This window comes from Chiloscyllium punctatum, chromosome 1, assembly GCF_047496795.1.
Source record: "Chiloscyllium punctatum isolate Juve2018m chromosome 1, sChiPun1.3, whole genome shotgun sequence".
Taxonomy (NCBI): domain Eukaryota; kingdom Metazoa; phylum Chordata; class Chondrichthyes; order Orectolobiformes; family Hemiscylliidae; genus Chiloscyllium; species Chiloscyllium punctatum.
Window position 1 is genome coordinate 19,986,314 of NC_092739.1, and position 1,153,433 is coordinate 21,139,746.

The window sequence follows — 1,153,433 nt, forward strand, 5'->3', positions numbered from 1 at the left end:
CCCAGACCCATTCCCTGCCCCTAACACTACGGGCAATTTAGCATGGCCAATTCACTTAACCTGCACATTTTTTGGACTGTGGGAGGAAACTGGAGCACCCAGAGGAAACCCACGCAGACACGGGGAGAACGTGCAAACTCCACACAGTCAGTCACCTGAGGTGGGAATTGAACCCGGGTCTCTGGCACTGTGAGGCAGCACTGTGCCACCATGCCGCCCTTCTCCCAGGAACATCAGTGATCCAGATGTGGTTTTCTCGCAATCAACAATATTTTCATAGTTATCATTAGATTTTTGAATTAAAATTCTCCAATCTGTCATGATGGGATTCAAACCCTTGTCCCTAGAGCAATACTCTATCCCTGGATTAATGTCTAGCTTTGCCTGCCAGCACATGGAAGAAAGCTAGCAACTCAACAAAGATCTGTGTATTGTCAGTGCTCTCTGCTTACTGAATGTCCATAAATCTCCAACAGAAACACATTCTGTACACATTCATTCAGAAATGACAGAGTGGGAATATGAACTTGCAAAGATATGCTGCCCTGCCTGTGACAACTGAAACTGTTGCCTAGCCACATTTTCAGGAACTAGGTTGGCACCCTTTCTTTATGGAGATGACTGTCCTGTTTCACCATGTGCAATCCCTTAAGGTGAGGACATTGTGATGCACACTGTGGTGGATTTCAGAAGGGCGTTCAGTTTCATTTGACACGGTAATCAAGGGAGGCCTAACATTGTTGATTTCCTTTACAACCTCCATCCAGCTTTGATAGGTCTGGCAGACCATCTCGACAACCTGTCTCTGGGGAAGACAACATGTCACTTTATCTGAAAAGAATGATCTCAAAGGAAGGATCCCTGGTTCATTGGTCCACCCGAGGTGGATCACTGCAGAAATTGGAGTTCAAATTCAGCCCTTCTGGACTGTTTTGCCATTCAACTGAAACATGCCTGACCTTCCACCTCAGTGATATTTACCTGCACTATATCCTTTGATGCCTGTGATGTCTGGAGATCTATATTTCTTTTCTGTGTGTCGATAACTGGGCTACCACAACCCTCTGGGCTAGATAATTCCAAGGATTCAACTTGGTTGAAAAATTCCTTGTCTATCTCCATTTCTAATGGCCAATCCCTTATCCTGAGGCTATGCCCCCTGGCTGTAGATATCCCACCTCCAGGGGGAGGCAGCCTTCCTTCTCACTTCCACTGCTGTGGCAGAGGCTACTGCCTTTTCTCTCGTTGCCTGTTATTAATTAGCTAGCCGTCACACAAACCCCATACTCAGGTCATCCTCAAACCCCACGCCCATACAAACTACAGACACACTGAAATATTAAGCCCTTTGTTAGAGAGGTAGGGGCAACTGATGAAAAATTATTAAGTGCCTGGTGTTCCTAACCTGGAAGCTCATCCATTTTACAGACTGTTCATTTCTCTCCCCAAACTATCAAACTCTGAGTCACATTCGAGCTGTTGATTTGACAGGTGCAAAATGCACTTCAAAAAAAAAGAAAGATCTAGTCATTAACTGGAGTTCAAATTTACACACAATTACACTTGCTATGTTAATGGCTGTAGGTAGCAATTTGCAATTACCTGAATTTGCCTATTTAGAGCAGAAGTCTTAAAGCATCAGCTGCCAAGTTAGCATTCTGATATATCAACACTGAGCATGTTACACACTCTACTGCAACACAGCTCATGTAACTTGAGTTACAATTTGGCAAGAAAGACACAAAATATGGGAGCGATTCAATGGAATTCACAGTAAGACTTAGCAGTTCCCAATTGCCAGTCAGCACAGCAACACAAGATCTACTCGTCTTCTGTAATTGGTATAATTTATTCCATCAACCCATCCACCTAATCTGAAATAAAAGCAGAAAATATTGGATTTGTTCTGAGCTCATTTATAAATGGCAGAGATGGAGCTGTTCAGAAAAATGATACATAAATGTATTTACTCAGATTCTGGATGCAGGGGGATTCTATGATTTACGATGTACCAAGCACATTCAAATTGAGGTGTGGCCAAGGCATAGAATTTAGAGCTACTCTTATGATCGCAGCTGATGCTAATCCAGGACAGGACAGATCCCAAACTGAAACCTGGCTTGATAGATCATGTTTTGTTTTGGTTTTAATAAAGGGGTCTCTCACGAACACATAAGCGCACAATGCTGCAGGTTTTGTTTTAACAACAAAGCACAAGTGTATGAATAAAAGAAATCAAGATAAATGGAACAAATAAAACTACCCATTTATAACACAAAGTATTTTAGACACAGTTAAAAATCACACACCACCAAGTTACAGTCTAGCGGGTTTAACTGGAAGCACTAGTTTCAGAGCGCTACTCCTTCATCACACTTTTGGCTATAAAAATAAGACAATTCTGCTTTAAACATACTTAGCTTTAAGTGACCTCATCAAGGTTTTACCCCAACATTTCTGGTCTGGGTCATTAGCTCCTTATTCCAAGATAATCTAGCTTCGATACATGCTTCCTCTTGAAGGAGTAGTGCTCCAAAAGGTAATGCTTCTAAGTAAACCTATTGAACTATAACCTGGTGTTGTATGATTTTTAACTTTGTACACCCCACACTACTGCATCTCCAAATCATATTTTAAATGCACAAATAATGCATAATCTCATTACTCCCTAAACACTCCATTATAAATTAAAAACAAAAGCAATAACTTTTCTATTGTATCAAAAAAAGCCGCTTGTATAGTACTGATATCAAAGTCTGTGCCTCCAAATCCACAATATCTTAAAATCACCTCTGAATTTACATGTAGAGGAGGCTGCCAGTAATTTCATCCTGGAGTTATTAGCCACCTGAATTTTGGTGATGGGGAAAAGAAATATTCATTTGCATGCATGAGCACTTCTGGCTATAAAAATAAGACACTTGTGCTTTAAGCATACTCCGCTTTAAGTAACCTCTTCAAGGTTTCGCCCCAACATTTCTGGTCTGGGACATTAGCTCCTTATTCCAAAATAATCCAGCTTCAGTACATCCTTTCCTCCTCAGAAGCACTGGTTTATACAACCATCCTTACCCAAGAACTTCACAGAACTGGCCCAAAACCCAAAGTCAAACAGAATGAGAAAAAACCTCTCCCATTCTCCAAGATATGGGTATTTCCCATAAGTATATAAATAAACAAGTTCAAGAAATCTCCTAAAGTCTCAAGGCCCATTATTTACCTTGTAATTATCACTAAGATAAACACAAATCCAGCTGGGAAAGTTTACTAAGTTTAAAGCTGGGCCTCAAGAACAGTTTTAAAAGAAATTACCAGCGCTGCAGAAATATTTACACGCTCATTATTAACTTCAGTTATACATATAAACTCACATTTTACTAACTCGAAATAATGAATAAACTGAGATGAGGAGGAATTTATTCAGCCAGAGGTTGGTGAGTCTTTGAAACTCATTGCTGCAGAAGCCAAGTCATTGAGTACCTTTAAGTCAGAGATAAATGGGTTCTTGTTTAGTAAATGATTAAATGTTGCAGGAAGCAGGCAGGAGATTGGGGTTGAGAAACATATTATGATTTGGAGGTGCTGGTGTTGCACTTGAGTGTACAAAGTTAAAAATCACACAACATCAGGTACTAGTCCAACAGGTTTATTTGGAGGCACTAGCTTTCGAAGCACTGCTTCTTCATCAAGTGGTTGTGAAGCAGAATCATAAGACACAGAACTTATAGCAACAAGATTACAGTGTCATGGAATGCAATATTAAACAAATTTAGCTTAAGTCTTACCTCTTTTAGAATGATCACATTACTTTCAGTTCCTTCATGAAAAAAAACTCAGAACTTTTTAAAAGTTTTTAAAAGTTACATTCTCAAGATAGCTTTAATAATAGGTGCCATCTCCGCTCAGATAATGCATTGAAGGTGTGAAGTTGATGACTGTCTGTGTCCCAGTGTTAAGTCAGACTGATTGTATATCTAAAGTGGAACTTATAGAGGATTTGTGCAGTGTTTGAGCAAAATAAAATGTAATTCTGCAAGTACAAATTCACCCCACAAACTTATATGCATGTGTGTGCATGGGAAACCAAGTGAGTGTGTGCATGTGGCTGTATGTAGAGAGGTGTGAGTGTCTGTGAGACAGTGTGTGTATGTGTATGTGTGTGAATGCAATGGGGTAAAAGTTTGTGAGAGGGTGCATGTGTGAGTGTGAGTGTGGGAATGTATGTATGAGCATATGAAAGAGTGTGTGTGTGTATATCTATATATATATATATATATATATATATATATACACACACACACACGCTTATGTACATGTATGTGTGAGAGAGTGTATAGTGCAGTGGGGTCACCTGTAGTGTGAGATGAACTCAAGGTCCTAGTTGAGGTCATTCCAAAGATACTAAACTTGGCTATCAGCCTCTGATCGGCTGCTTTGCATTGTTACCTGTCCCGAAGTCCGCCTTGGAGGATGCTCACTCAAAGGTCTGAGGCCGAATGTCCCGGTCCGCTGAAGTGCTTCCCGACTGGAAAGGAGCACTCCTGCCTGGTGATTGTTGTGCGGTGCCCATCCATCCGTTGCTGTAGCCTCTGCTCAGTCTCACCAATGTACCATGCCTCAGGGCATCCTTGCCTGCAGTGTATGAGAGAGACAATGTTGGCGGAGTCATATGAGTACCTCACTCATACATAGTAAGTGATGCTCCTCCGTGTAATGGTGGCATCCATGTCCTCACTCTGACACGTCTTGCAGCGTCTACCATGACAGAGTTGTATGGTGTTGTCCTGAAGGTTGGGCAGTTTGCAATGAACAGTGATCTATTTCAGTTTGGTGGTTGATTAAAAGCGAGAAGTGGAGGTGTGGGGAAGGTCTTGGTGAGGTGCTCATCCTCATTGATAATGTGTTGCAGGCCGTGAAGAACATGCCGTAGTTTTTCAGCTCCCGGGAAGTACTGGACAACGAAGAGTACCCTATCCGTTATAGCTCGTGTCTGTCTCCTGAGGAGGTCATTACGGTTTCTCGCTGTGGCACGTCGGAACTGGCGGTCAATGAGTTGAGCATCATACCCCGTTCTTATGAGGGTAACCTTGAGTACTTCCAACTGCTAGTCATGTTCCTCCTCATCTGTAAAGACCTTGTGTATGCATAGGGATTTTCCATAGGGGATGGCTGTTTTAATATGTTTGGGTGGAAGCTGGAGAAGTGTACCATCATGAGGTTTGCAGTAGAGTGAGAAATATATTAGCCATGAATGATTTGCAGAGCAGGCTCAATAGGCTGTATCTAATGGTCTTATGGTCTACGGCACTGAAGTATGCAGAGTAACAGATCACAACCTCAGTTATCAACTACTGTCATTTTGGAATTCATTGCTCTCATTGTTGCAATATAGGATGTTCTTTCTTCACAGCTGAACATGTTGAATCCTCTCCTTTGTTTCATCTCCTATACCGCCCTCAAGGATCCACAGGTCCTAAAGACAAAAACCCAGAAGGCAGTAAGAGCAGAGAGCCACCATAGTCAATGCCAGCAGTCAGGCTGTGAGAATCTAGATGCAGTCCTGCAAAAAGTTCAATGACCTCATCTGAATGGTCAAGATCAGTGATTCATCTTCAAACAGGGTATCCCACCAACTGCAGCATTAGCCTCAGTAACTTTTAACTGTAAAATGCCCACAAACAACCATTATCAATCACAGGTCTTAATATCCTAGCCCCAAATTTGGGCAAACTTGCAGCTGTCTACTCCTTACAATGGATGTGATGTTGAGCCAACTGTTTAAGTGCACTGTTGAGTGACTGCACACCTCAGCAAGGGGTTCCAATTTATGCAGGCTTAGGGCCACATGACCCATATGACTTAAAACCAAACCGAACTGCTTAAGGCCAAGGTGAACATCACTTGAAACAGACTGGAAGACCAAGAGGAGCCAAGAGAAATGACACAACCGGTCTGTAAGGGTTATCTGATGATATCCACTTAAACAGGCTATTTATTCTCCATTTAAGCATCCTTTCCATTCTCTAACTCAATAAACATATCCTTCTTCCTTCTCTCTGTTATGTGGTTATGTAGTTTCCCCATAAGTGCACCTATGCTGTTGCCTTCAACAACTTCCTATCATAGCAAATTCCACATTATAAACCACACTCTGAATTAAGTAGAGTGTCCTTATTTGATTTATTAATAATTAACTTTTATTTGTGTACCTAGTTTTGAATCCAACACTTACTCCCCTAAATAAAATGAAACTGGAAACATCTTATTTATGTTAATCTTATCAAACTCTTTCCCAATCTTAAAGACCTCTATCTTTTCATTTTCCTTTTTATGACAGCAAAGCAATCTATTCTATTCATTCTTTCCTGATTAGAATGAGTTTTCAATCCAGCATTATCTTTGTGAATATATTTGTTAGAGCTAAGCAATTTATTCTATTCAGTCTTTCCTGATTAGTACAGGTTTTCAATCTAGCATCATTTTTGTGAATATTTTTGCAAAATCTTAGGTTTTTTTAATATAATCCGCAGGCCAGAACATTGTGAAGCACTGCATGTGTGAAGTAACTAAAGTTCTAGACAAACTTGAGATAAATTCTTTATTTTTTAATTCTTTTCTTGTAGAAATGAGCTTCAATCATTAGTTTACTTTGTTTTAATGGTCTTATAACCTGTTTTCCTAATTTTAATAATTCATGCATTCATGAGGACATTGCAATAAAAAATATTGCAGTCTTCCTCAGTATTAACTCTACCATAATTTGGTGGGACCTGCAAATTTAGAAATTATACTTCCTTAGATATTATTGATTTATCAATGTATCCAAGAGGAAATGCTGAGAGGAAGGAGGAATGAAGTATGTATTATCCATCAAAATTGTCTTTAAGTGCTTTACATAAAGTGCAGTAAACTGTAGTAGTTGCACAATGTATTGAAACAGCATTAGGCTCTGAGCACTGAGGATTAATGGGTAGCGATTGTATAATTCAATGAGAAGTTGGAAAATACAGAGCAATATTCAGTTGGTTTTGCAGTGGGACAGACTGTCAATGACCTGCTCAAGTTTCATTAGGACAGCCACATTAATTATGTGAGCTAAAATAGAGTGATAAAATCATTGGTTATCAGATTACTGCTGTTGATGAAACAAATAACTTGGGTGCTGCAGTGTTTTCAATGCTGCAATTGATGCAAGAGCCACATGTTCTTAGGCAAGTAGGGAAGCTGAAAAGTGCAATTAATGACTGAGGATTGAGTTGCATTTGGGGTTTGGATAAGTGGAGTCAGCTTAGTCATTCCTTCGCCAATTTTCTCGGAAAAAATGAGGTTGTACCAGAAGTTTGTGGAAGCATGATTGAAAAGTAACTTCCAATTGCAATTAGTCCCAGCCACAAGTTTCCTGGTGCTTGCAATTGTTTTCCCCATTCTGCATAGTGTTATGGACCAGACCAAACCCACTCCAAGTATATTAACAAGATAATCTAGCCCCTAACATTTTCTTGTAATAAAGGTGAGTCAAGGATGTTGGGTTCCAAATGCAATTTTATGGGTCAAACTACTCGACATCAAGCAAAAAGCACTTTATTTTTACACTACAGTTAAAATGCAGACAAAATAAAATAAAATGAAAGAATTTGCTTAACTCTAACTTTATCAAAATAATAGATATATTATCTACAACTAATTAACTATTCCAGTATAGTAACCATCCCATAAACACATCTTTCACAAATCTAACAGCAGGAAGGGAAACCTCAGCTTTTAACTGTAACAGAGAGAGGAATAACAACTTCCACATCCAGCTTCACGGCCCCAGCAACTGCAGGAAGCCAAAACTAAAAACCCTGGTTGTATGGGAGCTAGCTCCACCCATTGAGACTGCTTCTATTGTTCCAACTTTAAAATAAAATCCCCAAGGTTTCTCAAGTTGTTTACTCTATTGGCTTTGAGCTGACTGCTCAATGGCTCTGTCCCAACTTTTCTTCATAAAACAAAGTCTAAGTGAACCTCTTAAAGCCATAGTATCATCACAATAGCTCACTCATAAATGTAAATAATATCCTGCATGAGTGGAAAATGCCTTTGTTTCCAAATGCAGGGAAACCCTGAGGAATGTCAAATTCCAATGTATTTGTTTTCTTCCTCTCCAAAGGCCGTACAGGACTGTTTAAGAACCTTGTGTATGTACATAAACTTAATTTTTATGAATTAAGTATATTTTTGCAATAAGTAGAATGTGTGTACCAGGGAATCTGAGACCAGTTATGATCAAGTATGGCTGACCAAAGACATATTACTGTTACAGAATTGTTGCATAGAGATATTTTAAATTATTGTTTAATGTTTACTGCATATCTGACTGGTAATTCAGGGTAGCAAACCATTTTAAAAGGTTGCACATTTCCTCCTGCCAATGTTCTGCTGTTTTCAAATTCTAACATTTAAGGTACTAAATATGAGAATTATTTTGGCTGTTCTGATATTGCTGAATAGTTCAGATAAGGAAGATAAATTTCATAGGCCAAGGAACCAAGATGTGATAACTTTTTGAATATGGTATACAAATCTGGATATGTCAGGCTCAGGCATATCAAACCAACACATCTATCTTGATAAAGAGGTTGACATAGAATTGAACATTCTGACAAGCTAATCACAGATAAGGAGGGCAACTCAGCCTATTGTAGTTCATTCATCCACCACACCTCCCCACTATAACATGGAATTGATTTAAAATAATCCCAGGTTGTTTTTTTTGCTGAAGGATAATCCACAGGTAATCAGCCTACAGTTTGCATGAGGGATGTCTTAATTATTTGCCATAACTTCCTTCTGGATTTTCAGAATCTGTGCCATTCACCCTGAGTCACCAACTCCAAAAAGACCCGTGCTAACTAGCTAAAAACAGCCATTTCTATTTCCACTCTTTACCCAGAGCATCAGCTAGTCACCCAAAGGAAGATAAGCCTGAAACCCCACAAAGCTGTCATCTGGAGTAAGGTCAGCTCTTAACACAGAACAGAATACAGCATGAGGTTTAGCACTGTACTGATTCTTTCCAATCTGCATCAGACCTTCTGTTAATATCCTATACTGAGTTTTAGGCGGTAGTTCATCCTTTGGTGCACTCTCCTGCTGCAGAATGTCTAATTTAGCAGTGTCAAAAGTAACAGCTTTCGCCATATCTGAATAGGAAATCCATCAGCAGGTCAACTTCTGCTCAGTGCTCTCCAAACTGCAGCAATAGATGTTTGATGGCAAGAGTTCATCAAATCAACAATGACCCTGTGTATGAGCAGTTGCCATCATCTCACTCCTGGACAGCAGTGAGGCCTGGATGTATGTTAGCAACACAGGAGAGAGCACTAGAGGAATTCCATCAGCAATGCCTTCATGGCATCCTTCATAATGAGCGGGAGTACAGTGCTGGTGTTGTTCTTGAAGCTTGCTTCATAAGTTTGAGGTGAAACCCCTGAAAAATCAACATTAATGGAATGGACACTTCCTATAAGGATTTTAAAAAGTCTCTGCTGCTCAGTAGCGTTTTCTCGACTCTTAGATGGTGAAAATTCACGAGGCCTTAATGCATCAGGTCAAAGCTGAACAGGGAAGCCTCCTGCTTGGGACCAGGTGCCACCCACTTCTCAGCTGATGAATGACTGCTCCATTTTGAATAAAACTTGGAATAAACACTGAGGGGGGTGGGTGGGGGGGCAGGGGGCAAGGGCACAGAATATACTCAGAGTGGGGGACATCACTGTCCATCTGGAATAGTGGCTCAGTACAATCACTACTGACCATGCTAACCACGTCTTAAAGAACATATCTACAGGTCTGGATTTGTGGCAGGGCATGACGGAACCAATAAGAGGGAAACATCTATTTGACCTCTTCGTCACCAATCTATCTACCTGCACATTCATCTGACTATGAAAATATCATTAGGAGTAATCACCACACAGACCTGTGGAAACAAAATTTGTGTTCACATTAATGTACAGTGGCTTTGGAAGGATTTGGACAGGGAGTGAATGATCAAGAAAATGCTAGATGGATCATAACATGGAAAAATGTAAGATTACCCTTTTTGATAGGATAAATAAATGTGCAGAGTATTTCTTAAATGGTAAGAGGTTGGGAAGTATAACTGTACAAAAACACCTTGGTGTCCTTGTCAATAATTTATTGAAAGATGTTCAGGTTCAGCAAGATATTTGGAAGGCGAATAGAATGTTAGCCTTAATTGCAAGACGACTTTAGTGCAGGAATAGTGAACTCTTCAATTATGTAAGAACTTGGTCAGACTGGTGTATCATGTGCAACTGTTTTCCAGGAAAGGTATTATTCTCATGGAGGGAATGCAGTAAAGTTACACCAGATTTGTTCCTTTGATGGTGGGACAATCCTATGAAGAGAGATTGGGCAAACTGGGCCGGCCTCCTCTCAAGATTTGAAGAATGAGAGGTTTTTTCATTGAAACATACATAATGCATAAAGATATGGACATGGTAAATGCTTCTCCTGGTGCTTTCTCCTTCTAAAACCAAGGGGTAATATTTAGAAATAACAGGGTGCCACTTAAGTCCAGTGTAAGGAACAATTATTTTACTCAGGGGGTTGTGAACCTTTGGAATTCTCTACCACAAAGTGTGTGGAAACTCAGCCTTTGAGCATGTTTAAGGTAGGATTGGTAGACTTCTGATTCCCAGTGGCATGCAGAGTTATGGGGATGGTATAAGTAAAAGGCAATGAAGTGTTCAGTTGTCTCTAACCATATTGAATGGCAGGCTGAATAAGCTGCATGGCCTACTCCTGTTCCTATGTTCCTGTTCGTACTGCAGATTGTGTTGTGTGGCATTAACACTGCTAAATGGATCAGAAATCAAACAGATATAACAACACAAAACTGTCACCCATTAGGCACCATGGGCCATCCATAGCAACAGAGACAAGTGGCACGGTGACTCAGTGGTTAGCACTGCTGCCTCACAGCAACAGGGACCTGGGTTCAATTCCCACCTTGGGCGACTGTCTGTGTGGAGTTTGCATGTTCTCCCCGTTTCTGTGTGGGTTTGCTCCAGTTTCCTCCCACAATCCAAAGATGTGCAGGCCAGGTGAATTGGTTATGCTAAATTGCCCGTAATGTCAGGCGTAAATATAGGGCAGGGGAATGGGTCTGAGTGGGTTACTCTTTGGAGAGTCGGTGTGGACTTGTTGAGCTGAAGGGCCTGTTTCCATACTGTATGTGTATGGAATGAGCTGCCAGAGGAAGTGGTAGAGGCTGGTACAATTGCAATATTTAAAAGGTAATTGGATGGGTATATGAATAGGAAGGGTTTGGAAGGAAATGTGCCGGGTGTTGGCAGGTGGGACTAGATTGGGTTGGGATATCTGGTCGGCATGGATGGATTGGACTGAAGGGTCTGTTTACATGCTGTATATCTATGACTCTATGAACCACAATCTGTAACTTCCTGACTGGGCACATTTGCCACTCTAATAATACCATCAACCAGGGGGATTAACTCTGATTTAATGAAGCGTGCAGGCGGATATACAAGGAGCAGCACCAAATGTACCCAAATGTGAGGCATCAACTTGGTGAAGCCACAACACAGGTCTACTCACATGTCAAACAAGAGAAGCAGCATGGCAATGGATGGGTATTAGTGATCCTACATCCACATTCCACATTCCTTTCACATCGTCAGTCAGAAACCACTCAAAAGAGGAGCAGGCTTCTTAAATATCCCCATCCTCATGATGGGGAAGCCCCACATATTTGAGGACCATTCAGAATATCACTGCAAATATTTGCAAAACCCTTCAGTCAAAATTGTTGATTGCATGATCCATCTCAGCCTTCTGCTAGCATCACGAATGTCAATCTTCAACTAATTTGATTATTCCACGTGCTATCAAGAAACAGCTGAAGAGATTGGATACTGGAAAAATCTGTGGAGATCAGCAATAGTCCAGCAATATTACTGAAGACTTGAGCACCAGGGCTACCCACATCTCAGGACAAGCGGATTAATGGGTAATTAATGTGTCATGCTGGTAAGAAAGGGTGAGAAATCACACTGAGCCTTAGTCCAAATAAATGTCAGATTCATCCCCAAGTGTTTGAGGATTGCACCTAAGAAAGTTACATATTCATATTTTATGATAGCGCCTCAAGTAAAGTTGAAACTGTTTGCATAGGAGATTTGGTTGATTTGCAGATGAGTGAACTTTGGACATGAGGAATGAGCATGCATACCTGATGTATATGCCTGAAGCTGGAATTTTGTGTGGGTGAGAAATTCATCAGGCTCTCTTAAGTGTTCAAATTGTTTGCTGCATTCTCCATACCACAATAATGATCAGAATTTAAGTACTTTATTTGGATGTAAGATGATGTATGATTACTTTTTATCCTTCTTTCAAAAATGTATAGCCCACATTTCTCGGTGTAATAATGCAAGAGTATGACCTTCAGGCTCTTCTATTTTAAGAAGATCTGAGATCTTCTCAAGTCAAAGACAGTGACCTGAGTTAGAAATATTTTTAATCAACTTGTTCAGAGATGTTATTTCACACTGCTGATGCAAATGGGACTTGAATGTAGGCCTCCCGGTTCAAAGACAGGGACGGAGCCTGGTAAATATACATCTACTTGAGTATATATAGCAGAGATCTGCCTTTCTCAACTTGCCAGTATTGTTAGTCAGCTATTAATCATGGGGGCTGCCCACTCATGTTATCAGTAAACAGTTGTTAGTGCAATAAATGTGGCATTGGTTTTGTTGCCTTTTAATTGCTTCCCTGTAGTCACAAAAGCACACAAAGGAATATTATAGGACAGATTTCTGATGAATTTAGAAACTGTGCTTCCAAACAAAGCACCACAGATGATTTCTTTATTCGAGTTTCATCTCAGTCATTTATAGAAAAGTACAGCACAGAACAGGCCCTTTGGCCCATGATGTTGTGCTGAGGTTTAATCCTAATGTAAAATATAGTAACTTAACCTACGCACCCCTCAACTCACTGCTATCCATGTGCATGTCCAGCAGTCGCTTAAATGTCCCCACACTTCCATCACCACAGCTGGCAAGGCATTTCATGCATTCACAACTCTCTGCGTAAAGAACCTACCTCTGATGTCTCCTTTATACCTTCCTCCTAATATCTTCAAACTATGAATCCTCGTACCAGTCAATCCTGTCCTGGGGAAAAGTCTTTGCCTATTGACTCTGTCTATTCCACTCATTATCTTGTATACCTCGATCTGGTCTCCTCTCTTCCTCCTTCTCTCCAGAGAGAAAAGTCTGAGCTTACTGAACCTTTCTTCATTAGGCAAGCCCTCCAGTCCAGGCAGCATCCTGGTAAACCTTTTTTGCACCCTCTCCAAAGCCTCTGTATCTTTCTTATAGTAGGGTGACCAGAACTGGACAATAGAACATATAAAATAATCTAAATAAAATACCAGAAAAGTAAATGGGTGCAATACTCAGCCCGCCACTGTTTCCTACAAGAAGGGGGGGGGGGGGGGGGGGGGGTAACAGTTAATCTTTAAAATGAGTGGATTTGGCTAGGAGGAGAAGTAAAAATCTAAGATGTTCCAAACCCAAGCCTGTTTGTCTCCAACCTGCACATAACTAAGGCAGGACTGACCATGCACTTCTAGGTGGCTGCAAACTCATTTCATTATTTGAATACAGCCCCATATCTCAGAATGAGTCAGCTATTTCACTCTCAAAGCTGCCCTGCGTCTTGAGAAAACTGGAAGCCAAAGGGAAACAAGAGTGCATCTTGGTACAGGTTTAAATGAATTTCCAGCCCTTCTTGTCATCCACAAAGAGGAGGAATTAGATTACTTACAGTGTAGAAACAGGCCCTTCGGCCCAATAAGTCCACACCCACCCTCCGAAGAGCAACCCACCCAGACCCATTCCCCTACATTTACCCTTCACCTAACACTACATGCAATTTAGTATTGCCAATTCACCTAACCTGCACATTTTTGGACTGTGGGAGGAAACCCATGCAGACACAGAGAAAATGTGCAAACTCCACACAGTGAGTTGCCTGAGGCGGGAATTGAACCCGGGTGTCTGGCACTATGAAGCAGCAGTACTAACCACTGTGCCACCATGCCACCCACTGTCTTCCACCTGACTGTCTAGCATTTGGAACCCATAATCTGATCAATAATCCGATGTCCTCTCACTATCCACTTCAGCCTCCCAGTCCCATTCCTGACCATGTTCTCCATGGCCCTTCCATGACTATCTCATTTCCTCAATCTTCTCCATTGTTTCATGAGTCCTTCTGTCTCCTTTCATAATCTTCTGTCATCCTCTCCACTAGCTTTGGCCTTCCATGATTCTTTACCCTCTTCCTGTTGTGTTATGTACCACTATTAGCATGCAGTATACCTTTAAGAGATATTCTCATTATATCATCACTGTATCATCAAGCATTGTGATTAACGAATAACTCCAGTGGTTAGGAAATATAGATCAACCTAGCAACTATATTTTAGAAAGATAGTCATTAATAGACCCATTTACAGTCATAGTGTCGTAGGACTGCACAGCATGGAAACAGACCTATCAGCCCAACTCATCCATGCCAATCAATTATCCTAACATAATCTGGTCCCATTTGCCAGCATTTGGCCCATATCCCTCTAAACCCTCCCTATCCATATACCCATCCAGATGCCTTTTAAATGTTATAATTGTACCAGCCTCCACCACTTCCTCTGGCAGCTCATTCCATACACGCACCACCCTCTGCGTGAAAAAGTTGCCCCTCAGGTCTCTTTAAAATTTTTCTCCTCTCACTCTAAACCTATGCCCTCAAGTTATGGACTTCCCCACCCCAGGAAAAATACCTTGTCTATTTACACAATTTATGCACCTCGTGATTTTATAAATGTCTGTAAAGATCACCCCTCAGTCTCTGATGCTCTGAGGAAAACGGCCCCTGCCTACTCAGCCCTCCCCATAGCTCAAATCGTCCAACCCTACAACAGTCTTGTAAATCTTTTCTGAACTCTTTTACATCTCACAACATCCTTGCTGTAGGAGGGAGACCAGAATTGAACACAATATTCCAAAAATAGAATAACCATTGTGCTGTAAAGCAACATCATGACCTCCTAATTCCTAAACTCAATGCAGTGACCAAACGCCTTCTTCACTCTCCTATCTACCTGCAACTCCACTTTCAAGGAACTATGAACCAGCACTCCAAAGTTGCTTTATTCAGCAATACTCCCTAGGACCTTACCATTAAGTGTTTAAGTCTTACTCTGATTTGCTTTTCCAAAATGCAGCACCTCACATTTATCTAAATTAAACTAATCTATCATTCATTGGCCCATTGGCCCATCTGATCAAGATCCTGTTGTACGCTGAGGTAACCTTCTTTGCTGTCCACTACAGCTCCAATATTGGTGTCATCTGCAAACTAACTAACTATACCTCTTATGCTCACATCCAAATCTTTTATATAAATGACAAAAAGCAGTGGACTCAACACTGGTCCTTGTGGCATACCACTGGTTACCCTTCTTCAAAGAGTTTAAGAACATTTAGGTCAGGACAGCTTGTTTGAGAGAAGTCCCTTTGGAATAAACAACCACTATTTCTAAATAAACAGGTTGCTGCAAAACGGTTTGGGAACAGATGCGTCTTAAGGTTTTATCTTGGATATAGTCAAAATATGATGCATACATGACCATGATTTTCAATGGCCTGGGTTTAGTGGAGAAGTAGAGGGTCTTCTTGCTAACAAGAGATCCCACAAGCGACATGTATCATCTCATCTAGAAAGATCAGACATTTGTGTGACAACTAATCAGTCTTCATCAGAATCAAGAGCTCTGGGGGCAGAAATCCTGTCTATCGAGAGCTTATGCCCAATTAGAGGCTACCAGTCTTCTGTGGCTATTTGGCTCTGGGCATGAGGAGTGTCAACCATCTTTCCCATGCTGGAAAAATAGCCTTGGTAGCAGGAAAATGTCAGGCAGGTACCCAGGCACAACGTTTCCAAACTTCCCACCTCTAAACCTATCCCTAAAGGCCACAGGAAATTCCATTCAGGCTGCCTTTTTGCTAAGCTTGAAGAAGAAGGAAATTGTATATTTACAATATTTTCAAGGAGAAAGTGAGGACTGCAGATGCTGGAGATCAGAGCTGAAAATGTGTTGCTGGAAAAGCGCAGCAGGTCAGGCAGCATCCAAGGTCAGGCAGTCATTCCTGAAGAAGGGCTCATGCCCGAAATGTCGATTCTCCTGCACCTTGGATGCTGCCTGACCTGCTGCGTTTTTCCAGCAACACATTTTCAGCAATATTCTCAAGGACTTTCTTTTTGCAAATCTATTCTCAAAATAAACATTGAAACCCCAGAGAATTAATTTAAATGTAAGACTGGAATAAAGCCAGCATAAAATTAATGCACTTTATTTGTGGTCACTGATTTAGAGAGTGAGATCTCCAAAACGTACACAATGGTCAGGTTATTACATAATAACTCTATTGATTGCCAGTAAGATGGAGCAAAGTAGAATAAATCTTGGGAAAAGAACCAATCAAACTATTTTGAACAATTAATCATCACAGGAAGACATGAGCACTAAGTTACATGTGAAGTTAATTTGCTCACTCTAGTATATTCGTCATCATTCAAAACATTACAGCAATGTTAAAAGAATGTAATTCCATCCTATTCCCGAAACAATTTAAGTGTATTAGCATTTTACTTTTATTTTCTTTTCAATTAATTCTGGAACCCTGCATTCTCTATTCCTAGGATTTCAGATTTCCAGAATCTGTAGTATTCTTCTTTTATTTCTCTAGGATAACAGGAGTTGCAGAAGACCATTCATTCCCTCAAGCTGTTTTGATAAAGCATAGTTGATCTTCCACCTTGATGACATTTTCCTGCATTAGCCCCATATACCTTGATATTTTCAATGTCGAGAATCATATAATCCCTACAGTGTAGAAACAGGCCATTTGGTCCAACAAGTCCACACCAACCCTCCAAAGAGCAGCCCACCCAGGCCCACTCCCCTCCCCTAATAGTCTACATTTACCCCTGACTAATGCACTTAACCTACACACCCCTGAACGCTATGGGCAATTTAGCATGGCCAATTCATCTAACCTGAACATCTTTGGATAGTGGGAGGAAACCAGAGCACCTGGAGGAAACCCACACAGATGCAGGGAGAATGTGCAAACTCCATACAGACAGTTGCCCGAGGCTGGAATTGAGCCCGGGTTCCTGGCACTGTGAGGGAGCAGTGCTAACGACTGAGCTCCATTATTGTCTATGCTTGTAACTTAATTTATATAGTTCAATAATATTTTGAAAAATTCTTGCAAGTGTTCCGTTAACATTACTGCGACAATTGTTCTCAGAAATCAGTTATAACCTGAAAATTATTTTCCTAAAACCTCTTATCAATATTTCCTCCAAGAGTATGATTGTATCAATGATAATACTATATACTGTCACAAAATACCTTGGTATTACGTCTAATGTGTCATGAGATACACAATTCAGATATACTTTTCTTATTGTCCTGGATAAGTATGGACCATCTGAAATCCAAAATCATTTGGTATGGTAGACGTTATTGCAACCAGTACAAACAAGGTACTGTATCATCAACATGTGAGTGGCCATGTGGAATAGAAAACTCTTACCCATTGAGAATCATTGGAGACACAGAGCTGTGTCAATAGTAAACACATGCATAAAGACTATATTTGCAGTCTCACTTCCTTCACGTGTTTTTACCATCAGCATCCGTGATGTGGGGTTAATGATCCAACCAATTGTGCAGTCATACAGCTTCCAAACGTATGGCTTTATTGATCTTTGAAGTAGACTATACTTAGCCAATGATTAATGTTTCTAGGGCTAAATAATGTTGATTGGCTAGCTAAAACCTGATGAATCTGTTGCCTGAAGCAACATTACATAATAATGGGCAACTTGATTAACATCTCTTGATTGAAATGTGCTGTTAAGATCCAATGAATGGTTGACCCAAAGAGATGAATTGGGCACAGAACAGGCAACTCTAAGGCCAGGCATTGGTTGGAAGTAGTCGACAGACATACTAAGGAAAGAGTTTTAATTAATTAAATTAGCCTGCTTTTCTCATGGTTTTGGTACTTACTGCCATCCTGTTAAGGACCACTGCTTCAGCTGAGCAGGGCAGGCCTGATTTCTACTTCCCTTAGGGCAAAGAAATTTTGGAATTAGATAATGAAAAAGATATTAAATCCCTTATGGTGTATCCAAGGATTGAATGCTTATTTTGGATGGCTGCCAGCAATTTTGTTCAGTAACCAAACTAAAATGATATCAGGTGCAATTCCAATGCTATTTTTTGGGAACCTAAGTTTATCTCTAAATTGGGCCCCTGTGTCCCTTTTCACTGATTGGAAATCAGGGAAGTTCAATTACACTCCCACAATGATGTTGCATTACCAGCGGTATCTTTTATGTGTTCCTGACATTTTCAACACCTCAGTGCTGCTTTTCTGTTTATTGGAGAACTTTACAAATAACAAAAATCTAGTAGCACTCAAACTTCTGAATCATAGAGAGTCAGATCCCATTCTAGTGCACAACTGGTTGGGTCAGTTAGACTCGAAACGTCAATTTTTTTCTCTCCTTACAGATGCTGCCAGACCTGCTGAGATTTTCCAGCATTTCTCTTTTGGTTTCAGCTCTTTGATTATATTAGTTGCTTTCCCACTGCAGTGGAAAGTATAGATGAAGTCAATGGATGGAAAGTTGGTTTGCTTAATGAACTGAGCTGTGTTCACAACTCTCTGTAGTTTCTTTCAGGTCTTAGAGTTGCCTGTCCTGTGCCCAATTCATCTCTTTGGGTCAACCATTCATTGGGTCTTAACAGCACATTTCAATCAAGAGATGTTAATCTAGTTGCCCATTATTATGTAATGTTGCCTCAGGCAATAAATTTATCAGGTTTTGGCTAGTCAATCAACATTTTTTAGCCTTCAAAACATTATTCATTGACTAAGTATAGTCTACTAAAAGATCAATAAAGCCATATGTTTGGAAGCTTGATATTTCTGCCCCTATGTATGACTGCATAATTGGTTGGAACATTAACCCCACATCAGGGATGCTGATGGTAAAAATACGTGAATGAAGTGGGAACGCATATATAGTCTTTATGCCTATTGCCACAGGTCTGTATCTCCAATGATCCTCAATGGGTAAGAGTCCTCTATTCCACATGGCCACTCACATGCTGATGATACAGTACTATGTATAGTTAATACAGTTTCAATACTACTGACTTCACTTACAAAGAGCAGTAATACCACATTGTGATGGATCCAGATAGGATGCTTTCTATGTAGCATTTGTAAAAAATTGTAAGACTCTTTATGGACATGCCGAATTTTCTTAGCTTCTCAAGGAGGTAGAAGTGATGCAATATTGAGGGAGGTGTCATTTTTGAGATGAGCAAAAACAAATCTCCATCTGCATTCTCAGGTTAATGTAGATGAATCCATAATCATTTTTGGGAAGGGGCTCTCCCAGTGTCTTGGCAAACTCATAGCCCTCAACTAACAAAGGGAGAAAAAATGTGTAGACGTTTACTTAGTTGTTGTTGGACCTTGTTATGTGCAGTTTGGCTTCCGCATTTTCCTATATTACAACAGTAAAATTTACTGGGTCAAACAGGTGGTAGTGAACATCTACCCATTACCTATTTCCTAAGGTGGAAAATCTGATATATGAAGAGAGACAGTATCAATTAGAACTAAATTCTCTGGAATTTAAAAGGATGAAGGAAGATGTCATAGAAATCTTTAACATTCTAACAGGATAGACAGGGTAAATGCAGGATAATATTACTGATGGAGAGTCCAGAACCAGGAGTCAATGTTTAAGGAAGTGAGGTAGGTCATTTTAGACTGAGATGAGGAGAAATTCCTTCATCTAGTGTATAGTCAGCCTCTGGAATTCTTTACAGTAGAAAGTGGTTGAGGACAAAACATTGAACGTTTTCCAGAAGGAGTTAACTATTGTTCTTAAAACTAAAGGCATCAAGGGGTCTGGCGAGACAGCAGGAACAGGGCACTGAGTTCAATGATCAACCATGATCACACTGAATGGTGGATCAGGCTCAAAGGGCCGAATAGCCACTCCTGTTCTGATTCTATGTTTCTATGTCACACAATCAATAAGAAGAGGTGATGTCCTAATGATTTTATCACTAGGCTGTTAATCCAAAGACACCAGGTAATTTTCTGCAAACCCAGGCTCGAATCCCACCGTGGCGGATGGTGGAATTTGAACTCAATAAAAACCTGGAATTGAGACTCTATTGATGACCATGAATCTGTTGTCAGGAAAAACCCATCTGGATCACTAATGTCCTTTAGGGAAGGAAACTGCCATCCTTACCTGCTCTGGCCTACATGTGACTCCAGATCCACAACAACTTGGTTGACTCAACTGCCTTCTGAGCAAATAGGGATGGGTAATAAATGCTGGCCTAGCATCCCATGAATGAATAATATTTTAAAAAATCAATTAAGCATAAGGCATTTTGGGAAGTCCTGAAATTGTGAAAGCATGATAGAAAGATTAATCTTTTCTTCTTGATATACGACACAACCTTAAGCCTTTGAATCTTTTCCAGGAGATTTACCTGGAAATGTTTGCCACTGGGAATTTAATGGCAATGATTAAGGATGAAGTCAGAAGCCAGCAGCATCCTTTGCATTCTCTTTCTTTTCCCTCTGTTTGCTCACTGTATTCCAGGTGTACAGTGACTGAAAGATCTCAAGTAAATATTTGTCTTCACTGCTTGAGTGACAGTATAATAGAGTGGGTCACCGACTTGCTGTAGAATCTGGCTACTTTCCATTCTACTGGAATGGAGATGAAAACTCACCTTTGAACAGGCAATAGTAATTAGCTGCTGTTTGTGCATCCCACACAACCTTCCCTTTCATTAAAGATTTTTCTGATAAAGTGTGCTTTAGGGTTGGGAGTGAACATATCAGGTACAACCTACTTTCTGGAACAACTTGTGAGGGCAGAAAAAGCTGCAAGTAATGGTGATGTTGCCTTCATCAACAAAGTGTATTATTAAAAGTTAAAGAGCTGTTCGAGCACAATGAGACCCAGCTCAGCAAATTGGCTACAATGGAACAGTAACCTGATATAAATGCTTTGCTTTGTTGCTCTAAGAACCATTCACTTGTGCTAGCTTGACCTATTATTTATTGTTGCTAGGAGAACACCAGTGCAAGTTTGTACCTTAAGCATACTGTGGTCCCAGGTACTCCTCCAGCTGCAGCAGCAAGTTCATGACTCCTTCTTTCAACCGGGGGTGTCGGTGGCAAAGCTGATCCTGACGTTTGGAAGTAGCTGTGGTATATGTATTAGCAATGTGTACGTTACTCCTCCCGGCAATCAGATATGGCAGCAGCAGCAAAAGACTACGGTCTGTGGCTAGGCCCAGAGATCTGAATCGGAGGCTGAATGATTCATACACCTTTATTGAGATGGGACTTTAAGATTTGGATATTTTGCTTTCTTGTAGATTTGGATGTTTTTCTTTCCTTTGGCTCTGATTCTTTAATTTATGCTATTTTTTTTTCATTTTGGTTTTTGTAATGGCTCGGAGAATGGTGACTTTGTGAAGTTTTCACTGTACTCCTGTATTCCCATACGTGAGTGCACATGGCAATAAAATCTGTTCCTAATTCTAATTCTGTGTTCTCTTTACAAGTTCTATATGAATGAGCCGGCTGAAATGAGCAGGAATAAGGAGGGAAAACGACCATTTACAAAAATGGCTAGCAATTGAGGGGAGTTGATGCTGATTTGCTTGTATCTAAATGAGCAGGTTCTCAGTACTTGTTGAAACTTCCTGATTCTTAGTCCAGGAACAATGCCTGAGAAAACTCTAGTTTAGCACAACTTAGGTAGAAGAATTGAAAGAGGGTCTGAAACCTTGCTGCAAGACTCCACCACTTTGTCAGCACATGTACAAATGAACAACTTTTCTGACCATGGAAGATTTCAAGCTCCACATTTGAGCTTGTCCTCTCCCCACGCAAAAATGTGGATATCCCTATGACCCAGACATTCCACAAATGACCAGACGAATCTTTATCCAACTCTCAAGAATATCAGAAATGCCCACAAATTATGCTTGCCATTTTTCTCATTTTATTGTTGAGTTGACGGTTCAATATTTCAACAAAATACCTTATTTATTTCCCAATACAGACCATGGTTTGAATCAGTTGGAAAATGACATATGACATGAAAATAATTCACCGCAATCTTAATATTGTTTGCCACAAATGTACTACATGTCAAGCTATATCTATGCTCTGTCCTGAGCTGAATAATTATTTTCCACATTAGTTTCGTCATGAGTATCTTTGGTTTATCAAATCTGTGGCAAGAGGATATAATCAGTTACAGTTCACTGTCAGTTTTATTAACATGCACAAGACAAAGTTCCTAGCTTGTTCGTTATGAAATTTGAATTACTTCATGGCAAAAAAATTAACAGTTACAGATTTATTTGCAGAATTTCTAACCATCCCCCACACCGAAAACTTACACTCAGTTCATATTTTTGCAAATAAGATCCTAATTTTAATTTAATATGTTCATAATCCATTATCTAGAGATTTTTAGTTCTCCAATTGCAAAATAATATTTCAGCATTTCAGTTCATTTATATTTTTTCTCCTTTGTATGTCGTGTTAAAGCATTACTGCAGCATTTATTTCAGAATGCAGTTTTGATTATTGCTGAAGGTTAAATTGTTAGGAATTGCTTATGAGCAGTCCACTAAGTGACTGCTCCTCAAACAAAAGCATACATAAAGAAAGATTATTTCTGCATGCATTTTCAATAAGTGGGTGATTTATTTTAATGGAATTCAAAATGATATTTGATATTAAAGATTTCCTGAAGTTAAGAATATCTCATTAGGATTTGACAGAATTTAGTTCATCTATTTCTCCCTAAAAAAAACCTGCAGTTTGACAACATGAATACCATGCCATTTGGCTGTGTGACCATAAGGCATGGCTATTTTGACTTCTGAGTTTTATTTGGTAAAGTAGCATAAAGGGTTGAAAAAGATAGCCCAATGGTTGATGTTCATGCGGACTTCAAAAAAGCATTTCAGAAAGCACCACATGACCAGTTCATTCAGAATATGGAAGTAAATATTATTAAAGAGATGGTGATAGCCTAGTATATAATTACTGATGAGACAGGAGAGGCAGAAAGTAATCGTGCTTGTATAATTGGAGTGAATTTGCAATGGGATCCCTAGGACTCTGAGTTTTTTGCACTCAAAGTGAGTCTCTTTGGGACTCAGATATGGATATCTGGAAAAAAATTTCAAGATACCAGTTTTAATTACTTAATGGCTGCCTCTTTGGAGACAAAAGAGAGGATCTTCCAAAATTAAGTTCATGGTATCTTTGGGAACCAATAGGTCCTTATCACAGAGTCCCTACATTGTGGAAACAGGCCACTTGGCTCAACAAGTCCTCCAAAGAGTATCCCACCCTGACCCATTCCCCTACGCTATTACTCTACATTTCCCATGACTAATGTGCCTAGCTTTTATATCCCTGAACACTACGGACAATTTAGCATGGCCAATTCACCTAACCTGGATATCTTTGAAGTGTGGGAGGAAACCGGAGCACCTGGAGGAAACCCACGCAGACCTGGGGAGAATGTGCAAACTCCACACAGACTGAGGCTGGAATCGAACCTGGGTCCCTGGTGCTGTGAGTTAACAATGCTAACTATTGAGCCATCATGCTGCCCCAGGACATGAGACTGTCAACTAAAGTCACGTGATCACCAGTTGACCATAAGCCTATGAGACAATAAAAAACAGGAACAGGGGTAGGCTGTTTGGCCCCTCAAGTCTACTCCACTGTTCAATAGGATCATGGCTGATCTGATATTCCTTACGTCCAGTTTCTTGCCTTCCTCATAATCCTTGATAGTTCTACTGATCAGGAATCTATCAATCTCAGCCTCAAATTGGCACAAGGACTCTGCCCCTCATTGCTCTGTGGCAAGGAGTTCCAAAGACTCACAATCCTCTGAGAGAAGAAATTACTCCCCATCTCGGTCTTAAATTGGTACCCTAATTCTGAGACGATACCCTCAGAGCTTAGACTCTTCCCTTTCAGTTGTAGTCTGTTGAAGATGCCATTCAGATGTTCAGCTTGGGCTGGAACTGACCTCGTGAGGCTGTCCAGATTCCTAACAAAATGCTCTGTTCGTGATTATGCACAATTGCAGTGAGGAAGGAAAATATGGTTCATTATTCATCTTCACCTGTGAAAAACATCAAGGAAGAGAACATCCCTAAGGATATTTAAATCCCGTCATTGGTTAAAGAGAGCATGGCAGTACTGTGAAAGAGAATGCCTCAGAGGGCTCAAGTGCAGAGTCATTTTGGCTGGAGCTGAGAAACAAATGGGGAGCAGTTACATTTCTTAGTGTTGGCTATGGACCACCCATCAGCTGGAAGCACTTAGAGGATCAAATTTGCCGGGAAATTACAGAGATGCGTAAACATCATTGAGTAGTTATATTGGGAGACTTTAATTCCAGAAATATAGAGTAGGATATTGGTCATGTAAAGGACAGTGGAGGAAAGTGTTCCTAAATTGTGTTCGAGATAAATTTTGACAGCTGACTGTGTCCAGTCCTATAAGAAAGGATACATTGCTTTTCTTGGTTCCTGGAAATGAGGTGGAGCAAGTAAATCAGGTGTCAATTGAGGAACATTTCAAAGACTGTGATCATTATATTTTCAAGTTTTGGATGATGATGAGGAATGGTCATTTCAGGGTTAGAAAGAATGAATTAGCGGTGATTTTAATGGGGCAAGAATAGAGCTGGGTTGGATAGATTGGAGCAAAATGTAGGTGGGATTAACTGGAACTGAACAATGGGTTATCTTTAAATTGGAAATGGTTCAGGTACAGCTAAGGAATAATCCCAGAAAAGTGAAATGTGAGACAAACAAATCCAGAACTACTTGGTTGACAAAAGAGTTAGAAACTAAAATAAAGCAGATTAAGTGTGCTTATGAAAAGGGTAAAATAGAATATACAACTGAGAACCAAGACAATTGCAGAAGGTTCAAAGTGAAAGTGAGAAAGTATATTAAGGAAGAAAAGAAGAATGATGGCAAAAAATAGCAACCAACATAAAGAGAATCCAAATGTCACCCTTTGGTATTTAAACTGTAAATTAGAGCTAAAAGTAGGAGTAGGGCTAATTTGTGCCAACAAAGGTGATTTCACATGGAGGCAGGGGACATAGCTCAGGTATTAAACTGATAACTCGCATTTGTCTTTTTCAAAGAGGAAGATGTTATCCTGGCCATGGTGATAGAGGAGGGAACTCAGACAATTGAAGAATTTAAAATTGCTAGGAATAAGTTTTGGATAGCGTGAGGGTACTTAAAGCTAACAAGGTATTGGGGCCAGTTGAGATGCATCTAAGAATTTTTGTAGGAGTTGAGAGCAGCAACTGTGGCACTGACCATAACTTTGTGTGCTGCTGAGACTTAGGGTACTACTAAAAGACTGGAGAGTTGCAAACATTCTGACCTTGTTCTGAAAACACTGTAAGGAAAAACCAGATATTACCATCCAATTAGTTTAACTTCAGTGCCGAGGAAGCTTCTGGAAACATTTATTGAAGATAGAATTAGTAGTCACATGGAAAGGAGAGTGCTGATTAAAAAGAAACAACAAGGATTTCGAAAGGGGAAACCACATTTTCCTAACTTGCTGGAGTTTTTGAAGATATATTAGAAAAAATCAATGAGGGGAAGACTGTTAATGTGACAGAAATGGATCTCCAGAAGACATCCAATACAGTGCCACACAACAGACATGTGAGAAAGGTTATAGCCCGTGAAATAAAAGTGACCGCTACATGGCTACAAATTTGGTTGAGCCATAGGAAACAGAGAAATGGCGAATGAACATTTCACCAGCTATAGGAAGTATGTAGTGAAGTTCCCAGAAGTCATTACTGGAAACTTTGCTTTTCCAAATATATATTAATAATCTAAAATTTGGTGTGCCAGGAACAATTTGAAGGTTTTCAGACAATACAAAATTTGGAAGCATTATAAATAAATGGTGGACAATGTAGAATTTGAAAGGAACTTGGTAAAGTGGATGAGTAAAGGGCAGTTCAATGTAGAAAAGTGTGAAGTGATGCATTTGTTAGGAAGGAAATGGAGAGACAGTATAAAATAATTGATAGAATTGATGTGCAGCAGCAGAAGGATTAGATGGAGAGAGAAGTTAATAAAGCATATAGTATCTTACATATAATTAATGAGGATATAAAGTGCAAGAGCAAGGAGGTGCTGCTAAACTTATGGAAGACACTTATTAGACTTCAGTTGGATATAGTACCCTCTTGCAAATCAGTGAGAGCATCTCAGCAAAACGTGTGTGTGTGGATGTGCGTAACAGAGAGTGAAGGATTAGAGTTTTAACTGACAGTTATATGCAGACAGTTTATAACTGTTTCCCTGTAGCTAGTGTCTAATTACTTGTATCAAATAGTTAATATTTTTAGTAATATTGATTAAGTCCATGCGTTTTGTTAAGCTGAGTCTGGAAGGCAGGTAAGTAATGGAATTCTGCATATTTTTAGAAATACTTAACTTTTGTGATGACTCCAGTAATACTGGGATTTCCAGCATCTCACCCCAGCAAGGTGTAGAACTAGGGATGTGGCACTTTGCAAATGAGAATAGATTGGAGAGATTGAGACTGTTCTCCTTGGAGCAAAGAAAGCTCAGAGGAGATCTGCTAGAAGTTTTTGGAATTATAACCATGATGGATAGGATAGATAGGGAGAAACTGCTCCTTCTTGCAAGTGATCAAAAATATGAGTCCACGTATTTAAGTGATTTGCAAAAAAATGCAAATATGATGTGAGACTTGTTTCCATACAAATAGTTCAGAATTTGAATTCACTGTCTGGAAGTGTGGTTGAGGCATTTTTGGAAGCATTGAATGATTATTAAAAGAGAAACAATCTGCAAGGTTATGGGGAAAAAGCTGGAGAATGGCATTAAGTCATGATGCTATTTGGAGAACTGGCACAGATGTGATGGACCAAATGGCTTTCATCTGGGCTGTAATACTTTAGAGACTTACATGGCCTAACAACAGTGCTGCAAAGATGTGATGCTTTCCCTTGAAGATGCTTCCCTTGACCTGCCAGGTTTCCTGGAGTTTCCTCCCAGACACCAATATATCTGTTAATGTGGGGGCCCCCAGCATATTTTACTACTTAAAAGCCAAACCCACCTCGTGCAAGTGAGTTAATCACCTCACCCCCTGCCTGACCTTCGTTACACCCAGAATGGACCTGAAGTGAGTGTGAGTCCCAGTTTGAGATTTTTCCATTTTTACATTTCACACAGCCCCGACCCATTTTTAAGGGTTAAAACTGCCCCCTTTGACGCCATCCTGACGCATAAATGTCATATCAGTGTCTCATAGATAATTAGGAAACAAAATGCACAGGAAATGAGGGATGGGTGCTGCTCGATGTTGAGTGGGAGTGAGAAGTGATGTGATGGATAATACAGTGTGAAAGTTGGAAATGGGTGTGGGTGTTAAATCACAGGATTCAGGTGAATCAGCAAATGTACTCATTTTTCTTGATCTAATCTGGTCATTAAAATATTCTCTGGACTGCATCCAATAACTAGGCACAACAATCCTGTTGCTCACCTCCTCAGCTACCTCCAAAACACTCCTTTGTTGGGGCAGCAGCTTCCTTCCTCTGCTTTTTGCAGGAAAGATATGCAGTCATGAACCTGACTGCAATGAGCAGTACTGCCAGGGATTTATGTTTGAATCTAGAAGCTGTTTCTGCTCTCCCTGTAGCATTCATTGTGAAGACCTCCTGGATCCGGCAATCTCCAATGGTGCCCTATTCTTTTAAGTGCAGCTACAATTGAGTTGTATGATGGAACATCACACCCACGGAAAAGCCTGGAGCAACAAAATGTGTTTTGCCTTAAATAAGACGCAGTCATAGTTCTGACCTATTCAATTGATTTTCGCCCACACTATTCCACACCACTGTTTGGAACCTCACGTTAATGTTGAAGTCATAATTTCAAGTAGTTGGTGAATACAAAGAAAGCATTAATGGAAGAATAGATTTACTTTTCATGTAGACAATATCAGAATCTGGAATGAATTACCACAATCATTTGAAACCATCAATCTGCATCTAAAAGAAAATTAGACAGAAACTTGAAGAAAACTGTTACAGGACTGGGGCCAAAAAGAAGTACATACATGACATGCAAATGACTTTCTCCTTCACATAAAATTTGCAGCATAGAAACACGTAATTTTATCAATCTGGTCTGCATTGACTTTGTGATTCGTACATGTATTAGCTCAACTGGTTTCATTTCAACCGATCAACAGATATCCCTTTCCCCTTCATGTAATTTTCTAGTTTAATACATCCATTGGCTGAATTTTATGTTTACAAGGTGAGACTGCTGTATTCTGCCAATCTGTTGTTATGATGTGTTAAGAGTCCAACATTACCGTGTTTATCCACCATAATACAATAGGTGGGTATGCATTGAAACTGGGAGCCCATCAACATTTGTAAAGCGAGTGGTTAAGGCCTTTTTTGAGTGACTGGAGTATAACGTTATCAATGCCATAAAGTAATGGCATGTGGAAAATGTCATATACCTTTCTTTCATTGACTGTTGAAAAGATTAACATAAAGGTTGCAAGTTGGACTATGTCTGACTTTAGCAGATGAGTCAGGTATTGTTAAACATTTTGGTTTTCATAATTTTGACTGCATCAAGGAAATTATTCAGGGAAGAGGGCGCAAAGGATCTGTTCTCTTATTAATGCACCACGATATTAAACAGGGATTGTACATTCAGTTGGAGGCACCTCCTCCAGGTAAGTGGTGGGGTGAGAAGAGGGAATGAGGATGTGAACTGGCCAGATGAGGGTATACTATGAGGTACTGCAATGTAGGAAACCAGCTGAGGAGTGAGGAGCTGAGGAAGAGACAGGTAGGTGGCAACTGAGTGCACAGTGCCAAAACAACTTACTGTTATGACCACATGAGGAGAACCTGGATATTAATCCAGGCTCCTTGTCCCCTTCTCACCCTGGTTCTGGACCCTGGAACTTAAAAATACAAGTCATTATACAAGGTTTGGATATCCCTGAGCTTAGCTGTTTCAAAAGAGGTGGGGGAATGGCGTTGCTAATCAGGGATAGCATCGCAGCTGCAGAAAGGGAAGTCCTTCAGGAGGGTTTTTCAACAGAGTCAGTATGGGCAGACGTCAGAAACAGGAAAGAAGCAGTCACTTTATTGGGAGTTTTCTACAGACAACCCTCCCCCCCCCCCCCCCAAAAAAAAGAATAGCAGCAGAGACACAGAGGAGCAGATTGGGAGGCAGATTTCAGAAAGATGCAGGAGAAGCAGGGTGGTTGTCATGGGTGACTTTAACTTCCTTAATATTGATTGGAACCTCCTTAGTTCAGTTAGTTTGAATGGAGCAGTTTTTGTCAGATGTGTCCAGGGAGGATTCCTGAATTGGTGCTTAGCAATGAACCAGGCTAGGAGTCAGATGTCTTGGTGGGAGAGCAAATCGGTGATAGTGGTCAGAACTCCATGACCTTTACTATAGTCATGGAGAGGACAGGAGCAGACGGTAAGGGAAAGTATTTAATTGGGCGAGGAGGAATTACAATGCTAGTAGGCAGGAACTGGGGTGCCTATATTGGGAACAGATGTTCTCAGTGAAATGGACAATAGAAATGTGGAGGTTGTTTAGGGAACACTTGCTGATAGTACTGGAGAGATTTATCCCACTGAGGCAAGAAAGGGATGATAGGGTGAGGAAATCTTGGGTGACAAGGGATGTGGAATGTCTCATCAACAAGAAGAAGGAAGCTCATTAAAGGTTGAGGAGGCAAGGATCAGACAGGGCTCTAGAGGGTTCCAAGGTAGCCAGGAAGGAACTGAAGAATGGACTTAGGAGAGCTAGAGGGAGGAATGGAAAAGCTTTAGTGGGTAGGATTAAGGAAAACCTCAAGGCATTCTACACTTATGTAAGGAACAAGAGGATGGCCAGATTGAGGGTAGGGCTGATCAGGGTTAGTGGAGGGAACTTGTGCCTGGAGTTGGAGGAGGTGGGGGAGGTCCTTAATGAATACTCTGCTTCAGTATTTACTACTGAAAGGAACTTGATATTTGTGAGGACAGGCTGATATGCTCAGATTGATGTTAAGAGCGAGGATGTGTTGAAATTTTGGAAAACATAAGTCCCCTACTCCAGAAGGGATATACCTAAGGTTACTGCAGGAAGTGAGTGAAGAGATTGCTGTGCCTTTGGTGATGATTTTTGCATCCTCACTGTCCACTGGAGTAGTGCCAGATGATTGGAGGATGGCAAATGTTATTCCCTTCTTCAAGAAAGGGAATAGGGATAATCCTGGGAATTACACACCAGTCAGTCTTACATCTGTACAGGATTGAAGAACTGAATGGGTAACTTCTGTTTAGATTAGATTGCTTACAGTGTGGAAACAGGCCCTTTGGCCCAACAAATCTACACCGCCCCACCCATACATCTACATCTACCCCTTACCTAACACTACAGGCAATTTAGCATGGCCAATTCACCTGACCTGCACATCTTTGGACTGTGGGAGGAAACCAGAGCACCCGGAGGAAACCCATGCAGACACAGGGAGAATGTGCAAACTCCACACAGAGTCGCCTGAGGCGGGAATTGAACCCGAATCTCTGGCGCTGTGAGGCAGCAGTGCTAACCACTGTGCCATTGTGCTGCCCACAATGATTTAGCTTTCAAATTCTTCCACAATGACAGGTTTTCTAGATTCGATTAGATTCCCTATAGTGTGGAAACAGGCCCTTCGGCCCAACCAGTCCATACCGATCCTCTGAAGAGTAACCCACCCAGACCCATTTCCCTCTGACTAATGCACCTAACACTATGGGCAATTTAGCATTTTATGTGATTGTGGGAGGAAATGGGAGCATCTGGAGGAAACCCACGCAGATGCAGGGAAAATGTGCAAACTCCACACAGACAGCTGCCCGAGGCTGGAATTGAACCTGGGACCCTGGTGCTGTGAGGCAGCAGTGCTAACCACCGAGCCACCGTACTGTGGTGTGGTACCGTATCGTACCGTATCTGTGGTGGACAAATTATTTCTGAGAGACAGAGTTTATGATTACTCGGAAAACCATAGTTAGATTAGAAATCATCAGCATGGCTTTGTGAAGGGCAGTTCATGCCTCATAGGCCTTATTGAATACTTTGAGGATGCGACAAAACACATTGATGAAGGTAGAGCAGTGGATGTTGTATACATGGATTTTAGCAAGGTGTTTGATAATGTTCATCATAGTAGGCTTATTCAGAAAGTAAGGAAGCATAGGATACAGGGAAATTTTACTGTCTGGATATAGAATTGGCTGGCCCATAGGAGGCAGAGGTGCTAGTAGGTGCAAAGAATTCAGCCTGGAGCTCGATGACCAGTGGTGTTCCGCAGGGATCTGTCGAAGACCTCTGCTTTTTGTGATTTTTATAAATGACTTGGATGAGGCAGTGGTAGGGTGGGTTAGTGAGTTTGCCAATGACATGAAAGTTGGTAGAGTGGTAGATAGTGCGGAGAGCTGTTGTAGGTTGCAACAGAACATTGACAGGATGCAGAGCTGATAAGTGGCAGATGGAGTTCAACCTGGAAAAGTGTAAAGTGTAAAGTAATCCATTTTGGAAGGTTGAATTTGAGTACAGAATACAGAGTTAAAGGCAGGGTTCTTGGCAGTGTGGGGGAAAAGAGGGATCTTGGGGTCCATGTCCATTAATCCCTTAAACATACCACCCAAGGTGATAGGGTTGTTAAGGTGTATGGTGTGTTGGCTTTCATTAGCAGGGGGATTGAGTTTAAGAGCCACGTGGTTATGCTGCAGCTCTATAGAGCCCTGGTTAGACCACACTTGAAATATTGCATTCAGTTCTGTTCACCTCATTTTGGAAGGATGTGGAAGCATTAGAGAGGCTGCAAAGGAGATTTACCAGAATGCTGCCTGGACTGGAGGGCATGTTTTATATAAAAAGATTGAGGGAGTTAGGGCTTTTCTCATTGCAGTGAAGAAAGAAGAGAGATGACTTGATAGATGTGTACAAGATGATGAGAAGCATAGATAGACTGAATAGTCAGAGACCTTCTCCCAGGGTAGAAATGTCTATCACAAGGGGGCATAATTTCAAGGTCATTGGAGGAAGGTTTAGGGGAGATGCCAGAGGTTGGTTCTTTACATAGAGAGTGGTGGGTGCATGGAATGCACTGCAGTGGTAGTAGAATCAGATACATTAAGGACATTTAGTGACTCTTGGATCGGCACATGGATGATAGTAAAATGAAGGGTATGTAGGTTTGATCCTAGAGTAGGATAAAAGTTCAGCACAACATCAAGGGCCGAAGGTATATTCTATACCTATGGAGTATAGGTCAGAATGCACACCAAATATCCCATCAATGATTTGCGTTCCTAATAGTCACTGGTTCTCAAAGGAGAAGGTTATGTGCTTTAAAGAATAAATGATCACAGAGTTCATGGCCTGGGTGGACTCTTCCATGGTCTATACCTGTACAGACAACTTATAACCAGCATTTTAGTAACAAAAAGAGTTTGGATAGACTGAAGTAGTTTTCCTTGGAGCAGAGGACACTGAGGGCAAACATGAGTGAACCTTTTTAAAATTAAGAAAGGCATGGATAGGGAACGAATGTTTTCCCTTGATAGAAAGATCAGAAGATAGAAAGCAGGGGCATGGATTTAAGATAAAAGCAAGAAGTTTAAAGAGGATGTGAGAAACATTATTTCAACTCAGAGGGTGGTGTAAATCTGGAACTCACTGCTTATGATTGTGGTAGAAGTGAACAACCTCATGCCATTTAAAAAAACATTTTGGTTCATACCTTAAATCCAAGACACACAAGGCTATTAGTGAAGTGCTGGAATATGGGATTAGAATAGTGAGGAACTTGTCTTAAACTGGAACAGACTTGATAGACCAAAGGGCCTTTTTCTGTACTGTAGATCTCAATGATAGTAACCCCTCCGGAATCTCTGCTACATGTCCACATACCTTGATATGTGTACCCAGCACCTGTTTCCTTACAGATGACTCTACAGGTTTATCATCAGCCTTTAACTCAGCATCTTGGTTGCTTCCAATAATCTTCTGACTGCCAGAGCGTTTTTCATGCAACTGTCCAATATTGGGATCTTACCCCGGGCATCTTTTGCTGGCCTCCATTCATTAACCATCAACTTGAGCACCTCCCATTCAATCAACGCCCAAATTGTCAATTTTGATAAACCACCATTTCTCCTGTTTTTCTCTCTTATTCATTGCATGACCTCTTCTCCAGAAATTAAAGGGGGAATTTGTTAGGATTATGATGTGCTTTAATCATGCCTGCATATGTGTGACTATTATGCACTTTCACAGAGACATATTTTTTCAATGTCTCTGCCAATTTCTCTGCATGGTTCTTGTTGCAATGCAGAGTGGAATGTTTACATCATATAACCTTACACACTTCAGTAACACACAAGACAACCCTATAGTTTACCTACATCTCACCTTTCCATTTGTCATCAGGATGCTGACACATTCATCTATGCAAACGTCAAAAGACTGGTGAGCCTTTTCCAGTACTGCAGCCAGGTTTCCCAGATTATTCCGAGGCTACTGATCTCTGTTGCAAATTCTATCCAAACTGCTTTCATCTAGCAATCTCCTCTGCCCATTAGTGGACATGAAAACCTTCCACCTGTAACATGAAACCTGGAGAAAGTCATTGTCAAACCTTGAGCTACCCTTGGTCTTGTATCCTCCCGCTATTGGCTTCATTCTTGTGTCCAGTAGTGGAGAGACAGAGTCTTAAAGAGCTAATATTCAATATCTCCCAGAACATCATTCTGTTGCTATTCTGAAGAAGATCTGAAGAAGGATCACTTGACCCAAAATGTTAACTCTGTTTTTTTCTCCATAGGTGCTGTCAGAACTGTTGAGATTTTCCATAATTTCTGTTTAGAATATAGAACATAGAACAATACAGCGCAGAACAGGCCCTTCGGCTCTCAATATTGCACCAACCTGTAAACTATTCTAAGCTCCCGACACTATCCCATCGTCATCCATGTGTTTATCCAAGGATTGTTTAAATCTCCCTAGTGTGGCTGAGTTAACTACATTGGCAGGTAGGGCATTCCACGCCCTTACCACCCTCTGAGTAAAGAACCTGCCTCTGACATATGTCTTAAAACTATCACCCCTCAATTTGTAGTTATGCTCCCTTGTACAAGCTGACGTCATCATCCTAGAAGAAAAGACTTTTCACTGTCTACCCTATCTAATCCTTTGTCTTGTATATCTCTATCAATTCCGCTCTTAGCCTTCTTCTTTCCAATGAGAACAAACCCAAGTCTCTCAGCATTTCCTCATAAGAGCTTCCCTCCAGACCAGGCACATCCTGGTAAATCTCCTCTGCACCTTTTCCAATGCTTCCACATCCTTCCAGTAATGGGGCGACCAGAACTGTATACAATATTCCAAGTGTGGCTGCACTAACATTTTGTACAGCTGCAGCATGACATTGTGAAACCCAATCCCTCTACCAATGAAACTTAACACACTGTATGCCTTCTTAACAGCACTATTAACCTGGGTGGCAACCTGTAGGGATCTATGTAAATGGCTCCAAGATCCCTCTGCATATCCACACTATCGAGAATCTTTCCATTGATCCAATACTCTGTCTTCCTGTTATTCTTCCAAAAGTGAATCACCTCACACTTAGCTGCATTGAACTCCATTTGCCACCTCTTAGACTAATTCTGCAATTTATCCAAATCCCCCTGCAACCTGTAACATTCTTCCACACTGTCCACTACTCCATCGACTTTAGTGTCATCTGCAAATTTACTAATCCATCCACCTATGCTTGCATCTAAGTCTTTTATAAAAATGACAAACAGCAGTGGTCCCAAAACAGATCCTTGTGGCACACCACTAGTAATTGGACTCCAGACTGAATATTTTCCATCAACCATCACTCACTGCCTTCTTTCAGAAAACCAGTTTCTAATCCAAACTGCTAAATCACCCTCAATCCCATGCCTCTGCATTTTCTCTAACAGCTTACCATGTGGAACCTTATCAAAGGCTTTATTGAAGTCCATGAACATCATGTCAACTGCCCTACCCACATCTACATGCTTGGTCACCTTCTCAATAAAACTTAGTGAGATTTGTGAGACACGACCTGCCTTTGACGAAAACATGTTGACTATCTGAAATCAAATTGTTGCTTGCTCATTGATTATAAATCCTGTCTCTTATAATCCTTTCCAAAACCTTTCCAACAACAGAAGTAAGTCTCACTAGTCTATAATTACCTGGGTCATCTCTACTGCCCTTCTTGAACAAGGGCACAACATTCGTAACCCTCCAATCCTTTACTACTAAACCTGTAAACAATGACAACTCAAAGATCAAAGCCAAAGCCTCCACTATCTCCTCCTTAGCTTCCCAGAGATTCCTCAGATAAATCCCATCCAGCCCAGGGGACTTGTCTACTTTCATTCTTCCTAGAATTGATAACGCCTCTTCGTAACTAACCTCAATCCTTTCTAGTCTAATATCACGCATCTCATTCTTCTCCTCTACAATGTTCTCCTTTTCCTGAGTGAAAACCAATGAGAAATGTTCATTTAACACCTCACTGATCTCCACCAGGCCCACACACAGATTCCCACTTCTGTCTTTGACTGGCCCTATTCCTATCCCAGTGATCCTTTTACTCCTCACGTATCTATAGAAAGCTTTAGGGTGACCTTTATACTACCTGCTAAAGACTGCTCATGTCCACTTCTTGCTCATCTTAATTCTCTCTTTAAATCCTTCCTAGCTACTCTAACTCTCTATCACATCATCTGAACCATCTTGTCTCATCAATACATAAGCCTCCCTTTTCCGCTTAACAAGAGATAAAATTTCTGTAGTAAACCCTGGTTCCCTTACCTTATCACTTCCTCCCTGCCTGATAGGGACATACCTATCAAGGACACGCAATATCTGTTCCTTAAACCAACTCCACATTTCCATTGTCTCCATCCCCTGCATTTTGCTACCCCATTCTATGCATCCTAATCCTTGCCTAATTCCATTATAATTGCCCTTGTCCCCCCTGTGGCATGTACTTATTCCTTCATTCGCTAAACTAAACGTAACTGAATTTTGGTCACTCTCTCCAAAGTGCTCACCTACAATTAAATCTTATACCTGGCCTGTTTCATTACCAAGCACCAGATCCAGTGTGGCCTCCCCTCTTGTCGGCCCTTCAACATACTGTGTCAGGAAACCCCCCTGTACACACTGATCCATCCGACGTACTGGAGTTATAGCATTTCCAGTCAATGTTGAGGAAGTTAAAGTCCCCCATAATGACCACCCTGTTCCTTTCACTCCTACCCAGAATAATTTTTGCCAATCCTCTCCTCCACCTCCCTGGAACTCTGCAGAGGCCTATAAAAGACTCCAAGCAGTGACCTCTCCTCTCCTGTTTCTAATCTCAGCCCATCCTACCTCAGTAGACAAGTCCTTGTCAAAAGTTCTTTTATACACCGTTATATACTCCTTGACTAACAAAGCCACACGTCGCCCTCTTTTACCACCTTGCCTGTTCTTAATGAAAGATCTAAAACCTGGAACCTTCAACATCCATTCCTCACCCTGCTCTAGCCATGTCTCCGAAATGGCCACAACATCGATGTCCCAGGTACCTATTCATGCTGCAAGCTCACCTACCTTAATTCAGATACTTCTGGCATTGAAATAGACACACTTCAAACCAGCTTGCTGAATGCCAGCACATTCCAGTGATAGTGAAATCCTGTCACTGTCCTCCCTACTCTCATTCTCATGTGCACTGCAACTATACCTCAGGGTCCCATGTCCTTGCTGAGCTAGTATAAACCCTCCCGAATAGCACCAGCAAATTTCCCACCCAGGATATTAGTACCCCTCTGGTTCAAGAGAAGACCGTCCTGTTAGTTGAGGTCCCACCTTCCCCAGAATGAGCCCCAATTATCAAAGTACCATAAACTCTCCCTCCTGCACCATCCGTGCAGCCACGTGTTCGGCTGATATCCCTCCCTATTCCTTGCCTCGCTATCAATTGGCACGGGTAACAAATCAGAGATAACAATGCTGTTTGTTCTAGCTCTCAGCTTCCACCTTCGCTCCCTGAAATCCTGCCTTACATCCCTATCCCTCTTTCTACCTATGTCATTGGGATCTACATGGACAATGACTTGAGGCTGGTCACCCTCTCCCTTCAGGACCCCAAAGATACGATCTGAGACATCACGGACTCTGGCACCTGGGAGGCAATACATCAACCATGAATCTCATTCGTTCCCAACAAACCTTCTATCTGACCCTCTATCTATTGAATTCCCAATGACTAACACTCTCCTCCTTTCTCTCCTTCACTCCTGCGCAACTGGGACAGGCTCTGTGCCAGAAACCGGGATCCCACTGCATACCCTTGGTAAGTTGTCCTCCCCAATAGTATCCAAAACGGTATACATGTTTTTCAGGGGAACCACTATAGGGGGATTCCTCCACAGACTGCTTTATAGAACATAGAACATAGAACATTACAGTGCAGTACAGGCCCTTCAGCCCTCAATGTTGCACCGACCTGTCTTACTAATCTGAAGCCCATCCATCTACACTATTCCATTTACATCCATATGCTTGTCCAATGAAAGTATCTCTGTATCTTACTTGCCAACATTGTCATTTTCTATGTTGAACACTGTTGAAAAATATTTATTTAGTTTATTCCCCTTTGAACAGTCACCCAGTTTTCTTCGTGCCCAGGAGTAACTTCTTCCTTGTAACTTCTATCTATCACAGCCTCTGCCTCCCGAATGATCCGAAGTTTATCCAGCTCCCACTCCAGTTTCCTAACACAGTCTTGGAGGAGTGAGAGTTGGGTGCACTTCCTGCAGATGTACTTGGATGGGACACTAATGGCATTCCTCACCTCAAATATCATGCAGGAGCAACATTGCTCTCCCTGCATTGCCATCCCTACTAGTCCCCTCATCACAAAGTAAAAAAGGAGAGAAGCTTATCTGATGTGTCCCTGGTGTTTAAGGTTGGAGGAGGTGGATGGGTGGGAAGCCCTGCAAAGGTAGGGTCTCAGGTTTAGAAAACACTCACTTATATAGCCAGAGGGGAATTTTAAAAAGTCCCTTCTTTCCCAGAAACCTCTGTTGCATTTCTTTTTTCCAGTATCCATTATCCTTTGGTTCACCAGATTCGCAAATGTCCTTTAGGAAAGACAATTTCCTGCCTTTATCTGGTCTGGCCTACATGTGACTCGACACCCACAGCATTGTCGTTGACTGTCAACTGCCCTGTGGGTAATTAGGGATGGGTAATAAATGCTGACCTAGCCAGCAATGCTCACTTATTTGAGAACAAATTAAGAAAACATAATTCTTTTAGAGGTAAAGGAGGGAGTTAGTGATTCATATCCTTCCAGATCAAATTCCTGTCCACTGCTGAGGCACATAAAATTTATCACTTTCTATTTACCTCAACCACTACACGTGGTTGCAAATTCCATACACTCACTACTCTGACTAAAGAGGTTTCTCCTAAATTCCTCATTTGATTCATTAATGACACTCTTCTGTTTATGTCCACAAGTTTCGGACTGCACTGCAGCTTCTCATCTACTCTATCAATTTGCTTTCTAACGTTACAGGTTCTCCAAAGTCATCTCTCAGACTACTCTTACTTAAAAATAAAGAGCCCTAGCCTGATCAGTCTTCCTGAATAAGTATAACTGCACCCAAGTGTAGATAAAGAGGAGATTGGCTTGACATAGATTGCAGAGAATAAAAATAAATCAACACATTTACAAAAAGAATCAAGCAGCAAAGCTCAGTGCAACATTTCAAGTTAGTCGAGAAGGCCAAACTGACATAGAATTGAGAGAGGTAAAACTCCCAGGGAATACTAATTATCAGGAATACTCTCATTTTTTTATGATTCTGAGATGCCGGTGTTGGACTGGGGTGTACAAAGTTAAAAATCACACAACACCAGGTTATAGTCCAACAGGTGCTTGGACTATAACCTGATGTTGTGTTATTTTTAACTCATTTTTTAAAGACAGAAACCCCGGAATGTTTAATGTTTCCTAATTTTGGTGTTCGCTCAGTTCTGGCATTGTTTTAAGAAATCTTTCTCCACTACTTTTCTATTACTTTAGCAATGTGGAAACCACTTACTGTGCATAGTATCCTAAGTGCTAATATTTTCAAAATGCAGACTATTCAAAAACAAGATACTGTATTCAAAACTGTCCAAAAATAATAAGAATTTACGGATCAGCACTTGCATTGTAGAAGTTGTGCAATAAACCACCTACAAACATAAGTCAAGGAGAACAATTAACAATAAAGGTAAGTTCTTAAAGGGACATGCAATTTTGACAAACATAGAAAGGTGAATAACATTATTACATTTGCTGTTATAAATTGAAGGATACTGATGCCAACCAGCAGACATTCGTGATTATCTGCTAATTTGCTAAACTCAAACTGTCAAATGCTAATTCTTTTCAGCCGTCACATCTGATGAAATATTGATGATCTCGCCATTTAGAAAATGAATACATCACTGGCCTAATTAGCACCCTGCCACTTCTGTCCATCATTTTAATGTATCACTAGAGTGCTTACAGTTCAAGGGTTTCTGTGTATTTATCTGATTAGCATTATCTTGTGCAGTCATTTTATATATTCAGATGAAGTCATTTACAAAAGTACTCTAATTCGTTGGTCCAAGGTTGTACTGAATGTGCTAAGGTTCTGCTGAATGGTAGAAGGCTTCAGAAGCATCAGTGACTGAAATACTTTTGTAAAACACAATGAATGTTTGGCAATACAAAAATTAGCTGTCTTTATCACTCCATGCAAGGTTCAGATTTATTTTGTGCGCTATGTTTTTACACCTGTAGAAATACATATATGTTTGGAAAAAAAGCTTACATTGCTCATAATATAGAGAGCATGAAAATAAGTATATTTTCTGAGGTTGGTGATATCTGACAAGGGCTGGATTCTAGAGTCATAAACAGGGAGGTCACCAACCTGAAAAAATGGTCTTAATAATGTTGGGTCAACAATCTAATGTCATTCCACCAATCTCCAGCATTCCAGAAGGTGAACAGGTGCCAAAATGAGAGTCCACATAGCATCCTAAAACTAAATGATGAACAAGACTTGTACTCAGTAAAGAGACAATTGACTCCAACTCTACATTGGCCACTTGTGCCCCTGAAACTGCCACCAAGATTTTCTCCAGTGGGAAGGGAAAATTGGGTCCAGTGTAACTGCACTGCTGTCATTCAGAGGGGTGGAATTGGTGGTAAATGCAGTTTGAGGGTAGTGGTGACTATACATGGTAAGCTGTAGCTGCCGTCAGTCAGATCCAATCCTTTTTTGATGGATTTTCAGAAGAATATAATTGTGGGCATTAGACCTTCCAGGAAAGAGCTGATCTAAAGCTGCTGGGTTATTTGGAAAGGTAAGTTAACCTATGGGGAATTAGGGTGCCCCTTTGGGTAGGTCCAAGGACTTATTTTGGGTGGTGAAGTGCCCTCTAGTGAGGTCTGGTACTCCATGGAAGTGTTGGAGTATACTTTTGGATTGTTCATGTGCACTTTGGTAATGTTATAAATAGACATGAATGTGCATAAAAAGTGAGTAAACTCGTGTGATCTGTTACGCTCATTAGAACTGTCAACTTGTCAAAGAAACTGTCAAATTGTAAAAGGAACTATCAAGTGAATTGTCAAGCTCATTGGAACTGTTAAGGAGCCTACTAAACTGTCAAAGGAACCATCAAACTCTCAAAGGAAATGTCAACTGATTGTCGAAGTGGCCATTAAAGAAACCATCCAGCTGTAATATGAACTGTTAAACTGCCAAGGGAAATGTCCAGCCCATTGGAAACATCAAACTGTAAAGTTATTTAAATATTCTGGTCTTCAATTTTTTATGAAATCTATCTGCAGTATAAAAACAAATAGTGAATAGTGCTTACTATTTCACTCTGGTGACAAATGCCTGAAGGCTGTCATTAAATGACTGGTTTCAAACCTGCCGATATCAACAGTTTGACTGACAGTTCTAAGTTCTTCTGGAGGCTTTGAAGTGGGACTGTGAATACAAATGCTTGTTTTCATAAGGGATTAAGTAGTTAAAGGAATTTGCATGTTTTCTCTAATTTCAATTTAAAAATATAGCGCAGTTATCAATAAGCACATAGAACATTCTTTCATTTCAGCTTGAGTATTCAGGTCGGCCCATGGTAAATACTGGATGATTTTGAATGGACAAGGGGCTTGTAAAGACAAAGGCTGGTGTGTTGGAGCATAGTCTGGTATGAGCTGGCTCAATGTTGGTACAGATGCAGACACAACGACACAGAATGTTATTTCAGGCAGCTCATAGCTTAGCCTAATACAAACTAGAATGATTGATAGCATCAAATATATTCAAGGCATCCCCGATAGTTAAGCCACAAATTTTTATAGATAGGGACAGCATGAGCATTTTTCCACTATAATATTATGTCCATCAGAACAACCTGAAGAAATCTTATGTTTTATGTAGGTCATAACCATAGCCACAATCACAGCCCCAGTCATCTGATAAGAACCTTGCAAAAGCTTAAATTAGCTAAATATACTGAATAATAAATGGAAACAAATTCTGTAGACATGGAGAATCTTACTAGAACTACAAAAGCTAAGTTGCATTTCAAAAAATCAGGATATAGGGGCAGATAACCAGACACCCAAAATAAATTTACTACCTTCGAGGAAGAGTTTATTTTCTCCATCTAAGGAAAAATATTAGTTTGAAAAGAAAATAATGAAGGCTCAGATCACTAAATTTAACAAACAAACATTGTTAAAAACATTTAAAATTATGCAGAAAAAACAAATTAAATCTTTTAGGAAAAAAAACCTGTCAAGCAAATTATTAAATTATCAGCATCATTCAACTGAGAGTGAGCAACTGAGTGCTGAAAAAGAGTATTATAAAACAATGTCTTGAAGGGAAAAAAATATTTTTAACAAGCTTTTATTTTTCAATTGGAATTATTTAAGAGCTGATATGAGCACAAAGAGAGTTTTTTCAATGTAAAACTGCATAGTAAGTTCATTGAAGAAGCAAAAAGTGAACAAATTATCCAGAACGTTTAAATCATCATGAAGTTTTGAAGACCAGGAAAATTGAGCAAAATTATAGTCTTTCCTCCATCTTGGATGAAATAAAAAATGCAATATTTCTTCATCTTAGAACATTTCAGTAACCTTTAAGTGAAACAATGAGGATAATTCTGTAACAGTAGCTTTTCAACTTTTATTAGTACAAATTTATGAATATTTACTGAAAAGCAAATTAAGACAGTCAAAGTTAAAAAAATTCCTCAATAAAACAGAAAATTTATTAATATCCCAGCTTTATAAGCAATTCATCTTCATGAATCAGTAATGGAAAAAATATTGTTAAAACACCTTTTCATAGAAGATTTAACATTTAATGCAACTGAAGTGGTTACATAATTTATAACACTGAACAATAAAATTAACCACAAAATAATTAAAAATTTTCAAAAATTTCCAACACCTTTCAAAACATCATTGTGAATGAGGGAAAGAACAGGTTTTGTAGAATGACAATGGAGAAAGATTTTAGTCAGTTTAAACAGGGATTGAAACAGGATATGAGCCCATGGGACCGAAGACAAGTTGACAAACTGGATCCAAGTGAAGCAGTGAAGTCTTGTTGCAACTTTATTGAGCATTGGTTATGCAACACATGGAAATTTTATGTAGTTCTGGTCGCCAAACTGTCAGAAGGACGTTATTGCACTGGAAAGGATGCAGAGGAGGTTCACCAGGATGTTGCCTGAAATGAAAAGTCTCAGTTTTGAGGAGAGACTGGTTAGGCTGTATTTGTTTTCCCTGGAGCAGAGGAGACTGAAGGAGTTTCTGATAGTGATATACAAAATTATGAGAAATATAGATGTCCAAGAAAAGATCTAAACTCTTGTATCGACTTGGGAGCTGGAATACCATTGATTGCCCTCACTTTACCTTCCAAGGGGGTAACCTGGTGTTGTCAACTCTACTGCCCAAGTAGATGTCTTGAGATGCCTGGAACACAAACGTTTCCCTTCTAAGGCAAACACCCGCCTGGGAAAATATCTAAGGCCTGTGTCCATGTTCTCCAAGTGCTCCTAATTGGCTTTTTCTGTTGTTAACACATCATCTCAATAAATGGCAACCTGGGGTAGACCTTGTAAAATGTTCTCCATTGTCCACTGGAAAAGTGCACAATCTGATGATACACGAAATGGCAGGCTCGTATATTGGTACACACTGTTATGGATATTGATTGTAGCATACTTCTGGGATTCCTCATCTAACTGCAATCGCAAGTATGCATGGCTCATGTCTAGTATTGTGGATAATGTCCCCCTGCCAGCTTTGGGCGCAAGTCCTTTATGCAAGAGATTGGATATTTATCCAGCTGCAAAAAACTGTTTACCGTTTGCTTAATATCTCCACAAAGGTGAAATGCTCCATTGAACTTCACAATTGTTCTAGCCAGTGCTACCTGTTCTGTAAACTGCACTACTTTGATGATTCTTTCGCTCTCCAGCCTCCTGATTCCTGCCTCCACTTTTGCCCATAATGCAAATGGCACTGGGTGGGCCTTGCAGCATCATGGAATTGAACAAAGAACAAAGAAAACTTACAGCACAGGAACAGGCCCTTCAGCCCACCAAGCCTGAGCCAATCCAAACGTACTGTCTAAATCTGTCGGTCAATTCCTAAACATTTGTATCCCTCTGCTCCCCACCTACTCATGCATCTGTCATGACACATCTTGAATGAATCTACCATACCTGCTTCGACCATCTCTGCTAGCAACGCATTCCAAACGCCCACCATCCTCTGTGTGAAGTACTCGCCGTGTGTATCCCCCTTAAACTTTCCACTTCTCATCTTGAAAGCATGACCTCTTGTTATTAAATCCTTCACCCTGGGAAAATGTTTATCTCTATACCTTTCATGATTTTGTAAACCTCAATCAGTTCCCCCCTCAATCTCCTTTTTCTAATGAAAATAAACCTAACCTACTCAACCTCTCTTCATAGCTAGCACCTTCCATACCAGGCAACATCCTCGTAAACCTTCTCTGCACCGTCTCCAAAGTGTCCACATCATTTTGGTAATGTGGCGACCAGAACTGTACACAGTATTCTAAATACAGCTGAACCAAAGTCTTCTACAATTTTAACATGACTTGCCAGCTCTTTTACTCAATATCCCATCCAAAGAAGGCCAGCATACTATATGCCTTCTTGACCACTCTATCCACCTGTGCAGCAACCTTCAGGGTACAATGGACCTGCACTCCCAGATCTCTCTGCCCATCATCAACTTTTCCCACGGCTCTTCCGTTCATTGCATAATTCGCTCTAGATGCATCACCACTTGCCTAAATGCATCACCACATTTTTCTTGATTGAAAGCCCATCTGTCACTTTTCCACCCAACTCTCCAGTCTATCTATATCCTCCTAAATTCTCTGATAGTCCCTTATGCTTTCTGCTATTCCACCAATCTTCGTGTCATCTGCAAACTTGCTGATCAGACAAACAGTGCCCTCTTCCAGATCATTTATGTATATTACAAACAACAGTGGCCCCAGTACTGACCCCTGTGGAACACCACTGGTCACCTTTCTCCATTTTGAGAAACTCCCTTCAACCACTACTGTCTCCTGTTGCTCAATCAGTTCTTTATCCACCTAGCTAGAACACCCTGCACACCATGTGACTTCACTTTCTCCATTAGTCTACAATGGGGAATCTTAGCAAATGCCTTACTAAAGTCCATATATATGACATCATCAGCCCTTTCTTCATCAATCAATTTGGTCACTTCCTCGAAGAACTCTATTAAGTTGATAAGGCACGATCTCCCTTGCACAAAACTATGTTGCCTATCACTGATAAGCCCATTTTTTTTCTAAATATAAATAGATCCTATCCCTCAGTACCCTCTCCAGTAACTTCCCCACCACTGACATCAGGCTCACTGGTGTGTAGTTACCCAGAATATCCCTACTACTCTTCTTGTACAGGGGGACAACATGAGCAACTTTCCATTCCTCCGGCATCTCACTGTATTTAAGAATGCCACAAAGATATCTGTCAGGGCCCCAGCTATTTCCTCTCTTGCCTCCCTCAGCAACCTGGGATAGATCCCATCTGGTCCTGGGGATTTGTCCACCTTAATAGCCTCTAGCCTACCCAATACATCCTCTCTACTTATGGCCAACGTGATCCAGACTAATCAAACTTCTATCTCTAATCTCAACATTCATCATGTTCCTCTCCTCAGTGAACACTGATGCAAAGTAATCATTCAGAATCTCACCCATTCTCTCAGGTTCGACAGCCTTCCTTCATTATCCTTTCGTGGACCAATCCTTTCTCTAGTTACCCGCTTGCTTCTTATATAAGAATAAAATGCTTTGGGATTCTCCTTAATTCTGCTCGCTAAAGCTATTTCGTGACCTCTTTTATCCCACTTGATTCCTTGTTTAAGATCTGTCCTACTCTTCCAATATTCCTCCAGGGCCTGTTCTGTTCTTAGCTGTCTAGACCTTATGTACGCTTCCCTTTTCCTCTTGGCTAGTCGTACAATTTCTCCTGTCATCCATGGTTCATGAATCTTGCTCTTCCTTTCCTTTGCCTTCAACAGGACATGCCTATCCTGCACTACTGTTAACTTATCTTTGAAAGCCTCCCACATCTCAAATGTGGGCTTCCCTTCAAATAGCTGTGTCCAATCCACATTTCCCAGCTCCTACCTAATTTTGATATAATTGGCCTTGGCCCAGTTTAGTATTTTTCCCTTAGGACCACTCTCTTCTTTATCTACGAGTATTCTAAACCTTACAGAATTGTGGTCACTGTTCCCAAAGAAATCCCCTACTATAACTTCTGCCACTTGTCCTGGCTTGTTCCCAGTACCAGGTCCAATATGGCCCCATCCCTCGTTGGACTATTGACATACTGCTCTAGAAAACTCTCCTGGATGCTTCGTACAAATTCTACTCCATCCAGATCTCTGACACTAAGTGTATCCCAGTCAATGTTGGGAAAATTAAAATCACCACTACCCTATTGCCTCTACATCTATTCATAATCTGTTTACCTATTTGTTCTTCTACCTCATGCTCACTGTTGGGAGGTCTGTAATACAGCCCCAACAATGTAACTGCACCCTTCTTATTTCTCAGCTCTACCCATAATGCCTCACTACCCAAGACCACCATAGTGTCCTCCTTTAGCACAGCCGTGATATCGTCCCTGACCAGCAATGCAACTCAACCCCCTCTTTTACTTCTCTCCCTGTCCTGTCTGAAGCGTCTATATCCTGGGACACTTAGTTGCCAATCATCATGCCCTTCCTTCAACCAAGTCTCGGTGATTGCAATAACGTCATATTCCCAGGCACCAATCCCAGCCCTAAGTTCATTTGCCTTACACACTATACTCCTTGCATTAAAGTAGATGCATTTCAGGCCACGAGTTTTATTGCACTTATCTGCTCTCTGCCTATTCTTCCCTTTATTAATGTTATCTTCATAATTCTTACAGTCTCCAGTCTCCACCTCGCTGCCTACTTGTCTTCTCTTCTGGTTCCCAGTCCCCTGCCACATTAGTTTAAAACCTCCCAACACGAGTAGCAAAAACTGCCCCAAGGACATTGGTTCCAGTCTGGTTCAGATGTAGACTGTCCACTTTGTAACAGTCCCACCTCCCCAGAACCAGTCCCAATGTCCAACAAATCTGAACCCCTCCCTCCTACACCATCTCTCAAGCCACGTATTCATCGTACCTTTTTTTTCATTTCTACGCTGGCTAGCACGTGGCACTGGTAGTAATCTCAAGATCACTACCTTTGAGGTCCTCCTCTTTAACTTCTTTCCTAGCTCCCTGAATTCTTCTTTCAGGATCTCAACTAATTTTCTACTTATATCGTTGGTGCCTATATACATCAAGACAACAGGCTATTCACCCTCACCTTTTAGAATGTTCTTCAGCCGATCGGTGACATCCCTGACTCGAGCATCTGGGAGGCAATATACCATCTGGGAGTCCTGTTTTCGACCACAGACCCTCCTATCTACTCCCCTCACAATAGAATCCCCTATGACTATGGCCCTACAAGTCTTTTTCCCGCCCTCCTGAACAGCAGTGCCCACCACGGTGCCGTGATCATGACAACTGCTGCCCTCCCCCTGGTGAGCCATCTCCCCCAACAGTATCCAAAGCGTTATATCTGTTTTGGAGGGAGATGACCGCTGGGGACACCTGCACTACCTCCCTACTCTTTTTCTGTCTTTTGGTCACCCATTCACTGTATCCCTCAGCAATCCTAACCTGCAGTGTGACCAGTTCACTAAACGTGCTATTCACGTGCTCAGCAATGTGGATGCTCCACAGTGAGTCCATCCGCAGCCCCAGAGCCGTCATGTGGTAAAACAAGAGCTGCAGCTGGACACATGTCTTGCAAGTGTAAGAGTCAGGAATGCCCGACATGTTCCTAAGCTCCCACATCAAGCAAGAGTCATATGCCACGGGTCTGAGCTCCCCTGCTATTGTAAGCTTAGCTTTATATGAACTAATTAAAACCAAACAATGCACTTAAATATATGAAAAAGAAAGATAAGAAAGAAATAAAAGCCTGATCAACATGCAAGATGGCCATGATAGTCCTGAGATCTTCCAGAAAAGCTTTCAGGTATTTGGTCAAGTTGAATTTTTCTCAGCCAATTTTGCCTCATCAGGCTTGGGCCTAGCGCCTTTTACTACAATCGGTGGTAACTGAATCAGCTGCTTCTCGGAAGAGATCGGAACCAAAGTTGTACATTCATCTGTAAAGTTCCCTGGTACAGATCCTCAATCTGGCCAAGGTCTTGCAGAACCTTAAGGGGTTCAAGTCCAGAGCAAACTTTGTTAAAGACTGGTTCTGCAATTACTGAAGTGACCGTGCCAGTTTTGACCTCCATTAGAACCCGATGACCATTTAACTAGACATTTATTTTGATTGGTTCTGCGTTGGATGTTGCTAAGTAATTTAACTGTTCTAAGCCAGATATAGGTGAACATTTCAAGTTGTGCATTCTCCTTGATACTGATCTGAGTTCTCTTACTCAATTTAGGTCGAGTGGGGTTGTTTTGCTGTCTTGACTCCGCACACTGCAAGAAACTGCAATGGCTTGCTGGTCTGGATCCTGAAGAAAATTTCAACCTTTAGGCCAAGGCTTGGCTTTGATTTGGGGTTTTGCTGTGGGCTGACCTAGAGTCCCTCTGTTCAAGTTATGTCCTGTGTGAGGCTAGGCAATTGGCTTCAACCAAGTGAAGTTCCTTAAGCTCAGTCAGCCTGGTGAGAGTGTCCACTTCCATTGGAATACCATGTAAGTCATATGCTCCTCTTGCTGCATTTTCCAAAGACAAAACCAGTTGTAGTGCGTGTTTGATGTCCAGTTAGTCTTCAGCACATAGGAGCTTTTGCATGGTTACCTCATTAATCCCACATATCAAACAGTCTCTTAGCATCTCATTAAGGGTTAAACCAAAGTCACATGCATCTGCCAGTCATTTTAACCTCCTCAAAAATGTTGATACAGATTCCCCTGGTTCTAAAACTGATTAGTAAAACTGACAGTGCCTCAGAATTAGAAGAGGCTTAGGGTCTTAGTATTCCTGAACTAAATCTGTCAACTCCTGAAATCTTCTAGTATCTGATGCTTCAGGGAAAATTAGGCTTCTAATAACTGAAAAAGCTATGGGTCCACAAGCGGTCAGGAGGATTACTCTTTGCTTTTCATCTGCCCCAATGTCAATTGGCCAGGAAATGTAACACATTCTTTCCATATACTGGGCCCAGTCTTTGACAGCAACAAATGAGTCAAACTTCCCAAATAACTGCATGGTATCAGAAATACGTACCCCGACTCAAAGATGACTGTTGTGAGTGAATTTCTTCAGGATGTGTTTTACTCTCATTGCCACTTAACTCCAGAGGCCAGTATCCCATCACCAAGCCACCTTTCATTTACATGTAGGAAGTCCTTGACACTGATCCAGCTCTCAGAGTGAATGAAATGTCAGACACTCCTGTTCTTATCTGTCAGCTAGGCTCCCTGATTGGACTAGATTAATAGCCCCAATCAGGGAACTCATGTTCTATGAGGTCCACCTGGCTGATTTTGTTACAATCACGACATGTGTTGCTTGAGAGGGAGACAGGTACTCTCACAATATTTAAGAAGCATTTTGTTGAGCATATGAAATGCCAGGGAATAGTAAGCTATGGACCAAGTGAAGGTAAATGGTATTAAGATAATTTGGTATTTATTGATCATCATGGACATGGTGGTCTGAAGGGCCTGTTGAATTGAATTGAATTGAATTTATTGTCACATGTACTGAGGCACAGTGAAAATCTTTGTCTTGCAAGCAATATAGGCAGATCACATAGATAACTAGCATAGACAAGTAAACAATAGGTAAATGATGGTAAAAACAAAAACACAGGTACAGGCGAATGCTACGAGTTTGTGAGTCATTCAGTATTCTAACAACAGTAGGGTAGAAACTGTTTCAAAACCAGCTGGTGCGTGTGTTCAGGCTTCTGTACCTTCTCCCCAATGGTAGAGGTTGTAGAAAAACATTGCCAGGGTGGGATGGATCTTTGAGAATGCTGGCGGTCTTTCCTTCTGTCCTGTATGAGTCTATGATTCTGGCAGATATGAAAAGACAATTCATGTAACATAAAATTGCTTTAAGATTACAGAAGAAGCTTACAGAAGATGAAGTGAGCACATATCTTACTCTGTAGGTTCAGTAGTAAATTATATTTTACAATGACGCAAGTTAAAAGAACAGGAGGATAGCTTTAATATTATCATTCGTGCAATTGACAATTACATTATGTTAATTACCAATAATATAATGAAATGAGCAGGAATGACTAGAAAGGCAAACTTGTTGAGAAATGTACACCATTGTCAGAATTTTAAAATTATGCTGATTTACAACCAGAACTCATTCAAGATCTGTTTGGGACCATTGCTGTTTGTCATTTTTATAAATGACCTGGAGGAGGGGCTAGAAGGTTGGGTGAGCAAGTTTGCGGATGATACGAAAGTCGTTGGAGTTGTTGACAGTGAGGAAGGATGTGGCAGGTTACAGCGGGATATAGATAAGCTGCAGAGCTGGGCAGAAAGGTGGCAAATGGAGTTCAATGTAGGTAAGTGTGAAGTGATTCACTTTGGTAAGAGTAACAAGAAGATGGGGTACTGGGATAATGGTCGGACACTTGGTAGTGTGGATGAGCAGAGGGATTGTGGTGTCCATGTACACAGATCTCTGAAAGTTGCCACCCAGGTAAATAGTGCTGTGAAGAAGGCATATGGTGTACTGGCTTTTATTGGTAGAGGAATTGAGTTCCGGAGTCCTGAGGTCATGTTGCAGTTGTATAAGACTCTGGGTGCGGCCGCATCTGGAGTATTGTGTGCAGTTTTGGTCACCATACTATAGGAAGGATGTGGAGGCACTGGAATGGGTGCAGAGGAGGTTTACCAGGATGTTACCTGGTATGGTAGGAAGATCGTATGAGGAAAGGCTGAGGCACTTGGGGTTGTTTTCATTTGAGAAAAGAAGGTTTGGGATGCCTTGATAGAGGTGCACAAGATGATTAGGGGTTTAGATAGGGTTGACCGTGAGAACCTTTTTCCACGTTTGGAGTCAGCTATTACGAGGGGGCATAGCTTTAAATTAAGGGGTGGTAGGTATAGGACAGATGTTAGGGGTAGATTCTTTACTCAGCAAGTCGTGAGTTCATGAAATGCCCTGCTAGTAGCAGTGGTGGACTCTCCCTCTTTATGGGCATTTAAATGGGCATTGGATAGACATATGGAGGATAGTGGACTGGTGAAGGTTAGGTGGGCTTGGATCGGCACAACATCGAGGGCCAAAGGGCCTGTACTGCGCTGTATTTTTCTATTCTATTCTATTCTATTCTATTCTATCTGTCTCAAATATGTTGCAATAAAAAGAAAACTTTAGATTGGAAAGAACTACTCATGTGAAACATAAAAGTTATAAACAGCACAAAAGAATGATGGGAATGGAAAACCAGCCTTGTTCAAGAAACTCATTAGATTTTGTCAACTTTCTAATTACAGAAATATCAGGAACCTCATGATAGACCATCACAAACGTTGATCTTTGGCTGAACTTTCCTATTCAAAGTGTATTGTCAAATGAGATTTATGGCTCCTGGTCTGCCATGCCCGACAACAATTTTCTTCTGCAATTGTCCAATTTTCATCTCATTATTTGGGGATCTGAAGTGCTCAGCCCATACTATTGCGGGCTAAGAAACTTGGCCTCAGACACTGGAAGCCAGAAATTGCTCTTCATACAGTGATATTCACACCTGCACGTTTGGGATATAGTTCAAAAAGGGAAATTAGCTCTTTGCTTCATCCTCAGCATCCTGGAGGTGCAGGTAGAAAGGGTGGTGGAGAATTGTCCATAATAAATCATGCTGACTGGCAAAGGAATTCAAACCAGCCTGGACAGACATAGCAACCCAGGAGGTAAAAACAATGACTGCAGATGCTGGAAAGCAAATACTGGATTAGTGGTGGTGGAAGAGCACAGCAGTTCAGGCAGCATCCAACGAGCAGCGAAATCGACGTTTCGGGCAAAAGCCCTTCATCAGGAATAAAGGCAGTGAGCCTGAAGCATGTGCTTCAGGCTCACTGCCTTTATTCCTGATGAAGGGCTTTTGCCCGAAACGTCGATTTCGCTGCTCGTTGCATAGCAACCCAGGAACATGCTCTGTTCTTGGAAAATACAATTCACTCAGAATTGCAGAAAGAAGTTTAATGATTATCTGCACTTTTCAATAGTAAGTGCCACTATCTTCTCTCCGTTAGCTCAGACTCACAGGATCATCACTCAACCCTGCAAATTGAACACACCTCTCACCAAGTATGGAGAGTATATCTCTCAACACTGCACGCATCATGGCCATTCAATGCTCTGATCCACTTCCTCCTCCCAAACTACAACCACTCCTGCCTTTCCTTACTAACTCACTAGAGACATCTCAACACCTCTGCTGCCCATACAAAACCTCTGACACCTCTCCCATCCACAGCCATCATATTCAATTCTTCCCTTTCTCTCAGTGCAGAAACAATTGTCTCCCGACCGAGTTGAGAGGGCCAAGACCAAGATACCAAGAGGGTACAAGGTGCATTATTGTTCATGATTAATAATCCAAAATGCCAAGTTAATACTCTGGGAATATGGGTTCAAATCCTGCCATAGCAGATGGTGAAACTTGAGTTCAATATTAAAATAAAATCTAGAAAAAAATCGAGCCTAATGGAATTATGTAGCCACTATCAATCTTGTAAAAAAAAACATTTGGCTCACTGATGTCTTTTAGGGAAAAGTATCTACTGTCCTTACTCAGTCTGGCCTATATGTGACTCTGGAATCACTGCAATGTGATTGACTCTGAAATGGCCCTGGCAATCCACTCACTTCAAGAGCAGTGAGGGATGGACAATAAATGCTGCCCTAGACACTAACACCCATGTCCTGTGAATAAATAAAAAAAATATACTGCAGGAAGAATGATAAACATGAGACTCCTCACACCATATGAGGAAGGATGCTGGAATTAGTCAGAGAACAGCATGACCAGTCATGAGGGAGACCTCAATCGGTGACTTTCATTGTGCTGTGATGCTATCCCAACAATTCAATCTTATTCTTAATTGTCACAGCTTTTCTCCCTCTTAGGTAACTAATTGCCCATCTTTATTGATTAATGCATTGAGTATAGGAGTTGGGAAGTCCGTTGTAGCTGCACAAGACATTGGTTATGCCACTGTTAGAATTTTGTGTACAATTCTGGTTTCCCTGCTAGAGGGAAAGATGTTGTTAAACTTGAAAGGATTCAGAAAGGATTTAAAAAGATGTTTCCAAGATCTGAGCTATAGGGGGAGACTGAATTGGCTGGAACATTAGAAGCTGAGGGGTGACATTCTAAAGGTTTATAAAATTATGAGGGGCACGAATAAGGTGAATAGTGAAGGTCTGTTTCACAGGATAGTGGAGTCCAAAACCTGACATACCATTCGTTTTACTATCATCCATGTGCCTATCCAAGAGTTGCTTAAATGTCCCTAATGTATCTGACTCTACTACCACTGCTGGCAGTGATACGTAGGAATGTTTGAGGACTCTGGATCTATACTCGATTGAGTTTAGAAGGATGACGAGTTAGCTAATTGAAACTTACAGAATACTGAATGGCTTGGACAGATTTGATGTTGGGAAGATGTTTCCATTGGTAGGAGAGACTAGGACCCGAGGGCACAGCCTTAGATTAAAAGGAAGATCTTTGAGAATGGAGATAAGGAGAACCCTCTTCAGCCAGAGAGTGGTGAATCTATGGAATTCACTGCCTCAGAAGGCTGTGGAGGCCAGATCATTAAGTGTATTTAAGACTGAGATAGATAGGTTCTTGAGTATCAAGAGGATCGAGGGTTATCGTGAGAAGGCAGGAGAATAGGATTGAGAATCTTATCAGCCATGATTGAATGGTGGAGCAGATTTGATGGGCTGAATGGCCTAACTTCTGCTCTTATGTCTACTGGTTTTATGATCTTATAGGAGTTTAGAATAATATGGGCCAAATGCTAACAGATTGGACTAGATTAATTCAGGATATATGGTAGCATGGATGAGTTGGACTGAATGTTCTGTTTCCGTGTTGTTTATCGCGGTGACTCTTCTCTAATGCAGTCATTATTGGTTCACAACAAAATTCTGTGAAGTAGAGAGCAGTACCAGAGCTCCATCTCTGCTTCTGAGGAGGATGTGACTCCATCCTTAAAGGATGCCCTGGCAGAGCTTTCAGCCACTTAGAGAGATTCAGCACACTGTGTGCACTACTTATGTTAGACTTTGGAGCATAATCTGGACTAACTGACAAGACTTTACAGCTGCTTGACTAGGAAAAGTCCCATGTTTCTGAATCTCTGTTCAAAGGACTGTTGGAGACCAGGCATCTGCTCAGCACCAGGCAGAAGATGCTGATATCTTGGCTATTAATGGCGTTGTGAGAATTATACAGAAAGGCACAGGAGCAACAGGCAGCTTTGTCAGAGATACTCAGTAAGCTAGAAGGAAGGGCGGAAGAGTGCACCAACATTGTCAGTAGCATGCTAACTCCATGGAGAGATTGGTAGCAGCCATGAAAAGCCACCCCAGCATGGTCAAGGTCTGCCAGATAGGAACATAGGCCTGTGCTGTATTGCTGTAGAAATAGGTGCTCAACATTAATTGCTAGTTGATAGGGTGCACAAGGCTTCTTGACCACATTCCAGGTGCCCCTTCCTCTCAGGGTGACAGGGTGATGCTAGCAGGCACCGGAGGGAGAAATAGCCACATATAGTACCCAGTCTCACCGTAAGCTACCTGTCAATACATTCCAGAACACTCGACCTCCACCTGTGATGCCTGTGCATTTGGGCTGTGTGCTATTAACAGGCCTGGGCTCGCTCAGCCCACAGGCCCCTTGGAACAACCAGTCACATGTTCCATGTTAGCAGGGCTAACTAAGAGCTGGGTCTCACCATCCCAGCTGCAGAATCCAGGACTGCACTTCGACATAGAGTCATAGAGTAATACAGCACAAAACAGACCCTTTGGCCCAAACTGGTCAATGCTGACCATGGTGCCAACTCCACTAGTTCCAATTGCCCACATTTGGACCATATCCCTCTAAAACCTTCCACTCCATGTACCAATTCAATTGTTTTTTACATGTTGCTATTATAACCACCTCAACCACTTTCTCTGGCAGCCCATTCCATATGCGCACCACACTCTGCATGAAGAAGTTACCCCCTCAGGTCCTTTTAAATCCTTCCCCTTCTCACCTTAACCCTGTGCCCTCTACTTTTCAATTCCCTAAACCTGGAAAAAAAGACAGGATGCATTCATTCTATCTATGCCCCTCATGATTTTATACACCTTCAATAAGGTCATCCCCTCAACCTCCTACATTCTGAGGAATAAAGTCATATCCTGGCCAACCTCTCCCTACAACTCAGGCCTACTAGCCCTGGCTACATCCTCAAACTGAGCTTTTCAACTGGCTTTTTTAAACAGCTCATCTCTGTAACAGCAGTTCCCAGTGGGTGCCTCCAAAGTCCAGTTTTAATGATCACTCATAGCTCCACAATGAAACATCCAACTGAAAACATTCTCCCAAGTCAGGTTTGCAGATCCAGGACTATTCCCAACTCTGTGCTCTGAAATCAGGAGCTAATTATAAACATACTGCTTCAATACCCAGGCTGGTGAGCCAGGATGTGAACAGTTCATTGGTCATTGGTGTACAGATGGCAAAACATTCAAAGGAATTAAAATCTAGAGATAAGAGTGCATTTGAGATGACTTTCTGTGGATGTTCTTCGATCGTGATTTTAAAATTTGATTGGCAGAAACCTTGGAAAATTGACCATACTTTAATGAGTTTTATACGTAAATGTGTCATCATTTGACTGCGCAATCTGACAAGCTGGTTGTCAGAAAACACTTAAAATCCTTTTAGGCTTTTTTTTACTGCAGTAAGTTGCAGCAAGAATAATGGTAGTATGTGTAGGTTGAGCGAATGAGAGTGATGGAATGATAGTATAGTTGGAGATGTTAATTGTTACAAACCAATTTCTCAAGCTCATCAGGAGAAAAGATACTTGGGCAACATTACTTAGAGATTCAGGACTACTGGGATGACGTAAATACGTTACTAAAATACCATCTAACACTGTTGAAAAATGTGAACACTGTGCTATCTGTCTCTAACAATGTAGATATGGTACTAAATATATCTCATAACCCAAGTGGATTGTTATTCAGGTCCTTCTATTTTTATCACAACTAAACTCACAAAATTATATAGAATTAGAAAGCTTTTAACAGCGATGAGCAATCCCACAATTAAATCATTTACAGAAAGCTGCTATGAATGAGCATCCAGCTTTTAGTGAATCATATGATTTATTGGACATCAAAGCAGAAATCACAATGGATTGATCAGCGTACAGTCTAATTCTGTTGATATTTACTCATCCTCTGCTCTATCCGAGTACTCTTAAAACTGCTCATAACAAAAGAAAGCAAACTTTCTTTAGTGACATGCTTACCAACTCAATTTTCACAACACGATCTCCCCCTCAGGCCACCATTGAAATAACCATTGGAGTCTTATATTACTTTTAATCTGCATCTGCTAATGAGGACCATCAATATAGAACGATGGCTTGACCATCGCATTGGAAGTAAAAACCACAAATTATAGGACCTGGCATTCAGAAAATGGGTGAATACCCTAATAAATTTTAATTGATCATCTGTTCAGCTATTTTTGGTGTTTAAATCAGAGCCTTATTTTCAGCAAACTGCTGTAAGGTGTCATCAAAAGTGTTAGCAACTGAACTTGCTTAGCAATAACCTGCTCACTGATGCTCAGCTTGAGTTCGATCAGGGCCACTCAGTTGCTCACCTCATTACAAACTTCGTTCAAACATGGACAAAAGCGCTGAATTCCAACGATGAGGTGAAAGTAACAGCTCTTAACAACAAGGCTGCATTTGACTGACTGTGGCATCAATGAGTCCCAGCAAAATTGGAGTCAATGGAAATCAAGGGAAGATATCTCCGCTGGTTGGAGCCACATCTGGCACAAAGGGAGATGGTTGTAGTTACCGGAAGTTAATCATCTCAGCTCCAGAACATCTCTGCAGGAGTTCCTTAGGATAGTGTACCTGGCCCAAACATCGTCAGCTGCTTCATCAATGGCCTTCCATCCATTATAAGGTCAGAGCTGGGTATGTTCACTGATGATGATGCAATGTTCAACATCATTCATGACTCTTCAGTTACTGAAGCAGGCCACATTGAAATGCAGAAAGACCTGGACAATATCCAAGCCTGAGCTGAAAAATGCCAAGAAACATTCATATCATACAAGTACCAGGCAATGACCATCTCCAACAATGTGGTCTAAACACCATCCTTTGACATTCAATGATGTTAACATCACTGAATCTCCCACTATCAATATCCTGGGGGTCATGCTTGACTAGAAATTGAACAGGGTTATCCATCTAAATACAATGCCTACAAGAGCAAGTCAGAGGCTAGGAATCCTGGAGCGAGTAACTCACCTGACTGCCTGTCCATAGGGCACTAGTCAGGAGTATGATGGAATATTCTCTAAATTCCATAGCTCCAACAACAGTCAAAAGCTTGACATCTTCCAGGACAAAGCAGCACACTTGATTGGCACTATATCTGTAAACATCCATTCTCCCTACCACCAAGATTTAGGAGTAGCAGTGTGGACGATCTACAGACAATACAGAATTCACCAAGGATCCTAAGACAGCACCTTCGAAACCTATGACCACACCCACCTAGAAGGACAGGGGCAGCTAATATTTGGAAACATCATCACCTACAAGTGAGTCATTCACAGTACTGACTTGGAACTTATCCCTGTTTCTTCAGTATCACTGGTCAAAATCCTGAAATTCCTTCCCTATCAGCATTGTGGGTCTACCTACAGCACATGTTCTGCAGTTGTTCAAGAAGGTAGCTCACCACCTCCCTCTCAAGGACAACTAAGAATGGGAAATAAACGCTGGCAATGGTAAGGAAAATGCCAGCTTATCACTGAAATGGCAGCATTCCTGCAGTGATAGAGAATCTGGGTCAACTTTTACTGAACAATTCTCTCAAAACAACACGTACTGTAAAGGAAACAGAGTGATCTTGCAAATTATTACAGTTTTAGTGACACAGACGTCCCATGTGTTAATAAAAAAAATCTTTCATTTAAATTACACTTAAAAAGTTGGTTTGTGCAAAAGCTACTCTGATTCACTTAACAACAAAGGCAAGGAGTCTGCTCTCAAAATAATGTAATTATGACAACTGAAACATAACTACATCCCTGTGAGTTGGTGTTATTGGTTTCTGAGGCTTAGTCAGTGCTTGAGAAGTACTGTACATGAGTATATGAGCAAAGTCCTTTCATTGTTACTTCAATAATTTTATGTAGCTACAGCTGCAGCTTTGACAGTAACTGATGCAGATGAAATATCAAATGTGTCTTCTTATGGCTACAATCCTTTAAATTTTACTAAACCTTTTGCTACAGAATTAAAGAATTGTAACTTTCAGATCATCCACTGAGCATGTGCAAAAGGTCAGAATTATATCAAATCACATGGAACAGTACCCCAGGGCTGTAAAGCTCCAAGTAAGATTCATAATTTTCCTACACCGTCTATATAGTTCAGATGAGTAAAGCTTGTTAATATTCATCCGTATGAGTTTGGACCTCATCTAACAACAATACCGCACGGGCTGTCCATGTAATGTGTGCTCTCTGTAATTAGACCAAGGTGCACAGAAAACATATTCTACATATAGTAATGATGTAAAGACTGTTCTGTTGTGCTATATATACAATGCAGAGCAATGCCATTGACATTGCACTGAGGCCTGATAATCAACCCTTACATTCTTTGAGATTCCATATCATCTTTGTAAGAGTTCAGTCAAAGCTAATGCACTGCAGAGCTTTATTTGCATATTTGCAGGCAATTATATTTGAAAGGGCAGATAGTAGTACAGATTCTGTCACTTCCATAACATTTATTAGCACTTGGAAACAAATTCATATTTTGATTTTTTTTGTGTCAGATGCCAAAGAGACAAATCATGCAAATTCTGAAAGCAATCAGCAGTTATTTTTACTGTTTGCACCTGATCTTGTTTTGTTGCTTATCTGAGTAGCTGACAAATTCTCTGATAATGAAGGCTATCTAATATGCTACTAATTAATATAATACTTCGATTAGTCAAGGTTTATACTTTGCAAATTTCGTACCTCAATTTTGGAAGCATTTTAATTGGGTTAATGTGATGGCAACACAACAGAGAGAGATTGGGCCAACTCACTGGCCTTTGCTTCTCCATCTGGAATTTTCTATGGATGTATCTCCTTAAACAGGCTGAAGCAGCATCACTTGAAGTGGCATTGAGGACAGCCCACGACAATTACTAAAACAGGGCTGAATCCTAGGAGGGTCAGAGTGGCAGTGGTATGGAAAATGCCAGCTTATCACTGAAATGGCAGCATTCCTGCTGTGACAGAGAATCTGGGTCAACTTTCACTGAGCAATTCTCTCAAAACAAACATGTACTGTAAAGGAAACAGAGTGATCTTGCAAATTATTACAGTTTTATTTTTGTACTATCTTTTTAAGATTCAGTTGAATGATTCAAAAGAAAGATTTACATTCATAAAAGGCCTTATCACATTTATCAGAAATCGTTCAAAACAGCTCATAGTCATACTCAAAATAACTTAAAAGGCAATGTCTTCTAAGTAGCTAATTATAGCAGTTAATTGTTACATAGCAGGATCTCAGGTATCACTGTGAAGTTAATAACTGCATAATCTGGATTTGTGGTATTGGTTGACAAAAGATTACAGGATAGCAAGTGGACTCCTTTCCCTTTTACAAATATTGCCTTTGATTTTCTAAGATCAGCCTGAAGAGATAAACATGGGGATGATATTTCTTTCATTTTATGGCAGTGCTTTTTTTGAGTGGGAATCATGGCATCCCGTTGAAAAAGGCCCCTGATTGTTTATCAATCTGTGCAGCCCTGTGTCTGCATGATATGTAACATTGTACCCTCAGAGCATGTACCACAGTCTGTGTTCAGAGCCTGTTACAGTGGAAGTAAGCTGAACAAGAGATATACAAGGTAATGGAACCTGCTGCTCCTCATTTTATCCCTGAACTCTGTCCAAAAATGTTGGCATGAATGAGGTGGTCAGTGATGTTGGTGGCAGGGAGGTGTTAACCAAACAAGGCACAATGCATTTGGATGACCAGGGACTAGGGGCCTCTTGTATAATGGATGAATGTGTGCGCAATGTTGCTACTATCTAAAAGCCATAAAATTGGTGGATCCTGTAGCCACTACCACGTCCCCCCCACCCCTCAGGTCAAGTCACTTGCCCTGCCCATTCTGACTGTGGTGACAGTCATTTCCTTCCCCATTGCGCTCTTTTGATTTTCAGTACAATGGAAGGTGACAGTGAGTGCTGCTTGTCCAGTGGCTTCCAGTCTTAGCCTCTAATTGTCACTGAGACCCTGGAGAGCCAGATTCCACTTGCCGGTAGCCCTTCCTGTGAATCCTATTGGCTTTGCACATCCACAACCCAACAACCCAACAACATGAGGCTGCATCTGACCACTTTATCCCGCAGCCCCTGGCATATGAGATGACCATGCCATGTGTCATCCTACACTGTTGCCTCCTGAAGCCAAGGTGATCCTGATCAATGATGAACCACCCAGCCCAAATGACCCCCTTCCCATCATGCTTTACTGTATCCCCTTTTGCAGAGATGGTTGTCTGCATTTACAATCCTATCTTCACCTTAGCCTGCAGACCTGATCCTGAAGAATAGGTTGCTGAGTCTCCTTCCCATGGCAGCAACACCCTTGATCGCCCCCTTTCTTCATGAGTACCTGCATGAACTTCAGTAGGAACTACATTCCTAAGGCCTTGAGATATGGTTGCCCACTTCATGCACATGCAGTGTGCCTGCTGTGAAAGCTGCTGGCACAAGGTACAGGTGTAAGATTGACTTAACACATTACAGCACAGCAAGATGGCCACCTCCTTGCCTAAGGACTGCTAACCAGCATAGCAAACTGCCGGGTTATGATTAGATTAGATTAGATTACTTACAGTGTGGAAACAGGCCCTTCGGCCCAACAAGTCCACACCTACCCGCTGAAGCACACCCACCCAAACCCATTCCCCTACATTTACCCTTGCACCTAACACTACAGGCAATTTTGCATGGCCAATTCACCTAACCTTCACATTTTTGGACTGTGGGAGGAAACCGGAGCACCCAGAGGAAACCCACGCAGACTCGGGGAGAATGTGCAAACTCCACAAAGTCAGTCGCCTGAGGCGGGAATTGAACCCGGGTCTCTGGCGCTGTGAGGCAGCAGTGCTAACCACTGTGCCACCGTGTTTATGTTCACTGGTATGGCATGGCAAGGCAAGACAATGAATGGATGGTGTGAGCATGCAGATAGGCACTCAGTTAGTGAGTGCTAAGAAAGCAAGTGAGCAGCCCTGAGATGTAGCCTGAGGCCCGGTCTGTAAACTAGGTGCCTGTATCTGCACACAAATGGTCCTTGCAAATATATCAGGGGAATGCTCTAGGGGAGTTAGCAAATGTCAACTGCCAATTCCATGATGAGGGATGTGTGTGGCTGTTGGCCACACATTGTGCTGCATGCTGAGTAACATGGAGCCTCCTCAGAGCCAGACGCAACCAGGAGATGCTAGATACCTGCTCTGACCTCCATGTCGAGATTGCTCAGCATCTAGCTTGTTTGCCGCATTTGGTAAGGTAGGAAACCCAATATTAATGAAGGGGTGTGATATTAATAAGACATCTAACACTCTACAATCTCCTTTAAGTGAAAACTCACTGATGCTTAGCAGGAAACTCACCTTCCTGCTTGTCAGAAGCACAAAATTTGCAGTGCATTCCTGCCCAAATCAAAATAGACCTAACAAGATTTCACCAAAGCTCCTTTGACAGCAGCTTCTAAACTCAATGACCATTTCCATCTGGAATGACAAGGGCAGCAGATAAATGGGAACACCAGTTTCTGCAACTAACCTTCCGGACTTGGAAATAGATCACCATTCCTTCAGTGTCATTGGGTCAAAATCCTGGAACTCCCTCTCAAGCAGCATTGAGAAGTTCAAGAAGACAGTTCACCACTGCCTTTTCAAGGGCAACTCAGGACAAGCAATAAATACTGGTCCAGCCAGTGAGGCCCACATCCCATGACTGAATAAAAAAAATCTTTGGATCGGATTCTACCACAGGTTTTGCCACAGTTCACACTATTCAGGGATTCCACCTGAGGTTTCTATTCCCATGACTTTAGAGCACTGAGCTAAAATAACATCAATTGTTTTAAAATAATAACAAGAGCTTGTTAGAGTAATACAGGAAAACCACTTCTCCTGGAATCTAGAACAAGGATGCTCAACCTGATAACTATTGTTAGGGGGTTCCTATGGCACCGTGCTAGTGTCCCTGCCTTTGGACTAGGTTCAAGTTCCACTGGCTTCAGGTATGTTTAATCAAATCTCTGAACAGGTTGATTAGAAAAGGAACTATAATTATAGTTAGGCCATTCAAGAAGGAAATCCGGATATTGGGAATCTGGAACTGTCTTCACAAAATATTATGACTTGTTCAATTGAAATGTTCAAGACTAAGATCAATCGGCTGTTGTTAGGTAATAGTGTAAAGGCAATTGGACAAATGTCAGTGGAATAGGATGAGTGTATATCAGCTATGACCTAATTAATGTTGAAGCAGGCTCAGGAGCTGATTGGCCAACTCTTGTATGTAATCATCTATAGTCCAAATACATGGCAACTGCTTTCCCTTTAGAGTTTGATTCAGACTCACTATGACTTAAAGTATGATCTTAAATAGAGACCAGGTGAGCTGGCCTTTGTGGAAATACTCACATCCTGCAAATATACTCTTTACATACCTGCCTTATTCATACTCAGCTTTCTATCTTATGACATGTGCCAAACAAATGTGATAGCAAAAGTTCTTGAAATGGAAGTCGGAGTGGCTATTTGACTTCAGCTCACTGCTTGCTCCAAAGGATCTCCACATTGGACATCAGGAATCACCACCTCATGAGCACTGACCACATGCAATCATTGTCCATAGCCATTGGTATCAGACATGTGTTAGCTTCTAAGAACCCCCAGGACACACCTCCAATCCCCTATAGGATATTTCTGCACTTCAATGTTGCACCTCAGGCACCACTACCATTGTAATACTGCTGCAAGGATATCGTACAGTCAGGGACATGCACCCAGCTCATGGACTACGCAAGGCTGCTCACTTCCTGTCATAGTGCTCACTCACTCTGAGCCTACCTAGATAGTCACAGCATCCTTGCCTAACATTGCCTTGCCTTGCTTTTTTGCACCTTGTCCTCTCAGTCGGGGATACCAGCTCACAGTACAGCTTCATTGCATTGTCATTTGGAACAGACACAAACCCATGGAAGCTTGTCATTGGTTGTCAATCAGTCTCTGTCAGGCTCCTTCGTCAGACCTATGTCAGACTCCTGCTTATTGACTACAGTTCCCTCAACATCATAATTCCAAACAAACTCATCTCTAAACTCAGAGACCTAGTTCTCATCTCCTGCCTCTCTGTAACCGAATCTTCAACTTCCTCACCCCTGGACTGCAATCAGTAAGAATAAACGACAAGGCCTCCTCCATCATAATCCCCAACATCAGTGTCTCATGGGATACATAATCAGCCCCTTACTATACTCTTCATACATTCACAACTATGTGGCTAAATTTGCCCCAACTCCATTTACAAGTTTTTTGATGGTACCACTGTTGTAAAATAGATCTCAAACAATGATGAGACAGAATACAGGAAACAGATTGAGTGCTTAGCAGCATAGTGTAAAGACAACAGTCTCTCTACCGACATCAGCAACATGAAGAAGCTGATCATTGACTTCAAGAAGCAGAGCGGAGGGCATGCCCTGGTCTGCACCAATGGAGCTGAAGTGCCGATGGTTACCAGCATCAAGTTCCTGGATGTGGCGATCACCAACAATCTGTTCTGGTCCACCCATGTTGATACAACAATCAAGAAAACACAATCATTTCTCTACTTCCTCAGGAGGCTAAGGAAATTCAACATGTCTTCAAAGACCCTTGCCAATTTTTATGGATGCGCCACAGAAAGCATCCTATCCGAATGCTTCAAAGCTTGGTACGGCAACTACTCTTCCCAAAACCATAAGAAACTACAGACAGTTGTGAACACAGCCCGGCCCAACATGTAAATGAGCCTTCCATCCATTGAGTCCATTTCCTGCTGCCTCAGGAAATCAACCAACATAATCAAAGGCCCCTCCTACTCTAGTTATACTCTCTTTCACCCTCTGCTGGCAAGCAGAAGATATAAAAGTTTGTACACATGGACAAATAGATTCATGAACAGCTTCTTCCCCGCTGTTATCAGACTTTTGAATAGACTTCTCAAAGTTATTTCTCTCTCTCTGCACCTTCTTGGAGACTGTAACACTTGGCATATCACCTTGTATGATATGCAAAACAACACTTTTCACTGTATCTTGGTACATGTGACAACAATGAATGAATCAATCAATGAGTCAAGTCAAGTCAAAGGAGGTAGCCTTCAGTAAGGGCCCTGACACTTGTCCAGGGGCTTGGAAATGGTCAGCAACTCACACTGAACAGAGTCAGGATGATTTGCATATAAGAGGTGAGGAGCTGAATGTCAGACAGTCTTGCTTGTTTTGTGGCTGTTTTCCTCCTGGAATGAGAAGGTGGCAGGTATGAAGGGAAATGAAGTTGAGTGGCACAGCTGTTATTTTTGGTGAAGGTGTCCCGAGTGAGTGAGTCAGCAGTGCATAAGGCATTCAGGGTTAGTGCTGTCAGGGATTTTGATGAGCAATTGCAAGTGAGGGCAGGTACTATTGGCTGCAATGAGAGTTGTAGAACATGAGTCATGGTAGGAGGTAAGTACATAGGCAGAAATAGAGGTCGGTGTGAGGCATCACAGAGAATTTGGTGGCCCTTGTGCTGGAGGAGTGGAGAGGCACATTGACCTGCTTCCTACAGTGTTATATATTCCTCCAGGTGGCTAAGACTGTCCTGAGCCAATCTTGGACTAGGTTAGCATGGTCTGGTGCCATTTACTCCTCTGCTAATTCTCAGGAAAGGCTGCCCATGCACCATCCCTTCCAGCAGGATGCTCTAGTTTATGCCAAAAAGCGGGTCACCACATTTCCCCTTGTCTGCCATGTCCAGGGCAAATGTGCAGGGTAGGGTAACTGATAACACTTGTCTGGGTGCACAATGGACTCTTAAAGATGGTGGAAGTGCAAGGTATCCCGTTGTATTGTGGGATACGGTCTGAATGGGGAGTTATTGTGCAAAAAGCACATAGTAAGGTGGAGCTTGAAGCATATGAGAAGTACACCTTAGGTGTGGGATAGAGTGTTAACGAATCATCTTCGGTAAGGTACAACAAGAGAATTCACTACACCTCTCAGTAAAACAAAACATCCTAAGATCAGCTCCAGGTTGATGTACTCTGTCCTCGGAGTTTAACCCTTTAAAGTCCATGACCATTTGTTGAGCCTGTGCTGTATGCCTTCCAATGATTTCCTAATGTTCACTGGCCAGAACTGAATGTGATGGACCAAATTAGATCTGACCAAGGCTCTGCACAATACAAGCATTGTTTCCTTATTTTAATCCTAAACCTAATTGCAAGTCCCTTGAGATGAAGGCAAACACCCTCCAAACCTTTTTGATTAATTTGCGAAAGTATTTCAAGAAGTGCCTGAGAATCTTTTTCAATTAATTGAAAGCCAAGGAAAGCAGGAAAACTGTTCTCGTGATCCTTTTCCATGTTTAAACATTCAATGAACAGAAAACAAGTGCACACATCTGCTTGATATCTGCATAATTCCTCGCTGTGTTTTGATCAGACGGAGTTATGTTTTATGCAGTCTGCAGGGAATGTCAGGACCAGCATGTTTAATTAATTATCATCAATGTACTGCTTGACTGCTGTGCTCAAATATGCCTGAAGAAAAAAAGTTTCGTAAACTAGTAACTGAGGTGAATGTATCTTAAGTGTAAAAAAATCTCCAATGCTTTAAGTACTTTTAGAACATGGAACATAGAACAACACAGTGCAGAACAGTTGCGCTGACCTGTGAACTAATCTAAGACCATCACCCTACACTATCCTGTCATCATCCATATGCTTATCCAAGGAATGTTTAAATGCCCCTCATGTGGCTGAGTTAACTACATTGGCAAGCAGGGCATTCCACACCCTTACCACTCTCTGAGTGAAGAACCTGCCTCTAACAAATCTGTCTTAAATTTATAACCCTTCAATTTGCAGCTATGCCCCCTCATACAAACCAACGTCATCATCCTAGGAAAGAAACTCTAACTGTCCACTCTATCAAATCCTCTGATCATCTTGTATGTCGCTATTAAATCACCTCTTAGCCTTCTTCTCTCCAATGAGAACAGACCCAAGTCCCTCAGCTGTTCCTCTTAAGACCTTCGCTTTAGACCAGGAAATGTCCTGATAACTGTCCTCTGCACCTTTTCCAACGCTTCCACATACTCCCTGTAATGGGGTGACCAGAACTGCACACAATATTCTAAGTGAGGCCACACTAGCATTTTGTACAGTTGCAGTATGACATCACGGCTCCGGAACTCAATCCCTCTACCACTAAAATCTAACACACCATATGCCTTCTTAACAGCACTATCAACCTGGGTGGCAACTTTCAAGGATCTATGTACATGGACACCAAGATCCCTCTGCATGTCCACACTACCAAGAATCTTTCCATTGACCCAGTATTCTGCCTCCCTGTTATTCTTCCAAAAGTAAATCACCTCACATTTATCTGCATTGAACTCCATTTGTCACCTTTCAACCCAGTTCAGCAGTTTATCCAAGTCTCCCTGCGACCTGTAACATTTTTCCACACTCCACCAACTTTAGTATCATCTGCAAACTTACTAACCCATCCACCTATGCCTGCCTCCAAGTCATCGATAAAAATGACAAACAACACTGGTCCTAAAACAGATCCTTGTGGCACGCCACTAGTAACCGGACTCCAGGCTGAATATTTTCCATCAAACACTACTCGCTGCCTTCTTTCAGAAAGCCAGTTTCTAATCCAATCTGCTAAATCACCCTCAATCCCATGCCTCCTCATTTTCTTCATTAGCCTATCATGTGGAACCTTATCAAAGGCTCTGTTGAAGACCATGTACACTACATCAACTGCCCTGCCCTCATTCACATGCTTGGTCACTTCTTCAAAAAACTCAATGAGGTTTGTGAGACATGAACTACCCTTGACGAATCCATGTTGACTATTTTCATTCAAATTGTTGCTTGCTAAATGATTAGAAATTCTTTCTCTTATAATCCTTTCCAAAGCTTTTCCTACAACAGACATAAGCCTCACTGGTCTATAATTACCTGGGTCATCTCTACTGCCCTTCTTGAACAAGGGCACAACATTTGCAATCCTCCAGTCCTCTGGAGCTAAACCTGTAGACAATGACGACTCGCAGATCAAGGTCAAGAGCTTGGCCATCTCCTTCCTAGCTTCGCAGAGAAGTCTATGAAAAATCTCATCCGGCCCAGGGAACTTAACTACTTTCACACCTTCTAGAATTGATTACATCTCCTCTTTACTAACCTCAATCCTTTCAAGTCTAATAGGTTGTATCTTGGTCTTTGCCTCTACAACATTCTCCTTTTCCAGTGTAATATTTGATTAGACCTCTCTGATCTCCACAGAATCCACACACAACTTTCCACTTCTGTCTTTGACTGGTACTATTCTTACCCTAGTCATTCTTTTATTCTTCACATATCTATAGAAAGCTTTAGGGTTGTCCTTTATTCTACCTGCTAAAGACCGCTCATGTCCCCTCCTTGCTTCTCCTAACTCTCTCTTTAAATCCTTCCTCATTACTCTGTAACTCTCCATTGCCTCATCCAAACCATCTTGTCTCAACGTCACATAAGCCTCCCTCTTCTGCTTAACAAGAGATACAATTTATTTACTAAACCACAGTTCCCTAACCTTATTACTTACTCCTTGCCTGACAGGGACATACCTATCAAGGGCATGCAATGTCTGTTCCTTAAACCAGCTCCATGTTTTGATTGTCCCCATCCCCTGCATTTTGCTGCCCCATTCTATACCTCCTAAGTCTTGCCTAATTGCATTATAATTGCACTTCCCCCATCTATAACTCTTGCCCTGTTGCATGTACTTATTGCTTTCTATCACTAAACTAAACGTACCTGAATTGTGGTCACTCTCTCCAAAGTGCTCACCTCCCAATAAATCAAACACCTGACCTGGTTCATTACCAAGTACCAGATCCAGTGTGGCCTCTCCTCTTGTCGGCCCTTCAACATACTGTGTCAGCAAACCCTCCTGCACACATTGGAGAAAAACTGATCCATCCAACGTACTAGAGTTATAGCATTTCCATTCAATGTTGGGGAAGTTAATGTCCCCCATAATGACCACCCTGTTCCTTTCACTCCTGCCCAGCTTCAATTTGCCAATCCTCTCCTGCATATCCTAGAACTTTGCGGAGGCTTCTAAAAAGCCCTTTTGTGGAGGCCTTTTAATCAACATTTTCCTTTCTTTGCAACGATTTTCCAGCTTTTTGTTGTAAATATTTGTTTTTACACTAATTACTATCCATTCAATTCACATAGACATGAGTTGGGGTTCACACAGCTTTACTATTGTCGTTTTTTTTGTTATTTGTTGCTTCTGTTATATTCCATAGTAAAGCCATCTCTTGCAACATTGCACAGCAAACAAGATGGGGAGAAGTCTTGGAATTACATGCATGAGGTACTTCAATTTGTCTATCTTCTCTATGAGGCACCAATTGTGGGAATTTGGAGGATGTTGATGGCAATATCCATTAACACAAAATAATTGGATATATTGGGTCATGATTAAATTACAATCGTGGCAATTATTGAATTCTTTCTATCATTGATAAAATGGAATCCACACATGTATATCAGGTTGTAATTCTGTCACCAGCTATCTGGGTATCTCTGTATTCTCCAGCTCTGGCCAACAGTGATTCAAATGTGCCTGTTATCTCCAGGGCATCCTCATCAGCATCAGCAAGCTGGACTATTTGTGGTGGTCAATTTCTAACTCTCTTTCTTGCATTTTGTCTGTTTCCTCCTACAAATGACTTACCTTTAAAAATATAAAGATCAGCTTTCACCCAGTGTATGCAATACATTCAGTGAGGGTCACAATGCCACAAAGAAATGTATTATATAGCATGACAATTAGGTTGAGTGGTTATGGTCAATGGAGATATGGGCAAGTGTGAGCTGGATAGTAATTGAAGCTTTTTTATTCATGGGATATGTGTTTCTCTGGCTGGGCCAGCAGTTGTTGCCCAACCCTTGAGGATGGCAGTTGTCTGCCTTCTTCAACCGCTGCAGTCCATGTGCTGTCGGTAGACCCATAATGCCATTAGCTGTGAATTCTAGGATTTTGACCCAAAGACACTGAAGGAACAGAGATACATTTCCATGTCAGAATGGTGAATGGCTTAGATAGAAAATTGTATGTGTCCGTGTTCCAATCTGCTGCCCTTGTTCTTTTAGATGGAAGTGGATGTAGTTTTGAAAGGTGCTACCTCAGAAGCATTGGTGAATTTCTGCAGTTCATCTTCCAGATAGTCCACACTGCTGCTATTAAGCATTGGTGGTGAAGGGAGTGGATGTAGTGCCAAGCACACGGGCTGCTTTGTCTTTGTTCACTGGATTACTAAATGAGTGATAATACCACCATGCTATTGATTTCCCTCACCATGTAAGTTAAGTGAATGCAAGGTGTGACATGATGGAGAATGCTTAACAAGGCATTGAAAGTGAAAGGGCTCAATGTTTCTTGCATTGTATCCCTGACTCAGGCATACCATCTTCACCATCTTAGCTACATCCAATGATATCTTTGGTGGTGAGTGCAGCAAGTGTGCTCCTGCTATGCTGCAAAAAAGCATGTTCATCCTCACCTGCCTGCAGCCAGAAGTAATTTCAGTGACGTGACATTTAATTTGTGCGCTGCCATTGATTTAAGTCTATCAGCTTTCCTGAGCACTTTGTATTTTCTTTTGTGCACTGTGCCTTTAAATACAGCTGAAATTATTCCATGCAAGCGCACATCATGCAAAACCCAAAAATCAAAGTTAATTGCTGCGAACTGATTTGAGTTCACAGACTTCAACTTGCACAATTGACTTCTGGTTCTGCCTATTCAATTTCACGGCTGCACTTGGAAGCCACCTTCAGTTTATTATTAGGACCTTGGCCTCTGTTTGATACTCCATCAAGATGATACATTAAAAATATTAACAATTCAGTATATGAGGAATCGTGGCAATTTGTATCCCACATTTTCATCACCCAATATAATGGCACATCACTACATTCCACTCTGCTGCTAAATACAAGATTGTTTCTCAATGAACAGCTTGACAGTAAGATAATTGATTAGCTCATTCTTTTCATCACCCTACTTAAATATATTAGGATTTCCTTTTACTGAAATGTCTACCCACACACTGTCATTATTGTTTCCTTCTATTCTTTTCCAGTTTATGTCTATCAGGTTGTAGAGGTAGGAGAATGTCAATTTTTAAGTGCAATGACTAGATAAGTTGGATCGCTATAATTATTGTTATATCCTTTAAGGTAAGATGTCATAGCTTGTGTTTTTTCAGAAAATAAAAACCTGTGATGACAATTTTGTTTCCCAGTTTGTTCATTGAACTTATAGTATTATATTATTGATACTATAATATACTAGAGCTACCTTTTAAGTCTGTGTTTTGACACAATTTCAATAGCAATCTGCATGTTGCACAGGGACCTAGAACAGTGAATAATGCTTTTCTGGTCAGTTGCATCTGCCAATTGTCCTAAACCTGTGTTACAGTTGAAAACATTTTTTTAACCCAAGTCACTGTTGAAAACATGATCAGTCTTGAAAAAATAGCAATTAAAATGTTTGCTATTGAGAACAAACATCTGCAACAATACAAAGAAACAAAAAGTTTTTAATATTATTTAAATACATGACATCCTGGATCTAAAAATAGTAATTTTGAAAATATTGAATGTTTAAGATGGTGAACTCAACCATGGTTTCTGTATTAAAATTTATTTTGATATTAAAAGTCTTATAATTTCTTTTTTTTTGGTGTTTGGACAGAAGCTTGCATTTTTTGGCAAAATGCCAGATGGGTCCAGTTTTTTTATTCTTGCTAGGAGGCTGACGGAGTTTTTTCACTGTATCTTACAAAGCTCGCCACATTAGTTGGCATTTCAGCCCTCGCAACAATGTTCAGTTACCACCCCACCTTATCACACACTGTTCCTGGAGTGAGTTGCCACTCAGTACTGATCTTCCCTAAGACCAGTATTCGTATCATCTTCCAAAGCTCACTGCACAACAGAAGGAGCACTGGCATCTAGAAGCTGCCCTGCCTGGTCATGGAAGGACTCAGGAGTGATTTTATCGAAAGGGAGGCTATTCACAAAGAGACTTGATAGTCCTTCTCAACAGGGCGATCATAGACCTTTTCCCAAAGGAGACCATAACACCAGACCATACCAGCCTGGATAGAGATCGGTACCTGGGTTAATGGCATCTCCAGGAAAAGAAGGGCTAGGAATTCTCCCTCTGCTTCTATTGCCTGATTAAATCTCCAACAGCAGCAGCATGTTCTACTATGAAACACGCTCCCTTCACTGAAACCACAGAGCAGGGAAGGTATGTGTCACAGTGAGACAGAAAGGAAGAAAGAAGGTGCATTTAATTGTAATTGGGCGCAATAGCTAAAAGTGTCATGTAATAATTTGTTTTGCACAAAATGTATAGAACAACCTCGGTTATCCGAATTTCCGATTGCCTGAACAAGATCTCAAGGTCCCAAAGTTTGAGATCGGAAACCAGTCTTTCTTCACTGTCTTTCTGCCTCGTTGTATCTCTCCCACATTGTCCCTGCCCCTTTTCTCTCCATCTCCTTCTTTCTCTCTAATTCTCTGTCTCTGTCATGTACAGTAGAAAGTCTCTGACAGCTGTTCTTTCAGGAGGTATATTTACAGCCTTACATGTTGTTTTTTTTTCTTTGTACTCTTTAATTATAATCCGAAGTTTGGGTTTGACTATGTTAGAGAATCGGTTTTAGACTTGGGTACCTCGTTCAATGACCCAAATGAGTGAACAGCACAGCTCTGAGCAGAGGCACTGACAGCAACCCAGGCAGAGATTTGAGAACCCACGTAAAACTACAGCAAAGGTGGCCGTGCTCAATCCCAGAGTGTTTTTCGATTTTGATTTGATCAAGTTGACTGGTGTAACACACGGGTTGTTACTTCTGGCTGAGGTTTTGTGTTACAGGGTTCCATTTACACTTGAGAATGCTTCCTTTTGTTCACGATCAGATCAGTTATCGGAACAATCAGTTATCCAAACAAAATACTTCCCGCCCGTCTCATTCGAGTAATCAAGGTTGTTCTGGAGAGAAGTAGTTATTTTCTTCATTTCTCAAACATTTGTTTTTCACTATTCATGCAGTTGTCCCTGTCTCTGACTTAATTGTGCATCTCTCCTTGGGCACTAGTAAGGTGCAATGGTATAACAAGCATCAAAGACATCATGTGGGAACAGGGGTAGCAATTTATGTGCATGACATTGGTTCACTTAGGATTGCACCCCCTGCCCCTTCCTTATTGCCTCCAGTTTGGTTAGCTGTGGGCATAAGAGTGAGCATATGAAGGAAGTTTTCAGCAGCGACCAGGATGCAAGGATATGACACAAAGGGACAGCCAATGCTGACAATAGCCAGAGTAGGTATGTTATATGCCTCTGTTTCCAAGATTTGGAGATGCCGGTGTTGGACTGGGGTGTACAAAGTTAAAAATCACACAACACCAGGTTATAGTCCGCCAGGTTTAATTGGAAGCACACTAGCTTTCGGAACGACGCTCCTTCATCAGGTGATAGTGGAGGGCTCGATCGTAACACACAGATTTTATAGCAAAAATTTACAGTGTGATGTAACTGAAATTATACATTGAAAAATTGATTGTTAAGTCTTTCATCTGTTAGAATACAGTGATAGTTTCACTTCTTTCATGTGTAAATCATAAAACTTTTTTTTTAAATGTTGCATTCTTGGGTTAGCTGTTAACAATGGTGATAGCTAGACAATATGTTGGAGGTGTTGGCCCCCTGTGTTCTCTGTCTATGCCATAATGTTTAGATTGATTCTAATCTAAAAAGTGATATAACAGAGTTTTACCTAAATTCATGCAGTTTTTGAGCTCAGAGTTCTACATGAATGCATGTAGTTTTTGAGCAAAGTACAATGTAACCCTGAAAGTACAAATTCACCCCACAAAATATATGTGTGCATGTGGGTCTTTGTCTGTCTATGTGTGTGTGTCTGTCTGTCTGTCTGGGGTGGGGGTTGTGATTGTGAGAAAGTGTATATGTGTGTGTGTAGTGAGTGCAGAGTGTCTTAAGTCTGTGAGGGGGTGCAAGTGTGAGTGTGGGAGTGTGTGTGTGTCTCGAAGGGTGTGTGTGGGTGTCTGTGTGCATGTCTGTGTGTATGTGTGTCCGTGTGCATGTGTGTATAGGAGTGCCTGTGTATGTGTGACAGTGTGTGCGTGTAGGAGTATCTCTGTGTGTATAGTGCAATGGTGGTCACCTGTAATGTGACATGAACCCAAGGTCCCAGTTGAGGCCCTCCCTATGGGTACCGAACTTAGCTATCAGCCTCTGCTCGCCCACTTTCTCTGCTGCCTGTCCCAAAGTCCACCTTGGAGGATGGTCACCCGAAGGTCCAAGGCTGAATGTCCTGGACCACTGAAGTGTTCCCCAACTGGGAGGGAACCCTCCTGTCTGTTGATTGTTGTGCGGTGCTCGTTGTCGTGGCCTTTGCTTGGTTTCCCCAATGTACCATGCCTCGGGGCATCCTTGCCTGCAACGTATAAGATAGACAACGTTGGCTGAGTCACATGAGTACCTGATCTACCTCACTGTGGATTAATTCCCTGAAGCTTTCAGACTACTTGCTGCAGATGCTGTGTGTCTGGCGCAAATGCTCAGGCCATGTGGTACAAGGTGCTAGATTGACTTAAAACAAGATGCACATACCCTTGACTAAGAACAGCTGCACAGCTCAACACCTGCCTGGTGGTGCAACTGCGTCAATTGCCAATGCAAGACACAGCAGGGCTTGGCAAGGCATGGCATGGAATGCTGTGAACATGCTGGGACGCACCAGGTGAATACACACTGACCGAGCAAGGCAGAAACCCCAGCAGACAGCCTCGTCCATACTCTGTAATGAGGTCCTTTCCCTGTGTGGTACATATATCCCTTGTAATCCTACACTGTTGGTTGACCAATGTGTTAGAGCACAATGCCAGTACTTGGTAGGATGCCAAGCTGGTGGCAATGTCTCCCTGAAAATGGAGTGCCAATATCTATGGTGGAAGGGTATATGCAACTAGTGCTGGTGGTTCATGCCCTACTCTGCAGCTGGCCTGTGGACAAGGTAGAGGTCTTTTACAGCAAGTGGTGAGTCAAATCTATCAAGAACTCACCCTAGTTTCCACGTTGAGATTTCCTGTTGATGAGTTTGTACGGCAAGCTTGTAAGAACACAACCCATGGCAAGTTAACAAGCAATGTTGAGTGTTAATTAGGAAATCGCCACTTGCCTCACGCAAATCTCACCACACTGCTTGCGAAAAGTGAACAAGTTACAGCGAGCTGATTTCAATGTTGAGATGGAACTCATCAAACATTGCGCCTGATTCTATCACTGATCTCTTGCCACAGCCTACGTTGCTCAGAGCCTGGCAAGCCCCAGCCTGTGTGTTTACTTTGAAGGCAGCTTTAATTTTGAAAGATGTATAGAAAATTAAAGTGAACGCAAAAGGGCTTTTTCCCTTGCGGCTCCAGAAATGCATACAGCCATTAATTTTATCATCATTCAGTTTCTACGATAATGACGTATGGAATTTGACGCTGACAGTATCTGGAAATTAGATTTTCAATACTCTGCCACAGGAGTGGAAGCAGTAACTGTTTAACCTGCCTTCATTGTCAGTAAGAAGCATTGCCAAAAATATTAGAACCATCACCGTTAAATGATTTGGGTAACAAGTGGAATGATACATCCATAAAATATAAAACATTGATACCAATATGATTTTCCTCTAACAATGTACTGATACAATGTAGCAAATCAATGGTGCTGTACTAATAAATAAATTGCATGACTGAAGTCTATCAAAAACAATTTAAATGTTGCCAGAATATTGGTTAACATGAAAATCTATGAAGTGAATGGTCACAACTTATTCACATATACTTTATTTCATTTTTACAGTGAACTTAACATGAAATGGATTCATTGCATTAGGTTCCTCTCCAAGTATTGAAAGTAATCTAAAACAAGCTTCCACTTTTACCTCAGATTAGGGCATGTTGTAGGCAAAAGTGAGGACTGCAGATGCTGGAAACCAGAGCTTAGATCAGAGTGGTGCTGGAAAAGCACAGCAAGTCAGTCAGCGTCCGAGGAGCAGGAAAATCGACATTTCGGGCAAAAGCCCTTCATCATGAAATTAGATTTTCAAAAGTTTGGGAGAAGATTTGTAGCTCGGGTGCTCATTGTTGTGGCTGTGTTCGCCGAGCTGGGAATTTGTGTTGCAGATGTTTCGTCCCCTGTCTAGGTGACATCCTCAGTGCTTGGGAGCCTCCTGTGAAGCGCTTCTGTGCTGTTTCCTCCGGCATTTATAGTGACTTGTATCTGCCGCTTCCGGTTGTCAGTTCCAGCTGTCTGCTGCAGTGGCCGGTATATTGGATCCAGGTCGATGTGTTTGTTGATTGAATCTGTGGATGAGTGCCATGCCTCTAGGAATTCCCTGGCTGTTCTCTAGTTGCATATACCCTTCCATGCAGCGGAACTGACAGCCGGAAGCGGCAGATACAAATCACTATAAATGCCGGAGGAAAGATCACAGAAGCGCTTCACAGGAGGCTCCCAAGCACCGAGGATGTCACCTAGACAGGGGATGAAACGTCTGCAACACAAATACCCAGCTCGGCGAACAGAACCACAACATAGATTTTCAATACTCTGCCACAGGAGTGGAAGCAGTAACCGTTTAACCTGCCTTTATTGTCAATAAGAAGCATTGCCAAAAATATTAAATGATTTGGGTAACAAGTGGAATGATACATCCATAAAATATAAAACATTTTATATAAAATATGAAACCTGATGAAGGGCTTTTGCCCGAAACATCGATTTTCCTGCTCCTCAGATGCTGCCTGACCTGCTGTGCTTTTCCAGCTCCACACTGATCTAAACTTAGAGCATGTTGTGTTGAGGATGATAGAACAAATCCACACTTCTGGCATGGAAAACCACCACCATTATTACATATTTAATTTTTTGCTTATTTCAGTAATGAATCTGATGTATGTGGAAGAAGAGAATGCTGTGTACTTTTTAATTCATTCAAAGAATGTCAATATCACAGCAAGGACAGTATATATTCCCATTCTATAAGAAGGATTTGGAGATGCTGGTGTTGTACAGGGGTGTACAAAGTTAAAAATCACACAGCACCAGGTTATAGTCTAACAGGTTTATTTGGAAGCACTAGCTTTCGGAGCGCTGCTCCTTCATCAGGTTGTTGAACTATCTGATGGGAGCAGCGGTCCGAAAGCTAGTGCTTCCAAATAAACCTGTTGGACTATAATCTGGTGCTGTGTGATTTTTAACTATGAGAAGGAGTTAGTGAGCTGCTATTTTGAATTCCTATAATCTATCTGGTGCAGGTACATCCTCACTGCTGCTCAGTAGGGCGTTTCAAGATATTGATCCAGCAACAATGAAGAAACAGCGATATGATTCCAAGTCAGGATGGTGCATGACTTGGAAACAAGCTTATGAGTGGTGGTATTCCAATGTCTCTGGTACCCATGTACATCTAGATGGGAGAATTGCCATGGACTTGTCGGTAATATTGAAGAGGCCTTGGCAAGTTGCTGCAGAGTACAAGCTTCCCCTGAGCAGTGATTCTCATCTCTCCTCTGGACTTTATCTCTTCTGTCTACGTTTGGATAAAGGTTACAATATGTCAGGAGCTGAGTGGGCATAGAGAAGTCCAAATGGAGCATCAGTGAGCAAATTTTTATTGAACACTTTGAGTCATAGAGTCATAGTCATGCAGCACAGAAATAGAGCTTTTGGCCCAACCAGTCCATGCAAAACATAATTCCAAATGAAACTAGTCCCACTGCCTGCATTTGGTTGACTTCACTCCAAATATTTTTTATTCATGTACACACCTATATCCCTTTTAAATGTTGTTACTGTACCCACATTCATCACCTCCTCTGGAAATTCATTCTGCACAGAAACTGCTCTCTGTGTAAAAAAAAGCCATTCATGTCTTTTTGAAACCTTTCTCCTCTCACCTTAAAAAATTGTCGCCTAGCCTTGAAATCCACCAACCTAGGGAAAAGACACCTGCCAGTTACCTTTTCTGTACCCTTCATAATCTCATAAACCCCTACAAGGTCACCCCTCAACCTCCTATATCCTGTGAAATAAGACCCACCCTATTCCGCCTTTCCTTATAACTCAAATCCTCCATTCCCAGCAACATCCTGGTAAATCTCTTCTGAACCCTTTTCAGCTTAATAATATCCTTCCTGTAACAGGGCAGCCTGAACTGGACACAATACCCCAGAAGAAGCCTCACTAATGACCTAAACAATCTCTACATAACGTACAAACACCTATACTGAAAGGTCTGAGCAAAGAAGGCAAGTGTGCCAAATGTCTTCTTAACCATCTACATGTGCCACTCTATCTGTAGGTGATGCAAATTTCAAAGAATTATGTACCTGAATCCCTAGGTTTCTCTGTTCTACAACACTATCCAAGGCCCTACTTTTAATTGCAAAGTCCTACCCTTGTTTGTTTTACCAAAATGCATACCTTGCATTTAATCAAATTAAATGCCATCTGCCACTCTTCAGCTCATTAACCCGAATGATCAAGATAGCACTATCAATGATCCCTTCAATCCATTTTACAATGATCAAGAGGACAATGATGAGCCAGTAATTGATCAGGTTAGAATTTTCTTGTTTGGTGTGGACAGAACGTGCCATGGTAATTTTCTACATTGCCAAGTAAATGTCAGTGTTGTGGCTGTGCTGGAAAGCTTGACTAAGATTAGAGCTAATTTTTGAACTTGAAACTTTGGCAAACATTATCGGGGCCCACCGCCTTTACATAGGCAGTGCCTTGGCCATTTCTTAATCGAACAGAGAGTGAATCGAATTGGCTGAACGCTGCTGTGAAATGTTCACTCTGGTTTTCACTCTACAGATGATGCCTAACAAGCTGAATATTTTCAGTATTGTCTGTTTTTATTAAAGGAACACACATCAGCTTCTGGGAGCAAAGCAACAAAAAGATTAACAGTAGCACCTCCTCACCACACTGCACTCAATTCACAAATTCCCACTTTGGGATTTGGTTCACAAAAATCGCTGGTCCTGCATACACTGTGCTCCCCACTCAGCTGCCAACTCCCATGCTAGCCACAAATTTACATGTTGAGCTGGTGGTTGCAACTGTCAGATTAAAAGAAAATATCTCCTTGTCAGTAATGCATATAACTGCCTGTGGCTGACCAGATCACTATTCGCCAGTCTCCAAAAGCAGAGAATCAGAAGGGGAAGGCTGAGTGAAAGAAATGGAGTGCTTGGAAAGTAAGGTATCCATGGTTACATGAACTGCAACTGGCACTTTATTTTAAACAAAGGGATGAGAGCGAGAAGGGTCATATCACAGGAAAATAATACCATCCAATGTATTCATGTGTTGTTACGCGTGGTCACCCCCACTACACTTAGGTTTCTCAAGCCTACCACTTCTCATTTACCCCATGCAGTTATTGGCTGCTTGCCCTGCAACAGAGTGGAGACAATGTCATTGAGTGTGTGATCATGTGCCCGAGATAGCTGAATAGCTGGAGTTTTGTGAAGGCTAATGGATGTGGGTGTAATTGCATCGTTGGTGGGTGTGCGTGGGCAAAAATAGATCTTTTAATATTATGCCTGTGTCCTGAGTGACTGAGTGATGGGGATGGTAGCATTGTGAGAGGTTGGTGGTGCACTGGGTTACAGATTTCAAGTAAGATGTAACCACTGATTGTGAAACTGGTGCCAAGTCTTCCGGGACCAATTCTAGGATCTCCCTGCCATTATGTTCCTATTCTCTTCCAGGGGTGGCCCATGAGGGCCACTGGTCCTCTACAGAAACAAGATCTCTCTCTTCCATTTCACTTTTACTAAGATCTCCAGCACTATATCTAAGGAACTGAGAGCTATCTCTCTTGACTTTGGTGTCCTTCTCCTTCCAGCCGTTTGCAACACAAGTCATCAACATTGCTTCAGTATTTTTGCAAGGTTTATAGCTCAGGTTGTGGTTTAGGGTGTAGGTTTGCTCGCTGAGCTGTAGGTTTGATATCCAAATGTTTCATTACCTGGCTAGGGACCAACACCCCACGATTCTATGGACTACCAAAAATCCATAAACCAGGAACCCCCCTCAGACCCATAGTCTCACTACCCGGAACACCAACTTACAGACTGGCCAAAGAACTAATCACAAGACTGAAATACCTAGATGAAGAGTCACAGCATTCCATCCACTCCACCCAGGAATTCCTAAAAATCATCAGAAACACCAAAATAGAGGAAGACGAAGCAATGATCTCATTCGACGTAACAGTACTGTTCACCTCCATCAACATTGACCTGGCAAAGGAAACACTTACCACACTTTTAGGAGAGACCATCACACACACCCCAACCACCATCAATCACATTACCAACGAAAACATCATGAAGCTAATGGACCTGTGCCTCACCACCCACTTCACCTTCAACAACATAATCTACAAACAAACCAACGGCACACCCATGGGATCTCCGCTATCAGGATTCATAGCAGAAGCGGTAATGGAAAGACTAGAACAAACAGCCCTACCAACCATCAAACCGAAAATCTGGGTCCGCTACATAGATGACACCTTTGTCATCACAAAGCGAAACAAGATAGAAGAGACATTTTACATCATCAACAACACCCTCACAAACATAAAGTTCACCAAGGAGGAAGAAACCGACAACAAACTCGCATTCCTAGACGTCACAGTCGAAAGAACGGACAACGGAGAACTACAAATGTGCATATACAGAAAACCGACAAACTCTGACCAAATACTTAACTACACCAGCAACCATCCCAACACGCACAAACGAAGCTGTATCAGAACATTATTCCAACAAGCCACATCACACTGCAGCACAGACAAACTTCGGAAAACAGAGGAGAACCAAACCAAATAGAGGAGAACAGAGGAGACTCAAAAAATACAGTCTGCAGATTCCTCAAGAACAAACAATGACAAACAACAACAAACAGACCAAACACAGCCAGAAACCCTAACCACCATACCATACATCAAAGAAGTTTCAGAAATGACAGCCAGACTACTGAGACCCCTCAGAATCCTAGTAGCACACAAACCCAACAACACTCTCAAACAAAAACTAACAAACTTAAAAGACCCAGTACAACCCATGGACAAAACCAACGTCATCTACAAAATTCCATGCAAGGACTGCCATAAACACTACGTAGGATAAACAGGAAGAAAGTTAGCCACCAGGATACACGAACACCAGCTAGCCACAAAAAGACACGACCCTCTCTCCCTCGTAGCCCTACACACGGATGAAAAAAGCCACCATTTCGACTGGGACAACACATCTATCCTGGGACAGGCTAAGCAAAGACATGCCAGAGAATTCCTAGAGACCTGGCACTCCAACCACAACGCCATAAACAAACACATAGATCTAGATACCATCTATCAACCCCTCAGAAAACGAACAGGAAATGACATCACCACAAACCCCTGGAACCCCATCCAGGAGAAAGATATAAATAGAAAGCAGAAGACAACAGCTTTGCTTCACTTGGAGGTCGTCACTGATGATGTTACCTAGCCAGGAAATGAAACGTCTGGATATCAAACCTACAGCTCAGCGAGCAAACCTACACCCTAATTGCTTCAGTATAATGAGTGCAGCTTCCCTTCAGAGGGGTGGATAGCCTTTAGGAGGGAGAGGCTACATATGTTGTTAGGACCTCTGTTGAGTGTTGAGTCAGCCAACAGTACGTATCTTATTCAACTGAATTGTATATCCAATGAAGTAAGGAGATGGCCTTACCTTATATATTGCTAGTGTCAACGGACTAGTTTGAGCTAGTTGTAAATCACAAATGCTGATTATTACTTATTGCAGGGACTGTGTGATGATCATTCATACCTATGGATAAAAACACTTTTTAATGGGATCTTGGGATGCTAGCATCTCTGATAAGTCAACAGGTTATGATTCCAGTTGATGTTATGACTGATTCACATTTAACACAATTTGAGATATTTCAAAACACGTTGTAAAAACATAATATTTCATCTATCCTGTCAGCATCCTTTACAGACTCAAACACCAGAGCAAATTCCCTTCCCTATCACATCTTTAGGTTTGACCAAATCATTGCTTTCATTTCCCAGTGTTGAGAGTCTGATAGCCTCTTCCTTGAGTGTTCACACAACTATGTCTTTCTCAGCTTTCAATGACCCCTTCAACTTTATAACCAAACACTTCAGTCTGGAACTTAATAACTAAAATCCTTACACTATGATAACTTATTTCCTAACTTTCCTGGCCTTAACTTGTTCCAGTTGAATGGTGGTTCTACAACTAACTTCAACCAGAATTTCTGCAAACTGAAACCAAAAGCTTTCCAAATGATGGGTGTTTCCCTAATAAAGTAAAAACAAAAAAATCAAATCCTGATCTTTCTAACTGAAAGCAGGCTAATGCTCTTCTATGTTTACTCTGTATATTTAGAATCATAGAATCCCTACAGTGTGGAAACAGACCATTTGGCCCAATAAATCCACGCCAACTCTCCAAAATGCATCCCACCCAGACTCACATCCCTACCCTATATTTTCCCTGACTAATCCACCTAACCTGCACATCCCTACTTACACTGGGACAATTTAGTATGGCCAATCCATCTTTTGGACTCTGGGAGGAAACCAGAGCACATCAAGGAAACCTACAGAGACACAGGGAGAATGTGCAAATTCCACACATACTGTGCCCCCAAGGCTGAGATTGAAGCCAGGTCCCTTGCACCGTGAGGCTGCAGAGCTAACCACTGAGCCACTGTACATTCTCCCAGTGGAAATAAATTTCCATTAGCATTGCGAATTGTGTTTTTTTTAAAAGCCATGACTCCAAAAACACTGACAAGTTAATCATTAAATGCCTTCATACGCAGAGACTAAAACCCAAGTGCCACCAGTTTAAAATCTCAAATGTAAAATTAAAATACAATGTTTATACAACACGCCTTACATCATAGTAGATTGGTAGGGACCAGGTTAATTGAGTTTTTCACTCCTGTTGGTTTTCCCAACATCTGTCATAGGGTCAGTCTAGCAGATACATCATTTAGATCATTTTGTTCATAGGTGGAGCAACCGAGGAATCCTGGTGATAGATATTGAAATTCCCTAAGCAGAGTGCATTGTGTGCATTGATTCATCAGCTGAGGGAGAGTCATGGCTAATTATTAGCAAGAGGTTTTCTCACCCATGATTGGCCTGACTCCATTAGGCTTCTTAGAGGTTTCAGGAAGAGTCATTCACTCCTGACTATGTATCATTGCCACCATCTCTGGAGGCTTTGTTCTGCCGGTGGTGTTGGTTCAGCCTGGATGTTTGACTGAAAGTTGATTTGCTGCATATAACTCTATTGTGCTACTATTGACAGCATTCCCAATACTTGTTCAAGCCCCCAAATGGTAGTGAGGAGGTCCTTGTGGGGGTAACCAGGCCTGTCCTCTATGTGCAGAGGTTGTGGATCTGGAAGGTGCTATCAGAGGAGCCTTAGTGAGCTACTGCACTGTGTTCTATAGATGGTACACACTGTTAAAACTGAGCATCAGTGGTGAAAGGAATGAATGATGAAGGTGGCCAAGTGGCCTACTTTGTTCTGGAAGATGAAAAGCTCCTTGAACACCTTTTGAGCTGGACCCATCCAAGAAAGTGGGGAGCATTCAATCACATTCCCTTTGTGCCTTGTAGATGGTGACCAGTTAATGGGGAGTCAGGAAATGAGGTAAGATTGCATTGTAGGATTCCTACCCTCTGATTTGCTTTTGTATCCACAGTACACATATATGGTTGGTCAAGTTCAGTTTCTAATCAATGGTAACCCCAAGCAATGTTCCCTCTGTTTGAAATCACTGCCATGTATGGACTTCAGAAGTCTGCAGAAGCAAGAGAACATAGAAGAAATTTAGCCCACAGGATGTTGACTGGGGGAGTTCTGTAATGGTAGTGTGATTAAACAGCAAGGGACAATGGTTAGAACAAAGAAAATTTACAGCACAGGAACAGGCCCTTCGGCCCTCTAAGCCTGAGCCAATCCAAATGTACTGTCTAAACCTGTCTGTCAATTCCTAAGCATTTGTATCCCTCTGCTCTCCACCTACGCATGCATCTGTCCAGATGCATCTTAAATGAATCTACTGTGCCTGCCTCTACCACCTCTGCTGGCAACGCGTTCCAAACGGTCACCACCCTCTGTGTAAAGTACTTGCCGCGTGTATTCCTCTTAAACATTCCACCTCTCACCTTGAAAGCATGACCTCTTGTTATTGAATCCTTCACCCTGGGAAAAAACTCTATCCACCCTGTCTATACCCTTCATGATTTTGTAAACCTCAATCAGGTCCCCCCTCAATCTACTTTTTTCTAGTGAAAATAAACCTAACCTACTCAACCTCTCTTCATAGCTAGCACCTTCCATACCAGGCAACATCCTCATAAGCCTTCTCTGCACCCTCTCCAAAGCGTCCACATCCTTTTGGTAATGTGGCGACCAGAACTGTACACAGTATTCTAAACGTGGCCAAACCAACATCTTGTACAATTTTAACATGACTTGCCAGCTCTTATACTCAATACCCCGTCCAACGAAGGCAAGCATATTATATGCCTTCTTGACCACTCTATCCACCTGTGCAGCCACCTTCAGGGTACAATGGACCTGCACTCCCAGATCTCTCTGCCCATCAACTTTTCCCAATGCTTTTTCGTTCATTGTATAATTCGCTCTAGAATTAGTCTTGCCTAAATGCATCACCTCACATTTTTCTTGATTGAAAACCATCTGCCACTTTTCCGCCCAACTCTCCAGTCTATCTATATCCTCCTGTATTCTCTGACAGTCCCTTATGCTTTCTGCTACTCCACCAATCTTTGTGTTATCTGCAAACTTGCTGATCATACCAACAGCGCCCACTTCTAGATCATTTATGTATATCACAAACAACAGTGGCCCCAAAACTGACGCCTGTGGAACACCACTGGTCACCTTTCTCTATTTCGAGAAACTCCCTTCAACTACTACTCTCTGTCTCCTGTTGCTCAACCAGTTCTTTATCCACCTAGCTAGAACACCCTGCACACCATGTGACTTCACTTTCTCCATTAGTCTACAATGGGGAATCTTAGCAAATGCCTTACTAAAGTCCATATATATGACATCATCAGCCCTTTCTTCATCAATCAATTTGGTCACTTCCTCGAAGAACTCTATTAAGTTGATAAGGCACGATCTCCCTTGCACAAAACTATGTTGCCTATCACTGATAAGCCCATTTTTTTTCTAAATATAAATAGATCCTATCCCTCAGTACCCTCTCCAGTAACTTCCCCACCACTGACGTCAGACTCACTGGTCTGTAGTTACCCAGAATATCCCTACTAACCTTCTTGTACAGGGGGACAACATGATCAACCTTTCAGTCCTCTGGCACCTCACCTGTATTTAAGGATGCCACAAAGATATCTGTAAGGGCCACAGCTATTTCCTCTCTCACCTCCATCAGCAACCTGGGATAGATCCCATCCAGTCCTGGGGATTTGTCCACCTTAATAACCTCGAGCATACCCTACTTACGCCAACGTGATCCAGACTAATCAAACTTCTATCTCTAATCTCAACATTCATCACGTTCCTCTCCTCAGTGAACACTGATGCAAAGTAATCATTCAGAATCTCACCCATTCTCTCAGGTTCAACACACAGCCTTCCTTCGTTATCTTTTAGTGGACCAATCCTTTCTCTAGTTACCCACTTGCTTATTATATAAGAATAAAATGCTTTGGGATTTTCCTTAATTCTGTTTGCTAATGCTATTTCATGACCCCTTTTAGCCCACCTGATTCCTTGTTTGAGACTTGTCCTACTCTTCCGATATTCCTCCAGGGCCCGTTCTGTTCTTAGCTGCCTAGACCTTATGTACGCTTTCCTTTTCCACTTGGTTAGTTGTACAATTTCTCCTGTCATCCACAGTTTATGAATCTTGCCCTTCCTATCCTTGCCTTCAACGGGACATGCCTATCCTGCACTATCTTTAACCTATCTTTGAAAGCCTCCCACATCTCAATGTGGACATCTTCAAATAGCGTGACCAACCCACATTTCCCAGCTCCTGCCTAATTTTGATATAATTGGCCTTGACCCAGTTTAGTACTCTTCCCTTAGGACCATTCTCTTCTTTATCTACAAGTATTCTAAAACTTACAGAATTGTGGTCACTATTTCCAAGAAATCCCCCACTGCAACTTCTACCACTTGTCCTGGCTCATTCCCAGTACCAGGTCCAATATGGCCCCTTCCCTCTTCGGACTATTGACATGCTGCTCTAGAAAACTCTCCTGTATGCTTCATACAAATTCTACTCCATTCAGACCTTGACGCTAAGTGTATCTCAGTCAATGTTGGGAAAATAAAAATCTCCCATCACCACTACCTTATTGCCTCTACATCTATTCATAATCTGTTTACCTATTTGTTCTTCTACCTCACGCTCACTGTTGGGAGGTCTGTAATACAGCCCCAACAAAGTAACTGCATCCTTCTTATTTCTCAGCTCTACCCATAGTGCCTCACTACCGAAGACCACCATAGTGTCATCCTTTAGCACAAGCGTGATATCATCCCTGACCCACAATGCAACTCCATCCCCTCTTTTACTTCTCTCCCTGTCCTGTCTGAAGCATCTATATCCTGGAACATTTAGTTGCCAATCATCATGCCCTTCATTCAACCAAGTCTCTGTGATGGCAATAATGTCATACTCCCAGGCACCAATCCAAGCCCTAAGTTCATCTGTCTTAAACACAATACTCCTTGCTTTAAAGTAGATGCATTTCAGGCCATCAGTTCTTTTGCACTCATCTGCTCTCTGCCTCTTCTTCCCTTTATTAATGGTATCTTCGTAATTCTTAGATTCTCTCTTACTGGAGATGGTCATTGCCGACATTTGCATGGTGAACATGTTACTTGCCAATGATTAGCATTGTCCTGCTGCACATGGACACAGGCTGCTTCAGTATCTGATGAGAGGTGAATTGTGCAATCATTAGTTAACAACCCCAATTTTGACTTTATGATAGAGGGAAGGTCATTGGTGAAGCAGCTAGACCTAGGACATTACCCTGAGGAACTGCTGCTGAGACATCCTGGAGCAGAGTTGACCACAATCATCTTCCTTTGTGCCAGACATGATTCCAACCAGCAGAGAATTTTGCTCCTGATTTGCACTAAGTCCAGTTTTTCAGGCGAAAGTGAGGACTGCCAATGCTGGAGATTAGAGTCGAGAGTGTGGTGCTGGGAAAGTCCAGCAGGTTAGGCAGCATCCCACATAGATAGTAGATATACAGGACGCCTACACGCAGAGAGCTTCAGAGAACATAGAACATAGAACATAGAACATAGAAGAATACAGCGCAGTACAGGCCCTTCAGCCCTCGATGTTGCGCCGATCAAAGCCCACCTAACCTACACTAACCCACTATCCTCCATATACCTATCCAATGCCTGCTTAAATACCCATAAAGAGGGAGAGTCCACTACTGCTACTGGCAGGGCATTCCATGAACTTACGACTCGCTGAGTGAAGAACCTACCCCTAACATCAGTCCTATATCTACCCCCCCTTAATTTAAAGCTATGCCCCCTTGTAATAGCTGACTCCATACGTGGAAAAAGGTTCTCACTGTCAACCCTATCTAACCCCCTAATCATCTTGTACACCTCTATCAAATCACCCCTAAACCTTCTTTTCTCCAATGAAAACAACCCCAAGTGCCTCAGCCTTTCCTCATAGGATCTTCCTACCATACCAGGCAACATCCTGGTAAACTTCCTCTGCACCCGTTCCAGTGCCTCCACATCCTTCCTATAGTATGGCGACCAAAACTGCACACAATATTCCAGATGCGGCCGCACCAGAGTCTTATACAACTGCAGCATGACCTCAGGACTCCGGAACTCAATTCCTCTACCAATAAAAGCCAGTACGCCATATGCCTTCTTCACTGCACTATTTACCTGGGTGGCAACTTTCAGAGATCTGTGTACATGGACACCAAGATCCCTCTGCTCTTCCACACTACCAAGTAGTCTACCATTAGCCCAGTAATCCATCTTTTTATTACTCTTACCAAAGTGAATCACTTCACACTTAGCTACATTGAACTCCATTTGCCACCTTTCTGCCCAGCTCTGCAGCTTCTCTATATCCCGCTGTAACCTGCCATATCCTTCCTCACTGTCTATAACTCCTCCGACTTTCGTATCATCCGCAAACTTGCTCACCCAACCTTCTAACCCTTCCTCCAGGTCATTTATAAAAATGACAAACAGCAATGGTCCCAAAACAGATCCTTGCGGAACACCACTAGTGACGGCACTCCAAGATGAACCTTTGCCATCAACTACTACCCTCTGTCTTCTTCCAGAGAGCCAATTCCTAATCCAAACCTCCAACTCACCCTCTGTGCCATATCTCTGTATTTTCTGCAGTAGCCTACCATGGGGGACCTTATCAAACGCCTTACTAAAATCCATATATACCACATCTACCGCTTTCCCCTCATCTACCTCCTTAGTCATCTTCTCAAAGAATTCAATAAGGTTTGTGAGGCACGACCTGCCCTTCACAAAACCATGCTGACTATCCTTGATCACATCATTCTTATCCAGATGTGCATAAATCCTATCCCTTACAATTCTCTCTAAGACTTTGCCCACAACAGAAGTGAGACTCACCGGCCTATAGTTACTAGGATTATCCCTACTCCCCTTCTTGAACAAGGGAACCACGTTTGCTAGCCTCCAGTCCTCTGGCACTACTCCTGTCGACAAAGAGGACACAAAAATCAAGGCCAATGGCTCTGCAATCTCCTCCCTTGCTTCCCAGAGAATCCTAGGATAAACATCTCCGGGACACCCACACCAACCAACCCCACCACCCTGTGGCCAGACACTTCAACTCCCCCTCCCACTCCACCAAGGACATGCAGGTCCTGGGCCTCCTCCATCACCACTCCTAAACCACCCGACGCCTGGAGGAAGAACGCCTCATCTTCTGCCTCGGGACCCTCCAATCACATGGCATCAATGTGGATTTCACCAGTTTCCTTATTTTACCTCCCCCCACCTTATCCCAGATCCAACCTTCCAACTCGACACTGCCCTCATGACCTGTCCTACCTCTCCATCTTCTTTCCCACTTATCCGCTCCACCCTCCCCTTTGACCTATCACCTTTACCCCCATCTCTATCCACCTATCGCACTCTCAGCTACCTTCCCCCCAGCCCCACACACCTCCCATTTATCTCTCCACCCCCTCGGCTCACAGCCTCATTCCTGATGAAGGGCTTTTTGCCCGAAACGTCGACTCTCCTGCTCCTCGGTTGCTGCCTGACCTGCTGTGCTTTTCCAGCACCACACTTCAGTTTTTCCAGGGCTCCTTCATGTCCATGGCTGTCACTCTCAGCTCACCTTTAGAGTTCAGGCCTCTTATCTAAGTTTAGAACTAGGCTGCAATGAGATCAGGAGCCACATATCCCTGGTGGAAATCAAACTGAGCATAAGTGAGCCAGTTGGTGTTCAGCAAGTGCTGCTTGATAGCACAATTGACAATCTCTTGATTACATTGCTGATAATTGAAATCGAGTCAAAATAGGATATTTTCCCAGGATAGATTTGTCCTGCTTTTTGCACAGATGACATACCTGGACAATTTTCAGGTGATTGCAAGTGTGGTAACTGTACTGGAACAGGTTAGCTAGGATGAGAGCTAGTTCTGGGCTGCATACCTTGAGTTGCTGGAATATTGTCAGAGCCCATTGCTTTTGTGGTACCAATATATTCAGCTGTTTCTTGATATCACATGGAATTAAATGAATTAGTTGAAAACTGGCATCATGAACTCAGGGATCTCTGGAAGGGACCATGATGGTTCATCCATGAGTCATTTCTGGCTGACATTCAATGCAATCCTTTCAGCCTTTTGTTTTCACTGAATAACAGAAATATTTCTAAAGCCTTAGCCTCCTATTTGTTGTTTACTTATCCACCACCATTCAGGACTTGATGTGAAAGTACTGCATGATCGATTGAGTGTGAGATTGCTTTGGCCCATCCATTGCATACTTTTTCCATTGTTTGGCGCATAAGTGGTCCTGCTCCCAGCCTAATTTCTGATGAAAGGCTTTTGCCTGAAATGCCGACTCTCCTGCTCCTCGGATGCTGCCTGACCTGCTGTGCTTTTACAGCACCATACTCCAGTTTTTCCAGAGCTCCTTAATGTCCATGGCGGACACTCACCTCACCTTTAGAGTTCAGCCCTTTTATCCAAGTTTAAAACAAGGCTGCAAGGAGATCAGGATCCACAAATCCCTGGTGGAAATCAAACTGAGCATAAGTGAGCCAATGCTGAAAATGTGTTGCTGGAAAAGCGCAGCAGGTCAGACAGCATCCAAGGAGCAGGAGAATTGACGTTTCGGGCACAAGCCCTTCTTCAGGAATAAGTGAGCCAATGCAAGGTATGCCTGATGCTGCTCCTGGCATAACTTTCTGCATTCTACATTGAACCAGGGTTGATCTCCTGGCTTGAAGGTAATGGTAAATTGGTGGATATGCCAGGCTTATTACTTATGGAATACAATTCTGTTGCTGCTTATGTGTCACAGAATCTCATGGATGCCTACTTTTGAGTTGCTAGATCTGTATTGCTGGAGGTTTCATTTATTAGGAAGCTTACATTGTGTTATTTTAGGTTCATCCAATGTGCATAAAATATTGCTTGCCCTTATTTGAAGATGAAATATTCCTACCCCTTCCAACCAAAAGCAACAAAATAGAGCATCTGGCTGTTTTTGCTTCTTTTGTGACAATTGTGTGGTCAAATTAACTGTGATATTTGATTAAATGAAACAAATGATTTTACTCAGAAGAAAACTGGTTCAAAATTGTTTAGTACACTTAGGATGGGAAAGATGTTGTGTAAATGCAAGTTCTCTCTTTGTTTTTGTACACATGGTACAGTGGAATCCAATGATATTTTGCAATTAGAATTTATTTATTCCTAAATGCTGTGGAAATTGAAATAAATCATTTTGGATTGGGAATTACATGTGCCTAAGAATAGTCAACTAAGCAAAAGTTCATTTTGTTCCATTTTGCTAAACCCACCTCTGAATAATAAAAGAGCTTCAATGGACCATCATTAGAGACACCTGGATAATGGACATAGGAGAAAACGAACAGGAAAATATCAAGGCTGCTGCCTTATTTTGAAAATAGTTATGTGTGTGCATTTATAATTAGCTAACGAGACATTATAAAATGAATTGCTATTATTAAAAACACATAATGGAAAAAGAAAGTACAAAGTTGGACCATTGTTTTCATACAACAATGAAACATTGATCTGGCAGGAAGTCCTGCCAAACTTTACCCTGGACTGCACTTGGTTTACCTGCTGTGCAAATTTTCATTTCCATTATAGCAGCAAGAGTATTCTTGTAAAATGTTATGTTCTTCAGCTATTTTACAGCTGCATAAGCTGACACTTCATATTGTTGAAGATGTACATTTTAAATGGCAGTCTTGACTTCTAAGTTATGAGCCAACCATTTTGTTCTAAATTGTCCTGTACATAAGTTTATCTCAGTCTTCCACTGCATGGTGGTAGCAAGCCAATAACATGCAAGCATAACTACAGTGAGTAAGCTGATTACAATTAACATAACAGAATCTAAAATTCGAATTTTATACATGCATATTTTACATTATGAGCATGTAATTTTAATAAGTGTGTAAATTATTAGTGAAATGTGGTTAATAATTTTTAATTTGTTAGTTATTAGAAAAATGTTGCTCTATGACTACTATGAGTAAGCTGGGGGGAAATTTCCTCCATGCCATGTCCATTCAGTATAAAAGAATTAATGATTTCATTATATTTAGATTTTTTTCTCGTCAAGAATTGTCACGTTGCATTTTCTTTTTATCACAAGTCAATAATAACATTTAGAGAAACCTTATTCAAAAATTGCACGGAGAATTCATTTTAAAGTACACCTTCTGCACATTGGTCCTTAGGAAATCCCAGCAAATGCAAAGTACCTGCCAAGCATTTCATATTCCAACTGACTGCTCAACTAATTAGCAACTGAGGACATGCACTTAGACCTGGTGATGTTCCCTGGTGACGTCAGCATGTTTTTCTGTATTTATTCCTTTTGTACAAACAAATTGAAAATGGAGCACATGGAGTTATTTGGAAAATAGCTGTAATGCAGTAAACACTAAGACTGGTGGGAATGTTTTTGTTTTCCTCAGAATATTAACATAGGCAAAAAATGCAGGTGCATAAGTAGGGAAGAAAAAGTGATGGAAAGTGACAGTAGAATTTGCTCCCCTTGTAATTTTCCTCTGACTCCCGTTGTCTCTTAAAACCAGTTAATAAATATCAGCAAAACTGAAATAAAAATGTTAAAGACTATTAAGTTCGGGCTAAAAGCAAGCCATCAGAAATTTGTGCAACTTCACAAGGAATGATTGAAACTAAAAATGATTTCTGAACTCAGAACTGGCATTAACAAAAGGCTAAGCTTTAAAATGTCACCACACTGAAAGAAGTGAATCATCAGAGGAATTTCAATACACAACATGAGTGTAATGGCTATTGTTGATTACTGCAGCAAAAGGGGAGGTTAACACAGATACGTAGAGGTCAAATGAGGCACATTTTTCAGGGGAAAGAAACTGCTCCAGATAATGCTTTTACCACATGAAAGCCAGCAATGGATAAATAAGCTCAGAGACAGCAGGGAGACTTAACTAAACAACACTCAACTGGTTCACAATGACCTGTAGATGTTTAACCATTAACATTGAGTGGGCAATGCTGCAGTCATCAATTCTAATGCTGGTGACAAAATTATTTTTGTCTATTTGTGATTAAGGGATAGAAAAAAAACTATTTAGCTATTCCAAAAAAAAGGAAACAAATATTACTGGGTTTGTAAATTCAGGACACCTATGGTTCTAGTACTTAGTTTATTTAGATAAAATTTGTTTCAAATTAAAATAGACAGAAAAAAGTGTCTAAGCCACATTTAGAAATTGGCACTGTCATGTTATCACAGGAACACAGTGAAGCAATGTTAACAGTTGTTATAAATAGCTTCTGTCTTTATTCCTAATAGTATTTATTTGCAGATACTTGTCCAATATACCTCAAATAATTTCACTTATATTAAGACTTTGGGTGGAATAAAGTATTGGAAAGACTTTTTTTTAACAAAATATAGAAAAAATGGTGGAGGAGGGGAGGTGAGTAACTATCCTGCAGCTCTTTCCAATTTCTTATTTCAGGATCTTTTCGGTACTCATAAATACATGGATCTGAGATTAATATCTCACCTGAAAAATTATGGTCTACAAATTCGAGTGAACCCAAAAGTAATCCTCACACCTGAAGGTTAGGCCCAAAGCAAACATAATGTTGGGCCTTGCCTTGAAGACATCAAGCTAACTGGCCTAAAGGTTCCTGTTTTCTACTTCCTCACTATTTGAATAGAAGGATTATACTTAATGCTTCCAGTCTGATGGAACCTTGCCTGAATTGCAGGAATTGTGAAAAATTTGCAGAAATGCTTGTACTAGCTCATCAGTCATAGGTTCAGAGAGATGCGAAGCATGGAAACAGAATCTTCGGTCCAATTCGTACATGCCGACCAGACACCCTGAATTAATCTAGTCCCATTTGCCAGCACTTGGCCCATATCCCTCTAAACCCTTCCTATTTATGTACCCATCTTTTAAATTCTGTAATTGTACCAGCCTCCACAATTTCCTTTGGCAGCTCATTCCATACATGTACCATCCTCTGTGTGAAAAAGTTGCCCCTCAGCTCCCTTTTATATCTTTCCCCTCTCACCTTAAACTGATGCCATCTAGTTTTGGACTCCCCTACCCTGTGGAAAAGACCTTGGCTGTTCACAATATGCGTGCCCCTCATGATTTTATGATCTTGTATAAGGCCACCCCTCAGCCTATTCTAAGAGTCTAGGATGAAATCAGTCTGGACTTGGACACTTGTCAGCCTGCAGCTTCATTAGTTTACTTCGTACCACTCCTCTTAGCAATGTAAGTTCACAGATTTCTTCTCTCCTTTCCAACTATTGATATACATCAGTTGATAAAATACTTTTTTTATCCTGAAGATTATTATGAAGATAGAAGCAAAATATTGTTTACTTTATCGACTATTTACTTACTATTGACTAAGAGTTCACCATTCTTACTCTCCAGAGCACCAGCACTAACTTTGTATACTCTTTTTCTTTTCGAACACCTGTATACGTTCTTTCTATTCTTATTTATATTCTGAGCTAAATTCCTTTCACGCTCTATTTCTCCCTCCTGATTAACCTGTTAGTCATTCCCTGCTGTTCTCTATAGTCTGACCAACCAATCATCTTTGTATAGTTATGTGCTTTTTCCTTAATTTATGTGCTTTTTCTAACTTCTTTAGTTAACCATGATGGTTGGTCTTCTCTTGAGAATTTTTCTCAATAGTAAGAATATATTTCATAGAATCATAACAACTTACTCTGGGTAATTTGAAATATTCCATTAAATATCTGCCACTGTGTGTCTATGCTCTGTCTTGGTACAGGTAGTTCTCCTATAACACACGTTTCGTAAATGTGAATTGGCTGTAATGCGATTTGTGCATTGCAGATTTTTTTTTAATAAAATGACTCTCATTGTTATTGTACGCTTCCATCCCCTGTATTACCAGATTGTTGTGATTTATTCTGCTCGTGCATCTATTACAACAGGTTGTCCTCTGTGTGTGTGTTTTTTTTGCTTCTATCTGCAACTAAGATAGTTTTGTTGACTTCTATCTGTGAGAAAAACAAAGTGAGAGCCTTGAACCTGCTCCCAGGGTTAACAATTTAATCATTTCGGGGTTAATACAACACCATTCTCCAGCAACATGACAAAGAACCCCATTCCCAGATCAACTTCCACAGCTCTCAGGGCAAGTGAACATTGGAATACTTTGCTGGAATGTTTACTGGGATTATACTCGGAGTTGGGAGGTGAGGAGAAATGAAGAATGAGGGTTAGGGAGCGAAAGAAGGTGCAAATGCAGCGATGTCCCGCAAATGTTGGAGAGTAATCAGGGCCTTTTGTTAATAGGGTCTCAGCTGCTGGCTATCCAAAACTCCAACACATGGATACTTTATGAGAGAGGGTATGCATGTCTGGTGGGGAGAAGTGTGAAACTAAGGACAGATCACTGGTGACCCTCATCTCTCCCCACCCCATCCATTCCCAAGTTATGCCCAATCACCTAATCTCCGTTTGAAAGAGGAGGTGTGGTGGGGGGTTGTGATTGGGGGAGGATCTGAGAGTCTCAGCTCCTTGAGACCCATCAAAACCTTTCAGCTGATCAGATCATTCCATCCTTTTAGCCAGCTGCTCAAAAACAAAGATTTTTCTTGTACCAAAAGAAAACTTCATGCTTTTCTTCCCTCTTTGGAAATGTTTCTGGGAATAAGTTCGTTGGTGAGAAATCTCATTGTTTGAATGTCTTCATCCTCATTATAAAGCGACTTCTTAGCTGGAAATTAAAGTTAAAAGCTGCGATAGTACTTAAATACCATTAAGTTCAGCAGCTGGGCCAATCCCAGCAAATCTCAGACATGACATTATTTAATTCAGAAACCCCTTAAAATGTTAAATTTACTGTATTATTTCATTGAAATACATAACTTAAAAATATACTTAGACTGTGCTATCCTTTATGCTAGGCTAACTACTATTTTTGTTTCCATATTTTTGGTAGTTTGCCCCAACCCTGTTTTTCCCATAGGTCCCATTATTTCTATTGTGCGATTTTCTATAACACGATGTTGCACGGGAATGGAAAACAACCTGCATGGCAATTCAACTCCACTAGCTCAGCTTTCATGCACACATTGTTGCCCTTGTTTATGTTTAAAGTATTAGTCTTGGCCCAGGTCCTCTCCCTTTCCAACCGAATTGAAAATTCAATCATGGTGTGGTCACTAGGGGTCCTCATCTCAACTACTCCTTTACCCTAATATCAGTCTGATACCTCTTTTTATAACCTACCCCAACACAGTCAGTGGTGTATCAGCAGCTCTTAATGATCATTTGGTTCTTGTCTGTCACACTGGTGACTTCAGCATCCATTACAGCAGACCACTTTAACAATACAAGCCTTGTAATCTCAGTCTTAGGATGTAATGTCAAATTCCTCACATGGAGTTTAAAATCAAAATCCTGTGGTTGAGAGATAAGAACATAACAAACATCATGTACGATAATCCCATGGGTTAAGTAATTATTTCAGGTGTAGTGAAGCACACCTCTCCTATCTTAATTTATTACTTGCAGAAAGAATGAGTCAGTAGTTACAGACAACACCAATTCAAGTTATTCAACTGTTTAATTAAGTAGTGTGTATTTGGTTTAAACATACTTGGTAACCTATGAAGTAAAATTTTCACAAAACAATGTTGACTCAGGTAAGAGTTGGGGAGCATTCTATAGTATTTTGATATTTTCTCCACGTACACAGGAGCAAGAAGATCTAATTACATTAAATTAGAACTCACCTGTATGGAATGAAGAAAGGTTTGCATTCTGGCTGCTGCAAGTGACACGAAACCCAATTAGGAAATTACGAAATACAGATGATAACGACTGCTGATCTGTTTAATAGCAAGGATTGGGTGTCCATGCATACATGATAAAAATGGCTATTTGACTTTAGATTGCAGCACAACTGATTTTTCTTAATTAATTAAGTAATGAATTATGACCAAAAAAATACAGCTGCATTTCAAAATATTAATCCCTGCTGTTCATAATTAAATTAACCTTTCTCAAACTGCTCAATCTACATCATTCATGATTTGCCTACAAGTGAATCTGACAATTTGCTAATTTTAACCTTTTTTTAAAAAAAGGAATTATCAGCAACATTTCAAGCTTATAAGATTTTGTAGGCACGAGAATTCAGTTGTGAATTCACAATTTTGAAGCTTTAGTACATTTCTGAACCGAGGTTCGATTAATGCAGGCTGTCAGTTCTGTTCAGTTGGTAAGACTTGCGTTTAGGGTCAGAAGGTTAGGGACTTGTCATCCACATCATGACTGAGTGTATAATCTAACTGACATTCCAGCAGAGTGTTGAAGGGGTATTGTATGGTCAATTGCCATTATTTTGATGAGATATTAAACTGAATCCCATCCATTTGCTCAGGTGAATATAAAAGATTCAATACCACAAATAAAATAAAAATTGGGAGCTCTTCCATTGTAACAGACATCTCTCAAGCAATGTGGTCAAATGTAATTAGTTGTCCATTCACCTCATTGTGATTTGAGGTACAGAGGGGTTACTGTACTTATCTAAATATTTATGACTTCTGCACAACCAAGTAATTCTTCATCATAGAATGGCCACAGCAGAGAAGGAAATCATTGGGTATGTCATGGTCATGCCAGAAATCTGGAAAACCAACTGAGCTAGTCCTACTTTACCACATCACTCTTCTTCAAGGAATAGCAGTTCTCCCATGGGAAATGTGTAAAGTGATGCAGATCAAAACAACAGATGCATGTACACATGTTATCTTTACATTGAGCTGAAGTTTTCATTCAATGAGACTGGATCAGGTTCTTGGACAGTTCTCAGGATATGGTTGTCTCCTACTGTACATAGGTGTTGATTGTTCACTGTGGGCATGTTGTAATCTGGTGTTAATACTATAGTTTCAGTGTGTGATTCATCAGAAAGGTTTATCCATAAATATGCAATGTAAATGTAGCTTATGTTCCATATTACAACATGACAGTTGCTCAAAACAACTCATATTAACTAGAACATATAACATAGAACATTACAACACAGTTCAGGCCCTTCAGCCCTCAATGTTGTGCTGACCTATGAAACCCATCTAAAGCCCATCTATTCCATTATCATCCAAATGCCCTTCAAGTTGGTGGGTTTACTACTGTTGCAGGCAGGGCGATTAATGCCCTTAACACTCTCTGAGTAAAGAACCTACCTCTGACATCTGTCCTATATCAATCCCCTCAATTTAAAGCTATGTTCCCTCATGCTAGCCATCACCATCAGAGGAAAACGGCTCTCACTGTCCACCCTATCTAACCTTCTTGTATGTCTCTATTAAGTCACCTCTCAACCTTCTTCTATCTAACAAAAACAGCCTCAAGTCCCTCAGCCTTTCCTCATAAGACCTTCCCTCCATACCAAGCAGCATCCTGGAAAATCTCCTCTGCACCCTTTCCAATGCTTCTACATCTTTCCTGTAATGCGGTGACCTGAACTGTACGCAATACTCCAAGTGTGGCCGCCACAGAGTTTTGTACAGCTGCAGCATGACCTCATGGCTCCAAAACTCAATCTTTCTATCAATAAAAGCTAACACACTGTAGGCCTTCTTAACAACCTTTTCAACCTGGATGGTAACTTTCAGGGATACATGTATAAGGGCACCAAGATCTCTCGGCTCATCCATACTACCAAGAATCTTACCATTAGCCCAGTATTCTGTATTCCTGTTACTCCTTCCAGAATGAATCACCTCACACTTTTCCACATTAAACTCCATTTACCACCTTTCAGCCCAGCTCTGCAGCTTATCCATGACCCTCTGTAACCAGCAACATCCTTTGGCATTGTCCACAAATCCACTGACTTTAGTGTCATCTGCAAATTTACTAACCCATCCTTCTACGCCTTCATCCAGGTCATTTATAAAAATGAAAAACAACAGTGGCCCCAGAACAGGTCCTTGCAGTACACCAATAGTAACTGAACTCCAGCATGTTATTTCCCATCAACCACCACCCTCTGTCTTCTTTCAGCTAGCCAAGTTCTGATCCAAACTGCTAAATCACCCTCAATCCCACACCTCCATATTTTGTGCAATAGCTACTGTGGGGAACATTATCAAACGCTTTACTGAAATCCATGTACACTATATTAACCACTTTGCCCTCATCCACCAGTTTGGTCACCTTCTCAAAGAACTCAATAAGGTTTGTGAGGCACAACCTACCCTTCACAAAACCATGTTAACTATCCCTAATCAACTTATTCCTTTTTAGATGATTATAAATCCTATTTCTTATAATCTTTTCCAACATTTTACCCACAACCGAAATAAGTCTCACTGGTCTATAATTATCAAGATTGTCTCTACTCCCCTTCTTGAACAAGGGACAACATTTGCCATCCTCCAGTCTTCTGGCATTATTCCTGTAGAGAGTGATGACATAAAGATCAAAGGTTCTGCAATCTCCTCCCTAGCTTCCCAGAGAATCCTAGGATAAATTCCTTTTGGCCCAGGGGACTTATCTATTTTTACACTTTCCAGAATTGCTAACACCTCGTCCTTATGAACCTCAATCCCATTTAGTCTAGTAGCCTTTATCTCCATATTCTCCTCAACATATTTCAAATATTTTCTGAGTACCTCCCATTTATCCATGTGTTGGTGCTATTGTCTCATACTCTTACATTTGACCGAGGTGAAGCTATAATTACTTACATCCTTTTCGATTGTGTTCCTGCACCATTCACACTCTCAATTCCAACAAGGTGTCATGTGCATCCTGTTTCCAGGAAGTATATGAAAAAGAAGAACAGTATGTGTAGTGATTGTATGAATGTCAGCCAGCTGGACCTCAGAGAATATAAGTTTTCTGATTGAGCTGTCAATCTGGTCCAATCAGAGAGTCCTGACTGACAAATAAAAAGATGGGTGTCAGAGATTCTGACACTAGATGCTGACTCAGATGAGACTGTGGCAGAGTCAAGGACTTATGACCTGTAGATAAAGGTGATTCAGTGACAGGATACTGGCCTCTGTGGAGTTATTTCATTATGGACTTGCCTTCCAAATATGGAAGTTGGAGGTAAAGGAAGTCGTTGCCTTAAGGGATAGGTTGCAAGTTCAATATGGCAAACTGAAAGACTTGATAAGTTGCCTAACACCTTGTGATTTTGCTTCAATTGTACATACACTATGCTCTGCCAACTGACTTACAGACAAGGCAGAGAGGAGATGATATGCTGAACTTCCTGTTTCTCGCACATATCCTGTAATGGCTTGCCAGCATTGATACCAATCCAATAAATCCCAAAAAACTCTATTAGACTTTGCTAAAGGGCATGCAGTTGATTCACTATTGGATCATTTTTGAACATTTGAAGCCATTGTTGCCGCCTGCGGTAAGGACCAATTTTAATTTTGCACACAGAAGATGATATCACACTCAACCTTGTGAGTCTCATTGTTGTGTTCTATTGATCCATTTGGTTCCATTTTGAAGTTGACCTGTGTATGGACTCCACGTTTGTGAGGAGGGTTGATACTGCGCCGTGCATCATCCTTAAAATATTGGATTGCATTGTCTGGAAAATGTCAAACAGTGCCAAACCAGCTGGGGTATAGACTTGAGAGATCATGGATGGATTCAGTTTTTTTTTAAATCTGTGAACCTTGGTGTCACTGCACACATTTGTACTACCTCATAGATGATTATGCTCCAAAGATCCATGCCCATGGGCAAACCAACAATAGTTTTAGGTTTCTGTCCAGATTTATCTTTTTGACATTTGTGACCCAACAGTGCCAATACATGGAATCTCAAGTCAATTATACACAGTAAGCTTGCCTTATGTGGGTTGCAGCTGCTTTGCCATTTACCCATATACATCTCTCTTCGAATGTATAGCAGGAGAACATTAGCACACACACACTTGTGTCATCCTTTGCTCCTAACTCACGTTGATTTTGTTTTTGGACACATAATTTAGATCATAGTGAGTACTTCATCTCTTTGATGATTTAGTTTGGATCTAGAAGCTGCTTTGTTACAGCTACTACCTGAACCTAGTGTGTATGTTTGCACTTCAAGTATATAAACATCATAGCATCCTTTGTGATGGAGTTTGGCTGAATCCTTTTCATGTTTTGTTGAGATTTAATCTATACCTTGGACATTTCCTTAAGATTGGACTTTCTTCACAGCGTTGCCCAGTATCTCTTTGTGGCACACAGCTTGCATGTATTGTGGAATGCTGGACAATGCTTTGGCAAATGGAATAAATTGCACCCTATTCTTGATTTGGATGGTTTATTGATTTTATCTACCATTGTTATTGTTGCTGCAGAATCAAGTGCTTAGAGAAGTTGCTAACCTGCAACAAAGGCTCCAAACTTTCATCTATCATCCAATAGTGCATCAATAGTGTGCCCTTCAACAAAGTCTCATTGTGTTTTTTTTTGGATTCATTGGATTAGTGTCAGTGCTAATTCTAAATTCCATTCCATCTTTACTGATTTTGCACTCAGTGCCTTTGTACTAACAAATTTTATTAACCTGGTCAATTATTTTGCTCAGTTTCTGCCTCTGGGACATAAATTTGATTCTGTGCGTTCTGAATTTTATTATAATTTTAGGTTGCTCATCTGTGAGTTTAACGATCTTCTAAAGGTCTTGCTGGTCATTGGTGGAGAAACATGAAGAATTAACACTTCTCAAACTTGCATTTCATAAATCAATGGAGGGTTTGAATACTTCTGTTTCTTGGTCAACACTTGGTTGAATATTTAGAACTTTGCTGCAAGCTGAGTAATGAGGCATTCCATATAGAAATGTTTATTCTCCTTAATAGCTTTCTGTATCTTTACAATATTTACAGAAATCTTCGTAGAATGATTGCTGAACTGGCACTAGCTGAGATGAACTATGTTGATTTACTTTACGAATGTGGCTATTGTTTCTTTTTTTCTCATTGTTCTGGGACAAAACCAATTACAACTTGGTACAGTATAGCAATCCAGAGGTTCGTGTTGACTGTGGATTGTAATCTTGTTGATTTCAACGGGACTTAAGATGGTCACCATACAAGTCTAAAATAGGCAACAAAATGGAGCCTCAGACATCTTCCTGGCATTTTACATGATTTACTGAAACTCAAAATGGTGGAAAAAGTAATGATTCAACAGAGGAGAGCCTTAAAAAGCATTGAGAAACATGTCTGGCATTGCCATGTATGCTCTGAATGGGAACTGCTACTGCAATTGAGTTAGGGTGTGCCATTGGTAAGATGGTGCCGGTTGAGTTTGTAAACTCTGGGATTATGAACAATGAGATGAAGCTCTTACTGGAACAAGTATTCAAATATTTATTCACAGAATAAAAAATACATTCCACCTCTATCACAGCCATCTATAGAGTCTGGGTTCTATCACTTAAAAGGCTGGTTGACAAACTGATTTTCTGAATGGATTACAAAGTAGCTATTCAACAATAGCTATTCAAGATGGAGCTGATAACTTTATACAAAAATATCACGCATCGCTGTAACATACTGATATCACAACTTAACTCTGTTAAGGACACATGCTTGCCCAATCATAGATACATGCAATGTTACAACACAAACCACGTGCTTGTATACATGTATGCAGTTAGAAAGATCTTAATACAAACAGCAAAACAAAATTTCAACCTGTTTTCCAAAACTACACAGACACTCATTTCCAAAGAAATTTCACTCCTGATTTAACTCGTCACATTTTTAATGAGCTGACTATTTCATTTCTTTTCCTTGACAGAAGCATGTCCAGCTATGACAAAAGAGTGCAACTGTAGACCACTTCCAGATGATATGCAGAAGTAGGACGTACTTATAAACAGCAAAACTGGTGATGTTACACAAAAAGGAGCTTAACAGAGTAGAGCAATTATCCCTAGAAATATTTCCTGACTCATTAGGGGAAATTAGATGTCCACTTAACTTGAGTTTTATGAACTTGTTTACATCCATAGACATTTCATTATATTTACGCTTGATACGAGGGGGAGTGCCACTGTCTTATTAGGTCAAATACCATGATTGAAGAAACACAATTTGCAGTCAACAGCAATGAAACTGCATGATCCAGGTGGAACAACTATCAAGAATGAAGGCATACTACAATTAACATTACAACATGAGCACCTAAGAGAACTGAAAATGTCATTCAACATTCCTCACTCTTAAGCCAGTGCACACGTATTGATTTCAACAACTTTGATGTGGTGCTGTGATGTAATGGTAGGCGATGGGAAGCTCAGGGTCATTTTTGAGGACAGAACATGTATGTGGTAACTCAGTCTGTGCTTCATCTCCTCAGTGTAGAGGAGACCACATTGTGAAGCAGACTTCAACACACCACCGTGATTCCTGGTCAACATCTCTGTCTTGGGCTTGTTACAGTGGTCCGGTGAAGCATAGCACTTGCTGGAAGCACATCATCCCATTTCTGCTTGGGAACACTGCAGCCTTCTGGACTCAATATTGAATTCAACAATTTTAAGGCTTGAGCATCTTCTCCCATGTCCCTACCCCACTCCTCGGCCTTGTCATCACATGGGTTGCTACAACAAACAACCTGTTGTCAGCCAGTAATAGTCCGCATTAGCAGCTACTCATTCTCACAGGCTGACTTTAACCCACTCCTCTGACTGCCCTGTTGTATTTTTCCCTCTTTGGGTTCCATCTTCTCCTATCATTTACTCCTTCTACCAACCCCACCCCACCTTTAGTATATGCACCAAACTTTTCCTAGCTATGATCAATTCTGAAGAAGGGTCACTGCACCTGAAATGTTGACTCTGTTTTCTCTCCACAGATGCTGCCAGACTGGCTGTTTTTTTTCCAGCAATTTCTGTTTCTTTGTTTCTGGTCATTGACTCACTGGACTCTAATTCATGTAAATTAATGCCAATATCATTGATTTTCAAGTTATTTTTAATTGTAACTTTTTTTTTCCTTTCTGTCTGCTTTATGTGAATCTCTGAATACATTAATAAACTATACTTTGATCTAAGCCTGAACAATTTTTTGTGAGCAAAATGTTTGAAATTGGACTTCACAAATAGAGTTTGGAAAATTTACCACTAGCAATTTTAAAAGTGATATAATAAATAGGAAACAAATTAAGAACAACCTGTTATGGATTGGAAAAGAGGACCATAAATTAATTGAATTTATGCCACTTTATGCTCCCTACCAGGATAATGCTAGGTATGGAAGGGTTGAGTTATAAAGAAAGGCTAGATAGGCTGGGACTTTTTCACTGGAACATAAGAGGTTGATAGGTGACCTTACAGAAGTTTATAAAATCAAGAAGGGCATAGATAGGGTAAAATTCCATGATACCACAAAGAAGAAAGTTGTTGATTCAACAGAGCAGCCATCTTCTACAATAGACACTCAGGAAATTAAAAGTCCCTCACACTCTGTTATGGGTCAACTCCCTGATTTAGCAGAGAAGAGTTCCAAAGCAAAGGCAATGCAGTAGGTTAAATGTCCTCCCAGTAGGATAATAGTTCAACTATATAGTTTAGAAGAAATAACAACCTATTGAAAGGATATCCATGAGACATAAGCGGGGAAATCACTCCAGAAGATCAGAATCAAGGTCAACAGCTCTCAAACCAAAGACCCACGTGTGGGCCATGAAATCAAGGGGCCATGTCAACTGCTAAGGTATTGTAAAGTACTCTCTGGACTTTGGTGAATGTGACAATTCAGTGAATTGGGTGTCTTAAATTCTATCAGATTAATTAATAGGATAGCAGGAGAAGGCACTGTTCTACTAAATAAGGTAGAACACATTTCGTATACTTGCAAATTGACTGCTACTAAAGATCTTGCTGTGTTAATTTAGAAGGAGCAAGAGGTCAAAGATCATGGTCACATTGAGGATCAGTGATAATATTATTTTTACACAAAGGTCAGCAGAATGTTTTCTTGAAGAACATGACACAGCACTGGGACTCTTCAGTTGTTGAATGCAATGCTTTTCATTCATTTGGGTGATGTTGACTTTATCTAATAGTGGGAGATAGAGGTGGAAGCAAATGTTATTAAAACTTGCTATCACCTACATCACATTCACACAAAATTAAACATTCCCATCCTGCATGGCGGCCCATTGCTAAGTTACACGACTTTGGGTCTGACATCACTGTTGAAATGGGAAGTGATGACAATACTTAATTTCTTATCATTTAAATAGTTTTATATTGTTACACTTTGATCTGAGTTCCCTGCATGCGGGAATTAGGCTTACTTATGGGACTAACTTGAAATGCCAGGTTAGTGCTCTGCAAGAGTGGTGATGAAAACAGGAAAATTCCACACTTCCATTGACTAATATTCATGAACCTATTTGAACTGAAAATGGTGGTGGTGTGGGTGGAGGTGGTGGGAGTGTACAGCCTGAGTAAAATATGTACGCAGGAGTTTTCATCACTGTACTCAGCAGGCTGGAAGTGTGAGGTCAGGAACTTAAAAAACAATTGTCCCCACTCGCATGGTTGTCAATGGTGCAGGAAATTAAGTCACGAGCAATTTCCAAACTATAAAGGTGAATCAATACCAACCATGTTACTTTTATGCTGTAATTTAGTTCCAAGAAGACCTATCAGTCTATACAGATAAGACTAGAATATTAAATTGCTTTTTCTTAGGTTTTTGATTCATTTTTATTCTACGTAACTTTAATGTATTATCAGATGCATGAGGGACAATACGCATTGTGAAACATAAGCTGATTTGGTGAAACCTGAATAATATACAAGGTGCAGTGTTTTCTGACTAAAATATGAAATAATCAATCATCAAATAGTAAATTTATGTGTCATGGCATAGTATTTCAAAAGTAATGTATAATCACAAGCAAATTGTTTAAATTATCCCTTGGAACATAAATGGTTTATCTTACTGTGTTTTGGATAAACTTACGATGAATGATAACTTGGAGTAGATATTTTACTCTTACTGTCTGAGTAAAGGGAAAAATCTAATATGGAGGAATCAATGGAAAAATGTTGGCGGTTTCTTGTTTGAAGGAGGTGTTTTACTTTCAAGTCATGATGTAACTGTATTTGAGGAGATCGAAACATAGGTGCATGTTATGAGGTGAAAATGGATGCAATTGCAACTATTTTTGGATGCTCCATAAAATTCTAAAATGCTTCATGAGGTACAAATGCAAAGATTATGAATGCCATATTGGTAAAGAGGTGCCTAACATCTGCTTGAAATATGTAGAGCAGGCGGATCATGTAAATGAAGGCAATGCATTTGACGCAATACACTTGGCCTTCAGCAATACGTTTGATAAGGTCTTGCACAGTAGGATGATAGAAAGGTAAGAGCCCATGGCATCAATGAAGCTTAGCCAAGTGGATCTAGAATCGACTGAGTGGCAGGAAGCAGAGAGTAATGGTTAAGGGGTATTTTTGTGACCAGAAGTCTGTGTCCATCCACATGGCAGTTGACGGGTTTTGAATTCAATTCACAAAAATCTGGAATTGAAAGCTTTCAGTGATTGCTGTTAAAGCCCATTTGGTTTACTTACGTCTTTAAGGCAAGAAAAATTTGCCATCCTGTTTGGTCTGACCTATCAGAGACCTGAGATCCACAATAATGTGTGCAGCACTTAAATGCCTGCTGAAATAGAAAGAAACTCAGCTCATGACCAGTTAATGATGGGAACCAAATACTTGTTCAGCCGGTGATACACAGAGTCCATGTAATAATAAAACAAAGGAAGCTATCATTGGTAACCTGAAACAATAATTTCACTGTTTAATCCCACTGATGACCTTGGTATTGATGACTGAGTAGATCTTGTGATTTGTGGTCTTATGCAACATAATTCTATGGACTGGAGGGAACAACCAGTGTGACCACCTATTCAGTGGGTTGCTGAACAGAAGCACCAGGAAGAGGAGGATGTGGCAGGGAGGATCAGCAAGAAGGGGAAACAGAAGCAGAGGAAGACGAAGGCAGGCTACAGCCTAATCAGCCTCTTTCTCCAGCAGTGAGTGACAAACTCCACTTTGTGCGATCCTCCATCTCAATTCCTTATTCATCAGCTGCAAACAGAGGGAAATTTTAAGGAAAGAAATTTGTCTGTTCATTTAATGCAATTTGCATTCAAGTGACATGAAATTATTCTTCTTTTGACAGGGTAATACTATGAGAATTTTCTTTACTGACAGCAGGTAATTAGCCACTATTATAATTATTTTAATGCTTTCTCACTTTTATTTGTATCTTTAAGGGAGCTAAATCCTTTAGCACTCAACTGGTGTGAAAATACTGTCAAAGATTAGATTCCCTACAGTGTGGAAACAGGCGCTTCGACCCAACTCCAAAGAGTAGCCCACCCAGATCCATTTCCCTCTGACTAATGCACCTAACATTACGGGCAATTCAGCATGGCCAATTCACTTGACCTGCACATCTTTGGACTGTGGGAGGAAACCGGAGCACCCAGAGGAAACCCACGCAGACACGAGGAGAATGTGCAAACTCTACACAGCCAGTCACCCAAGGCTGGAATCGAACCTGGACCCTGGTGCTGTGAGGCAGCAGTGCTAATCACTGAGCCACTGTGCCGCCATATTTGATTTCTACAGAGGTAGCGGTTTCTCATTCTCTCCCTTCTTTCTCCCCTGACTGCTTGCCTTTTTTTCACATTTGTTGTAGATTCACCTTTTTGGGTTTTTTTTAACCTTTTGCCCTCCCCCCAATGCTTGTCCAATTAATCAGTAATGCATTTTAGGAAGGGATTCCAAAACATGGATACATTCTTATTTGCAAAGGGTTAAAATTTATTTAGCCGCCACAGAAAAATCACTATTAAGAATTAGGTTAGGCAACTGTTCATATACTTGCTGAAGTTCAAAGTCCTAAATCCTACATTATTACCAAGAACTTGGCTTTTTAAACATTCTATTGTTCAGTAATTCTTTGTGTTATTGTACTCTGGTGGAGGACTTGAGAGAGTCCTCCACTATTATAATCATGATATGATTGCTGTCACCAAGGGTAGTACCAGTTCAATTCCCAGAATATTATCACGGTCACTGATTATTTTCAGTTTGTAGTGCAGGTTATTTTTGTGGCATGCAGGTAGTTTTTTTTATTAGATTACTTACAGTGTGGAAACAGGCCCTTCGGCCCAACAAGTCCACACCGACCCGCCGAAGCGCAACCCACTCAGACCTATTCCCCTACATTTACCCCTGCCCCTAACACTACGGGCAATTTAGTATGGCCAATTCACCTGACCTGCACATCTTTGGACTGTGGAGGAAACCGGAGCACCCGGAGGAAACCCACGCAGACATGGGGAGAATGTGCAAACTCCACACAGTCAGTTGCCTGAGGTGGGAATTGAACCCAGGTCTCTGGCGCTGTGAGGCAGCAGTGCTAACCACTGTGCCACCGTGCCGCCCATAATGCGATGGTTGCATTCTTATTATAGAAATATCATGCTTTCAAAATAGAGATTAAAGTGTTGCTTCCTGTCAGATTCCCACTAAATTGTTCATCATCCTCTTTTTTTTTCTCCTGATCCCACTTTAGAAGATAAAGTAAGTGGTTTTTCCATCCTCAAGTATTGTCTCTCTCTCTCTCCTTTAAAATTGCTATCTTCACCCTTCTCCTCAAGAAAAAGGAAAACTTGACCTTTTTGTCCTTGCAATATACCATGCCATCTCCAAACTCCCTTTCCTTTCCAAGATCCTTGAATATGTTGTTACTTCCCCAATCCATGCCCATCCTTCTCAGTACTCCACATTTAAATCTGTGTTTCTGCTTCTGCTACAATGCCAAAACAAAGTCACAAATGTAAATGAAACAAAGGGAGACTTTCCCTTCTCACTCTCCTTGGACTGCCTATAGTGCTTGATACATTTAACCACATATATGCCCGGAACACCTCTCCACTCTCAACTTATTGGATGTGATTGCTCTCACGTGGTTCAGTTCTTACCAGTCCAATCATGACCAGAATCATTCCCTTCCTCCTCTCACACTTTTAGCTTTGGTGCTCCTATGGACCCATCCTAGTTCTCATCTACATGTTGCCCCTTAGAGATATCATCCAAAAGTACAGAATTCATTTTCACCAGTACACTGATAATAACCAACATTGGCTCCCATTACCTCTCTCAAGTCCTCCACTATTGGTAAATTATCAGACCACTTATCCAGCATCCAATACTGTTTAAGCAACGTTTCCTACAATGAAATATTGGGAAGGCTAAAGCCATTGTTTTCAGTCTCCCCTCCAAATGTCTTTCCCTAATTACCAACTCCTTCCCTCTCCCTGGCATCAGCTTTTCCCTAACTTTGGTGCCACATTTGATCCTACAAAAACCTTATGACCTGATTTTTCCTAAGTCTAAAACTGCCTATTTCCACATCTGTAACATTGCTCGAATTGCTCCTTTCCCATCGTGTCTGCTGCTAACACTCTGTTAAATGTCTTTGTCACCTGAACAGCTGCAGTTAATGTGTTTTAGGTATACTCACAAAGCTATTAGGGGGGAGGTTCTAGGGATTTTGACCCAATGGAACTTAAGGAAAAGGATATATTTCGGAGTGTGGATGGTGAGTGGCGTGAAGGGAACTTGCAGACAGTGGTGTTCCTATGAATCTGCTTGTCATTATAGACAGAAGGTGTTTGTGAATTTGGTGGTGCAATGTAAGGAGCCTTGATGAATTTCTGCATCTTGTAGATAGACATGCAGCTGCTACTGAGCATCAGTGACAGAGGGAACAATGCTAACAGATGTGGTACCAATCAAACGGGCTGTTTCATTCTGGATGGCATCAAGCTTCTTGAATGTTGGAGTTGCATCATTCAGCCAAATGGAGGGTATTCCATCACACTCTTGATGTGTGCCTTGCAGATGATGGACAGCTGATCAGTTACTTGCTGCAGGATTCTGAGACTCTGACCTACTCTAACCATTGTATTGATGTGACAAGTCAATTTCGGTGCTTGGTCAATGATAACCCCCATGATGGTGATAGTGGTGGATTCAGTGACTGTATCACCATTGAATGTCATTGCCAGTATTTGTGTGGCATTTATGTTACTTTTGGCTTGCAAGCCCAGCCTTGTTGCCTTTGGATATGGATTGTTTCAGTGTCTGAGGAGTCATAAAGGATGCTGAACATTGCGCAGTCATCAGTAAACATCCCCACTTCTGATAGTAAAGTTATTGATGAAGTAGCTGAACATGTATAGGCCTTGGACACAACCCTGAGGAACTCATGTGAAGATATTCTGGAGTGAAAATGAGTGACCTCCAACCAGTGTTCCCCCAATTTTCATTGATTCCAGTTTTGCTCGGGTTCCTTGATGCTGGACTCAGTCAAATGTGACCTTGATGTCAAGGGCAGTCTCTCTCAGCTCACTCTGGAATTCAGCTCTTTTGTCTATGTTTGAACCAAGGCTGTAGTGAGGTCAGGAGCTGAGTGGTCTAGCAGAACCCAAACTGGACATCACTGAGCAGGTTATTGCTGAGCAATTGCTGCTTGATAGCTCTATTGATGCCACCTTCCATCACGTTACTGATGATTGAAAGTAGACTGATAGGGCTGTAATTGGTCACATTAGATTTGCCCTGTTTTTTGTGTACATGGCAAAATTGTCCACATTGTCTATCAGTTGCCAATGATGTATTTGTACTGAAACAGTTTGGCTAGGGGTGTGTCTAGTTCTGGAGCACAAGTCTTCAGTATATTGTCAGGACCCACAACTTTTGCAGTGTCAGTGTCTCCAATAGATATATATATAGAGAGAGAGAGAGAGAGAGAGAGAGTATCGAATTGGCTGGAAACTGGCAGGTATGGTGCTTTCCTATGTACCTTTGCTTGCTTTAAAATCAAATATCACTGTCCTGCAGATCTAATATAAATTTTGTGGTTGGTCTAGGATCAATCACTTTGTTTAACGCACAAAGATTCAAATTAGTAAATTCAGAGCACTCATCAGTTTTGAGTCCCATTTATTTTCCTCATACCTTTTGTCTACTGAACATTATTGTTTAGGCTCTTACCTCCTTTCGGTTGTCTGCTTTTCTACAATTACTTGTTTGGCCATTGTGCCTTCTCCTGGAATGTGACTTGAAAGAGATTCTGGGATTTACATATTAATGAATTGAACTCTGGAACCCATTCTAAACAATGAAAGACTTAACAACAATCTAGGTTTGTTTAATCTATTGCATCAGTTGAATGACACCATGACCTTTTTGTTATAAATTCGGTGTCCTACGATACTATTCCACAGGCTACCTGACAAAGGAGCAGTGCTTCAAAAGCTTATATTTCCACAGAAACCTGTTGATCTATGACCTGGTGTTGTGTGATATTTAACTTTCTCCTATAAAGACAGAGAGAAAACACTTATTCAGAGTCTCTGTCAATTTCTTGGCCATCTCATTAACTCTCCAATCATATCTCTGAGGGATAAACCTGCACTTTAGATTTTCTTTGCCTTTTTATATACTTGAAGAAGCTCCTTTTACTATCTACTTTGTCATTTTTGTCAGTTTTCTCTCATTTCCAATTTCTTATTTTTTCAGTTATCATTTGCTACATTCTAATTTTTACCAATCTCTGTCTTACGATTAATCTTTATAGCAATACATACCTTTTATTTTAATTTGATAACATCCTTAGTTTCCTGAGTTAGCAACAAATGTTAGCCACAAAACCCTCTGGTGGAGTCAGACCTTTTCTAAGTATACTTCTTAAGTATCTATGACCATCCCTGTACCAGCTTATCTTTTATCCCATTTTCCATTTCTATTTGGTAACTCTCTCTTTATACCAATGTACTTTTATTCGCATTTAAGGATCTAGTTTCAGACCCACAATGCTCACTCTCATGCTTACTAAGAGAATCCTTTACCAGAAGGCTGTCAACTGGTCTTGTCTCATTATGCATTACCAAGTCAAAATAGTCTGCTTGTGTTTTGATTTCAGGACATCTTACTATGAGAAATTCTCTGAAATGCACTCATGTTCACTCCTTCTTTGAGCCATTTGATTTAATACAATCCATACAAAGATTTTAAAACACCCATAGTTATCGTTATGTTTCTACAAAACCCAATAACTTCTTGATTTATATTCTGTCATACAATGTAGCTGCTGTTAAGGGACTGACAAATTGCTCCCCAACTGGAAATTCTTTCTGTTGTTAATACTTAATTCTCCAATACTGATGTCAATGTTCCATGAATCAAAACCCATTTACCCCTCACCAATCTTTCAGCCACACATTGAATTTTCAAATTTTATTTTCCCAATGCCAGTTTGCTTGTAACTTTAGTAGTTTTCCAGAGAATTTTACCCTTATGGTTCTGTTCTTTAATTTAGGCCCTCACCACTCGTCCCTCTTCAGAAAAACCCTTTTCTTAGTCCTACCTACGTCATTGTACCTACACAATGCAAAATAAATCAGAACTGCCTCCTCATTCAACTTAGACACCAATCAAAAATTCCAAACCAAATCAGAACCAAGAGTTAAATCTGAGGCATTATCAAATTTTTCTGTCACCTCCTTTCACATAATTGAAGCCTTTTTGTTGTTCAAATTTCCTTTCTGAATTGTCGATATCAGTTTCTCATTTTCTCCCCATCTGAGATCCAAGAATTTTCCATTATTTTGCTCTTTCCAATCCAGGTTCAAAATTTTCACATTTTCCTTTCTTTTTCTTTCTTTCTTATCTGTTGAGTTCAAGGTTTTCTTCCATTTCTCTTTTTATTTCAAATGTCTGCCTTGCTTTATTTCTTCCCATTCTAGTTGCTTCATTTGCAACTGAATTATAGATAACACAATCTGAGTGCAATGGGGGGTTACCCTTTAATTCCTCAAGGTTTAAGTGCTGCATGAATACTTCAACAATTTTTTTTTCCTTTTCAGTCCTTGCTTTTAAGTTACCTCCTACTTTATCTGCCAGAGCCTAGACATTAACCTTGTTAACTGTTGCAAGGCATTAATGGTCTGGTTGCCTCTTTCAAGAAATATTTACATTTGAACATAACAATGTCAAGATTTCATTAAAGATTCTATCTCTTTAAAAAGAAATTCTATATTTTCTGTATGGACTGAATAGGGAGAAGAACTGTATTAAAACTAAGGATTACTGGGGGATTTCTTAGGGACGTAAGAGTAGGGGTAGGCTAATGGGCCCTTTGACCATGCTCTGCAAATTAATTTGATTAAGGCTGTTTCTCGATCTTAATGCCATATTGCCACTTTCTTCCCTAACCCCTTGATGAACACCTTGAGGTTGTAAACACGATGCAGTGAAGCTAGATCTTCACCAGCTCAGGCGCTCCCTCTGTTCTCTGCAGTAAAACCAGTTTATCATGCCTTCAGCAGTTGCTACGAGCTATGATTTTTAATCAATCAAACAGAGTAATTTTATTAGTGTGAACTAGCCACTCCATGTTGCCTATAAACCAGTGACTAGATCTGGACAGGAACAATTGAATGCAGTGTTCTGATCAGCACAACTATCTCAAAACATCCTGTGAACAGAGACGACTGAATTCCTTTCCCAGTTATTCCTTCCATTTATAAAATCAATATTTTCTCTTTGTCAGTGCCTGTGTTTGTCTACAAAAGGGCGAATTTATAAGTGGATTAAAGCTTTAACTAAACTTCTGAAGAAGGGTCACTGGACCCGAAATATTAACTTTGATTTCTCTTCATGGATGCTGTCAAACCTTTTCCAGCAACTTCTGTGTTTGTTGTTGGTAAAGTCTTAACTCGTCGAGTTAAATGTCAATGATTCATAATTGTTTAACTGTGGCTACATTCAATTTGCCTGTAATAAGCAGTTAATTATTGCTGAGTACAGAAACATGGTCTTTATTTCCTATCAACCTTCATTGATAGTACAGGGAAATCAGGGAGTTTTGGGTACTTCAATAAAATTTTGAACTTTTCTGACACTGGGAACATTTGAACTTGATTTCTTGTGCACTACCCCAGGGAGGTGCAACATTAAATGCAGCAAAAATATGAAATGCTGTTCAATGGAACTCTGACAAGTTTCCATACATTCACAGCTCTGGATTTCTTTTCTGCAAGAGCCCTAATTTGTTACAATCTTGGTAATATTGGTAACTTTGAAAAACAGATAGGCATTGCCCCAAGTGACCAACTCAAAGGATCATATAACAAGATTTTACTGTGACAAACAAAGTAAAAATCAATATTGAAAAAACAATGGCAATGAATGCACTAAATCAGAGAAAACGTATTCCCAATTAACTTGTTAACATAACTGAAAACCCTATGCCAAAATCGCTTTTTTTGTGGAAAATTTGGGACATTATCAATTGTATCCCTGCTGCTGTTATTATCTGTCAAATCTCCTGACTGTCCACCTTCTGAAACTCAGCTTGCTTCTAACAAGGTTACTAATTGGCCCTCAGATCCATCAGCTTCAAAATGCAGTCTTAGAATGATTTTGTGTAAAATTGACCTTCTAGCGGTCCATATAAAGAATATCCATAAACATTCCCTTGTCAACTAATTCAATCAAAACTTAAAAAAACCTCAATCATGATCATCAGGCAAAGTCTACCTTTTACAAATCCATTGCAGGTCTCCCTCATTAGTTTGTAGACATTCTATCCAAAGATTCTCATAACTTCTTGTTTATTTTGGCCATGCAAAAGCAGTCCTTACGCTTAAATCAAATATAGAAAGAACTGAAGAAACTCTGTATATCTGAAAGCATTGGTGGAGAGAGAAACACAGTTAATGTTTTAAGTCTGATATGATTCTTCTTCTCTTCCTGCTTTAATGTTATTTTTTCTAAAACTACCTGATATCTTTTAGATTTCCCTTTGTTCATATATAAAATGAACATTTTCAAATTGTTAATGCACTATAAATATATTTCTGCACTATTCCTGGTCTGTTTATCTGATTTTAAATTTCTTATTCCAATGAGGTATCAAGTTTTGCCCGACCATCTATCTTTGGTGGTGATAATTGATATGCCTGGCACAATTGATATGACTGGCACAATTTCTATTCATCTTCTTTCTTCCTTTTCAATTGTTTAGAAATATTAGTTATATTACCATTTCCACCTGAGCCTTTTCCTATCATTTAGTAGCTTATAGTCCTTTGAATGCATAATTTATTCTTTCTGCTAAGACTCTAGTCTCAGCGAAATTTAGGTAGAGCACATTTTAAGGGTACTGTTGCTTGGTGACCCAATGCTGATGCCACTGTTCCGTGAAATATAAGCCTTTTTTCCTGCACCACTCTTTCAGCAGTGTGTCCACCCCTTAATCTGTTTATCCCTCAGCCAATCAGCACATGACTTGTGTAAAAATCAGTGGAAAATGAATGTGAATTTGCTTTGACTGACATCTTAAATTGTGCTGTAATTGTCTGCTAATGTATGGTAAATTCCTTTTTTTTCATTGTGCTTATTTGATTTATGTCAGAGTTAACAATCTGTTAGTTATAACTTTCAAGGAATGGAAAAGGGTTGCCATTTTGGTTCTACCTAGCAATAGGGATGGACTTGTGGCAAGAGTTCCATTAGGTCACTCAGAATAGTTGAGGAGTCACTCAAGTGAGGAGTCATCCTTACTGTACTGTTGGTAGTAGCTTCATCTACATAGGTAGCCAGGAATTGCAGGATAACTTTATAGTTCCAATTGACTGATGCACTAACCTAATCAACCAACGTTCACAACTTGTAGTAAGGACTCATCAAGGTAGAATCCATCACCATTGCAAATAGAGACTATATTATATTTAAGGTTTATGTAAAGATTTGTAGCTCGGGTGGTTATGTTCGCCGAGCTGGGAAGTTGGTTTGCAGACGTTTCAGGGACAAAATGACTGCAAACCAAACTTACAGCTTGGCGAACATACCCACAACTACACTATATTAATTGCTTGCCCTACATAAGAGCAGAGGCAAAGCGTAATTAAGTCCTGTATGACTTACGCTCCTGCAATCTGACCTATGCCCTAACTATTTTAATGTGCTGAAAATCTTGAAAACATTCAAGGCAATCAATTCCTCAAATTTATCAATAAAGCTATAGGAGATTTATCAGTAATTGCTATATATAAAGTGAACATTTTCAAATTGTTAATGCATTATAAATATATTTCTGCACTATTCCTGGTCTGTTTATCTGACTTTAAATTTCTTGTTCCAATGAGGTATCAAGTTTTGCCCAACTATCTATCTTTGGTGGTGATAATTGATATGCCTAACTCATCATTCTCGTGACAAGTTACACATCACAGAAACCAGTTTCAGCTGTGTATAGCTGAAATGATTTTCTGATGAAGTCAATTGCTAGGACTCTGATCATGCAGTTGTAATGTCTCTACCGAAGATTCAAATCCCACATACTTCAGAGGCGTGTGATAGTACCTCTGAATGGGTTTATTAGAAAATAGCTATAAAGTTAATTGCTATACTCATGAGCAGCAAGACTGGTTTAAAAACTCATGAGTACTTCACCCATAGCAAACACAGATCTATACATATAGCATATGCATATGCACAGATGTGATAAAATGATAATACTTTCACACAAATACACTTATTTAAAAATAAACAAGTTATTATCTTGCTCAAGATGCACTCTAGGTGCCTTGAGATCTGGAGGTTCCCTTCACTATGCTCCATGAAACATCTTTATAACACTTGTGGTCACACTGCAGAGAGGAGCTAAGCTGTAAGAAGAGCAAGGTGCAAAACAACTAGATTTCTCTGAGGAGAAGGACGAAGAGGAGGAAATAAATGTGCCCCTAGTGCCTGTAGCTGGCTTCCAGAGAAGTTTGCAAAGAACTTTGTGCCTTAATCTGTCTTTGTAAGGCCACCTGATACCTCAAGATGCCAGAAACCCTCTGCCAACCCTCTCATGGTACAATTCATTCCAACAGTCAACCAGCCAACTATCACATTCAAACCCTTTCTTCTTCATTAAAGCTTATAATACGATTTGCCCAAGGCTGCTGTGAGTTGGAATGGGTGGACAATGAAACAAAGTAGGGGGCATGAAAAGAATTATTTGTACAAAATGTGCCATTCATTTGAAGGAACAACAGCATAATACCATTAATATTGCTATACATGTACAAGTGAATCCCCTCATGCAACTTTAGGCAGGTCAAGGGTCAAGGTAGGTCAGTCAGAGAAGCGCAGGAGAACACTGGAAAATTAAGAGAGACACTGGAGACTTGGACAACAGTCTTTGTTGCAAGATGAAGGACCAGCAAGTCTGTTCAGCTGGTTATGGAAGTTTTGTCTCCAGGGAATCAGCCACAAAATAGGGAGCCTGTGGAGTAGGAATAAGGCACAGTATGTTTTTGTCACCATTTCCAGAGGCAGTCAGCACCCCATCTGTTAATCATGAAATCCCCACTCTTTTACTGGCCTTGTGTTTCATTCTCACTTGCAACATTGACACCATCAGCAACCTCCTTTAAGTGTGACAAATTGTCTTTAATAGCTGCAGGCCAGCCTGGAATATATACCAGCCTCTCATACTGTTAGACCCATTGTTTTCTGTGTAGCCAACCAGCAGAAATCACAGAGGTGAGGAGGCAGCAGACAGCTTTTCTGTTGCTTGTCTCAATACAAATGGGCAGGAACAGATTCTGAAACATAATGTCCAGAACAAACCTTGATGAATTTTCTTCACAATTTCTCACTTGGAGCAGCAGATAACAATTTTATTCTGAAAACTTCATGCTTTCTTTTGTAGGCATATTTATGAACAGTTGAACATTTAAAGTACACAATTCAAAGGTGTTTTTATTTGGCTGTCGCCAATCAGAAGTAAGCCGTATTTCTGCAATGTAATTCTTGTTCACTCAATATCAGTTTCCCATTGCTCATATGGAGTCATGACTAAAAAGGAGGCTAACAGTGCAGCTGCTCAAATGTACCTGTAAAATTAATAAAGCAACGGATGTTGTAGTAAAAAGAGACAATGCCCTCTACCTCTGAAATGTCATTTGATTCACCAGTTCATTGTACGTGTACAGAGCTTAGGAAGATATCTGACTTCATTCTAATTCAAGGAACTAAAAATAATTGGAAATGATTTGATAATTTCAATTAAATGCCAAGGCAGATATTGGAATAAGAGTTCATCTTTTTCATGTCTGTTTTCTATGTAGATGTTTTGGGGCACAACTTCATGCATTTGATCTGCCCCTTATAGATTTATTACAGATATCACTGGAAATAATAGCACTGCTGCCTCACAGCACCAGAGACCCCGGTTCAATTCCCACCTCAGACGACTGACTGTGTGGAGTTTGCACATTCTCCCCATGTCTGCGTGGGTTTCCTCCGATGCTCCGGTTTCCTCCCACAGTCCGAAAATGTGCAGGTTAGGTGAATTGGCCATGCTAAATTGCCCGTAGTGTTAGGTGCAGGGGTAAATGTAGGGGAATGGGTCTGGGTGGGTGCGCTTCGGCGGGTCGGTGTGGACTTGTTGGGCCGAAGGATTTGTTTCCTCACTGTAAGTAATCTAATCTAATCACATCTGGTAAAATTGATTTGACAGAAGTCTTGGAAGTTGCCTTAATATTTAAATTAATGAGCTATCTATGGAGGCAAAATAGGTGAAGATGAAAGTCAATGTGCTTACCTTCAAGTAAGTTGTTGAGAAAGGGAATTAAAATTAATTCTTTAGTGAACAGCCTAACTGTCCATTTTAGAAACCGTGGTGATTGGAGGATTTGAGATGGGAGCAACTGCAAACATAAATGATTACTCAAAAAATGTTGACAAGTTACAAAGCAGATGTTAAGTTTATATTGCAAACTCCTAACATAAAAATTAATATCAGGGAGACATATTTCATTCATTACTTGATGTGGTCACTTCATTTCAATAAACTTAAAGATGCCTTTTTGTTTTATGAAGAGCTTATCAGGCAGAAAATAGGAAGGAGAATACACTATTCAATTATGGCTCGTCTATACCGTAATTTCATTTATTCAGCTTTGATTAATACAACGTGATGTCTGAAATAAAAAAAATCTATTGAGCTTGGTCTGGAAAATCTCAATTGATCCAGTTTTCATTTGGGGATGGAAATTGTAGATTTCTGAAAACCTTTATTTGAAAAAAATATCAGTCTCAACAGGCCTAAATCTATTTTTAAATATTGTGCATTGTTATTTTAAATTGCCCAAATCCTTTTATCATTTTAAGAATTACTCATGCACATTTGGCAGCACAAAAATTAAGTCGAAGCCTTTAGTCTTGCGCTCATCAGGACATTCACAAGAATAGCTATGCAAAGAGAAACAACATTTTATAATTTATGAGAAAAGAGTGCTAATGGAATGCAAACTGTCTTTTGTTGGTAGAGGTATTGTCATAGAAAATGCACTAGTAGGATGATTGACAGATGGTTGACTGCCAAGCTTTGTTTAAGTTTAACCAGATAGGTGGACAGAGCAGAGCTGTTGTTCATTTTATTAAGTTGAATGTGTGGGCAGGAGGCATAGCTATGGTGTGTAAAGAATATGTTGCATTTGTCTTTACTAGGGAAAGAGATGCTGCCAAGGTGACAGGAGGAAACTCAGTCACTGGAAAAGTTTAAAACTGGTAAGAGCTGGTATTCTATAGACAGTCAGTAATTTATAAGAATTGAAAGAACTGCAGATGCTTTAAATCCGAAACAAAAGTTGAGGTTGCTGGAAAAGCTAAACAGGTCGGAGTTGGGTTAATATTTTGGGTTGAGTTCTGATGAAGGGTCACTGGATCTGAAACTCTGATTTCTCTCCACAGATGCTGCCAGACCTGCTGAACTTTTTCAACAATTTCCGTTTTTGTGCCAGTAATTTAAGTTGTTAAGGCAGTACGACCAGATGAGATGCATCTGGGTGTATTGAAAGAAGTGAGAGTGGAAATTGTAGAGGCTCTGACAATAAGTTTTCAATCTTTGCTAGACTCAGAGGTGATGACAAAGGACTGAAGAATTGTAAATGTAACACCCATGCTCTTTCAAGGTTGTAAGGATAAGCCCAGCAATTACAAACCTGTCAGTTTAACTTCAGTGGAGGGAAATATAATTTTGATAGACTGAATCATCAGGTGGAAAAATATAGGCCAATTTGGAACAGCCAGCATGGGTTTATAATCATAGGGCCTTTGATATAATGCAACACGATTGATTAATGAGAGAAGTTCTGATTCATGGAATAAATAGGATAACAGCAACATGGATGCAAAATTGGCTGAAGATTAGGAAACTAAGAACAATAGCTCATGGATCTGGGAGCTGGATGAATATTTATAATGGAGTTCCCCAGGGTTTGGTTTTGGGATCTTGCTTATCATGATTATATATTAATGATCTAGATCTAGGTGTACAGAGGACAATTTCAAGGTTTGTAGTCAACACAAATCTTGAAAGCACTGTAAAAATTAAAAGGAGGTTATTGTAAATCAATGGAATGACATCGATAAGTTGATGGAGTGGGCAAATTCATGAAGTTCAATATGGAGAAGTCCTATGTGATGCACTTTGGTAGAAAGAACATGAGGCTATAGAATACAATAAAATTCATAACTCTAAAGGGTTTGGAGAGCAGAGAGGCTTGGTTTACTGTGCATAATTCATTAGGAGTGGTCAAACAGATAGAGGTCACATTTAATAAATCATTTACCATTCTAGACATTATTATAGGCATAGATTGTGTAAGAAGGTTGTGCTGAACTTGTATAAGACACTCACTAGACCTCATCTGGAAGATTGGTTCTGAGTGCCATACATTTGAAGCATGTGAATGTTTCGGAGAGGATGCATAAGAGGTTTATGATAATGGTTCCAGGCATTAGCAACTTCAGTAATAAAGATAGATTGGAGAAGGTGTGATTGTCTTCCTTGGAATGGAGATAGCTTCGAGGAGATTTGAAAGAAATAATCAAAGGTTTTCACAAAACATTTTCATAAGGAAGCTAGACAGATTAGATAGGGAGAAACTGTTCCCTCTCATAAAAGGAGAGAGTACAAGAGGTCACAGACACAAGGTAAGTAGCAAAAGAAGCAAATATATTGAAACAAACCTGTAAGGGTATGAAATGCATTGCTTCGAAGTGTGAAGAAAGCAGGTTCAATTCAGCAGTTCATGAGAGCATTAGATTATTGTTTAAATAGAAAGAGTATTCAGGGTTATGGTAAAAGGCAGGAGAATGGTGCTAAGACACAATGATCATTTAGACGCTGAGGTGGACACAATGAACTGAATGATCTCCTTCAACACCATAAAACTTCTGAGATTCCATCAAAAAGTAAAAGTAAATTCACCATCATCCCAAACTCTCATTAGAGAGCGATGACTACTGGTGGTTTAACCTGAGAATCATCATATATCTGGTGAGGGATGAGGTTGAGAAGGAAAGTCCTTCGTGATGACCACAGTTTTTGCCGGAATTGAACCGATGTTATTGGCGTCCTTCTACATCTCAAACCAGTCAGCTAGCCAACTGAACTAACCAACCAAATAGATGCAATGTGTGCAAATGTTATTCTGTGTACTAACATTCTTTGGTATATTCCTTCTTGAGGTGAAGTATCCAAAACAGAACACAGTACTCTACAATGAGGTCTAACCTAAGGCTCTGTACAACTGAAATACAACTTCCATTTCTGTATGTTCTAACTCACTTGAGGTAAAAGCCAGCATTTCATTAGACTTTTTGATTACTTTTTGCATCTGCTGCAGCTGATTCTCTACAGCTTCTCAATTCTCACTGTTGAGAGAATATTCAAATTTGTTCTTCTTGGGATCAGAAACATCTTTGGTCATGCAAGTGGTGTAATGTGGCTCTAAAATAATACTTTGTAATTTTTATCGATTCGGTTCTAACTGAATATTTACTCATCATTCCAATAATATTGGATTAAATGTAATTCCATGTGCTTACTTGAACAATAACACATCACTGCTACAAACACCATCCTAGAAGTAGAACTCGACACAATCAAAAAAACAGTATTATGTCAAATAAGAGTGCAACCAGTGGAGGAAGGAAATTTCAAGCCACAAAGATGCTGTGATGATGGATCAGAACCCAAGAGTGACATGGACATTGATAACTTTTAACACCAAAATGCACTTAAAAAAGAAGTCTGATACAGCTTAAAAATGACTGCAGATGGAAATTTAATCATTGTCTGGCAAATCTCTGTGTGTGACCCATGGAATGTCATACCTGTATAGAATGATAAGGTGGTCATTGGCTGGGTTGGATTTGTCTTGCATTATGGGTACAGGACATAACTGGTCAATTTTTCAAATTGTTGATGGATGCCAGTGTTGTAGCACCATTGGGACAGCTTGCCTAAGGACACGGCAAGTTCTGAAGCACACATCTTCGGTACTATTGCCAGAGCATTATAGGGAACTATAGTTTTTCAGTATCTAGTGGTTCTACAGTTTGTTCACATGGTGTGGAATAGATTCTATGGAGATGTGGAAGAGGCCATATGGGTCCACCACTTAAAACATCTGACTGAAGATTGCTACAAATACTCAGCCTTAAAATTCACAATAATGTGTTGTGCTCCATCATCATTGAAGATGGAGACATTTATGATGCATCCTCTTTCAGTGAATTGTTTAATTATGGATGTGGCAAGAATCCATTGGTATCTAATGCCAGCTGTTTCTGCCAGTTTAATCTCCTTTTTGAGAGTTTTTAAAAATGTTTTAATGAAGTTGAATAGTTTGCTAGATGATTTCAGATGGCAGTGAACAAGCAAACATGTCACTGTGGGTCTGGAGTCACATGTAGGCCAGACCAGGTAAGCATGGCATTTTTCCTTCTCTGAAGGGCATTAAAATACCAGATTTTTTTTTGTTAGAACATTTGACGATGGTTTTAATTCTCGAGTTTATTTTGAATTCTGATTTTGCCATCTGCTATGATGGGATATGAACTCCAGTGCCCAGACTTTAGCCGGCTCTCTGGATTATTAATCCAGGAACAACTTCACAATGCCATTGCCCCCACTTAGGTTGGTATTATTTAAATGAAGGATGGCCATATTGCCATAGGGTGAGGTGAGCAAGCGTGTAGTGATACTGTAGGACACTGGAGCCAGCCAAACTCTACTGCAGGCAAAAAGCATGATCTAGATCAGAGTGGTGCTGGAAAAGCACAGCAGTTCAGGTAGCATCCGAAGAGCAGGAAAATCGACGTTTCGGGCAAAAGCCCTTCATCAGGAATAGAGGCAGAGAGCCTAAAGGGTGGGGAGATAAATGAGAGGAGGGTGGGGGTGGGGATGGAGGTGATAGGTCAGGGAGGAGGGTGGGGGAAGGTAGCAAAGAGTACAGTGGGTGAAAGGGGGTGGGGATGAAGGTGATAGGTCAGAGAGGAGGGTGGAGTGGATAGGTGGAAAGGAAGATAGGCAGGTAGGACAGGTCATGAGGGCGGTGCTGAGCTGGAAGTTTAGAACTAGGGTGAGGTGGGGGAAGGGGAAATGAGGAAGCTGTTGAAGTCCACATTGATGCCCTGGGGTTGAAGTGTTCCAAGGCGAAAGATGAAGTGTTCTTCCTCCAGGATGGTGAGGGAGCGGCGGTGAAGGAGGCCCAGGACCTCCATGTCCTCGGCAAAGTGGGAGGGGGAGTTGAAATGTTGGGCCACAGGGTGGTATGGTTGATTGGTGCAAGTGTCCCAGAGATGTTCCCTAAAGCGCTCTGCTAGGAGGCATCCAGTCTCCCCAATGTAGAGGAGACCGCATCGGGAGCAACGGATACAATAAATGATATTGATGGATGTGCAGGTGAAACTTTGATGGATGTAGAAGGCTCCTTTAGGGCCTTGGATGGAGGTGAGGGAGGAGGTGTGGGCGAAGGTTTTGCAATTCCTGCGGTGGCAGGGAAAGGTGCCGGGACGGGAGGGTGGGTTGTTGAGGGCGAGGACCTGACCAGGTAGTCACAGAGGGAATGGTCTTTGCAGAAGGCGGAAAGGGTGGGGAGGGAAATATATCCCTGGTGGTGGGATCTGTTTGGAGGTGGTGGAAATATCGTCGGATGATTTGGTTTATGCGAAGGTTGGTAGGGTGGAAGGTGAGTACCAGGGGGGTTCTGTCCTTGTTACGGTTGGAGGGGTGGGGTCTGAGGGCGGAGGTGCAAGATGTGGACGAGATGCATCGGAGGGCATCTTTAACCACGTAGGAGGGGAAACTGCATGATCTCCCCACCAGAGTTCACAAGGGGTCAAGCTTCTTGTAAAAGTGATAGAGAAGTGTAACTGTGCATTCCTCTTCGCTTCAGGCATCCAAGTGTTATCATGTTGTGGGGCCCAGTCACCATGGAAATCAGTCCCAGCTTGTCTGTTAATTATCAACCTGCTCCTTGACCATAATCTTGTTGGTCCAAAGCATTCCCAGTGATCTCCAAGTTTCCAACTGAGGTCAGGAAGACTGACAGCTACAGGAGAATGTGCCTAGCATTTTCCTTGACACTGTAATTGTGTGGTCTAAAGCCCCCAGGCAAATGGAGGGTGAGGTTGCACTGCAAATAGAAAATCTTTCAGTCTGCTCATCTTTTTTGAAAGAAAATTTAATATATGGAACTCCTTCATCATTTGCTCTAGAAGCTATCCCACTGTTAAAAGTATTAGCTCAGATTACTCACACTGAGACTAAGACAGAAACAGATCAACACCTTAAAAAAGCGATACTGCTAAGGAAATAGAGACCACCCTCGCAGACCTGCAATGAGCAGTTGACATGGTCCAACAGGTAATGATATCACCAAAGTACTGTCGGGACAAATTGCAGCTGGCTGATCAGGTTCCAATGGCTAAGCGTTTTGATATAGCCAAATCCCAAGTTAGAATCAGCCAGTACTTTTACTGGTCACAGCTTCACAAAGATGAGGTTTGATTCCACAGTTTGTGGAAAGCTCCAATCTCAGAAACATCTGCATCTAAGATTTCTAGGCCAGCTTTTGGGGAGCAAATCAGCAAGGTATTAGATTGCATTGATTGATTGATTTATTGTCAATTGTACCAAAGTACAGTGAAAAGCTTTGTTTACGAGCAAAAGTTGAAAAGTGTGATGCTGGAAAAGCACAGCAGGTCAGGCAGCATCCAATGAGCAGGAGAGTCGACGTTTCGGGCAGAGGCTCTTCATCAGGTATGTAGGGGAAGAGGGACTGAGAGATAAGTCGGAGGGTGGGGGTGGGGCTGGGGTGAAGGTAGCTGGGAAGGTGATAAGTGGACACAGGTGGGAGTTGATGGTGATAGGTCTGTGGGGAAGGTAGAGTGGATGGATGGGAAGGACCATGGATAGATAGGACAGGTCAAGAGGGAGGTGCTGAGTTGGAGGGTTAGATCTGGGATGAGGTGGGGATAGGGGAAATGAGGAAACTAGTGAAGTTGACATTGCTGACTTGTGATTGAAGGGTCCCAAGTTGGAAGATGAGGCGCTCTTCCTCCAGTTATCAGGTGGCTTTGATTTGGTGGTGGAGAAGACCCAGAACTTGCATGTCCTGGATGGAGTGGAAGGTGATGTTGAAGTGGTCAGCCAGAGGATGGTGGGGATGTTGAGTGCGTGTGTCCCAGAGATGTTCCCTGAAAAGCTCCATGAGTTGGCGTTATGTTGTAGAGGAGACCACATCGAGAGCAATGGACACAGTAGATCAGATATGTAGGAAAATCTCTGCTGGATGTGAAAAGACCTTTGGGGCCTTGAATGGAGGCGAAGGGGAAATGTGGGCGTATGTTTTACACCTCTTACAGCGGCAAGGGTTGGTGCTCCATTTTGGATGGTGGATTGGTAGGGGCCATGGACCTAATGAGGGAGTCACAGAGGGAATGGTCTCTGTGGAATGTTGTTAGAGGTGGAGAGGGAAATATGTGTCTGGGGTGGGGTCTGATTGTAGGTGGCGGAAATACAGAGGATAATGCACTGTATCTGGATATTAGTGAGGTGAAAGGTCAGGACCGGTGTGGGGGGTGGGGCAGATGTTCTATCCTTATTGCAGTTGGAGAGGTGGAGTTCAAGGGTGGAAGTGTGAAAAGTAGAGGAAATGCACTGGAGGGCATTGTTGATCATGTGGGAGGGGAAATTAAGGTCCTGGAAATAGGAAGCCATCTGGGATGTCCTGGAGTGGAATTGCTCCTCCTGGGAGCAGATACAAGGAAGGCAGAGGAATTGGGAGTAAAGGATCAAGTTTTTTACAGGAGGGGTTGTGGGAGGAGGTATAGTCCAGGCAGCTGTGGGAATCTGTGGATTTGAAACAGATGTCCGTGTTGAGTCGGTCACTGAAGAGGTCCAGGAAGTGGAGGGAGGATCCAAGATGGTCCAGGTGAGCATTAAGGTCAGGGTGGAAGGTGTTAGTGAAGTTCAACTTCCACATGGGAGCACGGGGTGGTGCCGATACAGTCATTGATGTAGTGGAGAAAGAGGTGAGGGATGGTGCCAGTGTAACTGGCAGAAGATGAACTGTTCCATATATCCTACGAAGAGGCAGGCATAGCTGGGGCCCTTGCGGGTGCCCATGGCTACCCCTATGGTCTGAAGGAAGGGGGAGGATTTGAAGGAGCAGTTGTTGAGGGTGAGGACCAGATCCACCAATCGAATGAATGGATCAGTGGAGGGATGCTGGTTGGGTCGGTGGGAGAGGTAGAAACAGAGGGCTTGGAGGCCTTCACTATGGTGGGTGGATGAGTATGGGGACTGGACGTCCATGGTGAAGATGACACATTGGGGACCAGGGAAACAAATGTCATGGAGGAGGTGAAGAGTGTGTGTGGTGTCCCAAAACTATGTGGGAAGTTCTTGGAACAAGAGAGACAGGATGATTTTGAGATATGCTGAGATAGGTTCGATTGGGCAGGAGCAGGTGGAAACAATGGGTGGACCGGGGTAGTCAGGTTTGTGAATTTTGGTTAAGAGGTAGAGCCAGGTGATGCAGGGTTGTGGAACTGTGAGGTTGGAGGCTGTGGATGGGAGATCCCCTGAGGTGATGAGGATTGGATGGTCTGGAAGATGATGGTTTGGTGCTAGGAGGTGAGGTTGTAGTCCCGGGGATGGTAGGAGGAGGTGTCCACAGTTGGTGCCTGGCTTCAGCAATGTAGAGGTTGGTGCACCAAACTATCACTGTGCCACCCTTGCCCGTTGGTTTAATGGTGAGGTTGGGGTTGGTGCGGAGGGAATGGAAGGCTGCGAATTGCGAGGGTGAAAGCTTGGAGTAGGGTAGGGGGGGTGGACAGGTGGAAGCGGTCAATGTCATAGCAGCAGGTGGAGATGAAGAGGTCAAGAGTGGGTAAGAGACCGGGACATGATGTCCAAGAGGATGAAGTATGTTTGAGGTGGGAGAAGGAGTCCTCAGATGGTGAGTGGGAATCACGAATGAAAAGTAAGCACGGAGGCGGAAGCGGCAGAAGAACAGTTCGATATTGCAATGCGTATGGAATTTGTTGACCCGGAAGTGTAATGGGATGAAGGTGAGACCTTTACTGAGGACTGATCGTTCATCCTCAGTGAGGGGGAGATCTAGAGGGATGGTAAAAACTCAGGAAGGCTGGGGCTGGGGCCTGCTGTAGAGCTAGAGTTGGGAGTGGGGGTGGACACTGTCTCTGGAATGAGCACGGTCATGTGATTGCTGGTGACATCACCGGAGGAAGTAATGTAAATGGCGACGATCGGGGGGACAGAAATGGTGCATTTGGTGGCACCTATGGAGGCGGTAGTGACGTTCTGGGTGGTGTTCGCAGAAGCAATGTTTTCAGCAGCAGTGTTCTCGGCACCAGCTGTGGAGGCAATATGGTTGGTGGAGCTTCAGTAAGTGGTGCCAGCTGGGGGCAGAAGTGGCATGTTCGGTGGCTACTGTTTACGAGCAATACAGGCAGATTATAGTAAGCACAGACCAAAAGATTTAAATGGAGGCTTATAGGTAATATTGTACAGGGCATACAAGAGAGATCAATGTTAGCAAAATCAGTATTATCTGAGGCTAGACAGTCCATTCAGTCATGGTTAGGCAAACTTTGTCTCTGAACTTAGTGTTGCATTTGAGGTAAAAACAATGACTGCAGATGCTGGAAACCAGATTCTGGATTAGTGGTGCTGGAAGAGCACAGCAGTTCAGGCAGCATCCAAGTAGATTACTGTTGCATGTGTTCAGGCATGACAGTCCTGCCCAAAACAAAACTACCTGATTCTCAGGGGATGTTTCAGTAAGAACTATTTCTGCCAAAACAATCTGTTTTTTTTTACTCTGATTTTTCTGGACTCACTTCTTACTCTTCAATCTGCATGAATGCATGTTGCATTATTAGTTCTTCTTGCATTTACATAGAAACTTAGAAAATAGGAGCTAAAATGAACTTTTCAGCCCTTTTGTGCCCATTCCGTCATTTAAGATGATCAGGGCTGATTAAACAACTGAGTACCTTGCTCCTGTTTTCTACCCAAACTCTTTGATCGCTTTAGCCCTCAGAACTATGTCTAACTCCTTCTTGAAAACATTCAATGATTTAGCCGCAACTGCTTTTGGTAGCAAAGAATTCCACAGGCTCACCACTCACTGGGTGAGGACATTTTTCCTCATCCTACTTGTATCCTTAAATTATGACTCTGTCTCTGGACTCTCCAGTGATTGGGAACATCCTTCCTGCATTTGTTGTCTCATCCTATTAGAATTATGCAGGTTTCTATGAGATTCCCACTTACTCTTCTAAAATCAGGTAAAGATATTGATGGTAAAGCTAAAGATCTTTTTTTTTGTGTTGTAGACCTCTTTGACTTTATTGCTGTAAAGTCCTAGTCAATCCATTCTCTTTTCATACATCAGTCCTGCTATCCCAGGAATCAGTCTGGTAAATCTTTTATGCACTTCCTCCACTGTGTAGCCAAAGCATCCATCTCCCGATAAGGACACAAACACTGCACACAATACTCCAGGTGTGGTTATTAATTAAGTAATTAATAAATTTGCTCTTTTAATTCAAGAAATCTTGAGTAACTGGATCTTTTAAAATGTAGGTTCACGTGGGAGAAATGTATCCCATAAGGAAGACATCCTTAAAAAATAAACCAAGTTGCAATTGAATGAGAGTTTGTGTGAACATCCAAGGGAATCCAGTTCACCCCTACTCATCCTATGTTTGATGTATCCCATCTGGAAGCACAACAGGGGAACCTCCCCTGTGTCTTGGTCATTCAAGAAGTATCAGGTACCTGACAATAAGCAATGCTACTGGAATTATTGAGAAATCACCATAGAAATAGTATTGTGCACCTTTAACTGACAGTTAAGGCATTTTGTCGATAACTTATTAGGGAATAGAAACCTATTGTAGAAAGAATGTCAATATTTGAAGTACAATCTTATGCCAAAACGTCTTAAGTGACTGACCAAATAAGCTCATTGTTGCATGAAGTAATAGTTATGAAAACATTATAGGGTTTGAGCGAAGTTCACTGTCATTGAAGTTCTATAATGTTACAACCCAAACTGAATATGAGTGAACAGATCATTTGCTGGTACTACCTCTTGCCTGGATTATAACAGTGACCATGTTTCAATTCAGTACTTCTTTGATTATTTAACAGAATGTTCAATGCATAAGCGGCTCCACATGGATCCAAGTGCTTTTAACTGCAGAGAGAATACATTTTCCCTAAATAATAAAACTAATGACTTGTTCAATCACACTTTCATTCTGGCTGTGTCTCAGGTACACACATTTAGAGTATGCTGGACAACTGGCTTAGACATTTACTGCCAGATGTAGTTGGATCATATAAATCACTAATGTGTCACTAATAGGTAATCGAGCAAAACTGCTCATCATTCCAGGGTCATCTTGAAATGCAAAGATAATTCAGCTTTTTTTGGTATTTGCCTACTGGCTTCTCCTTGCTGACTAACAGCAAGAAGTGTGAGGAGCTCATGGACATTTTGAGATTATTGAATCTGGTTCTGTTACTTTCCTTCCTTCCACTAGCTCCCCATGCCAAACTTCCTCTAAAGATTTCCCCTGCATCTAGGTTTTCTGCTGTTTCCCTCATGCTTTCACCAAGGTCATCCTGTCCATTATATTCTCATTAAACTGCTGAACACCCAACCTCTCTCCTGGTCCTCATGTTAGCTGATGTTTATGGAATCTCTCTCCTTAAATCTGCCACTGTTACCCATCTATTCAAAATAAAACTTTGACTCCATCGTCCTTGCAAACTCTCTTTCTTCTCTCAAGTCATTGAATGCATTGCTGCATCTGAATTCTGTTATCTTTCCCAGAACTACATAAATCCTCGAATCAATTTTCTAGCCCTGACAACACTGCGAGGGAGAATCCTTTACAAAATGGCAAATGGCATCCTATTTAGTTGTGCAAAAGCTAAATGATCCTAAATTGCACTAGAATTAATTTATTTATAACCACGTCATCTTGCTCTGATACTTTTCCCCTAATATTCTGCTGAGTGGGATTGCATTTCCTTGGTTCCATTATCATCTATGTAATAGAAGCCAGAGAACACAATTTAATGCACTTCTCATGGCAAGATTAGTGGCAGGATATTTAATCATATAGTTGGGTAGCATGACATGATCCTGCCAGCTTTCTGCCTTTGTCCTAATTGAGCACACTGCAAGAAGGTGTGTGGAGAACCTTCCTGCCCTGCCACCAAAACAGACCCTGAAATGAGCAATTAATGCTTACTCAACCTTTCACTGCTGGTATTCATCCCACAACAAGCAAGGATCAAGCCATGTATGAGGCTTGAGAAACTATCTACTCTACATACCTGCAGCAAAACCCTTTGAATTCTACTCCCAGATGTAGGCAAATGCCATCAGAATCTTCAATGTCCCTTGGATGTCTGTCACTAAAGGGATTCCGTAGAGAGCTAATGTCCCACTAACATTGCAGAAACAGCCAACTGGCTGTCTGTCAGAAAATCAGGCCATCACAAAAGAAGACAGATAAATCTTTTACAAGTACACAAAAGGAGAATAATTTAAATGAGGTAACACAATTGGGATGAAGCTGAGAAATTAATGAAAAACCAAGAAATAATGGAGGTTTTTAACAAAAGTTTGTATCCGTCTTCATGGTAAAAGACAGATAGACATTGGAATGATCAAAATGGTGTGGAATACTGTAAATATAATACTTTTACTCAAAAAAAGGAGATGAAGCTGTGGACCAGTTCATCTAACATCTCTCGGAAAAATGTTGGAATCCCGAACATTTAGAAAATCATATTTCCTGAGTCTTGGTTTAATTATCATGAAAATGAAGCCTGACAAATGTCCCTCAAGAATGTAACAATCAGGGTAAATAAAGAACAACTGTTAGATATAGTTTACCTAAGTTACTAAAGGGCATTTGACAAAAGGTTGCTCTACGAGGAAAGACCACATTAGATGTATAATATTGGCAAGGAGAATTGCATAATGAACGGTCAAGTCAGAATAATTGGGTCTCTTTCATGTTGACAAGTTAATTTGTATTATACCGCAGGGGTCAGTGCTGGGGTCTCAACTATTTACAATCCATATTAATAACTTGGATGAAGAGACCTCATGTGTCCTGCCGTCTAAATTACTGATAATACAAGGAAGGAAATGAAAAGAAGTTTTGAGGAGGATGTAAAATGTTTGCAAAGGGTTAGGTCAGTGGACAAAACAAAACTATTGGCATAGTGTAACATGTGGGAAAATGTGATATATTCCACTTTGGTGGGAAGAATTGAAAAATAGAGTAAAAATGAAGAACTCAAAATGCTGTGGTACAGACAGGTCTAGGTGCCCTAATATGTGAATTATAAAAACTTAGTATGTTGGCAAGTACTTTAGGAAATGAAATGGAATATTAGCCTTTATTGCAAGGGAGATACAGCATATAAGTAAGGTAGTCTTGTTATAACTCTATAGGCAATTTTTGAAAGCACACCTGGAGCACTGTCTAGAATTTGATCCTTTTACTTAAGAGTGGATATACTTGAATTGGAGGCAGCTTAGTGCAAGTTCACTAGGTTCAAGATTCAGGTATTGAGAGAGTTCTTTGCCTCATAGGGAATCTCAAGTAGGAAGCACAGTTTCAAAACGATGGGATGTCATTTTTCAAAAGAATGCTAATCTTTGGGTTATTCCATCCCAGAGAACAACGGAGGCTGTGTCATTGAACATTTTCAAGGCTGAGTTCCACAGATATTTGATCAACAAGGGAGTTGAAGTTTACAGGTAGCAAATTGGAAAGAGTAGTTAAGATAACAATCAGATCAGGCCATTACTGTATGGTGAACCAGAGTCAAGTGGCCATCTGATCCACTTCAGCACCTATTATTTATCTTCTCTTGATTTTTCCCACATCTCAAGGCTGCTTACCAAGCAAACCCCTCTTCCACCTTCCAGGAAATAGAATAATTAAACATAGGCACATACAAGATAACAATGTTAAAAATGACGGGCAAGTTTTCTCATTACAGCGCTTTGGTCATTCTATTATTGGATCGTAAAGGAAACTTTGTAGGAATTTTGAATTAACTTACTGAAGAATCCAGTAACCATGAAACCAAGAGAATAGCTAAAGTCAAATCAAAATTTGTCATGATATCACCGGATTATTTGATGATATTCACATTCATACTAGGCAAAAAGCAGAAAAAGTCTGACTTGGAGAACTACATAACCTGTCAAGCCTCCCAACATCCCGAGTGCAATTGGATTGACTAATCAAAACAACAGAAGGATAATCTCCCATAGGCAGATGAAAAACAAACTGTGAAAACACAAGTAATCACTGCTATTGGCCCTAAATTCCTAGAAGAGTTGGAAGATTTTTCACATGCCTTTCTCATAATCCCCTCCTTTATTTGTACCACTCTTCCCATCTGTTCTTTTTTAATCCCTAAAAAATGATTTTTGGCACTATTTAAGGGAAATATTAATTACAAACATCTAAAAATACTGCTTCAGAACATAGGAAGGAACAAAGGAACAGGAGTAGGCCATTCAACTCTCCAGATTGCCATGAAATTCAAGTAAAATGTGGCTTATCCTGTACCTTAATGTAATTATCCAACACTACTTCCATATCCTTTGAAGTAATTAGACTCCAGACTGGCTGATTTTTCTCTTCAACATGTTCCTGGCCTTCTGAGTAGATAATTACAAATATTCAGAAGCCTCTGGCTGAAGAAATCAATCCTCATTATAGTCTTAAATAGCATACCACTTACTCTGAAACTATATCCCTTGTTTCTAGACTCACCAGCTAAGGAGAAATTCTATCTACATTGACACTATCATGCCTTGTAAGAAATCTACAAGTTTCAATGAGATCATCTCTCATTTTTCAAAACTCTAGAGAACACAGGCTCAATTTTCACAATAATCTTGTCAATGCAGGGATTACCCAGGTGAAACTATGTGTTGCACTCCCACCATACAATATTTAAGATTTTGTCTCACCAAAACTTAATACAATTGCTGCAAGACTTATTTACCTTGGTATTCAAATTCCATTGTAATAAAGGTCAATATGCCTTTTGCTTTCCTCCATGACTGTTGTACCTGTATGCAGATTTTAACGATTAATAGACAAGGATATCCAGATCTTTTCAAGCACCAATAGTTCCCAACCTCTCACAATTTGAGAACTGTTTTTTGTTTTGTTTCTACTAAACCGGATAAATTCAGAATTACTCACGTAATATTCCATCTATAATTTCTTGGTGATTTATTTTGCCTGTCTGAATCCATACGAAGTTTACTTGCATCTGCCTCACAATTTACATTCCCACCTAATTTTGTTTCATCAGCAGATTTGGCAACATTACAACTGGTCCCCAGATCCAAATCATTCATATAAATTCTCACCAAGTGTGACATCATGCTGTTGTGATGCCTCATTTTTAACAGCCAGATATTCTAATAATGAATCATTTATTTCTACTCTCTAATTATTGTCTGTAAACCAGTTATGATTCCAGAGGGTCGGGTATGTTTTGGCGCCGCCCTTTTGGTGCCAATCACTTGGCCCCGTCGTTTTGGCTCTAAACTGTTTTGGCGCTCATTACTTTGGCACTGAGCTGTTTTGGCGCCAATTCTGAATTTTAAAAAAGTCTTGTTTGGTTAAAGAAGAGAGGATGACTAACAACCCGATGTAATTCTCTCAACTAGCAAGAGTTGATAGTCAAAGCTGTAATGACCCGTGTAGATTCAAATCTTGTTTTGTAATCATTTTCTCATTTAACTATTGTTAATATTCATCTACTGCCTTGATGATACTTAAGCCCTTCTGTCTTCACACTGGAAAGCCGTAATACAATTTTATTTCTATTTTCTTGTAGAGCCCATACCAGAAATGGCTGAAAATATTCTAAGCAAGAGAGAAAAAACAGAATTTTCACACAATGGTTATCTATATGTGTTTGATGAATATAGCAAAATGTGGAAATTTGTTTTTATAATTAATAGGTTAAAAATAATGAATAAAAAAGAATTAGATTTATTTCTTACAATGCAATAAGAACAAATTTCTTATGGGCTCCACGAGCCTTTTTTTTATTCTGAATTGGCGCCAAAACAGGTCAGTGCCAAAGTAATGAGCACCAAAACAGTTTAGAGCCAAAATGGCAGGGCCAAATGATCGGCACCAAAAGGGCAGTGCCAAATAATCCCATTCCGGATTCCGGACTAGTGTCTTCCCTTAATCCCATGTGCTCTCATTTTGTTTACTAATTTCCTTTGTGGGATCTAATCAAAATCCTTCTAAACTACAAATACACCATATCCACACAATCTCCTTTAGCTATGCAGCCAGCAACATCTTCTGTTATGATAGTGGTAAACATGAACTATTGATTTTGAACTTTCATTGTCTGATTTTAATACTGAGAACTTCAAGAACAAAATTGACTTCTAAAGAGAGGACAAGTACTGTGTTAAGATGGCTGTTCTGATCTCCTAAGCAGATTGAACCAAGTGAATGAAATTAGATTAGATTAGATTCCCTACAGTGTGGAAGCAGGCCCTTTGGCCCAACCAGTTCACACCGACCCTCCGAAGAGTAACTCACCCAGACCTATTTCCCTATGACTAACGCACCTAACACTGTGGGCAATTTAGCTTGGCCAATTCACCTGACCTGCACATCTTTGGATTGTGGGAGGAAACCAGAGCAAACCCACGCAGATGTGGGAGAATGTGCAAACTCCACACCAACAGATGCCCAAGGCTAGAATTGAACCTGGGACCCAGCTGCTGTGAAGCAGCAGTGCTAACCACTGAGCCACCCTGCCACCCATTATTGGTAAACAAGGATCAATCCTAGCCAAAATAAATTCTGTTATAAAAGGCACTGAAACTCAAATTGATATCTTTTGGTTGATTCACATGTTTCCTGAAGCTGTACATTGGGATGAAAGCTATGATATAGTTTGAAAGCAATAATGATGACAGATACCAGAATTCACAAAGGAACTGAATTTCATGGGAAAAAATGCTTTTGAACAGCAAAGTAAAGAGAAAAAGAAATATGAATTAATAACAAGTAGCTGGAAGACTCTCTCACAACCTCAAAAAGCAGTTCCCAATAGAAAACTAAATTGAAAAAAACAACAATTTACCAAGAATTCCAAGGTAGCTGCTAGCTTCACCACTGTGAAGGAAACAAAATAACAATTATGTGGACTATATAAGGCTTTCCATAAGGTTCCTCATGGGAGATTGGTTAGCAAAGTTAGATCACATGGAATATAGGGAAAACTAGCCATTTGGATACAGACCTGGCTCGAAGGTAGAAACAGAGGGTGGTGGGGGAGAGTTGCTTTTCACACTGGAGGCCTGTGACCAGTGGTGTGCCATAAGGATCGGTGCTGGGGTCCACTACTTTTCATCATTTATATAGATGATTTGGATGTGAACATAGGAGATTTAGTTAGTAAGTTTGCAGAGGACACCAAAACTGGAGGTGCAGTGAAGAAGGTTACCTCAGATTACAATGGGATCTTGACCAGATGGGCCAATGGGAGAAAGTGAGGACTACAGATTCCTGATGAAGGACTTATGCCTGAAACATTAACTCTCCTGCTTCTTGGATGCTGCCTGACCTGTGCTTTTTCAGTACCACACTTTTTGACTCAGATGAACCAATGGGCTGAGAAGTGGCAGATGGAGTTTAATTTAGATAAATGTGAGGTGCTGCATTTTTGGAGAGGCAAATCAGGGTAGGTCTTATACACTTAATGGTAAAGTGCTGGGAGTGTTGTTGAACAAAGAGACCTTGGAATGCAGATTCATTGTTCCTTGACAGTGGAGTCTCAGGTAATCAGGATAGTGAAGAAGGCATTTAGTATGCTTTCCTTTATTGGTCAGAGCACTGAATATAGGAGTTGGGAGGTCATGTTGTGGCTGTGCAGGACATCATTTAGGCCACTTTTGAAATATTGTGTGCAATTCTGGTCTCTCTCCTACAGGAAGGATGCTGTGAAACTGGAAAGGGTTCAGAAAAGATTTACTAGGATGTTGCCAGGGTTGGAGGATCTGAGCTACAGGGAGAGACTGAACAGGCTGGGGCTGTTTTTCCTGGAGCATCGGGGGCTGAGGGGTGACCTTATAAAGGTTTATAAAATCATAAGGGGCATGGATGGGATAGATAGGAAAGGTCTTCTCCCTGGAGTGTGGGAGTCCAGAACTAGAGGGTGTAGGTTTAAGGTGAGAGGGGAAAAAATGAAAAGGGACCTAAGGGACACCTTTTATAATGCAAAGGGTGGTGCGTGCATGCAATGAGCTGCCAGAGGAAGTGGTGGAGACTGGTACAATTACAACATTTAAAAGACATCTGGATGGGTACATGAATAGAAGGGGTTTAGAGGGATACAGCTCAAGTGCTGGCAAGTAGAACTTAGGGCATCTAGTTGCCATCGACAAGTTGGACTGAAAGGTCTATTTCCATACTGTACGTCTCTATGACTCTATGACTTTAAACCACAACTCAGATCATTATCACAACTCAAGGACTCCAAGACTTTTAAAGAGCAATTATCATAGTCTTCCTGCATACTAGACACTCTCCTCTGATTTTTCTTTTCAAAATTAGTATCTGCTGTTGAATTTTGATGTCACATTTAATTATTTTTTCAGGAAAAAAGCATCTTTCTTTCTCTCAAGAAAAGCTTTTAATTTCACTCCTTTATTTCAGCGACTTATATGCAATTTAATTAATGTGTCTTAGCTGATGCAAAATAAAATAGTTGCAACTGACTGAGGGGGGATCAAAAACTGTTGGTTCCCACTCAGGCAATGATAATACCTCAGAAAATTCCAACTAGTTTGTGAAACATAACTTCCCTCTCATAAGCCCATGTTGGTTCTACCAAATATTATCTCTTTTTCTGAAGTGCCCAGTGATCACACCACTTTCAATACGTGTCTTCATTTAGCATTTCCTCTTTAATTTTTTTTCCTATAGCAAAATATAATTAGTGTATCTTATAATCTTACTGAATATCATGAGATTCATTTTAATGTTGTTTCTTTCCTGCCCCAGCTACTGCCCATCATTCATAATTCCATCACAGATCATTAATCACACTTACAAGAGAAAGTTCCCTTGCGCCATGTATCAGAAGGTTCCCCCTTCAACGTTTTATCCTATCACTTCTGGTTTGGAATTACCATTAACTCCTTATTCTCAGATAATCTAGTTTATGTTCAATTCCCTTTTCATGAGAACATTTCTGTATAGAATTGTCCAAAACAACATAAAACTGAAACAAAAACTTCTCACAATGGGCTACAGATATTTATCTTAAGCTTACAAAAAAAACCTCCTTAAAACTAGAAATTTCTGGAGGATCCAAGTTGGTGGTGATCTGAGAGGATCGCGTTGCAGAGTTCTGCACCGCAGCACAAGCAGGATAAATTTTTAACCTGCCCATCCCGAACCATCGCGATATCCTGGGACTCTAGAAAGTTTGTAGAGTTCCCAGGAAACTGTGAAAAAGTTACTTACCTGCATTTCTTGCCGTCCAGGGAGAGCTTCCGAGGCCGGGCCTGCAGCACAGCCTGCAGGATCCTCAATTCAAATACTTTTCCAGGCCCTGGTGAACGAGCTCACAAAATCTCGTGAGATGTTGGGGAAACTGATAGAGGAGAAGCTGCCCTAATCTCGATCACGCTGCAGAAGCATGAGCAGCAGCTGGGAGACCTGGAAAGGTGGACGGGGATGAAGTTGAGCATAGAGTCACAGTCGTGGAAGCTGATGCCAATTCCTCCAAGGATAGGATCCAAGCCTGGAGATGCAGATCTGTACTTTGCGTGACCAAGTGGGTGTACTTGAGAACAGGGACAGAAAAAAAAATTTGGATCATCAGTAAGGAAGGTGAGTGGCCTGCAGAATTTGTTGAGGACTGGCTGCCGAATTTCCTTAATTTAGAGGCTGTCATGAGAGGCTTGAAGATCGAGAGCGCACACCGGGTCACGGCGCAGAGATCAGGTTGGGTCAACATCTCCGTCCTCTCCTCGTGTGGTTTCATCACTATAGAGATAAGGAGAGAATTATGGAAGCTTCCAGAATCCAGGGGAAGGATCCGAAGGCCCTAATTTACAAGGGCTCTAAGATCATGTTTTTCCAGGACTTCTCAGCAGTGGCGATCCAGAAAATAAAATCTTACGACTGTGTCAAGAGAAGACTGAGGGAGCTTGTGATCCAGTACTCTCTAAGGTATCCAGCGGTGCTTCAGATCATCTTAGATGGATTCGTACATCTCTTTGACACGTCGGAGAAGGCAAGACACTTTGTGGACAGATTAACCTAACCTGAACAATAATATGTACGAATAGTAGTGATGTTTGGATTTGTCTTTGTTTTTTTTAAAAAAGCAGAGGCAGTCTGGTTGGAGCTTTCTTTTCCTTTTTTTTCTCTATTGGTAATAATTTGGTTTAAACTATGTTTGGCAGCGGTTGAGATGTGCACTTTCAATTTCTAAGTTAAGTTATACCAAAGGATGGTTGGGGTATTTACCCTCTTTTTTCTTTAAAAATAATTTTCTTTTCTTTATTCATATTGCCATTTTATGATGCATTTACTTCCTTTTCTGCTTGTGTTTGCGGTGTGGCTCTAGCAAAGAGGAAGAAAAATGGTTGGGATGGCTAGATGCCTACTGATGGGCAGTTTGTGATGGGTAGCTGCCCCTTTTGGGCAGGGGGTGAGTTCCCCTACTCAGCAATGTTGGCGCTTTATATGTTGGTTTGTTTTTCAGTTTTTGTTGTTTTTAATCTTTGATAGTTTTGTAGATTTGTTAAATGTGATGGTTTTAATTTATGTAACTTTATATTTGATGGATCATGCGACATTAAGGCGCAGTGATTTGTGGTTCAAGTTCCTCCTCTCTGGAATTTGAACGGCACTGGAATATCAAGGAAAGTCACTCACCAGTTAAGAGGAAGAAGGTACTTTTAAGTCTTAGAAAGGAGAAGGTGGATATTGCTTTGTTACAGGAGACACACAGGAGATCATTGAAAACTACTGCAGAATGGCTTTGATCGAGTTTAATTTTTATCATTTAATACCAGAAATAGGGGAGTGGCTATATTCGTTAGGAGGAATCTTCCATTTAAGTTACTAGAGTGTGTTAAAGACACACACGGGAGGTTTGTAATTTTTAAAGCCTTGATAAATAGGGAAGAATATGGTGTTTTAAATGTTTATTGCCCTCCAGCTCATTCCCTCAAACTTTTGGTAGATGCATTTTCTAAACTGCTCAATCTCGACTCATGGCATATCACTATAGGGGGAGATTTCAACTGTTTCATAAATCCTACAGTGGACAGGTTGCCCAAAGGCCCTTCGATACCCTCTGCACAAATTAAACAATTAGTGGATCTGTGTGCGGTGTTAAGGTTGGTGGACGTGTGGAAGTGACTCCACCCTACAGGCAGGATTTTACACTTTTTTCCAATCCACACAGATGTCACACCAGGATTGTTTTTTTTCTGACCCCTGTGGCAACCCTGGACTTAGTGGCATCTTGTACAATTGGTAATATTATCATCTCCAGTCACGCTCCATTGTACCTGTTGGTTAAGATTAAGGACTTTACAGAGGGTTCGAGGTACTGGCAAATGGATCCCTTTATCCTTAAGGATAATAAGTTTGTGGAATATTTCTCTCGGGAATTTCGGGTGTTCCTAGATAATAACTCAGGCTCGGTTAGTAGTCCATCTGTCCTTTGGGAAACTGCCAAAGCCTATGCTAGAGGGTTAATCATTTCCGACTCTGCCAGTAGGAAGCGGCAGAAGGGTGAGCAGCACCCTTCAAGGGTCTCCTTGAAGCACAGTTGAAGGCAGCAGAGAAGGCTTACTTTGACAGGCCCTTGTTGGTCAAACTACAGAGGATCATGGCAATGCGGTCTGCACTGAATTCCGTGCTCACGTAGACGGCAAAGAAGGAGTTTACCTTTGCAAAGCAAAGTTTATATGAGCATGGTGACAGGCCAGGCAAATACTTGGCATACCTCGCCAGGATAAGGAATGGTCCACAAGCCATTATAGCGATTAGGGAAGGGTCTCAGAACCTAACATGTGACTCCAAAAAGATTAATGTGGCATTCCAGAGATTTTGCTCTGAATTATACTAATCTGAGGGTTGTGAGGAGGGGCAGGCCCAAAATGGAATTTTCTTTTAAGGATCTGGTGCTCCTGAACGTGACCACCCAAAGACGAGTCCTTTCGCAATGTCCCTTTATCAGAGCAAGAGATGCAGGAATCTGTGAGGCAACTTCAGAGTGGAAAAGCTTCCGGTCCTGACAGACTTCACAGCGAATTCTATAAGGAATTTCTAAGCATACTGTTAGGCCTGATGCACAATATGTTTAATAACTCATACAGCCATGATTGTCTCCCACCATCTCTGAGAGAGGCCAATAATTCATTTAATCTTAAAAAAGGGAAGGTCCTAGAAGATTGTGCTTCGTATGGGCCTATTTCACTTCTAAAGGTGGACTTTAAAATCCTCTCTAAGACTCTCGTGTTAAGGCTGGAGACTGTGTTACCCACTATTGTTAAAGAGGATCAGGCAGACTTCATAAAGGGTCACAGATCCTCCATTAATGTTAGGAGACTACTAAATGTAATTCAAGCATATCAACAACAGTCAATACAGGGATTGGTGATTTCTCTGGGTGCAGAGAAGGCATTTGAGCGAGTTGAGTGGCTGTACCTTTTCTATACTCTGGAGCATGTTTTGGGTGAAGTCTTTATAAGATGGGTAAAGGTTCTCTATGTGGCCATCTCATTGTGGTCATCACCAATGGGGTATGATCAAGTAATTTTAATCTTTTTAGGGGCAGCCAGCAGGGCTGTCCCCTTTTGTCATTGCTTTCTACATTGGTGATTGAACCGTTGGCAGAGGCCATTCGTAGGAATCCTAATATATCAGCTCCAAAATTACATAAGATTTTGTTGTATGCAGACGATGTCCTAACTTTTTTATCAAATCCAGCATTTTCAGTACCTCATCTGATACAATGCATCTGTGCGTTTGGCGCCTTTTCGGGGTATAAGGTTAATTTTGCTAAATCAGAGGCTATGCCTATGGGTGATATTACGAAAGGTCTTGAGGTGAATATTGATTTAAATGGTCACGGGGGGTTTTGTGTATTTGGACATATTCATTACTTCAGGTCTGGATCGGGTGTTCAAAGCCAATTTTATTCAACCATTTGACAAAATTAAACAAGACCTTCAAAGATGAGAAGCGCTTCCAGTCTCATGGTTGGGTCAGATAGCGCTTATTAAGATAAATATTATCCCCCATTTGCTATACCCTATAGGGTATACCCTATACCCTGATTTTCAATAAGCAAATATTCAGGAGACTGAATGGCTAGTTGGGCTCCTTTATTTGGATTCATAAGTGGTCCCTCACTAAATAGCTAAACTGCAACTACCTCACAGATTAGGGGGTAGTGGACTCCCGGACATTAAAAGCTACCGACTAAGTTCACTTTTAGCTTACATGAGTGATTGGACTTGTGGGGACTCTATTTCGATATAGCTAGATATCAAAGCCTCCCAAGCAGGGTGCCCCCTTATTAGTTTGCTGTTTTTGGACAAAATGAGGACAGTTAGGGAATATTGCCATAACCCAATAGTTATCAATATTGTTAAAGCATGAAAAAAAAATTGGTAGAGGAAAGGCAATATTGGCAAAACATCTTCTTTTACACCTTTAGTGGTTATGCTGGGTTTTCAACTGGGGATGAGATTCAGGATTCAAACATTGGACAGCTAGGAGTGTGTTTTCCATAGGCGATCTATTTGAGGGAGACACAATGATGTCCTTCGATCAGTTAGCATGGAAATGTGAGTTATCTAACAGGGAACTCTCATTATTTTCAAGTTAGGGACTTTATTCAAAAGAAGACTACACTTTTGACTGATCCCTACAAATCTGACTTAGAGAGGAGTGTGCTCAGTGCTAAGAGTACACGTTCTGTCAGCACTTTATATCATCAGTTGGGGGGAGGGTGCCCACTCAGATGAGTTCAATCAACTCTGCAGGGTGTGGGAGAGAGAGCTAGGTGTTGAAGTCTCCTCAGAGGTATGGGTAGATATTTGGTAAAATGCAAGAAAGGTATCAATTTGCAATAGGACCCATGCTTTACAGTTGAAGATTCTCCACAGGGTCAACTTGGCTCCAGACCGTTTGTCAAAATTTAAACCAGGGGTATCTTCAACATGTCCCAAGTGCCAGGTCTGTACGAGCACTCTTACCCATTGTCTCTAGTCCTGTGGTAGGCTTCAAACATACTGGAGTGCTGTGGTGGGTGCACTGGAAGGGATTTTGTGTGTAAGGGTGAAGAAGGACCCAATCTCTCTTCTTCTAGGCCTGCCCAGTGTGTTCCCTGTCACTGCGCATAAGAAAAAGCTTTTCAATATCCTCACTTCTTGCACAAGAAAGAATATCTTGCTAGGTTAGGTTGGTGGAAGATTGTTATGGAGCATATTCCCTTGGATTTTCTTTCAAGTATGGTAAACCACAAAGCTGAGAATTTTTATAAGCCATGGCAGCCCTTTTTGGAATATCTGGACACATATTTATGTGTCACACCAACAAGGGCTTTTATATAGCTGTAACAATTGTGTTTTACGAGTCCAGAATCCAGGGAGGAGGAACTGTGAATGTTTGAGTGTCTTGTTTGGCTGAGTTGAGTTATTACCACTTATTAGTTTGTTGTTGGTTATAATTTATTTAGTTTAATAGTGAGTTGGGTTTTTATTCTGTTTCTTTAATATAAATTTATACATTTGTACATGAGGGTGGGTTTGGGTTTTTACTTTATTTTCTTGTTTTTTTTGTACCGTTTTGAATTGTATTGGTTTGTATTTGTTGTAAATTTAAAAAAATCTTTTTTTCAATAAAAATATATTTTAAAATAAAACTAGAAATTTCTAAAAGACATTAAGGTACCCTGCTAAATTGTAAAATCATAAAGAAAACATCATCTCATTAGTCTGTCAAAATTGCCCTCACAAACTGTTTAAAGAAATCAACCACAGCTGCAGTAATACTTATAAGTTAGTTATTGACTTCAAATGCACTGAAGACCCCTCTGTTACAGACTCAAACTTAAAATGAATGATATTGAAAATAGATATAAATTGGATAGTGTATAACACACAGGGCAAAAGCAGTCCACTTGATTGGTGCCACATCCACATCCTTCAAGATCACTCCCATCATTGTCTTGTACATTAGCAGCATCAACAAGATGCACTTCAGTAACTCACAGAAGCTCTTGTGGACAGCACCTCCAAACACTCAACCTCAACCATGTAGAAGGACATAGCAATAGATGCATGGGGACACCATTATCTGTAAGTTATCATTCAAGCCAAATTTTAACCATGCGATAGATGAATCTAGATCATCATTCCTTCACTGTCATTGGTCAAAATCCTGGAATTTTCTTGCTAACAGCATTATTGATGTCCCTAAAACTCAAGGCCTGCAGTAGTTCATGAAGGCAACTCATCTTCAGGGCAATTAAGGTTGGATACTAAATGCTGGCCTTGACTATGATGCCCACATCTGATGAACAAATTTTAAAAACAGTAAGCAGAATAGGACATTATTGATGGATAAAGAATAAGTGGTGTGGTGGTGGAACACATTCAAGAAATCCTCAACCAGCCCAACCCCAGCTCCACAGTCAAGTTTGATGACTGCGCCTCAGCAACTGAAAGTAAACCTGAGAGAAATTGCCAGATCAGAAATCCAGAGGGTTATTGGAGAACAACAAGGCTACATGGATCAATGAGACATCAACTAAGTCATTGAAACATGACAATATCACCAACCCAAAAGAGCTCACAGCCTTTTCAACAAGACCTGGAAGCACAGTGGTTAGCACTGCTGCCTCACAGCGCCAGGGACCTGGGTTCAATTCCCACCTCAGGCGACTGACTGTGTGGAGTTTGCACATTCTCCCCGTGTCTGCGTGGGTTTCCTCCGGGTGCTCCGGTTTCCTCCCACGGTCCAAAAATGTGCAGGTCAGGTGAATTGGCCATGCTAAATTGCCCATAGTGTTAGGTAAGGGGTAAATGTAGGGGCATGGGTGGGTTGCGCTTAGGCGGGTCGGTGTGGACTTGTTGGGCCGAAGGGCCTGTTTCCACGCTGTAATCTAATCTAATCTAATCTAATCTAATCTAATCAATCCAGGTGACTGAAGGTGAGGAGTAATTGGCAAAACTCCAAAGAAAGGGAGCCTTTGTGAATGCACCAACTAAAAGGAAGTAATGCTGCTGTTATTACTGGGCAAACTTTTCAGCACAGAATAAAACCAGAATTAGATTAAAACATACAAATGTACAAATTAGGTGCAGGACGAGGCCATTTAGCCCATCGAGGCTGTTTTACAAATTTGATAAAATGATAGCTGATCTTATGATGCCCTCATGCCTATCTTCCATCCTACTACACTTAAATTTTGACTCCTTTGGTAGTCAAAATTCTTTCCACCTCTGCTGTAAAAACATTCAGTGACTCTGTCTGTACTGCTTCCTAGGACAAAGAGTTTCAAATACTCAGAATGCTCTGAAAGAAAATACTTCTCATCAACTCCTTAAATGGGCAACCACCACTTTATAAATGGTGACCCCTGGTTGTAGCTCCTCCCACAAGAGGAAACGTCCTTTGAGCATCCAATACCTTCAGGGGATCCTTATTTGAATAAGATTATCCTTCAGTCTTCTAAACTCCAATGGATATTGGCCCAATCTGTCGATTATTCTTTATAAGATAACGCCCTTCCCAGGAATCATTTGAGTGAACCTTATTCAAACTGGTTCAAACACATATATATTCTTTCTTCAATAAGGAGATCAAAACTGTATGCAGTACTTCAGATGTGGTTTCACCAACACTGTGTAGCATCCAGAAAAACATCCTCACTTCCATATTTTATTATACTTACAATAAACAACAACATTCAGATTGCCTTCCTAATTACTTTCTGTGCGTGCCAACTAACTTTTTGTGATTCAAGTACTAGGATACCCATACCCCTCTGTACCTCAAACTCCTGCAAAATATTACCATTTAAATAATTTGTTGCCTTTCTCATTTTAGGCAGTTATGTTCAAGACTAGAAGACATTAGTTAAAGATGAGGAGTAAGTGGTTTTGAAAGGATTGGAGGAAGCCTTTTTTCACTGAGACAATGTTAGAAATATGGAGCGTGCTGTGTGGAAGGGGGGTGGAGGCAGGTGCTCTCGCAACATTTAAGGCACATCTGGATCAGCACTTAAAATGCTAGGGCATAGTAGGCTATGGACCAAATTCAGGTAAAATGTATCAGCATAATTTAAGGTATAGTGGATAAATAGATAAGGTCTTTTCCCTAAGATGGGGTGAGTCCAGAACTCAAGGGCATAGGTTTAGGGTGAGTGGGGAAAGAGATAAAAGAGACCGAAAGGGTAGTGCATGTGTGGAATGGGTTGCCAGAGGAAGTGGTAGGCCGGAGAATGTACAATTGTAGCATTTAAAGACATCTGGATGGGTATATGAATAGGGAATGGTTTGGAGGAATATGGGCTGGGGGTGCTGGCAGGCGGGACTAGTTTGGGTTGGGATATCTGGTCAGCATGAACAAGTTGGACCGAAGGGTCTGTTCCATGCTGGACATCTCTATGACTTGGTGGGCTATCTATATGACTATGACTCTAACCTCATTGCCAAAGTAGACAAGTTCGCATTTTCTAACATTAAACTCTAAGTGCCAAATTATACTCCATCTGCTCACTCACCTGACCTGTCCACATCCATTTGTAACATCATGTCCTCTTTACTACCTACCTTCATACCTACCTTGCATTTTCAGCACATTTAGCATCTGTATATTCAGTCCCCTCATACAAGCCATTGGGATAAAATTTAAATAATTAAGGTCTCAGCGCTGATCCCTATGATATTCCACTCATCACATCTTGCCAGCACAACAGTGATCCATTTACACATGATCTCCATTTCTTGTTAACCAACAATATAGAATTCAAGAGAATTATTTTAATTTTTCAAAGTCTTACAACAAAACTCTAGCTGCTGTCAGGCACTTTATCCCATTCAACATCACAGCATTTAGGTAGGTTGCAAATTCTCCCCATTCTTTTTCTAATTAATTATTGCTTTCATCCTGAGGAAGATGATGGTGCATCCAATGGCAATATCCTCTGTTGAAAGACCCAAATTCACTGCGTTGCTGGCTCAAAAATCATGTGTCCTCCAAGACACAGCCACCAGTCTGGAGAGTGTCTTTGCTAAGTCTGGTCGACACATCAGCTGTCAGAAGGCTAAGATAGCAACCGTGGGATGGCAACATGGCCTTCTCATTGCTGTCAGGCAAAAGAATGTCAAGGGCATCACCCATATTCTCTGTCTAGGAAGCAACACTTCCAGGGTATACAATGTAGAGATCAACATCAACAGAAGAATACAGTCTTTCAGAGGCTCCAGATACTATGGGCATCCAGTACCTTCAACAAGCCAATGCAGTTATGATGCTATATGTCCTTTGTAAAATTGACAGCAAGGAAGGTAGAGAAGAGCAGAAAGGATATCACAGATGTTGTGCCAGCATTGCCTTTGTAAGGTCCTGGTCGTCACTTAGGGAGTCAGCATCACCAATGAAGAAGTGCATCAGAGGACTGGTCAGAGAAACCTTTGGGACATTATGTAAGAGAGATGGCTGAATCTGGCAAGAAATGCATTTCTGATCCTGGCCATATGCTTTACTTAAATGGCTGAAGAATAGACTTCATTAGACAGGAAGGGCAGATAAGCCCAGCTAAAGGAGACCCGGTGAAGAACATTTAAAGAGCACCTTCATGAGAGGGATGTCATCTGGGCTGGAGCAAAGCAGTTTGTGATGGACAAGGGCCAGTGGCGCCACTGTGCTGCCCATCGATCCTTCAGTCCTGCACAGGACAAAATCAAAGTCAAAGTCTACATTTTTATTCTTCCTGCCAACGTGGTCAAACTTACATTTTTTACTATGCATTTCATCTTCTGAATTTTTTTCCCACCCATTTAATTTATCTATATCCATTTGTAGACTCTTTGTGTCCTCCTTGCTTTCCCAGTTATCTTTGCATCATCTGAAAACTTGGCTACAATACACTTTCCCAACATATTAATGTACATTGTAAATGGTTGAGTCCTTAAACACTGCAAGTTCACAGTTGATCAACCTGAAGATGACTTTATTTATCCTCTCATTTTCTGGAAGCCAATCAATGCAAATATATTGTCCTGAACACCATGAGTACTTTTTTTTGTGTAGTGACATTTTATATGACACCTTTGAAAATCCAAATAAACTATATCTACCAGTTTTCCTTTATCAAGCCTACTTATTATATCCTCAAAGAAATAATTGTCAAACTCAATTTCCCTTTCACAAAACCATATAAACCAGTAGAGAAATGTGATTCTATGCAGGACTGGACACAGCAGCATTTTAAATCAAATGGGAAAATCAATATCGTCGACTACTATTCACTAAAGAATATTAACATCCTCTGAGGAATTTCTGTGTCACTGGTCATGGGTTCTGTGGATCCTTGTGTAGCTGAAGAGCCCAATCCTAGAGCTGCATCTTTGACTACACATTTGGCAAGTGTTTTTGGGAGATGGATTTGGTCCGACCTTATAGCGGTTTACAAAATCATGAGGAGCATGGATAGGAAAAATAGATAAAGTCTTTTCCCTGGGGTGGGGGAGTCCAGAACTAGAGAACATAGATTTAGGGTGAGAGGGGAAAGATATAAAAGAGACCTAAGGGGCAAGTTTTTCACGCAGAGGGTGGTATGTGTATGGAATGAGCTGCCACAGGAAGTGGTGGAGGCTAGCACAATTGCAACATTTAAAAGACATTTGGATGGGCATATGAATAGGAAGGGTTTGGAGGGATATGGGCCGGGTGCTGGCAGGTGGGACTAGATTGGGTTCGGATATCTGGTTGGCATGGGTGGGTTGGACCAAAGATCTGTTTCCGTGCTGTACATCTCTATGACTCTATGACTCTTAGCTTTGAAATTGCTGATATTCCTTACACCAGGAACTTTTCCAATCTTCCACTTGTTGCCAGGGGGTATTCTTAAAGAATTTTGTATTCTTTCTTGCAGGCACTTCCTCCAAGTCAGTTTCTTCTGAGTGAGGATCTCCTAGGCATTGACATCTATGTTGCATTTCTTAGAAAGACACCTTCAGTGAGTACTTGGTCCTCCACTTGTTTGAGAGCCTTCCTTGAGATTTACTTTGGCAGTTGGAATTCAGGGATCCTAAGCAATGTGGCTGGCCCAGCAGAGTTGATTTGGGATGATCATGGCCTCAATGCTGGTGCTGTTGGCTCTTTCAAGGACACTGGTGTTAATACTCCTGTCCTTCTATCTGATGCGGAGAATCTGTCTCAAACATTGATGTAACTTCACCAGGGCCTTGAGTTGTCATCTCTACATAGTCCAAGATTTTGAGCAACATAGAGTTTGAAGGACAACAACCAAGGACAACAACCAAGGTTCTTGGTATCAGTGCAGATGTCTCAGTTACTGAAGACTTTCATCCTTAGACACCTGAAGGGTGTGGATTGCAGATTGGATGTGGTACTGGATTTCCACATTAATGTCAGCATTAGATGAGAGGTGGCTTCCCAGTTAGGGTAACAGATCCACACTTGGGAGAATTTCCCTGTTGATCTTAAAGGAGGGTTAGACCAGAACTTGCCGTGGGACACATTGGTAAAGGATTAAGGTAGACGCCTTGTGTAGGACATCTGTTGATGTAGGAATGGTGTTGCACTCAGCAGATGTGTGGTCTCTGATTGAAGATAGATCTAGTTCCAGTAACAAGGAAACCTCAATGACTAGGGATCTCCCTACTCCTGCAATCTTCATCTGTCATTACAGTGTTTGATATCAAACAAATCTCGCCGTTGAGGACTTGTTTCGGATTGTGCATCGTCTTGTTTTAAGGAGGGAAGAATGTAACTCACTGACATGTTATTTTAATTTCACTTTGAAAGAATCTTTTTAATAATATTTAATTTTATAATACATTGTATCTTGTTTGAAAATGTCATGCATTTATATGATGCCTTTCATATCCTAACCAGGCTGAAGTCATTTTATGAACATTTATTTTCTTTGCAATGACACAAATGATTAGAATTTCTTCTGTGTGTCTCTTTGGTTTATACTTCCATGTCAAAATCTTGTTTACATTATCTTAACAAAGACTTCAGCTAGGTTCTTTTTTGTTTAAATTATATGTTCCAAAGCTACATGTCGTGATAATTCACTGGTGGCTTATTAATGATGAGACTTAAATTGTACTTGAGATGGAAGGATTTAGTTCCTTGAGAGTGAGCACCAGGAAAACTACAACTTGTAAAATGATAATTAGCATGAATTCAGGCAAATGGGGGGCCATGTTTAACTAATGCTTTACTATCATGAAGTGGGGATTTTATACTAATGCTTAATGCCTTGGTAAAGGATAATGCAACAAGATGTATAATATAATGTAGAAATTTAGATTAGAAACATAAATCCATGGATGACAGTGAAATGACAACCTTTTTATTTACAAATAGGTTCAGATACTATTTGTACATGAACAGTCAATTTGCACAAAGCAAGCTTCCTCAAATAATTATGAAATAAATGACTGAATAACATTTTAATGATGTTAACTGAGGAATAAATGTTAACCCAGACATTTCTTCAACTGAATCCATCGGATCTGTTGCTTTCAATTAAGAATGCAGATGAAGTCTCAATTTAACGTCACATTTAAAAGGTAGCATCTTTTAAAATGCAGACTTCACACAGTACTTCACAATCTGTGATACCATTTAAATGTGCTCAGGTGTCTAAAGTTTAGCTTGAACCCATGACCTTCTGACTGAAAAAGACATTTTCTATTACTGTGGTATGGCTGGTATCTAATGTTTATTGTGCTTGTTCAGATTTATTATTAAAATGTTGATCAGATTTTCCATTGGCCTTGTTAAGAGCTCACTAACGAGGGGTGATGTTTTTATCGAAGGGGTGCATGAGCTGTCTGAGCCAGACTAAGTGAAGGTAAGTACACAATGGAGAACTCGTTACGGTAGCTCCATGAAATCATTATAATGCCATAAAAGGGTAAGCAGTATAGAGAGGATTCATCCAGTATGAGACAGGTGACTTTGATGCAGTGTAGATGGTATGGAGAGTGGGCAGTAAACATGAGGGCAGTGCAAGGGGCATCACCTCCTGACATCACAGAAGAGCAAGGGAAAAGCTGTTGAGGCCAACTGGATGGCACTATGAAAAGCTGTAACTGGAAATAGGGGTATAATGTTGTAATGTATGAAATGCCATCATCAGAACAGATAGAATCTCAGATATCAGACAGCAAAGGGGAACAAATAGGGGTAGGAAGCAATATGCTCAATACAGGATCTAACAGAAGGCAGTGCTACTTGAAAATTACTAAGAGCAGGTTCTGCAGGGGACAACAACACCCCTGCAATTGGGACCAGATATCTGTGCCCATCACAAATAAGGCACATTATCTAGCATTGGTTGCCCTGCCCTGCCAGTAGATGTCAATGTTCCTATTGCCTTGACCTTCTTTCTTCCAGTTCCTTTGGTGTAACCTTGGAAACAGCAGTGTTGACCTCATCTCACTACATCTAGACAATGCCCTAGATTGGCAGGTCGTGTAGGCAATGACTTTGGCCAACAAGACCACTCAAATCCATTTAAAAAAAGACTTCCACTTCCTCAACATTCAGATTCCCTGCAAACCAGAGCTTCCTCCATGAGCACACCCACTTGCTTGGAGCTAACACTATCTCCTTCATCCAGCACCAATTCGGGCTGCTGCAGTTTTTCACTCCAACCCCCAAAGTCTGTGAACGTAGACTCAGATTTAAGGAATGACCCTTGAAGAAATGTTATTGACATCTCGACAACAGCCCCATGGCAAGATAGCTAAAGCCATTTGCTCATGAGGGCAAATATTTAATAAATTATTGGGTCTTTCAAGACGTGTTTCCCATGTCAACAATGATCAGTTGGGCCTTGTCATACACTCTTGCAAGAGGCTTGAACTTTGCAGTGGTTGGCTGTATTCTCCATTATATGGCCCTCAGGAGTGGAGCAGAAACTTGAGAACAGTGAGATCCTAGAAGGAAGCTACCCAACCTTTACAAAATGCTGTTCTTCCTCAGCTGGTGTATTGTATTCAGTTCTGGCAACCACATTTTATAGAAAAGGCATCAGACCTCAAGAGGGTGTACTGAAGATTTACTAGAACTGTACCAGAGATGATGGACTTCATTTATTTAGAGAGATTGGAGAAGCTGGATTGTTTTCCTTAGAGTAAAAATAAGTTTAAGAGGAGGTTTAATAGAAATGTCTGAGATCAATAACTATTTTAATATACATGATTTGGAGATGCCAGTGTTGGACTGGGGTGTACAAAGTTAAAAATCATACAACACCAGGTTATAGTTCAACAGGTTTAATTGGAAGCACTAGCTTTCGGAGCGATGCTCCTTCATCAGGTGATTGTCACCTGATGAAGGAGCGTCGCTCTGAAAGCTAGTGTGCTTCAAATTAAACCTGTTGGACTATAACCTGGTGCAGTGTGAATTTTAACTATTTTAATAGAGTAAGTGAAGAGAACCTGTTTCTATGGTGGAAACATCAGTATCCCGAAGACACAGATTTAGGTTAATTGACCAAAAAAAACCCAGAACGAACAGTTTTTTAAAAAAATTGTGAGTTCTTGTAATCCAGGCTGTACCTGAAATGAAACACATTTACTTGTGACTTGAAAGAGCAGGCGAGTAGGATTAATTGGATAACTCTTTCCACGTGGCAGCACAGGCATGATGAAACAAATGGACTTCTGAGTTGCATAACTTTGATTCACACATCCGGTAATTATTTCCTTTTATGAATTTTATTATTTTGATGCAGCCTGAAGTCCCTCTATAGCACTATATTGATTTATCTTATCATTAGTTCTTTTGACAAGATAATTTTTATATTTTACTGCTTGCTATGTTTCAGCCTTGATCTGAATGAATCTGCTCTACTGATCTCTTCCAGGTACTTAAGCAGGCCTCTTGATGGTAATTAAATCCAGTTTGATTTCAATTCCTTACAGAGCTATTTGTTTTAATGCGTACTCGAGTTATTTTGTAAACTGTATCAAGGTATGATCTGAAATTGTCTCAGTGGATCATAAACAATTACAGCTTACATTTTAAAGCATTTTTATTTGGCTAGGATGAAGCATCTGCATGTTTCCCTTTTGGTATCTTCCATTTTCCTCTTCTTGATTAACAATGTCAGTGGAACATAAGAATAGGATTTTTTTTCAGGATTCATCTTTACAGCTTCTCTACTATTGGCTTCAAAATTGATGAATTATCTGTTGCCAAAGTTTCCTCAGGCGCCCATCAGAAAAAACAATTTTACTCACATGTTAGCACCATATGTTTATGCAGTAGGTTCCTTCACATTAGAAATTTAGAACTCAGCTGCCACATCTCACTTTTCCACAGATGTCTTTTCATATTTGAGATTATCCTAACATTTGGACATGCTCCTGAATCTATTCATCTTGACAGATTTATGCAGATTTGTTATAGATTTTTTAATCCAGATAAAACTGATTTCAGAACACAACTCTTACAACCTCTTATATTTTGCCTCATTGGTACTTTATCAATAAGACATTTTTGCCTTCCTAACCTACTGTGAAGTATTCTATAATCAATACAATGTGAGGTAAGCAACAGTTGCATTCAGATAGCATTGTGAACGATATATGAGGAAATATTAGGATATGCAACTATTGGGTGGTTTCCTTCAATCCAAAACATGCTGTGGGTGAGGATATCAAGCTTCCTGAGTAACGAGAACAGGCTTGATGAGTAAACATTATGAAGTTTGTTGCATTACATCAATATTTACAAGTTCCATGAATACGACCTGCATTACCTCAATATTATTAAGAGATCAATAGCCCAGGTCTCTCTCCTACAAGCTGCTTGTTTATTCTCACCTTTGACATCAGCGTTGGTGGCATTTACTGCACGCTCTGAAGTATTAACCCTTTCAGCCCACTAAAGCAGTCCATGTCTAAATGCAGCAAGATGAGGACAATATCCACATTTGGCCTGATAACTGGTAACTAATATTTACTTACACAAATGCCAGGCAATGACCACTTCCAAACCAAGAGAAAATTTGAGCTCCCTTGACTTACATCAGCATCTTTGGATTATCATTGACCAGAAACTGAACTGGACTAGCCATATAAACACTATAGCTACAAGAGGAAGTCAAAGGCCAGAAATCCTGCAGCAAGTAACTCACCTCATGACTCACCAAAACTTGTCAACTATCACGGCATGAGTCAGGAATATGGTGGAATATACCCACCCGCTGAATGAGTGCTCCAACACCACTCAAGAAGCTTGAATCCATTTCTGAAAAAGTCTTATTGACACTACAACCACAAACATTCATTTCTTGTACCCCTGATGCTTTGGACAACAGCGTGTAGCATCGACAAGATTCACTGCAGAAATGCACTAAGGTGTCTTAGACAGCATCTTCCAAGCCAATGATGACTTTGATCTGGAAAGTCAATGACAGCAGATACATTAAAATACTATCATCTGCAAGATCCCCTAAGCCACTCACCATCCTGACTTCCTCAATGTCGCTGGGTGAAAATCATGGAACTCTCTCCTTAATGCCATTGTGGGTCTACCTATAGCATATGGACTGTAGCAGTTCAAGAAGATGGCTCTACACCATCTTCTTAGAGGCAAACTAGGAATCTTAAATCAATATTGGCCTAGTATCTGATGCTTATGGCCCTTAAATGAATAAACATGTCTATTCCTTCATAATTATTATATTGTTATATGTTTACAGGTTACCCCATCCTTTCCCAACTCTTTGCCTTTACACTTTGAGATGCTCTAAAGGTTTCACCGTTCTCACTGAATGTGTTCATTTTAGATTTAGCAGCATGATAGTTTGTTAAGTAGAAAGTAGTTGACTTGGACTGCCCCCCTGATGGTTGAGGGTTGTCGCTCTCTCTTAAAGTAAAGGGTCATTACTCTCATTATTCATGGAAACTTTGGCAATGCATACCTATTCTATGTGTTTGTCAGTGTGTTCCCAGCTATGGTAGATGATTTTTTTTCCTTTGAAGTATCTTGGATCTTTGCCTTACAAACCACCTGGATGAATCTTTGTTTCACTGATCACCTGAATGATTTTCTCTTGAGCTAGGTCTTCTTTGGCTTGTCATAAATCTGATAAAGGCTGGTCAGTTATCAAACAACATCTAGTTTCTTAGGAATTCTGATTTTATGGTCACTATTGTCTCTAGCCTATAGAGATAATTAATTGATTAATTAAGTTACAAATATATTTATCTGGATTGTCAAATCTTGCCCTTTCAAGAATTTGATTAGTTCTGTAATTGAAACAATTGTCCAAGGTTTTCAGTACTGCTTCAAATATGTCTGACATATCACTTGCCTTCTGATAAGTATGATCATTATCTGCTCTACTCCCTTGTGTCAGAAGTACATTTATATGTTCATCTTCTGTCTTACTATTAAGTCAAGGAATTTTCTGCTATAGAATGTCCAATTTGTATTTGGCCTATCCTTGAATTAAATCTTTGTGACAATAATGTTTCTGTTGTCATCACTTTCTAATGTGATGAGGTATTTAGTTTCAATAAAAATATTATTCTGCAGTAAAGGCAGTTCTCCCTACTGGATGTTTTTCCTGCACTTTCCAGCAGTAACTCAGATTTGCATACCCTTCACAGCTCACTTGAAGTATCACATGCTTTGAAGCCTTGCTATCTGCTGATTTCTCCTTTTATCACAAAGAAACTTCTTTACTGCACCAAAATCTCACACTTCTTCAAATTGCTCAATTGCTTATCGAATTCAAGTGGCTTCATTAGTGTGTTATGCTCCCTACTCCTGGAATATACAAGTTTTCTCTCATGGCACTCGAGTCTTGATTTTTCACCCTGCCTTGTTGCATTGCCATCATTGGTGATGTCTGATTCAAGCTGCAATGTCTTTTTTAAAATTACTCTGCCATTTAAAGTTTTCCCTTTTGTACCAGGTTCCCTTTTGCAAACTTTGATGCCTGGTTGGCTCACCAGCTTAACTGAGAATCAGAACCCCTCTCAGAGACCTAATGTGGTGCCATTATTTAAGAAAGGTGATAAGGAAAAGCCGGGGACCTATAGACCATTGAGTCTGACATCAGTGGTGGGCAGGTTGTTGCAGGAATCCTGAAGGACAGGATTTACATGTATTTGGAAAGGCACGTACTGATTAGGGATAGTCACCTTGCGGTTTCATGCATGGGAAATCGTGTCTCACTAACTTGATTGATTTTTTTGAAGAAGTGACGAAGAGGATTGATGACAGCGGAACGGTGGACACTGTCTATATGAACTTTAGTCAGGCGTTCAACAAGGTTCCTCATGGGAGGCTGGTTAACAAGGTTAGAGTACATGTAATACAGAAAGAACTAGTCATTTTGATACAAAATTAGCTCGAAGATAGAGAGGGTTGCCTTTCAGACTGAAGGCCTGCAACCAATAGTGTGCTGCAGGGATCAGTGCTGGGGTCCACTACTTTTCATCATTTATATAAATGATTTGGATGTGAATATAGGAGGCACGGTTAGTACATTTGCAGATGACATCAAAATTGGTAGAGTAGTGGACAGTGAAGAAGATTACCTCAGACATAATGGGATCTTGATCAGTTGGACCGATGGGCTAAGGAGTGGCAGATAGTGTTTATTCTAGATAAATGTGAGGTGCTACATTTTGGTCGGGCAAATCAGGGCAGTACTTATAGAATTAATGATAAAGTCCTGGGGAGTGTTGCCAAGCCAAGTGACCCTGGGTTACAGGTTCATAGTTCCTTAAAAGTGGAGCTGCAGGTAGACAGGGCAGTGAAGAAGGTGTCTGATACACTTTCAGGGCATTGTCAGGGCATTGAGTATAGCAGTTAGGAGGTCATCTTTTGGTTTTACAGGACATTGGTTAGGTCGCTGTTGGAATAATGCATGCAATTTTGGCCTCCCTGCTGTAGGAAAGTAAACTTAAAAGGGTTCAGAAAAGAATTACACCAGTGTGGCTGGGTTTGGAGGGTTTGAACTAAGGGTTAAGCTGAATAGCATAGGGCTATTTTCCCTGGAGTGTTGGAGGCTGGGGGGGTGTGACCTGATAGAAATTTATAAAATCATGAGGGGCACGGATAGGATGAATAGTCAAGATCTTTTCCACAGGGGAGTCCAAAACCAGAGGGCATAGGTTTACAGTGAGAGGGGAAAGATTTACAATGGACTTAAGGGGCAACTCTTTCGTGCATAGTGTGTATATGGAATGAACTGCCAGAGGAAGTGATGGAAGCTGGTATAATTACAATATTTAAAAGACATCTGGATGGGCATATAAATAAGAAGGATTTAGAGGGATATGGGCCAAAAGCTGACAAATCGGACTAAATTACTTTAGGATATCTGGTCAGCATGGACGAGTTGGACCGAAGGTCTGTTTCCGTGCTGTACATCTGTGTGGGTTGATGACTCTTGTAAACCTTTCAGATCACCAGCATGTTCATTCGCTAGCTTCTCCTGAAGTTTTAAATTCTATATTTTCTTAGTTGGTGCCCATTAGAAATAGTACCAGCCACTGCTGCTCACTACATTGTGGTAAGAGCTCATCATTGCCACCATGTTGTGTATGGGTTCCTTCAATCCTGAAATGGTTGAGTATGGATCAGAATATTCACTTTCCTGTTTAACTAGAAGGGACTTATTGAGTAAACATGACATATTATGTATTGTAGCAATCATTTACATGCACGTAACCGAAAGGGACTGTTAAGAGCACAACTGACCCAGGCCTTAATCCTACAAATAGCCTTCTGCTCCTTGACCAAGTCACTATGACACCATACAGAGGGGGGTATTTCCAATACTCAATCAAGTACTAATCCCTCGAGGACCTTTCAGTTCAAACTGTGATGTTAGGCAAAGCTGCAACCCAATACTGAAAGATTTAGCCCATTGAATATGCTCATGCATATCTAATAAATACAAGTAGGCCATCATGGTGAAGTTAACTCTTATTTGTCAAGTTAACATTAGGTCAGTTCTTATAAATAAAAGGTCACATGTAAACAATTGTATGATTGCAGCTTCATTTGTGATTTAAACACATTCAATGATTGATGTAGATTTCTTCTTTTCATTTATAATAAATAAATTACCATATAAAAACAAAATCATATTACTAGAAATCTGGAGATGAGTTTTCAGGCCCTGCTGCAACCAGGACTCAAAATGAGCTGCTAAAAGTTGGTTCACTGAGATGGTGGCTCCTGGCTCCACTGTCATCTCCAATTCATTTTTGTATGGGCTGGATCACAGCTTGGACAGATTGTAGAGGGCCAATTTGGCAGATTAAGAATAGTTTTCGTCCACTTTAAACAGGGCTGAGTAAGGTTTTCTTGTTGGCCCCTGGGTTTCCACAGATTGTTGGGGTCGGTTTAGTTACTTGGAAGCAGACTTGCATAGGCGGATTGTTGGTCTAGCATTCCAGCTGGTTCAGAGGTTCCGCTGTGCCTGAGAATAGGACCATCACAGGCTGCTTTGTTTTTATTCACTCGTGGGATGTGGGCATCTCTGACCCATCAGCATTTATTGTCCATGCCTCGTTGCCCTTTAGAAGGTGATGGTAAGCTGCCTTCTTGAACAGCTGCAATCCATATGCTGTAGGTTAATCCACAATGGCATTAGAGAGGGAATTCCAGGATTTGTCTCAGCGACAGTGAGGGAACGGTGATATATTTCCAAATCAGGATGGTGAGTGGCTTTGAGGGGAACTTGCAGGTGGTGGTGTTCCCACGTACCTGCTGTCCTTGTCCTTCTGGATGCAAGTGATCACGGGTTTGGAAGATCCTGCCCAAGGATCTTTGGTGAATTTCTGCAGCGCATCTTAGTATACACTGCTGCTACTGAGCGTTGGTGGTGGACAGAATGCATGTTTGTGGATGTGATGCTAATCAAATAGCTGCTTTGTGTCACAATGCTGGTCCTTTTACAGAGTTACAGTGGCTTTGAGATTTTTTTTCAGAGAGGGGGTATTTGGCCAGGCTCCACATAGACTGAGTTTTAAAAAACTGGTATAATTAAGGAGCATGGCCAGCTCTCAAGCTGCGCAGGTCAGTTCAGTTCAGGTCAGGGGTGAGTTGAGTCAGGGTCACAGTTGAAACTGGAAGCTCTCTCCCTCCTTCTGCCCTTCTGACTTCATACCCTGTAAGTTTTTTGTGTCATTTTTACCTTTGTGCTAAGGGATGTGTTTATTGGGACTGTTGCAATTTTTTTAGAACAGCATCATTAAGAGGGGATAGCCTGTTGGGTTCGGATAGGATAAGTTATTTGAGTATTCTATTTTCAGTTTGTTGTGTTTTATTCCATAATTTTGTAAATAAATTCTGTTTATTTAAAACTTGGCAGTCGGACCACCTAATTCACTCTGGCAATATGCGCTGTACACTTACCTAAAACAAATAGCAAGGCTGGTCTACCAATGGTCTGGGATACCTGTTTAAAATGTTTTCAGGGGTCCAGTCTGGTCCTTAACATTTATCCTGGATGGTTGCAGGCTTCTTGCGTATTGTTGGAACTGCACTCATTCTAGGAAGTGGGGAGTAGTCCATGTCATTTCCGAATTGTGCCTTGTTGATGATGGACAGTCTTTTGGAGTCAAGAGGTGAGTTACTTGCTGCAGTAGGCCTTGCCTCTGACCTGCTGATGTAGCCATTGTGTTCTATGGTGAATCTAGTTGACTTAATGATCAATGCTATTCCCAAGGATGTTGATTTTGGGGAATTCAGTGACAGTAACACTATTGAGTGTCAAGGAGTAGTTAGATCATCTCATATTGGAGATGGTCATTGCCTGGCATTTGTGTGGCACAAATGTCCCTTCCTGCTTGTCAGTCCAAGCCTGGATATTGTCCAGATCTTGCTGCATTTGGGCAAGGACTGCTTCAATATCTGAGAATGTGGGAATGTACTAAACATCATACAATCGTCAGTGAACATTCCCACTTCTGACCTTATGATGGAGTGGAGGTCATTGGTGAAGCAGCTAACAATGGTTGGACCTGGGACACTATCCTAAGGAACTTCTGCAGATGTCATGGAGCTAAGATGAGTGACCCCCCCACCAACCATAATCACCTTCATGTCTGGCAAATGTGCCTCCAACCATTGAAGAGTTTTGATTCCAGTTTTGCTAGGGCTCCTTGATACCATAATCAGTTGAATGTGGCCTTAATGTTAAGGGATGTCACTCTCAACTCACCTCTGGAATTGTGAAGTGACATAACCACTCAGCTCTTGTGTCCATGTTTGAATGAAGGCTGTAATGTGGTCAGGAGCTGAGTGGCCCTAGTAGAACCCAAATTAGGCGTCACTGAGCAGGTTATCACTGAGCAGATGCTGTTTGATAGCACTATTGATGACACCTTCTATCACTTTTCTGATGGTTGAGGTAGACTGATGGGGGTTAGTTGGCTGGGTTTGATTTGTCCAGCTTTCTGTGTAGATGACATACCTGGGTAATTTTCCACATTGTCAGATAGATGCTAATATCGTAACTGTACTGGAAAAGCTTGGCTAGGATGTGGCAAGTTCTAGAGCACAAGTCTTCAGTAACATTGCCAAAATGTTGTTAGGATCATTAACTTTGCACAATCCAATGCCTCCAATAATGTTTTGATATCTCCTGGAGTGAGTCGAATTGGCTGAAGACAGGCTGGGGACCATTGGAGGAGGCCTAGATGCATCATCCATTTGGCACGTACAGCTGAAGATTGCTGCAAATACTTCAGCCTTATCTTTTAGACTGATGTGTTGGCCATCATTGAGGATATTTATGGAGCCTCCTCCTCAAGTGAATTGTTTAATTGCCCACCATTGGTCACAACTGGATGTTGCAGGACTGCAGAGCTTAAATCTGTTAGAGGGGTTCCCACACATGTTTCCCAAACTCACAATTCTGGTTGTAGTTTGGGCTGAATTAATATTGTAATTAATTTACTTTTAGTTGCAAATTATGAATACATTTGCTCCTGTAATGCTGTGAAAATGTATATAAGACACAATCAGAACTAAGTTGGATTGGTGACTTGCATTTCTTACTTTAAACTTTGTGGGAATAGAAAGGTTAAGTGAGTGAAAATAGTACCGGTCAACTCACCTGTGCAAGCACGTATGTATTCTAAAGGCAAAGAAAAGCAACACAATGACCAAAAAAGGTGATGATTATAAGACGTCAGATATAAGTCACATGTTAATTACAGACATTCTAATGGCAACTGTACTTGAGATTACCCAAAGCAATGAGATGAGGGACATTGTTAAGAAAACCTTGAAATTTCTTCTGCTTGCTCATGTTAGGGGAACAAGACATCTTGAAACAATGTGAAGGGTCCACCTGTTTGACGCTTATCAGCATGTAGAGCTTTCTGGGTCTTGAAACAGTCAAAATTGGAACTTTGAAACAGCTCATTTTGTCCATAAGGAATAATATTGTTTCTCACTTGCAGAGTTGACCATGCAGGAGTAGCCAAACTCTGATCACTACGGGTTCTGTACACAGGTACACATCTTTTTTCTAGTTGCCACTAAGCAGTCAGATGTTACATCTTTTCACCTGGGCATTTGATCAAAGGCAAGAAGGAACCAACAACCTTCTCAGTATCTCGCTTGAGTCCAGCAATGAGCTGGAGGGCAATATACCAATATTTCTGTGCATTAAGGTAAAGAAATTTAGGGGCAAATTTGGGGGATTGTGGAAGATTCAATGAAACAACCAGATATGTAAATATTTGATCTCATAGTGTAAGGTAGGGAGCTGAATGAAAGATTTTCAAAACATTAATAAAGGTTTTTGGGGCAGTGGGGGTGGGAGGAGATGGCACTTGGAAAGAGGTTCCCATCTGATGATTTGTTGGCTTGCAGTGATATGCTGATAGAATAGGAAGTTCAGGGACATTAGAGGCCCCCTACATTAGCAAAATGATGCACTGTTGCAACCATATAGTATTACACACATAGATATCAGGAGTAAGGGTGAAGGTGAGAGGAGAAACCCCTAGAATCTGTCAAGTGAGTTTGGTAAAATAATTAAAAAGCATTTAAGACTTGCTGTTAACCACTTTCCTGGATTTCCCAGTAAAGCCACCTGGGTCTGAATTTTCTCAGCGATGAAAGCGCTCTGAGCCTTTTTCAAAATTGCAGCAGAGTACCAAATCCAGAATTGCCAACCTGTATACAGCACCCAGTATTTTTTTCAGTGCAGGGTAACCAGGTTGGATTGTACTTTGCAGATGCATGGTGCATGGAGGAAACAGTACGTTTAAAAGTGTAGCTGCCTTCACTCAGATGGATTTTTGTCACCGAGGTTTGTGAAATATGACTTGTAGGATTTCCAAATTTACAAAGAAAATCTAAACCTTTGCAAAATTTATATCTGGATATGCAAAAGGTGACTCAGGTTAACCCAGTAATTGGTCACCAATATATGTGTCACGGTGCAGCAAGATCTGGCGCCACAGTCTGCCATTGTTCATGGCTTGTTTGTGGCACTCGATTTTGTTACAACCCACTTGGGAAAATGTGCTGGTTCCCTTTCCCCATTACTCCTGAGTCTACCTCGAAAGTTAGTAACTTAATAAAAATACACATAGCTCGAGTTACCTGTTGGTTGAAATCAAGTTAATGGAAAAACTGACCTGGTCTTATACTTAACAAGAACTATTTATACAAATAAGTAAATTTTAACCACAAATAAACAGCTATGAGCTATCAACGTATTTTACTTGTTAAAACTATAACTCCTTTTAAAACCCTTGCACACACATACAGACAAACAAAAAAAAACAATGACTTTATGGGTGGAGGAAAACTAAATCACGTGAAACACAGTTCAATAGCATCAGTCTACAGAGTTCATTGAGATCTTCTTTTTGCTTGCCAAGATGTCTTGTTCTTTGACTTCCTTTCTCAAGGTTGCTCACAAGATACACAAGGTAATTCGTACACTAACTACAACGATTCTTAATTATGAGTTAATGGTAACAATTTACAGCAACTTGTAGGAAAAAAATAACTGGGTTTTTTCAGGGTTCAGGTTTTTAATGCAGAGAGAACGAGTGACATAAATGTATCACACCGCGAGTCCATAGTTTTCTCAATGAATTATTCACATTCACAAGTTTTTCAGCTGCCCAGGAATCATACAGTCATAAAGTCACACAACATGGAAGCAAACCCTTCAGTTCAACCAGTCCATGCTGACCATATTCCCAAACTAAACTAGTCATACCTGCCTGTGCTTGGCCCATTCACCCGCTAAATCTTTCCTATTCATGAGAATAGCAATCTAGCAGAGGGACTAGGGGTTCAGGTATGTAATTTTTTGACATTTTCATCACAGATAGACAAAGTGGTTAAGAAGGCATTTAGCACACTTGCCTTCATCGCTTAAATTTGTGAGTACAGGAGTTGGGGCATCATGTTGAGGTTATACAGGATATTGGTGAGGCCTGTGTGCTGTTCTGGTCACAGTGTGTGTACTGCCCAGAAGACAAAAGGTTCACATAGAGTCATAGAGTTGTAGAGATGTACAGCACGGAAACAGACCCTTCGTCCAGCCTGTCCATGCTGACCAGATATCCCAACCCAATCTATGTCCCAACCTGCCAGCACCTGGCCCATATCCCACCAAACCCTTCCTATTCATATACCCATCCAAATGCCTTTTAAATGTTGCAGTTGTACCAGTCTCCACCACTTCCTCTGGTAGCTCATTCCATACACTTACCACCCTCTGTGTAAAAAGGTTGCCCCTTAGGTCTCTTTTATATCTTTCCCCTCTCACCCTAAACCTATGCCCTCTAGTTCTAGACTCCCCCAACCCCAGGGAAAAGACTTTGCCTATTTACCCTATCCATGCCCCTCATAATTTTGTAAACCTCTATAAGATCACCCCTCAGCCTCTGACGCTCCAGGAAAAACAGCCCCAGCCTGTTCAGCCTCTCCCTATAGCTCAAATCCTCCAACCCTGGCAACATCCTTGTAAATCTTTTCTGAACCCTTTCGAATTTCACAACATCTTTCCGATAGGAAGGAGACCAGAATTGCATGCAATATTCCAACAGTGGCCTAACCAGTGTCCTGTAAAGCCATACATGACCTCCCAACTCCTGTACTCAATACTCTGACCAATAAAGGAAAGCATACCAAATGTCTTCTTCACTATTCTACCTACCTGCAACTCCACTTTCAAGGAGCTATGAACCTGCACTCAAAGGTCCCTTTGTTAAGCAACACTCCCTAGGACCTTACCATTAAGTGTATAAGTCCTGCTAAGATTTGCTTTCCCAAAATGCAGCACCTCACATTTATCTGAATTAAACTCCATCTGCCACTCTCAGCCCATTGGCCCATCTGGTCAAAATCCTGTTGTAATCTGAGGTTACCTTCATCGCTGTCCACTACACCTCCAATTTTGGTGTAATCTGCAAATTTACTAACTATACCTCTTATGCTCGCATCCGAATCATTTATGCAAATGACAAAAAGTAGAGAACCCAGCACCAATCCTTGTGGCACTCCACTGATCACAGGCCTCCAGTCTGAAAAATGACCCTCCTCCACCACCCTCTGTCTTTTACCTTTGAGCCAGTTCTGTATCCAAATGGCTAGTTCTCCTTGTATTCCATGTGATCTAACCTTGCTACCAGTCTTCCGTGGGGAACCTTGTCGAACGCCTCACTGAAGTCCATGTAGATCACATCTACCACTGTGCCCTCATCAAACCTCTTTGTTACTTCTTCAAAAAAACTCAATCAAGTTTATGAGACATGATTTCCCATGCACAAAGCCATGTTGAGTATCCTTAATCAGTCCCTGCCTGTCCAAATACATGTGCATCCTGTCCCTCAGGATTCCCTCCAACAACGTGCCCACCAGAGACGTCAGGCTCACTGGTCTATAGTTCCCTGGCTTGTTCTTACCACCCTTCTTAAACAGTGGCACCATGTCAGCCAACCTCCAGTTTTCCGGAACCTCACCTGTGACTATCAATGATACAAATATCTCAGCAAGGGGCCCAGCAATCACTTCCCTAGCTTTCCACAGAGTTCTAGGGTAGAGCTGATCAGGTCCTGGGGGTTTCTTCACCTTTACGCGATTCAAGACATCCAGCACTTCCTCCTCTGTAATATGGATATTTTTCAAGATGTCACTATCTAAGCATGCTTTCCTGGAGTTTGTGTTTCATCTTGCTATATGCAAAATCCGCTTAAGTGACTGTTTAACAGTTACATTGACAACGACCTTCAAGACAGCACTCATGCTTGAGTCAGCTTGAGAAACTGGATTTGTCTCGACTCATCTGGTGGTGTAAGGTTAAACTCCAACAACCCCCTGCATCCCAATGTGCAAGTCTGGCCACATAGTAAAGTTTCATCTGAATTTGATTTGGGGAGTCAGGAATTTTCCTCATTGCAATGGAGTGAAAGTTCAAGCTCTGTTTTCTGATGCATCAGCTGCTCTTTGGGCTCATTGAGGACCGTGCACTGTTGAGAATTTCTTCAGTGAAACTGACAGGTTGGGAAGCTTTCATTAGTGAATCTGAATTTCTTCAGCCATGAAATCAAGAGGCTGCTGTTCACATCATTTTGTCCTTCAGGAAGTGCTGTCACCATTCCAGAAGGTGATTGTCAACTTCTTAGAAAATACTTTACCTACCCAGGATTTTACTTGCCTTCAGCTGCAGTTTCCTGTTGTCAACCTTCACCATGATAAGGAAGCAACTTGCGCATCTCCACTTTGCACTTTTGATGATGGGCAAGAGTAGGAACACTATGAGCACAGTCAGGTCCAGCAATTGTCTTTTACTCAGCCATATGCCTCACAACATGGAAGAGGGGATAGACACCAACATCTAGCTGGAATGAGGTGATAGCCCCACCATAACGGCTGCAGGCAAAGGATCAATTCCCTAGCATGTTTGAACACCAATGTTGACAAGCCTAATATATAGTATTGTATCACTTCTTATTATCCAATTTTATGACATTTTCATTCCACATATATACAATATCAAATGCATTATCCTCATCAAAACCTCAGTACTTGAACACCCAGAGACCACAATCTGACTTTCATAATTCCATGCGATTTCCAATAAGTAAATTATACTTGTCCAAGTACCTATTACTTTTGTCCCAAATTAACGTTTCTAAAAACTATCCTAGAACAAATTCAACTGCCTGGCCTGTAGTTACTGGGCTTATTCTTCTACTGTTTGAAAAAAGGATAAACAGTTTGCAATTCCCCAGTCCACTGATACCATCCCAGTACCTAAGAAGTGGAAAGTTATGGTTAATTCCACCACAATCTCCACGCATCTGAAGATGAGTGTTATGTGGTCCTGATCTTTTATCAACTTTGAAGTATAGCTGGCCTTTATGGTCCCTCTGTTTCAACATTTCCTTTGGACCATGTGGTACCTCAACTATTTCCTCTTTCCTCATGGGTCTGATGACAATTTCTTCCTTGATGAAAGGTAAGTATGAATTACTCATTTAGTATCTCAGTAATGCTCTCTGCTTCCATCCGTAGTGCTCCTTTTTGGAACCTAATCGGATTTTATTACCTTGTTTTATGATAGTATGGGTTACAGAATATTCTTTTTTTTGAGATTTTCCAGCTGACCCTTCCAAAAATCAGTTCTTTTTTTGCTTGGATTTTCTTTGTCCTAGCAATTTGACATCTGTCAAACACACCCTTTTCTGTTTCAACTCAGTATCTCATTCATTATTCAGTGAGTTCTGACTTTGGTTGCCTTAACTTTCCCTCTCATGGGAATGTACTTTTCTAAATATTTGAAGTTGAAACATCTATTCTTTAAAGACAGCAAATTATAGTTCTGCCTGCCAATCATTGATTCCAATTTACCCAAACCAGATCTGTGCTGTTTTTAAACTACAGGGATCTAGTCTTAGGCCATTGAAATTGGATCACTTCCAATTTGATACTGCTTCTCCAGATTGCTTCTTCTCCTTTTCCATAGCTAACCTAAAGCTTATAATACAATAATCACAGTTCCTTAATTGAGAAAATGACCTAATTTATTGCTTAAAACCATATCAATAAAGTCTCCTCTCTCAATATAAGGGAAATGTACTGTTCAAGAAAACTCTCCTGAACACACTTAAAAAATGCTTATCACTCTCTTCCCTTCACACTGTTATCTCAGTGTATGTTGGGATAATTTAATTCCCCTTATTTCCACTCTATAGTTCTTGCACTATTCTGTGTTTATCTGCAAATTTGTTCCTTTTTAAAAAACTTTCCCCCCTCCTATCGTAAAGATGTTGTGAAACTTGAAAGGGCTCAGAAAAGATTTACAAGGATGTTGCCAGGGTTAGAGGATTTAAGGGAGACACTGAAAAGGCTGGGGCTGTTTTCCCTGGGCCTGATACTAGATTAGATGAGGATATCTGGTTAGCATAGGTGAGTTGGACTGAAAGATCTGTTTCCGTGCTGTACAACTCTCTGACTCTATGTTCATGACTTATAGAAGACATCCAGTAGTATAAAGGCATCTTGATTGCTTCTTCACCTGAATCAACTAGATTCTATCCTTGACCCCTTCTCTCTCTGTAGAACTTCAACATTCTCTGTAATCAATACTGCTATCCCTCTTCCTTTCTCTTCCCAGAGCACCATATATCTAAGAATATTGAATACCCATTCATGCCCTTTTTTAAGCCAAATATTTGTTGTCACCACATCACATGCCTATAATCACTATATTTGCATGTAGCTCACCAATGTTGTCAATAGATAATGACATTTGAAAATCATTCAGAAGCATTTGTCACAGTCAACAGATCAGCTTGTTTCTCAATTTCCCAAACTTCAACACCCTTTAAAACTATTCATGTGATAATGTGTTATTTCCCTGTGTCTAAGGGATATGGTGGTTCAGTGGTTAGCACTGCTGCCTGATAGTGCTAGGGACCTGGGTTCAATTCCTGCCTCAGGAGTTTGCATGTTGTCTGTGTGGGTTTCCTCCCAAATTCCAAAGATGTGCAGGTTAGGTGAATTGCCATGCTAAATTGCCCATAGTGTTAGGTGCATTAGTCAGGGGTGAATGTAGGGGAATGGGTCTGGGTGAGTTGCTCTTCGGAGGGTCGGTGTGAACTTGTTGGGCTGAAGGGCCTGTTTTCCACACTGTAGTGAATCTAATGGAATCACAAAATGGTTACAGAAGACCGTTCAGTCTATCATGATTGTGATGGTATTCTGAAGCAGCAATTCACTTGGTACTACTTACTGCCCTGTCTATTCTGCATTCATTTTCAGGTAGTGATACAATTTCTATTTGAAATTTTAAGTTGGCTTGCCTCCACTACATCATCAGATCCTGACCACTCCTTATGTGATGAAAGTTTTCCCCAAGTTGCCGTTGGTTCCTTTGCCCGTTGTGTTAAATCTGAGCCTCAGATTTTGAATTCTGCCACTATCAAGAACAATATCTTTTACACTACCTGCTAGACCGCTCATGGTTTCAAATGCCTGCATTAAATGTCCAGATGAGAAGTTCCAAATCTCTGCGGATCTATTCTGTAGTCTTCCTGATGCTTTCAGATCTTCCTGAAGACCGAGACCTTAATACCTTAATCAACAGAAAACCATTTATTTGTATAAGGATTAATGGATATAAGATGTCTAATAAATGGTCTCTAATTATTAATTTATGTTTATGAAAGGATCAAGAATATTTTCTGAAAGCCTTTCCTTGACGTTCTCATTGTTAGAATATATGTGCGTCTACGCTAAACCTGGTAGACTCATTTGCCACACAGAGCCTGTAATTGTACAGCGAAACATTCAGTCCTATACAGCGTTCTGTATATCATGTTAGTTGCGCACGTTTTGAAAACGATTAATTAAACCATTCCATCGACTAAATTCGAGAGTTCAATTCCGATGAGGTTGGAAACGCAGCCGCAGTACTGATAGACCGCAAGGAGGCGCTCATGACCTTGACTTCAGTGTCGTGCGAGATTCAGATTTCTCAGAAATCAGGCAACGGAGTCCTCGCTGAATTTCCTGGCCCGCCCGAGTGCAGTTACCTAAGTCTCTAAAAGTGTCCAAAAGGTAACACAACCGTCAATATCAAAATAAAGCAAATTAAGTATTAATGTTGATTTTGAACAATGTGCACGTTGCAGTCGTTGATTTGTTGCATTACTCTTGTGAAAGGTAAATTGAAAAGTGTTTGTTTAGCTTTTGCAGCTGGAAAACGTTTGCAGGAGTTGGTTTCAGGTGATTGGTGTGCGCTGTGTTTCACCGACGGATCGCGGCAGGCAGCGCCGAGTTGTCTTTGACGGCAGCGCCGCATAAACCCATGGCTAGGGTTCTTCAGTGCTTACAATTTGAATCATGCTTCTTGTCACTGGCATAGAATTCCAGCTTACTTTCGAAATATTTTCACTGAGACAACACCCCTTCTAAGTTGGCGCAACACTATATTTTAAATAGCCCGTGTGCAGTTCTGAACATTGCCAACCCTGAAACTCAAGTCTAATTAGTTTGTAATATGGTAATTAACGCTATTGCCTTCGTACATCACACTGCTTAAGATCACATTAAATCCCTTTCTGGGACAGGCCACTTGAATTATTAATTATTTCCACTGAACTCCACTGCACTCAGGCGCCTGTAATGGATTCCCGGTGTTGACAAAGGGCTGTAACTAGAGCTATTGATTGTGGTCGAGAAGCCAGCAAAGATTTTAGCCACCTCGCTGGCCCTATGGTTTTCCATGTGCAATATGCATCCTCCATTTATCACACAGGTACGTATGAGTATTATCAGAAAGCGGAAACCCACGCTCCGGGGATCAGATAAGGCACAAGCAAGAAATATTGCTGAATACATAGTTGTTTCAAAAGCTACCAACGACCATGTCACTGTCACAATACTTATAACCTTCAGATCCAATAGGATAATAGTCATTACATTGATGAACTGTTTAAATGTCCTCCCATCAATGAACAGAAATAAGTTTTATAATACTTCAACTTTTACATTTGGATAACTTGGGAGTGACGAAAAATCCCTTCCATTTCCGCTGGTTTTGCCCAGCTCGGGTCGCACCAGAGGCTTTTTGCTCCGGGAGAACTGTCATTTGTTGGCCGAGGAAAAGGGGGTCAGGCGCCGCCGGTGGTCGGAGACCGCGTGGGTCTGCGAAACACTTAACCAGAGCAGTTGTCACTGTTGCAATAAAATTGAACTGCATGTTTTATTTAGCAAATCATTCATAACGCAATCATAATAACAGCAACTGCAGCACCAACCGTGAGCATTAAATCCTACAGTGTAACGTTAATGTTTATTATTTGAGAGGGAGTATATGAGGGCGCTGCGAATTACTAACAGCTTGGTCATCCGCGAGGAAGATAGAATGAAAAGGCATTTGAATCTGATTACACAGAATTGACCAGACATATCCTAAGGGGAAAGCTCGGACAAGCTTACTTCCGACGGGGATGGGTGGGGACGCATTTTCACAACTTTTTGCTTTGTTTTTCTTTAATACCATGAGTTTTGAACTATTAGAGTTGGGAAGAAGCCACCAAAACCTTTTATCTTTGCCTCAACAAAGTCTTGAAGTCACTTTGTGCATCCACACACGTGTCTGCTCGAAGGGAACAAAGTAACACCCCGGAGCTAAATGAATTGGCAAGGACAAGAATCGAATCATTTTCAAACAAAAAACCTGCGAGGAGTTCACCAACCTCATTCTTTTTGCTCATGTCGCTGCTCACGTAAATCGGGCTTTAAGTGAACCCATAGGTGAAATCAAACTCCTTACTGGCAAATTAAATTCAGAAAACAAACAAACAAAATAAAAAAAACACCACGGGTTGTAGAAATCTGTAAGAAATAGTGGGATACTCGGGCTCAGGCAGTATCTGTGTCAACTTTTCAAGACCTCTGGTCAGAATTGAAACAACAAAAAGAAGATACAAATGTCCGTGGGGAGGAGGGATAAATGTGATCAGTGGGAAGTCCATCACTTGGTGTGTCCATATTGATTAGTCACGACAGCGTTGGCCCTTTCACGCGGTGACTGCGCTTGTTTCCCTCAAGGTGCGCACACCCTCCTCCACCTTCGCCCTAACCACCACCAGCGTGGGGGGAGCGCTCCCGGGGGCCTCGCGCTCGCTCCCGGCCAGGGTTGGAGCGAGCGAGCGCGCACTGCGCTCGTGCCCGGCGCGCGCCCTCGCCACCTGGAGTCCCGGCGCTCGAGCCAGTCGCGTGCGGAGGGAGAAGGGAGCTGCAGCGGAAAGCAAAGAGCAAGGGTATCTAGCTCTGTCTCTGTCTCTCTCTCTCTCTCTCTCACACACACACACGCTGGGAATTTAAACAGCAGGCTTTCAACTTGTTCTCGCGCGTTGCTTTACTCCCTTTTACTTACACTGTCTTCCTCCCTGCATCCCCCCTCCTTCCTTTCTGTCTCTCTTTCACAGATGATAAAGGTCCTGATATGTGTTGTTGTTGTAGCCTTCCTGCAAACAGAAGGCAGGCAACGGGCGACGTCGGACAGCGGCAATTTTCTGGATGATAAACAATGGCTGACTACTATCTCGCAGTATGACAAGGAGCCGGGACACTGGAATAAATTCCGAGACGTATGTACCTGTTTCCGTGTTTGTGCCTGTGGGTCGCAGCAGGGGAGAGAGGGGGGGGTTTGGGCGAGAGACGCTCTCTCGGAGTCTGCTCCTGAACTCCGGGCAGTGTGTGCACTGCGCTAACTGCTCCCATCACCTGGCGTTTCTGTCTTCAAACTCCAAACATTTCAAAGTCTCCGGCTGATTTAAGCTGCGCTCACGACGCTCTATATGGTTTCAACTTCGTTGTTGGTAACTAATTGAGTCAAATGTCGGTTTGATAACTGATATTTTGTACACTTGCAGTGCAAGCAATTGTTTATCTCTGTCCATTGAAACACCCCGAATTGACAGGTTAGGCTTTCTGAATGTACCGTGTTAGCACAGTCTGGTTTGAATTGAACAGGTACGCGAAATATTAAAAAAATGGGAATATGGGGACCTCGCAGGTGCCCTCCTTTAGCTGGTCAGATCAGTACGTTTTCAATATCCCCACTGCCGCTGGACTACTTGACTCTTTGATGATCTCCGATCGATTTGCCTTTTTTTTTCATTTGTTTGGACGGCGTGCCGGCAGTTTTCTCCCGACATTCCGATTCAGATGGTCAATCGCATCAAAAAACTGAGCTAAGTATATCTGAAGAGAAGTCACTGAATTAGTGGCCTGATATTTATCGCTCGTGTGCGTTGGCAAGGGGGCGTTCAGAGAGAGTCAGCGACGGTGTTGACAATCTGACTCCACAGACATATCAAAGTGTTTTCCTGCAGACTAACCAGTGGAACCCCCAAACGGGGTCTGAGAGGTGATGATGACCAACAGCCTAACTGGTGTGCTTTTGAAAAATGTTGGTGCGTAAAATTAAACTGCAATACTTTCATCGATATCACAATCATGACCGCTCAGCTGCAGGTATAATGTACCTGTTATTTGCATTGGTGAACTTAATGACCCACCTACGGGGGAAGCAAAAGAAAACTAGAGACGAATAACACTCTACCAGACTGCCCACATGATAGTCAAATTTTTGATCACCTTTCTTTTAAGGTCGGGGACTTGCTTCTGTATGTTTTTGACTAAAAAGGTAGGGAATAACGTGACAGGCATTTTAAAAAAAAAACTCAAAAAAGTTTTTTTCAAGCCAACGGATAGGGAATAATTATCCTGAAACTTAAAACAATTTACAGGTGAAATTTCTTTTTTTTGTTGATCAGTTTTGTGCTAAATATCAAATTAGACCAAGATTAAAAGACAATGAAACGTCTAAGATAAAAAAAGCATGAAAGCAACATTCTGTGGAAATATGACTTAAAAAAAAAACAAGGGAATGTTGGAATACTTGACTCAGGCAGCACATGCTTTACTGGTTAAGAGTAAATTAACTAAAATGAGTAATGTAATTTCTTTAACAAAAGGAAATGTACAGAAACAAGATAACATTTCTGTTATTTTTCAATATTATACTGTTTTCCTCCAAGATTGTAAAATTTAAGGAAATGTTTATTTTATATAAATACATTATAACATGACATTTCCTTTAGAAGCAGCAAAGCATAATTAAGTTCAAACCCTGAACATGTTGGGAAGCTTTCTTCTCCATCACAGGTACAGAAATTTAGTGGAATTACCATTGGAAATGACAATTAGCCAGCGCTGCAATACTGTCTTGTCACTGACCCATGAGGGAAAATTGATAGTCGCTTCCACCTCTAATCACAGATTAAAGCCATCTTTTGGCTTTCTCACAATATCCCTGAAGCCCCTTTCTAAAAACATATTTGTTTCAAACTGATAGTTTTCAGTAGCCTTTTCTGGTAATGTTATTGCACAGCTGCCCTTTTCTGGCTGAGCCATTTTGATTGACTTTCCTTCTTATACAGTGAATTCTAACTTCTAGAATTTTAATTTTAAACTAAAAAAATTTCTTTGTGATCTAAGAGAAAAGCATCCATTGAAATACATAATTTTAGAAAAAAATGTACCTTACCAGAAATTTATACCTGGCCAATTTAACCCATCTTTATTGCAACAGCGTCCTTACCAAATAAGAGATGCTGTCACGTCTTGAATTTTGTGTGTTCATTTGACCAGGTATCCAATGTTGCTGCTGACCAAGCTCAAGTCCTGAATAATCATTATGGAACTGAGAAGTGGGAATTTTCCACTGCATAGTGTTAGTGACGCTCCATTATTAAAAAAAGTACTAGCAAGTGATCTGCAGCCAGAGCTGGTAGAATAGGTAAGGAACATTGAGCTGCAAAATTTAGAGAGGAATGTGAGTTTATGATGTACACAATAAAGAAGAACAAATTCAGGGAGATTAGTTGACTTCACCAAAGGGAGGATTGGATTAATCTTCTAGCATGTGTTTACTGGTTCCCCTCATCCTATTAAACCTTGTTTTCTTCTTGTAACAATAGTCTCTGTGAACAAAGTACAGCACTTTACATATGCGTGAAGGCCCTTATTATTGCAACATACTGATTACATTACACATGTCCAGCTTTGTCAGACCTTTTTCACCAAGCACCTGTAACTTCTTAGCGGTCTCTCTATCTCTCTCAAGATCAATAATAATCTTTGTATAAGGTAGTGATTGTCTGTGATGTATTGAGTGAAATTCCAATCTGAATGCTGTCTTACATCACAGCAGTACAAACTACCAAGATTTGCAAATTAGCCTGTGAAAACTCAACGTCCTGTCTTTATCAGCAGCAAAGCACATCAAATATCAGATTTATCTATTATATATTCTAGATTTTTCTTGATTGTGACATGGTGCCTGAGTGTTCCATTCATTATATTTCTGACCTGTAAATCTAAGAGCTGTGACTCTAGCAGTCCCTCCAATGCTTGGTCCTATTGGATATTATGGCATAATGAAAGTGCTTTACACTGACAATTATTTGTATCACTTTGCATGGATTTTGGTCCCTGTTTCACCCATCAAAACTGAATTTGATTCCACGTAAAGGAGACAATTGATATTTTAAATTACCTGATCTGCAAGGAGTTAGATTGTTTGTTTGTTTGTTTGTTTCTATGGCCTGAATGCACTCCTCCTTCTGGAGGAACCAACCTCTGCCCTCCTGGAGGCCAACTCCCTTGGCATGTAACTGAAGAGTAACACTAGGGAATGGGAGGGTAGAATGTTCAAATAAAAAAAGTCTAACATTTTCTTTCATCATCTATCCTGATAATGACTACTCATAAGGGCTCCTTATCACTGTGTATGCATTTTCCAAAGAAGGCTAAAACCTAATATTTTTCTTTTGTAAAAAGGTTCCAAGAGATTACAGTTGAACTTGTGTAAAATCAACAGAAATACTGAGGGGATCTAATGCAATTTCACATTTTGCACCTTACTGCATAGGAATTATCTTACAATCTCAAACATCCAAAGCCATATCTGTGATGGCATTCTCACGTCTAACTTAGTAGGTTGTATGTTCAACTCCACTCATGGCATGAGCATACAATCTAATAGTTGACAGTTTAATGCAACATCAGGAGGTGTTGGGGACCAGATATTAGACTGGAATTGAAACTAAGGATGATGTGCTAATTCAAATGATGTAAAAGGTCCCATAGAATTATTCGAAGGAGAGCTTGGGATTTCTGCATGGTGTGCTCCATCAAATAATGTAACTTACAGATTATATGATCATTTTCACTTTACTGTTATGGGATTTTGCTGTGAACACATTGGCTATTGTGGTTTCTAAATTACAGCAATGACTACACTTGAACAAAGTACTTAATTGTTTGTAAAGTGCTTTGGGATTTCCTGAGTTTATGAAGGAGCTGTAAAAATGCAAATCCCTTATTGAACTGTATTTGCACGTACAGGTCCACTAGGTCAGTTTTTCTTCCCTGAATCTGTTTGTAATATACTTGATGATTTTCCATATAACTTGGTAATAACTACAACTCTGGAGGTTTAACTTCATGGACAACCTAGAGTATATCGTCAGTCTATTTATCCATTGGTGTATTCAGTTTCAGGGTTCTTTGCACCAAGATCGTGACTAGCACCATCCCATTCTGCCAACGTCTCTTGAACGCTGACTCTAATCCTGCTTCCTTGTCACAAAAATCTAATATCATTGCCCTTGCTTTGATCCATTTCCCTCAGAAGGCAGTATTCTGCCCTGCTCTGTTTTTGTAAGTTTGGCAGTAACTGCACCCAATCCTGTCCTATGTTGAGTGTTTCATTGCATTCTGGTTTCAGTGTCCAAAATAGCAATACATTAGGATAATGGATAAAGAACTGTGGATACTGGAAATCTGAAACAAAACCAGAAATTTCTGGGAAAACTGACCAATTCTGGCAATATCTGTGGAAAGAAATCAACGTTTTTTATGTCCGGTGACTCTCCTTTTAGAAGCAACCATACCTGCTGAGTATCTCCTGCAATTTCTGTTTATGTGACATGTTAGGATAGTTCTGTAGATTGTAAACACAGAATTTAAGCTGGAACATCATGTTTCCCAACCTTATTATTACAGCTAATTTTACAAGTACTACTGAAAATTGAAAATGAATTAAATGGTTCAATGCTCAGACAATCAAATTATTCTGCTGTAATATCTTGCTTTGTCCTGAGTTCAGATGTAAGCAACATTTTCCTACCCTACAGACATAAAAGAAATGCAAAGTCTTTCCAGTCTCCCTTCCAGCTATTGTCATTATTGTTGTTTTCCACTCACTTGCCCTTGTCCTTGGCTTTTTTCTAACTTGTGCTCAATTCAACTTTGAATACTGTTGCATTTATTCCCCTTTTAAGTTTCAGATCGTTTTTTTAAAATCTGATCTTCATCTATAGCCAGGGAAGGTGTTTTATGACTCCTTTTGATTCTTGAGCTATATAAAAGGTGAAAGAAATATTGTAAATTGGAAAAGAATACATGTTAGAGACAGGAACATACATTTAGAAATATACAGAATTGAAATAACGATAATGGAAAAGACAAAATAGAGGGAGAAAAACATGGGGGATATAATTTGCGTGGAACAAGAAGATGATGAAGTTTTAAATATTTATTGTATTAATGTAATCACCGTCAAGAAGAATTGTGTCCGTATAGTAACCAAGGAGGGCACTTGTGATAAACATGAATAAAGTAACGTTGAGTGGGGGGGAAATGTTAACAAGTGAGTTTAAATTTAGTAAAACCCCAGTTCCAGATAAGATATCTCCTAGGTTGGGAGGAAAGGAAAAAGATTGCGAAGAGCTTGATTTTCAAATCTTCTTTGTGCACTGGAGAGATGATTGGAAGACAATAATATGTTACAATTATTCAAGAAGAATAGTGGGGATAAGGCCATTGAGTTTAACATCAGTAGTAAGGAAACTTCTGGAAAGAGTTCTGCGGAACAAATTTTATCACCACTTGGAGAGTCAAGGATTAATTAGGGCTAGTCAGCATGTTGTTATCAGAGGATGACCATGTCTAACAAGTTTATTTGAGTTTATCTAATCTAACATGTATGTAATAATGAATGTGCTCCCTTTCTGTTTAGCACTTTCAGTAACATCATCTATTATGATTTATCAGCTTTCTCGTGTCTTTTTGGAAATGCTGAAACATATGTTTTCTTCCGTTTGGCCTTTGATATGAATGAGTGAATCCCAAATCCTGCATTATTTGATCTCCATTGTAGGTGGTGCCACTGCCTACTTATTGTTTGAAACATCCAATATCTGTTTGCTACTTCAGGATACTTGGGGAAACAACTTGACTCATCCAAGTGGATTTTGCTATCTTAATGTTCTTTCTTGCTTACAAGTTCCTCTAATTCTGATTGTCTATTTCCTGGCACTATTTACTACTCTTGAACCTCCCTTCCATGGACCTAAGGCACAGATGACCCCATTCCTCTATGACTGATTGAGTCTTTGTTCACATATGCCTCCATAACCGTGAAACCACATATCCCCTTTTCATACATGGGCCTTGGTCTTCTGTGACTTCCCTTATCAATCTTCCAGATTTTTATTTAGATGGTTTGATGTTTTAATGAGAAGGTTTGGGTTTCTGAAAGCCATTTCTAAGATTTTCCAAACCATATATATTTTATTTTTGATCCTTAATTTTGAAATGCTGGCTTGCTGCTATGTTAAATAAATAAATCTTCCTCATTCACAGTTAGTGGAAGGTTAAATGCGCATCAGCCATGATTGAATGGCGGAGTGGACTCGATGGGCCGAATGGCCTTACTTCCACTCCTATGTCTTATGGTCTTAACTTTTTTTTTCTCTGCATGGAGCAGAATCTGAATTTGGGGGAATGTTGTTGTAGCGTTGGATTTATGTTTGGATTAAAATATTGTCTTTTCAAGTTAATAGCACTGTAACACAGTACTGGGAGGAAGAAGGTGGAATAATTATTTCTACAGGTGCTAAAACGAGAGTACAGTTCATTAAGAGCAAGAAAATGATCTTTCTTTTAAGTTGCTACAATGCAGCTGTGTTTCTGTAGGAAATTAATTTATTTTGTCACACAAAACTGTGAGCAGTTATGAGGGTCATAAACAGCAATATGTATTTGAATACTTCATTCTCAAATTGCTTGCAAATAAAAGTTAACACCCATGTCTCAAACCTTTAGTAATTAAAAAGGAACTTGCATCTAGGCAGCAACTTGCAACCTTCTCCAGAAGGAAGGTTCACTCAGCACTTACCTGAAAGAAGGCTGCAGGAAATGGCTTCCACAACACTCAGATTTTTTTGCGACAATAAGTGACAAAGTTACGAGAGTGCCATCTATAGGAGTTACAGGAAACGTGGGCACTGTTCAACAAGACAAACACTCATAGCTGCTATGAACTTGGAATTTTCAAAGAGAATATTAATTAAAATGAGTTTGGGTGAATTTCTATTCATCAATTTCTGTAAATCTTTTTGTTGAATTGGTTATTTTCATACGTATTTATGAAAATGTGATTATTCACGTCATCTTACCTGACAGTACCATGTTTGATAAATTAAATTGTCAATCGAAAATGTTAATTTATCTATGACCAGTCCAACTTATCATTTCTTTAAATTGCACACCTGGGAAAATGGTAGATGAACTGTATTATTTGACCTTCTTCGAAAAAATTTACTAGAATGATTTTAAATCAGTGTGTTAATCCAAAAATTAGAATATTGATTTTACCTGCCACCTAAAACAAATTCAATTCAGCTTGCATCTCAGATATTTCATTAATGAAAAAGAAGCAACATTTAAATTGTTCCAATTGCAAAATTCAATGATGCATTAACATAGAGCTGCTATGTGGGTCACCTACCAGGAAGAGATTTATTCGGATGATGCAAATGTCCAGTCTTTTTACTTTTTAATCACTAAAGGTAGCACATACTAGCATTCTTTTTGCTCTTGAATACAAATTCTTTTTCTTCCCATGCACACTTTTGTTGTATAACTTGTGGATATTGTAATCATACTCCGAACATCGCCACCCTATATGCTGCCCTAACTGTCCAGTACTATTACTCACCGTAGTTTATTCACTCGTGGGTTGTGGCCATTACTAGTTAGACCAATGTTTATTGCCTTTTCCTAGTAGGCCTTGAGAAGGTCATGCTTATCTGCCTTCTGGAACTGTTGCACTCCTAGAGCTGTAGGTAGATTAACACTGCTGTTAGAGAGGAAATTCCAGATCTTGACTGAATGGCGTTGAAGGAAAGGTGATATTTCCAAGTCAGGATGGTGAGTGGTCTGTAGGGGAATTTGTAGGTGATGGTATTCCCATGAACCTGCTTCCATTCACCTTTAGGTGGAGTTAGTTGTTGGTTTTGTAGATTTTCTTTTAAGGAACTCTGATGAATTTCAGACACATTGCATCTTCTAGATGTTATGAAGTGTCAGTGGTGGAGGGAATGGATGCTTGTAGATGTGATGCCAATCAAGTGGACTTCTTTGTCCTGAATTGTGTCATCTCCTTGAGTGCTATTGGTGCTGTACTTACTTTGGTGAGTGGGTAGCATTCCATCACATTTCTGACTTGTCTTGGAAATGGTGGATAGACTTTGAGAGTCAGTAGTGAATTATTTGCTGTAAGACTCCTATTCTTTGACCAGCTCTTGTTGCCAGAATATTTTTTATGGCTTGTTCAGTTCAGTTTCTGGTCAAAAGTAAATCCCAGGATGGTGATGGGGGGCATTTAGTGATTGTAACACCATTGAATGTTAATGCAATGGTTAGGTTCTCTGTTGGAAGAGATGGTCATTGCTTAGTATCTGTGTGACATGCATGTTGCTTGTCACTTTTCACCCCAAACATGGATATTGTCCAAGATGTGCTGCATTTGGACTGGATTGTTGATGACACATTACATCTCTTTTTACTGATGGTCAAGAGTAGACTTATGGAGTCATAATTGGCCAGGTCAGATTTTTCCTTTTCATTTACAGGATACATTTGGGCAATTTTCCACACTGTCAGATAGATGCCAGTATGTAACTCTACTGGAACAGCATGTCTAAGGGTACAGTAGGTTCTGCAGGTCAAATGTACAGTGCTATTGCTAGAATGTTGTCAAGGCCCATAGACCTTAGAATACTCGGTGCTCCCAACCATTTCTGATATCACGTGGAGTGAATCAAGTTGGTTTAAGACTGGCATCAGTGTCAGAGATCTTTGGAGTAAGCTGAGATTGATCGTCCACTCAACAGTTTTGGCTGTGGATTAGTATGAATGCCTAAGTTTCATCCTTTGCATTAATGATAGGGGAGACCAGCACATCAAAGATAGGGATATTTATGGAGCCAACTCAGCCAGTGGGTTGTGTAATTGTCCACTAGCATTCAGGGCTTGATGTGGCAGGATTCCTGAGTTTTGATATGATCCATTAGATGTGGTATTGCTTAGCTCTGTCTACCACTTGCTGCTTATACCGTTTGGCAGGCAAATTATCCTGTTTAGCTTCTTCAAGTTTTCATCTTAATTTTGGGTGCTTGGCACTGCCCTTGGCATCCCTCCTGAACTCTTCTTTGAACCAGGATTGATTCCCTGGTTTAATGGTAATGCAGGTCGCGGTTTTGCCAGACTTGGAGGTTGCAGATTGCTTTTGAGTATGATTCTGCTGAGGCTAATGGCCCATGGCACATCATGAATGCCTGCCTTGAGTTGCTAGATCTGTTCAAAGTCTAGCCCATTTAGCACGGTGATAGCACCTTGAAGGTAATCTCAATGGGAATGTGGATGGTGTCTCCAGAAGAATGTGCAGTGGTCACTTCTGTTGATGTTGTCATGGATAGATGCATCTTTTGCAGGTAGATTGGTGAGGATGAAATCAAATGTGTTTTCCCCTCTTTGTTTGCCTCAACACCTGGTGCAGATTCAGTCCAGCATCCTTTAGGATTGGATCAGCTTGCCCAGTGGTTGCTGCTGGAGACATAAAAACTGCAGATGCTGGAATTCAAGATAGACAAGCAGGAAGCTGGAAGAACACAGCAAGCTAGTGAGCATCAGGAGGTGGAGAAATCAACATTTCGCATGAAACCTTTCTTCAGGACCAAGGGTTATACCCGAAATGTCAACTTCTCTACTTTCCGATGCTGCCTGGCTTGTTGTGTTCTTCCAGTCTCCTGCTTGCCAACCTGGTGCAGCTGAGCTACTGAGTTCCCCAGCCAGAGTACATCCTGTTCCTGATTCGCCTTCACTGATCCTTCCATCTGGTGTTCCACACAGAGCACTGATTCATCAGCTGAAGGAGGGTAGTGTGTGGTAATCTCAGGACGTTTACTTGCCCATGTTTAACCTGATGCCATGAGACTTTATGGGGTCCAGAGTCAAACTTGAGAACTCCCATTGCAGCTCCTCCTGACTGTATATCACCGTTCTGCCAACTCTGCTTGACATACTCTGTTGCCTTGTCTGGAGCATTCTCTGTAAGATATGAATTCAGATTATGACTCATCTATTTGGCAGTTCTGCTAGTTGTAGCAGTAGACTCCGATATTAATAAGGACGTCTTTGCAGGGTTGACAGGGCTGTCCTTAGTGTCCGGTGCCAGACAAGGCAAGGATGACAAATTTCTTCCCATTAATGAATTAAACCAGATGGATTTTTCTAACAACCAATTGACAATGGTTAATGGATATCATTAGAATTTTAATTCAATTATTTAAATATTGAAATGAATTTCCATCATCTATGTGATGTTGTTAGAATCTAGGTCCTTAGAACAAGATCATAGTCTCTGGATTATTAGTCTGGTGATAATACCAATATGCCGTTTCCTCCATCTTTCCATGTGTCTTGGGTTTTGTATAAAATAGGCTTGCATTTATGTATCATTTTTCATAACTGCTGGTTTTTTCAGAAATTATTTGGAGCCAAGGATGTATTTAAGTGTAATTTGATTTAACAAACATAACCAATTTATGAAAACCCAACTCCAACAAACAGGAATTAATGAGTTCTCTTTGTTGATGTGGGAGAAATATTGGCTAGGTGTTCAGGGTTTCTTCTCTTGGTTGAAATAATGCCGTGGATTCTTTTATGACCATTTAAAATAATAAATGGGATGTCATTTAATGTTTCATTCAGAAAGTATCACATCTGATAGTATTAGTGGCAAATGCATTTTTTTTTGTTTAATTCTTGGTATGGAATTTGAATCTACAGGTTTCTGCCTCTGGTGAGTATGATCAACTGAACTTGTGTTGGAGTCACAAGTTAAAATTAATTACCATGGTACAAATAACCATTGAACAGTAATGAAATTTGCTGATTTTGCTTCCACACAAAAAAATAGACAGACCTTCCCATGACGTGAATTTGAGTTTGCATTTGTGTAACTATCCTACCAAAGTGAAATAAAATTTGACTTGTTCAGTTGTTATAAACAAGAGCATTTCAAATATTTATTTCATATCCTGTGCCAAAATAATTGTGTGCCAGTTGTGTTGCTGGCCCTGTGCTGGGGAGTGGGCAGTGGACAGAGAATCTGTAAGCTTCTATTATGATTTGGTTTGAAATCCCAGGGTGTATACTCATTTAAATAATTATTTAAAGCTTCTGGCTGTGGAAGGTTTGTTTCATGGAGGTAGCAGACACTAATCTAAAGATAGACCTGATTGATGTTGATAGCTTTTCGAACATGAGGCCTTAATTTTTTGGTGTGACTGTACATTATGCACACTGGGGCCTGCTGGGCCTAATAAGGAGCAATTCTGACAAAATGAAATTCTGGGTAATCCAAGATGGAGGATGGGAAACATTTCATGCTGTAAGGGCTGCTCCTTTATTGAGGTATTTTAGGTGTTGGAGGTGATTTCCTTGAATTCCAGGAGCAGCAATTTCTGTTTTATATGCTGTTGCATTGTTTTTGAACTTTTGTAAAAAAAAAGTCAAAACAACAGCAGTTTTAAAAGGGAGAAGAACAGACAAAGGCAGCACATGGTGAGGTCAGTACGAGAAAGAGAGAAAGAAAGAAACTGACACCACAGTGAACCTGCAAAGTTACTGCCTTTGCTGTTTGAATTCATGTATTGCTGGACATCGGAGTGTGTTTGGGAAAATTAACAGTGAAATTAACGACTGATCTTGGAGGAACTGTTTTGGCAAAGTTCACAGCATGGAACCAGATAAGTGTTTTGTTTTTCAGTGGGACCCACAGAAAGTCTGCAGTAGTGAATCGAGTGGGTTCTTTCTTGATTATATGTTTTTTGAGATTTACCTCTTGATTAAACTTAAAATATAAACCATAACTATTAATTTAACCTGGTGCGGTGTTTTATAGAGGAATAAGACGGTGTTAGTTTCTGGGTCTGTAGATTGTGAAGGAGCAAAAATGGACTTTAGAGTGATGTGCGTTTCTTGTCAGATGTGGGAGTTTAAGGGTTACTGCGGATTATATCTGCAATAAATGCTGTTGGTTGCAAATCTTATCAGATCGATTGGAGAGACAGTTAGAAGCAATGGGGAATTTGTGATGGATGGCAGTTATAGGCAGGGGGTGGGAGGGAAGTCTCAGATGGGTTAACTCCAGGAAAGGTAAGAGAGGTAGGCAGCTAGTGCAGGAGCCATCTGTGACTATACGCATTTCAAACAGGTATGCTGTTTTGGAAAATGTAGGGGGTGATGGATTCTCAGGGGAATGGAGCATGAACAGCCAAGTTTCTGGTATTGAGACTGGCTCTAACGCAATGAGGGGTATGTCGGGTTCCAAGAAATCAATTGTTAGGGGACTCTCTAGTCTGAGGTACAGACAGACGTTACTGTGGCTAGCAGTGAAAAATCAGAATGGCATGTTGCTTCCCTGGTGCCAGGATCAAGGATGTTTCAGAGAGAGTGCAGAATGTTTTCATGGGGGAGAGGGGCCAGCAAGAGGTCATTGTCCACATTGGAACCAATGACATATGAAGGGAAACGGTTGAGATTCAGAAGGGAGATTACAGAGAGGCAGGGATTTAAAAAGGAGTTCCTCGAGTAGTGATATCTGGATTACTCCCAGATAATCACTACGAGCTACTGAGGGCAGGAATAGGAGGATAGAGCAGATGAATGCATGGCTGAGGAGCTGATGTATGGGAGAAGGATTCACATTTTTGGACCATTGGAATCTCTTTTTTTTTGGGGTAGAAGTGATCAGTACAAGAAAGACAGTTTGCACCTAAATTGAAAGGGGACTAATATACTAGAACTGCTTGGGATGATTTAAACTCGTCAGGTGGGGGGATGGGAACTAGTGAGATAGTGAGGAAAGAGATCAAGCTGAGAACAGAAGTGAGTCAAACAGTCAGGGCAGGCAGGGACAAGGTAGGACTAATAAATTAAACTGCATTTATTTCAATGCAAGGGGCCAAACAGGGAAGGCAGATGAACTAAGCAATGGTTAGGAACATGGGACTGGGATATCATAGCAATTACAGAAACATGGCTCAAGGATGGGCAGGACTGGCAGCTTAATGTTCCAGGATACAAATGCTACAGGAAGGATAGAAAGGGAGGCAAGGGAAGAGGGGGAGTGGCGTTTTGATAAGGGATAGTATTACAGCTGTGCTGAGGGAGGATATTCCCGGAAATACATCCAGGGAAGTTATTTGGGTGGAACGGAGAAATAAGAAAGGGATGATCACCTTATTGGGATTGCATTGTAGCCCCCCTAATAGTCAGTGGGAAATTGAGAAACAAACTTGTAAGGAGATCTCAGCTATCTGTAAGAATAATAGGGTGGTTATGGTAGGGGATTTTAACTTTCCAAACATAGACTGGGACTGCCATAGTGTTGAGGGTTTAGATGGAGAGGAATTTAAGTGTGTACAAGAAAATCTTCTGATTCAGTATGTTGATGTACCTACGAGAGAAGGTGCAAAACTTGACCTACTCTTGGGAAATAAGGCAGGGCAGGTGACTGAGGTGTCAGTGGGGGAGCACTTTGGGGACAGCGACCATAATTCTATTAGATTTAAAATAGTGATGGAAAAGGATAGACAGGATCTAAAAGTTGAAGTTCTAAATTGGAGAAAGGCCAATTTTGACGGTATTAGGCAAGAACTTTCAAAAGCTGTTCGCAGATAAAGGGACGGCTGGAAAATGGATAGCCTTAAGAAATGAAATAATGAGAATCCAGAGAAAGTATATTCCTGTCAGGGTGAAAGGAAAGGCTGGTAGGTATAGGGAATGCTGGATGAATAAAGAAATTGAGGGTTTGGTTAAGAAAAAGAAGGAAGCATATGTCAGGTACCGACAGGATAGATCAAGTGAATCCTTAGAGTATAAAGGAAGTAGGAGTATACTTAAGAGGGAAATCAGTAGGGCAAAAAGAGGAAATGAGGTAGCTTTGGCAAATACAGAAAAGGAGAATCCAAAGGGTTTTTACAAATATGTTAAGGACAAAAGGGTAACTAGGGAGAGAATAGGGCTTTTGTGTGGAGCCGCAGAAAATGGGGGAGATACTAAACAAGTATTTTGCATCAGTATTTACTGTGGAAAAGGATATGGAAGATATAGAAAGTAGCGAAATAAATGGTGACACCTTGCAAAATGTCCATATTACAGAGGGTAAATTGCTGGATGTCTTGAAATGCGTAATGGTGGATAAATCCCCAGGACCTGATCAGGTGTACCCTAGAACTCTGCGAAGCTAGAGAAGTGATTGCTGGGCCACTTGCTGAGATATTTGTATCATCAATAGTCACAGGTGAGGTGCTGGAAGACTGGAGGTTGGCTAACGTGGTGCCACTGTTTAAGAAGGGTTGTAAGGACAGACCAGAGAACTATTGACCAGTGAGCCTGACGTCAGTGCTGGGCAAGTTGTTGGAGGGAATCCTGAGGGACAGGATGTACGTGTATTTGGAAAGGCAAGGACTGATTAGGGATAGTCAACATAGTTTTGTGCGTGGGGAAATCATGTCTCACAAACTTGATTGAGTTTTTTGAGGAAGTAACAAAGAGGATTGATGAGGGCAGAGCAGTAGATGTGATCTATATGGACTTCAGTAAGGTGTTCGATAAGGTTCCCCATGGGAGACTGATTAGCAAGGTTAGATCGCACAGAATGAAGGGAGAGCTAGCCATTTGGATATAGAACTGGCTTAAAGGTAGAAGACAGAGGGTGGTGGTGGAGGGTTGTTTTTCAGACTGGAGACCTGTGACCAGTGGAGTGCCACAAGGATCGGTGCTGGGTCCTCCACTTTTTGTCATTTACATAAATAATTTGGATGTGAGCATAAAAGGTACAGTTAGTAAGTTTGCAGATGACACCAAAATTGGAGGTGTAGTGGATAGTGAAGAAGGTTACCTCAGATTACAACAGGAGTTTGACCAGATGGGGCAATGGGCTGAGAAGTGGCAGATGGAGTTTAATTCAGCTAAAGGCGAGGTGCTTCATTTTGGGAAAGCAAATCTTAGCAGGACTTATACACTTAATGGCAAGGTCCTAGGGAGTGTTGCTGAACAAAGAGACCTTGGAGTACAAGTTCATTGCTCCTTGAAAGTGGAGTTGCAGGTAGATAGGATAGTGAAGAAGGCATTTGGTATGCTTTCCTTTATTGGTCAGAATATTGAGTACAGGAGTTGCGGCTGTACAGGACATTGATTAGGCCATTTTTGGAATATTGTGTGCAATTCTGGTCTCCTTCGTATTGGAAAGATGTGTGAAACTTGAAAGATGTGTGAAACTTGAAAGAGTTCAGAAAAGAGTTACAAGGATATTACCATGGTTGGAGGATTTGAACCATAGGGAGAGGCTGTACGGGCTGGGGCTGTTTTCCCTGGAACGTCGGAGGCTGAGGGGTGACCTTATAGAGGTTTACAAAGTTTTGAGGGGCATGGATAGAATAAATAGACAAAGTCTTTTCCCTGGGGTGGGGGAGTCTGGAACTAGAGGACTTAGGTTTAGGGTGAGGGGGGAAAGATATATAAGAGACCTAAGGGACAACTTTTTCATGCAGAGGATGGTACGTGTATGGAATGAGCTGCCAGAGGAAGTGCTGAAGGCTGGTACAATTGCAACATTTTAAAAGGCATTTGGATGGGTATATTATCAGGAAGGGTTTGGAGGGATATGGGCCAGGTGCTGGCAGGTGGGACTAGATCAGGTTGAGGTATCTGGTCGGCATGGATGGGTTGGACCGAAGGGTCTGTTTTCATGCTGCACATCTCTATGACTCTTTACTCTACATCAGCCTTGTCACGCCCTGATGTACTTTTTCGGATGTAAGGAAGAAGAGAGAGAAATTGGTCCTTGGCTGGAATGAAATTTTCTTTATAAGAGAAAATGGCTCATGAAATTCTAGATTTGCATTAAAAAGATTTAATTTCTGGGTTCCTGTCAGTAAGACATATTACTTCTATGTGCTATATTTAAATTATTGCATGTAGTCAAACACTTCGTAGGATATTTTCCTGTTACTGTTTCTGTCATAGTTTTTCTACCACACTTTTCAGTCATGCATCACCTTGAAGGTAAACAAGGCTAAAGAAGAATTGAACAGTTTGGGAATGTGCAAATCCAAATTAAGGCAAGTGACTAAGCGGCTACCAAATACACAGGATCTTTAATGTGGCTCATCAGTCAGGTGAACCAGTGAATAAGGTTTTGTAATGTATAAACTTTTATAGTATCATTACTTAATTTACACCCAATTTGTTTTTGCATATCCTTTATCCAGGTTTTTCCTTTAAGATCTCAGCCTTTTGAGATTGACTAAGGACTCAAAAGCCTAGGTTTGCACTTAATCATAGCTTTCTCTGTGCCTAAAATTCCCTGGATGCAGCAGTATGGATATGTGTTAAGTACCGACGTTTTGGCCTTTCATCAGGCTAACGTTCTCACTATACAATGCAGATTTGTTTCTGTTATCTTGTAACAGATTTTGAGTCACTTTAATTTTTCACTTGACATGAATGTCAGTTGGGACATTTTGTGGCTTTATTTATGAAATCAATTGTTTAAAAAAAAAAGCTTGATGATTGCTCAAGGACTTGACATAATGTATAGATTTCCATGATCTGTGTTATAATATACTTCATCTTAAAGTTAGTAGTAAGTGCTTCATTTTTATTTCAGAAATAGAATGTGTGTTGGGGCCATCTGCCTTTTCAGCCTATCTCCCTGCAGTGATGAGAGAAAGTATCAACAATTGATATAAACATTTGGCTTTAGAAATTAATGCTTGATTTTTTTGGTGTATGATAATATTGGAATAAAGGAATTGCTAAATGAGAAAAGATAAAAAATTATTTGGTTTAGCCTCCTATCCTGGTAATTGCCTGACAGGCTCATTAAGTTTTTGACAAATCATAGCAATTAATCTATTGGTCTACAGGAAACCCAAAAGTAGGGAAGAACCCAGTGGTGGAGTTCAAACTCAATTGTTCCTCCTGAGCATGCTACATTTATCAAATAACGTATGTCACATTACTCTCACTGCATCCCAATTATGTTATTTTTCCTGAAAGATTTCCATAATGCTACAACTGTTTAACTCAATGTTAGCTGCTTTCACTATGTCCCCATTGATCTCCCTTTGTTCTGTACATGAACACCATGCTCATAGTTACCCCTAAAATTGCAGGGCATGTCCTTTGGTTCTACTCTTCTAAACATGTGGAATAACTTGTCAATGTCTATGTGAGCTGGCTCCTTTAGGATCCTGTAAACAGCAATCGTATTTCAACTATCTGTTTTTCTAGTGAGAATATGCCTCAATAATTGTAATCCTCAATTTCCTTAATCAGTTTGTTTGTTCTCCTCTGCTTTGTTTAAAATTCTGCAATATCCTTTCAGTCAATGGCAACCAAACTAGTACACAACGTTTTATGTGTGATAGTCAAATGATTTATAAACAGTCAGGATTACCTTGCTATCTCAGTTCAATATTAACTTTTCTTAATACAAACAAGATTTGCTTCCCTTACTATCGCTGAATTTTAGGACCCCAATTTGTTTCATTACTCATTCACAGGGTGAGAGTTTTGCTGGTTGGGCCAGCATTTATTGCCTATTCCTAATTACCCTTGGAGAAGGTGGCAGTGAGCTGTAATCTTCAAGCATTGCAGTCAGTCGGCAGGTTTGTGTGGTGGAGGCTGCGGTAGGTACACCCAGTGTTCTATAAGGTTGCTGAATCAAAATCCTGGAGCTCCCATCTTCTTGTCAAATGTATTCTTTATTTTTTTCAGACTTGGAAGTCAACCATTTCATTAGTTTTGTTTTCCCTGAAACTCTCTAGCTTCAAATTATTTTATAGAGGAATTGAGCATAACTAATCCCAAAAGAGACTCCTGCTGGACTCCACTGGGGTTGCATTTTCCCAGTTTCTGTACTACCACCTTCTGGATTTTGCTGGTCAACTAATTGTAAGTGTTTAATTTTCCACTGATGCCTACTTTTTTTCAGCACTCTGCCAAACTGATTGTTTGCTGTCCATTTAAGTATTTTAGTTTCTTTCAAAAATTTGGGAAATTCAAGTAAATTGAAGAAACTTTCTTTCACACAGAAGCTATTAACTTAGATTAGGTTTCAGAAATTTAAAAAAATTCTGAAAAGAGAAATGTGATTAGAACATGGTTCTGTTTTTTTTTAAAAACTGTTAAATATAAAGAGTCACTGTTTACTTAAATCCCGCTAGGTGCTCCTGTAGTGGTTAAGACAAACACTAATTGATTTTCAAAATTCTGTGTCGAGCGACTTTTTTCTTCGATCTAGTCCCGCTTAAGTAGAAACAAAATAAAATGGATACTTAATATTTTATCAGGCTTTTTTTTTAGCTTTGAGTGTGAACAGTTTATATTTGCTGTGTTGTGGTAGCCATGCGTTTATTTACTATCAGCTCCTGAAAATGATACAATATTCCCTGATTTGATAAAATACTTCAGTGTCTGCTTTTCGATTTCTTCCACCAAGCTCCAAGCTAATTTACACTACAAAACCATAGGATACCGCAGCAGTGTTGCCCAGTTGCATCTTCGGCTGGTCTTACTGTATTGTTGCACAACATAGTGCCCCAACCCCAGTATTTGCATTTCTTAAGTCCCATATTAGTTAAAGGTTCAAGCCATCCCTTCAGGTACAAAAGGGTATGCTCTTTGGCTTTTGAAAGAAAATGCTGAAAAATATCCAAAGTCCTAAGGTCTAACCCAAATCTGGCAAATCCCAATTTTTATTTTGTTATGGGCTGTAGTTCATGTTTGACCAGTTAAGTAATCAACTGTCTCTGCTTATAATGTTTCTCGGGGTGCTTGGTGTCTGAAATTCAAAGTATGGAGATTAGACCAGGTAGCAGATTTGCTCTTTATACCTTTCTTTTGGATAGCCAGGGTATGTCTTTGAAGAACTGATGTATCCATTAATATGGCCCCAGGACAGCATTAAGATGGATGTCAGAGTTCCTATAGAGTGTGGTGGGGTGGGTCTGCAGATCAGGTACCCTTTGGGATTGTTAGCCATGGAGATGAATGTGAATAAAATGCACAAATCCCCTGTCCAAATTGTCAAGAAATGTCTTTATGAATTGAAGTGTTTTCCTCAATACAGTGTAATATGCAAAATAAAGCTTTAAGTAACAGAAATTTACTTATTCTCACCTGTGCATGTATCTTGTGGATACAAGGTGCTTTGGCTTGATTAGGGAAGGAGGTAGTGGGTGGAAGTGGGCATAAGGAGTATTATGATGGGCCATGGGAGATGTGTAGATGGCAAAGTAGATAAGAGGATCATAGGAAATAGGTAGGGTGGTAACGGAGTATGATGAGCTACAGAGGGTAGGTCAAGGGACTAGGATGGCATATTGGGTATGAGGGACTATGGTGGGTGGTTAGGATGGCATGGTAGTATGAGGAACCATAGGGATTATTTGAGAGGCTTATGGTGACATATGAGTTCAAGAGAACATTGGAGTTAGGTCAAGGCATACATTGGCATTGGCACCTGGGAGGTGGGTGGGGGCAAATGGGGTCCATAAGGTAAGGGTGAAGCCCAGAACAGTGTTTTAAATTTCCTTCACTTTAACATTTGGCTGCAGTGCAGAAGCCCTGAGGAAATCTTTTTGTCCATTCTGCCTTGGGAGTCTGTAGCCTCCTCCATTCTTCTTGTTAACCAGCAAGACTGTAAGTCTGACACCACTCCCATACCTCCAGATGGAAAATGGGAAGTGCAGTTGGTCATTTTAAAGGTCAGATTCTCACACCTGAAGAGGGAAAGAAAATCAGGGTCTTAGTGTTTACTAAACTCAGGACTTCTCTCGAATACTCTGTACCGGGAGACTGCTAAATATAAGCCTAGACACTCTAATTGCATATTATTATAGATATTCTCTAATCAACTTTTTTAGACATGTTATTACACACCTCTGGGCCAGATGGTACCTGAATCCAGGTTTCTGGCCCAGAGGCAGGTGCACTGCCACTGTGTTCAAGAGCCCTCCTTGCACATTATTGCGTGTATTAAAAATCAACTTGTTCTGTGACTTTAGGACTCACTTTTGGAACAGATGGGATTTGAACCTTAGCCTTCTGGCTCAGATGTAGGGACATGACCATTGTGCCACAAGGGCCCTGCTTGTGCAGTATTATGCTGTTTCTGTGTAGGATTGTTTAATTGAAGGGTGATCTTGTTGTGTTTAAAATGATTAAAGGAATTGATAGGGCAGATAGTATCTCTTTATAGCCTTTGATAGGGAGTGCAGAGCAATGAGGCATGACATTAAAATTAGTGCTAGGTAATTGAAAATTTCAAAACTGAGATTGATAGTTTTTTTCCCCAGCAAGGATATTAAGGAACCATAGTGGATAAATTGAGATTACAGATTAGCTGTGTTCTACTTGATGTTCTGAAGAAGCTGAAAGGCCATTTCCAGTTCGTGTTCCTAATAGTAATTTGTGAAGCAATTTGAAATTGTTGTTGACTTTGTCATTTCTGGCCTTTGAAACAAGTTAATTATTCCAACAACGTAATTTCCATTTTTTAAAAATGGATTTTGGAAAAGCTACAGTAAGTTTTGTAATCACTGCGGTAGTAATTGGCAGATATAAAATTTGAGCTGTTAGATAGCAAAGGTGCCTTTTTCTAAAATGGCAATTTTTCACTGTACAATGTTGTTCAGAAAATATTCATTGCTTTGGTTCAATATTTTAATAAGAATATTTGGATTAATGGAGTTCAGTGGTGAATATTAATGCTTCCTAAAAGAAAAGGTATGTTGCATGATCTAATTGAAAGTGTGTTTTTTTTTAAAGTTGGTGTAGTCTAAGAAAACAATGAGCTGAAAATGTCGAAACGTCGATTCTCCTGCTCCTTGGATGCTGTCTGACCTGCTGTGCTTTTCCAGCAACACATTTTCAGCTCTGATCTCCAGCATCTGCAGTCCTCACTTTCACCTAAAAAAAAATTAAGCGGTTACAAATGGCAGCTGGGAGTGTGGGATAAATCATGCTTCAAATTGTAGAAATGAATTCAACACTTTAGCTGTTGCCCATCTCATTAGCCTCTGTCTATTGCAAACACTCTATCACTCCTCTAGCACTTGAGGCAATGGTTTCCCATTGAAATTAACAGTTGCAGCCTGTGTTCACGTTGTTGAGAGCACACTAACAAAATTTGAATGTGACCTTCATCAGTAGGAGCTTCATGCTTTCTAATTGGAAAATCTTTACATTTATGTATATGATATTATATTGTTACCGTACAAACATAAAATTGTAACTTTCCTGAGAGTAGACATTAGAAGTGACTTCTGAAATATTTCTGAGAAGTAGCACTTGCAGCGACAGCGGTAATTGGAAAATTGCAGACCAGCATACCATGATGTACATTTAATTCATTGAATTAAAAATGAAGAGCTGCAGCTCAGTGAGTTCCAGAGTAGAGCTTGATGTGAATGCTACTTCTGGTGCCTGTTTGGAAAATTAATCCTATTATGAATTTCTTAATTGTTGCAATAAATATTCTATCGTCAGTTGGAACCATCCATTGCAAATGAAGGGGAAAACATCTGTGAAGTGACTGATGTCTAATCCATTTCCTTTCCATTCACTACCCACCTCCCTTTCTAGATGTAAGACTTACCCAGTAAAACATGCATTGTATTCAACCTTCTATTAGTTCTGAACTGACTTGATAATGATAATGAGGATAGTTGCACATTACAGTTGCACAATGGAGCTGAACTTATGATTTTGTGTTTTTTGGTAGGTAAAGAATTACACTAGGGAAAAAACTTTTTGGGAATGGGTATGATGTCTGCAGGTTGTGTCGGAATTTTAATCCTTCAAATCTTGACTTTACTCTAGAGTTAGTTAGATCTCTGTATGTCTGTGATGGGTGAGAGTTGGACTTATGTTCGAGGAACACTAGGAGGATTTGAGTAGGATTGCAATATTAGAATTAGAATTAGATTTATTGTCACCTCGTCTACAGACAAAGTTGAGGATGCTGTCCTGAGGAAGGTGATGGGAGTGTTCAAATGAACCCTTTGTCCCATGTCATCAAGTGACTGTTGTTTGGTTTCTCTGTTTTTGGTTGGTTCCCATATTAAAATTCATGCATTGAAATAAAAGAGAGTTTGTGATATTTATAATCTTTTAAGTAACATATTTCTGTGAAAACCCAAAAAAAGCACGTAAATTACTCAAATGTACATTGTTCAAACAATTGTGAAAAAGTATCTTCCAGGTTCAAAAATGTTTTTTATATCTTGGTAAACATATTTTGCTAACTGCATCTAGGGACATAACACAAATGAATAGCTACTATCCATGTTATTCTGCAGATTATGGTTTGATTAAAGGTTAAATTCCCTACAGCATGGAAACAGGCCCTTCAGCCCACACACCCTCTGAAGGCTAACCCATTTCCCTCTGACTAATGCACCTAACACTATAGGCAGTTTAGCATGGCCAATTCACCCGACGTGCACATCTTTGGACTGTGGCAGGAACCCCACAGAATGTGCAAATTCCACACACAGTTGCCCAAGGCTAGAATTGAACCTGGGACCTTGATGCTGTGAGGCAGCAATGCTAACCACTGAACCACTATGCTGCCCCACAGTATACCAGCTGGTAATCATTTGGTTTTAAATCAGAGGATAAACAATGGTACTTTCAATTTTATCCTCAGTAAAAAGAAGCCAATTATTGATTAATAATCTTACATCTTCTAACTTTCACATTGTTTCAAACAACAAACTGAAAATGTATTTGCACAAATGCATTCCCTGTTTGTGAATAGTTGATGACAAAGAGTTAATGTTATGGATTCCTACAATGTACAACTGTCTAAATTAAATATTTCATTTGTTTCAAAGACTTCTGGGAGGAAGAAAAGGCAGGTGGGGCTGGAGATTGGGGCAACAATAGTGAATGTTTAATGGAAAAGCAATGACCGTGAACTGACGATTACAAAATTGTATGGTTAAAAAGGCAGTTGGCTTTGGTGATGTGGTGATGATCAAATATCCTGAAGTGAGATCTGGTTTATTTTCTCACAAATGATTTCCATGATGTACTCTATTATCATTGAGGCAAAGTCTTGCACTGCAGATAACCTTGAAAATGGACCATAGACACTTGGCAAAGGGAAAGTGAATGAAAATGAATGCAACTTGCAGTTCTATTATGGGGAGAAAGTGAGGACTGCAAATGCTGGAGATCAGAGTCAAAAAGTGTGGTGCAAGAAAAGCACAGCTGATCAGGCAGCATCCAAGGAGCAGGAGAGTTGACGTTTCGAGCATAAGCTCTTCATTATGATTCCTGATGTAGAGCTTATTCTCGAAACATCAACTCTTCTGCTCCTCGGATGCTGCCTGACCGGCTGTCCTTTCCCAGCACCACACTTTTTGACTCTGCAGTTCTATTATGTAAAAATGTTTTATTGAGGACATACAACCAAAGGAATTAGGAGCGGAAATAATCAATTCAGTCCCTCAAGCCTGCTCCACCATTCAATAGGATCTTGGCTGATCTGTTTCTGTTTTGGATTCCATGTTCCTGATTAACCTTTGATTCCCAAGATTCTATCCACCTCTGCCTTAAATTATATAATGAGCCCACCTCTACTGCCTTCTGAGGCAGAGAATTCCAAAATTGGACAATCCTCTGAGAGAACAAAAAAACTTTCTCCTCATATCTGTCCTAAACCGGAAAGCCCTAGTTCTGGACTGACCCACAAGTGGAAACATCTTCTCCACGTTCACCTTGTCAAGACCATCCTGACTACTTCAATCAAGACACCTCCTATTCTTTTAAACTCCTGTGGAAACAAGCCTAACTTGTCTGACCTATCCTCGTAAGACATTCTGATTATTCCAGTTGCCAATCTAGTGAACTCCTTCTGAACTCCCTCTAATGTGTTTTCATCCATCCTTAAATCACAGTGATCCTTGGCACTTGGAAGGAAAGCCATTACTCCAAGTGCTTCAGAGAAGCTGTTTTTGGGTTTTGAGTATTGAAGCTGGCCCTTTAGCTCGTGCCTGCCTCTTCCCCACCAGCACTGGAGAAGGAAGAGATGAGAAGATAAATGCTACTTATTTAAATGCATCACTAATCTTCATGTAGGATGTGGTAGTGCTTTGTACTTTATAGATACTGCTTTTAGACAGTGGTCTCAGTTGGATTTTTGCCATATTTGCAGGCAAAATATCTTTTTGGAGTAAAGCTGTACTCTGGATGTTTTGGATCTGGGAAGGTAACTGGAACCAGAGGTTTTCATTTGAATAAATGAAGTATGATGTGGATGTGGTGATCTGGGTTTGAGGAAATGTTTGTGTTGGGAGGAGGCAGGGGTGGAATGGGGGTGATGCTGCTAGTGGTGGTTCCCTTTCTCCAGTTTATTTTCCCACAAACGATTTCCAGGACATACTCTGAAACTCTGTTAGGAAGTGCTCAAGATTGACCAGTTTATATTCTATGTAGGGGAAGTGTGGTATCTATTGATAGTAAAAGACCAAATAGCGCACCTGAAATGCATAAAATACAATACAGAGAGTGAATCTGTATTTCACAGTTTTGTGTGAGTGTACGGTATTATTACAGTGATACATTTTAAGATAATTCCAACAATATTAATTTGCCAATCAGTATGATTAAAGTAAATTATTATGCAAAAATATTTTCAGGAGCAGTTTGATTGAACAACCATACAAGCACCAGATTTCAGGTTTTGTTTTGTATAGGATACTAACAGTAAGAATCCTCATTTGGGTACCATTAAACCGTTATCCTTTTACACCAAGTGTACAAATCAAAATTAAGATGCTGTACAACTACTACATGGCTTCAGTGTTTCAAAGCATCCTGATTTATTGTTTTACTTGATCACTGCTTTACCAAATGTGGATTTCAGTACTTGTTTTACAATTCAATATTTTGCTGTGAACATTCAGTTTATTTTGCTGTTGCAGAACAGTATACTCATAGGATGCATAATGTTTTTATTTTAGATTTCAGTTTTGGCTTTTCACCTTAACTTATCATTAAGTCAATGTACTGAGATCCTACAATGCATCTTGCTAGTGCATTTTTTACCCCTGAAACTTCTATATATTCCCCAGCCAGATGCCTTTCTGTACAAGTGTACTCTAGAGTTATTCAATACATTTTAAATGTCTACATGTATTGTTTAATGGCATGGTATTGTCATAAATTTAAATTGCAGTTAAATAGATTGAAAAAGAAGGGTAGCGCTGCATAGTCACCTTGTTTCAAACTCAATGAGAAAGAAAGAAATTGTCTAAATATAAAGCTTTCCATGACCTTAGAACTTCCTAAAATGCTTCAGTGATAAATTATTTTGAACTGTAGTCTTTTCTGTTGCATAAACATAGGCAAGCCAATATGTGCACCGCAAATTTCCCGCAAGAGCAGAACCTAATGACTAGTTTGTCGTCTTGTTCTCATGTTGGTTGATGAAGCTTGGAAATCTCCACTGCTCCTTTTCAAATAGGACCACTTACAAGAGTGGACAGGATATTTGATCATGAGATTAACATCTCACCTGAGTGACACCCCTTGTGGAAGTGTATATAAAAAAATCAATGCTGCATTGGAATATCAGCCTAGATCTTATGCTCAAGGTCTTGTAGTACAGTGCTTGGTAAGAGTTGGTGAATCTGTCACATGGAGTGGTTTGCTAAGTGGAAAAGAAATGCTGATGAGAGAAGAATTCAACACAGCAGGGGAAAGAGGTGCTATGTAATTTAAACCAAGGAATAATAGTCAATAAGCAACTATCCACAAAATGAAGAGGATAAAGTTAAAATGAACTAAGATGATACCAATATGAAAGGGATCCATGGTCCATGTAATACAAATAGGAGTGAAGAGATTTGTAACATTGCTGTCAGGTGCATCACTGAATTCTATGGGCCCCAGATATCAGAGCACTGACAGGGATCCTGTAGGATGGTGAGGAGCTACATTGCCATTGACAGGCATTCCAAGAACTCAGCAGCTTATTTGCTTAATTAAAAACACCGATAAAGGCCACTTTTTGGGGTCGCTCGCATCTTGCCAGAGTGCCAGATGGGAACACTGCTGTCTCCTCACCTCTGACCTGTTAAGTCTGCAGTGGGAAAAAACTTGTGAAAAATCTTCCTATTCCAAGTTGCACTTGGAGGCACTTTCATGGAGGCAATCAAGCCTGCTTAAGAGTCTCATTCTGCCACTGCTTGATTTCAGTCCATGATCAGCAGATCAGTTGCAACCCAGGAAGCCCAAACAAATAAACTGTTAGGGTTGCTTGTAGATTCCCAGGACTCTTGATTGAGGGACCTTTCGTTGGTAAGAGGGAGGCCTGTTGAGAGCCAGTTCTTTTAGACCATATTGCCCCCTTCCCACAATGTCAGACTTGTCTTATTCACTTACTGCTGGGGTTCTCTTGCTAGTCCTAGACTTATGGCAGATGCTTTGATGGTGGCTGGTACCACCCTTGCAATGCCATTTCTCTGGCTTGTAGTTGGACTCCTCATTCCTGGGAGCACCCCTCCACTGGACACTTAGGTAGCTTTTTGACATTCAATTCTGTGTCTTCCTCAAAGGAGGTGACGTGGAGTTCTTGGTGTCTCTTTGGCTGGTGGATGAACCACCTTCTGCCACTGCATCTCAATTAAATACCATCCAAAGATTGGCAGGACACATACTACACGAAGGATGGGAGATGTTCAGAGAGGAGATAATTTTGGATACAGACTGAACATATTTCCAGAGGTGAAGGTGAATCCGAAGCTGAAACTCCCCGAAAAATTAAACGTAGAGAAAATAAAATTAAACATAAAAAAGGTTTACAATAAAACTCTGATAATTTAGTAGAAAAGCAAGTTGAATACAAAAATTATGGAAGACAACTGGCAAAGGAAATGAGTGGATATGAGAAGAAATTTTAAATATTAACAAAAAGAAATTCAAAGTCTTTTATAAATTTACAAACAGCGGGATGTTTTAGTCTGCAGAACTAAAATCAGAATTATATTGTTGAGGTGAAAGGCATGGCTGAAGTACTGAGTATAATTTACTGTTCCATCTGACTTCGCTAAAGAAGTGGATACTGCCAGTGCTATAGAATGGGAGGAGATAAAAGAATTGAACGGGAGAGATGAAGATAGAGGAAGCATTTAGGTTGGAAGTCCATAAAGTAGAAAAATCATCTAGCCTGGATGAATTGCATCCAAATTGCTGGGAAACATTAGGGTGCAAATTTTGTTGGTTCTGATCACCAGCTTCTGCTATTCTTTGGACAGGGACATGGTGACGGCAAACTGGAGGGGTGGCAATGTTCAGTAAAGAGGGAAAATAATTAACCTAACAACAGGACAGCCAGTCTTAGGTTGAAATAGGAAAACAGTTGAAAATATGAATTGGCTAGATGTAATTAGTACTTTGTAGGGGGGGGAGAATAGGTTTGAAGATGAAACCAGCATGAACTAGTTTTGGCTAATTTGATTATGCCCATAGAAGTAACCAAGAGCTGTCTGTTGACTCAGGTTCATGGAATATACAATGTGAAAAGATACCTTTTCCAGCTGTCAGGCCTGTGTTGGCTCCTTTGTAAAACTATCGAGTTTTGAATAGATGCTTGAGAAAGTACTGCAGATGGAATTGTTAGCAAAATTGACATCCATAAGATTACAAAAGCGGACAGAGTGGAAAAGGAATTGGCTATTAGAAAGCTGAGTGCAGTGGTGAGAGGCTGATTTTCAGACTGGAAGATATGATAATGCTCTTCAGGCTTTGTCACTGGGAATACTGCTGCTTTTCCTGTATAGTAATGACCCAGATTTGTTTTAGAGGAAGTGATTTCAAAGTTTGACAATGATATGAAATTTAAACTGGGAGGAGAATAGTACCAAACATAGATTGGTGAATGGGGAGGCATATGGCAGATAAAATTCATTTAGAGAAACCTGATATGTTTTGTTTTAATAGAATGAGGATGGGCAATATAAACTAAATAGTACAATTTTAGAGAAGTTACTGGAACAGAACAGACTTGCATATTACACCAGTTTTAAAAAGTCATGTGAACTTCTTAGCTTTGTAAATAAAGGCATAGAGCATAGAAGCAGTAGTCTTCAATTCTAAGCACTTGAAGCAAGTTCAGACTTCAGTGCAGAAGAAATTTACTACATGGTACTCTGAGTGAAGGACTTTGTTGAATGTTGATCAGGGAAGATTAAGTACTCTCTGTACAGTAAAAGTGAAGAGATTCAATAGATCTGCTTAAAATGAAGAGTTTTGATAAAATTCCCTAACTAAGAAGAAACTCTCTAGTGGACGAATAGCCATTAACCAGAGAATGCAGTTTTAATCAAGATAATTGACAAAAGAATGAGAGGCAGCATTCGGACATCTCTTACATGAGTTGTGATCTGGAACGTACAGCTTAAAAGGATGATTCGAGCAGAATAACATTCCAAATGGACTTGAATACAAACTCAAAGAGAATAAAACTAGGATGAGGCAACTACAGGAGCATGATTAATTAGATTCAAAAGCTGGCACATGTTCAATGTGCCTAATTGCTGCTTTGTATGTTGTATTATTCAATAATTCTTTGGTATATGGTGTTTTATTACAGTGCATAAAAATATTTTCAGTTTGTAAAGCAAAATTATCGTTTTCTTTAAATAAACCTCTGATTGTGAGTTATAAGACTGCTGTAGTGTCACTAGGATATTCAAAAAGAACTCAAGTTTCGCTGTCACATTCTGACACCATTCCTACTCATTGAACATATCTACGAACTTGTAACACAACCCCACCTTTTGAAGTTTATTTACTTTGTTTCACAGGCACAGGATTTTGACATGCTGTTCAGTAACTTTAGTGAGGTAGTTATCCAGCATTATGTTTTCAAGTCTTTCAAAGGTGCTATTCACTAATTTATGAATACTGTACAACCTTTAAACTAAATGCAGTGATTTTGTGACACCCATGTTTTGAATTACTGTACCTGGAATGGATCTTTAAATTCAGATGAATGTCTTAAAATTTCTGTAACACGCAACCTTTACCCATATTTTCTGACACACTGCTCATGTTAATATTTAAAACTTCCTGTGCCAGAGATGATTTGAAAAATCACCACGGGTTGTTGATCAAGGCTGACCCTGGAATGTTAGACTAGGAAAAAAAAAGTCTTTAAAAGTAATGCAGTGACTGAAGGAAATAAATGCAAGGCTAACGGTAATATCTTTTTACTCAGGGTATTCCTGATGGTTCATGATAAAATGATGTGTTACTAAATCAATTTTTAAAATTCATTGTATGCTATGCCAACCAGTAGTAAGCATTCTGACATTTAGGGTACTTGATGTTCCAAAATATGTTGATTTATATTTAATCCTGCCCAGGATTGGGAGTAGATTTTGTTGCAATGTGTTCAGTAGGGTCACTCAGAACAGTTCAAGGCTCCCTGAGGAACAGTTCGAAGGTCACAGTTGGTTGGTGTTAGATTACAAAAACAGATTCCATGTAGCAAATCGTTAATTGGACTGCAAAGAAATTTAACTGACCTCTCCTGATTCTATATGTTGGGGCTCAGAACTCGAGCAATTGGATAGCCCTGGTTCATTGGAAACTCATGAAAATGTTCCAGGACATGAGCAAACACCCAGAAAAAAGGAGTTGTAATAGGCCATTTGGCCCCTCCATCATTCGGTAGGATTATGATTAATCTGTTTGTGTTTTGAATTCCACATTCCTGATTAACATTAGATTTTTCTTAGGTAAGGGAATTGATAAATCTCTGTCTTAAAAATATTCAGCAATCTTCTGAGTTCCAAATTTCACGATCCTCAGAGAAAATAAAATCTTATTTTTCAAATAGTGCCCTCAACTGACCCACAAGAGGAAATTTAGATTTCAGTCAAGTCATCCTTTGCTCCTGTAGACACCATTGAAAACACGCCCAGTCTGTCCAACCATTTTATATTAAGAAAATCTCCTCCTCTCTTCAGGTATCCATCAAGTGAACCTCCTCTGAACTGCAATAAATTGGATAAACACTATTTCCCTTTTTATAAAACCATAATTCTTTGAATAAAAACTGGAAGAACAATGGATGCTGTAAATCGGAGACAAAAAAGACAAATTACTGGTCAAGTTCAGCAGGTCTGGCTGCATCTGTGGAGAGAAATCAGAGTTAATGTTTCGGATCCATTGACCCTTCCTCAGAACCTGAAAGGTTAACTCTGATTGTAACTCAGTCTGTAATGTAATGGGTTTTTGAGGAGTTCAAAAGCTCTGCCTTCATTAGTGAAGAATTAAAATGCCTTGTAAAGTTTGAATGATATCTGGTGACTCATAATGCCATGAGCCTGAGTGAGTTGCTGAGAAATCTGTGCAATTTTTTTAAGCTGGATTTGATATGCTGTATGCAGTGTTTGACCACAGTGTGTCTGTTACCCAGATTTAATGTCATACAATCTGTATATTAGAAAGCAAGCTGTACACATACTATTTTGCTTAACTCACTTTCTGTAGTAAAGATTTTATTATTTGTTTAAAACCTTGGCATTTCTTGGCTTTATTCTCTGAGCAAGTAACTGGGATTTCACATTTTTTGCCCGCAATTTAAAAAGCATGCTAGTATCAATGAAGCAGAAAACTCAAGAAGGGATCATGCTGTAAGGTTGAGTGAAATAGGAGTTGAAGGGAAGGGTGAGGGCAGTAACAAATTAAAAATACTATATATATGAATGCACGAAGCATTAGAAATAAGATAGATGAGCTTGAGGCTTTTTTGGAAATTGGCAGATACGATATTGTGGGGATAACTGAGATGTGGCTTCAAGTGGACAGCGCGTGAGCAATGAATATTCAAGGCTACACGTGCTATCATAAGGACAGATTGACGGCAGAGGGGGTGGGGTGGCCATGTTGGTAAGGGATGATATTTGGTCCCTTGCGCGGGGGGGACCTAGAATCAGGGGATGTAGAGTCAGTATGGATAGAGCTGAGAAATACTAAGGGTAAAAAGACCCTCTTGGGAGTTATCTACAGGCCCCCAAACAGTAGTCTGGATGTCGGATGTAAGTTGAATCAGGAGCTGAAATTGGCTTGTCTCAAAGATGTTACTACAGTTGTTATGGAGAAATTTCAACATGCAGGTAGACTGGGAGAATAAGGATGGTATTGGACCTCAAGAAAGAGACTTTGTGGAGTGCCTCTGAGATGGATTCTTAGAACAGCTGGTGCTGGAGCCTAGCAGGGAGAAGGCAATTCTGGATCTGGTATTGTGTAACAAACCAGAATTGATCAGGGACCTTGAAGTGAAGGAGCCATTGGGAAGTAGTGACCATAATACAATAAGCTTCATTCTGCAATTTGAGAGGGAGAGGGTACAATCGAAATTGACAATATTTCTGTTGAATAAAGGGAACTATGGAGCTATGAGGGAGGAGCTGGCCAACATTCAATGGTGCAAGACCTTAGCAGGGATGACAGTGGAGGAACAATGATGGATACTTCTGTGTATAATGCAGAAGATGCAGGATCAGTTCATTCCAAAAAGGAAGAAAGATCCTAGGAGGAGGTATGGGTGGCCGTGGCTGACGAGTGAAGTTAAGAAACATATAAAGTTAAAAGAGAAAAAGTATACCATAGCAAAGATAAGTGGGAAAACTGAGGACTGGGAAGCTTTTACAGAACGACAGAGGATTACTAAGAAGGAAATACGCAGAGAAAAAATGAGGTACGAAGGTAAACTGGCCAATAATATAAAGGAGGATAGTAAAAGCTTTTTTAGGTATGTGAAAGGCAAAAAAATGGTTAAGACTAAAATTGGGCCCTTGAAGACAGAAACAGGGGAATATATTACGGGGAACAAAGAAATGGCAGCAGAATTGAATTGGTGCTTCAGATCTGTGTTCACTGGGGAAGACACAAGCAATCTCCCTGAGGTAACAGTGGCTGAAGGACCTGAACTTAAGGGAATTTATACCTGCCAGGAATTGGTGTTGGAGAGACTGTTAGGTCTGAAGGTTGATAAGTCCCTGGGGCCTGATGGTCCACATCCCAGGGTACTGAAGGAGGTGGCTCGAGAAATCGTAGATGCGTTGGTGATTATTTTCCAGAGTTCGATAGATTCGGGATTAGTTCCTGTGGATTGGAGGGTGGCTAATGTTGTACCACTTTTTAAGAAAGGTGGGAGAGAGAAAGCAGGAAATTATAGACCAGTTAGTCTGACCTCAGTGGTGGGAAAGATGCTGGAGTCTATTAAAAAAGGATGAAATTACGACACATCTGGATAGTAGTAACAGGATAGGACAGAGTCAGCATGGATTTATGAAGGGGAAATCATGCTTGACTAATCTTCTGGAATTTCTTTGAGGATGTAACTCTGAAGATGGACGAGGGAGATCCAGTAGATGTAGTGTACCTGGACTTTGAGAATGCTTTTGATAAAGTCCCACATAGGAGGTTAGTGAGCAAAATTAGGGCGCATGGTATTGGGTTCAAAGTACTAACTTGGATTGAAAGTTGGTTGGCTGACAGGAAACAAAGAGTAGTGATAAACGGCTCCATTTCGGAATGGCAGGCAGTAACCAGTGGGGTACCGCAGGGATCAGTGCTGGGACCTCAGCTTTTTGCAATATATATTAATGATATAGAAGATGGTATTAGTAATAACATTAACAAATTTGCTGATGATACTAAGCTGGGTGGCAGGGTGAAATGTGAGGAGGATGTTAGGAGATTATAGGGTGACCTGGACAGGTTAGCTGAGTGGTCAGATGCATGGCAGATGCAGTTTAATGTGGATAAATGTATGATTATCCACTTTGGTGGCAAGAACAGGAAGGCAGATTACTACCTAAATGGAATCAATTTAGGTAAAGGGGCAGTACAAAGAGATCTGGGTGTTCTTGTACATCAGTCAAGCAGGTAGTGAGGAAGGCTAATAGCATGCTGGCCTCCATAACAAGAGGGATTGAGGATAGAAGCAAAGAGGTTCTTCTGCAACTGTACAGGGCCCTGGTGAGACCACACCTGGAGTACTGTGTGCAGTTCTCGTTTCCAAATTTGAGGAAAGACATTCTGGCTATTGAGGGAGTGCAGCGTAGGTTCACGAGGTCAATTCCTGGAATGGCGGGACTACCTTATGCTGAAATACTGGAGAGACTGGGCTTGTAAACCCTTGAGTTGAGAAGACTGAGAGGGGATCTGATTGAGACGTATAAGATTATTAAAGGATCGGACACTCTGGAGGCAGGAAACATGTTTCCGCTGATGGGCGAGTGCCGAACCAGAGGACACAGCTTAAAAATACGGGGTAGACCATTTAGGACAGAGATGAGGAGAAACTTCTTCATCCAGAGAGTAGTGGCTGTGTGGAATGCTCTGCCCCAGAGGGCAGTGGAGGCCCAGTATTCATTTAAGAAAGAGTTGGATAGAGCTCTCAAGGATAGTGGAATCAAGGGTTATGGAGATAAGGCAGGAACAGGATACTGATTAAAGGATGATCAGCCACGATCATATTGAATGGTGGTGCAGGCTTGAAGGGTAGAATTGCCTACTCCTGCACCTATTGTCTATTGATCCCGATACCAATTGTAACATGAATTTGGAAGTCTGGTCTGAGATCATGACAGTGAAAAGCAAAATACTTGGAATGTTCTGCAATTAAGAAAGAAGATAATGAGTATTTAAACAAAACAGAAATCTGGCAGATTTGCTGAAATCAAATGCTTGAATAAATTTCATACTGATTTGCTAATCATCATCTCTAATATTGATAAAATCAAAATTTTACAGCTTGTTTGTTAACATGTGATGAACAGGATCATTGCATCACTTTAAACTGATTTGAAAGTTTCTTGTTAAATAAAACTAAATTGTCCTGTGAAAATTCCTGTGTCATAGTTCACATTGGAGAATGGCTTATCTGTAATGGTGCAATCTTTATCAGTGAACAAAAAAAAAATTAAGCTCTGGAATACAGAGCTAGCCTAATGGCAACCATGTCCATTGTTGTTGTCAGAAAAACCCATCTGGTTCACTAATGTCCTTTTTTAGGAAAGGAAATCTGCCAAGAGGTGACCTCTAATGAGAGAGAAGGCCTGTGGTCCAGTAGGACTACGGTGACTTTGCCTTACTTTAACTTTCATGTGACTCCAGACCACAGTACATGTTGATGCTTAACTACCCTCTGGACAATAGAGAATGGGCAATAAATGCTGGTCTTCATATCCCATGAAGGAATTTAAAAAAAAAGACAAAGCATTTAGTGCTGCTATACCAGGAATTACAGAAAAAAGTACCAAAGGAAAATAGTGAGCCTTCAAAATTAGTCTGTAGTCATTGCTTCTTAGAAATCCTCACTCCAGTGAGACGGACTTTCTTATTGCTTCAGTGTTATTGGGTCCAACATTAGTTAAATAGTCCAATGCTGGATTTGCAGACCCTGTCACAGGTGGTTTGCTTAAACAGGAGGGTGGAATGCTTGGGATTCCACAAGGTCCTTTCACTGTTTGAGCTTGGCCTTTGTCAAAAAATGTCAAAGATGAATGAAAGAGTTGGCAGCTAAGCAGCTGTCAGGGCTCAATTGGAGACAATTCGAAGCCTCCTTGACAAAATGCAATGCCCTACCAATTCTGAACTCTCTCCAAATCCACCCAATCTTCAATAATGTGCTGTTGTTACATGCTCACACTCTTCTGATAGGTCAGTGTATTGGGCAGGAGTGCAGTCTGGTTGCAGCAACAGGGATGGTTCCACTGGCAAAGAAAATAAGAGGGAGCCCAGTTACACTGGCTGGTAGTATTGGAGTGTTTTGGGAGCGTGGTTAGGGACAAGGGGGAGCATGTAGTGGGGAGGTGCACAGAGCAGCATGAGATTGTAGTGTCAGTGGCTGAGTGAATGGCTGTTGGTAGAGAATTAAAAACAAAAACAAAGTGGAACCCAATAACAAAGTAACCTTGGCTGAAGGGATTGTAGAGGTGGCTGAACAACATGGGAGAGAATGTATAGCTGGCAGCAGTTATTGGTAGTTGGCTTGAGGAAAAAACAAGGTGGTTTGTGCCTGACAACAGTAATTGTGGGTGCATAGGTTTACGGTTTGGGATGTGTAGCAGTAATTTCCCAAATAACGACCACTGGTACTTTATGGTATTAACCGCATCTACCAATAATTGGGTAACAGTTGTCTGTTTCTCTTGGGTTGATCTTGTGATTCATGATAGAGATTGCACTGCCATAGAGAACTGCAGAAGCAGCACTGTTCTTGGGTATCATGAAGGTTTAATGTATGACTGCAATATTAAAGGTAAAGTTGCTGTCGGGCTCCTGGATCATAGGGCAATATAACTGCATTTGGTTGGATATCATTACTGGCTTTTGAGAGCTGGTACATTTGTATCTACCCCCTCCAAAAGCTAGATTGGAATTATTTTTCTCGACCCACAGACTAAGGGACTTGAGTAAAATGGCTGGAGATAACGTAACACAAACATATTAACCCCTTTATACAACATTGCCCTCCCCATGACCAGATGTTCTCCTCCCCACCCCCCCATAGATGACCCATAACACAATCTTGTATCTAGTTAAATTTACATTTACAACCATCTCATTTACCCCAAAGTCTCTGACCATTCAAATAGAGGCAGCTTGGACTTAGGTTTCCCAGAAACTGATGAGGGCAAAACAATGGAGATTTTCAAGAAAGGTGCAGATATATTTCTCGGGACAAAAGGGATCAAAGGATATGGGGAGAACGTGGGAACAGGGTATTAAGAGTTGATGACCATCATGATCATATTGAATGGGAGAGCAGGTTCAAAGGGCTGAATGCCTTAATCCTGCTCCTGTATGCTGTTTCTATTAACATTATCTGGATAGATCTTATATCTATTGAATGATCATCTGCTGCTGTGTTGAAACAAGTATTCTCTTCCTTAACACATCCTGGGATCTGGACTGGACCATATTCTTCTGATTGGGAAAGGTGCTGTCTTTTGCTGAATCCTTGATGATACAGCAGGCAAGCAGGCATTTTGACCATATCTTGAATCTAAATCATAGTCCCGAATGGTGTGGCTTCTATACTATGTGCAGTTCATGTGTTGTGATTTGTTGAGCAGACTGGACATCTTCAATCTTCTGCTTCGCTGTCTGGTGAAGTAGATTTTCTCATTTAACTAACAAACTTAAAAGACCCAGTACAACCCATGGACAAAACCAACGTCATCTACAAAATTCCATGCAAGGACTGCCACAAACATTACGTAGGAAGAAAGTTAGCCACCAGGATACACGAACACCAGCTAACCACAAAAAGACATGACCCTCCCTCTCTTGTAGCCCTACACACAGATGAAAAAAACCACCATTTCGACTGGGACAACACATCTATCCTGGGACAGTCTAAGCAAAGACATGCCAGAGAATTCCTAGAGGCCTGGCACTCCAACCACAACGTCATAAACAAGCACATAGATCTAGATACCATCTATCAACCCCTCAGAAAACAAACAGGAAATGACATCACCACAAACCCCAGGAACCCCATCCAGGACAACCATATAAATAGAAAGCAGGAGACAACAGCTTCACTTCACTTGGAGGTCGCCACTGATGATACCTAGCCAGGTAGTGAAACGTCTGGATATCAAAACTACAGCTGAGTGAGCAAACCTACACCCTAAACCCCTTAACTCCGTTGTGTTATTGAAAAATATTTGCTTGTTCAACACTGCCTTTGCTCTCTGAAATTGGGCTGTTGCATCAAGTTATTTCATAAATGGTATGGTCTCTGAGCAATATCAGTTAAAAGTTTGCCTGGAATGAGTTCAAATGGTTTTAACTGCCCATTCATGTTCACAGTGTTGGTTTATTTTAGCAGATTTTGCTGAGTTTTCCTTCTGCTCTGTCTGCAGTGGTAATAGTGTTTAGTAGACCTGACAATTCTCTATAAACTCAAATTTCAAAGTGAATTATGAGTTCCAATGTCATATTAGTGATATGGTGAAACAAAAGATTTGGACTTAGAATTCTTCTTGATGTTGAGTTCACAATCCCACATTGAATTTTTGGCCTGGGGTTATTTGAATGTGATTATATTTCTTCTCTGCCAAAAGTTGCATGCTCTTTTGGTCATGTTGAACTTGTGCAGATGGTGTTTTATGGATTTGGACATCTCAATCAAAGCTAACAAAGGCAAAGTAACCCCATCAAAAGAAGTGTGTGGGCATCTGGGACAACCTCTCCACTGGTTTGGGGTCCTATTTCACATGGAGAAAGGTGGTAATGATTATTGGAAGCAACTCATCTCAGGCAAAAGTGAGGACTGCAGATGCTGGAAATCAAAGTCTAGATTAGACTGGTGCTAGAAAAGTACAGCAGGTCAGGCAGCATCCGAGGTACAGGAAAATCTACGTTTTGGGCAAAAGGCCTTCATCAGGAATGACCTAATCTAGACCCAACAATTCATCTCAGTCCAAAAGCCTTTTTGCAGAAGTTCCTTGTGCTGGTGGCCTATATATCCAATCTTGTTCCATTGATTCCTTCATATGGTCAGAAGTCATATTGATCAAAGGGAATGCATCCTAGGATATTAAACAAGTTGGCTTTGAGGTAATGCATGCCCTGATGGTATACTTTGAGGAATCCTTACATTCTGGAAAATTCCCAGAGAATTGGAAAACTGCAGTGTACCTTTATTTGTTTTTGTCTCCTTCTATTTTCAATCAGATAACTATAGGCTAGTTAGCTTAACATCTGTCAATGGAAAAATATTAGAATCTGTTAGCATGGCTTTACAAAGGTGGAATAATACCTGAGTATTTGATTAGAAATTGTTGAGGAGGTAACAACTAAGAACGATAAAGGTGAGGCTGTGGACATAATATCTTTTGATTTTCACGAAGTGATAAATGCACATTTATGCTACTTAACATAAATGCCAATGATATTGGAGGTAGTATATTAGCCTGGATAGAGGATTGGCTAATAGACGGGTTGGAACAAAGGGGGCATTCTCAGATGGCAACCTATAACTAATGGATGGCCACAGGGATCAGTGTTGGGCCACGATTATTTACAATATATATTAATGACTTAGACAAGGACTACATATGTACTATAGCTAAGATTGTGCATCATACAGAAATGGCAGGAAACCAAGTTCTGAGGGTGACCTAAAGAGTCTACAAATGAGTATATGATGGGTGTGCAAAAACTTGAGGAAACCAACAAAAGTTAATGTGGGGAATTGTGAGGTTATGCATTTTGGCAGGAAGCATATAGAACTTAATATTATTTATACAGAGAACTACTGCAGAAAACTACAGCACTCAGGAATTTGGGAATCCCTGTACATAAATCTCAAAGTTAGCGTATAGTTCAGCAGGTAATAGGGAAGGCAAAAGGCATATTATACTTTATTTCAAAGAGAAATAGGTATCAAAGTAGGGAGGTCTTATTAAAATTACAAAAGGCCCTGGTCAAATCACAACTGGAATACTGTGAACAGCTTTGGTCCCTATATCTAAGGAAAAATATTTATCCACTGGCTTTCGAAGCAGTTCAGAGACTGCGTTTACTGGATTGATCCAAGGGGGATCAACAACAATCATTGCCATCTTTCTTCATGCTAAATAGGACCCCAAACCAGTGGAGAGGTTGTCCCGGATGCCCACAGACTTCACTTTTGATGGGGTTACTTTGCCCATTGTTAGCTTTGATTGAGATGTCCAAATCCATAAAACACCATCTGCACAGGTTTAACAGCATGGGATCAAAAGCACACACAACTTTTGGCAGAGAAGGAAGATAATCACATTCGAATAACCCCAGGCCAAAAATTCGATGTGGGATTGTGAACTCAAACACTGAGATGAATCCTAGGTATGAAAGGATCCTCTCTTTTGTGAGGAGAGCTTGAGTAGGTTGTGCCTGTGTTCATTAGAGTTTAAAAGAATGAGAGGAGGCTTCACTGAAATGTACATTTTCTGTGGGTTCTTGACTGGATAAATGTGAAAAGATTGTTTCTGCTTGTGGAGGGCCCAGGACAGTTGGATATAATGTAAGAGCAAGGGCTCGCCCACTGAAGCCAGGTGGGGAGGAGTTTCTTCTTTGAGGGTAGCGAATCTGTGGATTTCTTTTTCCACCGAGACAATGTTTGGATGATCCTAACCCAAACTTGTTAACTAGGCTGAAATAGACAAGTTTTTAATCAGTCAAGAATTTTGCTTTCATTCGAAGGAATCAAAGCATATGGTGCTAATGCAAAAAAAACGAAGTTGAAGACTATCAGACCAGCCATGAGCTTACTGAATGATGGAATAGACTCAATGGGCTGAATGGCCTACTTCTCTCTTCTGATCTTGTGCAAAAGTGAGGTAGTTTGCTGATTGCACAATGTTAACACCATTTGCAAATTCTCAAATCCTGAAACAGACCATATTCAGATACAGCAAGACTTTTAGTACGCTTGCCTTTATTGAGCATTGGTGTTGGGACATCGTGCTGCAGCTGCACAGGAGATTAGTGGCGCCACTTTTAGAACAGTGAGGGGTATGGATAGGGTGAATAGCCAAGGTCGGCTTCCTAGTGTAGGAGAGTCCAAAACTATAGGGCATACCTTTTAAGATGAGAAAGGAAAGATTTAAAAAGAACCTGAGGGGCAACTTGTTCACACAGAGGTTGTTGCGTGTATGAAATGATCTGCCAGATGAAGTGGTGTATGTGGGTCCAATTAAACATCAAAAAGGCATGTGGATGGGTACATGAAAAGGAAGGATTTAGAGATGTATGAACCAAATGTTGGCAAATGGGGCGAGGTCAGATTGGGATGTCTGCTTAGACCAAAGCGTCTGTTTCTTTGCTGTATGACTATGACCTTGACAAAATCCAGACTTTGACCTTTGTAAGTGGTAAGTAACATTGTATCATACATGTTCCAGAAAATAACCTTCTCCAAGAAGTGACGATGAAACCATCTGTCCTTAAGGTTCAACAATATTGTTTGTCCTGCTCTATAAGGATCCTGTGGCTTATCATTGACGAGAAGCTGAACTGGACTAGCCGTATAAAACTTGTGTAAGTTAGAGTTTAGGAATTTGGCAGTGTGTAACTCTCTTTTTGACTCAATCCAAACCCATCCCCAAGAAATGGAAGTTGATGGAATTATCCCAGTTAACCTGGATGAATGGAGCTCCAACAACGTTTGGGAGTTCAGCACCATCCAGGAAGGATAAAGCAGCTGCTTGATTGGTCCCCTATCTATCATTTTAAACATTTATCTTTTCTATTTTATCACAGAATGTCAGTATTATGTATGATATGTCTGATGCATTTCAACTCTCCAAAGCTTCTTTGGCATCACCTTCCAAACATGTAATCTCCACTGGAAGGACAAGAGAAGCACATAAATGGAAATGCCACCAGCTGCTAATTCCTTTCCAAGCTACACACCATATTGACATAGAACAATGTCATTGTCACTTAAATATCACCTGGATCAAAATCCTGGATCTCTCTTCCTAACAACACTGGGAATGTATGTGCACCAAGTGTCTTGCAGTGATTCAGGAAGTTGACTCAGCACAAATGTCTTCGAGGGCAGTTAGGGCTAGTTAGAAATGCTTACACCCCATTAAAGAATAATTGCAAGTTCATTCATAGCCTTAATAATACAACCAGTTTTGCTCTTGAAATCATGTTGATCATTAGTGAAGATGCCTGCTTTTTTTGGAAACAAAAATGCCTTGAAAATAAGTAGAATCCTTGTTTCAGGCAAGTGAGTGGAAAGACTTGGAATAAATAATGTGCTTGACTGGAGAGGTTGCCTTTAGCAGAAGTAATTTTCCTGACACCCTGATGTGAAGAGATGTAGTGTATGATGGGTAAAGAAATGAGTGAAATTGCATGACTGGCAGGTTTTGCCTTTTGGCACCAGAATCTATACTTGCCTTAAGCACTCTTGTGAAGCTATTAAAATTCATTACTGAAGTAAAGAATTATGCCAGTGGCAAACAGATATGATTTATTTCTGTAATCCATCATTGACTGACTGGTTCTATTTCTTAAATAGATATTACAAGAAAGCTAACAGTTTCCAAACCAATAAAGTGAGGCAATTGTTTTCGTTCTGGTTAAGTATGTTTACAAAATATTGAGAGCTGGTGTTAATTCTGTTAGTGCAACTGCATTCATTTAATTGCTGTTTCTTCAATCAGGTGATCTCCACCTTGAAGGATTTAAAAAAAAAACCCTTCTATTTAGATAGTGGCTTTCAAATCTCAACATCTGAAAGCATTTTGAGGCTGACTAAATACTTTCTTGAAGTATAGTTCCCAGTGCAACAAAGGAAGATGTATGCATGGTAAACTCTCAACAGGATAAATGGTAGTTAATTATTTTGTACCAATGCTGATTGAGGATAAATGTTGGTTGGGGCAATGCTCTTTTTAAGAAAATTCTGTGGAATCTTTTCAACCACCTGAGGTAGCAAATTAAGCTTATGTTTAACATCTCATCTGAAACAGTAGCCATAAATCCAGCAGCAAACCTGTTGAATGCAATGAATACAGTACTGTTGGGACCGGAAAATGTAAGTGAAAATGGCTTCGGAAATAGCCTCAAAGGGAGATATTTCAGTTTGGTCCTTTAGTTTAATATGTTGTCATTTACAAGTTATGAATATTTAGTTACGCTAACTGCTCCTTAAGTAACCATGGCTATGTCAATTTCATTTAAATATGGTAATACATATGCAGGTTTTCAGTGGAGGATGATTCCGCACACTTGTGCTCTATTGGAATTGCCCATAGAACAAATGGAAATTAAACACAATAACATATTCTAACCATTTATCATTTTTTTTACTGTCTGGGCCTTGTCTAATACTGTAGTAAATCAGGACCTGTACATCATGTTCATTTACTGTAGATTTAATTTAAGTGTATAATCAATATCTCATGAAGCTATGTAATTGACATTAGTGCCTTTTTAAATGTACTTTGGGCTCTCAGTGCTCAGTATTGCGAAGGTGCCAATGAGCTCCTTTTATATTGGGGGAAAAAGAAACTCCTGTTGTGGTTCAGGAAAAGGGAAAGAAACTACAAACATTTTAGATTCTAAATCGATTGTACTGATTGCTAAACGTGTCCCTCTCCAAGTGCAGATAATCAATATTAGTTTGTTTCTTACAGTGTAGCTTGAGCAGTAATTTTCTTCTTCAAAGGAAATAAATGGGGAATGAGTTAGCAAATGCCATTCAGGTCAGGTACTTCAAATGTAACATGGATACTGAGGTCTGAAGGGAAATTGCTCATCCATTTTCTGTCTGGAAATGCACTATATGAGAAGAAAAGGAAAGAAGAAAAAGAAAGTAATGGCATGTATTTGATAGAAAAACTATTCTTTCACATGACAGTTTTTCACTTTTTATCTGCCAGTCGCTGTCTGTATATGATTGGCTTCAACAAGTGGTTTGAGCAGCCACTGGAACAAGGAACGTTTGATTTAACGTATATTCAGTAGACAGATTAAAAAGGAATTGCATCAAGGACACAATTATAGGCTTTTTAAAAATGGAATTGTAATATTGATGCTGAACGCTTAGTCAACCTAGTTATATTCAATTAGTGTCCTAAATTTGTGAATTTAACGTGGTTTACTGGTCATTTAAAATAATTAAGTTTAACACAGCTACATTAAAATTGACCTCATTCCTTGCTAGACTTTACCAAGGATTTCTCATGGAATTACTAGTAAACCATTGTTGCTTTTTGTTCTTCAACGTTGCAGTTGTGGTTTATTTTCATGTGCCTTGCAAATTATAGTCATGCATCTAGGTTTCTAAAATGGAGCAATTCTGAATAGTTGTTTAGCATTTCCTAATAGATGACACAGCATAAATAGGTGGCACAGTAGCTCAGTGGTTAGCACTGCTTCCTCACAGCACCAGGGTCCCTGCTTCAGTTCCAGCCCTGGGCATATGGAATTTGCACATTCTTGCTGTGTCTGTGCGGGTTTCCTCCCACATTCCAAAGATGTGCAGATTAAGTGAATTTGCCACGCCAAATTGTCCATAGTTGTTCGCTGCATTAGTCGAGGTGGGTTACTCTTCAGAGGGTTGGTGTGGACTGGTTGGGCCGAAGGGCTTGTTTCCACTTTGAAGGTAACCTAATCTAAAAAACCTTAAAATTGTTATATTAACTTCAGAGCATAAATTGACAGGATAAGTCCCATTCAGTTTTTAGAAGTGTAAGAAACGCATTTCCAATTTAAAAAAAAGCCTTTGCAAGATACTTTGTAAAACTTCTTCTATTAGATACTGACTATCAAATACCTGTGACTTTATTATTATAGTCTTTGGAATAATGAGTAGCAATCTTTTAAAATAAAACCAAAGGGTACAATGCTTAGCTACATGCTTCGGTTTCAGGGTTAATATGTTTTTTTGCCCATTTGGTTGTAAAGTAATATTTTGTATTCGGAGTGACTTTAAAAATGAGAAAATATTAGAATGAATGGACATTTAAGAAGTCGTCAACATTTTCTTTAGACTCCAATTGGTGCTTTTATTTAAGACCATAAGAAATAGGAACAGCAGTTGGCAATTCAGCCTCTTGAGCCTGCTTCACTATTTCAGTAGGGTCATGGCTAATCGAGACATGGCTAATGTATCCACATTCCTTCCCTTTCCCTGTCACCCTTGGTTTCCCATAATGATGAAGAATTTACCTGTCTTAGCCCTGAATGTACACAAGGACTCTGTGCTCCTAGCTCTTTGTGGCAAGGAATTACAAAGACACTCAATCTTCTGAGAGAGGAAATTCCCCTTCACTTTGTCTTAAATTGCTGCCCCTTTATTTTGAGACTCTGCCTCTGGTCCTAGAACACATCCCATGAGAGGCCACATTTCATGAGCATTTAACCTGTGAAGTCCCTTAGGAATCCTATATGCTTCAATGAGATCACCCCTCATTTGTGTAAACTCCAGTGAGTACAGACCCAATCTGTTTGCTGACAAGGTCCCTCCGTACCAGGGATCATCCAGTGAACCTTCTCTGAACTGTCTCTAATTAAATGATAAATTTCCTAAAATAAGTGGGCCAGAACTGCTCAGAGAACTCCCCTTTATACAGGTGCAGTAAGACCTCCCTATTCAATACTCCAAACCCTTTAAATAAGGGCCTGTATTCCATGAGCCTTCCTAAATATGCTGCATCTGTGTGCTACTTTTGTATTTTGTGCATGAGTACCCCCCACATTCCTTTGTGTTGAATCCTTCTGCAGTTTTTCTCCATTTAAATAATATTCAGCCTTTTGTTCCGTTGTGCTGGGTAGAATAGTAATAGCTGACATTATGGAATCACATGATCTTGATGGGTTTCCACAGGGTGTATGGGAGACTGTAGAGGTTACTGTTTCAAAATAAGGGATCTTTGCTTTTTTGCTTGAAGCTTGGAAGTCTTTGAAACAATCTTCCTGAAAATATGCTCTTCCTTCGGCATTGTGGATTTACTTACAACAAATGGACTGAACAATTCAAAAAGGTGGCTTACCACCATCTTCGTGAGGGCAATTAAGTTATATATATTAAATGCTGGTCCAGTCAACCACTCCTATGCCCCGTGAATTAATTTCTAAAGGATCAGTAGAAGCAGGATTTTGAGGCAGATATCATTAGATTCTTGATATAAAAGATAAGGAGGTCTTTTATTGTCTGGGTTTTCAACAGGTGGACATGAGACTTGAGAAGACAACTTCAAGAACTATCTTCAGGTTTAAACCTATTTGTTATACTTTATTACTAAATACTGCTGTAAATGGTAATCACAGATATACCAGGCTGCGAGCCTATAGGTCCTTTAGGTAAGGACTAATCTGTCTTGATCATGTTTTCATATCCATGTGTGCTGCCAAACTTTTACTTTAATAAAGTATAGTCTGTTTTCACCTAGTTTCAGAAAAGTTTCTCCACACTGTGCTACTTATTCTCAGTAATGTGCAGAATGCGGAGCAATTGAATCTTTCAACTTGTTGAAAAGAAGAGCAGACAGGAGGGAGTGAGTGGCCTACTCCTCCTAATTCATTTTCATGTGTATATAAACTACTTCTGGATGACACCAATTCAGGGGTGGACTGTTTTGACGAATGTCTAATTTGATTAATATTTTTCATGTCCCTCAATGGTAGCGTTTCCCCTTTAATCTTCTTGCTACATAACCCAAAAACGACAATATAATTTTTTTTTCTTGTATTGCCAAAAGGTGGTAATGAATGGGCCTGCTTGACATGCCCTAAACAATAGAAAATAAAATTTAATTCTTCATTGGTTGTGTATTCTGTGGAATGCCTCACGAGTAATTTTATGTCCATGCATCAGCCAGAATTTATTGTACTCTGAATAAATATTGTCTGCCATTTGTCAGGTTTGGATTTGCCCTTCAATTTCACTACACTCCTGAAAAAACTGATGCTTAGTGTTGAACTGTAATAATAATTCAGACTTGACATGCTGTTGAAAAATTCATTCATTCATTGGCAGTCCCACTTAGACATGGATGACCCTCTTTGACTCTCAGGGTGCGTCTGTAAGTTGCGTGTAGAGACTGATGTGGCAACTGCAGCTTCTATTATACTTGGGGGCAGAAAGTGCTCGCAAGAAGGGGTCGTGTGGCTGTGGTGTGGCAGCACTCTCACTCCTTTCACTGTTGCCTAGCTTCCAATTTTTCCCACTTTGGGGCTCAGCGCCTTCCCGGATGTTCCTCCTCCACTTTGGAAGGTTTTGGGCCAGTGAGGTGTCTGTGGGAATGCAGAACTTTGCCAGTGAGGCCTTGAGGGTATCACTGAAGTGTACCTAGATGGAAATGGGCAAACTTGAGCTTTGTGGTGAATTTAGTTCATGTCTCCTGTCAAATTGTAGGAAGATGTTTTCCAGTATAGTTGAATGGAGAGTCAGACAATAAATACCCATTTCTGTTAGCTTTTGGTGGAGCAGTGCATTTTGGTGTGCAATTTGTAGATTTTAATTTTAAACCAATGTTCAACAGAGGGGTACGAGTTGCATTTTTCCTATATGATATCATTTTATTTATAAATTCGATTTTAAAATAGTAGTGCCTTTTCCTTTTCCTTTACAGGTATATGTAGATGGAAAACCAATGGCCTAAATACTGGCATCTTTCTGATCTGGAAAATTATCAGTATATATCCTAACCATAAGAAGCAGGACAAATCGATCCAGCCAATTGCAACCTTCAGTCTGCTATTGGACCATTAGAAAATTGATGGAAACTGTTACTGATGGTGTTAACAAGTAGCACTTGCAAAGCAACGTGCTGGTCAATGATGGTCAATTTGGTTCAGTCAGTCGGGCAATGCTATAGAACCCATTACAAATTTGGCACCAACATGGACAAAAATAGTTGGAATTCTAGAAATAAGGTGAGAGTAACTCCTTTTGATATTAAGGTAGTTTTTGACCATGAATTTGTAGCATCCAGTGGCTCTAGCAAAATTTAAGTCCACGAGAATTGGGAAAACTCTCAGATTGGAGTCATACCTAGCACTGAGGAAGATATTTCTCAATGTGGAGACCAATCACCTTGGCCGCAGCTAATCAATACAGGAAGTTTTTTTTAGGATTTTTTAATTTCACAGGATGTGGGCCAGGCCAGCAATTATTGCCCATCCCTAATTGACCAGAGGACATTTTAAGAGTCAACCATTTGCTACAAAACTGGAGTGTCTCGGAGAGACCAGGTAAAGACTGCAGTTTCCATCCCTAAAGGACATCAGTGAACCAGATGGGTTTTCCTGACAATCAACTATGGTTTCATGGTCGTCACTGGGCTCTTAATACCTCATTTCTAGCATTCAACTCTTTGTCCATATTGGTGCCAAGGTTTCAATGAGGCTGGACTTGTGACCTATTGACTTAATACCCCATTTCTATTGAATTTAAATTCCACCACATGCTATGATGGGATTTGAATTTGCTTTCTTTTCAGGTAGTGTCCTCTGCCCAACCATTCTCAGATGGTTCATAAATGGCGTTCCTTCCATCATGAGAGTTTAGAATGATTACATAAGATTTGGTTTTATTTGTAATAACATTCGCTGAAGCAATCCGTGTGCATGCAGTTAGACCAGGACAAATGCCGGACTTGAGCTGATTTCAGCAAGTAACAATTACGACAAATAAGTGGTGGGTAGGAAACATTCCAGCGAGAGTGTGCTTAACTAACTTCATTGATGTTCCAACAATGCCATCGTCAAATGTCTTAGCAGAGAAACTGTGGGGTCACCATTAAAATGAAAATGGTCCAAACACTTACATTTGCTTCAAGAACATGTCAAAGACTGGTACGTCTATGGTGATGATTCATCTCTTAAGTCTACAACGCCTATCTACCAATTGCAAGTCAGGACTTCGAGTACTCAACTCTTGTTTGGATGACTGCAGCTCTAACAACAGTCTAGCAGTTTGGCAAATCCAGGATAAAGCAGCCCATTTGGCTCCCTATCGAGGATTTAAAGAAGTATTGTTGCAATAAAAATGTTTTATGGTTAGGAAGGCAAGATGTGTCAACGGTAGAGTTATCTGGGATGACAAACCACAAAATGGGGTGACATGGGAGGGATGGGGAAGAATGCAAGGAGGGTGAAGTAGGTTGGGATAACAGGAAAAAGAAGAAGCATTTATGGGAATGATAGAGAAATTACCCACAGTCTCCCTATAGCCCTTAATTCCTTGCGAGATCAAGAGTTTATCCATCTCTACCTTGAAGACACCCAACGTCCGCTGCGCTCCATAGCAATGAATTCCACGGGCCCACCAATCTCTGGTTGAATAAATGCCTCCTCATTTCCATTCTAAATCGACCCCCCCTCTAACTTTAAGGCTGTGCCCACGGGTCCTAGTCTGCCTGCCTAATGGAAACAAGGATGGCATGAGGACTTAAAGATCTTTTTTGCAATAAAGATGCTATTTGCACCTTGAATATTTTCCAGATTTCTGCATATTATTTACCTACAGTATCATTCCCATTGTCCAACATTGTTCTTCCTTTATGACGCTCCAGGAATGTGTTAGGTCAGCTCTGTGGCATGTATCTGTAACAAGCTGTTACTGAGGATGCTGAAAGGAATGATTATTTTACGTGAATAACTTATGTTGTAACTACTTGAGCAGTAATTATGTAGAATAGATCACCCATCCATAATGAACTTGTTTTGATTTTTATCCAAGTTGAAGTTGAAAATTATCCACACAGTGATTGAAATATTTAAAATTTGTACTTTCCAGTTCAGAAATTGCACAAGTTGCACAGCCCAACTTAAATGTTATTTATTCATGGGCATTGCTGGCAAGGTCAGCACTCATGGTGGTTGAAATTACAGAATAACTTTTCATTTAATGTACACTGTATTAGAGAAAGACATCTAAGAGATCTAATAGAAACTTACAAGATAATGCATGGCTTAGAAAAGGTGGATGTTGGGAGGGCAGGGAGACTAGGACCCGTGGGCACAACCTTAAAGTTAGAGGGGGGTCGATTTAGAACGGAAATGAGGAGGCATTTCTTCAACCAGAGAATGGTGGGCTTGTGAAATTCATTGCCATGGAGCGCAGTGAAGGCCGGGATATTGGGTGTCTTCAAGGCAGAGATTGATAAGTTCTTGATCTTGCAAGGAATTAAAGGCTATGGGGAGAGTATGGGTAAGTGGAATTGAAATGCCCATCAGCCATGATTAAATGGCGGAGTGGACTTGATGGGCTGAATGGCCTTACTTCCACTCCTGTGTCTTATGGGCTTACATCAGAGATTTGTGAAATCTGCATATAATCCACAAATAAAAGGAGAAACTAAAGAAAGTCTAGCATGTCAATTTTGCAACATACCTAAACAAGCATCAAGGATCTATCTCATTCTTTGCCCTGAAACAAACCAGAAAACAAATTGGCCTGTATTTGTAACATGGGTAGCATGTCCATGAATTTCAATGTGCCAACCGGCAAAATTGGAGAAACGGGTTACTGAAGACAACCGATCATGAAAAGGGTAGATACATGGACAAAGATGAAGCCAATCACAACATTCCTAAGGGAATGGTCATCCATGTTCATGACGAAGGATGGATGGGTGAGGGTAGTGTTTTGACACGGCAGTGAACCCCTAGGTTAATTAAACCAAACACCCAGAAAAGCTCACCCTATCTCATAATCTGTTAAAATAAGAGTGACGGAGAACTCCCAAATGCCACTATTAAAAGAAAATAATATGAATTTATTCTTTAACTCTAAAAGTGAACATTAAATAACATCTATTCATAACTCAAAGTCCTCCTTTCTCTTAACTGCTTATTATCTGCCTTCAATTCTGTAACAATATACTGTTCCAATAAAACACTTCGTAAAATTGCATCAACTATTTCAAAACCATATAGCAGCTGGTATCTTTGGTGTCTTTCTTCCTTTGGCTGAGGATCTCCCTAGGTCCTCATCTTTCTTTTACTGCAAATATGTTTGATATGAAATGGTACCTTTGATAGAGAGTATTTTAAATGGCAGTTGCTCTGTCTGATTTTCAAACTACCTGCCTTTTTTTATACCCCCAATTTTGGATCATCTCATTGGTTCGATGTTAAATTCAAATTGTTGACAAAACAACAACCAACTCAGTATCTATTTCACTGCCAAATGTTACATATTTTCAATCTTCCAATACACTCTAGGACTGCTAGCTAGTCATATGACAGGTGCTTGTAAGCTGTCAGTGCAAAACAGCATTTACTCTCTCAAAGGTACAGTACACACCTTCAACTTCGTAACAGTAGCTTGAAAATATGGCTGAGGATATTTGGAGCTTTCAACTGTTACAATAGTGGTAAACTGTGGACTTTCAAGTTTTGATGACTTAACTTCCGACACTTTACTACCTGGGACCTTCGTGTACTAATGCAGTTATTAAGAAAGGATAAAATCCAGACTAACTGGCTGCAAAAGTCAGCTAACCGCAGATCCAATTGGCTCATGAAACTATCCAGAAAGAAGAAACAGTCTGAATCAAAATAGACCTTGTCATCAAAAGCATTAAGATTTAAATATGTATTTCCTATATGACATCCAACCTCAAGGATAAGATTTACATATTGAGATAAGAACCCTTCCAGATATTTATCTATGGTGGAACAACATTGATGCCAGACACTGATATGCATAAATAAATTCTATTTCAAGCAACTTCCTCTGGAAGAGCATAGCAAGAGAGAATTGTATTGGATTGTGGTCAATCAAATTGGAGAAATAGCCATTCAACAATGATTTTGTATTGGTGAGGATAAAGGACACCATTAAAACAAACTTGGATTAACACCTAAATCACTTCAGAACTCTGAGGACGTTTAAACTGCGTATCCTTTTATTTTGTCTGACATATAGTTTAATCTTTTAATTTGATGTTGCATTTTATTTTTTCTCCTGTGGTTAGTAAGAAATAAAATTTCATGTTTATTCATAACCTTAAATTTGAACCAGTGAACTGTATTTTAATTGATATGTAATGAGGCTGCATTCTAAAAATGAAATAAAATCAACCAATTCAAGATTAAAAAGAAAGAAACTGATTTATCCTCCTTATCAGGCAATAACACAACCAAGAGAATCATGAATAAAAAATGGCTATTGGTTAAATTGAGACAAAGTCAGATCACGGCTGGTTAGTATAGTTCTTGATGAAATTAGATAGCAAAACAATACTATTGTTATGATTGCTGATGGTCTAACCATCCTTGTTCAATCATTGGCTGTTTCTGTCAGCAAGCTCTTCAAGGATAGCATGAGAACAATATGAAATAACTAAGTTTGGAGGAGAGAAGCCATTCACCAAGGGAGGTAACATATGGGCTTTGTCATTAGCAATTCTCTTTGATTGGATTGTTGAGGTCTAAGATGAAATCAAAATGGAGTTTGTCATTTGGTAAACTTGGGATATGATTATCATCAGAATGATTTGTGAATGATGTAGAAGGTGACTAGTTATTTGGACGCTGGTGTTGATGGTGTTAAAGAAACTGGATAAATTATTTGGATCTGAAGATGAAGGTGAAATTTATTGGCATTAATAGATATTCAAACTCTGCTTTGTGTTGTTTTTAGTACTGAGGGCAGAAAATTCAGTGCAAATGTAGAATTTTGTTTTTGATTAATTTGATCAATTTAATGAATTGAGTGTATTTAGAGAATAATATTTGTATTTAACCTGGTCTAATAACATAATGGAACACTCCAACTTTCTCTTGGATGTGCTCAGGTGCTCATTCACAATTGAGTGACAGAGCAGGAGATTAGATCAGACTTTTTTTTTTCCCAAGTGTGAATGAGTTTGGCCTAAGTTCAATTCCAGCCTTGGGGGACTGTGTGGAGTTTGCACATTCTCCCTGTGTCTGCATGGATTTCCTCGAGGTGCTCCGGTTTCCTCCCACAATCCAAAAAAATGTAGGTTATGCAGGTTAGGTGAATTGGCCATGCTAAACTGTCCATAGTGTTTAGGGGTGTGTAAGTTTTAAGTGCATTAATCAGGGGTAAATGTAGAGTAATAGCCTGGGGGACTGGGACTGGATGGTTACTCTTCGGAGGGTTGGTGTGGACTTGTTGGGCCAAATGGTCTCTTTCCACACTGTAGGGATTCTACGAAAAGTGGATAGTATTCAGTAGAAAGGAATATGTATGTATACAGTATTTTTCACGTACTCAAATCTGCTGCTTTCTTGCTGGCAGTTGGGCACTTTTCTTCTTGGCCCATTGTTAGATCTGTGTACATAATTCCATCTATCTTGGGCTGCCAGAATGGTTACTTGAAATCAAAGCTATTTTAATATTCAATGTCTGTGGAATTTGTTGTTTGCAGATATTATTTTGGAAATTGTACCTAATTGCAGTTGACATTTGATCTCCAATGTCTGAAAATTCTCATGATGGTGTAAATCAAATAGGAGTTAAGAACCTCTTTCATGCTTCAAGGATCTGGCTAATTTCCTCATCTTAAGAAGAGATGTTAATTTTTATTTAAGCTGTCTTTGGTCTAATCCACACTGGTTTCATGAAACTAAAACAAACTATATGGGTCAGATGTGGTCATTGTCAGTACTTTGTCTGCTTTTTTTATAAAAAATGGAAATTCTGTTCATGAAAGTCCCAGGTCCCATAAAATCAGCTGATAGAGATCAATTGTATGTTTTATTTTCTATTATCATGAGAATTTGTCTTATCAGTTCATGACTTGGGTGGTGTCATGCTGAGTTTGAGGATACCTGTGGATGTCTTTTATTTTGTTGTGATGACTGAATACATTGACTGAGAATTTCACTTGTGCAGTTTCCAGCTTCTGGACTGATTCTTTTTTAGCACTCCTATCTCTGACATATTGATAGTCTAATGTTACTCAGGACTCAAATATGCATAGTTGAAGTGAGGTTAGCCTACTTGGGCTTTGTTTCTTAGGTGTTATTGGAATTGAACAGTTTGGTTAAACTCCAGAGAATTAGTTGGCTTGCCATGTGTCCTTCTCCCCACCTAAACAGTTACCTAAATATACTTATGACTCCTGGATTTCAAGTGCATTATTTTTGTTTTAATTTGGTTAGGTTATATCTGGGTGAATAGCTTTCTCAACTGGAATCCTTTACTGAAGGTGATGACATTTGCTGCATAAAGCCAACTCTGATGATCTAGTTATTTGTGAATAGTTTTCATGATCCCATTTACATGCTTCAAAATGTTTTGTCTCTGAGGTTTTCTGTTGAGATTGACTCAATTTCATTATACTTAGCAGTGTTAAAAACTGCTATTTTAAGTCACTGCACTATGATTTCCATGATTTGGAGGTGCTGGTGTTGGACTGGGATGTACAAAGTTTAAAAATCTCACAATACCAGGTTATAGTCCAATAGGTTTATTTGGAAGCATTAGCTTTCAGAGTGCTGTTCCTCGACAACTGCCTGATGAAAGAGCAGCGCTCCAAAAGCTAGTGCTTCCATATAAACCTATTGGACTATAACTGGTGTTGTGTGATTTTTTAACAATATGAGTCTTCTAAAACTTGTTATCAGCCGGTCAATCAATAAAATAACTTTGACTAGAAGTAATATTCTTTAGAAGTTTGGGCCTTCATCTGAAAAAGAGTACCTCCAACTGTGCAGTAGTTGTTTGGTACTACATGAGATTTTCAGCCTATATTTTCAACCCAAATTTTGCACTCAGTTCATCGAGTGGTACTTGAATGAGTCAGACAAGAATGCTATCAACTGAGCCACAGCATAAAGGATCAAGAATAAGTGCACCTTTCATTAAGAGCATCAGGACGTTTTGCATTAACTTATATGCGAAGCTGGCTCTTTTAATGTGATGCAGATGAATAGCAGGCAGTTTGAGTTCAATGTTAGTGGCCTCTTAAATATGAAGCTTTTTCTTCAAAATGCTGCTCGTGTGACATGGCTGAATTAAATGCTTTACTGCTTGGAACACATCTAGCTACTCTCCATACTTTCAAGCCTTAAAATCCTGTTTTGTTTGAATGACCGCAACTCTTCAGTGAATTTTGGAAAAAGATCGCACGACCTGGCTTCTGTATCTATCTGTTCAGCCTCAGCTAGAGTAAAATGTTCAATTTAGCAAATATTTCCTGTCCTTGGAAAGCATGTAGAAGAGATTTATTTGAATGGTGCTAGGGGTAAGGCTCTTAGATTATGTGGAGAAGCTGCTATTGTTCTCTCCGGGAGGCGATGATATAATGTGGAGATTTTCAGATTTGATAGTGAATAAAGAGGGTTTTGTTTCTAATGAGTAAGAAGAGATTTAATATAAATGGCAAAAAACTTCTATTTATGCATTGTGTTGTGATGTAGAATGTGCTGAATGTAAGGATGTTGGAAGCAAATTAAGTTTTGAAGAGAGCTTGATGAGTACTTGAAAAGAAAATAAATTGTTGAGCAATGAGGAAGGATTCAGGAAGTGGTAGTGAATAGATAGCTGGTTGAAAGAGTCATCATGCATATGATAGGCTAAATCATCATTTCGTTGTGTTTTGATTCTGTGATCATAATCTCATAACCTACTTAGCTAGTAAATATTTTTATCACTTAATCAATATTGAGGTTGGATATTATCTCAGAACCTTTGTTATATGAGAAACATCCTGACCAGTTCATTGTGTGAAATTCTGTTATATTCCAGAAGGAAGTAATCTCAGAAGTTAACTTTGCAGATCTCATTGCTTCCCTGCTGAAGAATTCCAATGCCTTGTGTTCAGTAGCCCATATAAAAGATTTGTCCATGATCTAGCAACTATCTTAGAGTTTTTTTATGTGCTCATTGGATGTGGGCATCACTAACTCAGCCAGTATTTATTGCCCATCTCTAATTGCTCTTGAGAAAGTGGTGGGAGCTGCTTTATTGAACTGCTGCATGCGATTATACTTACACTCAGTGGAATTAAGAATTGAGCTCTAGAGTTTTGACCTAGTGACAGTGAAAGAATCGATACTGTACCAAGCCAGGATTTTATATGACTTGGAGGGAAAATTATAGGTTGTAGCATTCCTATGCATCTGCAGTCCTTCACTTTTTTAAATGGTTTGTAGGTTTGGGAGGTTAAATTAAAGGAATCCTGGTGAGTTGCCGAGGTGCATTTTGCACATGGTACAATCTGCTGCCATACTGCTTGTTGATGATAGATGGGTAGCTGTGTCTTTGGTCTTGAGCTTCTTGATTTATTGCTAAAGCTAAACCACCAAGGGGCGATACCATATGTTTTGTCTATTCTATCTAATTTCAATTGTCGACAATTAGGCGTATTGAAATATATTTTGTGACTTGCTAATGGTTTGGGCGTTAAAACAGGTTTTGCAGTTAAGTGGTGCAGTTTTTAAAGTTGAAAGCAGAAGATGAGAGACTGGATGGAACAGTGTGGCTACGTTCAAGGCAAAAGCTACCATTGGTCATTGCACATTTAACCCATATATACAGTTACATATATCCCTACTTGGGAATATCTGAAGACAACTGTTATCCCAAGCTGAAGTTCAATAGGAAGCAAGTGATGGCGTTGCACCTGCTATCATTTATCTGCAAAAAAAAATCTCCACCACAGCAACAGCATTCTCTAAAGGAAATAAATACACTGACTGTGCTTCCATGTCTGCATTTATCACAGACTGACAGTCTGCAATATTGTTATGTAAGGATGCATGTGCTCTGTACCATTTAATGATACTTTCTTCACTAGGAGTGATGCCTTTAGTTTTTAATTGGAAGAACAATTGTACAAAAGGAGACTTTTTTTTAAATTTTGGGGTTTGTGAATAATTTTGATGAATGTGTGCCTTGAACTGTAATTGATATATGGTGAAGGTTACCCTTTTTAGATGTGTGGTGGTGGTGAATTAATTCCACTGAATCTCTTTCCCATCTAAACTTGGACAGTTTATTCTTATAGTTTTTGATTTTTGTTTTGAATTTTATGTAGAGGCACAATTACCCAGTGTATTTATTCTGCAAATTCTAGCATCCTGTTTCTGATGTTTTCGCTTGGATGTTAACTTTCTGACATTTACAGTCCTCCCTCACCTTTTTTATTATTCTGGTGGTCTGCTTAATCAGTTCCTTAATTTCTGTGACTTTTTTCTTATCTGTGGCTCTTCACCTGAATCTTGGGTTAGAGCTTGATCATTCTGTGATTGCTGTACCTTGAGGATGCTAAAACTACATTTTTGTGAATGATGCCTGCTCCCTTTATGTACATTTATCATGAAGCAGTTAAGCATTTACCTTCAGACTACTTGTGCTACCTGATCTTACTAATACATATTTGGGTAATTAAAGCTCTTTATTTAGAAAGAAGACAACTTTTCCTCTCTCAGGCTTGTATTCCATCTCCCAGGCTTGTATTCCATCTCCTTTATAAATTGATTCTCAAGTTAATTTAGTGTCCTGTGGTGATTGATCTATTGCAGTTCATCTGGAGATAAAGTTGCAAGGGCAATATGTACAATTACCTGGTGTAGATGCAGGGGGCTGAGGGGGCTGAGAGATAAATGGGAGGAGGGTGGTGCCTGGGTGAAGACAGCTGAGCATACGATAGGTAAATGAAGGTGATAGGTGTGAAGGAAGATGGACGGTCAAAAGGGCGGTGCCGAGTTGGAATGCTGGATCTGGCATAAAGTTGAGGGAGAGGGGAAATGAGGAAACTGGATTGGAAGGTCCCAAGGCGGAAGATGGGGTGCTCTTCCTCCAGGCGTTGGGTAGTAACGGTTTAGCGGTGGAGGCGGCCCAGGAACTGTATGTCCTTGGCGAAGGGGGACTTGGTGTTCGGCCACAGGGTGGTGGGGTTGTTTCATCCAGGACACATGTACGAAACAACCTCACCACCACATGGCCGAACATTTTAACTCCCCCTCCCACTCTATCAAGAATGTACAGGTCCTAGGCCACCACCACTGCCAAACCCTTACCACCCGACGCCTGGAGGAAGAACGTCTCATCTTCTGCCTTGGGACTCTTCAACCACGTGGGATCATCGGGATTTCACCAGTTTCCTCATTTCTCCCCCTCCCACCCCACCTTTATCCCAGATCCAACCTTCCAACTTGGCACCACCCTCATGACCTGTCCTACCTATCCACTTTCCTTCCCACCTATCCACCACTCCACTCTCCTCTCTGACCCCCCCCCCCCCCCCCCAGTGAGGAAAGATGCTGCCACAGTATTTGGCAGAAGACTGGCTTGCTCTTACTGAACAGAATAAGTTTCTGTCATACTTGCATCTAAAGTCACATAAGACTCTTTGGAACTGAACTGGTCAACGTCTCCCAGGTACAATCCTTTTAGATCCTGCAGAGCTTGTCTCATGACGTCAGTTAAATCTTTCAGATACTAATGGTCGTCTACAGCTGTTATGGGTATACCTTTCATGGCCATCAACTCCTGGAGTGGAATTTGCATGTTGAGCCTCTGGCTCAGACAGGAATACTACTCACTTCACCATAAGATCTCCTTTAGTAGTTGTTGCATAGCCATTTTTCAGCTGTTCAATTTCACATTAAAGCTTTCTAACCAAAATACTTAACGATGTAACTTTCCAGCGAGCACAGATTAATAATTGATTTTTCAATAAATCTTGCAAGGCCACCTTTTCTTTGTTCCCTGTCAGTGTTCTTTCTGCTCTCCATGTTCTGCAACCTATTATAACCTTTTTATTAATCATCTTCAGAAATCACCCACGCTTTCACATGCTTCATGATGGACTGTAGCCCTATAATTTCATTAGTATGCCTAGTGAACTGAACCTTACATGTTACCAGGCTTGTTGGGCTTTCTACAAAACAACTTCAGAGGGTAAACATGCTAAAACAAGAATTTTCAATACGTTGCCCCAACTATTCTTTCCTCTTTCTCTGTAATTTACTTGGTACCACTCGCTTGAGCTGGTGCCTTACATTTCCCCGAAAAAAGCTGTAGATTTATATGCTTGTGACTGTAGAGCATGACTATTGCAAGGTGTTAGCATCTAGAATTTGGCTAGGAGCTTCAGCTAATTCCAATAGACATCTAGAAGCAGAAAGTGGACACATTTTAGTATGCTGTTGCTCGATGTGCTTGACCAAACTTGCTTGGCTAGGTGAAAACTTTAGACTTCAAGTTGCATCTTTGCTTCTTTAACTTTTGTTGAGAATACCCGAGTGGCATATTCTTGTGTTGGTGCAGTCTGGGGATTCTTCTGCCCTTCTATGTTTCTCTATTATGAGGCATTTTGTATTGGAAGCAAAAATATAAGCTTTTGATTTTTCTGAATGACTGAGTTCCTGTTGGAAGCTGTGGACTCCCTGGAGCCAGTCTATCCATTGTAAGTTTTCTGTGATCAGGCAGAGAGACAGCTGCAATTATCCTAATTTACCTGATCTTAGTGGGAAAAAACTCCAAAAGAAGCAGCAAGCTATGGACAAGGCTGTACTGTGGCTTTGTGAAAATATTTTAAAAATGATTTAATTTCTTCAAAGTTGCCTTTTTTGGCTTTGTTTAGTGTTCTTGAAAGCTGACCTCCATTACACATTTTATTTTAGCAAATTTGAGCACATGAAATGAAGTAAGATTTAGCAGCAAAGAATTCTATAAGATTTTTTCAAAGTGTCTGAAGAAGCTGTCATTGATTTCGAAATTCATAACCAGCTTGATTTGCTAAAGTTATAAACTATAAACCCATAATTACGTAGTAAATGTCTTTAGTTTGCTGCAACCATTTAAATTTCTGTACATGAGCCCCATTCTTCTTGACTGAACATCCAGTTTTGGGTTAATATTTGGATAAATCATGAACATCGATCCAAGTTAAAACTTAAACTAATTTAGACAACCGTAATTTGTGTGCTTCTTTTTTTGCCACTACAGATTACTTGATAAATTCCTCTCTCAAATGTGATCATAAGGTTTCAGGGATTCCACTATTGACGTGGAATCTCACTGTACAAGAATAGGGGATCAATCTGGTACATTTCCCAATCATTCCATCTGTTCCCTCATCAAGTGAGCTTTGATGCCAAGGACAGTATTCTTCACAATCTTAGAAAAATTCCACGACTTGTGAATATGATAATTATGCTATTGTGTCAAGTCTCCGTTAAGGGTATTCTTTATGTTATTCTTTGCACATGTTTGTTTTGCTGAGCATTTGCATAATTGCAACAAAGCTAAAATTTATCAGTGGAGAGGTAGCATGAAATATCTGAAATATTGAACAACTGATCGATTAGCACATTATGCTGCACAACAGGATACTTTTGTATTTGATTTTTTTTAAACTGAAAACTAACCAACAAACAATGGAGGTAACAGTCCCATTGTTCTAATAATGCTACAACAGTTGGTGCCAGAGCAAATTTATCTTAAACTGGATTTAAATGAGGGGTTGCTGCAAACTTAAGATTATAGTTGTTTCATGTATACCGAGTCTTGAGAGGATTTAGTTCTGTGGTTATTAGTGTGTAGGCAAACCACATTAGTTGGTCTATTTTGCTCCTTTTAGCTTTTTGTTGCCTTTGGTAAAATTACTCCACTTTTGTGATAGTAAGCAGCTTGTTTGGTTTTTCACATGACAAGAATCCATTCGACCAATTAAGTAACTTTACTTGTTAAAGCTGACTTTAATGTTACTGAGTCAGCAGTGAGTTGAGCCAAAAAGGCCAGGTGGAAATTGTGCCAAATTTCCAATCTGGAAATGTTGGGAAACTGCCCAGAAGAGGCAGTAGCAAAATCTTCTGTTGCAATTGAACTGGTCAGTATTTTGACTCTAAGTGTAGCCTATAATGCCAGAGAAGGCAGGTCTGGGAGAAGGACTGTCTGAAGAGGGGTTCCCATGCTGCCATCTTACATCCATCTTGGAAACAGGAAATAACCAGTTGTGCTGCTTGTTATTGAATTGAATTTATTGCCAGCGTCCATTTCTTGTTTCTTGTGAGAAAATATTTCAAGTGCAGAACAGATAAATCAACATCAGAAGCAGGCAAGGGTGAGGGAACATTTGGAAGTCAGCCTTCATTAAAATATACATTTTTATATTGTTTCGACAATAATGATTGATCCTCCATTCACCTGAAACTAGTTATCTTAAAAACCACTTACTTCTGCTAGGGTTTGGGATTGGAGCTGTGTGTTCACAGATTAACACGATATATCTGAAGTTAAATTCTCTATGTTGTAAAGGTCTACTAAATACCCCAATTATTTGTAGCACTAAAGGCAATAAAGGAGGCTCCCAAGTCCTGGAAAATGCATCAAATAAAATATACAAGCTTACACTTTTCCTGAATAAATTTAATTATTTTCTGTTGTCAACATCCTTCAGGAAGTTTTAAATCCGTAACTTGATATTTTTTTCCAGATATGATATTTTTTGCAAATTATACAATGATTTCCCCATTTGGTTTCATTTTCATAGTTCAGAAGGCTATGTTTATCGTGCTTCAGTTGGAATGCATTCACCTATTGCTTATGGAAGCCAAGCCATTATCATTGATGTAATTGTATATTCAAGGTTTACACTTCAGTACAATACTATTGGGAATGTTGCATTGCTGAAGATGTTATAATTCATGAGGTGTAAACCAAGGCCCTAGTTGGGTCTATTGGTGAAATATTAATTTTGGAAGCATGGACAGAGAAAGCGTAATTCAACTTGTTATATCTACTGATTTGGATTGACCATGTTACGTCATTGAAAGTTTAAGTGAAAAACAGCTTAAGATATGTCTGTTAGCAAGATTGGCATTCATTTCCCAAATTACTGTGTCTTGGAGGACGGTGAGGGGCTTCCCAAAGAGCTCTAGTCTATATGGTGAAGATACACCCATATTAGGTAGGGAGTTGCTGGATTTTTATTCAACTTTAGTGAAAACATGGCTACATATGCTCATGTTGTGTGACTTGGAGGTGCTTTTCTCATGCATGTAGTGGCCTTGCTTTTCTAGATAATGAAGGTCTTGAGTTTGAGCCTAGGTCTGAGTGGAACTTTGATTTGATATAGTATATCCTGTAGATAATATGGATGCAAGGTGCACTAGTGTGGAATAGCATGGATACTTAAATGAATGAATGGTCTGTAAATCAAGCCATTCATTACTTTTGGGCCCCATTCTAAAGAAGGATGTCCTGACATTGGAGAGGGTCAAGAGGAGGTTTACAAAAATAATGCTGGGGATGAAGGACTTGTCATATGAGGAGAGTTTGAGGACTCTGGACTGTGTAGTTTGGAGGTATGGGTGGGGGTGGGGGAACATCTCATTCAACTTTACAGTACTGAAGAGGCCAGCTTAGAATGGACATGGAGATGGTGCCTGCACTAGTAGGAGAGACTTAGACCCAAAGGCACAGCCTAAGAGTGAAGGGATGACCCTTTAGAACTGAGGTGAGGAACTTGTTCAGCCAGAGGGTGGGTAATCTGTGGAACCCTTTGTCACCAAAGGGCTGTGGAGTCCAAATCATTGCATGTATTTAAGATAGAGATAGATAATGGTAAGGGGATCAAGGGTTATGGAGAGAAGACTCGAATGGGGTTGAGAAAACGATCAGCTATGAATGAATGGTAGAGCAGATATGATGGGCTGAATGATCTAATTCTGCTCCTATCTCTTATGGTCTTATCAAGTTTTTTGAGTGTAGTTGCAGCAGGACTCATTCAAGCAGAAGAACAGTACATTATACTCCTGACATGCACAGAAAGTGGTGGAGAGAAGGTGCAAAGTTAGGAAGCAATGGTCACTCACCTGGAGAAAACCAAATCTCTTTAAATGCCAAGGTATTTAGTGACTGGTCAGTTGAACATCTGGTTAATGAGTTTGGAATTTTTTTTTTGGGATTGAGCAGTGGTAATGTCGTTGAATATCATGGGAAGATGTGCTCTCTTATGGGAAATAGTCAGTCATAACCATTGCTTGGTACTTTGAGGTGCTTATGAATTGCCTCTTATCATCTCCCACCTGGTTAGCCTTGCCACATGCAGACATTGACAGCTACATTACGTGAAGAATTGCAAACAAAGGCAAATATTGCAATTGTCAGACAGAAGTAATTCTGACCTTATATGTTAGCAGATGACTCATTGCATGAGGCAAATAAAGATGACCAGGCTTGATATGATCTGAGGAATGCTGGAGAATTAAAGACTTTTGAGCTAAAGGTACTAAGATTTATAGAATCAAGATAGGTGGTTACACTTAAGAAACAGATGAACTGAGGCTTAATTAGGTAGGGGAGCAGAGTTGACAGGTTGAATGGCCTATTCTTTTACTTGTATTCAAATTAGATTGTAAACATTTGTCATCCATAGTTATCTTCCTTTGCTTTCAGTGGAGAATCTTTGTGATCACGATTATGCACAACTGAAGACATTGATTTTCTCATTAATCTCGAGGTGCTGGTACACGTTTCTGGAGCAAGTGAGAGTTGAACTCAGGTTTTCCAGTCCAGGGAAAGGACACTACCATTGCACCCCAAGAGCCCTATTACTTCTCTCATGTCTTGTGTTAAATATGCATTGCTGAAAGTATGTTCAGCAGCAAGAGGGACAATTCCATCAGTGCTGCTTAATAGTATCATAATCCAACATGTAGGGTGATTGTATTTTTCAAACAAACTGCTAGTTTGCTGTTGTGAAGTTCGTAAAAGGATTGTTGTGAGAGTTTAGAAATATTTGGTGGTGATACTAGAAGTTGTGACCTCCTGAGTGCACTTCTTTCTCCTCATCCTGAAGGTTTCCATTCAGTTCATATTGTTGGGTTATAGCATGATGAGAGCTTGTCTACTGTGAAATTCAGAACTGATCTTGGAGGAACCTGTTTGCGAGAGATTACAGCACAAAAACAGATAAGTGAATAGTTTTAAGTATAGCCTTGCTGTAAATTTACAATGGTGAGTAGAGTGGGTTCTTTCTTGATTATATGTTTTATTGAGATATGTCTCTTGATTTAAACTTAACAATATAAGTCATAAGTATTACGTTAGCCTGCAGTGGTGTTTTGTAGAGGAATAAGACAGTGCTATTTTCTGGATCTGTAGATTGGAAGAAGCAAAAATGGCCTTTAGTAGAGTGATATGCTTTTCTTGTCAGATGTGGGAGTTTAGGGAGAGTTTATCGGTTACTGAGGATTATATCTGCAATAAATGCTTTAGGTTGTGAATCCTATCACATCGAATGAATTGGTTGGAGCAACAGTTCAAGACAATGAGGAATTTACAAGGGCAAGAGGGTGTGATGGATGGCAGTTATAGGAAGGGAAAAAAGCTGCAGATATTACAAGGGGGCATAGCTTTAAATTAAGGGGGGGTAGATATAGGACTGATGTTAGGGGTAGGTTCTTCACTCAGCCAGTAGCAGTAGTGGACTCTCCCTCTTTATGGGTATTTAAGCGAGCATTGGATAGGTATATGGAGGATAGTGGGTTAGTGTAGGTTAGGTGGGCTTTGATCGGCGCAACATCGAGGGCCGAAGGGCCTGTACTGCGCTGTATTCTTCTATGTTCAATGTTCTATATAGTCACATAGATGGGTTAACTCCAGGAAAGGTAGGAGGGGTAGGCAGGTAGTGTCTACTGTGGCTATCCCCATTTCAAGCAAGTATGCTGTTTTGGAAAATGTAGCAGGTGGTGGATTCTCAGGGGAATGTAGCACGAGCAGCCAAATTTTTGGTATTGAGACACGGGTTCCAAGAGATCAATTGTGTTCGGAGGCTGTCTAGTCCAAGGCACGGACAGATGTTTCTGTGGCCAGCAGCAAGAAATGAGAATGGCATGTTGCTTCCCTGGTGCCAGGATTAAGGATGTCTCAGAGGGCCCAGCAGGAGGTCATTATACTTGTTGGAACCAATGACATAGGAAGGGAAAAGGATGAGATTATGAAGGGAGAGTGTAGAGAGTTAGGCAGGAATTTAAAAAGGAGGTCCTTGAGAGTAGTAATATCTGGATTACTCCTGGTGCTACAAGCTAGTGAGGGTAGGAATAGGAGAATAGAGCAGATGAATGCTGGCATGAATATGGGAGAAGGATTCACAGTTTTGGATCATTGGAATCTCTTCTGTGGTAGTGAACTGTACAAGAAGGATGGATTGCACCTGAATTGGAAAAGGGCTAATTAATATACTGGCAGGGAGAGCTGCTCAGGAGGATTTAAACTAGTAAGGTGGGGTGGGGTGGGGGGAGGTGGGACCCAAGAGTGAGGAAAGAAATCCGTCAGAGACTGGTACAGTTGAGAAAAAAAGCGAGTCAAACAGTAAAGACAGGCAGGGACCAAACGGAGAACAAGGTAGGATTGATAAATTAAACCGCATTTATTTCAATGCAAGGGGCCTAATAGGGAAGGCAGGTGAACTCGAGGCATGATTTGGAACATGGGACTGGGAATTGCTATGGAACATAGCAATTACAGAAATGTGGCTCAGGGATGGAAGCTTAATATTCCAGGATACAAATGCTACAGGAAAGGCAGAAAGGGAGACAAGAGAGGAGGGGAAGTGACATTTTTGATAAGGGATAGTATTACAGCTGTACTGAGGGAGGATATTCCCAGAAGTACATCCAAGGAAGTTATTTGGGTGGAAATGAGAAATAAGAAAGGGATGATCACCTTATTGGGATTGTATGATAGACCCCCTCATAGTCAGTGCGACATTGAGAAACAAATTTGTAAGGAGATCTCTGTTAACTCTAAGAATAATAGGGTGGTTACAGCAGGAGATTTTAACTTTCCAAACATTGACTGGGATTGCCATAGTGTTGAGGGTTTAGATGGAGAGGAATTTAAGTGTGTACAAGAAAGTTTTCTGATTCAGTATGTGGATGTACCTACTAGAGAAGGTGTAAAACTTGGGAAATAAGGCAGGGCAGGTGACTGTGGTGTCAGTGGGGGAGCACTTTGCGGCCAGCAACCATAATTCTATTAGATTTAAAATAGTGATGGAAAAGGATAGACCAGATCAAAAAGTTGAAGTTCTGAATTAGAGGAAGGCCAATTTTGATGGTATTAGGCAAGAACTTTCAAAAGCTGATTGGGTGCAGACGTTCGCAGGTAAAGGGACAACTGGAAAATGGGAAGCCTTCAGAAATGAGATAACAAGAATCCAGAGAAAGTACGTTCCTGTCAGGGTGAAAGGGAAGGCTGGTAGGTGTAGGGAATGCTAGATGAGTAAAGAAATTGAGCGTTTGGTTAAGCAAAAGAAGGAAGCATATGCCAGGTATAGAGAGGATAGATCGAGTGAATCCTTAGAAAGGTATAAAGGCAGTAGGAGTATACTTAAGAGGGAAATCAGGAGGGCAAAAAGGGGACATGAGATAGTTTTGGCAAATAGAGTTAAAGAGAATCCAAAGGGTTTTTACAAATACATTAAGGACAAAAGGATAACTATGGAGAGAATAGGGCCCCTTAAAGATGATCAAGGCAGCCTTTGTGTGGAGCTACAGGAAATGGGGGAGAAAGCAAACGTATATTTTTCATCAGTGTGTACTGTGGAAAAGGATATGGAAGATATAGCATGTAGGGAAATAGATGGTGACATCTTAAAAATGTCCATATTACAGAGGAGGAAATGCTGGATGTCTTGAAATACATAAAGGTGGATAAAACCCCAGGACCAGATCAGGTGTACTGTAGAACTCTGTGGGAAGCTAGGGAAGTGATTGCTGGACCCCTTGCTGAGATATTTGTATCATCGATAGTCACAGGTGAGGTGCTGTAAGACTGAAGGTTGGCTAACGTGCTGCCACTATTTAAGAAAGGTGGTAAGGACAAGCCAGAAAACTATAGACCAGTGAACCTGATGTCGGTGGTGGGCAAGTTGTTGGAGAGAATCCTGAAGGACAAGATGTACATGTATTTGGAAAGGCAAGGACTGATTAGGGATGGTCAACATAGTTTTGTGTGTGGGAAATCATGTCTCACAAACTTGATTGAGTTTTTTGAAGAAGCAACGAAGGGGATTGACGAGGGTAGAGTGGTAGATGTGATCCATAGACTTCAGTAAGGCGTTCGACAAGGTTCCCCATGGGAGACTGGCTAACAAGATTAGATCTCATGAAAAACAGGGAGAACTAGCCATTTGGATACAGAACTGGCTCAAAGGTAGTTGGTGGTGGAGGGTTGTTTTTCAGACTGGAGGCCTGTGACCAGTGGGGTACCACAAGGATCAGTGCTAGGTCCACTTATTTTCGTTATTTATATAAATGATTTGGATGTGTATAAGAGGTATAGTTAGTAAGTTTGCAGATCTCATCAAAATTGGAGGTGTAGTGAATAGTGAAGAAGGTTACCTCAGATTACAACGGGATCTTGATCAGGTGGGCCAATGGGCTGCGGAATGGCAGATGGAGTTTAATTTAGATAAGTGCGAGGTTTTTGGGAAAGCAAATCTTAGCAGGACTTATACACTTAATGGTAAGGTCCTAGGGAGTGTTGCTGAACAAAGAGACCTTGGAGTGCAGGTTCATAGCTCCTTGAAAATAGAGTCGCAGGTAGATTTGATAGTGAAAAAGGCATTTGGTATGCTTTCCTTTATTGGTCAGAGTATTGAGTACAGGGGTTGGGAGGATGCGTTGCAGCTGTATAGGATATTGGTTAGGCCACTTTTGGAAGATTGCGTGCAATTCTGGTCTCTTTCTTATTGGAAGGATGTTGTGAAACTTGAAAAGATTCAGAAGAGATTTACAAGGATGTTGCCAGGGTTGGAGGATTTGAGCTATAGGGAGAGGTTGAATAGGCTGGGGTTGTTCTCCCTGCCGTACCAGAGGCTGAGGGGTGACCTTATAGAGGTTTATTAAATCATGAGTAAGGTAAATAGGCAAGGTCTTTTCCCTGGGGTGGAGGGGTCCAGAACTAGAGGGCATAGGTTTAGGGTAAGAGGGGAAAGATATAAAAGAGACCTAAGGGGCAACTTTTTCACGCAGAGGGTGGTATATATATGGAATGAGCTGCCAGAAGAAGTGGTGGAGGCTGGTTCAATTACAACGTTTAAAAAGGCCTCTAGAAGGGTATATGAAGAGAGTTTGGAAGGATATGGGCTGGGTGCTGGCAGGTGGGACTAGATTTGGGTTGGGGTATCTGGTCAGCATGGACAATTTGGACCAAAGGGTCTGTTTCCATGCTGTACATCTCTATGACTCTGTCTGAGCTACCAGCAGTGCATTCAGCAATGATTCACTATAACTGTAGTCACAGAACTGGGGCATTTATGGGAACTGCAGCTCAGGGCGGAACTTTAGTGATGTTGCCACTGTTTTTCAAGCTGACTGTGGTCTTAAATCTTTTTCAGCAAGGCTGTTTGCTGATGTTAGTTAGGATGTCTATTTGGTTGTGGGATCTGGAATGCAAAATCTGCTTCATTTTCTACGCAGTGCTACTTCAGTGATTAAATGGTGAAAGGCTGTTGAAATTCACAGGGGGAGACTCCAGTTGGCCTTGTGTTATACCTTATGGCAGTTTCTAGCCTTGAAGGCCTGGCTTTAGAATGCCTTGCTTCAGCGTAGGTATCAATAGTCTCGGTTGATTGGTTGATGCACTGGCAGAGTCCCACAAGCTTGAAAGCAAGAATGACATCAAACTGAGGGGGCAATAGTATTATGCTTCAGTGGCACTGTGACTCAACCAAAGCAGCGCCACAGCAATGACTGTAAAATGTTGAGATTCTGCAAGTTCCTTTGCCCACTTGTATCTGCAGTCATGATGGCAGCATTCTGAGCTGGCATGGCATCAAGCTTGTCTTGTATGACCATGAGCGGAGATTTCTTGGCCTGTATTGGAGTTTCCATTGCAGAACTGAAGTACTGGCTTCTGGCAGGTCAAACAGTATTTCTGTGTGATGCCATCTGTTTTTCATTTAATACCCTGTCTTAGCAATGTCACCATCTGACTCCCGTGTGGAAGAACTTGGTTGAACTTTCCTGCCAAAAGTCTCTTATGTAACCTTTCATCTGTACTTCATGTCTAGGTTGTCATCTTCTCTCTTAGATCTCACATCTAAACAACCCATGAAAGTCCATACAGAGCCATTGTTTGAATTGGTGGTTGCAAGTGTCTGGTCATGAAGTTGTGTTTCTTCCTCTGCCTGTTCTCTAAACTCAAAAAACACTTAACATCAGACATAGAGTCGTAGAGATGTACAGCGCGGAAACAGACCCTTTGATCCAACCCGTCCATGCCAACCAGATATCCCAACCCAATCTAGTCCCACCTGCTAGCACCTGTCTCATATCCCTCCAAACCCTTCCTATTCATATACCCATCCAAATGCCTCTTAAATGTTGCAATAGTGCCAGCCTCCACCACTTCCTCTGGCAGCTCATTTCATACCCGTACCACCTTCTGTGAAAAAGTTGCCCCTTAGGTCTCTTTTATATCTTTCCCCTCTCACCCTAAACCTATGCCCTCTCGTCTGGACTCCCCGACCCCAGGGAAAAGACTTTGCCTATTTATCCTATCCATGCCCCTCATAATTTTGTAAACCTCTATAAGGTCACCCCTCAGCCTCCGACGCTCCAGGGAAAACAGCCCCAGCCTGACCTTGGCTTCCATGCTGGCAGCACCAGTTACTTGCAGTGGAATTTCTTCCTGGAGTACCCTCTTTCCACCCTCACTGGTGCATTATCACTGTCCTGTACAAAGGAAGTGTTTAATGTGCTAAAATAATGTGCCTTCCACAATTGAATAGCTGTCAGATTTTTTTAATGTAGACATGAGAAGAGTGTGCACCCTTTCTAGCAGTGTCATATGTGAGGGTTACATTAGTATATCACTGAAATTGGATCATGATTGATATAAATTGCAGGTAGTTGAGTTAAAGCCTATTATGAATGGAGTCTGAGGGCTGGTTGGATGTATAGTAGAATTTGGCATGTAAACACTGAATGTGGCCACTCATGTCAGGTCAATAAATTTCTGTGATACAGCAACTAAATACTCAGCCTGGACTAGTTCCATCATTGATTTTTATTTCTCAGTGCTATCTTTCTACTTGATTGGAGGAAAGTCTGATTCCTGAAAGAAGATAATCTTTTCTACTTTGAAACCTGAGGACATACTGTCTGGTTGTTTGAGATTCCTGATCTGATCATTTCGCTAGATCTTCAAATTATTTGTAGTCGCTTTAGCCTCCAGTGTGGCCAGTTTATACCTAATCCCTCGTTGAAGTGCACAGCCCATTCAGTTGTGTTGAGCTCAAGGCTGTTTGATGCAATTATTCACATGAACAGGCATCAATATGTTTGTGTAAACTGCAGTTTTTGAACAGTTAAGATGTAATCTGACTAGCAGTGGTGAGGTTTCATTCAAATTAGGTTTAGTTATGTGTTGTATTTTCAATCAAGGCATGTTTGAAAAGACAACTTTTCTTTCTTCATTTGTGGGATGTGTGCATCACTGGCTGGGTACCAAATATTGCACATTACAAACTGCCTTGGACGAGGTGATGGTAAGTTGCTGCCTTGTATCACTGCATTCCTTGGGATGTAAGACCACTTACTGAGCTGTTAGAAAGGCCGTTCTAGAATTTTGACCTAAAAGGACAATGAAGGAACAGTGGTACAATACCACCTCAAGATGGTGTGCAATGTGCACTTGTCCATGTACCCATGGGCCTGGTATTTTGGCCTTTTCGGTGGTACAGTTACAAATGCTGAATGTAGTGTAATCACAACCAGAAAACAATTCCCACTTCTAATTTCATGATAGTAAGAAGGCTAATGATGAAATTGCTGAAGATGTTTGGGCCTGTGCCATTACCCTTGAGGTACCTTGGGTTCAAGGATGTCTCAGAGCAGTTACAGGACATTCTGGAGTGGGCAGGTGAACAACTAGTGGTTGTTACGTATTGGTGCCAGCAATCTTGGGAAGAAGAGTCTTGAGGTCCTGAAAGCAAAATATAAGTAGTTGGAAGCAAGTTTAAAAAGTAGAACTTCAAAAGCAATGATTTCAGGATTGCTCCATGCTAGTCAGAGTAGAAATAGCGAGATACATCAGATGAACATATGATTTGAGAGATAATACAAGGGAGAGGGTGTCAGATTTCTGGGGCATTGGAACTCATTCTAGAGGAGGTGAGACAAGTGTAAGTTTTATCTGGACAGGATGTGCTAGGAGGAGTATTTGCTAGTGCAGTTGGGGAACTTTTAAATTAAAATGGCAACGGTTTGGGAAGTGATAGAGGGAGAGAGGACAAAATAAAGAATGGAATTAGAAATAAGAAAAGCAATAGGCAGAGAATTCGAGCCATTATGCAAATAATATGAACAGATTTGAAAAATGTTAAGAAGTCAAGCCTGAAGGCTTTGTACCTTAGTAGGCAGAGCATTCACAATAAAATGGATGAATGAGTCACTCAAACAGATATAAGTGGATACAATATAATTGGGATTACAGAGACATTGTTGCAAGATGACCAGGGAGTGATCAGCTTTTAGGAAGGATAGACAAATGGAAAAGGTGGGGTAGCGCTGCTGATTAAAGAGGACATTAGTGCAATAGTGAGGAAGGATATAATCTCCACTGAAGTAGCATCTGTATGGGTAGAACTTAGAAACACCAAACGGCAGAAAATGGTGGGATTTATATATAGATCCAACCTATCGTGGTAATATTGGGGAAAGCATTAAGCAAGAATATAGAGACACAAGCAATAAAGTACAGCTGTAATAATGGGTGATTTTAATCTGTATATAGATCAGACTGGGGAAATCAAATCAGAAACAATCCCAAAGAAAAGGATTTTTAAAAGTGCATATGAGGTGGTTTTCTGGATCAATATGTTGAGGAGCCAACTAGAGAACAGGCAGGAAAGATATATAAAAGAGATCTAAGGGGCAACATTTTCACTCAGAGGGTAGTAGGTGTATGGAATGAGCTGCCAGAGGAAGTGGTGGAGGCTGGTACAATTGTAACATTTAAAAGGCATTTGGATGGGTATATGAATAGGAAGGGCTTGAGGGATATGGGCCAGGTGCTGGCAGGTGCGACTAGATTGGGTTAGGGTATCTGGTTGGCGTCGACTGGTTGGACCGAAGGGTCTGTTTCCGTGCTGTATATCTCTATGACTCTATAAATGATTGGCGATCTAGCTGTGCAAGTTCCTTGGCTAAGAGGGACCATGGAACTCTTCATTTTATGGTTGTGGGGAAAGGGGTATAGATAGTTCTGAGAATATGGTCCTGCATCTAAATAAATCAAACTACGATGGTATTTTGTCCAACCTGGTTACAAGTTGTGTAATATTATTTAAAGGGATTATAGTGGATCGACAGTGGCAAACATCTAAAGAGTGCTAGGAGGAACTGCAACAATTGTTCAATCCTATCTGGCACAAAATAAAAATTGGAAAGGTGGCCCAGTCATAACAAAGGAAGTTAAGGATAGCATTAGATCCAAGGATGGGGCATATAAATTGGCTAGAAAGAATAACAGCTGAGGATTGGAAGCAGTTTAGATTTCAGCAAAGGAGGACAAAAGGGGAAAAAAAAGAGTAGGTTTATGGGAAACATAAAAACTGTCAAAATTTTTACAGGCATATGATGAGATGAAGATTAGTGAAGACAAATGTAAGTCCCTTACAATCAGAAACCAGGGCAGTTATAATGGGGAACAAAGACATGACAGACCAATTAACTACATATTTATAGCTCCCTTTACAAAGGAGAATACAAATAATATCCCAAAAATATAGTTTAGGGAGAAGGAAATGAAAAAAATCCACATTAATAGGTCAGTGGTATTGGTGATATTGATGGTGTTAAAGGCCAATAAATCTCCAGAGCCTGATTAATCTATAGCCCAGCGTAGTAAGGAAGTGGCCCAATTTTAAATTCTTTGGTGGTCATCTTTCAAGATTCTGTGGACTCTGGACAGTTTGTATGGATTGTAGGGGGTAGCAAATGTAACCCTATTATTTAAAAAAAGTTAGAGAGGAAACAAGAAATTTATAGGATGGTTCAGCTCCCAACACTAGTGGGAGAATGCTGGAGTCTCATAAAGTAGGTCTAATAGCAATGCACCTGAAATATGAACAGAGACAGTCTGGATTTATGAAAGGGGAGATCATATTTGACAAATCTAATGGAACATTTTGAGGATATAATGAGTAGAATTGATAAGGGGGAAATCAGTGGATGTGGTTTACTTGGACTTACAGATGGTGTTCGATTATGGTCCCGCATAACAGATTAGCATGTAAATTTAAAGTAAGTTGGATTGGGGGTACTGTACTGATGTAAATAAAGAACTGACTGGCAGGTAGGAAACAGTAGGAATAAATGGGCCATTTTCTGAGGGGTAGCACCAATGAAGTAGGCAAATGTTATTTTGGCCTTTGTAGTGAGAGGATTTGAGGACAAGAGCAGGGTTGTCTTAGTGCAATTGTGCAAGGCCTTGGTGAGATTACAGCTGGAATGTTGTGTGTAATTTTGATCTCTTTATCTGAGGAAGGATATGAGGTGAAAGCAGGAACAGGGTCCTGAGTAGGATGATCAGCCATGATCATTTTGAAAGGCCGAATCACTTACTCATGTTTCTAATATTTGTGTTCTGTTCCTGACATGCTCTTTGGCATGAAGAAAATGTTAGATTCAGGTGTATGGCAGGTTGAGGTTACAGAATATGATTGAAAACATTTCTGCTGTTGCTGAGGACCCACTGTGCCTCATGGTTGCCCTGTTTTTGAGGCATTTGATTTGTTTGAATTTTTTCTCATTTCGCGCAGTGGTAGTCTCTCAGAATAACATAGAAGATATCTGCAATCTGAAGATGGGACTTGGTCTCTGCTAGGACTGTGTGGTGATCACTTCTGCTGGTATTGTCATGGAAGCACACATTTTGACAATTATTCCCCACACCCCTCCCCCACCGTTCTCTTGTCACCTGTTACAGTCTCACAGCTATGACCCTTGGAACTCAGTCCTAGGAAGGAAAAGCTTAACACTTTGAGGATGCTGGGTTTATACTGTATGGAGTTTAGAAGGATGCAAGGTGGGGGAATCTAATTGAAACATACAGAATACTGAACGGCCTGGATAGAGTAGATGTTTCCATTGGTAGGGGAGACTAGGACCTGAGGAATAGCCTTAGAGTAAAAGGAAGACCTTTTTAGAATGGAATAAGGAGAATCTACTTCAGCCAGAGAATGGAATTTGTTGCCTCAGAAGGTTGTGGAGGCTAGGTCATTGAGTATAATGAAGACTGAGATAGATAACCCTTGATACTCAAAAACAGGAGAATGGGGATGAGTAACTTAGAAGCCATGATTGCTCCGCTATTCAGACTCAATGGGCTGAATGGCCTAATTTCTGCTCCAATGTCTTATGGTCTAAATAATTGAAATTGAAATTCACCCTTCAACATATTTGAATTTACTTAAATTTCCAGCTGTGTTTCTGCAAGGTGCTTCACAAAAGGGAGGATGGACAAATCATACCTGGCCAATTGCCACGCCATCTGTCTACTCACGATCATCAGCTAAGTGTTGAAAGATGTCATCGACAGTGTTATTTGCTTGTCAATAAACTCATTGATGGTTAATTTGGATTTTGTCAGGATTTCAGAGCTCCAGGCTACATTAGTGTTGATCCCAACATGGCCAAAAAAGACTTTGGTTCAGATATGAATGAAAGAACTGACTTTTAGAGGGGAGGTGAGAGTGCCTGCCTTTGACATTAAGATGTCATTTAACTCTGTGGCTTCAAGGAACCATGGAAAAATGGGAGTTAATGGGAGTAGTGGTTTATAGATGCCTTGAAGGACATGGATAGGAACGCTGGGAGATCCTTGCTTTCTTCAGTGTTCATGAAGCACAGCAGGTACATGCACAGAAAGCAGTGAGAGTAGGTAGCTATTGAGGTCACTGCCAGGTATCGAGCTAAACGACTTGCATGCAGTATCACCAGAAGCTCCATATAGTTTAAAGTTGAAATAAGGAGTCCGGTTCAAGTGAACACATCTTTAAAATGTCATGTTTAAGTAGATGTACCTTTTAGCCTCAGTGTGTGCTCAATCTTGCAGTCCATAAAAGGTTGATCACCTTCATGAGTTGGTGTTTAAAACCACTCTTAGGAAAAGGTTTAGTTTGCTTAAGACTGATGCCAAAAATCAATTCAGAAAAGGAAAACAAAGTAGTGATGAGCTATGGTACTTCTAAATCACATGCCTGGTGTATTAGTTTTGCACAGAAGTTCATAATGGAAAGCAACAAAGGTGATGTTTAGAGTTACGTAGAGACTGTGCCTTCGCCCATCTGATGACAATTGGAGAGAGATGACACTGATGTTAAGTAGATCATTTGATTTTAAAGGAAATCTGTTGAAGGAAAGAACATGATTAACCTCCTATGGTCCAAATTCATTCTACAGGCCAAAAGAGAATTCAGAAAGAAAGTGAAAGTTTGGCTGAATCCCAGAACTTAATTGACAGAAAAAAAGTAAGCCAAGATCTTTTATTAAGACAGAGAATTCAGTGCCATAGTCCTAAACATTGTGGACTTAGTTATTAAAATCAAAGTTCAGAGCTGATACTCAAAAGTTGGGTGAGCAAAGTAAAGCTAATGAAAATGGAAGAAGTTCCCAGATAGAGAGGAAAGTGCCAGATCAGCCAATTCAAAGTATGTGAGAATGAAGGAAGAAGGATTTCTTTCTAAATTATTACATTGACAATGAACCTTTTTATATCTTAAACTTCCTTGGTAGTTTTACTTATATTGAGAATACAGATTTAAAAATGAAGTATGCTAGCCAACTTGGATATGTTTTAAAAAGTGCCTCATTCTGACAAATTATGCTGCTGCCATTTGACTGTTCTGTTTTAGTAATTGGGAGGGAGGTTGTATATTGTACTTCTCCCACTCTGCCATCACTTGTTTGTTTTGGGGAGGTGTAAATTTAATTGAATAATCGCTGTTTGTTCTGAGTTCATATTGAGAGTTACTTATTAATGTAATATATAACATTGAGCAGCTTTAGTTTGTTGTGGTGGTTCAAATGTAGTTTGCATAGCAGACTTTGTAGAATGGAGGCATCATCCTTATTGCCTGGAGACTGGATATGAACCTGAATAATTCTGTGTGTGATTGTGCACCAAACTATTGGGAAAATGGAATCCCTTTTGTTTGTAGTTTTGGGCAGAAATGTGACTCCCACATAGCAATGTCCATGCAGACATTAGAGCCCTGCACTGTGGGAAGCTGGTATCCCTGCATAGGTTTTGAATCCTGCCAACTATAGTCCATATCAGGATTGATGTAAGGATCTTGTGGTATTGCCCCTGCCTCTGAGCCTGAAGGTCAGGGTAGATAAAGACCTAATTGTATTATCGATAGACTATTAATCCAGAGATCCAGTTAAGGGGGACCTGGGTTTGAATCCTGCTCTGGCAGATTGTGGAATTTGAATTCAATAATCTGGAAATGAGTCAAATTATGACCATGGGACCATTGCTGATTCTCATCTGCAAAACTCATCTGCCCCAATAATGTCCTTTTGAGAAGGAACTTTGCCATCCTTACCTGGTTTGGTCTCCATGTGACCAAAGACCCACAGTGACATGGTTGATCCTTAACGGCCTCTGGGGGCTAGTAGGCCTAGGCAATAAATACTAACCTAGCCAGTGATGCCTACCTCCCATGATGCATTACTACCAAAGGCCCATCTGTACCAGAGGTATGTAATAACACACCTGAACAGACTTATTTTAAAAAGAAGTATATAATTCTTATAAAGCCATTGATTTTTGTTTGGCAAAAGAGAATGGAATGTTGGTGCCTGAGGGAGGAAATGTTCAGCAACTTACCTCTCCAGCTCCCATGATGCAACTGAGATAATGCAAGTGACTGTGGTTCAGTCTGGAAATAATCAGATGGGAAGCTCATACCATTCTATTTAAAAGTCTAACTCTGTTAATTCCCTATTAATGCATTTCTTATAAAATTCTTCAATTGTACTTTTTTTGGCTAGAAAAGTATGCATGCCCCTGCCACTGTTGCTACTGAGATTGCATCAAAAATATGTAAGTAGCACTTAGAAAAGATGATCCAAATATTTGTTTTCAATTTGTGGTTTTGTACACATGTATTTTCTATGTATATCTTAAAAAGTGCTTTACTAAGGAAAATACACAGAGAACAACAGTAGCCATATTGCACCTGCAAGAAGCTCAGATGAAGCCACATGGTCAAGAAAACGTTGAGATGGGTCACATGGCCCAGTTTGAGAGCAGAATGTGACTGTTGCGTTTTTAAATTAAATGTTTGTGATATTGACCATTATCTGTCCTAAGGTCACTGACCCGAATCAAACTGCTATTCTACTCTACACTATATCACATCTAGCTTTCTGTAGGAATTATATTCCATTTTCCTCTTTTCTCCACCTTTGCTGTGTTCTGACAACAGTATTTTTCCCTATTGGTGCTTCAGATATAATTTTTCCTTTTCCTCTGGAGATCTCCTCCACTGCTGTTTGAGAGCTTTGACCATTTCTGACCAAAATGCTGCACTTCTGCCTTGACCCTTGACTTCACCTCATGAAACAAAAATAGGGCTTCCCTTGGCTTGTGTCCCACCTGCATTGACAATCATTAGATCATTTTCCGCTGCCACCAGTGCACCAAATATATCATCTGCTACCCTTTCAACATCCATTCCTTCTGCAACACACTGGTACACTTTTTCTCAATCAGTCCTTTTCTGCAGACCTGTTCAAATGTAAGAGATACAACACCATCCGTTTTGCATATGTTCTGCCCATCATCAAGGGCCCCAGGCAACATTTCTTCCAATTTAAGCAGCAGTTTACCAGCTGAATGCACTTCCAAGTTGATGCTCCATTTAATGAGATCATTTGTCCCGCTGTGCCAGCCGCCTTGAAAGCAATTTTGTACTTTATTGTGGGGCAGCATGGTGGCTCAGTGGTTAGCACTGCTGCCTCAAAGCACCAGAGACCCTGGTCCGGTTTCCACCACAGGCGAGTGGTCTATGTGGAGTTTGCACATTCTCCCCGTGTCTGTGTGGGTTTCCTCCTGGTTCTCCGGTTTCTTCCCACAATCTAAAGATGTGCGGGTCAGGTGAATTGGCTGTGCTAAATTGCCCATATTGTTAGGTGCATTAGTAAATATGGGTCTGGGTGGGTGTGGACTTGTTGGGCTTAAGGCCTGTTTCCATACTATAGGAAATCTAGTCTAATCTAATCTTTATAGCCTACAACAGTCTCTCTTGTGGGTACTGTTTTGATTGTATTTTGAAAGCTTGACTGAATCTGGCAACACCCTTTTCAGGCAGTGCATTCTAGACTGTTACCAATAGTTGCATTACCTTATCCTCCCAACACAATATTACTTGCCAATATTAATTGCCTGGAATATGATTCCTTCTACATTCAGAATAGATCAGATCAGGTGATCATTTTGCTAAAATACATCCATTTAGCCTGAAAGTGTGATTCTGGGCTTCGGTTTGCTTGACAGTTATTTTCTGTCAAGTTACCACTCTATTCTGGAGTGCCTGAGTTGACCTAGTGAAGTGCAGTGAAATTTTAAGGAATAGTATCCCTTTTGTTGATTCGGCTCTTTGCGGTCTTCAAGCCTCAAACATAAATTTACCATTCTTCGATCACAACCATAGTTTCTTTGGAATTCAGACCTCCTCAAAAAAGAGATTTTTTTTTACTTGCCTCCTTCAAATTTTTGAACTTGCACCATCTCATTCCTTGATTGTTTAATCTCTTCTGTTCTGGTTTATTATCTGTTTTTATACATCTGAATCTGTAACTACTTTCAGTTCTGATGAAAGGTCATCAACATGACGCTATGTTTCTCTCTCCACAGATGCTCCTTATCTTTTGAATGGTATGAGCATTTTTTTTAACTTAAATTTGTTGCAGCTACAGTACTTTGTGCTTTTAGTATCTAAGTAAGATGGTTTATGTAAGTACATGTATTTTTTTTTAAAGGTACTGGGGCATAAGCTCCTTAATGTTACAGATATCATTATGAATTGTTCACAAATATGGGCCACTAATACCATATGATAAAATATACACGTATAAAATGAGGTATTAAATATAATCCAGTCATTTAAATTTAAAAAAAGTTTCTAATAGATCTGAACACACAAATGAATCTGAGACTAGTAAGGTGATTTTCCAGTGCTCATAGAATTGTTACACATTAGCTACGAGGGTCTCATGTTGTTGAATGTTAAGGTCTGCTTACATCTTTTGTGTTGTGTTATACAATGCAATTTGTAGGCAATATTCTGAGAGCATGTGTGCACTGGACTCATTAAGGTATAAACAAATAGGTGAGGGCATAGTCTTATAATGCAGTCTTGATTATTGTGTCAGCTCTCCAGATGCTCAGCATACAAATTAGTAAGGGGAAGTGCAGCTACCATGCCGAGTTCTTGAATTTAAACTTGACTCATCCTTTAACTTACCGTAAATAGCTATTCTGTTGCACTTGTGTTTATTGCTTTGTTGTTCCTTCAAAACTTGACTTGCTTATGGCTGTGGAAAGTATGCTCCCTCAGCTGTGCTGTACCTGTTTCTCCAGGGAGATATTACTAAAGGAGCTAAAGATATTTCTCTGGGTATTCATTTTAATTCAGCAATTGTGGAGAAGGAGGATCAGAGAAGGCATGAAAGACAAGTGTGTTTTTACTTTAGGGGTTAAAGCATTTATGCTGGATTTACAGTAGCTGCATGGATCATGAACATTCTGTTATCTCACTATGATAGCATTTGATCTCCCACCACTTTCACTGTGCCAATACCCTTGTTGCATGTTGGCAAGCGAGTACAGACCATTATTGTCTCTGCCATGTTGTGATCTGAAGCAAGGCTTTGTCCTCTGTCAAAACACGAGGCCAATGCTCTGTTTCCTCGTTGAATTTCAGTTGCCTTCTGCCAGCAATGCTATACAAATAGGACTTGTTAGAGCACGAGGGCAAGCAAAGACTCCTGCAAAGTGGACACTTAAGAAAATACGAGACTGATCAATTGACCTTTGTACAAAATAGTCATGGGTTTTATTGATAAAGTTGTTTTGCATTATTTCCTCCATGTGGCTCTTAGTTTAGGTTTGAGGCCAGCAAACACTAATAGTGACTTTAAAAAAAAGGAAGATTTAGCAAAAGTATATGATGGAATTTCAAATCGCATTTGATGGTGCTGTAGTTGGATGCACTGATACCTGACCATGCAGTTAAAAAGGCTGCCACCTCCTTCACTACCCTCTGTTGCTCCCCTTCTTCCTCTTCATAAGTGCTAAGGGAGGAAAGAGACATATTTATAATAGCAAAAAAAAAGTGTGTGCTAAAGGTGCCATTTTGGACGACATCTGGAGTATTGTGCCCCATTCTGGAGATTGTACTTCAGAAAGCATGTCAAGGTGCTAAAGTACTGGGGATGTTTATTAGAATGGTTCCAGAGATAAGAAAATTCAGTTTCTGTTGAGAAGAGAAAGACAAATATAAATGCGATTGAATTTGTTAAAAAAGATATTGGGATGGATTTGGCTGCTCCCAGAAGTGGTGAGCTTGGCAGTGGGAAAAGCATTTAAGTTAGGATGGGGGTTGGTGGTTGTATATCCAAACCCTTCCCACAGCTGTTGGATTTAATTATTAGCTATGATAATTATTTATTAATGAGTACACAAGATCTTCTCAACCATCACCACTGGACTTAATTCAGTTGTAGGCAGGTAGCACTTATGATAGCTGCTACACTGCATACATCTTGACATCTCAGGTTGAAGGGGGAATATGTATTCTCTCAATCAAAAGCAATCTATATCTGATTAAGGGACTGGACATGCCTGATTGGAGCTATCTTCTGCTCTCTTGATTTAAACTTTCTTCTCGTCCTTTCTGCACAACCCTCAATCCTCAACCCAAGGAGCACATCTCCCTCAACCCAGGAATGTCTGGAATTCTTCCAGCAGCAGTCACAATAACCTCTGTTGGCCTCAGATTGGCCAACAGCTCTTGTCAGATGGGACATCATCTCCACATGATTCTTGGAGAAACCTGACTGTGGCCTTGGCACTGCCTGATTGGAATGTGGCTGGTGGACCTTCCCTAGTAGAGGCAGCATAGGTCTCTTGCCAGCTGCCCAGCTGTTGGCATGTCCCTCAATGTCACTGCTTCATTGGCTGCAATGTGATAACCAGGCAACACAGAATTAAGGCAACTTTGAGGTTGAGCTGCAGACACGTTTCTTATGGAATGCGTTTCTTTTTTCATTCATTCACAGGCTGGGGGCTTTGTTGGCCACACTAGCATTTATTGGCCAACCCTAGTTGCCCAGGGGACAGGTAAAAGTCAACGACATTGAGTAGATCTGGAATCACATGTTAGTCAGAATGGGTAAGGATGCAGTTGCCTTCCCTAAAGGATATTAGTTAACTGGATTTGTTTTTCTGACAACCAGTGGTTTCATCTTCGTAATTAGAACCTTTCATTCCAATTCTCTTTTACAATATGGAATAAAATGCTTGAATGGAGTGTGGTAGTAGGTTAACCATTATACTGATTAAAAACAGCATTGTACTGTTACATTTCCAAAACTTTTGGGTTTAGAAGTTTTAATCTTAGTCTTATTTCCTTGCTCTTATCCAAATATTATGGGAAGGTATTAAATGTCTCAACAGAAAATGAGAAAATAAAAGCCTGTGCATTTTTAGTATCTTAAAATGATGAATTCAGGAGATTGCAGCATTCTTGTATAGATTATTTTGATTGTATATTAATGAAGGATATGTTATTCTAGCTTAATGCTTTCACCTGTCCGTACTCACGTTTGAAGCGATTGCCAGTTTGATTTGATAGTTCGACTTTGTGATTGTTTGTGAATTGCAGTGTTTCTACAAAGTTGGGAGAAAATCACACGTTTAATAGAAATTAGCTGTTGCAAAAATAACTTCCCAATTAGCATGCTACTTTCCTAAATTGGAAATGCATGAATAGATGTGTCTGTTCAAAAACCTTTTAAGAAATTAGTGAAATCCATCTACTGCATTTTAAAATTTTACTTCTCAGCTTTGCTTTACCATTATAGTAGCCTGAGGCTTTAAATACTTAGTGGACATTTGCCTGTGTGATTAAACACTGTATTTTCATGCTTGTTGCAAATATCAGAGTTTCTTTTAAATCAAACTACCACGTTTTGTGGTGAGGAAATTGCTAAATATGTGATATGCACAGTTTTATTTTTGGGTAAGACTCATTGGAAAGCATATTTAACAACTGTAAATTGTATCATCAGATTTTGAGAAAAATGTTACATTAATTTATTTGTACTGAGTTTGAGGAAAGTTGATGTACATCACTCTAGTGAAATATAAATGTTTAGTTGCACTGCACTTTTAGGGTATATCTTTTTTTTTTCTTTCCATTTATGAAGTTGATTTATGTAGTAGAATTTGCATCATCATATGTTGGTTGAAATAAATCGTATGTAATTAGAGTTAACTGTTCACTATTTTTATGCTGCTGTGGATCCTTGAATTAGCTGTACATGGATCAGAACAGGAAAATCTAAAGTAAGAACAGCATTTAATTCTCTCATTATTTGCTTCTCTTTACAAACTGTTCAGTTTTCATCGCTTCAGCTCGCGGAGTGCATACATCATCATCTCTCTGGGTCACTAATTTCTTCCTACTCACTATCACTTTTGTTACACGATTAGGTGACGGGAGGTGATGCCTTGTTCACCAATCTTGTTCAGAGAAAGTCATTAAGTTTAAGCATTTCTTGAGATGGGGTTTAACCTTGACACATTTTAAGTTGGAGGTGAATTTGCTACAATTGGACTTGTTACCAATCTTCACAACTGTATTTGTTTGCTTTTTGTGTTGATGATTTGATTTGTACAAAATGATTATGAAATGATTTGGTGTTGTTTGAAAGAAGATTAATAGTGTAATATAAAAGAGTAAAGATTTTATATCAATATTGTTGGCTGACAAAATTAACATTCTGCCAATACTGTAAAATTATGCAGTGCTCAATTCACCAGCACTAATTTTAATGTTGCAAAAAAATTTAAAAAAGCAAAGAATGGACTGGTGTCAACTGCTTACTTGTGCTAAAAGATTAGATTTTGACACATGGCCTGGATTTTGGACTTGCTGATAACTTGACACTTACCTACAAAGTAAGCTCCCGTCCATGATCTAGTGTTCTCATAGTGTGAAATTTCCCTTTGCTATTGTAAGATGGTTAGTGGTAATTTAAGATTGTATTCAGCAGCAGTGATATCATCAGACAGGATAAACAGCCAATCAATGTTTAAGTACACTCAGTCAGCAAACCAAGAAACAAAGCACATTGATTATCCCTCACATTTTACAGAGTGGGTTCAGATTGGAATTTAAATGTCAATTTGTGGCAGATGTGATAAACTTAAAGATTAGGTTAAAATAGATGGAATTCCTTAGAGTTGGGAAATTTAATATTCTACAAGTTTAATTTTCAGGGTCAGAGAGGTTGTTCATTAGAAACTATGAAGTTAGTGTGCCCTCTGTTGGGGGAGTTGGGGGGGCCTCAGTCAACAAGGTATAACTCCTCAAAGCACTTTTATAGTAAAACTGATGATGAAAAATGACAAACTTCCCTTGTCCCTTTAATTAAATTTAGATTTTATGGTCACATACTCAGGTATAGGAGGATTTGAAAGAATGGCCAAGTAGTTAAATTGGGATTTTGAATGGTTTAGAGGGGAATTTGCAGTTGGTGGTGGTCCCATATACCTATTGTCCTTCTCCTTTTTAGGTACTTCACAACCACCTGATGAAGGAGCAGCGCTATGAAAGCTAGTGCTTCCAGTTAAACCTGTTGGACTTTAACCTGGTGTTGTGTGATTTTTAACTATTTAGGTAGGAGAGGTTGAGAGTTTGGAAGGTGTTGTCTAAGGAACTTTGTATAAAAAGTGTACTATAGAAATTTACCAATACACATTGCTGCTACTGTGTATACATAGTGAAGGGATGAATATTTACAAATATGGTGCCAATCAAGCTGCTGCTTTGTCTGAGATAGTGTCATGTGCTATTGGAGTTGTACTCATCCAGGTAAGTGGGGAGTAATCCATCACACACCTGACGTGTGGAATAATAATGGTGGACAGGCTTTAAGATGTCATGTAGTATGTTACTCACTTCAGCATTCCTACCCTCTGACCTACTGTTGTGGCAAAAGCATTGTTTAGCCTGTTCACCTTCTGGTCAGCATTACCCCTAAAGGGTTGATAGTGCTGAATTCAGTGGTGCTAATTCCATTAAATGTAGTGGTACATGGGTTAGATTCTATTGTTAGAGCTGGTTGTTGCCTGACACTTGTCTGTTGTAAATTTTATTTGTCATTTGTCATTTGTTATTGAAGCTTGGATATTGCCAAGGGGATACTGCCACCGGGCATCAAATGCTTCTGGATCTGACAAGTCGTGAATGATGCTAAATATTGTGCAGTCATCAGCAAACATGCACACTTCTTGACCTTTTAAATAATGGAAAGATAATTGAAACAACTCAAGGTGGTTGGACCTAGATCTGTATTCTGAGAAAATCTTGCAGCTGAGATGACTGACCTCCAACAGCAAGAATAAACTTCTTTTGTACCAGGTATGACACCAACTAGCAGAGGGTGTATCTGATCTTTTACTCCAACTTTCTGAGGGGTCTTGATGCCACAACCAGGCAAATGCAATCTAGATGTCAAGGGCAGTTACTCTCTGGAATTCGGGCTCTTTTGAACATGTTTGAGACAAATCTGTAATGAGATCAGGAGCTGAATGTTCCTGGCAGAACTCAATGGAGTGTCACTGGGCAGGTTATTGCTCAGCAGATGCTGCAGCTCGAAAGCACTATTGATGTCACCTTCTATCTCTTTACTTGATTAGACTGATGGAACGGTTATTGGTCAGGGTGGATTTGTCCTGGTATTTGTGTGTATGACATATCTGGACAATTTACCACATTATCAGGTAGATGTAAATGTTGTAGCTGTACTCGAAGACCTTGGCTAGAGGTGCGGTAAGTTCTGGAGCACAAATCTTCAGTATTATTGCTGGAATATTGTCAGGGCCCAAAGCTTTTGCAGTATCCAGTTTGATATCACATGGAATGAATTGAAATGGCCAAGGATTGTCATCTGCGATGCTGAGAATCTCCAGAGGAGATTTAGGTTGGCGCCTTCAGGTTGTTTGCACAATGCAGAAACTTCAGTAGAAAACCTTTATGTGTAAGCATAAAATCACATCCAGAACCTTCTGGATTTCTGCATTTAACTGCTTGCAAATGACCTGCAGAATATGCTGTCCATTTCAGAGGAATAAGGGAGTCCAGAACTAGAGGGCATAGTTTTGAGGTGATAGGGAAAAGATTTAAAAGAGACCTGAGATGCAACTTTTTCCACACAGAGGGTGGTACATGTATGGAATGAGCTGTCAGTGGAAGTGGTGGAGGCTGTACAATTACAACATTTAAAAGGCATCTGGGTGGGTATATGAATAGGAAGGGTTTAGAGCAATAGGGGCCAAGTGTGGGCAAATGGAACTAGATCTGTTTATAATATCTAGTCAGCGCAGACTATTTTGGACTGGAGAGTCTGTTTCCATGCTGTATAACTCTGACTCTGAGTAATGATAGTGAATTCTGTTTCCATTTCAGTCAGATCAATATTTTGCGGATTGGGAGTTTGGTATCTGGGAGAAAAGGAAGTTTACTCGAACAACTACATGAAAAATATGTTTAAAGTTTGAAAAAAAACGATAAATTGATTTTTTGTTGCACAACTGAAATGGTTATATTTTCTATATTTTTGTTTACAACCAACAGATAATTTATTGTTTCAGGTGTGGTTTAAGATTGGTATCAGTCCTGTTTTTCAGAATTGTGTAGTTGGTAGGGGCATAGTCATCATGTTACTGAGCTCATAATCCAGAGGCCCAGGCTAATGCTCTGGGGACATGTGTTGAAAGCCCAGTGTGATTGGTCAAATTTAAAGTCAAGTTATAAATCTGGTATTGAAAAGTCTAGTCTCAATAATGGTAACCACAAAATCAAGGTTGATTTGCTGTGAACCCTCATCTGCTTCATTAATATTATTGAGGGAAGGAAATCTGTCTTCCATAGCCTGGTCTCATCCACATGTGACTACAGACCTATTCAATTTATGGCAATTAGAAATAACACAACAAAATCTAGCTTTCCCAGCAATGCCTACGTCCCATTTAAGAATAAAGAAAAAAAAATCTTTGTTTTCAATTGCATCCAGAGAAGATTTGGAAATTATTCATCGAAAGCACTGAAGGATCTCTTCCAGGTAATCAGTTGTCTGAAAGAACCATCTGGCTGGTCCTTCTCTAATGCTATTTCTCATTGTACTGTGCAATGGTCTTTTTTTGACTATACACTCAGTTCGAAAGTTGCAATTGAACCTAGTTGCATCACTCTTTCCAGCAGTGCATTTGAGATTAAAACCATTTGCTAAATTTAAAAAAAAATACATTCTCACCTTACTCTGCTTTTTTTGTGAAACATATTAATTCCATGTCCTCTAGTTAGCAACTCAACGGTTTAAGATGAAAACAATTTCTCCTTAATTACTCTAATTAAAACCCCTTAATTTTGATTATCACTATTACATTTTCTCAGTTATAAGGAGAACAATCTATCATTTCTGGTACCTTTACTGCAAAACAATGTCAAGGCTTGTTTCTTTTCTAAATGAAGCTTTTGTGTTCCCGGAAATGAAGTTAAAACTCACACTGCATCGCTTGTACTTCCAAATAAACCTGTTGGATGATAACCTGATGTCGTGTGATTTTTAATGTTGTCCACCTCAGTCCAACACCAGCATCTCCACATCATACCTGGAAATGAACACTCTGTGTTAGCTAAGGCTTAACCAAAGGTTTTAACATGGGTTAGGATTACCACTTTTCTACATGTACTCTGATTCCTCTATTTATAATTTTAAAGTGTATCAAGGCAACAGCTTTGCCAACATATCCCCTCTCTTTTTAAAGATATGTTTACTCTAAGTACCTTGCATGTCATTATTTACACTCTTTTTGACATTTTACCAATGGTTTATGTTATGTTTCATCGTTGTTCAGTCTAAAATATATCACTTCAGACTTCTCTCTATTTAACGTCATCCATCATAAATTTGTACATTTGTTAGCCTGCCTAGGAATATTGAATCCATTACTATTCTTTTCATTAGTGTATTATATTTTTGAATTTTGCATCAAAACACTCAAGATCAAACCATTAATGTGTGAAGTGTTGTGTCCTAATGCCGACCACTTAGGGAATGGCACCATTTATTTCCATTTTCTTTTCCAAATATCCCCACCCAACATTGATTCTACTATACTGTTCTGCTGTCTTTCAGTTTTAGTTAGGATCTGATTGTCCCAAGCGTTGTTCCAGAATAATTTTGACCAGTGAAAAGCTGTCAAACTAGAACAAAGTGTAGCAAGATGACAAATGTTAATTTTTTGATCAAATAAATGCATAATTTTACTTATACATCACGCATTGTAATTATTACTACATCATATGCATTATTTACTTTCCGTTTCCATGTCTTGACCATCAAAATATCATGTGACTATTCTTCAGTTTAACGTAAGGAAAGTTCAGGAGAATAAAATCCAAAGAGCTTTCTATCAACAGTAGCAAATTATATTTATTGTGGTTGTAAATCACTGAAAATCTTCTTTGACTCCAGATAAGGCTTAGTAATGAGATTGTCATGTTCACTTTGCTTCAGGCTACTGTAGACTGAGGGCAAAAAGAAATGGTCTGTATTCTTATTCCTGTTCTGTCATTTTTATTAAACTAATGTTGCCATTTCTTTATGGCATTCTTCTGTCTCCACTGCGAATAATGAATGCCCAAAGATAATTTGCAAATGTATGCCTTTGTACTAAATTAGTTTTGGGCTTTTATGTGTAGTTCTGTGTATATTTCTATTTAGAAATGAACATGTCCACTTATAACTACACATACAATCCCAAAACTAATTTATTTCTAAAAATTCAAATAGCATTTCTAAATGGAAATATTTCCAAATATGAATAGTAAGCCATGCAATCATGCCATACTTGTTATATTATGGCATTAGTTGCAAACCAGCCTGGGCTGTATCTTTAAGACAGTTACATGGCAGTGCGATATCTGACATTCTGATTTTGATATTTTGAAAGAACATGTTCTGATGTGTCATGACACGCCTCTAGAACAGGTCAGATAGAGATCTGGACATTCTGTCTCAAAGGTGGGAACAATATCACTGCAACACAATAGCCGTGCCAAGGTGGGGGAAAGTACGGATGCTAATTCTCAATGTGAATGAGGATAGCAGAGGATGGTTTTGATCCATCAACTTCTGGGTTTTATGCCCAGGATGCTCCAAGTGCAAACCAATGTAGTGGTGTAAAAATACACCTTTAGTCATTGACTACATTATTGAGAGTAAATGTCGGCAGGTGTGTGTGTGTGTATGTGTGTGTGTTGCAACATCAGGAAGCATCGACTGTTGAATCATGTAATATTTGTAGCCTTGTAAATAGTGTTGCAAATAAACTTAATGACATCTGTCTCACAATAACTTACATTCATTGTGGAATATATTAAGCAGGTTGACATGTAGAAAACCATGAAATGCATCAATATCTGCTTTATATGATATACATGGCTTTTTGTTTCTGTTCTTGATTATCTTGCCAGCTGCTTTGTGATTTACCTTTTTTGTGAATAGTGAATTAAGCAAGACGTAGATGGCAAGCTACAAGTGGTTGCACAGAATAAGGTCACATGGGAGAATATGGTACATTTTTTTTATGCAAACAAAAATGAAACTTATGTTGAAAATATAATATGTTATAAATATCAAGTTCTACAATTTTTTAAAAAGTCTTTTGCATTCACAAGACCAAACACAGACTGGGTGACTGCTATGCAGGACACTTCCATGCTGTCTGCCAGTAGGAAGGACCCAGCCTTCCAGGTGCTTTTGTTAATACAATAAACCAAAGTGCTCCCATTGCGAACTTTTCTGTCTTGGGTCATCTGCCAGTGAAGTGCAATGCACACTAGAAGAAGGGAGCTTGAGTTAGAGGCATTTTACAGCTTCTAAGACTCAATATTGTATTCCCCAATTTCAGAACATGACCACTTTGCTTACGTCTGCAACCAGTCCTGCCCCCCCCCCCCCCCCCCCACCCCATCATTGTGCTTTCTTGCACCCCATGTCTTGTTTTTGCTGTGAAAATGTGGAGTTTGTTTGCCCTTTTTTTTCACATCTTTATTTATACAATTTATACAATACATCCCTTCACCAGCATTAACAATCTCTTTGGCTTTGAGCAATCTTATCTGTTCCATTTACTGCTCTTTCTCCTCCTCGCCCTCCAAAGAAACACAATTTTCTAACACCTTTTAGCTCTGAAGAAGAGTCATATTGGATTCTGTTTCTGATGCTACCTGACCTGCTTAGCTTCTCCAGTACTCAATGATTTTATTTCAGATTTCCAGCATCTCCAGTATTTTGCTTTTGTATCACTGCCCATTACGTTGGATCCCTGAGATGTATTGTCACCTGTACCGAGGTACAGTGAACAGCTTTGTCTTGCGAGCAATACTGGCAGATCACAGAGTTAAACAACATAGGTAAGTAAATAATAGGTAAACAGCAGCAAAGACAAAAACACAGGTACAGGTGAATGTTAAGAGTTTGTGAATCCCTTAAGTATTCTAACAACAAAAGAGTAGAAACTGTTTTGAAACTGACTGGTGCATGTTTTCAGGCTTCTGTACCGTCTCCCCGATGGTAGAGGTTGTAGAAAAACATTGCCAGGGTGGGATGGACCTTTGAGAATACTGGCAGCCTTTCGTTGTGGACGAAAGGCTGCCAGCGGGCCTAGTAGATGGATTCTATAGATGGGAGGTCGGCCTTTGTGATTGTCCGGGCAGAGTTCACCACTCTCTGTAACCATCTTCGATCTTGAATGGTACAGTTGCCATACCAGGTAGTGATACATTCAGAGAGAATGCTCTCGATGGCGCGCCTATAAAAGTTAGCAAGGGTATTTACCATTATGCCAAATTTTCTCAGCTGCCCGAGGACGAAGAGACGTTGTTGGGCCTTTGTAACCAGTGCATCCACATGAGTCCAAGAATGCTTGCAATGGATGACCACTCCCAGGAGCTTACAAACTCTACTCGTTCCACCTCTGTCCTGTAGAAGATGTCATTGGACTTTTTAGATTTATGTTGGAAAAGGAAGAAAGAATCTGAGATTGTCCATAGTGGTATAAAGTAAATATTTCAAAGGACCAACAGGGACTGGTGGTCACCTAACCAAGAGAAGCTCGGTCAATTTCAACAAGGATAAAGACCAGCAAAGAAATGAGTGGCTAGACCAAAAGTCCAGCGAATTGATCAGAGCTTGTAAGTGTCGGAAGTATTTCACAAACACAGCCTATTAATATCTGATAAAAGACTGTTCCATTTGCCTTTCAGGAAGGAGTATTGGAAAAGCTATACTGAGGACCCTTGGACATGGCTCCATGTGTACAGCCAGAGTGTAGGCAGCAGTATGGTGGCCAGAAATGCTCAGAGTGAACATCTCCTAATTTGTGAAATGTTTGACCCAGGATTTTCAGGTGTGACAGTCTCTCTTATCATTACTGTTGACAGATCAAAAGATAAAACTGAGCAAAGTTTACCAGAAGAAATGAATAGTGAGAATAACCATTCGTCTCAGCTGATTGGTGAGCATCTAACAAGAGGTGACCAGACAGCACAACGATCTGTTGACCAAAATGATAAAGCAGAATAGTCGGTGCAAGTGACAAAGATAGTACTGAGTGAGCAATACTTTCAAAGCACAGGATTGATTGAATGGTAAACTTATTCTTTTAACAGTTAAACAAAATCAGATAACTGAAGACATCAGTTCTGATCAATATATCAAGGGGGATAAGCTGCTTGCAACTCCATGGGAGCAAAATCAATTTTCACAGTTTCAGTAAATGATCAAGAAGATGTAATTGCCTGTTTTTAAGTGTCAAGCATCATGAATTAGAGTTCCTATTCCAGAATCCCAGAATACAACAAAGGAGAAAGTACTGATTCAACAGAACAGCTATCTTACGTGATGAATATCTAAAAGATTAAATGTTCCCTTATGATGCAGATAACTGCATGAATTGTCACAGAAGAGTTCCTGTGCTAAGAAAATCAAAGGAAACTCAGGGTTCTCTAAATAAGATAATAGTGCAACAACAAAATTTATTGTTATAATACTGGGTAAACCCCTCTACGAATTTAAACCCAACACACCGAGAAACTTACCTTGCGCCGTAATCGATTAAATTGAGAGGCAAAGAACCATCCCCGATGTCACTATTTAAAGTAAAAATTAACAATTTTATTTTTTAAGTCCAACAGAGAATGTTAAAACACTAGCTGTGTACAACTCCTATCTTTTACCTCCCACTCTATACTACTGGTCTGATTTTTTTTTTAAAAGTCCAATTTACGATTTATGCAAAAAGAATCACATTTCAAAATCAGTCAACTTTGTCAATTCGCCTTTGTAGATTTACCTCTGTACACTTTTCTAGGTCGGCTTTTCTTTGGTCTTCTGCTGCACAACCTTTTGCAGGTACCTTTCAGAGAGCTATTCAGCTGGCAGTCTATATTTGTTGGTGTTCTTGGCAATTCTGCTGCTAATTGTTTAAAATGTCTGGTTTTATACCCCAAAAATATAAGAACATTTTATTGGTTTGATGTCATCGCAACATTAAATACAAATTCGATTGGAGTTTGGTCTCTGGTGACACTAATTTAAACTGGCTGAATTTGAATTTGTTTTTGTATCATGGCAACACAGCACGAGCTATTTGTGTCAACCAAATGTTACATTTTAAAATTATACAGCACACAGTTTCAGTCCTTGCTAACTTCCTCTTTCCCTTAAAGGTACATTATACACCGACACCTTCATAGCACTATAAAGAATGATGTTCTTTACAAAAGATGTCCCGTTAACAAAAAGGCATTCCAACAGGGATGATCCACAGATCAGAATCTGGATCAATAGTCCTTAAGTAAGAGACTTGTTGTTGTTCCATGTTTGATGAGTGTACATGTGGAAACGGAAATTTTGTCGGTTGGTCGGATGGACGTCATAGTTAATGTGGAACAGTTTTTTATATATATATGATTGAATAATGGATGGACCCTGGGACTAAATGCTTGGGGAGAAACGTTATATAAAGTTCTGAATGGGTAACAGTCATGTTACATTTACTCCATTCAATCGACCAATGCCTGTACAGTCTGTGGATGGAGATGAGTTCTACTCTTGCTTCTAGAGGTAGCAGATGTATTTGAATTAGCACTCTAAGGTCCTAGCAATTATTAATAGACTAAATTTATTTTTACTATTGCTATCATGTAAAAAGTAACCCTGTTATCTAAGAACAGTGTCTCCTTTTAGATATAAAAACAGAAATTGTTGGAAAAGCTCAACAGGTCTGGCAGCATCTGTGAAGGAAACCAGTTTCTGTGTAGATATTCTACAAAGATGCATCCTCTATCACTATTCATTAGATAGGCCCAAAACAAAGGAAGATTAGTTTCAGCAAACTAACCCAAAGAATCCTTACCCAATGCCGCATATTGGTAGGGGTGGCAAATACCAGAAGATACCAGCAGAGGTCATCTTTGAAGTTACCAGAGGTGCAGAGAAATTGGCATGATTCAGAGAAAGGTTTGTGACAAGTTACAAGTCAGGACTAACATCATGGATGCCAGAAACATTACCGACACCTGCTGTCTCAAAATAAAATGACTTTAAAGACGTTCAAAATAATTTATGCAGTAACATTATTAAAGATAAATTTGCTAGCTAAATTCAACTCCTTGTCATTACTTATAGGATTTAACTGTATATCATTGGTGAAGTTTATAGATCTCATAGAAAAGTTAATAGCATATGCTTCATTTTGCTAAATATTACCTCTATTAGGCAATCAGAGAATCCAATGTAATCTGACGTGCTCTTTTATTTGCTATTGTGATATGTTTTCTTCCCATTATTAAAGTGAAGCAGGTGCACACTTTAGAAATTTATGTACGCTTTCTGCACTAACAAGTTGTCTGATGGCAACAGTAAGTTTGATTGCAGTTTTTATTTTATCTTCTGAATCAAGTAATAAATTTAATTGTCTTTCGAAGACTAATGTGTAATTCCACAGCGACCAATTGTACCAAAAGTATAATCAGCACTTTATTTTTTATTTTGAGGATGACTGCTTAAAGATGAGTTTCATTACACAAATCTGGGGATGAAACTGTTAACCCTTTTGCTGGGGTAATTTTATTTTTAGACCAAATGAGGCAAAAACACTCAGCTAAAAGACAGGCAGTGCTTTAATTATGATAACATTTGTAGCTTTCTATTTCTTTCTCCCCCCATATTATTCAGTCATGTACCAATTATTTCCTAGTCACTATTGCAGTTATCTGCTAGAGAAATTATTAATTAAATTTGATTTAATTAATAATTGAAGTATTGAAAATTGTAAGGCATCCTCCTGCTATCTTCAGTCGTCCTTTATGATCTATTCTAGTTTAAAGATGTTTAAAATTTTAATATCTTGCATATTCTTGAGTGAAATGGTTAAAATATTCAATAAATCAATTTCAGATAGTTAAATCTAATATACTAATTATTCATTGACACTTGCTTTCTCATGAATTACGTGGTTTTGTTTTGCATTTCACTGCAAGAGGAAACATCAGGCCTGGGCCTTATTCCAGAGAAAAGTTCAAATTTTGTGTCTGGTGGCAGTGAGTTCTGCTTTGATGTTAAGAAACTTAGAAAGTTTTTTTTTGAATGCCCCGTGGTCTTTCACTGCAATTTTACTTTACTTTTCTTTCTATTGCTTCCTGTTCATGGTTTGGTTGACAGGTTAGATGTCTTGTGGTCAGACAAGCCTGCTAGTTAAGACCAGAATCCTGTAGCAATTTAGTGGAAACATGGCACAGTGCAGAACATGAGAGCCCTCATAATTTGGTGATGCTTCCATGCTGATTCTCCTGTCTGTCCAGGAATGGTCCAAATACCTGTTTCCCAATAATCATGGTATCTGCCACCTGACTGAGATAGCACTGATAGTGATCACAGCAATATGTTGAGCAGCCATGTGTCCACAAATGAAACTGGGTTCAATGATGTAATAGGGTCACTGACCTCCTCTGCTTCATTAGGGATGATTAGGAGACAAGACTGTTAAGCCTCATCACCCATGGACACCTATCAATGCAACAGGTCAGCTTTCTTTTTTCCCTGGACAAAACTGTAATTGAATCTGGGACCCTGGTGCTGTGAGGCAGTGGTGCTAACCACTGAGCCACCATGCTGCCCCTAGCGTCACTCATGTGACAGAATCGCTGCGGTATATTGTTTCAGTGAAAGTTGAGCAGCCAGAGAACATTGTCCTCATTGGATCTAACAGCGTAGGTCGGAAGAACATGTGGTTGTGTAATCACATGTTTTGACAGCGAGGTCAAAAATTAGCAAGTAAAGCTTCAAAAGTAGGCCTCGCCAAATTACTCCCAGTGCCACATGCAAATGAATACCAAAATAGGACGATGCATCTAATGAGTAAGTGGTTGGAAATGTGGTGCAGGATGGTGAATTTTAAATTTGTGGAGTACTGGGGCTGGCTCTGGGTACTGTATAAGTCAAACAGGTATCTGAACGAAGTCAAAATTCAGATCCTTGCGTAGCATTTTGCTTATTCAAATAGGAAACATTTAAACTAACACAGCAGAGGTTTGGGAGCCGAGGGAATGTGGGGGAGTAATGCTAGGGTGCATAAAATATTGGGAAAAGCAGATAACACCGGAATAGAGAATAATAAGTTAATAGAGAAGCGCTGGACTGGATGTTCAATGTGCATGGTTGGGAGGTGTTCAGAGAGGGTCGGGAAGGGAAAATTGGAGCTGTGCCATCTTTGGTTAAAGAGAACACTGTAGTTCAATAAAAGGTTTGTAAGGATTTGGTCCAGGTATTTCAGACCTGTCAGTCTAACTTAGTTGAGGAAATTTCAAGAAGCACTTCTATTCCAAATGATAGTGACATGGAAAAATGGGTGAATTCAGGGTCTAATAATGTACTACCTGGGAATGTGGTGGAAATAGATTCAAATAAGGCTTTCAATAAAGCAATACACAATTATTGAAATGGATGCATCATTGCAGGGTTACAGGAGAAAACATAAAAGATTGGTATGAAGCCAAAATGGTCAGAGAACTGGTATAGACTTGATGCACTGACTGGCCTCCTTCATAACAGTTCTATGATTCCGATGCCTCTTAGTTGGGGCGCAAGTTTTTATTTGGATTATTGCTTTTGTGCTACAGTTCTTTCTATCATTCTATGAGTTCTCTGAGTTTCCCATATAATGAAATGAGCTCCTGTAATCTCCAAATCCACAAGGAGGACTACCCCACCTTAAGCATTAAGAAGTGTAATTTAATCTGATACAAACCATGTTTCGATGACCATACTTGACCTTGTTGGAGATCGACTAGGTCAGCGGCTGGTTTGTGATTCAATAGCCTTGATTCCATTCCTGTACCAACTGAAGTTACCAAGGAGGTCTCACCTCAGGTATCATTGGGTTAAACCACCACCATTCATCTGTGTCTTGCTCGCTCCCTCCTTCGTGCTCTCTCTTTGAACATAGCAGTTTACGTTGAGGGGAAGGTTAGCCAAGCATATCTGATCTTGGGTTTCAGAAATAGAAATATTATTTAGAACAGTCGAGCTGTTAAACTGAAGATTGGTTAGGTCAGTCTGATCTTATCACGATGATTTAGGAAGGATATATCTGTTCTTAATTGTGTGCAGAGGAGTTTTATTAAAGTGTTTCTTGGTATGAGGGATTTTAGGTTTGATCGGCTGGGCTTGTGCTTCTTGGAGCAAAGGAGTTTGAGGGTGTTTGATAGTGGCTTATGTAATTATGACCAGTTGGATATGGTAGATGAGGCAAAGCTAACCATCTAGATAATGTTACAAGATTGGAAAACTCATCAACATTTGGGGCAAAAGTAGAGGGAGGATATGAGAGAGAATCTTTTTATGTAGTGAATGGTAATCGCCTGGGAAGCAATATTTTTGGAGGGTGGTAGAGATGAAGACAAATAATAACGTTAAAAAGAAAGTGGATGGGTATTTGAGCAAAATAAATTTCAGCGTGACTAGGATGGAGGAAGGAATAGAACTTGGTTGGATTACTCCATAGCAAGTTACCATGAAGTTGAAGGGCCTAATGTTCATCATCTGTGCTGTAATGGTCTCCTTGGCATTGACCTTGGAGTTTTATCAGGCAAAGGTATTGAGAGTTACAATAATAGAATTAAGCATGCTGATTAGTCATGATCTAATTAAAAGGCAGAACAGTTTCAAGGGATCAATTTTTTTTTAAAAAAGGTCATTGATTAACAGCATAGAAGAAACTTTGCACAAATTCTTTCACCTCTGTACATTCCAAAATGCTTCACAGCCATCAAATTGTTTCTAAAGCGTTGACTGCGGCTTTGTTAGTTCTTTTCTATTACATTTACTCTGGGTTTGTTGTTGTTTTCACTAAATTCATAAATACCTGGTGAGTACTGCAGTTTTTACAGTTGTCAATTGCAATATCACCACTATCAGTATATAATTCACATGTAGCTATAGAACTGTCCTGGTACATGATCACCACAGTAACAATGATTTAAACTAAGGAAATTCACCCTGCCTGCGCAATTTGAATTGGAGCTAAAAAAGATGTATGTTTTCTCTTGAGATGAAGGATAGCAAAGAGTCTAGTTAAATCAGAGGCCCAAGATAATGCTCTGTGGATTTCTGTTTAAACCCCACCGCAGCCCCCGGGGAATTTGAATTCAAGTACTAAATCTGGAATTTGAAAGCACCAGTTGCAATGAGACTCTTCCATTTCTTCCCTAATATCCTTCAGGAAGAAATTCTGTCATTCCTTCCTGGTCTGGTCTCAAATATGAACCAAGTTCCACAGCAATGTGGTTGACCCACTGGAAACTGTCCAGTAGACCACTCAAAGGAAGGGCAATTGAAGATGAAGAACAATGCTGGCCTTGCCTAAAAGCATTGACATCCTGTAAAAGAATTAGAAAAAAATAACTACTGCATAAGCATGAGATTCTCTTTAGGTAGAGGTGTTCTGCAGCTTCTCCATGTAGAAACCAGAAATTGCTTCATTGCAGGCAGCCCCATTTTGAAGTTGTAAAAGCAGACTTGGAGTTTAACCCAGAAATTTATTGCATCCTTCCATTGCTTCAGAATGTCTAATATTTTGGAGATTGATAGGCTGTTTACCTTATTTGGAATAGGTAGAAATAGAGAAGAATTCCACATAGTCCACCAGAAACATTCAATAATTAATTCAAATAAGAGTCCATTTATCAACCCAATTATAAAATTGTGCACTAAATATGGGTAGTAGTAGGACAAGGTGGTGTGCAAAGGAACTTGCCAGTAGTATTTTAGTGGCCGTTTTTATTGGTACCTTTTAGTAATGGAATAAATGCTTACTTGAAAGTGGAGTCAGGTTGTGCACTTTAGATATCTTATGACTTTTGGATCAGAAGCTGACATTACACCACATTTTAATGTCAAGTTTCCTAACTGGTCATATGTTTGCTGTCCGGCAGAACAGATCTCCAGAATATGGCATTCAAACCTGATGTGTGGAAAGATGTTACTATGTGTTCCAAGGTTTGGTCAGGGGTTCCTGCATTTTCAGCCAGATGAGATACAAAGTGCCACTTAGTTGATGTCGAAAAGGGTGGCGCTGGAAAAGTACAGCAGGTCAGGCAGCATCTGAGGAACAGGAGAGTTGATGTTTCGGGCATCGATGAAGAGCTTATGCCCGATAGGTTGACTCTCCTCCTCGGATGCTGCCTGATCTGCTGTGCTTTTTCAGCACCACACCTTTTGACTGTGATCTCCAACAGTTCTCACTTTCTCCACTTGGTTGATGTGATCACTTGATGTAAAGTCCAGCCCATGCTTAGAACGGTCCACAGACACTCTTGGGGGAGGTGGGAAATGGTGATTAAACCCTGGTTGCCTTTAGCCCACCACTTGTACTGTATATAGTTGAAAAGCGTTTCTGCTCATTTTCTTTCTTCAGGTCTTGTAAGTCAGAATTGAGAATGGGATCACAAATGATATCTATGATTTTAAAATAGAGAAGGGCAACAGACAAACATTTAGGTGCAGAATAGAACCTTTTGTATTGAAGGTTGCTGCAGATATTTTGGGCTTTAATGTACTTTGAACAAAGAAGTAATAATGAACTTTTAGTTATTCAGTATTGTTTTGGGTACCTTGATATAGAACTCTGAAAACTCTGATGAATGTAATCATGGATAAGCATTTGTTTTATTAGCATAAGCTTGAAGTTAAAGTTCTCCTGAGAATATTGATGGTTACTTAAGTGCAGTGATCAATTAAATAGTGATTAGGTGTTTCTGCTATTTATGATAATTAGAGAACATAATGATCACAAAGAGGATTATAGTAAATGTTGGAAGCATTTTGGTAAAACTGGTGTCTTTAATATGGAGCTCTGTCACAAACCATTTTTCAAGTGTGGTCTTTTTATTTAGGGAATTAGATATTTTCCTGAATAAGAATATTTCAGGTTGAGAAATGAGCGAGTCAGAGTTAGTTGGTCCAATGACCTGTTTCTGTCTTGTATCATTCCATGACTCACTTCTCTCTGAGATTAAGGCTTGTTATTTGTGTTGGTGACAGCACACTTGCCTCTGAGTCAAAGGCTGCCAGTTCAAGTCACATTCCAGGGACTGAGCATTTAATGTAAGGTGATGCGTCCCAGTGGAGTGCTGTACCTTGGGAAATATTAAGTGTCAGGTGTGATGTTAAACCACTGCTCCGTCTCCTGTTTTTGATGTGAGGAACACTTATGGCTATACTTTGATGGAAAAAAGGGTTAGAAGGTGTTAAGGCCAGATTGAACCTGACTAACCGAGTGGAAATTTATGAAGTAACAGCGAAGATTGATGAAGCGAATAGAACAGATGATGTTTGTGAATTTTATGCAAGCATTTGACAAAATAGTGGATAGAAGGGCAATTTAATAAAGTTGAGTGTCATGAAGTAGGAGGATGAGTGTCAGCTTTAATTTTTTTAAAAAAAGAGCTTGAAGACAGAAAATAACTTGGAAGTGTTGTTATTACTTTAGCATGTGGTATACAAGATTCCTCCAGGTTTGGTACTAGACTGCTGCTTTTTTTTTTGATGATATATAAATGGCCTGGATGTTGAAATTGAGTAAATTTCAATTTGCCAATCATATTAAACTTTCTGCATCAGATAGTCGATATCCTGCCAATCAATTGCAACAAGATATAGTCGAGCAGAATGGTTAGACAAGTGGCAGATGAAATTTACTAATGAAAAGTGACGTGATGCATTTTGACAGATATGATAAGAGGCAATAAAGACAAGGAAGTACAGGGACTGAGAGACCACAGTTCGTGTATATAGATCTTTGAAGAGCAAAGCACTTGGGGACGGGGGCTTTATAAATAGAGGCATTGAATACAAAAGCAGGAGATTATACCGAACATGTATGAAGCAGTGGTTTGGCTACGACCAGAGTACTGCATCCAGGTCTTAACATCACACTTTAAGAAGAATGTGTAACAAGGAAACACAGGAGATTTACTGAACTGGTTTCAGGCCTGGATGACTTTAGATAAAGTTAGGTTGTAGAAGCTGGTGATATTCTATGTGCAGCAAAGGAAATTGCAGCTAAAGTGTGATAATGTACAAGATTTTGAAGGCTGTGGATAAGGTAGCTGAGAAGCTGTTACCATGTGTTGATGGTATAAGGACTGGAGGATGTACATGTAAGATTTTGGGCAAGTGCAGGGGTTAATGTGATGAGGATGTTAGAATCATAAAATTTCTACAGTACAGAAAGTGACCATTTGGCCCATCAAGTCTGCACCAACCCTCTGAAGAGCATCCAGTCCTATCCCTGTAACCCCACACTTACCACAGTTAACACACAGCCTACATATCCTTGAACACTAAAGAGCAATTTAGCATGGCCATTTGACCTCAGCTATACATCTTTGGACTGTGGGAGGAAACCACAGAGGAAACTCACGCAGACATGAGGAGAACATGCACATTCCATATGGGCAGTCACCCAAGGCTGAAATTGAACCCACGTGTCTAGAGCTGTGAAGTAGCAGTGCTAACTGTTGTGCCACCATGCCACCATTTTTACACAGTAAGTGGTAATGATTTGGAACTTGGCTGTGAAGGCAATTTAAGTAACAATAATAAATGATTTCCAATTGAAATTAAATGTGCCAAGCAGGACTATGAAGATAGTATGGAGGAATGTTATTGATGAGGCTACTCTACAGACAGTAGGCATGGGCTTGAGTTGAATCACCACCTCCTGTGCCATTATGACTCTTTAAGAACTGGAGAGTTTTTACTTGTGTCCTGACTAATCTTCATCCATTCTGTATCTCCTGGATATCTTGTCAGGAGTTTGATATTTGTAGAGACTTGCTTTGTGCAACTTGATTGCTGCATTTCCAATAATCCAGCAGTGACTGTTGGTTCTGAAATACTTTAGACATTCTGAGATTTATGTAATGTACTGTACAAATCCCAAGTATTTTTTAAAATGTAGGTGGACAACTTTTAAACTGATTTATTGTGATTTGCATTGAGTTGTCATATCTAGAAATCGGAACTTGCCATCTGTTTTGCCAGCATGTTGAAGTAATCTGTTTTAGTTATGGTTACCTATTAACGTAATATCTTTGAGGTAATGACTTGGGTTTTCTAGGTTTTTTGCTCAAAGCGATATAGGATCCTTGAATATATTTTTCATGCATTTGGGCAGAAATGTCTCAATTAAATGCTGACGAACATAAGAGGAGGTGTGGACCATTCAACCAGTCAAACATTTCCTGACCTGTAATAAACTCTTCATTTTCTTATTAACTCAGTGTTTCTTAATTATTTCCTAGAAAAGAAATTTCTCTTCTGTGAAATAGAAATTCAGCAACTTCTGTTTATTGAACACTGAGTAAGTGGAAAATGTGTATGTTTTCTATCAGTGATGTATTTGTTGGAATAGTTCCTGATACATTTACAAAGAGCAACATAAGCATTTGATAACCGTAATTGTTGGTGTAATGGTCAATTCAGTCATTATCTCATTCATGAGTAACTGTGGTCTGATACTGGCTGTCTGTCTATCAATGTAGAAACAATCTGTGTTCAACTAATGCATAGATTTGAGAGGCCAGGAATGTGGTAAATAAATGCTGATGTGTGCAAATCTTTACTTCCATGTAGTTGCAGTACATTCTGCTTGGATGGAGCAGTTCATCAACTTTGCTAACAATTTCCACCCTGTCCTCAAATTCACTTGGTCTAATAAGAACACCTCCCTCCCCTTTCTTGACCTTGCCATTTCCATCTACAGCAACACTTTATGGATTGACATTTACTGTAAACCCAAAGACTCCCATAACTACTTGGACTACACCATCTCCCACATCATATCCTGCAAAAACCCATCCTGTTTTCCCAACTCTTCTGTCTCTGTGGCATCTGCTCCAACGTGGAGATGTTCCACTCCCAAGCATCCCAGTTGTCCACCTATTTTAAAAAATGTTCTTTTCCCCCGTCTGTCATCCAGACAGCCATCCACCACACTTCCTCTTTTTTTTTCCCATGCAACTGCTCTAAATGCCCCCACCCCCCCACCCCCAAAACAATAAAGACAGAGTCTTCCTTGTCCTCACCTACCATTCAACAGTTTCTGCATCCAACATATCATCCTTAAACACATCCTTCAACTCCAATTAGACCCCACCACCAAGAATATCTTCCCCACCCCACCCCTGTCTGCCTTCCGCAAGGACTGCTCCCGTCATCACTTGGTTCGTGCCACATTCCCAATCACCCCCACTACCTCACCATTCTGCTCCTCTCCCCTCCCAAACCCCCCTCTTTCCTCTCCCCACCCCCACCCCCCCCCCACCCCGGCCAGGATTGGCAGCTCCCCCTACCCCCACCTCCCTTCCTGAAGAAGAGTTATACCTGAAACATTGACTTCTGCTCCTCTGGATGCTGCCTGGCTTGCTGTGTATTTCCAGACTTCTCCTTGTCTAGTTGGATTCCAGCATCTGCAGTTTTTTTGTCTCTGTCTAACATTCCTGCCTGGTTGTAAGTCAGGAGGACAGCAGGTCTTTGTTTCATCTTTCTCTTCAGCTCTTCTAAAATAAACTTTTTTTATCTTACTTCAGCTTTTCAAAAACGGTTAATTAACCATCATCTAACATGCACTCACTCGGCAATACACCATCAAAATAGACAAGCGCTTCTAATTGTGAACTTTACATGTATTTGTCTCTGTCTTTTCATACACATCATAAATTTCTACAGCAATTTTCTTGTGTTTTTTTGGGGATGTTCTTACATAGGTTTGGTCAGTACATGATCAGACCCAATGTCACCCCTTTGGTAAAATTACAACACATTTCTATTTAGGTTTTTTTTGCTTTTACAGTTTAAGAATGGGAAGCTAATGTAGCTCATTGTGAGGGTCTTGATAACATGCTATGTATGAACATAGCAAAAACAAAAGTAGTAACATTGACCCCTAGAGCCTCTGCTCCACCATTCAATAAGATCATGTTTGTTCATTTTGCTTCTAACTCCACATTCATATCTACCCTGACAACCTTAGATTCTTGTTAGACAAAATAATCAATCTTCCTCTACTTTTAAAAGCATTGAAGTCCACTGCCAACTGAGGTGGAGTTTTCCCAAACTGTTTCAACTGTCAGAAAAGTATTCTCTCATTTCTGTCCTACAAGGGTACCCCTAATTTTAAAATTGTCCCATAATTGTAAATTTATGCACAAGAGGAAACATCCCTTCATTTCTGATCTTAAGTCAACCCTCACTCTTCTAAACTCCACTGGGGTGGGGGGGAAATAATAAAAACTGGCCTGACCAACAATCATCTTCAGACATCATGCCGGAGAGATTTGTATGCACTACGGTTTTATGCAAGCTTGCAAGGAGTGTGACAAAAGCATGCGTTATTAGTGGAAGGACTTGCGTAAGAGTAGGGGGTGGGTAGAGGTTGGCAGTTCCTGTAGGTTGAAACATTTTTTTGAAGTAAATATAAGAATGCTAAGCAGACTTCTGTTGATTGTCTGGGATATTGGGAGGAGGGTAGGGTTATCTTTGAAGAAATCTTTAGAATTGCATAGGTAGCGGCCTGCAGTCTTGCCTTCCAGCAGGGAATCAGCACAAGCCTGCTTAGTGCCACTTGAGATGGAAGGAGAAAAAAAAAATTCCCATCTTATCTTCTTGTCTGAAGAGTTGAGAGTGGTGTCAAAATTGCCAAAACAAAAGAAGTGGGAGGTAGGGCATTTCTTCAAATAACGCGTGTTTTTTCTGTGATCCTTTGGTAAAATATTATTGTTGTATACTGTTGTTACTTGTTTATAATGTGTAAACTGATGGGATCTTAACCTGGACTTGTTCTGTAAGCTCTGGAATTATCATTTTGGAGCTTTTGCCCCAGGCATTTCTTAGATTTTAAAATTAACTGCAACAAATTTGAACATCTGAGGTATTGGATTCAATAGTTGCCGGGGGGGGGGGGGGGTGCTGGGCAGGCACGTGTGTTTTTTTTTTAAGACTCCAGGTCTTGATGCTTGAGTTCAGTTGTTTTCTACATGTTAAGTAGTTTTATTATGATTCTGAAAAGTATTGTTTTAAAAAAAAGTTAAGCTTTATATTTTGGACACACCTGTCATTCTTGTGAATGTCCTATGTAAAGGAGAACGACATATGTATTATTTTATGACTAGTGAAAGAAGGTTTGCATTAGCAAATAGTCAAACCCTGGCTGATTTCTCAGCACACCAAGGAAAAAATGATGTTCTGCTTTCTTTACTGACAGAAATATACATTGCACTGTACATGGTTCAACTTGTCAGAGCTGGCAATAGCTATTCTGTTTCATCACAGAGAAATGCCTTAACTAGTCAAAGTCAAATTTAAATAAAGGTTGGCAGTGAACTGTCTTCATCTACCTGGCATGTTTCCATGGCAATGCCTCCACCAATCAGCATTCACTTGCCAATCAGTTAGCATTGCATTCTATTTCAGGATAAATGTTCCATTTTCTATTGCACATGTCCTACTGAGTGTCATTGGAAAAGTTTTCTCAAATTTATTTTTTTCAGTATTATTCAAGTTCTATTATTGTTGATCACTCAAAGCATATTTGCCCAGCCTGACACCCTTTTGAAATAACTTTTCTGTTGTTTAATTTGTAATCTTGCCTACAAGTGGTTATCTTAGAACATAGAACAATACAGCGCAGAACAGGCCCTCGATGTTGTGACGACCTGTGAACTATTCTCAGCTCGTCCCCCTACACTATTCCAAAATCATCCATGTGCTTACCTAAGAATTGTTTAAATCTCAGTAATGTGGCTGAGTTGACTACATTAGCAGGTAGGGCATTCCACGCCCTTACCACTCTCTATGTAAAGAACCTGCCTCTGACACCTGTCTGAAATCTATCACCCCTCAACTTGTAGTTATGCTCTGACGTCATCATCCTAGGAAAAAGACTTTCACTGTCTACCCTATCTAATCCTCTGATCATCTTGTATGACTATCAAATCCCTTCTTAGCCGCCTTCTTGCCAATGAGACAGACCCAAGTCTCTCAGCCTTTCCTCATAAGACCTTCCCTCCAGACCAGGCAACATCCTGGTAAATCTCCTCTGCACCTTTTCCAATGCTTCCACATACTTCCCGAAATATGGGGACCAGAACTATACACAATATTCCAAGTGTGGCCGCACCAGCATTTTGTATAGTTGCAGCATGATATTGTGGCTCTGGAACTCCATCTCTCTACCAATGAAACATAACACCCCTATGCCTTCTCAACAACACTATCCACCTGGGTGGCAACTTTCAGGGATCTATGTATATGGACTCCAAGATCCCTCTGCACATGCACACTACCAAGAATCTTTCCATCGACCCAGTACTCTGTCATCCTGTTATTCTTCCCAAAGTGCATCACCTCACATTTAGCTGCATCGAACTCCATTTGCCACCTCAGCCCAATTCTGCAGTTTATCCAAATCCCCCTGCAAACTGCAACATTCTTCCACACTGTCCACTACTACACCGACTTTAGTGTCGTCTGCAAATTTACTAATCCATCCACCTATGCCTGCGTCTAAGTCATTTATAAGAATGACAAACAGCAGTGGTCCCAAAACAGATCCTTGTGGCATACCACTAGTAACCAGACTCCAGGCTCCAGGCTGAATATTTTCCATCAACCACCACTTGCTGCCTTCTTTTAGAAAGCTAGTTTCTAATCCAAACTGCTAAATCACCCTCAATTCCATGCCTCTGTATTTTCTCCATCAGCCTACCATCTGGAACCTTATCAAAGACTTTACTGAAGTCCATGTATACTATGTCAACTGCCCTACCCTCATCTACATGCTTGACCACCTTCTCAAAAAACTCAGAGGTTTGTGAGACACGACCTGCCTTTGACGAAACCACGTTGACTATTTGAAATCAAATTGTTGCTTGCGAGATGATTATAAATCTCATCTCTTATAATCCTTTCCAATACCTTTCCAACAACAGAAGTAAGGCTCACTGGTCTATAATTACCTGGGTCATCTCTACTGCCCTTCTTGAACGACGGCACAACATTTTCAATCCTCCAGTCCTGTGTACCAAACCTGTAGGCAATGACGACTGAAATATCAAAGCCAAAGGCTCTGCTATCTCCTCCCTAGCTTCCCAGAGAATCCTCGGATAAATCCCATCTGGCCCAGCGGGCTTGTCTACTTTCACTCCTTCTAGAATTGATAACACCTATTCGTAACTAATCTCAATCATTTCTAGTCTAATATCTCATTCTTCTCCTCTACAATATTCTCTTTTTCCTGAGTGAAAACCAATAAGAAATGTTCATTTAACACCTCACTGATCTCCATCAGGTCCACACTCAACTTCCCACTTCTGTCTTTGACTGGCCGTACTCCTAATCTAATCATCCTTTTATTCCTCACATACCTGTAGAAAGCTTTAGGGTTCTCCATTATTCTATTTACTAAAGACTGCTCGTGTCCTCTCTTTGCTTTTCTTAACTCTCTCTTTAAATCCTTCCTTGCTGATCTGTAACACTTCATTGTCACATCTGAACCACCTTGCCTCATCAACACATAAGCCTCCCTCTTCTGCTTAATAAGAGTTGCAATTTCCATAGTAAACCACAGTTCCTTTACTTTATCACTTCCTCCCTGCCTGACAGGGACATACCTATCAAGGACACGCAATATCTGTTCCTTAAACCAGCTCCACATTTCCATTGTCTGCATCTCCTGCATTTTGCTACCGCATTCTATGCATCCTAATTCTTGCCTAATCGCATTATAATTGCCCTTGACCCATCAATAACTCTTGCCCTGTGGCAAGTACCTATCCCTTTCCATCGCTAAACTGAACTTAATTGAATTATGGTCACTCTCTCCAAAGTGCTCACCTACAACTAAATCAAACACCTGGCCTGGTTAATTACCAAGCACCAGATCCCCTCTTGTCGGCCCTTCAACATATTGTGTCAGGAAACCCTCCTCTGTACACATTAAACAAAAACTGATCCATGATACATACAAGAGTAATAGCATTTCCAGTCAATGTTGGGGAAGTTCAAGTCCCCCATAATGACCACTCTGTTCCTTTCACTCCTGCGCAGAATAATTTTGCCAATCCTCTCTTCCACCTCCCTGGAAATCTGCGGAGGCCTATAAAAAAACTTCAAGCAGTGTGACCTCTCCTCTCCTGTTTCTAACCTGAGCCCACACTATCTCAGTAGACGAGTCCTCATCAAAAGTTCTCTCAGCCACTGTTATACTATCCTTGACTAACATGGCCATGCCTCCCCCTCTTTTACCACCTTGCTTAATGAAAGATCTAAAAGATCACCTGTACTTAATGAAAGATCTAAACCCTGGAACCTGCAACATCCATTCCTCACCCTGTTCTATCCATGTCTCCGAAATGGCCACAACATTGAAGTCCTGGGTACCTATCCATGCTGCAAGCACACCTACCTTATTCCGGTTACTCCTGACGTTGAAGTAAACACACTTCAAACCAGTTTGCAGTCTGCCAGCACATTGCTGTGACCCTGAAATCCTGCCCCTGTCCTTCCTACACTCATCCTCCTGTGCATTGTAACTCCACCACTGGTTCCCATCCCCCGGCTGAGCTAGTTTAAACCCACCCAAATAGCATCAGCAAATTTCCCACCCAGGATATTAGTACCCCTCTGGTTTAAGTGAAGACTGCACTGTTTGTACAAGTCCCACCTTCCCCAGAATGAGCCCCAATTATCCAAAAACCTGAAACTCTCCCTCCTGCACCATCCTTGCAGCCACATGTTCAGCTGATATCTCTCCCTATTCCTTGCCTCGCGAACACGTGGCATGGGTAACAAACCAGCGATAACAACTCTTGTTTGTTCTAGCTCTCAGCTTCCACCCTCGCTCCCTGAAGTCTTGTTTCATTTCTAACTTTTTCTTTTTGCAATTTTAGCTGTTTATGGCAGGAACGTGAAGTCCATTTCCTTCAATTGCCTATTTGGTGCAATAATCATTAGGTTGCTGGTTCAGATACTGATTCATCACTCTCTACTATATGTAGACAAAGCTTCAATACATTTTCTATCTGGTATGGTGTCTACGCTTTTGAAGTCTGTTACCTAATCTTAAGAATGACTCACCTTTTATTCATGGTGGGGAAGGAACATTTTGAACTTTACTGCTGGAAAAAAGTTCTGTTTCCCTTTTGTTAAGATACTTGTACGTTTTTTTAAGTGTTGGTTAGGAAAATGAGCCATTTTGGTGTAAGCAAGATTGAAGTCTAGGACCAACCAACAAGAGTTTAAAGTAAAATCTTTGGTTAATAGCTGATACTCAGCCCTCAGAATTGACAAGAGACTGGAAAATATGTGGGATTTACAAGGCACTGCTTATCAAGAAGAAGTAATTAGACATTGGGAATGTCTGATTAGCAAGTGGATGCTGAGCAGTTGAGGCATTGCTGTGGAAAGTGCATAGGTTAGATGTTGACAATGCATTTCCAAATGACTAAAGAGATAAATTTTGCGTAGAGATTGTGTAGCTTTGTTGAAAGAGTAATAACTTTTCATTTTCCCTCAATACCAGAGCCCTTATCAGTTGTGTCCAAGTCATTGCTGATGAATGGGAGTGATCCATGGAAATTCATAGCTTATTATAGGTTTACCGCCTAGCTGCATGTTAAATCTATGGTACTGGCCAATACACATATCCTTTTTAATGGGCACCTCCTAATGGCTACCTGATCTTGCTCAACTCCTCTGACAGATGAGCTGACTTCGGGGTTGCCAGTGGCACCTGCAGTTCACTGGTATAATGCTCATGAAGCCAACAAAGCAGTTGCCTATTGCACAAAGCCTTCTTTTGCAATAGTTGTGTGCAGTCTGCATCGGATTGGGATGATGAAGAATTTGTTTGACTCCAGAATCCTTCTACCTGCTGTGCATCTACCTCCTTCCAAGGCCATGCCTAAACAAATAGTCCAAGCTCTCGCTCTATGTGGAGGTGCTTGCTAAACAATGTCTGAAAATACTAGGTATGGAAAAGATCAGACTTGTCTGCTGTTAACACTCACTGTTTGTTTGGCTTTACACATGGCCACTTAGGAATGTTATTTGACGACATTTATGACCAATGTATAGCACTACTGACTAAGACTCCCACACCATCGAAATTAGAGGCATTTACTCATGGAATTGTCTGTATTGTTAGTTCTTCAAACACTAGAAATTGAGCTTAGAGGTTCTCATTCTCAGTGGAATGAGTGCAAAGGCATGAGCACGCTGAGCAGTACAAATTATAAGCCTTGATAATTTGCTTTGTGATTGTTCAACAACCCCTTAAAAATGTGAATGACTACTGAATGTAAATCTGTATGACTACTGCGTGTGAAGCAAAACCTGCGATAACTCACTCAAAACAAAATGCTGTGAAGAATTTAATGAGAAGCAGGAGTGCACCTCCACCTCCCCGTGAGAAAAAAATTGACTTCTCTGCCAGGATATACCCCATCCTGCATCTTACTGCAAGATTTGTTAAATTGTAACTGAGTACCATAAGGAAATCAAGGGCTCTTGCTCACAGCCACTTCTCATCATATTTGTCACCTGGTTCAGGTGTGGGGTTGATGTATGCTTATTTCATAAGGATTAAAATTGTCATAGCCTTGTTTGCCATGAGCTAAAAATTAAAAGTGTCTTTGTTCTAGCGGAAGCTTCTGCTAGTAAAAATCACTACAGTTGGGCTTTAATTGAGAGCATATTTCCAGAATCTGATGCGTTTGGAGGCTTTAAATAATCTCATTTTAGTTGTGTGGTGTTGTATTTGTTCCAAATTTTAAAAACATGTATTTTTGTACTCTTTACAAACTGTTATAACTTGGCTATTGGACCTCGCATAACCTTTTTGATTCTTGCAGGTGAGTTACAGTTAGGAAGCAGTTCATTTCAGTTGTATCCTGGCAAATGGGTGATGTGGTTAGCATCACTAACATCGAATTCCTGTGCTCTGCTGTAGCTTCAGTTATTCTTTCATTGTAATTCTTCCCATGTATACGATCTGTATATGATTTTTTTTTTGTTTTGGAATTCCATGCAATTTCTCCTTTACCTTTTCTGGGGTTGTTAACTAAAGGCATTTAAAAGCACTTAAATTCTGACTGTAGGCCTCCATTACATTTTAGTGGCAGGCAAATATGCTGATTTCAAGTGTTGTTTGGAAAAGCAGAGGGTATTACAAACCTAAAATAATCAACCAGTCTTGCAGCCTTCAAGGAAAATGCCGGTCTGTCTCAGTTGGATAGATTGAAGAACATGAAGGTTTTGTGCTCCCTGGCAGTAATCACAGAGTGCATTGTGGGTAATTGCAGGCACTCACCCCTGATTATAGTTAATCTTCATGTCTGCAAAATAATTTTCAAAGAGTTGGATGGTGGATCTCTTAGAGGATACCTGCATTGTGATTTGGACACGAAATTGAAATAAATCTGAACAAAGATTGGAATAAAGTTATTTTTAAAAGCTGACATAACATTGGGCTGTTCAGCATAACGTGAAGTTCAAAAGCTGCAACTCCCTGTTGATTGAAACCTCAGTGCTCAAGTACTGATGTGATAAGACAGGTGAGAATTAGTTCTGGTACATACAGTTCAGAATGGGTACTACTGAATGGGGGGAAAAGTACTCCTTTTAGCTTACTCCTTGTTAATTTGCACCAACTCAAATCTTGTATTCCAAAATGCGAAAGAACTTGGAGTTTAAATATATGGGTGTTTTAAAAAGACTTTAGGTGATTAGTGAAAGATATTTGATGTAAGGTTATGATTCCTGAAGAAGGGCTAATGCCTGAAACGTCGATTCTCCTGTTCCTTGGATGCTGCCTGACCTGCTGCGCTTTTCCAGCAACACATTTTCAACTAAGGTTATGATGAGCCTATGTAACACTCAGCTTCTGCTGTGATTGTAGTGTTGTGTCCAATGTTGTACATTAGCTGAAAGCTTTAGATTGGAGACAAAAATGATATACAAGAATTGTTCAGGGGATGCGACTTTAGTTACATGCGCAGATTGAAGAAACTAACATTGTTCTTGGAGCAATGAAAATTTGAGAGTGGATTTGTTGGGTGAGTGTGGAGAGAGAAATTAAACTTATTAGTGGAAGGTCAAGAAGTAGTGGTAGGGAACGATACAACTGATTTGCGAGCAGAGTAAGCAAAGACATACTGATCATAGGATGCTTCGACAGAATGAGACATACAGTGCACAGGAGGTACGCGAAGCAAAATCAATAAGATCGGCATTATTTGAAGCTAGAGAGTCCATTCACTACCCCCCCCCCCCCCCCCCAGCCCCCCCCCATCATGTCCCACTATTTCTATTAAGCGAGGTTTCATTGAAACACAGCTATGGCGTTATAGGAAAACTAGGTGTATATTTTTCCTGCCCTGTGCTGTTTTAAATGTTTTCCTGTGTTGTTTTGTATTGTTGTTTGCCAATATATTTGCTCAATTTGTTTCTCCAGCACAGATTTCTAGTCCTTCAAAATCACATTTTCTTTTCTTTAATCTATCAACTTGGATTTTTTTGACATGGTTGTGTTTTTAATTACCTCAAATGCTTCTTCATGGTGGTCATTATTATCCTGATGTTCTCCTGATTTTACTTATCATTTGCTCTGGCTCATTGCTTATTCATATATCCAATAATTAATCTTTGACAGTTTGGCTTTTTAAATGGTGCGATAGATAGGTATTATGTCCATGTTGTAGAAACTCCATTCCCTGATCCTGTCCCCTACTTCTGTCTAATTGATATTAATGTATTGTAACAAAAACAAAATATGTTGGCGAAACTCAGCAGCTCTGCAGCATCTGTAGGAAGAAAGCAGAGTTAACATTTCGAATCTGGTGACACTGCATCAAAATTAAATCATTGTACTCTAAGCATTAACTCTGCTTCCTTCCTACAGATGATACCAGACCTGCTGAGTTTAGCCCACAGTTACTGTTTTTGTTTCAGATCTTCAGCATCTGCAATTCTTTGTTTTGTTTTAGTGTAGTGAAAATTTGTTGTGCCCTGCAATGTTAGTTCCAATTACTGATTTTTTTTTCAATTTCAATGAGTACAATGGGGGGAATAGTGTGAAGTTATGCAGTTTGGTAGAATGAATGGCGATCTTGACTATTTTTTTAAATGGTAAAAGGCTTCAGAAATCTATAACAAAAAGGGACTAGGGAGTCTTTTAAATTCTTTAAATTCTCTTATACAGGTTCAATTGGTAGTTAGGAAGGAAAATGCAATGTTAGCATTCATTTTTGAGAGGGTTGCTGCTGATGCATAAGGCTCTGCTGAATTATTGATCAGGTAAATATGTGGGTGATTGGTTAAAGTTTTAAGAATTTTTGTTTTCCGTCTAGAACAGGAGCTTAAATTATAACCGACGAAAAGCACAAGTCCCATAATAAATTTATAACTTAACTGAACTGCTTCCATCACATGTCTGTATATCAAGAGTTTAATTATTGAAGAAACATTTTAATTATTGAATGAAGATTGTAATTAAATAAACTAGTCTAATATATGGCTGAGCAGATTTGTTGTGTTTCTGCACAGTAGATTGTGGGAGGTAATGGATAGCAAGAGCTTGCTGCATATCCAGGTCTCGGCTTGAATCTCCACATCTCAGAATTATTGAGCTGGAGTCCAAGTTAAAGATACTCTGATGTGTAAGGAAAGGAGAATGGCCGGCTGGCTGGCTGGCTGACTGACTGACAGACTGTGGATGATTTTATTCAGAATAGAGTCACATCCCAGAAGAAACGTTCAAGAAAGAGTGTGTCTGAAATGGTGTCAGCTTAGTGACCTCAGAGATTAAGGTGGTCATCTCTGGTCCTCCTCAATGACAGGGTAGAGGTACTTAGTACTGTAAAGACAAATAGCAAGACTGCAAGGAGGGTAGCCAGAATATTGAGCAAAGTATAATGGCACAGTAGGCCGTCCAAAAAAGGATGGGGAAGTGTGGAGGGACAGTTGATAAGAATGTATTAATATGGAACTCTACAATTACAAAACTATATAACATTCCTGCAGTCAAGAACATAAAACCCTGAAAGTGTGGTGTCTACGTTTTTTTGCCAGGATTAAAAGTATCTCATAGTTACCCTTGAGAAACTTGGAAGTAGACCATTAGACCATAGCTTATTCAGCGTGTGAGTGTGACCACGCGTGTGCTCTGCCATTTGATCATGGCTGATATTTCTCAATCCTATTCTCCTGCCTTCTCCCTGTAACCCTTAGACCATAAGACATAGAAGTGGAAGTAAGGCCATTCGGCCCATCGAGTCCACTCCACCATTCAATCACGCCATTCAACTCCACTTACCCGCATTCTCCCCATAGCCCTTAATTCCTTATGACATCAAGAATTTATCAATCTCTGCCTTGAAGACATTTAACGTCCCGGCCTCCACTGTACTCTGCGGCAATGAATTCCACAGGCCCACCACTCTCTGGCTGAAGAAATGTCTCTGCATTTCTGTTCTGAATTTACCCCCTCTAAATCTAAGGCTGCGTCCACGGGTCCTAGTCTTCTCGCCTAACGGAAACAATTTTCTAGCATCCATCCTTTCCAAGCCATGTATTATCTTGTAAGTTTCTATTAGATCTCCCCTTAATCTTCTAAACTCCAATGAATACAATCCCAGGATCCTCAGTCGTTTCTCGTATGTTAGACCTACCATTCCAGGGATCATCCATGTGAATCTCCGCTGGACATGCTCCAGTGCCAGTATGTCCTTCCTGAGGTGTGGGGACCAAAACTGGACACAGTACTCCAAATAGGGCCTAACCAGAGCTTTATAAAGTCTCAGTAGCACAACGGTGCTTTTATATTCCAATCCTCTTGAGATAAATGACAACATTGCATTTGCTTTCTTAATCACGGATTCAACCTGCATGTTTGCCTTTAGAGAATCCTTGACTAGCACTCCCAGATCCCTTTGTACTTTGGCTTTATGAACTTTCTCACCGTTTAGAAAGTAGTCTGTGCTTGTATTCTTTTTTCCAAAGTGCAAGACCTCGCATTTGCTCACATTGAATTCCATCAGCCATTTCCTGGACCACTCTCCCAAACTGTCTAGATCCTTCTGCAGCCTCCCCACTTCCTCAGTACTACCTGCCTGTCCACCTAACTTTGTATCATCAGCAAACTTCGCTAGAATGCCCCCAGTCCCTTCATCCAGATCATTAATATATAACGTGAACAGCTGCGGCCCCAACACTGAACCCTGCAGGACACCTTGATTCCCTTACTAATCAAGAACCTGTCTGTCACTGTCTTTAAACACACACTCAATGATGTGGCTTTCTCTGCTCTCTGCGGCAACGAGTCCCACAGATTAACCACCCTCTGACTGAAGAAATTCCTCTTCATCTCAGTTCTAAAGTGTCGTCTCTTCACTTTGAGGCTGTGCTGTCAAAGCCTAGTCTCTCCTGCCAGTAGAAACATCTTCTCCACATCCACTGTATCCAGGCCTCTCAGTATTCTGTATGTTTCAGTGATATCCTCTGTCATCCTTCAAAACTGCAAGTATAGACCCTGTATCTTCAACAAGTCCTCACATAACGAACCCTCATTCCAATTATCATTTTTATGAACCTTCTTTGGATACCCTTCCAAGGCCAGCATATCCTTCCTCGGATACAGAGTTCAAAGCTGTTCACAATATTCCAAATGTAGTTTGACCGCTACACACTAAAGCCCAGGTTTATCAAAGTTAACTCTGCCTATGTCCCCAATTAGGTTAAATAAAACAAATCTATTTTCTAATCAACCTGTTCAGACATGTTACACACCTCTGGAGTAGTTGGGACTTGAATCCAGGCCTCCTGGTTCAGGAGTGGTGACACTACCACTTCACAAGAACCCTCCAGTTAAATTCCTGAGCTTCGTACAGCTTAATATTTGCACCTGGGACTGGCTTGTGTAGCTAAATTACCACACTGGATGCTGTGCATGTTCAGTGAACCAATAAAAGAGCATAAGTTGTTTTCAAAGGATATGTGATATCAATTCCTATTAAACCTTAAGATTGTTCAAAGTAAAAGACCTTCTGTATCATGTTCAGTATTTTAAAATCCACGTTTCCAATTGTTCCACAAATGCGATGATTCAAGGTTATTGAGATGTAAGAAAATCAAGAACATTTCATTTTCTAACATTTTCACTTTCACTTTTAGTCTTTCTAATGTTTCCATCTTTATAAGTCACTTTAAAAGTCTAGAGATCAAATGGGGTGGAAAGTATGTTAACTCTCAAAGAACCTAACCAAACTCTGTCTTTGTTTGAAATTTGAGTTGATATTTCATAATAAAGCTATCTAATTAGTGGCTTATGATTACCTTCATTAATCAACTCCGTAATGATGCACAAAAATCACTAATTCTGTGTCAATGAAAATCATAATGAAACCATCATTGTGGTGCTTTTATCTGGTAAACTGGATTGTTAATAGTATCAGGTTAGTTGCAATTGATTCCAACCTTCAGGTATGTTTGTAACATTGGAACTGAAGGTTAAATTCAGCTTTAACATAAGATATCTTATCGTAAATGCATAATTTTAATGAAAGTTTAATTGTGGTAGAGTACAGGTTAGAATTTATTTTGTATCAAATTGCATTTCTACACTGTTATGCAACTACTATTCAAGGTACAAGAATATAAGAAATAGCAGCCCAAGTAGGTCATTTGACACCTCAAGTCTGGTCCAGTGTTTAAGATAATAGTTTGTGTGCCCCAGGCCTCAGTTACTCTATCAGGTCAGCTCTTCATGACCTTTAACCCCTGATATTTCAAAAAATCAATCTACCTCCTCTTTAAATACTTTGTGATCCAGCCTTCACAAAACTGGGCTTGAGAATTCCAGACATTCACTACCCTCTGGGAGAAGAAAATCTATTTCATTTATTGGAAAGGCTCCAAGTGCTGCCATGTTCCTTGTAAGTGCCATTCATTAATTGGATCAATAAATTATGGATTTGTCCTGTTTGACTGATGCATTTTTTTTTTCTGATTGACATCTTTAAATTTAATTTGAAGGTATGAATTGCTGAACCTGGCCCATTAGCATTTGTAATGTTGGCACCATAAGTGTTGCTTCAACATCAAAATCAATTCAAGCCCCTTGCAGTCACTTCCAGCATAGGATGTGCTGATCACTGTTTTGGTGAGAGGACTAGTCCATCTGTTTTGAGTAGGCACCAGATTGTGAAGTCGGTGAGTGTGTATCATTGGCTTGACACCAGTGCTGCCATTTTGGATCTCATTACCCTATTGCCCCTTCGTAAACAAGCCCAGTTGAACATCCATTCAGCAACATAAAGAACTCACACTTTATATTTTAACAAAAAATGCCTTTATTAAAAGGGGCTGTCAATAACTTGAAGAATCTTTTAGCACCGTTGTAGAGTCGATATCTGCCCCAGAAGTGTGTCATAATCTGTGGACAGATTGATTAGGGAAAAAGCAACAGCTTGCAGCTTAGTTACTGATTACTTTCTACTGGTTCAATTTGAGATTGTGACAGTGTTGGATGTGTTGAGTTGGCTACATGGGGTGATGCTGAACATGAGGAAGTCATTGGTTGTTCCTGCAAGAACCCCGAGCTCACCACCACCTTCCAGTCATGGGGGTTGTAATTGCATTACCTTGTTTGAACTGCAGCATTCATACCTTTTAACAGAAAGCTTATACATTTAGTGTCTCATGCAATAACTGCTTTTACCTTTTTTTTTGCCTGAGCCAGGAACAGTGTTTATTGTTTGCATTCACAAAGGAGTTGGTTAAAGAATTGTGCAAACTTAGTTGGTGGTGCCAGTCACTACAGATATGTTTGTAGAACTGATTTTTTGCTTCATGTCAGGATTCCTCAAGGCTGGATCAGGTAATATATGTTATTTATATCTAAAAACACCACCTATCTATGCACTAGTAAAGTGATGGGCTCTTAATGCCAGGATAGGGAACTTTTCTCTTTCGTTGAGATGTGGTGAAGTATATGCATGGTTTTGTTTGGAAAATAAGCTTCCCTTAACGTGGAATGGTATCCGCTACACTTGTGTAGCTTTGCAGATGATGCAACTGATGTCGCAGATGCATAGCAACCACAAAGTTTACTGCTTGCTCTCTGTGAGGGTGGATTGCAACCACATTCATTGTAGTATGCTGGTGAGTATTCACTATCCTGGCAGCCTTATGATTTATTCATTCAGTACCAGTCCATTATCTAGCAGTCATTTAACCATCATGTCAAATTCATTGTCAAGGGCTATCAATTGTGCACCTTTATTCACAACGTTCTTCTGCAGCTCAGCCGCATATAGCCAGCATGTGTGTAACAAGGCTCATGCTGCCATGAGAAAATGTATTGAACTAGTTATTGGTAGGCTGCAACAATGGTTCTGTTGGCTGGACCATAAGACAGACAGAAGCCAAAATTAGGCCATTCAGCCCATCGTGCCAGTCTGCAAGCCTTTGGTATTTGCTGGCCTGGTTGTCCTATTTTATTATAATCTGTATCCTTTCAACACTCAGCAGCAAAAGAACAACTTTAGAACAAAGTATGTAATATGCACAAAAATTCATCTTATTTCCCTGGCACTTCCTTCATACTTGTCTAGGGGGGAATTTTGCATGATGACTGGTGGGAGACTGTTGATTTCACTGGGAATAAAACTGGAGATGGTTTTTTTTTTAGGTATTTCTCCATGCAGTGCTGGATGTAGAAGTATTGGCTTTTGGGTGAGTCATATCAGTAGATGACAACATATCTAGATTGGCTGGCTCCTGACGGGAAATAGTGAGTGTACTGCTGAATGGCAGTGATGGGAGCATGAATGATGTATTCAGAAAATATACAGCAAGTTTGAGCCACAAAGGGTCATTGTCACTCCTAAAGACAATGTCTCAACAATCTGCTGCTGTATTTATTGCTAGTCTGCCACAAAGTCTAAAATTTCTTAAAACACTGGCATTTCCAGCTCTGAACCTCCAAGGCAATAATGAAATTTCATAACTTCAGTCTGACGTAATACTGCAACACTCCAAATTAAGTTCATGTCTCAAAAATCTATTAAAAGTTACAGGAGGATTGGATATGCAAGTCCTTCCACAAAGTTTTACATCCACCTCAGGCGACTGACTGTGTGGAGTTTGCACCTTCTCCCCGTGTCTGCGTGGGTTTCCTCTGGGTGCTCCGGTTTCCTCCCACAGTCCAATAATGTGCAGGTTAGGTGAAATGACCATGCTAAATTTCCCATAGTGTTAGGTAAGGGGTAAATGTAGGGGTATGGGTGGGTTGTATTTCGGCGGGTCGGTGTGGACTTGTTGGGCCGAAGAGCCTGTTTCCACACTGTAATGTAATCTTAAAAAAAAATCACTTGGGTTGACAATTCATAAGTGATACCACCTAACCAACTCTCTTTTATCAGAGATTGACATTACCAAAACTGAGTCCCCCAGTAACACCATCTTGGGGAATTATCATTGACCAGAAGGTTAACTGGACCAACCGTATAAATACTGGAAATTTAACTTACCACCTGACTTCACAAAGCCTGACTACCATCTTACAAGGCACCAGTCGGGAGAATAATGGAATACTCTCCATTTGCATGGATGAATACAGCTCTAACGATACTCAGAAGATTTCGTTTTCCGAGATAAAATAGGTTGCCAGATTTAATATCCCTCCACAACCAACATAGTGCCTGCAATGTCTACCATCTACTAGATTCATTCCACCAACTCATTAAGGCTCCTTCAAAATGACCTTTCAAAACTGCTACCTGTATCATCTAGAAGGCCAAAGGAAGCAAGTGCATGGGAATACCACAAACTTCAAGTTCCCACCAAATTAAACACCATCATGAGTTGGAACTATTTGCTGCTTCAAAATCCTGGAATTCCCTTTCCAAGCACCTCCCAGTGTACCTACATCATGTGAGTAGTTCAAGAGGATGGCTTACCTGCAATTTCTTGAGGACAGGTAATGATAGGCCAGAAGTGCTGGCCTTACTAGTGATTCCCACGTCCCATAGAACACAAAACCTTCCATGCTGTCAAGCATAAATACTCATCTCTGCTTCAAGCTCTGTACCATGTTCCTTTGACAGTGGTTATGGACTTTCTGGCAGGTTGCACAATGCACTTTTGTATACTGTACATGCCTATTAACTTTTCTCAATACATCCTCCATTGCAATACCCTCATCCACTGCTGCACCATGTTTTGCAGCATCTAACATTTATTTGTAAAGTGTCTGCCTGAGTATCTTGGCATCTTCTCTGCTCTACCAGAGCATTCCAGGTGTCTGGATGTCATCTTTAAAATGCCAGTGAAGTGCTAATCATGCTGCTGGTGTGATGATGTGGCTGGTGTTTTAGTTGTGCTTTGCCTCTGTGGGATCCTAAAGAGTGCCATCAGTCAAGATCTTAAATAGTAGCCCTTTCTTCCCCCCAAAGCCAATCCCAGATCTGTAATGGCAGCTGGCATAGATAGTCATAGAGATGTATACAGAAACAGACCCTTTGGTCCAATTTGTCCATGCCGAACAGATACCTTAATCTAGTCCCATTTGCCAGTACTTGGCCCATATCACTCTAAACCCTTCCTATTCAAATACCCATCCAGATGCCTTTTAAATGTTGTAATTGTACCAGCCTCCACCACTTCCTCTGGCAGCTCATTCCCTACATGCACCACTCTCTGTTAAAAATTTACCTATTAGGTTCCTTTTAAATTTTTCCCGTCTCACCCTAAACCGCAGCCCTCTATTTCTGGACTCCTCCATTCCAGGGAAAAAGACTTTGTCTATTTATCTTATCCATGCCCGTCATGATTTTATAAACCTCTATAAGGTCACCCCTCAGCCTCCAACGCTCCAGGGAAAACAGCCGCAGCCTATTCAACCTCTCCCTGTAGCTCAAATCCTCCAACCCTGGCAACATCCTTCTAAATCTTTTCTGAACCCTTTCAGGTTTCACAACATCCTTCTGTTAGGAAGGAGACCAGATGGGGAAATTGAACTCAAAAGGCGTTGTGACAGATGCCACAGAATCTTAGGCATACATGGTGAAATATCATGTTGTGGTCGAAGATCACTTGCATGCTGAGTGAAATTATCTCTTGATCAAGCTGTCTGCATTCTGAGTTTAGACATTATAGCAATGTGAATGCAAACAATGATGCCCTGCACCTAAGAGAAGATTATAATTTGGATGACCTCTGTGACTCTGTGCATTGAATGGCAAAGTGCAAAGAAAAACTAACATGCCATGTGAGTAAACAGAGCATTAGTCACATTTATTGTACATTTATACTGCCAGCTGGGCATATCAACCAGATCACCTAATATGCCCTGTTTATATGCCTGAGGGGTAAACATTTAATGTGAGTGTTACACTGGCAGGATATGAGGGTTGGTGGATTGATATTCCAATTAATGCAGCACATGTGACACATCTGTGATGGTCAACAAGTTCAACCTAAGTCTCCTTGACACTGGTGTACTGTCACATTAGAGCAGGATCTACCATATCTGTCAATCCTCCCATGAGATAAAGTCTGAATCCCTCCCTTTCCTACTCCATTGCGTTGCTGCTGACACTGCCTCTGCCTCTTCCTCCAGAACTCTGGGATTTGGCTGCCCGTAGTCAATAGCTTCAGTGGTCTCTGTGCGAGAAGAGCCATTTCCTGTCTTATACATATACAAAGCACAATGCATCACTTAAAAGTCAGAAGATCTTCTTTACACCCTGATGCAACTGTTGGTGAGGGCAACAAATAACTGCCCTAAGTTTGTTCGCCTCATCCATCTACCTATCTTTTAATCACAAACATGCAGAGCAATGAAGGTTCCTAGCACTCCCTCATTAGTGTAGGTAAACGTAACTCCACGGTGATAATTCAACTTTCTATGGGGTACACCTACTCTGATGTGGTCTGCTCCACTCACTTTGGATTACAGACAGCAAGGATACCAAGTTCCAGTTGAAAATGACCAGTTGCCTCTGGTAAATGTATATGCATGAAGCCCAGGGTAACCACAAACCCATCTCTGAATTTTTAAAATGGCATCGGTGGGATGTCCAGTTTTCTGGGATTTTCAAAATCTAGACCTTAAATATCATTGATTTATTGGTTCAGTGAATGTGTTTGTTTGCTCTTTCACTTGACAGCTCCCAATTCTTGCTTTTAAATTCTGTATGTAAATGAGTAGTGGCTACCAGGCATTATCTGTGCAGTTGAACTTGGCCACACTGTGTAAACCTGGTCTGTCTTGTGTGGTTGCTTTTTCCCCTCTTCCCCCTCTTCCCCCTCTCTCCCTCTCTCTCTTCCTTTCCTCCACTCCTCTTTTCCTGAGCTCCGCTGCTGTGCATGGTCCCTGTCTTATCCTTCCCGCCTCAACCTTCTCAGTCAGTCAATCTTCATCAATAAGATGACACCATCTGATCCAATCTGCAATGCCATAAACGGAAGACTCTGCATCTGCCCTCTGTGTCCATTCTTCAGTGTGGCAGTCGCTGATCCCATCTCTGTATGTGCTCATGGTGGGAACCTTAGCCATTGAGTCAGATCACTGCAGTGCAATGCACAAACCAGTTGGGTTTTCCAGGGAAAGCCCAGGCTTGTCCTTGCCAACCTTTGCCTTGTGCAGATGACCTGTACTGAAAATCCCATCAGGTCTGACTGCTGAAAGGTTGCCCATTCTGGTTTCAGGCCTAGCCAATCAGCTCCTGGGAAATTTGGCCATACTACATGCATCTACTGTTATTTAACACAACTGTAATCATTTAGTTTTCCTTTGTAACATTGGTCCAAATTTTGGAGTCAGCAACAAAATGATGGTGCTTGTTCCTTATCTTGAAGAAAGCTGCGCACAAAAATCATAGTGGCACCTTTTTAGTCTATCCTGATGACGACCTACTATCAACTGTATAAGGTCCTGGGGGGTGTTGCTGAATACAGAGACCTTGCAGTTTCATAGTTCTTTGAAAGTGAAGTCACAGGTAGACAAGATAGTGAAGGACGTGTTTGGTATGCTTGGCTTTAATTGGTCAGTGCATTGAGTAAAGGAGTTGGGAGGTCATATTGCAGCTGTTCAGGACATTGAGGCCACTTCTGGAATACTGCATGCAATTTTGGTCTCCCTGCTATAGGAAGGACGTTGTGAAACTTAAAAGGGTTCAGAAAAGATTTAAAAGGGTTGGAGGGTTTGAGCTATAGGGAGAGGCTGAATAGACTGGGGCTGTTTCCCCTGGAGTGTCAGAACCTGAGGGATAACCTTATAGTTCATAAAATCATGAGGGGCATGGGTAGGGTGAATAACCAAGGCTTTTCCCTGGGGTAGGGGAGTGCAAAACTAGAGGGCATGGGTTTAAGGTGAGAGGGGAAAGATTTAAAAGGAACTAAGGGGCAACTTTTTCACAGAGGGTAGTGCATGCATGGACTGAGCTACCAGAAGAGGAGGCTGGTACAATTACAACATTTAGGTTCCTCATGGGAGACTGGTTAGCATGGTTAGATCTCACGGAATAAAGGGAGAACTGGCCATTTGGATACAGAACTGGCTCAAAATTAAAAGGCAGAGGGTGGTTGTGGAGGGTTGTTTTTTAGACAGGAGGCCTGTGACCAGTGGAGTGCCACAAAGATCGCTGCTGGATGCTCTACATTTTGTCATTTACATAAATGATTTGGATGTGAGCTTAAGAGGTACAGTTAGTAAGTTTGCAGATGACACCAAAATTGGAGGTGAAGTGGACAGCGAAGAAGGTTACCTCAGATTACAACAGGATCTTGTTCAGATGGGCCAATGGGCCGAGAAGTGGCAGATGGAGTTTAATTCAGATAAATGCGAGGGGCTGCATTTTGGAAAAGCAAATCTTAGCAGGACTTATACACTTAATGGTAAGGTCCTAGGGAGTGTTGCTGAACAAAGAGACCTTGGAGTGCAGGTTCATAGCTCCTTGAAAGTAGAGTCGCAGGTAGATAGAATAGTAAAGAAGGCGTTTGGTATGCTTTCCTTTATTGGTCAGAGTATTGAGTACAGGAGTTGGGAGGTCATGTTGCGGCTGTACAGGACATTGGTTAGGCCATCTTTGGAATATTGTGTGCACTTCTGGTCTCCTTCCTATCGGAAAAATGTTGTGAAACTTGAAAGAGTTCAGAAAAGATTGACAAGGATGTTGCCAGGGTTGGAGGATTTGAGCTACGGGGAGAGGCTGAACAGGCTGGGGCTGTTTTCCCTGGAGCGTCGGAGGCTGAGGGTTGACATTAGAGAGGTTTAAAATGATGAGGGGCATGGATAGGATAAATAGACAAAATCTTTTCCCTGCGGTTGGGGAGTCCAAGACTAGAGGGTGAGGGGGAAAGATATAAAAGAGACTTAAGAGGCAACTTTTTCACGGAGTACATGTATGGAATGAGCTGCGAGAGGAAGTGGTGGAGGATGGGACAATTGCAACATTTAAAAGGCATTTGGATGATGGGTATATGAATAGGAAGGGTTTGGAGGGATATGGGCTGGGTGCTGGCAGGTGGGGCTAGGGATTGGGATATCTGGTTGGCATGGGCGGGTTGGACTGAAGAGTTTGTTTCCATGCTGTACATCTTTATGACTCTGACCCTAAGGCACCCGGGTTGGTATATGATTAGGAAGGCCTTAGAAGGATATGGGGCAAATATAACCAATTGGGACTAGATTACTTTAGGATATCTGGTCGGCATGAACGAGTTGGATCAACAGGTCTGTTTCTGTGCTGTACGGCTCCATGACTCCAAGATGTTAATTTTAATTTGGCAACAAACCAAGGGATTCTTGCTATTGTCAAGCTGGGTAAGCATGCAATTATGTTGAAGAATTCTCAGACAGAAAACAGAGAGACAATTTATCAACATTAGCAAAGTTATGTTACATAAAGTGAAATAATGACATTTGAAGCTCAAATATGATCTTTAATTCTACTTGTTAAAAATTGAAATTGTTACCATAGGAAAATAACAATACAAACATAAAATAAGTTTGTCAGAAGCGCAACTAGTTAGTTCAGTTGCAATTTTGACTTAGCATGCTATTTAAAAATCCAGTAAAACCTCATTAACAAGGAGCAATTCATTCATAGTTTCTTTTGTTTGAACAGTTGTATTGTATAATAAAAGTAGAGGTTATTGTCACTTCAATGATTTCTGAAGATTACTGTCTGCAGAGCTTCAGTCATGCTCTCTGTGGAGGAGGCAATCAGAATGAGAAACCACACTTAATTGTACATTTGTGGACACCAGAAGTTGCCATCAGTTTCACAGTGTCACCATCATCATAACTATAAAAGTCACAGCCATTGTAAATTGTCTACTTTATTTTCATTTTAAGGCTTCATAATGGATATATAGATTACTGATGCAACATCTCCTGATCTACTTTGACTTACTTGCTGTTGTGACCATAAGCAATTAAATATTCATCAATGCATGTGCTTAATGGAAAAACAAGGTGCCTCAGTGTCTGGTGTATTCCCTTATAGCTTTGTACTAAATCTTATCTTCCCAGCTACATCAGGTTCCCTGGTTAAAATAAAATGAACTTGTATTACTAAAACTACTGTTACAAAGATGATATCGTTGCTATACCATTTCAAAATATTTAACAGATTCTTGAATGGTGATGGTGGAGGAGAGGAGGACAGGAAGGAATGCAAGGGTAATGTTGAATTGAAAATCATAAAAAGTGCTTCTAGTTTTAGAATGTCCAGTTGTTGCATAGAGGACAGTCTATATCTTGTTCAGATGCCCTTAAACTAAAGCACAAGGAATTTTATTCACCAAAGGAGCAAAAGCTAAGCTTGATCGGAGAGGGTAATTAATCATCAGCAGTACATATTGCATCCACTTTTTCCTAGTTGCAACTGGTTCCCGAGCAGGGTCAATGGCCTCGAAGCGTTAACTATATTTTCTGAATTTTTCCAGCAATTTATGTTTTTGTGTGGAGGACATATCAGATATTTAGGCACAAATTGCATGTCAATTTCAAAATGTTATCGTTGAGGGCTTCTTGGCAGATTTTATTTGAGGAGTGCTATTTGATTTTTAATTACTATTTTTTGGTGTTCAGTGGCTTCTTTTTCATCCTCACCAACAGTTTTATTGGCTAATGCATTAGCTTGTTTTGAGGCTTTTATTCCTTTAGATAAGATGACATATTTCACAAAGTTGCATACATATATTAATATTATTAAATCTTTTGACTTTGAATCAATTTCTAAAATGTTTCTTTTATTGGAAATAAATCACCCATATTTATTTCCAAAATTAAAATTCCAAATATTTTGCACAAGTTAACTTATTGAGAATGAAAAGAAAACTCAGGATTAACATCCGATTTCAAGTTACAGCCCAAAAGGATTGAGATGGTTTGTTGCTGACATAAAATAAGTGAGAAGATAAGTGTTTGTATGATTATAATGAAAGTTTACTTGTTAAATGCAAGCCAAACAATTCACTCCCTCAAATTTCAAGAGCTCCATGTTGACTGTCAATATAGTCTTAGATGAACTGATGCCGGTTTTGTCTGCACTTCCATGAGCCCCTCACTGGTGGCTAAAACTTGGAATCAGCGCTGACCAGTGTAAATATATGGCTTAGTTCGAGGCATTCAGAAGCCTTTAATAATATATTTGTTTCAATTACTTATAATACAATGCTATACTTAACCATTAACTAGCACAGTGTGTAGTGTGACCCTTGTATGTACGAACAAACAGTGGAAAAGTACTGAGTACATCTGACTTGTAAAGATGTGCTGATGTGACCACACAATAGAAAAAAACCGTTAACGCAGATCAGAATGTGCTAGACTGATTCCCATATCTGGGAAAAGAACCTCATGTACTAACGGCTAAATGAGAGCAGCCATAGTTGCAGTCAGGGAAACTAGATAAACAGCAAGGGTGTTACTGCCCCATGCGGACAGATACGGGATGTGTGGTGCTCTGTGGTTGCAAGAGGAGGTCACGTGGAGATTGTTTCGCGCACAAGAGGAGGTCACGTGGGGTCAGACATCCGGGAATGCGAAAAGGCGGAGAATGGAGCCAGATCAACAGCTAATCAGAAGACAATCCCAGTTCAGTGATTGCATGAGGTTCTGTACTGTACAAAAGACTGGTTCAGGGACAGGAATACGTCGGACTTCGTGAACTGACACACTTTGCTGTTTGTCAGGTACGGGAAGTCCTAGTCCCAGAGCTCTGTATACTTTATCCACTTACTGCTAAAATAAACTAAGAGTTTGAGACCGAATATCTTCTCCTGTTGCTTCATTGAAAGAACACGCAGGACTGGGCTCACACTTAGAGCTGGTAGATTGAGCCAAAGTCCAACAATTTGGTGACCCCGACGTGATGAAGACAGAGAAGTGACGGAAAAGAGAGAAAAATAGAAACAACGGACAACTGATGTCTGATGACAACAACAAGTGGCGCCACATAAAAAGGTGAGCAGACACCTGTTTATATCGAAGTTCTGCAATTGGAGATACCAAATTGATTGTTGTCTTTATACTGCAAGTGTCCTCGTAATAGTAAGTGGATAAAGTATTGATTTAATACGTACGGGTTTAAAGTCCCATGGAGTTAGAGTCCTCATAAAAGCAACAAGGTACGTAAATGTGAGGAGGATTAAAGTCCATTGAGCAGGATTTCATAAAAGCGACGCTTTCAAATTTTGGTTTATGATTGATGTGTTGTAAGTATTAAAATTATATTGGGGAAGGTACGGAGGGTGGCGGAAAAGCCAATAGTGTCTCGAAGACAAAGACGGTGGTGTCTCAGCGAGAGAGAGTGGAAACCTAACGGTGACAACGAAACTGCTGATAATTCTCACTGAAAGGGTCAGTTGCTCGGGTGTACTCCATACAAACAGACTGGCCACCAGATTTGTCTCTGATTGGGTTGGTTGCTCGGTTATATTACATCCAAACCAACTGACTACTGGACGGGAGGATTAAAAAAAAACACATAAAATGGAAGGGGAATTTGATAAAGAGTGTGAAAAATGCGGAGGATGTTCTTCCGACTTAATGTTGCCCGTAAAACATCAGTGGGGTAAAGCCAGAAGTCAGTTAGGCAGTGGGCTCGCAAAGAACAAATAAAAAACAATGAAGGAGGGTGAGGATATGCCTGCCTTTTTGGCCAGATGTAAGGGCACGTGGACAGATACTGCGGGGAGCCATCCAGGGTCGGGTCAGCTACAGACCACGTTATTTAGAAATGCCATTATGGCAGGGATGCCTAAGGAAGTAAAAGAGGCAATGGAGAGTAATCCCGACATCCCAGGTTGTTCTACAGAACAGTAGGAAAAACACGACGCACCACATGAAGCGCCACAGGACAAAACAGGATGAAGATAAATAGAGCAACGAGTTAGCTCAAGTGCAGTTGCTGAAGTTACAGCTTGATGAGGCTAGAAGGAAGGCTAATAATAAAAAGAAGGCCTCCCAAAAGATCACTCATCAGATGGCTTAGCAGCTGTTGCCACAAAACAACCTCCCGAGTCTAGACCCAACACCTGATTGGATGCCACACCACCCCCACCATGGGGCAGGCCTACAGGCGTAGCAGGAGGAATGCGTGGTAGAGGAAGGGGCGAGGAGGACTCAGAGGTCAGCCACCCAACACCTGTTTTGAATGTGGCCAATCCGGGCATTGGAGAAGAAATTGTCCCATGCTGTGGGGACCCCAGGGAGGCCAGGGATCGATCCGAGGACAGTATGTCCGCTCAAGTCAGCCTCCTCCTCAACAGGCTGTCCAGCCTTACCAAGCCCCAAATGCAGCTGCAGCCCCGGTGCAAGGTCAGTACCCCCAAACCATGCCGGAAGGGCAGGGGTACGAATATTGACAGGGCCCGAGGACTCAGGGACATGCGGGGTTGGCAGACCCCTACATGCAAATGAGGGTAATGGACAAGAATCTGTCTTTTTTGGTTGACACGGGTGCAAGATTTTCTACCATCACTTGTGACATACCTCGGCCAAACATGTCATCCTCCAGCGTCCAGTTAGTAGGGTTCTCGGGTAAACCAGAAAATCTGCCTTTGACATTGCCACTGATCACATCAGTGGCCGGACAAACCTTCCGTCACCGATATATTTCATCACCTGCATGCCCCGTGAATCTGATGGGCCATGATTTGCTGGTGAGATGCAGGTCGGTTCTGTGTGGACCAGACGGACTGGTAGTGACCTTTCCGAATGGCTACTCTGTCAACTGTTCCATGATAATGATTCAGTCTGGATCCCAAATGATGCTATCAGCGGGCACATCACCAACGGCAGAAGGGCAGTGGGCAGATATATACTGGGGACTCCTCGAACCCGAAAGCAGGCAGAACAACGACACACAGTCCTTATACAACCAATGGCGACCCTGGGTTCAGATGCTGCATCGCTATGCTCCTCCTGCAGATCCCCCCCATGTTACCCTATATTATGATGGAGATGACAATGAAATCTATCAGCGTGCATTCTATCAGCACCTAGAAGGGACTCGATGGGATATTTCCTCCAGTTGCATTCTGCTAGGGAAAGAAGGTGTGGCGGGTATTGTTGAACTAACTGCAGAACAGTTGGAATGGTATGAGATGTCTGAAGAAGCTATACCTCATCTCACATTGGCCGTGCATGCTAAACATCAGGCCAAGGATCTGGGACCTATGTCCAAATGTTTGATGGCGCTAACTGATTGGGTGTGGACTCAGCTACCCGGTTTACAATATTCACCATCAGAGGAAGCCTACAGAATTATGTACAGGACAACTGACAAGGTACTGCTGGAACATAGAACATAGAACATAGAACATAGAACATAGAAGAATACAGCGCAGTACAGGCCCTTCGGCCCTCGATGTTGCGCCGATCAAAGCCCACCTAACCTACACTAACCCACTATCCTCCATATACCTATCCAATGCCCGCTTAAATACCCATAAAGAGGGAGAGTCCACTACTGCTACTGGCAGGGCATTCCATGAACTTACGACTCGCTGAGTGAAGAACCTACCCCTAACATCAGTCCTATATCTACACCCCCTTAATTTAAAGCTATGCCCCCTTGTAATAGCTGACTCCATACGTGGAAAAAGGTTCTCATGGTCAACCCTATCTAAACCCCTAATCATCTTGTACACCTGTATCAAATCACCCCTAAACCTTCTTTTCTCCAATGAAAACAACCCCAAGTGCCTCAGCCTTTCCTCATAGGATCTTCCTACCATACCAGGCAACATCCTGGTAAACTTCCTCTGCACCCGTTCCAGTGCCTCCACATCCTTCCTATAGTATGGCGACCAAAACTGCACACAATATTCCAGATGCGGCCGCACCAGAGTCTTATACAACTGCAGCATGACCTCAGGACTCCGGAACTCAATTCCTCTCCCAATAAAAGCCAGTACGCCATATGCCTTCTTCACTGCACTATTTACCTGGTTGGCAACTTTCAGAGATCTGTGTACATGGACACCAAGATCCCTCTGCTCTTCCACACTACCAAGTAGTCTACCATTAGCCCAGTAATCCATCTTTTTATTACTCGTACCAAAGTGAATCACTTCACACTTAGCTACATTGAACTCCATTTGCCACCTTTCTGCCCAGCTCTGCAGCTTCTCTATATCCCGCTGTAACCTGCCATATCCTTCCTCACTGTCTACAACTCCTCCGACTTTCGTATCATCCGCAAACTTGCTCACCCAACCTTCTAACCCTTCCTCCAGGTCATTTATAAAAATGACAAACAGCAATGGTCCCAAAACAGATCCTTGCGGAACACCGCTAGTGACGGCACTCCAAGATGAACCTTTGCCATCAACTACTACCCTCTGTCTTCTTCCAGAGAGCCAATTCCTAATCCAAACCTCCAACTCACCCTCAATGCCATATCTCTGTATTTTCTGCAGTAGCCTACCATGGGGGACCTTATCAAACGCCTTACTAAAATCCAGATATACCACATCTACCACTTTCCCCTCATCTACCTCCTTAGTCACCTTCTCAAAGAATTCAATAAGGTTTGTGAGGCACGACCTGCCCTTCACAAAACCATGCTGACTATCCTTGATCACATTATTCCTATCCAAATGTTCATAAATCCTATCCCTTACAATTCTCTCTAAGACTTTGCCCACAACAGAAGTGAGACTCACTGGCCTATAGTTACTAGGATTATCCCTACTCCCCTTCTTGAACAAGGGAACCACGTTTGCTAGCCTCCAGTCCTCTGGCACTACTCCTGTCGACAAAGAGGACACAAAAATCAAGGCCAAAGGCTCTGCAATCTCCTCCCTTGCTTCCCAGAGAATCCTAGGATAAATGCCATCAGGCCCAGGGGACTTATCTATTTTCACCCTTGCCAGAATTTCCAACACCTCTTCTCTACATATCTCAAAGCCATCCATTCTACTTATTCGTGCCCCAGTATTCATATCGACAACAATGTCCTGTTCCTGAGTGAATACTGACGAAAAGTATTCATTCAGCGCCTCCCCAATCCCTTCAGCCTCCACACACAACTTCCCATTACTATCCTTGATTGGACCTATTCCTTCCCTAGTCATTCTTTTATTCCTAACATACCTATAGAAAGCCTTAGGGTTTTCCCTAATCCTACCCACTAAGGACCTTTCATGTCCCCTCCTTGCTGCTCTTAGCTCTCTCTTCAGGTCCTTCCGGGCTACCTTATAACTCTGAATCGCCCCTATTGAACCTTCACGCCTCATCTTTACAAAGGCCGCCCTCTTCCATTTAACAAGGGATTCCAACTCCTTATTAAACCACGGCTCCCTCACACGACCCTTTACTCCCTGCCTGATAGGTACATACTTATCAAGGACATTCAATAGTTGCTCCTTGAACAAGTTCCACATATCAATTACGCTCTTGCCTTGGAATCTACTTTTCCAATCCACACATCCTAAATCATGCCTCAACGCATCATAATTTCCCTGCCCCCAGCTATAACTCTTGCCCTGTAGTACACACTTATCCCTCTCCATCACTAGAGTAAAAATCACCGAATTGTGGTCACTGTCTCCAAAGTGCTCACCTACCTCTAGTTCTAATACCTGGCCTGGTTCGTTACCCAGAACCAAATCCAGTATGGCCTCACCTCTTGTTGGCTTATCTACATATTGTGTCAGGCAGATTGAAAGGTTTCACGGCAGGGAAAAAACAGACCATCCACAGGCTGCAGCGATGCTTGACACTCTACCAGATACCTTGTGGTCAGCAGGTTCAAAGGACGTTGGTCACTGCAAACACGTCACACCAATCACATTTGATTTAATTGACCACACTCCGATTTGGCAGAGACAATACTCGCACAAACCAGAGGCTGAAGCTGGCATCGCCCACACAATTGAAGGATTGTTAGCAGCAGGGGTGCTAGAACCCTCCCGGTCAGTCTGGAACACTCCTATTTTACCTGTAGAGAAGCAGAATACAGGTAAATATAGGATGGCGCATGATCTTAGACGGGTCAATAGTGTTGTCTCCACTCCAACAGTTCCAGTTCCAAACCAATACACTGTGATGTCTGTGCTGACCCCAGGCCACAAGTGGTTCTCATGCATTGATCTGGCCAACGCGTTCTTCTGTTTGCCCCTAGCTGATCATTTGAGGGACATTTTCTCGTTCAATTACAAAGGCCAACAACTACGTTATACAAAGGTCCCTCAAGGGTGCATTTTGTCGCTGGGGGTGTTTAATCAGGTACTGAAACAGCAGCTGAAGGACCTGACACTCCCAAAGGGGGTGGTATTGATCCAGTATGTGAATGACATTCTTCTGGCGGCACCCGACTATGTTTTTTGTCTGGCAGCCACAAAGTCGTTGCTAATTCACCTGTATAATGTTGGTTTCAAAGTCCCACGCGCCAAATTGCAATGCTGCAGACAAATGGTGTCTTTTCTGGGTAGAGTTATTTCTGCTAAAGGAACAGGTGTGTCTCCGTCCCATAGATCCTCCATTCTGCATCATACCAAATCAGTCACTGTAAAAGACATGCTCTCATTTCTTGGGTTGGCAGGATACAGCAGACAATTCGTTGCATCATATGGGGAGCTCACTTTTTCCCTCTGAGGGCCATGGTAAATGAGCAAGGCATGAGAAATTTGTCGGCCCATTTGCAGTGGACCACGGAGGTAGACGGAAGTTTCATATCTCTCGAACAGGCCCTAACGTGGACTGCTGATTTAGCGGTCCCGGATCACAAAGAGCCATTTTTCCTCGATATTTCTGAAAAATCACACACAATAAATGGTGTTCTTTTTCAGAAAAAAAGGAGGAGGCAGGCAGGTGCTGATGTATGTAAGTGTTACCCTTGACCCAATAGAGGACAGACACCCGCCATGTACAAGACATGCAGCAGGGGTAGCAAAAATTCTCCAAAAGGTAGCACATATAGTCATGGGCCATTCACTAACAGTACTGACGACACACAGTATAGTGGCCTATGTGAACTCAACAGCCTTTACAATGACGTCACTGCGGCAAACCAGGTTAGAGAAAATCCTGAATGCACCACATATAGCTTTCACACATGAAGGAATCAACATGGCTGACAACATGGGAGAAGGACAACCACACATGTGCGAGGAAAGGGTACAGAGAGACGTCAAAGTTAGGGCAGACTTACGGGCAAAACCACTAGTAGACCCAGAAGAAGTGCTGTTCACAGATGGTTGCTGTTACAGACATCCAACTGAAGGGCTTAAAGCAGCCTATGCAGTGGTGCGACAGACAAGTGATGGATTTGAGGAAGTGTTGACAGGAAAAGTGACAGGCAAAGAATCAGTCCAGTTGGCTGAACTACAGGCAATAATAGCTGCATTAGAATGGTCAGAGGGAAAAAGAGTAAACATCTACACCGATTCTGCAAATGTGGTAGGGGCTATACAGGTAGAACTCAGTCAATGGATCAGAGCAGGATTCTTAACAGCAACAAAAACCCCAATTAAACATGAAAAAGATGTAAAAAGATTAGCGGAGGCCCTATGAAACCCGCAGAAGTGGCAGTGGTCAAGTGTAGAGGACATGACAAAACTGATACAATAGTAGCTAAGGGCAATCAGACTTAGCAGCAAAAAAAGCAGCAGGATATGCAGCCCAGTACATAATGATGCAAACAGAGAGAACAGTGTATGATCTGCTGCCGCCTGCGATGCAAATGTGTTAATAAAAGAGCAGCAGAAAGCCTCTCCTCATGAACTGACAGTTTGGAGAGAGAGAGAGGGGCCACACAGTCAGAAGGGATTTGGAGGTCACCGGACAGTAGACCAGTGCTACCCCCAGGTTTGATAGTTTCCATGCTCCAGGAAGCTGATGGGTTGGCACATTGTGGAAAAACACAGATGCAGAGGTATCTGTTCTTGCCAGCAATGATTGAAAATTACATCAGAGAATGTAAAACGTGTACAGAATACAATGTAAAAGCAACAGTGAAACCACACGAGGGAAAATTCCCTCTCCCAAGAATGCCAGGTCAGGAAATAGTGATCGACTACACTGACATGATAGAGAGAGTAAACGGATACCGGTACCTTTTGGAAGCAGTGGATGCATACACTGGTTGGCCAGAAATGATACCTGCGAAAAAGGAAGATGCAAAAACAGTGATCAAATTCTTGATAAACCAATGCATGGATTTCCAAAGAGAGTCAGGTCAGATAATGGCACACATTTTAAGAACAAAGACCTGCAAGAAGTTGAAGCAGCTTTAGGACTGAAACATGTTTGGAACAGTGTACCATCCTCAGTCACAGGGAAAAGTGGAAAGAATGAATCAGTCCATAAAGGGAAAAATAGGAAAAGTGTGTGCACAAACAAGGTTAAGCTGGGTGGATGCCCTACCCTTAGCATTAATGTCCGTTAGAATCTCAGTAAACTCTATCACAGAGTTCACCCCGTAGGAGCTAACAACAGGGCAGCAGTTCCCGGGACCGGGAGCTGGAATACAGATGTTAGAGGGAGGAGGAGCCTCTCTAAGGTACAAACCTTACTAGGACCAACTAACAGCTTGGGTGTCAGCTTTCTCCAAACAGGTTGGATCGGCAAAGTGGGACCTACAGAGCCAGGCGCCATCAGCCACAGACTGGGTCCTGCTGAAGGTGATCAAACGGAAGTGGTCGGAGCCAAGGTGGACAGGACCTTACAAGGTGGTGGAGAGGACATCTCATGCGGTCAGACAACAGGGGAAAGGAGAAAGGTGGTATCAAAATAAACTAAGAGTTTGAGACCCGAATATGTTCTCCTGTTGCTTCATTGAAAGAACATGCAGGACTCGGCTCACACATAGAGGAAAGTAAGCTGGTAGATTGAGCCAAAGTCCAACACCAGCCGTCATCACCTCCCACTCCTGGCAATGCCCATTACCCTCATCTCTTTTCCCGCTCCTCCTCCTCCCACTAGCCCCCCTCCCCCCGACAATTCCAATGAAACAAAATGCCCACACTCTTCAATATACAATCGGCAAATAATTCTGAAAACAGCATGGTGAGAACCTTTTTGTTTGCACAAATGGTTAAAAACTTGTATTTACTTTGATAGTCAAATCATTGGACCTGAAATGCCAGCACCCACACCGGAACTGGCTAAAACTCAGGACCTAGTGCCCTCAACTTGCTGAAATGAAGTCACGGTGCCCCCGCCTGATTGGATGAAATTCGGGTCCAGTCCTCATGGACACTGAAACAGGGTGAGGGATAGTTCCAGCCTTAAGACTTCCTATATGCTGTGGGACTAGCTAGAATAGCTTCTCCAATAAAAGTTCCCCCCCCCCCCCCCATTTTTGTTAATCCTCCAATCATTGACTCTGTTGAGCAACTGGAGTAGGAAGAAGGAAGCTTGTTGGAGGAGATGGAGCAGCCTGTACTGGAGAGACTGAACCTGTGATTGGAGGAATCAGACTCCAAGAGGAGTCTGCAGATTCAGTCTGTGTCTCATGTATGGAGACAGCCTTTCCCTGCTTGACCTTGGTTTAAATTTTCCCAGCATTTTGGGAGTGATTTTTCTCCTGATGCTCCCATGTACTTAGGGTGCTGCCATGCACAATTTTTGGATCATGAAAAATTGTTTTTAAATTATATGTATCATGTATCCAATTTCAAATACATCGTTTCAGCTGGAGATATGCCTTGCCAGTGTGTGAAAGCAGGAAAGTATTGTTAAAAATCTGCAGGATGAATACATAGAAATTGTAATACACTGGTAATTTGAAGTAGCAAAAAATTGAACATTTGTGTCGGAGTAAATTTGTTTCGAAGCATAATGAAAACCAAACAACTGGTAACAACATTTAATTTATGGTGCATTTTTTGACAAACAGCCGAGAAATTGCATTTGTTATGAGCAACAGATGTGCACCTAATGCACTTTCCTTTATATTCATTTGCTTGCCATCTCAGGAAAGGCATTCGCTCATTCAAAAAAGCAGTTTCATGTCTATGTTGAAATAGGAGACCGAGGAATGATAACTTGCATTTCCATAGTACATTTAACAAAATGTCCCAAGGCACAAACGAGTGATATTAACAGAAAATACAAAGCCATGGATGGGCTTGGGGTTCGATTCTCTCTCGTTGGAGATGGTCATTGCCTGGAGCTTGTCCGACGTAATTGTTACTTCCTGTAACAGCCCAAACTCTGATGTTGTCCATGTCCGATTGTGGACGGCAACTGCTTCAATTTCTGAGGAATCGTGAATGATGCCGAATATTGTGTGATCATCAGCAGGTTCTCAGTTCTGAGATTATGGAGGGAAGATTATTGAAGCAGCTGAAGGTGGTTGGGTCCAGAACAATACTCCTGAGGACGTCCTGGACAGGGCTGAGATGACTTGCTTCCAACTACCAGCTCCTTTGTGCTGTGTATAACTGTAGATTTTTCTTGTGGTTTGCATTAACTCTGCATTTGCTATACTTGTTCAAATTTGCCTTAACTTTAAGGACGTTTATGCTCAATTCACACGAGAATTAAGTTCTTCTGTCCAAGTTTGCATCAGTGAAGTCAGGAGCCATATGGCCCTGAGAGTCAGTGAGCAAGTTATTCCTCTGCAAGTCCTACTCCATAACACTGTTGTTGATCTATTCCACCATTTTGATGATCAAAACTAGACAGGTAAGCTGGTAATTGGCCAGGTGGCATTTGACCTGGTTTTTGTGAGCAGTGCATACCAAGACAATTTTACATGTGTGGTAGCTGTAATGGAGCAGCCTGTCCTGGGATCTGGCTAGCTCTGAAACAGCAGTCTTCAGTATGATTGTTGTTAGGGACGATAGCCTTTGCAGTAACCGATGTTTTCACCCACCTCTTGATATCACTTGAAGCAAATTGAATTTGGCTTGGCTAAAGATAGAATCAAATTCTTTAGCTTTGTCTTTTGCACTTATGTGCTGGGATTCCTGGCACTGAGGCTGGGGATGTTTGTGGAGTTTTCAACCTCCTTCAGTTTATAATTGTTCACCATGTTTCCTGACTGGATGTGGCAGGACTATGGAGCTTACAGCTGCTCCATTGATTGTGGTATCACTTTACTGACTCTATTCCATGCTAGGTAGGGCCTGGCATGCTCTCCAATCTAATGTTAGAGTGGGATAAAGGCCAGGCTATAAGTTTACAGGTTGTGGTTGAATGTAGTTCTGCTGCTAATATCTCAAAATGCCTCATGGTTGCCCTGTTTTAAGTTGTTAGAACTATTCAAAGTCTCACCCATGTAACAAAGACGTAGTGCTAAACAATAAGATGAATGCTATCCTTAATGTGAAGATGAAACATGGTTTCCACAATGACTGTGCAATGGTCACTCCTACAGATACTGTTGTAGATATGCAAATTTTTGATCGGTAGATTGGTGAGCACAAGGTCAAGCCAGAGACTCTGTCTAACAGTAATGTTCTTTAGGACTCAACCAGGCCAGCTTGGCCAGTAGTGGTGTCAGTGAGGTAGTTTTGGTAATGTACGTTGAAATGTCCCAAATAGTGCTCTCTGGCATTATCGCCATCTCTATTTCCTCTGAGTTTGATGCTCAACATAGAGTGTAGATTCTGCAGAAGTGGGGTGGGGGATGCCTTCATTGGAAATTTGAAGGCAGGTTCCTTGTCCATTTTAATCTGGTACCATGAAATTTCTTATGGTCCAGAGTCAATGTTGCGAGTTCCCATGGTAGCTCTTTCCCAATTATGAGTGCTGGATCACTCCTGACGCTGGGACATAAATGCTGATGGTTGTGTTTGTGATATCTTCAGCAAGGTATTTTTGTGTGACTGTCAAACTCTTGCAAGACTGGTCTGTGGATGGCACTCCTAATTTTGGCACAAGCCCCCAGAGGTTAATATGGAGGGCTAAGCAGGGTCAACTCTGCTGTGCTTGCCATTGTCATTTTTGTTGCCTAGGTTGATGGCAGATGGTCAATCTAGTTTCCTTGGACTTTCTAGTAAAGTGCATGGCTTGCTAAGCCAGTCCAAAGATTGGGTAAGAGAAAAACACATTGTGATAGCCTGGAGTCACTTGTAGATCAGACCAGGTCAAACAGCAGATTTCCTTCCCTAATAGAAATTAGTAAACTTGGGAAGGATTTTATGACAATCAGTGCTAGTTGATTTTTATTCAAGAAACACCCTTTTAACTGAATTGTGGTTTACTCAATCATAAATATACCCACTTAGTGAACTCATTGCTTCATTTGATGATGATATTATCATATCATACCCCATCTCTCTGCAGTAATTGCTTTTCTAATCACTATTCCCATTCTCATCTATTGCGCATTTTATTCCTCCGCTCTGTTTTATTTGAGAAAGCTATTACTAGGAATGTCAAGTGAAGAAAGAAGGCAATGGCCAGTGATATTATTGCTAGGCTCTTAATCCAGAGACACAGCTAATGTTCTAGGGGCTCAGGTTTGAATCCTGCCACGCAGATGGTGGAATTTGAGTTTTAAAATAAAACAAATTTGAAATTTTAAATCTACCGATGACCATGAAGTCATTGTCGATTGTCAGAAAAGCTCATTTGGCCCACTAATATCCTTTAGGGAAAGAAATCTGCCATCCTTATCTGGTCTACACATGACTCCACACCCATAGCAATATGCTTGACTCTCAATTGCCCTCTGAAATGGCCGAGCAAACCATTCCATTGTACCCATGGCTACTACGTCTCCAAGGTAGTGTTGTAGAAACAGACTGGCAAGGGCACAAAACATACTCTGTGTAGGGGATTTCAATGTTCACCATGAAGAGGTGATTTGGCAGCAGTACAATTGATTGAGCTGGTTAGGTCCTAAAAAATATAGCTGCGGCAGGTGGTGGGGGAACCAACAAGTGGGGAAAACATTCTTGAATTAATCCTGACCAAGCTGCAGATGCATCTTTCCAGCGGCAAGAGTGATCACCACACAGTCCTTGTGGAAACAAGGTCCAGCCTTCACATTGAGAATAATCTCCATTGTGCTGTGTGGCATTATTACCGTGCTAAGTGGGACAGACTTCAAACAGATCTAGCAACTGAACACTGTTAATCAGTGAGGGGCTGTGGGCCATGAACAGCAGCAGAATTATACTCCAGTGCCATCTGTAATCTCATGGCCCAGCATATCCCCCACTCAACCATTCCCATCAAGCCAGGGGATCAATCCTGGTTCAATGGAGAGGGCAGGAGGGCATGCCAGAAGCAGCACTAATCATACCTGAAGATGAGGTATCATCCTGGTGAAGCCACCAAACAGGATTACTTGCATGCCAAACAGCATAAGCAGCAAGTTATAGATGGAAATAAGCAATTCCATAACCAACAGATCAGATTTAAGATCTGCATTCCTGCCACAACCAGTTGTGAATGGTGGTAGGTGATTAAAAGACTCACTGGAGGAAGAGGCTCCACAAATATCCCTGTCCTCCATGCTGGAAGAGTCCAGTATGTCAGTGCAAATGGTAAGACAGACATATTTCACAGCAATCCTCAAGATATAAGTCTTCAACCAATTCAATTCTCTCTACATTTTATCAAGAAATGGTTGGAGGTACTGGATACTGCGAAGACTATGGGCCCTGACAACATTCTGACAATAATACTAGAAATTTGTGCTTCAGAGCTTGTCACTCCCTGAGCCAAACTGTTCTAGTATGGTTACAACACTAGCATCTACCTGAATATGGAAAATTGCCCAACTATGTCCAAACATAAAAAGCAGGATAAATCCAACCCGGCCAATTATCTCCCCATCAGTCTATTCCCATCAGTGAAGTGATAGAAGGTGTCATCAACAGTGTTAAGAAGCACACCTGCTCAGCAATAACCTGCTCAGTGACACCCAGTTTGGGTTCTGCCAGAGTCACTCTCCTCCTGACCTCATTACAGCTTTGGTTCAAACATGGTCAAAAGAGCTGAATTCCAGAGGTGAGGCGAGACTGACAATCCAGGTCTCTTTCAATGTATAATTTCAGTTACCTCACACTGTAAGCTTTTGCTATAAATTCTGAGTCTTATGATCTTATACTCCACAACCACTTGATGAAGGAGCAGTGCTCTGAAAGCTAGTGCTTCCAAATAAACCTGTTGGACTATAACCTGGCGTTGTGATTTTTAACATTGTACACCCCAGTCCAACACCAGCACCTCCAAATCATGAATTTGGAAAGTTCTGTTGAAAGAGGGTAATTGACCTGCAGGTACTGTTTGTAGACTGCAAACATTATCTTCTTGTAGCACTAGTGCACTTTGGTAGCAATGTTTTAAGTTGTTGGTTGGGGTGCCAGTCAAGCAGATTGCCCCATATCAAGAGTTGTTGGAGCTGTGTTCATTCAGACAACTGGAGAGAATCCCAACACACTCATTTTATTCCTTTTTTGATGATGGACAGGCACTAGGGAGACAGGAGATGAGGTACTCAGCACCGAATTCTCAACCTGTTCCTGTAGCCGTACTATTTATTTGGCAATTACCAAGTCTCTACCTGATGGTAAATGATTCACTAAAGACACTGTCATTGAATGTCAGTGGGAAATGTTTAGGTTGTGTCTTGTTGGAGATGGGCTTGCCTGGTATTTGTGTTACAGAAACATTACTTGTTATGTATCGACCCAAGTTTGTTTATTGTGCATGTCTTGCTGCATTTCCAGCACTGCTTCAGTTTCTAAAGAGTTAAGAATGGGTCTCAACATTGTGTAGCATCTGTGAATATCCTCATTCTGATCATAATTTGGAGGGAAAGTTATTAATGAGGCAGTTAAAGATGTTTGTCCCAGGGCATTGCACTGCAGAACTTCTGATTGACTTGCTACATTTACAACTTTGAATCCAACCAATTTCCTTTGACTTTGCATATGACCAGTATTACCTTGCTCTTTAGGGCAAGTATGCAATTGTGGAATTCAGGTTTCCGTGTTTGCAAGATTATGAGGGGTCTAGAGCTGAGTGGATCTGGAGAAAACAAATGGAGAAATGGTGAATCACATATTACTATGTGGCCCTGTCAGGTACATTGTCCATCACTTTGCCTGAAAATAGACCAACAAGGTGGTAATTGTCTTTATTTGAATTTGTCCTACTTTTTTTTAAACATGATTATACTTGATCAATTTTACATTTCCTCTGGCAGAATTCAGTGTAGCAGTTGTATGAGAACAGCTTGACTGTGACTAGTTCTGGAGCACAAGTATTCAGAACTACAGTTTCAGATGGTTGGTCCTGTAATCTTAGATTAGCTAACCTTGGGGACAAAGGAATCATAGAGTATGGGAACAAAATGGAAATAGGGTACTGAATTGAATGATCAGCCATGATCAAATTTTTTAATGGCAGAGCAGGCTCAAAGCGCTTTATCCTCCACCTCTGCTTCCTTTTTTTTTATTGCATTTGGTGAGAGCAGCTGTCACTTGATATTATGTGTAATGAATTGAATTGACTGAAGATTGGCATTTGTAACGTGTTAACTGCGGGAGAAAGCTGTCCACTTAACACTTTTGACTGAAGGCGTTTGCAGATGGTTCAAGCATGCTTTCTGATACCTGAGTGTTCTCCCATACGATGACGACCAGACTACATTCCTTTTGTTAAATCATGAGGTCAGCCTGCAATCAAAGATAATGTTTGGTCTCCCAAGATTTGTGTTGGAAATTCAGTATACAATCTCTGAATATGCTAACAAAAAGGGAGCACCAAGTGGAAGGATATATTGTTGCAGACACTGATTAAAAAGTATTGTTTTTTAAAAAAGGAGTGAAGTGCTAAGACATGTTTTCATTACCTTGTTGGTCATACAAGAAAATATCAAATGCAATGGTACCATTTCCATCTATTGCAATTAATTATTTTATTTTGCTAGGCCTCATTCACTAAATCATTCACTTAAAGATCCTATCTAAAGTCAGATAGCAAAGGAGTGAAGAAGCACTGTGAGGATGAGCTAATCCAATTTTAGATTAAAATAAAATGTTGAACAATACTGGATTCATTATATGAGGGGGGTGGAGTCTGCACGTTGGATCACCACCAGGAAAATGAGGCGAAATACATTCTTGGGATCTCCAGTCAATTTGCCGTAGTTATATTGAGTAAGGAATCAAGGAGATGGTGTTCACCTGCTTTAAAAGGGATCTAGTAGGTTGGATTTCTAATTCAAGAACAATCAATATGTTCCACAGAAGGAGTGACTACGTATTTGTAAAGGTATTGGTGGAGAATATAGATGATGTAAAGGAACCTCTTTCAGAGATTGAAGAATGGGGTTCAAGAGTTGACAGAAAGATGTGAATTTTATTAGTCCACAACATTCATCACTTACAAGTATTATCCATGGTATTAAATACTGATACATCAGTCCATTTTTCTAACGTTTTTGTTTTTTTTATTTAAATGAGACATTAGTTATTTCAAACAAAATGTAAACTCAAAGTTAAAACAGCAGGTGGTGGCTGATATACAATAGCACTAAGCACTTGTACTTTCACTAATGTTAATCTAGAAGTTGATCTTTTAGTTGCTATTTTTAGAGTATTTTGTTTCCAAGGTAGTGTATATTTTGTAAGTATGATTGAAAGTTATTGTCAGGAAAGCTAGTGTACTGTACTCTACTACTTAAAGCAATGGAACTGATTTGTGAGATTTGGTTTTGAGACTGGTTATTTGGAGGAACAGTCTACTTAAATTGCATTTCACTGGGTACAAGTTCTAGGTGGAGCATGAATACCATATCAACCTTAATCACAAGAAGAATGGGCAAGTCATTCACTAACATAGTTGAAAAATAGACTTAGAAAATTCTGGAATCTAGCTATCTTTTTTATTTATTCATTTTATTTATTTATCAGTTTGTTTATTTATTTTATTTATTCAATTACAGTACACCCTCAAGACACCAGGCTGACAGTAAGTAGTCCTTGACTGACTTGTTTACTTGTTCATGAAAGTCAACAACAACCACAAGGTGTGAAGGCTGGCAGTAGTCCACTGAGAATAGGTGTATGACTATAGAGTGTTCGCTGATACATTGCAATAACAGGACATTTCTTAGCTTGATTTTCTTTGCAAGTATTCCAGATTTTATGCTGAAAAAGAGAGGGAAAAAAATGACTGCAAGATATGAAACCAAAAGCCCGGAATAATTCACTCTTTGAAAAACTCATTTTACCTATTCTTAATGACAACTTGCACAGGCATTTTAGAGATGAATTACATTTTATCAACTTGATTATGTTCTACGATGACGAGGCAGAGAGGGGTGAGGAGAGTAATTCTGTTGATGTTGCATACATGCACTTTAGAAAGATCATTGTTAAACAAATTTGATGGTGCCAACAATAGTCTGTGCACAAATTTGACTGAGGGGCTCTTTTAGTGCAATGGTAGTGTCCTTGTCTCTGTGCCAGCCCCCATGTCCCCAGATCCCGAAGCCTTCAAAAGAAATTGCTGGGAAAACTCAGCAGGCCTGGCAGCATCTCTGGTGAGAAAGCAGAGTTAATGCGTCGAGTTCAGTACTGTTCCAGTTGAACACCTGAAACATTAACTCTGCTCAAGTCCCCCCTACTCCATAGGTATGTCACAACGTTTCTGAACAGGTAGATTTGAAAATATCTACAAATTTGGTTATGGGGCAGAAAGTAGTAGTGGATTTTTTTTATCAGAATTGTGGGAACATAAAGTGATGTTTTCTAGAGATCTATATTAGGACCACTATTTGTTTTTTGATCAGTTAAGTCGATTACTGGAGTTGGGTATACAATGCATGAGCTTAAAATTTTCGGGTGAAATGAAAATTGGAGAATTATTAAACAATAAGTAGAGTACGACTTCAGTCAGGCACATTAGTAAAATGGGCAAATATGTGGCTGATGACATTTCAGACAGAATTTTGAAATGTTGCACTTTGTAACGAAGAATAAGGTGAGTAAATAGGAACCTATTAATATGGTTCTGAAAGGGATGCCGGAGAGACACCAGTTTTTGGGTATGTAAGTCTTCGGAAGTTGCAGGACAAGTTAAAGGTCCTAAAAAAATGACATATTATCATTTTTTGGCTTTATAATTAGAATCATAAACTAGGCCTTACCAAGATGCAGTGAGTCATTCTGAAACTTGTAGATGGGATTCCACCGCACAGTTTTGCAAGGTTTTGTCACTGACTAGGCCGATAGTGTTTTAACTGGAGGTTAGCCCGATTTTAAAAATCCACATGTGTGGAGTGCTGGCCACTGTTGATCATAGGAAAGAAGGTGGTATAATGGTAATTTTAGTGGATTAGAAATCCAGAACCCCAGGTTAATGATCTGGGGATATGGGTTTGAATAGTAACATTTAAATTCAATTTTTTAAAAAGAAATTGGAATGAAAAGATGCCAACTTAATGGTGATCATGTTGATTGTTGTAAAAACCCACCTGATTCACTCACCTTCTTTAGGGAGGGAAATCTGCTGTCCTTACCTGGTCTGCCTAACTTGTAACTCTGGGCAATTATTGATGGGTAATAAGTATTAGCATGGTCAAAAAAAAGTAACTCTGTGTGGGGGATGCCTGTCACAGGGGTGGAAGAATGCCTTGTGGTATGGGAGTAGTAAGAGGCTTTTTAGTAGAACAGTTTTTGTATGAAGGCTTCAAGGACTGGGGATGGGGAAGGGCTGAAGCCTGGTGGATGGAAGGTAAGTTTCAAAGGGGATCGTATGAAGGAGGAAAGCAATTGCAGAATCATCATGGGCAGGCACTTGGATTTAGGAGGTAGGTGTGAATTCACTTGCAATCCAAGTCAACCATGCCTTAAGAAAAGTGCCACCGCTTGGCAATCATAAGCAATAGCCCTATTCTTTCAAAAACAGAATGGTAATGTCGTTCACATCTTCATGATAGTTAAAGACGTAACCTCTCACTCTTTGGATCGAGTTGGTGGCCTCATGCTTTTCAGTTAAAGCTGTAAATTGGTAGGTTGGATAACAGATTTCTCAAACTTCAGTATCTTGCCCCAACACACCACCGTCACCTAAATCCAACCCAAGCCTGCCATTTTCAAAGGAAAAATTCAATGCACATAATAATATAAATTGACTGAAGCGTTGCAGACCCTTTATAAAACAATGATTAGGCTTCAGCTGTACAATCTTGTGAACCACACTTTAGGTAATGTGTCAAGGTCTTCTACAGGATAGAGAGGAAATTTACTGAAATGGTACTGGTGAGGAACAGTTTTGTTAATTGAGAACCTGGGATTTATTTCCACAAAACAGAAAAACTTAAAGAAAAAGGTTTAATACAAATGTTCAAATTATGACAAATTTTCACATTTTTGATGCTTCATGGAGAAACTATTTCCAGTGAAAGAGGGATTAAGTAGTTTAACACACAGATTCAAGATAAGTAGTTAAAAAAAAGCAAAGGTGACATGAAAAAAAAATCTGCTGTGCACTGCTGAAAGAGGTGGTGGATACAGATTTAATTGTACCTTCCAAGTAGGAATTCATCTCGGGAGAAAATTGCCTGACAGCAGAGCAGACAGTTCTGGGAAATAGACCTAATTGAATAACTTTCAACAATTAACACAGCCATAATTACCCAAATACCCTTTCCTGTGCTGTTTGATTCCAAAATTATAAATACAATTGTGAGTAAACTCAGCTGACTTGATTAGAAGGGAATCGAGAGAGTTATAATCAAGTGAAGTTGCAAGAGCAGATGTAAGTTGACAAAAAGAAGGAAGTGCGTGCTTCCTGTTGTATTAACATGAGGTGCTTAAACATAAGGAAGAAAGTACAATTTCATAAATGGCCATTTGTCTGATGAGAAAAAAAAAGTCACAACATGAGTAATCTGAAGTGCAAGACGTGATGAGGCAAAGTTTAATTGAAATGCATTTTATTTTTTGCAGAGCTAATTCTCTGTAGAATTTGAATGCACACTGTTTATTGTGAAGGTTCTTAATATTTCCATTGTCACAGGATGCTGTGACGAAAAAGAAAATTAGACACTATTGAGATACAAATCAAAAGAATCTAGATGATTGTGTGGTGCCATTATAGTCTTTACGCTGTTTGAGGATAGCATCCACTTGTAGAGCAGTGTAAATTGACAGTATCAAATTATGCTCTCAGCTAAGTGCCACTACTTAAACTAGGAAAAATTGAACCATTTACATGTAAATTAGCAATTTAATGCTAAAGAGTTTAATACTTTGAAGTTTGGTTTCAAAATTAGAGGTTTTTAAAGAATGTAGTAGAAACTCTAGGTGAACCTTGAATATTGAGGAAATTTGCTTCAGTACAGGGTAACCTTTGAAGTACTGAGAGTTGTTAATCGCTATATTTTTGGAATTGTAGCTAGTAAGTTTTCTTTGCTATGGATACACAAGCATTTGATTACTACTAAGGCTTTCTTTTATGCTATATCTTTGAGTTGAACAGGTTTGATTCTTTTTATAGAATACCATCTGACATTTCCCGAACAATTCACTTGAATCATTAGACAGTTTGACTTGGTTTTAGTCTGTGCCTAGGTTCTATTACAGTAATCACATTGACCAACTAATTTTTCATGACTGTGTAGCCCTTTTGGATATTTTTCTTTCTTCATGAGGTGTGTGTAGGATTAATAAACACAACTAGACAAAGCAATTAACATAGAGAAGTAAATGATCCGCCAAAGGAAAAGAAGGTTGATTTGCTGCTGTTCTGATTTTTATGTTGAACTGAATGAGTAACAGAAAAGAAGAAGTTACATTTGGCCAGGTTAATGAATATCATTTAATATTTTCTCATTATACAAACCCAAATGAAAACTAGGAAATCAAGTGAATATATATTTACTGAGCAGAATTTTTAAGGACGGTTTGGGCTTAAAGATATTAGAAAAATAAGTTTTCATTTTGAGTGCTTATTTGAAATAAAAATTAAAACTGTCAACTATTAAATGTGGATTTATATTTAGAATCTATATTGGAGATGAGGCAAGCTAGAACTATAAACAGATGAGGGCAGAAGTCTTCTGCAGTGGAGGGAAAGAACGCAAGCAAATCTTGAGTATTGCTGGTAAAAGAATAGAAACTTTTCATCATATTTTCAGAGACGGCTATTGTAAATTGACATTAGTGTTGTTCTTGGCACGCTCCAGTTGATCGCAATGTTCAACATTTGCTCTGCAAGCACATGGTGGTTGAATGGGAACATTAGTCCCTCTTCATGGCATTGCGTCAACCATTCAGGATTGACCTGTCAACAAATTAGCCCCCCTCATACGGGAACGTTGGTGCTTCATTTGCAATTTACAACTTTGTCTTTATAAGTGCAGGAGAAATTGTTTCAATTGCATGTCCAAGTTCCTGCAATATACAAGCAAACCTTTTGAGAATCATTTAAACTTTGAATAATCTATCTGGTTATGAATTAGATCATTTAAAATTATTTTTAAGAATTCAGAAATTTTTCAGTAAAATATTTTGTATTGATCTATTTGATGTGGAAGAATTTCATGTGGTGTTTCCCCATTAGACTATTTTGACTGAATTGTTTCAAATCTTGCTTAAGTTTTAGAACACATATTGATTTGTGTAATGTATGAGATCTGCTATCATTTTGAAGTAATCATGATTCAATTTAATATGTGAAAATTATGGTTTATCATATTATTCCTAACAATTTGGTTTGAAAAACAATCTTTAACTGCATGTACCACGACACTCCACACAGCTGTCTTTTTTAAAAATTCATTCATATGGGTTTTGCTGGCTGGATGAGCATTTGTTACCCATCCCTAGTTGTGCTTGAACATGCCTTCTTAAACCACTGCAGTCAGGTTGTTGTGAGAATGACATGATACCATTGAGAATAATGAGGTAGTCAGTAATAAGAGAGCAATAATGAGAGCTCAGCCAGTATTGGTTGTTCCTACACTGCCCTGCATTTTAGCTTCAGTTGCCCCTTGCACAACATAGCATTGCTGTCATAACAATGTAAGGTGTTTAGAATGTCAAAAGCTGTCACAAGTTAGATCGGTGGTTTGCTCCAAATGAGTCATAGATCCTACTTTTTTGCTAACTCATTATTAATGGTATTGAGACCCAATGTGCACACATACAGAAGGGCTCCTCTTGCTTTGGATATTCTTGCTGCCTTACTCAGTTAATGTTAGAACCAGTCAGCTTCCCACTGTTTAAGGTTACGTTGGTAAGTAACTAAGGTTACATTAACTGATGACATACTCAGTTTCTGCTACATAGAATTAAAAACACTTGTTATTCATCTATTCATTACTGTAGTCCCTTTCCATAATAAAATTCTAATTTTAGATTCTATACTACATATTTTCTATGTTTGATCCCCTTCTAAAATAGAGTGCTAAGGAAAGTTGTGGCAGATAAGAGAAGGTTAACGATAATGTAGCTAGATATTAGGTTGTCCATGTGCTGGAAGCATTGGCGATTACTTTACTTTACTTTTCCTGGAGTCCTGCTGTATAAAACCAATTTAAAAATTCATTTCCTGGCTACAGCCAAAGAGACTCCGAGTCTAGTCAGACAAGATTGGCTGATAGTCCCATGCTGATCAATAGGCACACCTGTGAGTCTTGTATGCCTGGTGGTACAAGGATTGGCTGGTTATTTGTCGGTAACATAAAGACTGGCCAGTTGTTTGTTGGTGAGACAAGGTATTAGGTTACAGGAGGATGTAATCAGATTGGTTGGATGGGTAGATAATTGATGGAATTTAATCTCAATCAATGTGATGCAATGCACTTTGGGAGACGGAACAAGTCAAGGAAGCACTCAAAGAATGTCAAGACACTAGGAAGTTTGAGAAATGGAGGGATTTTGGGGTGTTTGCCCACAGATCCTAGAGGTGCAGGACAGGTTAATTAGGAAGTTAATAAGGCATGGGAGATGTTTGCCTTTATCAGCAATGGCATAAATTATAAGGGAAGGGAGTTTATGTTGGAGCTGTACTGAACTTTAGTTAGGCCACTGCTGGAATACTGTATGCATTTTTGGTAACCACACGATAGGAAGGATATGATTGCACTGGTGGGGATGAAAAGGAGATTCACCAGGATCTTGCCTGGGATGGAGCACTTCAGCTATGGGGAGAGGCTGGATAAGCTCATGTTGCTTTCTTTAGAGCTAAGAACGTTGAGGGGGACCTCATGGAAGTGCACAAGATTGAGGGGCATAGACAGGGTAAGTAAAAACAGCTGTTCCCCTTCTTCAATAACAAGTAGCCATAATGTTAAAATTAAAGGCCAGATTTTCAGAGAGAATTTGATGGTAGTAGTTATCTGAAATTCACTATCTGGAAAGGTGGTTGATGCAGGAAACCTCACAAACATTTTCAAAAGTACTAGTATGAACACTTGAAGCGTCATAACATTCAAGTTCATGGACCTAATGTTGAAAAGTGGGACTAGTGTAGATAGTAGTATATTTTTGGCAGTGTACATTTGGTGGGCCGAATTGCTCTTCTGTACTGTACGGTTCTGTGATTCTCAATGAAATGATCTAGACAAGTATAAAAGACCAGAGGAGGGGTTTGCTTAGAATGAGATTTCTTAAAATGGGGAAAGGGCCTGGTGTGGGTAAAGGCTTCTGGTTAAGGAAGTAGGCACTTTTGTCAAAAGTTACAGAAGAAGTCATTGTTGTGTTGAGGTCAGAATTCATTGGGAGAAAGTGAGGACTGCAGATGCTGGGAATCGGAGTTGAGAGTGTGGTGCTGGGAAAGCACAGCAGATCAGGCAGCATCCGAGGAGCAGGAGAATTGACGTTTCGGGAATAAGCCCTTCATCAGGTTCCAGGCATCTGATGAAGGGCTTATGCCTGAAACGTCGATTCTCCTGCTCTCAGATGCTGCCTGACATGCTGTACTTTTCCAGCACCACACACTCAACAAAATTCATTAGGGTCAACGTAAGAAAACAAGAAATAGGATAAAGATGAAGCCATTCAACCTCCTCAGATTTGCCCACCATTTCATGAGATCATGATTAATCAGCCCAAATCACATTCCAACTTCAAATCAGCCCTCAATTATTTGATATTTCAAAAATCCATCTGTGTGCCTTTTAAGTACTTGGAGGTTGAGAATTCTAGGTGCTCATTACTCTGAGAGAAGGAATGTCTTTGTGTCTCAATTTTCAATGAGTATCCCATTTCATTGTAGCTATGTCTCTTTGTTCAACACTTTCCCCCACTAGTGGAAACATCTTTGCAACATCTACCCTGTCAAGTCCCTTCAGAATTTAGTTGTTGAATAATGGAGTTTTGTTTTTATTGGTGAGTTTAAAAACAAGCAAAATAAATACTTGTGCATTGGGTTTCAGATGGAAGGATCCAAATGTTGTTATCTTTTGCCTTTGGGAAACCGCCTGAGCTTGGAAAACCCCTGAGTTTCAGATTTACAAAAGTCTTGGCTGAACCAGAATGTGTAAGACAGTTGCTCCTGAAGTAAAGGGTTATCTTCATGTAAAGAGTTTAGTTTTGCAGTTTCAGACCAGAAGTATTTAGCCAACACCCTGAATGGGTTATTTGAAGCTGAGAAAGTTTAAGGGCAATTTCTTTGTGGACTCGGAGGCTATTAGAGTCTCAGACCTGAGAATTGAAACATTGCTCATCCCCTATACATATGGTAGAGAAGAGAATTCTGTCCAGTGTTAGAACAATAAAGGATTGTTTTGCCAATGCTAAAATCTGTGGGTGGAGAGTGCAAACTGTTGCTGCTCATGGTGCTTGCTGTGATGTTGGCTGCTGGCCTAGAGAATGTCCAGCTGTAATATGCTGTCTTTCAAGTTAGGAATTGGTACTGTCTAATTTCTCACTGGTATCTAGGAGAATAGTAATATACGTATAAATAAGGCAAGATTAGGCGATAATGAAATGTTCATGCATGCAAGAAAGACCATCACTGTTTATTAAAAAGATTCTCATCTAAGGAGAAAAATTAGACCTTTTTATTCTCAACCTTGGAAATTGTTTTTTCCTTCTCCTCCTTGTATTGTCCCTGCCCACTTTATTTAGGTACAGGAAATTGTAGGCTTTGTTTTGATGGTTTTACTAAGGTCTTTCTAACTGTCTTGTGTAGCTTGGTTTGTTTCTTTTGTGTAATAAATTGATGTTCTGTTTTAACCACCATCTGCAGTGTTGTGTGAATATGTTTGTGATTAACCAACAAAATGTTCAACTGCAAAATTTAAATATATGACCCATCAATCCAAGTTTCAATTTGGAATTTGATTTGTCCAGTACTACCATGAGCTGGGAAAATCACTCTTTATTTTTAACTATAATTATTGAAAAGTTGTTTTAGCTTCAGGGTTGCTTATCAATTTCTGAATCAAATGCCACCCATTTATCTTCAGATGATACTTCAACCTCTAACTTCTGAGTTGTATTCTGGAAAGTGAAACCTGTGTTCTAAGATATGTGAATTACGGAATTAGATATTCACAATATATTTAAATATACCATCCCTCACTGAGCATAGCATATACATTGTAAATATATTGAATAAAAACTGAAAGAACTACAGATGCTGTAAATCAGAAACAAAAACAGAAGTTGCTGAAAAAGCTCAGCAGGTCTGGCATCATCCGTGCAGAGAAATCAAGGTTAATATTTTGGGTGCAGTGACCTTTCCTCAGAACTGATGGTAACTCGGAAAATGTCGGCATATGTGCAGAAGATAGGATGTGGGGAGGAGGTAAAAATAGCTAGGGATAGAACCCAATGAGAGAAGAATAGATGGACAGACAAAGGAGTCGATACTGATCTGGCTGTGATTAACAGCTCCGTTAACAGTTATTCACCCTCCCAGCCAGATCGTTATTGACTCTTTTTGTCTGTCCAAGTGTTCTTCTCACGCTTTGGGCTCTATCCCTACCTTTTGTTTACCCCTTACTTCAACCCCCCACCCTATCTTCTGCATATACATAACATTTTCCTAGCTACCATCAGTTCTGAGGAAGGGTCACTGGACCAGTGATGTTAACTATGATTTAGCTTCATAGATGCTACCAGACCTGCTGAGCTTTTCCAGCAACTTCTGTTTTTGACACATGTATTACACTGTTTCCTTACCTACAAGTATTTTACATCTGCACTAACTATACAACTTCAAAAACAAATAAACCTTTGAAAATTTGAATGCTTGACAAAATAGCAACTTCACCACTGACCTCCTTTAAATGATAATTATGACTCAAGTCTAACTTTGTTTACAGACTCTTACCATCAAAATGAGACTGACGTTTGTTTTGGTGTATGTTGTTTCGGTTTCAATTATATAGAAGTTCTTGAATTGTTTTTGGTTTGGATACCTGAAGTATTTACTTTTTCAGTCCCAAGAGGTTTATTAACAGTTTAGGTTCCTGATTCATGAATTACTTCAATGTTGCTTTTCTTCCTCCATTGCTTGGTACATATCCAGGTAATGTGTTTCTATTTTCACAAATGTACATTCCTATATGGGTGATTTGTCCATGACTGTAAAAGTGTTATTGTTGGCTTATTTCTGTAATTTTGACAAATAGTAAATTTGCAAACCATTGAATTTGAATCACTGTTCTAAACTAAGCCGGTGTTTGAAATTTCTGGGTATGGGTTTCACAGTAAGTAGACCAATATGTCTAATGTGAAGTTTTGCCACAACCTTGCCTCTTAGAGAACTAGGTACTATCATTCTGTGACTGCTGTCCATATGACAATTAGCAATTATAAAACACTTTTCAGTTTTTTGTCAAGCTCTTTCTAACCAATCAAAATGGGTTCCTGAGCTCCTTTTAGAACTAGCTCTTTAAGTTCTGACTATAAACTAGAAAACTATAAATTCTCGTTGACAATTGCGATGGTGAATATTGTAAATTCACTACCTGCTTTTGAGTTGCCACATGACAAACATTTTTTTTTAATTCTAATGTTCAGCATTACAATCATTTTGAGAGAAATTGAGTCTATCACAACATTTTTGATTAGGCTTGTTGGTTTTGTAGACTTTAGAAAAAGGATAGAGACAAAAAACCTGCAGATGCTGGAATCCAAAGTAGACAGGCAGGAGGCTGGAAGAACACAACAAACCAGGCAGCATCAGAAGGTGGAGAAATCAACGTTTCAGGTGTAACCCTTCTTCAGAACTGGGGGTGGGTATAAGGGGAGCTGCAGATAAAGGGGATGGTGGGAATAGTGTGGTGAATTGGGGATGGGTGCAGACAGGTAGAGGGTACAACCTGGTTGGTCAATAGCAGGAATGAATCCGGTAGATGGCTGGGAGGAGTGGAAGGGAGGGGGAGGGTCTGGGGCAGGGAAGAGAGGTTATTTGAAATTTAAAACTATGTTGAGTCCTCCGGGCTGTAGGCTGCCCAGGCAGAAGATTAGTTCTTCCAATTTGTGGTTTGGCTAATTGTAGCAGTGGAGGAGGCCAAGGATGGTCATGTTGGTGAAGGAGTGGGAAGGGGAATTAAAATGGGTGGTGACTGGGAGGTCCTGCTGGCCCTACAGTCCCTGCTGAGATGCTTGGCGAACCATTCCCTAAGTTTACGTTCGGTCTCTCCAATGTAAAGAACACCACATCGGGAGCACCTGATGCAGTAAACTAGGTTGGAAGAGGCAGGTGAACCTCTATCTCACCTGGGAGGAGTGTTTGGGGCCCTGGATGGAGGTGAGGGGGTGGTGTTCCAGCAGGTTTTGCAAATTTTCTTGATGCAGGGGAAGGTACTGGGGGTTCGGGTGGGTTGGTGGGGAGAGAGGCGCAAACCAAGGACTGGAAAAAGGAACAGTCCGTTGTGGAAGGCAGAGAGGGTTGGGGAGGGGATGGTGTTCTTGGTAGTGGGGTCTAGTTGGAATTGGTGGAAGTGTTTAAGGATGATGTGTTGGATGCGGAGACTGGTGGGTGGTAGGCAAGGACAAGGGGACTCTGTCTTTATTGCGTTTGGTGGGGGTAGGTGTTTAGAACAGTGGAACGGGAAATGGAGGTGTTGCTCGCAGGTTTTGAGAATATTTGTAGCTCAGGTTGAGGTTCTGGATGTAGGTTTGCTCACTGAGCTAGAAGGTTCATTTCCAGAGGTTTTGTCACCCTACTAGGTAACATCATCAGTGGGCCTCTGGTGAAGTACTGTTGATAATTCCTGCTTTTAATTTATATGTTTGGATTTCTTTGGGTTGGTGATGTCATTTCATGTGGTGACATCATTTCCTGTTCTTTTTCTCAGGGGGTAGTAGATGGGGTCTAATTCGATGTGTTTGTTGATAGAGTTCCGGTTGGAATGTCATGCTTCTAGGAATTCTCGTGCATGTCTCTGTTTGGCTTCTCCTGGATGGATGTGGTGTCCTTCCTTATCTGTATGTAAGGATACTAGTGAGAGAGGGTCATGTCGTTTTATGGCTAGTTGGTGTTCATGTATCCTGGTGGCTAGTTTTTTGCCTGTTTGTCCAATGTAGTGTTTGTTACAATCCTTGCATGGCATTTTGTAAATGACATTAGTTTTGCTTGTTGTCTGTATAGGTTCTTTCAAGTTCATTAGCTGCTGTTTTAGTGTGTTGGTGGGCTACCATGATGCCAAGGAGTCTCAGACCTCTGGATACCAGGTGTGAGGAAGTGTAGTCCAGGTAGCTATTGGAGTGTGTTCATTTGTAGATGTCCGTCTGGAGACTCTCACGGAGATGGACATAGAGAAGACAAGAAAGGGAGGGAGCTGTCTGAGATTGACCAAGTGAAGTTGAGGGCAGAGTGGACATTGTGAGCAAAGTCCATGAACTGTGCCGGTGCAGTCTTTGATGTAATGGCGAAAGAGTTGGGGCACAGTGCCTGTGTGTAGGTACTGAAGGGGGACTGTTCGACAAAGAGAATAGCTACTAGGAATTTATTGTCTATAACTATCATGAAGCTGATGAAACTCTTTCCAGTACTTTTTAAAAATCAGTTCTTGGTTAAATTCATTGTTCATCAGTGTTTGAAACAAATAATATCTGATAATCTTGCTCACTGTCCATGACATGAGTGATTTACTGTACAACTCCATTTTTTGAGGCATCACCTCTTAGCTTATATGTCATAAACAGAAAGTAGTGCACTTCTGGTTAAACTTCTCTTGCATCTTTAATATCTTATGGCATTGATCATTCCCATTTCACGGCTTCCTTCCACAACAGATAATGCAGTTAATGTCATTATAAATGAAGGGTGGAAATCACTAATAAACTTAAATATAGATCTAAGTTCAGGCACATCTTTGTTTTAGAACATAGGTTATCATCTTTTTCATTGACTGTAGCTTTTTGTGACTTTTCAGGCTAAGTTACAAAATATAGGAAAGCTTTGTGTAGAAATGTACCTATTTGTGAATTTATCATGAGACTCTCTCTATCTGCATTGATCTGTGTACACAGAGGAACAAATTGTGACTATCTTGACTCCCATTAACTCTGTATACAAACTTTAGAAGTCAGTAGGGGATACTGCTCACCATCAACTCCCTGGTTGATTGACCCTCTGTAGTCCCTGCACAGTGTTACATTATTTTTTGACTTGGACTCTACCATAATATTTGGGCTTGCGTAAGCATTTTGGGGGAAAAAAAGTCACTTGCACATCATTTGTCTCTTATCTTGATTACCTTTTCTTCAATTTGTTTAAGGAACCAGCCTAACCCTTGCAGTATACTGATATCACATTAGGTCTGTTTCAACATGAGCTTTGGCATCATTAAAACTTCATAGCTATAGCTTTGTTGCACCGAACTTGAGTATTGCTGAAAAAATGCACGTTTTGTCAAGGTTTTTTGTTTTGTACTCATCAGGACATTCACAAGAATATAAATGAAAGCATTACACTTATTTCAACTCAACAAAATAGATGACAGCCATTCATTGGTACATTTTTCAGGGTAATGCTCTGATCAATCAAAGTCAAATCACCTAGTTTAAAGTTTAACTGCTAATCAGCAATAATTGTTGTATTCTGCTTGGAAATGTTTCTACTAAGCAGAATCCATTTGCCAAACAATAAGCATTCTCCTCTCACACAGTTTAAAAATCACACAACACCAGGTTATAGTCCAACAGGTTTAATTGGAAGCACACTAGCTTTTGGAGCGACGCTCCTTCATCAGGTGATAGTGGAGGGCTCAATCCTAACACAGAATTTATAGCCTATAAATTCTGTGTTAGGATTGAGCCCTCCACCATCACCTGATGAAGGAGTGTCATTCCGAAAGCTAGTGTGCTTCCAATTAAACCTGTTGGATTATAACCTGATGTTGTGTGATTTTTAACTTTGTACACCCAAGTCTAACACCGGCATCTCCAAATCATGACTCCTCTCACACAGTTTACTTCTTTAATTGGATTTCTTGTGAAATATCCTGAATAGCTCAAGACAAAAAGCTTTGGCAGAGTCTTTTCAGCAATACTCAACTTCTGTAATGTAAAACAAGTAGTTGTATACCTGAGACAGAGGTACAACGTGGATTGAATTCAAGATGTCCTCAACATTGTTCAAATGCCAGTAAGTTAAGAAAGGTATATTTTCTATTTAACTTTTTCCAGACCATGATTATAACCAAGATTATAACAGTTTTCCTTTTCAAATGTAGTAATAATGTTAAAAGAAGACAGTCTCTTATTTGGATGAGCTTTTGAGCAAAATGTGACTTTGCTCAAACATTGTAAATAAGGTTAGAAATTAATACACTGCACTTGGTCTGAAACGTGTAATTTTTTTTCCAGTTTTTTTAAAAATTACTTTGTCTCTGCTGCTATATTGCTCAAACAGTGACCACCAAAAATAATACTGATTTAAAATAATGCGCACCCTGTAATGATTTAAAATAATGTTCATAAACTCAAACAGTTTGGCAACACAATTCACATGTCTCTAAACACATAGTAGATCTTTCTGACCATGTACTGCCTGAAAGTGGAGTTTGTCCTTGCATGTGGTTTAAAATTTTGCTGTGCCCTCATCCCACATCAAAAAGAGATATTTGATGAGTTTGTTCTTCAGTTGCAATTATCCTGCCACAAATCAATGATCTAGCTTGTGCATATTACGGGATTCAAAATTAAATGTTTGCTTTTTGCATGCAACATATGTGTCTAGCACTATTGCAAGGCAGTAAGGCCAGTCTGAATATGTGTAACAGTAAAGCCAACAAAGGTACTGTAATCTGTACCTTTGTCAGGTTTACTGTTGTTATTCATCTTTAACTATGACTATTCCAATAAATTGCATGGCATTCTTAATGACAGGCTCAAATTTGCATCCATTAGCCTTGCTGTTGACAATATCTGGAAAGCTTTATTTGAAAGTAAGCTATAAAAGCATTTGCTGGACTTGTGTAAGAGCAGTGTACAGCTAGCTAGTATGACCTCACTGTTGACCACAGCAACATTTGTATTAGCTACCCAAGTTGCACTTCAGTGATGTTCATTTTGCTCCCTCTGTTATCAATTCATTGAATATATTGCTGCAGCAATGGATCACCTGAAGGATTTGCTTTTATATTGAACATTGGTCAATATTTGTCAGATGTTTCTAATACCTCAACCAAGTAAAATATCAATTGAATTTTGCTCTTCGACAAATACCATTGAATTTATTCATGTCTCTACTTAATTGAATGATCTTCAGTATATCGATGACATGTTTGTTTTGACTAGATGAAGGAGGGCAATTTGGTTCCTTTATTAAATTCTCCTAATTGGTCAAAAAGATTTTTCATTCTTTATAGGATGCAGCTATGACTTTCAACGTTAAAAATATAGTATATTAACTTACCATAATCAAATAAAGGGCCAGCTGCAAGGTTTTTGAATCCATCATAGCAGATGGGGGAATTTGAGTTTGAGCTGTTAAGGAGAGAATTTGGAATTGGAAGACTCATGATATCCATGAAAGCATTGTTGATTATTGGGAAAACTTGTCAAGTTCAGGAATGTCCATGTAGCAAAAGGAACTGCTACATCTGATTCCAGAACAATGTGATTGACTGACATTTTAACCACCTCCATACCCCCCCCCAAAAACAAAACGTCCTAGCACCCTGTTATATCAACTATGAGAAAGTTTTTTTTTAAAAAAAAGAATTGATGGTTCACCTGGAAAAATAAGGCACTGGAAATGACAGCCCTGTTGATCATGCAAAGTCCTCCTAACTCGCATCTGGGGGCTAGTGACAAAATTGGGAGAGCTATCTCAGTAGTTGAGCAATAGTTAGTCATAGCCATATTCACGTATCATTTCTTTGTACACAATGTCCCAGATGGTATCGTCACCATTTCTGGGTATGCCATAGAGATGTACAGCACGAAAACAGACCCTTCAGTCCAACCCATTCATGCTGACCAGATATCCTAACCTAATCTAGTCCCATTTGCCAGCACTTGGCCCATATCCCTCCAAACCCTCCTTATTCATATACACAACCAGATGCTTTTTAAATGTTGTAATTGTACCAACCTCCACCACTTTCCAGGGCAGCTCATTCCATACACACACCACCTTTTGTGTGAAAACATTTTCCCTTGGGTCTCTTTAAATATTTTCCCCTCTCAACCTAAACCTATGCCCTCTCAAAACTCTATTTGCTCACTAGTTTGGGATTTCCTGACCACAGGGAAAGGACTTTGTCTATTTACTCTATCCATGTCCCTCATGCTTTTGTAAACCTCTATAAGGTCACCCCTCAGCCTCCAACTCTCTAGGGAAGACAGGCCCAATCTTTTCAGCCTCTCCCTGTAGCTCAAATCCTCCAATCCTTGTAAATCTCTTCTGAACCCTTTCAAGTTTCACAACATCCTTTTGACAGGAAGGAGACCAGAATTGCACGCAATATCCCAAAATGGCCTACCCAATATCCTAAACAGCCACAATATCACCTCCTAACTCCTGTACTCAATGCTCTGACCAATAAAGGAAAGCATACCAAACGCCTTCTTCACTATCCTATCTACCTGTGACTCCACTTTCAAGGAGCTATGAACCTGCACTCCAAGGTCTCTTTGTTCAGAAACACTCCCCAGGACCTTACCATTAAGTGTATAAGTCCTGCTCTGATTTGCTTTTCCAAAATGCAGCGCCTAATGTTTATCAAAATTAAACTCCATCTGCCACTCCTCATCCCATTTGCCCATCAGATCAAGACCCTTTTGTTCTCTGAGGTAACCATCTTCGCTCCACCTCCAGTTTTGATGTCATTGCAAACTTACGAACTGTACCTCCTATGTTCACATCCAAATCAGCGGGACAGACCCAGCAGTGGTGTGGCAACATGTCATACGGTCAGGTGGGAGCTTCTAATGAACTTTCAACTTTAACTTCAGACACCCATGATGTATTATGGCATCAGGCCAATATTGTCAAAGAAATCTCCTGTTGATTACTACATATCACCATTCCTTGGCTCATGAATCAGGACTCTTTTATATAGAAAAACACATGGAGTAAACGCTGAAAGGGCAAGACATAGAATGTACCTGGGAGGGTGACTTTAATGCCCACAACCAAGAATGGCTGGGCAGCACTACTGACTTAAGACTCTACCTGTTCAGGGACATTGCTGTGCAACCAGGTCAGCAGCAGGTGGTGAGGGCACCAACTAGGAGGAAGAACACACTTGACCTCATCTTCACTAATCTGCCTTCTGCATATTCATCTGTCCATAACCATATCAGTAAGAGTGACCACAACCGTGCTCTTGCAGAGGCCAAGTCCCATCTTTACATTGAAAATATCTTGCATCATGATATTTGGCACTATCACTGTGCTGAATGGGATGAATTTATAACAGATCTAGCAACTGAAGTCTAGGCAGCCAGGTGTGCTTGGGTCATCAGCAGCAGCCAAATTGTGGTCCAATACAAACTGCAATCTTGTGGCCCAAGAGCAGAATCTGGCATACCTAAAAATGAGGTGACAACCTAATGAAGCTATAAAACAAGACAACTTCCATTCAAAACAGTATTAGCAGCAAGTTATAAACAAAGGTATGTGATCCCATAACCAGTGGATCAGATCTAAACTCTGTAGTCCTGCCACATCCTGTTGTGAATGGTGGTTCACAATTAAGCAGCCTACAGAAGGAGGTGGCTCCACAAACCTTTCCATCTTCAATCATTGGAGAGTCTAGCCCATTAGTGCAAAAGAGAAGACTGAAGCATTCACACCAATCTTCAGCCAGAAGTGTTAAGTAGATGATCGATCTCAGTCTCCTCCGGAGGTTTCCAGCATCATTGATGCAGATGTCAGCCAATTCAGTTCCCTCCGAATGTTATCAAGGCATGATGGCTCAGTGGTTAGCACTGCTGCCTCGCAGCACCAGGGTCCTGTGTTCGATTCCAGCCTCAGGCAATTGTCTGTGTAGAGTTTGCATGTTCTCCTAGTGTCTGTGTGGGTTTCTGCCAGGTTCTCCGGTTTCCTCCCACAATCCAAAAAATGTGCAGGTTAGGTGAATTGGCCAAGCTAAATTGCCCGTAGTGTTCAGAGATATGTCGGTCAGTCAGGGTAAATGTAGAGAAATGGGGAATGGGTTTGGGTGGGATACTCTTCGGAAGGTCGGTGTGGACTTGTTGGTTTGAAGATCTGTTTCCACACTGTAGGCAATCTTTTTTTTAAAAAAAAAAGCTGTTGGAGGCACTGAATACTGCAAAGGCTATGAGCCCTAACAATATTGTTGCAATGGTAGTGAAGACTTGTGTTCCAGAACTAGCCATGCCTCTGCCCAAGTACAGCTACAGCACTAGCATCTGCCTGACCATGTGAAAAGGTGCCAATGTATATCCTGTACGTATACAACAGGATAAATCAATGTGGCTAATTATCCCACCATCAGTCTACTCTTGATCATCCGTAACGTGATGTAATATGTCAGTAACAGTGCTTTCAAGTAGCACTTGATTACCAATAACCTACACTGAGTTTTGAATCCATCAAGGCCACTGAGCTGCTGATCTGTTTACAGCCTTGGTTCAAAGATGGACAATAGAGCTGAATTTGAGGTGTGAAATGGGGTTAATTTTCTGAAGAGGTGACCAGGTATGTTGACGAGGGCATGCTTTTTGACATAGTCTACTTGGACTTTAGCAAGGTTTTGATAAGGTCCTGCCCAGGAGACCGATAACAGATGTAAGAGCCTGTGGGATCTAAGGAAATCTGGCAAATTGGATCCACAGTTGATTCCTGCAGGCATATTTTATGTCAATGTAAAGCTTTTTAATCCTTGAAGGTCCTAGGTATGAAAACCCAGATGATGGTAGACAACATTTGATTGTTACTGATCTACCAATGTATTTAGGTAAGAGTCTCTTCTATTTGTTACAAATATAAAGTTTATAATATTGTTTTTCTGGAACTTTAACTTGTAAAATGGAAAAATGAACTCAGACATTATTCATACTTGTTTTGATTTACACCTAACACCGGACTATTCAGTTTGCTTGTTAATAGTTAAAGTTTGGAGGTGGCAGCAGGATGGGAGTACCTCCTCCACAGTATCAGTGACTGTGTTTGTGAGGATTTAAACAAGGCTTCAAAATTTGCCTTGCCTAGCTGGACAGTAGAATTCAAATTCACCCATCACTGTGAAAGTAAGTTGTGAGATATGGAGATGTTGACTGGTGAATGAAATGAAAGGAGTTTAATCCAGGGAGCTGATAATTATTTTCAATTGTTTTTGGGTAATGAGATGTCCAATTAAAAGACCACGTACAGCCCAACCAAAGCAGGGAGAGCTATTTTGAACATTTGAATTAAGCAGTGGGGCAAATTCCTTTATGTAGTTTAGGATGTAAGCTGCTGACAAAAACTGTGTCCAGGTAAAGTTGTTTTTAATTTATTTGTCATAGTAAAAAGACTTGCACTTTTAAAAGTGTGATCCTTTTTAGTAAGTTATTGGAGTTCAAATATTTATGTAAAAGTTATAGATGTCCATGAAGGTCATAACATAATTTGAGTGACTGCTAGTTATATAAATACCATTCATCACAAACTACTCTTTACTGAAGTCACAATCTGGAAGTGAATCCCTGTTTATAGCTGCTGGAAAAAAATACTTGTTTCTCTTTTGATTAACATGTAGTTGTGCTATTTCCTAAGTTTTGACCATCAAACATTTGGCATTTCTGCCACGGCTTGTGTGCGTGAATGCCACTGCAGCAATAACATCTTCTCGATCAGAGCTCTCCAACATTGGACATAAAATGCACTATTCACTTGCTTTGGATGGAAGTCCTTAGCATCTTTTTCCCTTCCGCATGGTAAAAACAATTTAACACTGCATGTGTTGATGCAACACATCCGAATGTCAGCAGGAGTCTTTAAGCCAAGAGAGAGAGAGCAACAAGAATTAGTAAGGATACTCAAAAGTTCTTATTTTTTGTTCTCTCTCTCGTAACTAGTGCCACTGAAGAAGCCCAGTGATAAAACAATTTTGGGAAAAAAAACTACATTCAGTGAGAAATCAAGGTTATGTGAGGGTTCTTTGGTCGTCTTGGGTGATACCAGAAGCCATTTAAAGTTGATTCTATTTTAAAAGCAATTTTCACTCCATGAAATTTTTGTGCATTAAAGTCAAATGATGCAAGTTGAACGTCAGTTGTCTTTTTTCATCATGATCATATCACCATAGTTTAGAACGTGAAGGTGAGGAGGTTCAGATTCAGACTGCAGTACTTTGATTGTAGGAAAGCAATCTTGCAAATAGAAATTTATCCAGACATATGTAGCATGCTAACAAACTTCCTTTTGCTTTGTTTGGAGGATGTCATTCAAAATAATTGTTACCAAGTTGTAGGAATATTTTATCCTAAAACAAAGATAGCAGAAAGCTAGAAATTTGGAATGAGAAAAGTAGTGAACTATAGGTGCCTACATTGAGACACTGAATAATTTATTGTTGCATTGCAAACATTTTATGGCAAACCAACATGAGGATGAGTGCAAGTTGCATGTCAGGACAATATTAGAATCTTGAAATGCTCGCATATTAAAATTGCCAAGTTTTTAAAACTTCTGTTGAGCTGTTTTCTGCTTCCCAGCTATCCCAGCAACATCTCTAGCTTGGAGCCCAGTATCAGAGACTTGTGCAAGATGAGAGGGATTTATCAAAAAAAAACCTTACCCTAAAAGTGCTAGGTTACTACTTGGTTTAAGCTATGATTAGCTGATGATCCTCCCTGTGGATATGTGTGCTGACCCATCAATGCATTGGAATTTGTATCTCTTCTTCCTACTAATCTGCATAAGCTATCATTTTGCCACACTGTATTCTATCTTTGCCCTATCACTTAACATGTCCAAGTCCTTCTCCAGCCTCCCCACTTCCTCTGCGCTCCCTGTACCTCCATGTATCTTTGTGTCATCTGTGGAGGCAATATGAGAGAGATTATACTGTCCCAAGAGGAGAATGATGAGAAATTCCTTAGTGCCATTTTCACTTGACCTGTGCAACTCCAACATATTTTGGGTGATATGTGGCACTACAGGAGGTGATGGCTGAGCAGCACTAGAACATAAAAAAGTACAGCAGAGTACAGGCCCTTCAGCCCTTGATGTTGTGCCGATCTTTTATCCTACTCTCAGATCAAACCAACCTGCATACCCTTCATTCTTCCAGGTGCCTATCCAAGAGTTGCTTAAATGTCCCAAATGTACCTGACTTTATTACCACTGCTGGCAGTGTATTTCACTCAACCATCATTGTCTGTGTAAAGAACCTACCTCTGACATCTCCCCAAAACCTTCCTCCAGTCACCTTAAAAAAAAATGTCCCCTTGTGATAGTCATTTCTACACTGGGAAAAAGTCTCAGACCATTCACTTTATCTGTTTCTCACTATCTTTATATACCAGCATTCTGACTGCAGTACTTTGATTGCAGGAAAGCAATCTCTCAAAACACCTCTGATCCTTCTCCGCCCAAACAAGAAACCCTAACTCCCTGAACCTTTCTTCATAAGATATGCCCTCCATTCCAGGCAGCATTCTGGTGAATCTCCACTGCACCATCTCTAAAGCTTTCAAAACCTTGCTATAATGGGTCAACCAGAACTGAACACAATATTCCAGTGTGTTCTAACCAGGGCTCTATAGAGCTGCAGCATAACATTGCAGCTCTTAAACTCAAAAAAGTATTATCATTGAACTGTTAGTCCAGGGACCCAACTTCAAATTATGGCAGACGGTGGAGTTGGAATTCAATAAAAACAATCTGGAATTAAAAGTCTAATGATTGTTGATTATTAGGGAAAAAAAAATCCATCTGGCTCACTAATGTCCTTTAGGGAAGGAAACTGCCATCATTTGTCTGGTCTGGACCATGTGATTCCAGAATGTCAGTAATGTGGTTGACTCTTAACTGCCCTCTGGCATGGGCAATAAGTGCTGGCCAAGCCTATGATACCCTCTTCCCCTGAAATGAATAAAAAAGATTTAAAAAGGTTGGAATAAGATAATTGTTGGGTTTGAAGAAAGGGGATAAATATCAAGAAAAGAAACTTAATACTATAAAACAAAAGCAAACTGTGGAAAATAAGTTTGAGCAAGCAGTAGAGTGTAGAACTACAAGGAAGATATATCCACATATGAAAATAGTCAGTACAGTCTTGACAGTTTATCCAAGTAACAGCAGAAAAAGAGAAGATGGCAATTTCCAAGTACAGAAACCATTAAACAAATATTGTTTCTTATGTAGTATTACCTAACATGAAGAGATCCAGGGGTCCAGGTCACAAATGGTGCAAACAGATAACCATATTAGGAGTGCACAAAAGCAGAAATTCTGAAAAATCATAAGGGGATTCAAGAACCATGTGTCGAGTCCTTGAGTTATACAGCACAGAAACAGACTCTTGGTCAGTATGGATGAGTTGAGCCAAAGCTTCCTATCATAAACTAGTCCCATTTGCCAGCATTTAGCCCATATACTTCTAAACCATTCTTATTCATGTACTTATCTTTTAAAATGGGTAACTGTACCTGCGTCTCCATCCTTTCTTTGGCAGTTCCTTCTACACAAATCATCCTCTGTGAATAAATTGCCCCTCAGGTCCCTTTGATTTTATGCCCACCTGTTTTAGATTCCCTTACCAAAGGGAAAATACATTTGCAATTCGCCTTATTTATGACCCTCACTATTTTATAAACCTTCTATTAGGTCACCCCTCAACTACCTATGCTCCAGGGAAAACCATCCCAGCCTATCCTTAAACTCAAACCCTTCAGTCCCAGTAACATCTTTGTAAACTCTTTCCAATTTCATAGTATCATTTCAAAGCAGGGAACCAGAATATGCGTAGTACTCCAAAAGTGGCCTCACCAATAGCCTGTACAACTGTAATATGACATCCCAACTCCTATACTCAATGCTCTGACCCAATGAAGGTAAGCATGCCAAACCTCCTCTTCACCACAGAGACTGATACCAATCACAGGGCATATGAAACCAGAGACCTGCATTCACCTGCAAGTAATGAACAGCCAATTAAATATCATGGCGGCTCATGTTCATGGACTTCAATTGATCATGCTACTGCAATTTGGAATCCAATTGCTGGCATTTCTAATGTCTTCATAATGTTGTTGCACAAAAGGCTGTTATCATAACAGTTGGGTGTAGTAATGATCAGTTCATTTTGGGAATTGCAATGTTGTGTTTAGTGTCAACTTGATAACATCCTGGATCAGGCAGATATGTGAGAAAGTTTTCTTTCTTTTTGAAATATTTATCATTAATGGTCTAATGTCGATTTGTTTATTTCAATTAAAAATCTGATTGGAATTGAACCCTTACCCTCCTTATTATTAATGGGACATTCAAACTATTCAGGCTAATAAATGTTGCACTTTGTTGTCTTGTCTTTTGATGTGTTGTTAGGATCTGGCAAATATTAGTGAAGGAACTATCCTGAGTAACAATTATTTGTTGACAGCTGTGTTTTCAGTACAGACATGGATTGAGTGTTTGAGAAGGCAATGTTGATGATTTCCTCATGGCCAGCTGTCTGACATAAGCGTTTAAGAGGTATGTTATGTGTAAGGTATCCTAGCGTGTCATTCAGTCTAAGACCAATGACACACCGTGTCTAGTCCATAATTCCACCTCAGAGTTTCACCAGATAGGAAATTTAGTGTTTTTTATAGAGGTTAGTGTTATGCCAAGCCTTATTTTGAGGAAAAATATAAAGTTTGTGAACTACTGTAGATTTGTATTACTTACAAAATATTTACTTGTTTAATGCTAAAAAAAAGCCTTCTGTTTGATAGGTGACTCTTTTTGGTCGAAATGTATATTCAATCTGTCTTCCAGAGAAAAGGGCTGCTAATTAATTCTGGCAACGCCTCTTACTATACCAGATATGTGGAAGAAGCCTTTTTTATGTGCCTGAGCAAAGTTTCTTTAACACCTCTGACAAAGATATGTAGTTTAAGTGGGATTCAGAAGAGAAATGAGAGATGTCTGGAAGTAAACTACTCTGTTATGCCATGATGTAGAGGTCTTGCTGTTGGACTGGGCTGGACAAAAACAGAAGCTACACAACACCAGGTTACAGTCAACAGGTTTATTTGAATTCACAAGCTTTCAGGGTGCAGCTCTTGCAGCAGATGAAGTGACTGTCAGGTGACTTCACCTGACAAAGGAGCAGTGGTCTGAAAGCTTGTGATTTTTAAATAAACCTGTTGGACTATAACCTGATGTCATGTGACTTCTGACTTACTCTGTTATGAGCTAAAGGTAAAATAATCTTGCTATTTTACTTGAGTGGCACAAATGCATTGCAGTGATGTACCATTTGTGCCTTGGTACATGGAAGTAAGGAAAAAACATAAGTGAAGTGATGCAGTATTATGGTAAAAGGGCATTCTGTCTCAGTTTGTAAAGTCTATGCTTTATAATAATTTGACGTGAAGCTAATTTATATCAGAATGTTTTCATCCAACTCATGCCTGAGAGACACTGCCCATCTTCCTAACCAAAATTAGAAGTATTTGGGAATTAATACCGTGCAATATAAATCTTGCACAATTTATTTAAATATTTTATTACTCCATCAAATTTTTAGGGTAAATATTTCATAAGTTTTATTAAATACTGCATTGAATCCTTTTCAAAAGATTAAACTGAAGGTAAATCTTTCTCAGCTGAATGGTCAATTGTTGTGAAGTTCAATCGTGGTCCAAGCTTTTCCTTGACACAAGATGTAATTATGGACCAGCTGAAGTTCAGTATTGCACTTCTTTTATAGAAGGTGAAAGTCAATGAATCGTTGAGCGTCAAGCTCCTCCTGAATGCTATGTGGGAACTTGTAATCTGACCTATGTAAGAGTTGAATATTTTGCTGCATTGATGAAAGAAAAGATTTCCTTTCAAGTTGCAACAGTTTTCCTGAAAATGTGATAATTTCTAACAAATGCTCAAGTAATATTAAAAGCGAAGTGGATAGCTTCACTGAAGAACCAATACAGGACCACACTGCTATCTCCTGTGCCTTACCTTTCAGTAGTTGTTATTTCTCACATCTTGCCTTGTGTCTTGAATAATTTTGTGCACATATAGAGCAATGATAATTTCAACAAATGAATTTGAATCATATATAATTTGGAAATGTTAGAAAATGTTTCTGAATGATTGATTACTAAGAAAAGTCAGCAAACCTTTCCACTGAACAGTGATGGAAGTATTTGGTTATTCAATAAATCCACATCATTGTCGCACAGACAGATTACATATCTTGTGAGAATAATCATACTATGATCATGAGCGTTAGTAAACTACAATAAGATTTTGAAATTGCATCAGTTCCAAAAGTTTATCAAATTTATTTTTCTGGATCTCCAAATGTGCTCTATCTCTTTTAACCCCCAATAAAGCAAAATGGGTTTTAAGAACTCCTGAGTCCACAATGCCATAACTTGAATTTTGAGAGATATAATCTTTCAACAGCCTACAAGCATGATGCCATTGAAGCTCTGGGTTAGGAAATTTGCATAGTGATGGCAAGCACCCATCTTAATGCCAACATATATTTGACTAGATGAAAAGTGACAAGAAAATATGTCAAATCCTACTGTCAATGAAACCAAAAGAAAAGCTGCAAAGATTTTGTAAGCAAAATAATTTCCCTCAGATTAACGGATTGGTTTCAGAACATTTCCTAACATTGGTCTTAAATGCTGTTTTGGCCACCACTTCTACCTTTGGAGATGCTTGAAAAGGAGACCTTTGCAGGGCAATGATGAAGGGTGGAATGGCCTCCTGCTCATTATAGTTCTGAGATTACATTCTATACTCCTACCTTATCAGCATACATTATATTAGGTGCATAGAAATGGTTTGAATTCCAGTGCCATTCTATTAATCTTTGCATTTTGCTGTCTGGCTGCAGTGGGAGTAGTGTAGTTCTTACCTGCTGTCAACTATGAAGTAAGCCATGATGTCCATTTAATTGAAGTGGAGGAGACCTGACAGATGCGAGACTATGGGAATATTGGAAAGTTCAGATAGTCGAAGCTAAACACAATTCACTCACTGCACTGTAGCAAGTCTAAAGCTTAAACTAATAACTGTACATGTTCCAGAAGAGATTTATAGTGTTGCACAGACCGTGAAACCACTGACTTCCAAAGAGATCTTGAAAATTTATCTTCACAGGTCTCTAGTGTTTCTCTGGTGAATATCATATTAAAGTAGCTAAGAGTATGAGATGAATGCACCATCTGCCAAGAGTGTCCCTTGGAAAAAGAATGAGAGTAATTAAATAAACAACTGTATAAACTTGATTCATCATTGTATCAGTGAAACAGAAACCTGAAAAACTGAAAGCACGAATAGATCTAAAGGATCTTGTAAAACTTTGAGATCTCTTTCTGCCCCATGACAAACCATTAAAGAAATTTTGCCTGAACCTACCACAGCAAAGAACTTTATCGCCATCCGTATGTAGAACAATTTTAAAAAGTGAAGCTGGGTGAAAGCAGCCAATTTAAAACTCTAAATTGTCTGCTGTTTGGGAGATGCAGATGGTTATCTATGCCATTTCACCTACAGTAATAGTCTAGAAGGGTATCAGCATTGTACTATGGTGGAGATGTCTGTTGAATTTGTAAATTATTTAATGATGCTCTGCCTAATTTATCATCAAAGTATGGAGCTCCATGCATGCTGACTGCTAAGAATATGCTATGATGTTGGGGCACAGAATGTTAAGTATCTTTCACTGAAATCGATTGACAACTGATGACAATGCCAATTTGGATCTACTGTGATGTGAGTAATGAAATTATCTTGCAGTGTGATGGCAATGAAACAATGACTGGGAGCATGCCTTGTGTAGGAAGGGCAGCCTGCTGCATTTGAATCCAGACTAGTCAATACTACACTCCGGTAGACAAAAAATTCTTGGCTGTTGTCTTGAGTATTTTAATCAATACTTTTTTGAGTGTTTGTGTTTGTGTGTGAGTTTGTGCGTCAATGGGGTCTGCTCAAGAGCCAGTCCAAAGTATCTTCCTTAAGATACTCATCTTCTCCGCAGCATTTGCAATGAATGCACCTTTAGATCTACTATCAGCACTCCCTAGCCAGTTGAGATCACCCAACAAAGAAAGTTCTAAACTGAGTGTAAAGTTTTCCAGCTGCAACAAAAAAATGCAACAACTTAACATAGTCTGGACTTCATCATTCTTGCAGACATGTTGAAACAGAAGGACAGCAGCTTGCTCAATTCAGTGAAGAATTCCATCTTGTGTAACTATAAGTGCTGGAGATAGTGAGGACTGCAGATGCTGGAGAGACCAAGTCGATAAAGTGTGGCATTGGAAAAAGTACAGCAAGTCAGGCAGCGTCTGATGAGCAGGAGAGTCGAAGTTTTGGGCAGGACCGTTCATCAATGCTGACAAAGGGTCTTGCCTGTGGTGTCGACTCTCCTGCTCATCAGATGTTGCCTGACTTGCTGTGCTTTTTCCAGCACCACACTTTATTGACTCAGAGTCTGTTCTGAAAGCATCAACAACATGTTTATTGTTTGAGTCTACAGGGCGTACAAAAGTGATTGCCCAAGAAGATCAGAAAAGTGATGCTGAATTCTAACTATGGAAGCCATCAAGAAATTGTGTGTTTTTTTTTGGGAAGGTAAGATAAATGTTCTCATGGCCAAACTTGAACAATGAAATTTGGAAGTACATCAACCAGTGCAGTGTTACAAATACCAAGCCACACAAGCCATCGAGCTGCTCATGATGCATAGCATCCCTTACAGACCAAGGATGAAGTTTGGAGTAGACCTTTTTATACTTTCAGGAACTGATCATCTTTTCACCTCCGATAACTATCCTGATTTACTGAGAAGCAGATCAGCTGACCTCAAGATCTACCAATGAAATTGTAAAATGCTTGAAGACACTCTTGGGCCGTTTGTTATTTCAGATACTGTTGATTGACAATGGCCCACAATTCATGACTTAAACATTCAGCTGCTTAGTAAAGGATTGGAAAATTCAACATCCAAATATCACCTCCACAATATTCTCAGTCAAATGGAAAGGCTGAGTTGGCAATGAAACATCACCAAAGAGATTAGTGGAACAAAGGAGAAAATCCAGCACAGACTTGTACAAGGCAATCCTCGAGTGAAGAAGCACTCCTACTGAAGATATGGAAAGTAGTCTAATCCAAAGGCTATTGTCATGCTACATCCAAGTTACTTTTGAATAGTGAGAAGAATACTGAAGTAAGAACAGGAATGAGTGCCAAAATCAAGATCAATCAAAATGACAGCCAAATTTCATTTTGAAACAAACTGCTGAGGCATTTTTAGAACAGACCATTTGAGAGCAGTCAGAAGCAAAATGTACACTGCTCTTGATAAAATTCTTTCCGTGTAATAATTGGAAAATGTATCAACCACCCCTTTTTACCTCTATCATACATTGTGAACATGAGCAACCAGATACTATCATTCTAACTGCAGGCGTGCAAACAGTTGGAGGATATGTGCCTTCACTGCAGCCAAGAGATCGGGAAGAAGTGGTTTTGCCATTGGTATAGAGGGCAGGATGATGATCAGTCCTTGGTCTATTTTTTCTGCTAAGAGAAGTTGATCAGTGACACCGGTTACCGCAGCAACAGCACTTAACATGGGACCAACACTACTAGAGAAGGAAAACCACCCTAGGAATGAGCAGATATTGGAGTTTGATCAAATACAACACACACATGCGCTATTAGGAGACCTGCAAAAATTGAGGACTTTGTGCACATGCATTGGATAAACTGACCGAAGTGGAAGAGTTAAATGTTCTGTTAATGAATGCACATATGTTCTTTCTGTTTTATTATTACACATACCATGTATATTGAGTAACAAGTAATTTATAACTACAAGTGATATATGCATTTTTTTTATGAAATGGGTATTGTTTGGAGAAATGCAGTTGTACAAGCTGGCTTTCCATATGATCTGTACCTCTGCTATAAGTTCCTTTGGCAGCCAGTAAATATTCATCACTTCAAAACAAAATCAGGACTATGGAGAAGACGTAGTGATGAAATGAACTGTGAATTCTTCCTGTAAACAGCACTGAAAAAATGTGCTTAAAAGGTCTCTTTTCATGATGATAACTTCTTTGGGCAATAAGCAGATACTGATTTTTTTTTAAGAACCTAGTTACTGGTGCTATAATATGATATAAAAACAGAAAATGCTGGAAATACTCAACATGTGTGGAAACACCTGTGGAGTGAGTAGCAAGTGAGTAGCATATTTCACATCGGGATTCCATCATCGGGACTTTTAGGTATTTTATTCAATTTGTTTGACTGTGTTATGCCAGCTGACATACCTCTGTTCAGATGTATTGTGACACACCTGTAGAGCAGGTGGGACTTGTACTTAGGCTTTCTGGCTCCAAGGATACTGTGATGGTACCCTCTGTCAAGATTTTATCTGTGATATAGCTGCCAGTCTTATTTTAAATAAGAAGATTGATCCCTAAACCAGGTTAATTGACTCATTTTATCAGCTAATCAGTCAACATCCAGTAATCTTTCACTCACTTCTTGCTTATGTTTTCTCAATAAATCCATTGTACATTCACAGGTAAACAATACAGAGAAATTTGATACAAGTCGGAGAGAATGGAGGACAGGTGCTTTGCTGTCCCATGGCTGTTGTCATGTGATTTACATGAGTTAGTTAGAAAAAATTATGACTTATTTGAGAATCCAACAAGGGGAACCTTGTCTAATACCTTACTGAAGTCCATATAGATCACATTCACCGCACTGTCCTCATCAATCCACTGAGGTTTTTTGAAAAAAATAACAATCAAGTTAGTGAGACATGATTTCCCACGCACAATGCCATGCTGACTATCCCTAATCAGTCCTTGCCTTTCCAAATACGTGTAAATCCTATCCCTCAGGATTCCCTCCAACAACTTGCCCACAACCAACGTCAAGCTCACTGGTCTATAGTTCCCTGGCTTATCCTTATCACCTTTCTTAAATAGTGGTACCACATTAGCAAACCTGACTATCGATGATACAACTATCTCAGCAAGGGGCCCAGCAATCACTTCCCTAGCTTCCCACAGAGTTCTAGGGTATATCTGATCAGATTCTGGGGATTTATCCACCTTTATGCGTTTCAAGACATCCAGCATTTCCTGACTTGGATGTGAACATAAGAGGTATAGTTAGTAAGTTTGCAGATGACACCAAAATTGGAAGTTTAGTGGACAACAAAGAGGGTTATCTCCGATTACAACAGGATCTTGATCAGATGGGCTAATGGGCTGAGGAGTGGCAGATGGAGTTTAATTTAGATAAATGCAAGGTGTTGTATTTTGGGAAAGCAAATCAGAGCAGGACTAATAAACTTAATGGTAAGGTCCTAGGGAGTGTTGCTGAACAAAGAGACCTTGGAGTGCATTTCATAGTTCCTTGAAAGTGGAGTCGCAGGTAGATAGGGTAGTGAAAAACGTATTTGGAATACTTTCCTTTATTGGTCAGAGTATTGAGTACAGGAGTTGGGAGGTCATGTTGCGGCTGTACAAGACATTGGTTCAGCCATTGTTGGAATATTGTGTGCAATTCTGGTCTCCTTCCTGTCAGAAAGATGTTGTGAAAATTGAAAGGGTTCAGAAAAGACTTACAAGGATGTTGCCAGGGTTGGAGGATTTGAGCTATAGGGAGAGGCTGAACAGGCTGGGGCTGTTTTCCCTGGAGCATCGGAGGCTGAGGGGTGACCTCATAGAGGTTTAAAAAATTGAGGGGCATGGATAGGATAAATAGACAAAGTCTTTTCCTTGGGTTTGGGGAGTCCAAAACAGGAGGGCATAGGTTTAGGGTGAGGGGGGTATGATATAAAAGAGACCTAAGGGGCAACTTTTTCACAAAGAGGGTGGTACGTGTATGGAATGAGCTGCTAGAGGAAGTAGTGGAGGCTGCTACAATTGCAACATTTAAGAGGCATTAGGATGGGTATATGAATAGGAAAGGTTTGGAGGGATATGGGCCGGCTGCTGGCAGGTGGGACTAGATTGGGTTGGGATATCTGGTTGGCATGGAGTTTTACAGAAGGGTCTGTTTCCATGCTGTATATCCCTATGATTACAGCATGCATCCAATTGCACAGTTCACACAACAGCAAAGCTCAGGTAAAATTATTTATTAAATCAATATAGTAGTCCTTCAGAGGTCGTATAGTGATGAATGCAGAAATTGCAGTTGCAATGCTTTCTGGTACAGATCTGCAATTATCACGCTCCTGCTTCTGTATCAGTTCACTTATTGTAACTTAAATTATATTTCATTTTAAACTGCATATTTTATACAAAATCAATGGAATAGTTTTTCCTCTTTACTGCCTGGCTGTTCTGTAATATAATTTCACGTTTCGAAAATATTTTGGACCTATGTATAAAAGGAAAAACACATTATTTTTGCCATACTTTCTTTTTTTGCAGTTCAGGCTCATTTTCTCCTTCCCTGTGCACACCTCTCTTCCCCATTTGCCAGCGTGAGTTCAGTGAGAAGTCCCCATCTGTTGCCTGAGTCTGATTGTATTTTTTTTGACCTAATGCAATGGGAGTGTGTGTGCATGACCATTAATTTTAAATGATGATCAGCCCGCAAGGTTTGATTCATGACATGCTATGCTACTATTGTATATTACACCTCTTTTTCACATTTGTATCTGAATTACATAAGGTAAACATGCTAATTAGGCTATGAATTAAAGATTGTTTTAAATTAAAATCACACTCATAGTGCTTTGGTAATGCAGTCCAGTATAATCTCCAGGAAATACAGATAATCCCATGAAAAGTTCTTCAGTTTAGAATTTCCTCATTTACAACATTTAATGCATATAAGGACACTTTCTCAAGTCTGTTCCTCAAGAGTTTCCACATACACGTCAAACTAAGAGTTTTGTTTTTGTAAAGTACCCAATGTCATTGTTGCTTCGGGATATATCTTTCATTTTACTTTTCTACATTAGTCCTACAAAGGTGTCACGTCTTCAGCTTCTTTGTATCTAGCAGTGCAGCGAGCAGCCTCCTTCCTAAATGCTATTTGATCCACAGAAATTCTGGAAAGACTATATCATTGTTTGAAATATCCACGAGCTTAATTTTGGGTCATCGTCCCATACCTTTTTCTTTTCTGTTGATTTGTTCAGTTTATTAACAAGTTGTTAACTGATTGTTCAGTTCTGATCCATGTTCCTCCAGGTAGATTACAAATATGAGAGACTAGCAAGCCATTGGTTAGGACTTGCCACAGTAACCCAGGCTCTATAACCTTAGCAAAACCTCTGCTCCAGTGAAATGCTTTAAATGCATCTCTTGTTTTCTCAAGAAATAATGGAAAGGGGCAGTCATTTTATCCATATAGAAATAGCAAATTTAGCTTTCTAATGCAAATCAATTAAATCTAAATTGGGAGACCTTGGTATTTCAGATTATCCACACAGTCCTTAATCTTATTTGTTAGATCCATTAATGTTTTAAATATTTTGCTTTAGTCTCGTATTTTTTTTAAAAATAGTTTTTTTTTCATGTCTGCAGTTACAGGCAATGGACACAATCACCTTGCGTCCAATTTCTTCCCTCACAAAGGAAGGCATCTGCCCATCGCTGATAATGTATATTCCAGTTTTAATGCATTAATAGAATACAATAAATCATCATCTCTTAAGGCATTCTAATTTTCTGGACAAATGGGGCTTTGATTCTGTTGTACTTAATTTACATTCTGCAATTTATATCAATTATCATAGACATCGCGGTGTACAGAAATTTCACAACAAAACTCATGATTTAACTATTGGAGACAGTATAATCATCTAAATGGCCATTAGTGTATTAAAATTAATTATGAAAAGTTTGTTTCTCACTTGTAAAGTTGAAACTGCGTTTATGTCAATTGTAATAACTAATCATCAAAATATTGTCCAAAAAGAATGTACCTATGATTTTGTGAAACAGTTTGGTTGATTTTTAACTTGTTTTGAAGAATGATCATTCACAGTTTATAACAAACTAAATTACCACTTAAGCAATATGACGAATGAAACTTTTCACATCCTGCTGTGGAGTGTACAGGACTTGTGGTTTTATAGCTGTACAAAAAACTTGAGTTACTTACAAAATTCTGTATTTGTGACCAATCTTCAGGACCGTAGTCATTTGAATGTATTGTTTTGCAAAGTTCATGTTGCAGGAATACAATAGTTTTCAAAGATTTAGAGAAAGAGAGCGAACTTGTCTATTAGCTTGAACTAATTTCATCATAAAGATCACTAATGAGTTATTAATGCTTTATTGACATTATTGTTTGTAAACATTGATATTTCCTGCATTGCAACATTGACTACACAACAAACATACTTCACTTCTGTAAAAGAATTTGGGACACTCTGTGATCATGAAAGGTGGTATTTGCAAATCTTTTTAAAAACCTTTTATTAATGGTACTATACTCAATAATCAGTTTAAACTTGTAGCCAAACTTTTGTCATGCATTAAATAGTTAGCATTGAAACACATTATAATGGTTTGAAAGTTTTCCACACAGCATGTATTTGTATTTCACAAAATGTCTGAAATACTTAAATTTGAAATATGTTTTGTATCTAAACTTATTGATTAACTTAGTCTGAAATGCAATAACATGCAAGTCATGCCTGTTTACCCTGAATCTTTGGCGTAGGTCACTAATTTAATTGTTCTTCAATCTTTAATTATTAGTCACCTGTTTAGATTGCTGTCTTGCTCAGCATGACAACTAATGACTATTTGACATGCTCAGCTAAGGTTTTCTTGAACATGACAAAATCAGGCCACTGTACTTCTATAATTCTGTACTTGACTATGCAATGTCCCATGTGTTCGAGACAAGCTGCTCGCATGGATAGAGGCTTGGCTGTCTGGCAGAAAGCAGAGAGTGGGGACAAAGGGGTCTTTCTCAGGATGGCAGCCGGTAAGAAGTGTTGTTCTGCAAGGCTCGGTGTAGTGTATAATTTTTTCACTTTGTACATTAATGATCTAGTTGAAGGAACTGAGGGCATTTTGGCTAAGTTTGGAGGCTATACAAAGATAGGTAGAGGGATGGATAGCAATGAGGAGGCGGGAGGCTGCAGAAAGATTTGGACAGATTAGGAGAGTGGGCAAAGAAGTGGCAGAAGGAATACAATGTGGGAAAGTGTGAGGTCATGCACTTTGGTAGGAAGACTAGAGGTATGGACTATTTTCTAAATGGGGAGAAAATTCAGATGTCTGAAGTGCAAAGAGACTTGGGAGTTCTCGACCAGGATTCTCTCAATGGAAACTTGCATGTTGAGTCAGTAGTTAGGAAAGAAAATGCAGTGATGGTATTTATTTTGGGAGGTCTGGAGTACAAGAGCAGGGATGTACTTCTGAGGCTCTCTAAGGTTCTGGTCAGACTACATTTTGGAGTATTGTACACTGTTTTGGGCCCCATATCTTAGGAAGGATGTACTGGCCCTGAAGCGTGTTCAGAGGAGGTTCACGAGAATGGTCCCAGGAATGAAACGCTCAACATACGAGGAATGTTTGAGGACTCTGGGTCTATACTCAATGGAGTTTACAAGGATGAGGAGGTATCTAAATAGAAACTTACAGAATGCTGAGTGGCCTGGATAGAGTGGATGTTGGGAAGATGTTTCCATTGATAAGAGAAACTAAGATTTGAGGGCACAGCCTTAGAGTAAAGGGGAGACCTTTTAGAACACATATAAAAAAACTTCTTCAGCCAGAGAGTGGTGAATCTATGGAATTCATTAGTACAAAAGGCTTTGGAGGCCAGGTCATTGAATATATTTAAGATAGTTATATTCTTGATTGTCAAGAGGATCAAGGGTTATGGGGAGAAAGGTTTCTCCACCCCATTCTCCCACTATCAGTCATAATTGAATAATGGAGTAGACTTGATGGGCTGATAGGAGCAGAAATTAGACCAATGTGTTTTGGTCTTACACATGACAGTAAGAATCTAAATCTAAATCTTTGAGGAATTTAGAACTAGGGGCCACTATTTAAAATGAGGTACAACATGACTTCTTTTTTCTGTCAGAGGGTTGATAGTAGAATTTCTGTCCTCAAAAGGTGGGATGGAGAATTGTTAGAAAATGTTCTATAATAGGACGTGTAACTGGACATATATAAAGTTGGTCATATCTTTTAAAAAAAAGAAATGAAAGGATTGTTGGAGAAATTGATTTCTACCTTCCCCTCATGACTAAACAGGAAAGTAATGTCTGGAGGAATAGGCTGTTCATTACGGAACCTTCACTCTTTGTATTTGCACATACATAATGAAAATACAACTCAGAAACAGGAATAGGCCACCTTGTCTCTTAAAATTGCTGCCTTATTCTATAAAATCAATTTGATTGTAAATGAAACTCCAAATTCTCACCTATCCTTGATAATCTTTCACTACCTTCCTTAGAGAATCTGTCAAACTCTGCCTTAACAATATTCAAAGACTTTGCTTCCGCCACCTTTTGAATATAATAATTCTGATAACAACTAACCGTTTGACAGAGGAATAAAAAGTCATGTCTTACCTCAGGAATCTCTTAAAACAATGACCTCTAGTTCTAGATTCTCCTACAGGAAGAAGCATGGTCTTCACATCCACCTGGTCTAGCGACCACAGTGTCTTGTATAGGTCATCTGCAGTCATTGTTTTTACCTCGTTGATTTTAACCCTACTGCGAATCCTCTTGCAAGGATGCCTGCCTTGAAGAAGTTTTCCTCCTCTCTCTACAAGAATCTCAGGGAATCCCTCTCCCACTGCAACTCCCAGGTCATTTTCCTCTGCCCTGAAGCTCTTCAACCATGTCCTGAAACAAACTCGCTACCGCAGCCACATTCGCTTTCTCAGTGCCTGCCTCCGTAACCAACTCATCCCACACGGACTCCGGACCACCTTTTTAAACCAGCAAAGTTCGGACCCGAACAGGACAAACAGTACTGACTACAGATTCAAAAACACCAGCAACAGTTCTCCTTCAAGATCCTCAGCTCCACGTTCGCAGCAATGCGCCAGCACCTAGCCTCTCTCCAGTCAGCCCTGCCTCAGCTGAGGGCCACACTTTCTCAGAATTGCAAAGGACCCACTCTGTACTACATCCTAAGGAGAATTCATACTCTCAACAAACAGTATTTCAATTCCATCTCAAACATCAAAAACTGTAAGTACAACAAACTTTTATCCACCCACTTCCATAACCAGCACTCCTCAAACATTCCAGAACATTCCCCTGGCCTCGGAACCTATTCCACCATTAGCCATGCGGCTGATGCAGCTACCACCCCCACGCTGATTGATGATGTCACTGCCACCCCCATCATGGCCACTCCCACAACCACTTCCACCCCTCTCAATTCCTCATGCATCACACGTGACATCACTTCCGCCCTTCACATCATCGCTGATGCCACATGCTCAGTGACTTCCGCCACCCCTACTGCCGTGGTCACCACCACTTCCGCCCCCACCAGCGCCACTCACCTGCATTCTGCTGACATGCCCCCCACAGACCCCACTGTCACTATCCCCACCCCCCAGAACCCCAAGGGGAACACCATCCCTGCTCTTGACCTCACCCACATTCCCCCCACCATCACACCCCCTCCAATTACAGGTTCTGCCCCCACTCCCAGCTCTACACCCACACCAGATCCCAGCTCCCAGCCCTGCCGAGTTTTCACCATCCCCCCAGACCTCCCCCTCACTAAGGACGAACGATCAGTCCTCAGCAAAGGACTCACCTTCATCCCCCTCCGTCCACGCATCAATGAATTTAATACACGCCGTGATGTCGAACAATTCTTCCGTTGCCTCCGCCTCCGAGCTTATTTTCACAATCAGGACTCCCGCCCACCTTCCGAGGACCCCTTCGCCCACCTCCAACACACTGCATCCACCTGGACACCCCGCGCTGGCCTATTACCTGCCCTCGACGTCTTCATTTCCAACTGCCACCAGGACATTAACTGCCTCAACCTGTCTACCTCCCTCCCCCACTCCAACCTCTCACCCTCACAACGCGCAGCCCTCCAATCTCTCTGCTCCAATCCCAACCTCACCATCAAGCCAGCGGATAAAGGGGGCGCAGTGGTAGTCTGGCGCACTGACCACTACACCGCTGAAGCCAAACGTCAACTTGAGGACACCTCTTCCTACTGCCCCCTCGACCATGACCCCACCCCCCATCACCAAACCATCATCTCCCAGACCATACAGAACCTCATCACCTCAGGAGATCTCCCACCCACAGCTTCCAACCTCATCGTCTGGGAACCCCGCACTACTCCTTTCCAAGATCCACAAGCCTGACCACCCTGGCCAACCCATTGTCTCAGCATGCTCCTGCCCCACTGAACTCACTTTACCTACCTCGACACTGTCCTATCCCCCCAGTCCAGGAACTCCCCACATACGTTCGAGACACCACCCACGCCCTCCACCTCCTCCAAGACTTCCGTTTCCCTGGCCCCCAACGCCTCATCTTCACCATGGATATCCAATCCCTCTCCACCTCCATCCGCCATGACCAGGGCCTCCAAGCCCTCCGTTTTTTCCTCTCCAGACGTCCCCAACAATACCCTTCCACTGACACTCTCATTCGTTTGGCCGAACTGGTCCTCACCCTTAACAATTTCTCCTTTGAATCCTCCCACTTCCTCCAGACCAAAGGGGTAGCCATGGGCACACATATGGGCCCCAGCTATGCCTGTCTGTTTGTTGGCTACGTAGAGCAGTTGATCTTCCGTAATTACACCGGCACCACTCCCCACCTCTTCCTCCGCTACATTGATGACTGCATTGGCGCCACCTCGTACTCTCGCGAGGAGGTTGAGCAATTCATCAACTTCACCAACACATTCCACCCTGAGCTTAAATTTACCTGGACCATCTCTGACACCTCCCTCCCCTTCCTGGACCTCTCAATCTCCATTAATGACGACCGACTTGACACTGACAATTTTTTACAAACCCACCAATTCCCACAGCTACCTGGATTACACCTCTTCCCACCCTACCTCTTGCAAAAATGCCATCCCGTATTCCCAATTCCTCCGCCTCCGCCGTATCTGCTCCCAGGAGGACCAGTTCCACCATAGAAAACACCAGATGGCCTCCTTCTTTAGAGACCGCAATTTCCCTTCCCACGTGGTTAAAGATGCCCTCCAATGCATCTCGTCTACATCCCGCACCTCTGCCCTCAGATCCCACCCCTCCAACCATAACAAGGACAGAACGCCCCTGGTGCTCACCTTCCACCCTACCAACCTTCGCATAAACCAAATCATCCGCCGACATTTCCGCCACCTCCAAACAGACCCCACCACCAGGAATATATTTCCCTCCCCACCCCTTTTCCGCCTTCCGCAAAGACCGTTCCCTCCGCGACTACCTGGTCAGGTCCACGCCCCCAAACAACCCACCCTCCAATGCCACCGCAGGAACTGTAAAACTTGCGCCCACACCTCCTCCCTCACCTCTATCCAAGGCCCTAAAGGAGCCTTCCACATCCATCAGAGTTTTACTTGCACATCCACTAATATCATTTATTGTATCCGTTGCTCCCGATGCGGTCTCCTCTACATTGGGGAGACTGGGCGCCTCCTAGCAGAGCGCTTTAGGGAACATCTCCGGGACACCCGCACGAATCAACCACACCTCCCCGTGGCCCAACATTTCAACTCCCCCTCCCACTCTGCCAAGGACATGGAGGTCCTGGGCCTCCTTCACCGCCGCTCTCTCACCACCAGACGCCTGGTGGAAGAATGCCTCGGAACACTTCAACCCCAGGGCATCAATGTGGACTTCAACAGTTTCCTCATTTCCCCTTCCCCCATCTCACCCTAGTTCTAAACTTCCAGCTCAGTAACTGTGTCCATGACTTGTCCGGACTTGTCCTACCTTGTCCTACCTGCCTCTCTCCTTTTCCACCTATCCATTCCACCCTCTCCTCCTTGACCTATCACCTTCATCCCCTCCCCCACTCACCCATTGTACTCTATGCTACTTTCTCCCCACCCCCACCCTCCTCTAGCTTATCTCTCCACGCTTCAGGCTCACTGCCTTTATTCCTGATGAAGGGCTTTTGCCCGAAACGTCAATTTCGAAGCTACTTGGATGCTGCCTGAACCGCTGTACTCTTCCAGCGCCACTAATCCAGAATACAGTGTCTTGTAAGATTCATTTGAAGTTGGCTCTTGTTCTTTTAGACTTGAATCGATACAAACCTAACCTGTCCAACTTTTCCAATCCCCCAATTCCTGGTTTTGATCAAAAAAGCTTCATTTTTTACATCCATCCTTATGTAAAGGAGACTAATACTGCATGTTGATTTTGGAGTTAGTGATCAATTATCTAATATGAAGAAGGGCTTATCCCCGAAACGTCGATTCTCCTGCTCCTTGGATGCTGCTTGACCCGCTGCTCTTCTCCAGCAACACATTTTCAGGCCATATCTAATATAGATAGTTGACCATTTGTACAGAATGGTTTAGATAGTTTGAGTTGGTTGTCAAGCAGCAGTTTGTATATGACACATTAGTTAATTTGCAAAAAGTAAACAACTTGACATTTAGTGATGGCTCACTAATAAAGGACAAACAGGCTGTTGCCATGAATGTGTCTGTATTGTGTGCTTTTGCTAATGTTTGGGAACTGTTCCCTAGGTTTTTATCCTTCCCCTCCATTCTATCTACCATCTGGAGAAGGCAGTTTCCTGACGATGGCCAGTATCTAAGAGATGAGGACTGCTGTCTACCTCTGTGTATTTGCTGATATTTCTAGGGGCCAATTGTTTTGCATTGTGTTAAAGGTCAAAAGATACAATGACCATGGATAGCTATTCATCACCGTTGACTCCTTGCTCACCTCCGTTTGAAGGTTGGTTTTTAGTCCTTCTGAGACAAATCTTATTTTTGAAAACATCATATTCCTAATAGGATAGTGTGGCATCTGATAAATATTTTGTTTACTTTTATACAAGACTAGTTAAATGAGGTCCCCATGCTATATAGGTGATATTAATTATGGGATACTAAAAGAACAGTTTTAAAGGGCATTCCAAATTCAGTGATCAGTATACTTGGAAATGCATTTATCAGGTAGTAAATGTCTTTGAGGTGTCATGGGGAAGAAAATGGAGAATAAGGGGGGGAAAAAAGTAACACTTGGCAAAGTATCAGAGCATATTGCATCTTTGTATTTTCCCTTTACAAAAAAAATGTTTATGCAATGATATGAGTAAAGCCTTTCTTGAAAGTATAGTTTTATTTTAGATGTCTGTGGCACGAATTTCTGTTGTGAAAATGGTGGAGGAATCCTGCCCCTGAACATGGTCCCTACTATTTTGTCAGGGTAAGAAATGGAACGGATGATACTTTATGCATGCATGATTTGCAGAAGCAGCTGCCTGCAAAAATCAGCAGATACTTCCTGTCTGATTTAGATGACCTCTGTGTGTGAAACACCATGTACATTTGACCAGGTAAGAGTAGGCCTAAACTTTGTAGAATCCTTTGGAGGGATCATGTACTCTTCTGGAGAGGTAGGGTCCCATTTTAGATATGGTCACAGGGATACTTTCAGGAGAAGTAAGGTGCAATTTGGAATTGTTAAAATTAGGCATAAATCGCAAATAAACTCATTTGAACAATCCAAAGGAACTGTCAGTGAGAAGTATAAAAGGAAGTTCTCAGAGCTACTAAAAACCTGTCAAGGCATTTAAAAGTTCTGTCCTTTAAGTACTTACCTGGATGATGTTATTGAAGCATCACTACAATTTTACTCTGTAGATATTTCTCTGAGAAGTATTTGATTAGTGCTGCATGACAGACTTTGCAAACTTCCATTATCTGAGTAGGCATCTGTAATTTCACAGATTGATTACCTACTCAGCGGCCATGGAATCTTCGAAGTGGAACCATGAGTTTCAGTGCTTTTCTATAAGAGATTGAGCACTTGAATTAAATTTGTCCTGATAAGGCATTGTGTAACATGGTGAGTTGGCGCAAGTAAAGTGGCAAAGGGTGAGTAGAGTTCATGGATTTGTATACGGCATAGATTAGCAGGGTGTTCATAAGGCCGTGGGTGGAGGACATAGTGGCTGTGAAGGGCAATAGGAAATTAGCATAAATTGACATAAGTTGAAGTGTATGAGGGTTTATGGGGGCTGGTTGGAGGCTTGAGTTTGCATGGATGGAGAAGTGAGGGTTATTTTATGTGTTATTGTTTGTTCTTGGTTAACTTTCCCACTCTGCCATGGCACCAAGGTAAGCCTCTGCCCCATCCCCACCTTTTGCATTTGGCAGCCTAAGTAGTCAAATCGAGAGTCATTGGCATTGATTCTCAGAAATGCTGAAGAGTAAATCATAAAAGTGGAAAATGAGACTTAAAATAACTGAGAAGTTCTTTTGAGTTTGTTGTAAACTTCCATTCTCTTTTGAAACTTACTATAGATCCCTGAGACTCAATCCAAGAGAAAATGCAAAGTCACCCTTCTGCTAAGGCTTTGGGTTATATTTCAGGAGTTACAGTAGTACATCTGGTGGTTCACGTTGAAGGTCTAAAGCTAAGAATTTCCCAAGTTCGAGACCAAGTTTCACTTCGAGCTATAAGAAAAATAGATGGTTTTACAAAATAGGAAAATGTTTAATGGTGCTTAAAAATGCGTTGCTGGAAAAGCGCAGCAGGTCAGGCAGCATCAAAGGAGCAGGAAAATCGATGTTTCGGGCATAAGCCCTTCTTCAGAAATGAGGAGGGTGTGTCCAGCAGGCTAAGATAAAAGGTGGGGAGGAGGGTCTTGGGGGAGGGGCGTTGGGAATACGATCGGTAGAAGGAGGTTAAGGTGAGGGTGATCTGCCGGAGAGGGGGTGGGGGCGGAGAGGTCGGGGAGAAGATTGCAGGTCAAGAAGGCGGTGCTGAGTCTGAGGTTTGGGACTGAGAAAAGGTGGGGGGAGGGGCAATGAGAAAGCTGGAGAAATCTGCATTCATCCCTTGTGGTTGGAGGGTTCCTAGGAGGAAGATGAGGCGCTTTTCCTCCAGGCGTCGTGTTGCTATGGTCTGGCGATGGAGGAGGCCAAGGACCTGCATGTACTTGGTGGAGTGAGAGGGGAGTTAAAGTATTCAGCCACAGAGTGGTTGGGTTGGTTGGTGCGAGTGTCCCAGAGGTGTTCTCTGAAACGTTCCGCAAGTAGGCGGCCTGTCTCCCCAATATAGAGGAGGCCACATCGGGTGCAGCGGATGCAGTAAATGATGTGTGTGGAGGTGCAGGTGAATTTGTGGTGGATATGGAAGGATCCCTTGGGGCCTTGGAGGGAAGTGAGGGGGGGTGGTGTGGGTGCAAGTTTTGCATTTCTTGCGGTTGCAGGGGAAGGTGCCGGGAGTGAAGGTTGGGTTGATGGGGGGTGTGGATCTGACGAGGGAGTCACAGAGGGAGTGGTCTTTCCAGAATGCTGATAGGGGTGGGGAGGGAAATATATCCTTTATTGCATCCGCTGCGCCTGATGTGGCCTCCTATACGTTGGGGAGACAGGCCGCCTACTTGCGGAACATTTCAGAGAACACCTCTGGGACACTCGCACCAACCAACCCAACCACTCTGTGGCTGAATACTTTAACTCCCCCTCTCACTCCACCAAGGACATGCAGGTCCTTGGCCTCCTCCATCGCCTGACCATAGCAACACGACGCCTGGAGGAAGAGTGCCTCATCTTCCGCCTAGGAACCCTCCACCAACAAGGGATGAATGCAGATTTCTCCAGCTTTCTCATTTCCCTTCCCCTCACCTTTTCTCAGTCCCAAACCTCAGACTCAGCACCGCCTTCTTGACCTGCAATCTTCTCCCCGACCTCTCCACCCCCACCCCCTCTCCGGCCTATCACCCTCACCTTAACCTCCTTCCACCTATCGTATTCCCAACGCCCATCCCCCAAGTCCTTCTTCCCTACCTTTTATCTTAGCCCGCTTGGCAAACCTTCCTCATTCCTGAAGAAGGGCTTATGCCCGAAACGTCGATTCTCCTGCTCCTTGGATGCTACCTGACCTGCTGCGCTTTTCCAGCAACACATTTTTAAGATCTGGTCTCCAGCATCTGCAGTCCTCACTTTCTCCTAAATGTTTAATGGTGTAAGAGGTGTGTCTAGAAGGATGCGAAGGTGTCAACTTAGAGTGCAATAAACTCCACCCAGCGTGGTGATACATTGCAGACACAGTAGGGGAGGAAACTTGGGTCTCATGAAGAACCTGACCAAAGGCTAGTTCTTTGTAATAATGTAGACCCTATTCTTATAACCTGCAAATAATTGCATTGATGCAGTAAATAATACCTTGTTTGTTCTACTTGTTAGACCAGAATGTAACTCCTTAATGAAACCACACACTCAAAAAGGTTATGGGTGGCAGCACATACGACTCAGTGATCCATATGGGATCTGAAGATTTAATTTAACAGCACCAGTCCCCCTGAGGCATTCAAGTTGGCAACCAGAAGACTTTAAGGAGAAGTGACATAGCTATGTTGAGGCCAACTAACACAAAAATATTGTGGTAACACTCAATACGAAAGCATGTTTCAAAGGATGACACAAACTATTTAATACCTGATGAAAGCTGCATTGCAAAAGAAATGGCCTGTAATACCAAGGCAGAGGAACACACTGCAAGGCAGTGGTCTGTGAAGGTGGTCCCAAGTCATAGTTCAGCTAATGAGAAAGCAGACTTGGAGATTGCATGAGTTAGAATGCTGTAAAGAATTTAAAAATAAGTTGCTGCTCAGATCAAGTTTCACTACTATAATGTGCAACTTCTGAACATAGTGGACACCAAGTACCAGAAAACTATATTTGCCTCTTAACTAAGAATTTTTCTCTCTTGAGTGAATGTATTGATCACATCCTTGTTCACAAGCTAGAAAGGGTTAAACTTTAAATGCCTACTGAACAACTCATAAATGTTACAGGTTCATGGTAGAATCCAATCAAAAAGCAGAATCCTCTGTATTAATTACGTTGGAATAAAAAAATTGTTTAATATGGTCAATAGTATGAGTTGGTAATGTTTTCCACAGCTATCAACACTGAAGTCAGTTCAGATTTCAGGTGCCAATGAATTTTGAGAAGAATTGCAGAGAAAAAAGTAGCATCTGAATAATCTATCAAACTCAAAAGTTGGAGCATCTTCGGCATAATCGAGCCAGATTTCAAAATGGGACAGTGAATAATTAGTAATGACCAATACAAGTTGCAGATTTGTTGTTGAGGTGAGTAAGATAAAATAAATTGAAGTGAAATATCTGATCTTCCCATATCCAAAGAAGGCATCGATAGAGTTGATAGCCAGAGACTTTTTCCCAGGGCAGAAATTGTTAACATGAGGGGTCATAGTTTTAAGCTGTTTGGCGGAAAGTATAGAGGGGATGTCAGAGGCGGGTTCTTTACGGAGAGAGTTGTGAGAGCATGGAATGCATTGCCAGCAGCAGTTGTGGAAGCGAGGTCATCGAGGATATTTAAGAGACTGCTGGACATGCATATGGTCACAGAAATTTGAGGGGAGGTACATTAGGTTTACCTTACATGAGGATCAATGGTCGGCACAACATCGTGGGCTGAAGGGCCTGTTCTATGCTGTACTGTTCTATGTTCTATAAGAATACTGAACAGCGACAATGAACATCCTATGAAGCAAGGAGGAATCTTCAGCTAAAAATTAAGGAAATTAATAAGTTTGTTTCCTAAACAGCTCATTCAGTGACGGACAATGTGAAAGTTCAAACTGATCAACAAATTGAAATAAAAATCTGGATATTTCAGTGTAGATGTACTGTTGGATTCAGAATCCAGCTACCCTGACACACTTTGAATATTTAATGCCTATAACTCTATGGAAGGCATCACTAAGAAGAGACATACTATATCTAAGCATTAAAGATACATTATAGATATCTCTATGGCATCAGTGGTTGGTCCAACATTTATCACCTGTCCCTTGTTGAACTGGAGAAGATTGTCGTGAGATACTGCCTTGAGCCATTGCAGTTCATTTTGATTGTTGTACATCCACAATGCTATTAGCAAGTGCTGGTGTTCCCATGTAACTTCTGCCCTTGTCCTTTTGATGGAAGTGGTTGTGGATGTCAAAAGAGTCATGGTGCATTTCTGCTGTGTATCATGGTGCACACTGCTACCATTGAGTGTCGGTGGTGGAGGGAGCAAATGCTTGTGGGTGTGATGCCAATTAAGTGGGCTGCTTTGTCCAGAATGGCATCATTCTTCTTGAGTTCTCTTGGCACTGCACTAAGCAAGTAGGGAGCATTCACTCGCACTGACTTGTGCCTTGTACACAGGATTTGGGCAGTCAGGAGATGAGTTACTTGCTGCAAGATTCCTAGAATTTGACTACTCTGTATTGATATGGCCAGTCCAGTTCAATTTCTGGTCAATGGTAACTCCCAGGATATTAACACTGGGGGAAGGGGGAGGATTCTGTATTGATAAAGTCATTGAATGACAAAGGATGATGTTAGATTCTATCTTGGAGATGGCCATTGCTTGTCATTTATTTAACGCAAATGTTACTTGCCACTTTTTTCTAATTTAACATATTTTTCTAAACAACCTGTTCAGAGATATTATTGTACACCCCTGGTGGGAATTGAACTTAAGTGTTCAAATACAGGGGTAGGGACACTACTGCTGCACCACAAGAGGGCCTGACTTGTCAATTTTCAGATCAAGTCTGGATATTGCCCAGGTGTGCTTCATTCGGATAGGAATTGCTTCACTATCTGAGGAGTTGTGAATGTGCTGAACATTGCACAATCTTAGTCAGCATCCCTACTTCTGACCTTTTTATGATGGAAGGAAGACCATTGATGAAGCAGCTGAAGTGGTTTGGGCCTAGGATACTACCCTGAGGAACTTTGACAAAGATCTTCTGGAGCTGAAATGACTGTCCTCCCGAAATCTATACACACCTTTTTTTTTGAAGCGAGGAATGACTCCAGTGGGGAACAGCTGGTTCTCTCACCACTCCCCTCCCAAAGCCCCAACCCCCCTCGGTTCCCATTGACCCAGTTTTGCTAAGGACCCTTGATGCTATACTCTATTAAATCCTGTCTTGATGTCAAGGGCAGTCACTCCCACCTCAAGTCTGGAATTCAGCTCACTTGTCTACGTTTGAATTAAGTTTGTAATGAGATTAGGTGGTGAGTGGCCCAGTTAGAACTCAAACCGGGCATCAGTGAGCAGATTATTTCTGAGTAAGTGCTGTTTGATAGCACTATTGGTGACTCCTTCCATCACTTTACTGATGAGGGAGACAACACTGATAGACTGATAATAGGCCAGGTTGAATTTATCCTGCCTTTTGTGGAAAGGGTGTAGGCAATGTTCCACATTTCCCCGAGTAGACACTTGTGTTGCTATTCTTGAAACAGCTTGGTTAAGGACCCAGCTAATTCTGGTGTACATATATTCAGTCCTGTAATAATGATTCCAGTATCTTCCAAAACAATAGACTAACTCGCTTGTAATTTTCTACATTGTTGGTTTTTTTTGACAGAATTTTCCAATTGTCTGGAACTTTTCTGTCAAATTTTGGAAGATTATAAACATTAACTCCTCCTGTAACCAAAGCGGATGTAATGATATTTACACCTAGTCTTGGGAATGCTTGACACACAGTGGGGGCAAAGAAATAATATATAAAAACACAGGTTTATAAGTTAAACTTTGTTAGATATTATTCTACATGTGATTTTATACATGATGGTTGTGACTTCAGAAAAGAGGGAAAAAAAAATCCAAGGTCCACATACCAGGAAAAATATGGAAGATTTCCCTATTGTGATATGTGAGAATATTTCAGTAGAGATTGGCTATGGAGTTGGAGAATAAACCTCTCTAACCTTTTCATTTGTCTTCCAGTTGCACAACTTAGAATATTAAAATGTTTATGCTTAGCATCAAAAGCATTTCAAATTTAAATTGAAAACAAACATATTTCAATACAAAAACTAAATTTTGCAGATGTTTATAATTTGAAGTAAGAACCAAAGACATTGGATATATTTGGATCTGTCCACAACTGTGGAGTGATAAACAAAGTTAACTTTTCAGATGATGACCTTCACAGGTTTAAAATTTCATCAACTTGAAATGATTAACTATGTTTTCTATCTCCATAGATACTGCTTGAACAGTTGAATAATTCAGCATTTGATGTTGATAAAATATGTGGAATGTTATTTTACTTCTGCATTTTAGATGTAATTTGAAGGTTCCTTTTATATTTTTGACAAAATTGTTTCTAATTTGTTATGTAACATGTTTATTCTTTTTATTTCTAATGCTTGCCCTCACAGGAGGTTGAGGTTTGTATTTATCTTTCAGTTGTGCATTTGTAACTTGATTCACAATATTCAAAAATTATGATTGCACATACAGCTTAATTATATTTCTAACTACTTGTTTTGTTTTCCAGGATGATTATTTCAGGAGCTGGAACACTGACAGACATTCGGATCCAGGTACCATATTGCAAATTCTCTTCAAGATCATAATTAATGTCAGATATCAATTTTAAGTTTTCAGTCTTTGAAAAGACATGCAACTTTTCAATATTCTTTTTAAAATAATAGGTTGGTAATAGAAGAAAAATAGTGACTGAAATATGCAAGCATGGTTTATATCTAAATTATAACTGTTCTTTCAGAATCTCAACCGTCTGCTTTTGGCCTTCCTGTTAACGCAATATTGTTACAGTTACTGAAGTGCTTATCCACTGCTTACCTCCAGTGATGTGGAGCCAGTATGACCCTTTCTGAGTCTCAACTGGCCACTTCCCTTTATGGTCATCATTCTAAACTCCATTTAATCCACAATTGCTGACCTGAATGGCCACAGTAGACAATAAAATCAGCCAGCCGTCAGAACTGGCTGGATGACATGAGGTTGCTATAGGATCAAATTTTTGGTATGCAAAGATATCCACTGGCTACCTCCTCTTGATTTTAAACTCTTCTCCCTGACTTTTCTACCTTCCCTTCTGAAAAGAAGTGCAAAATAATCAGGGACTTAATTGCCACCAAGAGACCATCCAATCAGCTGCCTCTCTTTCAGTCAATCTTAATCTAAGGTTGTTCCTGCTTTAGCACTGAATGTGGACGTTTCTCAGTTTACTTTTATGATCTGTCCATGTGTCTGGTGAATTTGCCTTGTCCATGAGACTCTCCATAATCTCCCTCAAAATGCTTTTCAACTAAACAGCTGACCACCCAACCTCCATGCATATCTCCAGTTTTAGTTGATACTTATAACTGTTCCATCTCCTGTAAATCTGCATCATTAAAACTCTTGGGTGAGATGAGGTGGGTCAGAGGATCTTTTGACTTCTTTACCTTTTGTAAACTGTGGTCTGATCCCCAACCTCCTTTGCTTTCCAAATCCTTAAATGCATTTTCACCAGGACGTATGTTTCAATCCCTGTGTCATCCTGTCACAGTAATAAAACAACTTTTAATGAAGTCATGAATGACATCCGTTGTGATTATGGCAAATGCAAACTTCAAATTTATCCTTGCTCATCTTCCTGAAGCATTTTTTTGCATAATTGACGACAATCTCCACTCAAGATCTCTACAATCTATTTATTCCTTCAGGTGGATGAGATTATACTCTTCTAGATGCATTTCTTAACTGTTCTTTAAGAACTAGAATATCACTTCCAGCAACTTCTCATACTACTCTTGGCATTTTATCTCTGGTCTCTATCTTTGACCCCCTTTTAATTCTGATTCCCGGGCTGCCCTATGATGATATCTTGAAACAAAATGTTCGTATTCACATGCAATGTGATAATACATTTTTATGCATTATCACTAATCAACCAATTCAAGGATCTTTAAATTTCAAGCTTCTTGCTCACCATATTGTCTGGATGAACAAAAATTTTGATCAAAGACATTGATTTTATTCCCTGCCCCAATTTCAGTTGCCTAGCCACTGACTTCAATACTCCAAAGGCCAGTGTCCAAGCACACTGTTCATAGCCTTTACGTCATTACTGAAATGAGTTTTTAATCATGCATCTGTATTGTCATTTAGACCTCCTACCATGCCCTTGCCTCAGCTCATCTGTTCATAAAACACTCATCCATAAGTTTACAATACCCTCAACTACTCTAATGCAGTCTGGCTGGCCATCGGTGTTCTACCTTCCTTGAACTTAAGGTCTTCTAATATTCTAGTTCTTTCTCTTACCAAGTCATAGAACATAAGAGCAGGAGTAGCCCATTTAGCTGCTCGATTTTGCTCCACCATACTAGATTATGGCTGATCCAATACCTCTGCATTATTCCTTCGCTCTCCCCAGGTTGCTTGATGCCAACAGTATCTAGGAATCTATCAGTGTTTCCCTTGAACTTGTGAAATGACAGAACTTCCTCACCCCCTCAGATAGAGAATTTTGGAGACTCACCACCCTCTCCGTGAAGAAGTGCTCCTCATCTCAGCCTTCAGTGGTTTATCTTTTCATTCTTAGTTTACGTCCCCTTTTTCTAGACCATACATCCATGGCACACATACTTTGTGTCTAACTTGTCTACTCCTTTAAGAATTTTGTAGTTATGTCTCATTCTTGTAAACCTCAGAGAATACAGGCCTAGTCTCCATAATCATTCCGCATAGGACAGTCTGACCATCCAAAGAAACAGTTGGGTCTACCTCCATTCTACTCCCTCTGTAGCATGTATATTATTTGTTTGGCAAGGGGATCAGAACTGCCTACAATACTCCATGTGGGCTCTCCAGTGTTCCATAGAGTTGAAGCAAGTCTTCTTTACTTTTATACTGAAACCTCCTTGTAATCAAGGCTAACATACCATTGCCTTCTGAATTACTCACTGCATCTCCATGCTAGCTTCCAAATGCCTTCGGAATGAGAAGACTTTAATCCCTTTGGAAATAAACACTTTCCAATTTCTTGACAATAAGAAATATTTTGCACTTATTCTTCTTAACAAAGTGGATAACCTCACACTTGACTATATGATTTCCTATGTGTCATGCTCTTGCCCAGTCACTCAATCTGTCTAAACCCCTTTGAAGTGTCTTTGCATCCTTTTAACAATTCGTATCCCTACCAAGTTTTATACAATCATTGACATAGATTGTGAACAGTGTCAAAAAGTGTGGCACTGAAAAAGCACAGCCAGTCAGGCAGCATTCGAGGAGGAGAGTCGACGTTTGAACTTAAGCTCTTCATCGTTTCTGATCAAGAGCTTATACTAAAGTCGACTCTTTTTTTCCTTATCGGATGCTGCCTGACGGGCTGTATTTTTCTAGTGCTAGACTTTTTGACCCTGATCTCCAGCATCTGCAGTCCTCACTTTCTCTGTATAGATTGTGAACAGCTGAGTCCAAGCTGATATTTTGCAGAACCTCAGTGGTCATAGCCTGCCACTCTGCATTTATTCCTACTTTCTGCCTGTTGATCATTCTGCAATTCAACCTAGTATATTAGCCACAGTCTCATATGATTTAAATTTTGTTTACTAACCCCTATGTGTTTCAAACTTCTTCCACAAGCCTAAATACACCACATCTTCTAGTTCCCCACTATCCACTCTTTCTCAAACATTATTTCTCTTCATAAATCCATGTTCACTCTGTCTAATTTCTAAATAGCTAGTACAGTAATCCCATCTTTTATTTTACATGTCTGCTTTTTCCCTACTACTGACTTCAGACCTAGGTCTGTAATTCCTTGTTTTCTCTCTCGCTCATTTCGTAAAGTGCATGTTTACATTTGCAACCTTTCAATATGCAGGCATTGTTGTCGAATTAATAGAATTGTCAAAAATAATCATTGATGCATCTAGTACCCCTGTAGCCATCTCTATCAACCTGTACCATGAAGGTTGTTGAGTATCAGGGATTTATCATTTTTGGTCCCATTAATTTCTCCAATATTACTTTTTGGATACTAATTTATTTCTGTTCCATGCACTAACCAGACCCTTTGACCTTTATTATTACAGGGAAACCTGGATCTTTTCCTTTGTAAAGATGGAAGCAAATTACATATTTAGCTTCTCTGCCATTTCTGTATTTTTGATTATAAATTCTTCTGTTTCTGTCTGAAATATCTATATTTGCTAATCTGTTCCTTACTACCTATCTACAGAAGCATTCCTAATCCATTCTTTTGTTTATTTATTTATTATTTATTAAAGCTTTATTCTTTACTATCCATTACCTGTCCACTGTCAAATCTTTCAATGTGTTCTTCTAGTCCACAAAAGCCAGCTTCCTTTTTATAACTTCATTGTTGCCCTTGTTTAGATTTGAGACCCAATTTCACTGTTTTCATGAGGAAAATTCTATCATACTCTCGTCACTATTACCTGAAAATTCTTTTTCAGCAAGATTATCAATTAGCCCTTTCCCATTGTATAATACTAAATCTAAAATAGCCTGTGTAATGGTTGGTTCCTCAACAGTTTGGCACCAGAAGATTAACTCAAATGTATTCCAGGATCTTTTCCTCCATAGCATTGGTGGTGATCAGTTGTACCTTGTCTATATCCAGATTGATGTCACCCATGATTTATGCATTCCCTTTGCTACTCACACTTCTAACTTCCTGACTAATGCAATGACCTACGTTATTACAGGTAGACAATCCTTTATCCGAAATCCAAAAAGCTCCAAAGTCCGAAGGTTTTTGTGTGAAGTTTTTTTTTCTCATTAACAATGTTGTTTGGCGTGCAAACAGTTAACCCAAGTCCACATTCACTCGTAATGTGTCACTCCGATGCGGTGTGTGGGGGCTTGGCCCAGCACTGGCAGGCCTCAATTCTGTCTCAAGGCCTGTTTTATTTAGTGAGCGTGTTCCTCTGGTAAGATTTTTTAAAAAAGACCATCAAACTGTCACTTATTCTAAAAATTTGAAAGATTCTGAATTCCAAAATCCAGCTGGTCCTGAGCATTTTGGATAAAGGATTGTGCACCAGTATTACTGTGTGGTAGAAGGGCTTAAAGGTTACCAGTGTTTGTTGCTTCTCTTAGATGTGCAAAAACCAGTATCTTTCTTTTTTTATTCTTTTGGAATTCCCCCTTCGGTTCCCTTCGGCCTGACAATTTGCTGCACCTCTTAGTGAGGACTGCACATGTTGTAAAGTCAGAGTTGATAAAGTGTGAAGATGGAAAAAGCGCAGCAGGTCAAGCAGCATCAGAGGAGCAGGAGAGTTAACGATTCTGGTCGGGACCTTTCATCAGGACTGCTGATGAAAGGTCCTGACCTGAAAGGTCGACTCTCCTGCTGCTCCTCTTAGATCCTACTCACTCAAGTAGGCCCAACAGCGTGAACTCTTGGCAGCATTGGAGGTGAGCTGGGATACCTGGCAGCTTCTGCATCATCAAGGCAGTCCTAGCGCCCAATTGTGGCTGCTGCTGTGGAGTTGAGTTTAGGTTTCCAGCAGCGTCCGCTTCCAACCGATCCGTCGAGGTGGCAGTAAAGGTGAGTTTGGACTCAGTATGAGATCAGCAGTGGCTGTGTTGATGAGGTAGGCTCGAAGCAGCCTCGTGGTAGCAGTAGAGTTGAGTTTGGACTGGTACAGGACTTGGCAGCATCATTGGCATCTGTATTAGCGAGGTCCAGCAAGGAATCAAAGTGGTGAGAGTATTGGTGGAGGAGAAATGGCGCTGAAGAGTGGCAACTTTCATTCCAGTGGCATTGACGCAGCAATGAGGACTTGTGCCTAGCCATCAGGCCCCTGGCCCATGACAGGGCACTTAACAAGGAGGACTGCACAGTTGGGCACTTACTTTATTTCTTCATTTTTCTGCCTTTATATTCTCTGTTTTGGTTTAATTTTCTGTGTTTTAAGCTAGTGCCGAAATTGTAAAACACCTTTCGGTGTATTTTATAACAAGGTACACATGATGATAAATCAAATTTTTAAAAGAAAAGCAGATTCTACAACCTATTCTTCTGATTGAAAGTCCCACCTCGCCAGTCTTGTTCACTCTAAAACCATATATCTGTAATAGCAATTAAATCATATCCCTTTACTTCCACTGGTACCAAAAATCCATTATTCTTCTGAATGCTGCAAGTTCTTAATTCTGCCTTTGTAACACAATTCCATAACTTGAGCTTTGTTGGTTCTGACAATTTTTTCCTGCTGCTTTTCACATTCATTTTAATGTTGTACTACTTATCAGCATCTTTCTGTTTTAATCAGTCTGAGTTCCCTCTTGCATTCCTGTTGCCCTCATGAGCAGTAACAAACCTCACTGTGAACGTTAGTCCCTGTAATGCCATCCTTAGTGTACAGGTTCCACCTGCTCCAGCAGCAGACCCAGTGTCCTCAAAATCTAAAATCTTGTCTCCTGAACCATTTTATCAATCGTGTCTTCATTCTTTCAATCTTCTATTTTTATTTTCACTGGCACATCGTATTGTGAGCAGTGAAATGTACAGAATAGGAGTAGAAGTAGGCTATTTGACACCTTGACCTTGCCAAACCATTCAGTGAGATCATGGCTGATCTATTTGTGTTTTAAATTCAGCATTTCCATCTACCACTGATTCTTATTAGGCAAGGGACTCAAATCTACCAGTGACTTCACCTCCACAATTTTCCGAGGCAAAGTTCCCACTTTGTACAATCCTCTGATGGAAAAGAAACATCTCCACCTTTGTGCTAAAACGGTGACACCTGCTTTCAAGTCATTGCCCCTAGTTCAAGATTGATCACAGGAGGACTGCATCTTTTCCATGTTCACCATGTTAAGAGTGTTGGTGTCATAGAATTGTCTGTCACTTTGTTCATCAGTAAAGCGATGGAGGGGGTCATTGACAGTGCAATCAAGCAGCACTTGCTCGGTAATAACCTACTCACTCACACTCAGGTTGGGTTCTGCTAGTGCCAGTTGACTTCTGACCTCTTTACGATCTTAGTTCAACCATGACAAAAGATTTGAATACCACAGGAGAGTGGAGAGTGACTTCCCTTGACATCAAGGCTCCATTTGATCGAGTGTGGCATAAAGGAGTCCTAGCAAAACCGGAGGCAATGGGAATCAAGAGGAAAACACACCGTTAATAGGGGGTCTCCTCACACAAAGGATGGCAGTTGTAGTTGTCGTAAGTCAATCATCTCTGTTTCAGGAGCGCTCGACAGGAGCTTCTCAGGGGAATGATCTAAACCCAGCCACCTTGATCTATTTCATCAATGATCTTCCCTTCATTATAAGGTCAGAAGTGGATGTTTTCTGATGAGTTTGCAATGTCCAGCACCATTTGTAACTCCTCAGAAACAATCTGTGTCCAAATGCAACGAGGCCTTGACCATATCGTATTTGGGATTGGGTTGACCAGTAGCAAGTTACATAAAGTAATACAAGATTCGTGAAACCATACAAATGCTAAGCAATGATAATCTTCAAAAGAGAATCTTACCTTACCCTTTGACATTCATTGGCAATACTATTTCTGAATCCCCTGCTATCAACATCCTGGGCCTGGGTTTACCTTTAACCTGAACTGGAATAAGCCATATAAATGCTGATGCTAAAAGAGCAAGCCCCAGATGCAGAGTAACTGCACCTCCTGACACCCCAACGCATGCCTTTCATCTACAAGTCACAAGTTAGGAGTGTGATGGGTGCAGTTCCTATTCAAGAAGCTTGAAATCAGCCAGAACTAAGTAGCCTACTTGTTTGGCACCACATGCTCAAATATTCACCCCTCCTCTCTATTCTCATGCACAGTAGCTGGAATGTGTAACAATAAACTAAGCACTGCAGAAATTCACCAAGGCTCCTTAGACAGCACCTTTCAAACTCACCCCTACAACCATTCAGAAGGACTAGGGCAACAGATGCTTGGGAACACGTTCAAGTTCACCTCCAAGCCACTAGCCATCCTGACTTGGGAGTAGATCACTGTTTCGTCAGTGTCACTCAGTAAAAATCATGAACTGCTTTCCTAATAGCTTGCTTCATGTAGAACATAGAACAATTCAGCGCAGTACAGGCCCTTTGGCCCTCGATGTTGCGCCGATCCAAGCCCACCTAACCTACACTAGCCCACTATCCTCCATATGCCTATCCAATGCCCGTTTAAATGCCCATAAAGAGGGGGAGTCCACCACTGCTACTGGCAGGGCATTCCATGAACTCATGACTCGCTGAGTAAAGAATCTACCCCTAACATCTGTCCTATACCTACCACCCCTTAATTTAAAGCTATGCCCCCTCGTAATAGCTGACTCCATATGTGGAAAAAGGTTCTCATGGTCAACCCTATCAAAACCCCTAGTCATCTTGTACACCTCTATCAAGTCACCCCTAAACCTTCTTTTCTCCAATGAAAACAACCCCAAGTGCCTCAGCCTTTCCTCATACGATCTTCCTACCATACCAGGCAACATCCTGGTAAACCTCCTCTGCACCCGTTCCAGTGCCTCCACATCCTTCCTATAGTATGGCGACCAAAACTGCGTACAATACTCCAGATGCGGCCGCACCAGAGTCTTATGCAACTGCAACATGACCTCAGGACTCCGGAACTCAATTCCTCTACCAATAAAAGCCAGTACGCCATATGCCGCCTTCACCGCACTATTTACCTGGGTGGCAACTTTCGGAGATCTGTGTACATCTGCACCAAGATCCCTCTGCTCATCCACACTACCAAGTATCCGACCATTAGCCCATCTTTTTGTTACTCATACCAAAGTGAATCATCTCACACTTACCCACATTGAACTCCATTTGCCACCTTTCTGCCCAGCTCTGCAGCTTATCTATGTCCCGCTGTAACCTGACACATCCTTCCTTACTGTCAAAAGCTCCACCAACTTTCGTATTATCCGCAAACTTGCTCACCCAACCTTCTAGCCCCTCCTCCAGGTCATTTATAAAAATGACAGACAGCAATGGTCCCAAAACAGATCCTTGCGGAACACCACTAGTAACTGCACTCCAAGATGAACCTTTACCATCAACTACTACCCTCTGTCTTCTTCCAGCCAGCCAATTCCTAATCCAAACCTCCAACTCACCCTCAATGCCATACCTCCATATTTTTTGCAGTAGCCTACCATGGGGAACCTTATCAAATGCCTTACTAAAATCCATATACACCACATCTACCGCTTTACCCTCGTCCACCTCCTTAGTCACCTTCTCAAAGAATTCAATAAGGTTTATGAGGCACAAACTGCCCTTCACAAAACCATGCTGACTATCCTTGATCACATTATTCCTATCCAGATGTTCATAAATCCTATCCCTTACAATTCTCTCTAAGACTTTGCCCACAACAGAAGTGAGGCTCACCGGCCTATAGTTACTAGGGTTATCCCTACTCCCCTTCTTGTACAATGGAAGCACATTTGCTATCCTCCAGTCTTCTGGCACTATTCCTGTAGACAACGAGGACCTAAAAATCAAGGCCAATGGCTCTGCAATCTCCTCCCTTGCTTCCCAGAGAATCCTAGGATAAATGCCATCAGGCCCAGGGGACTTATCTATTTTCACCCTTTCCAGAATTTCCAACACCTCTTCCCTACATACCTCAAAGCCGTCCATTCTAATTAATTGTGACTCAGTATTCACATCGGCAACAATGTCCTGTTCCTGAGTGAATACTGACGAAAAGTATTCATTCAGTGTCTCCCCAATCTCTTCAGCCTCCACACGCAACTTCCCACTACTATCCTTGACTGGACCTATTCCTACCCTAGTCATTCGTTTATTCCTGTCATACCTATAGAAAGCCTTTGGGTTTTCCCTAATCCTACCAACTAAGGACTTGTCATGTCCCTCCTTGCTGCTCTTCGCTCTCTCTTCAGATCCTTCCTGGCTACCTTATAACTCTCAATTGCCCCAAATGAACCTTCACGCCTCATCTTTACACAGGCCGCCCTCTTCCCTTTAACAAGGGATTCCAATTCCTTATTAAACCATGGCTCCCTCACACAACCCTTTCCTCCCTGCCTGACAGGTACATATTTATCAAGGACACTCAATATTTGCTCATTGAACAAGCTCCACATATCAAATGCGCCCTTGCCTTGAAGCCTACTTTTCCAAGCCATGCATCCTAAGTCATGCCTCACCGCATCATAATTTCCCTGCCCCCAGCTATAACTCTTGCCCTGCAGTGCACACTTATCCCTCTCCATCGCTAGAGTGAAAGTCACTGAATTGTGGTCGCTCTCCCCAAAGTGCTCACCTACCTCCAATTTTAACACCTGGCCTAGTTCGTTACCCAGAACCAAATCCAGTATGGCCTCACCTCTTGTTGGCCTGTCTACATATTGTGTCAGGAAACCCTCCTGCATACATTGGACAAACACCGACCCACCTAACAAACTCGAGCTATAGCTTTCCCAATCAATATCAGGAAAGTTAAAGTCCCCCATAACAACCACCCTATTACTTTCACTCTTCTCCTGAATCATCCTTGGAATCCTTTCTTCTACGTCTCTAGGACTATTAGGAGGCCTGTAGAAAACTCCTAACAGGGTGACCTCACCTTTCCTATTCCTAACCTCAGCCCAAACTACCTCAGATGGCGAGTCTTCATCCATCGTCCTTTCCACCGCTGTTATACTATCTTTGACAAGCAATGCCACACCTCCCCCTCTTTTACCCCCACCTCTGACCCTACTAAAACATTTAAACCCTGAAACCTGCAACAGCCAATCCTGTCCCTGTTCTACTCATGTCTCCGTAATAGCCACAACATCGAAATCCCAGGTACCAACCCACGCTGCAAGTTCACCTACCTTATTTTGTATACTTCTTGCATTGAGGTATACACACTTCAAGCCACTTTCCTGTTTACAGGCACCCTCCTTTGATATTGATGCCATGTTCCTAATCTCCCTACACTCCAGGTCCTGCACCCTAAAGCTACAATCTAGGTTCCCATGCCCCTGCAGAGTTAGTTTAACCCCCTCCAAAGAGCACTAGCAAACCTCCCCCCAAGGATACTGGTGCCCCCCAGGTTCAGGTGTCGACCATCCTGTTTATAGAGGTCCCACCTTCCCCAGAAAGAACACCAGTTATCCAGAAACCAGAATCCCTCCCTATGTATCTATACATAGACTGTAGTGGTTCAAAAAGAAAGCTTAGCACCACCATAATGGCATTTAGGGCAGGGGAATGTGTCAAAAAAAAAATCCTCATATCCAAAACGGAAAACTGGTTAGTGAATGGGATGGAATCAGGACTTGTGCATTACCTGCCTGTTCCTTCTGGACTGCCCAGTGTTAATGTGCATCGTGATCACTTTAATGTGTTACCTGTGCCACCCTGAGATTGACTGATGCACCACTATGATCCAGGCTCTCCTTTATGCTGACCGTCTAGCTTGGAGTCCTTTCTTATGCCCATTCCTTTGTCTTTGGTCAAATTTTCTGGACCTAGCTGAGCAACATGTCAATTTTAAAATATTAAGTTAACAATCACACAACCCCAGGTTGTAGGCCAACAGGTTTAATTGGAAGCACTAGCTTTTGGAGTGTCGCTCCTTCATCAGGTGGCCATCTGACAACCACCTGATGAAGGAGCAGTTCTCTGAAAGCTAGTGCTTCCAATTAAACCTGTTGGACTATAACCTAGTGTTGTGTGATTGTTAACTTTGTACACCTCAGTCCAAAACAGGCATCTTCAAATCAATTTTAAAATATGTGTTCTTACCTCTATATTGAGAGTGTCTCTCCATTATCGTATCCCTCTCTATCCTTATCTTACCTTTTGATCTCTCTGCTCATAATCATGATACCATTGGCAACTTTACTTGCAGTGGCCAAAGCCCTGAGTTCTGGAAATACCTCTCTCAAATCTTTGTCTCTCTCTCTCGCTCTCTCTCTTTCTCGCTCTCTCTCCCTCTCTTTCTTTCTTTCTTTCTCTCTCTCTCTCTCTCTCTTTTTCTCTCTCACTACTTTTGTTTCAAATTCTTACTTAAACCTATTTTGATAATATCTGAAAATGTGTTGCTGGAAAAGCACAGCAGGTCAGGCAGCATCCAAGGAGCAGGAGAATCGACGTTTCTGGCATGAGCCCTTCTTTAGGAATGAGGAATTCATTCCTCATGAAGAAGGGCTCATGCCTGAAACGTTGATTCTCCTGCTCCTTGGATGCTGCCTGACCTGCTGTGCTTTTCCAGCAACACATTTTCAGCTCTGATCTCCAGCATCTGCAGTCCTCACTTTCTCCTATTTTGATAATATGTCTTAATATCTCCTTCCAGGGTTCAGTGTATATATTATGTATGGTGACACTTCGTGAAGTGCCTTGGAATGTTTTAATACATTGAATGCTCCTTCAGTACAAGTTGTTACAGCTACAAATGGCATAAGTTTTAAAAACAAACAAAAGGTGAATTTTAATGAAACGCTCAAGTATTTTGTCTTTGTTACACAGGTTGCAGATGCATTTGATATTAATGTGTAAACTGGATGCTGCTAGAATTGATGTAGAGCATCGAGTGAAAAATGCCTGTTGTGAAAATTGATTTACAGTTACACCGTTATGGTTCAGATCAATAATCTACTACCCTAAAGCTAGAATCTGTGCCCTGTATCATTTGTGCAGATATTTGTGTACATGTTAGAGTAAATGTTAATTTACACAGGGAATGGACCAATCCTAATTAAATTCATTACAGTGTAACTCTTACATCCATGGACAATTTCAATTACTTTTCCCTAGAAAAATTACATTACAAAACACCACCTTGAAAATACCCTTTGTTCTTTTAACCATCTGCAGACCACCTAAGCTATATGTCAACACTTATTATCGAAGTCTACTGGAAAGCAGCAGTTGGTACACTTGTTTATAACCTCACTATTTGTTTATATAAATTGACAGTGGGATGCATCATTTATCCAACAAAATCTGGTTTGAGAGCATGATTCTTTAGTTTCCATAAGCAACCTGAATTAGGACATCTTGAGTGAAATTTTAGAACTTGGGTATTGAGGTAGTATGATGGAAGCTTTAATATCCTTCTACTGATGTTTGTTGTGTTTCCATTGGTCTGCATGTTTGAAAGGTACTCCTGCATGATCATTTTTGTACACGAGAATCCTATGACTTGGTGTTACAGGCAGTTCTCTGATAACATCGTAGTCACAGTCTCGTGCGACGCCGTGTTATAGAAAATTGTGCATTAGGAATAATGGGGCCTGTGGGGAAAAACAGGGTTAGGGCGAGGCGCCGACAGTACCAGTAAAAATCAAAACAAAAATTGTAGTTAGCCTAACACACACGGTAGCTCATTCTTAGTAAATTTTGACCTGTTGTATAGTACTGTATGGTGCAATTCATCAGATTCTTCAACTGATTACTCTCGATTGGCATCTATACCTGCTGGCTGCATTACATTCTAGCCAAGCTCCTGATCCCATCCAGTGATAACACTCTGCAAGTCAGATCCCAGAATGGAATCTGCATTGACAGATCAAGGGCTAAATTTTAATGTCTTTCGCTAAGTGACAGTTTTGTCAAGTTTTTCTTTTTGAAGGCTTTCACATTGTGATGCTTGGATGTACATCACCTTATTTACAAAATCCACCTGATTTATTACCTACCCCACCCTTTGGTGCCCTCTAGCACCGTCATACCATGTGTCATTTTCAAAACAACTCTCCACTTCTGGATATTCCAGAATTGACCATCTTTGGAAAGCTATTGTGCACCCAGACAGAGCTGTCAATCCGGAGCTGCCCTGCATGGTTCCTGACGTTAGCCCTGGACATGGCAGACAATGGAAAATTCGTGCCTCTCTTTGTGGGCAGGGACATGGAGATGCTGCTGATGGGGATGGGGTGAGACAGAGGCAGCACGTCCTTTTCTCCCAGGCCATCTGAAGGAATGCACAGAATATAGGAAGAAGATCAATGTCCACCTCCACTGTGCTAATGGAAGTGCGACGATCTTCTCGTTGATACCTCACACTCACCCTGTCTCTGTACTGTACTCACCATTTCCTGCAACATCTTCTCCACTCTCAGTCATCCTTGCTAACATCTGACCCTGACTAACCCTGAATCTCTTCTTCACAGCCTACTCACCCCCTCAGGACATCTGCGCACACCCACCTTTCTCTCCCTCAAGTTTCTTGACTCTGACCACCGTGAGCAGCTGACTGACCATGTCCAAGCCCCTGTATTTTTTTTGCAGTTGGTTTACCACCGTAATTAGTCACAAACAGATGCACATTAGTTTGCAAATATTCTTTTAACAGCTAAGCCTGTATTTTAAACAAAAAGAGAGAAAAAAGCTCTTAATAGAAACAACAAAGCCAAGTTTCAAACTGCTTCTCAACACTGTCTTTTTACTGTTAGTCAATTCCAGTGAAAGTTCACCCTTATCTCAACTCTGAGTTTTAACAAATTGCTCCCAGTTTCTTGTCCTCAGGCTGTACAGACATTTTCACAATGCTTTTCCAAGTCCACTAGCACAAACACTGCACAATACCCTTCTCGAAGTTCTTAAATGAGAAAACTCATGAGCTGACGGATCCATGATGCTGACACGGAGTCCAGTCCTCCGAACACAACAACATCTAGTGCCAGGGATGGGAATCGCGTAACAGGGAACAGGAGTTAATTCACAAATGACATTACGGATAAATTGCATTTACTAAACATATGCTATAGGAGAACTACCTGTATTTCCATGTCACTCATCCCCCAAGAGCATCATGTGGCTATCAGCTTCCACATTTGGTCCATACATACATAATTAATTTGCTTGTCCGTCACTAAATTTTACAAGGATGTTGCCAGGGTTGGAGGATTTGAGTAATAGGGAAAGGCTGAACAGGCTGGGGCTGTTTTCCCTGGAATGTCAGAGGCTGAGGGGGGTGACCTTATAGAGGTTTACAAAATTGAGGGGTATGGATAGGATAAATAGGCAAAGTCTTTTTCCCTGGGGTCAGGGAGTCCAGAACTAGAGGGCATAGGTTTAGGGTGAGAGGGGAAAGATGTAAAAGAGACCTACGGGGCAATGTTTTCATGCAGAGGGTGGTACGTGTATGGAATAAGCTGCCAGAGGAAGTGGCGGAGGCTGGTACAATTGTAACATTTAAGAGGCATTTGGATGGGTATATGAATAGGGAGGGTTATGGGCCGGGTGCTGGCAGGTGGGACCAGATTGGGATGGGATATCTGGTTGGCATGGATGGTTTGGACCGAAGGATCTGTTTCCATGCTGTACATCTCTATGACTTTATGAGCTGCCCAACTCCAGCATCGCTTTAAAGGGTATTGTGTGGCACTCTGTGTGAAATTTTAGTGGGTTTTCTGTATCTTTGTGGGGAGGGTGAGGCTTTCAGTGACCTATCCATGTATGGGCTACAGGAGCAAATTCTCAGGGTCAGCATGACAAGGAGATGGAACAGAGGATGTGAGGAGGGTAAGCTCGATTTGATCCACTATAGCAAGTTAGGCTCAGCCTTTCCCTGCTCCTTGACAGTTGTAGGAGGCTTTCTAGCAGACCAATCAATCCACCCAACATCTGTGTGTGAAAATTGCTGCTTACCTATATATCATCCCATTGAACTCCTGTTCAGAGTCATCCATATCTTTTCCCTGGTATGGCTGTAGCCCCCTTGTGTTTTGCGACATGGAGACCATCTTCTTCAGAGGACTCGAGAAACTCGTGTATTCTTTTCACTTGACAGCTCTGCTTTTTTCTCTTTGATTGGGAGCCCATCTGTTCTTCACAAATGAAGGAAAAATGTTGGTGGTTCTGTTGCACTGTGTTTGATGTGCTTGTTACTGCTGAAAGCTAGCAATGTGTATGAGCAGTGGGAGCTGAGGGTGAGATCTTTTTAGTGTGGGAGGTGAGCTTGAGTATCTTGATGTTGGATGAGAATTCTGAGTACCACTGTCTCTGACAGGTGAGTGATGTGAGTTTAGATTTGAGAGTAACTGGTCGAGTGGAAGGGAAGAGATCATGTGATGGCAAATTCAGTGACATTGACTACTTGCATGAAGTTGTTCTACTACTTGTGGCTCTTCTGCCAGATTCTCCAGCCCAGACACTGGGAAGTAATCTCTGTGACCACCTGTTCTAAAGGTATTTGAGGGTCATCCTTGAGGACTTGCTGAAACCCCAGGTGCATAACCCTTGGATCACCACCTGTGCATGTTCATCTCTCGCATCTACCACATCACCCCATCTGTGGCCCTGCGTTCCACTCTCTATTCTGATGTTGAAATGTTCTCATTTGCAGTTGTAACATTAATATACATCAGAAGTCTTTTGTAATTTGCGTCTGTACAGAACATTGGTTCGGTCACTTTTTGGAATATTGTGTGCAATTCTGGTCTCCCACCTACTGGGAGGATGTTGTGAAACTTGAAAGGGTTCAGAAAAGATTCACAAGGATGTTCCAGGGTTGGAGGATTTGAGCTACAGGGAGAGGCTGAATAGGTTGGGGCTGTTTTCCCTGGATGGTCGGAGGTTGAGGGGTGACCTCGTAGAGGTTTATAAAATCATGGGGGCATGAATATGGTAAATAGATAAGGTGTTTTCCCTGGGGTGAGAGAGTCCAGAATTAGAGGACATAATATTTCCCCTCTCACCTTAAACTTTAAAGGGGACCTAAGGGGCAACCTTTTCATGCAGATGGTGATGCATGTATGGAATGAGCTGCCAGAGGAAGTGGTGAAGGCTGGTAAAATTACAGCATTTAAAAGGATCTGCATGAGTATATGAATAGGAAGGGTTTGGGAGATATGGGCCATGTGCTGTCACATGGGGCTAGATTAGGTTAGAATATCTGGACGAGTTAGACCGAAGGGTCTGATTCCATGCTGTATATCTCGATGACTCTAATTCAGAGGATTCTGTTCAAGAAGGACAGACACCTTTGGGAACAGAAGTCGAGTTGTACTGTGTGCTATTAGCTAAGCACTGAGGCAGCCAGCAGTGTGACCCGACTTGTCCCAATCAAGCAACAGGGGAGCAGTATCAAATTTTCATGCCATCTGAGGGCAAACCTTGAATCATGATCCTGACGTCAAGAAATGATATGCACCAATTTTTAATACCGCATCTGACATTCCATGCATTCAAACAAATGATCTAAGCTACATATATGGAGCACAGTTATATTTCTCTTTTTATAACTTGTGTTTATTATCTAATGTGCCAGCAGCTGTTTGCAAACAATCAAGGTGAATGATGACATATTACAGCAATTTACTGTCTTGGAAACACTATTTGTATGGTATTATTGCCTTTTGGGTATGTCTTCCTTTTCACTTCATTTAATTTCACTTGGTTTCTTGTCAGTAGAAAGAAAATTTTGCTCCTGGATAGACAGTGTGAACTTGATTTATGTTAAGTACTTCGAATATCAGCAAATTTGGTCAATAATTCAGCTAAATAAAGTTTTTCTAGGGTATAGTCATATGTGTTGCTGAATGAAAGTGTTAGTGAAACTTATTGTACTTCTATTAAGTTTTCTTTACTGGTAGAGTTCCTATAAATAAATTCTGAAAGGAACTATTTGGAGAAAAAAAATAAATTTTTGTGACTGGATTGCTTCAGTTCTAATGTTTTTGAAAGAAATCTCTGGAATAAATTGATCTTGTTGTAAATCTTTTGTTGAAAGAAGATACAGAAAATTGTTCTTGCAGTGAGCTGACACAGGTTTTGTGAGCCAGAAGCACATCTCAGATCCAACATATGATTCAAACACACAATTGTCATGGTGCAGAAAGAGACCAATTGGTTCATTGTGAGCAGCTCTCAGCATTTTGACTTGGTGGCAATTTCCTGCTTGTTCCCAGTAACCCTACACATATGCTTCAATTGAACCTGCCTCCACCACACTTCCAGGCAATGCATTTAATATCCTAAGTATTCACTGTGTGAAACATTCTTTCTTAACTTGCATGCTTCTTTTACAAGTGGAACAGTTTTTTGTTTTTTTTTTCTACACTGTTCAGACCTGTGATTGAAATGTGTCAAATAAATAATGGTAGAAGTCTAATCAGCCACTAGCCTGAAATGTCTCTGTGGTAATGTAGGAAACTGTACTGAGAGTTAAGGGTGCAGAGAGGATCATTGGTGGGAGTGGTACAGAATGCTGTTGAATGCTGAGGTGGTTTGTTGGTGATGGAGGAGTTGTATTTTCTAAACTCCTACTGACTGGCTCAAATCCTCCAACCCTGGAACATCCTTGTGAATCTTTTCTGAACCCTTTCAAGTTTCACAACATCCTCCCAGAATTGCACACAATATTCCAAAAAGTGACCGAACCAATGTTCTGTACAGACGCAAATTACAAAAGACTTCTGATGTATATTAATGTTACAACTGCAAATGAGAACATTTCAACATCAGAATAGAGAGTGGAACGCAGGGCCACAGATGGGGTGATGTGGTAGATGCGAGAGATGAACATGCACAGGTGGTGATCCAAGGGTTATTCATGATAATTGACCTTACCCAGGACCTTAAGGTGTGGAGATTGTTTTAATTTGTGAGTTGTGGGTGGCGCAGCATTGAACTTTTAAAATTACTGTGCTCATTTATCCTTTGGAATATCGCATTTTTCCATGGTCTGTTTTAGTCTGGTTCCTGATTGTGCATCAACAGCTGCGGGCACTTTATTTTTACCACTAGTGCTTGCTAGTCTTGAGTTTGTTCTGGATGTCAGAGGGAGATTGAATTTTCCTTCTTTCTGTTTCAGTCATCTTTGTTAATTTATTCCAAAACCAGATGGTGAAGTCAAAAACAGACAACAACTTGTTACTTATTACTTACTTTGCAGAATGCAAATTGACATTATATTGGCTTGCTTCCAGAGTACTAGTAGTCATTTTTTAATACTTTTGTGTGTCAGCTGCCTGAATGCAGTCCAGGGCTCATTTCTGCCAATCTTTCATCCTGACCTGCTTTCTGTGGTAGTTTTGTCAGTGTAGCTTGCTATTGTATTCTGTTAGAGAGCAGGACGTGTGAACAGGCACCCTGGTCTAGCCATAGCTGGAATGGGAATCGAACCTGCAAGTGTTAGCATTATTCTTCACCACACGCTAGCCATCTAGCCAACAGTGATTTAGGTATGGTCATGAACTGAAAAGCATTCACTTTACGACGAGAACCTTGTCTCATTAGATGTCAAGTGGTTTTCCTTGCCCACACTAAACCAAGCAGGTTATGTGTATCCATAACAGGAAAGAGAATGATTTAAGTAATCTACCAGATAGCTCTTACAACATGATGAGAAATGGTGAGGACTCATCTTGCAACGACTCTGAATTCCTGACCAAAAAGAATTGTTCAATTGATTTATAAAGGCTAAGTATGAATTCAAATCAAGAAAGGTAAGAGCCTGTTGTATACACTGTGGAAGCTTGGTTGCCTGGGTGGCCAGGTTGTGATGTAGTGATGCCAACAGCAAGGGTTCAGTTCTCACACCATCTGAAGTTGTCATAAAGGACCACTCCTTCTCAACCTCTCCATCACCTGAGAAGTGGTGACTCTCTGATTAAACCACAACCAGTCATCCATTCTGATGAGAGAACTGCCCTGAAGTCTGGTGAGACAATGGCAACTATATCTTACCTTTTACAGTGTCAGATGTCCCTTTTCACTTGATAGCTTCTGATTTATCACCACCACACCAAGTTAAAATCATCTGTATAAGTGGCGATTGAGTGAAGTGAATAGTGGCAGTGATCTGAAGGATGGGAAACAGTATGGAAGTAATTTAAAGCAGGTACTGCCAGGAATTTAAAAGAATCAAAGGTAAATTGATTATGAGAATAGACAATAGATAAGTGGGTAGCTGTAAAAGCTGGGAAATAGAAAGCTTTATTCACACTGCAATTATGCTTCTTTTATATTGTGTGAAGACAGCCATTGTGAATTGACTAGATTAGATTCCCTACAGTGTGGAAACTGGCCCTTCGGCCCAACCAGTCTACACCGACCCTCCGAAGAGCAACCCACCCAGACCCATTCCCCTATGTTTACCCCTGACTAATGCACCTAACACTAAGGGCAATTTAGTATGGCCAATTCACCTAACCTGCACATCTTTGGACTGTGGGAGGAAACCGGAGCACCTGGAGGAAATCCACGCAGACACTGGGAGAATGTGCAAACTCCACAAGACAGTCACCCGAGGCTGGAATCTAACCTGGGTCCCTGGCACTGTGAAGTAGCCGTGCTAACCACTGAGCCACTGTGCTGCCCCTACAGTAGAAACCCCTTGAGTAGAAACCCTTTGTGAAGAGGAGGTAGTACAGTAAAAAAAAGTCTTATTTTTTGCTTGTTTCATCTATGTTAGCATTGACAATTGATTTTTCTGGGTTAATTTATAAAATTAGAATTAATTATAATCTTACAGAATATTTAGATGGAATTTGAAATGGCCAAATAGTTTCTGACAATTCATACAAATAACTATGCAAAACAATTTTACAGTTTTTGGTTTTTGGTTTCCAGGATAAAAACCAGATGTGGATCACAGTAATTCCATTTTGGGAAAGCAATTCTTCGCAGGGCTTATATACTTAATGGTATGGTCCTAGGGAGTGTTGCTGAACAAAGAGACCTTGGAGTGCAGGTTCATAGCTCCTTGAAAGTGGAGTCGCAGGTAGATATGATAGTGAAGAAGGCATTTGGTATGCTTTCCTTTATTGGTCAGAGTATTAAGTACAGGAGTTGGGAGGTCAGGTTGTGGCTGTACAGCACATTGGTTCAGCCATTGTTGGAATATTGTGTGCAATTCTGGTCTCTTTCCTATCAGAAAGATGTTGTGAATCTTGAAAGGGTTCAGAAAAGACTTACAAGGATGTTGCCAGGGTTGGAGGATTTGAGCTATAGGGAGATGCTGAACAGGCTGGGGCTGTTTTCCATGGAGTGTCGGAGGCTGAGGGGTGACCTCATAGAGGTTTAAAAAATTGAGGGGCATGGATAGGATAAATAGACAAAGTCTTTTCCCTGGAGTTGGGGAGTCCAGAACTAGAGGGCATAGGTTTAGGGTGAGAGGGGAAAGATATAAAAGAGACCTAAGGGGCAACTTTTTCACAAAGAGGGTGGTACGTGTATGGAATGAGCTGCCAGAGGCAGTGGTGGAGGCAGGTACAATTGCAACATTTAAGAGGCATTTGGCTGGGTATATGAATAGGAAGGGTTTGGAGGGATATGGGCCGGGTGCTGGCAGGTGGGACTAGATCGGGTTGGGATATCTGGTCAGCATGGACGGGTTGGACCGAAGGGTCTGTTTCCGTGCTGTACATCTCTATGACTCTGAGAGTGTAAAATGCTTCTATTTTCAAGGAAGAATTTTAATAGACCCCAAGTGTGGTCACTGTCTCTGGACTCTCTGATATGTTTCGGATGGTGTAACAATTAAGACAGCTCCCCAACCCTGTGGATTTTGATTTGATTTATTACTGTCATATGTACCTAAGTACAGTGAAAAGTTTTGTTTCGTGTGCAGTACAGGCAGATTGCAACATACAAAGATCACCAGGTGATTGAACCAAGTGAGGAATATAAAGATATGGCTGCAAAGCAGGTGCACAAAAAGCAAGATCAACATTAGATTTGTAATTTGAGAGGTCCATTCAGAGGTCTAATAACAGTGGGGAAGAAGCTGTTCGTGAATCTATTGGTATGTGTGTTTAAGCTTTTGCATCTTGTGTCTGACAGAAGAGGTGATTATAATTGGGGTGGGAGGGGTGATGATTTTGGCTCTTTCCCAGGCATTAAGAAGTGTAAATGGAGTCTATGTTTGGAAAGTTGGCTTACGTGATGGTCTGGGCTGTGTTCACAACTTTCTGTAGTTTCTTACAGTACAGGGTAGAACAGTTGCCGTACCAGCTGTGATGTATCCAGATAAAATGCTTTCTGTGGTCCCTTTGTAAATGTTAGTGAGGGTCCTTTTGGACATCCCATATTTTCTTAACCTCCTGAAGAAAAAGCACATTGTTGTGCTTCTTGGCCTTCACTTCAATATGGGTAGTGCAGAACAGATTGTTGGTGATCATCACTCCTCGAAACTTGACGCTCTTGACCATCTCAGCTCCATTGACATAGATAGCATGCCCTCCTTGTTTCTTAAAGTCAATGATCAGCTCTTTAGTTTTGGTGACATTGAGGAAGAGATTGCTATCTTTGCGCCATGTCACCAAGTGCTCTATCTCTTCCCTCTATTCTGTCTCATCATTGTTTGTATCTGGCCTACAGCAAATTTTGAGATGGAGTTCAGATGAAATTTGGCCACACATTCATGAGTGTTCATGCAATACAGTAGGGGGCTGAGTACGAATCCTTGCAGGTCACTGGTGTTGAAGGTTGTTGTGGAAGAGGTGCTGTTCACTGATTACGGTTTATGAGTCAGGAAGTAGAAGATCCAATTGCAGAGGGCAGAACAGAGACCCGGATCTCTGAGTTTAGAATTTGGTTTGGTTAGGATAATAGTCAAATGTGTGGAGATGGAAAAGCACTGCAGTTCAGGCAGCATCTGATGAACAGGTGAATCAATGTTTTGGCATAATAGTGTTGAAGTTGGAGCTGTAGTCAATAAGTAGAAATCTGGCGTAGGTATCCTTTTTATCCAGCTAAGTATTTTGGGATCATGACAATGATTTCAGTTGGATACACTTTAGTATTAATGCTGAATTCATTTCCCCTTGCCACATTGTCTCAAGACTTGAGTTTTATTCATACTAATATGTAACAAGAATGAATATAGTGAAGGAGGGGGTCCACAATGGACCTGGCATTGGGAATTGAGCTTGGCCAAGTGATCAATGTTTCAGTGTGGGAGCATTTTGGGAATAGTGACTGTAATTCCATAAGTTTTCAGATACTTATGGATAAGGACAAGAGTGGACCTCAGATGGAAGTGTTAAACTGGGGGAAGGCCAACTATAACTGAATTAGGCAAGAATTGAAGAATGTGCATTGGGAAGCGGCTGTTTGAGGGAAAATCTATATCTAACTTTAAAGTCATTTAAGGACAAGCTCATTAAAGTGCAGGACAGGCATGCTTCTGTGAAAGTGAAGGACAGGGACGGCAGGATTTGGGAACCTTGGATGACAGGAAGTTATCAGCTTAGTCAAAAAAAGGAAGCATTCCCAAGTCTTGGCAACTAAAAACAGACAAAATCATTGAAGATTATAGGGAAAGTAGGAAGGAGATCAAACAGAGTTTGGAGGACTAAAATGAGCCATAAATGTCCTTGCCAGCAGTGTTAAGGAGAATCCCAACGCATTTTCTACATATGTTAGGCACAAGAGGGTAGCTAGGGAAAGAGTTGACCAACTTAAATTGGGGAGGTTACGTGTACTCACTCATCCTTAGTGAGTACTTTACATTGGTATTCACAAGAGAGAGAAGTGAGAGATGTTGAGGTTAGGGAAAAATGTATGAATACTGTGGGGCAGGTCAACATAATGAAGGAGGAAGTGTTGAGTGTCTTGAAATGCATCAAGGTAGACCAGTCCCCAGGGTCCGATGCGATCCACCCCAGGATATTGTGGGAGGCAAGGGAGGAAATAGCTGGGGCCTCAACAGACATCTTTGCTTCACCTGTGGCCTCAGGCAAGGTTCCAGATGACTGAAAAGAGAAAAAGAGATAATCGAGCTAATTATGTCAGTGGTAGGGAAGTTAGAGTCATACAGCACGGGAATAGGTCCTTTTGGTCCAACCAGTCCATGCTGACCATAATCCCAAACTAAGCTAATCCCACCTGTCTGTGCTTGGCCCATATCCCTCCAAGCCTTTCTTATTCATATGCTTATCCAAATGCTTTTCAAATATTGTAATTGTACCCACATCCACCACTTCTTCTGGAAGTTCATTCACGAGTTTTGTTTTTGTTTTTGACTATAAATGAATCAACAATGAGTCAACCTAAAATGTTTATACTATTGAAATGTATGGCTAATCCACCTAGCCTGCACATCTTTGGACTGAGAGGAAACCAGAGCATTGGGTGAAACCCAAACACAAGGGGTGAATGTGCAAACTACACACAGACTGTCACCTGAATCCAGGTCCCTGGTGCTGTGAAGCAGCAATGCTAACCACCGAGCCACCATGCTGCTCCTGAGAAACAGGATTTCTTCACGCTTGGAAGTGAATGGATTTGTCAGTGATAGGCAGCATGGGTTTGTGCAGGGAAGGTCATATCTCACCGACTTTATTGAGTTTTTTGAGGTGACAAAGACTGATGAGGGAAGGCCAGTGGATGTTGTCTACATGACCTTTAATAAGGCATTTGATAAGGTATCTCATGGCCGGCTGGACAGAAGACAGTCACATGGGATCTGAGGTGTGCTGGCTAGATGACTACAGAACTGGGTGCTATTCAGAAAGGAGATCAGTAATGGGAGGTGTTCTGTAGGGATCAGTGCTAGGAACTTTGTTGTTTGTAATACATTTTTCTCCAGATCATTTATCTATAAGTGGTCTGATTCGTAAGTTTGCAGATGACATGAAAATTTGTGGAGTTGTGGATCGTGAAGAGGATTCTCAAAGGGTACAGTAGGATATAGATTGAAGATTTGGGCAGAGAAATAGCAGATGGAGTTTAATCAGGACAAATGCAAGGTGGTACATTTTGGAAGACTAAATTCAAGTGTGAATTATACAACAAATGACAGAACTCCTAGGAGCATTGAGGGATCTGTGCATATAGGTCCATCGATCCCTGCAAGTGGCAACGCTGTTCAAGAAGGTATACAGCATGCTTGCCTTCATCAACCAGGGCACTAAATGTAAAAAAGTTGGCAAGTTATGTTACAGCTGTATACAAATTTACACAGGCCACATTTAGAATATTGCATGGAATTCTGGTCACCTGAAGGACGTTGATGCTTTGGAGAGGCTGTAGAGAATGCTTACCAGAATATTGCCTAGTCTAGATGGTTTTAGTTATGAAGAGAGGTTAGGTAAACCAAGTTTGGAGTTAAGGTTGGTGGCTGAGGTAAGGACCTTCTAGAAGTCACCAAAATTGAGAGGCATGGAGAGGGTGGATAGTTAAACCTTTTTCCAGTAAGGAAAGATTAACTATAAGAGTGCACAGGTTTAAGGTGAGAGGGGGAAAGTTTAGGGGAGAAGTGTGGGGAAAGCTTTTCTCACAGAGGATGCCTGATGCTTAGAATGCATTGCCTGTGGAGATGGTGGAAGCAGGCACATTAGCAACGTTTAGGGTGAAATTTGACAGACACATGAATGGAAGGCAAACAGAGGGATAGAAATCACAATAAGTAGCAGGCTTAAATAAGGATCAGGAATCAGTGTAGGCTTGTTCCTGTACTCTATTGTATATATTGTATTGTATTCAATTGTAATTTAAACACGCTATTTGTTATACCCATGATTTTCACTGGAAGCACCTTTTACTATTTTGGATTAGTCAAATAAGCAGACGTCAGTCGTGGATAAACATCAGTCTTCAAATTCAACTAATCCTGTGCTTAACTGAGGTGGAGTAAGGTAGAATGGAAATACTGTTGAAGAAGGAAAGTAACAAAAGCTGAAATCCAGTACACACAATCCAGCAAAACTGGTTTAACGGCACAAAAAATGTAAGTACCTATTCTATATCACCACAACACCCTTTCCATCCCCTTCCCCCTTCAATTTATCTGAAAAAACTAATGTAGTTTCAACTATCTTTAAGCAATAAGCATATTTATTTGTTTTGTACAATCAGTGATTACTGATCACTGATTCAGTGTAATTTGATTTGCATTGTTTATGAACAGTCTGATTAAGGAAGTCATGAGTTCAATTTTGGAAACTTGATTAGTAAACGAGTTTTGTACATAAAATTTTATCTATAGTTTGAAATGGTCAATATGTTATAGTTTGAATCTTCTCTATAGGGCAAATTTATACATTCTGTTAGGTGCCACGGGGAGAGAAATGCAAGCACATAGCATTTTTTAAATTTTTTTTGAAGCAGCAGAAATTGGATTACTTGTCAATACTGTACTTCCTTAATTACTTGCACTTCCTTAAAATCTTAGGAACATTGTAGTTGGTTATCTGTGCCTGGTTAGAAGTCAATGTGTTCACATGTTTGCACATGATCAGTTTACATACAATTGGCAAAATCTGTTTCATTGAATGTCAATTTCATCTTTCTTTTGAATTCAGAGGAATATCATACAGGCTCTAAAATAGATCTACTTCACTAGTTTGGCCCCAAAGTTGTGCAAGTGAAATTGACATCCTTGTCTGTCGTGCGTGTTGATTGATCAGAAAGAATCTGCTAACTTTATCCTTATTTTTCTTTCAATAATGCCTGATGTCCAATATGTCTGTATTGTTTTATAAGTTTAAAATGCGCCTGAATAGTAGCAGTTGTTATACTTTAGATGGAAGTTATTTTGTTAACAAACAACTGAATTTATGTCACTGATGTGAAGCAATATAGAGTTGCATGATCTGACAGCTCCTTAAGTAACTGCACTAAATAAAAATATGACTGCTGTCAGACAATGTATTTTCAATTTATTTCAATTTAAAACAAAATTACTAAACTCTAATTAAATTTGGGTATTGATATCATTAAGATGTTACAATATCAATTCATTAAGTCATTATATTTATAGAAAACAGTTTTTGTGTTACGCAAGACAAAAATAGTGTACTCTTAATGGAACAAATTTTGACCCGGAAGCAGCGCAGTTTCTTAAAAAAACCTTTTTTGATTTAAAATATCTGTGGAATTCACAAATATTTTTAAACAATATTTGAAATGGTCATTTAAAAGTTTGCATCAATTGTAAGGGCATTAGTTGTACTTTTATTGGATGGGCATTAGTACTCATCCATGTGAATTGACAACCCTTGACTGAGAAACAGTACCAATAGGATTGAAGTTGAGAGAATCCATGGAACCCAGCACAGACTTACAAGAAAAGAAGCTGGAGGGTGAAGGTATTGATGCAGACAAAGGGAAAGTAAGTAGAGATGAGAATTAATTTGAGGAGAAGAAGCAATTAACTCTCAGGAAAACATCATATTTTTTTCTGCTTGGCAGAAAAGGAGACAGGAGCTATTGGAAGCATCTGAGAGTTGCCTCGAAACATCTGTAATCTGAAACAATGTGTGATTAACTCAGACATGCTTTTGGTGTTACTTGGCTGTTACCTGTGCTGATGAAACTCTGTAAAACTGTATTTTTGGACTGTTATGATACAAGGGAGAGATGGTTCATAGAATTGTCTTGCTGATGATGATCATGTCCTTGAAATATAAAACTACAAGATGTTGTCCTACAAATTCCTGACCTAACCTTTGTGAATAATTATTGTACAACTGTGTAACAGTGCCATGTCCCTGTGGGGAAATGATGCAATTGCCTGAGATGTGACTTTGTTGTATTGATCATTTAAAGGTCAAATCCCTGTTTTTATTTAGCGTATTATTCTCCTATTATGTTTTGATGATTCTGATTCATATTGGGGGGGGAAAAAAGGTGGATTCCTACTGAAATTGTTTACATTTGGAGGTCATTTCATAAACTTAGTTATTTTGGTTCATATTTTCCCCAGTAGAAATGGTTATCAGTTGCTATTTATTAAACATTATGGAACCAGTCGTACAAACTGGAGTAGAAACATTTTTTTTCCACACATAGAACTATACTATGGCAAAATACTATATGGCTTTTCTGATCAGTTTGTCAATATTCCTTTAGAAATGGTGAATGGATAAACACCAATCACATAATACTGAGGGAATGACAAGAATACATTCGTGGGCTGAAGGGCCTGTTCTGTGCTGTACTGTTCTACATATATTAGTGCATTGCCGTGTTCTGAGTTGTGACAACAGTAATTCATTCTTAAAAAATTGATCTGGTTTTATTCATTGACACATTATAATCAATCATAATATTTGCAGTCATACTCATTACTTCATTTAAATACACTCATAAATTCTAAATTTATTTGGTCTCTGATTCTGGCATCTTTGCTAGGGTCAAATGCAGTGGTGGTTTTGAACGATTGAAAGGTTAAGGCACAAACTGGGACTATCAATACTTTTTAGTCTCCACTAGCAGACACTGGAACTATCTAGAACTTAATCAATACATGTCAACTCTCTTAATTTGCAGGGCCAGGAAGGTGTGACCACCACTATAGATGTATCTATATCCTCGACTGGCCACTTCCCAGTGGAAATCATTGTATTACTCCGTCAGGTGCAGTCAGGGTTGAAACAAAAGGAAAGTCTTCAAGGAATCTCAGGCCCATTATCTTTTAAATGTGTTGAAATAATATGTTAGTTTGTGATGTGGTAATCCTCACTCAATATATTGTTATAATTAATATTTCAATAAAGCCTCAGTCAGCATCATAAGTTCTAAAAGAATGTTGTTACCAATATTGTTTAGATATTCACATCTGTAAATTGTATGCTGAAAAGTCAATATTAATATTCTTCCTGCATCCACCAAGGCTATAAACCCACAGATTATTTTTTTTTAAATACATTCATTTGACTGACAGTGAGTGACACTCAACAAGTCATACATGAAAGTTTCTGATGTTGGTCATAAAATGTCCCACTGAGGCTATTATTTTTCCAGTTGACAAAGTATGTTTTTGTCAATTGAGGTTTCAAGAACAAGATCAAAAACAGAAATAAAAGCACTATTTTGCTTTAGGTACATGAAGGATAGGTTTAACATTTAGGTCATTTTGCAATGGAGGAAGGTAATCTGCAGCTCTGGCACATTTCTTTTTATTTTGTAATGGTCCTGTGTGTATTTTAATATACAAGCACAGCTTGATGAAATATCTTTTTTTTTGTCTCAATTAAATAGATTATCCTACCGACTGCTGAATTAGTAATGTGCAAAGACTGGTGTTCTTGGTTAGTGCTGTGTATTGCACTAAGATTAAGACATGTTCAACTACAGGCGAGCATTATTAAACTAACTTCATGTACTCCTGTTATTTGAACCTCTTCCTCCTATTAGGTGTTAAATTGTCTACAACCATCCTTGACTCCATGTGACAGGACTACAGTGCTTTGATCTGATCCATTATTTATGAAATCACTTCATTCGGTCTATCCAATGTTGCATCTGCTGTTTGGCATCCAAGTAGTCCTATGTCATAGCTTCATCTCAGTTTAATTTGCTGATGCTGCTCCTGGCATTACCTCTGATACTCCTCATTGAATAGGGGTACACAGAATCAAAGAATGGTTTCAGCATAGAAGGAGGACATTCAGCCGGTCTTTTCTGCAGCTGCTCACTGAAGGAAGAATTTGCCTTGTACCATTTCCTGGCCACCTCCTTGAAATGGTGTACATTCCTCACATTCAATTAGTCACCCATTTTCTGTCAAATATTTGAATAATCCATACTACGAATGATTGCATTCCAGATCCCATCTACATTCTGAATGACAAAAGTTATTTTCTGATGTCGCCATTGCTTCTTTTGCAAGTTATCTTAAATGTATGGCCTCTTTCCTTACCCCATTGCATCTGCTCTGCCATTCAATTACATCATGGTTGATTTGATGATGCTCAACCCTATTTTTCTGTCTTTTCCCCATAACACTGGATTCCCTTACTGATGAAAAATTTGTCTACCTTCGCCTAGAATATACCTAATGACCCCCCTCAACAGCAGTCTGTGGTAAAGGATTCCACAGACTGACCAACCTTAGGAGAAATTCCTCCTCACCTCTCACCTGAAGGTGATCGCTTACTCTGAGATAATGCCTTCTGATCCTAGACTCTTGCACTCGGAGAAACAACCTCTTCATTTATCATGTCAAGCCCTCTAAGAAGCTTGTACATTTCATTAAGACTGCTCTGTTTTTTTTTCTAAATTCCAAGAAGTTAAAGCCCAACCTACTTAACGTCTCCTCAAGACAATCCCTCCGTATTTGAGATGAAACCAATGAATCCTATCTGGACTGCCTGCAATGACAGTATATCTTTCCTTAGATTGGGAATCTAAAACCGTTTACATTATTAAACGTGTGATCTGACGAGTCCTTTGTCTAGTTTCAGAAAGATTTCCTTATTTGTGTTTTATTTTATTTTCCAAATAAAAGCTAACATTCCATTCCTATGAACCTCGATTTTCCGAACGAGGTGGGTGGGCACTATTTCGTTCGGATAATCGATTTTTCGGTTAATCGATTAACTGCCTTTCCTCTGGGGCTCGAAGCTTTTTAAAGTCTGCTCCCTGTTCAGGAGACTAACAATCCCCCGCTCTCCCAACTGTTCAACACCTCCCCTCGCTCCCACCCCCAAAACCTCCCCCGCCCCCTAAGTTCCACTGTGCTTGGCTTCCCACCTATCTTCATGTCAACCACATTGTTGGCAATGATACATTTGCTTCTCTCCTCCAAGTCATTGCTGTATATTGTAAAAAGTTGAAGCCCCAGCACTGATCTTGGTGAGATTCCATTAGCTACAGGTTGCCATCCTGAAAAGGCCCCACTTTTCCTAACTCTATCTTCTATTACTTAGCCAATCCTCTATCCATGTTAAAATACTACTCCAATACCCTGGGCTCTCATTCAGTAAATCTAAGGTAAAGTATATTATTGAATGTCTTCAGGAAATCAAAATATGTTACATGCATAGCTTTCCCTTTAACCAAAAACCAAAGAACTATGAATGCTGGAAATCAGAAACAAAATCAGAAATTGCTGGAAATGCAGATTGCAAATTGGAGGAACAATACCTCATCTCCCGCCTGGATAGTCTACAGCTCAGAGGATTCAACATTGAGTTCTCCAATTTCAAATAACCTGCCCACCTATCCCCCAACTCCCTTTCCAGCCCTGACTCCTCCCTTCCCTCCAACCTACTCATCCTTCCAGTTACCATCCAGATTCATTCCTCCTATCGACCTACCAGATTGTACCTACCACTTCAACTTGCCTTTCACCACCTAACCACTCCACCCCAGAACCATCTTTCAACCACCCCCCCCACCCCACTATCTGCAACTCCTACCCCCACCCTCAGCCCTGAAAAAGGCTTATACCCAAAATATCAGACTTCTCCAGTTCCTGATTCTGCCGGACTTGCTGTGTTCTTTCCGCCTCCTGTTTGTCTTCTTTGGGTTCCAGCATCTGTAGTTATTTTTTGTCTCTAAGTTTGTACCACAGCAGGTCTGCTGGCATTTAAGGAGAGAAATCAGAGTTAATGTTTTGGGTCCTGTGGCCATTCTTCAGAATGGTCATCAAGAAGGGCTACAGGACCCAAAGCATCGACACTACTTTCTCTCCACAGATACTGCCAGACCTGCTGAGGTTTTATTTTCAGCAATTTCTGATTTTGTTCCCTTTATCTAACCAGCTTGTTACTACCTCAAAGAATTCTAATAAATTTGTCAGGCGTGATTTCTCCTTAATGAAGCCAAACTGACGCTGTTTGATTGTATTATGTACTTCTAAACACAGTATGATTATATACTTTATAATAGACTGACATATTTCTAGCAACATATGCTCAGCTAAAAGACAGTTGATAGTTACCTGGTTTTTGTTTAATTGTCTAATTAAATAATCATGATACATTGCCAGGATTCCAATTCTTGAATACTTTCCAGAATCTGTGGATCCCTCGAATACAATGTATCTACTATCTCTGTAGCTACTTCCTTTAATGTCCCAGTATGTATCCCATGAGGTCAATGGGTATTATTAGCTTTTAGCACTGTTAATTTCCCCTCTAGCACTTTTTCTCTACAGTGATAGCCGTTGTCTTTATTTCCTGTTCCTCTTTTGCTCTGTATTTATTAAATATTTTTGGAATGCTTCTCTTGGGAAGACTGATGCAAAGAGTTTATTTAACACCTATGACATTTCTGGGTTGCCATTAATATTTCTTTTTTATATATACTTTTGTGTATTTAAATACATTTTTGTTTCCTCTTGACATTACTTGCAAATTTTACCCTGAAAGTTTATTTTCTTCCACTTTATTTTTGGGCATGTTTTGTATTTTAAACTTTGTCATACCTCTTGTTTACCACTACTCTTTGCTATGTTGTATTTTTAATTTCAATTTGATACTATCCTTAAGTTTCCCTAGTGTACTATGCTTAGCTTATCCCTTTTCAGAATTATCTTTTCCCAATAGAATTTATTTTTATTGTGGGCCAGGAACTATTCTCGTAAACATCTGCCATTATTCCTGAGTTACCTTTTGATTATGAACTCCTTTCACAGTTCAGCCAGCAGCCCATCTCTCCTTTTGTAATGCCCCATTTAAGTTTAACATATATGTTTCTGACCCAAGTTTCTCCCCCCCTCAAATTGAATGCTAAATTCTGCCATGTTGTCGGTAGTCTTTTCCCCTCAGGTCATCAAATAAAGCTTCCTCATTGAACATTGCCTGGTTCCATAGATCTAAATGTATGTCTGTTCATAATATAGCTATGAATTCATTTGTGTAGCTACCCTCTGACAATTTGACTTTCAAAACCTATATAAATACTGAAGTGATCCACGATTAATGTGCTGCTTTTTTTATGCACACTCATACTAATTTGTCCCTTTTCCTATTTGCTATTTGGGGCTTATGGACTACTCCCTAATAAGTGTTGTTTTAACCCTTGTTATTTCTTACCTCCACCCTTTTTGATTCTACATCTTCCTAACCAAAGTCACTTTTGCTGTCATACTCAGTTCATTCCATACTGACAAAGCTGCATGCTTCCTTCCAGCTTGATCTTTTGAAAGGTCATATACCACTGAATATTTCATGCCCAGCTTTGGTGCCCTTGTAACCATATCTCCATGATGGCTATAAGATTATACCCAGTAGCTTCTCTATGTACTTTTTGTTTGCTGAATGTGACATGTATTCAAGTAAAGAGCTATTAATTATGCCCTTTTACTACTATTGCCCAAAAGTTTGAACTTTTTTATTCACTCATGAGGCATGGATGTTTCTGGCTGGTGAGTATTTTGGCTGTCCCTTGAGAAGGTGACGGTGAGCTGCCTTCTTGAATGGCTGCAATCCATGTGCTGCAGGTTCACCCACAATGCCATTAGGGAGGGAAGGATACACTTCCAAGTCAGGACGGTGAGTGGCTTGAAAGAGAGCTTACAGTGATAATGTTCCCATATATCTTCTGGTCTTATCCTTCGAGATGAAAGTGGTCATGAATTTAGAATATACTGTTGAAGGATCTTTGGTGAATATTTGCAATGCATGTTGTAGATAGTACACATTGCTGCTGCTACTGAGCATCAAGGGTGGAGGGAATGGATACTTGTAGATATGGTGCCAGTCAAGTAGGCTGCTGTGCTCTGGATGGTGTCAAGCTTCTTGAGTGTTGTTGGTGCTGAACCAATCCAGGAAAATGGGGAGTATTCCATCCCATTCCTGATTTATGCCTTGTAGATTTGCATTTGCAGAATTGTAATTGCATAAACATCCTATCTTGTTCAAAAAGCAAACAATCTGCAGGCAGTCAGTGCAAGCAGTTAATCCATGTAACATTTTTATAAGTTCCTACTTTGGAAATAGAACTAGTGTGGCTCAAGATTGTGATACAGACAGATTCTAACCTCACACCTTTAATGCATTGTCTGAGCTGAGATGTCACTTTTTTTAAATAAAACCTTAAGTTATCTCGAGAGTGTGACTGGAAAGAAGTTCTGGGATTTACATATTAACGAACTGCAACCCATTCTAAAAGATGAAAGACTAGACAGCAATCTAGGTTCGTTCAATATATTATTTCTGTTGCATGACACAGATCTTTTATTATAAATTCTGTGTCTTATGATCCTGCTCCACAGCTACCTGTTGAAGGAGCAGTGCTCCAAAAGCTAGTACTTAATAAACCTGTTGGTGTTTCACCTGGTGTTGTGTGATTTTTAACTTTGTAGATGATGGACAGGCTTTGGGAGTCAGAAGGTAAATTACTCGCCACACCATTCTGAGCCTTTGACGTGCTGTCGTAGCCACTGTGTTTATGTATTCAGTCCAGTTAAGTTTCTGGTCAATGGTAATTCCCAGGATGTTGCTAGTTAGGGATTCAGTGATGGCAACATCATCAAATGTGTGACATGAATGTTACCTTCCACTTTTGAGCCCAAATCTGGATATGTCCAGACCTTGTTGCATTTGATCATGGACTGTATCAGTATCTGAGGAGTTGTGACTGGTATTGAACATTGTGGAATCATTGGAAATCTCTGTTTCTGATTTTATGATGGAGGGAAGGCCATTGATGAAATGGCTGAAGATGTTTAGGCTGAGGACACTACCTTTCGAAACTTATGTTCTGGAGCTGAGCTGACTGACCTCCAACAATCCCACCCATATTCCTATATCTCCAGGTATGACTGCAAACAATGGAGAGTTTTCTCTTGGTACCCATTGATTCTAATTTTGCCAGGGCTCATTGATGCCACAGTCCCTTTAATTCAGCCTTGATGTCAAGGACTATTCACTCTCACATCGTCTCTAGATTTCAGCTGTTTTGTCCATGTTTGATCCAAGGCTGGTTCAGGAGGTCAGAAGCTGAACGGCCATGGCAGAACCCAAACTGGGTGTCACTGAGCAGATGCTGCTTGTTAGTACTGTTAATGAGACTTGCATTACTTTACCGATGATCAAGACAATAATGATGGGCTGATAATTGGCCGAGTTGGATTTATTGTTCTATTTATGTACAGCAAGCATCTGGGCAATTTTCCATATTGTCTGATGGCTGCCAGTGTTCTGAGTATACTGGCAGAACTGCTGTTTTTCTATATTTGTACATTGTGTTCCTTCCTTTCCCACTCTCAGTATTATCTAAATAGATACCCTATAATGCTGCAATGACCTTTTGCTTTGAAAGCCAACATTTCCTGTTTGCAACCCTTCCAACCTTTAAATACAGTGAGAAAAATTGAAAAATATAGAACTGTTGGGACATTTTCTGGATTGAAAAATATTTTTTGGCCATGTGGTTGCTTATGCAGTGAGGTTAACAATTTAATTGTGCTGTGATCAGAAATTCAGATCACCTGAGATGAGATTCCCTACAATGGGGAAACAGGCCCTTCGGCCCAACCAGTCCACACCGACCCTCTGAAGAGTAACCCACCCCCCTCTGACAAATGCACCTATCACTATGGGCAATCCACTTGACCTGCACATCTTTGGATTGTGGGAGGAAACCATAGCACCCGGAGGAAACCCACACAGACACAGGGAGAATGTCTGTGTGGAGTTTGCACAGTCACCCAAGGCTGGAAGTGAACCTGGGACCCTGGTGCTGTGAGATAGCAGTGCTAACCATTGAGCCATCATGCTGACAATAGAGGGGAGCACATAGGGAAATGAGAGATGAGGTTTTATGGGGAAACCTAACTTTAGAAAAGAAGTAAAGGGTTTTTTGAGCTGATGGTTGTCTAATAACCTTGCCTGGAATGTTGTTTTTTTTTCCAGAGATGATCAGAAGAAAATGAAACAAAAAATGCAAATTAATTCCTTGTTTTGTTTTTGTAAGCTATTAACATTCTAAGGTTTCCTAAAAAATCTTGTACTTTTCCATTTATTTTTAAAGTGAGTAATGGATTAATTTCAGTAAAGAAACCTAGTAAAAAGTCTAATTCTGGATAGTAGTACAAAAGGAAAATAATGGACATTGTTTTAATTGAATCAACACATTTAAATTAATGATGTAAATGATGGAATAGTGGAGCTTAATTTCCAGTGAAGTTCTTCAGTCATAGTCATAACACCGTCTGCTCTTTGACAATATGTTTGCACCATGGATTTTCCAGCGAATAATGTTCAACATTCTAGGAACTGTGGCAGACATCCTATACCAGATATGACAATAGGGTACAGAATATCTTTAAAAGATTTAAAAGACACCATGTTGGCACTTGATGATAAGTTTGAACTCTCAAGGATAATGGTAAGATTTTTAGACTAAGTTGTTCAGATAATAAGGATCACAGCAGACCTGCAGAAAATGGAAGCCATCAGGAAGCTTCCACCACCCAAGGAAGTTGCAATCATTATTGGAATGGTGAACCAGATGGGCAAATCCTCTAGGCCTACTTTTGGAGTTGAGGTCAAGCATATTGTTGAACTGTACATCAACAGCAATCATTTGACTGAGTCAAAGATGTGTTAATTTCATCCAACGCCTTTGCACGTTATCTTTCGGCATGATGGGATAGTTTAACACATCTCAAGAGCTCTCACTGACACAAAACATTGATTATGCTGTCACTGATTATGTTGATTCAAGTCAAAAAAATGTTCAAGGTGCTGTGCAACCTTAACTATTCACCATCTGCTAGCCTTAGTGAAAATGTAGGAATTGTGAGTCTCAATTGCATGATGAAGACTGTACACAGCTTTGTATATTCTGCCTTGATGGCTGGCCAGAATGTATTCCCAGTAACCTTGCCCTGTGGTAGTAGTTTGAGCAATGCCATCACAACATTAATGGCAATGATCGTTTGATCTAGGATGATAAGTGTGTGGTCCCACAAGCTCTCTACCTCGATAGTCTTGGAATAGCCATTAGGGACATCTGTGTACCTCCAAGCTTCGTGCCATGGTGCAACTGTCTGTGGTCACTAGGTACCTGTTGTATCATAGAAGACATTGTCCCATTTGTAGACGGGGGAGCAGAAAGGACCTCTTTTGTTATCCTGCTCTCTAACCAGGCCATAAGAACACCTTGTCATTAATCGTTTTGAATATTAGGTGATGGCTTTTCTCATTTATTATTCCTGATGGATTGAGGTTCATTGGAAGTCAGTATGACATCTTCGAAGACACTATCCACACATGGAATCCCAGGTGTATTCGTATCTGGAAAAGGCTCACAATTGGCCAATAAGTTGAATACTTTACATCTATGGATGGACATTACTATGTTCGAAATTCCCCAAGCAGCTTTCCAGCTAATGGTGAAGATGAGAGTGGTTTCTACGATTTAAAAAAAAAATCCTGAGGGATAAACAAATAATGATTTTCATCGCATCTGATTCAACTACTGCTGTTCACCATTACAACAACAGAGCTCCATACTCTCACTTTTCAGCCGGAGGCAGCAAACCAAACTTCCCAGGCAAACTTCTAATGCCAAGTGACACGGTGCTGGACCATGGTTAAGTCATAGAGTCATGGAGATGCATAGCACAGAAACAGATCTTTGGTCCAACTCGTCCATGCTGACAAAATGTCCTAAATTAATCCATCCCCATTTGCCAGCACTTGGCCATATCCCAATAAACCCTTCCTATTCATGCACCCATCCAGATGTCTTTTAAATGTTGTAGTTGTATCAGCCTCCATCACTTCCTCTGGCAGCTCATTCCATAAATGCACCACTCAATGTTTGAAATATTTGCCCCTTATGTCCCTTTTAAACCTTACCCCTCTGTCACAAAGCTAGTCCTCTTTTTTTTCCAAAAGCTGTTCCATATTTATAGTTAATATAGCATATGTGTGTTTTTAGACTACTATCCAGGTTTTGAGGGGTTAATAATGAAGCCACCTTTATTAATGTTTTTTTTTAAAAGGGGGTGTCACAAAGCTAGTCCCTTTTCTTTCTAAAAGCTGTTCTGAGGCTCAACGAGGCTCTGTCCTTGATTTTTTTTCAGAGGGTAATAAACCAGGCTGGGCTCTGATCAGTCTGATTTGGTACAGAGATGAAAAGGGTTTTGAGTCCTTTTGTTTATATGTAAACAGATGGGACTCCAGGCCAAAGTGGTCATGTTTTATATGTGACCTGTATAACGAAAAGGGAATGGTCAGCTCTCTAGCTGAGCTGAGCAGTTTTCATTCAGTCTTGATCTGGGAAGTTTGACAGGGAGCTGTGTGGAAACGTTCTCTTTTTCTGCCTTTCAACTTCAACCTGTAAGCATGTGTTCCATTTATACTGGTTTTTAAAGGGAGTTTGCTTCTTGTAACTATTGTGTATATTCGGAACAATATAATTAAGTCTATTTGGATAGGTTGAGTCCTGTAGGTGTTCTTTATTCTGTTCTTTGTGTTTCATTTTATAATTTTGTGAATATATTTTTGTCTGTTTTAAAATCGAGTAGTCAACCTAGCTATCTTACTCAGAGTAATTTTCACTGTACACTTACCCCAACAAATTGCAAAGTTATGGTCTGGGGCAAGACCCAAGGGGCAACATTTTCACGCAGAGGGTGGTACGTGTATGAAATGAGCTGCCGGAGGATGTGGTGGAGGCTGGTGCAATTGCAACATTTTAAGAGGCATTTGGATGGGTATATGAATAGGAAGGGTTTGGAGGGATATGGGCTGGGTGCTGGCAGGTGGGACTAGATTGGGTTGGGGTATCTGGTTGGCATGAACGGGTTGGACCGAAGGGTCTGTTTCCATGCTGTACATCTCTATGACTCTGGTCTGGCCTAGTCCATAACACCTCTCACCCTAGACTTATGCCCCCCTAGTTCTGGACATCACACTCCAGGGAAAAGACCTTGTCTATCCATGTCCCTCAAGATTTTCTAAACCTCTACAAGGCCACCCCTCAGCCTCCAGCACTCCAGGGAAAACAGTGGCAGCCTATTTAGCCTCTCCCTATAGCTCAAACCCTCGATCCCTGGCAACATCCTTGTAAATCTTTACTGAACCCTTTGAAGTTTCACAACATCTTTCCAAAAGTGGCCTATCCAATATCCAGTACAGCCGCAACATAAGTATGACAGAAAGAAGAACATTAGAAGACAGACTAAGCCTGAACCTCGTTAAGAGCCACTGAGCTCACAACCTGCCCATATTGGAAAAGTAAGCCCAGGTTTGGCTTGGACAACAGCAGTGAGAGAGCATTGTGAGTGCAAGGCTCCAACAACTGGGATCCTACCTTGTCCACCTGCTCAATGGTAAGACCTGAAGAAACAGGAGAGCCTTCACTTTGCTGACAAAGTAGCTGATTGCTGCATGGACTGCAGGAGCGAACTCTGACAATATAGCCACTAACACAAAAGAGAAGAGATGATGACAGTGGACTGTGAAGACATGCCACAACTTCAAGTGGAACTCCTGCATGTATTTGAGAAACGTGCCACAGATTTTTCCGTAAAGAATATAATCTTGGGGAATGATAGAGGTGGAGGGAGAGGGATAGAAATGTAGGAAGATGTGTATATAGACAATGAGGATAAAGTCTAATGAAGAGTTAACTTTACCTTTTCATGATAAATCCTTATGTATATGCTCAGCATCTATATCATAGATGACATGGAACTGAGACCTGAGTCTGTAGGATTCTAGAAATGTGCTCTCTCTGTCTCTTGCATGTAGCTATACTTAATAAAAGTAATTGACCACTGACTGTCCTCTAACAACAACCCTGACCTATTTTTAGGAACAAAGGTAGACTCATCAAGCCTGCTCCACCATTCAACTGGATCATGGCCAATCATCTACCTCAATGTCACTTTCCCATGATATCTCTTTATCTCTTGATGTCATTTTTCTCTTAAAATCTGATTTCCGCTTCTACAGACCTCTTAAGGGTAAAGAATTCCAAAGATTTGCCAGTCCCTGAATGTAAAATTTCTTGTTATCTCCGTTAACTCCCCTACCCTGTACTATGAAATGATGATCTAGATATATCAGACATATCTTTACATCCTGTTAGAATTTTGTGTTTCAATGAAATGTTCTCCTGCTCTTTGTCACTCCAGGCAACATGGTCAGTTTCCTCACTCTCTCCTCACAAGCCATTCCTGCCTTCCCAGGCTATACTCTGGTGAACCTTTATTTGCCGTCCCTCTGAAAAACCTTGTTAACATCCATGTATAACACAGCCACTGTTTCTTCTTTATGCTGCAAGTGATTTGCTCAAAAGCTCCACGCTCATCAAATAGGTTTTATCTTTTATAAATCCATGTCGACCAGCTCAAGTTTACCATTATTTTCTAAGTTTTGAATTATTGCATAATTTCTAACAAATTCTAACAGTTTACCACCTCCTGACATCCATCTAGCTGATCTGTAGTTCTCCATTCCCCTCCCTTTTCAAAGAGTGCAGTTATGTTTGCTACTTTCCATTCATGGGAACATTTCTATGACCTATAGTATTTTGAAAAATAACTACTGTTGCATCCATTATGTCTAGAGCCAACTCCTTCAACACTCTTGAGATGTAACTCATCTGGTCCAGGGGACTTATTAGCCTTTATTCCTATTAATGTTTCAAATACTGCTCTTTGAACATGTTATTTTCTTTCAGTTCTTCCATTTCACAAGTCCCTTTGTTGCTTAGTATTTCTGAGGAATTTTCATAGTCTCTACAAATACAAATATGTACTAACCATATAGTTTCACTATTGTTTCCCTGTTCTCCACTATGACATCATTTTCATTTATCTCCTGAAAATATGAGTGTTTTCTTGGTAACAATGTGACCTCTGATGACTATCTATTTACATTCTTGATGCTCAACAGCTAATCAGTGAAATCTTTGATCTTGACCCAGAAAAGCATCATATCATCCTGGATGCACTTCAGTGATTATGAAAATGCTGTAATATCACCTGTCTGCATTGCTATTAGAGACTTTATGATCTCCTTTGGTGCCTGTATTTGGTTGTGGCTGGATTCTCCAGATAAACCATCAGTTTGTTTGAAGGGTTGCAGGGAAAGCAAATGGGCTGTTGGCCTTTATTTGAATGGGAATGGTGTATGAATAACAAGGAAATCTTTCTAAAACTATACAAGACACTAATCAGACCATACCTGGAATATTGTTAAGATTTGGTCCCCATATCTAAAGAAAGACATGCTGGTATTGGAGATAGTCCAAAGAAGGTTCTCCAGGTTGCTTTTGGGTATGGAGGAATTTTCTTGTGGATATGTCGAATGGGTTAGGCTTGGACTTATTGGAGTTTAGAAGTAAGTGAAGAGACCTTATTGAAGCATACAAGAGCTTGACAGGATAGACATGGAGTGATAGATTCTCCCACAAGGGGAAACAATGACCAGAGGGAATAATCTCAGAGTAAAAAGTCTACCATTTAAGACACAGATGAGGGCAGAAATTTCTTCTCTCAGGGAAATGAATGTGACATTCTTTACCACAGAGGGCTATTGAAATTATGTTGTTAAAATAATAAAGACGTAGCCAGACCGTTTTCTAATCCGTAAAGAAATCAAGGGTCATGTGGAAAAGAAAGTGTTGAGGATTACCAGACCATCCATGATCTCATTGAATGCAGAATTGACTCAATGGGCCAAATGGACTACCATAGCTGCTGCACCTTATGATCAGTCAGTTCATGCATTCCATTGCCTCCTGCATTACTTACCTATGCTGCTTGACTGCCTGATGACCATCCATTCATTCTTGTTGTCCTTGGACACTTCAAACCTCTGGATGGTCACATCTATAAATGTGCTACCATGAAACTTTTAGCTTTGCAATGAAGACGGGGGTCATCGGTTTGTCCTTAATTGTGCCCTCACCACCTTTCACATGTCTCTCTTTTGTTCTCCAGGACTTGGCTAACTTGGTCAGCAATGGAGCTAATGAGTCACTCTTGATTGACGTTGTAGTCCCCGACACAGGGTACATTCTGTATCTTTCCTGTTCCCAGTTCAGCTTGCAAGTTGTGTTCAGTATGATTTCAATGGAGCATAATTAGATATCAAGGGATGACTGAATTAAAGCTTTGAAATGCAGATTGAATGCTTTGGAATAAAATGAGCTCGTGTTTTATTCATTCATGGGATGAATGTAGCTGTCTAGGCCAGCATGTATCGCCCATTCCTAATGGCCCAAAGGGCAATTTAAGAGCCAACCACGTTGCGAATGACCGCAACCTAAAGCTTTTGAACACGAGGATATCAAAATTTTCTGGTACCAGATGGCATGGTCAACTTAAAAATGAATAATGTTTACAGATGTTGTTCAAAGATGGAATAAAAATATTATCACTGTTTAGTTCCCATAGGCTGCTACATATTTGCTAACTTAAATATTGTAATGTACAGTAAAATATTTCAAATATGTTTCAAAAATAATTACTACATGAAGACTGTAAATTTTTAAACTTAACTCAAGGGCCTGTTGTTGACTTTTTAAAATCCAAATGTAGTTTACATTTTCCATAATTTCTTGTATTAGAAGATTTCTTTGTAACGTACTTACATGATTAAAGATAGAGTCACTATGGTCTTACTAGATCATGGGAGCTGCTTTCTAATTCAATGGTAACCTGAGGGTCACCACAGCTCAGATGAGGGAGAGGTTGAGAAGGAGAACACACCTCAGCCGACATGGGAATTGAACCCAGGCTGTTCGTGTTACTCTGCAGCACAAACCAGCCATCTAGCCAACAGGGCTAAACTGATCCCGATCAGGAGAGTGGTGGTGGAGGGTTGCTTTTCAGACTGGAGACCTGTGAAGAGTGGTGTTCCACAAGGATCAGTGCTGGGTCTCTTGCTTTTTGTCATTTATATAAATAATTTGGATGTGAACGTAGGACATATGGTCAGTAAGTTTGCAGATGACACCAAAATTAGAAGTGTAGTGGCAGTGAACAAGGCTACCTTAAAGTACAACAGGATCTTGATCAGATGCGCAAGTGGGCCAAGGAGTGGCAGATGGAGTATAGTTTACATAAATGCAAGGTGCTACACTTTGGAAAAGCAAATTAGGGCAGGATTTATACACTTAATGGTAAGGTCCTGGGGAGTGCTGCTGAACAAAGAGACCTTGGAGTGCAGGTTCATAGTTCCTTGAAAGTGGAGTCGCAGGTAGATAGCACAGTGACGAAGGAATTTGGTATGCTTGCCTTTGTTGCTCAGTGCATTGAGTATAGGAGTTGGGAGGTCATGTTGCGGCCATATAGGACAGCGGTCAGGCTACTTCTGGAATACTGCATCCATTCTTGACTCCCTGCTATAGGAAGGATGTTGTGAAACTTAAAAGGGTTGAAAAAAGATTTACAAGGATGTTGCCAGGGTTGAAGTGTTTGAGCTATAGGGAGAGGTTGAATAGGCAAGGGCTATTTTTCCTTGGAACGTCAGGGGCTAACAGAGGTTTATAAAATCATGAGCATAGATTGGGTAAATAGGCAATGTCTTTTCCTTTGGTTGGGGGAGTACAAGATGAGAGGGCATTGGTTTGAGGTGAGAGGGGAAAGGTTTAAAAGGAACCTATGGGGAAACCTTTTCACACAAAGGGTGGTGCATGTATGGAATGAGCTGCCAGAGGAAATGGTGGAGACTGGTACAATTACAACATTTTAAAAGGCATCTGGTTGGGTTCATGAAAAAGAAGGATTTCGAGGGATATGGGCCAAATGCTGGCAAATGGGACTAGATTAATTAATGAATTGTCGGTGCCAGTGTTGGACTGGGGTGGACAAAGTTGAAAATCACACAACACCAGGTTATAATCCAACAGGTTCATTTGGAAGCACGAGCTTTCAGAGTGCTGCTCCTTCATCAGGTAGTTGTGGAGTATAAGATCGTAAGACACAGAATTTATAGCAGATGTTTACAGTATGATGCAACTGAATTGATATACTGAAAAAGAACTGGATTGTTTAAGTCTCTCATCTTTTAGAATGACCATGTTGGTTTCAGTTCTTTCACATATAAATCCCAAAACTTACATTCTCAAGTGAACTTTAACAATGTTGGCCCAGATAATGCATTGAAGGTGTGAGGAGCCCTGTTTGAGGCTGTCTGTGCCCCAATGTTCAGACTGATTCTGTTTCTAAAAAAAGGGATTTACAGAATCTTACATGGACTCATGCAGTTTTTGAGCAAAGTAAAACATAATTCTGCAAGTACAAATTCACCCCACCAACGTGTGTGTGTGTGTGTGTGTGTGTGTATGTGTGTGTGTGGAGGTGTAAGTGTCTGTGAGAGTCTGAGAGTGTATGTGTGTATATGTGTGTGAGTGTAAAGAGGTATAAGTCTGTGAGAGGAGTGTGTGCATGTGAGTGTATGAGAGAGAATCTGGGTGAGTGTATGAGTCTGTGTATGTGTGCACGCAGTGGGGTCACCTATAATGTGATATGAATCCAAGGTCCTGGTCGAGGCCATCCCCATGGGTACCGAACTTGGCTATCAGCCTCTGCTCGGTCACTTTGCATTGTTGCCTGTCCCAAAGTCTGCCTTGGAGGATGGTCATTCAAAGGTCTGAGGTCGAAGTCCCGGAGCACTAAAGTGCTCCCCTGCTTGGAGGGAACACTCCTGCCTGGTGATTGTTGGGCGGTGTCCATTCATCCATTGCTGTAGCCTCTGCTTGGTCTCGCCAATGTACTATGCCTCAGGGCATACTTTCCTGCAGTGTTTGAGAGAGACAATGATGGCCTAGTCACATGAGTACCTGCCGTGTACATGGTGGGTGGTGTCTCACAAGTGATGGTGGTTTGTAATGGTCGATACTCTGATACGTCTTGCAGCATCTGCTGTGACAGGGTTGTGTGGTGGTGTCCTGAAAGCCAGGCAGTTTGCTGTGAACAACGATCTGTTTAAGGTTTTTTGGTTGTTTAAAGGTGAGACATGGAGGTGTGGAGAAGATCTTGGCAAGGTGCTCACCCTCGCTCATAATGTGTTGCAGGCCACGATGAACATGGTATAGTTTCTTGACTCCTGGGAAGCACTGGACAACAAAGGGTATCCCGTCAGTTGCAGCTCGTGTCTGTCTCTGAGGAGGTCATTATGGTTTCTCGCTGTGGCATGTCTGAATTGGCAGTCGATGAGTTGAGCATTGTACCCTGCTCTTATGAGGGCATCCTTAAGTACTTCTAAGTGCCTGTCACGTTTCTCCTCCTCTGAACTGATCCTGTGTATGCATAGGACTTGTCCATAGGAGATGGTTGTTTTAATATGTTTCAGGTGGAAGCTGGAGAAGTGTAGCATCGTGAGGTTATCCATGGGTTTGCAGTAGAGTGAGGTGCTCATCCTTCATGGAGATGCATGTGTCCAAGAATGAGACAGATCCTAAAGAGTAGTCCATGGTGAGATTGATGGTGGGATGAAACTTGTTGATATGACTCTGTAGTTGTTTCAGTGACTCCTTATCATAGGTCCAGAGGAAGAAAATGATGTCTGTATACCTGGTGTATAATGTAGAGAAGAAGTCTTGTTCGAACCTATACATGAAAATGTCGGCATATTGGGGTGCAAATTTCATCCCCATAGCTGTTCCATGTGTCTGGATGAAGAACTGGTTGTCAAAGGTGAAAACGTTGTGGTTGAGGATAAAGCAGATGAGTTGTAGGACGGTGCTCAGAGATTGGTAATGGGTGTTGAGTACTGAGGCTGTTGCTGCCATGCTGGGGGACGCTGGTGTAGAGTACTGAAATGTCCATTGTGACAAGGAATGTTCCTGGTTCAACTGGTCTGTAAATGCTGAGTTCCTGTAAGAAATCTGTAGTGTTAGGAGAGAAGCTCGGGGTCCCCCATACAATGGGTTTCAAGATGCCTTTGATATAGCCAGAGAGGTTCTCACACAGGGTCCCATTGCCTGATATGATGGGACATCCTGGTGTATTGGCTTTGTGTGTCTTCGGAAGGCAGTAGAAGTCGCCTACATGACAAGTACATGGGATGAGGGTGCGTACGGAACTCCGAGGGACTGGATCCAAAGTCTTGATCAATATGTTTAATTCACGGGTGTGTTCTTTGGTCGGATCGGCCAGTAGTTGTCTGTAGTGTTCAGTTGTCGGGACACTTCCTTTCAGTAGTCTGTTCTATTATGAGTGACTGTGGCTCCTTCTTTATGTGCTGGTTTGATGACAATGTTGTGATTAGTTTTGAGAGCGTGGATGGTGTTGTGTTGTGATCAGGTGATGATTTTCTCTACCTTGTGGGTTCGGCTGATGAATCTGGCATTTATACATATCCTGACAGTTTGAGCATACATGCCAAGCCCAGGGCAGTGGCCTTCTGGTGGGGTCCAAGTCACCCTTCTACAGATCCCTGTCATGACTGTGTTCCAGTTCCTCGGTGGGCTCATTGGGATCACTGCTGGCATCTTGAAAGAATTCCTGGATGAATTCCTCTGAGTCTACTGCAAGACCCATGGGGTCCATTTTGGTGGTGGGACAGAAATTATGACCCCTGCTAAGAACTTCAATCTCTTCCGGGTGAAGGGTGTTGTCCGATCAGTTGATGATTGACCTCCTCATGGTGATAACATTTTCCACTATGGTGCCAGGGTGGGTTTGGCTACTGCTGGTGGTGATGCCAAGTTTCTCCAGTTTCTTCTTGGTGTGCATGTACATGGTGTAGTTTTATTGTCTTGCCTATTTGACAATGTCCCATAACTGTACCGCTGTATCCTGAGTACAGGCTGAGAGTGTGGACTCTATCTTAATTTCAAGGTTGTAGTGCTTGTTGTAGAGTTGGTGCACGAGATGATTGAGGTATTTGTGAGAGGTGCAGTGGCAATGCAATTCACAACTTCAGTGCATTACCTGAGCTGATATGGCACCTATTGTTAAAGTTCACTTAAGAATGTAACTTTTTTAAAAAAAAGTTCTGGGATTTGCATATGAAAGAACTGAAACCAACATGGTCATTCTAAAAGATGAGAGACTTAACAAGTAATCCAGATCTTTTTCAATATATAATTTCAGTTGCATCACACTGTAAACTTTTGCTATAAATTCTGTGTCTTACAATCTTACACCTGATGAAGGAGCAGCGCTCTGAAAGCTAGTGCTTCCAAATAAATCTGTTGGGCTATAACCTGGTGTGTGATTTTCAACCAAGATTAATTTAGGATATCTGGTCGGCATGGACAAGTTGGACCAAAGTTTTTTCCTTGCTGAACCTATCTATGACTCTATGAAAAATAAATGTGAAACTTTGAATTAGATATTGACGTATAATTAGTCTTAGAATCCTGACTGATTTTTCATTTTTTTTTAATCATTTTTGATTTGGACCTGTGAGCTGAGAGTTGAAGGTAACCTTTTGACAGTGAGCAGCAGCTTGTTTTGGAAAAAAATGAAACTGGCTGGTATTTGTTTGAGGCCATGCCAGGAATTAATTGCATGTTTATTCTTAAAAGTGCTCAGTAGATGCTTTGATGTTGAATGTTAACTGGGCTTTCATAGAGAGGCAGCCAGTCGAAGGAAGAGAAACTAAGGTTTGAGCGGATTTTGACTGCGTTAAAGTCAGAAGGATTGTGCCTGTGAAAGCTCTTGGGTGGAGTTTTGATTGCTGTCTAGTTGTCCTCCCATCATCAACTCTTTGAAAGTTTGTAGAATAGAATCTCAGTTAAAAGTATAAAGTGAATATTCCTTACAGTCTGCTCATTGCATGTATTGATGTCTTCAGAAACCAAGCAAGTCAACAATCTCATATGTCTATGATGGTGTGGTTCATGAAGTCTGTTAAGTGAACTGGTCAGTTAAATTTCATTTATTTGTCTTCCTTTGGTTTATCTCTTAACTAACTGTCTGTCTGTCAGTCTTTTGAGAGTAGGGTCTGGAATCGAAGACATATGGATTTCAGTCATAGTATTAATTAGATATCATTGTTTAACTTTACTCTGCTAAACTACTTAGTATTAGATTAGATTACAGTATGGAAACAGGCCCTTCAACCCAACAAGTCCACACTGACCCTCTGAAGAGTAGCCCACCCAGACCCATTCCTTGACCCTATATTTACCACTGACTAATGCACCTAACACTATGGGCAATTTAGCATGGCCAATTCACCTTCGCTGCACATCTTTGGATTGTGGGAGGAAACTGGACCACCTGGAGGAAACCCACGCAGACACGAGGAGAATGTGCAGAGTTCACACAGATAGTCGCCTGAGGCAGGATTGCTCAGTGGACGCCTGGTGCTGAGGCAACAGTGCTAACCACTGAGCCATCGTGTCGTGCCCCTCTCCCCACCCCGCCTACCCATTGATAAGTTGTTAGTCTTTTGTTTAAACAATAAACCTGCTGTCTGATATTGGGTATTCACAAAGTCACATGCTGGTTATTCAGAAAGTATAGTTAGGAACCATTGTGATCAAATTTGAGGGTCATTGAGTATTTTAATTATACTGTGTTGTGAACACGGATAGGGAAGCTGATTTAATTTAGGCTGCCTGTCTCCATGTTGTAACATGAGGCCTTTTCCAAGTTTTAATCTAGCACTTTGACAGGTGTATTTATCATAAAGCGTGAGATTATGACAGAAACCTTTGTTGAAATTCAACCCCTGTGATTTTTCCTTCTGAGAAAACTACTACTCTGCAGAGCACCATGCCAGTAATAAGATATATCTTTAAATCCTGGATTTGCATTCTTTGCATGACAATCCGCAGCATTTCCTGTGCAAGTTTGTAACGTTTTTGGAAATGTTAATAACTTGTGTGCTAATGTTCTTCCACTTCTCATTCCTCTTGCCCTTGTGGTTTTGATTTTTTATTTAATCCACAAAGGATTTTTCATCTTAACCTCTTTGCTCTTGACATATCTGGGTGTTGTTGCACAGCTCAACACCAGTAACAGAGCCTGTTTCTGTTACCACGTTTACATGTGCACTACATTGCAAAAAAGTAAGTCATGTCATCTGCACATTGATATAATGTGTCCTGCAATCTTTCTCCCATATTTGAGGTTCTATATATAAATGGAAAATTAACTATAATGGGAAACTGGCACTTTGATTTAAACATTAGATCAATTTGCTTTGAATCCTCAACAATGCTTAGCACTTTATTTCAATTTGATATTGACTTAATGGATGCAGCTAAAAATGTTTATTCGCTTAAATAATTTTGTTTGAGCTGCATGCAATTATAAAGTAAATATTTTCTTGCTAGCAAAACGTGAGAGAGATGTGAGGTCAGGGAAGTGGAGTTGAGTCTATAATCTTGATTATCTTGAAGCATCTAGAGGGGGGTAGGCTGAATGTATATACCTCTTATGTATTTTGTAAAATGTTCTAGATGTTAAATAAATTGCTTTGCAATTCTTTCAAAGTTTGATGAAAGTTTAGATAGAAAGACTTTGCTTTTATAAAGCCCCTTTCTGTAATATATACTTGTAGCTCGACTGCATATGCAGTTCAATTTTATTAGATCACATAGGACCTGACATGATTGAAGAATTTTCTAATAAGATCCTCCTCGAACAAACATCTGTACCTAGTATAAATAGTTCATAAATATTCACCGGTTTGCTATGATTAGTGTGGTGTCCATTCTTCATCTGTCTCCAGTTCCCAGAGCCTGCCCATGACATTAAACATGGTGTCAGCTGTGGTGTGTGGTCTAAGAGAAATTCCAGCCTATATAGATATGGGTTGAGAAAGAGGGAAACTGTCAGAATGCACTCTGGGAAGAAAAAGTATTCTCAGCAGTAATTATGACAACTGACTGTTACCAGAGTGCACCAACAGATGTCCATCGTTGTACAAAGCCATTGGGGAATTTGCACTCTTGACCAAAGAACTGGACTTTGCAGAATTCCTTGATCAACCTAGGAACTAAATAGACTGGTGTTTCTGAATGGAACTACATAGGAGTGCCTTCAGACTAACTCAAAAGCCAGATCAAGGTGAAGTTAGTGTTCTCCTGTTTACAATAAGAAGCTAGGTTATCAATATTTTACAAAGACGTGGGATTAATAACCCACTAAATATGAAGGGGTCATTAAAGACTTCAATTCATGCTTCATGGTTCAAAGGAGAATTGTGTAGACTGGGGACCCTGAGGCATTGTCACCTTGCGTTTTGCAACAAATAGGTTGTTAATAATAATAATAATAATCAGCTAATTTTGATTTGAACATTGGAAGCTGATGGGTGATCTGAAAGTGGTTTACAAAATTGAGAGAGGCATGAATAGAAGGAATAGTCAGTTTTTTTTTCCCAGTGTAGAAATTTCAATTACTAGGGAATGTAGGTTTAGGGTAATAGAGGGAAAATTTAAAGAAGATATGAAAGGCAAGTATTTTACATAGTGGGTGGTAAATGCCTGGAATGTGCTGTCAGAGGAGGTGGTGGAGGTGGATACAATTACAGCATTTAACAGGCACTTTGACAGATAAATGAATAGGTAAGGAATAGAGGGATATGGACCACATAGAAGCAAACGATTTTTAGAATTAGAATTAGGTTTATTATCACATGCACTTCCATGAGTACAGTGAAAGGTTTACCAAGTTGCCTCTTATGGCATCTTATGCCATCTTAGGCTCGGTACAGATTCTTAGGGATGAATTAGAAAAATAAAGAAATAAAAAGTCCGGAGTCACAGACTTTCACGCTGCCTTAGATACAAAAGGTATGTAGGTACAATCTTCAGAATGAATTAGGAGAATAAAGAAATAAAAAGGTCAGAGTTACCGTCCTTCCAAGCAGAGGAGTCTACACTGGCTTCGAATCCGTGCTGGGTCTCACCCCCCAGTCTGTACTGGGCTTCACCTCGAGGCTGGGAATCTACAATGATGGTTGGAGCTTTTAGATTAGAAAGATGTGATGTGTCAGCGCAGGCTTGATGGACCAAAGGTGTGCTCCTGTACTGTAGTGTTCTTTGCTTTTCTTTGTATTACTTGATATATGGAACTCTTTAGATAAGCATAGAGATGCCCCTATAGCACATTCAGCAAATCACAATTAGAAGGCAGAGAACACTATTCTCGCAAGTGCTCTGTCTTACATAGTAGTAAGAAAAAAACTTGCAGGTATTATCAATGGTGAGTGCTGTATGTACTGTCAGACCATTTTTAAAATGTTTTTTTGAAAAAACAGCAGAAGACTTCCATTTGAAGTGTCATGCCTCACTGGGGAAGTGCCTTCGTAAGAACATATGACGTAGAAGCAGAAACAGGCCATTCAGCCCATCAAGTCTGCTCCCTCATTTGATCTTGATCTTTGATATGCTTCTCAGCCCTATTCTCCAGCCTTCTCTCTCTAACCCTTATCAATCAACAATCTATCTATCTCCCCCTTAAATACACTCAATGACCACAGTCCTTAGTGGTAATGGGTTGCACAGATTGACTGCCTTCTGGCTGAATTAATTCCTCCTCATCTCTGTCCAAAGGGTTGTCCTGTCTGTCTGAGGTTCTGGCCTCAGATCAGAGTCTCTCCTACTTGTGGAAATATCTTCTTTATATCTGCTGTAGCCAGGCCCCTCCCATAATCTGCAACTTTCAATGAGAATCCCCCTCATCCCTAATCTCCTTTTGAATACACCCAGCGTCCTCAACTGCTCCTCACATGTCAAGTCTTTCATCCCTGGGGTCATTCTTGTAAGCCTCCTCTGGACCACCTCCAAGGCCAACACACTCTTCCTTAGGTATGGACATTAGGTTATTTTTCCTGAAGTTTCGCACACAGTGACCTCTATAAACAGTTAAAGTTTATTAAAGTTTGTATACACCCTACGCAGATGTGCGAGGTTGAGTCAAACTGGACCCTGAACAAAGAAAACATATCCCCTTTATACAGGTCATTTGGTCATGCTCACAGATACTCTGCCACTCCCCCACAGTCACATGTCACTCAAGACAACCCCCCCCCCCCCAGTTACTCTCAGTCACATGTTACCCCAGGTACAATGGCAGGATGAGATCATCCTTGGAGATAAGGCAAGTGCTAATGCCCTAATCCTGTGGAATCATTGTGCAGACAATTTCCTGACTCAGTGATGCTCCAAGACTATGTCGGTGTGAGGTGTCCTAGCTTTGGAGGATGGCTCAAAAGCATTTCTGAATGGAAGAGATTGAATGATAGTTTCATTTGATAATAGTTGGGAAGTAGTACCAAATGACTGTCTAATTGGGAAGTGGGTGATTAGCATTCTTTCATGGATTATTATCCCCACCAAAAGAGTGCAGTTTCACCCTTTAGTATTACATTAATGTGCAGAGAGACATTCTCATTTTGTATTTTAACATTGCATGGAGCCCAAAACTGCTCAAAATATTCCAAGTGTCATTTGACTGGAGCCTTATACAGTCTCAGCAGTACATCTCAGTTGTTGTATTCTAGTCCTCTTGAAATGAATGCTAACATTGCATTTGATGACTTAACTGTGAACAGAATCTGCATGTTCGTCTTCAGAGAATGCTGAACTAGGACTCCCAAGTCCATTTGTGATTCAGGTTTCTGAAGCTTTTCCTCATTTAGAAAATAGTGTATACATCTATACTTCCTGCTGAAGTGCATAACCTCACACCTTCCCACATTGTATTCCATCTGTCACTTCTTTGACAACTCATTTGGCATGTCAAAGTTCTTCCCACTCCCCATTTCCTTAATGCAACCTATTCCTCCACCTATCTTTGTGTCATCTGCAAACCTAGCAACAATGCCCTTAGTTTCTTTGTCCAGATAATTAATGTTGAAAAGTTGTGATCTCAACACTGTGGAACTCCACTAGTCATGCACCCATCCTAAAAAAGAGCCACTTATCCTTATCTGTCTTCTGCCAGTGAGCTAATCCTCTATTCATGCTAGTACCTTGCCCCTAACAACATGGACTTCTTCTTGTTTCATAGACTCTTGTGCAGCACCTTGTCAAAGGCCTTCTGGAAATCCAAATAGATTTTGTCCACTGGCTCGCTCTTGTCTAACTTGCTCGTTACTTTCTTGAAAGACTCAGTCGATTTATCAGGCCAAGACCTCCCCTTGACAAAGACATGCCGACTCCACCCTATTTTACCATGCATTTCCAATATGGGGCAACTTTATCGTTAATAATGGACTCTAAAATCTTACCAACCACCAAGGTCAAGCTAATCGGCCTATAATTTCTTTTCTTCTGTCTCCCTTCCTCCTTTAAATGGGTGTTGCATTAGCCATTTTTTTAGTTCCTGAAAGATAACCACCAATGCCTCTACAATCTCTTTAACTATCTCTTTCAGAACTCTGGGTGTAAGCATTCCGGTTTAAGTGATTTATTCACCTTCAGACTTTTCAGTTTCCCTAACAACCTCTCCTTCATGATGACCACTACACTCCCATCTGCCTCCAGACTTTTGAGAAGTTCTGGTATGTTGCTGGTGTCTTCCACTGTTAACACTGAAGCAAAGTACCTATTCAGTTTTTCTGCCAGTTCTTTGTTTCACATTGCTACATCTCCAGCCTCATTTTCCAGCAGTCCAATGTCCACTCTTGTCTGTCTCTCAATTTTTAGATACCAAAAAAATCTGCTTGCAATCTTTATATATTACTAGCTAGCTTAGCCACATATTTCATCTTCTTTCCCATTTTTTTGTTCAGTTACCTTTGCTGGTTTTTAAAGTTTCACTGGAAATCCAGTCCCACTATTCCCAGAGACATTACAAAACTTAGATTTTATCAAAATAGAAAAAAAATCCCCAATTTACCTATCTTTTTAAGACTGAGGTTAACAAAGGAGGGACCAAGTTTTTGTACTCTTCAGGAATGACTTTATGACAAATAAAATAGATTCTAGCTAGAGCTAAACAAAATGTTGATGTATAAATTAACTGGTTAAAACTGTAACGCTCATGTAAATTTTCCCTTACACACACACCGTCAGACACATACACAAAACAAAAGTATGTGTTGTCAGTGAAACAGGAAATTAGGAAGGTCAATGGCCCTTGACCACTGGGTTCACTGCGGATACTCTTTTGACTTGCAAGAACTTGCTGCTCATTTATCTTCCTTCTGGCACTTTCACTTGCCCACAGAACATACAGATGACTGGTATATACTTAGTCTCTGACTTATTAATCAAAAGCCATAGTTTACAGCAACTGATGGGGGAAAATAAATGACTTTCTTCAGGTTTTCGTATTTTTGACCGTAGAGTAAAAGGACAGCACCTCTACTTCTGTAGGTCTAAAGACCTTTTAATTTATCAGTCAGACCGACAAGCTGTTTAGCTACTGAGATGCCAATCACATAATTGTTGGCAGACAGAAAGCTTTTGCTGTTGTTCTATGGAATGATGACCAGTTGTCAATTAGGTACTTGTTGCCGTCCAAATCTCACTTTGTACGCATCCCCTGGCGACAATCCATTTGCAGTAACTTGATCCCATTGTTTGAAGAAGCAACGATGTAAGCAGCATTTAAAATGATTGTTGGTGGGAATCCAAGGTGGCAGCGTCCTGTTAGGATCGTGTTTGCTGGGCTCCGTGCTACAACACCAACCCGACAGAGCTGGAACCCGTCCCATGCGCTTCACTGTGGTCTCCTGAAAGTGCCTGATTCTGAGGGCGGATCTCGGGGTTCCCCTTTTAAGAATGTGGCAGGAGGGCTTTCTCTACTTAAGTGTATTCATTACTTCCATCTTTGATCAGCTATTTAAAGCCAATTTTTCCCATTTATTTGATAGACTCAAGCAGGACCTTGGTAGATGGAAGGCACTCCCAATCTCTTGGTTAGGTTAGATAGCCCTTATTAAAATGAACATTCTGCCCCACCTGTTGCATCCTATGTGAATGCTTTTTACTAAGCAAATATTTTACATGATTGAACAGCTGGTTCAGTTCTTTCATCTGGTATCGCAAGCAACCCCTAATTAAATTGACTAAATTACAGTTACCTTACAGACTGGGTGGAGTGGGCCTCCCAGATATCAAAAACTATCCGTTAAGCTCGTTGCTATCGTACGTGAATGATTGGGCCTGGGGTACCCTCACTCACTTTGGTTGGACATCGAACCATCTCAAGCAAGATGCCCCCTTGTTAGCCTGCTGTTGTTAGACAAAGTAAGAACAGTTACGATGGACTCTGGGTTTAAACTATGGGCGGCTAGGGGCGTATCTTCCCTGGGTGATTTATTTGAAGGGAACATATTGATGTCCTTTGATCAGTTGGCTTGGAAATATGAATTGCCGAGTAGGGACATCTTTTGTTTCTTTCAAACTGGAAATTTCATACAAAAGAGACCACACTTCTAACTACTCCTTATTGGTCCAACAGGGAGAAGAGGGTATTGAGTGCTGAGGGTACATTATCTGTTGGCAACGCTTTTTATCTATGGGGAGAGGGTCCCTTGGATGAGACCGAGTGGCTCTGTAAGGTCTGGGAGAGAGAGCTGGACGTTGAGATCCCTTCTGAAATATGGGAGGATATCAGGGAAAATGCAATAAGGATCTTGATTTGCAACAGGACCCAAGCCTTACAATTGAAGATTCTCCACGGGGTCATTTGACCCCAGACTGCCTCACTAAATTTAAAGCGGGAGCAACTCCAATGTGCCCTAAATGCAGAGTGAGCACAGGCATGCTTACTCATTGTCTGTGATCCTGTCACAGACTGCGGGCATACTGGAGCACTGTGGCAGGTGAAATATAGAAGGCCCTGGGGACAGAGGTGAAGATGGACCCGGGTATCTCCTTCTCTTAACTTTGTTAATCCACTTTCATTAGATGCACACAAGAAAAGCTTTTCCAGTATCCTCACTTTTTGTGCCAGAAAGAACATTCTATTAGGGTGAGTGTCGGAAATCCCCCTGGGCTGGCGTAAGCTAGTCATGGAGCACATCCTCTTGGACTTTCTTATGAGTATGGTGCACAATAAAACTGAGAATTTCTGTAAGACATGGCGGCCCTTTTTGGACTTACCTGGGTTTGTCCACCATACTAATAAGAGCCTTTATATAGCTATGGCAATTCTATGTAATGAGTCTGGTATCCAGAGAGGAGGAACTACGAGCATATGAAAATGTATAAACCTGTGCACTCGATGAACGAGGGCAATTACTTTGCTTCACTGAGCTGTATTATGGTTATTACTATAAATAAGATTTCTTTTTGAGCTTAGTTATTATTTATCTATGTAATTAGTGGGTTTTTTTTAACATTGGTTTCAATTGTTTAATTTGTATTTGTTGTAATATTCAAAAGAAAAATGTCCTTGGTCGCTTGCTTTTAAAAGTGCTGTGATTCCTTCCACCATCCTTGATTTTTAAAACAATCCTTTTCTAATTTGTGTCCATAATCAAAAATAAAAAGTACTTACGCGGGGATAAGAATGTAATAGCGTAACACTGTGATCTGCAACTGCCCACAAAACAGAGAATTTCCTTGAGGAGAGGCAGGAAGAAGCAGGAAATAATACAACAAACATGAAACATATCAGCAGCAAGATAACATCCTTGATCTGATGCTGCTCCTTCAGGAAAGGGTTGAAGGGAATGAAGATGCCATTAAGTGATTAGTTCGTGGCACACATTCTGAATTGTACTACATTCTTTCAGGATAGCCTATATGAGGGCCTTCACCACAGTTTTGTCTCTTTTGATAAGAATCAGTATTTTGCTAAATAAGTTGCCTAAAGATGTGAATTTGCCTGATTCCAATGATCCCCTGAATACCATGCTGCAGGATTCACAATTTGCTGCAGAAATTTATTCAGATTTCGAAGACCTGAGTGCTATTTCAGATAGCGTGCATGGGTGCTTCATGTCTAAAGAAAGCAGAGTCTAGATTATAGTGGTGCTGGACCCTGGTTCCAACCTTTCAGCTCAGCACCATCCTCATGACCTATCCTACCTGCCAATCTTCCTTCCCAGCTATCCACTCCACCCTCCTCTCTGACCTAGCACCTTCATCCGCACCTCCATCCACCTATTGTACTCTTTGCTACCTTCTCCCCAGCCCTACCCCCCTCCCTCCCATTTATCTCTCCACCTCTGATGCTCCCTACCTTCATTCCTGATGAAGGGCTTTTTCCTGAAACATCGATTTTCCTGCTCCTTGGATGCTGCCTGACTTGCTGTGCTTTTCCAGAATCACTCTAATCTAGACTCTCATGTCCAGCATCTGCAGACCTCACTTTTACTTTGTCTAAAAAAAGCAGTCAACTATATGAAAGTAAGTTGACGACAATGAAAAAAGGAGCATGAGAAATGAACTTAATACATTGAAAGGAAAGCGTCAGTCTCAAGCTGTTCACCAACTTTGAGGTGCCAGTGGCAAACAATCTAAAGATACTGAACATCTTCAATCCAAATTATATCAAGCCAATAATGTGGTCACTAATATTGAGGCATTCAGTTCAATAATATGTTCTAATTAGCTTCTGATGTAAATTGGTGCCTTATATATTCTATCCATTCATTTTACTGTAGTTACACTCTGATGTCATCAGCCAGGATGTGTGTGATTCTATGTAGGATTACTCATGAAACAAAGCTTAAAAATCACACAATACCAGGTTATAGTCCAACAGGTTTAATTGGAAGCACACTAGCTTTTGGAGTGACTCTCCTTCATCAGGTGATTGTGGAGGGCTCAATCGTAACACAATTTATAGCAAAAATTTGCAGCGTGATGTAACTGAAATTATACATTGAAGAATTGATTGTCTGTTAAGCCTTTCAACTGTTAGAATACAGTGATAGTTTCACTTCTTTCATGTGTAAATCACAAAACCCTTTTTTTTAAAAGTTGCATTCTCGGGTTAGGTGTTAACAATGGTGATAGCTAGACAATATGTTGAAGGTGTTAGCCCCCTGTTTCTCTGTCTATGACCAGATGTTTAGATTGATTCCAATCTAAGAAGTGAGATAACAGAGTTTTACATAAATTCATGCAGTTTTTGAGCTCAGAGTTCTACATGATTGTTTTTGAGCAAAGTGCAATGTAACTCTGCAAGTACAAAAAAATTCACCACACAAAATATATGTGTGCAAGTGGGTCTTTGTCTCTGTGTGTGTGTGTGTGTGTGTGTGTGTGTGTGTGTGTGTAGTGCAACGGTGGTCACCTATAATGTGACATGAACCCAAGGTCCCAGTTGAGGCCCTCCCTATGGGTACCGAACTTAGCTATCAGCCTCTGCTCGGCCACTTTCCTCTGCTGCCTGTCCCGAAGTCCACCTTGGAGGATGGTCACCCAAAGGTCCGAGGCTGAATGTCCTGGGCCACTGAAGTGTTCCCCAACTGGGAGGGAGCTCTCCTGTCTGTTGATTGTTGTGCGGTGCCCATTCATCCGTTGTCATAGCCTTTGCTCGGTTTCCCCAATGTACCATGCCTCCGGGCATCCTTGCCTGCAACGTACAAGATAGACAATGTTGGCTGAGTCACATGAGTACCTGCCATGTACAAGGTGGGAGATGTTCCCACGCGTAATGGTGGTATCTATGTCCACAATCTGACACATCTTGCAGCGTCCACCATGACAGGGTTGTATGGAATTGTCCTGAGAGCCGGGCAGTTTGCTACGAACAATGATCTGTTTGAGGTTTGGCAGTTGTTTAAAGGCAAGTAGTGGACGTGTGGGGAAGGTCTTGGCGTGGTGCTCATCCTCATTGATAATGTGTTGCAGGTCACGAAGAACACGTGATCTGCAACAATGGGCACCGCACAACAATCAACAGACAGGAGGGTTCCCTCCCAGTTGGGGAACACTTCAGTGGTCCAGGACATTCAGCCTCGGACCTTCGGGTGACCATCCTCCAAGGTGGACTTCGGGACAGGCAGCAGAGGAAAGTGGCCGAGCAGAGGCTGATAGCTAAGTTCGGTACCCATTGGGAGGGCTTCAACCGGGACCTTGGGTTCATGTCACATTACAGGTGACCACCATTGCACTATACACATACACAGATATTCCTACACACACACACTCTCACATACACACGGACACAGGTACACACAGACGCGCACACAGACACCCACACACACCCTTATAGGCACACACACTCCCACACATGCACCCCCTCACAGACTTAAGACACTCCGCACTCACTACACACACACACACACACACACACTTTCTCACACTCTCAATCCCCACCCCAGACAGACAGACAGACAGACACACACACACACACATAGAGACTCAAAAACTACATACATTCATGTAGAACTCTGAGCTCAAAAACTGCATGAATTTATGTAAAACTCTTTTATCTCACTTCTTAGATTGGAATCAATCTAAACATCAGGTCATAGACAGAGAACACAGGGGGCTAACACCTTCAACATATTGTCTAGCTGTCACCATTGTTAACAGCTAACCCGAGAATGCAACTTTAAAAAAAAGGGTTTTGTGATTTACACATGAAAGAAGTGAAACTATCACTGTATTCTAACAGTTGAAAGGCTTAACAGACAATCAATTCTTCAATGTATAATTTCAGTTACATCCCACTGCAAAGTTTTGCTATAAATTCTGTGTTACAATCGAGCCCTCCACAATCACCTGATGAAGGAGCGTCGCTCCAAAAGCTAGTGTGCTTCCAATTAAACCTGTTGGACTATAACCTGGTGTTGTGTGATTTTTAACTTTGTACACCCCAGTCCAACACCGGCATCTCCGAATCATGAAACAAAGACATACTGTTGACTGGATGAGTGATATAATGACAATCATCACAGACAAATTTTAACAATAACAGAGTTGAATTGCTTTCTGTTGGAACTCCCAATGATGGGACATGAAAAGACTAGCTGCAGGCCATCAAGCGTGACCCATAGTCACAGTTATCATAACATCATAATGGAGTATCATAACAAGATGTCTCCTACTTCTTTATCACTCCAATGCATTCCCCATCCCCTTCCAGCTACTAAACAAATAAAAGAATGGTGTATGATTAAAAAATATTGACTCAAAAATTCCTGTCCTTAACGTTCAGATGATCAAAACTGGTTCAAGCATGATAAATACTGTATTTATCTGCAAAGCTAATTACCTTCTATGTGGTGAATCTTTGTCCCAGTTAATAAACAGATAAATTCCCTGAAAAAGGGAACATTTTTGAGAAGGACAATATGGTCTCTATTAGTTTTTGATCTACTTGCCTTTAGGAGTGTTGTGCATTCCAGGTTTACAGATATGCATAATGTATCAATTATGTGATTCCTCAGAACTGCCAGGATATCTGGGACTGCTTTGATAAATACACAGAAGGTGCATTAATAAAGCTTGAGTCAGAGAGGCATAAATCCCAGTGATAATCCAGAGCAATTACAAATCTTGTTTTCCTGTGCTCCTGTGCAGAGACACCAGCCAAATTGAAAAGCTATATTGCATTTAATAAAAATAGACTAATAAAAATAAAAATGAAACTGAATCTTTCAGCTCAGTAAGCAAACCTACATCCATAGACTATTATATTGAATAATGTAGGCCTTAAAGCAAGACTTTATGCCAGTGAATGTCTTGTAAAACTGGTGCGATAAGCATCATCTTGGCACTGTACACCTCTTTTCCAGAGATCATGTAAGTTCTTCCTAGTATCTGAAACAAGTTGAGTAATCATTCAATGTCGATTATTGATAACATTTTGTAATCAATATTTGCTATCATTGCTTTTTCCATTTCAGTCAATTTTTTTATTTTATCCCAAAAGTGCTAGAGCCATAATTATTGACTGTAATTTGGTTTCCTATGTTTGAATCTAATTCAAAACCAAAAGTTCAACAAATTAGTTTTATAAGTTAAAAATTACATAGCACCAGGTATATTTGGAAGTACTAGCTTTCGGAGTGCTGCTCCTTTATCAGATGGCTACCTGGTGAAGGAGAAGTGCTCTGAAAGCTAGTGCTTCCAAAAAGATACATGATTGTTGCTACTTTTGACCATCATTAGCTGTTTAAGCTAATGTTTTGTGGGGGGGGGGGGGGGGGTGGGTGGGGAAGGGGAGGTGTATGAAAGGTGAACAAAAAAAGACAAAATGCTAAAGTGTCAGGAATGTTTTGACATTCATACCTGTATTGTTTGGAACAGACTGTTCAATACTTTGGAACTTATTTCTACTATTTTGGACTTTTTTCACTTTGATCTGCCTTTCACAACTTCCCACCTTCACAATATCATGCAAGCAGTTGTACCTTGGATTTCTAATGAGAAACAAAAGGAGCAGCAGCATTCTTCTGAGCCACCTGCTCCTGAACAAATGGAGGGCCCAATTCATGAGATAATTGCAAGCTTTGTCGACAGGGACTGTAATGTACGCATGTAGGATCAGATTTCTGGACATGACTGAACAACACTGTGATAAGTTTGGCAGATCACTACTGCCACTTTTCTCCTGAAGCAAGACCTTTTTTGCAGTGGTCCAGTCTGGCAAGCATTTCTATTGGGGGTAAAAATGATCCCAGTCCTGAGTTTCTTTACAACTGCTGCTTCTAGAAGGATCTACTGGAGAAAAGTGCAGGATCTCATAATCTGCACACAATCATATCTTCAAGGTGGTGGGGATAGCAAGTTTTTCAGGACCAGCTATATTACTGAAGCGAGTCAGATGGAGGGGTCTCTTGAATTTGCTGCAATAGTTGAATTCCCACAACTTTTTGAAATCATCAATGGGGCACTCAGATAAAATGGGAGTATTCTTGAATCAGAAGGGATTCTGTTTCATTAATATTCAGCTGTATGTAACAATCTGAGTACATTTGTGCTTGTCTGTACAAGATATTTAAGAGACAAAAAAACTGTAGATGCTGGAATGCGAAGTGGACAAGCAGGAGGCTGGTTATACCCGAAACATCAACTTCTCTAACTCCTGATGCTGCTTGGCTTGCTGTGTTCTTGCGAGATATTTAAGAAGCTGCCACGATGCTTTCATTTTTTTAAGTCAGGTGTACCATAGATCTTCCATACTCCAATGAATTCAGTAGATGTTTACTTTTCACTCAAAATCCTCCCAATGTTCAGACGTGCACAAATCCCATACCATTTGTTCAAATTTTAAAGTGAAAATTCGAAAATAAAATTTATATGAATCACATACCTTTCATCACACTGAAATTCATTTTGATCATCTTCCACCCCTGTCTTCTCATTCCCCTTTATCTTGTAGCTCCTCTTTCTCTCCTTTTACCCTACCCTCACCAGCTTACTCTAATTCAACTCCTATCTTTCTTGCCACTTACCTGCCCTGCCTTCTTTATTCCTCACCCCTGTGTTTATGCAATTCATGCTTTCAGACTTCTCTGAGATGCCAAATAGTCTTCAACCATTTTTCTCCATTTCATTGCTACCTCTTGCTGCTCCTTCTATTGTCTTCCACGTCCCTCTGTTCCTGGATCGAGCTAACAAGTGTACGTGGTTAAGTTGTTCTAAGTTATAAGATCAATTATAGTACTAAGCCCATGTGGCTAATATTAATGTGTACCATTCTCTTCTATCTGGTTTGATGTCTCACACAAGATAATACTGTAACTCAAATGCAATATATGGGGGTCAGTTAGCTCAGTTGGCTGGATGGCTAGTTTGTCATGCAGAGCGATGCCAGTAGTGCACGTTCAATTCCTGCATCAGCTAAGATTACCACAAAGGTCCCAATCTTACTATTCACTGTGATATGTTCACTCTGAGGTTAAACTACCATCAGTTGTGTTTCTCTCATTAGAGAGCAGCTCTATGATCCTCTGGAATTGTTGCAACCTTACCTTTATCTTGCAAGCTGTTAAATACTATTGTGTTTATCAAGATTGAGCCTACTTCTAGATGGCATTTTGTGAACATTTGTCCCACTTGGTATCAGTAATCTAGACTAATACTGATAAGATGAATTGTCAACCATGAACCATCCAAGGCATCTCAAATGGTTCCAAAGGATGTAACTATAAGATAATAAGATAAAACAGCAGAAATAGGCCATTTGACTCATTGAATCTGCTCACCATTCAGAGACACCTTGGCTGATCTAATAGGCAGGAAAGTGGAGTGAAGACTATCTCAATAACTCTTGGTTTCCATAAAATGTATAGATCTGTGAGAGGGGTAGTTTTTAAAATCATATTTCCTAAACAGAATCAAAATAGGTAATGAAGCTATTCTTAAGTTCTCAAAGTAAGTAAAGTACTTGGTCTCTATGGCATGCATTCTAGTCCATTGAGGAAAATAAGATTATTCCTTGAAAATAGATGTGATGCAAGAAGACAGGAAGATTGAAAATATTACACCCTATTTAAAAAAAAATAGTGAGAACATATAAAGCTGCCAATTAAAGACTGGTCAGCCTAATGTTGGTAAAGAAACTTTAGAGATGATCCTGAACAAAATTGTTTGACGTTTGAAGTATGGATTATTAAATGAAAACCAATACAAATTTGTAAAAGATGATTCCTGTTTAATCAGTTTGATATTGCAAGTGATGTGTACATGAGCTTAAAAAAAAGATGACTGACAAATCATGACTTGCTTGCAAAATTGAAGCCAATGGGGAAAAAAGCGACAGTGGTATTGTGTATTTAAAATTGACTGACCTTTTTTTAAAAAAAAGAAAGATTTATGTTTACATTGTAACTTTTTAGGAGCACTAGATGTCTCAGCATTACAACTAGTGAAGTTTGTTTTTAAGTATAGTTGCTATTATGATGACAGAAACGCAGACAGATTGTGTACAGCAAGCACCTACACAACACAATATGTTAATGACTAGATTACCGGTTTCTAATGTTTCTGCTTGAGAGTTAAGTATTGGACAGGACACTGGGCGACCCATTCTATTTTTCAAACTCTGTCATTGCATATTTTATGTTCAACTGAGTGAACAAGTGGAGCTTAAGTTTTAACTTTAGTCTGAAAGACCACATCTCCAACAATGCTGCATTTGTTTAACACTGCAATGAGCTGTCAGCCTTGATTTTAGCGTTCAAGTCCTGGCTGAGAGACAACAGGTAGAGTGCTGTGATATATGGTTGTTTTCAGACTGCAGGGAAGCCAATTGTGATCTTCTGCGTATGTTGCATTTTGCTGAGCAGACTTTAGAAAGACAATATGAACTAAATAATATCATTTCAAAAGTAGCATAGGAGCTCTGACCCAGGGAGAGATGCACACAAATAAATTTAAAGGTGACAGGACAATTTGAGAAGGATGCTATAAAAGCAAATAAGATAATGGGTTTTGATAATACAGCACAAAAGAGTGGAAACTCTGGTAAAACTTGATAAAATGCTACCCAAGTCTCAGCTTGATTGTTTTCAGTTCTAGACCGATCTTTAACAAGGATATCAAGTCCTAAAACAAATATGTGGAAGACATTTAATAGAATAATACCAGAGCTTAAAGGACATCAATCATGTAGAGATTGGAGAAGCTGTAAGTGATTTTTGATAGAGGACTTATGAATCAGGGACAGTTTTGGTAAATAAAAATAAATATGGCAAATTATTTCTGGTAGCAGTTGGGTTAGTAACTGAAGGATCCAGCTTGGTACAAGAGAATATCAGATGACATGAGCAAACATCTTTACACGACTTGTGATCTGGAGTGCACTTCAATATCTTTACTCAGCGTGGGCCTTTCACTGTAGAAAGAGAAAACTTCCATTAGACAAAGTGCAACAAAGTTTCACTGAGCTAGTTCCTTTGATGAGGAGAGATTAGGTATACAAAACTGGCTCAAATGTAGAAGACAGATAGTGGTGAAGGGTTGCCTTTCAGACTGGAGGCCTGTGACCAGTGGTGTGCCACATGGATTAGTGCTGCGTCCATTGCTTTTCGTCATTTATATAAATTATATGTTTGTAAACATAGGAGGTATAGTTATGAAGTTTGCAGACGACACCAAAATTGGAGATGTCGTGGACAATGGAGAAGGTTACCTCAGAGTACAGCGGAGTCTTGATCAAATGGGCTAATGGGCTGGGAAGTGGTGGATGGAGTTCAATTTCAATAAATGTGAGGTGCTGCAATTCAAAAAGGCAAATCAGGCAGGACTTGTACACTTAATGGTATGGTCCTGGAGAGTGTTGCTGAACAAAGAGACCAGGTTCATAGCTTCTTGAAAGTAGAATAACAGGTAGATAGGATAGTGAAGAAGCCGTTTGGTATGCTTTTCTTTATTGGTCAGAGTATTGAGTACAGAAGTTGGGAGGTCATGTTGCAGCTGTACAGAACATTGGTTAGGCCACTGTTGGAATACTGTATGCAACTCTGGCCTCCCTGCTGTAAAAAGGATATTGTGAAACTTTTGAAAGAGTTCCGAAAAGATTTACAAGTACGTTGCCAGGGTTGAAGGGTTCGAGCTATAGGGAGAAGCTGAACAGGCTGGCACTCTTTTCCCTGGAGTGTTGGAGGCTAAGGGGTCACTTTATAGAGATTTACAAAATTATGAGGGGCATGGATAGGATAAATAGACAAAATATTTTTCCTGGGGTTGGGGAGTCCAGAACTAGAGGACATAGGTTTAGGCTGAGAGGGGAACAATTTAAAAAGGGAGCTAAAGGGATAGCTTTTTCATGCATTGGGTGGTGCGTGTATGGAATGAGCTACCGAGGAAGTGATGGAAGGTGGTACAATGCAACATTTTTTAAAGGCTTGTAAATGGGTACATGAATAGGAAGGATTTAGAGGGATATTGGTCAAGTGCTGGCAAATGGGACTAGATTAGTTTAGGATTTCTGGTCGGCGTGGATGAGTTGGACCAAAGGCTCTCTTTCTGTGCTGTGCATCTCTATGACTCTATATTCCCTGGAGTTGAGAAGAATGAAAGATAATAGAATTGAAATATGTAAATTTCCAACTGAGCTTGACAGTATAAATTTTATGAAAATGATAGTCCTGATTGGGAAATTCAAGACATGGGAGCACAGTTTCAGAATAAGGAATAAGCCACTTAGAACTGAGATGAAAATAAATTGCTTCACTGAAAGCATCGCAAGTCTTTGGAATTCCTTTCTTCTGTGAGTTGGGAGTGCTCAATTTTTGAGTGTATTCAAGCCAATGGTTGATACCTTATGAATCCAAAAAAAAATCTATCTCTGGATAATGTGGAAGATGAAGATGTAGGTGATGTCAAAGATCAGCCATGATTTTGTTTATTGCCGTAAAGGGCTGAATGACCTACTCTAGCTCCTATTTCTTACGCCCACACATGCCTGTAAAATGGAATGCAAGCACATTCAATACTAATATTCATAAGATAACTTGAGTTTTAAAAAAATAAGGTAGTTAAAAAATGAAGGCAAAGGATTTTCTTGGATAGTTCTATTATATAGCAGATACAGACTTGACAGGCTGAATGGGCACTTTGTGTGCATGTTACTGTAAACTACGAATCCTGCTGTTATACTTTTGTATTGCTGTAAAAAGACACCTAACAAAACTGGATGCAAGTTTGTTCGCTGAGCTGGAAAGTTCATTTTCAGAAATTTCGTCACCATGCTAGATAACTTCATCAGGTGAGCCTCCAGTGAAGCATTGGTGTCACATCCTGCTTGCTATTTGTGTTCAGATTTCCTTGAGGTGGTGATGTCATTTCCTTTCTCAGAGGGTGGTGGATGGGAACTAAGTTGATGCATTTGTTGATAGAGTTCTGTTTGGAATGCCATGCTTTGAGGAATTCTTATGCGTGTCTCTGTTTGGCTTGTTCTAGGATGGATGTGTTGTCCCAGTCAAAGTGTTGCCCTTCTGCATTCATATGTCAGGACACTCGTGAGAGAGGGTCAGGTCTTTCTGTGGCTAGTTGATGGTCATGTTTCCTAGTGGCTAGTTTTCTGCCTGTTTGTCCAATGTAGTGTTTGTTACAGTTCTTGCAAGATATTTTGTAAATGGCATTTAGTTTTGCTTGTTGCCTGTATAGGGTATTTTAAGTTCATTATTTCATTAATTAACTTGTAAGTTAATTTAGTGTGTTGCTGGGTTTGTGGGCTACCGTGATGCCAAGAGATCTGAGTAGTCTGGCAGTCATTTCCGCATTGTATTTGATGAAGGAGAGAATGGCTAGGGTGTCTGAGTGCATTTTGTCTGCTTGTTTGGGTCTGTTGCTGAGAAATTGGTGGATGTGTTCATTGGGAACCCATTCTTTTTGAATACACTGTATAGGTGATTTTCCTCTGCTCTCTTTTCCTCTATTCCTCTTTGCTGCAGTGTGTGGTGGCTCATTGAATTAATGTTCTAACACAGCTTTGTCTGTGTCTGTTGCGATGAAAGCTTCTCAAAACTCCTTAACACGACTTTATATCTTGCACTCATCAGGACATTTCACAAGGATAGTAATTCAAGGGGAAAATCAATATTTATGCTGCATGAGAGGAGTGTTATTGGTGGCAATTGGATTCTGGTAGAGATTCTGTAATGGAGACTACATTCATTACTTTTAATTGACAGTTAACATTGAAAGGAGGCAGATTAATTCTTGCATGACAAATGAACCAACAAATGGCTCTTCAATATTTTGGGTTTATTTATTTGTATCTTATTAAGGTAATTTACATTGAAAATTATTGGTTTTAATATGTACATATCAATTTAAAATTGATTTTCTTGGCTTTGATCAGAAGATTGTGAACTTTTGACCAATGCAGTGTGTAATTGTTGCATGCCATATATATGCTATACTATAGGACATGTGATATTAAATAAACGGTTAGCATTTGGAAACACTCAGTAAATTGGATCATTTGTATGTTATCTCTGAGAAATACTTCCTAGCTATTTTGCTTTCAATCGCTCAGTAAAAATGAGTACTTTCACAAGGCATTTTGTTTTGCATTTTTCCCTGATCCTAATTAAAACTGAATAACTAGTAGTGTTATTTTTTTTTCCTCTGACAGCATGATTTGTTGCTGTTAAATTTGACAGTCTGGTGAAGTGGCTGCTGGAGTTTCGACTCCAGGAGGTCTCTCCAGGTTTGGAAATTTGAATCTCTCTGGAAAAATGGGGACTGGATGCCATTTTCCTTCAACTTGCATGATCACCTTTATAATGAAGCACTCTGCAAGAATATATACCATCTCTGCTGAATGGTTAATACAGTTATCATGCTGCTACCCTTCAAGTTTTTGTGGCTTGCTACTTCAAATTTTATTGGATGACTGCAGAGATATTAGATACTACTTTATAGGACTATTGAGCACCTTTTGAAGTCAAACATTAAGAAAACATGAAGCATTATGTTGTAAAATGTGAAAAGGATAATCCCTTGGCTCCCTATTTCTTTTTATAATGCTGCTTGATTCTCACTACTTCAGACAAATAAATATTTGATTGTACTGCATCAGAATTTAGGATTTCTCTGACTTAATAACAGAAAAGTTATTATACACAAAGGATTCTTAATGCATGAAGATAGGACTGAAAAGAAAGCTCTGTTCAATTGAAGTGTAGGTAACGGCTTCTTAAGAATTGCTGTTTTGAAGATACTCTGAACATTGCTGTGTTCCTGGATTGTCTTTGAGTCTCTAGAGTTTCAAAATTAATTTCCTCGAGATTAATCGCTCAAGCTCCTATTGTGAGCAATCCAGGAGAGAGATTATTAGGCATTAAAAGATTGCGATGGAAGCAAGGTGATTTGAAAGACAATGAAGGATGATCCAATCAGATAACAATGTTTCTGCTTACTTTCCAGTTGATTTTGGAAATTAAAGTGCTGTGAGGTTTAGTCTCAAGTAGAGAGAGCATTGGTGAGGGTGGAGGGGAACAGGAGCAGCTTGATGTGTCACGCAATGAAATGACAGTGATGCATCCGATTTGATCTGAAATCCCAACCTGTTGGATCATCTGCTTTCACCTGCACACAAAGCTTATCAGACCCCCACCTACCCTCTGCCAACATTGTGATGAGGCATATATTTGTGGTTGTTGTTCTCCCACAGCAATCAAATGCATTCTAATTGAAAATGCAAAACCTTTCTATTGCTTGCAGAAGAATTAATACTCTTCCATATGTGAAGTTGATGTTTAGCCTTATACATGCACAGGTGTGCGGCAGCACATTTAGACATCAGTGCCAAGATGCATTTGCCCTCACACTATACTAACAGCAATCCAGAAAGCCTGATGGCTAGATTGTCGTTTCTGTAGCATTGACTGGTGTTACACATGTCTCCAAAGGAAATACCAGTAAACTGTAAATTCCAATGGACAATTCCCCATGTGGAGAATAGTACCCAGGATCCTTTGCAAGTTACTGGAATGGAAAAGAACCTTGCCATACAGCAGGTTAAGAAACTGTTCATGATACTTGTATTACACAGGAAAAATAATTAATCCTTTTCTCTGGAGGTAGTGTTTAGGCCATTGTACCATATTTACATTTGCTTACTTTATTTACAGAATGAAATTATCTTAAATGGCTCTTATTGGGATTTTTAATTTTACACAACCTGCTGCAAAATGAATTCTCTCATAGATCAACTAAAGCTTTGCTTAAGGATTATTTTCCAGAAATTTGCATTTACTGTTTGTGATATTCCAATCTGAATTTCATTATACAAATCAAAGTAACATGTTACGAAAATACATTTAGAGCCATGTCCTATGCTGAACTGACTTCTTATATCTGCTTAGAACATCTAAAACTAGATTAATTGCATTAATTGGTATGTATGAGTACACAAAGTAAAGTCTTTGTAATCCAGTTATAAAGTAATTGCCATTTTAACACAAATACTAGATCTGCAGGGCCCTTATGGAGCAAGCATCTGGGGACATTCAAATGTGTTTAACACAGTAAGAGCCTGTTTGCACTTCAATTTGATTGAGAACTTGGGTGAGGATTAAGCACATTTGAGCCAGTTTAACATTTTATTTGCTGACAGTTCCTAGGTGCCCAGTCTAAAATATCCCAGTACAGAAATACCATCAGAATATCTATTTCAAAACTTACTTTTCTGAATGAAGTTACGTGGCCATTGAGAAGGAAATTATGTTGAAAAGGGACGATGTTATTTTACATATAGAGTCATAGAGATATATAGCATGGAAACAGACCCTTCAGTTCAACTCATTCATGCTGACCAGATATCCTAATCTAATCTAGTCCCATTTGCTAGCACTTGGCCCATATCCGTCTAATGAAGCCCTCCTGCTGAAGGGCTTATGCCTGAAACATTGACTCTCCTGCTCCTCAAATGCTACCTGACCTGCTATGCTTTCCCAATGCCACACTTTTCAACCCGTATCCCTCTAAACCCTTCCTATTCAGATACCCATCCAGATGCCTTTTTAAATGTTTTGATTTGTACCAACCTCTGGCAACTCATTCCATATATGCACCACCCTTTGCATGAAATGGTTGCCCCTTTTGGTCCCTTTTAAATTTTTCCGCTCTCACCCTAAACCTATGCCCTCTAGTTCTGGACTCCTCCACCCCAGGCAAGAGACCTTGTCGATTTTTCCCTCTCCATATCCCTCATGATTTGAAAAAGCTCTACAAGGTCACCCCTCAGTCTCCGAGGCTCTAGGGAAAAATACCCCAGCCCCTCCCTATACTTCAAACCCTCCAACCCTGGCAACATTATTGTAAATCTTTTCTGAACCCTTTTAAGTTTCACAACATCCTTCCGATAGGAGGGAGACCAGAAGTATTTGAAGAAAGTTGCAGTATTGCAGGAGTTCCACTTGTGATACATACCTCTACCCATTTGATAACCAGAATCACCCACGTGCCTTGGAATACTCACAGTCTACCCATTATCATTTTCACTTGAGTATGTAGCCAGAACACCAACCCAAAGCCCAGTGGCCTCCTTTTCAACAATGGCATGTCTGACTGTGATGCCGTTAGGATCCGATTACAAGTTTTCTAACATGGCATACATGGGTAGATGGTGACATGGTGTTAATGTCACTGGACTAGCAATACAAAAGCCCTCTGTTATTATTCTGGGAACTTGGGCTTGAATCCCACCTTGGCATATCTATAAAAATCTGCAATATAAGGCTGGTCCAATGGCAGCCATGTAAATACTGTTAATAATTGTAAAAATGTGTCTGGTTCACTAATATCCTTCAGTAAGGAAACTTGTCTTTACCTGGATTGTCTGGCATGTAATTCCAGACCCACTTTTTCTTTTTGATTTCCAACATCTGCAGTATTTTGCTTTTAGATATTTTCTAATCAACCTGTTCAGTGGTGTTACAACCCATGGAGTAGATGGAACTTGAACCTGGGACTTCTGGTCTATAGATAAGGATTCTACCATTACACTGCAAGAGCTCTGTGACTCCGGACACATGACGTTGACTTTTTAGCACCTGCTCTCTGGGTATTTAACAATGAGCAATAAACACTGACTTAGCCAGTGACACCAACATATTTTAGGGACACTGTTTTGTGGTGAGACTAGTAATTTGCCTCATTAACCAGTGAATTTAAAAAATGATTTAGGGATTGGAACAAAGCAAGAAAAGCCAAGATTAAGAAGAGGTATGGATTAGAGTCAAATCGGGTACAGGAGAAGCCATAACAAAAGAGAAAGATTTGCCTATGTGTGTGAGAGAGAGATCAAGGTAAAGTAATGAGAGAAATTTTGTTTTCATAGTCTGTGAAACATGCAATAGCAGGAATGAGATTAAACACTAAATTGTTGAATTCTAGACCAGGGATATTGATTGGAAATGCTTTGAAAATGATAGCGTCATTTCACATTGATTGCCAAGCTTAATTTGCAAATGAATTGTCCAGCAGGTTGAACTAGTTAGTAAAAGTAATGGGAGAGAGGTAGGGGTGATGTATTGCTCATGCAAGGCACATTTGTAACAGTATATATTGACCAGCTTGTTCCAGAGGATCTCAGTTCATGCCATTTTTCTCTTGATATTGTGACTTTGATGACCACTTTACATTAATAGAATCGCAATTTGTGAATGTGTAAAAGAATCTCCAGGAGCAATTGGCAATGGTGAAAGAAGGCAGTTGAGCAGGGCAGCTGGAGCAGCTGTGCTCGAACCTTCAGCAGCTAATGGTGATATTGTGGGAAAGGGGGGCAGAACTCGGCAGCAGGGGCAGTTGAATAGATCCTCCATCGATTAAGGGTTATCTTTGGGCAGATGGCAAAGGATTTCCTCAACCAGATGCAAACCACAGGCTTTATTACATGTACCTGTTATGTATTTCTGATTTAACCTTCAGTTCCCTTTGTGTTTGTAGTAATTTGTTGCCGGTGCAATAAACAATCCTTGCTTTCTGATCTTTAGGTTGTCAGTGTGTGCAAATTCCATGTTACGTTTCTGGCATAGTCAGCAGAATTCTACTGCACAGGCACCCAGTCATAGTGATTGAGGTTGAAAAGTGCTGAGAATGAGTGGATGGTGGATGTGTTGAACCTGGCAATGCCCAAGAGGGGCGCTATAGCTGCTTCCATGTTATTAGAGGTAAAGGAGCCAGCAAAGGAAATAGAACCTTTTAAGCCAAACACCACTAGGGGTTTGTCCGTGTGCATTTACTCCAGAAGAAGGAAGCCGTGCTCTTATCAATGCAAAATACTTTGGATGCTGGAAACGTGAAATAAAAATAAACTCCTGAAGAAACTCATTAGGTCTGACTGCATCTGTGGAGAGAAGAAACAGTTAAAGCTTCAAATCTGACGTAGCTCTTCTTCAGAACTACGTAAACACAAAAATCACATTGGACTCAAGGTGTTGACTCTGTTTCTTTCTCTCTCCACAGATGCTAGCAAACTTACTGAGCTTCTCTAGTATTTTCTGTTTTTGTATGCAGTACTTCTGAGCAGATGTTCTGCATGCCAATGATTGGAAAGCTGTACAGATTCAGGAGAAAGACACAGCACCTAATTATTTGGCAGTTGAAGATCAATTGAGGATGTACACCTGTTCATGGCATCCAGGGACCTGCATCCAAGTGAGCAGGCAGTATTCATGATGGAATATCTGTGTGGAAGGCATATCAAGCATGTGTTCAAATCTGCAGTGGATCTTTGAGGTGCTGATGAGTGTTTTTGGAGACAGCAAAAGCCTGATCCACCTGTAGCAATGGTTTTATGAGTACAAACAAGCAGAACCAGAGGACTTGATCTCTCTGTTTCTGGAGTTGAAATTGTTTGACTGCATCACCCTCCTGGATTCCCTCCTTCAAATGGACCATAATGGCAGAAGTATGAGCAAAGGGAACTTTCCATTGGAACCGAGGATTCTTAATATTACAAGCTTCATTTGTCTACTCACCATCCAGATCATTGGAAAATAATGGAATCCTAAGACCAGGAAAGAGGCTACCATCAAGGGAGGTAATTGTCAGCACAGACAGGAATATGGACATCCAGCTGAAGAGCTATGTGGAACAGATTGTTGCACAGTAAGCACAGATCCAATCCTTACTGTCATTTGCCCATAGTAAATCTTGAGCTGATCCCACAGAAGAGATGCTCCAAAGAGCTGTTGGAATTGTGACAGGGCTGGACACTTCAGACTGAGATTGTCCTGAACAGCTGTGACCACCACTGTCATCGGGTACAGAGACCCCATAAGTGCAGCAAGGACGTTCCAACAATGAGCATGACATTTGGCAAATTGGAAGCACTATGCCTAATTGACACTGAAATGGAGATGTCAGCCATTACTCACTAGTATTTCTAAGAACATCTTGCCCAGGGGTGTGAACTGATTGATATCTCTGCCCTCATCCATGTCTTTGCTCTGCAGAGGTCAGACATCCACTGTCATAACTGAATTGAGCTCTATCTGTCCTCAATCATACTTTTCATGGTCTAGGGGATTCTGTTAGTTTGTGATCCAATTGATGCTCCAATGGAAGGAGGGAGACAGGAGTATCCTTGGAAAGCGAGCAATAGATTGAGATTGGCAGGTGGCAATCAGGGATCTTTGACCTTGCTCCATGGACTCGAGGTGCATCAGACTGAACATGATCCTTGAACAGTACAAATAGTAGGGAATTGAATTTTTCTTTTGCCAGCCTGCAGCGTCACTCTACTTTTATCTGACCTACATTTTGACTGCCGTAAGCCTTCAAGAAATGAGGGAACCCATCCCCGCCTATTTGGCGGAGTTGTGGTTGACGCCATTCCCATGACCAAAAGCAAAGGCAACATTACAACTCCAATTCCTTATGATAATTGGACTGGGAGTAAGATCCAAACCAGGTTCTGGGCAGGTACAACCAAGTATATTTTCATCTTTGCCATCTATCCTCAGGAGGTCAGACAGCTTCAGCATTGCATCATTTCTGAAGGCCCAATATCCACTGACCAATCCCCTACTGGTGAGGGTATCCAAACATGCATGAAAACTGTTGGGGTGCTGGAAGAGGATCAGCAAAGAGGATGGAGACTCTATTAGCTGGTTACTGACAAGGTGTCACCGAGCATCCTTCCTGACAGCCTAAGTACTCAACATTGGCAGCAGTTCATAATCAAGCAGAGCTCTAAACAATGGAAATAACAGTTGCCCTGACCATACTATTGTGCTACTGTCCCAGGTGGCCATTGATATTGATGACCATTGTCAAAATTGAGCAACATATTTTAGCCAAGGCAGGGAAACAATTTCACCCCAACAGGAGGTCCCTGGTCACCAGCATCCCTGTAAAGGTCCCTGCAATGGATTTTATCTCAGCAATAATGAGACTGAGCGCATTCTAATTCACACAGATGTGTTCACTGAGATTCTGCAGGCAATTTTCACTTGTGACCAAAAGGCCTCAACTATAGTCAGAGTGTTAGTATGTGATGGATTTCTCTGTTAACATCTTACATATCAGATTCATAGTAATCGGGGATGTATGTTCAAGAGTAAGATCCTACAGGAGCTTTACAAAGTCCATTGCCTTGTCCCCTGTCATTCTTTGGATATTGGATTGTACGAATAATTCAACTGAACTCTGCATGGCTATTTGCTCACCTTCTATCCTGAGAATGAATGGAAGCACCCAAGTACCTTATGCTTATAATAACACTCCACATTAATTTGCAGGCTATTCTTATTTAAATGAGATCTCGTCCTACCTGTGGACCGTCTCCTTGGGCTGACCACACCATCTAGTGGATGTGATGAGGTCAATGAGTGGATAGCTAGGCATCACAAAGCTAAAGCAGGCATTCAAGTTGATGTCCAGGAGAGCTGAGAGAGAGTGGCTAAGTTGAAAAGCATTGACCAATCACAAGCCTGACCTTACAATTGGCAAAAAGGGATGCATCTAAAATCAGATTATCAGGGATCCGAGTAAGGTAGAAGAAACTGTTTGAAACCCTGAAGACCAGAGGCATCAAGCCAGACCTATGTTATTGGACCAATAGCTGGAGGGCAACTTCAGAACAAAGTTTTCAGAGAAACAGGATTTGCTTGAGGGCAGAAGTCTGGTGGATGATATGCAGACAAATGGCTCTCAAGATTGTATTGAAGAACTTGAAGTGTTGTTGCATGAAATGAGTGAAAATATAGTCCGCTAGCAATTGGGAATCCTTGAGTGACCTGGGTGTGGTGTATCCAGTGTGTGAACTGCCAGGAGATAGAAACTGAAGCAACAAGTGCTGTTGAGCACCCAATTCTCGGAGACCCGACTGACCAAGCCCTAGTATGGGTGATCTGTCACTCAACCTCGATCCCTTGGAAGAAACTGTCGAGGTCTCTTTGAACAAATATTGGAAATTACTCCAAACCTTACCATTTGCCCAAATCAGTGCTGCAAGAACAGAATGTTGCCTCTAATGTGGATCTCCACATTCCCAACCATCATGGTGCAATTGAATATGGTTGTCAGACAACTGCTTAGTAAATGGTCATCATATGTATTTGTCAATGCCAGGATGGCATTCTTTCTACACAAACTGTTGTCCTTGTTTCACCTTTAAATGTTTGTAATGACCTAATTGTAATGGAATAAAGAACCATTGATTTTCTTTCCCTGGAGCGTCGGGGGCTGAGGGCTGACCTTGTAGTGGTTTGTAAAATCATGAGGGGCATGGATAGGATAAATATACAAAGTCTCTTCCCTGGGGTGGGGGAGTCCAGAAATAGAGGGCATAGGTTTAGGGTGAGAGGGAAAAGATATAAAAGAGACCTAAGGGGCAACTTTTTCACACAGAGGGTGGTACGTGTATGGAATGAGCTGTCAGAAGAAGTGGTGGTTGGTGCAATTGCAACATTTAAGAGGCATTTGGATGGGTATGAATAGGAAGGGTTTGGAGGGATATGGGCCAGGAGCTGGCACATGGGAGTAGATTGGGTTAGGATATCTGTTCGACATGGGCATGTTGGACCGAAGGGTCTGTTTCTGTGCTGTACATCTCTATGACTTTACGACACAGCTTCATGATCTTTAGGTAGGGCATGTGTTCACATTTTATGTTACACATGCACTTTTTTCCAGCATGAAGTATCATTTACTTGTCATATGTGCATAATAAGGCTCCTTCTGCCTCAGCATTATGCTTTAATTACCTGAGAATGAGAAAATAGACCAAATTGCTCTTCTGGATTGAGGTGTGCTTTTTTAAATCCCCTCAAATAGACATTTCCCTGGTTACTCCATGTAATGGCCTTGTAAGTTTATTAGTGAAGATTTTCTATTTGCTTTTTCCAGTGAAATCTTAACTGCATTCTAGAAATATTGAACAGAGGAAATCTTCATAAATGCATTTAAAATCTGATTTTGCTTAGTGCCAAATAAATTCTTACTCCTGTATTGCTCTTCTGGGTACGTCTGCCAATTGATGCTGATTTTGTTGATCATTTTGAAGTACTGGTGTGAATCCACTGGGAAATAAAATGAAATGAGCAGATTCTTGCAGCTACCAAAAAGAATTTCCCTCTCTCATTCTGGGTAGGTTTCAAACCAAGTTTTAGAATCACACTGATTTTATACTATGAGCTATTAGCAAATGGTCTTTTTCCTGTCTTCCTTATTCTGGGATTTGTCCCGATTCATAAAGGAATATGTTGCAAGAAGTTAAAAGGCACTTTGCATTTCTATTATTGTTACATTATTTTGTTTGCTTGCTCATATAATAGCAATTGCATGTCATTGTAGTTTTACAGATGAGATGTACTGTGGAAAATTTCTACATGCACAGTGTAGCACAGGCAGCATTTCTGTGTGGAAAAATTGTTGTATAATTTTATTGATATCAGCCCCAAATTATGGCATGCAGCCCATCTAATGTTTTTTTTATTTAACAAAGTTTTTTTAAAAATTGATTTTGGAAGATTTTTTAGGTTAAATAAATGCTTGGTTTCTCATTTTCTTAATTTTAAAACTAAAATTTATTTGGAAAATATTAATAAATTTTAGTTCTTAATTGGCTAATATTACTGGATTGTCATTTCTAATAAATGTTTCAGACTCCAGATCATAGCCATTAGTTGATAAACTGTCCAGGATCATGTCGACCTCATTCTTATACTAATACAGCCATATCTCAATGCATTTAGTTTTTATTAACAAAATCAATAACTTTTTTTCGTTTCATTTATTGAGGGGATACAAGGATAGGTTTCAAACTGGTTAGTTTATCTACTCTGCTAGATTAGAAAGGTGAGTAAAGACTTACAATCAAAGGAAGGTTGAGTTGTAGAAAAGGTTATTTTGTGTCTGAAGTGCTTTATTTACATTAAGTAATGGATATTTTTGTAAATTCTAGCATGAATGCTGTAAAATATACTGGGGGTGAAATTTGTTCATGCAGTGCAAACTAAGTTCTTGGTGATGTGAAAGTGGTTACTGCAGATGCTGGAAATTAGTCAAGATTATAGTCGTGCTGGAAAAGCACAGCCAGTCAGGCAGCATCCAGGGAGCAGGAAAATTGACTCTTCGGGCCAAAGCCTTTCATCAAGGGCTTTTGCCCGCAACGCCGATTTTCCTGCTCCCCAGATGCTGCCTGATCTGCTGTGCTTTTCCAGCTCTACTCTAATCTTGACTAAGTTCTTGGTGAATCAGCACCAAGACTAACCTTTTTGCTGAAATTCACAACATGGTAGGTTAAGTTTCATTTGGAGCCTTGTTTCCCAGTTTATCAATTTATTTAGTTTCAAATTAAACATTGTTGCAATATTTTTCATGCAGTCAAAAATAAGATGTGGTATGGTCTTACCTTGACTTAGTAGGAACTCTGAGCTCAGTTTGCACTGTTGGTGAAGAACCATTTCATCCTGACTCTGTATTTTTACTCTTGGATGACATTGTTATTCTGTCTAATAATGGAGAATGGTTTGTTCTATAAAGCCATAATATGGAGGTGAAGTGATGTAAAATATTGTCCAGTATATAACTGGCATTTGATTCCTGGTTCGTGCAAAATTCGTTGATATGTAACAAGTTGACCATTGAACAATGTGTTCCTGCATTAAACAGGAGGCAAATGTTCAGGTTTAACAGATCTTGATTCATATTCAGTGAAGTTGCAGATAAAGCATTTTTCTGCATTCAATGAGTGCATTTAGGGCTCAGTTTTTTTTTCAATGTGCCAACATTTAATGGCCAGGTTTAAAGTTGTATGAGATACACAAAGCTTAGTGCAACTATAACAACATTTCATCTTTTTACAAATTTATTTCCATTTAAGCATTACAGACAAGTCTACCACTTATTATCTGTCCCTCGTTGTTCAGATGTAACATTAGTGGGCCTTCTTTGAACCATAAGTTGCAGTTTTGTAACAAATGTCTGATTGATTTCAAGCTACTTCAGACGGCGAGTAAGTGTCAGCCATTCTGGTTTGGGGCAGATGTTATTTATCGGTACTTTCAAATTGACATGTTCAGACACATTATTACAAACTCTGGAACAGGTGGGAGTTGAACCTGGGTCTCCTGACTCAGAAGCAGGGACACATCCACTGCACTGCAAGGGCACTCCCTGTTGTATTTTATAGATATTTTTCCCATCATAGATATTATGACACACCTCTGGAGCAGGTGGGATATGAACTTAGGTTAATCTGGCTCAGAGGTAGGGACGTTATCATTAAAGTTATTAATAAACTAAACTGGGTAAATGATTGCAAGTATCCTTAATTCCACAAAGGATACCAGGAAATCAGGATTCATTGCGGGCTCATGCAATGCAGTTGTAATTTCCCTATCTCTGAGCTAGGAGGAAGGGGGCTCAAATCCTACCTGTTCCATAGATATGTAATGACATTGCTGAACAAGATGATGAAAAAACGTAGTTGGGAGATCAACAACCTTATAATTACTCGTACTACCAAAAACTTTTTAGGTTGCTGATTTGTAAAGATACTTAAGGTTTTTTGTGGGATTTGCACATACATTAACCGCATTACCGATCAAAGGTTTTGGATTACTCGTCCATTAATGTGACCATTATTGGTACCTTACTCAACATAAGCAGATCCTGATTGAGATAGCAGGTAAAGTACAGATTTATTTTTCAATCTCTCATAAGGTGTTGGCCATCCTTAGTTGTCCTTGAGAAGTTGGTGGGGAGCTGCCTTCTTGAACTGCTGCAGTTTATGTGCTGTCAGTAGACAGACAATGCTCTGAGGAAAGGAATTCCAGGATTTTGACCCAGCGACAGTAAAGGAAAGGCAATATATTTCTCAGGATGGTGAATGGCTTGGAGGGGAACTTGTAGGTGATGGTATTCTCAAGTATCTCGTCCCTTTGTCCTCGATGGTGTCAAGCTTCATGAATGTTATTGGAACTGCACTCATCCAGGTGAGTGGAGAGTATTTCATCACACTCCTGACTTGTGCCTTGTCGATGGTGGACAGGCTTTAGGGAGTCAGAAGGTGAGTTACTTGCCACAGCTTTCCTAGCCCCTCACCTACTTTTAGTTGCCACTATATTTATGTGGTGAGTTCAGTAGAGTTTCTAGTCAATGGTAACTACTGTCATGTTGATGGTGGGGGATTAACTGATAATAAGGCCATTAAATGTCAAGAGATAGTAGTTAAATTGTCGCTTATTGGCGTCATTCATTGTCTGGCATTTGTGTGTTGCAAATGTTCCTTGTCACTTGTCAGCTCAAGCCTGGATATTGTCTAGATCTTGTTGCATTTAAACATGGACTGTTTCAGAATCTGAGGAGTTGCAAATGGTATTGAATATTGTCCAATCATCAGCGAACATACCCATTTCTGACCTTATGGATGGATTTTGATTTAATTTGATTTATTGTCACATGTTCCTAGGTAGAGTGAAAAGTCTTTATTTGCAGTACAGACAGATCATACCATACCAAGTCCATTAAGGTAATTGAACAGAGTTAACAATACAATGTTATGGCTGCAGACAAGGTGTACAAAGAGCAAGATCAACATTAAATTTAAAATTTGAGAGGTCCATTCAGTCATCTGTTAACAGTGGGAAGAAGCTGTTCTTGACTCTCGTGTGTGTGTTTAATCTTTTGTACCTTTTGCCCAATGGAAGAAGTTGGAAAAGGTTATAAGAGATTATCAGCAATATCATGGAGCTGAGATGAGTAATTTCCAATAACCAAAACCATCTTCCTTTATGCCAGGTATGACCCCAACCAGTAGCGAGTTCCACCCCCACACCCCAATTCTCATTGATTCAAGTTTTGCTGAGGCTCTTTAATGCCACACTTAGTTCAATGGGGCTTGATTTCAAGGGCAGTCACTCTCACATCACCCTTTGGAATTCAGCTCATTTGTCCATGTTTGAGCCAAGGCTGTAATGAGTTCAGGAGTTGAGTAGGCCTGGCAGAACCCAAACTGGCCATCACTGAGCAAGTTGTTGCTAAACAGGTGCTGCTTGATAGCACTATTAATGACATTTTTCAGCACTTTACTAATGATCAAGAGTAGACTGATGGGGTGGTAACTGGCTGGGTTGGATTTGAACATTTTTATTTGCAATGCATATCTGGGCAATTTTCCACATTGTAGAATAAGTGTCAGTTTTGTAGCTGTTCTAAGAGAACTTATCTTAGGGAGTGGCAAGTTCTGGTCTTCAGTCCAATTGCTGTAATGTTGTCAGGATGCATAGCCTTTACAATATCCAGTGCCTCCAGCCATTTCTTCATGTCACACAGAGTGAATCAATTTGGCTGAAGACTGGTATCTGCGATGGTGGGAACCATTGGAAGAAGCTAAAATGCATCACCTACTTGTCACTTCTCGCTGAAGGTTGTTATGAATGCTTCAGCCTTATCTTTTGCACTGATCTGTTGGGCTCTTCCATCACTAAGGATGAAGGAATTGCCAGAATATTACTTGCATTTATTTGCAGTTACTTTTCTTTACAATCAAACAATGTATAAAACTATCACATTTCATAGAGTGGTATTTCCTGATTATAGACCATCAGTCTTACTGCAAATATCAATGTGCAAGATACATGTTACGTCTAGGCTGTGAAATCAATTAATGTGAATATGTGGTGCATATTATTCATGTGATCAACCTAAATGGAAGAGTACTACCTGTGTTTTGGTGGGATAAATATTGCTAAGATCCCTACCTGGACCACTGGAGATAAAATAAAGTACTTGTTTACTATAAAGCATCTTGAAATAGGACTGCTCACCAAAATAGTGGGGGTATTTGAAAGATTTTTGTAAGTGAGTAGACCGGCATCTTAGTCAGAAAGGACCCGAAAGCCCAGCATTAGTAGGCAAATGAATCCACTTATAGGGATAGGATGGGGATGGGAGCTGGCTCTGGGTGGGATGCTCTTTGGAGGGTTAGTGCAGGCTCAATGGGCTGAACGGCTGCTTTCCATATTTTAGGGATTCTATGATTATCTATTTACCGGTCAATATGAAAACACTTTTTATTCTACAATCACCTCTCTCTCCATGCAGGAACAATCTTTCAAACCAAATTTTACTTCTGGTCACAAAGATGTTAAGTGAAATTCCATCAAAAGCTTTTGGGAAATTAATTTGTTGCCTAGGCATTCAGTTCAATTACTTAAGCTTCTGCATATAAAGTGCAATTTTGCACATGGTAACATACTCATCTCATTCATAGAGGTACCACTGGCAGCTGATTTCAAAATAAAGACTGGTAATTGCAGGCCAGTTCTGTGAAAGTATATATTTCTAAACCAGTCAGCAAGTCAACTAATGATGGCGAAAGTGCATCAATCCTAAGAATGCAGATGACTGCAGTCAAATACCTGTCAGAACCTCTGTAGGGTTAGTGGGCGTACTGCATTTAATTGCTAACTTTACAACAGATCAGAAAGTCATTAATTTAGCTTTTTACTTCAGACCAGAAGGTTCAAGGTCTTAGTTCAGTAGAAGCAAAAGTTCAATGCAGAAGGAAAAACCATTTCGCCTCGAAGAATAATAACACTGTTAATTCAGGAGAAGCAGTCACCATAGCATGTGTTTAGTTTGTAGAGCTTCTAAACCAGGAGTGCTGTGATGTGGCATGGTGTCCTGATGATTTGCCATTTTCATGCTGTGATACTTATGTTAGTTTCCATAACATAAGGAGTAGACATGGGCCATGAAATACTGAAAAGTTTAAGGAACATTTATCACTGTTCCTACTATATTTAGCATTACAATCAGAGGCGTGTGTGTGTCTCTGCTCATTCTAAGCAATTTGGATCTACTGTAGCACACTTCTGTCAGCATGCCATGCTGCAGCAATACCGTAACATGGAGGCTCAGAGCTTCATATCCTGGGATCCCATGCCATTATACGATAATAACATTGTAGGCATGTCCCTTTGAGGTATATCTCATGTGAGATAAAACACAACACCGAGAGCTTGGATAGAAATCTTCAAGTTGTTCAAGGCCATCAGGATTATGAAAGGTTCATGCTGTTGGATTCAGAAAGGAATCATCAAAATGTTTCTACAGCCCAATGAATAGAAAGTTGGAAGAGCCAGTTATGTAAACACCTAACTTTTAGTTTCAAAAATAGGAATGACTCTGGAATTTGGTATCTGTGAAAGGATTGTAAAGGTTTGGGAAACAATTGAAATTTGTTTTATTAAGATCTTTTTGCTATGTATATCAAATCTTTTTTTAATCCTCTTGTGTAAACAAAAAATACGTACATCCTTTTGTTTAAGAACATTTGGAGCGTCATTTGCAAAGGTTTTAGTAACTAAACATCACAGTCACCAACTGCAAAAACTAAACATATGGCTTATCGAGTTCCCTTCAGTATTCCAACATATCCAGTATTACTGTCAGCTGGGATCATAGCAAAGCTAAACAAAGCAAAACTAAATTTTATACAGGCAGCAACGTCTGACAATCTGGTGTAACATATAGGACATTGCACATTTCTGAAGCTTTGGAGGGTGTCTTGATTGATTCTAGAGTCTTATTCCTTAGGGTAGTTAGATCTAAACTTTACACTATTTTTGATTATTCCACTAAAACTCAACCAAATAATAAGCAATAAGCACCCAGTACACCCCCAGTTTCATTGCTCAATAATAAATCTATTTTTGGCCACCTTGTTGCTTTTCTTGGTCACGGAGCTTAATGTAGCTCAGCAACAGAGTAAGTCCACACACAAAAAAAATGTTCAGTGAAGCATAAGCTTAACTGGCAACTTTGAGTTTTGTTAATAATGTTTAGCTTTATGATTAATAATGGTGTTTCCCATAGGGCAGTTTTGGGGCCACTGCTTTTCATGATAGTAATTGATTACTTGAGCTGAGGTGTACAGGATACCATTACATATTTACACATCACACCCCATTGGAATTGTAGTGCAAATGGAGGATAGTGATATGTTTCACGGGCTTGGACAGTTGGTAGAATGGATGATCATGTGGCAAAAGAGGGTAAACACACAAGTGGGAAGATGTATTTTGATAGGATAAATGAGAGGAGAAAGTATAAGATAGATGGGTACAGTTTTAAGGGAGTGCAAGAACAAAGACTGGAATAGTGCTGGTATATGTACACAGGTCATTGAAGGGACCAGGTAGAAAATATTAAGAAAGGCATACAATCCTTGGATTTATAAACAAGGGCATGAGATGAAAGCAAGAAAGTTACATTAAATTTCTGCAGAATGATAGTTGTAATACTTTGTCCAATTCTGGATAGTGCACCTAAGGTAAGATGTGAAGGTCTAATAGCAGTATAAAAGAGATTTACTGGTATAGTTTCAGGAATGAGGGATTTCTCTTGTGTTGGTAGGTTGGAGAGGTTAAGGTTGTTGTGCTGAACACAGTTAAGAAAGGTTTTGATAGATACCCTCATGATGTCGAGCTCTATGCAGAAAAAGAAAGAACACTATTTCCATTGACAGAAGGACTGAGAACCAGAGGAAAGAAACATGGTGACTAGCAAAAGAACTAAAGGCATCATGAGAAATACTCTTGAGCAGTGTGGTCATGATCTCAAATAGGCAACCTGCGAAAAGCAGTTCATGTTTGATCATACATTCAAAATAGATGGATGTGAGTACGTATTGGAAATAGATACAGTGCAGTGGGGCTACTCTTTAAGAGAACTTAAAAGGCTAAATGGCATTCTTCTATGCTGTAATCATTTTGTAGATCTATGTAGACACCTAGAAGGACTCAAGAGACATGTTAAAATTTGAGAGAGGAGTCTGATTCTGGGATTCCTGCTTCCACACCTGGCACACCAAATGTTCTTGTTGGTGCACCATAGCAGTTTGCACTTCCAACTAGAATGGCTCCTTAGTGGGGGTAAGGATTTTGAGGTCACCCTGTAATTTTCATGGAATCCAGCCTGTTTTCCAAGACTAGTGATTCATGACAGCTTAGAGGAGTCTAGATATGGGAACATGACACCCACACACTCTTGCTTTTTAACCACTTGGTGCCTCTTAATCTTGTACAAGTAAACAATGAGATATTGGTGAAGAGATCATTTACTTTCACCTCATGGAGTTGTCATTCAAATATGTGAACATTTTTCTGGACCGTTGTAAACAAAGTTACTCACAATCTTATATATAAAGGTCCAGGCTGTCAGCCAAAGCCTCATTATGCATGTCTGAAAACCATTCTTCATTGCAGGTTCAGCCCACATTTCTATGTATTACTTCACATCCAACAAATCTGGTCTGCACATACTGTAATCACTGTATATATGCAATCACTGTACCATATATGTCATAGTAATGAAACATTTTGCTTCACTTTCAGAGCCCTTACCTTAATGGGTGAAAAGGACCTCTATGGTTTTGACTTCTTTGCTGATGTTTGTTAGGGGAAGGTGATGACTCTGTTATTCTTTCCCCTTTCTCCTTCAGTCTTGACCTTCGTCCATCTTGTTGCTCTGGTTTAAGGCATCATAATGGGATTTCCTTGTTGCATGGAAGAGTGCTCTCTGTTACACCTCCAACCAAGGTTGGAGGCCACCTGTTCTTGAAACCAAGATGGCAGTCACCACTGACAGCCAATTTGCGACTGAAGCTGTCAGAGTTTGGTTAAACATTGGTTGTGTTTGCTTTCAGGGCAGATGGTAGTTTGTTGCTGGACTAACCCCCTCAAGGAACCATTTGGATCTTCTATCTCCTGACTTCCAATAGCGTATTCTGCTTTTGGCTCAATTTTGTTTTGATATTGTATTTGGTCTAATTTCTTGTTCCCATTGTAACTGTACAGGACTTCAGTGTTCTCCTGCCAATCATTGCATTCTTTTTCTTACCTACTTCCTACTTTAGTTCTTTGCGCTCTTATTGAAACATAAAAAATTGGATGAGGTTTGAGTGGGTTGGAAGCAGAGAGAATATTTCCCCTCCTGGGGGATCCTAGAACTTAGGCCACAGTTTATGAATAAAGGGTTTCCCATTTAAGGTTTTGAAGAGGAGGAAGTTCTTCTTTCAGTTAATCAATATTTCTTCAAATCCTTTGTCCTAGAGAGCAGTGGATATTTGAGCATATACTAAGGGCTGAGTTAAGACAAATGTTGGATCTATAATAAGGGAGTTGAGGGTTATGAGGGCATGAGTGGAGTTGAGGCCACAATTGGATCAGGTACTGGTAGATGCTTGAGATGCTAAATGCTCATCTTTCTTATGGTCTTAACATTTTCATCTGGGCTTTATTGTATTGGAAGGTAAATGTCACAATAAAGGAAAGATGCCAATATTCTCTGGTTTCTTTTTTGTTGCTGTCAGTCTGTTCAATCAAATAGTGTGCATACAGGCATAAATATGAATATATACCATATATACTATAGAAACATAACCTTGCTCAGAACATGCATTTTGAGCTGTTGCTCAATTACAAATTCTTTGTAAAACTATATGCACCACTATAGTTACAACAAATCAGCTTTAAATTGAAAGTTTTGTATTTTTTGTCCCAACTAGTAAAGATGTTTAGTAAAGGTGTAAATAATATTCCTACTTGGAATTCTTATTCCTTCATACAGTTAAGAGCAGTATTGCAGTGACTTGTGCTTGAATTTTGGTACTCATGGTACTCTAGTACTTCACCAGTAGTACTCATGTAAATGACACACAGGTTCAAATCTAATGGACATTATTTGTGATGATTGCTAATCTTTGAATGCTTTAATTTGTTGCCTTGGGCAAATGTACCTTGCTTTGCAGATGCACTAGGGTAAATGTTACAGAGGGACATATTCCATGCTCCCTACCCATATCACCTCCACAGAACCCAGTTGAAACATCTTTTGATGCTAAGTAAACTTTATCAGTATGGTGCAGCTCGGTTTCATATGATATGTGTTGCCTTAATAAAGTAAAATTGGGACTTCTCCTAAAACACACTAGTTCCCACCTCCAGATCTACTGCCAAATTAACTATAAGTGCTGAATATGAATCTGGAAGGATCTGAAGGGGTTAATACCTGGAGGAGTGTGACCCACTGCCATGAGAACCTGGTAGAAGAATAAAGTAGTTTCTCTTGAGGGAGAGACCCAAGTCCACATTCTTCCTGCAGTCTTTGTAGTAATGTAGAGATTGTTACTATAACCTGTAAGTATTTTCGGAGATGCAATAAACTAGTTCTTCCTTACTCTTAAGACTATTTTTGTTAGACCAGAAGGATGCCCTACTTGAATATACCAGATCATGTAACCCATATAGAATCCACTTAATTTGAAAACATGGATGGCAGCACAAACAACAGCAAATAGTGGCTGCTGTGACTAAACACATTCTCCAGGAGGGAAGAGCATTGACATTAGGCCTCAAATTATATCACTGCATTGTGGTTGTAGAGGGATCATAGGATCCAGGGAGAGGGAAATGCAGGAAACCAGGTGAAAACATCTTGTGGAGACATATGAAGAATGACCCTGTGGGCTCAGAGGAACCTCCCTTAAGGAGGTAACCACCCGCACTACTTCACCGTTTATTTCCAACCATTACCCTTGTAGTGGAACTGGTCATGAGGTCTACGTGAGGTCCATAAGTGGTAATTGTGGATTAGTGGTGCTGGAAGAGCACAGCAGTTCAGGCAGCATCCAAGTAGCTTTGAAATCGACGTTTCAGGCAAAAGCCCTTCATCAGGAATAAAGGCAGTGAGTCTGAAGCATGGAGAGATAAGCTAGAGGAGGGTGGGGGTGGGGAGAAAGTAGCATAGAGTACAATGGGTGAGTGGGGGAGGGGATGAAGGTGATAGGTCAAGGAGGAGAGGGTGGAGTGGATAGGTGGAAAAAAAGATAGTCAGGTAGGACAAGTCCAGACAAGTCATGGGGACAGTTACTGAGCTGGAAGTTTAGAACTAGGGTGAGGTGGGGGAAGGGGAAATGAGGAAGCTGTTGAAGTCCACATTGATGCCCTGGGGTTGAAATGTTCCGAGGCGGAAGATGAGGCGTTCTTCCTCCAGGCGTCTGGTGGTGAGGGAGCCACGGTGAAGGAGGCCCAGGACCTCCATGTCCTCGGCAGAGTGGGAGGGGGAAGTTGAAATATTGGGCTACGGGGCGGTGTGGTTGATTGGTGCGGGTGTCCCGGAGATGTTCCCTAAAGCGCTCTGCTAGGAGGCGCCCAGTCTCCCCAATGTAGAGGAGACCGCATCGGGAGCAACGGATACAATAAATGATATTAGTGGATGTGCAAGTAAAACTTTGATGGATGTGGAAGGCTCCTTTAGGGCCTTGGATAGAGGTGAGGGAGGAGGTGTGGGCGCAGGTTTTACAGTTCCTGCGGTGGCAGGGGAAAGTGCCAGGTTGGAGGGTGGGTTGTTTAGGGGCGTGGACCTGATCAGGTATTCACGGAGGGAACGGTCTTTGCGGAAGACGGAAGGGGGTGGGGAGGGAAATATATCCCTGGTAGTGGGGTCTGTTTGGAGGTGGCGGAAATGTTGGTGGATGATTTGGTTTATGCGAAGGTTGGTAGGGTGGAAGGTGAGCACCAGGGGTGTTCTGTCCTTGTTACGGTTGGAGGGGTGGGGTCTGAGGGCGGAGCTGCGGGATGTAGACGAGATGCGTTGGAGGGCATCTTTAACCACAATTTCCCTTCCCACATGGTTCCCTCCGTGAAAAAAGAATTTCTGACATTTTAGTTATTTGCTGATATTTTTTAAGTACAGGAGCATTAACGCACATTGTTTTATCTATATATCTGAATATTACAGTACAGGAAACAGCCACTTGGCACATTGAATATCAGTGTGTTTCTATGCATGAACCACCTACTCACGTATACCCTCTTCCTATTTGAGAATAGTCTTTTTTGGACAGCAATTATTTGATTAATTTTAAAACCTGTTCATTGAACTGTCTCCAACAATAATTCTGGCACAGTACTCCACTGTTTAAAATATTTGAAATAAGTGTTACCATTATTTTACTTTTTGGTCTTGATAGAATGACTGGTTTCTTGAGCTCTTATTTGGTTTGTATTATTTATTGTGGTTGTTATGTGGGAGTAAAATGAAACCTATTTTTGGATAACACTGGTTTATTTTTCCAACTATTCTGTAGGGCTCGATTCTACAAAAGATCCATGCCTAAATGTGAAATGCAGTAGACACAAAGTATGCATCGCACAAGATAACCATAGAGTGGTCTGCATTAGCCATAGACGGCTAACACACAGGTAAAATGCTTTGTTCTAATTTTAAAATACTTCACCTGACACATTTTCAATGTTTTTTACCTGAATTATTTGATGTTAGTGGCTTTCACATGGTTGAAGCTGGACTGTTCTGTAAATCTTTCACAAGTTTAAATGAAATATTGTTCATGTGTCTTATGCTCATTAAAGGCAGATTGAGTAACATTCCCTCAATGTTAATGAAGTATCAAAAATGTTATTTTTTGTGCAAGTCAAGTATGTTTTGTTTAATTTTCAAAGATTCAAATAAATGCCTAAATATATGCAAAATCATTAATGTTCCATAAAGGTTCATTATTTATTTTTACTATTTTAATGGGTTTCAACACTTTCTTGCAAAAAATTCATGGGTGATCTTTAGAAATCCTCTGCTACAGTATTTCAGAAACATAATTGTTTAGACAAACTTTAAGGAGTAAATGTAGCATTACACAGAACCATACTTCCTATATGATCTATTGAACTGACATCGGATTGATCGAAATGATGTGACAAAATAAAAAAAGAACATGATTCATATTGTATTACATAATCCACTTTTTGTGTGGACAGTGTTGGCAATTTTGCAGAATAATCATAATGTCTGGGTGACAGTTTTGTCTGATAGCAAGCACAGCTGATAGTGTTTCTGACCTGAGTAAATGACTTAGTGTCTCTGAAAGGAGGAAGGGGGCATATTACTTTTGCTGTTATCCTCTCCTGTCCATAAAACAGGTGCTTTTGATTTTCCTTATTCTTGTGCTTTTTTTAAAAAAAGCTCGGTGGTGATATGTATTTCTCAACCCTGTTTTTGAGGTCTCACTTAAAATTTACCGATCGAAAAATTTTAAGACCATAAAACGTAGGAGCAAAATTTAGGCCATTCAGCCCATCGTGTCTGCTCCGCCATTCAATCATGGCTGATAAGTTTCTCAGTCCTATTCTTCCACTTACTGCCTGTAACCTTTGATCCCCTTGATGCTCAAGAACTTACCTATCTCAGTCTTAAATACATTCAGTGACCTGGCCTCAACAGCCTTCTGTGGCAATAAATTTCACAGATTTACTACTCTCTTGTTGAAGAGGTTTCTCCTTACCTTCATTCTAAATGGTCTTCCCTTTACTCTAAGGCTATGCCCTCAGGTCCCAGACTCCCCTACGAATAGAAACATCTTCTTAACATCTACTGTATCCAAGCCATTCAGTATTCTGTATGTGTCAGTTAGCTCCCCCTCATCCTTCTAAACTCCATCGAGGATAAACCCAGTGTCCTCAAATGTTCCTCATACGTTAAGCTTTACATTCGTGGGACCATTCTCATGAACATCCTCTGAACGCACTCCAGAGCCAGTACATCCTTCCTAAGATATGGGGCCCAAAACTGCAAACAATACTCCAAATGTGGCCTGATCGGAGCCTTCTAGAGTCTGAGGTACTTACCTGTTTGTACGTTCGAGTCCTCTCAAAATAAATGCCGTAATTGCATTTGCCTTCCTAACTACTGACTCACCCTGCAAGTTTACCTTGAGAGAATCCTGGATTAGAACTCCCATTTCTCTTTGTTCTTCAGACTTCTGAATTTTCTCCCCATTTAGAAAATAATCCATGTCTATATTCTTCCTACCAATGTGCATAACCTCACACTTTCCCATGTTGTACTCCATCTGCCATTCTTTGCCCACTCTCCTAACCTGTCCAAATCCTTCTGCAGCCTCCCTGCCTCCTCAATGATACCTGTCCCTCTACCTATCTTTGTATTGTCTGAAAACTTAACCAGAATGTCTTCAGTTCCTTCATTGAGATCGTTAATGTTTAAAGTGAAAAGTTGTGGTCCCAACACTGAGCCTTGCGGAACACCACTTGTCACCGGCTACCATCCTGAGAAGGACCCTTTTATTCCCACTCTGCTTTCTGACAGACAGCCAAGCTTCTATTCATGCTAGTGCCTTGCCTCTGACTCCATGGGCCCTTATCTTACCCAGCAGCCTCCTGTGTAACACCTTGTCAAAGGCCTACCTGAAGTCTAGGTAGATGACATCCATTGGCTCTCCTTGATCTAACCTGCTCGGTACTTACTCAAAGAATTCTTGCAGATTTGTCAGGCATAACCTCCCCTTGATGAAACCATGCTGACCTTGCCCTATTTTATCATAGATCTATTCAGAAATCTCAACATTCCCCACAATGGATTCCAACATCTTACCCATGACCTAGGTTGGGCTAATCGGTCTGTAATTTTCTGTCTTTTGCCTTACTCCCTTTTTAAACCGTGAAGTGATTCAAATGATTAAAACAAAGCAGGTTTTAGTACTGCATTTACAACCTGATGGAATGGTTTGCAACATATGTTCACAAATATGTATCTTAAGAAAGAAAGAAAATGGAAAGAGGAGAAATAGTGAATTACTTAAAATCAATGACATAAGGATTGGTTCACATGAATTAGGGTGTCCAGTTGACTTTTGTTTTTCAGTTTCCCATGCACAAACGTTACTTCTGTAAGAGCTCAGTCGTGGACAAGTTGTTGATCAAGATGTGGTAGTTATAAGCTGCAAGAAAATGGTAATTCATTTCTTGAGAACTACACAGATTTCCTTTTAAGGAATCAGATCTTTGAGTGATATTGACATTAGAGACAGGCAATTAGCTAAGTCTGGAACTTGTTATTCTCCAGACTTGCTCACAGACTAATGAACAAAAGTAATTAAACATAATTTTTTTAAAAAAACAGTTCTAGTCATGTGGTTGAGTCTTTGGGTCGAGACACCTCTAGCAAGGTGGTTTTGATGGTCTCTCATCAGAAATCATTGGGCTTTTCTGTGATAATCTTGGACTCATTTACATGAAGCCAGGCTATAGTAAATTTTAATAACCTCTTGTGTACAGAACTGGCTGAGGTAGCCATTTCACCCAACAGCCCTTTTATACTGGTTTTGGTGGATTTGTCTAAATCAAACAAAGTGTCACATTCCAGGAAGTAATGAGTTTACTTTTGTTCTAGAAATTACTGGACATTTCTAGAAGCAATCAACTTGCTCAATCTGTATTCGGCAACCTTCAATTTAAAATACAGCACAGGTCCACTTTTTAAAAAAAAAATTGAACAAGATAATGTAGGCTATGTATAGGCTATTAAACAAGATGGGATTGAGGTTCATAAGAAGAAGACGTTAGCAATTCTGGAAAGTGTAAAAATAGATAAGCCCCCGGGCCAGATGGGATTTATTCTAGGATTCTCTGGGAAGCTAGGAAGGAGATTGCAGAGCCTTTACAGAGTCATTGTTGTCTACAGGAATAATTCCAGAAGACTGGACGATAGCAAATGTCCCCTTGTTCAAGAAGGGTAGTAGAGACAACTCTGGTAATTATAGACCAGTGAGCTTTACTTTGGTTCTGGGTAAAATGTTGGAAAGGATTATAAGATAGAGGATTTATAATCATCTAAAAAGGAATAATTTGATTAGGGATAATCAACACAGTTTTGTGAATGGTAGATCGTGCTCACAAACCTTATTGAGTTCTTTGAGAATGTGGCCAAACAGGTGGATGAGGGTAAAGTGGTTGATGTGGTGTATATGGATTTCAGTAAAGTGTTTGATAAGGTTCCCCATGGTAGGCTATTGCAAAAAATGTGGCGGCATGGGATTGAGGGTCATTTAGCAGTTCGGATCAGAACTTGGCTAGCTGAAAGGAGATAAGAGGGTGATGGTTGATATGAAATGTTCATTCTGGAGTTCAGTTACTAGTGGTGTTTTGCAAGGATCTGTTTTGGATCCACTGCTATTCAAATGACCTGGATGAGGACATAGAAGGATAGCTTAGTAAATTTGCAGATGACACTAAAGACGGTGGAGTTGTGGACATTGCCGAAGGATGTTGCAGGTTGCAGAGAGATATAGATAAGCTGCAGAACTGGGTTGACAGGTGGCAAATGGAGTTTAATTCTGAGAAGTGAGGTATTTCACTTTGGAAGGAGTAACAGGAATGCTGAGTACTGGGCTAATGGTAGTGTGGATGAGCAGAGGGATCTTGGTGTCCATATACGTAGATCCCTGAAAATTGCCACCCAGGCTGATAGGGTTGTTACAAAGGTGTACGATGTGTTAGATCTTTTTGGTGGAGGGGTGGAGTTTTGGAGCCATGAGTTCATGTTGCAGCTCTACAAAACTCTGGTGCGGCTGCACTTGAAGTATTGCGTACAGTTCTGGTTGCCACATTATCGGAAGGGTGTGGAAGCATTGGAAAAGTTGCAGAATATAAGGGCTTATGCCCGAAACATCGATTCCCCTGCTCCTCGGATGCTGCCTGGCCTGTTGCGCTTTTCCAGCGCTGCGCTTTTCCAGCACCACGCTTTTCAACAACTGCAGAATAGATTTACCAGGATGTTGCCTGGTATGGAGGGAAGGTCTTATGAGAAAAGGCTGCAGGACTTGAGGCTGTTTTTGTTAGAGAGAAGAAGGTTAAGAGGTGACTCAATGGAGGCATACAAGACAATCAGAGAATTGGGTAGGGTGAATAATGAGAGCCTTTTTTCTCGGGTGGTGATGGCTAGCATGAGAGGACAGAGCTTTAAACTAAGGGTTGATAGATACAGAATAGATGTCAGAGGTTGTTTCTTTTCTCCCAAGAGTAATAAGGCATGGAATGCCCTGTCTGCAACAGTAGTAGACTCATCAACTTTAACGGCATTTGATGGGCTTCAGGTCGGCGCAACATTGAGGGCCGAAGGGCCTGTACTGCGCTGTATTATTCTATGTTCGATATAGTAACATTTTTTTTTTTTAAATTCTCCCTTTTCTGCTCTCTGAGCATAAGATGTAAAACACAAGTTTTGGCAATACTGATCATTAAAAAGGAAATCCTGATCCCAAACATTATTTTCTAGTCAATTTTGAGTGAAGTGATCTTGTAAAGTTTTGATAGATACTTTAACTTGTGTATATCAGTGTTTACTTGTGTATTTTCTTGTTTGGTAACTGTATTGATTTCTGCTTATATTTTTAAATCAGTATGTTAATATTCAGCAATCAGATGAGTGGATACAGGTCTAATTGAGAAGAACACTGCACACTGGATATCTCTTTCCAAATTCTGCCATGTGTGGAATTCTGTGTGCAAATTGGCTGCTGTGACAGCCCACACACTAACAGCGACAAAGATTCATAAGAAATGAATTCACTGCAATTATTTTATAGCAAGCTGAGGCCTTTAAAAACATGTGTTTCCCTTTTGTTTTGACTCCCAACTATACACTCAAAAGCATTTCACCTGATTATCATCTTGTGTGAGAATGGCCTATAGCCGGAAAACATTGTGAATGAAATCACCTCTTTTGATCAGTGCAGTTTCTTCAAATGTGATTTCATGAGTAACAAAACAAATTTAGCATCCCATCAAATATACCTACAACAACAGTGTTTGAAAGCTTCTTGTGATTGTGCCATCTTTCTATGTCTTTCATGTATTAGTATCAATCCAACTATAATGATCTCCTGTTTGCTGAACTTGGTGTTATTATACTCATTGTCATTTATATCCTCATCTAATATAAATTCTGTATAAAAATGCACAATCTGACTGCTTATACGGATATTTTCAAAATGCTTCTCAAAAATTCAACATTCCTTCCTTCCTTCCTTCAATTTTATTACATTTTCAGATGTATTTGTCTATCTAATCTATGTTATCTTGTTTATAAAATATACTCTTGTTAATTAATTTAGTCTGTAGTGATTCATTCAACATAATTCCATTGTTTTCTCCAAGTATAAAATAAAATGTAAATGTTGAGGAAACTGATTTCTCATACAATCTTGCTCAGCTGGTCTCTGTCAAAACCACTGACTTTTAAGGTGCCTGTTTCAAATGAGTTAAAAAGACTCATGGAATTTGGCTTTTTTAAAATACAATGTTATAGAATGCTGGCTAAACCCTGTTTAGAGTTCTAAATACAGTGAAGCACAGATTTTCCAGAATGTTATCAGCGGAGTATTAAGAAATGAATTATAAAGATGCATGACAAAGTCATGTCAGTGCCCTCTATTATGGAATTTAAGTTCTGCTTCAGGCACAGAAGTGAGACATATAGTTATATGGTTGTCAGATTATTTCATATGCATGTGTGAGTAGCCTATGAATCTTATGAATTTGAAACCCCAAGTACTTGTAGCTACACCACTCATAATCATATATAACTGTTACGCCTTTCTTTGGTGAACCTTTGACTCTTGGTGAGTCTCCTTGACGTATGTCCATTACAATTCACACTCTCCACTTCAAACACTCTCTCCATGCCTCATGCAACTCAGTTTGCCAGCACCTGACATCAATCATGGCATGGAATGCTCCCTAAAGAGGACAAAGCAGCAGCTACTCCGTCCAACGGTATTCTTGGAAATGGTTGTTAGGTTAGCAAAAGCTCTGCCACAGATTCACTATACCCAAGAATCTTTAAACATCCTGGACTGACTTTGGTGTTGCAATTAGTCTTCTGAGGTCCTGTCATTATACTTTTATTGTTGAAAATATGTCCCAAGAAACAAATGGAGTTTTTGGAGAATTCACACTTGTGTGTGACAATGCACACTCTGATTATGCTCTCCACTGTTTCCTATTGGATCAGAATATCATCTGAAAGCTAGTGTTGCTTCCAATTAAACCTGTTGGACTTTAACCTGGTGTTGTATGATTTTTAACTTTGTACCCCCCAGTCTAACACGGGCATCTCCAAATCATTATAAAAACAAAGCTTTCAAATGGAATTAGAATGGACTAAGAAATCTTGCTTGCTCATTCAATGGCTTTCCAGAACTGCTTTTTGCATCAAATTTTGTGAAAACCTTGTTCTTGGCTAGTTTGCCTGGTTTGTCATTAACCATGGACAAATGATGATTTCTTCTTGATACTGCATTGCTGAGTTGAGTATGGTCATTATAAATAGGAATAGTTTCAGCCTAATTTAAGAAACATTTAAGATTTCCTGTTTTTGTTGTCAAAATGTTGTTTAATTCATCGTGCAATACTTCATGCATGTTTGGTTTACCAGCTCAAAGCAAACTCTGGACTGCTCCCATTGACAACCACCTCATGCTTTCGTTTTTGCCTCTTCCTTGAAGCTACAACTGTCTTTGTTACTGCAATTCTTCTGTCAGGTCTGAAATATTCATCTGTATTAATTTTTGTCACAAGACTTGTGGGGTTCGCTGTCTTCAGCAGTCATCAGTACCTATTTCTCTTGAACGCTTCTGGTGGTTCGTTGTGTTTGTTCCTTTTTTACTTAGCTGTAGGTTCTAACTTTTCTTAGTATCATTTAGGAATAATGCTGGCACCACTGCTCACTATATTGTGGCAGGGGCCCACATTGCACCATGTTCTAGGTGGGTTCCTTCAAGATCTTAGTGAGCATTAAGTGGGTATAGATAAGTATTATGTAAAATCCTACTATGGATTGGGAAATCCATGTTTCTGGACTATCTAGAAAAGTCTTGTTCAGCAAATAATATGAATTTACTTCATTACTATTTACAGTGTACATGAGTATGAGCTAAATTACAACAGACTGTTAGGAACACATTAGCCTCAGGTATGTCTCCTACAAGTTCCTCCCTTGGTGCGTTCTCCATTCAATCAAGTAACACTTCCAGTTTCATAAACGTCATGTAACAAAGTAAACTTGGAAACTTTAATAACTTCATGGGTTGAAAGAATCAGCAATAACTTTTTCTGAAATAAGTTGTTTCCTGAGATGAAAGGGGCAAGCAGAAAATGTTATAAAAGAATTAAAAGCAACATGCTAATTAACCATCCCTGGGAAGACAGAGTCAAAGCAACATAAGCTGTTTCCGGGTGAGAGGAGGTAAACCTGCTTGATAACCTGTTGCCCTGTGACAAATGTGTAATTTAACCTGCTTGCAGTAAAACTGCCTGAAGTGAAGGGGTTAATTGCAGGCAGGCTGCTTCAGACCGTTAACACCAAATGTAACAAGGAATGGGGGATGTACTTCTGCTAAGAAGGCAAGCTACAAATTTGAGGTCTCTCAAAGTATTTAGTGTTGAGAATGAAAGAATTTAAACGATCTTCTATAATATCACACCACAATCTTGAAAGAGAGAAAATTGTATAAGAATCTAACACTAGAACAAGCAACAGAACTTTGAAGAACACCACTGCATAAAGATCAAATCTTGGACACTTCCAGAGACAGAAGCTGTTAGTTGGAATCATAGTAAATTCCACCATTAATTGGTGATAGCCAAGTTGAGTAGTAAGGCTGATACTTGTTTTCTTGAGGGGTCTTATTTTGGTTGCTACACGCAATAAAGGTTAAAACGTTGTTCTAGTATTTGATTGTTTGAGAGATTTCTAAATAAATAGCTGAATTAAAGATAATCTGTAATGAGTTATCCACAACAAATTATATGTAATATTGAGGTCACAAGGAGAGTATATTGGAAAGGAGATACAAGCTGGGTAGAGGGCTGGAAAAGATAGACACTTAGGAGAAGTACTTTAGAAATGAGGATAAGATGAGGGAATCATGGCAGACTTAGTTTGAGCAGGATGTCATGAGTGCACATGGTTAAAAACATGTTTGTGATATATATCATCAGTGAATAATAGTAACAAGTCATGGTGTGAGTTATGATATACTGGCATTGATAGAAACTAGGCTCAAGTGAGTAGAGGAATGTGCACTTCACATTTTTTTGGGGAAAGAAATGTAGGAACATTGCTATATCATGAGAAAGAGACGATAGCATCACCTCCTACCTCCCCTTTCATCATTCTCACATGTAAATCTTCAAATGCCAAACCCTAGCCACTGATCTTGCATTACCTTTAGCCCAGTCTCTCAGATTTGATCTCCAATATATTCGGGTGCTAAAGCTCAGACATCAAATTTGCTGTTTTCCCCAAGCCCTCTAAACTCTCATCCTTTTGTCTTCAATTCTTCTGCCTAACCTCTGATCCTGCAGGCCTTCAAACTCTCATCAAGCAGCCCTCTCTGATCTTACTAATGTCCCAGCTCGCATTAAATCTGATTTCCAGCCTTGTCTTCAGCTCTGGTCTCCTGATATTGAGCATGCAATCCCTCCTCCACTCTTCTCCTCCCCTCTGGGCTCTTACCAGAGGCTGATCCATCTGACAGCCAGCCAGTTCCTTAATCTGAACTTCAGGAACGCCATAAGCAGGAGCAAGCCATTTAGCTTTCTATATCGGCTAAGCCATTCAACAGATTCATGACTGATCAACCTCACCTCTATTGTGTAAAGATCTGAATTGAGTAGAACTGAGTAGTGCTTTCAACATGATGTTGTATGGGCTTGGTGGAAGGCCAATTTAGAACCTTAAAGGAGCAATGCCTACCATCCTCCTCATAGTCATTATAACAATATCTGTCACAACAATTTGGTGCAGAGAATGCCAGGTATTCACAAATACTTGCAATGAAGGAATTTCTGCTGATGTCAGTCTTATATAGCTAACCACTTTCTATGAAAGTATGACCTGAAGTTCATAATTCTCCTGCTAGGGGAAACATTTTCCAAGCGTCTATGATGTCAAGCCCCTTAAGAGTTTTATGCATTTCGAATAGATCAGCTTTCATTCTTCGCGGGATGTAGATCTAGTCATCTGTCTCTCCTCTTAGGATGATCTTCTCATTCCCAGGAATCAGTCTGATGATCCTCGTTATGTTACTTCTCAGGCAAGAATGTGGTAAGACCAACTCCAGGTGTAGCATCACCAATGCCTTGTGTTGGTGAAGTTCGATTTCTGTGAATTGCTATTATTCTTGTACAATGACATCTGACTCTTTCTGAATGTAAAACTTCACTGCCTCTCATCATTCAAAACATATTCTGCTTAAAATAAAATCTTGCTAACAGTGGGTTAACTTCACACTTCATTAAACCATTTGACATGTTCCTGCCCAGTTATCAAATTTTCCACTCTGCAGCTAAATCCCCTTTACTTTTGTTCCCGCTGCCTCTGGGGTCCGTATGTAGCAGCAACCTCTGGAACCAGGAGTCAATCTATCAGCATGTTCATTGGAGTTTAGTGTGAAAATGTAAAATTGACCGTTTTGGTAGTCATCATTTAACAAAAATACCTTATTAAAATCAATGTGCTAGAGAAACTCAACAGGTCTGGCAGCATCTATCGAGAGAGAAAGAGTTAACATTTCGATTCCGATTTGACTCTTCAGAACTGGAAGGGGCTGGAAAATGGTGGGTTTTGTGCTGTTGAAAAAGGAGGAGGAGTGAGTAGAACAGATGTTGTGTGCGCCCAGAGCATAAAAACTAAGGTGTGGTAAGGGAGATATAGAAATGTAAAATAGGTAAAAATGAATAAAAGAGAAAGTCAATCTGCTCTGCTAAGAGCTAAACCAACAAGACATAAAGACATGGTGGGAGTGTTTCACAAACAAAATGGAGGACAGAGCTCATGCTCTGAAATTGTTGAACTTAACGTTGCATCCTAGAGATTCTGAAGTGTCTAACCAGAAAATGAGGTGTTGTACCTCCAGTTTGTATTGAGCTTCATTCGACTACCGTAGCAGGCCCAAGATGGAAATGTTAATATGGGAGTAAAATGTATTTTGTGAAATGGCAAATGAGTGGAAGATCAGCCATTCTTACAGACGGAATAGAAGTGCTCTGTAAGGCAAGCACTCAGTCTGCATTTGGTCTCAACAGTATTACCCAAATAATAGGATATAGAGAGCTCTGGGTGTTCTAGCGCATAGATTGTGAAAGTCTAGTATGTAGGTACAGTAATTAGGAATGCTAATAGAATATTATAAGAGCAAAAGTGATTACACTTCTGTTATATAGGGCACTGGTGAGACAATATCTGCAGCATGATGTACAGCATTGGTCATCTTATTTAAGGACCAATGGAAGCAATTCCAAGAAGGTTTACTAGACTAATAATGGAATGAATGTATTGTCCCAGGAGGAATGGTTTGGCAGACTAGGCTGCTGGAGTTTAGTTGAGCATGGGGTGACTTAATGGGTTGACTTAACGTGAAAAGAATGAAGGAAGTGAGTGTACTATAGCCAAGTTTCTAAATGACATAAATTTAGATGGGAAGGCAAGCGGTAAGGATGATACAGAGTCTGGAAAGGAATAGAGACAAGTTAAGCAAGTTGTAAATACTTGGCAAATGGTGTGGAAAATGTGAGGTTATCATTTTGACAGGAAGAACAGAAGACCTAAATATTATTAAAATGGAGAAAGACTGAGGAAAGCTGAAGCACAGAGGGATTTGGGAGCCTTTGTCCATGTATCACAAAACGCTAGCATGTATGTTCAGTGAGTAATAGGAAAGGCTAATGGAATATTGGCATTTACTTCATAGGGAATGAAGTGCAGAAATAATGAGTTCTTGCTAAAACTACACAAGGCACAATTTAGACCACATCTGGAATACTCTTATGAAGGTGTAAGGGGTACTGTACCTTTAAGAGAGTTAAAAGATAGCAGAGCTACCTGACACAGCACCAAGTGTTCTGAACAAGGTAACAATGTAACATTTGGTCGAACAGTTAGATTAGCTGGGTTGCCTGGTGACAAAAGAACATTCAAATTCGGTCAATCAGTTTAAATTATGCCCCAAAATACCAAACTCCAATCAAGATGGAATTTAGTATTGTGACAATATTAACACCAATGAAACGATCCAATGCTTTGGGGTGTAAAACCGGAAAAAAAACTTCAACAGTTGGAGGAGAACTGCCAAACGATCAACAGATGTAGGCTGTTAGTAAGAACTCTCTGAAAGGTACCTGTCTGGAGAAGGAGTTTGTTTGCACAGGAAAACAGATCGACACCGAACTGGAGAGCAAATCTACAGAGGCGGATGCTGGAAGATGGAATATCTGGTCAGCATGGATGATTTGGACCGAAGGGTCTGTTTCCGTGCTGTACACCTCTATGACTCTAGGTAGATACCAAGAGAAGATTTGACAGCTGGCTGGTTTTGAAATTTGAATTTTTCTGTAAATCTTAATCAGGGGTTTTATTAGACTAATATTATAGAGGAGAAGGTAAAAAAAAGGTTTAGATAAATAAGTTGGAAATAGTTGTTAGTTAATTATTCTGTTAGACTTTAAAAGTTAAAGTTGTTAACTTTTACTTTTGTGACTTTTGGGATAGTTGTTTGCCTCTCGGGTTTTAACAGATTACAGCACAGGCTAAATCATTTCTGTGTTGCAGGTTTAAATTAGCGGGGAGGGGGGGGCTTACCCCGTGTTGTAACAATACTGAAACAGTTTTGGTCACCTTATCTCAGGAAAGATATGTAGCATTAGTGGTAGTCCAGAGAAGGTTCATTAGGATAATGCTGGGTGTGGAGAAATTGTAGCTGAAAATGTGTTGCTGGAAAAGCGCAGCAGGTCAGGCAGCATCCAAGGAACAGGAGAATCAACATTTCGGGCATGAGCCCTTCCTCTGGAATGAGGAAAGTGTGCCAGGCAGGCTAAGATAAAAGGTAGGGAGGAGGGACTTGGGGGAGGGGCGTTGGAAATGCGGTAGGTGGAAGGAGGTCAAGGTGAGGGTGATAGGCCGGAGTGGGGGTGGGGGTGGGGGGGCAGAGAGGTCAGGAAGAAGATTGCACGTTAGGAAGGCGGTGCTGAGTTCGAGGGTTGGGACTGAGACAAGGTGGGTGGAGGGGAAATGAGGAAACTGGAGAAATATGAGTTCATCCCTTGTGGTTGGAGGGTTCCTAGGCGGAAGATGAGACGCTCTTCCTCCAGCCATCGTGTTGCTATGGCCTGGTGATGGAGGAGTCCAAGGACCTGCATGTCCTTGGTGGAGTAGGAGGGGGAGTTGAAGTATTGAGCCACGGGGTGGTTGGGTTGGTTGGTCCGGGTGTCCCAAAGGTTGAGTCATTTGGGCCTATACTTGTTAGAGTTTAGAGAAATGAGAGGCAAACTTATTGAAGCATACACTATTCTTAGGGGGCTTAACAGGATCAATATGGAGAGGTGGTTTCCCCTGTGAAAGAGTCCAGGACCACAGGGTATAAGCTCAAAGTGTGTGATTGCCCAATTAGGACAAAGTTGAGAAGGGATTTCTCCTCTGACTTTGAGCCATCTATGGAAATCTTGTACCACAGATGGCAAAGTGGGTTGTTTTGAGTTGAGGATTATCAGAGTAGCCATAATCTCATTGAATATAGGAGCAACCTCAATGGGCCAAATTACCTACTCCACCTTATGGGAAAATCTAGATATAGGGAGTCATAGTTGGAACATAACATCTCATCCATTTAATATAAAGATTAAGATTATATTTTTCTCTGAAGGTTGTGACTATTCTCAATCCAGTTAGATATAATCATATTAAATAATAGCGTAGGCTTAAGGACTGGGTGGCTTACTTCTCCTTGTTTGTAATGTATACCAGAATTAGAATAACTGCATTTTTTAAAATCATTACCGATCTGCTACCTGATTCATTAGAACTAACTTTCTCTCTGTTAGCAATCTTACATTACAGGAGGTCAGGTAGCTCACTTGACTGGATGCTGGTTTGCAATGCAGGATGTTGCCAAAAGTGCTGGTTCTATACCTGCACCAGCTCAGGTTCCCATGAAGAGCCCACCTTCTCAATTTTGCCCCTGTTGACCTTCCGGTTAAATACTTATCAGTTGTATCCAGTTTAAATGAAAGAATAATCCTATGATCCTCCTGGGATTATGGTGACTTTGCCTTTACTTTTATTTTATTACTCACATCAGCAATGCAGATGAAAAGTGTTAATCAGCTAGGCATAAATTGAGCCATTAATTATCTTATACCATCACTCCTTTTTGGGAAAAAAAAAACTTGTTTTGTGATATTTTGTGTTCTGTTCTTTTTTTTAAGATTTGGATTGAAGATAAATCATTGTTTTATTTCATTGCAGCTGATTTCAAAGGTCTTGGCAACTAAAGTCTTGTTATTCCACTTAACAACATATTCCAAATTGACACAACAGTCTGAAGCTAGTTAGATATGACTTGTGCTCACATGAAGAAATATAACAAATTAAATTAACTGCCCTTTTCAGAGCTGCAAAATATTTACTGTCGTTTTAAATTTAACAGTGAACAATAAATCAGTGTTGACAATGTTCTTCTTTCATAAATAAGACTGTATCCTCACATGGCCAAAACTATTCCCTTGAGGTTATACAACAAAACCAGCAAAACTAGTAAATATGTTTTATTAATAGTACATTCTCCTGCTCTGTTGCCATCCAATTTTGAATTGTGATGGTGAGGGTGAGCAAATCTTGGCCCTCCTTTGGATTAATGGGCATTAAGTGTGTGGCTCAGGTATGCAGAGATTTTCCAATTCTGAGTATACCACAGCAGTCATACATCTACGTTTGAACCGGCCTTCACAATTACACTAATATCAGGCGGAAAATAAGGAGCTGTTTGGCAGTGAGACCTAATTCCATCTCACTACTTGACAGGCCTTCTTGCAACCTGAAGAACCATTGCGAACCTCTACCTTCATAATTCATGTAAATGGGAAGGATCTGGAAAAGAAAGTGCCCATTGAATGTGATTTCTGCTTACCCACAATCCAGCTGTTGCTCTTGGGCAGCATTAATGACTCTGACTCCAAGAAGGTAGTGATAGGTTGAATGAAAAAGTAGTAATTGCTGAGAGGAGATCTCATGTGATCCCAGTTTTGTCTAAGATTACTTTTGGGACATCTGGTCAGAAAGAGAGCTCATAAATCTGCCAATCAAACAAAGCAAAAAGAACTTTTGATGCAATAGGCACCATAGCTGGATTACAGAGTTGGAAAACATTTTTGATTTCCACCTTGAAGGCAAGAATGGGGCCAATTTGTATACCCGGCTGGTAATAGAACCCTCAAAATTCTTTTTTAAGTATATCAGATGTATGGTTCACAAAACCATGTTGATTCTACCTAATCATATTATGGCTTCCCATGTGCCCTGTGACTAGTAGTTGCATTCCATTTTTTTCCTATCCACTCATTCCAGGCAAACAGACCTGTAGTTCCATATTTTCCCTCAGCCTTCAATCTTGAATTGCAATGTCATATTTATTACTTTCTAATCTTTGAGAACCTTTCCAGAATCCAAGGAATTCTGAAAACTCTCTACCCATGCGCCTACTGGATCTGCAGTAAACTCTTTTAGAACTCCAGGATACAGTGGATCAGGTCCAGGATTTATCTGCTCAGTTTCATGAATTGTCTTAATATGGTTCTTTCCCTTTCATTAATGATTGTAAGTTCCTCGGTCTTGCTAGATGTTGGGCTGCCCATTATTTCAGACATGATGCTTCTGTCTTTTGTTTTGAAGTCAAATGCATATTTAACATCACTACCATTTGATATTCCCTGTAATTTCTCCTTTTTCAGTCTCCACTTTCACTAATCTTCCTTTTTACATACTCGTAGAAGCTTTCGCAATTTTGTTTTTACTTCTCAGGAAGCTTCTAAACTCTGTCCTTGAAAAACTAGAATTGCAATATTATTAAAGTTATAGTTTGAATAGCTCAGTTCTTCCAATGTCCAGAACAGTGAAGAATGGATGAAATGTATGATGTGTGTTTAGGTCTTCTGGACATCCTGGTGCATGCTGGCATGCATGTTATTCACCTGGAAAGTTTTCAGTCAATGGGCTAATTTGCACCGGCCATAGCAATTCACTAAAGTCACTGAAACTGAGCTCCATATAACAGACAATGGTGAAATATGTGGAATTCACATTGATTCTTATCCTTGAAATATTACATTGCCTACTGTCTATTCTAAGACTGGTATTCACCAGCATAATTGACGTTAAGCAACCACAATTGAACCACCAATCACCTTTCCTTGATCCAATCCGCTGACCCCACCCCCCCAACAACTGACACAGTCCTGCACATGATCCAATAACTTCACCTTCAACATTGCCCCCACCACCACCATTACCACAAACATGACCTAATCACCTCTTCCCCTTGACCAAAACCACTATCCTATCTACCCACTGCCTACTTCACACACACAATTACAAACCAGATACTTTCTGGAAGATATGAACCAATGCTTTTGTGACATATTTCTATTGTTACACTTATGCATTGTTTTCATTTCTTTCAGGTTATGACTGAATGGAAATGAATTGGGAATCATTCTTTCATGTCCCAATTCATAGTGCAGCTGTTGATAACATTAATCACAAGTCAAATAAAATATAAATCCTTACATTGCAGAAAGAGGCTACATTGTCAATCCAGCCTGCACGACCCTTCAAGCAGCATTCAGCATGACCTAGCCCACTGCCCCCTCCCTGTATTCATCATGGTTAACCCATCTAGCCTGCACATCTCCAGACATTGTGGGGCAGTTTAGTATGCCCAATCCACCCAGCCTGCATATGTTTGGATCATGAAAGTAACCAGAGCACCTAGAGGAATCCCACACAGAGACAGGGAGGACATGCAAACTCAATATAGACAATCACCCAAGCTAGAATCAAACCCAGGTCCCTGGCACTGTGAGGCAGCAGTGCTAATTACTGAGCCACCATGCTGCCTGTAATAATCATGTTAAGTTGTCACGCTAACAGAGCAGAAATAAATATTTTTTTTAAATGTTCATGTAAAACTGTCAAAAATTATCAAAAAAGTGTTTAAATTACCATCATAAGGACATATTGGGATTGGTTTTCTCTTAAAATGAACTTTGGAGAACAGATTGATATTGCCCTAGTTGAAGGCCAGAAAGTTTCGATTATCCAACTACACTAGCACTGGGCTGACAGGTCTAACAGCTTCAGCCCTCACCATATCAGGTGGTTCCATTAGTCATTAGGCTCAAAGCAGGTAATTTTGTGAGTGAGAACCCTGGTTCTAGATGGAGATAGTCTATGATAGTTTTGCAAAGCCTGGGACAGCATTCTTGTATATAAAAGTTCCAAAATGAAGTGTATTTGTTACTCTTCAGTATCCTCCAAATTCAGTCCTAAAGTAAAATCTGCATCTTTCTAATGTCAAAACATCCCAGAGTTAACTACCAAAGCTGTCTCCATATGGCAACACAGGATGCCTCTGATGCATTTTAGCACCTGTGATAAAGAATGTAGTAGCAGACTGTTTAGAAATCCATAATAAAATCAATTAGAAACAGAAGTGTAAATCATGCATGACAAATTTATTCCAGTTCTTTGACGAAACAAGATAGATAAAGGAGAACCAGTAGAGGTAATACATTTGCATTTTCACAAGCATTTGGTAAGGTACTACAAATTAGTCTATTTAAAATAGGAGCGCATGGTGTTGGGTAATATATTAGCAAGGAATAAAGAGTTGACTAGCTAATAAAGGACAGAGTTGGGTTCAAGGGGACAACATGTAATTAGTAGAGTGCTACAGCGATCAATGCTGGGATCACAGTTATCACAATATATATTAATGAGTTGGCTTAGGGAAACAAATGTTGCCAATTTGCAGATGACAGAAATAGGTAGAAAAGCAAGTAGCGATGTTGACACTATTGAGGGAAAAAGACAGGCTAAGAGGGCAAAAAACTTGACACATGGAATATAACATGGAAAAATGTTGGTTAGCTACTTTGGTAGGAAGATTAGAAGAGGAGAATATTATTTAAATTGAGAAAGACTGTAGAAATCTGCAGCACAGAGGGATTGGGCATTCCTATGCATGAATAAGTGAATACTAGCAACCAAGTTCAGTGAAAGGCAAATGGACTGTTGACCTTCATTTCAAAGGAAATGTATAAAAATTAGAAGATTTTGCAAAAAATATTTCAACACAGTAGTCAATTTTTGTGAAGATCTTTAGCTCGCGAGCTGGCTGCATTTGTTGGTCTGTTTGCCGAGCTGGTAGGTTTGTTGGCAGACATTTCATTTCCTTTCCAGGTGATCTCGTCAGTGCCGTGTTGCCTCTGTGAAGCGCTGCTGTACTGTTCTGCTTTGAATCAATGTGGTTTTACTTGAGCTGTTACTAGTTGGTGACGGTTCCAGTTTTTCATTGCAGCGGTTTGTATATTGGGTCCTGTCAATGTGTTTGTAGATGGAGTCCAAGGATGAGTACCATGCTTCCCTTGCTGTTCTTCGTTTGCCCTGTCCTATTATCGTTGTGTTGTACCAGACGAACTCATGGTGTATGGATACAAGGGAGAGTTAGTCGTATCACTTGGTTGCAAGTTGGTGTTCACTCTCAGACAATGGCTCACCAGAATAAAGGATCCAATGTGCAGGACGAATGTTATTTTCCAAATTTCATTCAACAACTGTACTAAACACTATGCAAGACAAACAGGCAGCAACTAGTGACATGCATCCATGAACACCAACAAACTACCAAGCGACACAGCTAACTCACTGGTATCCTATCTGACAAGAAGAACTATGCGTTTTATTGGGACAACATAATGATACTAGGATAGACCAAACAAAGAACAGCAAGGGAATTCCTAGAAGTATACTACTTACCCTGAGACTCCATAAACAAACACATTGATCTGGACCCAATATATAAATCGCTGCAATGGAAAACTAGAACTGGTGCCATCTGGAAGCAGCTCAAACAGAACCACATTAATTCAAAGTGGAACAGTACAGCGCCGATTCCCTGGAGGCAACACAGCACTGTTGTTGTCACCTAGAAAGAGGACGAAACATCTGCCAACAAACTTACCAGCTTGGCAAAAAGACCAACAATGAATTAAGGTTGAGGAGGCAAGGATCAGACCGGGCTCTAGAGTGTTACAAGGTAGCCTGCAAGGAACTGAAGAATGGATTTAGGAGAGCTAGAAGGGAACATGAAAAGGCACTAGTGGGTAGCATTAAGGAAAACCTCAAGGCATTCTACACTTATGTAAGGAACAAGAGGATGGCCAGATTGAGGGTAGGGCTGATCAGGGATAGTGGAGGGAACTTGTGCCTGGACTCAGAGGAGGTAGGGGAGGTCCTTAATGAATACTTTGCTTTAGTATTCACTAGTGAGAGGGACCTTGTTTGTGAAGACAGCATGAAATAGGCAGATGTCCTCAAACAGGGTGATGTTAAGAAGGAGGATGTGCTGATCACTAAATCTAACATGGGACATCAAAAGCAATCCTATCCTAATACGCTATAATTAATGGCTTATGGTCTCATTTGGGGTTGGGTGTGGCCTACATGAACGTGTTGAAAATATTCATAAGTATGACAACATGCTCAGTCCCATTATGGTTTGAACTCTCTGCAATGTACCATGAAAAATCATGCTTTGTATATCCTTTCTCTTTGGCTCCTTCAGCATTCTCCGATTTCCTAGAGTGGGGTGGGAAACTGTAAATAGACATACACATTAAAAAAAACAAGCACCCAGGCAGTTCCCTCTCTGTCTTGGGCTAGGGTCACTCCGATATCAATCACACTTTCTCACTGTCAAGTAGAATGACCTCCTCCTTGGTAACAGAGTATCCAAGGTAGCATACCTCTATCTGGAAAAGTTTTCACTTCTCTGGTTTGATTTTCATATTAACTTTGGAAAATGGATCAACATGTTGTCCATCCACTGAAAGGTCACCTCAAATGTTGAGTTAAGTTCAGCATCTGCTTAGACTTGATATTATGGTTATTAAATTTTATTAGCCATATGGATAAAGGTGACAAGGAGATTAAAAATTTCAAAACTACACTTTTGTGTTTGTGAAATCCCTTAGTACCTGTTCAGAATGCCATTCTTTCAATATCTTGCTCAACAATGGATAGTCATTTACACCCTTTGGCCAAATTAAGATGGCAGAAATACCTTGCACCTTTGAGAACTTGTAATGCATCTCCTAGGAAGAGAAATCTTTGTTTTGTATATCCAATAATCAACATAGTGCTCTGGTTTTCCATCTTTTTAATGAGGAATACAGGGGAGATGTACTGACATGGTGCTTCTCAAATAACACTTTGTTGTGTAGTTAATTCCAGATGTCCTTCCAGTGTTGGAGTGGGGTCCAGTAGTAAGCCACCTTCATAAGTATAACTGCAAAATAAAGTATATTGCAGGCTTTCACAATTGAGTTGCTGGCATGTTTAGTCACACTACCACTACAGCATACGGTGAAGCAGTATGTAACATTGAAGGCTGTAGTTGTAGTGATTTCACAAATGATTATCAGTCCTGTTATGCAAAAGGCTTTGAAAGCAAAATCAGCAACAGATAGCATAATGTAGAAAATATGCCGGCATCAAAAAGTTTAATGGCCTTGTGAAATCAAAGAAAGGGCTACAGAGTATGCAATGAACTAATGTTGTTCAACAGCAACCATATTGTAAATGGAACTCCAATAGTTGTCCCCAAAGTTTATAGCAACTTACTCAGATTGGACATCTGGTTGTCACTAACGTGAAAGGATGATCTTCTGTTGCAGTCTACCAGTCAGTAATAAACTACTGCATGGAAGATTTTACTAAAGTTTAGCAGATTTTTGACTCTGCTGGACCTTTAAAACTCACACTACAGTCAACCAAATCATGGTAACAACTCCCAAGGAAATATTTTTAGGAAATTGTACTCCGCCCTGAAGAATCAATGATTGTGTCAACTTTTTAGGATTCATATAGCAAATGGGTAGAAATGACTTCAGAAAGTTTGTGGGCGGCATGGTGGCTCAGTGGTTAGCACTGCTACCTCACAGCGCCAGAGGCCGGGTTCAATTCCTGCCTCAGGCAACTGACTGTGGAGTTGGCACATTCTCCCCATGTCTGCGTGGGTTTCCTCCGGGTGCTCCAGTTTCCTCCCACAGTCCAAAAATGTGCAGGTCAGGTGAATCGGCCATGCTAAATTGCCCATAATGTTCGGTGAAGGGGGGAATGGGTCTTGATGGGTTGCTCTTCGGAGGGTCGGTGTGGACTTGTTGGGCCGAAGGGCCTGTTCCCACATTGTAAGTAATCTAATCTATGGTCTTGCTTATTCTATTATCTCATTCCTTTTGCATAATACATTTCAAACTAGGTTCCTGACTGTCATCTGACTTGTTTGGTAATAACATTAGCAGTGATCCTAACAGTACATAATAGACAAACTTGAGAATTTTAGATTTTCTTAAAGCAGAATAACATTGTCTAGTCTAGTCTAATCTAATCTAATCTAATTTGCCCATCGTGTTAGGTGCATGAGTCAGGAGTAAATATAGGGTAGGAGAGTGGGTCTGGGTGGGTTACTCTTCGAAGGATCAGTGTGGACTGGTTGGGCCGAAGGGCCTGGTTCCACATTGTCGGAAATCTAATCTAATCTAATCTAAAGTATGAGCAGTATCAAATAAAATAAGTTCAGAAAAGTTATTCAAAACCAACTTTGTCTCGTCCTTCATTTGTTCTTTTGTTCTCCATACTGGGAAACATCAGGTTGCATTTCAAGATTTTTCAAAAGCTGAAAATGAAATAAACCTTTATTGCTTAGCTTATTCAGAAGGCTCAGAGTCTTGTTATTAAATCTTCAGAAGAATGCTTTGCATGTGCAATCTGCAAAATGAAATAGTTTGTGATCTGCAATGAAAATTAAATAAAAATCTTTGCAATTATATTCTGAAAATCATCCAGGTCATTTCACATTAAAGAACCTTTGAAATGTAATCACTGTTAAGGAACTTGACACACAATTAAAATGGAGCAAATTGCTGAACTGCCTTGAGATAAGGATGATATGATCTGTGTCAATGATATTGATTGAGGATACATTTCCAGTACAGTAAGATACCTCTGCTTTCTATTGAGTAGTTCCTCAGGATTTATTACAAGCGTCTGAACCAGAGGAGAGACATTGGTTTAATGTCTTGACTCAAAAACTGCATTTCCAACAGTGCGATGCTTCCTTATTACCTAAATTATGTACACTGATTCTGAAATGAAACTTAGCTGTTAACATGTTGACTGAGTTTTAATAAAGTTAAATAATCCTATGATCTGAACTATGGTATACAAACCCCTTTTACGTCATGATAGAGAAATATGTTGCAAGAAGAATCTCCGATTGTAATTTCAACTTTTGAGTTTGGAATTGGTACCTCCGAAAAGGAACTAATTTCTTTTATCACCTAATGGAGAAGGGTGGAAGTTATGTTGAGGTTTCACAGGACATTGGTGAGGCCTCTTTTGGAGTTCTGCATCCAGTTCTGGTCACTGTGTTATACGAAGAATATTATTAAACCAGAGAGGGTTCAGAAGATGTTGCCAGTATGGAAGATTTGAGTTAGAAAGAAAGCCTGGATAGGCTGTGACTTCTTCCACTGGAGCATGGGAAGTTAAGAGGTGACCTTGTAGAGTTTATAAAATCATGATGGATATTGATACGGTTAGTGGTAGGTCTCTTGTCTGTAGGATCAGGGATTTCAAAACAAGGGGTTATATTTTTAAGGTGAAAGGAGAGAGATTTTAAAAAAGATGAGGGTTAAATTCTTTACAGAGTGGGTAGCTCGCATGTGGAATGAATTTCCTGAGGAAGTGGAGGATGTGGGCACAGTTGCAACATTTAGTAGACACTTAGGTAAGTACATGAATAGGAACGGTTTGGAGGGATAAAGACCAAGAACAGGCAAGTGGGGATTAGTTTAGTTTGGAATTATGCTTGGTGTGGACTGGTTTGAGTAAAAGGCCTGTTCCTGTGCTGTATGACTCTATGCCAATGGCTGGTCAAAAACAAGTCCAGCAAAACCAGTCCATAGAGCACATTCTTAAAGCTCACAGGACGACTTCTACCTTTCAAATTGCAAAATAAAAATCAAATCATCTAATTAGACAATTTTTACTTTACCCTCTCCAAAAGTATTCTTTGAATGTTCTGTTATTTCATGTGAACATCTAACATAATCTAAGTAATGATTCTGTAATTGACTAGAGTCAAACAAAAGTCACTTCCCATCTCTAGAATTTGTCCATGATATATAGTGAAATTACTGAAATTGCCTTTTAAAGAGAAAAAAGTATTTGTTATATTTTGCATCAGGCTCTGAAATAATAACTAGCGCTCGGTTTTTTGGTGCACCTCCATGGACACAGCTGCTGAGTTTTGGCATGAGACATTTTTTCACTTTCAACAAAAGATATCAGTCAGGTACTGCAAAGCTGAAGTGCAAAATACTCCTTGACAGAACACTGCTTCAGTCCCGACTTTAGAAAATGAAAAAATATCGCATTAGGAAGTTAGAATATGAGTAGGCCATTTAACTCCTCTAGCCTGTTCCTGCCTTTGGCCTATATCCCTTAATACCATTGCTGAACAAAACATTATCTATCTCCGATTTAAAGCTAACAACTGGTCCAGCATCAACTACTTTTTGGAAGAATTCTAAACCTCTACTACTCCTTGTATGAAGGTCTCTCCTACTATCTCTCCTGAATGCTCTGGCCCTAAGTTTTGGTTCTAGAACCTCCAAACATTGGAAACACTTTATCCTTATCTGTCATGTCTTTTCCTGCTAATATCTTGAAGACATCAAACAGCTCACTTCTTAACCTTCTAAATTCTAGAGGAAACAGGCCTAATGTATATAATCTCTCCTCATAACTTAACCCCTAAAGTCCAGTTAACATTCTTTTATACCTACATTGTACAGCCTTTAAGACGACTATATCTTCTCTAAGGTATTGCTCCAAGATCTGCTCACAGTACTCCAAGTGGGGTCTAACCAGGATTGTGTAGAAGCGCACTGCATTAAGTTTTCAAGTCCTATTTGACCATAAGTTCTTATAGCTGACAAAGAGCAATTAGTTTCCTTTTTTCAGGTTGGATTGAAATCCAAGCCCAGTACCAGGAGTTAAGTTGAGCTCAGTGGCAGATAGTTGTCAATCCACTCCAATAATTAACCAGGCTGGCATTTCCGGGCAAAATTGAGGTGGTATTATACCGTTGCAAATGCAAGTTTTTAATGAAACATTAAACCAAATTGTGTTTATATCTGCTCTCTTAGATGGATGTAAAGTATCCAATGTTGTTACTTGAAGGGGAGGGGAAGTTTTTCCAGTCTTTGCTAACACCAATAAAAAGGTGATTGGATCATTTATCTTTTTGCTGTTTGCAAATAGCCTGCTAATTTACCTGCATTGCTGCAATTTGAGTTTCCTTCATTGATTGAATTGTTTAAATGTATTGTGAAAAGTGCTACACAAGTACAAGCTATTTCTTATCCTTACTCTGTGCCACATCTTAGTGGATACTACCACTAAATGCACATTTATCAGCTCAGCAGAGAAAGCTTAATAGATAAAATTAAATTTACCACAATATTCATTGAGTTCATAGTTAAGAATTGTGCCTTCAGCTTTATTCTAGTAATAATTTTCTTATTTGAAACCTGTTAAATCTGTCCCATTTGTGGGCGGCACGGTGGCACAGTGGTTAGCACTGCTGCCTCACAGTGCCGGAGACCTGGGTTCAATTCCCGCCTCAGGTGACTGACTGTGTGGAGTTTGCACGTTCTCCCCGTGTCTGCGTGGGTTTCCTCGGGCTGCTCCGGTTTCCTCCCACAGTCCAAAGATGTGCAGGTCAGGTGAATTGGCCATGCTAAATTGCCCATAGTGTTAGGTAAGGGGTCGATGTAGATGTAGGGGTATGGATGGGTACGCTTCGGCAGGGCGGTGTGGGCTTGTTGGGCCGAAGGGCCTGTTTCCACACTGTAAGTAATCTAATCTAATCTAATCAATGGTATTCAAGTTATCTGAAATTGCATAATTTTCACTCACTGATTATGGGACTTTGCTTGAAACTTTGAAAGTATGATGATGATCAATGAGCATAGTGAACAATTATTCTTTCAAATCAACGTTTTGCTGGTTTCATTTGCCTGATATTTTTGCATTTGAAATTTTGTGTAGATCATGTTGAGCAAGACATTATACTAATAATTCAAATGAATCAAATGCTGCAGAACTAAAGAACTAATCATTATGTGGTACATATTTGGGATTTTGCAAATTGAAATGTTGTGGGCATAGAATTCATTAATAAATTAAGTACAACTAAATCTGTATTAGCACTGTAATTATGTACATATTTTACAATTAATAGACAGAAAAGGCTGCTAGCCATGTTATTAAGACATTTGCAACTAATTAATGCATTTATCTCTAAAATGTAGATTTTTTCAGTTAAAAATATTATAGCAACTTCCATCACTTCAGGCTATCTTGCCACCTAATAGGTGAGAGTCACTTTTGGCAAACATGCAGAGCAGTCAATGTACAAGTAACTAGCTCATTTGTTTTTGGTGAGGGTAAAAGTGGATTTGACATGCATGGTAGAAAAAATAAGAAAAGAGATCAAACAGACTTTAGAATGGATATTCAATCTGCTCTGCTAGACTTCAACCCGGCTGTGAAGACAGACATTCAACTGATGGTGTTGGTTGAGGAAAGAATGTAAGCTGATGCACACATAAGTAATTGTTGATCTTTAATGGGATTTAACACATTTGAAAATTGGGTAGGGAAATAGAAGAAATAACTTTAAAAAGTTGTCTTTGATGTGACCATTTCGGTGGGAGTAAAAAGGTGATGTAATGACTGTATCTCCTGTCCATTTAGACAATTGGACCTAGAGATTCATAAATCCTTTCAAGTAGCAACGCAGGTTAATAAGGCCATAAAGTGCTAATAGAGCACTTGAGCTCATTTGCAGACGATTAGATTTGAAAACCATTTAGGGTGTCTTTGTTTAGAATCATGTTTAGACTGCAGAGAATATTATGCACAGATGTGAAGACTGAGGGGTGGATAGATGAGAAGTTTACACTAGTAGATGAATTCAGAACTAGGGATCAAAAATATTAACTGGCAATTTAAAAAATCCAAATGAAAAATTTAGCAAAATCTTCTTCAACCAGAGAATGATTAGAATTTGGAAGATTGAATAGTTAAGTTGCATAAAATAGATGCAATATAGGGGAAGCTCTGAGAAAGTACATGAGGGACTAAGAAATAGGAAGATATTCCATTCGAGTTAAATGAAGTAAGGAGGACCATATTGAACATACATACCACCATAGATAACTTAGGATAAACGACCTCTGCAAGTTTTCTAAATTCTACATAATTTTTCAAATGTTTTACACAATGATTTGATATTTCATCTGAAAGGTAACAAGGTCAGTTTTTACTGTAGGCAGTTCTTGGAATGATTGGAATACCTGACCAATAGCATCATTTAATGGCTGTGCTTCGTTTGGATTTTGTTGACTATAATTTGTGCATTTTTACCTATAATGCCCAGTCTAGCTAAGAGTGAATATATAGCTTGCATTTGGTGCTACTCCAAGATTCTTGGAGACTAAAACTTCTTGGAAAAGAACATCTAAACTGTCAGAAACAGCAGTGGAGCTGATGACTTGCAGACTGGACTTGTTCCTGTGCCTGACAGGAATTTGCCAGTACTGCAGCTGTTTATTGAAAGGTGCAATATCAACATGCACAGTATCATCACAGAATGAGTTTGCTGCCACAATTCCTCCAATGATATCATCTGGAAAAAAAAGATAAGAATGTTGTGTCTTTGAATTTCATTAAGCTACGCCACTCCCCTCACACCCACAACACCTTCCCTTTCCTGTTCCACGGTGGTTCTTCACCACTATCCAACAAATTAACAATTTATCTTGTTCCACTTCACTTACTACTACTGCTCTCACAATAAGCAAGGACAGGGCACTGCAACTGCCAAACCTTGTCCTTCTCAACTGACTGCTTTCTAACTCCTTGGAAATCCAACTACTTCCATTTCTTAGAAAACACCCCATTTGAAGCTATTTCATACAGTTGTATGACACATTGCAACAAGCACACAGTAAATCACTGAATCTCTTCCTGCAGGTGCGGCCTTCTCTCACCAACTGGGAGAGCACTAGAATGTGGGGCGCACCAACCTCCATCCATGCCCTCACCCCATTGGAAGAAGAAGGAATGGACATGATTACAACAGGCAAACCAAAATGTGCTAATGGCAAGGCAGGTGGTCACCTTCATTGAGTGGGAGTGCGGGGATCGTGGGTCTGTCCATCCAGTATTTGCACTATTTCTCTTCAAATACTCACACCTTCAGGCAATGTGGCAATTGTCTGTTGCATAATATAGCCAAATGTCTACTGCTGTCTCAACTTCACATTCATGTCATAACCCTTTCCTCCTTCCCTATGTCCAATTCAAAACCTGGAAGGGACAACTTTCCAGAAGAAGCAGTTCCTAAATACCAGCACAGAAATTAGCACCAACACCAGCACAGAAATTAGCACCTTGGGAGGTATAAATAATGAGTGAGAGAGCCTGGCCTCCAGTAGCTTTGATGAGTGATAAAATGTTTGTGAAACTGTTAGAAACGAAGGCAGAAAAATTGCCAGAGACTGTTGGCCAACATTTTAGGGTCCTAAAGGAAGTGGCTAAAGGAAGTCCTAAAGAGATAGTGAGGTATCAGTTGAAATATTCCAAAACTCACTAGATTGTAGGAGGGTTCTAGCAAATTGGAAAACTGCTAATATGACACTCTATTAAATAAGGGAGTGAAATAAAGCAGGAAACTAAAGACTAGTTGACATCTTCCATTCAAAAAAAACACTAGACTAGACTCTATTCTTAAGTAAGAAGTAACAGATCATGATTTTTGTTAAAGATAAATCACATTTGATAAATTTGTTTGAATTCCTTTAGGATTTAATGATCAGTATTGATTTAAAGGAGAACAGTAGCTACGGCGTATTTGTATTTCCAAATTCATACCTCCTAAAAGGTTATGCACAAGATAGGAGTCATGGTATAAGGGGTAATGTATTTTCATGAATTAAGGATTGACACACATGACAGAGTTGGTGATAATATGTCTTCGTCAGGATGAAAAGATGCAATGAGTGGAGTACCACAAAGATCAGTTCGAGACCCTCAATTGTTTTTCATCTATTTTAATGACTTGAGAATGGAACAGAGTTTAATCTATTTAGATTTTCTGATGAGGAAAAATAGGTGTGAAGCCATGTTGTGATGAGGACATGAGGAATTTGCAAGGTTGAATTGGTAAAACTTGGCAAATTCAGTTTAATTTACGAGAGTGTGAGATCATGAACTTTGATCAGAAGAATCAAAAGGCAGACTATTTAAATAGGGAGAGACTTCCAAAAATCAGTGTAGCAGAAGGAAATCTGGTGTTCTTGTACTTGGAATTTTTTTTAAAAATTAACATGCAGTTGCAGCAAATAATGAAAAAGGCAAGTGAAATTTTGACCTTCATGACTGAGGAAATGGAATTTAAAAATAAGGAAGTCTTTGTTATAACTGTACCAGGTGTTGATGATTTTCCTGCTCTTCGGATGCTGCCTGACCTCCTGTGCTTTTCTGGCACCACACTCTCAACTCTAATCTCCACCATCTGCAGTCCTCATTTTCATCCAGGTGTAAATGAGGCCTTACCTAGATTATTGTGTACCTCTAGGTCCCTATATTTAAGAGAGGATTTATTGACATTGAGGGCTATTCAAAAAAAGATTCACTAGGCTGATTCCTGAGAGGAAAAGATTATCGAGAATGGTTAAATATACTCAGCCGTTATTCATTAGAGTTTTGAAGAATGAGGGATGATTCTATTAAAACATACAAGATTCTGAGGGGGCTTGGCAATATAGATGTTAAAAAAATGTTTCCACTAGTGGGGAATTCTCAAGCTCGGGCACATTGTCACAGTATAAGGGGCATTAATTTAAAAGTAAGATGAAAAGTAACTACTTCTTTGAGGGTAGTGTATGTCTTGACATCTCTACCCAAGAGAGTTGTTCAGGCCAGATCATTGAAACTATTTAAAGACGAGGGAAATTGTTTTTTTAAATATCATGGCATTGATGTCTATGAGGAGCTGGTATGAAAGAGAAACTGAGCCATTAGGCAGATCAGACATGATCTTATAGAATGATGGAGCAAGGTGGAGTGACTGAATTGTTCCTCTTTCTTACATTCTACAGCTGGTGGATAACAGACACAAATGGGCAAGGACGGGCTAAACAGCCAAGGAATGGCTCACTGCACAGCGCTGCTTCATTTTTTTTTTATTCTGAGGAAATAGTGTTGGGTCTTGCTGTCATTGTACAATTTAATAAGACTCCAACCTTCTTCAGTTTGAGTGTTGCTCACTTTCATAAAGACCACCAACAAAGTATCAGCAGAGAGGATAATATCTGTAAGTGCATTACTCTGATTGTCAGGCCATAACTATTGGGTATAGTAAATTAGAATGGGATCTAACTGGCACAAAATTCAGATACCCGGTGCTTGTCTTTTGGCTGCTGATAAATAGCATTTGGAGGTCGAAAATGGCATCTATAGTAGATGTACACTTTTTCATGAAGGTTGTGCCAGATGTAACATTGAGAACAATTATGCAAGCAATAAATGTTCAAAGTATGTACATATCACAGATCCTGACATCAGTCAGCAATGTAGCAGTGATTTAATGTGAGGGTTTTTACTTTGGAGTTTAACAGTCAAATGAACACCCCCTCAATTATGCCAGCAAGCACACATGTTGCAAAACATATACATATAGATGTTACTTAAAAGGATCGTTAGTTTCTGACTCATTTTTGTTGGATGCTGCTGCAATTCTACAAGTATTTATTATTTATTGTGCTAGTTTAAATTTGTTAATATCTTGTGGAAGTAGTGTTCACTAATGATTGCACAATGCAGCAGCTCGTCACCCCCTTCTCATGGGCAATAGGGACGTGCCCACATCTCTCAAGTGAATAAAAAAAGAACTCAGACCTAGTAGCTAAGTTACAAAACCAAATTTGTTCGCAACAAGAGACTGCTGTTGAGAGCAGGAAATTATTTACCTGTACCAGATTAGACCTGCAGCTAAAGAGGATGTGGTAGCAACCTTCATCACTAGGTCTAACTCATATGTAGCATAATGAACTGGCAGGCCCATATAGCATGGTCAACAGCAGTGTAGATTTGTCTTAACTGTCCAGACTACGTGATGAGCAGCACAGTGAGATTTTCAGATTAGCTTTTGGGCTGCCTGCTTGTTAAGCATAGTGAAAAGATCTGAAGATTTAAGAAACCCTCTAGGGAGTCCTCAACAAGGAAGAATACCCCAGTGTGTGGTAAAACATTTGTGAACTCGTAAGTGACACACTACAATATGAGAGTTCTCAAGTTCCCAGAGATGGAGAATTAATAACTCCAGTATGGATTCAGGCTGAATCACGAAGCAGTGGTGTTGTGGGAGCAGTTCCAAGTTTGAGTTCAACAGTGAATAAACTGACAGCGGAGACTCTGGATAAAGCTTAACATGCCAGGTGGGCCAGAGGAAACATTCAAAAGGTCTGCGCTTATAAAATGTGAAGATAAAACTTACAGCTCAGATTGGGCACTGCTGCTGTAGTGACCGAACCCAACAAGAGACAGTTAACAGAAACAGAGATAAAGAGACATGCAAGAAATATAAATCCAAGGTTGCAGACCCAGGGACATTGCAAAACCACTAATTAAAGCGATAGCATTGGACAAATTAAAAATCTTAAGTAGACCTGTTAGGAAAGGAAATTGGGAGATTGGAATCAAGCCAAGCACACAATAGGAGTTCATTCATAGAAGCCATGATAAGAGCAGGAATCAGTTGCAAAGATCAGGATTCCTTCAGTAAGAGTAGCATTAATATAATAATCATTTAATAAAGATGTGAATAGTGGGATTCATGGGAAGTTGATAGACTGAAATTTTTCACTTTGATTGCAAGAAGGAAGGAATCCTTTATTTTAGCTACTGAAAACACCTGCCAGAACATCAGCAAAGAGAACTGCTATCTCTACAAAACAAAATTCTTTTAAACAATCAAAATATATCATCACATTAGGAAGAAATAACATCAGAAATAATATTATGAGGTGGACTTAATTTCAGAGAAGGGCTAAACAGAACACAGAATTGGATATTTGGAAGAAACAAATTGAGGTACAGAAAAGCTTCTAGATTAGATACTAAATTGGAAACTGAGCAAGTAAATACACTTTTGTACATAATTGGCAGTTTTGTTATTGTTAGTCAAGGGATCACAGAAATAACAGATTTCTTTGGATATTGATTGGTGTTCTTTATGTCCAGCTGTTAATCACAGAATATCTACAGTGTGAAAAGTAGCCATTTGGCCCAACAACTCCAGACCAACCCTCTGAAGAGTAACCCACCCAGACTCATTCCCCTGCCCTATACTCTACTAAGGGAAAGAACTTCCCAAATTTTCTTCTCTGTTTCTGAAAAATGTAGTTGTGAATCATTTGTGAAATCCAATTGTCCTCTTAAAATCTTCAAAATTCTGTTTCCTGCTGGGTTTGTAATGACCCCAGAGAAACTGTCTATGTTTGCTCATGATAGTGTATGCATGCCATATAGACTGTTTGCTGTATAGACGTTCCATATCTTATCCTGACCACCGTCAATTCTCCTGGACGAGAAGTTTTTACCCCCCCCCCCCCCCAAATTAAACCACAAAGAAAGAGAAAAATCTTTGTTATTCCCTTTTTCCTTTGTGAATGAATGTGCATTTTCAGGTATTTATAGAGATAGATATATATGCTTCCATATTTCCAACTGTATATAAATTTAGCTTATCAAATAAGTAATTTCTATGATAATTTCATTACTTAGCTTATTCTGGTTGATTGATCTCTAAATTCATATCTAAATGTAGCTAAAATATTTTAATAGGTCATATTAGTATCTCAGAAAAAGGTTAATGTTTATATAGTGGCCAGTAGAATTGTGGGACTATAGATATATGCAGTTTACTCCTCCAGCCTTGGGTAAAGTAACATCTATGAGAATACTCTTTGTTGTCAAGAGGTCTGAGTAGTCTGGCATCTCTTGGTATCATGGTAGCCCACAAGCTCACCAACACACTAAAACACGCTAATGAACGTGAAAGACCCTATACAGACAACAAGCAAAACTAATGTCATTTACAAAATACCATGCAAGGACTGTAACAAACACTTCATTGGACAAACAAGCAGAAAACTAGTCAAGAGGATACATGAACATCAACTAGCCACAAAAAGACATGACCCACTCTCACTGGTATCCTTACATACAGATAAGGAAGGACACCACTTCGACTGGGACAATACATCCACCCTAGGTCAAGCTAAACAGAGACATGCACAAGAATTCCTAGAAGCTTGGCTTTCCAACCAGAACTCTGTCAACAAACACACTGACCTGGATCCCATTTATCACCTGTTGAGAAAAAGAACAGGAAATGATGTCACCATAGGAAATGACATCACCAACCCTAGGAAACCCTGACACATAAATAGAAAGCGGACCACATCACCAGTGCTTCATCTGGAGGCACACTGATGATGTTACGTAGTATGGTGAAGAAACATCTGAAAACTAACCTTCCAGCTCAGTGAGCAAACCTACATCCAGAACATTTTAACATATACCTTGACTGCAGCTAGGAATAGAGAGAGTCTGTTCAGAAGCATGGAGATAGTAAGAACTGTGGATGCTGGAAAGTCCAAGTCAATGAAATGTGGAACTTGAAAAAGCAAAGCAGGTCAAGCAGCATCAGAACAGCAGGAGAGTCGATGTTTCAGGCAGATCCCTTCATGAGGACTGGAGAGGGTGGGAAGGGGGGCTGAGAAATAAATAGAGGGAAGGGAATGGGGCCGGGGAGAGATAGGTGGGATGGCAATAGGTGGATGCACATGGGAGGTGAATGGCTAAGGGTGGAGCAGATAGGTGGGAAGCAAGGTGGATACATTAGGTAAGGTCAAGGGGTTGGATTAGAGACAGAGGGCTGGCGCTGGGATGAAGTGGGGGCTGGGGGAATTTGAAAGCTGTGAATTCTACATTGAGGCCATAAGGTGGTAAGCTCCCAAGGCAGAAGACAAGGGTTTAACCTCTAGTTTACGTGGGGCCTTAGTTTGAAGGTGGAAGAGGCCCAAGATGGGCATGTTTTTGGGGAAGAGGGAGGTGGAGTTGAAGTTGCTGGCACTCGGGAGATGACGTTGACTGGAGTGTGCGGACCACAGATATTCCCTGAGCTGGTCCCCAAGTTTGCGTTGTCTGTCCAATGTGGGGGGAGTTCACATCGGGAGCAATAAATACAGTAAATAAGGTTTGAGGAAATGCAGGTAAATCTCTGCCAGACTTGGAATGATTTTTTTAGGACCTTTGGAGATAAGAGGGGAGGTGTGGTGGCAGGTGTTGCAGGGAAAGATGCCAGGCGTGGAGGAGAGGTTGGTGGGGAGCTAATGAGGGAGTTTCGGAGGGAACAGTTCCTACGGAAAGTAGATAAAGGTGGGGAAGAAAATATCTTTTTGGTGGTGGGGTCCTGAGGTGACTCTTTGAAGTTGTCTGTACCTCCACAGCAGACCCCGAGACCTGGCAGCCATCAACATGCACATGGGCTGGTACCATAACTTAGTGCATTGCTGCAGCTTCTGGGCAATGAGGGCCATTGTGTCCCAAATACCTGTCTTCTATTCCCGTTCTTCCTGGTTCATGTGGACAAGGTGTCAACAGGTGCCTGGTCTCTGGCAGTCCTCTGAGTACCAGCCACCTGGGATATTATTCCATGGCCAACTGTGTCACTGTCAAGTAAGGTCTTCACCACCTTCTCCTCCCACAATGTCTGAGCCTAACGTTCCCACCAAGGTGTCAGTGTCTGGGCTGTTGCAGAAGGACACCTACCCAATGCTTTCTGTGAAGCCGTTGCACTATTGTCCACATAGGCCAAGGAGGTGTCTTTTGGAGGAACTGGGTTTTTCTACACAGTGAGAGAGAGATGGACTACAGTCAGTGTTTAGAAATGGAATGCAATGAATGAGACTGACAGTGGGGTTACAAGTGAGGGTTGTTGTAGAATGAAGAGTGCTCCTTACTGAATTGGCTGCACATGGGTGTCTAGGCATTTCTAGAACAAATCTTAATCTTCCTCTTTAAGGACTAAGATTCTGTCCTCGGGGGATGAGGAGGCAAATATATACCCTATCTCCCCTGCCCTTCCCTTCTAAAATCTGTATGTGCTCTCTCTGGCCTGTTACGTGCTGTGGGAGTGAGTAGGCCATGACAGGTAAGAGATTGTAGCTATAGGGATAGGTCAGAGTGAATAGAATCATAGAATCCCTACGTACAGAAAGAGGCCATTGAGTTACCGCTGACCATCCAGATGGCATTCCACCCAATCCCTGTAGCCCCACATTTACTATGGCTAATCTACTTAAGCCTGCACATCCCTGGCAATCTTTTAGCATGGCCAATTGACCTAACCTGTATACATTTGGACTATGACAGGAAACCAGAGCACCCAGAGGAAACTGATAATGTTGTGGCGTTAAGAGACTATTTTGCCCTGGAGTTTTTTTTTAAGGGAGGTTTTAAGACAGAGGTGAAGAGCTGCCTTGTTGTGAAGCTGGTAAAGTAAACAGCTTTGTGAGATCTTTTTTAAAAATTGGAACAATAGAAGCATCCTGAGTGGGTGTGGTCAAACTCTCTCAAAACTAGAATGTTTAGTTGGTTTTCAGCAGAAACTGCTGGGGTTATGAAAAGGCTGCCACATTTCTCTTTGCTACAGCTAAAAGCTGAAGTTCTCTCTCTTCTCTGAATTGTATTTTGATGTTATTTCCTCTTGGATTGGAGAACTACACGTCAGATAATCTGTTTTTTGAATTTGTCTTTTACCAAGGGTGTTAATTGGCTGTGTTCCTATATTGGAAACAGTTAATTAATAATAGTTACTCTATCTGTTGTTCTGTTAGATTTTCTAATAGTGTTGTTATTCCAACTCATTTCTTTTGTTGTATTTTAATTATAGTGGATGAATAAAGTGTATTTTGCTTTAGATCTGGTAGTTTGGCTAATGGAATTGCATCTGGAACACAGTACCTTGCATTCACCTTTAAGATAAGAAAATATTAAGGTCTAGACTACCTTCTCAATAGTTTTGAGGGGGTTTGGTCTAGTTTATAACACAACCCATGCAGACATGGGACCACATGCAATCTCAACACAGACAGTTGCTCAACACTAGAATCAAGCCTGGGTTTCTGGCTTTGTGAGTTAGCGTTGCTAATCGATGTGCCACTGTGCCACCGTGCCACCAGAGCAAGGGAGGTAGTTGCAGGCAATAGTGACAGTGACAGTGCATGCACCTTGATGGGAGTTGTGTTAATTAGCACAGAGAAAGAGAGTGTGAGGTAGTAGTAATAAGAATGTGATACTTATTTTGGCATAATGACCTTGATATGACACTGCTGGCAGTTCCTGCAGACATTGGGAATGGCTTTGATCCGGAGAGTAACCTGGCACAATGCTGAGACCATCTGGTGGCATGGCCTTCTCCACCAGGAAGAAGACACCTCTATTCTGCACCAACCCATTGACCAGAGCCTCCATATTCCTCTCTTAGGATCACATTGCCATCAAAGATCATGCAGGAGTAAGGGATGCCTGCCATTCAATGGATATCCTCTGAGTAGTGAGGGGTTCTGGAAACAGCACTGAGTAAGATGGGGCTGGAATTGGATTTCAAAGATGCCATGAAGCTGGGGTAGGTAATTCATGAAGAGTGTTTGGTGCTCCGCCTCATGATGAGAAATCCCAACCAAACACTCATGCAACTTGGACTTCGCTAAAAAGAATGTAAGTTTCAGCCCATGTCATTTGAAAAGGCAAAGCAAGTTTTATGCAGTGTTCTTCAATACCTGTTGTTATTGTAGTCATCTTGAGTCCTGTACCTAAAGGCAAGTCTGCCCCATTGCATCATGGATTCCACTCAGAGGTCGGGTAATGAAGCAGTTCCAAATGGACCCCAGCCAGAAGAAGAATTAAACTCACTGTTGTCACTACTAATCTGATCGACATTGGCTACACAGCCATCTGAACTAACCAGCTCTCCAAGAAATCAGGTTTGCTTTGCCAAGATATACTTTAACATGCATGTTTTAGCATGAGGCTGTGGATAGATATTGTAGAGGCTATAACTTATTTCCGTCACATTGCTGACCAAGAATATCTCCCGCTTTTCCCATCTGCTATCGGCATATGTTAGAAGGATTTCAAGTTAAAACTCAACCTGTTCGGCAGCATAAAGAATACACAATCTTTGGCCATCAAGTGGGACTTAAACCCAGAGTTTCTGGCTCAGTAGCAAGCAATTCCAATATAGCGTCAGACCATTTCTATTCTTGCACCCAGCAATGATTTAAAGTATAAATCAGAGAATTTAGTGAAAGTAATTTTATAAATTTCTCCAAGTCTTATAATTCTAAAATCCTATTCTATGAAACTGATGAATTTCATAAATGATCAAATCCTATGAATATATCATCCTGAGACAAAATTACAGTCATAGAATTTTTGTAGCATCGATGCAGGTCTTTCAGTCTGTCATGTTTTTGCTAGCTCTTTGTAAAGGAATGGGAGCAATGTGCCTATAGCCTTTCCTAGATAATCATCCAATTCCCTTTTGACTACCCCAATGGAACCTGCCACTATCAAACGTTCAGGCAAAGCATTCTAAATCCTGTGCACTAACTGCATAAAAAGGGTTTCCTTGTTTCTCTATTGCTTTTCTAATTGTCTTAAATCTTGTACTCAATCCTGTCACCATTGGGAATATTTTCCCCCTATCTATTCTGTGCAGATCCTAAACATTATGAATATCTCTATCAAATCTTCACTCAACCTTCTCTTCTCCAAGGAAAACAGTCCAACTTACTCCAGTCTATTTAATTAACAAGTTCCTCATTCCTTAATTCATTCTCCAAAATTGTCTTTTTCACCTTATATAATGTATTTCATCAGGTACAGTGTCCATAACTGCACACAATAATCCAGGTGAGTCTGAACCAGAGTTCTATCCAAGCATGCATATAACTTAATTGCTTTTATACTCAATGTCTGTATTAGTAAAGCATTGGATAACATATCTTTTAGCCATATGTCTTGACCTGTCCTACCACTTTCAATTATTTAATCATACATATACAACCAGGTCTCTATGCTCTTGCATCACCAATTAGAATTTCACCCATAATTTCATAACAGATCTAGGTTCTTCCTATCAAACCAAAACATTTCATACTTCTCTCATTAGATTTAATTTGCAACTTGTGCTGCATTCTGTCAATCTGTATCTGTCCTTTTGAAGTTCTCACCTTTCACAACTTACATATCATCCACAAATTTTAAAACTATTCCCTGTGTATATCAGGAAGAGCAAGAGGTTCAACATTGGTAAACTAGAATAACATTTTCCTCCGGTCTGAAAAGTACTTATTCATGATGATTCTCCGTTTTAGGTCAATTAGCCAGTTTTATTTATTCATTCACAGGATGAGGGTGTCACTGGTTAGGCAGCATTTATTGCTCATCCCTAATTGCCCAGAGGGCAGTTAAGAGTCAAGCACATTGCTGTGGGTCTAGAGTCACATGTCGGCCAGACCAGTTAAGGATGGCAGTTTCCTTTCCTAAAGGAGATTAGTGAACCAGATGTTTTTTTTTCTGTCAATCAACAATGGATTCATGGTCATTATTAGATTCTTAATTCCAGATATTTGTTAAATTTAAATTCCACCATCTGCCGTGGCAGGATTCAAATCCTGGTCCCCAGAATCTGGGTCTCTGGATTAACAATCCAGCGATAATACCACGAGGCCACAGCCTCCCAGTTGCTTATCAATTTTGTCACTTTCCCTTTATTGCATGAATTAAACCACTTGGGGTGGTGAGGCCTCTTCTGGAGTACTGTATGCAGTTCTGGTCACCCTGTTCTGGAAGGGTATAATTAAACTGGAGAGAGTTCAGAAAAGATTTACCAGGATTTTCGCAGGAATGAAGGGTTTAAATTATAAAAATATGCTGGATAGGCTTTAACATTTTTCACTGGAGCATAGGAGGTTGAAGGGTGACCTTATAGAAGTTTATAAAATCATGAGGGGCATAAATAAGATGAATAGCAAAGGTTCTTCCCCTTAAGGTGGCAGAATGCGAACTATGGGGCATATTTTAATGGTGAGGGGCAAAGGATTTAAAAAGAACATGAGAGGCAACTTTTTAAAAGTGATTAGTGTGTAGAATGAAGTGACAGAGGAAGTTGTGGATGCAGGTACAGTTTCATTTACACGATGTTTGAATAAAACTTGAATTGGCAATGTTTGGAGTGATATGGGCCAAACGCAGGCAAGTACTATTAGTTTAGTTTGGGAACATGAATCTGCGTGTTCTAGTTGGACTGAAGGGTCTGCTTCTAGACTATATGATTCTATAACTCTGTCCCCTTGATGAAGCTGTGCTGACTCAGCCCTATTTGCCATGCACTTCCAAGCACTCAACACACTCATCCTTCGTCATGGACTCTCAAATCTTACCAACAACTGAGGTCAGACTAACTGGCTTATAGTTTCCTGTCTTCTGCCTCCCTCGCTTTTTTAGTGGGTGTTACATTGGCTATTTTCTAGTCCTCTGGGAACCTCCCTGACTCGAGTTATTCCTGGAAGATCACCTTTACAATCGCCTCACCTATCTCTTTCGGAACGCTGGGGTGTAGTCCATTTGGTCAGAGATTTTATCCACCTTTTAGACTTTTCAGCTTCCCAAACACCACCTTAGGGATGGCCATTATACCCACCTCTGACCCTAATGCTCTTTAAATTCTGTATGCTCTTGGTTTCTTCCATTCTGAAAATGATGCATAATACATATTCAGTTCCTTCCCTGTTTCTTTGTTTTCCATTACTTCTCCAGCCTGATTTTCCAGTGGTCCAATGTCCACTCTTGAACCTCTTATCTTTTAGATATTTATTTTTGGTAGCTTACTCCCAAATTTTACCTTCTCCTCTTATTGCTTTCTTCATTATCCTTTGCTGGTTTTTAATGGCTTGCCAATCCTTTGGCTTCCTACTAATCTTCACCTTTGTAAAAAAAAAATTGATTCCTATTTTACTTGAACTTTATATATGCTTAAAAACATTTGCTTCCTCTAACAGGAAGCTTATTGGAAATAATGGATCTTAGCGAAGGTCAATAATATCCCTCAAAGCCTATCAATAACTCATACAGACACAGCAAACTCTTTATGTACTATTGCAGTTAGAAAGATTTACTATTTTAATTCTCTGTCTCTTCCTCCTCCCCACAAATCATATCTTTAGAAGATCCCATTGGCCTAATCTACTTAACTCCATTTGTTCCATCTGCTTTTGAACTTGTCAAAATTGAAGCTTTAGAAGGAATTAAGAAAGACATTTAAATCCTCTAAAGTCTCAGAATAGCTGCGTGCATGTCTGCATTAGTTCAGATTTATGCTAATACTGGGGAAGTTCTTGATTTGATTAAGTAGATGAAAGATTGTCCCTTGACAAGTAAATCTATAATTTTAGTGAGAAATCTGGTTATCTGCTTATCCTAGCTATGACATTGTAATAAATAAATGAAGACACGGAAACATTCTTTAGTTTTAAAAAGATGACTGTCAAAAATCTGAATATCCTTTTTTAATCCCCAATGATATTTGAAGTAGAGGATTTAATATGGGGTGCTGTCTGTCTACACGCTGTTCTATCACCAAATTACCAATACTTTGAATGAGTTATGTTGACCAGGATAGGAGGAAAGTACCCAAGAGAATACTAGCATAAGGAGCTTTAACTACCAGGCTGTAACAGGGATGGCAGCCCTGAGAAAGATAGGTCCAATATTTTGTGCAACTAGGAAAAGCACTTTTGATTGTTTCAAACAAAAATGAAATGTATCATTTATCCACGGCTCTGACCCTATCCACTGTCAACATTCCTTAGTGGCCTTGATACTGCACAGTAGTCCTAATTCCTGTTAAAGAACAAATAACAGTGCAGGACAGAAATAGGCCATTTGGCTCACCAAGACTGCACCAACACCTGATGGCTTTCAAAACTCAAAACTTTACCTACCCTTAACCCTCTCCCCATGCCTATTCATGTATTTGTCAACATGTGTTTCAAATGTTGCTGTTGTATCCCCTCCATCAATTCATCGGGCAGTGCATTCCAAACACACAACACAGTCTATGGAGAAAAGAAAACTCGCCTCTCACATCTCCTTTAAACTTAACCCCTTTTAACTTGAATCTATGTGCCTTAGTAATTAACATTTCTACCCTATTAATAAAGATTCTTAGCCAGCCATTCTGTCCACACCTCTTGTAATTTTGTAAACTTACACCAGATCACCCCTCATTCTTTGCCATTCAAGTGAAAACAAACCAATTTTGTCCAATCTGCCCTCATAGTCTGTGGAACATCCTGATAAAACACTTTTGTGCCCTCTCTGAAGCCTCCATACCCTCCTTGTAATTTGGCTACCAAAACTATACACAAAATTCTAAATGTGGCCTGACTAAAGCTGCAACATGACTTAATCATTTTTATACTCTGTATTCTAACTGATGAAGACAAGCATGCCATCTTGACCACCTTATCACTTATATTGCCATTATCAGGGAACTGTAGACCTGAACACTGAGATCCCTTGGTATGTTGATGCCGTTAATGGTTCTGCCATTTAATGTGTACTTCCCTCCTGCATTCTATCTTCTAATATGCATCACATCGGATTTGTCTGGACTAAGCTCTGTCGGCAATTTCTCCACCCAAGTCTGCAATCTATCTCTATCCCACTCTGGCAATCCTCTTCACTATCGTCCACTGTCCAAATCTTTGTGCCATATGCAAACTTAATAATTAGATCACCTACATTCTCCTTCAATATATATGTGTGTGTGTGTGTGTGTGTATGTATGTATATGTGTATGTATTTATACAATATGCATACATCACAAATGATCCCTGTAGAACATGACTGGTCACAGATCTCCAGTAGAAAAACACTCACTGCTACTGTCTTCTATTACTAAACCAGTTCTTTTTCCACCTTACCAGCTCATCGTGGATCTCATGTGACTTCACCTTTTATATTAGCCTGCCGTGAGAGACCTTGTCAAAGACGCATACAGACAACATATGCTGCCCTTCCCTCATCAATCATCTTTGGTACTTCCTCAAAACAAAGCTCAATCAAGTTTGTGACACACAACCTTCCCCATGCAAAGGTGTTCTGCATATCACAAATAAGTCCATATTTTTCCAAGTGTGAACAAATCATATTCCTAAGAATCTTCTCCAGTTGTTTCCCTACTACTGATGTAAAGTTCACCAACCTGTAGTACCCTGAATTATTCATGTTGTGCTTCTTAAATAAAGGAACAACATTGAGTTAGTTTCTAGTCCTCTTGGACCTCCCCTGTGACTAAAGTGGATTTAAAGATTTTTATAATTCCCCAGTAATTTCATCATCTGCTTCCCTCAGCATTCTGGGATAAATTTAATCAACTGGCCTTTAAAAGATTTTCACATGGCGAAGTGTCTTTACCCGGAAACTGCCAACCCCAATCTTCATTCCGCAGTCCTGCCTAATATTGTGGTGGTTAGCCTTCCCACAATGTACTTTCACCCGAGGATTACTCTTATCCATATCCATAAGTAGTTTAAATATTACAGAATTATACTCACTTTTCCTGAAATGGTCATCCACTGAAACTTTAAGCTGGGCTTGTTCCTTCATACTAGATCTAGAATGGCCCCAAGCCCCTAACATTACACAGTCAATAGAAGCGAAGTTCAAATTACCAAACATAGCCCTGTTGTTTTTATATTTCTCTATAGTCTGTCCATCTATCTGTTCCACTATCACTTACTGCCTGTTGGGAAGCCTGTTGTACAATCCCATAAAAGTGATTGCACCCTTCCTATTCCTGAGTTCTACCCAGGTGACCTCCCTTAGTGCAAATGTAATATTGCCCTTAATTGGCAATGCAACTCCCCCACATCTAATCCCAGAACATTAAAGCTGCTGGTGTTATCCCTCTGTCAACCAATAGTTACATTATTATTGTTATATATTTTGATCTGAGTACTATCTCTATCTGCCTTACCTGTCATACTCCTCGTATTAAAACAAATACACTTCAGATTGCCAGTTCTGCCATGTTCAGTAACCTCTTCCCTATCTGTTCTTCCCCTTAATCTAACTGGCCTTTGACTCATCCTAGAGAGTGTCATTTTACTTGTTGACTACCCCTTGTAACACTAGTTTGTATCCTCCCAAGTGGCACTAGCAAACTTCCCTACCAGAATATTGGTGCCCCTCCATTTTAGGTGCAACCGCTGCCCCAAAAGACACCCCAATGATCCATATACCTGAAGCCCTCATTCCTGCATTAGTCCTTTAGCTGTACTTTCTTCTTCTTCCTAGCCACACTGTCACTTGGCACAGGACATAATCCTGAAATTGCAACACTACAGGTTCTGCTGTTCAACTTTACCGAACTTCTTTGCAGGACATCGCCACTCTTTCTATTTAGGTCATTAGTACCAATATGGACTACAACAATATGGCTGCTCATTCTCCCCTTTCAGAATATCCTGTGTCTGCTCAGAGAAAATATTGCAGAGTCTGACTAATGGCAGATTTCAACAATTCATTATTAATGAGGACTGTAGTTGTAACTGTGGTGAGCAGTCTTGATGCTTCCTGGTGTTAAAATTACATTGTATACAAATGTAATAAGTCTGAGGCATGTTAATTGTGTTATCAGTTTTAAAACCCCAATTGTGTGACACGTGAGCGGGATCAGAATTGGAATAATGAACTAAAAATAGGTCAGCCTCGAATTTCTTTGTTGTGTTGAAATATTTTTAAGAATTGGCATTTCAGTGGCTTTGGTTAAAAGTTTAGTTTTGCTATTAAAAATTGCCTTCCAAATTTTTTTTGAAAATCGTAGCTAGCACATTCACTACCTCTCTAGTTATCTTTCTTCGAACCCTATTGTGTAGTTCATCTGGTCCAATGGATTTCTGACATATTAGTCCCCTAATTTTCTCCATTGTTTTTCAACAGATTAAATACCATTAATTTCCTCACTCTTTTTCACTCTGGGTTATTTTTTTTTTGTAGAACTCCTACAGTGTGGAAGCAGGCCATTTGGCCTAACAAGTCCACATTGACTGCAGAATTTCCCACCAAACTCCTCACACATCTCCCACCACCCCTGAACCCCCAAAACCCTATCCCTGTAACTTGACATTTCCCATGGCTAATTCACCTAACCTACACATTATTTCTGCATTGCAGCTTGTGTCATCTACTGGGAGACAGACACACATTTATTCAATGTTCACATCAATTCCTCATTTACTTGTTAATTTGACCTATCTCTACTTCTAAAGACCAACATGTATTTTATCTACTCTCTTCATATGCTTATAAAAGCTCTCTCTCATTCTTTTTTAGCTACTTGGATCTCCTCATTTATTCTTTTCTTTTCTCTTTTTATCGACTTCCTGGTGACTGTTTGGTGTCTAAAACATTCAAATCCTCATGTTTTTTTCCACTGTTCTTTGCAATATTCTAAGCTAGTACTATTTCTAATTTAATTCTGACATGGATGACCTTTTTTTTCCGTGAGTGTTTATTTTTTAATGGAAAATATTTTTGCCTTGAACTTTGTCAATTAGATCATTCCTGTCCAGCCATGAGGAGTTGTCCAATGTTCACCAATATTTTGCACAACAACCATCTCTGAAGCAGGCACTTCTGTGGTCTAGTGCAGAAGTACACATGACTATTGCTGGTGTGCTGCCTTTCCACAAGCTACAATATAGTAGAATCTTATTGATAGACTCTACATAGATGTAAACTCTGTAGTTCCGTAATTAATTAGAAACCATGGGATGAAAGGTTTCGGCTGATACATTCAGTTATAAGTGATTTTTAATATGATGTATAATTACAAATATGGAGTCTTATATTTTAGAAAGTATTGCACAGAAACAAGTTGTTCAGCTGAATGAGTCCATACTATGGTTATGCTCCAATGCAATTTTCAGAATTTAAGCAATGTTTGAGATTTAAATGTGAAAATTAAACCACTTTTATATTTTTCTCTGTTTTATCTGTCTACATTCTATCTCAATCCAATGTTTTATTTCATTTCCAGTGCACATTTTAAATCTAATTTATCGTTACTCATTTATACAGTACATGCGTCGGTGTAATTCATCAAACTGCTACTTGTCCTGTTTACAGGTGCCTCACTTTCTGCAGAGAATGTTGTACCCAATATCAGCAAGTCTCCACTAAGGACAGATGTGCAAAACTGTCAACAATCACCAGTGAAGTGAACTGATCCTTCACGTTGATGAAAACAAAAAATCAGGCTAGGAACAAGAGAACAGTACAGACTAGATTTTAATTTGGGAACTGTGCAAGAATTCATGGACAATCTAACTGAATTAACGGTGACTGTAACATGACAGAATTTGATGGGTTTGAGAGATAAAAGGATGAGATACAAACCAACGTTTTAATTTGTAAAACATTGGCCATGAAGGAGTAAGACCACAAATTGACCACGAGACTGAGTTGAACTATTGACTGGTATAAATATTGCTTGATAACAGCAGGTGTTCATTTTAGTAGTATATTTTAAGTATGTATTTTTAATCCATTATTAAAAATCTCTTTCCCCTAATAGAAGTAAGTTCCTAACACTAACTCTCTTGTTATCTTAGTAATCTTAGATAATTTCTAGACTTTATTCTTTGCTGTTTCTTAAAGAATATTTTTATTTACTTCATAATTCAAAGAAATTTTGTCTTGTATGTTTGAAGTAGATAAGCCTCTGACAATTTGATTATTATGGTAAATTGATAATGTAATATCACAAGCCCATTGACCTTTATTTGTGTTTTGATGTTGCGCTGTGCTCATTAGTGCTTTGTTTGTATTTTACTAGAAATTCTAACTTGAGGACCTGGGCTCCGCCTTTCCTAATCTGCTCCTGGTCTTTCAGTTTCTCAGTCTCAAGTTTTCTGTTTTACTGTCAGCCTGTTATAGGAAGGATATTATTAAGCTGGAGAGGATTCAGAAGAGCTTTACCAGGATGTTGTCAGAAATGGAGGGTTTCAGTTATTAAATATATAGGCTGGATAGGCTGGGATGTTTTTCACTGGAACGTAGGAGGTTGAGGTGTTGACCTTCATAGGAGTTTATAAAATAATGAGGCACATAGATAAGGTGAATGGCAGGTGTCTGTTTCCTAGGGTGGGGAATTTCAAGGCTAGCAAGCATATATTCCAGGTGAAGGGAAAACTATTTAAAAAGACATGGGGGCAATTTTTTATTTTGAGTGGTTTGTATGTAGAATGATCTTAGAGGAAGTGGTGGATGTGGGTATAGTTACAATTTTAAAAGACATTTGGAAACATTCATGAATAAGAAATATTATAGTCATAGAGATGTACAGCATGGAACCAGACCCTTTGGTCCAGCTCATCCATGCCAACCGGATATCTTCAATTAGTCTAATCCCATTTGCCAGCATTTGGCCCATATTCCTCTAAACCCTTCCTATTCATATACCCATCCAGATATCTGTTAAATGTTGTAATTGTACCCACCTCCACCACTTTCTCTGGCAGCTCATTCCATGCACACACCACCCTCTACATGAAAAAGTTGCCCCTTAGGTCCCTTTTTAAATCTTTACCCCTCACCCTATACCTACGCCCTCTAGACTCTCCCACTCCAGGGAAAAGACCTTGTCTATTTACCCTATACATACCCCTCATGATTTTATAAACCATCTCTAAGGTCACCCCTCAGCCTCTGACATTCCAGGTAAAACAACCCCAGTCTAGTTAGCCTTTCCCTTTAACCCTGGTAACACCCTTGTAAATCTTTTCTGAACCCTTTCAAGTTTCACAAAATCCTTCCTAAAGGAAGGAGACCAAAATTGCGCACAGTGTTCCAAAAGTGGCTGAACCAATATACCGTACAGCCATAACATGACCTCCCAATTCCTATATTCAATGCTCTGACCAATAAAGGAAAGCATACCAAACACCTTATTAATGGGCCAAATTCAGGCACGTGGGACTAGTGTAGTTTGGAATTATGGTCAGCATGGGTTGGTTGGACCAAAGGATCTGTTTCTGTGCTGTATGACTCTGATTCTGTTTATACTTGAGCTTTTAACCCCATGTGGTCCCTGGGTCGGTTGATTTGCTGCACTTTGGCTCCTGTCACTTGGAAATGTTGTCTGAAATCATTTTGGTACATTTAGCTGCTAAGTGGTCTTAATTTAAAACCATATAAGGAGTTATTGTATAAGAATTTCTATGATTGCTTTACACTTAAACCTGAAACAGTGAGGTATTGCTTGATACAGCTTTCTCTTTTAACTCATTGAAATAGGTCAAACAGTTTTTCTCAAATCTTGATATTCACAGGGAATCTCAGAATGGTATTGTTAAACAATTTCCCAATATCCTAAACCAATAATCCTGCATGCTGTCTACATTAACTCATCTGGGACACCTCCCCACCTACACCAAAAGTAATAACTCTGTCATCCATGCTTAACTCTCATAATGCCTGCCTCTCTCTAATTCCATGAGGGCGACAGTTCATAATAAGGCACGAAGGATCAAGCTCGGTGGTGTGCTGCTCATCATTCAGCTCCTCACCCTTTTTGAGGAGTGGGTCTTGGTTCCGGTCAGCACTCGGACTGGTGCCAGAGGCTGCCTTTAACCTACTGTGCTGGGACATTAGGGTAACTCAGCCACATGAGGGAGATTTAAACAATCCTTGGATAAGCACGTGGATGATTAGATTATATTAGATTAGATTACATTACATTACAGTGTAGAAACAGGCCCTTCGGCCCAACAAGTCCACACCGACCCGCCGAAGCGCAACCCACCCATACCCCTACATTTACCCCTTACCTAACACTACGGGCAATTTAGCATAACCAATTCACCTGACCTGCACATCTTTGGACTGTGGGAGGAAACCGGAGCACCCGGAGGAAACCCATGATAGAACATAGAACATAGAACAATACAGCACAGAACAGGCCCTTCGGCCCACGATGTTGTGCCAAACTTCTATCCTAGATTAAGCACCCATCCATGTACCTATCCAAATGCTGCTTAAAGGTCGCCAATGATTCTGACTCTACCACTCCCACGGGCAGTGCATTCCATGCCCCCACCACACTCTGGGTAAAGAACCCACCCCTGACATCTCCCCTGTACCTTCCACCCTTCACCTTAAATTTATGTCCCCTTGTAACACTCTGTTGTACCCGGGGAAAAAGTTTCTGACTGGCTACTCTATCTATTCCTCTGATCATCTTATAAACCTCTATCAAGTCACCCCTCATCCTTCGCCGTTCCAACGAGAAAAGGCCGAGAACTCTCAACCTATCCTCGTACGACCTATTCTCCATTCCAGGCAACATCCTGGTAAATCTTCTCTGGACCCTCTCCAAAGCTTCCACATCTTTCCTAAAGTGAGGCGACCAGAACTGCACACAGTACTCCAACTGTGGCCTAACCAAAGTCCTGTACAGCTGCAACATCACTTCACGACTCTTGAATTCAATCCCTCTGCTAATGAAGGATAATACACCATAGGCCTTCTTACAAACTCTATCCACCTGAGTGGCAACTTTCAAAGATCTATGTACATAGACCCCAAGATCCCTCTGTTCCTCCACCTGACCAAGAACCCTACCATTAACCCTGTATTCCGCATTCTTATTTGTTCTTCCAAAATGGACAACCTCACACTTGGCAGGGTAGAACTCCATCTGCCACTCCTCAGCCCAGCTCTGCATCATATCTAAGTCCCTTTGCAAACAACAAATGCCCTCCTCACTGTCCACAACTCCACCTATCTTCGTATCATCTGCAAATTTACTGACCCACCCTTCGACTCCCTCATCCAAGTCGTTAATAAAAATTACAAACAGCAGAGGACCCAGAACTGATCCCTGCGGAACTCCACTTGTAACTGGACTCCAGGCTGAATATTTACCATCTACCACCACTCTCTGCCTTCGACCGGTTAGCCAGTTTTCTATCCAATTGGCCAAATTTCCCTCTATCCCATGCCTCCTGACTTTCCACATAAGCCTACCATGGGGAACCTTATCAAATGTCTTACTAAAATCCATGTACACTACATCCACTGCTCTACCCTCATCCACATGCTTGGTCACCTCCTCGAAGAATTCAATAAGACTTGTAAGGCAAGACCTACCCTTCACAAATCCGTGCTGGCTGTCCCTAATCAAGCATTGTCTTTCCAGATACTCCTAAATCCTATCCCTCCGTACCCTTTCCATTACTTTGCCTACCACAGAAGTAAGACTAACTGGCCTGTAATTCCTGGGGTTATCCCTATTCCCTTTTTTGAACAGGGGCACAACATTCGCTACTCTCCAGTCCCCTGGTACCACCCCCGTTGACAGGGAAGACGAGAAGATCATTGCCAACGGTACTGCAATTTCCTCTCTTGCTTCCCACATAATCCTAGGATATATCCCGTCAGGCCCAGGGGACTTGTCTATCCTCAAGTTGTTCAAAATGTCCAACACATCTTCCTTCCTAACAAGTATCTCTTCTAGCTTAACAGTCCATTTCACACTCTCCTCTTCAACAATACGGTCCCTCTCGTTCGTAAATACTGAAGAGAAGTACTTGTTCAAGACCTCTCCTATCTCTTCCAACTCAATACACAGTCTCCCACTACTGTCCTTGATTGGACCTACCCTCGTTCTCATCATTCTCAGGTTTCTCACATACGCATAAAATGCCTTGGGGTTATCCTTGATCCTATCTGCCAAGGATTTTTCATGCCCTCTCTTAGCTCTCCTAATCCCTTTCTTCAGGTCCCTTCTGGCTATCCTGTATCCCTCCACTGCTCTGTCTGAACCCTGTTTCCTCAACCTTATGTAAGCCTCCTTCTTCCTCTTTACTAGACATTCAACCTCCCTCGTCAACCAAGGCTCCCTCACACGACCATTTCTTTCCTGCCTGATAGGTACATACATATCAAGGACACGTCGTATCTGCTCCTTGAAAAAGTTCCACATTTCCACCACATCCTTCCCTGACAGCCTATGCTCCCAACGTATGCTCCTCAAATCCTGTCTTACAGCATCGTAATTTCCCTTCCCCCAATTGTAAAATCTACCTTGTTGTGCGCACCTATCTCTCTCCATAACCAAGGTGAAAGTCACAGAATTGTGGTCACCATAACCAAAATGTTCACCCACTAACAAGCCCACCACTTGTCCCGGTTCATTACCGAGTACCAAATCCAATATGGCCTCCCCTCTGGTTGGACAATCTACATACTGCGTTAGAAAAGCTTCCTGGACACACTGCACAAACACCGCCCCATCCAATCTACTTGATCTAAAGAGCTTCCAATCAATATTTGGGAAGTTGAAGTCGCCCATGACTACGACCCTGTGGCTTCTGCACCTTTCCAAAATCTGTTTCTCCACATCTCTGCTGCTATTGGGGGGCCTATAGTAAACACCCAACAAGGTGACTGCACCTTTCCTATTTCTGACTTCAGCCCATACTACCTCCAAAGGCAGATCCCCCTCAAACTTCCTTTCTGCAGCCGTTATACCATTTCTAATTAGCAATGCCACCCACCCCCCCTCCTTTTTTACCACCCTCCCTAATCTTACTGAAACATCTGTAACCAGGAACCTCCAACAGCTATTCCTGTCCCTCTTCTATCCACGTTTCTGTGATGGCCACAACATCGTAGTCCCAGGTACCGATCCACGCCTTAAGTTCACCCACCTTATTTCTGATACTCCTTGCGTTGAAGTATACGCACTTGAGCCCATCTCTGTGTCTGCAAGTATTCCCTGTCAGTGCTACCTTCTCCACAGCCTCCCTACAGTCTTGGGCATCCTGACACACAGCTAGCTTACTTGCTGGACTACAAGTCCGGATCCCATCCCCCTGCCAAATTAGTTTAAACCCCCCTGAAGAGTGCTAGCAAACCTACCCCCCAGGATATTGGTGCCCTTCTGGTTCAGGTGCAACCCGTCCTGTTTGTACAGGTCCCACCTTCCCCAGAATGCAGTCCAATTGTCCAAATATCTGAAGCCCTCCCTCCTACACCATCCTTGCAGCCACGTGTTCAACTGCACTCTCTCCCTATTCTTTGCCTCACTGTCATGTGGCACCGGCAACAACCCAGAGATGATGACTCCGTCTGTCCTAGCTTTTAGCTTCCAGCCTAACTCCTTGAGCTCTTGAATGACCTCCCCACCCCTCTTCCTACCTATGTCGTTGGTGCCAATGTGTACCACGACTTCTGGCTGCACTCCCTCCCCCTTAAGAATTCTGAAGACATGGTCCGAGACGTCTCGGACCCTGGCACCCGGGAGGCAACAAACCATCCGAGAGTCTCGCCCATGTCCACAGAACTGCCTGTCTGTCCCTCTAACTATAGAGTCTCCTATAACTAGCGCTCTCCTCCTCTCCCCCTTTCCCTTCTGAGTCTCAGAGCCAGACCTCACGCCACAGACCCCTTCACTGCAGCTTACACCTGCAAGGCTGTCCCCCCCAACAGTTTCCAAAGCTGTATACTTATTTTTTAGGGGAACGACCACAGGGGAACCCTGCACTGCCTGCTTCTTCCCCTTCCCACCTCTAACTGTTACCCAGCTACCTCTGTTCTCCGGCGTAACTATGTCCCTGAAGCTTCTATCAATCACCCTCTCAGCCTCTCGAATAATCCTCAGTTCATCCAACTCCAGTTCCAGTTCCCTAACTCGTTCGGTGAGGATCAGGATCTGACTGCATTTCCTGGGAGTATCGGTGGTCACCCCTACCTCAAACATCCTGCAGGAGGAACATTCCACCGCCGGTGCTGCCATGACTGTACACTTTGTCTCCAAAACAAGAACACTGAGTCAATAACACTGAGTCACTTATCTGTGGACTTTAAAGTTAGGTTAGAGGAGGAGGGTGGGAGGGAGGCCCTACGAAAGTAGGACCTGGGGTCTCGAACACACCCACTCAAATACTAATCACTTACCTTCCCGACCAGCTCTGCGCTCCAACCTCACTTCCGCCCAGCTCACGCCGCTGCTCCCACTCAAATGACCGTTGGTGTTAAAAGGTGAGTATTTATACTCACTGTTCTCCTTCCCGGCTGCCCCTCTGCTTGCCGTCACTTCCTCTGCTGCTCCCGCTCTTTCTGCGAAGAGAGAGAAAAAAAAAACACCGCTGCCCGCTACAGGTAAGTAATTTTAAAACAAATGATGATGGGGTAGTGTATAGGGATGGGCTTAGATTAGTTCACAGGTCGGCGCAACATTGAGGGCTGAAGGTCCTGTTCTGTGCTGTATTGTTCTATGTTCTAAAGGCATTTCCCTTGATTGAGTTGCTGATATTCACAACTGTGGCAAGCTTCCTGGCTTTGTCTGTGGTAAGTGGCCTGATAGACAGTAGCAACATGAATTTGGTATCTCTGGCTGAGGGGGGTGGGGAAGCCCAAAAAGGCATGGGCAAGTTATGGATTCTGTAAAAGTCCAGGTAGGCTTGGAGTTAATTGAGGACAATGAGAGAAAACAAAGAGGTTGAAAGTGTAGCATCATCCAATCCATTGGCTGGGTGCTTGTCCCTTGCTGCAGCATTGCAATGATAGCTGCCAGTGCAGCAAGTGGATCAGAGATTTGAGAGGATCTTGGAGATGGGTACAAGTCAGATGCCAGTGGATATGGAGTGCTTTTTTGCTGGTGACTGTGCCATGTGCCCTGAGATGTTGGTGCCCGGTTTTCAATATGAATTCATTTGAAACAAGGGGTGATCTAAATCTACCCTTTGTTTGTTCTGGTTTCCTTGTTGAGTTTTCCTGCCATCTATCTTGCTTGGCAAATTAGTTAGGATTGGAGACTGAAAATGAATGGTATGTGTTGTTTTATTGATAGTGTTTAACAGGCATTCATCATCATCAATTAGCAACTTGCCACTGCCTAACGAGAATTTTCTTGCGCCGCTTGTGAAAGGTATAAAAGGTGATGTGATTTGCTGGGACTTCAAGATGGGTCTTGCTTCAGTTGTTACCCAACTTTGCTGCACATCGTTCAGACCCCTGTAAGTTTCTGCCCTGTATCTGACTATTTGGATAAAAATATTCTGTTCGGAGAGAATCAGCTTTGTAAAAAGTAGTCACATCTAATGCATCGTTTAATAGTTTTGAAGGTTAATTTACCATGGCATATAAGGTAGTGTTAATCAATGTTATTTAATTGAATTCCAAAATACATTTGTTAAGCTGCTGTGCGGTTGATTGTTAGCAAACATTCACTACATTGAACTGGAGACAAGCTAGTGAAAGGAATTGGTTAAGGGAAAGGAGACTGGGAGGAAAAAGTCAAGGATAATAGAAATATTATCGGGCTAACAGATGTGATAGGTATTGACCATCAGTGATGAGTACACAGACTTCAGCTTTACCTTACATTTATTAATGACTTAGCTGAAGAAATAAAGAGGTATAAATCCAGTCTGCAGATTACATTAACGTAAGCTACACAACATGTATAGATGGGAGCAAAAAGTTGTAAAAGGACAATGAGTGGGCAAAACTGGAGCAGAAGAAATTCAATGTGGGAAATTCAAGGTGGTCATTTTTGGATTCAGGTTTGATAGATCAGAGGATTTTCCAAACGTTGAAAAGCCATGGACTGTGGAAGAGTGAAGAAATTTCAGAGGGCCACATACAAAAGTCATAAATGGCTTGTTGACGGGTACACAAAAACAAAATGTAGAATTCAGGTGGAATGTTAGCTTTACTTTCAAGGGGAATTATAGTATAAAGGCTGAGAAATTGTACTACAATTTTTTAACACTCTCTGGTCAGATTACACATTGTTTTCTATTTGAGACACTGCACCTCACAAAAGAGTATTAGTATAAATGCAGCACAGCTTCTGGAACTTCATACCAGGGACCACAAGAGTTAAACTTTGAAGTCAGATTGCTGAGATTAGGCTTTTATTCACTTGAATGCACAAGAGTCAGAGGTGGTTCAAGTGAGGTGTTAGAGATGATTAAAGGATTTGATAAGGTAGATGGGGAGAAACAATCTCCTCTGGTGGAGGTGTCCACAATAGGAGGGATAACCTTTTAATGTTGGGTTTGTCTATTCAAGGTTGTTGAGAGGACACACGTGGCCGTATACATACAGTGTTAGAAATATCAAACACTCGCTTAAAATGTTCGTGAAGGTAGGTCAGTTAAGCAATTCAAAACTGAGAATCTTGAAATGTCAGCTAATCAGTTCAGAAAAAAATATTTTTGGGTTTTTTTTGTTCACCCGTGGCACACAGCTAGTGCTGGCTTGGCCAAGCATTTGTTGTCTGTTGCTATTGGCCAGTGAGAAGGTGGTGATGAGTTGCCTTCGTGAACCACTGCAGAACATGTCCTGTCAATAGAATTGCAATGCTATTAGGAAGATAATTTCAGGATTTTGACCCAATGACCCTGAAGGGCCAATGACATGTCCAAGTTTCAATTATGAGTAAGTTAGAGGGGAGTTTGCAGGTGATGGAATTTTCACGCATCTACTTTGCTAGCCCTTATAAATAGTAGCTGTCATTGATTTGGAAGGTTTTGTCGAAGGAGCCATGGTGAAGTGTACCTTGCAGATGGTTCACACTGCCACTGCTGAGCATCAGTGGTAGAGGGAGTCAATGTTTATGGACATGATGCCAATAAAGCACGTTGCTTTATCCTGAATAGTGTCAAGTTTCTTAAATGTTATTGCATTCATTCAGGCAAGTGAGGAGTTTTCCATCACACTCCGAACTTGTGCCTTGTAGATGGTGGAAGGTTTTGAATAGTCAGCAGGAGAGTTCCATATTGCCAGGTTCTTTGGCTCTGAACTGCTCTTGTAGCCACTGTATTTGCATGGCTAGTTCAGTGAGGTTTTGCACAGTGTAATCTCAGAATGTTGATAGTAGGGCTTCAAAGATAGGAATGCCTTTGAATGTCAAAAGGTGATGGTTAAATTTTCTCTTGATGGAGATGGTCATTGCCTGGCCTTTGTGTTGTGCAAACAGGGCGGCACGGTGGCACAGTGGTTAGCACTGCTGCCTCACAGCGCCAGAGACCTGGGTTCAATTCCCGCCTCAGGCGACTGACTGTGTGGAGTTTGCACGTTCTCCCCGTGTCTGCGTGGGTTTCCTCCGGGTGCTCCGGTTTCCTCCCACAGTCCAAAGATGTGCAGGTCAGGTGAATTGGCCATGCTAAATTGCCCGTAGTGTTAGGTAGGGGTAGGGGTATGGGTGGGTTGCGCTTCGGCGGGGCGGTGTGGACTTGTTGGGCCGAAGGGCCTGTTTCCACACTGTAAGTAATCTAATCTAATCTAATCTAATCTAATCTAAACAGTACTTGCTATACTTGTCAGCTCAAACCTGGATGTTATCCAGGTTTTCCTATATTTGGACATGGGCTGGTCCTTGTTTCTGAGGAGTAGTGAATCGTGCTGAATATTGTACAATCAGCAAACATCCCCACTTCTGATCCTAAGATGGAGGGTACATGTGTAATATATGCATGTACATATGTACAATATGAAATGTTACAAAGCAATATGAAATGATCATTTCAGTTAATTAGACTGATGAGAGAAACTGGAAACAAAAAAATGTCAAATGCTGGAATTCAAGTTAGACAAGCAGAAGGCTGGAAGAACACAACAAGCCAGGAGGTGGAGAAGTCAACATTTTGGGTGAACTCTTCTTAATGGGAAGAAGCTGGGTTTGTTTTCCTTTGTGAAGAGAAAGTTGAGAGGAGATCTGATAAAGGTATTCAAAATCATGAGGGGTCTCGATAGAATAAAGAGACAGTAGCTTAATGTTGGTGGAAGAAAGCAGAGAACCCAAATATAAAATGAATGACAACAAATTAATAAAAAGAGGAAGGTTTTTTTTTTACCCAGCAATGGGTTGATTTCTGGAATGCACTGATTGAGTATGATGGAGGCAGATTCAGCATTTTTCTGAAGGGTAATACCTATTTTCCTGATGGCAGTAAAGAATGAAGAGGGGTGGACAATGAAAGCTTGAAAGTGCATAAACCATTTAAAATTATAATAATTTAATACACAGATAATTTCATAATCTCACAGTTGTATCCACTTGTGCAAACATGAAGTCTACCTTGTGGCTGTTGAAGATTAAAAAAAACAAAGCATCCAGCCACTTTTATCCATACTTCCCTTAACCAGAAATCATTCCAATGAAAGTGACGGATGTTATCACACCTGCACTTTATGATTGCTCAAGAAACTCAGAGATAGGATGTGAAGGTAAAGAGTCACAGCAAAGATTGTAGCTGTAACAAGCAGATCTCAGCCCTTTGTCAGCACCCTGGAGTACATGGGCCGGTTTTATTTTCTTCATTCATGCGTACGAATTATGCCAGCATTTGTTGGACATCCTTAGTTGCCCTTGAGAAGTTCCATACAATTCATTCTTGAACATTTTGTATCTATTCCTGATTAACAATCTGTCAAATACATAGCCTGATGGAATGTTTTATAATGCTTTAGTGATTAAGAGGTATTTTTGTTCTGAGAAAATGAACTTTGTTAACACTATTTTGATTCAAAAAGCATGTATGCAAAGCCCTCAATATGCGCTTTAATAAGAGTATGTTGGAGGAACCGGTACCTTTTGCAAAACTGCAGTTTATGCTCGCTGCTGGGGCAGTTTAAAATGGTTATTTTGTGTTTATTTTTGGTTCAGCTAATTCTCCTCGCTGCTTGAATGAATGCATATGCTTGAGCAAACTTTGAGATTAGTGGATCTTTTAAGGAAAATGTTGATACTGTTTATTGCAAGCTCATCACCTGAACAATCATGCAAAGAATAATTCAAAAGGTTCTGTTGTACTGCTCATTGAAGAATCTGTGAAGTATATGAATAGACATTTCTGCATTTACACATCCTATTTACGCTCCTAACACTTGACTGCTCAAAAAGCTTTAATATGCACGTCACTTTTGCATGGCTAATGCATATTAATATGTCATCCCTGAAGAATTGGCCTGAAAATTGCAATTTCATACTTGAATGTAAGTTGGGCTCACTGGCCCATTGTATTGCAGCTAGGTCCACACACGTGTCACAGAAGTAATGAATGAATACACCTGCCTGCTTTGCAAAGCATGGGGTCATACAGGAGGCAGTAATGGATGATCAGAAGTTTTGTTAGGTGTTAAAACATTAAGAAAGTGAGAGAGAGGAGTTAGAATGGCTACATCCCAGAAGATCGTCACTTGGCCCACTTTATTCATGCTGGATCTCTGTAAAAGAGATACACTCATTCGTTCTCAAGAACCCTGAAAATTCTGTTATTCCGCTGCTTATCTAATGCCCTTTTGCCATGTTGCTTTACACACGTTGATTAGCTGAACATGTTTAGATAAGTGCATCACATACCTTTTCACACCCTAGGTGGCCAGCTGAAGGCACTGTGGCCACATCAGCAGCTCCTTCTGCTACTATTCTTCCTTCTTCTCTTACTGATGATGTTGAGCACTTTTAACGTTCTTCTGCAGCATGATGTTGTATAAGGCACAGCAAACCACAGCCATTATGGAAATCCTTGAGGATGCACAGAAGGGTGTCTGTCTGGGCATCTGAACGGCATTTTCAGAAAGTCAGTGGCTTGTTCAATGGGCATTCTGGTGCTCATGTCTCTCTGGTTGTCCCATTCTTTTGTATCAGTGGCAAAGCACATCTCAAGTGTTGTCTATCATATCCTTAGATAGTAACCCTTGTTTCCAAGGAACTAATTATTGGAGGTGAGGAAATCTGCGAGAGAAATGACTTATGCACAAATGACTAATGACAACTTCCAGGAAATCTTGCAGGGGTGTACATAGCTGACTAGTGGTCACCTATCAGCTGAATATTGATAAAGGAAAATGGCTTGCAATTAATAAGTTATTCCTGGATGAGCTGGTGGTGCCTTGATTGCTACATGTCTTGGCCTATGATTCCCTGTACTTTCTGGAATTCACCACTACACCAAATGACAAAAATTTCCGGTGTCTTGACTTAACAGTTGTGATGTCAATGTAAGTGGCTACACTGAGGTATCGATTGCCTGTGGCATGTGAAAACAGTCCTTATGTCTCCGGTGGATCTCTGGAAGGAGCTGGAAACACAGAAATTTATGGCCATTGATAATGCATGGCCACCTGATCATCTTCGAAGAATGTCTTGTTTCAGAAGGCTGCAGATGTCAACAGTGACCTGTTCCTGGGGCACTGTAGCTTTATCATATCAAGGAAGCTGATTTGCTGTGATTATAATGAGGTCACCCATCTGGACTGCATGCAATATGAGCTGCCTGACTGGGGCAATTAATCTGGTTGAATCAGGGAGCCCTGGCTGTCAGAGAAAAAGAGGAGTGTCAGAGATTCTGACACTCTGCATGCTGACTCTGACCAGGCTTTGCCAGAGTCAAGGACTTCCCACGAATAATTTTAGAGTGAGTTGGTGACAGGACACTAGTCTCTGTTGAGTTATTTCACTAGTGACAAGAGTATTCATGAAGATACCTACACGCAACAGTCATCTTTGAGTTGGGGTAAGCATTTCTTGCATCACGCAATTATTTAGGAAGCCTGACTTGTTTGAACCTGGCATTGAATATGTGGAAAGAATGCATTACTTTTTTCTGGACAAATGGCATAGAGGCAGATGAAAAGGCAGATGAACCATTTGGGGCGGCACGGTGGCTCAGTGGTTAGCACTGCTGCCTCACAGTGCCAGGAACCCGGATTTGATTCCAGCCTCGTGTGACTGTCTGTATGGAGTTTGCACATTCTCCCAGTGTCTGTGTGGATTACCTCCCACAATCCAAAGATGTGCAGGTTAGGTGAATTAGCCATGCTAAATTGCCCATAGAGTATGTTATTAATCAGGGGTAAATACAAGGTTGGGGAATAGGTCTGCATGGGTTGTACTTCGGAGAGTCACTGTGGGCTTGTTGGGCTAAAGGGCCTGTTTTCACACTAGGGATTCGAATTCTAATTCTTAAAACAAAAAAGCAAAGAGTAATTTTTCTGATAACCTATGGAATGGATAACGTTGGCAGAGTTGCTAATGGAGAAGAAAACTCCACACAAGTTAACTCTGATCTTCCCAGAGCTGGGGAGTTGGGGGAGGGTGAAACAGTACCTGGAATGCCAGTGCTAGACCCAAGACTCCATCAAGTGAGGCAGAGAGAGTTTAGTACAGGAAACGAAGTTTGGCATAAGAATCATGGAAATGGACCTGTTTGGGTAAGAGGCATTGTCGACACAAGGTCAGGATCAGTGACGATAAAGTTCACGTCAGTGTGAAGGTCCTGAACAAGCACATGAGCCATGTGAAGGCTGTGATCTCGCAAATGGTGCAGGAGAAAAATTAGGCCAGCTCCTCAGAACAGTCAGAGAGGCTGCCAGAACTCGGAGGTTCACACTCTCCATCAAGTATTTCACGACCTCTGAATCTGAGATGGACATAATGGATGTAGCTGCATCAATGCCTTTGCCGGCAGAAGAGGTGAATTTCTACCGAGGCATTCCTGGTGCAAGAGGTGAGCTCCCTTGTGTTATATGCTGCCCGTATTGGATGCCGATACGCTGGAACCTGACCCAGTGCTGAAATGTCCGAGGAGGCTCTCCAAGAAAAAGGACCGGCCTGTGTCCTTGGACTCGGGGAGGAATGTAATGATTATAATGAGATCAGCCAGCTGGATCTTATTGAATATGAGTTCCCAGATTGGGGCTGTTAGTCAGGTCCAATCAGGGAGCCCTGGCTGACAGGTTAAAAGAGGAGTGATCATGCAGCACTGCTTAGATTAGATTAGATTAGATTACTTACAGTGTGGAAACAGGCTCTTTGGCCCAGCAAGTCCACACTGACCCGCCGAAGCGCAACCCACCCAGACCCATTCCCCTACATTTACCCCTGCACCTAACACTACAGGCACTTTAGCATGGCCAATTCACCTAACCTGCACATTTTTGGACTGTGAGAGGAAACAGGAGCACCTTGAGGAAATCCGCGCAGACACGGGGAGAATGTGCAAACTCCACACAGTCAGTCACCTGAGGTGGGAATTGAACCTGGGTCTCTGGCGCTGAGAGGCAGCAGTGCTAACCACTATGCCACCGTGCTGCCCACAAACTTGCCACTTGCCACTCGCCACTCAGGTGTTTTCTTTCTTCCTGGTGGTGGAAATTGAATAAATATTCGTGCACCTTGTGTCTTTGACTGTGTCTCACACCTGCACATACACAACATGGGTGCTGGGGAAAATATAAGCACTACCAAAGAAAAAGGAGTATCAAAGGTAAAAGAAAAAAAAGAACAGGAGTGTCAGAGGTTCTGTTTACTCTGAGAGCTTGCTCTGAGGGAGCTGGATCAGTGTCATGGACTCTCCATGTGTAAATAAAGGGTGACTTGGTGATGGGATACCGGCCTCTGTAGAGTTATTTCAGGTGTCACCCTTGACTTTACTGAGGCTGACTTCCCTTCAATTTTATGACACGGCCACGTGCCTGAAACCCACGCAGTGTGTGTTGGGTCATATGCAGCTGGCACATGGTGCAAGAGTGAGTTTGCTGTAATTGTGCAGCAACATGTCCATGTGCTGACTATGTTAAAGTAGAGGCCCAGGGAATCATTTGTGGGCTCAGACCTATAAACCTCTCTCTAGGTTCTTCCCGGAGATCGTACTGTTTGGTAGTCTGGAATAAAAACCTTTTACAGACAGTTTAGTTTAATTTTAGTCATCCCCTTTATCCACTTATAGCATCACTGTTACAACATAACACTGATACCTACAAGTTAAACTAACAAGGTTCTAATAACCATGGAGAGTAGGGTACCAGCCCTTCAAGTACCCCAACAAGCTACTCTGATGTACTGCTACAAAGTGGCTTAAAAAAAGGACTGTCAGAGATTCTGACACTTTGAGGGCTGACTCTGACAAGGCTGTGCAGAGTCAAGGACTTGCCACGAGTGAAATTAAGGGTGACTTGGTGACTGGATACCAGGCTCTACAGCTATTCTCTGACCTTTTTGGTGTACACCCTGTGCTGGCATTATCACCTCCTTTGCGTTGGTTATAATCCTCCCAGGCATAAGAGAAATGAATAGAGTCTTGAGGGGAAGAATATCATTGAGAAGCTTTCTTCAGTCTGAAAAGTGCCCCATGCTGACTCTGGCCTAATACGTTGGTTAACTCGAAGAGAGCTTTTCAAAGTGATCAGCCTGTACTCTGGCTTGCTCAAGAAGAATGAAGTAAACAGAAAAAACTTTCCCTCCCAGCCACTGAGATCAGGTTCCTACAACTGTTTCTCCAATCTGGGTCCAGTAGACTGTTCTCACCTGAAGTGAGTTATCTGTCCTGGACTGCTTATTTAGGTTATGTACCATATCTAAGCTTTTGCTTTTTTAATAAACTTATGCAACCATAACAATCACTTCTGAGTTCTGAACTACTTCTTTGGAGTAATCAGTGACCCCCGAACCTGAGAATTGACAGCATGAATACTGAAGGACTGCTGTAAAGACTGGGATCAGTTGCAGAGTGACCAATTACTCTAGAGAATGTATACTTTTTTTTAAAGAAAAAGAGTCAATAACTGCATCCATGGAGTGGCCATCATTCTAAGATGTTTTAGTTAAAGAGCTTCTAACAGGAGATAACAGTCAGGGCTCCTCTAGCAATGTAGCATCTTACTACAAGTCTGACAGTTCCTGGATTGTGTAGGCTATTAAGGGAAGAAGGCAAACCACACCCCCTTTTACACCATAGTGGTTGCCATATTCTGTGATTTAAATGTCTAGCATCGCTAAGTACAACCACTTTGACAGCACTCGTGAAAATTGTGGCCAGTTAAAGGGTCAGCTTGATAGTTGTACAGGAGTTAGACTAGGTTTTCATTTCCCGAGAAACTACTTGCTCAATTATAGAGGAACCCTGCCAATTCTCCATTTTGAAATGGTATGTTTGGAGGGTACCAGATATAGTTGAAAGTTCCCATTGAACTTGTCAATTACCTCAGAGTCTGCTACTTGGCAGATTCTGCAGAAATTTGATGCACAACCCCCATGCACACTGCCAAGTAGAATCTCTGGCCTTTAGAAAATCCTGGTCAATATTCAAAAGCAATTATGCACTTCAATAGTTTTGTTCTTAATTTTTGTTGGATACTAAAAGTATGGCATGCTTCGTCCCTATATTATTCATTTAGAATGATCTGACGGCAGGTCGTGAGAAGAAAATAACAATCTTTGTTTATTTTCGCTGTAGCATGAAAGAAACTGACTTGACCCACAAATCACGGAAAGGAACAAATTGCAAGCAGTGTCCAGTAGTTCATCCTCACCCTGTATGTGGAACAGATGGCCATGTCTACTCCTCTCTGGTAAGGATATGTTACCATGGGAAATAAAAATCTCTTATGTATTTAGGATTGATTTCTTCATCTTTATATTTAAAAAAAACTTCAATTATGTGAGTGTGCACATTAACATCAATTCAGAATGCATTAGTAAGAAGAAGTAAAATGATTCTACTCATTGCAGATATTGGTTATATTTAATAGGGAACCAACATTTGTTATTGTTAAATCTTTACCTGGAGCATATCTGAAATGTTGGTTACCAGATTTTCCATGGTTACAGTAGGTAGGTTCCCTTGTTATTTGAGGATGGAAATATTTATGGCATGTCCACCTTGACTGAGTTGTTTTGTTGTCTGCTAACCGAATGTGGCAAGATTAAAGAACTTGCAATTGCTTAGCTCTGTCTGAGAATTGCTGCTCATTGCCTTTTGGCACAAAGTAATTCTGTTTTGTAGCTTCACCAGGCTGATACCTTATCTTTAGACATGCCTGGAGCTTTCCAAGTATTTGGTCCCTGGTTTGATAATGGTGGAATTAGTCATATGCAGAGCCACAAAGTTGCAGATTATACCCAAGTACATTTATGCTGAAAACCTATAGTACCTCATTGATGCCCAATCTTGAGTTGGTAGATCTGTTCAAAATCTATTCCATTTACCACAGTAGTAGTGCTACACATGACCAAAGATATTCTTGATATAAAGATGGAATTTCGTCAACCAAAGGACGGGCAGATACTTTTGAGACTGGCAGATTAGTGAGGATGAAGTCAAGTATATTCTTCTACCTTATTGGTTTCCTCATCACTTACTGCAGATCCAGTCTAGTAGCTGTATACTTTAAGACTCAACTCGTTTGGTTAGTAATGGTGCTGCTGAGGCATCCTTGCTAGTGAATATTGAACATCCCCTACCCAGAGTACACTTTGTGTCTTTGTCACCCACTTTGCTTCTTCCAAGTGGTGCCTAATATGAAGAAGTACTGATTCATCAGCTAATGTGAGGGGCGTGGGAAGTTTCTATGCATGGTTTCCTTGCCCATGTTTAACCTGCTACAATAATATTTCATGGGACCCAGGGTCAGTGTTGAGAACTCACAAGCAATGCCCTCCTAATTGTGCTGCACCTCTGCTTGGTTTCACCTACCTGTTGGACAAGACATTCCCAGGGTGGTGGTGATGTCTGGGACACTATCTGTCTGTAAGGGATGATCCATTAAATATTACCATGTTAGGCTGTTGCTGGACAGGCTTATGAGATAGTTCTCCAAAATTTGGCACTAGCCCCCAGATGATAGCAAGAACTTTGGAGGGTTGGCATGGCTGAGTTTGCCATTGTTGTTTTGGTGCTTAAATTAATGCCAGGTATTTCTCCTGGTTTCCATTTAGCAGTTAGATAAAATTGATTGCCTTGCCAGACCATTTCAGAGGACAGTTAAAGTCAAACACATTGCTGAGAGCTGGAACCACATGTAGGCCAGACTAGACAACGATGACAAATTTACTTCCCCAAAGGGCATTAGTGAACCAGATGGTTTTTTTTGACAATCAACAGTAGATTCATGGTTATTATTAGATGTTTTGATTCTGCAATGTTTAGAATTCAAGCTCCAACATCTACTATGTTGGGATTCTAGCAAAGGTCTCATGAGTCGATGATTACTAGTCCAACAAGAATACAACCAGGTCATCACTTCCTGCTTCCCCAAAACGTTGTTAGTGGGGCTTCAGCAATGAGAGTGCCATTGGATGTCAAGGGGCAATGTTTCCATTCTGTTTTGTTCGGATGGTTATTGCCTGACCCTTGTGACTGACATGTCATTTGCTACTTAGCAGCCAGGTTGTCAATGTCTTGTCTGATGCTTTGGATTAGTCAATTCCCTGATGGAGCATGTTGGATTTTTTTTTGAAATAGGCTTTTTTCTCCCCTTCACCACTTTAACAATTTAATCTCCTCTTTTAAATAATCAACATACCTGATACTTGACTCTCAATCCCACACCTGCACATATCCCAGTATGATAGTCAAGAGAAGTCTTTCTTGGGTTATCCCATTATCCTTTCAACAGATTGGGGCATTGGGCAGTCTTTGCTCATTTCCTGTTTTGTAGTTCTGATATCTTGCTTAGTATTCAGGGTATCAAATGAAATTTGCCTATCGTCCATATAAACAAGAGCAAAAAAGAACCTCCATTACTCTCTATTAGATTGATACATTTTGGTGAATTGCAGTCCAGTGATTTATTTTGAGACCAGAAATATTTCCATTTTGTCATCTATTTTTCCTGCTTTTACCAATCAGTTCAATTTTGCACGTGATCATGTCATTCATCGACCCGAAAGAAATGTTATTGACCAAGAACATATTTGCATCTTAAATCATGATTCAAATGTTTCCACTCCATTCCAGTTATGAACACATTTTGTTTATTTTATTTAATCAAACCTCTTGGAACTTTTTATTTCACAAAATAACATTTTATATTACATATGAATCCAGTTTATTATACTAAATTACCCTGAATCCAAACAGCAAGACTTGTCCATTTTATTTTTATTGCCTTGAGACTTTTTCTTCTTCGTTAAAACTATTGGGAGGGAGCCACCTAGACTCGACTAAGCTCTTTTCTTGATAACTTGATCAACCCCTTAGACATCCTTGCTTGTACCCTCTTCTTTGCCTGTAAAAGGAACATGTTTCCAAGTTCAAAAGCTAATGTTCTAGTGACAAATATGCTTGCAACTTCTTTTGTAGTTATTTCCCAAATATCTTCATGTTTGTACATATTAGTCCTGAACAGATTAAGGCGGAACCTTTAAAACTTAAAATCATCGTCATCACTTTTGGGGCTGAGTTTTCACAGTTCTCTTGTGACAGGAGTGGGGGTAAATATGGGATGGGGAAAGGGGTCTGGAGTTTGGGAATTAGTATGGACAACATCACCCCAACAGGAGAAAATTCACAGGGGCAGATCTCGTGTCTACCAAAGCAGGTTGCCCATTAAGATGGATTAGGCACTAAGGGGAATTATTTATCCATTCATAATTCTGTTGCCATGGGAAAATGTCCATTCAAATTAAGAAAATGAATAGTTAAAAAGAACAATAGACTTAAATTAAGCGATATAAACTATTGTTATCTGGTGAATTTAAAATGGCTATTAGTACAAAGTAAGAGATCAACTGCAAACATGAGTTCAGGACATTTTATAAACTTATCCAAAAGATAAACAGCCCAACTTGACTTCAAATGTTTTCTTCCTTCCTGTGCACCTTTAAAACTTTAGACTTGTGAATTAAGTCTTCAGTTTCACACCCAATTACAAATTGTCTCAAAATTGTTGCCAAAGAGAACACAATATTTAATGATTTGAAGTAGAAATTAAGAAATTGCAAATTGCTTATTATTTGTATTCCTTTTCAGTAAGCAGGTAGTTGCGCTGTATAAATGATTTTTTAAAAAGTCTCCTTGTCTGTTTCGCCTTAATTTAAAAGGTCATCTACCAATTATGACTTGATTATGAAGAAAATCTCCTGAATTCTCAAGTTGGGACCAGTTAGCTCTACTCCTGTTGTTTTTAAACTTTTCACTCTAGTGCGTCCAGACAATGCCAGTGCTACCAGATTCCCATTGAACGGTTGCAAGAAATGATTCTCAATATTACAACAATAACCTCTGGCATTCCAGCCCAAGTACTTTTAACCAACAAGCTTAATATATTTTGACAAACAACAGCATTGTTTTCATGTAACTGTTCAGCAGTATTACATAAAATGATGCTTGGTCACAGCCTATTTCTTTAATGGATTCTAAGGTAATGAAACATGCAACTTTCATGTGCTACCATCTGACAATTCAAAAAAGCATTCTCTTATTTGGAGGAAAAATGTTGTATGCTCATAGCATTTGGATAATTTATGTTGCACATACTTACAAGCATTCTATCAAGCTGATGCCATGCTTGACCTGTTTACTTAATGTCTGAGACTTAGGCCATTTGTGAAGATTGTGGGTGCCTCATTCCTACAATACAATAATGTGTACCCTGCCAGACCAAAAAAATGACTTATTTTAAAATGTGAGACTGTGGGCATTATTAAGTGGGCCAGCATTTATTGCCCATCCCAATTTGCAATGCAATTGTTGTGGTAGGCGACTGCATTAGTCATGGAATTGCACAGCATAGAACAGACATTTTGGTTCAACTCATCCAGTCCCATTTGCCAGATTTTTGGCTCAAATCACTCATAAAGCCTTCCTACTTATGTACTCATCCAAATTCTGTTTAAATGGTGTAATTGTACCAGCCTCCATCACTTCCTCTAGCAGCTCATTCCGCACATGCACCACACTCTGCATGAATAAGTTGCCTCTCAGGTTCCTTTTAAATCTTTTCCCCCTCACCTAATTCTATGCCCTCTAGTTTTGGACTCCCTTACCCTGGTCATAAGATATTGACTATTCATCCTATCCATGTCCTGCACGATTTTCTAAATTGAACAAGTGAGTATTTGCCACCCGACACCTCATCATCTGCCTCAGAACACTTCAACCCCAGGGCATTAATGTGGGCTTCACCAATTTCCTCACTTCCCCTCCCCCCACCTTATCCCAGTTCCAACCTTCCAGCTCAGCACCATTCTCATGACCTCCTACCTGTCCATCTTCCTTCCCACCTATCTGCTCCACCTTCCTCTCTGACCTATCATGTTTACTCCCACCTCCATCCATCTATTGCTTTCTTAGCTACCTGGCTCCCAGCCCCACTCCCTCCCATTTATCTCTCGATCCCCAAGGCTCCCAGCCACATTCCTGATGAAGGACTTTTGCTTGAAACATTGATTTTCCTGCTTGGATGCTGCCTCACCTGCTGTGCTTTTCCAGCACCACTCTAATCTACAGTAGCCAATTTTGCCTGATTTGGAAGAGGTCCTATGCTGACAATTGCCTAGCAACAACCACTGAACTAAAGTTATTGTTTTCAGCACACACCTAAATGTGGCAATTAGGGAAGAAATCTCCAAGATGTTGGCACCAAAACAAAAAGACCTCTCTCTCTCTCTCTCTCTCTCTCTGGGGTGCAGCAGTGGGGGGAATCTTACAACAGGACAAGCTGTACAGATCGTGCTTAATTTTTAAAAAAATGTCTTTTGAGAATCTGAGGAAGTCCTGGAAATCAGTATCTTTTGCTTTCTCTTAACTCTTTTGAAAGCTTGGCTGTTACTTCTGTTCAAAGTCAAAGTCTAATATGACCCTTAGCTAAACTGAAGTAAGATGTAATGATCTCCCATTGACTCTGTGGATTGGACTGTGAAGTCCTCCCATTTTGGACCCTTTGTTTACCAAGGTGTCTTAACACTTGCCTTATTTAAAAAAAAACATATTGTCTCTGCAGAATTGTATTGTCTTGTCTGGCATGTGATTGTGTGCTTACGATTAAGGGAATATTGTTTAATTCTGAATCATGGCAAGTCAGTGTTCAAAGACACTTGGAGATAGGCATCAAAATAAACTTCTTATCAGCAATTCCCATATCCTATTGAAGGAAAAGGAAAAAAGTTAGGTGGGTTGGGAGTGAGGGAAAGGTAGCAAGGAAGATGGAAGAGAAAAATAGGATGCAAGACAGTGGGAATGAGAGGAGACCCCAAAGACAGAGAATGTTGACAATTTTGAAATAAAGTAATACTCAGCTAATTAACTGGGAAACTTTGGAATCATTGAAGAAATCATTCACATGAATGTGGTACCACTGCTTAAAAGCTGTGTATTCTCAGGAACTTCCCATCTGACTCCTATTAATTTGAATTCAAACTTTTTTTTAATCACAAAGTTTCTATCCTAAGCTTCCACCGAGGTCAGTGAATGAGAAGTACAAATTAAAATAATTTGTGACACTGTTGATTGATCCTATCTTACAGCAAATACCTCATTAATGTTATTCCAAAGGCAAATATGTCAGCAAAAGGAGAACTGACACCAGAGCTGAGATCTGATTTTTTTTTTTCTTCAGGCATGAATTATTTTGATTGTGCCTTCAAACTACATCACAACTTTGCAATGTCTTAGAATAGAGCAAGCATGTGTCATTGTTGATCATATTTCAGAGTGATTGGATGTAACAAATAGTCTGAAGTCAACAAAAACAAATTGGTACTTGCTGGTGTGACATGCAAAACTTTTAATCCTGGTGTTATGCTGCCATTGTAACAGAGTTAACTCACTTGCTACAAAAGTGAGTCAGCATTCTGTCTCTGGTTTTGAATGTTGGAAATGCTTTTTCGAATGGATAGCTCCTTTATTAGTATATGTATTTAAGGCTAATTCTGTCCCATATTCTAGCCTCCTGTTGCTCAGATGGAATGAACATTCACAATTGCTGGAGACAAATGTGCCAATAGCTGATTTAAAGGCCCTAATTAGATAATGTGAATACTTACATCATTCCCTGGTATTTAAATATGTCAGCTAAACCATTGTGTGAATTGTTCACTCATTTTCCCCTCAGCAGTGGGGAATTAATGGGTTTACAAGTAGTAGACTCCCAACTTGGATTGTTTGCAAAAAGATGAAAAATTATGGTGGTATGCTAACCAGGCTGCACAAGAACTCACTTAATAGGATTGCTGCATCTGCACCCAGAGATGGTTAGTGCAAGAAAAAGGTCTTATTCCCAAAAGAAGCTGAGGCAGCAGAGTGATAGCACTAAGGCGTGCAGATGAATGACAATGTAATAGAACATTGAACATTACAGCGCAGTACAGACCTTCAGCTCCAATATTGCACTGACCTGTGGAGTCAATCTGAAGCCTATCTATCCTACACTATTCCATTTTCATCCATATGTTTATCTAATGACCATTTAAATGCCCTTAAAGTTCACAAGTCTACTACTGTTGCAGGTGGTGCATTTCATGCCTCTATTACTCTGAGTAAAGAAACTACCTCTTACATCTGTCCTGTATCTAACACCCCTCAATTTAAAGCTGTATTCCCTCATACAAGCCATCACTATCCGAGGAAAAAAGCATCCACTGTCCACCCTATCTAGCCCTCTGATTATCTTATTTGTCTCAATTAAGTCACTTTTCAACTTCTCTCTAACAAAAACAGCCTCAAGTGCCTCAGCCTTTCCTCCTAAGACCTTCCCTCCATACCAGGCAAATCTCCTCTGCACCCATTGCAAAGCTTCCACATCTTTCCGAAAATGCGGTGACCAGAACAATATGCAGTACTCCAAGTTTGGCCACATCAGAGTTTTGTACAGTTGCAACATGCCTCTGACACTCAATTCCTCTACCAATAAAAGTTAACACACCATTTGCCCTCTTAATAATTCGATCAACCTGGGTGGCAACTATCAGGGATCTATGTACATGGACACTGAGATCTCTCTGCTCATCTACACCAACAAGAATCTTACCATTAGCCCAGTTCTTTTTATTCCTGTTGCTCCTTCCAAAGTGAATCACCTCACACATTTCCACATTAAACTCCATTTACCACCTCTCAGCCCAGCTCTGCAGTTTATCTCTGTCCCTCTGTAACCTGCAACATCCTTCGGCACTATCCACAACTCCACCAATCTTAGTGTCATCCACAAAATTACTAACCCATCCTTCTAGGGCCTCATCCTGGTCGGTTATAAAAATGACAAACAGCAGTTGGCTCAAAACAGGCCCTTGTGGTACACCACTAGTGACTGAACTCCAGGATTAACATTTCACATCAACCACCACTCTCTGTCTTTTCTCAGCTAGCCAATTTCTGATCCAAACTACTAAATCACCCTCAATCCCATGCCTCTGTATTTTGTGCAATAGCCAACTGTAGGGAACATTATCAAACTCCTTACTGAAACCCATGTATACCACATAAAGCATTTTCCCCTGACCCACCTGTTTGGTCACCTTAGCAAAGAACTCAACATTTGTAAAGCAGGACCTACCCTTCGCAAAACCATGATGATTATCCCTAATCAAATTATTCCTCTGTAGATGATTATAAATCCTCTCTCTTATAACCTTTTCCAACACTTTACCCACAACCATAGTAAGGCTCATTGGCCAATAATTACCAGGGTTGTCTCTACTCGCCTTCTTGAACAAGGGGACAGTATTTGCTATCCTCCAGTTTTCTGGCACTATTCCCTTAGACAATGATAACATAAAGATCAAAGCCAAAGGCTATGCAATCTCCTCCCTGGAATCCCAGAGACTCCTAGAATAAATCCCATTTGGCCCTGGGGACTTATCTACTTTCACACTTTCCAGACTTGCCAGCACCACTTCCTTGTGAACCTCAATCCCGTCTAGTCTAGTATCTCAGTATTCTCCTCAACAATATTGTCTTTTTCCAGTGTGAATACTAATGAAAAATATGCATTTAGCACTTCCCCTGTCTCCTTGGACTCCATGCACAACTTCCCACTACTGTCCTTGATTGGGCCTAATCTTTTTCTAGTCATTCTGTTCTTCATGATATACCGATAGAAATCTTTGGGGTTTTCTTTGATCCTATCTGCCAACGACTTCTCATGTCCCCTCCTGGCTCCTCTTAGTTCTCTCTTTTAGGTCTTTCTGGCCACCTTGTAACTCTCAAGTGCCCTAACTGACCCTTCACATCTCATCCTGGCATAAGCCGCCTTCTTCCTCTTGATAAGAAATTCAACTTCTTTAGTAAACCACGGCTCCCTCACTCGATCACTTCCTCCCTGTCTGACAGGTACTTACTTGTCAAGGACACGCAGGAGCTGTTCCTTGAATAAGCTGCACGTTTCAATTGTGCTCATCCGCTGCAATATCCGTCCCCATCCTATGTAAGGGATAGGTATATACCTTTCCATGGCTAAAGTAAACATATCAAATTGTGGTCACTATAACCAAAGTGCTCACCTACCTCAATATCTAACACCTGACCAGTTTCATTACCCCGTACCAAATCCAATGTGGCCACGCCCCTTGTTGACTTGTCTACATACTGTGTCAGGAAACCCTCCTGCACACATTGAACAAAAATTGACCCATCTAAAGTACTCAAATTTTAGTATTTCTAGTCAATATTTGGAAAGTTGAAGTCCCCCAGAACAACTATCCTGTTACCCTCACTCCTATCCAGAATTATCTTCACTATCCTTTCCTCTACATCTCTGGAACTATTCAGAGGACTATAGAAAACTCCCAACAGAGTGACCTCTCCTTTCCTGTTTCTAACCTCAGCCCATGCAACCTCATCAGATGAGTCCTCAAATGTCCTTTCTGCCACTTGATTAGCAATGCCACACCTCCCCCTCTTGTACCATCTTCTCTGTTTTTACTGAAACATCAGAATCCCGGAACCTGTAACAACCATTCCTGTCCCTGTTCTACCCATGGCTCAGAAATGGCTACAACACTGAAGTCCCAGGTGCCAACCCATGCTACAAGTTCACCCACCTTATTCCAAATGCTCCTGGCTTTTGAAGTACACACACTTCAAACCACCTTCCTGCTTGCCAGTGAACTCTTGCGACCTTGAAATCTCATTTCTGACTTTACTGTTCTCAACCTCCTGGACACTGGAATTACAATTTAGGTTCCCATCCCCCTGCTGACTTAGTTTAAACCCTGCCAAGGACCATTAGCAAATTCCACCCCCCAAGAATATTGGTACCCTTCTGAGTCAGGTGAAGACCATCCTGTTTGTAGACGTCCCACCTGCCCCAGAATAAGCCCTAATTATCCAGGTATCCAAAACCCTCCCTCTTGCACCATCCCTGTAGCTACGTTCAACTCCACTCCCATCCCATTTCTTGCCTCACTAACACGTGGCACGTGCAACAAACCAGAGATAACAACTCTGTTTGTTCTAGCACTAAGCTTCCACCCTAGCTTCCTGAATTTCTGCCTTAAATCCCCATCCCTTTTCCTACCTATGTCGTTCATGCCTATGTCGACCATGATATGGGGTTGCTTGCCCTCCCCCTCAAGGATCCCGAAAGCACAATCCGAGACATCAGGAACCCTGGCATCCAGGAAGCAATGTACCAACTGTGGGTCTTTGCCGTTCCCATAGAACCTCCTATCTGTCCCTCTACCAATGGAGGCCCCAATGACTAATGCTCCGGTCATCTGCCCCCTTCCCTTCTGAGCAACAGGAACAGACTCTGTGACAGAGGCCTGTATCCCATGGCTTACCCCTGATAAGTCCATGCCCCAACATTATCCAAAAGGGTATACTTGTTACTGAGGGGAACGGCTACAGTAACCCTTGCACTGCCTACCAGTTCCCTTTCCATCACCTGAATGTTGCCCATCTGCCTTTTCCTTGCATCTGAGATGTGACTACCTCGCTGTAGCTCCTGTCAAGAACCCCTTTGCCTCCCATAAGATCCGAAGTTCAAACAGCTCCTGCTCCTGTTCCCTAACGTGGTTTCTGAGGAGCTAGAGTTGGATGCACTTCCTGCAGATGGAGTCAGCAGGGACACTAGTGGTGACCCTTACCTCCCACATTCTGCAGGATGATCATTCAACTTCCTTAACTGCCATTCCCACTGTTCCACATTCCCAAAGAGACTGTAGAAAAATAAAGAATAAAAAAAACTAGTTACCTTATCAATCCAGAGCACAGAATGGTGGATGTTCCCTCCAGGCCAAGAACAAGGTACGTTGAATGTTGAGAGGAGGGCTCCACTCCGGCACTATCCAGCTACACCTGTAATGCTACCAAGCATTTGTGACATTTAAATGTCTTGGAGGGCACCAATTTCAAAAATCTTATCAAACTTTCATACCTTTGAAAGCAACAGTGAAATCAAGGCAATAAATTCCCCTTGTGAGTTCTTTTGGTTACTAGTGCCACATTTACTGAGTGGAAGGCCTCATAATCTACCATAAAGCCTTGACATTTGATAGATCACCATTCCAGTCTGAGCTCCCATTGAAATGTCAGGCTGTAAACTCTTAACTCTCTGATTGCAATCAACAAGAAATAACTCTGTGGTTGCTCCAGTGGTACGCATCATGGAGTTAAGTATATCTCTGTGCTTTCAAAATGTGCCAGGAAAAGCTCCAATGTTGCTGTCACACCTAGCCACAATATTGAAGATTTTTTTTAAAGCTACCATTTGTAAAATTTGGCACTTAGCCTATTATCAGTTTCACAAGGAAAATTGGGTATTTAAAATGTAACCTGACTGCTCCCTCAACCGTCATACATGCCATTTTGATTTTATTCTTTCCTTGTGCTATCGATATTTAGTACAAGTGAGTACATGGATTTTATTCACTTAAAGATCTCTTGTGAGTTTTCTTACAATTAAAATAAAATACAATGTACAGAGTAATCTCTAGAATTGTCCTTGGCTGAGGCTGCTGCATTGTAGTGTGACTAAGACCTCTAGTCAAATGAGGACATGCTGGTCCTTGGACTATTGAACACTTAAAGCAATCTGTTAACATGACTATCCAAAAATTAATCTTGCACGCCAAAAGTGAAAGCATATAAAAGTTGGGGACTGGCAAAATTATTTATACAGATATCAGAAGGTCAGTCTAAGATTCTATATATCATTTTGGTGGTCATCAAATCTTCTAGATCTTCTTATGGTGTAACCTTCCAGAGATATCAGTTTTGCCCTTTGTTGTTCTTGTTTCATAAATGATTAAACAGATTGTTCTCTTGTGTTCCATCCTCTGGCTGTGCTGTTTTGTGTCTACAGTGCACAAGTGGCACATAATACACTGGTTTCTGTTCCTCTGCGAAGTGGCTCTGTTGGGTGTTGTGACTTTCTAAGACCTAGGCTCACTGCAACTTGGAAATCGCTGCAAGTAGCCATGCTTCCATTACAGGGTAGTGCTTCTGACCTTTTCTGCTGTGCATTTACAATAGTTCTATATTTGCATGTTAATCACACATAATCTTCAACATTTTTTGTTTGTTGAAATGTGTGTCCTGTACCCCAGTGAATTTAGGTAGATAATCGTTTGGCAAGACTGTTCTACCTTGCTTTTTGAACATGATCTCTGGTGGAGATGATAATTTCTGAGATATAACCTGGCATAGGATGCGAGCGTTACTGGCTGGCCAGCATTTATTGTCTGTCCCTCTTTGACCATCAGAAGGTAGTGATGAGCTCCATGCTTTCTTGAACTGCTGCAGTTCACATACTGTAACTTGACCCACAATGACTTTAGGGAAGAAATTCCAAGACTTTAACCCAGCAACAATGGTGGAGTGGTGATATATTTCCAAATCAGTATGGTGAGTAGTTGGGAGGGAACTTGCAAGTTGCTGTGTTTTCATGTATATGCTATCCTTGTCCTTCGAGATGGAAGTAGTTGAGGTTTGCAAGATGCTGTCCAAGGATCTTTCTGCACTGCATTTTGTAAATAGAAGTGTGTACTCCTGAACATCGGTGGTGGAGGGAGTGGATGCTTGTGGATGTGCTGCCAGTCATGGGTGCTGTTTTGTTTTGAATGGTGACAGGCTTCTTATGTGTTGTTGGAACTACACCCATCCTGGCAAGTGGGGACTATTCCATCACACTCCTGAGTTGTCCCTTGTTGATGTGGACAGGCTTTGGGGAGTCAGAAGGTGAGTTACTTGCTGCAGTATTCCTTGCCTCCGACCTGCCCTTGAAGCCACAATGTTTATGTGGTGAGCTCAGTTGAATTTCTGGTCAATGGTAACCATGAGGAATTTGGTAGTAGGGGGGTACAGTGATGGTAACACTATTGGATGGCAAGGGGTGATGATTGATTATATTGTCTCTCATTGGAGATGGTCATTGCCGAGGATTTGTGTCATGTGAATGTTACTTGTCATTTATCAGCCCAAACCTGGATATTGTCCAGATTCTGTTGCTTTTGAATATAGACTGCTTCAGTATCTGAGGAGTCGCAACTGGTGCTGGACATTGTGCAATCATCAGTGAACATACCCTCTTCTGATTTTATGATGGAGGGAAGGTCATTGGTGAATCAGCTGAAGATGGTTGGGCAGAGGACACTACCCTGAGGAACTCCTGCAGAGATGACCTGGAACTGCGATGACTGAGCTCCAATAACCACAATAATCTTCCAATGTGCCTGATATGGCTCCAAACAGTGGAGAATTTTGTCCCCCAGTACCTGTTGATTTCAGTTTTGCTAGGGCTCCTTGATGCCTCATTTGGTTGTACATGGCCTTGATGTGAAGGGCTGCCACTCTCCCCTAACCTCTGGAGTTCAACTCTTTTGTCCATGATTGAAGCAAGGCAGTAATAAGGTCTGTAGCTAAGTGACCCTGGCAGAACCCGAGCATTGCTCAATCCAAATAAATTTGCACGGTGAATCTGTGATCTGAAGTAATATGGTGAGTATATCATGCCTCTGAAAGGTCCGCACATATGCTAAAGACTACTGACTGAAATAATTTCTTCATATGCATTTAACAGACTTAATGTGACACTCACTTGAAGTGTTCTGTAGCATTCTGACAATTGGAAATTTGGAGAAATTAGCAGTACACGGGATATATTCTGCTCCATTACAGTAAATAGGTTAATGGCAGTTTTGGACTAAGGGATTCATAGAGATCCTCTGTGTCCTCATGAGATTCTATGTTGCTGTATCTTCTACGGTGACTCTGGCATGCTTTGCACATCCTCATTAACTTTTTGATGTCAGCATTGATCACTGGCTCATATACCAGTTGTCCCACATGCTATATGTCCATATGTCCTTGCTGTAGTTGTGACAGTATCTCCTGGCAGAGAGCTTTGGCTGCAAGTACTTTCCTTTGAGAATTACGCCCTTCAAGATACTGAACTGATCTCTGTAAAGCTAAAAGCATCTGACAGTACTTGGCACCTTTGTCATGACAGATGACCAATCAATGATAACTTTCCACAGTTTCTTCAGTTATAGGGCAGTAGCTGTTTTGTGTTAACAAAAGTGCAGCAGATTAACTTTGAGCACGTCTTCCATATCAATAGTTACCAGTAGATAGGATAGTGAAGAAGGCATTTGGTATGCTTGCCTTTATTGGTCAGAGCATTGAGTAAAGGAATTGGGAAGTCATGTTGTGGTTGTACAGGACATTGGTTAGGCCACTTTTGGAATATTGTGTGCAATTCTGGTCTCCCTCAGAAGGATGTTGTTGAAACTTGAAAGGGTTCAGAAAAGATTTACAAGGATGTTGCCATGGTTGAAGGATTTGAGCTCTAGGGAGAGGCGGAATAGGCCGGAACTGTTTTACCTGGAGTGTCGGAGGCTGAGGGGTAAGGTTTATAAACCTTATAAAGGTTTATAAAATCATGAGGGGGTTGGATAGGACAAACAGACAAGGTGTTTTCCCTGGGGTGGGTGAGTCCAGAACTACAGGGCATAAGTTCAGGGTGAGAGGGGAAAGATATAAAATGAACCTAAGGGGCAACTTTTTCACGCAGAGGCTGGAGCGTGTATGGAATGAGCTGCCAGAAGAAGTGATGGAGGCTGGTACAATTACAACATTTAAAATGCATCTGGATGGGTATATGAGTAGGAAGGATTTAGAGGAATATGGGCCAGGTGCTAACAAATGGCACTGGATTACGTTAGAATATCTGGTCAGCATGGACGAGTTGGACCGATGGGTCTTTTTCCATGCTGTACATCTTTATAACTCTAATATCCGTGCTGACTACTTGTAGGCCTAGTGGAACTCAGCATCCTTGACTGAATCTATCAACCTGGTAAAAACAAGGACTGCAGATGCTGGAAACTAGAGTCTAGATTAGAGTGGTTCTAGAAAAGCACAGCAGGTAGGCAGCATCCGAGGAGCAGGAATGTCAACATTTCGGGCAAAAGTCCTGAATCTATCAACCTGCACAGTGTATTAAAGCTAATCATTTCTCCAACCAGTTCATAGCAGACTTTAAAGTTCTACACGGAGCTGGTGTATGGTGCACTTGTCAGTAGTTTGCAGTGGATTAGCTCCAGTGGCGTGTGATCAGTTTCCACAGTGAATTGTTTACTGAATAAGTAGGTGTGGAATCTTGTAAACCAAATACCAAGGCAAGTTTTTTACTATATTGGAGTAAGTGGATTGTGCTTAAACTAGGCTTTTGGATTAGAATACAATGGTTTTGCCACTTTGTGTGATCCAGACTCCTATCCCTTCCTGTGAATTAACACTTCGACTTCCAATTGCTTTCTTCCTTGGGTCATCGTACTCAGTGTGCTGCTTTCTGCTGACACCTCTTGTTTGAGAGATTCAAGCATATGTTGATAGTCTTCCTGCCATACGTATGGCATGTCTTTGCATTCCATCTTATCCAGCTCATACTTGAGTTTTCTTGTATCTAAACACTCCAGGAACATTCATTAATGGAGTTGTAGTGCCTTTGTGATACAATATGGAATCAACTTTCGAACTACTTATAGTTTTGAACCAGATTGAAAGGATTTTTTGCAGTAACCTATGCCAGTCTTAATTTTGAGTGTTTTGTCTTTGAACAAGGTTTCTAGCACCCAGAGTTGATCCTTATGATGTCTTAGGTTCACAGTACGGAAAGCCTGATCATTCTCTGTTTGTAGTTGTTGTACTCTGGTTCTTGTCTAGAGTTTCTCTTGCTTGAATACCTTGTAATCATGTGGCAACACGATGGTTGGAGGAAGAGCGCCTCATCTTCCGCCTGGGAACCGTCCAACCACAAGGGATGAACTCAGATTTCTCCAGTTTCCTCATTTTCCCTCCTCCCACCTTATCTCAGTCAAATCCCTCAAACTCGGCACCGCCTTCCTAACCTGCAATCTTCTTCCTGACCTCTCCGCCCCCCCACCCCGCTCCGGCCTATCACCCTCACCTTGACCTCCCTCCACCTATCGCATTTCCAATGCCCCTCCCCCAAGTCCCTCCGCCCTACCTTTTATCTTAGCCTGCTGGACACACTTTCCTCATTCCTGAAGAAGGACTCATGCCCGAAACGTCGATTCTCCTGCTCCTTGGATGCTGCCTGACCTGCTGTGCTTTTGCAGCAACACATTTTCAGTTACAATTACTCAGGTCAGCTTAGTGGCACAGTGGCTCAGTGGTTAGCACTGTTGCCTCACTGCGCCAAGTTCGATTCTGTGTAGGGTTTGCACATTCTCCCCCTGTCTGCACGGGTTTCCTCTGGGCCTCTGGTTTCCTCCCACAGTCCAAGGATGTGCAGGTTAGGTGGATTGACCCCTGGTATATGCGCGGTTGTAGGTTATAGTGTAGGAGCGGAGGTGGGGGATGCTTTTCAGTCTATCAGTACAGACTCAATGGGTTGAATGGCCTCTAGCTGCACTGTAAGGATTCTATAATTCTAGGTTTTTGGTACACTCCTTGCTGCTAATGGTGCTTTGTCTGTCTTCTGCTTGGTTGTGAATTGTTGAGCCTCTGACTCTGACTCTGGAGCCAGGTTTCTTGTACAGGTTAGTCCAGTGTCCTTTGTTTTCCATATCTTGCATCGGTCTTGGAATGTCATGGCTACTGTGTCCATACGTTGGCTGCATCTATGCTTGCAGGTGTTGTTGTTCAGTTATAATGTTGTCCAGTTCCGTAGAACGTAGAACATTACAGTATAGTACAGACCCTTCACCCCTCTATTCTGTTATCATTTAGCAAAGAGTAAGTGTTGTAGCATTTCTATTTTGGTCAAAAAGTCATTTTGGAATCCTCGGATAGTTGCTGAAACAATCAATAGCTCCATTATTTGTTACACCAGTTTGTCGTCTGAAAAATCACATTTTGTTCCCCTTGTTACAGCGTTATTGACAAATGTATCCATTGATTCCTACAGCTGTTGCCTATAGACCATCAACTCTAGGTGATGAATTCTAAAATTTGCTCCTCTAGCACTTTCTATATCTTTTGTGGGATCAATTTGGTGCTGTCCACAATAAGCTACAATATTGATTCCAATTAATCCCTCCTTCCCAATTGCATTGGTTATTTTATCGGCTTACTTTCTCTATTTCTGCAGCTGTTTGGACTATGAAGCGTTTGTTGCCACCTTTGTTTAAAAGGTTTATAGTTGGATAAGAAATATGAGAGCCTCCAATTCTTGCCAGGGAATTTGTAATCCATGCTTCTGCTGTTGTTGGACCAATTGTAAATGCTTTAGAGTTGCAGGAATTTTCAGAAGTTGTACCATTATGGTAACATTCTAAATGCATTTGCAGCAATGTATTTGTTGTGCTGTCTGCCTTTTACTTTTTGTCTGTGCTTCAAGTGATCCTAGTTAAGATGAAGTATGTGACCTTCATATCCTTAAGTCACAAACTGATACAGTAATGATCCCATGAGCATGCCCATTAAAGATCTCCTGATATTCATAACCATGAGGCATTACACAAGAGTACATCAATCAGGTTCATAGTAAATTACATATGTTTAATGTGTAAAAACATTTAAAACTTACCTACTGGTACCTATAAGTCATTGTTGAGCCTGAGGGACTGTCAAAGAAGAAGGGCCTGTGTAATAAATAAAATTGGTCAGTTTGAAGAAATTGCCTGAGCTAACCCAAATGGTGAAACGTCTATATTCCCATTACCTCAGATTTTGCAGTCAACTTGCCATTGACTCAAACAGCTATAACAGTTTAGAGAGGATTCCTCCCTAATTTCCTTACAGCACCATTTTACGGGTGGGGTTGGGGATGTGATGTCTAGTCCCTAGAAACAATGAAGCCAACTAGCAGGATGTCAGAATGAGTCCTGAAATAGAGATCAAGGAATTTGTTATTGTTCATCTTCTTTCCCATAGTAGTTATGACTTAGAATGCGAATAAAACCCAGTTCCTGCAATCAATAATGTTTAACAACTTGAATTTTTTTGCATTGAGAATAGTGCATAAAAGATTGAAATTCACATCAAATTCTGTTCTGTTTATATTTGCAAGAGTCTGCAAATGTTCATCTTGCAAAGATGCAGCATACTATTAATAGAAACTTCTGGATTTCTACCTTTGACTTCATAATGAGCATGTGCCAGAAGCTGCTCCATTTTACACTGTAATGACCATCAGCCAGATTTACCAGCTAATTCCTGGCGATTATTTTGATCTAGCAACAAGGTCAGTTTAATGGATGTTGCAGACTTGAGATATGCTATTTGAAACCTCATTTGTACTTAATGCATATTTATGATATTTTGATCTTTCACTTGACTTTATTTTCTGATGATAACCATTAATTTGAATTAGTATTATGCTTCCCCTGTACTTTATCAGTAAGGTATCCAATAGTGAGCAAGAAACCCACTGTCTCTCTTAGTTACCTGCACTATACATCCACGCATCTTGCTGCCTGTAAAGATTCCATTCCATTCCATTCTCCCAGCTTTTCTGTCTTTGTTGCATTTGTTCTGATGATGCTACCTTTCACAGGGGGGCCTCAGAAACAATACTTTTTTCCTCAACTGAGGATTTCTCAGGCCCTCAGCCATATCCAACCCATTTCCTAAACCTTTGCCTTCATTCATTCCTTCTCTTCCCTCTCACAAACTGACAGGGTCCCTCTAGTCCTCATTTTATATTACCTTCCCTTCCTTTGTCAGGATTCCACGGAGACCACTCCCTTCAAATGATCTGGTCCACTCTTCCTCCTCACACCTCCACAGCGCCTACACATGCAGTCATAGAAGATGCAATACTTTTCCATTTACTTCCTCCCTCCTCTCTAAGACTCCAGACCCCCTTCCAGGTTGAAGCAGCGATTTACCTACATTTCACTCAATCTAGTCTACCATATTCACTGCTCACACTGCGGTCTCCCCTGCATTGGTGAGACAAATCCCAGATTAGGAAACCTATTTATAGAGCACCTATGTTCTGTCCGCAACATTGCTATCAGTTGCTTGTTATTTCAACTCACCATTGTGCTCCCTGGCAAATATCTCTGTCATGGGTTTGCTGCAGTGGTCCAGGAAGACTCAGCACAAGCTGAAAGAACAGAATCTCATTTCCATATGGAGGGCCTGCAACCTTCAGGACTCAATATCAAATTAAATGATTTTATGGCCTTAACATCAATTTTCATTTCCTTTATGTACCTCTACAAAAGTGGTCCATTATGAAATGGGCTGCTTTCATCACGCCAACCCATTTTCATCTACTAATGATCCATATTATTATCTCACTGTCTCTCTCTCGCTCTCTGTCCCATGTCTGTCTCTCTCTGTCTGTCTGTCTATTTCTGTCTGTCTGTCTGTCTCTCTCTGTGCTTCATTTCCTCTTATCATGTATACCTCACTCCTCCCATACATTTTCCTATCTACTATCAGTCTGAGCAAGGATTACTAGACCTGAAACATTTAACTCTGCCAGACCTGCTAAGTTTAGCCAGCTATTTCTGTTTCTGCTTCACATTTCAGTTTACATAGATGTCATAAAATTATTTTGATATAATGGACTTAACTATTTCATTAAAGTCCAAAAATCTGCAATTGTGATGGAATTCATAAATAAATTCTAAAGAACATACAAATTATAATCTACAAATAAAATGGAATATCCAAAGAATGAAAACTTAAATTCTGCAATATCAAAAGAGATTCTTATTTTAAATATCTATTTCAATGAATTTAACTTTAGTTCATAAATGTTATGCAATTTGCACTTTTTGCATGTTATAAACAGAATGATCAGTTAGTAATATTTTATGCCAGTTCACGATCGTTTCTGTGCTATGCTCCATAGCAATTGAGCATCTGGACAATAAACCATTAGTCTCTTATTAGATTAAACTGACTTAATAGTTAGAATTAGAATCCCTACATTGTGGAAACAGGCCCTTCAGCCCAATAAATCTACACTGACCATCTGAAGAGTAACCCACCCACACCCATTCCCCTATCTTATATTTACCCCTGACTAGTAACCTACAATGAGCAACTTGGCATGGTTAATTCAGCTAACCTGCACGTCTTTGAATTGTGAGAGGAAACCCACACAAACACTGGGAGCGTGCAAACCCCACACAGACTGTCACCCGAGGCTGGAATTGAACCCAGATCCCTGGCACTGTAGGGCAGCAGCGCTAGCCACTGATCCACCATGCTGCCCTATATTATACTCTTCTCCTGTAAACTGTTGGATGCCCTCAGTAATTATATGAGTGCTTGAAGAATTTTCGTATCTAAGAGAAACAAAATTGAGAAACAGATTGATCATCGTTAATCTCTTAAAACCGTGTACTTGCTTTATAAAATATTTGTATCAACGCTTATAGAAAATAGTGAATCCAATCAACTAAATCTTAATAAATTTACAATTTACTAATTTGTTTTCTCTGAAGAGCAAAATGCATTTTAATCAAAATAAATGCCAAATAAATGATATCTTCTGTACTTCTGACTGTGGAAACATGAACGGACAACAATTCAGACAAAGCTGAATTCACAAAGTCAGTAGCTATGTAAAATCATTGTTTAGACAGATATTTCACTTCAGGTCATCTCTGAAATTTGTACAGATCCACTGATAGTACTATGGCAAATGACAACTTACCTTTTGTCTGGGTTCCCTATGTTTCCCATTAGAAAATCAGTGTATTTCAGGAGTTCTGGATTCAGCTTGGTGATTGTCAGCCTCAAATGCTACGTGTGACATTTATATTCCATGGCATTAGGCTGGTGTGAGTTTGCCTCCAAAACTGTCTTACCTGATATGGCAATGCTTTTGTTATCTTCCACGACATGGCAAATTGTGATTGGATATTATAGAGTCATAGAGATGTACAACATGGAAACAGACCAACACGTCCATGCCGACCAGATATCCCAACCCAATCCAGTCCCACCTGCCAGCATCTGGCCCATATCCCTCCAAATCCTTCCTTTTCATATACCCATTCAGTGCCTTTTAAATGTTGCAATTGTACCACTTCTTCTGGCAACTCATTCCATACACGTACCACCCTCTACTTGAAAACGTTGCCCCTTAGGTCTCTTTTATATCTTTCCTCTCTCACCCTAAACCTATGCCCTCTAGTTCTGGACTCCCTGACCCCAGGGAAAAGACTTTGCCTATTTACCCTGTCCATTCCCCTCATAATTTTGTAAACCTCTATAAGGTCACCCCTCAGCCTCCAACGGTCCAGGGAAAAAAGCCCCAGCCTGTTCATCCTCTCCCTATAGCTCAAATCCTCCAACCCTGGCAACATCCTTGTAAATCTTTTCTGAACCCTTTCAGGTTTCGCAGCCTCTTTCCGATAGGAAGGAGACCAGAATTGCACGCAATATTCCAACAGTGGCCTAACCAATGTCCTGTACAGCCGCAACATGACCTCCCAACTCCTGTACTCAATACTCTGACCAAAAAAGGAAAGCATACCAAACGCCTTCTTCACTATCCTATCTACCTGCGACTCCACTTTCAAGGAGCTTTGAACCTGCACTCCAAGGTCTCTTTGTTCAGCAACACTCCCTAGGACCTTCCCATTAAGTGTATAAGTCCTGCTAAGATTTGCTTTCCCAAAATGCAGCACCTCACATTTATCTGAATTAAACTCCATCTGCCACTTCTCAGCCCATTGGCCCATCTGGTCAAGATCCTGTTGTAATCTGAAGTAACCTTCTTTGCTGTCCACTACACCTCCAATTTTGGTGCCATCTACAAACTTACTAACTGTACCTTTTATGCTCGCATCCAAATCATTTATGTAAATGAAAAAAAGTAGAGGAACCAGCATCGATCCTTGTGGCACTCCACTGGTCACAGGCCTCCAGTCTGAAAAACAACCCGCCACCACCACTCTCTGTCTTCTACCTTTTGAGCCAGTTCTGTATCCAAATGGCTAGTTCTCCCTGTATTCCATGTGATCTAACTTTGCTAACCCGTCTCCCATGGGGAACCTTGTCGAATATCTTACTGAAGTCCATGTAGATCACATCTACCACTCTGCCCTCATCAATCCTCTTTGTTACTTCTTTAATATACTCAAACAGGTTTGTGAGTACTTACATTGATTTCAATGATCTACTTACATACAAAGCTTACATTCCTAAGGCATGTATGTGTCTGAGCTAGCATTAAATATAATGTTGCAAAAATGACAAATTCTTTCAATAGAATATTATGTTTTAAATGATCTAAGGTAAGATGGAGTATGGGATCTTTACAGCCTTAGGTCATATGCTATGATACACTGAGGATACCATGAGCATGTCTCTGGAAGACTACTAACATACTGACTAAAAGACACTGTACCACAATCTCGGGGTGCTGGTGCACAGATCTCCGAACTTGGCGGGGCAGCTTAATACAGTAGTTAGGAAGGCATAGGATGCTTGCCTTTATCAGTCATGGTGTAGATTATAAGAGCGGGGAGGTCATGTTGGAGCTGTAGAGACCTTTGGTTAAACCACAGCTGGAGTACTTTGTTCAGTTCTGGTCACCACACTATTGAAATGATGTGATTACATTGGAGGGAATGCAAAGGAGATTCACCAGAGTGTTGCTTGGGATGGAGCATTTTAGCTATGAAGAGAGATCAGATAAATTTGGGTTGTTTTCTTTGATACAGAGAAAGTTGAGTGGGTGACCTGATAGAAGTACATAAGATTATGAGGGTGAATAGGAAGCAGCTGTTCCCCTTAGTTGAAGAATTAATAATAAGTGAAAGGCAGATGCTTTAGAGGGGATTTGAGGAAAAATGTTTTCACACAAGATCAGAAGGTTATGTTGCTGGGGATGGCTGTAGATTCATAGAATGCCTACAGTGTGGAAACAGGCCATTTGGCCTAACAAGTCCACAACAACCCTCCAAAGAGTAACCCACCTGGACCCATTCTCCTACCCTTTTACTCCACATTTGCCTCTGACTAATGCACCTAACCTGCACATCCTGAACACTATAGGCAATTTAGCATGACCAATTCACCTGGCATATCTTGGGATTGTGGGAGGAAACCGGAGCACCCAGAGGAGACCCATGTTGATATGGGGAGAATGTGCAAACTCCACACAGAGAATCGCCCAAGGCTGGAATCGAACCCAGGTCTCTGGTGCTGTGAGGCAGCAGTGCTAACCACTGAGCCACGGTGCCACCCGATTCAATGGCAGAGATGGCAAAATAGAGAATGATAGGTTCCAGGGTAATGAGGGCAAGTTAAAAAGTTATCGAGGGAAGGATTGAGCTGGAGGATCAAGGCTGATGGGGAAAGTGTGAAGTTGGCATGAAGAGGTTGGATTTTTACAGTTTTTTTTGCAAACGTTTCAAAGTGCCTCCGAATCACATGGCACATCAGGATTAGAGAGTGGAGTGGGAAGAGTTCAGTGAATGTTGGGTGGAATTTTAGTTATGGACAATGGAATGAATTGAAACAGAGACTGTTCGTCAGATCCATGGCACGCATTCTGATAGCACTATCTGCTGAGATACTCATCTATCTCATACACCCAATATTCCTGTAAACTCTGGAGAGGAACGAAAGGATGTGACAGAAGAGGGCTCATGACAATCAATAGCTGGGGCTGCAATGGCAACAGCAGGCAGTACCAGAGGGGAGGTTGTTCAGGATACAGTCATCCAGGGAAGGTATTATGTAAGACAGGCACTGATATTAGCAGCAAAGATGTGGCTGTTTGTCATGGAGGCTCTTTTGTTGAGTCCTTCACTCCATTTGCTGCGTTGTTAGCTGTTCTCTGGTATCACCAATGAAAATTCTTCCCTGCTGCCTGAGTGCATGTGTCTTACATCCATGATGCTGAACTCTTAAATTTTGAATAGAGTCTTGTGGGGACCAGCAAGAAGAAAAGTCTCAAAAGTGTTTTTTTATGTCTGATTCCATCAGAAAGGCCATGAATAATGTACCATCTGGAACTCACTTTAGAAACCATTAGACTGTGTCTCCATTTGAGGGGGTTTAAGGGTATAGCAAAGGCTAAAGTCCCTTAAAGCATTCCAGCTGTAATGCTGAAGGCAATTGCTCCAAAATTAGTTGTGACCATGATCAAACTGTTACAGGACTGACATCGAAATGCTAATCTGGGGAAAAAAATCTGTGTCCTGTATACAAAACATAGGGCAAATCTGACCCTGAATTTATGTTCTATCAGTCTATTCTCAATCAGCAGCAAAATGACCAAAGGTGTCATTGGCAGTGTTATCAAGTGACACTTCTGCTTATAACCTCATCACTTATTCTCAGTTTTCATTCTGCAAGAACGACTCAGCTCATTACAGCCATATGGGCAGAAGAGCTGAATTTCACAAGTGAAAAGAGAGTGGCTTCCCTTGATATCAAGGTAGCATTTGGCTGACTGTGGCATCAAGGAGCACTAGTAAGGTGGAGTGGCTCTAGTCATAATAGTGAGATGACTATGAATTCATAGAATAGAATTCCCTACAGTGTGGAAACGGGCCATTTGGCCCAACAAGTCCACACTGACCCTCTGAAGAGTAATCCACCCTGATCCATTGCTTTACCACTCTACATTTACTGATGCACCTAAACCACACATCCCTGAATGATATGGGCAATTTAGCATGACCAATTCATCTAACCTGCACATTTTTGGATTATGGGAGGAAATCCGAGCACCCGGAGGAAACCGACATGAATGTTGGAGATTTATCAGCTGAACCCAGGATTTCCTCAGGCTGATACTACTTCAATTACTTTGTTTTGATCAGAAGTAAGGACGTTCGTTGATAATTGCAGAGTTCCATTGTATTTACAGTTCCTCATTTACCACATACAACAATATTTGGCAGAGTGAGAAAGTTACAGAGCATGTGGTCTTGTTGGTTCAGGCAGAACAGAAAGCCATGGGGAAATAGTGATACCAATGAGGTCTCAGTCAAAGGGATGGAGAGTTTAGAATGTACTTCAGGAAGAGACTATAGAGAAAGCCAGGTCTCCCTCAAATTTTCCAATGATCTTCTATCTTGACTGGAAAAAGCAACGGTGGTTAGCTCATGTCTTTTACTTGGTAACCCTAACAAACACATTCCCTCAGTACAGTCCTGAAATGTCGACTTGATGATGTGCACCCATCTCTGGAGTCAGATCTTTACATTGCTTTGGAGTCAGTAGATGTAGTGCTGCTTTACCAAGCTGACACTTATGAGGTTATGTACCAATGCAATCCGATAGGCAACAGTAGTGAGGTCCTCCTTCATTGTCTGGGGGTACAGTTTTGAAATCCCAATGTGGCTGTGTGTGGAATTTAAATTTAATTCATAAACAATTCTGCAATTAAAATTTAGTCTAAGACACAAAGCGATTGCCATAAAAACCCACCTGGTTCATACATATATATGCGGGGAAACAATCTCTGCCTTGCTTACCCAATCAGGCCTGTTCCAGATTCACAGTGATGTGGTTGACTCTTAGTTGCCCCCTGACTAGGTTCGGCAGCATCCAAGGAACAGGAGAATCGACATTTCGGGTATCAGCCCTTCTTCAGGGCTCATGCCCGAAATGTCAATTCTCCTGTTCCTTGGATGCTGCCTGACCTGCTGCGCTTTTCCAGCAACACATTTTCAGCTCTGATCTCCAGCATCTGCAGTCCTCACTTTCTCCCTGAATAGGTTCAGCAGGATACTCCGATCAAAGGCAATCAGCAATAATCTCCCCAGCGACACTCAAATACCATCAAAGAATGGCAAGAAAGCAGGGAGTTAAGTTTTAATTTAAATTCATTCTGGACAACAAAGTTTTGAGTACTTTTTGAATTTCAGGGCAGCTTGAATTTACTATTTGTGATTAAATTCTTTAGTTATATCTTTTTGTATACGCTAGTCAAGCCAGCATCAGTGTCTGTCAACATTCATGGAGCAGGCACTTTCACAAGTTGCTAGGTGGAAATATTAAATTTTGCCTTACGACAGGGCAGGGCTTATTACAAGGTTTTAGTCAGTGTCTCAAGACAGGTCAAAACATTACAAGGTCAGTGAGTTGAGGCACAGAGAAATGTACCCTCTAAATTGGGAGTGCTGATATTTAAGTACTGTTTCATTCATGCGAATTTGCAGTAACATGATTGACGAACTGGGGACACTGTTTTTAAAGTTCAAACTTGTAAAATGTTTTGGCTGTAATGCGATTACATCGCCAACACTTTCTGAAGCGCTGTTTCTGAAGCACGAGTTTTCTATAATGCAGAGTTGCACAAGTACCCAGCCAATGCATTTTCGAAGAACTACCTGTACATTGCTGGCAGGGCAATTGAATCAGTTTTATGCACTGAAGGGACAGACAGACTAGATGGAGAAGGGATGTTTCCCCTGGCTGTGGAGTCTAGAACCACGAGACACAATCTCAGAATAAAATAATCCTGTTTCTATTGAATTAGCTTGGATTATATTGCAAATTGTAGTATTGTAGAATTATCAAGAACGCGAGGAAGATAAGTAACAAACAAATGACTGATTTATTGGACGTACTTCCTCCAACAACTGATGGACATAATGCATTTACAAAAACTTCTTTTAAACACCATTGTGGATTGCAGAGGATGAAACTTATTGTGCACAATGGTAGAATCTTTCTAGTCCTTTGAGGATGGACTTGAAGATGAGATTGGAAGAAATTACATAGATGTCAGTGGGCTGATACATTCTCAAAGGTCATCACCAGCAAAGGTTTCCTACTGGGTAGTGGGAGATAGTTGATCTAGCTAATTAAATGTTGATGAGTAGACTGATTACAGATAGTACCACAGTTTCCTAACTATAGAGGAGCCCACCAATGTGAGTCAAGCGCAGAGCTGCAGGAGCAGTTGCCAGGCTTCCTATTAAGGAGTTTTCCTTCCATGGGGTGATCACTTGTGATCACTGTTTAATTTCAATTTAATACTGCTTCAGAGAGGATTTCAAAATACATGTGTCATCACACTGGCAGTGCCTATTTCTGCCAGTGAGGCTGCCATGATGGAAGGTCTCTAATTGAGCCTATAAGTCTCAGGGACTAGCCCACTGTCCCCTAAAGACCGCTCTCAGTTTTCTGTCTGAAGAAAAATCTTCCAGGGAGACACCAACAGTGGGGTCAGGACACAGAAATGGATCCAACTCATGTTCATATTCTAAGAGCATAAGATTCTATATTGTGTTTGGTATATAGTGGAACATCATATTAATTTAGAAACTTAAGATTCCATTAGTTTGAAAAATGACATTAGCACTGGGCAGGTAATAACTGAGCTTCCTGAGTAGAATATAGCCAGTCATACAACCTGTTATTAAATGCTTGTGAAAACATAGTTCACTGTACAATATAGTTTCAGTTCTCTATTTAGCACACGAGTGATTTGATTGTTCAAATTGACACGACCTTGTGCTTTTTATTTCTGGCATTGGAAGAGTGTTATATTTTTAAGCTTATTGTTACAATGTTGGTCAACTGAACAACTAGTTTAGTAGCAATGCCTGCAGTAAAGCATACTGGTTGTTTTAAAATCCTTAGGGTCATTTTCTGCAGAAAACTACATTGAGTGCAGTAATAGAAGTAGATTGGCAGCAATATATGATCCTCATTTTTACTCGAGGGATCTGAGTTCATGTGAGTTTCTTGACTTTGAAGCCTATGCTAAAACTATCATCGCTGCAATTTTTCACTCTGGCAGAAGCTGTCATTTATAATTGGACAGGTTGTAGTTGCAGTTCCAGTTAAAGTTTCAGAGTTTATATATAGCATGGTGACTGATTATAAGAATAAGGACAAAAAACAGTTTCATGTCACCTGAGGATGATACCAATATGAATTAGGTGTAGGGCTGAAAGGTGAATTGAAGAAAACAAATAAAAATTACCAAACCTGAGAAATGGCAAGCTGTGACCCCACAGTTGTCTTGCAGTCATCGATACTGACCATTGTACTACTATGGTCTTCAGCCACTCCATGAGGTGATGACCCCATTATTGCTAGACTATTATTCCAGGCACCCAGGTGATGGTTTAGGGACTCAGCTTCAAATGGCAGATGGTAGAATTTAAATTCAGTAAAAATCTAGAATTATGAGTCTGATGATAACCATGAAAAAAACCTTTGTCACAGAAAGTCATCTGGTTCGCTAGTGTCCTTTAGGAAAGGAAATCTGCCATCCTTACCTGATCTGGCTTACATTTGACTCCAGACCCAAAGCAATGTGGCTAACTCCTCATGGCCCACTGAGCAATTAGGTACAGGCATTAAATGTCAACAATGCCTGCATCCCATGAATGAATAAAGAAATAATGAACCAATGACCAAGCAGATCTTGTCATCACCATTTCCCTACATCCCATTTGGCCCACAAGATCTCTTTTGCAGACACGTCCAGCCTACTGTGCAAACGTTATCGTAATATTTCAAAAGCATTACTTTGAAAAACCCTGTATATTGGCACCATTTTGGAGGTTTGTACACTGTATCTGATTTTGACAACTCGGCTCGATTAAATTAATCACCACTAAGTCAGAGAATTGGTTCCTCCATACATGGAGAGTCTCTGCCTAAAATTCAAAAGAGTGTTGCATATATGCCCGAAAAGGAAACTTTTGCAAGAGCTTGAAACTAATTACTGCATCCTTTAAGAGCATGAGCATGCTCATGGTTCAAATAGGTCTTGTGTGCTGTCTGATTGGTCTAAAGTTGCACTCTTGGTTTTGACTGAAGACAAATGTAAGATGCCTTTATAGATTTTTTTTTAAAAAACTAAGTAAAATAGAAAGTGATAATTCAATCCATGTGTGCAGAACAAATTGACCAAAAGAATAAAAGTGGTAAAAAGCAATTTCAGGAATGTCATAGAGTCATAAAGATGTACACCAGATATCCCAACCCAATTTAGCCCCATCTGCCCCACCCATATCCCTCCAAAGCCTTCCTATTCACATACCCATCCAAATGCCTCTTAAATGTTGCAATTGTACTAGCCTCCACCACTTCCTCTGGCAGCGCATTCCATACACGTACCACCATTTGCATGAAAAAGCTTCCCCTTAGGTCTCTTTTATATCTTTCTCCTCTCACCCTAAACCTATGCCCTCTAGTTCTGGACTCCCCGATCTATCTATTGCCTATTTATCCTATCCATGCCCCTCATAATTTTGTAAACCTGTATAAGGTCACCCCTCAGCCTCCGATGGTCCAGGGAAAACAGCCCCAGCCTGTTCAGCCTCTCCCTATAGCTCAAGTCCTCCAACCCTGGCAACATCCTTATAAATCTTTGATGAACCCTTTCAAGTTTCGCAACATCTTTCCAATAGGAAGGAGAGCAGAATTGCATGCAATATTCCAACAGTGGCCGAACCAATGTGCTGTACAGCCGCAACATGACCTCCCAACTCCTGTACTCAATACTCTGACCAATAAAGGAAAGCATACCAAACGCCGCCTTCACTCCAGTGACCAGTAGACCAAAAGGAGTTCCAGACAGTGCCTGTAAGACATCTGATTGACATTCCTAAGTGACAGAAAACACTGTACAGTTACAACACTTAGAGTCGTAGAGATGTACAACACGGAAACAGACCCTTCGGTCCAGCTTGTCCATGCTGACCAGATATCTCAACCCAATCTAGTCTATCTGCCAGCACCCGGCCCATATCCCTCTAAAACCTTCCTATTCATACACCCATCCAGATGCCTTTTAAATGTTGCAATTGTATTAGCCTCCACCATTTCCTCTGACAGCTCATTCCAGAAAACACTAACTAAATGACCTTGCATTTTTCACTGAGAAATGACTTGTTTTGCAGGTGCACACAGTTCCCCGGTTCTGCTGACAGTACCTATGGCTTTGTATTGGATAATATATATGTATTGTAAAGCATGTAAAATACAGTTTCTTGAATAATTTATTTGTGTTTTAAGTGATCATTCAGTTTCATAATTTTCCTTTTTTATAGTGCAAACTGGAATATCAAGCATGTGTTTCAGGCAAGCAGATCTCACTCAAATGTGATGGGCGATGTCCTTGCTCCTCAGATAAATCATACAATGAAGGAAAAGATGAAAGGAAAGGTAAGTATTAATATTTTGCCCACTTTTTACAACTTGATGTTTTGTAAAATGAACACCCAATGTCGTAGTCTCTGGTTTAATAAAACTTTTGGAGAATGAGTATAAAAATTATATTCCCAGACTTGTCTTATTTGCTGTGCATTGGAAGTATAACATATATGCAGTTTTTAATAAAACACTTAAGTGTTGCTCTTTGCTAAAATCATACTATTTCAGTTCACTTATTTCAGGTTGTTTTCAGAAATAATGGTATTTCAAAATATATTTCCTTATGAAGAAACTGACAAAGTAGACTTGAGGCTGGAGTTTTCAGCCTGACTGGGAATACAGGCATAGAGGTCCTATCCCAGTTTGGAGAACCAGCTTTTTTGATCAGCATGGAAGCAGGAACAGTTCCCAAACCTACACATTATTCCTGTCCATGCTAGCTCCTTTGCAGGGTTAGCACGTTAAAAACCTCAAAATCTTCACTGAGTTGGGCTGGGGTCTAAAAGTAATGTGTTTCATGATGACTCAAAGTGATGTAACCAAGGCACAAACTTCATCCAGGTTCAGGAACCTGTTAACAAGTAAGTTCAAAAGTTTTGACAACTTCTCAGATCATAATGTAATGCTGTGCAATCAGTTAAATATGTTCATAATACATTGATTAATGATAGGAATTTTTCTCTTTAAAGAGATAATCACTAAATTGAGCAGCATAGATTAAGTAGAAATGTGCTACAGTGAATTGCAGTGTATTATCCAATAAATAAATTGTTATTCTGAATTGAACAGTATTTATATTTAGGTATAACTTTGTTAGTTGGCACTTCAATCTTTTAACTAGAAAACAACTGCCATCTGTTCTTCACCTTTAAGCTTGGACAAATTAGTGAGCTCAATCTATCATTTACAGATTTCCATAGTCAGAACTGGAGCCTTTGTTTATACTGAAGTGCAATGAAATCCCATTATAATTGGTTGATTTGGTGATTCTTATTATGCACGTTTGCTTGAACTTCAAACCTCAATACTGGATCCAACTCATGAAGGGTTGTTGACACAGCTGTCAAAGGGAATGTTGATTTATTTATCTTGTATTTTACAGTCAATTTAGATGACTTTTTGAAGTTTTTTTTGTCAAGATGAACAATCAAGCATTCATGATCATCATCAGTTATAAGGCTTGAGTTCTCTACAGTGTATACTGGAGTAATGGACATAAGGGAAGGGAATTTTGTATATATAAGTGGGTACTTGATGTAGTGAGTGGGTTGAAGGGGAATGAGAGGCGTTGAATGAACATGGTGTATGAGAGGCATAAGGGTATAAACATCATGGGGAATAAGGTTTGGAGGCCTCATTCATCGATAGAGTTGGGATGAACGTGATATCCATCTATTTTCATGCACTAATTCCAAACTGTCACTAATTTTGATGAGGGGAAATACAATGGATAGGTACAGCCATTCGGGAGGTTGGATCAAACTGTTAGGAACTGATTCAAATCCTGATCCATGCCTGATAGCTACATAGAAGCAAGGAATAGGCCATTTGGTCCATCATGCCCTGTGCTATCATTTTAGATACTGACTAAACATCTCCTCAATTCCATATTCCCACACCATCTCCTTCCCCCTCAATGACATTTGTCTCCAAAAGTCTATCCATTGTTGTTTTCGATATGCTCTTCTAGGGTTCCAAAGCTCTCAGCAGTTGAAAATTCCAAAGAGTCACCATTCTCTGAGTGAAACAATTCCTTCTTATCTCAGTCTTAAATAGTGTGTCCCTTCTTCTGAGTGTGTCCCTTGGGTTTAGGGTCAGCAGCCAGGGGAAAAACCCATCCTATCCTTATCCAGCCAGTCATGCTCTTTGACCTTCTAGATCTTTGTTGAACTGCAAGGTAGCTTTTAATGACTCATTGACAAGAACAGCAGATCCCTTTGGACACCCACACTTCCCACCTACTCTCAGTTTAAGAATTTTGTTTTCCCTTCCTGTTGTTACTAGCAAAGCGAATAACTTAAAACTCTCTTACAGTATCTTACATCTGTCATGTTCTAGTCCATTCATGGAGCATCTCCAAGTCTTTTTGAAGTCTTCTTTCACCCTCTTCACATGTTGGGCCCCCACCGAGTTTGGTATCATCAACCAAAATTAAAAACATTACATTTGGTCCACATTAATATAACTTATGTAGTTTATGGAACCGGACTGACTCTTGCAGTTCTGAGTGACAGCTTGCCAACCTGAGAGTGATGTTTATTATGTGCTTTCAGTCTCCAATTCCCCATCCTTACTGTTATATTTCCCCATCCCATGCATTCTAATTTTATTTTCTAATCTTCTGTTCAGAATCTCATTAAAAGCCTTGTGAAAATTTAAATGCCATGCATCTAATAGTTCTGCTTTGTCAACGCTGAAAATAGCATCCACAAAAAAAACTCTCAAGTTTGTCAAACCAGGATTTTCCTTTCGTAAGCCCATGTTGACTCTGTCCCATTTTGCCATTATTTTCTAAATGTTCAGCTATCACTTTCTTCATAGTAGATTCTGACATCTTTCTTAGTATAGATATGAAACCAGTACCTGTAGTCCTCAGTGTCCTCCTTCCTCTTAAATGATGGGGTTACATTTGGTACATTCTCATTAGCAGGAATCTTTCCAGACCCTGTAGAATTATGGAAGATAACCACCAAGGTATCTATTATCTCCTTCTGTAAAAACTCTGGGATGAAGTGCATCTGTTACATGAGATTTGTCATCCCTCTATCCAGCTAAATTTTTAAGGGTTACAAGTTTTAGTGATACAAATTTCTTTTTACTCTTCATTTACGCTAGTCTCTTGGTCATATAGCATTTCTAGGAGATTTTCTATATTTTATCAACTACAAATATCCCTGTCCCCATATGTAACTGACCACATTTATCCCTGCAAATCTTTCTCTTTTCATAAATCCATCGAGCTTTTATAGTTCATTTTTATGTTTCTTACCAGCCTGCATTCATATTGTCTTCCTTGTTTCCTTTGGAATTTGTTGATACTTTTTTTCCAGGTCACACATTGCTCTCATTCTTCAGACTAATTAATATTTCTGGTATTTTTATAAGCTTCTTCCTTTGATCTAATGCAGTCTTTAACTTGTTTCATTAACCATGGTTGACTCATCTTTTCATTTTGGAACTAGTGCTTTTAGAGCAATGTATATTCGTTGTAGATGTAGTTTTCTTTTGTTTAAATACTAACAATTGCTTGTCTGTTATCAAATTTTTCCGTTCATTTTTCTAAACTGCTTTAAAAACTTGCCTATCATATCCAGATAGGTTCCTTGCTCAGATTTCAGACTCCCATTTCAGCGTGAATGGTGTCACATTCAAATATTGTACAAAATTTGATTGTCCTCAACATACTGTTCCAGAAACTCATTCATGTAATTCAGGAATTCATTCTCCACAGCATTATAAAACATATACATAGTTTCTCCACTTAAAATGGAAGTCATTATAATTATTGCTAAAATAGGCAATGTTTGATTTAATAATAGCCATGTGCTATTCCCTACCAAATTGGAATGCATTTTCAATGCATTCAGATGAAATTTTCATTTCATCTTTTCATATTATAATGGTTAAAAATATTTAAATTTCTTGGTTGATGTAAAATCCTATGGAAAATGATTCCCTAAACTTGTGATAATGGTTATAAGTATATTTATTAATTCAGTGTGTGATAAAGTAATAAACAATACAGCTGAATAAAATGAGTTCTTTAAAATTCTTTTAAGAATGTGAGCATCTCTGGCTAGACCAGCATTTCTTGCCCATCGGTGTCAGAAGGTGACGGTGAGCAGTCATCTTGAACTGCTCAGATCATCTGGTTTTGATATTTGCGCAATGCTGTTAAGAAAGGATTCCCAGTTAACAGACTCAGCAGCAGTCAAGGAATGGTGATATAGTTCCAAGTTGAGATACTTTGTGATTTAGAAGGAAACTTGCAAAAAGAGCTGTTCCCATGTGTCTGCAGTCCTTGTCTTCGAGGTTGTAGGTGATGCAACTTTTGAAACGGCAGTAAAAGTAAGCTTGGCAAATTGCTGCCCTTTAACTTTAACTTAAACACCCTGTTACCACTGTATACCAGTGGTAAAGTGAATGAATGTTTGGGTTGTTGATGGGCTACTTTGTCCTGGATAACGTGGAACTTCTTGAGACTTGAAATAGCTGCTCTCATCAAAGCAGTTATAGAGAACTCACTCACTCCTGGCTTGTGTGGACAGGCTTTGGGGAGTTGAGAGGTAGGTAACCTTGCACAGAATTCACAGCTTCTTTTGAGATGCCACAGTTAGATGTTGGCCCAGTTAAGTTTTTGACCAGTGGAAATGCCCTAGAAACCAGAACTAGAAAGATATAATCTTTTCCATTATTGCTAAAACTTCTAGATGCAAGCCTGCTACTCCCCACTTGCATCAGAACAAAGAAACAATGGAGAAGCTCTGTTGAAGAGTTTATGAAAACTGTATTGTGGAACATTGTGTTTATTTAAATTCAGTAGTCGTCTGGGCTGGTAATACAAAATACAATAGCCCTTTCTACCAACAGATGGATAATGGACTATAACTAAGTTATGAAAAAATGGTAGCATAAATAATAGCTCCTAAATACGGATGGAGGTTCCTGATCAAAGGAGATAAAGCGGGCACACATCCTAGCCTGGCATGAGACATACTACAATACGAAGTAGTAGCAGGAGAATATCATTTGCTCATTCAGTGAGCTGTATGATTCAACTTGATTGTCTTGATCTAACTGTGGCCTTGACTCCACTGACCTGTTGGACCCTATAACCATTGATTCCCTTGTCAACCAAACATTTGCTGGAATCAGCTTTGAATATATTCAATGATCCAGCCTCCACTGCTCATAGTAGGGTGAGGAGGGAGGAAATTCCAAGTATTAATTTACCTACGATGGAGGAAATTCATCTTTGCTTCTATCTTTAATGGAACAATTCTAAATAGTTCTACTATTACAGAGTCCTGTTTTTAAATGCCCTCATAAGAGAGACATCCTTTCAGCATCCAACCTGACATGCAACCTCAGAACCTTGTATATTTTGTTAATAACATCTATTATTCTTCTAAATCCCAGTGAGTATCAACCTTTCATAATAAGACAATCTTATCATCTCTGTAAAAGACCTTGTCAATCTTCTCTATATTTCTGTCTCTCTGTCTGTGACTCTGACTCTAGTTTGTTTCCAGTTCCAACCTGTTCTACTAACTGAAAACCAATCAGCTTGAAAACAACTCCTTGGTTCCTGATCACCTGAGTGTGTTGAAGGAAACCACAACCACAAAAGCCAAGAGTTCACAATAGGTACCAAATTTCTTGCTGAAAGATTTACACCAGTAAATCCCTGTGTTTGTGTTTTTTTTTAAAACAAAAATGTTCTTTCTCATAGCAGTCCATGGTTTTTAAAGACCCAAAAATAAAAGACACAATCCTTACTATAATAATGTATCACTGGTAATTAGGTATCCCAGATTTTTAGCAAACTGCTGTTGTTTGGAAATGACTAGTGTTATGACATGGGGTAAACCCTCCTGCTTAATTTATACCAGTAACACAGAAAAGATGTGCAGTAATCTGTGAAAATTCAAGTGGCCAAGAACTATTTAAAGTAAATATTATACTTTAAGAAATAAAGTTGCTAACAGAGAATAATTAACCAATAACTACTTACAATTCCTTCTTCTAACCTATCTTTTATCTTCCCTTCTATAATAATAGTCCGATCAAACCCCACGATTAAGATTTACCAAAAATTCAAATTTTCAAAACTAACCAGCTCTCGGATCTTCTATTGGATCTTCCTGTGTCTTTACTTCTTAGGGATTATGCTTCATTGGTCACGGATCGATTAAAGGTACCTTTTAAGAGTGCTATTTTTCGGGCAGTCTCAATGTGCTGGAGATGTGGCAGTACTCTTCCCAGCTGTTCAATTTTCCCCAATCTTATACCCCAAAGCATCGGATTGTGTAATTCGCTTTTACGATTATCAACATACTAAATTCAAACTTGATTGGAATTTGGTATATTTCAGGGTATAGTTTAAAATGATGGCCTAATTTGAATCTGCTTTTCACTCCAGGCAACCAGCTACCCTAGCTTTTGACCAAGTGTTACATTGTTATAATATTGCTGCTGTCAGGTAGTTCTGTTCGCTTTTAAATCTCCGAAAGGTACAGTACACCCACATCTTCATAATACTGGTAATATAAATGTTCAGAGTACTTTGTAGCCATTGACAGGTTCATCCTTGCCTGAACTGATCTAAAGATCTTGCTTGAGGAGGCAATGTATTTCTGCATTTCCAAGGTTAGCTAGGATGGTTAGTAATGTCCTATCTAGCTTAGTTAATTCCATACTGTGAAGGATGCATTGACTGCTAATCTTTGGTTCAGTTAGTTCAGGAATGCAGCTTTTAGCAAGGTTAAAAGCCATTTTAAACAGAATTGTCAGTTTGCAGCCTCGAAGCCATTTTGTTATGTTCCTTTATGTTACTTGCATTAAGAAGCCATTTTGTTGTTGTGAGGGCATGTATTAAATGATTGCTCCTGACAACAGCCTAAATCCAGATTTTAGATCCTCACACATGGTCAGTTGGTGCACATGCTTTCTGGTGAAGAGCTTTGTGAAAGGTGTACTATCAGCGAAGTAGTACAAAGCTGATAATAAACCTGTGCCGCACACCTCTGCCCTCACCTCCATCCAAGGTCCCAAAGGAGCCTTCCACATCCATCAGAGTATTACTGGCACTTCCACACATCATTTATTGTATCCGTTGCTCCTTATGTGGTCTCCTGTACGTGGCAGAGACAGGATGCCTATTCGCAGAGTGCTTCAGAGAACATCTCCAGGAACCCGCACCAATCAACCCCATCGCCCCATGGCTGTACACTTCAACACCTCACTCCCACTCTGCCAAGGACATGCAGCTCCTCCATCGCCACTCCCTAACCACCCAACACCAGGAGGAAGAACGCTTCATCTTCTGCCTTGGGACCCTTCAACCACACGGCATCAATGTGGACTTCAGTAGTTTCCTCATTTCCCCCCCCCCATTACCTCAGTTCCAACCTTCCAACTTGGCACCGCCCTCATGACCTGCCCTACCTAACCATCTTCCTTCCCACCTATCCACTCCACCCTTCTCTCTGACCTATCACCATTAACCCACTCCCATCCACCTTTCACACTCTCAGGTACCTTTCCCCCAGCCCCACTCCACCCCCTCCCCCTCTACATTTCTGTCTCTAACCCCTTGGCTCACAAGCCTCATTCCTATTGAAGTGCTCTTGCCCAAAATGTCAAATCTCCTGCTCCTCAGATGCTGCCTTACCTGCTGTGCTTTTCCAGCACCACAATGTCGACTACAAAGTATGTGCCTCTGGTATCTAAGTCAACGTGCCTCAGCAAAATTTAACACTTACTTCAAGATTAGCATATCAAAGTATTTAACTTGGGTAGCCATTTATTGTTACCACTGCTTACCTGTTATTGTTAGCAGATGATGAAGAAAATAATAATTTGAATTGCAATTTCTAATGAAGATGTTCCTCTGGCACTAGTCTGTTGTGTTATGTATGCAATGCTTTGCACTTTGGACAATCAACAAGCCTAAAGTCTGCCCAAAAATGGATATCACCCAATGGGTCCTTTTAAAAACTGATTTCTGTTATAGTTTTCGGTTAATCTGTATGTATGCGGTTTTTCTTTGGCCTACTTTTTCATGTCTGTTAACATGTGACATCTTTAATGTGACAAGGGAAAGCAACTATTTTGAGGATTAACAGAACAAAAACAACTAGGCCAATCATTGAGTAGTTATAAATAGTTTTGCTGATGGCAATTAAATTAAGCTAAACTGGAGAAGAAGTTTGGGAAGTGAGAAGTGAATTTAGAAATGGAACTGGGTGATCCAGCCAATGGGAGAGTTCAGGAATGGGAAAGATTCTGGACCAGACGAAACCCTCTCAAAATATATTCAGAAGATAGCCTAGATCCCAATGTTTTCTTATGTTAAAAGGCAAGTGTGAGGCATTGAGTTCTGGGTGCAATTCGATTGGTCAAACTATCAGGCTTGAAGCAAAACTTCAAGCAAATATTTTCTTCTTTCTTTGTATTTTAACTGGAGTGTAAGAATGGAAAAAAAATTAGGTTGATTGAAACTCTCTTGAAATACACAACAAGATAATGTATATGTTAAGTACCACTGATTAGCTGTAGTAACATCCCATAAACATACAATGGGAAAAGAGAAATTAGGTGAAACAGATTGTCTCACATGCAGTTTTCTCCAGTCCAGGAGGAAAGAACATCAAGAGAAAACTCAGTGAGAGAATGCAAGTGTTTTCCTGTAGCAGGGAGAGATGTGTAGCATCTTCCAAATCACAACAACTAATGAAATCCTGGTTCTGTGGGAGCTTGACCCCACCCATTCATGCTGTTTCTATTATCCCAATTTTAAAAATAACTCAACGCTTCACAAGCTGTTTATTGGCTCGACACATCTGTCTCAACCTCTCTTCATAAATAAAACCAGGACAAAATACTTAAAACCTTAGAATCATCACAGAAAGGATGAAGTATAGCATAATGAAAAAATTCAAAGAAAGAGAGTGATGAAGCATATCTGTGTTTTCTTCATTTTACCTAAACAAGATCATATCTGAGCATGTGTTTCAAGCATTTGAGCAAAGACAACAAAAGAATTTCTCATAGTCAAGTTCCTTTGCAACAAGAGTAAAGAGCAAGCCGTTTTCCACCACCATTTTATTATAACAGTAAATAAAATTGCATAAGTTTCAGTTGGAAAACTCAGTTGCTGAACACTGAGCTGTTTAATCATTCGAAAAATTGAAAATAATCTGAACTCCGATATTTGTTTTAAAATATTTTAGTAGTTTTTATTCCTTCTAATTTTAGAGTGCTTTTATTATTTTGACCATGACAGATATGATTTTCAGATCTCTTGCTCTTAATTTTAAAGCTCCTCTGTTTGTTCCTTCATTCGTGATGACTTTCAGCTTATATTCCATTGTCAATAAATTGATATAGAGTTATACAGCACAGAAGTAATGTTTTTGTCCAACTCATCCACGCCAACCAGACGTTCCAAACTGGCGTAATCTCATTTTCAAACATTTAGCGCATATCCCTCTAAACTCCTTCCTATTTATATGCTCAGTGGTTAGCACTACTGCCTCACAGCACCAGGGTCCCAGGCTCAATTCCAGCCTCGGGTGACTGTCTGTGTGGAGTTTGCACATTCTTCCCGTGTCTACATGGGTTTGCTCCGGTTTCCTCCCACAGTCCAAAGATGTGCAGGTCAGGTGAATTGGCCACTTCAAATTTCCCATAGCATTAGGTGCATTAGGCAGAGGGAAATGGGTCTGGGTGGGTTACTCTTTGGAGGGTCAGTGTGGACTAGTTGGGCTGAAGGGCCTGCTTCCGCAGTGTAGGGTATCTAATCTAATCTAATCATATACCCATCCTGATGCATTTTAAATATTGTAATTGTACCAGCCTCCACCACTTCCTTTGGCAGCTCATCTCATACACACACCACCCTCTGTGTGAATAAGTTGCCGCTTTAGGTCAGTTTTATATCTCTTCCCTCTCACTTTAAATCTATGCCCCTCTAGTTTTGGATTCCCATACCCTGGGGGAGGAGGGGAATACATTGACTCTTCATCCTATCCATGCCCTTCATAATTTTATAAACCACTTTTAAGACACCCCTCAACCTCCAATGCTCCAGGGGAAAAAGAATGCTTTGGGCAAAATAATTGCTTGTGGCTTCTGTTGGTGAAGAGGCCTTAAATCCTTTTTCTAAAAATATGCTGGCAGGGATGTTATATAAATTCAATTATAAAGCAAGAGATTCTTTATTTGTGAAATATTGTAAAACATTCGGGAAAAATTGAATCTTTGAATTAAGGAGAGTAAACATAAAGATTCAGTTGTGGGAACTGGTATGCTGAGAATGTAAACCAAATTTTCTGTAACAGATTATTAGGACAAACAAAACCAGTGACCTTGCAGGCTTTTGAGAATAAAAGTGTCCTGTTGTTAGGAGACCAAAAGTCATGAGTCAGTGGAGATGTAGAGGTAAACTCGGTGTCATTGCAGACAGCTTTTACTTTACAGGAGTCTTAGAAGTATTGTCTCCAGAGTCTCAACCTAATAAGAAGCTCAGTTTCTTGAAGAAAAAATTCTGTAATGGAATTTAAGAATTGATTAGACATTCAAATTGGGAATCCTAGAACTGTCACCAAATATTTGTGGTAAAATTTACATTATTGTGAGGTGTGAATGCAAAAATGTCTCCAGTTTAGATTGGATTCCCTACAGGACAGAAACAGGCCCCACCAACCCTCCGAAGAGTAACCCATCCAGACCCATTCACCTACTCCCTACTAATGCACCTATCACCTATGGGCAATTTAGCATGACCAGTTTACCTAACCCGCACATCTTTGGACTGTGGGAGGAAACCCACACAGAGACAAGGAGAATGTGCAAACTCCACACAAACCGTCGCCCGAGGCTGGAATCGAACCCGGGTCCCTGGCGCTGAGAAGCAGCAGTGCTAACCACTGAGACACTGTGCCACCCCAAACTATTTACGAACTATAAATTTGGCTGCAGAGTGCTCGCACTCATGGACCTACCAGTGCTGCAATGCAATGGGTAGGAAGTAGATGCATATTTCAGGCTGCATATTGCCCACTCCTGAAACAGGCACTAAGTGGTTTGAATTTGGAAAATTGGCAAAGAAGGTTCCCAACACACTTTTGAGGCCCATGCTTCATGATTGACTTGCCCTGAGGCAGCCGCCAGCGGCACTTCCATGCCTTGGAAACACCCATTCGTGGCAAAATAAGTTAAGTATACTTAGCTGAATGTTGCATCAAAAGAAATGGAAACCGACCTTCTCTAGCAGGAGAATTGTCTTGTCTTACTGACTTCTCCATGGGCCCTACATGTGTGGTGCAGCTCCACTGATGAGTGGTAGTGGCAGAGGGTGCAGATTGAGTAGACCTTTCTGTATCTGGGGTTATCTTGGCATTTTGGGGAATAGGAGTAATTTCCATGAGCTCTCAGTGGGATACAGCCAGTGTTTGGGTGAAAAGCAATTTCTCAATTGCTCGAATTATGTGGCTGGGCTTTCAGCATATTTGACTTTTTCTGTCTTCTCAAGGCTACTTTTCCTTACTTAATATGTTTGGTGCCAGTGTAGCAATGAGTAAATAAGCTGGAACTTTCATGTGGTCACTATGGATTTACATGCATGACATTCCCAAACCAGCATTTAATGTATGTGAGCCATCACACTCTCCCTCTCCTGATTTTAGATTTTGTTCTATATATTTAGATTACAGTTTGGAAACAGGCCCTTCGGCACAGCAAGTCCACACCGACCCGCCGAAGCGCAACCCACCCAGACCCATTCCCCTACATTTACCCCTAGCAATAGGGGTAATTTAGCGTGGCCAATTCATCTAACCTGCACATTTTTGGACTGTGGGAGGAAACTGGAGCACCCAGAGGAAACCCATGCAGACACGGGGAGAATGTGCAAGCTCCAAGCAGAGAGTCGCCTGAGGCGGGAATTGAACCCAGGTCTCTGGCGTTGTGAGGCAGCAGTGCTAACCACCATGATTATTGTTCTTAATTTGCTACACTAGTTTCTAACCTTGTTACACCGATTTTGTTTTCCCATATATCTCCAGTTAGCTGATCTTCAATGATTCCTCACTACACTGGCTTGATGGAAGAGGCCAAGTAGCTAATACTAAGCTGTTATGGCCTTAAGAACTATACATAAACATTGTACCCTCAGCCATTGTGAATCTAAAGTGTGCTGTTAAATGTTTATGACCGTGCATAGATAATGCAAAAAGAAAAACAGTTCACTCTTGAATTGTTACTAGATGCGTAAGATCAATAATGTTGAAATTATCCTCTAATAGTGCACGGTGGCTTAGTGGTTAGCACTGCTGCCTCACAGCACCAGGGTCCCAGGTTCGATTCCAGCCTCCGGGTGACTGTTTGCACATTCTCCCTGTGTCTGTGTGTGTTTCCTCCGGGTGCTCCGGTTTCCTCCCACAGTCCAAAGATGTGCAGGTCAGGTGAATTGGCCATGCTAAATTGCCCAAAGCGTTAGGTGCGTTAGTTAGAGTGAAATGGGTCTGGGTGGGTTACTCTTCGAAGGGTCAGTGTGGATTGGTTGGGCCGAAGGGCCTGTTTCCACACTGTAGGGAGTCTAATCTAATAGTTCTCCTTACCTTTACATGGTACAACCTCGGTTTGTGAACGAAACAATGGAGCCTTATTGTATGGAAGAAAATGAAAGAGAATTTACAATTTATTATTTGGCAGAAAACTGAGTTATTTAGTTTTAACATCCCAGTATGCAGCAAACAAGCAAGGGACTTCAATACAGCTAACAATCTCCGAATTAAAGGAATCTGATTTTCTGCATGCTGTGGTACAATTAATTTTAAAAATGGGGTAAGAGTATGATCAGGAAGCAAGAGAGTTGGGTATGGTGATCTAGATATTCATATGAGAAAGGATCCCCAACTTGCAACACATGTGCTCACTGGCTTTGTTACGGCAGTGGTCTCATTTTCGAGACATTGGACAATATTAACATGTGAATCACACCCCCACTGTGCAATTGGAAGTCCAGTTCAGGTTTTAAGTTTGCACAAGTTTACCAGAGGGTGGAAAATTGATGTGGTAAACTGCCAACTCCACGAGGTAAGTGCCTTTCTGAGCACTTGCAGAATGGTCCCAATCCCCCTTGTGGGAACCTTGAATTTCTGCTGTGTCAAACCCACAGGCTGTCTCTACTCTGCTGCAATTGGAAAACTCTTCCTCTAGCCCCGATGTCTGACTTATTCTGACCTCTGTCTCTCTCCTACTCTCTGCCTGCTTCTGGCTGGCTGATCGTCTGGGACTGTCCAGAAGGATTCCCAGTCTTGACCTCCTACCCACCAGTTTGCTGTTTTTAACCACCTAGATGTCTTGTTGATGTTTGAGGATAAAAAAATTAAATGAGGGTTATCATTATCACTAATCAGTTCAGTTGGAGTGTGGGCTGTCAGAACCGTATAATTAGAAAATATTTGTTTCCTATTTTGGTTGTATCTGAATTTGACCACAAATGATTTAGTACAAGCTGGTGAATTTTTGAGTGATATTTTAAAGCAATATTCATTTTTCATCACTAACTTTATCGATAAATAACAAGAAATGTTGTAACTCATAAAAACTTACTTTTGGTAAAATAAATTTTCATTTTTGCATTATAAAAGTTTGTTTTCCTGAAGTCTAATTAAAATCATTTTTTTGGACAAACAAACAGTCCCCTGAGGTAAATCCATTACTTGGTCTTTTTTGCTGACATTGCACTCACCAGAGGTTGAACATAAAATAGGATTGATGTAATGATATGTATTGCTTAATACTGCTGAAATTTCAAATTTAAAATGTTTGTAAAATTCACAGTTGAGAGAGTTGCAAACTGATGTGCTGTTTTATGCAAGTACAATGTTTAGTTATGTTGTATTACTTTGAAAACTCTCTTGTATTTGATTGCATGTCTATCATTTCATATCTATGTAGTAACCATAAGAGAGTCAATATTGACTGTATTAGCCTGTTAAATCACAAGAAACATTGTTGAAGACTGATATTAATGATTAATAGCAAAATAATTAGTTGCAAATCCTAAAAAATGAAAGGTGCATCTACCTGACTACATGATTCGATTTTCTGTCTGTGTTCCTCCAAACTAGCCTTTTTTAACTGATTGCAGATTTTCTTTTTATTTCTGATGATTAACTATTATGAGAAAGTCAAAGTTGTTTGTAATTTACTCCTGTTTTGCATTTCCACCTTTTCACACCTGTAATTAATTGCAACTCATAAGGTGTGAAAAGGTAGAAATGCAAAGCAGGAGTAAATTACAGGTGCGAAAAGGGGAATATGGGAATGGTCTACTGAGAAATGTGTTGCTGGAAAAGCACAGCAGATCAGGCAGCATCAAAGGAGCAGGAGAATCGACGTTTCGGGCATAAGCCCTTCTTCATCTGCATCTGCACTCCTCCCTTTCTCCATGGTCTACTGAGAGCAAAGCCAATAAGACATGACTGGGGAGGGGTCCAGTCATGTCTTACGGTTACGGTCCATAACCAAAAACAAAGACAGAGGTCGTGCTTTGAAGTTGATGAGCTTAAAGTTGAGTAATACAGCCTATTTAGTGACTAAACAGAAAATAAGATGATGATGTTCCAACTTGCAATGAGCTTCTTTGGAACATTAGCAGGCCTACAGTGGAAATATTGACATATGAGTAAAGTTGTTTATTGAAATAGCAACCTTCTGGAAAGTTGGGGGCGTTCATACGGGCAGAGTGAAGGTATCCCACAAAACAGTCATCCAATCTGCACAGTGGCTCAGAGGTTAGCACTGTTGCCTCACAGCGCGAGGGACCTCGGTTTGATACTAGCCTCGGGCAACTGTCTTTGTGGAGTCTGCACATTCTCTCTGTGCCTGCATGAGTTTCCTCTGGGTTCTCCAATTTCCCCCCACAATCCAAAGATGTGCAGGCTAGGTGAATTGGCCATGCTAAGTTGCCTGTGGTGTTCAGGGATGTGTAAGCTGGGTGGATTAGCCATGGGAAATGCAGGAGAACAGGAAAAGGAAGGGGGGTGGGATGCTCTTCGGAGGGTCAGTTTGTACTTGATGGGCTGAATGGCTAGCTCCCACACTGTAGAGTTTCTATGAATATAAAGGAGACCACGCTGTGATGGAAGGATGGAAATTAGAAACAAAACTGATGTGAGCAACAAAAATATCAGGCTAGGTTAAAGAAGTACAGGTAAAACACTGCTTCATTTGAAGGGTGTCTTTGGAATTTGGACAATGAAAAGGTAAGTGCTGCACCTTCTGTGATTTCATAGGAAAATGCCATGGGGAGTGAGGAAGTTTTATGAGACATGCAGTGTACTGGGGTGTCTCAGAGGGAATGGTCCCTAAAGAATGCTGGCAATGCAAGAAAGAGGCAAGATGAGTTTGGTGGTATCCTGCTGCAGGTGATGGAAGATGGTTCTTTGAATGCAGAAACTGGCCAGGTGGAAAGTGAGGAAAAGGAGAACCATGTTGTAGGGAGGAAAAGGGATGAGGGCAAAAGTATGACAAATGTGCTAGACATGGCTGAGAGCCCTAAAGAAAGCCATGGTGAGTGGGATTCATCAACTGAGAAAAAAGGAAGACATATTAGTGAAAACTGACATCATCAAAACAATGCAATGGAGATAGACAAGAATGACATGAAGGCCTTACAGGAAGCAGGGCATGAGGAAGAATAGTCAGGGTAACTGTGAGAGGTGATGAGATTGTAATGGATATTCTGTCCCAAGAAATAGAAACAGTGAAGTCCAGGAAGAGAAGAATCAGATGTACCAGGTAAAGATGAGAGAAGGATGGAAATTACAAACAAAACTGATGAATGTTTCCAATTCTGAATGAGAGCACTGATGACAACATTGATATATCAGAGAAAAAGTTGTCAGGAGGGACCCGAGTGGCGCTGGAACAAGGAATATACCACTTACCCCAGAAAGAGACAGATACAACTAGGAGTTGTACAGGTACCTAGTGCCACAATTGACTTGGAGAAAGTGGGTTAACTTAACTTAAAAGTGAGGTTGTTCAAAGTGACAATAGGTTCGACCAGGCAGTGGAGGGTAGGTGGTATATGAAAATTGTTGAGGTTTCTTCAAGGAAGAAGCAGAGAGTCTTCATTTTGGGAAGAGGTTAGAAATGGGCTTGAGGGGGTTGGGTGGCTACAAGGAGGGAAGCTGAGAAGGGGAAATCTCAAATGGAAATGAGGTCCGTGACAGTGTTGAAAACAACAGTTTGATGTGCAGCGGTGGGGTCATAGTCTGGCGGTGAAGGGAGGAAGTGTCTGAAAGTTGGCATTCAGCCTCTGCAAAGTAGGGGATAACCACACCATCCTTAACAGCAGGTTTGAGAACAAATTTAGAGTTAGAGCTGAGAGAACAACATGCAGCAAGTTCAGAGGGAGATAAGTTAGAGTGAGTGAAGGGAGCACAACAATTACAGTGGCTGTTATCACATCAACAGAGATCAAGAGCAAGAAAAAGGCAGGGGAGGAGTCCTGGTGGAGGGGGTGGTTAGTTGGAGTAGATGTATTGATGGTGAGAAACAAAGTTGGTGTTGCAAGGAGCGAACTGTAAATAAAATTCCTGTCCTATCCAAAGTACATCGACTAAGGCTACAGAAGAAGAATTCAACATCATGTCATGCCCAAAATTCATTGAGATAGGTGTATAAAGGGATATGTTCAGCATTAGAGAGGGAAAGGTCAAAGAATATTATAAATGCAGGGCAAGAACTGGGATTAGAAGAAGTGACAGAGTCAGAGAGAACAGAAGGAAGGAACAATCCAGAGGGGCATTGGTGCCTGTGTATTTATGGAGGCTGCATTTCTTAATATGTGAAGGGAAAAGAAAAAAGTTTCTTGTTGAAGTGTCAAACAAATTTGAAGAATGATATGGGACTGGGACAGCTTTGAGATAGTGTGAGGTGGTACTGATAGAGAGAGGTCAAGAGTATGCTTCTGGCTGTGTGTGGCACTGAATATAGAAGCCACAGTGGTGGTGACTGCCATTAACCACAACAGCCATGATTGATCTCTGTTACTTAGAGTAACTCTGTCAATGTTTTTGTCCCATTGTCAACACATGCCTCTGCATCTCCCAATCTTGACTTTTGGCAGTGAGCTCCTCTTTGCTCCTACATCCTCCTGAACAATTAACTACCCTAGGTGACTGACTCTTGTCCATCCCCAGATTGTGGTCTGACACTCATCCTGATCTTAACTGGCTCATGCAACCAATTGACCATTGACAAGCCCATGAACCATATGCAGATTATGTCTGCGACAGTGATTTGCCCCTTCCCACTTTTGAATGGATGAGAGCAACTTTCACCAATTCTGAAATGGCCATTTGATTGAATAAATGTGCAATCCTTTGTCTGCAGCAACATTAAGCTGGCAAAAGGAATGAAACACAGTCAATACACAAGAAAGGAAAGCAGTAGAAGGACTAAAAAAAATTTTAAAAAAAGAACAATACAGTGCAGAACAGGCCCTTCAGCCCTTGATGTTGCACCAACCTGTGAACTTCAAACCAGTATCTACAGGAAAACAATACGTATGGACCAAGTATTGAACTACAGAAGCAACCATCCCAACATCCACAAATAAAGTTGCATTCGAACATTATTTCAAGAGCCACCACATGCTGCAGCACAGAAGAACTACGAAGAGCAGAGGAAAATCACCTATACAGTGTATTCAAAAAGAACGGGTACCCAACGAACACAGTCCATTGATTTCTCAGCAACAAATCCAAATAAGCAGACAAAAGATGTCCAGAAACCCTAGCCACTCTCCTCTATATTGAAGACATCACAGAAATGAATGCCAGACTACTCAGACCCCTTGGCATCATGGTAGCCACCAACACTCTAAAACAGCAGTAATGAACTTAAAGGACCCTATACAGACAACAAACAAAACTAATGTCATTTACAAAACACCTTGCAAGAACTGTAACAAACACTACATTGGACAAACAGGCAGAAAACTAACTACCAGGATACATGAATATCACCTAGCCACAAACAACATGACCCTCTCTCACTAGTATCCTTACATACAGGCGAGGAAGGACACCATTTCTCAATCCTAGGACAAGCCAAACAGAGACACGTGAGAATTCCTAGAAGCAGGGCATTCCAACCTGAACTCTATCAACAAACACATTGACTTGGATCCCATTTACCACACCCTGAGAAAAAGAACAGGAAATGACACCACCACAGGAAATGGTATCACCAACCCAAGGAAACCCTAACACACAAATAAAAAGCGGGCTATATCACTAGTGCTTCATCTGGAGGCTCACTGATGACGCTGCTTGGTATGGTGACAAAACGTCTGAAACTGAACCTTCCAGCTCAGCAAGCAAACCTACATCCAGAACCTCAACCTGAGCTACAAATCTTCTCAAAACTTGCTGAGCTCTTCTCTTTTGAATTGCAGGCCATTGTTACTCGTCACAATATCTGGAACGCTAAAGTGATTGATATGTGCTATCTGGCAGAATCTCACCAATGGATATTAAAGTTAGCAGATCAACTTCCCCTCTACCCATAATAATAGTCTACAGTGACAAGTAATCACTTCCTTGGAGTATGAAGAGGTCTCTACCCAGCTTCATCTATGGTTTGTTTGAAATGTCTTGCGTTATCAGTGACTCCCTAGCTTGTTTAGGTTTGTACTCATTACAAGCACTGAGCTGTCTGACGTGCCCCTTGGTGTCATTGTTCATATTTGCATATACAGCACTTCTCTTGCCTTTCCTCAAATGATTAAATTAAAGGCATCTACAACAAATGCATCTGCTACTGGTTGAAAATTCTTTGTAACCAATATTATTTTTTCAGATTCATTATTGTCTTCCCTCTCTCCCAGAGTCCTCTTTACCATGTGTCAACTTCATTTCAGGCATCCTGCCTCTTTGCTATGGACAGTTAACTGCATAATGACACTTTGAATTTCACCTGAAATGCTTATTATATGTTTCATTGGTATTTCTTGATTGATTTTCCCCATTAGTTTTTTTTTATCTTCCAATTTTGCTTGCTGCCATCAAAGCTTATTTCAACCCCATTCTGCAGAAATGTAATCCTCCCGTCCTGTTGATAGTAGCATCCAGAATCTGGACTGTTTCAAAATCTGCAACCATTAAGTCTTATTTCTGTTGCAGTGGAACATTTGCTTTGTTCCTACACTGCTGAAAAAGAGGCAGTGATTCCCCAGGAACCTTTTTCAGCAGAATTTTGTTTCAATAGAATCTCCTCTCTGTTACTATAACTTCAATAAGAAGCATTTGCTTGTTATCATGAAATACCTTAGCACTGTCCAGTAACTTACATAAAAGTACTGATGCAGGGATTCACAAATTGGATTTTGCATTCTTTTACACTATCTGTTAAAATCCATGATATAGTCTTCAACTGAATGGCTATCTGTTTTCTTAAATCTAGCAAAATCTGGCTATGCCTCATAGGCATTCAACATACTTTTTGTTATAATTCAATCCAGAACATTTAACACTATTCAACTATTAGGCATCTAGCTCAAAATATATATATATATATATAATATACTTCTGATTTTACTGTATGTTTGAGATGACAATGGCAAGGTCATATTTTGATGTCCCTTGGATAGGCATGTAACCCAAATCCATTCTTTGACTGCTTCAGACTTCTATCCTCATAAAATCATCATAGCCAACGATTCACACTCAGTTTCTCTCATTTATCCTCTCTAAATTTAGCCTCGCGAAGTTTATTTTTCTGGACAGGATTGTTGATTTTAGTTTTTGGCTGTCAATTATAAGCAATCATCCTTTTTCTTGTGTATTTTCTTTCTAGAACTCTAGATGCTGAAGGGGCAGAACTGGAACTTTTTTATACAGAATATCATCACAAACATGCATCTTTGAATTTATCAGCCAAAATACCAGTCTAATTCTTTTATAAAGGAGATCAGGCAGTGGCCCTGTTTATTCTCAGTATCTGTATACAATTGAACACAATTAACAGCAAGATACAAAAACCAGCAGAGATGGATGACCAGCGAATCTGCTTTTGACCAGGTTGGTTACTGGAGGAATTTTGGCCATAGCACAATAACGTTTTGAATTTCTTGTGAAAATTTTCTTCAATGGGCCTTAGTCAGTGTCTCATCAGAAGGAAAGGACTTCCAACTGTGATGTTTACAACATTGCAGATGTGCTAACCGCTTACTACTCAAGGCCTTCAGAACTTGAGTGATAGTAGCACTAACTAAGCCTGTATGACACACACTTTCCAAAATGTTTAAATAGTGTAGAAAAGTCAAACGATTATCGTGCAGGAAAATTGTGTTTTTTTTTGTTTTCCCTTCTGCTAAATAATATATCTCAAGCCTTCAGCTTTTATACAACCAACACTACACTCTCCCATAACATTCAGCGATATATAGCTTCCTTACAACTGCAGTGAATTTTTTCATTGTTTTCCATTGTGGTAATAATGTTAAATATTAGGATTGCCTATAACTTCAGCTATCACGAGCATAAGAGAACAAAATCACATTGCAGCTTCAAAATAATCTCTTTCTTTTATATGTCATAAGCTGCATTATTGGGTCTGTTTTGAGGCTGTCAGCATTTCCAGGGTTCTTTATTCACTTTAGTTCAGTTATTTGCATGTTTCTGACTGATAGCTGGTTAGCTGATGATGTAAGAACAACAATAAATTGGTTGGAAGTGATACAAAACAATAATAAAACATTTCAGCTTTTGTTCACTGGATACGGGCATTGTTGGCATGTATGGCTCTTGAGCAGATGGTGGTGAGCTGCCTTCTTGAGACTGATAGAGGTATTCAATATCATGCAGGGTCTGGGAAAGAAGATAGAGAGAAATTGTTCCCACTCGTGAAAGCATTGAGAATGAGAATGCACAGATTTCAAGTAATCTGTAAAAGTGACATTAAAAGCTTTTTTTAATTGCAGCAAGTGATTTCGGTCTGGAATGTACTTCTTGACAGTGTGGTGAAGCCAGGTTCAATTGAGATTTTCAAGCCGTGTTAGACAAAAATCTGAAGATGGACAATGTGCAACATGAGATAAGTCAGGAGAGTGACACTTGGTGCATTGCTCAGTCAGAGTCAGTAGAGACATGATGTGCCAAGTGTCATCCCCCAGTGCCATAAAAAACCTGAGATTTTGTCAGTCTTATTTATTGTGAAATGGATATGAGTTAATATCAATGAATATTGTGTTGGAGATACATGCAGAGTATAGAGAAGGAGTTCTAGAGATTTGACCATGCAAAAATAAATGGCGATACATTCTAAATTCAGAATAGTATGTGATTTGGATGAGAATTCACAAGTAATAGTGTTCCTGTGCTTCTGCTGTGTTGGGTCATAACAAAGTAGAGGTTTACAATTTTTGAAGATACTATTGAGCAACCACTTGTAAGTAAAGTACAACTTATAGATGGTACAAACTAAACAGTGGATCACTTGCAACAGAATTCCCAGTCTCTTACTGTTCTTGCAGTAACTGTATTTATAGAACATAGAAACGGGAGAGAAGTAGGCCGTTTGACACCTCAAGCCTATTCTGCCATTCATTATGATCATTGCTGATCTCCTGTATCAATGCCATATCACTACTTTTTGTCTATACCCTTGATGCTTTTAATATTAAAACAAAATCTCTCTTTCTTAAATATACTCAGTGACCTGCCTTCCACAGCTCCCTGTGGTAGCAAATTCCACAGCTTGACCACCCTCTGAGTGATGAAACATTTCTTCATTTCAGTCCCAAATGGACTAACCCATATCCTGAGATTGTGACCCCAGGTTCTAGATTTCCCATCAAAGAGAAACATCCGGTATGTAGTTTGTCTAGTCCTGTTAGAATTTTGCATGTTTCAATAAGATCCCCTCTCATTTTCTGGTCTCTAGAATACAGGCCCAGTTGAACCAATCTTTCCTCATATGGCAATCCTGACATTCTCAGTATCAACCTGGCGAACCATTACTGCATCCCCTCTTGGCAAGTATATCACTTCTTCAGTAGGAAAACTAAATCTGCACACAATATACCAGATGTGGCCTTACCAGGGCCTTGTATAACTGCAGTAAGACATCCCCACTTCTGAACTCTAATCTTCTTGCAGTGAAGGCTGACAGGACAATTTCCTTACTAATTGCTAGCCGGACCTGCCTTTTATTTTCAATAGCTAATGTTCAAGTACACCTTCGTACATCCCCATTTTCTAATATCATTTGAATAATATGCTTCCTTTCTGTTTTTCACACAAAAGTGCATGAACTTCACATTTATCCATGTTATGCTGCATCTGTTTGCTCACATGCAACTTCTTTGGATCGCTCTGAAGCTTCTTTGCATCCTCCTCCCAACTCTCAATCCCATTTAGTTTTGTGTCATTAGCAAACTTGGAAATATTGCATTTGGCTCCCTCATTGATGTAGATCATGAACAATTTGGGGCCATGTTGTATACCAGTCATAGCCTGCCGCTCGGAGAAAAAAGCCATTTATTCTCATTTTGTTTCTCAATCCATGCCAGTGTATTACCCACGATCCTGTGTGCCCTAATTTTGCCCACTAGCTTTTTATATGGGAACTTATCAAAAGTGGTCTTGAAATCCAAATAAACCACAACTAATTTTTTCCTTTACTTATTCTGCAAAATACTCTAGTAGATTTGTTAAACATGATTTACTTTTCATCAACCCATGCTGATTAATCCCATAATGCTTTCCAAGTGTTGTGTTAACAACTCTTCTAAAGTAAACCCTAGCATTTTCCCTAACTATTGCTGTGAGACTAACTGGTCTGTAAATCTCTCTTTTTTTGTCTCCCTCCTTTTTATGAATTGTACAGTTCCAATCTATAGGAACTACTCCAGAGTCGAGAATTTGGAAAGATGATGATCAATCTGTCTGATATTTCCAGAGCCACTTCCTTCAGTATATGCCTGGTCCGTTTACATTTGTGCTGAGATCTGGCATGCTGATAACAGGAGGAGTCTGGTGATGATAATACCATAGAATGTTAGGGGGGGGGGGGATAATTGGATTCTGTCTTGTTGAAGATGGCCATGTACAGCAAATGTGACTTGCCACTTTTCAGCTGAAATCTGAATGCTGTCTGAGTCTTGCTGCCTGCAAGCTTGAAATGCTTCCATGTCTGAGAAATTGTGCATGGAATTGAATAGTTTGTATAAATTAGTCCTAGCATTATCTTAGCATTTCTAAGCAGTTTATTTCTGTGGAAGTGATCACTCTTTGACAACACGGTCCTTCCCTTTGATGTCACGTTCCCTCACTTTGAGGACACTGTCCTTCAGTTTGAAGATAGACTTAAAAGTTAGCAACAAGGCAGATTGGATTGTCATGCTTTTTGTGGACAGAATGTACCTGGGCAATTTTCTAAGTAATTGGGTAGACAGCAGTGTCTGTCTAGAACTGCTGCTTTGAGTTGTTACTTGAGTTGGAATTCAAGTTTTCAACACTATAGCCAGGATGTTGTCAGAACCCTTTGTTATATCCAGTGCACTCAGATTTTTATTAATACTAAATGGATAAAATTAAAGTGGATGAAGATTGCCAACTTGTGTCAATGGGTATCTCAAAAGGAGGCTGAGGTGGAATCCCAATTTGCTTTCCTGGCTGAAGTATTTGAAAAACACATCTAACTATATTTTGAGTCTAAGCACGGAGCATATGTGGCATTTAGAAAGTGACTTGATCTGGCAATAAATTCACTTCACATTCATCAAAATTGATAAGTATGGCTTTATTATGCAATTGTAAAATATACTTGTGAAATTGCCATACTCATTAGAATTTTAAATAAGTTATATTGCTTTGTACTGGCTGAGGTTCTGCAGTATAAATTGAACATACTTTTACCTCAGTATACTTAAGTGACAAATATAAATGTTTTTGAGTAGTTATCATGTATTATTTTGAATCCCACCTCAAATTGCAAAATGATTACCAATGAATCTAAAGTGTACCATAATACTTAGACTGCTTGACTCAACTTCACATTTTTAAAATGCATTCATTCTCTGAAAAGTAAGATTTATAAACAGCATTTTTATCATAAAGCATACTTATAATATAGTGTTAATAGCATTTGAAACTATATAGATGCCAAATGAGTTGAACTACTATAACATTTCTAATTTTTATTGCAGTAAATTATAAACAATAAGATTAATAAAATTGTGCTGTGTTAATCACTAATTCTTGTAGGACAAACACTGCATTGTGGATATATCTATAGGAGACAATCAACTTGCAGTTCTTAACCTGCACATGCAACTACATATGTATATGCTTTTCAATATGTGACTACAGCTTAACCCTTAATGCAGTGGAAATGTCAAATGCTAAAAAAAAACATTTTATGCAGTAAAATCATACATATGATGGCCTGGTGTACTGAAATATTGTACTCAACTAGTAATTCATACATATGACATGCAGAATTGATTTTCCTAAATTGTGTATGGAAACATGTCAATGCAAATTTCAACAGCAAGTTGTAACTTCCCTTATTGTCCTGCCCACCTTCAAAGTGGTTCCAATGAAATTCATTTTGAATATTATCTCCACCAGGCAGGAAAAGCTCAGCAGTTTGTTGCATGCAGTTTTTTTTAAAGATGTCTTCTACTTTTTAGTTGAAAAAATTGCAAACAGAGCAGAGTGAAAGGTACTCATTTAAATTTAAATCAGTGATGCAAATTTAAAGGGAGAGGATGGAATATCTAGAAATTGTGTACCTGCTGTTACTGTCTTTCGATTAAACTGTCCCAATAGTACAAATTTGTCGTTATTGCCTCCGAATGCAACTGTAAGCATAAGCGAAGAATACTTTGATCTGGAAATTCATGATGGCCTCACTACACTACCCATACCTTAAAGTGGAAAGTGTTATCTCAAAATTCCAGGGTGGAATCATTTAAATAAGTGATCTGACCTTTCACTGCCCACAAGGAGGCAACTCCAACTTGACCTGAACCCTCTTCCAAAATGGATAGTAATTCTCCAGACATTTGAGGGAATTTTATTTAACTCTTCAATGAAAAGAGTCAATTGCGTTCCACTGAGGCATCATTTGGGTAAAAAGAAGGAATTTTCCTGGGAAGCATTGGAACTCATTTAGACTTGACCATTTATTTGATGGATAGGAAAGAAGCAATCCATTCCATTCTACCTGTGTAATTGGAATTGTGAAATCTAGTGTAAGTGCTTATGGGATAAAGGGACAGTAGCAACATGGATTCAAATTTGGCTGAGTCACAAGACAGAGTAATGACTTTTGGATATTTTTCAGTCTGGAGAGAGGTCTGTGCTGGAGTCCCCAGAGGTCAGTTTTGGGTCCCTTTCTTCTCCTGTTGTATTTTAATGGTCTTGACCTGGGAGTAATAGGCACAATTTCACATTTTGCAGATGATATAAAACATGAAAGCATATGAACAGTGAAGAGGATACTGCAAAACTTCAGCAAGGCAGTTAATTGGTGAAGTGGGCGGATTGGTGGCAGACAGAGTCCAATGCAGTCAAGTTTGCTAGAATAACATGAAAGTCAGTGTACAAGCTACAACTCCAAAATGACACTGGCACAGAAGGACATGGGTATATATGTGCATAAGTTATTAAAGCAGCTCAGGTGGGGAAAGCAGTTAATAAAGCATACAGTATCAAAGGCTTTAAAATTAGTAACATAATGCAGGGCCAAGGAAGTAATAATGAACCTGTGTGTTCATGAATTCAGCCTCAGATGTGGTATTGTACACAGTTCTGGGCAGCACACATTAGAAAGGATGTAAAGGTGTTGGAGAGATTGTAGAAGAGATTTACTAATTTGACAAGGATGAAGAATTTCAGTTACGAAGAATGGCAAAGTTGTAACTGTTTTTTTCCTTTGAGAAGGGAAAGTGAGGGGAGACCTGACTGAAGTGTTCAAAATCCTGAGAATCCGAGCAGATTTAACAGGGAAAAAGTTTCCATTCACGAATATTGTTGAGAATCAGGGCACGCTGATTTAAAGTAATAGTAAAAGAAGCAGAGGTGAGAGGAGCTTAAAAAAACCTCTTTCACAACAGATATTGAAGGCGTAGGATGCGCAACCAGAGAATGTGGTTGAGGCAAGTTCAACCAAAGCAATCAACAGGGAATCACACAGACATTTGACGAGGAAGAATGTGCAAGATTATGGAGAGAAACAGGCAAATGGTACTAAATGAATTGGTCAGTTGGAGAGCTGGTATAGACATGATAGGCCTAATGGTAGCCTCCTGCTCTGTAAAAGTCCTGTAATGTTATCATGACAGAATCCCAGAAGGGCTGGTCTTCAATTTATACTTTCCTCGAATTTATACTTTCCTCTGCCAAACTCCCCTCGAATGTTCCAGTCTCTAATTTCTGTCCTCCATATCTGTATTTTTCATTGTGTAAAATGAATGGTACCCATCTGGTTGAAGAACCTTGCTGCAATTTGTAAACCCACTCTCTCCACTTTGGTGATTTTTTGGTCTTTTTCATCTCCACACAGCATTGATAGTAGATTTCAATTAGATCTGACAGGTTGGAGGAAATCAAGATCATGATGCACTGAAGTAACTATTTAAAAATATCTCATCACGTTATTCATCTTTAATGAGTTTTGTCATGGCTGCTTTTCCTTCTTGGGACACAGAGCATTTTCTCCAGTTGGTTCCAGTTCTACAGTTACATGTCCATCTCCTTGCTCTGCCATCAACTGTTCCTGTAAATACATACACATTTATGTATTTCCAAGCTTGATAATTGAAGGTGATGTCTTTCATCTCCAATATGTGAAACCTGTCTTCGAGATGTCAATCAGAATAGGAAATAACGGCCTGTCCACATCTGACTGAGTGGATGAGATTGTGTTTCCTTTCGGTAAAACATTAGTTATCAGTTTTCATCTATTCCACATAAATGTCATGAAGCTTGATGTACCTGCGTGGTCAAGTAATTCTAGAGTCAATTTTAAAATCTGTACTTTTATCCCCTTTTTTAAATAATTTCAGTCCATGAGTGTCCCAAATAGTAACTCAGATGATGGAATTCAAAATTAAAGTCAAATTTCATTTCAGTAAAACATCAATAATATGACTTGTATCACCTGCAATATGATACAGTGCAAGGATCATCCAGTCAGATTCAGGATGGAGACCAGGTACAAATTTAGGGCATTTTTTGTTATATAAGTCAACATTCTCAATATTCACTAAAGTCTGAATACTGCTTGACAAGGACAAAAAAAAAAGAGAATCTATATTTCTTTGAGTTCCACACTTTCTCGCACTTAATGATAGATGTTTGTGGAAACGTAAAGGTGAAGTACAGTTACCTAGGTGCAAGGCATTTTCCATTAAAATTAGGATCTGCATTAAAATATTGGAATAACTGTACAGTGAATTCTGTTAGAAAACACTGATATAAGTGACCCATTCATCAGAAATGGAAAGCAACCAATTCACCTTGGTTGCACCATTCGAAAAGATGGTAGATTTATTAGTATTGGGTTGACACTGACCACATTTTGTTTGGAGCTATGGCCTAATAGAAATAATGCAGTTAATATAGTAAAGACAGATATACTTGCAAATAATTACAACAGGGATGATGGGAAGTGGAGTTCTTTTCCAGAACATTTGTCACAGGACCAATGTGAATAAAGAGTTTACATTTGAATTCCCATGAAGTTCTCATCATGCCTATTACTTTTGTCATTTTTATTAATGGTTTGGATGTGAACATAAGAGGTATAGTTAGTAAGTTTGCAGGTGACACCAAAATTGGAAGTGTAGTGGACAGCAAAGAAGGTTACCTCAGATTACAAAGGGATCTTGATCAGATAAGCCAATGGGCTAAGGAGTGGCAGATGGAATTTAATTTAGATAAACTCGAGGTGCGACATTTTGGAAAAGCAAAACAAAGCAGACTTATACACTTACGATAAGGTCCCGGGGACTATTGCTGAACAAAGAGATCATGTAGTATAGGTTCATAGTTCCTTGAAAGTAGAGTTGCAGGTAGATAGGATAGTGAAGAAGGCGGTTGGTATGCTTTCCTTTTATTGGTCAGTGTATTGCATACAGGAGTTGGGAGATCATATTGAGGCTGTACAGGACATTGGTTAGTCCACTTTTGGAATATTGTGTGCAGTTCTGGTCTCCTTCCTATCGGAAGGATGTTGTGAAACTTGAAAGGGTTCAGAAGAGATTTACAAGGATGTTGCCAGAGTTGGAGGATTTGAGCTATAGGGAGAGGCTGAACAGGCTGGGGCTGTTTTCCCTGAGGCGTCGGAGGCTGAGGGATGACCTTATAGAGGTTTATAAAATCATGAAGAGCATGGATAGGATAAATAGACAAGGTTTTTCCCTGGGGTGGGGGAGTCCAGAACTAGAGGACACAGGTTTAGGGTGATAGGGGAAAGATATAAAAGTGACCTAAGGGGCAACTGTTTTCACGCAGAGGGTGTGCATGTATGGAATGAGCTGCCAGAGGAAGTAGTGGAGGCTGGTACAATTATACTTTTTAAAAGGCATCTGGATGGTTATATAAATACCAAGGGTTTAGAGGGATAAAGGCCAAGTGCTCGCAAATGGGGCTAGATTAGGTTAGGATATCTGGCCGGCATAGACGAGTTGGACTGAAGAATCTGTTCCATGCTGTATATCTCTATGACTCCAAGACTATATGTTGTAATTTTCAAAAGCATAACTCTAAGATTTTAGCTATTTTAAACACTTTGGGATGACGCTGACCTTTCAGCAAATTGCTGATGATTCCAAGTAATAATAATACATCTCACTACAAGTACAACCGTTTACACGAGGCAGTCAAGTTTGTGCATTATTGATTGAAATCAGAGCTTGACATAGATTTTCAGCCTGTCTGGAGCAGGCTGCCAGAGGTAATGGTCTAAGTGACTACAATTTTGTCATTTAAGAAACATTTGGATAGGCTCATGGATGTGATAGGTATGGAGTGATAGGGACTAAATACAGACAAATGGGACTAGATTAACTGAAAACTGAGCGACTTGGACAGGTTTGGCCGAAGGGCCTGTTAACATGCTGTAAATCCCTGAATCCCTGACTCTAGATAGTGTCCTTTAGATCTGACTAAAATCCATTATTCGAGTAAAACTTGTCAATCACCAACTGGTCATAAAGGAACGACTCTAATCAGATCAAATTTAATCATGATCCCTGATGAGTTAAGGAAAACAAAGGTCCAAGGTTTTACTAAAGAATAAATGCGGAAACAATTATAGAAATCATGCCTAAAACATGAGTATAAAAATATAGGCTTCTGATGAGTGAGATGTTGTGTTAAAAACGATTACAGAATTCTGACGTGATTGTCATAACGCTGTGATTGCAGTTTGATATAAAACTCATTCCATAATCCAAACTAATTTCTGTTTGGCTGGTTTTAGTTAGTACACACTGTCTACTCTAGTAAAATTTAATGTTTTAAAAACACGGAAGGGACATTTGCTGACAGCAACAATACCTTGCAAAATATTACAGGATGATGAGTTCCCTCACAGGCCAATTTGTCACATGAACAGTTCTGTACAATTAGAAGCTTTTTTTTTAATATGATGCTTAATCTTGGGAATATATTGAGGTGAATTTTTATCTTCTGTTGCCTGAATATTTATCAGAGGCAGATTAGAGACAGAAAATCGCATGAACCAAATGGAGTGATCCTAATCATGTGGAAGGGAAATTGAATAGAGAATGCTTTCCAGTGGACATTTGAGAGATTTAATTTTCAATAGAATAAATGTTTCCTTCAGCATGTCATGAATATTGAACAATGTAGTTAAAATGATAACTAAGGAGTGAGGAGAAATTTCTGCACACTGAAATTGAAGGATGGGATGCTTTAATGCAACAAAAAGCAAAGACCATTACAACATTTGGAGAAAATTTGGAGTATTTGAAGCTCTGAAGGAATGAAAAAAAACATAGAATCTGACAGCGCAGTTCAGGCCCTTCAGCCCTCGATGTTGCGCTGACCTGTGGAACCAATCTGAAGCCAATCTATCGTCCACTATTCCATTTTCATCCATTATGTTTATCCCATAACCATTTAAATGCCCTGAAAGTTGGTGAGTCAGCTACTTTTGCAGGCAGGGCATTCCACATGCTTACTACTCTCTGAGTAAAGAACCTACCTCTGATATCTGTCCTTTATCTATCACCACTCAATTTAAAGCCCTGTCCCCTTTTGCTGCCCAACACTATCTGAGAAAAAAGGCTCCCACTGTCCACCTTATCTGATCCTCTGATCATCTGGTCAGGCAGCATCCGAGGACCAGGAGAGTCGATGGTTCGAGCATAAGCTTTTCATCAGATATGTGGGGGGAGCCCAAGGGTTCTGAGAGATAAAAGAGGTGGGGATGGGGCTGGGGAGACGCTAGCTGGGAATGCAATAAGCAGATGAAGGTGGGGGTGATGGTGATAGATCGGTGTGGAGGGTGGAGCGGATAGGTGGGAAGGAAGATGGCCAGGTGGGACAGTTCAGGAGGGTGGTGCCGAGTTGGAGGGTAGGATCAGGGGTACGGTGGGTGAAGGGGTGATAAGGAAACTGGTGAAATCAACATTAATCCAGTGTGGTTGGAGGGTCTCAAGGCAAAAAATTATTCCCCCAGGCGATAGGTAGCTAGAATTTGGCATTGGAGGAGCCCCAAGAATTGCATGTCCTTGACAGAGTGGATGGCGGATTTGAAGTGTTAGGCCACAGGGCGGTGGAGTTGTTTAGTGTGTGTGTCCCAGAGATGTTCTCTGAAATGTTCTGCAATTTGGCATCCTGTCTCCCCATTGTAAAGGAGATTACATCGAGAGCAATGGACAGGGTAGAAGGCGTGTGTAGAGATGCAGGAAAATCTCTGTCAGATATGGAGGGATCCTCTGGGGCCGTGGATTGTGGTGAAGGGGGAGGTGAGGGCACAGGTTTTACACCTCTTGCAGCAGCAAGAGAGGGTGCTGGGAGTGGAGGGTTGGTTGGTGGGTGTGTAGACCTAACAAGGGAGTCACAGAGGGAATGGTTTCTGCGGAAAGCAGGTAGGGGTGGGGAGGGAAATATATCTCTGGTGAGGTCTGTTTATAGGTGGCAGAAATGGCGGAGGATGATGCATTGTATCCAGAGGTTGGTGGGGTGGAAGGTGAGGACCGGGGGTTCTGTCCTTGTTGCAATTGGAGGGGTGGGGTTCAAGGGGGGAGGTGCGGGAATGGTGGAGATGCACTGGAGGGCATTGTTGATGACATGGAAGAGGAAATGTGGTCCTTGTAGAAGGAAGCCATCTGTGATGTTCTGGAGTGGAATTGGCCCTTCTGGGAGCTGATGCAGAGGAGGTGGAGGATAGTGTTTTTACAGGAGTGGGGGTGGGATGACGTGTAGTCCAGGTTACTGTGAGAGTCGGTGGGTTTGAAGTAGATTTGCGTGTTGAGTCAGTCACCGGAAATAGAGATGGAGAGGTCCAGGAAGGGAAGGGAAATGTCCAAGATGGTCCAGGTGAACTTGAGGTCAGGGTGGAAGGTGTTCGTGAATTTGATGAACTGTTCAACCTCATGGGAGCACATGGTGCCAATACAGCTATTGATGTAGTGGAGGAAAAGATGGGGAATGGTGCCAGTGTAGGTATAGAAGATGGACTGTTCCACGTGTCTGATAAAGAGGGGTCCATGTGGGTGCCCATGGCTACCCTTTTAGACTGGAAGAAGTGGGAGAATTCAAAGGAGAAATTGTTGAGGGTGAGGACCAGTTCAACCAATTGAATGAGTGTGTCGGTGGAAGGGTACTGTTTGGATTGGCGGGAGAGGAAGAAACAGAGGGCTTGGAAGCCTTTGTCATGGCAGATGGATGTGTATAGGGACCAAATGCCCAATTTGAAGATGAGGCATTGGGAGGCCAGGAAACGAAAGTCATGGAGATGGAGGGTGTGAGTGATGTCTGGAATGTATGTGGGGAGATCCTGGACCAAGGGGGAACAAGATGGTGTCAAGATATGTGGAGATAGGTTCAGTGGGGCAGAAGCAGGCTGAGACAATGGGTCAACCAGGGCAGTCAGATTTGTGAAACTTGGGTAAAAGGTAGAAGCAGGTGGTGCGGGATTTCCAGACTGTGAGGTAGGAGGCAGTAAGTGGGAGCCTGAGAATGGTCTAGAGAGGATGGCTTGGTGATGGGAGGTGAGGTCGTGGTCGAGGGGGCAGTAAGAGGAGGTGTCCGTGAGTTGGCACCTGGCTTCTGTGGTGTAGAGGTCAGTGCGCCAAACTACCACTAGCTCCCTCCCACCATCTGCTGGTTTGATGGTGAGGTTGGGGTTGGAGTGGAGGGCTGCGCATTGTGAGGGTGAAAGGTTGTAGTGGGTGAGGGGGGGGTTGGACAGGTGGAGGCGGTCAGTGTTGCAGCAGCAGTTGGAGATGAAGAGATCGAGGGTGGGTAACAGACTAGCATGGGGTGTCTAAGTGGATGGAATATGTTGGAGGCAGGAGAAGGGGTCCTCAAAGGGTGGATGGGAGTCCTGATGGAAAAAGTAAGCACCAAGGCAGCGGAAGAGAAGTTTGATGTTGCGGCGTGTGTTAACTTCCTTGATCCGATAGCATAGTGGGATGAAGGTGAGGCTTTTACTGAGGACAGATTGTTCACCGTCAGTGAGGGGAAGGCAGGACTAGGAGCTAGGACCTGCTGCAGAGCTGGAGTTGGGAGTGGGGGCAGAGACTATCTCTGGACTGGGTGTGGTCATGGTATCATAGGTCACCAACAGGTACAATTCTCACCATGTGGGGGTCAGTGCGGGTGGAAGGGGTGCCTTAGGTGGCATCCGCAGAGGGGGGAGTGACATTCCATATCCTAGGCCTCCACCTCCGCCAACTTCCAACCACCCGACGCCTGGAGGAAGAACACCTCATCTTCCACCTCTGGACTCTCCAACCACAGGGGATCAATGTCGATTTCACCAGTTTCCTCATCTCCCCTCCCCCAACCTTATCGCAGATCCGATCCAACCCTCCAACTCGGTAGCACCCTCGAACTGTCCTACCTGTCCATCTTCCTTCCCACCTATCTGCTCCACCCTCCACCCTCCACTCCGACCTATCACCCATCACCCCCACCTTCATCTACCTATTGCATTCCCAGCTACCTTCCTCGCTCATCCCAGTCCCATCCCACTTATCTCTCAGACCCCTTGGGCTCCCCCACATTCATGCTCGAAACGTTGATTTTCCTGCTTCTTGGATGTTGCCTGACCTGCTGTGCTTTTCCAGCGCCACACTTTTTGACTCTGATTTCCCTGAAGCGTCGGAGGCTGAGGGGTGACCTTATAGAGGATTATAAAATCATGAGGGGCATGGTTAGGATAAATAAATAAGGTATTTTCCCCGGGATGGGGGAGTGCAAAACTGGACGGCATAGGTTTAAGGTAAAAGGGACCTAAGGTGCAACTTTTTCACACAGAAGGTGGTGATCGTATGAAATGAGCTGCCAGAGGAAGTGGTGGAGGCTGGTACAACTGCAACATTTAAAAGGTATCTGGATGGGTATATGAATAGGAAGAGTTCAGAGGGATATGAGCAAAGTGCTGACAAGTGGGATTAATTTAGGATATCTGGTTGGCATGGATGAGTTGGACTGAAGGGTCTGCTTCCATGCTGTAAATCTCTATGACTCATTAGTTCTCTACCAATGTGACAAACCAGTGAATAGCAGTGAGCACTGGCTCGATACAGAAACCATTCAAATGAGCAGACAGCACACTACTAGCACTGCAAACAATGGCCATGAATTATCTACGTAGCAGATAAGGCAAGCTGGAAAGGTAGATACATTCTCTCGGAGTAACATGTAGGAAGGGCCTGATGATTTGCTGCAGGCACAGTTAGCAATATTGATCAAAGATGACACCAAATTAGAAGACTAATTCTGCTGGCCAGATCCAGACTATTATATCCAAACAAGTACAAGAGAGAACCTTTCCAGAAGCTACATGAAAGCCAATGGAAATGGAAAAGTAAAAGACCAGCCAGATCAGTTGTGTACCGAATAGGTACCTGCAAAGACATTGAACGAATTATGACTATACTAAGGGACATCAGAAGTATGCCAGAGGAAAGGCAGATGATTTATTATTGTCTCAAGTATCTAGATACATTGAAACATTTTGTTTTGCATGCAGTACAGGCAGATCATACCGTACAAACATCAAACGGTGATTGAACAGAGTGAGGAGTACAAAGTTAAGGCTGCAAAGAAGGTCTACAAAAGGCAATGATGTGGAGGTGCCGGTGTTGGACTGGGGTGTACAAAGTTAAAAATCACATGACATCAGGTGGTGTGCACAACCACCCAATGAAGGAGCAGTGCTCCAAAAGCTAGTGCATCCAAATGACCCTGTTAGACTATAACCTGTGATTTTTAACTTGGCACAAAAAGCAAGATCAACGTTAGATTAGAAATTTGAGAGGTCCATTCAGAAGTCTAATAACTGCAGGGGAGAACCTGTTCTTGAACCTATTGGTATGTATGATTAAACCTTTGTATCTTCTGCCTGATAAAGAGATTGGAAGATATTATAACCGGAGTGGGCAGGGTCTTTGATGTTGGCTGCCTTTCCGAGGCATTGAGAAGTGCAATGGAGCCAGTGGATGAAAGGTTGGCTTGCATGATGGTCTGTGCTGTGTTCACAAATCTCTGTTGTTTCTTATAGTCCTGGCCATAAGATAAAATGTTTTCTGTGAAGTTCTAGAAATGTTGGTGAGAAATATACCAAATTTCCTTAGCCCCCTGAGGAAGAAGAGGTGTTGTGCCTTCTTGACCATCTCATCAACCTGGGTGGTCCAAGACTTTACTAAAGAATAAATGTAAAAACACGCTATCTAGAGTCCAAAGGCACTATGTTCCTGTTATGGTGAAGGGCAAGGTGGGTAAGTGCTTGGAATGCTGGATGACTAGAGAAATTGAGGTTTTGATTAAGGATAAGAAGGAAGCATACGTCAGGAAAAGACAGCAGAAATAGAGTGATTCACAAGAAGAGTGTTAAGGCAGTAGGAGTATACTTAAGAGGGAAATCAGGAGGCCAAAACGGGGACATGAAATAGCTTTGGCACATAGGGTTAAGGAGAATCCAAAGGGATTCTACAAATACATTAAGGTCAAAAAGTAACTAGGGAGAGAAGAGTGCCCCTCACAGATCAGAAAGACCATCTATGTATGGAACCACAGGAATCGGGGGAGATACTAAACGAGTATTTTGCTGTGAAGAAGAATGCGGAAGATAGAGAACTTGAGGAGATAAATAACGACCTCTTGTAAAATGTCCATATTACAGAGGAGTAGGTGCTAGATAGATTAAGGTGGATAAATCCTTGGGACCTGATCAGGTGTACCCTAGAATCTATGTGAAGCTATGGAAATGGTCGCTGGGCTCCTTGCTGAGATATCTGTATCATCGATAGCCATAGACAAGGTGCCTGAAGACTGGAGGTTGGCTAATGTCATGCCGTCATTTAAGAAAGGTGTTAAGTAAAAGCTGGGAACTATAGACTAGTGAGCCTGACATCAGTGGTTGAAAGTTGTTGGAGGGAATCCTGAGAAACAGGATTTATGTATATTTGGGAAGGCAAGGACTGATTACGTACAACCATAGGGCTTTGTGCATGGGGAAATCATGTCTCACTAACTTGATTCAGTTATTTTGAAGAAGTAATAAAGAGGATGGAAGAGGGCTGAGCATTCGACGTGATCTATATGGACTTCAGTAAGGCATTCAATAAGGTTCCTCATGGTAAACTGGTTAGCAAAGTTAGATTACTCAGAAATTGGGGAGAACTAGCCATTTGGATACCGAACTGACTCAAAGGTAGAAGACAGGGCAGTGGTGGAGGGCTGCTTTTCAGATTGGACGCCTGTGACCAATGGTATACCACTAGGATTGGTGCTGGGTCCACTGTTTTTTGTCATTTATAAAAATGTTTTTGATGTGAGCAGAGAAGGTCTCGTTAGTAAGTTTGCATATGACACCAAAATTGGAGGTGTAATGGACTACCAAGAAAGTTATGTCAAAGTACAACGGTAACTTGATCAGATGGACCAATGGGATGAGGAGTGGCAGATGGAGTTCAATTTAGATGAATGTGAGGTGCTGCATTTTGGAAAGGCATATCAGGGTAGGACTTACACACTTAATGGTAAGGACCTGGGGAGTGTTGCTGAACAAAGAGACATTGGAGTGCAGATTCATAGTTTCTTGAAATTGGAGTCACAGGGAGATACGATAATGAAGAAGGTACTTGGTATGCTTGTCTTTATTGGTCAGTGCATTAAGTGTAAGAGTTGGGAAGTCATGTTACGGCTGTACAGGACATTTGTCAGGCCAGTTCTAGAATACTGCTTGCAATTCTGGTCTCCTTTCTAAAAGAGAGATGTTGTGAAACTTGAAAGAATTCAGAAAAGAGTTACAAGGATGTTGCCAGGGTTGGAGGATTTGAGCTACAGAGAGAGGCTGAATAGGCTGGGGCTGTTTTCCCTGGAGCGTCGGAGGCTGAGGGGTGATCTTATAGAGGTTTACAAAATTATGAGGGGCATGGATAGGGTAAATAGGCAAGGTCTTTTCCCTGGGGTTGGGGAGTCCATAACTAGAGGGCATAGGTTTAGGGTAAGAAGGGAAAGATTTAAGAGAGATTTAACAACCAACTTTTTCACTCAGAGGATGGTACGTGTATGGAATAAGCTGCCAGAGGAAGTGGTGGAGGCTAGTACAATTACAGCATTTAAAAGACATCTGGATGGGTACATGAGTAGGAAGGGTTTAGAGGGATATGGGCCAAGTACTGGAAAATGGGATGAGATTTGGTTCAGACATCTGGTTGGCATGGACATGTTGGACCAAAGGCTGTACATCTCCATGACTCTGTGACTCTAAGTATTGGATTTCAGCAGAAAGAGATGATGTCCATTCAAGTACCATGTAGGTGTATTGCAGATTGTGCCAGCGGGTTTGGTCACACATAACCAAGAATGTTAATTTATTGTCGCAAGCTACTGCTCAAAAAGTTATACTCTCAGAAATAAAAAGATTTAAGAGCTACAATAATCACCACATCAGTGCAAGTTTCTGTTTTCTGAGCAAGGGATTCCTGAAAGATATTTGCTGAAATGCATGCGTTCAATCAACAAACCTGACCTCATTTCTGAAGGGGACATGATTTCACAGAAAGGCACACACAAGTATTCAAAAGGGCCCTTTCAAAGTGCAGAGCGACTAAGAAGCCCTTATACTTGCCTTATTGGCCTGCACCACTACATGGTATAGAAAACAAGGGAAACCTTTCAATGGCTTAGAGAAATAAGATAACAATTTGTTGCTACACAGACAGAGAACACCAACCTTCAACAAGCATGTTAAATTCTTGCCTGAGTTATTGAAAGGACAAACAACATGTACAGGATTTGCAAAGTAAACACCCGCTGACAAGATCATAAGTCATTAAGAATGTCAAGACTGAAACTGGTAAGCAAGCAAGAAGGGTCAGGTACATACCCAATCTACATCAAAGCTTGTAAAACTGAACAGATCATCGAAAGCACTGGTAACATCACTGCACAAGTAATACCAATATCCCAAGGTAACATTAGTAACATGACCGACAAGCAGTACAACCATCAACAGCATTGCCAAAAAGCAATATAATGTCGGCAACATCAAATGCAACTTAATATTAGCAGGAATGACATATAAAACATCACTTGTTCAGTGTGCCACCTCATCAAGGAGAACAATGAATACTGTTTTCTGCAAATTAGGTTTCATGTTACTCTCTGCAATGACTAGATTTCAAAAGCACTTAATAGATTCTACTTTAGAATGTTCATTGCATATGTTTTTTTTTATCCTGTTAGACAAGATAATCTATCCTGTAGTAACAGACATGCTTACCTTGCCAGATTCTGTAAGGCAATTTTTTTTTAAAATGTTGTTTGTTCCTCGTTTTACATGTGAAGTCTACAGCACATTTTCTGGCCAGCACCTGTTTTGAGAAATGGTCTACAAATAATATTTCACAGAGTATTCTGAAGTACATTTTACAATCCTCTACAGTTTACCATTTCGTCAGGTCACTCAAAGTGCATTTTCAATATAACTCACATTTGGTCTTACATTAATTTTGACATTTCTTTGTAGCTGACAGTTGATCAACAATTTTTCATCACTTATTCTCTTTCTCTATCCGCAGCAAATACTTTACTCTTTCACATTCCAAGACCACCACCTATCCTGCATCATCACTCACTCAAATACAAAGGGTACAGTCTCAAGCTGATCTGAGTCACAACCAGCATAGACATTAGTCATTATCCAAACAAGCCAATCATTTAACACAATGTCACGTCTATCTCTGTTGAAAATGGACCTAGTCCAGGATTCAAAAATAATTTTGGATTTAAAAAAACATCTTTAGGATGTGGCCATCACTAGCAAGTTCAATATTTATTGTCCATCACTACTTGCACATAGGGCAATCACAGATCATCCATGTTGCTGTGGATCTGTAGTCAGACCAGGTAAAGATGGCAAATTTCCTGCCCTAAAGTACATTAGTGAAATACATAGGTATTTACAAGAGTCAACAATGGCTTTATGGTCTCCATTGTGCTAGATTTTAAATTCTAGGTTTTTAAATGAAATTCAAATGTCACTATTTTCTATGGTGAGAGTCTATCAGTGTTCCAGAAAATTCATCTGGAGCTGTAAGTTACTGAAATTAGTACGACACTACTGCCTCGCTGTTAATGATTTCAGTCGTTGTGTACAAAGCCTGTACATTTTTAAATTCTACAGAGATTAAAATGGGGAAAGCCCAGGTATTGTGCTAATGTCACTGGATTAGGGATCCAGAGGTTCAAACTCATACTTTGGAGATTTGGGTTTGAATCTACCACAACAGATGGAAAAAATTGAATTCAGTTTATAAATTTGGAATTAAAAACAATCTAATAGTAATCATAAAACCATTGTCAAATGTTGCAAAAAATGTATTTGGTTCATTGATGCCTTTTCAAGGAGGAAATTTGCCATCCTTACCTTGTAACTCAATGTGTTTGACTGTAAAATGCCCTAGCAAGTCACTGAATTTTATAAAACTGCTGTGAAGCGTAAGAAAAGGGTTAAATCTATGGACAAACTGGAATGAATTAGGCACTGGAAACAACAAAGGCAAGTAGGGGAAGATGGGTGTAGTTGAAATGTCACTGACTAGAAACCCAGAGATCAAAGCTAATGCGCTGGGTACATCAATTCAGATTCCACCATGGCACCTAGTTGAGCTAGAATGCAGTTAATAATTGATTTTTTTTTTCCCTAATTCATTCCTGAGATGTTGACATCACTGTCATCTATTGCTGACCCCTAACTGACATTAAGAAGATGGTGGTGAACTATTCACTCATGTCCTTTAGGGAATTTTCCAACCTTAGCTGATCGGGCCTACATGTGACTTCAGATACACAGGGCGGTGGAGCAGTTCAGTGGTTTGCACAGCTGCCTCACAGTGCCAGGGACCTTGGTTCAATTCCAGCCTCTGGAGTTTGCATTTTCTCCTGTCTGTGTGGGTTTCCTCCCGGGTGCTCCAGTTTCCTCCCACCGTCCAAAAATGTGCAGGTCAGGAAATTGACCTTGCCACATTATCCATAGTGTCCAGGGATGTGTAGGCTAGGTGTACTAGTCAGAGGAAGATGAAGAAATTAGAATCCCTACAGTGTGGAAACAGGCCATTTGGCCCAACGAGTCCACACTGACTCTCCGAAGAGTATCCCACTTATTATTCTACATTTCCCCTCATGTTGAGCAATAGAGTAGGGGAATGGGCTTGGGTAGGAGGGTCACTGTGGACTTGTCATGCCAAATGGCCTGTTTCCACTCTATAGGGATTCTATGATTCTATAAGATTTACAGCAGAGAGGTTGACTCTTAACTGCTCTCTGAAATGGCCATGCATGCCACTCAAAGAGCTATTGCAATGCCCACATCCTTTGAAAGAAATTTTAACAAACCATTCTTCAGTATTATCTGGGGTTTAAGTTTGCCTCCACATTTAGCAATTTACCTTTAACGACAAGTTCACTTTAAATTTTATGTACCCATCATTAGGCCAGTTTTCTGCAGAAAACTGAAGCTGCCTATGCAGCTATGAATAATTATTCAAATGAGCTGACTATGGAAAATTTTAGGCAGTCAGCTCACTGTGTTTTTAATGAGTTTTACATAAGCCATTGTGCAGAAAAATCTTTTTTTGTACAGCATTCAGAGCCGACTAAGTTGCAGTTTACTTCAGTTAATCACTGGAAAGAACAAAGCCAAATGTTCCAGATACTTCCAAAAACACTATCCTCTTCACCAATCCCATTCCATTGCCTACTCCAAACAGTCATCTTGTACTTGAGACTTTAACTCTGTTTCTGTCCACAAGTCCTTCCTTTCATATGCTGGACTTTTTCAGCATTTTCTGTTTACTTCCACCTCATACTTTTCATGCCAACAAACACTATTTGCAATATTTGTTATCTGATTATACCCTCGATCTGAACTTCAGATTCAATATACTTTTCATTAGAGAAATTTAGTGAGAACTAAAACTATTACTTTGACCGTTTCAGCCTGGCAATTTCACTGCTGCTTTGTCACCTCTCATTTCAGCTATACCAAGGCTCACTTAGCCAGTGGGAGCAAATTGCAGCAGATGCTAGAATCTGCACTGAAAACAACAAATGCTGGAGATCATAGCAGGTCAGGCAGCACCAATGGAGAAAGAACAAGCTAATTGTTCAAGACTCGATGACTCCGACGAAGACCTGGACTCGACGTTAGCTTGCTCTCTCTTCATGGATGCTGCCTGATGCACTGTGATCTCCAGCATTTGTGGTTCTCACTTGGCCAGTCTTGAGTTCTTCACCCTTCATAAAATTCAACTCCTCTAAAATCCTTCTGACTGCATGCAGACTGTCTGAGCACCAGGTCTTGCCTCAACTATCAAGCCTCTACTCACTGATCCCTGTTGGCTCCTGGTTTGCCAGCACTAAAACTCTCATCATTATGGCTAAATCTCTCCATAGTTGCATAATTCCAGGATGATTCTGTCCTCTTCCCTTCTGAACACCAACGTGAAGCTTAAAGTGGGTCAAATTCCCACACTGTATGGGAAACAGTCACTCAAAGTAAAATAATTTTCCCTGGAGCAGCCAATTAATGATAGAGTTCAGGATTGTCATTAAGTTAGGGAAAAAGGTTAGAGCGGTGCTGGATGAAGGGCTCCTGCCCGAAACGTCGATTTTCCTGCTCTTCGGATACTGCCTGACCTGCTGTGCTTTTCCAACACCACTCTAATCTTGACTCTGATCTCCAGCATCTGCAGTCCTCACTTTCAACTATCAAGTCAGGGGTGGCAATTGAGCTGGACAACCCATAAGAAGCTTTCCAGTTTTAAAGCAGCAGCAGGATGCTGTTCACTGCAAATAGGGGAGAATGTGATTCTAATTGAAGGTATCCTGAAATTGCTTATGCTGCATTTAGACAGAAGGGGAGAACTTCCAACCATTCCTGGTCTCCTATTGCTTACGGGAAGGTTGCATTGACAGCTTAACTATTCCCAGTTGCCTCCAGAAATCTGGAGGCCAACTAAAAAAGACCCCAGTTAGCCCCCTTCAATTGGTATTAACATTTCGGGTGGCATGGTGGCTCAGTTGCTAGCACTGCTGCCTCACAGCACCAGGGTCCCAGGTTCAATTCCAGCCTTGGGCAAACTCTGTGTGGAGTTTGCACATTCTCACTGTGTCTGCGTGGGTTTCCAAAGATGTGCAGGTCAGGTGAATTGGCCATGCTAAATTTCCCGTAGTGTGAGGTGCATCTGTCAGAGGGAAATGAATCTGGGTGGGTTACTCTTTGGAGGGTCGGTATGGACTGGTTGGGCCGAAGGGCCTGTTTCCACACTGTAGGGAATCTAATCTAATTTCAGGTTGATGACGTTTCCTTAAGTCAGTATCCAGCATGACCATCAGCTGAAACATGAATTGTTTCTGTCTGCAGGATCCTCCCGACCTGCTGAATATTTTTAGCATTTTCTGCTTTTATCCGAGATTTCCAGCATCTACAGTATTTTACTTTTGTGTTATTGAAAGTTTATTGTTCGGCTTTGCATTATCGCCACTCAAGAATTTACTACGACAAAATACCTCAGCAATGCATTAGTTTTATGTCTAGTTACACTTAAATGAAGATTTATAGCCAGAGTTGTTAGCTTGCATAGTAGGAGTGTTAATTTTTTATATTGCAAAATTAGTTGCTCTCTGTCTTGTTATGATGAAATCAATCAGTTGAGAGTTTCAGAATTCAAGCCAAGTTCAGAACAATTGTTTTAACTGATTCAGAAATGAGTCTACTATTCTATCAGCAAAGAATCAATAAAATGTTGGAGTGTCTACAATGCATTGAAATCTATCAAGCAGCAAAGCTTTCCATGTCTTTCAACCTTTCACATATCATGGTGCCTGAGGGGAAATTACTTTTTATTTTTAAAAAAGTGTCCAAAGTTAGAAAACTGGGCAAAATTTAGTTGCATTTATTATTGTTGAATTGGTTGCGTAAACATGAATTGGAGATGGATCCCTAGACTGAGAAATAGTTCTTACTCCCCTTTTTTTCTTCTTGTTAAGGGGAAGTGAAATAATTCCTTTGAAGTGCTATTAAAGCATATGATTTGTAAACACTGGAAAAATGAATAAGTTGAGCAATCACACACAGTCCCTTTAATCATTATCAGTAGATACCTTAGTTATACAGTGATTTCAAATCACTAAGATGCATGCCAAAGATCAGTTTGCTTTTTTCTGAGTTGGTGGCAGGTGAAGTACTGTGTTTCAGCTCTAGTCTGCTACTTTGTCACCCCAGTGAAATTTTTTCAGAGAACACTTTCTCTTGACACTTGCACCTGGATTTGATCAATATTTTACTGTGCTGCAAATCCCACTCCCCGATTTGACATTTATTTATTTCCATTCTGTAGAACAGAAATAATCCATATTTGTATCAAACATTATACTGAGGCCCTGTCAAATAAGATCACTGTGCGCAAATAAAGCAAAGAACTGCAGGTGCTGACGAACTGATAAAGAGTCCCCAGACTTGAAATGTTAATTGCATTCTTCCGACAGAGCTGCTAAGTTTTGCCAGCAACTTCTGTTTTTGTTTCCTGTGCAATCTATTGTAAGAGGTCAGCATTTTATTATACGGTACCCTCTGCTACCCCTTCTGATGAAAGATGCATATAAAATTAGTTCATTAGTGGCTACTGGTTATGAATCAATACAGTGAACCTTTCCTCAACACAGTACACAATAGAAAGATGATGAGGTAAGATTAGAGAACGATATCTGCACAATGGGGAAAATAAAAGATTGACGAATGATGGCAGTGATGATGGGACTGATAAAACTAATGATAACATTTTTGGAATTGCTAAAATTTATTTTATGGGAACATGAGCAATAGGTACTTTAGGTACAGCTTACTGGGTCAGCACAGTAAATAGAAAAAGATGCCACAAAAGCCATCTCTGGGGACAGTGGTGAAATTCATTCCAGACGAAGAGGATTCGTGCAATTACAAATTCATATTTGGCAGAAAGTGAATTAAATAGCAGTTAAGGATAAAGTATGCGTTTTTCTCACTATGGTCGGACCAGATGCTTTTGACCAAATGTCTAACCAGCATTACTGCCATGCTGAAATTAATAAGGTTTTAGTCACAATATCACTACTAAGAAATTGCACTGCAAAAAGTTGCTTTCTGTCAAAAAGAAACGCTTGCTGCATGAAACTTGTTGATTGCCTCATTCAGGCACAGAAATTCTCATCACTGAGCATGTGCACAAACTTTAAAACCCATTTCGAGGAGGCCAAAGAGCAAAATAAAGAAGTTGAAATGGAAGGAAGCCTGTGACAAAGCCATGGTGACTGAAATAGCAGGAAGAGATTTTTACATACTACATTTTCCTGAGCTGTATGATTTCAGTGGGATCCAGGCCAGAACAGCCGAGCTTACATTAGAGGTAAAAACAATGACTGCAGATGCTGAAAATCAAATACTGGATTAGTGGTGCTGGAAGAGCACAGCAGTTCAGGCAGCATCCAACGAGCAGCGAAATCAACGTTTCGGGCAAAAGCCCTTCATCAGGAATAAAGGCAGTGAGCCTGAAGCATGGAGAGATAAGCTAGAGGAGGGTGGGGGTGGGGAGAGAGTAGCACAGAGTACAATGGGTGAGTGGGGGAGGAGATGAAGGTGATAGGTCAAGGAGGAGAGGGTGGAGTGAATAGGTGGAAAAGAAGATAGGCAGGTCGGACAAGTCAAGGAGTTAGTAACTGAGCTGCAAGTTTGAAACTAGGATGAGGTGGGGGAAGGGGAAATGAGGAAGCTGTTGAAGTCCACATTGATGCCCTGGGGTTGAAGTGTTCCGAGGCGGAAGATGAGGCGTTCTTCCTCCAGGCGTCTGGTGGTGAGGGAGCGGCGGTGAAGGAGGCCCAGGACCTCCATGTCCTCGGCAGAGTGGGAGGGGGAGTTGAAATGTTGGGCCACGGGGCGGTTTGGTTGATTGGTGCGGGTGTCTCGGAGATGTTCCCTAAAGCGCTCTGCTAGGAGGCGCCCAGTCTCCCCAATGTAGAGGAGACCACATCGGGAGCAACGGATACAATAAATGATATTGGTGGATGTGCAGGTGAAACTTTGATGGATGTGGAAGGCTCCTTTAGGGCCTTGGGTAGAGGTGAGGGAGGAGGTGTGGGCACAGGTTTTACAGTTCCTGCGGTGGCAGGGGAAAGTGCCAGAATGGGAGGGTGGGTCGTAGGGGGGTGTGGACCTGACCAGGTAGTCACGGAGGGAACGGTCTTTGCGGAAGGCGGAAAGGGGTGGGGAGGGAAATATATCCCTGGTGGTGGGGTCTTTTTGGAGGTGGCGGAAATGCCGACGGATGATTTGGTTCATGCGAAGGTTGTCAGAAATCTGATGTCACTGTCAGCGCTGACTATTTAAGTATCACCATTACCTTCCAGGGTGCCATGACAGTGGAAAAATCAGTCACATCCAGGTTTCTACAGGAATAGAAAAAAAAATGAGTGGGGCTTAAAAAGTTCCTTTGTTTAATTATAAATGTTTGCGAAGAACAGTTACTTTGTAGTATAGATCTGAGGAAATTGCAGAAGACTATTGGCCATGTGTTGGGGAGAGAGGAGCAGCCAAAGAAGGTATCCCTGTACAGCAGAAGTACTGCTATTAGTTTAGTGGTATTGGGAATCTTAAACCAGTTTCCCAGAGAAGACCACCATTGCCATCCCTGGATATGTCCTGACCCCGGACAGGATAAACCTGATACAGATGATAGTTCATGTTATACATGGATAGGAAGGAGTTGCCCTCAACATTGACTCCACACTCTATGAAGTCTCATGGTATCAGGTCAAACATGACGAAAGAAATATCCCCACTTCTGACCTTATGATGGAGGGAGGATAATTGATTAAGTAGTTGAAGACAGTTGGGTGTCGATTGTCATGAAGAACTCTGTGATGTGCTGGGGCTTAGATGATTGACATACACAAATAATAACTGCCATTTTGCTTTGTGATACGTATAATTCCAATGAGCAAAGTGTTTTCCTCCCCAGTTTTCAATGACTCCACTTTGCTAGAGGTACTTAGATGTTCTTAGATTTCACTTACAAAGTGGAATACTGCCTTGATATCAAGGAGGATCACTCTCACTTTGACTCTTGAGTTCAGATCATTTGTCTATGTTTAGGTCAAGATTTTAATGAAGGTCAGGAGTCATGTGATCCTGGCAGAATTTAAACTATGGATCAGTAAATACATTATCCCTTTACAGGTGTTGCTTCGTAATACTGTCAAATTAGTCTCACTGTAAATCGAGTCAACCAAAGAGGCCAAATTAGATTTGACTAGCTTTTTGCGAAGAGGACATACCTAGACATTTTTCCATATTCTTGGATGGTTGTGAATGTTGTAGCTTTACTGGAACAGTTTGGTTAGAGATACAGGTCTGGAGCACAAGTCTTCATAACCACTGTCAGGGTGTAGTCAGAGTGCATTGGCTTTTCAGTATTCAGTGGCAGCAACAGTTCATTTGAAACCACCTGGAATGAATCAAATTGGGACAGGATTGGCATTTTTGATGGTGGGAATCTCTAGAGGAGACCTAAATGGATTATCAACTCAACCTGGGTGGTATCAAGCTTCTTGACTGTTGTTGGGGCTGTACTCATCTAGGCAAGTGAGGAATATTCGATCACACTGACCTGCGTCTTGTAGATGGTGGACAGGCTTTGAGGAGTCAGGAGGTGAGTTACTTGTTTCGGTCAAGATTATAATGAGGTCAGGAGATCCACTTAATTATGTAATGTTACATAATTAAGTGGATCTACAGTTAAAAAAGGACAAATATTATTATAAACATTCTGCATAACGAAATGAAAAATTATAATGTCATTGGCATGCAGTTTATATTTTTTCATTTGATAATTCTATGTCAAAACTGCATACCAATCGAATTGAATATTTCATTTAGAAATTTAGTTGAAGAGTCCAGGTTTATACACAATGATATTCTTCAGTAGGAAAAAAGTAGAAGAGTTACTTGCCACAGTATTCCTAACCTATGACCTGCTCTTGTAACCATTGTGTTTATGTGATGAGTCTAGTTGAGTTTCTGTTCAATGATAAATCAAGGATGTTGATTGTGGGGGAACTCTGTAATGGTAACACTGTTGAGTGATGGTTAGATTGTTTCTTATTGGTAAAGATCATAGAGATGGGATTTGTGTGGTGCAAATGTTATTTGCTACTTGTCAGTCCAAGTCGGGATGTTGTCCAGATCTTGTTGCATTTGACCAGGGAGTGCTTCAGTATCTGAGGAGTCATGAACGATGCTGAATATTGTGCAATCATTGGTGAACATTTCCTCCTTCTGACCTTATGATGAAAGGAAAGTCATTGATGAAGCAGCTAAATATGGCTGGGTGGAGGACACTACCCTGAGGAACTCATGCAGAGGTGTCCTGGAGCTGAGATGACTGACCTCCAGCAACCGCAATAATCTTCCAATGTGTCAGATATAACTCCAACCACTGGAAGTTTTGAACCCCGATACCCATTGATCTCAGTTTTGCTCGGGCTTCTTGAAGCCACACTTGATCAAATACAGCCTTGATATCAAGGGCTGTCACTCTCAACTCCCCTCTGGAATCTAGTTCTCTAGTCCATGTTTGAACCAAGACTGTACTGAAGTCTGGAGCTGAGTGGCCATCATTGGAACATAAACTGGGCATCATTGAGCACTTTATTGCTGAGCTGGTACTGCTTGATAGCACTGTTGATAACACCTTCCATCACTTTACTGGTAATCGAGAGTAGACTGATGGGGCAGTAATTGGCCAGGTTAGATTTTGTGCTGCTTTTTATGTGCAGGGCATACTTGGGCAATTTTCCATATTCAGGTAGATCCCAATGTTGTAACTGTACTGGAACAGCTTGGCTAGATTAATGGCAAATTCTGGAGCACAAGTCTTCAGTGCTCTTGTCAGAATGTTGTCAGGGACTGTAGCCTTTACAGTATCTAGTGTCTCCAACCATTTCTTGATATCACATGGAGTGAATCGAATTGGCTGAAGACTGGCATCTGTAGTGCCGGCGAGCACTGGAGCAGGCCAAGATACATGGTCCACTCTGCACTTCTGGCTGAAGACAACCTTATCTTTTGAACTGAAATGCTGAGCTCTTCCATCATTGAGGATGGGGATATTTGTGTAGCCTCTTCTTCCTGTGAGTTGTTTAATCGTCCACCGCCATTTGCATGGTGAGCTTAATAGAGCCAGTAATCCAGTAAATCATTCAGATGTACATCAAACTGAAGAGGTGCATTTGATGCGATGAGTAAAGGGAACATGAAATATAAAGTACAATTTTAAAATGGTGTCCAGGCACAGCAACTTGGGATGCATGGCCATCCATCTTTGAAGGTGGCAGGACAAGTTGTGAAGGCTAATATATAAAGTTTGTACAGTTCACTCTCAGCAAAACTGTCTTGTTTCTCTTTCTCAGCCTATCCATTGCAACTATATTGCATATGTATCTCTACTCCACTATTATAAACAATCCCGTTGCTCTTCACTCTATCTACCCCCATCATCTCTTCCACTCACTCGTCTTCGCCCTTGTCAACAGCATAAAAATGATCACTTTCCAGCCTCTTTATTTCCAGTGATGTCAAATTGGACTGGGAGCATTTTCTTTGGCTTTTCTCTTTCTGCAGATGTTGCTACAGCAGCTGTGTTTCTCTAGCATCATCTGTTTTTTAATTCAGATCTCCAGTATTCACAGTACTTTGCTTCAATTAATATAAAAGGCATTTGAGATTCTGAGTTCCATAAACAGATGCACACAGCATAAAACTGACAATGGCAGTGCTTGATCTTTTTGGTCTGTAGTTGTCATTTGTGAGGCGAATGGTATTTGTACAAAATTTGTAGATGAGTTATGCCAAATGACAGTAAAGGTTGGACTGATCCCTGCACCATCCTTGTGAAGACCTGACCTCATGTTAAGCATTCCCTCTATCATGTTGCACTAATGCTTTGCTAAATAGGCTAGATTCAAATATGCTGAAAACTGGGCATCCATAAGACACTGTGGGCCATCAGCTGCAGCTGAACTGTATTTGTCCACAATTGATTTTGTAGATTTCTTTTCTGATCTCATATTGCTGTTGGAAAATGCCTGACCCAGGTCTAGTAGCTGAGTCTTAACTGTGATTTGAATAATAACTACGGTTGAAAAATTGATCTGGCTCTAGACAATAATTTTTATATTTGTGGAATGTTAAATTCCTGGATTAATTACTAGACCGTTAAATTTAATTTTAAAAACTATGTTGCAGGTTTTATTTTTAAGTTCATTATATTTTGGCTTCTGTCTGAATTATAAAAATCTTTATTTTGCACTTGGTGAACTTCTGAACATTTATCGAATTTTTTAACTTGAGAATTTTTACAGTCAATATCTGTGTAGATATTAGTACAGCTTGGTGCTGGAAATCCTCAGTCTTACATCAGTACTGGGAAATCTATTAATAGAAATTCTGGGGCACAGATCTAATCTGCACTTGAAGAGGCAGGGGTTAATCGAGAACAGTTAGCATGGTTTTGTTAAGCAGAGATCATGTCCAACCAACTTGAATGAATTTTTCAAAGTGATAATGAGATAGTAACCAACAGATAGATGAATCAATGTATTTCACGTATCCTACTTAGACTTCAGCAAAGCTTTTGATAAGGTCATGGGAGACTGATAGCAAAGGTATGTGATCCAAAGAAATTGGAAAACTGGATCCAGAATTGGCCGAGTGTCAGAAGGCAGAGGTTGATTATTTTTGTGAGTGGAAGCCTGTGTCTAGGGAGTTCCCACAAGGATAAATGATAGGGCCATTAGTTTTTGCAGTAGGAATAAATGATTTAGACTTGAATGTAGGAAGGTTAATCAGTAAGTCCATAAATGATACAAAAATTGGTGGGGTAGTAAATATTGAGGATAGTATTAGATCACAAAATGATAAAGAAGGGCTAGTCATATCAACTGATCAATGACAAATGGGATTTAATCCAGATAATTGTGAAGTGACATTTGTGGGCAGGAACATCAAGGCCACGCAATACATGATGAATCCTGGAGAGCACTGAAGATCATGGGGGCCTATGTGTATATGTCAGTAGAACAGAGGAGACTGGGTTGGGGAATGGCTTGGAAGGGTAGATATGATTGAGATGTTATAATGTTATAGGGCCATAAATGAGAAGATGAGAAAAGACCTTATGATCTTATAGCAGGAGAATGAGGTTGAGAAACTTATCACCCATGATTGAGTGGCAGAGCAGACTCGATGGGATGAATGGCCTCATTTCTGCTCTTATGTCTTCTGGTCTTTCCCCTTGATAGAGGGACCAATGACCAGGGGCATTGGTGTAAGGAAAGTATTAAGAGCCTTAGAGGGGATATGAGAACTTATTTTCACCAGAGGGTAGTAGAAATCCAGAACTCACTGCCTGAAAGGGTGTAGATGCAGAAATCCTTATATAAAAAGTAAATAGATGTGCACTTGCACTGCCAAAGCATACCAAGGCTATGGGCCAAATGCTGGAAAATGGGATTAGAAGACTTTAGGTTTTTCTTGGTGCAGATAAGTATCAAAGGATCTTTGCCAATACTGTAGACCCCTACAACTCCACACTGCAATGAGTTGGGCATCAAGTGTGTTCAAGATTTCATTACCGACCTCTCAATGAAACTGTCTCTGAGGTCAGTGGTGAGCACTCTGTTTTCATTCTTGACCACAAAATCTACATCAATCTGATAGCTTCCACTTCTGCTTTATGCCTTTTTTTTTTAGTTTCTAGATGTTTTTTAAAGCTGCGTTTAAAATTCTCATAATGGCATGATGGTATTTGAACTCCATTCTCAGGGGTATTATTTTAGGCATCTGCATTGCCAATTTAAAAATTATGACCAGTGTTCCGCTGTAAATGTTGAAATTTGCCTAATATAACATGCTACTCGATTTAAAGATGCTTACTTTGCATAGTACATTAATTCAACTTGTTTTCCCTCACAAATGCCACATAATTTGAATTGCTAATACAAATTACTAAAGCAGATTGATTATTTTTTGGAAAGATGACTTTGAATCATCCATGGCTTTATATCAGAAAACTGTTTCATGACTTTAAAGGAATATCTGAATTAACATATGATTGAAATTGTTTTGAGAAATGTATTATTGTTTTACAAAATGCAGGTAGTTAAAGTAATAAAACATGTTTTGTTGCTGTTTTGTTACTTATAAACAAGCTTTAGGCTTCTATATTACCATTGTGTTGTTAAATTAAGAGATTTATGACATTTTTTTGGGACAAAAGGATTTTGTAGAAACTTGAGCAAGCTGGTTTGTGTAGGGAAAGTATATATTGTGATTGTAATGGAAATTTCCTGCTCCAAACTGCATAGTGTTAACATTGTTAGATTATTATACCCAGCCTCAAAGTAATTTGTGAAAATTGTGAAGTTACTAAAATAAAGTCAACTATTTTCAACACTACTAATGACATGTGAGGGTTTGATAACTGCAAGATCTTCTGTGGTCCGAAGCAAAGGTGCAACACTATTTTATCGAGGCAACTAGAATGAGATAATAAATATACTTTTATCAGCATCATCCATAACCCAAGAACATATATATTTTTTAAAAACTGTTTGCCCCTTTCATGAAACTCTCAACATGATAATAGTAAGTAAAATGTTACATAATTAAGTGGATCTACAATTAAAAAAGGACAAATATGGTTATAAATATTCTGCATAACTAAATGAAAAATTATAATGTCATTGGCATGCAATTTATATTTTTTTATTTGATTACGCTGTGTAAAAACTGCATGCCAATAGAATTGAATATTTCATTTAGAAATTTAGTTGAAGAGTCCAGGTTTATAGGAAAGGATATTCTTCATTAGGAAAACAGTAGAAGGGGGGGTTGATGTATGTCTGAAAAATATGATTAGATTATGTTAACTTTCAATTTTATTTAGAGACTTTCAAGAGGGCAATTGATTATGGGAATGAGATGAGTACATAGCTAAGAAGAGTAGTGTATCAAAGCAAGAACTTGATAAAGTTAATATATTGTTTTCCATTCAGAAATGTATCTAACATGGGAGAGATGACGACATAGCAGTTGTTACTGGACTAATAATCCAGACCCCCCCAGGATATCGATCTGGGTCAAAGATATTTCAATACCTGCCTTCGAAATGGAGAAATTTTGATTCAATAAAATTTCAAATTAGAAGTTAACCTAATGCCGACAATGTGTGGTTGTTGTAAAAACCCATCTGTTTCACTGATGTAATTTGATTAGATTTGATTCCATACAGTATGGAAACAGGCCATTTGGCCCAACAAGTACACACCGACCCTCTGAAAACTAACTCACCCAGACCTATTTCCCTACCCTATGTTTACCCCTGACTAATGCACCTAACAGTATGGGCAATTTAGCATGGCCAATTCACCTAACCTGCGCATCTTTGGACTGTGGGAGGAAACTGGAGCACCTGGAGGAAACCCCCAGACAGTCGCCCAAGGTGGGAATTGAACCTTGGTCCCTGGCACGGTGAAGCAGCAGTGCTAACCACTGAGCCACCGTGCTGCCCATAGGGAAGGAAATCTGCCAGTCCCACCTGATCTGATCTACATAGGAGTTCAGGTTGACTCTTGGCTGCCTCTTGGCAAGTAAGGATGTGTAATAAGTGCTGACCATACAACAGACACCCATATCCCATGAACATTTTTTAAAGATAAATTTAGCTCAATTACATGATCTTAACTACCTTCATCAGTGGGATAGCGTCTTTTGCTTAAACAATGTAACTACAGTACATATAATAAGTAGCTAGTAAACCAAGTGTGGCCCATCTAAGTGCTCGAATTATTGTTGTCTATTGAAAGCATAATCTTGTTTAGAAGCTCCAGTTTTTCAGAGGGGGTTATGATTCAGTCCAATCAGTATTGTGACCATTTCACAGAATAAGTTCATTGAAATGCTTTCTTACAATATCTATTCTGTTAGCCCTTATTTATCTCACTTTTGACAACTGTCGAGGCCTGAGCTGATGACTTATTAATTATAAGTTGTAGATCACCCTCTTGATCCCTCAGCTGTACCACTCAACAATTTAATATATATTTGTCACTTAATGTAGGCATTTTAACGAACCATCATTCATTTATGTTGTCTGCTTCAAACTGATCTTTCATACTAAGTTCAGCCACTGTTTTTAGTTTTAGTTTCTATGTAGTTTTTTCCCAATAATGATCTATATTTTTGAATTGTGTGTCCCTCGTACTTCAACACTTACCCACTATAAACACTTTGATCTAATTAGCTTTGCCAGTTTTACAAAATAATTTTGACCATACAAGAGTCAAACAAGATTGATTTGAGGAAAGGAAGGGAGAATTAGTGTTCTGAGCTGGAAATCATCATGGTTGTTCACATCTGATGTTCTCAAAGAAAAATAATACCTTTGTCATGAGTGACCAAAATTGTATGAAATATTCTACAGGGTGTGTAAACAAAGCTATCTGCGATAAAAACAATGACTGCAGATGCTGAAAATCAAATATTGGATTAGTGGTGCTGGAAGGGCACAGCAGTTCAGGCAGCATCCAACGAGCAGCGAAATTTCGCTGCTCGTTGGATGCTGCCTGAACTGCTGTGCTCTTCCAGCACCACTAATCCAACACCTGCATTGATGTATACTTGAACAATCTGTAAATACACCTAAGTACTTTATTTGCATTTTTATTACATCTAAGCATTTATTTATTCACTACATCACTTGATATTTTTGGTGATCAATTGAATGTACCCCTTCCACTTATCTTGTAATGGGTGGAATTGGATTTTGCCACTAATATACAACAGACTAATATTTAGCGAACTATTTTTCAATTCACCTCACTCTTGTTTCCACTGAAATTTGTTTTGACTGTTTCATTAACTGACAAAGACCAATTTGCAGTAAAAAAAAGTTTTGTTTTAAGAGAGTCGAACTTTGATTGTGATATGATCCAAGCGCTGATGGAATATTTCAGCAGGAAATTGCACATACCTAGCCCATGATATTTGGTTCATTGATTTTAATGGGCAGAACTCTCAGCATCTACTGAGAGAATTCAAATTGAAATTTCTCCTATGATCCCTTAACCTTGTAACTTATTTTATAATTAAACTTATTGAATTGCAAATTATCACCCCTCTCAAGGTGTACTGTCCCATCCATTCTAAAATTGGCATGAGAAATTTGGAGTCACTAGAAAAAATTAGGTTTGTTTTTTACATTAAACAGAAACTACTTTAGATTTGTTACAGGTTTTGATCTCCTAAACACTCTTTACGAATTTGTCTCTCCATTTCATTATGGCCGTGTACCTTCTAGTAAACACACACCCTTAAATTTGACCTGCAGTCTGATTTTGCCTTCTCCTCATTAGGCTAACTCTTCATGCATAACAAAAACTGCACAGGATGCTATTATTTATTATGTAAATGAACTGACCCTGAAAAATTGCAGGCGCTCAGTTCATTGCACAGTTGAACTGCTTCGTGCCTACAGCCAGTTATTCTGTTTAATTGGGGTAGCAAGCTAACCCCTTTAATCTTCATGAAATTGTTTTTTTTTCTCTTTAGTGAATAGATATTGTGTCTTTTGAGTTTGTGTACAAATTTGAAAATGTTTTTCCTATACTTGTTTAAGCAAGTTATTTTAATAGTTATAAAGATCATTTTATAAAAGAGATATGTTTTGCATAGCTTTTGAAATGCTGTCAGAAAAAAAGTATTTTAAAATAAATAAGAAAATATGAAATAATTACTATTCATTTGCTTCTATCAAACTCCATCAAACATACTATCAAGCTGTTTATCCCATGAATTAAAGTTTTGGCTGGTATTTTTACTGCTAGGTCAGGCATGCAGAGGCAGAGTAAATCCTAGTTTCAATAACCCAAACTTTAAAAATGGCCACCCATTTCTTTTGATTAACCAAGATATCCATTTTGAGGAAAGGAAGGGAGAATTAATGTTCTGAACTGCAAATCACCTTGGTTGTTCACATCTGATGTTCTCAAAGGAAAGCTAATTTGTTGGGAGTTATGCAAGTTGATCTAGGAAGAGCTGATCATTGAGACTGGCAGTTCCTGTGGTAGGCTGGGTGGATAACATGCCTTTGAGTTTCTGCTACAGTGACCAAAAATCAAATTAAAACAGTAAAATATAAAATATTCCTCCAGGCCTCACCTATGTCACTTCTTTCATTACCACTCACCTCAACAGACTCCCTGTCACCATCCATGCTAAACTGAGCCAACTTAACTCCCTTTTACCAAGTCTTTGTGACCCTGATGCGATCTTAGAGTGTACTTTTTCCCAGCACCCTTTCCCCTTCACCAATAATGCCAGCACAACTTATATTCACAAGTACCCATGCACACAGGAGAAAAACGAAATTCTATTTTTTAAACATTCTGTTGAAAAAAGCATTAACGTTTATAAAAAAATGTTTTTGGATCGTATTCAAACGTCTTGGAAGGTTGACACATGTTGGACTGTACCAAGGGGTTTATGCACCTTTTATTCACAATCTTCTCCACAGTTAACAATCTCAAAGGACACTTGATCTGCACCCACTAAAGAATCTCTGTCTTGCACTTTTGAAGGATACCTGACCCCCTCACTCTCAGACAGCATCGTTTGTTTCCTTGCAAGATATCCTGGGACCATATTCAGGGGGTACCTCAGCTCTCCAAATGGATATCTTGGTTAATCAAAAGAAATGGCTGAGAATAGACCCTCTCTTATCCTGTGTAACCTGGTAAGTAAATTGATAGCTGCCTCCCTGAAGTGCTTGAATGACAGATCACACCTTAAGAAATGAGAAATGTTGGACTCGGGTAAGACTTAAGATTCCTGGAAACTTCCACTTATTATTCCATGGCTGAGAGACTCTGTCATGGCAAATATCTGGCCCTTAATTTGTCTTTATTCTTCTGAGAATTTTTTTTAAGGTTGTGCAGAATAATCACAGAGCAATTACCGGCAATACTCTTTCCACTATCTTAATTAAGTAGGAGGGTATTAGCATTAAATCATGAACCTTTGGCAAAAGGAAATAGCGTGTGAATAATCTTCTTTTAGTACACACCAGCAAGATTATTTTTAGTTTTTCTGATATCAGGTTTAATTTAACCCTAAATTTTCATCTTCCATACACCAAGAAGCAACACTATCTATTTCCCAAATTAAGTGTAAATCTTTGCGGTCCAGCACTGTTTTCATTCACTTATTTTCAATGCTATTTTAGAAAATTAAGAGAGTAGTAGTTTATAAAATAAAGGAGAACTTTGTATTTTATGCAGTTATGTTTGTTTGTGAAATCAAGCCATCGGCACGCACACATTCTCTGAAATCATTATAGGTAAATTCTCCATTATGTATTAATCAATGGAAACTGATTTATTCATTAAACTGCAAGATCGAAAATTAAGTTTGGTTGCACAATGTACTTCAGTCCACATGATTCCATAACACTAGAATTCAGACCCTCATGTAATCTTGACTGCACCCTGGCTTAGGGAATCCTTACTGGCGACCACTTCCAGCTTTGGAGCATTACTTGTATAAATAATTTTTAACCTTCATGATTCTGCTTTCCTGGTTGATCTGAAAGTAATACTTTGGATTTATTTTTGCTGGCTTTTAAGTCAGCATAGAGTCTCTTGCAATGTATCTTTTCAGAGGTCGAGAGCCATAGTTAATGGTTAATAACTTCATAATATCTTTTGAGAATGATCAGCCTTGATGCAATGCTCTGCTTTTGGACCCTGAAAAGCAATGGCAGACTGTAACATTCCAACATGTAACCGTATCAGTACCTATAACACATTCTATGGATTTGTATCTCAATCATTTTGATAACATAATCCAGCATCCTATTTGCTCCATTCATTACTACTGAATGATGGTATGGGATGTTAATAAAGCAAGAAAGAAGAAACTGATCTCTCAGTGACCAAAGTCCATGGATTGAAAATAATTAGCAAAAGAAGTAAAGGGGGAGTGAGGAAAAATTTCTTAACATGGGTAATTGTTAAGATATAGAACACAATGAAAGTATGATGAAATCCATTTTCATGGGAACTTTCAAAAGGCTTCTGGCAAGTGCTTGAATAAAACTTGTATGACTTGTAATAGGAAAAAGGTTGGGGTTGGGACTTAGGCAGATATCGTGAAGCCAGGACTTAGTTACAATTCCCGATGAAGAGCTTTTGCCCGAAACATTGATTTTCCTGCTCCTTGGATGCTGACTGACCTGCTGTGCTTTTCCAGCACCACTGTGGTTTCCAGCGTCTGCAGTCCTCACTTTTGCCTACAATTTCATAAGCATATGCATTCTGGAGTTATGGGATCATATGGACTGTCATATGGACTGATGTATGCAGGGGTAAATGGTGTGCTGTAAGGTTCTATGGTTTTAATGGTAAATCTAGATTAGAGTAGATTAGATTACTTACAGTCTGTAAACAGGCCCTTCGGCCCAACAAGTCCACACCGACCTGCCGAAGCGCATCCACTCAGACCCATTCCCCTACATTTACCCATGCACCTAACACTACAGGCAATTTAGCATGGTCAATTCACCTAACCTGCACATTTTTGGACTATGGGAGGAAACCGGAGCAAACCCACGCAGACACGGGGAGAATGTGCAAACTCCACACAGTCAGTCGCCTGAGGTGGGAATTGAACCTAGGTCTCTGGCGCTGCGAGACAGCAGTGCTAACCACTGTGCCACCGTGCCGCCCACAAATGGAGTTAGCTCTCATTCCTCTTTCTCCTTCAAGATCGGCAATTCTGTCCTACACAATAAGTTCTGCTTGTTGTATTGAACCAGATGGGAGGTGTTCACTGCCATTCTCTAGTTTATTTTCCAATGTTATACTTAAAATATAAAATACAAAGATCTATCTGTCATGTTTCTTTAATAAATGCAGATTATCAATTTATTAAGGAACAAAATGTATTCAATGAGAGTGAAAAAACTGGGTAACGCACTTAGTTTGTGATATAAAAATATAAATGCTTAGCCCTCTATATAATCCAAAATTCCCAAACACCCCATACACAGTGCATGTACAAGTCGGTGGAGAAAAGCACATTACTCTTAGCAGAAATTCGCTTTGGGAGACAAAACACATTTGGCCAATAAAGTTTTAGTTCTTGAGGGCAAACTGCGAAGATAAGGTTTGAGATGTTCTGATAAATGTCTCTACCAGTGCAGCTTTTTCAGGAGACAGCATTGAGGAGTCTTCAAAATGTTCCTCAGGAGGATAATCAGTGTTCAGCTTGGAATAGAGTTCCAGGTATCTCACGAGGCTCTGAACAAGACATTTTTCAGAAAACAGAGCGCTGAACTGAGAACCTGTTTCCCTTTCCCAGATGGGCCACTTACTGGAAATCCAAGCAATGTCTCAAGCAAAAACTGCATCCTTTAAGTCGTAAACCTGGGGCAAGGGTTTGGAGTAAACAAGCACATGAAAAATAATATTGCAATGTCATTTCATTGATTTCTTTCCAAAACAAAACTGATCTGTAGAACTTGAAATAAATCCATATTCATCAATCCTTAAAATGCAATTCCTCAGAAACTATTAAATATGAAACCATCTTAACATTGTGATTTTCAGTCAATGACATTTCAGTTAGTTATGCATTTCAGTTGCTGTAAACTAGTGAGATTATAGAGTTAATAATTTACAACTAGTTTAATATGTTCTTGCTATCGTCCAGCCAAAGAATTGCTATTATGTCCCTGATTACTTAACAAACTGAAGAAAATCAATTGTCATTTCTCATGACCCACACACTTATTTGGGGGAGACAGTATGCATTAATAATATTGCTAGACGAGTAATCCAGAGGCCCAGGCTAATACTCCAGGGTCATAAGTTAAAATTCCACTTTGGCAGATTGTGGAATTTGAATTAAATGAATAAATGAATCATGAATTGAGAACTACTTTCAGTAATGATTACCATGACTTACCATTGATTGTTGTAATGACCCAACTGATTCTCTCATGTCTTTGTTTTCTTGCCTACTTGTCACACAAGATCCACAGCAATGTGATTATCTCTGAGGGCAGTTAAGAGTCAATGTAGCAAGTCACTCAGTTCAAGGGCAATTAAGGTCATACAGCAAATGCTGGTTTTGCGAGCGACTCTATCACCTCATTAAAGAAAATAAACTTAAGTCACCTCTGACCCAAACATAAATGATAAGTGTAGTTGTGTAATAGCATCAGCTTGGCTTGATTTATAAAACTACATCAAAGATTGATATATGGGACCATGTCAGTCTTTCACCCGTGGGATTTCGGTTCATTATAAAATGGCTATTACAGACCCTTTCAGCTAATAACAGTTCTGCTTTTTCAAAAATGTTTCCCTACTTTGAGTCTTTCTGTTGCTTTTGTAAATGGGAGCACAAGCTCAAAAGGTTTGATTTTTAAAAAGAATCTTATAATATTGCTCATCAATTTTCTTGGTTTTAAAACAAAATTGGGCTTGGAATTTCCATAACTGCTAAGACCTTGCCATTGGGACTTACCTTTGTGTGGTATCGATGTGGTCTCCACCACACTTGCTGTAAGATGTGAAAGTCAAAGTAGATCTTTCAACCCATTGAGTCTACCCTGCAGTTCAATAAGATCATGGCTGATCTGAGAAACCTAAAATCCACTTTCCAAATTTATCCCCACAATCCCTTACTGACTAACACTTTGTCTCAGCCTTGAGTCAGCTTAATGAACCAGCTTCTACAGCATATTGCAGTAAAGAATTCCAAATATGGTCTACCCTGTGAGAGGAGCAATTCCTTCTCATCTCTTTCTTAAATAAATGACCCCTTACTTTGAGATTATGCCCTCTGCATCTACTGTATTTAGCCCCCTAAGAATCTTGTATGTTTAAACACAGAACAGGACTGCATAGGGTACTGTCTAATTAAAAATCATACTCTCACATCTCCTGTAAACTACTTTCCTCTCACTTGAAGCCAATGCTCCTTACTGCTTGACATCTCCAATCTGGGGAAAATACTCCAAATGTCCACTCTGTTCTTACTTTTCGTTACGTTATGTGTTTCCATTCAATTTCAGGGAATTTAAAATCTCTCACAATACCCCCCCCCCCCCCCCCCCACTGTTTTTCTACCTTGTTTTGTGATGTGCTTCCATCTTAGTTCCCCTGTTGATTAGCTCAGTTACCTGGATAGTAAATTTGAGGAGTGATACAGTGGGCTTAATTCTTCTATCAGCTGAGGTCAACATGAAGACCCACCTTCTCAATGTTTCCCATGTCGACTTAATTTCAGTACCAGTCATCTCTCTGTAATGAGAAAGTAGCCAAAGTCCTCAGGAACTGTGGAAACTTTCACTTTTGTGAGAAGGCACTAGTAATTTGAAGAATGCGCACCTAAATGACAAGCAAATTTCTATATAAATGAATATGAAGGGTGTATTTTAGGAACAGGGATAAGGAGGTCACATACTCCTTGAACAGAATTGTAATGTGAAACAAAAGGATCCACAGGTACAGTTGCACAAATTACTTAAATAAGTTAATTAGGCCATGTATAAAGGAAGCACAGTAGCGAGATGGATTGATTTTTATTTGTCCTCTAACAGAAGCTGCATTAAAACTAGCCTGATTTGACCACATGGAATGCAGTATATAATCCATGCCTTCATGCTGTAAAAACAATAAAGGCAGAGAAGACCCAGAAAAGATTTACAATGGATGATATCAGAGCTCAGAGGTTCTGTTCAGATTCAGGGATATTCTCAATTATATCATTTAAGAGTTGGTCTTGGGGGTCACTTATCCTTTTGATACCCAGTGACCAGGACTTGGATATGCAGGACCCAATTTCAAAACCTGCAGATGACACAAAACTCAAATGTTGTAAACAGTGAGGAAGTAAGTATAAGTTCAGGAACATAGATGGAGAGGTGAAATTGTCAGACATGTGGTCGACAAAACATAACCAGATAATAGTAAAAAGGTTTATCAATTTATCATCAATATGGTTTCCTCTCATTCTCCTCAAATCCAGTGGGTACTTGGCCAACATGCTCAACCTTTGCTCAAAAGGTGATCTCTCCAATCCCAAAATCAATCTCATAGCCGATCTCTGTACCGCTCTAATGCAAGCATGTCATTTCCGAGATAATGGGACTAAAATCGTTCATAGTATTCTGGGTATGGCCTGTCTGCCTGGGGCCTTGTATATTTTTGGCTTTTATACTCCATTCTCTTTGAAATAATGTCAAAGTCCACATGCCTTCCATATTACCCACTAATTTGAATGCTAACTTTTCCTGATCATGTATGGGGACACACCCCCACATCCCCACTGTGCTGCTACATTCTGCAGTCTTTCTCCATTTCAAAAAAAATTCAGGTCTTCTATTCTTCCTGTCAAAACGCATAACATCAAGCTTTCCCACACCAAAGTTACAACAGAGCAAATTCAAATCTAAGGATCTGCCTGCTTTAATTACGGAAAATTGATTGACAAATTTAGATTTCCCTGAAATCTTCATGGAAATATTAAAGTAATTTGCAAGTTATTTTTTACTGATGCCAAGCAGTTTGCTTCTTTGAAATATGTTCTAAAGGTGTACAATGAAGGCTTAAATGATATTTAAAGAATATTTTGGTTACTGACTTTAGATTGAGAATTCAGGGTTGACATGTTGGAGGTGGAGTTGTTGCATGGCCACGATTTTAAGAGCAGTGAGTGCAAGGGCAACTTAATCGTGAGTTACAATGTCCCTCATCCTCCGACAGACCTAACGTTGTGCTGGTAGAATTTTGCATACCTACCTGCTGAACAAAATTGAGTTTGTAGCATGCTCTCTCCCACCCTCTCCCACCACAGCCCAAAAAAGAAATGAGTTCAAGAAGTACATACTTTTTCATTGTGGAGGCCCAGTTTGTGCAGCATAATGCTGTGTTCAGGTTTTAGCCACTTGCATGCCTTCTTTTATTGGCAAGTGCTTTGTATTGCTAATTATGATTAGGATGATGCAGAAACATCCCTCTGAACCAAGAATGTTCACTAGGATAAGAAACAGAAGTTCTTGGTAGGTACATCTTTAATATTTATACCAGGAGAGACGTTGAATGTTCAAAGTCCCAATAATTGTCTCTGCAGCTCAGAACTTGATTGGAGAGAAATTTGAACATTCAATCAGTTTTTTAGTTTCAACCCCATTCTATATCCTGTCTGATTTAGTTGTTTCTGGATTAGTGGTGCTGGAAGAGCACAGCAGTTCAGGCAGCATCCAAGGAGCTTCGAAATCGACGTTTCGGGCAAAAGCCCTTCATCAGGAATAAAGGCAGTGAGCCTGAAGCGTACTTTGAAACTCAATTCCTCCCTTGCCTCCTTCTGTATAATCAGAATACTTAAGTTGCTTTCTTATACTTTAAAAGCAAGCATTTTGCCATCTATGATGGGGAATTTCCATATGTTCACTTCCTAAGCATTCCAACACACCTTTCCCAAACATAGGAGTACAAAAGCATGTAGAAGTTTCCTCAGTTAGCCTTAGTATCTCAATATTTCATAACTTACCAACAAGCAGGCAGATGGGGTGACATGATAGCTCGGTAGTTAGTACTGCTGCCTCACAGCACTAGGGAAAAGGGTTCAATTCCATCATTGGTCAATTGTCTGTGCAAGGTTTGCACACTCTCCCCGTGTCTGCATGGGTTTCCTCCCACAGTCCAAGAATGTTGCAAGTTAAATGGATTCGCCAAAGTGTTCAGGGCTATGTAGGATAGGTGCGTTAGCCATGGGAAATGCAGGGTTACAGGGGAAAGGTAGAGGGATGCTCATCCGAGAGCTGGATTAGAATCCCTACAGTATAGAAACAAGCCATTTGGCCCAAGAAGTCCGTACTGACCCTCCGAAGAGTAACCCACCCAGACACATTCCTCTACCCTATATTTTTTAACTTCTGACTAATGCACCTAACACTATGGGCAATTTCAGCATGGCCAGTTCACCTGGTCTGCACATCTTTGCATTGTGAGATAAACCTACGCAGAAATGGGGAGAATATGCAAACTCCACACAGGCCGAGGTGGGGATTGAACCAGAGTCCCTGAGGCTGTGAGGCAGCAGTGCGAACCACTGAGCAACTGTGCCGCCCCAGTTGGTGTAGACTTGTTGGGCTGAATGGCCTGTTTCCACCCTAGGGATTCTACAAAAGAAAATTCAAGAATGAAGATTGAGTACAGCCTCATTCAAAATTCTCCACCTTGATGTTTCTGAGTTCCAGCTTAATTTTGTTTTCTTTCAGCTCAGATATAAAATGGTATTTCCACTACACTGTTTTAAATCTACACAAGATAAAATTTATCAGAAAACTCAGTGAGTTGTCATTCTTCAAAGGAGAAAATTGTAAAGTGGCCACTCAAAGTGATTTTCCACTCTCACTGGTTAAAATAAAAAATTTGCCAGACTTGTAAAAGATAAACCATATGATTGATGACCCGTTTACACATTACCTTAAAAACCATTCTCCCATGAGGCTGCCGCTAAATGGAAAGTTATCTATATACAGTATTTAGTTATTAATGTGTTCATCAGGCTTCCGTCAGAGAGCTGCAAGTTGGTAGATCTTTATCTCTGTTATATCCTAGACCATCCATTAAAACAGCAAACCCGATCCTATTTTGAATATATAAACTATTACATATAAATTATTTTAATTACATATAAATTAAATTACTTTAAGTGAATCTGGTAGTATAATCTTTCATTCTCAACATGAGAATATTTCAAAATGTTGGCATTCCACTTTATTCTGACCTGTTGAATATCCTCCCCCCCCCCCCCCCCCACCCCCTCCGAAATTAGATGGGAAAAGTGCATTTGTTTGCATCACATTTTTAATTTAGTTTGTGTTGTGACCAATTTTTTTATTTTTATATTGCGATTACCAAAAAAAATCTTGTAGCACTACTGCAGTTATCAATTGCTTTTGAAATATAAAGTGATTAGCGATTTCTGCCAATTTCTATGAGCCTAGGGGTTGGGTTACCTCGTGGTGTTGTTTGTGCAAGTAGAAAGCGCTGAGGGACAACTTTGTACAGGACAAAGCTGAATGACAAGGGAAATGAACAAGGCTTGTGAAGTTGAAGTGAAGACAGTCACCAGCTATACTGAAAGAATTGCCTGAGTACGTTTCATACAAATCTTTGGAGAGGTTGCCACATAACTTCTGCTTTAAGCAATGGTTTGGCATTAAAACTATGCCATGTGATGTAAATGATCCTTTAGAAAAATGAAAATTTATTCACACTAAAATGAGCATTTGTTTTTTTTTGCAGGACTCCTGCTGAAGCCCTTAGAAGACTAACACAAAAAAATTGTCATTTCTTTGTTCAGGTTTTCATTGTTGTCAGCTACATTTGGAAACATTCAGTTCTCTCCGCATTGTGTTTCCATGGATTCAAAATGTGTGTACGAGATGCATGGGTATTTTGGATGTGGTCTGAATAGATTTTGAGCACAATGTTCTTCAGTATTCAAATAAAAGTATTGAAGCAGAAAAATAACAAATCATTACATAAGAAATTTATGCAAATACATAAATGTTTTCAACTTTTTTTGGGGAGGGAATTGCTGCCATAACATTAAATGAACAGTTAACTCTAATCAAACACATTTCATCAAATTTAGACACAAGATGCAGTTCCCAGTATATTCAATAAGTGCAGAATATATATATTAACATTGAAGTTCAGCCTTTTAGCATTATTCATAAACATACAAAGATAGTTTTTTTTTATTAATATGCACATTTCATCAATCAACATCCATTGGTAACACATTTGGTGTCAAATTTCTGTTGAGGAAAAAATCAGATTAGTTTTTTTATTAAAAAGGCAGTTTAAGTGAAATCATACCATATTTTCTGAGACATTAATCAGGAGAAGTCTGGTGTATGGAACATTAATTTTGTGACAGAATGAAAAAGCAGCTGCAGTTTCCTGATATGATATCTAGGGCTTTTATATTAATTATGCCATACCACAGGTTAACTGGAGTAGAAAATTCATTACGTGTAGCTAAGTACTAAGGGAATCAAGCTGCAGTCATTTAGTGTTATTTTAAAGCATAAAAACTTCTGAAATAAGTCCTATTTATTCTTTTGCATTAGTTATCGCAAAAGTAATTATTTTTCTGATTTTAAGAGCTGCATTTATTTTCAGCCTTCAAGTAGAATTACTGTCTACGTGCAGTTGAATCCCGTATTTGTACAAAGTTTAAAAATCACAACACCAGGTTATAGTCCAACAGGTTTAATTGGAAGCACACTAGTTTTCGGAGCAATGCTCCTTCATCAGGTGATAGTGGAGGGCTCGATCGTAACACAGAATTTATAGCAAAAATTTGCAGTGTGACGTTACTGAAATTATACATTGAAAAATTGATTGTCTGTTAAGCCTTTCATCTGTTAGAATACAGTGACAGTTTCACTTCTTTCATGTGTAAATCACAAAACTTTAAAGTTGCATTCTCGGGTTAGCTGTTAACAATGGTGATAGCTAGACAATATGTTGAAGGTGTTAGCCCCCTGTGTTCTCTGTCTATGTCATGATGTTTAGATTGATTCTAATCTAAAAAGTGAGATAACAGTTTTACATAAATTCATGCAGTTTTTGAGCTCAGAGTTCTACATGAGTGCGTGCAGTTTTTGAGCAAAGTACAATGTAACTCCACAAGTACAAATTCACCCCACAAAATATGTGTGCATGTGGGTCTTTGTGTGTGTGTGTGTGTGTCTGTCTGGGGTGGGGATTGTGAGTGTGAGAAAGTGTGTGTGTGTGTGTGTCGTGAGTGCAGAGTGTCTTAAGTCTGTGAGGGGGTGCATGTGTAAGTGTGCGAGTGTGTGTGTCTGTGTGCGCGTCTGTGTGTGTGTGTGTGTGTGTAGTGCAATGCAATGGTGATCACCTATAATGTGACATGAACCCAAGGTCCCGGTTGAGGCCCTCCCTATGGGTACCGAACTTAGCTATCAGCCTCTGCTCGGCCACTTTTCTCTGCTGCCTGTCCCGAAGTCCACCTTGGAGGATGGTCACCCGAAGGTTCGAGGCTGAATGTCCTGGACCATTGAAGTGTTCCCCAACTGGGAGGGAACCCTCCTGTCTGTTGATTGTTGTGCGGTGCCCATTCATCCATTGTCGTAGCCTTTGCTCGGTTTCCCAAATGCCCCATGCCTCCGGGCATCCTTGCCTGCAACGTATAAGATAGACAATGTTGGCTGAGTCACATGAGTACCTGCCATGTACAAGGTGGGAGATGTTCCCACGCGTAATGGTGGTATCTATGTCCACAATCTGACACGTCTTGCAGCGTCCACCATGACAGGGTTGTATGGAGTTGTCCTGAGAGCCAGGCAGTTTGCTACGAACCATGATCTGTTTGAGGTTTGACAGTTGTTTAAAGGCAAGTAGTGGAGGTATGGGGAAGGTCTTGGTGAGGTGTTCATCCTCATTGATAATGTGTTGCAGGTCACGAAGAACATGGCGTGGTTTTTCAGCTCCTGGGAAGTACTGAACAATGAAGGGTACCCTGTCAATTGCAGCACGTGTCTGTCTCCTGAGGAGGTCATTACGATTCCTTGCTGTGGCACGTCGGAACTGGCGGTTGATGAGTTGAGCATCGTACCCCGTTCTTGTGAGGGCATCCTTGATTACTTCCAGGTGTCCGTCACGTTCCTCCTCATCTGAGTAGATCTGGTGTATGCGTAGGGCTTGTCCATAGGGAATGGCTGTTTTAATATGTTTTGGGTGGAAGCTGGAGAAGTGTAGCATTGAGAGTTTGTCTGTGGGTTTGCGGTTGAGTGTGGTGCTGAGGTGTCCGTCATTGATGGAGATGTATGTGTCCAAGAATGAGACAGATAGTCTAGAGTAGTCCATGGTGAGTTTGATGGTGGGATGAAACTTGTTGATGTCACAGTGTAGTTTTATCAGTGACTCCTCGCCATGGGTCCAGAAGAAGAAAATGTTGTCAATGTACCTGGTGTATAATGTTGGTTGGAGATCCTGCATAGAGAAGTCTTGTTCGAACTTGTGCATAAAAATGTTGGCATATTGGGGTGCAAATTTGGTCTCCATGGCTGTTCCATGTGTCTGGATGAAGAACTGGTTGTCAAAGGTGAAGACGTTATGATCGAGGATAAAGCGGATGAGTTGTAGGATGGTAGTTGGAGACTAGCAGTTGTTGGTGTTGAGTTCTGAGGCTGTTGCCGCGATGCCATAATTGTGGGGGATGCTGGTGTAGAGTGCGGAAAAGTCCATTGTGACAAGGAATGTTCCTGGTTCGACTGGTCCGTGGGTGCTGTGTTTCTGTAACCTGTATTTGTAGGTAGCTAACCAAAACTTAACATTGGGCTGAATTTTACAGGGGACCAAATTTCCCCTCCACTCCCTCCCTTGTCACAAATGATGAATGCCACCTGGCTACCCCCAGCTAGGATATGTTACCACATCACTAAATGAGTGGAATGTCTGCCTTGAGTGGAAGGAAATACACTTTCAAGAGCTCAGTCAAACTAAGTGACCAGTAGGTTTCATCAGAGCAGAATGAGAACTCATTCGAGATTACCTTTGTGAGACCCCAAAATGAAAGTCATGACATCTAGATCCATGTAGGTCAGGGATCTTGGAAGGGGAAAGATGGGGCAAGGAGGCTGGATTTTGGAAGCTAGTTGGGAGGAACAAAGTTGGGGGGTTGTTGTTGATACCCCTGTAGAAGACACCCACAAAATTATAGTCCTCCCCTTTTCCATAAACTTGTTCCCATTGTTATATGTCTCAATTGTCTGCATTAATATCCTTCCTCCTCCAGTGAGTTGGTCAGATGTCCATGAAAATTCATGACTGGACAAAACAGGATTACAGAACTTTGATCGTATCCATTGGTTCTGGAATTGTTTAACCTTGTTTATCATTTACTGATACAGTACTGGACGATAGCTTCACAGGTTGGCAGCCCCTCCTTCATTCATCATTAAATCCCGGCTTAGAGTGTGGGAGGTCATGAGGTTGCAGATTGTACTTAAATACAATTCTGCTGCTGCTCATGGTCCACAGTACCTCAAGGATGCCAGTCCAGAGTCTCTAGATCTGTGTGAATTCAATCAGAATTGTCACAATAGTAATGTCATATAACACAATGGAAGGGATCCTCAGTTTGAAGTCAAGACTTCATCCCCTCTTGGACATTGCACTGGTCACTCCTACCACTACAGTCATGGGTGAATGCATTTGCAGCAAGCCGATCGGTGAGGATGAAGTCTATGTTTTTCCCTCATGTTGGTTCCTTCACCACCTGCCACAGACCAATCTAGCAGTTATAATATATTATGTTCTATAAGACTTGACCAGCTTATTCAGTAGTAGTGCTTCTGAGCCACTTTGCTCATGGACATTGAAATCCCCCACCCAGAATATTGCCACCCTCAGTGCTGCTTTCAAATGGTGTTCAACATGGAAAAGGTAGTAATTCATGAGATTATTTGAAGGGGGCAGTAGCACTTGGTGATCAGAGTTGGTTTCCTTGTCCATGTTTGTCCCAGTGCCATGTGATATCGTAGAGTCTGGAATCAATTTTGAGGACTCCCAAGCCAACCTCCTCCCAACCATATACAAGTGTGCCGCCATCTCTGTTAGGATTTTCCTGCCAGTCAGGCAGCACATTTCCACAGTTGGTGATGATGGTGTCTGGAATGCGGTCTGTAAGGTACAGTACTATAAATATGACTATGTCAGGCTGTTCCTTGACTAGTTTGTGAGTCAGTTCTCCCAATGCTAGCCCCAATTGTTGATAAGGAGCAATTTGACATATCTACAGAGCTGAGTTTGCCATTGTCGTTTCAAGTGTATAGGTCATACCAGGTGCTCAGTCAAAAAAGGAAAACTTATTTGAATATGTTTCATTACATTTTTAAAGATTTTTTAGTTAAGCTTTTCCAGAGTGCATTTAAGAGTAATTGCTATGTAGCTAAAGATATAGGAGTCCAGACTAGGTGGAGATGGCAGATTTCCTTCCCTGAAGGACATTAGTGAAACAGATGGGCTTTTATGACAATTAACTTTGGTTTTATAGACTTTTAATTCCAAATATTTTTAAAAATTCAAATTCTATCATCTACCGGAGTTGCAGGATCATAGCTCCAATGACAATACTGCTACACTATCACCTCCCAATTGACAGCTCTTCACAGATATCAAGATTTTGTCTGTTGGGTATATGTTTTGAATCCGTGCCATTTAGTATGATAGTAATAAGAAACACAAGGAGGGTAGTCCATAACGTAAAGACAGGACTTGGTTTTCACAAGGACTTTGCAGTAACATTTTTTATTAATGAGGTCTGGGACAGATGCATCAGCAATACAGCAACTGGAGATGACAAGTTCAAATGAGTTTTATCTTTTTGATTTGCTTATCACATACTGATAGAAATGTCCTTCAAACATAAACTCAGACATCAGTGGTGCTATTTTTCCACTTTTAATGGCATTAAGCACCTCTACCGAGAGTGCATTCTGTTTCTACGATACCCTCAAAGATTCTTCCAAGTGGTGCTCACCATGTAGGAACACTCCTTCCCCAGGTGAAGGAGGATCCTGTGTGGTAATCTGCAGTTGATTTTCTTTGACTTAATGACATTAGAGTTTGAGGTCCATTGTCAGTGTTGAGGATTCCATGATACACTTCCTCCTAACTGTGTACCACTGATATCTGTTGGTCTTGCAAATGGCACAGAGTATACATTGCGATTGTGGAATGAGGAGCACCATCTGTAATCTATGATTGTATGAGTGTGATACAAGATACTAGTGCTTCACTCGTCTGTGCAACAACAACTCTTAATTTTCAGTACAAGTCCAAGATATTAACAAGGAGATCTTTGTAAGGTCAACCACTCTGTTCATATACAGCTCCTAAGTTGCCACTGGATGGTCTGTCTCATTCTATTTAATAGCCGATTTTAAAGATTTTTATAGAACTGAGTGATTTACTAAGCCACGCACTCTTGATTGTGTAATTTATCACAGTGTTCCCCACATTTAACCCGTCTGTCATGCAGGGGAAGCATGGTATGTCCAGGGATGGCAATTGAGAGATTTGGATCATTGGCTGAAAAAGTCCAAAGAGACAGATTTTCAGGAGCATCTTAGGAGAGAGAAATGAAAAGATGGAGAAACTTAAGGGGGGGGCTTCTAGAGTTTGGGGCCAAGGCAAGTAAAGGCATAGCCACCAATTATGGAGCAAGTAAAATTGGAATTGGGCTAAAGAACAGTGGCAAAGAGAACTTGAAGCTCTGTAGGATGGAGGACATAACAAAGGCAAGATGGGAAGAGCTGTGGAGATAGTTTAAACAGTTTGAAGACTTCACAGACTATACTCTTCTCATCTAGAGATTTCAAAACAACTAACATATTGTCCTTCTGCTAGGTTGAAATTGCCCTGAACTGAAAAATCTAATTTGTTTGAATCAAACTCAAACTAGCAGTGATCTTTTTATTGTGTGTTAAAAGCGTTCACCTTGTAAATTCTTCATCAGTTAACTCCCTATGTGTCTGATCACATATTTGACTTAATCACGTGTTTTGGAAATGTGTTTCTCATCTCTTTAAAAAAAGGTTACCTTCACAGCACTTCACAAATCTATATTATCTCTACTTGAAAATCTAAATTCTCAAATGACAATAAATACTATAAACCTTTATTACAGTACCACTGTACCTTTCCCTACAACCTTAAATGAACAATGACAAGAGCAGTGGGAAGATCTTGTGTTTTAAAATAGATTTTACTAAAATAGCTTTTTTACAGTTGCTGAGTTTTTTTTTGTAAATTGTATGTTATTTTAGTGTCAAAGAGCTAGCAATGAATGAATCACCAGATGCAATCATCATTGTTCTCAGTCGATGCAAATCAGACACTTGGAAAATTGTTATTAATGTTCAGTTAGAATAATAAAAACAATTTGTGCTAAATATCGAGAATATTGCTTTACAGAAACTATAAAGTTATTTAAACAGAAGGTTAGAATGATTTAAAATCGGTTCTGACACAATTTGTTTCCTGGACTTTTCTAGTTTTACAAATTACCTCTAAGGAATGCCGTAGGATTTGAGGGCAGCACAATTATTGGCAGGGCATTCTCAATCATTTTAATACACAAATGCAATTTATGGGGACCCACCCTGAAGGTAACCCCACCTTTCATTCTACATGTGCCCCTCACTTTTGATTCTCAAAGTGAATATCCCAGAGCCTTCATTCTGAACCCTGTCTGTTTCACCTGAAGAAAGACAGGTATTATGATAAAGGAAAGGATCAGGTGTGGATACGAGTAGCAAGAGTAATGAGAGAGAATATGTTTTAAATTATACCATTATAAAAGTGGAATGGCACAAAAAGTCCTACAGGTTTACATAAACAAGTCTCTGAAGATGACGGGGCAAATTAAGACTACTTTTTTAAATGGCTTGAGGATTTCTGAGTATTAGTAATAAAATCATTGAGTACAAAAGCGAGGACAATGCATTTGTGAAACTCTAGTTAATGGGGTAATGCAGCCAATTCCAGGGACCATATTTTACGAAAGATGTCCAGACCCTTAGCGTGTGTTCAAAGCAAATTTGTAGAATGGCAACAAAAAGGAGAATGTATTCTTTGTTCCTCGATATACATTCTCTTATTTAGCTTTGACAAAGGGTCAGTTAGACTCGAAATGTCAGCTCTTTTCTCTCTTTGCAGATGCTGCCAGACTTGCTGAGATTTTCCAGCATTTTCTCTTTTGTTTTTAGATTCCAGCATCCGCAGTAATTTGCTTTTATCTCTTATTTAGGTAGTCTGTCGAGATGGAGGATAACTTCCACTCCAGAGTTGTGGCTCCTGAGGTGACTAAACAGTCTAAAGTTAGATCTGCATGTCCTGCTGCAGATGGGGGATGTTGGTGTTTGTAGAGGTGGATGCACAGGGTGTTTGTGTTTTGCATGCTCCTTACATTCTATGCACTTGACTAACAGCTAGTTTTATTGAAGATGCTCAAAATGGTACGTACTTTTGCAGAGTGCTGTTGGACAAGAGACCTCAGAAGTTGGTGACATTATTGCATTTTTTTCAGAGAGGCATTGAGAATATCCTTATAGCGTTTCACTGCCCAACTAACTGATTTGCTGTATTGAAGCTCCCACTATCATCTTACACCTCCCATGGCATCTTCCCATGAAATCACAAAGGGTATAACCCTTGGTTGTTTACCATCTCCCTCCTCACTATCCAAGGCCCTGACACAACTTCCAGATGAAGCAATGATTTACTTGCACGTCACTCAAGCTTGTCTACCGGATTCACTGTTCACAATGCAGTGCCCTATACACTAGGGAGACAAAACACCGACAGGTAAACTGCTTTGCAAAACATCTATGTTCCGTCGGAAAACTTCAACACATCACCATATTCCCATGCCAATATTTCTGCCTCAGGTTTGCTGCAGTGCTCCAGCAAAATTTAGCACCAGCTGGAAGTACAGAATCTCATTGTCCGCTTGACAATCTTTCAGTTTTGGGGAATCAATATCTAGTTCAATAATTTTACAGCCTAAACACCACCTTCCATGTCTTTCACCCCCACACCCCAGCTCCTGAAGTGACACTGGTTGCTTCTAGCATTGCTAATTGATTTTCACCCCATTCATTGTCTCCATTTTCTTCTTCCCTGGCTTTCAATCATCAATATTGTTGTCTACCTAACTTCTTTCCATTCTCACTCTGGGCTGGGCGCATTCTCCCGTCATCAAGTTTTTTGTGTGTTGTTGGAATTTAACTCATCTGTTATGAAGGGTTCTTGCCCAAAATGTCGATTCTCCTGCTCCTCTGATGCTGCCTGACATGCTGTGTTTTTCCAGCACCACACTCTTGTCTCTAATTTCCAGCAACTGCAGTCCTCACTTTCTCCTATTGTCACTGTCCTGTCACATCTGAAGTTCAGCTTTTTTTGTCTATGGTTTGGACCAAATCTGCAGTGAGGTTCGAAATTGAATGGCCCAGGCAGGCTTTGGGGAATCTCAGATTATGACTTGCTGTCGTAGCCACGGTATTTATATAGCTGGTCCAGTTAAGTTTCGGGTCGATGATAACCCCGAAGTTGTTGTTGGTGGGAGTTTCAGCAATCACAATGCCATCGAACTTCAGAATTGCCTCCAGCAACTACAATCAGTTTCCTTTGTGTTAAATATGATTCCAGCGCCTGGAAAGTTTCTTTCATTGACTCCAATTTTGCTAGTGATCCATAATGTCATACTTGGTCAAATGCTGTTTGATGTCAAGGGCAGTCACTGTCCTGTCACATCTGAAGTTCAGCTTTTTTGTCTATGGTTTGGACCAAGGCTGCAGTGAGATTTGAAATTGAGAGGCCCAGGCAGAATCAAAGCTGAGAGCCAGAGAGCAGGTTATTACTATGTAAATGCTGCTTGCTGGCACTGTTGATGATCAATCACCTTATTCATAAAATTGTTGGAATTGTCCTGCTATTTCTGGCCAGGACACAACTTTCCACACTTTCATTTGATGCCAGTCTTGTAGCAGTACTGAAAGAAATTTGGTAAGAGTGTGGCTCATTCGGGAATGCAAGTTTTCAGTACTATTTCTGGAATGTTGTCAGGGCTCATTGCCTTTGTCAGTGTTTTCAGCTGTTTCTTGATATCATGTGGAATGAATCAAATTGGTTGAACACTGGAATCTATAATGCTGTGAACCTCAGGTAGAGACTGAGATGGATCATCCTAATAGCAGTTCTGGCTGAAGATATTAACTAGAAATACTGGGCTCTCCCAACATCAAAGGTTTGGAGGTGGGCAGTGTTGGACTGGAGTGGACAAAGTTAAAAATCTCACAATACCAGTTTTTACAGGTGTGTGATTTTCAACATAATCAAGGATGGGGATATTTGTGGAGCCACCACTCCCTATCATTGGGTTTATTGTCACCAACATTTACAGCAGAACTATCAGGCTTGAATGTGATGTTTTGGTTGTGGGATCACTTTGCTCTGACAATTGCATTACTAATTTTAGTTTTGGCATGCAAGTAGTTCTGTTGTGTTGCTTTATCAACTTGATACATCATTTTAGATACGCTTATGTTGCTCCTAGCATGCTCACTCCTGCACTCTTCATTGAACCAAAATTGATCCTTTGTTATGACAGCATGGGATATATTGGGCTATGTAGTTGGTTATAATTCTGATGCTGCTGATGGCTATGACACGTTATGGCTGCCCAGGTTTGAGATGCAACAACTGTGAGATATCTGTCCCATTTAGCATGTTAGTCGTGTCACACAACATAATAGAAGCCATTCTCATTTGGTCTCTATCAAAACCGTATTGTGGTCATTCCTATCAGTGCTGTCATTAAGAAATGCATCTGTGCCAGTTAGATTGGTGAAGATGAGACCATGTATGCTCTTTCCATTTGGCTTCCTTGCCACTTGTCACAGTCCCACCATGTTGTTTAGAAATTGGGTACCTAATATATGGTCAGCAAGATTGCAGAAAGCACTGATTTAAGATGGCAAACAACAGGTCTCATAATTTTAGTTTCAAAAAAATGTCTGTCAAGCTGATGCTGGTGCAACACATTAATTTATATTTTATATACTATGTACATTAGTTTCACCATATAATTGTAATCAATGAAAAAATACTTGTATTCATTAGCACACATAAACAAGGGTGGAAGTTGAATACTTTTGTGCTAATCAAACTGATTAACCAAAGCCACATCTCACAGAGCAAGCAGTCAAAATCTCTTAGCATTAGTTTTATTTGTTCATAAAATTCATTTTAGCCAATACCTTCTTGACGACCTATTCTGTCACTAGTAAAAACATTTATTGCCACCTCCTGTGCAAAAATCACTCTGTATGTGCATGTTTTGGCTTGTAAAATCCTCATTGAAGACAGGCTATTATTTTGTTATAATTAAAATCGCTTGTTTTAATACCCCCAACAATATTCTGTTTTAAAACCCCAGACTATTGACATGTATAAGTAACAATCACACTTTTCTTCACTAAACTCTCTTACTGCTCTTATCTCTAAACAATTTTGTTTCTCCAGGGAGTTCAGAAAAGAACATATTGAGCTTGTCTGACTCCATACTCATCATTAGTGCCACCTTTCCACCAGCTGTAGTGCCCTTGACCACTTTCTTCATTTTTTTTCCATCAGTGAGACAATTCCTACCTCCGATCACTGCCAGCTGAGCACAAGCCAATATTTTACCAAAACTGTTTTTTTTGAGTAGACTTTGGTACCTTCTCATAGGACCCAGTACCATTGCTCATTTCCTCAAAATAAAGGTTATTGAAAAAGCTTTGAGATGTGCAAATGGTTCATGCTGTTCAAGGGAGGGGGTCGAGCAAGGTGAGGATCCCATGACATCGTCTGGAGGATAAATTAATTTTTGTTAGTAATCCTGCATCAGATTTTGGCATCGCTGGCTAGGTCAGCATTTTCCGCCATTCATAATTGCCCCACATCTGAATGGCTTGATTGGATCACAAAGCAATTAAGAGTCAACAATGTTGTAGCCATTTGATGGCAGGAGCAGGAAAGAATGGCAGACTTCCTTCCTTAAAGGACGGGAAGGATATTAGTGAACCAGATGACCTTTTCTAACAATTTACAAGTTACATGGTCATGATTGGTCGAGTGTTTAATTCTAGATTTTAATGAGTTCAAAGTGCATCATCTGACGTAGTAGGTAAGGAAACATTACTGGAAGCGATGTACAGGCCCCAACAGAAACAACATTTTTTGAAAAAAAGTACACAAGAAATATTGTGGGCATTTGATAAAGAGACTATTGTAATCATGGTGACTTTAATCTGCATTTTGGAAATAGTGTGGAATGCAGATGTTAGAAAGACAGAATTGATAAAATGTGGAGCTAGAAAAAGCGTAGCAGGTCAAGTAGCATCAGAAGAGCAGGAGAGTTGAAAAAGAAAGGACCTGATGAAAGTTCCTGCCTGAAATGTCAACTGTCCTGCTCTTCTGATGCTGGTTGACGTGCTGTGCTTTTTCCAGCTCCACATTTTATCGACTTTAATCTGCAAGCTAGAAAAATCAGATTATTACTAATAGCCCAGATGAGTTAATAGAATGTTTTCAAGGTGCTTTCTTAGAGCAATGTGTTCTGTAACAGACCAAAGAGCAGGTCATATTAGTTCTTGTATTGTGTAATGTGACAGGATAAATTGATTATTTCAATGAAAAAGTATGCCTAGTTAGTAGTGGCCATGATATGGTTACATTTTACAGTTTGAAAGGGAGAAGATTGCGACTAAGACTATTATTTTAAACATAAACAAGGGACATGAAAGCTGAGCTAGCTGAAGTGAACTGCCATATTAGACACATTTCAAAAAGGAGGACCCACCAACTGTGGTTAACTAAAGAAGTTGAGGAAATCTTACAACTGCAAAATGGTGAAAGGCAAGTCAGATGATTGACAGAAGACGATCCAACAGTTAATCAGGAGGGCTAAGTTCGAGTATGGGGGGAGAAGCAAGCCAGGAATGGTGAGCAAGGGTCTCTACAAGTATTTGATAAGGAAAAGAGTACAGTAACTAAAATGAGTGTTGGTTCCTCTGTGGAGTGAGAATGGGGAGTCAATAGTAGATAAAAAGGAAAGTGTGGATGAAACCTAAAAATGTATTGCATTCACAATGAAGGATACAAAAATAATTCCAGTAGTAGCTGTAAGAAAAAAAGAGTGAAATTACAATCACATGAGGAGCAGGACTAATCAAACCAATGGATCTGCGGACTGGCAAATCTTTCATTTTGGATAGCCTTATTCTAGGTTCTTAAAAGAGTGGAACTAATGAGCTGGTTTTGCAATGTTGTTAATTTTCTGAAATTCTCTGTATGGAGGAAAGGTTCCATCAGACCGGAACATAGCAAATATTCAAGCAAAATACGAGGCAGAAAACAAGAAGTGTAATGGTCACTCCTTCACTAAATCTCATGAACAGATGGAGTGGTGACAGGTTGATTAGTCAGGATGAGATAAAAGTTACATGTCCACTCTCGCAGTTGCGTCCTTCAGGATTTGGCCAACGCAGTTTACTAGTGTTGCCTCCAAGTCACTTTTGACAATGGGCATTGAGGAAACCCTCCTGGTTGGCATTTTACCATTGTTGGCTCCAAATGGTTTACAACTTGGAAGACTATGTTTTCATTACCTGATGGAAGATGGTAAGTGATAACCAGTTGCAGATTTACATGCTTCGATGAAGTGAGACTTACATAGGGTTTGGAGTCAGTGTTGAGGACTTGCAGACTCATTTCCTTCCAACTGTACAAACTCTACTTCCACCTCTGGATCTGTGTTGCTGATGAGAAAGGGTGGATGAAGAAGTTGTGGCTGTAAGTTGTGATTCCGAGTGCATGACTTACATCAGGCTGTTTTTTAAGTAAACGATGGGACAGCTATCCCACTTATAACTCATGTTCCCAGCTATCAATGAAGAAGACTTTGCTGGGTTGATTGGCCTAGGATGTCTCTGAAAAATCTAATGCGCATGGATCACTCAGACCAGGTCCGCATGATCCTTCGTTATCTTATTGGCCTTCTTATTTCATTGAGCAGCCTGAATAACACATTTCAAACAGAAAGATGTTAATAGCAAACATCAATATCAACAGTCTTTGGAGACCATTTTTCTGATAACCATTTTCCTGCTGTCAGGATAATGCAGTTGATTTGGTCACTGATAGCTTTCGATCCTTCAACTTAATTCTGTGATAAGGAAATAGAATTCAATATGATCCTGTATCTTAGTGAAGTGAATTAATGTGAGCAGTAACCATTCTAATCAGTGGTTTGTTCTTATGATTTATTTTTAGAATTGTTAGTTACTAATCTCTTGTGGTTTTGGATACTCGTGTAAATTTTAAAAAGGATAATGAGAAGAAGCAATCTACATAATACAGCATTGTAAGCAAGACAAAAAAAGAGTAAAAAGGTCACAATAAAAGGTCAGTGTCTGCCAAGTAAACATAAGTCCCTTACCATTCAGGGGTAGGAGAAATTATAATAGGGAATAAGGGAATGGCAGAACAAAAATCTGGAAATAGTAGGAAATCAAATTTCTAATGAAAATGGGAAACTTGAAGGTAATATCAGTTTAAAAAAAGTATTTCTGGAGAAATTAATAGGACTTAGAAGCTGTCAAACCCCCTGGTACAGATGGTGTGCATCCTAATGTTTTCACAATTAGAGATAGTTCACCTTTTGGTTTTGATCTTCCAGAATGAAAGACTTGGATTTATATAATGCTTTTCATGACCTCCAAATACCTTAAAGTGCTTTACAGTCAATAACTTTAAAATTTAGGTACTGTTGGAATGTAGAAAACATTGCAGAATTCCAAGGATTCTACAACGGTCAATATGGATTGAAATGTAGCAAATGTAACCCCACTGTTTGAGAAAGTAAGGAGCAAGGACAGAGAATGCAGGCCTGACATCAGTACTTGGGCATCATCAATTCACAATTTATATCAATGAGGGGATTGAGTCTATTTTTGTCGAGTGTTGCTGATAGAGTCATAGAGATGTACAGCACGGAAACAGACCCTTCAGTCAAACTCATCCATGCCGACCAGATATCCTAAATTAATCTAGTCCCATTTGCGAACACTTTGCCCATATCCCTCTAACCCCTTCCTATTCATCTACCCACCCAGATGTCTTTTAAATATTGTAATTGTACCAGCCTCCACCATTTCCTCTGGCAGCTCATTCCATACATATGTATGAAAAAAAATGTCCTTTAGGTCCCTTTTAAATCTTTCCCTGCACACCCTAAACCTATGCCCTCCACGACCTTGTCTATTTCTCCTATCCATGCCACTCATTATTTTATTAACCTCTATAAGGTCACCCCTCAGCCTCCGCTCCAGGGAAAACAGCCCCAGCCTATTCAATCTCTCCCTATAGCTCAAATCCTCCAACCCTGGCAACGTCCTTTTAAATCTTTTCTGAATCCTATCAAGGTTCACAACATCCACCATATAGGAGGGAGACAATATTCCAAAAATGGCCTAACCAAGGTCATGTACAACCACAACACATCTCCCAACTCCTATACTCATTGTTCTGACCAATAAATGCTCTGATGGTGTGAAGTTAGGTGGGAAAGTGTGGTGTGAGTAGAAGACAAAGAGACAGCAATGAGATTGAGTGGACAAGGATTTAGACGATGGAATATTGAATAAGGAATTGTTCATTTATAAACTTTGAAAAGAAAAATAGAAACAAAGCATTTTGTTTTGGATTTTGGCTAAAATTGATACTCAGAAGGACCTGGGTGTTTTGTACCTTAATTATAGGCAGTTAACGTTTAGATACAGAAAATGACAGGCATGTTAGCCATTATTAAAAATGATTTGAGTATGAGTGAACAGGTCTTACTGCAAATATATGGTGCCCTGATGTGATCATTCTTGAAACAATGTGTACAATTTTGGTGCCTTGACCTAGGAAGAATATACAAGATTTGAAGGAAGTGAAACAAATGTTCCTAAGATTGAAGTCTGGCATAAAGGAATTAAACTGGAGAGATGAATAGTCTGACAGTATATTCCCTGAAATTTAGACAAATGGAAGGTAACTTTTCTGGAACATACTACGTTCTTAAAGGATGTCGATAGGGTAGCTTCTGGAAGGATGTTTCCTCTGGCTGAGGCATTTAGAATAAGTGATAAGAGTCTTAAGGTGAAAAGCCAAGTATTTAGGATTGAGATGAGAACAAATTTCTTCAACAAAAGAAATAATCTTTGAGATTTTGTACTTAGAGAGTTGTAGATGATCAGTGATTGAACATATTTAAGACATGTATTGATAGATGTTTAGATTTCCAGGGAGTTAAGGGGTATGGGAATAGTATGGTTAGGTGGAAGATCAGTCATGATAATTCTGAATGGCAGAGCACTCCTGATGGACTAAATGGCCATTTCTAAGTCTTATTCTTGTATTGTTGTATTCTGAAAAGGTAAGGTGTAGTACTTGAGTTAAAGAGGATGAATTTTCACTTGCAAATATGGATAGGGTCATTTCAGAGCAGAATTTGCCAAAACGTTTAATGAGGAATTGAATGCAACTTCCGATTCTAATACGGGCAATACGAGGTGTGGGAACCCAAACCGCTGGCAGAAGAAGTGGTGACTGTTTTACTATTATAATGATGGTAACTTTACTTTTGCAGTCATTCCCTAGTCAAAAACAGGCAACTGGATTTCCCAAAGCTAAAGAAAACTGGCTGCTGAAAGGAATTGAGAGACTGATTCTATGAGCTGACTGACATGTGAATCGGAGCAGCAGAAATGTTTCCCTCCTGCCTAAGATACTCCCACTAATCTTGCACATGCTCCACTTCTCATCCCAAATAGCCCATAACCTATTGGCTTCCCACCTCGGTGGCTTTCACACCTCCAAGACCACTATAAAGTATGCACTTTTCCTGCAAGAAGGATTTCTAGACTACTCATTTCCCCCAGCAACCTCCACCCTTCCTTCACAATCATCTTACTTCCACAATAAAGTAATACTTGACCACAACACTTGGCTCCCTTATCAGTATTTAAAAAGTAGAGAGAATAAATGATATTTCTAATAAGTTTGAATGAAAATATTCTACCTCTTAACTCAAAATGCGGACATTCTTTATGAAAATCTTAAAACCTTGTGATTCAAGTGTTGACTAAAGTCTAAATAGTATGTTTTTAAAAATTCATTCATTAGGTATGTAACTTGCTAATTATCCATAATCTACCTGCCATCCTAGACTTTATTCTTTGATGGAGACTTCACAAAACCAAAGGTCTGTGCCTGTTGGTCAGGTTATCTTTGGAAAGAAACCTGATTTAAAGGAGTCCTTTTATTAAATTCTACAGGACATTGAAGAGACTTCTTTTGATTTCCCAACCCAACAAAGTTGCCCTGTCACAGCACCAAACCAACTCCCAAGACAAAGCTTTAGATCCTTTATCAGAAATATTAGGATCCCCATTCTTCTTCCATTTACCTTTAAGTTTTCTTCATACAAAGTTACAAGCTTAATTGAGGTGGCTCAGTTTTAACATTTTCAGTTTGAATCCTAAGATTGTTGGTTTGGGTTCTACTCCAGAAATGTCAGCACAAAATATATGTTGACTCACTAGTGCAGAAGTGAGAGACTGCTTGATTATCAGAGGTGCTGATTTTTTTATTGAAGTATTAAACTGAGATCAAGTCTAACCTCTCAGATGAGTGTGAAAGATCACTTAGCAAAATATGTAAACTGATGTTCTGGCAATTATTTGCCTCTCAGACAGCACCTCCTATAAGAAAATATTGACATCATTTGAGTGCATCAAATGCACTCAAAAACTATCAGTAATCACTTTGCATTATAAAGTGTAATTTAAATTACTTTTTCATTATTCATCAATGCACATTGCTTATGATTGCCATATTTTGACATCAAATTCAATCCAAGCATGCAAACTGATACTTAGGCATCAAAAATGATCATTTGCGTGGAAAGTAATCAGTGGGACTCTATCACCACCACCCCAGTATATATCCCCATCTGCGAAAGTGGGGACAGCAGATGCTGGAGATTAAAATCAAGATTAGAGTGGTGCTGGAAAAGCACAGCAGGTCAGGCAGCATTCCAGGAACAGGAAAATCAACATTTTGGGCAAACTGATGAGGGCTTTTGCCCAAACCATCAATTCCTGCTTTTTTAGCACCACTCTAATCTTGACTCTATGTCCCCATCTGTGTCCTGTACTAGTCACCTGCACAAGGAACCTATTATTTCAGCATCCACACTGTCAAGAAACCTCAGCATCTTGTGTTTTGAAATAAGATAACATTTCATTCTTCTAAATTCCAATGGATGCAGTTCCATACTGTCCAACATTTCCACAGAATAAAACTACTTCATACCAAGAATTAACCGACTGGATCTTCTCTGCACTGCTTGTAGTGTAGTTATGTCCCTTCTTAAATCAAGAGAGCAAATTGTACACAGTATATAAGGTATGATCTCATGCCCTCCCTTCCCTCCCCATTCAGTTCTCACTCATTAAATCAAGGAAAGTGATGCAAAGTAGTAAACTTTGTCAACTGCAAACTTAGCAACAATGCCCTCTGTTCTTTCATGCAGATTGGTAATGAATAAAGTGAATAGTTATGACCCCAACACTGACCCTTGTGGAACTCCATTAGTCACCACCTGCCATCCTGACACCCTTTATCCACACACTCTGCCTGCTGCCAGTCAGACAGTCCTCTATCCACATCAGTACCTTATCCCTAACACCAAGAGTTCCAACCTTATTTAGCAGCCTTTTGTGCAACACTCTGTCAAAGGCCTTCTGGAATTCCAAACCAATCATGTCCATTTGCTCTTTTCTAACTTGCTCATTACCTCCTCAAAGAATTCTAACAGATTTGTCAGGTATGACCTCCTCTTGACAAGCCATTTGACTCAGCCCTATTTACAATGCATTTCCAAGTATTCCACAATCTCATCCTTATTAATGAACTTCAAAATCTTACCAATGACTGTGATCATGCTAACCAATTTATAATCTACTTTTGCCTCCATCATTCCCTCCTTAAACAATAGTGTTATGTTAGACATTTTCTAGTCCTCTGGGATCTTCCCTGTCTCCAGTGATTCCTGAAAGTTTACCACCAATGCCTCCACAATCTCCTCAATTATCTCATTAACTCTGGGGTGTAGTCCATCTGGTCCAGGTTGTTTATGACTTCCAGATCTTTCAGCTTCCCCACCACCTTTTGCGAAGTGATAGTCACTATGTTCACTTCTGCCCTGGCCCTCTTGATGTTCTGGTGTGCTGCTGGTGTCTTCGACCATGAAGACTGATTCAATTCCTCCACAATTTCTTTGTTTCCTATTATTACTTATCCAGTCTCGTTTTTCCAACCGAATTATCTATCAGGTATCTAAAAATAACTCTTGCAATTTTTTAATATTACCTGCTAACTTACCCTCATATTTCATCCTTTCCACTCTTATTGCTTTTTTTAGTTATCTTCTACTGGTTTTTAAATGCTTCTCAATCATGTAGCTTCCCACTAATCTTCACCATGGTTGTATGCTTTTACTTTTGCATTTATGGTGTCTCTGACTTCCCCTGACAGCAATAGTTGCCTTGTCCTCCCCTTAACACGTTCCTTCTTCCTGTCGATGAATTTCTGCAATACCTCCCGAATTACCCCCAGAATCCCCAGCCATTGTTATTTCACTATCTTCCCTGCTAGGTTCCCCTTCCAATTAACTCTGGCAAGCTTCTCCCCCATGTCTTTGGGGTTAACTTTATTCAGTTGTAGTACTGTTACATCTGATTTCATCTCCTCCCTCCCAGAATGAATTCTATCATATTGCGGCCACTGTCCCCTAGGGGTTCCTTCACCCCCAGCTCACTAAGCAAATGTACCTCATTACACATTATGAAATTCAGTATTGCCTGTTCTCTAGTAGACTGTACCACAGGCTTTTCCAAAAGCTTTCCAGCAATGGCATTCAAGCAATGGTACACCCTCATGAGGAATCAGATCCTCTGAGGTTTCATTGTCTAGGAGATTCACGAATATGGACAGCACAGTAGCTCAGTGGTTGGCACTGTTGCCTCACAACACTACGGACCCAATTCCAGCATTGAGTCACTGTCCAAATGGAGTTTGCACGTTTCCCCTTTATCTGCATTAGTTTCCACTGGGAGCTCCGGTTTCTACCCACAGATACAGGTTGGGTGGTCTGGCTATGCTAAGTTGCCTTGTCGTGTTTATGGATGTATAGGCTAGATGGGTTAGTCATTGTAAATGTGGGTTTATGGGGATTGGGTGGTGGGCTGGGTCTGGGTGTGATGCTCTTCAGAAGGTCAGTGCAAACTTGATGGGCCTGATGACCTATTTCCATGAAGTAACTGTTTTACGTAAGAAACCCTGGCAAAGAAAACATATGTGAAGAACTAGTAAAATAAGAATGCTGGAAATGAACATTACATGATCATATTTAACTGCTAATATCAATCAGTAAAGCAGTGTATTATAGACAATAGAAAATAGGTGCAGGAGTAGGCCATTCTGCCCTTCAAGCCTGCATCACCATTCAACATGATCATGGCTGATCATCCTTAATCAGTATCCTCTTCCTGCCTTATCTCCATAACCCTTGATTCCACTATCCTTGAGAGCTCTATCCAACTCTTTCTTAAGTGAATCCAGAGACTGGGCCTCCACTGCTTTTTGGGGCAGAGCATTCCACACAGCCACCACTCTCTGGGTGAAGAAGTTTCTCCTCATCTCTGTCCTAAATGGTTTACCCTGTATTTTTAAGCTGTGTCCTCTGATTCAGCACTCACCCATCTGCGGAAACATGTTTCCTGCCTCCAGAGTGTCCAATCCTTTAATAACCTTACATGTCTCAATCAGATCCCCTCTTAGTCTCCTGAACTCAAGGGTATATAAGCCCAGTCGCTCCAGTCTTTCAGCGCAAGGTAGTCCCGCCATTCCAGGAATTGACCTCGTGACCCTACGCTACACTCCTTCAATAGCCAGAATGTCTTTCCTCAAATTTGGAGATCAGAACTGCACACAGTACTCCAGGTGTGGTCTCACCAGGGCCCTGTGCAGCTGCAGAAGAACCTCTTTGCTTCTATACTCAATCCCTCTTGTTATGAAGGCCAGCATGCTATTAGCCTTCTTCACTACCAGCTGTACCTGCATGCGTATCTTCATTGACTGGTGTACAAGAACACCCAGATCTCTTTGTACTGCCCCTTTACCTAAATTGATTCCATTTAGGTAGTAATCTGCCTTCCTGTTCTTGCCGCGAAAGTGGATAATCATACATTTATCCACATTAAACTGCATCTGCCATGCATCTGACCATTCACCTAACATGTCCAGGTCACCCTGTAATCTCCTAACATCCTCCTCACATTTCACCCTGCCACCCAGCTTAGTATCATCAGCAAATTTGCTAATATTATTACTAATACCATCGTCTATATCATTAACATATATTGTAAAAAGCTGCGGTCCCAGCACTGATCCCTGCGGTACCCCACTGGTCACTGCCTGCCATTCCGAAATGGAGCTGTTTATCACTACTCTTTGTTTCCTGTCAGCCAACAAGTTTCAATCCAAGTTAGTACTTTGCCCCCAATACCATGCGCCCTAATTTTGCTCACTAACCTCCTATGTGGGACTTTATCAAAAGCTTTCTGAAAGTCCAGGTGCACTACATTTACTGGATCTCCCTCATCCATCTTCAGAGTTACATCCTCAAAAAATTCCAGAAGATTAGTCAAGCATGATTTCCCCTTCATAAATCCATGCTGACTCTGACCTATCCTGTTACCACTATCCAGATTGTCATAATTTCATCTTTTATAATAGACTCCAGCATCTTTCCCACCACTGAGGTCAGACTAACTGGTCTATAATTTCCTGCTTTCTCTCTCACCTTTCTTAAAAAGTGGTACAACATTAGCCACCCTCCAATCCGCAGGAACTGATCCCGAATCTATCGAACTCTGGAAAATAATCACCAATGCATCCACGATTTCCCGAGCCACCTCCTTCAGTACCCTGGGATGTAGACCATCAGGCCTAACAGTCTCTCCAACACCAATTCCTGGCAAGTATAAATTCCCTTAAGTTCAGGTCCTTCAGTCACTGTTACCTCAGGGAGATTGCTTGTGTCTTCCCCAGTGAACACAGATCTGAAGTATCAATTCAATTCTTCTGCCATTTCTTTGTTCCCCATAATATATTCCCCTGTTTCTGTCTTCAAGGGCCCAATTTTAGTCTTAACCATTTTTTTGCCTTTCACATACCTAAAAAAGCTTTTACTATCCTCCTTTATATTATTGGCCAGTTTACCTTCGTACCTCATTTTTTCTCTGCGTATTTCCTTCTTAGTAATCCTCTGTCGTTCTTTAAACGCTTCCCAGTCCTCCGTTTTCCCACTTATCTTTGCCTATGTTATACTTTTTCTCTTTTAACTTTATATGTTTCTGAACTTCCCTCGTCAGCCACAGCCACCCATGCCTCCTCCTCGGATCTTTCTTCCTTTTTGGAATGAACTGATCCTGCATCTTCTGCATTATACACAGAAGTATCCGCCATTGTTCCTCCACTGTCATCCCTGCTAAGGTCTTGCACCATTGAACTTTGGCCAGCTCCTCCCTCATAGCTCCATAGTTCCCTTTATTCAACAGAAATATTGTCACTTCCAATTGTAGCCTCTCCCTTTCAAATTGCAGATTGAAGCTTATTGTATTATGGTCACTACTTCCAAATGGCTCCTTCACTTCAAGGTATTGTGTGGCATATCACTGATACTTAATTGTTTCACCAAATAGTTCAGTGGACCGCAATTCCTCTTCTTTATCTGCTAACCCAGTTTTCACAATTAAACTAGTCCCATTGGCCTGCGTTTGGTCCATATACCCCCATACCTATCCCATCTATGCACTTGTCTAAGTGTTTCTGAAATGACAAAATAGTACTCACTTCCATCACTATCTCTGGCAACCTGTTTTAGACACTCACCGCTCTCTGTTTACAAAACCACCCCTCTGGACTCTCTGGTATCTCTCACCTCTCATCTTAAACCTATGCCCTCTAGTTTTCGACTCATGTAACATGGGGAAAAGCTGTTGTAACTTGGTGTAGCCCTTGACTACCTTTTATCCATGGTGAAACTCCCCTTTGTTCATGCCCATACAAGCTCAATCTTTGGATTGGCCCTTTTAAGACTCCAGTTAAGATTGTGTTATGTGTTCTACATTAGACCTGAAACCATACATTTGATGCTAAATCTGAAAGTAATATAAGAGCTAGGTAGCTGCTGGCAAATGTGTTCTCCAGGGCACTTCGAGATTGGAAATAAATGCTAGCCTAGCCAGTGCCACCCACATCGAGTGAGTGTACTTTTAAAGTGCTGAAAATTCTGAATCAGTTAGACTGCCTCTTTGGTGAGATAAACAGAACTATCATTTCACATTTCAATCTCTTATCTATTATGTGGCTTGCACACCAGCTGTGCTTAAATGATGACTATGTTGGATTTCCTGGGCAACAGCAGAAAGATACTGATGCAGTTTCCGAAAGTGACAGCTACACTTCCTTTCCTGCTAGCATGATATTTGAAAATGCTTAATTTTTTCTTCTGTTCTTTGTGCAGCAATGTAATAGGGGAAACTTATGCACAAGCAGAAAGCAACCAGGTTTGTGCCAGGCCAAGTCCTTTTGAATTCTGGGAGTCTAGCATCATAGTTGAATTAAGAAGAAAGCAACAATTAAACATTCAGACCAGTGCAACAGGCAATGATGTAATGGCAAAGAACAAAAGTGGCCAAAAAAAAACAAATGAGGACTAATACCATCAGAAGGTCAATTAAATTGTTTAATGCTCTTTCTAGTTGCTGTGCATCTGCAGAAGTGTTCTTTGCCCCAGCCTTGAAAAGTACTTGAGAGCTGGCCTAGTGCCAAAGATTTAACTTAATTCTGATAGAGCCAAGGAAATGCCTTAAATGAGTAATAGAAGAAGGCTTGTGCCATGCAGAACTGCAAGTTTTCTGCATCTTCAGGATACCCCATCAGAAAACCCACAGCTCCCACAAATCAAAGTTACAGGTAAACGTTCCAGTTTTGAGCCATGTTCATTGAATGTGTGCCTATGCTACCAATGAATACAAGTAGCTTTTCTTGTTGCCCACATCCTGTTTCCTATTTAACAAAATAATCAGTCAATGTGTTCTAAATAAGTTAACAAATGAGTGAATAACCAATTTTAAAAACCTCCATCTTGACCATTAACCAGTTCATTAATAAAATGCAGTGGAATTTCAACTACTGGATTTCAAAACTTGATAAATCCTCTGCCTACCCAGTACCTTTTAAATCAGATAGCATTTTCAAGAAATGAGTCTTTTGGATTTTTTTTACAGATTCACTAAACATTGCATACAGGTACAAATGGGCGCCTAATGACAATGCGAAGTAGAAACAGCATTAGGTTTTTAAAGTGTTGTATTTCTCTATTCTCCAGTTCTGTTGTCAGAAAGTCCAGAAGTCTAAGACAATACACTTTTCTGTTATTGCACTGGGTTTCCATCTATTGTGACAGTAAGAGCAGTTCTTCTGAATTGGAAGTCCTCTGACTGTACATGCCATTAAGTCCAGCTAATTTATTTTATTCATTAACAGAAGCATACAACTTAGTTTCACAGAAATGCAGAGAATTGAATCTTTAGGTTGTGCACATTTTTCATTTGGTTGGAATCCTTGGTACTGCTCCACACTATGATATTGGTTATGATATGTCTTTTTTTATTCACTGTTCTTTTTTTTAAAATCCAGTTTTTAAATATCGGCAATTTTGTCTCAGTTTTCAATTTATGGTAATTTTTAATGCACCTTGATCCTAGTTAGGCTTTTAGTTACATCTTAGTAGCAGTTCCTCATACTTTGAGCTGAACGATAAAACCTGGTTTGCTCAGTGTGAAGCATTATTTCAATATTGTGCACCATCCTTGTGTATGTGGCAGTGTATTGGAGCAAAGTGAAATTTGATTTTTCATGGACTACATGATTGTTTCATCTTCACTATTCAACTATAAACACTGCTGAGCTGATTACATTGAAAATCAAAGGAAAATTACTGGTATTACTCACTTTGTTTATGAAAGCAAAATTGAATAGAATTTTGATGGATAATTTCGCAATAATCAGGATGTATGTGACAAAATGCAGATGCGCAGCTCCATTTATTATGAGCAGCAAGAATGTTGTTTGAAATCTAAATGGCATTTGAACACAATGGTGTGAGTTTTGCTGGATGCAGTTTTGGTTCCAGACAAGAACTTTGAGCATGCACCAGGAATATATAGAGTAAGCAGGGATTGTTGTGGATGCAATGCTATTTTGATACCAGCATTGCTATTTTGGAGCTCAGTGCTTCAATTACTCATCTCACTTAACCTTAAATTTAGTAGCGAGGGAGGGCCTAACCATCACTATTTAAAGATCATCAAATAGTTTAATTTCAGATTGATCAATTTCAACTGAATTTTGCTATGAATGTACAAGTGTTTGCTGCTTACTATACTGTTTTAAAGTTGTAATGGTATAGCAGGTGTCAACTAATTTTTCACTGACTTTGAAGTTTCTCAGCAACTTGTTCTCCCTGGACTTGAAGTCACCAGCAGATATTTGCCTTGGAATACGGTAAGACGTGGAGATTGAGCTGAGGTCATAGAATCATAGACTCCTTACAGCGTGAAAGCAGGCCATTCAGCCCATTGAATCCTCACCGATCTTCCAAAGAGCGTCCAACCCAGGACCCCCCCCCCCCCCACCATCCCAGGAGCCCCGCATTTGCTGTGGCCAATCCATCTAGCCTGCGCATCTTTGACTGCGGGAGGAAACTGGTGCACCCAGAAGAAACCCATGCAGACACGGAGAGAATGTGCAAACTCCACACATTCAATCGCTGAGGGTAGAATCAAACCCTGGCACTGTGAGGCAGCAGTGCTAATCATGGACCCACCATGCTGCCCAAGTGTAGTCAGAGTAGGGAAAAATAGGAAAGTAGAAAAGGACAGGTTTCTAAGCCAGAGGTTGTATATGAGGGTTTTGGCATTATTGATGAAAACCAATAAGGGTGGATTATGCTGGGATCACTGGGATTACAAGGTTGAGCTCAATTCGAAAGCACAGAGTTTGCCATGGCTCAGTGTTTCCCAGTGGCAGCCCAATTAAGGAGCTATCTCAGGAAGCCCCATCCAATCTATAATGACAAAGAGCTGAAGGAACTCAGAGGCCCAATCAAATGACCCTGAGTAATGTTAGGGCTGCAGCTTCCTCAGAACCCATACGAGCTGCTGAAGCAGCTAGGGCCTCAAAATAGAGGCTCAGTCAGCTTTCTACTTTGAAGCTTTCAATGAAAAAGCCAAAGGCTCGTATAGCTAAGAGTTTAGAAGGAAATCTCTTTCACAGGCCTATTCATAAATGTAGTTCTGGCCTTCTATCCACATAACTTTACTATTGAGGCGCAAAACTGCCTGTCTATAATGGTTACTTTCCCACCACTGCGAATCCACCACAACTGAGTTGGTAGCGTTAAGACATGGGGGTAGGGTGCACTTCTCTGTCTGGAAAAGAGGATTGTTGGGTCAAACTGGTCCTAAGTTGGACCTTTGGACTAAGAGGCATCTTACTTTAGTGAATGCAGCAGCTGATTTGTTTCCTAGCCTGTCCCAGGAGAGTCATCAAGAGGTACGAATACTTTGAGTAACCGACCCAGTGGAGCTGTTTATTATTTTTCCTATAGCCTTTTCCCCACCCTCACACAGATAACTCCATTTCAACAGATTCAGGAAGATTCTGTCCAAACCTCAAGTTGTCTGTGCTTCAGTAAGGACATTCTGCGTGAAGTATATCATCTTCCGCAGCCTCACTGTCACCCAAGAACCAGGCAAGGATTCATTCTTTGTGGCTGTAAAGATGACTATGGTGATACACCTCCACTGTATCTGCTCCCAGGAGGAGCAGTTCCACCACAGAACACACCAGATGGCCTCCTCTTTTAAAGATTGCAATTTCCCTTCCTACATGGCTGAGATGCCCTCCAACGCATCTCATCCACATCCTGCACATCCGCCCTCAAATCCCACCCTTCAATCGCAATAAGAACAGAGCCCCCCCCCCCCCCCCCCAAGTCCTCACCCTACCAACCTCAGCACGAACCGCATCATCCGCCGACACTTCCACTATCTCCAAACGGACCCCACCACCAGGGATATACTTCCCTCCCCATCTCTTTCTGCTTTCCGCAAAGACTGTTTCCTCTGTGACTAACTGGTCAGGTCCACGTCCACCAACAACCCACCCTCCCCTGCCACCGCACGAATTGCAAAACCTGTGCCCACACCTCCTCCCTCACGTCCATCCAAGGGCCCAAAGGAGCCTTCCACATCTGTCAAGGTTTCACCTGCACATCCACCAATGTCATTTATTGTATCCGTTGCTCCCGATGCGGTCTCCTCTACATTGAGGGGGCAAGATGCCTCCTCGCAGACCGTTTCAGGGAATATCTCCAGGACACCCGCACCAATCAACCCCACCGCCCCATGGCCCAACATTTCAACTCCCCCTCTCACTCTGCCAAGCATGTGCAAGTCCTGGGCCTCCTCCACCACCACTCCCTCACCACTGGAGGAAGAATGCCTCATTTTCCACCTCGGAACACCCCCATCTTACCCCAGTTCCAACCTTCCAGCTCAGCACCATCCTCATGACCTGTCCTACCTGCCAATCCTCCTTCCCACCTATCTACTCCACCCTCCTCTCTGACCTATCACCTTCATCCCCACCTCCATCCACCTATTGTACTCTTGGCTACCCTCTCCCCAACCCTACCCCCCTCCTATTTATCCCTCCACCCTGATGAAGGGCTTTTGCCCGAAACGTCGATTTTCCTGCTCCTCAGATGCTGCCTGAGCTGCTGTGCTTTTCCAGCACCACTCTAATCTAGACTCTGATCTCCAGCATCTGCGGTCCTCACTTTCGCTCACCTGATATATTTTAGTCACTGGGTACCTTTCCTGATTAGAGCTAGAGATGCATACAATGCCTGGCAATTTACCATTTAACTCCAATGCATATTTGAGGTTACTGTATTCCCTATATTCAAAGAGAGCTGTCTGTGTTTTAATCTAATACTTATACTGGCATAATTCAGTGCTGCTCCTTCATATCCCAAAGTTTTGGGCATCTACTTATAAACTCTATGAAACTATTGGCCTGCACTCTTCAGTGTAATATAAAAGATGTTTACATGATATTAATCTTATGTCTCCTCCCGATCTCTCTCGCTGATGTCAGAGTCACATCATCAGTTACATTATTATCATTTCCGTACTCCATTATGCTACACCATGCTGCCTTGTCAAAAGAGAGCAGACAGAGTAAGTAGGTTGCTTCATGTGAATTGCAGGTTTCCCCATTTTACAGTTGGACAGTTTACTTTTCTCTCTTTCACTGACTACTGCATCCATTTCACTATCATGCAAAATAAAAGCCACCACAAAATAAACACCCCAATCCACATTTAAAGGTGCATGCCACTTTGTGTCCAGATCTTAACTAATCACTCACATGCATTCCTTTAGTATCAATCTTGTGTGTGACTTTGGCTGGTATTGCTGCAAGGTGGTTGTCTGCAAATGGCTATGGAGGTCAGCCTTGAACAGCTGTGGTCCAAGAATGTCCGATTACCGACTACCATCTTGGCATGGGCAGCACCGGTCTCGATCCAAATATAGCCAGATCAAAATAAGTTTATCTTGTTGCAGACTCCTTTTGAGATTTTCTAGAGGGCTGTTTTCAATTTTCAGATGCTACTTTTTGGTTTTTAGGCACCACTTTTTCATTCTAACTAACCCATTTATGAGGTGATGCTGTCACTTAGAACAATACTTTCTGTATTTGTGTTGACCTTTGGGGTATTTGGATACTCGTACAAATCAGAATTAAAATCATTCTTCAATGTCCTCAAAAGCCAAAGAAAAAGCAAAGAACTGCAGATGCTAGACATCTGAAACAAAGACAGAAATTGCTGGAGAAACTCAGCAGGTCTGGCAGCATCTATGGAGAGAAAGCAGAGTCAACATTTCAGGGCCAGAAGAAGGTTCATTGAAGCTAAAATGTTGACTCTGCTTTCTCTCTGCAGATGCTGCCAGACCTGCTGAGTTTCTCCAGCAATTTCTGTTTTTGTTAATAATCATCACTGTTCTAGTAAACTTAAAGTCAAAGCATACAAAGTAAACATTATTTCTCAAATATCACAGCACTCAAATTTATATGCTAACAGACATATGTTAACAAAAATTTCTTTTAAAAATAACTGACCCACTTCTATGCACAAAAAAATTATCACCATAAACACACAGACTTACACAGGTTACCACAAATGCATCTCCATCACACTTCTACAAAGCTGGAGCATTTTAACAAGGCAGCTACAATCCTATTTATGGCATCTTGGCTCTCAGTTGTAGAGTTAAATTTAATAATTTTACAGTTTTCATTACGATCTACTACAAACTTTCTAAGCAGCTAGCTCATGAACTTGGACAACCTTAAACTTGACATTTCACGTTCATTTCCAAGAATCCATTACCCTGGTGATTTGAAAGTTAGCCTTTAACAGGTTTAAAACCATTCTTTCTTATGTTGTAGCCTTCCTTCCCACCCTGATTCATGCATCTTCCTCTTCCCCACATCTCACAGGCAGCTTCCTGCTCACACCCTACTCCCCTTTGCAGACCTTTCTCCCTTCACCATACCTGACAGTCCCCTCCTCACTTTCATACCACTTCTGGGGGCCCCCTTCTTTCACTCTCACCTTTTGCACTTGCCTCCTCCTCCTCCCCCCGCCCTTGCTTATCTTTAGCCTCTTTTCTAAACCCACAACCATCTCTCAGAATCCCACACCACCATCCCCACAAAGCTACCGATTCATCCAACTCTCCTGAAATCCCTTCTCCCTCCCTCCCTGCCCTGGCCAAAACCTTTGCCCTGGCCAAAGGCACCCCTTAACTGCCACTCCAAACTCATGAGATTATTGTCAAAGCTACAGCCATCAAGACTAAGTGAAAAGTTTTCCATTACAATCCTGATTTGTGCCTTATAGTTGATGGACAAGTTTTGGAGAGTCAGAGATGAGTTACTGATCGCAAAACTCCTAGCATCTGACCTGCTGTTTAGCCACAATTGACTCTGCTTTCTCACCATATATGCTGCCAGACCTGCTGAGTTTCTCCAGCAATTTCTGTCTTTGTTTCAGATGTCCAGCATCTGTAGTTCTTTGTTTTTTGTTTGGATTTTGATTTTTGAGGACATTGAAGAATGATTTTAATTCTGTTTCTTGTTAGTGATGATCCACGAATGTTAGTAGTGGAGGATTCAGTGATGTTAATTCCTTTGAATTTCAAGAGGTTAGGTTTGCTCTTGCTGGAGATTAGTCATTATCTGGCACTGGTGTGGCATACATATAACTAGTATCTTTATTCAGTTTCCATTGTTAGTGTGGTTGCTTCAGTTCTCCAGTGCTTTTCTGGGATTCGCAGCTTTCGATAGATGCAATGTAGTGGGCTTTATCCATTGCAGAGAAAGTTGGTTCCAACCCCTTTGTGTTCAGTTGGAGATGTTGGCAAAATCGTCCATGACTACTTTACTTTGGATAACGCATGACTTATTTAATGTAGGTACTTAATGTGGGAAATGGCTAGTTTGCTTAGTTAAATCTCCAATATTTGGTTTGATTAGTGATTTAGTTACTGTGTGCTAATTCATTGTGGAAAATGAAAACTGACAGTCATTATGCCCCAAGTAGGATTACTACTAAAAGAATTATATTGCTAAAACAGTAACAAGGTGACGGTGTTTCCTCACGCAGGATGATCCTGGCTCACATCTTTAAATCTGATTACAACTCTTTGTATAAACCCTATTAGTATCTTCCACTGCTATGTACGAAGGGTGCGGAGTTATATTCTGTGACAAATAGACTCATGGCCTCTTCCAGATAGCAGGGTATTAGAAGTAGACAACTACAGGTCTGTAATGGAATACCAGCTGTAGTGGAAAACCCAGATTCCGGACCATCTGTTTCTCAAGCAGTCATATACTGAAAGTCACCAAATCATCTTCTGTATTGTTTTCAAATAAGCATTACCAGCGAAACTGGTTATTTCAGAAAGCAAAAACACTCCACCTTCAGCTGGGCATTGTTAATGAACTTGGGTGATGAAATTTCTATTAAGCAAGGCTGGGTTACACATGAACGGAGATGAGGAATGCATAAGAAAATATTACTTGAATGAAAAGAACATCCACATCCAAGAGAAATGAAAAAAATCTGAGGTAAAAGATGAACAACATTTCCATTTTTTTCTGAAAATCTTTAATCAGGGTTCTGTACCCTCATCCCCTTATCCTAACTAATGATCTTATAATCTTAACTAGCATTAGTGAAGGAGTGTTACGTTATTGAAGGTATACTCCTCCAGGTGAGTTTTCAAATTAAGGTTTTCATTAAATATTTGTTAAGCAGTGTGAGCATGAAATATTCCAGAGGACTCATTATGGGACTTTACTGTCCAGTTTGTCTGCATTCAGCAATTATTTGCCATCAAAATAATTCACCTCTGGAGTGTTTGGGACATCCTCGATGATTAACCAATGCAAATCCTGCCTTTATATTATATCTTTGTTCACAGTACAACTTCAGCTTACCGTGAACAATGTCAGTGTCAAAAAGTGTGGGTGCTGGAGATCCTGCACCACACTGATCTCCAGCATCTTCAGTCCTCTCTTTCTCCCATGAACAATGTCACTCAAAATCTTCAGTTATGTTAGTGCAGTATTATGTTGTCTCAGCAGTGTTTCATTGAGTGTTTCAGTTATGTATGAATATCTTTACTATTACAAGAGTTTGAGTAGTATTCGTAATTGCTAAATTAGAAAAACATTTGCACACCTGTAATGGTTAGTACTTCTAATGACCTCCCCTCTGCTTTTAAAATGGGCCACATGTCTTTTTGGAGAGCACAAACATACAAGAAAATTAAATGGTTTTATATTTAATTTGCCCCTACCCAGCAACTCACATGTGTAAGTCTCAGAGCTGCTTGAAGCTCAAGTCTTGTTAACTCAGTTTGTCAGTTCTCAAACAAAATCTCGGTGACCTCATCAATGTCAGAATTACAAGAAGAAAACTTAAACTAACCCATTTTTATCCTCAGTTCATCTGATTACAATGTCGTGAAGCATATTGTTAACATAGTTGCATCCTTCTCTTGGGAGGATGAACAGTGTTGGATGGTTTGAACTTGGAGCAACCTGAAAGAACAAAGCCAATCATGATCATTTGACATGTTTAAGTTGTTTGCTCACATTTTAATAACCAATCTAATGTTTTATCAGCAGAATGCGGTGACAGGGAGTTCAGGGAAGTTGTGTCAAGACTAAAGGACTGGTTCAAAGTACTTCATGAAAATGGAAATCGCAACAAAAAAGCTCATGGACTTCAGAGACAGGACAAGGACCGAATTAGTGAGTGTCTTATTTTACTCATTGAACGTTCACTTTTCTCAAAACTGGGAAATAAAACTGTGATAATTAGAAGTATGGCACTTCCCACAATGCCAGATGAGCATTTTATTTTTGAACAAATTAACTTGTAACGATGTCCACCTCCTCCAACTTGTTAGTACCACAATAATTTACATTTGTGAAACTAACACAGACAAACTCACACAAGCACATTCATTAGGCTATTTGATTGTTAATTTTGGGGCACGTATATCAAGCTCAGGCTCCCATTCCCGAGTTGTTGTCAGCTTTGCCCAAGTCACCAATCTCCATCTTTCCCGTATGTGCTGTAAAGACTGTTTCCTTTTATTTTTCTGTCTTTTTGTTTGTCACATGAAATGATAAAAGAATAGTTTCAAAAACCAAGAACTGTGGAAAGGATTACTGAACTTTTAAAAGCAGATTACTGCACTTATTGTAATTGATACTTGTTCAAGCAATGGAGGAGCTTTAGCTGTACATGATCTGAAACCAGGGAGGCACGACTGGCAACAAATAGTGGATGGTGCTGTGGAGTGGTGACTAGCTGTCAATGACAATAGCCTTCTTTCTATAAACGAATGTGATTGACTTACCGGTAGCTGAACAGCTTGTGAGTGTGAATATTGGGCAGACACCTTCGACCTCTGGGAAGGAGGGAGCTGTCCTTTTCTCTGCAGTAAAAAGACACCTCAAGAATGCTGAATAATCTCCTCTCCCAGCTGGTTTTAACTGATAAGTCAGAGCCACTCTAAGTGTGTCAGTCATTTTCTGCTTCCTACCAGCAAGTAAAAGTACCCAGAGAAGGAAGGTTGAGGATCAACAAATCCTGACAAGTCAAAAGAATCATCTCAGCAAAACCTGTGGGTGGGGACAATCGAACTATTTTCCCAGTCTTTCCCTCTGCACACAGCACTCATTTTAATTTGTGTGAGTAGGGGTATTTTATAAGGGGATTCAAGTTCTAGTAATTGAAGCTATAATTCAACAATTCATAATTGTTTATCTGTGGCTAGAATCTATTCATTTGTAATGAACTGTAATTTTTACTAAGTACAAAATCTGGTTCATGCTTTCTGTCAACCTGAGTCTTCAAGGCAGTTAAGTTAGGGAATCTTGCGTACTTTTATAGAATCTTTAAGTTTTTTGACAACTTCAGGAATATGAGGCTTGATTTCCAACATACAAGCCCAGTGATGTGAGACAATGCATATTTTAAATCTTCATCTGCTGAGTGAATTATAATTGTATTTTAAAAAGTTAATGATTTTCCAGATTCTCCTTTTATGTTTAGGATTTTTTTTAGGAATCATTCTAAAGCCCTTAGTGGACATCACGCTGGCTCTCAGTTGGAAAACATTCTACTGTGGCCTTTAATATCAGCCATGGTTCAGTGTGAATACTCTCATCTACAAGTCAGAACATCATGGGTTTATGCCCTACTTTAGAGATTTAAATTTCTTTGGGGGGAGACATAAAGGCAAAATAAGAAAAAAGAAGAAAGATGCCAACACAAAATAAAAGAAGCATTATTCTGCAACACAAAACGTCTGTATACTTGTAATTTTTAACGAATAGAAAGAAAACATTTGAACGCACAGGCATTTCATTGACATCCTGTCTAAACTTCAGTTCCTCAAGAACAGAATTAATCTTTAATTCATAGTCAACAGATAACTGCTAAAGAAAGAGGGCTGTCAAAATTCTGCTCTGATGAAGACATTAGCTTGCTCTCTCTCCACTGATGCTGCCTGACCCACTGTGATTTCCAGCATTTTTTTGTTTTCAGTTATGTCAAAATTCTTATTGCTTGGGAATTGTAGGATGGAAAGGAAGACAGTCCTCTACTATTTTGACTGTTGTCCATAAACAATATGACAACATCTTTCAGAGTTTAGATAGTCAAATTAAAGCCTCAGTCAACATCATAATTCCTGACCTTGAGTCCAGATCGTGCCACCAGTCCAGGTGTAGATATTGACCAAAGATATTAATGCAAAGGTACAGGATGTGATTTCAGTGATGCTAACTTAACTACAGAGCTAGTAGAATTAATCATTACATTTAACACCAATTAAATGCTTCAGAAATGTACTTCTGGACCGACCTAAAAATGATACTGCAAGGAGGAGAACTCAACTTCAAATAAATTGTAGATGCTGCTAATCTAATACAAGTGCTTGACTGTGCAACAACAATCTAATCTTCAACAAGGTTAGTAGTGTATCTAAGTCTTGCATGAGTCATGGATTGTCTCATGCACCAAAGCAGCAGTCAGCATTTTGTGACATATGCAAACTACGTTAAACCCAAGCCATATACAAACTTTCCCAACAGCAGCATTGAGTTTTTTCAATATTACAATCCTTCTAAACATTTTGTAAATACATACATAACAGCAAGGCCTCAGATCATGTCTTTTACAGATTAGTACGCCTGTTGCATTTGGTTCTAAAGTCCTTGCAACAGCTCAGGTAGACTTCTCCAACATATAATGGGAAAATCTTACTCTAAATTTTAGAATCCATCCATACCTAATAAGCAAGCTGTTGTTTACACTGATCACAAACTGTTGGAAATGATCTGTTGGAAACATCTCTCATATGCACCTTCATGACTGCAACATCTAATTGTGTAGATCCAAGGCTACAATTTCACAGTACAATGCAAACCAATCTCACAGATGACTAGTCCTGGTGCACTTAGCTGACTGCTAGATACCACTTGGAACAAAGGTCCTCTAGATTTCTCTAGGTTTACAGTGGGTGTCATTGAAACTAAGTTCAAGGACAGTCACAACATTGATCAGTTTGGTCATGGTCAGGCAGCGATGATTCACCAAGCTACATTCGATGATGTCCAGCTGCAGTAACCCAAGAAGATCATCATCAGTACATGGCCACAGCAAGCTAGGAATCTCTAGAAATATAATTTTCAAAGGCAAACAAGTGGTTATTCCAAAATCTCTATACTGAGATATGCTTCACCATATATATACTGGTCAAATTGGCACAGGGAAAAAAAAACAAGAGATTAGCACGTAAGTCTATCCATTCGACCAGTATTCACAAAGGTATCAATTAACTCAAGAAGTCATGTGAAACCTCAACAATTGAAAGAATTTCATATTCCACTTGCATTACTTGTAAGCTGTGGAACGTAATTGCAGTTGATATTTTTCATGTCCAAAGTTAGTGCTATGTACCGGTGACTAGCACTTTCAACATATCTCATCTTGTAAGTCAAAGTAAAGATACCACTAGCTTTTGACACATTAACTGCTATATTAAATATGTTTACTGTTCCTCGACACATTTCAGAGGTGCACTTTCCAAGACACATGCAGGGAGTGGGATATTCACTCTATTACCTTGTCTCTTCGTTATCTTCCACCTAATGATCTTACACAGTTCTTAACAGTGAAGCTAATGATCATTGAATGCAAGGTGACTGGCAAAGATGTTAAATTTCTGTGATATTCCTCAAGGCAGTGGGTTGCCATCACTGGTAATTTATATGTTTGAAAGACAGATCCACACTATTCTTCTCTCACACACTGTTGTCAAACAGCCAAATGCAGATAATATATTTTTGAATGGAAGGGTTAGAAAATGATCAATCAGTATTCAGATAGTTACCACCAACCTAAACCAGAAGAAAGCGATCAAAACTTTTATTCAAAAAGATGGATCCATGGAAAGATACTAAGATGATCTATATTCTATGTTATGTTCAGCCATTGGCATTGTCACAAACAACAGTCAAATCCAATGGCAAAACAAATTACATATCCGATTGTATATAACCAACCATCCATCACATAAGACAATGAATCTAATACTGTGAGTACCACACTAGACAAGCACCAGACATCATGACACATGACATCCATCATCCACACTGACCCAAACATCTCAGAGTAAAGCTACACAGCCATGTTATAATAATTATATAAGGTCTGTATCTAGTCATAATCTTCTACCTCCTGCCCAAAATCCACAAACCTGACTGCCCCGGCCAACCCATTGTCTCAGCCTGCTCCTGCCCCACCGAACTCATCTCTGCATATCTCGACACGGTCCTGTCCCTCTTAGTCCAAGAACTCCCCACCTACGTTCGGGACACCACCCACGCCCTCCACCTCCTCCCATGATTTTCGCTTCCCCGGTCCCCAATGCCTTATCTTCACCATGGACATCCAGTCCCTGTACACCTCCATCCCCCATCACGAAGGACTCAAAGCCCTCCGCTTCTTCCTTTCCCGCCGTACCACCAATACCCTTCCACTGACACCCTCCTTCGACTGACTGAACTTGTCCTCACTCTGAACAACTTCTCTTTCCAATCCTCCCACTTCCTCCAAACCAAAGGAGTAGCCATGGGTCCCAGCTATGTCTGCCTCTTCGTAGGATATGTGGAACAGTCCATCTTCCGCAGTTACACTGGCACTATCCCACCTTTTCCTCTGCTACATTGATAATTTATCGGCGCTGCCTCATGCTCCCACGAGGAGGTTGAACAGTTCATCCACTCTACTAACGCCTTCCACCCCGACCTCAAATTTACCTGGACCGTCTCAGACTCCTCCTTCCCCTTCCTAGACCTCTCCATTTCTATCTCGGGTGACCGAATCAACACGGACATTTACTATAAACCGACCGACTCCCACAGCTACCTAGACTTCACCTCCTCCCACCCTGCCCCTGTAAAAACGCCATCCCATATTCCCAATTCCTTCGTCTCCGCTGCATCTGCTCCCAGGAGGACCAGTTCCAAAACCGTAAAACCCAGATGGCCTCCTCCTTCAAAGACCCCAATTTCCCCCCAGATGTGATCGACAATGCTCTCCACCACATCTCCTCCACTTCCTGCTCCTCCGCCCTTGAGCCCCGCCCCTCCAATCGCCACCAGGACAGAACCCCACTGGTCCTCACCTACCACCCCACCAATGTCCATATACATCATATCATCCGTCGTCATTTCTGCCACCTCCAAACGGACCCCACCACCAGGGATATATTTCCCTCCCCTCCCCTATCAGCATTCCAAAAAGACCACTCCCTCCGTGACTCCCTCGTCAGGTCCACACCCCCCACTAACCCGACCTCCTCTCCCAGCACCTTTCCCCTTCATCCGCAAGAAATGCAAAACTTGCGCCCACACCTCCCCCCCCCTTACTTCCCTCCAAAGCCCCAAGGGATCCTTCCATATCCACCACAAATTCACCTGCACCTCCACACACATCATTTACTGCATCCGCTGCACCCGATGTGGCCTCCTCTATATTGGGGAGACAGGCGGCCTACTTGTGGAACGTTTCAGAGAACACCTCTGGGACACCAGGACCAACCAACCCAACCACCCCATGGCTCAACACTTCAACTCCCCCTCCCACTCCACCAAGGACATGCAGGTCCTTGGACTCCTCCATCGCCAGACCATAGCAACACGATGGCTGGAGGAAGAGCGCCTCATCTTCCGCCTAGGAACCCTCCAACCACAAGGGATGAACTCAGGTTTCTCCAGTTTCCTCATTTCCCCTCCCCCCACCTTGTCTCAGTCCCAGCCCTCGAACTCAGCACCACCTTCCTAAACTGCAATCTTCTTCCTGACCTCTCCGCCCCCACCCCCACTCTGGCCTATCATCCTCACCTTAACCTCCTTCCACTGATCGCATTTCCAATGCCCCTCCCCCAAGACTCTCCTCCCTACCTTTTATCTTAGCCTGCTGGACACGCTTTCCTCATTCCTGAAGAAGGGCTGATACCCGAAACTCGATTCTCCTGCTCCTTGGATGCTGCCTGACCTGCTGCGCTTTTCCAGCAACACATTTTCAGCTCTGTATCTAGTCATATTTTGTACATCCACCAAAATAGTTAAAGTGAATGTATTGTTGTACATCTTGTATATATTTATCAGAACAAGTTTCATATTCTTCAAAGGGGAAAAAAACATTTTATAATTATGGACAGGTATCTTTAAGGCAGCTAGATTGCATCATGACATGTGATACTCCAGTAAACAATTTCCTATCTTACTCCGACCATTCAGTCTGTTTTCTGTTAGAAGCCAGTCTGTTAATCAATCAGTCAACCAATCAGATTGTGTGCAAGACAATAATAAGCTCAATAAGAATGTAACTCAAACTTTTATTTAAGTCAGAGATGTCATATTAGTGGAGGTAGTATGTTAATAAATTTTCAGATATCTGGCTCAACAAGAACCCAGAATTACATAAGCAAACATAGAAAAAACTAACAGCGCATCAAATAGCGCTTAACAATTGTGTCTAATTCATTAAGGGCACAAATATAATTTGAATGAGCACTTTGAGAATATCCTCAATCAAGACTCACTCCTCAATGTAAGTGACCTTCACTTCATTCCACAGCATTCTGCCATCATCTCAGCACAACTCCTGCTTGACACGAGGTTGAGAAAATCATCCAGCAGCTGGGATTAAATGAGGACACTGTTCCAGATGGAATCCCATCAATATACTAAATACGGAAGAGAAGTACTCTCTCAGTTTCCTCGTTGGGAAGGAGAGCAAGCTGGGAATTGCTGATATACTTTAAAAGTGACCTCATTCAGGATGTGAGACAAGACCATTGTGAGACAGGACAATGCCCTTCCATATTTATTGCAATCACAGATAAGGTCAATGCAAGATCAATATTCAGTCACCTACTCCCAATGGGAGAAAAATCCTCCTGTATCCACAGCACAGATTGCATTGCAGTCATTGCAACAGGGAAATCGAATACTGATACCTTTAATATGCAATACAGAACGGTCTTTTTTGCCTTAACTGGAATATGAGTATTTGAACAGTTGCATAGCCTCTTCCCAGTGAATCTTGACTATGTATTGTTGAGGACTATGCCTCTCATAATACATCTATTTCTCTCCGCTCATGTTGCTACGAATTGTGAAACTTCTTCAATAAAAGAAGTCTCCCTGTCTGCTGCCTTGGAATTGTCAGTCTGTGTTTCAATTTTAACAAAATCTCACCTAAGCTCCTCTCCAAACCCCACACTGTGAGAGCTGCATAGGGTATCATTAGAATTTTAAAGTGCTGTATCCACATTTTGAAGGCATTTATTCAAAAATTGCACTCCCCTCTTACCTCTGTAAGCTGGGAAAAAAGAGTGCTGACTGTGCAAGATTTTGTGTCTAACAAGATGGTAGTGTATAATCTACAGAGGTTTCTTCCTGTCTATAAAAAGTGTTCTTTCGCATGGATTGCATACCAAGTGGTGCATTAATAACAAGAGCATTTATATGCGTACATTAACATCACAAATCAAACATATATCAGCTTCTCGTTATATATGTGTAGCAAGCCAAATTGTGCAAAGGTATTTTATCCAAATATCTGCCTGTAAGTAGAAAAACTATGTGTACAGAATAGTTTGCAAATTAATCCATGATACTTTTGCTACTTTGTTTGAAAGGTAAATTTTGTAATTTAGTATTTTCTTAAAAAGTGATGTAAAGTCCCACTCTTTTTAACAAAATAATAAAATTAAATGTTTTTGAACAAGACTATCTTTTTGTCCCTCTACCACTTTGATTTAGAGTCATACAGCATGGAAACAGATCCTTCAGTCCAACTCAGCCTTGCCAACCAGGTTTCCCAAACTAAACTTCTCCCATTTGCCTGCATTGGGTCCATATCCCTCAAAACCTTACCTGTTCACATACCTGTTCAAATGTCTTTTAAATGTTATAAATGTACTGCATTTACCACTTCCTCTAGCCATTCATTCCACATCCAAACTACCCTCCATGTGAAAAAGTTGCCCCTTCAGGTCCCTTTTAAATCTTTCTGCTCTCACCTTAAAATTATACCCTCTCCTTATAACTCAAACCCTTCAGTCCTGATAACATAGTTGTAAATATTTTTTCTGCACCCTCTCCAATTGAATAATATCCTTCATGTAGCAGAGTGACCAGAATTGTACACAATACTCCAAAAGTGGCCTTACTTACGTCCTGTACAGCCGCAACATGATGTCCCAACTCCTTTACTCAGTGCTCTGACCAATGAAGGGAAACATGCCAATTGCCTCCTTCACCACCCTGTTTACCTGTGTGGCCCATATGTTGTGATTAAGAAGACCGTCAAACTGACTGAGTGACCTAAAACCAAAAAAAACTGGTGATCACAATGGGCCAGGCAGCATCTATAGAGGGAAAACAAGTTAACGCTTTGAGTCCAGATGATTCTTCATCACAAGTGTGGAGGGGGCTGCATTTATGCAATGATTGGGTTGGAGGTTAGTGGTGGGGTGCCGTGCTGAGCTACAACACTTTGTAGCTTGTGGTTTGTTCCTGCACCATTCTTTGGTTCTGCAGACCAAACCCAGGAGATAGTCCCACCCAATTTCTTACTTTTATTGCAGAGTGATGGGGTCCCCAAAATCAGTGCAGAGGCTGCCAGGTAACATGTGGGGACTGGGCCAAAGGTACCAGCACTGGATCAAGTTTTTTTTTTAAGGAAAACATGATCAAGTCCAAAACGGCTACCCACAAATCCATCCCATCCTTGCCAATCCATGCCCTTCGTCCCATTCTCATAACCCCTGTTTCCCCATGTGTTCCTACTATTTGGTTTTAAGCTCTGGACTTGGTCCAGGTCACAGCTCGTTACATTTTGACACAATAGCAGCATTGACTTCCAATTCTGGGAGTTGCAGCTGTGCTCCGGCTTCGTGCCGTATAACCGGGAAGAAAATTCAAGGAAGTGCTGTTTGTGACTCATTCTGCAGAACTTGTAAATCGCGTTGCACATCAGCATTCTGCAGTCAATTTCTGTTTAAGTAATTCTCGTTTTTTAATTCTTCCTGCCAAATTTTGAAAGCTTCAAGTTTTCCAATGTTTGCCAGCATTTTGCTCACTTAACATGTCCAAGTTAATCTGCAACCTCCTTATGTCCTCTTCACAACATACATTTCTACTTGTCTTTGTATCATCCACAAAGTTAGTGACCATGCCTTCACCTCCATCATGTGGTGAATTTTAAATCAACCTGTCCAGTTATAACACAGTTGTGGACGAGAACGTCTGGGTTCAAGTCCCACCTGCTTCAGAAGTAGTGACACAGATATTTTCTGATGAGCCTGTTTAGAGATAGAACATAGAACAATACAGTGCAGAACAGGCTCTAAAGCCCTCAGTGTTGCGCCGACCTGTGAACTATTCTCAGCTAGCCCCTCTATACTATCCCATCATTATCCATGTGCTTATCCAAGGACTGTTTAAATACCCCTAATGCAGCTGAGTTAACTACATTGGCAGGTAGGGCATTCCACGTCCTTACCACTCTCCGAGTAAAGAATCTGCCTTTGACATCTGTCTTAAATCTATCATTCTTCAATTTGTAGTTATGTCCCTCGTACAAGCTGACGTCATCATCCTATTACACACCTCTGAACCAAGTTGGACTTGAATCATGGCCTCCTGGCTCAGAGGTCAGAGCATCACCTAAGGTATTAATATAAATTGTAAAAAGCTGTCTATCATATAAGCTGTAGGTAGCGTAAAGAGCACACATGTTTAAAGAGGTCAAATGAAACACCGAACAAACATTCTATTATAACACAGAAAGCATGGACTTCACAAAAGTTAAATATAAATGAAAGTCAGCATCTGCAGTTGTATTAATTTGAAATGGTCTCTGTTGAAAATGAGCCTGGCTGTGGGACACTGATCATTATATTTCAGATTCAGCTTTGTTCAGAGAGACACTATGTTGTTGAGAAGATGTTTAGCTTCAAATTTTTAAATTTTCCAATGTTTATTTCTTGGTTGCATGTTTTTCACCAACTATTTCTTGCCCATTGTTTTCTTCACCTCTCTTCTCACTTTCCCTTGGGTTTACTTCTTGGTGGTTTAGAAGGAGCCATAATAGGTGGTCTGTCGCTTTGTCTACACCAGCAGGCTTTTATCCAATTTCCTTCTGGAATCAGATCTTCTTTATTTCAATCCTGCTGCCAGCCAATACTTTCATCACAGCTAGGGACATCCCCTTGTGATCACTGCAACCCCTCACAAGCTTTCTGCTCATTCACACCCTAGTCCAAAGCTGCAAGAGTTAATGCTGCCATCTAAACATGCACATTTGGCGGCCATCTTTGCCAGCAATCTTCATGTTCATGGCACACTTTAAAAAGCTAAGCACAGCACAGACCTCAGTCGAACTTCACTTGCCAAATCCTGCCAATCACAAAAAAAAAGAACATTTATGTAAACTCTGTTTTCTGCCAGCCACCCAATCTTCTATCCATGCAAACATGAGAGATGTGGAGAGATTGCTTCTTTCAAAGGGTCAGAAATCTGTGGAATTCACTATCCCAGAGTGCAGTGGATTCTGGGGTACTGAGCAAATTTACAGAGGAGGTTACTAATTAAAAATCTGTCAATGGGATGAAGGGTTATGGACAGTGGGCAGGAAAGTGGAGTTGAAGCTGACATGCGATCAGCACGATCATCTGATTCCAATTCAAGATGACAAAAAACACTTCTCACTGTATTTTTATATATGCGTGACAGTAACTTTAAATCTAACCTACGTCTATCAAATAATAGCTCAGGATCGGGAGGCTGAATTGTCCACTCTTACTCCTGGTTCTGATGTTACCTCTACACCATGAGCTCCTGTTTTGTGCTATAACCTTTTATTTGGCATCTTGTCAAATGCCTTCTGAAAATCCCAGTACAATACTTCCACAGGCAGTCCTTTCTTCAGTGTGCATGTTACTCCTTCAAAGAATTCCAAGAAATTGGTTAAATTTGATTCTCCTTTCACAATCCTGCTGCTTCCTCCTGATCACATTGCATTTATCTAAGTGCCCTGTTATGACCCCCACATGACTGGCCTATAGTTTCCTGCCATCTGCCTCCTTCACTTTTTAAATAGCAGATTTATATTTGCTGCTTTCTAGTTTAATGGAACCTTAATCTCTCAAATTTTAGGAAATTGACAGCAACTCGTCTACTACTACCCATCTGTGTGCAAGGAGTAAAAACCTCAAAAACCTTATTGGACAATTGCTAAAACTGAGGATCCTGCATTTCTGCTGTCTGAATCCCCTTAGCTGCGTCATTCACTCTCTGATCCTGGTTTAACTGACCACTGACAAAGTCAGAGATCTCTTTTCAGGGATCACCTTCTGGTACAAAATGTCCAGCTCATAAACTCTGAACCAAAGCTGCTGTTATGGAAAAAGTCCACTTGTTTGGGTGTGTGCAGCTCTACCAACACGCAAGCTTCTTGAAATACAGGACAAAATAACATTTGATTAGCATATAGCACCTTCATTCTTTTTATCATTGCACCATTGCAGGAATATGCACTCTCAACACCTGCATTATCGCAACTTAAAAACACTTCCTTGACAGCATATCCAAACCTGCGGGCTCTATTATCTACAATGAAAACAACCAACTGCCATCCCCTACAACAACATCCCCTTCCACCCTAAGTCAAATACCATCTTGAATTTGAACTACATCATCTTTTTCTCACTATTGCTTGGTATAATCTTCCCCTGTAACATCACTGTTGGTATGCCATCCCCACATGGACTGCAGTCCACTACCACCTCCTTAAGGGCAATTCGAGATGACTAGAAAATGCTGGCTTAGCCAGTGACACCTATATCCCATTGATGGAAAAAAATCTGCCACACCCCAGCAATTATTATTCTTTAGCATTCGTGTAACTCCGTCACGGTGGTGATAATGAACCATCGTTGGCAATGGACATTACTATTCCCTACCTAAAGTGTAATAGAATACACCTAAAGATTGTTACAGTGGTGTCTGGAACACCTTCAGAGAATTATAGAATCCCTACAGTGCAGAAAGAGGCCATTCAGCCCATCAAGTCTACACTGCCCCTCTAAAGAGCATCCCAGAGCCACTTTAACCCCCCCGCTCCAGAGCACCTGGCAGAAACCCGTGCAGACACAGACGCGGAGAATATGCAAACTCCACACAGACATAGACACCCAAGGCGGATATTGAACTTGGGTCCCTGGTACTGTGAGGCAGCAGTGCTAACTACTGGCCCACCATGCATGATGTGTGTAATTTCCATAAGCTATGAGTTTGTCTTTGATTCTGGCAGGCTGTTGCTTGACTAGTCTGTGGGACTACTTCCCAATTTTAACACAGTCCTCTAAATGATAACGAGGACAACATAGCAGAGTCAATAACGCACGGTGTGCCTTTGCCATTTTCTCTGCATGGGTTGATACTGGGTGGTCCATCTAGTGTCATCTATGCTGCTAATTTGTTGCCAGAACTGAGAATTAAAGAGTACCTTCTTGTATAGGTTGCTTGATCTGAACAAGATGCTTGTCTTTCACATCTCTCACATGGATTAATGTCTTGCAGGGTATGCTGATTCTTGTTTAATGTATCAGGATTCAAATTCTGAGCGAACATCATAAAGTTAAAATGCGTGAATCATAAACATCATTGCACAAAGTAAAAGTACATTAGTGCAACCGTGTGCTTTATGGCACCCGCATTGCTGCTAATTTTTCAACTACAACCAGTTTCTTTAGACCACACTGGACATGGGTCAGAAATACAAATGACTGTGTGGAGTTTGCACATTCTCCCAATGTCTGCGTGGGTTTCCTCTGGGTGCTCCAGTTTCCTCCCACCATCCAAAGATGTGCAGGTAGGTGAATTGGCCATGCTAAATTGCCCGTAGTGTTAGGTGTAGGGGAATGGGTCTGGGTGGGTTGCACTTCGGAGGGTCGGTGTGGACATGTTGGGCTGAAAGGCCTGTTTCCACACTATGTGGAATCTAACCTAACCCAGACCAAGTAGGAACAGGCAGATATTTTTCCCTAAAGGATATTGGTGAACAAGGTGAGATTTTATGACAATGGCTTCATGGTTGTCATTACGGAGATTGCCTAAATAAAGATAATGGAGGCACTTCCCAAGTCTCATCATAACACCTTTCATAAAATTATCCCTATTTTTACTTGAAAAAGATAGCACTCACAAATCGATCAAAGTTTCAGGTGAGTAATCAGATTGATGCTAGGATGTAATGACCACACCTTAATCTGGAGGTTACAGCAAGTAAAACAAATATCTTACTCCAATCTGGAGGGTGCTGGTACAGTCAGGTTTGGAGAAATAAATGAAACAGTTATAAATAGGTGTACAAATAAATGAAGGACATGAAGTGCATTTAAAGTAAAATATTTTTATTGTGCTTTTAGTAGGATTTATGGAACAGAAACATGTTATTTGACTCATCCAGTCTGCGCAAGTGTTTTTCTTTTCACCTTAAACTTTCTTCCATATTTTCTCATCTAACTCCACCATCATTGCCATCTGTTCCCTTTGGTTTTTTTTGTATGTTTATTCAGTTTACCCTTAAATGAATCTATACTTTTTGTTTCAACACTTCACTGTTGCGGCAAATTCCACGTTCTCAAGCCTCTGGGTAAAGACTTTCCTCTGAATTCGCCGTTACATCTCTTGTTAACCATCTTGTATTGATCGCCCTCTCAGTTGTTTTCTTCACCATAAAGAAAAACACATTCTCAATATATTTTTATAAATATATACATATAAGGAAGTTGTGCTGTTTCATGTTCATTTCTTCAGTCACTTGTTTTCATTCATAAATATCTATAGATGGAGCTTTAAAAAATTTCCCAGTGTTGCTTAGGCCTCCCATACAGCACCATAGGAAACCATGGCTTCATTGCTCAAGGGCTTCCTCCTTGCATGGGCATTGGAGAAACAAAATTGTGGACGAAGCACTTGTGGACAAAACACCTGTACTTTTTCAATAAATCAGTCAAGTGTGTGTGAAGCCCCTTTTAGTATTGTGGAGCTCTGGAAATTTCCAGACTTTATGTTCCTCATGAGGTGCCTTAATCCTAAGAGTTGCTCTAGCTTAAAAATGAATAATCCTGTGAAGGCTTTGAAATGTTTATATTCCCGTATCTGTGTCTTCCCTTTAATGGATTTTGATCAGTGTCAAGACTTTCTCTTTGTTCAAGTTCCTCAAGGCTCTTAGTGGAGAAAAGCAAATTTTGTCGGAATATAAAATTGAGGAAATAAGAAGAGGAGACCTTGTCCCTGATCAATTTGGTAGTGCGCTGAAATGTACTGCACTAATGCAATATCAAAATTCACGTCTGTGATCATATACTTAAAATATCTTGTTTGCACTCTTCACAGAGCAAGCAGAACCAGCTGGTCAGCAGCAAGCATTTGAAGGACATCAGTCAACAGGGCGCCAACAAGAAACAAGCATCAGGACAGATACATACACACTGCAACAATTGTACAGTGATGTGGATAAGGAAGCACACATTGAAGGACAGGGTGCTGATGTTGGAGGTAGGGTTTAATAAGTGCAAGGCTGAACCATGTGCTGCAATTCCCTGCAAAGTTGCTATATGCTACTGGGAGTAAAGATTTGCAGGAGTCATTAGAGCATATGGACCATGCTGAGTAGTCCATAATAGCTTCAATATATATGCCATGAAGTGACAGTAGAAAGTGATAGAAATAAGCAATCAAAGACTGCTTCATCTTGCTAGATAAACATTTTATGGACTGTGATTACAGAGGGAGTCAGTATTATGGTTACCTGTTACCTAGAGATGTTAATGGACATTGTAAGAACATGCCCTTCAGTATTAGAGTGTGGTGAGAAGTATATCAAGTGTAGGTGCCACGTGTGTCTCAATTAGCTTTTCACAATCATGTTGCACTGCATAAAATGCAGTCGTTCTGCTTCAAGTATATTGAAATCATGCACTCAGCAAGGTTCCTTCAACGTTATCTTTTCAACCTGTAATCTGCATTACGTAAAAGAACAAGAATAGCAAATGTGCAGGAAAATCTTCAATTGTAACTTCCTCCCCCCCCCCCCCCCCCCCACTCCCCCACAATTCACACAGTATCCAGATTTTTGAATTATATCGTTCCTCCATTACTATCACTTGGATCACATTTAAGTCAGCTACTGAATGTAGGTTGTACATCCGGAATTGGAGAATAATCTCATAAAATGTTGACACTTTAATGATAAGATTATAAAAAGAAGCTTTATGCAAAATGCAATGAATTCCTCAATAAAGAATTGAAACTGAATTGATTCATTTCTTTAGAGAGTAGCTGAATCAATATTGTGTTAATGAAAGGAATCCTCAGGAAGGGCAAATACTCCATGAATCTGCCGATTCCTTTGACTTGTGGGATAAAAGGAAAGGTGAATACTGTATAGGGAAGGGAACCAGGTAATGGTAGAGATGGAGAATGAATACTGTGTTGATGTTATTCTCCTTAAGAAGTATTGGGAGAATTACCTGGCCCTGAGCCTGGCCTAATTAACCCAATACATGAAAATTAGTTGGATTGGTGCACATATGTGTAAGATCTTGTCGAACAGTGGTATTGTCCCTACCTCTGAGCAAGCAGTCAGAGATTCAAGTCCCACCTGCCCAGACATGTGATATAACATGACTGAACAGATTGATTAAAGATATCTACATGCCTGTCTGATTTTTCCATCCATTGATTTTATTTAAACTCAACTCAAGGCTCCATTATAACAAAATGCCTTAAATTGGGACTCAGCAGTGTACAGATACAACGTGCAAAGCCATCTCTTGTTACAGTGATTATGTTCATTAGGGAGGAATTGCCAACTGCACACAATTCATGTGCTTGACTGGCATTTTCTGGCTCTTCTGCTGCTGGTCTGATTATTTCCTTATTTTGGTATAACTTAACAGACAATGAAATATGCCACGAACCCAGGTGATGTTACTGGACATGTCTGATCCCAGAAATGATGCTTAATGGATCATATCTTGTATTTTTAATATTCACAAGATGGTCTCGCTCTGAAGCACAAATACAATAGCATTGACATTTATTGCACAAAATTAAAGTAGAATAAATCAAACTATTTACATATAACACACATTTGAAGATTTCAAAACACATGGTAAAAAATACAATCCCATTAATCTCAATGCCATCCCACGACAGCACACGCAAACCAGAGAGAATACCCTTCTCCATTCCACATGGGGTTTGTCTTAAACAAACACACAGAATGCTGGGGAAACTCCACAGGCCTGGCTGCATTTATGGAGAGGGAAACAGTGTACATGTTTTAAATCCAGCATGGCTCTTCTTCAGAACTGCCAAATCTGCTGAGTTCCTCCAGCATTCTGTGTTTGTTTCAGATTTCAGCATCTGCAGGATTTTGTTATTATTAGGTTTTGTCTTTCCTGTGGCTTCATTTCCTGGTCATGAGAATTTGACGAAATCTCTTTTATTTGTCATATAGCTGAGCCTATCCTTACTCTCCAGGAAGACTCTCTTTAATACTTCGTTTTTAAATTAAATCACCATGCGTACAGAAATATTCGCAAGTTAATCATGAAGCCCCTTCAGAGACACCAACCAAATCAATGTATCATTTATTGAAAATCCAAATACTAAAATAAATGATTTTAAATAGATATATAAATCACACACCTTACATGACAAATACTGCAGCTAATGTCACTTCTTTTTATTGTTTCAGCTCAGGCAAACATTCTAGCCAGTCATGCTTTGTTAAGCAAATTCATCCAACTGTTACCAGAACAATTCTGAAAGTTAGGATGCAGTGTGCTTATAAATTATGCTGTACAAAAATAACAAATAAAACTAATTACAAGAGAGCAGATCCTCAAGTATTCTAACTAGCTAGATATTCCTATCGTTCTTCTTTTTAACTACAACCTATTAAGTTATATGATACCAAGAATTGGAACCAGGAATCCATCAAAAACTAAAATACTGCATCCCTCTGAGAGCAACTTTAACTACCTGCATCAGAAAATACAATTTTATTAATTATAGCAAGTTTAAAATTGTCCCATGAAGTATTTGCTTATAATTGCAAAAGTATTTACAGATCTCTACCACTGTTGAAGTCTGCATAGATTAATTTTATAAAATAGTTTTCAAAGTTCATGTGGTGTTGTCCTGATTCTGCCCAATGTGTAATCCTGTTGGTCCTTTTCCCTGAACAGTCTGAACTCTTTACACTAGCCTAAGCATGGCACCATCCAAATTTAGGCTTGTTTGACAGGTAGAATGATTTGCTGATTTTTAAACTAAAATTACACCTTTGAGTAGGAACCCAATGTGATCACATTATTTTCGCATATTTGTTTGGTTGCAAACATGCTGCGCATCATTGAGATTTTCTCTGATCTCCTCTCTGGTCTGCTCTCCTATCAATTTGATAAGTACTCAACTCCTAATTGCAGCAGCTGCCTGTTGCCATGTATCTCTTTAGACCAAGAAATTAATTGTGTAAGGTATTTATAGATTTCTTGTTCTAATTTTTGTTTCTGATCACCTCATAATTATCATTTTTACAACCCTGATTTTAATTTTATGGTATTAGTGCCAACAATTACGCAAGAAGTGATTTGAATCTGACTTTGTACAATGACTTTGCTTGCTTGTTGATTATTTTCTGTCTCTTATGGACTGTCTAGTTTGGAATCTTTAGAGCAGTTGAGAATATTACAAACATTTTATACCAGCAGCAGCTGAGTTGATGGCACTCTTGCCTCTGAATTATAAGGTTGCAGGTTCAACACCCATTGCAGAGCTGGAGCATAAAGACCACATTAAATGTGCATTGCAGCACATCATCCCGTTCAACCAGCTTCTGTATGTTTCCATGAGATTCCCCTGTCAATCTTCTAAATTTGAGTGAATATAGTCCTAACTAATCCCGTCTCTCTCCATGTGTCATTTTTATGATCTCAGGAATCATTCTGGTAATCCTTTGTAGCCAGAGCATCTATCCTCAGTTAAGGATTCCAGAACTTCACACAGTGCTTCAGGAACAGGAGATGGCAATGGCCTCGTGTTTTGTTGCTAGACTACTAATCCAGAGATCCAGATAGTGTTATGGAGACCCAAGTTTTAATCCTACCATGGCAGAGAATGGAGTTTGAATTTAATAAAATTCTGGAATTATGAGTAGCTTCATTATAACCATTGCCAATTGTGGAAAAACCATCTGGCTTACTGATGTCCTTTATAAAAGCAAAAACTTCTGGCCTTACTTGATCTGGCCAATATGTGACTCCAAACCCATAGCAATATGGTTAACTGCTGGCCCAGCCAATAACATTAACATCCCATAAATGTGGTCTGAGCAAGTCTCCGTGCAATTGCAACAAGAAATCCCTGCACCTGTGCTTGATGGTAATGGAGGTTCGCCAGCATTCTGTTATACTCTAGTAAATAATAGGGCCTGATTGGTCTATTTTAGTAGAGGAGAACCACTTAGTGCTGTAACTAGAAGAGCCTTTTGTAATTAACAAGATATGGTTTATTGTATGTTCATATCTACTTATGGGTTACGTTGATATGATAGACATAGTTTCAGAGACTTTGAAGAGAACCAGATGTTAAGTATCACTTCTTTAAGATCCTACACTGTTCCACACAAATCCATATGATTAGATGATGCTTATGCTTTTCCTTACTATTAACCCATTTGGACCCATATATAAGAACCTCCAGTGTTGAGAAGCACTGCAGTGTTTATTGATGTTGACTTTTAGATGAGACTTTAAATCAAGACTGCATCTACCCACCCAGGTGAATATACAAACAACCAATGGTACCATATTTAGGAAGATCAAGGAGGTATCCCTGTTTTCCTGACTAATATTTATCTCAAAATCAACATCACGCAAAAGCAGTTGTAATGCTGTTTGTGGGAGCTTGATGAGAACAATAATGATGGCCATGTTTTCTAGATTACAACAATGATTATACTTCAGATATGAGCTCATTGGCTGTAAAGTGCTGTGAAAAGTTTGAAGGTCATGAAAAGCACTTTCTAAAAGCAAATCTTTTTATCTTTTATTTCTTTTTACTTTTCTCTCCCTACTTATCTGCATTTCTTCATATTTCTTGCTTTAGCAGATGCTTCTGTCAAATTTAAGTCATTATTCATTCAAATCCAGAGGGAGAATTCAGCTGACCATGTGAAGTGTGAAACAGCTCAGACTAGGACAAATAAATCAAAAACTGGATATTTTGGATTGAATTGGAGAATACTGTTCCAAAACATTAATGAAGAAAAAAATGTAATAGAGAGAACTTTTAAGCCCTGGTATTAACTTTGAGTTGCATTGGATTGATTCAGATGCAGGGTGGAAGTCATTTTGACTCTGGCTCTTATTCAATTCAGTTTCACTGTTTTAAATCTGAAGCCAGCAGAAATTAACTCAGTAGCAGAGGGTAGCAGTGAGGTTAGGAGGCTGAGGGAGCACAAGGTTAGAGATTGTGGTGGGGCTGAGGACAGGATTATTTAAAGAATTACCAGCAGTGGATTGGAGTTAGCAGGCCTGTGTTGGGGTGTCCAATACTTCAATTCCCAGTCCTTCTCATTCTGAAACAATTCTCATGAATTTTAAAAGTATCAATTCGTCTTGATCTGTTCTGCCTCCTGCCAGGTCCTTCTGGTGAATTTGGCTATATGCAGACCACATTCAAACTTTAAGGTAAAATTCTTGACTTTCACACTTCCAATGTATGACGACCGACCTGTGTTAAGTGAATTCCTCAAAAGTGGGTGTTTGCTGAGGCAGAAACACTTCAGAATGATGCCTCCTGATACCTTACAGTTTTTATACTTTCACTGTCTGTAGCTTAAAATTAGCCCAGTAGCAGGAATATATTTTTTGTGTATGACATTTATTTTTTGGCATCTTGTCAACTTATTTGAAGTTATTTGTTCACTTTTCCAGTATGCTAAAACTTTAGCAATTCTGCAGTGAAATCTCTTATTAGACAGAGAATGAACAGAGAGTGAGCTGAAATGTCAGGAGCATGATAATTCTGTGATCCAACACTTCAATGATATTGCCATTCAACTAGCTTAGCTAAGGAAAGCATAACAATGTAGCTCATGCTTTCCACCTATTAAAGTTAAAAGACTGCTAGTTTATAATTTCCCAAATTGCTACCTGCAAATGCCACACACTGTAAGGAAAGTTCAATCACAGAATCACCTTGATTCTGTAGTAGACTTCACTGCAAAGGATACATTGAATGCTAGCCTGAGTGTGGCAGAGGGTGCACTTTCTAAATAGTACTGCTTGATCACTTATACAGCAATAAGGTACCAGTAAATAAACAATCTTTTGAGGGGAGGAAGATTTTAAGAAATTACTCTGAGCATTGTGCTTCATGGCAAAAAAACATGATTTTGGGTTCAAGAAGATTGGGGCTATCCCATACCTCAGATACTCACATGAAATGATAATAGAAAGATAAAAATAAAGGTGCGCAACAAGGAAGTCTGCATGCTCCCAGGTGAAGCAACCATTGAATACCTGTGAGATTTTAATAATTATTATCCTTTTAAATCACTCTTTAACCAAAGTCTTGCATGAGACAAGGACACAGCTACAAAAGATGGCCTTGAGATAAACATCTTGTGGGTAATTAAGGCATTCACATCGAAAATGCATCATTTGTTTTCATAAACTGTAGCTGTTTGATAACACTGAACCACATTTCATTCAGAAGCTTTTCACACAGAATTTCCCCCTGTACCACACTCATCTTTCTTCGAACACAGCTCTGTATTATATAACCGCAGCTCTGGGATTGATATTTCTGCCTAAGTCTGTCAATGCAGACATAATGCTTACGTACAAATACTAATGTTTCTTAATACTGCTCTGCTTCTATTGGAGAGGAGCGTACAAAATAAGCTTGTCCCTGCCCAGATTTGGAGCGATGAGATGAGAGATGCTTGAAATTTAGCTGCTGATTGCTTTCAAGGGGTAGTCCACTGAACTAGCTGGAAAGCAAGGGGAATATGTCTGCTCTAAAGGGGAGATTGGGAATCTACAGCTGTCTAATCAGACAGCCTCAAACTTGCTGGATATTAAGCAGAATATCTTTAAAAAAGCCTTGAGTAAGGGTGGCAACACTAAAAACAAACAACACACAAATCTTTATAATTTTTGATTTAGACTCAGGATACCACCCCCAAGCAAATGCCAAAAAATAGAACAGCCATAAGGTCATCTCTACCATTCCATCAAACCACACTATTGAGGAGAAATCGTTGTGAGCCTCCAAGGATACACTGTGTCAATGCCTTCTTCTCCACCCTTCACACATGCAGAATAATTCAACGCTATGTGTAATCTATGTAGATGAAGCTTAGGGTCACATTCTGGCGAATGCAACATTGACAAAAGCCACAGCCACATGAAGAAGAAATGACCAAAGTCTCTGACTCTTGGAAGACTAAAAAGCTTCCCAGGGCAGTATTTAGACAAGGCCGATAAGCCTGTTAGAGGCTAGATTTGAGGGTGAATGACTGTGTTGGCATATGTGCACAATCACATAACTATAAGCCAATTGAAAAGTAAAAGTACAGTGTTCCTACTGGACCACAGGGTTGCTCTCTCGTAAGAGAGAAATGGTGGTGGTCTAACCTGAGGATCACCATGCCTCAATCAAGAGGAGAGGTTAAGAAGGGCAGTCCTTCGTGGCAACCTCAGCTGGAGCAGCAATTGAACCCTCACTCTTGGCTGCACTCTTCATCTCAAACTAGTCTTCAAGTCAACTGAGCTAACCCCAATCCCTTTAACCTCAAAGGAATGCTTATTGTCTACTTTAAAATGTTAACTTGCATTTAATGCAAATAAATTGCCTTAAGTTCTCTTTGCATCAATAACCTCCTGTTCAGTCTCCTGGTCAGAGTTTTAGAATGGAGTTACACAGGATTACATGGGGGCTGTGTTTCTATGTCTCAAATCTGTTTCCAAAAGCCTAGGTGTAGAAGAACAAATTACACTAATTATCTCCCAAACTTAAACAGCTAGCATCAGTTTCTATTTTCCAGTGGTTATATTCTTCCCATAGCCTAAGCATTCTTTGTACTGCTCCTCATGATGTATGTCTGAGCTTGTATGATAATCAGCGTCGCTCAAGCTACTCTGCAGGAATCAGGTTGTCATGAAAGTTGACACTTATGCACTCAACATGACTTTAATGTGTCAAACCTTTTTCTCGAAGTTGACTTGGTGGCACCTCGGCAACCACAGCGTGTTTAAATATCAGCCTTGTCTAAATGCTGCCCTGGCTTCTTCTGTATTTACGTCATCGTTGTAGCTCCTGTATCAACCCCCCTTCCTCATCTGAAGAAAATGGTGACTGGTGGATCTCCACTTCTCGGTATAAACCCTATTGCAAGTTTTCACCCCATTGTAGATCGAGGTTATGTAGTATACAGTAGGTAGTCACTATTCTGGAGACACAGTCAGACAAGTACTGAAGTGTTCCTCCTCAGTGGTCCAGGTAATGGAACAGCATCTTCAGATAATGTTCGATAATGGCCTTCCTGAATGCTGTTAATGGACATTCATTCATTCATTCATTCATTCATTCTTCTCCTTCCTCCTCCTCATTAACCACAGTTCGTACAGTTGATCAGCCACAGTCTGGTGAGATGCATCCTCCATGACTATTGACTGGTTTTCCCTTTCCTTGTTCTGCTTTGTGTAAGATCCTTGATCTGTATGTTTATTTTCTTTCCATGCGTGTGGCTGTTAGCTTAATCTAATTTTGGTGGCTTTCATAATCCTTATGGTATAGCCTTACATCCTTGGAACCTATGGTCTGCACAATGGTTTCATCATCATGTCCTTAACTTTCAGGTATATGAACCTGGGAGCACTCCTGCATGGCGGTATGTGGAATTACACACCCAATACCATCCCCATTGTTGATTCATTATAGGAGCTCTTCTCAAAACTCTATCAATCATGAGACATGATTAAGAAGTTCGTATTTGGTGTTGTTAGGGCAAATTCACCTTTATGCTGCAATAATATTTACCCTATAGCCACGGCTGAGTGCTTGCACAACAGTATTTTGCGTTTCTATTTTGATTTTCTTAATTAGATGTGTGTTTGCACTGTGCAGGAGCATGTGCAAACAGATCTTGGAAGCTCTCCCATTTGTGTTGCATATTCTTTTGTCAGCTGGTTTAGGACGGAGATGGTGGTTAGCTTTTTATTTGCTTTGTCCACCCTTTATCCTTCCCTTCACCTCCCATACACTTTTTCTGCCATAATGGGCTGGCCATCTCATTTTCTCTAACATCCCTTCTGTCCTCCTTTCATCTCTTCCTGAAAGTATGGGCCCTTTCACTCTATCTCTTCATGTTCTCGCAGTTTCCCCAAGATTGCTTTCTGAAATTAGTTAGTTATCTTATGAGGATGGGTTGGATAGGCTTGATTTGTTTCTACTGGGGTTTTGGAAGAGGGTTGACTTGACTGAAGTGCATAACATCCTGAATGGTCTTGACAATGAAGATGTGGAAAGGTGTTCGCTCATAATGATGATCCAGAGCAATTAGAGATCTCCCTTTTGGGAGAGAGGTGAGCTTTTATTTTCTCCTCAGACCTTGGAACTTCTCTTCAGAATATGGTGGAGACTGTGTCATCGCATGTTTTTAAGGTGGATAGATTTTTATTAGGCAAGGGAATCTAAGGATAGCAGGGATAGAGAGAAAGGTGGAAATCAGGACACAAACAAATCAGTCATGATTTTATTCAATGGTGAAACAGGCTTGAGGAACCAAATGGTCTACTTATGCTCCTATTTCATATTTATGTTTGTATTCCACTCCCAAGCAGGCCCCTGTGCCCAGCCTTGCATTGCACCATTCCTCATATAACTACCCTGTTATTTCTCCCTTTCCAGTGCACTTTAAATTACAGTAAACACATGTAAACATTTGAAAAGATTCAGATAAAGGTGGTTTAGGTAGAAATTGATGGTTGGGAACAGAACTTAAAAGGGCATACTTGTAATGGGTACTGGGAAGATCATGGTGAATGGAGGGAGGAAACTGGGATGTAGAGGGGAGAATCACAGTGATGGGAGCAAAATGATGGCAGCCTTGCATTGCACCATCCCTTATATAATGTACCTGTTATTTCTCCCTTTCTAGTGCACTTTAAGTTATAGTTTTGATCCTTTCTATTCCCCTTTGCTCCCATCACTGTGATTCTCCCCTCTGCATCCCAGTTTCCTCCCTCCATTCACCATGATCTTCCCAGTACCCATTACAAGTATGCCCTTTTAAGTTCTGTTCCCAACCATCGATTTCTACTTGAACCATCTTTATCTGAATCTCTTCAAATGTCTTTACATTTTAGTTAAGCCCCACTTAGCTCCCCTGGTTAGATTTGCTGATATCAAGTAGTGTGCCTGTCTTGTTTGGTAAAGCTTATTGCTGTTGTTGGAATATATTAGATAGTAAGTGAGCTGAGTCATCTAGTCATTGAGTCCTACAGTATGGAGCCTGTTGGCCCAAACTGGTCTATGCCAATCAAAATGTCCATTCATGCTAACCCCATTTCCCTGCACTTGACCCATATCCTTCTAAAAGTTTCCTATCTAAGTATTTGTCCAAATGCCTTTTAAATGTTGTTAATGTACCTGTCTCAATCACTTCCTCTGACAGCTCATTCCACATGCATACCACTCTGTGTAAACATATCGCCCCTCATGTTCCCGTTAATTTTTTTCCCTTGTTAACTTAAACTGATGCCCTCTAGTCCTCGATTCCCCAACCCTGGGAAAAAAACTGAGTGCATTCACCCTACCCATGCCTCTATAACTTCCGCCCTCAGTCTCTTACCCTCGAAAGAAAAATTTCTTAGCTTGTCTAACTGCTCCCTTTTACTCAGATGCTTGATTGCAGCTTGATTAAGGTCTCAGGATGAGGTATTAACTGAAGAAGATAGTATCAACTGGCTCCAGGGGTTTTCCATGAAGAAACTAATTACATTTGTGCCAACCGAACAAAGGAACTGGAATGTGGAGTTGGGTAACCTTCACGAGGTTTGAGCATTTGTAAGGTTGTAATTGAGGGTAAAAGTGTTCAATCTCTAGTTTTGATATTTATAATGAGATTGCTTCAAATAGTTGTTATATAATGTAATGGATTGTTTTATTTTCCTATTGTGTGTAATAAACTTTTATGTTCTTAGTTAAAAGTACCATTGCAGCCTTTCTTGAATATGACGACCGCAGTAATAAAAAAGTTAAAATAAACTTTTAGGGTCTATCAAACCAGGACTCACACTGGGATCTGACTTTTTCTCTTACCATCAGCAAGGATCCTGAAAGTATCATGGGACATAATTTACACGACAGAACATCTGATGGCATCTGCTGTTAATTAAAATTGCCCTTGCACATTAAGACTGTCTGTTTACTGAAAGTGCAAGCTGATAATCCAGCAAAGGAAACTGAGTATTTAGGAGCTAAATGATCAGGTTAAACAACTGTTTATATCTTGAAGGAATCAGGATAAATAATTATGAAATAAACAGCAAAAGAGCTAAGAGGGAGAAACAAATTAACGTGTTTGATTTCAAACTCAAAGCAAGTAGTAGGAGAAGGAATGAAAAGTGGGAAAGATTGATGGGATTTGGAGAGTGCAAAAATGTTTATATCTACTATACAAATAAAGTAAATTAATGCCATTCAGAGTATTTGATTGGTGAATTAGGCAGTGTTATGGACCAGGCCAAACCTCCTCAAAACATTTCAAGAAAGTAGCCCGAACCCTAACTTTGCTAGTTGTTTTAAGCAGGTGTAACACAGATATTCCAGGAACGATGTAGCTGGTCAAACCACTTGGTTTTAAACAAAACCAAATTTATTCACAAGATTACCAAATGGAACACAAACAAAAGAGGACAGAACACAGAATAACTTAACCCCTCAGAAAACCCCAACTTAATGATGCTGTTCCAAATACTTGCAACAATCTCCATAAACATCCCTTGGCAAAAAAGGTAAAGTCAAACAGAGGGTCTTACAGGAGAGATGTCAGAGAGAGGGAGGGTCAGTATGGACCTGCTGCTTTCGGTGCAGCAGCTTCACAATGGCTGCTTGCTCAAACCAAACCAAACCAGAGTAAAGCTGCGCTGGGAGAACTGGCCACTCCCCTTTCATTGTACAAATTGTTTTTAAACTTGAAAGCCTTTTTCCTGAGGCAGGATCTGTTAGCTATAATTGAATTGGCCCTAAAGCCTATCCAGGCCTAGACCTTTCAGAATCACTGCTTTTATGAAAACCAAGGACAGCGTAACAGCAGTGAGATGTCATTTTCAAAATGTTAGCAACAGACACTCTGGGTGAAACTTCTGGGTTTCCACAATAAACCACAAGTCTGAAGTCTGAGAATATTGTAGGACTTGTACATAAATAGTAGTGAGTACTATTGATCTCATCCTTGTTTTGAAAGCCAATTATGGACTCCACATGCACTCGTTTGAATAATAGAGAATAAAACTTCAATACATCTGCCTTGGCATACTTAAGGTTACTATGGCCCAGTTTGGTTAGCTATTATGCTTCTAAATGTTTCCTTCCTATAAAGGTTATTGATTTTCTAGAGATATCATAGCCAACAAAAATGGTTGAAAGTAATAGTATATTTAGTTGGTCAATCATGATTTTCAAGTTTTGTTGAATCTGATTGTTGCATTAATGTTACATATCATTACTTTGCATTTGTTGAATGTATTTGTTGCTAATATGAATGATTCACATTAAATCTTCAGTTCTTGACAAATAAGGAGCTTTATTCAATAAAAGTAGTTACGTATTTCCCCTCTGTTCCTTAGGATTTGACACCAGTATTCTACCCATTTGTAAGGACTCACTTGGATGGATGTTTAACAGACTGGACACAAACTATGACCTGCTGCTCGATCAGTCAGAACTGGGAAGCATTTATTTTGACAACCATGATCAGTGCATGAAGCCATTTTTCAATTCATGTGATACATACAGAGATGGTCGCATTTCCAACAATGAGTGGTGCTACTGCTTTCAGAGAAATCAAGGTGAGAAAAATCAAGGTCAGAAATCATAAGGCTCATAATGTTAGTGGCAACTTTGAAAGACTTAAATGCCAGGATTGGGTTAAAGGTTAGAGATGGACTAACAATACTCTTGTCTAGTGAAGCTTCACTGACAGCATATCCCCACAAGATTACCTCTGTTGCTTTATTTCTGAATTTATTGCAATGTAATTGCCCAGCATTGATGGAACTTTTATGTTTATGATTCCTATCTGACTTTTATAAAATACACTTGACGTCAGTGATATTCTTCAGCACTTAAAATCTTATTTTCCTTCTTCTATTTTAATATATATCGCTGTTACAAATACTATTTACATTGGATGCTATTGTGAATGATAAACATCCATAAAATTAAAATCCCAGTGCATATTTTGCACTATAAAACAAAATTAAAATTAATTGAAAATAGCAAACAATGCATGACTGAAAATAAAGTCAATTATATTACAGTGCTTTTCACATTGTCTGGGGAATCATGTTTTCACTGGGTAAATCACAGAGCCATGCAGGCAGTCTGTGCATCTACATGAATAATCTTGGACAACTAGGTGGAATGTGCAATTACTTATTTTGATCAGAAACACCATACTAGATCGGGATTTATCCAAGATCTGTTGGAACATTGCGAGTATCTATCATGATTCTAGTAGTAGTGGGCGGCACGGTGGCACAGTGGTTAGCACTGCTGCCTCTCAGTGCCAGAGGCCCGGGTTCAATTCCCGCCTCAGGCGACTGACTGTGTGGAGTTTGCACATTCTCCCCGTGTCTGCGTGGGTTTCCTCCGGGTGCTCCGGTTTCCTCCCACAGTCCAAAAATGTGCAGGTTAGGTGAATTGGCCATGCTAAATTGCCTGTAGTGTTAGGTGCAGGGGTAAATGTAGGGGAATGGGTCTGGGTGGGTTGCGCTTCGGCGGGTCGGTGTGGACTTGTTGGCCCGAAGGGCCTGTTTCCACGATGTAAGTAATCTAATCTAATCTAGTGGGCTAAGAGGGCTGGCACAGAGGCTGCCAAGTGATACCGCTGCTTGACAGGATGACAGCATCCTGGATGAGGAGAGAACTTTAGCTGACAATCAGAAAATCTTCAAGCCTCAGCTATGACTGAGGAGTTATTAAGCCCTGGTTGTACTCTGCTTTTAAAAGGAAGATGTTAATAGAATGCATGTAGAACATTTATAGCCAGTCTCCTATAGTGGATAATTTATTAAAGTCATTAGGGCATGTGAAGAAAAATACCAGTGATTCTTTCGCTGATATTAGAGGAAGTTTCAAAGTATTGCTAGCCATTCCAAACTTCCTAACTTGCTGAGTCAGTTGTGTGCAAACCTTAAGGTATGTCCCACATAAGGACAATGCTGGGGCTGCTGTGAGAATTCAGTGCCTTGACACTGGTACCATGGGCAGCTAGGTGGAATGTGCAGTCAGTTGTTTTGATCAATGAGATATGAGATAAATTGTGTTTTGTCTGACATCTGTTGCAATATTGTATGTACCTATCATGAATTTAATAGTGGGGTTAGAGGCCGGATATTGACCCCACCAAGTGATACCACTGCCTGATAGGATATTCTCCCATTCACATCTCTACAGAACTTTCATGAGGAAGGAAATTTTCTACAGGGTCTTGTAATAAATGTCGACTAATGGTCAGAATCCAGTCCTCATGAGAAAGAAAGGTCAGTGAGAGCCTTGTAATACAAACATGAGTTAGGATCAGATGAATCTGTAGTCCCTTGATCCTGCGCCATTATGCCATGGCTGATTTAATTGTAACTTCAACTGTACATTCCCAAATATCCTTGATAACCTTTTACACACTTGCTTACCAAGAACTTTTTAATCTTTGCCTTAAAATTACTCAAGCCTCTATTTTCACAGCCTTTAGAGAAAAGAACTTCTGAAAACAAATGATCATCTGAGAGACAAAAAATATTCTCAACTCTTAAATGGATATCCCATTATTTGTATGTAGTGACTCCTAGATCTAGATTCTCTGTATAAGTAATAGGAACAGGAGTAGGCCATTTCAGCCCCTCAAGTCTGTCCTGCCATTCTACAAGATCATAGCTAATCTGTACCAGGCCTCAACTCATATTTTATGCCAGTTTCTCATAACCCTCAACTCTTCAATATTTCAGAAGTCTATCAACCATCTCTTTATATACTTTCAGTAATCCAACTGCCACAACCCTCTTGAGGAGAGAATTCCAGACTTTCTCTAAGAGAAGAAATTCCTTTGATCTCAGTTTTGTATGAGTGTCCCCTTAATGTGTAACAATATCCACTAATTTGAGATACACCCACTAATGGAAACATCTTGTCAACATATACCATGTTAAGCCCACTCAGAATTTTGTATGATTCATTCAGCTCACTCTCATTCTTCTGAACTGCAGTGAATAAATGCCTAATCTGTTTGTCTGTTCTGGACAAATCAACTTTCTCATCCCAAGAATCAGTCTAGGGAACTCTTTTGAACTGCCTCCAGTGCCAGTATATCCATAATCAATTTTCTCCCTTGTTAATAGCTTTTTAGTCATCTGCTGCTAGTTCCTAAAAGATTACCAATCCTGTGACTGATTTTGCCACTTTATCTGCCTTAGTTTTTGATTGGATACTCCCCTTTAGTTCATTTGTTAAGCATGGGTGGTTCACTCTTGTCAACAATTTATTCGTTTTGACCAGAATAATTTTTTCCCTGAGTGTTGTGAAATATCTTTTTTCCTACCCCACTTTAGACCACTCTTTAGAACTCTGTAATTGTCCTTATTTAAGAGAGCACACTGGTTTGACTGCACTAGTAAATGATACAATATTTTCAAAATACTCACTTTCCAACTGCTCAACAGCAGTCCTTATGTCGAATCTTTTAGATGAAAGTATCGCAGGCTCAGTGTTGTAGTCAGTGCCACTCCAAGCTGTCCAACAAGTAGCCAAGTATTTGAGCAAGACCCTGACATTATAGCAAGGAGATCATGCAAGCTAGCAGACCAATGTCACAGCATCATCGAATTGTTACGGTACAAAATGAGGCCACTTGGTCCATCATGACTGCACTGGCAAATGTCATTTATGTACATAGTGTAGTGTTAGTGGTAACAAACAAGCGAAATGTTGGAGAAGCAGAACTTTTTCTATTCATTTGTAATGCCATGTCAATGAACTTACCATTTGGCATCAACCATACATTGTATTCTGAAAGCGTTAGCCAGCCTATCGCAGCAAATATTTCTCTTGTTTTGCAAATTCTTTGGCAAGTGGATATTTTGATGTTCTTTTGAATAATGGTTCTGTAATGTTCAATGTACATATTGGTGCTACATATCAGGACATACTGACCATGTGTCCAAGGTGTATGGCAGCTTGTAAGAATCTGAATGCATCAAATGATAGGATTATTGTGACCTTCACTTTGATTGAGAAGGCAGTTGGGTTCTTTGAGTTAATCCTTAGAACTATATCGAGTATTCTGCACAACTGCATTATAGTCTTGTGTAAGAGCCTTAGCTATGGTCCTGTGTCTGTAGTGAATGACTATAGAGATGCATAAAGATATGACAAGAAGGTAGATATTAGTGTATCGTTTCATATTGAAGTATGAATATACATCATTTACAGCATGTGAACAACAATGAATGCCTTTCATGTGCTGGCAAAATCTTAGATGAAGAGCGAGTTACAGCAAATGATGAAAGAAGATGGGTTCCATGCTGACAGTTCCTGACTGTGCTTCTTTTCAATTCTATCCCAATGTCAACCTTTATTCTTTTCCTGTAGTCTTCAAGATATTTTCTAATCGACCTATGCAGGGGATGTTACTATGTGCCTCTGGAACACATAAGACATCAACCAGGCTCCCTAGTTCAGAGACAGCAACACTACAACAGTGCCACAAGAGCCCCCCCTGCCTCTTCCCTTCTGTCCGTGACTGCAGGAAAACCCTTGTTTCAACGTGGATAGTTTTCAACTTGTTCTATAAATTGAAGCTGCAAGTTGAAGCCAAACATACAGAACACATTCTCTGAACCCTGACTTCTCTGTCTTTTTAACAGTTCAGACTCTGCTTAATTTTATCTCCGGTGCTGTCAGAACTGTATTTTTCTGGTGGACCACAACATACACATTGTCAGTCTTTCTGTTGTCATAGGTTTCAATAGGATGCTTTAAACTGATCAACTTGTCTGTTGTTAACCATCTGAGTTTCAGTTTCTGTTTATTTTGATGCTACGTTGTGAGTATTTCACCACATTCCTGACTCAACCTTGTGAATGACTTGTTAGGAATTGAGTCCTCATCAAAGGACATACAGTCACTAGCCTGCTCTTGAAACTATAGCATTCAAAATGGGCGGCATGGTGGCACAGCAGTTAGCACTGCTGCTTCACAGCACCAGAGACATGGGTTCAATTCCCACCTCAGGCAACTGACTGTGTGGAGTTTGCACATTCTCCCCATGTCTATGTGGGTTTCCTCCGGGTGCTCCGGTTTCCTCCCACAGTCCAAAAATGTGCAGGTTAGATAAATTGGCCGTGCTAAATTGCCCATAGTGTTAGGTGTAGGGGAATGGGTCTGGGTGGGTTGCACTTTGGCGGGTCGATGCGGACTTGTTGGGCCAAAGGGCCTGTTTCCAAGCTGTAAGTAATCTAAGTAAAATCTAGATAATGGTAACTCCAAGGTGTTGATGCTGGAAAAATCAGCAATAAGGTTATAAATTAAATAGAAGACACAGTTGCAATGGTCACTACCTTCAGGCCACATTTGGAATGGTTGGCAAGAGCTGCTTTATTATCAGAAGACTTATGAATGGAATTCAAGATTGTGGAATCTGACAGTACCCACACTTCCTGACTTTGACATAGAGGGAAAGTCTTTGATGAAACAGCTGCAGGTGGTTAGGACACCTTAAACAATGAAGCACTCTGCTGCAATGATTCTCCTGCCTCAGCCTCTCGAAGGTTTCCTGCAAGAATTATTGGTATTAGACCACCCAGAAAGACATCAAAGCCTTTAAGAACTCAAGAGTCTTGGGTTCATTGGGCTGTTCTCAAGAATGGAAAGATACAACTGAGAAAAAAGATTTGAGTACTGTAAGATGAAATTACTTACAGTGGATAGTTGGGTCTGAAATTCATACGTCCTACAAAATATAAGTTATAATATTTCCCAGCTAAGTTGTCAGGACTGGAAGCACTACCTCCGCAGGCAGCTTGTCTATTTTCAGATAATGAATTTCCAATCATTTACTTTGCTTGTTGTGGCCTAATGGCAACTTATGAGGGATTGTAAGAAAAATCTGTTTACTCTGGTTGTTATCACTTTAATATTCTCAATAGAGATTAGATGTAATCTGTTGACTTAAAGAATGTCAAGGCAGGGAATGCTCTGCCACAAGTAGTAGTTGAGGCTGATACAATGAAATGTTTCAAAGCCAAATGAATTAAAATTTGAAGAGAAAAATGCAGGGTTATATGAAGAGAATAGAGCTGCAGGATGGGTTTTGGACTGCTGCAGATATGTCTTTTGCTTTTAAATTACAAATTAGAACGTCCGGTGCAACGGCAGTGCATCAATTGCCTGATTGATTTATGATGTTGTTAAAATTGAATTTCCCAAGACAATGCCATGGTAATAATGAATAGTAATAATGCACAACACGTAACAGCTTTGAATGATTCAACTGAAGAAATGGTCCATGGCATTTTCATCAGTTTGGGTTTGGGTTTTGGGTTAAACTGGATGTTTGCAGTCTTTTAAGAGGGTTAGAAAGGACAATAACCTTTGAAATTAATTGATTTTAAACAAGTTGTTGGAGGGAATCTTGAGGGACAGGATGTACGTGTATTTGGAAAGGCAAGGACTGATTAGGGATAGTCAACATGGCTTTGTGCATGGGAAATCATGTCTTACAAACTTGATTGAGTTTTTCGAAGAAGTAACAAAGAGGATTTATGAGGGCAGAGCGGTAGATGTGATATATATGGACTTCAGTAAGGTGTTTGACATGGTTCCCCATGGGAGACTGGTGAGCAAGGTTAGATCTCATTGAATACAGGGAGAACTCTCCATTTGGATACAGAACTGGCTCAAAGGTAGAAGACAGAGGGTGGTGGTAGAGGGTTGTTTTTCAGACTGGAGGCCTGTGACCAGTGGAGTGCCTCAATGATCAGTGCTGGGTCCACTACTTTTCGTCATTTATATAAATGATTTGGATGTGAGCATAAGAGATATAGTTAGTAAGTTTGCTGATGACACCAAAATTGCAGGTGTAGTGGACAGAGAAGAAGGTTACCTCAGATTACACAGGGATCTTGATCAGATGGGCCATTGGGCTGAGAAGTGGCAGATGGAGTTTAGTTTAGATAAATGTGAGGTGCTGCATTTTGGGAAAGCAAATCTTAGCAGGACTTATACACTTAATTAGATTAGATTAGATTTCCTACAGTGTGGAAACAGGCCCTTCAGCCCAACAAGTCCACACCTACCCTCTGAAGAGTAACCCACCCAGACCCATTTCCCTCTAACTAATGCACCTAACACAATGGGCAGTGTAACATAGCCAATTCACCTGACCTGCACATCTTTGGATTGTGGGAGGAAACCCACGCAGACATGGAGAGAATGTGCAAACTCTACACAGTCACCTGAGGCTGGAATCAAACCTGGGACCCTGGTGCTGTGAGGCAGCAGTGCTAACCACTGTCTGTGCCATCGTGCCTAAGATCCTAGGGAGTGTTGCTGAACAAAGGTCAGCCTGGGAGAATGAATAGTTGCTTATGGGACAGTTAGTGAGTGACGACTGTTTTTCTCTTTCCCTCTGGGCTCCATCCTCACCTATTGTTTCACCTCCCCTCCCCCCTTTTAAATGTTGTGATTGTGATAGGTTGGTGAGAAATGTAGAGTGGATAGGTGGGGAGGAAGTTGGACAGGTAGGTCAGATCTCCCCTTCCCAGATCCAACTCTCCAACTTGGCTCTGCCCTCTTGATCTGACCTACATTTCCAAATTCCTTCCCACCTATCTGCTCCACATTTCCTACTACAATCACCATGTACCTTCACTCACCTATCACGATCCCAACTGCCTTCCCCTCTCCCACCTATTTTTTTCTCAGTTTCCTTCCCCCGCCCCACCAAGTCCCGATGAGAGGTTAAGCGCAAAATGTTAACTCTTTTGCTCCTCAGGTGCTGCCTGCTCAATACCACCTCCCTAGTGATTGTAATTTCACCAAGTTCCTCCTTTCCATCTACCTCCTTATTTACAGTGCTGCCTACATGTTTTTTGAATCCACAGTGAAGACAGAAGCAAATTATTCTTTCATTTTATTCATAATTTCCTATTATCGATGGTTCATGCCCGATTCTCACTCCACAGGGCTATTACTTACTTTACTTAAAAACTTCCTTTTCTAACAGAAACTGTTGCTATACATTTTTAGGTTTATTGCTACCTTCCCCTCATTCTATTTTTTTTTCTCCTGATTGATCTTTTAGTCACAGAGTCGTAGAGATGTACAGTACAAAAACAGACCCTTCAGTACCAGCCTCGAACACTTCTTCCAGCAACTCATTTCATACACGCACCACCCTCTGCGTGAAAATGTTTCCCCTTCGGTCCCTTTTAAATCTTTCCCCTTTCACCTTAAACCTATGCCCTCTAGTTTTGGACTCCCCCACCCCAAGGAAAAGACCATGTCTAATTACCCTATCCATGCCCCTCATGATTTTATAACCTCTATAAGGTGACCCGTCAGCCTCCAACGCTCCTGGGAAAACAGCTCCAATTTATTCAGTCTGTCCCTATAGTTGCCAGAGATATTTGAAACCAGACAGCAAAGGCAGCAGCTATGCAGCTTACTGCTGGGTCAGACAGCTGTGTAGGTTGCTTACTTTCTTTGAATCACTGTCCGTCGGGTCACTGCTCTTCATCTGTCTTCCTCCTTTTTAAAGTGCCATTGTTTTGATCGTTTTGTTCCAAAACAGTGCACCAGCTTATGAAACAGTAATTACTGCCCATAAAGTTTGAGACAATCAGCTCCAGTGCTACAAATATCTGAAAAAAAGGGCATCTCTCTACAGCCACAAATTTTACCCCCCATTCTCCGCTACTGAAACATTAGGTCCAAACCTTGAATTCTTGAAGAGAAAATGCAAGGGAACAAATAGAATTAGCAGTTTAAATAAAGCTGATTCTGAATAAACCTATTGCTGCAGTTCGGGGTCAATGTGAAATGATTTTCGTAGATGCTAAAAATGAAAAGCATACTTGGTATTAAACTAAAAGGCCAAAAAGTAGAAAAAATAGAAGTAATAAATATTCAATCTGAATTAATTGGCATTAGCAGCATCTGAATTTTTTGCCATTATATTCAGATTGTACACATAGAGGGATAGGGTTATGTTTTAAACTGTTTCCAATTCCAAAGGAGCATATACTCGTACCTCTTCTCAGGGTTACTGATTTGTCTAGGCACAGTGAATGTCAGAAAGTCAACAGGTCAGACTATGTCAAAGCATGTCTGTTTCAGAAATTGTTCTCCCTCTAAATGTATTGAAGGAAAACCAGGCAGCTTCATTAGATCTGTGGCCACCAAACCATGCTATTATCTTATACTCACTTCAACTTAAGGAAACCCCCTCCTCAGATTGCCAAGATACCCCACTGGTCACTGGCTGTCACTCAGAAAAATACCCATTTATTCTTTTTGTTTCTGTCTGCTATCATGTCTGTGCACAAACCCCAGTCTCATGTGCTTTAATTTTTCATGCTGATTTCTTGTACAAGACCTTTCAAAAGCATTCTAAAATGCTAAGTAAAGCACATCCGCTGGCTTCACTTAACTCTACCAGGTGCTTCTTAAAAAATTCCAGTAGTTTGCCAAGCCCTTTCATAAATCCACATTGACTCTGTCTGATCCTTTTGTTAAGTGCTCTCCTACTAAAACTTTTGTAATGCACTCTGGCATTTTCATAATTTCCTGTTTGCTCTCTGCCTCGTTTTTTAAATAATGGGGTTATTTTAGGTACCTTCCAATCCAAAGGAACTGTTCCACGGTCTATAGAATCTTGAAAGATGATAACCAGTGCATCCACTATTTCTACAACCACTTCTTTAACCGCTGGGATATAGATTACTGGGATTTATCTTCGTTTAATCCCACAATTTCCCCAACACTGTTTACCTACTGATACTGATTTCCTTTAGTTCTTCACACTCACTAGACCCTGGAACTCCCAACATTTTTAGGGCATAATTTGTGTTAGTCTGCCTTCTCTTTGGTCCCAATTGTAACTTCCCCTGTTTCTCATTGTGCAGAACCCAGATTTACCTTCTACTAAGTTCAAAGTTTTTTTTCAACCCAAAACACCACAACTTAAGTAGCATTTTTAATTCAAAGAATCACATTTGTCTCCATTACATTTAACAGTTGACCACAATTCCAAAAGAACTGCGGATGCAGAAATGAAAAACCTAAGTTGCTGGGCGAAACTCAGCAGATCTGGAAGCATCCGTGGAGAGAAAACAGAGTTAACATTTCAGATACAGTGAGGCTTCTTTAGAACTGATTGTAATGAGAAAAAGATTGGTAGATATGTTGAACATGGGCGGGGAAGGATTTGGAGGAGTAAACGATAAGTGGACAAGGAGTCTACAGAAAGGGAGGACAGGCGACTGACTGTGTGGAGTTTGCACATTCTCCCCGTGTCTGCGTGGGTTTCCTCCGGGTGCTCCGGTTTCCTCCCACAGTCCAAAGATGTGCAGGTCAGGTGAATTGGCCATGCTAAATTGCCCGTAGTGTTAGGTAAGGGGTAGATGTAGATGTAGGGGTATGGTTGGGTTACGCTTCGGCGGGGTGGTGTGGACTTGTTGGGCCGAAGGGCCTGTTTCCACGCTGTAAGTAATCTAATCTAATCTAATCTAAAAAAAAAAGTTGTGCAAAAGTCAACCTCAGAGCATAAACAGCTGCTAATGGGGACCATTAGTAGCTGACAACGGGTTGGATGTGGTAACAGACCATCTTATGATAAGGCCTAGTCTGTGGGATTTTGTGTTAAAACATGGGAGAAGCATTTCAGGCCCGAAAATTATCGAAGCTGATATTCAGACCAGAAGACTGCAGCATCCCCAAGTGGGAAATGAGGTGCTGTTCTTCCAGCTTGCAATGAGTTTCACTGGAGCACTGCAGAGGGCCTGACGGAGAGATGTCAGCCGGGGACCACAGTGGTGAGTTGAAGTCGTGGGCAACTGGAAGCTCCAGGTCATACTTAAAGGAAGAATGAAATTGCCCCAGAAAGGTGTCACCCTGTTTGCATTTTGTCACCCCAGTGAAGAGGATACCACATGAACAACAAATACAGTGGACCAGATAGAGCGAAGTGCAGGTAAGTTGTTACTTCACCTGGAACGTATGTCGGGACCCTTGGGCCTTGAGGAGGGACAAACTAAACAGACAAGTGTTACCCCTTCTGCAATTAGATGGGAAGGTGCCGTGGGGCTGTGGGGACACTTTGGGAATGGAGGAGGAGTGGACCAGCGTGCCCTGGAGGGAATAATCCCCACAGAAAGCTTACAAGATGTGGCAGAAATGGCGGTTAATGATCTTTTAGATGTGAATGCTGAGGTGTACTAGATTAGGACAAGGGTGACCCTATCACTGTCTTGGGAAGGAAGAGAGGGAGGGAGGGAGGGCCAAAGTGCGGGAGATAGTCAGACCCAGCGGATGGCCCTAACAACCACAGGAATCTTTGACTGAGAAAGAAAATGGATATTTTCAATGCCATCTTGTTGAAATCGGCATCATCGGGACAGATGCAACCGAGACGGAGGAACTGGAAGAATGGGATAGAGTCTTTACAGGAAGCAGGAAATGAGGATATGTAGCCAAGGTAACTGTGGGAGTCGGCGGATTTGTGGTGAATATTGGTGGCCAACCTATCACCAGAAATGGAAGCAGAGATGTTAAGGCAAGGAAGGGAGGAGTCAGAGATGAACCAGCTAAAGGTGAGAGCAGGAAGCAAAATTGATAAACTTTTCCAATACTGCCTGAGAGGGAGGCAGAAGTGATGACGTCATTGGTGTGCAGGAGAAACATTTGAGAGTGGAGGCCAGAGTAGAGCTGGAACAAAGAATGTTCCACATACCCCACAAAGAGACGGGGATAACTGGGGCCCATTCGGGTACCCATGGCCACCCTTTTGACCTGAAGAAAGCTGAAGGATTTAAAGGAGAAGTTGTCCGAAGTAAGGACAAACTTGGCCGGGTGGAGGGGGGTGGTGTTGGATCAGATAGTTCAGGCCTTTCTTCCAGGAATAAGAAGAGATCCCTGAGACCATCCTGACGGGGGATGGACATGTAAAGGGATTGCACATCCATGATGAAAAAGAGGTGGCTGGAGCCTGCAAACAGGAAATTCTGAAACTTACATAAAGTGTCAGAAGAATCGTCGATGTAAGCAGAATGGGATTGAACTAGGAGAGTAAAAATCATGTCAAGGTAGGAATAGGTGAGTTCTGTGAGGCAGGAGCAAGCAGAAACAATGGTTTCCCAAGCCAATCCTGTTTGTGGATTTTAGGAAGAAGGTATAAGTGGGTTGTACAGATTTGGGAGACTATGAGCTTGGAGGCAGTGGGGGGAGAACATCAGATGAAATGCGATTGATGACCATTCTAGAAACAATGGCCTGGTGTTCAATAGTGGGGTCAATGTCCAGGGGAAATAGGAGGAGATATCTGAGAGCTAGTGCTCAGCCACTGCAATGTCGAAGTCAGTACGCCAGACAACAATAGCATCAACTTTGTCAGCAGGCTTGACTCAAGGTTAGATCTGAGAGCGCGGAGTGCACCAGAGACCATTGTTCCACTTGCCTTAGAACTTCCTGAACCCTTACCAGTAGAAATGCCAGCAAACAAGTTGTGCCCAAAGATGACAGGGCAATTACTGCCAACTTTTCCACAGAAAATATAATAATTCATAAACAGCAAATGGTGCCTGTGGATTCTCAGACCAGAATTATAGGTTTGAATCTGAGCATAAATTACACTTTCTGAAACATTTATTTATATATATTGATTTTTTTTACTCTTTTACAAAAAAACCAAAAGTTATAAAAGTACAGAAATACAGAAAAATAGAAATAATATGTTACAGTAATGTTAACGATAAACTGCCTACTACTCTTCAAGATATAATCATCTCATATTTACTTAACTTAACCCACATTAAAATAAACTCAAATTAAATAAAATAGTATTAAATTGAAATATAATCCAATAAAATTAAATTAAATTACACTACATTACTCCACTTGCTGCATCTCCACTGAAGCTCCCATCCAGGGGAGCAACAGCTGTTATACCCGTATTTACTAGGCCTCCCCCACCACAGGGGACCCCAGACTACCATATACGGCCCTCATGGCTAAATAAAGGCCCTAATCAGTACCGCCAATATGTTCATGTCTATGTAATTTTGAAAGGGCCACAACACCCTATAAAATTGCTTTATTCCATGGCGCACCATACTTGGGGGCGTAGGTTTAGGGTGAGAGGGGAAAGATATAAAAGAGACCTAAGGGGCAACTTTTTCACACAGAGGATGGTACGTGTATGGAATGAGCTGCCAGAGGTAGTGGTGGAGGCTGGTACAATTGCAACATTTAAAAGGCATTTGGATGGGTATATGAATAGGAAGCATTTGGAGGGATATGGGCCGGGTGCTGGCAGGTGGGACTAGATTGGGTTGGGATATCTGGTTGGCATGGACAGGTTGGACTGAAGGGTCTGTGTCCGTGCTGTACATCTCTATGACTCTAAGAGATTGTTCCATACTGTTATGTACTGATTCTGTCATCCATATTTTGAGTGCATTTGTTAAAGTGGAAACTTGCAATACCATCGGTTGCTTGCTTGTTTCAAGTTACAAGGTCTTTGCTGTGATCTTTATTTGCTTTGAGATTCATATTGGCCAACTGGACCTTTGTAAGCGTCGTGGTTCTATTTCATGTTCTATTACTTTAATTCTGTCAGATGTCACAGGTACCTTTGTGAAGAAATGAAAACTTAATATTTAAACTGTCAATGTTAAGCCTAACATGTATCGGGAGGGTTTTTACCCCTAAAGCCACATGTACATTTTAGATGGTTTTTCTCTCTATTTAGTACTGTCAATTTGATCACGTTTAGTTCTTTGGATTATCCTTCTATTGTCATAATTTAGAAACCGAATCAACAAGGTAATAAAAGCAAGGAAAAGTCTTCAAAAGAAAGCCTTTAAAGAATGTGTTTAACAACTTTGCTTGATGAAAGAGAAAGGTCATAGAGCTGCATTGGTGTTCCATCAATCTCCTGATAGTGGGAGTGTGCATATACCAGGTCCTGACCTTGCAAATGTTTTTTATTGGGCTTGTGACATGGGTCCTCTGCCTATCCTTGCTATTCTATCAATGTAAGGGGACTATTCCAGGAGATGGAAGACCCTCATCCAGGCATAGTCGGATTGCAATGATTCCCTAGTCCCAAATTTAGGTTTACCTTCTGTGCATGAAAACCTGATCTTATTGTACATTTCTATCCACTCTTAAGTTGGGATTCCATAGTATGGTTGGAACCAAGATTCCCAATTACTAGAAAGCAGCCAAATTTTAATATAGAGACTTTGAATAGTTAATCATCCTTTGTAAGGAATATGTGGTGGCATTAAAACTCCTCGTTGGTGAAGGTGGGTGAGGGAGCAGCACAGACCTCCACACTGTATTGGATTATAATCATTGAGGCTTTTAGGGTCTTTGTACAGACATAGCATGAAATATCCAACCTTAAGGGAATCGTTCCTGATGGTGCAAACTTCAACAAGCTAAGTAACTAGCTCAACTCTAGCTGCAGAAAATGCTTAATTCCACAACAGTAATGATGGTGGATTTTCTCGGTCGTATAACCAACAGCAATTTAAATTACAATGGGATACCCTACTTCAAAGCTGCCACATTATTTAAAGTTTTGGTGACCTTAACACTCCTTTTTCTTGGTGTCACTCTTTTTATAACTTCCTCTGAAGTACCTTGGGTTGTTTCATTAAAGATATTATCAAAGTAGAAGTTGTTGTTGAAAATGTTGTTCACTGAAGTGTCACTGAGCAGGGCAAACTGTGTATGTTTTCTCAATTATTTTAGTAGGGAATGAATGTGCAATGTAATGGTTTCCTCAGTGGTATTAATGGGGAACACTTTTGATAATGAGTCATTGCACTCAGGTAATTGACATAGTCTATTTTGTGCAGCTTCACACGAACAAACATTCCCCCATTGTTCCTAGTGAATTATTAGCACCATGCTCCAATACTCTATTAGTATCAAAATAAAGAAAAAGATTGTTCTGTACAAAATCTTCCCATTGTCTCAGATTTTAATTTTATAAACAAATGTGCTCATTTTACCGCAGTACAGAATAATAAGCATTTGTGTATGTATTTTGTAAGCTTTGTATCATATTTATTTAATGGCTGCAGCTTTGCACTTTTATCATTGATCATCTGGCAACCTTTTCACATAACATGTTAAATACATTCTAGAGCCACCCTGCCAGATGGAACTAAACAATATTCAAAGACAACAACGAGGAAAGAAATTGCTTGGTGAGTTCTGGGTTTTATTTTGAATTACCTGTATTTTAAACAATGGAAATAATGTGAAAAGACATGAACCAACAAAACTACTTCAGATAAGTTACCAAATGTTTTGGGATATACTTCATATTGTTATAATTATTTTAGCCTTTTCCAATATATTGATCAGGCAATAAATTTATGTTATTCAGAAGAAATGAAGAGTATTAGTTATTAAGTGATTGCATTATGTATTTTTAAATCTATTAAGTGCATGCTTTTGTCAATACCCACACCAGCTGAAGTTATCATGAAGGACAGTCCTTCTCAACCCCTCACCTCACTTGAGGTATGGTGACCCTCAGGTTAAACCATCACCAGTCATCTCTCTCTCTCTCTCTCTTTCTCTCTCTCTCTCCACCCCCCCACCCCCACATGAAAGAGCAGCCCGATAGTCTGATAAGACTATGGTGGTTTCACTTTTGTCATATGCATATCAGTGTTTTTAGTTTAATAGTTTTCTTAACCTAATATTTACAATACATATTTGCTGGGTTCTATTTATTTGAACATTTTACTCTCGCAATAATACGCCAATTGCTTGTGTTGAATCAATGTTTCTTTGTTCAACAATATAACTTTGAGCTTTAATTGTTACAACAGAAATCAGGTGACTGGTGAGCGTTCATTTTGCACCTTACCGTTTCCAGAGGGTGGGACCAGTGGAAGGGACATGCATGAAAGAAAGCGATTGATTATGGAGGGATACCAGGCAGGACCAGCTGTATGAACAATGTTTTGTTCCTAACTATTCATGCTGATACAGCCATGCCTACACACCCATGTCTGCCAAAGGAAGTGACCAGCCCCTGTTTTGTGGCAAATGAATACATAGGAAGGCCTGACAGAGTCTGGTCATACAGATTAGACATAGGAAATGTTTCATGCAACTCGTCTTACATGTATGCTACCCATTTCTTCCATTTATGTCAGTAGAAGTAATTGCTATTGGAAAACCTGTTGATGCTGATAATGGCAAGGAAGCCAAAAAAGGAAAATTTTTATGACAGTAGAATGATTCAACAGAAGTGTATGAATGTTTTCTATTTATGTTGGTGGTTTCCTTATAATTTAAATTCCATTTAATTCAGATTTTTCATCCCCAATACTCATTTTCCCCATACATCAAATTCAAAACGCTTGACCTATATTACCAACTTCACCTTATATTGTTTTCTGCCTATACCAATTCATCTACAACTCTTCCCTTCTGTCATTCCATCACTGATGGCAGTACTTTCAGCTTTTAAAATCCATTGTGATATTTATTTTTCCATAAGTCCTCCAGTTTTGCTTGTTTTCTTTTGTCCTAATTTCTAGCTAAAACTTATTTCTCAAGTAAATTCATTTATACAGATTATTTTATTGTTTATTTCATTACTATGCTGGGTATTGTTTATGCAAACTGTGTTGATTTCCCAATGTTACAATGCCACTTCAAAAACATAGTTGAGTTGTGAAGCATATAAGGATGTACTGTGATCTTAATAGGCAGTATATAGTTGTGCATTCATTGCTTTGAATTGGTGTCGAAACGTTTTTTTTTGTTATTTCCCAAATCTCCCACTTCTACATTTGCGAGTCTAAACTTCATCAATATTTGTGATTGACTTCCCAAGTGGTATCTTCCATAGTGCTGCCAGCACATAACCTTTATAAACTTCAACACATCTTTCTGTGAAATATATAGCCCGTGGGCGGCACGGTGGTACAGTGGTTAGCACTGCTGCCTCACAGCGCCTGAGACCCGGGTTCAATTCCCGCCTCAGGCGACTGACTGTGTGGAGTTTGCACGTTCTCCCCGTGTCTGTGTGGGTTTCCTCCGGGTGCTCCGGTTTCCTCCCACAGTCCAAAGATGTGCAGGCCAGGTGAATTGGCCATGCTAAATTGCCCATAGTGTTTGGTAAGGGGTAAATGTAGGTGTAGGGGTATGGGTGGGTTACGCTTCGGCGGGGTGGTGTGGACTTGTTGGGCCGAAGGGCCTGTTTCCACACTGTAAGTAATCTAATCTAATCTAAGTAATCTAATCTAATCTAATCACTCTCAAAACTGCCAAGGTCCACAAACTTCATATGGCACAATGAGACAGATGTATGACCCTTGTTCTGATTTTTTAATTCATTCATGATCACCCTCCATCTTGTAAGGAATCTTCCACACTCTTCACCTCTTGAACTTCATGTCCCTCTTGTTTCCTGCATTATTGTTGTCGGGTGGGTCAGTAATGTTCTTGTTATGGGAGTTATCTGTAAAAGTCAATATTCTTAATTAGATTTCTTTCACTCATCCTTATATGTCTTCACATTTTACATTACTTTTGAGGTTCAGTGTTCATATTTTCACATTTTTAAGCACACTGGTTCATTTAATTTAGATGTATTGAGGAAAAACAATGTTTTTTACAAAGCCAGAAACATAGAACCTCTGAAAGCCTCTGTTGAATTACTACATCCCCCAAGTTATAGTGATACTTAGGCTTTCCTTGTTAATGTCAGAATTAATTATGTGCAAGTTATTGAAATGACCTAAAGCCAGTTGTTTTAAGACATGCAACAAATAGCCAAGTGGCTTGAGTCAATTTTTGACTCAGAAGGAATATATCAGATTTCAGAAATAATGACCGAGGGTACCAGCCAAGGTATTATGGGCACGATGTTATTTCCTGAACTTAACATGAAGAATTAACCTGTTTACTTCAAATAAGTTAACACATATGTTAAAGCAGCAGAAATACTGGAAATGAATGTGCGAATGTCACAGCAATTTTGAGTTTTCCTCTCAGGAAATGATCATTGATGGGGATAAAAGTGCTCTAAAGCGGCGCACGCGAGTGAAAATCCATTCAGATATTCTGCTGACAGTACATCTCAAAGCAAATGTTTAACTTGGACTGAGGGATCTCATTAACTTCATGACAGATGATTTTAGAAGATAGGGCAATTGGCGGGAGTGGGGCATTGGCACCCAAAAAGTCTGTAGCTATGTATTGAATTACCTCATTTCTTCCATAGCAATGTACCACTGCCAGCACCAGAGTTAATGCCAGGATTTTTGAACTTGATGGTTATCTTTTACACCAGTAAATACCACTTAAATATTATTTTGGTAAGAAAAGTGCCTGCAGATTTTATTGATTACTTCCAATGGTAAATAGTGAGGAAATGGTCGCAGCAAATTCTCATTCCAAATGATCCGAATTCTTTTTGGCTAAAAGTAGAATTTAACTTGACATCATATAACATCTAAAGCAATTCCAGATTTAAGAGGCTGACTAGACTTTTTTGTTTTTATGCAAGGAGCAGGCTGAATGCTTCGACATGCGGTTGTTATTTCCATTGTTCATATGCATACTTCATGACATGCATTTGGTTTCCTCAGGAATCTTTATTCCAACTTGTGACGAAGATGGTTATTATAAAGCAACTCAGTGTCACGGCAGTGTGGGACAGTGCTGGTGCGTTGACCGATATGGCAATGAAATGAGAGGATCCAGGTCAAGTGGATCACCAGATTGTGGTATGCACTTAAGCCATAGCAAGACCTTTAGTGTCATATGCTAATATTTAAAACATATACAAGAATATGTAAGTCTTGTTCTTGCTTAAATTGAGCAAAAGATTAACAATATTTTGCATTTTGGTAGTGACAAGGTTCGCAGTATAGATGTCCTAGTTATTCTAAAATTAGTTTGAATACTACTAATTACTAATAATTTTCTAGACTGATTCTTATTGCTTTTGGCAAAGTCCAACCCCATCAAGTTTTTTTGAAGAATTCTTACCACAATGCCTTCAGTTTTCTTGGCCTGTCTTACCAACCTTGCCTCATTAATTAATGCCACACCCCTAAGGTGCCTCTCACATCTGATTCCACACCATCTTCCTATTTGATGTACCTGTGAAAGCTGGTCACTCTGCAGATATCTGCCAAAAGACCAGCAGCTCTTGGGCTCATGCCATCTTTAAAATGCTCTGCAAAGTACTGGCACTCTGAAGCTACACTGCTCAATCAAGGATGTTGGCGAAGGAGAAAATGATATCGCGATTCTCTGTTAGGGACCTGGAGGTTCTGATTGACAGGAAGGTGCAATGAAGAGGTGTCCTCTTCTCAGAGCACTGCCAGAGGAGGTCGCAACACCAGATCCTACCAGCCTCGTTTGAGGTCACCACCCAGGGTGCAGAGGAATGACCAGCAATGCAGAAAGGTCAGTGATCCTCTTCACTATGGTAAGGCACACCTCACACTCAATCTATCTGTAACACTGCACACAGCTCCCATCCAGGCTCATATCTTACCACAACCACTGTTGCCTGCACCTACTTCCCTTACCTGCTCTTCCCCTCAGAGTGCCATTTCTCTAAAGCTGTATGTCTTCAGTGTTGCCTCATTAGTCCTTTGGTACACCTCACCATGTTTTCCCAAATACGCCAACACTAACAGCTGTGCCTCCTGCTGTGATCTGACTTATTTCCCTCTTCACTCATAGTCCATTAGAGAGCAGAATGAGCCCATATGAAAGGGAGTTGGGAGTGTGGCCATCATCAGTATCCTCAGTGTCCTCACCCCATTCAAGGAGAGAATCCTGGCCCTCTCAAGAGAACACCAGGGTCGTTCCTGTGGGGTGCTGAAACATCCATGTCCTGCCCGTCAAGTAAGTACATACTCTCCCATTAACCCCACTATCACTCCATCATCGCACACCATTTCTAACCATTGGTTGTGATATCATCTTTCTCATCTAGGTTCCGTATGCCTACCTATGATGCCCATAGAGATTCTGCTGGCTGCAGAAGAGCCACCGTCATGGAATCTGAGGACGAGAGTACCAAGACATAGGAGGAAGCATCAGCAAGGCTGCTTCCTGCAGACCCCCAGCCCCTGCCCCACAACCAGCTAACACCTTTGGGGGTCAGAGTGGGAGGGAAACGATAGGCAGAGAAAATGCAAGAGCACAATCTGGTGAGCACCTTAAAGAGGCAGTTCCACAGCTGACTGAGGATGACATGGACCAGGCCGCGGCTCTCAATGGATTGGTGGGTACTAGGCACCTGCTCAGCCCTGGCCAAGAACCTTGAACCCAGTCCAGGTGCCTCCATCCCTCAAGGAGCTTGGACAGTGCCAGGAGGTACCCAGCAGGAGGTGGAACCACACAAAAACCCCTCAGCAGTTTCCACACAGGGCATTGTGCAGATGGCCCAGCACTCCAATTGTATCCTGCTTGTCTTCCTCAAACTCTTGGAAACTTGAGGAGAGTCACCTTGCCTCTGGCTGCTCTGTCTCTGATCTAACTGTTGCAGAATTGTTTGGCAGTGGCTGTGCCAGGGCAGTGTAATATACTGAGAAGGTCAATGTTATCAGATGGCAAGGGAGTATTGCAGCCTGCTTGCTTGTGCTTTCTCTTCATGAGTAACCAATGTTGCAAGTTCCAGTATGATAACCAATGTTGTTCTCCTATAAATGTGAATGGTGTCTGTAACAGCTTGCTCTTTCATACATCAAGTCACTTAACCCACCCACTGTAAGTATGTTCACATCCTTTTTCTTCCAATTGCACACTTTCAGTTTCCAGCACCATGGAAGGCAGTAGTGACTGCTCCTCTTCCAGAATCAGCTTGACTGCATCAGTGAGTCTCCAAATCTCCACATCCTCTTTCCATTAGCTTGTCCCATCAATCTCACAGGATTTATACTTCCCAAAGTCCCCAGCCCCCAAGCTATCTAAGTTCACTCACATCTGCTTACCCTTCCCCACCCAGACCCTAACAGGTGAGGGGACCATGCATGGTGCCATCGTATATTGCCAGAGTGCTCCTGACCATGGATTACTTCCCCTTCTCACTCTTCCAGTGCATACCATTCCTAGCAATGCTTCACATCATCCCCAACTCTTTGCAAATGCTGCTACTCCCCTTTCCAATTAGAAGGTGTCCTTGTCTAGGACTTGCAACCCCTAGGGCCCTTGACTAAACTACCAAGGCTCAATGCCACTTGTCCACCCCTCAGCCCCTGTTAGCTTGTGTGGATAGACCCAATGGACTGACTATGGCCCACCACACTCTACCAACCTAACTGGACTGCCCTGCGCAAGATGTGTTCAGAAGTCTGACTGGTGCCTGTGAATCTGCCCAACTCCATTGCCCTATGTTACACCCTCATGCCTTTTCACTACAGAGCCAATGGACTAACTGTGGCCCACTCCCTGGGACGTAGAAGCTTGGCATCCTAAATTGTTAACCTTTCCCTCCTTGCCGACCAGATGCCAGGTCATGCATAGCGAATGTACACTGCCTTTGACTTACTGTGTCAGGACTCCCTGACAGATTGGTGCCGTCATGGGCTTCATTGAGGACTACTCACATAGGAGTTGGATACACTGCTGCCTTTTTGCTGCCCATGTGTTTGTTGTGTGTAAGCTGCAGGTGTGAAATTGATTTAGCACCCTGCCAATCTACATGATGTGTACTCCCTAGGTTGAACTCTACTTAGCAGCAAGGCAAGTTGCCCGGTTGTACGACAACACTCATTTGCACAGCAGGGTAAGGCAGGGATGCTGTGAGCATGCAGTGAGGTTCTAAGTAAGGGAGCACTGAGAACAAGTGTGCATTCCTGAGTTGCATCCAGGTCCAGGCATAGCGCTGGGCATCTGCCCTTGTGTGCAGTACCCTCACTGCAACTGGTCAGTGCTAGTTGCTTAAGTGCCCTGCATTGCAACTCTGTATTTCCAGAGCACTGTGCCATTGCACAATAGAAGTACAAGGATGGTTGTGATGGATTGGCTGATTCTGAATGCAAATGTTCAAGGATCAGAAGTGAGTTCAGCTGATTCTTGGGGATCATATCTCAACATGTCCTGTGTCTAACATGAAGGTCATTTGGGGAAGCAGTGAACTGAACCCAGCAAGTACATGCTTTGGTTTCCTTGTCAACTTTTCCCAACATCAAGCTTATTTAGTGAGCTTGGTAAGATGGGAGTCTGAATATTAAGGATATGAATTATGGCATTTACAAAGCCTTTAGCAAGCAATAATGACCATCAATTAGCGTGTTGCCACTCTCTAATGAGAATCTCTTCACGCCACTTGTGAAAAGTATAAAGGTGGAGCGAGGTGACTTCGATGTTGAAATGGTCTTCACTGAACTTGTCACCCAATTCTGCAACACATTTCACCCAATTCTGCAACACATTTCACCATAGCTGACTACTATGAGAGTTGGCCCTCTATATTTATTCACCAATAGATTTTGTCAGAATTTCTTTTATGTTGTATCTTAGTCCCATAGTTTACTTTAAGGAGCATTAAACGATTGGCTAACAAATATAACAAAATCCAAAATCTAAACTAAAGTGATCTGCAACGTAATTGGTTCAAATTATACTGTACCTTAAGGCCTGTAAAAGAAAAAGTAATTGACTGTTTCCAGAGAGTTAACCATGGATAGTTCCAGGGGCAATCAGCATTTGAAAAGCCTTTAGGTTGGTGTGGAAAGGCAGATTCACCAAAATACCAGAGAGCCTACAGCTAAAATGACATGTAACAGTGACAAAGTGCATTTACATTCCAGATGAACAAAATGCATTATTGTAAAAAAGGTTTAACTTTAATTTGATTAAAATGACTTTAATTAATATATATTTATATTGCAGAAAATAAATTATTATATGGGCCTTAACTACTTGTTCTTTATCTTCGGCATGAAGATATTTATTGTATCCTACTAGTACTGATCAATCGGAAGACTTCCTCAGTTTCAGGCCATTACTGTTCACCAGTGCTCACTTGATGTTGCATTTTTCCTTCAAATAGTTGTCTCTGTCTGTCTAGCCACACCTCTTGTATTCTTTTCACTTTGATATTACACACTAAGTGCCACTCTTATCTCACCATTTCTTAGCCTTTTGTATTACTTAGTCTTTCTGTCTGTGTAGGAAATGTGGACTATCCTCCTCTAAGTCCACATCTGCAATGTTTGTTTATAGCCCATGTTTCTGAGGCATAATATATACATAAATAACAAAATGTCACATATAAGCATTCTTTCCCTAAGATTCAAATTAAGTTTCTTTGATGATGACATATCCTTCTTTCTAACAAAATTTGCCTTTGTTATCTGAATTCTCTGTGGGTCTCAGCACATATTTGCTATTATCTGTAACCATCTGGCCAAGCTTTGTGAACCTTTTCGCATGTGTGTTTACCTCAATTTTCACTTGCAAGTTTGGTCTCTGCACATCATCTTTGTCTTTGTCTTCCTCAGATTGCCTCTTAATCCATGTTCTGTACTCTTTGCTTTCACTTTGCTTACAATTTCCTGCAGTAATGTAGATACACAAGAAACGGTAGAACATACAATGCAGAACAGGCCCTTCGGCCCTCGATGTTGTGCCAACCTGTGAACTATTCTCAGCTCCTCCCTGTCCACTTTCCCAAAATCATCCATGTGCTTATCTAAGGATTGTTTGAATCTTGTTTTTTTTTTCAGAAATAGCGAATTAAATGGCATTTCTGATATTTTTGATTTCCTCTCCAATACCTGGGTTATGGAAGCATTGTAACACATTACTACCAAAAGCTAATTTACCATGGACCTGAAATAAAATGATATTCAAGGCTGACTACAAGTGGTACATTTCCTTACTGAGCATCACAGAGAAATCCACTCCCTTATTTCTCTTTAATATTTGTACAAGAGATTATTACATTTGAACAACTACTTTGTTTATGACTAGTGTTTAAGGTGAATAGAATTCCATTTCATATAATTTATCATGTAAATTATCAGCACAAATCAGCAAATAATTGTTGCCTGACTAGAACTAAATATGTTTTCACAAGTAAATATTGTGTTGGTGGTCTATTTTCTAGTTGGTGATGTAGAGATTTCAGGCGACTTTGGCAGTGGTGACCTCCATGAATGGTCAGATGATGAGGATGATGTGGAAGTAACCAATGATGAGGAAGAGGATGATGAAGTTGACAATGAAGACGATGAGGATGACGATGATGAATATGATGTAGGAGGCTACATATGGTAGTCTGGAAATGTCATGAACTTTAAAATTTGCACGTTTCTATAGTGAAATCTCATCCGTTATTAGACACATTAAAATGAACAAAAGATATTTCAGTCAACATGTATATTTTGTACAATTATACCCTCAAATATGGATCCTCCAGAAATAGATTCACATCCTTTAAAAACTATTGCAGTACATGTTAACTCAGTAATTTTTGAAAGCATAAGTAAAAAAATTATAATCCAAACTAGTTAAAAGAAACAGTGCTAAAACACATGTGAAAACCTCAACTATTTTTGAAACTCGACTTCCTTTGAATTGTGTTCTGTCATCGTACATGGTCACATTGTGATGCAGTAAACCTAGGCTCCTCCTCCACAAATGACCTGTGTACACTGTTCCTGGCATTGACCCCTGAAGCCACTAGTCACAGCTTTGATTTGCTTTGTTTTCAGAATGTCTTGGTTATTTGGATGGCAAAGGCTAGAACATGTATAGCCAAACGAATAATTTGTCAGCAATTAGTTAACTTTTGCATATGAACATTATTGTGGTGAAATTTGCAGCAGTTGGAATTTTTAGTCAGCGGTGGTTATGGCAACAAACCATTCTTGCCATATCTTAAATAAAATATTACTGAAGAATGTGGATGCCTTGGCTACCTGAGTGATGTTTTTTCTCTTTTTCTTCAAATAAAATTTAATCGTCTTTTTAAAGGTATATATACTTTTAATTAGTAGTTTGAAGTGAATAGAAGTCACATTGCGATGTGCCTTTCAATTTAAAAATAGACATTTTGTTTGTGTATGAAAAATAGGAGTTCAGGTAATATTTAACCATGCCTGATCACAGCTAAGTACTGCAGCTGCAAATGTGGGATAAGAGAAATATAATTTTAAGTAATTAATTTTTCAATAGTTATATCAGTCATCCCATGGATTCTAAATGTATGCCAGTAACGTGTAGCAGTAGCACTTAACAATTTTGCTATAGATTAAATTGCCCTGTATTTACGTTAGCATGTTAATTGGTTGTATAGACATGTTGGAATTCCATCGCCTTGATACATATTAGAGTTGAGTCTTTTAAGTCCTCTGTCAACAAAAATCAAAGTTGTTTGTAGTTACTAACATAACATTGCATTGTGTGCTGTTTATTTATAACATATGATTGTCAGCTCTTAAATGTTTCTTCTGAAATCTGGATTGAAAAAAAACAAATAATATAACACGTTTTCATTTTTTTTCCTTATAAACTAAATTTGCATTACAAAATGAAAAGGCTATGCTGCATTTTTTTTACTGTATGTATAGTTTGCAATAATAAAGGACTCCTGTAACCAGTTATACTGATATGTATTATTACTGTTACGTAATAAATGCACTTTCTAGTAATCTGATGAAACAATTGGTAGAGAAGACATATTGCTTTACTTTCTAAAAACCAAACGAACTGTGGATGCTGGAAATCAGAAACAAAAACAGGAATTGCTGGAAAAGCGCAGCGGGTCTGGACAGCTTCTGTGAAAAGAAATCATAGTTAACTCAGGTCTGGTAACCCTTCCTTAGAATTGGAGGAAGGGTAACTCTGATTTCTCTCCAGAGATGCTGCCAGACCTGCTGAGCTTTTCCAACAGTTTCTGTTTTTTGTTGCTTTACTTTCTATTTGTATGATAAATCAAGCAGATCCGAACCAGACAGAGCCAACAGACCTGAATTATATATTTCCTTCCTGTTTTGCAGACATCTGACTGACCCCTTATCTCAGTGATCTGAGTAGATTAGATTAGATTCCCTACAGTGTGGAAACAGGCCCTTCGGCCCCACAAGTCCACACTGACCCTCCAAAGAGTAACCCAACCAGACCCATTTCCCCCTGACTAATGCACCGAACACTACGGGCAATTTAGCATGGCCAATTCACCTGACCTGCACATCTTTGGACTGTGGGAGGAAGCTGGAGGAAACCCACGCAGACATAAGGAGAATGTGCAAACTCCACACAGACAGTTGCCCGAGGCTGGAATCGAACCTGAGACCCTGGTGCTGTGAGGCGGCAGTGACTAGTGTGAAACTTTTCACCCAGATGTAACCTACCATCTCCCTTTAATTGTAGAATTGTGCAGCATAGAATGATGTCAATAACTATATTAACAATCAATTTTATATAATCACCCAAGCTCATAAAGTGGTTCATTTCTGCTTACTAGAAGCAGCATGCATTCAGAAGCAAGCCTCCATTCTCTGCCAACAAAGGAATATGTCCGAGCCTTGATTTGACAACCAGTATTGGAAAGAACTGTTTTGCTTTCTTTTTAAGTTCTTTCATAGGATGTAAATGTCGCTGATGCCCAATCCCAATTATCCTTGAAAAGGTGGTAATGAGCTATTGTCTTATACTGCTGCAGTGTATTTTGATTATTTCAAATATTTACCACTTCACAAGTGAAAAGATGTCGGGGTAAAAGTCTGAAATGTTCACAAGGGCTTTCTTGATCTTTCACCGTGACTTCAACAGAAGGTCAGAGAAACGGGATAAATAACTAATAATGGCAACTTACTTCCGCTCGGGCATTCCTTTAATCATTGAACCCACGCAAGGATGCAGGGAAACAAACAGAAATTAAATCCCAAGAATACCAGAGGCATTTAACATATAGCTGAGTGTGATACTTGGAGACTCAGATGTACGTGATGAATGTCCTACTGATGAACTTGATCTTTGTTTCAAGCACATGAAAAAGCTGAAGAGGATTGAGGGTTTCAGTGACAGAGGTAATATCGTACAGTTCAGAACATACTACAACGAATATGCAGTTTATAATGGTAAACTGAAAATCAAGTTTCTATCATTGTTGCAAGGATATTTAGAGTGAAATGGATTTAGTTAAAACCTACCATTCCAAATACAGCTTTACACTGTTCAGTGCATTTTTCCTAGTGAGCCAAATGGAACGATCCATATTTCAGCAGGAGCAACAGTTTGCGACCACAGTATCTCCAATGTCATAAAAAGCTGTAAGATGTTTAATAGGAGCATTATAAAATGAAATATGCTGTTGTATCACCCAAGGCAATATTAGGGCAGATGACTAAAAGCCTGGTCAAAGACTATCCTCTTAAACAAGGAAAGCAAGATAAAAACTTTAGGGAAGGAAGTCTGCAGCTTAAAGCCCAAGTAGCTGAAACCAAGGCCATTAATAATAGTCATTACAGTTGGCAATTCTGGAGGCCAGAATTAGAAGAGCAGCTATGTCGGGGAGGATTATAGAATTGCAGGAAATAACAAGATAACTATCTTTTGCTGATGGCATTTAATTGCACATTTATCCTTGTCTGAAGTTATCCTATTCATGTTTAAATGACTTTGAGTACTGTTAACCTCATGATTATTTTTGACCAATTCAGAACCATTGTAAATATAAATGAAATAAAACTTTAAATTTGGATAGACCAAAGCCATCTTTTATCAATCAGCTTTTAAAATTCAACTCTATTGAGAAACAACCTTTATGACATTTTAGTTGTATGATGAACTATGCTCCCCCTATTCATTTCTAGTCTGTTTAACTGATTTTTAGGAAGGCTAAGAGCAGCAAAGGCTGGAGCAGATCCTGAAGATGGTCCATTTAACAGCATTGATCGGGGGATGGTAGAAAGCTTGGTGTTGGTGTTGGTCAGCAGTGGACAGGTAGAATCAGTTTGGTGCGGGTAGACAGCAGCAGTGGATCTGGATCATGAAGCGAAAGTAGATTTAACATGGCGTTATACTGACAATCTATTGCCAAATTGTATCTGTATCAATGCATTTCTGATACTTCTATTGTTACAGATGTAATCTTACACAATGTCTATCTACACTCCTGTATCTGATCATATTCAGTACCCATGCACTTTAGATGGTGTCAGATCATTTTCTTTTGAGTGAGTGTCTATCCCAAACTCTAGGTCATATCTGTATCACTCTGTTTGATAATGTCTGTTGCAGAGGGGTGCATAGATCAAAGAAAAGGAAATGGGTGGTTAATAAATTTTGATTTAAATTTTCAGTACTACCTTAGCTACGTCTAGTTCTTATGTTAGGGGAACTAATATAAGTATTACATTACAAAGTACAAACACACTGCAGAATCATAGAATCTCTACAGTGTGGAAACAGGCCCTTCAGCCCAACAAGTCCACAATGACCCCCGGACGAGTAACCCACTCAGACCCATTCCCCTCCCTTAAATTTTATCCCTGATTAATGCACCTAACCTACACATCCCTGAACACTATGGGCAATTTAGCACAGCTAATTCACCTAACTCACATGTCTTTGGGTAGTGGGAGGAAACTGAAATACCCGGAGGAAACCCACGCAAACACTTGGAGAATGTGCAAACTCCGCACAGACAGTCATCCGAGGCTGGAATTGAACCTGGGTCCCTGGCGCTGTGAGGCAGCAGTGCTAACCACTGACCCACTGTGCCACCTCAAATGTAAAAACAAATCCAACATAGCATCTGTGGTAGGTCATGAGGCAGATCAGAGTGTATCAGGATTAATAATGTGAAGAAAAGGCTCTCAGATCCCAGGTATCATATCATCTGAGGTTGGAAAGATCTCTGATTCCGTTTTAACACAAACCACTTGAAGCTTAACATGCTAACGGAAGCATGCGGTTAGCATGTAATTGAATGTAATTGTTTTTTATCAATGAGCTGTAATGAGTATTTGTCGGAGTTTTCATTATCACATAACTCATATCTGAATGCTTAAGATCCAGCAGATAATGTAGACCATTGCCACAACCAGTTAAGATACACTGCTGGAAACAAAACACATGTCAATTTCTATTTTATCTTTGGAGAAAACCACTGAAAATAAACTGGAAACTTGCTGAGACACTCTGCCAAGACTTCGCCCACAATAACATTAGACAAAATTCAGAAATACTCTGAGGGCATCACCTAAACACAGTAACTGTAATTATGAAGTATAAGTATTGTACAATTCTACTTTCTCGGAGGTACTTGGTAATGGGCATCTTGCTAAAAATTTCCCTTGGTCTTGCCAAAGTATGCCAAGAGAATGAGAGGTCAGCCACATATGGTGCTGATATTGCTATTCTTGGCTTGAAGTAATATTTTTGTCTCAGCTACATTTTCAAACAGTTGAGATTAAGTTTTTATTTGTGAAATAATTACAGTTAGTGTAGTTACTTGTGAGTGACTAGCCTTGATAACCTAAAGGTGCAAAAATAATTGGATTTTAGCAATTATGCCCATTTTACTTACATTGGGTATACATTTAGGTGTGTTTCTCAATTTCAAAGTAATAAGTAGAATTTTCTAAACAGCAGTGAAATTTAACATCTAACGTTGGGCTGATTTTTTTTTGACTAAGTGCCAGTTATGTTGAGTTACTTGGCATTTTCTTCATGAGGCCTAGCAAGATTTCTCACCATATCTTATTAAACTCAACTTATTAATTACTTATCCAATGCTTATAGTGTTCCTCTCACCTAATTCTGTCTCCATCTTACCACATTGCATTCCCAGAACAACTCACCACTCAGCAAATATCGGTTGCAAAACCAGTATCTCTTGGGCCCGTGCCATCTTTGAAAAGACACCTGGACAAGAGTTGGCAAGCTGGCACAACTGCTCACTGGTGACATCATGGCACAAAAGTCACAAAGCCATGCTGCTCAAAGTTTGTAGCTTGCACGGCTGACACTCCCTCACACATCCAACCTATTCTGTCACCCTACTTGCTGTTTTACCACCAGGCCACACAGTTTAGCCATCCTTAGCTATATCCTAGCTAAACAGCCTCTGAAGTACATCATTACAGTGTCCTTAATGCCGACTGAAGACCCACAGCTTGTCATGATCCAGTAGAGAAATATCACATACAGTCAAGCAACTGAATAGTTCAAAAATGAGTTTTTATTTACATCCAACAAAAGTGAATACAAACAAATGAATTGAGACTGCAGTTTGCCTCCACAATGCAAACCAAATACCAACAACTTGATCAACAACTATTTTACGATCCATGATGGCCTGCTGCAGCCATCAACTGGAACTGCAGGTCAATCCAGTCCTATGCAGCTTGTAGCTCCTGGCACAGCTGAGCTCTTTCTGAACAAAGAGATATTTCTTCTCTCCGATCTCATCATCCTTCTCCTTGGATTACAGGTTCTATCTCCCACTTCTTCATGGCCTGCTCCAACTGTGCAGAGTGCAGCACATTCTAAGTTACAATGGAGCAATCCCATGTCCCCAGACCAATCCAAGCAGCAGAACTGCATCTTCAGCAGCCACATCATCTGCTGCACAACCGCCCAAATCGGAGCATAGCTCCCAACTGGGTGTCAATGGCATGACAGCTGAGTAACCAACTCGTTACCTCAAGAAGGGAGTGCCTGCTACAGTCTGACCCTCTTCCCATATCAACCATTCTACTTTTCATCAAACTCATTAAAATCCATTGTCATCCGTATGATGCAACAATGATCCCCTCCTCCCACTAGTGACTTCTTAAGTCATTGCCACGAACGTTTGCGTCACTGAAGTAACAGTAACATGGTGTAAATCGCCTTTGACCATCATTTGAGCTCTAAGCATGTTGGCTTTGCATGTATCACAAGTGGCCAAAAAAAATTGGAAATAAAATGTAGCATAAGTTTTGATTTTCATGCATCATTTATTTGCCACTAAGTGTCCTAGTGTCCAGCCGATATGCGATCTCATGCTTCCACCCATCATATTGGCACTGACTTCAGGTGCTGATCCAGCAATTTTCCAGTTGTATTTAGCATCTATAGAACAGCAAGTGATAGCATTGTCAGCATTGGGCCCTGCCTGGTCACCAAGTATCCCCACCCCCTTCAGAGCCAGCATATCTCTTTTATCCCTGACTGCCCATTTACAGCCTGAACCCGCACCTGACCACTGCACTTGTAGCTCCCTGGCTGATGATACATGATTCCCCTGACTGCTGGTGCTGACACTACAGGACAGACTGGTGACCAGCCCCAGACTGTAGTCAGACATACCCCTGTCCATTTGCAGCCTGAAAAGATATCTGATTGTGGTCAGTCCCATGGACTGTATCCGTTAGTGTCAGTATGTGCACTCCCCAACAGACAGCAGCCCCCAGCTTGACTGGATGGAGAAGTAACACGCACTCGCTTTCTGACCTAGCCACTTGATGGAATAAAAATGCAGTGTGTTTGCTGAGCAGGCAGCCAGGCTAACTGTCAGTATGAGATTAATGTTTCAGTGTGTCATACTGAAAACAATGACCTGTACCCCAGAGGATTCCCCACTAACAGTAGCCTATCTGTGTGTCTGCACAAAAAAAAGCACATTAATACACAGCATTGATAACTGTTGGCTCTGGCTGAAGCCATGTTACTGCAACCATGCTCTAAAAGCAAATGGCAAGAGAGCAATCAATCAGCCTGAGATGCAGCCTTTGTATGCAAAGTGACCTTGCATCAACCTTTCACTACAACTGCTGGTGCAGCCTGTGATGCAATTCGGTGCTTCCTCAACATCCTGCAAGTGAAGTGGAGAGGTGCTATGAGAGTCATGAGGCATCAGCAACTATCAGATGCCAATGGCCGTGGGTAAAGGACGGATGCCCATAGATCACACCCCCAAGGTACTGTTTGGTGCTGAACAACATGGAGGCTGTTTGCAACTGAGTTGAAGTCTCCAGGTCCCCGCTCTGACTTCCATGTCGAGAATTCTAAATGTCTTGCTTTTTCAGCATGTTTGGTCAAATAAAAAGCTGCATATTAATGATGCGAGTTGTGTCATTGACAAGGCATTTGACAAGCTATAATTGCCTTTCTTTGGCAATTCCCTTCTGTCTAGTGAGAAACTCACGACACCACCCAGCAGAAAAGATGTAGAGAGTCACTCTGAACGTGAAGATGGCCTCCCCAGGCATCTTGCATGATTCTGCCACAAATGCCACCAATGCCCACATTGGTTGCCTTCCTAAAAGTTCTCAGACGTTATAAACAAGAACCAGATATTTTTATTTGGCTTCAGTTTATTAATTGCTACAATTGCAACTATGTATGAAGAATAAAATGCCCAATATTCTGCTAGAAATATTTGTTCTTAATTGCTTTAGTAGCCTGGAATATTTAGGTAAATGGAGTTGCAGCAGTATAATGATAAGAGGGTGTAACATTGATTGCCAACTGCTTTGCATCAAAAAGAACATGTAATTTATTCACATAATAAATAATTAAGTCCTGGGCCTGAGTATGTAGAAGTACGCATTTGCCTTAGGCTCCACAATCATAGACATGGAGTGAAAAAGCTCACTTAAGCCTATAGAAATAGTTAATTCAAACTGTTTCTTAATAGGGAATAAGATATTGTCAGAATGAAAGACAGAAACTCAGAGGGCAGACTCTTTTTAGGGGGCTGACTGACGTGGGCTGTCTGGCAGAATTGGATGGGAAGTCTCAACATTGAAATCATTGCACTCTATTTCTTATGCTATTTTCAAGCAGTGTGGCATGGCCCAATTTACACTCATTATAACTTACTAAACTTTTTTTTTTCAATACTACAACTCAGCTCATTAATATTCACTTTCGCATCTTACCAAACTTGCCAAATAGTTTTGACATCATGGAAATCCGAGCAGCTACCTACTGGCAAACCCAGCTCACTGTTTGGTCCAAACCACCCCCATGTTGCCTGTGACTAAACTTCAGCACAGAGCAAGAAGCACAGCATCGGTATCTGTGAGAGGCTGCGGCTGCCACACTGAACCTCAGCACTTTTGTCTTGGAGCTTGGGGGGATGCTGTAGGAATTGGAGAGAGTGCAGAAGCCATTTACAAGAATGGTCCCAGGGATACAAAACTTCGGGCATGAGGATTGATTGATTTTGATTGATTGACGAAGGTGAGACTGTTCTCCTTGGAGAGAAGGCTATGATGAGATCTGTTGGATATTTTCATAATTGTGTGCAGGCTACGTAGAGAAGGTAGGGAGAATCTGATCCTGCTTTTAAAATGAACAAGAACAATGGAGCATAGATTTAAAGTGATCTGCCAAAGAAGCAAGAATCACGTGAGGGGATCCATTTTCACTCTGAGTAGTTTGGGTATGAAATGTACTTCCTGTAAATATGGTGACAGCAGGTTCGGTTGAGGTATTCACGAGGTTGGATGGTTATTTGGACAAAAATATGTGCAAGAGTATGGAGAGAAAGCAGATGACTGGCACTAGGTATTGATGCTCATTGAATGAGCTGGTACAGGCATTATATGCCAAATGCCTTCGTTCTGCTGTAATACACTGGCGATCCCTGTCCATATGCCCGTCTGACACATCACTTTCTCGCTGTGCATTTGGAAAAAGTCCCTGATTGTCAACCCCTCTTCTCCCTGGGCCCGGGTCGCTGCCTGGTCTCTAGCATTCATTAAGAGTCTGGGTCATTCTTCCAAGGCCGTTGCCCATAGAGCAGCTGCAGTGAGGTGCTCGCCAGATTACGTACACTCATCCTCTATCACGATGGTTCCCAGTGAGGTGTTAGCATCTGAGGTTCTGGGGTGTGTAGGAGGCTGTCCTGATGAAGCCTCCTCTAATGCTGCTGTACATCTATCCTCAGAGTTCAAGGTTGGTGCCTCTGATAGAAATGGGCATTTCAACACAAAGGCTGAGGGTAGACTTGCCAGCTCCTGCATGACAAAAGAGAGATAGGGCCAATGGTTAGAAGAGGTGTCCAATAATTGGGGGTTATACCAGAGTTAATGGGATGAGACGCAGTGGCATGCAGAGTGGTAGTTCCTGCAAGAGTGGTATCTGGTTTCTCCTCAATGACCAAAGCTCTGTTCCTTCAGGGGGTATGGAACCTGGCATAGTGGCCCCTCTCCACCCGTCAGCCTCTTGTTGCCCTGCCATGGCCTGTCTTCAGATTGGTATGACTGGTCGGCGTAACATCGAGGGTTGAAGGTCCTGTACTGCGCTGAAATGTTCTATATTCTATGTTCTCCTGTAATGAGTAAAAAGGGGAATGCAAGTGGAAGACAGGTGGGGAGATGTACCTGAGGCATGCAGGTTTAGTGATGTCGGAGGCCAAGGGTAGATCAATGAGGGAGGGAGCATGGTGCAGGCAACAGTGAGAGTGGAAAAGCATGTGTCTTGGTGGGAGGGACTGGAATAGAGTACTTCTGAGGAGGCAGAGAAAAGAATGTGACACTTACTCAGGCTGAGCAGAGAAGGTCATTGACCTTTCTTTTGGTACTGCTGGCTGTTGCTCCACATACTTGGTACAGCACTTCGCCGGGTAGCAACCTCAGAGCAGGCTGGCAACGTCTGATCATGTGGCCTCCGCTGCACCAGCTCCATTAACCAGGAGCTCCAGGTCCAGTTGGTTCATGGAAGTGCCATCTTCTCTTTCTCTGGCATTTTGTCAACATGTCCTAAATGAGCAGGGCAGCATCAAAATGCCAGCACCTGTCCAAGTGGACTGCAGAGTTTCAAAGATGGCACAGTCACAAGTGATGCAGTTCCACCTTTAGGTGGATAGTCATAGTTGCATAGTAATAGAAGCAGGAATAGGCCATTGGCCTGTCAAGTCTGCTTCACCATCCATTAAGATCATGGCTGACCTACCCATTGTCTCAGCTCCTCCTACCTGCATTATCCACATAACCCTTAGTTCCCCTACCAAGCAAAAACCCATCCAACTGTGTCTTGAATATATTTAATGAAGCTGCCTCAACTGCTTCCTTGGGCAGAGAATTCCATAGATTCACTACTCTAGGAAAAGCAGTTTCTCCTCATTTCTGTCCTAAATCTGCTCCCCCTAATCTTGACGCCATGTCTCCTAACCCTAGTCTCAACCACCAGTGGAAACAACTTGCCTGCCTCTATCTTATCTATTCCTTTCATATTCTTCTATGTTTCTATAAGATCCCCTCTCAATCTTCTAAGTTCTAGTGAGTACAATCCCAAGCAGCTCAACCTTTCCTCATAGGGTAACTCCCTCATCTCCGGAATCAACCTGGTGAACCTCGTCTGCACTGCCTCCAAAGCCAGTATATCCATCTTCAAGTAAGGAGACTAGAACTGTGCACAGTACTCCAGGTGCAGCCTCACCAATACATTGTACAATTGCAGCAGAGCCTTCCTGCTCTTACATTCAATCCCTCCAGCAATGAAAGTCAATATTCCAATTGCCTTCCTGATTACCTTTTGCACCTGCAAATCAACTTTTAGTGATTCATGTACTAGCACTCCTAAGTCCCTCTGCACAACAGCATGCTGCAATCTTTCACCATTTAAATAATACTCTGACTTAAAATTATTTTTACTTCCAAAGTAGATAACCTCACATTTACCACCATTGTACTCCATCTGCCAGACCCTTGCCCACCCACTTAACCTATCTAAATCTCTCTGCAGACCCTCCACATCCTCTGCACAGTTTGCCTTCCACTCAATTTAGTGTCATCAGCAAACTTGGATACATTACACTCGGTCTCCTTTTCCATATCGTTTACATATATCATGAACAGCGGTGGGCCCAACACTGACCCCTGCGGTACCCCACTCACCACTGCTCTCTAACCAGAGAATCACCCATTTATCCCAACTCTCTGCCTTCTTTTGAAGTCTAACCACTGTTGTAATTGAGGAGAAGTGAAGTTTCAATGAAAGAAATTGAGCAGCAGTGACTGTGAATAACTGATTGTTATGGACCAAGCCAGACCCCCTCAAAACATTTCAAGAAGATAGCCCAGACCCTAACTTTTCTAGTTGTTTTAAGCAGGTGTAAAGTGGATATTCCAGAAGAGTTGCAGCTGGCCCTACCACATAGTTTCAAACAAAACATAATTTATTTACAAGATTACTGAATAAAACATGAACAACAGAAAACAGAATACTGAATAACTTAACCTCCCTGAAAACCCAACAGATCATCTGAACTTAGTGATGCTGTTCCAAATACTTCCAACAATCCCCATAAACACCCCATGGCACAAAAGGTAAAATAAAACACAGGTTCGTACTGGATAAGAGTCAGGGAGAGAGTACTAGCCTGGACCTGCTTCTTTGGGTCCAGCAGCTTTTTTCACACTACTGTTAAAAACCAAACCAAACCAGAGAAAAGCTGAGCTGGGAGAACTGGCCCCTCCTCTTTCTTTGTGCATGTGTTTATTTTTAACTTGAAAGCCTTCGACTAGGGCAGTATATCTTAGCTATAAACAAATTGGCCCTAAAACCTTTTAACTTAAATCAAGTTGAACTTAATTCTTCAACTTCAACTCAAAGTCTTTGTCATTTATGACCTCTCTAAAAGAAAGCCAAGGACAGCATAACCTTGTTAAAGGAGCAGCTTTGTCAAACTGATTCATCCAACAGAGAATAATGTCAAGCAGAGGTTCTAAAGTTTTGCTTTGCATTGTTTTGTTATCAATGGAACAAAGCCATTTAACCAGATTGTACAGAATGCTGCAAATGTTGAATGTATGTCAAAACATATTTGTCTCAATTCATTATTTGTGAAAATCACAATAAATAATGCACGAGTTTAATAGACCATGTCATATTGTTGCCGTGAAGGTGGAATCGTAGAATTCAATGTCATTAGCAGATCATCCAAGGTGTTACACTCACCTGAAACTAAGTAACTGAATGGTTACTTAGCCCCATTATATATTATATATATTGTTCAGTTATGTATAAATGTTTCAGTATGGAGAACACTTCACAGCTTCATCTGACAAGCATGCAAAGTGTATGAAACTAATAGGAAACCAGTCAAGTTCAGTCTGAACTGAGGATCTTTTCAGTGCAAGCAGCCTGCAAGAATTAAACTTGATAGAGCTCTCATTTATTCAAGCTTGAAGCGTGCTTACTCAACCCTTGCAGAATTCATATCAAGATATCAGCCCCAATCTCACCTTAGTCCCTATCCACATCCTGCCAGACCCTGTAAAAATTATTGACAGATCTTAGCAGCATTGCAGTGAAGAATTTGGAGGGAGAACAAGTGTTATGAATCACAAATTTGTTACCGTGAAGAAGTAGTTGTTTGCACTGGCTCTTGCAGCATTTTGACTTCGTGACAAATTCCTGCCTCTTCCTCTTTACCCTTCACATGGTTATATTTAAATAATCATCAAATGCCCTCTTCAATTGATTCTTCCTCGATCACACTTCTAGACAATACATTCTGGACCCTAACTATTCAATGTAAGCAATGTAAGCAAAAGCTTTTTCTTACCTCGCATTTGCTTCATTTCAAAACATTTTAAATATATTTTTCTCTCTGGTTCTCAATCTTATTTATGAGCAGAAACAGTTGCTTCCTATCTACTCTATCCAGACCCTTTATGGTTTGGAAAACTTCGATCAAGTCTCATCTTAGCTTTCTCCAACCAAGGAAAATGGTTCCAACCTCTCCAATCTAATCTCAGAACTCATGTTTCTCATTGATGGAACCATAGACATAAATCCTACTGTTGTTAGAATATTGAATGGACTCACAAGCTCTTAGCATTTCCCTGTACCTGTGTTTTGGTTTTTGCTGCTGTTTACCTATTATTTACTTATCTATGGCTGTTTAACTCTGTGATCTGCCTGTATTACTCGCAAGACAAAGTTTTTCAGTATGCCTCGGTACACGTGACAATAAATTCAATTCCATAAGACCATAAGACATAGGAGTGGAAGCAAGGCCATTTGGCCCATCGAGTCCATTCTGCCATTTAATCATGGCTGCTGGGTGTTTCAACTCCACTTACCCGTACTCTCCCTGTATCCCTTAATTCGTTGTGAGATCAAGAATTTATCAATCTCTGCCTTGAAGACCCCCAACGTCCCTGCCTCCACTGCACTTCGTGGCAATGAATTCCACAGGCTCACCACTCTCTGGCTGAAGAAATGTCTCCTCATTTCCATTCTAAATTGGCGCCCTCTAATTTTAAGACTATGCCCATGAGTCCTAGTCTCCCCGTCTAATGGAACCAACTTCCCAATGTCCACCCCTTCTAAGCCATGCACTATCTTGTAAGTTTCTATAGGATTTCCTCACAACCTTCCAAACTCAAATGAATACAATCCCAGGATCCTCAGCCAATCATCATATGTTAGGCCAGGGATCAATCGTGTGAATCTGAGTTCAATTCAATTCAACTGATTCTGCACTGTCTCCATTACATTCATATCCTTGCTAATGTTTGGCACCTAGAACCTTACACAGTATTCCAACTGAGGTCTAACTAGTGACCTGTATAGTTGAAGGAGAACTTTATAGCTCTTGCACTCTATGTCCCCATTAATGGAGTGTGTATGATTTCTCTACCTGTCCTGCCACATTTAAAACCATTGACTGCCTCCATCCTAAAGTCCCAGGCACATTTTTACCGATGCACTTTGGAGATTAACAGAACTAGTTCATCCCAGTTGCCTTTCTGTCAGGCAAGGACTTGTTGATAAGCTCCAACAAAATAGTGAACCCAGAAACAACTGAATTCAGCTCCCCTAAGGCCTAAACCACAAGAGTTAGCTCTCTGCCTCACTATCACCAGCTGAGCAGTTGATCTTAGTCTGTCATCCAGCTCAAAGAGTGGCCAGGAGAACCCAGCTCTATGATGCTCTAAACCTAAGTAACACAAATGTTATTTTAGAAGGACATTGAAACATTGCAATTATTCTCCATCAAAATAAACAACCAAGGAAAAGGAAAACGGTCCCTTCACTATCATTATCCACCCATGCAAGGTACTTAGATTTTAATTTGACCAGTTTTGCTCTATAGTCATAGAGTCATAGAGATGTACAGCATGGAAACAGACCCTTCAGTCCAACCCTTCCATGCCGAGCAGATATCCCAACCCAGTCTAGTCCCACCTGCCAGCACCCAGCCTGTATCCCTCCAAACCCTTCCTATTCATATACCCACCCAAATGCCTCTTTAATGTTGCAATTGTACCAGCCTCCACCACTTCCCCTGGCAGCTCATTCCATACACATACCACCCTCTGTGTGAAAAAGTTGCCCGTTAGGTCTCTTTTATATCTTTCCCCTCTCACCCCAAACCTACGCCCTCCAAACTTATTGTAACAAATAAAAATACTAAGGAAACCATGTTAGTCCCAGCATTTGACTGAAGAGATCACTTTTTATTCTTAAAATATTTAATCAGCCACTACATGATGATACATAGTACATAATACATAATACAAGGATACATAATGACACACCTTTTGGTATGACTTGAGCCCTGGGCTGGCTCAGTGGCTGATACACTACCACTCTGCCTCAGGCGCCTTTATTTTGTATTTTGTTTTAATGTATTGGTTACTATAATGTAATGTATGTAGTATACTGTACTAAATATTAGCTAGTTTCAAAAATGATGACTGTTTACTAAGTTAGTAGCTGATTGAGGTGACTGGGCATACACTCTGTGTAGTTTTGAAGTATCTAAAGTGATCTCATTGATACCGTGGAGAGAGTGGATGCAGAAAGGATGTTTTCCCTGGCTGGAAGATACAGAACCAGGGGATACCATCTCAGAATGTGGAACGTTATTCCGGTCTGAAGAGTGGAGAATTTCTTCAACAGCAAGTAGTGAAGGTTTTGAGTTTTCTATCACAGAGGGCTGTGGAGGCTCGGATATTAAGATTGATTAAGACAGAAGCTGATGGACTTCTACATCAAGGGATATGGTGTCAGTGTGGGAAAATAGTGTGGAGGTAGAATAGCAGAACAGATTCATCAAGCAAAATGTTCCTTTGTTCATAAAATAACCAAAAATTATATTAGAAAGACTTGGTTTTCACTTCACTTATTTTCATGCAAAAATAATATGGACATCCCTGGAAAGTGCAGTGTCAGCAAGACCATGTCTAAGCAAAAGAATCTTTCAGAACCCTGAGAAACTAGAAAGCCTTGTAAACGCTTGGCTTAAATGTTCAAAATCAAATTAAACCTGGTTAAACAGGTATTGTTCTTTAGACATGATATATCACTGTCATTTTGAGCCACATTTAATTAACTGGAAGATGTGATTAAAAAACAATTACAAACATGTAACAACAGCTGGAACGAATCATTGACATGGCGTGTTGGTCATCTAAAAGTTGAAGCGAGAAATCCACTGGGTTTTGCTGCTAGCCAAAATAGAGAGGTTTCCAAATCAGAACTATATTTCAATCTCCACAAGTGAGTTTGAGATCAAGATTAGAGATCTGCAGTTCAATAAGCTACAACTGACTAAAGCTGTTTGTGATTGTATAGATACTCGACAGCTGCATGACCTTGAATAAATCCTGTGATGGGTGACTCACAGTCCTGTATGTGCCAAAGGCAGTACAATCAAGTTGTCTTTCTGTACTTGCAGTTTGTTAACTGTATAAATCATTGGACTTGCCCTCGGACTGGGATCATGAACGGTGCCAGGAGCGAACCTCAGCCTCCAGACCAGCCGCCGATCGAGCATTCCCCAACAGGCAGAAGGGTGTGAGACTTATTGGTTTTTCTCTTTTTTTTAACCATCTTTTTGTTTACTGAATAAAAATTCATCTTTAACATGGTGGCACAGTGGCTCAGTGCCTCACAGGGACCCGGGTTTGATTCCAGCCTCAGGTGACTGTCTGTGTGGAGTTTGCACATTCTCCCTGTGTCTGCGTGGGTTCCCTCCCACAATCCAAATAATTGGCTACGTTAAATTACCCACAGTGTTAGGTGCATTAGTCAAGGGTAAACATAGGGTAGGGGACTGGGTCTGGGTGGGTTACTCTTCGGAGGGTCGGTGTGGACTCGTTGGGCTGAAGGGCCTGTTTTCATGCCGTAGGGAATCTAATTTAAGTAAATTTGTGTTGTCGAGTCTTCTCTTAACCACATATAACCGAACCTGAAGAATCGTTTGGATACAATTTGTGATCCAAAACATTTTTGGCAACAAGGATGGGATTTGGGAAAATGGTTAAGAGAAAGGAACAACAACCTGATGCTCCGGAGACCTTTCAAAATTCCAGGATGGAATGCAGCAAACTCTGGATTTGGGTCTGCAGCTAATATGTTGGCACAATTAGAATCCCTGAAAGAATGGGAGATGGTTATAACCAGATAAAGAGAGAAATGGGGGTTATTCATACAGGCTGCTGTACATGAGTGCTAGCGGGGGAAGCAGGCGTCCCTGGAGGCAAGAGCAGTGGACCGCAAATGGGATGGATATTGTTAACAACTTTACGTTCCACGTGTAGAGAATTAAAGGAGTATCAGGCCAAAACCAGGCAGCTTGAGGCTGCATTGACGGCTGTAGAACAGTGTAACATCACCCGAACAGAAGCAGTTCAAATAGGAGAGAGCCAAGAAGATGAAGGAGGGTTCATTGCTCCTTGAAAGTGGAGTCGCAGGTAGATAGGATAGTGAGGACGGTGTTTGATATGCTTTCCTTTATTGGTCAGATTATTGAGTACAGGAGTTGGGAGGTCATGTTGCGGCTGTACAGGATATTGGTTAGGCCACTGTTGGAATATTGCATGCAATTCTGGTCTCCTTCCTATCGGAAAGGTGTTGTGAAACTTGAAAGGGTTCAGAAAAGATTTACAAGGAATTTGCCAGGGTTGGAGGATCTGAGCTATAGGGAGAGGTTGAATAAGTTAGGGCTGTTTTCCCTGGAGCAGTAGAGGCTGAGGGGTGGCCTTATAGAGGTTTACAAAATCACGAGGAGCATGGATAGGGTAGATAGGCAAAGTCTTTTCCCTGAGGTGGGGGAGAAGAGCCCTTCCTGAAGAAGGGCCTATGCCCGAAATGTCGATTCTCCTGTTCCTTGGATGCTGCCTGACCTGCTGCACTTTTCCAGCAACACGTTTTTCAGCTCTGATCTCCAGCATCTGCAGTCCTCGCTTTCTCCTAGAGTGGGGGAGTCCAGAACTCGAGGGCATAGGTTTGGGTGAGAGGGGAAAGATATAAAAGAGACCTAAACCTAAGGGACAACTTTTCACACAGAGGGTGGTACGTTTATGGAAAGATCTGCCAGAGGAAGTGGTGGAGGCTGGTACAATTGCAACATTTAAAAGGCATCTGGATGGGTATATGAATAGGAAGGGTTTGGAGGGATATGGGCAGGGCGCTGGCAGGTGGGACTAAATTGGGTTGAGATATCTGGTCAGCATGGACGAGTTGGACCGAAGGGTCTGTTTCCGTGCTGTACATCTGTATGACTCTATGAGTTATAGAACCAGGTAGGATGGTGTCTGGTGACAGTACAACAGGAAAAGAGAGCAAAATGGTACAATTGGAAAGTTGACCCAGTCAAATTGCGCACATTATTATCCTCACACTGCGACCCCGACCATTGGGATGGAGACACTATGTATTCATCTGATTCAGAATATGCATGGACGGATAGGGAAGGGAATGCTCCACCTCCTGAGCCATCCTCAGAGAAGGTACTAATAGCATGACCTATAATAACCAATAAGGCAAAACAAGTCAGAGGACAAAACCTGCGCAATTCAAGAATAGTGAGAGATTACTCTACGGCCAAATTGCAGGACATGGGGTCTTGCTTAAAACAGGAATCCGGTAGACACTTGGCCTCTAGGCTGAAACGGTCATGAGACCAGAGCACTGCCTATATCATGCTGTGCGCCGCAGAGTGACGGAATGCGGGCGCATTAAGTGTTGATCCACATGTGAATAGCATTTGTAGAAACACAGGGCCAACTGGATCATTGTGGAATGCACTGATACTAGCAGTAGGTAACAAGTAGCCTTCCCCAATAGATTGGGAAGGTTCTGTTGCAAAATTGGAAAGCATACCAGAAGGTGTAAAATGTTTGAGGGATTTGGCTGCACCAGCAGCTATGTATTCTTCACAGTTACAGGGTCCAGATCAGGAAGCTTTCACAGCTAATGCGAAGTGGTCCGGGCTGAATGAGAGGTGCCCTGTTCGGGCCATCCCAAGGACGGGCAGTGAAACGTTCATTGTTAGGACAGTTAGAGGATGTGGAGTATGGTAAGTGAAGACTGAGACCCACCCGAGCAAGCAACAAACAGGAACAGCAAGGTGGACAAGGACGGATCCAAAGGTCAAACAGAAGATAACCAGAAGAGAAATATTTATGACAAGAGTAAGATAGACGGAATACCTACAGGTACCATGCACAGTATCTGGAGGACGCCCTATTCTCCAAAAAATAAGGAAGTAAAAGAGATTAAATCAGATGAAGGAGAGAAAGCAGCCACACTGACTGCGTTCCCCACAACATCACCATATCCCAGCTGGGGGAGGGCAGGCAGTTGTGGCAAGCCAGCCAGCCAATGGATTAGGGGTGGGACTGGGACTCCAGGTCTGTTTCAGGGCATCTGGCGGGATGACCATAGACCCAAGGCCTCATGTCCCTATCACTACTTATTGGAGGAAAGGCAATGTACAATGATTACGTTACATTATTGCACATTGGGGCAGAAGTTACTATTACACATGGTGATCCCTGCAAATATGTAGGGGCCAGAATGACTATTAATGGATTTGGTGGGGCGATAACTCTGGCAATTAGAACAAGTATTAGAATAGCCTTGGGAAATGGACCCCCACTAGTAGTTTCGGTATTGCTAGCCAATGTATCAGAAAATATGAGCGGTATGGACCTTACAAACCCCATTGGGCAACTTCTCTTTTAGTATATAAGCTGTGAGGAGGCAAAATAGGAACCCCTCATTATCCCTCCACCCAGACGTGTGGTTTCGATGTAACAGTATTGTATTCCAGGAGGACACAAAGTAATTGGAGATACTATACCAGACCTGTTAGCTGCGGGAAGTGTGATACATGCAGTTATCTGTGTACAAGAGCCCTGGGTGGCCTGTATAGAAATGTGATGGAAGTTAACGAATGACAGTTGATTACTGCCAACTCAACAGATATGCATCTCCATTATCAGTGGCCGTGCCTGATGTGGTCACTGTTAGAGAAAGTTTGTCACAGGGGCCAGATGCCTGGTATGCCAGTATTGATCCAGCAAATGCCTTTTTCTAGATAGCCCGGAATCACAAGCTCAGTTTGCTTTTATGTGGGAAGGCCACCAGTATACCTGCTGTCAGCGACCACGAGGTTACATACACAGCCCAATCTTATGTCATGGGCTAGTAGAAAGGGCCTTAGATATATGTCCACTGCCTGCTGACATTCACGGAGCACATTATATTGACGACATGGATCAAGGAAATGGCGGTGACGCAGCTTTAGCCACACTGATACAACATATGTGAGACAGAGACTGGGATGTGAAACTGAAAAAGATACAGGTACCAGCACAATCAGTGGAGTTTTTAGGCAGTTAGTGGTCAAAAGGGATTGATCCATGCTGAAGAAATAAAGAATAAAATCCAAAAAATGGCTGTTCCAACTAGCAAGACTGAGGCACAGAAATTTATAGGTCTGCTTGGATATTGGCACAGACATATATTTCATTTAACCATGTTACTGGTACCTCGATATGTCATTACCCGAAAGAAATCTTCAATTGAACGGGGCGATGAACAGCAGAAAGTATTTATGGCTGCCAAAGAGGCCATAGCGCTAGCAGTTCCCTTTGGCTCCCCAGATACCCTTTAAATTACAAGTATCAGTATTACAAGATGTAGTCACATAGAGCTTGTGCAGATACACAAGGGGAAAGCAACATCTTTGAGTTTCTGGTCCAGAAAACTGACTGAGGCAGCTACATGGCACATACCATTTGAAAAGCCACTTCTGGCCTGCTACTGGGCCTTAGTAGAGACCGAAGGACAGACGAGCAAGGACAAAGTGCTCCTCAGACTTGAATCACTAATTCTGACGTGGGTGTAATCTGACCCACAAGGTCGATAGAGCCCAATAAAGCTCCCTAGTAAAATGGAAATGGTACATAGCTGATCGAGCCAAGAAGGGAAATGAAGAGGTTGTCAAACTCCATGAGCAAATGGCTGAATACCCACCAGGTAAGCAAACTCTGAGCTCTGACCTGGCCGGACCTTCATCTCCCGTTCAATGGGGTGTTCGGTTAAGCAAGTGCCTTAAGGTACATGTCACTGTGCTTGTTTCACTGATGGATCAGCCCCCTGGGAGAAGGACCAAAGACGGTGGTGAGCAGCTGCATTTAATCCTTCCACACAGATGAGTTATCCCTAGTGAAGGAGATGGGGGACTGAGCCAGTATTCTGTCAGCAGATGTGCTCCTAGCAATGGACCAGGAGAGTCAGTGTCTGCACATTTGTACTGACTCATGAGCAGTGGCCAATGAGATGGCTGTATGGATGCCGATCTGGCAGTCACATGACAAAAAGATTGCTGGAAAGCCCCTGTGGCAAACAGAACTATGGAAACAAATATTGGCAAAGGCACAGCACATAAAGATTACTGTGTACCATGTTGATGCTCATGTGAAGGATGGTTCAGAATCTGCTGGTCACAACAATATTAGATTTTTTTAGATTAGATTAGACTTACAGTGTGGAAACAGGCCCTTCGGCCCAACAAGTCCACACCGACTCGCCGAAGCGCAGCCCACCCATTCCCCTACATTTACCCCTTACCTAACACTACGGGCAATTTAGCATGGCCAATTCACCTGACCTGCACATCTTTGGACTGTGGGAGGAAACCAGAGCACCTGGAGGAAATCCACGCAGACACGGGGAGAACGTGCAAACTCCACACAGTCAGTCACCTGAGGCAGGAATTGAACCCAGGTCTCTGACGCTGTGAGGCAGCAGTGCTAACCACTGTGCCACTGTGCCACCGTGCCACCCCCAAAGATTTAGATTACTTACAGTGTGGAAACAGGCCCTTCGGCCCAACAAGTCCACACCGACCCTCCGAATAGCAACCCACCCAGACCCATTCCCCTACATTTGCCCCTTCACCTTACACTACAGGCAATTTAGCATGGATAATTCACCTAACCTGCACATGTTTGGACTGTGGAAGGAAACCAGAGCACCCAGAGGAAACCCATGCAGACAAGGGGAGAATGTGGGAATTGAACACGGGTCTCTGGCACTGTGAGGCAGCAGATGGAATAGTAAAAGCCAGAACAGTTGAAGGTGCATCCGAAGAATATCACACTGGAAAACAGGCTCATGAAAAATCAGGACATTTAGGGTATTACAGCACTGTGCCATGGACAAGAGATCAAGGTTTATACTTACCCACCGATCTGGTGCAAGTCAAAAGGTAAAACACATATCACTGCCAAAAAAGTCAATGGCACAAATCAAATGAGGAGATCAGCCTGCTCAAATCTGGCAGTTTGACTTATGTTGGCCCATTACCGTTATCTGTCAACCAAAGCCTATTCTAGACTAGTGTTGGCTTTCCCGACAACCAGAGTAACACTGTTAAGGGCCGGGAACAGTAGCTATCCTACCATGGTGAACCATCAGAAATATAATCAGATAATGGCTCACATTTTACTAGCAATGGGCTGCAGAAAATGGATGTTCCACATTCCTTGCTATCCTCAAGCAGCTGGCATTATAGAACAAATGAAAGGGTTATTAAAACAACAAACTCAATTATTGATCCTTAATCATATGTTACTGGGGTGTCTCAAAGTGCTGCCACAGACATTGCAGAATGTGAATAATTGGCCACTGAAAGGAGGTATACCCATGGGTAGAATGTTTAAAAGAGGTGGCCTGTTCGATCCTCCTAGTAGATCTACAGAATCCGACGACCCTTATACAGGGGGAAAAGTATGGGCACACCACTCACAACACCCACCTAAGCCTGAGATACATGGCTATGGACAATGTGATACCTATTGGATGTTGATAATGGGGCAGGAACTACCAGAATGTATAGAAACAGATAAATTAATGAAAAGGGAGTAAGTTGTCAAAGATTTGTAAATGGATAACATATGATTTCTTCACAGAACCATGCAAATTTATTATAGATGATGCTGCTGTGAATGACCCATCAGTTGAGTTGGGTAACTGATTTACATAGCTGGAGTGCAGATATGGTGTGGACAGCACAAGAGACTGAAAAGGTGCTGGACAGCTTTACTTGTCAACCAGGACATTTGATGATGCATCCTATTGTTGTATTATTTGTATTGATGATGGTTATTTTCACTGTTGTTTTGATTTTCTGCTGTAGGTTACATATTCTTGTTATACATTCTTGTGTGGTTATCATTAATTTGTGTCTGCATCTGCAGTTGTAAAACATGCTGTTAAATATCATCTGGGGTGGATTGCAAAGGATGGATCAAGAATAGTTGATGGTATTGAACAGTTGCAAGTCTTGTGATGGGCAGCTCACATTCCTGTACATGTCAAATATAGCACAATCAACTTGTTTTTCTGTACTTGCAATTTGTTACACTATATAAGAGAGAGTTTTGTTCTGAACCGTTGGACTACCCTCGGACTGGGATCACGGACGGTGCCAGAAATGAACCTAAGCCTCCAGACCAACTGTCGATGGAGGATTCTCCAACGGGCAGAAAGGTGTGAGACTTATTCTTTTTCCTTCCCTTATTTTTCATGTTTTTTTATTTACTGAATAAATGTTCATATTAAGTAAATTTGTGTTATCGAGTCTTCTCTTATCCATATTTAACTGAATCTGAAGAATCATTTAGGTACGCTTTGTGTTCCAAGACAACAATATCGTGCTACGATTATTAAGTATACATTTTCTTTAAAAGATATTTTAAATTTGCTATCCAGTGAGTCCTGTTTTGCTTTAATTGGTTATGTTTCGTCCAAAAAAACTAAATTTATGAAATTGTCTACAAATTACTGGCAAATTGGAATGGGTAAAAATAATTGAAACACGTTCTCCAGGTTCCAAACATAACCTACTATTGCCTTCTGGTTCACTAAGGGATTGTAATTTAAATGAAGCACTGCTTTAGTAAATGTCTCCATTAATGTGAGATCCCTTTATCATTGAGTCATAGAGTCATACAGCACAGAACTCATCTGCGCTGACCAGACATCCTAGTCAGACCCAGTCCCATTTGCCAGTGTTTGACCCACATCCTCCTAAGCCCTTCCTATTTATATATCCAACCAGATAATTGTAGCAGCCTCCACCACTTCCTCTGTCAGCTCATTCCATACACGCACTACCCTCTGCATGAAAAAGTTGCCTCTTAGGTCGTTTTTAAATCTTTCTCCTCTCACCTTAAACCTATGCCTTTTAGTTTAGGACTCCCCCACTCAAGGAAAAAGACCTTGGCTATTCACTGTATCCATGCCCCTTATGATTTTATAAACTTCAAGAAGGTCACCCCTCTGCCTCCAACGCTCAAGAGAAAAAGCCCCAGCCTCACGCTATAGCTCAAACCCTCCAGACCTGGCAACAGCCTTGTAAATCTTTTCTGCGCACTTTCACATTTAACCATATTCTTCCTATAGAAGGGTGACCAAGATTGCGCGCAATATTTCAAAAGTGGCCTTACCAATGTCCAAACAGTTTCCACATGATGTCCTGACCCCTATACTCAATGTTCTGATCAATGAAGACAAATGTTTCAAATGCCTTGTTCATCACCCTGTCTACCTGCGATTCCAATTTCAAGGAACTATGCACCTGAACCCCTAGGTCTCTTTATTCAGCAACACTCCCCAGGGGTCTACTATTAACTGTATAGGTCCAGCCCTGGTTAGCCTTTCCAAAGTGCAGCACCTCACATTTGTCTAATTTAAACTCTATCTGCCACCCCTTAGCCTCTGATCAAGGTCTTGTTGTATCCTGCGATAATCTTCTTTGCTTTCCACTACACTACCTATTTTGGTGTCATTTGCAAACTTAGTAACCATACCTCTTATGTTCACATCCAAAACGTTTACATAAATGGCACAAAGCAGTGGACCCAGCACTGATCCTTGAGGCCCACAACTGGTCACGGGCCTCCAGTCAGACAAGTCCGTCTGGGTAAGTCACATGGTAATGTCACTGGAAAAGCTTCACCATTACAAGCTTCATTAGAGAGATGAAATGTTATAATAGGCTTATATTCCTGGGTAAATTGCTGGGTATTCCTGGGGTGGCACAGTGGTTAGCACTGCTGCCTCACAGCGCCAGAGACCCGAGTTCAATTCCGGGCAACTGTCTATGTGGAGTTTGTATATTCTCCCTGTGTCTGTGTGGGTTTCCTCCGGGTGCTCCGGTTTCCTCCCACAGTCCAAAGATATGCAGGTTAGGTGAATTAGCCATGCTAAATTGCCCGTAGTGTTAGGTGAATGGGTAAATGTAGGGGAATGGGTCTGGTTGGGTTGCTCTTCAGAGGGTCGGTGTGGACTTGTTGGGCCAAATGGCCTGTTTCCACACTGTAAGTAATCTAATTTAATCAAATTTCAGGCAGGAGCTGCTCAGGATGGAAAGGGGACATTTTTGACTGTGGTTACTTGGCTGATGTATCCTAGGGTCAGGTAAAGTTCAGAACAGTTTGTTTGGTGAAGGTTCTGTGATCAGTGGTAATATCAACAGTCAGCTGATGTTTGAAAGGTGTATGCTGTAGGATATCTGTTTTCACTGACAGTAATGTTGGGGAAAAAAGGATGTTCCAGTTCTTTAACACCTTATTCCAGTGGCACCAGATATGTGGGATTCTCTGCCACACAACGTCGTTGAGGCCAAAACACTGAATGTTTTCTAGAAGGTTCTTAGGGCTAAAGGATCAAAGGGCGTGGGGAGAAAACAGGAACAGGATACTCAGTTGGATGATCACCCATGAACAAGTTGAATAACAGAACAGGTTCAGATATAAGAATGAGGAGCAGGAGAAGACAACTCAATCCTTTAAGTCTGCCCCACATGGCTGATCTCACCTTAGCCCTAACTCCCCTTTTCTGCCCATTCTCCATGACCTTTCAACCCAATACTAATGAAAAATCTGTGAAACTTCTCCTTAAATTTACTCAATGTCCCAGCATCAACCTTAGTCAGGGATAGTGATTCAATAGAATCACAATCATTTGAGAGAAGTAATTCTGTCTAAAAACTGCTTCTGCTTATCCTAAAACTATGACTTCTCATTGCCCCACATGAGGAGATATCCTCTCTATACCTACATGACCAATCTTCTTTACCATTGAATAGAATCCCTACAGTGTGGAAGCAGACCGTTCGGCCCATTGAATCCCCACAGACTCTCCGAAGAACAACCCAACCAGTCCCATCTCCATAACCCTGCATTTCCCATGGCTTATCCACTCACCCAACCTACACATCCTTGGATACGATGGGAATTTCGCATGGGCAATCCTCCTGCACATCTTTGGACTGTGAGAGGAAGCCGGAGCACCTAAAGGAAATCCACACAGACTCAGGAACAAATGCAAACACCACACAGAAAGTCACCCGAGGTTGGAATCAAACTCGGGTCCCTGGCGCTATGAAGTAGCAGTGCTAACCACTGAGCCGCTGTGCCACCCATTTTACATACATTCATTAGATCTCCTCTCATTCTACTAAACTTCAGACAGTAATATCCTAAATTGCTCAATCTCTCTTCATGTGACCAACCTACTGAACCTCCTCTGAACTGCCTCCAATGGAACTAAATCCCTCATCAAGTAAGTGGACCAAAATTGTACCCAACATTCCTGGTGAACTCTCACTAATGTCTTGTACAGTTGCACCAACATTTCTTTACTTTTATATTTATTCCTTGTGCAATAAATCCAATAATTCCATTTGCCTTTCTTATTACCTGCATATTTGTTTTCTGTGATTCTCACGCAAAGACACCGAGACCCCTCTGTACAGAGGCCCTCTGTTTATTATCTCTATTTGGATAATGAGTCATACCTTTTTAATTCCCTGACCAAAATGGACAACCCCCCCACTTATCCACACCAAACTTCATTCGCCAAATTTTGGCCTATTTACCTAACCTTTCCACATGCAATTTGAAGTTCTTATTTCTTCATTGTAACTTACTTTATACCTACTTCAAAGAGGAATACAGCCTACTTCTGCCCCTACTTTCTATGTTTCTGCCTGAGTTAAAAAGAGTTATTTCAAAGATATAAAAATAATGATACATGAAGTGACCCTCATTCTTGACCTAGCTGAGAGCTACATTGCACATTGTTACACTTTCAGCCTTGGGGAGCCTGTGCTGTTGCCAAAATGCTTTCTTCAGTGATCTTGTAATGTCAATCAATATGGATATCCACATCGGAACATTTCTCCTTCAGCAGTCTCTCGAAAGTCTTGTCTGAGTCATCATTATTTGATAGTTTAGGTCTTCAAGTTCCCAGAGTTGGCCCCATTCCTGTTTTTTTACAATCACCTCTCGAGGGTATCTCAATCCTGTACACAGCACTGTGTCCATAAACTCAGTGAAATTGGTAAGATCTTCTGGAGCAAATTACCTCCCCTTCCATTGGTGTTGCTTCTGCTCCTGTTGACAATTCTGTTGCTACTCTTTTGTTCCTCACCTGAGTCCAAGGTAGAATAAATGCATAAATGGCTCTCACGCTGTTGGGAAAGCTGGTTCCTGGGAAAGGCAGATTGACGACAAGAAATGTCCAAGGTGCTACAAATAGACTCCGAAGAAGTAAAAGCCCAGAGTCAGAGCAAGGTCCGTGAGAAGAAAAAACCTTTAATTTAGACAAGGGCCTAGCTGCCATATTCATGTACTGAAAACCTTGCTTGCCTGTTAATTGATCAGCCTCCCCCCACTGTCCTTTGACCATGGTTTTACCTGGTAGGTGCTGGCAAGGCTAAGAAATGTGCACTCAGAGTTAAAGTCTGAATGTTTGACTAAAGTACATTAATTACTATTTAACATTTCAAATGTCAGACCCACCTATCAGCAGAGATTGAGGGTAGCTTGCCAATAAACTGAGAGCTTGAATTGAATTTATTGTCACGGGTAGCGAGGCACAGTGAAAAGCTTTGTCTTGCGAGCAATACTGGCAGATCACAGAGTTAAATAGCATAGATAAGTAAATAATAAGTAAACAGTGGCAAAAACCAAACACAGGTGCGGGTGAATGCTAAGAGTTTGTGAGTCCATTCAGTATTCTAACAACAGTAGGGTAGAAACTGTTCTGAAACCAGCAGATGGTAAAATGCTGCCCACCCAGAATCCCACCCAGATTAAAACTAAAGCCTCTTCCCTTCTCCAGAGCTAGTAAATTATTCTTTAATTGGAAGCATGTGCCTTCAGGGATCTGTGATGGGATTACTCATTCACCAAGACATATAGGAACAGGAGTCAGGCATACAGCCTCTCATGCAAATTCAACCATTCAATTAAATCCCGGTTGATCTATATCTTAACTCCATCTACCTGCCTTGCTTGTTTAATACATTATACCCTTACCTAACAAAATCCGTTATCACAGTTTGAAATTTTTAATGGATCGCGGGAGAGAGATATCAAATTTCCACTAACTTTCCTGTGAGGTCTATCCTGACATGACCCCTGAATGACCCAGCTTTAATCTTAAGGTTATGTCTGCTTGTTTTGGACTTCCCACCAGAGGAATTGCCTTCTCTGTGTGTAGTTTTATATAAATGATTGATCCCAGTGTAGAGCTTTGCACGATTGGAGTTCAACTGCGGTGATCAGTGAGCTGTACAGGATTAAGATTCAAAGTGTGAATGTCATACAATGCATCCTGCCTTCTGTGACTGAACTCCTGAATACACACACTTGCTGCAGAGAGCTCGTTGCATGAATCATTTATTTTCAAAACCTACCCTATGTACTCAAAGGCCTAGATGTTGGTGAAGAGGGGAACGGTACAAAATTTATTATCATAGTTTGTGGGTGTAACAGACCATGCCAAAGAATACAGGAGATGGGATGATGTCAGCAAGTTAAGATGGTAGATGGCTAAGTCTAAAATGAAGTTCAGCAGAGGTAAATGTCAATTTGTATGCTGTGAGGAAAAGAATAACAAATAGAAATTTGTGAACATTGAACTTCCAGCAAATCTTATCGACAAAGAACATCTGTATTTCCATTAACTATAGGGAACTGTATTGAATAGGCTACTGTAATATCCAAAATTACATCGATGACTACACATCAAAACTGCTTTTCATCACAGCACAAACAATCTCAGATTGTCCAAAGCACTTTATTGTTTTTGAAGCATGTTTGAAGTGTCATCACTAGTACACTGCTGGCAACCAGTTACCTATTTAACACACACAGCTCCCACATATATCAACAAGATAAAGAACCAGAAATGTTACTTCAGTTCTATCTATTTATGGGATAAATTTCAGCCAAAGCATCCAAAGAATTCCTTTGCACTTCAAAATCTCTTAGGTTCAGCTGAGGGGCCGACACAAGACAGTGTTTCAAGCAGTGCAGCCCCATCGTGGTACAACACGGAAATAACTGTGGGACATTGATTCCTTCTGATTCGGAGACAAAATGCTAATAACCATTTGGACTCCACACCCAAGAGTTGCTGCTCTGCCGTAGGCAACTCCTTGGTCTCAGAGCTGGCATGGACCACAACTGGAGCAACACCAACAGAGAGGCCATCATGGAAAGACACTGCCCTTCATACAGAAATATAGACTAGGGATGGCAGTGATAGTCAGACAGACACCAGCGAGAGGGCAATGGGAAAGATTGGTTAGGGTAAAAGGTGGTTGGCGTGAGGGCGCAGCTCCTCCATAGGCCACTGAATGCCTCACGGCAAGGATCCACAAGGCTAGAAGAAGGTCATCAAGGTTTTCCCAAGTAGTAAAGGGCCCACTCACTGCTGGTGGTTCAATTGGCCTCTGGACATGGTCACCTTCCCCTCTGTGAGTGAATGCCATTTGTGATGTGTGGCGTTATGGTGGCTCAGTGGTTAGCAGTGCTGCCTTACAGCTCTGGGGATTTGGGTTGAATTCCAGCCTTGGGTGACTGTCTGTGTGGCACGTTTTCCCTGTGTCTGCAATGGATTTCCTCTGAATGCTCTGGTTTCCTCCCACATGCTAAATTGCCCATAGTATCCAGGGAAGTCCAAGCTAGGTGGATTAACCATGGGAAATATGAGTTACTGGGATGGAATGCTCTTTGCAAAGATGCTGTGCATTCGATGGATCAAATGGCTTGCTTCCACATTTTAGGGGTTTTATGATGATATGAAAGTGATGGGCACTGACCCTTGCCTTACCTCGCCAATTTACGTTGCCTCCATTGCCTCTGACCTACTTTCCTGGAGGGTTAGTAAAATGCAGCCCATTTTCCACTTAACCGAGGTGGGATTGCATGGCTTTCAGGCCCATCATCATCATCCCTGTCACTCTGACAAAATTCCAGCCCTTGTTCCCAATGAGGGAACTGAAAAGATGTTGATCCAAGAGAAATTAGATTTATTTGGATGATAACAGGAATGACAGGGTGTAGTTACTGTGAGCGTAATCCAAAAGTAGGAATATATTCATCTGAGCAGTTATTTAGTTACCAAATGATTTGAGCAGGAAATAATGATTGACTAGTTTTACTACCTGGTTAATTAGCAGCAAAAGAGACATAATTTACAGGTATTAGGATAAAGGGAAAGCCAGAAGAAAATGAATAATTAGTATAGGGAATATTTTCCCTATTATAAACAATCAATTCATTTGATATGATTATTTAAGATGGAGTTGGATAATTACTTCAGTAAATATACAAGGATAAGATGAGAAAGTAATAATATTAGGCAGATGTTCTGCTGTGTATTGAGGGAAAATAGACAGTGTGTTTAAATGGCTGCTGCCTGAGTGTCTATGGAATTCCATGGAATCAATAAGTAATCAGTTCCTGCAATCCACTTAACTCCAGGATAGCAAATTTAAACAATATGAAATGAAAATGACAGTATGAAATGGGTGGAGGCTGTCATCCTTTTTTTCAGAATATGAGACCACAGTATTAACTAAAATACAAAGCTGCAATGTTCATAGATTAAAGCCAAAGAATTTGAGCATGACTGAAAAAAGGCACATTTTGTTGAAGCTTTTCAGCTTGAACTCATCAGGGAAACTTGCGAGAAATACCAAAGGGGAAACAGCATTTATACTGTGTGAGAGTTCTGATTGGTTAGCAAGTAGACTGAACAGTAAAAGTATTTTCATGTAGAATGAACTAGCTACCATTGCCCAAAGCTGCCAAGTTTTATTTCAATCATAAATAAGCAGGTTGACTCTGATTAGTTGTTGACCTGGCATGGCAATGTCCTGACAATAAACAGTGGATAGCTGTCACCTATTTTGTTGAGTTGAAACAGGTACATTGTGTACACGTGTTTTCTGTTTGCAAAGAACGGGGCTATGTTCATGAATATAGATAGTTTCTAGTATACACACCATAAACCTAATTGACAATCCTAAACTGGTTGTCAGTGTAATTCTTACTGCAGTTAGGACTTTTATGAATTACTGTCCAATCCCAGTTCATATTTAATGTTGGACTCTGTTGTCAGTTGTTCAAGCCTAAGTGGGTGTGGTCAGCACCTTGTTGTTACAAATAGCTGAAGGGAGATGCTGTTAATACAGATTGTCAGTCTTTGGAATGTACAGCTTACACATTGACAGTGAAATTCACAAACCATGGCAGTCACTTATGCAATAGGTCAAATGTCCTTTTGGCTTGCTGACAGCATCCTGTTAGTGGAAAAACACTTGTAATACTATTAATACGAGCAGCATGAAACATCAAGGCTCACTTATTGCTCCGATTTGGAGACATCTTCCTCTAGCATCATCTATGTTAAACAGAGCATTTTGCAGGATGATGGCCCTAAGATCACTCATGAGTTTGTCTGACATACAGCAAGAATTGATCTGATCAGACTTATATAAATATCCCTAAAGATGGCTGCAACATGTCTAATTTTAGCACACACTTACATGGTGATCTAATGGCTCTGGTCCTATTTACAAGGTTGTCAATAAAGCAAATGTTATGGCAAATTGAACTGTGGGTACCCCAATGGATATACTGATCAGTGAAGGCAGTTTTATATTAGATAGTAGCAGAAACCCCGTCTCTCATTCAGGGAGGAAAACACAATAGGAAAGAGTGGGGCTAAGGTGGATGGTGGTCTGCCTGACATTTAGCTCCTCAACCTCCATGGGGAGAGCATTCTAACTCCACCTGGCCTGAATAGCTGACTAATTGTGTCCAAGACTTGATCAGTATCAGAGGCTGCCCTTGACCGACTGAGCAGGCACCCCAAGAACAAACTATCCCTGTTGGCTTGACTGAGGCCTGCTAACAACCATGACAAGCTTCCTGGGTTTATGTCTGCTGCAGCAAGACACAGCAGCAGTACTGGGATTCCTGAACTCTATCTAAGGGTGCAAAATGCAAACTGGCAGAGTAAAGCAATGTAAAGGATGGATGCTGTGAGCATCCAGATAGAATCTGAGTGAGCACTATTATAGCAAAGCAAACAGACTGGAGATGAACCTGGACCAATCTATGAGTTGGATGTGTTTGCATGGTGTCGTTGCAGCAGCATTACAACTTAGCTGCCAGTGCAGCCTGAGGTGCAGCATTAAAGTGCAGAAGTGTTCCTGTAAGTGAACTGAGGATGAGCCATGAGGGCTCTTAGATCCGCATACTTGTTGGATGCCAATGTTAGTGGACATGAGGTGCATTTGGTCAGTGCCCATGGAAGGTGCCCCATGGAAGTCCTTTGTAGCAAACAGCGAGCTGAAGACACCAGCTAAGATTTAACTGTCGAGAATTTTCTACATCTAACTTGATTAATGATTTAGCAATGCCAGAAAGACAGGTATTGCTGGTTGAGTCACAGCAGTAATAAGACATTTAGCAACCAATACTCCCCCATAATTGATAACTCACCACTGCCTAGCGAGAAAATTACCTCACTGCCCAGTGGATGCATAAAAGATGCAAGCCCTGAGTTGCTCCTGACATTGAGATAGGTCTTGCCAGACCACTCGCATGATTCTGCCAAAAATATTGCCATAGCTATATTGTTTAGGCTAAAACAATACACCCATGGGAATATTCTTGGCAGAATCGTTTTAAGTTTTGTTTTCTGTTTCTGTCTGTCTTTCTCCTTTTTATCTTTCAGCTTCCCTGTATCAGAAGTACAACTCACCACAGTGAGTTTTCCAATTAATCATGGTTTTGTTCTCTTTAAGGCAATACACAAGATTTCAAATTTTAAGTGAGACATTTTCACTTCTGTAGCTATGCTTTTCTAAAACACAAGTTTTATTTTAGATTACTTACAGTGTGGAAACAGGCCCTTCAGCCCAACAAGTCCACACCGACCCACTGATTCCCCTAACACTACAGGCAATTTAGCATGGCCAATTCACCTGATCTGCACATCTTTGGACTGTGGGAGGAAACCCACACAGACACAGGGAGAATGTGCAAACGCCACACAGTCAGCCACCTGAGTCAGGAATTGAACCTGGGTCTCTGGCACTGTGAGGCAGCAGTGCTAACCACTGTGCCACCGTGCCGCCCAACACAGAATCATAATTTATTTACCCTATAATTGACTTAAGTTGTCCCTTTTCACTCTGTTGTTTACTTTCCAGGTAATCTGGTCACATGATTATTTTCTGGAAACCAGGTTTATACTATAAATTCTTTTTAAAGTAGACCAACTCTCAAAGGAACCATAATGCCACTTAAAATACAGATTTCTCCCCAAAAGGACATCATATTGTTTGGAGAAAATGATCTCAACAAGCAGTAATATCCATGGTTATTCCTTAGAATACCAGCAACAAGTGATTATGGTTGCATTTGAAGAATAAACACTATAATCAAAAGTGAACAATTCAGCCTTAATTTAAATGTAATTAGGGTAACGGATGGGATTTTACTGCTGCAATAAAACAAGAGAATTGATTTCAACAAATTAGATTTGAATTGTTGCATAAATAAATTAGCTACATAGATTGAAGTAAATTGCTGGTGAAAAGTCAGTAGGGATTAATATCTGTAACTAAGAATCACAAATTATATGATATTTCAATTTTTCAACAATGGTTTTGAGCTGCAATTCAATCTGCAAGCAAAGTAAGTAATGTTCAGTTCTAAGTAGGTTGTTGAATTATTGAAATAATGAAATATTTCTTAGTGTTAATTTCTCAATTAAGATGATTTATAATATTTTTTTTATAACTGGTTCAGATTCCTGATGACTGAATCTCTAAGTTTTGTAAACCCTAGCAGTTTCTGGAAATCAATCCGTGTATGTGATTATTGTGCACAGAACCTCGAAACAGCACAACTCCGAGGAAATATTGGTCAGCATTCCATAACATTAATTTGTAGAAATATTCATCACATCCACAAGATTTTATTCTTATCATTAGCTGAATCGTTTTACAATATGCTTCTGTATTTTATAACATAATCATTCACCTTTATTTGTTTGTGATATAATTCATCAATAACATGGAGACTAGTGTTCTTAATAATCTCAAGCCATGTCTCTAATCCAGATTTTATTAGAGTCATAGAGAGGTACAACATGGAAACAGACCCTTCGGTTCAACCCGTCTATGCCGACCAGATATCCCAACCCAATCTATTGATTTATTATTTCACAGGATGTGAGTATCTCTCGTTGGGTAACACATATTGTCAACCTTACTTACCCTACCAAAGATATAAGTGAGATGCTTGAACTCGCAAGGTTTGTGAAGGTTTGTAGCTCAGGTTGAGGTTTAGGGTGTAGGTTTGCTCGCTGAGCTGTAGGTTTGCTATCTAGACGTTTCATTACCTGGCTAGGTAACATCATCAGTGGCGACCTCCAAGTGACGCGAAGCTGTTGTCTCCTGCTTTCTATTTATATTAGAATATATATATTAGACATAACCCACAGCGCTGTTACACCCACAGCACTGTTAACAAGGGAGTTCCAGGATTCTGGTCCAATGACAGAGAAACATTGGCAAGAAAGTTCAAACTCAGGATGCCATTTGGTTTGGAGGGGAACTTACAGGTGATGGTGTTTGCATGTAGTTGCTGTCCTTTTCCTTTTTAGGTGCTAGAAACCATGGGTTTCTCAAGCTTCTTGACCATCGCTAGAGCAGCACTCATCTGGGCAAATGGGGAGTATTCCATCAAACTCTTGGTTTGTGCCTTATTGTTGGTGAATAGGCTTTCATGAGATAAAAGTTGAGTTACTCACTGCGGGATTGCTAGCCTCTGACCTGGCCTTGAAGGTCTTTGTATGGTTCTGGGATGTTGATTGTAGGGATTCAGTGATGGTAATGTTACTGAATGTCAAAGGGTGATGGTTGGATTCTCACTGGTTGATGATGGTTAATGCCTGGCACTTGTGTGGTCCAAATGTCATGTTCCATATGTCAACCTATGTCTAAATGTTGGGCAGGTCTTGCTACATTTGGTCACAGCTGTCTCAGTATCTGAGGAGTTGTTTCTGACATCTTGATGGAGGGAATGTCATTGACAAAGCCGCTGAAGGTAGTTGGGTTTGGAGTCCTATTCTAAGTCAATCGTCCAACTGAGATGATTGACCTCCAACAATAACAATAATATTTCTTTCAGCACAGTATGACATCATCCACTGGAGAGCAATCCTCCAATTTTGCTTTTTCCAGTTTTACTCAGTCAAATGTGGCCTCGGTGTTAAGGGCACTCACTTTCACTTCATCTCTAGAGTTTAGTTCTTTTGTTCAACATTGTAATAAGGGTAGGAGGTGAATGGCCTTGGCCGAACCCAACCCGGGCATTAATCAGCAGATTAATACTGACGAAGGTCCACTTGATGGAACTGCTGTCAATACCTTCCATCAATTTGTTGATGATCCAGGGTGAACTAATGTGACAGTATTTGCTCAGGTTGCGTTTGTCCTGATTTTTTGTGGATAAAACATAACTGGGCATTTATTGATATTGCTGCAGTTGTATTGGAACAGCTTGAATAGGAGTGCAGCTAATTCTGCAGAATACATCTTCAATACTGTTCTAAAAGCAAAATAGTGCAAATACTGGAAATCTGAAACAAACACAGAGAATGCTGGAGAAACTCAACAGTTCTGACAGCTTCTGAGGAAAGAGGAATATTGTTAACGTTTCAGGTCTGGTATGATCAGGACGGTTCTGATGATGAGTCAAACCAGACTCGAAACATTATTTCTATTTCTCATTCCATGGATGATGCCAGACCTGCTGAGTTTCTCCAGCATTCTCTTTGTTCATTTCTTCAGTATTACTGCCGGAATCTTGTTAAGATAAATAACATTTAGTGTATCTACTGTCTATAGCCGGTTGATGATTTCATGTGGAGTGAATTGAATTGGCTGAAGACTGGCATATTTGATGCTGGGGACCACAGATGGATCATTTACTCCCCACTTCAGGTTAACAGCAGTTACAAATGGTTTGTCTTCTCATTTGCTCTGATGTACTGGGCTTCCCCATCTCTGAGAATAGGGATATTTGTCAACTTGACTCCTGCAGTTGTTTAATTATCCATTACCAATTGCAACTTGATGAGGTAGAACTGCAGATTAGATTTGATCAACTGGTTGTGTGTTTACTTACCTCTATGTATCACTTGCTGCTTCTGCTGTTTTGAACATAGAACATAGAACATAGAACATAGAACAATACAGCACAGAACAGGCCCTTCGGCCCACGATGTTGTGCCGAACTTCTATCCTAGATTAAGCACCCATCCATGTACCTATCCAAATGCCGCTTAAAGGTCGCCAATGAATCTGACTCTACCACTCCCACGGGCAGCGCATTCCATGCCCCCACCACTCTCTGGGTAAAGAACCCACCCCTGACATCTCCCCTATACCTTCCACCCTTCACCTTAAATTTATGTCCCCTTGTAACACTCTGTTGTACCCGGGGAAAAAGTTTCTGACTGTCTACTCTATCTATTCCTCTGATCATCTTATAAACCTCGATCAAGTCACCCCTCATCCTTCGCCGTTCCAATGAGAAAAGGCCGAGAACTCTCAACCTATCCTCGTACGACCTACTCTCCATTCCAGGCAACATCCTGGTAAATCTTCTCTGCACCCTCTCCAAAGCTTCCACATCTTTCCTGAAGTGAGGCGACCAGAACTGCACACAGTACTCCAAATGTGGCCTAACCAAAGTCCTGTACAGCTGCAACATCACTTCACGACTCTTGAATTCAATCCCTCTGCTAATGAACGATAATACTCCATAGGCCTTCTTACAAACTCTATCCACCTGAGTGGCAACCTTCAAAGATCTATGTACATAGACCCCAAGATCCCTCTGTTCCTCCACCTGACCAAGAACCCTACCATTAACCCTGTATTCCGCATTCTTATTTGTTCTTCCAAAATGGACAACCTCACACTTGGCAGGGTAGAACTCCATCTGCCACTCCTCAGCCCAGCTCTGCATCATATCTAAGTCCCTCTGCAGCCAACAACAGCCCTCCTCACTGTCCACAACGCCACCTATCTTCGTATCATCTGCAAATTTACTGACCCACCCTTCGACTCCCTCATCCAAGTCATTAATAAAAATTACAAACAGCAGAGGACCCAGAACTGATCCCTGCGGAACTCCACTTGTAACTGGACTCCATGCTGAATATTTACCATCTACCACCACTCTCTGACTTCGACCGGTTAGCCAGTTTTCTATCCAATTGGCCAAATTTCCCTCTATACCATGCCTCCTGACTTTCCGCATAAGCCTACCATGGGGAACCTTATCAAATGCCTTACTAAAATCCATGTACACTACATCCACTGCTCTACCCTCATCCACATGCTTGGTCACCTCCTCGAAGAATTCAATAAGACTTGTAAGGCAAGACCTACCCTTCACAAATCCGTGCTGGCTGTCCCTAATCAAGCAGTGTCTTTCCAGATACTCGTAAATCCTATCCCTCAGTACCCTTTCCATTACTTTGCCTACCACAGAAGTAAGACTAACTGGCCTGTAATTCCCGGGGTTATCCCTATTCCCTTTTTTGAACAGGGGCACAACATTCGCTACTCTCCAGTCCCCTGGTACCACCCCCGTTGCCAGTGAAGACGAGAAGATCATTGCCAACGGTACTGCAATTTCCTCTCTTGCTTCCCACATAATCCTAGGATATATCCCGTCAGGCCCGGGGGACTTGTCTATCCTCAAGTTGTTCAAAATGTCCAACACATCTTCCTTCCTAACAGGTATCTCTTCTAGCTTATCAGTCCGTTTCACACTCTCCTCTTCAACAATACGGTCCCACTCGTTCGTAAATACTGAAGAGAAGTACTTGTTCAAGACCTCTCCTATCTCTTCCGACTCAATACACAGTCTCCCACCACTGTCCTTGATCGGACCTACCCTCGTTCTCGTCATTCTCAGGTTTCTCACATACGCATAGAATGCCTTGGGGTTATCCTTGATCCTATCCGCCAAGGATTTTTCATGCCCTCTCTTAGCTCTCCTAATCCCTTTCTTCAGGTCCCTTCTGGCTATCCTGTATCCCTCCACTGCTCTGTCTGAACCTTGTTTCCTCAACTTTATGTAAGCCTCCTTCTTCCTCTTTACTAGACATTCAACCTCCCTCGTCAACCAAGGCTCCCTCACACGACCATTTCTTTCCTGCCTGATCGGTACATACATATCAAGGACACGTCATATCTGCTCCTTGAAAAAGTTCCACATTTCCACCACATCCTTCCCTGACAGCCTATGCTCCCAACGTATGCTCCTCAAATCCTGTCTTACAGCATCGTAATTTCCCTTCCCCCAATTGTAAAAACTTCCTTGTTGTGCACACCTATCTCTCTCCATAACCAAGGTGAAAGTCACAGAATTGTGGTCGCCATCACCAAAATGTTCACCCACTAACAAGCCCACCACTTGTCCCGGTTCATTACCGAGTACCAAATCCAATATGGCCTCCCCTCTGGTTGGACAATCTACATACTGCATTAGAAAAGCTTCCTGGACACACTGCACAAACACCGCCCCATCCAATCTACTTGATCTAAAGAGCTTCCAATCAATATTTGGGAAGTTGAAGTCGCCCATGACTACGACCCTGTGGCTTCTGCACCTTTCCAAAATCTGTTTCCCAATCTGTTTCTCCACATCTCTGCTGCTATTGGGGGACCTATATTAAACACCCAACAAGGTGACTGCACCTTTCCTATTTCTGACTTCAGCCCATACTACCTCCAGAGGCAGATCCCCCTCAAACTTCCTTTCTGCAGCCGTTATACCATTTCTAATTAGCAATGCCACCCCCCCTCCTTTTTTACCACCCTCCCTAATCTTACTGAAACATCTGTAACCAGGAACCTCCAACAGCCATTCCTGTCCCTCATCTATCCATGTTTCCGTGATGGCCACAACATCGTAGTCCCAGGTACCGATCCACGCCTTAAGTTCACCCACCTTATTTCTGATACTCCTTGCATTGAAGTATACGCACTTGAGCCCATCTCTGTGTCCGCAAGTAGTCCCTGTCAGTGCTACCTTCCCCACAGCCTCCCTACAGTCTTGGACATCCTGACACACAGCTAGCTTACTTGCTGGACTACAAGTCCGGATCCCATCCCCCTGCCAAATTAGTTTAAACCCCCCCGAAGAGTGCTAGCAAACCTACCCCCCAGGATATTGGTGCCCTTCTGGTTCAGGTGCAACCCGTCCTGTTTATACAGGTCCCACCTTCCCCAGAATGCAGTCCAATTGTCCAAATATCTGAAGCCCTCCCTCCTACACCATCCTTGCAGCCACGTGTTCAACTGCACTCTCTCCCTATTATTTGCCTCTCTGTCACGTGGCACTGGCAACAACCCAGAGATGACGACTCTGTCTGTCCTAGCTTTTAGCTTCCAGCCTAACTCCTTGAGCTCTTGAATGACCTCCCCACCCCTCTTCCTACCTATGTCATTGGTGCCAATGTGTACCACGACTTCTGGCTGCACACCCTCCCCCTTAAGGATTCTGAAGACACGGTCCGAGATGTCTCGGACCCTAGCACCCGGGAGGCAACAAACCATCCGAGAGTCTCGCCCATGTCCACAGAACCGCCTGTCCGTCCCTCTAACTAGAGAGTCCCCTATAACTAGCGCTCTCCTCTTCTCCCCCTTTCCCTTCTGAATCTCAGAGCCACAGACCCCTTCACTGCAGCTTACACCTGCAAGGCTGTCCCCCCCAACAGTTTCCAAAGCTGTATACTTATTTTTTAGGGGAACGACTACAGGGGAACCCTGCACTGCCTGCTTCTTCCCCTTCCCACCTCTAACTGTTACCCAGCTACCTCTGTTCTCCGGCGTAACTATGTCCCTGAAGCTTCTATCAATCACCCTCTCAGCCTCTCGAATAATCCTCAGCTCATCCAGCTCCAGTTCCAGTTCCCTAACTCGTTCGGTGAGGATCAGGATCTGACTGCATTTCCTGCACACGAAGTCGGCAGGAGTATCGGTGGTCACCCCTACCTCAAACATCCTGCAGGAGGAACATTCCACCGCCTGTGCTGCCATGACTTTACACTGTCTCCAAAAACAAGAACACTGAGTCAATAACCTGTGGTCTTTAAAGTTAGGTTAGAGGAGGAGGGTGGGAGGGAGGCCCTACGAAAGTAGGACCTGGGGTCTAGAACACACCCACTCAAATACTAATCACTTGCCTTCCCGCCCAGCTATGCGCTCCAACCTCACTTCCGCTGCCCGGTACAGGTAAGTAATTTTGAAACAAACTGTCTTACCTTAGCTGTACTCTCCCGGGTTCGTTTTTCCTCAGCCGCTGCTCCCACTCAAATGACCGTTGGTGATTAAAGGGTGAGTATTTATACTCACTGTTCTCCTTCCCGGCTGCCCCTCTGTTTGCCGTCACTTCCTCTGCTGCTCCCGCTCTTTTTGTGAAGAGAGAGAAAAAAAAAACACCGCTGCCCGCTACAGGTAAGTAATTTTGAAACAAACTGTCTTACCTTAGCTGTAGTCTCCAGCTAATGTAAATAGTGTATTGTAGCTTCGCCAGGTTGATATCTTATGATTTGCCACATATGGTACTGCTCCTGGCATGCCCTCTGTGCTCTCCATTGAAACAAGTTTCCTTCCTTGGTTAATGATAATGGTAGAGCGAAGGATGTATTGTGCAATGAGGTTACAGATTGTGATTGAAAACAAATCTGTTATTCTTGATAGTCCACTGTATCACATGAACTCACTGTTTTGTTAGATTTTCTAACAAATCCATTGTTCATAGGGCCCCATAACATAATGGAGAGTTCCCCATAACATAATGGAGAGTTCACTCAGTGGGCAAATACATCTTTGACACATAGGTTGGTGCAAATAAGGTTATGTTAGTGTTTTCCTCTTTTGGTTCCCTTATCACCAGCTGTCAAGTCTAGCAGCCATGTACTCTCAGACTCAGTCAGGTTGGTCAACAGAGCTGTTCTTGTGTTGGATGTTGAAGTCCCAAACCCAGAGTGCATCTCTGCTCTTGCCTCAGGGCTTCTTTGAAACAGTCTTCAATCTGAAGAAGTGCTGAGTTATCACCTGAGCCGACAGTGGCTTGGGAATGTGGAGTGGGGGGAGTGTTGTTGGTAGTACTAGCAGGAGGTTCCCTTGTCCATGTTTGACTTGATGTCTTAAAACTTCACATGTCCTGGAGTCAATGTTTAGGGCTCCCAAATTGTATACTACAGTTGTTATGCCTTCCTGGGGTAATGCACTAGAAAACAAAGGTTTGCCTCCAACTTTTCCCAGAGTCATGACAAAAATTAAAAATATTAACAAAGTACACAAAGATCCAATTTACCTCAGATAAGCAGAAAACAAAAACTGGGTTTCTGTACTTAACAGTAACTACTAACAGATTTTAACCACTGGTAAACGACTGTGAATTGTCAACATCTTAGTAGCTAAAACTCTAATCCCTTTCTAAAACACTCTCCGCACACACGTACACACAGGTGCAAAAAAAAGGATTATGAGTAAAGGGAAAGAGCAACCCTGGGGAAACAGTACACTATTATCAGTCCTCAGATTCAATGGAATGCTCCTTTGAGTTTCCAAGTCCTTCAGAGCTTTTCCTTCAGTTTATTTTACTTCTTCATAGAGCAACTGGTTCACAAATTATAAGGTCTGCCTTATTGGTTAAAAGTAATAATTTACAACATCTGATGGGAGAAAACAACTGGCTTTCTTTAGCTTCAGTATTTAAACTTGAGAGAGAAGTAGAGAAAGAGACACACACACACACACACAGGGACACCATCTTCTCTCCAGAAATTCAGGATTTCTCACTGTATCTGTCATTGATTGTTATAAAGCCCATGTGGTTCATTTATATCCTTTAGGGAAGGAAATCTGCCAACCTGGCCTATATATAACTTCAAATCTGGCTGACTCCAACTGCCCTCTGATCTTAATAAACAAGCCAAACAATTCAGGGCCAATTAAAGGTGGCCAATAAATATGGGGCTTGCCCATGACAGCCACATTCCATGAAAAAAAAAGAAAAAAAAATTGGTTCAAGTGGCCTCAACTGAAATCCAAAAGACGTTGAAGTGATTGGACCCTTTGCAGCCTGAGTTATTTGCATCCGGTCCAGTTGTATGCTTCATGGATGTAACATGTTCCTCTCCATCAAATTGATGCCTGTGCCCCCACCCGCGTAGCGATTCGACATCATTAGATTAATTATTTATCACCAATTTGAGGAAGATCGGCCCTGTCCTTTATTGACTATTTAATTGCAGGAATAGTTGTATCAGATGCTACTCAGATTCCTCCACAATCCCATTGTCATGACTGTCTACAAAAATTAAAATATGATAAGATTTCAGCAATGTTTGAATTTTAAATCCTTGATGCACCCCACTCCACTTCCATTTTGCCTTTCAGTCATTCCACTCTTTTTTCTGGATTATCTTTTCTGTGCATTTAAAATCTCCTACTATTTATCTTTATATTGACTGCCAGATTTCTGATCTCTATTATTTCTTTTTTGGTGTTCTTGTTCGCTTTTGTAACCTTTTCCATTTATTTATGTCCATCCTTTGATTCAGTCTTATTACACACAATGGGAATGTATTTAACCCATGCATGATTCTTGTCATGATTAAATATTTTCTATGCCTGATGTACTTGTTTGATCTGCTATTTTAATCATTTCTAATTATCCCCTTTTGAACTCACTGAAATTGTCTAATTTGAAATCCAGGATTTTTGACTCTTTTTCTTTATTTTCACTCCAAATATGATAAAGTATGGCAATTATTTTAAAGAACATGCCTATCTTCAGGTTATTTACGCCTCATACTTTATATAAATCACTTGCATTTCTTGCTAATCAAGTATTACAATCAATATCTTCCAAGAAATTTCTGCACAAGTTAAGTATGAATTTTTCTTTCGTCACAATCTGTCTTAAATTCATTCAAATCCGTCTTCATTAAAAATCTCTTATGACTCCAAACTTTTCTATCTTCTCTTTGTCAATATGATAATCAACTATTTACTGTTTCCTAACTCAAACCAGCATAATCAATTTGAGCACAGCCATAACATTGTTCTTTCTAAAGCAATAAATTCACTGTTTTAAAATATATTCTAAAATGATCTGCAATGCAGTAATGTGCTGCTCAGAGTGATCTGTAAGAACAGACTGTTCTCTTCCTAAAGATGCATAAAGATGAAAGAAAAAAATGCATTGTAATGTTTTAAAAATCCTATCACTGTTCCATAAAATAAGCATCATTCATTTGCCAACAGTCTATCAGGATGTACAATCAATTAAATGCAATCGATAACTGTATAATATTCTGCTCGAACATATTCTTCAGCAAAGCTTTGGCTTTCAGGCAACAATGAATAGAGTCATATAAGAATAATAGTTGTGGGATCGAGAGTGATAAACATATGCTGTTAGTTTACCATTTATTGGTTCATCTAGTGCCTAAGGCTTTTAACTGAGGTCTTGTGTTAAAACAGAGTTCAGTTTTATCTGCTCTGGGAGCTAAACATAAAATGTTGTATAGTTGGAAGTATGCTCATTTTTACATTGTCCACAATGTAAAGTGATGGCATGGCAAAAATATCAGATAACAGTTAAAGCTACATTTCCTGAAGTGGCCTGAGCCTGACTTCAGCCTGATTCAAGGAATGAGGACGATGGGACCTCATCCTTGGTGTTCTTCAGCAGTTCACCCAGACCTACCAGCACTGGTCATGCCCACACAAGCGGGATGCCTCAGTGAACTGATTAATGCCAGGCTGTCAGCCTCGCCAGTAACATCTCACAGTAAGTCTCAGGAGGAAGGATCGGGGCAAGCTAAAACAAAAAACAGCAGGAAATACAGCAAATTCTATGAAATCAGAGCAGTGATCTTGTTGCTGTCAGTTTCAAAGAAACGTTTTGCTTGGTGAAAGAAATGATAACTTTAATGGCTCCTTTAGCCACCAATGAATTGCATTCTGAAGCCCACCATTTGCGACTCTTCAACAATATTTAAATTCAACCAGAGATCTCTCATAGAGTCATAGTCATAGAGATGTACAGCACAGAAACAGACCCTTTGATCCAACCCGTCCATGCCGACCGGATATCCCAACCTAATCGAGTCCTACCTGCCAGCACCCGGCCCATATCTCTCCAAACCCTTCCTATTCATATACCCTTCCAGATACCTTTTAAATGTTGCAGCTGTACCAGCCTCCATCACTTCCTCTGACAGCCCATTCCATACACATACCACCCTCTGCATGAAAAAGTTGCCCCCTAGGTCTCTTTCATATCTTTCCTCTCTCACCCTAAACCTACATCCTCTAGTTCTGACCTCCCCCACCCCAGGGAAAATACTTTGTCTATTTATCCTATCCATGCCCCTCATGATTTTATAAACATCCATGAGGTCACCCCTCAGCCTCCGACACTCCAGGGAAAACAGCCCCAGCCTATTCAACCTCTCCTCATAGCTCAATTCCTCCAACCCTGTAAATCTTTTCTGAACCCTTTCAAGTTTCACAACATCTTTCCAATGTGAAGGAGACCAGACTTGCACGCAATATTCCAACAATGTCCAATATGACCTCCCAACTCCTGTACTCAATTCTCTGACAAATAAAAGAAAGCATACCAAATGCCTTCTTCACTATCCTATCGACCTGCAACTCCACTTTCAAGGAGCTATGAACCTGCACTCCAAGCTCTCTTTGTTCAGCAACACTCCCTCGGACCTTACCATTAAGTGTATAAGTCCTGCTAAGATTTTCTTTCCCAAAATGCAGCATCTTGCATTTACCTTTATTAAAACTCCATCTGCCACTCCTCAGTCCATTGGCCTATGTGATCAGGATCCCTTTGTATTCTGAGGTAACCTTCATCGCTGTCCACTACACCTCTAATTTTGGTGTCATCTGCAAACTTACTAACATTACCTCTCATGCTCACATCCAAATCATTTATATAAATTATGAAAAGTAGTGGATCCAGCACAGATCCTTGTGGCACTCCACTGATCACAGGCTTCCAATCCCTTACCACTGTGGCAGTCCCAGTCAACGTTTGGGAAGTTAAAATCCCCTACCATAATTACCCTATTATTCCTACAAATAACTGAGATCTCCTTACAAATTTGTTTCTCAATTTACCTCTGACTATTAGAGGGTCTATAATACAATACCAGTAAATGGATCATCCCTTTCTTATTTCTCAGTTTCACCCAAATAACTTCCCTAGACATATTTCCGGGAATATCCTCCCTCAGTACAGCTGTAATGCTATCCCTTATCAAAAATGCCACTCCCTTTCTCTCTTGCTTCCCTTTCTATCCTTCCTGTAGCATTTGTTTCCTGGAACATTAAGCTGCCAGTCCTGTCCATCCCTGAGCCATGTTTCTGTAACTGCTATGATATCCCAGTCCCATGTTCCTAACCACACCCTGAGTTCATCTGCCTTTCCTGTCAGACCCCTTGCATTGAAATAAATGCAGTTTAATTTATCAGTCTGACCTTGTCCTCGGCTTTGTCCCTGTCTGCTCTGACTGTTTGACTCTCTTCTGTTCTCAACTGCACCAGTTTCAGATTGATCGCATTCCTCACTATCTCCCTGGGCCCCACACCTCTCCTCCCCTTCCCCCCACCTTACTAGTTTAAATCCTCCCGAGCAGCTCTCGCAAATCTCCCTGCCAGTATATTCATCCCCTTCCAATTCAGGTGCAATCCAGCCTTCTTGTACAGGTCACTTCTACCCCAAAAGAACTTCCAATGATCCAAAAATATGAATCCTTCTCGCATACACAAGCTCCTTAGCCATGCATTCATCTGCTCTATCCTCCTATTCCTGCCCTCGTTAGCTCGTGGCACCGGGAGTAATCCAGATATTACTACTCTCAAGGACCTACTTTTTAAATGTCTGCCTAACTCTCTGTAATCTCCCTTCAGTATCTCAACCTTTTCCCTTCCTATGTCGTTGATTCCAATGTGGACAATGACTTCCTGCTGGCCGCTCTCTCCCTTGAGAACATTCTGCACCCTCTCAGAGACATCCTTGATCCTGGCACCAGGGAAGCAACACACCATTCTGATTTTTTGCTGCTGGCCACCAGAAACGTCTGTCTGTACCTCGGACTAGAGAATCCCCTAACACAATTAATCTCTTGGAACCAGACATACCTCTCATTTCATTAGAGCCAGTCTCAATATCAGAATTTAGGATGTTTGTGCTACATTCCCCTGAGAATCCATCACCTCCTCCAATTTCCAAAACGGCATACTTGTTTGAAATGGGGATAACCACAGAAGACTTCTGCATTAACTGCCTACCTCTCTTACCTTTCCTGGAGTTACCCCATCTTTGTTACTTTATCTGCAACTTTTCCCCCTTCCTATAACTGCCATCCATCATACCCCCTTGCTCTTGTAAATTCCTCATTGCCTCTAATTGTCTCTCCAACTGATCCATTCGATCTAATAGATTCGCAACCATCGGCATTTATTGCAGATATAATCCTTAGTAACGCGTAACGTCTCCCTAAACTCCCATATCCAACAAGAAGACCATATCCCAAGAGTAACTCAACCATATGACTTACTTACGGTGTTTAATATCATCTTGGGCATCCAATGATGGAACATTCTGTGTTTTGCCTGTCATTACAACAGCAACAACATTTCAAAAGCACTTCAGCAGCTGTAATGCATGCAAGGATGGTCTGATGTTGTGAAATATGCTTCACAAAATATAGCCTCGTTACTTTATTTTTCCTTATTTGGTATTGTACTGGAAAAATGTTGAATTATTCTGTTATCAGTTGCTCTTAGATAGTCAACTCCTAGTTTCCCGACACCTAAAAATACACATGGAATCATAGAGGGCGAGAAACAGAGGGGCTGAAAATAGACCTTTTTGTCCAACTCATCCATGCCAACCAATTTTCCCAAACTAAACTAGCCCCATTTGCTTGCATTTGGCCCATATCCCTCGAAACCTTTCTTATTCACATACCCATCCAAATGTTGAAACTGTACTGGCATCTATCACTTCCACTGATAGTTCTCATTCCACTCTCTGTGTGAAAATGTTATCCCTCAATTTCCTTTTAGATCTTTCTCCTCTCACCTTAAAATTATGCCCTCTAATTTTGAACTCCCCTATCCTACGGAAAACACCTTTTTGTATTCACCTTATCTGTGTCACTAATGATTTTATAAATCTCTGCAGGGTCAACCTCAATATCCTACGCTCCAGTGAAAAAAGTCCCAGCCTATCCAGCTTTTCCTAATTCAAAACCTCCATTCCCAGTCACATTCTTGTAAATCTTTTCTGAACCTTCTCCAAATTAATCATCTCATTCCTCTAGCAGGGCAACCTGAACTATACGCAGTCCTCCAAAGGTGGCCTCACAAGCATTTATTCACATCACTGGCTAGGCCAGCATTTATTGCCCACCCATAATCGCCCATGGACAGTTAAGAGTTAACCTCATTGCTGAGGGTCTGGAGTCACATGTAAGGCAGACCAAGTAAGGATAGCAGTTTCAGTGAACCTGATGAGCTTTTCCAACAATCAACAATGGACATCATTAGACTCTCAATTCCAGAGTTAATTTTTTTTTTAATTGAATCCAACGTCTGCAATATTTGAACTGGGGTCATGACCTGGGGTCTCTGGATTAACAGTCCAGCAATAACACCACTAGGCCATTGCCTCCCCATTGACTTAATAGAGACTGTAAATCATGTGAATTAATGGCCCGCATGTCTACCCTTTCCCTAACCCAAAAGTTAGTGTTGAATGAGAATTCTTCGGTGGTTCAAGCACATTAGTGGTTAAATATAGAATTTCTGTCTGGGAAAAGAGTCTGAAAAACAGCCTGAGTGATAAATGCAATCATTTATGCAAGTGACAATTATGCAAATATTTTAATGTAATGAAATTCTAAGTTTATCTAATGACTCAATGGCCTTGACATTTTGAAGGGAATAGGATTGCCATGAGAAAGACAGCAGAGTGTGTCATGACTATGTTTTTTGTGGTAATAATGTTACTGGCAATTGGAAGTTTGCTGAAAGGGGCTGCTGGCTAAGAAGGTAAAGTACAAATTTCAAAAATAGTGGTATACCTGAAAATTTCTCAAAAGCATACATGAAGAATAATTTCAGTATCCTAACCTCTAAGTTTCTTGAATACATCTGTGAAGCAACTGCCGGCCCAAGTAATACACGAGGGACGACAATGTTGGTACTGAGTACAAGCTATCATCAAAACGAGGTAATCAGACATAGTGGAAAGGGGTGACTGTGACAATTACTGTCACCTCCAGCACGTTTCACTAATGAGAATGTCTCAACTGGACAGCCCAAACAAGATCATGCTGTGGCATCTCCTGAACTGTGAAATGATCATTTACAGTCAAACACCACATTCCAAATTGAATTTTAAGTGGCTGATTACCTCGCAATCAATTTATAGGCAGTATGGGAATCTCATTAAACTCTCTCTCATTTCCCTCACATGAATTGAAGCACTGAAAACCCATAAGATTTCCTTGGTTTGTGACATGCAGCTGATGTCAATCCCATATGGTTTGCCTGCTACTGGATCCACGGAATAGCGTATTATACAAACAGAGAGCATTCGCCGGAGTAATGTTTTGGTGTCAAGGTAAAGTGAATGATATCAGATTAACTCCTGTCTTACTTCTAGAATCAAGGAATCATACAATCATACAGTATAGAAGAGGCCCTTCAATCCATTGAGCCTGCACTGATAAAAACTACTCCAAATCTACACTATTTTCTACCACTTGTCCCATAGCTTTGAATGTCATGTGCTGATGTTCACTTCCATCTCAGCTCTATTCCTCTATATTAGGGTGGAAGATGCGATGGAGACGCTAACAATGACTGTGAAGAAACCAGCATCTGGTTATGACCCTTTCCTTCTATCTTCGTCATCATCGTGCTTTCTTTCCAATTCATGAACTGAGAAAACGTGAGGACGTTGAGAAAGTGAAATGGGGAAATTGCAGAATTTAAACTGAAAGAATTAGATACTGAGAAGGAGCGAAAGGAATAAGAGGTCACATTTTCCAAGGAATGGCAATCACACACAGATTTATTGTCCTCCCCTAATTTTTCACGAAAGAAGAATATCTGAGACGAGATTCCAGTCAGGTTCTGTCAGAAATGCAGAAACTATATTTCCGTTCTGATTGTTCTTTCATTGAGTAGAACAGTCAGAGGAAGATAAACCCTGCCCCTTTTTCACAGCAGTCAGCTGCCATATTCTGACATTTAAAGGTCCACACACCTACCTTGACAGCTCCTATCAAAGGTTAGGTTGGGTGCCAGCTGGGAATAGGTGATAGGATGCCAGGTGTGTTAATTGTTCCAGGTGGTAGGGTACCAGATAAGAAGGGTGCCAGCTGGGAGGGGTAGGATTCCTGCTGGGTATAGTGACAGGTTGCAAGGGCGGGAGGAGGTAGTGTAGAGGATACATCCTTGCTAGAGGTAGTGTTTAGGATATGTCATGGTCATTTGGAGAAATTAAGTCCAGGGTGGGGTGGGGAAGGTGGTCAGGTCACCAGGATGGAAAATGTCATGTCTCTTGGCAAGAGGAGTTGTACCTATTGATGTGAGGCACATTCTTAGCACTGATGACAAGAGCCATTAGTAAATTCTCAATTGTGTACTTCTATCTGAAATCTACACCAATTCCTTCCAACGGCACACCTAAATCACAGGGCTCCTCCACTACAATGTGTATCAGCATCAACAGGATTGTTGATAAGCAGGAAGCTCAGAACTCAGCTTCTCATTTGACACAAAAATTTACCTACATGCCCAGAACTTCAGGATTATCAACATATTCAAGAATATGAGCAGTCCTATCTGGTTTATAATTATAACCAGAGGAATCTACCCCAGGGCAATGGAATGAACAAGTGCAAGGAACCAAAGCAGAGCAAGAATAAGAATTCAGTGTACAATTCAATGAGGATCTTATTTGCTGCATATCTCAGCAGGTACCATGTGGAAGAAGCCAGTGGTATGTTATTTCTAATTATCAAAGATTTGAGTGAACCAGAGATTGAGTCAGGAGTTAATAAACTCAATGAAAGCCATCCCAGTCAAGAAAAAGATGGTTGGAGCAAGATTGGTCTTCCGTGTCTGACGAGAGCACAATGAGAGAGAATTGTAAGTTGCCTGACTGATTGAATCAGGGATGGAGAGACTTGGGGAGAGATGCAGTAGCATGCGAATATGAACGAAAAATTTAAGACTTGGGAGGAGACGCAATATGCAAGTTGGAGGTGTTAGTCACAGAGAACAGTATATATTTCAGTGTACAAAATAAGCTATTTGTTGTTGAACATATCGACTTACTAGCCATTCCAAAGTGAGACTAACCAAGATACTAGTTGAGAGTGTGGTGCTGGAAAAGCACAGCAGGTTAGGCAACATCCGAGGAGCAGGAGAATCGACGTTTCGGGCTAAACGCCCTTCTTCAGTTTTTGCCCGAAACGTCAATTCTCCTGCTCCTCAGATGCTGCCTGACCTGCTGTGCTTTTCCAGCACTAGACTCTCGATTCTAACCTCCAGCATCTGCAGTCCTCACTTTCGCCTAACCAGATACTACACTAACCACCTCTAAATTATGAAGATGTTTAGAACACCGCAAATGATTGCCAACTTGAAAGAGAAATGAAGCAGTGCAGTAAATCTAAGTTTAGAGGGATAGGAAGGAGTAATAGCAATTATATTGGGAATGGAGATGGATGAGAACAAAAAATCATTTAAAATGTTAAGTTTAATTTGAGGGTAATTGAATGGGCACCACTCTGGAAGGAAATATTGAGGAGATTAATAATGTAAGCATATTTTCCTAATAGACCTTTTCAGAGATGTAATTATAAACCTTGGGAGCAGATTGGACTCAAGCCCAGCCCTCCTAACTCAGAGGTAGGGATACTATAACGTACCACAAGAGGTCACACTGTGTGTCACAACAGCCCATAGTCATAAAGTATATCTTGGGTTAATTTATGAAGCACGGTTTAGGAGTAATTCATTGAGGGGAACTGTTATATTATTGATTCTTGCTCCAGAATAATTTAATGAGGATGATAAATTAATTGTTGAAAGGCAGAATTGTGATATCTCATTAAAATAAGCTGACCAAATAATTAAGTACAGTCCAGCAATACCGTACGACAGAGAAATGTAGGAATATTTATTAGAATATTTGACAGAAAATCTATGCTGAATTTTAAGCACCAGTTAACTTATAGATTGTGTGCTGTGAGATTTCAGTAATCTTTAAATTAAAACTATTAACATGAAAAGATTTGTATGAATGATCAGAACACATAAAATGCTTGGAGCTATATGAGAAGGAAATCTACTTTAAATTGCTGTACTCTAACTTGTTAAAATGATTTGGAGATGCCGGTGTTGGACTGGGGTGTACAAAGTTAAAATTCACACAACACCAGGTTATAGTCCAACAGATTTAATTGGAAGCACTAGCTTTTGGAACACTGCTCCTTCATCAGGTTGTGGAGTGTAAGATTGTAAGACACAGAATCTATAGCAAATGTTTACAGTGTGATGCAACTGAAATGATATATTGAAAAAGACCTGGGTTGTTTGTTAAGTCTTTCATCTTTTAGAATGGCCATGTTGGTTTCAGTTCTTGCATATGTATATCCCAGAACTTTGTTAAAGTTACAGTCTCAAGGGAACTTTAACAATAGGTGCTATGTCGGCCAAGATAATGCATTGAAGGTGTGAGGAGCCCTGCGTGAGGCTGTCTGTGCCCCAATGTTCAGACTGACTCTATTTCTAAAAAAGGGATTGACAGAATCTTACATGGATTCATGCAGTTTTGCTGAGGGACAACCAAGCATGTTGTAGATTGATACATGATTTTGAGCACTGACATTGAGCCAGCCGTCATGTGTCGGGACCTGTTTTATAGCACACAAGGTTTTTAGCACTAATTAGAGACAACAGTCTTTGTGGCTTAGTCTGCTTTTTAGGTCTAATGTACTGAGTTAGAGGTAGGCAGATTCTATAGTTTTTCTTGCTTTTTAATTCAGAAAAAGAAGCAGACAACTTATAGTGGTGGTGAGTACTGAGGAATAAAGATAACAGTCAGACAAGGGTGGGTTTGTCACTATGGACAGGGCACAGTGCTGTGGCTATTCCAGTAGTTTACACTGCAAATACATGCATAGATCATAGATCATAGAATCCCTACAATGTGGAAACAGGCTCTTCAGCCCAAGTCCACATTGACCCTCTGAAGAGTATCCCACATAAACCCATTTCCCTACCCTATTACTCAACATTTACACCTGACTAATACACCTAATCTACACATCTCTGAACACTATGGGCAATTTAGAATGGCCAATTCACCTAACTAGCACATCTTTGGATCATAGGAGGAAACCTACACAGACACGGAGAGAATATACAAACCCCACACAGACGGTTGCCCAAGGATGGAATCGAACTCTGTCCCTGGCACTGTGAGGCTGAATGAAAAAACAGCTCCTTTCAAAATTTATTAGTTCTGTTCATGGATATGATGTTTCTCTCATTAGTTACACCTTGTGATTCATTCCTCCCCCCAACCCCCCAGCGTAGTTGTGAAGAAAATGGAAATGTATGAATAATCAAAGTGGACCAACAGGCTGGACTTCAAACAGTAAAGAGTACTGCTACAGTCAGCCGACAAACTTGTGTAACTCCAGCAGGCAGATATGTACAAATGTGAAGAGGCTCAATGGAAATGGGTGGAGGCAGAAGGGACAAAGGGTCTGTAAGAGCAGCAACACCAAAGGGAATGTGAAGAATTGGGAGGGAGATGAATTAATAGGTTACCAGCAAGCCAATCATGGAACATAAAGATGGAATTTCTCCATTTCAGACTGACCGTCAAAAGATGAATTTTGAAAATGGCCGTGAATGCATTTAAAAATTAGGAGAATTAAGTTACACTTTCTTTTTAATGCAGGTGATATTTGCAGCATTCACGCTGAGGTCTCGAATGGAACAATTGAAGTGATCAGCCCTTCAGTGATAAGACAAACATATCCGTCTACCTTCAATTTTCATTTCATCTGGAAGCCAGTAATTGTCAGAAATGGCAGGTAATAGACTATAGCCTTCAGCAATCATAAGCATTACATTGTGCCCACCGATTGTCACCTTACGTTGTAAGATCAACAAGAACATCAACGGTGTACCTGATCGTCCCAGTTGACCATGATATTATAGCAAGTACTGAGCAATAACACATTACAGCTGGCACATCCTCAGTAAGAAAGGTACATCTGCAAAATCTGTGCTGTGGAAGGGAGGTTTGTAGGGTGGAGCTGTGCATTTTTCATAGGGACTACAGCAGGAACCTGCTCCCAATCAAACCCTAACATTTTGTTATTCATTGTGCATTCGAATAGGATCATATACCTCACAGCTTCCTAGTGAGGCCTGACCGTGACTGTCTTAGGAAACCTTCCTGGTACTCTGTGAAAGCCATAGCATTCAGCTTGATTTTTAAGCATGTGGGGGCTGAGGCACCTCTTCAATAACTCGTTATGATCTCTCTGACTTTCCCCACAGATTACCTTATGATGGAATGGAAATGTCTGCTGCAATTTGTGCCTTTTCTCCTACTGAGAAGGACGTGGAGATGAAGACAGCAGAGATGAGGGCTCCAGCAAGCCCAGTACGAACAGCCGTCTTGGAGCAGACAAAATCATTTTGATTGTTCTTTAAGTTTGATTCCTGGACTCCTTCAGCAGGTCTCTGCAATCTGTCCCACAAACGGTGTCCCACATTGTTGCGGCACTGTGTGCTTTTCACAATTTGAATCAACCAAAACAGGATGTCCTGGATACAGATGTAATGAAGGAGTGAGCACAGGTCTCTCAGGATGAAGTTCATGCAGAGGATCAGCACACTAACCAGGAAGGCCATTCATGGCAGGAGGACAGAATAATGTTTTGGAGAATATAAAAGGCCAGAGGCAACCTTATTGCCACCCACATCCAGGATGACTGTGCTGGTTATGAACTGTGATTGCTAATGTGCCTAGGTTCCTCATCTGGCAGACAGCACCTACTTAGTACAAAGGACATGTCTAATTAGTTGGTTTGTTATTCATCATTTCCTGTCTTGCCAATTAACTTAATGTTAATGTGTGAATGATACCTTCGGATGAACGAATGTTAAAGAATCTTCGCAGATGCTGCCTTAATCACCTTTAGGGAAGAGGCAGCAGTGAGACAGTGCACTTCCAACAAACAGCAGTAAAGACACGTCACTCTGAATCTATTTTCCATGAGGAAACATATAAATCATCTATAGTCTACTCCCTCACGAGTTGACAAGAATCCTGGGAAAAGCTCCTTTTGACCTGTGCTCCACCTGTATCGTTTCAATGCTTCAGTATGTTCAGAGATTGTAGCCAGGGTTGGAATTTTATAGGAACCTGAATGACTTGGTCTATGGCGAGAAATGTAGCAGAATCATGACAGAGGTCCACTGAGTCCTATCTGGACAACTTACTACATCTTTTAACTGAGGCACAGGTGTTGAGGTAGGATTTTCAGTCGGCGGTGGGAAGTTGCTTAGTAGGGGGGAATTATAGCTTGTTAATGAGCTTATTAATTGCTCATCTTGTCTCCTTAATATGCAGCTTCCTAGCATATCACTGCCACAAACAAACTGGATAACAAGAATTCCGACATGGAAGTCAGAGCGGACTGTGTCAGAGCATCCTTAGAGTGTCCACAGGCTTCCTTCGCCAAGGTGGAGTTATCACTGAGCAGTTCAAACTATAGTCTCTTCCTGATGAGTGTTCCCTGGATGCTGACAATTTCTGCAAAAAGAGAGAATTAGATTAAATTAAATTCCCTATATTAGATTCCCTACAGTGTGGAAACAGTCCCTTCGACCCAACAAGGTAAAAACAATGACTGCAGATGCTGGAAACCAGATTCTGGATTAGTGGTGCTGGAAGAGCACAGCAGTTTAGGCAGCATCTGAGGAGCAGCGAAAAATTGACATTTCGGGCAAAAGCCCTTCATCAGGAATAAAGGCAGAGAGCCTGAAGCGTGGAGAGATAAACTAGAGGAGGGTGGGGGTGGAGAGAAAGTAGCATAGAGTACAATAGGAGAGTGGGGGAGGGGATGAAGGTGATAGGTCAGGGAGGAGAGGGTGGAGTGGATAGGTGGAAAAGAAGATAGGCAGGTAGGACAAGTCCGGACAAGTCATGGGGACAGTTACTGAGCTGGAAGTTTAGAACTAGGGTGAGGTGGGGGAAGGGGAAATGAGGAAACTGTTGAAGTCCACATTGATGCCCTGGGGTTGAAGTGTTCCGAGGCGGAAGATGAGGCGTTCTTCCTCCAGGTGTCTGGTTTTTGAGGGAGCGGCGGTGAAGGAGGCCCAGGACCTCCATGTCCTCGGCAGAGTGGGAGGGGGAAGTTGAAATATTGGGCCACGGGGCAGTGTAGTTGATTGGTGCGGGTACCCCGGAGATGTTCCCTAAAGCGCTCTGCTAGGAGGCGCCCAGTCTCCCCAATGTAGAGGAGACCACATCGGGAGCCACGGATACAATAAATGATATTGATGGATGTGCAGGTAAAACTTTGATGGATGTGGAAGGCTCCTTTAGGGCCTTGGATAGAGGTGAGGGAGGAGGTGTGGGTGCAGGTTTTACAGTTCCTGTGGTAACAGGGGAAGGTGCCAGGATGGGAGGGTGGGTTGTAGGGGGGCGTGGACCTGACCAGGTAGTCACGGAGTGAATGGTCTTTGCGGAAAACGGAAAGGGATGGGGAGGGTAATATATCCCTGGTGGTGGGGTCTTTTTGGAGGTGGTGGAAATGTCGGCGGATGATTTGGTTTATGTGAAGGTTGGTAGGGTGGAAGGTGAGCACCAGGGGCGTTCTGTCCTTGTTACGGTTGGAGGGGTGGGGTCTGAGGGCAGAGGTGCGGGATGTGGACGAGATGCGTTGGAGGGCATCTTTAGGGAAGGAAAATTGTGGTCTCTAAAGAAGGAGGTCATCTGGTGTGTTCTGTGGTGGAACTGATACAGTGGAGGCGGAGGAATTGGGAATACGGGATGGCATTTTTGCAAGAGGTAGGGTGGGAATAGGTGTAATCCAGGTAGCTGTGGGAGTCAGTGGGTTTGTAAAAAAATGTCAGTGTCAAGTCGGTCATCATTAATAGAGATGGAGAGGTCCAGGAAGGGGAGGGAGGTGTCAGAGATGGTCCAGGTAAATTTAAGGTCAGAGTGGAATGTGTTGGTGAAGTTGATGAATTGCTCAACCTCCTTGTGGGAGCACAAGGTGGCACCAATGCAGTCATCAATGTAGCGGAGGAAGAGGTGGGGAGTGGTGCCAGTGTAACTACGGAAGATCAACTGTTCTATGTAGGCAACAAAGAGACAGGCATTGCTGGGGCCCATACGTGTGCCCATGGCTACCCCTTTGGTCTGGAGGAAGTGGGAGAATTCGAAGGAGAAATTGTTAAGGGTGAGGACCAGTTCGGCCAAATGAATGAGAGTGTCGGTGGAAGGGTACTGTTGGGGACGTCTGGAGAGGAAGAAATGGAGGGCTTGGAGGACCTGGTCATGGCGGATGGAGGTGTAGAGGGATTAGATATCCATGGTGAAGATGAGGCATTGGGGACCGGGGAAACGGAAGTCTTGGAGGAGGTGGAGGGCGTGGATGGTGTCTCGAATGTATGTGGGGAGTTCCTGCGACCCAACAAGTCCACACCAACCCTCCAAAGAGTAACCCACACAGACCCATTTCCCTCTGACTGATGTACCTAACATTATGGGCAATTTAGCATGGCCAATTCACCTTACCTTAATTAGAGAAAAATAATAAAAACCTCTGTAGGACAAGGAAGAGTTGGCATCAGTGGTAATTAGAAAGGAGCATAGCAAAATGGAGTTTGTTGGGTTGGTTTACCCATTGTTATCCCCTCTTCACAACAACTGGTGCTTGGTCTTTCTCAAACACTTCCATTTGGTTTTCCCACAGGGACTAAGGAGCCTGCCCATCAACTCCTGTTCGTCTTGGAGCTCTTGGTTGTGGGTCAACTTTTCTTGCAATAATAGGACGAGCAATAGTGCTGGCCAACCAGTGATGCCCACATCCCATGAGTGAATGCAAAATAATCAGAAGAAGAGAAGGATTAACTATGAAAGAAGTCAGTGCATGGCCAGTTAGTTATCATATGATTACTCATAGGGTTACTGCCAGGGTTAGTGTTAGGGTTAGGAATAGGGATTGGGATAGCGTTAAGAAGACAACAGTGAGTAAGTAGGAAGTGCAGAGGGCAGGAAGGAATAATAGTTGAAGAGTATCAGGTGTGGGTGTGAGCCACATGTGATGCTGAACATTGTAGTCTGTAATTGTTATTGAGATGTATTGTACAGTGGCAGAGTTGGAGCACCAGTCCTGTGCATGTGTAGTTGCAGAGAGAACATGGTGTCACTAACCATTGTAAAGCACCAGTATCATTGTTTTCCTTTCTGCACTGATGGGTCTCCCTTTTCTCAATGGAGGTAGCACTGATCTGTCCTGTTATCTCTGCTTAGGCTGCCTAGATTTGATGGGATGACTCTTGTTACAGTCAGCTAGGAAGCGGACTGGTCTTCTCTCCATCACCTTGTCCAGCAGAGAACTTTCTCCATGAGATCTGGCAAAGCCGGAGGAGCAGTGAAGGCATAGTTTTCTTCTTTGTGATTGATCAGTGTCTAGAGGTGAGTTCCATAGTGTGAGGAGTGGTTCCTGGGTTGCAATGTCTGAAGTACTGTCCACTTGGCCTTTGAACATGGTGCCAGAGGTTTGGAAACCAGAAGGTCCTAGCAGTGGTGAGGACCTCTACCTCACCAGCCATGTGATTCACTGAGTAACACCTCCACAATCTCACCTGAATAAATAATGATGAACAAAACATATGCCAACTCACCCGGACCATGGAGGAAATGACAGCACGAATCTTGCTTGCTGCCATTCTTTAGCATTAAATGGTAAAATCTTGGCCAAGCTCATATCTTTATCAACAGCTGGAGATTCATTCTATCAGAACTCTCAGGAAGCAGTCAGTTTTTATTGGCCTATTAAAGGAAATACAATTATTGAGAGCAATTACCAGAAATAGTCACAGGTAGGATTCCATTATCATGATTTTTTTATCCTTGACGATTTTCAAGAAGTTTAGTCTGCTAAAATGAAAGAGGTTTCCTGTTTTGCTCCTAGCCCACGTTAAGTTAGAAACCACTTACTAAGTGAAAGATCCCAGTTGAACAAAGTTGAGATATCAAGAGAGAAAATTAACTTCTGTTGGACATCAGTGACACTTTTATTCAATACTTGCAAGAATTTTAAAAAACTCATCCATGTATCTGGGGCAATTTCGACTCTAGGTGATGGTGTTAAGGGGGTGATATTGAGTGGAATCATGGTGAGTTGGAGCTGGGGGGGGTGGGAATGTGATGGGAAGGAATACACACCTTCCAATTTAGGTTGCGTTGGAATGACTGAAGGTGAGGGCCTTAAATGTCCACTGAATGGCTTCATCTCACCAATGTTGGTACTAACCCAACAGTAGGCAGGATGTTCACTACATGAGGAGCCTGTGAAGCAAACCCTGTGTTGCTTGAAGGCTGTAGAGTGTGGGTGGGGAGTCTCTACTTCAAAGGCAATCAGTTCCTGATTGATGGATTCAACATGGGGAAGTATGGGCTAGATAAGAGCCACCCTCCCCTTTGCACTTTGTTACTGCTTTCCTGCTCTCACTCACCTGTACTCAGGTGCCATCCCAATCTCAGACCTTGGTTGGTGGTAATACTGGCAAGCAATCACTGCCTCATTGTTGGTGATGCTGAATACAGAAGGGCTGCTAGCCTTTCACTAACTGACAGCATTTCTGTGCAGGACCTCCATTCCTTGGATTCTTGAGGCTGGGGAAAGACCTGTTACTGGCTTATCTAGTGCCTACGTGACACCAAATGGATTAGGCCTTCTCTAGAAGAGATCACAGAGCCCTGGCCAACTATCCAACCAACAACCAAGATGCCTATCACCTCCATAAAACTCTTCCCATTATTTCAGCTTTCCATTATACTTTTCTTCTAATTCCCAGTTGGGAATAGGTGGGAATGTTTACTAACTGGTGGCACTCATGATATTGACAGATTTCAACTCTGTAAACCTCCTTTCTTTTCAGTTCCAGTTTGTACCTTATGAAACATTGTTATAGATTTATTTTGAATTGCCTGCAAAGCTTGTCCACAAGAACTGGGCACGGTGCCTAAGATTTGATCTGACCAGAGCCTCACAGGCCACTAATGAGAATTTGAAGTAGTTCTTCATGGGAAAAAAATCAATTTGAATGAAGTTATGCAAATAACATCAAAGATACTAATGTGTACTCAGCTTTTGACTGGCACAAGTGCATGACAGTATATCTTACTAATTTGAGCATTCATTCCCAAACAAACAATCAATCCTCTAGCGCAGCTAAATCTGCTTTTAGTAGCTGAGCATCCACTGAAGTCCTGATTCTTGCACCTACCATGGTGTGGTCTGAAAAATTGTCGATCATTCCATATCAATATCCTCTTCAATAGGCTTTTGGACCCTACCTTCCCAAGTGCTGATTTCCCAGAAATTTCCAATCCTCTCAAATTCCCATCCCATCTCTTCTGAATCCCAGTATTCCCTCCCTGTTTATAAGCCTTTCTTTGATATTTATTTCAGGATAATACCATGGTCTTGAGCTTTAGGATCTCCATCTGCACTATTACACTGTGTTGTTACCATAGGATTGTAACAACGTTGAAGGATGTCATTCAGCCCAATCTGTCTCACTGGTTCTGCAGTGAGCAATATAACTTAGTGCCATTTATCTGAATTCTCCCCATACCTGTGTTTCCATTCAAATTTTCATCCAATGCCTTAATTAGTTCTGCTTTTACCATAGTCCCAAGTAGTGCATTCCAAACCCAAACAACTTGTGTGAAAATGCTTTTCTCTTGAATCACATTTGCTGTGTCTGAAGACCACTTTAAATCTATTCCTGATGAAGGGCTTATGGCCGAAACGTCGATTCTCATGCTCCTCGGATACTGCCTGACCTGTGTGCTTTTCCAGCACTACACTCTCGACTCTGAGCTCCAGCATTTGCAGTCCTCACTTTCTCCCACTTGACACCTATGCCCCTTCTGCTCTTCATCCTTTGAAAAGTGAGGAATAATTTATCCCTATCTATTCCATCCCAATCTCTTCATGATTTTGGAAACTTCTATCAGGTCTCTACTTAACCTTCCCTCCGTTTCTTATCTCTGGAACCAATTTTCTAAACTGCTGTCCTCTCCAATCTGTTCAGGACTTTCCTATGGTGTAGTGCCAGAACTGTACACAATACTCCAACTGAAATCTAGCAAGTGTTTTATACAATTTCACCATAAAACTTATTTTTGTTCTCCATGCCCCTATTCATAAAGCCCAGGTTACAGTATGTTTTACTAGCCGAAGTCTCAATTAAGGATAGTATTGAGAAGTTGTTCGTGGACTCCAAGGAGATAGGAGAACTGCTAAATGAATATTTTTCGTCAGTATTCACACTGGAAAAAGACAAGGTTGTCAATGAGAATACTAAGATACAGGCAACTAGACTGGATGGGACTAAGGATCACAAGGAGGAGGTGTTAGCAATTCTGGAAAGTGTGAAAATAGATAAGTCCCCTGGGCCAGGTGGGATTTATTTTAGGATTCTCTGGGAAGCTAGGGAGGAGATTGCAGAGCCTTGGCTTTGATCTTTATGTTGTCATTGTCTTCAGGAATAGTGCCAGAAGACTGCAGGATGGCAAATGTTGTCCCCTGGTTCAAGAAGGGGAGTAGAGACAACCCTGGTAGTTGTAGACCAGTGAGCCTTAGTTTGGTTGTGGGGCAAGTGTTGGAAAAGGTTATAAGAGATAGGATTTGTAGTCATCTAAAAAGGAATAATTTGATTAGGGATAGTTAACACGGTTTTGTGAAGGGTAAATCGTGCCTCACAAACCTTATTGAGTTCTTTGAGAAGGTGACCAAACCAGTGGATGAGGGTAAAGCGGTTGATGTGGTGTATATGGACTTCAGTAAAGTGTTTGGTAAATTTCCCCATGGTAAGCTATTGCACAAAATATTGAGGCATGGGATTGAGGTGATTTAGTGGTTTGGATCAGAAATTGGCTGGCTGAAAGAAGACAAAGGGTGAGAGTTGATGGAATATGTTCATCATGGAGTTCAGTTACACGTGGTGAACCACAAGGATCTGTTTTGGGGCCACTGCTGCTTTTCATTTTTATAAATGACCTGGATGAGGGTGTAGAAGGATGGGTTATTAAATTTGCGGATGACACTAAAGTTGGTAGAGTTGGGGATAATGCTGAAGGATGTTTCAGATTACAGAGGGACATAGATAAACTGCAGAGCTGGGCTGAGAGGTTGCAAATAGAGTTTAATGTGGAAACGTGTGAGGCGATTCACTTTAAGGAATAAAGTGTACTGGGTTAATGGTAAGATTTATGGTAGTATAGATGAGCAGAGATTGTGGTGTCCATGTAGATAAATCCCTGAAAGTTACTATCCAGGTTGAACAGTTGTTAAGAAGGCGTATGGTGTGTTAGCTTTTACTGGTAGAGAGATTGAGTTTCAGAGCCATGAGGTCATGCTGCAGCTGTACAAAATTCTGGTACGGCAACATTTAGAGCATTGCGTACAATTCTGGTCACCGCATTATAGGAAGGATGTGGAAGCTTTGGAAAGGGTTCAGAGGAGATTTACTATAATGTTGCCTGGTGTGGGGGGAAGGTCTAATGAGGAAAGGCTGAGAGACTTGAGGCTGTTTTCGTGAGAGAGAAGAGATTGAGAGGGAACTTAATTGAGACATATAAGATAATCCGAGGGTGAGTTAGGGTGCACAGTGAGAGCCTTTTTCCTCAGATGGCCATGGCTAGCATGAGGGGACATGGCTTTACATTGAGGAGATAGATATAGGACAGATGTTGGAGGTAGTTTCTTTACTCAGTAGTAGGGGCATGGAACGCACTGCCTGCAACATTAGACTCGCCAACTTTAAGGGCATTTAAATGGTCATTGGATAAGCATATGGATGAAAATGGAATAGTGTAGGATAGATAGGGTTCAGACTGATTCCACAGATCCGCGCAACATCGAGGGCCGAAGGGCCCGTACTCGGCTGTAATGTTCTATGTTGCACATTCTATTTCTTCTCCCTCATTGAGTGATCTATGCATACATATATTCAGGTCTTCCTACTCCTGCACTCCCTTAAGTATTGTATCCTCTCTATATTGTCTGTTCGTATTCTTGATTATGCTTTTTTGCATTGAACTTTGCCAACTATTTGTCAACTCCACAAACGTGTCTGTGTCCTTTTGGAATCCCACACTGTCCTCCGAACAGTTTACAATGCTTGAAAGTGCTCCTTACGGTGGCACAGTGGTTAGCACTGCTGCCTCACAGTGCCAGAGACCCGGGTTCAATTTCCGCCTCAGGTAACTGACTGTGTGGAGTTTGCACATTCTCCCAGTGTCTGCGTGGGTTCCCTCCGGGTGCTCTGATTTCCTCCCACAGTCCAAAAATGTGCAGGTTAGGTGAATTGGCCATGCTAAATTTCCCGTAGTGTTAGGTGAAGGGATAAATGTTGGGGAATGGGTCTGGGTGGGTTGTGCTTCGGCGGGTCGGTGTGGACCTGGTGGCCAAAGGGCCTGTTTCCACACTGTAAGTAATCTAATCTAGATATACATATCAGGTAAAACAGGACTTCAAAACTGTCCTTTGTGAGCTCCAGTGCAAACCATTTCCCATCCTGAAAAAATACCTACTAACCTCTGCTCTGTCCTATTATTCAGAAAATTTTGTATTCAGGTTGCTACTGTCCCTTTTATTCCATGAGTAATAACTTTTCTCACAAATTTATAGATTGACAAAAACTTTCCCACTCGAGTTAAGCTGAATGGGTGACAGAGTTGCTCAGTAATTAGCTCTGCTGCTTCACAGCCCCATGGACCCATGTTCAATTCCAGCCTTGGGTAATAGTCTGTGTGGAATTTGCATAGTCTCCCTTTGTCCATGTGGGTTTCTTCTGGGTGTTCTGGTTTCCACCCACGGTCCAAAGGTGTGCAGGTTAGGTGGATTAGCCGTGAGAAAATACAGAGTTAATGGATAGGGGGTGAGTCTGGGTGTGATGCACTTCAGAGAGTCAGAGTGGGCGTGTAGGGCTAAATGGCCAAGGGATTCTACTTATTAAAAGAAAAATTAAAGTGACTGCTTTGTAATTGTTTGGCTTATCCTAACCTATTTTACCAATGTAGACCATGACATCTGCCTGTTCACCCTCGTCCAGAAGAATATCCTCCAGCTACTCTTAATGTCCTTGACTCTAGTATCAGGGAGACAACATACCATCCTACAGTCCTATCTACAGTCACAGAGAAAAAAAATATTCCTCTAACTAATTCCTTATCACTATTGGTCTTGTTTTCTTCTTTCTCCATTCCTGTACAATTGGGCTGTTCATGATGCCATAAAACTGGCTCTTATGCTGTAGTTATTTTAGTACCATGACCTCACCAGCATTAGCAACAAAAGAAAAGGAGTAGGGGGCCTCCTCCAGTACCTGCCTGTTTCTCTTGCACTGTCTGGCAGTAACCAGAACAGGCTACCTCAAGGCTCTTATGCCGCAGAGTGACCACAACTCCAGTCATGTTATCCATGTAATGCTTGGTCCTGTGAATGTGCTGCATGATCTCAGCTGCTGCTGGACGTCTGGAACTCAGAGCACAGGTTTCTGCAGGAGATAACATTTCTTCACATGTGATCAGCTTGGACACTGGTGGGTTCTGTGACTTACCACATAATAGTGTGCCCCTCTGACTAGCAGGTTGATGAAGTACACCTTGATGCCCACCCATTACTTAGGACTGATGCTTTTTCAATTCCAGGGTGGCAGGATGGCACAGTGGTTAGCACATCTGCCTCACAGCACCAGGGTCCCAGGTTCGATTCCAGCCTCGGGCAACTGTCTGTGTGGAGTTTGCACATTCTCCTCGTGCATGCGTGGGTTTCCTCCGGTTTTCTCCCACAGTCCAAGGATGTGCAAGTCAGGTGAATTGGCCATGTTAAGTTGCCCATAGTGTTTGGTACATTAGTCAGAGGGCCATGTGTCTGGGTAGGTTACTGTTCGGAGGGTCGGTGTGAACTTGTTGGGCCGAAGGGCCTGTTTCCATACTGTAGGGAATTTAATCTAATTCGCAGGTAAGTGATGTATGCCCCAAGACTTGCCCATGATTGCTAGCTGCCCACTCCAAGCTGCTCCCTTGCAGGTCCCATATCTCTCTGACTCCAAAGTAAGTGGTGTAAGATTCAAGATACAATCAATATTTAAGTCCTCCTGCTGAGCTGGTGCCTTGTAGACCTCACCTCTTCTCAGGAGATTACATCCTTATGTATATGTTACATATTCATATCCATATGAATAATATGATTTCCCATCAAATAGAAGTCAAAGTGAGTTAAAAATTCTATACAGTCTACTCCTCGAACACTGCTTAATTTAAATTGTCTCATAATTCATTTGCTATATTACTACCCTATTTTGTTGTGTTGTTTACATAAAAGAATTCAAATTGATTTTTGTTTTCCAGAAAAAAAGGTATCATTGGTGGACTGTTGAGCACTGGTCAGACCAGATCTGAGGCATTGTGCCAATTTCTGGTCATTGAGAGTTGATTATCAGTATAGATATATCAAACTTTGGATGCAGTTCTGAGTGGGATTATAAGAATTATTCCTATTATTGCATGATCTTGGAGAGGCACATAAGCTAGTAAATATTACAAAAAATAGATCCATAAGCAATTTCCTCATTTTTTTCCATCAATGGTTTTATGGAATTCAGCATAGTAAACTCAGATAAGAGAAAAAAATTAAAGAAATGTAATTAAATGGACAATTAGCATTTGATTAACAGATATTATGATTTTATTACTTTATGGGGTTAATTTTTTAATTAACTTCTCATTTAATAAATCATTGGAGAAGCCATGCCTGAGTTAAATATTAGAGTAGGACAAAGTGGCACAGTTTCAAACTAATAAAAGGCAAATTTAAGGCTGGTGTCAATAACCTCTTCACATCAAGACAGATTAAATTATGGATTGAACTTCTGGGTTTTGCAATGAAGGTGAAATCTGTAGAAGTACTAAATATGCTGTTGGAAGCCTTCACATGGCAATTATTTAGCCTTGCTGAATAGAACAACTAATATGTTTGAATGATGTTATTCACGTCTTTATCATCTGACTAAGGATATTGAGTTTGGCTGATTTCATAGCCTTAGTTTTATTACTGATTTCAAGTAGCATGCAATGGAATTCTAAAAGACCTGTCAATAGCTAGTGCAGGGCTTCAAAAATGTCTCATTGGCTCTGCTAATAATTTGTTCGACAAAACAAATGTAAGAAGGAGAAGAAGGGAACTGAAAGGCAGTGTGGCAAAACATTAGAAGATTTTTCTTTGTTATGTGCTGCCTTAGTTCCACTATTTTTTTAATCCTTATGGTCTTTTTATTTTTAAGACATTGCTATTATCGGAAAGAAATCTATACAGTCAAAGCAAGAGAATTGTGTTGATGCCAAGACTATATTGGATTACAGGGAAGCATAAAAGACTAATTCCAAAGGGCCAGGTTACCAATTTAAAATGTGTGACATAGGTAAAATCTGCTTTCCTCACAACCTCCATAATACTTTCCATAGTTCTCTTGCTCTGCTGTTAAATTGGGCAAGCATTTTTATGTTAATAGTCAGAATACATCACAATAATGCACATTTTTTTGTCTCGACACCTTTTCTTTGTGGTTGGTGCATTGATTTGATGGTGGAACCTGGAGCTTGCAGAGGCGCAGGAGACATGAGCTGCAATTTGTCAGCTGTACATTGCATTAATCCGGGTTCACAGAAAACAATGAAGTTTACATTTTGTGAACATAGTCCCCGTAATCTGCTTTTTAAAATTCACTTTGAAATGTCTTGTTATCTCTTTTTCTGATTGGTCAGACATTCAGCAGCCACCCCGCCCTTAAACCTGGCTCCCTAGCCAATATGAAAACCAAAAGAAGTCAGGAAAGACCTGAGAGACATGGTGAGGGGACATGGGGAGCATTGGAATGACAGTGGGGATTTCAGCATGGTGGTAGACATGTCAGTCGGTGGAGTCGGCATGGGAAAGGAGGATGGCATGGAGGGGGAAGAATGGCTAGGGAGTACAGCATAGGTGTAGAAGTATAAAGTGGCAGTTGGTGAGGGTGCATAGGAAGAAGGAATAAGATAGTATAATGAAGATGATATGATATGGATGGAAGGAATCAAGTCTTTATAGAATGGAAGAAATGAAAGAAAGGTGGGAATGATGGGATGGAAAGGAATAGGGAATGACAAAAATATAATAGCGATAAAGACTAGTACTAATTTCACCACAAATGTTTTGTGGTCTCTGCTTGCTATAATCTAATAAGAATAATAAATTCAATGATGTTCAATGTTAAAATCTACAGGGACCAAAGTGTTTCTTTTTCTTTAAAAAAAATAAATCAACCAACTGCAGTTACCCATAGATATACTGACACTCTAAGGAATCATAAAATAACATTCTGAAAAAATACATTAAAGTGAAGTATAAACTATTCATACCTGAAGTACTGAATTGCTTGCTTGGTCTCCTGTGAGTCATTTGTAACAGAATAAAACTAAACTCCACATACGAACAGGATTCATTTGATTGATTGTTTCTGTCGAAATCTTGGCTGGTTATGGCCACTCTGTATCTCATCTGATTATGGGTGGAGAGAAATCTTGTTGCCACATATGCTATTTTCACAAACACTCTCCCACCTCAGTTATTTCTGAATATATAACCTTTCTATAATTTTAATTTATCACAGGCAGTTCAATTCACAAATTCTCTTTGCTATTATCAAAACATGTGCCCGAATTGTTTGTATGGAAAGTTCAAACTGACTCTCTTATTATAATATAGATACGATTTATTCACTGCAACTCACCGCTCACATTCGCACGGCTTTGGCAGACAGTGACTTCAAGGAGTAAGTTATTTTTTACAAGTAAAGGTTAATACTATGCTAATGAGGTGCACCTAGGCTAATGAACGGTCTGCTACCATTGGCTACAACCAGTGCATCTTTGTTGTTAATAAGTCAAAATGAGTATCCACAGAGGACAAGTTATAACCAAGTTTGACACAGCTGCTCCCAGTTTCCTACTGCCTCAGGGATTTGATTGAAATGAAATTACTAATTTTATCAGCAGGATGTTGCTCTGTTTTTCGCCTCAGCTTTGTGGAATGATGGGCCAGGTTATTAAAATCCATGTACATGTAAAGATTTGTATTTGGCTTGTACCCAGTATGTGATGCTAAATTTCAGGTGCAGACTTTGAAGTATTTTTATCACCACAGAACTGTAGATTAAATGGGAATCATGCGCTCTTTCAGTCAGTTTAATTGGATGGCTTTTTGTTTCCAGAACCAGATCATTTTGCATTATGTAAAGTTGCCATTAGAAATATCTAAGGAAGCGCGGGTCCTATCTTAACAAAATAGGAAAATGCATTTTTTTTTGTATAACTCCCAGTTCATGTTATGTAATCTAGATTACCACAGCAAAAAGAGTCAAACTGCAGCAATTACTTGCTTTATTTTGCTAAAATGTTTCAGAAACAGGCATTATGCTGGGTTGTGAAGTTTCCGTTGCAAGTAGGCAAGTCAATTAACCCTGTAACGGATGAAAGACATAATGTCTGATAGAAACAGAACAGACTATTCTCAATCCATGTGACACAGTCCCAAGCAAAAACTTGCAATTGCATATGACAGCATAGAGCAATTGCAGCCTTCTGTTGATTTACATCACTAATAGCCTAGGTTTTCCAGTCAGATGTTGGCTCAAAGAGGGGGCAGAGACAGAATACAGCCCATTCAATTTTGTTTGGGCTGGTCCCACGAGTATTTGAAATGCCTGCCTCATGATCATAACATAGGCCTGTGCCTGAACACCATGTTTCTGCACTGCGCCCCAACCCCAAATTGAAATGTCGATCAGGAGACTGCACGAGAAAGCAGGTTGCACAGCAGCCACTTTACATTCAGCGGAATATTAATTGATTCAGGGCAAAACTTCTAACTCCATCTAAGGAGGAAGTCCTATCTTAGAGAGCTGGTGGCCAATCAAATTGTCCCAAGAGCACCATGCTCAAGCAGTGGCCACTGCTGTAACTACAGGCACAGCCTGAATGAAGGGCAGATGGTGGAGTAATGTTATTGTCAATGGATGAGTAATCTGAAGACTCAGGTTAATTTATTGGAAGTATGGCTTTAAATCCTACCGTGGCGACAGATGAAATGTGAAAGAATAAATGTCTGGAATTAAAAGTTACTGTAATGATATCCATTGTCAATCATTTAAAAATCTCTCTGGTTCATCAATGCCCTTTAAGGAAAGAAATCAACTTCCCAACCTGAACTGACACCAGATCCACAGCAATGTAGTCAAGTCTTAACTTCCTCTGAGATGGTCCTTGCAAGCCAGTCAGTTCAAATGGCATTTTGGGATAAACAATAAATCCTGGCCCAGCCAGGGATACCCACATCGTATGGTAGCTGAACTGAAGGTAAATTCAGGGTGTCCAATGTGGGGATTGGTGGAGATGCAGGGCTGAGCTTCAGAGATCAGCTCAGGGTTAAAGGAATGACCTTATGAATGATGTCATTGTTTGGAACAGGGCCAGAAGAAGATCTGACCACCATTTTTCACAACAAAAGTCATTCACTAAAGACTGCGGGGCTACCTGATTAGTCTGCTACAATGACATAGCTCCCTCATTGAATTGAATAGGTTTCTGTATCTGGGACCTCCCTAATGATGCGTCTTTGCAGGGTGAATTTGTTCAATATGAACAATTGCACAATACTTTAAGGCTAAGCCTGAATTTATTTCCCCAGATGTCCCCAGATCCACCAAGCATGTCACATACTACACCTGACTTTTATTTTGTGAATACGATGAAGATATGTTTGCAAATAATGTTTTGGCAAAAGTTTGGGAGTAGCTGTAATGTTCTGCTGAACGATTCTTACGCTGGATGGAGCATGGTCATCCTTTGATCAGCCTGTGAAAACATAATGATGTCATGCATCATGGCCTCTAATGGAAGCTCTAATTGCAAAACAATCACTGTGACTCATCAATGCATTGAGTATAGGAGTTCTGAGGTCATGTTATGGCTGTATAAGACATAGGTTACGCCACTATTGGAATATTGTGTGCAATTCTGGTCTCCCTCATATAGGAAAGATGTTGTGAAACTTGAAAGGATTCAGAAAAGATTAACAAGAATGTTGCCAGGGTAGGAGGGTTTGAGCTATAGTGAGAAGCGAAATTGGCTGGGGCTATTTTCCCTGGAGTGTCGGAGGCTGAGGGATGACCTTATGGAGGCTTACAAAATCATGAGGGACATGGATAGGGTAAATAGACAAGGTCTTTTCCCTGGGTTGGGGGAGTCCAAAACTAGAAGGCATGGATTTCAGGTGAGAGGAGAAAGATTTAAAAGGGACCTAACAGGTAACGTTTTCACAAAGAAGCTGGCATGTGTATGGAATGAGCTGCCAGAGGAAATGGTGGAGGTGGTACAATTGCAACATTTAAAAGGCATCTGGACAGAAACATGAAAGAAAGAGTTTAGAGGGAAATGGGCCAAATGCTGACAAATGGCATTTGATTTATTTAGGATATCTGCTCGGCATGAATAAGTTGGATTGAAGGATCTGTAGTGGTGCTGTACATCTCTATGACTCTATGAACATACGATAACATGTCTGATGGTATTAGTAGAATATGATACCGAGTTAACAGTTCAGGTTGATCAGAACTCAGCAAAGTATCAGTAACTTATTTATGTGACTATTTACAGTTTCTGTGTTATGTTGCTAATGTTTCCAAAAATGTCTTGCATTATTCCGAAAAGTAAACGACACAAGTTTATTTTATATTTGACAGTCATGAGCAGAGCTGTACCTGTGGAAGATTTGGCAGCAGATCAGATTACAGATTCATCACAATTAGTTTGCCATAACTCAATCATGGCATCGCTGTTAGATTGAAATCCCCATAGACACTTCTTCTTAGACAAATGGATATATAAGTACTCCTTCTGTAGAGTCTGACAAATGAAAATAAATGATAATTAGTGCCAAAATAGCTTTCTAATGTTCATCCCAATCTTATTGCTTGTTAACGATACTTCTGCAAATGGACAGTCATCAACGTGCGTGGATGCACATTTTGCTAGGCATGTTAAGCACGTTTGTACCCTAGCACGGTCTTAGAAAATGAAAAGGAAATATGGTCATTTTGACTGTATATTTATAGGTACATCTATAAACAGTTACTGACACAATTCAAATTTAGAATTAGGTAACTGCTTTCCCTGATTTGTTTATTTGATAATACTAACTGAAAAATCTAGTTTGGAGAACACATAAAATCTTACAGGCATGTTATTGTTACCTGAGGCAATAGCCAGTAAAACAGATACAATGGATAGAACAATCAATGACTTCAAGGATGCTATAATATTCCTATCAGGTGATTGCATTTTATTTATTTCTTCCCTGTGCATTGTTGGCTAGACCAGCATTCATTTCCCGTTTTCAATTACCCTGGAGAAGGTGGTGGTGAGCTTCCCTCTTGAATCATTTCAGTTGCTGGCTTGTGGGGACACTCACATGCTTGCTCGGAAGAGAGTTCTAAAATGTTGACTCAGCTACAGTGAAGGGTTGGTGCTATGGTTCAAAGTCAGGATGGTGTGCATCTTGGAGGTGAACATGCAGAGATGGGGGTTTCCAGTCATCACCTGCCCTTGACTTTCAAGGTGTAGAGCTTCTGGGTTTGGAAAGTACTGTCAGAGGAACCTTCATGAATTACTGCAATACGTCTGCACCTTGAAAGGTAAACATTACTGCCACTGCACCTTTGTGACAGAAGTGCAGCCATCATGTAAATGCTTAAAGGGAAAGCCATCTGAAATTCAGTGATGACAAATATCCTTCAAAGCCAAAGCATTCACAACCACAATTGAGTTTTCCCTGAAGGGAACAGTCAAATTGTCAGTCTTCGGTGATATTCTCTGTAACACTATTTTATGAGAACTCAATCTCAAGTTAAGTGCTCTTTTATCACCTGCATTGATCAGTACTAATTGGGCTCCAGTTTCCATGCATTAACAAAACTTAGATGTGTTTGTATTATAGGCATAGAATTACATTCCTGTTATTCTAAACCAGTAGTTCCAGAAAAGAGCAATGTCATTAATAGATTCCAATTTGGTTAGAAATGCTTTTAGGACTGTGAATATCTCCCGTGTTCATTAGTAACCAAAATAAGTGCTTAAACTTATTAACACTGAGCTTCCTAAATCATGTGACTAATGGGGTTGTGACTCAAAATTTTGACACTTATGAGATCCAAGGTTGAAATGGTTGCTGCACAGCTCCAACCATGTGTTGTAGCCTACCTGGCTCCTTTAAATCCCTACTTTTGCTGAATTGGGAATTGTTCAACCTCTTGAATATGACACCTGAATACTGTGTTAAAAGTCGTGGTCAGAAGTCACACAACACCAAGTTATAGTGCAATAGGTTTATTTGAAATCACAAGTTTTCAGAGCACTGCTCCTTCAGCAGGTGACTTCACCTGACGAAGAAGCAGTGCTCTGAAAGGTTGTGATTTCTAATATATCTATTGCACTATAACCTGGTGTCATGTGACTTCTGACCTTGTCCATTCCAGTCTAACACTAATGTCTCTACATCTTGAAAAGCCCTGCGGAGATGGAAGTACTCTGTTAATCTAAATGTGCCAGGAGCGAATCATTCACCCCATCTATGCACCATCTTTCAAATCCATCCTATTCATATTACTGTGACAGGTACATGCCCCCCATTGCAACTCTCATGGCTAATGCCAGTTATAAAAATGGAGTCTCAATGGGAAAGTGTTTGGGAAGCACAATACTAAAATGGCTTACTTATTCATTCTGCACATCAGAGAGAAAGGGATGCAATCATATCACTGTACAGTCTTTACTTCAGATGATAAATGCTGTCAAAATGTTTTGTTGTGAAATTCCACACCTCATCTGCGGATCTTTACGTTGCAGCATTCATAAAAAAGCCAATGATAAAATGACACATCAACATGACAGTTTTACACTTGGACAAGTATAATGAGAAAAAAGTTAGTCAGCATTAATTTGTGTTCACAGCAAACCCGAAGTATCAGATTAAATGTTATTAAATTATGTCTTGCTTGCTGTCTGACTGCACCAGATAGACAGGAGCAATAATATGGGAATGGAATCCAGATTTATCAGTGGAAATACTGTGGTATTTTAATCACATTGCACTCTATTGTAAATTAAATCATAGTTGAGGGATGCGACAATCCTGGCTTTCAAAGCCTTAGTTGTTGAAATGAAATGAAAATGTAAATGATAAGCCGGTGGGATGTTTAGCCAATTGAGAGAGGTAACCAAATATCAGAATAATGGTGATATGTTAGGGACGTGAGGATCGTTTTCATTTCCTCATGAACAGACACCAGGGTAAAAAAACTGTCTACTTTTACCTCTTGTCATTTACCTACAGCTCAGCCCATTATATTGGCTTCAGAATCCTGAGCCTCAAAGGCTCAAAGTTCAAGTGCTAAACAGCTACCAATGTGAAAGTTTAAAAGAAAAGGATTCTCATTGTAAAATGAACATGTGCTGTCTTCCATATCGATAAGGGAAAAAAAATCATCGTCATGTAGTGCCCACTATCTGAAACATACATGAAGCCATTTACTGTTGTGAATGAAGAGCGGGACAGTTTCACTCAATCTCACACCCAAACCACACTGGTTGGTCCTGGTCACTAATCCTTAGATATGATCAATCATGTTGTATAAGGTATTGTTTCTGAAGTGGTTAATGCTGATATTCCATTAGCTCCACCCATTCTAATAATGTCACACAGTCTGTGGGTAAAGACAAGGAATTTTATTCTAGCGTACTGGAAGCAGCAGGTGCATCTATACCAGCTTCCTAAGTTACTAGTAATTAAGATTGATCAAATGTTGTTTTAGTTATTGCTATCTTGCAGTTAATCTTTCTTATTATCTAAGAATAGTGTTTTTTTTGTATAGATACTCTACAGTGGTATATCCACCACCAATAATCACTAGATAGGCCCAAGGCAAGCCAAAGACACAGCAGCATTGGTGGTAATTAACTATCTCAAACAAGTCCTATCCATTATCTTCCAGGTTGCAAACACCACAAGCATACTAGATGGGGTCAACTGGGAGAATTTTACATGCATGTAGATCTGACCCCCCACCATGCAGAGAAGAAAGTTACAAACCCAGAAAAAAAAAACAATAGTTTAATACTTTAAAAGGATTTGTGCTTGAAGGAGATACAGATACACAATTACTGAAACACAATTTCTGAAAGAGAGAACAACTGTCATGGAGCATCAAAAAGGTAAGCTCAGCACCCCAAAGGCCAAATATCATTTTGAAGCTGGTAAGAAGCACAGGGATAAAATAATAAGCTAGGAAAAAGTGCGAAAATACAGCGATCTTAGTGCAAGAGCCCCTATTAGCAACAACTAAAACCTGCAGAAGGTAAAGTTAGTGATCTTTGAGGGCAAATGGAATAGCTTAATGAAACGCAGCACAAATACCAGGATAAAGAAGGCAGGGGAATGTAAGGGAATATTCTCACCACTGACAATGAACATTGCCGCCATCGAGAATAGGCTCAAAGAGGCACAAGTCAAAAGGACAGTGATACGTTGGAGAAGTCTATTAGAACTCATTTGCACTGTAGAATTAGAAAGGTATTTGAATTTATTTCTGAGGAAGGGTCACTCAACCCAAACATTATCTCTGATTTCTCTCCATAAGATGCTGCCAGACCTGCTGAGCGTTTCCAGCAATTTCTAATTTTGTCTCTGAACTTATTGCAGCTGGAATACAGCAAATGTTGACAAACGTACTGGAAGAGTCTAGTGGAAGAGAAAAAGTAGGAGAAATCAATTATTTAAATGGACTGGGACTCAATAATTAAATGGCAATTTTGATGGAAAGGTTTATAACGGCTACAGCAACAAATCCTTTTTAAAACAGTATCATGCAGAAGAAAATACAATGTGCAATGAAAATGCCCTTTTTGTCCAGGAGGAAGCTGGAAAACGGCAGAAAGCAGAGAGATCTGGAGAAAATTGGGACGGCTCCATTCTGATTGTTAAAAATACATGAAAAGCCTGAGAAAGCAGAAAAATAGATGAAGTATTACAAAGAAGCAGATCTAAATGAGCTTGAAAACTGTAAAATACTACAGAACAGCCTGCAGTATAATCTAATACATTATTGAAACATTAAATTCAAAAGGATTGACAAAGAAAGTCTACAAGTTCTTCAGCAACTGAATTTAAAACAATATTGATAAATACAAGAATTGAAGTTTAAAGGACAACAGATTACAAACAGGATGAAAATAATACAGATTTGAAACAATATAACACCATAAGACGTAATAACCAGATCGTGAAGAAATCAAAAAGATTTAATACTGGCATAAAAAGATCAAGGATTGACAATTTAGAGCTCAATACTGAGCATCATGACAGTGACAATTCTTAAGGTTTTTAGGGTGGCACAGTGGTTAGCACTGCTACCTTACAGCGCCACGGTCCCAAGTTCAATTCTGGTCTCAGGTAACTGTCTGTGTGGAGTTTGCACATTCTCCCTGTGTCTGTGCGGGTTTCCTCAGATTACAACAGGATCTGAACCGGATGGGCCAATGGACTGAGAAGTGGCAGACGGAGTTTAATTCAGATAAATGCGAGGTGCTGCATTTTGGGAAAGCAAATCTTAGCAGGACTTATACATTTAATAGTAAGGTCCTAAGGAATGTTGCTGAACAAAGAGACCTTGGAGTGTAGGTTCATAGCTCCTTGAAAGTGGAGTCGCAGGTAGATAGGATAGTGAAGAAGGCGTTTGGTATGCTTTCCTTCATTGGTCAGAGTATTGAGTACATGAGTTGGGAGGTCATGTTGCGGCTGTACAGCACATTGGTTAGGCCACTGTTGGAATATTGCATGCAATTCTGGTCTCCTTTCCGATCGGAAAGATGTTGTGAAACTTGAAAGGGTTCAGAAAAGATTTACAAGGATGTTGCCAGGGTTGGAGGATCTGAGCTATAGGAAGAGGCTGAACAGGCTGGTGCTGTTTTCCCTGGAGTGTCGGAGGCTGAGGGGTGACCTTACAGAGATTTACAAAATTATGAGGGGCATGGATAGGATAAATAGACAAAGTCTTTTCCCTGGGATTAGGGAGTCCAGAACTAGAGGGCATAGGTTTAGGGTGAGAGGGGAAAGATATGAAAGAGACCTAAGGTGCAACTTTTTCACACAGAGGGTGGTACGGGTATGGAATGAGCTGCCAGAGGATGTGGTGGAGGCTGGTACAATTGCAACATTTAAGAGGCATTTGGATGGGTATATGGATAGGAAGGGTTTGTAGGGATATGGGCCGGGTGCTGGCAGGTGGGACTAGATTGGGTTGGGATATCTGGTCGGTGTGGACAGGTTGGATGAAGGATATGTTTCCATGCTGTACATCTCTGTGACTCTATGACTCTAAATGGGTTTGGGTGGGTTACTCTACAGAGGGTTGGTGTGGGCTGGTTGGGCTGAAGGGCCTGTTTCCACACTGTAGGAAATCTAATCTAATCATACAGTATTCACTCAGATTATAAAGTAAGACTGAAGCTGAGCTAGGAAGTATTGTATTGTATTCTGATTGCTGATGTTGTTATTAATTTCCAGAATATTTAAGGGAGGTCAGATACTTTTAAAGGTGTTTTGAAACTGATATTTATTCATATTTATGTCAATTTGAGAAAAGCTAAAATTTTTGAATGAGCAAGTTGTAAGCGAAGAGTTGAGTTTCCAGGAGAATATGTGGACAATTTTGTTAATAACATCTACAGGTTAGCGGAAAACAGCTGTGAATATGGATGTTTAAAATGAGAATTCATCAGAAACAGAATTGCTGCTGGAATTCTTAATTAAACTTATTTAGATTTATATAGTCCAGAGGAGATTGAATTCAGGAGTAACTATCCAAATTATGTTGAAAGCAGAAAAGTTAGACTTGCACTCAAATCCTGAGAGAAGGAAAATAATCTGTTCTTTAAGAGGATATCAGAGTCAATTGACTTTGGACCCTCTACAGTGGTTTACAATAAGCCAACATAGACAGCAAGCCAAACAAAAGCTGCTAAGAACCAGCACTGTGGAACAACATGTCCTCATAGGCAAAGACAATGTTTAGCCATGACAAAGTTTGTTACATGTGATAACCTTCAGGCCATTTCTGGAAGATGTGTAGAAGTAAGGCGCTAAAGTGAATCATTTGTTTCTGGGGCTAAGTGAGAGTTTTATTGGAGGGTTTCTTGTCTAATAAGATCTCTTGCCATACCTCATGATAAAGTAACTACTGAATCTGTCCTGCATGGTTGCTGATATTTGCCCCAGACAGGACAGACAAAGGATTTTTGGCACCTCACTTTGCAGGCAGGGACCAGGAAGACCTGCTGGATGCAGTGGTGCAGAGAAATAACTTTGACTTCTCCATGACGAGTAGAGGAAGCCATAACAGCAAGCCATAGTAACCTAGTCCAAGGTTATCACCCAGGTCAATACAGTATCTGCCGCCTGGGGGAATGTTCAGCACTATCGCAGGAAGGTCAATGAATTTCTCCACTCTGCCTGTGTGAGCGCTGCTAACTTCTCTCTGACACCTATTATTCACTCTGTCTTTACTCCTGCACCCACCCTCCTATCAAGGTTCTTGCCTAAACGCTCACATTCTTGCCTGCAACATTTGCCCTAATATATTGCGATACACAACAGCCCCACAAGTTCAACCCCCCCCCCCCCACACAGACACGCCTCCTCCTTACCCCCATCACCCTGTCCGCACAATACCACAAACCCCCCCGCATGCCCTCCGCACTGCCTACTCATCGCTCAGGGCACCTCCCTACCTGTACCAACAGTAACAGAAGTGCCACCCACTTTCATCGTCCTTAATACCTGCCTCTCTCTCATTCCAGAAGGAAAACTGTCCCCGTTAAGGCTGAAAGAATGAAGCTGGGTAGTAGAACACAAAAAGACAAGGCAATTAAATGCAGGATGCAGTGAACATCCATGTAGGCTGCGTATCAGTGCAATGATAGCAAATGAATAAGCGGGAGAGGCAGCCTGGTTGAATCCATAAGCTGGGTGAATGCCTCTGAGTTCACAGTGTTTTTGCCATGGTATTACCTTGAGATGCAGTGTGGAAGTGCAGAAACCTTGTGTAAATGGATTGAAGATGTGCCGTGAGGGTTAATAGAGAATGGCAAGGTCAGTGAACAAGGCTGGCATGTTGCCAGTGCCCATGGAGCACGTCATGAGACATTAATGCAGGGTGTCCCATATGGAGGTCACTTGGAGCATCAGTGAACTGAAGTTGCCAGCATCCAGTTTTTTTGGTGTGTTTGGTAAGAGAACAAACTGCAAATTAATGAGCTGAAACGTGTCATTCGTAATAGTGGAAATACTGATGGTCACACAAACAGGTTTGTACATTGTAGAATCACCATTAGAAATGACGCATGCATTAGAAGAAATATTTCCATTCCTAAAGGAATTTACTAACATAAGAACAGAATTGTCTATGTCCTCCTAATTATAATCCTGATACCGGAGTGAGTATTCCTATGTTATCAGACCAGTTCCCTTGGTTAAATAAGCAGAATTTCAGAACAAACTTTAGAAATAATCGACCCAAGCCACCAAATCATAAAATTCAGTGTAAATTCGTAGGCATGCAAAAATCCAAGGAGAAAGTGAGGTCTGCAGATGCTGGAGATCAGAGTCGAGAATGTGTTGCTGGAAAAACACAGCAGGTCAGGCAGCCTTCGAGGAGCAGGAGAATTGATGGTTCGGGCATAAGCCCTTCATCAGGAACGTTCCTGATTTTAGTATAGAAATATTTTTCAGTAATTTTAATAATGGAAAAGTTGATGTGTTTATTCTGTCACATTTTAAAAATGTTTTGATGATTAAAATCACCAACAAAGGTATGGTAAAATAATAGGCATATTATTAAACCTGAGGCCTTTATTAATAGTTTAATCATCATATGTTCAAACTCCAGCTCTATAAGCTGAGGGGGTTTAAGGAAAACTGATTAAATTAACTTGGAAAATATCTAGTATCAGAAATGGCAGCTATGTAAGTTCAGCACACCATCTAGTTCACTAATGTCCTAAAAGGAAAGTATGATATACTATATGGTCCTATCTTTATGTGACTTCAGAGCAATGCTAATGGGGCTGATTTTAAGTAGCCTCTGAATTTGCCACTTCACTGCAATCGCCATCTTTTCAAGTGGTTATGGATGGGAAATAAGTGGCTGTCCTGAAATACATGAATATCAAGACCTTTTATTGCTCAGAAGGATCTGATTTATAATATGTTCTGTTTTCCTCTTCCTGACATGTTATCAGCATACTACCCAAAATTTCCTGTTTGCAGCTGTCTAGTGCTGTATTATACATTATTGTGCAACACCCATTGTATTATATCTTGATAGAGAGGAGATTTGCTTCCCTTCATTTTGTTGGTGGTCATGAGTGAATGTGAATGTTGATCATTCATCAGATTTATACTGGCATCATGTACTTGATTCACTTCAACACCTTTGAAGTTGAAGTGCCTCCATATTAGATTGCTTTGCTGAAATGCTTTCTCCATGTCAATCTTTTTCATTGATAGTCAAGATGAAGGAATTGGCTCATACCAAGAGATGCTATCTGTAAAACGTTTATGTTTAATAAAATAACATGTTGCGAATAAAATCTGAAGGTGTCGGCCTTGGTTAAGTGGCAATACTCTCATTTTTGAGTTGTCATTTGTGATCAAGGTTGCTCTCCAAAGATGTGAACACAAAATCCACTGTAGTGCTCAGCATTTCCAATGCACCCTTTAAACCAGAGCTGATTTCATACTGATAGCCAAGATCGGTACCCAGGAGGAAGGCCTCAACCGGGATTTTGGGTTCATGTCACACTACAGATGACCCCAATATACTACACACTCTCTCTCACACACAAGCACTCACACTCTTACAAACCCACACACTAGAGCAGACCTCTGTCATACACACACTCTCTCTCATACACACATACACTCACACTCAAACTCATGCACACACCCTCTCACAGGCTTATACTGGTGTTGTGTGATTTTTAACTTTGTCCACCCGAGTCCAAAACTGGCTTCTCCATATCATAAGTAAAAAGAGTCAGAGTAGAAAGAAAGTACATGAAAAGATAGATAACAAATGTGAAAAAACAGGATAAGGTTATTTGGTCCATCATGTCTGTGTTAGCCTAAAAAGAGCTCCTTCAAATTTAGTCATGATGTGAAGGAGCCAGTGATGGACTGGGGTGGACAAAGTTAAAATTCATGCAACACCAGGTTATAGTCCAACAGGTTTATTTGGAAATGCTAGCTTTTGGAGCGCTGCTTCTTCATCAGGTTGACAACCACCCGATGAAGGAGCAGTGCCTTTATTCCTGATGAAGGGCTTTTGCCCGAAACGTCGATTTCGAAGCTCCTTGGATGCTGCCTGAACTGCTGTGCTCTTCCAGCACCACTAATCCAGAATCTGGTTTCCAGCATCTGCAGTCATTGTTTTTACCTCTGTGGGACTATAACCTGGTGAAGTGTGATTTGCAAATTTAGTCACTATCCTGTAGTCCTGCAGCATTTCAAATTATATCCAAGTATTTATCAACTGCAGTGAGGTTGATTCTGTCACTCTTTCATACAATGGATTTTAGAATACCTCTAGATGAAAAAGATTTGCAGCTCCACTCCATCACTGGTCAATTACATTATCTCTATGCTCCTGATTATTGAGCTTTTTGTCAGGGGAAATAGGTTCTGCTTAGCTACTCCATCCAGAATCCTCGTGATTTGTAAAATATCACTAACTCTGCCTGTACTCTCATCCAAAGAAACAGACCCAGCCCATTGGGTTATCTGTGATCCTGGTCATAGTAGTGTCAGCCTATGAACCACAATTTCAAATTTTCAGAGTCATAGTGTCATAGAGATGTACAGTATGGAAACAGACATTAAGGTCCAACTCGTACATGCCGACCAGATATCCTCAATTAATCTAGTCCCATTTACCAGCACTTGGCCCATATCCCTCTAAACCCTTCCTATTCGTATACCCATCCAGATGCCTTTTAAAGGTTGTAATTGTACCAGACTGCACCACTTCCACTATTCTATTAATAGAGTGAACAGTTTCTTACTATCTATTCTGTTCAGATCCTTGATGATTTTGAAAATTCCTCTCAGCCTTCTTTTATCCAAGGAAAAGTGGTCTGAACTTCCCCAAACTGTCTACACAATGGATGTTCCTCATCCTTGGAACCACTCTCACAAACAACTGAAAAACTTGATGCTGCAATCCAGTAGGGCAGCAACTCTTAGCTAACACCTTTTGCAATTCTATAAGTCTCAGCATTCTTTCTTCTCTGATGACCTGAAAGCATTTTTACCAGTGGCTAAACAGCATGACTGTTTGGATTTACAATGGAGTTGGATCGGGGCAATGCCACTTATTTTAAAATCATTACAGTCTGGTCATTGTTCCACTTGGAACACTCTTTTCTTCCTAAGTCTTGAGATGTATGAATTTATCTTCCCTCTTGTTAACACATGCCCTCCTATTTTAATCAAATGAACAACTGAGTGAATGGTGCAAATTATTAAAGTTTATTAATGAAAAATAGAGACCTCAATCTTGTTCTACTGAGTTACTGACCTTCATGACACTGTCACTACAGGGCATACTGTACAAAGAGAAAACTAAGATCCAAAATTCAATAACAAATGCAGAGCATGCAAATTACAAAGCTGAAACCCAGGGAGATGACCATTCTTCCTGCCTGCCACCTTTAGGGATATGTTGACCTGCCTTTCAAAGACTCTCCACATTTCTCAGAATCCTGCCACTTATGTGCTTACCTGTCTTTTGTCTTCACCAGACACATTATTTCACAATTCTCTAGATTTAATTCCATTGACACATTTCTGTCTACTTGACCAATCTATGAATATTTTCTTGCAAACTACAATATCGTTTTCTTCACCATTAACTACACAAACAATTTTTGTACCATTTGTAAACCTCATCATGCTGCCCCTGTATTTAAGTCTGGAATATTGATATACATCAATGAAATCAAAATACCTAGTACTGAGCCCTGCAGAACTTCATTGGAAATTTAGAAAAAACACCCTTTTATTTTTATCCTTTGTGACCTGTCACTGAAACAATGTTGGATTCCATTGACCACTTTGAAACATGCAAAACATAGAAAATAGGAGCAAAAGTAGATCATTTAGCTTTCCAAGCCAGCTCTACCATTCAATATGATCATTGTTTTTCATCCAAATCAGTACCTGTTCCCACATTTTCCCCATATCTTTTGATCCCTTTAGCCCCAAGAATTATCTCTAACTCTTTTTTGAAAGCATTCAATGCTTTGGCTTCAACTGTTTTCTGTGGAAGAGAATTCCTCAGGCACACCACTGTCTGTGTGAAGACATTTCTCCTCATATGAGTCCTGAATGGCCTACCCTTATCTTCAGACTGTGACCCCTGATTCTGGACTCCCCAGTCACTCGGAACATCCTTCCTGTATTAGCCATATCTAGTCATAGAGTCATAGAGATGTACAGCAAGGATACAGACCCTTCGGTCCAACTCGTCCATGCCGACCAGATATCCCAACCTAATCTAGTCCAATCTGCCAGCACCTGGCTCATATCCCTCCAAACCCTTCCTTTTCCCATCCAGATGCCTTTTAAATATTGCAATTGTACTAGCCTCCACCACTTCCTCTGGCAGCTCATTCTATACACGTACCACCCTCTGCCCCTCAGGTCTCTTTTATATTTTTCCCCTCTTTCCCTCAAGCTATGCCCTCTAGTTCTGGACTCCCCCACCCCAGGGAAGAGACTTTGTCTATTTATCCTATCCATATCCCTCATGATTTTATAGACCTCTATAAGATCACCCCTCAGCCCCAGTCTGTTCAGCCTTATAGCTCAAATCCTCCAACCCTGGCAACATCCTTGTCAATTTTTCTGAACCCTTTAAAGTTTCACAACATTTTTCCGATAGGAAGGAGACCAGAATTGCATGCAATATTCCAAAAGTTCAGCAACACTCCCTAGGACCTTACCATTAGGTGTATAAGTCCTGCTAAGATTTGCTTTCCCAAAATGCAGCACCTCACATTTATCAAAATTAAACTCCATCTGCCCCTTCTCAGCCCATTGGCCCATCTGATCAAGATCCCATTATAATCTGAGGTAACCTTCTTCGCTGTCAATTACACCCCCAGTTTTGGTGTCATCTGCAAACTTACTAACTATGCCTCTTATGCTCACATCCAAATCATTTATATAAATAATGAAAACTAGTGGACCCAGCACTGATCCTTGTGGCACTCCATTGGTCACAGGCCTTCAGTCTGAAAAACAACCTTCCACCACCACCCTCTGTCTTCTACCTTTGAGTCAGTTCTGTATCCAAAATGTCTAGTTCTCCCTGTATTCTGTGAGATCTAACCTTGCTAACCAGTCTCCCATGGGGAACCTTGTCAAAAGCCTTACTGAAGTCCATATAGATCACATCTACCGCTCTGCCCTCATCAATCCTCTTTGTGACTTCTTCAAAAAACTCAAACAACTTTGTGAGACATGATTTCCCACGCACAAGGCTATGTTGACTATCCCTAATCAGTTGCTGGAAAAGCACAACAGGTCAGGCAGCATCCTGACCTGCTGCCTGACCTGCTGCGCTTTTCCAGCAACACATTTTCAGCTCTGATCTCCAGCATCTGCAGTCCTCACTTTCTCCTATCCCTAATCAGTCCTTACCTTTCCAAACACACATATATCCTGTTCCTCAGGATTCCCCCCAACAACTTGCCCACCATCAATGTCAGGCTCACTGATCTACAGTTCCCTGGCTTGTCCTTAACACCCTTCTAAAAAAATGGCACCACGTTAGCCAACCTCCAGTCTTCCGGCACCTCACCTCTGACTACCAATAATGCAAATATCTCAACAAGAGGTCCAGCAATCACTTCTCTCGATTCCTACACAGTTCTAGGGTGCAGCTGATCAAGTCCTGCGATTTATGCACTTTTATGTGTTTCAAGACATGTAGCTCTTCCTCCTCTGTAATATGGACATTTTTCAAGATGCCCATTTATTTCTCCACCCTGGAGGCTCCCTGCCTTCATTCCTGATGAAGGACTTTTGCCCGAAATGTCAATTTTCCTGCTCCTTAGATGCTGCCTGATCTGTTGTGCTTTTTCAGCACCACTCTAATCTATACTCATTTTTCAAGATGTCACCATCTATTTCCCTACATTCTATATCTTCCATGTCCTTTTCTATTGTAAACAATGATGCAAAATACTTGTTTAGTATCTCCCCATTTTCTGTGGCTCCACACAAAGGCCGCCTTGCTGATCTTCGAGGGGCCCTATTCTCTCCCTCGTTACCCTTTTGTCCTTAATAGATTTGTAAAAACTCTTTGGATTCTCCTTACCTCTATTTGCCAAAGCTATCTCATGTCCCCTTTTTGCACTCCGGATTTCTCTCGAGTATATTCCTACTGTCTTTTCATTCAATCTATCTTGTCTATACCTGACACGTTTCCTTCTTTTCCTGACCCAAACCCTCAATTCCTTTAGTCATCCAGCATTCCCTATACCTACCAGTCTTTCTTTTCACCCTAACAGGAATATACTGTCTCTGGACTCTCGTTATCTCATTTCTGAAGGCTTCCCATTTCCAACCATCCCTTCACCTGCAAACATCTCCTCCCAGTCAGCTTTTGAAAGTTCTTGCCTAATACTGACCTCTGCCCTCTGCCCTCAGACCTCACCCCAACCGTAACAAGGACAGAACGCCCCTGGTGCTCACCTTCCACCCTACCAACCTTCGCATAAACCAAATCATCCGCCGACATTTCCGCCACCTCCAAAAAGACCCACCCCTTTCCGCATTCCGCAAAGACTGTTCCCTCCATGACTACCTGGTCAGGTCCATGCCCCCCTACAACCCACCATCCCATCCTGGCACCTTCCCCTGCCACCGCAGGAACTGTAAAACCTGTGCCAACACCTCCTCCCTCACCTCTATCCAAGGCCCTAAAGGAGCCTTCCACATCCATCAAAGTTTTACCTGCACATCCACTAATATCATTTATTGTATCTGTTGCTCCCGATGCAGTCTCCTCTACATTGGGGAAACTGGGCGCCTCCTAGCAGAGCACTTTAGGGAACATCTCCGGGACACCCGCACCAATCAACCACACTGCCCCGTGGCCCAACATTTCAACTCCCCGTCCCACTCTGCCGAGGACATGGAGGTCCTGGGCCTCCTTCACCGCCGCTCCCTCACCACCAGACGCTTGGAGGAAGAACGCCTCATCTTCTGCCTTGGAACACTTCAACCCCAGGGCATCAATGTGGACTTCAACAGTTTCCTCATTTCCCCTTCCCCCACCTCACCCTAGTTCCAAACTTCCAGCTCAGCACTGTCCCCATGACTTGTCAAGACTTGTCCTACCTGCCTATCTCCTTTTCCACCTATCCACTCCACCCTCTCCTCCCTGACCTATCACCTTCATCCCCTCCCCCACTCTCCTATTGTACTCTATGCTACTTTCTCTCCACCCCCACCCTCCTCTAGCTTATCTCTCCATGCTTCAGGCTCTCTGCCTTTATTCCTAATGAAGGGCTTTTGCCCGAAACGTCGATTTCGATGCTCCTTGGATGCTGCCTGATCTGCTGTGCTCTTCCAGCACCACTAATCCACAATACTGTCAAATGCCTAATCCCATTAGAATTTTATAGGTTTTTATGAGGTTCCCCCTCATTCTTTCTAAACTCCAGTGCATATAGATGTATCTGATTCAGTCTCTCTTCATATGACAGTCCTTCCATCCCAGGAGTAATTCCCTCCAAAACCAAACAATGCTTCCTCAGAAAAGGAAACAAAAACTGCATTCACACTCCTGGTGTGGTGGGATGACAGCATGATTTTAAGAGGTGCATTTTGTCCTGGTGTTTTTTTAAGAAGAAAGGTTGAGACAAAGGTTCCAAGTGGTCTGCTCAAAACCAATAAAGTAAACAGCTTGTGAGGCCTTGGTTTTATTTTAAAGTTGGAACAATAGAAGCAGTCTCAACGGGTGGGGTCAAGCTCCCATACAACCAGGGTTTTTAGTTTTAGCTTTCTGTAGTTGCTGAAGCTGACTATGAAATCTCTTAATTAACTCTATATTACAGCTAAAAGCTAAGGACTGCTGTTGGGATTGCATGTGAAACAATCTATTTTACTGAATTTGTCTTTGCCAATGGTGTGGTTATGGGATGTTACTATATTGGAACAATTAATTAGTAGTAATTTATATATATCTATTATTTTGTTAATCATTTCGATAGAGTTACAGTTAGGCCAATTCTTTTATTTTCTGTGTGATAATAAAGTGTGCTTTAGTTAAAGTTGAGTAGTTTGTCCAATCAAATTTTGCATCTGGAATGCAATGCATTACACTTACTTTTAAAATAAGAAACATTTGGAGCCTAGGTTATCTTCTTAATATATTTTGAGGGGGTTTGGTCTGGTCATAACAGTGGTCTCATCATAGTGCTATATATTGCAGCAAGACGTTCTTGCTGTTGTACCAAATTCTCTCACTATCTTATGTTTTTTACACGACTTGTCTTCTTTATCACCTCCTGCACTTGCATGCTCACTTTCAGTGTCTAGTGTACAAGGCACCCGTATCGCATTGCACAATCTATTGCTATTTTCGTAAAGATCAGAATGAATCACCTCAGATTTATCCACATTATACTTTATTTGCTAACATTTATTCATTCACTCAACTCGTCGAAATCACATTGAATCATATCTGTATCCTTCTCACAGCTCACCGTCCCAGTCAGTTTTCTGTCATCCGTAAATATGAAGATACTCCATTTAAATTATTTGTAGCTATGAATAGCTGGGGCCCAAACACTATTGGCCTTAGGGGAGGCACAGTGGCTCAGTGGTTAACATTGCTGCTTCACATTGCCAGGACACAGGTTTGCTTCTAGCTTCAGGCGACCGTGTGCATGGAGTTTGCATCTGTGTGGATTTGATCTGGTTGTGCAGGTTAGTTGGATTAGCCATGGAAAATGCAGGGTTACAGGTCTGGGTGGGATGTTCTTTGGAGGGTTAGTGTGGATTCATGGGTCAAATAGCCTAATTCCACTCTGTAGGGATTCTATGATTTCACTTTTCAGTCAGACTTCGAAGTGAGACCTTGTGGAAATGTAACAAGGAGGATTCATCAACACTTCATGTTTTTTCCTCAAAAGAATCAACACAGTCAGGTACCACCGTGCCTTAAGAAATCCAGGCTGAATATCCTGAATCCTTGTCTTGAAATGATGATTCACACTGTGCCTCAGAAAGTTTTCCATCATATATCCTTACTATTATCTGTGCTTTGCTTTTTTCTAACTGTTGTTATTCAAAGGCTACTGTTAGTAGACCATTCCGTTGCAGATTCTAGTGCCTGCATCATTTTTTGTTCCAACCTGGACAATTATAGGCAACCATTCATCTCTCAATATGTGCATCTGTCATGCAGGTGAGAGTAAAATAAGAGATGCACATTTCTTCACACCTCAGTGAAATGTCTATAGCATTTTTCACGTATTGCATTGTTTTTTTTTGTTCAGTTCTTTTAAGCAGTTCGAATCTTGAGGTGGGGTTGGCTTAAGTCACCCTTGACATGTGGGTGGGGGGGGGGGGGAGGTGTTGGGGGGGGGGGGGGAATTGCAGTCAGGGGAGTTTGTCAAGGCATAATTCAGGTCAGGTTGGATCAGGGCTGGTTGTGGGGAAGGGGAGAGTTGATCAGGTCCATCATCAGTTAGTAGCTGAAAATGTGTTGCTGGAAAAGCGCAGCAGGTCAGGCAACATCCAAGGAACAGGAGAATCGACGTTTTGGGTTAGTAGGCAAGTTGTGGGGGTGGGGGGGGGGCGGCATTCGTGGGGTTCTGTCTGCAGTTACTCTAGGATTTAATCCCTCTAAAGTTTCCTGGGTAACTATTTAGGGAAGTTAATCAGGCCCCTCTGAAGTCTCTAACCCTAATGTGGAGTAGAAGATTCTCTCGGAAGGTTCCAGATGCTGGACAATTGTCCATCAGAAGAGTAACAATTCCCACATTGTTAGTTCTCTCAGGATTTCTGTATAGTCCTGATGTGCATCTCCAGTCTATGCTGCTGCAATGACCAACCCTTGTTTGGAAGATCTCAGTCATTGTTTACTTTTCTTACAGTGTGACTGATATAAGAATCATAGGAATGATTATCATATGTGACGAAAACCTCAATTCCTCACTGTAAATTAAACTGCAACATAAATACAGACCACCAGTATATTAGCACATTTACAAGCATCTTAGTCAGTCTACACTCATAGTCTGACTCATCGTTGTTGGATATCTGTCCTATCATGCTGGTATCATCAACAAACTTGTAGATGGTATTCATTTGGAATTTGGCTGCACAGTCTTGGGTGTACAGGGCATACAGTAGGGGGCTGAGGACGCATCCTTGAAGGGGTCCAATGTTGAGGCTTATTGTGGAGGAGGTGCAGTTGTCTATCTTCACTGATTGTAGTCTGTGGGTCAGGAAGCTGAGGATCCAGTTGCAGAGGGCAGAGTCGAGACCTAGGTCTCGGAGTTTTGAGACCAGTCTAGGAGATATAATGGTGAGCTATTTGCCACAGTCTCTCACCTGCTCTTGTAGCCATGGTATTCCATTTCAGTAGGATAGAGGGGGATATTCAGAGCTATGAGATTACCCATTGTGGTTGAACAGAATTTTGCAGGTGCTGATGGCCCGTAGTGCCTCATGCATGATCATTCCTGAGTTCTTAGATCTGTGCAAAATCTAATCCATTTAGCACTGTGGTAATGGAACAGAACACAATGGGGGATACCCTCAATGTGAAAGAAGATTTAGTCACCATAAGGACAACATGGTGGTCACTTTTACCAATATTGTTATGGACAGATGCATCTGTTACGGGTAGATTGGTGAGGGTGAGATGAAGTTCATTTGTCCCTCTTGTTAGTCCCTCACCATTTGCTGCATACGTAGTCTTTCAGATTCAACTAGCTCGGTCACGACCGATGTTACCAAATCACTCTTGTTGATGAACATTTAAATCCCACAGTTAGAGGACACTCTGTGCTCTTCTGCATCCTCCACTTGGCAAAAGGACTGTTTCATCAGTTGAGGAGAGCATAGGCGCTAATCGACAGGAGCTTTTCTTCCCCAGGCTTGATCTGATGTCATGAAATATCACTGGCTGCAAAGTCTATGCTGACGATCTCCAGGGCAACATGTTCATGCTGAGTACTCTATATCACTACTGCTGATGACAGTGATGGTGGTGTGAGAAAGTTATTCTTAAAGTATGATACTGTGATTATGACTGTGTCAGGCTGTTGTTTGAGTAATCTGGGGGACTAGACTCCCAGATGTTAGTAAAGAGGAGTTTGAAATGTCCACAGCTCTGGTGCCTTGGCCTGTGCTATCTGGTCAGTCTGGTTTCATTCATTTTATCAGACTTTGAGGCAGTTAATTACAGATTAGTAGTTTGTTAGACCATTGCAGGGGGCACTGAGGAGCCAGCCACACAGCTGTAGGTCTGGAGTCGTATCTAGAACAGACCAAATAATTATGGCAAAAATTGCTTCTCTAAAGAATATTAGCAAACTATTCTTGTTGGATTTTTATAACAATCAGCAATGCTGTCATCACCACCTTCTCATTAGCTTTTCACTTCCAGATTACTTCCTAGAATTTGAATTCCGCCACCTGTTGTGTGTCTCTGGCTTATTAGTCTAGAACAAGACCACCACACGATCACCAACTCCGCCTTCACAAGTTTCTTTGGTCAAGTATTCCTCATCATACACTTGACATCCAGGTCTTCGCCCTTCATCCTCATCCATGACAGGGCAGGTCTATCTGGTCGATAGCGTTGTGTAACTCTTCGAGTCGACATTGGTTCTGTCTGAGAATTTAGTATTTTTGAGTGTCTTGGTCTCATACTATCTAGGTTGATCTCACACCTTAGTAACTTCAGAAAGATGCCAAATTCCCAAGAAATGATTGTGACCTCTGACCTTCTGTTCTACTTGTAACTGAACTCATTATGCACCTGGCCGAGCTCATTCTGGGCCTGACTGCTTCTTGCAATGCACCTTCCTTTTCCCTTTTTAAAAAGGAGATACATTTCTACTTTTGAAAATGTGGAGGTCTGATGACTGGGCAAAGTCATTCTGATTTGCCTGTTAATTTCATATGTTACAGACTGGCCATTTCAATTCCTTTTCTTTCATTTTAATCTCAGCTAATAGCATAAGGGCTCTCTCTATCTATGTTGTTCAGATTGACTATTACAGGGAGCATTTTCAGATTTAATGATACTCAAATTCAAATGTGGATCAACGCAATGATTTTTAAAGCTTTTGTTCCCAACAGATCACACAGTGATGATGTCCTTTTATTTGGCTATAATTGACATTTGGTTTTCTAATTTGTAAATGAAGATTTCTGTTGACACCACTAGTCCTCTGAGCTGCCACAGAATCTTTTCGACTCTAATCTTAATTGTCTCCACACTATCTTCAACTGAGGCAAACCTGCCCAGATAGAGCAATTTCAGCTCTCAAACTGGCTCAATGTATTTCATGTTGCAACTTTCTGTACCTTTGCCGATCCATAAAGTTTGACAGACTGGGACTCCTGATTCAGCTGGCCCAGATGTGTCCACAATATAAAACTATTGGTGCATCCAATCCCATTTCCACAGCTGTACTATCAGGTTATCATTCCAATGCACTTGATTGGTGAGGCATTTTAAACAGTCATGGTGACTTCAGTGTACAGAGAGACAACATATTAACACTTTGCAAGATAATATTGCAAATTTAAAAGGTACTATGTTGGTTTAAAGTCGTATTTTGCCTTAGCTACATTTTTAAACAGCTTCAACTGAATTTTTACTCATCGGACAATTAACAGGTAACATGTTTCCACTGGCTGGGGAGTCTACAACCAGAGGGCACAATCTCAATATAAGGGGTAGTCCATTTAGGACTGAGACAAGGAAAGATTTTTTTACTCAAAGCCGAGTGAAACTGTGGAATTCTCTACCATAGAATGCTGTGGAAGCCAAGTCACTGAATATTTCCGAGAGAGATCCACTTTTGGATTTTAAAGGCAGCAAAACATATAGGGAGAACGTACTGATTCTGTGCTTGTTCTTCTCAAGTAGCTTTTTTGTAGTGTTGAAGTAAATGCAATGAGTTTTCCAAAATCTACTCGGACAATAAAAGGCCATTCTCCTGCTCTTTGTTCCAGCATCTTCCAACAAACTGGTCGATGGGCTGACAATGCTGCTGTTGGGAAGTTATCAGCTCTAGCGTAGGGATCCTGAGATTAAACTTTAATTTGAGTTGATGTTCTGGGTGTGTCTTTATCTTGCCCGAGTCCCTCTGATCTTCAGTCCTTAATTCTGACATTCCGAACCAATGCACTTCCATGTTGCAGAGTGTGAGCTCCATTTTAACAGCCTGCTACTCTAGCTCATTCATTCTTTATTCCAGGAGGCACAATTTTATCCATTTGTGAAATAATTTGAAGTCAAGCACAATATCTGATGCCTTCCACATCATGGATATAAAAGTGTCATTTTCTTAAGATGTCAGCATATTTTAAAATACTGTCTTCTGCACTGGTTTTCATTCTACAATTACAATGTTTTCACAAGATTGCTTTTTATTTTGTTAATTTTGCTTCTGCCCAGGCGGTTGTTCTTTCTTTCAGACTCTGGCATAAATAACTAAATAAAATGGATTCATTTTTAAAACTCCATTTTTTAAAAGTTCAATTCTGCTTTAAAGTTCTGCAGCCACGACTCCAGAGGTGGTGACTTGGGCCGTTCTGAAGCCCCTTGCACAAGATGAGTTCTTGCTGGAATCTGTTGACAGCAATGGCAAAGCCACTGCTTTCCCCCAGTTTCTGACCTGCTGTCAGAATATTTAACACTCTGAGCCCATGTCCATTCAGTTTGTCCCTTTGGTCTGCAATCGGGCTACTATATTGTGATGGTACTCAGTTTCATAGTTCCCTGGGGTCCTGTGCGGGGTGAGGTTTTCTGTACAGCCGAACTTCAAAAATATCTTCAGCCAGTCCAGATAAGCAATCAGCTGGTTCTTTACTGTGCTTGGTGTTTCGAACTTCATGAGCACTGTCATACATTCACACATAGCATTGCCTAAAAAATCTCAAACATACAACTGTGCTTTATCACAGTCATGCAAAAACAGATGACAAATACACATGGATAGGGTAAATAGACAAGGTCTTTTCTCTGGGGTGGGGGAGTCCAGAAGTAAAGGGCATAGGTATAAGGTGAAAGGGGAAAGATTTAATAGGTACTTAAGGGACAACTTTTTCACGCAAAGGGTGGAGCGTGTATGGGATGGGCTGCCAGAGGAAGTGGTCGAGGCTGGTGCTATTACAGTATTTAAAAGACATTTGGATGGGTATATGAATAGAAAGGGTTTAAAGGGATATGGGCCAAGTGCTGGCAAATGGGACTAGATTAAGTTAGAATAGCTGGTCAGCATGGACGAGTTGGACTGAAGTGTCTGTTTCCATGCTGTACATCTCATGACTCTATGATGCTATATCTTAACCAAGCAATATATAGATTTATATATGTAACACAAGTACAGAAACATGTTTATGCATTTCTTACTCCATCAACCTCCAACTATAGTTCCCAGATCATGTGAAACATGATGTTATTACTTTTGCGACTCTCCGCATTTTTCTTAGCTGTTTATGGGATATAGACATTACTGGACATGTATTGTCCATCCATCAATACCCTTGAGAAAGTGATGGTGAGCCATCTTTTGAACTGCTGCAATTCATGTAGTGCAGGTACTCCCACAGAGCTGTTAGAAAGGGAATTCCGGGATGTTGGACCAATGACAGTGAAGAAGTAGCGGCGATATTGTTTCAGGTCAGGATTGTTTGTGGGCTTGATGGGGATCTTGCAGGTAGCGGTATTTAGTGTTGCTGCTAAGTTGTCAAGGTCCACAGTCTTTTCTGTAACCATTTCTTAACATCAGGTGGAATGAATTGAATTGGCTGAAGAACAGCATCTGTGAGGCTGGGTCCATAAGAGGTGGCTAAAAAGTAGTAACATCATATTTCACATGATCTGGGAGCTATGGTTGGAGTTGTACTTATGCTGCATACATAAATCTATATATTACATGGACATAAAATAAATATAAATAATATAATAAATGCATATGTAGATATGTGTTCTAGTTAAGGTATAACACGATTCAACAAAGTTGCTTAGTACAAAGTTTTAGAGGGCACTTCAAAATTAATCACATGCTTTTGTGTATTTGGAATCACATGAAGGCCAAACCATGTAAGAATGGCAGGTTTCCTTCTCTAAATAATATTTGTTAACCAGATGTGTTTATCTGGCAATTGACAAAGGTTCATGGTCTCTAGAAGATTGAGGGTAGTTGTGGAGGGAGCGTTTTTTGACTGCAGGTTCGTATTCTGCAAGATTCAGGGTGGAATCTCTGTTGTTGGCAATATATACAAATGATTTGGATGAAAATGTCAGTGGTCTGTTTGGTAAGTTTGTAGATGACATGAAAATTGGGGGGGTAGTGTTGTGGATAGTGAGGAAGGATATGAAAGGATGCAGCAGGATGTAGATCAGCTGGAAGGGTGGGTGAAGAAATGGCAGATAGAATTTAATCCGGATGAGTGCAAGTTTTGGGATGTCAAATGCAAAAAGAAAGTATACTGGCAGAACACTTTGGAGCATTTACACTTGGCATCCAAGCCCATAGCTCCCTGAAAGTGGCAGCACAATGGATAAGGTGGTTAAAAAAAATGCATACGGCATGCTTGCCTTCATCGCTCAGTGCCTTGACCTCAAACATTGGCAAGTCATGTCTCAACTCAATCAGACTTTGGTCAGGCAACATTTGGAGTACTATGCACATTTTTGGTACCACACTATAGGAAGGATGTGGACGCCTTGGAGAGAATAGAAGTGGTTTACCAGGATGTTGCCTGGTTTGAAGTTTAGCAGTTATAGGGAAACTTTGGACTAACGTGAATTGTTTTCACGAGCGTATCAGTGGCTGAGGGGCAACCTGGTGGAAGTGTAGAAAATTAGGAGAGACATGGATAGGGTGGATAGTTGGAGTCTCTTTTCCGAGTTGGAAATGTCAAATGCTAGGGGGCATAGGTTTTAGTGTGATAGGGGAAAGTTTAAAGGAGATAGGCAAAGCAAGTTTTTTTACACAGAAGGTGGTAGGTGCGTGGAATGTGCTGCCAGGGAAGTGGTGGAAGCAGATAAATTAACAAGATTTAAACGGCATTTAGACAGACACAAAAACAGGCCCAGAATAGAGGGATCCAGACCATGTGCAGGCAGATGGGATTAACTTAGAATTATGGTCAGCACAGACATGGTAGGCTAAAGGGACAGATCCTGTTCTATATTTTATTGCTGAGACTAGCGCTTATTACAAAGTCTAGATTTATTGGTACAGTTAAATTCCAGCAGTTGCTGTGATGGGGTTTGTAGCTAATTTCCCTAGATCTCTGTATTATTAATATTAAAGTGACATTACCATTCTCCATTATCAACACCCCACATCACCCACACCTTTACAGCTCTTACAGAGTGTCTGACAAGAGACTTTCAATCTTGTCACCTTGTACCCATTGCTTCTTGTTATGTTTTCCAAAGATAAAAACATGTCTCAGGTACATCTACATAAACAGAAAACATGCACAATATGCAATGAATGTGGGGTTATGAATAAGTCTACAGAGATAAGATAAAATGTAGTTTACAATTTCACAAAACTAAGATCTTGAAGAGGAAAAGGTAATATACCATTCAATGTTCCTGACCAAGACCTGTGAACACTGGACTACAGATCCCAGTATACCCTCACCTCCCGTTAGCCCCCTGACCAGTCCTGACTATCCTCTTATCAACTGACTACAGAACACTCAACCTGAAAACCATGACTCACACTGCATGAGCAACCTTGCCCCCTCAACCATTCACTTGCTGCCCTACTCTTTCAGCTATTCACATAGCATTCTTCACCCACCAGTCACCCTTTCCCTTCACTCAAATACCTGTCTACCTACCCCATCACCCACCTTCCACCCAACCTAATCACCTACTTACCAGCCTCCCTTTCTCTTCACTCACCTAACACATCACCCCCTCACCTACCTGCCGCCATATCCCCTCTACTGTTATGTAGGTTCTCTCTGCTGTTCTCTCCATGGATATTTCTACACTGATCAAATCCTGCAAGCTTTTCCATCGGCAACTGCAGTTTTTGCCTGTAATTAAATCAGACAGAAGAACTTCTATTTTGATATGCCACACATGAAAAATTGGATGTATGTAAATATGTAACCTTTGCCTGCTCTGGAATTCTGACCCAAACCAAAAGATTCTGGCTATAATTTATTATTCCTTTAGAAGATTGTAATCTGCTTCATTTTGATATCTGTACAGTGCTACTGTTGGCTGATAAATGAAACACCCTCAGCTTACCATCTTTGTTTTAGTTGTTTTGCACATTCATCTCAGAGAAAGTGAATCAGATAAACATGTACTGGTCGCCCAGTCAAAACACAAGCCCAGTTTTTTTTCCCAGGTGGCCAGACTGTTATGTCTCCTGGGAACTTCCATTTCACCTACGCCTGGAACCCTCAGGAAGGTATTATTTAAATCACAGACTTGGGATGGTTCCAATGAAAGTTATTAAGGTAGTTACTCAGGAAAGTATAGCCTATTAAAAACATAGCTTGGCTCCTGAGTGACTAAGAAACTGACCCCATACATAACTCACCCATTCCCAATTACATCCCACAGACTTTGACTTGACATTCCCCTCTGGCGCAGAGATTGAGTCCCCCTTTTCCCCCAATAATGACCCCCTCTGACCCTCTATTCAGCTGGACCCAACCACGACCCCAACGCCACCCCACACCATCCCCCTCCCAGCCCACCATCGCCACCTCCACTGTCAAACCCTACCCATCTTGACCTGACCCCTACCCCACAGTCCTGGCCACACCTAAATCGACTCAACCCTTCACCAGCAGATACAAATATCCCATGCATACCCACCTCCCTAAACACTGCATCACGTACCTTGACACTTTGCACTGTGGCATCCTGCCCACTTGGCATCCTACTCCTTCGAGCTGGCACCCTGCTCACCTGAGTCACAACACAGCTGGTACCTTACCTCCGACTCATCTGGAACTGATCTCCTTCACAGGTAACCCAACCAGTTGGCAATGTATTTACCTGGCATTCTACCCACCAGTCACCCTTCTAACCTGCACTCGACCCTCTACCTGATTGTCCTGTCACACTACCTACCTGGCACGAAAACGTCACACTTAGTTCATGTAGTAACAGGTGCAGCTGTCAGAGTAGTTGTCAGGATCTTTGCATTTCAGAATTCAGTAGTTAACTGTTGTGCAAAGGGAATATGGTTTGTCTTCCCCAAGCAGTTCTGTGCAATGGAAGTGCTATCAGAATGGAACTATGGCTCCACATTGCTAGGAGGCCCTGAGCAGAAGCTCACCAGGGACCCGGGTTCAATTCGACCCTCAGGCGACTGTCTCTTTGGAGTTCTCCCCATGTTTGAATGGGCTTCCACTGGATGCTCCAGTTTTCTCCCACAGTCACACAATGTGCAAGTTAGGTGAATTGGCCATACTAAATTGCCCATGGTGTTCAGGGATGTGTAGGTTAAGTGTATTGGCCATGCAGGGTTACGGTGATATGGTAGGGGGATGTGTCTGGGTGGGATTCTCTGTGGAGGGTTGGTGCGGGCTCATTGGGCTAAATGGCCTGTTTTCATACAGTAGGGATTTTATGGAAATATGGAGCTTTCTTCTTTCATTAAACAGAAGGACTGACATGGGAATCTCTGTGAGATTGCCAACTTCAGAAAATGCAGCCCATGGTAAATCCTTGTTACTAAAATAAATATTGAGGCACCATGGAAGAGAAGTCTGGATATCTATTACATATAGTTATTTGAACAATTATTTCTTACTTCTGACTCTCTTAACTGATATTCTGGAACAGGGAATATCAGACTAGCTTGAATTTATTTTACAACTAGTATTGGGTTGGGTGGGGTTGTGGGTTTCCGGGAGAGAGGGATAATCTAACGGTGCAAATTTATACTTAATTTACTAAAACAAGTACTGTTTCTGATCCTGTTAACCTTTGTTTCGTTCATAAAGGATGAATGCCTTTGAGAATTTTTATAAATTAATGTTTGCATTCTTGTGAGAAGTAAGCATTGATTTTGAATTATGTGCTAAGAAACAAAAACAGCAATCACTTTCAGTTGATTGAAATCTGGAAATTCAAATTTAATTATTATTGAATAATATATATTAACTTTTCAAAGTTGATGAAAGAGAGCAATACAGCTTGATTGATAATCAAAGTGTGTTAACTTATTGCAGCGACACCAAATATATTTCTTCAATTCCCTGAGGATGAAACTTTGTAGACCTTATCCCCTTTCTAAGAATGTTTTTTCTTGACTGTATCATGTTTTGGATACATGGGGGAGAAATTTCCTCTCTTATGTTTCAGTATTGATACAGAGAAGACAAATCAAATGAAGAAGGCTGGTATGTTCATTAAACAGTCTACCTGAATTCCTTCCATTGGTAATGATTTAACATTCAAACGTGAACGAGGATAGCATAAGCTGGACTTTCAGAAGAGTGACAATTTCAAGCAGATTGACAGTTTGGCCTTTAGTGGAAGAAGGCATCTTTATTTTTTCTGAGAGGCAATTCTGCTCAGGGCTACCTCAGAAATGTACAGCTGTGCTTCCATTCTGACATTTCTTTCTTCATGCAGATCTGCCAGAGGAAGGCAATCCATGGCCTCCTTTTCGCAGCTGACTGCTGTATTCTGAAATGTAAAGCTCCAAGAAGCCACTTTAACAGTTGTTGTCAAATGGTAAGTACACAACGTAAGTGTGCTGTTGGGGAGCTGAGAGATTAGGTGGGGGTGAGTGGGAGGTATATGGTGCCAGGTAAGTGGAGTGACAGGTGAGTAGGCATCAGCTGGGTAGGGTGTACGGTGCCAGGGAGTAATGGGTCAGATGCATAGGGAGATAAAGTGTCTGGTAACTAGAGCGCAACTGGGAAGGAGTACCAGGGTGCTAGTTGAGTTGGGTACAAGTTGAGGAGGTGTAGGATGCCAAAGGTAGGAGGCCACATGGGTAGGGAAAAGGGTGGCAATTGGTTATGGGGTGCCAGGTAAGTCTAACGTCAATTGGGAATGGGTAGGATACCATGGCCAAGGTAGGAAAGTTAATGATTCAATGTTCAGGGTGAGTTGAGATGGGTAGGACAGACTGGGAGGGAGAGTGGGTGTTGGGTTTTGGTGGTTTGATCCAACAGGGGCAGGTGGAGTGGGGGTAGTCGGATTGGTTTGAGTTCAGCAGGTACTGAATAGGGTGGGGTTGTCAGGTTGAGTCCAAAAGCAGGGACACCAGGTCAGGTCAGGTCAGGTGTGGTGCACTGAAAGAGGGGAATGGATTTCGAGTCTTGAACTCCCCCAGGGATATGGGGTTTACATCATATCTGGCAGCGGGGGTGAGGGTGAGGTGGGATAAAGTGCCAATTCACATCTGGGACTGATGGGTGATTTGGGTCCTGGGTCCCACAGGATGTTGAATCCCTAGGCAGTGGTATTGAGTCTTGGGAGTGTGTTGGGTCGGGTCCTAAGGTGTGGAATGAGTCTGAGGATAGTACAGTTAGGGATGAGTGAAGTAAGGATGGGGCCAGTTTTTTAAACTATGTACTTAATAGTATAACTTGTCCTGAGTAACTATTTTACTGAACTTTGTCAGGACTCTCTGAAAGCCTTGATTGAAAGGGAGACATTTGGTGGGTTCCAAGCATAGAGCAATTTCCCAGAGGAATGTTTGATTTCCAGGGAAAATCCTTCCGTGTCTGCTGAGGTGGGGATTCTGCAGGGTCCTTGTGTGCACACCTGGAATAATTTCAGTCTGGCCAATGGAAAATCTCAGCCAGTTTCTCACCTGCTAGGACCATGTGTTAAATTAACTTTAATAATTTATCGATTGCACATAAGCGTGATTTGAACATTCTGAAAATATCAGTTTTCAAAGCTGAGATCACAGGCGAAAGCGGCACAAATGTTACGTTTGTTAAGAAACAAGTTGTCAGATGGAAGTACAGGGCGAAATCTTACTGAGGTCTGAATGTTGCGGGCTAGGGCCAGACTTGTCACAGGTTTAGAGAAGTCTGGAAAGATCCATGTCCACATCATAATAATATCACTCCACCTTCCATGCTTTTTCCAAATTGTCACTCGGCGAGAGTGTATTGCTAACTAAGAAAGATCCTAGTTTGCCAACACCTTATTAACACTGCAATTTGCCTCATTAATATTCAGCTTCAGATGTTGAGGTTTTTTGACGTGGAAGTCAGGGTGGACACTTGGTGACTTCAGCTTGCTGCTTAGATACAAGGAGCCTCCATGTTTCTCAGCAGCAAACAGCCTCCCAGAGCATGACCCACGGCCACATGTGACCCTCATCATGGACGTTGATATCCAAGACCTGTGAACCATTCACAAGCAGCATGGCACCTCTAATCCACTTGCAGACTGCTTCAGAAGCCGAACTTGCATTGCAGAGTTCATTGTCAACTGGCATTGACAGGCTGCTGCAAGGACACTTTGACCTCAAAGACAGGAAGTCAGCTCATAATTTGGGCCAGGTTGCATCTCAGGGCTGTTTGCTTGCTCTCTTAGCATGCTCTCTCTTTGCACCTACCTCCATGTTTGCAGCATCTATGCCATGCCTTGCCATGCTGTTCCATGCCTGTCAGTACGTTGGCACTTCAGTCAATGCCAAAGGTTATCACTACTATCATATTGAGCTATTCGTTAGCACAGACCCACAGAGACAGGCTGCTGGCCATGTTTGCCATAACTGTCTGTCCTTGCAGGGGCTATATTCGTGACACACTGACCTGTCAATGTAACGTCTTTATCATGTGCCAGCTGCCTGTGTGGCAAACACTCTGCAAGTTTATTCAACCAAATGTTGGAAATCGTCTAGTACTCCATGGACTCAATAGAGGGCATTACCAGTCAGGGGGTCCTGGCACCATTAATCATAGACCCAAGCTGCCCCCAGTACAAGAGCTTGCTGATGTTCAGTCATCCCCTTCAACCATTCATGGTCAGGGGATATGTTTGACTCCAGTGCAGGGAGTGGGGTCAGTCAGCCCTGGAGAGCCGTCAGGGGAATAGGGTATCATCAGTCAGGGAGCTGCACAGGCTGCCGTCAGGGATCTGGTCAGACATGTCTGGGTGATGCTGGGCGAAGTCAGTCAGAGTCTAGGGCAAATATTGATCTAAGGGTCCATCCACTGATTGTTGAGGAGGGTTAAATGAGGTCTATAGTGATAATTGAGGTGAATCACTGCCAAAAGGGATGGAGTCATGACTAAGGCAGTGCAACCATGGCAGTTACAGAGGCAGGGACAAGGACAGTGATGTGCTGGGGGTGTAGAGAAGAGCATCAGAGGACTGGGTAGGATTAGGACATGGAGACTCTGGAGGGGTACTTAGTGACCAGGTGAGGCCCACTGCTAACAGTGTCCACCATAATCTGCCATCCCCTGCCATCACTTGCCATTATCTCAATGCAAAATGGAACTGGGAAATTGCTAGGACAATGATAAGGTTATGGTTTGGGTTAGAAATGACTATAGAAATAACTACAGGATGATCACTAAACCCCTTCATAGTCACAGGTTAAAGCTACATTCTACTGATTCAAAATCCAAACCACAAAATTAGTGTTATTACAATATATACAAATCACACAGCTGACATCACATAGGCTCTTAAGTTTGAGACCATCAATGAAAGCCTCAGAGTGGTCATTCCCCTTGAAGAATTTAAAAACTCACTTGTTCGCTCTGTAAGAACAAAGATGGAAAATCAAGTGTTTTCAAAAGCAGCCAGAGTGTCTGATGATTATGAGCTGCTCCTCAAACCCTCACCCCAAAGGAAACACTTTTTCAATTCACCCACAAATCGAAAAGGTGGGAGGTTGAAATGAAGGCAAACCATTAAGTGAGAGAAGAGAAAGCTGTGAGTGCAAGGGGCTCCCCTCCTTCAGCTAAAAATGAAGATGCTGAGAATTGAAGCATTGCCCAGAAGGTTATTTGCTTCTGTTGTGATAAGAAAGGACACCTTCACATGGACGCAGCAAAAGATAGAACTCACTGGTGATAGGATTAAGGCCAGGCTAGCCAAAGGTCAGTTTAAACAATTGCGCATTCTGGATGCTGAGAAACAATGTATGCGTATCAGTGTGGGCTGTAATTTTAGAAGCATATTTTTGACAATCCACTACCCCAGGTGTGTTTTTCTACATATACTTTCAATGCTCAGCAAAATCTGCAGTGAAAAAATTAAGCAGAAGTGGGTACTGCAGATGCTGGAGATTAGAGTCAAGATTCAAGTGGTACTGGAAAGGCACAGCAGGTCAGTAGGGGTCCAAGGAGCAGGAAAATTGACATTTCGGGCAAAAGCCCTTCATCAGGAATGATGCTGGGAGCCTCGGGGATGGAGATAAATGGGAGGGGCCTGGGCCTGGGGAGAAGGTAGCTGAGAATGCAATAGGTGGATGGAGGTGGGGATAAAGGTGATTGGTCGGAGAGGAGGGTGGAGATAGATGGGAAGGAAGATAGACAAGTGGGACAGGTCATGAGGATGGTGCTGAGCTAGAAGGTTGGAATTGGGGTAAGGTGGGGGAAGGGGAAATGAGGAAACTGGTGAAGTCCATGTTGATGCCATGAGGCTGGAGGGTCCCGAGGCGGAAGATGAGGCGCTCTTCCTCCAGGTGCCGGGTGGTGAGGGAGTGGTGATGGAGGAGGTCCAGACCTGCATGTCCTTTTTAGAGTGGGAGGGGGAGTTGAAATGTTGGGCCATGGAGTGGTGGGGTTGATTGTGACGGATGTCCCAGAGAGGTCCTCTGAAGAGCTCTGCGAGAAGGCACCCGGTCTCCCCAATGTAGAGGAGACTGCATCAGGAGCAATGAATACAGTAAATGATATGTGTTTTAAGTAAATTCACTTTTTACAGACCCCTGGCAGCTCTGGTTCCACTGGCAATTTCCTGATTATTCACAACTTAACAGCGTCAAGGCTTTGCTGGTTTACAAATTGCCTATGAAACTACAAGATGAAGTAATGTTGTATTACAGTGGTAACCATTAAAATGCTTGGAATCTTCTGATCAAACTTGAGGCAATCATGAGTTTAACTTTGGCTTTAGGGTTAATCTAAACCAGACATTTCTAAAAGATTATACATTCTCAAAACTCAGAAGGTGTAATTGTATTGTTTAGGCAATTAAAATTTCAATTAAAACCAAGGTATTGCTGAGATTCTAAAATTCATGTGGATTTCATTCACTAAATTACTTAGACTGATGTTCCAGGACTGTTTGAAGATCACAGCAAATTTAGTACTCTGTACTTACGATTTAGAAGTAGATATTTCAGAAAACAAATTCTGTATTAAAATTTAGATGGCTCATGACCAGCAGGAAACCAGCAGGGCCAAGGTAACTTGTTCACTCATAGAGCCTGTCCCCGCTACTCAGAAGGGAAGGGTGGAGAAGAGCAGAGCAATAATAATTGGGGACTCGATAGTTCGGGGCACAGATAGGCGGTTTTGTGGGAACGAGAGAGACTCACGTTTGGTATGTTGCCTCCCAGGTGCAAGGGTACGTGATGTCTCTGATCGTGTTTTCCGGGTCCTTAAGGGGGAGGGGGAGCAGCCTGAAGTCGTGGTCCATATTGGCACCAATGACATAGGTAGGAGGAGTGCTGAGGATGTTAGACAGGCTTTTAGGGAGCTAGATTGGAAGCTCAGAGTTAGAACGAACAGAGTTGTTGTCTCTGGTTTGTTACCCGTGCCACGTGATAGAGAGTCGAGGAATAGGGAGAGAGAAGAGTTAAATGCGTGGCTACAGGGATGGTGCAGGAGGGAGGGATTTCGGTACTTGGATAACTGGGGTTCTTTCTGGGGAAGGTGGGACCTCTATAAACAGGATGGTCTGCACCTGAACCTGAGGGGCACCAGTATCCTTGGGGGGAGGTTTGCTAGTGCTCTTGGGGGGGGTTTAAACTAACTCTGCAGGGGCATGGGAACCCAGACTGTAGCTGTAGGGTGCAGGACCTGGAGTGTAGGGAGGTTAGGAATATGGCATCAATCTTAAAGGAGGGTGCCTGTAAACAGAAGAGTGGCTTGAAGTGTGTATACTTTAATGCCAGAAGTATACGAAATAAGGTAGGTGAACTCGCAGCGTGGGTTGGTACCTGGGACTTCGATGTTGTGGCTATTACGGAGACGTGGCTAGATCAGGGACAGGATTGGCTGTTGCAGGTTCCAGGGTTTAAATGTTTTAGTAGGGTCAGAGGTGGGGGCAAAAGAGGGGGGGGTGTGGCTTTGCTTGTCAAAGATAGTATTACAGCGGTGGAAAGGAAGATGGACGAAGATTTGCCACCTGAGGTAGTTTGGGTTGAGGTTAGGAATAGGAGAGGTGAGGTCACCCAGTTAGGAGTCTTTTACAGGCCTCCTAATAGTCCTAGAATCGTTGAAGAAAGGATTGCGAAGATGATTCAGGAGAAGAGTGACAGTAATAGGGTGATTGTTATGGGAGACTTTAACTTTCCTGATATTGATTGGGAAAGCTATAGCTCAAGTTCGTTAGATGGGTCAGTGTTTGTGCAATGTGTGCAGGAGAGTTTCCTGACACAATATGTAGATAAGCCAACAAGAGGTGAGGCCATACTGGATTTGGTTCTGGGTAACGAACCAGGCCAGGTATTAGAACTAGGGGTAGGTGAGCACTTTGGGGACAGTGACCACAATTCGGTGATTTTTACTCTAGTGATGGAGAGGGATAAGTGTGTACTACAGGGCAAGAGTTATAGCTGGGGGCAGGGAAATTATGATGCGTTGAGGCATGACTTAGGATGTGTGGATTGGAAAAGTAGATTCCAAGGCAAGAGCGTAATTGATATGTGGAACTTGTTCAAGGAGCAACTATTGAGTGTCGTTGATAAGTACGTACCTATCAGGCAGGGAGGAAAGGGTCGTGTGAGGGAGCCGTGGTTTAATAAGGAGTTGGAATCCCTTGTTAAATGGAAGAGGGCGGCCTTTGTAAAGATGAGGCGTGAAGGTTCAATAGGGGCAATTGAGAGTTATAAGGTAGCCCGGAAGGACCTGAAGAGAGAGCTAAGAGCAGCAAGGAGGGGACATGAAAGGTGCTTAGTTGGTAGGATTAGGGAAAACCCTAAGGCTTTCTATAGGCATGTTAGGAATAAAAGAATGACTAGGGAAGGAATAGGTCCAATCAAGGATAGTAATGGGAAGTTGCGTGTGGAGGCTGAAGAGATTGGGGAGGCGCTGAATGAATACTTTTCGTCAGTATTCACTCAGGAACAGGACATTGTTGTCGATATGAATACTGAGGCACGAATAAGTAGAATGGATGGCTTTGAGATATGTAGAGAAGAGGTGTTGGAAATTCTGGCAAGGGTGAAAATAGATAAGTCCCCTGGGCCTGATGGCATTTATCCCAGGATTCTCTGGGAAGCAAGGGTGGAGATTGCAGAGCCATTGGCCTTGATTTTTGTGTCCTCTTTGTCGACAGGAGTAGTGCCAGAGGACTGGAGGCTAGCAAACGTGGTTCCCTTGTTCAAGAAGGGGAGTAGGGATAATCCTAGTAACTATAGGCCAGTGAGTCTCACTTCTGTTGTGGGCAAAGTCTTAGAGAGAATTGTAAGGGATAGGATTTATGCACATCTGGATAAGAATGATGTGATCAAGGATAGTCAGCATGGTTTTGTGAAGGGCAGGTCGTGCCTCACAAACCTTATTGAATTCTTTGAGAAGGTGACTAAGGAGGTAGATGAGGGGAAAGCGGTAGATGTGGTATATATGGATTTTAGTAAGGCGTTTGATAAGGTCCCCCATGGTAGGCTACTGCAGAAAATACAGAGATATGGCATTGAGGGTGAGTTGGAGGTTTGGATTAGGAATTGGCTCTCTGGAAGAAGACAGAGGGTAGTAGTTGATGGCAAAGGTTCATCTTGGAGTGCCGTCACTAGCGGTGTTCCGCAAGGATCTGTTTTGGGACCATTGCTGTTTGTCATTTTTATAAATGACCTGGAGGAAGGGTTAGAAGGTTGGGTGAGCAAGTTTGCGGATGATACGAAAGTCGGAGGAGTTGTAGACAGTGAGGAAGGATATGGCAGGTTACAGCGGGATATAGAGAAGCTGCAGAGCTGGGCAGAAAGGTGGCAAATGGAGTTCAATGTAGCTAAGTGTGAAGTGATTCACTTTGGTAAGAGTAATAAAAAGATGGATTACTGTGCTAATGGTAGACTACTTGGTAGTGTGGAAGAGCAGAGGGATCTTGGTGTCCATGTACACAGATCTCTGGAAGTTGCCACCCAGGTAAATAGTGCAGTGAAGAAGGCATATGGCGTACTGGCTTTTATTGGTAGAGGAATTGAGTTCCGGAGTCCTGAGGTCATGCTGCAGTTGTATAAGACTCTGGTGCGGCCGCATCTGGAATATTGTGTGCAGTTTTGGTCGCCATACTATAGGAAGGATGTGGAGGCACTGGAACGGGTGCAGAGGAAGTTTACCAGGATGTTGCCTGGTATGGTAGGAAAATCCTATGAGGAAAGGCTGAGGCACTTGGGGTTGTTTTCATTGGAGAAAAGAAGGTTTAGGGGTGATTTGATAGAGGTGTACAAGATGATTAGGGGGTTAGATAGGGTTGACAGTGAGAACCTTTTTCCACGTATGGAGTCAGCTATTACAAGGGGGCATAGCTTTAAATTAAGGGGGGGTAGATATAGGACTGATGTTAGGGGTAGGTTCTTCACTCAGCGAGTCGTAAGTTCATGGAATGCCCTGCCAGTAGCAGTAGTGGACTCTCCCTCTTTATGGGTATTTAAGCGGGCATTGGATAGGTATATGGAGGATAGTGGGTTAGTGTAGGTTAGGTGGGCTTTGATCGGCGCAACATCGAGGGCTGAAGGGCCTGTACTGCGCTGTATTCTTCTATGTTCTATGTTCTAATTGTCAAAAAGTGACTTTGAGATAGATTTGTCAGCTTAAACCTTTCTGGATTCATGATAGCTTGCGTCTCCATGGAGATACCAGATGAAAACATTTCTGTGGTTGTGTCAATTACCCAACAACTGTACATTAAATGCCCCACCCTTTTACCCCAATAATTATAGATCTCACCCACTCATTATGCATCCCACCCATGAACATCCCACCTTACCTTTGAAAATCGGGTATTACAGGTTCATGATCTAGTACTGACAATGTTTACACCTTCACCATCCAATAACAGTCTCATGAACATTCTCATGTGTATGGTACAGCGTTGGATACAATTTCTTGGGAGCTATTCTGCTCTGTTGATGTTACAAAAGGATTCAGTGTTACCAAGTCTTGAATACTGATGCAGTTTTGATCTCCTTGTTTTTGAAGGAAACAAATATGTTGAAGGCAGTTCAGAGGAGCTTTCTTAGACTGATAACTGGATTGAGGGGCTTGTGCGCTGAGGAAATGGTGAAAAGGCTGGGCTTGTTTTAAGTGGTGTTTGGAAGTGAAGGGGTGACTTGTTAAAAGTATGTTAAAACCTAAACATTTGACAAGGTATGGAAAGGATGGTTCTTATTGTGATGCACTGTTAAATAATTTAAAGGTAACTTTTCCGGAACAGAGGTGAGGGCATAGAAAAGTCTCAGAGGGGTATGTAACCTTGTACTTCACTGCTTCAAAGGTGAAGGAGGCAAAATCATTGAATATTTTTAAGGTGGAAGTAGGTAGATTATTGTTAGGCAAGTGAATCAAAGGTGACTGAGGATAAATAGGAATGTGAAAAGTGAAACACAAATAGATCAGCCATCATCTGAGAGAATAGCAGAACAGGCTCAAGGGGACAAATAACCTATACCTGCACTTCACTAATGCATTCATATTTTACAGTGAGTGTGGTAGAAAGACCATGAATGTAGTTTCTGCTGTACATCAACAGTCAGGTAATGGTGAGAGAACAGGACCCGCTGCCTGAAATGTCCCAGTCCGTGGTTCCAAGGGAAGGCTGAAAGCTGACGTCTTGTTTCTTTCCTGCGTACCATGTGAATATCAAAGCACAAGGCAGGCTGAAACAGTTTGCTTTGCTCATCCAGTTTAAGGGAGTCAAAATTTTGAAGGATAAAGTGCTCAGAAGCTGCTTTATTAAATAACCTGACAGGAAGCATGTTAGGTCCCTTAGACACTGATTAGTAACCTTGTGCTTGAGAATGAGCAACCATGCTGCCATCTGTTCAGACCCTTGTATCTTGTTGTTGGCCTTTATTAGAGTTTGTCATTGTTCTCCAGGGGTTGAAAAATCGCCTCAGAGCAGTATTCTGGAAAAATAATATTAAAAACTCCCAGCATTTCTGCCTGTCAATGCAAAAGCAGTGTGTATGTATATATATTTGTATTATTCAATTATTAGATTACATGTTTTGGACTGAAGTGATGTTAGTTCTCAATTATATATGCTTCAATATGAACAGTGTGGGTAATATTATTGTGTTTCATTTCTTTGAAGTTGCTTCCTTGCAACAGTAATTTTTTTTGTATTTATTTAGATCTTTACAATTGAGAACGAATTTCTTGCTATTCATTGAAAAATGTTGCCCAAATAGTTATTTCTTTGCTCACGGCACTAAGTCATCTATATAAATACCACTTTCTACTCAAAGTTAGGAGGGATATCTGACTGTAACTCTTCTTATCTGGCAGAAACTAGGTGGGAGTATGGGTAAAATAGTTCATATTAATTGCCCCTTCTCAATTGGCAGGATGTTGCCATCTTTGATTTTGGCCCATGTTGCAGGATGGGCAGAGACCACATTGATGTAGACAGATAGAAGTCTAGATTAGAGTGGTGCTGGAAAAGCACAGCAGGTCAGGCAGCATCCGAGGAGTAGGAAAATTGACTTTTCAGGCAAAAGCCCTTCATCAGGAATAGAGGCAGGGTGCCTGCAGAGTGGAGAGAAAGAAGACTAATACATCATTGGACCCTGAGGGCAATTTCAAAGACTCCATTTAAGGGAATGCTTTTTCATATTCTGGGACAAGGAAGAACCTGAATGCTCCTCAGGACCCAGATGAGAGGGGTGAGTAGACTAACCTCTCATGACTTGCCCTGCTTTCTTTCTGCATAACCTTTCAAAAGTTAGTCCTTTCCCTACTGCTGCTTGAGTGGCTGCCGCATTTTCCACAGTCGTGCAGTAACGTTCTGTTCATTCCAGGCAGGAAATGGCTAATACATTGAGTTGCCCAGGCCACCTTTCTACAGCAGAAGGTGGGTTTTGAACTCATCTCAGTCACTAAAAACCTATCCAGACTTAAACTGGGACATGAGTATGGGCTGATTTATTTGTGCATTTTTGATACGTAGTGGTGAAGCTCTGAGTAGATAATAATGTTATCTAATCACTGTAGATAATACAGTGATTTTACTGCCTGTAAATTGATAGTCAGAATAACTGAGTGGACAATTATGACAATGCTATATCTCAGTCTGCTGACAAATCTTAAAGTACAGTTAGTTCTGATATAACGTGATAGTTCCGTTCTCATGTGATCTCGCGTTAAACTAATGGGGCCAGAATTACATTATAGCCAATACAGGTAATGAAAGTTCATGTTCTTCAAATAATGGTCTAAATTCTTCAATTGCATTAAAGCCAATTTGCGTTGAAGAAACACGTGTTATGACAGAACCTGTTGTAATTCCAAAGGGGCTATGTTATTCATCGCACTCATAAAAACATAGGGTGAATCTTACCAGAAATTAGTTAAGTGTCATTTTTATTGCTTTTTAGGAAAGTTTTTATCTGCAAGACCTAACCAGATTTCTTGCATGTTCCCCTAAAACTCAAATTGATAACTACTTACTGCACTTCTCTGGCATCCTGCTTGCCCATTGCTAGTCGGATTTTCCCACTAGTCAGAGGTGAAAGTGCTCACCACTGGCAGAATATCCCAGCAGGCCTGGAGCTGGCACAATATGGGCTGATGCCAACCTAGTGCTAGCAACCCAGAACCACCCTACACAAGTGGGGAGATCTACCCTGCACATGGCAGACAAGGAAAAATTGACTTCCCACATTGGACAAGCTGGTGCAGAAAAGGCCAGGACACCAGTTAATACCCAAGTCAGTGCAGTGTTGTCAATCTGGCAATATGCGCAATTTGGAAATTGTTGATTCCCTTCTCTACTCCATTAGGGTAAGTGCAGATTCATAGCTCCTTGAAAGTGGAGTCGCAGGTAGATAAGATAGTGAAGACGACGTTTGGTATGCTTTCCTTTATTGGTCAGAGTATTGAGTACAGAACAAGTCACTGAATATATTTAAGAAAGCAATAATCTTTTAGATACTAAAAGCATCAAGGGTTATGAGGAGAAAGCAGGAGTATGACATTGAGAAAGAGGCTCAGCCATGATTATATGGAATGGCTGAATGGTCTACTCCTGCTCCTAACACTTATGCTTCTATTCTGTATGCTACATCTTTCCTTGCTCTCACCCCAAAACCTTAGTAATCCTGCATGTCCACTGTGCTGCCTGTTCACCCAGTCAGAAGCACCTCATCAACTTTCCCCTGTCTGCACCAGCACTAAACGCTGTGCCATCCACTTTCACCTTATTCAGCCTCTGCCTTTGTCTCATCACAAGTGAAAACAGACCATAATAGGGCCAAAAGAGCCAGAGTGAATGGTGAACTGCTGCATATTTGTCTCCTCAGCCTCAACAAGGAGAGGGTCTTGGAGAGTGACAACCAGCACCGTTCCTGCAGTGATGCTGAGACGGCCATGTCCTGGCAACAATTAAGAAACATCGTTCATTGTTGTGCTTTCCTTCCATTACTCCCCCTGTGAATGTCTTGTTACCATACCACAACTTCTAAGCCCTGGTTGTGACACTTTCTGTCTTATGTCTCCTGCAGCTATGAATGAGACGTCCATGGTCTCAGCCCCACAAACCATTGCCTACTGAGGAAGAGAGCACGGCGCCTCAGAAGGAATGTTTGTAAGGCTGTCTCCTGCACTCTTCACCAGCTCAGCTACTGACACCTCAGTGAATATCTTACTTTAGAGCAACTTCCTGGTGAACACTTGCTGCCATATCCCTGAAGAGAAAGAAATGTCCCAGGCCTCGGACACACACACACACACACACACACACACACACACACACACACACACACACACACACACATGCCAGATGCTCAGCCCCCATGGCAGGAGATTTGTGACTGCACACATGCATAAACAGACCCAGGAGCAGCAGGCAGGCTTGTCAGGGGCACTGGATAAACCAACACAAAGTTTACGAGCCTGTAGCGATGAGGTCAGTGCCATGTTGCTTTTGGCATGTGAGCGTCTGGTTTCCTCCATTGTTAGGTTGGCAGCTGCCATGTGCAGCCAGGTCCGACACCCTCAGAATCTGCTGGAAAATGTGGCACAGGCCTGCACTTCATCGCAATAACCATTGGTGCTCATTGCAAGGTGACAGAGAGACAAGGGAACTTGAGCTCACTCTGGGTGCCCCTCCCTCACATCTGTAGGCACCCAGCCAGAGGATGAGCCAGATGCAGGCCTTCAGCCAAAAGATTTCTCTCAGGTCACTCCAGAGGTGGCCAGGCCTGAGCATCTATCCTTTCTCCCACCCAGAGGCCTGTGGGAGGTCAAACCAAGGAAGGTACATCTGCCACTGATCAGGGTACGCTCAGCATGTTTGGGTCTTCCATACAAATGCATCTGGAGATACACAACCAAACCTCCAAAGTTAAGAGGCGGCACTAAGATTTTGTACCTTTGTACCGAAGATGGTGTCAGGAATGGCGACATTGCATACTTTTCACTATACTTGTGTACTTCATTACTTGAGTACATGTAACAATAAAATCTAATTCTAATTCTATAGGGGAGGCACTGGCACACAAGGGGAAGGAGATAAAGAAGAAGATCTCTGAGGACACAAAGATTTCAAGAGAGCCATGTCTCTGTAAATAGGTTCACGTCTACCAATATATGTTCACTTTCCACAATCATCTGTGCAAAAGGGTCTCTGCCTAGTCACAACTACAACATTCTTAGCACAACATGATATTCCAGCCCAAACAAATGAGTGTTAACACTTCAGCTGATAACTGGACAGCTCTCTGATTCTGTTCCCATGATGCTCTGACTGGTTTCTCTGGACTCATAGAGCAGACCATCAGCCCCTCCCCAGCCCTGAAGTATGGATGAGTGTCCAGGATGGAGGTCTAAAGGAGCAGGTGCTGAGCTGGAGTTGCTAGGTACCTGCTCAGACTTACACGTTGGAAATTCTTAATGTTTAGTCTTTATCCAATGAGAGAATGGGAGCCTGCATATAATTGAGGTGGGCTTAAGTAACAATTCATGCTAATCATCCTCTTGCTGCTCAGGAATGAGAACTTCAACTTGATGTCCAGGATTTTGTTGCAAAATATTATTTTTCTGTCTCAACTTTGGGAAAGGCCTCATCTCATCTGGTTTTCCCATATTTATTTCCATAGCCCATGTCAACCAGGGGCTGGGAAGATTCTGTATGTTTGCTTTCTTTAAATTCATATAGAATCTCATCCAAGTAAGGACAATAGGAAAATAAACAATTGGCAGGTTACTAAACTGTAATTCTTGAAATCTCAGTTAAGAGTCTTCTAATTAAACTCAAGATTCAGCTTATATTTGACATTGAGTTTTCTACAAGGTCAACAAGTACCTGTGACAGGATAACCTGATTGAGCGAAAGTGAGGCTCGAGACATGTTCTCTTGCACTCGTCATTGTTATTTTTAGAACATGAGGTTTGTATCAAATTAATTAGTGTTATTTTAATCAAGTTGGTGGGTGTTAAAGTAAGTGACTTCATTAAAATCACTTTGTTGACCTATCAGTAACTAAGGTTCTTAAGTGGTCAATTAACAGGTCAGCTAAGGGTTTCAATAGGCAACTGTCTTGATTATCTGTCTTCTAAGCAGATCACAATAGTGGCTATTTCTTGAATAGACAGTATTACATACTGCCCTTGGGTATTGGGGTATGAGAATGGTGGGCCTTCATTGCCACAATAATGGGGCAAGAATACTACCTCTGGAAGTTACCCTGCCTTGCTTTTGATTCTTTCCCCCTCCCCAACACAGACTCCCCTCTGTTCATTCACAAAAAGTAAAAGAGAAAGACCAATCTTCTCACTGCTGGATCTCCCGAAGAGGAAGCCTCATCTGACAAACTTTGGAACCAACGTCTGATTGCCCAGAGAGTTAGCAAACTATAGGCAAGGCTTGCAACAGAGTCAAAAAAGTGTGGTGTTGGAAAAGCACACTTGGTCAGACAGCATCCAAAGAGCAGGAGAATCAAGGTTTCAAGCATAAGCTGATTCAAACATCATTCCTGTTGAAGAGCTTATGCTTGAAACGTTGACTCACCTGCTCCTCAGGTACTGCCTGACCGGCTGTAGTTTTCTAGCACCACACTCTTTGACTCTGATCTCCAACATCTGCAGTCCTCACTTTCTCCAAGGCTTGCAACAACAGACATAGGGGAACCTGATGCCTGTCGGACAAACACCTCATCTTCCACCATGGGAACCCTCCAACCACATGGGATCGATGTCGATTTCACCACTTTCCTCATCTCCCCTCCCCCACCTCATCCCAGATCCAACCCTCCAACTGACACTGTCCTCCTGAACTGTCCTATCTGTCCATCTTTCTTCCCACCTATTCACTCCACCCTCCACTCTGACTTATTACTATTACCCACATCTTCATCTACCTATTGCGTTTCCAGCTACCTTTCCCCCCAGCCCCACCCCACTCCCATTTATCTTTCAGCCCCCTTTCACCACAGGAATATGGGGGGTCACCCATATTCCTGATGAAGAGCTTATGCTCGAAATGTTGACTCTCCTGCTCCTGGGATGCTGCCTGACCGGCTGTGCTTTTCCAGCACCACACTTTTTGCCTTGCTACAGACATGTCACAAATCTCCCTGTGTTACAGCTTTCTGCAGTTGTTCTCTATTTAAATGACTTCCAACTCTTCTCTTCTTCCTACAAAAATGGGTAGTCTCTGATTATATTCCATCTGCCAAGCCATCCTCACGACTTGCCTTCTTAACACTTATTGGGCCATCCATAAATATGGCATGAGTACATTTACTTTCATCATCCAAGTCATGAATATACATCGTAACTAATTGTGGTCCCAAAACTAATTACTGTGACACTCCACTATTTATACATTGCCATCCTGAAAATCCTCCCTTCAACTCTGATTTCTACTAGTTAGCCAATCCTCTGTCTGTGTTGATACACCATGTCCATAGACTCTTAACTTAATAAATAAATTTATGTACATTACCTTATCAAATCATCAAATATATTACATCTTCTGACTCCACTCTGCCTGTCCTGTTTGTTACTGCTCCAAAATATTTTAATAGATTTATCAGGCATGGTTTCCCTTTCATGAGGCCATGCTGACTCTGCTTGATTATATTATCTATTTCTAATATCCTTTCCTGTTACATCCTTAATAATAGACTGTAACAATTTCCCATATTGTCTTTTTTTAATTTGGATATTGTCTTTAACTTCCTTGCTTAACCATGTTTGGTGTATTCTCTGCAAAGAAGTGTCTTCCTCTTTGGAACATATATGTGCTGTCACTCATAATGTAATTTTTTTTCTGATGCATTTTCCATTGTTCGTCAACCATCTTTCCTGCTAAATCCCTTTCCCAATCCACACCAGCCAGCTTTGCCCTTGTTGCTATCTAATTACCCTTATTTGAGTTTAATATAGTTGTTCCTGATCTAAGTTTCTTACCTTAAACTGAAAACCAAACTCCACCATGCTACGTCATTGTTTCCTGTGGAATTGTGTACACTGAGATCATTTATTAAACCTGCCTCATTATACGTTATCAGATCCATATGTGCCTGATACCTGGTTGGATCCACAACATCCAGAAAATTATCCCATATACATTCAATGAATTCTTCCTTGTGGTTACTTTTGCCGATTTGATTTTCCCAATCCACATGAGGATTGATGCCATCCACGATTAATATACTGCCTTTTGTTTGTACCCTCATTATCTCCTGATTAGTTCTCTGTGCTATGGACTACCACTTTTATGGGACATATAGAGTACACCTACCAGTGTCTTTTTCTCCTTGTTATTTATTTTATCTCCTCTATCAAGACCATTTCTTGCTTTCATACTTATTCCATTTCATTAAAACAAAACTCCTCCACCACCGTTCACTATTGCCTGACCTTTAGAAAAGTCATATCACTTGAATATATAGTATGTAGCTTTGATCTCCCAATGACTATGTCTCCATAACGGTGATAATATCAGACCCTTTAATGTTTATTTGTGCCATTAGTTTATCTATTTTATTCCAAATACTAAGCGTATTTAAGTAAAGATCCATTAATTTTGCCAATTTCCTTTCTTTAACTTTACTTGTTGTAGTCAGTTGTTGCTTTTTATTTAATGGTTGTACATTCTGCCACTTCACATACCACTGTTGGTATTATTATCAAAATAGATGCTGTGCAATGCTGCCATATCCTTTGATGATGTAAGGCCATTTGTCTATCATCCAAACCAAGAAAGAGAAACTTTTGTTCATAGTTGGAATTCAATACCTCCCTCAGTTTTTATTTTATTTACATTTTAAAGAAATGTTTCATAGGAACAAAAGTAGGCTATTCATCCCCTCAAACCTGTTCCACAAATTTATTTTCACTGAATCATTGCTTCCTGATCTGCTTTCATTTCTTCCTGATTAATTCCAATTTGGTTGATGAACTTGAGTTGGAATTTATTTCTTTTTTAACTTGGGCTTCTTTATAAAGACATAAGAGGCACAGAATGACTTGGAGAATGAAAGGGACACCATTTGTGTGGATGGGAAAATAGTATCATACATGGTAGTAAATCTTCTTCTTTGCAATCACTTTGCATACCTAATGATAACACAAACACTTTCTGCAGAGTAATTATTATGATGCCTTGCAAAATGTAAGTGCATTAAGACCTTAGACTTTCTGATAATAGCTACAGTTTCACCGGATTGCTAAAAACAAGTTTTGATGTAGGATAAATGTAACTGCTTGTTACTGGGCTTCCACTCATGTATATGGGCCCCAGCTCTCCCATTGTAATTGGTTACTAGAGCTCAGCTCTAACAAGGCATTGGTCACTTGATTTGTCTCTCTCATTGGTCCTGGCTACTTGGCTACAGCATGAGTTACTGGGCTCTCCCTGTCTCGCGAGCTTAAATTACTGGATCCCTGCTCTCTTACTGACCTCAGTTATTGGGGCCTGACCATTGTCTTGACTCAGTTACTAGGGTCCAGCTCTTAAAGAGCTCCCATCTCTCCCTCTGGTCTCAGTTATTGATTTTCAGCTTTGGCGGCATTCTGGATTTGGTTACTGGCCCCAGGTTCCTAGCATTAGTTACTGGACTCCAGCCCACTCCTCAGCCTCAGAAATTGAGTTCCAATTCTCTCCTTGCTATTGGTTGCTGAGGCCTAATTCTCTCCTAATTCCAGGTATTGAGCCCCAGCTCCTACCCTAGCCCTGTTACTGGTTCCCCAGCTCCTACCCTAGCCCTGTTACTGGTTCCCCAGCTCCTGCCCCAACTCCTACCCTAGCCCTGTTACTGGTTTCCCAGCTCCTACCCTAGCCCTGTTACTGGTTCCCCAGCTCCTACCCCAACTCCTACCCTAGCCCTGTTACTGGTTCCCCAGCTCCTATCCTAGCCCTGTTACTGGGCTCCAGCTCCTACCCTAGCCCTGTTACTGGTTCCCCAGCTCCTACCCTAGCCCTGTTACTGGTTCCCTAGCTCCTACCCTAGCCCTGTTACTGTTTCCTCAGCTCCTACACCAACTCCTACCCTGAACCTGTTACTGGGCTCCAGCACCTACCCTAGCCCTGTTACTGGTTCCCCAGCTCCTACCCTAGCCCTGTTACTGGCTCCCCAGCTCCTACCCTAGCCCTGTTACTGGTTCCCTAGCTCCTACCCTAGCCCTGTTACTGTTTCCTCAGCTCCTGCACCAACTCCTACCCTGAACCTGTTACTGGGCTCCAGCTCCTACCCTAGCCCTGTTACTGGTTCCCCAGCTCCTATCCTAGCCCTGTTACTGGTTCCCCAGCTCCTGCTCCAACTCCTACCCTAGCCCTGTTACTGGTTCCCCAGCTCCTACCCTAGCCCTGTTACTGGGCTCCAGCTCCTACCCTAGCCCTGTTACTGGGCTCCAGCTCCTACCCTAGCCCTGTTACTGGGCTCCAGCTCCTACCCTAGCCCTGTTACTGGGCTCCAGCTCCTACCCTAGCCCTGTTACTGGGCTCCAGCTCCTACCCTAGCCCTGTTACTGGGCTCCAGCTCCTACCCTAGCCCTGTTACTGGTTCCCCAGCTCCTACCCTAGCCCTGTTACTGGGCCCCAGCTCCTACCCTAGCCCTGTTACTGGTTCCCCAGCTCCTATCTTAGCCCTGTTACTGGGCCCCAGCTCCTACCCTAGCCCTGTTACTGGTTCCCCAGCTCCTACCCTAGCCCTGTTACTGGGCTCCAGCTCCTACCCTAGCCCTGTTACTGGTTCCCCAGCTCCTACCCTAGCCCTGTTACTGATTCCCCAGCTCCTACCCTAGCCCTGTTACTGGTTCCCCAGCTCCTACCCTAGCCCTGTTACTGGTTCCCCAGCTCCTACCCTAGCCCTGTTACTGGTTCCCCAGCTCCTACCCTAGCCCTGTTACTGGTTCCCCAGCTCCTACCCTAGCCCTGTTACTGGGCTCCAGCTCCTACCCTAGCCCTGTTACTGGGCCCCAGCTCCTATCCTAGCCCTGTTACTGATTCCCAAGCTCCTACCCTAGCCCTGTTACTGGTTCCCCAGCTCCTACCCTAGCCCTGTTACTGGTTCCCCAGCTCCTACCCTAGCCCTGTTACTGGGCTCCAGCTCCTACCCTAGCCCTGTTACTGGGCCCCAGCTCCTATCCTAGCCCTGTTACTGATTCCCAAGCTCCTACCCTAGCCCTGTTACTGGGCCCCAGCTCCTACCCTAGCCCTGTTACTGGTTCCCCAGCTCCTACCCAAGCCCTGTTACTGGTTCCCCAGCTCCTATCCTAGCCCTGTTACTGGGCCCCAGCTCCTACCTTAGCCCTGTAACTAGGACTATGCTGACTCTTTCGTCTCAGTTACCAGGTTGCAGCTCTTTACCGGCCTTGCTTACTAACCTCTGGTTCTCTCTCTTGACTCAGTTACTGGGCCTAGTTTTCTCCCTGCTTCAGTTACTAAGTGCCATGTTTCCCTCTAACCTGAGTTACTGGATCCCGTTCAGACACAATATAGTGGATAGAATCCTCAAAATAAAAGTGAGACTGTATCTCTGCAAGTTCTGCATAGCTGTCATTCCTACCAGTATTGTTATGAGCAGATGCATCTATGGCAGGTGGATTAGTAAGAATGAAGTCAATTAGGCTTTTCCTTTTTGTTGGTTCCCTCACTACTGGCCACAAGCCAGGTCTAGCAGTTGTCCTTAGGGACTCAGCCACCTTGGATGAAGTAAGTCATGCTGGACTTGAAACACTAACTCTGCTTCTCTCTTGTATAAATGTTGTCGGACCTGCTGAGTTTGCCCAGCTCTTTTTGTTTCTATTTTTCTATAACTACAAGTAGTTGATATACTTGTTGCAATGAGACTGAAGGTATATGATGGAACTGACCACCACTAAGATCTTGTTTTCTGAGTGTTACAGAGGCGTGTACTGCATTGTATAGTTGTGAAGTGGGATAGCCTATTATACTATTCCATGGTATCAGATTCATGAATTAGTATTGTAGAACCTCTGGTAAAGACCTGGAGACGTGTTCCACTCTCTAGCTGACTGTCATTGTTGGTGTAAAGGGTTGTTGATAGATGTCTGACAGCAGATAGCCAATCTGGTCTCCCAATACAGAAGAATCCCAATAATTACTTGTCTGGTACTGCAAGTTTGTTAAATATTGTCTCCTTGTGGGTCTGGCCAGGCAGGAATCTGCTGAGAATTATTCTATTGTGTCCTATTTCATTGAACACACTGCAGAAACTGATTGGATGGCTTTCAAGAAAATAATTGACTTCATGATTAATCAGACATGCTTGTTTTTTAACAGGCCAATCAAGCACTGTCCAAGCAAGCTTTTGAAATGATGAGCACACACACCATGGGTGCTGGGGAAAAAAATAAGCACTACCGCACTTAGGCGGTAGTGTGGGGGGGAAAAAAAATATATAACCAGGAGAAATGCCCGGGTGTCCTTGGAAAAAAAAATTGAAATGATGAGCTTCTGTGTACATCTTTCATTAAAAGTAAGTCTAGGCAGTTGCAGATGTAAATGTGTGGATACAGCAGAGAAGTGCTCTTGGCACATATACACAATCTCCTCTTCCTCGTCTGGAAGGAAGGCAGTATGCCAGTCCATCGCCGTGACTCAACAATGACAGTCATCTTCAAGAGCACTGATGAGACTGATCATGATTAATATAATGGGCCATCATAGAGAAAGTAATTACAAAAAGTTGCCTCAGTTGCCTCCTCCCAGTGCCTGTGAAAAGCTCTTACTGGAGTCATAATGTGGATTCTGTCCGTCCCAAGGAATAATGGATATGATCTTCACAACAAGATAAGTCCAAGTTAAGTGCAATAGAGCAGCAGCCATGGCCTTATTTAACCTCACAAATGCATTCAACTGAACTGGATTGGAGAGCATTTTCTCAAATCTGGCTCCTCATAGAAATATGTCACCATTCTCCACCAGGTGCACCCACCATGTAACACATAATCCGTACCAACAGCTCCAGCACAGACCTAATGCCAGTGTAAACTAGGCTGTGTTATTGCACCAAAGCTCTTCTCTGTTTTTCTCACCGAAGTATTCCACACTATATTTAAGAAGCTTGCTGCTGGAGTCAGAGTTTCTCTACAGGTTGTGCATGAAACTTTTCGATCTGCATCATCTCTAGTGCAGAACCAAGAGCAGCCCAACCTTCTCCATAGAGCTTTAGTACTCAGACGATGCTGATACCTGATGCAGAGATTCCAACGTTGAATCTATTTGTTTGTAATAAGTAGCAGTTTTTGGTCTGTGCTCTCTGTCAACCTGGCTTTCAACAAAATAATGATAAACTGGAGATAACGACAGAAATTACTGGAGAAAGTCAGCAGATCTGGTAGTAACTGTGGAGAGAGCTACTTATTGTTATGGATAATTTATGGTGGTATATGAATACTAGCTTTAGGCAATGACACCACTAAAGGTAAAGGGAAAGCCACCATTGTCCTATGAGACCATCAGACTGCCCTAACATTGGGGAGAGATGACTAGTGGCAGTAAAATTTAACTTTAGGGTCACCTTACTTTGGGCAAGAATTCGAGTCCTTCAATGGCAATCTCAGCTGTTGTGGGAGTTGAATTCATGCTGTTAACAGCATAAACTAGGCATCTAGCTAACTGAGCTAAACACCTGCATTGTATTCTGTCTGGAGAAAAATATCTTTATTTTTCTCATTTTTGTCTCAAGAATTTTACTTTTATGGCTAAGACATTCAATAAGATGCTCCCAACCTTGAGACCAGCCTCACTGACATCTCGCCCAATTCTGTTACACACCTCGCCAAAGCCCACGTTGCTCAGATCCTTGTAAGGTTCTGCCTTGGTATTAGGGATAAAACCTGCCTGTTGAGGTAAGTGGCAACTTGTGAAATTTTTTACTTTACTTATGTGAGTACATATAGTAATGATGCTAATTCTAACAGTTTCAGGGAAGTATTTCGTTTTTTTGCATGTTCTGGTCACGTAGTGGGGGTGAATATAGTAACACTGGGAGAAACTGAATAGCAGAGCAAAATGGTGCAAAATGTATATGTATCAGAATGGGTAGGCCTCAAGATTCAATCAAAATTGGACATTGGAACAGATATATATTAGAATGGGGAGCGGCAGGATCCTCTGTGCAAGTCACTTGTCAATTGGTGTCAATTCAAGTTGCTATAAGGGAAAGGATAGGATGCTGAACAGCTGGTGTTTGCAGCACTTGATGTGCCAGCTGCATTAAAAAATACTTCGGGAGATTTATAAGCAAGTTTTAGCCCCACCTCCATTTGCATATCTAAGTGGAGAGTACTGATGCAGGTTTTACATCTGTGCACTGTCTACAGGAAAGAGTCGGTATGGTGGAGGAAGGGCAGTGGAGGGATGGGATGGATAGAATGCAAGCATCAATGACCTGTTCCATTATAGTGGCAAGTGCCTTCTCATCCAAATACTTGCAAGCTGAGAAACCTGTTGTACATTTGTGAAAAGGATGCAGCACCATTGAATTTCTAGGTCCAGTGTTTGTGATATTAATGCTGCAAATGATGTGCATTCAATGGCTTCCACAGACTACACGTAATGACAGCAGAAATAGAGTTCACATGGTTATGGCATGCCAACCAATACATTAAGACTACAAATACATTTCTCTGCACACCCTCCTTTGCATTAAAAATAAGTTAGATTCGGTATCATTTACAGCTGCACGTTACAAAAGTTATCCAAAACACACAGTTGCAAAAAAATGATAATTCAGTAACAGGAAAGTGTGTTAATTTTAGTCAGTTCCACTTTCATCAGTATCTGCACATATATTACGTACATAGTATTTAACTTGTTTCCTTTGGCTGCTCCTCTTGTACTTGCTCATTCCTTACAGTCCATCTTTGGGAGAATAGAATGTTGTGTGTATCACAAGCAACAATGATGTATGAATTTATATAGCACCTCTAATGCATCACCCAGACTTCAAAAGGCTTTAATGAGACAAAGATCGGCACCAAGTCACAAAAAGAAACATTAAAGCAGTGGCCACACAAACATTTGGGTTTTATGGAGTGTCTTACAGACAGAAAAAGATATAGAGAAGCAAAGAGTTTTAGAAATGAAACTACAGTGCCTTTGGGGTGAGGCAGCTGAGGGTACAACTCTGACAGTAAGCCTTGTCATTGGTTGAGATTGAGCTGGAGCAGGATGAGGGAACCATTAGCCCAGCAAGATATGGGGATGAGCAAGGGTAAGGAAGTAGGAAGCAGCCAATGTGGGATCAAGGGGAGCACTCTTAGATCCACATTCCAATAAACAAGAGGACTGCTTGGCACATGGCGAGAGAGGTGCTGAGGCATCCAAAAATTAGGAACATGTCTGCAACAAGATAGACCCTAATTTAAATTAATGATTTGCACATAAAATACTCCCAACATTGGCTCTTATTGTCAGAGCACCTATGTATCTAATATGGAAGAAGCACATTTCCAGTTAGAAATGTGTGCCAACTTCCCAAACTTGTTTTTTCTTCTCTTCTTCAGTTCTCTGTCTGAAGGCACACCTTTGGTGGTTATTTGCAGAGTGAAGTGCTCAGACTTTTACCATGGGTAGGGTAGAAAGACAAGTCCTGAATTTACCTCAGCCAAAATGAAGATCGACCCGTATACTATTGTCACTAATCTGATCCACATGATAACCATCTAGTGAATTGATCGAATCATTCAGAACGATTAGAGGGCTATTTATTATCTAAAAATTCTGCTTGAGTAGTCAAATTTCTAGGATGTGAGTTTCAACAAGTTTCTGAAATGGGCAGAATAAAATTCCAATACTGCAGCATCAGACAGTTGGTAACTGGTTGCATTTATTTTCCTATTTCACAATCATTGCAGTATTATCTTTTATAAGACAAGTGCATTATTGCAAAGTAAAATGTTCTAGATCATTTATATATTATGTTCAGCTGTACAAATGGCAATTGAAAATACAACAGCATTCCTGTGGACTTAATAAGTATTCAGTGTTGAAGATATTTATGATATACTTGGACATGATAGAAAGCAGCCTATGGCACCAATATCAGTAAATGGAACAAACAGATGATCTTTCCAATCATAAATCCTTCTCTCCACTATAACTGCTTGTGTTTCTTCTTTTGTGAACATTTGGCTGCACTTTTAAAGGAAATGATCTTGCAATTAGTTCATATTCCAGACTTTATGCATGAAATTTTGATTCAACTGCGATAAAAATGTTCAAGGGAAGACACTTTTTAGCTGTTAAAGGTGTCAAGATGGTTGGGGAGAAAGCAGATTATGACATGAAGATAGACGACCTGTCATGATCATATTGATTGGCAGAGCATGTTGGAAGGACAGAATGTTTCTATGATCATACTCTTCATGAATATTTATATTAAAACATTAAGTCTCTTCACAGACAGTTATTATCATAGTAAACAAAACAATATATTGGTATCTTGGGACGGAAATTGAAGTAAACAATCCTCTGCACTGCAATAGCTTAGCCCAAGCTACTCTCTTCATTAAAGTCTCAGGCCTTATTTAAATTGGCCGGTGAAATGCAGGCATCTGATGTGCATCCATCGGCAACTTGCAAGCAGCTGCACACTGCTCAGTCTGTGGAAAGGAGACAATCGGAAAGAGATCAATTCATCTTCCAGTTTACCATTGAGCTGAGAGGTGCTGTTCAGCCTACCCTTCAGATGTGCTTTTAGGTAATCCCATGGATGGCAGCTGGGTAGGTTACATAAGGTCTTGGTTAGTCTGCCCCAACAGCATTGAAGGCATTCCTATTTACAGCGAAAACACTAGAACAGACATTGGACAGGCAAATTGAAATGCAACCAAATTTATGCATATTTCACATATGGGCTCTGGGTGTTTGTACTCGAGTGTGCAGTGTATGTATCTATACTGCACATTGTATTAGAAGCTTAAACAAGTACAACTTTTTTCTCAGATATTGGAACATGGAGAAGATCAGGTACTACATAGTCGAAAATGTGGCCTAAGTAAGCAGTCGTATGAATGACCTTGTCTGACCTTTCCATTTCTATTAGTTTGGTTTGGCATAACTGGGAGCTCCACTTTCAAAACTAGCCATGTAGACATTCTGTATAAAGTCAGGACATGGAATTGCAGCCAAATTTCTGGTTCTTTTGTTCACTCTGTTTGGGGTTATAGAATAAATGCATTGAAAGGCCTGCAAACTTCCTTGTAAATCATTCAAAGCATAGTCAACGATTGTAACTAGGACAACTTGGCCTATAATTTGCATACTCAGACCTCCTGCAAACAACAATGAAATAAATAACAATTTGAGCAATAACAACTAGTCAGCAAAGTCGAACTCCACTGCTGCCTCACAGCACCAGGGACCCAAGTTCGATTCCAACCTCCAGTGACTGTCTGTGTGGAGTTTGCACGTTCTCCCTGCGTCTGCGTGTATATTCCGGTTTTCTCCCACACTCCAAAGATGTGCAGGTCAGGTGAATTGGCCATGCTAAATTGCTCATAGTGTTCAGGAAATTGTAGGTTAGGTGCACTAGTTAGGAGTAAATATAGAGTAAAAGGAGAGTGAATGGGTCTGGGTGGGTTACTCTTCGGAAGGTCAGTGTGGACTTGTTGGGCCAAATGGCCTGTTTCCACACTGTAGGGATTCTATGATTCTGTGATCTTCAGATTGTTGCTTTTTTCACAACCACCTGAAAAAGCAGAAAGAACATTGAGTAAGCACTGACTGTGAAGATGGCAACTCTAATATTTCCTCAGTACTGTTCTGGAGTTTTAACCTACAGTGCTCACACCACTGCAGTGGGTTCCAACACTGAGGTCAGAATATCACCAGACAAAGTTGGCACTTTGAAAACAATTAACTTTCTGCATCCTAATGTAGTTCACTAGAACTAAAAGTTATGATTGAATCAACATGATAAGTAATGCATTAATCAAATTTCAGACTAAGATATATAATGCAACTAAAAGAAAACCAGCTTACAAGCAAAGGTCAAAAATGCAACATGTTTTTAAGAAACCAAATAACTGTTAATTTTATGGCTTTTTATTTGGGTGAACAGTTCTGGAGTAGTGGGAACCTTTCCAAGATTGTAAAAATACCTGTATGGAATCAATTACTGTATATTGCCATGGAAGCTGACGGTAAAATGAGGGCTTATATCTACCGCCGAAACAGTTAAAAGTTCTCTTGTTTTGAAATTTGGAATGTTACAAATCTCTCTGTCACAATCACTCTTCTGTCCAGCAATGCACTGCCCTTACTTTGCCATTTGCAGAGGTCAGATGTACATGTCTGCAATGGAGCAAACTGAAAATATGCTTAAGAGATAATGGGACCTGAAAGATCACAGAAAATAAAGAAAAACTACAGAAAAGCATCAAAGTGAAACACCATGGATCCAACAGGATAATAGATATACTGTGTAGAAATTTCAATATATGACATTCTGAACACCTTTGTGAGAAAAGCAACTGAATAAAATATGAGCTGCATGAGTTAACAAACAATTAATTGCTAAATGTTAAACACAATACTTAATTTGCTATGAATTTAATGGGATATGCATGCACCTGATGTTGTTGCCCATTATTTACAATATAGAATCTATTTTCATTAGTGTGAATGATTAGACTTAATTAAATTTTCACTTACTTTCACACTCCTAATTAAACAGCATCACTAAAATGAAGAAACATTTACATTTACAGTCAGGTATTATCCATGAGCCTAATTAGTTCAATTAATTCATAGAATTCAAAAGATGTTTGTTGATAAAGTTTTGCAATACATTACATACAGATCATATCATGTCTCCTGACAAATATAGCACCAAAATATTCTCTTCAAATAACCTCAAATGTGCAGATAAAATGATAAAGGAAACTTGGGATGTAATATTGCAATGTTCTGCATTCCTCGCAATACTAAATAGAGTCATAGAGATGTACAGCATGGAAACAAACCCTTCGGTCCAGCCCGTCCATGCTGACCAGATATCCCAACCCAATTTCGTCCCACCTGCCAGCACCCAGCCCATATCCCTCCAAACCCTTCCTATTCATATACCCATCCAAATGCCTCAGAAATGTTGCAATTGTACCAGTCCCCACCATATCCTCTGGCAGCTCATTCCATACACCTACCACCCTCTGTGTGAAAAAATTGCCCCGAAGGTCTCTTTTATATCTTTCCCCTCTCACTCTAAACCTATGCCCTCTAGTTCTGGACTCCCCGACCCCAGGGAAAAGACTTTGCCTATTTACCCTATCCTTGCCCGTCATAATTTTGTAAACCTCTATAAGATCACCTCTCAGCCTCCGACGCTCAAGGGAAAACAGCCCCAGCCTGTTCAGCTTCTCCCTATAGCTCAAATCCTCCAACCCTGGCAACATCCTTGTCAATCTTTTCTGAATACTTTCAAGTTTCACAACATCTTTCCGATAGGAAGGAGATCAGAATTGCATGCAATATTCCAACAGTGGCCTAACCAATGTGCTGTACAGCCGCAACATGACCTCCCAACTCCTATACTCAATACTCTGACCAGTAAAGGAAAGCATACTAAACGCCTTCTTCACTACCTGCTACTACCTGCTACTCCACTTTCAAGGAGCTATGAACCTGCACTCCTAGGTCTCTTTGTTCAGCAACACTCACTATGACCTTACCATTAAGTTTATAAGATTTGCTTTCCCAAAATGTAGCACCTCGCATTTATCTGAATTAAACTCCATCTGCCACTTCTCAGCCCATTGGCCAATCTGGTCAAGATCCTGTTGTAATCTGAGATAGCCCTCTTTGTTATCCACTACATCTCCAATTTTGGTGTCATCTGCAAACTTACTAACTGTACCTCTTATGCTCGCATCCAAATCATATATGTAAATGACAAAAAGTAGAGGATCCAGCACTGATCCTGGTGGCACTCCATTGGTCACAGGCTTCCAGTCTGAAAAACAACCCTCCACCATCACCCTCTGTCTTCTACCTTTGAACCAGTTCTGTATCTAAATGGCTAGTTCTCCCTTTATTCCATGGGGAACCTTATCGAACGCCTTACTGAAGTCCATATAGATCACATCTACCACTGTGCCCTTTTCAACCTTCTTTGTTACTTCTTCAAAAAACTCAATCAAGGTTGTATGACATGATTTCCCACGCACAAAGCCAGTTGACCAACCCTAATCAGTCCTTGCCTTTGCAAATACATGTACATCCTGTCCCTCAGAATTCCTTCCAACAACGTGCCCACCACTGACGTAAGGCTCACCAGACTATAGTTCCCTGGCTTGTCCTTACCACCCTTCTTAAACAGTGGCAGCACATAAGCCAACCTCCAGTCTTCCGGCACCTCACCTGTGACCATCAATGATACACATGTCTCAGCGAGAGGCCCAGCAATCGCTTTTCTAGCTTCCCACAGAGTCCTAGGGTACACCTGATCAGGTCCTGGGGAATTTATCCACCTTTACCCATTTCAAGACATCCAGCACTTCCTCCTCTGTAATCTGGACATTCTGCAAGATGTCACCGTCTATTTCCCTAGAGTCTATATCTTCCATATCCTTTTCCACAGTAAATACTGATGCAAAATACTCATTTAGTATCTCTCTTTTACTACTTCTGCATAGATATCTGTTATAGCTGATACAATATAAATACTCACAAACTGTATAAAAAAGATTTCTTGTCAAAGGATGGATAATGACGGATTTGGAATTTGTTGTGCTTTCAAAATAAATAATAAATGATTTGTCAACCTAGACAGATGTTTGGAAAGATATCCGTGCCCATATGTTTTTACTCCTCATTGATGAGAGAGTCACAAAATAAAAAGGAGAAAGTGAGGACTGCAGATACTGGAGATCAGAGCTGAAAAATGTGGTGCTGGAAAAACACAGCAGGCCAGGCAATATCCAAGGAGCAGGAGAATCGACATTTTGGGCATAAGCCCTTCTTCAGGAATGAGGCTGGTGTGCCAAGCGGGCTGAGATAAAAGGTAGGGGGGAGGGTATTTGGGGGAGGGATGCTGGGAATACGATAGGTGGAAGGTCGCAAATTCACCTGTACCTCCACACACACCATTTACTGTATCCGCTGCACCTGCTGTAGTCTCCTCTACATTGGGGAGACAGGCTGCCTACTTGCGGAACGTTTCAGGGAACACTTCTGGGACACCCGCACCAACCAACCCAACCGCCCCGTGGCTGATCACTTTAACTCCCTCTCCCACTCCGCCAATGACATGCAGGTCCTTGGCCTCCTCCATCGCCAGACCATGGCAACACGACGCCTGGAGGAAGAGCGCCTCATCTTCTGCCTAGGAACCCTCCAACCACACGGGATGAATGTAGATTTCTCCAGGTTCCTCATTCCCCCCCACCCCACCTTATCTCAGTCCCAACCCTCGGATTCAGCACCGCCCTTTTGACCTGCAATCTTCTTCCCGACCTCTCCGCCCCCACCCCCTCTCCGGCCTATCACCCTCACCCTCACCTCCTTCCACCTATCGTATTCCCAGCGCCCCTCCCCCAAATTCCCTCCCACCTACTTTTTATCTCAGCCCGCTTGGCACACCAGCCTCATTCCTGAAGAAGGGTTTATGCCCGAAATCTCGACTCTCCTGCTCCACGGATGCTGCTTGGCCTGCCGTGTTTTTCTAGCACCACATTTTTCAACTCACAAAATAAAAAGGTCAGTTTGTTTTGACACAATGAAGTAAGTTCTTGAAAAGTAAGGGCACAACTAGTTGATAGTCGCTCAGGCAACAGGTTGTCATAATGTTAAATAGAGAGGGTCCCGTCGAGATAAACAATGTACCTTGAGTTGTAGGTCAGAATGCAGCGTTAGTGGAATCCAGTTGGGCAATGTAGCAGAACGGAAATTTCAGAATGCATTGTCACAGCCTGATGAGAAGTCTGCAGGATGCCATTTTGGCAAAAGGGTTTGCATGCGCATACCTAACAGCTACTGGTGGAACCAGCACAGGGAGATCATGACAAGAATCAACTTCAATTTGATGCCTAAATTGTCATAGTTGACCCTCATAAATTCTACACAGCCCAGGAGACCTGTAGACTGACTATTAGAAAGAAATGTCGGGTTAAACAGTAAGCTAATTGCTTTCTTGAATAATTTAATTATTTAATATATGGCTCCCTGTGGATTGCCTATTTAATTGCAACACCACGTGGCTTAAACCTGGAAATAGTCACAATTATGCCAATTTCTCGATGCCACTTTTCAAGGCTTTCATTCACCATGCATACCTGAACCTGCCTCCTCTTCACAGTTAAAATTCTGCCTATTAACTCTGTGACCAAGTGCTGCCTGAGCTACTCATAATTTCCAGCATTTTTCAATACTATTTATTTATTTAGCTGTCAATTATTGAGGAATATTCTCCATTGAAACAATTTTATATTATTTCAATAGCTAATTGTTTTCAATCAGAACAAATTTAAATTCACAATTTAAGGTTTTCGAGTATTTTGTGCATCTTTTACTCTGGACTTTGTCTCAACTTGTATATTTTGGTTTATTCTCATGCTTTTAAAGGCAACTCCTTTTGTCTTTCAGATTATTGCTTCTCATCACCCACATCCCACAAATGAATTTAAAAAAACTTGATCTCTAGGTAAACTTTTCATAACATTCTCAAGATAATTGCAGCACCGTCTATGCACTGATTAGTCTCGATGGGAGCTCTCTTACCTTCAGCAGTTGTTGTAGAATTTAATTTAAATCTTGTTTATAAAGTTCCAGTTGTTGAATAAAATAATTTTACAAAAAAGATTTTTAAAACGCTGCTAACCTTTATCACATACCTTTTTTTGTTGCAACTATGTGAGTTTACCTCCAACCGGATGTTTAATTAGTGTGGCAATGCTTGTGTTATCTCCTGTAACAAAAAAAAGGCATGGATTTTGCGGTGTTGGAGAATCCAACATATATTGTTACAACCAGCTATCATGTACGAACATAACATTCCTCAGGCACATTAATATCTGATCTAACCTAAGCTATTAGTTTACAACAGAGGAACATGCTTCCACTATTAATGCTTCAAGTGATCTGAGGTAAGATAAAGTATGAAACTTTATACTGTCACATCACATGCTCTGATGCAAAATTATGATATAACAAGCATGTCTCTTAAATCCCGGTGGCTCAGTGGTTAGCACTGCTGCCTCACAACACCAGGGTCCCAGGTTCAATTCCAGCCTCGGGTGACTGTTTGTGTGGAGTTTGCATGTTCTCCCCTGGTCCGTGTGGGTTTCCTCCGGATGCTCCAGTTCCTCCCACAGTCCAAAGATGTGCAGATTAGGGTAGGTTAGACATGCTAAATTGCCCATAATGTTAGGTGCATTAGGCAGGTGGAGCTGGGTCCGGATGGGTTGCTCTTCAGAGGGTCGGTGGGGACTGGTGGGGCCGAAGGACCTGTTTCCACACTGTAGGGAATCTAATCTAAATGTACATTGACACACCAACCATGTGACAGAATGCACCATCGCCCTTTCTCCTGATCTAAATATTTACACACTCATCTCAAACATATATGAATCTACACAGGCATGTTTTGAGAATTGTGCAACAAGCTAAAACAGAATTTAATAGACTTAAATTTATATTTCAATGCAATGCTTTGGATTTAACAACTTGACCTAACTAAAGATGGTTTACCTATTTGGAGAGATACGTGTTGTGCACTGTTGCACTTGTTTGACAACTTGATTGTCCTGCCACTCAACATCACCCCACAATCATCTTCTTCACTTGTTTCATGTGTAATTGGTGTGCCATACATTAATCTGAGCTGATTTCTGTTCCTTCATGTTTGCGCAACATGATCAGTAATCACTTTTAGTAATTGAGGCAACTTGCAAATTTTAGAAATCTTTGCTGGTATCCAAGTATTTGTATTTGTGTTCCTGACTCACATTCTGCCTAGTGCACAACTTTGATAGTTCTCTATCTGTTCACCCATCACGTAGCTTGTTAATTTCCCCTTGTCTTTGAAGAAGAATGTCCCATGACTTGGAATGGTAAGACAATTGCTTGCTGGGTAAAGCCATTGAAAGTCACTTGCCTTTTCAGCACAAGTAAATGCTGTGGATGGTCAGACCTTCTCCATTGGTAATACATGAAAATGCAGCAATGTAATGTGAAAATCATGCTTTGTTGTTCAACACTTAATGGTCATTGAGCTGATACAATATACCATACAAATAGACAATGTGAAGATGGAGAATGGAATGATGATTTGATATGGGTCACTCCTCACTCAGTACTCATCTTGAAACTATTTGTTCCTCCATAGTAGATGTGGTTTGAATTAAATAATATCAATTCTGGGTTATAGAATAAACTGAACGTATCAGTTGTTCTGTCAGTGACAATCACCCTCATTGTGTTGCTAAGTCAATGAAGAATAGAATTAACGGAAGTAATCCATCACAAGGACATTATCTCCCACATTACGCTGTGAGTATGTCTATTGGTTCTTTTGTCTAAATGGTAATAGAAGCAGATGGATGTAAAGTTTCCCTGTAATGATAGCTCCTATACATTTGGCATGCCTCACAAACATTCATCAATCATTAAATATATTGAATCATCCCTGTATAGTGCACTAGCTGTCTTAGAATCATGGAGATGGCCATGCCAACCAGATATCTGAAATTAATCTAGTCCCATTTGCCAGCATTTGGCCCATATCCCTCTAAACCCTTCCTATTCATAGACCCATCCAGATGCCTTTTAAACGTTGTAATTGTACCAGCCTCCACACTTCCTCCGGCAGTTCATTCCATACACACACCACCCATTGCATGAAAATGTTGCCCCTTAGGCCCCTTTTAAATCTTTCTCCTCTCACCCTAAATCTACGCCCTCTAGTTCTGGACTTGCCCACCTCAGGGAAAAGACCTTGTCCATTTACTCTATTCATGCCCCATATGATTTTATAAACGTCCTTCTGTGTTCAATGCCCATGTGTCCCTGATGTAAAATGAAAATGATATCTGGGCATGATACCTTTTGAATTAGAACTTGTTTGCACCAGAAAATGACTTGCTGTGATATACCGAGTTGGCCCCGTTTGAAAAAAATCAATCGCTTCTCAGGTACTTCTTTAATACAGTCAAGATATCTATGGCTAATGATGTTTTGCAAATCTTACGGTTATTCATCTTCAGAAATTAGTTCAATCATGAGAACAAGTTCATAGTCTAGAACATCAACATGTGGATCAAGAGGAATCTCTCAGGCTTTGCGCATATTGGGTAGTCTGCTGACTGCCTCAGATATAACTTTCCTGGTACTTGGCTCATGTCTCACTTCATTGTCATGTCCTTGGAAATTTTTGATTGACTCAATTGCATTACATTGTAGTTTGTTCCTCCATAGCAGATGTGGTGTGAATCTCATGAATTGTGAGATTTTAAGTACGGTGATGTACTTGCTGGTAGCCCTCCCACTGCCATTGTCGATATTTGCCAATGAGAAGATTTTGGGATAGGCTTTCATATTGACACTGCAGTTTAATTCTGCCAATGTAGGGAATTAGTGAACCATTATATTCTGTAAGATGTTCTCCCATAGGTTGTAAGATGGAACACCACTTGTTGAATGTTTTATTTTTTAGGATGTATCCTGGTAATGTGCTCGCTCTAGCTCCTTTACTAATTTTAGTGTTACTGAGTATGTCATCTTGCCTTTTTAGAGCGTATAATGTTAATGGTTGTAAAAGCTTCTGTTCCTCTTATACAAATGCCACAGTATGGAATGCTTGGCCAACATCTGACTTTTTCTATTGGCTTGATTACTTCTGAACCTTGTTGGTGAGATTGTATTTGAGTACCTTCATGACACTTTCCTTGCTGCAAGTGTGTGTTCTATCACTTTGTCGGTTATCTGTATTTTATTCAGGGGTCGGGCATGGCTTTTAGGACCAGATTTCCCACACGTGTATTCTCAAAGTCATAAAGTCATAGAGTCATAGAGATGTACAGCATGGAAACAGACCCTTCGGTCCAACCCGCCCATGCTGACCAGATATCCCAATCCAATCTAGTCCCACCTGCCTGCACCTGGCCCATATCCCTCCAAACCCTTCCTATTCATATACCCATCCAAATGCCTTTTAAATGTTGCAGCCTCCACCACTTCCTCTGGCAGCTCATTCCATACATGTACCACCCTCTGCATGAAAACGTTGCCCCTTAGGTCTCTTTATATCTTTCTCCCCTCACCCTAAACCTATGCCCTCTAGTTCTGGACTCCCTGACCCCATGGAAAAGACTTTGCCTATTTACCCTATCTATGCCCCCCATAATTTTATAAACCTCTATAAGATCACCCCTCAGCCTCCGACGCTGCAACGAAAACAACCCCAGCCTGTTCATCCTCTCCCTATAGCTCAAATCCTCTAACCCTAGCAACATCCTTGTCAATCTTTTCTGAACCCTTTCAAGTTTCACAATATCTTTCTGATAGGAAGGAGACCAGAATTGCATGCAATATACCAACCGTGGCCTAACCAATGTCTTGTACAGCCGCAACATGACCTCCCAACTCCTGTACTCAATACTCTGACCAATAAAGGAAAGCATACCAAACGCCTTCTTCACTATCCTATCCACCTGTGACTCCACTTTCAAGGAGCTATGAACCTGCACTCCAAGGTCTCTTTGTTCAGCAACATTCACTAGGACCTTACCATTAAGTGTATAAGTCCTGCTAAGATTTGCTTTCCCAAATTTATCTGAATTAAACTCCATCTGCCACTTCTCAGCCCATTGGCCCATTTGGTCCATATCCTGTTGTAATCTTAGGTAACCCTCTTCGCTGTCCACTACACCTCCAATTTTGGTGTCATCTGCAAACTTACTAACTGTACCTCTTATGCTCGCATCCAAATCATTTATGTAAATGACAAAAAGTAGAGGACCCAAGTCCTTTGATGCCACATCCTTTACAGATCTCAAAAAAAGATAAAGTTAAAGAACACACACCACCAGGTTATAGTCCAACGGGTTTATTTGGAAGCACTAGCTTTCAGAGCACTGCTGATGAAGGTGCAGCACTCCAAAAGCTAGTGCTTTCAAATAAATCTGTTGGTCTATAACCTAGTGTTGTGTGATTTTAACTTTGTACACCCCAGTGCAACCTCAGCTCGTCCACATCAAGAGAAGATGGACATCTTTTGGAAGGTGCAAAAAAAAACTATGTTGGTAACAGAATTTGTTGGTTGCTTCTTTTGTCCATCATCAAGTACTGAGTCCTAGCCCTTTTCCTTTCTCAAAAGATCCCCCCTAAAAACTTTGATTTGTGGAGAGATGATGATTAACTTGAGAAACCTCTTTGACAGGTTGTCTTCAGAAAAGTCACATACATATGGCATTACCTAACAAAGTGGCCAATACATTCTTAGAGTTGCTGTTTGGGAATTATGGGATGATGGGAATCTGTAAATCCTTAAGTTAATTCTGACCTTGAGTTGATCTTTGAGAGCCTTGCTACTCTTATCCTCAACATTCGAGGAGGTGGCTTCTGCAGGAGTTACCCATTCCTCCGTTACCACACCTGCAAGACCAAAGAGAGGGAAGACATCACAGACAGCAGTTACATGTGTTGTGCGATGAATGACAGTGACAGCGTGGTTACTCTGAGAGTTGCAGTGTATGAGGAGTGGTACTCTCTAGGTTGGTGGGCTATGGATGTTTCAGCATTCCTGCAGGAATAGTCTCGGTCTTCTCCTGTGAACACCAGGATTCTCTCTTTGCAGGGTCTGTGGATGTTCGGCACCCTCCCATCCATCCGGTCCCTTTCTGCTATATTGTGGGCTGACTCAGGAGCAAGGAGGATTGAGTGAGATGATAGTGGGCCGGAGTGGGAAAGTGATAAGGTGCTCCAAAGGAGTAATGGGGCAGTGGATGAGTCATGAAGGGTTAGTTGTGTGAGAGGTTGCGGTGATTAGAGAGGGATAGAGCATGAAGAAGGTGGGTGAAACAGCAGAAATAGAGTGAATGTGAGCAAGCAGAAAGAAGACCATGGCACAATCCCTGGTGCAGCATAGCCAATCATTGATCTACGTACAGCCCTGTTGCTCATGCCTTTGCTCAGTTGAGACGGCAATGACCAGGGTGGCTACCTCAGCCGTTTCGCCTCCATTATCTCCTCTTCCAGTCCTCCACGAAAAGTACTCCCCTGCTTTGCACCACCCCTCAACCAACACTTCTAGGTCCCTTTTGGAGAATCAAGGCACCATCTTTCCCTTCTCCAATGTCATCAGACTCCATACTTGAGTGAGCAGGGCAGCTTCAGAAAGCCAGTTGTTGTCCAGGGCATTGTTGTTGCTGGTCTTTCATCAGATATTCAGTGAGTGGTGAATTGCTCTGGCATTAACAATGTGGCAAATTAGGGCTAGAATTGGACATGAGAGATGATATGGAATGAGATAAGCACTTAATGAGTTGAGCTTGGTAAAATATGGCAAGTTGTCTCATTGGACCTCGTGGAGAAAGTGAAGACTGCAGATGCTGGAGATCAGAGCTGAAAATCTGTTGCTGGAAAAGCGCAGCAGGTCAGGCAGCATCCAAGGAACAGGAGAATCAATGTTTCGGGCATAAGTTTCCTGAAACACTACATAGGACAAACAGGAAGACAGTTAACGATCCGTATACACGAACACCAACTAGCCACGAAACGACATGACCAGCTATCCTTAGTAGCCACACACACAGACGACAAGCAACATGAATTTGACTGGGACAACACTACCATTATAGGGCAAGCCAAACAGAGAACAGCCAGGGAATTCCTAGAGGCATGGCACTCATCCACAGACTCTATCAACAAACACATCAACCTGGACCCAATATACCGGGCCACTACAGCGGACAGCTCAAACTGACAACCGGAAGCGGCAGAGACAGGCCACTATAAATGCCAGAGGAAACAGCACGGAAGCGCTTCACAGGAGGCTCCCAAGCACTGAGGATGTCACCTAGACAGGGGACGAAACGTTTGCAAGACAAATTCCCAGCTCGGCGAACAGAACCACAACAACGAGCACCCGAGCTACAAATCTTCTCCCAAACTTTGAAATGTAGAGTGTTATGGTCTTATTTTAAATGTCCCCAGTTGGGTGCAAAGTCTGTGATATTATATCGTCTGCATGTTAGAGAGCCCACTCAGCATTCCTTTGGCTGAAGTTAACATTAAGAAAGTGGAGTGTATAATAGGAAACTTATTCGCTACCATTAGTGTATCACAGTAAGTTAAATTCTCCCTCATAATCTTTGGACAAGCTTGAAAAATGAAAAGCTAGCTAATGAAAATACTGTGCCATAGAAATTAATAAAAGGGCTCATTATGATGTAAATCAAGAAGTTTCTTTAACTTATTCATATAAAACCATGTGAAATTTATCAGCCTCCTTGTTCAAGAGGGATATTAATTAATTTATCTAAAAATGCTAGACCTGCCCCTACCTCCCCCCATCCCCCGCCCCAAGCAAGAATTGAAGTTGGCAGAAGAGTGTCTTGGGAGGTCCTAACATGCTTGGGCTCTGAGATCACAAACAGTAACTGGCATTCTCTTTGATACAATTTACATGAAGCACAATTGAAAAGTACATGCAATACCTTTAAGTACAAGTTAATGCTTCCACATATTTAAAAAATTGGCTATTATATATTCAGTTTCAACAGTTTTGGTCTCCTTACTAAAGAAAGGATGTACTGGCACAAGATGGGATGCAGAGTCGGTTCACTAGGTTGATTATGCATGGTGACTCAGTGGTTAGCACTGTTGCCTCACAGCGCCAGAGATCTGCTCCTCGGATGCTGTCTGACCTGCTGTGCTTTTCCAGCACCACTCTAATCTAGACCTGGGTTTGATTCCCACCTCTAGGTGACTGTCTGTGTGGAGTTTGCACATTCTCCCCGTGTCTGCGTGGGTTTCTTTCGGGTGCTCCCGTTTCTTCCCACAATCCAAAAATGTGCAGGTCAGGTGAATTGTCCATGCTAAATTGCCCATAGTGTTAGCTGCATTCGTCAGAGGGAAATGGGTCTGGGTGGGTTAGTCCTTGCAGGGTCGATGTGGACTTGTTGGGCTGAATGACCTGTTTCCACACTGTAGGGAATCTAATATAATTTAATATTTCTCCGCTTTAATCTGTTGCTAAATCTGACTGCCAGTCTAGACAGGACAATGAGGGACTACAAGTAGCTACCTAAAACCACTGACCTCATTTTTTTTAACCTCAATATACTTGACATTGCTTCGCCAAACCACTGATATCATGCAGCAGAAAAGTGTCAACTGCATAAATTTTCAATGACTAATTCCTGGTTCTTAAGTCAGTAAACATGAACATTTGTTATTTACATCATTTTACCATAATGAATCCAGCATTGGTATTTGTTTTTTTTTTGTTATAATCCCACTGGCAAACACTTAACTGTGAGATTTTCAATATTGTGCCACAAACAATTGACACAAAACTGGAGAAACTAATACATTTTCAAAGATCTCAACTTCTGGAGGAGTCCTGTCAAAAATAATGTCAAAAATAATGTCAATATGTCAAAAATAATAATCACATTAACAAAATTATTACTTACAAGTATTTGTGTATAGAGCATAATTTTTAAAAAAAGGTTCAATTTATTGAGGGCTTTTTCATGTCATATGTTTATCTCTGCACAAAGTATTCTGGGAGATTTTAATGTTCCCTCCCTGCTGATGTAAAATCAGACAGGGCTAGGGAAATGGGGGAAATAAATTAGATGGTGAGCTCACTGACTTCTAACAGCTCTGAACAGGTTCCCCTTGTTATAATGGGAAAGTAAGGCATCTGCCAGTACACTCACCCTTATACCTTAAGTTGCCAATTCAGGGCCTCTGCCACTATATTGTGGCAGACAGAGAAAGATGGCAAAGAAATGGCTAACCCATAACTTTTTATACTTAGGACAAAAGATGAAGAGTAATGTGGCATGGGAAGTTAGGCTACTCATTTTGGGTGATCCCATGTGCCTATCTGGATGACTTCCATCACGACAGACTCTTGCAGCTGCACCCCACCTCCCTCCCTACCCCCAGCCTCAGTGTCTGTGTTCATCCCCATCTCTTTCAGTGCTGATTCCTCCCTGATCAAAGTGCCCATTCTGACCTCAAAGTCTAATTTCAATGACTTTCTTTCTCAGGATTCCCTCATAGGTTCATCAGTACATTCTGCTTTCAGTGCAGGCCAGACCACAATAAAAAAATCCCACAAAAATGAAAAGAGACCGTCTTTACAGGGCTTCCAGCTGACTTTGTTACCAGGTTTGAATGGGCATGATCTGCTGTGTGGTTACCTCACTCATGGTGAAAGACTTCACATCGCGCAGTACGATGCACAATGCTCGGTCGATCACTGTGGCCTTGAACATCTTTGATTTTTAGTTTCTTCAGAAAATCAGCTGCAGGCTTTTGATGTCTCTCACATGATAATACAACACTGCATCTTGCAAGGCACTGATTCTACTTTTGTGGGAGTGGGGTCCCAGCAGAAAAAAAAGGAAGCTGATGAATGAGGTGTGCAGGTTTGACTCATCCTATATACCTCAAGATGGTGTTCCTTTACACCCAGTGCATTAACTTCCAAGCAGAATTGCTCTTTTATTGCTTTTTTCTCCCCCTTCTCAGGTAGTTGCTTTCAATTCCAGATATAAAGGGCCTTGCAGGCAAGAAAGGCAGTCATCTCCACATCTGAAAGGCCCTCCCGAACAGATTATCATCCAATGTGCCATCTAGGCATTGGATAGTGAGGTTCACTGACAGCAAGTGCTTCCAATCCCTCAAAGTCCAACAGCTTGATAACTATACCAAAGTGCTTCCCTCATGTGTGTGCTCAGTTTCCTGGCTATTATCATAACTGCGTCATCCCCTGGGACTCAATGTGCTGAAGATTTTCATTCTTCCCTCACTAGAATCAGTTGGATGGCCTTACTCCTGAAAGAACATTGACCAATGTGATGTCTATTACACCCACTATAACACCGAGACATGTGGTTCTTTAGATGGTAATGTGCTGGAATGATGCAGCTTGAAGGACGAAGAAGAGAACACTGTGGAAGAGGAGAAGGAGGACAATGATGCAAAACAAAGAGAAGCTCTGACTGGTGTGCAGGGATTTAGCCAAGTCTGGTGCATAAAATAACAGGCATAAATTCATGATACTTAATTTCAAAATAGCCAACATAGAATTTGACACACAAAAAGCCTTCACCCTTATCACATCTTCCACATGGCTAATGAGGTCATGGCTAATGCATTTCTATGTCAAATATACAACATTAGAATATTTTAACCAGGCATTTACCAGCCTTTTTATAACATTTCTCACCTCAATCTCATATTTAGCTTCCAAATAATATTCATTACAACAGCATCCATTACTATTTTTCTTTACATAGTATCTCCTGAACTTATACAGCCTTCAACACCATTCCACATTTACCCATTCAGCATCCCACCCACCCACCTCCCATCTTACAGCCTCCCCCTCGTCCCAACACCTGTTCTCCCCACCCTCTTCTACGAGCGTCTGACCTGTGGGCAGTATATTTCTTCCTCCAGTCCCCTCTTGTTGCTGCCTTTCCCATCAGTAGATCCTCCTGCATTCTTCCCTACATTACCCATCTTTTTTGTTCACTTGTGAAACTGGGCATTGCTGGTTGGCTAGCATTTATTACCCATCCCTAGTTGTTTTTGAGCTGGTAGTCATAGGTTGCCTCTGTAGTCCACATGCTGTGAGTTGACCCACAACGCCATTAAGGAGGGAATTTCAGGAATATTACTTAGCGACTGTGAAGGAATGGCGATATATTTGACGACCATCAACTACAGCTCACAACAAAAGTCTTGGCTCATGGCCCTTACCCCTCAGTAAAAGACATAGCCCTCAGCAAAAGGTCTGTCCACCAGCTATAAGGATGGGTCCTCATTAAAATAAAAAGCTTCCTCACTGTCACCACTCAAATCGCAGGCTGTTCTCACCCATGTTTAGATTAGATTCCCTACAGTGTGGAAACAGGCCCTTCAGCCCAACCAGGCAACACCGACCCTCCGAAGAGTAACCCAGCCAGACCCATCTCCCTCTGACTAATGCACCAAACACTATGGGCAATTTAACATGGCCAATTCACCCTGATCTGCACATCTTTGATGCTGATAGGCTGGTGAACTAGTGGAAGAGAACTAGCTTTGATTGGAGGTGCAACTCCTGAACAGCTCTCTAAATTCTACCTATGGAGGCAATGATTCTCTGATTGGTTGCTCCAGTGATCAAATCTTTTTTTTTGGGAGGGGGGGGGGGTGTTTCAGGAGTGAAATTTCCTGTCAACCCCATGAAGTTTGAACTCTAGATCCCAGTCCACCTTGGCCAACTAATATTACTTTCACAAGCAAAAACAGAAATTGCTGGAAAAGCTCAGCAGGTCTGGCAGCCTCTGTGAAGAGAAATTAGAGTTAATGTTTTGGGTGTAATGACCCTTCCTCAGAATTTTGTTATGAGGAAGGATCACTGGACCCCAAAACATTAACTCTGATTTCTCTGCACAGAGGCTGCCAGACCTACTGAGCTTTTCCAGCAATTTCTGTTTGTGCTTCTGATTTACAGCATTCACAGGTTTTTTTGGTTTTTATGTAATATTGGGACTGATAATATTAATTCATCCATAATATTTCAGCTCAGAGAGTTTAGTCTCATATTTAGTGCAAATACTACAATCAACACTAAGTCTAAGCATAAATAATTTCTATTTAAATCTCTATTTGTGTAATAGAATGTGATTGTTTAGTCCCTGTAGAATCTCAGAAGATGCAACTGAAAGCCCAGGTCAATATAAATTGGTTTTGGCTGCATCTACTTTACAGCTGTAAAATGAGAACAATGGTGATAGGTTTAGCAGTAAGGTGTTCCAAAGCCAATCTGCAATTGTGTTCAGGCTACTGTTTAATTTATCAGGCCTCCTGGCAGCTTGAATCATGCAGAGGTTGTTGTCATCTGGATAACGACCCTTTGTTGTGATCACAACCATGGGAAATCAGTTAACTGGTCTTTATGCCAGCATCCATTGAGAATCACTGAGTGGTAGATAATACTACTCTGCTTAGGATGTGTCAGTGCCCTCTGTAGCTAAAAGTAAATGGTTTGGTTTTATTTAAGTTCAGAAATAAATTCTGCGGAACCAGAAGGAGGAGGAGGAGTATTTCCAAAAGTCCAAATCCCACACAATGCAGGCCCTCCCTTTCACAGTCCCATTTGCTGCCCCAAGTCATGATTTAAAAATAAGGGGCACCTACTTAAATCAGAGATGAGGAAACATTTTTTTCTCTCTCAATGGGTTGCGATTCCTTGAAATTCTCGTCCTCAAATGGTAGTAAATGAAGAATCATTAAATATTTTTAAGGCAGATATCGATAGGTTCTTCGTTACCAAGGTGATGAAGGATTGTTGAGGATATACTGGAACGTCGAGTTGAGATTAAAATCAGATCAGGCATGATTTTATTGAATGGTAGGCAGACTTGAAGACCCAAGTGGCCTACTCTTTTTCTTTGTTTATTGATTTGTAAAACCTGCCTCCTAGGACTTTAACCTACAGGTATCAATGGGTAAAGCAAATGATCAAATGTCCTTTCTGAATAAATGTGCATGCTGCCTGTGTGTACTGGCTGCGTGTATCAAAATATTGATGAAGAGCAATTTTAATCTGGCCTTGAGCTTTCTGATCTGAGGTGTTCACTATTGGTTCAATGCTGTTTATGGGCTTAAAGGACACATCATAACAATTTTCAGATCTTTATTGCTATCTTTCTGTTTATTCTGAATCAATAGCCTAGTCTAGTTCATACAAAACAAGATATATCGATTGACTGAAATATCCTTTACAGTTGGCTAAAGACTTATCAAAACCAGATGGATCTACAGAAGGATCAGATTATCTATCATCTCTGCAGATCAGTTGCCCAACCATATGAACAATTAGGTGTGCAAAACTGTGATACGTGTTAACTTGCATAAGTGGGCAGCATGGTGGCACAGTGGTTAGCACTGCTGCCTCAGAGCACCAGAGACACAAGTTCAATTCCCACCTCAGGCAACTGACTGTGTGGAGTTTGCACATTCTCCCCATGTCTGCGTGGGTTTCCTCTGGGTACTCCAGTTTCCTCCCACAGTCCACAAATGTGCAGGTTTGGTGAATTGGCTATGGTAAATTACCCATAGTGTTAGGTGCAGAGGTAAATATAGGGGGGTGGGTTGCAGGTCGGTGTGGACTTGTTGGGCCAAAGGGCCTGTTTCCACACTGTAAGTAATCTAATGTAGATTAAAAATGATTTTGATGGCAATAATTGACAAAAGTCTTAAACCAAAAAGATTTGCATTCCTTATTGGATTAGTATTTCATGGAAATGTCAACTCCTGTCCTGTTGGAGCATTGGGAAGTTGTGAGACAAATTTTGCTTTAATCTTGTTCTGGTTTTTGATGAATTTCAATAATTTCATGCTTATAGTGCTTGTAATTTTTTAGGAATACAGCAGAGAGTACCATTAAAAAAAAATGCACCTTAGCATGTGACATACTCCTGTTGTGTGGATTTCTTCCTGTTTCCTTCAATGGATATATTTGGGAACAGCCAGACTCGAAATTCTAGTAGAAAAATTGCTGACGGATAAATCGGGGCAGTACAGTGGGTCAGTAGTTAATGTTGCTGCCTCACAGTGCCAGGGACAGGGTTCAATTCCTGCCTCATGTGACTGTCTGTGTGGAGTCTGCATGTTCTCCCCATGCTGGATAAGAATGATGTGATCAAGGATAGTCAGCATGGTTTTGTGAAGGGCAGGTCGTGCCTCATAAACCTTATTGAATTCTTTGAGAAGGTGACTAAGGAGGTAGATGAGGGGAAAGCGGTAGATGTGGTTTATATGGATTTTAGTAAGGCGTTTGATAAGGTCCCCCATGGTAGGCTACTGCAGAAAATACAGAGATATGGCATTGAGGGTGAGTTGGAGGTTTGGATTAGGAATTGGCTGGCTGGAAGAAGACAGAGGGTAGTAGTTGATGGCAAAGGTTCATCTTGGAGTGCCGTCACTAGCGGTGTTCCGCAAGGATCTGTTTTGGGACCATTGCTGTTTGTCATTTTTATAAATGACCTGGAGGAAGGGTTAGAAGGTTGGGTGAGCAAGTTTGCGGATGATACGAAAGTCGGAGGAGTTGTAGACAGTGAGGAAGGATATGGCAGGTTACAGTGGGATATAGAGAAGCTGCAGAGCTGGGCAGAAAGGTGGCAAATGGAGTTCAATGTAGCTAAGTGTGAGGTGATTCACTTTGGTAAGAGTAATAAAAAGATGGATTACTGGGCTAATGGTAGACTACTTGGTAGTGTGGAAGAGCAGAGGGATCTTGGTGTCCATGTACACAGATCTCTGAAAGTTGCCACCCAGGTAAATAGTGCAGTGAAGAAGGCATATGGCGTACTGGCTTTTATTGGTAGAGGAATTGAGTTCCGGAGTCCTGAGGTCATGCTGCAGTTGTATAAGACTCTGGTGCGGCCGCATCTGGAATATTGTGTGCAGTTTTGGTCGCCATACTATAGGAAGGATGTGGAGGCACTGGAACGGGTGCAGAGGAAGTTTACCAGGATGTTGCCTGGTATGGTAGGAAGATCCTATGAGGAAAGGCTGAGGCACTTGGGGTTGTTTTCATTGGAGAAAAGAAGGTTTAGGGGTGACTTGATAGAGGTGTACAAGATGATTAGGGGGTTAGATAGGGTTGACAGTGAGAACCTTTTTCCACGTATGGAGTCAGCGATTACAAGGGGGGCATAGCTTTAAATTAAGGGGGGGTAGATATAGGACTGATGTTAGGGGTAGGTTCTTCACTCAGCGAGTCGTAAGTTCATGGAATGCCCTGCCAGTAGCAGTAGTGGACTCTCCCTCTTTATGGGTATTTAAGCGGGCATTGGATAGGTATATGGAGGATAGTGGGTTAGTGTAGGTTAGGTGGGCTTTGATCGGCGCAACATCGAGGGCCGAAGGGCCTGTACTGCGCTGTATTCTTCTATGTTCTATGTTCTATGTTCTATGTTCTATGTCTGCGTGAGTTTCCTCCGGGTGCTCTGATTTCTTCCCACAATCCAAAATTATAGGGTAAATAGGCAAAGTCATTTCCCTGGGGTCAGGGAGTCCAGAATTAGAGGGCATAGGTTTAGGGTGAGAGGGGAAAGATATAATAGAGACCTAAGGGGCAACTTTTTCAAACAGAGGGTGGTATGTGGATGGAATGAGCTGCCAGAGGAAGTAGTGGAGGCTGGTACAATTGCAACATTTAAGAGGCATTTGGATGGGTATATGAATAGGAAGGGTTTGGAGGGATATGCGCCGGGTGCTGGCAGGTGAGACTAGATTGGGTTGGGATACCTGGTCGGCATGGACGGGTTGGACCGAAGGGTTTCCATACTGTACAACTCTATGACTCTATGTGTCTATGTGCAGGTTAAATGGGTTGGCCATGCCAAATTGCCCATAGTGTTAAGTGCATTAGTGATAGGGAAATGGGTCTGGGTACATTACTCTTTGGAAGGTCGTTGTGGACTTGTTGGACCAAATGGCCTGTTTCCACACTGTAGATAATCTAATCTAATCTAAATGGATAGTTTTCAAGAGCATCTCTCTAGTATTGACTGTGCCACAAGGAGGCCTCTGGGAGGGACTGATGAATCCTTAGATAGAGGTGAGTGTGGGTAGGACGAGGCTTGCAAGAGGTGGTCACCAGAGAAGGACAGGAGAGATTCGAAAGCAAGAGTAAAGGATGTAGCTTTTGGTAGGCCTCTGTTTCTGATGCTTGTCACTTTGCTTGAGCACAGAGTGTCTGTCAATGAGAGACCACTCCTCAACTAATAGACTATGGAAGGGCAGTCTTCCCAGGTGGCAAGTTGACCGCCTATTGCTGGTTAAATACTTCAGGGCCTCATTGAGCCTCTGGATGAGAAGACTGCTCTCTCTCTGCTTCTTGCCATGGGCTGAAATGGGACAAAATGAGAAGTCAGCAAGGGACCAATCTGTCAAACAGATCCTCCAAATCTGAATTTGTCCCAAGAATGGGGGTGTATCAAATTTCACCCAATGTGAATGTAAGGAGTAAGAAATGTTCAGTTCCTCTCCATCGACAGCTCTTCCCTTGTGAGCAAAATGTGAACAAGTCAGTTTCAAGATACTCACAACAACTTTAAAAATAAAAACTGCTTTCAGTTTAAAATAAAAACCGAGCAGCTAGAGTAGGTTGCTTTTGGAGAAGTCATTCCAGAAATGTATTGCAACAACTGAATCTGTAGTGTAGAAATTCTGCATTTATATTAATGGAAAAGGAACAGAAGCCATTCAAACAGCGGGTCATTTGCATTTTGAACTATTTGTGTATATTACTGTACTTCTTGATAAAACAGATCTATTTTGCAGAAGTTTTTTTTTACTGAAGGTGATGACCTTCCCATGCTTGGTGTTGGGTCAGAGTTGTCTGACCAGATTCACTGGAATAGATCAATTTAATGTTTGAGCATTACTGGTTCTTGCCAACTCCTAAATATTGCTGGCAATGACAAAACATAATTATACCAGGATCTTTCTTGATGAAGATCTCTTGACTAATTATATTGATACAGAAGAAGCAGCCAGCAGATACAATTCTCAGAGCACCATTAGCGGTTAATATATACTTAATTTCTTCAACTAACAAAGCATAGACACACAAGAGTGATTACAAGACATTGGTCCCATCGGCAGTTTTGGATGATGCATAAACTTGTTTTTCTGATATATGGACATCATTATAACTTGTAATGAGCTTAATTGTATTTTTTGCACGCAAAGATTATTCTAACAGACAGTCTGCTCCCTGCTGTTGATGCATGATGACATTTCCTGATGGACGAACAAATCTCAAATAATTATGATAGATTTATTAAGCTATCATCCTCAGTCAATTAGCAGTTAGTGTAAATGGCTTTTGCCTGATTTTCCTGCTCCTCGAATGCTGCCAGACCTGCTGTGCTTTTCCAGCACCACTCTAATCTAGACTCTGATCTCCAGCATCTGCAGTCCTCTCTTATGCCTAGTTAGTGTAGCTTTACTAAATGTGTTACAAACATATCTAGAAACTGATGTCAGTCAATGAGTCTTGACAATAGGCAGGAAGCAAAAGGTATGAGGCACCAAGTGTTTTTGTGCTTCCATTAGGTTTCAGTACGTCTAAATATTGCATCTTTTACTGCTAATGATATGTATCAATGAGTTACTCAATGTACGGGGACATCAATAAGGAGTTTGCACACAACATAAAAATTGACCTTGCACTTGATAGTGAGGAAGAAAGCTGAAGACTGCAGGAATATATCAATGAACTGATCAGGTGAGAAGTAAAGTGGTGATGGAATTTAAAGGAAAACAAATAAAGTGGGGTAAAATAGACAAAAAAGGTAGAATGCACCTAATGTAGAAGGGAAGGACCTTGAAGCTCATATTTTCTGCAATGTTCCATCACTATTTTTTAAAAGGCGCTTGCTGATTCATTTTGCTGCATTTTACATCGCCAAGGGTGATGATGGAAATCTGGCTGTCCATTGCCATCAATTTGGGTACCTTAAAGCCAAGCTGAACATGTCTTCACCTACACATAGGATCTTGTGTCTGATTTAGCAACCTGGCTTATGAATCTTCTGACATATTACGCCTCTCTAATTCAGTTTCCAAGCTGCTGCGTTTCTTACCCTCTGTTTCTATACCACATAAGTCAATACATTTATCCAACAAGCCATTGGCTAAGTTCCCAATCCATGCAGGTGGAGACACTTTGAATTTGTGCAATCACGTAGAATGAATGATAATAAATTGAGCATCAGCTCTGCACACGTTCATTAGTGAAAGAAAAGCTACCATCCCTATCTGTTCTGGGCTGCATGTGAATCCAGACCCACAGTAAAGAGGTTGTCTCCTCAGCGCCCACTGAAATGGTCTGACAAGCTACTTAGTTGTATCTAACTGCATCAAAGTCTGATAAAGGAATGAAACCAGATAGACCACCTACCACTGGCCAAGGCACCAGGGCTGATAACAACACATACAGAGTTGTTGACATTTCAAATGCTTCCTGAGAGCTTGCATCAAAATTTGGAATGCAGTCCCACAGCTTTTTCAAACAACAGCCTGACCCAGTCATAATCAAAGGTTCATACTTTAAGGATAAACTTCTCACCCCACCTTGGCTATCACCAGAGGTAGTGGTACAGTGTTGCACAGCAACAAGGGGTTGCACTGGAAATCCTAAATATAGACATTGGAGTCTATGAAGTCTCAAGGTATTAGGTCAAACGACTGGTGGAGGTTTAATCTGAGGATCACCATACCTCTGGCAAGGGCAGAGGTTGAGAAGGAGAGCTCTTCATGGTAACTTCAGTTGGTGTGGGAATTGAACTCACAATGTTGATATCACTAACCAACCTTCCAAGGAATTGAACTTAAATGACTCACTTTGGAATTATAGGAGTTCCTCAAGCTAGTTCCCTTGGCCCAACTGCTTCATCAATGAATTCAGGTACATCCTTCCTTAAGTAAGGAGACCAGTATTCTAGGTACATCTCAGGAATGCCCCGTACAGTACTAGCAAGACTTCGCTACATTTACACTCCATTGTCCATTGCAATACAAGAAACATTTTATTTCCTTTTCTAATTACATGCCATACTCATATGCTAACTTTTGGTAATTAAAAAATGAGAACATCCAGATCCCTCAGTATCTCAGCTTTCTGTAACCTTTCTACTTTTGTGTTCTCCCTGCCAAAGTGAACAACCTCACACTTCCTTATATTATACTTGACCTGGCAAGTTTTTTCCAACTCACTCAATCTACCTATGTTCCTTTTCAGACTCATTACATCATCCTCTTAACTTATCTACCTTTGGATCATCAGCAAAAATGGTCACAATACACACAATACATTCATGAAGATAATAACATGGATTCTGAGGGTCGGTTTTGCTCAGTTGGCTGGATAGTTGATTTGCAAACAATGTGATGAGCTCAATTTCCACATTGGCTGAGGTTACCAAGAAGGACTCTCCTTCTCAACATTTCCCCTCACATGAGGTATGATGGATAAATCACCACTAATCGTCTCTCTTTAATGAGAGAGCAGCCCTTTGATCTGATAAGACTAAGGTGATACACTACAATATGGATTCCAAGTAGTCAAGTCTGTTAATCAGATCCCTTCAGCATTCCATACATTAGTATTTACCCATCTGAAAATAACCCATTTATCCAAATCTTTCTGCTTCCCATTATTAATCATTTATCCATACAAATATATTTTATCCACCACTATGTGCTCTGCAATAAACTTCATGTACCACTTTAATGAATATCTTTAGGAAAGGCAGATATATTACATCTATTAGCTCCCATTTATCCATCCTGTTTGCTATGTCCAAAAAAAACTTGAATAAATTCGTCAAACGTGATTTCCTTTCATAAAATCACATCAAATTTGTATGGTTTTAGTAACATTTTCTCAATGTTCTGCAACTAATTCATTAATAATGATTCATTAATGGCACTTTGTCACTAAAAGATGTTAGGCTAACTGGGTTTATCATTTTCTGATTTGTGTCTACCTCTTTTAATGAATAGGAGGTGTTATATTTTAATCAAGATGTAAAAGTAGTGCCACATCTAATCTATCAGCTTCACAATATATGGGTTGCAATAATATTGTCCCCTTAATAGTGAAGAAATTCAGTTGCTGGTTGTAGCCAGATCTAATTAAAAAAAGCACAAAGATCAAAGTTTTCTAAAATATTTATAACTTGGTGGTTTACTGTTTCTATTAGTATTAAAATATATTGGGTTAGCTCATATTTAGGAATATGAAAACACTTCTCATGCTTGTAATAGTCTTAAGTAACAAATGTAAATGTAATTTATACATTGCATTTACTGAATTAGGTCAATCAGTGAATGCTCAGGCAAACATTAAGTACTTTATGAATGAAGGCAGCAATTTTCATTGACCTGTTGGATACATTTCACTGCTCCTCATGGGCTAAGAACTGGGAAGATTCATAAGCGGTTAATAATTACATTATAACAAGTAAATTGAGGTGGTGGCATTTCTGTTTCTCAATAAGCACAGTCAGGCAGATTCTGCAATCAGCAACAAATCTTGAAATAATAGGCTTGTGATACAATTGCTTGACTCAATATGTGCACAGACAGACTAATTTGACAAATAGGAACAGGCAAACTCTGTTACGTATAGCTTGGTTATTGAAAGAAAATATGAAATTAATAGTCACCATCTAATCATTAAATTGTATTTAACTGAGACACAAAAATAAAATCCGCAATGCTGGATGGCTGCAGGTTTGTCAGAATCTGAAAGAAAATATTTTTATATTTCAAGTACTGAATACCTATAAAAAATAAAATACTGTAATCAAAAGTTTACCCTTAAACTATCTTTTTTTCTTCAATTTCTAAGCCAGAACCAAAACATTTGAATAATTCAGTGCAAATCTGTTCAATAATGATAATAATGAATTATAGTTAATGTCTTCATATAAACAGCACACAGAGGAATTTGTTGTTAACACGACAAATAGCACATGAAGGAATTTCAACAAATCACTTTATTTTTCCGATGTAGTCCTTGAGTCCCTTGAAACACAACTTGCAATTTACTATTTTGAGGAGAGGCGATGATATCTCAGTAATGTGACTGGGCTAGTCATCCAGAATCCTAGGCTAATGTTCTGGGGACATGAAATTGAATATGCCAAAGCAGATGGTGAAATTTGATTGCAATTAAAAAAAAACACAGAGCTGGAATTGAAAATTAATTCCAATGTAACCATTCTTGTAAAAACATATCTGATTCCTTTCGGAAAGGAAATCTGCCATCCTGACCTCATCTAATCTTTATGTGACTCCAGACCCACAATAATGTGGTTGACTCTTAAATGCCCTCTGGCAATTAGGGACAGGCAATAAATGCTACAATAGCCAGTGATGATCACATTAAATTAATGAATAATAAAAATAGAATCTGTAGTTAAGTAGTTCATCAATTATGTTTTCATTTTAATGATTATTTCATTAGATAAAGAACAGTGTTGGTAGGAACTAGAATTCTTGTGCACACATGAACATTTCACATTTGTAAATAGTTTATGAAAATGAGGACATTGAGAATAGATGATGGGATTGTTACATCATAGAATTACAAGTCATAAAATTCCTGTGGTGGTTAGATTCTTTGGCTTTCACACTGAAGGTAGAACTTGTCTCTGTGGCCATGGAACTGACGTTTAGATCATTTCCAGACACCTCCTTGCAGCAGTGGGTTTGCTGATGGCAAGGCCTATATCATCAGAGGCACGTTTTAGCTTAACCTGTAAGAAAATCAATTGAAGGCAGCAGCATTTTCTCAAACTTCCGCCTTGTGAGTTTTTTTAGAATCCAAATGCAGTTGCAAACAAGATCTTATTTTATTGCTGAATGATTCACTTTCTTTTAATGTTATGTGGAGAACCTTCTGCTCATTTTGTATATTTTTTTCCATTTCTTGGTTAAAAGATAATACATTTATATTGATTCTTACAATCTGTATATAATTGTACACTGTCCGGACTCTAGGATAATATTTACAATGGATGCAAAGATTTCACAGTTTGTTTGGTTTGACTATAAACAGCACTGTCAGCTATCCATCAGGTTTCTAGGCACTGGCTGTTATGAATTGGAACTTAAGAAGAAATTCCTTGTCATACTGGTGTGAACTCGGACATTAGCCCTGATTTTCTTTAAAGCTGGATATCAGAATACCTTCGCTGTTTGCTTTGGTTCTAGAGGTTTTGTCATTTTAAAATAAATTCGGAACCATTTTTCTCCATTTTCAACTCCTGATCTGTATTTTTTTTTCCCCTGCCTGTAGATACCTTTTGAAAAAGTCTCAGAAAATGCTTCAGCCAACATTCATTGTGAAGGACAATTGAATTCTCCTGATTCTGTTGAAATGCAGGATTCTTATTCTGCTGACTGGAATCCACTTTAGCTATTTTAGTAATTTCATTGAAGTTATTTTACTATTCACCTCAGGGGATGTGATAATTATTTTTATTCACTTTATAAATTCTTCTAATTTCCTCTTGTTTCTCTGTATCTTTTGGAACTCAAGCTTTGTTCAATACCACTTTGTTCAAGGTCTTCCTGACCTTCAGCTTATGTTCAATAGTATGTACTCATTCCCATAGCTCTATCGTGATAATATGAGACTCAAGAGTTTTCACTTTTCTTCTGAACATGTCCTTCCTTTGTCTCATTGTTAGTTGTGAATACAGTCCTTATTGGCTTTCTACATATGACGCATGTAGATTGTTGCTAAATTCTCCGTACTTGTCACTTTTTTTCTCTCCTTAGTCTAATACTCAGATGTCCTTTCAATGTAGCAGGCTGAGTCTGTGAAACTCTTTCAATACATCTTTAGTCAGAACATCAATTTACACAAAGGTTTACACAAAGTAATTGGTCTCTCCAAATCACTCAACATTCCCTGTAAACCTTCAGTTTGAGCAGCCTTGGCAACCTTTCCTGAAACCACTAGAGACAGCAACACTGAACACAATGACAAAATAAAACATCAGGTTTTGTTAAAGTGGTATAATAATGTCCTGACTGGGCAAACTGCAGATCTACTGACCTTCCAAAATAATTGCCTCATCATGTTGGCATGTCATGTTTAATTTATGCCTTTTACAACAAAGGCTTGCTCAACAGCAAATGTATCTCACTAGAGACTACATCAATACTGACGAAGTGGTCAACTCAAGCTATTTCACATTGAATGACAACTCTTTCCAGCTACCATATCAAGTGCTGGTGTTCCTCCCTTCTCAGTCTGATCTCCCTCTGGGCCTTCAGTCTCAGGCACCACTGGCCGACCAGTGGCAGTTCTCAAAAACAAACCGCAGGTAATTTGGAGGAAGGGAAAGAGTGTGAGGTGGGGAAGGAACAAATGCAGGATTGCATGATCTGTAGTTTGCACAGAGCAAGGGATAAGAGTGGAGTGGGGTTCGAGAAGGTACATTAGCAGGAACAGACTATCATCCCCAATGGCTTGAATTGGCTACTGTCTCAATGGTGGCTGCTCCAAACATCGCCAGACCACCTCCTCCGGATTGGGGGGTAGGGAGGGGTGAACACCCGAAATCATGCCTGCCTCATGGTTTGATGACGTAACTGTTGATTGTGTAACAATGTAGTTATTAAAGAGTAAGATAATCATGTCAATGAATGTGTGGGCATTTGTTTGGATGATACATTTCCAACAATTGATTATGTGGCTTGATATTTCACTTGTATGAGTGAGAGTGTAACTTTAGTCAGTGCCTGAGTGAGACGAAGCAATTGAACATGAACGTTGAGTAAGTAGGCAAATGAAGAAGGAACCATTTGTTCTGGGTATGTGTGATTCCTGGTGCGTATAAGGATACGTTTACTGACTTTGTTTACCCAGGTGAGGAAATGAAACTTCTGGTAGTGCTGCACGGAGGTCCTCAGTTCCAGACTCGTGATATTGACTGCCATCTACTCCCATTGCCTCCTGAACACATGGCAAAAGTGTCTCCTATATCTGTCTTCGCCACTCGCACCTCACCCCACCCCCCCACCCCTGCAGGAAAGTAACATCTTTCCACATGTCCCCCTCCTGCACCAGTGACTCTTAACAGCTTCTGAAAACCTGGAAGGCTCAAAGTTGCGTGGGTAAGTTTTCATGGTTTTGCCTGAACATGGGTACCCTGCTGAGCACCCAGTTACTCACCAATGCGCCAAACATCAGACTGTCTGCCATAATAATGACACTGCATAGCTTGCACAAAATTTACATACTAGGAGAAAGTGAGGGCTGCAGATGCTAGAGATCAGAGTCCAGAATATGGTGCTGGAAAAGCACAGCAGGTCAGGCAGCATCCAAAAAGCGGGAGAATTGACGTTTCGGCCATAAGCCCTTCATCAGGAGTGAGGCTTGTAGGCTGGGGAGGCTGAGAGATAAATGGGAGGGGGGGGTGGGACTAGGGCGGAAGGTAGCTGGGAATGCGATAGGTGGATGAAGGTGGGGGAGAAGATGATAGGTTGGAGAGGAAGGTGGAGTGGATAGATGGTAAAGGCAATGGACTGGTCAAGAGGGCAGTGCCGAGGTGGAGGCTTGGGACTGGGATAAGGTGGGCGGAGGGGAAATGAGGAAGCTGGTGAAATCCACATTAATTCTGTGTGGTTGCAGATCTAAAGGCAGAAGATGAGGCATGCTTCCTCCAGGGTTAGGGATTGGCAATGGAGGAGGCCCAGGTGGATCCTTGGTGGAGTGGGAGGGGAAGTTGAAATGGTCAGCCACAGGTTGGCGGGGGGGGGGGGGGGGGGGGGGGCGGGGCGGGGTGGTGCTCTGAGATGTTCTCTGAAATGATCCGCAAGTTGGCGTCCTGTCTACCCAATGTAGAGGAGACCACATCGGGTGCAACGGATATAGTAGATGACATTCATGGAGGTGCAGGTAAATCTCTGTCGGACATGATTGCATCTTTCCTCATTTAACAGATGAAAGGCTTATGCCTGAAATGTCGATTCTCTTGCTCCTTGGATGTTGCCTGACTTGCTGAGCTTTTCCAGCAACACACTATCAACAAAGTTTACATACTGCCTGCATCACTTCATTCAGATAAGGGATGGTCAGACATTATGGTGCCCATGGCCAATTATAGCAGGTGTTCAATTTAGATACTGCAATTGCAAAAGCCTTTATGAGATCATTCCTACAGTGGAATTTAATTCAGGTTCTAAGGTTCTAATCCTCTGGCTAGAAAGACACCAAATTAAGTTCCAAGGCACAATTGGGCAGGAGCTGATCTTCCCTGCTATCAGAGATCCCTGAGACAGCCTTGGCCAATGCAAGGGCTGTTGGTCAAACAGAGGCTGGAAGCTCTCCTTTGGTCAGCAGGACCACAGGGGAGGTAATGGCAGCTATTGGTAATGCATCCAGCCAAGGCTCAGGATCTCCAATGGACTTGGGTCACAGGTGAGTGATGCCAAGGGTCATGAGGGAGAAGGGTGGAAATGAGTTTGCATCAAGGGAAGTGGCTCTCAGCAGGTCTCCCCTTTTCAAATCTGGGTCTCTTGATCAACCACACCCCAATATTGCTACAGGAAAAATAACTTTGGTTGTGAATTCAGTGAGTACTTCCCAAAGTCTTGTGTGCATGGAATGTTGTTCCTTCAGAATACCAGGAAACCTCCACATTGTCTTGACAGGATGAGGTAACAAGGATACTTTCTATTACTCTTTTCAGCAGAAATCCTCCTTTTGGAGACATGACTCAGGAGAATTTTAAAATAAGGTTTAAAGTCTGATTGCAACACTAGTCTATATCTCTGTGTTTTATTGCTTGGATGTTCTAGTGTTCCTGAGGAAGGGCTTTTACCTGAAACATCGATTTCCCTGCTCCTCGGATGCTGCCTGACCTGCTGTGCTTTTCCAGGACCACTCTAATCTTGACTCTGATCTCTAGCATCTGCAGTCCTCACTTTCGCCCTGTTCTAGTGTGTGGGCTAGAGGACTGTGAGGGGCACAACTTAAAAAATACTAAGTCACTTGGCATTGAACGACGATGAATTACTTCACTCAAAAAGTTTTGAATCTTTGAAATTTTCTACCGCACAGGGTTGTAACTGCTCAGACATTAAGCATATTTAAGACAAAAGTTGACAATTTCGAGTCATAGAGTCAAACATGGAAAATGTGTCCTTATTGTGTGCCCACCACCTACCAAACGTCCATAAATTCTAATCCCATTTTCCAGCACTTGACCTGTAACCTTGTCTGTTATGGTGATTAATTAGTTCACCTAAATGCTTTTTAGATTTCTTGGGGACTTCCCACCTCAGGGAGTGAGTTGCGGATATCCGCCAACCTCTGGGTGAAAAACTCTTCTCTCAAATCCATCTAACCATCTTGCTCCATATCTTAAAATTGGTTATTGACTGTTCTACAAAGGAGAAGGGTATCTTTCCAACTAGACTGGCTATGTTCCTAAGAATTAGTATACCTCAATCCGATCCTGCCTCAGCCTTCTCCACTCTAAGGAAAACTACCTCAGCCCATCTCATCTGTCTTCCTGTCTGATTCAAGTCCAGAGCTGAAAATGTGTTGCTGGAAAAGCGCAGCAGGTCCGGCAGCATCCAAGGAACAGGAGAATTGCGTTTCGGGCATAAGCCCTTCTTCAGGCTTATGCCCGAAACGTCGATTCTCCTGTTCCTTGGATGCTGCCTGACCTGCTGCGCTTTTCCAGCAACACATTTTCAGCTCTGATCTCCAGCATCTGCAGTCCTCACTTTCTCCTCCTGAATCAAGTCCACCCCAAGCAGCATTCTGGTGAATCTCTTCTGCAGTCTCTCTAGTGTAATCACATTCTTTCTATAGTGTGGCGACTGGAACTGCTCACAGTTCTCCAGCTGTGACCCATCTAATGTTATATACAGCTCTATTCAATGCCTTGACTAATAAAAGCGAGTATTCCTTACACCTTCTTAACCACTTTATCAATCTGTTCAGCTGCTTTCAAGGATTTATGAACATGCACACCAAGGTCCCTCTGATCCTCTGCACTTCCATTTTTCAAGATTAAATTCTATTTGCCACTGTTCAGCCCATCTGACCAGCTTGTTTACATTGTCTCTAGTCTAATGCTTTCCTTCTCACTATTTATCACTCCACCAATTTTCATATGATCTGCAAACTTATTAATCACCATAACAACAAGGTTACAGGTCAAGTGCTGGAAAATGGGATTAGAATTTATGGATGTTTGATAGGTGATGGGCACACAATAAGGACACATTTTCCATGTTTGACTCTATGTTTCTGTCTAGATCATTAATATACCCAACAAACAACAGGGGAGCTTGCATCAAAATCTATGATGTGCCACTGGGCACTGTTCTAGTCTCAAAACCACCCTAAAATCAGTACCTTTTGCTTCCTTCCACTAATCCAAGTTTGTATCCATTTGCCAATTTGTCCTGGGTCCCATGGGCTCTTAGCTTCTTAACCAGCCTGCCACATGAGATCGTTTCAAAGGAATTACTAAAGTCTATTTAGATTGCATCAAAATCTAAATTACTGTACTGGTAGATAATGGCCTTGTGGTATTGATCCAGGTAATGTTCTGGCATCCAGGTTCAAAAGGTGAAATTTGAATCCAACAAAAATCTGAAATTAAAAGCCTAATGATGACCATGCAACCATCTGGCTCATTAATGTCCTTACCTGGTCTGGCCTACATCTGATTCTAAAGCCACAGTAATTCTTCCCTGGTCAATAAGTGCTATGATATCTAAATTAAAACAAAAACCCTGATCACTTCCTGAACTTTTTTAAAAACATGATCTCCCCTTTCAAAGTTATGCAGACTATTATTGATTAACCCTTGCCTCTCCAAGTGGAGATTAATTCTGTCCCTCAGAATTTTTCCAGTAGTTTCCTGACTGTAGATGTTAGATTCACTGTCGTTTCCTGGCTTATCCTTACTACCTTTCCTGAACAATATATCACGTTAGCTGTCATCCAGTCCTGTGGCCAGAAAGGATTTGAAAATTAATGTCAGAATTCTTGTAATCGCCTCCCATGCCTCCTGCAGCAGCCCAGGATATTTCTCATGGGCCCAGAGATTTATTCACTTTCAAGTCCATTAAAACTGTTAATACCTCTTCTCGGTTAATGCTGATTTGTTCAAGTATATCACAGTCCCTCTCCCTGATTTCTATACCTACATCATCCCTCACTATAGTGAATACAGATGCAAAACATTAATTTAAAATCTCAGTTATGACTTCCAGCTTCATACACAGATTACCACTTTAATTCCAAAAGACCCCCACTTTTTCCTTGGTTGCTGTCTTGACCCTAGTAAACTTATAGAACACCTTTGTATTTTCTTTAACGCTTCTTGTGTTTTATTTTCCTTATTTTTTTGAATATTATATAAGTTGGGCAATTTTGGGATATAGGATTGGGAAAATATAGTTGAAGGAGAAGATGAACCCCAATCATATGGAATGACGAAGCTAGCTCAGGGACTGATTGACCTATGATGCTCAAACTCCTTATATTCTAAATAAAAATGATTAAACTGACTGGCAATGTAGACCTGTAATATGTCATGTTTAACTACAACTATATTAAAATGTAAGCTAATAGAGGTCATTTTCCATTTCTGAATAACACATTTGAATCCTTTGATGTTCAATATCATGACTAACAAAAAATTAAGTTCACCCTGAATTAAACTGATCATTGAACTTTCCCCACTGTCATAATTCTGGCTTAATCATGTTTCTTTCTGCACCTTTAAGTCATAGGCACTGATATATTGCAGTGTTACATGGCCAAACTAACTGTGTGACCATGATGGAGAGCCTTACTCCTTGCTGAAACAACACCACCACTCATTGCACTGTTCATCATTTGTACTACTCACTCAAATAGTACACTTCACAAGTACTGTTTTGGCATTGTGGGAAAGCTCTGCATGCAATAAAATAAAATCTATCAAAGCACTGTCAAACTGAAGTCTGAGATTTCCTATTCAGCATGTGTGAGACTGATACACAGTACAGATAAATTTCGTTCTTTGAAAGGTGAAGTCTTCTGTGTAGTAAACTGTCTAATGCCAATCTGTCTGACTGGTAACTTACTGGCTCTTTTGTCCAAGCAAGCAGAATTTGACCCACCTCAAGCAGCCATTTGAAATTGAATCCATCACATCCTTCTTTGTTAAGTGAAATTGGAATCAATCTCTGTGTTGCTGGCTCAGCATTGTTAAACCACCAGATAACACAAATTGAATCTTCCAAGATAAGTTTATGTTGTTCAAGCTGAAAGGTAGACAAGAGGATTTTTCTTCTTTTAAAAATAGTGTCTGATAACTTTTTTTAAAAATCTAACATGATGTGAGTCTTAAACACCATGGGATCATCCTCATCACTATATTGAAATTGTTAGCATTGATTTATTTGTAACCATTGTTCTCAAAGAGGAAAAAACCTGCCCTTTGTGAACAATGCTACATTAAAACTATATCTTTAACCTTGATTGAATTTAAAATTTTGTTCAATTCCTCGCCTGCCATCAGCCCTTTTCAAACCTGCCAAAATTGAGAAATTGTTTAACATAGAATTACAAGTTTGCTAATTTATGACTTTATACTTTTTTGAAACCGCGAATATAAACTTTTGTCAGTATAGCATAAAAATAGTTTATTTCGCACAGAGGCATGTTTTGCTTTTTAATTATTTCTTTTGAGGAAATCAAATGTCAAAACTACATTACACTTATAGGGCTCATGAAAAATGATTGAAAACAATCTGAATTTTAATAATTTCAAATCATTTGAGAGACTAATTAATCAGAGTTTTGGTGAGAATTTTTGACAGCCAATTAAAAGCAACAGTTCTTCCTTTTATTTAAATTGATATTTGTTTCTAGAATTCCACTCCAATAGCATAATACCTGTGTTGAATTGATAGTGGTTCCAATGGCTAAAGAAGATCTGTAGATATAAAGTAAGGAAGCACGAATGTCACAGAACCTTTAAAAATTGATTAATATTTTCATAAGAGAGGGTATCCCATAAGTGATAAAAAAAATCACTTCTAGGTCTGACATAAAACAAACCTGGTGGCAAACAGTCCAGGAAGAAAATGTTGCTTTTAAGAGATTCTGTGTACACTAAAGTATAAAACTGGGTGGGATTTTCCATCCTGAAACCAACAAAAAGAAAGGTCGCGGTGAATTTAATTTGACGAGAGGCTGGTTCTTACCGTCAACAGGAACTTCTGTGATGAATTTGCCCTCCTTCGATGGCAGGTCGATATTCCCATCAGCTGTGTCGGGAAGCTATTCATATATAAAAGCATCTCATTAAAGACGCAACTACTACTGGAATTAAGTTTGTCCTGCCAGTTAATTCATACCCATTAGCAAATAAAAGACACATACCTGGGAATTTGCACCTCTTTCTTGCCTTTGGGACGAGTACTCGCTGAAAGGGAGAAAGGATAAATTGGACAAGGGCATGCTGCAGTCAATCAGTTGGGTCACGAGGGGAGAGGTGAAGTTATCCTGCAGTCAGACCGGGACATTGCAATCCAGACAGTTTGGAGGCTGTACTCAAGATAATCCAGGGCAGTGCTCCAATTATTCTTTAAACTGGTCCAATCAGTTTGGAAGGGGTGTTCTACTCCATCTGGGAGCTGGGTTCCACTCAGTCTGGGAGCTTGAACTACAGTAAATCTCGGTTTACAAAGACTTAGTCCAAGAGTTCTGATGCTCAGGCCAAGCTTGGTCTAGTTGTCCCATGACCAGGATTGCATGGTCCTCAAAAGGGGTGAGGATAAAGGGATCCAGCCCTCTATTGGCTCTGATACTCTTGTTGGGGACAAGCCTCTCCTGTAATGGGAAATAGAGGAGGATTGCATATAAAGGGCGTGTATGCATGAAAGCTTCTGGAACTAGCAAAGCCACAAGAGAGGGTTAATATGAAGCATGGTGCCCGGTATCACATGAGAAGATTGGCAGCATAAAGGCGGGTACGAATGTTCCAGGGCCCATCATGCATGTGATGGTGAGGTCATCAAACCTAACTGACATGGCTGTACAGTGGCAGAGTCAGACCGAGTGATGGCCCTGATCAACATGAGGTCGCAGTGAAAAATTGTTTGTCCTTGCCCTTGCTGAATGCAGGAGATCGTGCAGCTTCATCCTAATTGGGCCCGAGTCAGTTTAAATTGTCCCTTGGTCCTCATCTCCTGTGTAACCTCGGTCCAGACTGGCCATGTTTGCTGGGAGGACATCTTTCATCCATTAGTGTGGATGTGGATCTCCCTCATGAAGCATAAGCCTAGATCATAACCTATTGTGAGGCATCACTAAGCCTTGGGGCTAACCTCTGTTTGATCCACATGCATTCAGAGAGGAGTGACAGCCATAATTCTTCTGGCTTCAGGGAGCGAAAGAGTTTTTAAATACGGCACTGTATCCTTTGTCCCAGAAGGTGCTGGGGAGGGTGAGAATTTTCTGTCCTCCAGTCCCATGTGATTCACCATTTCATTCATATTCCAACTTGCTGGTATACTTGAGTGAATACTTGTGTCAGAATAGTGGCCACAGGTCAGGGTGCTGCCATTCTTTAGAATTCTGAAGCTAATGGGGTGATCTGATCAATGTCTTCAAGATATTAACAGTAAAAGACAGGCAGAAATAGATAAACTATTTCTACTGGTTGGCGATTCTAGAACTAGAAGATGTAGTCTGAGTTGGGCGGCATGGTGGCATAGCAGTTAGTACTGCTGCCTCACAGCACCAGAGAGCCGGGTTCAATTCCAACCTCAGGCAACTGTCTGCTTGGAGTTTGCACATTCTCCCCATGTCTGCGTGGGTTTCCTCCGGGTGCTCCGGTTTCCTCCCACAGTCCAAAAATGTGCAGGTTAGGTGAACTGGCCATGCTAAATTGCCCATAGCGTTAGGTGTAGGGGAATGGGTCTGGGTGGGTTGCGCTTCGACAGGTTGGTGTGGACTTGTTGGGTCTGTTTCCACACTGTAAGTAATCTAATCTAATTAGGGCCAGACCATGTCGAAGAGATGTTAGGAAACACTTCTACACACAAAGGGTGTTTGGAACTCTCTTTCACAAAATGGCAGTGGAAGAATTATGTGAATGTTAATTTTATATCTGAGATAGACAATATTTTGTTAAGTAAAGCTATTAAGGTATTTGGGCCAAAGGCAGATATTTGGATTTGGATCACAGATCAGCCATTAGCTTACTGAATGTTGGAACAGGCTTGAGGAGCTGAATAGCCTACTGCTGATCCTAAGTTCCTTTAGAAGTAAAATGTCGAATACCAACCAATTAAAGCAATTACCTTTTTTGAATTAGTTGTAGTGTAGTTGCATGATTCTGTGTCATCTATTTCCCTAAATTCTACAATTTGTTATTAACAAAATAATGGAAAGCAAGTGTCAATCCTTCAGAGCTGAGAAAACTGTGTGTGAATTGTTCCCATTCGATGTTTCACTATTTAAATAGATCTGTCCTATGTTGACATTTTTTAGTTGTTGATAGCAGGAAACAGAGAAATGTTCTATTATGTGCTAGACTCAACCTCCTCTAAAAGTCAGGTAGATAACTGGACTTAATCAGATGGCCTATTCTATCACAGAATCCAATCTCTACTCCACTGAAAAGATCTGAGCAGGTTCCCAGTCTGAGACAACCTTTTGGTTTAGCTGCAAAACAAGAACTGTCAATGATAAAGCCTGATCTCTGCATTTGTCGCAAAGAAAAATAAGCTCCTATAAATATTCCACAACATTCTCTTCATCAAATACTCCAGATGAATGCCTGACACAAAACTTCACTAAATATTTTTGCCTCCAATACTCCCTCCCAATTAAGGTCACCATCTGCATCATTGTTCTTTGTTTTTCTAGGCTAACATTAACCATCAGTTGCTGAACCAGGCCCAAGGAAATGTGCACTCAGCTGTGAGAATCTGTTACATTTCCTCAGTAATTCTGGGGCCTTCAGCAAATACTTTGTCAATTTTAACAACAAAAATTTGTACTTCCTTCTTGCCTTTAACATGGTAAAACATTCAAAGGCACTTAACAGGCAATGACCCTTGATTCTATGCTTTCAGGCTTTCTCTTGGTATGGTCAATAAGGACAAAAATGATAAGGATAAAGCAGAGGGGAGCAAGAAATTTCCCATTATTCATCAGACTTGTCAGCCATACCTACGAGAGTTTGCAAATCCACAATACCCACATTTGGTGTAAAGCATGAAGCCTGGCAGCTACATATGAATTTTCTACCAATGTTCCCATTAACTTGCACATTTTTCAAGTTAGTGAACTAATGGAACTTCAGTCTCTGCTTTGTAAGACTTAACTACCAATAAGTTAACAATGTTAACATTGGCTTTACAAGTCTTTAGCCACATAAAATAAAAAAAGGAAAGCAGGCATTTAAACCGCAGAAATGTGGCCAGAAATAACACCCCAGTCTTTCAACATTGTGTTGTAAAGACTGTGACATGTGGCAGTCGGGCTATGCTGTATGAACAATCCTCACCACTAGCCATTATATTTTATGGGATAATCAGCTCTACTGCTCACTGTAACGTAGACTTGCTGCCATTATCCTCTTTCAGGACAGGGATCTACAGGGCCTGCTCAGTGCAGTGTGGTATAGGAAAACCACTTGCTGGTCTGATAAAAATAAGCGCTTGTTTCAAATGAAATGTAGTTTGTTGCATGTTAGCAACTTAGCACGTTAGACTGATATGAGCGACATTGTTACAGAGACAATGAAGAGGATCTGAATGGTAAGTTTTATCCTTCAAGTTTCTAAGCTATTTTCCCAAGTGCATATGACTTCATTGCAGTATATGCTTAAGTGAGCATAGTGCTTAAATATTGGCCTCAGTAGTAACCCTTTCAGTCCCTTACACCTTAATAAAGCATCTCCCCAAGCTTATCTTTTTTCTCTCATTGTTAATAACATCCAGTTGTGTATGTAAATCTTATTATTTGCATTGATGTCTGTCACCATTACAGAGGATTCTCCCTGAGAAGGTAAAGAAATGAAATTCTCTGAATGTGTGTATTCTAGATCATCACAATGTCTGATATCAGAGTTAAATTTATCATCACGATTTACTTAGCAATTTTAATTGCATGTTGAGTTACGTCAGTTGAAGATCCATCAATGAGAATAAGTAGGACATTAAGTCGTTCATGGGCTGTATGGTAGCTAATGTTTGCTCACAAACCTGCTGATCCTTGCTATCTCAGTTCTCTTTTAGTTTTGATAGTAATGGAAAACATTTACGTCAATTATGCATAGTCACAGGTTTCCAATTTGCTTACAGCATGAAACAAAATTCCTTATGCCATCATCGCTAATCTCGGCAAATTCTGTGTTAAGTTTGGCTTCCACCATGAGTTTAACAAATACCATGAAATCTTCAACAGTTTGATCTTTGACCAGTTGATCCATAGCTCAGCTGTTCCTAAGGGAATGTTAGTTGATCTGTTGTTCTATGACTGACTGCTCCACGACAAATTGGTTCTTTACCTTAACTAGTTCGACCCTTTCTGCCATTTGAAGAAAACTGAGGTCATGGTGCACATTCATACTCAAGAGTGAGAACTCTTGATTGTGAAGTATGTTTAAAGTCTCTCCTATTTGACATCCAATGTGTTACAAGGCTGCTTATTATTCCTTTATTTTTAAGTAGCATACCTCCTGGACCATGTAGTTGTACTGTTATTGGCTGTAGACAATGTGTTTTCAAACATCGTCCATTCACTGATAACATAACACATGCAATCACATTAAGTTTGTAGCCTCTTGTTAAAAGGCTAAGTCTGGATAACCTATTTCCCTTGTGAACACTTTAGATTTTTCTTTTATTATAATCTATTCTACTACATTAATCTCTTTGTGAGGGTAACAATTTGACTTCTTGTTTTCCTGTGACTGCATCTCACTTCAGAAAATTAACTATTGTGTGATAGATAAAACATTCCTTTTTAATAGCCAGTGCCCATTATGAGGTATCCTGGCTCTGCAGTGTAGACAAGGACCCTTAGTCGCTGGTATGTGTCATATCACTGCAATAATGTCCCATTCATGATATTGAATCTTAAGAACTGAATGTCTTCTGAAGACCTCACATGGAAGATTTGTTTCACTCATCATCTGAAGAGCTTGAGTTAGATTAGATTACTTACAGTATGGAAACAGGCCCTTCTGCCCAACAAGTCCACACTGACCCGCAGAGGCGCAACCCCCACAGACCCATTCCCCTACACCGAACACTACAGGCAATTTAGCATGGCCAATTCACCTAACCTGCACATTTTTGGATTGTGGGAGGAAACCGGAGCACCCGGAGGAAACCCACTTAGACATGGGGAGAATGTGCAAACTCCACACAGAGAGTCTCCTGAGGCGGGAATTGAACCCAGGTCTCTGGTGCTATGAGGCATCAGTGCTAACCACTGTGCCACCGTGCCACCCATAAGCGTTAGACTTATTATATCTACAGAAAAACCTAACAAAGAGTCAATAATATCAATAATAATCTGCTCTCTTATGAAGGCTGACTTTAAGTTATTATAATCACATCTCTCCACTAGTTTGAAGAGATTATTAATAAATTAATCTATAGATTTTTTTGATTTTGTATTGTTCTTTAAAATCTTGTTCTTTCAAAAAATGTAGTTGCTTTGAGGTAAAAAATAATTGTCCAAAGTGTTCAGTATCACTCCAATGTATCTGTTGCTTTTTTTCTATCGCTTGATGAGCAATAACATCATCGGCCGTAATCTGAATTCTGTACAGAAATGTATTTATTTGTTCAGCTTGTGACTTAGTGTCCAGTTTAGATACTGCTCTATACCTGAAAATATTTTTTTGCAGGTGTCTAATTTTGTTTTTATTTCTGATATTGAGGTAATGTTGACTTCATTCTGTTCGGTTAACTCCTTAAATTCTTATTGGTAAATTGGCTTACATAATCATGCATTATCCTTTCAAAAGTCCCTTGTTCAGCAAACATAGCACATACCTCTGGGATGATTATTTGCACTTTTCAAATTTTTGACCTTTCTAATAAAAGGGAGCGTTGAATCATAGTCTACTCTTATGAGATACCATTCTTAATTGTGTGCGGATTAGTTGGTTCTCATAGTATGTGATGATTTGAACGATAGTTCAGTGATTATAGTCATCTTACTTTCTGTTGATTATCTTTGTTCTTTTGAAATGTGGACTCAATTCTTTCATTATATTTGGAAAGGAGTATTCAGAACACTCCTGAACTGGCTGCAAGCTTCCATTTCTTCATTCCCATATGATCATCATGAATTGACTGGACAGTTCCTCTTTGCATTGCTTTAGTATAACAATTCTGATCTGGTTAGAACTAATCTTCAAATGAAATGACATCTCAAATTCTGTTGAATTATGAATGGATTTGTTATGTTCGGGATGTCTTGTTGCAACAGTACAAGGTGAGACCACATTTGGAGAACTGTGAACTCTCGCAGAGCACTTTAGGGAACATCTCGGTGACACCCACACCAATAAACCCCACCGCCCCGTGGCCAAACATTTCAACTCCCCCTCTCACTCTGCAGAGGACATGCAGGTCCTTGGCCTCCTGCACCGCCACTCCCTCACCACCCGACGCCTGGAGGAAGAACACCTTATCTTCTGCCTCAGAACCCTTCACAACCCCAGGGCATCAATGTGGACTTCACCAGTTTCCTCATTTCCTCTCGCTCCACCTTACCCCAGTTCCAACCTGCCACCTCAGCACCATCCTCATGACCTGTTCCACCTGTCAACCTTCTTTCCCACCCAGCCACTCCACCCTCCTCTCCAACCCATCACCTTTACCCCTTCTTCCATCCACCTATTGCACACTTAGCTACCTTCTCCCCAGCCCCACCCCCTCCCAGTTATCTCTCCACCCCCAAGGTTTTCAGCCTCATTCCTGATGAAGGGCTCATGCCTAAAATATCGATTTTCCTGCTTCTCGGATGCTGTCAGACCTGCTGTGCATTTCCAGCACCACTCTAATCTCCAGCATCTGCAGTCCTCATTTTCACCTAAAATAAAATAACCTAACTCACGCTCCCCTGAATTCACTGCTGTCCATGTGCATGTCCGGCAGATGTGTAAAAGTCCCTCATGACTCTGCTAAAGAGGAAAGAGATTATTTCATTGGAGGTCATTCAGAGAAGGTTCACTAGGATCATTTTTGGTATGAAAGGATTGTCTTATGAACAAGTTGGGACTCTATTGAGCGGGGTTTAGAAGACTGAGAGGTGATCTCATTGAAACACATCAGATTCTTCAGGGTTTGACAGGGTAAGAAACGTTTCCCTTCATGGGAAAGTCTAGGACCAGAGGACATAATCTCAGAATGAAAAGGTGCTATTTTTAAGACTGCAATGAGGAAGAATTTCTTTACTCAAAGGGATTGTGACTCTTTGGAACTCTGTGTGATAGAGAGCTGTCGAGCAGAGTTCATGTATAGAAACAGAGGAATCTCAATTATCCAAGTGAGATGGCCGGGCACTATTTTGTTCAGATAATCGATTATTTGATTAATCGATTAAATGCCTTTCCTCTGGGGCTCGGAGATTTTTAGGTCTGCTCCCCGTCCAGGTGACGAGGCAGCAGCACACTGTGCGCAAGCCCCGGCAACCCCCCACCCCCGTCCAACATCGCCCCCCTACCCCCCCAACCCCTTCCAACACCATCCCCCGCCCCATCCAACACCACCCTCCACACATCCCCCAACCCTGTCCAACACCATTCCCTGTCCCATTCAACACTGCCCTCCGCCCATCCCCCAACCCTGTCCAACACCACCCCTCACCCCCATCCAACACTGCCCCGAGAATAAATAAAGAATATCTGTTGGTATCATTTCTCCTCTTTAGAATGAAATGGGGACATGAAGCTTAAGGAGTGACTAGACTAGACCATGATCATTGTCTAGCGTTTTGTTGTGTGTTTAATGTATAACGGTACTTAGTCTCCCAAAGTAGTGTTACTTAAGGCCCTGGAGCTTTGTGTAAAATCACTTTGTTTCTAGTTTGATCTATACATATATTTCACACAACTAGATGAGACCTTCTACTCCCTTTCAGTTCTCTCAATTTAATGACGTGACTTCTTGTGTTAATCCAATTACTGTACATCCTCTAGGAACTCTTCTCCCGTCAAGATATGTATAGAATTTTTAATAGCCAAAAGCTTTTCATGTTGCTTTATCTGGTCTCAACTGATGTTAAGACTTTGCTAGTGAACAATATTGACTTCCTATTTTGAAATAGAGACACCCCCAGTTCTTTTGCAGAAGCATCTACTCACAGAATGACAGGTTTCTTTCTTGCTGTAGTATGACAGACTTGACTTCTTGCATAATATTTCTTTGATTTGAAATTACTCTCATGTGATGGCTAGTACTCAATATCTTTTGTCATTAGCTCTTTCATGTTTGCTGTATGTCTGGCACAGGAATTCTGAACATAGTCCTGCAACTGGATCAAGGCAATGAAACCTCTCGGCTCTTTCTTGTATCATGGAAATTCCATCTCAGTGATACTGTGATTTCTTTTAGGACACAATTTGACTCCCATTCAGTGTTTGCACCATTCCACAAAAAAAACTGACATTCTGTCAGCTTCATAGTGCATTTTCTCTGTGTTTAGCTTGATTTTAGCTCTCTGGTTATCCCAATGCAGTATATATATTTCGATGATAGTCCTGTTCCTTTTCACCGAAACTAAAGATCAGCATCAGCTATTGTGACTGCTCCTCCATATCCTCTTTATGTCCTCATCTATATTCTGCCCTGTTCTGGCACACCTTAACATATGCAGGAATTTGTACAATCCAATGAGTGTGTTAGATGCTACCAGAGAAGATTCCTTGTTAAACTTTATACTCAATGGACATTGCTGGCATCAAGTTTGATAAAACGTTTGTCACCGACAGTGCTACTATTTAATCTCTCTCAGTGTTGGAGTAGGATAGTGAGTCCTCTTTACTGCTTAATTAGGATCTTTGGGATCCAGGCAAATTTGTGGCCATCTACTTGGCTTGTATCTCAGCGAAGAAACTTGCTTCTGTGGCAATCTCCTTCTTGGATCACCTTCTTAGAGCATGGACCAGTACTTGGGACTATGATGTTGTGGCCATAACGGGGACCTGGGTTTCACAGGGGCAGGAATGGTTGCTAGATGTTCCACGGTTCAGAACATTTAAAAAGAACAGGTGGTGGGGGGAAAGATGAGGGGTTATTGTATCGCAAATCAGAGAGTGCATCACAGCTACAGAAGCAAAGGTTGTTGAGGAAGGTTTGTCTACTGAGTCAGTATGGGTGGAAGTTAGGAACAGCAAGGGGGTTGCCACCTCATTAGGGGTTTTCTACAGGCCCCGTAATAGCAGTAGGGAGGTCAAAGAACTCATAGGCCGGTAGATTTTGGAAAAATGCAGTTGTAGTAAGGTTGTTTTTATGGGTGACTTCAACTTTCCCAATATTGATTGGAGCCTCCTTCGTGCAGATGGTTTGGATGGAGCGGTTTTTGTCAGGTGTGTCCAGGAGGGTTTCCTTACTTAGAATGTAGACAGACCGATGAGGGGAGAGGCCATTTTGGATTTGGTGCTCGGCAATGAGCCAGGACAAGTCTCAGATCTCGCGGTGGGAGAACACTTTGGTGTCAGTGACTACAACTGCCTCACATTTTCCATAGACTTGGAGAGGGAAAGGAGCAGTTATGAAGGGAGGATGTTTAAAGGGGAAAAGGAAATTATGACACTATCAGACAGGAGTTGGGAAGTACAGATTGGGAGCAATTGTTCCACAGAAAGGACATGACAGACATGTGGAGAGTGTTTAAGGAGCAGTTGTTGCGAGTGATGCACAAATTTGTTCCTCTGAGACAGGCAAGAAGGGGTAAGGTTAAGGAGCCTTGGATGGCAAGAACAGAGGAGCATCTCGTCAAAAGGAAGGAGGCAGCTTACGTAAGATGGAGGAAGCAAGGATCTAGCACAGCTTTAGAGGATTATAAGCTTACTAGAAAGAAGCTCAGAAATGGACTGAGGAGAGCCAGGATGTGGCATGAAAATGTCTTGGCAGGAAGGATTATGGAGAACCCAAGGGCATTTTACTCATATGTGAGGAATAAGAGAATGATCAGGGAGAAGGTAGGGCCAGTCAGGGATAGAGTAGGGAACTTGTGCGTGGAGTCTGAGCAGATAGGGGAAGCCCTAAATGAGTTGTTTGCTTCAGTTTTTGCAAAGGAAAGGGACCTTGTTGTCAATGAAAACTTTGAGGAGCTGGGAAACAGGCTTGACCAGATCAAGATTGATGAAATTGATGTGCTGGAAATTTTGGATAACATTAAGATTGATAAGTCCCCAGGGCCAGACCAGATTTATCCCAGGTTGCTCCAGGAAGGGAGAAAGGAGGTTGCTAAGCTGCTGACAAAGATCTTTGCTTCCTCACTCTCCATGGGAGTAGTACCAGAGGATTGGAGATAGGCAAATGTTGTTTCTCTTTTCAAGAAGGGGAATAGGGAAATCCCTGGCAATTACAGACCAGTCAGTCTTACATCTGTGGTCAGCAAGGTTTTGGAAATAATTCTGAGGGATAGGATTAATGACTATTTGGAAAAGCATAGCATGATTAAAAGCAGTCAGCATGACTTTGTGAGGGGCAGGTCATGCCTCACAAATCTTACTGAGTTCTTGGAGGAGGTGATAAGACAGGCTGATGAACGTCGAGCAGTTGATGTGATGTATATAGACTTCAGCAAGGCATTTGATAAAGTTCCACATGGTAGGTTCATTCATAAAGTCAGAAGGTATGGGATACAGAGAGATTTGGCTGTCTGGATTCAGAATTGGTTGGATGACAGAAGACAGAGTGTGGTTGTAGATGGAAAGTATTCTGCCTGGAGGTCAATGTTGAGTGGTGTCCCGCAGGACTCTGTTCTTGGACCTCTGCTTTTTGTAATTTATATAAATGACTTGGATGAGGAGGTTGAGGGGTGAGTTAGTAAATTTGCAGATGACACAAAGGTTGGAGGTGTCGTTGATACTATAGAGGGCTACTGCAGGCTGCAGCGCGACATAGACAGGATGCAGAGCTGGGCTGCGAAATGGCAGATGGAGTTCAACCTGGATAAATGCAAAGTGATGCATTTTGGAAGATCGAACTTGAATGCTGAATATAGGATTAAAGACAGGATTATTGGCAGTTAGGAGGAATAGAGGGATCTGGGTGTGCAAGTACATAGATCCCTCAAAGTTGTCCAAGTGGATAGGGGTGTTAAGAAAGCATATGTTGTATTGGCTTTCATTAACAGGGGGACTGAGTTTAAGAGCCACGAGGTTTTGATGCAGCTCTACAAGTCCCTAGTGAGACCACACTTGGAATATTGTGTCCAGTTCTGGTCAGCCTATTATAGGAAAGATACAGAGGCTTTGGAGAGGGTGCAAAGAAGGTTTATCAGGATGCTGCCTGGACTAGAGGGCTTGCTTTATGAAGAAAGGTTGATTAAGTTCGGACTTTTCTCTCTGGAGAGAAGGAGGAAGAGAGGTGACCTGATCGAGGTATACAAGGTAATGAGAGGCATGGATAGAGTCAATAGCCAGAGACTTTTTCCCAGGGCAGGTCTGTCTGGCGTGAGGGGTTATAGCTTTAAGATATTAGGAGAAATGTATAGAGGAGAAGTCAGAGGGAGGTTCTTTACACAGAGTTGTGAATGCCTAGAATGCATTGCCAGTGGTGGTGGTGGAAGCAGAGTCATTAGGACATTTAAGCAACTGCTGGGCATGCACATGGACAACAGGGAATTGTGGGGTGCATAGGCTAGGTTATCTTATTTTAGATTAAGAATAATCTTCGGCACAACATTGTGGGCCGGGAAGGGCCTGTTCTGTGCTGGACTGTTCTATGTTCGATGTTTCCTGGATCATTAGTGATCTGAAATTCAAAATCATGAAAAAGCAGCCAACAATCTCATCAAAGCAATCTGGAATCATTTGAACCAGTTCTACCTTGCTGCTAATTGGATGATGATTTTGAATGTGTGGATTACCATCAACTCTCTGTGACAACTCCCCCATGCCATGGTTTCCTGGCATCAGCTGCAGCTCTGTTTGAACACTCAGCCTCAGGAGAGCAGGACCATCTCTGTCACTGACACGGAACATGCAATTGCCATCCTCTCCTTTCTGTGTCCCTTAGACCCAGATCATTCCTCTATTCCGCCAGATACCGTCAGCATTTGTTTCGGAGTCCTTTGATCTGGCTGGTTTAGTCTGAGTGGGATGTTGTTAACCTGTCCTCTGGCATCAAGGTTCAATCGATTTATTTATGGTCACGTGTGTCTTGTTACAAAATACAGTGAAAAGTTGCTCTCTGGCGCCATCTTAAAACATGGAAATATAAACCAAAATATGGAACATAAACCTGCTTCAAATTTATGTTTGTGGACTTATTTCTTAGCTTCCTCCTGATCTGAAGTTAAAAATCACACAACATCAGGTTATAGTCCAACAGGTTTAATTGAAAGCACTAGCTAGTGTGCTTCCAATTAAACCTGTTGGACTATAACCTGGTGTTGTGTGATTTTTAACATTGTACACTCCAGTCCAACACCAGCACCTCCAAATCCTGATCTGAAGGCACGTATAAATATATTTGCTCCCAGAACTATCACATTCAAACATCTCATGCAGCTTTGCGCTACGTATGAACATTGTACCCTCTGACATGTTGCCAGGGTATGGATGACTTAACATTATTTTCCCTCGCATTCACCTCTTGTTGAGCTTCTGGTAACCCTTTTGCTATCTTCACAGTGACAGGTCACAGTCTAAGCATACAGGTTAGGCCATTTATTACTGAGATGAGAAGAAATTTCTTCCCCCAGACAGGGATGAGCCTGTGGAAATCTCTGCCGCTGAGACTAGTTGAGGCCAACACATTGAATGCTTTCAAGAAGGAGCTAGGTAAAGTTCTTAATCCTAAAGGGATCAAACAGTACAGGAGAAAAGCAGGAACAGGAATAGTCGGAAGAACAATCATGGTCATATTGAATTGTACTGAAGCACTGAATGGTCTATTCTGCACTCTTTTTTTATGTTTCTATGTTAACCCACTCACCATGGAAGAACACATATTTCATCCCAATTGCAACTAAAATTTGCAAAAGGAGGTTGATGTTGTAGGATGTAGATCTTCATCTAAAAGCAGTCTCACAACCTCATCTGACTGAACATCCAGTTCAATCAACTTACAACTGAAAAATTCAACAGCTTGAATTTAAGCCCAAAAGGGTAGCTGAGGGGCAATACCGATCTTCAGCCGCTGATGATTCTCTACACAGAGAAGAACTAGGATCAATAGAACAAAATCACTCTCCCGCTCCCTCTATCCACCACCATCAGCTCTTGGCAATTGGTCACAGTCAGTCTTAAGATAAATTTGAATGGAATGGATTACTATGTTACCTTCTAAGAATTGCAAGTTGGTATTATTTGTAACATAATGGAGTGAGGGAGAACAGATGTCAGGACATTCACAATGTCAGGACATTCCGAGGGGCTTTCCAGGTAATGTAGTATCTTTGAAACATAATTACTGTTCGAATGTTGGAAACAGCAGTTCATTCACACATAGCAAGATCACACAGAGACACCTTCTGGATAACAATATCCTGAATCTTGGTCCAAGGTGCTTTGTCGCGGGTAAACAACATAGAACAGACTGCTTGTAAAATGTATGGTAGTCCTTTGATTCCATTCATCAATAATTGGGAGAATGGTGCCGATTAGAATCTGTGATTGGTGAGCCTTTGGCATGCTTTGAAACTACCAGATTGATCACAGTTGCTGGCTGTTAACAATTCAAGGTACAAGGTGTGATGCAAATAAATAATTGCAACTCCTTCAAAACACAGAAGGCCTCCCTGCAGAGATGCAGACTCTGCTACGCCCACATCTACCTGCCAACCTCTAATGCACTGCGACTACTGGCTCTGCATTACATTTGCCATCATGCTGTTTCATCTTATTGCATCTCTTTTGGGAAATATGTACCACTCAATTGCTTTTTGTTTTGCTTTTGTAACAGAATATGGTGGCATTTTGTCTGAGTGATCAAAATATGTTCACCGCTTTTATTATTTTTATATGAACACTTCAAAATTGCAGGAAATTACTCTGGTCAGTTGGTAGCCATACCTTCAATTATCCAGGCTTTAAGTATTGAATTCCTTTTGCAAACCGTTCTGTCTGCATCTTATCCTTTAATATGGCCCTTACGTCTTGCCTCTTTGACCAAGGTTTTGCCTAACATCTCCTAATGCAGTTTGATGTCAAATATTTTCTAATTAAGCTTCTTCAAAGCACTTCGGGATTTTCACTACATTAAAGCTGTTGTATAAATTCAAACCGGTGTTGTAAATTGAATTTGCAAAAATAGCAAATTTCTTCATTAATCCAAATGAAGTTTGCTTAATACAATAATAGAGAACAATAATTGAATTGGAACAGTTCAACAGTGAACCACGCGGCTCTGCCTTCACAGCATTTCACATCCAGGATAGCCTCAACCCCCATTTTGTTACCAAGATCAGACATAATTCTGGGCACAGGTGAACAACAAATTTTTACAATAACAGCATTAAATGTCATCTCTACGTAGTAGAGTGTGGTGTTGGAAAAGCACAGCCAGTCAGACAGCATCTGAGCAACAGGAGAATCGATGAAGAGCTTAAGCCTGAAACGTCAATTCTCCTGCTCCTCAGATGCTGCCTGACCTGCTGTGCTTTTCCAGCATATCTCTCTCAACTCTGATCTTCAGCATCTGCAGTCTTCACTTACTTCCTTCTACGTAGTAGAGCCACTTGTGCAATATAGAAAATTAATCAAATTGCCAGCTAATCAATGGCTTCACACTTCAAATGAGCCCTAGAGAATTAAATTGGTCCAAGAGTGTGGAGAATGGCAATGAGTGAAGTAGATAAACAGACTGGAGTAAATAGAGCAGCCAGCCTTCGAGAGCAATGCAGGGAGAGGCTGAGACAAAAATCAATTGAGGGTGGCAACAAGCTACAGGAAGACAAATCAGCAGCTCTGGGCCACTCAGATGGCCAAAGATAGAGACTGTTTGCTTATCAGAAGCAGCAAGAAAGGAGGGATAAACAACAGAGGGGGCTGAGTTTGTCTGAACAGGAAAGGCAAGAGGTGCAATATGATAGCCAGGAAATCCACAAGGATAATATGTAGAGGAAAAATAGGAAAACCAATGCGTACCGCATAATCCTTTCCTTAATATTGTTGGGTAAATAATCTAAAGTATGCAAATGAGTTTTTTAAAAAATGAACAAAAGCAGTTAAAAAAAAAGGAGAGGACACAGAAAGCAATGGAAATACAGCAGAATAGCTAGCTAAAAACATAAGCACAAAGAAACAATTCTGAAATGTTAAGATAAACTAAAAACTTGGAAGTTCGATACATCTTTAATACTTACCTTAGGGAAATTTCCTTTAACTCCATAGCACCACCTTTTGTCTAGTTTATGGAATTGCAACTAAGAATTTATTGGTGTCATTCCCATTAGAAACACAGACATTGGAATTTATAAACAGAAAAGGCCAATAAAGAATTGCGACATAAATGTACCATAGCAGATAAGATTTTATAAACCATAATTAGCTTGGTTCTCCCATAATGGTGAATGAGGGAATAAAGATCCGATGCAGCTTTTGGATGAAAGTGACTTTGATGGGGTGGGGGGACTTGGAATTGAGCAGGCCAACGTGACTCCATTTTAAAGTTGTTTTCATGCTGAAAATTGATGGAGGTGAGACGTTTTGGAGAGGGAGCATTACAAGCAGGCCTCTGTGAGTTTGAAGGCAGATTTAAATCATTCACGCATCCAGAGCCTGGAATTAAGCAGCTTTGAGGGTGGACTGAGAGAACAGGGCATCAGATTATTTTGTCATCTGAAATTTGGAGAAGTTATCTTCAGTGGCTCATTGTCACTGAGGCCAGAAATGAGACCTTCTGACTCAGGAGTCCCCAACAGTATAAATAGAATGGTATAGATAGCATGGTGGCTCAGTGGTTAGCACCAGGGACCTGGGTTTGATTCTAACCTGGGGCAACTGGTTGTATGCAGTTTGCACATTCTTACAGTGTCTGTTTGTGTTTCCTCTCACAGTCCAAAGATACGCTGGTTCGGTGGATTGGCCATGCTAAATTCCTTATAGTATCCAGGGATGTGCAGGCGAGGTGGATTAGTCATCGAAAATGTAGTGTTATAGGGCAGGTTTGGGTAGGATGCTCTTTAGAGAGTCAGTGTTAACTTGATGGCCTGAATGGCCTGCTTCCACACTGTAGGGATTCTATAAACTCTGTGATGAAATAGTAAAGATCACTTAAATTAATTAGCAAATGGATTTCAATACTAGCAAATATAAAATCATCTACGTTACCTTAAAAAAGACAAGGCACATTCTAAATGGTAAAATTCTCAAAACAATGCAGGTTCAAAGAGACTCCAGGATCTAGTTGCACAAATCATTACAACATCATGCACAGTTATGAAATGCTAATAGAAGGCTTTCTTTGAAATTGAGAGAGGAAAAATATTCAGGTTGGAAGTCATACTTCAGCTATGCAAATCCATGTGTTACTATAAGCTGTTCTCTGCACCACACTTTTGGAAAGTGTACTGACCCTGAAGGGAATACAGCTTAAATTTATTAAAATGATACCTGGATTTCAAGGCTTAAAATGCAAGGAAAGATTACATGAATCAGGATTACATAATCTAGTAACGCAAGCTTTCAAGATATAAAGAGTAACAGGTCGGACAGAGACAGAAAGAAAGAGAGAAACTATTTCTGTTGGCTGCTGAGGCCAGGACTAGGAATCACAAAATATAAAAAAAAACACTCAAGTGGAAACATATCATACAAAGAGCTGTGAGCATTCTTAAAGAGCTAAATTGTCTACTCCTGTTTTTATGTTCCTGTTTTTGTGGTAATAAACTTAAAGATGTAGAAGGAGGCTTTGGATTTACATTCCATTAAGAATTTGATGCAAGACTGTGATGTAAGTTAATCCAAGTTGATCTGGTAGCCATTCTAGCAAACACCCTGTTTAACATTTTACCAGAAAACCTTGGGACATTTGCAGATTTATGGCTCCATGTATTCTGTGCTACTTTTTATGTAATATTTTGAACCTAACATTTATGTGGTGGTATTGCCAAAAGAACTTACTAAAAGCAGTTATAATCACACTTTTTGAAGTTCAATACATGAATTAGAATTCTTTTGTACCTCGCACTTGTCTTTAACTATTCATATTGCTATGAAGTAAATATACCCAGTACTTAGTACAGGCCTGAACCTGTCTTAATAAAAACAAAGCTCCAGAGAGAAAAGAAAGCAGCTGCTGCACATAAATCTAAATAATCACATTTGCTGACTGCCTTAAAGGCCATTAAGAATTGTGTTCTGAATTATGATGAGTGGAAACAGATAAATCAGACCTTCACCTACGTTCAATTGTGGGGATATTCCACCTAATATGTTATCAGATCTGAAGTGCTTTAGCTGCAAGATAGAAGCAATTGGTTTCAAATCACACTCAAAGAATAAATTTGAATAAGCCTAGTTATTGCATAAGTTTGGCTCATTTATAATAGTTCACAGTAGAAGCAAATGGGCAAAGACCATTCTTTATTTTGTTACCAAGAATTCTGCTTTGTAATGTAGTAGCCGCTATTATATGTGACCAATATAAATAACTAATGCTTTTTGCTAGACAGTCTTCCTTTCCCTGCCACGCTCACTTTTCATTTATTGCCTTGATGCAACATATTTTCTGATACATGTGGCTTCCTTTATCTATCACATTCCTGCTTTATTTATATATTCATTGGAAAAACTTTCATTTGAAAGACAATATATTTGCTCTACACTACAGGGGTGATGGACAAAAATGGAGTCCTCCTGTGTTGTATCATTCTATGATCTTAAAATAGTAGTAGATTCTCATTTTTTTTATCAGCCAATGCAGACATCTATCCAATATTCCTTTGGATTGAATCAACAAAAGAGAAGATCAGACAAAATGTATAATAGGTAGATAATCCACAAAGCTGATTTTACAGCCAAGTGATGAAAATTAAATTGATTCAAATATAGTGTTGCTAGATTTGATGTGTACATTGAATTAAAAAACATTGCTGTGAAATCCATTTAAATGTATTTGTTAAAGGGATTACTGTATTGTTTTCTTTTACATTAGTGAAACTTCAACATTATTTCTACAAATTAATTTTTCTTCAAAATTGAATTCAAGGGTTTGTTAAATTAATATTACACTAGAAAGCAGTACTGTACTATTTCAATTTAATGATGCCATTTTAAATTATGATTTTTGTGTTGGCGGCAAAATGTAAATATGTCTTCAACTTTAATACAAGAATCCATGAAAAAATGGATCTTTTTGAGTCATCTGGATACAGCTAGGTGCATTTTCAGTTTTGTTTACCTGAGGAAGATCATCTTGTTCGTTGCCTTGCAGAATCAGAGAGGACTAGATGTTGTCTGTTATGCTATATATGATTCTCTTCCTTTATTTCCAGAAACTGATTACTTTAATCCATCTTTGGGCATGCAATTTTCATGTAAAGGATGGGGAATTTCCAAAATGACGACTTGGTGATAAGTGTGGATGTGGGTGTTAAATTCTTGGCAATGGCCTCCCTTCCACATAGGATTTTTCTCAATGCCAAGAGGGACAGATTTGATAAATGAGCCACAGTTTTCTTCTCTGTGGCCCAGCACCTTCCTTTTGGTTTTTATTCTATTTTCATTGTGGTCAGAATTTGGAATCTTTGTCCTGGAGTTGGGCGGAAAGACAGAGTAGGTGTCTGCATTTGAGATTGCAGGCCTTCTTCTCAACAGTGGGTACTGCTTTTTTTCATCTGTTGTCTGGGTAAAAACAAAATTAACTGTTCACTTATAGATTCTTTTGATGTTATTTTAGTATTTATTCTGTTTCTTTCCAAGCACTGTTACTCTCCAATTTTTTCCCATATTAAATATTACAAAAAATAAAAAATTTGTGGAAGTAACTTCATATATAGGCTGCAACAGTTTGAGGAGGATGCCATCACCTTCTTAGATCAGCTGCAATGAACATTAGTTTTGCCAGAAATACCTATATCCTAAGAATAAATGAATAAGAAAATATATTAAAAGATAATTTAGACAGATGACAATAATTAGCATCTTCCCTTCTTCAGCCTCAGTGCATTATTTAGCTTTGCCCTTCTTTTTGATTAGTTGGTTCGACTGTGATGAGTATAATAAATGAAGACAAAATTCTCTTCCAACAATTCTTTCTTCTCTAGTTCTCACAGACTCTTACCTAAGTAGTTATTTTCTTTTGGTCAGTGGAGTACTCACTTTCACTTGTCTAAACATTGCATCAATATGCAATGGCAGGCACTTTCAAATCACTTTGCTATTTTTAAATCTTTGCTCTTTCAACTGTAAGAATCTTGGATGCATGGAATGTTGCTGAACTGTGATAACATCAATACTTCTGAGAATTGGATAATGGAAACGTATCAGGACACAAATCACTACAAATAGCAGTGCATATTAATATTACCGTGAAAAAAAAATCCAACAAAACATGAGAATTTGTTCATGTAGAAGAATAGAATTGAATAGCAGGGGAGTTACGTTAACCTTGTATGTAACCTTGGTTGTTGTCCCACATGTTTACCACTGGGAATAATCTCCATGTTATAAACCACATATAAAGGCAATCGAAATGGGACAGCTACAAATTTAATGGGTGGCATCAGAACTGAGAGATTATAACTCTCAGTTTGCCACTTTTTTTGAAGAAAAGCAAAAGCTGAAGGTTTACCTGATATGAAGGGGATTGATAGGTTATAGCTACAGTGAAATTTTTCCATTTGCAAAGTGACCAAAACTAGAGGTTACAAGGGTAAGATATTCACCAGCAAATCCACTCGGGAATTCAGAAGAAATTTCTTTATTCACACAATGATTTCAGATTCTTGTTCCCTGTGTGGATGAGAGTGGAGAGGATGCTGTAGAGAGGATGAGCAAACTGACCATAGCATTTTGGCACAGAGCGCCATTCAACGGGGGGGAGAAAAGAGAAATGGAGATGCAATTGGGGAAGACGTAGTCACTAAACTGTGGCCAGGATCAAACATCCTAAAGACTGTGTTGCCTGCCTAGTGCCCAGTTTCAGGATATGTCATCTGGGCTGCAGAGGAACTTAGAGTGGCAATTACGGCAGTCCACATAAGTACTAATGATACAGGTAGAAGGGGGAAAGAGGTTCTGCTGAGAGAATATGAGCAGCTACGGGCTAATTTTTTTTTAAAAAAGAACTAAAAAGATAATAATCTCTGGATTACTACTTTAGCTATGAGCTAATTGACACAGAATCAACAAGATTAAATAGGTAAATGTCTGGCTTAAAGATTAGTGTGGGATTCATGGCATTCAGGGATCATTGGCATCAGTATTAGGGAATCAGGGAGCTATTCCAATGGGACAGGCTCCATCTGAATCATGTTGGACCCAGAGGCCTGGTGATTCACATAACTGGAGCCGTAGATAGAGCTTTAAACTAAAGAACTAGTGGGTGGGTTCAGTTACATGGAACATTATGGAAAAGGTTAAAGGGAGAGGAGGGCTCAGGAGAGATTATTAAAGTTTCCAGATAAGTAATAGGGCAGAGAGTATGAAAAAGGTCAGGAGTCTAACTTCAGGCACACCAGGTAAGGGGACAACTATGAGAAGGTGGCAGTCAAAGCAGGATTGGGGGTGTTGTACTTTAATGCAAAATGCACAAAATAAGGTGAATGAGCTTGTAGAGCAGATTGAAATTGGCAGATATGATGTTGTGGGTCTTACAGACATGGCTTCAAGGAGGTCAGGAGACCCAGGGGACTAAATATCCAAGGATACATGTCCAGTCGAAAGGACAGGCAGATAGGCAGAGGGTGCAGGATTGCTTGGTTAGTAAGAAATGAAATTAAATCGATTGCAAGAAGAGATATAGATTCAGAAGGCATAGAACTGAGGAACCATAAAGCAGAAAATACCCTGGCGGAAGTTGCAACTAGCACCAGTCAGGATGTGGTGCAGAAAATAAATCAGGACATAGAAAAGGCATTTAAGAAAGGCACTATTAAATTAATCTTAGGGACTTCAATATGCAGGTGGAACAAGAAAATCAGGTTGACAGGAGATACCAAGAAAAAGAATTTATGGAATATCTATGAGATTTCTTTTGAGGGGGGGAGGGGCAGCTTGTGATAGAGCTCACTGGAGAACAAGCAGTTCTGGATTTGGTGTGTGTAATGAGGCAGACTTAATTAGGGAGCTTAAGATAAAAGAATATTATGATATGACCATAATATGATACAATTCATCCTGCAGTTTGAGAAGCAGATGTAATGGTATGACAGTTGTGTAAAGTAACTACAAAGGCAAGAGGGAGGAGCTGGCTAGAGGTGGTGGGAAGGTAAGTCTAGCAGGGAAGACAATGGAGCGGCAATATCTGGGAGAGACATGGCAGACATTTCATCCCAAGGAATAGGAAGAATATTAAAGGGATGTTGAGGCAACCATGGCTGAATGGCTGTTGAGGGAAGTCAGAGACATCATGAAAACCAAAGTAAAAGCATGCAATATAGTGAAGATTAGTGGGAAATCACAAGATTAGGAAATCTTTAAAAACTAGCAGTGGACAACTGAAAAAAAAGGGTGGCAGAGAAGATGAAATATGAGGGTAAGCTAGCATAATAATATAAAAGAAGATTACAAGAGTTATTTTTAGATATATAAAAGATAAGAGAGAGGCAAGAGTGGACATCGGACTGTTGGAAAATGAAGCTGGAGAAGTATTGGGGGAACAAAGAAATGGTGGATGAACTAAATATTTATTTGCATCAGTCTTCATGGGTGGAAGACAACAGCAGCATACCAGCACTTCAAGAGAGTCAGGGACAGGGATGAGTGTCATGGCCATCACAAAGGAGAAGCTACTGGGGAAGCTGTAAGGTCTGAAAGTGGCCAAATCACCCAGACCAGATAGACTACAGTCCAGAGTTTTGAAGGAGATAGTTGAGGAAATTGTAGAGGCATTGTTGGCGATCTTTCAGGAATCAATGGAGTCAGGAATGGTCGCAGAGGACTGGAAAATGACTAATATAAGATCCCTGTTCAAGAAGGGAGGGAAACAAAAGTCAGTAAACTTTAGTATGGTTATCTTGACCTCAGTCATTAGTAAGATGTTAGAGTCTATTATTAAGGATGAGATTGAGGAGTAAATGGAAGTGCATGGCAAAATACGTTGAGTCAGTATAGCTTTGTCAAGCTCAGGTCATGCCTGACGAATCTATTAGAATTTGTTGAGGAGGTAACAAGCAAGCTAGACAAAGGGGAGCCAGTGGATGTGATCTATTTGAATTTCCACAAAGCCATTGCAAAGAATCTACACAGGAGATTGCTAAGTAAAAGCCCATGGTATTAGGGGCAAAATACAGGCATGGAGGGTTGATTGGCTACTAGCAGAAGACAGAGAGAAGGGTGAAGGGGTCTTTTTCAGCATGGCAGCCATTCACCAGTGGGATTCTGCATGCATCAGATATGGGACCACAACTATTCATCTTTTACATTAACATTCTGGATGAAGGACCTTAGGGCACTATCACTAAGTTACAGATGACACAAAGATAGTTGGAGGGACCGTTAACGTTGAGAAGGCAGGGAGGCTGCAGAAGGACTTGGATAAACAAGGAGAGTGGGTAAAAAAGTGACAGATAGCATATAGTGTGGGAAATGTGAGGCCATGCAGTTTGGTAGGAAGAATAGAGGCATGGACTATTTTCTAAATACGAAATGGGTTCAGAAATTTGTAACCCAAAGGGATCTTGGAGTTCTAGTTTAAGATTTTCATAAGGTTAACATGCAACGCTCAGTTGGCCATTAGGAAGCTGAATGTAATGCTTGTATTCATTTCAAAAGGGCTAGAATACAAGAGCAGAGCTGTACTGCTGAGGCTGCATAACATTCTGGGCAGACCGCATTAGGAATATAGAAAGCAGTTTTGGGCCCCATATCTAATGAAGGCTTTACTGGTCTCAGAGGTGGTCCAGAGAAGGTTTACCAGAATGTTCACAGGGATAAAGGGTTTGTCATATTATGAGTGGTTGAAATCAGTGGGTCTGCAACCAATGGAATTGAGGAGGATGAGGAGGCAACTTTTTGAAACTTATGGAATACCGAGAGGCCTAGATAAATTGGACATGGTGGGAGATATTTCCACAAGTAAAAAAGACTAGGCCCAAGGGCACAGCCTCAGAGCGAAGGCATGACCGTTTAGAATTGAGATGAGGAGAAATCTGTGGAATGCATTGACACAAAGAACTGTGGAGGCCAAATCATTGAATGTATTTAAATAAGGATAGATGGATTCCTGATGAGTAAGGGGATCAAAGTGTATAGGGAAAAGGCAGGAAGATGGGGTTGAGAAACATATCAGTAATGATCAAATTGCTCTGTGGATAGAATTTGGAACACCTAACATAGAACATAGAACATAGAACATAGAAAAATACAGCGCAGTACAGGCCCTTCGGCCCTCGGTGTTGCGCCGACCGAAGCCTACCTAACCTACACTAGCCCAATAACCTCCATATGCTTATCCAATGCCCGCTTGAATGACCATAAAGAGGGAGAGTCCACCACTGCTACTGGCAGGGCATTCCATGAACTCATAACCCGCTGAGTAAAGAATCTACCCCTAAATCTGTCCTATACCTACCACCCCTTAATTTAAAGCTGTGTCCCCTAGTAACAGCTGACTCCATACACGGAAAAAGGTTCTCACTGTCAACCCTATTTAAACCCCTAATCATCTTGTACACCTCTATCAAATTGCCCCTAAACCTTCTTTTCTCCAATGAGAAAAGTCCCAAGTGCCTCAGCCTTTCCTCATACGATCTTCCTACCATGCCAGGCAACATCCTGGTAAACCTCCTCTGCATCCGTTCCAGTGCCTCCACATCCTTCCCATAGTATGGCGACCAAAACTGCACACAATACTCCAGATAAGGCCGCACCAGAGTCTTATACAACTGCAACATGACCTCAGGACTCTGGAACTCAATTCCTCTACCAATAAAGCCCAGTACGCCATATGCCTTCTTCACAGCACTATTTACCTGGGTGGCAACTTTCAGAGATCTGTGTACATGGACAACAAGATCCCTCTGCTCATCCACACTACCAAGTATCCTACCATTAGCCCAATAATCCATCTTCTTGTTACTCCTACTAAAGTGAATGACTTCACACTTAGCTACATTGAACTCCATTTGCCACCTTTCTGCCCAGCTCTGCAACTTATCTATATCGCGCTGTAACTTGCCACATCCTTCTTCGCTGTCCACCACTCCCCCGACTTTCGTATCATCCGCAAACTTGCTCACCCAGCCTTGAAGCCCCTCCTCCAGGTCATTTATAAAAATGACAAACAGCAATGGTCCCAAAACAGATCCTTGTGGAACACCGCTAGTAACTGCACTCCAAGATGAACCTTTACCATCAACTACTACCCTCTGTCTCCTTCCAGCCAGCCAGCCAATTCCTAATCCAAACCTCTAATGCACCCTCAATGCCATACCTCCGTAATTTTTGCAGTAGCCTACCATGAGGTACCTTATCGAACGCCTTGCTAAAATCCATATACACCACATCTACTGCTTTACCCTCGTCCACTTCCTTAGTCACCTTCTCAAAGAACTCAATAAGGTTTGTGAGGCACGACCTGCCCTTCACAAAGCCATGCTGACTATCCTTGATCACATTATTCCTATCCAGATGTTCATAAATCCTATCCCTTACAATTCTCTCTAAGACTCTGCCCACAACAGAAGTGAGACTCACTGGCCTATAGTTACTAGGGCTGTCCCTACTCCCCTTCTTGAACAAGGGGACCACATTCGCTATCCTCCAGTCCTCTGGCACTATTCCTGTAGACAACGACGACATAAAAATCAAGGCCAATGGCTCCGCTATCTCCTCCCTAGCTTCCCAGAGGATCCTAGGATAAATGCCATCAGGCCCAGGGGTCTTATCTATTTTCACCCTTTCCAGTATCCCTGGACCTCTTCCCTACATACCTCAAAGCCTAACAATCAATCGGGCTGAATGGCCTGTTTGTGGACTGTCAATCTTTTGTAAGCAAATCACATAATAGCTGCTAATACTTAACCAATCATATCACATGCCTTTCATAGCACCATCTACAATGCAGTAGCACGTTGGAAACTTAAGACTAGTCACAGCTCTAAATATGAAATAATTTTGCATAGGCCAATCCAAATCTGCAAACTAAATCACAGAAGTACACATCTTTGATTGTTTTATTCCTGAAATTGCAATTATATTACTCGTCATCAATATTTAGGCAACTAAACATTTTCAATAATTATCTTATTAATGATCCATTTTAAGCAATGAGTCATTGGTCAGTATGGAAATGATGATTAGATTAGATTACTTACAGTGTGGAAACAGGCCCTTCAGCCCAACAAGTCCACACCGCCCTGCTGAAGCACAACCCACCCAGACCCATTCCCTACATTTACCCCTGCAACTAATACAACAGGCAATTTATGCGTGGCTAATTCACCTAACCTGCACATTTTTGGACTGTGGGAGGAAACTGGAGAAAACCCGCACAGAATGTACAAGCTCTACACAGTCAGTCGCCTGAGGTGGGAATTGAACCCAGGTCTCTGGTGCTGTGAGGCAGCTGTGCCACCGTGCTGCCCACAAAGATCATTATTCATGGTTGGTGTGAACTATAGGAAAGAATTCAGCAGCCTCCCAAAAAGTCAACCTCCACTTGTCAAATTCTTTCAGTGCTGATGGAATTCCATCAAGAATCATTCGTGGAGATGAAGGCCCCAAATATGAAAAGAAAACGAGAGACAGGTGGGAAGCTGAAAGAAAAGGGAAAGTCTCTGTCAAACACTGGAACACATGAAAAAAAAACTGGAAGAAGTTTAAAAGGAGTATAAAGTAAAACATGCCATATTCAGTTGTATTTTTAAAGATATATGCAAAAAATATTGTACCAACACAGAAATGCTAATATGAAAGTACCTATGAAGGGTATCAGAATTGCAACCAGCAGGATTATGCAAATAATATGACACATGCTGCAGTAGCAAAGCAAAAATACTACAGGGAGCAATTTCAACAAGCTAAATTGCTTGTCATCATTTACATTACTCTTCCATCTAAAGGCAAAGCTTTCGCATCATTAGGATCCTATGATGGAAAGCAGCTAAACACACAGACAACAATCTTCTTTAACTCCGGAGGTAAAAAGCCTGGTTTCCATTCTTTGAACATTTTGACCAGTTTCTATGCAAACTCGTTTTACTCAAGTGTTATACTTGTGAGACGGACAAAAGGGTCAGAGTCGACTTGCAATTCAATGCAATTTTATTCAGGAAAAGGGACTGAATGGCCAAGGAGTTCCTAAAAACCTGCTATTTGACAATGCAACCCCAATTCCTTCTTTACTTATTCTATCAATTGTAATGTTAAGCCTTTGTTGCAGTCCTTATCAAAACTACCACTGGGTACCAGACTAGGACTCATGCTGGTGAACTTCACCAGACTGTGTAGTCGGCTCTGAACTTTTAGATTAGATTAGATTACTTACAGTGTGGAAACAGGCCCTTCGGCCCAACAAGTCCACACCGCCCCGCCAAAGCGCAACCCACCCATACCCCTACATCTACCCCTTACCTAACACTACGGGCAATTTAGCATGGCCAATTCACCTGACCTGCACATCTTTGGACTGTGGGAGGAAACCAGAGCACCCAGAGGAAACCCACGCAGACACGGGGAGAATGTGCAAACTCCACACAGAGAGTCACCTGAGGCGGGAATTGAACCCGGGTCTCTGGCGCTGTGAGGCAGCAGTGCTAACCACTGTGCCACCGTGCTGCCCACAAACATATCCCTCCCTGCAGCAGTGACCACATACCAAGACTGTGAGGTCTTCACAAAGACTGCCCTGAGGGATTTCATGATTTGGAGATGCTGGTGTTGGACTGGGGAATACAAAGTTAAAAATCATGCAACACCAGGTAACATCCAACAGGTTTAGTTGGAAGCTAACTTTTGGAGCGCTGCTCCTTCATCAGGTGGTAGGAACAGCACTCCGAAAGCTAGTGCATCCAATTAAAGCTGTTGTATGATAACCTGGTGTTGTGTGATTTTTAACTGAGCGACCTTAGCTGCAAAGTGAAGTTTTAAGAGTTCTGGACAGGGAAGAAAGCTGCGATTTCTCATTAACTGGCATCTTCAGATAACCATGAGACGGAGGAGCCCGTGTTGGACTGGAGTGGACAAAATTAAAAATCATGCAACTCAAGGTTATAGCCCAACAGGTTTATTTGGAAGTATGAGCTTTCAGAGTGCTGCTCCTTCATCAGGTAACTACCTCCAAAAGAGCAGTGCTCCGACAGCTTGTATTTCCAAATAAACCTGTTAGACTATAACCTGGTGTTGTGTGATTTTTAACTTTCGGATAAGCCTAGGACATGGACTCAGAATGCACATGTCATGTTTCATTGCACATGGAGTTTTCTTCCTTGCTGCATCCTTCCAGAATGTTCTCTGGCCTTTTGCCAATTGATCCTTCAGGTCAAGTTCTCACCGTCCATTGAGATCTCCAATGTCATATATGGAAGATACTGAGGCTGCCCTTTCTCCGATGAGTCAAGGCCATGTTCCCTTCTCTATACGTGGTGATGGAGGTGGGAGCCTGAGGCACCAATGAGTCTTCTGGTCATACTCCATTACACAAACTGGGCAAGTGGGAGAGGCTGAATAGGCTAGAGCTGTTTACCCTAGAGCACTGGAGGCTGAGGGGTGACCTTGCAGAGGTTTATAAAAATGTGAGGGGCATGGATAAACAAGGTCTTTTCCCTGGGGTGAGGGAGTCCAGAGCTAAAGCTATGCTGGGGCGGTACAGTGGCTCAGTGGTTAGCACTGCTGCCTCACAGCACCAGGGACCCAGGTTCAATTCCAACCTCGGGCGACTGCCTGTGTGGAGTTTGCATATTCTCCCCGGGTTTGCTCTGGTTTCCTCCCACAATCCAAAAATGTGCAGGTCAGGTAAATTGGCCATGCTAAATTGCCCGTAGTGTTAGGTGCATTAGTCAAGGGTAAGTATAGGGAAGGGAGTGGGTCTGGGTGGATTACTCTTAGAGGATCCATGTGGACTTGTTGGCTGTAGGGCCTGTTTCCATACTGTCAGGAATCTAATCTAAAGAGCATAGGTTTAAGGTAAGAGGGGAAAGATTGAAAAGGGAAATAAGGGGCAACCTTTTCATGCAGAGGGTAGTGGGTTTAAGGAATGAGTTGCCAAAGGAAGTGGAGAAGGCTGTTATGATTATAAATTTTAAAAAGCATCTGGCTAGGCACATGAATTGAAAGAGTTTGGAGGGATATGGGCCAAATGCTGGCATATGTAACTCGATTAATTTAGAATATTAGGTTGGCATGAATAAGTTGGACTGAAGGATCGGTTTCTGTGCTGTGCATCTCTCTTACTCTAAGTCCAGGTTTGTCTTTGCCAACCTTTTATCTTTTGTGGATGCTTTGTTCTTGCCCTGTCCTGAAAGTCCCATCAGGCCGAGCTGCTCGCAGGTTGTTTATTCTGGTTTCAGGCCTAGCCATTCAGAGTCTGGGCTACCTGGCCTATTGACTGTTCAAATTTAATTCATAGACATTGAATGACCACAAATGTACAATAAAGCATACAATAACAATGATAACAATGAAACAGTCTGAGGGATTTATGTTTTCTTATTTGATATACCTCAAGCTTTTTCTGAGGAGCACCATTCATTAATGTAACTAGAGCTACCACCCAACCCCTATAGACACCATGAGATCAGAAAACAGATTCATCCTTCACATGAGTACCACTGCTGCCTCTGAAAAGATCCGCATTTAACCCATCTCAATTTCTAACAGCTTCACTGTAGTCTTTTCTGTTCCAACAAAAATGGCTTCAACATTTTGAACCATATTTGTCGACCATGAAATTTAATTCCTGGGATACCTATTGTGAATTTTTGTTGTATTCTTTTTATGACATCATTATCCTTCCTATAACAGTATGCCAAGGACTTCTCAAAATATTCGAATAGCTTGTATAAAATCATCATTGCTTTTCCCCTTTATTGGTCTTGAAACAGTCAATGGTACTGATAGGCATACACGAGAGAGGTTGGCAATGGTGTACAAGAGGAATCAAAGTATATGATACTGAGTTCCAATGGTGAAGTGGCATCTGGATTATAATAATGCAGGCTGCAGATCACCTCATTGCAAAGATCTTTGCAATCCACACCTTCTGATTTGTGTTTGGCATTGTAGAATAAATACGTTGAGATAATCAATAATGAATATGACTGTAAGATGCTAAAATTTGACATTCTCTTTATTTTTAATCCAGCTTTGAAGAAAAATCTGATGGTTAGCTGCCTGAACCTGTAAGATAGCCTGTGATCTTTATTAATCTTCTTTTTCCCTGGGATGACTAGCAACATTGCAAGTAATGGCAAAAGTTATTCTTTTAAAGCCATGGACAAAACTTGGTGACATGATAATGAAGATTGAGATTCAGCTTGAATTAAGCTAACTCATCTTTTTGAAACTCTGCAGCAGATGTGCTGCAGTGAGATTCTTTTATGCTGTCATCACCTGGAAATTCATTAATTACAATATCAATTAAAGAAGCATCTTTCAGATTATGCATCAAACCAAAACCCTCAAGGAGCACGCATAACAATATTTCATTTCAAGGTCTAAAGCTTACAATGACACGGACTGCCAAAAGCAAGCAAAAAAAAAGTATTTTCTTTCCTCATAATGATATTTTCACTTCAAAGGCTATGCCACAAATGCTGGGAATGGGGTATAATGGGTGAGGGAGTGTGAGGCAAAATTATAATGTTTGAAAGGGTACAAAAAGCTAGTACCCACTTATTTTTAATAAATAGTCATTCTTGTTAACTATTAAAACCTGATCAATGCTTTCTGTTAACCCGAGTCAAAATGGACAGGTAGATTGGAGAACTTTATATACTTTATAATGTCTTTAACTTTGGGGATAGAACATAGAACATAGACCATTAGAGCGCAGTACAGACCCTTCGACCCTTGATGTTGCGCTGACCTGTGGAACCAATCTGAAGCTCATCTATCCTACACTATTCCATTATCATCCATATGTTTATCCAATGACTATTTAAATGCCTGTAAAGTTGGCGAGTCTACTACTGGTGCAGGCAGGGCATTCCATGCCCTTACTACTGTCTGAGTAAAGAAACTACCTCTGACATCTGTCCTATATCTATCACCCCTCGATTTAAAGTTATGCCCCCTCGCGCTAGCCATCGCCATCCGAAAAAAAAAGGTTCTCACTGTCTAACCCATCTAACCTTCTGATTATCTTATAAGCCTTAATTAAGTTACGTCCCAACCTTCTTTTCTCTAATGAAAACAGCCTCAAGTCCCTCAGCCTTTCCACATAAGACCTTCACTCCATACCAGGCAACATCCTAGTAAATGTTCTCTGAACCTTTTCCAAGGTTTCCACATCCTTCCTATAATGCTGTGACCAGAACTGTAAGCAACACTCCAAGTGTGGCTGCACCAGAGTTTTGTACAGCTGCAGCATGACCTCGTGCCTCCAAAACTCAATCCCCCTACCAACAAAAGCTAACACACTGTATGGCTTCTTCACAAACATATCAACCTGGGTGGCAACTTTCAGGGATCCATGAACATAGACACCAAGATCTCTCTGCTCATCGACTCAACCAAGAATCTTACCGGTAGCCCAGTATTCTGCATTCCTGTTTTTCCTACCAAAGTGAATCATCTCACACTTCTCCACATTAAACTCCAACTGCCACCTCTCAGTTCAGCTCTGCAGCTTATCTATCTCTCTCTGTAACCTATAACATCCTTCGTCACTATCCACAACTCTACTGGCCTTACTGTCACCTGCAAGGGTTTACTAACCCATCCTTCTATGTCCTCATCCAGGTCATTTATAAAAATGATAAACAACAATGGACCCAAAACAGATCCTTGGGATACTCCACTAGTAACTGAACTCCAGGATGAATATTTCCCATCAACTACCACCCTCTCTCTTCTTTCAGCTAGCTAATTTCTGATCCAAACTGCTACATAACCCTCAATCCCATGCCTCTGTATTTTGTGCAATAGCCTACTGTGGGGATCCTTATCAAACTCCTTACTGAAATCCATATACACAACATCAACCACTTTACCTTCAACCAAATGTTTGGTCACCTTATCAAAGAACTCAGTAAGGTTTGTGAAGCACGACCAACCCTTCACAAAACCGTGTTCACTATCCCTAATCAAAGTATTCCTTTCTAGATGATTATAAATCCTATGTCTTATAACTCTTTGCAACATTTCACCCACAACCAAAGTAAGGCTCACAGAGCTGTCTTTACTCCCCTTCTTGAACAAAGGAACAACACTTTTTATCCTCCAATCTTCTGGCACTATTCCTGTAGACAATGACGACATATAGATCAAAGTCAAAGGCTCTGCAATCTCTTCCCTCGCTTCTCAGAGAATCCCAGGGTATGTCCTGGGGAATAGTGGAGATTATCTCCAGCATGTTACCCCAGTCAGGCATGAGAGCTTTCAGAATTGTTCCTTCCTTTATACCTCAATTGGAAGTAATGCCATCAGTTATATCCCTAATTGTATACAGAGGTGTATACATTTGTTCAGTTTCTGATTTAGTATCTGATTTGGAAGGTATTCTGTACCTTAAGAACTGTTTTCTCTAAAATGTCTGTGTCCTATGTGGCCAATCCCTGAAATAAGGTTTTGCCAACAATATTATTTCTGATATAATATCTTCCCAGAACCCACTGCCTGTAAGGTGCAGGCAGAAACTCTCATAACATTTAAGAAGTATTTAGACAGACACTGTAATGCCAAGGTATACAAAGCTGTGTGGTGGAAAATGGCATCAGAATGTTTAGGGGGTTATTTCCCACTGGTGCAGACATGATAGGCCGAACAACATTTTCTGTGCTGTAGATCTCTATGACACTACTGTGATTATTTTTTCTTCCTTTAAAGTAGACAACAATGAATAGTATTGCTCTAACCCATGAAGAAGCTCCCCCGCAAGAACATATTGATAGACACTGATAGACAATCAGAAACAAAAAACTGAAATTGCTGGAAAGTATTATCAGGGCTGACAGCATCCACAAAGAGAAATCAGAGTCAACGTTTTGGATCCAGGGACCCTTCTTCAGAACCAGTTCTGATTTCTCTCCAGTGATGCTGCCAGTGGGAAATACTGGGAAGGCAGTTCCATGGTGTTGTCCACAGCGTTCACTGATATCATCTTTTGCTGGTCAGTGCTTTCTCTCTCTCTCTCTCTCTCTCTCTCACACACACAAGGTCTTTCCCACTTACTTATAAGAAATCTATGACATAGCAACTGATGAGGATAAATAAACTGGCTTTCTTGAAGCTTTCAGTGTTTTCTTTTGGTATTTCTATCAATGGGCACTGCACAATTTCAGTTCAGGCATTGGGATAAGAAACACTTTCTTAACAGATACTGAGCCGTGGTTGAAGGAGCACTGCCTAAAGTTGACAGCAGTTCAATTATATAGTCCTGAAACTATAGCCCTTCAGACTAAAGGTACGCTGCAAGCAACTCTCGAACACAAGAGGTGTCAGAAATTGTAGAACTTGTATGTACTTCACAAACAAGAATTTCAAATTTCAAGCATGAATGGGTGTCTTGCTCAAATAACATTCCATTAAGCACAGTTGGTTGTGGAACAACTGGTGAAATCTGTAGCAGAAGAGTTCAAATACTTCTCTAGACTCACGGCTGAATGCCAACAGAAGACAGAATCCATTAAGATTAGATATGTTGAAATACAGAGTTTTGTTACATGCTGATGGAAATCTGTGACATGTAGGTTTGGCAGTAATGTCTTCCATTGCCATCAACTCTGAAAACAATTTTTTAGAACTTTTTTTATTCACTCATGGGTCATGGGCATTGCTGGCTGGCCAGCATTTATTGCCAGTTCCTAATTTCCCCTGAGAAGATGGTGGTGAACTGTCTTTTTGAACTGCTGCAGCCCTTGTGCTGTAAGTTGACCCACAATGCCATCAGGGATTTTGATCCTGTGACAGTGAAGGAGCAATGATTTATTTGCAAGTCAGGATGGTGTGTGGCTTGGAGATGAACTTGTAGGTCATGATCCCATATATCCACTGCCCTTGTCTTTCTAGATGAAAGTGGTTGTGGGTTTGGAAAGTGCTGTCTAGGGATCTTTGGTGAATTTCTACAGTGCATTTTGCAGATAGTACATTCTCCTGCTACTGAGTGTTAATGGTGGACGGTGTGGATACTTGTGGGTATGGGCCATTTCAGCGGGCTGCTTTGTCCTGGATGATGTCCAGCTTCTTGAGTGTTGTTGGAGCTGCACCCACCCAGGCAAGCAGGGTGTATTCCATCACACTCCTGACTTGTGCCTTGTAGATGATGGATGGGCTTTGGGAATCATGAGGCAATTTACTCACCCCTTAAGTTACATGCAAATTACTAGCCTTTCGTAGCCACAGTGTTTATATTGCAAGTCCAACTGTGTTTGTGGTCAGTGGTAACCCTGAGGATGTTGACAATGGAGGATTCAATGATGGTAACACCATTTAATGTCAAGGGGCATAGATTGTAAGAATCATGAGGAAACAAATGATAACCAATGAATAGTATACCCCATATGAGCTCATTGATGTAACTTCATTTGGGGTAAAACAGGGTGCAACGCAGCTTGGTGAACAATAATTATGACAAATTTAAATTTAATTCAAGAGTATGGTGCTGAAAAAGCACAGCAGGTCAGGCAACATTCAAGGAGCAGGAGAGTCAACGTTTTGGACATAAGCCCTTCATCAGGAATGAGGCAAGTTACTGATGAAGGGCTTATGCCTGAAATGCCAATTCTCCTGCTCCTCGGATGCTGCCTGACATGCTGTGCTTTTTCAGCACCACACTTCCGACTCTGATTTCCACATCTGCAATCCTCACTTTCTGCAAATTTAAATTTGATGTCAGTTTCTGACGTGATTCAGAAGACACAAGTTCAAACAGAGAGTGTATTTCCTTATCTTCACAGCAAAATCCTTAGCACCAGTAAGAGAAATCACACCCAGCAAGAGGCAATCCTCAAATAGTACAACTTTAAGAAGTGAACATGTTTTTACTGGAAATTAATTAGTGAGGGAGAATAAAAATTTCCATCTTAAAATCGAAACAAAAGATTCATGCACTACAAATCTGCTGACACGGATGGAAAATATTGTGCATAGATTTGTGTTGTCACTTTTGAAGTGACACCCTTTAGGAACTCAACATGCGAATGAGCCAAGTACTCAGATATTATCGCATGACCGCAGGTTATCTGTGCTGTGTCTGGCTGTGTCTGGAGATTAGACCAGCTGTAAATAGATTCACCATCAAGTAAACAGAATCCACATCACTGCATTTGTGGCACATGTAGATAACACAAGAATGTTAGCACAACTAAAAATCCATAGAACCCATCACAGTGAAAGGACAGCCAATATCACAAGATTGAGCACACGGCAAAGAAGAGATTTCCATGTTCAAGATATTACAAAAAATAAAATGCCTGTTTCAACAAGCAACTGCTTTCTCTGCAAAAGAAGTTCATGAGGGTAAAATTTCTCCATATACTATAATGGAGCAAATGTTTATATCAGCAGCAAAGGTATAGGAAAGCCAAGAGACTAAAGGACCTGCAGTTTAACATGACTCGTGGACCTTGTTCTGTCAGAAGTATGATCAATCTTCAACACAGGCACTTTCAATCTACCAAGTCCAGAGAGAATTCCCTTTGGAAGAATAATGAATCCTCCAGACCACCTGAATTTGTGAGGTCAGAGATAGGGTCATGGTATATGTATAAATGTTTATATATGTAACTGTTTAAATATTCAAAATGGGAAACATTTGTGACGAGAGATGATGTAGAAGGGCATAAGAGTCTGGAAGGGTTAATAGTGAGAAATGCTTAAGCATCAGCACTATGATGACATCATATGAACTTGTGGGCAGAACAGTTTAGGATCCGAAGAAAGAAGACGAACACCGTGGGTCTTCCTCATCATCAGCGGTCCTGCCACATCCGGTTAGGAATGATCATGATACATCTAATGGAAAGAGAAGTTTCCTCAAATACCTCCAACCTCAATAAGGAAGATTATTATTATTCTCTGAAACATTTGTATCCATCTCATGCCAAAAGTGTCAAAGAGTCAGCCAGCACAGAAACAGACCCTTTGGTCCAACTAGTCCATACCAAACATGTTCCCAAACTAAACTAGTTCCACCTTTTGCACTTTCCCATATCCCTCCAAATATTTCTTTTTCATAAACTTATCCAAATGTCTTTTAAACGCTGTAATTGTACCTACATTCACCACTTTCTTTGGCAGTTCATTCCACACACGAACCACTATCTCTGTAAAAAATGTCCTTTTTAAATCTTTCTCTTCTCACCTTAAAAATATGTCACTGAGTTTTGAACTTCCCACCCAAGGGAAAAGACCCTTATCATTCACCTTATATATGCCCCTCATGATTTTATAAACCTGGCACCCTTCAAACTCCTACGCTCCAAGGAAAAATATTCCAGCCTTTCCAGCCTGTTTTTATATCTCAAACTCTCCATTCCCAGCAACATCCTGATAAATCCTTCTTAACCACACCATCTACCTGTGATGCAAATTTTGAAGAATTGTGTACTTGAACACCTAGGTCTCTCTGTTCTACAACATGACTCAGGGTCCTGCCCTTGTTTGTCTTACCAAAATGCAATGCCTCTTGTTTATCCAAATTAAATTCCATCTTCCACTCTTCAGCCCATTGACCCAATGGATTAAGATCTCTTACATCTTAGATAACCTTATTCACTGTCCACGATGCCGCCAATTTTGGTGTCATCTGCAAGCTTACTAGCCATGCCTCCTATATTCTCATCTAAATCATGTATATAAATGACAAACTGAAGTTGAGTGGATGATCCATCCTAGCCTTCTGTAGAGGTTCCCAGCATCTGGCTGTAGAGGTTCCCAGATGCCAGACTTCAGTCAATTCATGATTTAACAAATTTGTTGAAGACACTGGATACTCTAAAGGGCCCTGACAGCATTTCAGTTGTAGTACTGAAGACTTGTGCTGCAGAACTAACTGCCTTCCTACACAATCTTTTCCAGCACAGCTACAGCACTGGCATCCAGCTGGCAATGTGTTCATTTGTTCAGGTATAACTTCCTAACAGAGAGCCATATAAATCCAACCTCACCAGTCTACTTGATCATCAGTAAAGTATAGGAAGTGTTATTACCAATGTTTTCAAATGGTACTTTCCCACCAATAACCTGCTCACCAACATTAAAATTAGTTCAATCACAGACAATCTCATGATCTCATCACAGTCTTGGGATGGAAAAATGAACTGAATTCAAACAGTTAGGTAGAAATAGCTCCCTTGATATCAAGGCAGCAATTGAGTACAGGAAGCATTAAGAACTCCTGGCAAAACTGAAGTCAGTGGGACTCGGAGGGAAGCTGTCCAATTGTTGGGTATACATAAGGAAGGTGTTTGTAATTTTTGGAGGCCATTGTTCTCAGTCACAGGTTATCATGGCAGGAGTTCCTTAGGATAGTGTCCTAAGCCCCATGATCCTCAATAGATTCTCTTCCCTCTATTGTAAACCAAAAGTGAGGATGTTGATCAATGATTGTGCAATACTATTCACAATTGTTCAGGAAGTGAAGCAATTCATGTTTATTTGCAATAAGTATTAGATAAATTCAAGCTTGGGCTGACAAATTTCAAGTTACGGTTCAGGCTACGCAAGTCTCAGACAATTACTATTTCTAACTAGAAAAAAAAACTGATCATTTTCATTTTCCCTTGACATTGAATGTCTGAGTCTGATGACAGGGAGTAGGATGACCAAAACATTGAAAGGAAAGGGAAAGAAAGGAAAACAAACCAAAAGGACTGCAGATGCTACGTACGAGAAACAAAAACAGAAATTGCGAGAAAAACTCAGTGGGACTGGCAGCATCTGTGGAGAGAAAGCAGAGTTAACATTTTAGATCCAGTGATCCTTGAGTACTAAATTGAAATTCTGAAAAAGGGTCACTGGACTAGAAATGTTAACTCTGCTTTCTCTCCATAGATGCTGCCAGACCTGCTGAGTTTTTCCAGTAATTTCTGTTTTTGTTAAGAAAAGAAAGGACGCGATAGTAAACTAAACAACGAACATAAAAGCAGACAGTATGAGCATTTATATGTACATAAACATGAAGAAAGTAGCTAAAATGAACATTGATCCCTTTGAAACAGAGACCGGAGAAGTCATAATCTGTACTGAGGGATTGTAGAGGCGTTGAACAAATATTTAGTACCTGTCTTTACTTTGGAAGACATAAGTTCAATACACAAAAAGTAGCTGGCATCCTAGGGGCTAAAAAGAATAAGGAAATTAAGGAAAATAATATCAGCTAGGAAGTAGTGCTGGAAAAATTTAAGAGACCTAGATCCAACAAATTCTTAGAGTTTGAAACAAGATAACTGTAAAGGTAGTGGATTCATACTGGAAATTGAAAAATGTTAAATCACTTTTCAAGAAATGAAGAGAGAAATTAAGAATCTACAAGTTTATTAGTCTAACATTAGTCATTGGGAAAATGAACAGTGTCTGTTTTTAAAGAAATCTCAACAATGCATTTAGAAAAGCATAGTATGATTAGAACACAACATGCTTTTACATTAGGGAAACCTTGTCTGGCAAATTTATTACATTGTGTTGGGGATGTAATCAGGAGGTCGATAATGGGGAGCCAAGAGATGTTGCATATCTGGCTGTCGAAATCACATTTTACTTGGTGCCACACAAAATGTTAACAGGCAAAATAAAGTTCTTTTCATGTCCCTGGATGTGGCGTGCATGTGACCAGTGCCGACAGAGCATGCCTGAGATGTTAGAACCCAAGATACAACATGGAGCATGTTTTCTTAACATCTCACTTGTTCGGTAAGTTCGGTAAGGTAGAAAATTAATGAGATGAGCTGGGCCATCAACAAGCAATAATTTTCTTCAACCAGCAACTCACTGTCGCATAGCAAGAAACTTTTTTCACTGCTTGTCAAAAGTATTAAAGATGGATTGAGATGCTCCCGATGTTGACTTCGTCCTCACCGGATCTCTTTTTCTGACTGCCGCAAATCTGTCCACGCTGCTCAGAACCCTGTAAGATTCTGCTCTACATTTTGTATTGCACATTGATGCAGCTTTATCGCAATAAACCTTTCTCTCTTTCAGTTTGCTGCAGAAATAGTTTCTGAATTGGGTGCAAAGAAACAGATGGTGAAACGATATGATCTATGGGCTGATCGTACTGAGACTCCAATTGGTCTTGAAAACTGGTTACAAACAGAAAAGAAATAATTCTTCACTTTGAAGACAAGCACATAAAACAATATGTTTTTATAATTTATCAAGGGAATGAGTAATTCTAATTATAAAATGAAAAGCTTCAAAGACACAGAATGAAAAATGGTGTGGTAAATTTAACGATGGATGTTATAGCAAAATAAGATAACTGCTGGTTCTAGTTTTGCTTTCAGTACATTCCTAGATGAACAGTAATTTACAGAGTACTGTTTAAACAGGGTCAATGAGCTAGTTTTAATTATTTTGGATTCTGCTGGTTATTTGTTTTACTCTCTAGATTTTGTTTCAAATTACTGTAATCACTGTATGACACTCAGTAAAACTGTTCAGATTAGCAGCTTGTAAGTGAAGTATAAATCACTTGCCATTGCAAATATTAAATATACCTAAAGACCGTAATAGTCCATGCTGATGCCCTGTCCATATTCCTCCAATGTTCGCAGTAAATTTCAATATATATGCAGATCTTCGCATTCTTCAGAATTCCTGTAAAGCATTCATTGTTAATATATAATTTCTTGAATATTAATCATATCTATCTCTGACAGCAGATGGCTATCACTGAATGTATTCTTACTTCAGTTTCACTTTAAAATGTATGCACTCCAAACACGTTTATTCCATCAGTAGATAAAATAAATTGTTTTGTTTTATTTTCGATGTGCAGAAATTAAGGAGACATAAATTTGCATTGACAAGAGACTAAGAAAAGCTGATAATGGCATGACATTGGCCTCAACATAGAATTCACCAGCTTCCATATCACCCCATCCCCCACTTTAGCCCAGTCATCTTTCTTTGTCCCGCCCCTTACCCTGACCTAACCTGTCCATCTTTCTTCCCACCTATCCGCTCCACCCTTTCCATTTGCCTCCCACCTGCATCCACCTATCACTATCACCTCCCACCTGCATCCACCCATTGCCATCCCACTAACCTTTCCTCAGCCCCACCCTTCTCCCCCTATTTATTTCTCAGGCCCCTTCACCCTCCAGTCCTGATGAAGGACCATGCCTGAAACGTTGACTCTCCTGCTCTTCTGATATTGCTTGGCTTGCTTTGCTTTTTCCCAGCTCTGCATTTTATGGACTCGTTCTTTACTCTAAGCTGAAAGGTAGATTTCAAATTTAAACAAAATCCAATAGAATTGTTTTTATATTTATACTAGTTGTCAACCCGATTCAATGATATTACTGTGCCCATGGCTAAAAAGGTTTTGTGAAGTCCACTATACAACTTGAACTGAAGGAATTTTTTTCCTGGTGTCCTCCCAATGTGAATAGAAAAGCAATGCAAACCAGAAAGGCAGTGTTGCCAAAGTTTAGGGTATCCTCAGCTGAGGTAAGAGAGAACAAGTAGAAGAATCTCAGGGAATTTACTCCTACAATTTAGGCTCCACTGCAGTACATAATTGGGAACTGGCCCAATCTTCATGCTCAAAGGAGCTCCTTCAAAACCGAATTCCAAAATGCAACCAAGTCATACACATGCGAGAAGGCAATGTAGTAATAATGTCACTGTGCCAGTAACTGAGTGTAATGCTGTAGGGATGTTGGTTCAAATCTCACTAAAGCAATTACTCAAATTTATGTTCGATTTTATAAAATCTCGAATGAAAAGCTAAACTTTGCAATAGCAGCTTGAAACTGTCATTGATTATCTCATCTTTACCCAATGCCATAGAATTCTCAATTTATGGCAACGTGATTCATACTTAATTGCCCTCTAAGATAGCCTAGCAAGCCATTCAGTTCAAGGATGATTAGGACTAGGCAACAAATGCTGGCTTTGCCATGATGATAATGTCCCACCGAAGCTGGGAAAAAAGTCTATAATTTCAGTATAAATAACTGCAGCAACAGTTTACCCGGCTAATAGTAAAATTGGACACATGACAACCCAGAATGAGAGCTGGCTTTATTTTGTTTTTGCTTTTAATTACCATGGAGATCAGTCACTACACATATTTGCAAGAGTCTGCAAATGTACTTTTAACAAAAGAACATAAAAGTTTGTAACACAAAAGAAAACCGTGAACTCTATTATACAATAGAAGAGCTATTTAAAACAAACTCATTATAAGTATTAGATATTAAAAAATTAATACTTTTATCCCAACAAAATGCTGAAGGCACTCAAACCTCAGTGAAGCATATCTCGATTTCTACACTAAAGCTCTTTGTTCAGCTCAATTGGTTATTCCTTTTGGCAAAGTTCCATGTGTTAACTTGATGCAATGTTCTTCAAAACTAATGTCGTCCTCCCAGACCTTTAAACAATGTCCTAGCTCAGCTGAATTTTATTAGTGAGCATAGATGCCTTAAATCATGTGTTAAATGACGCTGTAGCATGTATTCCATTGTGACACCTCAACAGCATTCTGCTTCTGGAGTTTTCTTCTAAGTAATTCAGGGCTTCTTCCTAGCTCTTGATTGTTGGAAGACAATTACAGATGGATTTCTTCTCTCTGAATGAACTGGCTTCTGTTCCACCCAACCCTTCTTCCCATCTCCCTTTTATGTTGTAAAGCTCAAAGCAGGAAATGTCTAAGTCCTGGGACTTGTTAGTTGCTTAACAAAAATTTACATGATTTCTTGGAAATGCTGATTTTACCCTACTATTCAAAATTGCTTTCTGACCTTTCTTGAAGAAAACAAGGTGATGGGATGCCAGTGTTGGACTGGGGTGGACAAAGTTAAAAATCACACAACAGCAGCTTATAGTCAAATTTCAAATAAACCTGTTGAACTATAAACTGGTGTTATGTAATTTTTAACCTTAAGGAAACAAGCCAGACCTTCACAGAACAGAAAACTATACTGGTTCCTTTACTTTAGGACTTAAGTTCCCAAATAATAAAAAAAACTATGTGCCTTCATCACACAACTACATTTCAGAAGTAATTAATTTGTTCCAAAAGCTTAGGATACAGAGGAAATCAAAACTGTTGTACATGTGAGGCTTACTTTATTTCTTAATTTGGTTCTTAATGTTGTTCAATGTACCATTTTATGGAGGAGCGGATTTCTTTTTTTAATAGAGTAATTTCAGGTACACATATTTAGGACAGAACTATTCCTACTGCCAGAAGAATGTTAATGGAGAGGTTATTAATTGCGAAGCAGCCAAACCTTTCAAGCAAAGGTTTCAGCCTCTTGGCAAACAAATTAAGTGGATTTGATGTAAGGTTTTTCCCAGAGATGTGAAGTAAAACTAGCTCGTGCAACACGTTCCAATTTTGATTTGTCCAAATTACAGGTTTATGTTTGATGTAATTCTTGCCATCAGGTAAAGGCATATAAATTCCTCCCACAGTCCAAAAATGTGCAGGTTAGGTGAATTGACCATGCTAAATTGCCCAGAGTGTTAGGTGAAGGGGTAAATGTAGGGGAATGGTTCTGGGTGGGTTGCGCTTCGGCGGGTCAGTGTGGACATGTTAGGCCGAAGGGCCTGTTTCCACACTGTAAGTAATCTGGGTGGCACAGTGGCACAGTGGTCAGCACTGCTGTCTCATAGTGCTAGGGACTTGGGTTCAATTCCTGTCTCAGGCGACTGACTGTGTGGAGTTTGCACATTCTTCCTGTGTCTGCGTGGGTTTCCTCCCACAGTCTAAAAATGTGCAGGTTAGGTGAATTGGCTATGCTAAATTGCCCGTAGTGTTAGGTGAAGGGGGGAATGGGTCTGGGTGGGTTGCACTTTGGCGGGTTGGTGTGGACTTGTTGGGCCGAAGGGCCTGTTTCCACATTGTAAGTAATCTAATCTGAAAAAAAATTCAATTTCATTTTCTTGTTTTTGTTTTCTGGAATATTGCAATATTATCATTTATTTTGACTTGTTACTTTCCTATATAAAAATCTGTAAATGCCACCTTCAACTTACCAAAATCCTACAGACAATTTAACAAATTTAGACGATTCTCACCATTGGCTGATGAAATACATTTAATGTTCGTAATACAGGCTATAATGGGAAATATAGGTAATATGCAGACTGTATTTTAACAATACAAAATGGTATATTTTGTTACATTTCCACAAAAAAACTTTGTATGTTCCCTTGTGCTTTTGAAAAATAACAAAACTATGACTATTAAAATATGTATTTATATACTACCTTTTTGTAAATATATTTATTTGCAATTTTTTTAACTTTACAAACATATAAAATTATTGAAAAGTACAGTCAATTACAAATATCAGTATAATAAAAAAGCAAACACAAAAACAATACAACTACTGTCTCCTAACTATGATGCAAAACAAACCCTAATACTGTGCAAAGCAGCACCAACAAAAAGAAAGAATAGCAAAAAAAAACCAAAAAAAAACACAGAATACAGAACAGTTATGCTCGGCGCAAAGCTCCCAAACAGAGGAATGGGGGCATTGTATATATACCCGTATCAACTCAGGAGACCGCCCGCAGGGCCCTGGGCTTGACAAATCTAACCATCCTGGTTAAACAAACTCCCTAGTTAAGACAACTGACAAATCTATTCCCAAATAACTCAAGTAGGGCTGCCATGTCTTATAAAAATGGTGCACCATGTTTGTAAAAAAGTCCAAGGGAATGTGCTCCATAATTAATTTCTGCCATCCCAGCAAGCCTGGCAGGTTCTCAGACACCCAGTTCATCAGAATATTCTTCCGTGCACAGTATGCAAGAATATTAAATAGTTTCTTCCCATGCACGTCTAAAGATGGTAAATTTGGTAGACCTAAGAGGAGAGATATCGAGTCTACTTTGACTTCAGTCCTCAATACCCTCCCTATCTTTCCCGCCACAGCGCTCCAGTAAACACGGAATCTGTGGCATGTCCAGAAGCAATGGGTAAGAGTACCTACACTTATTTTACATTTGGGGCACACTGAAGATGTCCCTTTTTTAAACTTCGCCAGACGATCTGGTGCCAGATGAGGTAAAAACAATGACTGCAGATGCTGGAAACCAGATTCTGGATTAGTGGTGCTGGAAGAGCACAGCAGTTCAGGCAGCATCCAAGGAGCTTCAAAATCGATGTTTCGGGCAAAAGCCAGATGAGCTCTGTGCAGAACTTTTAACTGCGCAGCACATGTCCTATTACAGATTGAGATCTTTCGAGTATTCTCCCATGTTTCAGAAGAGATCTCCACTTCTAGCTGTTGCTCCCAGACCTCACATAACCGGTTAATATCCTGTAGGCGATAGAGGGCACTAACCAAAAGGATGCTTATGGAATGTAGCAACAACCTCTCTGTATCAGGCTTGTAGGGCTTAGTGAGAAGTGTAGTCTTCTTCTGGATGAAATCCCTAACCTGAAAAAAAATGGAAAAGATCTCTGCTGGGTAACCCGTATTTGCAGCTCAGTTGCTCAAAAGACATCATAACCTCCCCCTCAAACAAGTCTCCCAAACTAGAAACTCCTCTCACTGCCCATAGTTTGAACCCTGAGTCCATCAGCCCTCGTCGGAACCCTGTCATGCCAACTATAGGTGTAAGTGGCAAAGTCTTGGATAAACAATCCTCACTCTGACGCATCGCCTTCCAAGCCCTGACTGTACTAATGACTATGGAGTTCCGGCAGTGGTTCATAACTGTCCTCACCTTATCCATGAACAACAGGTTAATAAGAGGGCACTTTGCTTGGGAGGCCTCAATATCCAGCCATATTGAGTTTGGATTGTTACCTACCCAATCGCAGACAAAGGAGAGCAGGGAACACAATTGGTACCTCCTGATGTCTGGGAAATCAACTCCTCCCCCTCCTTCAGGCAACTGCAATTTAGTAAGTTTGAGAGGGGTCGCCCACGATGCCAGTCAAAGGAACCAAACCACCCCATAAGCTTCCACAGCATTGACCCGGGAAATGTTATAGGGAGCATACGCATGGGATAAAGCAAACGAGGAAGAACATTCATCTTAATGAGAGATATTCGGCCCAGCCATGAAATTGGAAGAGCCTCCCATCTCTGGAGATCTCCCTTAATATTGTCGAGCAAGTGAGCAAAGTTAGTCTGAAATAACAGATCAAACTTGGGGGTAATAAAAATGCCTAGGTACCAGAACCCTGCCCGTGACCACTTAAAAGAGAACTTAGAGCCACCTTCAACTTCTGGCACATCATTAAGGTTCCACAAAGGCATAGCCTCCAATTTTGCAAAGTTAACCTTATATCCTGAAATAGCCCCAAATAAATTGATACATTGTATCAAATGGGGTACGGAGGTCAACGGGTTCGATAAAAACAGAAGGACATCACCGCATACAGTGTAATCTTTTGTACCCTCGATCCCACTTCCGGAGCGGTTATGTGGATGTTCTGACGAATGGCCTCTGCCAACGGCTCTATCACCAATGTAAACACAGCGATGAGAGGGGGCAGCCTTGCCGACTACCCCTACCAATCCTAAACTTCCTAAACTTCACCCCGTTGGCCGTGGCCAGAGGGTGGCGATATAAAACCTCCACCTACCTAGCAAAGACTCCACCCAACCCAAACTGTTCTAGGACATAAAAAAGATGCGGAATTCTGGATTAGTGGTGCTGGAAAAGCACAGCAGTTCAGGCAGCATCCAAGGAGCAGTAAAATCAACGTTTCGGGCAAAAGCCCTTCATCAGGAATCCCGAAACTTCAATTTTACTGCTCCTCGGATGCTGCCTGAACTGCTGTGCTTTTCCAGCACCACTAATCCAGAATCTGGTTTCCAGCATTTGCAGTCATTGTTTTTTCCCTATAAAAAGGATATGGCCAATCCACCCGGTCAAATGTTTTCTCTGCATCTAAGGAAATCGCCAACCCCTGAATCGATCGTTGCTGACAAACTTGGACCACATTCAGCAGCCTTCTAATATTATTAGAGGACCTATGGCCCCTTATCAAGCCTGCCTGGTCCTCTTTAACAACATGGGGCCACACCCTTTCCAATCTTAGCGCCAAGATCTTGGACCGAATCTTGAAATCTGAATTTAATAGAGAGATGGGCCTGTATGAGGCACAATCCTCAGGAACCTTCCCCTTCTTGAGAATTAAGGAAATATTAGCTTCTCTCAAAGATGGTGGTAGGCATTCATGCATATAGGAGTGATTGTATATCTCCAACCTCGGCCCTGACAGAATCCCTATAAACTCCTTATAAAACTCACCTGGAAGATCATCAGGGCCAGGTGCTTTCCCACTCTGAAGTTGCCTAGCTGCCTCCTGTATTTTCTGAATTGTCAAGGGGGCATTAAGGAGAGAGGCCTGTTTCAAGGTTAGTCCTGGGAGGTCCAGGTTCTTAAAAAAGGTCTCCATTTTAGCCGTCCTGTCTTCGCAACCTTCAGACCAATACAATTCAGAGTAAAAACTCCGAAAAGCCTCATTAATCTTTATAGCGTCGTATGTAAGAACCCCAGCGCTGTCTCTGATTGCAGTAATGGATTGTGGAGCATGCTTTTTCCAAGTCAGGTACACTAAATACTTCTCTGGCCTATCCCCAAATTCAAACAGCTTCTGTCTAGCAAAAGAAAGTTATTTCTTTGCGTTTTGTGTTAGTATCGAATTCAAGGAAGCCCGAAGGGCAGTGATCCGCTGTAGCTTAGTCACTGAAGGCCGTGCAAAATCTGCTGCCTCCACGGCTTTCATCCGCGTCTCAAGTAGACGCTGCGGTTCCTCCTTCTGTTATTTCCAGCTAGGAAATAGGAAATAGATAATCCCCGAACAAAGGCCTTAGCAGTCTCCCATAGCAGGGATGGACTACTAGCTGTGCCTGAGATGATGGTCAAGAATTCCTTCAAAAAGTATTCCACAAATTTGGAATCCTTAAGGAGAAAAGGGTCCAAACACCAGTGCCGCAAACCTAGCCCTTCACTCTTGGCCTTAACCTCCAAATATACTACCGTGTGATCAGAGGTAGCTATATTCCCAATTTTACAACTCATAATCGAATCCAGAAGGGCCAAGGGAGCCAGAAAGAGGTTAATCCTCGTGTGACATTTATGTGGGTTTGAAAAAAAGGTGAAGTCCCTGCTGTTAGGGTGAAGACATCTCCACCTGCCCCAACTCCTCACATAAGTCAACCACCTGCTTGGCCTGCAAAGAAATAGTTGGGGGCACACAAGACATTCTGCCCACTGTTGGATCCAAAAGACAATTAAAATCCCCCCTATAATAATGTGCCATGTTCCAAAAGCACTCAAATTAGGGAAAGCACTAATCAAGAATTTGAGGGGATGCGCCGGAAGACCGTAGACGTTTAAAATGCCATATTCCTCCCCATGTATCAGGGCTTTAAGATCACAAACCATCCCTGCTCATCTTTCACCTGCTCTAATAATGTGAACGGAAGATTTTTCTGGATAAGTACCGCCACTCCCCTACTTTTAGTAGTAAAGGATGAAAAGAATACCCAGTCATAAACCCCCTGTTGTAATTTCAGGTGTTCCCCATCATCAAGATGAGTTTCCCGCAACAAAGTGATATCAACCCTTTCCCTTTTAAGGCTAGAAAGCATTTCTTTCCTTTTAACAGGTGAATGACTTCCCTTAATGTTCCAGGTGCACCATTTAATAAGACACTTAGCCATATCTCCTTTCAGACACCCTTGAACCCATTGGTCAGAGAACCCTGCTTACAAAGCTCCAAGCATAAGTAAATAAAGACTCAGAATTGAAAAACTATATATACAAAAACTACTCAATCATAACTATAAACAACTATTACTACCAAAAAACTACAAAGAAAACCAACTATAGAACCTTAAATGGAAGACTCTTCCCCCTGCCCACAGGGGGCACTCACCCTACCCATCCCCTCCTTCACAGCTCCTTCAAACCCAGACTGTGCCCCAGCCTTAGGCCAGAGAAAAAAACAAGGAGATGATCCTCAAATCAACAGAAAAAAAGACAAAGTCAATATGAGCACTCCACCTATCCCTGGCTTCATGTCATCCATACTTGTGACTAAAAGAGAAGCAGAACAAACAAAAAAAGGGAGAGAGACAACAAAGAACATCCACAAAATTTCCCATCAGAAAATTCAGTTATTAAAAAAAAGAACAACTTATTCCAAAGTCTTTTCCCTCCTTTCCAAAAAGTAAATTATTAGGGAGAAAGAAAGGAATAAAAAAAAGGAAGGGAAAACATGGGGAAAGATAGAAAAGAGCACAAACATTAACCATATTCTTCAGGCCAATCCGTCTATTTTAAAGTATCCAAAATGTTTTTAGCTTTATCCGCTGAGTCAAATGTATAAACTAAGTCCTCGTGGCTGAAATGAAGCACTGTGGGGTGCCTCATGGAGTACTGGATGCCCAGGTTCCTCAGCCACTTTTTAACTTCATCGAAGGACTTCCTCTTTCAAATTACAGCTGCAGAGAAATCCTGGAAAAACATGATTTTTGACCCCATGTACAGCAGTGCCTGTGGATCTTTTCCCAGGGATCTGGAAGCTTCTATGACTTTTTGCTTGTCCTTATATGAATGGAAGTGCACTAGGACCGGGCGGGGACACTGCACAGGCTCTGACCTGTGCACTGCAACCCGATACGTCCTTTCAATCTGAAGCTTGGTGGACTTGATGTGAAGGCCCAAAAACTTTGGCAGCCTGCTTTCAAAGAAGCTGACTGGCTGCTCACCTTCCTCACCTTCAGGGAGCCTGACAATTTGATTTTCGAGGTCATCGATATGGTTTTGCAAGGCTGCACCTCTTGCTCCAGCACCTGGATCTGACTGGATGAGGACTCTATTGCAGCTTCCAAGGCCTTAGTTCGACCCTCCTCCTCCAGCCTCTCCCCGAGCCCCTGGATCTTCTGCTCATGCTTCCGCAGCATGGACGCGATTGTTTGGACCTGGGCACGAATCTCCCCACGGATTTCCTCGATCGCAGCCGCTATTTTCAAGGTAAGTTTCTCCATCGCCACAGCCAATTCCTGAAAGTCTGTCAGGACCCGGGGGCTTCAGGAGAGGCTGCTGCTGCTGCAGTCTCTGGTGTGGTTGGTGCTGCAGGGGAGTATCCTCCCTGCTGCTGTTTGCTCAATCCTTTTCCCTTTGGCATCCTTCCCACTCCCAAATATCAACAAATATGTGTTCTGTAAGGTTTAAAACTAATAATTCCACCACATAAGTTGACCAGGGATGGCAAAAAACGCCGGTGTGCCTTGGCTGTTAGGCAGAGCTGTCCACAGCAGCTCTACAGAATCACCACCATCTTGCCAAGTCCTATATATCACTGTAAAAATAATGCAAAGTACTTCACAGAGGCATTTGGATGTGAACGATGGCATCAGTGAGTTACACACTTGCCTTATTGTTAGAAAGTTATGGGTGCAAGTCCCACTCCGGGGATTGGTGGATGAAATCTAGGCTGACGATCCAGAGCAGAATCAACAGTGAAACAGTTATCCAAGACCTTACTGACATCTCAAGAGGACATAACAAGTCTCATGGTAGAATTTTGAAGAATGTGGTATTTTGCTCTGCTACTCTCATCAGTATTAATTCCTAAAACAATATCATTAAAACGATTTATCTAGTCTTTATCTCATTAATGTTTGTGAGGACTGACAGTGCTGACTGCCTGCCACATTTCCTAAGTTACAACAATAATTACATTTCATTGGCTTTGGGTCATCCCAAGATTATAAAAGGTGCTAAATAAATACAGGTTTTTGTTTGTAATGAAAAATGAATCTGAGCCTAAAGGAGGAAATATTAAGTGGATGATCAGTAACTTGGTCAAAATAGTCAGTCAGAGGAGAGTCTCACAATTAGGAAAAGGGGAATGTCAGTTCTGGGTGGTAAGTGCACACTTGCATTGGCCACTTGAAACCAGCCTTCCTAATAACCAGTTGCAGTAGAACCATACACATGTGAAGCATATGGCAGGCAAACATAGAAATACTATGGGCTTTGCTCTCCTAGCAATGGTGAATTCCCAACCTGAAGTGGCACAATGGCTCAGTGGTTAGCATTGCTGCCTCACAGCACCAGGGACCTTCTTTCAATTCCAGCCTCCATACTTCTGTGTGGACTTTGCATATCCTCCCTGTTTCTGCGTGGGTTTCCTCTGGATGCTCTGGTTTCCTCCTGTAATCCAAAGATGTGTTAGTTAGGTGGATTGGCCATGCTAAATTGCCCATAGTGTGCAAGGATGTGCAGGTTAGGTGGATTAGCCGTGGAAAATGCAAGGTTACAGGGGTAGGTTTTGGTTGGATGCTCTTCAGAGGATCAGTGTAGACTTGGTGGGCTGAATGGCCTACTTTCACACTGTAGGAATTCTATGATAAGCGTTTTAGAGAGGAAATGTAGAGTATAGTGCTTAACTGGTTGAAGTTGGAAGCAATAATGATGACTGCAGGAATATTTTAGAGACAGGAGTCAGACAATATGAATTAAGGACATTGGAGCAGAACAGAGGATACAGAATGTTCAATGCACCTGAAAAACCCAATAACTTACTTTATTTATTGTTTTTATAATCCTGTTGCTTCTCTCCTCTGGTTCACAGGTTAGTTTCTACACAGGAATCATTAGCCAAGTCTTCAACACATAGTTTTGTTTATCAGGATTCTGCTGCTAAGACTGTATGAGTAACAGAAAGTCTGCAGGAGATGGGATCGCCATCAAATGAATGAATCATGGCAGCTTCCTTGTGTAGACATGCATGATCACCTTCCAGTAGTAACTAGCTGGACTTTGATGGAGTGGAATATCTGAGGAATGCTGAAGACTCCAGGCTGATCTGAGGGTGACTGATTGCTGTATATGTGTACTCAATGACTCTCCATCGCTGGAGGAAGGCACTCACTGGAGTGTTGCCAGTGTCTGGTTCTGAATGATTTCATCTGTGACAAAATGGGTAAATAGCTGCCTTGGCAAATGAAACATACGTGGACTGGGTGATGCAATTAAAAAAACTAGATCAATAGTTTCTAGATCTGTCACTAGCAGATGAATAGAAGGAACCAGAGGCTGGACATTCAGAATCACGATCTTAATGGCCATTGCTAACCTATGCCAACTTCACCCTCACTTGAAAGGAGATGACATATGTCAGCAACAACCAATGATAAAAGCCTGAGTCTAGATTAGAGTGGTGCTGGAAAAGAACAGCAGGTCAGGCAGCATCCGAGGAGCAGGAAAAGCGACCTTTCAGGCAAAAGCCCTTCATCAGGACTGAAGGCAGGGAGCCTCCAGGGTGGGGAGATAGATAAGAGGCGGATGAGGCTGGGGAGAAGGTAGCAAAGAGTACAATAGGTGGATGGAGGTGGGGATGAAGGTGATAGGTCAGAGAGGAGGGTGGAGCAGATAGGTGGGAAGGAGAATTGGCAGGTAGGACAGGTCATGAGGATGGTGCTGAGCTGGAAGGTTGGAACTGGGGTAAGATGGGGGGGGAGGGGAAATGACGAAACAGGTGAAGTCCACATTGATGCCATGGGGTTGAAGTGTTCCGAGGCAGAAGATGAGGAGTTCTTCCTCCAGGTGGCGGCTGGTGAGAGGGTGGCGGTGGAGGAGGCCCAGGACCTGCATGTCCTCCGCAGAGTGGGAGGGGGAGTTGAAATGTTGGGCCATGGGGCGGTGGGGTTGATTGGTGTGCGTGTCCTGAAGATGTTCCCTAAAGCGTTCTGTGAGAAAGTGTCCAGTCTCCCCAATGTAGAGGAGACCGCATCGGGAGCAAAGGATAGAATAAATGATATTAGTGGATGTGCAGGTGAAACTTTGATGGATGTGGAAGGCTCCTTTAGGGCCTTGGATGGAGGCGAGGGAAGAGGTGTGGGCGCAGGTGTTGCTTGAGCCTACCGAGGCATGAATACTCTGTTATATTAAGGAAGTCCATCCTTTGTCTGTAAATGCTGTGATGTTGGTTCCTTAAAGCTGTCTGTCTAGCCCCTCTGTCCTGTAGAATGGCTGCAGAGGAGAGAGCTACAATTGCAGATTGTGTTGTTCCCGGTGTTCATAGTGTGACTCCTGGTCCTGCTACTGTTAGTGGGGCTACTCCTGATCTTCCTCATCGGGCATCCAGGCTATTAATGTGAATGTTGTTTCCAAGCTACTGTGAAGGCTGAAACAGGGAAAGGTGAGTGAACCTAAATATATACCAAGGCATTTGAAAGTACTTCCAAAATTTTAAACTGATGCTCAAAGCAGTGAGTTCAGACTCTCAGAGGTAATCCCGCAAGAGAAACCCTATCACAGAGATTGACCATAAGCTCTGTGACTCCACTCTTTATGAATTCCAAGCATATTAACTTTATTGAGCAATTGTTTCCTTCTGTGCTTTCACCATGCTGACCCTGGTGAGTTGACAACAACTTTTGAAACCAAGGCTGGTAAAATGCTGGTCCAAACCCAGATATAGTGAAGAACTATTCCATCAACTGCATGGAGGTTCCTTATCTCACCTGGTCAAATACAATAATGGGCATCTTGTTGTTGGGTTTCTGGCATGATGCCACTATTCAGGGGTATTAAATCCTTGCACATTTCCAAGTCTATCCTTGGCAGTTACATTTCTGCCCTTGACACTGTTGCAATCAGTCAGAGTGAGCTCATGGATGGCAAAATATTCTGAGAAACTAATTAAAAATAAAACAAAACTAAAAATGTTTGTTCCTAAAAATGTGGGCATCTCAAACAGTTTGTCAAAGTGAAAACTTTAAAAAGTATTCATGACTTTGTAGAGATGAAGATAACTGTTGTTCAGGAAATATTGTTTCATTCATACAGAGCCTAAGGCAATGCCTGAGGTACTGTAGGCAGTCATCATTAACAAAAATGAGAGCTACTTGGGATGTTTTAATCAACTCCAAAACAGATGACTGAACTACATTTAAATATTAATGATATGGAAATGTCTGTTTCACATCAGTGTTTTATAATCAAGGTAAATATTTGAAGCATAAGCAGTATTTGGCTGTATGTATAATGGGATGATTTGCATTTATATAACACCTATCATGAACTCACAGCTTCCTAAAATATGTCCTTTTCCTCAGAACGGACTCCAACCAATTCTCCTGAAAACAACAAATGCTGGGGATCACAGCAGGTCAGGCAACATCCACAGAGAGAGAACAAACTAATGTTTTGGGTCTAGATGAACTGAAGTGAAGCGTGGAGGGGACAGTTACACTATATTTCTGGGGGTGGGGAGGTGGTGGATTGGGGATGGGGAGTGGTAGTGAGATAGTGGGTTGAGGGTGCTGGTGGAGAAAGAAGATGTTAGTAATTTACATTAAGTGATTGGAATGTGAGAATGGCAGAACAATAGTGTGTCTCCTACCAGACTTGAAAGGACAGTAAGGGGAATGGGGGGGATGGAAGGACATGCTAACAAGCTAAATGAAAGGGAAGAAACGGTTTGCAATTTAAAGGTGTTGAATTTAATTCAGAAGGCTGAAAGGTGCCTAGTCTGAAGATAAGGTGTTCCTCTAGTTTGTGCTGTGATTCACTGGAACACTGCAGCATGTCGAGGACAGACATGTGGGCGTGAGAGCAGGACACGGTGTTAAAATGACCGGTTACAGCAAGGTCAAGGTCCTGCTTGCGCACAGACCAGAGGTGTTCCACAAAGCGGTCACCCAGTCTGCATTTGGTTTCTCCAAAGTAGAGTAGGCCACTAGATTGCAGGAGGTACACATGAGATGCTGCTTCACCTGGAAAGACTGTTTGGGCCCTTGGATGATGAGGAGGGAGGAGGTGAAGGGGCAGGTGCTGAACCTTCTGTGGTTACATGGGAAGGTGCCCTGGAGAGGGGGAGGTAGTGTTGGTGGTTGTAGAATGAATTAGGCTGTCCCAGAGGGAAAGATCCCTGTGAAATGCAGACAGGGGGAGTGAGGGGAAGATGTGTTTGGTGGTGGCGTTCTGCTGGAGTTGTCTGAAATGGCAGAGAATGAACCTTTGAATGCAGAGGCTGGTTGGATGAAAAGTGAGGACAAGGGGAACCTGATCTCACTGACGAGAGTGATGGGAAGGGGCAAGAGCGGAAACACAGGTGATAAGATTGGTTGCAGTTAAGGACCCTGTCAACCATAGTGAGAAACCACAGTCATGGAAGAAGCAAGCCATGTCAGCAGTTGTGTTTTGGAAGGTGCATCAGCCAGGCAGATGTGACGTAGGTGAAGGAACTGGGAGAATGGGATGGAGTCCTTGCAGGATGTGGGGTATGACGAGCTGCAACAAAGGTATCTGTGGCTTTATATTGGATGGCAGTTGGCAGTTTGTTCCCTGAAATACAAACTGGGAGGTCAAGGCAAGGAAGAAAAGTGGAAGACTGGAACAAGGATTGTTCCACTTATGCCATAATGAGTCAGGTATAACTAGGACCCATGCAGGTGCCCATGGCCACTCCTTTGAACTTGGCAGAAGTGAAACGTATTAAATGAGAAATTGTTCTGTGAGAGAACAAGTTCAGCCAAGTGGAGAGTGGTGGTGGATGGGGATTGTTCAGGTTTCTGGTTGAGGAAGAAACTGACAGCTCTCAGACCATCTTGGTGGGAATGGAGGACATTCATGGTGAACAGGAGGCAGTTAAGACCAGGGAACTGGAAATGGTCAATACAGGCCTGTTCCTGTACCATTGAGCTCATTTCCTTCTACCGTGATTCCAACCTCTCTCCACCTGTCCAGACCCTGCCCGCCTACATCCACGATTCCTCTGATGCCAATCACCATGCTGTCCTTTCAAATCTAGAAGAAAACACACCATTGTTCTACCATTCTCGCATTTTGATCACCTAATGTAAACCACTAACATCTTTTCTCCACCAGTACCCTATACCCGTAATGCCCATCACCACCTCCCCCTCCCCCCCAAACTAAAATATAAATGCTGTCCCTCCACACTTCAGCTCAGATGAAGAGCCATCCAGTGTTGAAATGTTAGCCTGCTGTCTCTCCATGGATGCTGCCTGACTCGCTGTGTTTTCAGTACAAATTCCAACAGTTGCAGTAATTTGTTCTTTCAACCAATTTTCCCCGGATTCCTACTGACTACATTTTTGCTGGGGCTCCTTGATGCCACACTCAGTCAAATGCTGACTTGATATCAAAGGTAGACTCTCTCACTTTACTTGAATGCTGGTCTTCTTGCTCATGATTGTGCTAAGGTGTTAATGAGGTCATGAGTTGATTGGCCTTGGTGGAATTCAAACTGAGCATTAGTGAGCAAGTTACTGTTGAGCAAGTGCCATTTAATAGCATCATCAATAACAACTTCCACCACTTTCCCAATGTGACATCTGTGCTATCTACTCACTGAATTGGACACCTGTCGCCCACCTGCGCCAGCAGTAAGAGCTGAACCAGCCACTTCTATCTCACTCAATCCTTTCTTTTCTCTCATTGCAGGAACCCAAATAAGGACCAAAGGAGGTAGGATGGGTCCTTGATCTCACTGCAGTTACCCCTTTGTCACAAGGAGACAAGGCAACGCCAATAGGCACCCAGTATTCTGCCTTGAATCCCCACAGTTAAGGTCTCCAGCTTTCATTCCAAAGCAGTGACCCTTGATCATCTCCCCCTTGGCTTTTCATGGCTGTACCCCTAGGACTGACCATGACCACTTGAGTGACTGAGCTGGACAAGCTGAACAATGAATGACCAGTCATCTGCCTGATACCTGTCCAGTTCTCCAACTGTTGTCTGTCTAGACTGATTAATCTGGACCCACAGGGCTGACCATGGGCCACTCCCCGGACTGCAGTGGTATGCAGTCCCAAATCTGACTGCTCCAAGCAACTGACTGACCATAACCAAGCCCCTAGCCAGATTTCAGGGCCTGCCCTAGGCTTACTGTGCTGTGTCCCTCGACTGAATTATTTCTCCCTGAACTTGACTGTGAACCATTCCCCTTAGGTTTCAAGACATAGTCGTTTCCTTTAGCACGTGCAGTTTTGTCGGCAGCTGAAACATGGTGCAGTGTGAGAAAGATGTAACACAGTGCCATACAGCAACATGTCTGCTCCCGCCACTGATGACTGCTGACAGGCATGGCAAGCTGCCTGGTTTTGTGTCTACACAAAAAGGCAAGGCAACTCTCTAAGCTCTGCTTGAGGAGGCAAACTGCCAAAAACACAAGGCAGGGATGCTGTAAGCATTAAACTCAACACCAAGTGACTGAGTGAGTGAGTGAGTGCCAAGATCGTGAGTGAGCAGCACTGTGATGCAACCCAATCCAGTCTGAAATGGATGCCAGTCCCTACAAGCAAAGTGTCCTTGCAGTAACATTACAATGAAAGGTGCCAGTGCACTCTAGACCGCAGTTGTAATAGGATCAGAGGTATATCATGATAATGTGGTGACTCTGGTACAAACCAGATACTAATGTCCATGGATGCGAGGTGTCTGCGGCCCTTGCCCATGGAGTGTGCTCTGAGATGTTAGTGACTGGTGCCCAAGACAGATGTCTGGAGGAGCAAGTGGTGAGCTGCAGCCTTTCTGACTCTCTGTCTTTTGGGGCAGAATTTCTTGTTGCCTAGTTTCTATTCCAACAGGTAGGAGAATAGGGAAAAATAAATTAGTGAGGAGAGGTTAGTTCATAGTGAGGGTGAACCTCCCAAATGGGCCTCTTAATATGAGCAAGAATCGTGGTCCTTGCTGTACATTTTGTCTGATTTTCTCACCATGCCCCATGTTGTTTGGTAGCTGGGAAGATTCTGCCTGTGGGATCTACATGAATAGAGATACAAGGCAATAGGAGCCCTCAGTCACAGTAAAAGGCAAGAGTAAAATCATAATATTGAAAGAATATAAGAAACAGAAGAGTTGTTGTGGTGGCACAGTAGTAAAGTCCCTGTCTCTGGCCTTGTTTTAAGTCACCTGCTCCAGAGCTGTGTTGTTGCTTAGCTGAACAGGTTGGTTAATTATAAGATAAAGGAAGACCAGAGCGTTAGTCCCCTTCAGTCTGCTCTGCCATTCATCATGATCATGGCGGACTGGAGTGTGGCCTTATCTCCGCTTCACTGCTTGCATCTCACAAACCTCGACTCCCTTGTAAATCTAACTCAGTTTTGAACGTATTCAATGATACAGCCCATTGTTCTTTGTGGAAAAAAAGGGCCAGTGACTAACAACCTTCCGAGAAAACAATTTCCTTTTCATCTCCATCTTAAATGGGGACTCCTATTTTGAAATTGTGCCCCTGAGTTCCTGATTCCCCCATGAGTGGCACATTCCCACTGCATTTACCCTGTCAAGATGCATCAGAATTAAATAAGATTCCATTCCTGATGAAAGGCTTTTGCCTGAAACATCGAATTTCCTGCTCCTCAGATGCTGCCTGACCTGCTGTGCTTTTCCAGCACCACTCTAATCTTGTCTCTGATATCCTCTGCAGTACCCACTTCTGTCTAGGATTAAATAAGATCCTCTCTCATTACTCTAATCTATAATGAATGTTTGCCCAAACTGCACTCACAAGATAACACTTTCACCCAAGAGATCAATCTAGAATCATAGAATCCCTACAATGTCGAAACAGGCCATTTGGCCCAACAAGTCCACACCGACCCTCCGAACAGTAACCCACCCAGACCCATTCCCCTACTCTACATTTACCCCTGACTAATGCACGTAGCCTGAACAACCCTGAATGCTATGGGCAATTTAGCATGGCCAATTCACCTAATCTGCACATCTTTGGAGTGTGGGAGGGAACCAGAGCACCCAGAGGAAACACACACAAACACGGGGAGAAAATGTGTAAGCTCCACACACAGTCGTTTGAAACTGGGATTGAACCTGGGTCCCTGGTGCTGTAAGACAGCAGTGCTAACCACTGAGCCACTGTGCCACCCACCTAGTGAATCTTGCCCTGCACTATAGCCAATGGAGGGAGATCCAAGTAGTTTACAGTATTCTAAGTGTGTTCTCACCAATGTACAGTTCTGAAAAGACTTCTCTGCTTCCATTCTTCTTGAAATAAAGATAAATATTTAATTAGCTTTTCTAATTACTTATTCGATCCAATTTTCTAAATTTTGACGTTTTGTTTATTAATTCACGAATTGTGGGAATTTCTGGCGGATCCAGTATTTATTACCCATCCCTAAGTACCCTTGAGAAGCTGGTGATGAGCTCCCTTATTGAACCATTGGGATCCATGTGGTGTCAGCTCACCCTCAATGCTGATAGCAATGAGTTCCAAAATACTGACTCAGTAACAGTGAAGAAGTGGTGATTTAGTTCCAAGTCAGCATAGTATGTGGCTTGGTGGGAAATTTCAGGTGAGGGTATTCCCATGTATCTACTGCCTTTGTGCTGCTCGGTGGAAAAGCCCACATATTTGAAAGGTGTCTTGGTGAGTTGCTGTTGTGCATCTTGTATATATGGTTCATATTACTGCTGCTGTATATTACTGGTGGAGGAAATGAATAATGGATGGGATGCCTCTCAGGAGGACTACATTGTCCTGGACTATGTCAAACGTCTTGAGTGTTGTTGGAGCTACACTCATCAAGGCAAGTGGACGGTATTCCATCACAATCCTGACTTGTGCCTGATTCCTTCAAGAGGTGAATTACTTGCCGCAGAATGTTTTTAAATTGTATTCATGGAAATTGGGCATTGCTGGCTAGGATGGAATCGACTGTTATTCTTCTTTAATTACCAAGAGGTGCAGATAAGAGTCAAACATGTTTCCGTGAGTCTGGAGTCATGATATAAGTCAGATCAGCTAAGGGTGGCAGATTTCCTTCCCAAAAGGGTATCAATGAATCAGATGTGTTTTTATGACAATCGGCAATGGTTGCTGTTAGGCCAACCATTTATTTCAGGTTTTATTGAATTAAAATTCAACCACCAGGACTTTATTATGGGATTGTGGATTATTAGTGACATTCCCACTTTCTCCTTTTAACCTTAGCTTCTGGTTTGCTCTTGTAGCCATAGTATTTATATGGCTAGTCTACTTCAGTTACTGGTCTTGTTTTGATTACAGCAATAACCACCAGGTTGTGGACAGTGGGGAGTTCAGAAAAGGTCACGTCATCAAATGTCAAGGAGTAACACATTGTTGGAGATGGTCTTTGGTCATTGAGTGGCACCAATGTAACCTGCTGCTTATCAACCCAGGCCTGAATGCTGTCAAGGCCTTGTTGCATTTGAATTCAATGCCTCACTCCACATGAGTTTAAAATTGACTGATTTTCCTGCTCCTCAGATGCTGCCTGACCTGCTGTGCTTTTCCAGAACCACTCTAATCTTGACTCTGTTACAGTTTTCTTGGCAATCACAAGGGATATGCTTAAAGACTCTTGATTAAGCCACAAAAAAAAAGTGAATGGGGAATAATTCTAACATCTAAAGGGATGGTGAGCAAAGAAACAGCTTTGATGTGGATCAGACAGTGGAAGGAGCATTAAATAAAACAATATAGGATGAATTAATGAATTTTACAGGGCCAGTCAAATGGCTGGAATTACACTATACACCCCAAGAGTCAGAGGGTGATTGAAGATCAGAAATGTTAACAAATTACACACATTATCTCTCCATGAACTCTTCAATTATCTTCTCTGACAGATGCAGGTATGATTCAATCAGCAATTTAATGTTCAAACTGCCTGGCTGTAGGCAAAGAAGGTCTACAGAGACAATCGAGCAGTAATATTTGATGGTTTCTACTATATCTTCTATTAACTGGGATAAATGTAAAATGTAGGGGGTAGAGAATTCATGAGCAAATTTGTTAGCCAGTGCATGACGAATCTTACAAGAAAAGGTTTAGTTCTGAAATTGGTTTTTGAGAATCTAGCAAAGAAGGTTAGTGGGAGAATATTTTAATGGTCATGATTATCATTCAGAAACTCTAAACTTGAGTAACAGTCAAATTTGTGTAAAGGTTGATTGTACCTTTTGCTAAAGAAAGGATATACATCTGGTATTCATGTTAGTTTTTGAGAAATGGTCGAACAATTTGCCTTTTCATATCCCACTGCAATAATATCTGCTGATTCGGGAACAAGAATTAAAATAGATCAGTGGAAATGGAATGACTGACATATTAAATAATAATACAAAAAGAATGCCTTGAATGGAAAATGATGATGACAAAATGTAACATGAGAATACAGTGTTTTTGGATATCTGCAACAATCACTGTTGTTACTGTTATTCTCATAGGTTCCTTCTGTCCAGTTTAATGCTGAGGAAACTGCTCCCCCTCACTTCCGATCCCCCACCCCCCTCCTCACCCCCGTATTTATTAAATAGGTTCCTAGATGACCCTAAAGGGAAGGAGCTTCTGCTGACATTGGGGAAAGTGGACAGAGTGCTGACCTTCCTGTTCCAGCCCCACTGACGTGCCATATTTTGCCTCAGACTCAAGGCTCCCCCCAAGCTTGCTTGGCTGCTGCCAGTAGCTCATCTCCCACCTCCTTTTCTCCCAGTCGTTCCTTGCAATCCATCCCACTTCCCTTCCACCCTCTCCCACTCCAGCTCCCTCTCCTGTTTTCTCTAAGGGGATAGGAATTCCTCATTCCACTTACTCCTTCGTGTGAAACACAACACAATAAGTGACATTTTTGAACATCTCTTTCTTTCCTCATGTTGAAAAATCAAAGTGTGGCTTTTCCCATTGCTCTCTATCCACTAAAAGTATTCAGGCAACCTGTGGAGTAAAGGGATAATTGTATCTTTACTCTTGAAAACGCTACTGAGCATGTGCATAAGAAGCTGTTTCTTAGCAACATCAAATCACATGATAGTGAAGCCTAAGTCAGTCAGGTTCCAGGAGATAACCTCTCTTACTAATCCTTGTAAATTGTTATGTTTGATAAAGTTTGTAATATTCATTCTGAAGCAGGTGACAGATAGAGGCAAGTATCAAGGAGTGCCTGAGATGTACCCATTCAGCCCCTTTCATATCAGGACCAGCAGAGGAAGCTGTATCCCCAGACATGAGGCCTGCTCCCATCTGGCCTCCTGGGTTAGTGCACTCTCATGGCAATGTAGGAAGAAGGTCAAGGTAAGTGTCACCAGCACTCCCTCAGCCCAGGTACCATAGAGTCATAGAAATGTACAGCATGGAAACAGATCCTTCGGTCCAACAGGTCCATGCCGACCAGATATCCCAACCCAAACTAGTCCCACCTGCCAGCACCCAGCTCATATCCCTCCAAATCCTTCCTATTCATATACCCATCCAAATGCCTCTTAAATGTTGCAATTGTACCAGCTTCCACCACTTCCTCTGGCAGCTCATTCCATACACATACCACCCTCTGTGTGAAAAAGTTGCCCCATAGGTCTCTTTTATATCTTTCCCCTCTCACCCTAAACCTATGGCCTCTAGTACATTACTGAAGTATTACCTTGCCATTTAGTGTAGACACAAAGATAAGAAGCTTGTCATGGTTGTCAGCAAGTCTCATTCAAATTAAGGGCCTATTCTGATGGGTGTCAGCAGACTATGTCAAACCTCCAAATCCAGTCCAGTGGCTTGGTCAGTCAGCTACTCGGCAGTAAGAGGCAAGATCCTCTCTACTTAACGGGTGAGGAGTTATATGTCGGGCAGCCCACTTTTTGGGCTCTCTGCCCTGTTTTGGGCTATTTCTTCCCTGAAATAAGAGAAAAGCAGGTACAAAGGGAGATGCAAGTGGCTGGCATAGCTCTTACTGTTGGTGCAGGTGGTGAGATGTCCTGAGTGAGTCAGTAGGCAGCACAGAGGGCATGTTGGGTTGGCGTTATTTGGGGTTGGGTTGAATGCGAGTGAGTGAGGGAAGATGCTGTGGACAGTAGTGAGAGTTGTAGAGCATGGGCCTTGGTGGGAGTTAGGTACAGTAACAGAGATGGCGTGTGAGGTATTAGAGTGAAGATGGTGACAATTTCACGACTGGAATGCATAAGGACAGTGACCTTCTGCCAACATTGCTGTGCATACCTCCAGAAAGCTAAGAGAGCTTTAACCCAGGAGGCAACCTTGGCATGGTCTGATATCAGGTCTTGGGTGAAGAGGAAGTCCCACCTCTGCACCATCCCATCCAGCATAACCTCCAGGTCCCTGCGCAGAAGACAAAGAGATAATTTTCACCTACCTTCCAATGTCTGAGGCAAATTTCAGGAAGTGTGCAGGGCTGCTCTGAACTGACAGTACTTGTACAGGTGCCGTTTAAAGACAACATGGATGTAAAGGATGCCCATGAGTTGTGAGTTATCCAAGGGGCAAGTTATTCCACGAATAACGCATGTTAAAATGGGGCCAGAACCAGATGTGGAGAAAGTGCGGGCTGCAGATGCTGGAGCTCAGAGTCGAGAGTGTGGTGCTTGAAAAGCACGGCAGGTCAAGCAGCTTCTGAGGAGCAGGAGAATTGACGTTTTGGGCTCAAGCCACCAGGTGAATGAGCTCTCGAAGTTTCGCGAGATGCTGGGGAAACAGATTGAAGAGAAGCTGTCTCCAGTCTCTCTCATGCTGCAGAAGCATGAGCAGCAGCTGGGAGACCTGGAGAAGAGGATGGATGAGGTGGAGCACAGGGTCACACTGGTGGAAGCTGATGCCAGTTCATTCAAGGATAGGATCCAAGCCCTGGAGATGCAGATCCATATTTTACATGACCAATTGAATGATCTTGAGAACAGGTGCAGGAGAAAAAGCATTCAGATCATCGGTCTGCCTGAGGGTAAGGCAGGTGAGCGGCCTGCGGAATATGTTGAGGACTGGCTGCTGAAATTCCTTGACTTGGAGGCTGGGATGAGAGGATTGAAGATAGAGAGGGCTCACCGGGTCGCAGCGCGGAGGTCGGATCTGGATCAACGCCCTCGTCCTTTCCTGGTGCGGTTCCATCATTACCAGGATAAGGGGAGAGTCATGGAGGCTTCCAGACTCCTGGTGAAGGATCCAATGGCCCTAATTTACGAGGGCTCTAAGATCATGTTTTTTCAGGACTATTCAGCGGTGGTGATCCAGAAACGAAAATCGGATGATGGTATTAAGAGAAGACTGAAGGAGTTTGGGATCCAGTACTCCCTGAGGTATCTGGCCATGCTCCAGATCACCTCAGATGGATCCATACATCTATTTGACACATCGGAGAAGGCAAGATACTTTGTGGACAAACTAACCTAATTTGAACAATTTTAGTATGTATAAAATAGTCTTGTTTGGGTATGTGTTTATCATTCTGTATAATGGAAGTCCAGTTGGAGCTTTATCTTTCTTTTTTCCCTCTATTGATAATAATTTGGTTTAAACTATGTCTGGCAGCGAATAAGATGTACCTTTTCAATTTCTAAGTTAGGGTATACTAAAGGATGGGTGGGGTATTTATTTCCCTTTCTTTTAAAAGAACATGTTTTTTTTTAATTCATATTGGTATTCTATGGGGTGTTTATTCTTTTCTGCTTGTGTTTGCCATGCAGCTCTAGCTGGGAGAAATGAAGGTGGTTGGGATGGTTAGATGCCTTCTTATGGGCAGTTATATTGGTTTATTTTTTGTTTTTTGTTGTTTTTTATTCTTAATAAGTTTCGTAGGTTTGTTAAATGTAGTGGTTTTAGTTTGTGTAGTTTTTATATTTGGTGGATCATGTGACACTAAAGGCTCAGCAGTTTATGGTTCAGGTTCCTCCTCTCTGGAATTTAAATGTTATTGCAGAAGATTATGGCTAATGAGTTGATTAAAAGGTATACCTGGAATATCAAGGGAAGTCGCTCACCAATTAAGAGGAAGAAGGTACTCTTGAGTCTTAGAAAGGAGAAGGTGGATATTGCTTTGTTACAGTAGACACACTTGGATGACAAGGAGCATCTGAAATTATAGCAGAATGGCTTTGACTGAGTATATTTTTCATCATTTAATACCAGAAGTGGGGAGTGGCTATATTGGTTAGGAAGAATCTCCCATGTAAGTTGTTAGTGGGTGATAAAGACACACATGGGAGGTTTGTAATTCTTAAAGCCTTGATAAATGGGGAAGAATGTAGTGTTTTATATGTTTATTGCCCTCCCTTTAAAGTTTTGGTAGATGCCTTTTCTAAACTGATAAGTCTTGAGTCCCAGCACATCATTATAGGGGGAGATTTTAACTGTAGACAGGTTGCCCAAAAGTCCCTCAATATCCTCTGTACAAACTAGAGAGTTAGTGGATCTGTGTGGGGTGTTAAGGTTGGTGGACGTCTGGAGGCATCTCCACCCTACAGGTAGGGATTTTACATTTTTCTGCAATCCGCACAGCTGTCACACGAGGATTGATTTTGTTTTTCTGATCCCTGCGGTAACCCTGGATTTGGTGGCATCTTGTACGATTGGCAATATTACCATCTCTGATCATGCTCTAGTGTACCTTATGGTTAAGAGTAAAGATGTTACAGTGGGTTCGAGGTACTGGCAAATTGATCCATTTATCCTCAAAGATAATAAGTCTGTGGAGTATTTTCAAAGGCAATTTCAGGTGTTCCTAGACATCAACATAGGCTTGGTGGATCGCTCATCCATTCTCTGGGAAACCACCAAAGCCTATTCTAGTGGGTTAGTTGTTTCATATTCCACCAGAAGGAAGTGGCAGAAGGGTGAGCAGCAAGGTCTCCTTGAAGCAGGGTTGAAGGCAGCCGAGAAGGCCTATTTTGACAGACCCTCAGTGGTCAAACTACAGAGGATTACGGCACTGCGGTCTGCACTAAATTCCGTGCTCACGCAGATGGCAAGGAAGGAGCTAGCTTTTGCAAAGCAGAAGTTATAGGAGCATGGTGACAAGCCAGGCAAATACTTAGCATATCTCACCAGGAAGAGGAGTGCCCCACAAGCCATTACGGCGATTAGGGAAGGGTCTGGGAACCTAACACGTGATTCTAAAAAGATTAATACGGCGTTGCAGAGATTTTACTCTAAGTTATACCAATCTGAGGATTGTGAGGAGAGGCAGGCCAAAATGGAATCCTTTTTTGGGGATCTGAAGCTCCCAGGTGTGACTCCCGAACAACAGTCCTTTCTCAATGCCCCGTTATCAGAGCAAGAAGTGCAGAAAGCTGTGAGGCAGCTTCAGAGTGGAAAAGCTTCCAGTCCTGACTGACTTCCCAGTGAATTCTATACGGAATTTATTAGCATACTATCAGGCCCGATGCTCAATATGCTTAATGATTCATGCAGGCATGATTGCCTCTGAGAGAGGCCAATATTTCACTTATCCTTAAAAAAGGGAAGGACCCGGAAAACTGTGCTTCGTACAGGCCCATCTCGCTCTTAAATGTGGACTTTAAAATCTTCTCTAAGACTCTTGCGTTAAGGCTGGAGACTGTGTTGCCTTCTATTATTGAAGAGGATCAGATGGGCCTTATAACGGGTCGCAGATCCTCCAATAATGTTAGGAGGCTGCTTAATGAAATTGAATCATGCCAATAGCAGCAAATACAGGGATTGGTGATTTCCTTAGATGCAGAGAAGGCATTTGACGGAGTTGAGTTGCCGTACTTTTTTAATACTCCTGATCGGTTTGGTTTGGGTGAAGCCTTCATAAGATGGGTAAAGGTTCTCTATGGTGACCCTCTCACAGCGGTCATCACCAATGGGGTACGATCAAGCAATTTTAACATTTTTAGGGGCAGCCAGCAGGGCTGTCCCCTTTCACCATTGCTTTTTATGTTGTTGATTGAACCATTGGCGGAGGCCATTTGTGGGGATCCCAATATATCAGCTCCCAAAGTGGGGTCAAATTACATTAGATCTCGCAGACGATGTCCTAATTTGTTTTGACAAATCCAGCAGTTTCAGTGCCTCACCTGATACAATGCATTCGGGCGTTTGGTGCTTTTTTGGGGTACAAGATTAATTTTGCAAAATCTGAGGCTATGCCTATGGGTGGTCTTACAGAGGAGCTAGCTCTTGAGGGCAACTATCAATTCCCATTTAGGAGGTCACGGTCGGGGGTGGGGGGGGGGGGGGGGGAGAGTGGGCGGAGTTTGTGTATTTGGGCATATTCATTACTCCTGTTCTGGATTGGCTGTTCAAAGCCAATTTTATCCAATTATTTGGAAAAATTAAACAAGGTCTTCAAAGATGGGAGGCACTTCCAGTCTCGTGGTTGGGTCAGATAGCACTAACTAAGATGAATATTCTCCCTCATTTGCCAAACTCTATGTGGATGCTCCCCCTGATTTTCAACAAGTAAACACTTAGGAGGCTGAATGGCTGGTTCAGCTCCTTTATTTGGCACCGTAAAAGGCCCCTCATTAAATTAACCAAACTGCAATTGCCTCACAGATTGGGGGGAGTGGACCTTCCAGATATTAAAAATTACCAATTAAGCTCACTTTAAGCCTACATGAGCAATTGGGTTTGTGTAGATCCTCTTTCAATATGGCTAGATATCGAAGTCTCCCAGGCAAGGTGCCCCCATACCAGTTTGCTGTTTTTGGACAAAATGAGGACAGTTAGGGAATATTGCCATAACCCAATAGTCATCAATACTGTTAAAGCATGGAGGGCAATTCGGCAGAGGGAAGGCAATATTGGCAAAACATCTTTGTTTATATCTTTAGTGGGTATACCAGGTTTTCAACTGGGTATGATAGATTCAGGCTTTAAATGTTGAGCAGCTAGGGTTGTGTCTTGCAGGGGCAATTTATTTGAGGGAGGCGAAATGATGTCCTTCAATCAGTTGGTACGGAAATACGAGTTATCGAATAGAAACCTCTTTCATTTTTTTCAAATTAGGAATTTTATTCAAATAAAGACCACACTTTTGACTGATCCCTGCAAATCCGACAGAGAGAGGGGGGTGCTAAGTGCTAAGAGTGCACTCTCTGTCAGTACTTTATATCATCAACTGGGGGGTGCCCCCTCAAATGAGTTTAATCGACACTGCAGGATGTGGGAAAGAAAGCTGGGTGTTGAAGTCTCCTCAGAGGCTTGGGAGGATATTTGGGAGAATGCAAGGAAGATATCAATTTGCAATAGGACCCATGTTTTACAGTTGAAGATTTTCCACAGGGTCCACTTGGCTCCGGAGCGTTTGTCAAAATTTAAACCAGGGGAATCTTCAACATGTCTCAAGTACAAGTTCTGCACGGACACTCTTACCCATTGTCTTTGGTCTTGCGATAGGCTTCAAACATATTGGAGCACTGTGGTGGGTGCAATGGAGAGGATTTTGGGTGTAAGGGTGGAGAAGGACCCTATCTCCCTCCTTTTGAGCCTGCCCACCTTATTTCCTGCAGACACGCATAAGAAAAAACTTTTCAATATTCTCACGTTCTGTGCAAGAAAGAATATCTTGCTAGGCTGGATATCTGAAATTCCCCCCCAGGCCTGTCAAGTTGGTGGAAGATTGTTATGGAGCATATTCTCCTGGATTTTCTCACAAATATTGTACACCAAAAAACTGAGAATTTTTACAAGACATGGCAGCCCTTTTTGGAATACCTTGATACAGATTTATCTGCCATACTAACAAGGACTTTTATATAGCTGTAATGATTGGGTTTTATGAGTCCAATATCATGGGAGGAGGAACCGTGAACGTATGAGCATTTTGTTTGTCTGGACTGAGTTATTACTATTTATTAGCTTGTTTTTTTTTAGATTAGATTACTTATAGTGTGGAAACAGGCCCTTCAGCCCAACAAGTCCACACCGACCCTCTGAAGAGCAACCCACCCAGACCCATTCCCCTACACCCAACACTACGGGCAATTTAGCTTGGCTAATTCACCTAACCTGCCCATCTTTGGACTGTGGGGGGAAACCGGAGGAAACCCATGCAGACGTGGGGAGATTGTGCAAACTCCACACAGATAATTGCCCGAAGCAGGAATTGAACCCAGGTCTCTGGACTGTGAGGCAGCAGTGCTAACCACTCTGCCACCCCAATTGTTGTTGGTTATTTATTTAGTTAGTTAAATAGCTAGTTTGGGTTTTTTAAAATTTTATATTTTTCTTTATATGTTTACATATTTGTACATGAGGGTGGGTTGGGATTTTTTTAAATTTCAGTTGGTTTTTTGGAACTGTTTTGAATTATATTGTTTTGTACTTGTTATAATATTTTAAAAATGTATTTTTTCAATAAAAATGTGTTTTAAAACAATGATTTTCAGACCAAGTTTGATAGAAAGCATGAACCAGGTTCTGTCCTGAACAAGAATTATTATTTGTTACAAGTAATTAGACTGTAGCAACAAGTAACAAATATAAATCATTGACAGACAAATCGGGAAAATGGAGTACATGTCCAAGGGAAAATCTGAGAAGTTGGTTAAGGAATATTTGCTTCTTATTTCTAATATTAAGATGATTCTTCTTCAGCTGGTCAGACCCTTGTTGTTCAGATGTCTTTATCTAGATGCTTCTGCTGGCTTTTAGGAAGTATTAAGTATCTGATTTACTTAGAAATGTATCTGATTTATCAAATTAAAAGTTACATCTTACAGTAACTGCTGAAGGAAAAGTTTTCAGGTTTAAGCAGAATACTTTTTTTACTGCAGCAAACAGATAGCTTCTGCGAGGGAGATAAATGCACACACCTCTGTGTCTTTCTCTCGTTAGTTGTCTGTGTCTCTGTAACTTGTTTCCAGTGCCAACCTGCTCATTTAACTGAGAACCAATCAGCTTCATTTGTAAACAGCTCCTTGGCTCTTGATCATCTGCCCATTGCAGGAACAAACAGACACAAAAGCTAAGAATTCACACGAGGTATCAAGTTCCTCGCTGTAAAATTATACAGCTATCCTGGTAAGTCCCTGTTTTTAATAATATTTCTTCCTCATTGCGCTCCACCATGTTTAAAGACAGAAAGCTTAAAACATACATACTTACAGGAGATAGCTTGGTTTGGAAGGACCAAATTTATTTGGCAGAGAAGTCAATAACTGAAGGCATACATTTAAAGTAATTGGTAAAAGAGTTGCAGGGGAATTGAGGAGGATTTGTTTTTCATCCAGTGTGTACTGGTGACCCGGAACCCATTGTCTGAAAGACAGAAAGGCTCACATTTAAAAAGATTTGGATACACCCTAGAGATGCTGTAATCTCCAGGTTATAGCAAAATGAGGTTTTGTAGACCATGTGAAGACACTTCAGTGGGTGTTACTTGATCTTAAAGTCCAGCTCTATGTAAAATTCAGGAACAACATTAAACGTCAAAGCTGATGACAACTGAGCTCTTTATTCTTACTAGTCATGTTACATCGTTTGAATGATTTAACTTTCCAAGTTGGACAGCTATTGCATTAGGAAATTGCAAATTTTTTGTTTGTTAAAAAAAAGTCAACCATCATTTTGTTCATGATAATTGGGCTGAATTTACATGTTTTCTGTCATACAGCTTTCAGGTTGCTGTGGATATCCCTGCTACAGTCCTACAAGGGTGCTTTAGCCCCTGATGCACAAGACACAATGTGGGAAGATGATGCTGCTTAGTGGAGTCTAAATTCTCAATATGTCAACATTCAAAAAAGATGTGTTTAAGATTTTCTTACATTTTCTGACAAGATTTTCCCCAGGCAGGTGTTTTTTTTTGGTTTCAGTTTGAATATCTGCTTTCATCAAGGTGGAGAGCTGAGCAACGAAGCATTTACATTTGGCAGCAATTATCAAGCCTTTCACCGTCATGTATCGAAGATGTCAAAATTGAAAAATGAGAAAAGCTGCAGCAGAAGAGGTTTTTACGCAGTCAACTCATTTATATTGATTAGAATCAATGCATGTGTTTATTGGAAAGTTTTTGGGAAATGTAGTTATCATTAAAGTTCCTAATAAAAATGCTGTTTCTTTTATTAATGCACCAGTTGGAATGAATATGTGCACTGCTATGGTAGGGTTCTTGTACTGCAGTGGTATTGTTCCTACCTGTTGAATTCAAGGAGGCCTGGCTTCAAGTGCAATCTTTTCTCGAGGTGCGTCCTAACATCTCTGCAAAGGTTGGGTAAACGTATGTACATCTAGCAGTGGAATTTCAAAGCACTGGCCATTATCACAGTGATCATTAAAAATGTAATGCTGATTTATTAAAGTATTACTTTAGTATTCTAACCTTAGAAATTGGCAGAAAACAAAACTAAGAAATACATTAGCATTCCAGGGCTATAGTTATCTTTCGCAGAAATAACTAATGGCATGTGGTTCCTGATTCTACTCTCTACTATAAAATAAAAAAGTCCCCATCCCTGCAGATCAATAGGAATGAGCCCCATGGATCTGAAATAAATATGTCAGTTTGGTACATGCCTCATGGGGATAACAATACTGCAGTCAGTTCTGCTATAATGCATGCTTCTTCAATGCAAATTGGCATTCACGTATTAGATGAATTTAGGCTGGTATTTGTAGAACACGAACATTCCTTACCTGTATTGATTCCGGCCCCATTAGTTTAAGTGACGTGGCTATTGCGTGATTTTCTTATAATGCAAGATTGCACAAGAACAGAACTATCACATTTACATCAGAAACAACTGTATATGAAAAGTGCTAAGCATATACAGCATTCAGCTTTGTGAACTCATCCACCAGGGTTTATTGTCCTATTTGCATCTTCCTGGCCTGCGATCCTCATGTAACTCCACTCATCTACACCAAGGTGGCATGTTGTTCTCTTCCAGTTCAAAGTGTTTATGTGTCTTTGATACTCACTTGGGTGATGGGATGATGCCTTAGATCGTGTGTACACAGCCCAATTTCTGGATCCGATCATTATCCCTACTTGCTAATTGTGACATTTTGAGTTTAGTACACGTTAATACATGTTTGCTACATGTTACATACATGTAATAGGGGAGGCAGTGGCACTGCTATTATAAGCAGCATCCATGCACAGCACATTAAAGTAGCATTTTAGCAGAGCTTCCATTTGTCCATGTCCCTTTCTGATTCAGTTCTGTCTTTGCTGTCCCGATAATAGCCCTCAGGCCATTATGGATTTATTGAATGCCAGCCAACCTCCCACTATTCCTGACCTAACTCAATGATACCAGCTGTAGCTATTGCCAATTTCCATCGTACAGGTAACAGCATTGGCACAAAATGCAGTGTTCTTAATGTACCTGTAATTGGGCATAGGTGGCCTCATGCTGTCACTTTTTGTTCGACGTATGAAAAGTTGCCGGCTCCGTTGAGCAAGGTTGTCTGAAGGGTTGCCAATACACCTGGCCAATTTTGAGTGGGAGTAATAACCATGACCAGCTGGGTTTTTTTCAAATGCTCTGAATACTGCAAAGGCAACTCCATGACGTCCTCTACTGACAACGAATTCCGGTTACATTCCGACTTGTATACTGGAATATTTATTCACAAGATCATGCTATGTGGCAATTAGCTGTAGTGAAATCTTAATTTAGGGATTTGGAATGGTGATGTACTTCTAGTTCACAGATACAATGTATAATTTTATGTACAAAAAACAGAAAAGCAATAAAAAATAAAACAAATGAAAAGAATAAAAGGTTATATTTTTCAATGAATGTCTATTTTTCATATAAAAACAGAAAATGCTGGAGAAGTGTAGCAGGTCTGGCAGTATCTCTGAAGATAAAAGCAGAGTTAACATTATCAGTTCTGAAGAGTCATTTTGAACTCGGAATATTACCTCTGTGTCTCTCTCCACAGATGCTGCCAGACCTGCTACACTTCTCCAGCATTTTCTGTTTTTATTTCAGATTTTTAGCACACGCAATAATTTGCTTCTGTTTTCAATTAATACTTTTGTTGGCATTCTGTAGAGTTTGTGGGAGCAGAAAATGTGTCAGAGAGCCTTTGTCACTGCTAGAATTTTATGCTGGAATTGACAGCAAAAGCATTCTATCAGAATACAGCATAGCTTAATACTGCAACTGCTACACCCAAGACCTTAAGAAACTATGAAACTTTGTGAACACAGCTCAGTCCATCACGCAAGCCAACCTCTCATCCATTGACCCCATCTATATTTTGCACTGTCTTAGGAAGGTAGCTAACATAATCAAAAGCCCCTCCCACCTTGTTACAATCTCTTCCAACCTCTTCCATTGGGCAGATGATACAAAGGCTTAAACAGCAGATCTAAGAATGGCTTCCCCTTTGCTGTTATTAGACTTTTGAATGCACCTCTCAAAGTTCACATTTAATGTTGACCTCACTCTTGCACACCTTCTCTGCAGCTGTAACATTGTATTCCTCACTCTGTTCTATTACCTTTGCTCATACTGTTTGATATGATTTGCCTGTGCTGCACGCAAAGCAAACTTTTCACTGTAACTAGGTACATCTGTGACAATAATAAATCAAATCAAATAAAATGAAGCGGTATATAAATGGATGTAACTTCTGTCATTATTGCCTTAATGAAATACGACTAGATTAGATTCCCTACAGTGTGGAAACAGGCCCTTCAGCCCAACAAGTCCACACCAACCCATTCCCCCTCTGACTAATGCATCTAATACTCTGGGCAATTTAGCGTGGTCAATTCACCTAACTGCACATTTTTGGACTGTAGGAGGAAACCCACACAGACAAGGGGAGAATGTGCAAATGCCACACAGACATTTGCCTGAGGCAGGAATTGAACCCAGGTCCCTGGCGCTGTGAGGCAGCAGTGCTAACCACTGAGCCACCATGCTGCCCCTATTGGTGACTTTCTGGTTTCTAGCACTGATAACATAATAAGTAGAAGCAGGAGCAGGAAGTCTGGCCTTTCGGGCCTGCTCCACCATTCAATAAGATCCTGACCTCTGCTCTACTTACCCACCCTCTCACCTTGACCCTTAATACCTTTATCGTTGAAAAAATATCTATCTTAGCTTTAAAAACACTTACTGAAGTAGTGTCAACTACTTCACTGGGCAGGGATTCGATAGGTCCACAACCCTCTGAGTGAAGAAGCTCCTTCTCAATTCAGTCCTAAATCTGCTCGCTCTAATCTTGAGGCTCTGCCCTCTTGTTCTAGTCTCACCTGCCAGTGGAAACATCCTCTTTACTTATATTTTATCTATTCCCTTCATAATTTTATATGCTTCTATAAGATCCTGCCTTATTCATCTAAATTCCAATGAATATAATCCCAGTCTACTCAGTCTTTCCTCATAAAACAACCTCTTCAACTCCAGAATCAACCTAGTGAACCTCCTCTGCACCTGCTCCAGTGCCAGTATATCCTTTCTCAAGTAAGGAGACCAAAACTGCATGCAGTACTCCAGGTGTGGCCTCACAAGCAACCTATACAGCTGCAACATAATCTCTTAGTTTTTAAACTCAATCCCTTTAACAATGAAGGAAAAAATTTCATTTGCCTTTCTAAATACCCCTTCTATCTGCAGACCAAGCTTCTGTGATTCATGCACAAGGACACCCAGGTCTCTCTACACAGCAGTATGCTGCAACTTTTTATCATTCAAGTAATAGTCCATTTCACTTACTCATATCAAAGTGGATGACTTCACATTTATTCACATGTATTCCATCTGCCAGACCTTTGCCCACTCACTTAAACTATCTATGTTCCTCTGCAAAGTTTCACAGTCCTCTGCCAACTTTGCTCTGCTAATCATCTTAGTATCATCTGCAAACTTTGACACACTACACGTGATCCCCAACTCCAAATCATCTATATAAATTATGAATATCTGTGATCCCATCACTGATCCCTGAGGCACACCACTAGTTTCTGATTTCCAACCAGAAAAACACTCATTTACCCCAATCTTTGCTTCCTGTTAGTCAACCAATCCTCCATCCATGCTAATGCTTTACGCATAATGCCATGCATCTTCATCTTATGCAGCAGCCTTTTGTGTGACGGCTTGTCGAAGGCCTTTTGGAAATCTAGGTACACCACATCTACTGAATCCCTGTTGTCCACTGTGTTTGTAATGTCTTCATAGAATTCCAAAAGCTTAGTTAAGCATGACCTGCCCTTGATGAATCCATGCTGCATCTGCCCAATGGGACAATTTCTGTCCAAATGCCTTGTTATTTCTTCCTTGACAATAGACTCAAGCATCTTCTCCACTTCAGAAGTTATGTTAACTGGTTTATAATTCCCCATCTTTTACCGCCCTTTTTAAACAGTGGCATCACATTAGCAGTTTTCCAATTTGCTGGAACTGCAAATTTTGCAGAGTCCAGCAAATTTTGAAAAATTACCTCAAGTGCTATTTCTCCTGCCATCTCTTTTAGTACCCTGGGATGCTTTCCATCAGAGCCAGGAGACTTGTCTACCATTTGCTCCATTAGTGTGTTCAACACTACCTCTTCGGGGATAATGGTTGTTTCCAGGTCTTCACCTACCTTCGTCCCTTTGTCAATTACTCGCATGTTATTCAGGTCCTCCACTGTGAAAACCGACACAAAATACCTGTTCAATGCCTTAATCATTTCATCATATCCCATAACTAAGTGCCCCTTCTCATCCTCGAAAGGACCAAAGTTTACTTTAGCCACTCTTTTTGGTTTATATATTTATAGAAACTTCTGCTATCTGTCTTTGTATTCTGTGCTAGTTTTTTTTGCATGTTCTACATTACTTTTCCTTATAGCACTTTTTGTGGCTTTCTGTTGAACTTTAAAGTGTTCCCAATCTTCTAGTTACACCACCTCCCTTACCTCCTGTCTGCCCTCCAAATAGTCCGATACTCCTGTATATTTAACTTCTAGTCTTGACGATCCTGTAACTATGTCTCCATAATGGCTACTAAATCAAATTCATTTAATAAATGGTGATGATGAGATGTCTGGTGGTAGAGAGGGTACCTCAGGGGTGGTTACAAATTGAGTGCTGTGTATTCTAGTGCAGAAACGCTGTAGTTAAGCAAGAACATTACAAATACATCATTTTTCTTGAGCCTGCAGCAGCAACCAAAGTGATTCTCTCTTTCCAGCCAATCAAATAAACTATTGGAGCAGAAAATAATACCGTCACTCTTGGCAAATCACATCTAAAATAACCTTTGCGACATGTGTGTATTTTTGACATAAACAAGGATTAGATCATTGCTATGCCCTAAATGTATATTAGAGAGAGAATTAAACCTGATTGAGTCATATTAATTATTACAGCCCACTTAAAATAACCTAGAGAAAGGACAACCGTCCATCACACTTGCTGTCACATGTTGGTGTGCAACATATGATGGACAATCTATTAGGAGTCCTATTCCCCCACTTGGACAGATTTAGTGTTCTGTCACTGTATCAAAATTCCACTGTGGAATGCCAGTTACTAATTTTACTCAGAGTGAAGAGGACTTAAAATCTGGAGCCTGTCTGCATGTTGAAAAAAATAAAGTTAATTGATTTGTTATAGTAACTAAAGGTCCAAAAGTTTCGAAATTTATATGGTTAGCAGAATGAACAGGTGGAAATCTCGTTTATCAAGTTGAACAAGGGCGAAGTTTAAAAATCTTTTTAATACATCTTAATGTGGGAGAGATTGGAAGCAGCGGTTAATCTGATAGCAAACGTCCTGAATTGTGGAGCATTGCTACACTTTCTGAAATCACAAGGGTTGCCATTAGCAGCTCGGATTCTACTGGACACAGCTGAGTAAGGGAAGATGCGGGGTCTTAGTATCAATTTTGAAGCACTGTAGTGTGGTCTTCCTATGTGGAGTAACTCAGGACAAGGAAAGAGCTGAGGTCAGCTACTCAGTGCCAGCTGTACCTGTCCAATCAAGTGGACGAAGAAGCTAAGTGTGCCCTCAAAGAGCAGCAGACATTGCCCTATTGGACAAAGTTTACGCTTGGAGGCTCAACTACTTCTGGCTATCCAAAAGACAGTGCTTTTGACATCTGTGTTCATTTCGTCACCCATATTGGCCCTCCTTTTCTGAACAGAAATGAGAATCTTTTCACTAGAGTTCAAAACGAGGTGGCATAATTTTAAAGTGGGAGGAGAAATATTTTAAAGGGACCTGAGGGACAACTTTTTCCGCACAGAAGGTGGTTCATATTTGGAATGAACTGCCAGAGGAAATGGTAGATGGAGGTGTAGTCACAAAACTTAGAAGACATTTGGATGTGTACATGAATAAGGAAGGTGTCCCAGGCCAAATGCAGAAAAATGGGACTAGTTTAGTCTGAGAAACTTAGACAGCATGGATGTGTTGGACTGAGGGTCTGTTTCCACGCTGTATGAATGTATGACTCTATTAATCTATTAGAAAAGATCATGATGGATGCCACATTATGTGATGACTTAATCCAGCACCTGACATGACACCATGTTCTTGCTCCTTCTTTCTGTACAATCATCCCCTGCCCCAGTTATCCAATTTCATCATATGGTGCACTGATGCAGTGTGATCAGTGAACATTTATTGATCTCTTTCTCAACCTTCATGGTCATCACCCAATTAACCTTCCAAATAGATCTTCCTGCAGTGGAGGTAATATTAATCACCCACTCTTGCCGAACAGAAATAGTTACGTAGCCATTTATAGCATTGGAAGGCAACACGCCGACCTCCTGTACCCTGGTTTGTTCATTCTGGAGTTCTGGAATCCTTTCTGGTCCCTTGCTGCTTTCTGTATGAGACTGGCTGCAGGTGTTCTTGTGAGGGGAATGTTGTGGTGGATTTGCTCCTGTCAGCCTGTGCTGTGAAACACAGAGAGGGCAGCTGATAAAGCATTTTTGGCATTGAGTTATCAGTCACCTGCTCCACTCATGACTCAATGTGACCAAACAATTTAAACGTTTGCTAGCTTATTCCAGGTTGTGCCCATGGGAGTAGCTGAGCAGTGGTGCTGCCCCAATAAAGGAAGATCCTCCTTCCATGTCTCAGCCTGACTCCATCATTACTGGGCAGAGTTTCTCAGGATTGGCGACTCTGCAGTGCTGGTTGGCTGGCAGTCCCACCAGGAGTGTTTTAAACATCCTCCCAGGGCTTCCTGTGGCTGGGAGAAGACCATTGCCTGACAGCCTATAAGTTGCTCCCTGCCATTTCTGCCAGTCCCTGCCATTAAATGTAGCCCATGATGCCTGGAGACACAGCACAACTTGACTACACCTATCCCTACCATCATGTAATCGAGAGTATAGACAAATAAACTAGTGCAAAACTGGAAAATGTTCTTTAACACTTCATCCCCATTCAGGCAATCAAATCTTATCCAGAAGATCAGATTAATCAAACAATGTCACAATCTTCATAAAGATATAAGAGCATTCTGATCTTTTCTGATGTTATATCTTTATATCAAATTTTTATAACAAAAAGTGTTCACATCTTTTATGTGATAAATCATATTGAACAGAAAGCGTTCATTTACTTGATATATCATATTGACTCTGAAACTATCAGTTGGATATTGAAAGTCATCTCAAAGTTCCCTCTGTGCCATTTAGCAGTGACATGGGACATAGAACAGAGAACAATACAGCGCAGAACAGGCCCTTTGGCCCTCGATGTTGCACTGACCTGTGAACTATTCTAAGCTCATCCCCCTACACTACCTCATCATTATCCATGTGCTTATCTAAGGATTGTTTAAATCTTCCTAATGTGGCTGAGTTAACTACGTTGGAAGGTAGGGCATTCCACGCCCTTACCACTCTCTGAGTAAAGAACCTGCCTCTGACATCTGTCTTAAATCTCACTCCTCAGTTTGCAACTATGTCCCCTCATACAGACTGACGTCATCATGCTAGGAAAAAGACTTTCACTGTCTACCCTATCTAATCCTCTGATAATCTTGTATGTCTCTATCAAATCCCTTATTAGCCTTCTTCTTTCCAATGAGAACAGACCCCAGTCTCTCAGCCTTTCCTCATAAGACCTTCCCTCCAGACCAGGCAACATCCTGGTAAATCTCCTCTGCACCTTTTCCAATGCTTCCACATCCTTCCCGAAATATGGCGACCAGAACTGTACACAATATTCCAAGTGTAGCCGCATGAGCATTTTGTATAGTTGCAGCATGATATTGCGGCTCCAGAACCCAATCCCTCTACCAATGAAACCTTACACACTGTATGCCTTCTTAACAGCACTATCTACCTGGGTGACAACTTTCAGGGATCTATGTACATGGACTCCAAGATCCCTCTGCATATCCATACTACCAAGAATCTTTCCATTGACCCAGTATTCTGCCTTCTTGTTATTCTACCCAAAGTGTATCACCTCATATTTAGTTGCATTGAACTCCATTTGCCAACTCTCAGCCCAATTCTCCAGTTTATCCAAGTCCCCCTGCAACCTGCAACATTTTTCCAAACTGTCCACTACTCCACCAACTTTTGTGTCATTTGCAAATTTACTAATCCATCCACCTATGCCTGCGTCTAAGTCATTTATAAAAATGACAAAGAGCAGTGGCCCCAAAACAGATCCTCGTGGCGCACCATGAGTATCAAACTCCAGGCTGAATATTTTCCATCAACCACCACTTGCTGCCTTCTTTCAGAAAGCCAGTTTCTAATCCAAACTGCTAAATCACCCTCAATTCCATACCTCTGCATTTTCTCCATCAGCCTACCATCTGGAACCTTATCAAAGGCTTTACTGAAGTCCATGTATACCACATCAACTGCCCTACCCTCATCCACATGTTTGGTCACCTTCTCAAAAAACTCATGACTTGTCCTCGATGAAACCATGTTGACTATCTGAAATCAAATTGTTGCTTGCTAGATGATGATAAATCTTATCTCTTATAATCCTTTCCAAAACCTTTTTTACAACAGAAGTGAGGATGACTGGTCTATAATTACCTGGAGAAAGTGAGGACTGCAGATGCTGGAGATCAGAGCTGAAAATGTCTTGCTGGAAAAGCGCAGCAGGTCAGGCAGCATCCAAGGAGCAGGAGAATCGACGTTTCGGGCATGAGCCCTTCTTCAGCCATTCCTGAAGAAGGGCTCATGCCCGAAACGTCGATTTTCCTGCTCCTTGAATGCTGCCTGACCTGCTGCGCTATAATTACCTGGGCAACTCTACTGACCTTCTTGAACAAGAGCACAACATTTGCAATCCTCCAGTCCTCTGGTACTAAACTTGTAGACAATGAAGACTCAAATATCAAAGCCAAAGGCTCTGCTATCTCCTCCCTAGCTTCTCAGAGAATCCTCAAATAAATCCCATCCAGCCCAGGGGACTTGTGTACTTTCACTCCTTCTAGAATTGATAACATCTGTTCATAACTAACCTCAATCCTTTCTAGTCTAATATCTCATATCTCATTCTTCTCCTCTACAATATTCTCCTTTTCCTGAGTGAAAACCGATGAGAAATGTTCATTTAGCAACTCGCTGATCTCCACCAGGTCCACACTCAACTTCCCACTTCTGTCTTTGACTGGCCCTATTCCTACCCTAATCATCCATTTATTCCTCAGATACCTGTAGAAAGTTTTAGGGTTCTCCTTTATTCTATTTACTAAAGACTGCTCGTGTCCTCTCTTTGCTCTTCTTAACTCTCTCTTTAAATCCTTCCTTGCTGATCTGTAACACTTCATTGTCACAACTGAACCACCTTGCCTCATCAACACATAAGCCTCCTTCTTCTGCTTAATAAGAGATACAATTTCTGTAGTAAACCACAGTTCCTTTACCTTATCACTTTCTCCCTGCCTGACAGGGACATTAAGGACACGCAATATCTGTTCCTTAAACCAGCTCCACATTTCCATTGTCTACATCCCCTACATTTTGCTATCCCATTCTATGCATCCTAATTCTTGACGAACTGCATTATAATTGCCCTTGCCCCATTGATAACTCCTGACCTGTGGCATGTACCTATCCCTTTCCGTCGCTAAACTAAACATAACTGAACTATGGTCACTCTCTCCAAAGTGCTCATCTACAACTAAATCAAACACTTGGCCTGGTTCATTACCAAGCACCAGATCCAGTGTGGTCTCCCCTCTTGTCGGCCCTTTGACATACTGCGTCAGGAAATCCTCCTGTACACATTGGACAAAAACTGATCCATCCGACGTACTAGAGTTATAGCATTTCCAGTCAATGTTGGGGAAGTTAAAGTCCCCCATAATGACCACCCTGTTCCTTTCACTCTTACCCAGAATAATTTTGCCAATCCTCTCTTCCACTTCCCTTGAACTCTGCGGGGGCCTATAAAAAACTCCAAGCAGTGTGACCTCTCCTCTCCTGTTTCTAACCTTAGCCCACATTATCTCAGTAGATGAGTCCTTGTCAAACGTTCTCTCAGCCACCGTTATAATATCCTTGACTAACAAGGCCACAGCTCCCCCTCTTTTACTATCTTGCCTATTCTTAATGAGAGATCTAAACCTTGGAACCCGCAACATCCATTCCTCACCCTGCTCTATCCATGTCTCTGAAATGGCCACAACATCGAAGTCCCTGGTACCTATCCATGCTGCAAGCTCACCTACCTTATTTCGGATACTTCTGGTGTTGAAGTCGACACACTTCAAACCAGTTTGCAGTCTGCCAGCACATTCCTTTGACCCTGAAATCCTGTCCCTGTCCTCCCTACTCTCATCGTTCTGTGCACTGCAACTACACCTCAGGTTCTCATCCCCCTGCTGAGCTAGTATAAACCCACCCGAATAGCACCAGCAAATCTCCCACCCAGGATGTTAGTACCCCTCTGTTTCACATCAAGACCGTCCTGTTTGTATAGGTCCCACTTTTCCCACCATGAGCCCCAATTATCCAAGTACCTGAAACCCTCCCTTCTCACCATCCATGCAGCCACTTGTTCAGCTGGTATCTCTCCCTATTCCTTGCCTTGCTATCACGCGGCATGGGTAACAAGCCAGAGATAACAACTCTGTTTGTTCTAGCTCTCAGCTTCCACCCTAGCTCCCTGAAATCCTGTGTTACATCCCTATCCCTCTTTCTACCTATGTTGTTAGTACCTACATGGACCATGACTTGAGGCTGGTCACCTTCAGGACCCCAAAGATACGATCCGAGATATCATGGACCCTGGCACGTGGGAGGCAACACACCAACTGTGAGTCTCGTTCGTTCCCAACAAACCTTCTATCTGAGCTCTAACTATTGAGACCCCAGGTCAGCTCTGATGAAGAGCCACCTCGAAATGTTAGCTTGCTCTCTGTCCATGGATACTGTCTGACCTGTTGTGATCTCCGGTATTTGTTGTTTTCAAGTTTGATAAAAGATTTGATAAAGGTAATCAAAATCTTGAAAATCTGGACAAAGCCAATAGGGAAAATTTGTCCCCATTGATGAAAAGATTGAGTACTGGGGATACATATTTAAGCTCATTAAGGAGTAATAACAACACAAAGAGAAATGTTTGCACAGCAGATGGTTAAGATCTGGAATTCACGTCCTTATAAGTGCACAAGAGTTAGATTCGCTCAAGACATTCAAGAGGAAACTTGCTTATTCTCTGAAAGGAATGAAAGTATAGGGCTATGAGGGAAAGTGGGTGTAGGGGTGGCAGTGAGTGAATTACTCATTCAGAAAGCTGGCATAAACATGCCAGGTCACATGGTTCCTTTTATACTGTACATTTCTTGATCCCAACATGAAGAACTTTGTGACCTTTCTGGTTCATTGCTAACAAATTAACATAATATCAACATGTGACAATTGGTATATGTTGCAGAAAACAGAGGCGAAACATTACAATTTATTAGCAGGACGGCATGCGTCTAATCCTCATTTGCATTGATCCCATGGCTAAACATGAAGGGCCATTTTCCGTGCTGGTATCACGACCTTTTCAGCATTCTTCAGCAGTTCCTGATGCAAGAAGGAAACTAGATGGTTAAATAACGAAATCCAGCAAATGCACTTGCATCCCTCACCATCATCCACCTTTGTGTGCAAATTTTAATCTGAGGATTGTTCGGACTCGGCTGCTGGACCGACATTGTCCTTTTGTCTGAGGTCTGTCATCAATGGAGGTATGACTAGCTTGGCCTGACAATGATGAGGTGCAAGGAGCATTGTTCATTGATCTTCAGGGTTTCTTGCTTCAATTGCATACTGAAATCATAAGATTTCATCCACTTAGGCGGCTCTGAGTCTACAGCGTTGACTAATTTCCAGACCCCGATATCCATCTCATTCTTTTTCCCTGAAGTTCAGATAGAGGTTAGCAGCAGAGATAGAAATGTCTATCCCTATGAACCATGCATCTTTTCAGTTAGATCCAACAAACTGAGTACTCTGCAGAAGGTCATTAATTTTTAAAAAAATTTTATTCCCTAAAAACTAACACTGTGGTCCACATTATTTCATGCATGTCTGCACCTTTTCTATTCCCATGATTAATGAATAAATGACACAAATGCTTTTCTATTTCCTATCTTTATCTCTAGCTAAAGTCTTCTGTAAATAAAACCTTTTGCAGGAGCTGACACATCATGGGCTGAAAAGGTTTATTGGCTGAAGGGTAAAAATCAATCAGTTCCACTCAATAGAAGGATTATTTATTTGAGAAAAAAACCATGAGAGTTTTGAAATGCGCCAGGTTAAATGAGCGATAGATAAGAACCAAAAACATGATTTGCTGTGATTTTCATTTCCCTTTTAGTTATCTTTCACTAACCGGTTCCTGGGTTTTAATCTGGCAGTACTACAAAAGCATTCACTAATTGACATTGATTATTGGATGGGAAAAAATAGCCTGTCTGCTCTATCACCAGACGACGAGGGGGGAAACATGATTCTATCAACAAAATTAACATTTAATCTGTGTTTGTCTGTTTCCATGTAATTGTGCCCTTCTAACTGATCCATCAAGGGTAATGAATTCAGGCAGCCAAGTGCTAAACATTCCAATGATTGTATGTTGTATTTTGCCCATTCAGTTATGGTTCATTTATAATTTCTATTTATTCTACGATCTTCTAAATACTCTTCTGTATTTTTTACCTGTCTTTCCACTGTATGTCTAACAATATTGTGGACTGCATCACAATACAAATAGCTTACTCAGGAATGTTTACATAAAAAGATATTTATGGGGGACTTACGCCACTCAATTGAAATCTAAGTAGCTTCTGAATGAAATTTAAGTGAAGTGTCAAAATAACATTCACAGAAGATAAATTCCCTAATATTAACTAAAAGATAGACACACGGATGGATTGTTAATGGGGATACACATAAAAACATCACTAGGTGAATAGATCTAGCAGTTTTTAACTGGAATGCCTCATTAGTATTTCAGATCCACACAATGCAGCATTTGGTGCATTGTGGCTAGGTCTTGTGTCCAAGCATGGAAGGTGATTGCCACATTGCAGTCCTGGAGAAGGGCATAAGAGAGTAATCAAATAATACCCCGTCTTTAGAGCTTTACGTTCCCAAAGTAGGCTTCCGGTGTTTGTACTAGTTTCAGTGGAAAACTTGCGGGTTTGCAGGATGCAAAACTGAAATAATTAGCAAATTAGATTTTGCTCAGATGGATGGATTCGTTGAGTGAGATGCTGTGAAATCTATTTTCTTTTCACAGACAGCATGTTTGGGAATGGATTATGGAAGTTAAAGTGGCATCCTGGCCAGTAGGTGGATGAGTAACCCTCGTCAGCATGTGTTGTTAGGCTGTTCTCTTAACAAATACATGAGCCAAGCAGTAACATGATGAATTACTTTCTAACTTCTTTGTCACTAGTAATTTGTTAAAAAATACTAATTGATATTTTGATACATTGCAGGAAAGCTCAGTCAAGATTACATTAGTATTCCAATTTCCTCAAGTCCATCTTGTGACTGAGACTATTTACACTCACTTTGCACTGAGCATTTTTTTAGTAAGCATCGTTTAAAGATTAATTTATGCCTTTCTCTATTAGAGAGATAAGTTGAAAAGTAAGGTCTGTAATTTATTACAAGGTAAAGTTATTGAGGTGTAACAGAAGGAAGGAATGGTTACTGTATCAGAACTGCAGTGTTATATTGTTGCTCTGAGGTCACCGCCTCCTTGAATGCTGCTCCTCTGCTAGAGGCATGGGATCCCTCTGGTTTGTAAACCTTCCAAACTTAGACATCAAGTCATTTAATTGTCAAATGGACCTGAAGCAAGGGAATTCTTTGGACATGTTTGCAAACTTTTGCTCCCAGTCAATGACGCATCAGTAATGCTGATTTCTTGAACCTCTCTAAATTTCTATTGATGGGAATCTGCTAGATTATTCCAAACTTTCTGAAGCAAGTAAATCTATAAATCAGACAATGAGTGCATTAAAAAGGAAACCAAGGCATTTACTATGTGTGTGTAAAATTGCAAAAGAGAACCACTGTTGGTCAGGGACTAAACATCAAGGTTTTCATTCATTCGACTGTATTATCGACAAATGAATCAAGTCTTAAGTTCATTCCATAGAATTTAGTAGGTGCCAAGTAAAATTGATTAAATAGCTTGAACTATATGAGTCTCAACCAGAAGCTAACAGAGAACAATTTTATGTTATTACAGCTTGTCATATATGTCTCCAAATCAAAGAAGCAATACCTCCTGGCCAGGATTTATTAATGGTATAATAACTAATATTGTGATTCTACCTTGAACAGTCTGTCAAATTAACTTTTAGTATATGTATGTTAGAAGAAAAAAGAAATAACATTGAAGAAGTACTCTTGCTATCAAGCAAACATTGTTTTATAAAACTGATGGAAGTGCAGCTGATTGACCCTGTCCAACTGCAAGCTGACCTCATTATCCAGAAAATATACTCTGCAGTGACAGATGGGAGGGCACTTCTCTCCTTAACTAAATGGATTGCCAGGATTAGCATTGGGAAATTAGCTGTCAATTTCGTGGAAATGATAAAATACAATTATACTCCACAGTTGATAAAACCTTGGTAGGGTAGGCTGGTTAAAAGGTGCACAATTCAATAATCAGTTTTGAAAACAAGATTCATCTTTTGTTTCAAAGGATGAGATCAGGTAAAATTGCGTATTGAATCCACAGTACAATGCTATTGTATCTAATGCATCAACACTGGCATTCTTTATGGGAAATGTTTTACTTCATTACATAGAAACTCAGACACCTCTGTGGCTGGATTTGCAGACATGTGGTTGGGATGGGATGCCATTAAATGCCTTGAACAGATTTCCCAGCATTCAGCATCTTACCCCAGCCTCACCGCAATGTTACAAGTGACAGAGAAGACATTGTATGGTCCACCACTTTTTGTGCCAATGGAGGTCCATAAAGGGGGCGGCACGGTGGCTCTATGGTTAGCACTGCTGCCTCACAGCACCAGGGTTCCAGGTTCGATTCCAGCCTCGGGCAACTGTCTGTGTGGAGTTTGCACATTCTCCCTGTGTCTGCGTGGGTTTCCTCCAGGTGATCCGGTTTCCTTCCACATTCCAAAAATGTGCAGGTTAGGTGAATTGGCCATGCTAAATTGCCCATAGGTTGGGTGCGTTAGTCAGAGGGAAATGGGTCTGCATGGGTTACTAATCGGAGGGCCGGTGTGGACTTGTTGGGCCGAAGGGCCTGTTTCCACACTGTAGGGAATCTAATCTAATCTAATTTGATAGTCAGAAAATATACCTGATCTCACCCGCTGAGGCCTGTGATGATTTGGAAAACCAGCAGACAACATTGCTCAGGTTTCAGGCAAGAAAGAGAGGGAATGCCTCTTTTACATGCCTCCTATTTCAACCATATCCCCAGAGCGCTGTTGGGACCAAAGAGTTCCCAACCATCTGACTGACTGGCAGTTCTTCGGAGCAACCCACCTTAGAGAAAACAAAGGTGTATTAAATGTTCCAACTTTCAATAAATTGTTGCAGGCTATTGGCCTGGATGGAAGGAGAAGATACAAGTTCTCATTAATTGCTCACTGGCCCTGCTCACAGGACATTATGTCCAGCTCATTGCTATTTTCTTAACAATGGAGCAAATCTCTGTTGGAAGACCAATTGCCATGAACATGGTAATAAACCCCTTCAGAGTTCGGGAGGGATTAATTGTCAAATGTAGAGAATGTGTCCCCGATGATATGTGCACACTGAATCCCTACAGTGTGGAAGAAGGCCACTCAGTCCATCAAGCCCACGCTGACCCTCCAAAGAGCATCCTACGCAGACCCAATCCCCTACTCTATGCCTGTAACACTGCATTTCCCTTGGCCAATTCAACTTAGCTACACATTTTTGAATTGTGAAAAAAACCGGAGCACCCAGAGGAAACCCAGACAGACATGGAGAATGTGCAAACTCTACATAGACGGTCACCCGAGGTAGAATCTAACCTGAGTCCTTAGTACTGTGAGACAGCAGTGCTAACCACTGAGCCACCATGCCATCCCACATACTGAAAATCAAAGAGTCAAAGACACATACAACATGGAAACTGACCTTTTGTCTACTTCATCCATGCTGACCAGTTTTCCTAACCTGATCTAGTCCCACTTGCCAGCACTTGGCCTATATCCCTCTAAACCCCTCCTAATCATATACCCATCCAGATGTCTTTTAAATGTTGTTGCTGTACCAGCCTCCATCACTTCCTCTGGCAGCTCATTCCATACACATACTACCCTCTGCGTGAAAAAAAATGCCCCTAGACCCCTTTTAAATCTTTCCAGTCTCACTTTAAACCTATGCCCTCTAGTTCAGGACTCTCCACCCCAGGGAAAATACTTTGTCTATTTACCTTATCCATGCACATCATGATTTATAAACCTCTATAAGGTCACCCTCAGTCTCCATCACTCCAGGGAAAACAGCCCAAACTTATTAAATCTCTCCCTATAGCTCAAACTCTCCAACCATAGCAACATCCTTGTAATTTTTTTCTGAACCCTTTCAAGTTTCACAACATCTTTCTGATAGGAGGGAGACCAGAACTGCACACAATATTCCAACAGTGGCCTAACCAATGTCCTGTACAGCTGCAACATGACCTCCCAACTCCTGTACTCAATACTCTGACCAATAAAGGGAAGCATACCAAAAGCCTTCTTCACTATCCTATCTACCTGTGACTTCACTTTCAAGGAACTATGAACATGCACTGCAAGGTCTCTTTGTTCAGCAACACTCGCCAGGACCTTACCATTCAGTGTATAACTCCTGCTATGCTTTGCTTTTTCAAAATGCAGCATCTCACTTACAGTTCACCTTCTTTATTACCTGCTGCACCTGAATGCTTACCTTCAATGACTAGTGCAGGGAACACTCAGGTCTCATTGGACATTCTTGTCTTTCAATTTACAGCAGTTCAAATAATAATTTGCCGACTTATTTTTGCTGCCAAAGTGGATAACCTCACTTTTATCCACATTATACTGCATCTGCCACACATTTGCCCCTCAATTAGCCTGTCCAAATCACAATGCAACATCTCTATATCCTCCTCACAACTCATCCTTCCACCCAGTTGCGTGTCATCTGCTAAACTACATTGAGCTAATTTAAATCGTTAACATATATTGTGAATAGTTGGAACCCAAATACTGATCCCTTCAGTACTCCATTCCTCACTGCATGCCATTCAGAAAATGATGCATTTATTCCTACTTTTTGATTCTTATCTGCTAACCAATTTTTATCCATCTCAAGACAGCAGCCCCCCCCACCCCCCAATTTCATGTGCTTTATGTTTACACGTAAAGTCCAGATAAACCACATCCACTGGCTCCTTCTGATCAACTCTACTATTTATATCCTTGAAGAATTCTGTGAAGTTATTTTGTAAATCCATGCTGAGTGTGTCAGATTCTACACTGTTTCCTAAGTGTTCTAGGCTCTGGCATCTTCTCCACGACTGACGTCAGATGCGCAGATATGTAGTTCACTTTTTTCTCATAACCTCCTTTTACAAATCATTGCATTATATCGGCTACCCTCCAATCAATAGGAACCGTTCCAGAGTTGGTAGATACATCTCTAATGGCTGGATATAAGGGCTGTTAGGTTTACAGTGGTAGAAAAACAAACATTATTGAGTTTTGGTGAGAATAGGCTCCAGTCTTAAACACATTTATTAATACATTGCGATGACCTGTCAAAGCAATTTCTATTTTCTGACTTTGTCCTGAATCTGTGGACATTGTCTGTCTTCCATGGAGTTGAATGCACCTCACCATCATCTTACACATGCCATTGAAGCAGAATTGAGGAAGGGTCAGCAGATCCAAAACGTTAATTCTGATTTCTCTCTACAGATGCTCCCAGACTTGCTGAGTTTTTCCAGCTATTTCCGTTTTGAGATTAGATTAGCTGAGAAATTCTACGGGTAGAAAGACCCTCATGGGAGTTATCTACAGGCCTCCAAACAGTGGCCTGGATGTAGTGTGTAAGTTGAATAAGGAGCTGAAATTGGCCTGTCGCAAAGGTATTACGACAGTTGTTATGGGGGATTTCGACATGCAAGTCGACTGGGAGAATCAGGATGGTATTAGACCCCAAGAAAGGGAGTTTGTGGAGTGCCTCCAAGATGGATTCTTAGAACAGCAGGTGCTGGAGCCTACCAGGGAGAAGGCAATTCTGGATCTAGTGTTGTGCAACGAACCGGATTTGATCAGGGACCTTGAAGTGAAGGAGCCATTGGGAGGTAGTGACCACAATACAATAAGCTTTAATCTGCAGTTTGAAAGGGAGAAGGTAGAATCGGAAGTGACAATATTTCAGTTGAATAAAGGGAACTATGGAGCTATGAGGGAGGAGCTAGCCAAAGTTCAATGGTGCAATACCCTAGCAGGAATGGCAGTGGAGGAACAATGGCAGGTATTTCTGGGTATAATGCAGAAGATGCAGGATCAGTTCATTCCAAAAAGGAAGAAAGATCCTATGAGGAGGCATGGGTGGCCGTGGCTGACGAGGGAAGTTAAGAAACATATAAAGTCAAAAGAGAAAAAGTATAACATAGCAAAGATGAGTGGGAAAATGGAGCACTGGGAAACTCTTAAAGAACAACAGAGGATAACTAAGAAGGAAATATGCAGAGAAAAAATGAGGTACGAAGGTAAACTGGCCAAAAAATATAAAGGAGGATAGTACAAGCTTTTTTAGGTATGTGAAAGGAAAAAAAATGGTTAAGACTAAAATTGGGCCCTTGAAGACAGAAACGGGTGAATATATTACGGGGAACAAAGAAATGGCAGAAGAGTTGAATTGGTACGTCAGATTTGTGTTCACTGGGGAAGACACAAGCAATCTCCCAGAGGTAACAGTGGCTGAAGGACCTGAACTGATGGGAATTTATATTTGCCAGGAAATGGTGTTGGAGAGACTGTTAGGTCTGAAGGCTGATAAGTCCCCGGGACCTGATGGTCTACATCCCAGGGTACTGAAGGAGGTGGCTCTAGAAATCGTGGATGCATTGGTGATCATTTTCCAATGTTCTATAGATTTGGGATCCGTTCCTGCGGATTGGAGAGTAGCTAATGTTGTCCCACTTTTTAAGAAAGGTGGGAGAGAGAAAGCAGAGAATTATAGACCAGTTAGTCTGACCTCAGTGGTGGGAAAGATGCTGGAGTCTATTATAAAGGATGAAATTACAACACATCTGGATAGTACTAACAGGATAGGTCAGAGTCAACATGGATTTATGAAGGGGAAATCATGCTTGACTAAACTTCTGGAATTTTTTGAGGATGTAACTCTGAAGATGGGCAAGGTAGATCCAGTGGATGTAATGTACCTGGACTTTCAGAAAGCCTTTGATCAAGTCCCACAGAGGAGGTAAGTGAGCAAAATTAGGGCGCATAGCATTGGGGGCAAAATACTGACTTGGATTGAAAATTGGTTGGCTGACAGCAAACAGAGAGTAGTGGTAAACGGCTCCCTTTCGGAATGTCAGGCAGTGACCAGTGGGGTACCGCAGGGATCAGTGCTGGGACCGCAGCATTTTACAATGTACATTAATGATATAGATGATGGTATTAAAAGTAATATTAGCAAATTTGCTGACGATACAAAGCTGGCTGGCAGGGTGAAGATGTTAGGAGATTACAGGGTGACCTGGACAGGCTAGGTGAGTGGACAGATGCATGGCAGATGCAGTTTAATGTGAATAAATGTGTGGTTATCCACTTTGGTGGCAAGAACAGGAAGGCAGATTACTACCTAAATGGAATCAAGTTAGGTAAAGGGGCAGTACAACGAGATCTAGGTGTTCTTGTACATCAGTCAATGAAAGTAAGCATGCAGGTACAGCAGGTAGTGAAGAAAGCTAATAGCATGCTGGCCTTCATAACAAGAGGGATTGAGTATAGAAGCAAAGAGGTTCTTCTGCAGCTGTACAGGGCCCCAGTGAGACCACACCTGGAATATTGTGTGCAGTTTTGGTCTCCAAATTTGAGGAAAGACATTCTGGCTATTGAGGAAGTGCAGCGTAGGTTCACGAGGTCAATTTCTGGAATGGCGGGACTATCTTACACTGAAAGACTGGAGCGACTGAGCTTGTATATCCTTGTGTTTAGAAAGCTTAGAGGGGATCTGATTGAGACGTATAAGATTATTAAAGGATTGGACACTCTGGAGGCAGGAAGCATGTTTCCGCTGATGGGTGAGTCCCGAACCAGAGGACACAGTTTAAAAATAAGGAGTAGGCCACTTAGAACATAGTTGAGGAGAAACTTCTTCACCCAGAGAGTAGTGGGTGTGTGGAATGCTCTGCCCCAGAAGGCTGTGGAGGCCAAGTCTTTGGATACTTTCAAGAAAGAGTTGGATAGAGCTCTTAAGGATTGTGGAATCAAGGGTTATGGGGATAAGGCAGGGACAGGATACTGATTGAGGATGATCAGCCATGATCATAATGAATGGTGGTGCTGGCTCAAAGAGCAGAATGGCCTATTCCCTACAGTGTGGAAACAGGTCCTTCGGCATAACCAGTCCACACCGACCCTCCGAAGAGCAACCAATCCAGACCCATTTCCCTCTGACAAATGCACCTAGCACTATGGACAATTTAGCATGGCCAATGAGTGGTTGGTAGAGCATTGATTCCAATAACTATTGTCACTCTTAGGGTTTAGCTTTGCTAGTTAGCAGACTGCTTGTCATTACAACTAAGCAGCCTGTATTGTCCTCTCCAAATCTATCTTTATAAAGGTTAGGAAACGCAGTACACATGTCAAGTACGAGGTTTAGAAGATGCAGCACAATTAATTTGAGAAGCATTTATAGCTGGGTTAATGAGATCAGCAGGCCTGACGCACTGTTTCAATATTACAGCACTGACAAGCTACTTCCTCTTCAAAGTAATTTCTTAATAAGTGATAACGAGGTGCTACATTTCCATTACCATGCATTGCTAATATTAGACATCTGCAAATAGCTCAGGCATTCATTATAATATTAACAATAATTTCAGGTTTATGTGACACACCTCTCAGATATTGCAATACTTACATGATTTTTCGGTCTCACAGAGCTCAAACACTATTCTAATGTTGCAAAAACATTTAGTAAGTTTTGTAACAGTAAAAGGCTTTGAGGCTTATGTCAACATCAATTTATATTGAAAATTTAAAAACATTAATTGTCCTCACAAGATTATGGAATTGCCAGGCATTAAACCGTATTTGCCAGTAATTACCAAATAAATTTGACATGCACTGAGGGAAGGCATTTAAATCTGGATTAGTACTCATCCCTTGTTTTAGTGCCTTTCTTGATCTACATTTCCTGTGCAGTATTACCCCAATATGGTCAGTTGCAGACTAACCCTTACAGGGGAGCTGGTGGGAAGAGTTTTACATCTGTTCTCAGTCGGTGGCCTTGAAGGAACTTCTTGAATGCAGTTTGGGGGCCTGGTGTTGTCTGCACCACATCAACTACTTTGGCATGGGTGACAGCAGCCACAGCTTAAACGAAAGCAAAATTCTGCAGATGCTGGAAATCTGAAACAAACACAGAAAATGCTGGAGACACTCAGTGGGTCTGACAGCAAACCTGGAGAGACGAGCAGGATTCAATCTTTGAGAACTGTTCTGAAGAAAAGTCATATCAGACTCACAACGTTAACTCTGTTGCTCTCACCACAGCAGCAGAAATGACTGGCTGGCCAGGAGACAACGCAGGTGGGTGAGGGAGTGAGAGATACTCTAGGATTTAATGAGGCACAAATGTTGTCATCCTGAGAGAAAGCACGATTTCATTTCTAGTTCCCTAGTGTCTCAGCAATCTGTGTAATTTGCTGCACTGCTATAAGAGCCCGTAAGCCCCATTGAACCATGAGGTCACATCCTTGTTGTAGTGATCTGTGTCTGGCTGACAGCCAGCCAAGACTCTGTGCCAGCAGCCAGGGCTCTCCTGACTGCTGAGATTCCTCTGAAACTCTAATGCATTCATAGCAATCCACCTGTACTGCAGTGAAGCTGAGGCTGAGGCCAGCAGCTGCCCTATTACCACAGTAAGGCCATGAAATGGGCTCCCACTTCCAAGTACAGGCTCCAAGCTCTTCAATGTCCCTATTCAATGGTTGGCTCCTCCCTTTGCCTTGCCCATGACTGGAGGCTGCTAGATAGGCTTGACAATGCATTCAGCAACTTGTACACACTCATCAATGTTTTCCAATGTCGACCCTAACCAGTTCCTCAGCTGAGATTCCTGTAGCAGAAGCAATGGTTAACCTTAGCCTCCAGTGTTGTAGAAACTAACGGCTATGAAAAACTGAATATGGAAGTTGCGTTAGTACCAACAAATCTGGGGATCCAATACAGTCTTTGTATCAAGAATTGGGCTGTCCAGCATGAGATCATGATGAGGAAATGTCTCCATTCTAACTGATTAAAGACTCAACAGCCATCTAGGTTTGACCAATACATCTGCATCAGTTGTATGTATACTGAGAGCTTGAGATTTGAATACATGAGCAGGGGGGTCTTGCAGCAATTGTACAGGGCCTTGGTGAGAGCACACCTGGAGCATTGTGCGCAGTTTTGGTCTTCTTATATAACGAAAGATGTTCTGGCTTTGGAAGGAGTGCAACAAAGGCTTATCAGACTGAATCCTGAGATAGCGGGACTGACTCGTGAGGAGACGTTGAATCAGTTAGGATTATATTCTCTGGAGTTCAGAAGAATGACAGGATATCTCATAGAAACAATTAAAATTCCAATAGGACTGGACAGGATGGATGCAGAAAGGATGTTCCTGAAGGTTGTTGCATCCATAATCAGGTGCCACAGTCAGGTCCATTTAGGACTGAGATGAGGAGAGGTTTCTTGAGTAGAGTGGTTAGCCTGTAGAATCTGCCACTGCAGTAAGTAATCAAGGCCAAACCTTGTATGATTCAAGAAGGAGTTGGTTAGAGAATGTGAGGCTAAAGGGATCTAAAAATACTGTGCAAATTGGGAACAGGCTATCTGATAATAAAGAATGGTAGAGCAGAATTAAAGCTTGAAATGGCTTACTCCTGCTTCTATTCTAATTGGCCGTGAGGATATTGATCAATCTCCAATATCTAACATCAACAATTTAGAGCTTCCTGACTGTGTGACTAGACCATGGGACTGCACAGAGAATCAGGATGGCTCAGCCATGCAGTGAGCCTCCAGATGGGCACTAATCCACCCAAAACTTGATATTGGCTCCATATACCAGATAGTCCCTTAGGATGTGGCACCCATAATCTGAACATCTCGGGGAACATCCTTCCATGACCAAGGTGTTTCCTATATGTGCTGCTGCTGCACTCACTCTATTTCTTCATCTTTCTCTACTTTTCACACACACCCTAGTGTACCATTCCACCATCCATTGGCAGAGACCTCTTGTGAGGCTCCTCTAATAACAGGGTCCTTCCCCTCTCCACTGGTGATCTCGGATGGAGATTATTACCTGGAGTGATTCTACCCAATAGTAAGTTCACTGGGTGCTGGGCGACAGGTACTTTTTGTAGTCATAAGAAAATGGCTTATCACATTAATGGTGAATGTTTTTGTTTGCAGCCTTTATTAGCTCTTGAAGGGCAGTTGCTTAAATTTTTATTGCAGCCCCAAGATCATATTCTGTGCCGACTGAAGGGGTGGGGAGTAGCTCAGAGGGTCTGCTCTTGGGCTTAGTTAAACTGGCCACTTATAGGTCCAGCAAAGCAGGTCATTATCCTTGACACTCTGCCTCTCTTCTATGGTTATGTCTGCACTAAGGTATCCATGGAGAGGGATCACGTCATGTCTCCCAGCACAATTAAAGCCTTGACAGACCAATAGTGCTGGAGGGGCAGACCTTCATAGAATCTCTACAGTGTGGAAACAGGCCATTTGGCCCAACAAGTTCACACCAACCCTCCACAGAGTAACCCACCAGACTCATTCCCTGACATTACTCTATATTTCCCCTGACTAATGCACCTAACGTACACAACCCCAAACACTATGGGCAATTTATCATGGCCAATTCACCTAACCTGCACATCTTTGGACTGTGGGAAGAAACTTGAGCACCCAGAGGGAACCCACGCAGAAACAGGGAAAATGTGCAAACTCCACACAGACAGTCACCCGAGGCTGGAATTGAACCCAAATCTCTTGCGCTCTGAGGCAGCAGTGTTATCACTGAACCACCATGCCGCCCCACCCCCAACTTAACTTTGATAAGTTTCTCTTTCCATTCTGTAAGTTTGCATTAATCAATAAATTGTACTTTTGTTACAGTGGTGCAGTGGTAGTGTTCCTACCTCCAGAAGGCCTGGCCAGAGGTTGGTATCAGAGCCGGTGGTGGTCAGTGGTAGGTTCCTCCCTCTGACTGGATGGTAAAATATCTTAACTTTGCTGAAATACTTATGGGTAACAAAGGGTACAGAGAATCAATTTGATTAATAAGGAAAACATTGGAGACAAAGCTTTAAAATGTCACTGTCAAATAGCAGCTGAAATCTGTAACTAACAAGCAGTCAGCAACATTCATGGAATAACAACAGGGCAAAAGCAGCATTCCAGCTGAAACCTTCACCCAGAGCTTTCAAGAGATGCTGCACAAACAAGTGCCATCTATAAAATGAGTGAGAGCGAGTCACACCGGAAAGAGACAGAGAAGAAGGTGCTATGGGAGCGATTGGGAACTCTGACAGTTTGTTAGAAATCCCTGAGTACAAGGAAGGAGAGAAAATTGCAATAAAAGCACAAAAGCCAGTTTGGGAAGAAAAGAAGTGGAAAGGAGTATTTATCATTCAAAATGAGAATTGCTCCCATTGCAAATTTCTCCAAGAAGCAAATCTAGAGTCAACAGGGAAATGAACGTATACTTGCTCTTAGTATCAGAGAACTCACTAAATATATTTTAAGAGACAAAAGGGCAAATTTACAAGATTTGATAAAAATGTAATAGAAGAAGAAAGTGATAAGAACTTTAAGCATTTCAGAAGACGGAGTTATTCACTACCTGAACCATGCGTTTGATCGAAAGAATTATTAAGAGCACAGCCAAAGAACTTTCCTTAACAAATTATGTAAGGGGGTTTGCATTATGTTTTAGGCAGCAAAATTCATTCTGATTGTGAAGAAGCAGGAAACCTCCATTTTCACTGCAGAAAACTTGAAAATTTTCAAGAGGCTAAGAAACCAGTATTGTGATCATTGAGTAGGTAGAAAACCCTAGTACGCAGTACAGAGAAATGGTATTGCAATTAAAGACAAGTTGAAGTAATATTAAACTATTTTGCTCGTTATTTAAATTTAAATCTTTCCTGGATGAATAGTGCAAAGTGGTGCAGAGTGGAAACATTGCAAGTTTGGTAAGAAGTGATTTCGTTGAGAAGGTTATCCACTTTGGTGGGGAAGACAGACTTTGAACTGGTGATAGATTGGGAAAGATTGATGTACAACAATGCCTGAGTGTCTTTGAAAGCAATCATGCAGGTGCAGCATGCAATTAGGAAGGGAAATGGCATGTTGGCTTTCATTGCCAGGAAGGTTTGTATATTGGAGAAAAGGTGTAGCAGTACAGGGCTTTGGTGAGACCACATGTGGAGTATTCTCCACAGCTTGGGTCTCCTTATCTAAGAAAGGATATACTTACCACAGAGGAATTGAGGCAAAGGTCCACCAGACTGATTCTGGAGTTGGAATTTTGGGATGAGAAGGGAGATTGGTTTGACTGGGCCTGTATTCACTGGAGTTTAGAAGAATGAGAAGGGACCTAATTCCAACATGTAAAATTCTGACAGCGCTGGGTAAAACAAATGCAGGGATGGTGGTTTCCCTTACCACCTGCTCCAGAATAATGGACCATGGCCTCAAGACACGCGTAGGCTACTTTTGTACTGGTACGAGTAAACATTTCACCCCTCGGACAGAGGTGAATCTGTACCTTTAAAGGCTGTGGAAGTGATGCCACTGAATATGTTGAAGAAAGAAATAGATTTCTAGATAGTAAGGCTGTCAAGGGATAAGGGGAGAATGCAGGGAGAGCAGGATTGATGGGCCAAATGACTTACTCCTGCTCCTACTTTGTATCTTTCTATTATCACACAGTATTGCAGTGAACATGAATTAAACATTTGAATATAGTTATGGTTTGATGGAAATGTTAAGAAAACAGAATTAAAAAAGATCAAATATAGTAGATAAAAGCAACAAAAACTTTGAGATTTGCAGATTTAGAATATCTTTAAAGGAATGAGAATAAATAATCACATTTTAAAAATGGATGGTGAAATAAAATGTACCAAAAGATTTGTGTCTGAGATGGGCCACACACAATTAGACATCTTAGAGAAAACAATTCTTGTGATGTAGAATTGCTTCAAAATTACTGGGAAAAAAGTCATAATTTAGGATCTCTCTTCATTGCCTGTGGGCATGGCGCTTGCAATAGCTTTTCATGGCCTGGTGAAGCTGCCTTTTCAGCATTGGGCATAGTTTTGGTCTCCTTATTTTGACAAGACGTCGTTTCAGTAGAAGTTGTTCAGAGGGGGCTCATTCGATGATTCCTGGAATGGTGTTAATTTGTGAGAAAAGCTTGAGCTATTTGGGCTAAATCCATTAGAGAGTTGATCTTACTTTTAGGATTTTGAGGTGACTTGACAAGTTAGATGTTGTGAGGGTGTTTCCCCTTATGGGTAAATTCTGAACTCTGGCATAAAGTTTAACAATTAAGGTTCCCCCAATGAAGATAGATGTAGATGGTGGGTTTTTTTCTCTCAAAGAATGATTTTTTTTCTAGTGAGTTTTTTTAAGGGAGCAGTAACAGAGGATAGGTCCTTGAATATATTCAAAGCTAAGTTGGATGCATTTTTAATCAACAAGGAAGTCAAGGACTATGAGTGGGAGAAAAGGTATGTGGAGGTAGAAGATTAGAGTTCTTGTGTTCTTGTGCTACAACCTGTCTTTTAAAAAGATTTGTGCATTTATAAAGGGCATTCTGACTGCAACACATTATTTTCTGAAGGACGTCAATCAGTCCCTTGAATTCTGCACAGAAGTTACCACATAGAAGTTGGAATTTGCTCCACCATTTGTGTTACTTAGCACTGTCTCCTGGCTTTCTCCACATGGTCCTATTCATTCTTCCAGTTCAGATAATAATCTAATGCTTCAACTGAACTTGCCTACAGCATCCTCAATCCCAAGCAATTACCGTGAGCAAATATGTTTCTTCTTATTAACGTTGCATCAATTGTCAATTGCCTTAAGTCCATTCCCGTTGGTTTTCAATCCTTTCGCCAATAGGAATAATTTCTCCCTATCCACTTTGCCCAGACCTTGCATGATTTTGAATGCCTTGATAAAATTTCTCCGCAAGCTTGTCTTCTCCAAGTAAAACAATCCCATCCTCAACAATCTATCTACTTCATTAAAACTCCTCATTTATGAACCATTTTTTATGATCATTTTCTGCACTTTCCCTAATGACTTCAAATCTTTTCTAAAGTGTGGTACCCAAAACTGGGCACGATGCTCCAGTTGAGGCTGAAGCAGTGTCTGCTACAAGTTTGGTGTGACTTCCTTGTTTATGTACACTGTATCTATGTAACTAAATGTAGGATGCTGCATGTTTATTAACTGTATTTTCAGGCTATTTGCACTTCAGTGGTTTGCAAACATATCTACACAGGCTCATCTGCTCCCGTACCCCCTTTAGAATTGCATCTCTTACTTTATTTTGTCTTTCATTATTCACCCTGGCAAAATAAATTGCCTCACACTTCTCTGCATTGAACTGCACCGGCCACTTGTCTGCCCATTCCCGCGTCCTCTTCACTGCTCACAGTACTTCCAAGTTTTGTAACATCTGCAAATTTTGAAGTTGTGCCCTCTACATCAGGTTCCATGTCATTATCAGTCAGGACCAGAGTCCTAACATCGACTCTGGAGGACTCCATTACAAATGTTTATCGAATCCGAAAAACCTCCACTAATCACTACTCTTGTCACTCAGTCAATTTCCTATTCATGTTGCTATTGTTCTTTTTATTCCATGAGGCCTCTTAATGAGTCTGTCTGCCTTGGCCTTCAGCCATTCCTGTGGCTATTTGCTGTTGCTTTCAGGGACAGTGGACCAGACACAATCCTGCCCCGATCTCTCTGGAGCACTTTATATGGATATGACACAGCAGAAACACTTGCATGAGCTCGTAACTTACTCTGTCCATAAAAATGACTTATATCTTTCAATTTGGGGTGTTTTCTACAGCTACTACATGGCTGGATGAAATTTCTGCTTCACTGTACTTGTAATGATTTGGTTTGGGGTCTATGGAGTTTCAAACTGTTAAACTTTGGCATGACTTTCTGGATAAAAATAAATCTATAGAACATCGAAGAATATAACAAAATAAAAACTATTCATAGAATGACCTTAACTTATTTTGAAATAACTTGGTTTCCCATTCTTTAGTGTCAACTTAAGTTTATCGTCTTATTTCTACATTTGTTTTAGTGATTTTCTTCTAAATTCTGTCCAGTACGTTTAATGTGATTAATTGCCATTCCTGCATTTAATACAATGAAGTGTTGATGGATGGATTTGTATGTGTACACGCAGACGACCATAGCTAAGAGCTGTTAGTATGATGGAGCATTCTCTTCCCAGTGATAGCAGTTGTGCCTAAAGCACTTGACTTTCCTTTTAAAAAAAAATAAGCAAGGACATGCTAGTGCCCTTTCATGTGTTAAAGATGGAAAGCGCGCAGTATAATAATAGACGGGCCAGTAATGTGATGTTCCTTGATCGATGACTTCAAGTGTCACTCCAGATAGTTCATTTATGCTTCCTCCCATGCATGGGGCTTATTTCAAACAATCACTTGTCATTCTTCAAGTCTGGTGCATGAATCCAATGGAAGGCTGTGCACAAATATTTACTCTTCTGTAAGGCTCAATGTTAAATGTTCTGTGCCAGTCAGTTCGGATTAATGTAGCAATGGCAGAGTGCTTGTTAAACAGTTTAACATTGGTAATATTTTGATTTTTCAGAAGGCACAAATGGATGTTGAACCCACTCTTGTCAAATTTGTTATCTTTCAATTTCAAATCAGTTTAAGATATTCAAGATCATGCGAGTTAGAAATGGAACAAGTACAGTAGTTCAAAATGTTGCAAAACAAATAATGTGAAACCTCCTGTAAAGAAGCAGATGCAGAAAATGTCAGAAGATTATGTTCTTAAATTTTCATAAATTTAGTTTTTAGCTGCAGAGTATGATATAATACTGGAGCTTTCATAAGACATTTCTTGAGATTAGTTAAGCAGTGGGAAAAATAGATGATTACAATATTCCAATTTAGCCCAAATTAAACTGAGTCAAGTTTATTAAAATGCGATTTATTTTTAAAAATCTTAACTTTCTTTCATCATCCTTGCTAACACCATATATTTAAGCTAAACTTGTTTAGCTTAGGTACATTTAGTCAGGTTTAGCTGTATTGAAATTTTAGGAACTCCAAACAGGTTACTAAAATTAAATGCTCAGATTTGAATATTTCTAATTCAACCAAAATAAATTGCTGATGTCAGGTAAGGAATAAGTATCTGTACATGTATCATCTGAACACAGACAAAATGCAGATACCCATTCATATTTTAAAAACCTTTTTATTCAGAGATCAGGTCCCTCGCAATTTATACACATAAATGATGCCAAGGCTAGTAATTCTAAGTTTTTAAATAAAATTGATATTTTAAAATAATTCATTCATGCGATATGGACCTTACTGGCTGGGCAATGTTTATTGCCCATTCCTAGATGCTCTTAAGAAGGAGGTGGCAAGCTGATTTCTTGAACTATTACAGTTCCATGTGCCTTTTCTTGGTAGACACGCATAATATTTTATCAATATTTAACATTATACTACTAAGCATACAGATCAGTCCATTTAAAGAGGCAGTCATGGCTAAATAGGGAGATTAAGGACTGGAGCATAGTTCAGAAATGCATAAATAGCTTTTAGTTGTTCATATTCACACAATTTAAGTACTGGATTCAAATCAAATCTAACTTCAGCATAGTTTAAAAGCTAAGTCTGGGGTCATTTTGTTTATGTTCCCTCCAACTAGAGAGTATGGAATGCCCCTGGAGTGTACTGAACTATTAACTGAGGAGAGTTCAGATATTTCAGTTGGGAAGGCAGGAGAACCATTGACCAATAGAAAATATTAAAGACATAGAATTGGGTCAGGAAGCAGGGGTAGGGTCTTAATGATTCCAGTGCAAGATCACCTTTACACAACCCACATTTGCTGGATAATAATAGGTTTGCTTTCAGTTTCCAAGATGAAGTATCTCAATTTACATCAATTTACTGGTATAGACAAGAACTGACGAAACCCAACTGATTTGTTTTTTATTTTATTGTCACGTGTTCTCAAGTACAAAAGTACAGGAGTACAGTGAAAAGTGTATAATGTGGCCACACAAGCCGCCATCTTAGGTACAAGCACCTAGGTACAGCATCTTAAGAACAAGTTAGAAAAAAGAACAAAATTAAAAGTTAAGCATTGCAGTGTTATGGCGCAGTGAGACCTTCTTAGTTTCAAGTAGAAAGTAAAGAAATAACACTGAAAGCTCAAACATTACAGTCTTTCTTAAGTGTTTAGTCATGCTGGGGCCACACTTCAAGGAATCACCTCAAGGCTGGAAGTCAATGCTGAGGCCAAGTTGGGCCTGTGAAAGACCATCATGCCAGACTGAGAGATACTGGGCAAGAGACTGCCAGGCCAGGCCAATGAATTAGTTAAAAATATAAATTTTAATTACAGCAACAAACAGAGCGGGTGTTCGAAGCTGTAGCTTTGAAACAAATGATGCAGCAATTATTTATTCATAATGTAGTGTGATCTCCATGGCCTGATAGAAATCTTTAATTTTCAGATTCTTTTAAGTTTTGAACGTCAACTATTTCTTTTTTTAAGGTTTAATGTCAATGAGTGAAACAATATTAAAATGAAACTGGCCACGAGAGAAATAAACTAAATTTAATTCATTTGATCCAAAATTTTCAGGAAATCTTAAAATATAATATAAAATACAATAATTGATACTGAGTGCAAAGATTTAAAATTGATCGATTTGGTTGTAATCACGAATCACTTTTTAGCAGTCCTGTTAAGAAAAATCAAAATTTTGAATTGAAGGTTCATTATTGAATTATTAAGCTAAGTAAGACAAAATTATGATCATATTCTTGATGCACTACACTTTGACAGAAAGGCTGGGGAGTTATCAGTGGAAGCCTTGGGCAGGAACTGTCCACTGGGCGTCTGTAACTTTGGCTGTCACAAACTCTCCTAGCTACTATGATGAGTCTGTGTTGCTGCATCAAATGGAACTCAAAATATAAATGTGAACTCTCCATGACCTAGGTGGGTCTGGACTGTCGGTACCCGCAGTGCAGAACAGAATGAAACATATTGAGTCTCCATCAGGCCTATGAACACAGCACATTTCCTTATATGATCCTGAGTGCCCATTATGGCAACACCAGTTTGGATCCACTCTTGCTTCCCCACTTTAACCTTGCTGTCAGCTATAGATTGGCAGCCTGTTCTCCTGCAATCAGAAAGGTTTCTTCCTCAGCATGATGGACATTCTGAGGATAGAGTACCCTGACCCTGTCTGTTGTGTTTTGTTTCACAGTATCATGTCAGCGTATTTTTAAGAGACATAATCCTACTATTATTATTGTATGTGACTTGAGGGTATACAAGTCTCAGGCTCTGTCTTCACTGAGACCATTTGAAGCATCAGGCACTCATGAAACCCTTTGTAACCGAGTGGCTGAGTAGTTCAGCCACTGAAGTGCCTGTGACATTTATATATATATCAGTGAGTTATAAGAAATATCTGTTGGCTCTTTCAATATTACATTATCCACTTTTGGTTCTTATGTTACAGGAGATTATTGAAACTTTTCCACATCAGATATGATGGGTGGCATGGTGGCTCACAGTGTCACTGACCAGGATTTGATCCCAGCCTCAGGTGACTGACTGTGTGGAGTTTGTACATTCTCCCTGGGTCTGTATAGGTTTCCTCCGGGTGCTCTGATTTCCTCCCACAGTCCAAAGATCTGTGAATTAGCCGTGCTAAATTGCCCAGAGTGTTCAGGGATATGTCGGTTAGGTGCATTAGTCAAAGGAAATATAGGGGAATGGGCCTGGGTGGGATACTCTTCAAAGGGTCAGTGTGGACTTGTTGGGCCAACTGGCCTGTTTCCACACTGTAGGGATTCTGTGACTCTAAGTATAAATACCAAGCGAGAGGTAAAACCCACATCACCTTCACCATTTGCTTCTGGCTAATGGTCTAATTATAGATATGCTTTTCCTGCAGGAGCAAGTAAAGAAATTAAGTGATTTGACAAAAACCACTGACCACTTTGTCTACGTGCATGCCTATTACATAAACTGGCCCGTGTTAGTTTGTATGCAATTGGTAACTCAGGTTAAAATGTTGCACGTATTGTTCTCAGGTGCCATGCAGTCCTGAAGCTGATTGCACCTTCACCCCTGAAGCCTCATTGCACAACTGAATAAATATATGGTCGGATGCTCACAAGAGAGACAATCACATGTCATCACAGCACTGACGTCAGTGGATTGAAGAAGCGCAGGTCCCCAGGTCTCTTGCCTGCCTCGGCACCAAAGCTTTTTGCACTGCTGAGCCTTCAGAGCATGTGATTGGTCTAGCAGCGTTAGGCTTCTGCCCTGCCATCTTTGATTGGATGGTGGGCTGGCAGGGGAGCCAATTAGGAGGCCAGCTAGGATTAAAGTGCTGAGACATATTTGGAATCTACTTTTCACCTCACAGTCAGCGTACCACATCTCCAGTAAATGCCAGGCCATTAACTCTGTTTTTCTCTTCATAGAAACTGTCTTATCTGCTGATTATATATTGTACAGTGATATTTTGAATTAACTTTGTCAAATGTCCGGACAGATCAGGATGAAGCTCACAATACAGCCCAAGAGTCTCAAAACAGTTGATGCTTGCTGCATACTGAATAACTTCATTCTACAAAGAAACTTCATCATGGAAAAGGTGCAGAATTCCAAACCCGTAGCGGAGCAAGAAGGCAGGTGTGAGAAAAAGAAGTAATTTCCAAGTGGGCAATGCAGAATGGAGTGTCAGTGTGTCAGGAATTAATCCAATGCATCCCACGATAATGACTGAAACTGTCCAACGTCTGAGATCTGCAATCTACATGTGCAGAGCTATCTTCCTTAAAATGTCTCTGCTACACTTTCCTGTGTAAGTTTAAATAGTTATTAATTTAAAACTTGATTCTGAATTATTCTGAATAATTACACTTAATTGCATAGCACCAATTTCAACTCAATTCCTTTGTGTTCATAAGTTCATGAGGTTTTTCAATATAGTTTGGCACAGTGTTTCACTGTACTGCAACCAAACTAATAGTTTTTTTTATTGATTATATTTTGGATTTCATGTTAGTTGCATTAACAGCTTCTTGAAATTGGTGGCACAGACTGTTCATGTGGTGTTTACCCGATAACCCTGTTTGCTACTATTTTAATTGCCACTTTTTAATTTTTTTTGTTATTGTGCAACTTGGGCATTGTTGGCTCAGCTAGTATTGTTTTCCCAATCTTAACTGCCCCAGTGCATATGGTGATGAGCTGCCTACTTGAAACACCATGATCCTTGTGGTGTCAGTACAACTGATGAAAAATGTGGTGCTGGAAAAACACAGCAGGCCAGGCAGCATCCGAGGAGCAGGAGAATCGACGTTCCAGGCATAAGCCGTTCTTCAGGAATGCTGCCTGGCCTGCTGTGTTTTTCCAGCACCACATTTTTCAACTCTGGTACTCCAGCATCTGCAGTCCTCACTTTCTCCATGTCAGTACAACTACTAGGTACAAGGAAGGCAGTTACAAGAGTTTGACCCAGTGACAGCGAGGGAATGAAGATATAGTTTCAAGTCGGAATATATCTGTCTTGGAGGGGAGTTTGCAGATGGTGGTGTTCCAAAGCATCTAATGCTTTTCTACCTCCAAGTGGAAAGATTGCAGATTTGGAAAGTGCTGTCAAAGGAGATTTGGTATGTTACTGCAGTCCATCTTGTAGATGTTACAGACTGTGGCCACGGCGTGTCAGTAGTGAACAGAATGAATGTTGAAGATGATGGATGGGGTGCCAATCAATGGGGCTTCATGGTCTTGAAAGATTTTGAGATTCTTGAGTTGTGTTGGAGCTGCACCATTCCAGAGTCATGGCATCTGTCATTTGCACAAGAGTTTTCAATAATTTTTATGTAGCTTTGTCATATGGCCATCAGATCTAAGAATACTGGCTCTACTTCTCTGGAAGAATGTCCCTCCAAAGTACAAAATAAGCTTGACACTAACGAGAATAAAGCAGCTTGATTGGTATCCCATCATCTTCAACTCAGCAACCCCATAGCATTGTGATAGCAATATGTACCATCTACACTGGAGCAACTCATCAAAGCACCTTTTGAAAGCACTTGTCAAACCTGCACCCTGAAGAAAACCAAGAGCAGCAGTTGGCAAGATCATCAGCTCTAAGTTCCCTTCCTAGTCACAAACATTCCTAATTTTAAACCTGATGTAAGAAGTATGGACAGAAAGTTCAGTAATTAATTTACGGCTGACCTGCATGTTCAGTCCACCTCTCTTCCCTGTCTGCCTCCTGTACTCGGTTGTAAATCAAACATTTGTCTAAATCTGGCTTGAATATATTTTATGACTCAATCTCCACTGCTTTCTGGGGTCGAAAATGTCAAATATTCATAACACTCTGGGTTAAAAATATTCCTTCTCACTACCATCTAAATAGAGAGACCCATTATACTAAAACAGTGATCCTTAGTTCTGAATTCCTTAACAAAGGAAGACATCCTTTCAGCATTTACCCTGACAGGACAAGATGGGGAATATACAAATTAAGTTGGAACGAGTACATCTGGCGATTTCAGGATTCTGTAATTTATTGGCCTGTGAGAGGCTACAGAAATGGAGAAGAGTGAGGAAACAAAGGAACATAAAACTCATATTCAGAATTTTAAGCTTACAGCATCTGGGTATTAGGATGCACTTAAAGACAACAGCAAGTGGAACAGGGTAATAATTATATTTGAAGCCCAAATTCCTGTAGTTATGTGAATTTTATTTGAAAGTGCCAATGATCTTATATTTAGGCAAATTGTTGATTGCAGAAGGAATGGGCATTTATGTCCAAGTCAAGTTGGAATGTGGACTGGACGTGTTGTTTTCCAACCAGCCATCTACCTGCAACTGTAAGTTTGCCCAACCCTAAATTAATTAATAATAATCTTCTTTGCCTTTTGAAGCATCCTTTACCCTTTATTCAAACCAGGAGGGACCTCTTGCCTAATTACTTATGGTCCTGTGCACGGATTCCTGGTATACTTGCACCTTTGCCAAGACTGCACAAGACCCTGTTAAGAATCAAGGTTTTTGTTTCTAAATTTCATTCAGAAACTCCATGGTACTAAGGCGAGAGGAAAATTTAGGATATGGGGAGATCTCTGTTAGTTGGTTACAGCTTTGTGTCATTTGAATAGGTCTGATCTGGGACTTTAAATCTCTCCATGAACAATACTGTCTGTTTTTCAGGGCTCTATAATGACATGGTTTTGCAGGGATGACAGCCCAGCAATTGACTGTTCAATTGTAAATTGTTTGACATGTCCTTAGTTTGTACAAACACTGGCCTTCTCCACCTTCTTCATGAAGAGGTCAGTTCTGAGTTGTGTAATGTAAGCAGTTGGCATCATAAAAAGGGATGGTTGACAACATGACAGATGGTCCCTATGCTACAAATGATATGGGCTTAGCTATGAGGCATATATTTTAAGCCACAAAACCAGTGATGAAATCCATATAACTGGTTTATTTTATGATTATGTTGCTGGCACGTTGTCCTATTCCCCAGAAGCATATTCATTGACTGTTAATTTAAATTGATTTCAGTGATTTAAACTGACTTTTGAGAAAACCATGAAAATGCTAAGGTATTACGTTCTTCTTTCTACCAAGTTGAGTCCTCCAGCTGGTAATATCAATTTGACAGAAAGCTCAGCAGGGATATTTTGAATCCAGTTGATAAAACAGTTTGTCCTTAAGCCTGATTTGATTTGATTTATTACTGTCATGTATACTGAGGTACAGTGAAACGTGTTGTCGTATCTGCTTTACAGGCAGATCATGCTACACAAGTGCATCGGGGTAACAGAACAGAGTGCTGGATACATTGTTACAGCTGGCGAGAAGGTGCAGAGAGAGAGAGGTCAACATTAACATTAAAGAGGTTCTTTCAAAAGTCTGATTACAACAAGAAAGAAGATATTCTTCAATCTGTTCATACCCGTATACAAATTTTTAGATCTTCTGCCTCATGGAAGAGACTGGAAGAGAGTATAACCAAATAGGAAGGGTGTTTGATTATGTTGATTGCTTTCCCAAATGCAGCCGGAAGTATAGATGAAACTTCTTGTCATTAAGTGACTGCTCTGATTAACTACACCGCGAAATTGCTGGCAAATGGGATTGATCATTGTTAGTAGGAGAAAGTGAGGACTGCAGATGCTTGATCATTGTTAGTGCCTTACGTAAAAAGAATTTTAGCTAATTAGTGGTAGAGGAAGATAAAAGCAGGACTAGTATCCTGTGAATGGTAAAAGGTAGTGCAGATTCACCCATCATTTCCAGATCCATTTGCATCAGAACCTAACTTGGGTCAAAACAGTGCTGTTCTGTGAGGTTTCATGCCTACATATTTATTTCAAATTGTGTCCCAATATCTTAGAAAAGGAGAGGAAAATCAGGCCAGGTGTCATTACATCTGTATTAGGAAATCTATTATTAATGGCATAGTAAAAGGACAGTTGGCAAATCACAAATTATTAAATAGATCCAATCTGGTTTCCTGAAAGGAAATCCATTAGAGATTTGATTGTTAAGGGGGATCCAGTACATCTAGCATATTTGGATTGTCATAAAGCAGGCACAGAAAGGTGCCTTTCCAGGAATTGTTACAAAATAAAGTAGGATACACTACATGGTTCGAGGGTTAGTCAACAGACAGAAAGTGGAGGGTAAGAATAAAAAGGTTATTTGCATGTTGGTAGGCTGGTAAAGAGTGGAGTCACTCGGGATGCGTGTTTAGACATGGCTATTTACATTCTACAATGATGACCTTGATAAAGGATCCGAATGTTATGCAAACATATCTGCTGATGTAATAAAGGACAGAGAAAAGGTAAGCTGTGTGGAGGATTTAAAGCAGTTACACAGGGAGTGAAGTGATTAGATAAGAAGGTGATAGATGGAGTGTAATGGGGAAAGTGAGAAATAACCCAATTTGCTGCAATTTCTTAGTTTCTTACAGAGAAGTGAATATTAACTCTGAGCCATTTTATTTGAGACATCTTTTATAAATATGAAAGCCACTTGCTACTTTTCATTTAAGGCAATAGGCAATATTCATCCCCCTTCCCAACACAGTCTTTGAATTTTTAAATTCTGTTCATGTCTTGCACGTAGAAGACACCAATAGAGCATTGGGTGATATCCCAGGTCAATCCTAACCATTGACCTGGGTTTGTAGCTCATGGCTACAATTGATACAGCAGTTGTCTCAGAGACTCAGTTGGTTTGGGGTGTCAGTAGTGATGGAGCTACCAATAATAGACCAGTTAATCAGAAAAAAATGTTCATTAAATGCAAATTGGCTGTAGTTTACTAAAACTAACAGTGAGCATGATAATAATTGTCGTTACTTGTGCATAAATTGGGTAACAGTGTAGGGGAGTATAAATGGACAGCTAATGTAGAAGTTGTTGTCTGGGCTGTGTTACTTCCTTGTGAACTGTACCTTCCAACATCTCACCACCTGGCTCTCCATTAAAATATGTTGAACTGTTTGACTACACTTGCCACAGAAAGTAAAGCATATCCATTGTGATTTAATTTGAGCAACTATTTCAACTTATACAGTGCTTTTAACATAGTGCAGCCTCTCATAGGACTTCACATCATCAATCACTAAGATACATAAGATTCATTAGGAGAATCATCTTGAAGGACAAAGGAGGGGGGAAAGAGAGAAAGCAAGAGAGCTGGAGAGCCTGAGGGAAGAAATTCCTGAGCCTAGGGTCCATGCTGCCAATAGCAAACAGATTAAAATTGGGGAGCATGCAAGAGGCTAGAATTGGAGAACTGCAGAGATCTTGAAGGATTTTGGACTGAAGGAAGTTAGAGAAATAATGAGGGAACCAGTGACTATCCTTGACATCAAGGTTTTATTTCACTGATTATTTCAAAGAGCCCTATCAAAATTAGTGACAGTGGAAATCAAAAGGAAAACTGTCCACTGGTTGGAGCCATACCTGGCACACAGGAAGATGGTTGTAGTTCTTATATGTCAGTCAGCTCAGCTCCAGTATATCTCTGCTAGAGTTCCTCAAGGTAGATGTACTCGGCTCAAACATCTTCAACTGCTTCATCAATGACCTTCCCTCCATCATAAGGTTAGAAGTGTGGACATTTACTGATGATTGCACAATGCTCAGTACCACTCATGATTCCTCAGATACTGAAGCAGCCCCTATTTGAATTCAACAAGCTATAGACAATATTAGGGCCTGGGCTGATAAGTGGCAAGTAACATTTTCACCATGCAAGTACCTGGCAATAACCATATTCAATAAGAGAGAATCAAATTATTGCCCTTTGACATTTAGTGAAATTACCATCACTAAATCCTCCATTAGCAACATCCTTTGGATTACTGTTGGCTAGAACCTGAATTAGACTAGCCATATCAATATAGTGACTACACAAGTAGGTTAGAAGCTAGGAATCCTGTAGACATAACCCATCTGTTTACTCCGCAAAATCTGTCCATTATCTACAAAGCATAAATCTTGTGGAATATTCCCCATTTACCTGGATAAGTACTGCTCCAACATCACTCAAGAAGTTTGCAACAATCCAGGACAATGCAGACACTTGATTGGCACCACATTCATAAACATTGACTCCTTCCATCACCCACACACAGTGGCAGCACTGTGTACCATCCACAAGGTGCATTACAGGAATTCATCAAGACCTCTTAGACAACAACTTCCAAGTACATGACGACTACAATTTGAAGGTCAAGGATAGCAGATACATGGGACATTAGCTGATCCCCCTTAAAACACACACTATATCCCCATTCCACTAAATGATCTGTAGGTGTTCTTCCACTGAATTAACTGCAGTGGTTCAAGCAGGTAGATTGCCAAAACTTTCCCAATGGCAATTAGGGATGGACAATAACTGCTGGCCCAGTGGGAAGCCCATGAAAAAAACAAGAATTTAAAAGTTTGGAGTGACTCTGGCAATAAAAAATAATTTTCAGAAATATGCAGTCTCTTTCTTTTGGATGTTGGTTGTTGTTGGACATTTTTTTTAAATGTATAAATTCAAAGCAAATTACTTTGGGCTGAGTTTTTCTAGCCCCTGAATGCCATGGGAAACTGTGGCAAGATCAAATAAAATTATGTGTCTTATTTTCCCACCCAACGTTAGATTAGCTAAATTAGACTGTCACTAGTAAGCAGCAAGAGGCTAATTTTCATATATTTACATCTCTTTATTAACTTTTGGCACCTCATTTGTATACCATTTGTGATTCTCCAAATGGTGAAGCGATTTTTGATGGTGATGATGAAGGTCTGAATGTCAGAGCTGGAACCTGGATGGTGCAGTTGTCACTTACTCCTCTGGGGCTCCCTATAACTGTCTGAATTCTCAGTCATTAGTTGATATTAGACACACACCAGCCACATCAAACCATCATGACATATCTCTGGCTCACTTAAAGCCCAACTCTCCACCTCAATGCTGCACTTTGGAATGCACTGCCAGCTTACCATGTAATGCTGCAACCAGACCACTTTGTGCACATGGGCAGTCACCCATCTCATTGATTAGACCAGAGCGCAACTCAGGACTCTTGGCTTGTTCATTGCATTTAGAATCATGGAATCCAAACAGTGTGGAAACAGTCCCATTCGGCCCATCTAGTCAACACCAACCCTATAAAGAGCAACGCTACCAGACTCACCACCCCCACACCATCCCGGTAAACCTGTATTTCCCATGGCTAAACCATCTAACTTGCACTTCCCTTGACACTATGAGCAATTTAACATGACCAATCCACCTAACCTGCACATCTTTGATCTCTGGAAAGAAACCCACACAGACATAGGGAGAATGTCCAAGCTCCACACAGGTAAAAACAATGACTGCAGATGCCAGAAACCAGATTCTGGATTAGTGGTGCTGGAAGAGCACAGCAGTTCAGGCAGCATCGGAGGCAGTAAAATCGACGTTTCGGGCAAAAGCCCTTCATCAGGAATACAAGCAGAGGGCTTGAAGGGTGGAGAGATAAGTGAGAGGAGGGTGGGGGTGGGGAGAAAGTAGCATAGAGTACAATAGGTGAGTGGGGGAGGAGATGAAGGTGATAGGTCAGGGAGGAGGGTGGAGTGGATAGGTGGAAAAGAAGATAGGCAGGTAAGACAAGTCATGGGGACAGTGCTGAGCTGAAGTTGGGAACTAGGGTGAGCTGGGGGAAGGGGAAATGAGGAAACTGTTGAAGTCCACATTGATGTCCTCGGGTTGAAGTGTTCCAAGGCGGAAGATGAGGCGTTCTTCCTCCAGGCGTCTGGTGGTGAGGGAACGGTGGTGAAGGAGGCCCAGGACCTCCATGTCCTCGGCAGAGTGGGAGTGGGAGTTGAAATGTTGGGCCAGAGGGCGGTGTGGTTGATTGGTGCAGGTGTCCCAGAGATGTTCCCTAAAGCGTTCTGTCCAGTCTCCCCAATGTAAAGGAGACCGCATCGGGAGCAACGGATACAATAAATGATATTAGTGGGTGTGCAGGTAAAACTTTGATGGATGTGGAAGGCTCCTTTAGGGCCTTGGATGGAGGTGAGGGAGGAGATGTGGGCACAGGTTTTGAAATTCCTGCGGTGGCAGGGGAAGGTGCCAGGATGGGAGGATGGGTTGTAGGGGGGCGTGGACCTGATCAGGTAGTCACGAAGGGAACAGTCTTTGCGGAAGGCAGAGAGGGGTGGGGAGGGAAATATATCCCTGGCGGTGGGGTCTGTTTGGAGATGGCGGAAATGTCGGTGGATGATTTGGTTTATGCGAAGGTTGGTAGGATGGAAGGTGAGCACCAGGGGCGTTCTGTCCTTGTTATGGTTGGAGGGGTGGGGTCTGAGGGCGGAGGTGTGGGATGTGGACGAGACTCCACACAGACAGTCACCCGAGGTGGAATTGAACCCAGGTCCCTGGGGCTGTGAGGCAACAATGTTAACCACTGAGCCACCGTGCTGCCCCAACAAACCACCCTGCCACCCCTAGTCACCTGCTGTTTCACTCTTTGCGTCTCTGTCATGTCGCCTCATTCATAATGTATAGGCCACAGGCCTTCTCTGTTAGCTTGCCTTTAAGTGCAGACACAAAGCCAAGCAGTTTGTTATATTTGACAGTAGTGATCAGTCAAGGAGATGGGTAGTGATCAGTCAAGGGACCAGACATGTTTCTGCATGGCACCATGTGACATCAATGCCAAATGTAGACTGCGTGTCACCAGCTTACATAGCAAATACAAAGCATGTTATTCAACAAACTGGCCTTGACTCAAATTCTGGGAGATGTATTCATCAAACAAATGGGGGCAGTTGAAGGTACTGATACAGTAAGATAAGGATATTGTCTGATCTCAGTCCAGAGGTTTTGATCTGTTAAGTCAACCACTTGAGGTGTTCAGAGTCAGGGAGTCCATATCACTGTACTCTAGGGACTGGGCCAAAACTAGTTCTGCAAGTGCAGTACTACTAGTCCAAGAATCAATAGGTGTCACTCGAGAAGCTGCACAGAGGTTAATCAGGAGTCTGGTCTGGTCACTCATTAGCTGGGACTATCTTTCCAAGTCAGTGTGGAGGTTGAGCCATGGTCAGGGCTGTTCAATGAAGATCAAAGGGCATTTTCAGAGATGATGTGGACAGAGCTGTGGGCAATTTATGGGATTGAATCCTGGGGATTGGAAGCAGCATGGTTATGATGAAGATGGGACAGTAATTGTGAAGAGGGGCATTTGACATATAACAGTTTAGAAATGACAGAGTATGGGGGTGGGGACATCACTGCTGGATGGTCATAACCAACCTGGCTTTGATGGGGAAAATGGTCGCTCCATGTTTGGTATGGCTAAGCTATTTGTCTAGAATGAGGGAGTAAAGCGCAGAGATGGGCAATTAAAAGTGTGGGAAGATCAGTGTTGATGGGATTACAGGAAGGGCAAGATAGAAAGGAAACGGAAGCTTTATAGGGTCAGTCATATGAAGAGTTTGAGCCTGTGAATCACTTGTTGATGTATCATCTGTGTTGCCATCAGCATACCTATGATGTTGGTTTGGCATGTTATAGAATCAGAGAGCCATACAGCACAGAAACAGACCTTTCGGTCCAACTCATCCATGTTGACCAAGTTTCCCAAACTAAACTAGTCCCATTCATCTGCATTTGGCCCATATCTCTCTAAAACTTTCCAATTTATGCATCTGGAATAGAATAGAATCCCTACAGAGTGGAAACAGGCCCTTCAGCCCAACGAGTCCACACCAACATTCAAAGAGTATCGCACCTAAACCCATTCTCCATTACTCTACAATTACCTCTGACTAATGCACCTAACATACAGATCCCTGAGCACTACAGGCAATTTGGCATGGCCAACGCACCTAACCTGCACACCTTTGGATTGTGGGAGGAAACCGGAGAACCTGGAGGAAACACACGCACACATGGGGAGAATGTGCAAACACCACACAGACAGTCGCCCAAGGTTGGAATCGAACCTGGGTGCCTGGCGTTGTGAGGCAGAAGTGCTGACCACTGAGCCATCGTGCCACCCCATAAGCATCTTTTAAATGTTGTAACTGTACCTGCATCTACTACTCCGTTTGTGTGAAAACGTTGCCCCTCAGGTCCCATTTAAATCTCTCTCATCTCATCTTACAAATATGTTCCCTTGTTTTGAACACCACTATCCTAGGTGCACGACCTTTTGTAGTGATTATAATGGGGTCAGCCAGGTAGGATAAATAGACAAAGTATGTCCCCTGGGTTGGGGGTGTCCAGAACTAGGTTTAGGGTGAGAGGGGAAAGATAGAAAAATGTCCTAAGGGGCAACTTTTTCAAACAGGGGGTGGTACATGTATGGAATGAGCTGCCAGAGGAAGTGGTGGAGGCTGGTACAATTGTAACATTTAAGTGACCTTTGAATGGGTATATGAATAGGAAGGGTTTAGAGGGATATAGGCCGGATGCTGGCAGGTGGGACTAGATTGGGTTGGGATATCTGGTCAGCATGGACAGGTTGGATGAAGGGTCTGTTTCCGTGCTGTACATCTCTATGACTATGATCTCTAAATCAAATGGACAAGGACACATTTCATGAATAGCTTCAGATAAGCATTAGAAACATTCCAATCAACAAGAGCATACTGTTGCTAACTAATTAGATTTTGGATTGGGCACCAGCTTGTTGGGGATGAAATACACTATGCAGTGAGTGACTTGCTTGTAGCAGTCTAATTTAGATCAGTACTCGTGCCACACAAACTTTGAGTTATTGACTGTTTATTCGTGAGCTCATGGGGAGAGACAAGTAAACCTAATGGTCACAAGTCACTCTGAAGAGATACACAGAGTCGCATGATTATATAGGTTATCAATTAGTAACTGTTAATTGCAGGATAATGAGCAAGTTAGGCACTTTGCCCTGTCACTAGACTCAGTCACGTAGTGTCTGCACAGTGTTGGTTAGTAGCTGATAAGCAAGTGTTAGAAAACAATAGGTTCTTGCAATAGAGAAAAATATTCCCATGCAAGGAAAGAACTTGTTTATCATGTAACAGTACAGCTGCAAGGCCAACCATCTCGCTGAGCCTGGGAAAATACAAGCTTAGCAAATACAAGCTTAAGATGAGATTCAAAATGGTTTCTAGGTTTTTAATATGTGACAAAATGGCTGCTTCGAACCTAACAAGTCTCCTGCACAGCTAAAGGTGGGTACTTTTTTGTGCACTTTATTCGATACTTAGCACCTCTAAAATGTAATAATTGCTATCATTACTTATGACGCAGGTAGTTGGAATTTTAACCTGGTTAATAATGTTAATTTGTTCTATGTGTATCACAGCACAGAATGGACCGAGAATTAGAGATAGTCATTCAGGTTGTATTGGGTAGCTTATGTCAGTTCAAAGAAAACTTCTATCAGCAGTTTACATTCACAAATTTATAATGCCCCCCAGAAACGTCAGTATATGTGAAAAGGAACAGAAATTAACTGAAAATGCTGTTCAAAGTCTTCTCCATCTTCTTTCATAGTTCTGCAATTTCCTGCTATTTTAAAACATATTTCATTTATTTCAAAACATGTGGCACAATAAGATCAATGGCATCAAACTCCATCATCAGCTTGAATGTGGCATCGATGTGATAACACTGCATTCATTTCCTGTCTGCTCAAACAGGAGTTTGTATGGATGTGCTTCTCTTTTCACGCCTCTTGTAGGCACTTTGCTGACCACAGCTTGCAAGTTCCTGCTTTTAAATCAGCTGTTTGTTTTCTCCTCACTGAACTGCCAGTCTACTTATTTTCACTGACTTAAACATTCTATTTCAGTCAACTAACATTATAATATTCTGTCTTTAATCAATGATACATTTTTGTGTACAGTGGGCTACAAAATATATTCATTTAAGAACAATATTGAATATTTTTCTTTGGGAGGTTTTTATAATTAAGTACAGAATTCCTCTCCTTTGCTATTCAATTCTCCCACAATAACCATGTTGAGATTTTTGTCTCAAACTGCTCCCAGCTGTGTTTTTACATAGAGATATGGCTTCAGGATGACATCGTTTGGGACCTGAACATTGAAGGGTCCAGAACATCAAGGAAGGACAGGGCACAAGGAAGGGTGGGTCTGTTAATTAATGATGATATTGATGCATAATAGAGGAATAACTTAAGGACATAGAAGTGGTTTGGAAAGAAATGGGAAATGAAAACGAAGTCATTTGTGGGAGTGGTATACAGACATGACCACATGATGGCACAGAGAATAAAATAAGTAATAAGGGGAGATTGTCAGAAAGGTCTGGCAATAAACATGGGGTATTTTATTAATTGCACAGACTGGAAAATTCAGTTGGGCAAGGATAGGCAGGGTAAGGAATTCAGAAGATGGTATTGAGATAGGAGTTTAGAACAGCAGTTTCTGGAGCTAACCACAGTGCAGACTTTCCCAGACCTGTGCAGTGAGGTAGGATTAATTAATGGCCTTATTGTGAAGGTGCCTATTGGTAGCAGAAAACAAAATACAAATGAATTTTACATTCACATTGAGGGAGAGAAGCGTATGTCTAAGATTAATATTTTAAACTCTAATGGGGCATTTATGAGGGCATGGAAGTAGAGCTAGCTAAAGTGAACTGGCAAGTTAGTTTAAGGGGTAAGGTAATAGAGATGGGGTGGTAGGCAATAAATGGGATAGTTCAGAATACACAGAATAGAACTGTTTCAATGAGAATGTAAACATTCCAAGGGAAGTATCCACCCAATTAACAAAAAAATTGAAAGAAACTTAAAGAAAAAGCACACATTTGTGCAAAGATGAGCGGCAAGTTTAAAGATTGAACAGAAGATAAAACACAGCAAAGGTTGAATGAAAAATAATTAAAGAGAGGAAAATTACAGTATGAAATCACATTCACTAGAAATTTGGGCAGAATTTTACAGGGGCCTGGTCAACGTTACTTTTGGAAGGACTTGTGGCGAAATCTTGCCAGGAGCCTGGCCGGGTCTATCTCAATGTCAGGATCAATTCATTACATCCTTTATGCATCAACCAAATAGTGAGGCAAGTTTCTTGCTAAGGAGCAGTGAGTTGCCAATTAAGGAGGATTATAATTTGTTAAACGCCTTATTAATGGCACAATTCACTTCATCAAACTTCAGCTTCCTACCTTACTAAATGCACCAAATAAGGTAGATATCAAGGATCTCAACATGCAAGTCAGAGTTGGTACCTGACAACTTCAGCTGATCCCTGGCTGTGAACAGCCTCCATGTTGCTCAGTGCCACAGAGTGTCTCAGGATACAATCCATGGGCACCAGCCACACACACCCTTTAATCACAGACTTCAGCATCTGACTTTTGCCAACTCTCACAATCATCATGACTACCTCGCCAATCCACTTGCAAGCCTCTCAGGAAGCGCAGACTTCATCACAGGACACAATGGCAATTAGTATTTAAAAGCTGTGACAGGGACTCTGCAATGTAAACACCTAGCTCACAACTGGATCACTGATGTAGTACCTACTTGCATGCTTGAAGCATTCATGCCATGCCAGACATGGTGTCTTGGCACTTTAGATTAGATTAGATTACTTACAGTGTGGAAACAGGCCCTTCGGCCCAACAAGTCCACACCGCCCCACCGAAGCGCAACCCACCCATACCCCTACATCTACCCCTTACCTAACACTACGGGCAATTTAGCATGGCCAATTCACCTGACCTGCACATCTTTGGACTGTGGGAGGAAACCGGAGCACCCGGAGGAAACCCACGCAGACACGGGGCGAACATGCAAACTCCACACAGTCAGTCACCTGAGGCGGGAATTGAACCCAGGTCTCTGGCGCTGTGAAGCAGCAGTGCTAACCACTGTGCCACCGTGCCGCCCACTTTAGCCAGAGCCTAAAGGAAGCTATCACTACTGCTTTATTGACTTTCTTTTCTCAGATGGTATTGAAGGTCTGAGATTTTCTAATCCAAGTAGATATGGAGGGTAGATCACTGAAAACATTTAAAGGGAAGGCAGTTAGCTATTTTTGAAATATCAGGAATGTTCCCTCCCAGTTGGGGAACACTTTAGTGGTCCAGGACATTCAGCCTCGGACCTTCGGGTGACCATCCTCCAAGGTGGACTTCAGGACAGGCAGCAGCAAAAAGTGGCCGAGCAGAGACTGATAGCTAAGTTCGGTACTCATAGGGAGGGCCTTAACTGGGACCTTGGATTCATGTCACATTATAGGAGATCACCATTGCACTATACACACACACACACACACACACACACACACATATGCATCCCCTCACAGACCTAAGACACTCTACACTCATTACACGCACACACATATACACTCTCTCTCACAGACACTCATAACCCCCAACCCAGACAGACAGACACACACACACGCAGACAGACAAAGACCTACATGCACACACATATTTTGTGGGGTAAATTTGTACTTGTAGTTACATTGTACTTTGCTCAAAAACTGCATGAATTCATGTAAAATTCTGAGCTCAAAAACTGCATGAATTCTTGTGCAACTCTGTTATCTCACTTTTTAGATTAGAATCAATCTAAATATCATGGCATAGACGGAGAACACAGGGGGCCAACACCTTCAACATATTGTCTAGCTATCACCATTGTTACAGCTAACCTGAGAATGTAACTTTTAAAAAAAAGGGTTTTGTGATTTACATGTGAAAGAAGTGAAACTATCACGGGCCTCTAACAGATGAAAGACTCCACAAACAATCAAGGTATTTTTCAATGTATAATTTCAGTTACATCACACTGTAAATTTTTGCTATAAATACTGTGTCTTAGGATTGAGTCCTCTGCTATCACCTGATGAAGGAGCGTCGCTCCGAAAGCTAGTGTGCTTCCAATTAAACCTGCTGGACTATAACCTGGTGTTGTGTGATTTTTAACATTATGCTTAACTAAAGGACAACATAATTTATGAGTAGGCCTGGGGTGTCTTAGAATTACATCAAGTATGGAGGGACTATTGAATGACACAAATGATAGAAAAGAACAATGGAGCAAAGTACTTGTGATATGACTTGCACCCTGCTATATTTTCCTTGGACTTTCGTACTGCTCACTGTCACCTTCACTAAAATAGTTTAAAGATAATTATCGTGGGTCTGCTCCCCTCTCAAATTAACAGCAATCACAATTTTTAAGTTAATTGCCAGTTTTCATGCTACATCGATTTAAAAATAATTGAGATGGTGGCCTAGCAACAGCATGATTTATTGACTTTAAATATACTCCCTGATTGCATATAAATGAGGTAATAATGGGTTTGCTAGTCTGGATTTATTGAAAGACAGGTTCTCAAATAACAACAACTTACATTTACATAGCACTTCTAACTCTAAGAAAATAACTCAATTTGGCACCAATAAAGAGATATTAGGGAAGGTGACCAAAAACGTGGTCAAAGACATAGGTTTTACTGAATGTTTTAAATGGATTTAGTTAGATTCCCTACAGTATGGAAACAGGCCCTTCAGCCCAACAAGTCCACACTGACTCTCCGAAGAGTAACCCATCCAGACCCATTCCCCTACCCTATATTAACCCCTGACTAATGCACCTAACACTATGGGCAATTTAGCACGGTCAGCTCATCTGACCTGCACATCTTTGGATTGTGGGAGGAAACCCACGCAGACAGAGGGAGAACGTGCAAACTCCACACAGACAGTCACCTGAGTCAGGAATCGAATCCTCGTCCCTGGCGCTATGAAACAGCAGTGTTCAGCACTGAGCCAACGTGCCACCCCACAGAGAGAGGAGCAAATAGATATAGGGAAGGAATTCCAGGGCTTGGGACTTGGGCAGCATTGAAGATGGTACCAATGACGAGGTGATTAAAATTCAACAGGCATAAGGGGTCTGTTGAGTGCAGGTGTAGGATATTAGAGAGATGAAAAAGGATGAGGTCTTCAAAAATCACAGGTAAAAATTTCAAAATCAAGGCTCTGCAAGATCAGGATCTAATGTATGACAGAGAGCAAGGGGGATATGGATGAACACTACCTGGTACAATTTAGGATGTAACCAGTGGAGTTTTGAATGAGTTCAAATTTATGATGCCCAAAATGCACAGAGGACATTAAAATACTAAGGATTATATAGTGTTATATATGGTACATGATACACAACAGGCAGTTCAGAATAACCAGCCATATCATTGTTTATGAGCATCCTCCTATCTTTCTTCAGCAAAAATCCACCATTGCATATTCCCTGCTGTACAAGTTAATGGTTCTGAAGTTGTTAATATTCACATAATCTTTGAATTGATTTTATCCACACAGTCTATTGGTGGAAGCAGGAAGTTCTACTCCAGCTTTCAGATGAAGAAAAAGTCTCTATATCAACTCCTCAAAGTCCGAGCAATTATGTCTCACTAACGTAGTTGAACTTATTGCGATAAATTTTCTTGTTAGCTAAGAATAACACCTCGTCTGTAAACGCTCTAAGGCAAAATATGCCCTACTCTTAATCACCAGATGGAACCAAGGCAAAGAAAGGATGAAGGGGGGAATTGGTGACAGTGAACTATCTCATACGGCCCTTTCCAATACTACATATTCGTAAATGGCATGGACCAATGGGCGAGGAGTGACTCCTCCAATCACAGCCTAATTCTCTGCAAGGCTTGATGAGACTGGCTCACTCATTAAAAACCTGTGATTGGAGCTGCACCCAGGGGTTGGGAATGTCAGTGCTAATTTGAGTGAGTTGCCAGGGCTGAGCCTTTTGCTGGGAGCCTGGAGGCAGGGTCCAAACAGGGAGAAACTGTGAAACTGGATGTTAAGTCTGGCAACAGAGAGATTGAGAGTCAGTGAGAGGAGTGTGAAAGGGCAGCACGGTGGCTCAGTGGTTAGCACTGCTGCCTCACAGCACCAGGGACCCGGGTTTGATTCCAAACTCAGGTGACTGTCTGTGTGGGGTTTGCACATTCTCCCCGTGTCTGTGTGGGTTTCCTCTGGCTGCTCCGGTTTCCTCCCACAGTCCAAAGGTGTGCAGGTCAGGTGAATTGACCGTACTAAATTGTCCTTAATCTTCAGAGATGTGTAGATTAAGTGCATTAGTCAGGAGTAAATATAGGATAATGGAGTAGAAGAATGGGTCTTGAAGGGTTACTTTTTAGAGGGTCAGTGTGGAATTGTTGGGCCGAAGGGCCTGGTTCCACACTGTCAGGATCCTATGATTCTATGAAGTGGGAGCTGCCATTGGCTGGGTTGTGGGACACTTCGCTGCATCCAGGAGTTCTGCCTGCTGAGTCCAGGGTGGGGTATCAGCCAGGGAAAGACAGACGTGGAAAGAGGAGGCGTTTCCAGGAATGTTTGAAGATATAGAAGGAGGCGTAAAGAGGATTGTGGCAATGGGCATGTGGTAAATAAGGCTATAAGATGAGTGGGAGGGTAGGAGACTGCAAGAGCTGTATGGAGGAGGAGGCAGGCTGCAAAAGGGATGTGGGAGAAGAGGGAGATTGCAAGGGTGAGGTGAGAGAATGTCTGTAAAGTGGAGGGAAGAGTTTTAAACCTGACAGTGAAGGAATAGTCAGCTATCTGGGATCCAAGAAAACATGCAAATGTCTACTTTAGTGTTATACAACTTAAGGATCTACGAACCTTGGAAACACTACAGTGCATCCTACCCTAAAGAACAGTGCCATTTATCCAAACCTGGCTTGATTGATAATATATTTCATTTTGGTAGTTGGTTAATGTGTGGTTTATTCACTGAAAAATATTTACATAAGGCTGCAGATGTTCTTAAACAACCAAACATATGTTTGCTGTTAAAGGAAGAAAGACAAAAACAAACCAAGTGATATAGATGTAGAAGATTGGTTAGAGAGACCTTAACACAAGCATTAAAGCAATGTTTCCAGAGATTCCAAACACTAGCCAGTAGTGAGATACAAATTACACTCCCATCTTAAGTCTTAAAGTTTCTACACAAATGACTCTTTCCACTCCCTTTTCTGCAGACTATGAAGGCATGTGTTTTTTTCAGAATTCTCCATTCTGACAGATGAAGAATTTTGCATGAACTCTCCCAGTTTGGAAACTCCACAGACTAGAAAACCTATTGTCGAGGTGATCAGTTCCCCAGATCTGAACTGTTCTCTGGTTTCTTCTGCACTGAATTGAAAACATTTGCTCTGACGTCAAAACAAAATGATATTGTTTTAATTTTTACTCAACTTGTCATAAACACCTCACTGTAAACATATCTTTTCTATTTACACCACAGGGATTTACTAGCTGGTTGGGTGAAGTATTTACCTACATAACAATGATGTCTTTAGATCACTACTCCAGAATCACATTCACAGAACTGAACAAGATCCCTCTTGTAATCAGTTATTTTGTGATTCTTAAGAAGTTCAATCACTCTCTGGTTCTGACCCTGGACTTATTTAAGAAATGAAGAGAGAGTGGACAGGCGTTTCAGGACAAAATAATCTTTGTGTTTATTTAAAATGCAAAGGCAAATGTAATCCAAGAAAAATAGGTAGATGCAAGAGAGAAGGAAATAGACACAATTAATTACAATGAGAACTGTAGTATTTTAAATCACAATATTTACCAGTTTAATATTATGAGAACCTATCCTACTGACATGCACTGAAAAACAACTGTTTAATTTCAGACTCTTTAATTCCTGCCCTTGGGGTCTCAATATACTGTCGCTGCTCACCTTCCCCTCCTTGCTAGCGAGGATGGAACATTATGTCACTGAGAAACTTAGTTTTGAAGCTTGCCCGGTTGCTGAGTTTCTTGCCGTTGGTTCTCTTGTATTCTGAACTATCCCTTTTATTGCCTGCCACCCCACCTCTATTACCTTACCCCTTAAACTAACTTGCCAGTTCACTTTAGCTAGGTCTACTTCCATGCCTTCAGAATTACCCTTATTCAGGTTTAAAATATTAATCTCAGACATACTCTTCTCTCCCTCAATGTGAATGTAAAATTCATTTGTATTTTGTTTTCTGTTACCAATAGGCACCTTCACTACAAGGCCATTAATTAATCCTACCTCACGTACCTCATAGCTCTTGTTTGGGAAGTTCTGGTTGACCTCCCCCTTTCTGGATGTCTTTTGTTCTGATGAGGCCCAAGGTTTGGCTTCCCTGTTGTCGGTTCTCGGTTTGGCCTCTGTGGTTCTTAGTTCTGAAGCGTCTGGTTGGGGTTGGAGGCCTGTGAGAGCAGCTGTTCGTGCAGAAGCTTATTGTTGGAAAAGACTCCCTTGAGTGAGAATCAGGGATGGAAATTGGACTGACTATGGGTCCTGTTACCTCGGCTCAAATCTGCAGCTTTCACTGAGCTCTTGATGGTCTCTTCTGAAGTTAATTGGCTTTCTGATGGTTAGAGTTTTTGTGAATATGTTCTGATCAAAGTTGTATGTTCAGTATCTCTGTAGGCCCTGTACTGTCTGCGTTGTGTTGATGAGGTGTAAAAGCTGTCTCGGGCTAGGTCTGTTGGTTTCAGTTAATTGTTCTTTTAGACAAGAACATTAGTTAGGATTTCAGGCTGTACAATAGTCCCAGGCAGCAATCTCCATGCTCACACTGGCTGGCTGTGTATTCCCTGCAGACTCATTTCAGCTTTCATTTTTGGCTTTACAAGTTTTGGAAGTCCAGGACCCTGTTCAAAATCCAGGGTTTTGTCCATGTGTTTCAATATTGGGGACTTTTGCTAAATCTTACACTCTAATTCTATTTAAAAAGTCAACTCCCAAAATGATAATATATAATACACCTTCCATTATACAGTGCAAGATACACAAGGTTCACAAGGAAGAGGAATTAGAAATCCTACAGAGTGTGAAAATAGATAAGTCCCCTAGGCCAGATGGGATTTATCCTAGGATCTTCTGGGAAGCCAGGGAGGAGATTGCTGAGCCTTTGGCATTGATCTTTAAATCATCATGCTTAGCACTGCTGCCTCACAGCGCCGGAGACCCGGGTTCAATTCCCGCCTCAGGCGACTGACTGTGTGGAGTTTGCACGTTCTCCCCGTGTCTGCGTGGGTTTCCTCCGGGTGCTCCGGTTTCCTCCCACGGTCCAAACATGTGCAGGACAGGTGAATTGGCCATGCTAAATTGCCCGTAGTGTTAGGTAAGGGGTAGATGTAGATGTAGGGGTATGGGTGGGTTACGCTTCGGCGGGGCGGTGTGGACTTGTTGGGCCGAAGGGCCTGTTTCCACACTGTAAGTAATCTAATCTAATCATTATCTACAGGAATAGTGCCAGAAAACTGGAGGATAGCAAATGTGGTTCCCCTGTTCAAGAAGAGGAGTAGAGACAACCCTGGTAATTATAGACCAATGAGCCTTACTTCAGTTGTTGGTCAAGTGTTGGAAAAGGTTATAAGAGATAGGATTTATAATCATCTCGAAAAGAATAATTTGGTTAGGGATAGTCAGCACGGTTTGGTGAAGGGTAGGTCGTGCCTCACAAACTTCATTGAGTTCTTTGAGAAGGTGACCGAACAGGTAGATGAGAGTAAACCAGTTAATGTGGTGTATATGGATTTCAGCAAGGCGTTCGATAAGGTTCCCCACAGTAGGCTATTATACAAAATGCGGAAAATGGGATTGTGGGAGATGTAGCAGTTTGGATCAGTAATTGGTTTGCTGAAAGAAAACAGAGGGTGGTGGTTGGTGGGAATTGTTCATCCTGGAGTCCAGTTACCAGTGGTGTACCGCAAGGGTCGGTGTTGGGTTCATTGCTGTTCGTCATTTTTATAAACGACCTGGACGAGGGCGTAGAAGGGTGGGTTAGTAAATTTGCAGATGATACCAAGGTTGTTGGAGTTGTGGATAATGATGAAGGATGTTGTAGGTTACAGAGAGACATAGATAAGCTGCAGAGCTTGGCTCAGAGGTGGAAAATGGAGTTTAATGCGGACAAGTGTGAGGTGATTCACTTTGGTCGGAGTAACCGGAATGCAAAGAACTGGGCTAATGGTAAGATTCTTGGTAGTGTAGATGAGCAGAGAGATCTCGGTGTCCAGGTACACAGATCCTTGAAAGTTGCCACCCAGGTTGACAGGGTTGATATGAAGGCATACAGTGTTTTAGCTTTTATAAATAGAGGGATCGAGTTCCGGAACCATGAGGTTATGCTACAGCTGTACAAAACTCTTGTGCAGCCGCACTTGGAGTATTGTGTACAGTTCTGGTCACCGCATTATAAGAAGGATGTGGAATCTTTGGAAAGGGTGCAGAGGAGATTTAATAGGATGTTTCCTGATACGGAGGGCAGGTCTTACAAAGAAAGGCTGAGAGACTTGAGGCTGTTTTCATTGGAGAGAAGAAGGTTGAGAGATGACTTAATAGAAACATATAAGATAATCAGAGGGTTAGAGAGGGTGGACAGGGAGAGCCTTTTTCTAAGTATGGTGACGGCGGGCACGAGGGGGCATAGCTTTAAATTGAGGGGTGATAGATATAGGACAGATGTCAGAGATAGTTTCTTTACTCAGAGAGTAGCAAGGGTATGGAATACTTTGCCTGCAATGGTAGTAGATTCGCCAACTTTAAGTACATTTAAGTCGTCATTGGACAAGCATATGGACTACATGGAATAATGTAGGTGGGATGGGCTTCAGATTGGTATGACAGGTCGGTATAACATCGAGGGCCGAAGGGCTTGTACTTCTATGTTCTATACAAAGGGTGGCATGGTGGCTCAGTGGTTAGCACGATAGCGCCAGGGACCTGGGTTCAATTCCCGCCTTGGGCAAATATCTGTGTGGAGTTTGCACATTCTCTCTGTGTCTGCGTGGGTTTCCTCCAGGTGCTCCAGTTTCCTCCCACAGTCCAAAGATGTGCAGGGTAGATGAATTGGCCATGCTAAATTGCCTGTAGTGTTAGGTGGATTAGTCATGGGTAAATGTAGGGCAATAGGTCTGGGTGGGCTGTTCTTCGGAGGATCAGTGTGGACTTGTTGGGCCAGAAGGCCTGTTTCCACACTGTAGGGAATCTAACCTAATTGATATAACAGTGGCACAAGTACTTGGCTAAATAGCTCAATGCAAGATGATGCAACAAAAACTGTTACAAAGAATATGGGTCCTTCAAAACACAAAGGTGAAAGAAATTTTGATAGCATTAGCTTGAGCTTTCTCTTCATACTTAGCTTACAAGTCTCTGTATTTATATGAAATTATAGTTTGCTGAAACTGCTAATTTCACGAAATTTCTAAAACTTTGCTCAAAATTAGTAAGGAAATGGCACTAATGGAGCTTCAGCCTGCTTCAACCCAACACTTTTATCTCCGCTCTGAGAGATTCTTGTCGCTTGGTCAAGCTGCCTTTTCCTGCCCCCAAAACCATCGAGTTTAACATTGGATAGATTTATCAAATTGGTGTAAAAATAGCCGTGCTTTCTCATCCCTTCAGGTTCTTAGTGATGTTCACTGCTGCATCTACAAATTAGCAATGCTGCAAAGTAGAAAAAGTTATTGAGAGCAAGAATGCCATATTAAAACCCTAAACTTATAACAGACTTCTCCTGTTGTGCTATTGCAGAAAAATCATAACAGTAGTATTACAACTACTCTTGCCCACTGTGGTAAAGGCCATATATACTTTTGTAAAAGTCTAAATTTTTAGATGGTGTTTTTAAGCTGAAATTAGAGGGATGACTATTATCTGAGTATTGTTTCTGAGGGGATGAAATTCATGCTCAATATGAGTCAAAAAATGAACAAACAAAAACCACAGTTCTGTATAAAATAATAAAAACCAAAACGAAAAAGAATTCTGGCCATTATTGAATATTTATCTACAAAATCACTGTCTCTATTCTGCCTGCTACAGTGGAATGGTACTGTTGTGCCATATTAAAGTTGCCAGTACCATAAAATGCATGTAGGTCTACACATACGTACAAAAGTAGGTGGTCAGGACGCCACATAAATCAGTGCCATAATTTACCAGTAGCCTGCCAGTGTTCGGAAGCATGATCACCAAAAGCCTACCATACAGCTACATTTACCATAGCTTGTTTCATCTTATTAACTGTCTTACTGTATACACCATCTGTAGTTTGTCAGTAAATACCAGCACTTCAAGTTTTCTTATACCGGTAATGAAATTTTGAGGTAACTATATGGTATGTTCTGGTAGTATCCAAGTACCGTGCCCTTTAAGGCTGCATATATGGTCAGGAAGAGAGCCCCTGAAAAGTTAGGGTTGACTTTTACATGAGGTAAATGAAAAATTCATTATTTTTTGGGCCACAAGTAGGGGATTGACTTGTACATGAAATGACCTTAACACGAGTATATACAGTAAGCACATACTGTCCAGGTTACAGTTGCTGGTGAATATCCTGAGCCCATTTAAAAAGCTCTAGCTCATATCGAAGTTCCAAAAGATGCCTCAATGTGTTGTCAGTAGATTATGAAAGACTGGAAAATGCTGTTACAGACAATTGTAATTAAAATCTTAATTCATTTATATATGACTTTCCTCCATCAGCTATTTCAGCACAAACTTAAAACAACAAACTTGAAATTGGTGATAACATATTTTACAGTGTATATTGTAAGCGAGTTTAAGTTTCATAAAAACCCAGAAAAGTTGAGAATGCAACAGCCATAAGTTTTATTTTAGTTGAAAACAGTTTTGTAGTCAGTTGACAAAATCCATTTGGTGGAAGTTCTATGCAGATCTGGCAGCATCTGTGCAGAAAATAATGCAAAATCAACATTTCAGGTCTTTGACCTGTCCTCAGAACTGGTTAATACATGCCAATAAATAAAAGCCTCCCAACATAGCAGAAATTAGAATCTCAGGTGGAAGTGTTAAGCAAATGGAATTCACTAGTGTAAAACATCATTCGCGGGCTAACAAACTTTATGACATAGGGGAGGGAATTGTTTGTGGTATATGAATACTGAAGGACAATTGCCACTTATCATTGAGAGAGATGGAGAAATGAAGAACTGAACTTTGCTGCTATTCTTATGTTATGAAAACATTTGCTTGATTGTTGCATTTCTGGAGCTGATGACCTAGCCACCACAGTTATATTTCCATTTTGGTTTATTTCTCCTAATGATGGGAAAGAGAGTTGCTTTCCTTCCCCTCACCTCCTCAAACAGGGAGACTTAAGAAAATCTGAGGTGTTGCAGTCTCTTATCTTGCAGTATGTCGAAATAAATGACAATAGTCATTGCAACTTCCATTTAAGAGACCATCCCTACACAAAAGGGCTGAATTGCCTACTCCTCCTCCTACGTTTCTGAAGAGGTCTCTGGCATGCTGCCAAAATATACATCCAAAAATGTATGCTTGGATTTGTTGTTCTCTGAAAGGGAAACACAGCAATGAGATGAGATCATGGAATTTATAACCCTGTCTCCACTTTCACCCATTCAAAGCCTCCTAAAGGTTAAGAGAGTAAGACTTCCTCTTCGCTGCATTAATAAGGGGTTCAGTCCATTTCGTATTTGCTGGACAACAGTTATATTTAAACCATGAACCCTTGTTACTTTTGTCCATGTTTTAAACAGTTTCCTAACAGATATCTTGTAAATGCACAGCTAATCCTTGAAAGGACAATAAATCAAGAGGACGCAGCCCAGAAAGGCCGGCACTGCGAATATGGCAGAATTACTTTTGTTGTCTTCAGGAGACAATCAGAGACATTTCAAACAAACAAAGAAGGAATATCAAAGGTACGTAACGATAAGGTTCATTAAAGTTGACTCAAGCTAAAAGAAGCTGTGTCACTAACTTTGCTGCTTATCATAAGACAACATTAACCTAATGTACCTAATCCATATTCATTTAAAACTAAAAAAAAGAGTTGGCCAGGAAGCCCACTGAAGTATAACTAATGAATGATTTAAAACCCAGATGATACATTTGTTGACCTATACTATGAATGTTTATTATTATCACTGCCAGTAATTCAGTAGTGACATGTTAAATGAAATATTCATGAAAGAATAAGACCTATTTTCTGTATGTCAGACTCCTGGTATTTTAAAAGCTGTCAGAATAAGATGAGACCAGCTTTTTAACAGTGCTCAAAAGGAACAATACCCCATTCGTGGGCCTACATCACTTGAATTTTTATTGGCTCAGTGTCTGGCATATTCAGCAAGCTTTTACACCAGTTATATCAAAGTTTCATGTATGTTTAATGACAGTAATGAAGGAAATGGTAGAAATACAGCAAATATACAAACAACAATACAGTCACCTTCGACTACATTTAAGGAGAATTCTTCCCTTCCTGTCATGACAAGTTTTCTTGTAGTCTCTCCAAGGAATTCCGATGGCCAGTCGATTCGTCAACACAGCAAGGTTTTGGGATCATATGGAAATCCTGAAACTGCCCATTCCATCCGAACTGCTCGGGAAGCTGTCATGTCCAATGGACAATCACCCTGCACCCCTGCAATCCTCAAGAAAACAATCCCTCAGTATCAGAGATTGTAGAAGGATTGGATTTATTTCAGTTCAATGTTGACTGAAAAATGTTAGGGAAACTTAAACCTGCCTTAACTCCTGGGTAACTACAGTCTGTTCTGATATAGCATGGTAGTTCTGTTCCCATGCGATCTCTCATTATAAGAAAATCATGTAATAGAGACGCCATTTAAAAAATGAGACTGGAATTGAGTTATAGCCAATTCAGGTAAGGAAAGTTCACGTTCTACATATAATGGTCTAAATTCTTCAATCGCATTATCGTCGATTCGCATTGAAAAAATGTGCATTGCAGCCAAACCGGCTGTATTAAACTGCATCCTTAACTTATCAGTGAACTTCATCTGCAAGACGGTTAAAGGTGGATAATTCCCCAGGACCTGATCAGGTGTACCCGAGAACTCTGTGGGAAGCTAGAGAAGTGATTGCTGGGCCTCTTGCTGAGATATTTGTATCATCGATAGTCACTGGTGAGGTGCCGGAAGACTAGAGGTTGGCAAACGTGGTGCCACTGTTTAAGAAGAGCAGTAAAGACAAGCCAGGGAACTATAGACCAGTGAGCCTGACCTTGGTGGTGGGCAAGTTGTTGGAGGGAATCCTGAGGGACAGGATGTACATTTATTTGAAAAGGCAAGGACTGATTCAGGATAGTCAACATGGCTTTGTGCATGGGAAATCATGTCTCATAACCTTGATTGAGTTTTTTGAAGAAGTAACAAAGAAGATTGATGAGGGCAGAGCAGTGGATGTGATCTATATGGACTTCGTTAAGGCGTTCGACAAGGTTCCTCATGGGAGACTGATTCGCAAAGTCAGATCTCATGGAATACAGGGAGAACTAGCCATTTGGATACAGAACTGGCTCAAAGGTAGAAGACAGAGGGTGGTGGTGGAGGGTTGTTTTTCAGACTGGAGGCCTGTGACCAGTGGAGTGCCACAAGGATCGGTGCTGGGCCCTCTACTTTTTGTCATTTACATAAATGATTTGGATGCGAGCATAAGAGGTATAGTTAGTAAGTTTGCAGATGACACCAAAATTGGAGGTGTAGTGGACAGCGAAGAGGGTTACTGGCTGAGAAGTGGCAGATGGAGTTTAATTCAGATAAATGCGAGGTGCTGCATTTTGGGAAAGAAAATCTTAGCAGGACTTATACACTTAATGGTAAGATCCTAGGGAGTGTTGTTGAACAAAGAGACCTTGGAGTGCAGGTTCAAAGCTCCTTGAAAGTGGAGTCGCAGGTAGATAGGATAGTGAAGAAGGCGTTTGGTATGCTTTCCTTTATTGGTCAGAGTATTGAGTATAGGAGTTGGGAGGTCATGTTACGGCTGTACAGGACATTGGTCAGGCCACTGTTGAAATATTGCGTGCAATCCTGGTCTCCTTCCTATCGGAAAGATGTTGCGAAACTTGAAAGGGTTCAGAAAAGATTTACAAGGATGTTGCCAGGATGGGAGGATCTGAGCTACAGGGCGAGGCTGAACAGGCTGGGGCTGTTTTCCCTGGAGCGTCGGAGGCTGAGGGGTGATCTTATAGATGTTTACAAAATTATGGAGGACATAGATAGGATAAATACACAAAGTCTTTTCCCTGGGGCCGGGGAGTCCAAAACTAGAGGGCATAGGTTTAGGGTGAGAGGGGAAAGATATAAAAGAGACCTAAGGGGCAACCTTTTCACGCAGAGGGTGGTACCTGTATGGAATGAGCTGCCAGAGGATGTGGTGGAGGATGGTACAATTGCAACATTTAAGAGGCATTTGGATGGGTATATGAATAGGAAGGGTTTGGAGGGATATGGGCCGGGTGCTGGCAGGTGGGATTAGATTGGATTGGATATCTGGTCAGCATGGACAGGTTGGATCGAAGGGTCTGTTTCCATGCTGTACATCTCTATGATTCTATATGATCTCCCAAGCAAAGCCACTACTCCCCCTTCCCAATCGAACAGTAACCAACCCCATCCCCTGCATCAGGCCTCCACCCTGACTTGGCATGTGACCCACCCCCTCAAACCAACACCAACCAATCACTGGAGTCTCATCTCTTTCTGACCCCAATGCACCCAATCACCACCCCACCTACACTATCGAATCCAAAATCCTTTGGAGCAAATAACTGCCACCCCCATCACCACCTCCTCTTCCCCTGACCCTGCCAGAAGGGGACAGCCCCACCCACTGACAGGACACAATCCCACCCATCTCGACACCAACCCCACCAACTGCCAACATACTCTCAGCACTCATCCTCTTACCTGACACCCTACTCTACTCCTTCACTGTCATGGTACCATAACCCATTACGAGTCTGGCATCTATCCCTCTTGCCCACATTGAATTTGAGCCATTCTCTCCCATTCACACCCTCAACACACACATACATGCTCACTAATGTATTTATACACACACACATACATATATATACACACATGTATACATGCATGTTTACACATGTATATAGACAGGCAAGAGTGTGGTGCTGGAAAAGCACAGCAGGTCAGGCAGCATCCAAGAGCAGGAGAAATGATGTTTTGGACATAAGCCCTTCATCATTCCTGGCCTGCTGTGTTTTTCCAGCACCACACTCTCGACTCTGATCTCCAGCATCTGCAGTCCTCACATTCTCCACGTATATAAACACACATATGTATACACACACGCATGCTCACACATTTATAATACAAACACATAAACATGCTCACACGTATATACACACATGCTCACACGTGTAGAAGCACACACACACGTACATGCATATGTACACCGTCACAATGTATATACACATGCTTACACATTTATACACACACATGCTCCCACATGTATAGATACGCACACACACACATATGTACGTACACACATATGCTCACACAAATATACATACACACACATAAACACACATATACGCTCACACACGTACACACATGTATACGCACACATCAATATACGTAAACACACACAATGTGTATATACATACACATGCACCCACACTGATCCAAAGAAAGTGGCTGCTCACCACTTAAAGTACAGAACAGGTCAGGCTGTTGCTGTAAAATAGGGTGTGGTTTCCACACAGATTCCATACAGACTAATTATGTCTCGGTAGTGATTGTGACAAAGGCACCCAGGTAGATCTCATAGAATATGAGTTCCTTGATTGGGGCTGTTAATCTGGTCCAATCAGGGAGCCGTGGCTAGCATATGAACAGGAGTGTCAGAGATTTTGTTCGCTCTGAGAGCTGGCTCTGTGCTAACTGGGTCAGTGTAAATGCACGGCTAATCCTTGAAAGGACAATAAATCAAGGACAATGCCCGTGTAAATAAAGGGTGACTTGGTGATGGGATACCAGCTTGCATGGAGTTATGTCAGTGGTGATGAGGATGGGATGGACACGGCAGATGCTGTGGCCTCATCCTGTTACCTCCTGATGAAGAAGAAGTTGAGTCTTAGCCAAGATGCTCCAGTTGCATGAGGTGAGCGACGGTGCAGGATAGGTCACCTGAGGCAGAGTTGGAGAAACGGGATCTGGTGCACAAATGCCCCAGGAGAAGCTACAGGAGAAAGAATGGGCCTATGTCCAGAATGTAGAGGGGGATGGATTTGGTGAATGGAATGAGGTCAGCCAGGTGAACATCCTGAGTTTGAGCTCCCTGATTGGGGCTGTTAATCTGGTCCAATCAGGGACCCCTGACTGACAGTTATAAACATAGTTAAAAATCACCCAACACCAGTTATAGTTCAACAGATTTAATTGGAAGCACACTAGCTTTCGGAGCTACCTGGTGTTGTGTGATTTTTAACTTTGTACACCCCAGTCCAACACCGACATCTCCAAATCAGTTATAAACATGAGTGCCAGAGGTTCTGTTCACTCTGAGAGCTGGCTCTGAGGGAGCCAGATCAGTGTCAAGGAATCTCCACATGTAAATAAAGGGTGACTTGGTGATGGGACATTGGCCTTCATGGAGTTATTTCAGTTCCATGGAGATGCCTCTGCTGTTTCATTACTGGAGGGACATGCCCAGGGAATTCCAGGGCAGAAGTGATCAAAACATACGTGTGCATTTTTTTCTCTGTCCCGGAAAACTCTTGCTGACCCTGACAGGAATTTACAGGGCAATGATGGAGCATGGTATCACAATCCAAAACAAGTGATAAGCTCGAGTGAAGTTCACCCAACTGATTAAAACAAATGAATGCAGGCAGTATGGCTTTCTGCAAACCTTTTGATAATTTATTCTTGGTCAGCTGAATATTTGATACTTGCAGAATACATTATTAAGTTTAATAGCCTTCCTATTGACCTGAGAAATTAATTGTGCAGTCCCCTTTGTCCAGCTTTAAACCATTTTACCATATTGAGTATTGACTTGCACAGTTATCTGCAGCCAAGCAGAAAGTACTGCCATTCTATTATGCAACTTTCACCTGCAGATGGCGATGGTGAGGGGGAGTGCTTAGCATCGAGCTGTTGTGCCAGGAACTTCAGCAACCGGTGCCAAGTGTGAAGGAGGGTGCCAGGTAGGGCTACATGAGAAATTGTGCTGGGTCCTCCAGCAGCAGGTGGCGCCAGTGAGACAGCAGTAGCTGACTCCAAACAGGGCCGCTGGAGCAATGCAATGGTCCTCTCTGCAGAAAAGTGTATCCTTGGGGGAAATGAGGCCTGAACTGGAGAAGGATTAGACAGATAAAGGATTCCCTGAAGCAGATGTAAGCCATAGGCTTAATAAGTACCGTGACTTCCTTATGTAATTTCCCTTCTTGTTTGTAATGATCTGATGTCAATGATTTATGAAATCCAAACTTCACCATCTTCATAATTCAAGTTACATTTCTGGTGTGACTGGCAGGAATGCACAACACAGGCATCAAGCCATGGTGGACAAGGTTGAAAAATGTCTGCGGGACAGAGTGAGTGGTGGAAGAGTTGAAAAAGCATTGGAGGCTTAAGCTGCTCTAATATCATTGGAGGAGGAAATGATATCTTCAGGCCACTTTAGGCAGACACTTCCCATGTGTGTTCCCTTGACCCTACTGCAGCAGGAAGTGGTGTTCCTGTTTGGATAGTCTACTGGCCAATGAGCAGGAAGCTGGATGGATTCAGATGAAGAGCGGAAATATCCAATGATCGAATGATTAAAGATCATATTGAGGATGAACATCTAGTAATGCTTTTCCTGAGCAGGTAACCTTTATGATGGAATATCTGTGTTGAATGCCTATAAAGGAATACTGGGAAGAGGCAAAGATTTTAAAATAAGTCTGCAGCAGATCTTTGAGGTACTGACAAGGGGTTTTGGGGACATTGGTAGCCTGACCCAGTTATGGCAGAGGATTTATGAGTGCAAAACTAGAGGGCATAGGTTCAAGGTGAGTGAGGAAAGATTTATAAGGGGGCCAAAGGTCAATATTTTCACGCAGAGGGTGTTGTGTGCATGGAATGAGCTGCTAGAGAAAGTGGTGGAAGCTGGGACAATTACAACATTTCAAAAGCATCTGGATGGGTATATGAATAGAAGTTTAGAGGGATATGGACCAATGCTAGCAAATGGGAATGTTTTATGTAGGTCAACATGGACGAGTTAGACTGAAGGATCTGTTTCTATGATGTATATCTCTGTGACTCTATGACTGTATGCACAGGCTGCAGGGTGGACCTGATCTTCGTATCCCTGGAGCTGGTAAGATTGGCTTACCACATTGTCCTCCTGCGAGTTGACCCTGCACAAGCAACTGAAGGACCACCGAGTGCAAAGGCTGAGGGGTGCAAACTGCTGATGAAGTTGAGGAGGCCTAATAGTGTCAAATCTCAATTGTCTTCCTTTGAAGCGTGGGATGGAATTGTCTGGATGATGGGAAAGCAGTGCTAAAACCAGAGAAAAAGGCTGCCATCAGGGAGCTGACTGTCAGCCTAGATGGGAATGTGGACCTCGGGCTGAAGAGGCAGGTGAGCAGGTTGCCACTTAGTAAGTGCAGATCCAGTCTCTTGTCAGGCACAGAGACGCCATCCAGTGTAAACACCTTCCTTTCACACTGGACATTATAGGAGTTGAGCATCCCACTGAGAGCCATCTGGAGGTGAACCTCTATCAGGAAGAGGCTCAATCCTTAGGTGGAGCTATTACGACTTGCCTTTACAGTGAACCTGAAATTAGGAAAGGTAGAAGCTTCATCCCTTATTTACATAGGAGTGGAGGGGTCAACTGTTCCTAGTTTTCCCATGAGCACCCTTGCTGAAGGGGCGTGAGTTGATTGATGTCTCTTCCCTTCTCCAGGTCTCCACCCATTACTGTTCTTGAAGGTTCACACTGACTGGTTGACATCAGGCCTTGCTGGAACATCATGTGTCACGTGTAGCAGATCTCCCGCTTGGTGTAACTCTGAAATCCGTCCTCACCACTGTGAGACAAAAGGGTTGGGTCTACATGCAGACCACCGATTTCAGCAAGAAAGATGTTTGCCTCCACCAAGAATGCGCATATGTGTCCTTAAACCTACCACTCTCCTGGACAATGGGCTGACTGGAGGAGGTACCTCTAAGCCTGGGGCAACTTTCAGTGAAGATGACTGTTCTGTGAAGATTCCTTATTGACAGATTTCACATTCCCCAGCCCAACACCTCTTCCCTCACCCCCAGTGACTGAGAGGAGGCCAGCTGTACCTGCAGAAGGTTTTGGAGTAAGGTGCCATCCGAGAGTCATCCAGCTTATTTGTGATCTTCATAGTCCTTGTGAAAAAAAAACAGAAAATTGAATATCTGTGATAATTACCAGATGCTTGATGCAAATTCTCATAAAGATGCTTGCTATTTACTTTGGATTGAACAAGCTTTACAAGTGCTCAAAGGTGTACATTATTTCTGCAGTCTTAATTTAGTTATAACCATTACCCAGTGAAATGTCAGTGTAAATGGCAAAAAGTCTTAACTGAGCTTTCAAAGTTCAGACTGACTGAATTGGCAGATAGTCAGAGCATTGTGTCACAGAGCTGGGAAGGCAATAATAATTGAGGAACTAGCATTGGTCCTTGATTTTAGAGGAGATACAAGAGTGACCAGGTACTCTGGGCAGTGACATTGGGATCAGGTGATATTCGGTTACATTTAAAGCAATAACTTGGGCTGCTCGGTTTGCCAATAGGAAGCTGGAGGAGTTGGTGGAGAGGAGTGAAGGGCTGTATCCTGCTGACCAGCCAAGGAGGCTACATTACCAGGCTCAGCCAGGCTGGATTACATCTGTGTAGGCCCTGGGTGAAATGCAGTGCAGTCAGAAAGTTGATGATCTTCTGCATTCTACGGGGTTAGGTGCCACCATCTTCTGTCTCCGACCTCACACTCACAGGGCCACCACTCGCCCAAATGCAGCCACTACATGTGTCTCTCACGAAGCCCGTGGACTACAACTCTTATCATTGTATACATCATGTCCATTCAACAGCTCTGACCTCCCTCAACCTCCCAAATTACTGAGCTTTGCTACTCACTTACTAGGGAAACCTCACCACCTCTCCTGCCCCTATGTCATCATCATAGAATCCCTACAGCGTGGAAGAGGTCATTTGGCCCAACAAGTCCACACTGACCCTTCGAAGAGTAACCCACCCAGCCTCATTCCCCTGACTAATGCACCGAGGCTACAGACCCCTGAACACTATGGGCAATTCACCTAACCTGTACAGTTTTGGACCGTGGGAAGAAACCAGAGCACCTGGAGGAAACCCACACAGACACGGGGAGAACATGCAAACTCCACACAAACAGTTGTCCAAGGCTGGAATCGAACCTGGTTCCCTGGTGCTGCGAGATAGCAGTGCTAACTACTGGGCCACTGTGCTCAATCATGCTCAATCCCTTTGTCTCATTTGTAGGAAAAATTGCATTCTCCCTTCCCACCCCCAAACCCAGATTGGTGTCTCCACAGTAACTTACCTGTCACACCTCTCATCCCTGATGTGTTAGACTAACCAGGCCAAGTCTGATTCCCATAAAGGAGTGGATTCCTTGACTGACTGCAGTGGTAACCCCTGACTGACTTTATTCCCCTTGACCCTGCTGAGAACTGGTGCCCTTTAACTTTAACACAAGGCTGTTTGGTTGAAGTAGCTGCAGTGGGTTGGCCATGTAAGGTGCTAGCAGATGCTTGTAGGTGTGACTTTGACAAAGCTCAGTACAATGCAATAACCTGTCCACTCCCTTGACTATTCAGTGCTCCAGCCATCACAATCTGCTGCCTTTCCCTCTTCACAAAAAGCAATGGAGGCTGACAGCTTCAAAGTAAACACAAAGTGAGTGAGCACTAGGAAATGCAACTAACAGTCATAAGATGCATCCTATCCAGTTATATTTCAGTCTAATAATGAAATATTTGTATTGCCAAAAGATTGCCTGCAGAGAAGTTTTTATCCTCTCAGGATGGTTTCTGAGAAGTGACTGAAATACATTTCCTTGTTGGTGACTTGCACTAATGTGTTCACTAAGAAAACAATAATTAACAGCATCTCCAAACAATTACTTTTCCTCCCTCTCAATTTTCCTGTTTAATGGATGGATAATTAAAATCATACTATCAGCTCATTGTTCCTTTTAGTTGATCATAATATTTTATTGTATTTGCATCCAAAGGGCTTTGACTTGTTAGCTTTGGATCAACTTAATGATCTAGCTGTACTCAGATGTCCTTACTTTTATTCCACAAGCACATTCCAACTTTCTATCCGTAAGGTGAAAGCTTTGATCTAATCTATCTTTTAGAATCACCTGTATGTGTCCAGAAACATTTTGTTGCAACCTCGATCATCCAGTCGTAACTTATATATTCCTAAAATAAATCGTCACAGCTATATATGAACCTGTGTTTTGCAAATATGATGCTATTAGTATAAAATATTTCAAACCATTAAAATTTAACAATTCATGATAGCTGATACTTGAGGTCAAATCTTCCTGTGGACCTGAGAAAGTCTGACCTGTGCATTTTTACGGCTCGCACACTGCACATTTAATGTATGTATGACTTCAAATGCCATTTTTGTACTCCAGGGTTGGGTTCACAGGGCAGTTTGTATGACAAATGCAGGTGCAGTTAGAATGCCAGTTAGAAGACCCTCTCAGTTCTTCATCACAATCTTGCAGCTCCCAAAAGTGTTTAAAAGCCCCTTAGATCTCAACCTCCAATTCCCTCATCCCTCATGGCTCTATATTCCATGCCCCCTCAGACCACCCACAACAGTCCACGGAACAATTTTGCTCAGATATCTTCCATGCCCTCTCAGATTACACAGGGCACACCATCCTGACAGCCCTTTATCTACTATACACTATGTTTGGTCCTCAGATTTCATACAGCAACAATGGAAAATATTTTACATCCTTTGAAAATAAAATTGTAAAACACTCACCATCTAATGAAAACCTCCAAAACCTCCATACCACTGATACTGGGGACAACTATGCCTTCTGCCATGGGAAAAACCTTGTAATAATTGTAATCTGATCAACAGATGTAATCAGTTCTCATTAGAGCTTAGTCCTCTCATTCCCAGGTCAAAATTTGTGAATCTGCTCTGTTCTAACTCTGTTCAAATAGATCCTTTCATTAATGCAGTATGCAGTTTTTCACCTTGTCCAGAAACTGCATCCAAGGAGCAGGAGAATCGACGTTTCGGGCAAGAGCCCTTCTTCAGGAATGAGGAAAGTGTGTCCAGCAGGCTAAGATAAAAGGGAGGGACTTGGGGGAGGGGTGTTGGAAATGCGATAGGTGGAAGGAGGTCAAGGTGAGGGTGATAGGCTGGAGTGGGGGTGAGGGCGAAGAGGTCAGGAAGAAGATTGCAGGTTAGGAAGGCGGTGCTGAGTTCAAGGGATTTGACTGAGACAAGGTGGGGGGAGGGGAAATGAGGAAACTGGAGAAATCTGAGTTCATCCCTTGTGGTTGGAGGGTTCCTAGGCGGAAGATGAGGCGCTCTTCCTCCAACCGTCGTGTTGCTATGGTCTGGCGATGGAGGAGTCCAAGGACCTGCATGTCCTTGGTGGAGTGGGAGGAGGAGTTGAAGTGTTGAGCCACGGGGCGGTTGGGTTGGTTGGTCCGGGTGTCCCAGAGGTGTTCTCTGAAACGTTCCGCAAGTAGGCGGCCCGTCTCCCTAATATAGAGGAGGCCACATCGGGTGCAATAAATGATGTGTATGGAGGTGCAGGTGAATTTGTGGCAGATATGGAAGGATCCCTTGGGGCCTTGGAGGGAAGTAAGGGGGGAGGTGTGGGCGCAAGTTTTGCATTTCTTGCGGTTGCAGGGGAAGGCGCCGGGTTGGTGGGGGGTGTGGACCTGACGAGGGAGTCGTCTTTTTGGAACGTTGATAGGGGAGGGGAGGGAAATAGCTTTGGATTGTGGGAGGAAACCCGCATAGAGAATGTGCAAACTCCACACAGAGAGTTGACTGAGGTTGGAATCGAACCCAGGTCCCTGGTGCTGTGAGGCCGCAATGCTAACCACTGTGCCACCATGCCACCCCATGTGAGAGTATGTGAGAGGGACTGTAGTTTACATTGAGCAAAATTAAACTAATGAATGTGCATTGCTGTCCCTCTGAGACAAGAATATTCTTGTATAATTCCTGTATAAGCCCTTTATAATTCCTGCAGGGCTGCATTACTCTTATATATGTCATTTGCCTTTCTAATTAGTTCTTGTACCTGCCTATCACACAATCTAAAACAATACCCAAGAAACAGACAGAAGACAATCAACCCCATAGCCATCTATTCCTGCACCACAACTGCACCTGAAGGTGATGATAATGATGACCCTCTGTCCCTGCTTTAACAATTTTTTTTTCAATGCAATGTGTTAAATTTACTTTTGTTTCATTAATAAATATGGTTTGTACCTTCCTTAAGGCTCTGCTATACTTTGTGTTAGGTTTTTGGGTGATTTTTGAGCGATTGTGAGTGTTATTTGTTACTGGTCTGCTTCTAACCTCACTTTTCCCATAGGCCCTATTATTTCTATTAAGCGACTTTCTATTAAGCAAAGTTTCACTGGAACGCAACTATGGAGTTATAGGAGAATTACCTGTATTCCATACCAAACTAAATGCAATTTGGCACGCAAAGTCTTAACACCACATAACCGGCATTATCTAAAGTCAGCCTGTTGCATCCTGGTTTCAACAGCAGTTAAAGGTGGGGGTGCAAAAATATGTAAATCTAAAGAAAGGTAAGTATGGTGCAACAAGACAGCAAACATGTCCAAAGCTTGGATTGACAGGTAGCTAGGAGGCCATCCAGGCAAATGTTACAGCAGCAGTGGAACTAGTTTGCCATCTCTGAACATTTAAACAAGTTAACTATTAGTGAAAATGGGTTAATTAATGCTTACCATTTATTAGCCACCTTGGCAGTAGACTAAACTCAATAGCAATTTCAAAGATGAATTCTGTAATTAGGGTAAAGCCTGTTATGATGTCAATAGATTCTTTCTCTGTTTGATACAATGAACACTTCAACTTCTCATGATACAAATATTCAGCACCAATGCTGAGCACACCTTCAGTCCCCTATGTAACATAGAAAGAGCTGAATAACTTTATCACAAAGACTGAGTATTCAGGATACATGAGTAATTAATGTCAACTCCTTTTAAATCATAGTTTACAAATACAGCTGTAAGTATTTATCATTTATATAATGTTTGCTCCTTCCAATGTTGCTTTTTGATGAACAGTGCTCGAAACAGGCATTTATTTTCCATTTCTATACATTACATCAAAAAAAATATATTGGCAGCAAATTCAGCAGGTTTGATTATTGGCACATGTTTCAAATTGCCAGGTTTTTTTGAATTTGGGAAATCCGAGTGAGCAAGTAAACATACCAGGAAATATTCCTTAAGGTGAGCAGTCCCCATATCAACAGCATCCATCTGTATCCACTACTTTAACCATTTACCATTCTAACATCTCATGGCTGCAGTAACTCTACAGAGACCAGTATCCCGTCATCAAGTCAACCTTCATGTACATTGGGAGAGTTCTTGACACTGATTCAGCTCCCTCAGAGCCACTCTCAATAATAGAACGTTTGGCACTCGTGTTTGTATCTGCCAGCCAGGGTTCCCTGATTAGACCAGGTTAACAGCCCCAATCAGGGAACTCACACTCTTTGAGGTCCACTGAGCTGACCTTGTTACAATCCCTACAGATTGAATTACCTTTGAGAGCAGCAGGTGAAGTGAGGATCCTGAGAAATGCAGTCAGTGTTATGTAGAAAGATGGACCAGGGAAAGACCTTGAGATAAACTGTCAACATCACCTGCAGAATAGAAATGAGAAGGACTCTGAGACAGAGTTAGAGTCATTGGAGTTGATCAAAATTGGTTTATGCTCTACCACAGAGAAAAGAGACTCTTTTAAATGGTTAATAACAAATAGCTAATAGAAAAAGACAGCAAGTTTGTTAAGCAACATATTCCCAATAGCAGCCTGTAACTAATGGAGTGACACAGGAATCAGTCTTAGGGGGTACAATTATTTATAATACATATAATTGAGTTTAATGAGGTAAGTCAATGTAATTTAGCCAAGTTTGTCATCTCCCTCCTGTCGGAAGGATGTTGTGAAACTTGAAAGGGTTCAGAAAAGATTTACAAAGACACTGCCAGGGTTGGAGGGTTTGAGCTTCAGGGAGAGGCTGAACAAGCTAGGGCTGTTTTCCCTGGAGCATCAGAGGCTGAGGGCTGACCTGATAGAGGTTTATAAAATCATGAGGGACATGGATTGGGTAAATAGACATGTTTTTTCCCCCAGGGTAGTGGAGTCTGGAACTAGTGGAACTTGTGGGCGGCATGGTGGCACAGTGGTTAGCACTGCTGCCTCACAGCGCCAGAGACCCGGGTTCAATTTCCGCCTCAGGTGACTGACTGTTTGGAGTTTGCACATTCTCCCTGTACCTGCGTGCGTGTGCTCCGATTTCCTCCCACAGTCCAAAAATGCGCAGGTTAGGTGAATTGGCCATTCTACATTGCTCGTGGTGTTAGGTGTAAGGGAATAGGTTTGGGTGGGTTGTGCTTCGGTGTGGTCTTGTTGGGCCGAAGGGCCTGTTTCCACACTAAGTAAGTAAAAGTAGAGGGCATAGGTTTAGGGTGAGAGGGGAAAGATTTAAAAGGGACCTAAGGGGCAACTTTTTCATGCAGAGGATGATGCATAAATGGAATGAACTGCCAGAGGAAATGTTGGAGGTTAGCACAATTGCAACATTTAAAAGGCATCTGGATGGGTATATGAATAGGAAGGGTTTCGAGGGATATGGGCCAGGTGCTGGGAAATGGGACTAGATTAATTTTGGATATCTGGTCAGCATGGATGAGTTGGACCGAAGGGTCTGTTTCTGTACTCTACGACTCTACGACAGAAAATAGGTCCGAAAACAAATAGTGAGTATGACACAAAGAGTCTGCAGAGGGATATAGGCAGGTTAGGGGACTAGACAAAAACTTGGCAAATTAAATATATGAGGTTATGCACTTTGAAAGAAAGAAAAGAAGAGCTGATTATTATTTGGGCAATGGCTCATTGATGGAAGGGTTCTGTTCTCGCTTTGGAGGTTGCGTGTGGCAGACACACAAGAGATCCCATGTTCAAATCCCTAAGTGCCTAAACTCATTTTAGCAGCATCATGCACTGCAGTCTCAGAGTGCCAGAGACCCAAGTTCAATTCCAGCTTCGGGTGACTTTCTGTGTGGAGTTTGCACATTCTCCCCGTGTTTGCGTGGGATTCCTCTGGGTGCTCCAATTTCGTTCCACAGTCCAAGGATGTGCAGGTTGAGTGGATTGGTCATAGTAAATTGCCCTTAGTGCTCAGGGATGTGTAGGCTAGGTGCATTAGTCAGGGGAAATGTAGAGTAATAAGGTAGGGGCGTGGGTCTGGGTGGGATACTCTTCGCAGGGTCGGTGTGGATTTGTTGGGCCAAATGGCCTGTTCCCACACTGTAGGGATTCTATGACACTATTTAAATTGAAAAGACTGAGGAAAGCTGCAGCACAGAGAGATTCAGGTATCCTCATGTATAAATCACAAAAGGTTACTATCCAAGTTCTGCATGAAATAGGAAGAACAAATGGAATGTTGGCCTTTATTTCAAAGGGAATGGAGTATAAATATAGTGAGGTCTTGCTAAAACCAGAAGGCACTAGTCAGGCCACTAGGAAAAAGTGAGGACTGCAGATACTGCAGATCAGAGTCAAGAGTATGATGTTGGAAAAGCACAGCAGGTCAGGCAGCATCCGAGGAGCAGGAGAATCGATACTTTGGCCTCATTCCTGATGAAGAGCTTATGCCCAAAATGTCGATTCTCCTGCTCCTTGGATGCTGCCTGACCTGCTGTGCTATTCCAGCGCCACACTCTCGACACTAGTCAGGCCACACCTGGAATAATATGAACAGTTTTCTTCCCATTATCTAAGGAAAGACATCCATTGCATCAGAGGTAGTGCAGAGAGGGTTGACTGGGCTGATACCATGTATGGAAGGACTCTCTTTTGAGGAGTGGTTGAATAGATTAAGCCAGTACTCATGGAGTGCAGAAGAATGAATGTGTGACATTATTGAAACATACACAATTCTTAGGGGACTTGACAGAAAGGTTATTTCCCCTTGTGAGGAAATCTAGTACCAAAAAGCACAATCTCAGAATGAGGGTTGTTGAGTTAAGACAGAGGTGAGGAGGAATTTCTTCTCTCAAACAGTAGTGGATTTGTTGAATTCTACACTGCAGAGGGGCCTAAAGACTGGGTCACTAATCAATTCAAGGCTGCAATAATCAGGTCTTCATCATAAAAGAATTGAGAGTCATGTGGAAAAGACAAGGAAGTGGTGTTGAGGATAATCAGATCAGGTACGAACTCATTGAATGGTGGAGCAAACTGAATGGGTTGAATGGCCTACATCAGTTCCAAGGTTTTATGATCATATGGTTTTAAGGTCATTTCTATTGTTAAATTGATGGTAAAATGAGTAAAATAAACAAGAAGCAATACATGTAAGTGAATAATATAATGAAATAATTAATTAAAACTGATTAAGAATGGTGGGTGATCTGTCAAGGCTGCAGCTTGAGGGAGCTTCTGCACAGCATTCTGATCCAGAAGAAAACATGTCTGCCGCAAGTTCAAGTAGCCTTGGCTGGCACTCTATGAGCTGGAGACTGAACTACAGCACTGAAGTGCAGCACTGAGTCAGAGTTTGGTGCGTGTTCAATGCTAACATCCCTGGAAAGTAATTTGTAGGTAGTCACTGTCCATGTAGTCTATATTGAGATGTGTGGGACCATTATCCAAGATGGAGGCCTAGATGAGTAACCAGTGAGCTGAAGTCACCAGATCCCCATGGTGACCTTCATGTCAGGAATTGTCACATTCTAGTTTCTCTATGATGTGTGGGAGAATAGGAAACTGCATACCAATGAAGAGAGATTAGGTACTCATGACATATAAAAGCCGTTTGCAGTTCAATAGCAAGGTTCTCATCTTGCTATTCAAAACATGGTTGTAGAATTGGACATCTTTTCCTTGACTTTGCAAAACTAATTTCTGCTCATCTCACTATATTTCCCTAAATGATTTGCTTTTGTTCAGGGGCCAGGACAATTCTGTCCATATTTTGTTGAATGGTAGATGTTAAACTTACCAGGATAGGCGATAATGACACAATTAGATTTCTGCTTATTCGTCATCAATGATTGAAGACTTAGCATTTAACAGGCATTTAAAATACATTTCTATATTAGGTTGGAACAGATAGAATATTTGAGGCAAATTTTAATGGGTCAAATGACTTTTTCTAGCCATTTAACTTATCTACTCCTTTAATTTCCAACTGGTCTAAATGATACTTCATTGATTTGTGGATTCAGTCATTTTGTTTTCAAATAATTAATTATGGATCGCATGCCAATGTGAATTATTTTAGATTTTACTCTGTCAAGTTTAATTTTCCATTCAATAGTGCACTATTTAACGCGATTATGTTCTAGAAAAATTCCATAGCTCCATATTTTATGTAACACAATGAAAACCAAACATCACCTATGCTCAACTGCAACCATTAAATGCCACTGGTAAGAATAAGTAGAGATTTCCCATGAGCTATTAATGTTTTTTTGAATGAGTTTCATAGTGTCCCACAATTATTTGGGTGGATTCTTTTTCTCATAAAGTCTTCCCTTCTCCCTCTTATAAATTCAAGCTTTTATAGAGTCATTGAGGCAAACAGCATGGAAACAACCCTTGGGTCCAACTCATACATGACGATCAGGTTTCCCAAGCTAAACTGGTCCCATCTGCCTGTATTTGGCCCATATCCCTGTAAACCTTTTCTATTCATGTACCTATTAAAATGTCTTTTAAGTGTCATAACTGTCCCTACATCTGCCACATTTTCTGGCAGTTCCTTCCACACACACACACCACCCTCTGCTTGAAAAGATTGCCCCTCAGGTCCTTTCTAAATCTTTCTCCTCTCGCATTAAAATCGTGCCCTCTAGTTTTGAACTCCCCCACCCTAGCGAAAAGACCTTTGCTATTCCCCTTATCTATGCCCCAGAGAATGCATTAGGAAACCATGCTGCCTATCAGGCAGACATTTGTGTCACTCGTCAGATGTACATGTCTTTAGTGCCACATTTAAAGCCCATCTGCACCCCGCTTCAAATGTTGCAAGCCAGGGGTTGGTAGTCACACTATGATGCTGAAGAGAGAAGGCAGGCTAGCTTGAAAATTCACAGAGAGAGACCTGAAAGTGTTGGCGAGTGGACTTGTGAAGAAGCTGCAGAGAAGGTGCACAAAGAGCGAAATCAATAATAAATTTAAAATTTGACAGGCCCATTCAGAAGTCTAATAACAGTACGGAAGAAGCTGTTCTTGAATCTGTTGATAGGTGTGGATCTTCTGCCTGATGGAAGAGGTTGGAAGAGGCCATAACCTGAGTGGGAGGGGTCTGAGATGATGTCGGTTGCCTTCCTGAGGCAGCGAGAAGTATAGACTGAGTCAATGGATGGAAGGGTGGCTAGTGTGATGGACTGGGCTGTGATCACAACTCTGTAGTTTCTTACAGTCCTAGGCAGTGCAGTTTCCGTACCAAGCTCTGATGCCTCCATATACAATGTTTTATATGTTGCATCCATAAAAATTGGTCAGAATCTTCACAGACATACTGCATTTCTCCTCCCCCATTACAAATGTTCCTGCCCTAGGCATTTCCTACTTGCTCACTGGGGACACCTCATCAACTGACCTGCTCCTGCATCATTTCTGAAGCCCCATGCTTCATACTCAGTCTCAGCCTTGATTTCAAATTTGATCCATAACCGTGCTGATGGAGTCAGGATTGGCAGAGTGGTGGTGGACATCAAGCTTCACATTCTGTATGAGGAGAAAATTCTGAAAGATTTCATCAGGCACCCAACCAAGTAAGCATCATTGTGGTGCCATTGTGAACTAATTCTTCATCTGCACAGGCTGTTATGAATCTGCTTCAGCTAATTCCTTCTGTTCTCTAATGCAGGCACTAGCAGCACCAGTGAACCTACAGAAAAACAAGCTGAAGACCATCAACTCTGCCTTCACCTACAAGGAAGAAGCTGATGAATCCCCAGGAAGGAAGCATCAGCAATATTGACATTGCACCCTCCACCAGCTAAGAGACTTTCAGCTCACTGGGTGTGCTTTCCAGATAGGACTCAGAATCGGAGGGGAGTGTTTCACTAACATACCTTAGCAAACGGTCAAGGAAGAAACAGTCTGCAAAATGCCAGAGCCCAAGAACTTGCTCAATCCCAACCAAAAACAAAACATTGTTGTTCGTCATTAGGAATTTGCTCAAATTACAGACAGTGATATACACCAGAGTATCAGACAGACTTATCAGAAACACTCATGAGGTGGAGAACACCAGTGTTTCCAGGACAAGCAAATAACTTCTTGAATACAGAGAGCCTCAGATATCAGGATCCTTGAATTGCGATGTTGAGGTATGCAACCATGGTGGTGTATGTTAATGTTGACAACATTGCACCTATATGTTATGGGTGAAGGGGATGTACTAAGGATTAGAGTATAAACATCACTCCACTCTGACACCCACCTTGTGAGTGAGAGTATGGATTCAGCGACGCTTCCACACATCTCTGCAGGGAAAACTTCATTCCTTCCAGCAGTTTTCAAAGGAATGCACCGCAATTCAAGGCTGAGAGATGTACAATAGGAATTTTAAATATTCATTCTATCTCATTGTACATAGGTCTGTCAAAACAACACTGCAGAAAGTGATACCTGTCACAGGTTCAATGCTGTCCTAAAGGAAGCTTAAGTACTCCAGTACAATTTAACAGTTCACACATACTCTGAATCATTGAGAAGTTACCAAGGATGGAAGGGTCAAAAACAGATTACTCAGAATTTCTCTTAATCTTCTAGCTATCTCAAATGACTTTGCCACACAATCCTTGGTATAAGATATAATTATCGAAGCATTAAGAGCTACTCGATTTTACAATGTTAGTGAACTTCTGTAGTGAATGCAACTTCTGTACCATTGGTCAGCAGGACCTGCTTTCTTAACTTACATGAAAGGAGATCACCCAATAGATGGATAATGAGACATTTGTGGGGCAATACTAAAGACTGCAAAAATAACAATGACCTTTGCGTGAAGTAGGGGCTGTTTGCCAGATTACCAACAAAATCTTAATTCTTGTCAGAAAGTTAAACTCAGCTCACTCATTGTGGAAGTGAGTTTCAATTGGGTTTACTCAGGTCTCTTGTGCTTGCCAATGCCTAACTCTGTTATGCTCTTGTGGATGACCGTCTGGTTCAAGCTCCTGATCCTCAGCCTCATCAGCAACCTCAAAAAAATTCCCACACTCTATTTGGTTCCATCACATGCCACTTCTGTGGAATCCAGTTGTGAAAGAAGGAGAGTGCTACAATGATGTAGCATAACCTTTCTGATCTGTACTGCAAGGTCCTAACAGAGTCATGCAGGCATCAACTACATTTTAAGGAAGCCTATAGTCTGTTCCATTATGGCCCTGGTGGAAACATGAGCAGTATTCTAGCCCCATTCTGAATCAATCTGAACATTTCATAAAGATGTGTTGAGGCATATTCAAAGATAGCAATCCTTATCTCCCAGCAGCCATCTGTTATGTCCCAAGAACCTTAGAAGGAAGGAACAACATGTATGGTCTCTATTATGGACACACCAGGTCAGCTCCCAGGATATATGCCACAGAGCAGCAGAGTTTGTCACTGATGATGGATATAATTTGGACATTCATGGCATCTTTTCAATAGACAACATCCTCTAGTTGGTGATAGGGCTTTTTCAAAGCATGTGGGTGCTTTTAATCTTGAGGGGGAGATCTAGAACATTAGTCTCCACATTGAGAATTTGATTTTGCTTTCATTCTCATATTTTCTCAGTTTTCTCACCATTACTTACACTGTACCAGGAGGGACAATATCCACCTGTGTCTCAGAGCAATTTCGCCATTTAGTTACTTTGGGATAAATTGAGCTAAGTTCCTTAATTCATCTCCTTATTAAGCCAAATGAAACACCTTCCTGTTGAGTTATAATCCTTGCATTTATGGAGTTTCTAAAAATATTACTGGGAATCTGGCCTACTTCCTGATTCATTACCTTGAAGTTTCAAACAAGCTATATTAGACCTGTCATTTTATGCTGCAAGTTGCATTTCAATTTCTGATTCATCATTTCTGGCATCACATTTAACTTGCTACCTGACATTTTTGGTACTAAAGACATAAAATTATGGCACTGACAAGATCATTGTCATTGAGTGAAAAGAACACTGCTCATCAATTGATTTTTTAATATCATTCTTTTACTTGAGGTGTAGAAATACTGACCTATTATGTTGCTGTATGTTTGAAAATTGTGTTAGTATAAATGTAATGATTATCTGCTTTTGATCTAATAAAGTTGTAATTTATTACATTAAAAATGTTCAGGTATAATCGTGCACTGGAATTATAGTTAAAATTTTCAGTATACCTCTGACATTTATTCTCATCTCCTCCATGGGGTTTGGTCAAAGGTTTGTGATTTTATCTGTTGTATTAATGTCATTATTTATCATTGAGTGACTTCTCTATCTTTAAAGTCTCCATAAGCAATAAGTAGATAGTTTCCTTTTATATGTTTCTCAGCCTCATTGACTAGTTGTGTTTTCCAGATTTTCCAATTTTTCATAATATTGCGGAGCAAAATCCATTTATAGTGAGATTTTACAGTGAAAATTCTATGCTGAGGTAACAGCAATGATATGGGTCATGATGTGAAGGGAGAGGGCATGTGGGGCATGGAAATTAAATGCTGGAAGCTTTGGGGTAGATTAAGTTAGATTCTATGAGTATTAAGATGACAATTTTAATATTTTTCTCAGGATGTGGATGTCATTGGTAAGCATTTATAGCCCATACCCAACAGCCCCTGAGAAGTTAATGGCTAGCTACCTTCTTGAACCACTGTAGTCCAGGTGGTGAAGATACGTCCACAGTGCTGTTGGAAGGAAGCACTCCAATTTTCACCAAAGATGATGATAGCATGTGACTTTGAGCAGAAAGTGCAGTTTATGCTGTTTCCACTTGCTTGGGATCCTTGTCATTCAAAGTGGTGGAGTTGGTAGGTTTAGGAGGTATAGGAAAAGGAATGGTTGCACTGTATCCTCTTGTATATCATACATGTTGTTAAATATGGTGCACTGACAATGAGGGAGCAAATGTGACTGATTCGTCCCAGATGGTGTTGAGCATTTGAGTGTTGCTGGAGCTGAACTCATCCAGGCAAGTGAAAAGTATTCTATCACACTCCCAATTTGTGCCTTGTAGATCATGGAAAATCTTGAAGATGCTGGGTGCACACTTGGTAGTTATCCAAAATACCTGGAGTTCAGGTACAGGTCCAAATCCAGGATTGGTTGTACCCAGCAGTGAAATATAGTTATCAACTGGCAGTGTAAACAGACATATAAGTGGCAACAAGAGTTGGGTGGAAGGCTCCACAGTGAAGATACAGTTGAAAAAGCAATGAAGATATTTGTCAAAGGGGAGGAAATGTGGCAGATTTTGATGGGCTGAATATCCTCCACCTGTTACTGTATCCCCAGGTCACAGTCAAGCACAATGGCTATTGCATTACTTGATAGGTAAGGAAGGAAACTGATCTTGTACATATGTAATGAATCAAAGTAAATCGAAAGGAATGAGGCAAATGTACAAAGCAACCTTCTGAAAAGAGCCTGATTCTCCTGACAGCATCTACCTCTGGATTGGTTGGATCAGTTGATCTATGTGAGCTCCTGGTATGTGATTGGAAGCTTTTTCCTACCTGCTCATAGTTAAGCCAATCAGCTGAGTTAACTGAATAGATAATTACGTGAAAGTGAGGACTGCAGATGCTGGAGATTAGAGTTGAGAGTGTGGTGCTGGAAAAGCACAGCAGGTCAGGCAGCATCCAAGAAGCAGGAGAGTGGACGTTTCGGGCAAAAGCATTCCTGATGAAGGGCTTTTGCCCGAAACGTCTACTCTCCTGCTGCTCGGATGCTGCCTGAATAGATAATTGTCTATTTGATGAAACCAGGTAATGAACGTTTTGCACTGGGAATTTATAATGTGGGATAGTGGAAACCAATCTTTCTTTGCAGCATTTCTGCCTGGTGTCCTCTGCAAACTAGGTGAGGTCTTGTGTAAAGCAAACTGCCTGACTTAGTGGCTTTGGGATGTGGGTATCGGTTATGGTGATGGGTTGAGGAGGAAATGTGCACCGAAGAATTATATACTGTAAGTAATTATTTATAACACCAAAGCCCACTTGTGAAAGTACATTGACGCTCCAGTCCTATTGTTCCTGCTATGGTCCCAATACATTTAAACGATTTAAAGGTTTAATCAAATTATACAAAATTCCCAGTTTACTTACCTGGAAAGTGCAGGTTAATGGAATACGCTGAGAAGGTACTTAACAAGAAACTACCATTCATTACAAAACAATCTCAGGTCTAACCACATTCAAAAGAAACATAGCTTACAATTTACAGCTCTTTAACTTAATGTCTCCCATTTCTTAAACCCTCACACACTCCTACATCCTTGAACACTGTTGTATACCTGGTGTGTTTGAGGATTCAGATGCCTTACAAAGCTGGTTACTAGGAGACAAGGACGACTCACTGCTTTCATTCCATTGTGCAGCCCCCTGACAATGTAGAGCACAGATACAATGCTATCTGTGATTTAACCAGGGCCTTGATGGAACAAATAATAGCCCTACTGAAGATAAAATTCTGCTGCTTGAACTGGTAAAGGGATGGGGGTGGGTGGGAGGTGGTGTGTGGCTGTAGTATAGCCTAGACAGTAGACAGAATGTGTTGCACTATCTTTGCTTGCTGCACTCTGCACAATTGAACTCTATCATGAGGCAATATAGATGCTGAGGAACTGGGGGAATGGAAGCAATCTTCCAAGAAAGAATAGGATGAGAACATTGGGATGGATGAAGGTCTCTTTGGGTATGGCAGAGCTCAACTGTATCAGGCACTACAGCCAGTCAGGACCTGATTAATTCTGAGTTCCAGTCGATGAGAGCTGGGTGCAGTAAAATAGTCAGAGGTCATCGTGCCAGTATTTGGTTTCCATTGTGAGGGCAAACTGCAGCCTCTATTCATTTGTTTGCGTTTAACTTTGCTGACTATAAATGAAAACTCAACTTTGCAATTGTCCAATTTCTTCCCTGAATGTGATGTCACCCTACTGGACAATTAGAAAACGAGGGTGTTCAGTGGGCCTTGGGGATAGAATAGCAGTGACCTAGAGATAGTATTTAGACAGATATAGCTAAGGACAGTTAAACTGGTGGTTCAACAATGGCGAGAATGAGAGAATAGGTTTTGTATATGCAAGGGAGTGCCAGCCATGTGCTGTGAGCAGCATGGCATTTCTTTACTGGGAACATGCGATGCTGCCCGGCTGCATAGAGATGGTGGAGGCACTGGGATTCTGGTCTTCCAGCAGAAATTTAATGAGTGGTGACTGACCACCATGAATTGTAGAATGGGACTATAATTAAATAAGAGAGGTGCCAAAGGAGTATATAATTAACACGGTGAGTTTGGTAAGATACAGTGAGAGATCTTACACTGCGTCATGGTGAGAATCCTCCATGAAACTTGGTGAAATTGACACATAAACAAAGCAACATAAGATTCAGTCTTCACAATATTATTTATTAGACTTTAAGAGTTCTTGTTTCTGGAGACTGAAGTTCATTAAATCAACTCTATATTGTATGGGAGCTTTTGATCCCATCAGTAACAAAGTCTAGTGTTCCTTATTTTGTAGAGGAATGTCACCTTTGACAGGCCAATCCATGCAAGGATTGTTAATGACGTGCAACAAGTTAAATGTCTTACCTGTTATGAACAGACCACTACGGATGTCATAGACTATGAATGTCAGCATTTGCGGAGGAACAATGCTCCTAGCTCATGCAATGATAACTGTAGGCATCTACTATTGCAATTATTTTCCAATTCATAAGGTTCATCAACAAAAACCTGTTTACAAAACAATGACTTGTATTGATGTGGTGCCTTCAATAGAATAAAATGTCACAAAGCTCGTCACAGAAACGTGATAGAGTGAAATGTTACCACAAGCTTGACCACCAGTGATGGAGCTTTTAAAATCCAGAATGCTCAAGAGGCCAGAATAGGAGATAAACTGCCTTCTCAGAGGATTGTGGGATTGGATGTGATTACAGAGATACAGGACGGCCAGGACAATACAAGGGTTTGAAAACAACAATGAGAATTTTAAAATTGAGCTGTTGATTAATCAGGAGCCGTGGTCAGTCAGAGAACATAAAAGTGATTGGTGAATGTTACTTGGTGTAAGTTAGAACAGCAGGAGCAGAGTATTAGATGAAATCGACTTTTGGGGTAGAGTGCAGGAGACTCACTGGGAGTATATTGTCATAGTCAAGTCTAGCCATAGGAAAGGCAAGGATGAGTTTCTGTAAGACTCTTCGTGAAATATGCAGATCTCCCTATCAGATGAAGTCAGCTCTTCCAACATCACAACTTCTTGAACTGTAACTCCAGGGATATATTTAAATAAGATCTATACACCTCAGCAGCGAGGTATCCGTGAGACTCTCTACATCTCCTGTGATGCTGTTTTATGAGTTTGATCTCTTGGGATCTATGATGTTCCTCCTCCCACAATGAAAGACAGTCTCTACATGCCCAGAAATATAATCAAGGCAACAATCAGTGAAGGATTCAGACACCTTACAGCAATGTTACAGTCTCTGCATAGAGAATGAGTAGTTACAGTCTGGATTTGACCTCTAACAGCAGCATACGTGCAGATGAAAAAGTAGGTACTTAAAATCATTGAAAGAACAATCTAGCTTATCATTGCTATCCAGTAATCTCAGCTGAGAGTTATCAATGTGAACATCAACTGAGGACAGGATTGAGCCAAACTATGGTGTCGTCATAGGTGAATAACTTCTGGCTCAACTAACTAACTCTAACTCAGTCTGAAGAATGGCATTGTTTATTTCAGAAGCAAAATATTGGCAGCATTTAATAGTCAAAGTTTTCCTTTAGTGTGCTTTTGATTTGTAAATCTTGCAATGAAGTACAGACTTTTTTTGTGTCAACTGGGATTTTGATACTCCCCAACTGAAAGGGCAACTTCTGCCCTGTAACAACTTATCCTACATTTTTGAACCACCTTGTGAACCCTTGATTACCTGAAGATGCAAACCTATGCAAGCTCCCTGGAAAAGGGTTAGTGGTTTGTACAGTTGGTTCACTTGCGATTATGTGAGCATTCAGGAACAGGAATCATTTCTGTTGATAAAAGGAAGCAAAGCAATGACAGTGCAATTAGTGAACTTAGGGACTGCCATATAAATAGAAAAATTGTGTCGGCTTCCCTAAAATTCATTCACACTCCATCGTGGTACTCAGGAATTTGGTATGTTCACGTTCAGTTTGGTTTGGAGATCTGAATTAACTCTAAAATCCAACCTGAGCTCTGGAGGGTCACTTAACAGTGATATTATGACATCGTGGCATATTCCTCAAAAAGCTGATCCATTGATTTTTTTAAAACTTTTAAAATGATTTCAAACTACACAGCCAGGAGGGATAGAACAGCTTAATTTTTCAAGTTTTGAAAACTTTCTTATTGACGGTGTCAAACTTAGCCATTTCAGATGCAAACTGCATAAGACAGCTTTGCAAGATCAGTAACTTTTATCTGAATAGACAGGTGCTTGGCTTAGACAGTCAGATCTGCAGATAGAGTCAATCTTCCACTAACACTGGGGCACATTCAGTGACCAACAAACAACAGTGAGAAAATTTAGAGTGATGGGCACATTTACCTCTATTGACATTGCCAATTGAATGCTTGCAATTCTAATTTCAGGAGCTGACACATTGAATTGAATTAGGCTTATTGTCATATGTACTCTCATGAGTGCGGTGAAAAGCTTAGAAGTCAATACATATGACGCCATCTTAGGTACAAAGGTACCTAGGTACAGAATTTTGGTACAAAGCAGAAAAATAAAGAAAACAATGTTAAACATTGCAGTCGTTCTTACTAAAAAGTAGAAAAAGAAAGAAACACAATTAAGAGTTCAACGCTACAGTCTATAAGTGCCTAGCCATGCTGGGCTCACAGTTCTCAGAAGTGCTTGACATCCATCATCCCTTCCTACTCCCCCACCCCTCCCCGTCACTGCTCCAGGCTGATTATATGCTGCGTTCTTGTTGAAATGTGATCATCTTAAATTTGATTCCTTGCTTGGATAGAAAGCAAGCGCCATTTATATTGCATTCAATGGTAATAAATTCTAAGAATTTACTCTTGGTGTCTTCAAACCTCCCAGGGCACAATATGCCTCTTCACGCATAACATTCAGGCTGACATTCATAAGTGACAAGGAAATTTGCACGGCACAAGTGCCAAGAAATAACCATCTCCAAGATATTCAATTATATTACCATTGCAGCATCCCTCACCATTAACATTCTCAGAGTTACTACCATCCAGCCAAACAAAGACCATGACTGGAAGAGCAGACAGACCCTGGGATTTCTGTGGCAAGAAACTCACCCCCTGACTACCCAAGCCTGCCCACTACCTACAAAGCACAAGTCAGGAGTGTGGGTGAAATACCTTCCACTCGCCTGGGTGGATGCAGCTTCAATAACATTCAAGAAGCTCAACACCATGCAGGATATAACAATCTATTCACCACCATTAATCTGTAATACTAGCAGTATGGTGCATTGCAGCAACTTGCACAACATCCTTCAACAGCACCTGCCGAAGCCAAGAAATACACCACATGAACATTTGCATAAAGATATGACTTAGAAACAGAAACAGACCATTCGGTCCTTCGAACCTTCTCCATCAGTCAATAAGATCATGGCTGATCTGTTTGTGATTTGAATTCCCCTCCCCCCGCTATTTTCAATGAAGTTTGATTCCATTGCCTAATAAGAATCTATTGGCCACAACCTTAAGAATATTCATCCATTCCATTGTGAGGAAGCAAACTCCAAAGTCACATGATCCTCTGAGAGAGAAAAGAACTTGCTGTCTTCTCCATCCTAAAGAGACAATGCCTCAAGTGTCCCTGGTTCCAGACTGGCCCACAAGAGGAAATATAACTTCCATATTCACTTTGTCAAGACCATTCAGGATCTTATGTACTTCAGTTAAATCACTCCTAACTCTTCTGAACTCCCATGGAAACAAGTCAAAAAGTGTGGCGCTGGAAAAGCAGCTAGTCAGACAGCATCCGAAGAGCAGGAGAGTCAATGTTTTGAGCATAAGTCTTCATCAGGAATCAAACTTCCACTTCTTCCAGTGGAAAAGAGCCCAGGATGTCCAAGCTTTCCTTATGAAACAATCTGGTCATTCCAGGTATCAATCTAGTAAACCTCCCGTCAACCTCCTCCAACACATTTACAGAGGAACTTCGATTATGTGAAGGTCACGGGCAGGGAATATTTTGTTTAGTTAATCAAATGCCAGATAATCAAATGCTGGATAACATAGTTTAGCCGAGCATCGGGACCTTGCGATGTTGCCAGATAATCTGAAATTTGGATAACCAAATGCCGGATAATCGAGGTTCCTCTGTCCATCCTTTCTAGAATGAGACCTAAACTACCCACAGTATTCAAGATGGGATGTTATTTGGAAGAAAGGGCTGTAATTGCATGCAATGCACCACCAGGATGGTGTGAGGGCTCAGTGGTTTGCTCTGCTGCCTCAGAGTGGCAGGGACCTAGGTTCAATTCCAGCCTTGAGTGGAAGCATGGAGTTTGCACCCTGTGCCTGTGTGTGTTTCCTCCCACAATCCAAAGATGTACAGGTTAGGTGGGATTGACCATGGTAAGTAGACTATAGTGTACAGGGATGTGCATGCTAGGTGGGTTAGCCAACGTAAATGTGGGGACAGAGTGTGATGCTCTTTGGAGGAGTGGTATGGGTCTAATGGGCTCTTTCTGCACTGTAGGGATTCTATGGTTCTACCTGCACATTTCCTGGCTTACAGCTATGCCCCCATTCCTTTGCTGATACTGGGTCAAATCTTGGAACTTCCTTTCTATCCTTGTTGGATTTACTCTGATACTATTAAAGTATGCATGTGCGGAAATTAAGTGTAAAAGTATTGTGCTTGGCTGTGATGTCATCTCCACGTTTGATTTATAAACCAAAACATATTACTTAAATTCATATCTGGAGGATAGCGATTCGGAATGAATGTTCACCAATCAGCTGAGGAACAGAAGCTATTTTTGTTTTCAGGTCAGAAGTCCAGCTGACAGGGAGGATATAGATTAAGGTAAAGATTTATGTATGAGTAAGCCCTTAATTGGCATAGACACTGTTTTCCTGTCTAATTAAAGGTGGCATGCTTTTGAAACTGAAGGGGCAATTATAGGCTGCAGGACATGGTAATTAACTAAAAGGATACCTCATCAAGAAAGTGTCCACTTCCTAAAAACTTAAATAAAAGAAAACAGGGAAAGCTGGAAATGCAGTCAGCCTCAGAAACATATGTGAAGTAAGTCTTTTATTGTACATAATTGCCAGTTTTCTCATGGGCTTTGCCAGTGTCTGAACTCATTTCCCTAAAGAAATGGGCAGTGATGGGAATAACGTCCAGTTATTGAAATCTCAGCCAATGTCAGGATTCTCATGCTGTGGGATCCAAAATTCAGCCCTTGGGGTTGATGCACCAGGAGAAGGCTGGTACGTTTAAAATATGAGTCCAGGAAGGAAACAGCGTCTTCAGAAACGATGAGAACAAAAGTCAGGAAATTACTATCCGAGTAATCCAATGGGACCCATTATAATTAATTTTTAATTAGCCCTAGAAGTCCTGGTAGAGGCATTGAAGATCATGTAAAGCTATCACATATCTTAGTCCTTGCTTCATTTTATGTTAATGTTCTGGCAAACAACACTTTATATTTTAGTCTTGAATATACTAATGCTGAAATAATAAGTCACTGCTTAAGTTGTAAGATGCTTTTAATGTTCTATGACTGAACATGCAGTTAATAAATAAATATAGACTAAGTAAACAGGAGAGATTATTCTGCATTAGAGGGAAGATCCATGGTTGATTAAGCCCTGTTTAGAAAGCCATCAATGCTATGTTATGATAATTTCTGCCTGCAGCCACATAATCATTTGAGACATGAATGAAAATGTGCATCTTTAATGACTCTATTTAATGACATCCATAGCAAACCCAGATACATTTTCCTTCATTTTGGAATTATTTAACTTTCAAGGAAGTGAGAAATTTTAAATTTTGAGATTATTTATACCTCCAATGACGAGGTTGTCAGTTCAAATATTACTTTATCAGATCACACGCATCCACCACACATAATTCAATGTAATCAATTCGCTACATTTAAAAGGATCATTCCCTACTCCCAACTCAAGTTCTTTACTGCTCAATGTCTCTTTAGTTCTGACAGGCTCTTAGGAGCTAGGTTAATGAATAGGAAATGTTTAAGAGGAAAATGGGCCAAATGCAAGCAAATGGGACTAGTTCAGTTTAGGAAACACTGGTCGGCATGGATACGTTGGTCCAACCGAAGCCTTATTTCAGTTGTTGGTAAAGTGTTGGAAAAGGTTATAAGAGATAGGATTTATTATCATCTAGAAAAGAATAATTTGATTAGGGATAGTCAGCACGGTTTTGTGAAGGGTATGTCGTGCCTCACAAACCTTATTGAATTCTTTGAGAAGGTGACCAAACAGGTAGATGAGAGTAAACCGGTTGATGTGGTGTATATGGATTTCAGCAAGACGTTCAATAAGGTTCCTCACAGTAGGCCATTGTACAAAATGCGGAAAAGTGGGATTGTGGGAGATATAGCAGTTTGGATCAGTAATTGGCTTGCTGAAAGAAAACAGAGGGTGATGGTTGATGGGAAATGTTCATCCTGGAGTCCAGTTACCAGTGGTGTACCGCAAGGGTCGGTGTTGGGTCCACTGCTGTTCGTCATTTTTATAAACGACCTGGACGAGGGCGTAGAAGGGTGGGTTAGTAAATTTGCAGATGAGACTAAGGTCATTGGAGTTGTGGATAGTGATGAAGGATGTTGTAGGTTACAGAGAGACATAGATAAGATGCAGAGCTGGGCTGAGAGGTGGCAAATGGAGTTTAATGCGGAGGTGGCAAATGGAGTTTAATGTGAGGTGATTCACTTTGGTCAGAGTAACTGGAATGCAAAGTACTGGGCTAATGGTAAGATTCTTGGTAGTGTAGATGAGCAGAGAGATCTCGGTGTCCAGGTACACAGATCCTTGAAAGTTGCCAGCCAGGTTGACAGGGTTGTTAAGAAGGCATACAGTGTTTTAGCTTTTATTAATAGAGGGATCGAGTTCCGGAACCATAAGGTTATGCTACAGCTGTACAAAACTCTTGTGCAGCCGCACTTGGAGTATTGTGTACAGTTCTGGTCACCAAATTATAAGGATGTGGAAGCTTTGGAAAGGGTGCAGAGGAAATTTACTAGGATGTTGCCTGGTATAGAGGGAAGGTCTTACGAGGAAAGGCTGAGGGATTTGAGGCTGTTTTTGTTGGAGAGAAGAAGGTTGAGAGGTGAATTAATAGAGACATGATTTGGAAATGCCGGTGTTGGACTGGGGTGTACAAAGTTAAAAATCACAACAGGTTTAATTGGAAGCACACTAGCTTTCCGAGCGACGCTCCTTCATCACCGAAAGCTAGTGTGCTTCCAATTAAACCTGTTGGACTATAACGTGGTGTTGTGTGATTTGTGAGACATATAAGATAATCAGAGGGTTAGATAGGGTGGACAGGGAGAGCCTTTTCCCAAGAATAGTGACGGCGAGCACGAGGGGGCATAGCTTTAAATTGAGGGGTGATAGATATAGGACTGATGTCAGAGGTAGTTTCTTTACTCAGAGAGTAGTAAGGGTATGGAATGCTTTGCCTGCAACGGTAGTACATTCGCCAACTCTAAGTACATTTAAGTCGTCATTGGACAAGCATATGGACGTACATGGTATAGTGTAGGTTAACTGGGCTTCAGATTGGTATGACAGGTCGGCACAACATCAAGGGCCGAAGGGCTTGTACTGCGCTGTAATGTTCTATGTCTGTTTATGTGCTGTAAGACTGTATAACTCTATCTGAGAGAAGAGGTTCAGTCTCATTTCCATCTTAATGGGAAACTGCTGATTATGAAACTGTGCCCCCACTTCTAGATTACTCTATTAAGGGAAACACGCTGTCTGTATCTACTTTATCAAATCTTATATTTCAGCAATATCACCTCTCATTTTCCAATAATTCTACACAGTCTTTCCTCAAAAGATAATACCTTAATCCAAAGAATCAACATATTGAGCCTCCAAGCCAGGTATGTTCTTTAAATAAGGAAGCCAAAAACTGTGTCAGGTACATTAGCCAGAGGGAAATGGGTCTGGGTGGGTTACTCTTTGGAGGGTTGATGTGGACTTGTTGTGTCGAACGGCCTGTTTCCACACTGTAGGGAATCTAGTATCCTAGATGCTATCAGTTCAATGGCATGATCATTATCGTGAAACATTCCTATTTTTATATTCTATACCTCTTGCAACAGGACCTAATACACTGTATTCAATTTGCCTTCCTAACCACTGCATGCTAATGCTTTGTGATTCATGATTGTCTTATGAGGAAAGGACGTGCAGGATTGGCCTATATCAGTTTGTAAAAATCTGCTTGGAGAGATAAGTAAACAAAATTCTGAAGGGCTGATAACAATCAGGCTATTTGGGGTAGCAAGGTACTGGCTCTGTCTGATTGAATATCCAATGAATGATCCTCTCAAACTACATTGCTGAAATTGCAACAACCGAATCAAATTTTTGAGATGTGTCATAAATTCTCATAGATGTTGCCCATAATGGATATGCAGTTGGAAACTATTGATTTTTTTCTATTAATAGTTTTCAGTATGTGGATGCCACAACCTTTTGCAACTGAGTAATGTATGTGGGGCAAACTAACCTCATATAAGCCTCAGTGGTAGTGTCCCTTCAGTGAACTAATTGTTTGCTTTAATTACAATACACCTTTGTTATTGGTGGATTAGGTTTCACATAGGGAGCATAATCCCTCTAAAGTGCATAGTCACAGAGCTACTCCAAGATTTCACTGAAGTCCTGCACACACCGATTGGCTGATTGTCATGTCAACACATTGACGTCCAGCTTTGGAAGTCACCGGCGTGGGCAAATCTCAGTGTTCCGCACATCATTAAAAAATTGGCAGGGTATTAACAGGGTGACAGAGTTTCAGTGACAATATGTATTTTTATATACACATTATAGCTTGGAGCTATGGATGGTGATAGATAGTATTTACTTATTTTCCATTAAATTGTTTACCAGGAATCTCTCCAACTGTGATTTCCATATGTTGGATAGATTTGTAGATTAAATATTGCTTTATTTCTGATGCTGGCCTACAAATGATTTACTCATGTGAATTCCACAACTTTTCCATTGTGAGATGTGAACACTAAATCACTGGAGCTGCTATTTAAGTGCCATAACTATAATCGCACTCTTCCCAACTTTATATACAATTGCCAAGAAATTATAACAGGGAGACAGGCCATTTGGATCAAGCAAATGATTTTGATGGTCCATGGGATTTTGTTACTATTATTTCACTGAGAACATAAATTTATATAGTCTGGTTAAAGATGACGGTTATTCAAATATTATTTATGGTAAAGTTAAACAGTCTTCAGATTTGCCTTTTCATTTCTCACAGGAGCCTTTATACAATAAATGCTGCAGCTTTTCTTTGTAAATTAAGCCTCCATTCAACAGGCAGGAGAATCAAAGTCCCAATATGGCGCATTTATAACTGGCACACATAACCCTGTGTTAAGAACACCACTGTCTAGATTATCGGAAGGGAAGGCCAAACTTTCACAGCAGTAATTACTGATATTATTCTGTTCTTTCTTTTATTTATAGATTGCAAGCTTTGTTGGTAAAACCAACATTTACTGCCCATTTTTAGTTGCCTTGTAGATGGTGGTGGTGAAATTTATTCTTTACCCCTGCAGTTCTTAGGGAAGGAACTCCCACAAGAGTTAGAGAATTCAGAATTTTGGCCCAGCCATATCCAAGTCAGCATGGTGTGTGACCTGAAGCTGGAGGTTCTCACTTTAGTTTCAAAATGTACCTTCAAGTTTACTTTGTAGTTTGCATTCAGGAGGTAGAGACATTCATGGGAAAGCTCCCTTTGCTGGTGCAGCAAGAATAATGGTGGGAACAGTAACAGAATGAAGATTAGATTTCTTAGTAGCCACACACGCAGATGATAAACAACATGATTTCGACTGGGACAACACTACTGTTATAGGACAAGCCAAACAGAGAACAGCCAGGGAATTCCAAGAGGCATGGCACTCATCCACAGATTCAACCAATAAGCACATTGACCTGGACCCAATATACCGGCCACTGCAACGGACAGCTGGAACTGACAACCGGAAGCGGCAGATTCAAACCACTATAAATGCCGGAGGAAAGGTCACAGAAGTGCTTCACAGGAGGCTCCCAAGCACTGAGGATGTCACCTAGACAGGGGACGAAACGTCTGCAACACAAATTCCCAGCTCGGCGAACAGAACCACAACAACGAGCACCTGAGCTACAAATCTTCTCACAAACTTAGAAGATTAGATTCTCAATGTTGAGGAAAATTGGAATGATTTTTCCCTCAAATGACGAATTCAGAATCTTAGTCCTGAGTGACAGTTAGCTTAGCTCCATGTGTTTGTGAATTATTAGTGACATAACTTGCTCACACAGCGAGAAACTAGATGACACAAAAGCCTGTCGAATAAGAATGTTCAAACAATATGCGATAATCAATGCCAAATCTTGCAAATCTGAATTAAATATTCTTGGAGCTGATTTATACAATACAAGAGAACTCACTCTTCTCTGCCCTTGTTCATGGTCTTCAGGAAAAAAGGGTTACCACATGGCTCAAGGCACCTTCAAGACACCCTCAGACTGGCGCAGAATGAAGTTGGTATGATACTCACGCTTCTTCCAGAGTTATGGTGGAACAGACCATAGGTTTCCTGAAGGTGAGGTTTTGATGCCAGCAGAGTCTTGAAGTACAATCACAAAGAGGGTTCCCCATCTCTGTGACATGCTGTTCCTTTGCAACTGCAGCTGACAAAGGAAAGGTGTCCTAGATACAGAAGTTATGGGAGGTTGACAGCAATCATCTGAGGATGATGACAAGATTGAGGATCAAGCCAGAAGGGGCGTTCAAGAGACAACAACAAAGCAACGCTTTGCAGAAGCCAACAGACCAGTGTCAACCCATTAGTTCCAGTGTGAATAATTTGGGATCGAACATTGTTTCTATCCTGGTGATTCTGTTGTTAATCTGATACATAGTTCCTGCCCATTGCAAGCCACATGTGGACTTGTTATGTTTGCAATGCTTAACCTTTTGTGTCACTGGATAAATGCCTCATTATCGATACGATGGTACATACTCTTCAGGTGACCCTTAGAGAAAAACCACAATGAGGTGGTGCATTAATATCACATTGTACTTACATTAGGTGTGTCGCAAGGCATCAATCAGAAAATGATAACCCTGTAATATGCAGCCACTCGGTTGACAAGAGGCTGGGGAATCTTCATTTGGCTGTCCAAATCCCCAGTAACCCTTCACTGTTTCAGAATGACAGTAGACTGCTACATTGCACTAATATGATTGAACATCCTCTAGAACTTTATCAGATCTGCAAGCAGCAATGTTTGATATAATTCTTCTCAGCAGACCACTATGCTCTGAGAGAGAGGACAAGTGAGATGCTCCTTGTACATCTCCCAGCCTGAATGGTACTACATATAACTGGAAAGTTGAATAATAAAATGGACCTTCCCTGCAGAGATGTGTGGAATTGTCATAGATTCTGTATCTGGATTCACAATGTGGATGTAAATGTGGAATTCTATGAGCAGACCAGGCCCTCCCACATTTCCTGAACGTTGCTTATGGCCTCAGTGTTGTCTGCCCTAACATACACCACCTTAGCTGCAGTCATCAACATCACTGTTCAAGGATCCCTGTGCTATCTGTGTCAAGGGCTGGATTGTTGATCAGAGATGAGCAATGCTCAGCCATTAAAACTTCTTTTCATCCTTGGAATATCTGAAGAGTCTGCTCGTCTTCCATATGGATGTAACTTAATCAGGCCCAAAGGTGAAAATTATACTACAGCCAACATTGTGACAGTGCAAGTGAAAATATACAAATAGAAGTGATGGCCATTTACAATGCTACCCATGTGCCCTTAGTATGGATCCGTCTTGCTTTCCCTCTGAATAATTCAAAGGACAGTCCCCACTTCCTCAGGTGGGGTGGAGGGACGTCACTTTGTGGTTGGCCCTATTGACATGCAAAATGTTTGCCTTTGGGCCAAGGTGACCAGGCCTGTTGAGGGTCTCCTGCCTCTACTCAGCTTGTACTGCTGCAAGCTTTGGGAGCATAGACAGGGGGAAGATGGAAAGGCTGTGTACATCTGGAGGGTCCTGGAAAGAAGCTTCGAGGGGTTCTGTGTATCACTACTCTGTGTGGACAAAGGCTGGTATTGCCTTGTGTCTCTGAGGAAGGGATGTATGGAGGGAGGTTGTGTTCCCTTGCCCCTCTCTTGCAGTGCCATTGATGCTGAGTATACAGGCTAAAGCAGTGGAGTGCAGAGTTGTTTGCATATCTAACAAACACTGAATATTCCGCTGGACCTAGGTCTCCACAGCAGCCACCGATCTCTCTAGGAACACAGCCAGGCATATGTATGCTGGAGTTTGGATTAGTGGTGCTGGAAGAGCACAGCAGTCCAGGCAGCAAAGGAATAAAGGCAGAGAGCCTGAAGGGTGGAGAGATAAGCTAGAGGAGGGTGGGGGTGGGGAGAAAGTAACATAGAGTACAATAGATGAGTGGGGGAAGGGATGAAGGTGATAGGTCAGGGAGGAGGGTGGAGTGGATAGGTGGAAAAGAAGATAGGCAGATAGACTGGGGACAGTGCTGAGCTGGAAGTTTGGAACTAGGGTGAGGTGGGGGAAGGGGAAATCAGGAAACTGTTGAAGTCCACATTGATGCCCTGGGGTTGAAGTGTTCCGAGGCGGAAGATGAGGCGTTCTTCCTCCAGGCGTCTGGTGGTGAGAGAGCGGCGGTGAAGGAGTCCCAGGACCTCCATGTCCTCGGCAGAGTGGGAGGGGGAGTTGAAATGTTGGGCCACAGGGCGGTGGGGTTGATTGGTGCGGGTGTCCCAGAGATGTTCCCTAAAGCGCTCTACCAGGAGGCGTCCAGTCTCCCCAATGTAGAGGAGACCGCATCGTGAGCAACGGATGCAATAAATGATATTAGTGGATGTGCAGGTAAAACTTTGATGGATGTGGAAGGCTCCTTTAGGGCCTTGGATGGAGGTGAAGGAGGAGGTGTGGGCACAGGTTTTGCAGTTCCTGCTGAAGGGCTTTTGCCCGAAACGTCAATTTTTCTGCTCCTCGGATGCTGCCTGAACTGCTGTGCTCTTCCAACACCACTAATCCAAAATCTGGTTTCCAGCATCTGCAGTCATTGTTTTTACCTATATGTATGCTGGAGCCAGCTCAGAACTGAGTAGAGATTGGGGTTACTAGTTAAGTACATTAAAAATAGATGAAGAAAAATAAATTGTTCTGTTTCTTAGTGACAGGAGTCTAGAGATATACCAAGAACGAGAAAAATCGAGAAGGTAATCTGTGTGAAACAAAAACAAAAATCCCCAGAACAACTCAGCAGATCTGTTAGTAACTGCGGAAAGAAAACAGAATAAACATTTCTGGATACAGTTCTGAAGAAGGGTCACTGGACCTGAAATGTTACTTCTGCTTTCTCTTCACAAATACTGACAAATGTGCTGAGGTTTTCCCAGGAATTGCTTGTTGTTGTTTCTGACTGCTAGCATTTGCAGGTGCGTGCGTGCATTTTCCAAAGCTAACAGAACTGCCAGTTCAATTTGAATTCCTCTTTAGGAGACTCAGTGAGAAATATCAGCTGAAGAGAAAAAAAGCTAGTGACTGCGCAGCAATTCACCAGCAGGAAGCAGGTTGCAGCTGTGCCTGCCTGAGCAAGGAGTTTTAAGTGAAGAGTGTGGTGATGTTTCACCAGGGCTTGGGGGTTGTTGAGGATATTCCTAGAATAAAAGGAATTGTATGAATTTGAATCCTTTTTGGAATTTGTGATGAAATCTTTCCTCTCTATTTGTCTAGTGTAATATAGTTAATGCTTTCTTATTTAATAAATGTTTTATTCTTCCTGTTGGAAGTACACTGGCAGATTGTGGTGAATGGGTTCAGTTTGCAGTATTACAATCAGCTGTAACATTATGGACCCACTGCTCTTGACTTTGTAGATGATGGAGGTTATCATTTTGCAAGGCACTATTGAAGAAGCTTTGATAAATTGCTGCTGTTTCTCTAGTGTATGGATCATACTAATACCCTATTGCACTGATGGTGCAAGGAATCAATGTTTAAACTTGGTGCAGATTTAATGATCACACATTCAACAAGATTAAACATTTCAACAGTCTGCAACACTGAAATACTGATGGATCAGAATTGCACCACCTAACTGCACCATCAATATGCCATGCAATGTTCAATTATTGATCACACCAATAGATTTTAGCATTTAGCTTCTGGTCAGTAGCCTCAGTTTCTGTGGAAATATTGGAAATCTTCTGCAGATTGCACATGGTTTTACAATCATAAATGTAAATGGCTAGAAAATGCTGTATAATGTAGTCAAAATCATGGTAGAATGTGAAATCAGAATATTATTTTTTCATGTGCTGTTCTTTCTGCTGAGATTTATGGGGTTAGTTTAGCTTTATTGTATATCACAGCCATCTTCTCTGATAAAAGACATGACTAACTGTTAGATTAATGACACCCACTTCAGATGACCTTAATGATTTGGACAATGTAGGCTGAGCTATATGTTGTGGGCAAGCCTAGTTTGATGATTGTTGAAGACTATTCTACTGCCATGCCGTACGATATGTAAACTCATCAACGTTGCACTGGATCTCTTTGGCACGCCAAAGCCACCTTATTGAATCATTGAAGTTCCACAGTTTTTGCCCAGTGACAGGTATACACCTGTGATATTTTTCATTTTTTTTCCCAAGACTTAGATACAAAATGAGACCAATGATAGTTTCAATACAATTGACAACATTATTGAGACAACAGTTAATAAATTGTGCAGTCATTGTGTATAAATGCTTTGCTCCATGTTCACACAAATCAGTGACCAAGTTAACAAATTAATTTCCAGTTGCACATCACCAGAGTTTCGGTCTACTGTCTTGTCATCTATTGTTTGTGTCCAAGCCATAAAATAAGGCACTAAAAATACAAATGTCACCAAAAGAACAGACAATACCTGTCGGACCTTCTGCTGTGCAAAGTGCTGAGGGATATCCCATCCAGAAAAAGCAGGGCAAGTCCAATCCAACCAATTACTGCCCCTTGAGAAACAAAAACAGAAGGTGCTGGAAAAGCACAGCAGCTCTGGCAGCATCTGTGAAGAGAAGTCAGAGTTTTGGGCAGTACAGTGGCTCGGTCATTAGCACTGCTGCCTCACAGCACCAGGGACCCAGGTTCATTTTGATCCTTGGGTGACTGTCTGTGTGGAGTTTGCACATTCTCCCTGTATCTGTGTCGGTTTCCTCCCACAGTCCAAAGATGTGTAAGTTAGGTGGATTGGCCATGTTAAATTGCACATAGTTTTTAGGTTAGGTGCATTAGAGGAATGGTCTGGGTGGGTTACTCTTCGGAGGGTCGGTGTGGACCTGTTGGGCCAAATGGCCTGTTTCCATACTGTCTGGAGTCTATGATTCTATTCTATTATTACTGTCTCAGGTCGGGTGACTCTTCCTCAGAACATAGACTCTGCTCTCAATCATCAGCAAAATGGTGAAAGATACTATCAGCAGTGCTACCAAACGGGACTTACAGAGCATTAACCTACTCACTGATGTTCAGTTTGGAGTCCACCAGGGAAATTTGGCTCCTGATCTCAGTACAATCCTACTTTCATCATGGACAAAGGAGCTGAACTTCAGCTAACATGAAACATTGACATTAAAGCAGTATTTGACCAGATGTGGCAACAAGCAGCCTATTAATACTGCAGGCCAATAGCAACATTGGAAAATCTCCCTTGGCAAGAGCGGGAGGACAAGTTGGCGGTGGTAGGTGGGATGCACTGTTGCTACACACTTTCAGTATTCTTTTGACTGCACCTTCCAAACCCACCACAAAGGTGAAGGTAAATAGTTACATGGGAGCACCATCACCTGCACGACCCTTTCTAAGTTACACATCCATACTGACTTGAAGCTATGTCACTGATCTTTCCCTGTCACTGGGTAAAAATCATTGAACCTCAATGGTTCAAGAAGGTGGCTCACCATTACTTTCTCAAGGGCATTTAGGGATGGTTAAAAATTCTGGCCTCGGGGGGGATCCAAGATGGCGGCGACCCAGCAAGTCTGAGTCTATAGTGCTCCTCCCAAGACTTGGGTAAAGTGGGTCACCCACCCCCACCACACTCACCAAATCATTCATAATAGCTGTTAAATTTAATTAGTTGCTTAGTATTACATTTAAACAGTCTAATACTTCGTAAAAATAACCAAAGGGAAGGGACCCCGCAAGCAGGACACCCTCCCCCAACCTCACCCTCTCCAGCTGCAGAAGAGGCATCCACAGCCACCCCGGGGGACTTACCTACAGTAACAAGCCTTGTGGAGATGATCTCCAAACTGGATGCGAAGATCGACGCTTTTATCGAGGAGTCCGGAAATCGATGGGACTCACTCTCGGCCGTGCTGCAGGGGCATGACCGAGACATCCAGGAAATTGAGCGCCGAGGCGGAGGGGCAGAGCTAAAGGCCGCGACCTCCAAAACTACAGCACAATCAGCTGTGGATCGGGTCCGGACTCTCGAACAGCGAGTCCGGACTTTAGAGAATTACATTGACGACCTCGATAACCAAGGTCGTCGAAAAAATATTTGTTTGCTGGGCCTTCCCGAACGGGAAGAGGAAGGCCAGCTTACAGCATTCCTGGAGCAGTGGCTGCCACAGCTTTTAAATCTGGAAGCTGGATCAGGCCAGGTAAGGGTGGAATGGGCCTACCGGGTTGTAATACGCAGGCCCGGCTCGAACCAGCGCCCACGCCCGGTCCTGTTCCGGCTGCAGAGCTATAGGGAGAGGCAGATACTCCTAGAAGCTTCTAGAAATGTTGGAAAAGACCCCGAAGCTATGATCTATAAAGGATCCAAGATCATGTTATTCCAGGACTTTTCTCCAGTTCTGGTCCGAAAGAGGAAGGCATTCGACGAGGCGAAGAAGCGTTTAAGGGACTTAAATATTCAGTACTCCTTACGCTACCCAGCAACGCTACACTTTAACCATGAAGGATCCGTGTATAACTTCGGATCGCCGGAAAAGGCTAAGGAATTCTTGGACTCTTTTAGATAAATTGTAAGCGATAATGGATGTTGGTTTGCCTTTCCCCCCGCTTTGGTTTATAACCCCCTTTTTTTTTCTTACCTTACTGTTTAATATTATCATGGGGGGGTGGAGAGAGGGATTTGATTTTCTCTCCCCCCCCCCCACCTTGGGGTTGTTTCTTTTATTATTTTATGTATATATGTGGGTATGTATATATGTGTGTGTATATGTATGTATGTGTATGTATATATATATATATATATATAGTGTGTATGTATATGTATATATGTGTGCATGCTGGGGGGTTTGGTTAGTGTTGGTGGGGGGGGGGGTTACCTTATTCTATTTTACCTCTGTCTTTAGGAGTGGGGTTGTTTCTCCCTTGTTATTTTGTATTATAATATTTAATTATTATTTGTTGAGGTTGTAATTTTATAGTTATATGTTTATATATGGTATTAACTTTACTAAATATATCCAGGTGTTGGTATGGGTGGGGGTAGGGTGTTCACTGTTAACTCTAGCTTTGTATTATATCTGAATTCTCCTCATTTTATTGAGGAGCGCCCGGGTCAAGGGTGGGGCATTGGTTGGGAGAGGATACGATGGACTTTTGGAGAGGAAGTGACACCCCCTGGGAACAAGGGGGAAAATCTCCACTTAGATACGTTTTATTTTTTTTAAATTTAGAAATAGTTTTTTATTATACTGTTGTAAGTGTATTAGAGAGCCTTTATTTTTGTAAATTTTATATGCTCTATGCTCGGGATGTCCTGGATAGGGTTTCCCCTCCCGAGGGGTCTCGGATTTGCCCAGATGATTATAGTTGATCAGTCGGTTAAGTGGTGCACCTGGAATGTCAAGGGGAGTAATTTGCCAGTCAAAAGGAAGAAAATATTATCAAATCTTAAGAAAGAAAGAGTTGATATAGCTCTCCTACAGGAGACACATCTGTTGGATAAAGAACACTTGAAATTACGACAGGGTGGATTTGATCAGGCCTTTTTTTCTTCTTTTAGCTCAAAAAGCAGGGGAGTTGTTATTCTTGTTCGGAAGAATTTCCTTTCAAAATCCTAAATCAGATAAGAGACGAATCTGGACGATATATTTTGATTAAAGCCCTCATAAATGGAGAGGAATATGGGATTTTAAATTTGTACTGCCCCCCGGCACACCCCTTTAAATTTATAACAGAAGCCTTTTCAAAATTGATGGCTCTCGGTGCCCATTATACAATTATAGGGGGAGACTTTAATTGTATTATGGATCCGGAAATAGATAGGATTCCCAAGAGTACTGCAGGAGTATCTCCCAGATCTAGACAATTGGTGGATCTGAACAAAGAATTAGGATTAGTAGATGTATGGAGATGTCTTCATCCACAGGGCAGAGATTTTTCTTTCTACTCCAGTCCACATAAATGTCATACCAGAATTGATATGTTTTTTGCCCCCTCGTTTTTTTAAAATTCCATATCATCCTGTAAAATAGGTAGTATAGCAATTTCCATTCACGCTGCTGTATATATGGAAATTAAGGCGAGGAACAATGGGACATCCCCTCGGCACTGGTGTATGGACCCCTTCCTAATGAAAGATAGTAAATTTGTAAAGTACTTCTCTCAAGAATTTAAAACATTTTTAGAAATTAATTCAGGTACGGCTAGCAACCCATCAATGATGTGGGAGACCATCAAAGCTTACACGCGAGGTTTGATCATCTCATACTCAGCGACCCAGGAAAAATTGAAGGGAGAACAACAGCGTCTGCTCGAAGCCCGCTTAAAAGCAGCTGGAACATTCTATTATTAAATTGCAAAGGATTACGGCTCTTAGGACAGCTCTAAACACTAAGCTTACTCAAACGGCTAAGAGGGAAATATTATTTGCAAAACAAAGGTTATATGAATATGGCGACAAACCAGGTCGATACTTAACATTTCTTGCAAAGTTAAAAAAGGGCCCTCAGACTATTACGTCTATCAAGGAAAGTACGGGTATTTTGACTCATGATCATAACAAGATTAATGCGATCTTTAGAGAATTTTATTCTGAGTTATATAAATCGCAGGATTGTGAAGATTGGATTAGGGGGATGCAGTCATTTTTAAAAAATTTGACCTTGCCGGGTCTAACTCCGGAACAGGTATCGGTCCTAAATGCTCATCTAACAGTCCAAGAAATACTTGATGCAATCAGGCAACTTCAGAGCGGTAAGGCACCGGGCCCAGATGGTTTTCAAGCTGAATTCTATAAAGAATTTACAGAAATATTGGCTGGTCCACTTATGGACATGTATAACTATGCATATAGTCAGGGCTGTCTCCCGCCTTCGCTGAAAGAGGCAAATATCTCTCTTATCCTTAAAAAATGAAAGGATCCAGAAGATTGTACGTCATACAGACCAATATCCTTGCTAAATGTAGATTTTTAAATCCTTTCTAAAACGTTAGCACTGAGACTAGAAAGGGTACTACCACATATTATAAAGGAGGATCAGACGGGGTTTATTAAGGGCCGGAGATCATCCAATAATATTAGAAGGGTTTTGAATATGATTCAAGCCTACCATCAGGGAAAGATACCAGGAGTAGCAGCTTCATTAGATGAGGAAAAGGCATTCGATAGAGTTGAATGGTCATATTTGTTTTACACATTGGAAAGGTTTGGCGTTGGACAGGTGTTTACCAAATGGGTCTCAACATTGTATAGTGATCCCAAAGCAGTTGTGGTTACCAATGGATTAGGCTTGGATAGCTTCAGTGTGGGTAGGGGCTGCCGTCAGGGATGTCCTCTCTCGCCATTGTTATTTACGCTAATAATTGATCCACTAGCAGAAGCTATACGAGCTGATCCTAATATAACAGCCCCAAGGATTGGTATAGGTAAACATAAAATTACCCTGTATGCAGATGATGTTCTTCTATTCCTCAGTAATCCTCTGATGTCCGTAACTCGCCTAATCCAAGTTATTAATACATTTAGCGCATTCTCAGGCTATAAAATTAATTTTTCAAAATCGGAGGCCATGCCAATGGGTGGCCTTGCTATGATACCCCACTTAGTGGACGGATCCCACTTTCCCTTTTGTTGGTCCCTGGAGGGTTTCTTATATTTAGGCATTTTTATTACCCCAGTATTTGGTCAGTTATACAGGGCTGACTTTGTGCATTTACTGGAAAGGATAAGGCAGGACCTCCAGCGATGGGGAGACCTTCCAATTTCCTAGTTGGGTAGAATAGCACTAATTAAAATGAATGTCCTGCCCCGTCTCCTATACCCTATGAGAATGCTTCCGGTGATGCTGCTGAGGATGGCTCTACGTAAATTATATGGCTAGTTGGGTTCCTTTATCTGGAATCATAGACGGCCCCTCATTAAGCTGAAGAAGCTACAGCTTCCACAGACAAGGGGAGGATTGGACTTCCCAGATTTTAGGAAATATCAGTTAAGCTCCCTATTAAGTTACATAGCTGATTGGGTCTTGTCTGATCCACAATCAATCTGGTTGGACATCGAGGCCTCTCGAGTAAAATACCCACTTATTAACCTTTTATTTTCAGACAAGAGGAAAATCATTACAGATAACTGTAAAAACCCTATAATACTAAACACAATTAAGGCTTGGAATATAATGTGGGCAAAATGAGGGTAATTCACATAAAACATCCCCCTAGGCACCGATAGTGGGAGCATGGGGATTCCAACCGGGGTTTACAGATGCCACTTTTAAACTCTGTAGATCCAGGGGTATCTCATGTCTAGGGGACCTATTTAAAGATGAGGTCCTGATGTCTTTTGAACAGCTGCATCAGAAATTCGGATTACCTAATGGATACTTTTGATACTTCCAAATTCAAGACTATATACAGAAGAAGACTACGTTATTAGATAGTCTTTATAAATCAGATAGAGAATGTAGTGTCCTATGACCAGTGGGGGTATCCCCCGTCAGTACTATTTATAATTTACTACATGATGAAGTATCGGGAGATATGGACAATCTGCTTAAAATATGGGATCAGGATTTGGGACTAGAAATCTCTATAGAAATGTGGAATGATATTTGGGAAAACGCTAGAAGAATTACTATCTGTAACAGAACCCAGGCTATCCAGCTGAAGATACTTCATAGGGCCCATATAGCACCGGTTCGATTGGCAAAATCTAAGGCAGGAACATCTCCAATGTGTCCCAAATGCAAAATAGAGGCGGGCACTCTTGTACATTGCCTATGGACCTGTCATAAGATCCATAGATATTGGACTAAAGTAGCAAGTACCCTGACAGAAATTCTAGGAACGGAAATTAAAGTGGACCCTGTATCTCTCCTTTTGGGTTTTTCGAACTTATCCTCCCTGGATATGCACGGGAAGAGATTATTTTCTATTCTCTCTTTCTGTGCAAGGAAAAATATTTTGGTAAACTGGGTGGCTGAGGGCCCCCCTGGACTTTCAAATTGGCACAGATTAATTATGGAATGTATTCCCCTTAACTTCCTTACAAATATGGTGCACCGAAAGACCAAATTATTTTATAAAATATGGCAGACCTTCTTGAATTACATAAATACAGATATTTTGGCTATCCTAACAAGGGCTTTTATTTAATTGAGATTACAAACCTGGCTGGTCCGGGGCCCCTTAGGAGAGGAATTCCGCACGAATACGGGTTTTATTACATTTGATGTTAACACATTCCGAGCATGTAAGAGACTTAAATATACACTCTGGTTAGTTGTATGTTAGATTAGTAGAAAGTTGAGTTTTGTTTTTTTTCTCTTTTTCGGTTTTTTTTCTTTTGTTAAACTTTGGCTATTGTATATTTGATTTAATTGTATATCAATGTTTGTATTTGAGAGTTTTGTTTATTTTTGTAAACTTGTAAAAATGTTAAATTTCTAATAAAAATATCTATATAAAAAAAATTCTGTCCTCGACCGAAATGCCCATATCCCATGCAATAATACATTTTTGCAAAACTGAAATAATTGGTACATGTAGATAACAAGCAGCTAGACCAGAAACAGGCTCCAGGGAACTGAACAGGAAGCCCTCTGACCTACTAAACCACAGCTGAACAAAGTGTGCCCGTCACAGTGTATTATAATAATTCATGAAAGCGAAGGAGACAGAGGCAGATCAAGGTCAATAAATTCATTATCTGGATGATAGAACACAAGCAAAATTACTCTGTAAAAACTGAAAACTTCTGATTAAATTTTCATAGGAATGTAGAACTTGCAATTTTGTACTACTGGAGAACAGTAAGAAGTCCTGTACTGGTATTACCTTCACATGGCAAGATTTACTCCAAACCAATTTGCCTGAATACTTTTCCCTTGTCATTGCTTAAATAGGTCCAGCTCAAGAAAATCCTAAAAACTAAAATACGCAAGAAGAATGAATGGCCATGGGCAACTTTTGTAATCCTATGTATAAGACTCAGAAAAAGAATTGACCAATAATTCTGAGGTGCTAGTCTCACCTGGATTCTCGTTGTGAAAAGGTGACAATTTTGACGGGGAAAACAGAATTAACAGATCATCAGTGTAAGGTCCCCAGCTGAAACATCACCCCTTTTCTCTTTCCATTGACACTGCCTGAGCATTTCCAGCATTTTCTGTTTCTATTTCAAGTTTCCATCCTTCTCAGGATTTTGCTTTGACAAATCCAGGCCTACTGTAGAAAGGCAGCATATGTCCCACAGGCATGTGAATTACAATGCAAACTTCCAATGAGGTCCTCCAGGGAAGACACACCTGTTTAAAAGAAACTCCTCTCTTCCCACCTTGCTCTTGAAGGATCACTTGCATTGAATAGAATGAGCTTCGGTGTACCGACATATAGCATTTGTGGCTGACGAACTATATCAGATTGCAAAGAAGTAATCGATTCCTGGCAGATCTCCTGAGACTGACTTTAGTGAGCTGCTGCCATATGAATTTCAAGCCCTAATAGATGCTGGCACAGTTCCTGGGCTGCACACTTCTTAGCAGATGGCACCGTTTGAAGATGGGTTTCCTGTTAAGCTCAGTCTCCTCAAACTGCAATCCTATGTGAGCTGTAAGGAACTGATCATTCCAAGACTCCACTGGATGGAACCAACTGCTTATGATTCATCCTTTCCTGTAATTTCTGCTCCACTTCTTCCAAATTTCCAGGAGCTGTCTTCTTTCTGCAGTTAACAAAGTAACATGGATGGATCTTGATCCCAAAAACAGAGGTGTTGAGTTCAAAAGCAGTGAAGGTCTGGTGAGTCTGTTATAAAGCTCTAGTCAAATCACAACGACGGTACTACAAACAGTTCAGGTCACCACACTTTAGGATGGATGTGTACATCATTGAGGAGAAGCAGGGAAGATTAATCTAGGTGGTGCCAGAGATGAGGAATTCCAGGAAAGCTATGACATCAGGGAGGATAGGATTGGTTCCCTTGGAGCAAAGGAGTAGGCGGGGCAATTAGAAGTGCCCAAGGTTATGACAGGTTTGGATAAAATTAACGAAGAAAGGTTTTTCCAATTAGACGATGTTGCACAGAGTTAAGAGTTTGGGCAAGAAATACTGGGATGGGGGTTGAGGAAGAACTTTTCTCTTTGCAGTGAGTGGTAACAAGTGGAACTGACTGCTGAGGAGAAGGGTGGAACTGGAGACAGTGAATAATGTTTGAGGAAACTGGATGGGCGCTTGAGGGAAATAAACTCACAATGTCACAGTGTTAGAATGGGGATTGAGACTGGCTAGATTATTTTCTATTTGTTGATAGAATGCAGGTGTCACTGGCTGGGCCAGCAGTTATTCCCCATTTCTTATTGCTGTACATCGAGAGTCTCACAAGGGCCAGATTCAGTCAGGATGCCTGCTTTTCTTCTTTAAAGGGCCCAAATAAACATTTGGGTTATTTTTATAACAATCGACAACAAGTACTGTTATGACACAGAGAAGGACAGCCGAACCAAATTAGGTTTTCAACTCGATGAAGGGTTTATGCCTGAAATGTTGATTCTCCTCCTCCTTGGATGCCGCCTGACCTGCTGTGCTTTTCCAGCACCATACTCTCGACTCTGATCTCCAGCATCTGTAGTCCTCACTTTCTCCTAGGTTTTCAACCTCTGTATTTGCAGTATAATAAAATTAAACTGTTGAACAGTCCCAAAGAGTCACTGTAATGATCAATAACAAAACTTTTGAATAATCGATCCTAGATATTGCAAATAATTAATTTCCAGACATTGAGTTTGTATTCAAAGTTTGTGAGAAGATTTGTAGCTCGGGTGCTCGTTGTTGTAGTTCTGTTCGCCAAGCTGGGAATTTGTGTTGCAGACGTTTCGTCCCCTGTCTAGGTGACATCCTCAGTGCTTGGGAGCCTCCTGTGAAGCGCTTCTGTGATGTTTCCTCCGGCATTTATAGTGGTTTGTCTCTGCCGCTTCCGGTTGTCAGTTCCAGCTGTCCGCTGCAGTGGCCGGTATATTGGGTCCAGGTCGATGTGCTTATTGATTGAATCTGTGGATGAGTGCCATGCCTCTAGGAATTCCCTGGCTGTTCTCTGTTTGTCTTGTCCTATAATAGTAGTGTTGTCCCAGTCAAACTCATCTTGCTTGTCATCTGTGTGTGTGGCTACTAAGGATAGCTGGTCGTGTCATTTCGTGGCTAGTTGGTGTTCATGGATGCGGATTGTTAGCTGTCTTCCTGTTTGTCCTATGTAGTGTTTTGTGCAGTCCTTGCATGGGATTTTGTACACTACATTGGTTTTGAACACCTAACAGAGAATTCATCACAAAGGTATACAGGAAAGCCACACACACAGACCAAGTCCTGAACTACGAAAGCAACTACCTCAACACACACAAAAGAAATTGCATCAAGACACTGTTCAAAAGGGCCACAACACACTGCAGTACACCAGAACTGCAAAAAGAGGAAGAAGAACACCTCTATAATGTATTCGCCAAAAACGGATACCCCCGCAATTTCATCAACAGATGCCTAAAGGAAAGACAACGGAACAAGGACATGCCACAACCCAAAGGACTAGCCACACTACCATACATCAGGAGCATTTCTGAACTGACAGCCAGACTACTGCGACCACTAGGACTCATAACAGCACACAAACCAACAGCCACTCTCAGACAACAACTCACCAGGACAAAGGAACCGATACCCAGCATGAGCAAAACCAACGTGGTGTACAAAATCCCATGCAAGGACTGCACAAAACACTACATTGGACAAACAGGAAGACAGCCAACGACCCGCATCCATGAACACCAACTAGCCACAAAACGACACGACTAGCTATCCTTAGTAGCCACACACGCAGATGACAAGCAACATGAGTTTGACTGGGACAACACTACTATTATAGGACAAACCAAACAGAGAACAGCCAGGGAAGTCCTAGAGGCATGGCACTCATCTACAGATTCAATCAATAAGCACATCGACCTGGACCCAATATACCGGCCACTGCAGTGGACAGCTGGAACTGACAACTGGACGCGGCAGATTCAAGCCACTATAAATGCCGGAGGAAACATCACAGAAGCGCTTCACAGGAGGCTCCCAAGCACTGAGGATGTCACCTAGACAGGGGACGAAACGTCTGCAACACAAATTCTCAGCTCGGCGAATAGAACCACAACATTGAGTTTGTATTTCAAATGAAAGACTTAGCTATTTACTAAACACACAAAAACTTTGGCAGAGACAAAACTAAACAGCGTGGTAAGCTGAATTACTTGTGCTGTAAATCTGAATTACTTGTTTTCAGCCCCCATTCATGTGAAATTCAGACAAATAATCAAACACAGTTAAGGGGCAAATAAAAGAAAGTAACAAAACTGGCCAGATTACCTGAACAGCTTTCACAAAGTACTGCTTCATCGGTAGAAATGTGGACTCCTTGGCTGAGTTTCTAAACATTGATCAGGGTCGTCTTCTCCTTTCACCCAGCCAAAGGCAGCGATACTTCTAAGTCTACTTTCTTACTCTTGAGCTTTTGGAGAAGCTGGTGCATTGGATTAGGAAGGAAACTTTCAAATCTTCATACTCTCTCAGCAGCATCTTCCAGAACCATCTCTTAGAAAAAATTAATTTAAAAAAAAACTTTAATTCTGAGTCTGTCCTGATCAATACTCCCTGTCGCCTTAATTACCATCCAATAACTGCCATCTGCTTGAATATAGGGTCTCTTCCAGACTTGCCGGAACTAATTATCAGGTACGGACTTTATTAATAGTCAAATTCAGCTATCTGTTTAAAGACAATACTGTTTGTGGGGTTGCTGTGTATGGTGTGAACCTTGTAATCAAGGCTCAGCCTGCAATTAGCCTTCAGGTTTGGCCTCACAAACAAACAAAGCTTGTTTAGGTCTGTCTGTGCTTCTTCTTTCACTACGTGCTGTCCCAAAGTCGACTAGTCATTTCCAGCTCATAATTCAAAATTGATAAAAATAAGGAAAAACCAGAGAGAGCTCTGACTTTACATGATTGTCATTAGACCAGCCTTCAATTTCAAACTCCAGATTTTTATTGATCTTAAGTTTCACCACCACACATTTCCAGAACGTGCTCCCGGAACATTAGCTTCTGAGTTTTGGATTACTAATCCTATGACATTACCACAGTACCAGTACTGCTTCTACCTCTCCTATATTGGAGGAATAGAAGAGGAATTCTGGCATGGACGTGATGGGCCAAATAGACTTTCTGTGTGCTAAGATACCCTATGACTCTATGGGAAGAACCTTATGGATGCAGTAGGTGAGCTGGAGAGTTGGGAGAGAGCCACATTGTCTCTGGGCTGAAGGCCTGCCGGACCACAAGCCAGACCACAGGGGGAGAAGCCAGCAACAGATCTTGCTGCAGAATCCCAACCCCCCCAACTCACTGCAGCTGCCATCCAACAATAGACAAGCGTCTATTTTACCTATTGGTTAAAGCTCGTGCTAGTTGCAGGAAATACATTGACAGGATGGCAGAAGCACCCAGGCTATAGGTAACAATGGCAGGAGTGTTTCGGGGATGTGGTAGCACAAGCTATAGGGTGTGGGATATGTAGATGTCCCCTCCTCCCCAAGTATGGAGACAATAAGCAGTTTTTGGAGATTTCCTTGTTTAACACTAGCTGTGGGAGAATGATGCCCTTAAGTGACCATCACTGTCCATTTCAGGACCTCAGTTGGCAGCAAGATGGCAGGCTTAATAATTAGGCTAAGAGGTGGGGAGGTGATGGGGTGCTCACCTGCCACTCTTCTACTGTATTAAGTCCTCTCCCTGCCTTCAAACAAGTCATTGAGTCATAGATCCATACAGCATACTCTTCATCCAATCATTCCACACTAATATGTCCCAATCTAAACTAGGGCAGCACAGTGGCTCAGTGGTTAGCACTGCTGCCTCACAGCTCCAGGTTCGATTCCCACTCCAGGCAACTGACTGGTTGGAGTTTGCACATTCTCCCCGTGTCTGTGTGGGTTTCCTCTGGGTGCTCTGGTTTCCTCCCACAGTCCAAAGATGTGCAAGTCAGGTGAATTAGCCATGCTAAATTGCCCATAGTGTTAGGTGCATGAGTCAGAGGGGAAATGGGTCTGGATGGGTTACTCTTCGGAGGGTCAGTGTGGACTGGTTGGGCTGAAGGGCCTGTTTCCACACAGTAGGGAAGCTAATCTATTCATATCTGTATTTGGGTCCATATCCCTCCAAACTTTTCCCCTATTATGTATTTATCCAAATGCCTTTTAAATGTAACTGTACCTTTCTCTGGCAGTTCATTCCACCCACTGACCACTCCCTGTCTTAAAAAGGTTGCCGCTCATGTCCTTTTTAAATCCTTTTCCTCTCATCTTAAAAATATGCCCCCTAGTTTTGATCTCCCCCACCCTCAGGAAAAGACTCTTGTCACTTACCTTATCTATGCCCCTCATGGTTTTTATAAATCTCAATAAGGTCACTAGAGAGGATTTCGCTTTATGGTTTTACCCTGCCTTTCTGGATCATTTTAGTTTATTCTTTAACATTTAGTGATAAAAGTGTTCAGAATGAGAAATTAATGATTCTGTATTGAACTATTCAAATGCTCCTTAACATTAGCAGTTAGCAAACAAAACTCTGCTAATGTCAGTGCATTAATAATGAATGTAATCTTCCCCTGCCTCGGAGCAGTTTCAGCACTTTGAACGTTTATCAACTGGGATGTATCCTGAGTCCTTCAGATGGTGAAATGCTGCCAAATATTTATTATTCACACTTCTCAGGACTCAGAGTAAGTTTATCCATCATCCATCATCAGGTTAATTTTTACCTTCACCAAATGGGCATCTGCTCAGAGGGCAAAGAGGAAAACGGTTCAGGGTGAATGGCTGATCACTGCAGAGCTTGCTTGAGTTTCCCTCCATTTAAGAGAAGGATCTGTAAGGGGACTGTGCAATCTTCCCAACCAGATTCCCCTCAATGTTCTTCAGCCAGACATGCTTCACACACTGCTGTTAAAGATAAAAACATATTCCAGTGCGTATCAGCAATGCTTCGGTACCTAACATAGGTGGCTAAATGTCCCAGTTACTGAACCCCAAGCAGCTACCAAACTACAATCTCTGACTCCTGCCTGTCAGCTAATTATCCCAATGTCATTAGATGCTGCCCTCTTGTGGTAGAAGAACATGCAATAAATTAAAACTTTATACACAAATAAATTACCCGACAGGATTCTTGTGCATAGAATTTCGTGCATCATTTGAAATTCTTAGCCCCTATATTTCCATTGTGCATTAATCCCCTTATATTTAAATTTAATTGCCACAGAATTGGTTACAGAAAGCCCTGTTCCAAATTTGACCTAGTTGCTTCCAGTGATGTGCCTGTTTTATGGAAATTCTATATGACCCATAAACAATGCAATATGTGACTGTGAGACCTATACCAGTGGGAAAGGTGAATGAATTCAATCCAGATAAGTGTTAGGTGGTCAGGATAAAAAAGGCAAGGGAATACATGCTGAAAGGTGGGGGCCTGGAAGCACTGAGGATCTGAGGGACCTAGGTTTGCGTGTACACCTGTTCCTTAAGGTATTGGGACAGGTAGATAAAGTGGTTAAGAAGGCACATGAGAAATTTGCCTTATTAGCCATGGCATAGTGTTTAAGAGCAGGGAGTTGGTGCTGGAGCTTTATAAAATGTTGATTAGGTCATAAGTAAAGCATTGTGTGCTGCTCTGGAATCCATGTTGTAGGAGGAATGTGATTGCACTGGAGAGGGTGGAAAGGAGATTTACCAGAATTGTGCCAATGCTGGAAAGTTCTAGCTATGAAGAGTGATTGGGTAGACGGGGTTTGTTTTCCTTCGAGCAGAGGGGACTGAGCAGGTACATTTTGAGATATATAAAATTGTGAGTGGCATAGATACAGTAGGCAGGAAGGAAAATTTCCCCTTGATGGAAGGATCAATCATTGGGGCCATTGATTTAAGTTAAGGGTAAGGAGGTTTTGAAGGAATGTGAGTTTTATTTTTACACAGCTGCTTGTTGGAAACATGTAACTTAATGCCTGTAAGAGTGGTAGAGCTATAAAAATATTTAAGAAGTATTTAGATGTACACTTGTGATGCCAAAGTGTACAAAGCTACGGGCCAAGTGCTGGAAAATGGGATTGAATAGCCAGAGGATTTTCTTTTTTAACTGGCACAGAAATGATGAGCCTAATGGCCTTTCTCAGTGCTATAGATTTATATGACTATATGAGTGTTAGGAACAGCATTGTGAATGCAAGGCATGAGTCCTGATGGTTGGGATTGTTGATGGGTGAGTGAAGGTGGTGTGGTGCATTGAATGGAGTAAAGCAAGTGATCTAATGGTAGAGATGGCATTCGAAGATTCATTCACTGATGTTTTGAACTTTCATGTCCTCAGGTTTTTAGGCCTGGCACACCTTGTATCACCTTCTCTGACCACCTTGTAAGTAACTAGCACCGTGAGTAAGTGAAAAAAATAGCTGTGATGAAGTAAATGCTTCTTGTAAAACACTGCGGAATTTATTTGAAACAAAATCCATTAGGTCCAGAGAAAGAACTCAACTTATTTTTGGAAAAAAATTGTAATGTAATAAATTGGAATGAAGTCCAGAGTGGTGAGTCTGTGGAATTCTCTGCCTTTGAAAACATTTGAGGCCAAAACACTGAATGTTTTCAAGAAAGAATTAGATATAGTTCTTAGGATTAAAGAGATCAAAGGGTATGGGGACAAAATGGGAACAGGGTGCTAAGATGGATGACACCTGTGTTCACAATGAAGGGCAGAACAAGTTCAAGGAACCAAATGTCAAGATTAGAGTGGTGCTGAAAAAGCACAGCAGGTCAGGCAGTATCCATGGTGCAGGAAAATCGATGTTTCAGGCATTGGCCCTTCATCAGGCCCCTCTGATCTCCAGCATCTGCAGTACTTACTTTCATCTCAAAGAACCAAATGGCCTACTCTTGTACTTGTGTTCTATGTTTCTATGTTTCTACCTGTTCCAAATCCCTCTGCAGTGTTTTCTTTGAGGACATCCTGACTCAACATTATACAATTCATATCAGTGATCTCGATGAAAGAAACAAATACATTTTCAAATGTCACAAAGATACACTGAAGAGTATGTTACCTGAAGGACATAACAAAAAGTATGTTGTGTCAAGGTGGCAGACAATAGAGGTAGATTGAATGAGTGGGCAAAAATCTAACAGAAGCAGTATAATGTGGAAAATGTGAAATTTTTCACTTTGCCAAGAACAATTAAAAAAAGAGTATTATTTCGACAGAGAATGGTGACAGAATTCTGAGGTGGAAAGTTGTTCCAGTGCATAAGTCTCAAGAAGCTAACAACAAAGTACGCAAATAATTCAGCAAGCTATTGGAATGTTGTATTTTGTTACAAGAGAGATTGAGCATAAAGTTAAGGATAAGCACTGCAGATGCTGGAGATTAGAGTCAAGATTAGAGTGGTGCTGGAAAAGCACAGCAGGTCAGGCAGCATCCAATTCCCGGTGAAAGGCTTTTGTCCAAAACATCAATTTTCCTGATCCTTGGACGCTGCCTGGCCTGCTGTCCTTTTCCAGCACCACTCTAATAAAGTTAAGGATGTTATGCTTCAGTTAGGACATTGGTGAGACCACATCTCGATTACTTTTATGCTATTTTTACCTCTTATAAATGGAAGGATGTGAATGTGTTGCAGGTGGTTTAGTGGATCTTTACTAGGTTGTTCCCTGGAAAAAAAGGTGTTGACTTATGAGGAAAGCTTGATCAGATTAGGCTTGTTTTCACTTTGAGAAAAGGAGTCTTCCCTGGAATTTAGGGGTGGCTTGGCCGAAATATATAAGATCTTCCAATATCCTGACAAGGTTGACATGGAAAGCATGTTTCCTCTCATGGTTGATCCCAGAACCATTTTAAACTTAGGGTCACCCTTTTAGAACAAAGATGAGGGGGTCTTATATTCTCTTGGATCATTGTGAGAGTTTGAAACTATCAGATTAGGGTGGAGGCGGGGTCATTGAATATTTTACAGTGGAGACAAATAGACTCTGGCTAGACAACAGGATTGAAGGTTATTGGGAATGGATGGGATTTGAAACACAAACAAACCAGCTGCATTCCCATTGAATGGTAGAGTAGTCTTGCATAGCCAAATGGTCTACTCTTACTCTTACTTCGTATATTTTTATGTTTCTACATATAAACAGATTAAATATTTGTATCAGAGATCAAACATAATTTACATGTACATGGCATCTCCCATCATGTAGAAAAGACTCAAGCAACTTCATTTGTTATAATTGCCTTGAAATCCACTGATTAGTGTCACATCAGTTATAAAAACTGAAAGAGCTGTGGATGCTGCACATTTGAGACAAAAATAGAAATTGCTGGAAAAGCTCAGCAGGTCTGGCACATCTATAGAGAGCAATCAGAGTTAACGAATAACCCTTCCTCAGAACAAATGAGATGATTTTCTTCATATAGCACATTTCATGACTTCAGGCTATCTTACATCAATGTGCAGCCAATGGTATACATCTGAAATGTAGTTGCTTGGCTGGATTTTGCCAATAGCATTTCGTTCCCAACATTGTAATCAGAACTGTGCACCACTTCTGCTTTAATTCCTTATTTGCCTTTTCCAACACAGTGCACATCCAAAACGCAATAAATTTAGCAGTTGGGAAACCTGGAAGCTGTTGACAAGGCTGTATCAACAACAGACTATTGAGGTATCTCCTGGTCAAACAGGGAAGCTCTATGTGATGGTCACCACTTATTGAATTTTTAGTGTCTAGTCTAGTGTCTAACCACACAGTGGGGCATGGCTGAACTTGCAGGGTCTAAAAGCATAAAAAAGGACATTGTCTCAGCACAATCTCAATGAGGATTATTGAAATGTTGTAAATGCACTCAAAGGACTGTAACAACTCACACCCTGAGATGAGCACACAATTGGACAGTACCAACTGATGTGATTCAGCAAGGTACTTTATATTTTATGCCTCATAACATTAAAACTGGGCATGGATATTGTGATATTGAAGAATCCAATAGACATTAAGTACAAACAAAAACACAAGCTTCTGTTTTTGTTTCTGATTACGGCATCTACAGTTCTTAAGATTTTTATTTAGACATTAATTACCCAATAAAGAAATGCTGCATCAGTGTCTGGGCTAATATTATACTAGCAGATCACATTGAAAGATAATGCTTCCCATACTAGATTATGTTTCAAGTGATCCCCAACTAGGATGGTGTATGTGATCTTTACGCTCTCAGGATCAAGGATTCAATGATGTTATCATGAGCATGTTTCTTAAAAGTACATAGATGTACTGACTGTGAGACAAAACATAACACTACTGGCGCTGCCCTTCAAATGCCTCATTTTCTTTCTTGACTGACTATCCAAACCATGTTCTCTCCACCACACCTATTTTGTCTTGTTTTTTTCCACTTCACTCATTAATGCTATAACACTGTCTGTGTTCTTCTCTGAATCCCTTTTACAATTCTCCATGTCCGCACCCCAAGCCCACTGGCTCACTCTGTCCAGTTCCAAACCTCCTTGCAAGAGTCAATTCTCCTTCCTTTGCTCCGTTGAGATAAACAAAGAAATCTGCTTGTGTCAGATACAACCTAACAAAAGCCAACTCTTGTATGCTGCTTTTCAACAATTGTGCCACACAGTTCAAATGCCCCACTGGCTTAATATGAAGAGAAGGGCTTTATTAAAATCTTGGAGATAGAGAGCACTGCAGATACTGGAAGTCAGAGTCGAAAGTGGAGCTGAAAAAAACAGAGCAGGTCAGACAACACCAGAGGAGCAGAAACGTTGACATTTTGAGTCTGGACCCTTCATCAACCAGTCCTGATGAAGTGACATGACCTGAAAAGTCAATTGTCCTGCTCCTCCGATGCTATCTGACCTGCTGCATTTTTCCAGCTCCACATTTTGTCAACGTTATTAAAAACTGTTTCATGTAATGAGTATTCAAAGCATCTAAGTATTTTACAAACAGGCCACTGACTTTATCATTTCTCCTCAAGTCAACATTGGGATATTGATATTTTGCGTCCTATCTAATTAAGGCATCCTGAAATCCATGGTTTGTGATTTGGAGATGCCGGTGTTGGACTGGGGCGTACAAAGTTAAAAATCACACAACACCAGGTTATAGTCCAACAGGTTTAGTTGGAAGCACTAGGTTTCGGAGCGCCACTCCTTCAAGTGGTTCACAATCACCTGATGAAGGAGCGTCACTCCGAAAGCTAGTGCTTCCAACTAAACCTGTTGGACTATAACCTGGTATTGTGTGATTTTTAACCACGGTTCTTGCTTTTGTGGGTTCCATAAAAACTCACTATTCTGACACAGGAAATTTTATTGAGCATACTCTGACAAATACTGAGAGAACCAATCAAATAACCTGTTGGACTGATGTTGATTGAAGGATAAATAGTGCCCAGGACATGAGGGAGGATGTCTGAATTATTTCTGGAATATTGCCATGGGATCTTTAATTTTCATTGGTCAACGCAGGCAGAGCCTCAGTTGAATGAAAGACAGCACCTCTGACATCACAGCATTCTCTCAATGTTACACTCAGTGTCAGCCTTGATTCTATACTCACGTCCCTGAGACCACAGCCAGCATTTCTGCTACAGCTGCATTAGCAGAAACTGAGTTAATACGTAGCTTTTGCCTTTTGATGCCTGGCTTAAAGGTGCAGTTTCCACTAATACTGAAAATGACATACCAATGCATTTTATATAACCACATCAAGCATTTACGATCAAAGGCAAATAAAGCCCAGCTGAATTGTATACTTGTAAAGTCATGCAACAGTAAAAAAAATTAAATAAAAATAAACCACTCAAGAAAACCTTCTGCTCAGTTTTTTTTCTCTACTCAATTACAATCAACGCCAAACTCATGCAGAGCATAGCAGAGATTATGAATACTCAGGGAGCATGAATAAAGTTATTTGAAATAGGAGTAAAATATATTTGAAGAAAACAATTCAATTTGCCTGTAAAGCTATATCGAGTAAATTGTTAGGATAATGCGTTAGAAAGATAGGGCAGCATTTTACAGACGCCCACCCCCACTGGTGGCTTTGCAGCTGAGAAAGGGGTTAATTTGTAGAAGTCACTGAGTGACCTTCTTGCTAACCTTTGACTCCAAATTGTCCACATTTTAACAAGGCATGGGCGAGATCCAGGGTGGCTCACTGGACCTCAACTCAACTGAGGTTCTTCATTGGCCAGTGATTTGTACTTATCTATTGTCTTTAGCATAAATACGTACCATAAGGCTCTTCACGGGATTGTCAAATAATAGAATTGGCACTGAGGAATACAAGAAGATGTTAAGTCAGATCAAAAAAAGAAGTGCTTTGTTGAATTTATACGGCATGTTGTAAAAGAGGAAAGAGAAGCAAAGAGTTGAAAGGGTTTAGAGAGAGAAATCCTGAGCTGGGGCTGAGTCAGCTGAAGATACACCCAGTAATGGTGGTGTGCTTAACTATGGGGGTGCTCATGACAGCCAGTATTGGAGTAGTACAGATATCTCAGGGGATGTGGGTCTGGGGTGGTGTAGCTGGCAGCAAGATGGTGGAGGAGGGATGTAGCATAGGTATCGTTAATGGTGATAAGCTGGCTCAGGATTGGTGAGGTGGCATGGTGGTTAACACTACTGCCTCATAGTGCCAGGGACCTGAGTTCAGTTCCCACCTCAGGTGACTGTCAATGTGGTGTTTGCTTATTCTCGCTGTGTCTGTGTGGGTTTCCTCCCACATGTGCAGATTAGGTGGATTGGCCATGGGGAATGTACGGAGGTGAGTTCCTGAAGAGGGTTAGTGTGGACTCAATGGCCTGCTTCCACACTGTAGGGATTCTATAATGGACTCTCTTTAAGCTTGATCTTTCTATTTCTTTTCCTTACTCTTAAATTAATTAAAATGGCGCCAGATTGTGGCAACATTGGAAAAGTTTTTCACTGTATTTTTACTGTTTATCTCACTGTAAAATATATGAGACAATCAATCAATCAATCATGCAATTCAAACATAGAGAGGGATGAGGCTGTGGAGGGATAAGGAACTTAGGTAACACCCTCCAGAGCTAATGGGATTAAGTGTTGACATGTAGTTAGTGATGGTCTATAATGAACTGGGCAGAGGCATTTGCCTTCCTTCATGTAGACCAACAGTTATTTGGCAAAATGCATTTGCAAAGACTCTGCATATTAATGGCTTGATATAGTCATGCAACCTCTGCTGTAAATTGCTTTCAACTTTTAATGTGTAGCCAATAAACACACTACATACAACATAGTGTCAGAATGCACAGCTGAATTGTGTAGGTTTTCAGAGCTGTGTTACAGCTAACTTGTATAAGAATTGTGTAAGGTTTCAGAGCTGTGTTACAACTAAGTTGTATAAGAAGAGATTCAACCAGGGCAGCACGGTGGCACAGTGGTTAGCACTGCTGCTTCACAGCGCCAGAGACCTGGGTTCAATTCCCACCTCAGGCGACTGACTGTGTGGAGTTTGCACGTTCTCCCCGTGTCTGCGTGGGTTTCCTCTGGGTGCTCCGGTTTCCTCCCACAGTCCAAAGATGTGCAGGTCAGGTGAATTGGCCATGCTAAATTGCCCGTAGTGTTAGGTAAGGGGTAGATGTAGGGGTATGGGTGGGTTGCGCTTTGGCGGGGCGGTGTGCACTTGTTGGGCCGAAGGGCCTGTTTCCATACTGTAAGTAATTAATTAGATTAATCTAATCAGGTAACTCAAAAATCCAGTACTCAAAGGTAAAGGTAAAGCAAAACCCTCTCATCTCATTAAATCAAGTCTAAAGCTCGAACCAGTAACACACAGGCTGGGAGAGATTTGCAGTGTTTCCTCAAGCCACTGAGCCATTAACAGCTGAACACATCCGAAAGGGTGTTTTTGCAGGTTTTGGACAGCTGGCTGGTGAAAGTGGATGAGACTGTGAGACCAACAGCTGAGGAGAATTCAAGGGGTTCTCATACTCAGTCTGAAAGGCAAGGCAGAGGAGATGGAGGAGGAGATAGGAATCAGGCTGGTGGTGACTCTTATACCCTGGACTTGGAGCATAGTTGCAGTGAAAGACCAGGAAAGCTGAGAGTTTGGACAGATCCAAAGGATCACAATGAAGTTTTGAACAGATCATGACTCCATGCCAACCACTGAAGGTATTTTTCCTGTAGCCACAGCAAAGGTTTTTTTACTGGCCTGGGTGTAATCAATATTCAATGGCAAGTGAAGCGATAGCTTTATAATTACATTCTGGGTGCCATTTGAGGAATATGTGCTTAACATGTATTAACATAGACAGGATGAGATGGTGAGTGATCAGAGTGTTGGTGAGTTGCTAGACCATGGATTTGGAGATACAGCAGACAAAACCATTCCAGACCATGGTCAGAATCTAGTGCAACTGCTAGAGAGAGCTCAGCAGAAGAAGAAGGAGCTAAATAGGAACACGGGCCATGTACTGACAGTGTACCACCACAATGTTACTTTGGCAGCATGTGCTGTAGCTTCTGTGGCAATCATACTGCATGTGCATCAACTGAACGGCCAAGTCTGAAAGTTAATGGGAACCAGCCCTTTGTGAGATCAATGTGACAACAGTCAGTCTGGGGTTTGGTGGTGGTGGTGGTGGGGGGTGGTGATTGGTGGAAAAGGTTGCTGGGGTTAGCCACAGCCAGTCAAATGGCTCTCCTCTGTCAGTCTTGGTGACTGGGCCAAGGTTAGTGCTGCTTGACAATGCAACCAGTTTGGGATTACAGGTACCTCAGTCAGAGTGCCATTGCGGCACAAGTCCAGAGGCAAAGTCAGAGCCATCCCTACTCAGGATTGTCTTTCCAAATCAGCCCATGTAGTGAGTAATAGGGTGCCATATGGGCTTGGGGATTAGGTTCGGGGGATAAGGATGGATAGGGTGCAGGTGAGACCACATCCGGAGTACTGTGAACAGTTTTGATACCCTTATTGAAGGAAAAATATCACTTCAATGGAGGCAGTTCAGAGAAGGTTCACTGGGATGATTCCTGGGTATGGTGAGGTTGTCTTATGAGCAAAGGCTAAACAGGTTGGGACTCTACTCATTTGGGTTGAGAAGAATGAGGGGGCAATCTCACTGAAACATATAGGAATCTTAAGGGGCTTGACCAGGTAATGCTGAGAGGATCTTTCTCTTCATTGGAAAGTCTAGGACCAGAGGGTACAGTCTCAGAATAAAGGAGCATCAACTTAAGACTGACATAAGGAGGACTTTCATCTCTCAGAAGGGTCTGCATCGTTGGAATTCCTTGCCACAAGGAAGGTTTGTGTGTGTGTGTGAGAGAGAGAGAGAGAGAGAGAGAGAGAGTCAAAGAGAGAGAAAGACAAAAAGAGAGAGAGAGAGAAAGATTCTTGATTAAAAAAGGATTCAATGGTTACAAGGAAAGTGAACTTGAGAACTATTGAATAACACAGGAGATTTGGTGGGCTCCAAGCCCTACTCCTGTTCCTATTTCTTAAGGTCTAATGTCCTGTTAAACTTTCCATTATCTGTTGTTGCAATATCTCAGAGTTTATACTAAATTTCCCTGCAATACTTGGGTGCTATGGTAGGAAAGTACAATCTGAGAGAAGCTGCACATTACTCTGCTTCTCCCAGCAGGCCACTGTGTTCTGATGGAGATGCAGACTTTCTATTGGACATCATCCAGCCTTGAATGGTGGTGCATTCCTTCCTAAAGCTGGAAGATCATAGAATCATAGAAACCTTATAGTTTGGTTTCAGACCATTCAGCCTATCAAGTCCATACCAATTCTCTGAAAAGCATCCCACGCAAACCGACCTCCCTACCCTATCCCTGCATTTCCTATGGCTTATCCACCCAGCCTGCAAACCCCTGGACACTTGGGCAATTTAGCATGGCCAATCTCCCTACCCTACACATCTCTGGACTGCAGAAGGAAACCAGAGCACCCAGAGGGAACCCACTTAGACACGGGCAGAATGTGCAAACTCCATACAGTTGCCCAAAGGTGGCATCAAACCCAGGTTCCTGGCACTGTGAGGTGACAGTGCTAACCACTGAGCCACCATGGCACCCATAAAGATAGAATGAAATGTTGCTCACAGAAATGTGTGTTATCATTACAAATTTCACTCCATCACTCATGACTCCGTCACTCTCATTGCACATTGCTTTTGGCCTCAGTGTGGTCCACATTAAATTGCAATGACTAGACTGCAGTCATCAAAATCAAGATTAGAGTGGTGCTGGAAAAGCACAGCAGGTCAGGCAGCATCTGAAGACAAGGAAAATCGACGTTTCTGGCAAAAGCCCTTCATCAGGAATAAGGCAGGGAGCCTGCGGGGGTGGAGAGATAAATGGGAGGGGGGGTTGGGGGCTGGGGAGAAGGTAACTGGGAGTGCAGTAGGTGGATGGATGTGGGGATGAAGGTAATAGGTCAGAGAGGAGGATGGAGGAGATGACCTGGGGGTTGCAGTGAGAGAGAGACTCACTGAGATCATTGTAGAGAGAGGAGAACTTCTTCAAGGTAGGCATCCCTGCAAGAGGATTCGCGGTAAGGTTAAAATCAACTAGGGAAAAGTGATGACTGCAGCTGCTGGAGATCAGAGTCTAGATTAGAGTGGTGCTGGAAAAGCACAGCAGGTCTGGCAGCATCCGAAGAGCAGGAAAATTGACGTTTCGGGCAAAAGCCTTTCATCAGGAATGAGACAGGGAACCTCCGGGTGGAGAGATAAATGGGAGGGGGTTGGGGTTGGGGCTGGGGGGAAGGTCATGCAGTCATCAAAATGACAGTTCCCTGACATCTGAGGTTATTTGCAGTCAAGGAGTCAGTTTTCATGAGAGATGTGCGTTGCTTGGCCATTAAAACATCATTCATTTATGAGATGTCAGAAGAGTCTGTTCATTTCTCAAATGAGTGCAAGTTCATCAGGTCCAACAGTTACAAAAAGACAAGAGTCAACGTTTTAATAGTACGAGTGAATGTATAATGTTTACAAAAGTACAGCATAGTTTGCAATAAAGGATCACATGTGCCACTTGTGTAGTTTTAGTTCTCCCTTTCTGTCCCCAGTTCACCTGGGTATGGTGCTGACTTCCATAGCTGAGGTGCAGGGAGCCTGGTCCCATTGGCATTGTAGATCTGGCTGCTCATCCTTGGAGCACTTGAACTGAAAGGGCCTGAGCTCACTGAGAGTGTCCTTTCCACATTCAGTCTCCTCAACATGAAATTACTCGGGGTTTGGGATTACCATTAAGGGGCAGCTGGAGGTGCCAGACATCTCTGGAGTGTATGTGACTCCTTCCTTTGACCATCTGCCGCACTGCACTGTCTCTTTGTGAGGAAGGGGTATCCGACATGAGATCCGAGTCCCACATGCCTCTCTTGTCTTGTCATTGGTGATGAGCATCTTTGGCTACAGCAATGGAGTGCAGATCTGTGCAGCTATCCAGCAAGCACTGAGAGTACTGGGCCTGGCTGTAATGCCAAGACCAGCATAGCTCCAACAGCATTGGTCAACATCTTCATCTTTCAATCCAATTGCTCCAACTACCTCTGACGAATGTGCCCGATATGCCCATCTCTGCATTTTGTTGAAGTCGCTAATGGCCTCCAATATGGCATTACCTTCTCTCTGGAGAATGTGTAGCACCCTGACCACCAGCAACCTTGGACATTTCTAACTCAAGTAGTTACAGGGAAGTGACAATGATGTGCTCACCTGATTCTGCTCCTGAGAAGAGAATCCAATGAGATGAAAATTGCTGAACTGGTGGACAAGACAGGTCTTGCAAGTGCATCCATTGAGGACGAATATCTTCCTCCTCAGAGATAAAGATAGAGTTCCAGTCCTCTTTCTACGGCAGATTGCTGGATGCCACTAGCGGCTGCATATAAAAAAGGGAATCCGTTTCCATAATAACACAATGCACAAGTTAAGAATGAGTCAGTAGTGTCACCATGGAGACAGCAAGAGCAACGAAGCACAATGAATCTTACACAGCTGTTTGCCCTTGGAGGTTTCCACAGCCTACTGAGGGATTGCACTCTTCACCAACTTAGATCCTGCACTTATTCCTTAAACAGAGTGAGAAACTTCACTGTCTTCACCAGCTATGGCTTTCTCTTGTTTCAATGAGTCAAAGGGAGGGAGGGCATATGATGGAAGTGAATTGGAGAGGCGTTAGTGGTGATGCAAGAGCAGGAGAGGTGGTGAGCTATCTGCAGTGAGTGAGTAGGTAGCAGAGAGGACAGGAAGGGTTCATAGTTTCTGAGGTACGTGAAAGCCGGTGAGGGGAGGTACATGCAGTAGCTGATTCAGCATGAGTACTGGTGGCCCTATGAGTATGACATCACACAAAGTAAATAGTGACACCTAACGTTGCCGAACGGTGAGTGTCATTGATGTTCTTTTGGCACTGCCTTTGACCCTAAAGAGCACACTGATTTGGGCCATTATTTCCATATAGGCTGACTGTGTCTGGTGGCCTAGTTTCCTTTGGTCGTTCTTTCCATTGTCCTATCCACCAGCACTCCCAGGTCCCTGTCTGTAAAATGGGCTGGTAACTTCCTTTTCTGAGCTATTTGTTCATTTACATGTTTGAAATGTCTCTCAAGGGTTAGTGAAAAGTCTATCTCAGTGTCGTGAAATAGAAAAAGGAGGAAAATGACATTTTAGTTGTATAAGGCCTTGGTCAGACCTCACCTGGTGTACTGTGTTTAGCTTTTGGCACTAGACTTCAGGAAGGATGCTTTAGTTGTGAATGAGATCTAACAGAGTTGGCAGAATAAAATCAGGATTTAAATACAATTCAGAACCTACTTGCATGAATTGGTTTGAATTCATTTGCACATAGGAGGTTGAAAGATAGCCAAACCGAGGAGTTTTAGATGATTAAAAAGATTGTTGCAGTGAAAACAGAGAAGTTGCTACAATCCAGAAGAAGGGAGCACCATTTCAAAATTATAACTAGGCCATTCAATCATAAACTCATACATCTGTTCCATATGAACTAAGGTAGATGTTTAGAATCATAGAACAGTGCAGCACGGAAAGAGTCCATTTAACCCATTATGTCTGTACTGGCTCTTTAATCTGTAATATATTTTCCGAAAAAGCTGTGCATGTTGAATAAATTGAACTATTCAGAACTGAAAGTTTAGGATTTGTATTTGGTCAGGCAATCAAGCAATATGGATCAATAACAAGGACTTGGAGTTCAGGCTCCAATCAGCCAAGACCAAATTGAATATTGGAGCAAACACAAGAGACTAAGTTGTATTATTTTTTGTTCCTGTGTTTCCATTTGCAATCTTACATTTTGATATTAAATAATCAATGCATTCTTACTACTTAACTAATCTATTGATTTGTGTGGTATGAATGCTATCAGCATTTCTCACAATGCTTCCTTTTGACACTTCTGCTTTATTTTCAATGGGATATATCTAATTTATTACTTCTTCTATGAGTTAAACGTGCATGCAGCAGTTTGATTAATAATCTGCTTGAATTCCAGTAGCCTGAAATCAATCTCTACTTTTTTTTGTGATTGTTGTACATTTCAGTGATCTATCTGCAGTGCTGTTGTGATCTGTTGATCCTGCTCACTTTGCAACTCATCCACTGTTACTTGCATAGAGTTGCATGATGGACTGGAGAGGTCACTGCCCTCAGAGGATTGATCATTCCATTTCTATTGTCGACATCATCCAACCACTGGGCAATCCCTTGGTGTGCCTATAGATCTGTGTAAAAATAGAACTTTGAGCAGCTCTGTGGTCTGTAATTCCCTGCCTTAGTTATCTGTGTGAAACAGGGCAGAAGAGCATTATTGATATTTGAACCCAAAGCAGCGATACTCAGGTTCATGAGAAATACTTTTGACTCTATATATGACCTATGCCACTAGTGGTTCTTTTGAAAATGTCAGAAGAGTTATAATGCATTTCTATGCAGATTGTACCAAGGGAATCATTGATCCTGAACACAAAGATGTCTTTGCACAGCATTTGGAAAGTGCTGTATGAAAGTTATCATCTTTTATTCAATCCAATGCTCAATCTGTTTCTAGTTTGGCTATAATAATAGCAAAATACTGCAGACTGGAAACTGAGAAAAGACACAGAGAAGAAACGTCAAACCAGATTGAAAACATGAATTTTGTTTCTTTTTCCACAGATGCTGCCAGGCCTGCTGAGTTTTTTTTCCCAACATTCTCTCTATTTGCTTTTATTATAGCTTGTATTCGGTTGTGTAAGATGTTTTTGATAATCTGTTGAACGATTCCTGCTTAATGCAAAGGTCATGTGGAAATTATTCTATTTGCATTCCTTGACCTTTTCTATTGCTGAATAAATGTCCACTTATCCATCTTAATATCTTTGGATAATTCCACTGTAAAACCTTGATGACTGCTATAGTAGAGAGAGAGATCTTTTTTTTCACTATTTACAATGTTTCTACACAACCTGACAATGGGATGGAAAGCTATGTATGCAGGTTTACTGATCACACAAATACAGGTGGCAGTTTAAGCAGTAAAGATGAAAGAGCAAATTTACACAAATACTGATCGGATTGTGAGTAGGAATGGAAAGTGGAGTGTATTATATGCCAATGTGACATCCCAAAAAGAGCAGAACAGAGTATTTGGTACATGGTGAATGGTCTGTAAATGGTACAATCGAAACTTGGAGGAACCAGGCAGTACATACAGGTCATCAGGAGGCAATGAACCCTGCAGAAATCAAATAAGCTCAAAGAATGCTGACCTTTATATACAAAGAACTAGAATACAAAGGAGTAAGAAGTCAAGTTTCAATTGTGCAAAGACCTGGTTAGATGGAAACCTGGAGCATTATGAAGAGCCCTGGGCATCAAACTTTAGGAAGGAGATATTAGCCTTCATGAGAGGGCAGTTTAAATTTATCAGATTGATGTCTAAATTTAAGTTTGATATACAGGGTTAGTCCATCTTGGGTTGGCATTTAGGTTACAGATTTAAAGGAAGGATGAAGGAACAGGGTAACTAGAAAGCATTTCCACTAGTTAATGAGTTCAGAATTAGGGCTGAAGTTGCAAAATGACAGTCAGACTATGTGGACCATTAGAAAATGAGTTGGGAATATCCCAAAGAGCTGGCACAGTCTCCAGTCTGATCGAAAAGCCAAGTCCTCCAGCTGGAGGTCCATTTAATAAGCAGAGGATCTACAGGCCAATGTGCTCTTCCTTTTCAAAGGGTCTATCTCCAAGTGGCCACCAGGGTAAGAGTTCCACTAGCCCCTCTGTGATAAAGGAGGTAGGAGTATGAGAAGTCCAAACATAATGACCAGACTCCAACCTTGAGCTGCAAAGAGCTTTATGGATGGCAATGTTAGTGTTATTAATCACAGCTCTGTCCCAAAAGGGGAAATCACACAGCATAATAACATCAGAATCTTTGTAAATCCTCACTGGGAGTAGTGCACTGGAAATCAAGCCTGCTATTTATAAAACATAGAACATAGAACAGTACAGACAGTACAGGTCCATCGGGTCACACTGTTGTGCTGAGCATTTATCTCAATCAGAAATCAATCTAACCCACACACCTCTTACTTTACTGCCCTCCATGTGCTTGTCCAATAGTTGCTTAAATGTCCCTCATGTCTCTGACTGTACTATCACCGCTGGCAGTGCATTCCATGCACCCTCCACTCTCTGCGTAAATAACTTACCTCTGACATCTCCCCTATACCTTCCTCCAATCATCTTAAAATTATGACCCCTCATGATAGCCATTTCTGCCCTGGGGAAAGGTCTCTGGCTATCTACTGTACCTTCTGCCTCTCATTACCATGTACACCTCTATCAAGTCATCTCTCTTCTTTCTACTCCCTAGTGTGGAAAGTTTGAGCTTATTCAACCTCTCTTCAAAAGACAAGCCCTCCAATCCAGGCCTCATCCTGATAAGTCTCCTCTGCATCCTCTCTAAAGCATCTACATTCTTCCGAGAATGAGGAACCAGAACTGGACGCATTTCCGAATCACCACAAAAGTTAAGGATATTTAAAAGTACGCACAATTTCCCAATTTACCCAGATTCACAGAAGGTTCACGCCAGTTTTCTGTACTTAAAAGGAATTATTATCGATTGCAAATAAATAGTCCAAGTACAGATAAGCAATTGTGAATTGTCAACATATAACTGCACATAAAACTCTAAACCAATTATAAAACACCCCTTCTACACACACATATGGACAGTCACAGACAGACCTAAAACAAGGGAAAAACTGGGAATGCAGTTTGAGGGACCCTGCTCACAGAGTTTGTCAGGACGTGATGCCACTTGATCCTCCTTCTCCAGATACTTTCACTTAGAGTCATAGAGTCATAGAGATGTACAGCACGGAAACACACAGTTCAGTCCAACCCGTCCATGCCGACCAGAGATTCCAACTGAATCTAAACTCACCTGCCAGCACCCGGCCCATATTGCTTCAAACCCTTCCTATTCAAATACCTATCCAAATGCCTCTTAAATGTTACAATTGTACCAGCCTCCACCACTTCCTCTGGCAGCTCATTCCATACATGTACCACCCTCTGTGTGAAAAGGTTGCCCCTTTATTCTCTTTTATATCTTTCCCCTTCTCACCCTAAACCTATAGCCTCTCGATCTGGACTCCCCCACCTCAAGGAAAAGACTTTTGTCTATTTATCCTATCCATGCCCTGCATTATTTTGTATACCTCTATAAGGTCACCCCTCAGCCACCGATTCTCCAGGGAAAACAGCCCCAGCCTGTTCAACCTCTCCTTATAGCTCATATCCTCCAACCCTGGCAACATCCTTGTAAATCTTTTCTGAATCCTGTCAAGTTTCACAACATTCTTTCTAATAGGAAGGAGACCAGAATTGCATGCAATATTCCAACAGTGGCCTAACTAATAACCTGTACAGCCCCAACACGACCTCCCAACTCCTGTACTCCATACTCTGACCAATAAAGGAAAGCATACCAAATGCTGCCTTTACTATCCTATCTACCTGCAACTCCACTTTCAAGGATCTATGAACCTGCACTCCAAGATCTCTTGGCTCAGCAACACTCCCTAGGACTTTACCATTAAGTGTATAAGTCCAGCTAAGATTTGCTTTCCCAAAATGCAGTACCTCGCATTTAGATTAGATGACCTACTGTGTGGAAACAGGCCCTTCGGCCTAACCAGTCCACACCGACACTCCAAAGAGTAACCCACCCAGATCTATTTCCCTCTGACTAGTGCACCTAACACTATGGGCAATTGAGCATGGCCAATTCACCTGATCTGCACATCTTCAGACTGTGGGAGGAAACTGGAGTACCCGGAGGAAACCCACGCAGACACGGGAAGAATGTTTTATCTGAATTAAACTCCATCTGCCGCATCTCTGCCCATTGGCCTGTCTGATCAAGATCCTGTTGTAATCTGAGGTAACCTTCTTCGCTGTCCACTACACCTCCAATTTTGGTGTCACCTGCAAACTTACTAACCATACCTCTTATGCTCGCATCCAAATCATTTATATATAAATGACAAAAAGTAGAGGACCCAGCACCAATCCTTGTGGCACTCAACTGGTCACAGGCCTCCAGTCTGAAAAACAATCCTCCACCACCATCCTCTGTCTTCTACCTTTGAGCCAGTTCTGTATCCAAATGGCTACTTCTCCCTATATTCCATGAGATCCACCCTTGCTAACCAGTCTCCCATGGGGAACCTTGTCGAATGCCTTACTGAAGTCCATATAGATCACATCTACCGCTCTGCCCTCATTAATCCTCTTTGTTACCTCTTCAATACAGTGTGGCTGATTCACACTTCGAATATCTCTGGCTTACTGGGTAAGGGCTACAGTTTATAGCTGCTGGAGGGGGGAGTTAAATTGGCTTTCTTCAAGATTAAGATGGGTTTTTTTCCCCCGGCATGAAAAGAGACCACTCCTGTTTTTTGGCGATTTGATGCTTCTCTCAAACATTGACACTCCCAAGCTGTTCAGCTGCCTGGGAGCCAATCATAAAGTTGTAAGCAAGTAGACGTCCTTTGCCCTTGATACCTGGTCACTCATACACAGATCAAGTAATCATTTGTTTCCCTATTGAATATTCATTCATACCCAGTGCCACGGGGGTGGGGGGAAGGGGGCTGCTACTCCTCTTTAGACAAATAGCAGTGTAAACAATGCCTATAACAAGTGTCATGTTGGTTGCTTTTAAAAAATGCAGCAACCCTTCCAAAATACATGGTTATAACCCAGTCCTTTTACCATTTGAGTATCAAATCAAAGTACAGAAAAATAATAAAAACTGAAGTAGCAGCAGTGAGTCAGTGTAGTAACATGGCGCTAAGGTTAGGTAGCTCTGATACTTTTGAGGTAATGATATTGTGCCCGCCTCCCTCAATCTCTTCAAGTAGCTTTTCTTTTTCATCTCCATTCTTTGAGATACGGATTTCACTGGGAAAGTCAGCCCCTACCATCCATTGTCAAGCTTATCCACCATCTACAGCTGATTCATGAGCGAGCATTATTTCACTTGCCTGGATAAGTTGACCTCCGACAAAACTCAAAAAGCTCAACACCATCCAACATAACACAGTCAACTTATTTGGCATCCTATCCAAAACCCCAATCATCCATTCCATCTACTGCTGACACATATTGGCAGCAGTGTGGACCATCTACAAAATCCATTGCAGTCACTTGGCAAGGCTCCTTTGACCATAAATTCTAAACTCATGAACTCTGTCATTTAGAAGTACCAGACCAGTAAACCAATGAGAATACCATCACCTGTGGGGATCCCCTCTAAGTCACACACCATTCTGACTTCAAACTGCATTCCTTTACAGTCTCTGTGTGAAAATTCTGGAACTCCCTCTCTCTCATCACTGTCAGTGTACCAACATTTTGTGGCTTTCCTTTAACCATCAGGATTAATTGCCCATTCTTACTTGCCCTAGTGGTGAGCTACCTTTTTGAGCCACGACTGGTCATTTCATGTAGATACACCCACAATTACTGTAAGAAATATGTAAGATTTTGACCCAGTGACAGTGAAGAAGTAGGAATATATTTCCAAGTCAACATAGTGAGTGGTTCGGAAAGGATTATGCAGAAGGTTGTGTTCTCATCCTCCTGAATGGTGGTGGTCATGTGTGTGGAAGATGCTGTTTAAGGAGCTTTGGTGAATTGCTGCAATGTCTCTTGTATATGATACCTGCTGCTGCCACTGACCATCAGTGACAAAGGGAGTGAATGTAGTGACAGTCAAGCAGGCTGTTTTGTTCTGGATAATGCTGATTGTTTTGCGTACTGTTGGAGCTAGACTCAGCCAAGCAAGTAGGAAGTATTCCATGGCGCTTCTGACTTGTGCCTTGCAGGTATTGGACAAGCTTGGGGGAGTCAGGAGATGAATTATCTGTTACAGAATTCCTGACCTCTGATCTGCTCTTGTACCTACTGTATTTATAAGGCTGGTCCAGTTCAGTTTCTGGTCAATAGTAACCATTGGGATGTTGATAGGGGCATTCAGTGATGGCAATGCCATTAAATGTAAAGAGTGATGTTCAGATGTTTCTTATTGGAGATAGCCATTGTCTAGCATTTGTGTGGCATGGATGTTACTTAGCACATTTTAGCCCAAACCTGGATATTGCTGCATTTGGACATGAAAAGGCTTGTTTGCAGCCACATCAAGGAACATAAATGAATCCTGATCCAATTTGGCAAGTGGGAAATGTTCCATCATACTCCTGACTTGTGACTTGTAGATAGTGGACAGCTTTTGGAGAGTCGGAGGTGAGTTACTCACTGATGCATTCCTAACTTCTGACCTGCTATTGTAATTATGGTATTTATGGTGAGTTGGTTCAGTTTGAGGTGAATGGGAACCCCTAGGATGGTAATTACGAGTCCTGGAGCTCTTCAGCTGATTGCTATTCAGCAACTCAATTGGGAAAGAAGGCTGACTTGATTAGAGGTGGCCAGCATTTCTTAACAAATTCCTTGAACCTCTGGCTTGTGAAAGTTCCTCTGGACAGGAACACAAACATTGCCATTATTGTAGGAATTTTGATGTCTGTTTCTATTTTAACAAGTTGAATATTTCTGTGTTGTTCACATTTCTGTCATTGGTAATCGTGTTGAAAGGTTTGTGTTCCCTTCATTATTTCTACATCAACTTATAGAAAAAAACCTGACACCTCCCTCTGGTCCCAAAGGACAAATAAAAACAGCTGTTACAAAGTTCGCAATGAGCTGCTGAATTCCTGCACACACCCAGCTCATCAATTATTGAACTGCAACAGCCTGGAATTAAACCTTTCCAACCTGCTTCAAACTTAGCTCAAAATTAACTGCATTACTGCTAAATAATTTAAAGGTGGTAGACTCTGGTTTCAACTCAATAACTGTACTGGATATCAGATTGGATCCAAAGAGTAATTGACTTAATCCTCTTCCCTATAGAAACAAAAGCTGTTTGTAGCAAGTTAAAAATCACACAACACCAGGTTATAATCCAACAGGTTTAGTTGGAAGCACACTAGCTTTCGGAGCGACGCTCCTTCATCAGGTGATTGTGGAGGGCTCAATCGTAACGCAACACAGAATTTATAGCAAAAATTTACAGTGTGATTTAACAGAAATTATACATTGAAAAATTGATTGTCTGTTAAGCCTTTCATCTGTTAGAATACAGTGATAGTTCCATTTCTTTCATGTGTAAATCACAAAATCTTTTTTAAAATGTTGTATCCTCGGGTTAGCTGTTAACAATGGTGATAGCTAGACAATATGTTGAAGATGTTGGCCCCCTGTGTTCTCTGCCTATGCCATGATGTTTATGGCATAGACAGAGAACACAGGTGGCCAACACCTTCAACATATTGCCTAGCTATCACCATTGTTAACAGCTAACCCAAGAATGCAACTTTAAAAAAATGTTTTGTGATTTGCACATGAAAGAAGTGAAACTATCACTGTATTCTAACAGATGAAAGGCTTAACAGACAATCAATTTTTCAATGTATAATTTCAGTTACATCACACTGTAAATTTTTGCTATAAATTCTGTGTTACGATTGAGCCCTCCACAATCACCTGATGGAGGAGCATCGCTCCGAAAGCTAGTGTGCTTCCAACTAAACCTGTTGGACTATAAGCTGGTGTTGTGTGATTTTTAACTTTGTACACCCAGTCCAACACCGGCATCTCCAAATCATGTTTGTAGCAACGTTGCCATTACTTTCAGATTTTAATGTCCCATTTGTACCAGGCCCTGCGTGGAACAAGGCCCAGTTCAGTTCCTGTTGACTACCAATTGTAAGATAATTGGGTTTCTGCCTAAGCCAACTTCTCACAGAAAGTTTTGACATCATATGATTTCAATAGCTATCATTTGTACTCAAAAACAATCATTTAGGTACCACTTGGTCTCATTTGCTCTGAAATGTATCCACTCAGCTAAGATTTGATATCAATTACATTCAAGAAGAATCGTTTAGCTATAATTTGGCATCACAAGTGGTTATCAAGTGGCATCACTGTCACCAGTTGGCATCAAATTACTCAACATTCATAATTATCATCATTTAAACGCTCTCGCTCTCAGAAGCGAACCTAAAAATAGTCTTGTGAAAACCTCAGTTTAAAACCTCAGGATAAAATTTGGCTAGGTTTCACCCATCAATCTCCAACCCCAACTGAGCTTCTGTTTGTTCTCCAGCACTGATTTCCCACCACAGGATTGCAATCCCCCAGATAGGGATATCTCCCAACTCCAACACTGCCCTCCCCCTCACTCATTGTTCCTTACTCCCAATCTGTCTTTCATGGTTCTTTTGTTCTCTCTCTTTTTTTCTTCCCCTGCCATGAGTTTTCTCCCACTGAGTGTCTCTACAGTTCTCATAGAATTCTTCCCCCATTTCTATCTATATTGAGTGACTGAAATTCATTGGATTCTCCCTGAATCTCCCTTACATTCTCTTCAAATTCTTTCTGAATTCTCCCTAATAAGCACACCTGGAATACTCTAAACAGTTTTGGAGGCAGTCCAGAGAAGGTTCTCTAGTCTGATACTGGGTACAGAGGGCCTATCTTACCAGGAAAGGCTGAATAGATTGGGCCTGTCCTTTTTGGAATTTAGAAGAATGAGAGAAAACATTATTGAAACATACAAGATAGCTCCCGAATTTGACAGAGTAGATGCAGAAAGATAGTTTCCCCTTTTGGGAGAGTCTAGGACCAAATGTTATAATCAGAGGTTTAGGGGCTGCCCATTGAAGATAGTGACGAGGACGAACTTCTTCTCTCAGTGGGTAATGAATTTGTAGAATTCTTCACCACAGAGGGCAGTCAGCATTGGGTGATTAAATATATTTAAAGCTGAGATCAGCAGATTTTTAATCAGTAAAGAAATCATGAGTTGTGGGGCAGGAAAATTGAGTTGAGGATTATCTGATTGGCCATGATTTTGTTAAACGGTGAGCAGACTCAATGAGCTAAGCGGTCTTAACAAAGCTCCACCCATTCTGCACTGGTTCTCCCCAGATCCCCCCGATTATGTCCCCAACTCTCTCTCCAATTCTCCTCCCAGTTACTGTTTCTCCTGATCCTGGAGGTCCGGGAGGTGAGTTGTCCAAATGAAGAAATGTTTGCAAAGGTTCATGAGGTAATACTACAAAAACGACAGAGTACCAGTAATGAGTGAGTTAGAGCTTAAATGCACCAGTAATAGCAGCTGCTCAAATGCAAGATGGCTGCCTAGGATTCAGTAGTGGGAGGCAGCAGCTAATTAAAAACTGATGGGGATCTGGGTTCAGATGGTTTTTACAGTTCTCATCATGTTTATGATCATCATCTTTAAGCTGATCAGAGCTTTTATTGTCCTCATTGTTTTTAATGGTTCTAATCATTTTTATAGTTTATTGTTTTTACAGTTTTTATGGCGTTATGGGTTTCATGCCACATAGAGTGGAAAAACTAAGTGAACAGCTTAATAAATTCAGATGTTTCTCAACCTACCAGTTTTCTTGTGTTTTTTTTTAATCCATGAGTTGCTGACTGCATTTGATGTCAAATTGATGCATTTGAGAACTTCCTTTCGCTGCCTTTCAGAGCTTTATTTTTATATCTTTGAGAGCTCTGTTTTAATGTATTTGAGAGTTTCCTTTTGATGCCTTCAAAGGGCTCATTTTGCTGCCGATAAGAAGAGCTTCAATACCTTGGGGAGCTTTATTTTTATGCCTTCATTGGAGATGTTGCTTTCTAGCACTTTGACATCATTGTGCGATTCATTCATTCAAAATGAGAAGATTTGATGCCAAACGAGAGCTGCAGTGTTTTAAAAGCTTTGCCAGCAAGAATTTTTGGTAGAAACCCCATTGCTTTTAACACTCCTGTGGGTTTTATAATTCGGGGGAGTGATAGTGGTAATTGCTACCTGCTCCCAATTTTCTGCATTAACTCACGTCTGATTGATAAAGCACATTTATGCATATTTGAATTCTGCTTCACAGACATTAATTTTTCATGTGTTCTTAGAAAAATAAAATCTCAGCTTGTGTTTTCACTGCTCCCAGGAGTAAGGTTTTAAACTAACTGCGATTTTGATGTCTTGTCTCAATGAGTACATTCAACATTCCTGGTCTTATTTCCACCAGTAGTAAATTTAAATATTTAAATAAATAGTTGGTTTATACTACTCCAGAAAGATGAACTTGAATAGTAATACAGAACAATTTTTATTACCCTTAGTACCTGAGCTGGTTGTTCACCAGCGATGACATGATTTGAACAGAGATTTCACTTGACGTCTAAATCCATGAATTCTATAACAATGTCAACCATATGATGAGAGTCAGTAGGAATGGTCACAAAATCAAATAAACAACCAACACTTTGCAGATCAAAAAGTGACTTGTAAGACAAAATAAAATATCAGAATGCTACAAATTAAATGCAATTTAGAATTTGATAGCAATCATTCTAAAGATAACTTTTCAGACACTTAGGTTATTTTCCCTGTGTTACCATTCCTGTGTGAAGGACTGTCATCTCTTGATCTCTTCCTATTGCATCAATAGCATATGGCTAGGGGAATGGTTAGCTCATTCATCTGCGTGGCTGGCTTCCAATTACACAGTAACGTCAACAGCACAGATTCAATTTCCCACACTGGCTGAGGCTACAATGAAGGATTTTCCTTGTCTGAGGTGCAGTGACCATTACCAATCATTCCTCTCTAATGAGAGAGCAGCTCTGTGCTCTGGTAAGATCATGGCAACTTTACCCTATATCCTTTCTGTATTTTTTTCTACTTTAGCTCCATGCAAACTACTTACCATCCTATAGGTGGCCTGGTGGCTCAGCGGTTAGCTCCCTTAGAGCGCCAGGGACCCAGTTTTGATTCCAGCCTCGGGTGACTGTCTGTGTTGAATTTGCACATTCTCCCTGCATCTGCGTGGGGTTTCTCCCACAATCCAAAGATGTGGAGGTTAGGTGAATTGGCCATTCTAAATTACCCATGGTGTTAGGTGCATTAGTCAGAGGGAAATGGGTCTGGGTGGCTTACTCTTTGTTGGGTTGGTGTGGACGTGTTGGGCCAAATGACCTGTTTCCACACTGTAGGGAATCTTATCTATTTATAGATGTTGTTTGGCAACTATTTACTTTCATGAATAAGGATTCCCCTTTAACTGTAATGGTGTTGTGGTTTGCAAATGTAGTAATGTCTAACCTGGCTTTTCTGGATATGTAGCTGCCATCTTTGCAGTAGCATTAAGTTCAACTAATGGATTAGCATTTGGAATCTATGAATGTGATGTCTTAAGAAACTGCCTTGGGCTAGCTTACTTTTTTGTGATATTTACCAACTGCTTAGAGAAATGCATTTGTAAATACAGGGCCATGCCATAATCGTGCAACTCTGCTATAAGTTGCTTTCAGTTTATGAGGAAAACTGTGAAAAGTCAGCACGTGAAACACGCATCAGAAATGAAATTGTGGTGGTTTTCAGAGCGGGAGGAGAGCTAGCTATTGTTAAAAACAGCAAGGAAGAGCTGTAACAGCAGTCTGCAACTTTGAACGACTGGGTGAGACGGAAGGGCTATGAATTTTTCCAGTACCTGGTGGTGAAAGTGAAAGGCGATATGAGGCAGAATTAGAACTTCTTTTGGTTACAATGGTAAAACTATGAATTATATAAAATTGAGTGAAAATGATTAGCAAATAGTAGTGACTCTGTAATCAGCATGGGGAAAGAGAGCTGCAAGATGTATCACAATCTAGACATCACAGAGGATGAGAAAAGCCAGACTGAAGATACTCGGAATGCCTTGAACATACATTTTGAACCCTCCAATACTGTTACATATGAATGATATATGTTCAATATCAGAGCTCAGGAGGAGATGGAGACTATTGAGTAGCATGCCACAATGTTGACACATCTCGTTCGTTCTTGAGTCTTTGGAAACTGAAGGATGATCCCATTAGAGATGGGATTGTCTTAGGCATGGGAGAGCTCATGGAGACGATGAATACAGGAGAGAGGAAAAAGCTAATCTGAAAAAAGCTATCAACACGTGCAGAAACTCCAAGGTTATCAATCATCAGCTGGAGGGTATTAATGAAAGAATGGATGGATGAGACTTTGCATTTTTCAAAGAGACAGTCCAGGCTTAAGAAAGACAACATAATGGAAAATAATGAAGAAACATTTTCAGAACAGTCATAAAGTAAGAAACAAGGCTGGACTGCTGGATTTGATCATTACGTAGGATACTATACACAAAAAAGGAAACCTGCCTAGTGAGGGAGAGAACAGCACTCTAACTGTAAGAAGCTGAATCACTTTATACATGAATGTTTAACTAGAAAGAGGTGACAAAGGCCCATAGAAATGGCTGCTAATGTAATGTAGGATAAACATTCTGATGAATCACTCTGCGTCATGCAAGAGATTGGCATTGTCAAATCGAAAGTTGATGAATGGTTTCTGACTGTTAGGATGATGACTGCAAAAGGACAACATCAAGCAAATGTGAAGTATCAGGTAGGCACTGGTGCAAGCTACAACATGGAGAAAGTGGACTGCAGATGCTGGAGCTCAGAGTCAAAGAGGGTGGTGCTGGAAAAGCACAGCCGGTCAGGCAGTATCCAAGGGGCAGGAGAATCGATGTTTCAAGCATCAGCTCTTCATGAGGAAACGAAGCATTCAAAGGGAAAGTTCAGACCACATGATGCAACAACAGTCATCCCAAGAAGACAAATCAAGGCAAGTGCCCAGTGCAATGAAAGGAATGAAGATCTACAAGTTTCAGATGGGAACATTTTCATCTCAGCTGAAGCAAACATGGTAACCCCAAACATATCAGAAGAGATTTGGAACATGACACTCGCAATAAGGCACTGATTGCTGCACTCATCCTCAAAGATCTCAAGGTTGATTTTACAAAGTTTTGCATGCCTTCCTGATGAATATCATCTCAAAGCAGATGACTGTGTGAGACCAGATCTGTAACTGCTAAAGACAGCAACAGAGGCCTTCAAATCCAGCCATAAATACAGGCTTGAAAGAAGAGATCAATGAAGAAAGTGTGAACTCACACTGGATTAGAGAATAGCAGCAGTGAAATAACTCAGAGAGCTGAAAATCTGCATTATCCAAAGGATCTCAATACAAAATGAAGAGTTCTCACTATCCATGCCAACCACTAAAGAAAATTTATTTGAACTTGCAAACGCCATATATAATACCCAGATGGGAAGACTAGTTACTGTCAAGTGAAGCTGGGTAAAAGCAATAGTGCTGTTAACTACATGCTGGATCAAGTTTCAAAGTCGTTATGCATGCCATTTGGCACTTCCGCTGTTCTGGAGAAGTATCAATATAGACAGCATGAGTTATTCAGTGATCTTCCCAGAGTGGAAGCTATCCTGGATGATCTGCTCAGCTATCGATGTGAATATTTGATGGACAAAACTATCACAAATCACAATCAGAATCTCATCTGACTGCAAAAGAGAGCTTGGCAGATGAAGATGAAGCTAAGCAAGGAAATGTTTAAAGCCATATATGCAGGCCATGTACAGATAGTGAAAAGACTTTGCCTACACCCTGACAAAATAAGGGTTGTAACAGAGATACAGTGACCAACAGATGTGAAAGCAATTTGTTGGATTAATGAACTGCCCAGCAAATTTCTTGCCTAATATCTCATCAGAATGAGAACTTTTACATAATTTCACTGTTTAATTGAACACGAAGTAGCTTTTGATGTGAGTGGAACAGGACTTGGAACAATCCCAAGTGAAAGTGGGTGGTATAGATGCTGGAGGTTAGAATCAAAATTGGAGTGGTGTTGGAAAAGCACAGCAGGTCAGGCAGCATCCAAGGAGCAGAAAAATCGATGTTTTGGGTAAAAGCCCTTCATCAGGAATGGAACAACCCTAGCCAGCAAGGACAAACAGTTGCATTTCATTCAGGATGTTAAAGTAAACTTATAATGATGTGACAATTATATAGAGAAACAGTATCTGGCCATTGTCTTTTCTTTTGAGTATTTGAGTCCACACCTCTTTGTATGAGGCAAGGTGACAAGAGAACCTGAACTCAAGCCACTCCATAACCTCTTTCTCAAACTGCTTCTATCTACTCCAAATTATTTGCAATGAAACACAGAAACATACAAAATAGAAGCAGGAGGAGGCTGTTCAAAGCTTTGAACCTGCTCTCACATTCAATCTGAACATGGATGCTCATCCTACTCATCCTATTCCCACTTTCAACCCATACCCTTTGATGCTTTTAGCCCCAAAAAACAATATCTATCTTTTTGTTGAAAACGTTCAATGCTTTGACCTCAACTGCTTTCTCAAACACAAAGGATATTTCCTTGTTTGCAGAGATACCATTTCGACGTGAGATCCAAGCAAAGGAAGTTACAGACATTGTTAACACACTGACAAGAATACACCATTAGTTCATAAGACCATAAGATATCAGAGTATAATTTGGCCATTCGGCCCACTGAGTCTGCTCCATCATTTGATCATGGCTGATATGTTTCTCAACCCCATTCTTCTGCCTTCTCCCTGTAACCCTGGAATCCCTTACCAATCAAGCCTATCTATCTCGGTCTTAAGTACACTCAATGACTTGACCTCCACAGCCTTCTGCAGCAATGAGTTCCACAGATTCACCAGCCTCTGGCTGAAGACATCCTCCTCATCTCAGTTTTAAAAGGTCATCCCTTCACTCTGAGGCTTTGCCCTTGATCTGAATCTCTCCTACTAGCGGAAACATCTTCTCCACATCCATTCTATCCAGGCCTCTCAGTATTGTGTAAGTTTCAATGAGATCCTCCCTCATCTTTCTAAACTCTGTCGAGCATGTACCCAGAATCCTCAACTGGTCCTCAAATGACAAGCCCTTCATCACCAGAAATCATTCTGTAAACCTTCTCTGGATCCCGTTCAATGCCAGCATTGCATTTCATAGATACAGGGCCCAAAACTGCTCACAATATTCCAACTGTGATCTGACCAGAGCCTTAAGCAGCCTCAGCAGTACACCCCTGCTCTTGTATTCTAGCCCTCTTGAAATGAAAGTTAACATTGCATTTGCCATCCTAACTGCTAACCAAACTTGCATGTTTAACTTAAGAATCCTGAATCCTAATTTCCTTTCTGCTTCAGATTTCTGAAGCCCTTTCCATTTAAAAATAGTAAATTTTTAGTGCCTCTGAAGATGGTGTTTTCACATTTTCCTCTCAACCAAAATAAACTGAGTGACAACAGTTACTAGGTGTATTTATTTTATTTCTCCACACAGAAGGGGGAGAACATGAGACTTCCTGTAACCTGCCTTATTTTTAAAACTACAACATCTTCTTTCATCGTTTAAAATGATATCTATTCCTATTTTTAAGTCCAATGTCCAGAACAAACCAATTAGATTTTATGCAACAAACATGAATGACCAGCGACTTCATCACAAACAGATGCATATAATAAGAAGCTACTCCTTCACTGTAGACAGTTGATGAGGAGGCTGTGATGTCACCAGCCACACTGAGTTCAGCATGAACATGAGTCCTAGAAGTCTATCATTCCCCACCCAGGATCAGCAAGAACAGTCTGTTCTAGATTAGATTACTTACAGTGTGGAAACAGGCCCTTCGGCCCAACAGGTCCACACCGACCCGCCGAAGCGCAACCCACCCATTCCCCTACATTTACCCCTTTACCTAACACTACGGGCAATTTAGCATGACCAATTCACCTGACCTGCACATCTTTGGACTGTGGGAGGAAACCGGAGCACCCGGAGGAAACCCACGCAGACACGAGGAGAATGTGCAAACTCCACACAGTCAGTCGCCTGAGTCGGGAATTGAACCCAGGTCTCTGGCGCTGTGAGGCAGCAGTGCTAACCACTGTGCCTCAACAATCACATGACCATGGCATTATGGCATGTCGTTATGGTATCAACAATCACCAAGAGTTCAAATCCTTGGAGAAGGAATTCACCTCAGGAATGAGCTGATACAATACCAACATTGATCAACAATACACGAGTCCCATTAGGAAACCTGCACTATTTAATCATTACGTACGTAATGCATGTGGAGTGGCTGCTGGAAGTGAAACAGACTAGAAATAATACACAGTTTTGCTCATAAATGGTAATTTTGTTTGTTGACCATGTATAGTGTAGAACCATATTAATTTGTAACAACAATGTATTTGTAAGTATAGTGTGCATTATGACTTGATCATGGTCGTGTGGTTTATGCTGGAAGAGCTTTTGGTTTAGGAGGAAGAGGCAGTATGAGCCTCCAAATGAAACATGAATCCTAATCCATCCAGCTGCCCTCAAGAGATCCGTTTCAATTTGTGGTAAACCATAGCCCCATATTCGAACTTCAATCTGTAAGGTTTCAACGTCATGGCTTGATCCTACCCTAACTGTGTCATATTATTTTGACTTCCCTCCCTTTTTGTATCAATTTGATAAAATTATTTGCAAAATTTCTGGCTTAAATCCCAAGTAGTTCCATTTGAAGATCCAACCCCACCCAATGAGTTATTGACCTGTGATGGTACACTTTATTTTAATCTTTCACCTTCAAAACATGGTGAGATCTTATTGGATGTAAATCAGGAAGTTAGTATCCAAGAAAACAATAAATAAATCCAAATCATAATTTCTCCCTTTGTTTCTTTACTATGGCAAAGATACGATGCCTCAAAATTATAGATAATCAAAATTCCCATATCAAATCCATATTTTAAAAAGTCAAAGATTGCATTATTTTTTACATTTACATAATGTGATCTCTTGAGTTTGACAGTGTAGGACAAGGATTCAGTAGGGTAATTTGAGAAGGGATATTAGATTACTTCACAGAATCTTCTAATTATTATTTTTCATCAAGGGAATTGTCTGTCTTTTTTGTGTCATGCAATAATTTCTCTTGTGCACAAAAGTGTGAATCATTGCACTCAAATTAGTAAGTGCTGTCCTGTGTCATTACTCAATAATGATTAGAAACATCTGTTAAAAGCAAATTCAGTCTGAATTCAGAAATTGATTCCAGTAATTATTTTTCATCTCATTAAAAACAGGCCTGCGACGTGATAACATGTACAGAGAGCTCTTAGGGGTTACTTATCCCATTGAAAGTTACTGCACACTGAAATATCACACAATTCAATTGCAAAAAGCCCTTTGACAAGTCAGTATTGTTTAATAAGTGTCTTCAAGAATTAAATTTTGGGGAACTTTCATTTACTAAAGCGCAACAACCTCCAAAATCATGTTGCGTTCACTTATCAATTCACTATTACCTTGTTAGTGGCAGTCAGAGGATACAAGTTAGTTTAAAGATTGTAAAGCTAGTAATCAGCAGGTATTAAGGGTGATTCCCTTAATTGTTGATGCTCACTTTGGGATGATGGAGATTTGTGCTTCGAGCTCAGCCATAATGCTTGGAGGTCTTGTACTCCAATGGTATTGTCCCTCCCTCTGAGCAGAAGGTCTGGGTTCAAGTCTCACCTACTTCAGAAATGTGTCATAACATTCCTGAACAAGTCAATTTTAAAAAACCTAGATATCATTCTTCCGGTGGCTGTTTCACATCAGTCCTTCCATTATAATGAAATAATTGTTTACTATAAAAATCTGATGAAATAAATCATGAACGAATCTATTTTTGCGGTCCCTAGTGGAGGATAAATACTGGCAAGATCTCCTGGTGAGCTCCCTGTCATTGGATCTTTTATGTCCATCTGACAGGGCACACAGGACCTCAATTCATTCTGTCCTGGAGCATCAGATAGAATTATCTGTGGAATTCAATATGGACAGTGCAGTCTCCTTCATCAGTTGAAGAGTTGGTTTGAACCCTGTGTTGTTTCTCAGGCCTGGAATAGTTAAGGTGTAATCAAGCATTGGCCTACCCACTCAATCAAACTGCCATTTGGGTGAAAACATTACTCTCCACCCTCCTCTGTCCCAGAGTTGCTAGCCAATTAAAGGTTGACAACTCTCCAATACTGCCATCGCCTCTTGGAGCAGCCTCCCCTGCCAATATAGGCTCATGCCTATGGGGGAGTGGGTTGGGGGAATTGGCTATGTACCTGTAGACAGGTGGGACCCAGAATGAAGGCTTGACCTCAGCTTTATATTTGCCATTTCTGCCTCGAAATGGACACTACCGAAACTTCTGTTTCCAGTATGCGGCAGTTGCTTTTATCAACATCTGATATTCCAACCATCACCATGACTTTGATATAGCCATACAAGGCTAGGGCAATTGTAAAGCAGCATGGGCCAGACAGCACAAAGAAACTCGCATTCTTTAGTCTTTTAGATGCAAATGTGGATATGTCGTCTCTGTATCAGAAATATGATCAGCTACAGATATCATTAACTGCAAATGCCAGTGGTAGTGTTGTCAAATTCAATTGGATTATTTTGTATACAAGAGAAAGTAAAAGCTTATGATACACTTCATCGGCTTCATCTTAGATGGTGGGCTGAATTTTTAATTGCCGGTGAAGATGTGGTTTGAAATTCACAGCCTTGGAAGTCATCTTAGGATCCCTGTGGGACTGTCTAAAATATTCAAAGTACTGTCAGGGAGTGAATGGGCTGTTGGGGTGTGAACGGTAGACATGGTCACAGCCATTAATTACCCATTTAACCTCGTTAAGGGTTCATTAAAGGGCTGGTATGGTCAGAGATGCAATTTTAAAAGTTTATTCCAATGAATCCAAACAGTAAGGAGCATGTGGTGTCTTACCAACACCCTTAAGCTGTTCAGGGAGAGGTGGCCACTGCAGGGAGTGGAGTGTTTTATTTCCCCCTCCAACTCTTATTTTGATTAAATCCCTTCCATCCCCTTCACTGTTTGATCATGCAGCACTGCCCTCTGAGAAGGACACTTCTTGTCATTGGCCACTCAGGTGTATCCTTTCTTCCTGGTGGTGGGAATTGAATAAAGATTTGTACACCTGTTGTCTTTCACTGTGTCTCACACCTGCACACACACAACATGGGTGCTGGGGATAATAAACTTTTAAAAAACAGGAGGTTCAGAGTCTCCTCAGAAAAAAAAAGAACCCAATGGTAAATGTTAGAGCACAGCTATCAGATTGGTTGTTGAACCATGGAAAGGTTTGTCTTCTAATGGTTAAACTGAGGGCCCTGGAGTAATTTGTGCTGGAACATCGGTGTATCCTTGATTTGGTCCAGTAGCCCTCATTCTCATGTACTTTCACTTTTAGGAAGTTAGTTATTCTTTTCAGCAAGGCCCCAGCTTGGCTGTTGCCCACCTTTGCCATGGGTATCAGACAGATATTTCCCAACACCTGGAGGAAACTAATACCACCTGTTATGTGTTGAGCTCAGCTTCTGTCCGATTGGGCTGTTTGTATTTAAGGCAGATGCTACAACAGTAACGCAGTTGAAATGGCGGTTGAGACACAGTGTTCATCCAGGTGTCAGATTCCCAACCCCATTTGGAAGTCTTACTCTCTATCTATCTTATGGTCAGGATACTGTAGTTTTTATTGGTAGCCAACAAAGCCAACACCTGAACGTCCCATTGACTTTGTGTGAGAACCTCTCTGGCTATGTCAAGGGCACCTTGAAACCAATTGTACAGGAGACCCCCAGCTTCTGTCACAACACTGTAGATTTCTTACAGAAACTAAGCACCCACGGCTCAGTCGATGTTTCAGCACTCTATACCAACATCCCCACAACAATGGCATCGCTGCAACAGTCTCAGTAGTCCATACCAACAACTACCAACTTCCAGACACCATCCTACAACTCATCTGCTTCATCCTTGACTACAACATCTTCACTTTTGACAACCAGTTCTTCATCCATGGAACAGCCATGGGGACCCCAATATGTCAACATTTTCTTGCACAAGTTCAAACAGAACATCTTTGTTTTAAAGGACCTCCAACCAACACTACAGACCAGAAATATTTGCGACATATTCTTCCTCTGGACCCATGGTGAGGAGTCACTGAAATAACCACACAGCGATATCGACAGGTTTCATCCCACTATTAGAATAACCATGGGCTACTCATTAGAATCAGGCTCATTTTTGGATGCATCTCCATTAAGCATGGGCACCTCATACCTCACTCTACCGCAAACCCACGGATAACCTCACGATGCTGCACTTCTCTAGCTTCCACCCTAAACATATTAAAACAGCCATCTCCAATGGACAAGCCCTGTGCATACATAGGTTCTGCTCAGATGAGGAGAAACGCAATGAACACCTGAAGGTGCTGAAGGACACCCTCATAAGAACAGGATATGATGCCAACTCATCAATTGCCAGTTCCAATGTGCCACAGCGAGAAACCATAATGACCTCCTCAGGAGACAGACACAGGATGCAACTGATAGGGTACCCTTCATTGTTCAGCACTTCCCGGGAGTGGGGAAATTATGCCATGTTCTTCACAGCCTGCAACACATTATCGATGAGGATGAGCACCTCGCCAAGATCTCCCCAATGCCTCCACTTCTTACCTTTAAACAACTGCCAAACCTCAAACAGATCATTGTTCGCAGCAAACTGCCCAGTCCTCAGGACAACATTAACCACAACACCATACAACCCTGTCATGGCAACTGTTACAACATGGGTTAAACCTTTATGCTAATTTAAACACGCAACACAGAAAAGATTTACCCCATGCAGTAATCTGTGAAAATTCGAGAGGCCAAGCACTATTTAAAGTAAAAATTAACAACTTTATTTCTTAAAGTATAACAGAGAATAATTAACTAATAACTATTTACAACTCCTTCCTCTAATCTATCTTATACCTTTCCCTTCTACAATACTAGTCCGATAAAACTCCAATTAAGATTTACAAAGCAAAACTTTTTATCTCAAAACAGGCAGCTTTCAATTTTCTCTATATTCCTGTCTTCTTTTTGGGGGTTCTGCTTCACAGGTTATGGATCAATAAAGGTACATTTAAGAGAGCTATTTTTCTGGGCAGTGTGTGGATGTCGTTGCTTGGCAGTTCTCCTCCCAACTGTTCAATTGTCCCCGGTCTTATACCCCTAAAGCATCAGATTGTGTCATTGGCTTTGTCAATATACTCAATTTGAACTTGATTGGAGTTCCATATTTTTCGGGGTACACAGTTGAACCGTGATTATCCAAATACCAATTATACGAATATTAGATTATCTGAAGGAGATTTCAACATCCCGTTGGAAGCATTACATCAAAGACGTTTTTCCAACATTGATCGAATCTTTTGTTTACAATGATTAAATACGAACTCGGCTTACTGAACTGCTGCCGATAACAGTCCTGGACATTGTTGGGAGCCCAGGCATCGTCTCCAAATGACTGACCTCTCGCCCTCTCTCTCCCTCACAATTTTCCTTGAATTCTACAGAGGGGTATACCCTAAACCAACAACCCCCTTTTCCCAGATCATCACTCCAACATTGTCCTGTACAGGGTAAAGGTGGAACTTGTCAAAAGGTTGCAGTAAAATGTTGTGTGTGTGGTTGTGTGTGTGTGCGCGCGCGCATGCTATCTGGAGACACCCCCAAAAGGCAGAAACAGGAGCAATCATATTGTTGGTGTCCTGTCTGGCTGCCCTGGAGAGGGGGGCGGGGCAGACGGGGGTGGTGTTGGGCGGGTTTAGGGGATGGCTGGGGTGCAGGGTTGAGGAAGGTGGTGTATATGGGTGAGGCGGGCGGGGGTTGGGGATGGGCGGTGGGGCAGTGTTGGATGGGATTGAGGGGCGGGAGGGGACGGACGGGATTGCAGTGTTGGACTTGGTTGGGGGTGGGGGACAGGAACGGGCGGGGCTGGTGTTTGATGGGGTTGAGGGATGGGGGGGTGGTGTTGGACAGGTTTGGGGTTGGGAGTGGGGGATGGGCAGGGGGCTGGTATTGAACGGGTTTGTGGGCAGGCAGGAAGGGGACAGGTGAGGGGATGGTTTTTGACGGGGTTGAGTGGAGGATGGGGACAGGTGGGGGGGCAGTGTTGGACAAGGTTGTGGGTGGGTGGCGGATGGTTGGGGGCGGTGCTGGATGAGGTTGTGGGTGGGTAGGGGATGGTTGGGGGGGCGGTGTTGGATGAAGTTGTGGGTGGGTGGGGGATGGTTGGGGGGCGATGTTGGACGAGGTTGTGGGTGGGTGGGGGATGGTGTTGGATGAGGTTGTGGGTGGGTGGGGATGATTGGGGGGGCAGTGTTGGACGAGGTTGTGGGTGGGTGTGGGATAGTTGGGGGGGCGGTGTTGTATGAGGTTGTGGTGCAGTCAGGGACAGATGGGGGGGCGGTGTTGGATGGGGTTGAGGGGCGGATGGGTGATGGGAGGTGGGATGGTATTGGATGAGGTTTTAGGTGGGTGGGGGACAAGTGGGGGGGCGGTGTTGGGCAAGGTTATGGGCGAGTGGGGGACGGATGGGGGGCAGGGTTGGACAGTGTTGAGGCGGGGGTGGGGGATTGTGGGGATGCGGATTTAGATGAGGTTGTAGGTGGGCAGGGGATGAGTGGCAGGCAGTGTTGGACAGGTTGAGGGGCATGCCCGAGATGGGTGGGGAGTGGTGTTGGATGGGTTTGGTGTCAGGGGTTGGGGGACAGGTGGGGGATTGTGCGCAGGTGGGGTAAGGGCGGGGTCAGTGTTGGATGGGGCTGGGGGAGCAGAGGGACAGAGGGCAGGTGGGGGGTGGTGTTGGACGAGGTTGCAGGCAGGTGAGGGTCTTGTGGTGGGGCGGTGTTGAACAGGGTTGGGGGCGAGGGGCGGTATTGGACGTGATTGGTGGGGTGGGGGGGGGTGTGGGTGCTTGCACATGATGTGCTGCTGCCAGTCTCCTGAATGGGGAGTGGATGTAACAGAAAACTCAGAGCCCCAGAGGATATCAATTAACCAAATAACCAGTTATCCGAATGAAATAGTGCCCACGCATCTCGTTCAGATAATCGAGGTTCTCCTGTAATTTAAACTGATTGGCCTAATTCGAATCAGTTCTGTCATTTCTAGGCAACCAACTACCCTAGCTACCCCAAGAGCTGGAGCATATGTTACATTGCTTTTTCAGAACATTAGGTACTGTCAGGTAGTTTTTGCTAGCTTTTAACTCTCTTAAAGGTACAGTATATCCTCATCTCCATAACACCTCCCCCCTAAGAAAAAAATGAACCATCTGAGAAGTTGCAGATGGAGTTTAATTCAGATAAATGCGAGGTGCTGCATTTTGGGAAAGCAAATCTTAGCAGGACTTACACACTTAATGGTAAGGTCCTAGGGAGTGTTGCTGAACAAAGAGACCTGGGATGCAGGTTCATATCTCCTTGAAAGTGGAGTCGCAGGTAGATAGGATAGTGAAGAAGGCGTTTGGTATGCTTTCCTTTATTGGTCAGAGTATTGAGTACAGGAGTTGGGAGGTCATGTTGCGGCTGTACAGGACATTGGTTAGACCACTGTTGGAATATTGCGTGCAATTCTGGTGTCCTTCCTATCAGAAAGATTTGTTTTGAAACTTGAAAGGGTTCCAAAAAGATTTACAAGGATGTTGCCTGGGTTGGAGGGTCTGAGCTACAGGGAGAGGCTGAACAGGCTGGTGCTGTTTTCCCTGGAGCGTCGAGGGCTGAGGAGTGACCTTATAGAGGTTTACAAAATTATGAGGGGAATGGATAGGATAAATAAACAAAGTCTTTTCTCTGGGGTGGGGGAGTCCAGAACGAGAGGGCATAGGCTTAGGGTAAGAGGGGAAAGATATAAAAGAGACCAAAGGGGCAAGGGGAAAGATATAAAAGAGAATTAAGGGGCAACCTTTTCACGCAGAGGGTGGTGCATGTATGGAATGAGCTGCCAGAGGATGTGGTGGAGGCTGGTACAATTGCAACATTTAAGAGGCATTTGGATGGGTATATGAATAGGAAGGGTTTGGAGGGATATGGGCCAGGTGCTGGTAGATTGGGTTGGGATATCTGGTCAGCATGGGCAGGCTGGGCGGAAGGGCCTGTTTCCATGTTGTACACCTCTATGACTCTATAATGAAAAAAATGGCTTTTTTTTCTTCTTCTTTAAGACATTACCCCATTTACCTATATATATACATATAAACATGAATTAAATTCAAATCTCATCTAAAGTCTCACAGTTAAATCCACGTTAACACATTTGCAATCACATTTTTATAACCCGCAACCTATGTTTTTTAAAATTAAAAGTCTGTAACATAAGAGTCCAACAAAATAGTCTCATATTCTTGTCTTTAAAGCAATCTAAAAATGTAAGTGGATTGCGGTCAGCATACACAACCGTCTCCGACACATTGTTCGTGACATGCACATTAAAATGCGTAAGGCCAGAACCAAACTCAATAGTCCCTTTTCGACTGTGGAGTATTTCCTCTGGTGGATGTTCATCTTCTTCAAAAAGTAACCAGAGGGCAGGTCAATCCCATCCTCATCTTCCTGATAGAGTACAGCTCCAACTCCAATGTCACTAGCATCGATGGTGACATTAAAAGGTTTTGAAAAGTTTGGTGTAGCTAAAACTGGTTTAATAGTTAGTATCAATTTCAAATGGTTGAATGCCTCCTGGCATTGTCCTGTCCACCGAAACTGTGTGCTCTTCTTCAGCAAAGCGGTTAATGACTGCTCTGCTGACTTTTCGAACAAACGTCCGATAGAATCTGCTGACTCCGAAGAATCGAAGCACCTCTTGCTTTGAGATTGGTCATGGAAATTCCTCAATGGCCTTCGTCTTTGCGTTCCATGAGGTCAACCTTCCATGACCGATGTTAAGTCCCAAGAACGTCAACCCTACTTTCACGAATCCCATTTTAAGTTTATCACCAGTTTTGCTTCTCGTAGTCATTCAAAGAGCTCTGCCAACTGTACCATGTGATCTTTCCAGGACTTACTAAAGATCACCACATCGTCCAAATAGACTGCACAGTTTTTTCACCCAGCCACAACTCTGTTTGTGGGTCTTTGGAATGTGGTGGGCGTGATATTCATTCCAAAGGGCATCACTTTAAACTGATATAGCCCATTCGGGGTTACAAACGCAGAAATTTCTTTCACCATCTCTGAGAAAGGGACCTGCCAGTAACCACATATTAAGTCCAACTTGTCTGACTTTCTCGATACAGTCTTCCAATCTAGGAATTGGATATGAGTCTGATTTTATAACGACGGTGACCTTCCAATAATCCAAGCAGAATTGTTCAGACCTGTCTGGTTTGGGAACTAAGACGATCGGCGAACTTCACTCACTCTGGCTTGGTTCGATGATATCTCGTTGAGCATGGCCTCCACCTCCATCTGGTCCTGTTTGGCTTTGAGAGGATTAAGCCGACAGGGGTGTTATTTTATCAGAGCAGTATTCCCTACGTCTACTTCATGGACAACAGCATTAGTCCTCCCCATCTGATTCTTACATATGTCCTTATATTGCTATAACAAATCTTCCAACTGTGTTCTATGCTCCTGAGACAGATAGCTTACTAAGATATCCCATCCCTCAAGGACTTCTTCATTTTTTAAGCTATTTTGACGCACATCAAAATCCACATCATCTGGATTTGATTCCTCCCTCTGCGGGACAGTAACTAACACCTGTTTCTCCAGTTCTGTCTCTCAAGTGTAATACAGTTTCAACATGTTTACATGACATACCTTTTTTTCCTATCTGGTATCTTTACTAGATAGTTCAACTGACTCAACTTTTTCTAATTTGATAGGGACCACTAAACCTGGCTTTGAAGGGATCTCCCATCATTGGTAACAGTACTAACATGTCATTCCCTCGGGAAAACATCCGAGTCTCAGAGTTTTTAATCTGCCACCTGCTTCATTCTACACTGTGCCCTCTTCAGGTGCTGTTTAGCTAACTCACCTACTCGAGTTAATCTCTCCCTCACCTCTGATACATAATCTAAGTGTGTGATCTCCGACTTTGGTCCTGTCAATTTTTCTTTAATTAATTTCAAAGGGCCTCTCACTACATGCCCAAATATTAACTCGAAGGGAGTGAAACTGAGTAGATTAATTTGGGGCATGTCTAATGCCAAACAATATGAATGGGATACCTTTATCCCAATCATTAGGGTTGTCCTGACAGTATACTCTCTACATGGTCTTCAGGGTCTGATGCCACCTTTCTAAAGCTCCCTGGGATTCAGGATGATATGCACTGGATTTAAAGTGCTGTATACCTAAGCTATCCTTAACCTCCTTAAACAGCCGAGCAGTAAAATTTGACCCTTGGTCCAACTGAATCTCTCTGGGTAACCCATACTGTGAAGAAAACTACTAACTCCTCTACTACACTTTTTGCCTTGATACTCCACAATGGAATTGCCTCTGGAAATCTGGTAGACACATCCATTATGGTGAACAAGTACTGGTTCCCACTTTTAGTTCTCGGGAGGCGACCTACACAATCAATTATAGCCCACATTAAAGGTTCTTCAAATGAGGGAATTGGCATCAAAGGTGCTGGCTTTATTATTACCTGTGGCTTACCTACCATTTGGCATATATCACATGTATGGCAAAAGTTAACCATATTCTTGTGCATTCCAGGCCAATAAAAATGTTTTTGTACCTTAGCCTGAGTCTTTCGTACCCCTAGGGGACCACCAACAGGTAGTTCATGTGCTACCCATTACACTTCCTGTCTGTATGCTACCAGCAACACAATCTGGTGCACTTAGGCCCATTTCTCCTCTGCTCTAACCAACCGTGATCTCTATTTCCATTTCTGGAATATTCTGCATCTGCATATATATCTTTTATTGTCTTGTCTTGTAGTTGCAAGTCTCTTAGCCTTTTAGGGCTAAACACTTCTGTCTGATCCTCTGCCTGTTCAGGTATTTCCTGCATCATTACGTCAAATAGGGCATCCACTAACTGAACCTCAATTTCATCATCTTTTTCTTTACTTTATGCGAAAAGAAACTTATGATAGTGACTTATGATAGTGGGATCCAGTTACCACACAATCTAGACAAATATCAGGATTTTTCTGTTTTAACTCCTCAGCTTCTTGGTCTTCCTTGGGCTTCTCCACAACAAGGGGTGTCGCTCCCACCTTGGATCCTGTCAAATCATTCCCAAGAACAAACTGAATTCCTGGAACTGACGCTCTGCCAATCACTGCCACTGTAACTTCCCCAGTCTTAAGTTGGCACTCCAACCTGATCTTACATGGGGGAATGCTAAATTTCTGTCCATCTATCCCACAACTTACCACACTTTCGGGTAATAGATCAGAAAGAGTGCATATTCGCTCATCTCTTACTATCAGTGACTGGTTAGATCCTGTATCTCTCAAAGTTATAACTTCTTGTCCTTCTCCCCCTGTTCTTTCTGAGTAAACCTTACCCACAGAGGTGAATTCTTTGTAGAGATCAGGTACTAACTCCATACCCAGCCACTGCCTCGGCTGTGCACTCTCCTGCAGCTCCTCAGCTCTTCTTGGGGTCTCCTTTACTACCTCCACTAATGTCACCGGCTTAGCTTCTTTTACCACATCTTTTCCCACAGTTCCTTTCTTTAATGACCAGCACTGTGACTTTACACAACCCACCTTCTAGCAGTGAAAACACTTTATCCCAGTGCCCTTCTGAAACCACCGGCACTGTAATTTTCTGTGTCCCACTTTACCACAGTGGAAACACCTGAGGCCTTTCACCTCCTATCCACCCTCTTGGGCTTCTTTTTTTGTCTTACCAGTGTTCTCTACTCTTGGTTTCGTAATGTAGGATCTCCCCTTCTCCCAACTTCTACCCCTCACAGGACAAAGTTCTGGCCGGAAGCTTGTCTTATGCACCAACCTGTACTCATCGGCTAATTCTGCTGCCCTTCTCACTTCCTGGGCTTTCTGCTCCCCCACGTGAATTCTTACCATCTCTGGAAGTGAGTTTTTAAACTCCTCCTGCAGAATAATCTCCAATAGCCTCAAATCTCCTAATCTATTTACAAAGCATGCACCCTTCTGTCAAATTGACTAAGTTTAATTCTTTCGAACTCAACATAAGTCTGACTTGGTTCCTTCTTTATGTTTCTGAACCGCTGTCTATATGCTTCTGATACCAATTCATAAGCACTTAAAATAGCCTATTTATCCTCTTCATAATCTCTTGATCCCTCATCTGACAGTGTGGCAAATACCTCACTAGCTCTGCCTACCAGTTTAGTCTGAACTAGCATTACCCATAAATCCTCAGACCATTCCATCTGCCCAGCCAATTTTTCAAATGAAATAAAGAAGGCTTCAACATCGTTGTCATCAAAATGTGGCAGAGTTTTGACATAGTTATATATGCCACTGCCTTCTCTTTTAAATTCCATCCTGTTAACTTGACTTTGCTGACTGTCAAGCAACACCCTCTCCCTCTCTCCCACACTTTCACACAAACACACACTCTCACTCTCTGTGGGGTGAATTTGCATTTGCAGATTTGAATTGAGAGTCATAGAGTCATAGACATGTACAGCATGGAAACAGACCCTTCGGTCCAACCTGTCTATGCCGACTAGATATCCCAACCCAATCTAGTCCTACCTGCCAGCACCTGGCCCATATCCCTCCAAACCCTTCCTATTCATATACCCATCCAAATGCCTCTTAAATGTTGCAATTGTACCAGCCTCCACCACTTCCTCTGGCAGCTCATTCCATACACACACCACCCTCTGCATGAAAAAGTTGTCCCTTAATTCTCTTTTATATCTTTCCCCTCTTACCCTAAACCTATGCCCTCTGGTTCTGGACTCCCCCACCCCAGGGAAAAGATTAGATTACTTACAGTGTGGAAACAGGCCCTTTGGCCCAATAAGTCCACACCGACCCGCCAAAGCGTAACCCACCCATTCCCCTACATTTACCCCTGCCCCTAACACTACGGGCAATTTAGCATGACCAATTCATCCTAACCTGCACATTTTTGGACTGTTGGAGGAAACCGGACCACCCGGAGGAAACCCACGCAGACACAGGGAGAATGTGCAAACTCCACACAGACAGTCGCCTGAGGCGGAAATTGAACCCAGGTCCCTGGCGCTGTGAGGCAGCAGTGCTAACCACTGTGCCACTGTGCAGCCCTTCAGCAGGAAGAGAGGCAGAAAGCCTCCAGGGTGGTGAGATAAATTGGGGGGGGGGGGGGTGGGGCTGGGGAGAAGGTAGCAAAGAGTACAATAGGTGAATGGGGGTGGGGATGGAGGTGATAAGTCAGAGGAGAGGGTGAAGTGGGTAGGTGGGAAGGGAGATTGGCAGGTAGGACAGGTCATGAGGACAGTGCTACTCTCACTATGGACAGAGTGCAGCAATTGTTTAACAGCCTGATGACAGGACTGATGCACGAAGAGAGATTGAAGTGGTTAGGACCCATACTCATAGGAACCTATAGCATTCTAATAGGATGAGAGACTGGAAATGCAGGAAGGATGTTCCTGGAAGTTAGGGTCTCCAGCACTAAGGGTGACTGAGTGAGGGTACATGGTGGGCCATTGAAGACTGAGATTGAGGTTGTTTTTTTCATCCCAAAAGTGGTGAGCCTGTGAAACTCATTGCCACAGAAAGTAATTTATGTCAAAACCTTAAATAGTTTCAAGAAGAAGTTAAATGTAGTTCTTAAGTCTAAAGGGATCAAAGGGTTATGGACACTGAAGATCAGTGATCCTTACATCAGCGGTGGCTTTAAAATGCTGCAGTGGACCTGAACGAGCACTGGCACTCAGAAGGTGCCCTGCTTGGTCAAGGGTGTTTACGTTAGATGTCAGGGAAGGGAAAGATTGCACCGCGATTCTCCGGTCGACAAGCAGGAGCCTGGAAGAACACAGCAAGCCAGGCAGCATCAGGAGGTGGAGAAGTCAGCAGAGAACTTCTTCAAAGTGGGCATCCTTTGTAGAGTCTTCACAGTGCTACAAACCTGGTTAGAGATAAAAAAAAACTGTAGATGCTGGAATCCAGGGTAGACAAGCAGGAGCCTGGAAGAACACAGCAAGCCAGGCAGTGTCAAGAGATGGTGTTGAGTGGGTGGTGCAAAGGAGAGGAGTCCTTGAGGACTGGCAGAGGATGCCACACCACCAAATCCTGGCAGCCTGGTCCAAGATTGCCACTCTGGTCAATGCCATTTCCATCATTCAGACAAGCAGCAAACAATACAGTAAGGAAGTTAATGACATTCTCCACTGCAGCAGGCTAAGGGCCACCATCTTCTCTCTGCTGCTTCACACTTAGTGTATCTCTGTTACTGTACCCACCACCCAGCAAGGCTCATGCTCCACCACTTGCACTGTTGTATGGAAATACCTTCCTCTCTCACTCTAAATCCCTCCTAACCCTCTGTACCTCCCAGACCACTAACCCTACACTCCCCTCTGTGCTCACAGCCTATCACAAGCAGGGAGAGCTTGTGGAAATGGGGGATCCCCAACATTCAGGTTTCCTACCTCAAACAAGGAGAAAATCTCAGCCCTCGCAGGAGAGGACCAGGAGCACTTCTGTGGGGATATCAAGACGTCTATGTCGTACCATGTTTAAAAATGTTACTGCTTTCATGTTACATTTTGTTGCTTTTGTTGTCCTGAATGTCACTGTCCCAGCATGCAGCAGAACCCTATGGCCAACATATGATGGATCAATGACTGTGGTGAGAGCTTGCTGCGTCATCTGGGAGTGAGAAGAATATGATCTATGCAGGGCAATGGATGCTGCTGACACCTTTGATCCTCATCCTGCAACATCCTTATTCTTTCCCAGCCTCTGTGTCCAAATGTATTGGTGTGAACATATTGGCCCGTGATGCCTAGGACACAGACATGGAACGCAAACAATGGGGGGGTTGGGGGGGGGAACAATGCATGAGGATGGCCAGGGATTAGGGACCCTGTAATACTTGGATCAATGCGTAATGTCCTTTCCCTTTAAAATCCTCAACACCAATGAGTCTTGCAGTCCCCTCCCTTACAGGTCAAGTCACTAACCCTTCCCACTCTGAGTGTGGTTGCAGCCATATTCTTTGCCATTGCACACTTTTGACTTGGAGAAAGTGAGGACTGCAGTGTCAGTAGAAAAAATGTGTGCTGGAAAAGCACAGCAGGTCAAGCAGCATCCGAAGAGCAGGAGAGTTGACATTTCAGGTTTGATTTCCAGCACGATGAAAGGTGACAGTTAATGCTCCTCATCTAGTAGCTCCCAGCTTCTATCCCTCCCTGTTAGTAAACCCCAGGTATCCAGATCCTCTTTCTGGTTACCCTTCCCATAATTCCCTAAGTCCCCAGCCAATCCATCTGCAGGGGTCTGCCAACCTTACCCTCCCAGCCCTTGGCATATGAGATGACCACGCAAGCTATCGTCATAAACTCTCTGGCGTTGAAGCCTGACTGCTCCTAACTGTAGACAAACACCCCTCTTACGTGAACCCCACATCGTTCCAGCCCCTCCACCCATACTTTATTATATCCCCTCCCCTTAGACAGATACTTTTTTTTATCTTGCTCAGGATGTAGGCATTACAGCCAATGCCAGCAATAGGCTTCATGAAGCTTTCAGAATATTTGCCCCAGATTGCAGATCATTTGTGCATTGATGGGAATGGAAGCCTCTCCTATGGATGAGGTCAGCCACATTACGATGTGGTGTTCTAGAGTGTGATGTGTTTATGGTGGCCTGCACTAGGGGGAAGTCAGCAAGGGTGACAACTGCCCAGGCTACAGTATTGCCTTTGTCATGTGGAAAGAAGTTGAGGTGGTGTGATTGGTTACAAACTATACTAGTAACAGCTGTGATACAGCTGTGGGTCGGGACTGTCAGATTCCACACAGATCTGCAGTGGATCCTTGGAAGCAGCCAATTGTATTAATGTTCAATGGGGCTCTCCCATCATGACTCTAGGACGGGACGGCCATCTACCCCTTTAGGTCACAGTCCAGCAGTTGGTATAATCCTGTGATGTATCCTGGGACACCAGTGGCAGTGAGGTGTTTTGCTCATCTGGAGGAAATAGCATCAAGGACGATAGACTCTGACCCTCCCATACCTCCTGCACACGTGATGGCAGCTTCAACTGTGAGTACTTCACATGAATCCTCTTCAACAACAACAAAAGGTGAATCGATCCTGGACTTGCTAGCCCATCTGATCTTCCTCAATCACCCTGTATTTTTGAAGCAATGTACCACAGCAATGATGACCCCTATTGTGATTAGTGACAGGTCCAATGAACTTGTGTGGTGAATAACAGAAGCAGAGTAGGGCCTTGATAATGATGGATTGGCATTATCCTCCTCATGTAGTGGAACATGGAGCAATCCAACAAGGATGGGCATGGGGTGCTCTACATGGGACTTTGTCATAGGGGAACTCATTCCGATATGTGCAGCACAACAAGCCTTGTTACATAGATTAGTAAGAGATTGTAAGTCAGTTCAAGGTGAGAGGAAATCAGTTCCATGCCCTTGTACAGCCGAGGAGATCCTAGATATCCTCTGTGAATTGTGACTTTTGAGGTCATCTGTGCTCATTGTTTGTCACAGAAGTGATGATCTTCAATCTGCAATGCCTGATGACATGGTGGAAACTGCCTGTGACCGGGACTGTATCCCACACACTTGGAAACAGCATGGATTTCAAATGCAATCTACTGTGTCATCAGCCTGTACCTCAAAAGTGTCTTATTATTTACAACTCATTCTTAAAGAACCTCACATTACTCAGGAGAACATGTTCCTTTCATCTTTGTATCCCTGTTGACCCAATCAGTACTGAGCTTCCATACACTCATATCCTACTCTTTCAGTTATGTCTTTTCCCCACGTTAATCCTGTCCTTATAGCTGAGACAGGCTAAGCGTTAGATTGTCTCATCCCTCCCTCACAGCCAGGGTGGTTGTGACTGTTGATGACCATTCCCTTCTGCAGTAACCCATGTGCTCCAGGTACAGTACCATCTCACAGCCTTGTATGTTGGGTTAGCCCGTCCCTTACAATAGTGGGCCCTCTGCAGCCCAGCCCACTGCTCCCACATTCCACCAACCAACTTCCTCAGCTTCCTACTACAGCAGTGGCTCCTGATACCAGACAGTAGACCCACAGGACTGACCATGGTCCCTACCCCACTGTCTTGGGGTTACAGCCCTGATTGATGAGTGACAGTGCCCCTGACTGATCGCTGAGCAGCTCCCTGACTGACTCACCATGAGTACATCGACTGGTTGAACTGGACCTGCAGGACTCTGGACCATGGCCCATTATGGACTCTCTGACCTTGACAGACCCAGTTGGCAAAATTACGATCCATAACTAAGCCACTGAACTGAGATCAAACTGATGGAACACTCGAACTGACAACAGTCCCTCTTTACTTGACTCTTGGCTGAATACTCCTCTCTTTGACTTTGAGACATGACCATTTAGTTGAAGCACATGCTGTGCGTTTGTCGCTTGAGTTGCTGGCACTTGGTAGAGTTCTGGCATTAATCGAGCATGGTGCCATACAACAACATGTCCATCCCATTGGCTGATCACAGCTGCCAATCAGGACAAGTTGCCTGGCTTTGTGTCTGTGCTCAATGGCACAGCAACACAGAAGAACAATTCTCAGATGCTTTTTTGTATATCATATAACATAGAACAATACAGTGCAGAACAGGCCCTTTGACCCTTGATGTTGCACTACCTGTGAACTAATCTAAGCCCATCCCCCAACACTATCCCATCATCGTCCATGTGCTTATCCCAAGACTGTTTAAATGCCCCTAAGGTGGCTGAGTTAACTACATTGGCAAGCAGGGCATTCCATGCCCTTACCACTCTCTGAGTAAAGAACCTGCCTCTGACATCTGCCTTAAATCTATCACCCCTCAATTTGCAACTATGCCCCCTCGTAAAAGTTGAAGTCATCATCCTTGGAAGAACACTCTCACTGACCACCCAATCTAATCCTCTGATCATCTTGTATGTCTCTATTAAATCCCCCTTAGCCTTCTTCTCTCCAATGAGAACTAACCCAAGTCCCTCAGTTTTTCCTCATAAGACCTTCCCTCTAGACCAGGCAACATCCTGGTAAATCTCCTATGCACCTTTTCCAATGTTTCCATATCCTCCTGTAATGGGGTGACCAGAACTGTACACAATATTCCAAGTGAGGATGCACTAGCGTTTTGTGCAGTTGGAGCATGATATTACGGCTCAGGAACTCAATCCCTCTACGTATGCCTTCTTACGTCTCACGTCTGTTGTCTGCAAGATGTTAGAAAGAATTCTGAGGGATAGAATTTATGACCATCTGGAAGAGCATGGCTTGATTAAATGCAGTCAACACGGCTTTGTGAGGGGCAGGTAATGCCTCACAAAACCTTATCGAGTTCTTTGAGGATGTGACTAGAAAAGTTGATGAGGGTCGAGCTGTGGATGTGGTGTATATGGACTTCAGCAAGGCACTTGATAAGGATCCCCTTGGTAGGCTCATTCAGAAGGTCAGGAGGAATGGGATTCAGGGGAACATAGCTGTCTGGATACAGAATTGGCTTGTCAACAGAAGACAGCGAGTGGTAATAGAAGGAAAATATTCTGCCTGGAAGTCTGTGGTGAGTGGTGTTCCACAGGGCTCTGTCCTTGGGCCTCTATTGTTTGTAATTTTTATTAATGACTTGGATGAGGGGATTGAAGGATGGGTCAGCAAGTTTGCAGATGGCACAAAGGTTAGCGGTGTCATTGGCTGTTGTAGGCTGCAATGGGACATTGAAAGGATGCAGAGATGGGCTGAGAGGTGACAGATGGAGTTCAACCTGGATAAATGCGAGGTGATGCATTTTGGAAGGTCGAATTTGAAAGCTGAGTACAGGATTAAGGATAGGATTCTTGGCAGTGTGGAGGAACAGAGGGATCTTGGGGTGCAGGTACATAGATCCCTTAAAATGGCCACCCAAGTGGAGAGGGTTGTTAAGAAAGCATATAGTGTTTTGGCTTTCATTAACAGGGGGATTGAGTTTAAGAGTCGCGAGATCCTGTTGCAGCTCTATAAAATTTTGGTTTCACCGCACTTGTAATACTGTGTCCAGTTCTGGTCGCCCTATTATAAGAAAGATGTGGATGCTTTGGAGAGGGTTCAGAGGAGGTTTACCAGGATGCTGCCTGGACTGGAGGGCTTATCTTATGAGGAGAGGTTGACTGAGATTGGACTTTTTTCATTGGAGAAAAGGAGGAGAAGAGGGGAGCTCATTGAGGTATACAAGATAATGAGAGGCATAGATAGAGTCGATAGCCAGAGACTATTTCCCAGGGCAGAAATGACTAACACAAGGGTTCATAGTTTTAAGCTGGTTGAAGGAACGTATAGAGGGGATGTCAGAGGCGGGTTCTTTACACAGAGAGTTGTGAGAGCATGGAATGTGTTGCCAGCAGCAGTTGTGGAAGCAAGGTGATTGGGGACATTTAAGAGACTACTGGACATACATATGGTCACAGAAATTTGAGGGTGCATACATGAGGATCAGTGGTCAGCACTACACCGTGGGCTGAAGGGCCTGTTCTGTGCTGTACTGTTCTATGTTCTATGTTCTATGTTAACAGCACTATCAACCTGGATGGCAACTTTCAGGAATCTATGCACATGGACACCAAGATCCATCTGCACATCCACATTACCAAGAATCTTTTCATTGACCCAGTACTCTGCCTTCCTGTTATTCTTCCCAAAGCGCATCACCTCACGTTTAGCTGCATTGAATTCCATTTGCCAACTCTCAGCCCAATTCTGCAGTTTATCCAACTCCCCCTGCAACCTGTAACATTCTTCCACACTTTCCACCACTCCACCAACTTTAGTGTCATCTGAAAACTTACTAATCCATCCACCTATGCTTGTGTTCAAGACATTTATAAAAATGACAAACAGCAGTGGTCCCAAAACAGATCCTTGTGGCACAACACTAGTAACGGGACGCAAGGCTGAATATTTTGCATCAACCACCACTCGCTGCCTTCTTACAGAAAGCCAGTTTCTAATCCAAACTGCTAAATCACCCTCAATTCCATGCCTCTGCATTTTTTCCAACAGCCCACCATGTGGAACCTTATCAGAAGCTTTGCTGAAATCCATGTACACCACATCAACTGCCCTACCCTCATCCACATGCTGGGTCACCTTCTCAAAAAACTCAATGAGGTTTGTGAGAACACGACCTACCCTTGACAAACCCATGATGACTAACTCCAATCAAATTGTTGCTTGCTAGATGATTATAAATGATAAAGTTTTGTCTTTTATAATCCTTTCTAAAGCTTTTCCTATGATAGACGTAAGGCTCACTGGTTATAATTACCTGGGTCATCTCTACTGCCCTTCTTGAACAAGGGCACAACATTTCAATCCTCCAGTCCTCTGGTCCTAAACCTGTAAACAATGACGACTCAAATATCAAGGCCAAATGCTCTGCCATCTCCTTCCTAGCTTTCCAGAGAATCCTTGGATAAATCCATCTGGCCCAAGGGACTTATCTACTTTCACACCTTCTAGAATTGATAACATCTCCTCCATACTAACCTCAATCCTTTCTAGTCTAATATTTTACACCTCATTCTTCTCCTCTGCAATATTCTCCTTTTCCTGAGTGAAAACCGATGAGAAATATTCATTTAGCACCTCTCTAATCTCCACAGGGTCCACACACAACTTCCTACTTCTGTCTTTGACTGGCTCTGTTCCTACCCTAGTCATCCTTTTATTCTCACATACTGATAGAAAGCTTCAGGGTTCTTCTTTATTCTACCTGCTAAAGACTGGTCATGTCCCCTCCTTGCTCTCCTTAACTCTATCTTTAAATCCTTCCTAGCTAATCTGTAAATCTCGATCACCTCATCTGAACCATCTCGTCTCAACATCACATAAGCCTCCCTGCTCCGCTTAACAAGTGATACAATTTCTTTCGTAAACCCTGGTTCCTGTACCTTATCACTTCCTCCCTGCCTGACAGGGACATACCTATCAAGGACATGCAATATCTGTTACTTAAACCAGCTCCACGTTTTGATTGTCTCCATCCCCTGCATTTTGCTGCCCCATTCTATGCATCCTAAGTTTTGCCTAACCACATTATAATTGCCCTTCCCCCCTCTATAACTCTTGCCCTGTGGCATGTACCTATCCCTTTCCATCGCTAAACTAAACATAACCGAATTATAGTCACTCTCTCTAAAGTGCTCACTTCCCAATAAACACCTGCCTAGATACATTACCCCATACCAAATCCAATGTGGCCTCCCCTCTTGTTGGCCCTTTGACATACTGTGTCAGCAAACCCTCCTGCACACATTGATCCGTCCGACGTACTAAAGATATAGCATTTCTAGTCAATGTTGAGGAAGTTAAAGTTCCCCATAATGACCATCCTGTTCCTTTCACTACTACGCAGAATTGTTTTGCCAATCCTCTCCTCCACATCCCTGCAATATTGCAGAGGCCTATAAAAATTCCCAGCAGTGTGACCTCTCCTCTCCTATTTCTAACCTCAGCCCATACCACCTCAGTTGACCACCTCATACTGAATTTAAATGTACCACAATAGTCAATAATAATTTTACAGTCAGAATTTAATTGCTCAGCAAAACTTCAGTTATGTAGAGAAGATGAAAGATTCTTACTTGTGCACAGTTTCTTTAGTTAAATCAACATCAGTACCATCTTCGGTATGCACGATGTCAAACGGACATGTTAATTCACTCTTATCCACTCTGAGATCTGATAACTTTAATATTTCACTGTATCAGTCACAATAACTATGAAAACATTGTTATTTTATTTAAAGTCAAACCACTGAAATTAATAAATTAATATTAAATAATCTGCAAACAGGAGCTCCTCTTTCAATATACCTGCCTCTATTTGCTTTGCTTGGATGAGGAAAGTCATCCAGTTCCATGAAACCAGAAAATCTGTTCATCTACCAAAAGAGACATAAAAGCCTCAAAGTATTATAAATCCTGTATGGTAAAAGAGTACACCAACCTAATTTAATCTCCAGAGAAAAGATTCTGCATTTTACTTGGTTCTTACAATGACCGAAACATCAAAAGTATCCTTCCTCAGCCAAACATCTTTACAACCAACAATCTACCTTCTAAACAGACACAAAAACATCAGCCATTGGAGAGATGCGCATATAGTCATAGAGTCATACAGTATGGAAACAGGCCCTTTGGTTCAACTCGTCCATGCTGACCTGGTTTCCTAAACTAATCTCGCCCCATTTGTCTGCGTATGTCCAATATCCCTCTAAACCTTGCCTATTCAGGTACCTGTCCAAATGTATATTAAATGCTGTAACTGTACTTGCATCTTCCACTTCCTCTGGCAGTTCATTCCATATCCAAATCACCCTCTGTGTGGAAGTGTTGCCCTTTGGGTCCCTTTTAAATCTTCTTGCTCTCACCTTAAAATTATGCCCTTCAGTTTCCCCTACCATATGGAAAAACACCTTTTGCTAGTCACCTTATCAATACCCCTGATGATTTTATAAACCTCTATGATGTCACTCCTCAACGTCCTACCCTCCAGTGAACGAAGTCCCAGCCTTTCCAGCCTCTCTTTATCATTCAAGCCCTCAGGTCCCAGTAATATCCGGTAAATCGTTTCTGCACTCTCGCCAATTTAATAATACCCTTCCTATCCTCCCTGCAGCATGACCAGAACTGTACACAGTACAGTACTCCAAAATTGGCCTCCCCAACATCCTGTACAACCAGAGAAGTCCCAACTCCCATTCTCAATGGTCTGAGTAATGAATACAAACACACTAAATACCTTTTTGTACCACCCTGGCTGCATGTGATGCAACTTTCAAACAACTATGTACTTGAATTTCCTAGGTCTCTGTGCTCAACAACAATTCCCAGGGCCCTACAATTATTTGTGTAAGTCCTGCTCTTGTTTGCCTTACAAGTGTGTGACACCTCACATTTATCCAAATTAAACTCCATCTACACTCCTTGGCCCATTGACCCAATTGATCAAGTTCCGGTTGTAATCTTAGATAACCTTCTCCACTGTCCATTATACCACCAATTTTTGTCATTACAGCTTGGTCAATCAGCTGTGAAGCAGGAGGTAATCACATCTGACTTTTAAAGAGCCACTATTCGCAAGGACAATCCAGGCATCATGCCGCACAAGAGCACAGAACTGGATTTTTTTATCATCTCGAACTATAAGCCATCACTTTTGTACTCTTTTATGCAATATTGCCTTTATTCAGTGATGTTTGAGGTGGGAATGGTGGGACAACTTCTCAGTAAATGTACAGCACTTACAGCCCTCTACTGTATTGTCTGACATGGATTGTGCCTCATTCTTTGGAATAAAGTCTCTGTGTCAAAGCTCCATGTACAGGTATTCCATAGCTCTCCTTGTCAGACTTATATGCTTTCATCTTGGATACATCATTCTCACAGTCACAAACTATTTATCACTTTTCGATCTGACAATGCTAATATGTTGCTGAAGGGCTCATGCTTGAAACGTCGATTTTCCTGGTCCTCAGATGCTGCCTGGCCTGCTATGCTTTTCCAGCACCACACTCTCAACTTTGATCTCCAGCATCTGCAGTCCTCACTTTCTCCCAATGCCAATGTGCTGTATGACGTGGAGCGCTTTGTTAGATTATCATTGGACAGCTCTCCAGTAGCCATCTTTATAGGCTAGCTTTGTTTCTAGCTAAACTTGTACACAAAGTGATTCAGTTTCTTGCATCAGTGCACTGATTTCCCCACACTGGACATGGTTCTTTTTCTTCTGTGTGGTGTATTCTTCAATAATTCAAAATTTCTGAGGACAGTGTGAAACAGACTGATATGCCAGAGCAGTTTGATGTAAGGAGAGGATGTGCTGAAAATTTTGAAAAATGTAAGGATAGATAAGTCCCCTGGGTCAGATGGGATATATCCAAGGTTGCTATAGGAAGCGAGGGAGGAGATTGTTGCATCTTTAGTGATGATTTTTGCATCCTTACTGTCCATTGGAGCAGTGCCAGATGATTGAAGAGTTGCAAATGTTATTCCCTTGTTCAAGAAAGGGTATAGGAGTAATTTGGGAATTACAGACCACTCAGTCTTACGTCTGTGGTGTGCTAAGTATTGGGAGAGAAGTCTGAGAGATAGGATTTATGATTACTTGGAAAATCATAGTTTGATGAGAGATAGTCAGCACGGCTTTGTGAGAGGCAGGTCATGCCTCACAAACCTTATTGAATTCTTTGAGGATGTGACAAAACAAATTGATGAAAGTCAAGCAGTGGATGTGGTGTACATGGATTTAAGCAAGGCGTTTGATAATGTTCCCATGGTAGGCTTATTCAGAAAGTAAGGAAGCATGGGATACAGGGAAGCCTATCTGTCTGGATACAGAATTGGCTGGCCCATAGAAGACAGAGGGTGGTGGCAGATGCCAAAGTATTCAGCCTGGAGCTCAGTGACCAGTGGTGTTCCATAGGGATCAGTTCTGGGACCTCTGCTGTTTGTGATTTTTATAAATGACTTGGGTGAGGAAGTGGAAGGGTGGGTTAGAAAGTTTGCCAATGACGCCAAAGTTGGTGGAGTTGGGGATAGTGTGGAGGGCTGTTGTAGGCTGCAATGGACGTTGACGGCATTCAGAACTGGCCTGATAAGTGGCAGATGGAGTTCAACCTGGAAAAGTGTAAAGTCATTTACTTTGGAAGGTTGAATTTGAATGCAGAATGCAGGGTTTAATGCAAGATTCTTGGCGGTGTGGGGGAAAAGAGGGATCTTGGGATCCATGTCCATAGATCCCTCAAGTGTCACCCAGGTTGAAAGGGTTGTTAAGAAGGTGTATGGCTTTCATTAGCAGAGTTTAAGAGCCACAAGGCTATGCTGCAGCTCTACAGAGCCCTGGTTAGACAACACTTGCAATATTGTGTTCAGTTCTGGTTGCCTCATTATTGGGCAGATATGGAAGCTTTAGAGAGGGTGCAGATGAGGTTTACCAGGATGCTGCCTGGACTAGAGGGCATGTCTTACTCAGAAAGGTTGAGAGAGCTAGGGCTTTTCTCTTTGGAGCAAAAAAGGATGAGAGGTGACTTGGTAGAGGTGTACAAGATGTTGAGAGACATAGATAGAGTGGAAAAGTCTATCACAAGGGGGCATAATTGTTAAGTGATTGGAGGAAGGTTTAGGGGAGACGACAAGGTAGATTCTTTACTCAGAGAGTGGTGGGTGTGTGGAATGCACTGCCAGCGGTGGTAGTAGAGTCAGATACATTAGGGACATTTAATGATTCTTGGATAGGCACATGGAAGATAGTACAATGAAGGACATGTAGGTTAGTCGGATCTCAAAGTAGGATAGAAGGCCAGCAAAACATCAGGGGTCGAACGGCCTGTACTGTGCTGTTCTATGTTCTAATATTGACATCCTATACTCTGGCCTTAATCTTTCTACAGACTCTTTTGCAAATATTCTTTCATTTTTCCAAGATCAGCATAATGCAAAACCTGATCTGTCCTACTGTTGGTACTCTCGAACTGATAGTTGATAACCTTAGAATTTCTACACTCTTCACAGTAGATTTCTGCACCTTCGGTATTATCTGCTCTTGTTGCAATATTATCTTTGGCACAAGTGATCCCACCATTGATGAGATCAACTTTCATTTGTCTGAACTTAGGATTCAGCTAGATGTATCAAAACAGTGACATACTGATCAATAGCTTCTCTCCTCTCCTGACCTCTGAGTTGAACGTGCACCATGCTGAAGCAACATTAATGTGTGTCGTCAAAGTCTTTAGGATAAAACGAAACTTGTAGTGGAAACAGAAAACCCCATTCTCATGTGTTAAGAACACATATTGTCCTTTGTTTTGACAATTCCTCTAATACTTGCTCCAAGATCATTGACATTTAGATAAGGGGAAATACAGAGCAATTCCCTATAAAGGTCTCCGTGATGGGGGCCAAAGTGTGGCAGAATTGGAGAGGAAGCATGGTGAAGCCAATCTCAAAGTCGAGAGCACCATCTATTCACATGCAGTATGGTAAGGTTCTTCCTGGTACCGACAATTTGCTGATTGACAGGAATGAGTCTTTCGATGACCCACCTTACCTCATTAATATTTATGTTCTGATCTTTCAGAACTTGCCTGACAAGCCAGATGTCAGGAAGGCTCCATATGGAATTGGCAGCAAGTACCTGACAGAATCAGCTCGCTACTTACATCTTACAACCTCCAAGTTGGAGACCAGTAGCAACATTTCAGTGCATGCTCCATGGGTACTGAACACACACCCTCCACATCTACAGACAATGGCATCAGATGTGAACTAAGAAACCTCATGGCACATCGGCGATCCAGTTACAGCACGCTTCTGCACTTCAATGCTTCAGCTGCAATTGCAACTATCATTGCAAAACTACAGCAAGGACACTGTGGGCTCAGGGGCATGTATCCAGCTCATAGACTGGACCAAGCTATATCTCTGGGTGCTTCACTCACTGTCATAGCTCTCACTCATTCTGAACTGACTGGAAAGCTCACAGCATCCTTGTCTTGCATTACATTGCCTCACCCCCTTGCCTTTTTGCTCTTTGTCCCCTCAGCCAGAGAGACCTTTACTGCTCACACTACTGTTGTCTTGCTGTGATGTTTAGTGCAGATTCAAACTAGGGAACTTCCTGATGAAGGGCTTTTGCCCGAAACGTCGGATTTTCCTGTTCCTCAGATGCTGCCTGAACTGCTGTGCTTTTCCAGCACCACTCTACTCCAGAATCTGTTTTCCAGCATCTGCAGTCATTGTTTTTACCTAGTCAGAAGGCCTCAGTCAAGTCAAGCAGAGTAGCCTTTGTTCAGGGGTTCAGAAGAAACAGTAAGTCAAGGTCAGGTTCAGATACCAGTCAAGGTCCTGTTCAGACTATTCACAGTCAGGATGCTGTCTTCATAAGGCACGCGGAGTTGAATGCTGGGCAGCACGCTACCCATCTCTTGTCTTTCTACCCTATTTTGGCTTTTCCCTCATCGAATTGTCCTTCACTGCTAGAGGGATGGATTTTAAAAACAATGAGGTTATACTGCAGCTGTATAAGATGATGGTGAGGCCACACCTGAAGTACTGTGTGCAGTTTTGGTCTCCTTCCTTGAGAAAGGATGTACTGGCACTGGAGGGGGTGTAGAGGGGGTTCACTGGGTTGATTCCAAAGTTGAGGGGGTTGGCTTCTGAGGACAGACTGAGTAGACTGGGACTATACACATTGGAATTTAGAAGAATAAGGGTGGATCTTGCAGAAACAAGTAAAATTAAGAAGGGAATAGATAAGATAGAAGGAGGGAGATTGTTTCCAGTGGTGGGTGAAACTAAAACCAGGGGCAGAGCCTCAAAATAAGGGGGAGCAGAGTTAAGTCTGAGTTGAAAAGGAACTTGTTCACTCAAAGGGTTGTGATTCTATGGAATTCCCTGCCCAGTGAAATAGTTCAGGGTGCTTCGTTGAATGATTTTCAGACAAAGATAGATAGATTTTTGAACAGTAAAGAAATTAAGGATTATGGTGAACGGACGGGTAAGTGGAGATGAGTGCTCAAAAAGATCAACCATGATTTTATTGAATGGTAGAGCAAACCCAAGGGGGCAGATGACCCACTCCTGCTCCTATTTCTTATGTTCTTATGCAATGTGACAGTGGCATGCATCACTGGAGATGGAAGTGGGTGGCATACCTATTCATGTTGATACAGGTGGATAGGATCCAGAGCAAGTAAGTTGACAGCACAGAGGGTTAAAAGTGTCATGGTGGGGAGGGAATTGGTTGGGGTGGCAGCAAGTGAGGAAAGATGTTGCAGACTGTACTGAGAGTGATAGAACATAAGACTTGATGTAAAGGTAGAGTGTGAGCCTACCAAAGGGAAAGATAATGGAACTTACCTTAGCGGAGCGAGAAGGTCATTGATAGTCTTCCTAGTGCTGGGCATTCCTGAGACTGTTTGTGACCTCAGTGGCAATCCTGGACCAGCCTGGCATTGTTTGGTGCCATGGCCTCCATTTCTGGTTCTGGGGAAGGAGCCAGTCCTGTGTTGGTACCAGTCCACCTTGCTCAGTAACAAGGCAGTGATGCCCCCTTGTCTGCCATGTCCAGCACAAATGTCAAGGACCATGTGGGGCAGCTCCAGACTGACAATGCACAACAGGCTTTTAAAGATGTCACGGGAGGAAGAGATACCTGTGCTACTGCTGAGTTGTCAAGTTGTCCCAGGAAGTAAGCGGATTATGTTGTAGCAGAAATGTGAGAGATGCCGAGGGGCATAGTAAGTTATCAATTAAATGACTTTGGTGAGAAATAGTGAGAAAACTCACTAGGCCTCATGACAAGAATCACTCCACACAACCCAACACAGCTCAAACCTAGCCAAACAAATTTAAGATTTAGTTCAAAGATTTAACATGCTCAGTTGATAGCTAAGATAGCGGGCCATTTTAATATTATATTAATTCAAGGACTTCTCTTTAATGGCTATATATTATTGATGATTTAATTACCTGTCACAAAGCAACTAAATGTCACTTCAGTTTATTGCTGAAGTAATGTCTTTCTACCACCGCTGCCTCAGGCTGATTACACAGGGACATGAGGACGAGATCATTTATGTCAAGGATGCATGTCCTATCAAAAGGACAAGCAGATGAGCAAAGTGGGCGGGGTGGCCTTTTATATAAGACATTAAAGTAAATCGAAAGCAAGAAGTGGTACAGAGTCAGAAGATGAAGAATCTGTGTGGGTCGAGTTGAGGAACCACAAAGGAAAAAAGATCCTGATGGGAGTCATGCACAGGTTCCTGAGTGGAAAATAAATCAGAGAATAAAAATAGACATGTAAGAAATAATCCTGGCAGACCTCAATCTGCAGGTGGACTGGGAAAATCAGGTTGGCACCAGATCCTAAGGAAAGGAATTCACGGAATGCCTATGAGATTTTTGTTCGGAGCAGCATTTGGTAGAGCCCAGTAGGGAACAGGTAATTCTGGATTTAGTGATACGTAATGAGGCAGACCTGATTAAGGTAAAGGAAACCTTAGAGACCTGTGACCATAATGTAATAGAATTCAGCCTGCAGTTCAAGAGGGAGAAGTTGGAATCAGACATAACAATATGACAGTTGAGTAAAGGTAACTGCAAAGACATGAAGGAAGAGCTGGCGGGTGTTGTTTGGAAGGGGAGGCTAGCAAAGAAGATGGTGAAGCAGCAACGGCAGATATTTCTGGCGGTAATTTGTGAGGCACAGCAGAAATTCATTTCAAAGAAGAAGAAACATTCCAAGGGGAGGAAGAGGCAACCATGGCTGACAAGGGACAGCATCAAAGTAAAAAAAACACACAACAATGTGGTGAAGTTTAGTGCAAAGTCAAAGGATTAGGAACAGCCTTTAAAAATTAACAGAAGAAAACTAAAAAAGCAATCAGTGAAAAGAAGATGAAGTTGGAGGGTAAGTTAGCTAGTAATATAAAAGAAGATTGTAAGAGTTTTTCAGATAAAATAAAGGCAAAAGTGTGGACATTGGATCACTAGAAAATGAGGCTGGTGAAGTTAAAATGAAGAATGAAGAAATGGCAGAGATACTGAATAGGTATTTTTAATCAGTTTTCACAGTGGAAGATACCAGCAGCAAACCAGAACTTCAACAGAGTCAGGGGGTAGCGGTGAGTGTAAAGGCCATCACAAAGGAGACGGTGTTGGGGAAGTGGAAAGGACTGAAGGTGGATAAATCACCCAGATCAGATGAACTACCACACAGAGTTCTAAAGGAGCTAGCTGAGGACATTACAATGACATTGGTGGTGATCTTTCAGGAATCACTGGAATCAGGGAGGGTTCCAGACGACTGGAAAATGGCTAATCTAACATCCGTATTTAAGAAGAAGAGAGGCAGTAAATGGAAAAGTATGGGCTGGTTAGCTCAGTCATTGTTAAGATTTAGAGTTCATTATTGAGGATGAGATTGTGAATCAAAGATGATTCTCGATAGGAGTGAGATGACAGGGTAGTTGTTATGGGGAACTTCAACTTTCCAAATATTGACTGAGAATACTATCGTTCAAGTCGTTCAGATGGGTCAGCTTTTGTCCATTGTATGCAGGAGGGTTTTCTGACACAGTATGTAGACAGGCCAACCAAGGGCCAGGCCACATTTGATTTGGTAATGGGTAATGAACCTGGCCAGATGTTAGATTTGGAGGTAGGTGATAGTGAGCACTTTGGTGATAGTGAGCACAATTCTGTTATGTCTACTTTAGTGATGGAAAGGGATAGGTATACACAGGAGGGGAAGAGCTATAGGTGGGGAAAGGCAATTATGATGTGATTGGACAAGGTTTAGGATGCATAGGATGGGAAAGGAAACCGCAGGGATGGGCACAATTGAAATGTGGAACGTATTCAAGGAACTTGTGTCCTTGGTAAGTATGTACCTGTCAGGCAGGGAGGAAGTTGTCGAGTGCATGAGCCGTGGTTTATGAAGGAAGTTGAATCTCTTGTCAAGAGGAAGGAGAAGGCTTATGTTAGGATGAGATATGAAGGCTCATTTAGGGTGCTTGAGAGTTACAAGGTAGCCAGGAAAGACCTAAAGAGGGAGTTAAGGTGAGCCAGGAAGGGACATGAGAAGTTATTGGTGGATAGGATCAGGGAAAACCCAAAAGCCTTCTCTTGGTATATAAGGCATAAGAGAAAGATTAGAGCCAATAAAGGATAGGAGTGGGAAGTTGTGCACGGAGTCACAGGAGATGAGGAAGCACTAAATGGATATTTTTCATCAGTATTCACATTAGAAAAAGACAATGTTGTCAAGGAGAATGCTGAGAAACAAGCCAATAGACTAGATGGAATTGAGGTTCACAAGGAGGAGTTGTTAGAGATTCTGGAAAGTGTGAAAATAGATAAAACCCCTGGGCCAGATGGGATTTATCCTAAGATTCTCTGGAAAGCCAGGGAGGAGATTGCCGAGCCTTTGGCTTTGGTCTTTATGTCATCATTGTCTAAAGGAATAGTGCCAGAACACTGGAAGATGGCAAACGGTGTTCCCTTGTTCAAGAAGGGGAGTAGAGATAACCCTAGTAATTATAGATCAGTGACCTTTACTTCGGTTGTGGGTAAAGTGTTGGAAAAGGTTGTAAGAGATAGGATTTATAATCATCTCGAAAGGAATAAGTTGATTAGGGATAGTCAACACAGTTTTGCGAAGGGTAGGTCATACCTTACAAACCTTATTGAGTTCTTTGAGAAGGTGACCAAACAGGAGGATGAGGGTAAAGCCATTGATGTGGTGTATATAGATTTCAGTTAGGCATTTGATAAGGTTCCCCATGGTAGGCTACTGCACAAAATACAGAGGCATGTGTTTGAGGGAGATTTGCAGTTTGAATCAGAAATTGACAAGCTGAAAGAAGACAGTGGGTGGTTGTTGATGGGAAATGTTTATCCTGGAGTTCAGTTACTAGCGGTGTACCACAAGGATCTGTTTTGGGTCCACTGCTGTTTTTCATTTTTATAAAGGACCTGGATGAGGGCGTAGAAGGATGGGTTAGTAAATTTGCGGATGTCTCTAAGATCGATGGAGTTGCGCACAATGCTGAAGGATGTTGTAGGTTATAAAGGTTCATAGCTAAGCTGCAGAGCTGGGCTGAGAGGTGGCAAATGGAGTTTAATACAGAAAAGTGTGAGGTGATTCACTTTGGAACGAGTAACAGGAATGTAGAGCACTGGGTGAAAGGTAAGATTCTTGGCAGTGTAGATGAGCAGAGAGATCATCATGTCCTTGTACATAGATCCCTCAAAATTGCCACCCAGGTTGATAGGGCTGTTAAGAAGGCATACAGTGTGTTAGCTTTCAGTAGTAGGGGAATTGAGTTTCGGAACCATGAGGTCATGTTGCAGCTGTACAAAACTCTGGTGCGGCCACGTATGGAGTATTGTGTACAGTTCTGGTCACCACATTATAGGAAAAATGTGGAAAGGGTTCAGAGTAGATTTGCTAGGATCTTGCCTGGTATGGAGGGAAGGTCTCATGAGGAAAGGCTGAGGGACTTGAGGCTGTTTCTGTTAGAGAGAAGAGGTTGCGAGGTGACTTAATTGAGACATATGAGATAATCAGAGAGTTAGATAGGGTGGATTGTGACAGCCTTTTTCATCGAATGGTGATAGCTAGCATGAAGGGTCATAGCTTTATATTGAACCATGATAGATATAGGACAGATTCAAGATTAGAGTGGTGCTGGAAAAGCACGGCAGGTCAGGCAGCATCGGAGGAGCAGGAAAATCGACTTTCTGGGCAGGAGCCCTTCATCAGGAATGAACATATTCCTGATGAAGGGCTCCTGCCTGAAACGTTGATTTTCCTGCTCCAAGTTTGTGAGAAGATTTGTAGCTTGGGTGCTTGTTGTTGTGGTTCTGTTTGCCGAGCTGGGAATTTGTGTTGCAGACGTTTTGTCCCTGTCTAGGTGACATCCTCAGTGTTTGGGAGCCTCCTGTGAAGCGCTTCTGTGATGTTTCCTCCAGCATTTATAGTGGTTTGTCTCTGCTGCTTCCAGTTGTCAGTTCCAGCTGTCCATTGCAGTGGTCGGTATTTTGGGTCCAGGTTGATGTGCTTATTGATTGGATCTGTGGATGAATGCCATGCCTCTAGGAATTCCCTGGCTGTTCTCTGTTTGGCTTGTCCTATAATAGTAGTGTTGTCCCAGTCGAACCCATGTTGCTTGTCATCTGTGTGTGTGGCTGCTAAGGATAGCTGGTCGTGTCGTTTCGTGGCTAGTTGGTGTTCATGGATGTGGATCGTTAGCTGTCTTCCTGTTTGTCCTATGTAGTGTTTTGTGCAGTCCTTGCATGGGATTTTGTACACTACATTGGTTTTGCTCGTGCTGGGTATTGGGTCCTTCGTTTTGGTGAGTTGTTGTCTGAGAGTGGCTATTGGTTTGTGTGCTGTTATGAGTCCTAGTGGCCGCAGTAGTCTGGCTGTCAGTGCGGAAATGCTCCTGATGTATGGTAGTGTGGCTAGTCCTTTGGATTGCGCCATGTCCTTGTTCCGTTGTCTTTCCCTTAGGCATCTGTTGATGAAATTGCGCGGGTATCCGTTTTTGGCGAATACATTATTGAGGTGTTCTATAACACCTATACAATCTTTAATGTCAGAGGTAGTTTTCTTATTCAGAGATTAGTAGGAGCATGGAACACACTCCTGCAACAATAGTAGACTTGCCAACATTACGGGCATTTAAATGGTCATTGGATAGGCATATGGATGAGAATGGAATAGCTACTGTACTAGTTATGTTTTATTTGAAAGTGCATGGTAAATAAGCTGAGAGATGTCTGATTAATCTATTGGAGTTCTTTGAAGAGGTAAAGAGCAGGTTAGACAGAAGGGAAAACCATTGGAGGTGATTTATTTGGATTCCCAGAAGATCTTGAAAAAATGCCACCCAGAAGGCTGTAAATAAGAGAAGAGTCCATGGTGTTAGCAGAAAGGCACTGGTGTGGATAGAGGATTGGCTGACTGGAAGAAGAATGGGATAAAGGGGTCTTCTTCAGAATGGCAGCCAGTGGCTACTGGAGTTCTGTAGAAGTCAGAGGAGGGACCACAACTATTCATGTTATACGTTAACAATCTGGATGTAGGAACTAAGGGCATTGTTGCTAAGTTTCCAGATAACATAAAGGTAGGTGAAGGTGGTGTTGAGGAAACGGGGAGGCTGCAGAAGGTCTTGGTCAGGCTAGGAGAAAGGGCAAAGAAATGGCAAATGGAATACAATGTGGGAAAGTGTGAGGTTATATACTTTGGTAGGAGCAATAGAGGCATAGACTATTTTTTTAAATGGGGAAAGACTTTGGAAATCTGAAGCACAAAGGCCCTTAGGAGTTCTACTTTAGGATTCTCTTAAGATTAACATGGTGGTAAAGTTCTGGATTAGTGGTGCTGGAAGAGCACAGCAGTTCAGGCAGCATCCAAGTAGCTTCAAAATCGACGTTTTGGGCAAAAGCCCTTCATCAGGAAGATTCCTAATGAAGGGCTTTTGCCCGAAACGTCAATTTCGAAGCTACTTGGACGCTGCCTGAACTGCTGTGCTCTTCCAGCACCACTAATCCAGAATCTGATTTCCAGCATCTGCAGTCATTGTTTTTACCATGGCGGTAAAGTTGGCAGTTAGGAAGGCAAATGCAATGTTAGCATCCATTTCAAGAGGGCTAGAGTACAAGAGCAGAGATGTGCTACTGAGGTTGTATCAAGCTCTGGTCAGATTGTATTGGAATATTTTTAGTGTCCAATATCTAAGGAAGGATGTGTTGGCTTGGAGGGGGTCCACGAGAGATTTACAAGGATGATTCTGAGGATGAAAGGATTATTATATGAGGGGTGGTTAAGGACTGCAGGTTAAGGACTTGATGGAATTTAGAAGGATGAGGGGTGATCTCACTGAAACTTACAGAATACTGAGCGGCCTGGATGGAGTGGATGGGGAGAAGATGTCTCCACTAGTAGGATCTGAGATAACCATTTAAAAATGAGATGAAGAGGAAATTCTTTAGCCAGAGGTTTGTGAATCTTGGAACTCATTGGCTCAAAGGTTGTGGTGACCAAACTATTAAGTGCCTTTAAAACACAGAGGTTCTTGATTGGTAAGGGAATCAAGGGTTATGGAGAGAAGGCAGGAGAATTGGGTTGAGAGAAATATCAGCCATGATTGAATGGTGGAACAGACTGAATGGGCCAAATAGCCTAATTCTGCTCTTATACCTTACAGTCTTATCTGTCTACATTTCTAAGCCCAGTTCTCTGGGGAAATAAAATTTCTATTCAACAAAAATTGAAGAGAAAGTACCCTCCCATTTAAAGGATGGGCCTTTATCAAAATTTCTTTTAAAATTAGAAGATAAATTGTTAACATTAATATTCTTTTGCCCATTTGTTATGAAGGTGCAAAGATACTGTACCTTTAAGAGAGTTGAAAAGTTAGCAAGAACAGCACAAAGTACTCTGAACAAGGTAACAATGTAACATTTGGTCAAAACCAATAGTCCAGCTGTGTGCTATGAACAAAAATAAATTCAAATTCAGCCAATCAATTAAAATTATGCTCCAAGATACCAGAATCTAATCAAATTTGAGTTTAGTATTTTGATAATATTAAAACCAATGAAATGATCTGATGTTTGGGGGTACAAAACTGGACATTTTGAACAGTTAGGGGGAGAACTGCCAAGCCACCAACAAATACAGACCGTCAGCAGAACAGCTCTCTGAAAGGTACCTGTCTATGAGAAGTTGGTGCAGCAGAACATTTAAAAAAACAGAGGGAAGTCTGCAAAGGAAGATAAAAGAGAAGATTCGACAGCTGACTGGTTCTGAAAGTTGAATTTTTTTTGTAAATCTTAATCGTGGGAGATAAACGATAGCTTTAAGAGAAAGGAATTGTCAATAGTTGTTGGTTTTAGTATTCTCGGTTGGACTTAAATAATAAAGTTATTAATTTTTACTTTAAATACTGACCTCTGGTTAGATCTTTGCTTCCCGAAATTTAACAGATGACAGCAAGAGGTGAATCTTTTCTGTGTTGCTCATTTAAATTAGCAGAAGGGTTTGCCCCGTGTCGCAACACATTCCATTCAATTTTCAAATACAATTCATTTACAGTGAATTCACTGGCAGTGGAAAACCGGAATGGTACAAAAGTAAAATTGATGATTGTAGTATGTACTATAGTTTCTTAGTGGGAATGTTCCAGCCAAATGGGCTGAATGGTCTTTTCAAATTTCAAACTGTTACTGTGATTACAGATGATTTGTCCCCACTGTTGTAGTTGGAAGGATCAATTTACCATACCATCACTCAGAACTATGTCCCAAAAGCTTCAAATCGAATATGACCCTTCAGAAGAAGAAAAGTTCAGAAGATGATTGTATCAGACTTGAAACATTAACTCTGTTTCTCTCTCCACAGGTTGCTGACTGACCAACTGAGTGTTTCCATTTTTAGTTCAGATTTCCAGCATCCAGAGTAATTGGCTTTTACATATACCAAGATGGTTCCTTACTCAGCACTCTCCCCTTTAGTTGTGACTAATGATTCCAATAAGGCTTTAGAATACAGATACATTCAATAATTTACAAAATCCCAATGAAATGTTCAACAGAACTGTTCGTTCTAACTTTTGTATTACAGTGGTTAGACTGCTAATCTCCAAAATCACAGAGGGTGTTATGAAGGTCAGGTTACAAAGTATTATACTTGAAACAGTCCAAAGAATAGCACTTTTGTCTAAGGATATAGTCCAATAGGTTTAATTGGAAGCACTAGATTTCTGAGTGCTGCTCCTTCATCAGGTGGATCACCACAGCCTGATGAAGGAGCGTCACTCCGAAAGCTAGTGTTTCCAATGAAACCTGTTGGACTATAACCAGGTGTTGTGTGATTTTAAACTTTGTACATCTCCAAATCTTGTCTAAGGCTAGATGATCAGCATTTTCAACTGGATACATGGTCCATGTAATTCACATTGCAAGGGAGGCAATGGCTTTAAGAGGGCAAGGGGTTCAAAGAATATCCTTGAAGCTCACAGAAACAGACCATCTGGCAGAATCCAGATGAGAGAGCAATTAGAATTCAAAGACATCAAAACTTCACTGTGTAAGAATGGAGATAGAACCTAGTGCTTAGCTTAAAATGTCCACAGTTTTGAGGGTTTGAACTTGATCAAAGAAAATCAAACGACTATTTAGGAAGTGTATAATGCATACATGTGAGGCAGACTTTTTTGGTTATGTTAAAAGTGAAAAAGGAAAGATCTGTTTTATACTTTAATTTACAAATATAGTCCTTAGACATTTGTACTTTTAGTATGTTTGATACAGCTAAAGACTCAAGATGAAAAATCAGGTGGTGCATTCCTGTTAGCGACTCAGTGCAAGTTGAGATTTCTTTTTATTTGCCTCTGCAGACAGCAGCATTCCCTTTATTTTTTTTTCCTTCTGCATGAACATTCTGCAATGACTTCCAGAACCGGATGCCTATGCTGTGATCTGCATTGGCACATTATCCCATGTGTGGAATATTGAAGCGGCTGCGTGAGCATGCAGTCTTGCAGCTTGGAGGGAACATTGGCAGGGAGCACAATAAAATGACAGATAAAATTTAGAGCAGTGAATTATAAAGTAACGCATTCTAGAAGGAAGAAAAACAGTCAAAACGAAATGGTACGATTCTGGAGCTGGTGTAGAATATTTATACATACAAATCTTTGAAGTGATAAGTCTAATTGTAGTGACATTCGAAAGTATAATAAAAGCAGAGAATGCTGAAAATTGCCAGCAGGTCTGACAATGTCTGCAGTGAAGGTGACAAGATTTCAGGAGTTGGATTTAATGAAGTGTCAATGTCCCACCTCCTTATTTGAAGTCCTAATGCCAAGAGGTGCAGGAGATCGAATGGCTAGAAGTACTCTGGAGTCAAGAGTGTCACCAGCAGTTGTGGCCACTGGTGGGACCATAGAAGACCCCAATGCCAAGGAGCTGGAGCCAAAATTAAAGGCAAATGAGAGATGATAGAGGAAGTGGTATCTCTGGAGACAGGATAAGAGATGAAGGGAGCTGGGTGGCTAGGATAGACAAGCAGTAGGGGTATCGAGGAGATGAAAATGGCATGTATGGGGATTCTGTAACCATTAAGGAGGAAGGGCCTATATTCTTGCCAGCAACCCACATGGTGAGAGCTGCCTCTTTTTCCACTGGCTAATGTTCACTTTTGGATTCCAACTGGCACATCTGCCAGTGATTAACTTGCAACAGGCATTGTAATACGGCTGACACTTCTTCACAATACAAATGCACATTCTATTTAACTGTTGCTGTTTGAGGACAGCAGAATAGGCTACCTGTCCTTAGCATCATGCCACCTTAGAAACCTGGCTAGGGCGGTACTATTCTTTCCTCAATGCTCAATACAGCTTAACATCTTATTGTTCAATGTTGGATCATCAGCCAATGGAAAGGCTTCAAATTGTCATATTGGCTCACTTTTATTCAAGAGCAGCAAAAGTGAAGGAAAAAAAACAAAAAAAAAGCTTTATTTGTTTCTGGCAACGTGTGGGGACTGCTTGCCTTTCAAATAGCAACAAACATAATCATCAATGAGTGATCACTACACCCAGCTCACAGCGATTAGAACAGGGTTCTAAAGAAGAGTCATTGACCCTAACATTAACTCTGATTTCTCTCGACAGATGCTGCCAGACCTGCAGAGATTTTCCAGTAATTTCTGTTTTTGTTTCAGATTTCCAACAACTGCAGTTCTTTTGTTTGTTTTTACTCCTACTGGATGATAATTAACTCATGTTTGGCTTGTTGTGCCAAACAGTCCACTGCTCTATTATGCAGAAGATGAAGTTCCTCCTGTTTAATTTGTTTCTCTTCCTGTTCAGAAGAAGACTGCTGTTCTCCTAGTTCTTCAGATTCCATCACATCTCATCTTCAGTTATGCTGGGCTCAGCATGCTAGCATTACCCTCTATCTGGGTTGTACATCAAAGTCCCTTCAGACTGATCCAAATAAACCTTTGGCTTTCATGTTGGGAATTGTTGTTCTGCATGATTACTTACATGATTAGATTACTTCGGCCCAACAAGTCCACACCGACCCGCCGAAGCGCAACCCACCCATACCCCTACACCTAACACTACGGGCAATTTAGCATGGCCAATTCACCTGACCTGCATATCTTTGGACTGTGGGAGGAAACCAGAGCACCCAGAGGAAACCCACGCAGACACGGGGAGAACGTGCAAACTCCACACAGTCAGTCGCCTGAGGCGGGAATTGAACCCGGGTCTCTAGCCACCGTGCCACCCACTATCCAATTGTTGGGAGAATGGGAAACTCCACATCAGTGAGGTGAGATTGGAATGCCAGTATATTCAAATGGATGCAAATAGACTTCTCACTAGTCAGATTCTGGTCTCACTTTTCAACACTTGTTCAAAGAATTCAACTTTGCTTGACATCAAAATCTGATTTCTGCCACTTTCAACTTATTTTCCCAACTGAATCACCAAGCTCCTTGATATTTGGGAAGATTCTGCCCTCGGTATTTAATGGCACTCATATCCCAAGTCCAAGGCCAACAGCAAATGCTCATGAAAATAAGGAACAAACTAGACATGCTGTACATCTGTATGACTCTATGACTCTATGACCAGAGAGATTTAATGTAACCAGGTCAAAACTTGGGCCATCCATAAATAAATTGCAAAATATCGTTTAATTGCCCCTTAAAACATGTCGAAAAGGAATGATGATAATTACACAAAAGCAACTGAGGAATATTTAAATCATTAAAAGTCTCAAGAAACAGGATATGTTAACTAAGAAAGTTAACAATCCCACACCATAGTAACCATTAAATTTTATAACAGGATAGTCATTACATCATTTTTGATATTGTCATTTCAGAAAGCTCTGCTGGTGCTCATTGCAATTATTCTACAATCTCCATGTATTGAGTATAGATGTTCTGAGTTTGCAGTTCAATTCCTTGTAGAGTTCTGAAACGATATCTTCATTCGTAGATTTAGTTATGTTGAGATTTCCTGGTTTATTTTTTCTTCTTGTGTTTGAAATGAATTGTAATTATGTACAGGACAATGGCCATCTGGGAGTGATTGCAAAGCACAAATCTAATCAAAAGAATTGAGATGGAATCAAGGAATTTGAAACTGAACCCCAAGCCCTGTAAAAGTGTCAGCAAAACCTGAAGATTAGGTTATTGCTTGAAAATCATTCCTTGGTATTTGTGTATTTTATATGGAAATGCACACTGTTAATTTGATGTTTCAGTTTTATTCAGTTTCAATACAACTTTTGTGCTGACAGCAGCTTTTCAGTGTATACGCGAGCGACTTGTGTTGTTCATATCACCAGGGTTAGCCATTGTGCTGCCTTTATTCTGGGAATAACAATGAATGAATAGGATACATTGCTTTCTATTCATTCAGAGAATGAGTGTTTCACTGGCTGGGTCAGTGTTTGTTGGCCATCCCTAACTGTCTTTGAGGAGAAGGCAGTGAGCTAATTTCTGAAATGGTTGCTGTCAATTTGGTGTAGGTACACTCACAATGTTATAGGGCCAGGCAGTTCCAGGATGTTGACCCAGTGACAATAAAAGAAAGGTGATAAGTACAATAGTCAGCTGAGAGCAAGAAAAAATTACTTCTCTCAACTTCATTGCGGCAAGAGCAGAGCTGTCCCAGATAGACAGATGTCACATGGAAGAAGATGGGTTATTTAGGAAGAACTACTATGGATTTCGAAAGGGACAGTTGTGTTAGGCAAACTTGGTGTTTCTGGATAAGAAAACTGAAAGGGTTGATGAAGGTAATGCTGGTAAATGTTGTGTATATCCTTTCAAAAGGCATTCATTCATACAACAGACTTGAGAGAAAACATATAACTAATGGAATAGAAGGTAGAGTAGCAACATGGATACAAAATTAAATGAGTAACAAGAAACAGAGTGTAGTAATCCATGGATATCTTTTGGGCTAGAGGAAAGTTTGTCGTGGAGTTTCCCAGGATTCAATATTAGACTCTTGCTTTACTAGATAATATATTACTAGTATAGATTTTGGCATGGAGGGAACAATTTCAATGTTTGCAGATGACAGAAAAAAAATTGGAAGAATAGTAAACAATGTAGAATTCAAAAACGACTGTAGACAAGTTAGGCAGATAGGCGACAGATGGAGCTCAATGCAGAGAAGTGTGAGGTAATGAATTTTGGTATGACAAACATAATAGACAATATAAAATAGGGAGAATACAATACTTAAGGGGCAGTGCAGGAGTAGAAGGACCTGTTTGTATATGCACAGGACAGATGGAGAGAGCAGTTAATATAGCATACAATATCCTGGACCCTATTAAGAGGGGCATAGAGAACGAGAGGAAAAATATTATGTTGTACTAATACAAGAAACTTGTTAGATCTCAGTTGGACTGTTATGTACATTTATGGGTTACACATTACAGTAAATATGTGAATGCATTGGAAAGAATGCAGAAGACATTTATAAATATGGTACCAGAGATGAAAAATGTCAATAATGAGGATAGACAGGAGAAGTTGAGTAAGTTCTCCTTAGAAAGAAGATGGCAAACTGGGTTTTTAACGACACAACACCATTATAGTCCAACAGGTTTATTTGGACTCAACAGCCACCTGATGAAGGGCCGGCGCTCCGAATGCTAGTGACATAACCTGGTGTTGTGTCATTTTTAACTTAGTCCACCCCAGTCCAACACTGGCACCTCCACATCATGGGTTTTTAATAAAAGTCTTCAAAGTTGTGATGGGGGGGAGACTGTTTTTATTTGTAAAAGTATCAAGAATGAAAGGACATTGATTTAAAGAGATTTGCAAATAATAGCAAATGTGAAACAGAAACAGAAATTGCTGGAAAATCTCAGCAGGTCTGGCAGCATCTGCGAAGAGAAATCAGAGTTAACGTTTTGGGTTGAGTGACCTTTCATCAGAACTCTTCAAAGTTTGTGTTTTTGTTTCTGATTTCCAGTATCCACAGTGCTTTTGATGTTTTCAACAGCAAATGTCAGGAGAAAAAAAGAAATGATTTCACCTTAAGTTAACTTAGTCATTCTTAGAAATTTTTAAGTCTAAGACTAATGTATAGCTGATGTTCAATCATGGAAATAGATGTCGATTTCCCGCCAGTGTTAGAATTAGAATTATGTTTATAGTCACACATACTCAAATACAGGGAGACAGTATAGTGAAAAGTGTACAAAATTACCATTCCTGGCACTTTCCTAAGTACAAAGCTATCTAGGCACAAAGTAGAAAAATAAAGAAATAAGTTAAAAATTAAAATTGCATTCATTCTTCGTATAAATCAGAAATGAAATAAAGAATTACAGTTCTTTAGCCATGGGTTTGCAGATGCTCTACTCTGCACTTCTCTCGCATCAAAGTAGTAATAGTTCCTTCATTCTGCAGCAACCCTCTCTAATGTTGTTATTTGACCCACTACTGCAGTTGCTAACTGGGAAGAATTTATCCTCGCGTTACATGGCTCACTCAAATACCCATGTATATGCAGCCAGCAGACCTGCAATGAGTATCATTACACCACAATTAACATTATAACGTTCAGCATCAATGTCAAACAAAGCTGCTTATTTTGGACTGTGAGTAAAAATAGGAAAAAAATAATACATTAAACCAAGGAATCCCTGGAAGAAGATGTTTGTAGTTTATAAAATGAAGTACTGGAGCAGATCATGAGGTGTGTCTATAACGTTGCCTTAGTCAAGCAGGGAGCATTCTAGACAGAATGGCACCACCTATGTGTTCAGAGCAGTGTGCCAGAGACAGTCTTTGATGGCCTTTTTCTTTAGTCTGGACCAGTTGTTAGTTTCAGGAGGGTTCAAAAAAGTAACAATCACGATGAACAACTCTATGGAACACAGCCTGTGTGTGGCGTCAATAAACAGAAGCTTCTAGCAGACAAAGAGAAAGCACCTAAATCACTGTCTCTCCCTTCCACCTGGAGAAATGACAGAAAATCTCCTGATAGCAGTTTTCATTCACCATTTTCATGCAACCTGCCCTTTCTGTATATTCCCTTGTTGAAAGGAAAAAAGAAACAGCCACTTGTGTCTTGTCTGTTTGCGTGTCTGTCTGAGTATGTATAGGAGTTTTCTTTAAAGAAAGTGTATAGTTTAAGATATAAAGTCATACGTTATCAATTCATGCTTCTTTCTTTCTGTTGATTTTTCTTATTTTATTGCAATAAATAGTTATTTTCTTGTCCATACGAAAAAAACTGGCATGCACACTCTTTCAAACTGAATTAAACACTGGCCAATTTGGTGATTTAATCAACTAATCACATTTGTGACATCTCTGGGAATGGTGATGCTTGATGTTCAGTGTGCTACTGTATTGACTCAAGATGATGTAAAGATTTGTTGAAGATTGTTATTTGTCGACAAACTGGCCATTATGTGGGAATAAGTTTTGCCATCATCATTACTTAAGCCAAATGTTAAGAATCAGGATTTTGTGGAAGAGGGGCTGGAAAAGGAGGTGCAGTAAGAATTTGAGGAACAAGAAGAGGAAGGGAGGCTGCAGTGTGAACACCATCATCTGGCCTGGGCTATACATGGTCAAATAATTATTGACCTACACTCAACTGCACCTCTCCAGTCAGTGATAGTCCGCACTCCTTAATTGTCCCTTCTCTCCGATGATGGTATTATCATCTGTGACAATGTTGTCACTTTCAAAAGGTTTTTTTTTGTCCTGGATTTTTTAAGAGAAGTTATAAAGGCAGAGGTACCGAAGTGGCTATGGGAGACATCCTGAGTCAACAATCAGAGGAGTCCTTTAGTTTTTTTTAAACAGTTGTAACAATGGAAGGGGAGTGGCCAGTCCTCACAGATTAAGCTTTCTAGTTGTTTTTAGCTCGAGCAGTCAGACGCCATTTGGAGCCCCAGAAGAGTTGGAGCTGCAGTGAAACGATTCTTAGCTGCTACATTCTCTGAAATCTCTCTTGATGTTGTTTCCTCCCAGATTGGAGAACTGCATGTAAGAGTCTGTGTCTGAATTTACCTTTTTGCCAAAGGGTGTGTTTACTGGATGCTTCATATATTGGAACAGTTGATTTAGTAATAAATACTGTATCTATTAGTCAGTTAAGTTTTCCATAGTTAAATAATACTAAATTCCTCTTTCTTTTGTTTGTATTTTAATTATAGTGCTTAAATAAATTGTGTTTTGCATAATGTCAAGTGGTTTGATCAGTCACATCACATCTGAAACATGGGCATCACATTTACCTTTAGAATAAGAAAAAGGTAGGGTCTAGGTCACCTCCTTAATATATTTGAGGAGATCTGGTCTGGTCCATAACACATCTTTCTCTCAAGTGTTTTGAGTTTAGTTGATGTTATTTCTGAACAAGTCTGATCTCAGGCTGAAATCTGATTTGACAGATAATTTTTATTTGGTTGCAACAAGTGATCCTCATTGAAACACAAATATACAATTCTGCAGGTTTGGTTTTTACAATACCATAGAAGTTTATTACACAAAATAAAAGGAGAAAAAATATAATACAATGAATTATTTACATCTGACAAGCAATTTAAAGATCGTAAAATACATGAGAAAATATAGTACCATTAATCCTCACAACATCCTGTTATATTATTCAAATGCCAGAGAAAATTCACTTTTAGGGCTTTAGGGCTTAACTGATGTTCTGTTTCTCGCATTGGAAATCTGAAAACATCTTAGAGTCTTCGTACAACTGATTTGAATATTTTCATCTTCAAGTAACCTCTTTAGTGTTTTAACTAAGTATCTCTGGAACTTTCAAACTTTCATTTTGTGGAAGCCTATTTATTAACAGTTTTAAATTGCCAGCATTCTTCAGGAGAAATTATCTTACAGATTCAACTTCAACCAGGACTTCTGCAAACCTGGTGAAACCAAAAACTTTCTTCAAGTTATGTGTGTAACTTCTGAGTCAAAGAAAAAAAACACCATTCCAGTCTTTCTAACTGAAGCCTAATGCATTACATTGTTTACTTAGTTCATGCATAACATTTTTCCCAATGTAAACCAAATCCCATTAACCTTCAGTAACTAATTCTTTTGTACTTTATTTAACAAACTATGGCTGCAGAAAGCCTTAAACAGTAATCATCCTAGCCTTCATGAACACTGATCAAAGTCTACATGTTTCTAGTTGAAAGTCTAAATTCTAAAACAAGTGATTTATATAAAACATACACTTTATGTCACACAGTGAGAAAATAGCTCAGTAAGAATTCATTTGTAATAAAGCCACTCACCCTTGTGCAATCCTTTAGTATCTAGCTTCTGTAAGCCTTTTCCCATCCTCAACTTCCCATGCGCTACAGCGTGGGTGGTGGAAAATCGTTGATCTTCAATGGAGAAGACTGCAGATGACTTTGGAGAACAACTTCAAGCAGATTTGACCCTAGATGGCCCAGCTTCAGACTATAGAAGGTAGACGTGGGCAGCAGCAGCATTCTGGGCTGTGGGCCAATGTGAATGATGGTATCCAAAGACAGAGTCTGAGCTAGGAGAACAACACCCAATACTTTGGATGATATTTGTGCTGTAGTAAAAGCTGTAAAATTGGCAGTTAGACACTATCTTTTGGCTAATGAAGACAACTACCTATCCCATGTTATAAGGTGAGCTCAAAGTTCTATACAAAGTCCTGTGCTAAATTGTACCTGAATACATTTTGACATTGAGTGCAGGCTTCCAACAGTGTTTCTTAGTCAACAATTATTAGTTCTGTACAGCCCATCAGCTTTCTCCTGCATTCTGGCCTATTGAAGGCTATATTTGTGTCTCTATGGTCAAACCAGTGGGCAGGAGTTAATGCTCTGTCTAAGAACAGATTGAGAGGTTAGGGTGGCCAAGTAAGGGTGAAGGGCCTTCCTAACTCTTCCCCCCGTTGAGGCAGAAAGTAACAAGGATGATCATAATGATCAGAGTCCAAATGGGGCCCTTAAGTGGTCACTTAAAAGCCTAATCTGCCTCAAATGACATTCAACTGGTGTGGGTGCGGGGAAGGCTCCCAGCTAAAGCCTGGTGGATATGGCTGTGAGACTAGTAAGGGGGGAGTCATTACTTCCTGAGCACCCTCTGCCCAACAAAGAATTCAGAAAAGATTTACTAGGATGTTTCCATGATTGGAGGGTTTGAGCTTTAGAGAGAGGTTGATTAGACTCAGGCTATTTTCCCTGGAACATCAGAGGCTGAGGAGTGACTGAATAGGGATTTATAAAATCATGAGGGTTATTGTTAGGATGAATAGCCAATGTCTTTTTTCCAGAGTAGGGGAGTCCAAAACTACAGGGCATAGGTTTAACATGAAAAGGAAAAGATTTAAAAGGGACCTGAGGGAAAACATTTTCACATAGAGGGTAGTGCATATATGGAATGAGCTGCCAGAGGAAGTGGTGGAGCATGGTAAAATTACATTTAAAAGGCACCTGGATGGGTATATGAATAGGAAGGGTTTGGAGGGATATGGGCCAAATCTGGCAAATTGGACTAGAATAATTTCGGATACCTGTCGGCATGGATGAGTTGAACTGAAGGATCAGTTTCCATGCTGTACAATTCTATGACTCTCTGTCTCTAAACAGAGAAACTCACTAGCGGTAAGGATGAATCCCACTTGTACCAATCCGCTTCCCTCACACCAACAGAGTCGCCCTGATTGTCCCTGGTGATCCATCCTATTAACCTGTTTTCCAGGCTCTAGTAATACTTCTCCTGCTGCCCACTACAGGATTGACAGTAACCATCACTCCTGGGGCCACTGCCTGCACTGGAGAGGTGTAGATCTCTATTTGGTTGACAGCTCTTGGAGGTGGGAAATGTCGTCCTTGCCCCTTCAGGGCCCAGGAAATCTGACAGATATCAGCCATCAACATCAAAGCAAACTGGGACTTAATCCTATTTTAAGAATGGCTGCGGTAGGGTTACCATCAATCCTCCAGCCAGTGGACACACACATGACCGTGACTATTAAGTTGTCCCCAGTTTGTGACATTTCCCTCCTGAGAGTTGGCACTTGCAGTATTCTTACCCATAGACCTAGTACATGTGCACTTATGAACTTGTTCATCATGTACAGTTCCTTCTTTATCCATGTATCTAGAATACCAACAGAATCAATATCTGAGCTGAATATTGTTAAGTGTAAGACTGATAGACAATATCTTTTCATCTTCACTACCTTTGTCCTCTTTGTCTTCTGACTTGGCAGCTTCCAGGTTTGGGTATCCGACATGAAAACTGTGACAAAGGTTGTGTTGAGAGAGATGAAAGTAAGCTGTCTGTGTTTGCAATGTCTATTTTTAGAGTCAGAGGGATTTGGGGATGAAAGAGTAGTGAAAGATTATCCAACTTAACAAGTGGACTTCAGCCACCAGCTTGCTTGCAGTTTAAATTAACCATCATTTTTAGATCAATAATGTGAGAAACGAAGCTCACTCACCAATAATTTCAGTCCGAGACAAGATCTGAAGCAATCAGTATGTTTGTTACACGCTTGCAAGCATGGTGCCTGGAATAGGGCACGCAGAGTTTAGCAAGTACATATCTTATATAGGATTCACTACTCCAAACCCAGTGCCCATTACTATTGTTTATCTCTTGCGTTATCCGGCCTTGTGCACAACAAAGTACAAGCTTTACTTGGCCATTTCACCACATCCAGCTGTGGTCCATTGTTAGGTACATCCTCCTTCACTGCCATCTGTTTCCCTTACCTGTGACATTTCCTCCCATTCCTCAACCATATTGAACCTTATGACCTTTTAATTGGGGTTTGTTTTTTTTTTGTTTTTGCAGAAGTGGGAAACAGATGTTTATAACTACTGTTTGTACAAGCATATCTGGCTTAACCTACACCCTCACAGCACCTTATCTATTTGCCTGTAACATCTACCATTGTTTGCAGGCATGTTTCATTCTTGTATGCACATTTTAGCTAATACAAAAACAATTATATATTTCCTCCACATAGTTTTCATTCTTGTTGACTCAGCTCTTGGTTGAAACAATTATACACTGATGCGAGTTCATTTATCTTGCATAAGTAATTATGATTGCAGAAGTAACACTGCTTTACCTATATCCCACAAATAACAATGGCAAATTGTACTGCACTTAGAATTTACAGTTAGAGCAGGCAGTTTCGTAAATTTATCAGCCAGTTTTTTAAAATTTACAATCAATAGTTTGAAGGGGGATGGGGGAATGGATGTTGAGCAATGCTACAAAGGGCCCTGCTTCAGAGCCGGAACAAGAGTTCTGAGGTCTCAGGATGGAAGCTGAAATGACAGTGCAATTTCTGAAGGACCTGTGAACAATGCTCTGAGCACTTTACGAATATGCTTAGAAAACGAATCCTCCCAAAGGTTACAGGCTAATCTTGGAAACTGTTCTCCAGCCATCATGAAAGTCTGCCTGATTGCAATCAGTTGAAGCATTCAATTTTGACCCATTTTTCACCAAACTGAATCTTACAGTCTATGTTTATTTGACACAGAATCTGTCTTTTCACAACAAATGTTGTAAATAGAAAATGTACCCAATTATTAGAGGGCTTATCTATTCTTCCATATGCTCATTGTACCTATTTACCATGGCTACTACCTTCCACTATTTGAAAAATTAAACATCAACATACGTGGGGAAAAATCAAATTACTTGGGTTTATCTGAAGAGTAGTATATGAGAGGTTTCAGCTGAAGCATGTAGGTTGTCACAGAGATATGACAATGTATAGCTCAAAAAGTATTTCACAAGCTCAATTTCTCAACCTCCAGCTACCAATCCTACAGAATGTGGATATGTCTATGTTCCTCCTATTTGTTATGCTGGTAATGCTTGATCAATGTTATAACGTATTTGATAACGGTAATTAAAGTTTTGAAAGGGGCCAATAACAATAATGTGAAGTTTTATTGCGTTAATATAATAAAATCTCTCAAGGTGATCCAGAGGGCAATTATAAAATAAAATATGATACTGTGCCATCAAGAGAGTTATAGATCTGAAATATCATGAAAGAGCAAGAGCTTTAAAGGTCGTGAGATGAAGGCTGTTGGGATGGGAGGGATAATTCCAGAGAGTAGGGTCTAGGCAGCTGATGATACAATTACTGGACAAGTAAAATTGTGGATGAAGTTGGAGATGCTCAAGATGGCAGAATTAGAGTGGCAAGGTCCCAGCTGATTATCATTAGCGCTTGTTGAATACCTTGTTAACAGTCCAACTTACCACTTCATCAAACACACCAAACAAACTAGCCATCACAAAAACAGATCATGGAAATGAGAGCAGGATCTTGGCGGATTCAGCTTGCCATTCATTCCAAAAGATTTCCATGTTCAATACCGGGTACCAACATCTCAGACATGGTTCATGGGCACCAGATGTATGTGCCCCACATTCATGGAAATTGGCAACTGACATATGCCAGCCTCCAAGATCACTCATGGTCCCTCTCTGATTACAGAATGTATCTGCACTTCAATGCTGCACCCCAGGCTGTACTGGTAACTATCATTGCAAAGTTATTACAAGGACACTATGCATTCAGAGACATGCACTCTACTCATGGACTACAATAGCTTGCATCTCCAGGTCTTGTCTTGCTGCCACAGCATTCACTCACTCAGAGACTATCTGCTTTCTGACAGTACCCCAGCCTTGTAACTGCCTTGCCTTTTTGTGCATTTCCCCTTAGCCAAGATACCATGATCATATTACTATAAACTGGCCATGTTAACACAGAGCCTCCAAGCTTGCCACAGTCATCAGCTGGCCTCAGGCAGTAAAGGGGCAAAGCTTTTGCTGCCCCAGTCCAGTAAGCTCATGTCAGCTTCCAATACTAGTCCAGGGCCTGTTTGAGACAGACAGAATCAGGATCCTGTCCTCATAAGGGGTGAGAAACCGAACAAACCTCACCGCCCAGCTTGTCTCTTTCTGTCCTATTGCAGATTGTTGGCTCATGCAGTGAGAGCCAGGCAATTATTATTGCTGATGAAAATAGCTATTACTGTTGGAGCAGGTGGATATGTGTACCGTGCGAGTGAGTAGGCAGCGCAGAGTGCATGCAGGGTTGGGGGAATCCAGGTTGGAGTGGGTGAGGGCGAACGGGGAGACAATGCAAGTAATAATGAGAATGGTATAGCATGAGCCTTAGTGGGTACAGTAGCAGTGATAAAATGACTGTGTGGTATGGGAGAGATGATGCTGGCACTTCTGCTGGTGGAGTGGAAAAGGGCATTGACCTTGTTTTTACAGTGTTAGACATGATTCCAGGTGGCTGGGATTGCTCTGAGCATTGTGGTGACCTAAGACAAGGCTGATATTATTTGGAGTGATAGTCTCCACTGTTGGTCCCAGGGAAGGGAAAATCCCAACTCTACACCATGCTATCCAGGAGGGGCTGCAAGTCTGTGCCAGTAAAATGGGGCACTGACCTGCCCTGTCTATCATGTTCAGGGCAAGTATCAGGGAATGTGCAGTGCAGCTCGTGACTGACAGTGCCTGTCCATGTGCACAACAGCTCTTTAAAATATGCCATTGGTGCTCGGGATGTCGGTCAGTTCTGGGATTTCCGTTGAGTGACAAGTTGATCTGGGAATGGTATGCAGTAAGATGGGATAGACATCAGTTGTGAGAGATGCCGTAGGGGCAGTTAAGGAAATTAAGCCAGTGAGTTTGGTAATATTTGGCAAGATAAACGTATTTAACCTCATGGTGAGATTCACTCCTCCAAAGTCAACTCGACTTGCACTGAGCTTAAAAAGTTAAGATTTGGCCTTGTGAGTATGGCAGTTATCAAGATTGTGATTTTCTCATAGCTCTTTCTTGTTGTTTTCCACAGCCTTCACACATGGATCAGAGGGAAGGTCTAGTCTGTGTATTGCGAATATCCCTTAAAGCTTGCCTGCAGTGCTTAAAGCCAAACTGTGCATAATTTTTAAAATTTTTTTTTCCCACACTACCACCTAATAGCAGTAGTGCTTATATCAGACTGTGCATCTTCAAGGTGAGCTGTTATAATGCTTAACCCGTCTGTGATACCGATCATTCTGCCTGTGATAATGATCATTCTGCCCTTAACAATGATCAACCCACCAGGGATAATGTTTGTCCTGGCTATGATGATAATCAGCTGCCTATTATAATGATCCTCCTCTCTGTGGTATTGATCAGTCACTGTGATAAAGTTCGATTTGCGTGTGATAATAATCCTCACACCCTAAGGTATTGATAAACAATGAGTGATAAAGTTTAGTCCAAGTGTGACAATGATCGATCTGACTGTGACAATGACCAATCCACCTACAATAATGATCAATATACCTATGTTGATAATTAATTCACCCTTGAAAATGCTCAATCCAAGTGTGACAATGATCAATTGGCATGCAACGATGACTAATTCACCCACAATAATGATCAATCCACCTGTGATAAGGATCAATTTTCATGTGACAATAATCAATCTGATTGTGGCAATGATCAAACAGCCTATGACAATCAATTCACCTGTGATAATGATCAATCCATGTGTGGCAATGTTAATCAGCCTGTGATCTATTCACTTGTAATAATGATCACATCACCAGTGATAATGATGTGGGACAATGTGTGACAATGATCAATTGGTGTGTGAAAATAATCTATTCAGTTAAAATAATGATCAATTCAGCTGTGACAATGATCAACCTGCCTGTGACAATGATCAATATACCTATAACTATGATCAATCCACTTGTGATAATGGTCTTGTGACAATGATTAATTTGCTTGTGACATTGGCTACCCTGCCTATGACAATCATCAATCTAACTGTGAAAATGATAAATCTGACTGTAATAGTGGTCAATCAGTCTGCGACAATAATCAAATTGACAATGATCATTTTACCTGTGATAATGAACCATTCACCTTTGCTGATAATTAATTCACCTGTGATAACCATTATTCCATCTGTGACAATGATCAATCTGACTGTGACAATAACCAATCCACTTGTAATAATGATCAATCCACCTGTAACACTGATCAATCCACCTGTAAAGTTGGTCAACCGAACTGTGACAATGATCTATTCACCTGTAATGATGGCCAATCACCTGTAATAATGAACACTGAAAAATGCACCAATGATAGTGGTCGATCCACCTGCGATAATGATCAATCCACATGTGACAATGATCCATCTGACCGTGATATTGGTGAATCTGCCTGTGATAATGATGAATCCATGACAATAATGATCCATCTGACATCGAGAATGATTCATGCACCTCTCAAAATGAGCAGCACACCTGTGACAAGGAGCAACTTACCTTTTATAATGAGCAGCTCATGATCAGTGAACTGTTTATTTGCTCTTAACCAAACAAGACTTCATTAATTCTCTGAAAGGACAAATCAGAGCTGATATATTTTGAGTTCATAATATTATCAAATTCTGTACTGTTCCGTACCAGACCCCAAGAAGGAGTCAGTGCGTTTAGAGAAGGAGAGAGAGGATAATTGACAATCAGAGAGGAACACTGTCTGTGTTCTGCGGATCAGTGTTCATTGTAAATGAACAGGAGCCTGATAGGAGACTGCAGAAGCAAGATAAAAGCAAAATATGCATTCAGTAACACACTCATACACAGCACAAAGTAAATAAGGCAGCACATTGACATATGGAGTAAGAAATTGATTTGTCCAATGGCAACATGGGCTTATTGAATCAATATCAGAACCCATAGCACAAAATGCATCTGCAGCTTCAAGATTAGAAGTACCTTTGTATAATACTAATAATGTAATAATATAATGTTAGCAGTGGAAGCATAGTGATTGAATATATTGCAGTCAGAAATTACCATCAAAATATTTGAACCCATGCCAATCTCCTTTCATTGCAAATTCTTAGTTTTTATTTCTTGATCTCTGATCTGGTTTTAGGAATTGTACTGCAACCATTAATTTATGTACACACTTTGCCCAAATGATCTCATTCATTTATGCTCAACAATGAATGTTTTGCTCCAAATAAAAATACATTTCAACATTACTCAGAAAATGTCATCTTTTTTCAGTTTCAATCATTGTCAATTTCCTTTTTGCGTATAACATATTCAAAATGCTTACATATCAATGGTTCATAAGCTTATTAAAATTTTCTTCACATCTGTGTCTATGATTTGAATTGAAAGAAACACATGGCTCAAACACCCACACTGAAATCAATAAGACTGAGTCTCAGAGGTAGGCAATTCACTCCATGGATTATGTATACAGAGCATTGAATAACCAAAGGTTTTATAAGCACTTAATAAGGTAAATAACATTTTCATTTAAAATTTAGCAACATAACTGTCTCCTGAACTTGTTGAAAGTAATGTAAACATCTTTTTGCTGGCTTGTTTGATTGTTATGTACAACCCAGTGATGAATATGCTGTTGTGGTTCTGTTTGCCGAGCTGGGAATTTGTCTTGCAAACGTTTCGTCCCCTGTCTAGGTGACATCCTCAGTGTTTGGGAGCCTCCTGTGAAGCGCTTCTGTGATCTTTCCTCCGGCATTTATAGTGGTTTGTCTCTGCCGCTTCCGGAAATAGTGCAACTGACCAGTGAGCGTGCTGTCAGGTTTCATATACCATGCTGCTGATACTGGGGAGGTATCTGACAGAGGAAGAGCGACTTTCTTCCTTCAGGGACAGCTGGACGGCAGTCAGCTATTGAGAAGATGGTTGGAGCAGCCAACTGTGACAGTCAATGCCACCAGGGTTGCACAGAGGAACAGATGCAATTCCTCAGGAAAATTTAAAAAAATCTTAATGTGCATAGAATTATAGAGATGTACAGCACAGAAACAGAGCCTTCAGTCCAACTCATCCATGCTGACCAAATATCCTAATTGATCTAGTCCCATTTGCCAGCACTTGACCCATATCCCTCTAAATCCTTCCAATTCATATATCCATCCAGATGCTTTTTAAATGTTGCAATTGTACCAGCCTCCATCACTTCCTCTGGCAGCTCATACTATACACGCACCACCCTCTGCATGAAAAAGTTGACCTTTGGGTCCCTTTTAAATCTTTCCCGCTCACCCATACCTATGCTCTCTAGTTCTGGACTCCCCCACCCCAGGGGAAAAAAAACTTGTCTATTTATCCTATTCATGCTCTTCATAATTTTATAAGCCTCTATAAGGTCGCACACAGCCCCAGCCTATTCAGGCTCTCCCTATTGCTCAAATCCTCCAACCCTGGCAACATCCTTGTCAATCTTTTCTGGATTCTTTCAAGTTTCGCAACATCCTATAGAAGGGAGACCAGAATTGCACACAATATTCCAAAAGTGCCCTAATCAATGTCCTATGCAGCAACAACATGACCTCCCAACTCCTAAACTCAATGCTCTGACCAATAAAGGAAAGCATACCAAATGCCTTCTTCACTATCCTATCTACCTGAGACTCCACTTTCAAGGAGCTATGAACTTGCATTCCAAGCTCTCTTTGTTCAGCACACTCCCCAGGGCATTAACATTAAGTGTGGAAGTCCCACTCTAGTTTGCCTTTCCAAAATGCAGCACCTCACATTTATCTAAGTTATACTCAAACTGCTACTCCTCAGACCTTTGGCCCATCTGATCAAGATCCTGTTGTATTCTGAGATAACCTTCTTCGCTGTCCACTCCACCTCCAATTTTGGTGTCATCTGAAAACTTACTAACTTTACCTCCTATGCTCACATCCAAATCATTTATATATATGATGAAAAGCAGTTGACCCATCATCGATCCTTGTGGCACTCCACTGGTGTAGGGCCTCTAGTCTGAAAAGCAACCCTCCACCACCACCCTCTGTCTTTGACCTTCAAGCCAGTTCTGTATCCAATTGCTTAGTTCTCCCTATATTCCATGTGATCTAACCTTGCTAGCCATCTACCATGAGAAACCTTGTTGAATGCCTTACTGAAGTCCATCAAGATTACATCCACTGCTCTGCCCTCATCAATCTGCTTTATTACTTCTTCAAACAACTCAATCAAGTTTGTGAGACATGATTTCCCACGCATAAAGCCATGTTGACTATCCCTAATCAGTCCTTGCATGCAAATCCTGTCCCTCAGGATTCGCACCACCAATTTGCCCATCACTGATGTCACGCTCACTGGTATGGAGTTCCCAGGCTGCTCCTTACCAACTTTCTTAAATTGTAGCACCACGTTTGCCAACCTCCAGTCTTCCGGCACCCCTTCTGTGACTATCGATGATACAAATGACTCAGCATGGGGCCCAGCAATCACTTCTCTAGCTTTCTACAGAGTTCTAGGGTACACCTGATCAGGTCCGGGGGATTTATTCACCTTTATGCATTTTAAGACATCCAGCACCTCCTCTCTGTAATATGGACATTTTTCGAGATGTCACTATCTATTTCCCCACATTCTATACCTTCCATGTTCTTCTCTACAGTAAACACTGATGTAAAATACTTGTTTAGTATATCCCCTTCTCTTGTGGTTCCACATATAGGTGGTCTTGCTGATCTTTGAGGGGCCCTATTCTCTCCCTAGTTACCCTCATGTCCTTAATGTTTTTATAAAATCCTTTTGAATTCTCCTTATGCGTCAAAGTTATTTCATGTCCCCTTTTACTCTCTTGATTTCCCTCTTAGGTATACTGTTACCCTTCTAAGGGTTCACTCGATCTCTGCTGTCTATACTTGACAAATACTTCCAGCTTTTTCTTGACCAAAACTCCAATTCCTCTTGTCATCCAGCATTCCCTACACCTACCAGCCTTGCCCTTCAGCTTAACATAAACATACTGTCTCTGGACTCTCATTCTCTCATTTTTGAAGGTTTCCCATTTTCTAGCCATCCCTTTAGCTGTGAACATCCACCCTCAATCAGCTTATCAAAGTTCTTGCCTAACACTGTCAAAATTGGCCTTCCTCCAATTTAAAACTTTAACTTTTAAATCTGGTCTATCCTTTTCCATCACTATTTTAAAACTAATGGAATTATGGTCGCTGGCCCCAAAGTACTCCCCCACTGACCCCTCAATCACCTGCCCTGCCTTATTTCCCAAGAATAAGTCAGGTTTTGCACCTTCTGTAATAGCTACATCCACATACTGAATCAGAATATTTTCTTGTACACACTTAACAAATTCCTCTCCATCTAAACCCTTAACACTATAGCAGTCCCAGTCTATGTTTGGAAAGTTAAAATTCCCTACCATAGCCACCTTATTGTTCTTACAGATAGCTGAGATCTCCTTACAAATTTGTTTCTCAATTTCCCTCTGACTATTAGGAGTCTACAATACAATCCCAATAAGGTGATCATCCCTTTCTTATATCTCACTTTCACCCGAATATCTTCCCTAGATCTATTCCCAGGAATATTCTCACTAAGTATAGTTGTAATCCTATCCCTTATCAAAAACACCACTCCCCCTCATCTCTTGCCTCCTTCTCTGTCCTTCCTGTAGCATTTGTATCCTGGAACATTAAGCTGCCAAGCCTGCCCATCCCTGAGCCATGTTTCTGTAATTGCTATGATATCCTAGTCCCATGTTCCAAACCATGCCCTGAGTTCATCTGCCTACCCTGTTAGGACTCATGCAGTGAAATAATTGTAGTTTAATTTATCAGTCCTAACTTGTTTACTGCTTTGTTACTCAAAATTTGGGAGAAGATTTGTAGCTTGGGTGCTTAGTAGCCACACACTCAGATGACAAGCAACATCAGTTTGACTGGGGCAACACTACTATTATAGGACAAGCCAAACAGAGAACAGCCAGGGAATCCCTAGAGGTATGGCATTCATCCACAGATTCAATCAATAAGCACATCGACCTGGACCCAATATACCGACCACTGCAGCAGACAGCTGGAACGGACAACCGGAAGCGGCAGGTACAAATCACTATAAATACCGGAGGAAACATCACAGAAGCGCTTCTCAGGAGGCTCCCAAGCACTGAGGATGTCACCTAGAAGGGGACGAAACGTCTGCAAAACAAATTCTGCTTTGTACTGCCTGCTCTGACTGACTTGCTCCTTTTCCCAAATATACCAGTGTCAGACTGATCACTTTCCTCACTGTCTCCCTGGATTCTGCTCCCCCCACCACCACCCCACCCCTCCCCCACCAGTAGTTTAAATCCTCCCGATCAGCTCTAGCAAATCTCCCTGCCAGTATATTGGTCCCCTTCCAATTAAGGTGCAATCTGTCCTTCTTGTATAGGTCACTTCTAACCCAGAAGAGATTCCAATGATCCAAAAATAGGAATTCTGGATTAGAGTTGTGCTGGAAAAGCACAGCAGTTCAGGCAGCATCCGAGGAGCAGGAAAATCGACGTTTCGGGCAAAAGCCCTACATCAGGAAGAGAGGCAGAGTGCCTGAGGGTGGAGAGATAAATGAGAGGAGGGTGGGGTGGGGAGAAAGTAGCATAGAGTACAATATGTGAGTGGGGGTGGGGATGAAGGTGATAGGTCAGAGAGGAGGGTGGAGTGGATAGGTTGAAAGGAAGGTAGGCAGGTAGGACAAGTCATGGGGACAGTGCTGAGCTGGAAGTTTAGAACTGGGGTGAGGTGGGGAAGGGGCAATGAGGAAACTGGTGAAATCCACATTGATGCCCTGGGGTTGAAGTGTTCCGAGGTGGAAGATGAGGTGTTTAGGAACCCTTCCCCTCTGAGCCAGCTCCTCAGTCATGCATATATCTGCTCTCTATCTTCCTATTCCTTCCCTCACTAGCTCGTAGCACCAGAAGTATTCCAGATATTACTACCCTCAAGGATCTCCTTTTTTTAAAATTCCTACCTAACTTCCTATATTGTCCCTTCAGAATCTCATTCTTTTCCCCTTTTATGTCCCTAGTTCCAATGTGTACAATGCCTTCCTGTTGGTCCCTCTCCCCCTTTGAGAATATTCTGCACCCTCTGAGACACCCTTGATCCTTGCACCAGGAAGGCAACACACCATCCTGATTTCTCATGGTCGGCGGCAGAAACACCTGGCTGTGCCTCTAAGTAAACAGTCCCTGATCACAATCGATTGCTTGGAACCTGACGTACCCCTCATTACATTAGAGCCTGTCTTGATATCAGAAACGTGACAGTCAGGGCTACATTCTCCTGAGAGTCCATCATGCCCTACATTTTCCAAAACTGCTTGAGATGGGGATAGACACGGGAGATTCCTGCACTACCTGCCTCCCTCTCCTACCTCTCCTGCAGGTCACACATCTACCTGACTGTATCTGAAATGTTTCTCTCTTTTACTGCCATCCATCACACCCCCTAGCTCCTGTAAATTGCCTCTAACTGTCACTCCAAACGATTCATGCAATTTAAAGGATTTGCAACGAAACACAATTGCTGCAGACATAATCATCAGTAACATGTTAATTCTTCCTAATCTCCCACATCCAACAGGAAGAGCACACATATTCAAGGTCAGCAAATACCTCCTTCTGGACCATCTATTAATTTGTCAAAGTTCGTACATACTGTTCCATTTACCACACCTTGATCACTCACGTAGCAATATGGAGCACAATGGCACATAATGTTGTATGTAGTGGTTCTGAAGGGGTTAATGTTCACATTGCGTTGACCTCATCCATTCTACTGATGTCACACACAGTCTGCTACTTGAGAAAAGGAGTTGCACTCCAGCTTTGATGGGAGTAAATGTATTGGTACTAACTTCGTAAGGTCTCTGTAATTCTGTCTGACAAAATGCAGTTGTACTTATACAATGATCCATTTTATTGTTTGAGAACAGTGCCTCTTTTATAAAAAGTCAATGGTGATGTATCTTCTACCACTAATCAGAAGATAGGCCCATGAATCAAAGGCAAAAGGGTATTAGTCGCAATGAGCTATCTCAAAATGCATACTGGTACAAATGGCAAGCACCACAAGGTGCTGGGCTTGGTCGTCTGGGAAAATACTACATCATATTCATATGATACAACTCATCCTCACATAATTATCATTGGTGCAAGTCACACACTCATGTCTTGCCATTTTCACATTCTGCTAGATATTTAAATGTGCAGTGATCTTCACCAAGAATGTTGTAGTACACTTACTGACCCACTTGGTTTTCTTTTGCAGGTCAAGTTCTTCATATTATGAATAAATGTTAACATTTAGGAAGGGGCATTCAAAATAAAAACTGCACTTTGAATCACAGATTGCCTACAGTGTGGAGGCAGCCATTTTCCCAATCGGGTCCGCACTGACCTTCTGAAGAGCATCCCACCCACACCCACCTTTACCATGTGGTAACCTCACATTTACCATTGCTAACACACCTTGCTTGCACATCCCTGGACATTATGGGCAATTTATCATGGCCAGCCAACCTAACCTGCACATCTTTGGTGTGTGTGAAGAAACCGGAGCACCCGGAGGAAACCCACACAGATTCAAGGAGAACATGCAAACTCAACACAGACAGTTGCTCGAGGCTGGAATAAAATCCAGGTCTTTGCGTTGTGAGACAGGAATGTTAAAAACTGAGCCATTGTGTCGCTCTTTGCTGATAACATGGCTTCTTTCATTCTCAAGTCGAAGAATGTGGTCCTGGAAAAGCACAGCCAGTCAGGCAGCATCCAAGGAGCAGGAGAGTCAACGCCTCGGGCATAACCCTTTCATCAGGAATGAGCTGGAGTGTACAGTGAGCGAGAGAGACTCACTGAGATCCTGTAGAGGGAGGAGGAGTACTTCTACAAGGTAGGCATCCTCAGAAGACGCTTCACGTTAAAGTTCTAATTAACTAGGAGAAAGTGAGGGCTGCAGATGCTGGAGATCAGAGTTGAAGAGTGTGGTGTTAGAAAAGCACAGCTGGTCAGGCACACACCGAGGAGCAGGAGAGTCAACATTTCAGGCATAAACCCTTCATCAGGAAAGAGCTTTCATTCTCCCCTGGCTCTCTCTACTGGAACAAGTACGTGCCATTATATTTCTCCTTTAATGTAAATTGTTATATTTGAAGGCACAACCATTTACAAATAGAGTTTACAAGAATGCGAAGTATATGCATCTGACTCTTACCTTTGCTGTTTGCTGGTTGATTAGCATCAAGGGACAAATACATCACATCCTGTTGAACCAGTGGTGATTGCTAGCAGATAAAATGCATCCCATGCAGTACACATTACAATGTAAGGTAACCTTAAGTGGTCAAAGTGGACGTTGTAATTTTTTTATATCATTGCAGAGAGCAACAGTTAACTACCAGAGAGCAGACAGATCTGCACATGGTCACCCCCTGAAGGAAACAGTGCTGGAAATAATTGGAACAGCTGTCACTGAGGCTGTGGCTAGTACCATGGATGAGGCCATTGGGAATTTCAATATGTTCATTCCACTGCACCTTCTCAAATCTTACTTCTCTCTCATCTTGAAATCTGCTGTGTTGCAGCCCTCCACTTAGAGTCATAGAGATGTACAGCATAGAAACAGACCCTTCGGTCCAGCTTGTCCATGCCAACCAGATATCCCAACCCAATCTAGTCCCACCTGCCAGCGCCCGGCCCATATCCCTCCAAACTCTTCCTATTCATATACCCATCCAGATGCCTTTTAAATGTTACAATTGTCCCAGCCTCCACCACTTCCTCTGGTAGCTCATTCCATACACGTACCACCATCTGTGTGAAAAAGTTGCCCCTGAGGTCTCTTTTATATCTTTCCCCTCTCACCCTAAACCTCTGCCCTCTAGTTCTGGACTCCTCTACCCCAGGGAAAAGACTCTGTCTATTTACCCTATCCATGTCCCACATGATTTTATAAACCTCTATAAGGTCACCTAACACTCTAACACTCCAGGGAAAACAGCCCCAGCTTATTCAACCACTCCCTATAGCTCAAATCCTCCAACCCTGGCAGCATCATTGTAAATATTTTCTGAGCCCTTTCAAGTTTCACAACATCTTTCTGATTGGAAGGAGACCAGAGTTGTACGCAATATTCCAAAAATGGCCTAACCAATGTCCTGTACAGCCACACATGACCTCCCAACTCCTGTACTCAATACTCTGACCAATAAAGGAAAGCATACTAAATGCTGCCTTCACTATCCTATCTACCTGTGACTACTTTCAAGGAGCTATGAACCTGCACTCCAAGATCTCTTTGTTCAGCAACACTCCCTAGGACCTCACCATTAAGTGTATAAGTCCTGCTAAGATTTGCTTTCCCAAAATGTAGCACCTCGCATTTATCTAAAATCCATCTGCCACTTCTCAGCCCATTGACCCATCTGATCAAGATCCCATTGTAATCTGAGGTAACCTTCTTCGCTGTCCACGACACCTCCAATTTTGGTGTCATCTCCAAACTCACTAACTATCCCTCTTATACTCACGTCCAAATCATTTATATAAATGATGAAAAGTAGTGGACTCAACACCGATCCTTGTGGCACTCCACTGGTCACAGGCCTCCAGTCTGAAAAACAACCCTCCACCACCACCTTCTGTCTTCTACCTTTGAGCCAGTTCTTTTTTTTTAGATTAGATTACTTACAGTGTGGAAACAGGCCCTTCGGCCCAACAAGTCCACACCGCCCCGCCGAAGCGTAACCCACCCATACCCCTACATCTATATCTACCCCTTACCTAACACTACGGGCAATTTAGCATGGCCAATTCACCTGACCTGCACATCTTTGGAGTGTGGGAGGAAACCGGAGCACCCGGAGGAAACCCACGCAGACACGGGGAGAACGTGCAAACTCCACACAGTCAGTCGCCTGAGGCGGGAATTGAACCCGGGTCTCTGGCGCTGTGAGGCAGCAGTGCTAACGACTAGTTCTCCCCGTATTCCATGAGATCTAACCTTGCTAACCAGTCTGCTATAGGAAACCTTGTTGAAAGCCTTACTGAAGTCCATATAGATCACATCTACCACTCTGCCCTCATCAATCTTCTTTGTTACTTCTTCAAGAAACACAATCATGTTTGTGAGACATGATTTCCCACGCACAAAGACACATTAACTATCCCTAATCTGTCCTTGCCTTTCCAAATACATGTCCATCCTGTCCCTCAGGATTCCCTCCAACAACTTGTCCACCACCGAGGTCAGGCTCACTGGTCTATACTTCCCTGGCTTGTCCTTACCACCCTCCTTAAACAGTGGCACCACGTTTGCCAACCTCCAGTCTTCCGGCACCTCACCTGTGACTATTGATGATACAATTATCTCAGTAAGAGGCCCAGCAATCACTTCCCTCACTTACCACAGAGTTCTAGGGTACACCTGATCAGGTCCTGGGGATTTATCTACTTTTATGTGTTTCAAGACATCCAGCACTTCCTCCTCTGTAATATGGACATATTTCAAGATGTCGCCATCTATTTCCCTATATTCTATATCTTCCATGTCCTTTTCCACAGTCAACACTCTTGTAAAATACTCATTTAGTATCTCCCCCATCTTCTGCAGCTCCGGTTTCCTCCCACAAGTCCAAAAATGTGCAGGTTAGGTGAATTGGTCATGCTGAATTGCCCATAGTGTTAGGTGAAGGGTTAAATGTAGGGGAATGGGTCTGGGTGGGTTGCGCTTCGGCGGGTCGGTGCGGAGTTGCTGGGCTGAAGGGCCTGTTTCCACACTGTAAATAATCTAAGTAATCTAAGTTATTTAATGAATTTCTGCAGTGCATCTTGTAGATTGTAAATGCTGCTGCTACTGAACATCAGTGATGGACTGAATAGATATGGTAGGAGAAAGTGAGGACTGCAGATGCTGGAGATCAGAGCTTAAAAATGTGTTGCTGGAAAAGCGCAGCAGGTCAGGTGGTATCCAAGGAGCAGGAGAATCAATGTTTCGGGCATAAGCCTGAAGAAGGGCTTATTGCCCGAAACGTCGATTCTCCTGTTCCTTGGATGCTGCCTGAACTGCTGCGCTTTTCCAGCAACACATTTTTAAGTTCTGAATAGATATGGTATCAATCAAGTAAGCTGCTTTGTCCTGAATGGTGTGAAAGTTCTTGGTGTTGGACCTACAGTCATCCAGGCAAGTGGGATGTATTCTATCACATTCCTGACGTGTGCTTTGTAGCTGGTGGACAGGCTTTGGGGAGTCAGGAGGTGTGTTACTTGCTGCAGAATTCCTACCCTCTGACCTACTCTTGTAACCAATGTGTTCATATGGCAAGTCCAGTTCCTCTTCTGGTCAATGATAGCCCCCAGGATGTTGATAATGGGGTATTCGATAATGGTAGCACCATTCAATGTCAAGGGGCAATGGTTACATGTCTCTTATTGGAAATGGTCATTGCTTTGCATTTGTGTGGCACATTTGTCACTTGTCACATTTCACCTCAAATCTGGATAATGTCCAGGTCTTTCCGCATTTGATGGAAAAGCCTATTGCAAAGCCTGTAGTAACTATCTAGGAACCTGGAGAAATCTGGTTCCAGCTTGGTACAGGGTTTTGCACAGAGTTTGGAGACCATCTTCTCCTTTGCAGAAGGGATGACCAACACTTGCTGACTCAAACGTGATGCAGAGTCTGATGGGCAGCGCCTCAGCTCTGTTGCAGCACAAGGAGCTGCCTCCCAAAATACGAAGTGCTGGGAATAGAAGCGTACACTGAGGTCATGAAGTTTGTGTTTGTTATTACCTAAGTCCTGCATTCTCACACTGCTGCCATCATTGTTCCATAACTTGGTGCCAAAAGGAGTTTGCAGGGTCCCATCACTGTCCAAAAATCTAACCTCCAACAAGATATTGGGTTGCTTCCCAGAGGGTGTGCTTTCATAGAGAGTGAACCTGATGTCTCACTCAGGATTACAGTATCTATGCCTGCAGCACTGACATTCTGCCATGGCCTTATAGCTAGCAATCAGCTGAACAGCTCAGACACAAAGGGCTAGTATAATGGAAAATTATTGAATGATGGAAATCTACGGTTTTGTTTGGGGGAAACAAGAACCAAACCTGTGTGTTCTGCAAAGTGAGGCTTGGGGATAGATAAGGTACAGCTCTTGTGGTTGACCTGGTGCTTTGTTTGATGATGCAGGAAACCATAGACAGCAATATCAATTTATAGTTTAAGTAGGATTGAGATTGTGATACCATTGTACTGCTTGCTGAGGGGACAGAGTTTTTTACTTGGCCTCTTTTCCATTAGATAAGTGAGCTGTGAGTGCTTTCTAATATGCGCAAGCAACTTGTTGGACGATGGGACCAGGAATTCCAGCTGTTCTGCTGAGAGGAGGTTCCATCCTCAGAAAGGGAAAACAATAACTAGGGCAAATTAGGGTGCAGATAGTCTTGCATAGAAGACCTGCAGAGCAAATGATTCCACAAATCTATTTGTGATTCTCCTGACCTGCCTGCAGTGGTCTCTAAATATGCTAAATCATTCAACATGCACGATGCACATTCCTGCATCATTTTAAGGTCTGGAGTTTGATGCACACCATAAGACCTCAGTTAATGCATCTAACTGAGGTTTACATCTGAATCTGAGTTACCCACATAGATACCCTCAAGTAAATGTTATTTCAATCCTCTCCCTCAAATTCTGCTTTCTTGTCAATCCCTTTTTAAGATGTTAAATCTTAAGTCCCTGTTCTTTCCTTGAAACTTAAATTGCTCCACAGTCCAAGAAGTTTTGAACACTATAAGATGATTATTCAAACTCAATACAATCAAAACGGATTTATCCAAATCAGCTTTACCCAAAGATAAAAGGTATTATTTTTTAAGATCTGCTGCGGTGAATATTTTGTAAAAGAGTGTGTTAACGTTGTTTTCCTCATTGTTATTTTACAACTCATAAATAATTTGTGTTACCTCTGTGCAAGAGTTAATTTATTACACCCAGTCGAATTGTTTCTTGTAAAGGCTTTCCACTCCAAAACAAATTTGCACCTGAAATCTATAAATATTGGTTTACGAGCAGATGACTACTTTGTCTATCATGTACCAATCTGAACTCTCATTGAATTTTCTTAAATATGCCTGTTGACATAAAATTGTAATAAATAAAACTGAAACATATCCACTAACAATCAGCTGAGTGTTCAAAACGCAAAAATAACTCAAGGTAATAGTAATTGCTGTACGAATGTTGACAGGTAAATACATGCAGTTTTCTGCTGTTGGAACTTCAGTCTGCCCTACTCAGGCTTGTTTCATTTTATTCATTTTTTCACAAGCAGTGACCACGGCTGGCAAGGACAGCCTGAACTGGTCTTGAGAAGGACCATGTGAACCACTGGGGACCACCTGGTGTAGGTACATCCATAGTGTCACTGGGAAGAGATTTCCAGGTTTTAGACACTGGCATCATGGCAATAATGATGTACTTTCTAGTCAGCATAATGAGTGAAAGGGATGAGAATTATAGTTGGTGGTGTTCCCATGCTCTTGCCTTAATTAGTGGTAGAGGTTGCAAGTTCAGAGGTGACATCAAAGGAACGTTAGTGAATTTCAACCTTACTTCTCATAGACATACATGTACATTCTGTGAATCGGTGGAGGGAATGAATATAGAATGTGGTTGGGGTGCCAAACAAGTGGCTGCTTAACCTTTGATAATATTAAGCTTCTTGAGTGCTGTTGGATCTGCATTCAACCAAGCAAGTATTCCATCATTGTTCTGATCTGTACTGTGTAGAATGTGGATAGTATTTAGAGGGACCAGAAGTAAATTATTCACCACCGAATTCCCAACCTGCTCTTTTGGCCACAATATTTGTGTGGTTGGTGCAGTAGGTTTCTGGTCAGCGGCACGGTGGCACAGTGGTTAGCACTGCTGCCTCACAGCGCCTGAGACCCGGGTTCAATTCCCGCCTCAGGCGACTGACTGTGTGGAGTTTGCACATTCTCCCCGTGTCTGCGTGGGTTTCCTCCGGGTGCTCCGGTTTCCTCCCACAGTCCAAAGATGTGCAGGCCAGGTGAATTGGCCATGCTAAATTGCCCATAGTGTTAGGTAAGGGGTAAATGTAGATGTAGGGGTATGGGTGGGTTACGCTTCGGCGGGGCGGTGTGGACTTGTTGGGCCGAAGGGCCTGTTTCCACACTGTAAGTAATCTAATCTAATCTAATCAGATGCTCTCTTTGTCATGATGGTCATTGCCTGAAAGTGGTGTGGCCTATATGTTACTTGCCACTTATCAGCCTGAATGTTGTTCATGTCTTGCTGCATGACAGACTGCTTCAGTTTACAAGGAATTGCAAATGGTACTGAGCACTACTTAACTGTCAGTGTACATTCCCATATCTGAGTTAATGATAGAAAGCGGTCATTGATGAAACAGCTGAAATGGTATCCTAAGGGACTCCTGCAATGATGTCCTGGTTTGAGGTGATTGGCCTCCAAAACGACAACCATCTACGTTTGTACTACATATGACACCATCCAGTCAAAGGTTCTCCCTTATTCCTATGTGCTTCACTTTGAGACCCTTGATAAGAAACACAAGATGTTGTCTTGATATCAGGAGCATGGTGCCCTAGTGGTCAGCATTGCCATCCCACAGCACCAGGGACCTGGGTTTGATTCCAGTCTTGGATGACTATCACTGTGAAGTTTGCATGCTCTTCCTGTGCCTGCGTGCGTTTCACCTGGATGTACCTGTTTCCTGCCACAGTCTATAGCTGTGCAAGTTAGGCAGATTGGTCCTGCTAAATTACCCCATAGTGTCTGGGGCTGTGTAGACAAGGTGGATTAGCCATGGTAAATGTGGGGTTATGGAGCAAGGACATTGAGATGGATCTGGATGAATGCTTTTTGGAGGGTCAGTGCAGACTCAATGGGCCAAATATCTTCTACCTGCACTGTAGGGCTTCTATCAGTGGTCATCCTCACCTCAGCTATAGAGTTCTTTTGCCCATGTTTGATGAAGGTTGGTCAGAGGTAAGGTGCCAACAGAATACTGCTGAGCTTTAATGAGCAAGTTATTGCTGCATAAGTGCTGCTTGATAGAATGATTAATGACATCTTCTGTTACTTTAGTGATAATCATGAATACGCGGTAATTGGCTGCTTTAGATTTGTCCTGCTTTTTGTGGACAGCATATAACTGGGAAAATCTCCACATCGTCAGAGAGAAGCCAGTGTGTCGCTGTGCTGGTGAGCTGAGTGATAGATGTGGCTAGTTCCCATGCACGAGTTTTCAGTTCCACTGCCATGATGTTGTTGGGGCCTATAGTTGTTATTGTATCCAATACACTCAGCTGTTTTTTGTTATTGTCATGCAATGGAGTGAACTGGTTTAAGATTGCTTCTGTGATGTTAGCGATCTCAAAAGGAGGCTGAGAGTACTTCTGGCTAAAGATAATTGTAAATGCTTCAGCCTTTTCTTTTGTACTGATGTGCAGGACTCATCCATCATTGACGGAAGGAATATTTTTGGAATCTGCTCCTCTGGTTAGTTGTCTTAATTTTTCACCACTATTTGTTACCTTCCCTGCAGAAACTGACACCTTTCTAAACATTTCGTATTTGAAACAAAATAAAATCAACATAATTCAACCATTAATTACCAGGAAAATCATATTATGAAAAAAACCAGGAAATTTCACTACAGATAGTTCATAGAACAAATGTACATCTCATTTTCAAGTTCTTGCATAACTGCCCACACAAACGTAGTAGTATATGCAAATTCAGTTTTGCCAAATCAGCCTCTAGCATGTTGAATTTCTCACTCCTCACTTAACGTATTTGTGTGCAATTATTTACCCCAAAGGGGTGTTGAGGCTAGTATATTAAGTATAGTCAAGGCTGATTTTGACAGATTTTTAATCAGTGTAGGAATCCGGGTTACAGAAAAAGCAGGGAAGTGCAGTTGAGGATTATGAGATCAGCCATGATCTCATTAAAGGGCGGAGCAGGGTTGATGCCCCTCATTGTGTTTCTATATTTTATGGTCCCTTGAGTCACTTCCAACAGCAGTTTCTGAATGTGATCAACATCCATGCAGACATTCTAGTGGAAACTACTTATTTGGTCTTGATGGCACAGATTTCCCAGTGGCTCCTTTATCAGACCCAATTTAAATGGTCTGGTCAGCTCTGGAAAAACTAACTCAACTGCAGGAGATTTGTTCCATTCTAATTGCCTGTATCCCTTGATTCCTTTAACTGGTTCTTCCAGCAGCAGAATAAAACCTACACTAAGATTTCTGTCTGTGTTAAGACCAGCTGCAATCTGATTTCCCAATCCTTTAGATTAGATTCCCTAACAGTGTGGAAACAGGCCCTGTGGCCCACAAGTCCAAACCGACCCTCCGAAAAGTAACCCACCCAGTCCCATTTCTCAAATTTCTCTTTGATTTTGAGATTCCATCACCATGACAACTTCAGGTCGCTCTTGGAATTTAACTTTTTTCTAGGAACCTAAACAGCATCCCTTTCAAAGTTCTATCGAGCTTCACTTTTGAATTAAACAGCCATTCTAAAAAAAGCTGTTTTTTCGCTCAAAGTGCAAGGTTCATCATATATTCACAACTGAATGTGGCAGCAGTGCAGAGATCTGATATGTTGGTTGTTTTGCAATGTCTATTACATGCTGGTTTGCGCTGATCAGCATGCATACGTTCCTGTATTATAGCTTCATTAGGCTGGGACTCAATTTTAGGCAGGCCTGATGACATATTGACATTTAATCTTCAATCAGTTAAGCGCAATCCCCTGGTTTCATGGCACTGATAGATTGATGGATATGCCTCAGCATGTGGTGACAGACTGGTGTACACATTATCCAAATATTTGTGTTACAAGATTTTATCTGTTGTTGGGAAAGATAAAAATAATTAACTTTTTTTTCTTTTCAATGCTTATTTTTTGATGAAATGTAATGCGTATTGAAGTAAGGGATTATTTTTGTGGGAGTTCATTTTTTTATACCTTGCTTGCTCATATTAGCTTCAATGATACCCAAGTACAGATTGGTTAAGTAAATCTCACTGTAATCTGTATTGCGAGGCTCAAAACTCAGGGCATGGTGCCTTAATGCTCCTGTGTAATTACTTGCATTTGCCACACTTCATGCCTCTTTAAATGAGTTTAACTTGCACCAGATCACTGAGCAGCACCAATTAATGTGCTCGCTCCTTTAGTTATAAAGTCAGAAGTGAGAGGTTCACCTCCCATTTTTCTCGGGTTGTTTTGAAACTGTAAATAACATACTACAACATAATTGTAAACATATGTTTAAAGAGTTATATCAATATTGAGTTCCACAATTTTAGGGCCTAGACACCTCCTTCCATATCCTGTACACAACACCACACCCCTGGCTCTGACATCACTTGGGCTGCCTTCAGGACAGCCAACCATTTTCATCTACATATGGTCCCAATTACCAGCTTTTCTCCTTCCTTTTCTCCTTACCATTATCCATCCCTTTGTCTGCCTGACTGTTTTTCTCTCCCTTTGGGCTCCACTTCCACCTATTGGACACTTTTATTCCAATCCTTTCCCTTACCCCACAACCCTTGTCTTCAGTATGTACACCAAGTTTTTTACCCCAGCTACTATCAGTACTGAAGAAGGGTCAATGGATCTGAAACGTTAATTCTGTTTTCTCTCTCCAGATGCTGCTAGACCTGCTAAGTTTCTCCAGCAATTTCTGTTTTTGTATAATGTTTGAAGGGTAAGTTTAAAGATTAGTTACAGGAAATTACAACTCTTGTTTTCAAAGCTAGGAAGCATTTGACAACACCCCAATCCCATCATGGGTTCTTTTCACAGAATTATTTGCTATTCCAAATACTAGTCATCTCACATTGAATGATTCAAGTTTAACAATGTGTGAGATTGTAGAGGATTACTAAAAGGTAACTAATCACAGTAGTTACATTTGATTGAGATATACTTATCTCAGTGACTCAATTATTCAATTTGGAGAATGGCCCCATGGATTGTAATTACCTGACTTCCTTCCTGTAAAATTATCACATCTTTCAGTCTCAAGAAGGTTATCTTTTTCTTTTGCATTAGGTGCAGGATGATGGGTCAATCCCAAAATGAACAACACCAAGACAAGAAAGCACACCTGCCTGGAAACGGTATGTTTTTACAGCATACCGATCAAAATACAAACTTACAACCAAAGAGTAGGAGTAGGCCGTTTCTCACATTGAGTCAGCTCTCCTGTTTTGTATGATCTTCCCTGATCCAATTGTAACTTCAAATTCACATGCTTGCTTTCCTAATAATCTTTCACTTCTTTTTATTCATTTATGGGACATGGGCATCACTGGCTAGGCCTGTGTTTATTGCCCAAATCTAATTGCCCCAAAACCAATTAATCCATACTGCTGTGGATTTGGAGTCACATGTAGGCCAGACCAATGATCTTCCCAAAACAACATTAGTGAACCAGGTGGGTTTTCCCAACAATCTACAGTGGTCAATGATCATAATTCCATTTTTTTTAAAAATTGAGTTCAAGCTCCTCCTGGGTCCACAAAGCATTGCTTGGGTTGCTGGATTATTGTTCCCATCCCAATGCCACTAGGTAATCTTGCATACCAAGATTCTATTCACCACTGCCTTAAAAATACTTAAAGGCCCTGTTTCCACCATCTTTACAGGAAGGGAGGGATGAATCTTACTATTTTTAATTGAGTGCGAGTCAGATCAGTTTTGTGGAATGTTTTATGCCACCAAGCCTCATGTGTTTTCTTCCTGTTACTAACCAAACCCGTTACATTAATTAGACTTTCAGCCCTCATGACGAAAATCACAGCTCATTCCCATCCCACATTACCATGCACTGTTCCCAGAGCAACTTGTCACTCACAGGAGTCCTCCCAAAGACCAGTATCCGTGCCATCTTCCAAAGACCACTGCACACCTGGAGGAGTGCTGGCAACTAGAAACTGTCCTCTCTATTGTGGAAGAGAATCTGATGGAGAGAGACCTGGTGGCCCTTGTGGGCTGCTTGATAGGAGAGGAGATGTCTTCTCAGAGGAGGCCACAAAACCAGAACATATCAGGCTGGACAGAGCTTGGCACCCAGGCCAGTGCCATCTCCAGGGAGAGAAGGACTAGATTGCAGTGCAATAAGAAGATCAATGGTCTTTTCCCTCTCCATCAGTGCAACCCAGTTATCTCACACTTATCTGTGACACTGCAGGGGTTGTCCCTGTCTTTCTGTAAGACCTTGATGTTTCATTGTGCTCTGTGGCATCCCTTCCTGTATAATAATGTGGTGCAGTGGTCGGGGGTGTACAATAAGAAATACACGGGTATAGGGGTAGGATTGTCTGCACATGGCACTGATACCTTATGCAGCCCCTCTTCCCCATCACCTACTGTTTGGCTGACTGTATGTGCAGGAGTTACCCAGCAGTGATGGCAACAGGGAGGTACAACACACACAGAGGCTCAACACTGCAGGAGAGCCAGGGAGTGGGCATTGTGCACAGTTATGCAACCAACACATCATGTGCTCATGGTCAATGTCATCCTCATGTGATTCAGTCACTCAGTGACTGGTTACAGATGCAGACACTACCCCATGTGTTGCTTCTCTTTGCCCACCCATTGTGAGTGGTCTCCTGACCATTGCTCTCTGAATATGTGCCTCACAATTGAGATGAAAGCAATTGGATCTCTTTCAGCCTCAGCCTTAATGAAGACACTCAACATTCGGTTATATTTATTTTAGTGATGGAAAAGGATAGGTATATACCGCAGGGCAAGAGTTATTGCTGGGGGAAAGGCAATTATGATAGGATTAGGCAGGTTTTAGGATGGGAAAGGAAATTGCAGGGGATGGGCATAATTGAAATATGAAGCTTATTTAAGGAACAGCTACTGCATGTCCTTGATAAGTATGTACTGGTCAGGCAGGGAGGAAGTGGTCGAGCAAGGGAGCCATGGTTTACTAAAACGTTGAGTCTCTTGTCAAGAGGTAGAAGAAGGCTTATGTTAGGATGAGATGTGAATGCTCAGTTAGAGCTTTTGAGAGTTAAAAGTTCCTGAAGAAGGGCTTATGCCCGAAACGTCGATTCTCCTGCTCCTTGGATGCTGCCTGACATGCTGCGCTTTTCCAGCAACACATTTTTCAGAGTTAAAAGTTAGCCAGGAAAGACATAAAGGAAGAGCTAAGAAGAGCCAGGAGGAGACTGGAGAAGTCTTTGACAGGTAGGATCAAGGAAAACCCTAAAGCTTTCTATAGGTATATTAGGAATAAAAGAATGACTAGAGGAAGATTAGGGCCAATCAAAGACAGTATGGGAAGTTGTGTGTGGAGTCCAAGGGGATAGGGGAAGTGTTAAATGAATATTTTTCATCAGTATTCACATTGGAAAAAGACAATGTTTTTGTGGACACTACTGAGGTACAGGCTACTAGACTAGATGGGATTGAGGTTCACAAGGAGGAGGTTGAGTAATTCTGGAAAGTGTGAAAATACATAAATCCCCTGGGCTGGATGGGATTTATCCCAGGATTCTCTGGGAATCTAGGGAGAAGATTGCAGAGCCTTTGGCTTTGCTCTTTAGGTCGTCATTGTCTACAGGAATAGTACCAGAAAACTGGAGGATTGCAAATGCTGTTCCCTTGTTCAAGAAGGAGAGGAGAGAGAATCCTGGTAATTATAGGCCAGTGAGCATAACTTCGGTTGTGGGTTGTTGGAGAAAGTTATAACAGAGCGGATTTATAATCATTCAGAGAGGAATAAGTTGATTAGGGATAGTCAACATGGTTTTGTGAAAGGTAGGTCTTGCCTCACAAACTTTATTGAATTCTTTGAGAAGGTGACCGAATAGGTGAGGGTAAAATGGTTGATGTGGTGTTTGATAAGGTTCACTATAGTAGGCAATTGAACAAAATACGAAAGCATAGGATTGAGGGTGATTTAGTGGTTTGGATCAGACATTGGCTAGCTAAAAGAAGACAGAGGGTGGTGGTTGATGGAAATGTCCATTCTGGTGTTCAGTTACTAGTGGTGTTCCACAAGGTTCTGCTTTGGGCTACTGCGGTTTGTCATTTTTATAAATGACCTGGATGAGGGCATAGAAGGATGGGTTACTAAATTTGCGATGACACTAAGGTTGGTAGAGTTGTGAACAGTGCTGAAGAATGTTGTAGGTTACAGAGGGACATAGATAAGCTTCAGAGCTGGGCTGAGAGGTGGCAAATGGAGTTTAATGCAGAAAAATGTGAGATGATTTACTTTGGAAGGAGTAACAGGAATAAAGTGTACTGGGCTAATGGTAAGATTCTTGGCAGTGTAGATGAGCAGAGAGATCTCAGTGTCCATGTATATATATATCCCTAAAAGTTGCTACCCAGGTTAATAGGGTTGTTAAGAAGGCAAATGATGTGTTAGCTTTTATTGGTAGAGGGATTGAGTTTCGGAGCCATAAGGTCATTCTGCAGCTGTACAAAACTCTGATGTGGCCGCACTTGGAGTATTGAGTACAGTTCTGGTCATTACATTATAGAAAGGATGTGGAAGCTTTGGAAAGGGTGCAGAGGAGATGTACTAGGATGTTGTCTGGTATGGAGGGAAGGTTTTATGAGGAAAGGTTGAGGGACTTGAGGCTTTTTTCATTAGAGAGAAGAAGGTTGAGAGGTGACTTAATTGAGACATATAAGATAATCAGAGGATTGGATAGGGTGGACAGGGAGAGCCTTTTTCCTCAGATGGTGATGGCAGGCATGAGGGGACATAGCTTTAAATTGAGGAGTGATAGATATAGGACAAATGTCAGAGGTAGTTTCTTTACTCTGAGAGTAGCAGGGGTATAGAATGCCTTGCCTGCAACTGTAGCAGACTCGCCAACTTTAAGGGCATTTAAATGGATAAACAAATAGATGAAAATGGAATAGTGTCGGTTAGATGGGTTCCACAGGTCAGCGCAACATTGTGGGCCAAAGGGCCTGGACTGCTTTGTTCTATGTAACCCTTTCCTTTTTAGTTGCCAATTCTAACCCACAGGCTTCACCCTTCCCCAGGTGAGTATCAATTGGGAACTTACTGCTGCCTAGCAAAAATCTCATGAAACCCTTTGAGAAAATTGTACAAGATACAGTGAACTGACCTTGATGTTAAAATGCAGCTTGTCATTGTCTTGCCTGATTCTTCTGTTTATCTCACTATAGGCCACATTGCCTGGAGCTTGAGAAGATTCTGCCCAGAGTTGCATGATTTGATTTGCTTTATTATTGCCACATGTACTGAGACACAGTGAGAAGTATTGTGTAACGTGCTATCTAGGCAAAGCATACCCCACATAAATATATCAGACTAATAGAACAGAATGCAGAATATTGTGTCACAGCTATAGAAAAGGTGCAGGAAAAGATCAACTCTAATATATGAGAGGACTGTTCAAAAGACTGATAACAGCAAGGAAGAAGCTGTTATTGAATCTTTTGGAACATGTTTTCAAATATTTGTATCTTCTGTCCAACTGAAGAAGGTGGAAGACAGTATAATTGGAATGGGAGGGGTCTTTGATTATGCTGGCTGCTTCCCCTAGGCAGTAGGAAGTATAGATGGAGTCAATGGAAGGAAGGCTGGTTTTTGTGATGGACTGGCCTACAGTTACAAATCTCTGTAATTTCTTGCAGTCTTGCGCAGAGCGGTTGCCATGCCAAGCTGTGATGCATCTGGATAGGGTGTCCTCTATGTTGACTTTTTGTGAGCAAAAAACTCCACCTCAGTTAGGTTTTAAATTGACAGCACTGTATTTTTCAATAGTGCAGCCTCATTCTATTTTCTCCCATAAGTAGCAATCAGGTGCAAATTGTCCCTCTTGCCCTTTCATTTTTACCTCGAGAAAGAGCTCTGCATCTCTGACAGATTCCATTACAAAAACCAATAGGTTTTAGGAAAGAAAAAGCCTGAGTGAGGTAAGGGGATCCATATCTTTGTGTCCATGGGAAACATTAGCTCAGCAATTGTGTATCACCTTTTTGTTTTCCCCAGAATATCACTTGTCTTAAATCAGCCAGAAATCATAAGGCTCCAGTCTCTTCCATTTTCCTCATTTAGGTAAGTCTGTTTGGTATTCCTATGCTTTTCTGATGGCTGCCTTCAGCAAACCCTTCAAGGGCCATTAATTACACTCAGAGTTTCCTGAACACTGTCAACGCCAGCCCTAGATGCCTCTATGTCTGCCTTAACTAAAATGCTGTCTCTAGCATCATGAGTGTGTTCCCTCTGCTATATTGAATGGGTTTATGCCTAGGTTGTGCCCCGATAAATGAAGTGGTGCCATCAAATTTCTAAGATAATAAATTATTTTGCAAAGTAGACTTAATTCTGACATTGGGAAAATGCCAGATTAGGAGACAGTGGAATAAGATTAAACATAACTAATGGTAACAGTATAATAAAGGAGCATGATAACATAAAGGCCACTCATTATACATTAGCAGTGCTCTTTTGTGGAGGAGATGGCAGCTAGTCCCCTTACAAGGTAAGACAGAGTTGTTCATTCCCATGATGATGACTCACAGCCCACAAAGAACATTACAGTCATTAATTGCCAGACAGATGTACCATTTCAACTTTATTTGGAGTGCTTCTTTGAGAGAAATAAATTTGATGGCATAACATTAAGTGAGGGAGATCAAGCTCTGGATCCAATTCTTGGGTTTAATATTCTTAGACCTTGTTCCACTTTAAACATTAGATGATTGGAGCACCATTAAAGCAATGCTATTATTACGTAATATTGATTTTCTAGTGCTATGTCCCACTTATCTTGCCAATAGGGACCTTGCATAATGGAAGCCACTATGCACTGCAAAATTGATATGGGACACTAGAAGGAGGCAAATTGATGTTTCTTAGTGTTTACAAGCCATGAAAGTGGCCTGGATTTCTGAAGATAGTGAGTTGTCTTTCATTTTGTACAGCAGCTTGCAAGGAATATAGGTTACTGGGGACAGACTTGTGCAACCCAATGATGATGATCAAGAACTGACCCTTGTGACAGAATGTGTTTGTATTTACATAAGTAAGCAACAACCTCATATAAATTGTGTCTGGGTTTGTAACCACACATTTTTGAGTCAATCTTTCTGGGAAATTGTTTATTAATGAACTATCTAGTCATGGAAAACTCTCTTATCACAGTCTGTTTCTCATCATAATACTTCATGCAGTTTAACAGTTTGTAAAATAAAGGCATTTCCCTAGGTTTATATACATTAGCTCCAAAATTCCAATCATTTTCCTCTGCCAATGTCTTATTTGCAGCAAAGTGGAGCAGGCCAGAGCATAACCTAAGTTTCTGAGCTGAGCAATTTGCATATTTGGCAACGTAAAACAGCTGACAGCAAAGTTAGCAGAAGCCAAGCCACCTGAATGGCAGTCAGTCTACAGATGAGTATGTAGCTCAGTTGGGTGGACTGTTGAGCTATGTTACAGCATGGGTTCAATTCCTGCACTAGATGAGGCTAACCATGAAGGACTCTCCTTCTCAACCTTTCCCCTTGTTAAGCCACTTTTGATTGAGAGAGTAGTTCTATGGTCCAGTCAGTTGAACAATACTGACATTACATAGCAGATAACTTTTTCTCTGCTTCTTTTTTTACACAACAGAGAAAGCAGGCATGGTGTTGGATGAATTGCTTTTCCCTGATTAAGCATTGTGATTGTTGTAGGACCTCCCACAGACTTCTGTCAGCCGTCATCTGTGAAGAGCCCAATTGACAGCACATGAAGATGGGAATTTTTATGAACACCTGAGGAAGTTCCCAAGATGTAACACCTCCTGAGGAGCCAAATGGAGGATTTACCCATACCCATCATTGTGTCACAGGCAGAGAAGTATCCAGAATGAACCAGATTTTGCAATATTTCTCCAGCATTGTCCTCCTGCACTTTTGTCTTTGTCCCATTCAAAGTTTTGGGGCCAACGTTTCGTGTCTTATTGACTTGGATGTGACACACTTTGGGTGACATTCTGTGAGCCAAGAGCTTAATTTTGACTTCAATGCATACAACACACTGTTGATGCAAGATCACTTGCCTTGAGTTATCAGCCAAGTCATTCTTCAATAAATGCATATTTGTTTTGTTTCTTCAAGCACACATCAAACAATTAAAGCTAGACACATGACAAAATGATTGACAAGGTGATTTATTTTGTGTGTCAGAATTATAGAACATTGGAATGCTTTTGCCTGGGATTCTTTCTTCCGATTGTTTTAAGTATCAGTGAAGGCTAAGCCTAGATGGACCAAATGGGGTTTTTCCAGCCCAGAGCTTTTTAATGCAATTTGAAGACATAGCTGAAAGCTGCTGCTAAGAATGTAAGGTCTGAATTTAGTAAATAGATTTTTTTTCAATTTAGTGCAATAAGCGTCATATTATCAGAGAGGTGAGACAAGGTTTCTTTTTCAAATTTCCTCCTCACTCTCCCAAAGGAAGTGGCTCATCCCAGAATAGGAGCCCATTAATTACCAGTAATCTCCTGAAGGCTGCTCATTAGGGCTAAATGCAGGAATGCCAGATAGATCACTCGAACATGGGACTTCAGGGCTTCACTTTACTTAACAAGCCAGGTACGTGGAAGAGAGAACACAACTCCAGCTTAACTCCCCATCTCCACTCAGATGGTGAATAAGGGTAGGCTGGTGACTGTGCAGCAAATGTGGTGGGAGGAAACAAGTAGGGCAATAAGTTGGATGGGTAGGGTGCTGATAGGTATCAATGCCAATGTTATCCCTTTTGTGCAAACACTTTATTTAATTTGATTTCACAGCAATGAAAATCAGACAAATGCGATAACCAGAGGGTGATCTGCTTAGCTGCATTACCTCCACCTAGTAAAAGGCAGCTGGGATAGAGTGCAGTTTGCACTTGGAACCGTCCTGGTTCACACAACTAATATTGCATTAGACCAGGCATCATTACAACTTTCCTGTAAAAGAGCTAAGTGGCTTGTTGTGCAGTGTTGTTCCATCCCCTTTCTCAATGTAATGATCTTCAGTTAGTTCCATTGGATTTATTTCCTGACATACTGTATCTCAAATTGTATTTTAGTTCATTCACAACTACCTTGTTTAACATTTTCTTCATACAACTGGCATTCAGTTAGTTTTTCCAAGCTGCAATGCAAAGATTTTAAATGCATAGCCACAGATAATTGAACATAACTATCTCCCTGCAGTGATTTATATCACATTCTGCCAGATTAAGTTACCTGCCAGGCAAAATATTATTTTAGGAATATACTACCTGTGTCTTATTAATGCAGACAGTAATCAGTTCCCTCGGGATTTTGCAAATTAATTTCAGCAGGAAAAGAAATAGCAAGATGTGAAGACATAAATGTTATCTGTGATGATCATTAATTCAGTTTGAATGCGAAACATGTCTGTACTGTTCTGCAGCATCCAGGATAGAACATGGTTCTTAGGTAAGAACATGGTTCTCACAGCTTACTTGTGAGCTTGCTGTGTCAGAAGAAGAGACTGAACTTCAGCTGACTTTGCATGGACTCCTTTGAGACCAATCTGAGCATCTTCCCCACATCTGAATGGCATTCCTTAAAGGTTTTCATAAGGTCTTTGCTTAATAACATTAAAGCTTGAAAAGGTAGATAATAAAGCACTTTAATTTCATTGTAAACAATGAAATAAGTAGAATGAGGTTCAAACCAGAAATGTGCCTCTTCCAGCATAAAAGCAAAACAATATAGATGTTGAAAATCTTCAAACAGAAAATGGTGCAAGCATGAAATAGGTCAGCTAGCATCTATGGAGAGGAATAAGGTCAACAATTTCGATTCATGCTCGAGACTTCAGACAATAAATCTATTTCTCTTTCATTCTGTTTTCGTGTCTCTTTTCCAGGTTGGAAAGTCCAGCACCTTTTCAGTGATAAAAGTGGGGCCATCTCTTCAGGAAAGCCCTCAGACACTTCGAAAGATTCATTTTTATTGACTATCACCAAAAGGCAACAGAACTCAAACAATGAGCAACCGAATAGGCAGTATCTGTGAAGAGAGAAACAGAGTCAACATTGTAAGTTGAATATGATTCTCCATCCTGAATTGAGAAGTCAACTTTGTTCTTTACAGCCTGAGCTCTGTAACTACAGTTTGATCATGCGCACCAATATGTTGCAGAGCCCTCCTTTGAGGTCATGGTGATGGTGACTGCCTAACAAGCCCCTCCCACAGCATCCTCTGACTTCTCCCTCACCCCACCCCTTCCACTTATATATCCAATTTCCCTCTTCACTTTCCTTGTTCGTTTCACAGCCTGGGCTGATGCCTAGAATTGCCAGTGTCTACAATCCAGTGTCTTCTCAAGCACATCCATTACACCAACCTGCTAAGACTAACCATGCTCCAACACCAACTGACTTGGACAAGAGCCTAAATGACCAGACCCATGAATTCTTTTGTGAAGCTGCACAACTGATAATTTACTAAACACCTGACTGCTTGTACTGAACCAGCAGAAGTGACTGTGACTGCTCCTTGAAAAGTAATGAGATGGATCCCTAAGTCTGATCATTCATACAGAATGACTGACCATACTCAAGACCCAGACTGAATGTGGATATTGCCCTTCACTGGCTGGACTGGAACACCGTGATGAACTCAGATCCCCCTTGATTTGACTGGAGGCTATTCACTTTCTACTTTGAGACATGCCCATTGATTAATATACGTTCAGTGTATTCGCTACATAAGCAGCTGACATGTGTTAAAGAGCAAAAAACAAAGAACCATTACAGCACAGCAACAGGTCCTTTGGCCCTCCAAGCCTGCAACAACATATTTTGTCATTCCACACTGAAACTGTCTTCACTTACAGGATCTGTATCCCTCTATTCCCTTCCTATTCAGTTATCCAGGTGCTTCCTGAATGTTGCTATTGTGCCTGCATTCACCACCTCCTCTGGCAGCACCCACCAGGCACTCACTATGCTTTGTTTGAAAAACATGCCTCTCACATCTCTTTTAAACTTTCCCTCTCGCATCTTGAACCTGTGTCCCCTGGTAATTGACCCCTCCACCCTGGGCAAAAGCCTTATACCTTCCACTCGATCCATGCCACTCACCGTCTTATAAACTTCTATCAGGTGACCCCTCAACTTCCTGCATTCCAGTGAAAACAAAGCCCAGTCTTTCCAACCTTTCTTCATAGCTAAACTCGTCCATACCAGGCAACATCCTGGTAAACCTTTTCTGTACCCTTTCCAAAGCTTCTGCATCCTTCTGGTAATGTGGTGACCAGAAGTGTATGCAATATTCCAAGTGTGGCTTAACTAAAGTTCTATAAAGCTGCAGCATAACTTGTCTATCCTTATAGTCAATGCCCTTTCAATGAAGGCAAGCATACCACAGGCCTTTTTTACGACCTTATCTACCTGTGCTGCCACTTCCAATGATCTGTTGTAGGTGTGTAATAGACACAGTGCCATGCAGCAATATGTCCACCCCCTTGACTGATGACTGCTGACTGCTGATAAGTATGACAAGCTGCATGGCTTTGTAGTTAGAAAAACAGAAGCGCTGAAAACCTTTAAGGCGTGACCATGGGGACAAAGTTTTAAAAGGCAAGTCAGAGCATGACAGGGCAGGCATGATGTGAGTACCCAGATAGGTGCTATGTCAGTGGGCACTGAGAGAGCAAGGGTAGGAGCCTAGAGATGCAGCCTGATCTAATCCATGAGCTGGACACTTGCCAATGTGGGCAAAGTGCTCTTGCAGCAGCAGAGCAATGAGAGGTGCCAGTGTGTGCCAAAGTGCAGTATTAAAATGCAGAAGTGGAAAATATGCCATGATGGTATTGAGAGGCTGGTACGTCTTCCGTTTTTATTCACATATGGGATGTGGGCAACATTCGGGTAGTCAACATTATTTACCTATCCCCAACTACCCTTGAGAAAGTGCTGGTGAACCATTTCCTTTAACCACACTTTGTGTCGGTAGGCCACATGCCAATGGAAGGTGTCCCTGTATTTTGACCCAGGGACACTGAAGGAATGGTGATTTATTTCCATATCGAGAAAAGCTTAAAGGAGAACTTACAAGTGGTGGTGTTCCCATGCATCTGGTGGCCTTGTCCTTCTCAATGGTAATGGTCATGGGTTTGGAAGGTACTGCTTCAGGATGTTACTTGCCACTTATCAGCCTATACCTGGATATTTTTCAAATTTCCTGTATTTAGACATGGGAAGTTTCAGTACCTGGGGTGTCGTGAATGCTGCTCAACATTGTGCAAATATCCCCACTGCTGACCTTATGATAGAGGGAAGGTGGTCAAAGAAGCAGCTGAAGGTGGTTAGATCTAAGAGATTACCCAGAGGAACTCCTGCAGAGATGTCCTGGGGCTGAGATGCCTGACATCCAACTACTATAAAACTCTTCCTTTGTGCCAGGTTTGATTAAAACTAATGAAGAGTTTTCCCCCTGTTCCCATTGATTCCAATTTTGCCAGGGCTCCTTGATGCCATAGTCAGTCAAATGCTGCCTCACCTGTCCTCTGGAATTCAGCTCTTTTGTCCATGTTTGAACCAAGGCTGTAATGAGGTCAGGAGCTGAGTGGCCCTGGTGGAACCCAAATTGGGCGTCACTGAACAGGTTATTGCTGAGCTGGTGCTGCTTGATAGCACTATTGATGTCACCTTCCATCACTTTACTGATGATCGAGAATAGACTAATGGGGCGGTAATTGGCCAGGTTTGATTTGCCCTGCATTTTGTGTACAGGCCAAGTCCCACCTGTTCCAGTGATATTCAATATTATCTCTGAGCAGGTTGATTGGAAAGTATCCTACTGTACTGGAACAGCTTGGCTAGGGTATGACAAGTTCTGGTGCAAATACTTTCAGTCCCATTGTTAAAATGTTGTCAGGACCCATTGCCTTTTAGGTATCTACTGCTTCCAACTGTTTCTTTATATCATGTGGAGGAAATTGAATCGGCTGAAGACTGCATCTGTGATGCTGAGAATCACTGGGAGATGTTGAGTTGGATCATCCATTTGGGACTTCTGGCTGAAGATTTCTGCAAAAGCTTCAGCCTTATCTTTTGCACTGATGTGCTGGGCTCTCGTATCATTTGGATAGCCTCCTTCTCCAGTGAGTAGATGTGGCAAGACAGCAGAGCTTAGATCTGATCTGTTGGTTGTGGAATTACTTAGCTCTCTCTTTTCACTTGCTGCTTATACGGTGTGGCGCGCATATAGCCCTGCTTTGAGGCTTCGATACCTCATCATTTTTCGAAATGTCTGTTGCTGCCCCTGGCAAGCCCTCCTGTACACTTCATGGTTACCAGGATTGATCCCTGGTTTGATCGTCATGGTAGAAAGAGCATATGCCAGGTCATAAGGTTGCAGATTGTGTTGGGTTACAATGCTTTTGATGATCCACACAGCACATTTTCATGGATGTGCAGTTTTGAATTGCTAGATCAGTGTGCTGTGATTTTCATTAACAAGGCAGAGACTTGCTCTAAGTGTGAAGCTGTCACCCGGTGCCTCATGCAAATGCATCACACTGTCTGAGGAAGGGAGATCGGGAAGCAGCAAAAATGATCATTTCAGCAAGTCCTGTGAACAGGAGCCACTGTACTATATCTTCATTCTTTCTCTCCACCCATTATACCCATATTCTATATGTACTTTCAGTGTCTGCCTGATTTTGGTGTGTCAAGGAGGAGATTGTAAGGAGATTAGGGTGTTCATGTTGAAAGCTCATAATTGTTTATCTGTGTTAGAATCTGTTTATTTGTAATAAATAGCAATTGTTGTTAAACATAAATCTGGTCTGTGCTTTCTGTCAACTTTTTAAAAATCTTTGACTTGTGTGACAGCTCCTAAATTAATGACACTTGATTTCCAGTGTCTAGCCCAATGAGGAATAACATATTCATGAGGTGAAACTGAAATGTTGCAGTGGCAATGTTTAATTGTCGAAGCATTGTTTAAGACAAACTGTGTCTAGTTCTTTAAGCATATTGAAGATAGAGAAGAAAACGTTGCCAAATGCTAAGTATTATTAAATCTTCACCCAGTTTTCAGCCTAGTTATTGCAAAATGCTTACTCTCAAACTGGAGGTCTGGAGTCGCAGTGAGGGAAGTGATCCACTTTAATCAGCAGACATGGTTAACATTATGCCAGCCAAGTACTCACTGGAAAAATTAAACAGCTAGGGTCTATCACACAGTTAGTTCAATTGTCAAATTGGGAAAAGATTGGTAAGATTTACACAGTGGAAATCGAGGGAACCAAGGTGACAGTGGCCTGCAATTTATTTGTGGAGCAGAGAGAAGCAATTTTAAACTGCAGAACTGGCACAGGGTGTCCAATAGGTTTCAAAGAACAAAGAACAAAGAAAACTTACAGCACAGGAACAGGCCCTTCAGCCCTCCAAGCCTGAGCCGATCCAAATGTACTGTCTAAACCTGTCGGTCAATTCCTAAGCATCTGTATCCCTCTGCTCCCCACCTACTCATGCATCTGTCCAGATGCATCTTAAATGAATCTACTGTGCCTGCCTCTACCACCGCTGCTGGCAACGCGTTCCAAACGCTCACCACCCTCTGTGTGAAGTACTTACTACATGTATCCCCCTTAAACTTTCCACCTCTCACTTTGAAAGTGTGACGTCTCGTTATTAAATCCTTCACCCTTGGAAAAAGCTTGTCTGTATCCACCCTGTCTATACCCTTCATGATTTTGTAAACCTCAATCAGTTCCCCCCTCAATCTCCTTTTTTCTAATGAAAATAAACCTCACCTACTCAACCTCTCTTCATAGCTAGCACCTTCCATATCAGGCAACATCCTCGTAAACCTTCTCTGCACCCTCTCCAAAGTGTCCACATCATTTTGGTAATGTGGCGACCAGAACTGTACACAGTATTCTAAATGCGGCCAAACCAATGTCACATACAATTTTAATATGACTTGCCAGCTCTTATACCCAATACTCTGTCCGATGAAGGCCAGCATACTATATGCCTCTTGACCACTCTATCCACCTGTGCAGCAACCTTCAGGGTACAATGGACCTGCACTCCCAGATCTCTCTGCCAATCAACTTTTCCCAAGGCTCTTCCCTTCATTGTATAATTCGCTCTAGAATTAGTCTTGCCTAAATGCATCACCTCACATTTGTCTGGATTGAAAACCATCAGCCACCTTTCCGCCCTACTCTCCAGTCTATCTATATCCTCCTGTATTCCCTGACAGTCCCTTATGCTTTCTGCTACTCCACTAATCTTCGTGTCATCTGCAAACTTGCTGATCAGACCAACAATGCCCTCTTCCAGATCATTTAGGTATATTACAAACAACAGTGGCCCCAATACTGACCCCTGTGGAACACCACTGGTCACCTTTCTCCATTTTGAGAAACTCCCTTCAACTATTACTCTCTGTCTCCTGTTGCTCAACCAGTTCTTTATCCACCTAGCTAGAACACCCTGCACACCATGTGACTTCACTTTCTCCATTAATCTACCATGGGGAACCTTATCAATTGCCTTACTAAAGTCCATGTATATGACATCAACAGCCCTTCCTTCATCTATCAACTTGGTCACTTCCTCGAAGAACTCTATTAAGTTGATAAGGCACGATCTCCCCCGCACAAAACCATGTTGCCTATCACTGATAAGCCCATTTTTTTCTAAACATAAATAGAGCCTATCCCTCAGTACCCTCTCCAGCAACTTTCCCACCACCGACGTCAGACTCACTGGTCTGTAGTTACCCGGAATATCCCTACTGCCCTTCTTGTACAGGGGGACAACATGAGCAACCTTCCAGTCCTCCAGCACCTCACCTGTATTTAAGGATGCCACAAAGATATCTGTCAGGGCCCCAGCTATTTCCTCTCCCACCTCCCTCAGCAACCAGGGATAGATCCCATCTGGTCTTGGGGATTTCTCCACCTTTATAACCTCTAGCCTACCCAACACATCCTCTCTACTTATGTCAACATGATCCAGACTAATCAAACTTCTATCTCTAATCTCAACATTCATTGAGTGAGCATTGATGTCAATCCACTCAATTACCTGTTAAAGTGTAGGTAGCCATCTGACCCATTAGGACCTTCTGGTATAGATATTCATGACATGCATACGAGTCATAACTGCAACCAAATTATCTCAGAAAGTCCTTTCAAAGCTCATCGGAAAATATGGTTGAAGCTGAACCTCAACAAGGCCACAGGAGCGGTGTGTAATTGGTGAAGCTGCCTCTTGACAGTTTTACCCAAAACTTCATAGCTAATCAGAGAAGCAGAGCTTAACAGGAAAGGAGTCAATAAAGGGCTGGAAACCAATTATAGGTTGGTCATAAACTCTGAAGAGTAAAAAATGGTCTTATGTGATTTTCATTCCCTGGATCCCTGCCATAGGAAAATGAGGCAGGACTGGTGGAAATTTCACCATCTGATGCAATTTTGATTGCTCCTAATTTTATCAAACAAAACTGGAGACTGGTAAGATGATTTCTGCAGTTTGAATAGTTGAAAATTTAACAAGGAAAGAGGGAGAGAGAAACAGGGAGCTGCTGATCTGTCAGCCCAACATTGAGAGCATGGAAAGAGAACCTATTGAAAAGGGTGTGATAACTAGAGTCTGAGTGACCTGGAGAGATGAGAAGATGTTTCCATTAGTAGGAGACCCTAGGACCCGAAGGCACAGTCTCACAGTGGAGGGACAACACTTTGGAACTGAGATGAGAAGGAATTCCTTCAACCAGAGGGTGGTGAATCTGGGGAAATCACTGCCACAGAAAGCTGTGAAGCCAGTCATTGATTGTATTTAAGACAGAAATAGATAAGTTCTTTATTAGTCAGGGGACCAAGGGTTACAGTGAGCAGGAGAACAGGTTTGAGAAACATGGTAGCCATGTTCGAGTACTGGGGCAGATCCAATGAGCTGAGTGGCCTAAATCTGCTCCGATATGATTTGGTCTTAGGGATACTTTGAAAAAAAAGAATGGGGGGAGCAAGCAGAGTCATTCTGAATTTATGAAAAGAAAATCATATTGACAAATTTGTTGGAGGTTTTTGAGGAAGTAAAAATGGGGCGATGTGGTTGGGCATGGGGTGGGGGGAAGACAGTTGCTACATTTGGTTTTTCAGAAGGCTTACAGCAAGGTCCCACATCAGAGGTTAGTAAATAAAATAGACCACATGGGATTGAGCATAATATGGATTGAGAATTGATTAACAGACAGTAGGAATATAATTAATATGCCATTCTCAGGTTGGCAGGCTGTGGCTAGTGCATCAAGGATCAGTGCTTTGGCCCCCAGTTATTCATAAACTGTATCAATCATTTGGATCTGAGAACCAAATGTTATATTTCCAAGTTCCCTAACAACAGAAAACTAAATGGAAATGTGAGCTGTGAGGAGCATGTGAAAAGGCTTCAAAGGGGCATAGTCAGGCCAATTGAGTGGGTAAGATCATGACAGATGGAACATAATGTGGAAAAGTGAGAGGTTATGCAGAAAAGTCACCATAGTCTCAGAGGAACCATAGGACGACTCTCTCATTAGAGAGAGCTATATGTCCTTGTTTATTAGTTGCTGAAAGCTAGCATGCAGGGCCAGCGAGCGATTAGAATGACAATTATATGTTGGCCTTTATTGCAAGTGAATTTGAGCAGAGAAGTAAAGATGTGTTGCTGCAACTGAATCGAGCCTTGATGAGACCACACATGGAGTATTGTGCACTGATTTGGTCTCCTTACTGAATGATGGATATAGCTGTCATAAAGGGAGTGCAATTACGTTTTAACAGACTGATTCCTGGGATGGTGATTTTTTTTTTCCCTGAGTGGAGTTTGAGGACACTGGGTCATGATTCTCGAAAGATTTCTTTTCTGACAGTGATAGACAGGATAGATTCATAATGAATCAGGCTGGGAGGGTATGAGGAGGTGAGTGGGTGGGGATGAGGGATGAAACCAAGGTTTACAGTCTCAGAATTAGGCATCAGATAAGGGGGAATTTCTTTACTCAGAAGTTGCTGGATCTTTGGAATTCACTGGCCCGGACATTCAGTCATAAATTCAAGACAGAGATTGATTGATTTTTAGATATAATATCATGAAGAGCATGGATAAGATAAATAGTCAAAGACTTTTCCCTGGGGTGGGGGAGTCCAGAACTAGAGGGCATAGGTTTATGGTAAGAGGGGAAAGATATAAAAGAGACCTAAGGGACAACGTTTTCATGCAGAGGGTGGTATGTGTATGGAATGAGCTGCCAGAGGAAGTAGTGGAGGCTGGTACAATTGCAACATTTAAAGACATTTGGATGGGTATATGAATAGGAAGGGTTTGGAGGGATATGGGCCAGGTGCTGGCAGGTGGGACTAGATTGGGTTGGGATACCTGGTCGGCATGGACAGGTTAGACCGAAGGGCCTGTTTCTGTGCTGTACATCTCTATGACTATGACTCTATATGGAAGTAGTGTGGGAAAATGAACATAGTGTGGGTAGGTCACCTTTAATCTAACTGAATGATAGAGCAACCTCACGGGATTCAATAGTCTATTCCTGTTCTTATTTCCAATGTTTCTATGCTGATGTGTAATTATGTGCAGTGGCCCTCAGGCATATTTCAAGCCAGAATTATGGCGTAAGATATTCTAGATTTTGCAAGATAAAAGTCTAATAAATTGAAATTGTTTCCTAAAATGGACCATGTGGATGTTTATCAATGTTTAACTTGCCCTGCTCCTGCATTTGCCCAGAAACAACTGCCAAGAGCTGCATATCCCACAGGCGTTGTCCAAAAACATTGCCAGTACTTATTCAGGTGTTGATCTACTTTCTACACATAACCTCACCAGGAAGCTTCATCCAGTACAGGCTGCTATCTCCCCACTGGGCCACAATTCCTGCTGTGCTGTAATTCTGGTAACACAAAAGGTGAATAGGTATTTCCATCCTGGCTTCTCAGTAATACAGGAAAAGAAAAATCTGTTGCATTTCCTTTATTCATATTCTCCATTGTTCAGAAACAGATCCACTTCAGTTTCACTCTATTATTCCAAACTAATATTGACTTCAGTATTTTGTTGGCATCTTGTTTACAAGGTGATGGATGACTTATTCAGGTATCAGTCAAGATAAGTCCCATCCTAGCGCAAAAACAATGGTCATTATTATGATAAGAAACCTGAGTAAGGAATTTACAATGCAGATCACCACTCAGCTAGTGTGAGTATTCATCATAAAGTATTATTAAACTTGGGAGAAATGAACCTATTCCTTTCTTTGTCCCATTCCTTGACTGGTCACTAAAAAGTTTGAATTTAAAAAAGGTGATATTGTCAATAAAACATTCAGATTGTAAGTAGTTCACTAATAGAAATGAGTTGGCCCGGTTCCTCAAGTAACAAATTAAACTTTATTTATTATAAACAAAACTTACTCAAACAAAGCTATAATCATTAAGAGAAGGTTTAAACATTGGAAATACCTTCATTAAACACACACACACACTCCCAGCTGACCAAAACATATCAAACTCTCCACAGTTTGCAAAGTGTTCTTCCAAAAGGCTCAAGATATTAGTGTGTTAAGTCATTTATATTAAAGATAAATATTTTAGAAACCACATCGTCACAGCAGCATCCATCGGCCTACTGAATAAGCACAAAATAAAACATTTTACGGTCTGCAGCTGCACTCAGAACAAACATAAATGTGAAACAAAATTGGATAATCAACGGAATGAATGTGCAAATTCACTAATCAGTGTGGAGAGAATAAAGCCATTATACATGTAGTCTGCCTGGCTGAGCACTGTAGTGGAATTTATCCAAGAAACAATTTTCAGCAAAGAGCTTGATATTTTATGTTAATACATATGAAAATTGTAGTACTTACAGTGATAAATGTCACTGTAAATACTGTTACATGAAAGCTTCATGAGCTCCAGTATGAGAGATGAATTTATTGAAAAACAGCAATACTTTTCTCGAGAGTAGTATATTGTGATTAGCCCTGTGCTGCAATGTATAATTTACTTCAGCTTTGGAAACAGTGAGCTGGAAATTATGTACAGAACAACTTCGATTTTCCGAATGACATGGGCAGGGAGTATTTTATTTGGATAATCGAATGTTCGGATAACTGATCTGATGGCTGTGGGGAGCAGGTGTGAAACCATAGAGTCATAGAGATGTACAGCATGGAAACAGACCCTTCGGTCTGACCCGTCCATGCCGACCAGATTACGCAACCCAATCTAGTCCCACCGGCCAGCACCTGGCAAACCCTTCCTATTCATATACCCATCCAAATGCATTTTAACTGTTGCAATTGTAGCAGCCTCCACCACTTCCTCTGGCAGCTCATTCCATACATGTACCACTCTCTGCGTGAAAAGTTGCCCCTTAGGTCTCTTTTATATCTTTCCCCTCTCACCTTAAATCTATGCCCTCTAGTTCTGAACTCCCCAAAGTTCATATCTCCTTGAAAGTGGAGTCGCAGGTAGATAGGATAGTGAAGAAGGCAATTGATATGCTTTCCTTTATTGGTCAGAGTATTGAGTACAGGAGTTGGGAGGTCATGTTGTGGCTGTACAGGACATTGGTTAGGCCACTGTTGGAATATTGCGTGCAATTCTGGTCTCCTTCCTACTGGAAAGGTGTTGTGAAACTTGAAAGGGTTCAGAAAAGATTTACAAGGATATTGCCAGGGTTGGAGGATTTGAGCTACAGGGAGAGGCTGAACAGGCTGGGGCTGTTTTCCCTGGAGCCGATTCCCCTGGTGGCTGTTGGTGTCACATGTTCCACTTGCTACAGGCCCTGTGTGACCCCGGATCCGGGTCCTCTCGCTCGGTAAGTTCTCTTACTTAAGCTTTTATTTAATATGTAGCTGTGATGCTACAACAGAAGATCTTGTTTCAAATAGAGTATCATACTTCAAGTGATACAATGTAAGGGGGAGCTGGAGGTTTTTATGCCCTCGGGTCTCAGGCTTTGTCATTGTCACAGATTACGCAGATTATCTTGATTGGATAATCCGAAATTCAGATAATCGAGGGTTCGGACAACCGAAGTTGCTCTGTATAAAGTTTCTTAGTGGATGTGAGATGTCGAAACCCCTTCCCATACACAGAAAGCAATAATCCTCATAATTAAGGTGTGTACTCCAACATTGAAATATACTACTGGCTGGCTACGTGGCAAGGAGGGGGATCCAACTACAAACATGATGAGCACCAATTAAAACTAAAGCCTGCGCTTCTCATAGCTGTCTGCATCTGTAACTGAACGAACGTTCATGTGCTACAACTGCATGAGAAAGACATTCTGAGCAGAAAAAACCTGGAATCATGGAGAGCAGACCAGGAAAAAGGCTCTGAAATTCACAGCTCCAACACTAGGGGGGGCATGAATTGAGGGACAGCTCACTGGCCAGTAGGAAGTCAGGAGGCCCGTCAAACATAGAGAGTGAAAAGGAAACTGGAGTTAATGAAGCTCATGCAAGGAGTCTCATATGACATACAAGCTGCAGTTTGGTGTGGCCACGCATTTCTTGCTTTGTATCCACTGTCTGACCCCCCCTTCCCTCACTCTTAGCACCACCTCCACCCCTCCCATCACCCATCCCTTCACTTTGTGCATTTTACATTTTCCACCTGGTCAGTCAGCGTTGGCTGAGGATGCATGTCCAGCTCTCTGACACACCTCTCAGGAAGAAGCATTGATTCTTACTCTGACATTCACAACCACAAGGTTGAATGTGTTTGAGTCACTGACCATGAGTGAACTGCAGCCAGATCAGGTAGAAAGGACAGAGTGTGTGTCAGAGGGAGGAGTCACGAGTGGATAGGGCTGCAGGAGACTCAGATGAGCATGTCAATGGGACAGTACAGTACTCAAGAAAAGCTGATGGGCCTGCACATTGAGATGCTGAGTGCATCGGAAAGCCTGCCAGGAAGCTGGACAATGGAGAAGTTTTGAACCGGTTTTAGCTCAGGGCTGTCCATGGACCATCGTGACCATCCTTTCGGGGTAGAACTGTTGGTCAGCTCTCAGAAATCATTTGTGATGGAGTTATACCACAGCGTCCAATGGTGGAAGTCTCAGCATCCATACGAGCTGCAGTCACCTCATGGCTCACACTGGAAGGGAAGCTCAGACTAAGGTGAGGAAATCTCTGCTGGGTTGTCATACAGGCCCAACAGTCTTTTTATTTGTTCCCACCATGAGGGTTTCAATGACCAGGCCAGCATTTATTGCCCATCCATAATTGCCTAGAAGGCAGTTGAGAGTCAATGACATTGGGTTTGGAGTCACATGTAGATCAGACCAAGAGAGTATGGCAGATTTCCTTCCCTGAGGGACGTTAGTGAACCAGATTGGCTTTTCCAACAATCAACAATGATTTCATGGTCATCAGTAGATTCTTTATTCCAGAGATAACCATCTGCTGTGGTAGAGATTTGAAACTGGGCCCCCAAATTATTAGCAGAGTTTCTGGATCAATAATCCAGCTATAATACCACTCGGCCACTGTGTCCCCTTCATGGCTTGGAGACATCACAGCTCTGATTGCTGCAGCATCACTGAAGGCTAGCAAGCCTTCCTCAAACAGATTACTAGGTTTGTCAGAGAAACGGCAATTTAGGTGGCAGCCTGGAGCATCCTCATTCAGATGACAGTAAATGTGGTCGTCATACTGCCAGTGTGCTGCTGTTACACCTCCAACCAATTGGTCCAGGCTGCTATTGACCATGTACATCCCAAATGGGCCATTCATCCCAGCACTGCTCAAGGATCTTCTGCAGTTTCCCTAAGTAGATGTTAGCAGCTTCCATCTGCCAAGCTGCAATCTATAGAATAATATTACTCCTAAGCACAAGGACAGGAAAGGCAACCGTGAAACAGGCACTAAGGCAAAGCACAAAAGGTAGATCCTTGGATGAAGTTGTGATGCAATGTTTGGTTTGTGATATCTTTTATTCAGTGTTTTAACCCAAAGGATGTGATGATAGTCCATTAGAGAGGGATGGAAAGTTGGGGAAGTGGGATTCAGTGGTTGTCTGGAGACACTTTAAGGATAGAAGTTGTTTTGAACTGATGTTCAGACCCCCATCAGGATGTTCTGGATGCTAGCTTCTTTCCTGAGGTGCCTGCGGAAATCCCAGTCCAAAGAAGTGACTGTCATGGCTGCCAGGATCTGGAGGAGGCAGGAAACCACCATACATTTGGTCACAGTCTTCAACAAGTACTAAAGGGATCTCCTGAGCAGTCCAGGCTCTCACACCATCACCTCAGGATGACAATGGTCTACTCAATGACACTGCTAGTTGCAGCATCGGACATTGTTAAAGCTGGTTGATCTGCGACTCTCCACTCCAATATAGTGCTCCAAAGATGGAAAGAATGGCTGATTGGTGCAAGATGAAAGCATCATAACTGATGCCAAAATAATGGAAATCCAATACCCAATGGCTTGTGCATGAACAGCATCTTGTAGTGGTTGAACCCTGCTCAGTTTCTCTCTACTGAGCTATGTCACACCCAGAGCTACATGGATGCTCCCTAAAGCATTAAGAATGTCACTCTTCTATAAAAGTCTGTTGTAGGAGAAACTATGAAGTCATCTCACCAGGCATGGAGAGCTTTAGTAATGTCCAAAGTGCCCTATTGAAAGGCACATTGAGGAGTATTGGCAATGACCTCTTCCACAAGGATCTTCTGGCATTAAAATTAAGGGCCAGGGTGACATTGATGACAAATAAGAATGCTTTCCTCACCTTGCTCCACGGTTATAGGTCCTGTTCCAGGAGACAGCAGAATTTTGTGTCCACCTCCTTGTTAAAACATAGCCTTGACAGACACTTGTATCAGATAGGCAAAAGGGCTAAAATTGTTGATGACACTTTACAGAGCAGAAGCATTCTTAATGCTTAAGGGAGCACCCACTCTGAATGAGTCCTGGGAACATTCCTATAAGTGCAAGAGGTGGCTTGTTTCTCTGTACTTGCAGGCAGCTTGTTTTTCTGGACCTTGCTGTTTATTACTCTGTATAAGAGAGAGAGAAGTCCGTTCCAAGTCATTGGACTTCAGTTCGGACCAGGATCGCAAACGGTGCCAGGAACAATGTCAGCCTCCAGACCAGCCGTCAATCAAGAAGACACTGACAGACAGAAGGGCCTGAGGCCTATTGTTGATTTCCTTCTTTTTCATTCTTTTTATTTACTGAATAAATGTTCCTTTCTTTTTCAACTTTTGTTATCACTCAATAAACTTTCATATTTAAGTAAATTGCTGTTGGCGAGCCTTCTCTTAACTACATTTAACCGAATCCAAAAAGAACTGCTTAGATATACCTGGTGATCCAAGACACCTACCTGGCTGTTCGTTGAGGTGTAAGTAGGAGGAATTTTCCATGGAGACCATAAGTGCATAATGTTCTGAATAAAAGCCCTGTGCAGCTTCCCTCTCTGAACAGCTTCTACTGCCTGCTGTCTCTGAGTTATTTCCATGTACTGCTCTATGCCAAAATGAACTGTAACTATAAACTGCATGACTGGGAGGATTGATAAAAGTCAGGCAAGACAGGGAATTTGTTGCAGACTTCGGTTCTGCTGGATCTCTATCACTTTAGTTTACAGTTAAAACTTCCAGTGGACTAAGACACAGGCACACAGGGTGATTATCATTACTAAAGCTTTTCCAGCAAAAATTGCCAAAAATGAACTCTTCAGTGAAAATGAACACCATCAAGAAACCTCCCACAGCACTATTACCTCACTGACCCAGTACTGCAATGCAAGGAAGAGCAAGATACTCCCAGCTTCCTGGGAGACCACAGAGAGCTGCTGTTTTAACATAAGTAACCTAGCCCTAGCATTTAAGGCAGGGTCAATACTGAACCAGGTTGGCAATAGTGCAGCAAGACTTCAGGCCTTATCCTTTCAGCTACATTATAAGGATCGCCACTAAATTAAAACTAGACAAATAAAACAAACGTTTGTCACACTAGAAACACATGAACAACAAAATCAGATTAGTCACTCCCTACCTCCAATCTTAATAATAGAAGTAGAAAACTCCGAATATGGAATGAATATTCAAATGAATCATTAATGTATCCTGGTCTAATACTGAAATACACAGAATTTTTTGATTGGCTGAAGGTGGCACCATGTTAGTGTATCACTGCAGCAGTCTGAAATGGCTAAGTTCATGTGTTGCTCAAATACCTGAGACCTTACCTTTCCGGGGAAATCGGAGGGAGACCGGGCATTCTTCAGAGTCAAAGAGTGTGGTGCTGGAAAAGCACAGCAGGTCAGACAGCATCTGAGGAGCAGGAGTCAACGTTTTGGGCAAATGATGAAGGGCTTATGCTTGAAAAATTGATTCTCCTGCTCCTCGGATGCAGCCTGACCTGCTGTGCTTTTCCAGCACCACACTCTCGACTCTGAGCTCCAACATCTGCAGTCCTCACTTTCTTCATGTTCTCTGTGTTTCGAAGTTAATGTTTTATGTCCAATCATGAGCATGCACAAAACACAGTGGGCAATGATCTGATCAGAGCAGATATTATCCTGCAGGAGAGTTTTGAAGTGACTTATTCTGGCGTCAGCTTGCACTGTGAGCAATTGTTTGGGGCCTGTTTATGGATTACTGATAAAGTTAATCAGAACCACTCTCAGCCCATTCACCTACTTCCCCATTCATCCACTCACCCAATCAGTCCTCCATTTATTAACATTGCAAGTCTAGATCTTTAAGCTTACCACAAGCCATCAAGAGGTCAAGAGGTACAAGGAGCAGGAGGAATAACCAGTGAGTGTAGGGATCCTATAGACAGTACAGACCCACTCATGGATCTCTCGATTATCTCATTGAGAAAAAGGACACTTTAGCCTGTCCCAAAAACTTACAACATTGCCCTGAGACTTCCCAGCAGCAGCAATGAAGAGCAGACTGTAGCTGTGCACAAACATTCTCGCAAAGAGACACAGCAGCACATTTCTTACAGGAGTTTTTGATTCAGGCTTTCAGTACAGCCTTCCCTGAGGAACCCTGTCACAGTAGAGTAGATTCAGGGGAACAGATCAAACAAGTCCGCCTTACAGCACTGGCTGTCATATTGTAACTCTAAAAGTCTAGTCTTTGCATGTCAATGAGTGGGTGAGTGAATAAGGGAGTGTGTGAATGGCCAGGTAATTTGGTGAGTGACAGCGTGATAGAGATAGATGGGTAAGTAAGTAAGAATGGATATTTGAGTGAGGAGGGTGGGTGTGTTGATGGGCAGGAGAGTGGCTGGGGTGGTTAGTTGGGTAGATAGGTGAGTGGGTGAGGTGGGTAAATTAGTCCGTGTGAGAGTAGGTAGGTAGATAAGTGCATGGGGAGATGTATAGTGGGGCTATTAATCAAGTTGAGTCAATTAGACCATGGTAGTTGGGCAATTGGATCAAGGGTCTGCAGCTCAGATCAGTGAACCTGGGGCTAATGATTGGATCTAGGGCTAATTGGCTGAATGGGGTGTACTCAGCTCAGTGGGTTAGGGGGTGTGGTGGTAAAGTAAGATGAATGGGAGACAGATGAATTGGGCCAATGCGGTCAGTTTAGATTGGGGCTATTTGAGTGGCTGAGGGAGGATAGTTAAATAGTCAGGTCGACTTGGGTCTTCAAAGTGGTGATTGGGAAGCACTTGTCCTTTGTAGGAAAAGTAACATGTCCAAATAGGGCACTATTTTTGAATTAAGTAAAAATATGGGAGAAATAATTCCCTTGTGTATTCTGCATGGTAACAGCTCAACCTATCAGAGTTGGCTCACCAAAACATTAGCATCATTTTCTTATGCAATATAAATTTTTACTTCCTTTGGAATTTGACAGTTCGCTCAATGAGAACAAGTCAAAAAGCTTCTCTATTTTTCAGCCTGATTCAATGTCTGTACCATGAAGTATCTAGTTCACCTGATACTTAACCATTAAACTCCGGCTGGTCTCCCACCTTCAACAGTCAGTTCAAAGAATGAGAGGTGATGTCACTGAAGTTTATAACATCCTTGTTGACATGCGAGCATCAATGTGGGTGTTTGTTTTGGCTGTGATTTTAAAACCAAGGAACATAGTCTCAGGATAAGGAACAAGTCTTTTAAGACAGGATTGAAGAGGAGTTTCTTCACACAGATCAGAGAATAGGATCCCTACAGTGCAGAAAGAGGCCATTTGACGCATTGAGTCTGCATCAATCCTCTGAAGAGCATCAAAACCTAGACCCATAACCCCACATTTCCCATGGCTAAGTCACCCAGCTTGCACATCCCTGAACACTACAGGAAATTTAGCACGGCCAATCCACCTAAGCTACACATCTTTGGAAATCGGAACACCCGGAGGAAACCCACACAGACACGGGGAGAACACGCAAACTCCACACAGTCACTCAAGGCTAGAATTGAACCTGGGTGCCTGGTGCTGTGAGCCACTGTTTCCCTGGACATTTGTTTCTTCATTTGGGGAAACAGATCCCTCCTGTCCCCTCCTTATTTTGTTCACCTTGATTAAGTCATCCCTCATCTTCCTCTGTCCTCGGCATATCAATCCCAACTGATCCTTATCTTTCCTCATTTTCAAACTCAGGCAACATTCTTGTAAATCTCCTCTGAACTCTCTCAAGAGCAAAATAATGTCCTTCCTGTAACATGTAACTAGAATTGTATACATAACTCGAGCAGTGGTCTAATCAATGTCTTACATTCTTTGAGCATTGTATCCCTGCACTTGTATTCAATAGCTCACCCAGTGAAGGAAATCACCCAGTGTGTTTTCTTTACCACCTTAGATACCTGTGCTGCCACCTTCAGAATCTATTGGCATGAACTCCAAGATCTGTCACTTCCTCTACCCCTGACAATCCTCTCATTTATTAGTATTTCCTTGCTTTGTTTGCAAAATGGATGACATCAAATCTATTTCAAATTAATTTCATTTGTCAGTTCCCTGTCAACTCAACTAAACCCTTAATATCATCCTGCACTTAACATCTATCCTCTTCACTATTAACTAGGTGGCCTTTTTTTATTGTGGTCTGCAAATTTCTTCATCTTATTCCCACATTTAAATCTTAACAATTGATATAAATCACAAACAGTAAGGTGCCTAACACTGAGCCTTGCAGAACTCCACTAGAAACCATTTTCTGTTCACAAAGTCATCCTTAGATGATTACCATTTGTTTCCCGTCACCGAACTAATTTTGGATGCAACTTATCACAGACCCCTGTATCAAATGGCCTTTAATTTTTCTGATTGGCCTACCAAATACAACCTTGTCAAATGCTTAATAAAATCCACATAAACTGTATCCACTATACTAGCCTTATTAATCCCCTTTGTTATTCCCTCAAAAGAATTCAATTAAGTTCGTAAGATATAGTATTTCCTTTACACAACCATGTTGTCTATCCCTGATCGATCTGTGCTTTTCCAAGTGATAAATGATCATATCTCTCAATATTACTTTTTGTAATTTTCCCACCACAGAGGGGAAACTCAGCAGCCTATCCTTATCTGGCTGATCTCTCTCATACCTTTTTAAGCAATTGTGCAATGTTCACAGATCTTCAATTTTCTGACAGACCAAAAGACATTGAAGCAGAATGAGGCCACTCGCCCCATTGAGTCTGGTCCACCATTTGATAATGGCTGAAATGTTTCTCAAACTCATTCTCCTGCCTTCTCCCTATAACCTTCAATTCCCTTGCTAATCAACAATCTATGTATTTGTCTTAAAGACATTCAATGACATGACCTCCACAGCCCTCTGTGGCAATGAATTCCACAGATTCACTACCCTCTGGATGAAGAAATTCCTTATCACCTCAGTTCTAAAGGGTTGTCTCTTCACTTTGAGGCTGTGTCCTTATGTACTAGTCTCTCCTACTAGTAGAAACATCTCCACATCTACTCTATGAGATCCTCCATCATCCTTCAATACTCCATTGCATGCAGATCCAGAGTCCTCAACTGATCCTCATATGACAAGCTCTTCATGCCTAGGATCATTCTTATAAACCTCCTGTAGAACCTTCCATAGCCAGCACATCCATCTTTATATGCAGAACCCAAAACTGCTCACAATATTCCAAATGTGATCCGACCAGAGCCTCCTAGAGTCTCAGCAGTACATCCCTTCTCTTGTATTCTCTCGAAATAAATGCTAAAATAGCTTTCATCTTCTAACTGCCAACTGAATCTGCAAGAGAATACTGAACCTAAATTCCTAAAAACACTTTGTGCTACAGATATCTGAAGCCTTTCCCCATTTAGAAAGTAGTCTATGCCTTTATTCCTCCTATCAAAGTGCATAATCTCACACTTTCCCATATTGTACTCCATCTGCCACTTCTTTGCCCACTCTCCTTGCCTCTCTAAGTCCTTCTGCAGCTTCACCACCTCTTCAACACGACCTGTCTCTCCACCTACCTTTGTGTCATCTGCAAACTTAGCAACAATGCCCTCAGCTCTTCCTCCAGATTGTTCATGTATAACATGAATAATTATGCAACAAAACAATGACCCCTGTGAACTCCAGTAGTCACTTGGTGCCTCCTGAAAAAGACCCCTTCATTCCCAGTCTCTGTGTTCTGCCAGCCAGCCAATCCTCCACCCATGCCAGTACCTTGTCCCTATCATCATGGCTATTAGATTATTTAGCACCTTGGCACCTTGTCAAAGACCTTCTAGAAATCAAAACAAATTACTTCCACTGGGTCTCCTTGGTCTAACCTGCTTGTTACCTCCTCAAAGAATTCTGACAGATATGTCAGACATGACCTCCCCTAGATGAAGCCATGCTGACTCAGCCTTATTTTAACATGCTCTTTCTCCAAAGTGGTAGCCACTATACTCATCTCTGCAACCGACTCTCTTGAAGTGCTTGTATATTACTGGTAGCTCATCTTGTATCGAGAGAGGATTAGAAAGTTGCCCTCAAAGCATCTGCTACTTTCTCCCTGCCTTCCTTTAATGGCCTAGGATTCAACTCATTCAGCCCTGGTGATTTATCCACCTTCAAAAAGGTCAGTACTTTATGCATAATTTACCCTTCTCTTCTTTGATTAGGATGTCTATGCCATCCCTTTCTTTGTGAAGAGAGACAGAAAATACTCATTAAGAATGCTGCCCACATCTTTTGTATCTACCTATTAGATTAGAGTAGATTCCCTACAGTGTGGAAACAGGCCCTTCAGCCCAACCCGACCCTCCTGGGTGTAACCCACCCAGACCCATTTCCCTCTGACTTATGCATCTACCACTATGGACAATTTACTCGGAGAGAGTGAGGACTGCAGAGGCTGGAGATCAGAGCTTAAAAATGTGTTGCTGGAAAAGCGCAGCAGGTCAGGCAACATTAAAGGAACAGGAGAATCGACGTTTCGGGCATAAGCCCTTCTTCAGGAATTTATGGACAATTTAGCATGGCCAATTCATTTAACCTGCACATCTGTGGGAGGGAACTGGAGCAGCCAGAGGAAACCTGCGCAGACACAGGGAGAATGTGCAAACTCCACACAGACAGTCACCCGAGGTGGGAATTGAACCTGGGACTGTGAGGTAGCAGTGCTAACCACTGAGCCACCGTGCCGCCCTATAAGTTGCTATGTACATCATTGGTATTAACGTGTACTGTCACCTCTAGTCATTCACCCCTACCCATATAACACTGCCCTGCAGCCATTCAAAAACATCCTCTATCCTGGCACCAAGGAGGCAGGGTATTGAGTTGGAGTCATGTCAACAGAATCACCAGCTTGATGCCCTGAATATGGAATCCTCTATCACTATTGCTCTTCTTCCTCCCCCTTTTACAGGTGAGCTCCCTGTTGTGCCACCAATTTAGTTCTAGCTGCTGTCTCTTGGGGAACCTTCACCCTCACCAGTATCTAAAATGGAACAGCGAGTAGTAAGCACAATTAACTCAGGGGACTCCTAAACTCTATAGCTGGCTTTCTTAGACAGCCCGGAGGCCACTCATTCATTTACTGCCTGAAGTTAGGATACAGAACCATCGAAAACTGAGGTATAGTTATTAACACAAAATGATGAAAAGACAATGAAAGAGATAGCAGGCTATGTAACCAAAAATTTGGTCAAGAAACTGAGTGTGGAGGCAGCACATGGTGGCCCTGTGGTTAGCACTGCTGCCTAACAGCACCAGGGTCCTGGGTTCGATTCCCACCTGTCTCTGTGGAGTTTTCACATTCTTCCTGTGTCTGTGTGGGTTAACTCCAGTTTTCTCCCACAATCCAAAGTTGTGCAGATCAGGTGAATTGGCCGTGCTAAATTGCCCACAGTGTTAGGTGCATTAGTCAGGGGTAAACATAGGGTAGGGGAGTGGGTTTCTCTTCAGAGGGGCGGTGTGGACTTGTTGGGCCGAAGGGCTTGTTTCCACACTGTAGAGAATCTAATCTATAAAACAATCTTAAAGGAGGAAATCACCATCGCTTCATAAAACAGCGCTTGTTAAAGTTTAATGAAAACATCCGTATTTATATCAGACTTTTATTGTTGGAATCTGATTCATTGCTGCTTACAATTTGAGACATAATCCCTGTAATGAGTGTTATCACCAAATGTATCAAAATGATATAAATCAGATTACTAACATGATTTTTCTATTTATAATTGCTGTGAGGTTTTTGGATTCATCTCTTCTGCCTTCCCAAAGGATTCATATGGCTTTAATAACATTCTGTTTTTTCACCAACTGTATCCTTGATTTTCTGTTCAATGAGGTCTCAGAGGAGGGAGCAGCCATGTTGCTGGAAAATATTGATAGGGAAAGTGAGACTGATAACAGATCTCCTGTGAAAAGCAAATGTTGACAACAAAAAATAGACCAGCAAATGAAAGCAGCAATATATAAGCAATCAAAGCCATGCAGGGATGTAATCCAGGCTGCAGAATAATTAGAAAAGAGATTATAAATTTGACAGCAATGGAACATATGCTTGATTGAACAGCTGAGGAATCTACTGTTTATAGCAATTCACCACATAAGGCCTGTGATGTACCCTCATGATATCAATGGTGCAGTTAAATTCATTGGCAATTCTCATAATTTATGTCAACTGTGGAACTTATTCTGTCAGCGATGCATCACTAAAAATGACCATTTGGGAATTTAGATCGGGGAAGATGCGATACCTTCTGTCACCATGGTTAGGGACTGCAGAGTAGAGATATCCCCACAAGATCAACGTTGCTGTCTTCTGTTTGCTGAGCGGAAGGCAGATGCCATCCTATTTTGAAATCAAGGTTTCCGATGAGATGACAATCATATTAATAAGTCAGCAGGAATTTTCTTGGGAGTTCTTGGGGTGGCACAGTGGCTCAGTGGTTAGCACTGTTGCCTCACAACACCAGGGTCCTAAGTTCGATTTATGCCTTTGGTGACTGTCCGTGTGGAGTTTGCACATTCTCCCCGTGTCTGCGTGGGTTTTCTCTGGGTACTC

General features: G+C 41.1%; 1 protein-coding gene across 5 annotated transcripts; it reads left to right on the forward strand.

The window, feature by feature from the left end:
• Nucleotides 1-168,635: 168,635 nt before the first annotated feature.
• LOC140480227 (testican-3-like) lies at nucleotides 168,636-686,206 on the forward strand. 5 transcript variants are annotated; one of them, XM_072575112.1, is made up of 12 exons: nucleotides 168,636-168,654; nucleotides 171,033-171,194; nucleotides 359,036-359,081; nucleotides 446,957-447,071; nucleotides 508,320-508,434; nucleotides 538,217-538,331; nucleotides 634,043-634,171; nucleotides 648,416-648,577; nucleotides 660,952-661,173; nucleotides 675,754-675,816; nucleotides 679,225-679,362; nucleotides 684,711-686,206. In XM_072575112.1, the coding sequence occupies exons 2-12, from the start codon at nucleotides 171,033-171,035 to the stop codon at nucleotides 684,878-684,880; spliced, it is 1,437 nt and encodes a 478-aa protein (XP_072431213.1). In that variant the 5' UTR covers nucleotides 168,636-168,654; the 3' UTR covers nucleotides 684,881-686,206. The 5 variants fall into 5 exon arrangements, with proteins under 5 accessions (XP_072431213.1, XP_072431135.1, XP_072431386.1 ...); XM_072575034.1 differs by lacking the exon at nucleotides 168,636-168,654 and adding an exon at nucleotides 170,734-170,864; XM_072575285.1 differs by lacking the exon at nucleotides 168,636-168,654 and adding an exon at nucleotides 170,773-170,864 and having other exon boundaries at nucleotides 171,067-171,194.
• The last annotated feature ends 467,227 nt before the right edge of the window (nucleotides 686,207-1,153,433 follow it).

Bases quoted from the DNA above. Each gene is read 5' to 3' on its own strand.
- LOC140480227 (XM_072575112.1), top strand. From the start codon at position 171,033: ATGATAAAGGTCCTGATATGTGTTGTTGTTGTAGCCTTCCTGCAAACA. The intron at 508,435-538,216 runs GTAAGGATATGT...CCTTTTTTATAG, and splicing joins GCCATGTCTACTCCTCTCTG to TGCAAACTGGAATATCAAGC. The intron at 648,578-660,951 runs GTAGGGTTTAAT...TCTGTTCCTTAG, and splicing joins ACAGGGTGCTGATGTTGGAG to GATTTGACACCAGTATTCTA.